Source organism: Bos indicus, chromosome 5 (assembly GCF_029378745.1).
Source record: "Bos indicus isolate NIAB-ARS_2022 breed Sahiwal x Tharparkar chromosome 5, NIAB-ARS_B.indTharparkar_mat_pri_1.0, whole genome shotgun sequence".
NCBI classification, from domain to species: Eukaryota; Metazoa; Chordata; class Mammalia; order Artiodactyla; family Bovidae; genus Bos; species Bos indicus.
The window spans coordinates 6,840,256-7,993,688 of NC_091764.1; the positions used below are offsets into that span (position 1 = coordinate 6,840,256).

At 38.6% G+C, this 1,153,433-nt stretch overlaps 1 protein-coding gene, 1 long non-coding RNA gene and 1 pseudogene across 14 annotated transcripts; 2 read left to right on the forward strand and 1 right to left on the reverse strand.

Moving 5' to 3' along the window:
* The first annotated feature begins 30,287 nt into the window (after nucleotides 1–30,287).
* Nucleotides 30,288–33,638, forward strand: LOC139182981 (uncharacterized). Its single transcript, XR_011566481.1, has 3 exons — nucleotides 30,288–30,505; nucleotides 31,481–31,532; nucleotides 33,132–33,638. It is a non-coding gene; the product is annotated as an uncharacterized lncRNA (long non-coding RNA).
* Nucleotides 33,639–78,269: 44,631 nt separating this feature from the next.
* NAV3 (neuron navigator 3) lies at nucleotides 78,270–972,129 on the forward strand. Of its 13 annotated transcripts, none has more exons than XM_070788552.1 (40): nucleotides 78,270–78,493; nucleotides 355,692–356,084; nucleotides 697,670–697,787; nucleotides 698,434–698,486; nucleotides 716,705–716,777; nucleotides 719,802–719,985; nucleotides 750,979–751,047; nucleotides 754,154–754,293; nucleotides 765,435–766,461; nucleotides 780,017–780,132; nucleotides 802,565–802,673; nucleotides 803,338–803,721; nucleotides 817,101–817,220; nucleotides 870,352–870,484; nucleotides 871,148–871,418; nucleotides 872,576–873,284; nucleotides 875,252–875,740; nucleotides 879,451–879,492; nucleotides 880,883–881,043; nucleotides 887,222–887,410; nucleotides 889,935–889,987; nucleotides 898,278–898,301; nucleotides 900,949–901,026; nucleotides 910,394–910,477; nucleotides 920,363–920,474; nucleotides 931,321–931,442; nucleotides 932,436–932,456; nucleotides 933,142–933,314; nucleotides 934,890–935,043; nucleotides 936,464–936,638; nucleotides 941,337–941,434; nucleotides 944,113–944,208; nucleotides 944,481–944,649; nucleotides 945,989–946,224; nucleotides 956,115–956,269; nucleotides 957,748–957,819; nucleotides 958,385–958,581; nucleotides 959,735–959,853; nucleotides 963,859–964,062; nucleotides 970,267–972,129. In XM_070788552.1, the coding sequence occupies exons 2-40, from the start codon at nucleotides 356,013–356,015 to the stop codon at nucleotides 970,384–970,386; spliced, it is 6,921 nt and encodes a 2,306-aa protein (XP_070644653.1). In that variant the 5' UTR covers nucleotides 78,270–78,493; nucleotides 355,692–356,012; the 3' UTR covers nucleotides 970,387–972,129. The 13 variants fall into 13 exon arrangements, with proteins under 13 accessions (XP_070644653.1, XP_070644656.1, XP_070644654.1 ...); XM_070788553.1 differs by lacking the exon at nucleotides 78,270–78,493 and adding an exon at nucleotides 146,860–150,094; XM_070788554.1 differs by lacking the exon at nucleotides 78,270–78,493 and adding an exon at nucleotides 338,692–338,849.
* On the reverse strand, nucleotides 404,273–404,492 carry LOC139182946 (ASNSD1 upstream open reading frame protein-like; annotated as a pseudogene).
* Nucleotides 972,130–1,153,433: the final 181,304 nt, after the last annotated feature.

Here is a 1,153,433-nt window from a genome sequence, read left to right on the forward strand (position 1 = left end):
GTGTTGTTTTCTTGGTATAAGTGGTTAGTAGGGTGTTGTTTTCCTGGTATAGTGGCACTTCGTAAGTGTTATAATCAAGAAGGTACAACTGGGGAAAGGCTTCCACATGTTTGCTTATTTATTAAAAGTCTTCTTTTAATTATTGTTTTACTCAAGTCATAAAGAAAGAATTTTAGTATAAACCAATACCCCAAAGTCTTGCCAAGGAATGAGCTTGTGCTGCATGACAGCAAATCTGGGGAAGTACAGAGATGGTAGGACAGAGAAACAACTTGGTTTTATGTTTTTATTTTTATTTTTAAATAAATCTAAAGCTATTTAGGAATTGTTTAAAAAAGATCTTAATGAATCGGATTACTACAATGGTGTGGTTAGTCACCCAGAGCCAGACATTCTGAAGTCAAGTGGGCCTTAAGAAGCACAGCTGTTAATAAAGCTAGTGGATATGGTGAAATTCCAGCAGAACTATTCAAATCCCTAAAGGAGGATGCCATCAAGATGTTGCATTCATTATGTCAGCAAATCTGGAAGACCCAGCGGAAGCCACAGAACTAGAAAAAGTCAATCCTCATCCCAATTCCCAAGAAAGGTAGTACTAAAGAATGTGCTCACCATTGGACAGTTGCCCTCATCTCCCATGCTAGTAAGGCCATGCTTAAAATCTTGCATGCTAGGCTTCAGCATTATGTGAACCAAGAACTTCCAGATGCCCAAGCTGGGTTTAGAAAAGGCTGAGGAACTAGAGATCAAATTGCCAACATTCGCTGGATTATAGAGAAAGCCAGGGAATTTCAGAAAAATATCTATCTCTGTTTCATTGACTACACTAAAGGCTTTGACTGTGTGGATCATGACAAACTGTGGAAAGCTCTTAGAGACATGGGAACACCAGACCATCTTACCCATCACCTGAGAAATCTGTATGCAGGTCAAGAAGCGACAGTTAGAAGCCTGTATGGAACAACTGATTGGTTCAAGATCGAGGAAGGAGTACGGCAGGGCTGTCTGCTGTCACCCTGTCTGTTTAACCTATACGCTGAGCACATCATGAGAAATGCCAGGCTGGATGAGTTATAAGCCAGAATCGAGATAGGCAGGAGAAACATCAACCACCTCAGATATGGGGATGATACCACTCTAATTGCCTAAGGCAAAGAGGAACTAAAGAGCCTCTTGATGAGGGTGAAGGAGGATAGTAAAAGAGCCAGCTTAAGAATAAATATTAAAGGAAAAAAAAAGTAAGATCATGGCATCTGGCCCCATTACTTCATGGCAAATAGTAGGGGAAAAGGTGGAAGTAGTGACAGATTTCCTCTTCTTGGGCTTCAAAATCACTGCAGACGGTGACTGTGGCTATGAAATCAGAAGATGATTGCTTTTTGGCAGGAAAGTGATGATAAACCTAGACAGTGTTTTGAAAAGCAGAGACATTACTCTACCAACTAAAGTCCGTAGAGTCAAGGCTGTGGTCTTCCCAGTCAAGACTACGGTTCATATAGTCAAGACTACGGTCTCACAATTGTCACGCAGTTGTGAGAGCTGGACGGTAAGGAAGGCAGAGTGCCACGGAATTGCTGCCTTTGAAATGTGGTGCTAGGGAAGACTCCTGAAAGTCCCTTGGACAGCAAGGAGTTCAAGCCAGTCAATCTTAAGGGAGCTCAATCCTGAATATTCACTGGGAGGACTGATGTTGAAGCTGAAACTTCAGTATTTTGGTCATCTGATATGCACAGATGATTCATTGGGAAAGTCCCTGATGCTGGGACAGATCGAAGGCAGAAGGAGAAGAGGGCATCAGAGGATGAGGTAGCTGGACCTCATCACCGATGCAATGAGCATGAACTTGGCCAGACAACGGGAAATGATGAACGACAGGGAGGCCTGGCGTGCTGCAGTCCATGCGGTCACAAAGAGCTGGACACACTGGGTGACTGACAACAACAACAAAGGCTAGTTAGACGGATCGATTACTTAAGCAAATTCCCTGGGATGCACTTTAAATATGTTAAATGGAAAGAGTAAATGGAACAGGCCTATATTTTAACATAGTGCATAAAATCAGTAGATAGCAGTAATTCTTCAGCTTGAGTATATTTATAATGCCCAGTTGTCCCACCTTTACTTAAATGGTTCCCATTCAAATACTCTTATTTCATTTCTATCTCATTTTTGGCTTAACAAAGATATTCCATGTCTAACATATATTTCTTTCTTCCTCAAAAACAAACAATACAACTTTAACTTCTGGGAAGATTTCCAAAATTGATGCAGTGGTGATGAAATTTTCCCACATGAGGTAGAATTTGGAACCATGAAAAAGATGATTGTGTTCAACATCATTTTCTCTACAAATAATATCATGCTTGCTTAACAGAATCCAGTGTAGATTTAAATTATTATTCATTAACTATAAGAAAGTACATAGACATCATTTCTGTAGTGGGAAAGAAATATCACAAGTATTGCATGAAGTATGTATGTCTGTATGTTAAGAATATTTACCAGCCTACCTTGAGAAAAACATTTGTGATAGAAATTAGCAACGCTGGATATTGTTATACTGACTCACCTATCAGTTCAGTTCACTTGCTCAGTCGTGTCCGACTCTTTGTGACCCCATGGACTGCAACATGAAAAGACTTTCTTGTACATCACCAACTCCTGGAGCTTGCTCAAACTCAAGTCCATTCAAGTCGGTGATGCCATCCAACCATCTCATCCTCTGTTGTCCCCTTCTCCTTCTGCCTTCAAACTTTCCCAGCATCAGGGTCTTTTCCAATGAGTCAGCTCGTCACATCAGGTGGCCAAAGTATTGGAGTTTCAGCTTCAACATCAGTCCTTCCAATGAAAATTCAGGACTGATTTCCTTTAGGACTTACCTATATTAAACCTCAATAGAAATAGAAAATGTTTGTCGCATTTTCCGAATGTGAGGATGAAAAATAAGAATCCTCTTCGAAGATGGGGATTTCCTCTTTCCAATTCTCTTTATTTTCTCCTTCTGAAATTCCAGTGAAACATATTTTCAGTCTTTTCTTCTCCATGACTTTTATATGTGTTGGTGCTGTATTTTGGGATTTCATCAGATCTGTCTTGCAGTCTGCTAATTTTTTTTATTTTGTAAATATCAGCTCTGCGTAATCTACTGTGTAATTCATACAGATTAAAACAAAGATCTGTGAAGAGCTCTGTATGCTGGGTCTTTTGCCTGGCTTCCTATTCTTCTGTTTTATTTTTAACATAAACTTGAGATATACATACTTACGGGCTTCCTCGGTGGCTCAGTGGTTAAGAATCTGCCTGCAAGGCAGAAGCCACAGGAGCTGTGGGTTTGATCTCTGGGTCAGGATGATCCCTTGGAGGAGGGAATGGCAACCCACTCCAGTATTTTTGCCTGGAGAATCCCTTGGACAGAGGAGCCTGGCAGACTACAGTCTGTATTGTCACAAAGAGTCAGACGTGACAGAAGTGAGAGAGTACGCACGCACATACATACATATGAGTGTATAACTTACTAATCATAGTAAATGTATTCTTTGGTAAGTTTCTTTTGGATGCTTTTATTTCACTTTTTCTTCTTTTGTGTATACTCCCTATGTTTTGAAATTACATGTCCTCTAGCTAATTATTAACAGACACACACATATACAACATTAAGTTGTGGTAAAAGAAGATAACATTAGATATGTCATTGTGATAATTTTAAAGTGTACATTTCAGTGGTATTAACTATTAATACATTTCCAAGCCATCACCACATCACACAAAATGTGCACATGAAACTTTCTAGTCTTGGAAATTTTTTATCTACACAAACAGAAACTTGGTACCTATTAAGCAATCAGTCTCAATTTCCCTGGTAAATCGGGCTTCCCTGGTGACTCAGACGGTAAAGAATCTGCCTTCAGTGCAGGAGACCTGGGTTTAGTCCCTGGGTTGGGAAGATCGCCTGAAGAGAGTGGCAACCCTCTCCAGTATCCTTGCCTGGAGAATCCCATGGACAAAGGAGCCTGGCGGGCTACAGCCCACAGGGTTGCAAAGAGTCGGACACAACTGAGCAACTAACACACACACTGAATTCACCATTCTCCCAACTCCTGGCAAACAATAATCAACGTCCTGTCTGTATGGATTAGCCTAATCTCAACATCTCATACAAATGTAATCGTACAATATGTGTCCTGACTCCTTTCACTCGGCATGTTTTCAAGGTCCATCCATCTTGTAGCATGTACCAGTGGCACATGCAATAATTCTTTTTTATGGCTGAATAATAGTCTATTCAATGACTATTTTTATTTATTCATTTATCTGTTGATGGACATTTGGGTTGTCTCTACCTTTTGGTTATTGTACATAGAGCTGCTGTTAATATTCTTGTACAAGTTTTTGTTTGAAAACCTGTTTCAATCCCTTTTCATATGTGCATTGGGTTGGCCAGAAAATTCATTCAGGTTTTTCTCATAAAATGGTATGGAAAAACTCATACAAACTTTTTGGCCAACCCATTACCTAAGAAGGAAATTACTGGGTTATATAGTAATTCCATGTTTAACTTTTTGAGCAAACACCAAATTGTTCTCCAAAGCACTGTGCCATTTTACGTTTCCACCAGCAATGCACAAGGTTTCCAATTTTTCCACATCTTTCCAAACACTTGTAATTTTCCTTTTTTTTTAAATGGCCATCCCAGTGGATGTACCATCTCATATCACACACCCCAAGTGGTGTCTCAGTGTGGTTTTCATATGCATTTCCTCAATGACTAAAGCCATTTAGCATCTTTTCATGTGTTTATTGGCTATTTGGACTTTTTTTTTTCTTGAGAAATGTCTGTTATGTCTATTATACATCATTTATCCATTTTAAAACTGGATGGTTTATCTTTTTGTTGCTGAGTTGTGAGTTCTTTATATATTCTGGATACTAGACCCTTCTCAGGTATATGATTAGCAAATATTTTCTCCCAGTTTGGCATAGCCCTCCTGTGAATTGTCCTTTCATTTTCTTGATAGTATCTTTTGATGCTGGGAAATCTTAAATTTTGTTGAAATCAAATTTATCTATTTTTACCTTTTGTTGCTTGTACTTTTGATGTCATATTTATCAATCTATTGCCAAACAATTGCTAAAATCGTGAAGATTCTCCCTTTTTCTTCCAAGAGTTTTATAGTAGGCCTTAAATTTAGATCTTTGAATCTTTATGAGTTAATTTTCATGCATAGTGTAAGATAAAGGCCCAACCTCATTCCTTTACATGTGGATATCTACTTGTCCCAGCACCATTTGTCAAAGAGACTATTCTTTTTCCATTGAATAGTCCTGTTAATCTTGTTGAAAACTGATTATAAAAGTCTTACTCTCCACCCCCCTCCAAAAATAAAATCACACTCTCCAGTTTTTCCTCCCAGGCTTTCTGCAGGTCTCTTTTTGCTCCAACATTTATTTTTGTTCCCCAGGTGGCAGCAGCAACTTGTTCATTTGTTTTCATTGTTTTTGAGGACCTTTAGGCACTGCATTCAGAGAAGGCAATGGCACCCAACTCCAGTACTCTTGCCTGGAAAATCCCAGGGATGGAGGAGCCTGGTGGGCTGCAGTCCATGGGGTTGCAAAGAGTCGGACACAACTGAGCGACTTCACTTTCACTTTTCACTTTCCTGCATTGGAGAAGGAAATGGCAACCCACTCCAGTGTTCTTGCCTGGAGAATCCCAGGGATGGGGGAGCCTGGTAGGCTGCCATTTCTGGGGTCACACAGAGTCAGACGTGACTGAAGTGACTTAGCAGCAGGCACTGCATTGTGTGACAGAAGTCTGAGTTAGGCTAAACAAGGGGAAGACCCTGGCAGAAGTCTTTTGGGGAAACCCCAGTTATGCCAGAACAGAGAAACAAAATCCCATGGGAACAAGCTGCTTTCTGCTGTCTCTGATGTTAGATACCCACACTGATGAAATGCAGACTGTCATCTTCAAAAATGTCTCCACGCCAGCGAAGAGGTGGAACTAGGCTAAAATACCACAAAGATCTCTTACCCTGTTTCAGTGGCTTTCTCTGGTGACTGGGCTTTTGGTTGCTAAAAGTCTTCATCTATTTTTTCTGAGTTCTAAAAAGTTGATTCCAAAATGTTTTGTTTCACCAAACTTTTAGCGTTTCTTGAGAGGGATGCCTCCTGGAGGTCCCTACCCTCCCGTATTTTCTGATATGCCCCTATCCTATATATTTAACTTGCATATTTAATCTAACAATCTGACAGATTTCACTTCTCTCTCAGAAATGTAAGGATTTTAGAGTGCTTTCACTCTAATCACATCCCAACCAACTTATTATAGTCTGTTGCTGCTGCTGCTGCTAAGTCCCATCAGTCGTGTCCGACTCTGTGCGACCCCATAGACGGCAGCCCACCAGGCTCCCCCATCCCTGGGATTCCCCAGGCAATAACAATAGTGTGGCTAATGCCCTTGAAATGTGGTTAGTGAGACTGAAGTGTTAACTTTTTTTTGTTAATTTTAATTAAATTAGAAAAACAAAATAGTTGTCTATTAAACACAATTTGTTGTTTTGATTAGGACTACGTTTTACTTTAAATGTTAGCACTGGTATCTCAGTGAATTGGTACAAAATACACACTAGATCTCAAAGACATGGTGAAAAAAATTGATGTGCGTGATCTCATCTGTTTTTAAATACTGATTCCATGTTAAAATGATCATTTTTAGTAATTTTCTTAAATACACTATTTTTAGAATTATTTCACCTGTTTGTTTTTAATGGTCTTAATGTGGCTACTTGGAACTATGAAATTACATATGTGATTCTCTTGGTAGTTTTGCCTGAAACAATATGATTTTTCATCTCTCTGATAAATATATATATATAAAATTTAGAATTTCCATTAGTGAAGATTTTTAGGTAATAAACTCTCTTTTGTCTAAAATACCTTAATTTCATTTATGTTTTTCAAAGGTAGCTTCTGTGGGTATAAAATTCTATATTAATTTTTTTTTCAGCACATTGAAGATATCATTCTACTGTCTTTTGGCTCCTCCCATTACTTTCAGCAGGTGAACATTCAGCCTAATTGCCATTTCTATATTAGTCATCACTCATTAGCCTCTGAATGATTTTAAGATCTCCTTGATGTTCTCTTGTTTCACTGTTGTGGTCTCTATAGGTATGGATTTTTTTTTTTAAATCTTGCTTGGAGTAGGTTGGGTTTCTTTGATCTGGATTTTAGTGTCCTTCAGTAATTCTGGAAAATTCAAAGAAATTATCCCTCTAGAGATCTCTTCTCCATTCTTCCTATTATCACCTTCCAGAACTCTGATGGTCTAATCAAACCCATCAGACCATCTCTTTATAAGTTTCACGCTGGGCTAGATGAAGCAAAAGCTGGAATCAAGACTGTTGGGAGAAATATCAATAACCTCAGATATGCAGATGACACCACCCTTATGGCAGAAAGTGAAGAGGAACTCAAAAGCCTCTTGATGAAAGTGAAAGTGGAGAGTGAAAAAGTTGGCTTAAAGCTCAACATTCAGAAAACAAAGATCATGGCATCCGGTCCCATCACTTCATGGGAAACAGATGGGGAAACAGTGGAAACAGTGTCAGACCTTATCTTTTTGGGCTCCAAAATCACTACAGATGGTGACTGCAGCCATGAAATTAAAAGACGCTTCCTCCTTGGAAGGAAAGTTATGACCAACCTAGATAGCATATTCAAAAGCAGAGACATTACTTTGCCAACAAAGTTTCGTCTAGTCAAGGCTATGGTTTTTCCTGTGGTCATGTATGGATGTGAGAGTTGGACTGTGAAGAAGGCTGAGCGCCGAAGAATTGATGCTTTTGAACTGTGGTGTTGGAGAAGACTCTTGAGAGTCCCTTGGACTGCAAGGAGATCCAACCAGTCCATTCTGAAGGAGATCAGCCCTGGGATTTCTTTGGAGGGAATGATGCTAAAGCTGAAACTCCAGTACTTTGGCCACCTCATGCGAAGAGTTGACTCATTGGAAAAGACTCTGATGCTGGGAGGGATTGGGGCAGGAGGAGAAGGGGACGACAGAGGATGAGATGGCTGGATGGCATCACTGACTCGATGGACGTGAGTCTGAGTGAACTCCGGGAATTGGTGATGGACAGGGAGGCCTGGTGTGCTGTGGTGCATGGGGTCTCGAAGAGTCGGACACGACTGAGCAACTGAACTGAACTGAACTGAACTTCTCTTTCATATTTTCTATCTCTTTATCTCTTTTGGCTACATTCTGTCAATCTATTGCTTGATTATCATCAAATGTATTTATTCCCACCATTAAACGTAGTAATTCTAGAAGTAATGTTAGGTTCTCTTTGGTCATTCTTTGCTCATGTATTCAAGCTTCTCTTTGAATTCTTTGAATAAATTAATTATAAATTTTAAAAATATTCTGACACTATGAATATTTCATGTCTTTGCAGGTTTATTTCTATGTTATTTCTACTTGTTTTCACTCATGATACCTTTTTTTTTCTTTGAATGTATTTCATGACATTTCTGTGTAGACTGCTTTATTTCTGGAACTTTATCTGTAGGAATTTTTGAGGTTCAAGTTGAATTCCTCAAAGAGGATTTTCATTTGCTTTTTAATTTCATTTGGATTTTTCATTTATTTTTATTTGGATTTTCATTTTTCATTTGCCAGTCACTTGGCAAAATTAACCCAGAATCACTTTAGTTTTTCTATTTAGGGATTAAAAAAAAAAACTTTATACAGTGGTATAAATTTGCAACAAAAAGCTACATGTTTGTTGGTTTATGGCTAAAAAGTTTTAGGAGAGGATTTTTTCCTTCTCTACCAAATGCAATCTGAATTAGGGGAATTTCCTGGCTTTCCCTTTCTATGTGATGTACTGCTGCTGCTAAGTCGCTTCAGTCGTGTCCGACTGTCTTCGACCCCATGGACTGCAGCCTACCAGGCTTCTCCATCCCCGGGATTCTCCAAGCAAGAACACTGGAGTGGGTTGCCATTTCCTTCTCCAACGCATGAAAGTGGAAAGTGAAAGTGAAGTCACTCAGCTGTGTCTGACTCTTAGCGACCCCATGGACTGCAGCCTACCAGGCTCCTCCATCCATGGGATTTTCCAGGCAAGAGTACTGGAGTGGGGTGCCATTGCCTTCTCCCTTCTATGTGATGTAGTTATTTCTAATTCGTAGCCCCACTGAGGAAACAGCCTGTGGAGTTCAGTTTACCTCAGATCCCTTATTAGGTTCCTAATTCACTTGGACCCAGGACCCAGGACCCAGGACTCAATCTTCAGTTTCCTGAGAATCCCATGCAGAAATTGAGGCAAGATCCCCAGAGGAGCAGCAGAAACTCTCAGGGCATTAGCCAGTTTTGGTGTTCCTTTCCTCTTAGGACTTCAAATTCCAATGAATTTTGAGGACCTACAGATTCTTTGCTTTTGTACCAGTTCAGTGATACGCTAAAAATAATATGTATCCGGAATTTTAATTCTAATCAGTGGATCATTCAGGGTATCTTGTCTGTCATAATGTTAGAAAAGAAAATGATCTTTTGTTTCATCCTTATGTTTTCCATCTTTCACTTCTCAGATAATTTGAATGTAATGATTTTATAGTTTCCATCCAGCCCTTCTAATATCTGAAATTCTTGACAGTCTGATTCATTTTTATTTAAAACTCTTTGTAAACTTCTTTTCTTTTTTGGGCTGTGCTGCGTCTTTGTTGCTGCTACAGGCTTTCTTTAGCTGTGGCGAGCAAGAACTACACTCTGGCTTGGTGTGCGGGCTTCTCGTTGCCGTGACTCGTCTTGCTGTGACGCATGGGCTCTAGAGCGTGGGTCTCAGTAGTTGTGGGACTCGGGCTTAGTTGCTCCATCACGTGTGAGATCTTCCTAGACCAGAGATCAGACCCAGGTCCGCTGCACCGGCAGGCAGATTCCTACCCACTGGTCCACCTTGACAGTCTAACTCTGTGTGTTGTGCTGCTGCTGTTTCTGTTGCCCCTTGCTCCCAGAGTCTTGTTTTCTCATGTGTTTTGTAAGCTTGGATTGTGAAGTCAGCTTACCAGCTTACCTATATGTAGGAATATTATGAGAGAGACATCCTTCTATGCAAGATGAATGCTTTTCTCTTTTAGTAGTGCAGCCTTTAACCTTAGGTAAAATGAGGAACTTAAGCTACTTTTACTTGCTTTCCTTCATTCAATTAAAAAATACTTCATGAATATCTATCATAATTCCTTAGTCACTGTTTAGGTTGTGAAAAATAAGGATAAACATCTCTCCCTTTTTGGAGTTTAAGGGAGACAGATAGGTAATAAACAAATAAATAAGTAAATGACCATTTTTCATTGAGTCAAAGAACATTTTTTTCACAATTTAAAATCTTGGAAATCAGGATGCCTCTTACAATGGGTGATATATCATATTTAATTGGCCATGCTTTGAGGGTAGAATCATTTTAAAATGTGAACCTTTATAATTAATGATATTTTACATTAAATGCAATTTATGTCAAATGTCAAATTGTGGTAAATACTATGGAGAAAAAGAAAGCAGAGAAGGGAGATGGGAATTCCTGGAGAACTATTGCATTTTTAAGTAGGATGGTCAAAGGATGTGTTCCTGAGAAGGGGACTTTTGAGTGAAAAGCTGAAGGAGATGAGAGAGTGAGTAAGACCACTCAAATACACTGCTTCACTTTCAAGACTGTCGTTCATATGGATTGTGTGAAGATGCTCACAAACACGCTCAGTGCCCGCGTGGATGTCGAGGGGAAGAAGCATCTAGGCAAGAGGGGCATCCTAGGCAAAGAATACTGAGGCTGGAGTGTCCTTGGAATGTTCAAGGCGTGGAGCAAGCATAGGGACGAGGAGTAGATGACATTTCAAGGGCCAACGCTTGCAGGGTCCCAGGGGTACTGAATTCTACTTTGACTGAGATGGGCAACAATGTGAAGATGTGGGAAAAGCAAGTGATAAGGGCTTCCCAGGTGGTGCCAGTGGTAAAGAAACCACCTACCAATGCAGGAGATGTAAGAGACGTGGGTTTGATCCCCGGGTCGGGAAGATCCCCTGGAGGAGGGGATGGCAACCCCCTCCAGTATTCCTGCTTGGAGAATCCTATGGAAAGAAGAGCCCAGCAGGCTACAGACCGTGGGGTTGCAAAGAGTAGAACATAACTGAAGTGACTTAGCAAGCAAGCAATACCCAACTTACATTAATATTTTCAAAAGGATCACACTGACTGCCCTGTTGATAAGAAGCTGCAAAAGGGGAGAAAATAAGGACATGGCAAGTTGGGTTAGTGGGCCCTTTGCAGTGAGCCAGGTGTGTGTTGAAAGTGCCTTGGTGGAGAGGGTGAGAATGAATCAGGGTCTGGGTGTATTTGCAGGTATGACAGGCCTGTGAGATTTGCTTGGCGAGTAAATACGGTGTATGAGTGAAAGAGCAGAGCCAAGGATGTGTCTAAGTTTTAGGGGCCTAAGCAATTATCCTCACTCCCCTGTTTATATCATCTGGGGTTTAAAACTCAAAATACACATTAAAAATTACTTTTTAATAGCCTACATTTTCTTTAAAGTACTCTCGCTTATATATAGACTCAGTTTAGTAACCAAATTTATTGTGTTCACCTGACATTAAGTTAAACTGGTTTTAGTTCTCATCTGCTTTATTATTATCCCTGGGTTCTTGATTTCAAGCTATCTTTTGGACTGTGTCCAGGCCTGACCTCTGTCCACAACATCCAACACTGTGTTTTAGTATTTACAGCTTCCAGCTGCTTATGGGGTGGGCTAACTCATTCTCACTGCCATGGTATAAGCAGTGAGAACAAGGACAGTGACGCTCTGATTTTTCTCCATCTATCCATATGGTGGGTAGGGAACTGCTTAGTATTCTGCTTGGTATAAACTTTGTGTTTATGAACCAGAGGAAACACAGAGGATGGAGATGTGTCCTCTGCCTGCTCTTTTCTGGTTGTGTCACGGGGCTTGGTCACTGATGTGATCTCTCAGTCTGGCTTCATTGGCCTGAATAATTTTCCCCGAGCCTGGAAGCAGAGTGACTATCAGCACTTGTTTCAGATGTTTCTGTTTCCCGTAGTCGTGTCCCATGCCTTCATATGCCTTCATCGTCTAGTGGGACGATGGTGCAATGAGTGTCAAGGATGGTCTGTTGGGCATTATTGTAAGTGAGAGATCAGAGCCTTTGCATTTGAAACTAATAGAGCATGCTGCCTTAGTTGAAAAGGCACCAGCTGAGAATAACAACCTATTAAAAGGACTTTATTTTCATCAGACTCAGCAAGGTTCTGACTTGTAATAATATTTCAAAATTTCACTATTACCTACACATACAATTGTCACGGGGAGTACTTGTAGGGAATTATGCTTTATATGACATCATATATAACACCCTATTCCTTTGTCCTAAGTAGCTTTCTTTTGTGTTTTTTTGATGCAGAATTTAAAAGCAAAGCCATCCCTATACATGCAAGACCACAACAGGAAAGCTAACTAAAGTATATTGCGTTCAGGTAGACTCAGAGAACTAAGAAGCTTACTCAGATATTTAGGGGATAATGTAAACTGTCTGATAATGTGGTCTGCAGGCAATACCCGGGTCTGCCTCAGATGTTTTGCACATTGTCATGTTGAGGTGTATTAATATATTTAAGAATTTATGAGCTCCTTACAGATTTTGGTAGAATAGCAAGAGACACTGGCTCTGTGCACTTCCTAAAATAACATCTCTAAGAATACTGCTTTTATAGTGTGTACATAGGAACAGTCCATAGCTATATATTTGTGAATGTACTTTTATATTATATATAGGAACACCTCAGAGATGTTGTGGGTTGGGTTCCAGGTTACCACAATAAAGAATATATCACAGTGAAGTCAGTCACACACTTTTTTTACATAAAAGTTACATTTATATTCTTCTATAGTCTATTAAGTGTGCAACAGCTTTATTTCTTGAAAAACAATGTACATACCTTAATTTAAAATACTTTATTGCTAAAAAATTTTAACCATTGTCTGAGCCTTCAGACAGCCATAATCATTTTCCCGGTGGAGGGTCTTGTCTCAGGGTTGATGGCCGCTGACTGATCAGGTTGGTGGCTGCTGAAGGTTGGGAGGGCTTTGGAAATTTCTTAAAATAAAAGAACAATAAAGTTTGCTATGTCAATTGACTTTTCCTTTCACGAATGATTTCTCTGTAGCATGTAATGCTATCCAACAGCATTTTACCCACAGTAGAACTTCTTTTCAAACTAGAGTCAATCCTTGGTAGGTTTAGCTCCAGGATGGAGAGAAGATGCTTCATGGCTCCTTGTCCATCTAGTTCCTCATCTGCCCAGATCAGCAGTACATTTGGCAGGAGATGACAGAACTTACTCTGCAATAACCATGGAATCCCGATGACAGTCCTGAGCTCCCTCCACTCATATCCTATATCAGGATTCTTTCTGATGCCTCTTACAAGAAGCTTTGCCAATGTCCCAATGGTAGACATGATCTGCTACAAATCCTTTGCACTCCTCCCAGTGGAGCTCAGTTCTTGAGCTCCATAGTGTCTAGTCCAGTGTTCTGCAAATAATAGCTGCACAGTAAATGGTTCTTGCATTAAAACAAACTGGAGTCAAAGCCTGCTGCCAGTTTATCGACTGTTCATGCAATATTCTAAATTTTTGTTGTCCTTTCAACAATCTTTACAGCATTTTCACCAGGCGTAGATTCGATCTGAAGAAACCACTTTCTTTGCTCAACCATAGGAAACTAGCTTCAAGCTTCTCTTCTGCAGCATCCTCACTTCTCTTGGCCTTCAGAGAACTGAACAGAGTTAGCTCCTTGCTCCGGACTAGGCTTTGGCTAAGCGAATATTATGGCTGGTTTGATCTATCACCCAGACCACTACAACTTTCTTCATATCAGCAAATGATTGGCTATCTTTCTTATCATTTGTGTGTTCACTGGAGTAGTTTCCTTCAAGAACGTTTACTTTGCATTCACAGCTTGTCTATCTGGCTTAAGAGGCCTAGCTTTCAGCCTATCTTGACTTTCAACATGCCTTCCTCACTAAGCTTAACCATTTCTAATTTTTGGTGTAGATTGAGATATAAGCAATTCTTCTCACTTGGCCTAATTTCCATATTGTTGAGCCTCATGGAATAGGGAAGCCCAAAGAAAGCAAGAGAGAGGGGAATGACGGGTTGATGGAGCAGTCAGAACACATGTAACACTTATTGCTTAACTCTGCTCTCTTATATTGCTGTGATTTGTGGTGCCTCCAAAACAACTGTAACAGTAATATAAAAATCACTATCGCAGGTCGCCATAATATAACAATAATGAACAAGTTTGACATATTCCTATTATTAGCAAAATGTAACAGACACATGTGTGGTTAGTTGCTCAGTCATGTCCAGCTATTTGAGACACCTTAGACTGTAATATACCAGGCTCCTCTGTCCATGGGATTTTTCAGGTAAGAATATTAGAGTGGGTTGCATTTCCTTCTCCAAACAGAGACACAGAGTAAGCAATTTCCATTGAAAAATGGCACCAATAGACTTGCTCAATGCAGGTTTGCCACAAACCTTTTTCAATTTGTAAAAAACACAACATCAGACTTCCTTGGTGGTCCAGTGGTTAAGAATCCACCTTGCAATACAGGGAACATGGGTTTGATCCCCAGTCCAGAAAGATTCCGCATGCTGTTGCAGCAGCTAAGCCTATGTGTCATACTCCCTGAGCCACCTGCTCTTAGAGACTGCTCCGCAGTAAGAGAAGCCCCAAATCACCGCAGCTAGAGAAAGCTGACTCTCAGCAATGCAGACTGAGCGTGGCCAAAATTAAAAAGTAAATAAATAGACAAATAAATGTAATAAAAATTTTAAAAAACAGAGTATCTGTGAAGCTCAATAAAGTGAAGTGTGTTAACAAGGTGTGCCTGTTTAGGAACTGTGAATATTCTGGTGTGAGTCTTTATAGGCAAAATAATATTGTCTCTTTTAAAATGATGGATAAGGCTAGTGCCAGCCCACCAGGAAGGCCTGAAATCCTAGCCATCTGTCATCAGAAAGAAAGAAGTGGTACCAACTGAAAGAAAATTTCATTGCGTGAAAGCAGTTTTATTTAGATATTCTAGGTATCCTTTGTGAATTTTGCATCACTGAAAGATATAAGCAAAAGCTGTTTTTTACACTTTGTCCTGCGTTAGCTTGGCTTCGTGATCCTGCAATGAAAATTTTCTTTTATGGGTGGTTATGGGTTGTCAACATTTTACTGAATGATATTTTAATGCAATTTAAACTTAATAGGGTTAGAAAATTTGTAACTATACACCTAACATTGTTATTCCCAAGATAACTTTAAGAAAATATTTTAATAGCTGATAGAAATAACAAATAGTCCATGCTAACTTTGCAAACTGCCAGTCATCCAGAGGATTAACATTGGAAGTGGAAAATGTGGTAAAGGGTAACGGCAATTTATTTTGATTTCTTTGCTCTTCCCCAAGAAGGGACATGTGGTTAAAAACTGGATGAATGGTGAAGACTTCAGGCCATTCTGTGAAACTGTTCTCTTGATTAAGCAATATCATTACAAATACAAGTGTTATTTCTAAGCACCTCCTATGTTGACTTCCCTTTTCTAGGTATCTCAAGAAATTAAACAAACAGAAAACAGATCTTAGACTTGGAGGGGAATTGTCATGTTCTGTCTAAACCACAGTAGAAAATAACTAGAATCCATTTGTCTTGTCATTCCTGCCTGTGGCTAAAGAGATACATTTATTTTGTGGAGTATGGGGACTAATATTTTATCATCTTTCTGCAGAATATGACTAATTTTCTAAAACAAAAACAACGCCCCCCAATCTAAATAGTAGTATCTCAAATTTCTCAATCACTTTTATCTTGATTGTGTTCTGAAAGCAGTATGGATAACCTTCTGTAAATGTCTTTTGACCTCTGTAACATTTAGTATACTAAAAAGTTGTTAAATTTCAATATTATATTTCCTATTAAAGCCCAGTGAATAACAATAAATGAGAACACTGTGTGCATTGGACACAGCAGAGCTTGCTTTCTTTTGTCAATATTAGTTGAAAGATTGTAGAAAGCAGGTGAATTAGACTAGATTTTTAAAAACAATGTATCAATAATTGTACAAATAAATTGTGTTTACCTTTGGGAAGCATTAAGGTACCAGCTTAGGAAAACAGGCTATTCATTCCTCCTGTTCTTCAGCTTGAGTCTCCGTTGATGATTGTTCCTGCTGTCGTGGCCTGGTAACCTGCTGAGGTCTCAGGTGGAGAAGCCACAGTTGCCCAGCTGTTCTAGATAATCTGCAGAATTCATTATCTATCTGCAGACACTGTAGAGGCTATCAGTATAGCCTTCTTTTAAAAAATTTATACTACAAAGACAGCCTTGCAAGACAATCTTGTGAAAATCATTGTTCACACGTTAGAGGATTTTGGGCAAGGAGAGATTTACAAAGGGAATTACCCTGAGATTCTGGCAAAAATCAATCTCCCTTGTGCAATAAAACCCAAATTAACTGCCACAATTTTTTTTGGACAGAATTTTCAGGAGGACTTATTGAAAAAATAAGTAAATTGCATTCTTTCCAGGCATATTTAGAAAGCGAATTTTTACTGTAATTAAAGAGCTCATCCAAATTGTTATTCCTTATAGTTTTCTGTCATTCAGATCTTGGGCAGGAGTTTTAATTCCAGATATTAAATATTTATTGATATGTAGTCCTCTCTTGAGTTGCTTTCATAACCACCAAAGGATGGATCTGGGGCCAGGAAACTGTTACAGATTGTTAGTAGAATGATTTACTGGTATATAATTTGAAGAGAAGAAACCTGTAGAATATTAAGTATAGTGTATCAGTGGGAGAATTACCTAGTCCTATAAGATATTGCTTCCCTGGTGGCTCAGACATTAAAGAGTCCGCCTGCAATGCAGGAGACCTGGGTTAGATCCCTTGGTTGGGAAGATTCTCTGGAGGAGGGCATGGAAACCCACTCCAGTATTCTTGCCTGGAGAATCCCCATGGACAGAGGGGCCTGACGGGCTACAGTCCATGGGGTTGTGAAGATTTGGACATGACTGAGTGACTAAGCACAGCACATAAGATATTGCACCCCAAGTTGTAGCTTTTATTATTTGTGTTCATGGGCTCCTGCATGTGGGTGTGTGAGCATGCATGTAGCTGCATGTACACACACACACACATGCACACACAGTTTGTGTAGTTATGACAGTAAGGATAACAATGCTATATTTATTCAGTTTTAAAAAAGAGTAGGGGATTTTCATAAATAAAACTTTAATATTGGTGTCAGTGAGCTATACTCATGGGAATGCGAGGTGTAGAATTAGGTCTTTTAATACTAGTTCCCAGATTGGAATGCTTTCCAAAGTCAGACTGAACCCTCTTCTAAAGCAAAGGAAGATATTTACCTTAAGAAGCTAAGGCACACGAACTCGATTGGAGACTGTTTGCTGCACAAATAGATGCTAATGCAGCGGAATGTGATTTGCGTCAGTCTGCTCCTAAATACATCAATTTTCTCTTTTGGTATTCCAAATGCTCAATTAAATTCTTCAATTTATTTTTCCCTAAGGAGAATAACTTGAACACAGAATTAGTTCCAGCTGAAGCAAGACTATGTTAACCTGTTATTTCTGGGCTGCATTTGTGTATTTTGTATACTAGTTTGAAAATGATTCAATAATGAATTTGCAGATCATGACACAAAGTATACCATTAATGCACTGAACTTCATGGTTAAATGAGCACTGAGTTTTAAGTGAGTATTATCTTTTAATGGTTTATAATTAAGATTTTCCTAACTATATATTTTTATAATACATTTCTGTCTGAACCATTTTTGTATTGCATATACTTCTAAAAAAAACCACACTAAAAGAAAAAAGGATTTAACATTAAGACCCAGGAGTAAGGCTCTGCAATTTGGAGATATAAGAAGTACATTAGATCTGGCTCTTTTTTATAAAGCTAATGGTAAAGAGTTAGGATTTTATTTCATAAACTAAAGGGAATTGTTATCATTTGGATAGTACCTTGGAAAATGTTTACCACTCTTTGTGAAACATTCATATTCTACAATATGTTGTATATTGAGTTAACAGATTTATGTGGCAATAAAGGAGTAGAAAAATAATATAATGAAGAATCATTTATCATTGAAATAAATTCTCCTTTTGAGAGCTCATATTGGAAAATTTGAGATAGAGTGATGTAAACAATATCTATAAACACTGAATTTATTATAGAAATGATGAATTATCATTTTTATGAAATCAAAATAAAAGGCCAAGAAGAGACAGTTTGAAGTGATAAAAATCAAGGCCACTGCCTCTTATGCCCACCCCATTTAGATAGCCAATGAACTTGAGTCCTTTCTTTAGTCTCTGATGAGGTATACATATATATACACACACAAGCAAAATATCTCTTTATAATTTAGCTATGAAAAGTAAGTTGATAACAGTAATACATAAAATTATATATACATTATTATTTATAGCAAATATACATATTAAAAGAGTCTCCAGAGACCTATTACATATGATATGTAGACATTGTTTGGATCCTGATTCAAATACCAGGTCTAAAAGGACAGTTTTGAGATAACTGGGAAAATTAAACATGAATTAAAATGTATACAGTATTAAGATTTCAGTAATTTTGTTGAGTTTAATAATAGAACAGTGATTTTGTTTTTTTAAAAATCTCTTTTTTGATGTAAATACTGACATAATTGTAGGAGAAATGATATGATATCTGGACTTTCCTTTAAAATATTCTGGAAAAATTTTGGAAGGAGGTTGATGAAACAAGATGACAAAGTTGGTGGTTGTTGAAGCTGGGCAAAACCATTTAAAATCGTCCGTAATAAAAAGTTGACAAAAAAATAGAGCACTCACATATGCATGTACACAATCAAGTATTATTTTAAAAGTAATCATCCTGAAAGGTCTTGAGCTCATTCTATACTCATTCTAATGGTATCCCTGGTAGTTAAAATGGCTCTGAGACACTTACTTTGAAATTATGTTCATAGCACTGTAATTCTCAGTGTGGACCACATGGTTCACATCAGAATTTGGGTTTTCAGGTGAGCCAGGTAGAGTAGGGAGTTCTTTGTCAGCAAACACACAGCATCCAAATGCAAAAGAAAATTTTAACTCAGAGTATACTTAGAAAATTAGTAGTTTAAACAGGGGGAAAATCATGGCTAATGCCCAGTTAAAAGAGCCACAGGAGAATCGAGTTCTGGATTCAAGATCTTTAAGTTGGAAGTAGGGTTGAGATTGACATAAGGCTGAAAAATACTGCTGAGCTCAAGCTAAGTTATGTCATACTCCTCAATAATAATGAACACCAGTAGGCTCATTACCATAGGTGAACTGGGGGGTGGGCAGGAGATGAGCAGAAGAGCCAGCACAGGAAAATCAGGATAGTTTACTCCAGAACTGCACCTCCCTTTTAAGCCCAGATTATATCACCCAGGGAGGACATCTGCTTGTAACCATTGGACTTGGCTCTGAATGCTTTTTATTTTCACCAATTAGATACACTCGGAAGAGAGAAGTTTTGTTACTATGGACAATATTCAAAAGAACGTCACGGGTTCCAAAGACCATTCTAAAATAAGAGTTGCAAAAAAACCCAAAAACTGGCCAACAGAATCCTTGAAATAAACATATAGCTTCTTTTCTTTACAAGGACAAAACCTGTTTACATAATGTAAAAATTCTGCTCTATTTGTTAAAAAGTCAGTTGTTATTGATTTGTAATTTTTCATTTAAAGATGGTAAAATTGAACGGCATAACTACATTCTAATAATTCACAGGAAAAGAAGTGTGTATATGTGTGTGTGAGAGAGAGAAAGAGACAGACAGGCTCGCACGCACACGCACACACGCACAGACGCAGAGGCCTTTACTTGTAGCTCTTTGAGCAGCTGGGAAGTTCTACTCCCTTGCTTCCTCCTCTCATGTAATCTATCTTGGTTCTTATAACAATTGATTCTGTCACGGATTCATGTGAGAAGCACGGCCTCCTCTATTCTAGCTGTCCCCAACCTCTTTCATATCAGGGACCTGTTTTGTGGAAGAAAATTTTTCCACAGACAGGGGAAGGATGATTTGGGGATGATTCAAGCCTATTACATTTATCGTGCACGTTATTTCTATTATTTTTACATCAGCTCCACCTCAGATCATCAGGCATTAGATTCTGGAGGTTTGGGGACCCGTGCTCTGAAAGATTGGCTTATTCATTCATTAAATGCCATCAACCTTGCTATATCCCACAGCATGAGACCACTGTCCCTGACCATTAGGAACACTAAGAATAAATGCAGTCACTTCCTCTCTTCCCCTTGGGGCTCATGACTACCTAGCCACACAAAGATGAGGATGGAGGTGAAAAGCACAAAGCTTCTGTTGAAACACACACCCCCACTCACATGCTACATGGATGAACAAAGTGCCTTATAACTAGAGTCTGAACAGAAATCATTGCAAAGGTGCCCTTGATCCTGCAGGTCCCTTTGTGGTCACCGCCTACATGAACTGGAGATTGCTCTACTAGCCATACTACCAGGCGGACAGATGGGAGGAAGACAGGAGCAAACGCTGCTTCTCCTTCTTTGTAGTTCTCACAACCCCACTGTTCGCCTGACATCTGACACAATGAATGCATTATCAAGTCATTAGCCCTCATCAAATATGTGATGCCTGGATCTTCTGTCAGTCAGCCTAGTATAGATTCAGAAGAGTAGTTAAGTGGTAATGGATTTGCTTTAGGCATTTCACAACCTATTGGTCCTAATTAGCCTGAAAACGGGTTGCTATAGACAACCTGGAAATTTAAATAATGCATTTGTTCTCATATATTCTTCCAAAACAAGTCAGCAAGAACCTAAAACAAAAGGAAGACCAGAGCGATGTCTTAAGGCAATATTGGAATTTGCTTTTTCAAAACGTGGGGCCACAACCACACTGAATTTTTATGTGCAGCTGATAGTTTGACTTGGCAAACCCTAAAATGGTATTCAGAATATAGAACATGCAATAAGCTTACACCATGTATTACCTGAACAATGTGGTTGCAAAAGACATTTGAATTGATCACCAGAAATGAAAAGGCCAAACCATAGAAAAGCACAGATTCTCCGAACAAGGGGTGGGGTCTGAAACCAGCATGGGTCCCGTGATGTTAACCTGGAAAATAAGAGCAGAGGGGTCATTTTGACACGAGATTTAATGAGCTACAAGAAAGCGGTGCCACAGTGGAGATCCTCTGAAGTACCCACAACTCTCAGAAGGCAACGTTTGGAGAGACATACAAACGTTTACAATAGTCAATAGGAACCGTGGCAACCGTGGCAAAAGCATTCATTAAAGCTGCTGCAGTTTCTTGCAATCTAGTGAGGCTGAGTTTTCAGATAATTGTAGTACGGTAAATGCAGTAAAGAAACTAAAGCTATTTGTCTCATATGCAGGCCAATTTTCCATGCACAATCAAATTTGACTTCTTATGTTCCCTAACAGCTGCTCTAAACCCACTGAGGATTCGGAAGTCGTGGTACAATATTAGTAAGAAAATTAGAGGGGCAGCAAATTGCAAGTCGTCTTCTGAGCAACACAGTAGGAGGTCAGTTAACAGTAAATACCCACAGCCTGTGTGCACACACTCATGTTTCCTAGGAGAGTCTAAGCAAAATATTGCCTTCAGGTATCCACTCTTAGGAGCTTTTGCATAACAGGAACCAAGATGCTGATAGCAAGGAATGAAATTCTGATGCTGAAGAAGGAGCCCCAAGGCTCAGAACAAAGCCCTCTAGGAAAACAGAGGTAAACTTATTTAAAAAGTAAACAGTCTAATTATTCATTCATCATATATTTATCGGGGACCTTTTTTCTGTCACTTTGGTTAGGCTCTGGGGATGTCATAGTGAGAAAATACAGACTTTGTTCCTGACCTCATGAAGTTTAAAACTAGGAGACAAATTCTAATGAAAATAGTCACATAAATCAATGTGCTTTTACAAACAGTGAAATTGCTTTGAAGTAAATGTACCTGATACTACGAAAGCAAATAATAGAAGACACTGAGCTTGACTGGAAAGGGTGATGAGGGAATATGAGGGATGACTAGAAATTCTAGAGAAGAGGAATTCAATAAAACTCCCGTTGGAAGGGAAAGTATGTGCAAAGAGCCTGTGGCCTGAGGAGCATAGGGCTTTAAGAAATGTAAGAGCCAGGATATTTGCTGGACAGAGAGCAAGAAGCAAGATGTGGAAAGAGATGGAGACACATAGGTAGACACTAGACCATGCAGGCCCCAAGAATTTTTTATTTTAAAAAACAATGGGAAATTGTTGAAATTTAGGCAGAGGAATGACATAAGCTTGTTGAAATGGTCACTCTGGATAGACTGGAGAATGGATTGGAAGAAGTTAAGATTTGCTATAGCCGTGGCGCCATAAAGAGAATGGCAGTTTGGACAAGGATGGTAATGAGGTACCTGGAGGGCCATGAACAATTCAGGGGGACACATTTAGGAGGTACAATACATAGGAGTTAATACAAGTTTAGATGTGGGGGTGGCGTATGAGAGGAAGCTGTTGAGGACGCCTTGAGATTCTGACTTCCGTAATAGGATGGAAAAGGCATGATTTCCTTGGACAAAAACCTTGGAAAAGTAACTGGTTTATTACACATTTGTTTAGGGGCATATATGGAGATTGGAAGTAATTTTGATGCATGCAAGTGGAAGTTTTTGACTCCAATTAGATATTTGATTCTGGATCTAAGACAGGACATATGTAAATTTGTGTGTCATTCATATGTAGCTGATAACTGAAGCTAGGGGTGTGCATGAAATCATCAATAGAAAGAGTAGAAAGTGAAAAGGGTAGATAGCTACAATTGAGCCTGGAGGAACTGTATTTAATACAGGGAAGCCCCATATTTAATACAGTGGCTCCCAAAGCATAACCCCCAGACCAGCAGTATCCAAATCACTTGGGAATCCATTGGAAAAGCAAACAGAGCTACTGGAATCTAAAACTCTGGGAGTGGAGCTCAGCCAGTGGAGCTCATCATGTCCAGATGATTTTGTATGTGCACACTCAAGGAAGGGTTAGGGCTAACCCTGACCATTGATAACGGAAAGGTGGAGGATGCGTCAGTAAGATGATAGAGACTGAGCTGCTTGCCAGGTGGTGAAAGGAAAAATCAAGCATCATTAGAGTCTTTGGGGAAAGGGATGGAAAAATTCAAGGAGAAGGTCAAGATCAAAAGAGTTAAGTGTCGTTGGGAGATCAAGTGAAATGGAGATCACTTTTGGCTTTAGGAAAACTGTTTTATTCTAAAGATGGAGATGGAAATATGCTAGAGAGTACTGAGGAGTGAGTGGGAGGGGAAGAAAAGGGATAAGTACTGACAACTCTTTTTTAAATATTTATTTTTATCCATTTATTTGGCTGCTCCAGGTCTTAGTTGCATCACTCAGGATCTTTGGTTTTCACAGCAGCAAGTGGGATTTTTAGTTGTGGCAGGCAAACTCCTGGTTGTGGCAGGTGGGATCTAGTTCCCTGATCAGGGATTGAACTCAGGCCCCTACGTTGGGAGCATGGAGTCTAGACCACTAGGCCACCAAGAAAGTCGAGACAACTCTTTTTCAAGGTTCAAATATGCTCTGGATCTGGAGGAGAAAGTGAGGGTGTGTTATAAACATGTTTAAATGCTGATAGAAAAGAGCAGATTGAGAGACTACAGAAGAGGTAGTCTAGCAAATCAGCTCTGAGCATCCTTGGAAAAGCAGAGGGCTGGGTTCAATAGCCCAGATAGAAATACGGCATCCAGGTCAGTATCCCTTGTTTAAGGGATGAGTCAAGAACCTGTCTCACACCACCCTCTCCCTTGCTCACTGTGCTCAGGCCACATGAGCTTCTTTTTTATCATAGTTACTTGAACATGTAATAAACCCGTCTCTTTGGGAACGTGGTTCTGGCTTTCTCTCTTTATCTTTCCATGACTGATTCACTGTAGACATATGAGTCGTACCTAAAATGCCCCTTCCTTACAGAACACTGTATCTTTTTTTTAATTTATTTTTAAATTGAAGGATAGTTGCTTTACAGAATTTTGTTGTTTTTTGTCAAACAACATAAATCAGCCATAGGTATACATATATCTCCTCCCTGTTGAACCTCCCTCCCATCTCCCTCCCATCCCACCCCTCTAGGTTGATACAGAGCCCCTGTTTGAGTTTCCTGAGCCATACAGAAAATTCCTATTGGCTATCTATTTTACATATGTTTCTATTTACATAAGTTTTACATATGTTATCTATTTTACATAGGTTTCCATGTTACTCTTTCCATACATCTCACCCTCTCCTCCCCTCTCCACATGTCCATAAATCTATTCTCTATGTCTGTTTCTCCCTTGCTGCCCTGTATTCTTCAGTACCATTTTTCTAGATTCCATGTATATGCATTAGATTACGATATTTATCTTTCTTTTTCTGGCTTATTTCATTCTGTGTAATAGGTTCTAGGTTCATCCACCTCATTAGAACTCACTCAAATTTGTTCCATTTTACGGCCGAGTAATATTCCATCGTGTATATGTACCGCCACTTCTTTATCCATTCATCTGTCAGTGGACGTCTAGGTGGCTCCCACGTTCTGGCTATTGTAAATAGTGCTGCAGTGCACAATGGGATGTGTGTGTCTTTTTCAATTTTGGTTTCCTCGGGGTATATGCCTAGGAGTGGGACTGCTGGGTCATATGGTGGTTTTATTCCTAGTTTTTAAAGGAATCTCCAGATCATCTTCCATAGTGGCTGTATCAATTTATATTCCCACCAACAGTATGAGACGGTTCCCTTTTCCCCACACCCTCTCCAGCATTTATTGTTTGTAGACTTTTTGATGATGGCCATTCTGACTGGTGTGAGGTGATATCTCATTGTAGTTTGGATTTGCATTTCTCTAATAATGAGTGATGCTCAGCATCATTTCACGTGTTTGTTAGCCATCTGTATGTCTTCTTTGAAAAAATGTCTTTTTAGGTCTTTCTCCCAATTTTTGATTGGGTTGGTTGTTTTTCTGGTGTTGAGTTGTATGAGCTGCTTGTATGTTTTGGAAATTAATCCTTTGTCAGTTGTTTCATTTGCTATTATTTTCTCCCATTCTGAGAGTTGTCTTTTTCACCTTGCTTATAGTTTCCTATGCTGTGCAAAAGTTTAAAGTTAATCAGGTCCCACTTATTTTTGTTTTTATTTCTGTTCCTCTAGGAGGTGGGCCATAGAGGAACTTGCTTTGATTTATGTCACTGAGTGTTCTGCCTATGTTTTCCTCTAAGAGTTTTATAGCTTCTGGTCTTACATTTAGGTCTTTAATCCGTTTTGAGTTTATCTTTGTGTATGGTGTTAGGAAGTGTTCTAATTTCATTCTCTTACATGTAGCTGTCCAGTTTTCCCAGCACCATTTATTGAAGAGGTTGTCTTTGCCCCATTGTATATTCTTGCCTCCTTTGTTAAAAATAAGGTACCCATAGGGGTATGGGTTTATTTCTGGGCTTTCTATCTTGTTCCATTTGTTCATATTTCTGTTTTTGTGCCAGTACCATTTTGTCTTGATGACTGTATCTTTGCAGTATAATCTGAAGTCAGGAGAGTTGATTCCTCCAGCTCCATTCTTCTTTCTCAAGACTGTTTTGCTGTTCAGGATCTTCTGTGTTTCCACATGATTTGTGAAATTTTTTGCTTTAGTTCTGTGAAAAATGCCATTGGTTATTTGATAGGGATTGCACTGAATCTGTAGATTGTGTTTGGTAGTATAGTCGTTTTCACAATATTGATTCTTCCTACCCAGGAACATGGAAAATCTCTCCATCTATTTATATGGTCTTTGATTTCTTTCATCAGTGTCTTATAATTTTCTGTGTATAGTTCTTTTGTCTCCTTGGGTAACTTTATTCCTAGATATTTTATTCTTTTTGTTGCAATGGTGAATAGGATTGATTCCTTAATTTTTCTTTCTGATTTTTCATTGTTAGTATATAGAAATGCAAGTGAATTCTGTGTATTGATTTTGTATCCTGCAACTTTGCTAAATTCACTGATTAGCTCCAGTAATTTTCTGATACTATCTTTAGGGATTTCTATGTACAGTATCATGTCATCTGCAAACAGTGAGAGGTTTACTTCTTTTTTTCCAATCTGGATTCCTTTTATTTCTTTTTCTTCTCTGATTGCTGTAGCTAGGACTTCCAGAACTATGTTGAATAATAGTGGTGCAAGTGGACACCCTTGTCTATTCCTGATCTTAGGGGGAATGCTTTCAGTTTTTCAGCTTTGAGAATAATGTTTGCTGCAGGCTTATCCGGGGAAGGCAATGGCAACCCACTCCAGTACTCTTGCCTGAAAAATCCCATGGACAGAAGAGCCTGGTAGGCTGCAGTCCATGGGGTCGCTGAGTTGGACGCGACTTCACTTTCACTTTTCACATTGGAGAAGGAAATGGCAACCCACTGCAGTGTTCTTGCCTGGAGAATCCCAGGGATGGGGGAGCCTGGTGGGCTGCTGTCTATGGGATCGCACAGAGTTGGACACAACTGAAGCGACTTAGCAGCAGCAGCAGGCTTATCATATATGGCCTTTACTGTGTTGAGGTAGGTTCCTTCTATGCCCATTTTTTGAAGAGTTTTAATCATAAATGGGTGCTGAATTTTGTCAAAGGCTTTTTCTGCATCTATTGAGATGGTCATACGGTTTTTATCTTTCAGTTTGTTAATATGGTGTGTCACATTGATTGTTTTGCATATATTGAAGAATCCTGGCATCCCTGGAATAAACCTAACTTAATCATGGTGTATGAGCTTTTTGATGTGTTGCTGAATTCTGTTCGCTAAAATTTTGTTGAGGATTTTTGCATCTATGTTCATCAGTGATATTGGCCTGTAGCTTTCTTTTTTTGTGTTGTCTTTGTCTGGTTTTGGTCTCAGGGTGATGGTGGCCTTGTAGAATGAGTTTGGAAATGTTCCTTCCTCTGCAATTTTTTGAAGGAGTTTTAGAAGGATAGGCATTAGCTCTTCTCTAAATGTTTGATAGAATTCTCCTGTGAAGCCATCTGGTCCTGGGCTTTTGTTTTTTGGGAGATTTTTGATCATAGCTTCAATGTCCATGCTTGAAATTGGGCTGTTCATAATTTCTATTTCTTTATGGTTCCGTCTTAGAAGATTGAACTTTTCTAAGAATCTGTCCATTTCTTCCAGGTGGTCCATTTTATTGTCATAGAGTTGTTCATAAGAGTTTCTTATAATCCTTTGTATTTCTACATTGTCTGTTGTAACCTCTCCTTTTTCTTTAGTAATTTTGTTGATTAGATTCTTCTTTTTTTTTTTCCTTGATGAGTCGGGCTAAAGGCTTGCCAATTTTTTTTTTTTATCTTCTGAAAGAACCAGCTTTTAGTTTTATTAGTCTTTACTGTTATTCTTTCTTTCATTTCTTTTTCATTTATTTCTGCTCTGATCTTTGATTTCTTTAGTTTTACTAATTTTGGGAATTTTTTGTTCATCTTTTTCCAGTTGTTTTACATGTAAAGTTAAGTTGTGTCTTCAATGTTTTTCTTGTTTCTTGAGGTAGGATTGTATTGCTATAAACTTCCCTCTTGAACTGCTTTTGCTGCATCCCATAGGTTTGAGTTGTCCTGTTTTCATTGTCATTTGTTTCTAGAAATGTTTTGATTTCCCTTTTGATTTCTTTATTAACCTGTTGGTTATTTAGAAATGTATTGTTTAAGCTCCATGTATTTGTGTTTTTTAGTTTTTTTTCCCTTGTAATTGATATCTAGTCTCATAGCATTGTGGTCAGAGAACATGTTTGATATGATTTCAATTTTCTTAAATTTACTGAAGTTTGATTTGTGACCCAAGATGTGGACTATCCTGGAGAATGTTCCATGTGCACTTGAGAAGAAGGTGTATTCTTCTGCATTTTGATGGAATGTCCTGAAGAAATCAATGAGATCCATCTCATCTAATGTATCATTTAAGACTTGTTTCCTTATTAATTTTGTTTTGATGATCTGTCTATTGGTGTGAATGGGGTGTTATGGGAGTCTCACTATTATTGTGTTACTGTCAATTTCTCCTTTTACGTCTGTTAGTGCTTGTCTTATGCATTGAGGTGCTCTTATGTTGACTGCATAGATATTTACAATTGTTATGCATTCCTCTTGGCTTGATCCCTTGATCATTATGTAGTGTCCTTCCTTATCTTTTGTAATCCTTTTTAAGGTCTATTTTGTCTGATGTGAGGATTGCTACTCCAGCTTTCTTTGCTTCCCATTTGCGTGGAATATATTTTCCCACCCTGTCACTTTCAGTCTATATGTGTCTTGAGGTTTGAAGTGAGTTTCTTGTAGACAGCATATATATGGGTCTTGTTTTTGTATCCATTCAGCCAGTCTGTGTCTTTTGGTTGGAGCATTTAATCCATTTATATTTAAAGTAATTATTGATATATATGTTCCCATTTCCTGGAGAAGGAAATGGCAACCCACTCCGGTGTTCTTGCCTGGAGAATCCCAGGGACGGCGGAGCCTGGTGGGCTGCCATCTATGGGGTCACACAGAGTTGGACATGACTGAAGCGACTTAGCAGCAGCATGTTCCTATTGCGATTTTCTTAATTGTTTGGGGTTGATATTGCAGATATTTTTCTTCTCTTGTATTTCTTGACTTCATAAGTCCTTTTAACATTTTTTGTAAAGCTGATTTGGTGGTACTGAATTCTGTAAACTTTTGCTTGTCTGAAATTGCTTTCTCTTCAATTTTTAATGAGATACTTGCCAGGTACAGTAATCTTGGTTGTAGATTTTTCCCTTTCAGTACTTGAAATATATCCTGCCATTCCTTCCTGGCCTGCAGAGTTTCTGCTGAAAGATCAGAAACCCCATAAAGTACGTTACTTGTTGTTTTTCCCTTGCTGTTTTAATATTCTTTCTTTGCGTTTAGTCTCTGTTAGTTTGATTAGTATGTGTGTTGGTGTGTTTCTCCTGGGGTTTATCCTGTATGGACTCCTTGTGCCTCTTGGAATTGATTATTTCCTTTTCCATGTTGGGGAAATTTTCAACTATAATCTCTTCAAAAATTTTCTCATACCCTTTCTTTTTCTCTTCTTCAGGGACCCCTATAATTTGAATGTTGGTGCATTTGATATGGTCCCAGACGTCTCTGGGACTATCCTCAGTTCTTTTCATTCTTTTTACTTTATTCTGCTCTTCAGAAGTTATTTCCTCTATTTTATCTTTCAGCTCAGTGATTCATTCTTCTCCTTCAGATATTCTGCTCTTGATTCCTTCTAGAGTATTTTTAATTTCAATAATTGTGTTGTTCGTCTCTGTGTGTTTATTCTTTAATTCATCTAGGTCTTTGTTAATTGAGTCTTGCTTTTTTCCCATTTTGTTTTCAAGGGTTTTGATCATCTTTACTATCATTATTCTGAATTCTTTTTCAGGTAGCTTACCTATTTCTTCTTCATTTATTTGGACTTCTGTGTTTCTAGTTCCTTCATTTGTGTAGTATTTCTCTGCCTTTTCATTATTTTTTTTTTAACTTATTGTGTTTGAGGAGTCATTTTCCAAGGTTTCAAGTTTGAATTCCTTCTTCCTTTTGGTTTCTGCCCTCCTAAGGTTAGTCCTGTAGTTTATGGAAGCTTCATATAGGGTGAGATTTATGTGGGGTTTTTGTTGCTGTTGTTTTTCCTCTGATGGGCAAGGCTGAGGGAGGTGGTAGTCCTGTCTGCTAATGACTGGGTTTGTGTTTTTTGTCTCTTTGTTGTTTAGATGAGGCGTCCTGCGCAGGGTGCTAGTGCTGGTTGGGTGATGCCGGGTCTTGTATCCAAGTGGTTTCCTTTGTGTGAGTTCTCACTATTTGATCCTCCCGAGGGTTAGTTCTCTGGTAGTCTAGGCTCTTGGAGTCAGTGCTCCCACTCCAAAGGCTCACGGCTTGACCTCTCCCAAGTATTGGGAAGCCGGTTCCTTGTTCACAAGGCTCCAACCCCCTGGTGCTGCCACTCAGTGTTACTCAGGAGACACCCCCAGTAACCCATTTTGTTGGCTCTTCTCTGACTGAGTCTTCCTTCCTAGTGACAAGCTCCATTGCCAAGGGGATGGATGTGATGTCACAATCAGGAGCACTCGCCCTGGAAGTGGTCTGGACTCTCCGTACCCACTGCAACCAAGAGACAGCCTGGGTGCCGTGTCCCAGCCTTTCCTGGGAGGGGAAGGGGAAGATGTGAGAGGGTCAGAACACTGTGTCTTAATGTTGCCTGCTTTGATGGCCATCCCCAGTTGTAGCCTAAGCCACTATCCTGTCATTCTTCACAACTGCACTTTTCCCTCCCTTCAATTATTTATTTATTCTCTGGTAGGTAATTCCAACCACTTACCTGGTGTCTCAGATGGTAAATAATCTGCCTGCAGTGCAGGACATCCGGATTCAATCCCTGGGTCAGAAAGATCCCCTGGAGAAGAGAATGGCACCCACTCCAGTATTCTTTCCTGGAAAATCCCATGGACAGAGGAGCCTGGTGGGCTACAGTGACTACATGGGACAGAAGGATTTTTTCCTGTTTCCAGATTTAGCTCTGGTTTTCAGAACAATATGTGGAGTATGGTAGGCATTTTATAAACATTTGTTGATGGAAAGAATAGAGTGAGTGCAGATAAATCTACCTTTTACATTTGATGAAGGGAGGTAGAAGGGTTTCCTTTCATTAGATTTTACTTTCTCTCTAAGGAATAAAAGGGGTGTCATCATCTAAGGACAAAGGTCAGGGGAAATCAGGGCTATTGTTTTACTAAAGAATGGAGAAGGGGCTTCCCAGTTGGCACTAGTGGTAAAGAACCCACCTGCCAGTGCAAGAGAAATAAGAGACATGATTTCTATCCCTGAGTCAGGAAGACCCCCTGGAGGAGGGCATGGCAACCCATTCCAGTATCCTTGCCTGGAGAATCCCATGGACGCAGTAGCCTGGTGGGCTACAGTCCACGGGGTTGCAGACTCGGACACAACTGAAGCAACTTAGCATGATTGTAGAAAGTTTCCATCCAGAGTGAATTCCAGGTGGTGCTGAGAGCCATTTGAGGAAGATAACCAATGACCGTGAACTTAGGGTAATGCAGGTGGTTCTGCTGAGTGACTCTCTCCAGGGGTGCTCAGTTACATAGAGGAAATCTGGAAAACACAGGTGGTTAGGTACATCAGCGCTGGTATTTTTCCCAGTATGATGGACTTCAGGGCCTGACAAGGCTAGAGGGTCATAGCAGAAATAGTTGAGTAGGCAACATGAATGTTTGGAAAGCTGTGCCCATGACCAGGATGTCTTGTTTTGAGTCACAGCTTCCATGATCACAGAAGGCGAAGGCAGAGGTGGAAGAAGTCATTAGAAAAGGTCAGTGAATCGAGTTTTCCTAAAATGTTTTGAGGGCCTGAAATGTCTTATAAACCCATTAGATATTTCAAATCATGATATAAAATACATCACTAAAAAAAAGCCAGGTAAAAATTGCCTTGTAAATCCTAAACCATGAGTGTAATGTATTACCATGAGCGTAATCTGTTACTATCACAGTAGATGCCATTTTTATGTAGGCCTGAAAGTTCATCTCTGAATTGTAAATGATAAAGTGAAACCTCATTACCTCATTCCACTAATGAAGAATTAGTGATAATTTGATTACCAGCTGGGCTAATACTTTGTTTCATTAATGAAAAAGCTATAGACTAAGAAGAAATGGGTTTGTATATTGACTTTGTCACTTTTTCTGTGTGTGTGGTCTGCGACTAGCTTCTTAATGTTACTGAATCTCTGTTTTTTTGCATCTGTATAAAGGAGGGAAAATTAAATGTTTCACAGCATTGTCCTAAGGATTAAATGAGGACATGTAGGTGAAAGTGTCTGTAAACAATAAACCCCCGACAAAAAGGCCTTTTTACAGTCTACAGAAAAGATATCCACTAAGGAAATTAACATTCTAATAAGACCTCAATCAAATGCTTATCTTATTACAAATTTTTAATCATCTTAGAAGCACTGTTTACAAATAACATAAAATTATAATTACATAAAATGGACCAAAAAGAACTGCCATGTTTTGCCAACTCTACCTGAAATTAATGAAAACACATTTGTTCAAAATAGTTTATAAAAATGCCTTATAATCCTGATTTCTCCTGATGTTAGAGGCTATTTTATCAGAGCATAATTTTATGTTATTTTAAAATGTTGCAATTCTAGCATAAAAACCATGGTGTGTGTGTGTGTTTGCCCTCATGCATGTATAGTTTGCACATTATACCTGTAACTTCTGTAACATTTTTTCTTGTCAGATCAAAGTTGATACCTATATTTATAATCCTCACCCAGACCGGTTTAGTTATGGGAGCACAATTTCCTATATCAATGAAAACATTGATTGATGAAACTTTATTAACATCTATAGCATGACCAGATAGTTAAAGTCATAACATAAAATACATAACTGAAAATAAGGAGACAGCATTACTACGTAAAATAGACATAAATTATTTTGCTGTATTTTTATAGTGTTTTTCTTATTTTTAGGGAGCTACACATTGATCCAAACCTAGTGTTTGGTGTTGTGAGCAGGAGAGAAATGGAAGAGGTCATTTATTCAGATATTAATATCAAGATGTGAGGACAAACCTCTCATTTTTACAGTGTGACCAAGGTTATAAAATATCTCCAAATCTATTTACTGACTTGACAACACCTATATATCGAGTTGGCCAAAAAGTTTGTTCCCATCTTACGGAAAAACCTTAATGAGCTTTTTGGCCAACCCAGTACCTCCCCTGCACCGGCTTCGGCTGTTGGCTCAATGGGGGTGTAATTGAAAACAGGCTAGGTGCTTCGTTTCTTGAAAAATTATGTCTGTATCTGCTCTCCAGTGTGTGTTGCCCAGGCACTGCCAAGTGAAGATGCCGTTTGAAAGTTCTATGAACACTTGTTTTGATTGCTTACGTTTAGGTTGTCTCAAGCTATTAAGAGAAGGAAGCTATGTTTCTTTCCACATCAACTCACTGAAGTCTGAGCTTACTTACCATCAAGTGAAAATGGAATTTAATTGGTGGCCGCTGAGAAAGCTCAACAAAAACTCACCAGTATGATTTCCTGAGCTATGGATGCTTTCTGACTTAAACCTGACAGGATGCTAGTAAATGTGAGCCAATTTTCAGTAAACATTCTGTTATTCTAAAATTTTTGGTAAGGAAATTCTTAATTTATGTTTTTTCCTCCACCTGTTTTGGAAAACATCACTCAGGGACAATACAGATCATTGTACCATAGACCCGAGGAAGGGAAGTAGAATATTCAAATGTTATAATAGAGGAAAAACAGGTCAAACACAATAATGTTTGTAACAATGATGCACATTTTGTTTTCTTCAAGTTGGGTATAGATTAGGAAATGTAATTAGGTAGACTATTACTTTCCTATTCATGCTGCCCCCTGATTGAAAAAGGCAACAATTTTAATTCTTTCATGTTTTTTCCATCTTGTTTTGGAAGAGCCTAGAAGTCAGAGCCCAGCTATGAGCTCATAAAGAAAGCATTCTATCTGTACTCTCTTCTAAGGGAAAAGTCAGAACTGACAGCTCATTAGATGGACACTTGGTTACATATCAACCTGTGTAGCCCTGGCACAGTGTTCTCTGGTGTCAGGGCCAGTTGGGGAGAGTGGACTAGGCAATGGGCAGGAATGGATGCTTCAAGCATTCACCAGTCAAATGGATTGGTGGCAAGACAGGGGAGGGCCAGGAAACGAAATCCCAACTACTGTTGGTCCCTCTGCATGGCATCCTTGTCATTGCTTTACTCATCACACCCGTGTCTTTGATTTTCAGCCACAAGGAACTTCTTTCACTTACTGAAACAGTGATGTATCCGGAGGGGGTGGGTGTGGGAGGCAGGGGAACACCTGTGGTCCTGAGCACATCTCCAAAAGTAGTGCCTGTTCAGACCATAGTGAAGATGAGAAAGTTGAAGAGTGGCCCGTAACCCCGTGGGTAGACTCTGACTGTACCTCTCATACGAAGGGGCCGTTTGCTTATTGCACACTCCCTCTCCCCAGTCTGTCTGCATGCTACTGCTTTTCCCTGCTCCTCCCTTTTATCTTGAATAAGTTTTACTCACACTGTAGGCCTCTGCTTGGATATCACTTCCAATTGGAAGCCTTCCCCTATCTCCGCCTGCCTAGTCTGGGCCCTTTTCTACGTATCCATTGCCTGATTTACAGTTCAGCACTCATCACAGAGTGCGTGCCAGCCTGTTGATTGAGTCACTCTACTAAATCATATGCTCTCTAAGGAAAAAAGTTCAATCTATAGTATCTCAGGGTCTGACATCCCTACTGGATCATAATAGGCATGTGGTAAACATTTGTTAGATGGATGAGCGAATGAATGAGCGAATGGTGAATGGACTGCAACAGTGTATACATCATCTCAGGTGGATTTGAAATACAGCTTTTTCTTGTTTAAAATCACATCTGTTGTAAATAAAATATCAGAGCTACAAGGGCAGGGGGAAATTACATGAGTTTCATTTTGGTCTGCTCATTGATTAGGAGGCCTTAAAATGAGACTTTAACAGATCGATCTCAGTTGATTTATTAAAAATACCTATGTAATGACTTAGCTATTATTTATAGGATGTACATGCATGATGGTGTAAGTTAATATTTATGCAGTTCCAGGTTTTTACAAACAAGTCTTTATAGCAATGAGTATAAATTTTGAAACTGCCAATAGTTCTTTTAAAATCTGAATTAGAGTACCAAGAAAGTTGTCTGAAGATGGCATGGAATCTATTTTGTTGATTGTGTGTGAGGAGATAAGAAGACATGTTCTGGAATTCTTGTCACTTGAGACCAGACAGGAGAAAGTTCTGCTGGGGGTCAGGTTAGGACTTAAATATGATGAAAGAAACAAATATCGGTAAAGCTCAGAGAGGATAATGGTAATGGATTTGGGCTTCTCTGGTAGATCCCTAGTGGAGGTTTGACAATTATCAACTTTGAATGGGACAAAGGTTTCTATTTTAATAGTTTGTCATATACATGGAAATTTCAGGAAATGACATATTCCATTACGATCTCAATACTTCTATTGGGATGAATCTTCTCTGTTGTGTTAATTTCACTTGTTGTTGTTGTTGGAGTTTGTTTAAATACGCTTTTATGTTTATTCCTACTGGGGATAATTAATTTGGTTGAGCCTCTTTTATCTCTTACCTAGACCACTGGATAACCTTCTCATTGGCTCTCATTTGATTCTAGTCTCTTCATTCTTCAGGAAATTTGCTTCAACCATTGAGGTGATCATCTAAAGCAGGCACTGGCAACTCTTTCTGTATTGTCTAGAAGGCTAGACAATATTGTCTAGAAGGCTAGACAATAAATGTTATCTCTGTTGTAACTATTCAATCAGACTGGTGTAATGTGAAAGCAGGTATAGACAATACATAAATGAATGAACATGGCTATGTTCCTATATAACGTTTATATGGGTGTTAAATTTTATGCAATTTCAATGTATCACAAAATATTCTTATTTTGATTTTTTTCAGTCATTTAAAAATATAAAAAACATCTTGCTCATGGGTCATACAGAAACATAAAACGGGATGACATTGGCTTGCAGGCCATCATTCACTGACTCCTTTTTTCCCCCTCTTTTAAAACTTTTATTGATTTTATTTATTCATTTATTTTTGGCTGCACAGGGTCTCTCTTGTGGCCCATGGGTGTAGCAGCACTGGCTTTGTTGCCCTGCGACATGTAGGATCTTGGTTCCCCAAACAGGGATCGAACCCACTTCCCCTGAAGGTGGATTCTTAACCACTGGACGATCAGGGAAGTAACCGACTCTTTTCTAAAGCATAAAGTTAATTGTAATATCTGCATTTTCTACTCTGAAGTCCTCTGGTTATAGTTAGATTATTGATTCCCTGGCTGTGACAGGTGGCCTCTCTATATTGGCTTAAACTGGATTAAAGTTGATGTTTATTTTCATGTAAGAGTCTAAGGGTGATTATTTCAGGGCATGTGTGGAAGCTGCAGGGAGCTGGGGACCCAGGTATCTTCAGTCTAGTTGCTGCCTACCCTCAGGGTGCTGCTCGCAGCAGCAAGGTCCAGGATGGCTCACCACCACTGTGTTTACACTCTCAGTTTGCAAACACCTGGAAGAGAGAGAGGAGGACTGGCCTAGCTTGAATCTAAGACCACCTTGTAGGTAGCATATGGTGGAATATTGATGGTGGTAGTTAGCAGGCAGCAGGGAGGGAGTAAGAGGCAGTTCCCCCAAAGAAAGGGATACATTGCCTCACTATAAAAATAAAAAAAAAAATAAAAAAAAAAGGATGACTATCACAAAGGTTTCCAGTAGCCAGAACATGTTTCTACTTCATTACTGCTCCTCAGCGATGCTGGTGTCACTCTGCTGTGGAGGTAGTGTATTAGCCTTGCAACTCTGCTCCCTGGTCATGAGCTGGATTGCCAGGAGGCAGCAGTGTCTGTTAGAAATCTTAGCTTACAGTGTTGACAGCCTCTGTCCCAGTGAGTCTTGCCAGGAGTAGAAGGGAAGGAGGAAATTCGTAGAAAAATCCCCAATGACATTCCAAGGAGAGAAGAGAAAAACAGCAAGAAATGCAGAATTTTTTAAAAAAGTAGTTCTTCCTGTATCTCATTCTGAATCATTGATTCACCTTTTCAATCAGGTAATGTCTCCCACCAAGGGAATGGAGACTTTGAATGACTTTGTTATTGCTACTTTGTTGTTGTTATGGATGTTCTTTTTCCATAAACCTAAACCAGAGGGTTTTTTTGTAAAAATTGTATTTACCCAGGATACATAAGAAAAAACTATCATCTCATCAAAATTACAGAAAATCTATATCATTAAATACCTTGAGCATAAAAGTGGTATCAGAGTTGGGACTGAGAGGGGCCATAAGTGGGAAACTGAAATTCGGAAGATGCAGAACAGGAAATTTTTTGACAAAAATGTCCCTAGAATTCCTTGAAAAATGACAGAAGACTGGATGTAGGGCTTTGGAGGGGACAGATTATCTGGAGGGAGAATGTGAGCAGATTTGTATAAAGTTGTACCAGATGCAACTGATTTAGCCCAGTGAATTAGAGAACAGTTGAATACACTGAAAAATGACATAAAATATCATCCAGTTACATCATGGAATTGAATACATGAAATTTTATGCTCCTAAATTATGAGAAGGGAGGAAGAAGGGTTTTAAGATGGGCCTCCAGGAATGACTTCTGGAAGAGTTCATAATTTGCTTGGAGTTACCACCTGCAACACTATAAATGGTGCTATAAGTTCAAGGACACAGCCCATAATTTTGATCCCAAGAATCAGTCATCTTTACTAAAGCAGGTCGGTAGTGAAGCTGCTGCTGTGGACCACTTCCTCTCATCACCCAGGAATCTATGGAATGGACCTATAGCCAAGATCCAGAGATCTCAAAGCCAGAAGGAGCTGACCCAATCATTTCTTAACACCCAGACAGCTCTTGAACAGACCCTGAATCATTGCTGCAGAAAGCAACTCCCATTTCCATGCATTGCTGCGAGCACAAAGAACCCAAAAGGAACAGACTGATTCCTTCATCTCTCTTTGTCTCACATATTTCATTCAGGTGCATTGAAGGGTCTTATTTGTTAGACTTCCCTGGTGACACAGTGGTTAAGAATCTGCCTTCCAACGCAGGGGACTCGGGTTTGATCCCTGGTCGGGGAACTAAGCTCCTACGTGCTGCAGGGCAGTTAAGCACACGTGCCACACCTGGAGCCCAAGTCTGTGTGCCACAAGTAGAGAAGGAGCTGTGTGCCCAAGGAAAACTTCCATGTGCCACAGCTGAGACCTGACACAGCCATACAGAAATAAATATTTTATTAAAAAGAATCGTAATCGCAACGAGAATTTTAGATTCACATTAAGAATTTTACATTCAAGGAAGCCTAGATATTTATTTTTAGGCTTTCCAGCCTGTTTAATTAGAAGATAAAATGGAACTTGAGAAGCTAACCTTTAATACCAGGGTCTTCTCAGGTGGCTCAGGGTCAAGGATCTGTCTGCCAAGCAGGAGACATGGGTTTGGGCCCTGGGTCAGGAAGATCCCCCGCAGAAGGAAGTGGCAACCCACTCCAGTGTTCTTGCCTGGGAAATCCCATGGACGAGGAGCCTGGTGGGCTACAGTTCAGGGGATCTCAAAAGAATCAGACACAACTTAGTGACTAAAAACAGCAACCTTCAATATCCAGCATATATGTGCAGCGTTTATTTATGTGTGTCATATATATGCATATATGTGTATATGTACATATTTTGTGTCATACATATATGACACAAATATACATGTATGTGTATGTATTTGTGTCATATATGTATATATTTATACCATGTAAAGCATAATTGTGCCTTATGTATTTGTGTATAGTACTCAATTAACTTGTAACTGAAATGATAAGGTAGGCTGAAAGCTCTTAAGAAAATCACACCTATAGGAAGGAAATATATATTTGTAGTTAGCTGTACTTGTAGTTGAAGAGGATATGGAGAAATGAAGCACTCAAAGTTAATTTTTTAGGTGGCTTAATACCTAATGAATTTATATGTAAAACACATGCTAATTTTTTTAAAAAGGCTTTCAAAAGTCAATAACCACTACATTCAATGGTGCTTTGATTCATTTATTTATGGATTGTCTTTCTTACTTTCTGATTTTCCCCTTACATCACAGGAACTGTGCCTTAACATAAAGCGCTTGATATTTGTGAGGTATCAGCTTGCCCTTTTGCTAGTCCTCTGCTTTATGCAGCAAATAAAATGAATATAACCATAGTGAGCTAATTTTTACCTTATTTCCTTCTCCTGGGGAGCAAGACAAGGGAATATAGTTTGACCTCAATAAAACGAAAATGGATTTATATTAATTGCATACTAGAGAAAATCCATTAAAGTCATTTCAGATGATAAAAAAAAATTGTTAAGATTTTCAGACCATATTAAGGTTTTTAATACAAAATAACTAATTTTCTTATCACTGGAATAAAATTAAAATGCAGCTCTTTTCTCATTTCTCTGACTGGGAAAAAAATTTGCAAGGGTTTGGGTTAACCATACTACTGAACTGAATATACAATGTATGTGAAGCTTTTCAAGCTATGAGGACAATTCATCCAGGAGACAGATTGATTTGAGGCTGTTTATCGGTACATTTTGAGCCTAGGGAAATAGTATATCTGAGAAGGAAGATGCATGCTTGAAGAGTAAAGGTTCCCAGATAAAAATAAACAAACATTACGTATTAGTAGTTTTTTTATAAAATGGGGAAATAAAAGGATTGGGAAGGAATGCTGTGTGGTTCTGCCACTGTGAGGGTGGCGTTTGCTTTTAAATGAGCTGTTCTACTCAATAGAAGATAAACGCCATATGTAGTTTCCTTTTTCCTAAGAATGTTTCCAGCACCCTTTCCTCACTGCAAGCCAAGAATATGCATCAGGCAGACTCACAGCAGAAGGCTATCAGAGTTAGACAGAGAAAAGCCCTTCTGGGTTAATAAATAATTCATTGCAAGCATTTACAGAGCATGCTGGTTGGAGGAAATATACTTTAGATATAAAAAATGGATACATAATTTTAAGTCCAGTCAACTTTCATTAAGTCTGTACATGGAGATTGAAAATGATATCCTAATACAAAGAAGTGATATCCCAGAACAGGGTGACGTGGGGCCAGAAATGGAGGACATGGAGGGAGAAAGTAGCTAGCTAGCTGTTTCAAATTCTCTCCCTTGATATTTTGCCGTTCTAAATTTCCCAGCCCTCTTGTATGTGACCAAGTTTCCGCCAATGGCATATAGATGAAAGGAATGTGTGCCATTTTCAGGCTTTGTTCATATGCCTCCCATAAGAATACGCAGATCCTCTTCAAATGTTGTTTATTAGCTGGTCTGCATCTAGAGACTGCAGTAGAGGCTCTGAAGTTTAGTCGCTACATGCTGCTGCTACTGCTAAAGTCGCTTCAGTCATGTCTGACTCTGTGCGACCCCATAGACGGCAGCCCACCAGGCTCTCCCGTCCCTGGGATTCTCCAGGCAAGAACACTGGAGTGGGTTGCCATTTCCTTCTCCAACGCATGAAAGTGAAAAGTGAAAGTGAAGTCGCTCAGTCATGTCCGACTCTTAGTAATCCCATGGACTGAGCCCACCAGGCTCCTCCGTCCATGGGATTTTCCAGGCAAGAGTACTGGATTGGGGTGTCATTGCCTTCTCTGAGTCGCTACATAGAGCCTTCAATTGGAAGGAGCCTGGTCCTTCTATGATTGATGGAGTGCCCCATCTCACTGACTCTGCCTTGACGGCAACCTGAAAAAGAAAGACACCTTTGTTGGTTTCAACCACTACAATCTGTGAGTTGTTCATTGCAATGATTAGCCACTCTAACTAATAAATCACATAAGAGGAACAGCAGAACTTAAAAAGTGCAAGAAGAAAGGTTCAGACAAAAATACAGAATACAATAGAGACTTGCCAACAAGGCTGTTCTGGCAGAAATCCCTAGGTGCTATTTACCATTACTAACTATAAAATCTGGTCAAATTTGTTCTAAAATTTTCATTTGTTTTTAGGCTTACTTATTCTCTCTTGACTTTTTATAAAGTTAAAGCACTCTCCAGGTTTTATTAAATTCCCTGAGGTGAGGTTCTGATGCCCCAAGTAGATAATATTATTTGGATATACTCTGTATTTTGAATGCATGCTATGATGCTATCAAAATCCTCTGTTCCTTCATTCATTCAGTCACTCAATCAACAAACAAAAAATGAACAACATATGTGCCAGATATAGTGGTTGGGTGGGTAGGACAGAAGGAATTCTTGCTTCCTTCCACGGGTAGTGGCCCCAGGACTCCAACTGTACTCCACATGCCTTTTTAGGAATCCCCTTCACTTCAATGCAGCATCTTCAATGGTTACTTCTGAGTCAGTTACTATCACTTTGCTCACTTTAAAATACTCACATCTTAGACACTCAGCAATTTCACACACAAATAAAAGTATGTAAAGACAAGATTTCAGTGAAAAGCCAAGTAAAGTTTGGAACCTCAGTTTTCAACATGATTTTTGGGTTTTTCATGTTATTAGTCTCACTAGACGGAGAAGGCAATGGCACCCCACTCCAGTATTCTTGCCTGGAAAATCCCATGGATGGAGGAGCCTGGTAGGCTGCAGTCCATGGGGTCGCTAAGAGTAGAACACAACTGAACGACTTCACTTTCATTTTTCACTTTCATGCATCGGAGAAGGAAATGGCAGTCCACTCCAGTGCTCTTGCCTGGAGAATCCCAGGGATGGGGGAGCCTGGTGGGCAGCTGTCTGTGGGGTCTCACAGAGTCAGACATGACTGAAGTGACTTAGCAGTCTCACTAGATGATTATACCTACTTGAGTTAAGGAACTCAGCTTAGTTACCTAAATCTTTGAAGTTTAGGCTCTACAAATAGGGTGTTTGTTGGTCCTGAGTAAGAACGTATATCAGAGGAAAATATCTTTCTTTCTTAAGATGTAATTGTATGTATTTATTTATGTTATTTTTGGCTGTGCTGGGTCTTTGTTGATGTCTGAGCTTTTCTCTGGTTGTGGTGAGTGGGGACTACTCTCCAGTAGCAGTGCCCGGCGTCTCACTGCAGTGGCTTCCCTTATTGCGGAGCATAGCTCCAGGGCATAAGGGCTTCATTAGTTGCAGCATGTAGGGTCATTAGATGTGACTCCTGGGCTCTAGAGCACAGGCTCAATAGTCATGGTGCATGGGCTTAGTTGCTCTGCACCATGTGGGATCTTCCCAGATCAGGAATCAAACCTATATCTCCTGCATTGGCAGGTGGATCCTTCGCCACTGAGCCACCAGAGAAGCCCAGGAAATATCTTTCATACAAAAGTTCATACATTTTTTCTCTCAAGTCCAAGTGTTGGAACAGTGATTGTGTTGCAGACATTTTTGAATGTGAGATAGTTTTTTCTGCTTAAAGGAAGAATGAGTCATTCTTATATAAACCACCAAACAAAACACCAGGGATTCTGATACAGAATCATCAAATCAATTTTTATACAAGTCCTTCTCCCCCAACAAAACCACATAATTTTTCTTCTTTAAAACCATTGTTAATTAGATTTGTGATTTTTCCTAGTGTTTTTCTCCAATGTCTTTACTAAAAAGAAGCATTTTAATATAATTATCCTTGTTTATGGTTTTCTGACTAAAATTTGTTTTATGCTGTTTATGTAGATTATGTTAAAAATTCAGTTTCTTAATTAAATATTGAACACCATACCAGAAATTTACTAATGACTGCAAAAAAGTTACAGTTTTATCTCATGGAATGGGGATGATGATATTCATCTAAGAATCAAACAAATACATTCAAATGATTAGTTTTAAAATTTGTTTTAATTTATTGGAGTACTGTTGATTTACGATGTTGTATTAATTTCAGGTGTATAGCAAAGTGGTTCAGTTACGTACATACTCATTCTTTTTCAGATTCTTTTCTCATATGAGTTATCACAGAATATTGAGGAGGGTTCCCCATGCTGTACAGTAGGTCCTTGCTGGTTATCTGTTATACATAGTAGTGTGTATGTTAATCCCCAGTTCCTGATTTATCCCTCTGCACCACCTTTCCCCTTTGGTAGCCTTAAGTTTGGTTTTGATATCTTTGAGTCTGTTTATGTTTTGTAAATAAGTTTATTTGTATCATTTAAAATAAATTAGATTCCACATATGGGTGATGTGATATTTGTCTTTGTCTGAGTTACTTCACTTAGTACGATAATCTCTAGGTCTGTCCATATTGCTGCAAATGGCATTATTTCATCCTTTTTTATGGCTGAGTAGTGTTCCATATAGGAGAAGGCAATGGCAACCCACTCCAATACTCTTGCCTGGAGAATCCCATGGATGGAGGAGCCTGGTAGGCTGTGGTCCATGGGGTCGTGAAGAGTCGGACATGAATGAGCGACTTTGCTTTCACTTTTCACTTTCATGCATTGGAGAAGGAAATGGCAACCCACTCCAGTGTTCTTGCCTGGAGAATCCCAGGGACGGGGGAGCCTGGTGGGCTGCTGTCTATGGGGTCGCACAGAATTGGACACGACTGAAGCGACTTAGCAGCAGCAGCAGCAGCAGTGTTCCATATACCACATCTTCTTTATGCATTCCTTTGTCGATGGACATTTAGGGTTCTTCTGTGCAAATGACTACTTTGATAAGTATAATGAGGGAGAAGCACATGAAAAAAGTGAGACCTGGTGATCAAACTGAGTGAGCACTTTCCTGAAGGATATGATCACAGAGCTGAAATCTGAAGGAAGGGATGGTTTCCCTCAGCAGTTTCAAGGTGGGGTACATCTAGAGGTAGAGGGTGGAGTGTGTTTGAAGTCCCAGAGGTGGGAGGAAGTGAGGACTGTTGGAGAGGTTGGAAAGAGGAGTGTATGGTAGACGGCAGAGAGGGGAGATGGAAGTGAGGAGTCCCTGGAGAGGAAAAGACTTACACGATAAAAAGGTACCACCAGGTAGAGGCACAGGGTTGTTTTTTCACCCCAATAGTTGTTAGAAGCCATTGACAGAATTATGAATGGAACTGGGGGTAGAGGGTCCATTAAATGATAGAATTTATCTTTGGCTTATTCTTTTCAGTTCAGATACTGCTTGTTAGAAAATTATAGTATTTCTTGTTGTTACATACAGTGAAACACACTGAAGTACCCAAATAGGAGCTACCGCAGATATAAAAATAGGGTCAATTTCACTCTGCACAGGAGCAAGAGTATTCTGTTTTCAGAAACAACAGGATTCTGAATCAAAGAATGAAGCTATGATTTGTACATACTGAAAACTTCCCCCAAACAGAGATACATCAGGTTGTTATAAAAGTATTAATTGCTTACAGGAGGGACCTTTGAGGTCTTTGCAATATCAACTTGGGTGTAAAATCATTCAGCTCAAAGGGAGATTGAGTGTTGTGTCTATGAAAACACTTTGAAGATGGTAATATTACATTCCCAGTGGGTTGAAAGCTGTAGTTTCCATTAAATTATGTAAAGTGTATCAGAGAAGCTTAATGTTCATGCTGATCTATCATTTCAGTTCAGTTGCTCAGTTGTGTCTGACTTTTTGAGATCCCATGGACTACAGCATCCTAGGCATTCCGGTCCATCACCAACTCCCAGAGTTTATTCAAACTCATGTCTATTGAGTCGGTAAGGTCATCCAACCATCTCAACCTGTCGTCCCCTTCTCCTCCTGCCTTTAATCTTTCCCAGCATCAAGGTCTTTTCAAATGGGTCAGTTTTTTTGCGTCAGGCCAAAATATTGGAGTTTCAGCTTCAGCATCAGTCCTTCCAATGAATATTCCTTTAGGATGGACTGGTTAGATCTCCTTGCAGTCCAAGGAACTCTCAAGAGTCTTCTCCAACACCACAGTTCAAAAGCATCAATTCTTCAGCACTCAGATTTCTTTCTTTTTTTTTTTTTTTTTTTTTTAGCACTCAGCTTTCTTTGTAGTCCAACTCTCACATCTGTACATGACTACTGGAAAAACCATAGCTTTGACAGGATGGACTTTTGTTGGCAAAGTAATGTCTCTGCTTTTTAATATACCATCTAGGTTGCTCATAACTTTTCTTCCAAGGAGCAAGCTTCTTTTAATTTCATGCCTGCAGTCATCATCTGCAGTGCTTTTGGAGCCCCCAAATATAAAGTCTCTCACTGTTTCCACTGCTTCCCCATATATTTGCCATGAAGTGATGGGACCAGATGCCATGATCTTAGTTTTCTGAATGTTGAGTTTTAAGCGTTGGTTTTCACTCTCCTCTTTCACTTTCATCATGAGGCTCTTTAGTCTTTTGCTTTCTGACATAAGTGTGGTGTCATCTGCATATCTGAGGTTATTGATATTTCACCCAGTAATCTTGACTCCAGCTTGTACTTCATCCAAGCCAGCATTTCTTATGATGTACTCTGCATATAAGTTAAATAAGCAGGTGACAATATACAGCCTTGATGTACTCCTTTCCCAATTTGGAACCAGTCTGTTGTTCCATGTCCATGTTCTAACTGTTGCTTCCTGACCTGAATAAAGATTTCTCAGGAGGCAGGTCAGGTGGTCTGGTATTCCCATCTTTTTCAGAGTTTTCCACAGTTTATTGTGATCCACAAAGTCAAAGGTTTGGCATAGTCAATAAAGCAGAAGTAGATGTTTTTTCTGGAATTCTCTTGCTTTTTTGATGATCCAGTGGATATTAGCAATTTGATCTCTGGTTCCTCTGCCTTTTCTAAAACCAGCTTGAACATCTGGAAGTTCATGGTTCACATACTGTTGAAGCCTGGCTTGGAGAATTCTGAGAATTACTTTGCTAGCATGTGAGATGAATGCAATTGTGCAGTAGTTTGAGTGTTTTTTGGCATTGCCTTTCTTTGGGATTGGAATGAAAACTGACCTTTTCCAGTCCTGTGGCCACTGTTGAGTTTTCCAAATTTGCTGGCATATTAAGTGCAGCACTTTCACAGCATCATCTTTTAGGATTTGAAATAGCTCAAGTGGATTTCCATCACCTCCACTAGTTTTGTTCATAGCGATGCTTCCTAAGGCCCACTTGATGATTTATACCCATAGATTAAACTTTGTTGGTCCATGTGCAATGAGGTAGAGAGATTGAATAATGAGTTATTTCTCGATATTGCACAGAAACAGAAAGGGACCTTTATCAGTTGCCTTAGTGTCTGGACTGAAAATGTAATTATGGATTGGAAGAATAGGATTGATATGACTTCTACTTGGCTGAGTCAATGGAAGGTTTTGTTTCTTTGAGAGTTCCTGCCTTAAAGAAGGACTCTTGGCTGATAACAGGGAGAACTTGCTAAAACTAATGTCTTCAATCTAATGCCTAATCTGTTACAAAGCAGGTGGCTAGTGCTTCAGGGCTTGGGAACACCACAGCAGTGAGGCTGACAAAGGACCAAAGGGAAGGATGTGACACCATTAGGGACAGTCTGGAGTTTTATGCATGACCAAGAGATGGTTTGTGTATGCAAACTCAGTTGTATCTGACTCTTTTTGACCCCATCGACTGCAGCCCACGAGGACCCTCTCTTCACGGAATTTTCCAGGCAAGGCTACTGGAGTGCATTGCCATTTCCTTCTCTGGAGGGTCTTCCTGACCCAGGGATCAAACCTGTGACTCTTATGTCTCCTGCATTGGCAGGCAGATTCTTTACTGCTGATCCACCTGGGATTCCAAGAGATAATTAGTCTTTCTTGTTTTTTGAGCATTGATTTGTATGTTTTTTTCATGTTCTCTGTATTTATTGATTATATTTTTTCTAGAATTCTCTTGTCATATATGCAAATAAAATGCTTATGTTTGTCATGAAATTGACTTTTCCAGAACGTGTCACCCCACCTGGAGTAGAAATCTGCTGTTTGTGCTGTTTGAGAAGGGGCACACGTTCAATGTCACCTTTGGATGGGCTCTTGGTTTCTGACAGACTCCATCCAGTGGGACATTTTATTCATTGATCACAGTAGGTTCCATTTCTGCATTCAAAGGCTCAGATCTCTCTCTTTGATAATTTTAAGGTGCTGTCAGAGAAAAATGCTGGTTTCTTTCTTATAAGGTTTTTATTAAGTGCAAACACAAGAAACCCTAGCCTTCCTAGAGGTTATCTCATCTAGCCTCTTGGTTTTAAAAATTTGAAGTAGATAGGCTTTAGTATAAACTGCCTAAAGAATAGACTTCTTAACTTGAAGCCAAAAAAACTTGTTTGTGATCTATTCATTCACTGTTACACTGTCCATTGTCTGCCTGGCCTTGAGTCTCCAGGATGCTTAGCAATGAGGATGTTCAGGGAAGGCAATAATGATATCTGTTTTCAAGAAGCCAAAAACTAATGAATAAGAAAGACACACCAACCTTTAATTTGTATAGATAAATTATATAAACAGAGACTCTGTTTCCTTATCTTTTAATTGGCAATAACAATAATAATCTCGGGGTTAGATTGGGGTGGAGAGAAAAACAAACAAGGTGGACAGAAGATTCTTTGCAAATGCTCTGGTTTCTAAGACAGGGGAGGGAACTGACAAATATACCTGAGCAGGGGTGACAAGGAAGAGCTGGTGGTTTCTCACCCTCCTTTAGAGTCGGACACGACTGAAGCAACTTAGCAGCAGCAGCAGCACCCTCTTTTCTGTAGCAAGTAGAGAAAAGATTGCTACTCACTTCACATCTCTTCTCCTTGAGCCTCTGGCCTCTGGCTAAAGAGGCTGCTATGTGTTCAAAGTTTGTTTAGAGGAAAGAACCATCAGTTCTGCTGTAAAAGGAGCAGAGCTGAGTTTGAATCCTGATTGCACACTTTTAGCTATTTGACTTTGGGCAAGCGTTAATATTTCCTGAACTCTTGTTTTTCTCTACTCTTTTCTTCTTTGGCCACTCCATGCAGCATTGCAGGATTTTAGTTCCCCACCCAGAGATGGAACTTGTGCCCCCTGCAATGGAAGTGTGTGTGTGTGCTAAGTGGTTTCAGTCATGTCTGACTGTTTGTGATCCTATGGGCTGTAGCCTCCCAGGCTCCTTCTCCAGGCAAGGATACTGGGGTGGGTTTTCATGCCCTCCTCCAGAGGATCTTCCTGACCTGGGGATCGAACCCACTTCTCTTAATCTCTTGCATTGGAAGGCGGGTTCTTTACCACTAGCAGCACCTGGGAAGGCCAGATTCCTAACCACTGGACTGCCAGGGAGTTCCTGAACTCTATTTCATCAGTAAGACGAAGTGTTAGAGCATTAGTATGCTTTGGCTAGAATAAAGGTATATAAATTATTTCTTTCAGTATTAATCTTTTACATAAATGAAATTAGTTGAGTGGTGTGATTTGAGAGAAAGCCAAAAATGTCACCCAGTATTTCTCAAAATCCCACCAGTTACAGATAATAAAATGATACAAACAATGGAAAATTCTTTTCTTATAAATATACATCTACCTTTTAACTCATATAGACTCCAAAGATGAAGACATATGTCCACACAAAAATTTCTCCTCAAATATTTAGAACTGTTTTATTTATATCAGCCTCAAATTGTAAACAACACAAATGTCTATCAACAGGTGAATGGATAAACTGTGAAATATCCATGCACTGGGATACTACTCCGCAATAAAAACAAAAGAATGAACAGCTGAATGCAATTGCAACAACATGGATAAACTTCAAAAATACTACACAAAGTGGAAGATGCCAGACACCAAAAAAGTATATACTGTATAACTCTTTACATGAACTTGAAAAAGAGCCAAAACTAATCTCTAGTGATAGAACAGTGGTTGTTTATGGGAAGGTTAGAATTGAATGGAAAGTAACACGTGGAAACTTTCTGTTGTGGTTTAAATATTCACTAGAGTGGTGGTTACATGAGTGCACATAATATCAAATCTCTTCAGATTTTGCTCTTAAGACCTGTGTATTCTACGTAAAGTATGTATGCAAAATTCACCTAAATAAAAATAAATCCACCAATTAAAGATCCATTCAACTTGGAGAGTTAGATCAACTTGGTGAGTTAAAGAAGAGTTAAACAGGAAGCATAGTGATCATTCCCTTCTTGTTTATTGTCAGTTGCTTTGTTGACCAAGGGCAAGTTTAGAATTAGAAACATCTCTGTCGAAGGTAATCATGCTGAGACTCTCAAAACAAAGCTTTCAATTTAAGAAGTGTATACCCCACAATTGTACTCATCTCACATGCTAGTAAAGTAATGCTCAAAATTCTCCGAGCCAGCCTTCAGCAATACGTGAACTGGGAACTTCCAGATGTTCAAGCTGGTGTTAGAAAAGGCAGAGGAACCAGACATCAAATTGCCAACGTCCGCTGGATCATCGAAAAAGCAAGAGACTTCCAGAAAAACATCTATTTCTGCTTCATTTACTATGCCAAAGCCTTTGACTGTGTGGATCACAATAAACTGTGGAAAATTCTGAAAGAGATGGGAATACCAGACCATCTGATCTGCCTCTTGAGAAACGTATATGCAGGTCAGGAAGCAAAAGTTAGAACTGGACATGGAACAACAGACTGGTTCCAAATTGGAAAAGGAGTATGTCAAGGCTGTATATTGTCACCCTGCTTATTTAACTTATATGCAGAGTACATCATGAGAAATGCTGGATTGGATGAAGTACAAGCTGGAATCAAGATTGCCAGGAGAAATATCAATAACCTCAGATATGCAGATGACACCACCCTTAGGCAGAAAGTGAAGAGGAACTAAAGAGCCTCATGATGAAAGTGAAAGTGGAGAGTGAAAAATTTGGCTTAAAGGTCAACATTCAGAAAACGAAGATCATGGCATCTGGTCCCATCACTTCATGGCAAATAGATGGGGAAACAGTGGAAACAGTGTCAGACTTTATTTTTTGGGTCTCCAAAATCACTGCAGATGGTGACTGCAGCCATAAAACTGAAAGACGCTTACTTCTTGGAAGGAAAGTTATGACCAACCTAGATAGCATATTGAAAAGCAGAGACATTACTTTGCCAACAAAGGTCCATCTAGTCAAGGCTATGGTTTTTCCAGTAGTCATGTATGGATGTGAGAGTTGGACTGTGAAGAAGGCTGAGCGCCGAAGAATTGATGCTTTTGAACTGTGGTGTTGGAGAAGACTCTTGAGAGTCCCTTGGACTGCAAGGAGATCCAACCAGTCCATCCTAAAGGAGATCAGTCCTGGGAGTTCACTGGAAGGACTGATGTTGAAGCTGAAACTCCAATACTTTGGCCACCTCATGCGAAGAGTTGACTCATTGGAAAAGACTCTGATGCTGGGAGGGATTGGGGGCAGGAAGAGAAGGGGACGACAGAGGATGAGATGGCATCACCAACTTGATGGACATGAGTTTGAGTGAACTCCGGGAGTTGGTGATGGACAAGGAGGCCTGGCGTGCTGCGATTCATGGGGTCGTAAAAAGTAAGACACGACTGAGCGACTGAACTGAACTGAACTGATGGCTCTATAAGTGTGAAGTGTTAGTCACTCAATAGCATTTGACTCTGCAACCCCATGGACTGTGGCTCACCAGGCTCCTCTATCCCTGAAATTGTCCAGGCACTAAAGATCAGCCTAAAATATATTTGCAGTGATAGGTCTCCTCTGAGATGGTGTGTGTCCACCAGGAGAATAAGCGCCTCAGATTATCAGTTATAGGGAGCGTAATTGAAAGAGGGCCCCAGATGTGGATCTCTGTAGGTCATCCCCAAGTTTGTGCCGAGGCCACACCTCCCACAGGCTGCTCTCAGCAAATGATTGAGCTCTCCTGGGATACCAAGGTAGGCCTTCCCAGATGGCACTAGTGGTAAAGAATCTGCCTGCCAATGCAGGAGACATAATGCCCATTCCCTCCTTGGGTAGGGAAGATCCCCTGGAGAAGGGCACAGCAACCCACTTCAGTATTCTTGCCTGGAGAATCCCTTGGACAGAGGAGCCTGGTGGGCTGCAGTCTAGAGGGTCGCATAGAATGGGATACCAGTGAAGTGATTTAGCACGGATCCCCAGGACATGTGGGACTCCTCTGACAGGTGACATTGGCTTGAAGTCCTTCCTATTCTTCCCCACCCCTACCTCTCATGGCTCTGCTAAACTTCTCTTAGAAGTTACTGCAGAGTAAGACACGGCATCCAGCCTTCCTCCCTCCCTTCTATCCCCTCTTTCTCCATTCTGGCAGACCTGCCTCAAGGTTTGACTGCCTTCCCCATTTTCTCTTATAGGTGGGTCTCTAATAAATTTCTTAACTGTTTCATTCTGTCTTGATGTCTACTTCTTGAAAGTTCTGACTGAAAATGTCTGTGTTATGGTGGAGGGCAGATGGAAGGAGTCAGAAAGATGCCCAGCTTACAACCATACCCACCTCGCAGGCCCATCTCTGCTCGACACTCACGGGTTTAAAGAATTCTGAGGCTTCAGACACCTTGACAGTATTATAAAACATTCACTAGGCCCTCTCATGCACCTTTTTATAATAAATCTGTAGCAGAAAGCACAGAAAAGCTGTAGCTGTAGTTCTTATGCTGTTTAGGATATTGAATTAGAGCTAAACTTCCACCCGCTTTAAATCTTGCCTAATTTTTTCAAGCCTATGTCAGCTTCTGTAGTTGTAGTGTGTGTGTGTGTGTGTGTGTGTGTGTGTGTGTGTGTGTGTGTGTATGTGTATGCTATAGCATAAATCTAAATCTGGCTTACATGTACCTCTAGATTTTTTTCCTTAAAAGATAAGCCCATTAATAACTTCAACACTTAGAAGAAGAATCAAAGTAAATGTAAGGGCTTAGTGATCTCTGGGAATATGTAATGGAGAAACCTAGGGATATTTTGTTTTTGAAGCAATAGATTTGTCATTGAAATTTGATTTTAAGAAGATAACATTATTCCCCTCTGAGAATAAAATTTAAAGGGCCCCTCATAGGATGAAGTTTGAAGGAGCTGATTATGGCACACATACTATTAAGGGTAGCACTTGCTGAGGATTATTCATTACCGAGATATTTTAATATACACTCTTCTTTTTCCAAGTTGTAAGATGCAGCCTACAGAATCTAAAGACTTGATTTAATCCACTCAGAAGATTTGGGGCAGGTTAGAGTTAATCCTGTCAGAGACTATGGTCTAAAACAAAAATGTGAGAACTCTATCATTAAGAAAGAATCATGTATGCTTTAGTAAGAAAGGCTCTCTTTAAAAGGAGAATTGAGTGTATATAAAGTATTTCTGGCAAAATACCAAAACTGATTGCCTAGGAGGACTAGGACAGAGAACTGGGCTTGCTAGAAAATTTACTCTGCATCCCATACCCCCATTTTCTGTGTTTTTTTCAAAATTAAATCTTGTGAATAAATAAAAAATGTTCAAATAAACTGTAGGGCATGCAACAAAGAATATAATAGGGGTATAATTTTGGTGAGTTACAGTTATAAATGGAGGTCAGAAAAAATGAGTAAGTGACTGGACATCTTCGTGCTAATCTTTAGAAGAAAGAGTGTGACTATTGCAAGAGAAACCAAGGGACTTGCATGATATATTTTAAAAGACTTTTAATACAAATCATGGTTGTAATTCTATAACTCAGTCATTTGGTGTCTGCTGGTGATTCATAACTTACTGGATACTCTGGTTAAAATGTCAACATCACTTAGAATGAAAATGCAGAGGTATCAAAGAAAGAAATGCAATGTTTTAGGGAGATCAGCAGACCACCCTGTGACCAAGCTCTGCTAAATAAGCATGACCTCATAGTTGCTTTTTTTTTTTTTTGCAGAATCAGTCTCAGTATATGAGAGTGTGATTAATAGCATGCATTATGAAAGCTAATGCTCTGTATTTCTATTCCTGATTCTATAACCACAGACTTTAAAAAAATTGACATGATATATACAGGGATGAATTAAAAGGATGCTTACAGATTGAAAAGTTTTATTCAATGTGGTTCCATGTTTGTTTTCTTTCATCAGGTTCTAGAAATCTTGTTCATTTAAGAAATTTACAGCTAATCTTTTAAAAACCAAGAAAAGGATCTGAAAATTCAGCTCTTTTTTTTTTTTTCTATTTCCCATCGGAACTAAGCTGCAAATTGTATGATTCATAAAGCAGGATGCAATTCAACTGTTTCTCTCACCATCCTGGGATAGATCCAGTAGGGAAGGCCCTGAAAGTGGATTAGAAGATTATTTTAATAAATCTGTAACTCATTGACTTTAGCATACTTGCCCCTAAGTCTTACCTCTTTCTGTCTCTCCATTTTCTAGAGCATTTGTGAAATTAATGAGATGATAGATTATTGAGAAAGTGTTTTAAGTTCTTAGAGAAAAATATAATATGTGAAGTGAGTAGAATGGGAACCCCCTGAAAGATACACCCCCCAGAACCTTTGAATGAGACCTTATTTGCAAAAGAGGACTTTGCAAATGTAATTGAGTTAAAGATCTTGAGACCATTCTGGATTACCTTGTGGACTCCAAATCCAATGACAGGAGTCATATAGAAAACAGAAGAGGACAAGACACAGAGAAGACCATGTGAAGACGGAGGCAGAGATTGGAATGGTAGAGCCACGAGCTGCGGCTTCCCTGCTGGCACAGTGGTAAAGAATCTGCCTGCAATGCAGGAGATTCAGTCCCTAGGGCATCAAGCTCCCCTGGAGGAAGGCATGGCAACCCACCTCAGCACTCTTGCCTGGAGCCTGGCAGGGTGCAGTCCATAGGGTCACACAAGCACACAGAGTAGGATACTACTGATTTGACTAAGCAGCAGCAGCAGCAGCCACAGGCCAGGACTTCCCTGTAGCTCAGCTGGTTAAGAATCCACCTGCAATGCAGGAGACCCTGGTTCGCTTTCTGGGTTGGGAAGTTCCCCTGGAAAAGGGGTAGGCTACCCACTCTAGTATTCTTGGGCTTTCCTGGTGGCTCAGACGGTAAAGAATCTGCCTGTAATGCAGGAGACTTGGGTTGGGAAGATCCCCTGGAGGAGAGCATGGCAACCCACTCCAGTATTCTTGCCTGGAAAATGCCCATGGACAGAGGAGCCATGGCAGGATCGCATGGGGTTCATGGGATCACAAAGAGTCAGACACAACTGAGCCACTAAGCACAGCACAGCCACAAGCCAAGGAACACCTGGAGTCACCAGGAGCTGGGAGAGGCTGAGAAGGATTCTTCTCTACAGCTTTCAGAGAGAGTGTGGTTCCACCAAAACCTTTATTTCTGACTACTGGCCTCCAGAAAACTCTCTTATTTTAAGCCATCAAGTTTTTGATCATTTGTTATGGCAAACACAGGAAAGCAAATACCCTCTGATTCCACGTTATCATTGTTGTCTACCTATAGTAATATTATTAAGCTTGTGAGTATTATTTGAAAACGTATGAAGTTGGCATGGGGTATGACAGGTTTTCACGCGGTGGTGATTTTGCTGGTAAAAGACACTTGGCAACATCTCTGCTGTCATCGTGGTGGGAGGGGGCGCTACTTGCTTCTAGTGGGAGGAGCCAGGGATGCTGCAAAACATTCTGCAATATAGAGGACGGCCCCCATCCCCAAAAAGAATTATCCGGACCACCATGTCAATAGTGCAGAGACTGAGAAAGCCTAACGTATGAGAAAGCCTCACATTGTGAGAGTAAAACCTTAGCTCTGCCATGAATTTGTTAGACAATTTACCCCAGGCAATAAACCTCTTGGAGCTGTTTAGTTTTCTCATCTGTAAAACATGATGGCACTAACACCTGCCAGAGCATTATACAATCCCAAAGAGATAATGCTGGTCAAAGAATTTTATACTTTGCGTTCTTTAATAGTAATGGAGAGGCTTTCATTATTATCATCCCTATGTTTCTTTAGTGGAAGCAAAGGCAAACCTTTGACTTTTAATTAATACCATCAGGAAGTTCACCATCAATGGATGCACTGCGCCACAGGAGACTCCGTTTTGTATGTTTAAGATTATTATCTCAAATAGAATAGTTCTTGGAAATTTCATGGCTATTACTGTTTAGTGATGTTTTTCAGTGGCAAGGATACTCTGGAAGTATTCATAAAGTTTCTCTGGGGAGTGTATGCTTTATGTCAGATGAATAACAAAACTGAAGCCAAATCGAATATTGCACAGAATTTTAATGTGTAATAAAAATGTGTAATAAAATGTGTAATAAATAAATAATATGTGTAATGTGTAATAAAAGCAGAGACAGTGCTATGTAGCCTTTAAAGTGTTTTTGCTATAAGGGAAGCTTTATATTTTTTCTAATTATTATTAAATAGCCCTGTGAAGCTAGTTGGACAAGTGTTGTCTTTTTCGGACTCATGAGAAAACTGAAGACTGGAGGAGCACTGTGCTTGATCAGCAAATGGCAGCGCTATGCTTAGAGCTCAGATTTTCATCCTTATTCAGTGACAAAGTGTCTGCAAACACCAGCCCATTAGAATAGTGTGATAATAATGATCACTGAAGAGCAGTGGATCACAGGAAAAGTGCTCACGGGTTCACCTCATTGTATTATACTTTGCAAGTACTGTATTTTTTAAAAACTGAGGGCTTGGTTGAGCAAGTCTATTAGTGCCATATTTCCAAACAGCATTTGCTTACTTCCTGTCTCTGTGTCCCATTTCAGTAATCTTTGCAACATTTTAATCTTTCTCACAATTATTATATTTGTCATGGTGATCTGTGATCAGTCACTATTGTAACTATTTTGACATTTCCTAGCAATAAAGAATCTTTGAAATATATACTTTTTTTTAGTGTTAATACTATTACACAATAGACTATAGTGTACACATGACTTTTATATACACTTGAAAACCAAAATTGTGTAGCTCACTTTATTGTGATATTTGCTTTATTTCAGTGGTTTGGAACTGAACCTTCAACATCTGTGAGGTATGCCTGTGTTAATATGAGATTAAAAGGCAGGAAATTCTTTGGCAGACATTTTAGAAAGAAAGTGTTAGTCACAAGACAGAACATAATTAGAATTGTTTTGGAAGCAGGCTGGGAAAACTTGCATGATGCTCACAGTCCTGGACCTTCATCTTAGAACTTTTGTTGACCACCTTGTGGCTCATACGGTAAAGAATCTGCTTGCAATGCAGGAGACCTGGGTCTGATTCCAAGGTCAGGAAGATCCCCTGGAGAAGGAAGTGGCTACCCATTCCAATATTCTTGCTTGGAGAATTCCATGGATGGAGGAGCCTGGAAGGCTACAGTCCATGGAGGCCCAAAGAGTCAGACATGAATGAGCGGCTAACGCTTTTACTTTCACTTAAGTGTAATGAAAGGTTTCCTAGACACTGTGGGGAGGACAGAGAGGAGAAGCAATAGGCATAATCTTTTGTTCAGAAGGGTTGTATACTAAGAAAAAAATAAATTGTTTAAATCAACTTATGCCAAAGGGTAATGTAATGTAGAGAAGGAATACATTTAAGGCAGTATTTTTAAAAAATAAGATTCAGAAAATGCTAGTACCTTGAGACAGTTCTTTAAAAAGTGAGGGTTTCTTCTGTGGTTGAACATGTTTAGAATAATGATGTTTCCATTGATTTTAAGATGAAATGTGTCTGTGTTTTCAATTTTAACATCTCTGAATTCAAGATGTATCTTACAAATGGTGTTGGCCAAGTAGCAGTTGTGGTATAGTCATTCTTGCCTACACGTGGGTGAACTTAATTATTACTCCTGGTACCAAACTGGAAAATGAAAACCTCTGGACCTTTAAGTCAATGTGCAAACCATTTGAATCCTTGACTGGTCTCTGAAACTTTCTTTGACATCTAATCCAAAACACGCCGGCATCAAAACTTCCAAAATAGGTATAAGTGGCTTGTCAGAATATTCTAGAGACAATATTGAAACATACTTAAACACTAGTACATCTAGCACTAGTCTCGTCAGTGCTTCTAGAAGTCACAGAGGGAAATATTATATGGAAAGATGACAGTGAAAATCAGTTGAAAAGTGATTCAGAAGAGTCAGACAATGTGAAGACATTTTGTTAATGCTGTAATAGATGTTCTTTACTTATATGTTCCTTTTTATATATGTAGGTGTGTGATTAAAGTTAGGTATATCTACAAGAGCTCAGTCCGTAAGTATCTAAAAAATCCGGTGACTCACAAAACACTGTGTCATACTAAATTTGTGCCATTATTTCCTCTTTAGTGGTACCTAAATTGATATGTCTTAACATTAGAATGCCATTTTAGATGATGAAATATGACACATTTCCGTTTTGGCCTATATAGGGGGATATATAATATACTGCCTATTGGCATGCAGATGCCAGTAATTAGCCTTTTAAAGACTCTAAGAAGTTTTAAAGGAGGTGGTTTAATTTTTGCATACAATTTATGATAACCCTTCCCTTTTCCTATGAAACTTAGTATGTTTAGGATTACTTAATTTTGTATTTTTCATACTGGAGTATAGCTTCCCTGGTGGCTCACACAGTGAAGAATCCACCTGCAATGCGGGAGACCTGGGTTCGATCCCTGGGTTGGGAAGATCCCTTGGAGGAGGGCATGGCAACCCACTCCAGTATTCTTGCCTGGAGAATCCCATGGACAGAGGAGCCTGGTGGGTTACGGTTCACGGGTCTCAGAGTCAGACATGACCGGGTGACTAAGCACGTACATACACGTGTAGCAGATTAACAAGGCTGCGATAGTTTCAGGTGGGCAGCAGGGGCTGATGGCTGTACAGGCACACATTGTCCCCCACGCTCCTCTCCTGTCCAGGCTGCCACACAACATTCAGCAGAGTTATCCATAACACAGTTTTCAAAATTCTTTATTGAAGGACAATTGCTTTACAATATTGTACTGGTTTCTGCCATACATCAGTATGAAGCAGCCATAGGTACACATATGTTCCCTCCCCCTTGAACCTCCCTCCCATCTCCCACCAAATCCTACCCCTCTAGGTTGTCCCAGAGCACTGGGCTGAGCTCTCTGCATAACACAGTTTTGAGACAGACGGGCAATATAGGCCAATCTTTACTTTTTGAGATAAGTGTTGCCTTCTTTAATTAAGATGGATTATTGTTATTACCTCTAAAGGTAGTTTATACAGTCAACCAACACTACTTGTCTCCACTTATTATGGATCAAGCTCATAATAAGTTAGCTGTTTCAAATAAGTTCTTGGGAATTACTTTAATTAGATTATTAAGATTTGATTGAAATAAAAAAAAAGTGTATTAGAGTAGCAATAGCACTTGAGATGGTTCATTTTATACGTCAACTTGACTGGCCTGTGGAGTACTCAGATATTTGGTCAGACGTTGTTCTGGGTGTGTCTGAGAGTGTTTTTGAATGTCTAACTTTTGGGTTGGTAGAATGAGTATAGCAGCTTTCCTTCCCTACCATGCTTGGCCCTCCTCCAGCCGTTGAAATCTTGAATAGAATGAAGAGGCTGACCCTCCTGCTGGTAAGAGGGAACTGCTCCTGCCTTACTGCTTGAGCTGGTACATCAGTCTTTTTTTTTTTTTAATTTTATTTTATTTTTAAAATTTGCAATATTGTATTGGTTTTGCCATACACAATATTGTAAAATTTAAAAATAAAATTAAAAAAAAAAAAAAAAGACTGATGTACCAGCTCAAGCAGTAAGGCAGGAGCAGTTCCCTCTTTTTCCTGATTTTGGACCTGACCTGAATCATTGCCGCCTCTTGGGTCTCAGTATGCAGGCTTTTCGGACTGGCTGGATCTAAACCATTGGTTCTCCTAGGTCTCCAGCTGCTAATTGAAGATCTTGGGCTTCTCAGGCCCTATAATTGAGTGAACCAATTCCTTATAATAAATCAATGTCTTCCTCCCTCTCTCATCTGTATATAGGATAAAGGGTTCTAATTCTCTGTGGAACCCTAACTAATACAGCACCCAACCTTGATAAGTGTTTTTAGACTTGAAGCATGGCCCTTAACCATCGGCGCTGACATCAGTTGGGAGCTTATTAGAAATGCTGAATCTCAGCCCTCAGGCCTCAGTTCAGACCTACTGAGTCAGAATCTGCATTTTAATAAGATCTCTAGGTGATCTGTATGCACATTAAATCTGAGAAGCACTTCTTTAAAGTATTTTGAAGTCTTTGCCTATAATTTGTGTTGCTGAAGAAGAATACAAAGGAACTTTATAATTATTTGACATTAATACTTCAGAAAAGACATAACAGGGAGATTGTAACAAAGGGTTTTTTCTTTTCAGACATTGCATAACATTTGATGAATAATTATGTAATGATGAGAAGAAAAACTTTTCCTTGAAATTTGTATTCCTAGAAAATTTCTAGATTTATCAGTTTCTAAATAGTAATATACCACAACTGACATCTGCTTATCCTTAAGCATTAAACAGAAGATTTCTGAAATTAATTTTACAGATAAACATTATGGATATCAATCTAACACCTTCAAACATTTTAATATTTATTAGAGTGGATTTCACAACCAATAAATTATGGCTAGTAGTAACAACCAAATACTATCTTGGATTTTTGAATGCTAAGATTAACATTTACATAGCACTTTATAATTTTCTAAGTAGTTTCATGTTCATCAATAGCTCGTGAGATTGTTTCAATAAGCTTATAAGAAATAGCTATAGGGTATTTCTTCTGAAATACTTTTACAATTATTCGCTTGTATTTTCACCTTTTACAAGTCAGAGAAGTCAGCATGAATTTAAATTTAATGTATGTGTATTGACACTGCTCAAATAATTTTATTATTTTCAGTTATTTTTAGTTTTATTGCCCAACCAAGGCAAGATTGGTTTGTGGTTGTTGATGACTGAATTTTGCTCTGCTTTCTCTTTGATGTGGCAGTGAAATCAATAGCAGTTTCTTTTCTTCTGTTCAGCCCACTTACCTCCTTTCATATGTAATAGGGAAATACTCATGTGTGATTCATTGGACAGTATCTGCTTCTTATTTCTGGGGAAGTAACTTGGTAATCATCACCCGAAAGTGGCTAGCTGTTCGGCAGGAGATGAAGTTGCTATTGTATCTGCCTGTCTAGGATTTAATTGTAAGAGAAAATGATATCCTATCACACTGAAATTTTAACTTACCCAAGGGACATTTAGGCATGGGAGGTTAACTGAGGGATGTCAAGGGAACAGCTGCTGCATCTGAGACTGCTTCTCAATTCTAGAGAACTGGGTTGCTGGTGCTTAGAGGAATGATGAAGACTAGAAGGAACATGTCTTTTGGTTTAGATAGACAGTAATACTCTGAACACAGGGAACAAACTGCCAGTTTAGAATATTGCCTTACAACACTTAGTATTTGGAAGAGTTCAGTAATGCAAAAAATGATGAAATTGCTTTTTGGTAGTTATTCAACTTCACGGATACATTTATATAATTTTTAGAATACATCAATGTCTAATGAGGCAAAATGATTTGAGAGAAGCAGGGATATCATTGCTATGAGATAAAACTTTCAAATTTTTTATTATAATAAGCTATATGAGCAATATCTAGTTGATTTTTATGGAAGGTTTTCAATTCCCTGGTGGATATTTTGATATAATTTATAAATGTAAGATCAGGTCAATAATTAGGCTGATTACTCAAAATTTCAAGGGTATAGTGGATGAAAACCCATAAAAGCAAAGGGCAGGGAGACAAGGAGAGCTGATATAGAAACAGACTCACTCTGTGTATAATTAAGCAAAATGATTTCTTTGATAGGGAATATAGAATGACTGATTACTGCTAATAATGATAAAACTGCACTTTTTAACATTTACCATTGCAGTCACTTAGCTTCTATCACAACCCCTTCCAATTTCTCTCCCTATAGGTTTCTCTGTCCCTGCTTGCAAGCAAGTAGAGATAGCCAGAGATTCTAGCTTGAGGCTCCTCATCCCTGGAGTCACCAGTTCTGTTCTGTCCCTGCCACCATTCTCCGTCTCAACATCCAGGGACACAATAAACCTTCTCTTCTTAAACATCTCCTGTAAGTGAAAGCACCCGGTACATAGCTGGCACGTAAACATTTCTACCTTTTCCTCTGTATAAAGTCCAAGGATTTGTTTTTAGGCTCTCTGTGTCCTCTGATCTCTCCGTGACATTTAATACTGTGGACTTCCATCTCATTGAATTTCTCTTTAGGTTTTTCATGTTATCACTCCTTACAACTTCGGTGTTACCCTGGTATTCATTTCCATTTCCAAGTCAACAATACAGGACTGTCTTTTTGAGCATACGGGCATACCTTATTTCACTGTGATTTGCTTTACTGTGCTTCCCAGATTTTTGTTTCTGACAACTTGAAGGTTTGTGGCAACTGTGCAGTGAGCGATTTTTATTGCCCACTTTGTGTCTCTGGGCCTCAATTTGGTAATTCTTGGGCTGCTTCAAGCTTTTAAAGTATTACTATATTTGTTATGGTCATCTGTGGTCTTTGATGTTCCTACTGCAAAAAGATTACAGCTTGTTGAAGGCTAAGGTGATGGTTAGTTTTTTTTTAGCAATAGAGTGTTCTTTAATTGAGAACACATGTGATATCATAATGCATGATATCATGCATTACATTTTAAAAATAATACTCTTGCACATATAAGAGACTACAGTGTAAACATAACTTTATATGCACTGGGAAACAGAAATATTCATGTGACTTGCTTTATTGTGATATTTGCTTTATGGTGAATCTGCAGTATCTCTGTGGTACCTGTATTTTCTTTGATTTCTTTGATGACACATCTTTTTCACCCCACTCTTTATTTACCCTTAATGAGCTGATCCATGAGGTTATAATCCTCTGAGAAGTAAAAGACTCAACTTTGTACATTGACTTCTAATTTTTGGTCATGCTCTATTTTTTAAAATTTCGAATTGTCCATTAATAATCATTTATAGTTGAATGTTCTACTCTTAAAAAGCACAAAACCAATATTTCTCAATGTGAATGAGTCATTTTTATCTTAAAGCAGCAGCTGCTGGTGCTGCTAAGTTGCTTCAGTCGTGTCCGACTCTGTGCGACCCCATAGACAGCAGCCCACCAGGCTCCCCTGACCCTGGGATTCTCCAGGCAAGAACACTGGAGTGGGTTGCCATTTCCTTCTTCAGTTCATGAAAGTGAAAAGTGAAAGTGAAGTCGCTCAGTCGTGTCCGACTCTTAGCGACCCCATGGACTGCAGCCCACCAGGCTCCTCCACCCATGGGATTTTCCAGGCAAGAGTACTGGAGTAGGGTGCCATCGCCTTCTCCAAAAGCAGCTACATTTGCTTAACTTCTACTTCTTCATTGTATCAGTACTATTTTCTTCTTCTCATTTTCATCACTCAGCCTTAAAATTTTGTATCACACTTGACTTTATTTTTTTCTGTCCATATTTTATTTTTTGGTCTAATAAAAAGTCCAATCAGTCTCTAGGTTCAATAAAGTGGGGTTTTTTAGTCAATTATTCCTTTAAAGTTTTTAAATTTATTTTTTACTGAAACATAGTAGATACATGTTACAGGTGTACAGACAGGGATTCACAATGTTTAAAGGCTGTACTCCATTTACAGTTATTATAAAATATTTGCTACATTCTCTATGTTGTATAATATATCCTTTTAGTTATTTTGTACATAATAGTTTGCACCTCTTTTTCCCGCACCCATGCTGTCCCTCCCTGCTTCCCTCTCCCAGCTGGTAACTTAGTTTGCTCTATGTATCTGTGAGTCTGCTTCTTTGTTGTTATAGCCAGTAGCTGTAGTTTTTAGATTCCACATGTGATACCATAAATTGTTTGTCTTTCTCTGACTTATTTCACGTAGCATAATCCAGTAAAGTTTTTCTTGGGAAATGGCTCTACTTGGTATTCAAACATTTCCATCCCCAACTCCAACGTTAATACCTTCTCCCCCAGGTCTTTGTTAAATCACAATGACACCCACTTGGCAAATAGACACATTCCAATTTTATTAATCTGTTCATAGCAGAATATCCTGTCAGAGTTTACCTTTTTAAAAAATGTATTTTGCACTATTTCTTCTTGCAAAATGTGTAGTTTTATTACATAAAAAAGGAGAAAATAAAAATAGTAATGTTCGCACCGTCTTTCTCTGAAATTTTTAAAGCTTTTTAAAAAAGAGCTTAAAAGAGCTTTTCTAGTTATTTTAAAAATTCTTTTCCAGTTTTACTGAGAAATAATTGACATGCATCACTGTCTAAGTTTAAGGCATACAGTATGATGGTTTGATTTACATATATTGTGAGTGATTACCACAATAGCTTCAGCTAACCTTTATCTTCTTGTATAGCTATAACAAAAGGAAAAGAAAGAAAAAGAGAGTAAAAGAAAATAATTTTTCTCCTCGTGATAAGAACGCTCAGATTAACTCTCTTAACAACTTTGCGGTGTATTACACATCAGCCACAGTCGTCATGCTGAACATTGCATCCCTAGGACTTATTTATCTTATAACTTAAAAAGAATCTCTCTAAATAGAGGTGCCATAATTTGGTTTTGGAATCATAAGAGGTATCATCCACCTTTATCTTCCTCCAAACGTATAAGAATTCCTCAATAGCAAAGTAAATTATCTTTGAGTCACGGAGTATTACCTTCTCAGAAGAGTAACACATTGTGTTTGCAGACTATAAGACGACAAGGGGTCCAACACCCTGGAGAGGGAAGCTGTGGTTGCCCGACACTGAACCAGTCCATAACCATCTTGTCAACCAAAACATTCACAGTGAAGACCTGTAAGTGTTGCCAGCTCAAGTGAGAGACACGCTTGCTCTTGTCTATACTGAAGAAGTGGGTTCCTGCTTCCTTGCAGAATGACAGTGGCCTGAGCCTGGATCTGGATTTTTAAGTCCTTATTTCCATGGTGGATTGGCAGTGACTCTGGAATTTTTCAGAACACAGCTTCAACAGGGCCAAACACATAGCAGAAAGAAGTGGTGCACAGATGACAGCGTTCTTCCTGATTGAATATGTGGGTGGGGCTCTGTGAACACTGGAGGTTTTGGTTGATGGAGGGACGGTTCTAAAGAAGAAGGTACGTGCCTGTCTACTAATAAAGAAATTAGGGGCTCAAGATAGTATTTGGGGGAGTGAGATTTCACAGTCTCTCCATTCTGAGTTTTTAGGGCATTTTATACCAAAGACTGCAGGGAGAAGGCAATGGCACCCCACTCAACTGAGGGACTTCACTTTCACTTTTACGCATTGGAGAAGGAAATGGCAACCCACTCCAGTGTTCTTGCCTGGAGAATCCCAGGGACAGGGGAGCCTGGTGGGCTGCCGTCTATGGGGTGTCACAGAGTTGGACACAACTGATGTGATTTAGCAGTAGCAGCAGCAGCAGCATACCAGGACTGCAAGGAGATCCAACCAGTCCATTCTAAAGGATATCAGCCTTGGGTGTTCTTTGGAAGGAATGATGCTAAAGCTGAAACTCCAGTACTTTGGCCACCTCATGCGAAGAGTTGACTCATTGGAAAAGACTCTGATGGTGGGAGGGACTGGGGGCAGGAGGAAAAGGGGACGACAGGATGAGATGGCTGGATGGCATCACCAACTCGATGGACGTGAGTCTGAGTGAACTCCGGGAGTTGGTGATGGACAGGGAGGCCTGGCATGCTGGAATTCATGGGGTCGCAAAGAGTCGGACATGACTGAGCGACTGAACCAGTTTCACGTGCAATCACACTGTAATTTATAGGGTAACAGAGGTTTGTTCAGGAGAGTCTTAGTTTACATCTGTTGTTGTGGTGTGGTTTTAAGGAATTTTCACTTTTTACCTAACTTTTACCTAGGATAAAAGTTATCCTACTTTGAAAAGTATATTGTTAACCTCTCTATAATCTTCCAATTCTGGGGCTTAGGGTTGAGGAGGGCCTTTTACTTTCCTTAAAGAATCTAGATCTTGGGACTTTGGTCCTCAGACAAAAATTTTGCATCTTTAGAATCTATTTGCCCAAAAAGAATCTACTTGGTCAACAGATAACTAGTTCACCAACAAGAATCTACTTAACCAACAAGCTTCCTTATAAGGACCAGGAGGCTGCCTCACCTGCCCATTTTTACGAAAAGCAGAGGAGGACAGGTTTTTAGATTCATTGCCATACCCTACCTTCCCAACCCTCCTGTGGGTAGGATATGCAGACTCTGCTCTGGTATGTTTATTCCACAAGAACAAGGAGTACAAGATAGTTCTCTAGTGAAAGGGCAGCAAGGCCAGTTCATGCATTTTTTTTTTTTTTTAATTATTTGGCTTCGTTGAGTCTTAGTTGCAGCATGCAGGCTTCTCACTGCATCATGAGGGATCTTCCCTTGTGGTACCCAGGCTCTCCAGTTGTTGTGGCTCATAGGCTCGGTAGTTGTGGTGTGCGAGCTTGCCCTGTGACATGTGGGATGCGGGATCTTAGTTCCCCAACCAGGAATCAAACCTGCATTGCAAGGCAGATTACTGACTACTGGACCACCACTAAAGTCCCCCAATTCATGCTTTCAAGGAACAGAATTTAGAGCCACTAGCAAGACACAGCTCAATGAATCACAAGCTCTAACCAACTGGATTCACTTCTCTCTCCTTTGGGTACATGTACAAATGTTACCTTTAGCCCTTTTTCCTTATGGAAGAAAAGAACTTGCATGGACAATTGTCATAATACATGGTATGTCTTCTTCAAGCTATGTTTTCCTAATTGATGTCATGGTTCTCCTTATGTGGATGTATGCTAAGTCATTTCAGTCGTGTCCGACTCTGTGATCCTGTGGACTATAGCCCGCCAGGCTCCTCTGTCCATGGGATTCTCCAGGCAAGAATACTGGAGTAGGTTGCCATGCCCTCCTCCAGGGGATCTTCCTGATCCAGGAATCAAACCCATGTCTCTTTTGTCTCCTGCATTGGCAGTCGAATTCTTTACCACTAACACTATCTGGGAAGCCCGGTTCTCCTTATAGCTGTTTTCTAATACTTTCTATACTTGATCACTGCAAACAGAAAAATGAATTAAGTTGAACTTTGGGGCCCTTCACTGATTCTGTTCATCTCTATCATCTTAGCTATTTTGTTCTTTCAGTTCAAGGACACATCTTCCATAATAGTCTCAAATTTAAAGGGCATATGGTTGATTTTGAGAAGGAATGGAATGAAAATGAAGATTCTGATCACCAGATCTGAGTTGAGGGCTGAGATTCTGTATCTGTAACCAACTTCCAGTGATGCATTTATCACTGGTCCTTTGGATCACATATTAAGTATTCAAGGCTCTGTAAGGCCTCATTAAAAGTCACTAGCTCAATTTAACCCCATTTCCTCAGACATTCAAATTAAAAAGGGCTGGAAAATTGTCATTGATTGTTCTTAATGACAAATTACTCATTTGAAATGTATATTCTCTTATATAACTGTTTAAATGCTTCATTCTCATAAGCTGTAATCCCAGGTAAATGGAAAGCTTCTTTAGTACAGGAATGGTTCCTTACAGCTTTTGTATAATCTCTTATAGTGAGGTTACTCTGTCCTATGCCTAGTAGGTCTACACTAAATTTGCTGATTAATTATTCTTAAGGGATTGCTACTTACCATTTTATCATGTGAGAACTCATGAGGTACATTTAAATTTACAATTTGGCAACAAATAATTGTTTTAGGTAAAATTATAAAATACACTAAAGTGAGGAAATCTGAGTATTCTGAATAAAATGCTATATTTGAATTATTAAATTACAATGCTAAAGTAGGAAGTAAAGGTCTTTGCTATTTTGAAGATAATATAGATCTGAATGAGACTTTATAAACTGGGTTAGGGAAAACATGTATTATTGTTTTATTGCTTTGATTACAATATACATGTGTTCTGGAAAACTCACAGTCACAAAATAACAGGTTATAATCCTGACAATTACTTCCAAACTTAGTTTTTAATTGATTTGTTGGATACAGATATTATCAACTTGTATGGGTAGAACAATCCTTGCAGAGAGTTCCTATTAAAAAGTTTTGAAGGATTTAAAAGTTAGACAATCTATAGAAATAACATGCTCTAAACTCTCTTCTTTTGCGAACTTTGAAACAGAGTTGGAAAACTCCCACAGACAGCAGGATATAATAGTCTGTAGAAATGACGGTGAAAATTTGGGGGAAAAAGTAATAACATGATCATAAATCCTGAGTACGGATTTTGGATCTCCACTTTCAAATGATTATATTGATTGAGTCATCTCTTAAAACTCCCAAAGGAAGTCAGATGCTCCTGAGTAAATTTTATGGATGTGTGTGTTTCAAAATACGAGCTCTGCTATGGTTTGCACTTGCCTTCAATGGAACAAATCTGTGTCTTCAATCACTTTAACACTTCCTCATGAAAATCTCATCATTTCTTAGAGATCTCAGAGTTCAGGAAATAAATTGGAAGGACCAGATACTTTCTCATCATCTGTGCATGATTCTCTATGAGCTTTTTGTTCAGTTTTGCTTCAGTGTTTAAATTAATGAGATAATCTTTGGGCATGTGTTCTTATGACTAGCATTCAGATGATATTTCTCCACTCACACCCTGCTGCTGCTGCTAAGTCGCTTCAGTCGTGTCCGACTCTGTGCGACCCCAGAGACGGCAGCCCACCAGGCTCTGTCATCCCTGGGATTCTCCAGGCAAGAACACTGGAGTGGGTTGCCATTTCCTTCTCCGATGCCTGAAAGTGAAAAGTGAAAGTGAAGTCGCTCAGTTGTGTCCGCCTCTTAGCGACTCCATGGACTGCAGCCCACCAGGCTCCTCCATCCATGGGATTTTCCAGGCAAGAGTACTGGAGTAGGGTGCCATCGCCTTCTCCGACTCACACCCTATTTGGCAGTATTAACAAGAAAGAAATGGTTCTTATCTGGGTGTTTTTAAAGATATTAGTGCAATTTTTATGTAAAGGAAATTATCATTTATCTTCACCAGCCGCAGCATCTGTCATTCTAACCGGATACTGTGTATTGCGAAGAGGGGGAGACGTAAATAGATTTTGATTCTCAGGTGGATTAATGATAACTGGTATCAATACAGAACAAACACAGTTGTTGACAGAAGTAGTAAGTGTTGCCCTTTCAGGTAAGGCTCCTGATTAAGCTGGAAATAAAAAAGGCTTCATAACACTCATGACTTCAACAAGTTTATAAATTACCAGGAAAACCTCACTAGTTTGCAAAACATCAAGGAGACAGACATTAGCATTTCATATCTGCTCTGCTGTGACAGTTATTACAGGACGTGAGATACGCCTCCACCTTCCATATCATGTGATTCAGGTCCTATCCATCCTTTCAGCTTCTCAAAATGCAGACTGTGACTAGAATCAAGTGTTTACACAGAAGAGTTATACAGTGAATAAAACGTGGTTTCAAAATGAAGTATCTTGGCTTGTCATAAACAGTGTTGGGGTTCTTGTTAAGCTAAATAAGACATTCCTTTTAAGAAATAGGAAAGGTTTGAGAATTTTGCTTAAGACTTTTTCGAGAGTAGGAAATCAAAGCCCATGCTTTTGATACTATTTAGGTGCTAATAAGGAAAGGTCTGTCTAGTCAAGGCTATGGTTTTTCCAGTGGTCATGTATGGATGTGAGAGTTGGACTATAAAGAAAGCTGAGTGTGGAAGAATTGATGATTTTGAACTGTGGTGTTGGAGAAGACTCTTGAGAGTCCATTGGACTGCAAGGATATCCAACCAGTCCATCCTAAAGGAGATCAGCCCTGGGTGTTCATTGGGAGGACTGATGTTGAAGTTGAAATTCCAATACTTTGCCCACCTGTTGCGAAGAGCTGACTCATTTGAAAAGACCCTGATTCTGGGAAAGATTGAGGTCAGGAGGAGAAGGGGACGACAGAGGATGAGATGGTTGGATGGCATCACCGATTCAATGGACACGAGTTTGGGTAGAATCCGGCAGTTGTTGATGGACAGGGAGGCACGGCATGCCTCCATGGGGTCACAAGGAGTCGGACACGACTGAGTGACTGAACTGAAGGAAGCTTTTAAATAGTAGATGTTAATGAAACATAAATTGGAAATATGCTAGCTCATTTTCATCAAACATGTAGACTGAACCCTTACATGTAATGTATTAGGAACTCTGAGTTTTAAGTTTTCCATGCAGTAAATCAGATTTACAGTGTAGGTTCAAACACATTTTTATCTATTTATTATATATACATCTATATATATATATATATATATTACATAAATGTACTATGTAGCTTGAGTATTTGGGGATTGCATGAAGTGAGAAGTAGCTTTGGATTGCATGAAATTATGGGGGAAAAGGCTGTCTTCAAGCAATTTTTAAATAGTTATTTTGCCTCAGGCTTATATCTGCTATTCATCCATTATCCACATAATTTGTAATAAGTTAACTTTTCTATGTTTGAATTCCCAACAGCTATGGTTAGGTGGGCATTCTGTGAATGGAATAAGCAAATCAATAAAGTGGTCTATACTGGTGTTTTAGTCTCTAAAGGCAGCTTGCTAAAAACATTAGAAGAAACCAATAATCCATTAATGGAAATTAATGAAATTCCTCCCCAAACTGGCCCTTGTCAATCCCTTGGTAGGAGAAAATGGTATACTCCTAGCACCGGGCTTGATGTAATATAAATGAGTAAACTTCCACTAATACCTACCCGCCTCCAGTTACTGTAAGAGTTCAGGACTGTACTCTTGCCCGCCTGTTCCATATAACTTCCAGTTAGCACTTGCAACTTTGGATGCGTAGAAAACACAGGATTTCCCTTAGGGGAGCCAAATTTTACAAAGATCTATTGCTTTGAGGAACAAAATTCTCTCTCCTATATGTCTGAACTCTTCACATATTCAGTGTAGACTCTCTACAGGGATGAATAACTAAGAGGGGATCCTAGCTTTCTGTTTATGACTTATTTTTACTTTACTGAGTGTTCTGTGGAAGTGTGGTTTTGTGTTCACTGATGAGGACAATTGAATGTTCTCCCTATATATTGAGCTGCTGCTGCTGCTGCTAAGTCGCTTCAGTCGTGTCCGACTCTATGCGACCCCATAGACGGCAGCCCACCAGGCTCCCCCGTCCCTGGGATTCTCCAGGCAAGAACACTGGAGTGGGTTGCCATTTCCTTCTCCAATGCATGAAAGTGAGAAGGGAAAGTGAAGTCGCTCAGTTGTGTCTGACTCTTTAGTGACCCCATGGACTGCAGCCCACCAGGCTCCTCTGTCCATGGGATTTTCCAGGCAAGAGTACTGGAGTGGGGTGTCATTGCCTTCCCCGATATATTGAGCTACTCAAATAGAAATTTCCTTACCTGATTCTTTATTTCTGAAAGAAAAGAACATTCTCCTTGTGTTCTCCTACCAAATACATCTTGAATTTTTATTTGTGTTGTCAGTGTGTGGCCAGAAGTGATTAAGTTTTCCTAACTTTTTCTCTATATCTTCTGGCATGTAGGAAAACAATCACTCTCTCTTCCATTTTATTTTCACACTAACTTGTCTTCCATTTTTGCCTGTCCCCGCCCCCCTCCCGCCAAATTAAGGAATCTATGCATCAGGGTGGACCAAATACTGGAAATCAAAATCTTATCTCCTCCTCATCACTTAGAAAATTAGGATTGTTCTAACAGAAACAGGGAAGTTGCTTTGAAGAAACTGAATATACAGGGCTTATTTTGATCCCATTTTAGTTGGTTATTTGTAGGAATATGTGTCTGCTGGGGAACTCTAAGTCATAAAGCTTAAGATAGGTGCTGACTTCTTATTTAATGATCTGGGTGTGATTCAGGGTTTGGGATTGCTTTTTTGTAAGAATTTTTAAGGAAACTTTAGCATGGGTCACTGGGGTCAGCATCCATGAAGATTTAGCATATGGAAGGACATTTTTGTGGGTTAAAAGTTCATGGAAACAACAGGTAAGATGATTTAATGATAGGAAAATATATGAATAATCTGGACATATCATGGTTTCAAGGGTTATGTTCACTTTACATTGTCTGCTAAGTTGCTTCAGTTGTGTCTGACTCTTTGAGACCCTATGGACTATAACCCAACAGGTTCCTTTGTCCATGGGATTTTCCAGGCAAGAAAACTGGAGTGAGTTGCCATTTCCTTCTTCAGGGGATCTTCCTGACCCAGGGATCAAACCCAGGTCTCTTATAGCTCCTGCATTGGCAAGCAGGTTCTTTACCACTAGTGCCACCTGGGAAGCAAGGTTTAGAATTCTACTCTTAGTTTGGAATACAGAAAAGTATAAATGTACTGGTCCTGGTGTTGTAGTGGGTACCTCTGAGGGGCTCACTCAACTGCTTGTAGCTCTTAAATCTGACCGTACTGAAGGTTCTCGGGGCTGTGGCTCTCCTGATCAACCATAAGGGTTGTCATGAGGCCTCTGGGAGAGAGAGAAATGTGATTGAGTGTTGATGAGCCAGGAAATGCAGGCCTCACAGCTGGTCAGTCTTGCTCATTGTCTTCTAGGTAACCAAGGCTATAAACAAGAAGGAACAGGAATGGCTTGGAAATCAATTTGCAGAATATTCAAAGGTCACCATGGTACAGACTAGCGTTCTGATTACTTGCAAGATATGATGTGCTAAAATGTGTTTGCCTCATCTCTAATGACAGTAATAGTCCTATGAGGGGGAACACGTTGCCAATCTCCTAATGGTGTTTAGAAGAGACTAAGAATCTATTTTCAGCATCCTCATTGTAAACTCTTTTTGTATTGTTCCTTTGAGTCGCTTACTTTGCAGAAATTTCATTAATCTCTTCTTTTTTAATTACACTTTTTGTTTTGAAAAAGTTGCAAATCTGCAGAGAAGTTATACGTCTACTACAAATTACTTAGATTCACCTACATACACCTTTCATTAATGTTCATCACATTTGTATTCTTTCTCTGTATATAAAACATAAGTCTTAAACTTTTTTAAAATTGAAGTATTGTTGTAGTTGATTTAAAATATTGTGCTAATTTCAGATGTATGACATGGTGACTCAGATATATGTATATATGCATATATATATTTCTTTTCAGACTCTTCCCTTGTAGGGTATTATAAAATATTGAGTATAATTCCCTGTGCTATACAGTAGGTCCTTGCTGGTTATCTATTTTATATATAGTAGTATGTATATGTTAATCCCATCCTCCTAAATGATCATATTCTTATTCTTATATAAAGATAAGATATTCATATTCTTATATAAGAATAAGAAACATTTTTATTCTTACATAAGCACTTATTATTATTTTTATAGCTGTTTCAGTGTCACGTCAGCTGAAATCTCCTAAGAACAGGGATATTCTCTTATGTAACCTCACAGCTACTTTCAAATTCAGGTAGTAATCTATTTTTAACAGTCCTCTGATTTGAAAATTTAGCTTTTTATTGTTTTTCCCAAAGAGATCTACTCCCTAATGAAACATCCCAGCTGTTTCTCTGAAACTGACAGTCTCCCAATGAAGGTTGTCTTGCCATTCACAGCAACTGCCTTCCCAACTATTCTTACATGCCCTTTCTTTTCATCATCTTTTTACTTTTTGTTCCCTTACATTTCCCTCCCTCCCAAATGATATTTCTAAAGGCCACTTCCTGCTGTTCATCTAGGCAACTTAGTTACATTTCTCAGAGCTGCATTGCTTATTTAAGTATATATGCCTTAAAAAAAAGAAATCTAGGTGACATTTTGCTGTGTGGTGGAGACTCTTATTTCCTCCAGCCTTGATAGGAGGAAACTTCATTCAAACTTTAAGACCTTTGGAGAGTAAGTGGTTCAGTGGCCCATGTAGTAATTAACAATGTGGCTATTTGAAAGAGCACAGGCAAACACAGGCTGGTAGCTCACTCTTAGAAAGGCTTTTCTCTTGTCAGTAACTCAGCACCCGAGGTTTCGGCAGGCATCTGGGAGCTCTTTCAGGATCTTCTCCCTGGAGCTCTCATCTGTTAAAGCAGAGAAATGCCATTGATCCTAAAGTAGTCTTAGAAAGAAAATGCAGTTTAGCAGTCTATTTCGGAAATTTTCAAAAGCAATTGCCAAGCAGAAGCAGGGTCTCATACTATTAAAAAATAAAAAAATAAAAAGCTTATCCCCAAAAGATCCTCCCTCAAGGATCCAGGTTAGTAGCTTGAAATCAATTCAAGCAGCTCAAAGGATGAAAGGAGATTTCACGGTCTGGGGTGTCTTCTTTTGAGTGCTCTGGTTGGGGGTTTTCTTTGGCTGCCTGACTAGAGGCAAAGATTAGTGACACAGTGCTCGCTTTCAGTGACCTGCACTTCTATGCTTTTCCCTGGAAAGCAGCCCAGGCTGTGGGAATGGGGGTTCTTTTAACGCTGTGGATTAGGATGGACCAAGTTTATACAGCTACATTTACACCAAGGCACTAAGAAGTTTCTTTTTTTTTTTGCTTTTTGAGAATGAACAGGTTTTTCTTTCTTCTTCAAGCAATTACAGGAAGAAGAGTAGCCTCTTTGGGAAGGCAAATCGGCTCATATGTGTAGCCAGAGAGGGCAAACTTTTCACCAGCAGTTTTCTTATGCCCTGGACCTGGTGCTTTGGTTTGAGGAGATAGGGACTGTCTTTTCTTTCTTTTCGTTTTCCTGGGGTTTTTCTGCAATCCAATACAGGAACTTTTTCCAATCACATTCATTAACATGGTGCCCATAGCTTTTAGTGCTGAATGCCAAAGGTTTTTTCTGATCTGGTAATTCAAAGTAGGTTAAAAAGTATGTATTACATGATCTTCCTTACTTTTTTTTTTATTGATTCTTAGGGAATAAGTACAAGAATAATCATAATAAGCTTGATGGAGCCATACACATTGGTTTTATTTTGGGACAGATTCCTTTTGAAAACAAATCTCAGGATTATTAATGCTTAGTTACAGGGCTGGGGACATAATAGGACAGTGGTTCTCAAACTGTGATCCCTGATCCTACAACATCAGTATGACCTGGAAACTTGTTAGAACCACCATGGTAGGGATTCAATAGATGCTTACTGAAGGTAACGCTGAGTTCTTAATTCCAAGGGAGAATGATGGCATTTAATACCATGTTGTAAGGTATGTTGGTGCGTGCATGCATGCTCAACTGTCTTTAACTCTTTGTGACCCCCATGGACTCTATCTAGCCTGTCAGGCTCCACTATCCCTGGAATTCTCCAGGCAAGAATACTGGAGTGGGTTGCTTCTCCAGGGGGATCTTCCCAACTCAGGGATCGAACCCACATCTCCTGCATTGGCAGGTGGGTTCTTTACCACTGAGCCAGGAGGGAAGCCCAAGTTGTAAGGCAGTGGTCCCACACTTTAGTGCACATCAGAGTAACCAGGAGGACTTGTGGAAAGACCACGTTCTGGATCCCACCAGGAGCATTTCCGACTCGACAGATCTGGGGTGGGAGTGAGAGTCTGCATGTCCAGCAGGTTTCCAGGTGATGCCTCTGGTGCTGTTCTGAGGATTCTGTGTTGAGAACCGTTGGTATAAGACCATAATCCTCAAACAGAGCACAACATTAGACTCCCCTGGGGTTGCTTTTAGCTGCAGAAAGGACTGGGCCCCAGCTAAACCAAATCAGAGTCTCTACAGGTGGGTCTGGGCTTGGTGGCCTTTAACATTTCCCAGGGGATTCTAAGGAGTGGCCACGACTGGAGTCTGCTGCAGATCGTCTCAGACGTGGTCCTCAATCCTGCTTGTCCATTAGAATTACCTGGTGGGTTTCAGCACTTTTAATGCCTGGATACCAATCCTGGAGGTTCTGATACAATTGCTTCCAGATGCAGCATGGGCATTGAGTTATTTGAATGCTCCAGAAGTGACTTTACTATGCAGCTAACATGTGAACTACTGCCCTAAAGATACCTTCTAGCTGTAAGAATGTCATGATTTTAGCATAATCTTACATAAAGGACAACATTCATGGAAAACGAACATTCCTATAAAGAGGTACTAATTTATTCTGTCCTTGTATGGTTCCCAAATTTACACTCGTTTTATGAGCTCTGAGAGTTGGTTTATTTATAACACATTAGCTGAACTTTTCATTGAAGCCTTATCGCAAACGTCTATAAAATCTACTTTTTGAAAAATCTCACTTCTGTTAAATATAAAAGAGGGAGCACAAATAATTTTATCTACCATATCTTTAATATTCACATATTTCCTTGCTAGTTAATGTTTACCTCTATTATAATAAAAATGTAGTATAGTGGAAAGAATGGCAAGTGAAGAACTCTGACCCTGTCACCATAATGGATGTTTACCTGTCTGGTTTGGTTGGTTGGTTACAAATTTATATAACATGAAGGATACCACACATAGGTTGAGTACGGCCTCACAGATGATATCTAGCAGTCAGAGAAGCCCCTCGCCTCAGTGGACCGCTGAGTCACGGGAGGATCAGTAAAGCCTTTGAGGCCTCAGCCCTTGAGGCAGAGTCCCTTCTGATGGGAAGGGGAGTGAGAGATCAAGCGGCATGCATCAAAATAACAAAAACCCATGAATATTTAGATATAAATTAAACACATCATACCTGTGGTAAGCTGTCTTTGTGGTGCTGGCAGTGAAGCATAAGCTCCCTCCCTTCGCTCCACAAGAGCCACCAAACATTTGTGTGATGTTAAGCAAGTGACCTCACTTTTCCTCGCCTGAGCTTTCGGGTAATGTTTATCTTGCAGGGTAGCTTTGAGGAATAGGAGAGGTAAGAGTATCTGCCTGCTCTAACAAGAATATCCAAGGTTGTTTAAATGACAAATGTTCATTTCTCACAGTTCTGGAGGCTGCTGAGTCCAAGATCAAGAAGCCAGATTTGGTGCCGGGTGGGGACAAACTTCCTAGGTCACAGATGACCATCTTCTCACTGTGTCCTCCTGTGGAGAAAGGGCCGAGAGAACTCTCTGGAATCTCACACAGACACTAAATTCCACTTCTGAGGCACTATCCTCATGACCTAATGCCCTCCCCAAAGTCGTCATCTTCAGATACCGTCACACTGCAGATTAGGTTTCAATATACAAATTTTGGGGAGATACAAACATTGTTTATGATAGCAGACATGCAAAGTATTTATCCCAGCATCTGATACATGCTAGAAGTTCAGAAATATTCTCCCCACCCCCGCCTTTCTAATATTATTGTGTGCGTTAGTCACTCAATTGTGTCTGACTCTTTGAGACCCCACAGACAGTAGGTCACCACAGTCCTCTGCCCATGGAATTCTCCAGGAAAGAATACTGGACTGGGTTGCCGTTCCCTTCTCCAGGGGATCTTCCTGACCCAGGGATCAAACCCAGGTCTCTTGCATTGCAGGCAGATTCTTTACCAACTGAGCAACCAGGGAATTACTACTTCCTTTATGTCACTTGGTCTTTTGTCTTTACCATCATCACAATGAAAAATGGTGTCCATCTTCCTCTCCTTATCTCTCCCTATCCGCCTCCACATTTATTGAGCTGCAATATCTTGGCCAGTGTGCTAAGGACTTGGGGATGAGGTAATAAGTAAGCTATCGTCCCTGCCCTTAGCACAGCCAGTCTAGTGAGGAAGCAGACAAACGTGCAGTTGTTATACCTAAGGTGTGAAAAGCGGGCACTGGCAGCACAAGGAGTGGTGTAAACTCAGATGTGGGACCCACGAGTGCTTAGGGAGGCATCCTGAAGGACCTGAGTTTTCTGGTTGAGCAAGTTATCAGATGTGGTGATGGGGGATGTGGGGAAAGTGGGGGAAGGAATTCCTGGCAGAAACCAGCGAATGTTTGAGAAAGCATGGCATCGGTAAGTTTGACCAGCTTAGCAAATGCAGGGTAGGTGTAAAGGATGAAGCAGGAGGAGCAGGCAGGGGCTACATCATAAAAGATGGTTTTAAAAGGATGGGTCCCAGATGCATCAGCTGGGATCTTGTCAGGACTACAGATTCTTCTGCCCCACCCTAAACCCATTAAAGAGGAAAAGTTGAACAGGAATACGGGGCCTAGAAATCTTTGTTTAATAAGCGCTTCTGGTTATCATTTTGATGCATGATAAAGTTTGAGAAGCCCTGTACTATGCCACAGTAAAAAATTTGGTTATTCCCCTGAAGGAAATGGGGAACTATGGGAGGATTTAGATAAGGCTACTCTTTTTTGCAGGCTCACTCTGGAAGCAGGGTAAAAGAGAGCATAATGGATGCACGGAACAGGTGTCAGTACTGGAGGTAAGTCCATAGGGAGAGACAGGGAAGAAATTTAAGACTCGAGTTAGAATGTAGCTGGGCTTCTGAGAATGTGTAAGGTCTAAGAGAAGGATTCATAACTCCTGCCCACAAGCTGTTGATAATCTAGACTGACTGGATTCAGTCCTTCTGACAATACATTCTTCCAACCCGATAGAGTGCCATCCCTGTTTATGGAGTATCTACTACTCTTTGCAAGGGTAACTCTGTGAAATCTGCTTGATTGATTTGGACAAGACCATAGGGAGGGTCTCCTTGTTTTTTATCCCCATGCTTTTTATTCCCCATTGTGGAACTGTACCACAATGGCTGTTTACTATATATAAAGCAGTGAAAGGTAGTGGTTAGAATAGTAAAATAAATTGGATCATAATTTCTCTGGTACTCGTACATCCATGGTGGCATTACACCATCTAATTTATAAACACCTTCTACCTGGGCTGTATGTTGGGAATAGCACAAATCTGAACCTTACTTACAATAGCAGTGTGAGAACTACCCAATGAAAACTGGTTTTCCACTAGGCATTGAAGAGGGCCAGCCAGACTAGATGTTTCTTTCTGATAGACACATCCATCGCTATAGAGAAAAGGAGCCAGCAGGAATGTAATTTGTCGGATAATGCTGGACCAGAGGTTGGATTCTACCTTCGTGCGTATTCTCCACGGCTGGGAGGGAAGGGAAAGGGAGGTGCTTCGCTAGCTGAGAGGAGGAGAAAAATAAAAATTATTTTTTTTTTTCAAGATGTTTGACAGCTATATCTTCCCGCCACCACCTTCCTTCCAAACCCATGCGGCTCCGCTTAGAGTCTGACATAAAAGGAGGAGTGACCCCCTCCATTTGTCTCTTGGTGCTTTCATTGAAAAAAGTCGCTGCACAAGGAGAGAAACGAGCGCTGCTGAAAATAGGTGCATGACTTGTTGAGCATACAAATCATTTCCCCGCTAGTCTCCCAGGGAGGGGAAAAAAAAAAAAAATCCCTATCACTCTGCTTGCAGCCTGTGTTCTGCATTCGGGAGAGGAGGCCGGGGCCGGTTTCAGGCGCTCCCCCAGACGTCCCCGCAGAAAACTTTTCTCGCGGGGCTGGCTCGGGCCGCTGCGCGGGGGCGCAGGCGGCGGGCGCCCGGTGTGCCGCTCTCGCGGGCCGCGGCCCCGACCTCGCGCCGCGCCTGTCTCTTTAAATTCCAGCTGCGCGGCCGGGAGACAGCGCCGCCCGGCGCCCAGGCCGGCAGGCGGCGGCTCGCTCGCGCTCCCGCTCCCGGCTGCGCGCCGCGGAGGGCTCGCTCGGCCCGCGGGCTGCTCGGCGGCGGCGGCGCGGGGCGGGGAGGCGCGGCCCGGCCGAGGAGCGAAGAAAGAGCGAGCCGGGCCGGCAGAGGCGCCGCGCCCGGTCCCGCGTCCGCGCTCGGCGGCCCCGGCGGCTCCCTTCGGGGGTGACGAGGATGTGCCTGGCTGCTGGCTTTCCCCCCCGCCCTCCTCCTTAAGACGATTTCCATAGTAACCTGATCAAGTGGCTCAGGATCGCAAACCTGAGGATCTCCGCGGCCCGCCGGCTTGACCTCAGTCAGGTAACGCTCGGATCTCGTCCTCTCCCCTGGCAAACGGCTGCGCTCCCTCCAAACTTCCTTTTGTGGACAATCGCCCAGCCCCACGCAGCCCGGGGTATTTGCAACAGCGTGCTCCTTCCCAGGTGCCTTCCACGGGTCTCCTCCCCTGCTGCTCCCCCAGGACCCACGAGCACCTTATTTAAATATATATATATATATATATATATATATATATATATATTACATATAATTGTATAATATGTATATAATTTTTTCTTGGTCGCCCCCCCCCTCTTTGATTTTTCCCATCTCTGTTCTCTCGCTAGCTTTTTCCCTGAGACTAGTGATGGGGGCGCGGGGAGAAGTAGGGGCGGGGGTGGGCGGCCAGCGCGGTCCAGGGAGTGGCGGGCTCGGGTGGCTGGGCTCCGGCGGGCTACTTTGGGCATTTGGGCGCTGGGTGCGCCGTGCAGGGGTCGCGGGGAGGGCTGTCAGCCCTAGGGCGGCGGTACCCGGGAGCCCCGCGTCTCCAGACGGGCGAGCGAGGGACGCAGGCTTGGGGGGCGATGGAGCGCTCGGCTGGGTGGCTGGCGAGCGTCCATGCATCATAGCTTCCCTTCCTACTCCCCCGCCCCTCTCCGGGTTTCTCTCTTTCTCTTCCCCCTCTTCCCATTTCTTTCTTCCTTTTCTCATCGCTGGCTCCATTATCTTCCCTTCCTTATCTCTTTCCCCCCACTCCTCTCGTTTCCCTTTCTCCTTTCCCTCTTAAAAGCAAGGGGAATGGTTTGTAACCTTTGGTTTTGCCAACATGGGAAGAGCGGTGAAACCTGCAGCGTGGCCACCTCAACCAGGTCGTTTCCCGACTCGTCTTCATCCATCAACATATTTGTTTCCTGAGTCTATTGATCTCCCTTGATTCTGCAGAAATGCGTTCTGAGCTGGGCGTCTGTATGTCAGAATCAGAGTTCTGCAGCTCGCTTCAGTGCTCGCAGGAGGACGTGTATTGTAAGGACTGCTTATGTTTTAAATCCACATAAGCCATGGGTGTAAAGAAATCTATCGTTTTTTTTTTTTTTTAAACCCCTAGTTTTCTTCTCGAGGAACTTCCCTCTTAGACTGATAGACTCTTCCCTCTTTGATATTTAATTTTAGGAGAACCGAGAGACAGGTGTGTTTTCTTCTCCCAGTTGATTAGGAACATGCAACTTCTATTACCTTAATTATCTCCTCTTTAAACCTCATTCAGTTTTGCGCTTCTTAGTCCCTACAATGAGTCGATAGAGCATAACTAAGGTTCAGAGGCTTGCTTCCGAAACTCCAGGCTGGGTAAGAAAATCAAGTAGGGGGCCAGGACATTGGGACCTGCCAAAGAATAGAAAAGGCGTAGCAACTCTAGTGTAAAATACATAGCTAAATTCAGACTTCAGTACTGAAGACATGAAAATCCAATAAAAGGAGATTTTTGCTTTTGGTTCTTAGCATGTGTATAACCATACTGAGTAGGTATAAGTTAAACTTACTTGAAAACAGAGCCCCTATGTAGTATAGAACCCATTCAACCTTGTTTATGTTGAAGTGATTTTCACCATGGTTTTATTTTTCTTTGAAACTTAAGATGTCTGTATCATGTGAAAACAAAGGGAGAAAAGGATGACTTCAATTTTTACCAGAAATAGGATTTATATGGATTTCCTTTGTTTCTCAAAAGATCTACTTGTTATGCTCTCAAGTTTTCCTGAGGTCAAAATATTTCAGGGGTGAAAACAATATTCAGCAATGATTTTCCTCCACTGTTTCAGCAGTGTTCATAGTTTATACAGAAAAAGGTCTCAGTTTTTAGAGAGCCCCCCTTGCCTCCTTTTCCTTTGTCTGCACATTTGTTTTTAAATTCAACTTTTAATATAGAATAAAGGATCTTGGAGCAGAGAATCAGTCGGGAAGAAGAGAAACTGGTATAATGGAAACTATACCGAAACCAAGAAAAGATAAATATTGCCACGCCACCTCACAGTGTCTTTGTTTTTAGCCAATTAAGAAGCTGCAGCTGTTTTAAATGGATTTTCCTCTGCTTAAATCTGTACCTGATACTTTTCGGATCTGGGGTCGTATTTATGCTGTTCAGATGAATATTTACAAAAGACTTAAATCTCCTTGCCAGTGATATCTGAAAAGCATGTTTTTCCCTACAACATTTTCTTCTAGTGAATGCTGATAGGAGTAATGGTCCTACGTGATTGCTTGCACCTGTCTTCTGATTTTTGGCATTCTTTGGGTATGGTGGGTTGCTCCTGACACATTTACAAGATCCTAGCACGCTGCTTGGAACTTGCATGTGTAATTAATTGTGTGTATAATAAAATGTTCATTTTTGTTGTTCTTTAGTTTAAGAGATGGCTTGCCCTCCTGGACATTTAGTGTTTTGATGTGATTGCGTGTGTGTGTGTGTGTGTGTGTGTGTGTGTGTATGTAAAGGATTTAATATAAAGCCTGTTCTGACTAAGCCAGTGTGATTTGAGGTTAAAAGGTATGTTAGTGACAAGACATAAATTACTCTTATTTATAGTACATTGATCCTAAAACAGTTTTCTCCTCCTTGTGATTGTATGTTTATATGGATCACTTAATGAAAGGTTGGGAATGTTATCTGTTTTATAATAGGAAAAATATCCCTCAAGTTTACTTACCTCAAGTCCACATTTTCATCTCAAGGGATTAATAGATATTTTTGATATTTTAATAGACTGTATTGCTGAGCACTACTAATTACCAGGAATGTATTTTGTTAATTCTGACATTGGTATAAGACATCTCTCAAGTTGTCTGGAGGGCTGCAAGTGACTCATCCTTGTAACCCATGGCAACAGGAAATGGTTTTCCTGGGTGGAAGCTGAAGTGTGGACCCATATCCACACTTTGTCATCATTCAGGGACTTGATAGGAAAAGTGTGCTGCCTCCTTGGTTTGGACTGGCGTTAACTTTTTGACTTTAGTCAGAATAGCAGTTCCCCCCTTTGCAATTCCCCTTAGCTCCTCATTCACTTGAATGTTCTAAAATTCTCAGAAAACAAGTGAGTTATACTTTTAAATTTAAAAGTGTTTATAAAGAAGTGCATCTAACTTTGTGCATAGCTAGGATAATTAGGGTGAGAATAGCACCCAATCAAACATGAGAGGCATTGTCAACTTTAAAATGTTGAGAGTCGGGGAGGTGTGTTTGTAAGTAGGAGCCAAGAGGCCAAGGTTATATCCTCCCTTCTCACTGTATCACAGAGTGCTTCTTGGAGTGGCTTCCTTGTTGACAGATGTCACTTAGCTTTGTTTTTCTTCCAGAAGAAGAATGGGCATAGTGATCTTTTTCCTGTTTTTTTGAATTCTCAAATATATGTGAATATGGCATAATCATACATACAAATGTACATGTGTAGAAGTGGTGGATGTTAAAACACATACACACATGCTCAGAGGCAGCAGACAAGACTTCTGTCTCAGGAAAGGAAGTGTTTCCTTATACCATTGAGATATGTGTAATGATGCTGAGTATTTCCTTCCATTCAGGAAAAGGCAAATACAGTCCTCTCTGTTCTGTGGGTATGGGTAGTCAGTGCTCAGTGAGTAATCATATAATTGAATATGCTGAATAATCCCAGCAGGTATCACCCTTTTTAGTTATGTGAATGCAAGTGAGGAATACATTCTTTTTTTTTTTTTTAAACCATTTAAGATCTCCTCCTCCCCTCCTCCATTTTGTAACAAAAAAGTAATTTTCTGTTAGGTTAAGTGGACCTCAGGGTATGAAAAAATCCCCTGAGCTTTCTGCTCAGACTTCATTTTTTCCTCCTAAGTCTGACTGTCAACAGTAATATGTGATATGTGCCTCAGGTGGTGGAGTTTCTTCTCTGGCCCAGATGAAGTCTCAGGACAAGTACTTCAGTAACATAGATTCTGAATTCAATGCATCACTCAAGTTGGTTATGTAACTCAATGGTCTTTTTTTTTTCTTTTTAAGCTTGAGGTCTTTATATCTGTTTACTACTGTATTTTTCCAAACATCATAATTTAAAAAATTAGCTTGGTCCCTGTGAGAATTTAAAAGCGGCTTGTTCATTATACCGTGTTTGTATAGGGCTCCTCTTTTTTTAAATCTGTGCAGCATTTTCGTAAGAGCCGTGGCAGTTGGGACCATTGCTGGTTGTGCTTCTATGATTAACGGGGGCCTGGAGATATCAAGGTCTGGAAGCACCACCAGCAACATAGGGCCAGAGTTTTCTAGAGAGAAGACTGGAAGTCAGCGTTTTTGATAAGTGATAGAGAACAGTTCAGATATAGTCAAGAAGATTTGAAAAAAAGTTTCTGTATTTTAAAATCTTTCTTTGTAGCTATTTATATGCAGAACTCATATCCAGCTTTCATTATTTTTTCTACTGGAAGCACCTTTGAAATCTCCAGTCTCACTTGGCTTTTGGTAGGTTTGAATGCATAGTGTTGAGGAAGAAATGGTTCCTTTTACATGCTTGTGTTAACAGCTACAAGCAGGACCACAAAATCAAACCATTAGTTTTTTTCCCCAATCAAAAGAAACATTTACGTTATTGAACTCCATCTTAGGCCACCTTATTAAGATGGAATCAGACACCGTGGCTGCCTGATTATATTGATGCATTTTAAGGCAGTATTGCACAGCGCTTAAAGATGTGGCTTCTTGAGTAGACTGCGTTGGGATTTGAATCCCAGCTCTGGCACTTACTATGTAGGTTACTTTTGGTACCTTTCCTAATCTGAGTCTTAGTTTCCTTCTCTGTAAAACAATTGTTGAAGGATTTTTGTAAAGACTAACTGGAAGAGGTTGTTGCTAATAATATTGAGGACTGCTTCTGACATGTAGCACACATTCATTATTATTGTTCCATTTTGACAACAACAGCATTACCAGAAGTCCAGTTCTTTTTCTGTTGAGTTTTTTCCGTCTGAGTCTGAATGTGCTTTATAATATTTGTCCACATAAGAGCTGTGCCCTTTTCTTGCTCCCCCCACCCCGTGCCAACTTCCCACCTTAGCTTTTCCTGACAATTTCAAGGTGAAAATAATGACCAGGTGCCTGGGTGATAAGAATACATTTATTTGGAAGGGTTTAATTCTCCTTATTTCCAGAAAAGCTTATTTTATATTCAGTATCAACATTATCCATAGAATTTTTTTTTAAATTCACAAATTGAAACTCGAAATCAGGATTAGCTCCAGTAGTACTATATTATATCAGCTTAGAAAATGACAAACATAAAACTTACGTTATGCTTCAGTGTTTCAGTGCTGTTTGCTCACAAGCCACACCTGCCTCTTATTACCCTAATCATAAAGCGACAGACTTTTGCTAAAGAAGGTTGCTGAATAATTTTTTTGTATGAAGTTGCTTGAAGTCTCATTGATGAGAAAACGTTGTTTAAAGGTTTGTTTCATCCTTCTTTTTTTCCTTTGTGAGCTCCAGTATAAACAGTTGCATTGAATAGGTCAATTTCTTTACATATTGAGAGGTTGTTCTCATCTGCAAAGTGGATGTATTGGGTTAGTATACCTCTTTTTTCCCAAAACTTTCCATAATGAAAAAAAAATTAAAAACCAAAGTAGAAAAGACAAGTACAGTGGGTTTCCAAGGACCCATCATTCCGCTGCAACAAATTAGGTAACAACCTCTTAAGATCCTTCCTAGTTCTGTGATTCTCTGACCATGGAAATTCTGATTCCCTCTGGTTTTGAGAATCCAGAATATCTGCTTTTAGATAATATTGACACTATTGTCAGGAATATTGATACTAAAGTGATAGCGTTATAACACTGAGAATTTAATGGCAGGTGAACAAAATGATACATGAGCAATATGTTGGGATTAGTTTGGTTCAATAGACATTTACTAAATGTCTCCCTCAAAGAAGTTAGGGCTTCCCACATGGCATGGTGGTAAGAAATCCACCTGCCAATGCAGGAGATGCGGTTTGATCCCTGGGTTGGGAAGATCCCCAGGAGGAGAAAATGGCACCCTACTCCAGTATTCTAGCCTGGAAAATCCCATGGACAGAGGAATCTGGCAGGCTACAATCCATGGGGTTGCAAAGAGTCATACATTACTGAGCATGCACTCAAAGATGTTATCCAGTAGGATCCCATATTACCACATTTGAGATGAAATTCCCTGGTGGTCCAGTGGATAATTCTCTGCTTTCACTGCCAAGGGCCCATGTTCAGTCTCCCTTCGGGAAACCTAACATCCTACAAGACATGCAGTGTGGCGAAGGAAAATTAAAAAAAAAAAAAATGGGCTATGATAAACTGTTCTAAAACTCTACTGAGCATTGTTTTTCATTTGGAAGCTTATTTTAAGATAGTAAAAGCCAGCTTCCAAGATGGTCCCCAGTGATTCTTGCCTTTTGCTCTTGTTACTTTCCCACATTTACAGGGTGTTTCTCTGTGACCAGTGAAATATGGCGGATGTGATGGTGTGTGACTTGTGTGGCTAAGTTGTAAAAGACATTGCCCCTTGTGCCTTGCTCTCTTGGATGACTCGTTCTGGGAGACGCTGGCTGCCCTGTTGTGAGGATACTCAAGCTGGCCATAGAGATTGGGAGGCCTTCTGCTGACCCCCAGCACTGGTTTACCAACCACTTGGAGCATCAGCCTTGGAAGAGGGTGTTTTTAAGCCCTGGTAAAAATCTTCAGATGACTGCAGTCCTTGGTAACATACTGATTGTATCCTTTTGAGAGACCACAAGCCAGAACCACCTAGCTAGGCCACTTCTGAATTCATAACCCATAGGAACTGCATGAGTTATTAAATGTTTGAAACTGCCAAATTTTGGAGTAATTTGTTATGCGGCAACACTATAAAAACCTTAAACTGCCTCAAGATTGTTAGCGTATAAATAGTTATGATTGTTCTATAGGTAGAAGCGTCAGTTAGTAGAATTCTAGCTGTGAGACTGCTGTTTAAATCTGCATTTAGCACAGTGAATTTCTGGCATCCTAGCTTCCTTTTAAACTTTTAACTCCTCAGAATGAATCTTCTGTGGACATTATCCATAATTAAATGAGGGCAGAAGGCATGGTGTCTCTTCTTTCATTAATTGCTCACCTTGAACCTAATCTCAGCATTTCCATTTGGCAGCGGATCTGTTTAAGAGGGTGGGGCTGGAGGTTGAGGGCTGGGACGTGCTTTAGCTGATGCTCAGGTAAACTTTGAGCAAGTATTGTAGTTTACTTTGAGTGTGTGTGCGCTCAATTGTGTCTGCTCTTTGTGACACCATGGACTATGGCCTGCCAGGCTCCTCTGTCCGTGGGATTTTCCTGGCAAGAATACTGGAGTGGGTTGCCTTTCCTTCTCCACGGGATCTTTCCAGCCTGGGGATTGAACCCATGTTTCCTGCTCTGGCAGGCAGATTCTGTACCACCGAGCCACCTGAGATCCCCCAGTTTACTTTCGGGCTATCCCCCAGAGAGTTCCCCTGACTCTCAGACACACAGGAAGACATTTAAAATTTTGGCTTTCATTGCCATAGACGTTTTCTTCTGTTACCTTCTGAACCAGGCAAGATTAAAGTGCCTCAAATAAAATATGCCCCAGTGAGGCCCTGGTGGTGTTACCTAACGTAGCCATTCTTCATGAATTTGTCTGCACTTCTGGTCTTTTGTGAATATTGTTAGACTCAGACAGTAAAGCGTCTGTCTGCTGTGTGGGATACACAGGTTTGATCCCTGGATCAGGAAGATCCTCTGTAGAAGGAAATGGAACCCACTCCAGTACTCTTGGCTGGAAAATTCCATGAATGGAGGAGCCTGGTGGGCTACAGTCCATGGGGTCGCAAAGAGTCAGATATGACTGAGCAACTTCACTTCCCTCCTTAAGCATAGTTCTGGGTTGTACACATCAAACTTTTTTCTCATAAGTTTAAGGGAATCTAATAGGAATAAAAGATTTTGTATAATTATGACATTTTGGTACATACAAAATGACATGATTTGGAAAACCAAAAAAAGACCATAACCTCACTTTTTACTTCATGGATCTGTTTAATGCTATCTACATAAATTATCATCCCATAAACATTTAAAGGATGACTGAATCGGAGACCTGGGTTCAATCCTTGGGTCGGGAAGATCCCCTGGAGAATGAATGGCTGCCCACTTCAGTATTCTCGCCTGGAGAATTCCATGGACAGAAGAGCCTGGTGGGCTACAGTCCGTGGGGTCACAAAGAGTCGGACACGACTGAGTGACTCACACACATACAAGTGGATATTAGGCACTTGGAGAACACTAAGAAGTAAGATTTTTGAGCCTTTATATTGGCGTGAATATTATTTTCATAAATGAGCCATTAGTCTCATTCTTTGGAGCTTAAGGTTTTAGTACATTTGCTTTTTAATTTGTCAGATAGGGTTACTAATAGGATTCTTTTGCCTCTGAGAATGTTTTCAGATCCAAGTTTATCTCAGTATAAAACAGTGATGGTGTTCACTGACCTGTACCAATATCATGCTCTCTGGGAATTGGAATTGATTTTTTTTTGGTCCTTGGTATGTGCGTTTGCTATTTGAACAAGCATCACCTGAGATGGCTTAGGAAAACCAGTAAGTAGATGTTCAGAAATTAGTTTTCAAGACATCACAAATTAGTTGCATCACAAGCCTCAGGAGAAAAATAATTAAGTCACTAGCTCTTCTTGATATTTTTATGTTTGAGCACAGTGTGTGATAAGAACTGCCTTTAGAGCTGAGGATAAGCAACATGTCTGGTTTTTCTGTTCTTTGAAGATGTAGAAATTAAACTACTATTCATTTCCGGTGAAAAGGCTATATGGCAGATGTGTATAGAGTCTGGGAGTGTTTTCATAAATGTCTTCTGCTAAGCAGGTTTTTGTTGGATAATGTGACTCATCTTATGTGCTTGTTTTATGTTCTTTGCACACTTGATGTGGCTTTAATTTACTCTATAAAGTAAGCATGATTTTTAAGAGAAAGTTTTAGGTATATATTAATTACTTTCTGTACTGTGATGAGGATAACAGGGGTACAGAAATGAATAAGACAAGGTCCTTGCCCTAGAGGAAATTGGGATGTGCTTAATTAATTTAAAATTTTTTTCAGAGTATTTAGCTGCTTATTTATGGTGGACTTTACAAGTTAGGGTTAGGCTGCACTCAACACAAATCCAGTTAAATTATGTTACCATAATTGAGAGTTATCCTGAGTTCTACACTGTTAATGAATGCTAATACTCTTTTGAAGGTCTCCTATGTATGGCCTCAATAACCACAAAGGCTTTTCTGCCTACAGCAGATAAACTCTCAATAATGTCACAGGAAGTTGCATTAGAAATTCTGCCATTACCTATTTTTTAACTGACTAGCTAGTTGTGTCTGTTCAGTGTATTCCCTATAGGGCAAATGTCTGTATCATACTTGGGAGATTATATATATATATGCCAGAATTGAAATGCATCTTATGAATGTTTAAGTAAATTTTCTGATATTTGTGCTTGCTACTTGCATGCTTTAAGAATTGAGGTGGGGATTAGGTAGTATGTTAGAATCCCAGACATACCTGAATCTGTTCTGTCAATTACCTTTGTCCCTGTTCAGGGCCCCTAGGGAAGATAAATGCAGGCAATAGCAGCCAAATGGTAATCAGAATACCACTTTATTAATTGCTTGAGCTGGGGCCAATTACCCTTGATGCAGGTCTCTTTGGAAAGAAGTGGTTTTGAGCATGTACTCTTGGCTTGAGTCCAAATATATATGTATTTAGTCTTGATATGCTCTGATCTAGCCATAGTTTGGGAAGGAAGTCAGGAAGAGAAAGAAATGATCATGTCCCAAGAGGGGTCCTAATTTCAACTTAAAAACCATGTAAAACTAGAAAGTAGAGAGAGAGAGGGACTAGATCTTGGTTTTGTTGTCTTTAAAGTGTGGTGACCCTGCTCCCTCATAATTAAACTCCAGTCATTGTTTTTGTGTCTGACCTACCAGAAGAGCAATTCCTTCTTTGACAGGGGTGGACAGAGGAGTTCCTGATGAGGAGGGAGAGATCCATCTGGATAGATTCATCATAGTACGGGTCACAGTCACTTATCTGAAAGCCTAGGGGCAAGAAATATTTCAGAATTTGCACTTTCTCATGTTTTAGAAAGACAGGAGTATATGTGTGTGTGCATGTATATGTATATATATCATGTAACAAACCCAGTGTGACCTGTGACAGCTTCTCTAGACGTAACATATGACTATTTCTGTAAGAAAATCCTTGAATATTCAGAATAAGTGAGCATAGTGGACAGAATAATGCCCCCTTCCTAAAATGTCCATGTTCTAATCCCCAGAACCCGTGAATACATCACCTTTCATGGCCAAAGAGGACTTGAAATTTGTGATTAAGGTTTAAGGACTGTGAGATAAGGCCATGATGCTGGATGGGCCCCGTGTAATCACAGGGGTCCTTGAAAGCAGGGGACCTTGCCCAGCTGTGGTGGGAGGACGAGCTGTGGTGATGGAAACAGAAGATGCTACCTGGCTGCCTTCGGAAAAGGAGGAAGGGGGCTGGGGTGAAGAAATGCAGGTGGCCTCCGGAAGTCAGCAAACACAAGGAAACACTGTCACCTCGAGCCTCCAGACAGGAATGCCGTCCTGCTGACACTCTGGTTTTGGCTCAGTGAGCCCACTGTTGCACCTCTGCACTCCAGAACTGTAAGACAGTAAATTTTTTAAGCTACTACTTCAGTGGTAACTTATTACAGCAGCGGTACAAAACTAATACGGGCTTCCCTGGTGCCTGCAATGCAGGAGACCCAGGTTTGATCCCTGGGTTGGGGAGATCCCCTGGAGAAGGGTATGGCTACCTGCTCCAGTACTCTTGCCTGGAGAATTCCATGGACAGAGGAGCCTGGCGGGCTACAGTCCATGGGGTCGCAGAGTTGGACGCAGCTGAGCGGCACTAACACGGATGCAGTGAGATAATGACTACAGCCTTATTTTACTTCAGGTCTAGTTATGTGAAACCTTTGGATTTGCAGAGCTTTTTAGATTATGAATTGCACTTAGGAATTGTGAGCCTGTAAAAGAAATGGAAAGTCTTGATGTTTTAACTGGATGACTTTACTGTGTTTGAATTAATCATGGGATGAAGAGTTCTTAGGAGGAAAGCCTTTTAGTTGTTACCATCTGAATACTTGGGCCTCTGGTGATTTCTTTGTATGCGTGTCCATTGCCTGTACGGACCTTACACTGGTTGATGATGGCTCTGGCCAACTCGCCCCATGGACCTCGGTTCACCTAGATTTAGATTAAAGTAATACATATGGAGGGACTCAAACTCTGAAGTACTGTGTAAATGTTCGTGGTCCTTGATGATGATATTCATTATTGGGCAGCTGCCTCCTGTCCCTCCTTCCTTGTAGAGGGGTTGGAGGGGAAGACATACCGCAGGATGATTTTGTGAGTGTGGCTGTGGGATTGCTTCTTCCTTCTGCCTCTGAGAAATCCGTCCCCTACATTACAAGTCTCTAGTGTTGGTGTGGCTCCAAGGGACGTGGCATCTGGGATGAACGTCTCAGCACAGAAAGGCTGCATACCATGGGCTCATCCACGGACCCCCATTCTCAACCATTTAGTTACATTAAGTGAGTAAGAAATGTCCATCTTCTGCTCCTTCTCATAGCAGAATCCAGGGCAAAGTCTATGTATTTTGAAATTTTCCCAGAAAATAACCTGCAAAGTATAAAGCATACTTCAGAATACAAGGCAGCAATTCGCGCTCAGGAGGCAATATTTGTTTTATTTTGTTGTGAGGCTGTGTCCTTGCAGTAGATGCCATGATTCTGGAATGACTGTAGTTGTCTGATACACGTTTGAAGGTTATACCTTCGGTGAAATGTTTCAGCATGATGATGCTAGCTCTGATTCAAATTAAAATGCTAACATCTAGCTTGCACCTTACACTGTCCTTGGTCTGTAAGTGAAACTTCAGGAACATCATTTCCCTGTTGATTCCTTTGCTCATGTGCTGGGAGAGTAAGTGTTGCTTTGCCTGGTGCTGGGTGGTATGGGTGTGTGGTTGTGTTACTGTTTTTCTTTTTTCTTCTAGAAAATTGGTAGATTTTAAGCTGTGGTTTATGACCAAATACATGACTTTAAACGTTTTTTCTCACTGAAGACTATATCTCCTCTTTGTCCCCACAAGCACATCACCCTTACCCATAACACAACCCTTTTCTTCCCCAACATCTTCAGTAGGATACATCTGAAATCTCTTCTAAGCTTCTGATGGAAGTTATTGTGAATCAAATACAACCTTACAACGTACCCTAGACAAGAGACTGTGTTGAGACTTCATGTGTGTGTCATCAAGAACAAGATGGCTAGTTGTGCAAAGTTGTGTGCCCAAATGAATATCTAGACTATTGGGAATTCCGGAGAGAAATTTTATTTGAAATCTGTCTTAAAATTTCGCAGTGATGTATAATCATAAATTGGTTTTCATGCTTATAGACTCTATTGAATTTACTATAAAGTAGTTTCAGAACCTAGGGAATGTGTTATTCTTCACACCACAATGTATTAGGCTTTGGGCTGTGTTCTGGGTTGTAAGTGGCCTGAAGAAGTCTAGACTTTGCCCTTAAGGAGTTTATGCTCAGCAGGTAAGGTAAGCCTTGAACAAAGGAAGAAGTAGGTGGCTAGTTCTCTGGACGATTAACATGTGTCCGTGCAGAAGAGCAGATGAAGGAGGGAAGGAGGCTTCCTCCAGATGGGAGAATACAGTGTGCTTGATGGAGGAAGTGTCATTTGAACCATGAAGGTTAGGAAACTATTCATGCAAAATTTAATCTGTACCTTCGCATATGGGCCTCCAGGACCTAGCTCTGCCTCTCTCGCCTCTGGCCACCTTCACCTTCCACTCCAGCCACACTGAGCTGTTCATAGGGTCCTACAAGCATCGTGCCCTTCGCACTTGGGACCTATGCTAACAGGTCTGGTTGCTGTACAATGAGAGTTCCATGTTGAGTGTATATATATATATATATTTTTTTTTTTTTTTAAACTCCTCTTAAGACATAGACGTGACTTTCTGTAAATAACGTCTTCCTGGTTGTTCAGTCTTGCCATCCACAAGGTCCTGGAATTCCCGAGCTTATATGTAGGTGATGTTCACCTCCAATAATGCCACCTATGCCATCTTTGCTTATTTTTTGAAACATGTGTACTGCTAAAGGGATGACAGAGAAAATAGTTGTTCTTAAGGATCTCACTGCTGGAAAGACTAACAAACAGTTTTAATGTGAAACTTCCGTAGCCATACTAGACGTGTGACGAGGACGCCTGGGAGAGCAGGAGTGGGGGTGACCGTTCCTCCTGCTGGCAGGGCCTCAGGGATGAATGCCCAGAGAGGAGAGGCTCAAAGTGAGTCATGGAAGATGAGTGGGAACCTGCCAGATGGACACAATGGAGGAGGATGTTTTGGGATGTGACTCTGCAAGTGTGCAAAGCCATAAGGGAACATGAAAAGTTAGAGTACAGTCAGTCCCCACCAGCAAAATATGTGTTGGGGTGGGTGCATCGTGATGAAGCTGGAAGGGCAGGCAGAGAAAGTGTATACATTCTAGATCAAGGAGTTAGTACTTTATTCTGCAAGTATCAGTTGTGGAAGGATGTTAAACAGGGGAGCCTTATGTCTAATTCCCTTCAAAAGCAGATACCAGGATTATAGCATCTTAATAAAAAAATTGTTCAGTGCAAAAGCAATAAAGGAAAGTGAAGTCGCTCAGTCGTGTCCGACTCTTTGTGACCCGCTGGTCTGAAGCCTCCCAGGTTCCTCCGTCCGTTGGATTTTCCAGGCAAGAGTACTGGAGTAGGTTGCCATTTCCTTCTCCAGGCAATCTTCCCGACTCAGGGATTGAACCCAGGTCTCCCACAATGCAGGTGGGCGCTTTACCCTCTAAGCCACCAGGGAAGCCCTACCATGTGTCAACTAAGAGTTGAGGCTTCACAATATGCTGACACTTCTTATAGGTTGTGTGAGTGTGGGCAAATTATGTAGCTTCTCTGCATCTCAGTTTCTTTATCTGCTTAGTGGGCATGATAATACCCCTGTTGCAGAATCGATGTGAGAATTTGGTGACTTACTGTTGCTAAAGAACCCAACTATTATACTAAGTACACAATAATTAAGTGTACATTTAGTATGCATTTTGATTTTATTAAGAATAAAGACTAGATGTCCAGCAAGAACTTGATGTGAAAACTGAAAGAGTCCTTAAAAGTCAGTTGCAGCATATATTGTTCTATGTGCTAAGTTGCTTCAGTCATGTCCCACTCTTTGCGACCCTATGGACTGTAGCCCCCCCAGGCTCCTCTGTCCATGGGATTCTCCAGGCAAGAATACTGGAGTGGGTTGCCATTTCCTTCTCCAGGGGATCATCTTTGTGACCCAGGGATTGAACCCACTTCTCTTAAGCCTTTTGCATTGGCAGGCAGGTTCTTTACCACTGCACCACCTAGGAAGGCCATTTCAAGTTTATAATAAAAGCCCAAAGCCATAGGCTGAATGTTACATATGTCTTGAAATCTGAGATGGTCATGTTTACCTGCTTGAAGAAGGGTCCTTAAGAAAATGAGATGTAAAAAAAAAAAAAGAAAATGAGATGTGGTAGAAAGCAAAAATGAGGCAGTCTGTGGCAAATAGCGTGTGTGGGGCCTTGACTGGGATTAGCCACATTTGGGTGAGGCTTTTGAAGTCCCACCCCACAGTCAGCAGCATTGTGTTGGGATATCAGGAAAGATGGCGTCTTCATGTGATGCAATCGACAGAACACAGGGAATGTTGGAGATTGAAAGAGCTGCCCCTGCCGTGACTCAGTTGGTCCAGAGAAATGTGAGCGGAAGCTAGGGCACCAAAATGATGTAAGGGTTTGGCATGGCTTTGCTGGCCTGGCCGAGCAATTATCAGTGAAATGTGGATAACCACAGAAACGTGTGTTTGAATGGTCACTTGAAAATCTCTCACATATCCTTAGGTATCATAGTTCAGCTGATAGTAACCACTTACACATAATAAATCTTTCTCAGAACAGAATGAGACACAGATTAATGCTTCAGCTGGTGAATGTACTGGTGTATGTAGTATTGCTGCTGCTGCTGCTGCTAAGTCGCTTCAGTTGTGTCTGACTCTGTGTGACCCCATAGACGGCAGCCCACCAGGCTCCCCTGTCCCTGGGATTCTCCAGGCAAGAACACTGGAGTGGGTTGCCATTTCCTTCTCCAGTGCATGAAAGTGAAAAGTGAAAGTGAAGTTGCTCAGTCGTGTCTGATTCTTAGCGACCCCATGGACTGCAGCCCACAAGGCCCCGCCATCCATGGGATTTTCCAGGCAAGAGTACTGGAGTGGGGTGCCATTGCCTTCTCCGGTATGTAGTATTAGCACAACGCACTTCACAGACACAAGCATTCTAACACTTGAACTCCTGTATACCAAGACATATTACATATATCATTGGTCTTTCTGTTAGTGAACAAAATCAAATGTTTTTATGAGATGGAAAGGTGGACTGAGACTTCCTAGCATTTTATTAATTGATGATTACATTTTTCTTTGCTGTTTTGAAAAGTGTTTTTGCTTCCCTTTTACTGTAGCAAGATTTTAAGGTAATAACCATGATAATTTTTTTTAATGTGGGGTGTGACTTATTTTTTTAACTGGAAGGTGATTGTGTTATAATGTTGTGTTTCTGCTGTACATCCAAGTGAATCAGCTACACGTATACATATATTGCTTCCCTCCCTCTCCTCCCTCTTCTCCCATCCCACCTCTTGAAGTCATCACAGAGCACTGGGCTGAGCTCTGTCTGTTTTACGCATGGTAGTGTATATACTGGAGAAGGCAATGGCATCCCACTCCAGTCCTCTTGCCTGGACAACCCCATGGACGGAGGAGTCTGGTGGGCTGCAGTCCATGGGATCGAGAAGAGTTGGACACGACTGAGTGAATTCACTTTCACTTTTCACTTTCATGCATTAGAGAACGAAATGGCAATCCACTCCAGTGTTCTTGTCTGGAGAATCCCAGGGACAGGGGAGCCTGGTGGGCTGCTGTCTATGGGGTTGAACAGAGCCGGACACGACTGAAGCGACTTAGCAGCAGCAGCAGCAGCAGCAGTGTATATATGTCCGTGCTACTCTCAGTCTGCCTCACCTTCTTCTCCCACTCGTACAAGTTTATTCCCTATGTCTGTGTCTCTATTCCTCTCCTGAAAACAGGCTCCTCAGTACCGTTTTTCTAGGATCCACATATATGTATTAATATATATTTGTTTTTCTGGGAGTAGTTTTATTTCACTGACTTTCCAGGGAAAATTGAGGTGTCCCTAGTTCATCAGGTTAAACAGCAGGACTTTTAAATATTTGTAACTTCTCATAAAATCTGTCACAGGTAAAACAAAATGAAGTCAGGCCTTGGTCCTTCTTGCTGAGCAGTTACTATAGATCGAATGATGAATAATTGTTACTCTGCCAGTCACGTGAATCACGAGTTCCAATGGAAGGCACAGTCTGGAGAAGTCTTTAATGACGAGTTGGTGCCGCTAATGAAGGAAGTGGTTGGTAAATTACAGCTCCAAGCCCTTGAAAATTAACCTCTAGCACATGTTATTAGTTTCATTTTTTGCTTAGAGTTTAATTTTTTGGGTAAAGCAGTTTATTGTCCTCTAAAAGATAGTTAGAAAAATGGCTTCTTTTGTGGTGCTTACAGTGCCCCCAAACAATCTCCCCGTGTCTATATTGTGGCTGCTTTTCTCATTTGCATTCTGAACCCACTATTAGGGCTCTTGTTAGGAACCTGTATGGATTTATTTGTAGAGGAGGACACATTGAATTGGACCTCAGGATTAAATGAATTCCATGAATTAGAAGGATGACCTTGTAGACAGGAAAAGACTTCATTATATGTCTTCCCTGCTTTCTGTGTAATAGATTTTGTTGTATGCTTCATATTCAGTCTTTGTGTGTGTGTGTGTTTTATGTTGAAAGAATAGATCGAAATTCAGCACCCTGACAGTGGACAATAAATTGACTGAGTTCTAATTGTGAAGACTGTAGCACTGCATTTTATTTTTCCTCCTGTCATGCTCAGCAAATAAATAATCCCATTTACATTTCAGCCTCCAAACATGCCTGTGTCTTTGGGCATCATGGGAATACCATGTAGGCAAGTGGGGTTATGGTTAGAATCCTAGTTATATGGATTCTTATTTCTTGTGTGTGTCACCAAGTAGCGTAGAGTCTGCTTTTACACAGGTATTAAAGCTTAGCTGGGGCGAGGGAGGAGAAAATAGAGGGGGAGGAAAGCACTGGACTGCCAGGGCCTGTTTCTAGTGGAAACACAGTTCATAGCCAGCTGCTGCAGGGGGAGGCTTTGGAAGCTGCAAAAGGATCAAACCAAATGGTAAAGTTTTAACAATTTACCGCTAATTGATTGACTTTATGTAGAAGGAGATGCAGCTCCATGCTCTTACAGCCTACTGTCTTTTATTTATTTGTTTTTTTGCTCAGTTTATGTGACTTCTAAACCAGATTCATTCGCTGTCTCTTCAGAGTCGTTTTATTCTGTACAAGGCCTGATTGATTTGACCAAGGGCTGAGTCTCCATGATAGCTAACTGTGATGATGGGGGATAAATTAAAATTGCCTATGGCCAGGATCAGACCATCTCCAAGAGGTAATAGAAGAGTCCCTGAGGCCTGGCGCCAGAGTGCTCAAATTCTGTTTTCTACTTTGGTTAAAAACTAGTTTAAAATGGTATCATTTAAAGTACATGGAATACAGTAAGTCATTTCCTCTCTACAAATTGTTTATGGAAATCTCTAGGAAGTCCTTTTGCTTTATTCTGAAGTACTTTAGCATATGATGGTTTTAAATTTGGAAGGCATGTGGTACATATATTTGCTTCAATGTACAGGTAGCTAAACTGGGATTTGGAATAAAGTGCAGTGGTTTATTCAAATCCAGAACAATGCTTGGTGGTAGAGTAGAATTAGAACCCAGCTCAGCTAGTGTAGACTTTTGAATTGGCATGTGTAATTAATCAGGAAAGGCATGTCGTTGCTAAGGCAATGGATAGGGATGCTCTTTCTCATTACTTCTGGGGCATTCTCAACCATAATAGGGCTTTAATTATATCTGCAACATTGGGGGAAGCATGCATATTTTAAAATTAGTAATAAAAATTGAAGGAAAAAAAGCTTGATCTGCTTATTAGGGAGGCATGGATGGAACAAATACATGCTTTTGCAAAACAGTTCTGCTTCTGTTTGGGGTCAGTGTGTCTCATCTTTTGACATAGGCTTCTGCAGAGTCTATAGTGATGATAAATTATAGTTCTATGATGTAGTCTCCTCCTGCTGTACATCACAATGAATCAGGTATGGTAATTTTTGTTTCCATTCTCACCGTAAATGATCATTGTGGATAATTTACTCACTTTTTTTTCTTAGGAGTGTCTGATTTAAAGTATCATCATGGTTTTCTTTTTTTTTTTTTTCATTCTCGAAAGGGACTAATAAAACCCGCCTCTGAAATGAGTAAGTATATTATCATTGGTGTTGAAATTGTTCAAATAGAAATGCTTATCCCATCCTTGAGTAAAGATATATTATGTTCAACACAAACACTGTTAATAGAAGCGTTTGAATGTGTCCTTCAATCAGCTCAAGATCACTTTGTGTAGCTAGGGTTCAATCAAACACCACTTTTAATCACCTAATTACATAAAAGCCGATCAGGTTTTCCTGCCAAACAAATGACTGGGGAGGACTAATTCTGTAAGTGTACAGCCCTGAAGAGTTTCCCCCTTGACTCGATGGACGTGAGTCTGAGTGAACTCCGGGAGTTGGTGATGGACAGGGAGGCCTGGCGTGCTGCGATTCGTGGAGTCGCAAAGAGTCAGACACGACTGAGCGACTGATCTGATCTGATCTCATCTCACAAGTAGTCCTTTGAGGAAACCATGCAGACAAGGTGAAAGTTGTGTACATTTCAGATTTTGAAATGGTTGCTTGTTATTTGGGGAGGAATTTGGGCATGTTTGATTGTATTTAGAAAAGAGAATTCTTTTGGCCTTCCTTCCTCGTGCCTGCTACTGAGTCCCCGAATCGCCACGTTTCCTTTTGTGCAGTAACCTTTTCTCCCCAAGTCTTCAGGGTTCTGAGGCTCTGAAGCCCCAGAGCACATGCTGTCTGTGTGGTGACACCATCCGTTTGTCATGGCGACACCATCCGTTTGTCATGGCGATGGTTTCCTGGTCCTTAGAAAAGACCCTGCAGCCTTTCTGTGGTCTTTTACAGCTGGGTAGTTGTATATGTCTTTCAATATTGCTGCTGCTGCTGCTAAGTCACTTCAGTTGTGTCCGACTCTGTGTGACCCCATAGACGGCAGCCCACCAGGCTCCCCCGTCCCTGGGATTCTCCAGGCAAGAACACTGGAGTGGGTTGCCATTTCCTTTTCCAATGCATGAAAGTGAAAAGTGAAAGTAAAGTCACTCAGTTGTGTCCGACCCTTAGTGACCCCATGGACTGCAGCCTACCAGGCTCCTCCATCCATGGGAGTTTCCAGGCAAGAGTACTGGAGTGGGGTGCCACTAGAAGCCCCCAACTCACATCATTTTGCACAGTTAGTAGGATAAAGGGCACCTCGCCGGTGCCCAGGGAGGCTAGAGATTTGCACAAGCAGATGAGTCCTGCAGTGGAGACAAGCGTGCAGGTTTGCTTGCGTCCAGATCTTTGCATTTAAACTAGGACATTGAGAGGTGATACAGTTGCCAAGGTGGAATAATCTATTCATCCTTCTACTTACAGTGCAGTCTCAATTACAGTGGGAAGCCGTATCTCACATACAATAAATACCTTTTGAGGCTGCGAGAGTCGAGAGAGCGGCGCTGTTCCCGACCCGGGACTGTTGGAAGCTGTGCTTCAGCTCTTCTTGTTGCTGTTCCAGTGCTCTGTTCCCTGCTTCTACTATGTGGTGTTTCCTCTGTCACCAATAAAGCTTCATATGAGCATCAGTCAAGTAGTGGGGGTTGACAAGATTTTCTCACGTAAACAGCTTAGCACCTTGCTTGGGAACGGGGGCATACAGCACTGGGAGTGCATGTACCGTAAGGGGCTTGTCATAACCCCTGCTCTTTTCTCTCTGCATTTGTGTTTCCCTCTGGGTGTGGAGGCAGCATGGTTGTGCTGAGGTATGTCTCTGGGTCAGCATTTGTAGGGCAGTGCATCATCTCGAGTGAGTGTCAGCAGTCTGTCTCCCCCAGCTAGCGAAAGTTCCTGTTTGGATGTTAATGGCCCGACTGGGACGTGGTCCTAAAGGTTGAGGGAAGAGGCAATACCTTTTTTTTCAGGGAGGCACAACATAAGGAAGACCATAAACAGATGCGGTCACATCCTGAAAAGCAATGATAGTGACCACCATGGCGGGTCAGGGGTGGCAGCTGTAATAGTTACCATGAGGCACTTACAATAATGTTGATCAGCTTGAAGACGGAAGATAGTGAATACATGCTCTGAGGTTCATGGGGCTGGTCTATGGAAACGAGAGAATCACTTGAAATCTCACATTTCATATGAAAAATGAATGCAGATTTTTCATTCAGCTTCCTAATTTTTATGTTATTTGCATTATTAAAAAATGAGTGAAATAGAAAATCTGGAAATAAGGACCCTGTCTATAGTGGGAATTCCCTCTAGTACACATCTCTGGGTCATTCCCAGATGGTTTTTATACCTCAATTTAAGTCTGGGCCACTGAAAAAAAATCCAGAAGTCTAACATAACTTTTCAGAAGGACAATACAAACAGACTCTATGGTGTTTGATTAATATCTAAGCAAAGAAGCAATGTAGAATAAAATAAGGAAAACGTTCCAGTGATCATTTATATTTTTTCTACGGGTGCTATTAGGTTATAATGGAATTCCTTCCCCTGTCAGTGAAACACACACAAAAAGCAAATAAAAACCATTCTTTCTGATAAGAGGCTAAGTCTGAGTAGCAGGAATAATCCTAAGAGCCATGATCTGGTACTGGCTGAGGCTAGGCAATAGTCAGTCAGTCATGTCCAACTCTTTGTGACCCTTTGGACTGTAGCCCACCAGGCTCCTCTGTCCATGGGATTTTCCAGGCAAGAATACTGGAGTGAGTTGCCATTTACTTCTCTAGAGGATCTTCCTGACCCAGGGATCAAACCTGAGTCTCCTGTGTCTCCTGCATTGTAGAGGGAGTCTTTACCTGCTGAGCCAATGGATACTGGCTGAACCCCACAGGAATGTGGGACCTTAGGCAGATCTGTAACTTAACTGCACTTGGGTGACTACATAATTTATTGTCACATTATGGAGCTGCTATTCAAAATTACAGCAGGTCATCAGGCATCAAGCCAACTGTCCTGGGCTGACTTGTTATCCTCTCCAGTTCTCCATGTTTGTTGGTAAAATTAGATGGTTGCATTAAATTAGATGTTATTAAACCTCTTTTCTTTTTTCCATCAAGAGTCCCAAAATATAAAAGGAAAGTTCAGTTTGCAGATAAACTGGGTCTGAGTTCCAGTTCCCCACCCTCCGTTCCACACACACACCCCAGCCAAAGATCCTAGGAGATCCCTGGAGCACAGTTTGAAAACTCTGACATTCCATGAGTGTATTCCACCCATTGCTTGCCCTGGGCTGGAATCCCATGCCACATCTCTGTATCCGGAAGATCATAGGCAAACACATCCTAGCAGGAGGAGGACACAATCTCATCTAGGATGTTCCTTGGGGGCTTCATCTTTTTATTTGTGCCTTAAAAAAAAAAAAACAACTCATATTTTGTCTTTCTATCTGGAGTAGGAGCTTGGGATAATTTCATTTCTTCTAACCTTTTTACTGTTTTCTTGTTTGAAAGACCTGAGCCTGCAGATATAAATGTAAGGGTGAAAATATAGATGAAGCTCTTAAAAACAGAAATTCTGTGTGTCTGGAAAAGTGATCAGGTTGTTTCCTAACTCTCTGTGATCATCAAGAAGAACCTCCTAGTGCTAAGAGCCGCCCCAGGTCACGTATAATGAAAGATATAAGGCTCTTTTTAGGGCTGTATATAGAGGCACATAGGGCTTCCCAGGTGGCACAGTGGTAAAGAACCCGCCTGCTAATACAGGAGATACCAGAGACGCAGGTTCCATCCCTGGGTTGGGAAGATCCCCTGGAGTAGGAAATGGCAACCTGCTCCAGTAGTCTTGCCTAGAAGATTCTATGGACAGAGGAGCCTGGCGGGCTGCAGTCCACGGGGTCACAGAGAGTCAGACATGACTGAGTGACTGAGCACATGAAGGCACATACAAAAATTAAAGCCCTGATTTGCCCATGAGTTTCACAGATGGAAGAGTCGGTTAATCCTGTCCTTCTGTCCCCACATTGCTCTGCTGTATTCTTCTCCCTTTCCAGTCTCTTCATTGCAGATGTCCCATCCGTCTTCCCACACGTGATTTGGTAGTGTTATTCCTAAGATCGCCCTAATCACTGTGTCTGTTTCCAATACCCAGCGGCAGGAATCCATACCCCTTGCAGAGGAGGTAGAAGAAGTCAACACGCCCCTCCATGTGCCAGCAGACATGCTGCCAAAAGTGATTATAACCCTCCTTCCACACCGGACGTTAAGTGAAACGGGAGAGGAGCAACCTCCTGATTTTGTGTTTTCCCTCGTTATTGACTGGGGCAGCAGGCTCTTGAATTTTTGTGTGTCAGCCCTTCTCAGTGATCATCTGGAGGTTCCTTGTTATGGATGCCATCCGATTTATAGGCTCGGTAGTCTTAGACCTGACCTGAGGCGAGTAGACATCCTTTTTGTTATTTCTTTTCAAAGCACTGTGGTTTTTTTTTCTCTTTTGAATTACAAGATTGCCTTGGGCTAATGATATTCCTGTCTAGGTTTGCTCATCTTCAAAATTCAGCTGCTGCTTGGTCGATGGTACCCCCCTTTCTGGTTCATTTAGTTATCTGGACTATTTCAGGTGCAATTATCTGAGAATGGATGGCTAGAGCGTGATGTCTATCTATAACTTTGATATGTGGCAGGAGGCATACAGGTTGCTACAGGTAACAGACATCAGCTGCAGTGGCAAGCTAGATGACTGAGGTTTCTGAGAAACATTGAGTCCCTCTAGTCACTGGCATCTGTCAGATAGAATTCAACAGCCATCATTTATTCAGAGCCTATTATGTGTGGTGCATTTTGCATAATACTCACATCTCCGTCTCTGGCTCCTCTGCTTCCCTCTTCCTTGTAAACACCCTTGTGATTACATCAGATGTACCTGGATAATCCAGGCTCACCTCCCCATCTCAAGACTCTTTTGTATAATCACAGGTACAAACTACCTATTGACATGTAGAGTATGTATCCACAGGTTCTGTAACTGAAAGTGGGGTCTGCCTGCTTACCCCTCTAGAGCCAGTAAGGAGACCATGTTAATGGAAAGGAAAGTTTGCTTTATTCTGGATGTGGGCAACCAGGAGGCGACTGGGGCTGGTGAGGGTGGGGAATTGGGTTCAAAGGCTGACTCCCCCCCCCCCTCCACCTCTTGCCCCTACCGTGAAAGAGCTTTCACATGTGAGGGGCGGGGGCTGCATGCAGACGTAGTACAGTTAGCTCTGACCGTCATCTTGAAATTGGTCTTACAGTGGTCTGACCAGCATCATCTTGATTATTTTAAGTACAGTGAATCTGCAGTCCCTGAGTCAGTTTGTTGCCATTTCCTTGAGGCCAGTTCTTGGAACTGCAGTGGCTTTTGTCAGGGCCACAGTCTAGTCGTCATGCAGTTAACTGCTCCCTGTTAGGGGCTTCAGTATCTAGTATATAAGGTAGTTCACAATATATGGCTCAGAATATTATCCATAGATCTTAAGACACTAAAGTTTCTAGACTTTGCTTAATGACTAAGCGAATTTCATTTTGTCCCTTTTGACCGCTTTCCTTTGTTTCTACACTTGCTCACTGCTCTGATTGAACTGACTCTTTGGCTAAAGCTTTACTGCAGACAAAAGGCAGGAGGACTTGGCGGGCAGGCAAGGACCATAGGGCCTGGCTCCATCTCAGTCCCAGGGATTAGGATGCGGCCACCTTTAGGGGAGCATTGTACCGCCTACCATAGGTAGTCAGCTCCTGCCACCAGAATGACGGCAGTGATCCGAACCGTAACACGTGTTCAGTTCCTACTGTGTTCCAGTCGGGGCTTATTCAGTGTTCATGGCCACTGTAAGGGGTGCTTAGTTGCTCAATCGTGTCCAGTTCTTTGCGGGCCCTAGGACTGTAGCCTACCAGGCTCTCTGTCCGTGGAATTCTCCAGGCAAGAATACTGGAGTGGGTTTCCATTTCCTCCTACAGGGGATCTTCCAGACCCAGGGACTGAACCCACATATCTTGCATCTCCTGCATTGGCATACCAATGGATACCATATGCCATACCAATGGCATACCATCTGGGAAGCTGTTGGGGGTAGGTAAGGTTATCCTTATTTTACAGTGGAAAGCACTGAGGCTCGGAGAAGTTAAATAACCTGTCTAAAGTCACACAGCTAGTTGGCCACAGACAAAGGATAACAATCCATGCTGTTTGTGGCCATTACGCAGTTCGACAGTCACTGCATTGTTAGTACATAGAGGCTTAGGTGAAAATAGGGTGCTTTCTCTGGGTCATGTTGGTAGTCAGTAGCTGGGTCAGTATTCAGATCGAATATCTGACTGCAAAGCCTCAGGCTGAAATGCTGTTCTGCCTGTGCTGGTGATCCCGGACCTCTGTTCTGAGATTTTTGTTTTCGGCTGTGGTTACAGTGACCTTTGTTTTGTTGATTTGCTTTGATTCCCTTTCTGGTTGGTCTTCATATATTGGTGAAGGCAGGTGGAGAATGTTGTCCCTTAGGTTGAGGTGTCACAGGGCTGAGAGTTAGTGCGTGAAAGCCGTCGGTGCTCCGCAGCTGAACTCTCCTGGATGGTGGCTGCTACTCTGCTCCTGTGAGGTTTGTTTTTGGCATGGCTTGCTGAAAGTAGAACTAGCTCAAAAAATGTTTGGAGGCAGAGGGTTCTGCCCACCCTATGAACAATGAATTGATCCCCTATATACAACTGCTTCAGAGAAGGCGATGTCACCCCACTCCAGTACTCTTGCCTGGAAAATCCCATGAACGGAGGAGCCTGGTAGGCTGCAGTCCATGGGGTCGCTAAGAGTCGGACACGACTGAGCGACTTCACTTTCACTTTTCACTTTCCACTTTCATGCATTGGAGAAGGAAATGGCAACCCACTCCAGTGTTCTTGCCTGGAGAATCCCAGGGACAGGGGAGCCTGGTGGGCTGCCGTCCATGGGGTCGCACAGAGTCAGACACGACTGAAGCGACTTAGCAGTAGTAGCAGTATTGTAGGTAAAGGTGCCAGCGTTGTCTCATATGGAGCGGAGACCCTGCCTCACGGTGGATTGTAAACATGATCCCTGCGATGGAAGGCTAATGTTTGATGGAACCAGCCACAATTTAGTTACCATAACAACTTGGTAATACTCATTTTGTCTTGGCTTAGTGCCTCCAAATGTGATGTACAGCAGTCATTCTGGCCAGCTGAAATGGACTCTAACCTTCTTCTTGTCAGGCGTGTTGATAAATGACTCTGTTTCATGACACACATTTCAAAGTCATCACTTTTTGTATATGTCTGATCTTCCTGTAAGCTGCAGGTTGTAGAAAGAGAAGTGGTTGGAGTAACACACTGCTGTTTTGCTGCTTTTCTGTTCCTGAGCTATTTTATTGTAAAATAGTGTGTGTGTATTGTGTGTATGTGTGAATAGGACAGGGGTTGTGAGAGAAATAAGTACATGGTTGAATCCAAGTCTTGGAGCAGAATATCATAGTATTGTAGTAGTGTTTTTATGTCATCTCCCCTGCCCCGAAGCTTGAAATAATGTTATTAAATTCAGTCTCATTCTTTATACAGTAAATTTGACATACTCTGGAAAAGGTGTGTGTAGTACACTCAAAGAGAGGGTTCCTTTCTTTCACTTAAGTGTTATAAATGCACCGACTATTTATGTCCAATGTTGCTTTGATGATAAGTAACCTGTAGTAGAATTTGAATTTTTTCATGGGGAAATAGCTGGGTTGGTGGGAATTTGAGAGAAGGAAGACATCATCTATTCTAGTAGGTAGGAGAGTGTTCTTCCCATTCAGGAAGGGTTAATAGGTTTTCCTTAGCGGGGATCAGGGAAGGAAGAGGCTGGGTAATGATGCATTCTTTATTCCTCTCTGGGAGATACAGAATCTATATTCACATTCCAAGGCTCTGAAGAGTCCAGCGGCAGAGAAACCTATTTAATTAACTGTTTCACTCAGCCGTGGGGGCCATGGGAGCCCCCTTTCTAGCAGAGCATCTGTGAATTTCTCATAGAACACTGTTTGGGAAATGGTGCTTTTCTAGCAGTAATGATGACGAGGAAACCAAAGTCAGAATTTCGCCTTCTGTTCCTAACTGTCTCTGTAGTGATTCAGCTACAGGACAGGTTCAGTACTGTACTTTGATTCTTCTTTGTGAGCAGACACCTTTTCTCTGTTTCCCTCCCCAGATGTTAGCATGGCATTTCTTCTGATTTGTGCCATCCAGGGCTCCATCTTGGCATTGACTTTGGGCACTTTGTACAACATTCTGTTTAGTTGCTGTCTCTCTAAGTATGTAAGCTTATTGCTATGGAAGATTATGGAATCTCCTTTGAAGAGTTCCAAGGATAAGTAGTGATCATCTTTTTTATGGGATGTCTGGAGTTCAGTCTTCTAGGAAACCCGTAATGCAGCCACAAAAATCTCTATTTTTATTCTAATCATGTCATGAAAACATGAAAGTCTAGTGCTGAATAATAAATTCTAAGCTCTTTGTATACATTGGAGAAAATCTTAGAATAAGTTAGTTATACCTCTCTTTCCCTAATGATGAAAAAACTCATGTCTAAGAAAACCGCCTCTAGAATTTGGATCTCCCAAGTCCCTAAAAATGGATTTCTGTGTTTCGTTATTGGTAATCTTAATAAAGTTAGGGAAGCAGAAATACTTATGAAAGGGATATTAAACCCCTCTTGATGGCAGCCCCTTTTTTAAGAGATAAGCTGGAAAGATCCTCGTCCTTGTTGGCTCTCTAAGGCAGATTGTTTAAGATATTAAGGAATAGAATTTTTAAGATAATTGCCTTCATGCATGCTTATTCAAGATATTATCCAGGGTTATGTGATTTTCTTCCAATCTCAGAGTTGGAAGGAAGCATATTTGTGTAACTTGTTATGTAGGAATAAAGTCATTGACTGCTATTGACTTACCAGATGTTCTCAGATCCAGCCCCAACCCAGCTGGCTTGTGGGATTATTTGACCACAGTCGTGGAGAACTAGTGGTCAGTGTATTGTGTGTGATTTAGCAGAGTCAGTAGCTTTTTAAATTCAGAACAGCCTTTGTGTACTGTGTTGTCTACTCATGGTTAACATTATCCAAATGACAATGCCATGCCATGGTTTTCAGACACTTGTTAATCTGTCTGATGAAGCTTTCCCGTATCCCATTTGTTAGAATTAATATGCTTCTCTCTTCCTTTCTTTCCTTAAGTTTTTTCCCCCTACAGTAGCATTGTATGACATTTTTATGTAATTGACATTTGCATTCTGGTTAAAAAAAAATGGATTTTTCCAGCACTGTCTATATTGTTAGCCAAAGTAATTGTACGGTAGGATAACTTGATAATGGAGCACCCAAATGTATACTTAAGAATTTCAAGTATTTTCTCTTTTGTTGATAGAAATTAGAGCTTAATGGCAATAAGCAGATAATAACCCAAGATGTGTGGAAATATTGGGGAATTGTACACAGCCCAGGGGAAAGAAATAGACACGTGTGTGTATGACTGCTAAAATGCTGACTCTGTTTATTTTCAATAAACATAATAACTGGTTTCATATGAGTATATAATTTCTTGGAAGAAATTAGAAAGAGCTGGAGTAAAGTGGAACATATATAAGGCACATATATTTACCCACTAAAGATACATTTCCTGGTATGTAGTCACTCAATTTTTATTTTTAGGAGGGAAAATCAGATGAAGACAATGTGTTAAAAATCCTTCTTGGCTTCAGAAATGTTAGTACTTTGCATATTTTCTTAGGTGCAGTTAACATAGTTACTCATTTCCTGGCATGATATGCTAAAAGTATGTCTTTATGATGATTAAAATGAGAAGGAAAAGGAATATAGGGATCGGGCTTTTGGAAAATTATCTCCCAAGGCAGGATAAAGGAAGAAAGACATCATCTGTGTTGCTTCAGTGAAGCTATAAAAATAAGGCATGCTGTGGGCATGAATAGGATTGGAGCCCAGTGAAAGTCAGATATCATAAAGACAAGAAATGTGTTGACACTGTCATTTCACATGCTCTATTTTTATCTTAATTTTTTTGTTCTGATCAGCTGCTGGGCTGAAGACTCTCTTTTATATCATTAAGTCTTTGATTGGTTAGTGAGTGTGGTTTAGCCTTTTCAGTCTGATCAGCATTGTTTGTCACTGATAGAATTGAGTTATAGAAGGACCATCCCCTGAAATTCACTGAGTTCAAAATATGCCCTTTGAGTGGGCATCCAGGTGCTCCTGTTGAGCACCTCACACTCTGAACAGCCATTCCAGAGAATGGCCCAGGCGCTGTGGGAGCCTAGAGATGGGTGTCAGTTGCTGCAAGAGGGAGGGTTTATGTCAAGAGAAGTCTTCAGAGGAGGAGATGATGTTTGAATTGAGTCTCAGAGGATTTATAAGAGTTTGCAGGAGGTATGGAGGGGTAAATCAGCACAGCATATGTAGGGCTCTGAAAATATACTCTGAGTGCTACATGGCTGCACTCTAGAGAGCATGGTTGGCAGGGGGCGATTGTCAAGTGTCCAAAGGCAGATAGGGATGGTATCACGTGGAACTTTCTGAGCTATGCTGTGGGTTTAGAACACGTGGCACTGGAGAGAGTGATGACCTTGCGTCTTCCAAGGATAAATGCTCCAGGGGAGTGGGGGATTGGTCGGGAGAGGGCTGAGACTTGAGAGTAGGAATTTAGTGAGAAAATACATTCAGTGGTTTATGTTAAAGGCCTTGAGGACCTAAGATAGTGTAGTGGCAGAGCGAATGGAAAAGAGGAATGGGTAGCCGGAAGTGTGATGCCTGGATCCTCGACACTTGGGTAATGAACATATTAGAAATGAGGAGCAACAGACTTAGGATTAAATGAGATGCTATGTTTTACGTATTTAACACAATGTGCGGTACCTGGTGCATTGTGAGCACACAGGAAATGAGAACTTGTAGTTCTTTTATCACCCCTGTTGACAATAAGAAACATCTTGGAGATTCCCAGTAACGGTAACTCGGGACTTCACCTCTGTAAAACCCCATCTCCAAATATACACTCTAGCAGGTTTCCTACGTTTGGATTTTACTTATTAGAGCAACTGTGGCCATCTTGTGTTCACTTTACATGGTGGCCTGAGAGTAATATTGAAGTATTTTCAAGTTGTTAACAGTATCTTAATTTTTACACACCCTCATCCAATGACCTGACTCATGTTTTAAATGCAGTTTAGTTGTGGGACCACATCTGTTTACCTTTATGCTCTCATTAGGGAGAAAGCCCCAACCCACCACTCACATTTGACTATTTGTCTAGGGTTTTATTCTGCAAGTATGCTTTTCCTCCGAGTCGTTGGAGGTACCTGAAGATTCTGTTCCTGCTGATGGCTGACTTCCTAGCTTTGTAGACAGCTGCCTTCTCTCAGCGTTCTCACTTGCAGAGAGAGAGAGAGAGAGAAAGGTGTCTTCCTCTTCTTGTAAAACCACTAATCCCATCATGAAGGCTTCACCCTCATGAACCCTCATTGAACCCTAATTACTTATTGAGGGCCCCATTTCAGTACCCTGACATTGGGGGTTAAGGCTTCAGCATAGCGTTTTTGGGGGATTCAGTTCTGCCTTACTTACTGGGATTGGGAAATGTGAATTAAGGTGTTTGCTGCCTTTATGCCCTGCTTTTACATTTTACCATTTCCAGAGCTGTCTTAAGCTGGTTGTGCTGGTTGTTTTAGGTATCTTGAAGAGCCATTCACTAACTGACTCATCATACAGCCACAGAGCTAGGATTTAGAAGCCAGTAAGACAATTTGGTGCTTTAAAAGCTTGTGGCGCATAGCTGTACTTTCTTAACTGAGGGAAAACAAACACACGCAGATTCTAACAATGGGAGTAATTGTCTCTTAGGGAATGGGAATCTGGAAGGTATAGAATCAGGGTCTGGCAAAAAGGCTACTCTCCAAGATTCCTTTCAAGGCCCATATAACACTTGATGTGCTGCTGAAATTGACATTGCATCATGATGAAATTCTGTCCTTTGATTAAGTTAATGATTGAGTTAATCTTCACTATAAACATGGATAATTTCCCTTCAGGTATGGTCCTGTATTTAAAGGAAGGCTGTTAATTTAATGACTTTTAGTTAGTATCATTTTTTTCTCTAATGCTAAAACACACATTTTTCCACATTAAAAAAATCTCTGAGGGCTTCCCTGGTGGCTCCGTGGTAAAGAATCAGCCTGCCAATGCAGGAGACACAGGTTCGATCCCTGATTTGGGAAGATTCCCACATGCCACAGGACAACTAAGCCCATGCACCACAGCTACTGAGCCTGTGCTCTGCAACTAGAGACAGACCCATGGGGCAATGCAGATCCAGCCCAGCCATACATAAATATAGAAAATTATAGAAAGAAATCTCCAAAGCCAGGATGTATCTTAAAGTCAATGATGTATTATGGTTCCTTGATGGTTTTTTTCTTTTCTTCCCTTTTATTGTATATTTTATATTGTTAATTTTATTCTTGTATACAACTGATGGCACAGAACATTTAATGAGATACAGTATTAAAAGCTATGGTAATATGTACCTACATGAGCTCTTTCCATACTATCTCGTTTAATGCTCACAGTGATCCTGTTATCATGCTCACTTTACAGAAGGTTTAGTGATGTTAAGTTACTTGCTCAAGGTTGTTTTTTCTTTATTTAATTTCTCCATGAAATAAACACATATTTTTCTTAGAAGGCCAGGGCACACATCTTTTAGTAACTCTCTAAGGCTGCATATTTTAGAGGAAAATGCTGAGGAGTTGTTCTCTTAATTTTGTATGAATTTGAATCACGTAGTTGTTGGAGGAAAATTCCATCTTCTTGTATTTGCTGATGTCCCATATGAATTATATAGTAGTTTTATCCTTCAGGGTATTAGATCTTTGAGGACAGCTGAAATGACACATCTGGCTTCCTCCTCCTGCAGTTTTCTGAATTCTGTAGCTGAGACTCCTGAGGTCTTGCTTGCAGGCTTAGTCTCATCCCTGTCTCTAAGGGGAATCTCTTAGTCAGAGGGAATTTCAGAAAGCCAGGCAATTATCTTGATTGGCTAAGCATAAAATTAGCCATGCTTCTTGTCCTGCTCTTTACAGAGTCTGGGTTCCATTCACTGGGTTCTCTTGTGAGCAAGCTTTGAACCTAGTATCAGTAGCTGTGTCTGCATTATCTCAGCATGTCAGAGCCTCTGTCCAGGCCTTCCAGCACCCAGGCAGTGCCTGCCTTCATCCTCTCTGATAAAGGCCTGGATCTGCTATATCTGGACTTGTTCTTTGGTGCCAGACACTTTGGCCCATCTGCCTTTCTTTGGGGAAAGTCTATGCGCTCTGCTGGCATTCCCTGGCTCTGCCTGTTGCAGAGAGGGGCTGGGTCCTGGCCTCAGTTCTTTTTACTCTCCACCCTGGGCTCTGATTCAGACGTCGGAGATGCTACCTTGAACACTGCTCAGCTTAGCCTTAGCCTAGCATTCATGCTCTCCAGAATCTACCTCTAACTTTTCCAACAGTTTTGTACTATCCACTACTATATCAAACTTCCTATATTATGGTATTCTTTTTTGTTACTGTATCATGACTTCTGTATTTGTATATTTGTCTAATCTTGGCTAGTACATTCTAAGTCCCTTGAACATGGGACCATGTCTTTCATTTTTAGATACTCCCATAATAACTTGCACACAGGAAGCATAATGAATGGACGTAGTAGAGCTAATAACTGTTAGGCACCCAATGTGTACCTGATTGAAGGCTCATAATAAACAGAAAAGCATTCACAGGAAGTTGTCCCTGATCATATAATCTGTGCCTTACAGGTTCATGTGTTTTGTCTTTGGAATAAAGCTCTTTAGGTTTTGGGTCTTTGGTTATATATCTCTCTAATCCATCTTGTGTATAATCTACTAACTCATTAACCTAGAATTTTGCTGTTTTTCAATTTATGGGTACATATTTTATGCATGATTTATGCATTAGTCTTTCTGTATAAATGAAGGTTTATAATGGTTTGAGTTTTTTGTAGTTCAGGTACTTTAGAACTGTTTGAATGTGTCACTAGAATATAAGCTCAGGGGGGCAGTGGCTTCTGTCAGTTTATTTCTGTATGCCCAGGTCCTAGAACAGTGTGTAGCACGTGGTTCAGTTTAGTTCAGTTGCTCAGTCGTGTCTGACTCTTTGCGACCCCATGAATCGCAGCACACCAGGCCTCCCTGTCCATCACCAACTCCCGGAGTTCACCCAAACCACATGGTAGATGCTCAATAAATATTGAAAAGTGAAAAAGTCTAACACGCTCAGCTTTTCTTGGGAGAAAAAGACTTCAGATAGGGTGTGTGTGTGTGTGTGTATATATATATATAATTTTATTTTTAATTGAAAGATAATTTTACAATATTGTGTTGATTTCTGCCATACATCAACATGAATCAGCCATAGGTACACGTACGTCCCTTCCCTCTTGAACATCTCTCCAACCTCCCACCCCATCCCACCCCTCTAGGTTGTCACAAACACCAGTTTGAGCTCCCTGAGAAAATTGCTGCTGGCTATGTATTTTACATATGGTAGCCTATGTGTTTCCATTCTACTCTCCCCATGTGTACAGCCTCTCCTCCCCACCCCCCTCCATGTCCACGACTCTGTTCTCTGAGTCTGCCTCTCCATTGCTGCCCTGCAAACAGATTCATCAACACCATCTTTCTAGATTCCATATATACATTATGTTGTTTGCAGTTTGATTCAACTTTAATTTCCAAGTTGCATGAGCTTATACACTCTTGTGTTTGGATTGGAACTTAAAGCTATATATAGTCCAGCTTCTCTGCCACAGAGGAGCTAACACGTACCATACATGCTGCTGCTGCTGCTGCTGCTGCTAAGTCACTTCCATCGTGTTCAACTCTGTGCGACCCCATAGACGGCAGCCCACCAGGCTCCCCCATCCCTGGGATTCTCCAGGCAAGAACACTGGAGTGGGTTGCCATTTCCTTCTCCAATGCATGAAAGTGAAAAGTGAAAGTGCAGATGCTCAGAACTTGGACTGGTGATCAATTTTTGCCAATTTTTTAAAATAGGAAGTTTCCTTTAAGTTGTCATTTGTTTGTTTCAGCTCCTGCGCACTATTATTAGTTCGATGTTGGTGCCTTCAGGAACCTGTCTGACCCCTCTCACATAGGTGGCTCTTCTTGGGTTCAGTCTGCTTCCCCAGCCAAGCCTAGAACTGCTTCTCACATGCCGTGAGAAGCTCGCTCCCCTTACTATCCCGCTATCGTTATTTCTTTATTTTTAGAATAGTTTTATTAATTTACCTATATTTGGCTGCGCTGGGTCTTCCTTGCTGCATGGGCTTTTTTCTCCCGTTGCGGCAAATGGGTGCTGCTCTCATTGCGGTGCCTGGGTTTCTCATTGTGGTCGCGTCTCTTTTCTGCAGAGCATGTGCTCTAGGGCACACAGGCTTCAGTAGTTCCGGCTCCTGGGCTCTGGACCAGGGGTTGAACCTGTGTCTCTTACATCGGCAGGTAGATTCCTCACCATTAAACCAACAGGGAAACCTCCCGTTTCCTTCCTTTACGTTAGATGTGTCTTTCTTGCTATATGCTATTTTAAAACAGATTTTGGACAACAGGAGCATAGAGCAGGTTGTATTTTGGGCTATAATCAAAGAGGCTTTCTCTTGAAATAAATGAAGTTTTGTGCATTGTGAAGTGAAAATTTAATCTTAATAAATGAGGCAGGCATCACTTTTTTCCAATTTATAGTTTGTTTGAAAATGGTCACTAGGTCTCTGTGCCTGCTATTATGATCTTTACAACAAGCTCAGTGATAATGGGTTCTTCCTCAAATATGAACAAACACAAACAGAAGGGACATAAACCTGTAATTGCATAGCTGAGACTTAAGGCTAGAAAGATTGTTTAATATGTATTTAGCATACATAAAGGAGATTAGAAATGAGAAGCTCTGTCATCTGCACTTGCTCCAGCCCAATTCTTGTTCATTAAAATGAAAGACGGTTCATTCTCTTTTGGAGCACTGCCATTATAAAAATAAATGTCAATATGTTTCATACTTGCAGAATTTTAGCACTTGTCTACAAAATGCCAAAGGATGACTACACCAGTCCTTCTGGGTGTGGGCTGTGTATTCACAGTAGAATGACATCAATTACAAAAATGTAAGCTTGTGCTCTTAAAGGAGTTTCCCAATTGCAATGGTTATTTAATTACACCAAATGCTTTGTTGACTGGCGAATTCTAAGAAGAAATGTAGGAACAGACTAACTGAGAACAGTTTTGGAGGTTTTCTCTCTACCACTTGCTCCCATCTAGTTCCAACTCTTTTTTTTTTTTTTTTTTTAATTTTCCGTCTGACTTGTCTAACTCTTTCTCTCTTCAATCATTTTCCCCTTTGCCTTGCACTGAGCAGCATGGACATTACTTTGTCCCAATGGTGGCATAGGGATTTAATAAGATTGCTGACCTCTGGGTCAGAATGACTCTTGCCTGGCTGACAGTGGTTAACTCCTAGTGGGCTCTGTAGGTAAGAGAAGTGAAGTGATTGAATTTGCAGGAGCTGCTGAAGCAGGCGTTGAAGACTGGGAACCTCTGTCAGCACTTCCCACCCCCCCCTTTCTTTTCTAGCCCTGGGTCTGGATGGGCATTGATCTGAGTGGTTCAGAATTAGATAACTAGAAGGGATTGGTAGTTTTGTATTCCATTTTGCTTATAATCACATGTGCTCACTGTAGTCAAGGAGTTAGAGAGGTAGAGGGGAAAGAGAGCTAAAGAGGCGCCGTAAAGACCAGTTGTGTGCTCCTTGTTCTGTTGCTTAGAGCGTGGGTTCTGACTGTGCTTGTGGAGGTGGGGCTGCTGTAGTACTGACGAGGACTGGGACCTGAGAAGTGGGTTTGGACGAGGAATTTCTGGGAATGTAGGGGCGATTGCTATGGGTTCTAGAGAGGAAACCTATAGGAAATGCTAGTTCACTGTTAGTGCAGTGGAGGTCAAGCCAGTTTTGTGAATTATGTATTTGTTTAATTTACTGCTGTTCACAGTAGAACTGCTATGATTTTTATATTTATATAAAACTTTACAAGTTTTGGACTTCTTAATGCCAATAAATGGATACAGTTTTTTAAAGGAATATTTCCTTCTAGATGCTGATACCTTATGACTTCTTAATACCTTATTATATGGTATATAATATGAGAGAATATGGTATAGTCTCTCTCTTATATATATCTGATTTACAGGAAAAAGATGTTAGTCCCAAACTGGCCTTATACACAAGGTACCTGTGAATTCCTAGCTTTGGGAACAGACAGATCAGTTTCATGGTATTCTTGCCTGGAGAGTCCCACAGACAGAGGAGCCTGTCAGACTACAGTCAATAGGGTTGCAAAGAGTCAGACACAGCTAAAGTGACTTGGCATTCACACGATTCACACATGCTTGCTTACATGTAACCATTTGCCAGAAAAGAACTGAGAAGGGGGCAGAATGGATGGGTGGAGAGTTTTCTGTAATCTACTGAGTTGTTTTTTTGTTGTTTGTTTTTTTTTTTACCCAGTACAAAATCAAATAGCTAATCCAAGGCAATCAATTTCTGCTTATCCCCCCTGCCCCAAATCCTTAAACTCAGATATAGGATTTGAAATTTGAAAGTAGTTCTTAAAACTCTTCTGTGAATATATGTATCTATTGCAGTTATTTGAAATGGAGAGGTCTACTGACTGACTTGATCTTCCTCTCTACTCTTTCTACCAATAAAACAAAATAAGATTTAGTATTAAATAAGTCTTTGATTAGGTCAGTTTTGATTTATGGGGAACCCATTAATGTACTGCACAGACAGGAATTGCACAGATTTGATGAATCAACAAAGCAGGAAATGGAAAATACCTTCTCACCTCTGGGTTTTATGAGTCAGGAAGAACACGTCCCTGGCTACGGTTAGGCTTTCTTATCAGTCATGCGAAAGAAAACGTAAATTAGTTTCCGTTTGTGCTGACCTATTATGCTGTGAAAATACTCTGTGTATTTTCATCTTTAAGAAAGATTTCTGCAAACAGAGCTCTAAGAAAGGAACATAAACGATTGTGGAGATTGTCTAATTTTTCCTAAAAGCAATATCCTTTCTGTCAAAGCAAGGGATTGAGATGGCAGAATCAATAACTTGGTTTCCGTGTCAGACTTGCTAATACACAAATTAGTGTATGGTGCTTATGAGCTAGATAAGCTTAAAAGGCTGTATTCTCTCAGTATTTTATTGCCGTGCAGTCAAATGAAAGAACAGACAGAAACAACGTAAAGGAATGAAACGATATATATCATAATCTTCCTAGGATGTTAATTCACACGCATAGTGGCAACAGCTGACATCTGTGTACTACCTCAGTGCATGACAAACTCCTATAACAAATCACTGGTATTGTGTATGGTATGTTTTCCTAAAGCAAAAATCAGATAGAACCTGTTTTTTTTCCTGTTTTTTTTTTTTTTTTTTTTCTAATAAGAGCTTATCATCCTTTGGCATGTATAACTAGGAAGCATTGGCAAATGGACACCCGGCTGGGAGATTTATTCCCTGAAATGCTCTTTTCAGGTCTCCGTGTGAAAGCGTTAGCTGTGTCAGTTAGTTGAGATGAAATGACATAATTTATTGACTGGTAGTGATAACTTTCTAAATACATCGAACATTTGGTGCCACATAACTGCATGCCTCACTAATTGCTTAGACGCATGCCTGCTTTTGTAATCAATGTGCTACTTGGGCTAGCCTCCGCAGAATTTATTGCCTCATTTTCTGTTTCAGACTGCTTAACTATTCACTGGGTGGTATCCCTGAAAATGACAGTCCCTAAGGAGAGGAATTCACATGTCAGGGGCCAGAGGTCTCCCCTTTTCATGGCTTTGGAATCATTCTTTCATATTCTAAGAGCAAGGCAAAGCTGGCAATTTGCATTTAAAGCACTGCTCTCCAAGGTTACCTTCTGCTGAGTGTATCTTTCAGATAGTGGACATTTATCATAGTGTAGCTCTCAAATCTGAAATAGCTGCTGAAGGTATAGCCAAGGAGCCATCACAGTCCCGGGGAACAAGGTAATAAATCAGAAGCTGCCACATGATCACTATGGTAACCGTCAGGCCCTGTCTCACTGCAAACATTATTGAAGGGTAGGTACAATGTTCAGCTCATCAAGTGTTTGTGATCATAAACCTGTTGACATTATAGATTTGATATGATCATATTATTGTCTTTGTGGATTGAAAGGGAGTGCTCTCAGACTCCATGTTGGAGGAAAATAGTATCATATTTAAGGGCACATTTTATGAATGTAGGCTTGAACTTGTCAATATAGATAGGCGCAATAGAGTAGCATGTAGTTTTTCTTTTTAAAGATAAAACCGGTTTTTTCATCACTGGGAAGATACACATTTTTTTCTAATGAGGCATTTCATACTGAGCTATACATGTAGACATATGTAATTTTATCCATACTGATTACAGTCACTTTTAGCTATTGAATCACTTAGTATTCAATACTTATATTTGACATAATTTCTTTATGATTATTATGAATAAAGGATCTTAAGATAATGCTTTCTTCCAACTCTGGTTTTAAATACATGCACATAATTGTATTTTGAAATTTTATAGCATGACATTTAGAGTTAGATATAGATAGCATCTTGGTAAAATTGTTGATGAATTTGTTGTGAAGCAATTCAACTTGATTATGAAAGGTAGTGTTTTTTAATTATAAGAACTAACTGTGAATTCTCACAATTATAGTAACTTTAGGTAAGTATGTTCCCTAAAAGCAAAATTTGTGTATCCAGTATATCTTATATGAATGTCATGAGTAGTGGTATTTCAATTGTATTACTCATAATAGAAGGTGGTTCCCCCAAACACATTTAATATGTACTCATTTGGCATTTTATTAAATCACATATATTTAGAACTCATCAGCCAGGGAGGAAAACTCCACATTTAATATTATTATAAAATTGTTAGTATTTTCATAATTATTTTTGAATTTTAACATCTTTCTTTCAGCTGTCTGGGAGGGCATTACTAAACGTTAATGGCAGTAACTATGGTAATCCCCTTGGAAGCGAGATAAAAACTCATTAAGAGGATAATAGGGCTGTCATGTCTCTACATTCCTCCCAAGGATTTGAATTTTCTTCCTTTCCCTCTCGCCCTTTGAAAAGAGGAATCGAACATTAAATTAGTGAGCACACAGCCATCGTTACATCTTCAGAACCTCCTGTCCAGTGATAGGCAGGCGTCATGCCCTGGAAGGCTGGCACTGAGCATGGTCCTTGGTTTCCCAAGTGTGTTAGCAGGCAGGAAGGAGCGAAGGGCTGTGGGAGGGAAGAAGGGAAGCCACCTAGCATGTCCTCTCTTGTACACTGCATGAGTGTGGAATCAATATAAATGTATTTCATGAGCTGCACAGGAAGAGGCACAGCACATATTTAGCAGTTTTCAAAAAAAAAAGGATTTCTCCCTGCCACCACTCTTTTCACTTGAAGGGCAGCCTGTAATAGGGTCCTGATGGTGCTGAAATGTAGTGGAACTCAGAGATAGGGCTGCACAGCTGAGTCTGAGCTGGACGGTGCGCGCCGCCTTCTCATGTGGGAGGCTGAGCAGCTGGCACATGGGGAGCTCCTTTGCGCTATTTATGAGCTAGAGTTGAAGTAGCAGGCTGGAGAGGAAAGACTTGGGGCCCACCAGCTAGCTTCTGAGGGCTCTGTCTGAAAGAGTGCTTTTGAGGCAGCAGTTAGCTGTCACTTCTATCCTGACTCAGTTCACTTTGCTCAGACTCAGTTTCCAGTATGCTTATTGCATTAGATTCGTATTCAGAGTTACTTGCACTAGTGTTTTTGTAAAGAAAAACGCCATGAAGAAGTCCAGGATAATTGTACACTGTCAATCAAAGAAGGATGCTAATACTGCTCACTCACTGCTAGGTACTCTGATAAGTATTTGCATATATACTTTAATCCTGAGCACCATCCTGAGAATTCCCACATTGCTGATAAGAGGGCTGAGCCTAAGAAAGATTTAAATGCCTAGAAAGTGGCTGAGCTGAATTTTCAGCCCAATTCTCTCTGATGCCATGTCTGTGCTCTATTTTTTTCTGTACAGTGTGCATGATGCTCAAGAAGGCATAACTTCTTGTTTCTTTTTTGTTTTTTACTCTTGTGGTAAGGAATACTTAACCTAAGACCTATCCTCTTAGCAATGTTTTTAAATTAATTTTTTTATTGAAGGATAATTGCTTTACAGGAATTTTATTGTTTTCTGTCAAACCTCAATATGAATCAGCCATAGAAATATATATATCCCTTCCCTTTTGAACCTCCCTCTCATGTCCCTCCGCATCCCACCCTCTAGATTGATGCAGAGCCCCTGTTTGAGTTTCCTGAGCCATACAGCAAATTCCCGTTGGCTATCTATTTTACATATGGTGATGTAAGTTTCCATGTTACTCTTTCCATACATCTCACCCTCTCCTCCCCTCTCCCCATGGCCATAAGTCTATTCTCTATGTCTGTTTCTCCATTGCTGCCCTGTAGATAAATTCTTCAGTACCATTTTTCTAGATTCCGTATATATGCATTAGAATATGGTATTTATCTTTCTCTTTGACTCACTTCGCTCTGTATAATAGGTTCTGTGTTCATCCACCTCATTAGAACCGACTCAAATGTATTCCTTTTTATGGCTGAGTAATATTCCATTGTGTATATGTACCACAACTTCTTTATCCATTTATCTGTCCACGGACATCTAGGTTGCTTCCATAGCTATTGTAAATAGTGCTACAATGAACAGTGGGATACATGTATCTTTTTTGATTTTGGTTTCCTCAGGGTGTATCCCTAGGAGTGGTATTGCTGGGTCATATGGTGGTTTTATTCCTAGTTTTTTAAGGCATCTCCATACCGTCTTCCATGGTGGCTGTATCAATTTACATTCCCACAAACAGTGCACCACTTAGCAAATTTTAAGTGATGTTAACCAGAGGCATAATGTTATACAGCAGGTCTCTAGAACTTATTTATCTGTGTAACTGAAATTTCATACCCACTGAATAGCAACTCTCCATTTCCCCACCCCTATCCCCTGGCAACCACCACTCTACTTTCTGCTTCTGTGATTTTAACTTTCGGATAACTCATCTAAGCGGAATCATGGAGTATTTGTCCTGGGTCTGCCTCATTTCACTTAGCATATCTTCCAAGTTCATCCATGTTGTTGTGTATGGCAGGATTTCCTTCATCTTTAAGGCTGAGTAATATTCCTGTGTGTGTGTGTATCACGTTTTCCTTATCCTTTCATCTGTCATGGGCACTCGGGTTGCTTCTGTGTCTTGGTTATTATGATTGATGTTAAATTTTAACAAGGGAGGGCAGATTTCTCTTTGAGATCCTGATTTTAATTCCTTTGGATAAATACCAAGCAGTGGGATTTCTGGGTCATATGGTAGTTCTGTGTTTAACTTGTTGAGGAAACTCCATATGGTTTTCCATATGGTTGCACCATTTTTCATTTCTACCAGTAGCATACAATAGCATCCTATATCTCTGCATTCTTGCCAACACTTGTTATCTTTTTTTTTTTTTTTTTTTATAATAGCAAAGAGCAAACATGACTTACTGACTAAAGACCAAATTCTAATAGATAGGAGATGATATCTCATTGTGGTTTAAACTTGAATTTTCCTCATGATCATGATGCTGAACATCTTTTCATATACTTGTTTGTCATTTGTATGTTATCTGTAGAGAAATATTTGTTCAAGTCCTTTGCCCATTTTAAATTGGATTTTTTTTTTTTGCTATTGAGTTGTAGGAATTCTTTATATATTTTGGATATTAACCCCTTAACAGATACATGATTTGCAACTCTTTTCTCCCATTCCACAGATTGTCTTTTCACTGTTTCCTTTGCTATGCAGAAACTTTTAAATCTGATGTAGTTCCATGTATGTCTTTGCTTTTATTGCTTGTGTTTTTGGTGTAATATCCAAGAAAGCATTTGACCAATGTCAAAGATTTTTCCCTGTGTTTTTCTCAAATAATTTTACAGTTTCAGATCTTGTGTCTGAATATTTAATCCATTTTTTATTTTTTGTGCATGATACAAGGATCCACTTTTCATTCTTTTTGTGGACATCCAGTTTTCCCAACACCATTTGGTGAATAGACTGTCCTTTTCTCACTGTGTGTTTTTGGCACCTTTATCTAAGAGCAGTTGATATACATGCCTGGGTTTATTTCTGGGCTTTCTGTTCTAGTCTGTTAGTCTGTGTGTCTGTTTTTATGCCAGCACCATACTGTCTTAATTACTGTGGCTTTGTAATATAAACCTGAATATTGAACAGTGCAGGGGTTAAGGATGCTGAACCTCTGTGCAGTCCAAATTCTGGGTATGATTTATAGTTGACCCTCTGACTACATATAGTTCTACGTCCACAGATTCAACTGACTGCATGTTTTGTAACTCTATAATAATTATTATTGAAAAAAAAATCCTCATATTCGTGGACCTGTACAGTTTAAACCCATGTTGTTCAAGAGTCATTGTAACTGAAATTTGATGTGATGCTTTCAACTTTGTTCTTCTTTCTCAGGATTGTTTTGGCTATTTGGAGTTCTTTGTAAAAGGTTCCATATGAATTTTAAGATTTTTCCCATTTCTGTAAGAACATGCCATTGGGATTTTGATAGAGATTTGTGTTGAATCTGTAGAGCAATTTGGGTAGTATGGACATTTTAACAATATTAAATATTCCAATTCATGAGCATGGGAGAAATAAAAGATAGCCATATTGGGAAGGAAGAAGTAAAATTATCTGTTTAAAGATCACATGGTCTTGTGTGTTCAAAACCCTAAAGATTCAACAAAAAACTATTAGAACTAATTAACAAATTCAGAAAAGATGCAAGATACAAAATCAGCATATTAAAATCAGTTTCTGTTTTCTTTTTAAAATTGAGATATAATTGGCATAACATTGTATTAACTACTTTTCTATATACTAACAGTGAACTCTTCAAAAAGGAAATTAAGAAAACGATCGCATTTAAAATAATGTCAAAAAGAATAAAATATTAGAGCATAAACTTAACCAAGGAAGTGCAAGGCTCATACACTGAAAACTGTTTAATATTGATGGAAGAAATCAAAGAAGACACGAATAAATGGTAACACTTCTCTCAGTTTCATTGGTGGATATTTGTATTTTCTTCCACTGTGTAGTCATCATTGCGTGCATGCTCAGTGGTGTTGGACTCTTTGCAACCCCATGGACTGTAGTCTGCCAGATTCCTTTATGGAATTTTTCCAGGCAGGAATACTAGAGTGGGTTGCCATTTCATACTCCAGGGGTCTTCTCAACTCAGGGACTGAACCCGAGTCTCTTGCATCTCCTGCACGGGCAGGCAGGTTCTTTACCACTGTGCCACCTAGGAAGCCCCGTGCAGTCCATCCCCTCTTAGAATTACATTTTAGACACTGTACCTGGTACTAGAAGAGTGTAACCAAGTTCAGACCTCTGGAATTCCATCTGGTGTTACTATAAAGATGACTAAGGAAAAGTCAGCCACTTCTTGGAATGGTACACTTCCATTGGTAGAAGGTGATAGGGAAGAGAGGAGCCTGCACCCTAGCTCTAATGCAGGCAGATTAGGGTAAGAAATCATGCTTTAGCAATCATACTTGGGTTTGATTTTAGGCCTTAACCTGTATTACTTAACTCTTTAATTTGGGGCTGACAAGCTTACCATTCTGGACCATTTTCCTCATCTATAGGGGAGCGATGGTAATGCTTACCTTGCTGTGTTGTAGTGAGGATTCAGTGAGGCATTTGATGATGACCTGGTGTGGATTGGGTGCTGCTCCTCTCCATTCTTACTTGCTGACACTTCCAATTATAATATAAAGTTAGGTTCGGTTCAGTTCAGTTCAGTTGCTCAGTTGTGTCCGACTGTTTGCAACCCCATGAATCGCAGCACGCCAGGCCTCCCTGTCCATCACCAACTCCTGGAGTTCACTCAAACTCACGTCCATCGAGTCGGTGATGCCATCCAGCCATCTCATCCTCTGTCGTCCCCTTCTCCTCCTGCCCCCAATCCCTCCCAGCATCAGAGTCTTTTCCAATGAGTCAACTCTTCGCATGAGGTGGCCAAAGTACTGGAGTTTCAGCTTTAGCATCATTCCATCCAAAGAAATCCCAGGGCTGATCTCCTTCAGAATGGACTGGTTGGATCCCCTTGCAGTCCAAGGGACTCTCAAGAGTCTTCTCTAACACCACAGTTCAAAAGCATCAATTCTTTGGCGCTCAGCCTTCTTCACAGTCCAACTCTCACATCCATACATGACCATAGGAAAAACCATAGCCTTGACTAGACAGACCTTTGTTGGCAAAGTAATGTCTCTGCTTTTTAATATACTATCTAGGTTGGTCATAACTTTCCTTCCAAGGAGTAAGCGTCTTTTAATTTCATTGCTGCAGTCACCATCTGCAGTGATTTTGGACCCCAGAAAAATAAAGTCTGACACTGTTTCCACTGTTTCCCCATCTATTTCCCGTGAAGTGATGGGACCACATGCCATGATCTTAGTTTTCTGAATGTTGAGCTTTAAGCCAACTTTTTCACTCCCCTCTTTCACTTTCATCAAAGTGTTAGGTTACAGTAAGCCAAAAAAGTTAATTAGATCAGGGTCAGCATTCATTTTCATGCAACTCCATTGTGTATAATACACTTACCAGTAGAGTATATGACATTCATAATAGTGATATTGCACTCATATCTTATTAGAGAGTTCTTTCTTCACTTATACATTTAACCCTGAAGTATTATCTTGACCACTGGAGGCAAATATGGAAGAGAAAAAAGAGAGACACTGTTCTCCTCAGGTCTCAGTCTGCAGCTGAACCCTGGGGGTCACGCAGCATCCACCTGGGGAGCCTGTGCAGAAGAGAATCCTGCAGACTAGAATATGGAAGGAAATGTTAACGTGCTAACCCTTACCCTTCCTCCAGGAATTGGGTCCTGTCTGCTTCTGTTAACTTGCCTGCCTTTGTTTTTATTTGTCATCTCATTCTTCAGAGCAACATCTTAGGTTTTATCCTTTTCACCTCTTCTTACATTTTATTATAAACTTTGCTGCCCAAGGGTGGGCAGTTGTTTCGTTTCGTCTGGGTTGTTATAGTTATGTTGATCTTTAAAAAAAAATAGGCTTCTGGTTTTGCAGCCCCAATACCTGGAGAAATCTGAGTGTATAAAGGCTCAGTTCACCCCTGGTGTGGAGAGAGGCAGCCAGTGTGGCTGGCTGGGGTCATCAGGGTCATAGTTACAACTTCCTGTCATTGCCAGGCTGATTAACATTCTTTTGAAATGATGGTAATTATTTGATTAATTGAAAGATCCTTCTCATAATAAAAGATTAAAAAAAATTTAAGGTTTCAATTTTGTAATAACCTTGTCAAATGCTGTCAGTTGATGGCGATAGTCTGTGTTTTGAAGTTTTTGTGTGTGTCCTTTTTATTTCAAAGGCTGATGGATGTGTGCAGAAAAAAGATAAAATGCTGTAGGTTTTGTTATCTCGTGTAATACTTAGAATAGAGTGGCCATGGTAAGGCATGTTTGGATAGAAATTCTGATGGCAGTGACTTTTCCTCTATCATCGCTATTCAATTCTGAATATCAGGCAGTAGCTTGAAATTCTTTTTCCTATTAGATGAAAACTCACCTTCTTACTGCAGTGTTTTATTTATCTTGGCTTTGCTTTTCCAGTGGTAAACAAATAAGCATTACTGTGTGCAGAGTTGGACTAAGTTTAAACAGGTTTTTATATTTAGGATTCTTGATTCTAGTCATACTATCACATATATTTTAATGCGCTGTTTTCTAAGAAGTTGAAACGGAAATACTTATAATTGGCGAACCAGGAACTGCTGTGATTGTTGGATGTGTATGCGCACGCACAGTTGTCTAGTTCCAGAAGTTCTGCATTTTCTTATAAGATTTGGGAGCTGAATGAAAGGCAACAAGAGACTTAGTGAATATAGGTACATTTCAAAAATAACATTTGTGTGTTGAAAAGTTTTCAGCAGTTTTACTCACTTTTTGATGAGTAATTCTGTGAATTATGGCAAGTTGCATGGGATAGTATAACTATTAGCACAGTCAAAGATCAGATTATTCCTTAGCTTTTATTTCTTTTTATTTATGTATTATTTAGCTGTACTGAGTCTTAGTTGCAGCATGCGAAATCTAATTCCCTGACCAGGAATCAAACCCTGGCCCCCTGCATTTCTTAGCCACTGGACCACCAGGGAAGTCCTTGTTCCTTTTCTTTTAAAAATTCCCTCACTCTGCCTCTTGTAGTTAACACCGCCCCGTGACCCTTGACAACCACTGATTTGTTCTCCTTCCCTATAATTTGACCTTTTTCAGAATGTGATATAAATGGAATAATATATAGCCTTTTATGTTGGGCTTCTTCCATTCAGTATAGTGCATCTGGGAGCTTCCCAGGTGGCACTAATGGTAAAGAACCCACCTGCAAATGCAGGTGATGTAAGAGACCTGGGTTCTATCCCTGGGTTGGGAAGATCCCCCTGGAGGAGGACACAGTAACCCATTTCAGTATTCTTGCCTGGAGAACCCCATGGACAGGGGAGCCTGGAGGGCTAAGATCCATAGTGTCACAAAAAGTTGAATTTGACTAAAGCAACTTGGCAAGCCTGCATGCATACTGCTTTTGAGATTTCTCTAAGCTGTTTGTGTGTATCAGTTTTTTCCTTTTTATTGAGTAATATTCATTGTGTGGATTTACCATAGATTGCTTACCCATATTCCAATTGAGACATCTGGGCTGGTTCCAGGTTTTGGCAGTTATGAATAAGGCTGCTCTAAACATTCACATACAAGTTTTTATGTGAATTTTGTGAATTTAAGTATCTTTCTCGGATAAACATCTAGGATTGGGATTGTTGAATTGCATGGTAAGTGTATAATTAACTTTATAAGAAACTGTCAAACTGTTTGTTTTAAAGTGACTAACATTTTGAACTCTCCCCACTAGCAAAGTATGAGTGTCTTTGTTCCTCTCCTTCTTTGTCAGCACTTGATATCTTTTTTTTAAATTTAGCTGTTCTAATAGGTGTGTAATTATCTCATTGTAGTTCTGTTTTATGTCTTTCTAATGACTGATGTTGAGCATCTTTTCATGTGCTTATCTGTCTATCTTCCACAGTGAATTCTGTGTTCAAACGTTTTATACATTGAAAAAAAGGGTGTTTTCTTATTCTTAAGTGTTCCTTGTGTACTCTGGATAAAAAGTCCTTTGTCAGTTTTGTGACTTGAAAAAAAAAATTTTTTTTCCCCACTCTGTGGCTTGTCTTTTAATTCTCTTTTTTGGAAAATATTTATTCAGCTTTTTTGACTGCACAGCATGTGGGTGGGATCTTAGTTCCCAGCTGAGGGATCAAACCCGTGGCCCTGCAGTGGAAACAGCTTCTTAACCACTGGACCACTAGGGAAGTCCCTCTTTTAATCCTTTTGACAAAGGCCTTTGCAAAGCAAAATATTTTAAATTTTAAGTCCAGTTTATCCGTATTTCTTTTTGGGGTCATACTTTTAATGTATATAATGTATTTTAATACTTTTAATGTATTTAAGAACTATTTTCTTCATCCATGGTTAGGAAAAAAATTTCTTCCTTGTTTTCCCATAAAAGTTTTATGTTTTTTGGCATTACATTTATTAGTTAATTTTTGTATAAGATGTAGAATATATGGCAAGAGTTCTTTTTTTCTTTTTTTTTTTGGGAGGGGGCATTATATATGTTCAGCTATGGGCTTCTATGGAGGCTCAGTGGTAAAGAATACACCTGCGATGCAGGAGATGCAAATTTGATCCCTGGGTCAGGAAGGTCCCCTGGAGAGGGAATGGCAGTCCACTCCAGTATTCTTGCCTGGAAAATTCTGTGGACAGAGGAGCCTGGCAGGCTGCAGTCCATGGGATACAACTTAGTATCCAAAGAGTCGGATACAACTTAGTGACAAAACAATGACAATGACAACATACATGTTCAATTATTCCAGTACCAGTTATTGGAAAAATTCTTCATTTAATCACCTGGACATCCTCGTTCAAATTGATTGTATTTGTGTGCTTTTATTTCTGGTCTGTCCTTTCTGTCCCATTGATATATGTGTCAATTCTTTGATAACACCATACTTTGCTGATTACCATAACTTTATAAAAAAAAAAAAGCCTCAGAATCAGGTCCTGGAAATCCCCCAACTTTTTTTATTTTCAAATTTGCTTTGGCTTTCTGGTTCCTTTGCCTTCCCATATGAATTTTAAAATCAGCTTGTTTGATTGCTACAAAAATTCCTCCTAGGCATTTTTAAAGAAGTTGTATTGATTCTATAATGCAATTTCTGTATATCAATTTGCGGTAATTGACATCTTAATATTGAATCTTTCAATCTATGAACATGATATATCCCTCCCTTTATTTTTTATTTCTCTTATATCAATGTTTTATAAATTTTCAGCATACAGATACTGGATATTTTTAAAGTATTAATCATCTAAATATTTTAGAGAGTGCTGTTATAAATGGTAGTTTAAAACATTTTTTATATCTTAATTGCTTATTGTTACTTATAGAAATACTAAGTTTTGCATTTCTACTTGTTTCCTATAGTCATAGTAAACTTTATTTACTAGTTTTAGGAACTGCTTATGAGTATGGGCTTCCCTGGAGGCTCAGATGGTAAAGCGTCTGCCTGCAATGGGGGAGACCTGGGTTCAATCCCTGGGTTAGGAAGATCCTCTGGAGAAGGAAATGGTAACCCACTCTAGTACTCTTGCCTGGAAAATCCCATGGATGGAGGAGCCTGGCAGACTACAGTTCCATGGGGTCACAGAGACGGACACAACTGAGTGACTTCACTATGAGTATTTCTTGATTTTTTTTTTTAATTCAGGCAATCATCTTGTCTACAGATAAGAACAGTTTTACTGCTTCTCTTCAATCTGTTGCCTTTTCCTTTTTCATCTTATTGTACCTGTTAGAACTTAGAGATGTTAAAAAGAAATGGTGAGAGAAGATAGCTTTATCAGATCAGATCAGTCGCTCAGTTGTGTCTGACTCTTTGCGACCACATCAATCGCAGCACGCCAGGCCTCCCTGTCCATCACCAATTCCCGGAGTTCACTCAGACTCACGTCCATCAAGTCAGTGATGCCATCCAGCCATCTCATCCTCTGTCGTCCCCTTCTCCTCCTGCCCCCAATCCCTCCCAGCATCAGAGTCTTTTCCAATGAGTCAACTCTTCGCATGAGGTGGCCAAAGTACTGGAGTTTCAGCTTCAGCATCATTCCTTCCAAAGAAATCCCAGGGCTGATCTCCTTCAGAATGGACTGGTTGGATCTCCTGGCAGTCCAAGACACTCTCAAGAGTCTTCTCCAACACCACAGTTCAAAAGCATCAATTCTTCAGCGCTCAGCCATCTTCACAGTCCAACTCTCACATCCATACATGACCACAGGAAAAATCATAGCCTTGACTAGACGAACCTTTGTTGGCAAAGTAATGTCTCTGCTTTTGAATATGCTGTCTAGGTTGGTCATAACTTTCCTTCCAAGGAGTAAGCGTCTTTTAATTTCATGGCTGCAGTCACCATCTGCAGTGATTTTGGAGCCCAGAAAAATGAAGTCTGACACTGTTTCCACTGTTTCCCCTTCTATTTCCCATGAAGTGATGGGACCGGATGCCATGGTCTTCGTTTTCTGAATGTTGAGCTTTAAGCCAACTTTTTCACTCTCCACTTTCACTTTCATCAAGAGGCTCTTGAGTTCCTCTTCACTTTCTGCCATAAGGGTGGTGTCATCTGCATATCTGAGATTATTGATATTTCTCCCAGCAATCTTGATTCCAGTTTGTGTTTCTTCCAGTCCAGCGTTTCTCATGATGTACTCTGCATATAAGTTAAATAAACAGGGTGACAATATACAGCCTTGATGAACTCCTTTTCCTGTTTGGAACCAGTCTGTTGTTCCATGTCCAGTTCTAACTGTTGCTTCCTGACCTGCATACAAATTTCTCAAGAGGCAGATCAGGTGTTCTGGTATTCCCATCTCTTTCAGAATTTTCCACAGTTTATTGTGATGCACACAGTCAAAGGCTTTGGCATAGTCAATAAAGCAGAAGTAGATGTTTTTCTGGAACTCTCTTGCTTTTTCCATGATCCAGCGGATGTTGGCAATTTGATCTCTTGTTCCTCTGCCTTTTCTAAAACCAGCTTGAACATCAAGAAGTTCACGGTTCACATATTGCTGAAGCCTGGCTTGGAGAATTTTGAGCACTACTTTATTAGCGTGTGAGATGAGTGCAATTGTGTGGTAGTTTGAGCATTCTTTGGCATTGCCTTTCTTTGGGATTGGAATGAAAACTGCCCTTTTCCAGTCCTGTGGCCACTGCTGAGTTTCCCAAATTTGCTGGCATATTGAGTGCAGCACTTTCACAGCATCATCTTTCAGGATTTGGAATAGCTCAACTGGAATTCCATCACCTCTACTAGCTTTGTTCGTAGTGATGCTTTCTAGGGCCCACTTGACTTCATATTCCAGGATGTCTGGCTCTAGGTCAGTGATCACACCATCGTGATTATCTGGGTCGTGAAGATCTTTTTTTGTACAGTTCTTCTGTGTATTCTTGCCATCTCTTCTTAATATCTTCTGCTTCTATTAGGTCCATACCATTTCTGTCCTTTATCGACCTCATCTTTGCATGAAATGTTCCTTTGGTATCTCTGATTTTCTTGAAGAGATCTCTAGTCTTTCCCATTCTTTGTTTTCCTCTATTTCTTTGCATTGATCGCTGAAGAAGGCTTTCTTATCTCTTCTTGCTATTCTTTGGAACTCTGCATTCAGATGTTTATATCTTTCCTTTTCACCTTTTCTTTTCGCTTCTCTTCTTTTCATAGCTATTTGTAAGGCCTTCCCAGACAGCCATTTTGCTTTTTTGCATTTCTTTTCTATGGGAATGGTCTTGATCCCTGATAGCTTTATATTTACCCCCAATTTTAGAGGAAAGCATCCAGTCTGTTATCAAGTTTGATGTTAGCTCTGGGGATACTTTTGGAGAAGGAAACAGCAACCCACTCCAGTGTTCTTGCCTGGAGAATCCCAGGGACGGGGGAGCCTGGTGGGCTGCCATCTATGGGATGGCACAGAGTCGGACACGACTGAAGCGACTTAGCTAGGGATATTTTTGTAGATATCCTTTACTAGGTTAAGATTCTCTTGCTGTTGACATAACTTTTAAAAAATTATGCATGGGTGTTGAATTTTGTTATGTGCTTTTTTCTGCATCTACTAATCAGATTTTTTCACTAGTCTCTTACTAGAGTGAATTACATTTATTTTTAGAATGTTAAAGTAGACTTGTATTATTGGAATGAACCTCAATTAATTATGAAATAATATATGTTTGTATATGGTACGTATGAATTAATAAATGTTTGCAAATGCTGTGTGTACGTGGGTGCTCAGTCACTCAGTCGTGTCCGACTCTCTTACTCCATGGACCATAGCCCGCCAGGTTCTTCTGTCCATGGAATTTCCCAGGCATGAACACTGAAGTGGGTTGCTGTGTCCTCCTCCAGGGCATCTTCCCGACCCAGAGATTGAAGCTGCATCTCTGGTGTCTCCTGCATTGGCAGGTGGATTCTTAACCACTGTGCCACCTGGAAAGCTGTGTTTGTGTATACATACATACATAGGGTATGCTGGTATTTTCTTGAGGATTTTTGAATCTATATTCATGAAGATATTTATACTTTTCTTGTATGTCTGTTTGGGTTTAGTCTCAGTGTAATGCTAGACTCAAAATGAGTTTGGATGTATTCTTTCCTCTTCCATTTTCTGAAAGAGCTACTGTGAAACTGATACAGTGTCCTCCTTGAGTATTTGGTAGAATTTCTAAGTGAAACCATCTGAGCCTGGAGTTGTCTTTGTTGGAAGGATTTTAATTGTAAATTTAATTTAAAAAATTATTCATTTTAATTGGAGGATAATTACTTTATGGTATTAGTTGTAGGCCTATTCAGGTCATCTGTTTGTTTCAGTTTGATATTTTGTGTCTTTCAAGGAATTATCTGTTTTATATTTAAGTTGTCAAAAATGCTGTTCATAATGTCCCTTATTATCCTCTTAATGTTAGTAGGGTTTGTAGTGATGGTATCTCATTCCTATTATTGGTAATCGTGTCTTTCTTTCATTCTTTGTAAATCTGCATAGAGATTTACATCTCTATCTGATGAGAAAGATCAAATCTGATAAAAATCAATTTTATTGGTCTTTTCAGAGAGTTGGCTTTTTGTTTCATTGATATTTTTTTCTGCTATTTTTGTGTGTGTGTGTGTTGTTGTCAGTTTCATTAATTTTTTCTCTTGCCTTTATTGTTTCACTTTTTTCTGCTTGTTTTTGATGTAATGTGTCAGGTTTTGAACCCCGGTCTCCGGCATTGCGGGCAGATTCCTTACTGTCTGAGCCACCACGGAAGCCCAAGATGGAATCTTATATTAATGATTTTGAACTTTCTTATATAAGCTTTTAATGATACCATTTGCCCTCAATGGACTTTGGCAGAATCCAGCAGATTTCGATGTATTGTAATTTCATTTTATTTTTATTTATTCAAAATGTATTCTAATTTCCCTGGGGACTTCCTTTTTGACCTGAGGATTATTTAGAAATGTGTTGTTTAATTTCCAAATATTTGGGCATTTTCCAGTTATCTTTCTGTTATTGTTTTTAGTTTAATCCTGCTGTGGTCAGAAAACATACTTTGTTGCCTTTAATTTCTTTTAAATTTGTTTATTTTGTGGCCCAGGATGAATGTTCCACCTTCACTTGAAAGAATAGGCTGTTGCTGGAGTATATTAAAAATGTCAAGTCAGATTGGTTGGTAGTATTATTTACTTCTACTTTTTTATCAGTTTTTCCATATACTTTTTCCATAAGTTTCTGAGAAGTATTGAAGTCTTCCAGTGTATTTGTGGATATATTTTTCCTCTTTTCTGTTCTGTCAGCTTTTGCTATGTATTTTGATATTCTGTTGTTAGATGAATAAAATAGTTTTTTTTTTAATGTCTCCTTGTTGAATTGATGCTTTTGTCATCATGAAACATTCCTTTTTAATCCTTATTTTTTTGGTTCTGATACCTTCTTTGCCTAATATAGCTACTCAAGCTTTCTTTTGATTTGAATTTGCATGATATGTTTTTATTTCTTTTGACTTTTAACTCACCTATATCCTTGTATTTAATGTGAGTTTTTTGTAGACAAAATATAGTTTGGGTCTTTGGTATTAATGTTGCATTTCCTCACACTTAATCCTTTAGTGTGTGTGTTTAAACCATTTTCACTTAACATAATTACTGATATAGTTGGATTTAGGTCTACCATTGTATTATTTTCTGTTTTTATCTTCTGTTTTTTCCCTTCTCTGGTATCTCTTCCTGCCTTTTTTTTTTTTTGGTATGATTTGAAATTTTAGTATGTTGAAATGCTTTTTTGACTCTATTTTATTCATAGGGTTTTAAAAAATGTACAGTGTACATAACTGACTTTTGCAGTCTACTTTACACATCTTTATCCTTCCTACCTACACAGTGCTAGAGTTTTTGCTTTATGTATCATACATATTTTTAAAAGCTTTGAGATGAAAAATAATCTATTTACCCTGTTATTTATTATTTCTCTTGGTCCTTCGTTCCTGGTATTTCCCTTTGACATGACGGACTTCCCTTAAGCATTTCTTTTATTGTTAGTCTGCTGGCAACAGATTCTATTTGCTTTCTTTTGTCTGAGAATGTCTTAATTTTGATTTCATTCCTAAAGTGTATTTTCACTGAATCTGTAGACGTGGGCTGATTAATTCTTTTCCTTTAGGACTTTAACAGTGTTGTTCCACTGTCTTCGGCCCTCCATGGTTTCTCATGAGAAATCCACAGTCATTTGGATCCTTTCCTGTGTTAAATGTCTTTTTTCCCTCTGACTGCTTTCAGCCATTTGATTACAATGTGTCTGGATATGATTTTGAGTTTATCTTTTTTGAGGTTCATTTGGCTTAAAGCATCTGTAAATTAGTGTTCCACCAGGTTTAGGGTTCTGTCTACCATTATTCCTTCATATACTTTTTCTGCACCCTGATCATTCTCCTCCGCTTCCAGGAATCCAGTAATACACATGTGTAACCTTTTGAGTTTTGTCCCACATGTCCTTGAAATTCTGTTCCTTTAAAAAAAAAAAAATCAATCTTCTTCAGACTGGTTAATTTCTGTTGATTTATCTTCAGGTCCACTGACACTTTCCCTCTTCATCTCTGTTTTGCTAGCGAGACAACCTGCTGAATTTTTAGATTTCAAAATTTTAGTGTGAGTGCTTTACAAATTTTTAACTTTTTGCACTTGCGTCAAAATAAAAATGGGAAAAAATTTAATACATACTCTTTCGTTTTTATGATTTCTTGATTTCTATGGAGACGTTTCCCTTTCAACTCAAAAGTGTGTTCATGTTTACCACAGTTATAATTGCTTTAAAAAAATCTTCATTAATTTTAAGATCATCTTAGACTGGTCCCTATTGTTTGCTGTTTTCCTTGTGAATGGGTCAGAATTTCCTAGTGTTTTGTATGTGGAATGAGTTTGGATTGTATCCTGGACTTTTTGAATATTGTTTTCTGAGACTCTGAGTCTTGTTAAAGGCCCCTTGAGAACGCTGGTTGCGTTTCTTCATTTCGGCAGGCAGTCAGCCCACTTAGGTTTGTACCATTTCGGTGGGTGGTTTTCCCAATGTCAGTCCTGTTTTCCAACCCTTGGCTCTGCTGCTTTGGGTCCACTTCATGCCTTCCTCACTCTGGGTTTCATTTCAGACGCGGGTGGTGGTTTAGGTCATAGCCTAATTCTCAAAGCTTGTGTTGGGTTTCTTTGTGTCTGTGTCACAAAGTGCACAGTTGGAAGGCACTGGTTTATACACAGTATTAGAGGACCTCCTTCTCCAGATCTTTCCTCATTGGATTTCCCCAGTACTCTCTGACTCACAGGGGTCTGTTTTCCTATTTCTGTTGGGGAAAAAAAAGGCTAGTTCCCTGTGCTGTTGCATAGTTCTGCCCCTTTGGGCTGCCCTAGGGAATAGAGCAATAGGGGTTGAGTGGAGTGGGAGGTTTGGGGGAAGACCGAGACAGAGAGAGAAATGCTGATACCGTCACATTCTTCAGACCGCTTGGGTTCATTTGCACAGTTCCTTTGAGTTAAGTGATGGGTTTTCTCTCTAGATCTTAATGCTTGAGTCATAGCTGTGGCAGAACTGCATGGCTGGGACTGCAGCTGGTTTCTGGGCAGGGCAGGGAGAGGAAAAAAGGACGGACGCCCTCCATACACTCCTGTTTGCAGGAGTACCTTTCCCAAGTCCTCTGTCTGTTGTTGTTGTAGCCATTTGTGCCTCCCGTGTAGTTCTGGGGGTCAGGTTCAGCCTTGAGTCAAGTCAGGAATGTAAAGAAGAGGGGTCAAATCTAGAAACCACCATTGAACTGGTTCTTTAGGGTTTTACTTCCCTCCCTAAATCACCTGCTCTTGTTTATTTCTCAGAGTTTTCAGGTGGCTGCATTTTGTGTTTTGTCCAGAGTTTTCAGAAGAGGGTGTAAAAGTATTTCTCCATCTTGGGGTGGTATAAAGAAACAAAAATAGTGTTTTTTAAAATTATTATTTGATTTGCCAATAATAAAATACACATTATAGAAAGTCTGGGAAATACAAAATTAAGGGGAAAACTACCCGTGTTACTGTAACTTAAATTTAAGTACTCCAGGCATTTTTACGTATACCGATTCTCATCTTTCTTTTAATTTGGCTGTGTGAAGTCTTAACTGCCACACTCAGGGTCTTCATTGTGTTGTGAAGGGTTTTTTGCTACAGTGCTTTCTAGTTTTGGCCTGGGGGCTCCAGAGCATTGGGGCTCAATCGTTACAGTGTAGACTTGAGTTGCTCCATGGCATGTGGGATTTCGTTTCCCAGAACAGGGACTGAACCTGTATCCCCTACATTGCAAGGCGGGTTCTTAACCACTGGACCACCATCAGTTCAGTTCAGTTCAGCTGATCAGTCGTTTCCAAATCTTTGCGACCCCATGAATTGCAGCATGCCAGGCCTCCCTGTCCATCACCAACTCCCGGAGTTCACCCAAACTCACGTCCATCGAGTCAGTGATGCCATCCAGCCATCTCATCCTCTGTCGTCCCCTTCTCCTCCTGCCCCCAATCCCTCCCAGCATCAGAGTCTTTTCCAATGAGTCAACTCTTCGCATGAGGTGGCCAAAGTATTGGAGTTTCAGCTTTAGCATCATTCCTTCCAAAGAACACCCAGGACTGATCTCCTTTAGAATGGACTAGTTGGATCTCCTTGCAGTCCAAGGGACTCTCAAGAGTCTTCTCCAACACCACAGTTCAAAAGCATCAATTCTTCGGACCACCATGGAAGTCCTCAATTCTCACTTTTTAATATACAGTTTTTAGTGGTGATCACATCAAATACAATTTTGTATCTAGCTTTTTTTCACTTATTACAAAAGAAACTTGTTTTGTGTTATTAAAATTATACTTACAATGATTTTATGAGTTAATTGAATAAATACACTATCGTTTATTCAGGCATCTCTCTGTCATTGGATGGTTTTTTTTGCCAAATATTTGCTCCCATAAAATTGCTGTGATTAACATCTCTGTGGATAAACACTTCCCTAATTTTAGATTGTTCTTTCGGCTATCTTTCCAGACACATAATTACTAAGTCAAAGGGTATGAATGTTTTTAAGAGACTTGCTGCATAATTCTAAATTGTATAACACCATCATCTTAGCAACATGTAGGGTTGATCAAAGAGTTTTTCTGTAAGATGTTACGGGCTCTTTGGCCAACCCAGTACTGTCCCACTAGCAGTGTGTCATGGAGAAGGCAATGACACCCCACTCCAGTATTCTCGCCTGGAAAATCCCATGGGTGGAGGAGCCTGGTGGGCTGCAGTCCACGGGGTCATGAAGAGTTGGACACGACTGAGCGACTTCACTTTCACTTTTCACTTTCATGCATTGGAGAAGGAAATGGCAACCCACTCCAGTGTTCCTGCCTGGAGAATCCCAGGGGCGGGGGAGCCTAATGGGCTGCTGTCTACGGGGTCGCACAGAGTCGGACACGACTGAAGTGACTCAGCAGTAGCAGCAGCAGTGTGTCAGAGGGCCCCATTCCTAGCAATGGAGGTTGCTTCATAATCTTTTAGAAACCTTTATCTTCCATCTCCCTGGACCCCTTGGACATAACCAGGAATCTGCTCACCATAGGAATACGTATATGTATATATGTATGCATATATGCTTGTTATAGCTGTATTCAATTTATTTTCCATAGATTTCCCCCCTACAGTAGATTATGAACCATGCACACTGAAAGTGTTTATTTTATATCCCCAGAACCCAATACATGCATGCCTGCACTTTAAGAAACACTGGCTAATTGAATTAATGCATATCTACAGTAATAAATGCATTCCTCTGAAATGCTCTTGCTTCTGCTTGTTTTTAATGTTCCAGTGACTTAGAGGAACATCTTACTTTTTCTTGTCTGTTTCCACGTGCGTGTGTCTGTTACTGGTGATGGTGGGAAGTGCTGTGTGTGGACTGCTGTCTCAGCACTGCTACGTTATGAATGACAGTTCTTGATTCGCAGGATTAAAATGAATATAGGTTCACGTGGCTTGAGCAGTTATTTCAGACTCCGATATATGACAGCAAAACGCAAGTCTTTGTGTATGTTATGTTAAGTAATGTTGTGTGCTGTGCAGTAAGTAAATGCTTTTTTGTCTTTGTTTTTATCTTCATTTCTTTCCCTGTCCTTTGAAGGTTCTACATTTTGTGTCTATAAAAACTTTAATATATATGATTGAAATCATTTTGCTATTGGTCAAAGAACTCTGAGAAACATTTGGCTTCACTCTTAGAAAGTAAAAACAGATTAAAAATGATAAAATACCATAAGTGGTTTTTCGAGGAAGGGCATTTGAGATAATAAAATTTTTCACCTATAAAAACATTGCCTGAGCTTTCTGCTTTTTTCTCTCCCCCTAATTCTCTAGGACGTACCCAAACTCGGTTAAATCTGGATTTTAACGATTTCCAAATAGGTACTCACTTTAAAGTAAACAGGCCATGAAATAACTGTAGGCAAATAGGCACAGCAGAATATAAAATAGAAATAAAGTGAGGCAAAATCTCACTTGATTGTCAGTTATATGTATTCTCTTTGGATCTTAATCCATTAATGTGGACCGACACGTCAGAATTGTCATTGTAACTTTCACCTTTTTTTCCCTGGCAGTGTTTTCCATCTTTCCCTATCACTAAGCATCCTTTTATGTCCTTCTACAAGCACCACCAAGGGGCAAACACCCACCTTTTTCCTTTCTCGTTTAATGAAATATTTGTTCTAGTTTCAAATTGCCTTTAGGTGATCCTGAATTCTGACATGCTATCTCTGGCTCTCAAGATGAGTTGGGGTTTAGAATCTGACAGCTGGTTTGGCCTGTATCATTCATTCATTCAAAAAAATGATTGGGTGTCTGTTATGTGCCGGGTGTAGTACAGACATGGAGTATACATGTGATAAGACACAGTGTCTGCGCTAATGGACCTCACGTGGGGACCAAGTCAACAGGCACCTGCCGATCACGGTGCTGTGAAAGGCACCAGGATAAGAGTGAATGCGTGGTTCTTTGAGGGCATCTACAGTAACCTTGGGCTTCCCAGGTGGCTCAGTGGGTAATCTGCCTGAAATGCAGGAATGAAGGCAGACGCAAGTTCGAAGATCCCCTGGAGGAGGGCATGGTGACCCACTCCAGTATTCTTGCCTGGAGAATCCCGTGGACAGAGAAGCCTGGTGGGCTACAGTTCATAGGGTTGCAAAGAGTCGGACACGACTGAAGCAACTGAGCACGCACGCATGCACAGTAACCTTGGTGAATCAGGAATCGTTTCTGGGGGGCAGTGAGCACTTCAGCTGTTGATGTTATTGATTTATCATCTGGGATATAAAAAATCCTTCTGTGCCTTTGGATATGGGTGTTTGGCTCTCACCCCTGGGTTTCCAAGTCAGTCCTTATGACTCTATACCTTACTACTCAAGCAATCTGTCCTTTCTCTTTCTGGCACTACATCTTTAACACCATGAAGCATCCAAAGAAGTCTTCTTGGAATCTGTGATGAAATGCATAAGGCACATTTATTCAGGGCCCCGGGCTTTCTCCCCTCCCTCTCTGGATCCTTGGGCCAACTGAGAACAGTCTTTCCATCCATGTTTCCCAAGAGCTGTTTGCCAGAAAGAGTGCTGGAGGAAGCAGGTGGTTAAGGTGAAGTTGTGTGTGGCCTGGCTAACTCTTTGGCTATTGACAAATTGTTATTTAAATTTCTCAGAGGCAAAAGAGGGAACTTTTGTCAGCAATTTCAAACAGAGGAAAAAGTGTTGTCGCTAGAGAAATGATAATTTAAAACATACTGTTTTCCATTTTGGAGCTCGTCCTGGTAGCTGTGTGTATTTTCTCTTCCCAGCTGGGTGAATGACACTCTGTCAACTTCCAGCAAATTGGGGTGAGTGTCTTGGCTCCAGTCCCCAGGTTATGGCTGAGTAACTGCAAGCGCCATGTTGGCTACACATTCTCCCCTTGAAACATACACAACTATAGGAGTTCACATTAAAAAAAAAAAAACCCACCCATATCTCTTGGTCTTATATATCACTTTACAAATAGATTGAGTGTAATTTTTTTGAGGGGGAATACATTTAAACAGAATATATTTATTGTTTGTTATAGTCAGTGGTGGTGTAGGTTTTAAGGTTTTTTAATTGAAGTATAGTTAATTAACGATGTGTTAGTTTCAAGTGTACAGCAAAATTATTCAGTTATGATATATATATATATATATATATATATATATACACACACTTATATTCTTTTCCATTATGGGTTATTACAAGATATTGAATATAGTTCCATGTGCTGTACAGTAGGTCCTTGCTTACTCATTTTATATATAGAACTGTGTATATGTTGGCCACCTGATGTGAAGAGCTGACTCATTGGAAAAGACCCTGATGCTGGGAAAGATTGAGGGCAGGAGGAGAAGGGGACGACAGAGGATGAGAAGGTTGGATGGCATCACCGACTCAGTGGGCATGAGTTTGGGCGAATTCAGGGAGATAGTGAAGGACAGGGAAGCCTGGCGTGCTGCAGTTCATGGGTTCACAAAGAGTCAGACACGACTCTGCGACTGAACAGCAGTGTGTATGTTAATCCTAAACTCTTTAGATCTAGATTGTTTGGGTTCAAATCTGGTTCTATGTAACTTTGTTAAGTCACTGAATCTTGTGTCTCGTGTAAAATGGGAACAGTAATAATCACTTTCTGTAAGAATTAAATAAATTTATATTCATGCACGCATGCATGGGTGTGCTCAGTCATGTCCTCTCTTTGCAACCCCATGAACTATAGCCCACCAGGCTCTTCTGTCCATGGGATTTTTCCAGGTAAGAATACTGGAGTGGGTTGCCATATCCTGTTCCAGGGCAATCTCCCAACCCAAGATTCGAACCATGTCTCTGGAGTCTCCTGCATTGGCAGGTGAATTGTTTACCACTGTGCTACCTGGGAAGGCCCCAGGTTTATATACATAGAGCACTTAAAACAGTACCTGGCGTGGGAAAAGTACTGAAGTGCTATTGGAAGTCATTAAAAATGAACAACACTGAATTATATGGCATCAGAGAATAACAGAAGTAGGAACTGATTAGGGTTTTTGTTAAAGATCTGCATAGCCGTTGAAGATTGCTTTGTGTGGCATGTATAAATTAAAAGAAATATGTTGGCAGTTTCTGTATTCACTGTATTGTGACATTTTTCTACTCTGCCCTCCCTGATCCATATCTAAGGGAGAATTTTGGTCCCCTCGGACATATCTCATTCTTTTATCATAGTTAGTTATCATATAAGTTAATTTAAATCACCTTTGAGGTTACTAGTCCAATGGTAGCCTCTGGCAGCCTTTTAAAAAGTGTCTCATCTTAAATAAGTTTCATAAAAAAAGCTTGTTTATTAGAGTCTGGGTTTTTTTTTTTTTTTTCACTCTTTCATGTTATTTATTTACTTGTTATTTCTTCGGAGTGCTTTCTTTTTTTGTTTGAACTTTGTTTTGTGAATGGAGTTTCTCCCTGTGTTTATAACGTTGCTTTGAAATGCTTTCTGTCTGCTTCTTCCTGTTTCATTTCTTACCAATTTGAGGAAATTTTTTCTTTCATTTAGTAATAAAATGAAAGGCTTGAAGTGCATTTAATGCAGCTTCCACATTGTCTTATTCCTGTTTGCATTAGAGCAGTGAGTGAATCTCAAGTTCAAGGACAATTGTTGCACAGCCTACATATGTGAAGCTTTAAAAGCAATATAAGGGGTAATTTTCATTTGGTGAAGTTTGACTCTTGTTCTCCTCTCAACAAAAATCCTTTAAAGTCACTAGGGTAGGCTCTTCTCTGAGTGCTTTGCTATATATATGGATTCATAATCTGTGATAAAGCTTTATCATCAGTTTGCCTCATTGTAAATGTTGCCTAAATGAAAAGGAACTTTTTTATTATATCTCACTTCAGTCTCTATTCAGGGAAGACCATGACATGTGCCCTTTAATTGGCTTAAACATAGCTCATCTCAAAGTTAATAAACCTTTCCAGAAATGCCCTTCCCATAACATAATGGAAAATTGTACTTAAATGATAAAAGGATGCTTAGGGGAAAACACTCTCTGCTGCTGCTGCTGCTGCTAAGTCACCTCAGTCGTGTCCGACTCTGTGCGACCCTATAGACGGCAGCCCACCAGGCTCCCCCTTCCCTGGGATTCTCCAGGCAAGAACACTGGAGTGGGTTGCCATTTCCTTCTCCAGTGCATGAAAGTGAAAAGTGAAAGTGAAGTCGCTCAGTCGTGTCCGACTCTGTGCGACCCCATAGACGGCAGCCCACCAGGCTCCTCCACCCATGGGACTTTCCAGGCAAGAGTACTGGAGTGGGGTGCCATTGCCTTCTCCAAACACTCTCTAGCAGCTGCTATTATGAGATTTTTGGTAAAAGGTCGCTAGTATGTGCTAGTCTTATTCTTTCTTAACATCCGAAGCTCACAATTTACTTATAAACACATTTCCCCAGTGTTTTCAGATACTTTTCCTCAACATATAAATGTAATATTCTTCAGTGTCTCCCTTGGTGTGGACTTTTCCTATTGAGTCCCCTGAATTTTGCCCCCTTTTTATTGATCTGGCAGCTTTGAACACACTCAGCTTGTTTTGAATGCTCCTTGTTTCCTCTAGTTTTTCTTTCTTTCCTGAGATTCTGTGTAGATATTGTTGAGTTATGAGATACCGAGTGGGTTGTAAAACTCAAAAGTGGCTTTGTTTTGTTCCATTTACCTCAGCTAACAGTTCTTAGGTGCCTATGCTGTGCCATGTTGAAGATGCCCAAGTGTATACAGTGGATACATGCTTTTGAAATTGAAATCAGTGGTGAAGCTATCTGGAAAGGTGTCATTTCTGTACGTCATGCCAAGTGTAATGATAGAAGCACCCATGGAAAGTGCCATGAGAGCCCAGAGAAAGAGCACATAAGTAGGCAGGCTGGCCAGCCATGGAAAGTTTGCTGGAAGAGCTTAATTTTAAGGGAGAGTAGGATTTAATTAGAAAGAGTGAGCGTAAACCTCAGATGCAGGGTGGCACTCCAGCCAATGGGAACAATTTTACACGGTTATGTAAAATATCAAAATCATGTGGTCATTGCAGGATATAGTCAGGTCTGCTAAAACGTGACATATGCATTGCTAAAAATCACTGTTGCAGAATTGCACAATGAAAAACCACTTGGCTTATGGGGTAAAGGGGATTGGAGCGAAGCATTCAAAAGCTGTATAATCGTAAGGGATTTGATTTAGGTCATACCTGAATGTTCAAGCTGATTTTAGAAAAGGCAGAGGAACCAGAGATCAAATTGCCTACATCCGCTGGATCATCGAAAAAGCAAGAGCGTTCCAGAAAAATATCTACTTCTGCTTTATGGACTATAGCAAAGCCTTTGTGTGGATCACAACAAACTACGGAAAATTCGGAAAGAGACAGGAATACCAGACCACCTGACTTGCCTCTTGAGAAATCTGTATGCAGGTCAGGAAGCAACAGTTAGAACAGGACATGGAACAACACACTGGTTCCAAATAGGAAAAGGAGTACATCAAGGCTGTATATTGTCACCCTGCTTATTTAACTTATATGCAGAGTACATCATGAGAAACGCTGGGCTGGAAGAAGCACAAGCTGGAATCAAGATTGCTGGGAGAAATATCAATAACCTCAGATATGCAGATGACACCACCCTTAGGCAGAAAGTGAAGAGGAACTCAAAAGCCTCTTGATGAAAGTGAAAGAGGAGAGTGAAAAAGTTGGCTTAAAACTCAACATTCAGAAAACGAAGATCATGGCATCCAGTCCCATCACTTCATGGCAAATACATGGGGAAACAGTGCAAATAGTGACAAACTATTTTGGGGGGCTCCAAAAATCACTGCAGATGGTGATTTCAGCCATGAATTTAAAAGACACTTTCGCCTTGAAAGAAAAGTTATGACCAACCTAGACAGCATATTCAAAAGCAGAGACATTACTTTGCCAACAGAGGCCTGTCTAGTCAAGGCTATGGTTTTTCCAGTGGTCATGTATGGATATGAGAGTTGGACTATAAAGAAAGCTGAGCGTGGAAGAATTGATGCTTTTGAGCTGTGGTGTTGGAGAAGACTCTTGAGAGTCCCTTGGACAGTAAGGAGATCCAACAAGTCCATCCTATAGGAAACCAGTCCTGAATATTCATTGTAAGGACTGATGCTGAAGCTGAAACTCCAATACTTTGGCCACCTGATGCGAAGAACTGACTCACTTGAAAATACCCTGATGCTGGGCAAGATTGAGGGCAGGATGAGAAGGGGATGACAGAGGATGAGATGGTTGGATGGCATCACCAACTCGATGGACATGAGTTTGAATAAACTCCGGGAGTTGGAGATGGACAGGGAGGCCTGGCGTACTGCAGTCCCTGGGGTCGCAAAGAGTGACACACGACTGAGTGACTGAACTGAACTGAACTGATTCAAAACTTCCTAAGTGACTTTCAAGGAAAAAGATAGAAACCTAATAAACATGAAATCACAGTTTTACATAAGTTAAGTGTTAGGAAATACAGAAATACCACAACAAATGTGGCACATTTCCTTGACAAGAATCTGAGGTTTACCTGTAGAAGCTGCTGTCAGAAGAAGGGTTGTAGCCTGTGAATTATTGCAAAGTGCTGCCCAGAGGGTTATCTGAGATAGGAGTGAAAATTGTTAACAGCAGCCTTGGTGGCGAGGCTCATAGTACAGCAAAGGGAGCTGGTAGATGCTCAGGTATGGGGTCTGCCAGGTCCTTTGTATGCCTACCTGGCTTGGTTCAGCCGGCTTTGTTCTCTTTGTTCATCTGGTCTTCCCCAAAGATGACTTTGCACCTAAGCCAATGCAGGATCTGCTTATGCTTAAATTGTTTTCTGATACAGTGAATCATGTTGGAACCCATTCTTGAGCTGTAGCAGAACTGACTGTCTTGCGCCACTGGAGGGTGATAAGGCACATCTGGTGGGGGAGGGCAGGATAGTGGGGGCTGGGGCCCGGCCCGTGGCTTCCATTTTCATCTCCAGCATTTTTTAACCCTCTTTCATTAAGTAAGGTCATCAAGACTTCTTTAAACCTTTAGCAAGTCTGTCTGATCTTTCCTGACCTTCCTGGTTTTCTTGTCAGTTCTCTTCAGTACTCCACCTTGAATCCCAGAGGAGTTTCCCCTGTGGTCATGCCGTCTGTTTCTGACCTGGTTGCTCCTGAGTGGCCTGCTTTTTTGTCAGCAGCCCCAGCTTTTCCTTGGCTCTCCGTCCTCTCCTTTCAGGCCTTTTCTGCATCAGTGTGAGGCCACTGGGACCTCAGGCCTGTGCTCCCAGCTTTACACTGAGTGCCCCCTTGCAGTAGTTTGATTTCTGTGTGGACTGGTCACTCTTACACCTAAGATGTTGCTGCAGGTATGTCTGTATGTCATGCTTTTGGAAAATTTACCCTCAGGTGCTCACTGTTTATATCTTTGCTTAGCAATTAAAGTGGACCTATGAAGGTGGAAGGACTTCCCTGGTGGCTCAGACGGTGAAGCGTCTGTCTACAATGTGGGAGACCTGGGTTCGATCCCTGGGTCGGGAATTCTCTGGAGAAGAAAATGGCAATCCACTCCAGTACTATTGCCTGGAAAATCCCATGGACAGAGGAGCCTGGTAGGCTACAGTCCATGGTGCCGCAAAGAGTCAGACACGACTGAGCGACTTCACTTACTTACTTACTTACTTACTTATGAAGGTGGGGGGGAGGAGTAGGAGTTCTTTTAAATCATTTACCTATTTGGAAGTTACTAATCCCTTGCATCTCTCTCATTCAGTTGTGATAAGTAGCTGCTAACATTTTCTGAATGTGTAGTATAACATTCAGGTTGACTTGGGTTATCTCATTTCATCCCCACAATGGCCATAGGAAGTAGGTACTATTACTGTCTTCATTTTACACGGAAGCCGACTGAGAGTGAGACAGTTAAGTGGCTTGTCCAGAGTCACCCAGGTACTTGTTCAAGATCACATGGTCTAACGCACATAGGGCTCTGGATGGTTTGATCCAGAGCCCGCACTATTGATCACTCCTGCATAATTGAAAACGTTTCCTTCAGACACTGTCATAGACATCTTGAACTTACACTGGAAGAGGGCAAATGTCACTGAAGGATGATGACATTTGGATAGTTTCCAAATCAGATATACTAGTATTCTAAGACTTTGCCCTTAGCCACATGAGTGTTATCTTCATCACACTGTATGTGTGGCATTCATTTAGAATATTTCAGGGCTGTGTTAATAAGTGTCAGCTAACTTTTTAATCCACACTGTATTATTAGTCTTTTGTTCTCCTTAGCTAAACTTGCCTTGTGGTAGCCCGGATGGGGAGAAGAGAAATGTGATCCTTACCCTGTTTCAGGTTATAGAATCCTTCCTATATACTGGGGTGAGAGAAGGGAGATGTTGTGCGATCTGCCTATGAGAAATGTGCTCAAGTATGAAACCTGAAAAGTTCATGACTGTAAATAAATCAACTTTTTACTTCTGTTGCTGTAGAGCTTAGTCACTCAGTCATGTTCGACTCTTTGCAACTCATGGACTGTAGCCCACCAGGCTCCTCTGCCCGTAGGAGTTCTCCAGGCAAGAATACTGGAGTGGGTTGCCATGCCCTCCTCCAGGGGATCTTCCTCACCCAGAGATCGAACCCTTGTCTCCTGCATTGGCAGGCGGATTCTTTACTGTCTAAGCCACCAGGAAAGGTGTGTCTGTAAGCAAAATACTGAAGGTGAAAACGGAAAGCGAGGAAGCTTTAGCGCCATCTCGTGGAAAGACCGCCTCCGTCAGGCTCTGCCGTTTCTGCGACCATGCTTCTGCCGGTGGCACTTGGTGATGCTGGCACTCGGATGAGGGTGTTGCGACATGTTTGCAGCTAAGCATTTCTAACCAATGTTTCACCTCTAACAGTTAGGGAAGGATAAAATTGGATATCTGTGTCATAGGTAACACTGACTGTTTACAGTGCCCTTCCGTATGTGTTATTTTATTTATTGCATTTTTGTAAGGTAGACAGGGAAGCTATTATTCTCATTTAATAGGAGAGGAAATGGGCATTCTGGGAGGGTTAATTTACTTGCCCAGGGTCACAACCAGTAAGTGATAAAGCTGTGCCTTGAAATAACAGCCTTGTGTGTCTTAATCCAGGGGATTTTCTTGCTTTCCTGTGTTCTTCATAATGTATGAGACGGTTTCATGTGCAGGAGGCAGCTGTTTCATCAGACAACTGCTTCTGCAGCTTCTTTTATTATTTTATAGTATTTTGATGCCTCTCGTCATTTTCTTTGTGACTGGCAGTCTGGCATCTGAGGACTTCATATACTTAAGGAAGCCATAAGCCTAGTTTTTTCTAGAGCTGGATGGATAGAAAGTGGCAAGTCCATATGTATATGGGCTTCCCTGGTGGCTCAGGCAGTAAAGAATCTGCCTGCAGTGCGTGAGATCCAGGTTCGATCCCTGAGTCGGGAAGATCCCCTGGAGAAGGGAATGGCTACCCACTCCAGTATTCTTGCCTGAAGAATCCCATGGACAGAGGAGCCTGGTGAGCTACAGTCCTGGAGCCTGGTGAGCTACATTTGTTGGACAAATTATATATACAAATTATTTATATGTATATAATTTATGCATATGTATAATTATTATATACATATTATAATATGTATAAATACATGTATGTATTAATATATTAATACATAATTATATGTGTTAATTATGCATATATAATATGTATAATTATATACACATAAGTAAATTATATTATATATTATATAATATACAAATTATGTATATATGTGTATATATACACACATGTATGTGTATATATGTGTGTGTATGTATGTATGTATATATATATATATATAGTTTGGAATTTGGCATCAAATGGTCTTTGTTGGGGAGAAAGAGCTCTATTTGTATGGGAAGCAAAGTTTAATTTTGGGTTTTAAGGGAGGAGAGGCCTCCGTACATGATTAGGCTGTGCTTTGCCCTGGGCCTAGTTAAAGGGAGTCAGAGTTTCTTGAACAAATAGAAAGCTCCTGCTTCTGCTTTGTCCTTACAGACTTTATCATCAAAGACTCCAGCTAACCCCCAGAGTTTCATTCTGGAGATTTCTATCCCTGCTGCTCTGTTAGTTGTCTGAGATCAAGGCATCTGTCTGTCCTCTTCATTACAGTATTCTTAGTTCCTAGGAGGCACTCAGATAATTGAGGGATAAATGAAGGAACGTTGTTTTTTGCCTCTTTCTTTTGGATCCGTACTCTCATTCATTAGGAAGTTGGTATGGTACAGTGGTTAAAGCTAGACTCTGGAGTCAGGAATATCTAGGTTTGATTCCTACATTTTTCTAATTATTACCTTATCCAAAATGTAAAATAAAGTTTATAATAGCCACACGATATTGTGTCTGTAAAGAATCCAGCATGTATTTGGCATGCAGGGAATTTTGAACTGATGCTAGTTGCTGTTTTCATCATGATCGTTATCTGGATTCATTTAAACTTCCATATGTTTCGTAGGATGAACTGAAAATCCCAAGGGTATAATGTCTACTTTTGTTTCATCTCTAAATACAGATGCAATGCTTAAGATTTTGGTATCTCTCCAACCCCAAACTCTTCATCTCACCGAATCACTTTGCATATTTGGGTGCCAGCTAGACTCACGCTCATATTCTTTGGTCAGTCGGATAGCAGCTAGACCCTTTCACATTACTATCAACATTTGTGTTAAAGTTTTGTAGAAAACAGTGGCCTGCCTCTGGGCTATGCAGATCAGCATAAGCAAAGTGAAATCTTTCCTGGTGAACCTTTTGTACCTGGTAAAAAGACTCGTGTTTAATTGTCCCTGCAATTGTTTTTCATGTTTTACAGGAGTTTAGACCAGGGTTTCTCAACCTCAGCATGAGTGGTGTTCTAGGCTAGGATGGATAATCCTTTTTTTTTTTTAATTAAAAAAATTTTAAATTGAAGTATAGTTGATTTACAATATAGAGTTAGTTTCTGGTGTGTAGCAAAGTTATTCAGTTTATGTATATATATGTATATATATAAATTGTTCATTTTGTTTTATATGTGTGTATATATGGCTTACCTGTTTTATGTATAGTAGTATGTATTTGTTAATCCTAAACTCCTAATTTAACCCTCCCCCTCCCGTTTCCTCTTTGGGGAACATAGGTTTTTTTTTTCTATGTCTGTTTCTGTTTTATAAATTATTTCATTTGTACCATTTGTTAAGATTCTACATATAAATGATATCACATGAAATTTGTTTTTCTCTGTCTCACTTCTCTCACTCACTGTGATAATCTCCAGGTCAGTCCATGGGCTGAATGGTTCTTTATTGTGGGGGCTGTCCTATGTATTGTAAGATGTTGAGCATCACCCCTGACCCCATCCGCTAGACGCCGGGGTGTTCTTTCCCTCCCAGTTGTGACAACTAAAAATGTCTCCAGGTGGGCCTAGTGTCTTCTGGGGGCCAGGATCACCGCTGGTTGAGAACCGCTGCTGCAGGCCTGTGAAGTGCTAGAAAAGCCTCCTTTTAACAAATAACTGGCTTTTCTCATGTCTTGCTTTCTCAGTGTCCTTCATTCTCTCAGCTCCCTCCTTTTCTCTCTGAAGATACCCGTGTGCTTAGGTTGAGGGAATAACTAAAGTGCCGTTCTGCCATTTCAAAAGCATCCAATGATTATAAAAGTCTCAAGGGCCAAAACAATCTGCAGAATGTAAAAGTAGTGTTCTTGTTCTCATTTATTAAGGAAATTCAACTTTTGAAGGAAGGATGGGCTTTTGTCAACATTCTGAGACAGTGACATTTGTCATGCTTCCTACTTTCTTTTATCTCCATATGTTTCCTTTCCCAAACTTCAAACTTATTCCTTAATTATGCTCTATAATGCAAAACATTTTACTGTCAGTCCTCACTTTATAAGGAGTTCCATAGGTATTGGATCTCAGCTAATTATTAGAGGAGCCAGATGATCCATCTGATTTATGTGAAATCAGAAATACAGTTGACCCTTGACCAGCATAGGTTCGAACTCGGTGGGTCCACTTAAATGCAGAGTTTTAAAAAAATACATATTACAGTACTACATGTGATCAGTTGAATCCATAAATGCAGAACCTGATTGTAAAATTACATATGGATTTTCAAGGATCTGTACCCCTAACCCTTAGGTAGATCAAGGGTCAAGTATAATTCGTGGGAAGCAGTATATTGCTCTTCTTAGCATTTGCATTTTGTTGACAGTAAAGCTTTCTATTAATAACTTAAATAAATTTCATGAATTGTTCTGTTGATACAATGAAATGAAGCATTTTCAGCAGATGGGTGAGATACTTTTAAACAGAGGAGTCTGCCTTGCACTTATTAAGTCATGTCTCCCAGCCAGCTACTCTTTCTATATAGTGACAACCAAAATCCATTTCAAGAATTTTAAAATAGAGTCTCATTTTTTTTTGCCATTTTGTAGCTTCTTTGAGTCTTCCCCTATTAAGTATAATCATTTCTTCTAATTAAACTAATTTTGTTGTTATTGGTATTGATGGGACTTCCCGTATTTATGGTCTGCCAGCGGATAAGGACATTGAGCAGTGGGACAGTTGATTGGGCATTGATCCAAGCTGATGGAGGCTGGAAGTGAAATTTCAAAATTGTATGAGTTATCTGGGAGGCTTTGGAGAGAAGTGGTGTTGAAGATCTGGTTATGGGAAAGAGTTAATTTATTCTGAAGATTTAAATAACTTTAGAAGAGAAGAGACAACTGGAGAAAAATGTTCTATGTGGCAGAGATGAGGATACTCTAATGAGGAAGATTGGGGGAAGATTAGAGAGACTGTCGGAGAACTTTTGAAAGCTTGCATAGAAGAGCTCTGTAAGGATTTATTTATTGTCTGTAAAATGAGACTATTGGCTTGCTGTCCTCTGAGTCTAATACTCTGTTATTACTAGATGACATTCTTGAGAAGCTGAGAAAGTGGGAATGCTTGCTCTTTATACCAAAAATGCAATAGGAGGACCTTCTTCTCTGTACTTCATTATAGGGAATGTCAGTAACAGGGAAATAACCACAGGCTGTGAGGGTTGTTTAGGCAGAAACCTTGGGCGTATTTCCTCTCCTTTTATGCTTGAGTGTATTTGTGTTCACAGGCTTAGGATTTACAGGTATCTGAGTTTGATTCAAAATAAATTTTTCACTTAACATATTTTCATGGGAAGGGATAAATTAGGAGGTTGGGATTTATATGTATACCCACTACTGTAATATAAAATAAATAACAACAAGGACCTATTCTGTGTGTGTGTATAACTGAGTTGCTGTGCTGTCCACCTGAAACTTACGTGGTACCGTAAATAAACTATATTCTAATAAGAACAAATGAAAAAATAAGATGCTCTCATGGGACTAATTAGCTTTCATAGGTCTTGCTTTCTTTCTGGATGTTGTGAAGTATCATAGAATAATTTAGTGGAATCACTTTCTTCTTTCATAATTTCCAAAATTTGTCTGGGACGATCTTTAAAAACATGTCATCAGAGCAAGTACAGAGGCAGTCAAAGCAATGCCTCTCAGTAGAACATGACATTAGAAAAGTCATTCTTCAACAAGCCATTCTTAAGTGCCTACAGTATGCGAGGCATTGTGCTGTATGCTGGGGCTATTAAAGAGGAAACAAACAAATGCAACATCAACCATTTTCAAATTGTAGTTTGCCCTTCTCAGTTCACAGAGGCGTGGTAATTAGCATGGAGTCAATACACAATACTAGGGACCCACGGGCTCGGAGTACAGATGGCCAGGGCCCTTTGCTCTGGACATGTCTAAACATCTGGGGTCAGCTGCAGAGGAAGTTTCTGAAGGCAGGGGGAGAAGTGGAGAAAGGTACCCCAGTGTGGGAGGGGCTGTGGTTCTTGTGGAGTCATTTTCTGGTGTTCTGGATGGATTCTTGGTACACCCTGCCCCATTTAAGTTTTTCTGAAAGATTGATTCTGGGTTCAGGTTTCAGCTAGAGGCCATACAATTCTTGGGTCTTTTCCAGGCTATGGGAAAAGGCCAAAAACAGGTTAAAATTCTGGTGCAGGCTCTACTTTCATGGAGGGTCTTCCTACCTACAAGTGGGTCACCTGTGTGCTTTTGAGGGACCTTCAGGCTGAACCTCTGTCTCCTTCAAAGAAGTTCTGGGTTGCTAAATGGCCCAGATTCGAAAGAGAGAAGCCTCGGACAGGAAGGTTAGAAGTGGGTTGTTAATGACGGTTTAATGTAACCAGTTGTTATCCTTGTGGTAAAATGTCTAACTGGTAAAGAGATTGAATTCCACCTCTGGCTTTCAGCTCCCTTTGTGACTGTCAAGTCATGTTTATTCGTTGGGACTCTGCTTCACATCTGTCACATGAAGAAACTAGACTCCATAATTTCTAAAATTGATCAAAGCAGAAATTGTCTCTAATTGTGTGTCTTCTTGCTATTTCTAGTGTTTTTTTTTAAGAATAGGATTTATTCTGAAGCAATTTATCTAGTTAACAAAATTGTGCTTGTAAAACTCTTCTTTGCATTAAAGAGGGAGCTGTTTTAGGGTAGGAGTAAGCACCCATGCTTCCTCTTCCAAATAAGATGCCCCATTTAGTCCTACTGCCAAGATCAAGATGGGTTCTTCGGGTGACCTGCAGCATCAGAGGAGAATAGCGATGATGAAATGGGAGAGAATGGATTGGTTGTTGTTGCTGCCTGAGCGGACACAGGCATGGGGCCTCAGGCTTCTGGCTGCCAGTATCATTCTTGCCATATATCTAGAGAAAACGGGCATGGCTTCTGAGTTGGGAGATTCAGGGGGTAACTTACAACAGAGAGTATTTCTGTGTAGAAGGAAAAGGGTAGCAATGGGCAGTGGTAGCCAGCTTCAGAAAATGCAGGACTGGTTTGTGATTAAAACCTCATGATGTCCAGAAAAATGATTATGTATGAATGGTACATTCTGACTGAATTTGTCATCAGCCATAGTGTTTGATTCATACTGACCTCTTTTGTAGGAAAAATAAAATAAAATTAGGTACACATGGCTGTTAACATCAAAGAAGCAATCCAGATCTAAAGAAAGAGCTGGACGCTTTCCTCGCATTATCTCCAAAGCTGTCAGTGATGTAAAATGTGATCGTGAGCTTCTGCTATTGTGGCAGTGTTATAAGTAGGAGGGGTCCCAGATGAAATGTGTGTGACTGGCACTTACATCCTTGATTTTGATTTATAAAAACAAGAACAGAATCATGAAGGGAGTGTAAGATTTACCCTACCTAATCTGTCATGTTGTTGGGTTACATCCAATTTTATAACTTCTTTCAGTACAGTTTTTCCCCCCTTCCGTCTTACTAGAAAAATAAATGCAATGCTATCATTTTTAGAAAGAAAATTCCAGTGTTTATTGTATTTAGAGGGAATCATGAATGATTTATTTATATTAAGTATGAGAGTTTCCAGAACAGTGATTAAAAATGCTTACAAATTCTAGATTAGAAGTGTGGGAATTTCCTTTTGGGATAATAACCCTTTAGAAAGTTAATATTATAATATAACTCACAGGAACCAATTAAAATCAGGTCATTTGCATTTATTCTCTTCAGAGCAGTGTATACCTGTTGCGATTTTTAATTCTAAAAAATTTTTAACTTGCCATCAAAATTTTGAACATTTATTGATATTTGGAAATCATAGTTCTCCCTGATTTAATGTGATCGAAACCATTCCTGAGACACACATCTCGTATCCTCTGATTAAACTCAGTTTTACTTCTACTAAGTTGGAAATAGGGAATGTTTAAACTGCATACAGTAATTCTTCTCCAGTATTCTTTGTTGGAAACATCTGGAACATGACTAATGTTTTGGGAAATAGGACCTATGAGTAAAAGTGAACAAGAATTGGAAATTATTTCATATGTAGATAAATATATGGTGATTTAAATACAAGTTGCAAGTTCATGAAGAGGAGTTGGAAGGACAGTAAATGTCATCCATTCTTCTCAAAACTAAAGAAAATCCTATAAAACAGCAGGAGAAATTTGTGTTGGGAAAGAACTTGAAGATTTGTAGGCATGGCCCAGGGAGATAGCAGATTCTATAATATGTTAGAGAAAGGACAAATAGTTAACTGTCTATGAGGATTTTGGAGCCGGACACAATTATTTCTGAAGTCTGTAGTAATTTTTTTCACTTATCAGTGGAGTGATAAATATGAACTCATATTCTTGAAGTTCATAACATTCATATCTGTTTTTCTGCAGAAGTGTGATTTGATCGGATTCTTCTGGAAGCAAACTGATGTCTGTGGAATTGGTTGTTTCAGAAAACAAAGTCCAGGAGTTAGAGACTCTGCTGGATTCTGAGTAGATTAGAGGTGCTCTGGTAAGAGACAAACCATGATAAGCTGTGTTTACCTGAAGGAGTCTCTAATGTCCTGAGACATGAAAGAGTGTGACTAGGGATTCATAATTTCTTGGAGAGGAGTTGTGGGCAAAGCGAACACATTGGTTTAAAAATCACTATTGGAAAATGTACATTTTTTTTTTTTTTTTTTTGTAGTCAGACTTCCAGTGCTGAAACTATGGCCCAAATGAGGGGCTTCAGTTAAAATGTAGTGAGAGCAATCTGTTAGATCAGATTTTCATATATTTTTGAGAAAGTGCTAAATATGTTGAGGGCATTTCTCGACTCACTGGCATTCCCTTTTCTTTGTTTCTTTACTTCCTAGAATGATATTTTATGATGCATTCTTTTAGTCCACAAGCACCTCTTTTCTTCCTCTGTGCTTTTTCCTGGGATTGAAATAAAATAAAAAATGTAGGGCTACACAGTGCTGTCAAGCCCATAATGAAATCTAGCTTTATTTATGTGTGCTTAGAGGGTTTAGGGCAGTCTAAGCTGCTAACTGTGGTGTTAAACATTGTTTGACACTCCCCTCCCTTAAATCCTTTGAAAGGAGCTGATTTTTTATGTTCATGGAAAGAGCCCTTAGAGGATTGTGAGGGAGGCATGTGATTTGCTCATACATGGGATTATCTTATTAGATATAACCTATGCAGCTGTTAGAAGCAGCAGCAGACTTAACATAGGACTGAGCTGTTTCCTATAGGGTGATGTGTGATGTTCAAGTGCTCTATAGCTTGGAAACTTACAGGAAAACCTTGGGCAATTTAATATTTTCCTGAGTATAGATGATGATTATTAGGGTGCTTTTTAAAAAAAAAAATAGGATTTCATGACCTCAAATATCTGAGCTGACTTTTCCCATGAATAGCTGCCTAGATATTGCATAATCATGGCCTTCTGTTTGTATTAGGATATTCTTGATGATTTTGTGAGAAGGGACAGGGTACCTCACGTTTAGCAAGAGGAATATGCATACTGGAAGAACAAGTGATAACTAGCAATTAGGAATGGTAAGGTCCAGGAAAGTAAGGGGGATGAAGAGAAATGTGTTATTCAAATTAGCAAGACCTGCAGCCTAGGCGTGACCTGGGAGCCTGTTAGAAATGCAGAATCTGAGTTACTGCCCTGGACCAGCTGATTCCAGATCTACATTTTTCACAATCCTCTGAGGTGGCTCGTATGAGCTGTAAACTGACTGCTGTGTTCTTAAAATTCATGTGTTGAAACCTAACCCTCAGTGTGATCGTATTTGGAGGTGGAGGCTCTGAGGGATGATTGGATCATGGGGAGAGAGCTTTCAGGATTAGGATTAATGCCCTTATAAAGGAGACCCCAGAGAGCTCCCTGCCCCTTCTGCCAGGTGAGGGCACACCTGGGAGACTGCCTTCTAGGAAGCAGGGTCTCGCCAAATGCTGAACCTGCAGCTTCCTGGATGCCGGGCTCCCCAGCCTTCAGAACCATGAGAAATACATTTCTGTTTATCTGCCTTCCAGCCTATGGTATTTGTTTCAGCAGCCTAAACTAAATAGGGTGCATATTCAAGTTGGAGGAAGACTTGATCTACAGAGTCCCCAAGATGGAATGGGCCAGAAATTGAAATGTAATTTAGAATACACAGAGTTGAAGGAGCTGGAGCCTGGGAAGCTCAAGTAAATCAAGGGAATCAGGATCAAAGGGAAATATATGAGTTTGGGTTTGCTTTTTAGTGATGGGAGGGTAGGAGTGAGGGAAAAGATGGTTGGTATCGAGTGTTTTCCACAGTTAAAGCCACAGTTGTAGCTTGGCATTTGGTTTTATGGAGTGTGCATGGGATGAATTTGTTTACAGTTGAGGATAGAACACACACTGGATTACTGTGGAATTTTGCAGCTTTTAAACATTGGAACAGATCAGAAACTTGGATATCTGGGGAGAATGGAAGACCCCCACCGAGTCAAGTCTGGGGAAATGAATGTTGTTGGCTGAAGGTGGTTCAGCCTTATGGAATTGAAAATCCAATCAGATCTTGCCCTCAGGAGAAAAGACATTTTATTGGTGGGATGTTTGCTGAGTCTGGCTTAGCTGTGTCTGTCTTCCAGGTCATATGAGTAACTATCGCATGCATGGATTTTCTCCAGATGCTGGTGAGGTGGGTTTTTATGGGCAGGCCCAAAGTTTAGTGGAAAAAAAAAAAAAGAAAAAAAAGGCATGAGGTTTTGCAAAGTTGAGATAAGAGAAGCATTAAGACGTACATTGTCTACTGGAAATAACAAGAAGTCACCCATCTCATAACTGGGGACATGTCAATACTTAATTTAAAATTTTAAAAATTCGCACATAGTAATATAAAAAGTTAAAAAAGAGTAAAAATTTAAATTAATTCATATTATACTATACTTCCCTGGTGGCTCAGTGGTATAGAATTCACCTGCCAATTCAGGAGATATGGGTTTGATCCCTGGTTCAGGCAGATCCTCTGGAAAAGGGAATGATAACCCACTCCAATATTCTTGCCTGAGAAATCCCATGGACAGAAGAGCTTGGAGGGCTGCAGTCCATGGGGTCGAAAAAGAGTGGGACACGACTTAGGGACTAAACAACAATTATACTATACTGCAGTACTATTTTTAGGTTGTATCTCTTTATATACACTCCCTCCTAATTTCATTTCTTTTTTCTTTCCTTGGTAACCGTATTATGGCTTGGTTTACACTTCTTATGAGAAGAACTTTACACTTCTTATGAGCAGAAAAGAATCTTACTGTGATCGCATTTGGAATTTTCAGAAGAGAACAAAGCATATTTTAGTAACAAATTTTCTGAGTAAAAGTTGTATAGGGCTTTTAAAGATTGTAGTAAAGACCAAGACAAGATCTTTCTTTGAACTACTAGCACCGTAGGCAGGAAATGAGGGAGATGAGTTGCAGTATATTTGCAGTGTATTTTGGTCTGTGCCATTTATGTAGTTGAGATCAGAGGTATATATAAAATATATTTTTAGTGGTTGTACAGCACTTAAGCTCTGGCGGTCCTTGTCCTGCACTTCTGTGGTTTAGCTTGGCAGATGCGAGATGAGACATAAGCCACAAAGTGCTACGGGTCTTAAGACATAATGAAGTCATGCATTCATTACGGTAAAGGGTAGGGAGAGGAAAACCAGTGGTTTTCAATAACCAAACTCTGTGCATCGAGATGCTTCAGATATGTTTCACTCTTTCTGTATTTATAGCCTATTCAAACTCACTCTTTCTGTATTTATAGCCTATTCAAACTCAGTAAAGATTGCCTAAATTTCTCCACCTATAAATTTAGAGGACGGAGTGACTTGTGTTTGTTCATGTTTGTGGGGCTACTCAGTGCTGTGCAGAGCCGTTGAAAACAATGACCTGGCCCTTCTTGGTGCAGTGAGCGTTATGTGGCCCGTTTTCGTCGTTGTTCATAAGTATTAATATTTTGTTGGGTACCCACGGTAGAACTTCTTGACATTGTAGCTGGAGAGGAAAGAACTACTGAGGTCCTTCACTTGCCTAGAGTGGTGCATCTGGGTGAGAGGTGAATATGGTGGAGTGAGGAGATGGTGTGGGTGCACTCCAGCCAGATACAGGAGGATGACAAACCGTTTATGATCAGGTGGCTGATGGCTCACCTCCTTGGCCCTCATGGTCTCGATGACATGAGTGGCGTACGACTGTAGGAGCTCCTGGACTGTGAGTAACTAGGATGGTTAGGAAGCCTTTGGTCTAAGTTAATACTTCAGTTGGAAATTCCCACCAGAGTGTAATCATGCCTGGTAAAGGATGCTTTATCCAAGTAAGTTAATGTTGTTTGGGCTCCAGTTATCTGTAAATGATAGAGTGAGAATATATGCTGAAATACAAAGATGAGTGAAATGTTCATCTTTTTGTTGCTTCTGCTGTGTTTTCTATTCAGAATTATGACTATTCCTTCTTTTTGGCATCCACTTGTATTAGAAAAGTTGTTAGTATGAATCCCTTGCAGAAAAATGACTACTTTTAGCCATTAAAAAAAAATGCAAACGCATATTGGTCTTTTTTAAGAGTTGGTTTGTTGGTATAGGAAAGTCCATTCATTTGAAATATTTCCCTTTTGCATGTTTTTTGTTATTTTAGCCTCATTTGACTCAGTAATCTGTGCTCTGCATTTATGTACATCCCTTCTGATTTGGGGGGATGTATTCCTAGGCTTAAATCCATTTCACCTGTAGGTGTTTATGACGTGTTCAGAAAAGGGGACTGAAAACTATCCTCAGAGTAATCCTGAGAGTTTTCTGTTGCTTCTTTCTTTTTAAAAGACGCTAAAGCATTTTCTGAATTGTTTCCCCTAAGATTGATTTTGTTTCTGAATGGTCATAGATAATTGAAAAGGAACCCAATAATTATTTAAACAGGGGTTGTTAAAATTCACCTGGAGATGTTTTTCTTGGAGAAAAAGAATGTCAGCTTACAGTTTACTGTTCAAGTAACTATCATTCCACTGCACATCAAGCATAGAGGTGTGTATTGTGTGTTAAAATTTACAGACTAATTCTGAATAAGTGCATAGTATTTGTACCATTGTTTTCTGTTAGTGCCTTGATCATTTTTTTATATTCATGTCAAGTCCCTGTTTGCAAATCAGTTAGTTAAATGTATACTTGTTTTTTTAGAGGCAGAAGATTTTTCAAGGGGAAGAGGCAGCCTTTTGTCTTTCATAAGTGGATTCATGGAGTGCATTTCAGAAATGGATTTTCTGTGGCAAGACTTGATCCCACATGTTGTTGGAACTTTTATTAGTCAGGCCTTATCAAATTTCCATTTAGCACATTGCCCCCTCCATTTAAACACCAGGACATGAAGAGAAGTTTAAATAGCCTAGAAAATTTACACATAACTATTCATGGAATTAAACTACTTCCTTTTACATTTATAATTTTGTCATTGAAGATTATGTCATAAAGGGTGATCATCATTTGTGAGACAGCATGGAGCAATAGACAAGAAGGTACTGGTGCCCAGTATGAAGAGTAACAATTTTAATGGGAATTTATTTTATTTTTTTTTGAGGAATAGTATTTAAGGTCTCATTTGTAAAAACCTCCTTGACACTAGCTCTTAATTCAATTTCCATCTAAAAGCCCTCTATGTAATAAGCAATGAGCCATCCAGGTTGGAGGAAACTTCCCTGTGTGTAAGTACAAAGATCTTGTGCCTGTGTGTGTGCTGGATTTGTAAGCGGAGCTGAGGAGCATATGGGTGTGGGGGTGTGGGTGTGTGTGTGTGTTTATGTGTGAGTTGCGGGTGAGCGTAGGATCTTTGCTCCTGAAGATGCTGTGTAACTGTCTTTTGTTTTCGTGTACTTTTCTCTCCCTTTGTCTGCAGTCAGCTGGATTCTCCTCTGCACCAGTGCCCTGTGTGACAGCCCCTGGCAGTAATGAGGCTGCGCGCTCCACTGTAATTGAACCCTGTCAGGGCTGCCCATTAAGGCCGCACTGTGTATGCCAGCTCATTAATCCGAAGCCTCTTTCTTCTCCTCCGTCATCTCCCTTTTTTATCCTGGCACTGTTTCAAGTCCTGATCCCCTCATTGTGCGTGTGGAGATTCAGGAATGGAGAGTAATTGGTGTTGTTGCATCCGTCTTGAGGAGTAACCCTTTTAATAAAAGACATGTTCACATCTGCAAACTAAGATCATTGTGTCATGATTGCGTATTGTTTGGGTTTCTTGGATAGTCTATTTGCAGTCAGAATTTTTCATCTGGGTTTAGATCTAGCATATCAAATTTGCACAGTTCCATGAGCTAAAGATAGGTCTTTATGATTAAAACACACACATATGTGTATATGTGTATTTCTATATATTTTTTCTTATATAACTGATTATATATTATGAAATCCCAGTTGACTCTAAAACTGCAACTAATTGTTAGTTTTCTCCCATGTGCTGGTATATAAATAATGGGCTTCTTTATTACTATACTCTTTTAGACAAAATTTCAAAGAAAAATCTTCCCTTCTTTCTTCAGATATTGTTAAGTGTTAAGATATTAACATCAAAATAATAGCCAGCTAATACTAGCAGGCTTTCATCTTCTTTACTGTTTCTCATACAATGCATTCAGATTTTGTAATTGTTTTCATTTTTTGTGCTTTGTACACATGATCCTTTTGCATGTTCAAATTCTGTGACAGTACAGCAGAAACGACTTAATTATCACTTATATGGCAAAATGTTTCTAACATTATTATGTGAAACTCTGCTTAGAACTCTTCTTTCATCCCATCATGCTAAGTACACCCTCCCTTTTTTTTACACTTGAAAAACGTAATTAAATTCATTTTTGAATCATTTTGAATCTGTAATCTAACTGAGGCTTATCTTTTAATGTGCTTTCTAAGTAGGAATTAAAGAAAATATACTTTGGGCCTTAGTGTAGAGAAGGCAGTTCAACTCAAGGTATCACCTAATTGAAAAGCAGAAATGAGAAAGTGGTCTGGCCTGTAGATCCTGGATGAGGAGATGGGTGTGGGAAATAAATTGGAGGTACTGACAAAAATGGTTTAAACATTCAGGTGAGTCTCCAGAAATGAACAGCTCTAAATGAGTCAAATTTGTCAACATTACCACTTGCTTCTGTTGTAGACAACTTTGAAGTTTATCATAATGAGATTAGGGAACGCTTTTTAAAAAAACCAATAAATGGAAATGCTTGATACTTGATAATTTATTATCTATTAAGATTTTTTTTTAGGCTAACTTGGGCCTAAGTATTCTAGGATGCACTTTCTATAAAAGTAAAAAAAAAAAAAAAAGAAAAACAGGGAAAATGCAAAAATAAAGTTAGCAGGAATAAAACAAGTAAATTGTGACTTCTTGAGGGCGAGCTTGTGTTTTCGTCACTGTTAATGGATTTGCTGTTTAGTTCAATGTCTGAACACACAGTGAGTTTTCAGTCAAGATTTAGTCAAAGAATGAAAGCTGTGTGTGGACAGAGATTATTTGCCTCTTTTTGTCTATATTTTCCCTAATTCCCAGAATGGTGCCTGGCATAGAGGATGGTGCTCAATAAATAGTTATTGAATTCATTAATTAATTCATTTTATAATAGGGAGAAAAAGATTGCTGTTGAAATGGGGATTTTCAGTCTAGCATCTAAATTGATGATGGAAAGCAAAGAGGAGTGTGTAGCAGAATAGCCAAAGACAATAATCCTTTTATTATCTAGAAGAAGTGAAGTGAAGTCACAGTCGTGTCCGACTCTTTGTGACCCCCATGGACCGTAGGCTGCCAGGCTCCTCCATTCATTGTATTTTCCCAGGCAAGAATACTGGAATGGATTGCCATTTCCTTCTCCAGAGGGTCTTCCTGACCCAGGGATTGAACCAGGGTCTCCCATGTTACAGGCAGACTCCTTAACGCCTGAGCCCCCAGGGACCTAGAAGAATAGTGTGCAATATGAAACTTAGTCTCTAAAGTAAGCCTTGAAACTTTCCTCAACCAGTCATCTTTGTAACTGTTCCTATCCCTGTAACCAGATGTCTAAACTATTAGTTTTAATTTTTACATTTTTCCGATAATTTTTTTCTGTTTCACTAATTGTCAGTTAAAGCATATACTATATAAATTCAAAATTTAATCTCTGTTAAAGGCCATGTAATTTTATTTAATCTCTGTTAAAGGCCATGTATATTTTGATTTGTTTTTTTAGAAAAGAAAGTTCAGAAAAGGCTCTTTGCGGTTATTCAGTTGTTTTGAGGTAAATGAAATTGGCACGTTTTAGATCAGACCTACCAATTTATATCTAATTTCTGGATCATGAGGTCAGAAGATATTTGAGCTTTTGAGGGTTTGTGTGTGTGTGTGTGTGCATAAGGGAGTGGAGGTGAAGGAAAATTTGAACACTGAATGTGGAATAGGGAGTGCTGTCATGGATTTCTAAATAAATCAACCAAAAGGCCAGATTGCTTGAAGCCTCTCTTTATCCTAAAAAGAAAATGTTAAGGTGGGGGTGGCAGTCAAGTGGGCCCCCCTTCTAATTTCAGTGCTCACATTGATTTTGATGTCATTAGCAATTTCACCCTTGATTAAAACCACAGGACTGGGAATTTTCACCAAGATGGAGACATGATTCCTTTTTTTTTTTTTTTTTTAATAACAGCCCAATTATAGTGAAAGGAAAATAAACATATGCTACAGGTCTTGAAAAATACTTGAGGGATTTGACATCATGCAAGTTTTATACACTGTTTAAATGAAAGCTAAGTATTAATTAACCTGTGGTATTGTGAATATATATGTGAATGAAGACATTAGCAGATTATTTTCCTGATATTTTTTTCCCTGATCTTCATTTTCCTCCCCATTTTCCGCCCAGTTTTTGGAATTGGCCACTATTGTACTTCTTACAGATGTCGCATTACACAAGAGTCCTCACAAAATTGGGTGTGTGACAGAATGAGCCTCTGGGAGCAATAGACAGTGTGGCAGAGGGGTGGGTATATTCTCTCTCATACAGGAGGTATGGCTCTTGCAGAAAAGACAATCAGGCTTAAAAATGAAAAAATAAACTTACCTATTCCCTGGTGGCTCAGATGGTAAAGAGTCTGCCTGCAATGTGGGAGACCTGGGTTTGATCCCTGGGTTGGGAAGACCCCTTGGAGGAGGAAATGGCAACCCACTCCAGTGTTCTTGCCTGGAAAATCCCATGGATGGAGGAGCCTGGCGAGCTACAGTCCACGGGGTTGCAAAGAGTTGGACACGACTGATTGACTTCACTTCCACCCCCCCCGACCCCGGCTTTTTTCTGACTTTCATTGAGGTTCAAGCAAACTAATACCTCCAAAGTTTCATTGAATCCCAGTTCCTAAACTCATCACCTTCCTCTTAGACCCTACCTTTAGACCTTGGTGGCCTCCAAATCAGCTAATGGTTGTATTTTCAATAAGGGTAAAGACCTAGTCTGGTCTGGTAGAGAGATCTTATAAGTCAGATTGTCATGGCTCCCCAGTAACTTTGGCTGGGGTCATCCGGTATTTGGGATGGTTGTGTGTGTGTGTGTCGGTGGGGTCGGGTGGGCAGCTAATGCTGACTCTTCTATAAGCTGATTGATGTTAGGTGCTTGGAGACCAATAATCAAGACTTGCAAATAGATGGGACTCTGCATGTCATGCGCCAAAGAACTGTCGTGTCCATCAACGTGAATCAGTCAATACCTGTTGGATCAATTCATGCCTTAAATTTTTGATGATCTTCTTTTTACTGAACTTTCTTGTGGCTTGGAACCTTTTGTTTACTGTGATAGAATTAAATGATAGGATATTACTATCTTTTTATTTTCCTGTGTTCTAGTTTATAATTTTTTTCTTAGGTTTATCCTCTTGTGTTCTTTGCTAAGAGCTTTACCCATGTCTAGTTACTTGGACCCCTTTGTCTCAGAAAATATGGAACTTTTTGCCTTCTCCCAAACACCTCTGCTTTACCTCCTTGAGATGTACATAGAACTTGACTTCCTTTGAGTGAGATAAATGAGTAATTTTTCACTCATTTATTATCTTATTACTCTCATTGGCACAGAATTACAAAACTTAGATTTTACTTAATAAAACTCATTCTTCGATTCTCTTACTTCTTTCACACTGTTATTTCTTCTGCATTCAGCTCTGGGATTTTTGGCCTCTTGTGTACCTAGGACAAGTCATTGCGTCATAGTATTGTTATATGGTTGGTTTCCTGAAGGAGAGGTCAGATTTTAAAAGTCTCTTGATGTGTGCCATTTGTTGATGGTGGAGTTCTTGAGTCATAGCTTCTGACTCTTAAAATTCTGAAGATGAGTCTTCTGTTGTGCTTGCTGTGCTGTGAGAAGTTAGTCTTTCTGAAGGATACTTTGGACGTGCACAAGGGTGTTACAATGTACATGTCCTTTCCGGAACATGTCCTAAAGAAACTGTTAGGGAGTGCACAGAGAGTTGACTAAAGAGGAGAACAATAACAGCTGCTGCTGCTGCTGCTGTTGCTAAGTCGATTCAGTCGTGTCCAACTCCGTGCGACTCCATAGACGGCAGCCCACCAGGCTCCCCCGTCCATGGGATTTTCCAGGCAAGAGTACTGGAGTGGGGTGCCTTTTCTTTCTCCAGAATAGTAACAGAGGAGGAATAATTTAGATCTTCAGTAGTAGAGGCATTTCTTAAATTTCATTTATTCCTAAAATGACTGTGTATGTGGCCTTTCATAATGAAGCTGAATGTTATACCAATGATACTAGTGAGGATTAGCATGGAGTATGATTCCTTGTTTGTTGAAAAAATAAGTGTCTTGAAGTATATTTACTAGGGTACAAATGGATGTTAAATGTAAATTGTGAGGATTATGTTTTGCTTTTGTTTCCAAATTTTATCTCTCTACAAATGCATACTAGGTTGGTAATTAACATGTTTTTCCTTTAAGAGCCCTGCATGCTTATTGAAACATATTTGTTGAATGCTTAGTGAAATAACATGTCATGAAATAATAGCCAGTATTCCTCTAGACATCATGTAACCAAAGTGAACTTGGTGCAACTATTAGCAGTCATTCCCTACTGAACAAACAAAAAGTCTGTTACTTTTCTTTGAAAACTGAGCATGAATATTTTACAGAGTTGTGCTTTTTATCACCAAGGGTATTCTCGCTGACAGTGGTGGTTAAAGAAAACTTGTTGAGGACCATTTTTCATAATCAATATTTTTGTAGACTTCAGCCTCATTCCCTTTGTCCTGAATTTCCTTTAGGTGTGAAGGTGAAGTGTGTCAAGAGATTGTTCTACATACAGGTTATCTCCTCTAACTTGGGAGCAGTTTATACTTAAGAGTCTCTAGTCGCTTACAAAGTCAAAAAGTGTATTTTTGTAAGAGAACTCAGCCTAATTAGTAACTTTGAATACGAAGTGGAGCAGTGATATTTCACTATGGATTTCATTAGTGGTGAGAGGGAGAGACTCTACAATCACAAACCTGTTATCTAAATTAGATTCCAAATTAGCCTTTTAGGAAAATTGTTAACAGGAATGCTGTAAGACTCTAAAATACTGTGGTATTGTGTCACTGTGTTTTTTTAATTTAAATTATGTTTTGTAGTAATGTATTTAACTGCCAAAACAACCATTCTGCTGTTAATAGACCAAGAAAACATAAATAACTTTTTGCAAATTAAAATGGCTTAAACTGTTCAGGATGGTGGTAATGAAGATACCACAGGTTAATTTTAATTAGTACTTAATCAGTACTTTTTTCAAATAGTTGCAAAAGCAAGATACCTCAGTTAGATCGTTTAAGAGAATGACTTCATACACTGGTATTCCACACAGTATTATTTCTTGAGATGTGGTAGTATAGAGTGAGGGGTTTTGATAACAAAAATAGTTGGGTAACATTATATGCTGTGTTCTTTTGGAGATACAAAAGAACATAAGCATGTTAAAGGTTACGAGAAATCGGGCAACAAAGAGGCCAGCTCAGCTTTGTTTAATCTAAAGTTTTTTAAAAATTTAAAAAATTTAATAGTTGATATACAGTGTTGTATTAATTTGAGGTGTGTGTGTCTGTGTGTGTGTGTTAGTCGCTCAGTTCTGTCCGACTCTTTGTGTCCCCAGGGACTGTAGCCTGCCGGGCTCCTCTGTCCATGGAATGCTCCAGGCAAGGATACTGAAGTGGGGCCATTCCCTTCTTCAGGGGATCTTCCCGACCCAGGGATAAAACCCAGGTCTTTCTCATTACAGGTAGATTCTTTACTGTTTGATCCACCAGAGAAGCCTGATTTCAGGTGTACAGCAAAATAATTCAGTTATACATACATAACCCAATATTGTCACCTTGCCTATTTAAGCAGAGTATGTCATGCAAAATGCCAAACTGGATGAAGCACAAGCTGGACTCAAGATTTCTGGGAGAAATATCAATAACTTCAGATGTGTAGATGACACCACCCTTATGGCAGAAAGCGAAGAGGAACTAAAGAGCCTTTTGAGGAAAGTGAAAGGGGAGAATTAAAAAGCTGGCTTAAAAAAAGCCAGAGAATATTCAATATTCCCCAAACTAACATCACAGCATCCAGTTCCATCACTTCATGGCAAATAGATGGGGAAACAATGGAAACAGAGAATTTATTTTCCTGGGCTCCAAAATCACTGTAGATGGTGACTGCAGCCATGAAATTAAGACACTTGTTCCTTGGAAGAAAACCTATGACCAACCTAGACCGCATATTAAAAAGCAGACATTACTTTGCTGACAAAGGTCTGTCTAGTCAAAGCTATGGTTTTTCCAGTAGTCATGTATGGCTGTGAGAGTTGGACCATAAGGAAAGCTGAGCACTGAAGAATTGATGCTTTTGAACCGTGGTGTTGGAGAAGACTCTTGAGAGTCCCTTGGACTTCAAGGAGATCAAACTAGTCAATCCTAAAAGAAATCAGTCCTGAATATTCATTGGAAGGACTGATGCTGAAGCTGCAACTCCAATACTTTGGCCACCTGATGTGAAGAACTGACTCATTGCAAAAGACCTTGATGCTGGGAAAGATTGAAGGCAGGAGGAGAAGGGGACGACAGAGGATGAGATGGTTGGATGGCATCACCTATGCAATGGACATGTGTTTGAGTAGGCTCCGGGAATTGGTGATGGACAGGGAGACCTGGTGTGCTGCAGTCCATGGGGTCGCAAAGAGTCGGACACAACTGAGTGAATGAACTGAACATATACATATACCCATTCTTTTTCAGATTCTTTTCCCATATAGGTTATTACAGAATACTGAATAGACTTCTCTAAGCTACAATGTCCTTGTTGATGATCTGGTTTATGTATAGTAGTGTGTGTATGTTAATAAAAACTCCTAATTTATCCTCCTTCTCCCTGCACCTTTCCCCTTTGGTGACCATAGGTTTGGGGACTTCCCAGATGACTCAGATGGTAAAGAATCTGCCTGCCAATGTAGGAGATGTGGGTTTGATCCTTGGGTTGGGAAGATCCCCTGGAGGAGGAAATGTCAACCCACTCCAGTACTCTTTGCTGGAAAATTCCATGAACAGAGGATCCTGGTGCTCTACAGTCCATGGGGTCACAAAAGAGTCAGACATGACTTAATGACTGAGTGGACATACAACCATGCATTTGTTTTTGAGTTATGTGAGTCTGTTTTGTAATTCTTTTCTCTCTTTTTTAAACTAAAGTTTTAAAAATTTGCTTAACCAGGAGTGTTTTTGCATTTCCTTCCTGATATTCTGTGAACCCTCCTTGGCCTGGATGGTCTAAGCTCTAGAGCAGTGTTTCTGAAACTATTGTAGTAACAAAGCATCTTGACAATTTCTTCTGTCATAATAGGTCACTAGTGGTGATGAGCACACAGCTGGTATGTAGCACATGAGTCCGCCCACATTCCAGCTGACCTGTATCCAGTTCAATATGATGAGTCCAGTGACCATGTAGTTGGATTTTTGCAACAACAGTAATAGTCTCTCAAAGCTCATTCTCAGTTTTCCCTTTCTGTTCCTGCCTCCTTTAGACTGATAGATACTTGTGGAACAGCACTGCTCTATACGGTACACTTGGGGAGCACGATGTAAAGAGCCTTGATTCCCAAAGTGAGGTCTGCAGACCACTTCCGTTGGGCTCAGATTCCCTGGGAGTTTGTTAGAATGCAGCATGTTAGTCTTCACGCCAGACCAGATGGATCATGAAGCTACATTTTATCAAGATCCCAGGGGAGTTTGATGCACATTGAAAATTGGGAAACATGAATATAGAACCATGCTGTCCAGTAGAAGTAGAATGCAAGCCACATGTGTAACTTCATATTTTTTGATACACTCATAAAAAGCAAGGTGAAATTAACTTTAATAGATCTTGTTTAACTCGTATATCCCAAGCAATGATCATTTCCACGTATCTCTAAGAAGTGTTGGTAAGATATTCTGTATTTTTCTTGTGTTTTTGAAACTTGGTGTGTGTTTACACTTACAGCACATCTCAGTTCATACTGGTCACATTGCAGGTGTTCAGTGGCTACTTGTGGCCAGTGGCTATCATATTGGGCAGTGCAGAATGGGCACACAGTAGGTGTTTAGCAAATATTTATGAAATAGAAGTATTATAGTTGGGGGGAAACACTTATTGAAGGCCGGATATGTAGCAGCTACATTGTCAGCTCATAACTTGAAGGGTGGGTAGTTTTCTTGAAACAGCACTTCCTTGGGCTACCATGTTCTTTTTAATTCCTGACTTTTTTTTTTTTTTTTCAATTTCTGGTGATTCTCTTTAAGTAGAATTTTTAGAAATTTAACTCTTAAAGAGCTTACTTTTTCAGTATGTATATGCTTATTTTCAGATTGTTCTGGAAAAAAAAATTAACTGTAAATAGATAAATAATCAAGACTTGAGTTTTTATGGTTTCTTTGTTTCTGTGATACTGTCCTTGACCATGTCTCTTTCTCACTTGTTGGAATTTGTAACTTAAAATCCACTTTAAGAAAACTAATCAGATATGTCCTTTATTCCAGAAATTCTTTTTCCAAATTTGCTGAGAAAAGTCTTAGGAAATGGAAAACAATTTGTCAAATAAACAGATTATAAATCATGATACTTTTCTATGTAATGAGACCAATTTGATTAAAAAAAAAATACTATCGATTCCTGGTATCCAGGAGAGGTAGAACCTTGTTCTCCTTGGAGAACAAAACAAAACCCCCATAGGGTGCTGAGGTAATTATGAACGTACAGAGTTTATTATCATAGGTAGAGCATGTGTGCCCAGCCGTGCAGTCATGTTTGACTTTGTCACCCTGTGGGCTGTAGCCCACCAGGCTCCTCTATCCCTGGGATTCTCCAGGCAAGAATACTGGAGTGGGTTTCCATTTCCTCCTCCAGGGGATCTTCCTGACCCAGGGATCAAACCTGTGTCTCCTGCATTGGCAGGTGGGTTTTTTTTTTTTTTTTTTTTAACCACTGAGTCACCTGGGAAACCCAGAGATTGGGAGAGAGTGGTATTGAAAATTTCTCATGGCACAGGATGGTGAAGGGCAAGTACTTTGAAGCCTTTTTCTCCTAAGGGTCGTGGTTAGTGATTTTGATAGGATGAGAAATATTTTCCTCTTCTGTTTTCGCTTCTTTCCCCTGACTTCTCCCAGTTTATTTCTTTGGCTGTGCCGGGTCTGTTGTGGAGCACAGGCTCTTCACTGCAGCCCGTGGGCTTTCTCTCCGGTTGAGGCACGGGGTGCCTTCACAACTTGCAGTACCACCTTCTCTCGCTGCACAGCACGAGCTCTCGAGTACGTCGGCCTAGTAATTGCGTCATGGTCTTCTCTAGTCGGAGCACGTGTGTCTAGTTGCTCCGTAGCATGTGGAATCTTAGTTCCCTGACCAGGGCTCGAACCCCAGACCCCTGCACTGCAAGGAGGATTTTCAACTACTGGATCACCAGGGAAGTCCCTCCACTCCTACGCGTGAGGCAAATAAAATAGAATATTGACTCTGCACACCTAAATAGCTATTCTGAGGTTACTGTTGCTTCTCAGTCATCTACTGCTTGCTTTGGTGGGTGAAACTTCTCAAGACAGTTGGTGGGGCAAGTTCCTGAATTTTAGTTATGAGCCCACAGTCTGTTGAATCACATGGGAACTTAGTAGATGGGAAAAAGCTTGTCTCTAGGAACTAGGCAGCCTAGGTTTTAATCTTGATTTTGCCTCAACCCAACTTTTCTAAATCTGAGTTTCCCCATCTGTTAAAATGAGGATAATACAAAACTTGCAAGATTGTGTTGAGAGGAATAAATGAAACAACATGTTTTAAGATTCTTCCATAAAGTTGGGCCAACAGAACTGAGTTATCCACCCTTTTTTTTGAGTGAGGGTGTGGAGAAATGGGAGTTTTCACAACTAATAGAGCATTAATAAGGGCAGGCTTTACGGAAGGCAGTTTGACAGTCTCTGTGCATAACTGTACTATCTTTCTTGTGTTTTGGCAGCCTAAGTATATGTTCCTAGGATATATGGACTAGGGGGCTCATGATAGCATTGTTTTATAAAATTTAAAACTGCTGACAACTGAACTGCTCATAAGTTAGAAACTGATTAAATTATGGCAAATCCGTGCAGTGAGATCGATAGAGATTACAAAGAATCTCTATCCTAGGTATCCTTGGGAAGATAGCTAAGGCATAGTAAGTGGGAAAAAAAACGTTGCAGGATGCTCTTCTTTGTACAGAAAATGTATTAAAGAATATGCAATAAATTATTAAGTGGTTCGCTCCTGAGAAGTAGAAATGGGGTCTGGAGGAAAAGAGGCCTTTGATTTTTTACCTTCTGTGTTGTCTGAAATTTTTGTTATGAGCAGGCATTACTTTTTCAAAGTATTTCTATCAATATTTGTAATAGGGAGTGTATTGCCTTTTAGCTAACTATTTCAAATTTTGGATGCAGAAAACAATTTAGGGGTGGGAGCTCAACTTCTTACAGTGTAGTCATTTTGAAGTTTTGCCAGACTCGTACTACAAAATCAATTCAAACGCCTGCGTATTCTGAATTTGATTATTCAGCGTGTGAAGTTTGGTCTAGAAGTGATTGTTCCGGTGATCTCATTTTAAACAATCTAGTGTTCTGCATTGGGATTTTGGGAACAACTTAATTCAATATCTTACAAGGATTCAAATGCTTAACGTAGATAGAAGTGCTGCCTTAAAGTCCTCGATGGCGTTTCTTCTCAGTTTTGTATAAACTCATTAGGTCTGACTTAATCTTTCTGGGGGAGGTCAGTTTTTAACTCTTTTTTTTTTTTTTTGCACTGCATAAAGATACATGAAAGATGAGATAAATGCAAATTGATTTATTATAGGAGGGGCATATTCTGAATGAGCTTAGCTAAGTAGATATTAAAACAAATGCAGCTTATGAAAAAATGCAATAATGTAAGGATTTTTTCCTAATCCTGATTAGATTTCAAATTGTCCCTTCAGTACTTTGCATAATTATAAGGCACTGCCATAGAATGAGTAACAATAGAAAATAACTCATTAATGTCTGTTTCTCTCTGGCACTGTTCCAGGGCATGTAGCTTGATGTTTGCTGAGGAGACAGTCTGGAGCGTCTCCCTGTCTGATAGGGAACATCAAAGATGACTAAGATTTCTCTGTGCTCAGACATTCCTGATTTTGTCTGAAGTGGTAATATCCTGAGGAGCCAATAGCAGCATGAAATTCCAAGTGTTTTGGCACTTCCTATTTCTTGTATTATTTTCAAATGTAGTGATATTAGAGAAGTGGGTTGAGATTTCTTGGCTTTTAAACAAAGAAAACTGTTACAAATCAGGGTTTTGCGCCCAAGGTTAGAAGGTCATTATCATGCCAGTGACTGAGCTGATTTGGTTTCCAGAGCTAGGTTTTAAATACCCGCCGCTTTTAAGCCGTCATTTCATTAGCCTTAGTGGATTTTCAGAGGATTGCTGTGACAAGATACTAGATATGCATCCCTGATTAATAAATAATGAGATGTTGAATCTGGAGTATTGCAGTTTGTCTTCACTTTATAACAGTTCTGAATATAGACTGTGCCCAACCATAGTGTATTAGGAAATAGCTATATGCAGCTGATGACTTGCAAATACTTATAAAGTAAGAAGTTCCTGTCTTAAAATGGTTCAATCATTGACAGCCTCTTTGGGTTTAGACTGATCACACCTACTTAGAGGAGAACCCTTTGATATACAGACATGAGTCCAAATGGGAAACTTACATGTGTGTGTTCTTGTGTGTGTGTGTGTGTGTGTGTGTGTGTGTGTGTGTGTGTGTGCGCACGCGCGCATCCGTGTGTGCTCAGTCGCTCAGTCGTGTCCAGCTCTTTGCGACCCTATGGACTTTAGCCTGCCAATCTCCTCTGTCCATGGAATTTTCCAGGCAAGAATACTGGAGTGGGTTGCCATTTCCTCCTCCAGGGGATCTTCCTGACCCAGGGACTGAGCCCATGTCTCTTGTGTCTCCTGCATTGGCAGGGGGGTTCTTTACTACTGTGTCACCTGGGAAGCCCGTGTGTGTGTGTGTGTGTGTGTGTATTCTCCTTGGAACAGACACTGTGGAACAAATTAAGACACACTCTAGTGGTTTAGTGCAAAGATATAGAGTAAATATTAAGACAATCAATTAATCATTTGACATATAATTCTTTACTGTTGTTTCTTACTAATAAATGCTAAGTTTATCGTTTGAAACACTCAAATAATTATTCCTTAGATCTCTGCTTTTTAAAAAACACATTCTTTGGGTATTTATTAAAAAATTTTTTTTTACTACTACCACCCAGTGACGTTTGAACGTTGAACAAGGATTATATAGTTTGTTGTTAGTTTTTTATGAGATATAATATTCATGACAGTAAGATGTGTATCTGTATATGTTTATATGTCTATATAGTACTTTCACACAATAATACCTATAATATGTATTGGCAATGGTAATTTGAAAGTGTTAGGATATAGATATTGAAAACTGGTTTTACTGAACTACCTGAAGGAAAAAAATTCATCATTTAACTTCTGACAGTGAACTTCCGTATAATTTATACTTGACAGTGTAAGAGAAACTTGCCCTCTGTGTTCCTCAACCTGATAGACACGTGCTTTACCAGATGTGTGGCCTCTGTCTACTTTCTGGCTATCATGTTTATGGTCCTTAAATAGCCCCAACCAGCAGGACCGTAGTCACTGATGTCTTCCCTAGGATTGGGGGTCGCCACTTCTGAAATAAGACTAGTAAAACATGCTGCCCTTGTTGACCATACCTGAGTGCATGGAAAGGAAACCAAACTCAGGTAGAACTTTTTTATGGACCTCTTTAATTCTGAATTGTAGACCCAGTTTTACTACTGAATATGTGGATCCATGGATCTGTCAGCTATAAGGTACCTTTAGTGGCTCTGAACAACTCTTCCTGTGTTCCTCCTGTGAAGAATTTCATGGTGTGCATTAGGAAAGTGAAAAGAGCTCAGTCAACATTATAGAATATCTCTTTAGATACATAAGGACAGTTTTACTTTCAAATACATAATTGTGTTACTCTTACAGTAATACCTGTGTGCTTCAAGCAGGCTGATTGTGACCTAGAATTGAAAAAAAGACAGTTCTACCAGCATTCTGCATAGCTGTATTTTCTGAAATGTCTACTGCAACGTCTAGGAAGACATAGTTCTTGTTTTTATTGAAGTATACGTGATTTACACAGTTGTGTTAGTTTCTGCTGTATAGCAAAGTGGTTCAGTTAGGCATATATACAGATTTTTTATGCTTTTTTCCATTATGGTGTATCACAGGATATTGAATATAGTTCCTTGTGCTATAAAGTAGGCCCTTGTTGTTTATCCATTCTGTATATACCGGTCTATGTTTGCTAACCCCAAACTCTCACTCTGTTCCTTTTCCACTCCCTCAGCAACCACCAGTCTGTTCTCTGTTCTGCGTCTGTTGCATAGGGAAGTTCATTTGTGTCATAGTTTAGATTCCAATAGAAGTGACATCATATGGTATTTGTCTTTCTCTTTCTGGCGGACTTCACTTGGTGTGATCCAGCCATGTTGCTCAAATGGCATCGTTTCATTTTTATGCCGGGTAGTACTCCCTGGTATGTGTGAACGTGTGTGCACCACATCTTCTTTATACATTTATCAGTAGATGGACATTTAGGTTGTTTCCAGGTCTTGGCTATTGTGAATAGTGTTGCTATAAACAGGCGGGTATGTGTGTATCTTTTCAAATTATAGTTTTGTCCAGCTATATGCCTAGGAGTGGGATTTCTGAATCATAGGGCAACTCTATTTTTATTTTTTTGAGGAAACTCCATACTGTTTTTCCTAAAGGCTGCACCAACTTAGCTCCCCACCAACAGTGTAGGAGGGTTCCCTTTTCCCCACACCCTCACCAGCATTTGTTATTTGTGGACTTTTTAATGATGGTCATTCTGATCATCTGAGGTGGTATCTCATTGTAGTTTTGATTTGCATTTCTCTAATAATTAGTGATATTGAGCATCTTTTCATAGGCTTGTTGGTCATCTGTATGGAAAGACATAATTCTTGAACATAAATTTTCCAGATGTAGAGTATTATTGAGAATGTTGTGAAATGAGAACTTCTCTGAAGTGTTGTTCTGTTTCAGAGTGATGCTCATATGACCTTGATTTATTTTTGTTTAATATTTTCTTTTTCCCCCTTCATTTTTCTTGGCTTTTAGATTTTCTCCAATAGATATGGATTTTCTGAATGAAAAATAAAATTTAACTTGTAAATACATTACAAGTCCATGAATATATTATGAAAGATGCTGTTAAAGAAAATAGTTTATTACTGACCTACTTAATTATACCAAGTCAATGCATCGGTTCAGTTCAGTTCGGTTCAATCGCTCAGTCGTGTCTGACTCTTTGCGACCCCATGAATCGCAGCACTCCAGGCCTCCCTGTCCATCACCAACTCCCGAAGTTCACCCAGACTCACGTCCATTGAGTCAGTGATGCCATCCAGCCATCTCATCCTCTGTCGTCCCCTTCTCCTCCTGTCCCCAATCCCTCCCAGCATCAGAGTCTTTTCCAATGACTCAACTCTTCGCATGAGGTGGCCAAAGTACTGGAGTTTCAGCTTTAGCATCATTCCTTCCAAAGAAATCCCAGGGCTGATCTCCTTCAGAATGGACTGGTTGGATCTCCTTGCAGTCCCAGGGATTCTCAAGAGTCTTCTCCAACACCGCAGTTCAAAAGCATCAATTCTTCGGCGCTCAGCCTTCTTCACAGTCCAACTCTCGCATCCATACATGACCAAAGGAAAAACCATAGCCTTGACTAGACAAACCTTTGTTGGCAAAGTAATGTCTCTGCTTTTGAATATGCTATATAGGTTGGTCATAACTTTCCTTCCAAGGAGTAAGCGTCTTTTACTTTCTCTGATAGATATGGATTTGCTGAATGAAAAATAAAATTTAACTTGTAAATACATTACAAGTCCATGAATATATTATGAAAGATGCTGTTAAAGAAAATAGTTTATTACTGAACTACTTAATTATACTAAGTCAATGTATAAGAACAGATATAAAGTATCTAGGCTTCCCAGTAGGAGACACAGGTTCAGTCCCTGGGTTGGGGAGATCCCCTGGAGAAGGCAATGGAAACCCTCTCCAGTGTTCTTGCCTGGAAAATTCCCTGGACAGAGGAGCCTGTTGGACTACAGTCCATAGGGTCACAAAGGAGTCAGACATGACTTAGTGACTAAACAACATAATTACAATAAAGTATCTATAGATGTGCCATCTGTATTAGTTTTCTAGGACTCCGCCATAACCCAGTACCCAAAACTGGATGGTTAAAACAACATAAGTGTATTGTCTCAATTCTGGAGGCTAGAAGTCTGAGAGAAAGTGGTGCAGGGGAAAATCCTTCCTTGCTTCATTTAACTTCTGGAGTCTGCCACGAGACTTGGTGTTACCTGGCTTTGAGAGGTGTCGTTCCAGTCGTGTGTCCGTCTTTTCTGTGGGTGTTGTCACATTGTCTTCTCTCTGTGCATGTCTTTCTCTTTGTCCAAACATCTCTTTTTCATAAGCTCAACAGTAATACTGAGTTATGGTGTACACTAGTGACCTCATTTAACTCCATTTCCTGATAAGGTCACGTCCTTAGGTCCTGGAGGTTAAGACTGAAGCATAACTTCTCTGGAGAAAACCAGTCAAGCCGTAATACCATCTCATGCTTGAAATGTGGAGGATGTTTATTAATTCATTTAGAACATGTTTACTGAAGTCATGTTATAGGATACAGACAAATAAGCCAGGTAGCAGCAGACAAACCTCTGAATAATCTCTTATCGTTATTCATTATTTAATTACTTAAATAGTTTAGAGAATCTCATAGATTAAAGCAGCATCAGAGTTAGCACAGTGTTTTAGGGACACTGGCGCTTGAGACTGTAATCATGTGAGAAAAGGTTTCTAGGGCTAAAAAATGTACAAAAGGCTAGGTTAAGTAGTTGAAAAAGTTGTTCTTTGCAAGACTTGTCAGAGCCTTGAATATGCTGTTGTGATTTGAGAGCAACCAGCAAGAGGTCACAATATTTTCCAGCTTACTCAACCACAGGATTCTTTTTTATAATCATCTCCAAGAATTATGTTCCCTAGGACAACACTGGAAAATAATTTAGCATCAAACCATATGATCTTATTTAAAATGTCATTACAGAGTTACAGTAATCTAATGGTACAAAAATAATTCATGGGCCTTGGGAGTTAGACTAAAGGTTTTCAGAATTTACAAAACTGTCATGTAGATAAAGTCAATCTTTCTCAAGAGTACAAATTTCTTTCATGACAGATGCAAGAGAATTATGATTAGAGGACTGAATTCTATGTTTTACCCAACAAATTTGATTTACTTTTGAATTCATAAAAAGCAAGTGACCTGCTCTTGAAACGAAGCAAAGTAAAAAGCTTTACTTTTTACACACACTATTTATTGCCATATTTGAGACACAGGAAATATTCTTAATGGCTGATATTGAACTCTGCCTGATATCACCTGGGGAATTTTTATATCTCAATATGGGTGTGGTTAGAAAAATGTGATACATAGCTATTATTCTGGACCTTGAAAATGTGTATATCCTGTGTACTTTTGAGACAATGCCCCATTACTTACTGTCTGTGTTAGAATGTGAAGCCATGTACTAAATTAGGAAAAATATTAGTGACTACATTTGTATTAGCAGATTACAGTTGAAACAGTTAATATAAACCCATCTTCAGTATGAGGGAATCTGGAAAATAAGGTTACTGAGCAGTGGTCTTAACAACATTAAGAACCACAGATCAGCTAAGAGATGCTTAAATGAGTAACCTGGCTCCCCTTTTCAATGGGATATGGGATTGAGATGGTTCTAGCTCTTGCAGAGAAGACTAGTTTTATTCTGATTATTTGCCGTACCTGTTGGAAACCCATTTCCAGTCATGAAGTCATGGCCAATCTGAGGTGTTATGGAAACTTTTAGACGTATTTACTCTCCCCAGATATGGCAATGGTAGTCAGTTTCCTACAAGTTTCCAATGACAGAAGCTACCGATGTTACTGAACCAAACTTAGGTTCCCTCACCCGTGTGCTTTGTTAAGCCAATCTATTGACACTAGATTGTGGTGAAGGAAAGTGCAACATTGATTGTAAAGCCCCATACAAGTAGTCTTGGACAGTTAGTGCTGAAAACTAGCCCAAAGTCCCCATGCGTTTCAGGAAAGCATTTTAAAGCCTAGGGAAGGGATGGTGGTTTTGGGGTCTGTGATAAGCCCCTGAACGGTGCTCTGGTTGGTAGATGGTGAGATAACAGGGTGATGTCACAGAGGTTAACATTTTCAGTCGTTAAGTTCTGGTAGGTCTGGGAGCTATGTGTTCCTGGTCATCAGGTAGTTAATATCTTCTATTTGTTAGGGGTTTTCACATCTGTAAAACAACTGAGGAAATGTGCATCAGATGCTATCATCTGGGTACTTAAGAGAGGAGTTAAAGCAGAGAATATAGGGTAGAGGTCTGTCTCAAGAAGGCCCCATAGATTCCTTCACAGTTACAGCAAGAATCACTGAACTGTTCTGCATGTGGTTTCTTTTCTTCATTCTACAGCCCATCTCCTAATCTTTTTTATCTTCATTATTCCATACCTACAGATAGAGCTAGCTTAGCTATCCATCTCAGTGGTTCCACACACACAAAAAAAGAGATGGCATGCTTTCCTCTAACCACAGGTCAAATAACTGTGCAGAACTAAACATGAATTCTCTGACTTCCAGGTCCCAGACTGATGATTTTCCAAACTTCCAAACTCAAATATCTCATTAAATGTGTCTGTTTTGAGTTTCGTAGATGTTGTTGCTATTAAAAAAAAAAAAAAGAGGCTCGGGTCTCACTGGCGTTGGTTTTGCATTTAACATCTTAGTGTCCAGAAGACTCTGTGTGCCTGGTACAGCATTTGTTGAATTGCTTGAAAATGTCCCTGATGTATAGACTCATAGGAAAGCTAAGTGGGTACTCTGTACAGCCAGACAGCCGTCAGAAAGGTTACATGTTCTCCAGAAATGGAAAGCCACAGCACTAGACTGTGGCTCCCATTGCCTCTTTGGGGCCTCTGTTGAATCATCCAGCCTGTGGTATTCTTTAATTGCAGAGTAAATCTGGAGGTCTTGATGATATTCTTTACTGCCTCAAGAATGGCTCACTTTCAGAAATGGATGTTGAAACTTCTGTGTTTCTTAAAATTTTTTTCAGTCTTCAGATTAATAGCAAAAGAGAAATGTAACACATGATATTATTCTTCATGGTGATAATCTTCTTTGAGGCTACTCCCTGTAAAGAAAGAAAGCCAAGAACTTTCTATTCATTTAAGCTTACGAGGAGAAAGCAGAGTATTGGACAGCAGAGGAAGCTCTGGGATGGATATAAACTTCTCTTTGCAGTGGCCAACAAATGTTTCCCCTCCATTAAGCTCATACAGCAGATGTTCTTAATATCTGTCTGATAACTGGAAATGCAACTCATCATTTCAGAAATGCACATCAGTGACTGGTGTTCAAGCAATAGTGTCTGGGAGGAATATTTTTACAGATTACAGGCATTTCTGTAATGTTCTGAAGGCAGATTTGAGGGTTGTATTAAATAATACTATTGTGGCATGCATTTAACTCCTGGGAGGAACAACCATGCAGTTTATTCCGTCCTAAGTGTGAATCCACAAGACATGGTTGTTTTTGTTGAGAGCATGTGCAGAAATTTTTGTTTACTTAAGTTATCCTCATTTAATTGGAGCAGCTGTGGAAATGTATTTGGTTTGCTCATCTAAGCTTAGAGCAAACTTTTCATTAGAAATTCCATTGAGGACTGGAATTGCCCCCTTTCCCTTGCATCGGAACTCCCAATTTTCAGTACCAATACTTAAACTGTTTTCGGAGTATTAGGTCTTCCGTTCTGTATGTTTATCTCATTGTTACCCCAGGCAGGTGTCATCAGCTGACTGCATGTTGTTTCTTTGGACTTCCAATTAAGATCCTTATTGTTGGCAACTTGATACATTTGCTGCCCAGTCCAGACCGACTGATCTGATCTGATCTGATCTGATCCAAACTATCTTGTAGCATTCCAGATTTGCTTTCATGCAGAGGTAGCAATCTAAGTAATATCAAATAGGGATGTAGCGCTTTTGTTTGGCAGGACCGGACCATTTACACATATAGAAACTTGTTACCAGAAAAAGCATATATTCTAATGTAATCTATAAATATATTGGGTGGACGGAAAAAAGGAGCTGATTGTATGGCATTGAAATGGTTTGTTTTCACCTTTGGGCTGTAAGTTTCTTGAACATGCCTCTTTTTAACTGGTATCACAAACCTTAACCATCACCTGACTGCTGTAGTTTAGCTTGAACAACATTCTCAATAATTTTGAGTGGCTATTTCTACGACCAGTGAAGGGAAATCTTACATCTGATTTATTACAACTTTCAAATCTTTGTTACAGATTTACAGGGTATGAATGTAATTTGACTTGATGGCTGTCACAACCCCATGAAGGAGAAAAGGCATTTTCCTCTTCATTTTTCATAAAAGAAAAGAAACAGGAACAAAGAGAGTACATAGTATCCTCAGAGCTGCAACTGGGATTTCTCTGTAAGGAAGAATCCAGCATTCTAACTGATACCATATACTTTGTAAAAAAGAATAAACTTTCTAATAGGCTTTAATTGGAATCACCTGTGAGTTATAGGAAGAAATGAATTCTGGTTGGCTTGTCAATTTTAAATGCTAAATCTTTAAATTTTAAATACTAAATCTTGGAAAAGTGGAAAGATTCCAAATTAAAATTAAAAATTATCTTAATTTTGATTAGTTGACTAACTATATATGGATTTAGTTACTTCTCTTTATTTTTGCCTGCTTTTACTTCTGAAATATTTGGATGATAGCAGTTCTACTTTAAAGCACGTCAATAGGCTTTATTTTTGGGTAACTGACATAAGATATGTCTCATATTAACTTCTGTGTTTCTCTATATTTAAACTTTATTTTCCAATGGGATAATTAAAAAAAGAAATATATTCATGTAAGGCATTATTATTTTAAAAACTTTTTATGGTATACTACACATATCCTAAAATTCACTCATTGCAGTGTATAATTCAGTAATTATTAATCAGTTTATGGAGTTGTGCCACAATATAGTACAGTTCGGTGTTGCAGGATTTCTATCAAACCCCAAATTCCTTTGAGCATTTTTGCAGTCACAGTCTAGGTTCACTAATATTTTTTCCCATAGATTTACACTCTCTGGATATTTCATATAAATGTTACCATAGAATACACAGTTTTTCTGTGTCTGACTTACTTCACTTGGCATAAATATTTGAGGTTTATCCGTGTTGTTTCAGTAGTTCATTCCTATTTTATTGCTAAATGGTGGTCAATTGTATGGATATGTTACTCTCATTTATGTATGGATATTTGAATTGTTTCCATTCTTTTGGCTAATATGAATAATAATATTGTTAGCGTTTGTGTACAAGTCTTTGTGTGAACATGTTTTCATCCCTTTAATTTAGATTCCCAGAAGTGGAATTGCTGGGTTGTATGATGTGTGTTCTTCCCTGGAGAATCCCAGGGATGGAGGGGCCTGGTGGGCTGCCATCTGTGGCGTCACACAGAGTCGGATACGACTGAAGCAACTTAGCAGCAGCAGCAGCAGCATGGTGTGTTTTATGTTTAATTTTAAAGAAACTGCCAATATCTTTTTCAAACTGTCTGAGCCAGTTCTCTCCAGAAGTGTATAAATGATCCAGTTTCTCTGTGTCCTCACCAATTTGGTCTTATCTTTGATTTCAGGTATCTCATTTTAGATTTAGTTTGCACCCGCTAATGAATAATGGGCTTCCCAGGTGGCACAGTAGTAAAGAATCCACCTGCCAACGCAGGAGATGCAAGAGACACAGGTTCGATCCCTGGGTCAGGAAGATCCCCTGGAGTAGGAAATGGAACCCCACTCCAATATTCTTGCCTGGAGAATCCCAGGGACAGAGGAGCCTGGCAGTCCATGGTGTCACAAGGAGTCAGACATGACTGATCGTGCACACACCTTTAAAGAATAGTGATGTTGATCATATGCTTACTAGCCATTCTTCTTCTTTGATAAAATGTCTATTGAATTGTTTTGCCAATTTTTAAATTGATTTGTCTACATATTGTTGAGTCGTAAGAGTTCTTTTAGTCGTAAGAGTTCTATAGACAGAGGAGCCTGGTAGGCTACAGTCCATGGGGTCGCAAAGAGTCGGACACGACTGAGCGACTTCACTATATCACTATACTACTTCACTAAGAGTTCTTTATGTATTTCACAGACAAGTCCTGTATCAGATATATGATTTACAGGTGATTTCTGCTAGTCTTTGATTCATCTTAGAAATTTCTTATTGGTGTCTTTTGATGTGGAAAAGTTTTAGCTTTAAGTCCAGTTCATCAATTTTTTAATTTTATGGTTTGTGATTTTGATGTCAAGATGTTAAGTGGTAGGATTGCTATAGTTTTTGACTTCAGCATCCTTACTGACTTCTATTTAGACAACTGAAAAATGAAAATATAATAGAGTGTGAAAGCTGTTGTGGGAAGGATTTTCTTTTTAGGAAATATTAAGGGAAAGGAGCCTGTCTGAGAGTTGGGATGTATGCTTGTGAACTCCATGTTGGCACCTGGGATTAGTGAGCACCTGTGATCAGTGGTCGGAGAAGGCAATGGCACCCCACTCCAGTACTCTTGCCTGGAAAATCCCATGGACGGAGGAGCCTGGTAGGCTGCAGTCCATGGGGTCGCTAAGAGTCGGACACGACTGGGCGACTTCCCTTTCACTTTTCACTTTCCTGCATTGGAGAAGGAAATGGCAACCCACTCCAGTGTTCTTGCCTGGAGAATCCCAGGGACAGAGGAGCCTAGTGGGCTGCCGTCTATGGGGCTGCACAGAGTCAGACACGACTGAAGTGACTTAGCAGCAGAGAACAGTGGTGGTGTCCAGGGACCATCCTGACTTCTTGTAACGCCTGGGTCTTTGTATTAACATTGGTTTTTGTGAAGAAAAAAACCATATGCTGTCACTTATCCTCTTAGCGCTCTTATATTTTAACTCTTATACATATATGCTTGCTTTTATAAAGAAAAAATGTTGATTTTAACACCTCACTAGATTATTCTGCTAAACATGTATTTCCAAGAATTCTGTGTTATAAAAAAAGTCTTTAGGCTTTTTATTGTTTGTCCAGTTATTTAAGAGATACTAATGATCATTGAGCTCCTTTTTCAAAAGCAGGGTCTCATATGATTTAACGTCACTTCTTGATGGCATTGTGAAAAGTTGGACACAACTGAGCAACTGAATTGAACTGAACTTGAATTTCTTACACAAAGTGACACCATAGTGTAGATTTGTTTTGTTGTTGTTGTCAGCAAGCTCCCTGGTATTAATACCAAGATTGACTGTGCCTGTGAAAGTAAAGTTGTTCAGTCGTAGCCGACTCTTTGCGACCCCATGGACTGTAGCCTGCCAGGCTCCTCTGTCCATGGAATTCTCCAGGCAAGAATACTAGAGCGGGTTGCCATTTCCTACTCCAGGGCATCTTCCCGACTCAGGGATTGAACCTGGGTCTCCCGAATTACAGGCAGATTCTTTATGATCTGGGCCACCAGGGAAGCCCCTGACTGATGCCTGTAGCAGTCACCTTAGAGAGGTGTGGTGTTACAGTATGCTGTAGAGAATGCTTCTGTGGGAGAAGAATTAGCATCAGGACAGAGGTGTTGCCAGGAAGAAAAAATACCTGTCCTCTGTGTCATCATCCCCTTATTCATTTCATTATACCAATATCACAGCCTGGCTGACCCCTTGGTCTTTGGGTGAGAGCTTTTTGCCAACTTTGATTTGATTTCTAGCTCTCCTGGTTACCAGTTGAATGACTGCGGACAGGCTCTTTGACCTTGTAAACCCTGCAGTTCCATCGCCCATAAAATGGAGTAGCTATACGTGCCTGTGCTGGGTTGTTTTAAGAGAAAATACACACAAGTCATCTAACATTGTGCTTAGCATATGGTGGGTGCTTTATTGGAGATGGTTATTATTGTTAATTTTTTTATCCTCTTGATTGTTTATGATTTAAAGGACTCTTACATACAGAAATATGAAGAATGAAAAATTGAAGGTGGAACAAATAACCTGAGTACCATAATGAAACTTCACCTTGAAAAATGTATAATTGTTCAGATGTGAATTCATGCCTTTCTCTTATCAGTTTTTTTCTTTCTTTTACATTCTCAAAAATAGAATCTCTTAAGAAGTTTGTGTGTCTGTGTTAGTCGCTCAGTAGCGTCTGACTCTTTGTGACCCCGTGGACGGTAACCCTCCACGCTCCTCTGTCCATAGGATTCTCCAGTCAAGAGTACTGGAATGGGTTGCCATTCCATTCTTCAAGGGATCTTCCTGACCCAGGTCTCCCTCCTTGCAGGCGGATTCTTTACCGTCTGAGCCACAGGGGAAGCCTAAGAAGTTTAGAGACAAAAAGACCCTAGAATGAATGTAGTCTGTAGCTTGGAGAGCTTTGAGCCTTCTGTAAAAACGTGGGATGCTCTGAGATCTATGGAATTCCTATATGTGAATCATTTTTTTTCTACCTCACAACCCTCAATACTTCCATGGTCTAAAAAGCTGAGACTCCTGCCTTTGCTTTCTTTGAAGTATCACTTTTGATAATGAGTAATTAACATTTTTAAGCCTAAACATGAAGCATGCTCTCTCAATTCATTATGAAAAAGTGAAGATATCTTGCAGCTTTAACATAAAATCAAATTAAAATTGTTATATTGTAATAGTCAAAGATCAAACATTGTCAGATACTCTAGACATGAAGTGAATAGTTTGTCTCTTGATACGTATCACTCATTATTAATGTGAATTATTTAATTATTTGCAGCTGCTCAAAAGATTTGTTTTCCTGTTTCTTTCAGGTAAATGTTAGTAAAAGTATGGAAAAGGAAAAGAGAAAATGACTCTCCTCTGTGTGTTCTCATGGTTAAAGTTCTTCATTTCCCTCTAACGTACACTTTCCCCTCATAATTATACATCTGAATTTCAGAGCTCAATTACAGATTTATCCATACTAATATTAATAAGAATCTCTCCTTCTGAATATATTGACTTATGAAATATTATAAGGCATTTAATTCTCATATCTACCATTTAAAATGCTGCTGAATATCTTGACCACTAAGCCATATTATGTGTTAAAAATATCCCCAAATTTATGAGTTTAATCTATGTACAAGTTTTAAGTATTCAAATTAATTAATGTATTATGTGACCCATAGAAACAGGAGCACATGGGTATCTATAAATACGATAGAAGTGTTACTTACCTAGTCTGCATAGAATCCTAATTGTAATTTTCAGTTGGCTTCATCTCAGGTAGCTTTCTTTAACAATATCTAAAAGAGTGATTCTAATACTGAAAAAGGAGTCAACATTTATCAACTGCCTACAATATATAAGAGATGTGCTACATGTTGTATTCTGTCATATTTTATTCATGAGTGTTTGTGTGTATGCGTGCGTGCTCAGTCATGTCCAACTCTTTGCCAGCCTATGGGCAGAGTGGCATAACAGTGTAGATTTGTCTTGTTGTTGTCAACAAGCTCCCTGGTATTAATATCAGGATTGACTGATGCCTGTGGAAGTGAAAGTTGCTCAGTTGTTGACTCTTTGCTACCCCATGGACTGTAGCCTGCCATGCTCCTCTGTCTGTGACATTTTCCAGGCAAGAATACTGGAGTGGGTTGCCAATTCACTGTCCACTGATCTCCCCGACGTAGGAATTGAGCCCGTGTCTGTTGCATTCCTGAACTGGTAGGTGGATTCTTTACCACTGTGCCACCTGGTTAGCTCCCATTTTATTCATACACGTGGCTAAAATATTTAAGCTCCCATTTGGTGTGGAATGGTAAGCAAGCAAGCAAGTGAAGTTGCTCAGTCGTGTCCGACTCTTTTCGACCCCATGGACTGTAGCCTACCAGGCTCCTCTCTCTATGGGATTTTCCAGGCAATAGTACTGGAGTGGATTGCTATTTCCTTCTCCAGCAGATCTTCCCGACCCAGGGATTGAACCCGGGTCTCCTGCATTGTAGAGAGATGCTTTACTGTCTGAGCCACCAGGGAAGTCCATGGAATGGTAAAGAAGTAGCTAAATAGCTCAAATGTGAAAACATATGCAGAAAATGAAAATGAAAATATTACTCTGATTTTGACATAGTCAGCTCCTTCCTCTGCCTAAGTACTGGAGCCCCTTTCCTACTCCTCGGCCTCACTTAGGTTCCTCTGGTCTTGATGCTTTTCTTTCCTTATTTACCTGCTTTGTGTTTCTCAGTCATTCTCTGTACCATTTTATCCTACATTCCATGAGAAGGCTTCCTAGACTTGCAATGTCTGACATGCTAGCCACTAGCCCCCTGTGGCTATTTGAGTTAAAATACAATTAAAAATAATTAAAAAAATTAAAGGTTCACTTACTGTATTTCAAGTTCAGTAGCCACATGGACATACTGGATAGAAAAGAACAGAATCTTTCCATCATCACAGAAAGTTGAATTGGACAGCACTGCATTAAGCCAGTTGTGTCTTTATTAGAACTAATAGGCTAATTGCAGAATATCTTTGCTTCCTCTTCCTGAAAGTTCAAACTCTGGTCTTCTTTAACTCTCATTTTATTGTCTTACCTGATTTTCTACATACTTCACTACTTTACTGCACTGTGGAATGCTGGAAGTTAGGGCTCTTCATTCTTCTCTATGAAACACAGTCACTGCTCTGTAACTTGCTTTGCTCCTTTAGCAGAACAAGTCTGAAGGATTATCTTTCCATTGAAGGATGCTTTTTTTGAAATACACTTTGGTATTTGATCTTTTAAAATGTTTTCAATACTCAGTACTCCAGGAAAAAGAACTAGCGGGTCATGTCATGTATTTCTTCTTGTAATTGAAATAAGACAAAGATGGGAGAGGTGCTTACTACTACAAGTGGGGTGATGGACATTGTTTTTTCTTAGCACTCATCAGCAGCAATTATAATTTAATTAGCGCACTCATCAGTTCAGATTATTTCAGGTCAGTCACTCAGTCATGTCTGATTCTTTGTGACACCATGAACTGCAGCATGCCAGCGTCCCTGTCCATCACCAACTCCCAGAGTTTACTCAGATTCATGTCCATTGAGTCAGTGATCCAACCATTTCATACTCTGTCGTCCCCTTCTCCTCCCGGCTTCAATCTTTCCAGCATCAGGGTCTTTTCCAGTGAGTCAGTTCTTCACATCAGGTGGCCAAAATATTGGAGTTTCAGCTTCAACATCAGTCCTTCTAATGAACACCCAGGACTGATCTCATTTAGGATGGACTGATTGGATCTCCTTGTAATCCAAGGGACTCTCAAGAGTCTTCTCCAATACCACAGTTCAAAAGCATCAATTCTTCAGTGCTCAGCTTTCTTTATAGTCCAACTCTCACATCCATACATGACCACTGGAAAAACCATAGCCTTGACTAGATGGACCTTTGTTGACAAAGTAATGTCTCTGCTTTTTAATATGCTGTCTGCTGCTGCTGCTGCTGCTAAGTTACCTCAGTCATGTCCAACTCTGTGCGACCACATAGACGGCAGCCCACCAGGCTCCCCCATTGCTGGGATTCTCCAGGCAAGAACACTGGAGTGGGCTGCCATTTCCTTTTCCAACTATGCTATCTAGGTTGGTCATAACTTTTCTTCTAAGGAGAAAGCATCTTTTAATTTCATGGCTGCAGTCACCATCTGCAGTGATTTTGGAGCCCAGAAAAATAAAGTCAGCCACTGTTTCCCCAACTATTTGCCATGAAGTTATGGGACCGGATGCCATGATCTTCGTTTTCTGAATGTTGAGCTTTAAGCTAACTTTTTCACTTTCCTCTTTCACTTTCATCAAGAGGCTCTTTGGTTCTTCACTTTTTGCCAGAAGGGTGATGTCATCTGCATATCTGAGGTTATTGATACTTCTCCTGGAAAAGGTCAGTTTTCATTCTAATCTCAAAGAAAGGCAATGCCAAAGAATGCTCAGACTACTGCACAATTGCACTCATCTCACACGCTATGAAAGTAATGCTCAAAAAATTCTCCAAGCCAGGCTTCAGTAGTACATGAAGCATGAACTCCCAGATGGTCAAGCTGGATTTAGAAAAGGCAGAGGAATCAGAGATCAAATTGACAGCATCCGTTGGATCATCAAAAAAGCAAGACAGTTCCAGAAAAATGTCTACTTCTGCTTTATTGACTATGCCAAAGCCTTTGACTGTGTGGATCACCATAAACTGTGGAAAATTCGGAAAGAGATGGGAGTACCAGACCACTTGACCTGCCTCTTGAGAAACCTGTATGCAGGTCAGGAAGCAACAGTTAGAACTGGACATGGAACAACAGACTGGTTCCAAATAGGAAAAGGTACTGGGGTCCAGCCCCAGTGGATCCAGGGTATTTGAAGGGGAGACGGCATCGGTGATCAGGATACGATACAATTAAAGATATAAAGAGTGGTTAAATAGGGATAGCTCAGCGAAGAAATTCAGTGAAGAAAAGAGGCTGAATAACTTGGTTTATGTGGAAAACCAATAAAATTCCAAAACAAGGAATTTGCGCCACCTACGTAGGCCGCAGGCGTCCTCCCATTCTCCCCAAGGAGAGGAGACACTAAGGCCTCCACGGTCAGATCTTAGAAGCCCAGGCAAAATTCGTAGGCTTGGCGAGCCTCCATGCTCCAGATGGGAATTCAGCCAGAAGGTGAGAGAAAGAACGACATGGGGAGACCAAGCTTCTGTGAGCAAGGCCCACACTTTGTTTTCCAAAGTAGTTTTTATACCTTAAGTTGTGCATAGAGGATAATGGGGGAAGGGGTAGAGCCATGCAGGGTCAGCAGTCCTTGATCCTTATCGAAGCCAGGCTTTCTTCCTGCAAACTTATCATATGCAAAAGTTTAGGTGATTTACATCATCTTCTGGCCAGGAGGCCTATTAACATTTTATGACCCTTTCTTCAGAAAACTTATTTTTCTCTAAAGGTGATTATTCTAAAGTCAGGCGCCACCCTCTGAAAGCATTAGATAAAGTTGCATTCCTATAGGGCAAAGGTGTGGTGGGCTATAACAAGAGAAGAATTAACTCAAGGGTCCAAGGTTACAAACATTAAAGCTACTACTTACATTCCTATACACCAATTATATTAATCAATATACTCCCAGGGACACAGTAGGTAAGGGATATGGAAACTTAGCAGCAGATATTGGCCCAATAAATGAAAACCCTTCACCAATATAATTTCTAATCAACCCACTATACTATACTAATAATCTTCTAACTGCTCAAAGGAATCTGTATTTAGAAAGTTTAGAACATCTCGTGCCTCTCATGGTTGGGAGGCTGTGAACAATCACATGTGGCCAGAAGAACCTGTTCAGGCAGGCTAGAGAACTTCCAAAGGAGTTTGTGAACTAAAACACTCTTGTCATACCCAGGAACTTTATTAACTGGAGCTTTAAGTTAACTCCTTCTCTGAGAGAGGTGGTGGGGGACAGCCCCCCGTAAAGTCAGAGATGTAGGTGAGAGCACAAAGCAGTAAAGTAGGCAGACTCTGGTTTTGGGGGTAGATGCTCGAGAATTTCCAGGGGAACTCCTGAGGCTCGATCCCGCCTTTGCGTATGCTGAGCCTCCTTCCTCATGACCTTTGCCACGGGCGGAGTTCCTCACGCTGGCTCCTGGCAAAAAGGAGTACGTCAAGGCTGTATATTGTCACCCTGCTTATTTAACTCATATGCAAAGTACATCATGAGAAACGCTGGGCTGGAAGAAGCACAAGCTGAAATCAAGATTGCTGGGAGAAACATCAGTAACCTCAGATATGCAGCACACTCATTAATATACTCAAAACATGAATAGTTTAACATGTCTAATTTATAAACCTGATATCCACTTGGTGGATATCAATAGACCATCAGTGATTCATTGACCCTATTATGAAAATCAGTGCTTTAGAACTTCAGATGCCTTGAAAATGACACAAATAATTTTATTTTGATTTAAAAATATTCTAATGAGTTTTATAACTGCCTGCTATATTTGCAAGTAGAATAACTTTCTGGGGTGTCTAAAGGAAATAGGAAGCCATTTATATTGATTATTTAATGCAGAATTTTGTCTTCATGATATATTAAAACTTTTGGAATATGAGCCCAAGATTTTTGTTTCTTCTGAATGACCTCGTATATTTGTTCCATTTGATCAGTACTGTATCAGTTTCAATTATCTTACGTTGACTCCTGGGAAAGTTCCAGTGACCTCAGCATTTTAATGTGAAAAGGAAACTGAGAAAACTATGTGTTAAATAACTTTTAAGACATAGCAAATGGCACGAAGAATGGCTGTAAATGCTTTCTATCTATTTGTCCCTATAAGCCTGAGATTGAAATATATCAAGCTAGGCTAGAATTGCCACCACTTTAGTCATTAAACTTCACCATGCTGATGCTGCTATATTAAATGTCCTTTCAGGAGGAGACATCCAAGCAGTTTTCACATTCTCCAGCAATTTTCAGGTACACAGAAGAAAGAGATAACTTGAAGATATTTGTAAGATTAAAGTATTTCATTAAAAATGGCCTCTATGGAGCCACCCATAACTCTACAGATTTGGATCCACAAAAAGCTGGTATGAGACAGTAAAATAATGTCCTGTATTGAAAACTATCTCTTGCAAAGCAATTCAAAACATGGTAGACAATTGGTACAGCATTTTGGGTCCTGAAAAAAAGGGTTTTGGGGAACAAGATTGTATGTAACGTGAAGTGAAAGTGTTAGTCGCTCAGACTTTTTGCAGCCTCATGGACTGTAGCCTGCCAGGCTCCTCTGTCTTTGGAATTCTCCAGGCAAGAATGCTGGAGTGGGTTGCCAGTCCTTTCTCCAGGGGATCTTCACAACCCAAATATGGAACCTGGATCACCTGCATTGCAGGCAGATTCTTTACTGTCCGAGCCATCAGGGAAGCCCCGTGTAAAGTGAGGTTCCTGTTCAGTGAGCAGTTAGTATTCCTGTTTTGCTTTAGAAAGCAGAGCCATAAAGTACTTAGAATTTATCTAGTATATTAAAATAGATTTTTATGAATATATCCTCTAAATGTCTTCATTTGGGGAGAAATGTCAGTGTTTTCCTTCAAAGAAAATACCACTTGCACAGGAATGGTACATAGTAAGCATAATGTTTGTGGGGTTAAAGAAATGATAATGGTGATCATTTGGTAAGCTTTGTTCTCTAGACTGTGTACAGAAAAAGAAAATAAAAATTCCATCAGCACCTAAAAGGTATTCTTAAGCTCAATGTACTTCTTCCTCTTTTCCTAAATGTAGGTTCCTATCAGTTCTAGATTTTTGCTTTAAGCAACTACAGGAAACTTAAAGCTCATTATACTTTTCCAAAGAAATAGTGCTTTCAAAGGATGTTGAGTTTCTTAACAAGGACCAAGTAGTTGTAACAAAATAGTAAAGGTAACAAGATTAACAATTTCAGCTAAAATTCACTGTGGTCTCAAATACTTAAAAGATTGTATTTCTGTTAAATATTTAAGGAGTTTTAATACATTTTATTTTAAATACGCTCATAAAATTTGACATAGTTCAAATAAACATGCCAGTTAGAGTTGTTACAGTGAATATTTGATTACCAGTAATTTCCTTTACCTGAGAGTTGAGCAGAATGTTTACTTTAGGAAGGATTTGAATTGTTCCTCTGAAATTTCTTTTCGGATTGATTATTCCCACAGAGTTGCATTTATTCACATTATTTGAATTTCCCAACAGCCGAGCAAGAATGTTTTAATCAATTCTGTAGCTCAGTAGACTCAGTCTCGGCGAGTAATTCACTAACAGCACACATGTTTAATCAAAAATTTTATTGCAACTTTCTTTTAAATGTACTCTCAGTCTAACATAAGAGATGTTATAATGTAATTTCATACATGTTGAAGACCTGGATATAAAATTCATTTGGACCTGACCTTGTAGACTGGGGGCTGTCTGAAGTCACTTGGTGTAAAGATAAATCTTTCACTTTGACAAAGATGACTGTACTATCACAGGGTGGTAAGTTTGGGTCATTTCCAAATAAAGGGTGTGGGTAGGATATTTTTGTGTCTCAAAATGTTGCTGCTACAGAGCAGGACCCAATTTCGTACTCAGGTCTTCTGATTCCATGTTACGGCCTGCTTCTAGTGTACATGTGATAAAAGTTAAGTGATTGCTTATTTTAAGTACTTAGAATAATTTAATGAATCCTGTCATTTTAAGTTGTGATTATCCTTTTAAAATAGGAGACTTAAATGTTTGGAGACTTTCATTATTTTACGTGTGAAAATTTGAGTGATTTGTTTTTTCTTTGTTGCTCTTCCCAGTAAAAAACATTAATATAAACTAGGAAGGGTAAATTAAAAAAAAAAAATCCTAAGGGCAGAGAATGAGTCAGAGAGCCATACTTCTTTGCTACAGTATTCTGGCCTTAGAGCATGTATGTAAGTTGGGGAACACGTGACAGGATTATGGAAAAGATGTATATTTATTAACCTCCAAACTTTAAGCTCTGATGGCACACCTGTATCAGCATATACTAGGGTATGCTGCACAACAATCCCCAAATCTTAGCACTTTACCAAAATAAAAGTTTGTTTCTCACTCGTAAAACATTTCTATTGTGATTCAGCTGCAACACTGCTTCACATTTTCTCCAGTCAATTCCATGCCTGTAAGGCAATAGAATATTTCTGGTCTTGTGGCAGAGAGGGAGTTAACATCCAGTGCACTGATTCTCAAAGCCAGAGGTGGCATATATCACTTCTGCCTACATTTCATTGGCTGAATTGCAGGGAAGGGCATCATGGAGGTTGCCACAGAATGAATATGGGGTGAACAGGAATCCAGTCCACCAAAACCCCCTTCTAACATCTTCAGTTTTTTCTCAGAATCATCAGAGGCAAAGGGACCTTTATTAATCTATTTTGTTATGTTAGTCGAACAGAATATATATGAATATAGAAAATGTGTGTGTATGCACATACGTGCATGTATATCCATGTGTGTGTATCCACATACATGAATGCATGTTAATGTAACGGCTACCTTTTATTTATTTATTTTTAAATTATTATTATTATTATTTTTACTTTACAATATTGTATTGGTTTTTCCATACATCAACATGCATCTGCCATGGGTGTACACATGTTGCCCATCCTGAACCCCCCTCCCACCTGCCTCCCCATACCATCCCTCTGGGTCATCCCAGTGCACCAGCCCCAAGCTTCCTGTATCCTGCATCGAACCTGGACTGGCAATTCGTTTCTTATATGATATTATACATGTTTTAATGCCATTCTCCCAAATCATACCCTGCTTCCCTCTCCCACAGAGTCCAAAAGACTGTTCTATACATCTGTGTCTCTTTTGCTGTCTTGCATACAGCTACCTTTTTTAAAAAAATAATTTTTGGCTGTGCTAGGTCTTTTTTGCTGCATGTGGGCCGCTCTCTAGCCGTGGTGCACAGGCTTCTTATTGAGGTGGCTTCTCTGTGGAACACTGGTTCAAGGTGTGTGGGCTTTAGTTGTTGCGGCACTCAGGCCCAGCAGTTGTGGGGCATGGGCTTAGCTGTTCCACAGCATGTGGAATCTTTCTGGATCAAGGATGGACCCCGTGTCTTCTGCACTGGCAGGTGGCTTCTTTACCACTGAGCCACCAGGAAAACCCACAGTTACCTTTTTTGTTTTGATATTTACATTTCTCATTCTTATCGAGTCTCACTGCCTTTCATCACCAGTATTTCCTGAGCATTTACAGTGCACGAGGCACAGTAGAACTACAGTAGAAAAATGTATCTGTGCTCTTGAGGACTGTGCATTCAAAAAAAAAAACAATCTATATGTACCTCTTTTAAAAATAAGGGAGTTTTACGTTCAAAGCAACATTGAGGTGAAGGGACATAGTTTTCCTATGTAGCTCCTGAGCCCGCACACCCATAGTCTCTCCCATTGCCAGTATTGCCTGCCAGACTGGTAAATTTATTTCAGTTGATGAACCTGCATTGACAAATCATTATCACTTAGTCTGTAGTTTACATTAGGATTCACTCTTGGTGGTGCACATTGTGTGGGTCTGGACAGATTTATAATGACATGTATTCATTGTTATGGTATCAGAGAGAGCAGTTTCACTGCCCTGAAAACCTTTTGTGCTTCACTTCGTCATCCTTCCCTCTGTTCCTCCAGTCCCTTGCAACCACTGATCTTTTTTAGTGTCTTTATCATTTTGCCTTTTCCAGTAAGTCTTATAGTTTAAATCACACAATGTATAGCTTATTCAGACTGGATTCTTTTACGTAGTATTATGATATTTGTTTCCTCCATGTCTTTTCATGGCTTAATAGTTTATTTCTTTATAGCACTGTCGAAAAAGCATTGTCTGGATGTGCCAGAGTTTATCCGTTCACATATTGAAGGACATCTTAGATGCTTTCAGTTTTTGGCAATTATGAGTAAGGCTGATGTAAACATTTGTGTGCTGTTCTTTGTGTGGACATAAATTTTCAACTCGTTTTGGTAAATACTAAAGAGCCTGATTGTTGGATCTTGTGGTTGGGGCATGTTTAATTTTGTTAAAAACAAAACAAACAAACAAAAAAACCCATAAAACTGTCTTCCAAAGAAGCGTTACCATTTTACCTTCCCTCCAGTGAGTGAGAGTTTCTGTTACTCCACGACTTCACCAGCATTCGGTATCGGCAGGGTCTGGATTTTGGCTGCTCTGAGAGGTGTGTAATCTTCACTCATGATTGTTTTATTTTGCATTTCCTGGATGACATGTAACGTGGAGCATTTTGTCACGTTTATTTGCTATTTTTATATCTTCTTCGGTGTGGTGTCCTTTAAGACCTTTGGTCAGTTTTTAAATTTTAGGTTGTTTCACTGTTGTTGAACTGAAATGGATACAGAAGTGAAATTTTAGTGAAGTTGTGCACGTTACATCACAGGAGAATGATACTCAAGGCACTTCCACATGGAAGCATAAAGTAATAAAAATGGTTTAAGATGTAGTATAACACTTTGAAAACAGGTTGTCATGATGAAATAATAAAGAAGCAGCAGTGAAAATTGCCAATGGAGAATTAAAGCTGAGGGTCAACAGGAGACACATCTGTTAGATTGCATCAAAACCCTGATTAGCCTAGGTATCATAAATTAAAATGAACTTTTATCACAAGAGTCTTTCAGTTGTTAATACACTATTCCACTGAAGTACTTTGTTTTATAATAAACCAGTAGAAGATGTCTTAATCCAATTTCTTGTTAAGGAACTTGTTTTGAAAGAAGATAACAAGGTAGTGTTTTGTCTGTGGTCAGTCTAGAAACTTTTAGCAATCAGTTGTGTTCAAATGGTTTTGTGGATGTCCGTCCTTGTGGAAATCACCAGGTGTTGGATTTGAAAGTGTTAGTCGCTCAGTTATGTCCATCTCTTTGCAACCCCTCTGTCCAGATTACTGGAGTGGCTAGCCATTCCCTTCTCCAGGGGACCTTCCTGACCCAGGGATTGAACCTGGGTCTCCTGCAATGCAGGCAGATTGTTTACTGTCTGAGAAGCTATCTGGGAAGCCCAGGTGTTGGGTGTACCAAGTACTTACATTTGATCCAACTAGCAGTTCTGTGAGGAGGCTGCTGCTATCACCCCCTTCTCCTTTTTACAAATAAAGAAACTGAGATACGTAGTAGTTACACAAGCAGCTCAAGATTGTCTGACTAGTACATGACTGTGGCTGAAATGTGATTCATATCAATATTGTTCTGGTCCCAGATCCTGCGTTTAACCACTCTCTAATGACTGTGGGCTTCCCGGGTGGCAGAAGTGGTAAAGAACCTTCCTGCTAATGCGGGAGACGTAAGAGACGCAGGTTTATTCCCTGGGTTGGGAAGATTCCCTGGAGGAGGGTGTGGCGACCCACTCGACTCTTCTTGCCTAGAGAATCCCATGGACAGAGGAGCCTGGCAGGCTACAGTCCATAGGGTCTCACAGAGTTGGACACGACTGATGTGACTTAGCGTGGAGCATGCACAGTGGAGTCTGTAAATTATCTTTAATCTTCCAAAAGCTCTATGAGAAACACCTTAATAATTAGCATTGTTATTGCGTACGCTATTTAAATTGTCCTTTAATTTGGGTTGAAGTTGCCACAGATTCTTTTGAAATACAGGGTCTGAGGGGAAAAGGAATAAATATGAGGTCCTTGGTGGGGAGCTGTGAGATGGGACTAATATTTAGAGCAGGAATTAGGAATTGAGGCACGCCTGGACTGAACTCAGTCTACAGAGATGTTAGTTTCTGTCAAATATGGGTTTAAAAAAAAATTCAAGTTTGGATACGTTGGATCAAGGTGTGCACAGCCCACCTAAGTTCCTTTCCATCCTCAGATCTTTCGTCGAGTGTGTGGTTCCAGGTCTGAAGAGAGGTTTTAGGAAAACTAGAGAGTCTTTAGGAAAATAATCTCAGTTGTCCTTGAGAAGGAGCTTGCATTTAGCAAAACCCCAATTCTTCATGATGAAGTTCGAGTGTCTTCTCAGAGGTCAAGGTTTTTGACTAAGAAAGTGTTCCTATCCATCATGTTCAAGGAGTGCTCACCTATACAGGTCCTCTGAATACAAACTATAGAAATGGATTGAGTCTTATTTTTTTCCCTCGCATAACTAGCTTTTGAGAAGTAACATTTGATGGCAAAATATTCTACAGTTGTTTTGGTAAATAAATGAAGAGTGAATGTAAAAGTTTCTACATGGCACACATTCCGAAGGAGACATTGGTGTCATCACTAAGAGCTAAGAGTAGGTCTAAAAAGAAAGAGTGAAAACATCATAAAATTTTGTAGGTGTTCACTTTTTATGGTATTCATGGCCTAAAGGTTGCAATAGGTCTGCTACTTAACTCAGTACATATGCAGTTGGTGGCTGCATTTTCTTTAAAATTTTGAATTTTTGATGTTAAGATACTGAGAAGGTTTCAAATGAACTCTGCCCTCTGAGGACTGATAATATTCATTACACGTTTATGCAGCTCCCTGGCTTCCTGTATCCCCGTCTTTGCTCTTGGGCCACAGCAATGCACTGTAGTTTGCTCTGCTTAGGAACTCTAAATTTAACATTGATTTTGGATGGGAGGAATCCATGGGTCTGCTTTTTTCTGGGCCCAGGAAGACAAGAGATGGGGTGCTGTTAAATAAGATAGAAATAGAGATGGAGTGGGAGTTTTCTGGCTTGTGTATTCAATGAGGGAAGTAAAATGCTTTCAGGCAGAAGATAATTTTTCTCTGGTTCCTCTATAGCAAAAATCTAAGTTCTCTGCATAATGGAAGAAAAAAAATAGGAGTTCTATTTTCAACACCTCCTCCAGCTCCTTGTAGACAGACTCCTTATAGAAGCAAGGAGCTCATTAAAACTACACTTACTATCCCTTGCACTGCCCATCTGCACTCTACGGGTGGAGAAGGTGAGAAAAAGCCAAGAAAGCCATGAAAATAACCACTATTAAATTTGCTCAAATCTTACATTAATACGTATTTAAAATAAACTTAGAATGTTCTTTTCCTATTTATTCTTACAGTTGTAATTCTCTTCGATGGACAAATATTTGTTCAGGTAGATTTTTTGGTATCTTAGTGCAGCTGTGTGAGAACTTGTTAATTGCAGATAGGTGAAGGGAAACATTGACAGTTTTGAAGTGCTCTCCCAAAGTATACTAGATTTTTTTAAAGGGTATTTACTGTTTATGCTGTAATTTTTTGCACGTCATTAGCTATGAATTTATTCCTTAATTGTTTCTGGCCTTGTTTCTTCTTGCATGTAGTAAGATATTTGGAATAAACCTTGTTAATGTCCCATGGTGCACATAACATGCCTTTGACTTTGTTTTCATTCCCTACAACCCTAGTGGTACTGGGCACTTAGTAGGCATTCACTAAATACTTGAATAATCAGTTATACTTTCCGCCCATTCCACAGAAGAATAGGGATAACTATTACCGTAGATTTAGTCCCCGGAGAATGGACTGCTTCCTAAGTCCCCACGAGTTCCCTTCTGCATCTGTTGTTTGTGTGTAAACCTCTTGATGGCTGGTCTTCTCTAGTTTAGGAAGGATTAGACCCTGTTCTTTCCTTATGGTTGTATAGTTGCTTGTTTTAGCAGAGGTGTTATCGGTAGTGGCTAAGAGCATGGGTCAGTCCTGTTTCTTCTGTTTATAAGCCATGTGACCTTGAAGTTGTAATCATACCTACCTGTTGTTGAGAGAGTAAAATAGAAGTAAATTACAAGGTCGAGAAGAACCTGATACATGGTAACAGCCATATTAGTGTTAGCTTTTTAAAGTGATAGTCCTTTATTCCCTGAACTATGACAATACTGGATATTCAAAAAGCTCTGTGGAAATGCAACTGCTTATTTTATTTAGACTAATTCGGGCTTTTTGTATTGGGTTTATTTCCCTTGACCTTGGATTCCTTTCTTCAACAGAAACCTTTTTCTTTAGAGTTGCCTCCTGGACAAGACAATGATCTTTATGTTTAGAGGAGATAGGCTGAATTACAGACAGAATATTCCTTATTTTCACCAGGTTTCCTTGGCATATTGAATACAGGTAGTCTCTAATGGGCTGATGAGACCCTTGATAATACTAGTGTATGGCCAATTTAGACTTTAAGATTATATATCTTTGGATGTAAAGGGAGTTTGAGGTTTTTTTAAAAATTATTTTCTCAAACAATTTTGTTTTGAAAGAGTGCAGTAACTTGTTCTTTTCTTTGGTAAGTGCTTGTAGATGATCAGATCTTCTTAATTTTTGATATTGAGGTATTATAAAAGTATTCTTCTGGCTTTAGTAAATTTGATACCATTGAAGCAATAAATAGTACCTTCTTGGAATCCATAGACCATTAGTTGAATATTTTAAAAACTGATTTCATAGGCTGTATAAGTACCTTCCCTCATTAGATCTACACAGACTTAAATGACTTGGTTCTCATAGCCTGATAGTTTGAAATGTATTTATGCTGACCCATTATGAGGACTGGAGTTTGTAAGGGCATCTCTCTTTAACTCCAGGGAAATTGGCCTAACTTTACAATTCATCTAGAATTCCAAGTTATCAATTAGCTGTCAAGTTTGCTGCTTTAGAAATCAAATAGCCTCTAAAATCCAACTCTAAATCTCAGTAGACTTCTTTCTAACCACATCTGAATCATGGTCCACAGTTGTAAAGTGCTGAATAAAATCAACCAGATATTATTTCTGCCTCTACCCCTCCCCATCAAATTGAAACTTCTAGTGGATCAATTAGGAAACATATTAAATTTTTTATAAGAGGCTCTTATCCTAGATAGAACTTATAAACCACAAGAGCATCTCTGTATATTTATGTACAGTTTTGATCAGTAACTCAGATGGCTCTCCATCCTTTGCCAATATGATACTGAAGTACAATTTGCTGTGAATTATGGTCTTTTTTTAAATGGGTCACCAATGAGGATTCATTGTTAAATGCCAGCAGGAAATAGAGGCACCATATTTAGAGTGTGTGTTTCATTTTAGAAAAATGTATTTCAACATTAGAGATGCTAAAGATTCAAAAATAAATCTTCCCATTTACAATAATCTGCATTGGTTATTGTCTGTTTCAAGTGAATTAACTCATGGAGGTTTAGGTTTTTAATAGTCCAATTTAGAAAAAAAAAAAGATTCTGTGTTCTGTGATAGTATTTACTAAAAAATCCTTCAAAAGCATTAATAATCATATTTATAAACATTTAAAGTAAAATATAGCTTATTCAGGATCAAACTTATATATATAATGCAGCATACAATTAGATTGATTCCATGGCAGCTTATTTCTCTTTCAAAGATGATGCATATAACCTGTTGCTTTTCCCTCTGTGAGCTCTAGCTTTATGTAATATGTCTGTTTTTATAATGAACTATTAAAAATAAAATATACAAAAGTATCCCCTGGGAGGTCAAACAATAAATGTTGCTGTGAACCTAAGTATTTTTGTCACTTCTGTTTTGGAATTACAGAGGTTGAATCATGTAAGTTAACTTTATAGAGTTAAGTTTTTCTTCTTAAAGTGAAAGTCGCTCAGTCATGGCTGACTCTTTGTGGCTCCATGGACTGTATAGTCCATGTAATTCTCCAGGCCAGAATACTGGAGTGAGTAGCCTTTCCCTTCTCCAGGGGATTTTCCCAACCCAGGGATCAAATCCAGATCTTTCACATTGCGGGTGGATTCTTTACCAATTGAGCTATCAGGGGAGCCCCTCTCCAAGCACAGTGTTGCCCAAAATCACCAACCTCATTCATGAACTTCTGTCTGCATGACTTGGCTATAACCAAAAATTGAAACCCTCTTCAAATAATGAAGATATTCATGTGACAGTGATGCAGATTCTACAGATAGTTCAGCTTTGGAGTCATTCTTATCGATGACTTTGGGGGTTGTTATTAAATGTAATAGCTTTGCCAAAGGAGGCAAACATTTACAAAGAAGAGTGGAAATTTGCTGTTTGTTGAGTAGGGGAGAAAGGGGAGATTGAATCAGCATTCACTGCCTAACTCCAGTCCTGAATATTTTCCCTTTTCTTCCTTCAAGTATATATCAATGGTATTTTCTAAATTCTCAGAATGTGTCCCAAGTTTCCTAACAAAATACCAGCTTGTTTTGTTGAACAGTGGGCCAAAGGGGCATGATGGAGGAGTAGAAACAGTCCTGTGTACTATGTGGAACTGTTTTTGATGTGGAGAATTGCTCACTGTAGGAAGTTATAGAATCAAAAGATAAATTACCTTTTCTTGAAATAGCCCTGATTAAAGAGTTGAACTTATGAAACAGCTTAAACGTATTTATTACATTGTCCTGATCATTGTTGAAAACACAGTCTGGGAATCTTCTTTGCCTTCATATACTGAAGACTTGATGGGGATGTGAAGATATAAATCCCATTGTAGGAACTAAATAACCACTGTGAAAGGAGAGAGAGCAGAAGGCATTTCATGGTTTATTGATAGTATTTTACATGTGTTTTACAATTGTCAAAGTACTCCATGTACCACATCATGTTAGCTTTGCACAATGACCAGGTCCACAGGCTAGATACTGTTATCCTTATATGTTGTTGTTCAGTTGCTCAGTCGTGTCCGACTCTGCAACCCCATGGACCGCAGCACACAAGGGTTCCCTGTCCTTCACCATCTCCTGGAGCTTGCTCAAACTCATGTTCATTGAGTCCAACTATCTTGTCCTCTTCTTCTCCTGCCTTCAATTTTTCCCAGCATCAGGGTCTTTTCTAATGATCAGTTCTGAAGTATAGAAGCTTCATCATCAGTCCTTCCAATGAATATTCAGGATTGATTTCCTTTAGGGTTGACTGGTTTGATCTCCTTGCAATCCAAGGGACTCTCAAGAGTCTTCTCCAACACCACAATTCAAAAACATCAGTTCTTCGGTGCTCAGCCTTCTTTCTGGTCCAACTCTCACATCCATACATGACCACTGGAAAAAGTATAGCTTATGGACCTTTGCTGGCAAAGTAATGCTTCTGCTTTTTAATGTGCTGTCTAGGTTTGTCATAGCTTTTCTTCCAACGAGCAAGCGTCTTTTAATTTCATGGCTGTGATTATCATCTGATGATAAAGAAACCTTTCAAAAATTAGCATTCGAACTGACACAGCCAGAAAAAAATTTTGGCAATTGAAAATAAAGGTGGATCTTGAAGAAGATACAGATGGCGTATTCTGGAAAAATGTGAAAATGAGAAAGTCTAACAATTTTCTAAACTAGAACTGAAATTTTGTTTTAGAAACATTCTGTGGGGGCCTCTTGGTTATAAAAACTGCTGGAAATGTGGCTTGTGTTATTTTCACAGTGATTTTCAATAGGACCTAACAATATTCCAGTGATTTTCAATAGGACCTGATCCTTGGCCATGTCTGGAGATGGCTTTGGTTGTCACATCTGGGGAGGAATTGCTGACATCTAGTTGGTAGGGACAGGGACGCTCCCAAAAACTAAAAAATCAACAGGACTGTCCCACATAAATAATCTTCTGGCCTCAAATGTGAGTAGTGCTGAGGCGGTGAAATCCTGAAGCAGATTGTGGAAGGTCAAAAATGTCAATTCAAGGAGTTAGAACTTAGTCCTATGTACATTAGGGAGCTGTTGAGTTCTGTTTTTTCTTTTGGTTTCAGGAGGGAGAGCCTGTACCCAGTGGAAGTAGGTCAGAGATGGTAATCTATAAAATAGATGTGACTTTCCAAGTTCTTTGACAGTAATAAAACTCCAAACTGCTACCTTTTACACACAGGAAATTACAAAATCACTTTCTAACGAGCTTTTTAGGTGCTCCTTGCAGGGAAGAGGGAGGTCTTGAAAGGTACTTAAAACCTTACAGGCAAACCCTTGCTAGGTGTGTGAGATAATGAGAATTCAGCTCACAGAAAGGTAGAATCGAGCAGCCAACACAAATTTCTTTTACTGAAATGAGTCTGGACGTTCCTGTTGCGCCCAGCAGAGCTGAAAGGGCACAACACGTCTGCCGATGCCTATAAATCACAGACGTGGTTTACAGCAAGGGCACGCTATACTGATGTGATGGGTGTGCTCCAAGCCATCAGTGGGACATTCCTCACGATGATGAGATGAGAATGCTGCCAGGGTCATGGGAATCTTGGATTTATCCGCTCTTCTCTACTCTGAGTAGCTTCACCAAGAGAGAATTATCACAGCCCCAGCCCCCATTTCTAACCTGCAGGAGATTTCAAATTGGTGAGCTACGCATGATGAAATTTAGCGGCTAGCTTCTGCTCCGTTTGAAATCATCTTCCCATTGCTTTCCCTGCTTTTTACTTTTCACTTACATAATGTTAGTTTTCATTGAGTCATTGCGTTCTAGGTGCTGAAAAGCTGGTTCCTTTTTGCTGCTGTTCCATATATCTCTCTTTCAGACATTCTCATGTGAGAAAAACAACCACTAACAATGTAAGGTGTCTGTTGCTTTAATGGGCTAGCGAAAAATGGAAGGTAAATATCAGGTTATCATTTGATAGTGGGCTCAGTGCCAGGATTGATAAGTATGTTGCTGTACCTCTTTGGGCTGACTATCTGGGCAAAATATGATTAATGTGATGCAGACCTCTCCCAGTGGAAAAACTGTACGTTTTCAGTTACCTGGATAGGCTACTGCTTGCTTTAAGCAAAATCGCATGTTTGCTCCCGCTGTAAACCACCTTGAGGGCCAAGAAAATATCTAACCTTATAGATTGCTTCAAACTGATTCAATCCTGCAAAAAGGTCAGTCTGCAAAAATTTTATTTTGTACTTTTCAAAATCTTCCAGCAGAGAATGTCTGTGTCCTGAGGTATGCCTCCTGGGCTTGGGGACACTTGGTCATCATCTTTTATTCATGTTCTCAGTTTTCTGTGGCGCTCTTTCAAGTGTGGCCAGATTCATACTCTGGATCAATGCTTATTTTTAGGGGAATAAAACCCATTTTAGGTTCATTGCATTTAGCTAGTCTTTAAGGGAAAAGAATGTGACTCTTAGGGAGATATTTTAAACCTTTTAGGTTGGAACTTTACTCAAGAAAACCACAAATGCAGTTGGTAAATGACTTAAGCATAGGATGTGGTGGGTGACCATTTTGTTGGTTTATTGCATCAATTCAGAAGAAATATATTGTGAATATCAAACATTAGCATGAGATAATACAGGGCTGAGCCTAAATTTAGCTATTAGAATGAGGTACTTCCTGAATTTTATCAATTATACTCCTTTCTTACTGAATCCATAGCTGTAGTTACTAAATATCCTTTGAATGTAAATATGTTGTTGGTTGAGTGTTTTTCTTAATAGTTTGGCGATGACATTTCTTTCATATTCTGAATCTAATACATTTTAATACATGCACCCAGCATTTATGGTTAGTCTTAAATTTTATTTTGTTTGCTGTCTATTTTTACCTTCTAATTTTCTAGTTCAATAAATTTAAGTTAATGGGTTAGATAAAAAGCAAATGTAACTAGTTAGAAATTTATAGGCATATACTACTTGGCACACTCAAGAAGGGCGTTTGTATTTTGCATTGCCAGTTTTGAGAAGACTATTCCTACTTTAAATTTGTTTGAAAAATACTACAGCTTGGGGAATTCCCTGACGACCCAATGGTTAGGACTCTCTGCTTTCACTGCCTTGGCTTGGAGTCAGTCCCTGGTTTGGGGAACTAAGATTCCACAAGCCACATGGTGCAGCCAAAAAAAAAAAAAAAAGAAGACTACAGCTTGATTTGGCAAGTGTAGGTTTGCTGTAAGGGAATCTTTAACTAAAAGAACTTAAAACAAGCCTTAGAAAAGTCTTCAGAATTCTCAAGAAGCCTGAAATCACTTTGATGATATTTGTCAAAATGTTGCTGAAGACTCCTTTTTGAATTTTATGATCCTAGATTTGATGAGAAAACAATAGAACATGGCTTATATAGCACTCAGCTCATGTTAAATAACATGTAACAAAATTGGTTACTGGATTCTTTGACTTCTGTGAACTTTGGAAATTTTTATGCTATGTTGTACCCCAAATGGCTAAATACAATATTTATGCTCATTTCTATAAAAGTTAGGCATTTGAACCTTGCACTTGAGTGTAGACTTCAATTATAAAACATTCATCTTGCTTAATTTATGCTTGCGGATCCTTAGTTAGAAAAGCAATTAGCCAAACGCATATGAATTTTTCTTCCTGACTTTGGTTTTGGGTTCTAAGATCTGGAATCATAGGAGAGATTTTTTATTTATATTAATAATTAATATATAAATATTTATAATAGGGTGGCTGGTATGGTTTACAGTATGGTAAGATGGTAAAGTTTACATTATGATAAGATGATCCATAGCTATTAGATAATGAATAAGTATCCACATAGTCCTCTGTGTGTCTTGTAAAATTCGTTAAATGAAGGTATCTGGTTCAAGATGGCAGAGTAGGAAGATCCAGAGCTCCTCTCTCCCTAGAGCAATACCCAAAATACAAGTGCATATTGAATGACTGTCTCCGAGAACAGCCTGAGGACTAGCGGAACAGACAACCACGGACATGAAAACTGAGATGAGATGAGGAGGAGGAGCTCAACCCCAGTCCAGTCAGAGCCCTTGGCTCCAGTGTTGCAGCCCACAGGTCCAGTGGGAGCGAGGCTCCGCCCAGAGGAGGGAGGCATTCGAGCCCCACGCTGGGCTCTGCAGCCCTGGGGACCTGCGCTGGGAAGAGGAGATCCTCATGGCACGAGGCTTCGAAACCAGCAGGGCTTACAATTAAAAATAGAATTACCTGTCCAGGAATTCCACCCCTGGGCATTTATCAAGTGAAAATGAAGACGCACATTCAGAGTAAAGAACATTTATGTACATTACAATCACCACAATAGGCCTGCTAATCACCTGTCACTATACAAAGTTATTGTAGTATTATTGACCATATTTCTCTGCAGTACATTGCATCCTCATGGTTTATTTATGTATAAGGGCTTTCCTGGTGGCTCAACGGGTAAAGAATCTGTCTACAATGCATGAGATGTGGGAGACGTGGGTTCAATCCCTGGGTTGGGAAAATCCCCTGAGTAGGAAACGGCACCCCCTCCAGTATTCTTGCCTGGAAAATTCCGTGGGCAGAGGAGCCTGGTGGGCTACAGTCCACGGGGTCAGAGAGAGTCATACATGACTAAGCATGAGTGCAATGTATGTAAATATTGAATTACTTTTGTACACCTGAAACCAATATTGTATGTCAACTCTAGTTCAATTAAAAGAAGGTACATTAAAAGAAAACAAAAGTTCAGACAATTCATACCTGTTGAGACAAGATAACTTATTTATATATTAAAGTCCAAATTATTTTCAGTGTCTTATTTAAATAACATTCCATCTTCCATAAATAAGCCTTTCATATATAATCGCTTGATACATTGGTTTTTGAATGTTTGCTAAAATTAAGTCAGTTTGAATGAGTCTTTGCCCTTAGACTAGCTTGCTTTATCTGTGATATGTGCTCAGTGCTTTTCACTCAGAGATTATTTTCTCCCCATGTTTTCAGTTTTAAAAGGCAGTTTGTGTCAAAGATTCTTGGTATTCAAATTCCTATTGATGGTGCTACCGTAAATAATAAAAAAGTAGAACTTTGACCATGAGCAATACAAATAATTGTTTATATAAATTTCAGTGTACTTTCTTTCAGCATGTAGTAGATACTAAATAAAAAATATTTTGATGTCTTTAAATTTCACTGCAGCCAGATTTAGTCTTCCTGGTTGCCTTTTCCTGTTTAACTTCACTAGCCCATACTTGTAACGCTTTTCTCCCTATAGCCAACCACCAACTGGATTTGGCCACCGTCACGTTTTAAAGTGATGGCTGTTTCAGTTTTCTATTGCTGCCATAACAAATTACAATAGATTTAGTGGCTTAAAACAATATCTTTTCCTATGCAACTAGAGATGATCATACTAAGTGAAGTAAGAAAGACAAATAGCATGATATCACTTCCTCAGGGAATCTAAAATACGGTAGAGATGAACATACCTACAAAAGAGAACAGACCCACAGACATTGAGAACAGACTTGTGGTCGCCAAGGAGAAGTGAGGGGGGAGGGAGAGGACTAGACTGGGAGTTTGGGCTTGGTAGATCCAAAGTATTATAATAAACAACAAGGTCTTAATGTATAGCTCAGGAACTGTATTCAATAAACAATAATGGAAAAGAATATTAAAAAAAATGTATATATGTGTATAACAATCATTTTGCTGTATAGCAGAGTTTGGTGCAACATTGTAAATTGACTATACTTCAGTAAAAAATACGTAAACACACATGCACAAAAAACACTATCCTTTTATTATCTCACACATCTGTGGGTCAGAAACCCAGGGTGCAGTGTGACCCAGCTGGGTTCTTTGCTTATATCTCACAAGACTGGTATGAGGTTGTTAGGTGGGCTGTGTCTCTTTCTCTGGGGATGGATCCACTTCCAAACTCATTCTGGCTCATAGCTGAGTTCCGTTTCTTGTAGTCTTGGGACAGAGGCCACTCTTTCCTTGCAGGCTGTTGACCAGGGGCCGGTCCTTGCTGCCAGAGTCCTTGTTGCATTCCTTCACATGCTTTCTGCTTTGCATATGTCTCTTCTTTCCACCCTCAGCAGCAACAGATCATGTCTCTCTTATACTTTAGGTTTCTCTGACACCAGTGAGAGAAATAGCTCCGTCTTTAAGATCTTGTATGATTTGGCTAACCTGGATGGTACAGGCTAATGCTCCTGCTTTAAAGTTTGCAACCTTAATCACATCTCCAAATCACCTTTGCCACGTAACAGATTCACAGGTTCCACAGATTCACAGATTAGGATGTGGACGTCTTTTGAGTGCCATTCTGTGTACTGAAATTGTAATAAAAACAATAAAAACAAACCCCAGAGTTCTCCTAGTCCTCTTTAGTCTCCCCCACTAGCCAGTTTGTGACCTTGATCTTTCTGTTTGCTTGTTGAATATGTTGGATCATGAAATCTTAACAAAAGGCCCATCTGGTTGTTTACACAGTGAGTGTTTAACTCTTTCTAACTTTCCTACTTTTTCTATTTAATCTTGTCTCCCTCATTTAAGTTTTGCTCAAAATATTTTAATTGTTTCTATTATATTGTTTTCACTTTTTCTCTTAATGTGTTTGATGACAGCATGATACTCTTAACTCCCCAGAAAGAGTTGTGTAACATATGGAACATCGCCACATTACTTTCCTAAAATCTGGATTATTTTGAGTTCTGTATCAATCTGACTTCAGTCATTTGGAAAAGACAGCTTCCTGAGTGGTGCGGTCTTGCATTCCTATGCTAGGCCATTTGGTTTTAAGGCCATTTCTATCTTCACTATGCTAGGTGTCAAATATTTGTTGAAAATTAAAATGGATCATACTTAACTGTGATTTGTTTAAAGTACTTTTGAAAATTGCCCACCCATTGTGCTAATAACACGCATCACTTTTGAGAATTGATGTCACAGAGCTTGGCCAGAAAAATACAGTCTCCAAGAATGTGTTGCCAAGACTATTGAGAAGCAAAATGTGCATGAACCACGGAGGGAGGAGACCTCTTTCTTTCAGGGATTCATTTGGTTTTCAGTTAACAAAAAATTCTGGGCATTGTTCCAGAATTTAAATTTACAGTGTTGATAGCAACACATGAATTTGAAACTTGGGAGATTATGCTAATTGTGGTGGATTCCCATAAGATGCACTGGACTTCAGCTACTCTGAATACAAATTGTGATGGGAAAATTTACTGTGTATATCTAGCAACCTTGCTAATTTATTAATTTGTTTAATTTGTGATGCTAAAAATAATTCTTTTCTTGAGCTTTTCCTTTTATTTTGGATATAGCTCCTGTTAACACTTCATCTGGTTAATTTCTTCACTTGATTTTTAGAACGCTAAAGAAATCTTATTCAAAAACAAACCTATGGCTGACTTTTAATTGCTAATTTGCAGAAATGTGAATGCATTTATTTTCTGGTAGTGTTACAGACATTTAAAGCAAGAATCGCATATATTGGAGCTGTGAATATGTTGGCATAGAGTTAAACATCTCCAGAATAATGGACTGCTGCTGCTGCTGATGTTAAGTCGCTTCAGTCGCGTCTGACTGTGCGACCCCATAGACGGCCTCCTACCAGGCTCCCCCATCCCTGGGATTTTCCAGGCAAGAGTACTGGAGTGGGGTGCCATTTCCTTCTCCAATGCATGAAAGTGAAAGTGAAGTCGCTCAGTTGTGTCCAACTCTTAGCGACCTCATGGACTGCAGCCCACCAGGCTCCTCCGTTCATGGGATTTTCCAGGCAAGAGTACTGGAGTGGGGTGCCATTGCCTTCTCCGAGAATAAGGTTCAACTTATATTTAAAAATTTGCTGTCCCCACTCCAACCTTTCTGGAGTTTTACCAATTGAGCTCCAGGTTAGTTACTTTAGCAATGAGCCTCAGGCTCTTAAAGAAGAGGAGTTCTTAGGATCTTGCCCCATTATGTTGCTTGGATTCCCTGAGGTGTATGCTGAGAGGATGAAGATGAACTGTGAACTTGTAGCTGTTTTATATTTATGCTTCTCCATGATGGCAGTTTTTTGCTTGTGGTAATCCCCAAAGTATCAAAGGGGTGGTGGTGGTGATTGCTGCTATTGTTGCTGTTTTTCATAACTCTCATTGATTTCTGAACTCAAATAAGCTTATTTAGATATCCAACTATTCACTTAAATTAAAATATATCTACTGTGGTAAATTATTATTGCTTGCTGCTGCTGCTGCTGCTAAGTCGCTTCAGTCGTGTCCGACTCTGTGCGACCCCATAGACGGCAGCCCACCAGGCTCCCCCGTCCCTGGGATTCTCCAGGCAAGAACACTGGAGTGGGTTGCCATTTCTGGGTAATTCATTTTCATCAAGTTCTACAATAGCATTAAAAATAATTTGACATTCTGACTTTTGTTTTCTTGGTTTATTTTTCTCTTTTATAAGTAAACACTAATAGTAGGTAACATGAAGAAATATTTCTTATTCATCACATCTTCACTTCTTTTGGGTGTGGAGTACTTATGGGAATGGAAATTTTTACTCTCTTCTCTTGGCCATTATGAATTTATTGCCTGTGAGCATTTCAAAGTCCTTTCAATCAAAATTATTTGATTCCTTTGAAGTTTTTGTCACATTCTACTATTTGTTCAAGTTTATCACCTAATGATGAGAATCATTTCCTTGTTTGTGTCCAAAAAACTTATCTTTTAAGCTTCTAAATGAGTATATGGGATGGGTAGAAATTATAGTTTTTGTTTTCTATAGGAAAATTAGGGTTAGGGTTGTAGGTTAGGGTTTCCGTAATTTTATTATTTTTAATATTCCCAGATGGTTTAAAATATCAGGTTTTTAATATAACATCTTTGTACTTTGGTCATATTCTTCGTTAGCTTTTGGAAATAAGGAATACCCCCTTTACCAGTGGTTCTTGAAGTTTGTCCTGGGGACCCTTGGAGGCTCCCCCAATTTTCAGGAATCCACAAGGTGTACCAGCTCTTTTCAACTACAAATCTCTGTGAGTCAGATCATCTTGACATACTTCAACCAAAACAGTATACTCAATAGAATCCATATTGTTTTTATTTAAGCCAGATAGTAAAAAGCTTAACAAAAAAGTAGATTAATGCCACTCTTCTAATTATTTTTGTTAAAATAGTTATTTTTCACAACAGATATATATGTATGTTTTAACAGGCATTGGGTACAATGTTGTTATTTAAAAGACATTAGGAAATACTGGGTTGGCCAAGAAATTAAACTTGAATGAATTTCTTGGTCAACCGATTATTTAAACACTTCTCAATTTTAATTCTAAAAGAAAGCTGAGCACTGAAGAATTGATGCTTTTGAACTGTGGTGTTGGAGAAGACTCTTGAGAGTCCCTCGGACAGCAGGGAGATCCAACCAGTCCATCCTAAAGGAAATAAATCCTGAATATTCATTGGAAGGACTGACGCTGAAGCTGAAACTCCAATACTTTGGCCACCTGATGCGAAGCACTGACTCCTTGGAAAAGACCCTGATGCTGGGAAAGATTGAAGGCAGGAGAAGAAGGGGACGATGGAGGATGAAATGTTTGGATGGCATCACCAACTCAATGGAGATGAGTTTGAGTAAACTCTGGGAGCTGGTGATGGACAGGGAGGCCTGGCATGCTGTAGTTCATGGAGGTCACAAAGAGTTGGACGTGACTGAACTGAACTGAATTTTAATTATAACAGGTAGATTTTTTTAAAATTTAATTAATTTACTTTTAACTGAAGGATAATTGCTTTACAGAATTTTGTTGTTTTCTGCCAAATATCAACATGAATCAGCCATAGGTATACCCATATCCCATCCCTCCCGAACCTCCCTCCCATATCCCTCCCCATCCCACCCCTCTAGGTTGATACAGAGCCCCTGTTTGAGTTTCCTGAGCCATACAGCAAATTCCCATTGGCTATCTATTTTACATATGGTAATGTAAGTTTCCATGTTACTCTCTCCATACATCTCACCCTCTCCTCCCCTCTCCCCATGGCCATAAGTCTATTCTCTTTCTGTTTCTCCATTGCTACCCTGCAAATAAATTCATCAGTACCATCTTTCTAGGTTCTGTATATAGGCATTAGTATACAGTATTTATCTTTTACTTTCTGACTTACTTCACTCTGTATAATAGATTCTGGGTTCATCTAGCTCATTAGAACTGACTCAAATGCATTCTGTTTTATGGCTGAGTAATATTCCATTGTGTATATGTATCACAAATTCTTTATCCATTCATCTGTCAGTGGACGTCTAGGTTGCTTCCATGTCCTAGTTACTGTAAATAGTGCTGCAGTGAACAATGGGATACATGTGTCTCTTTCAGTTTTGGTTTCCTCAGGGTATATGCCTAGGAGTGGGATTGCTGGGTCATATGGTGGTCTTATCCCTAGTTTTTTAAGGAATCTCCATACCGTCTTCCCTAGTGGCTGTATCAATTTACATTCCCACAAACAGTGCAAGAGGGTTCCCTTTTCTCCACTCCTTCTCCAGCATTTATTGTTTGTAGACTTTTTGATGAGGGCCATTCTGACCAGTGTGAGGTGATATCTCATTGTGGTTTTATTTGCATTTCTCTAATAATGAGCGATGTTGAGCATCTTTTCACATGTGTGTTAGCCATCTGTGTGTCTTCTTTGGAGAAATGTCAGTTTAGGTCTTTTTCCCATTTTTTGATTGGGTCGTTCGTTTTCCTGGTATTGAGTTGTACGAGCTGCTTGTATACTTTGGAAATTAATCCTTTGTCAGTTGTTTCATTTGCTATTATTTTCTCCCATTCTGAGGGTTGTCTTTTCACCTTGTTTGCTGTGCAAAAGCTTTTAAGTTTGATCAAGTCCTACTTGTTTACTTTTGTTTTTATTTCTGTTACTCTAGGAGGTGGGTCATAGAGGATCTTGCTTTGATTTATGTCATCGAGTGTTCTGCCTACGTTTTCCTCTAAGAGTTTTGTAGTTTCTGGTCTTACATTTAGGTCTTTAATCCATTTTGAGTTTATCTTTGTGTATGGTGTTCTAATGAAGTTCTAATGAAGTGTATGGTGTTCTTTGTGAAGTGTTCTAATTTCATTCTTTTGCACGTAGCTTTCCAGGTTTCCCAGCATCACTTATTGAAGAGGCTATCTTTGCTCCACTGCATATTCTTGTCTGCTCTGTCAAAGATAAGGTACCCATAGGTGTATGGGGTTATTTCTGGGCTTTCTATCTTGTTTCATTGGTCTGTATTTAACAGGTAAATGTTGATAGATCCAACTCATATAAACAAAAGATTGCTGTGTAATTTTTAAGGGTTTTCAGGGGTTCTGAAACCTCAGTATTTGATAAGACCTACCTTATATACCTTTCACAAAGCCTTCTAAACTTGTATTTCCTTGAAATCTTTTCTTGTGAGTTTTAGTGCTTGGGTATAGAGGATTTATAACTATTTTCTGAAACTTCTCTTTAGTTTTCTGACCTAAAAAATATCAGAAAAGCAATGTTCTGTTTTCCTGTACCTGTCCAGGGATATTTGACTGGTTTAGGGAGTGGTAGTCCAGAGTGGGGAGATTGTAGTAGAATATTGTACCTGAAACTCTTGAAGCCATCAATAAGTAGAGGAGGGAGAATGATGAATAGCTTTGTAGTCACCACTCAGCTTTATCAAAATTCAACATATTGCTATATTTGCTTTGTTTGACCTTCCTACCTGCTTGTTCTTATCAGAACCCTTACTATTATATTGGATCCACTTGGATAATCCCTCACCCCGTTTCAAATCTGCAAAATCCCTTAGTCATATAATGTGAACATTAGGTTTCTGGGATTAAAAGTTAGACATCTTTGGTGGTGGTTGAGTCACTAAGTCGTGTCCTACTCTTTCGACCCCATGGACTATATAGCATGACAGGCTCCTCTGTCCATGGGATTCTCCAGGCAAGAATACTGAAGTAGGTTGCCATTTCCTTCTCCAGAGGATCGCCCGACCCAGGGATTGAACCAGGATCTCCTGCTTTGCAGGCGGAATCTTTACCAACTGAGCTATGAGGGAAGCCCTCAACATCTCCTAGACAACTTTGGAGAGCCATTTTTCTGCCTTACTGTGGGCATATATGTCTTTACTAGGTATTAACACTTCATCATCCAGAGCTGTTTACCAAGTTTTTCAAGAATTGGTCAGCTTCCTTGTCAATACTCCTTACTATCAGACTTTATTATTTTTGCTACTTTAGGCATAAAAGATTTTGTATTTTCATTACTTAGTAAGGTTGATCATCTTTTCACTTGTATTTTTCCCTTTTGCATAATCATTCTCTGATTACATTGTAAGTACCATCATACAAAATGGAGAAGGAAATGGCAACCCACTCCAGTACTCTTGCCTGGAGAATCCCATGGACGGAGGAGCCTTGTGAGCTATGGTCTATGGAGTCACAGAGAGTCGGGCATGACTGAAGTGACTGAGCACACTGTCATACAAATACAACTTGGATTATTTTGGCTAGGAATATTTGGTCACATTTCTTCTCACATAGCTGTGTGCAATCTTCTAGCAATGATTCTAGCAATGATTGACATTTTGCTAGTCAGAAATACTTAGTATCGCCTGCAAATTGAAAAAGACACTATCAAGTTGTAAATTAAAAACATTCTCAGATTTAGATGGATGAAATTCATCCAGAGATTTACCAGAAATCCACTTGCATGTAATGCTGTACTTGGTAAATGTATCCTTGGAGATTTAAAATGTATACATACTTGTAGACTTATTATGGTATACATGATTATAGCAAGAATATTGTTGCCTGTTGGTTGTTCTCAATAGAAATTCTGAGCTGCCTGATTTAAGTGCTGTCTGTATTTTTTGTAGCCTGGGCACTTCCTATAGTCTCTGACCTGATTTCCCTTCTTCAGTATCATGTATTGTCTGCCCAATCTATATTCAGTCCTTGATCCAGATTCATCTCTCCAATGCATAACCTGAAGAAAATTTCCCTGCAGGTGATCCTAAGAGATTTCATAACCATTCTTCATTCATGGACTACTTTTAGAATTTAAAAACAGGTGTAGATCCTTTTCCAGTGTGTTTTTGCTCACGTACACACACACACACACACACACACACACACACACACACAACACATTGTAATTATAGTCTCAGAGTATTCAGTGACCACATCTATTGTCTGTGTCTTCCAAATTAAAACATCTGACTTTCAGGATAAAGATGAAACTGATTAGCCCACACATAATGTCATGATGCCTTTTATTATCTGATCCCTATGTACTGCTTCTCCTGATTAATTTCCTACTGCTGTATCCTGCATAAATATTCTACTACTTGAAATTCTTTGAACATTCTGTCCTTTTACCAGTTGAAACGAAATCTGAAATTCTGGCTATAGAATCCTGATATCTAATTCTGGATGTCTGAGAACCTTACTGGGGCTTTCCTGGTGGCTCAGATGATAAAGAATCTGCCTTCAATGCAGGAGACCCAAATTTGATTCCTGGGTTGGGGAGATCCCCTGGAGAAGGGAATGGCAACCCACTCCAGTATTCTTGCCTGGAGAATTCCACGGACAGAGGAGCCTAGCGGGCCACAGTCCATGGGGTCGCAAAGAGTTGGACATGACTGAGCAACTAACACTTTCGCTTTCAAACAGGTAAGAGACTGCTCATGCCTTCCTTTGTCAAATGCTCTAGATGGCTTTCAGTGCTTGTTTTCTTTGTGTTTTTTCCTTTGCTCTGAGTAGTTGGTTGTCAGTGTGTTAGCTTTGAATCCCTTTCATGCCAGAAGCCCTGGATAAGAGGAGATCCTACTTCTTCTATACCATGTAGAAACTTTGGGGTAATTATTTGCTGCTCATTGTCTTAAAAAAAATCTTACTGTGTTCTTGATTCTGCAGTTTTCTACAAGTAATAGCTGTTCGAGTGTCTGACAGTGGGAAAAGTTGGAGCCAGTATGGTGTAGTGGTTATGAAGTTGTGTTTTAAAGCCAGGTGGACTGGATCAGTCAGCAACCTGAGAGTTGCAAGTTTTGGAAAATGCACTGGAAGGTGGCTTGATGAAGGGCATTTTTCTGATTTATGTAAGCAAAGGTCCAGCAATGTGTTCTTCAGCTGTGGTTTGATCTCAGCTCCTGCACCATTTATCTGTGATTATCTTGGTCATGTCAATTCTTTCAGAATTGTCTTTTCTTTAGAATACTGTCTCTCATAGGAAAAGTAACTGCCCTAATTCTAGGCCTTATACCCTATATCAAGCCATCCAAAGGTACCAAGTATACTCTTTCTAAACCCTAAAATAGGAGCTTTAGAATTTACATAACTTGAAAAAACTTGGACCACATGCTGAGCCCTGTGGCTAAGGAAATCTCATGTACTAATTGATATATAATGGGGCTGCTGCTGCTGCTAAGTCGCTTCAGTCATGTCTGACTCTGTGCAACCCCATAGACGGCAGCCCACCAGGCTCCCCCGTCCCTGGGATTCTCCAGGCAAGAACACTAGAGTGGTGTGCCATTTCCTTCTCCAATGCTAGTGCTCATCAATAAAAACAGTTGTCTTTGAATAAATTAGCACATTAAAAATTAGTACCTGGAGGACAAGAACATTTAAGGTAAATGCCAGGGGCATGAATTCCTCTTATATCATGCCTGGACTAATATCATTGAGATATAGCTTGATTGATCTAAAATACTAAGTGGTTTAGGATACCACACTTGGCAGAACTCATCTGAAAAACGTCAGCTTCTGAGATTATGAGTGTTGAGAAATGTGGAGCGTCTGAGATTTTACTCTGTTTGCAAGATAATATATTAGTCTGCTGCAATTCATGTTTGCTGGCAGACACAGCCACAAGACTTCTGATTCAGATACAAAGGATTTTGTTACTCATCGCGATAGCAATGGCTGAAGTATTAACATTTGCACTATTTTTCTTAGCCCTGTTTCCATGGACAGTTCAAAGACAGCTTGATAATGTCTGTATGCTGAGAGGGTTACATTAGAGAAAGGGAATGCCAAAAACCAGGACTGGGGAACTGAATTTTTTACATTGGCCTCTGAGCAAACCTGCCTGACCTTTGCCTTGGACAGAGTCATTGTCTTTATTATACTGGACAGTAAAAATAAACCTGGTCTTTGCTTCAGAGAGAGATACTGTTCCTGTCTTCCAAAGATATTTTCTACACAGACATCTTTGAAAACATAGTCCAGAACAAAGGCTGTTTGTGCTTCTGCTTGTACTGCTACTACTGCTAAGTCGCTTCAGTCGTGTCCGACTCTGTGAGACCCTATAGACGGCAGCCCACCAGGCTCCCCTGTCCCTGGGATTCTCCAGGCAAGAATGCTGGAATGGTTTGCCATTTCCTTCTCCAATGCATGAAAGTGGAAAGTGAAAGAAGTCGCTCAGTCATGTCCGACTCTTTGCAACCCCATGGACTGCAGCCTACCAGGCTCCTCTGTCCATGGGATTTTCCAGGCAAGAGTACTAGCGTGGGTAAGATATGTGTGAATGCGAGGACCTCATAGAAAATTGTCTCTAATAGTACCCTTCTTTTGTTTCTATTTTGTCTTGACTTCTGAAGAATTTTCCCATGGGTGTGCCTCTCCACTGGCCATGCTAATTAATCTGACCAACAGAAACTGTATCAAATCTGTTTATCTTACATAGTATTTAATTAAGACTCCTATCAACAGGATTCCAAGCAGCATGATGAGGCCAAACTCAACCTCCAGGGTCCCAAACTAGCTAACTGAACAAATCCCATAAAACATCAGGGCCAATCTTAGGAAACCTGGTGCTTTTTCTCTGTAAGCTTATATATTGAGCTTTCCACTTGACCTAAGGCGTTAATTCAGCCATAGCAATGTATGTTGGTGACTGTATATACTCTGCCTTGGCCCAAAATGAGTAGATTAGTGCATTTTTATCATCCATAATAGCCTTGGCCAGTGAACTGAGGCTGACCTGAATGCCTTCCAGAGCCTAGGTGGTGTCATTGATCACTTCAGCTAAAGTCAGGGATAAATTTCCCACCACCTTTTCTAATTACATGGCTCCTGTTGTAGGGAAAAGTGCCCACAGGGTGTGTGTAAATAACAAATCAGTTATAACTCTGGGAAGCTCACCCAAGTAACCCTCTTTTTTTTTTATTATGGATTTTTGCCGTTTTCTGAGAGCTATGTGATATAGTGGTAGTATTTCTAGAATCAGTTGTAGTATTCCTTAAACCTTCTATGGCTTCTCATCCTTAGCAGAACCTATGAGCCTGTGTGTCTGATCTGGCCTTTGCCTACCTTTCAACTTTATCCTGTCCTAGCCTTCTTGAGCATCCTAGGTGATGCTAGTGGTAAAGAATCTGCCTGCCAATGTAGAAGAAGGTTTGATCCCTGGGTTGGGAAGATCCCCTGGAGTAGGAAATGGCAACCCATTCCAGTATTCTTGGGAGAAAAATTCCATGAACAGAGCAGCCCGGTGGGCTGTGGTCCATGGGGTCGCAAAAAATAGGACACAACTGAGTGACCAAGCACAGCCTTCCTCTCCCTCTTTGCATTCTTTAATCCCCTTTTGTTTACCATGCTCTCTTGCCACTTAGCCCATGTATAATCTGGGCCCTTGATATAAAGTGCATTTCCTGACAATCTCTGACTAATTAATTTCTGCTTACCCATTGTTGTCTCTGCCCTCTCCTTTTGCATTTTCATTATATTCATGGGGTTCTCCAGACAACAATACTGTGGTGGTTTGCCATTCCCTTCTCCAGTGGACCACGTTTTATCAGGCCCTGACTAGCAGGTACATGTCCTTCAGCCACTCCATGTTGCTGGCTCTAGAATCACTGTAGATGGTGACTGCAGCCATGCAATTAAGAGACGCTTGCTCCTTGTAATAAAAGCTATGACAAACTTAGTGTATTAAAAAGCAGAGACATCACTTTGCTGACAAAGGTCCATCTAGTCAAAGCTATCATTTTTCCAGTAGTCATGTATAGATGTGAGAGTTTGGACCATAAAGAAGGCTGAGTGCCAAAGAATTGATGCTTTCAAACTATGGTGCTGGAGAAGTCTCTTGAGAGTCCCTTGGACAGCAAGGAGACCAAATCAGTCAACCCTAAAGGAAATCAACCCTGGATATTCACTGGAAGGACTGATGCTGAAGCTCTAGTACTTTGGCTACGTGATGCAAAGAGCTGACTCATTGGAAAAGACCCTGATGATGGGAAAGATTGAGGGCAAGAGGAGAAGAGGGTGACAGAGGATAGGGTTGTTGGATGGCATCACCGACTCAATGGACATGAGTTTGAGTAAGCTCTGGGAGGTAATGAAGGACAGGGAAGCCTGGCATGCTGCAGTTCTTGGGGCTGCAGAGAGTCAGACTTGACTGAGCAATTGAAGAACAACAGTAACACCCTCTCCTGGGCTCATTATCCTATTATACTATATCTTCTACTTTTTTTTTTTCTTTAATATATTTTTTGTTGCTCTTGTGGACTATTTTAAAAGTCTTTATTGAATTTGTTACAATATTGCTTTTATTTTCTGTTTTGGTTTTTTGGGTGTGAGGCATGTGGGATCAGGAGTGGAACCTGCACCCTTCCACTGGAAGGCAAAGTCTTAACTACTGGACTGCTCGGGGAGTCTTATCTTACACCTTGGGTGTGTTAGGCATCACTTCATAGCCCTCGTCATACCTGTAGTCTGCATCTACTTGAGTCTCATCCATGTCTGGTCACTGCTAAGTCATATGTTATCTGATGGCTGGTAATGCATTTGATTTGTTTTTACTTACCTTTGTATCCCTGCACCTGCCTAGCACAATCTATGGGAGGTAGTCAGATATTCAGTAAATGTTATGAAATGAGGGACTTTTGTAGTGCATTTAGAATTAAGAGTTTAGAATATTAGCATCAAGACCTTAGGCAGTCACTTCGCACTCATCAGGGCCCACTCACCGTGGTTGGCTGTAGCTTGATTGACCAGAAATCAGACCGAGTAGTAGGATACCAAGGAAAATAAAGGAGGGTGTAATTAGCAGTCAGTAAGGGAGACCGAAGAGACTTTTGGAGCATTCAGGAAAACAACACCTTGAGGCCAAAGAATGTGACATTGGCTTCCTTGGAATCAGCAGCAGTCCACCTAAGGGGCAGGCAACAATTAATCAAGCGGTGACATAATCTGTAACTAAACCCTGGGCTGCTTAGAAGGCTTAATAGAGTTGTCCTTCTAAGAGCCAGGGTAAAGAAGTGAATGTCAGCTGATTCTGTCCCTTAGCTGCTTCCTCCAGGGATTCAGGGTGAGGAAGGCCTTGGGGTGATGCCCGTGTGTTGTAGATGTTCGTTCAAATGGAACGAACGGGAAACTGCCATACCAAATTTACTTGGACGTTCTTTTTATTTTGTTTGTGCTTTTATTTATTTTTATTAAAGTGGTTTATTATTAGAGTGTTTTTTAGGGTAGTGGAAACTCTCAGTGTTCGCTTTCAATCATTTCCCCCCTTGACTGTAAAAACTTCTCAAAGTCAGGAACCCTACATGGTCTGTGTATCCCGGTTACCTGGCTCAGTGCCTGGGAGGTATGAAATAGTGGCACCCTGAAGATTTGTCCTGAGAGCGCTGCAGAGAGTCTGCTGGATTCAGCTGAGCTCTGCCACCTCTTGCTGTGTGACCTTGTGTGTTTACTGAGTGTTCCCTAGCTTCAGCTTCCTCCCGGGGATAATAGGCCAATCCATTCTCGTGAGAACTGTGCCATAATGGATAGGTAACACTTAGGAAGTGCCTGGTCTGTATGTAGTCCTCAATGAATATTAGCTTTTGTTTATAGATATATAACATCACACTCTACATTTTGATAGAGTTTGAGAACCTTAAAGTCAGTTGGAACATGAGCAGCTCTGTTAGTAGAGGTAATTAGTGGTAACTGCAAGTTAAAAGGCAGTCCCGGGCGGTTCTCATTCAAGTGGAGACACACGGATGCAGAACCCTTCTTTCTTGTGGTTCTGTCTGTGCCCTAAATCAGGGGTCCCCAGCCTCCGGGATCTAATGCCTGATGATCTGAGGTGAAAGTGATGTGATAATAATACAAATAAAGTGCATAGGAAATGTGCTTGGATCATCTGGGCCACCCCCCTGACCCCATGCATAGAAAACTTGTCTTCCATTAAACTGGTCTCTGGTGCCAAACAGGTTGGAGGCTGCTGTCTAGAACATCCTTGGAATTCTAATTGGAATTTCAGTGGCCAGCATCCCCTCGCCCTACTCACTGACCAGCTGGATTGGGGGGATGGAATTCCCTTCTATCACTGTTCTCTTAGCCAGAAAATGGTCACATAGCCCCACCTAGATTGCTAGAAGACTGGACAACATCTTTCTGTGTGCCTAGAAAATGTATGAGGGCCTCCTTATATTTCTCTTGCCACAGATTTCATTACTAATTGTCAAATATCCATGAGCAGCTTGAAATAGTATCATTTTTCAGTGCATTTACTCTAGTTTTATTAATATTGTTATTATTTTCCTTACACTTGTTTTCACAGATTGCCTCATATGATCGTGTCCTGCCTGTGGGTAAATTTATTTTGGCAACTGGAAGAACAGTAGGAAGGATGATGAAAACAAGGGATCTGCCTCCAAACAGGCACCATTAAATTGCTGAAGCTGTTTTATGTCTTGGAAATTATAAGAACTTCAGAGATATTTCATTATAAAATCTGTTGATTTCTCATTAAATTCTAGTTTGGTTTAACTATAGGTTTAAACAGATCCAAGTTTAGGCATTAAACAGCTTCATATTTGAGATTCTAATTAATCTAAAGCTTTTTTTAGTATGGTACATATGGGTACATCTTGGGCTTCCCAGGTGGCACCAGTGGTAAAGAACCCACCTGCCAAGGCAGGAGATGTAAGAGATGTGGATTAGATCCCTGGGTCGGGGGGATCTCCTAGAGGAGGGCATAATAATCCATGCCTTAGAGTTGGACATGACTAAAGTGACTTAGCATGCACGCATATGGTATGTCTTACTTGTTAGTTGTATGATAAGCTTTTAGCAGTTATTTCTCAAGAGACTCATGATCCAGAGGTCAGATATTATCTCTATTTCACCAAGTAAAGGTTACTTAATTCTTACACTAAGTCAGTTGACCAAGTCGGTTTGGCATCCATTTGGGTTTTAGTTTCTTGGCACTTAACCTGGCACATTTCACCTGACCTGCCTCTTGAGAAATCTGTATGCAGGTCAGGAAGCAGCAGTTAGAACTGGACATGGAACAACAGACTGGTTCCACATAGGAAAAGGAGTACATTAAGGCTGTATATTGTCACCCTGCTTATTTAACTTATATGCAGAGTACATCATGATAAATGCTGGGCTGGAAGAAGCACAAGCTGGAATCAAGATTGCCAGGAGAAATATCAATCACCTCAGATATGCAGATGACACCACCCTTATGGCAGAAAGTGAAGAGAAACTAAAAAGCCTCTTGATGAAAGTGAAAGAGGAGAGTGAAAAAGTTAGCTTAAAGGTCAACATTCAGAAAACTAAGATCATGGCATCCAGTCCCATCACTTCAAGGCAAATAGACGGTGAAACAGTGGAAACAGTGAGAGATTTTATTTTGGGGGGCTCCAAAATCACTGCAGATGGTGACTGCAGCCATGAAATAAAAAGATGCTTACTCCTTGGAAGAAAAGTTATGACCAACCTAGATAGCATATTAAAAAGCAGAGACAGTACTTTGCCAACAAAGGTCCATCTAGTCAAGGCTATGGTTTTTCCAGTGGTCATGTATGGATGTGAGAGTTGGTCTATAAAGAAAGCTGAGTGCCGAAGATTTGATGCTTTTGAACTGTGGTGTTGGAGAAGACTCTTGAGAGTTTCTTGGACTGCCAGGAGATCCAACCAGTCCATCCTAAAGGAAATCAGTCCTGAATATTCATTGGAAGGACTGATGCTAAAGCTGAAACTCCAATACTTTGGCCACCTGATGCAAAGATCTGATTCATTTGAAAAGACCCTGATGCTGGGAAAGATTGAAGGCGGGAGGAGAAGGGGACAACAGAGGATGAGATGGTTGGATGGCATCACCGACTCAATGGACATGAGTTTGAGTGAACTCTGGGAGTTGGTGATGAACAGGGAGGCCTGGCATTCTGCAGCCCATGGGGTCTCAAAGAGTCAGACACGACTGAGCGACTGAACTGAACTGAAGTTCTTGGCATTATTTTTAGTCATTCTTTTTTTTGTTTGTTTCAATTTTTATTGATTTATCTATGGCTGTCCTGGGTCTTCACTGCTGTGCAGGCTTTTCTCTAGTTGTGGAGAGCGGGAGCTGCTCTCTAGCTGCAGGGCAGGGGCTTCTCATTGCTGTGGCCTCTCTCTCTGCAGAACACTGGCTCTAGGGCACATGGGCTTCAGTAGTTGCTGCCCACAGGCTGTAGAGTGTGGGCTCAGTAGTTGTGGTGCATGGGCTTAGGTGCCCCATGGTATGTGGGATCTTCCTGGACCAGGGATCGAACCTGTGTCCCCTGCATTAGCAGGTAGATTCTTAACCACTGTACCACCAGGGAAGTCCTATTTTTAGTCTTTTCTTATTATCTGTATTTTTAATTCATTTGATGAAGAAGGTTTTAGATTCCCCAAGGTAAGAAGCAAGTGAGACTGAGTGTCCTCCTTATTGCTTTTAAACCTGAGGGATTATCAGATGCATTACAACTCTGTTAGGCTCAAGGCAATTTAATAACTTGCACATTCCAGATCATAAGAACATGTAAAACAACTAGGACAGTAACAGCTTAAGTAGGACATTTCCTTACTAACCCCTGAGAGGTAGAAGCATTAGACTGAGCCATAATGGAGCTAAATTCTCCTCCTGTACCTGACCTTTGCAGTCAGTTAAGACTCTGAAATTATTTGTAGTGATTGGCTGGATTACCTTTGAGTCTTACCAAGTGCTTATCTTGAATATTATCAAAACTATATGTGAAATTTTGATGGTTGATTATGTGTGTGGAGAAGGAAAAGGCACCCCACTCCAGTATTCTTGCCTGGAGAATCCCATGGAGGGAGGAGCCTGGTAGGCTACAGTCCATGGGGTCGCAAGGAGTCAGACACGACTGAGCGACTTCACTTTCACTTCACTTTCTATGTGTGTGGAAACAGATGTGGGTCATGAGGTTATGTTAATATTGCTGCCACTTGGGGACATGTGCTTTAGTGTTAATACTAGCCCTATTGTGGCACTTCTGCTCTGGGAGCCAGAGGCACAGGAGTTGGTTGCAGGCCTTAAGTTTTCTCCTTTTCACTTTTGGAGAGCTGTAAATCTAGATCAGAAAAACTGCAATATGCCTGCTGGGTGATCTTGTGTAAGGATTCATGATATTAGGTTTAAAGGCCTGTTTGATTGAATACATTTCCCTGTAACTCATACTCTTTCATATTATCTGTGCCAGGAACTTCTGAAAAAGGGCTAGAAGATGAAGTATTGTAACTTCTCTCTCCGTGGTTTCCAAGTAGTTCTTTATTCAGCTGTATTTAATGACCACATCTAGGAGCTGTTTCAACAGACTCTAAGGTTGTCTTACAGGGACTTGTTGATCAGCATGAAGCTTTTACCCCCCGGTAAGATGTCAAGGGCATATTTTTGTCTGTGGGACCTTTCTGGATGTTGGCTGGAACCCGAGGAGCCAAAGAGAAGGGCGATGCTGTTTTTCTTTGATTTATTTTTTTCCTGACTGTTGTACTTTCATGTTTTATGTGTGCTTAGCAGCTCTGTGCAGTTTTTATTGACTTCTAAACTAAGCAAATAGAGCAAACGCTGGTGGTATAAAGCGCTAAGTGAGTGAGCCGCAGGGAGCACATTATAGCAAGGCTCTTGACTCACGTGGCTCTAGCTGCCAGTTTACTTTCAACTGCAATTCAGGAAACTGGTCTTTGGTCGATCAGGTCCTAAGTAATGTAGGCCTGTTCACCTTAGAAATTAGCTCCTTGTGTTTGTACCATCCCCAAGATTAATCATAACTCATCATTCTCAAGTCACGTGGAGGAAGTTTCTGCAAATATGGCATCTGATGGACTCTTCGTACAACATCGTCCCCCTTGTTTACGATGAGCAGCAGTGTAGACGAGTGGTTAGGAGCTGGACATTTTTGAGAGTGGAGTTCAAAATTCAGATTTATAATGTAATAGCTGTGGGATGTTGGTTGACATACTACAGCCAGTGGTATTGTTAATGATATGAGCAAATGCAGCACAACACAACTATATGTCAGGTACTTTTGTAAATTTTAACAAATATTAATTCTTTCACTTATCATTCCCACCCATGTCCTACAGGTATTATTGTTTTCCCCATTTTGAAGGTGAAGAAACTGAGAAAAAATAGTGAATATTAAAGTCTTCCCACTTAAATGTTAATCTCATTCAAGAAACACCCAGAATAATGTTTGATCAAATACTTGGATACTCTATGGCCCAGTCAAATTGACAAATTGAAATTAACCATCACAATCGTATATCTGGTGCCATAATTCATATGATAAATATATTTCTCATGAAATATAGTCTTCTTAGGAGAGTCACGTCTGATTTATTTTTGATAGTTCGGCGTTTTAGTTCCACAGGAACTAAACCCATATGTTTATGGGTGTGTGTGTGTTTATTGTTTCCTGTCTAAAATCATCTATTTCCCCCATGCAGAAAAGGACATTGCTTTTTTTTTTTAATGCTTATTTTGGGGAAGGAGCATCTTTCTTAACTCCTAGATTCCTGGGTATTTGGGCATCCGTGAGGGATGCCTAGAGCAGTGACTCCAGTTTGCTCCAGTTGTAACTGCTATTAGGTGAGGATGTGCCTAAAAGTCTTCTACATGAGTGTTTGTTCTAAGGCTGAGACCCAATCGATCACTTTTGTGTCAAATATATATTTGACTACGAGGTAATTTTTTTTAAGTTCACCTTTTATACTTGAAAGAATCCGGTCAAAATCCACATTTTACTACTCTGTCAGTTTCAGTTTCTCTATTTTAGTTGTTTAAAAAAAGGAGAGGAAATGATACTTTACGTTTGTGAAGCTCTTCATGTTTTATGCTGCTCTTATCTCCGCAATGGCATCTAGTTATTTCAAGATGTAATTTAACTGGCTTTGTGTACAAACATGCAGCAGCCATTATGAAATCATCCTTTCACCTGGTTCTTTATAGCCACACTGTAACATGTTATCTTTGTATGCAATTGGGATAATTTGAAACAAAATGCCAGTTTATCAGAAGACATCTGATAATTAATCATTTCCTATATCTACATTTTCTCTCCTAGACTTGTTTGCAAAATCTAAGGCTCCCTAATACTCACTCTAACTCTATTTAACTCACTGTTTAGTAGGATATTTTCAATGCTGCAGCTGCTCTTTAACTTATGTAATAATTTACACACCTCATGCTGTTTTTGAAACTTCTGAACTATTATAATACTGAGATTGCTGATAGTAAGAGACAGGTCAGAAAAGGGATGAGATATTGAAAACTGGACTCCATACAGCAGGTTGAACCTTTCTATTTAAAAAAAAAAAAAAAAGAATTCGGTCAGTGGGGCTGTCATCCTCTTACATTGGGAAAGCCAGGGTAGAAAGACTAGGAAGACAAACAGTAAAATAGCCAGAAGAAAACAAACCCCCAGGGCGGTTAAAGGTCTTAAACAGTGGGGTGATATTTCTGCCATTCTGTCCGTTCCTATCTTAGGCAAAATGAATCTGCTTAATATTCCTTCAAAATCCTTTCAGTAAACTACTATAGGTGGGGAAAAAGACAACAAGAAAACACTGACATTAAGGAAGGTCTTCTCTTAGCATATATAATGCCCCTTTTCTCTTTGTAAAAGCAATACAGTGCCCTACTGTGACTTTCTCTGTGTTACATAATTTGTGTGTAAGGTTCCCCAGTTGATTCCACATCATAACTGGTTGAAGAGAATATTTCTTTCTTTGAGACTCTGGTGAGATACAGGAGTAAAACCTCAGTGCCTGATGACTTTTGAGGTGGTGCATTTAAACGGTTCTGCCTGTAGGCAATCACTCTAGAAAGAACGCCTTTCGCGTTTATCAGTGGCTCATCGTGACTCCTTAATGAGGGGGACCTTTTGGTGTTCAGCTCTGTAGTCTTGAGTAAGAACTAATCTCCAAGGTTAGAAATGGGCAGAGGGCAGGTAGAATAGAAGGTATGTGTTTTTGTTAGTCTTGGTTTGCTTTTTGAAAACAACGTCTAGATAGAAACGAGCCTGAAGACAATTTAACGACGTGACTCCTGCTGTTGAGCCCAGAAGTCTTGACAGCCATCTCTCACAGTCAACATGGAGGAAAATGTACTTGACTCCACCCCATTGTTGGCTTGGAAACAGACCCATTGAGGCAAGAGGGACTAGGCCGGCCCAAGGACAGCCTCCTCATGTGGATAGGCATTAGGCAGAATGCAAAGCCACCTCCTGTGTTGCACTTACTGAGGCCATGACAGGTGGAAAATTGGCATCTGAAACAGAAATTTTATAGCATCTGAGCAGGAAGCTCTGACCATGAAAACCTTGGAGGAGGCACAATGAAAATGTACAGGTTGCTGATGACGCTGAACAACCTTCCTTCTGCATATAGCGTTCGACTAGTAAGGGAACATTCAAAGGAAAACAGCTCTTAAGAGTGCATGTAGGGTAGCTTCAGGAGACAGATGCACAGCATCAGAAGCTGATGCAACCTGGGGCAGTCCAGGCCACCCCTCAACCCTCCTCCCTTCAATGAATATTCCATTCCTAATCAAAAAGACCCCCACCCATTCAAAGGGCTAAAAGTAAGATAAAAGGGGGGATTAACAGTCCTGCAGGGCACCTCTCATTTGGGAGGATGTCCATACTCTTCTTAGAGAGTATAACTTTTGCTGCTGCCCTAAATAAACTGCTTCTTTGTTCTCAGCTCTTGACAAGGTGAGGTTGTTGCAAAGTTGTGAGATGGAATAAATACTGTGGCCTATTTTGTACACTCTACTGAGATAAAGAATGCTTGTGCTAATTTATGGAGATTCTTGACCTAGACTTGTGGCTGTCCGCGTAGTAGAGAGAAGCAGAGACCGCTCCCCGAAGGCTCAGGCTGCATGTTAACAAAACAGGTTCTACTGATAGCTACTCTCCTGTTAGGATCATTGTGGAGAGCAACTCTTCCCAGCGCCCCTGAGGCTCCTTTCTGCCTTAGGGCCTCTGAACTTAATATTCTCTTCCCCGAAGCTTGTGACCCAGATCTTTTCGATGCAGGTGCTTTTCTGTTGTTTAGAAATCAGCTCAAATATTTACTTTTCAGAGACTCTTTTCCAGTTTGCAAACTAAAGCATCACTTGCTGTCACTTCAGCTGTTTTAGCAGAACACTGTCACTCTGTCTGTGTATTTATTGTCTATCTTTCTCCATCTCATCACTGGAAGGAGGGAGCTTGCCTTTGAGCTTCTATTAATGTGTATAATAATATATATCTGTATATACATGTATTCCACATATATGTATATAGATATAGTGTGTGCATGTATGCACAGTCGCTAGATCCTGTCTGACTCTGTGACCCCATAGACTGTAGCCTGCCAGGCTGCTCTGTCCATGGGATTATCCAGGCAAGAATGCTGGAGTGGGTTGCCGTTCCTTTCTCCAGGCGATCTTCCCGACCCAGACATTGAACCCAGGTCTCCCTCATTGTGAGCAGATTCTTAACCATCTGAGTCACTAGGGAAGCCTGAAAGGTTCTTAACACTTGGAAAGCTCACCTAGCTGGTAAGTGGCAAAGCTGGGAGTAAGACGCACGCGATATGAACTCTTAATAGCTAACTGTGTATTTCAGATCCAGAGATGTTTTTCTCTGGATTATAACAGTTTCTGAGCTTTGCTTTTATATGAATTAAGAATTATTGATGCTTGGCAGTTTGTGCTATGATAGTTTTGGGATTCCATTATGAATGATATTGAATGACAGAGTCTCTGAAGGTAACTCTTTTTTTTTTCCCTCATGCACACTTTACATGTTCTTAAGCTTTCGTGGATGGTGCAAATGGTAATCGTTATTGTTCAAGACATATGAAGCAAGTGTTTTCTGTATTCTGTCTACTGGCAAAATTTTTCAGTTTACGTGTATCAACTGTTGATACAAGATGACTCTTTTTGAGACTTGTGGTAGTGTCTCATTCGCTAAAAGCTTCTTTTCATTTGTCATAACTGGCAATTTTAGTTCACTGAAGGGCTTTAGGAAGAAGTTACCTGTGATCTTCACATATATAAACCAAAGGTAATATATTCTGTTAAAAATCCCTCAAATCTCAATGTTGAGACATTTGCCATGTTTGTGCTGTATATAACTCTTAGCAGTGTCTGTCATTTCTTTGAGTAATGAGGCAAAATGAAAAATGGTCCTTCATTTGACCTGCAAAATCATTGAATGCCCTCATCTTTGGTGGAGCGAGGATGGGGAGAAGGCTTAGCATACCAAGCATTTGATTTTGACCGATTCTCAGTAGAATATCAAAGTAGGTAGCTAGTCTGAATTACCCTCCATAAACTTAAGTATGCTGAAGATGCTGCACCGCTTCACATTCTGTAACTAACAGAATTCCATTTTGCAGAACCTGCTGGCATGATGGGAAGTCCAAGCTCGTTTAAAATTATATATGCTCTCCTTCCTCCGTGGCTGTGCAGAGGTCCCAGGGATATGCAACCCAGTAAGGCGTGGCATGTCATCAGTGTCGTGGTGGGGACTATAGGGACAGCATCATTCCTATCCCAGTTGTTTCCTTAGGGTCCTCACTCCCTTAACTCCATACTAGAATTGTGAGTCAGGATTCGAAAGTGATGTTGAGAATCCAGGAGCCCTGGAAACTAGGACCTCTTCTCCCTCTGTGTCCCACATGGTGGTTTCCCTTCCTGGCCCGACTACCTCCCTAAAGCAGAACAAGGTGCCAGCCCTCAGACCTCGGTCCCTCTGCTAGTCCCAGGATATCCTGCCTGCCCCCCTCCTCCCGTCCAGTTCTTCTCAATGGACCAGTCCAAATCTCCAAAATAAGAAATTACAAGGGAAGGCAGTTTAGTGTTTCAACAGATTATTTTGTCACAATAAATTTGAATGCTTTTTTGAAAAATGAATCCTACCATGCAGCATGACTTCTATCCATTTACTTCATAGAACAAAATAACCGTTTTGGAGTAAGGTCTGGGTCTACATGCAATGTAGGTTGGAGATCATACTAAATGTTAGCCCATAATTCCTTAGAGCAGGGTTCAACATACTGTCTTGAAAAATGCTGTTGTCATCAGGGCCCTATTTCCTGCGAGAACTTATTTTATTGTATATTACTAAACAGGTCTTTTGGAGAAGGAAATGGTAACCCACTCCAGTATTCTTGCCTAGAGAATCCTGTGGACAGAGGAGCCTGGTGGGCTGCTGTCCATATGGTCACACAGAGTCGGACACAACTGAAGGGACTTGGCATGCATGCATGCATGCATTGGAGAAAGAAATGGAAACCCACTCCAGTATTCTTGCCTGGACAGTCCCAGGGACAGAGGAGCCTGGTGGGTTGCTGTCTATGGGGTCGCACAGAGTCGGACATGACTGACGCGATGCAGCAGCAGCAAACAGGTCTTTTACCAGGGAAGCCTTCATAGCTTCCATACTTTTACACCATATCCTTAAAAAAAAAAAAAAAAAAAAAAGAATGAACAAACAACTAAAGAACGCAAATTGGTTAGCCTCCTTCACTAATAGGAATCATACAACTCCCTGGTCCACACCATAGAGCAGCTGAGGGCCCCACAGCACACCTACTGGCCTCTTCTGGAATAGCATCCTTGGAGGAGTTACTTCCATTTGGAGGATTTGGAAAAGGGCAATACTTTGGCCACCTGATGCAAAGAGTTGACTCATTGGAAAAGACTCTGATGCTGGGAGGGATTGAGGGCAGGAGGAGAAGAGGACGACAGAGGATGAGATGGCTGGATAGCATCACCAACTTGATGGACACGAGTTTGGGTGAACTCTGGGAGTTGGTGATGGACAGGGAGGCCTGGTGTGCTGTGATTCATGGGGTCGCAAAGAGTTGGACACGACTGAGCGACTGAACTGAACTGAAGGCTTACAAATATTTGATCATTATAACACCAGAAACGCGGATTGGCCATAAACAAATATGAAAGAGACATAGAAAGAGCACTTTCTGTTGGTGTTTGTGCACAGTTGATTAGAGAAATGTTCTTTTTCCTCCTTTTTTATTACTGTAGTTCTAAATGTTCTTAGAGGTGTTTGGCCTTTGGATAAGAATAAGTGTCATTCACATTGTTTAATTGTAGTGATTTTCTTGACTTTGTTTCAACTGTTATCTAAGTCTTGTTTCTAATTTCACTTTGAAAAGTCCACGATAGTGGAATTAATTTTGCTTTGATTTGGGGCCTTCTCTGTTGACTGAATACTATAATTTACCCAGTGCACTGACTTTGATATGTTTTTCTTCGTTAAGCTTACACAGGTATTGCATGTCATAACTGGTGGTGCTCTAGTAATTCTACTGTTCACTGAATGTCAAATTAAAAATGTATATGAGATAGTTAAGGATCCTATCCCATTAATTATTCTTTTGGGATTTTTGAAACTCTTCATTAATGAGCTGAAACATTCTAAAGACCAAATTCCTGGATGTTTTAAAAATGAGTGAGTGAGGAAGCTGGAAAATGCACACCAGACCTCCCTGTATTTCCCCATCTCTGAGAGTTTGCTCCAACTCATGTCCAATGAGTCAGTGATACCATCCAACCATCTTACCTTCTCTCGCTTCCTTCTCCTCTTGCCTTCAGTTCTTCCCAGCATCAGGGTCTTTTCCAAAGAGTCAGCTCTTCGTATAAGGTGGCCAAAGTATTGGAACTTCAGCTTCAACAACAAGAAAGTTCATTTGAGTTTTTCTGTAAAATGTTACTGAACTTTTTGGCCAACCCAATATTTTTAATTTTGAGTTCTTTGAATAACTTCTGCAGTTTCTTAGCAATGTATTGCCATTCTGATTGAATTGAAGGAGCTTTGTAGAGTGTGTTCTGTGTGTTGATTACTCTTAGTTCATTGAAGCACAATCTGATAATTGCTTTTTCTGTTTTGGTATAGTAATGGTTTGTTAGAAAATATAGATCTAACAAGCTACACTCATTTGGGCAAGTAACAAAATAGGCTGGAGGAAGGGGTGTGTCAAAAGAATTTCAAATACATTATGGAAAGTTTGAGCTCAGGAATGAATCTTGGTAATGGGATTTTGTGCTAAGCAGCCAGGTGGTCCTATATGGCAGAGTTCAGTTCAGTTCAGTCGCTCAGTGATGCCACCCAGCCATCTCATCCTTTGTCATCCCCTTCTCTTCCTGCCTTCAGTATTTCACAGCATCAGGGTCTTTTTCAATGAATCAGCTCTTCTCATCAGGTCATCAGAGTATAGGATTTTCAGCTTCAACATCAGTCCTTCCAATGAACACTAAGGACTGATCTCCTTTAGGATGGACTGGTTTGATCTCCTTGCAGTTCAAGGGACTCTCAAGAGTCTTCTCCAACACCACAGTTCAAAAGCATCAATTCTTTGGCGCTCAGCTTTCTTTACAGTCCAAATCTCATATCCATACATGACTACTGGAAAAACCATACCCTTGACTAGACGGACCTTTGTTGACAAAGTACTGTCTCTGCTTTTTAATATGCGGTCTAGGTTGGTCATAACTTTCCTTCCAAGGAGTAAGCGTCTTTTAATTTCATGGCTGCAGTCACCATCTGCAGTGATTTTGGAGCCCCTCAAAATAAAAGCAGCCACTGTTTCCCCATCTATTTGCCATGAAGTGATGGGATCAGATGCCATGCTCATTGTTTTCTGAATGTTGACCTTTAAGCCAACTTTTTCCCTCTCTATTTCACTTTCATCAAAAGGCTTTTTAGTTCTTCTTCATTTTCTGCCATAAGGGTGGTGTCATCTGTATATCTGAGGTTATTATATTTCTCCCAGCAATCTTGATTCCAGCTTGTGCTTCTTCCAGCCCAGCATTTCTCATGATGTACTCTGCATAGAAGTTAAATAAGCAGGGTGACAATATACAGCCTTGGCGTACTCCTGTTCCTCTTGGGAACCAGTCTGTTGTTCCATGCTCAGTTCTAACTGTTGCTTCCTGACCTGCATACTGATTTCTCAAGAGGTAGGTCAGGTGATCTGGTAATCCCATCTCTTTCAGAATTTTCCACAATTTATTGTGATCCACACAGTCAAAGGCTTTGGCATAGTCAACAAAGCAGAAATAGATATTTTTCTGGAACTCTCTTGCTTCTTCAATGATCCAGCAGATGTTGGCAATTTGATCTGCATTTTCTAAATCCATCTTGAACATCTGGAAGTTCGTTGTTCACATACTGTTGAAGCCTGGCATGGAGAATTTTGAGTATTACTTTGCGAGTGTGTGAGATGAGTGCAATGATGCGGTAGTTTAAGCATTCTTTGGCATTGCCTTACTTTGGGATTGGAATGAAAGCTGACCTTTTCCAGTCCTGTGGCCACTGCTGAGTTTTTCAAATTTGCTGGCATACTGAGTGCAGCACTTTCACAGCATCATCTTTTAGGGTTTGAAATAACTCAACTAGAATTCCATCACCTCCACTGGTTTTGTTCATAGTGATGCTTCCTAAGGCCCACTTGACTTCTCATTCCAGGATATCTGGCTCTAGGTGAGTAATCACAGCATTGTGATTATCTGGGTCATGAAGATATTTTTGTATAGTTCTCCTGTGTATTTTTGCTACCTCTTCTTAATCTTTTCAGCTTCTATTAGGTCCATACCATTTCTCTCCTTTATTGAGCCCATCTTTGCATGAAATGTTCCCTTGGTATCTCTAATTTTCTTGAAGAGATCTCTAGTCTTTTCCATTATCTTGTTTTCCTCTATTTCTTTGCACTGATCACTGAGGAAGGCTTTCTTATCTCTCCTTGCTGTTCTTTGGAACTCTGCATTCAAATGGGTGTATCTTTCTTTTCTCCTTTGCTTTTTGCTTCTCTTCTTTTCACAATTCTTTGTAAGACCTCCTCAGACAACCATTTTGCTTTTTTGCATTTCTTTTTTTGGGCATGGTCTTGATCTCTGTTTCCTGTAGAATGTCATGAACCTCCCTCCATAGTTCATCAGGCACTCTATCAGATTTAGTCCCTTAAATCTATTTCTCACTTCCACTGTATAATCGTAAGGGATTTGATTTAGGTCATACCTGAATGGTCTAGTGGTTTTCCCTACTTTCTTCAATTTAAGTCTGAATTTGGCAATAAGGAGCTCATGATCTGAGCCACAGTCAGTTCCCAGTCTTGTTTTTGTTGACTATGTAGAGTTTCTCCATCTTTGGCTGCAAAGAATATAATCAATCTGATTTCGGTGTTGACCATGATGTCCATGTGTAGAGTCTTCTCTTGTGTTGTTGGAAGAGGGTGTTTGCTATGACCAGTGTGTTCTCTTGGCAAAGCTCTATTAGCCTTTGCCCTGCTTCATTCTGTACTCCATGGCCAAGTTTGCCTGTTACCTCAGGTGTTTCTTAGCTTCTTACTTTTGCATTCCAGTTCCCTATAATGAAAAGGACATCAATTTTGGGTGTTAATTCTAAATGGTTTTGTAAGTCTTCATAGAACCATTTAACTTCAGCTTCTTCAGCATTACTGGTTAGGGTATAGGCTTGGATTACGATGATATTGAATGGTTTGCCTTGGAAACTAACACAGATCACTCTGTCATTTTTGAGATTGCATCCAAGTACTGCATTTTGGACTCTTTTGTTGACCATGATGGCTACTCCATTTCTTCTAAGGGGTTCCTGCCCACAGTAGTAGATATAATGGTCATCTGAGTTAAATTCACCCATTCTGGTCCATTTTAGTTCGCTGATTCCTAAAATGTTGATGTTCTGTCTTGCAATCTCCTGTTTGACCACTTCCAATTTACCTTGGTTCATGAACCTAACATTCCAGTTTCCTATGCAATATTGCTTTTTACAGCATCGGACCTTGCTTCCATCACCAGTCACATCCACAGCTGGGTGTTGTTTTTGCTTTGGCTCCATTTCTTCATTCTGTCTGGAGTTATTTCTCTACTGATCTCCAGTAGCATATTGCGTACCTATTGACCTGGTGAGTTCATCTTTCAGTGTCCTATCTTTTTGCCTTTTCATACTCTTCATGGGGTTCTCCAGGCAAGAATACTGAAGTGGTTTGCCATTCCGTCTGCAGTGGACCACATTCTGTCAGAACTCTCCACCATTACTCGTCCGTCTTGAGTGGCCTTACACGGCATGGCTCACAGTTTCATTAAGTTAGACAAGGCTGTGTTCCATGTGATTAGATTGGTTTTCTGTGGTTGTGGTTTCAGTCTGTCTGCCCTCTGATGCCCTTTCTCAACATCTACCCTCTTTTTGGGGTTTCTCTGACCTTGGATGTGGGGTATCTCATCTCAGCCTCTTGCCCCTCCAGCACCATGTAGCTGCCACTCACCACTCAGGACCACTCTAAATGAAAGCTTTAATTTTGAAATTGCAAAGAAGCTTCATTTTTAGGTTTGCATTCATCTTGTCATGTGAGCCACCAAAAGCTTTACTCAGAAATTTTGCCTATGTCTGGCTAGATTTCTACATTCTTGACAATAATGCTATGTAGCTTTATCCTAAGAATAAATATCACCAAGGAGTTACATAATGTAAGACTGTATTTACTGTTTCATGGGCAGTGAAGATTTTCATCTTGTTTTTGTGAACTCTGAAAATTGACTAAAAGCAAAAGTGACTAGGAGGAGTGTGGGATAAGGGCCAACAGAATTTTAGATTTTTGGTTTCTTTTTTTCCTTTTTATTTATTTATTTTTGGCTGTGCTAGGCCCTCATTGCTGTGCAGGGGCTTTCTCTAGTTCCAGGGAGCAGGGGCTACTCTCTAGTTGGGACGTGTGGACTTCTCTTGTTACAGAGCACAGGCTCTTGGCAGGCTGAGTTTAATAGCCGCAGCTTGCAGGCTCGGAAGTTGTAGAGCACAGGGCCATAGCTGTCCCGCTGCATGCAGGGCTTTCCTGGACCAGGAATTGAACCCGTGTCCCCTGCATCAGCAGGCAGATTCTTAACCAGTGGAGCACCAGGGAAGCCCATGGTTTCTTTAATGAGTCTTTAAATGAGTTATTAAAGAATCAGACATTAAAGAAATTTAGTGAAACTGGGAGATACATTTTGCATGATCTGAATTGTCTGGAAAGAGGAGCTAGCACTTCTTAAAATGCTTTTGTTTTCAATATGCAAGAGGGAGTCCAGTCTGCAGGTGTTTTAGCGAGGATTGCCTTTCCATGACACCGAGCTACGGCTCTAGCTCCCTTTTTACCTCTATGGCATCCCTACCCTCTGACCTGTAACTCATGCTCAATTTCATATAGCTTGGTAGTCTGTCTGAACCTTCACCTTAATCTTATGCAGTTTCTTCTCTTCAAGTTTTTTCAAACATGTCTGAAAGTGTTTCCATATTCTTACCTTCTGTTGAAATTATGTACCAATTAAAGGCAAATTTTCTGTGCAGCTCCTGAGGCTTAAACTTCAGGGCCTCTTATTTGTATGAACTCTTTCCTAGACCTCCATAGGGGCCTTCACAATTTTGTATTGATAATTTTGTCCTTTTAAAGGGGATTCTAAAACTGGTTAAATTTTAAGTCCCCCTAAATCTATATCTGTCCCAGTTTCTGTTGCTGGCCGCCTCTGACAGGTTGATACTAATGCTAAAATTATCACTAACTTTAAGTTATGCCTAAGTAGACTTCTTGTACTTAACTATTAATCTCTTTTCCATGAAAACATCGTTCATTTGGTCCTTATTTTTCCTTGTATCTGTGTGTTTTTTTAAGTTCCTCTTCATCTCAGATGTAGGTTATTTTTTCATCATCTCCACTGATGCAATCCAGGGCTCTATTCTTAGGCATTCCTTCTTATTTTGCTTATCCATTCTATGTGATACACTCATTCTCAAGTCTTCAACTACCCTCAGTGTTCAGTGCAGTAGCCACTAACAGCATATGGCTGCTTAGCTTGGAACAGGGCTAGTGCCACATGCTGAAAAAATATTTTGGATACATTTGTAAAATAAAATATAACTTCATTTATTCCTTTGTTTTTTTTAAAAATGGAGCTACTAGAAAATTTTCAACTTCATAGGCCAATTGCATTATATTTCTGAGAGCACTTTTAAAAGATGCTGATGGTTTCCCAATCTGTCTCTGGTTCACACCAACCTCACTGGAATTTCTAATATGAAACTCCTACTGGATATTCTCCTGAGCATCTTATGAAGTTCTGGACTGAATGAATATGTCACCTCCTTAGCCAATTACTTTTTCTGTTTTCTTTATCTCAGCTGGAGGTACTTACTATTAATTCACCTAAACTATAGACCTGATTTCATACTTGATTTCAAGTTCTTGCTCATGTACAAATGCAATCAATTAGAAGTCCTAGTCAATTTGATCTCAAAGTCGTATTTCAAGTATTTCCTTTTTTGTCCTCACTGCATCTAACCTGGTTTTAACTTTTATAAGTTTTTACCCTAATTATTGTAACTTTCAAGTATTTTCCCCATTAGCAACCCCTCAAACACGTTCTCTGGTGACTGATGGTTTATATAGAAGAGGAAATATAGGCAAACTCTTGGGAAACAAAACAAAACAAAACCATGAGGCTTACCAGGAGACATTGCCATAACTTAGAGTGAAGAAGTAACCATTCTAGTATAAAGCAAGTGCCTTAATATATAAGGCACTTATATATATATATGTGTGTGTGTGGAGTGAATTACTGTATCAGATCATTAATCCCTAGGTACAAACTGCCAACACCATTAGAAGATAGGTTCAGTTCAGTTCAGTCGCTCAGTCATGTCTGACTCTTTGTGACTCCATGGACTGGAGCATGCCAGGCTTCCCTATCCATCACCAACTCCCAGAGTTTACTCAAATTCATGTCCATGAGTCAGTGATGCCATCCAACCATCTCACCCTCTGTCATCCCCTTCTCCTCCCGCCTTCAATCTTTCCCAGCATCAGGGTCTTTTCAAATGAGTCAGTTCTTTGCATCAGGTGGCCAACGTATTGGAGTTTCGGCTTCAACATCAGTCTTTCCAATGAATATTCAGGACTGATTTCCTTTAAGTTGGACTGGTTGGATTTTCCTTGCAGTCCAAGAGACTCTCAAGAGTCTTCTCCAGCACCACAGTTCAAAAACATCAATTGTTTGGCGCTCAGCTTTCTTTATAGTCCAACATCTGTACATGAATACTGGAAAGCCATAGCCTTGACTAGATGGACCTTTGTTGGCAAAGTAATGTCTCTGCTTTTTATTATGCTGTCTAGGTTGGTCATAGCTTTTCTTCCAAGGAGTAAGCGTCTTTTTATTTCATGGCTGCAGTGATTTTGGAGCCTCAAAAAATTTAAGTCTGTCACTGTTTCCATTGTTTCCCCATCTATTTGCTATAAAGAGATGGCACCAGATGCCATGATCTTAGGTTTCTGAATGTTGAGTTTTAAGCCAACTTTTTCACTCTCCTCCTTCACTTTCATCAAGAGGCTCTTTAGTTCCTCTTCACTCTCTGCCATAAGGGTGGTGTCATCTGAATATCTGAAGTTACTGATATTTCTCCTGGCAATCTTGATTCCAGCTTGTGCTTCTTCCAGCCCAGCATTAGTCAGCATATAAGTTAAATACGCAGGGTGACAATATACAGCTGTGACATACTCCTTTTCCTATTTGGAACCAGTCTGTTGTTCCATGTCCAGTTCTAACTGCTGCTTCCTGATCTGCATACAGATTTCTCAAGGGGCAGCTCAGGTGGTCTGGTATTCCCATCTCTTTCAGAACTTTCCACAGTTTGTTGTGAACCACACAGTCACAGGCTTTGGCTTAGTCAATAAAGCAGAAGTAGATGTTTTTCTGGAACTCTCTTGCTTTTTTGATGATCCAGCACATGTTGGCAATTTGATCTCTGGTTTCTCTGCCTTTTCTAAAACCAGCTTGAACATCTGCAAGTTCACAGTTCATGTACTGTTGAAGCCTGGCTTGGAGAATTTTGAGCATTACTTTGATAGCGTGTGAGATGAGTGCAGTTGTGCAGTACTTCGGGCATTCTTTGGCATTGCCTTTCTTTGGGATTGGAATGAAAACTGACCTTTTCCAGTCCTGTGGCCACTGCTAAGGTTTTCAAATTTGCTGGCATATTGAGTGCAGCACTTTCACAGCATCATCTTTTAGGATTTGAAATAGCTCAAGTGGAATTCCATCACCTCCACTAGCTTTGTTCATAGTGATGCTTCCTAAGGCCCACTTGACTTCGCATTCCAGGATGTCTGGCTCTAGGTCAGTGATCACACCATCATGGTTATCTGGGTCATGAAGATCTTTTTTGTACAGTTCTTCTGTGTATTCTTGCCACCTCTTCTTAATCTCTTCTGCTTCTGTTAGGTCCATATCATTTCTGTCCTTTATTGAGCCCATCTTTGCATCCCTAATTTTCTTGAAGAGACCTCTAGTCTTTCCCATTTTGTTGTTTTCCTCTGTTTCTTTGCACTGGTCACTGAGGAAGGCTTTCTTATCTCTCCTTGCTATTCTTTGGAACTCTGCATTCAAATGGATATATCTTTCCTTTTCTCCCTTGCCTTTTGCTTCTCTTCTTTTCTCAGCTATTTGTAAGGCCTCCTCAGACAACCATTTTGCCTTTTTGCTTTTCTTTTTCTTGGGGATGGTCTTGATCTCTGTCTCCTGTACAGTGTCATGAACCTCCGTCCATCATTCTTCAGGCACTCTATCAGATCTAGTCCCTTAAATCTATTTCTCACTTCCACCATATAATCGTATGGAGAATGTTGGATCCCACCAAAAAAAGATACCCCATGCCCAAAGGCAAAGGAGAAGCCCCAGCAAGACAGTAGGAGGGGTGAAATTGTATTTAGAATTAAACCCCTTACCCACCAGAGATCCTCAGTGGGCTCAAACAAACCTTGTGCACACCAGGACCCAGAGGCCCCACAGAGAATGAGCCAGAACTGTGTTTGAGTGTCTCCTGTGGAGGTACGGGTCAGTAGTGGCCTGCCCAAGGGACAGGGGCTCTGCGTGCAGCCAACTGGGTATGGCATAAGCCCTCTTGGAGGAGGCTGCCATTAAGCCCACCTAGAGCCACCAGAACTTACACAGGACTGGGGAAACAGACTCTTGAAGGGCACAAACAGAACCTTGTGTGTACCAGGACCCAGGAGAAAGGAGCAGTGACCCCACAAGAGACTGACCCAGACTTGCCCGTGAGTGTCCAGAGTCTCTGGTAGAGGGGTGGGTTGATGGTGGCCTGTTGCAGGGTTGGGGGCACTGAGTGTAGCAGTGTCTGGATTGGGACCTTCTGAAGGAGGTCACCATTATCTTCATTACCTCCACTCTAGTTTGGCCTCAGGTCAAGTAACAGGGAGGGAACACAACCCCACTCATCAACAGAAAATTGAATTAAAGATTTACTGAGCATGGCTCCCCTCATCAGAACAAGACCCAGTTTCCCTCTCAGTCTCTCCCATCAGGAGGCTTCCATAAGCCTCTTATCCTTCTCCATCAGAGCGCAGACAGAAAGAAAACCATAATTACAGAAACTAAGCAATCTGATCACATGGACCACAGCCTTGTCTAACTCAGTGAAACTATGAGTCATGCCGTGTAGGGCCACCAAGATGGACAGGTCATGGTAGAGAGTTCTGACAAAATGTGGTCCACTGGCAAAGGGAGTGGCAAACCACTTCAGTATTCTTGCCTCGAGAAGCCCCTGAATAGAAGACAGGTGGATTTCTCAAATTCCGTGACCCAGCAAAATGCCTGTGCATTCTCTCTGAGAATTTGGGTGAACCCATATGACCTCATAGCATTTTTCTCTTATAACAGAACTTAAAGGTCTTTCCCTGGCTTTACTCTATGATATGCTCAGGCTAAATAATAAGCTACTGTGTGTGTGACAACTATTGTTTTCATACTCCTCTCTTGCTACTATTCTGTGGTGTCTATTTTGGTTGACTGCTTTAGATTATAGGTGCCTAGAGTATAGGACGGAGGAGCCTGGTAGGCTGCAGTCCATGGGGTCTCTAGGAGTCGGACACGACTGAGTGACTTCACTTTCACTTTTCACTTTCATGCATTGGAGAAGGAAATGGCAACCCACTCCAGTGTTCTTGCCTGGAGAATCCCAGGGATGGGGGAGCCTGGTGGTCTGCTGTCTATGGGGTCTCACAGAGTTGGACACGACTGAAGCGACTTAGCCGCAGCAGAGTATAGAAAGTAAATTTGCTTAAACAACCTGTGCACGTTGGAAATCAATAAATTTATTTTAATTATGATAATCATGTTCCCATATTAATATTTATTAAAGCAAGTGCTAAGGAAAGTAAATATTAGTCTTCAAATCGTATAAGATTCTTAGTGAGAAAAATTAGATAACAAATTAACCAATTGCCATCTTTTAATTGTTCTTTTACATTGAAATTCCCCTTTTCTTTGACCATGCATTTAATTTATCAACATCTTCACTAATTTTTCTCTTGAGAGTCTGTACATTTACCAAATCAGTACCTGGCACCTGGTCATACTGCCTTCTCTTTATCTGACTTGGAGAAGGAGGACTGTTTTATTCATAGAAAGTGGCAAGCCTAGTAAAGACGTAAAAAAAGAAACAGTCATCTCCAGATGCAGAAATGAGTTATCTTGGTTATATGTCATGAATGCAGTAATTCATGGTTAGAATCATGTTTTGTCTTTTAAAGGTATAAAGGATCTCTGTTCTCCACTCACAGCCTTCTATTTGGTGTGATCCATTTCAATTTAAAATTTGTATCAAATATGCATTCAATTATTTAGATTTCAGTGCAATTTAATAAGCGTCCTTATTAACGTTCTCTATTGTGAACCCTTCAATTTTACTTCTGTGCTGAACTAGGGTTGCGCTGGGATGATTACATTAATAATACATCGCTATCCAAAATTAAAGTGCCGAGTAGAGAACATGCTAATAGGTTTCATTGATTTCAACTTGGAAATGGGTGCAGGCAATCAGAAGGCAGGTGCAAACCTGACTAGCAGTGAACCACTGTGAAAATATTGAGCTGGGATCAGTGGCAAGATTCATAGCTGCGATCTGAGTTAAACTTAATGAAGTTGGAGCCATTAAAGCCTTCTGGGAGAAATGTGAATGCTTCATTATGCTTTTCAGATGGTGGCTTTGAGTAATAAGAGTTCTAAACTCTGTCATAGGGATTTCATTGGTTTTCTTCTACTTCCTGTGGTGTTATCTACACATAGATTGACTCTCATTTTAGTTTTCTAAAAATCAAAGGTGTGGTTAAAAGTGCAGCTCAAAGTATCCAAATATGACACTACCCATGCACTTTTCTTTAAAATTAATTTGGATTTAATTTCAGTATATATAAAACTGCTTTGTTATTTTTGCTAGTTCTGTAGTTAAGTGTATATTCCTTTATATTTACTCTTGCCTTTGCCGTTAATTTTTTTTTTTTTGGGCTGTGCTGGGTCTTCGTTGCTACATGAACTTTTCTCTAGCTACGGCAAGCACAGCTCTAGCTGTGTGAGTGCTTCTTACTGCGGTGGTTTCTCTGGTTGCGGAGCGTCAGCTCTAGGGCATGTTCAGGAGTTACAGCTCCCCGGCTCCAGAGCACAGTCTCAGTAGGTGAGGACCACAGGCTTTGTTGCTCCACAGCTTGTGGGCATTCCCAGGTCAGATATCAGAACCCAGTCTTCTGCATTGCCAGGCAGGTTCTTCACCACCAAGTCATCAGAGAAGCCCTGGCCTCAGCAATTTTAAAGGATAGATGGTGATGTACATAAGAAGTGATTTTAGAGTTAATTGAAGGGAAAGATCTCTTAAAATGCAAAGCAAAAGCAGTAGTAATATTTCTACTTTTTTTTTTTTTTTTTTTGTCTGCTTGAAATGCATTACTTTAAGGCACGGTACTTCTTGATGCAGGTAATAATTCAGATGATCATCGTCATCAGAAGCCTTCAATAACACATAGAAATCGATTTACTCACTAGAAAGGAAGAGGTTGATTTGGCTTCGTCATACAGTTTACAGTGGGTGCTGGATTAAAGATCGGTCCTCTGTTCTATGCCGATGCCTATAGTACCTAATATCAAAACATTATATATGGTTGAGGGGTCGCTCTTTAGGCATCGTCTTTGGAATCTGGAGCAGACACTTAGAATCTAGGTGACCTGAGTTTTAAACCCTTTTCCAACCACTTTGTGTCTCAGTTTTCTCGTTTAAGAAGTGGGGCTCATATCCATGTCTGCTGTAGAGGTGTTAAGAAGATTAAGTGAGTTAATTAATTTAAATCTCTTGGCGCGAGGCCAGGCGCGTGGTCAGCACCCTATAAATGTTAACATGAGTAGTAGTTGTTGTGCTGCCCCATGCCTGCTTTCCCAGGAGTGGCCTCACAGCCTGTGTTGCTCCTTAGAGACACAGCTCCTGTTGTCATTCATTCAAGAGAAGTCTCTTTCTTTGGCATTCCTGCTGAAATATCGCGCTACATCTAGTTTGTTTTCATTCTTGAGAAGTCTGAAATTGACTTTCTGACCCTTTCTACCAAATCCTTAAGCGTGGGTGTATATGATACCAGAGAATGCATTTTATTCATTGTATTGAATGGGAAGAGTGCTCTTGCTTGAATCAGGACCAGATCTACCTCAATGGCTGATTCTTATCCTGGGATTGTTGGAATGATATGCAAAGAATAACTTGGTCCCATGCAGGACTCTCCTTCCTGCAGCTCTTTTCCTAAATCTCCTCAGCTACTATTTTATTGGCATAATTTTAGTTTTTAATGATCTTTCATGCATCTAAAGAAATAGAGGTCTCTTTTTTGCTCACGCCACTTCCAGTTGTGTGGTTTTAATCACATTGCTTAATTTCTCTGAGGCTGTTTGCCAATCTATAAACAAGGATGAAAATAGTATCTACTTGATACGGTTGTAGCTAGGATTTACTGATTTAATGAATATGATGTAGCTAGTATACTGTGTGTGAGCTTAATAGAATGTTGCCATTGTTATTACCAGTAAATCTTTTTTATAGTTATATTCCTGGCAAGATCCTGACAAGTCCTTCAGGCCACAGCTCTACTTCTCACTGTGGCATTTGGTGAAGGCCTTTGAGCCACATGAAGGAAATTTACTTAAGCCAGCCCCAGGCAGAACTGGGTACCAAGCCCATTCCCTAGGCCACAGCTCCTTCTAACCTGCTGCCCCCTTGTAGCTGAGAACGGTCCTGATTCCTTCTGCTTTCTTTACACTTGATTATGAATATTAATTTGTTCATCTCTTCAACTATAAGCATGGGTCTTGGTGAGCTAGAGATCAGTATTTTCTTTCTTCAGAAAAAGAAAATAATATTTAAAATGAAATAACTGAAGCAGGAAAAATGGGAAGAGGACATACACAAAGAGGAAAAAGACAAGTGTGATGCTTGGTACGTGGTACATGTCGGTAGTCTTATGTGTTCTACAACAAAATGAAGGAATAGAAAAGCAGACTCTCAGAGATTCATATTCTTCATTAATGTTCGGTTAAGGGCTAGAGCCATCACCCTGTGAACTGTTTTACCTGCTGATAACTAAATTAAAAGTGAAGAAATTGAGGCTGTATAAAATTTTCACTATAGCGAGGATACAACCAGAAATTCAGCCATTGATTCATTATAATCAAATTATTCCCTTGTGCATTTTGTCTTCTATGCTGCAAAGTGCTTAATGCTGTTGGTGAGCTTATTAGGAAGCCCTGTGTCATTGTTTCTTAATTCATTTGATGGTGATGTTCATTAGAGTTTGTGAGGTGTACATGGCAGGTAAAATTAGCTGTTGTTAAGCTGCCAATACACATGCTATGGCCTTCACTTATACACTAATTCCTCCAATTATTCATTTTAATTTTCTAAAGCAAGGGTCACAAGAACACATTTTCTTTGAATGAATAAGCACATGGAAATTATTTGAGGCCATGGTGTTACATAATGTCCACTTTTCTTCTAGCAGCAGAAAATCCCAGAAGCTTTGGGAAATAACTGCCTGATTTTGTTTTGGATATCTAAAGAAAAAAAAAGCTTGCAAAGGATTGTTGTGTATTTCCTTAGCTATGTTTAAAAAAGAAATTCAGCTTGGTCGATTTATGGATGTGTATATGCTTCAGAAATACTGCTTCTCTCTTAGCAATTGGATATTTGTAGACATATCCTTAAGTATGTAATATCACAGTGGATTAAGTGAAATTGTGCAGAATACCTCAGTGAGCCATACCTACCATTCAGTTCAGTTCAGTTCAGTTGCTCAGTCGTGTCCGACTCTTTGCGACCCCATGAATCGCAGCACACCAGGCCTCCCTGTCCATCACCATCTCCTGGAGTTCACTCAAACTCACGTCCATTGAGTCAGTGATGCCATCCAGCCATCTCATCCTCTGTCGTCCCCTTTTCCTTCTGCTTCCAATCCCTCCCAGCATCAGAGTTTTTTCTAATGAGTCAACTCTTTGTATGAGGTGGCCAAAGTACTGGAGTTTCGGCTCTTGCATCATTCTTTCCAAAGAACACCCAGGGCTGATCTTTAGAATGGACTGGTTGGATCTCCTTGCAGTCCAAGGGACTCTCAAGAGTCTTCTCCAACACCACAGTTCAAAAATCATCAGGTGGTCTGGTATTCCCATTTCTTTCAGAATTTTCCACAGTTTATTGTGATCCACATAGTCAAAGGCTTTGGCATGGTCAGTAAAGCAGAAATAGATGTTTTTCTGGAACTCTCTTGCATTTTCCATGATCCAGCGGATGTTGGCAATTTGATCTCTGGTTCCTCTGCCTTTTCTAAATCCAGCTTGAACATCTGGAAGTTCACGGTCCACGTATTGCTGAAGCCTGGCTTGGAGGATTTTGAGATTACTAGCGTGTGAGATGAGTGCAATTGTGTTGTAGTTTGAGCATTCTTTGGCATTGCCTTTCTTTGGGATTGGAATGAAAACTGACCTTTTCCAGTCCTGTGGCCACTGCTGAGTTTTCCAAATTTGCTGGCAAATTGAGTACAGTGTCATCTTTCAGGATTTGAAATAGCTCAACTGGAATTCCATCACCTCCATTAGCTTTGTTCTTAGTGATGCTTTCTAAGGCCCACTTGACTTCACATTCTGCTACCATTAGGAGAAAGTTTATTCCATGACCACACATGTATTTGTTTCTAATTTGACTCTTCCTGTCGTAAGTGTGTACAAGTGTGTGCTTTTATGTGTGTGTTTGTCTTAGATTCTGCTTGACCACAGTTCAGTTGAGGGAGTATCTATGTTTCCTATTGATATTTGACTATATCCTTTCCATTTTTGTGACTTCTGAGGTGGGGGGTGCAGGTTGCAATATATCTTATTGTTTAGTTGCTAAGTCGTGTCTGACTCTCTTGTGACCCTATGGACTATAGCCTACCAAGCTCCTCTGTCTGTGGGATTTCCAAGCAAGAATACTGGAGTGGGGTGCCATTTCCTTCTCCAGGAGATCCTTCTGACCCAGGGATTGAATCCAGTCCTCTTGCAGTTCCTACATTGGCAGGTAGATTCTTTACCACTGCAACACTAGGGAAGCAGTATATCTAGAAAGTATCACATGCTAAATTTGTTTTCCTTCCAGATCTTTAAAATATAAAACAACAGACCCAAATCTTATTTTCTGGCTAGCTTATTGCTGCAGGAAATAGATGTTATAAAACTGACTTGCTGAATTTTCCACCCTCCCAGCCTCCACCTCGCTTCACACCCATGATCTTCAATTAAGGGGTGTATTGTGGAACTTCTCTGGTCGTCCAGTGGTTAAGACGTCAGCTTCCAGTACAGAGGGGTGCGGTCTCCATCGTTGGTCAGGGAGTTAAGATCCCACATGACTCCTGGACAAAAAAACCAAAACATAAAACAGAAGCAATATTGTAACAATTCAATAAAGACTTGAAGAGTATGTATTGTGAAATTCAGTTCAGTTGCTCAGTCATGTCAGACTCTTTGTGACCCCAAGAACTGCAGCACACAAGGCTTCCCTGTCTATCACCAACTCCAAGAAATTACTCAATCTCATGTCCATTGAGTCAGTGATGCCATCCAACCATCTCATCCTCTGTCATCCCCTTCTCCTCCTGCCTTCAATCTTTCCCAGCATCAAGGTCTTTTCAAATGAGTCAGTTCTTCGCATCAAGTGGCCAAAGTATCGGAGTTTCAGCTTCAGCATTAGTCCTTCCAATGAATATTCAGGACTGATTTCCTTCAGGATGAACTGGTTGGATCTCCTTGCAGTTCAAGAGACTCTCAAGAGTCTTCAACACTGCAGTTCAAAAGCATCAATTCTTTGGCGCTCAGCTTTCTTTATAGTCCAACTCTCACATCCATACATGACTACTGGAAAAACCATAGCCTTGACTAGACAGACCTTTGTTGGAAAAGTACTGTCTCTGCTTTTTATTATGCTGTCTAGGTTGGTCATAGCTTTTCTTCCAAGGAGCAAGCGTCTTTTAATTTCATGGCTGTCACCATCTGCATTGATTTTGGAGTTCCCCCAAAATTGTCTCTCACTGTTTCCGTTGTTTCTCCATCTATTTGCCATGGAGTTATGGGACCAGATGCCATGATCTTAGCTTTCTGACTGTTGAATTTTAAGCCAATTTTTCCCCTCTGCTCTTTGACTTTCTTCAAGAGGCTCTTTAGTTCTTCACCTTCTGCCGTAAGGGTGGTGTCATCTGCATATCTGAGGTTATTGATATTTCTCCCAGCAATCTTGATTCCACCTTGTGCTTCTTCCAGCCCAGCATTTCTCATGATGTACTCTGCATATAAGTTAAATAAGCAGGGTGACAATATACAGCCTTGATGTACTCCTTTCCCAATTTGGAACCAGTCTGTTGTTCCATATACAGTTCCAACTGTTGCTTCTTGACCTGCATGCAGATTTCTCAGGAGACAGGTCAAGTGGTGTGGTATTCCCATCTCTTTTAGAATTTTCCACAGTTTGTTGTGATCCACACAGTCAAAGGCTTTTGTGTAGTCAATAAAGCAGAAGTAGACATTTTTCTGAAACTCTCTTGCTCTTTGATGATCTGATGGCTGTTAGCAATTTGATCTCTGATTGCTCTGCCTTTTCTAAAACCAGCTTGAACATCTGGAAGTTCATGGTTCATGTACTGTTGAAGCCTGTCTTGGAGAATTTTGAGCATTACTTTGCTAGCATGTTAAATGAGTGCAATTGTGCAATAGTTTGAGCATTCTTTGGCCTTTCTTCTCTTTGGGATTGGAATGAAAACTGATCTTTTTCAGTAATGTGAAATTACTCTACCTCATTTCTGCCTCATTATCTGGGGGAAAGGAACCAATGAGGAGGTACACTGTGTCTATAGAGCTCAATTAATTAGTAGTTTTCAATAAATGCTAATTAATGAAAAATCCAGGATTCTCTACTTAGGTATTCATTTATTGATGCATTCTAAAAACAGTTATTGAATATCTGTGTTATTTAGGTATCACATATGTAAAACCATGTTTATGGAGTATGGCTATTGAAAATTCATTGCAACGTGTTCATCCTAGAGTTATTTGGCATACAGCACAGTAAACACTGGAAAAGACCCTGATACTGCAAAACATGGAGGGCAGGAGGAGAGGGAGGCAACAGAGGATGAGATGGTTGGATGGCATCATCGACTCAGTGGACATGAGTTTGAGCAAACTCTGGGAGACAGGGAAGCCTGGCATGCTACAATCCACAGCATCACAAAGACTTGGACTCGACTGAGTGACTGAACAACAACTATAGTAAACGTAATTTCAGGTAGTTTCTAATATAGTAAAAAATACAGGAATTAGTATACAGAAGTACAAATATAGAATGCAGTAAATATAGAATCCATGTATATAGTAACAAGCAACATTTTCTTATTCAACAATTTTCTGATACATATAGAATATTGATGTGATTGCTGTCAAATCTAACATTTATAGATGTCAAAAACTGGAAATAATTTACCCTGTACTTTTATTTTCCTCTGTTATGCTTTTATTCCTTTGTCTTGCAGCATTTAGAGTATTTCGTTGTTTCTTTCATTCCAGGTTTTTTTGCATGCATATCTGTCTCTTGACAACTACTGTTTGACTTCTGAGTACATAGATACACACCCTGTTCAGACTCTTGTGGATATTTCAGCGTGAAAATAGTGAAGATAGCTGGTGATGTGTGAAATGCTGCCACAGTATTGATTTTCCTGCCACACAAACAAGAACAAACTGAATTACTGCCATCATCCGAGCCTTTTAATAATTATGGGAAAAGGCCAAGGTTAAGCTGAAAGGTGAATTGTATTTGGAATGTAATATGACATATGGATTTTTTGGAAAGGATGCAGGTTGAAGATGGAGAGCTTGTGAACTTTGCCCTGTTACATAGGATGCATTTGTTTGACCAAGATTAAAAATCTGCTGTAATAGGCAGACATGTCCCCTTCAGATAATATAGCTATTATTTAACTGTAGATAAGGTGGTTGAAAAAATTGTTACCTAAAAAAAAACAGTCTCATAGTTAGTGATTGATACATATCACTGACAAAATGATGTAAGTTTACTGATTTTAAGATACCAAACAAAACAGTGAGAAAATAATATTTCATCCTTAGTACTAGAAGCTCTGGCTTGTAGGCTTCTAAATTTCAAATTAAAACTGGTTTCCTGCTTTGGAGTTTTCTCAGAATTGTTTTCTTTTAGTTTTCAGAAACCTGCGTTCTTCAAATGTAAACATTCCATTTGCTTTCAAGTGATTAAAAAATCTTGAGTTTAATATGTGGGTATATGACATCTGAGATAATATTCAAATCATGGTTTCTGTTAATCATCAAAATGTTGAACTCAATCAAGTATCTTTTGTTTTCCTCTAAATAAACATTTTCCCATGGTTTCACATTTTAGTCACTTGCTTTAGAATGATGTAAAAATATAATCTTGTGAACTCTGTGGTCCTAGTTAGTAATGTTTAAGATAGAAAACTTGTTAGGCAATAATTTCTCCTTTTAAAAAATCTTTATGAGACACTGATGTATAGAACAGTCTTTTGGACTCTGTGGGAGAGGGAGAGGGTGAGATGATTTGGGAGAATGGCATTGAAATATGTATAATATCATATATTCAACGAGTCACCAGTCCAGGTTTGATGCACGATACTGGATGCTTGGGGCTGGTGCACTGGGATGACCCGGAGGGATGGTATGGGGAGGGAGGATGGAGGAGGATTCAGGATGGGGAACACGTGTATGCCTGTGGCAGATTCATTTCAATATATGGCAGAACCAGTACAATATTGTAAAGTTTAAAAATAAAATAAAATTAAATTAAAAAAAAATAAAAACAAAAAAAACACATCAGCTTAAAAACTAAAAAAAAAAAGAAAATCTTTATGAGCTGTGGTTATGTTCCATCTCACACATCTCAGCACTTGATTACATTCTTCCATTTAATTTTTTTGTTTTATATTGAATGTTTTATCTCATATATAATGGTAAACTTATTCAAGGCAAGCAACGTAGAAAACCCTCAGAATTATCACCTTTTCTGAGGCTAACGTGCCATAGTATAAATGGTGTCATGCTGTGAAAAAATAAGAAACAAAATGAAAGAATTCTAAATCCAGCAATGTTAAAAGTCCACATGGCCCTGATTGTAGAGATGGTCCAGTCTTCTAGTGCTGGACAGTATTGGCCAGGACCTATGGGAAACACTGCCAGGAGCAGACAGTGATGAAAGAAGAGAAGGGGACAGAGATAAGAGCAGAATGATTATTGGTAGTAACGAGGAACAGGGAGAAGGGCATGAATGATAGTAATTTTTCACATGAATGAGTCAGAAATGCACTACATAAGTCAGGTGTTTAATTATTGCCTCTAGGTGGAAGATTATAACAATCTAATACTCTTGCAGGATTAGGCATATAATGAAATATTGATTTACATTTTCTATACCAGCCCTGTCCAGTAGAAATATAACACAAGCTGAATATACAATTTTAAGTTTTCTAGTCACTGTATCTCAGTAGTAAAAAGAAACAGAGGAAATATTGTCATCATAGCGTGCATATGACACCACCCTAATGGCAGAAGGTGAAGAGGAACTAAAAAGCCTCTTGATGAAGAGGAAAGAGGAGAGTGAAAAAAGTTGGCTTTTATTCAACATTGAAAAAACTAAGATCATGGTGTCCAGTATCATCACTTCATGCAAACAGATGAGGAAACAATGGAAACAGTGAAAGACTTTATTTCTTGGGCTCCAAAATCACTGCATTTGGTGACAACAGCCATGAAATGAAAAGATGCTTGCTCCTTGGAAGAATTGCTATGACAAACCTAGACAGCATATGAAAAAGCAGACACAAATCACTTTGCTGACAAAGATGCATATAGTCAAAGCTATGGTGTTTCCAGTAGTCATGTACAGATATGAGAGCTGAACCATAAAGAAGGCTGAGTGGGAGGAACAAGGTAGCAGAGGAGTAGGTTGACGTGGAATACATCTCTCTCCATGGATACAACAGGATTACATGTTCAGACACAGAAGTGCACACAGAACACCAGCTGAGAGCTGACAGGAGTACGTTGCCAGCCAAAAAGAATATACAGACCCACTCAAAACTCAAGATCAAGTCCTCAGCTTTTGAGTGGGAGCACTGACTTTAAGACCCTAGACTACCAGCTAACTAACCCTAGGGGGTATCAAATAGTGATAACTCATACAAAGAAAACCACTGTAATACAAGACCTGGCATCACCCAACCACCATTAGCACCCTTTGCAGGACTCCTCATCTAAACAGCAAACAAAAATGCAAACCCAATCATCAGCAGACAGGATTACCACCTCACTCAGCCTTGCCCATCAGAGGAAAAACAAAGTCTCAGCACAAATCTCACCCTATAAGAAGCTTACACAAACCACTGAGCCAAACTCAGAGGGCAGAAACCAAAAGGAAGAAAGAATTCAACCTTGAAGCCTGGAAAAAGGAGACCTCAAACGCAATAAAATTAAAAAAAATAATGAAAAGGCAGATAAATACTACACAAATGAAGGAACAAACTAGAAAACAGAAGTCCAAATAAATGAAGAGGAAATAGGCAAACTACCTGAAAAAAATTCAGAATAATGATAGTAAAGATGATCAAAAACCTTGAAAGCAAAATGGAGAAAGTGCAAGAATCAATTAACAGAGACCTAGATGAATTAAAGAATAAACTTGCAGAGACAAACAACACAATTACTGAAATTAAAAATACTCTAGAAGGAATCAAAAGCAGAATATCTGAAGCAGAAGAATGAATCACTGAGCTGAAAGATAAAATAGAGGAAATAACATCTGAAGAATAAAGCAGAAAGAATGAAAAGAACTGAGGGTAGTCTCAGAGACCTCTGGGACAATATCAAGTGCACCAGCGTTTGAATTATAGGGGTCCCAGAAGAAGAAGAGAAAAAGAAAGGGTATGAGAAGTTTTTTGAAGAGATTATAGTTGAAAATTTCCCCAACATGGAATGGAAAATAGTCAATCAATTCCAAGAGGCACAAAGAGTTCCTCACAGGATAAACCGAAGGACAAACAGGCCAAGACGCATACTAATTAAACTAAGACTAAACACAAAGAAGGAATATTAAAAGCAGCAAGGGAGAAGCAACAAGTAACATACAAAGGAAATCCCATACACTTAATAGCTGATCTTTCAGCAGAAATTCTGCAGGCCAGAAGGGAGTGGTAGGATATATTTAAAATACTGAAAGGAAAAAATCTACAACCAAAATAACTGTACCCATCAAGGATCTCACTCAAAATTGATGGAGAAATCAAAAGCTTTTCAGACAAGCAAAAGTTTACAGAATTCAGTACCACCAAACCAGCTTTGTAGCAGGCAATGGCAACCCACTCCAGTACTCTTGCCTGGAGAATCCCAGGGACAGAGGAGCCTAGTGGGCTGCCATCTATGGGGTCGCACAGAGTCGGACACGACTGAAGCGACTTAGCAGCAGCAGCAGCAGCAAACCAGCTTTACAACAAATGTTAAATGGACTTATATAATCAAGAAGTACAAGAGAAGAAAAACGATCTACAAAATCAACCCCACAATTAAGAACATGGCAATAGGAACATATATTATCAATAATTACTTTAAATGTAAAAGGATTAAATGAGCCAGTCAAAAGACACAGACTGGCTGAATGAACACAAAAATAAGACCCATATATGTGCTGTCTACAAGAAACTCACTTCAGACATCAAGACACATAAAGACTGAAAGTGAGAGGATGGAAAAATATATCCCATGCAAATGTGAAGCAAAATAAAGCTGGAATAGCAATCCTCATATCAGACAAAATAGACCTTAATATAAAGAATATTACAAGCAATAATGATCAAGGGATCAATCCAAGAGGAAGGCATAACAATTGTAAATATCTATGCACTCAACATAGGAGCACCTCAATGCATAAGACAATCACTAACAGACATAAAAGGAGAAATTGACAGTAACACAATAGTAGTAGGAGACTTTAACACCCTACTCACACCAATGAACAGATCATCAAAACAGAAAATTAATAAAGAAACAAGTCTTAAATGATACATTAGATGAGATGGATCTCATTAATATCTTCAGGACATTCCATCAAAATGCAGAAGAATACACCTTCTCTAGTGCACATGGAACATTCTCCAGGATAGACCACATCTTGGGCCACAAATCAAACCTCAGTAAACTTAAGAAAATTGAAATCGTATGAAGAATCTTCTCTGACCACAATGCTATGAGACTAGATATCAATTACAAAAACAAACAAACAAACAAAAACAAAAACTGTAAGAAACACAAACACATGGAGATTAAACAATACATTTCTAAAAAACCAATAGGTTACTGAAGAAATCAAAAGGGAAATCAAAAAATTTCTAGAAACAAATGATAATGAAAACACAACTCAAAACCTATGGGATGCAGCAAATGCAGTTCTAAGAGGGAAGTTTAGAGCAAGACAATCCTACTTCAAGAAATAAGAAAAACATCGAATAGACTGCCTAACTTTACACCTAAAATAACTGGAAACGGAAGAACCCAAAAACCCCAAAATTAGAAGAAGGAAAGAAGTAATAAAGATCTGAGCAGAAATAAATGAAAAAGAAATAAAAGAAACAATAGTAAAGATTAATAAAACTAAAAGCTGGTTCTTTGAGAAGATAAGCCAAATTGCAATCCTTTAGCCAGACTCATCAAGAAAAAAAGAGAGAAGAATCAAATTAACAAAATTAGAAATGAAAGAGGAGAGGTTTACAACAGACAATGCAGAAATACAAAGGATTATAAGAGACTATTATGAATAACTATATGGCAATAAAATGGACAACCTGGAAGAAATGGATAGATTCTTAGAAAAATTCAATCTTCCAAGACTGAACCAGGAAGAAATAGAAATTATGAACAACCCAGTTATAAGCACTGAAATTGTAGTTGTGATCAAAAACAAAAGCCCAGGATCAGATGTCTTCACAGGAGAATTTTATCAAATATTTAGAGAAGAGGTAAGGCCTGTCCTTCTAAAACTCTTTCAAAAAATTGCAGAGGAAGGAACATTTCCAACCTCATTCTGTGAGGCCACCATCCCCCTGATACCAAAACCAGACAAAGGCAACACAAAAAAAGAAAACTCCAGGCCAATATCACTGATGAACATAGATGCAAAAATCCTCAAAAAAATTTTAGCAAACAGAATTCAACAGTACATCAAAAAGCTCATACACCGTGATCAAGTTCCTGGATTTATTTCAGGAATGCAAGGATTCTTCAATACACCATATTAACAAATTGAGAGATAAAAACCATATGATCATCTCGGTAGGTGCAGAAAAAGCCTTTGACAGAATTCACCCATTTATGATGAAAACTCAACAAAAAATGGGAATAGAAGGAACCTACCTCAACATAGTAAAGACCATATATAATAAGCCTGCAGCAAACATTTTTCTCAATGCTGAAAAACTGAAAGCATTCCTCCTAAGATCAGGAATAGACAAGGGTATCCCCTTTCACTACTATTATTCAACATAGTTCTGGAAGTCCTAGGTACAGCAATCAGAGAAGAAAAAAAAATAAAAGGAATCCAGATTGGAGAAGAAGTAAAGCTCTCACTGTTTGCAGATGACATGATCCTGTACAAAGAAAACCCTAAAGATAGTATCAGAAAATAATTAGAGCTAATCAGTGAATTTAGCAAAGTTACAGGATACAAAATAAATACACAGAAATCACTTTCATTTATATATACTAACAATGAAAAATCATAGAAATTAAGGAATCAATCCCATTTACCATCGCAGCAAAAATAATTAAATATCTAAGAATAAACTTACCGAAAGAGACAAAAGAACTATACACAGAAAATTATAAGACACTGATGAAAGAAATCAAAGAAGACATAAACAGATGGAGAGATATTCCATGTTCTTGGGTAGGAAGAATCAATATTGTGAAAATGACTATACTACCAAATGTAATCTACAGATTCAATGCAATCCCTATCAAATTACCTATGGCGTTTTTCACAGAACTAGAACAAAAAATTTCACAAATCATATAGAATCACAAAAGACCCCAAATAGCCAAAGCAGTCATTAGAAAGAAGAATGGAGCTGGAGGAATCAACCTTCCTGACTTCAGATTATACTGCAAAGCTACAGTCATCAAGACAGTATGGTACTGGCACAAAACAGAAATATAGTCCAATGGAATGAGACAGAAAGCCCAAAAATAGACCCATGCACCTATGGGAACCTTATTTTTGACAAAGGAGGCAAGAATATACAATGGGGCAAAGACAGCCTCTTCAATAAACAGTGCTGGGAAAACTGGACAGCTACATGTAAAAGAATGAAATTAGAACACTTCCTAATACCACACACAAAGATAAACTCAAAATGGATTAAGGACCTAAATTTAAGACCAGAAACTATAAAACTCTTAGATGAACGCATAGGCAGAACACTCAATGACATGAATCAAAGCAAGATCCTCTGTGACCCACCTCCTAAAGTAATGGAAATAAAAACAAAAGTAAACAAGTGGGATCTGATTAAACTTAAAAGCTTTTGCACAACAAAGGAAACTATAAGCAAGGTGAAAAGACAACCCTCAGAATGGGAGAAAATCATAGCAAGTAAAACAACTGAAAAAGGATTAATTTCCAAAATATACAAGCAGCTCATACAACTCAATACCACGAAAACAAACAACCCAATCAAAAAGTGGGGAAAAGACCTAAACAGATGTTTCTCCAAAGACACACAGATGGCTAACAAACACGTGAAAAGATGCTCAACATGGCTTATTATTAGAGAAATGCAGATAAAACCACAATGAAATATCACCTCATACTAATCAGAATGGCCATCATCAAAAAGTCAACAAACAATAAATGCTGGAGAGGGTGTGGAGAAACGGGAACCCTCTTGCACTGTTTGTGGGAAAGTAAGTTGATACAGCCTCTGTGGCAGGTAGGATGGAGATTCCTTAAAAAACTAGGAATAAGACCACCATTTGACCCAGCCATCCCACTCCTAGGCATATACCCCGAGGAAACCGAAGTTGAAAAAGACACATGCATCCCGCTGTTCATTGCAGCACTATTTACAATAGCTAGAACATGGAAGCAACCTAGATGTCCACTGACAGATGAATGGATAAAGAAGTGTTGGTACATATACACTGAAATATGGCTGAAATATTACTCAGCCATAAAAAGGAACACATTTGAGTCAGTTCTGATGAGGTGGATGAATCCAGAACCTATTATACAGAGTAAAGTGAGTCAGGAAGAGAAAGATAAATATCATATTCTAATGCACATATACAGAATCTAGAAAAATGGTTCTGAAGAATTTATTTACAGGGCAGCAAGGGAGAAACAATCATAGAGACATGGGGAGAGGGGAGGAGAAGGTGAGATGTATGGAAAGAGTAACATGGAAACTTACATTGTCATATGTAAAGTAGATAGCCAATGGGAATTTTCTGTATGTCTTAGGAAACTCAAACAGGGGCTCTGTATCAACCTAGAGGGGTGAGATAGGGAGGGAGATGGGAGGGAGGTTCAACAGGGAGGGGATATATGTATACCTATGGCTGATTCATGTTGAGGTTTGACAGAAAACAAAATTATAAAGCAATTATTCTTCAAAAAAAATTAAAGAAGGCTGAGCACTGAAGAATTGATGCTTTCAAATTGTGGTGTTGGAGAAGACTCTGGAGAGGCCCTTGGATTGCAAGGACATCAAACCACTCAATCCTAAAAGAAATCAGTCCTGAATATTCATTGAAAGGACAGATGCTGAAGCTGAAGCTGCAATACTTTGGGCCACTTGATGTGAAGAGCTGGCTCATTGGAAAAGACCTTGATGCTGAGAAAGATTAAGGGAAGGAGGAAGTGGGGATGACAGAGGATGAGATAGTTGGATGGCATCACTGACTCAATGGACAAACTCCAGGAGGTAGTGGACAGGGAATCAGGCATGCTGCAGTCCATGGGATCCCAAAAGGTTGGACACAACTGAACAACAGTAGAATTGAATTTTATTTCATCCTATGATCAACTGAAAATTTAGTGAGCATCATATATGTGTGTGCGTATGTGTGTGTATACAAACACATACATGTGTGTGTAGGTAGTAAATTTTAGAAATCTGATTTAGACTCGTAGTCACATTTCCATTGCTTAGTAGCCAGTAGTGACTGTATAGGGTAGTGAAGTTAGGGATTTTTTAAATAAATAAAAAGTATTATTTCCTGTCTTCTAAAAAGAGAAGCATGCCCAATTTGAGGGCATTTCTCACATCTGTATGTTGCCATTTATCATCTTAGAAGTAGTCTTTCATGTATAGGGTTTAGAAAATTTAGCAAGATATTCCTAGTGTTATTAAAGTTGCACTGTGTCCTTGGGATCTTACTCTGGCTATGAATGATGAGGGAAGCCCAGGAGACCCGAGAATATTGTTAAAATTCTGTGTTTGTGCAGATATATGATATGTAAATGCACATGTTCTCATGTACTTCTCTGGGAGAAGAATCTGTGCCCGTTTTTTCCTTTTTGTGCCACTGTAATTTTTAATTGAAGGATATTTTCTTTACAGAATTTTGTTGTTTTCTGTCATATATTAACAAGAATCAGCCATAGGTACGATTGTGTGCCTTTTATTTAATTCTCCAAGGGGTCATGACATCTGTACCCTGTCCCCCAAGTGGAGTAAAAATGTTGTCAGTGTTTATTTCCTTTATGTGAAGAGCCCCCATATTAAAAAAAAGTTGGTGAAGTGAAAATCCCAAGTGTAGTTAAAATTGCTAAAAAGCCTAATATGTTGGTTCAAATACACATTATAGCAAATGCCTAATTAGGAATCTGTGTTTCGGATGTACAGTATGAATTAAATTATGAGATTCTATAATAATGTATTCATTATCAAAACGTTACAAGTCATTGTTTAATCCTTTAGGTTTTTAATGAAGTATTTACAGAACTTGGAAATGACACATTAATTAACATAACTTGTCTGGGGGCTCCACAGTCTTATTCTTCAATGACACATTTCTGGCAAGTTTACCTATTCAAAGAGCATGGTGAGAATAACTTCAGTTTATCCAGGAAGCTTTATTTCTAGTGCAGCTTATACTATAGGATTTTTCAATCTCACATTTACATGGGGGAAAAAAATGGAATTCTCTAGTTCAGTGATCTATACCCTAAATCTATGTTATTTTGTTTTCCATGAGATATTTTCCTTGTTTAAAGAGATCAAAATTATATTTCCACTTTGATGTATTTTAGGATGAGAAGAAGTCTGTGTTCCATATTTGTTTATAAGAGGTATCAGGTGGTGAAATCTTATTTCCTTTTTCTAAATAAATCTCCATTTAAAAATGCACTTGAAATGCAGAGACTGGAAAACATTTTTTAGCAATTTGTAATTATTAATTGATTACCAGTGTATTATACAAACTCCCTAGTGACTTGGCTGGAGACAACTGTAATATATCCCAGTATTAACATAAATTAATCATGAAAGAAAATAGGAGTTATGTGAAGAGCTGAAAATAAGATTAGAGGTGACATTCCCTCTAGAAAATAACAAAATGAGAACAAAGGCTTTAGGGAGAATAGAATTGGATCATCTCACAGACAAGTAGAGATGAAAAGCAGATCTCAAAGGGTTGATAACATGAGCGGGTGGGTGAGGTGAGGTCCAGGTTTATGTACAGGCAGCACAGGAGATAAGAGGAGAGTGAAAAACTCATTGGTGGATCAGAAGGTGAAAGTCAAATCTAATACAAAGCCATTTGGAAAGGATTAAAATGTAGTTAGTAAAGATAATTGTCATGGAGAAGACAGGGGGAAATTATATGGAATGAAAAAGAGAAAATCCAAGAAATGGGTACTCAGTGCAGCCTGGCAAAGCTGGTGCTCCTGAAGCCAGGCTCCATCATGACCTTTGGATGGAGTTCTCACTGTGTGGCTTGGGTCTCCCAGTCTTCTCTGAGGAACTGAAGCTGACGTCTCGGTTGTGATGACAAGAAATGGACTTGAAGGAGTATTTGTGTCTTAGCCTGTTTGGGCTACAGACTGTGTGGTTTAGAAACCATAGAACTTTATTCCACTTGGTTCTGGAGTCTGGGAAGTCTAAGACCAAGGTTCCAGCAGATTCCGTGGCTGCTTCATGAATCATGCCATCACCCCCTGTGTCCCTGAGTGGCAAAAGGCGAGAGAGCGCTCTTGGGTCTCTTTTTAAAAAAAGTTTACATAACTTTATTTGTTTGGGCTATGCTGGCCCTTGCTGCGTGGGTGCTCTCAGTTGCCATGAGTGCGGCTGGCCTGTAACCAGCACGTGGGCTCCTCATTGCAGTAGCTTCTTTTGCTGTGCAGCACAGGCTCTAGGTTGGGCCTCAGTAGTTGTGGGCATGCGGGCTCCTCGGCTGGGGCTCCCAAGCTCTAGAGCACAGGCTCAGTCGTTGTGGTATGTAGGCGGGGGCTTAGTTGCTCCGCCGTATGTGGGATCTTCTTGAATCAGGGATCAAACCTGTGTCTCCTGCACTGGCAGAAAGATTCTTAAGCCCTGAGCCACCAGGGAAGCCTGTCTGGTCTCTCTTGTCAGGACACTAGCCCTGTGCAGAGGACTCTTCCTTTAGCACCTAATCACCTCCCAAAGGTGCTACCTTCTAGTATCACATTGGGAATATGGTTTCAACATATGAATTAGTGGGGGACACAAACATTCAGTTTATAGCAATTTGCATCTATAATCCTATTCAAGGGGCTGACTTTGAAAATCACATTGAACACAGGGACACGCTGTTTTGTGCTGGTCTCATCCTATCAGTAACCAGCGTCGTAGTTGGACCAGCCCCTGTGGTTCTTACTATGATTGTGAGATGCCCTCCTGATGGTTAGAACACAAAAATATGATAAAATTAGATTTATTGCTTAAAAGACTGATAAAACTACAATGCACAGTTTGGGGAGGGAGCAAGCTGCAGGGGCTGTGGTTCTGCTTTTATTGGGATGGAGGATGAGGGCCTAGGATTTCTAGGGCTCATTCTTTGTTGGTGAATTTAAAGCATAGAGCAGAAATGTAAAGAGTGGTAAGAGGAAAGAAGCAAATAGTCCAAATCAGTTGTTGAAATCAGCCAAGATGTCTAAAACAAAGGAGCCTGCTATGGGGAGACGGCCTGGCTCTTTATCTAGTCTAGTGGCTGGCAGTGTGTTTCTGTAAGATAGCCAGTTTTGGAGTGCATGCCTCCTTGAAATGAAAGCCTGGGCAATCAAAGCTTAAGTCAGGCACTTGTATTAAAAAAAGAAAAAAAAAAAACAAGCATCTGTGAGCCCTTATACTACACAGACACACACACACAGGGGAGTGTACAAATACTAAGATCTTCTCGGGCTGAATGGATTTGAAGTACGTAACAATGGCGGTGCTGCTACATTGGAATTTGCAGGTTTCAAAGAAGTCCAGGAGCCGATGTGGCAGGGCCTTTCCTGTAGCTCTTGTGGATCATTAATTTGTGGAATGTGGGTTATGGAGAGGAACTTAGCTTTGAGGTGGGCATAATTATTAAGGGGATGGGGTTAATAAGTATGATACCATCACAGTATCTCTCCTGCTGACTCCTCTTTGTATGGCGTGTGTGTGTGTGTGTGTGTGTGTGAAGTAAATAATGTCTTGGAAAGGGAAGTGGGGAGCTACGTATGAAATAAGGCAATACTTAGATGGACAGTCTGTGTGGGTATTGATACATTAGGAGTTTAGTAGTTGGGACTCTCATTTTTATAGAAAATATTGTAATAGAGTACAGCCAGAAAAGTCGGAATCGAGACAGTTCCTGCAGGAAAGGAAAGTGGTGCTTTTGGGGCAGGCAGAAGGGAAGGCTACTGTCAAAAGCCCTAACAGTATTGCACTTGCCTTCTCCCTGCCCCTCAAACACTCGTTTGCTTCCTTCTGATAAAAGAATCCATCGGGGATCTGGTACTTTCTTCTGAAACTCCGTCCTGAAGGTTCTCAGCAAAACCTTGGTTCACTTTTCCTTCTGCACTGTGAGCATATGTTTCTTCTCTAGCCCTTGATGCTTCTGAGATCCCAACAAGAATGTTCTTATGTATAACCTGTGACAGCCCTCTTCAGCATTAATTGACCCAGCTTCTTATATCCAGAAGTTCCTGGAGTCATTTATACCCACTAATTTTTATGGTGGTACATCATTACTTTGCGGTTCTTTCATTTTCTTTCTTTCCAGCTTTATTGCAAAATAATTGACATACAACATTGTATAAGTTTAAGGTGTACTATGAGATGATTTGATTTGGGTTATTTCTTTGATTTGTTTACACATTGCTTCCAGCTGCAAGTCTCTCTTCGACCAGAGACTCAGCATTTTCTGGGAGACGAAGACTTGTTGAATTGCCTAATAGGACATGAATACATCAGTAATCCTACTCTCTATTTACATATTTGACTGATGATACCCAGCGATGGATGGTAAAGCTGTGTTGTTTTTACTGCTAGTATTTCAAGAAAGAAAATGTGCGCCAATAAAGTCTATAAATTTTAAGAGCTTTAGAACAAAGTGTGTTTCTGTTAATCATAACAAAGGTAAATAAGTTCAGATTTACTGGTACACAGAAATAACTGCCCTCTGAAAGAGCAGTAGAAAAACTCTTCTTCCCACCCTGGTCACAGAGCCTGCTGTCCCCGGGTCCTGTGCATAATGTTTAAATGGTGATCGACATCACAAAATGCAGAAACTGTTTGTGCTGTCTGTAATGTCTAAGTCCGTGCGATGAGAATTTCCTTCCTTCCATTTTCCTTAGTAAACAGAACCTGAGTAGAATATAAAGTAGTCTTAATAAATAAGATTAATGAAAGTTGGTAATCAATGTATCTTACTCTGGATAATAAAATTTCCCAGTAGGAAATTTTCTCCCCAGCAGCCTTCTCAAAGTAATATTTATTAATCTTCCTCATACACATGGTCGTGTGCTATGGGAAAAGATTTTTCTGCTCAATACTTGAATAGATTACATATTTTCTACCCAGCATGTGGTATATTTTAAAAGAATATTGGTTTTGCTGTTTTAGTGTATCGTGTGTCTATAAACAATATAATCTTTCAACTTGAGCCAAAATATTTGCATTTGAGAAATAGCTCATTTGCTTTATTTATTGTCTCCTATTTCTTCCTGTCTGTGTCTGGTTACTCACAAGCTTAAGGGAAAAATAGTAGTGATGCTAGATTTTGGCTTGTTGACTCAAGCCAGTTGAATTTGTGTCCATTTTGCAGTGCTTTAAGCATATTGTCTTTGTGTGCCCCACTGTAGAAAAAGAACTGAAAATATTTAATTTTGAATAGCATCATTTTCCTTCTAATTGAGACAAAAAAATGTATGATCACTTCATCCTTCTTTTCTTTCACTGAATGAGAGAAAACATATTGATTGTACTCAAGCTCTGAATAACTGTTCATTAGAAAAGGTAATATTACATTTCTCTTTATACATTTTTCCTCACTCTGTAGTATATTAACAGTTGCACCCATTGCTTTAAACTTAGAGACACTTGACCCAAAATGTTTTCTAGGAGTTGATGTAAAATGCACTGAGGATATCAATTTAAAAATGTAACCAACAAACTGTTTTCAAGTCAGCTTTTCCTATGTTTGCAGACTTTTCAGAACTCTGTGTGTGTGTGTCTGTACACATACATACATACACAACTACATTGCTTGACATTACAAAGTTGAGTGATCTTACCAAATTCTGCCGTCTGGGTAGCAAGTGAAGGTAAATATAAATTTAGTAAATTAGCTCCAAAGTCATTGTGGACTGGCAGACAGTGTGTATTGAAGAGAACTGAGATTTATACTAACCCAAGTTTTATAAGGTTGGCATAGAATTTGGAGAGATGGTTCCTCTACATCCAACTACTCAAGCAGTTGCGTCCACATTTCCTGTGTGTTCTACTCAACACCATGCAGCTCCCTGCAGTGGGAGACCTCCAGATTCCCTCAGCCGTGCTTCTTGAGAAATTCCACTGAACCAGGTATGTAAACGGAACGCCGGACAGCAAGACCTCCCACCAGGAGGCGTTTGTGGAAGCAGAGAGAATTCAGAAAAAGAATCGAATCAGAAATTAAAGGCATAGCCTGCCCATAAATGTCAATTCTAGGGATAGAGTCACTTTTTTGTAACTCTTCTGAATATATATCCAGAGGACATGAAATCTGTGTCTTGAAGGGATACCTGCACTCCCATAGTTACATGTGTGCTTGGGCGCTTCATTGTGTCAGTCATGGCCGACCTCGTGTGACGCTATGGCCTGTAGCCACCAGTCGCCTGTGTCCATGGGAATCTCCAGGCAAGAATACTGCAGTGGGTTGCCATGCCCTTCTCCAGGGGATCTTCCCGATCCAGGGATCAAACTCGCATCTCTTATATCTCCTGCATTGGCAAGAAGGTTGGTTAGCACTAACATGCACCCTGCAAAGACAACTTCTATTTATATTGAGGCATTATACCAAATAATCAAAATGTGAAAACCCATGTTTGTCATTAAATAGAGAAATTGTGACAATATACATATATATCACTATATATGTGTGTATATATATTATATATACACATAAATGTATATAAGATGCGTTATCATTATAATATGTTGGAATATTATTTAGCTTTAAAAAGGAAATCCCACATTTGTGACAACATGGATGAACCTGGAGGTCATTATACTGAGTAAAATAAGCTAGACACATAATTAAAGATACTGCATGTTCTCAGATACGGAATCTAAGTAAGTTGAATACATAGAAGCAGAGAGTAGAATGGTGGTTGCCAGAGGTGGGGAGGTGGAGGAAATGGGGAGGTAATGACCAAAGGGTACAAAATTCCAGTTATGTAGGACGAATAAATTTAGAGCTATAATATACAACATGTTGGCTATAGTTAATAATACTGTGCTGAATATTGGAAATTTGCTTGATTGTAGATTTCAGGTACTTACCACCCACCCGTACACAAAAGTTATATAAGATGGCTATGTTAATTAGCATTCTGTAGTAACCTTTTCAGAACCTCATATGGTACTTCTTAAATGTATGCAGTTATACTGAAGTATAGTTGATTTACAGTGTGTGTTAGTTTTAGCTATATAGCAAAGTGTATATACGTATGCATATACGTCTATCTGTTCTTTTTCAGATTCTTTTCCCGGATGGAAAATTACAGATTTTGCATATACGTATGCATATATGTATATCTGTTCTTTTTCAGATTCTTTTCCCGGATGGAAAATTACAGAATTATTACACAGTATTGAGTAGAGTTCCCTGTACTGTGTCCTTGTTGATGATCTGTTTTATATATAGGATTGTGCGTGTGTTAATCTGAAACTCTTTGTCCCTCCCCTTTGGTAACTATGAATTTGTTCTCTATGTCTGTTAGTCTATTTCTGCTTTATACATAAGTTCACTTGTATCATTTTTTTTAGATTCCACATATAAGTGATGTGTATTTGTCTTTCTCTTTTATTTCACTTAGTATGATAACCTCTAGGTCTATGCATGTTGCTGCAAATGGCATTATTTCATTCTTTTTGATAGCTGAGTAATATTCCATTGTATATTTATACCACATCCTCTTTATCTGTTGATGGGTATTTAGGTTGCTTCCATGTCCTTTTTACTTTTAAAAAGGACAGTCTTTCATTCTGGTCAAATTAAAACAAAAAACAAAAGAAAGTTCACCATAGAATCTGCTAAACTAAGCTGCACACAGTGGCAAACTAGACCCATTGCAGCTCCAGCCACAAAGCTAGGACCACCCTCCTGTATCTGTCCTGTAGATGTACCTGTGGATTTTGTAAGAGATTCTCAGATATCACTACATCCTGGTAACCAATGGCATTTCCAATAGAACAAAATTAGGATTTGGAAACAAGAGTTTTTCCCTCTGTTTCTATCCTGTTGTCATTTTTGGATAGCAAAACAGGATTTAAAAAAAAATTACTTCATGTATTACCAGTTGTCCTACTGGGAACCTGCTCAAGTAAAGGCTAATATTAAAACAGGCAGCCTGCAAGTCATCTGGAACTCTGTAAAGTAATACGGATAAAGTTTGCCCAACACGGGAATTTAGAAGAGGAGGTGTAAGATTTTAGTTCCACAGGGCCCCTAGTTAGGTCAGTGTGTTTCTGGAAGCCAGATAAATACCAAATGATGCTGCTGCTATGTTAAATAAATGGATAGTTGATATGGGACAAATCCATGGAGTATCTTTTGCTACTTTTTTGAGAAAATAAAAATGAAAATCAGATCTTTTATATTGATGTTTATTTAGTTGAAGAGGTGTAGCATGTGGCCCTTCGAGGTCATCCATGGTTTAAACTGGAATTTGTACACTTGAGACCAAATGTCCCAGTTTGTTTTAGGTAGATGTTTGGGTGGTGGGGAGGGGCGGGAAGTAAGCTGACATTTAAAAATTAGATGTTTTAATTAATTAATTAATTTATTTTTTTGGCTGGTGCACTGGGACGACCCAGAGGGAGGGTATGGGGAGGGAGGAGGGAGGAGGGTTCAGGATGGAGAACACAGGTATACCTGTGGCGGATTCATTTCGATATTTGGCAAAACTAATACAATATTGTAAAGTTTAAAAATAAAATAAAATTTAAAAAAAAGAGGTTTTAATTTAAATACTTGAATGTTTCACTTCTGGGAATACTTGGAATACATGCTGAGCCTACATTCTTATGTGGTGATATTTTTCTAAGACTCAGTCGATCCCACTGTCATCGTTAAAGGAGTGTGTGTGTCCCTAGTCTACAGGCCCCATGACTTTCTGCCATCTAAAAGTGAGGTCATGTGCAATGTTATGCTGGGCAGTATTTTCTTGGCTCTGCAGACAGTGAAAAAACCTAGACCTGTAGCATTTGATTTTCCACCATGGCCAATTTCAGGTTACCTGGTGAAGTTGTTGAACACAGAATAGGGAAGATGCTCAGATAGCATGGTATGAGCTTGTCCTAGCCTACTGTGGTCAGTTTCATTTATCATCACACTTGTATTATTTTTCTTATGGTAAATATCAAAATATTTCTCGATTCTCTTCTCTATTAAAATTGGAAACTTAAGACAAAAGACAAAATGCTTAAAAAAATAAAAGGGTGTTTTTTTGTGGTTCAATATGCTAATAACTGGCATGGTTTACTAGTTCGTGGTACCTGTCTGGACCTTCTACGTATTTGTTTGCTCCCTGTGGTCTGAAGGACTCTGAGGATTCAAGAGGATTCTTAGGGAGCTTTAAGGAAGCTGTGCTGTGGTGGGAAGCATAGCAGAGGAGCTCTTGGGAGTTTCAAGTTTCAAACTTCTGCCTACTTACTGTTCAGTCTTCAACAGATCATTAACCCCACTGTTAATATTTTGAATCACAGACCATTCGATTTGGAAGGAGCAAAAGCAGCTCTGTCTAACCCACTGTTCTAGACCCAGCTGTGTCTCCCCCGTCCTTGGTAACTTGCCTGATGGATGGCCCCACCACCGTTGCCACCACTGCATCTCCTAACAACTACTCTTCTGGAGCAAGGTCCAACCATAGGGGTTCACACCCAAGGCCAACCTCCAGGGCCAGACTGACAAGACTCCCTCCGGGAGTCCTCTCACAGCTTCCTGTCTCAGGGGAAGTGTGGTCCCAAGATGCATAGGGTCTGGCTTCTGTCCCTTTAGTGAGAAAGAGGGCAGGATAAAGAAAACAGAAAGTATTAGAGGATTACATAACAGGAGGCTGACTCTGACCAATGAGGAAGATATGACAGGAAGCAGTGTGTAGATAAAATTCTCTCCTGCTTGTCCCGAGCTGCTGTGGTTCCATGGCCTCTCTGAGGACCTCCTCTCTCTGTACCTGAACCACTGACTATTTTCTTGTAAGCTTCATAAATACCCCACCCTGTATTTTCTTTCCCTCCTTATCTGCTTTTTCCTGTCCCTCCTCAGCATAGCTGCCTTGGAGTTGCCCCTTTCATTCAAGCCTCAGCCCATAATGTTTGCCTCAGACTTGGATTTTTAAATAATCAGTATTAAGATATTAGCCACTTGTCAAAGCAGGGATTCAAATAGATGGCCTTGTGACTACATCTACTTCTGCTTAATTGACTACGCCAAAGCCTTTGACTGTGTGGATAACAGCAAACCGTGGAAAGGTCTTCAAGAGACAGGAATACCAGACCACCTGACCTGTCTCCTGAGAAATGTGTATGCAGGTCAGGAAGCAACAGTTAGAACTGGGCATGGAACAACAGACTGGTTTGAAATTGAGAAAGGAATATGTCAAGGCTGTATATTGTCACTCTGCTTATTTAACATATGCAGAATACATCATACAAAATGCTGGGCTGGATAAAGCACAAGCTGGAATCAAGTTTTCTGGGAGAAATACCAATAACGTCAAATATGCAGATGACACCACCCTTATGGCAGAAAGCGAAGAAGAACTAAAGAGCCTCTTGATGAAAGTGAAAGAGGAGAGGTAAAAAGTTGGCTTAAAGCTCAACATTCAGAAAACGAAGATCATGGCATCTGGTCCCATCACTTCATGGCAAATAGATGGGGAAACAATGGAAACAGTGAGAGACTTAATTTTGGGGGGCTCAAAAATAACTGCAGATGGTGACTGCAGCCGTGAAATTAAAAGATGCTTGCTCCTTGGAAGAAAAGCTATGACCAACCTAAGCAGCTTATTAAAAAGCAGAGATAGTACTTTGCAAACAAAGGTCCATCTAGTCCAAGCTAGTCAAAGTTTTTCCAGTAGTCATGTATGGATGTGAGAATTGGAGTTCAAAGAAAGTTGAGTGCCAAAGAATTGATGCTTTTCAACTGTGGTGTTGGAGAAGACCCTTGAGAGTCTCTTGGAATGCAGGGAGATCCAACCAGTCTATCCTAAAGGAAATAAGTCCTGAATATTCATTGGAAGGACTGATGTTGAAGCTGAAACTCCAGTACTTTGACCACCTGATGCGAAGAACTGACTCACTGGAAAAGACCCTGATGGTGGGAAAGATTGAAGGCGGGAGGAAAAGGGGACGGCAGAGGATGAGATGTTTGGATGCCATCACCAACTCAATGGACATGAGTTTGAGTAGTTTTGGGGAGTTGATGATGGACAGGGAAGCCTGACGTGCGCAGTTCATGGGGTTGCAAAGAGTTGGCAATGACTGAGTGACTGAACTGATGTGACTACTATTTGAGTAAATATTTACTGTATTCTAAAGCAATTTTAATGCCTAGCTTTCAAGGGGTATTCAGAATAAATATAATTCCTATTTCACATGCTTTGCAAAAAAAAACTTATAAAATGGTTAATAGTTGGGACTGTTTGAGTCAGGGAAATCTGAGGTCAGATCCTGTTTCCAGTACTTGCCATCACTTGGTATGTGATTGTGGCAAAATGTATAAAAAGTCTCCCCCAGCTTCGGCGTTCTTAAAATATAGGCCTGTGACAATTTAACTCTGTGTCCTGGGCCTTGATGGAAACTGCCATGGCCTTGAGGAACTTAGCCTTTGAATGACAAGGTGGGAGGGGACTGAAGATAGTTGATGAATGTATGGTCCAGCCCGCTACTTTGCGCCAGATATCAGTCACATGGATTCAGGTGGGGAGGTTATCTGACAACAGCATCTATACGATTGGAAGAGACTGGAAGGAAAAAGAAAATGCAGTCAAAACTAGAAATTGCAGTTGTGCTTGTCAGCTTGTCAGCTGAATAAAAAAATAAATAAGAGGTTAGTAAACAGCACACAGGAATGTAAGATAAGATTAGATGTGACAGCTGTGCCTGGACGTCTTCTTGGGGCTATGGAAAAAGAAGAAGCAGAAAAGCACATTTTGGTTTCTCTCTGTTTCTCTTATCGGCATAGCTTAGGGAAAGTCTCTGTGTTAGAAATATCACTTCGCATACTGTTTTCTGTTTCTCCCAGACAGTTTACTAATCATTGGTTTTCATCTTGATATATTGAATATATCATTTGCAAATATCCAAAATCCTAAGAGGAGGAAAAGTGAGAGACAAAAAAAATACTTCAACATAAGTTCTTTTTTCCTGGCTAGCTGACATCAGTTAAAGGAATCTTTTGTTTGTGAAAAGTTACCCATTACTGTATTTTTTAAGATTATTAAGTGTCATGAAATTAGAGTTTTGTGACAAAACATTGTGTTTGAAGTTAAAAATGTCTTTCAGAATATGTATTTGATCCACACTATGTAAATTTTTTTGGACTCACTCTCCATTTAGTAGTATTTTCATTTTACAATGAAGAAAATTGAGGCCATGTTGATATTTATTGGTTCACAGTAATAGAATGTGGATGTTATTGAGTTCTTACATAAACCTCAAAATGCATTTTGCAGGGAGGAGCTAACTACAGGGTATTGGGTGACCCAAAGAACATTTGAGCAGTTAGTACTTGGACTTAGGACTTAATTTTCTGGAACACTGAATCAAGTCAAGCTGCTTAGCTGGCTTGTTGAGGAAACTGATGCACCCAGCCATTAATGCTAGAAACTTGAACTTGTTGTATTGATGCCTCTTGAACATCAGGAACTTGACCTTGCCTCCACTGAGGTCTCAGGAAACTGGATGCCTACCAATGCCTACCATCCCCAGTGCCAGCAATATGGAAGCTGCCTGGAGAGCTTGTTTTCACTTGTTGCTCGCCTGTGAATTGATGGCTCAGTGGGTGCAGCTGATGAGTGAAGCATAGGTCCTATGTCTGGGATCTGGCTGCAGTTTAGCATCAACAATGGGGGCATGGGAATACCTCCAAACATGGAAAAGTTTCTAATCTGCCAAATTTAATGCGGTTGGGAGATCCTAGTGCTCACCTGCATGTCTGGTCCTAAGCTGGTGCTCTTCACCATTGTGCTGAGCAGCCTCAGTACTGCCTCTGCTTTATGCCTGCGCTTTGTGAAGGGTAATTCCTGGGCCAATAGCATTGGGACCCTTTAAAACCTGTAGAAATGCGGATGTCTCCCCAGATCTACAGAATGAGAGATACATGCTGGAACCCAGCCAGGAAATTTTTTTTTTTCAACATTTTTTTTTTTTTGATGTGGACCATTTTTTAAAAGTCTTTACTGACTTTGTTACAATATTGCTTCTGCAGAATATTGTTTATATTCTGGTTTTTTTTGGCTATGAGGCACATGGGATCTTAGCCCCCGGACCAGGGATCAAACTCACCCCCAGCTTTGGAAGGCAAAATCTTAACCACTGGGCAGCCAGGAAAGTCCCCGTCATGTATGTTCAGCCAGTCCTCTGGGTGATTCTGAACTGACTGAAGTTCGAGAAGCACTATATAACCAAAGCTTCATTTTGAGGGACTTGGTACTTTTTGAAAGCTGGGGGAAAAGCAATGGAAAAGTGAGTGAATTAGAAACCATTAACATATTTTTACATAGTTCCTTTGCGATTCTTATCCATGTATATGTGATGTCTTCATTTATTAGGACTTCATAAACTCATAGTAATTTTCTAGAGTTGAAATATATCAAATAGAAGATTTGTTCAGTTGAGCTTTTAAATGAAGATGATGGGGTGCCAGAGATTTTTAACTCCATGTTACAGACCAGAAGTTCCCTTTATAACTGCACCTTAGAAGCTGAATCTTTTAATTTTGCATAAGCCCTGGAGGAATTCTCAGGCTTGGTTACTCTAAGGAGTTATTGCAAAACAAATGGCGCTTGCCTGCAAGGGCGGGAATGTGCATAAAGTCTAGAGTTAAGCGTGCCTTTCCTCCAGGTCTGTATGCTTTCGTCTTTCTGAATTTAGAATTGCTGGCTTGTTAAAATTCTTAGCCACATCTGCAATGAATGGGATAGGAGATGATAGAACAGATTGCAAGGTCCTCAATCACTTGTTCACTCGTTCATCCAGCAGTTATTTATCAAGAAAATAGCTTGTTTTTTTGTGCTTTTGCTTTATTGGGCTTCACAGATACGCAGATACTGTGTTTTTGAAAAACGGAACGTTTGTGGCAACCTTGAATCAAGCGAGTCTACTGGTCCCGTTTTTGCAACAGCATTTGCTCACTGTCTGTCTCTGTCATATTTTGGTAATTCTCAAAACATTTCAAAGTTTTAAATGATTTTTATATTTGTTTTGGGGATCTGCGCTCAATGATCTTCAGTGTAGTTACTGTAATTGTTTCGGGGTACCACGAACCACATTTATATGAGACAGTGTACTTAATTGATCGATGTTGTGTGTTCTGACTGCTTTACTGATGGGCCATTCCCCGTCTCTCTACCTCTCCTCAGACTACCTTACTCCCTAAGAAACAACAGTATTGAAATTAGACCAGTTAATAACCCTACATTGGCCTTTAACAATCAGTATGACAAACTTGATTGTTGTCTTAAGACAATAATTTAAGAAATTGGCATAGCCACCCCAGCCTTTAGCAACCACCACGTTGCTCAGTCAGCAGTGATCAACATTGAGGCAAGATCCTCCAGCAGCAAGAATACCATAGCTTGCCAAAGGCTCAGATGATGGTTAGTTTTTAACAATAAAATGTATTTACTTTATTGTTCAGTTATGCACATTGTTTATTTAGACATAATGCTATTGCTTAAGTATAGCGTGTGTGTGTGTGTGTGTGTGTGTGTGTGTGTGTGTGTGTGTGTGTGTGTTAGTTGCTCAGTCGTGTCTGAGTCTTTGTGACCCCATGGACTGTAGGCCATGAGGCTCCTCTGTCCATGGAATTTCCCAGGCAAGAATACTGGTGTGGGTTGCCAGTTACTTCTCCAGGAGATCTTTCCAACATAGGAATCAAACCCAGGTCTCCTGCATTGCAGGCGGATGGATGCTTTATCATCTGAGCTACTAGAGAAGACCCGCATATAGTATAAACATTGACTTTTCTCTGCACTGGGAAACTGAAAAATTTGGCTCACTTTCTTGTGATGTTCATTTTATTGCTGTTGGATTCTTTTCCACTGAGCCACCTTGGAATCCCATATAACATACTAACAATGTTCACAGAGTTAAGTAGCAAGTAAAATACTTCAACACAAAAATTAATGGCCTGACACTTCCTCTGGGGAGAAGACAAGGTAGGTATGATTTAAGAGCACTGTTAGCTACTGAGAGTCTGCTTTGGGCTGAGCATTTTACTAGTCACTTAGATGTTTAAACTGCAGTCCACGTGAGGTAGGTGTGCTGCACGATGAGTGCTGGTGGGACAAAGCCCATGAAAGAGCCGCTGCCCTGTCCTCCAGGAGTTTGCACTCCAGTGGGAGACAGGCCTGGGTAATTTCAATATAACGTGACCTAAATCCAAGAGCATAGCAATCTCTACCTATAAATATACGAACTGAAATCCATCACATGCTACACACACCCAACAGTCAGCCTAGGCCCAGTCAGGGACACCCTGTTCCATCAGAGTGGATGCATGTGGATTGAGTTGTCTGGGGTCAGTGGCCTCAGTGTGTGTGTTCTTCTGTTTGGATGCTGGAGAATGAGAAACTGGGCAAAAGATACGGGTATGTTATTTGGCGTCTGTAGCAGGGCTAACAGTGCAAGCTTTGAGTCAGCCAGATGGGTCTCCCTGTAGCCTTGGAACAAAGGTAATGTTGGGACGCACTCCCAGTACAGTGGGAGTCAGTAAGAGTTATAGTGGCTACCCAACTAATCCATCTTTTTGGGTTTAAAACTAATGCGTAGGCACTCCTGAGACACAGAGATAAAATGACTTGACAGAAATTATATAATCGGTAAGTGGCAGGGCCAGGATTACTCTAGAGTGCCTGCTTTTAGCCATTATATTAGAACGTCCACTTAGTCACCACCACTAGACAGAGCAAAGTGGGGTTTAAGGACGTAAAGGAAGACCCCTGCTCGGGCTGGTACACCTCTTAAGTGTCAGACAACTGGGCCTAATTACCTATTGATCTTGCGCCAAAGTCGTATCATGAAAGTGAAAGTGAAGTAGCTCAGTCGTGTCCGACTCTTTGCGACCCCATGGATTGTAGCCTACCAGGCTCTTCCCTCCATGGGATTCTCCAGGCAAGAATACTGGAGTGGATTGCCATTTCATACTTAAGCTAATTGTTGTCAGGAAAAAACATTTATACTTCAACTGTGCCAACTGTTGGGGCTTGTTTTAGGCATAAATTGTCCAAATTCACATGGATACGATTAAATAACATTTCTTAGAGGCACAGCTGGGAAGACAATTTGAGTATCTCTTTTGGGGCTCATTCATTCTGGCAGGCCCTTCAAGAGGTAGTGTTGTGTGCTGGAGAGTGAGAACAAAAGATATTTACATTTCCCTGGCCCGATGCAACATTTTTTTGCATGTTCCCCAATACAGACCTGTGCAGTCTCAGCTTAGTACTGGTCTTATCACTTGAGCAATTCCGACTTTTATTCCTTCATAAAAATGTTAGCTTTTTCTCCCAAGGCATCTCTGCAACCTGTTGAGAGCTGAAATAACCTTTGATCTGGGGGGCATTAGATGCCACAGTTTTCACTGTGCAATGTCTGCTCATCACTTTCCTCTCATGTTTCTGAAGGCTTTCGTTCTCCTTTCAATGAACAGTATTATGTTTGTCCTTCGGGCACTCACTTGAAATGCAATTGTGAATTGACTGCTGGGTAAGTTACTTTAAAATGTACAAGATGCTCACAATATCTTAGGCACGACTGGCTACGTAATTTGGGGATGTGTTCGTGCGTGCTCAGTCACTGAGTCGTATCCAACTCTTTGTGACCCCATGGACTGGAGCCCACCAGACTTCTGTGTCTACGGGGTTTCCTAGGCAAGAACACTGGAGTCGGTTGCTATTTCCTTCTCCAGGGGATCTTCCCGACTCAGGGATTGAACCTGTGTCTCCTGCATTGGCAGACAGTTTCTTTATCACTGAGCCACCTGGGAAACCCTTGGGGATGCCCAGGGCAAACTAATAACAGTAGGCATTTTGTATTTTTGAGAAGCTCAAGGTAATGACAGAGCCTTAACCCCCCAGGTGAGAGGCCCTTCTGAGTCCTGGGCCCTGGGAGACTGCAAGGACCACTTACCTGTGAGGCTGACTCTTCATTTTAGGAAAATTGTCTGAGGGGGTAATTCCCAAATATCTGTGTTCTGATACTATTCTGTGGCAAAGCTTTCACTGTTGGTGGCAAATAGTGAAAAAAAAAAAAGGACATTAAAAGTATGAGGTGATCTTTAAAAAAAATGTATGAGGTGATCTTACACATTTTATAAAATTTACTAAAGGGCTAATGCTTTAACATATCATTTTGCCATTTAAAATAGCCTTTCTTTTTGAGGTTATTGAAATGACAGACATAAAGTTATCTTTATCTGACAAAAATAACACATGCCAACTTCCTGTCCTGGTGTTTTTTTCCTCCCCTGCGCCCTGATTTTACCCATTAGAAATTCCTAATATCTTGGAACCATGGGTCTAAAGTACCTAATGAGACTATATCATTGCTTTCCCCAAATTTTCATCAGGAGGTACCTTCAGAAAGCAACGTATTATTTAAGCTTCATGAAATTATCTGCTATTATGTTCTAAGGGATCATCAAGGATTGTTATATAAGAAATGGCTTTATACTTAGGCCATTCTGTATTAAGAAGATGGGGCTCCAGGTGGCACTAGTAATGAGCCCACCGGCAGTGCAGGAGATGTAAGAGAGGTAGGTTTGATCCCTGGGTCGGGAAGATCCCCTGGAGCTGCAGGAAATGCAGGAGGAGGAATCCCCTGGAGGAGGAAATGGCAACCCATTCCAGTGTTCTTGCCTGGACAATCCTGTGGACAGAGGAGCCTGGAGGGCTACAGTCCATAGGGTCACAAAGAGTCAGACTCAACTGAAGCAGCTGAGCCTGCGTGCTTGCATATTAAGAAGATCGTTTGGCTACTCCATGTTCAAATGATAGTTTCTGTCCTATTTCTAGTATCTCCTTTGCCTGTAAGGATCCACAGAATGCATTCTTCCCAGGATTTAATGCCAGTAAAATCTGCCTCTCAAATGAGCTTGCTTGCACAAAGAGAACTATAAAATCCATCCCAAAATTTACTTGAGTGCTAAATTCACTCTTCAATTGCAGGATGGTTTTATGTCATTTTTCTAGGATCTCTCTTCCTTTTCTTTAAATGGTTTCTGATCTCTCTTGAGAAATTTGTATGTTAACTGTTCTTACTCGGTTTTAAACATTCTTACTGTGACACTTTTCAGATCTATTCTTTTTTAAAACACTAGGGTGACTACACATTGTAAACAGTCAAAAATACGGGATACTGAGTGACAAGAGCTGTGAGCGTAGAGCAACATTTTGATGAGCTTGGAGAACTGATCATCCAGAAGGAGTAATGCTTCAGTCAAAGGGATACACTTTCTTCTCCTGATACTTCCTGTATCTGCCTTATTTGCATTTTTCTCATATGATCATGCCAACTGGTAGGAAAACAAGGAAGATGAAGATGACTTAGCTTCTTAGTGTATATGTGTCAATTCCAGGTTCTGCGACGTTGACAGGCTGTTATTCTTTTTCCTCAGATGTGTAGTCAGTGTGAAGTATAAAGTATTATTTCTTTCTCCTCTAGAATATAAACTGCTTCTCTAAATTGCAGTTTCAAACATGAAGCATAATCCCAGGTTCAGTCTGAAAATGCATAGGCAAAAGGTGGTGTGTCTTGAAAATATTGTAGAAGGGAGCCTCTAGCTAGCTGGGTTCTATGTCAGTAAACCTACATCTTAAATGGGGCTTTACAGATGTTTTCTTTCATTTTAATAAGCGACTTACAGTTCTGTAGAGCCACATTCAGTCAGCAGGACTCTATATTCTTACACTTATGCATGTTTTAACTTGTATTTTCATGGAGGATTGATGTGTGTTCTTCATGAGGAAATAGTACAGAATGGTGGTTACATGTTCCAAAAGAGGGGGAGCTGACCTCATTCAGTAACCTAGAGTTACTGCATGTCAAGAATGCATTCATTGGTCACCCATTATTTTATTTCATTTTCTTTTTTTCTTTTTTTTTTTTATTTTATATCATTTTCATGATAATTTCATGAAAATAAATTATTTCTATTTTTTACGTATTATGAAAATGAGACTCAGAGAAGAAACTTGCCCAATATGACACAACTAGTAATTTGAGGAACTAGTCTGTGACTATATCTGTCCAATCCATCTGATTTCAAAGACTGCACTTTCCCCTTTATGTTGCTGAGCTGGATATTTGAGGTCTTCAGGCAGCTTGTAAGGGGGTCACTTGGGAGTTGATGATATTGGCTGTATTCCTGATTTATCATCACTCAGCCATACTTTACTGCATGAAGACTTACCTACCAGAGCCAGCCCCATCATCTTGCTAGAACTTTCAGAGCTCCTTTGACACTGCAGTTGTTATCTTTGACAAGAACAAGATTAGGAAGCCTCAGATTTGAGGGAAGCCCTCTTTTTCCCACTCAAGGCCACTCAGTGTAGCATCTCATCTATACGTTAATTTGACACAAAGCATTTTTTTTTTGACTATGTGTCATGTTAGAATGTCTTAGCAATGTAGTGATGAACAAGCACATGGGCTTATTTCTCCGAGTGCATTGTTTGAGATGCATGCTGCTGCTACTGCTAAGTCGCTTCAGTCATGTCTGACTCTATGCGACCCCATCGATGGCAGCCCACCAAGCTCCTCTGTCCCTGGGATTCTCCAGGCAAGAATACTGGAGTGGGTTGCCATTTCCTTCTCCAATGCATGGAAGTGAAAGTGAAGTCACTCAGTCATGTCCAACTCCTAGGGACCCCATGGACTGCAGCCCACCAGGCTCCTCCGTCCATGGGATTTTCCAGGCAGAGTACTGGAGTGGGGTGCCATTTCCTTCTCCAATGCATGAAAGTGAAAGTGAAGTCGCTCAGTCGTGTCCAACTTCTAGGGACCCCATGGACTGTAGCCCACCAAGCTCCTCCGTCCATGGGATTTTCCAGGCAAGAGTACTGGGGTGGGTTGCCATTGCCTTCTCCAATAATCACACAAATAATTCATTAATTAGAATTCTGAACAATATTGCAACAGAGAAGTACAGTGCCGGGGTCCAGCCCCGGCTGATCCAGGGTATTCGAAGGGGAGACGGCGTCGGCGACTATTTAAATATTAATTAGAGATATAAAGAGTAATAGAATGAGGATAGCTCAGTAGGAAAATTCAGTGGAGAAAAGAGGCTGAGTAGCTTGGTTTACGCGGGAGACCAATAAAACTTCAAGACAAGAAGCTTGCACCACTTACGTAGGCCGCAGGCATCCTTCTGTTCTCCCGAAGGAGAGGAGACACTGAGGCCTCCCTGGTCGGATCTTAGAAGCCCAGGCAAAATTAGTAAGCTTGGTGGGTTCCTCACTCAAGATGGAGACTCAGCCAGAGTGAGAGAGAGAGTGACACGGGGAGACCAGTATTTCGAGGAACTGATCCCCATTCTTTATTTTCCAGAGTCTGTTTTTATACACTGAGATGTTATACAAAAGTCACACGGGGACAGCAGTCCTGACTTTTATTAAAGTCAGGTGCTTCATACAAATGTATACAGAGGTCTTAGGGGTGTTACATCATCTTCTGGCCAGGGGGGCCTGCTGACAATTTATGACCCTGTCCTTGTGACAGCGGTCAGTCAACACTTATTTCTCCAGGGATGATGATTCTTAAAACAGACATCACTCAAATAAAGTTACATTCCTATAGGGTGAGGGTGTAGTGGGTTTTAGTTAAGGAAAGAATTTACTTGGCCTAAGGTCTAATGTGATTTATATCAAAGGTTAATACTTATTTCTTCTATATATTCATTAATGTGTGTAAGGGCAGGGGATGTGGAGACTTAGCAGTAAACATTGGCTCAACAAATGAAAAACCCTTCACCAATACAGTTTCTAATCAGCCCACTATACTTATACTAATAATTTTATAACTTCTCTAAAGAACCTGTTTTTAGAAGGTTTAAAGCATCTCGTGCCTCTCACGGTTGGGAGGCTGTGAGCAATCACATGTGGCTGGACAAACCTGTCAGGCAGGCTAGAGAACCTTCAGAGGAGTTTGTAAGTTGAAACACTCCTGTCACGCCCAGGAATTATTATTAACTGGAGCTCTAAGTTAACTCCTTCTCCGAAAGAGGTGGTGGGGGACAGCCCCCTATAAAGTCAGAGGTGTAGGTGAGACCACAAAGTAGTAAAGTAGGCAGGCTCTGGTTATGGGGGTAGATGCTCGAGGATTTCCAGGGGGACTCCTGAGGCTCGATCCCACCTTTGCGTATGTCGAGCCTCCTTCCTCATAACCTTTGCCATGGGTGGAGTGCCTCACGCTGGCCCCCAACAGTACAGGGTGTTTTGAGTGTTAGAAAGGAGAACTAATACGTCTGAGATTGAGTAGTGATCAACTAAATGAAACAGGTGGGATGGGCTGAGCATTCCAGGCCTAACGTGCAGATGGTTTATAGAATTGTCACATGAAAGTAAGCAACGTATGTATTAAGTTGCTGGAGGACAGAATATGAGGATGCGATTACCTGGGGCTGTCAGATACTTTCAGTTGATACTTACACTAATTCTGAATTCCATCCTCAGCCCAGACAGTTTTGGATACACAGTACAAGCTAACTCAGTACCTACGTATTCATTAGGGCTCATGTGTTTGTCCTGAATTTTCAAATTACCTATTGCTGTGTAATAAACCATTCTCAAACTTACTAACACATTACTGATAGTTTGTTAATGACCTCCTGTAATTCTGTGAGTTGTCTGCCTCCATCTAGGTGGTTCCAGAAAGCCCAAATTAAAGCTATAGGATTCCTTATCTAGCTTTCTTGGTCTCATGACTTCAGTTTTGCCATATTCTATGAGTCAATAAATATCACTAAGGAAATCCCAGAGTCAAGGGACAGAGGATTTGATTTGACCCTTCAGGGGTGATCTTAGGACTTGAGGAGTGGGTAAGTCCCATTGGAGATGAGCATGTGGGAAGGGAGATATTATTGCCACCATCTTTGAAAAACACAGTCTGCCACGCTGAATAAAGGAGTTGGATGCCAGTCAGGACTGAGATACACTCATGGGAACGGGCTTATCTGCTCCTTATGGTCTCGAGTTTCTGATTCGATTTATATTTTAGGAACTGCCAAGATAGATATATCTTCCTTTTAATCAGATCTTACTTGGATTCATTTAATCTTTATGATATGGCTTTGCAAAATAGATTCTTGCCAAGTATTTTTGGTCAACTTATGTTATTTCTCTAAGTTAAAAAATCTGGTAAAAATATAGAGTGTAAAATCTTCCTTATCTGCTTCATCAGGTAGTGACAAGGTCGTCAGTGATCCGTTGATTCAGAACGAACAATGACAGTAAACACTTGGGGTGCTTGCTGTAGACGCGAAAGTCTTCCATTATTCTAAGGACTGCATATAAGACCTCGTGACAGGATAAGGGCCCGCTGTATGTGAGGCAGCATGCTCTGCTCTGGGTGTGTAAATATATAGAGAAAAAGGTACAGTGCTGCCCTCGTTGGAGAAGGCAATGGCACCCCACTCCAGCACTCTTGCCTGGAAAATCCCATGGACAGAGGAGCCTGGTTGGCTGCAGTCCATGGGGTCGCATAGAGTCGGACACGACTGAGCGACTTCCCTTTCACTTTTCACTTTCATGCATTGGAGAAGGAAATGGCAACCCACTCCAGTGTTCTTGCCTGGAGAATCCCAGGGGGAGCCTGGTGGGCTGCCATCTCAGGGGTCTCACAGAGTTGGACACGACTAAAGTGACTTAGAAGCAGCAGCAGCAGCTGCCATCATGAGTCTCTAGCATAAAGGAAGGTTAGATTAGTCAAATGTTCACACAAATGTGAACTGGCATCTCATACACAAAAGCACTTCATGAGGAGAATAGCAACTTAGCTCAATGAAGATGTACCTACTTCATTCCAGGCCCTGGAGTACTTTGCAACAGTAGATGGTAATTCCTAGTATGAATGATGTTTAGGAATTATCATCCACTGATGTAAACTGTTCCATGAATGATGTATAAAGGGCATTACTTAGGTGAGTATTCTGGGGTTTGGGGAGTTACTGAGTAATCGTAAGCTTCAGTCTAAGCAGACTGTAGAAAGGAGCTGAAATAGAGATTTGATGATGAGGAAGATCCTTTGAGTGCTGTGGTAGAGTTAGCTCCTTGTGGTATTGATTTGAATGGACAGACATGACTGAAGAGCGATGGGGATTACTTAAAAATAGTGTTTCTTAGCAAATTCAGCCATTTTTATGACATATGTGCCCACTTTTTCCTCCTGGAAAATAAAAATAAATTAATTTTTCTGGCCCCATAAGTTAGAAAGAATGATGTTCCCATCCCATAGAAGTAATAAAGAAAGGTACTTCTCTTGGCCTTTTTGCCAAAACACTTACAAATACTCTTTAGAAGTCACGGAAGTACAATTTAGAACACCAAAATCTTTACCTTTGGAGCCAAGATTTGACTCTCTATTTCATCTCTACCTTTTCTAACCAAACATCCTCGGGTGTGTCACTTAGCACTTTTGAGCCTCAATTTCCTCATCTATAAAGTGGGATAATAATGTCTTTATATTATATAGGCAGTAAAACACTATGGAAAGCATTATATTAACACATTATAATTATTTAATTCTATTTGGCAGCACTTGGGATAGAATATTGTTTCTAGCTTAGACAAAAGCCTTTGTATCTCATATATTCTATTTTAAGATCAATAATTGCTTTCAAAATAGTATTGGACCTTGATATCAGTTGTTGTTAGGGCTGATGGCTACTTGGTGGGTAAGATCACATTTTATGTCATCATTTGAATATTTGACTTAATTTGGTCACCTATGGGTTTAGTGACCAGTCAGTTTATTCTGCTCTATAATATTTTATCATAGAGACTCCTTATTATCTATTTTTTAAAGTTGAGTAGGACAAGTAATTGCTATAACATGAAGCGGTTTATTGATATTTACCTCAAAAAGTAGTCTCCATTCAAACATCTCCTGCTCTTAATGAAGCCATCTTATCCTACACTTGACATCAGATATCACAATGAGTAGTTGCTTGCTGAAATATAATGCAAATAATGTCAATCACTGGAAAATTATCTCTTCTTTTGAGTGAATTAGAAATGAACAGTGTCTTGTAATTTTTTCATGCAATTTTGTCAGAAAAATAGTGCCTCCGAAATTGTATTTTTTGTTTCACTTAAAATATAACTGATTTTTAAAATTTCCATTTCAAGGAATTCTATCAATTCATCATTTATTATAAGATTACAGTATCTTCTTGATTGGCTGCTTCTGGGTACAAGTGTCCTCCAAAACAGAACTCTTATTTTATTTTAAATTGGAACCTGACATTCAGTTTAACAAAGTGTGAAAGGAATTTGATAGAGATCAAGAAAATAAGTTTTGAGGCCTAAAATTATTTTTAGCAATTAAAAAATGGATTCATATTTTCTTTGTATTTATTTAAACTATATATAAAAAATGCAGCTTCTTAAAAATAGTTACTAGTTTAACATGAATTATTGTTAACTTGATTGTTAGTTCAATAATAACCACTATTCTTCTTTGGAGACTTGGGATTAAAAGAAGTAATGATAATTTGAGGATGACCCAGAGAGTAGTGGATTAAAATATGTTACAGTTTTTCTTTTAATTTCTTCTACCTTCCCCTTGTTGCAAATGTTTCTGTTGAAATCACTGAATATTATTTGCTCTGATTGATGATTCTCAAAGTGAAAGTGAAAGTTGCTCAGTCGTGTCCGACTCTTTGCGACCTTGTGGACTATACAGTCCATGGAATTCTCCAGGCCAGAGTACTGGAGTGGGTAGCCTTTCCCTTCTCCAGGGGATCTTCCCAACCCAGGGATTGAACCCCTGGGTCTCCAGCATTGCAGGTGGATCTCAAAAGAGGTGACAAACTCTAGAATCACCTGGAGAACTTTTAAAACACTAACACCCAGGCCCCACCCAATCCAATTAAATGAGGGTAAGGCCCAGCCCTGCCTACTTTTAGGATTTGTCCAGGTGACCCTACAGTGCAACCAAGGTTGAGAACCATTGACTTAGATCCTTACCTAGCACTCTCTCAGAAGTCAGTGTAGGATGGCAGTTAGCAACCCCTCCAACTCCTGGAACCCATTGAGTCAAGAAAGTCTGCAGCTTTGATTTGTTATCTATTCTCAGCTGTCCTCCTATTGCTCCCGCTTAGGAGATCTGAGCATCATCATTTAGAGTGCAACAGACCCAGGATGCCGTTTAAGCGAGGTTCCAGCTTGGCTGCCATCGTTGACTGGATTTGCTTTCTATAGAACCAAGCCAATTATTCTCTCAAGCAACTTTCAGCTTAATATCATCGTAGATTGGCAAGGGATAAACAGCTGCTTAATCTTCTAAACACCCTCCAACCCTGCTGAAGCTTTTTAGCTGCTACATACTGCCCTTGAAATGGCCTGGTACAAAGTCATGGTGGGAATTTCGCTGATATTCAGTTGAGGAGGTGCCCAGACAAGGCTATGAGGTGGAAAGATCCAGCTGCTGAGAAGGATGAGGCTGCCAGGAATAGCTTTAGTGCTGGAGCCGGGAACTTTGTCTCTCTTGCTCACTGCTTGGTCCCTGGCTCTTAGAATGGTATCAACCACAGAGTGTGCACGTGATGAAAGCTTGTTGGCTGAAGGCATAAAGCGTGAAAAGCTGAAGTGCTGAGTGGCTCTGAGAAAAGCTATGAAACACCAGCCCTCTCCCTCCTCCAACACAGCTGAATAATTGTATGATAATGGTTATTATTGAGTGCTTTTTCGTGACAGACATCGTACTGAGATTACACATACACTCACACACATATATGGGCACACAGGTATGCACACACAAATTATATTCTTTCTTGTTTAAAACTCATAACAGCCTATTCAATACTCATTATCCTTATGGCATAGTTGGGGGTAGTGAGACTTCGACTGGCTGACCAACATTTCTAAGTAACAACCAAGTAATAGCAGAATTGTCATCAGAGATCAGATCTCCCGATTCTAAGCCTGTGTGGTAGAACCAACTGTATGATAGTGATAAATCTTTCCACGTCCAGCTTCAGATTCCTTAAACATTTTCATAAGCATCACCCCTTATAAAGCAATTATCACTCTCAGAAGTTAGGTTATTCCTGTGTCTGTTGCCTTGCCTACCTCTCTTAGAAAATCAGTTTCAGGAGAAGAAGGGTATTGTTTTTGCTGTTGTTCACCTTATCACCCCTGGAGAGTGATCAGGTACTCATCTTTAGTCCCTGTTTGAATGACTAGCCCCACCATCCAGTTGCTCAGTTAAGGCAGCTGGGCATTGTCTTTGCCCGTTGTTAAGCCTCATTCACTACCCATAATTGGATGCTGTGTTTGCCTCTCCAGTGGCACCCAAATCTATTTTTTTCCCTCCATTCTCCACACTACTGCTTTAGTTCATGCTCTTACTCTTTGTAGAGTAGCCTTCTGATCGATCTCCCTGTCTTGAGTTTCACCTTCTGATTCACAAAACTTAAAGGGCAGTGATTCTTCCCTGGAGGAAATTTTACTCTCTGCCTCCAGGTGAAATTTGTCAGTGTCTGGAGATATTAATTGGTTGTCACATGTGGGTTGTACTGGCATCTATATGGAAGGGACTAAAGATGCAGCTAAATATTCTGCATTGAGCAAGACAACAAAGAATTACCTGGCCACAATGTCAACAGTGCAGGTGTAGAAAAACTCTTCCAGAGTGACCTTCTTAAAACCTCATTCTAAATTTATGTATAGTCAATCCTTTTCAGTGACTGCCCTCTACCAAGAGGGTAAAACACGAAGTTCGTAGTGTCACATATGAAATATAGTTATGATTTGCTGCTTCCTTGCTACTTCAGCTACATCTTTCATTTTTCTTCCAAGTGTGCATAAAATTCCAGCCACTTTAAACAGTTTGCATGTTCTCAAAAGCATTCTGTTATTTGCTGTATTTTACCTGTTAAAGTTCCCAGGCAAGATTCTGAGATGTGCTCTTAGACTATCCTAGATACAGTCACTCAGTAAGCCTTGAGTGAGCTGTGTGGGTGCCGTGTTAGGCGTGGAAGGCACAGCAGAGAGTGAAATAAATGTGGTTCCTCCCTTGGAGGTTCCTGTCTTCATCTGCTGTGGCTAGCTTAGAGCTGTATAGCACTTGAAGCTGTCACTCCATCATCAGTAGACCACTAAATGCAATTTAATTATCACTTCAAAGAAAATGAGCAATACTTACGGTTATTCTCAATTCATATCAAATTCACATTTACTTGTCTAAAAAATATGTGTGTGTTTTTTTAAGCATTTGTTTCTTCAGATCAACTTCTAGACAAGATCCATACCTTGTTTGTGGTTGTGTTCTTTAAGTCTCTTTGAAGTCTCTTGGGTTTTTGGGATCTAAGAAGCAACTTCTTCCATCTTCCCCTCCCTTTCCCCTTCCTCCCTCCTTTTCTCTCCATTCCTCCACCTTTCCTTTCTCCCTTCATGCCTTCTTAATCTCACCCATCCCAGTCTTCCTCTCTTCTATCTTGTCTGTCTCCCATTTAGTTATTTTGTAGAAGCAGTCAGTCGGTGGTCCTGTAGAAAGTCCCACGTTTTGGAGTTTAGAGTTTTCTGACTGCTCCTTTGTGCAGGCATTTAGCTCATTCCCCTATTCTACATGTTCCCTGCAGACGGGAGTTGATAGAAATACTTAGATTTACATGTGTTTTTGCAAGAACAATTCATGAGGGCTGCTGTGTATTTTCATGTATCATCATATCAGTTGTAAACAGTGTCTGGTGGTTTCAGTTTTCAGTTCAGTTCAGTCACTCAGTCGTGTCGACTCTTTGCAACCCCATGCCAGGCCTCCCTGTCCATCACCAACTCCCGGAGTTCACCCAGACTCACGTCCATTGAGTCAGTGATGCCATCCAGCCATCTCATCCTCTGTCGTCCCCTTCTCCTCCTGCCCCCAATCCCTCCCAGCATCAGAGTCTTTTCCAATGAGTCAACACTTTGCATGAGGTGGCCAAAGTAGTGGAGTTTCAGCTTTAGCATCATTCCTTCCAAAGAAATCCCAGGGCTGATCTCCTTCAGAATTGGACTGGTTGGATCTCCTTGCAGTCCAAGGGACTCTCAAGAGTCTTCTCCAACACCACAGTTCAAAAGCATCAATTCTTCGGTGCTCAGCTTTCTTCACAGTCCAACTCTCACATTCTCACATCCATACATAACCACAGGAAAAACCATAGCCTTAACTAGACGGACCTTTGTTGGCAAAGTAATGTCTCTGCTTTTGAACATGCTCTCTAGGTTGGTCATAACTTTTCTTCCAAGGAGTAAGTGTCTTTTAATTTCATGGCTGCAGTCACCATCTGCAGTGATTTTGGAGCCCAAAAAAATAAAGTCTGACACTGTTTCCACTGTTTCCCCATCTGTTTGAGCAATATTTAAATTGGGTCCAGATGCTGAGAGATGACAGTCTGAACTTCCCCATCAACTTTGCACTTACTGGTTTTACTCTTCATTAATGGCTACTGATTGCACAAATCAGTTATTTATTAAATATTGGAAAATGGTGGCAGTCTGATTATTTCATTCTGTTTGCACTTATTAGGTAAGATTTCCCTCTATCAACTTGCCTTATATTTACTGTGAAATACAACTTAAATAGGAATAGTAGCATAAATTTTATTTTCTCTCTTTATTCATTATTTTTTGGAGAAATACAGTGGTGCCTTAACATGTTTTAGTGGAATCCAATGAATTTAATTTTGTGTTTCCCTTTATCCCTTCTCTTCCTTTCCCCCTGTTATGAGTGCATGGCCCTTTTATCTATTACCTCTTTTAAATGGATGTCTTCCAATATTTAATACAAACCTTTGTCCACAAACAATGAATGTTTATAGTTTTTTCTAATAATCAAAGAAGCAATTTTTATTTTAGAATGTGGAAAAAAGTTCTCTTAGAGAATTAAATAGGGGCTGTTACTTAGGACAATAGATCTCACTGTTCTGGATGTCTTGCCTTACTTGTTAAAGACCTACTATGTGTCAAGACATCAGACTAGGTATTTTTATAGCAGATTTACTGTTGGTCATCAGATCTATGAATTATTTATCATTAGAACCAGATACTAGTGGAATATGCAGTTTGCTAGATGGTCTAGAGCTGTCTCAAGCCTCCTCTTTGCAGCAGGCTTGGGAGGATTACAGGTCACAGTAGAACCTCTCTGACGTGTGTGCAGTTCCCTTGTGTAAGCAAGTGTTAGAGGTTCTTGGATAGTGACATTTTCTAGGTGAACTAACTGGTTGGAAAGGACTTCAGCTGCGTTATAACAGGAGCATAAGTTTAAAGGAATTCCTGCAATGTTTTAATTTGCAATTGATTTCCTAGACTTTCTTGGTCAGCTCTTTGCATCTCCATTTTTACCTAATTGCTTCACATTTAGCAAATGGCATTTATGCCAACCTGCTTACCTTTTAGAGTTGTAGTGTAGTTTAATCAAGGGGCTTCCCTGGTAGCTGAGCTGGTAAAGAATCAGCCTGAAATGCAGGAGACCTCCATTCGATTCCTGAGTCAGGAAGATCTGCTGGAGAAGGGATAGGCTACCCATTCCAGTATTTTTGGGCTTCCTTTGTGGCTCAGCTGGTAAAGAATCTGCCTGCAATGCGGGAGACCTGGATTCAATCCCTGGGTTGGGAAGATGCCCTGGAGAAAGGAAGGGCTACTCACTCCAGTATTCTGGCCCGGAGGATTCCGTGGACTGTGTAGTCCATGGGATGGCAAAGAGTCTGACACAACAGAGTGACTGTAGTTTAATCAACGTTATGTAAAGAGCCTAAGTTATAACTGAGTTTTCAATATCCTATTCCTGTATATGTCTTGATGTCTTATAATATTACCTGGTTGATGCACACAGACATTCTGTGCTGTCAGTGGACTGTTATACAGCTGATTTCAGTTACAATTGCCTTTCATTATTGGAAATTGGAACACATAGAACAGTCTGGGTTTTTTGCTTGTCATTTGTCAATTTAAAAAAATGATGAATATAGTAGTTACATGACCTGGTGAGTGAAAGTTGCTCAGTTATGTTTGACTCTTTGTGACCCCTTGGACTATAAATCTCTAGAATTCTCCAGGCCAGAATTCTGGAGTGGGGTAGCCTTTCCCTTCTCCAGGGTATCTTCCCAATCCAGGGGTCAAATCCAGGTCTTCTGCATTGCAGGTGGATTTTTTTTTTTTTTATCACTTGAGCCACCAGGGAAGCCCACATGAACTGGTAATAAAGACTGAGTCATTGAATGATCCTGTTCCTTGTCTGATTGCTTACAGGAGCAACATATTCTAATGTATCCACTCACTTTCTCTTGATTACAATGGACTATATCTTTGGATTATCTGCTTTGAAACACTTTTAAGACTTATAAAATAATTTTAAATAAAAATAGCTTCCATTTACTGATACTATGTGCTGGGTTCTAGGATATTGTACTCTTAATATGCCTTTTATCATTTGATTTTCAAAGCAACTCATGGATTTTCTGAAGAAAACTGAGTTTTATATAGGTTGAGATATTTTCCCAGTCTATCTGGCAAAATATATAACTGGAAGTAAAAGTTGGATTAACTGAAATCTGCTTGACTCCAGACTTTATGCTTTTAACTGTAAACTACTGTCATCTGTTTAAAAGATGAATTCCCTCTCCATAGGCTTTTCCCATCATAATAAATACCTGTTTATATAAATTAGCATATATTTGTAAGTATGAATATATTATGTAGTTCTTAATAACCTAGAAGTCCATTTCTTAACATCCAAGCAGAATGAGATGAAAGAGGCAAAGTTTACCATCCAAAATTATTTAAAATATATTCTTTATTTGCTCTGACCTTTAACAGACATAAAAATAACCTAAATATGTGGCTTGCTATCAGTAGTTTTTTAAATTCCCTTTTGTAACTCACAGCTCTTCTCTCTTCAGATTAATTCTTCAAATTCCTTTTTCACCATCTGTCTTTTATAAATAATATTCCCCTTTCTATCTTTTTCAGTTAATTTAGGAAAGAGTTATTCCTGTTTAAGTGGTAAGAGATAATCAAATTTGTGGCTTTCAAACTTTCTTGAACACATAAAATGAGTGAAAAGTATCAGAAAATAATGTATTGGACTCTAACATTTCTATTTTATTCTGTTCCATTCTGCTCCACTCCACCCTTCCTCACCCCTCTATTCTCCTCTGTCCTCTATTTAAAACTTCCAGTTACAATTTTATGATTCATTAATGGATTCTGGGCAGTAATAAGAAACTGAATCACATAATTATCTTTGATTAGAGAAAAAGAGAAGTCTATGAACATGGCTAAATTAATAATTTTGCTCCTAACACCCATATAAATGCATGTCACAATTGCTTTGGTAAGAATTACTTTAGTGGGAATTTTTATTTTGAAAAGTCTAATTAAAGTCATTATCAATGAAAGAAAGAAGGGTAATGATGAGGTCAGAGGGGAATGAAGTAAAACACTTTGAAAATAATAGGATTAAAATGGATTATGGCTTTAGTATATTTTGTATCATTTAAAAGTTGTTTCATAGAGTTGTTAGGCAACTTGGTGTTTCCTTGGAAAGGAGATCAGAAGACAACAAGCGATTTTAACAGGGAGTAAACGGAACAAGAGACATTATAAGTATTGAAAATACATGTTTTAAGACAGACAATGACAAGTGTTGGTGAGAATGTGGAAAAAGTGAAAACCTCGTGCATTGCTGAAGGGAACATAAAATAGTGCAGCCAGTCTGGGAAACAGTTGACTGTTCAAAATGGTGAACATAAAGTTACCACTTGATACAGCAGTTCCACTTCTGGGTATGCATCATTTTTATATTTGGCAAAACTAATACAATTATGTAAAGTTTAAAAATAAAATAAAGTAAAAAAAAAAAAGAAAACATATGTCCACACAAAAACTTGTATGTTAATGAATATTCATGGCAGCTCTATTCCTAATAGCCCCTAATTTGCAAGAACCCCCAAATCTATCAGCTGATAAATGGATCAACAGAACATAGTATACTCACTCAATGGAATATTATTTGGCCATAAAAAAGGAAGGATGTCCTGTTACATATTATAAGATGAATGAATCCTGAGAGCATTATGCTAATTGGAAGCAGTCACAAAGGACCACCTGTTGCATGATTCCATTGATGTGAAATGTCCAAAACAGGCAGATTTATAGAGCTAGAAAGTGGATTAGTGGCTGTCTGGGCTAAGGGTAGGGTGTGGAATGAGGCGGGGCTGTTAATGTGTTTGGAGTTTCTGTTGTAGATGATGAAAACATTCTAAAGTTAGATCATGTTGATGGTTGCATAACTCTAGTAATATAATAAAACCCACTTTCAAGTACACTTTAAGTGGATGAATTTTAGAGTGTATGAATTATATCTCAATAAGGCTATTTTAAAAAGGAAATATATATTTAAGGATCATGTGGAAGTATTAAATAAATTCTGCCTGGTGGGCTACAGTCCACAGTGTCACAAAAGAATTGAACACAACTTCGTGTCTAAATAACAACAGCAGAATACTTTGATGAACCAAGTGGCAGTCCTCGTGTTTGCAGTGTAGTGTGCATATGTACTTATCACGTTATGCTCATAGCACTGGGTGCCTTCACATGTCGAAGCACACAACCAGCATAGCAGTTTGCACATCCATAAGAATATAGCCGATTAATGTAAAAGGTATTTTCAGAAAGACATCTAAAACTAAGTCCAATAAAATGGCCAAAATAGTTTAAGAACAGAAGGAAAGCAACTATAAACAGAATAGTTTTTACAATGTAGGCAGTACATTTCATGTTTCTAATTTTAATTCAAGATTTTTATAACTACACTTCAGAATTAACCTTTGATCCTTTCTCATGCTTTAACTGGGGACATGATTGCTTCTCTTGCAGAAGTTTAATTACAATTTGAAGTAATTCAGAAATAGATACCAGGCTTTCCTGGTGGCTCATATGGTAAAAGAATCTGCCTGCCACGGGGGCAACCCAGGTTTGAATCCTGGGTCAGGAAGATCCCCTGGAGAAGGGAATGGCAACCCACTCCAGTATTCTTGCCTGGAGAATCCATAAACAGAGGAGTCTGGTGGGCTACATACAGTTCATGGTGTCACAAAGAGTCGGACATGACTGAGTGATTAATACACACAGAGAAATAGATACCAGGATTTTAATTTAATTTCTTTTTTGAAAATAAATTTATTTTTAAATAAACTTTGTATTTGGGAAGTTATTTTTTTCTTTTTTTTTTTTCCTGGGGAAAATTTTTTTTTAAATTTTATTTTTATTTTTAAACTTTACATAATTGTATTAGTTTTGCCAAATATCAAAATGAATCCGCCACAGGTATACATGTGTTCCCCATCCTGAACCCTCCTCCCTCCTCCCTCCCCATACCATCCCTCTGGGAAGTTATTTTTTAATGTAGAAAAATTGTGAAGATGGTAGAGAGTTTCTTTCCTCCTCTTACTCATTTCCCCTTAACGTTAGCTATGGTATTTGTCAAAACTAGGAAACTTATATTAGCACATTAATATTTACAAAGTTCCAGAATTTGTTTGGACTTCTTAAGTTTTTCTGCTAATGTCCCTTTTTCTGTTTAGTGATTCAGTCCAAGTTATCACATTGTACTGAATCATCATGCCTTCTTAGTTTCCTCTGACTTGTGTTGGTGTTTTACTTAGCCTTCTTTCATACAACCTTGACACTTTTTAAGAGGTACTGGTCAGTGAGAGGTCTAAGAGGGAGGGTATATATATACCTATGACTGATTCACTTCATTGTACAGCTGAAACTAACACAACATTGTAAACAATTATATCCCGATTGAAAAAATTCTAGAAAAAATAGAAATTTTTAACATGTGAACAAAAGAAAAGAATTCTTCAACTTAGTTTTGACTAAATATTAGACTTGAGTTTTGAGGCTTGGGAAAGAATATCACAGAAACCATATTCCCTCCTTCTCACCTCCTATCAGGAGTACAGAGTACCAACATCACTTACTCCTGGTGTAACTTTGATCACTTAGCTTGGGTAGTGTTTGCTAGATTTCTTGACTGGAAAGTTCCTATTTTCCCCATGTGTATTCTATTGTTTGGAGGTGAGAGCATAATTTTATATGATAAAACAAGAGCTACATTTTAATTTTTCTGTTTTATCTAGACACAAATACACCTTGTAAATCTGTGCAGTAGGAAGATTCTTTTTTATCTTTCATTAAAACATTCAAACGATACTGTTATGATTCTTAAGTGAAATTGGTTTTCAGAACACACCAAAGATTCCACTGTAAGTTAGGTGGTGACAGTGAAAGAGTTAATATAAGATGAAAAATTCTCCTATCAAAGGGAACGTATATTTAGGGCAACCTAATTAAAAACTCTTTCATGAGTGTGGGGAAAATAAGTGTGTATTTTGTGTTGTACCTGGGAAGATATGTACATGTACTTTTCATGGGTTTGTCTTTCCACTTATGGAGTTCTATTTATCCTTGGAAATAGTATTTTTTATTTAGTCCATCATACTTTACAAGTTCTACATCAAGAATTGTATTTCCACCCTCCCCCTCGTCTCCTCCAGAGATTAAAATTATCTTTAAGACTTTAAGATTTAAGACTTTTCCTATCCAAGGCTAATAATTCCTCTTGGTCCCGTTACCTCCTTTCTTCTCCAAGAATTGATTCCTTCAATTAGTTCCTCTTTTTGATTTAATTTTCAGCCTCTCCTTTAATATGGGCTTCTTCACTAGAGCTGGAAATAAACTGGCTTAGCTTTAAAATGAACATATGTGCAGGCCCCCATATGTGTGTGTGCGTGTACACACACAGGCACGCATGCATGCATGTTCTAGCACTTTCAGGCAAACACAGAACAGTGTCTTGAGGCTTAAGAGCTTAGTCTGTCTGTGTCTCTAAATCTGCCATTCTTCTCCTAAATCTCTTAAAAGAAGAGATTACATTTTCTCTTTAGCATCCTCATTTGCCAATTTTAAACCAGTTTCATTCTGATTTCTACTGACATCTCTCTAATGAAATTGTTTTGTCTTTGTCACCAATCGTCTCTAAATTTCAAATTAAATGGACTTTCTCCTCCTAGAGTTTGACAATTACTGACACAGTGTTTATTTAATAAATATCAGTTTATTGAATGTTGCAAGAACTTTGAATACTCAATGAAATTTTGGCATATATAAAAATACCTTTCACAGTGTTGTGAAATTTAAATTTGCTTCCTTTATTATAACTGATGCCTTTTCCCTTCCATGGATGTATGGTTCATATCTGTGAATCTGAAGGGAGCAGTAATAGCTGGTATAGTGAGACAATGTAATAGCCTTTGTAATGTTCATATGGATGATTATTGTACATTTTACTTAGTTCTATAATTTTAGTAAATGGTTTCAGGCCAGTCCATGACCTTCTTTTACCCAAACACTCTACACTTTGGATTCCCAAAGGAAAACTTGTACTTGTTCTGGACAAGAGAAAACGGGACGAAGAGAAACATTCCTTACCCAGAATGGGTTCCATGTTCTCTCTCCTGAGAAGGATCACCTGGTCGTCTGAACTAAAGACACAAATTCTTAAAAATGAAGGAGGAGCCCTATCCTCTGGTTACAGAAGCAGAATGAGTATCCGGCCACAGAGGAGAGTGGTTTTTAAGCAACGCTAGAGAGAGTTTCACTACTCAGTCCTTGAGAAATATTTTCCCAGGCTCAAATACAGAACCAGAAGAGACTTCTGCATCCTTACATAAGGCCAAGCTGCTTTTCACAGTGGAGTTTTGTCTGTGCTTGTTGGGTCCCAGTGGATCTGCTCAGAGGTTTTCTCCCTTTCTTCTCTCATAAATATACCTTCATTTAAGCTTCCTTTATTTCAAGGCACATTGTAGAGAGTAATGGCATAGATGTTCCTACTAGGGGAAGGTACCTTGGTCTCATCTCAGTATTGTCAGCATTTTGCTGAATTGAGAGTAATGCTGCTGCTGCTGCTGCTGCTGCTGCTAAGTCGCTTCAGTCGTGTCCGACTCTGTGCGACCCCATAGATGGCAGCCCACCAGGCTTCCCCGTCCCTGGGATTCTCCAGGCAAGAACACTGGAGTGGGTTGCCATTTCCTTCTCCAATGCATGAAAGTGAAAAGTGAAAGTGAAGTCACTCAGTCGTGTCCGACTCTTTGCGACCCCATGGACTGTAGCCTACCACGCTCCTCTGTCCATGGGGTTTTCCAGGCAAGAGTACTGGAGTGGGGTGCCATTATGAATATTAATAACAGTGACAGTATCCGTTACCATTTATTGAGTACCTGCCATGTACTTACAAAAGGCGTCCAGGCATTTTACAAATATTGTGACGTCAGGAACCACGTCTCTCTCATTCACTGCTATATCCCCATCCTTGGCAGAGTTACTGTGATGTGGAAGGCAGTTAATAAGTGTATACACACACAACTTAAGACATTGAGGGTTTGGTTTCCAGCTCAATGCAGAGAAGGGAACATAAGTTTATATTTAGTTTATGCTAGTTTTATTAGTCTATCAAATGTGCATTAGCATTGTCTAAAAATGTGCATACTTAGTTTAGAAATGCTTTGTTATTAAAGAAATCCTGACCATCTCTGAGCCTTCAGCAAGCTGTAATCTTTTTGCTGGTGGCGGGCTTTGCCTAAGTTTGATGGCTACTGACCCATCGAGGTAGTGGTTCACCGTCACCCCAGGTGAAGGAGGGGTGGCTTTAGCAATTTTTTAAAATAAAAAAACCAGTAAGGTTTGCTGCATCGATAGACTCTTCTGTTCAAGAATGATTTATCTGTAGCATCAGTGCTGTTTGATAACATTTTATGCAGAGTAGAACTTCTTTGAAAATTGAAGTCACTTCTTTCAAACCCTGCTGTTGTTAAAACAGCTAGATTTATGTAATATTTTAAATCCTTTGTCATCCTTTCAACTTAGGGTAGATTTCATCTCTAGAGAACACTTTCTTTGCTTATCCATAAGAAGCAGCTCCTTATCCATTTAGGTTTTATCATGAGATTACAGCAATTCAGTCTTAAGTTTCCACCTCTAGTTCTAATTTTCTTTTTCTTTTTACCATATTGCAGTTATTTCCTCCACTGAAGTCTTGAGCCCCTCAGAGTCATCCATGATGACTTTAAAAGAGTCATCCAACTTCTTTTAAACTTTTGTTAATGTGGATATTTTGACCTTTTCCCATGAATCACAAATGCCCTTAATGGCATCTAGAAGGATGCCCACATTCTTCAGAGGAATCACTATCTATGGCAACTATAGCCTTTAAATAGCCTTTAAACTATAGCATATTAAATGTCTGTCTTTTTTTTTTTTCTTTTCTTTGAAATATTTGGTCGTGCCATATGGTTTTGCAGGGCTGACCAGGGCTAGAATGCACGCCTGCCACGGTGGAAGTGCAGAGCCTTAACCACAGGACTGCCAAAGAAGTCCCCCCAACGTATTTCTTAAATAATAAGACTGGAAAGTTGTAATGGCCATGGGCTGCACAATGGATGTTGTGCTAGCAGTATGAAAACAACATCACCCTCATTGTGCATCTCCATTATAGCTCTTGGGTAACCAGGTGCATTGTTCATGAGTGATGATATTCTGAAAGGAATCTTTTTCTCTGAGCAGTGCGTCTCAACATTGGGCTTAAAATATGTAGTAACCACGTTGTTAACAGATGTTTTGTCATGCAGGCATTGTTGTTCTGTGTATAGAGTACAGGCAGAGCAGATTGAGCATAATCCTAGGATTATGCTAGGATGTTTGGAATGGTAAGTGAGTTTTGGCTTCAACTTCAGGGTGCCAGCTGCATTCAGTTCAGTTCAGTTGCTCAGTCATGTCCGACTCTTTGCGACCCCATGAATCGCAGCACGCCAGGCCTCCCTGTCCATCACCAACTCCCGGAGTTCACTCAGACTCACGTCCATCGAGTCAGTGATGCCATCCAGCCATCTCATCCTCTGTCGTCCCCTTCTCCTCCTGCCCCCAATCCCTCCCAGCATCAGAGTCTTTTCCAATGAGTCAACTCTTCGCGTGAGGTGGCCAAAGTACTGGAGTTTCAGCTTCAGCATCATCCCTTCCAAAGAAATCCCAGGGATGATCTTCAGAATGGACTGGTTGTATCTCCTTGCAGTCCAAGGGACTCTCAAGTCTTCTCCAACACCACATTTCAAAAGCATCAATTCTTCAGCGCTCAGCTTTCTTCACAGTCCAACTCTCACATCCATACATGACCACCGGAAAAACCATAGCCTTGACTAGACGGACCTTTTTGGCAAAGTAATGTCTCTGCTTTTGAATATGCTATCTAGGTTGGTCATAACTTTCCTTCCAAGGAGTAAGCGTCTTTTAATTTCATGGCTGCAGACACCATCTGCAGTGATTTTGGAGCCCCCCCAAAATAAAATCTGACACTTAGCCCCTAACAAAAGCGTCAGCCTGTCTTTTGATGCTTTGAACCCAGGCAATGACTTCTCCTCTCTAGCTTTGAAAATTCTAGATGGTGTCTTCTTCTGATGGAAAGCTGTTTTGTCTACATTGAAAATCTGCTTCTTGGTGTGACCACCTTCACTAATGAACTTAGCTAGATCTTCTGAATGACTCGCTGCAGCTTTTACATCAGCAGTTGCTGCTTCACTTTGAGCTTTTATGTTACAGAGGTGACTTCTTTTCTTAAATCTCATCAGTAATTTAAAAATTTAATCCAGTTTTTAAAAGTACAATGTGAAGTTTATCTCATCTCAAACTCTGCTAGCTAGAAAAACTTCTGCAGCTTCCTCAATTCTCTCTGCCTTCTTAAAACTGAAGAGAGTTAGGACCTTGCTCTGGGAGGCTTTGGCTTAGGGCAATGCTCTGGCTGGTTTGATCCTCTATCCAGACTTTATGCCTATCAGCAATAAGGCTGTTACACTTATCATTCATGTGTTCACTGGAGCAGCACTTTAAACTTCTTTCAAGAACCTTTCCTTTGCATTTACAACTTGGCTAACTATTTGGCACAAGAGGCGTAGCTGTCCGCCTGTCTCAGCTTTTGACATTCCTTCCTCACTAAGCTTAATCATTTCTAGTTTTTTTTTAATTTGAGAGACTTGCAGCTCTTCTTTTTCACTGGAACACTGAAAGGCCAGTGCAGAATTATTAATTGGCCTAATGTCACTATCGTTGTGTAGAAGCCCAGGATGACAGAGAGATGGGTGAAGGGAGGTTGACTGAGCAGTCGGGACATGTGTTTACTGATCAAGTTCACAATCTTCAGTGGGTACAATTTGTGACACCCCAAAACAATTGCAATAGTGATGTCAAAGATCTCTGATCATGGATCACCATAGCAATATAATGAACAAGTTTGAAATATTGTGAGAATTACCAAAATGGGATACAGAGACACAAAGTGAGCAAATTCTATTGGAAATAGCACCAATAGATTTGCTTGATTCAGGACTGCCACAAACCAACTTATTAAAAAACACAGTTATCTGTGAAATGCAGTAAAATGAAGCACGATAAAATAAGGTACCACTGACTCGATGGACGTGAGTCTGAGTGAACTCCAGGAGTTGGTGATGGACAGGGAGGCCTGGCGTGCTTGTGATTCATGGGGTTGCAAAGAGTCGGACACGACTGAGTGACTGAACTGACTGATGTTCAGTCAAAGAGTCATTCTCATCCTGAGAACAATCCTGAACAGATCTGTTATTACTTCTCTTCTATAGACGGAGAAACTGAAGCTTACAAACAGGTAACTTTTACAAGGTCATTAACTAGTAATCAGTAGTATCATGTTTGAGCTCAAGTATATACAGCTTCAAAGCTGTAAATGTTTCCACTCTGCCATGTGGTTAGTAAGTGGATGGATGACATGATAAAAGAATGAGTTTAGTGAACGAATTGTTGCCCTATTTACTTGAATTTATTACTCAACCATCTGTAGGCTGGAGAAGGCGATGGCACCCCACTCCAGTACTCTTGCCTGGAAAATCCCATGGACGGAGGAGCCTGGTAGGCTGCAGTCCATAGGGTCGCTAAGAGTCGGACATGACTGATCAACTTCACTTTCACTTTTCACTTTTCACTTTCATGCATTGGAGAAGGAAATGGCAACCTACTCCAGTGTTCTTGCCTGGAGACTCCCAAGGACTGGGGAGCCTGGTGGGCTGCCGTCTATGGGGTCTCACAGAGTCAGGCATGACTGAAGTGACTTAGCAGCAGCAGCATCCCTAGGCTACTTTGCTCATGAGAATTTGTTCCTTTGGTTAAAATAATAGAATTGCACTTGCTACTGGGGAGAAGGTGACTTTGAACACTGCTCCCTGTTCTCCATCTCCATAGCATCTGTGGAGATCAGAAAAAGCCAATGGGCATCAGGTTTCTAGATGGATCCACACTGTGGAGACTAGCCTGCTTGTACAGCTGTCAGTCTCCAAGTCTTCCCTCTCCATTAAGTCATGAGAGCTTGTCACCAAAGGTTCTCAGGACTCTCTTTGTCACCAAGCATGGGTCTGTGTGAATGAACGATTCAAATGCCTTGTGAGCTCAGCTTCCAAATGCATTATACTTAGGTAATTCTGTTCTGTGTCTGGCCCAGAACCTGATTTACTGTCAAAACTTGGGGAACTCACAAATCAAAACAGTCAATTTCAGAGAAGAGCGGCCTATTTAAATGCAATTCCAGGAAGGTGCTGGAACAGGAGGAGTCTTGAATAGAAGGGGTCTTTAATATGGCAGATCAGAGCAAAAGACTGAAATGGGCAAGGACAGAGGAAAGGCATTGTTTGCAGAGAATAACAGATTCATTATCACACTTGGGCACCTTCAAATTTTGATCCTTTTATTTCCTTTTTGTATCTTTTCACTAGAAATCGCTAAGGGAATTGGCCGGAAAGTGGAGTGAAGATGATAAAAGGCTGTAAATCATCGAAAAGTTTAATAATTCTTGTCTGCATTAGAGAATTTTGAGTTATTGGATATTTAAATAGCATCACATATGGAAAGAAAATTGAAGTAGCCAACAAAACTCCCAAAATACTTTTGAAGGATCTATTTAGCAAAAGACATGCTATTTCAGAATCTTTTCCAAACTTCTAGTGAGAGTTCTAGCACTAACAAGGTGTATCAAATATTACGGACTGTTTATTAGAGGGCTGTAGTTATTCAGCTGGAAATACAGTATTTTAGTTGCTAGACAAATTATGCCTGCTATATTCAATGGTGCTTTTACATACATTTATCTGACAGTTTGAAAGAAATGAATTCCCATCCTCATTTATATCACTAGTGTATGCTTTTGACTCTGCTGATTCTAAAACATTGGTTATGACCGTGTTATATTGTTAATTTATACAGTAGTACACTGTTTATAGACTACAGGCTTCTGGGACTTGAGACATTTTGAGGAAGAACATACTGGCATTCTTCCTATAAAACATAAAAGTATTTTGAGGTTGTTGAATTAGAATTCTTTGAAGATTGTTGCATGCATCCTATTTGTATTAAATCATTGGCTCTTTGTGCTTTTCTTTGCATGTAAAACAAATATTTGAGGAAAAAAGCAATCTCCAAAATTTTGTTTTACATCACTTTTAAGTCTCTTCCACTTAACTTCCTCTTTAACTTAACATCTATCTAAACATGAAATAAAGCCATTTCTTTTATGGGCATAATTGAAGACTTCTTTGATAGTGTTTTGGTACGGTTAAAAGTATGTGCTGCAAATGGACTTTCAGGAGTCATATGCTGACTTCGTTTGCTAGATGCATGGTTTTCAGAGGACGTGATATTTGGCTGTGCCGGGTCTCCGTTTCCGTGAGCTTTCCTCTGGTTGTGGCGAGCCGGCCCTCCCTCTGGTTGTTGTGTGCAGGCTTCTCTTTGCGGTGGCTCCTCTTGTGTGGAGCAGAGACTCGGTAGTGTCCTCGGACTTCAGCAGTTGTGGCGCGAGGGCTCGGTTGTTGTGGATTCCCCAGACTCCAGAGCACAGGCTCAGTCGTGGTGGCACACGGGCTTAGCTGCTCTGCAGCATGTGGGATCTTCCCAGCTCAGGGATTGAACCCATGTCTCCAGTATTGGCAGGAAGATTCTTTACCCCTGAACCATCAGGGAAGCCCTAGCTGTGAGATTTTAAAGCAATGTATAAACTGCTTTGTGCCTTAGGTTTGCCAGCTTTAACTGGGGGTTATAAGAGTTTGTACTAAGGATTGGATGAGATCCTTCTGATAATATGCTTACTTAGAACAGTATCTGGCACATAGGAAACATAATTTATATTATAATTTTTGTCTCTGAGGTTTTATAATCTCTATTTTATTTTGATTGATAATTAAATTTCTAGTGATCTAGTCTACCTGAGTCTTGTTCAATCAGGGTTCCATTTACTGCACTTACTGTGGGTTCCTATTCTAGCAATTTGTGAAGAATATTCTTTGAGAGAATCCAAAGATAATGTACAGTGGCAATCAAATCTAAATATATAAGTACATATATAATCATTTTGTATTATTATTTTGTAAATGATAGACTATTTCTACCTAGCTTATCTGTTTTGAAGACAAAGTGCTTTAGTACTTTGAAAAATTCCTGTTAATACTGTATGCTGCACTCTTTTCTTATGCTCCTTAGTAAGCTATGCTTTGTTCTCAAAAGATGAGCACTTCACAGTTATAAAATCACTGACGTAGAATGATTAAATCTTTTAATTTGGTAATTTGTGTTATGCCCCTTCTTTAGAGAAATAATAGGAAAGTTGGAAACTTTATAGAGCCTATTTTTATTTTAATAAGGCATGGGATGCAAAGCTCTACGATATGGTAATAACTTGATTTCATAGCATGTTGTCAGGAAAGGATATATTCTAGATAAATACACTTTTTTCCAGGTGATTTCTCCCCGTGATGTGGTACTCTCTTCCTTGTCTTTTGATGCAGTACGCAATGAAAATAGTATCAGCTTTCTTCATAATACAAGGTCGTCATTAGGCATTTTTTATTATAACTGCTCAGTGATACAATACTGTCCTCAGATGTATGAAAATATGTAGGCCTTCTTGACCATGTGCTAAATGGATCCAGACAGCTGTCCTGTTGTGAATTCTCATGTCTACTGTTATTTCTCACCACTGGCAATGTGCCTACTTTTAGAAAGCTTATCTTTATTTGCTAATTCTGACTGCAAGCTATGCTTGCTGGGATCGTGTCTAAAATAACACCAGAGCTTGTGTGAAGACTTGATATTTTCTCAAGTGCAGTTCATGGAATAAGGGAAATGTTAGTGTTTGTAGATGGGCTGAAGACTGCCTTCGGGACTTACTTTGATTTCTGGAACACTGTTTTCTAATATTCAATCAAATGACCTATATGTTTAATATTTTTAATATATGCCTAATTTAAGAACTCGAGCACAAATGCTAACATTATATAGATATTATTTAGCTCAGTTATGCCCTACTATTTGCAACCCCATGGAGCCCACTAGGCTCCTCTGTCCATGGAATTCTCTAGGCAAGAATACTGGAGTGGGTAGCCATTCCCTTCTCCAGGGGATCTTCCAGACCCAGGGATTGAACCCTGGTCTACTGCATTGCAGGTGGATTCTTTACTGTCTGAGCCACCAAGGAAGCCTGGTTTACTAAATCTGTGAGAAGGAGTGACAGAATTGTGAATTCATGAATTAGACATCTCAAATATAATGATGGTTAGAGTAGGTGGTGGTTTAGTCGCTAAGTCGTGTCTGACTCTTGCGACCCCATAGACTGTAGCCTGCCAGGCTCCTCTGTCCATGGCATTCTCCAGGCAAGAATACTGGAATGGGTTACCATTTCCTTCTCCGGGGGATCTTCCCAACCCAGGAATCAAACCCGGTTTTCCTTCCTTGCAGGCAGATTCGAGGGAAGCCCAAAGGTTAGAATGGGAACAGAATCTAATGTAAGTGGTGGAGAAGTCTCCATCCCTGGAGATATTTCACAGCATCCCTGGAGAGTGGCTCACCCATTTTGGGGAAACCCTTTGGTAGCAGGTGTTTTATGGCCATTTGAAAGTTCTTTGGCATTGCCTCTTCTCTACTTCAGATATGAACATTGATGGATTGCTTCATTGATTCATTATTTGTGAGCTTATCTTCTAAATTAAAGGTATTATTGGAGGGACCATGAAGGTGAATGAAATAGATACGGCCCTTTCCTTTCTGAAAGACAGGAGTAAAACAATTTCAAAGAAATACGTATTTTTCAATTGTCACGTCTTATGAATGAAAATAATTGAATGCTATGAGTTAGGAAAAAGAGATAATTAAATTGGAATTCAAAGACTAGTTGAGCTCAAGTTGAGGTCTGAAGGATGAAAAAAAGAACACTCTTAACAGAGTACACAGCATGGGAACATTCTTAGAAATAGAAAAGACCTTGGCATATTCTGAGAAGTGAAAGAAGGCCGAGGTAACTGGTGTGCAATGAGCAAGGATGGACAAGTTAGGTAAAGATGGATAAATATGTCAGTGCCAGGTCGTGAAGTGCTTTGTAAGGATTTTGAATCCATTCAGAAGTGAAATGACACTGAAAGGTCTTAAGTAGATGATGGCATAATTACAGATGAGTTAAAAAATATTTTCTACTATTCATTGATTAATGAAATTTGGTAAAGGATTGAAGGTGGAAGTGTAGAGACTGGCTAAGAGGATATTGAAAGAATATAAGAGTGGTCAAAATGATGGAAAGAGTCAGGATATACAGACCTAACCTTCAGTTTCATTATCTGAAAAATGGGAGTAGTCATGTTTGGTATAGAGTTCACGTAAGTAAATATTACCTACTGTTGTTATTTGTATTACCCAGTAGAATAAACTAGTTGGTTAGTTAATTGAAAAGTTGATTAAAGGGAAATATTAAATAATATGTACTCTGATCCTATATTTTATTTTAACTTAAAGACTATAAACACTCATTGCCAGTCTTTTGATACAGCTTGGGACCATTTGTTGAGGGTGAATTTGTGAACTGCAATTCTGACCTGATTTTGTTTGGTTTACTTTTATGTGAACTGTACCTATAGTTTCATCTTCCACAATTTCCAGTTTTGGTTCCCTTATATGAAGCAAGAATTTTAAAGACATCTGTAAATGGCTTTATGAATTAGGGATGAGAATGAGATCACAAAACTTTCTAGTTTCTTTTTTCCCCCCCCAGTTTTGCCCATTATGGGATTTTAAAAACAATTCATATAGAAAATTTTCTTGGAGATTTGCCAAACATTCTACCTAGTTTTTATGAAGCCAAACTTTTTTAAAATTCAAAATTACCCAGTCTATGTAGTGTTTAATTGAAATATATCATTTCAGTAATAAGTGCATACTGGTATCAGCAAGTTTGGAGAAAAATACAAGTGACTTCTGGCACAGATGCCATTTAACTGGAGGGAGTAGAAGTGTAGGGTGATGCTCGAAGCAACCCTCGTGTTGACTGCAAGCATTCAGTGTCCCATGGTCACAAGTCTTTTTATGGAAGTGAAAATATCAGTTATTCTAACAACCAGGTAATTGGAGAGTAGATTAGAGTGCTTTTACTGGGTCATGTGTACCCCAATGTTCATCGCAGCACTGTTTATAATAGCCAGGACATGGAAGCAACCTAGATGTCCATCAGCAGATGAATGGATAAGAAAGCTGTGGTTCATATACACAATGGAGTATTACTCAGCCATTAAAAAGAATACATTTGACTCAGTTCTAATGAGGTGGATGAATCTGGAGCCTATTATACAGAGTGAAGTAAGCCAGAAAGAAAAACACCAGTGCAGTATACTAACGCATATATATGGAATTTAGAAAGATGGTAACAATAACCCTGTATACGAGACAGCAAAAGAGACATTGATGTATACAACAGTCTTTTGGACTCTGAGGGAGAGGGAGAGGGTGGGATGATTTGGGAGGATGGCATTGAAATATGTATAATATCATATATGAAACGAGTCGCCAGTCCAGATTCGATGCATGATACTGGATGCTTGGGGCTGGTGCACTCGGATGACCCAGAGGGATGGTATGGGGAGGGAGGAGGGAGGAGGGTTCAGTATGGGGAACACATGTATACCTGTGGCGGATTCATTTTGATATATGGCAAAACCAATACAATATTGTAAAGTTAAATAAAATAAAATTAAAAAACAACAACAACAAAAAAAAAAAACAAAAATAAGACAGGCCCTGGTGTGTGGTGAGGGAAAGGAGAGTCCCAAGAATGTTTCCAGCATTTCTGGTGTAAGCAAGGAGGAACTGATAGATGGGTGGGAAGATGGGAGATAGGGCCCAAATGTGGTTTTCCATTTAAGATGCCTGGAAGACATTCAAGTGCAAGTATTACAAAGGCCATTGACAAGTCATCCCCAAAGTTTAGAAGGGGATCTTGGCTGCCTTTGCTTGAGGAGCTTTAAAGGGAAATGCCGTGGGGTTCTAAACAAGGATAGAGAGGCCCATCTGCTAGCCTGGATTATGCCAAATATGGAGTCATGGTGGCTGGAGGACAAGGGGTGAGCGGATCTGAATCCTACCAGAAGCAGAGGGGTGTAGCTGCAGAGGTAGTACTCATTGTCAGCAACCAGGGTCAGGGTAGAGCTCCAAATGCAAAAATGAGTAAGATGCGTAATAAGAACATGACAAGTCTACAGAATTAGGAGTAGGAAATAGTGAAGTATGGCAGGAAACATGTTAAGGTAAATGCTTTAATAGTAAGACTGTGAAAAATGCCAAGGTGTTGGAACATTATTTTTGTATAGTACCGACTGAACAGTATGTGGGCCAGTCTGGGAGCTCCTGATACACAGTCACCCAGGCATAACATTAATTTGATTTTCTGGAAGTGTCAATGGGTTTTTCATAATATGGCCTAAATATGAGGATACCCTTGAAATCAGTTGTGTGTGTTTATGAGCACATTAGCCCATGTTGGGGTGAATGAAAGAAAGCAATTTTGAATTCCCCCGAAAAGGACTAAGCTCTTGAACTTGGCCTTATTCACATTGTTCTGTTACAAAATAAACAAAGTCTGATCCTACCAGTGTATCATCTGCATGCACAACAGTACAGATGTTTGTTATCACCAGATCCCTCAATTCATATTGATGTGAGAATCATTCAATTGTTTTGGAATTCATGCTGAAAACACAACATGTTCAAAAATTGGTGAAAATTATCATTAGATCTGAAAGTACTCTGTCAATCACAGTGAATACTGTGTTGTTTTACCCAGCTGAGTTCAGAGGCAAATTGTGGTTGGGAAGGAAGTGTTTATTTTTAGTTGATGAGTATAGCTAATCTGCCTCTCAGTGTAGGGATGCTGGGCTGTGATATGATATAATTTGGCTCAGTGACCACGTGATGGGTTGTTAAGTAATTCCAAACACCCTGGCATGAACATTCTCATTGATTTCCCATTTTCTGAAAGATAAGATTGCTGAATCTGGGTATCTTTTCTTTTTAAAGAGGCAGTTTCTTAAAGGGTAGTTTCTTTCTTCTGATGGGAATATTTATATACTGAATATTAAAACTGAGAATAGCAACTATTGATTTGGGGGAGGGAGGCTTGATCCCTTTCTGACATAGTGAAAATCATTTCCTAAATGTTTTAATATTTAATGTACAAATATTTGGTGCTTATTAAATTCTTTTCCTTAAGCATCTATTTTAAAAACACCCCAGAAGGAATATTCCTATATGTGAGAAATCTGTCAATTTCTCATGTGTGTAATTTTTTTTCATTTTATATTTAAAAGGAGCCAAACACTTCATTATGATTTACCATATTCCCCTACCAGCTGTTCTTCTTTTCATTTCCCTTTCACAGACTTTGGTTCTACCATTGAATCTCTTGTATAAGTCAACAACCTGGGCTTCATCTTTGACTCGTATTTTTCTCTTTTTGTTTGTTTTTAATTTTAGCTACCAAAAAAATTAAAGAAGGATTTAAAAAACATTTTACTTTATTTGGCTGTACCTGGTCTTAGCTGCAAGCTTTGGTATCCAGTTCCCCACTCAGGGATCGAAGCCGGGCTCCCTGTATTGGGAGGGAAGAGTCTTAGCCACTGGAGCACCAGGGAAGTCCCTCTCTTTCTCTCCGTTGAACGAATCCTAGAATCTGGTCAGGATTCCCCATCTCCAGAGCCACCACTTAATTCAGCCCACTATCTCCCGGATGACCGTGGTGGCTTTCTGCATTCTCTCTGCCACTATTCTCAGTGCGGCCTTCCCACGTTAGTCAGCAGGATGTGCTGTCCTGCAGTCTCTGTGCTTAAAGCACCAGTGGTCTTGCCCTTAGGGTCAGAACAAAACTACTTAGAATGTTGTAAAAGCGTTCCAAGGCTTGACGCCAGCCACCACCTCCCCCCCGCCCCGCCCCGCGCCCCACTTTGTTCAGCTTCAGACTCACTTCTTAACTTCCTCCCTTTCTGAAGCTTAATGCGTGGTCTCAAATCTTGGATGGCTACATGGCCCCCCTAGACTTCACGCATGATCTGCCTTTGGTTTCAAATGCTATCTTCTTGCTTTCTTGTCCTCAATTTAGGTGGTGCTACATGGAGGACATCTTCCCTGAGAACCACAGACGAGGAGAGGTGTTCTTGCTAACATCCCAGTGCAGGCATTCCATCTTTTCATGGCGCTTTTTAGTTCTTCATTGCTGTTGCTTATTTACTTCTCTACACCTCCCAATAGACTATAAGTGAAAGTGTTAGTTGCTCAGTTATGTCTGACGCTTTGTGACCTGGCAGGCTCCTCTGTCTGTAGAATCCTCCAGGCAAGAATACTGGAGTGGGTTGCTATTTCCTACTCCAGGGATCTTCCTGACCCAGGGATTGAACCTGCATCTCCTGCATTGCAGGCAGATTCTTTACTGTCCGAGCCACTGCTGCTGCTGCTGCTGCTAAGTCACTTCAGTCATGTCCGACTCTGTGTGACCCCATAGACGGCTGCCTACCAGGCTCCTCCGTCCCTGGGATTCTCCAGGCAAGAACACTGGAGTGGGTTACCACTAGGGAAGTCCTAAAAGACTGTAAGGGATGGGATGGAATGGGACCATATCTGTTGTTCTGTGTATCTATTGTTACATGTTTTAGGTTTGTTACAGTGGTACTCTGCTTACAGGAATCAAAATCTGTTCCTGTTACAATAAAAAAAAAAAATACCCTCAAAGCTTAGTGGTAGAAAACAGTCATCATTTGTATGCTCATGGAATACATAGATCAGAATTTTGAAAAGGACATAATGCAAATGTGGGCATGTTTTTCTCTGCTCCATGGTGTTGGACGTCTTAACTAGAAAGATGAGACATGCAGGGGCTATTTTAATGGCCAGAGGATGGAATCCTCTGCAGGCTTCCTACTTCTTTACTTTTAATAAAGTCCAGTTGATTTTTTTTCCTATTGTCACTGTATTGTACTAGTACATTTGGTGTTGAGAGGTCATTGTCTAGCTCAAGATCATGGAAATTTAGCTCATCAGTAGTAAATGTAGTAGTTCCCACATGTGCTGTGCTTAGTGGCTCAGTCGTGTCTGATTCTTTGTACCCCCATGGACTCTAGTCCACCCGGCTCCTCTGTCCATGGGATCCTCCAGGCAAGAATACAGGAGTGGGTTGCCATTTCCTTCTCCAGGGGATCTTCCTAACCCAGGGATCAAAGCCGGGTTTTCTGCATTGCAAATGAATTCTTTACCATCTGAGCCACTTGAGACTCAATTTGCCTTACACATAGTATAAAAAAGGATAACAAATATACGGTCCTATCTCCTGACCATTCCTCAAAAGAAGCAAAAGACAAAACAATGAAAACAAACAAGCAAAAAAAAAAATGACCAAGTAGCAAACAAACGATCATAGGGCAGCCCGGTAAGGTGAAATAGTATCGTATACCAGCTGAGCTGCTAGGGAAGCCCAGCAAAACTTAATTTAATTTGTAAGGAAGCAGAAAGAAAACAGAAATAAGTTACTCATAAGGCAGAATGTCACATTATGGTTAAACGTCCACGGATCTATCGGTACACACCTGCACTGACATACACAGACTACACTCTGGGTAGGAAAAGTTTCTTTAGTTTAACTAAAACCTCTTCAAAACAATGCAACTTTTTCAAGTTGCCACATACTGAACCTTTATCCATAATATTTTGGCAGGAAAAAAAAAGTCTTAAAACTCACCACTTATCTTTAAATTAAAGATATGTGCCGAAATTCTTTTCCTGTTTTTGGTATCCGCCATTCTCTGATAGCTCAGTTGGTGAAGAATCTGCCTGCAATGCAGGAGACCCCAGTTCGATTCCTGGGCTGAAAAGATATGCTGGAGAAGGGATAGGCTACCCACTCCAGTACTCTGGGGTTTCCCTTGTGGCTCAGCTGGTAAAGAATCCGCCTGCATTGTGGAGATCTGGGTTCGATCCCTGGGTTGGGAGGATCCCTTGGATCTTCAGGGAATCTTCAGGAAGATTCCCTTCCTGGAAAAGGGAAGGGCTACCCACTCCAGTATTCTGGCCTGGGGAATTCCATGGACTGTATAGTCCATGGGGTCACAAACAGTCAGACACAACTGAGCGACTTTCACTTTCATTAATTAACATTGCCTTGAAAGGTACTCGGAAAGCAGCGTGGCTAACTTAAGTCAGCGCCATCTAAAGAATATATACATGCACAAAGCTGTGTGCAAGTTAGTGGGATGGTGTTTCCCAGACAAGGAGACAAGCTATGACATTAAGGATTCCAGAAACCACCTGCTCAAACAAGCTCATTAAGTAATTGTGTAATTTGCATTGACCCAGCTATTAAACAGACTCTCTGAGAAAGCTTATCAGTTTTTATTCATGGAGAAATCATATTAGAAAACAAGATTACAATCTCTAGTGATATCTTTGGAATTGACTGTATAAGTTAAGGTTCTTTCTTTCAATCAGTGAATTATGATTGGCTTAAACCAATAAATGAATTTATTTGAAGTTTATGGTATAGTTTCCATTATTGAAAGGAATAATACAAGCCAAGCTTCAGATAGACCGGGACCGGGAATATTAATACGGCTTTTGGGAGCAGAGACACTTTAATCATCTTGCTCTGGCAGCTCCCTGGGATTTGTGAGCTCATGCTTACTCTGTCCTTGCATTACCTTTCTTGAATTTCTCAGAGCTTGTATTTCAGGTTGTTCCCACAGCTTAACCTTATATGGATGGAAAAAGAAAAAGACCCATGATGAGACCTTCCTTGGGAGGGTCTGTAGTGGGAGTGTGTGGCACCTTGACTTACTGCTCCAGCAAGATACCCTGTAGAGAAGGAAAAGTTGTTTCCTGAAATGAAACTGGATGTTGTTAGCAAAGCAGGGGTCTATCAGGCAGCTTGAAGGCAAGAGCTCTCCTCTACACTGGCCGTTTCAGGAAATTTAAGGGCAGTTTGGCTTTGCATAATTAGTCCTGCTTCTGCTCACAGTTCTTCTTTAAAAGAGTGAACTGCTGCTGCTGCTGCTAAGTCGCGTCAGTCCTGTCCGACTCTGTGCGACCCCATAGACGGCAGCCCTCCAGGCTTCCCCGTCCCTGGGATTCTCCAGGCAAGAACACTGGAGTGGGTTGCCATTTCCTTCTCCAATGCATGAAAGTAAAAAGTGAAAGTGAAGTCGCTCAGCTGTGTCCGACTCTTAGACCCCATGGACTGCAGCCTACCAGGCTCCTCCATCCGTGGGATTTGCCAGGCAAGAGTACTGGAGTGGGGTGCCATTGCCTTCTCTGAAAAGAGTGAACAACCATAGCTTAAAACTAAATAAATATGTGTTCTGGAACTTTCTTCACAATGTTGTCCTATAGACTCACTGTGATACTATACTATGCTTAGCACAATACACCTAGAAAATATAGTTTAGATATTAAAACAAGTACTGTCTTTGGAATGAAAAAAAATTGGGTTGCTACCAGTTTAAACAGAATTTGAGGATAGAACTACAAGAAAATCTTATAAAAATGAACTGCAACCTTTAATCTAATGAGAGAGCAATTAGAAAATTTTGTAACTGTCTAAAAGATAAATATTTGCCTTTAAGAAGCTGCAGAGCATTCAACAAGCTTGCCAAGATAATTCAATAGGGAAAGAACAGTCTTTTCAACAGATAGTGCTGGACTAATTGGATGTGAAAGTGTTAGCCACTCAGTTATGTCTGCCTCTTTGCAACCTTGTGGACTGTAGCCCGCCAGGCTCCTCTGTCCATGCAGTTGGTCAGAGGCAAGAATACTGGAGTGGGTAGCCATTCCCTTCTCTGAGGGATATTCCTGACCCAGATAACCACATGTGAAAGAATGAATTTGGTAAACTTCATACCATATAAAAAGTTAACTCAAAATGGATTACAGACATAAAAGTAAGAGCTACAACTATAAAATTGTTTTAAAGAAAATGTAGGAGTAAACTTTTATGATCTTGGATTAGGAAATGGTATGACATCAAAAGTTAAGCAATGAAAGGAAAAAGATTAGACTTTATTAATATTAAAAACTGTTGTTCTTAAAGGGATACCATCAAGAAAGTGAATCAATAACCCATAGAATAGGAGAAAATACTTGAAATTCATTTGTCTGATAAGAAATTACTATCCATACTATGTAAAGACCTCTTATAATTCAATGGTTAAGACAATTCAACTAAAAATAGGTAAAATATATATGAGTATGTTTTTCTAAAGAAGATATCACAAATGTTAAGTGCCTGAAAACATTATTAGTCATCAGAGAAATGCAAGTTAAAACAACATTGAGATACCATTTCATACCCACTAGAATGGCTAATATCAGAAAGACAATAACAGATGTTGTTTGGATATGGAGACAGTAGAATCTTAATTGTTGTTGTAATTGTAAAATGGTGCAGTTACTTTAGCAAACAGGTTAGTAGTTCCTTCACATGTTAAGGACATAGTTTAGCTATTCTTCTCAAGAACTCCACACCCAAGAGAAATGAAAACCTATGTCTCATGAAGACTTGTATACATAAGTTTGTAGCAGTATTATTTATAGTAGCCAAAAAATCAGAACAACCCTAATAATTGATCAGTTGATTAGTGGGTAAATAAAATGTAATAATTTATGCAATAGAAGATAGTGTGGCAATGAAAATGAATGAAGTAGTGATATATACTACAATACGGATAAACCTTGAAAACGTGCTTAGTGAAAGGAGTCAGTGACTAATGGCCACATATTGTATGATTATTTATATGAAATGTTCAGACTAGGCACATCCCCAGAAATGGACGTAGATTAGTGGTTTCCAGAGACTGGAGGGATGAGGAAATGGGGAATGGCTGTTAGTGACTATACGGTCTCTTTTTGAAGTGAAAAGATTTTCTGAAATTATGTCATGTCGATTGTTGTACAACTCCATGATTTTTCTAAAAATCTCTGAACCATATCCTTTAAAAGGATGAATTTACTGTCATGTGAACTAAGGATCAAAAAAAAAAAAAAAAAAACAAAAAAAAACCCAAAATAGTGAAGTCAGGATCAAGACTTGGTACCTGTGTATTTGTAAGAGGAGTGCATCTTTGGTCTTGATTTTCAAGAGTGATGTGTGCTCCTGGTATGCAGAGTGACTTTAACCCTTTACTGGCTGTGGGTGCAGGGCGGAAGATCTGGGCCTTCCTTCTCTTTCTGGAGCTGTGACCAAAAGAAGGGAGTATAAATTATCCTTTAGTAAAAAGCTCATTGGTTCAAGTCAGTGAGCATTTATTAAGCACCTAGTGAATGACAACCCATGTGCTAGACAAATTGGCAAAGATCACTTGAGGCATTTTTGTTATTCGTGAATTAGAGCATTAGTTTCCACCTCTGCTGACAAAATTGCTAGAGGTCAGAGGAGAGGAGAAAGTCCTGAATTGAAATTGGATGGCATTTCAAAAGAGACAATAAACTGCATAAAGCACAGCCATTAATTTCAATATTAAGAATATTTATTCACTTAATTTGGTGATTTAATGCTATGCTTTTTAAAGCTCCAATAACTGGTAGCTTGTTTTCTGTTTACAGTAATGCAACGAAAATAGTAAAGACCATTTATTGTGTTGTATTGTTTATTTGTTCATAATAGAAATTATTTCTGGGTATTTAAATGATATTAAAGGTTAAAATCTGTTTTTAATCTGTATGTTTAAAATAGTTCAAAGATAATTGTATGCTTGGAATAAAATAGTAATGTTCTGTTGTGTTTTACTTGAGTAATTAATATCATCATGCTTTGTAATTTAATTCAGCTAAAAGAAAATCTGTTTTCTTCACGTTTGCTTTTTATTATCTTATTTCCATTTTTTTGGAAAAAATACACAGATTATTCTCAACACAGAAAAAAGATGAAGAATGAGATGTGAGTAAATTATTTTGACACATGTATTCATTAAATAAAATACAGTTGTCTAGGAAGGGAGTTTAAAGCAAGCAGTGTAAATGAATTAGTGACAAAGTAGGAAGAATGAGTTAAGATAAATGTAGAACAGGTTTGGGGGGCACGCTGGTATGTTTTCATATGCTTAGTTGCTTTCTATCAGTATTTCTGCTAGTTGAATTTGGTAGTTTTGAATTTTATGTATCTACTATTTAGTAACTTTTTAGTAAAGGTAAAGAGTATACTTTTTAATACTATAATCGTGAAAGCAACTTCTTGTTTGTATGGTGGTGCTAGTGATAAAGAATCTGCCTGCCAACACTGGAGATGAGGGTTTGAATTCCTGGGTCAGAAAGATCCCTACTCCGGTATTCTTGCCTGGAGAATCCCATGGACAGAGGAGCCTGGTGGGCGACAGACCATGGGCCTGCAGAGTCGGACACGACCTAGTGACTGAACACACACACACACGTGTGTGCGCGTGCACGCACACACACACACACATACACACACACACAAAGCTATTAAGTATAATGGCTAATGTTGAATATAAGCAGTCTTATTTGAGAAAAATATGAACCCTTAATTTCATTGCTTAATATAATCACATGTCTGATTCTGTTGGCAAAAATAAAAAGATTTTGCAACAATCTAGGATGACTAAAATCTATTTTATCTTAGTAATTTCATTGACCAAGAATGTACATGTACCCAAAGATACAAAATTTACCTTTTTTCTGTGGCTATACCAATGATATGTCCTATACTAATAGTAGAAAATTGTTATGTTTTCGTCTTTATAATGAGGCATAAGATCCTTTAGAGATTATCTGGTAAGAGTGCTAAAAGAAGACCTTGGTGTTAGTTCACTATTCCTTCTGTGTGATATTTTGTTATATATGTGGAGTGTCCACAACTCCGTAGTTTATAGCAAATGTTATGAAATGCATACATAACAGATTCTCACTTATAGATTTGGCACTTACCACATTTTTTTACATAGACAAAAGTTATATCAAGTATACTTTTAATTTTGTTTTTAACATCACAGTTTTAGCCCTTGTTAATGAGAATACATGAAAGGTGGGTTTGGCCAATAGCAGAGTCTCCATGCTTGATATTCTGTTTAAGGAGGCTTTGATATATCTGCACATGAACAAGGATGTAGATGTTACTCTAAGTAATTTTAAGTTCACTTCAGTTCAGTTGAGTTGCTCAGTTGTGTCCGACTCTTTGCAACCCCATGAATCGCAGCACGTCAGGCCTCCCTGTCCGTCACCAACTCCCGGAGTTCACTCAGACTCACGTCCATCGAGTCAGTGATGCCATCCAGCCATCTCATCCTCTGTCATCCCCTTCTCCTCCTGCCCCCAATCCCTCCCAGCATCAGGGTCTTTTCCAATGAGTCAACTCTTCGCAAGAGGTGGCCAAAGTACTGGAGTTTCAGCTTTAGCATCATTCCTTCCAAAGAAATCCCAGGGCTGATCTCCTTCAGAATGGACTGGTTGGATCTCCTTGCAGTCCAAGGGACTCTCAAGAGTCTTCTCCAACACCACAGTTCAAAAGCATCAATTCTTCGACGTTCAGCCTTCTTCACAGTCCAACTCTCATATCCACACATGACCACAGGAAAAACCATAGCCTTGACTAGACGGACCTTTGTTGGCAAAGTAATGTCTCTGCTTTTGAATATGCTATCTAGGTTGGTCATAACTTTCCCTTTCCTTCCAAGGAGTAAGCGTCTTTTAATTTCATGGCTGCAGTCACCATCTGCAGTGATTTTGGAGCCCAGAAAAATAAAGTCTGACACTGTTTCCACTGTTTCCCCATCTATTTCCCATGAAGTGATGGGACCGGATGCCATGATCTTTGTTTTCTGAATGTTGAGCTTTAAGCCAACTTTTTCACTCTCCACTTTCACTTTCATCAAGAGGCTTTTTAGTTCCTCTTCACTTTCTGCCATAAGGGTGGTGTCATCTGCATATCTGAGTTTATTGAGATTTCTCCTGGCAATCTTGATTCCAGCTTTTGTTTCTTCCAGTCCAGCATTTCTCATGATGTACTCTGCATATAAGTTAAATAAACAGGGTGACAATATACAGCCTTGACAAACTCCTTTTCCTATTTGGAACCAGTCTGTTGTTCCCTGTCCCGTTCTAACTGTTGCTTCCTGACCTGCATACAAATTTCTCAAGAGGCAGATCAGGTGGCCTGGTATTCCCATCTCTTTCAGAATTTTCCACAGTTTATTGTGATCCACACATAAGGCTTTGACATAGTCAATAAAGCAGAAATAGATGTTTTTCTGGAACTCTCTTGCTTTTTCGATGATCCAGCGGATGTTGGCAATTTGATCTCTGGTTTCTCTGCCTTCTCTAAAACCAGCTTGAACATTAGGAGGTTCACTGTTCACATATTGCTGAAGCCTGGCTTGGAGAATTTTGAACATTACTTTATTAGCATGTGTGATGAGTGCAATTGTGCAGTAATTTGAGCATTCTTTGGCATTGCCTTTCTTTGGGATTAGAATGAAAACTGACCTTTTCCAGTCCCGTGTTGATAATAAATATGTTTCAGAGTTTAATATGTATTTATTAAACATAACACTATAAGTTTTGATATCTTTTTTAAAATTTAACTTTATCTTTCAATTTGCATTCTTTTTCTTTCATTATAGTTAGTTTATAGTATTACATGTTTCAGGTATACAGCATAATGATGCACTATTTTTGAATGTTATACTCCATTTATAGTTATTAGAAATATTGATTATATTCCCTGTGTGCAGTATCTCCTTGTAGCCTGTTGAATTTTTACATCGCAGCTTTTATCTCTCATTCCCCTACCCCCTTCCCTCTCCCCACTAGGAACCCTAGTCAGTTCTCTATATCTGTGAGATATATGTCTGTATCTTTTTTATTATATTCACTAGTTTGTTTTCCTTCTTGGATTCCATATGATATGTGGTTTTGTACAATATTTGTCATTTTGTTACTTTGCTAGATTTAATACCATCCATGTCCATCCATATTGCTGCAAACTGAGTTATTTTATTCTTTACTATGGAAGGGTAGTATTACATTGTGTGATTATGTGTGCGTACCTCTGTGTCTATCACATCTTTATCCATTTATCTGTTGATCGACATTTAGGTTACTTCCATATTAGCTATTGTAAATAATGCTGCCATAAACATTGGGGTGTATGTATCTGTTAAATTCGTTTCTTTGGATATATACCCAGGAGTGGAATTTCTGAGTCATGTGATAGTTCTATTTTTAATTTTTTGAGAAACCTCCATATTGTTTTCCACAGTGGCTACCCCCATATACATTCCCACCAACAATGTACAAGGGTTCCCCTTTCTCTACACCCTCACCAACATTTATTATTTGTGTTCTTTTTGATGATAGCCATTCTGGCAGGTGTGATGTGATACCTCATTGTGGTTCTGATTTTGCAGTTCTCTAATGAAAAGCAGAGACATTACTTTGCCAACAAAGGTCTGTCTAGTCAAGGCTATGGTTTTTCCAGTAGTCATGTATGGATGTGAGAGTTGGACTATAAAGAAAGCTGAGTGCCGAAGAATTGTTACTTTTGAACTGTGATCTTGGAGAAGACTCTTGAGAGTCCCTTGGACTGCAAGGAGATCCAACCAGTCCATCCTAAAAGAGATCAGTCCTGGGTGTTCATTGGAAGGACTGATGCTGAAGCTGAAACTCCAGTACTTTGGCCACCTGATGCAAAGAGCTGACTCATTTGAAAAGACCCTGATGCTGGGAAAGATTGAGGGCAGGAGGAGAAGGGGATGACAGAGGATGAGATGGTTGGATGCCATCACTGACTCAATGGACATGGGTTTGGGTGGACTCCAGGAGTTGGTGATGGACAGGGAGGCCTAGCATGCTGCAGTCCATGGGGTCGCAAAGAGTCAGACAGGACTGAGCGACTGAACTGAACTGAACTGAATGACTAACAAAGTTGAGCATCTTTTCATATGTCTGTTGGTCATCTGTATGACTTTCTTGGAAAAATGTCTGTTTTGATCTTTTGTGCATTTTTCAGTCAGGTTGTTTGTTTTTTGATGTTCAGTTGTATGTATGAGCTATTTGAATGTTTTGGATATTACCCCTTATTGATCATATAATTTTCAAATGTTTTCTCCTATTCAGTAGGTTGTCTTTTAATTTTGTTAATCATTTCCTTTGCCCTGCAAAAGCATTTTGATTTAATTAGGTCCTTTTTTTTTTTTTTGCTTTCTCCAATAGGAATTTTTCTGTGGTTCATACTTTTGAAGAGACAGATCCAAAAAGATATTGTTCTGATTAATGTCAAAGAATGTTCTGTTTGTTTTCTTCTATAAGTTTTATTGTTTCTGGTCTTATATTTAGGTCTTTAATCCATTTTGGGTTTATTTTTTATATGGTGCTAAAAATGTTCTAACTTCATTTTTTACCATGTGGCTCTCTAGTTTTCCCAGCACCACTTATTAAAAAGACTCTTTTGTCTGTTATGCCTTCTTGCGTCTTTTTTAATAGATTAATTCATGTGTGGGTTTATTTCTGGGCTCTGTTTGGTTCCATTTTTCTATATGTCTGTTTCTGTGCCAGCAGCAGTGTTTTGATTACTGTAGCTTTGTAGTATGGTCTAAAGTCAGGGAATATGCTACTTCAGGCTCTATTGTTTTTAAAGATTGTTTTAGCTATCTAGAGTCTTTGTGTTTCCTTACATGTTAAAAAACAATTTTGTTCTAGTTCTTTGAAAAATGCCACTGCTATTTTTGATATGAATTGTTTTATCATTTTTCTGATTCATTTTTGCATTTGGAGCTCCATGGTGATCCCGGTACTATGGGTACTTTTGGTGCAAACTATCTTGCTTTGCCTCCTTTTTCAAGCAAGATTTTGACCCTCTCACCCCTTGGCCTCCAGCTACCATGACTCCATATTTTATATAATGCAACCTAGCGGATGGGCCACTCCATCTTGATTCAGGTTGTCACCACACTTACAGCTTCTCTAGTGTGGGAAACAAATGTCTAAATGAATAATAATGATTGCAGTCAGTGCTTGGAGAACTTAGATAGAGATGTGGCATTGGAGCCCAGCGGACAGAGTGACTGACAACCAAAAGCAGACAGAGGATGACCTGGATCAGGGATGAACCGTCATTTCCGTGACAAAGGAGGATAAATGCCTTTAGGGATGAGAAGGAGCACAATTAAAGCTCTGGAGTTGTGAAGAAGAACATGCCTTGAGGATGGGGATAAATGAAGCAGGTCTGGAGTTTGAGTTGTCGAAGTGAGAACATTTGGAGCCAGATTTTAATGCTCTCCAGTGGGAATTTTTATGTGGTTCATACTTTATTCTCGGTAATGAGGAGCTGTGCTAAGAGTGATAACAACCACCATTTATTGAGGGCTAACTGTGGGCAGTGGGTTGCTTAAGTTATTTGCATGTATTATCTTCTTCCTAATTGGTAGATAAGGAAACTAAGAGGTTAAGTGACTTAACCAGAGGACCTAGTAGGTGACCTGCATAGCTGCATTTGGAGCCACACAGGCTCAGACTCCAAAGCTTTTGCTCTTAATGTAGTACTTCACTGCCTTCTGTTAACAGTTTTTAAGGAGAGGAGATATCGATTGACACGAGATGTGTTTAAGGATGATATTGTAGAAATAATGTGGAGGAAGCCTCTAGAGGAAAAGGTAGGCTACAGCAGTAGTGCAGGTGAAAAATCCTGAATCCAAATAAAAACATTGGTAGGCAATTGTTGAGTCTGTTACTGAAGAAGCTTTCTCTCTGCCTGTGATTCCTATCTTTACTCCTAGAACCCACCCTGCCTCCCCTTGGAATCAGAATGGCTGTCATCCAAAAGAACACAAATAACAAAAGGTAACAAGGATATGGAGAAAAGGGAACCGTAGTACACTGTTGATGGGAATGTAAATTGGTTCAGCCCCTGTGAAAAACAGTAAGGAAGTTTCTCAAAAAGCTAAAAATAGAACTACCATATGACCCAGCCATTCCATTCCTGGGTATATATCCAAAGATAATGAAAACACTGATTTGAAAAGATATGTGCACCCCAGTGTTCATAACAGCATTGTTTATAGTAGCCATGAGATGGAAGCAAGATAAGCATACACACAGAGACACACACACACACACACCACACACATACATTAACACAATGGCATGCTGGAAGTGAAAGTGAAGTCGCTCAGTCATGTCCAGCTCTTTGCGACCCCATGGACTGTAGCCTACGAGGCTCCTCTGTCCATGGGATTTTCCAGGCAAAAATACTGGAGTCAGTTGCCATTTCCTTCTCCATGGGACCTTCCTGACCCAGGGATCGAACCAGGGTCTCCGGCGTTGCAGGCAGACGCTTTACCATCTGAGCCACCAGGGAAGCCCTCAATAGCATGCCACTCAGCCACAAAAAAGAAGGAAATCCTGCCATTTGCATTAGCATGGATGATACTTGATAAGTAAATAATTCAGACAGAGAAGACAAAGCTATATGATACTACTTATAGGTAGAACCTAAAAAAAATTTTCAACACACTAGTGAATGCAACAAAAAAGACTCACAGAGATCAAGCTAGTAGTTACCAGGAGAAACAGGAGCAGGGGAGAGGCAGTAAGTGGTGGGGATTAAGTGGTAGACTGATAAATGTATAGAGTAACTTACAAGGATTTAGTGTACAACACGGGGAATACAGCCAGTACTGCCTGTACTGCGTGTGCGTCCTCAGTCATGTCTGACTCTTTGTGACCCCATGGACTGTAGTCCACCATCTTCCTCTGTCCATTGGATTTTCTAGGCAAGAATACTGAAGCAGGTTGCCATTTCCTTCTCCAGGGGATCTTCCTGACCCAGGGATCAAACCTGTGTGTTTTGAGTCTTTTACATTGGCAATCAGGTGCTTTACCAGCTAAGCCACCAGGGAAGCCACATTGCCAACATTTTATAATAACTGTAAATGGAGCATACCTTTAAAAATTGTGAATCACTATTTTGTATAAATTGCAATGTATAATATTGGACCTCAGTTTTACTTCAATTAAATTTTTTTTTAAAAAGAGAAGAAGCTTCTTGTAAGCCAAAAGCTCCCCTGCCACTGTAGTGTGCCTATATAAACACTACAAAGGAGGAGACCTCCAGATCAGAGCTTAGACCATTCACTCACACAGCATCTCAGAAGCAGTAATCCCGCTGTGTTCCAGTTCCTTGTGGGGCCACGCAGTGCGGACTAGACACATCTGTGCATGCAGAGACTGCGCTGAGGGAGAGGAACCCCTAAATTATGAAACTCAGAGTTTTCTATAAGGCAGCAAGCATGTTTTCCCCTCTTTCTCCATGGAGAGATAATTTCTGTCTGGGGAGGGGAGGGAAAGGTCTAGAGATTTTTATTACCCTTAACACGTAAGCAAATATCTCTGAGGCAGATAAGCCCTTAGATCTCTCTGGGAAAATTCTCTGTCTCTAACTTCCATTCAGTCATCTTTTAATCCCAGGTTGCTGGTAATTTTTACCCAGAAAGTCCTGAGTATGCAGAAATGTGAACCTATTCATGAAACATAGTCTCCCAGCAGTGGTATGAACAATCTATTGAAATTAGACAGAATTGCTACAGCTTTTATAAGATACTGGAATCAGTCCATCTCTAGCTTTGAATATCTACTACACCAATTGAAGTGGACAGTTTTTGAGACCAAATTATCTGTTTAAAAGGTGTTCCTGAAAGAAATTTCTGGGTTATTCAAGTGATAGTCTTGGTTTGTATGTTTTTACATTGAGTGCGAATAAATTATGTTTGAAGGAAATCTTATTTATTCTGTGTTATGCAAGTTTCTCAAGAAATATTGATAAATGTTTAACAGAAAGACCAAGGAATCTTGTTTTTATTCAGAAGCCTGGGAATTTCAGGATTATAGAAATGTATCTTGTGAATATATTCTATGTAATAAAAAATTGCATGGGGTGTGAAATTAAAAAAATAGTTTATTTTAGTTGATAATATAAATCTTAGTTTAGACTTTAGTTGAATACTTTGTAGGTCTTGCATTTTATTTCTCAAATGTATATATATATTTATGTATGTATATATATTGAAATGTATGTATATATATTGAAATGATGATAGCAATAACAAGTCATGTTGAAATAAGAAATTCCACTATACTGCCACCACCAATTTACTTTTCTATATTACCTTGTACTTCAGACACACTTAGCAGAATTTTAGTACATATTAGACACTTTCATCTTTCCTATTAGCATTGTGTTATGTTTATTTATGGAGTTGTGAAAAACACAAAAGAGAAAATTAATCATATGAGTTAGATGTAGTCAGTCTTTCTATTTTAAGTTTGCCAGAGTCGCCCTAGGCTACTGTTAGTCCTGACAGTGACAAGTTAAACTACTGACAGGGATAAAGCGATCTCTTGTCATAGCTGTTAGCCAAGGTGAGAGTGCCAATTTCACTTTATGTTGATAGCTTTGGAATAGTGATTTTACAAGGCCCCTTTGGGAGCTTGACTGTTGCTTCATCAGAGTTGCTCAGTCTATAATTTCTTTAAAATATCAATTATTTTTGCATGTATATTCGTACATCATAATCATTTTAAGAGAAATGCTTTTGCTACATAAGCCAAAAGCTCCTAGATCTGTTAAAAGCACTTGCATATCTGAATATGGATCAAGTGAAGTCTCAAAATTTGTTGTCTGCCTGGAGTATTGCTTTACAGTGGGGGTTTGTACACATCTCCGGAGAATCTGGTTCAGTCGGTCTGATGGGAGGCCTGCTAAACCTGTATTTTTAAACTGTACCCCCAGGTGATTTTGATGCAAGTAGTTATTGGACCACCTTGAGAAAACTTAAGATTTTGTCTGCTTGAAGCACTTATTTATCAGGTCAATACACTGTGGACTAGGGAGAGTGACTATCAGAAAGGCTGCAGTTAACAAAAAGCAGCTGCACACTGTGTTAATAAGAAATTGTATTGGCTCCTTCAAGAGGAAATTGAGAGGCAAAGGGTTTCAGGTCTGGCTCAGTTAGGACACAGCTCTGTCTCTTCCTGTTACTGAGCTCTTTGCTTCCCCTGAGTGACATGTCGCTGCGCTCACTTCTCCTGTGGTTGCTGGACGGTCACATTGGCCACGGGAACTGTATGTTCCTTGTTTCTGTTTGGCAGTCATTCCCTGAAACCTCTTAGCTTATTGGCCAGAATTGGATCACAGTTCCATCCATAAAATAATTTTTGTCAGAGGAAACAGAATCACTATGATTGATGTAGACTAATTCTCATTTTTGGAGCTGCAATCAAGTTTATGATCTACCTTGCCTATTACTGAATGGGCAAAGGTGAAATAAATGTAGTAGAAATTGAAAGCTACAGTGCCTTGTTTAAGAAAACATTTATCTTGAATGCTGTTTTTCATCGAAATTATGCAAAGTGTTACTGCTTCTCTATAAAGCCTTTCTGTTATTTTTCTTTTCTTAACATGCTTAACAGTCTTGCAGACTTATCCTCTCTTAGGATAACACTGTAATCTCCAAACTTTAAAGTGTTTTTAATATGTAAAAGTTAAAGTTGCTCAGTCATGTCTGACTCTTTGCGACCCCATGGTCTATACGGTCCATGGAATTCTCCAGGCCAGAATATTGGAGTGGTGGGGAAGGGAAGGGAAGCCTTTCCCTTCTCCAGGGGATCTTCCCAACCCAGGGATCAAACCCAGGCCTCCCACAATGCAGGTGGATTCTTTACCAGCTGAGCCACCAGGGAAGCCCAAGAATACTGTAGTGGGTAGCCTCTCCCTTCTCCAGTGGCCCTTCCCTATGCAGGAATTGAACCGGGGTCTCCTGCATTACAGGCAGATTCTTTAATAGCTGATATCGCAGGGAAAGAAAGCACTAAAGAGCAAGTTTTTATATTATTATTTAATTGAGGTTCTATTTGGAAATATAATTAACGTGTCACGTTTGTGTCACATCAGCTTGCTTTTGTCAGTAAGTCTCTGAACTATACACTGCCATGTCAGAGACCATGTCAGTGCTGAGAATATGGTGTTGAATCCAGATAGGTAAGTCTCTGTGCCAGTGGATGTGTATGTGGTTGAATACAATATTGTCTCTGTTCAGAGTGCTGTAACTTATCATAGACTGAGTGCTTAAATAACAAATAATCCTGTTCTGGTGCCTGCAAGTCTGTAAGCAGGTTGCCAGCATGGTCAGGTTCTTGGTGAAAACCCTCTTCTTGATTATGTTGTCACATGGCCTTTCCTTGGTGCTTAGAGAGGGGAGGGGAGAGAAATCTTTGAGTCTGTTAATTTCTTTTCTAATTTTCAGTTTCTTAAATAATACTTATTTTAAATATTTGTTTTCAAATAAGTTCAGTTGTGTCCAACTCTTTGGGACCCCATGAACTGCAGCACGCCAGGCCTCCCTATCCATCACCAACTCCCAGAGCTTACTCAAACTCATGTCCATTGAGTCGGTGATGCCATCCAACCATCTCATCCTTTGTCGTCCCCTTCTCCTCTTGCCTTCAGTCTTTCCCAGCATCAGGGTCTTTTCCACTGAGTCAGCTTTTCGCATCAGGTGGCCAAAGTACTGGAGTTTCAGCTTCAGCATCAGTCCTACCAATGAACACCCAGGACTGATCTCCTTTAGGATGGACTGGTTGGATCTCCTTGCAGTCCAAGGGACTCTCAAGAGTCTTCTCCAACACCACAGTTCAAAAGCACCAATTCTTCAGCGCTCAGCTTTCTTCATAGTCCAACTCTCATATCCATACATGACTGCTGGAAAAACCATAGCCTTGACTAGACGGTCCTTTGTTGGCAAAGTAATGCCTCTGCTTTTTAATATGCTGTCTAGGTTGGTCATAACTTTTCTTCCAAGGAGCAAGTGTCTTTTAATTTCATGGCTGCAGTCACCATCTACAGTGATTTTGGAGCCCAAAAGAAATAAAGTCTGCCACTGTTTCCACTGGTTCCCCATCTATTTGCCATGAAGGGATGGGGCCAGATGCTATTTCATTTACTGATTTGACTCTGTCAGGTGTTAGCTGAGGCGTGTAGGATCTAGCTCTCTGATCAGGGATTGAACCTGGGACTCCTGCATTGGGAGCACAGAGTCTTTGCCACTGGACCACCAAGGAGGTCCCTTGGGTCTTAAAATGTTTAATAAGGGCATTAATCCCGCCATGGGGGCTCGACTTTCATGACCTTATGTAAACCTGATTATCTGCCAAATGTCTTACCTCCATCCACACTGGTGATCAGGGCTTCAAAATGTGAATTCGGGGTGTAGGGGACACAAATGTTTAGTCTGTACCAAGTACAGCGTGGTGAGTATGGTGACAGGAAGGCACACCAGGAGCCATGGAAGCCTGGATTAGGAGAGGATCTAACCAAGATCAAGAGGGCTGTGTCAAGCACCTGGAGGAAGTAATAGTTGAGTTTGATCTTTAACAGTAATAAGGTAGAAAGGGGTAGCAGAGAGAGTTTCCAGAAAGAGAAAGCCAAGGAAGGACAGTTTGGTTGAGTGTCCCCCAAGTTCAGCATGTCGTGTTTGGAGCAGGGCTGGCTGGTGGGGGGGAGCGGTGCAGAATACCCAGGGATGTGGGTGGAGAGACTCCCAGTGCCAGATTCTTAAGGACCTTTGTAAGATATACTCTAGAGTTGCAACTTCATCTTGGAGCAAATAGGGAGCCAGTGAATGCCATTTAAAGAAGGAATTGCCATTCTTGAATCCATACCTGCAAGGGGTGACTTTTTCCTTTGTGAATAGTGGATTTCAGAAGGTAAGCTCAACAATTTGAAGTGTTGGTTGATCGAAATGAGGGAGGCTGAAAGTCGGATTGAAGCAGCAGAGGTGTTTCACAGGTTGAATCAGTGGGGCTTTGTGTTTAAGGGACTTCCGTGGGTTAGGATTTAGATCCCTTGGAGAAGGGAATGGCTGTCCAGTCCTGTATTCTTGCCAGGAGAATTCCATGGACAGAAGAGCCTGGTGGGCTACAGTCTATGGGGTCACAAAGAGTCAGACGTGACTGAGTAACTAAAACTTTCACTTTTTTCAGTGGGTTAGGAAGAGGGGAGTTTGGGGATTGATGCAGGGTGTCTAACTTAGAAAACTGTGATTTGTAATGCCAGCGACTGTGATGGCCATAAATTGGATGATGCCTCTCCATCCTTTTCAACGCCCGCACTATCTCCAGGACGTGAACATGATGAATACATTTGGGCCTGACAAAGTGATATATATGTATATCACTTCTCCATATATATATGTGTGTGTGTGTGTGCGTGTGTGTGTGTGTGATGTTATCAGCTCTTTTGTTCTTAAGTTTTACATTTTAAGTTTTATATCAATACCACTAATATCCATAAACATAAAAAATGTATTTAGACACATCTTTTCAACTCTTACTTGAAGTCTTCCTGATTTTGGTCCTTTAAAAATGACTAATTTTCATTTGGCATTTAAACTTATAATACTGCACAGCTATGTCAGTTTTGAATTATGAAATACCAATAAATGAAATATTTGTTGTTAAGAGTTTTTGCACAGTAATTATTTTCTGATTACTGCAACACATAGAGCTTTCTGATATAAAATATAATCAGGTCTCTATGAATAAATCCAAACCAATCAGAGTTGTTTCACAAAAGTGTTTCTTACTGCTCATGGTGAGCTTGAAGTTCCTTGCCAGCTGCAAAAGTATGTTACTGTATCATCAAAAAAACTACATGAAGAAAATGAAATGTATGATAATTTCTTACATTTTCTTCAGATCAGATCAGTCGCTCAGTCGTGTCCAGCTCTTTGCAACCCCATGAATCGCAGCACGCCAGGCCTCCCTGTCCCTCACCAACTCCCGGAGTTCACTCAGACTCACATCCATCGAGTCAGTGATGCCATCCAGCCATCTCATCCTCTGTCGTCCCCTTCTCCTCCTGCCCCCAATCCCTCCCAGCATCAGAGTCTTTTCCAATGACTCAACTCTTCGCGTGAGGTGGCCAAAGTACTGGAGTTTCAGCTTTAGCATCATTCCTTCCAAAAAAATCCCAGGGCTGATCTCCTTCAGAATGGACTGGTTGGCTCTCCTTGCAGTCCAAGGGACTCTCAAGAGTCTTCTCCAACACCACAGTTCATTTTTCTTAGTTGAGCATAAATGTTGACAGAGCTGACAGTCTTACATATACAAGCTCTTACATGCAAAACATGCCTGATTTAATACTCAAACACTCAGAATCTTTCATGCTTTCTTACATTTTGCAATCAATTTTTTTTTCCTTAAAGGATCTCCTTTTTGTTGTCATTCATTACGAAGTACCTGGGATTCCAGTGTAGGATCTTTAAAGATTTTTGACAAATAAATAAGAGGAAAGAAACTAAATTCTGCCTTTCTACATATCTTATTTATATATTCATTGTTAGACAGAATTGCATTATGTATATAGGTTGACTTTAAAATTTTGAGCTCCAGGGTCATACTTGGTATCCTTTTTATTTATTTATCTTTCATACTGTATTATTTCAGAGCAAAGTGTCCTGATTTCTTTTTTTTTTTTTTTTCTTGCATGTGTCCTTACTAAAATGTTTTTAAATCCCATTCGGTCCTATTATTCTGTTGTTTATTCACTTTAAACTGTATGTGTTGAGTGTTCTCAGCTGATCATCAGGTTATTATTTAGCTTTAATGTTTTAATACGTTGGGTTATTATATTTGTTCTATTTGTCTTAGTCTCTTCCTCCAAAAAATACCTGCTATCCGTGAGTTGAAAATCAGGTATCTAATTTCATTATTAACTCTCTTTGTCGGAGTCAACTTTTGTATTCTTCCTTCCCATGTTTGGAAAGTCTGTTAAATATGATAATTTATGATTTGATTTTTACATTATTACGTAATGTTCTTTTGAATTCTACCATGGCTTTAGAAATGATCTATGATTCTTTGTGCAACCCCCTTAGTATATTTTATTCTTAGTATTTGTGCTAAATGGTATGAAATAATCTATGTTGCAAGAATAAATGCAAATGTATTTCTTCTCATGCTGCATAACTTATGGTGATGGTGTGCACTATTCCACATAGGCACTCAGTGATCAAAGCTGATGGAGCCTGACTGTTTACCAGCACCACTTGGGACAGGCCACATTATCAGTTACCACATTGTGACTTAATTTTTCTGGCTTACTGGCCAGAAGCAGTCATTAAGCCCCTCTCTTAGCCCACAAAACTTCATGTGCCTAGAGGAAAGAGAGACCCATGTATGAGTGAGGGCTAGAAATCAGTGGTTACCTTTTTAAGATTTATCTTTTTTTTTTTTTTTTGCAATTGTGGGTCTTTGTTGCTACACCCAGGCTTTCTCTAGCTGCAGAGAGCAGGGGCTATTCTTTGTTGTGGGACCCAGGTTTGTGATTGTGGTGGCTTGTCTTGCTGTAGAGCATGGATGCTAGGTACACGAGCTTCAGTAGTTGTGGTTCCTGGGCTCTAGAGCACGGACTAAGTGATTGTGGCACACAGGCTTACCTGCTTTGTGGCATGTGGGATCTTCGGGGACCAGGGATCTTACTGATGTCCCCTTCATTACAAGGCAGATTCCTGGAACACCAGGGAAGCCCAGTTATTTTTAAAAGTTGTTTGAGTGTATAGAGCAGATGCTATCTAATTGTTACCTATGTTTTTGGTGCAAAACTTTCTCAGATGTATGATTGTTCTCTTGCTTTGGTTTGGCAGAATCTAGAATGCAAAGCATCAAAATATCATGTTTTACTTGTAGTTAGTATATTTTAATATACCAATTTATACTGTATGAAATACTTACAGGTATCTTAAAATGCTGTCTCAGGTTGAATACTAGCCGGTTGCTCCTGTCTACCACTTACTGGATATTTCTTCTCATTGCTGATTTGAATTGACTCTTTGTGTACTAAATGCTAATGTCTTTTAACCAGCTGGTAGGGAAAAGCATTACATTTATTTTTTCTTAAGATTTTTTTGAATCATCTGTATATATTTAACCTTCAAGTGAATTTTAGGGTCATTTTATCCCTCTTAAGATTTCTGAAAAAAAAGTAAGTGAAGGGGTTTCATCCCATCAATATTATGCATGATTAGTAGAAAGCCTTAGGATTATTTTTTGTGGAGTCGGCTTCCTGGAATCTAATCTCCACTGAGCCACTTTACAGCCATGTGACCTTCGGAAAATGTAGGCTTTCTGTCTCAATTTCCTCATCTGTAAAATGGGGATAATAATATCATCTATCTTACAGGGTTTCTATGAAGATGAGTTGAGTTAATATTTGTAAGGCTCGTATCACAGTGTCTCATATGTATAAGGTTTTGTATATGTGGGAGTTTTAAATTTTAACTGAAGTAAATGAAAAGCATAATGCTGGAATACAGTAGAAATGTGTGAGCTTCTTAAGGATATTGTGTTAGAGAAATGTAGTTATTTCCCTGATAGGAGAGAGACACCATGTGTGAGTGGAGGCAGACAGTATCATTCTTTTGGGTGTTGGTTTTTAGGGCGAATGAACTGTAGATGTACCTGAGAACACCTGAGCTTAAAACGTTTGCTATTCCTAAGGAAAGAGTAAAATTCCTGTCAATGGACCCATACATATTGGGGAAAGGCTAACTGAACCCTGCCCTCAAAGCATGGTTTTCATAGTAAAGCTTGCCTTTAGAAGTCTGCATCTTTAGCCAAAACAAACTTGTTGGTTGTGAATTCTTTGAATCAAAGATAGCAATTAAAAAAAAATAATGTGTGCAGACAATCATACATTCTCTGAATCTTCTATGTCTGTTAGTAAGGGTAAGTTGGAAATTTTATGTGCTGATAATGCTTTTTAAAAGTAGGCTTTGTTACATTGGGTATTATATTTGAAGAATAATGAAGTCTACAAAGAATATGATCTGACTAATGTACATTAATATTAAAATATGGAGCTGTATGAACTGAAATATGAGTATACTGTTTGCATGACCACCTGAAGCCACGTGAATCAGCTCACTTTAAAATGTTAAGAATCCCTTGCCTTTCCCTGAAAGAGGAAGAAGTATACGGATGAACTATTATTGCCATACTAGTGGAGAGCAATATACCTTCTTTATTACAGAATCAGGGAACAATCCTCTGAGATTCTTATTTGAAGTAGAAAGGAATGAATTTTTATTGATTCGTTATTTCATTTAAGACATCATCCTGCCCTCTTGCTCTCTTGTAGTATGTGTGTTCAATAAATAATACATTCTCTTTTCTCTGTGTTGCCATCTAAGAATCTGTTTGGCTCAAAATAAGCCAGGTGTTTCCACAACCTACTGTTCCGGCTTCTCTGCGGTTTTGCCTAACAGCTGTCAGGACTGGCCTTCTTAATTGCTTTATGTGAGTGATGTTAATTCGGTTGTAACATCAAAGGTGGTTGGGGGTCACTAGCTGAATGCCCCTTGCCCAACTGCCGTGTTAAGGAAGTGTACGTTTCATACTGACTCTGGTTGATTGCGATGATGGCCGTTGACCCCTGACTGTTGTATGTGCCTGGAGACTGATCGATTGAATCCACCTCGGAATAATCAGGAGCCGGGCTTGTGAGGCCAGCAGCAGCCAGAAGCAGAATTGCAAGTAAGACCCTCGTTTCATGGTCTGCTTCAGCAGGGAGCCTGGTTGTGACACAAGCTACTACATTTCCACAATCAGGAAAACAAATGACCAGACAGGTCTTTCCAGAGAAGGTTATTTATATATTTCATCAATGATTCCTTTTGGTTTTTGTAGGAGGACGAGGGTTGTCAGTTTTAGATTGTTTTAGTAGCCCTAAAATAAGAAGACAAAGGGTATAATTTTATTTTTTTTAATTTATTTGTTTGTTTTTAATTGAAGGACAGTTGCTTTACAATATTGTGCTGGTTTCTGCCATACATCAACACGAATCATTCATAAGGATGCATATGTCCCCTCCCTCTTGAACCTCCCTCCCATCTTCCACCCCAGCCCACCCCTCTAGGTTGTCACAGAGCACTGGGTTTGATCTCCCTGCATCATACAGCAAATTCCCACTGGCTCTGTATTTTACATACGGTAATGCATATGTTTTAATGCTACTCTCTCAATTCGTTCCACCCTCTCCTTTCCCCACCGTGTCCACAGTCTGTTCTCCGTGTCTGCATCTCTCCATTGCTGCCCTGCAAACAGGCTCATCAGTACCATCTTTCTAGATTCCATCCATATGTGTTGACATACACTATTTGTTTTTCTCTTTCTGCCTTATTTCACCCTGTGTAATAGGCTCTAGGTTCATCCAGAGGATACACTTTAAAAATGGTACCTAGAAGGATTTCTGTGAGTGTTTTAGTTAAGTTTGGATTGAGCTAGAAAGCCTCTTTGGTTGTTTCCAGACATTCATTCCTCTGTGAAACTGCTGTGCTCTTTAGGGGAACTGCATAGATAGAGATCAGTCTCAGTGGGAGGTGTCACAGTTAGAAAGGCTGCATGAACTGGGTATGTGGCTTGCATAACATTAACTGCCTCAACTAGAGGGTAGATTTTTACTGTCAGCTAACAACATTCTGGAGAGAGTATGTTCATGTTTATTCTTAGTATCCCACTTGGTCCTTCCCTGTCACTTCTAAGAACTCAGTTTACTATATTCTACGCTTGAACCCTGACACACCTTGACCCCGGCTGGAAGGACAGGATTAAGTAGAGTGAAGGCATATCTCTTCGACGATATATTTGTAATGAAGCGTCTCTCTGGGAGCCTACTTAATACAAATCACCTTTCATTTTCCAACAAGGTTGCCAATGTTGGAGTCTGGTAGTAGTTTTAAATAAAAGTTCATTTTACTTCCAACTTCAGAGCTCAAATTTAACATGATTTTTAAAGGGCCATGACATAATATCTTTTTAATATGTTTTAGTTTCCAAATATCACTTTAGAATAAAACATATATTTTGAAGGTATACAATGATTTGTGCTTGATTCTCATCAGGTTTTAAAATTATAAATATCCTAGGTTTTTATCTCATTCAGCATTTGAATAGTTTTGAATTATACAGAGGATGTACAAATAGATGTTAAACATGCATTATAACACAGAGCAGAGATGGCAGAAGGAAAGTGTACGTTGAGGTATTGAGGAGGAAATTGGTGACTTTGCTGTGAGCATTCATCTTAATTTCAAGTTTTGTTTCCCAGCACTTTAAAGGCCTGTACATCCTCCAAAATTGTGAAAACATTAAGAAGTCAAAGATAATTGAAATAGGAAATGGTAATAAGAGGTCTTCAATGCCAAGTCACTACATATTATGATCCTTTGTATTTCTTATATACCTATTCTTTGTTAATACGAGTTTAGAGTGTCTATTTAGCACTTAATAGTCTCTTGGTCCTGCCTTGGATTCTGTATTTTTATTGAGAAAACATATTGTCTTTTTCTAGTATAAAAGAAATAGTCATGTTAAAATATTTAGAAAATATATACAGTAAAAATTAATGAAAAGAATTCAGGATTAAATGATACATGATGATATTTGCTTCAGAATAATTTTGGATAGAGAAAGAGGTGAGGGTCTAGATGAAACTGTATTGGCACTGGTAAGTTTTGGGTACATAGTGGTTCATTGTGCTGTTCACTTTATTTTTGTATCTTTTGATAATTTCTGTAAGCTAAAATAATAATAGTCTCTAGTCCCATTGCTCAGAGAAAATTATTTCTTCTTCTCTATAAAAACAGATTCACAGAAATACACTTAACACATATTCATATATATGTTTTTTAATTTAAGCAAAATTGTACCACCCTAAAATAGAGACTCTGAGCTTAGTAGACTCAGGCTGTTCTCTCAAATGCCTGGGAGGCTCCTGTGTAGGGCCACCATTTAAGATCTGTTGACTTGTTGGATGGTCAGGTTTGGTGAGTGAGTAAAGCTACGTGTGAACTCATTTAGGGGGCTTCAGTTCCAAAACACAGTTAATTGCTGTATTTGTTGTTGTTTAGTTGCTAAGTTATATCCGACTCTGTGACCCGATGGAGTGTAGCCTGCCAGGCTAGCTTTGTCCATGGGATTTCCCAGGGAAGAATATTGGAGTGGGTTGCCAGGTCCTTCTCCAGGGGATCTTCCTGACCCAGGAATTGAACCTGCATCTCCTGCACTGGCAGGCAATTTTTTTTTTTTTAAACTACTGAGCCACCTGAGAGCCCTTGTGTTCAGTCGCTAAGTTGTGTCTGACTCTGTGACCCCATGGACTGCAGCGCACCGGACTTCCCTGTCCTTCATTATCTCCTGGAGTTTGCTCAGACTTGTGTCCATTGAGTTGCTGATGCCATCCAACCATCTGTCTTCCTCTTTTCCTCTCACCTTCAATCTTTCCCAGCATCAGGGTCTTTTCCAATGAGTTGGATCTTCCCATTAGATGGTCAAAGTATTGAAACTTCAGCTTCAGCATCAGTCCTTCCAATGAATATTCCAGGTTGACTTCCTTTAGAATTGACTGGTTTGATCTCCTTGCTGTCCAAAGGACATAGCTTAAATATTTTCTGTAGGCTGATATTTAGGAAAAAAATAGAAAAATAGGGAAGCTACCTCATTCTTTCCTCTCTCCCTTTGTATTGTTACTCTCTCTTCCTCTGAAAGAAGAAATGGAGGGAAAACAGAGCAGAAGCTCAGAAGGGTTTATTTCAGAGTGAGGAATGAGAGTTGGATTGCCATCTGCTTCTACTGGTTCTAGCCCCTCTATGTCAATACCTAAGCCCAAGTGTGTGTCCATTTCATATGTACAAGTTCTTTTTCCATACCCCAAGCAATAAAAAAAAAGGTATAAAAATAGAATTTCCAGGATAGATCCTTAGGTAGCATGAGTCAAAGAGTTGTACAGGTGGCTAGGTAAGTCTTCTAGAAAGATAGTTCCTTTAAAGAGATTTAATTATAGTTCCTTTATTTACTTTAAAGGTATCTTTTAGCTTAGGCTTTTAGCAGAAGTTCACATGACTTCAACTTTGTGTGAATGGCATTATACCCTAAAAGCATGTGAGAGGCATTCCTGGTGTACTTGGCCCTTATCCACGGTAATTTTCAGAACACTACAGGAAAGTGTTGACCCTGTTATGGAAAATAATCTCATTGATTATGGAAAGTTCAGTTCGATTCATGAAGCAAATGGCTGCCGATCTGTAAAAGACTTTTGTTAATGCAGCACAGGTCTCTTGGACTAGCCTACCTTTGCATGACTAGGCATTCTTGAACAGTTTTTCATGGTGCTGAAACTCCAGTACTTTGGCCACCTCATGCGAAAAGTTGACTCATTGGAAAAGACTCTGATGCTGGGAGGGATTGGGGGCAGGAGGAGAAAGGGACGACAGAGGATGAGATGGCTGGATGGCATCACTGACTTGATGGACGTGAGTCTGAGTGAACTCCGGGAGTTGGTGATGGACAGGGAGGCCTGGCGTGCTGCGATTCATGGGGTAGCAAAGAGTCGGACATGACTGAGCAACTGATCTGGTCTGATCTGATGATCCTTTTAATGTGTTGTTGGTTTCTGTTTGCTAGTACTTTGTTGAGGATTTTTGCATCTATGTTCATCAGTGATATTGGCCTGTAATTTTCTTTTTTTTTGGTGATATCTTTGTCTGGTTTGGATAGCTGGGTGATGGTGGTCTCATGGAATGCGCTTGGCAGTGTTCCTCCCCCTGCTGTTTTTGGGAAGAGTTTGAGAAGGGGTAGGTGTTAGCTCTCTTCTAAATGTTTGACAGAATTTGCCTGTGAAGCTGTCTGGCTCTGAGCTTTTGTTGTTGGGAGATTTTTTTTTTATCACAGTTTGATTTCTGTGCTTGTGATTGGTCTGTTCATATTTTCTGTTTCTTCCAGGTTCAGCATTGGAAGGTTGTACTTTTCTATGAATTTTCCATTTCTTTCAGGTTGTCCATTTTATTGGACATTGGATTTTCCTTTAACAAGGGAAAAAGTGTTTGTTTCTATATTATGGGTTAGTTTGCAAGCCAGAATGATAAAGACATAAACCCCTTTATTCCTCCATCTTGGCAAGGGAACACTATTATTTTCTGATATTTGGATCAATAAAACATTGTTTTTATAGAAAACTGGACACTGTCACTTACTGAGGAATTTGCTTGAAGTCACTTCTTTTTAATTTGCTCAGACCAGGTACTGGAAGATGGTTTTTTCTAAGATGTAGAAGGTATACCCCTTGCTTTTTAAAATTGCTTTGAGTTTCTTTGGGAACGTAGGGATTTGTGAGATGTTTGAATTAATCCCTCTTCTGGCTATGATGGCAGAAGTGCACGTTTATTTAACTGTTAACCTATCCTCTTAAGACATCTTCCACTTCTTGTTAGGTTTATTCTCTAGACCTCAAAGCTACAGAGAGCCTTGAACTGAGAGCTCTCATCTCACCCCTTCTCTGTCCTCTCCTCTGTTTCATCACCCTTTCTCCCTTCTTTGCTGTCTTTTCTCTTCTCCCTTTATTTTCCTTCCTCTCTTCTTTCTCTTCCCTCTGTCTCTCCTGCTTTAAGCCCCCCTTTCTCTACCCTCTCTGTCTCCTTCTATCCCCCCTGTCCTGGAATGTGCACTTTCAATGGTGACTAAGTTAAAATGAGAGATCACTAGATGCCATGGCTAAGTGGCAGCCAAATACATAAATAAGTATCCAGAAAAGATGTTTTCAAACTTGACTTTAATTAAAAATTAATCTCTCTGAAATAACAGGATTCCTTTATTGCTAAGGAGTAGTTCAATCAAACATTAGTTGAAGCAACCTATCAACTTCATTTTGAAAGTGCCCTAATTCTGTTGACCTTAAGTGTTGGCTTAAAGATGATCTTGCTTTGGTTTGGCAATATGTTTCAAAAACTTATTGTTATTTTTACATGGGTCCAGGAATTAGTGGAAATTTTCAACAGAAATTAACTTATTAGAACACAACTGAAAATTCAAAGAACATAAAATTTTTCCTAGTTTCTTAGAGTTTGAGTTGAAGACTTAAAATGCAAGTAGACACAACACCTACTATGAAATGATATTTGGAGGAAATATTAATACTTTTACTAAATGTTTAGGTATCGTCTGATATTAGAAAAACACCAGATTACAGCAAAAGTCAATGTAAAATATGACAGAACATAAAGATACTAAAACTAAAAACTAAAAATCCCTCTTTAGTTGTGCCAGGAAGTCCTTAGTTGTAATCAACATGGGTTTTTAAAATAGCCATTAATGGAAAAAATCATGAATCATAAATTATGTTATGTGACTATATCATTTAGTAGTTCCATCTGCAAAACTAAATCAGTAACTAACTTGAGAGTATAATTCACAATAAATCTGTATTTTAAAATATAGAGCTTTCTAAACCCAGATTAGGGGTGAGATAATTAGATGGCATCACCGACTCAGTGGACATGAATTTGAGCAAACTCCAGGAGATAGTGAAGGACCAGGAAGACTGAGGTGGTCTCAGAGTCAGACACAACTTAGTGACTGAAAAACAACACCATCAAAATATTTATGTCCCAGGTATTAGCCTGCTGGTCCAGTGTCTCAGACTCTACTCTCCCAGTACAAGGGGCCTGGCCTCAATCTCTGGTCAAGGAACTAGATCTCACATGCCACAAATAACAATTTGCATGCTAAGGATCCTGCAGGCTGCAACTAAATGAATAAGTAAAAAGAAGTAAAAAATGCCATGGCATCCTAAGTTGCTGGAAAGATTTTAAAATCAAATGATGGAACTGTAAGTATTAAACAGAAGACTGCCAGGAGTCTTCTCTTAATGTAGTCATCCTCTTCTGTTGGTGTCATTTGAAATGTGTCCTCAGGAAAAAGCTTCCATGGGAGGAGAACGAGGACAAGTATATGGGATCATAAGAACCTAGAAAGTGAGATAAACTGGTTCCTTTGGTGAAGGACGTAAGAGCCTCGCAGCCAGACTCAGTCTGGCACATTGCTGAGTGCTTCCAGGCCACAGCCAGCCAGCGTGGTCCAGGGGTGACCCAATGAGGCAGAGTGTCAGACCAAGTCATGCCAGCAGATTTATAGTCTAAGCACAGCTGGGAAGGAGGGGTAAGGCTTTCTAGAAGTGGAACCTGGTAGGAGTAGAGCAGACCCAGATACTGAATAGAACAGTTGTCCTGTGGAGTTCAGTACAGTTCAGTTCAGTCGCTCAATCGTGTCCGAGTCTTTGCAACCCCATGAACTCCAACACACCAGGCCTCCCAGTCCATCACCAACTCCCGGAGTTTACCCAAACACATGTCCATCAGTCGGTGATGCCATCCAGCCATCTCATCCTCTGTCATTCCCTTCTCTTCCTGCCTCCAATCCCTCCCAGCATCAGGGTCTTTTCCAATGAGTCAGCTCTTCGCATGAGGTGGCCAAAGTATTGGAGTTTCAGCTTCAGCATCAGTCCTTCCAAAGAACACCCAGGACTGATCTCCTTTAGGATGGACTGGTTGGATGATCAGTTAAAATTGCTATTACAAGTAATTCTCCCTCATAATGTAGCTTAAGTAAGAAAGGTTTTTGGAGTGTGTGGCGTGTGTGTGCATATGTATGGGGGGATGTGGATGCATGTGGATGCTCATATGTGTGTTTTATTCTTACATGGTGCTCTACAGGTAGACCAGGTCTAGTGTGTAATTTTTCACATAGGGACTGAGGCTCATTCAGTCTTGTTACTTTATTCTCAATAGGCAGTTTTCATGTGATGGTTCAAGAAGAGTGTCGCCATCATATGTATACTTGAGGTCATCAGAAGAGGAAAGGTCAGCTGAGCATATATCCATTCCTTCTAAGGCAGTACCACACTTCAATTCTCTGTAGGCTCCATTAGCTGGGTATTAGTCATGATCACATTAGATGCAAGAGAGGCTGGAAAATCTCTAGCTAGGCTGTTGTTTACCTATTTAATTAAAAATTTTAAATTTGGCATTTTTGCTATTAAAAGAAGTAGATGATGCATATTCATGCAAAGCCAGTGATCTCTTCCAGAAGTTTTGGGTATGCTAATCCACCAGTGCCTTCTGGTTTAGTCAGTAGGTGAGCCCAAGCTACTGGTTCTGATACTTATTGGGCCTGAAGAATATAATTTATCACCTGCTATACTTGGCAGGAGCCGAAGGACTGCAGTTCTAAAAGTGACTGGGTGTCGTCTGATATTACAGTGGGTGGAAATATTTCCAGTTAGCAAAGAACAAGCTAAATTGTCTTACTAAGAAATGTAGTTTTTGTACCTTTAAATGTACAAAAGGATTTATTTAAATGTACTAAAGGATTTAAATGGACTAAAGGATTTATTTAGTTAATTTTGTTCTTGTGTGTAAATAAATGTTCTGGCATGCTCCAGTGAAAAGCACATAAATAGGGAAGATAATTTATAGAGAAAGTTTAAACATACTCAGTTTGCTGTAATTATAGTCAGAGCAGGAAACCATTCCATAATGTATTTGGTACAAATACTATGCATTTTTGCAGATATGCTATTTATGGCATATCTTGTATAGCCTTTTTTCTCTGACCTGAATAGCAAGTCTTGTCTGTATCTGATTTATTTGAACAACATATTTTGATCTTTTTGCGTATTTCTGTTAATATCCCAGGGTAGATGCTTTCATATACATTATACTGTTTAATCCTTTGGATATGAAGGGTGTTGTTATTTTCTCCTTTTCACTGATGAGGTCAGGAAATCTGTTGTCAGAGGAGGGTGGGGATACAAACCTCGTCTGATCACCGTCTTTTGCTTCTTGCAGTTTACTCTACATCCTTTTATTATTGGGGCTCCCCCAGTGGTGCAGCAGTAAAGAATCTGCCTGCAATGCAGGAGACCCGGATTTGATACCTGGATCAGGAAGATCCCCTGGAGAAGGAAATAGCAACCCACTCCAGTATTCTTGCCTGGGAAATCCCATGGACAGAGGAGCCTGGAGGGTTATAATCCTTTTGTTCTGATAGCTACCAATTATTACTTTATATTTGTCTATACTTTTAACTTATTTACTCAGTTCTGAGTTCTTTGTCGACAAGAACTTAATTATAGAAAACAAAGTATTTGCTTCTCACATGTCAGCTATGAAAGTGAGGAGCATTTGTATATCCAGAACACTGAAAGATGCTCATTTTGATTAGAAAACATCTACGCATGCTGTTTATTTTCCTTTTGTATATGGAGCCTAGGTTGTGTGTGTGCAAAGGATCTGAGGAACTTCCTTGAAATTTTTTCTGTGCTTTCACCTCAGGTGTTTCTGCAAGTCCCAAATCATTTAATGATGACTTCCAAACAAAATAGAAAATATAGGATGAAGCTATTAAAAATTAATCAGTAATTAAAATAGATACTTTTGATTTTCCTTTTTCACAAAAATATTTTTTCTATTTAAAGAAATTAAGAATTTCCTCTTCAGTTGTTTTTTAGTTAATATCACTTAACTAATTTAATTTGTAGAAATATGTTTGTGTAAAAAAAAAAAAAATGTTGAGAATTCCCTGGTGCTTCAGTGGCTAAGACTCCATGCAGGAGGCCTGGGTTTGATCCCTGGTCAGGGAACTAAGAATTCTGCATGCTGCAACTGAGATCCCACTCGTCACAGCTAAGACCCAGCACAGCCAAATAAATAAATATTTTAAAAAATTGTTGTCATATACACACTGAAAGAAAACAAGTGATTTCCTCTTTACCTTGGTATAAGGAAAGACATGTCTACTTATCATGTATGAAGCGAGATGCCAGTCCAGGTTCAATGCACGATACTGGATGCTTGGGGCTAGTGCACTGGGATGACCCAGAGGGATGGTATGGGGAGGGAGGAGGGAGGAGGGTTCAGGATGGGGAGCACATGTATACCTGTGATGGATTCATTTTGATATTTGGCAAAACTAATACAATTATGTAAAGTTTAAAAATAAAATTAAAAAAAATCCAGTCAATAAAAGAAAAAAATTGATAATTTGGATATCACACACGCATAGCTCATGGGATAAAACACCATTAGCAAATCAAAGACAACTTACGAACCGGTAGTTGCCTGGAGCCGGTGAGGCATTCCACTCATGACAACGATCACGAGGAAGGAGGCTCGGCATACGCAAAGGCGGGATCGAGCCTCAGGAGTCCCCCTGGATATTCTTGAGCATCTATCCCCCCAAAAACCAGAGTCTGCCTACTTTATTGCTTTGTGCTCTCACCTCTGACTTTACTGGGGGCTGTCCCCCACCACCATCTCACTCTATCTGTCAAAGAGTTAACTTACAGCTCCAATTAATAAAGTTCCTGGGCAATTAGGAGTGTTTAAATCCAAACCCCTCAGATAGCTCTCTAACTCCCCTGACAAGTTTACCCGGACTCCTACAGCTATGCATACGATTGTTTACAGTCTCCCAGCCTCGAGAGGCACGGGAAGCTTAAGATATTCAAATAGCTTAGAGCCTCTCAGAGAGTTAGAAACTGTCAGAATAAAACTAGTAAAAGATTTCATTGATGAGCCAATGCTTGTTGCCAAGTTTTCACATCCCCTGTATTGTATCCTTGAATATGTATTAATTAATATAGTTGGTATATAGAAAAAATATAAGTAGTGGCCTTAGTGTTAGCAACTTTAGACCCTTAAGGTAATAAATTCTTTCCTTTGTTGTAAACCCATTACACATCCGCCCTATAGGAATGCAATTTTATCTAACACCTTCGGAAGATGGCGCCAAACCTTAAAATAATTACTCTTAGAGAAAATAAAGCTTTGTCAAGAGTCATAAAATGTTAATAGGCCTTCTGGCCAGAAGATGATGTAAATCACCTAAACCATTTGTATACGATAAATTTGCAGGATAGAAACCCTGGTTTTTGATAAGGATCAAAGACTGCTGATTTGCATCCCCTATTATCCTCTATGTGTAACTTAGGGTGTAAAAGCCCCTGTTGAAAATAAAGCTATGGGCCTTGCTTACCAAAGCTTGGTCTCGCCATGTCATTCTTCCCCTCAGTTTCCAGCTGAGTCTCCATCTGGAGCGTGGAAATACTCTGCAACCATTTATTTGCCTGGGCTTCTAAGACCCACTCGAGAAGGTGTCTAAGGTGGGGCACCTTCTGCTATTCGAGAGGGCGCCTGCGGCCTCCGTGGTCAGAGCTAACCTGGTGTCACAGGTTATATTGATCTTCCACGTAAACCAAGCTACTCAGCCTCTTTTCTCCACTGAATTTTCCTACTGAGCTATCCTCATTCTATTATTCTTTATATCTTTGATGGATAAGTAAATAAATAGGTTGCCGACGCCGTCTCCCCTTCGAATACCCTGGATCAGCTGGGGCTGGACCTCGGCAGGTAGTAAATATTTGCAACATATACCACAAACATAAAGCTTAATACATCCTTAATGTACAAAGACTTCTGAGAAGCTGAGAAACAAAAGACTAAAACATCAAGAAAATAAATGGGAAAAGTTATGAACTATCAATTCAAACTTGCAAGTAAAGATATAAAAATGGGACTTGAGCACGAGGAAAAAAAAGTTCAAGTTCACCCATAATTAGGTAAATGCTAATAAAAATAGTACTGAGATGCCTTTTCTCAACTATCAAGTTAGTGAAAATTAAATACTGTGGTAACACATCCCACTGATGAAGCCATAAAGAAATAGGCTGGTAGGAATGGACCCACTACAACCTTTCTGAATGGAAATTGGACAATACTTGGCTGTATTCCATGTGCTACTCTCTTTTGACCCGCAGCTGCACTTTTAGGAATCTCCCCTGTAAGTACAGTACTCTGGAAATACCTATACAAATTTATGCAGTGCAATTTCAATGAGAATTACAGAATAGTGGAAACACCCAAATACCCACATACAAAGGAATGGTTGAATCAGCTATTGTATAGTCATTGAGTGGAATACTATGCAACAGTAAAAAAAAAAAAAAAAAGGCAGGATTATTCACAATTGGTAAAACCTGAAACCAATCCAAGTGTCCACTAACACATAAATGGAAATACAAAATGTGATGTATATTATTCAGAATATACAGAATATTATTATTCAGAATATTATTCAGCCTTTAAAAGAAAGGAAAATCTGCAATATGCTAAAACGTGAATGAACCTTGAGGACATTATACTAAGTGAAATAAACCAGTCACAAAAAGGCAAATGCCGTGTGATTCCACTTACATGAAGTACTTGGAGTAATCATATTTAGGGATTAGGTTGTTATTATAAATGTGTGAAGTGACTAGTTTTAAGATAATAGCAAGTGTCCAGACATGTTGGGAATTGAGAATGCATGATAGCAATTAAACAACAGCAAGAAAAAAATTCCAAAACCTCTCCGAAGCACATGTAACCCCCATGACTAACATACACTCTCTGGTGCTAGGTTTCTGGTCAGGTAGGCTGTCCTTTTCTTTCCTTGAGATGAAGCTGAAGATCTGTCATTCTTAATGAACGCCTTCCTATGATCCTTTTTCATTTGAAGTCATGCTACAAAAATTTAAATATAACAGTTTTACCAAAATTTTACTAAAATAGATAATTGGAATCAGGATTAGTTTGCCGTTTTCTAAAGTCTGTTTTTTAGAATATATTTGAGAAGATATCACTTTATTGTGCTATTGTAAAGTGAAGTAGAGTTCATGCTTGACATTTAGTAGGTACTTGATGCATAGTAATTGAATGAAGGAATACCTGAATTGCTTTTATGAATAATAAGAGCCATTTGTAACTAACCGATTCATCACTTGTAAACAAATTACATAGAGCTGAAGTGCTTTGAAGCATCTTGTGCTTGTTGAAGTACTATTTGTACTGTTGATTTGCTCTGAAACTCCTTTCAAACTAACATTAAAGAAAAATTAAGTCCAATATAATTCTAACTTCTTAATATAAATTATTAGTGTGATGGGTCACTGGTGATTGAAATATTTTAAAAGATTATATTTCCCATTATTAAACAGTTCTTTTTTTGATACATATCTTTATAATATGTACAGACCCAGAATTTCAGAAAGTCAAATATAGAATAATCCTTTACAAAATACTGCTAAGTCACTTCAGTCATGTCCGACTCTGTGTGACCCCATAGACGGCAGCCCACCAGGCTCCCCTGTCCCTGGGATTCTCCAGGCAAGAACACTGGAGTGGGTTGCCATTTCCTTCTCCAATGAATGAAAGTGAAAAGTGAAAGTGAAGTCACTCAGTCGTGTCCAACTCTTAGCAACCCCATGGACTGCAGCCTACCAGGCTCCTCTGCCCATGGGATTTTCCAGGCAAGAGTAGTGGAGTGGGGTGTCATTGCCTTCTCCTTACAAAATAATTGAGTAGTAAATTTCTTTGGTTGGCTACTGCATTCTTCCTTCCTTCTTCCCTTTCTTCATTTCTGTTTCCTTTCTTATTTCCATAATCATTTCTTAAACTCTGTGCTAAGATAAGTTACTCCTGAAGAATAAAAATAAGATAGTCTTAACTGTTCGTAAGTAACATTGTGTTAGAAGGGTACGAGAGTGGCTATATCTCATTTGACTATATTTCCTGTTTCTCAGATATTTATAGTCATTGTGATTGTTTAAACATAAAAGAGCGTGTCTTTGCATTTCATTTTTATTTCTTAATGCCTAACATGAATGAGCAGGTTAAATAATTAAGTATTAAAAACTTTTCCATAATGAAATTAAGATTCTATAAAACTCTAGTCCATTTGGAAACTGAAGCACTATATAACGCATACCTTCCTTCTTCCTGAGTACTCTTCTTGAGCACTCCAAGAGTACTCTTGTGCAGTGGTGCGTTGTGTATGTCAGCAGAAATAGAAACAGAAAAAAAAATTAGGGGCGTTTTTCTTTATTTCTGCTTCATAGGTTTATCCAAGTTTCGTTGATGAACAGAGGAAAACGGTTTTCAGTGCGTGATAGCATCATTCCAGTAGAGAAGAAGAAGAACTGTGCAAAGCTGTGTCGGGATAGGAGCCAGTGATCTTGTACGGGGGAGGGAAACCGTGGTATTAAGAAATTTAAGATGTAAGTGGATTAATATGGCACAGGTTTATTTCTCAGTTGTATCACTTCCTGATGTGAGTTGGGCCACTCTTCTGGGTGACACTCCCTCAACAGTAACTCAGGAATTCCAACTGTTTCCCTCTTAGCTACATAGACGGGAAAGACTCACACTCATTGTATTTAACCATCTAGTTCCAGAAGTAACAGCTCACTTTGGCTTTTGGTGAGAACTAAGCAACATATTCCTAATCGTGTGGCTGAGAATTGTGGTCTTGCTTATGCACAGGAGGAGAAAACGCTGTGGTGAGCACATGGCCTGGTTTCCTATACACCTGTGGATAGTAATACATAAAAATAAACTGCTGAAGAAAGAAAAAAAAATTATGTCCAAAGCAGTTTTTTTTTTTTTTTTTTTTTTACTGGGCACAAAAATAATACAGACTTTCCCTGAAGGGCTTCTGGTATCCCCATCCTTTAACAAATATTACAAAACAGAATGACCTCCACTGAAGGCTGGTGTTTCTTTGATCTCTCTTCAAAATATATTACTAGCCTCTCTAGTAGAAAGTTTCCACAGTTTTATATGCTGGCCAGAATTCTGATTCTCTAATTCACATTGAATTTGTGATATTTAATAATATAATTTGCTCCTTTATTTGTGTCATACTGATGTCCAAAAGTTGGATATTAAGAGAAAGTAAACTGTAGACTCATTTGGCTATAAAATGTCAACAAATCACGACTTAGGATGATCTGAAATCACGGAGGGCCGCAAACATCTCTCAACAAGGAGAATGTTACTCTACTCAGAGTATCTGTAGGTTGCAGTCCACTGATCAAACTAGTAAAGACTCTTGGCTAAGGAAGTGGTGGAAATTAGAGAGCCTACAAAGTCTTAGAAAATCAAAGTTGTGGGGATCCTTAAAGATAGCGTACTTAACCCTTCTGTTTTTGAAGATCAAGTGATTGAGTTGAAACCACATAAAATTTTTTAAAACTTCTAGTTCCAAGTTCGTGAAGTACAAATTGTTTTCTTTAACATAGCATCCCATCTTCTGTCTTTTCAGTATGATATATTAGTTCAATAATGTTGCCTAACCTCTCCCTATTCTCTTCCCCCCAAACACAATCGCTCAGAACAGCGGGTATGGAACTTCCCTGGTCGCCCAATGGGTTTTACTCCGTGCTCCCAGTGCAGGGGGCCTGGGTTCCAGCCCTGGTCGGGGAACTAGATCCCACATGCTGCAACGAAGAGTTCACAGACACAACAGAAGGATCTCCCACTCCACAACTAAGACTCAGCACGGCCAGCTAGCTAAATCAATACGTGTTTTTTAAAAAGTACAGCCAGCATTTATTTTCCCATTGATGGGTAAAGCTGGGCTTGACTGAGTTTGCCATAATGCTGTGGGTTGGATTTAGGTTTTCTCCATGTATTTCCTCTTCCTTCATGAGCCAGTGGTACCCAAGATTCTCAGGTTCTTTCCGTCTCAATGCCCTGACATTGCCCATAGGACGGTGTCCTCGTCACACGGCTGAAGTTTTCTGACCAGCACAACGTTGCATTCCAACTCATGGGAATTGGGGGAAGGGAGAAAATTGCCACAGAAGCAATGGCCTTTTGAAGTTATTTGAAAAGGATTTCTGCTCTTATTCCATTGGCCAGAGCATTGTAAAGGGGCAGGACTTTGTGACCAGGTAAACTGGTGGATGTAGCCTTTCATTTTGAGGCCCTGTATTCAGGTAAATAAAACCTTGAGGATCGACAGAGAACAGATATTGACAATCAGCAGTCTGTACATTCAGAAAAGTTTGAACTAATATATATATATATATATATACACACACACGCACACACACACATATATGTATGAGTGTGGGTATACACACACGTGTAATATGGGGGAATGAGCATAAGTAGAAAAGATGAAAAAAGCCCCCTTCTGCTTAGGAGAAACTATGTAGCTAACAGTCTTTTCATAGCAAGAAAATGAGATTTTTGAACTTTTCTTAGCTCATCAGCCTTCAGTATAACTTATATGATTACCTCAATAAAATGATTGTCTACTTGTTTTTGCAATAAGAAACAGCCATGTGTTTCAAATCTCCCTTATGGGAGCCTGTATTTTGTAAATAACCAAGTTCATGTACAGATTAAATGTGAGGACTTGATCAAATGAAAAGTTTGATTAAAATGACATAATAAGGCCTTGCATGTTTATAAGCACACATCATAATTTTATTTCACATAATGTGTGCTGTATTGTCTGGGTTGTGACCTGAATTATTGGAAATATCATGCATGTATGTGTTTTTCTTCTCTCTTCAGAGCTTTGAAACTCCATTTCAGAACTATTATTGAAGATTGAATTGATGTCAGCCAGGAAACCGTAATTTCCTGTCACTTGGCATTGAATTACTACCTTGAGGTTTTAGACAATGAACAAATTTAGCTAAAAGATGCAAGCTTTTTTTGACTTATCATTAGTACCTAAGAATATGAATCTTTGATACTGTTTCATCTCCGTTACAGATATGGTTATTGGCTCAGAATCATATTCAACCCTCTTTGCATCCTTTTATCTTGAACTAATCAAGTCCAAACTTCCTGCTGGAAACCCATGTATGTTCTTTAAATGTGGACTGCAGAGCCAATTTATCTGATAAAGCAAATAACATACCATTTTCTACAGAAATGGAGCAGAGCAGCCATGTTGCAAGGAACATAATGTTTTCCCTTGCTGTTTTTATTTCTCCTGTGTATCACCAGTGGGAAAGATGGGATTGTATGAGAATGTAGTTTGTGAAGCCTGATGCAGGCAGTATTTTTTAAAAGTAATTTTCCTGAATATGTGGTATACAAGAGGAAGATTTGTTTTGTCTTTGAAAATTGGGTTGCAATTTTCTGAAAACCCACAAAATTTGCATTATATCTTTGTTGACTTTCTGGTTGCCAGGTTCTCTGTGACACCTAAAAAAAGTATACATTTATGTGTGCAAGGGCCTTTTTGGGGCAACCAGTAATACCAAGGCTCTATTTCATTGTATACAGCCTAGTTCAGTGGAGCATGAAGGTGTCCTGGGGTTGACTTGATGGAGATCATGTCTTTGCCTGAGAGGATGAGCTGGGAACTCAGCTTCTGGGGAAGGGGCAAGACGGAGCCTTAAGCATCCGCTTTCTTCCTGGCCCTAAAAAAATCTCTGATACATGGGAGGCTCTAGGAATAAAAAATTTATATATATATATATATATATATATATATATATATATATGGAAGAATCCCAAGGGAGACACCGTCTTCTCAAGGCGAGGATCTTGAATTTATATTGTGATCAAGTCAGACATGTTCCAGGCTGCTTGATATAGTGACTCTCGAGATGTAGGGACAATTTTTCTTTGTGCTGAACTGTGCAAATTGCATTGCAAGATGTTTATGTTTCCGCTCCCTCCCAGTAAACGCCAGCAGTGTCTCCAGTTCATGGGACAACCAAAAAGAGCCCACTCCTCCTGGTACATTGTAAAATGCCACTTATAGAGAGGTTCTAGCTCTGCAGAAAATCACTTGCTATAGTCCCATAGTTGGTTAGTTGGTTGATTTGAAGTGAAGTCGCTCAGTCGTGCCTAACTCTTTGTGATCCCATAGACTGTAGCCTACCAGGCTCCTCTGTTCATGGGATTTTCCAGGCAGTAATACTGGAGTGGATTGCCATTTCTTTCTCCAGGGGATCTTCCCAACCCAGGGCTCGAACCCAGGTCTCCCACATTGTAGACAGACACTTTACCGTCTGAGTCATCAGGGAAGTCAGAAAGTGAAGTCGCTCAGTCATGTCCGACTCTTTGCAACCCCGTGGACTGTAGCCCGCCAGGCTCCTCTGTCCATGGGATTCTCCAGGCAACAATACTGGAGTGGGTTGCCATTTCCTTCCCCAGGGGATCTTCCCAACCCAGGGATTGAACCTGGGTCTCCTGCATTGCAGGTAGACACTTTATCCTAGGAGCCACCAGGGAAGCTCTTGGTTGATTGATTGATTTATCTCTTACAAATAATTTTACATTCTGTAAATTCTTTTTTTTTTAATATTTCTTATTTTTATTGTGAACTAGTTTAAGTGTTAAGAAGAGCACAATGAATAAGCATAGATAATATACAGAATTAACACTTATGTGTACTCAACATCTAGCCTTGGCACATATTAGCATGTGGCTTTCTAAATTTTTTGAAGCCATGGGGTACTGCATCATTATTATAGCTTTCTTTGCGGTCCTCCTCAGTCTCTTTTCTGTATCCTTACCCCAGGAAAAAAACTGCTGTCTTGATTTCAGATTTTTAATTTCTTATGTGTTTTTATGATTTTTTACTGTATTTCTGTATATTTCTTAGTGGTATTTGGTATTTATTTACATATTTTATTTTATTTTTTTAATTTTATTATTTAACTTTACAATATTGTATTGGTTTTGCTATATATCAACATGAATCCGCCACAGGTATACACGTGTTCCCCATCATATTTTAAAACTTACTATAAATGATATTACAGCGTATTCTTATGCATCTTCTTTACTTGATGCATGATTATGTTTTCAAGATTTGTCTATGAGATATTGGCGCTTTAGATTATTCATTTTAAAAAGCTATAAACCGGGTAATACAAATACCTACCACAATTGATTTATCTATATTTCTGATACTTGTATATTTAGAATATATCTAATTTTTTAGAACTCAGTACCAAGGATGCTATATTGAATGTTCTCATACATATCTTTTAGTGTATGCGTTTATCCCTAGAAATTCAACTTATGGGTGTGAGGATCTGCTGGCATTTAATATACTAAGTTTTGCAAGATTACTCAATAGTGCTTGCCTGTACCAACAAAGCATTGCAGGGCGCACTGAAAGTTCGTGAAATTTCAGTATTATCTTTTGCAACTGCTACCATTGGCAACATTAAAAAACATTAACAGTCCTTTGTGTGGGACATTGTTTGTTTTTAACACTTTGTATTTTCACAGTTACTACTTTTCATATGTTTATTGGCTATTCATGGTTCCTCTTGTGGGCCTTGCCTGCTCACACGATTTTTCCCGTTTTTCTACTGGGTCTTTTGTCTTTGTAGATTTTTTTAGCCAGATTTCTGTTTTTAGTATATATACACACACATATGTATATGTATGCTATAAACAGATTTTCCCAGCCTCTGACTTTTTGTATGTTATATGCTTTTTGTTGTACAAATGGCTGAGGCCAATTTTTATCAGTCTCTTTTATTAAAGTTAGCAGTTTTCCTGTATTGTGTCAAAAAATCTTTTTATATTAGTCTTATTTTCTCTAGGTGAAAAGCCAGTTATGCAAAACTCAGCTTTTAAAATTATCATTTTTTTCCACATTGGATTGCATATTAAATAATCTTTATGTGGTATTTCTATTTCTAAGCTATATATTTTATTCTGATATTTATTTATCTTTTCCTTTGTCCATTACCTCTATGACCTAAATATCTTTGTTTTAGATAAATCTTGATATTTATGAAAGTGTGCATTTTTCAAAATTGTCTTGGCTAGCCTTATGCTTTACTCCTTTTATTTTCTTTGACCACCCCAGGTCTTCCTGTGGCGCGGGCTTTTCTCTAGCTGTGGTGAGCGGGAGCTCCTCTCTGGTTGTGGTGGAAGGGCTTCTCACTGCCATGGTTTCTCTTATTGCGGAGCCCGGGGTTGAGGATGTGAGGGCTTCAGTAGTTGCGTAGGCTCCGGAGTCACAGCTTCTGGGCTTGTAGCACAGGATCAGTAGTTAAGACACATGGGTATAGTTGCTTTGTGGCATGTGGGATCTTTCTGGATCAGGGATGGAAGCTGTGTTTCTTGGCATTGGCAGGCATGGTCTTTACCACTGAGCCACCAGGGAAGCCCATTCCTTTCTTATATATGAATTTAATAATCCTTTTAAGTTATTAATACATAAAAGTTATACATTGAAATTTTGATTGGCACTGAATTGAACTTACAGAATAATTAGAATAAAACTGTAATTAACAGTTTATTATTAATGATTAATTAATCATTAATCATTAATAATTAATAAAACATCTCTATGCTATTCATGCCTCCTACTCATGAACCTGTTATCTCTCTATTTATATAGAAAATCTTTATGCATTTCAATTTAAAATGAGACCATTCTATAAAAAAACTTTTTTCTAGTTGTATCTCTAGGATATTGTGTTCTATGTGTCTCTTATTAATGGAATTGGTTTTAATATTATATTTTCTTTCACTGTTTTTATTGTTGTTCCTGATACAAAGGTATATATTTTCCTGGTGTATTGTAAATTATAGCTTTATTTCTTCTAAATCATTTCAAGATAAATTTTCTCAAACTCTCCATATAATTGGTAATATTATATGCTGATATTTTTCCTACCTTTTCTATTCTTATTACTTTGTTTTAATTTTTTGTCTCAACATGGTGATAAGTGCCTGTGGTATAAAGGTTTATTGAATGGGTGACAGACATTTTTATCTTATTCCTGCCTTTAGAGACTTATCATTTCATGCATGATTTTAAACTTTATATATATTTATAAATGATGCTTAGTAATGATTTACATTGTTTTAGTTGTATATATTGTTCAGTCACTAAATCATGTCCAACTCTTTGAGACCCCGTGGGACTGCAGCATGCCAAGCTTCCCTATCCTTTGCTATCTCCCAGAGTTTGCTAAAGCTCGTGTCCATTGAGTCATTAATGCCATCCAACCATTTCATTCTCTGTCAGCCCCTTCTGCTGGTATCATATTCTATACGTTCACCATTAATATGGTCTTCTCTACTGTAGCTTTTGACTTCTTTCTATTCTTATTTCTGTTATTTAAAATTTTCTTTTTATATTTAAATCATGAATGGGTATTCATATTTATCAAAAATAGTTGTAGACTTTTTTCCTTTTACAGCAGTCATGCTATTCCAGTAGTTTTCTAATAGTTGTACAGTGGTCGAGTCCTTTATTACAGGGAACACTGGAGTCATGGGTTTGGGACCCACTGACGGGAGGATGAGTGGAGCTTCTGGCTAAAAGCCATTTTCTACTGAAGCAACTTCTTAGCCCTTTCCAGTTGGGCTTGGCTCCTTTGTGCTTCAGAAATACTGACTGAGCTATGTAGAGATGACAGTTGGCCCTTGAGCAACATGGGTGTGAACTGTGAATGTCCACTTACTGTGGACTTATTTCACTAAATGCGCAGTGGTGTTAGTACAGTATCCAAGGCTGGTTGAGTCTGGTTGCAGCACCATGGATATGGAGGGCGGCCTGTGAAGCTATCCTCAGATTTTCTACTATGCAGAGGCGTGGGCTCCCTTAAACCCCCACTTTGTTCAAAGGGCAACTGTATTTAACAATTCATTACCAGAATTCAAAGCGTAAACAATGGCTGTTTCACCTCAGATTGATGGCTTAAATTCCAAAAGAAACTTCCAGTCATTTCTTAATGATTTCTGGATCTGGTTTTATTACTCAGTCAGCAGTATGGACACAGAGACTGTTGATTCTTTCTGCATTCTCTTTGCCTTGAATAGAGGTCATAGAGCCTGGGGGAAATATGTGAAATAAAGTGAGCCTCTTTATTTCTTCATTTGTAAACACAAGGCATCCGGAAAGCCTGTATTAGGATATTGAGTTCTGGATGGTTAAAAATCTCAGATGAATTTAGGCTTTCTTTTGGGCAAGTACATGAATTGGGATGCATAAGCATAGTCCCCCCTCTATAGAGCAAAAGAAAGTAATGAACTACTGCTGCAAAAAAATGATGCAGATGAATGCTGCAGAAAACAAATAGAAGGGAGATACTATGTGATTCCACTTAATGCGAAGTTTTAAGAATAGAGAAAACAAATCTGAGGTGATAAAGCAGAAGAGTGGTTACCATCCGAGTGAACACAGCTTCACTTTGGGCTTTTCCACGTGGCTTAGTGATAAAGAATCCACCTGCCAGTGCAAGAGACACAGGAGACTCGGGTTTGATCCCTGGGTCTGGAACATCCCCTGGAGGAGGAAACAGCAACCCAAGCCAGTATTCTTACCTGGAAAACCCCATGGGCAGAGGAGCCTGGTGGGCTGCAGCCCATGGAGTTGCAGAGTAGGACACAGCTGAGCACTTACACATGCACTCTCACTGCTGTGGGAGAGGGGAAAGTAGTAAGTCTCAAGGAGTTTTGGAAACATTTTGTATTTTCATATGGGTAGTGGTTAACTAAGTGAATTAACTATGCCTTTAAGATTTTTGTACTTTGTATGTGTGCGATGCCTTAATTAAAAAGAGAATGGCTGAAATAAATTCAGAAAGGGCTCAACTATATGTTTTTGATAAAATACAGTTTTGATATAACCATTTTAGGTTCGTAGGAAATTACAGTTGACTCTTGAACGACAAAGGTTTGAATTGCACAGGTCCACTTATATGCAATGTTTTTCAACAAGTAGGTACTCCAGTTTTATATGATCTGTGGATGGTTGAAGCCATGGATGCAGAGGGCTGACTGTAAAGTGGATTTTCAACTGTGTGATGGTTGGTGATCCTGAAACCTCCTTTGGTCAAGATCAACTGTATTGGTTGGAGCATGTATGTATGTAAGCATGCGTGCATTTCACATGCTTGCTTCACAGTCATATGAATCCCTTTATGAACGGCTACCAGCCTGAAGGCATTGTGTCAGGCCTTGGGGGAATCTGAGAAAGTATATAGGGCTGACAGTCCAGTGGGTGCTGAGTAGCTAGATAAGTGTAATGGTATGGGGGAAGTCTGTGAATGCCAGTACACTCTTAGGAAAGAAGGGGTCAGTGTGCTTGGAGCAGGGTTGGGGGCATAAAGAAAGTAGAGACTTTGGAGAGGAGATGGATTTGAGGAGACATTTTAACGGTAAGTAGGAGTTTGTCAAGTAGATGTGTGGCACTTAGGGGATATGTTAAAGCTCAAGCTGTAGAATGAGGCATTGTACTCAGGAACTCTGTATTTCTTATAAAAATATAAGCTCAGAAGCAGTACTATATGAAGCTGGAAAGTTGAGAAGGGATCAGGAATAGGGTAGAATGTTGAATGACATGCTAAGGAATTTTGATTTTGATTTTCCTTTTGGCTTTAGGGGTTAGGGAACTGCTGAAGAATTTTAACTAAGTGTCATGATTATGTTTGCATTTTTCAAGATAATTTTGGCAGTAGAACCTAAGACAATTTTGATCTTCCCTGGAGGTATGCCTTTGGTGCTTTTCTCAATTTATGTAAGTTCTATGAGTTATCTCTTTAGACTGATGACTCTTAAATCCAAATCTCTATTCCAAATGTCTCTCCTTTTTCTTCACACTTCTTTTTTTTTAATTTTATTTTATTTTTAAACTTTACAATATTGTATTAGTTTTGCCAAATATCGAAATGGATCCGCCACAGGTATACATGTGTTCCCCATCCTGAACCCTCCTCCCTCCTCCCTCCCCATACCATCCCTCTGGGTCGTCCCAGTGCACCAGCCCCAAGCATCCAGTATCGTGCATCGAACCTGGACTTCACACTTCTGAGTAGAATTATTTCTCTGTCCCTGGATAGAAACTTGTCTTATTTCATGTGTTTGTTCACCTTTAAATAATGTAATCTTTATGATCACTTAGGTCACAAAACAAGTTTCAATTTTAAAATTTAGAATATTTATTTCAATACATTTATAAACACATCATTACTCAAAGCTCTTCCTGTTCCACCAAACCAGGACTGGGTTCCAGTTCCCCTCCTTAACCACACTTCAGCCATGTGGAAAGAACCTTCTTTTTTCACCTCCACACATATTCACAAGGATCTTTGTAAGGGAGGTGAGGAAGAGAGAGGAGGTGTAGCGGTAGAACATTTCTTATTGGTTGCTCCTGGCTTAATGGCCAGTATTGGCTTGGTGACCTAATGGCCTAATTCTCTGTAGGACTGGAGGATATGAAAACTAACTCTTGGTTATTTATGTGAGATGCTTGAGGACTTCCCTGTTGGGTCCCTCTGATCTCACCTCCTTTGATCTGGAAAATGACCTCTCCTTGAGATGAACATTTCAGATTACCTGGGCTTCTCTTTTCTGCAGTCCCTATAGCCGCCTCCTGCAGGAGTCCCTTACCCATCCTGGCAAATTGCTTTTTTGAGCAGGATCCCTTTCCTATTTTATATGGATTCAGGCAAACATTGCTACCACAAATTCCTGTTCTTGTTCCAAGACAGATGCATCTCTGATCTACAGTCAGAGAAGACTACAATTTATTCCTCAGATGCCTTGCCCTCTCCTGCTGCCACAGGCCACCGTACAACACTTAGGTTCTGAGCTTCTGGGTTTTCTTACTTGCAGGGGACCTACAAATGCAGGGAGCTCTCTGATGATCCCCTTAAAATCCCTGAGAGAAGGCTAGGTCAGGAAGTGGCACATATCCCAATCACCCAAAAATCCTTTCAAAAATCTCTTCGTCTTCATCTTTTTCATCCTGCATTTGTGTGAGGGACTTTTAGATAAGTTTGAGCAAGATGGAAACCTCTTAAGCTATATAAAAATGAAATTATTTATATTTATGCATAAAGTGAATTTTACTCCCATACCCGACCACTAAATTATATTGAGTAAGAGAAGCAGAGAATCGATATGACATACTTGGGATTACCTCCGTAATGAGAGAATAACCTATGAGAATTTTTTCAATATACATAACCTATTCTTTTTGAGCCAGTTAGTTTTATTGTAAATGCTTTTTATTCCATGAAAGTAAGCATAAGTTGTGTTAGATTGTTTATGCATTTAAAATGAACTGAGTGTTAGTTACTTAGTTGTGTCCGACCCTTTGTGACCCCATAGACTCTAGCCTGCCAGGCTCCTCTGTCCATGGAATTCTCCAGGCAAGAAAACTGGAGTGGCTTTCCATTCCCTTCTCCAGGGAATATTCCCAACCCAGGGATCTAATCTGGGTCTCCCACATTGCAGGCAGATTCTTTATTGTCTGAATCACCAGGGAATATATTTAATATTCATTTCATCCCATTCACGTGAAATTCCCTTTTATCATTGGTGTAAACTTCTCATAGGTATTCCAAGGTTTTGATGTTAGACAAAACTGAAGAGTTTTCTGGTGCTTCTTGGTTTTAGTTAAATCTGACTCCTCACTGGACTGTAAATTCTGTAAAGACAAGGACTAGATTTGAAATTTGACTCCTTTGTCCTGCATGGTGGTGAGTACATATTAAGCACTCAGTGCTGTGTGTTTTAAATGTCTTTTCACACTGTAATGAAAAGTAAATTAGATAACATTGGTAAATTTAAATAATTTAGAGCATTAATGGTACTTTGGAAATTCTATTTTATACTCATATAAATTTGTTCACTTGCTAAGTCGTGTCTGACTCTTTGTGACTACATAGACTGCAGCATGCCAGTCTTTCCCGACTCACAGAGTTTGCTCAGATCCATGTCCTTTGAGTCAGTGATGCTATCTAACCATCTCATTCTTTGGTGCCTTCTTCTACTTTTGCCTTCAGTCTTTCCAAGCATCAGGGTCTTATTTCCAGTGAGTTAGCTCTTTGCATCAGGTGGCCAAAGTATTGGAGTATCAGCTTCAGCATCAGTCTTTCCATTAAATATTCAAGGTTGATTTCCTTTAGGACTGACTGGTTGGATCTCCTTGCAGTCCAAGGGACTCTCAAGAGTCTTCTCCAACACCACAGTTCAAAAGCATCAGTTCTTCAGCACTCAGCCTTCTTTATGGTCCAACTCTCACATCTGTATGTGACTACTGGAAAAACCATAGCTTTATCTAGACGGGCCTTTGTCAGCAAAGTAATATGTCTGCTTTCTAATATGCTGCTTAGGTTGGTCATAGCTTTTCTTCCACGGATCAAGTGTCTTTTAATTTCGTGACTGTAGTCACCATCTGCAGTCATTTTGGACCCCCCCCCAAATAAAGTCTCTCACTGTTTCCTTTGTTTCCCCATCTATTTGCCATGAAGTGATGGGACCAGATGCCATGATCTTAGTTTTCTGAATGTTGAGTATTAAGCCATCTTTTTCCTTTTCCTCTTTCACTTTCCTCAAGAAGCTCTTTAGGTCTTCTTCACTTTCTGCCATAAGGGTGGTGTCATCTGTGTAACTGAGGTTATTGATAGTTCTCCCAGCAATCTTGATTCCAGCTTGTGCTTCATCCAGCCCGGTATTTCACATGACGTACTCTGCATATAAGTTAAATAAGCAGGGTGACAATATACAGCCTTGATGGACTCCTTTCCCAATTTGGAACCAGTCTGTTGTTCCATTGTGAAGTTCTAACTGTTGCTTTTTGACCTGCATACAGATTTCTCAGGAGGCAGGTCAGGTTGTCTGGTATTCCCATCTCTTGAAGAATTTTCCAGTTTGTTGTGATCCACACAGTCTAAGACTTTGGCATAGTCATGTAGTCAATTATGACGTAGTCAATTTATGACATAGTCAAAGTCTCATATGAAGCATATTAGACATCAGAAGGACTGTACAGATTGGTTATTGACCATTTGTATATCCTCTTTTTTTTATAAAATTAAAAAAAAATAATTTCAGCTTTGCAGGAAGTGGTTGAACCAGTTACCACCTCTTTTTCTCCAGTGGTAACATCTTGCATAACTGTAGCACAATGTCAAAGCCTGAAATTGGCATCAGAGATACCAGAATCGATTCATATGTCACCAGACTTATATGCATTTATGTATGTGTGTATGTATATGTGTTGCTTCATGGAGTTTTTCACATGTATAATTTCAAACAACCACCTCTACATTCAAGACTCAACATTAGTTCCTTACTGCAAGACTTCTTTGTATCATGCTTTGGCAACCTGACCTTCTCTGTCCATGTGCAACCCATAGTAACCACTAATCTGTTCTTCATCTCTATTATTATTTTTGGAGTGCTGTTAAAATATTTTTTTATTGTTACCTGTCTTTGCTTGATTTTTGGATGTTTTTACATGTAATTTTATGTTTAACTACATTTTCCTACTCTCTGGGTTGCATTTATATTTTCTTCTTTGTACAATCTGATGATTTTGGTCATCTCATGTGCACAGATGACTCATTGGAAAAGTCCCTGATTCTGGGAAAGATTGAGGGCAGAAGGAGAAGAGGGTGTCAGAGTATGAGATGGCTAGATGGCATCACCAATGCAATGAACATGAACTTGGGCATACTCTGGGAGATGGTGAGGGACAGGGAGGGCTGGCATGTTGTAGTCCATTGGGTTGCAAAGAGTCAGACACAACTGGGTGACTGAACAACAGCAACAACAGTCTAATGAATAAAATTCTTGATTTTAGTATAATCTTATTTATATATATATTTTATGTAAATATTTCCCTTCCCTCAGATCGTGAAGGTGTTTTCCCATAAGCCTTATTGTTTTGTGTACAGTCCACCTGAAACTGATTACTGGTGTGAAGTTGAGGTCAAGTTTTATTGTTTTCCTTATAAATATCCGGTTGACCCAGAACTGTTCATTGAAGGCTTTCCCCCGGGGCTTTGCAGCTCCACCTCTGTGAACTGCATATGTGCTATGAGTCCTTTGGATTTTTGCATTCCACTGTTGAACTTGTCTACCCTTGTACCGGTGAAACAGTTTTTTATTTACTGTTGGTTGATAATAGGTCGTCACATCTGCTAAAACAAATAGTTGCAACTTGTTCTTCATGAGTGTCTTGGATTTTCACGATCTTTTACATTTGCTTTTGTATTTTACAAACATCTTTTAAAGTTATAAAAAGAAAATGGGATTTTGATTAGTAATGCACTGAATCTAGGCATGAGCTGGCATTTCTAGAGTACTGAATCTTAATTTATTAATATGGCATAGGCTTCTTTCATTTAGATATTTATTTTTGATGGTGTTTTATTGCCCTCTCATAACGTTTTTGTCATCTTTTATGAGATGCATTCCAAGATATTTGTTATTTTTGTGACACCATTAAATAGTATATTTTTAGAGCTTCATTTTCTGAGTATTTGTTGCTGTTATAAAGGATATAAAGGAATGTTATATATTTTTATCCAGGAAAATTGCTAAACACATTAATTCTAGTAATTTATCTCTTGATTTTTTAGTGTTGTCTGCGTGCATCATCATGACATTTACAAATAATATTTTCTGCTTTTTGATGCTTTATACCACTTGCCTGCCTCTGTCTGCTTCCTCCCTCTCCTTCCCTCTGTCTCTCTGCCTGTCTCATATTTTCCTTTCTCAATGCATGACTAGGACTTTAGGTACAATATTTAGTAGACATAACATTAGCAGGCATTATGTGCTATTCCTGAGCAAATGGAAAATCTTTAGCTTTTCATCCATAAAGTATGTGTTTGCTATAGACATTTTATGAATACACTTTATCAGATAAAGGGTGATTGTGAAAATCCCTTTTTGGTCCTCATTTGCCCAGATGTTTTTGCTTTTTTTGATCATGAATCAATGTTAACTATGTCAAATTATATTTCTGTACCAATAGAAATGAGCACATCATTTTTCTTCCTTGTTGATATGGTGAATTATACTGATGGATTTTTAAATCTCAAACCAGTCTTGTATTCACAGGGTGATACCAACTTGAAATTGATTTATGATTCATTTTATACTTTACTGGATTCAGCTTGCTCGTGTTCCTTTAGGACTTTTACTTCTATGTCTGCCAATGAGATTGGCTTGTCATTTTCTGGATTTCAATAAGCATCTTTGGTTTGCTTTACAAATTATGTGATCTTCCCTGTATCTAAAGTGCTTCTCTTATGGGATTTGCTATCTTAGATAGTGATATCATCATCTGTTCTCAGGATGATGTTCACACACGGATGATGCTCACGGATGTTCACACATGCATTCTCGTGACCAAGCAGTTACCAGTTCCCTCGACTCCGCCTGTGCACCGTAGCACTCAGTCTTGTCATTTTTTCCCATCTGTCAGCTCCTACACTTGTTCAGAGTGCTGTTGTCTCTTTGATTGTTCTAACGATCCCTATAAAGTTTCTCTGCCGCAAGTTTTGTTCTTTCCCACCTATTTTCCATACTTTAGTTAGATGGACTTTTAAAATTAAAAAAAATATATATTCTTTTTTGTTACATTCTTTATTTAAAAATGTCGTGGCTTCTCATTGAATTTCTTTGAATTTCTCAGATAGGCTACGTTTTCTCCCATGTCCAAGTCTTTGCCTGTGTAGTTTCCTTTGCTGGTAACCTTCACGTAGGACAGAAACTTTGTACATTGTATATAGTAAAAATACCTATGCTGCAGAGCAGAGGAGTTGTAGAACAAGCAAGGGTTGGCCAAAGCATGACTAGTCAGGAAACAGTCCAGGAGCTGATTTTTCAAACATTATCTGTCTACTTTATCATATATTTTATGCTTGGCTTGGCATGTTTAGTGGTACCTGGAGGTGAGTTCTTAAAGGGAACATACCATGTTCAACTCTTGTGCTCGTTTCTGGATAGAACAGTTTATGGGTCATGTCAAAAGTAAAGCCTTTTAAGTAAATAACCAGGGCAGTGAGGAACGGTTGCAGGCACAAGGCATAGTTAACCCTGCTAAAGTGATACTTGAAGAACTGTCAGATGAAAAGGGAAATTTAAAAGATTTTGTGTACATTGAGCACTACAAGGATATGAATAATTACAATGTACAGACACATTCAGGAATGCAGACTTCATTTCCAAATTAGGGAGAACAATCTAAAGCCTGGAACTATCCCAATCTGGAAAGAGCTGCCTCCTGAGACACTAAGTTTCCTCCTGTTCGATGTATTCTTGCAGTGGCTGGTCAATTATGTAAATGGAATTTATATATTAGAGCAGTGGTTCCAAGACTCAGGTCATATCTCAGACTACTTAAATCACAGTCTCTGGGGATGAGACACAAGAATCAGTTGTTTCTGAAGCTTCCCAAATAATTCCAAAATGCAGAAAAAAGTTTGGAAAGTGCTCTGCATTAGAGGGAGGTTTCAACTCCTCAGTGGTTTTCTTGCATCAGAAGGGTTTAGAAAAGATGGAAAAACGAGAAAAGCCAGAGTGTTTGTGAGCACTACCCTGTAGCTCCTGAATTGGCAGGGTGGGGTGGACCCCAGGAATCCATGTGATTAAGATTATTACCAGTTGATTCGCTCTTCTGGCTGGGTTTGGAAACCGCTGGATTATAAGGAGAGTGCCTTGTGTGTTCATCGTCTAACAAGGCACTTAGTGAACTCATTTGTGGTTTCCTCGTGGACAATAAAATGCATACTGTGAATTGAGACCACTGTGTCTGGGACAAACAATGGGTTTTGGATTCAAAGTTATCTGAATTGAAATTCTAGTCCTGTTACACTTATTTAACTAGACTTACAAAATTTACTTACCCTCTCAATCTCCTCATTGTAAAATGGAATAATAATATCTATTTTATAGATTCATTTGGAAGTTTAAATAAAGTTGTTTATGAAAAGTGTCAGTCTTGTATGCTGTCTATCAGGCTCTTTTCTAAATTGTAGCTCTATGAATGCTGACATTAATGAGTGGGACCATAGAGCATATACACATTTGGTGAATGTGTGTGTTTTCTTGATTGATTTTTTTTGCTTCAGTATACTGTCAATCCCTGGTTTTAATATTCTATTTTGGTTCAGATATTATAATTGGTATTTTAAAGGCCCTAGGGTTAAAGAATAATGCCATTTATTTCCATCCCTATTATGTGAAATATAATCCATGCCTACAGTTTTTTTCTAAATTTGACATTTCAGATAAAAAATTTTCATTAATTGTACTATAAATGGTGGGCTAGTAGAATTAACTGTGTGCTTTTTTTTTTATTATTATAGGCTTACAGGAACTGTAATTATTGGTTAAAATGGAAAACTGTGAAGAAAGAAAAAGATAGCAGTTGCAGTTAAAGTTCCTGGATGAATATTTTGCTTTTGAGAAGTCTGCATTTAAAAACGATATGTTGATTTGGAAAGTCCCGGAAGTCAGTTACAAAATCCACTTTTTCCATTCAATCAATGGATTTTTTAATCATTCCTTGGAGCTGATGAAATTCAGAGATGGTGCGTGATGGGAAGTGTTTTCCTAGTGATTGCATCTTGGATTAGCTTGCTGCTTTTTTGAAGATATTCTATTGTGAAGGGCAAGAACCTAATGTGATGGATTTATCTTCAGAGATGAGCAGACATGGGAAGAATCCAGTGAGTCACAAGCTAGAAGATCAGAAAAAGGTAATACAGATACATTTCCTTTTGCTTGGTCACTTTTGTTTTTTGCTTACACAGAAGACTGTAAGTTGAAAATGAATATGCTCTGAGAAATAACATGTTATTTCATGAAAATTAATCCTGCCATGTAGCCAAGTGTTGCTCTGGGCCTGGATTTCATCATCAGTTAGTGGTTTAGTTTCTAAAGGCTTCTGAATTCATCCATCCAGTGGGTTTGTAAAGGATTCTACTGTGTTTGCTCACCCTTGACTTGATTCTGTTAATAGTAACATGCTGGTCTGACTGCTCGTGAACAGTTTTCTGAGATCCAGATGAAGTGTGAGTCGTGGGGCTTCTCTGGAGTAATGGAGCAAGACAGATGCTGCTGCTGCTGCTAAGTCGCTTCATTTGTGTCCGACTCTGTGCGACCCCATAGACGGCAGCCCACCAGGCTCCCCCGTCCCTGGGATTCTCCAGGCAAGAACACTGGAGTGGGTTGCCACTTCCTTCTCCAAGGAGCAAGACAGAGTTCTCCTAAAAGAGAACAACTGCCTTGCTGCTATTGCTGCTGGAAGGCTTGGGTGGCATTTGAAATTCTCTGATTTCATGTCCTCGGGGCACATCAACCTCTTAGATTTCCACTTAGCCAAGAAAGAGAGTCATGAGCCAACTGTGAGCTATGGTTTGCCTCTTCATGTGTGATGTCCAAGCAACTAATGGAAAATATCAAGAAAGAACTGTGCTAATATATATATTTTTTTAAGTGGGCTTAGAGAGCTTCTGAGAGGGAAGCTGGGAATTGAATACTGAGGGTTGCATTTCAACCTCATTTTTCTACCTTTTGAGAAACTCTTACCTGCTAAACTGTTGTACTGTTGTGAGAGCCATCTAAAGAGCACTTAGCGGAAGGGTCAGGGATGGTCCCCGGGAGAGGAAGCCTACTCTTAATGAAATGCATTCTCTTTTGTGGTGCCTTTCATTGAATCCATTAGTACAGAGAGGCTTGTGGGCACCCAGGGGCTAAGGCACAAAAGCAAGGAATAGTGAGAAATCAGAAAGATTTTTAGTTAGAGCTGGATCTCAGGGACACGATTAAGGTTTGTTTTTACATCTGTCTCGGAAATTATTTACCACTCACTTTGTACTCCCAGAATGCAACTAGCTCTTTCACAGTTTTAGAGGTAAGAAATTTAGAAGAAGCCAAGAAGAGTCAATAGCTTATTAATTTGTTCTGATTTTGTGACCATTGCCACTAGAATGGGGGCTACAGGGATCCTTTTTGCAGCAGTTTGGGCAGAAACAGGTGGATTATTTATGCCCAATTTGGGTCCTTCATGGAATCTACCTTCAGTATAAGTAAGTCTTAGAAAACACTAAGTATTGTAAAGTCCAAAATGCCTGGAATCTGTTTTCAATTCATTGTGGATATAAATTTCTGCACAAATAAGTGTGTTACCAAGAATGCTGTTTGTGTTTTAAATGGTCAGCATTTTTTTTTTTTTTTCCTTGCTGTTTAGCAGTAAGGGTGTTAATCTGAACAAGTTGGCAAGGTAAGTTTCTATCTAAAGCATGCTCTTCAATTTCTTAACTACAAAGGAACCATTTAATCTGTTTCCTCTATCCACATTTCTAAAAATGTTCTTCACACTGATGATAAAATTTTACCTACTGTATCGGACCAGTGAGGAATGTGAATGACAACTACTGCCGGCCATGGCAATAGACAAAGGATGTTGCAGCTGTCAAACCATCAGCCACTACAGCAAGCCCTGATGGTGTGTACCCTGAGGAGACTCAGGATGAAAAAGCACAGGATACTGGCCCCAGATAGCTGAGGTGCATATCAAAGGAATGATTCCAGTGAGCCAAGACTCTTGCCTCTTCCCATATATAGAAAAGCACTAAATTCCTTAACTTCGGTATTTAGTTTTCTTTAATTAATGATAATTTTCCAATATCTGACTACCTGGTCTTTGTTGCAAAAACTCCTTCATATTCTGACTTCTCTGGTAGCTCTTTGGAGCAGTCACTCAGAGCTATGTGAGAGGGTGTGTCCTGGGCTTAAGCCTTCAGTGTTGTCTGCCCGGATAAAACGTAAGTCTCAACTTTTAGGTTTTGAATTATTTTTCATCTGACTAGAGGAAAATGAGTTCAGTTCAGTTCAGTCACTCAGTCATGTACAACTCTGCAATTCTGTGGACTGCAGCATGCCAGGCTTCCCTGACCATCACCAGCTCCTGGAGCTTGCTCAAACTCATGCTGATTTGTCAGTGATGCCATCCAACCATCTCATCCTCTGTCATCCCCTTCTCCTCCCGCCTTCAATCTTTCCCAGCATCAAGGTCTTTTTCAGTGGGTCGGTTCTTTGCATAAGGTGGCCAAAGGATTGGAGTTTCAGCTTTAGCATCAGTCCTTCCAATAAATATTCAGGACTGATTTCTTTTAGGATGGACTGGTTGGATCTCCTTGTAGTCCAAGGGACTCTCAAGAGTCTTCTCCAACACCACAGTTCAAAAGCATCAATTCTTTGGTGCTCAGCTTTCTTTACAGTCCAACTCTCACATCCACTACTGGAAAAACCATAGCTTTGACTAGATGGACATTTGTTGGTAATGTAATGCATCTGCTTTTTAATATGCTGTCTAGGTTGGTCATAGCTATTCTTCCAAGGAGCAAGTGTCTTTTAATTTCATGGCTGCAGTCACCATCTGCAGTCATTTTGGAACCCCCCCAAATAAAGCCTCTCACTGTTTCCTTTGTTTCCCCATCTATTTGCCATGAAGTGATGGGACCAGATCCCATGATCTCTCTTAGTTTTCTGAATGTTGAGTATTAAGCCATCTTTTTCCTTCTCCTCTTTCACTTTCCTCAAGAAGCTCTTTAGGTCTTCTTCACTTTTTGCCATAAGGATGGTATCATCTGCATATCTGAGGTTATTGATATTTCTCCCAGCAATGTTGATTCCAGCTTGTGCTTCATCCAGCCCAGTATTTCGCATGATGTACTCTGCATATAAGTTAAATAAGCAGGGTGACAATATACAGCCTTGACGTACTCCTTTCCCAATTTGGAAACAGTCTGTTGTTCCATGTGCAGTTCAAAATGTTGCTTCTTGACCTGCACACAGATTTCTCAGGAGGCAGGTCAGGTGGTCTAGTATTCCCATCTCTTTTAGAATTTTCCATAGTGTGTTGTGATCCACACAATGAAAGGCTTTGGCATAGTCAATAAAGCAAAAGTAGAGGTTTCTCTGGAACTCGCTTGCTTTTTGGACGATCAAGTGGATGTTGGCAATTTGAACTCTGGTGCCTCTGCCTTTTCTAAATCCAGCTCGAACCTCTGGAAGTTCACAGTTCATGTGCACCTGAAGCCTGGCTTGGAGAATTTTGAGCATTATTTTGCCAGTGTGTGAGATGAGTGCAATTGTGCGGTAGTTTGAATATTCTTTGGCATTGCCTTTCTTTAGGATTGGAATGAAAACTGACCTTTTCCAGTCCTGTGGCCACTGCTGAGTTTTCCAAGTTTGCTGACATATTGAGTGCAGCACTTTCACAGCATCATCTTTCAGGATTTGAAATAGCTCAAGTGGAATTCCATCACCTCCACTAGCTTTGTTTATAGTGATGCTTCCTAAGGCCCATTTGACTTCACATTCCAGGATGTCTGGCTCTAGGGGAGTGATCACACCGTCATGTTTATCTGGGTCATGAAATCTTTTTTGTACAGTTCTTCCGTGTATTCTTGCCACCTCTTCTTAATAACTTCTGCTTTTGTTAGGTCCACCCCATTTCTGTCCTTTAATGTGCTCATCTTTGCATGAAATGGTCCCTTGGTATCTCTTATTTTCTTGAAGAGATCTCTAGTTTTTCCCATTCTATTGTTTTCCTCTATTTCTTTCCATTGATGGCTGATGAAGACTTTCTTATCTCCCCTTGCTATTCTTTGGAACTCTGCATTCAAATGGGTATACATTTCCTTTTCTCCCTTGCTTTTCGCTTCTCTTCTTTTCTTATCTATTTGAAAGGCCTCGTCAGACAACCATTTTGCCTTTTTGCATTTCATTTTCTTGGGGGTGGTCTTGATCACTGCCTCCTGTACAGTGTCACGAACATCTGTCCATAGTTCTTCAGACACTTTATCAGATCTAATCCCTTGAGTCTATTTGTCACTTCTACTGTATAATCGTAAGGGATTTCATTTAGGTCATACCTGAATGGTCTAGTGGTTTTCCTTACTTTCTTCAATTTAAGTCTGAATTTGGCAATAAGAAATTCATGATCTGAGTCACAGTCAGCTCCCAGAGGCAGAGAGACAGGCTTGTAACAGCCAGAGCCAGAAGGCAAGGGGCTACTGCAATCCTAGCCCCAGAGATGGCTTCCTCCACCAAACTGAGAGCAGGCTCCCAGTTGCTAACCAAGTCTTCCTGGGATCCTGGATGGTTGACATCCACCAGGAGGGTCACGGCCTGAGATCAGCTCCCAGTGGAGACAGACAGCCCACCTGAGACAGTGCTCTCGCGGGGCACCCAGGAAACTGGGCAGCTGGGACTGGGGAGGTGATGAAGATGCACAGTCCACCTGGGACACTGTGCTCACCAAGCACCTGGTCGCCTGAGCTGTTCAGACGTGGGAAGGGCACAAAATTCACACCCAGCCCACAGAGACTGAGCCAGACTGTGTCTGAATGTCCCCTGTGGATGTATGGGTTAGCAGTGGCCTGCTGCAGGGGCTCTGGGTGCTGCAGACCTACGTACGGCATAAACCCTCTTGGAGGAGGTCACCATTAACCCCACCACAGAACCACCCAAACTACACAGAACTGGGGAAACAGACTCTTGGAGGGTACAAACAAAAGCTTGTGGATGCCAGGACCCTAGAGAAAGGAGCAGTGACCCCACAAGAGACTGACCCAGACTTACCCGTGAGTGTCCAGGAGTCTCCGGTGGAGGCGTGGGTCGGCACTGGCTTGCTTCAGGGTCGGATGTACTGAGTGCAGCATGGGACCTTTTGAAGGAGGTCGCCATTATCTTCATTACCTCCACATTATATCTATTCCTGTGGGCAAGACTCCCTTAGAAGACATGGAGTAGCCATCATAGTCAATAAAAGAGTCCAAACTGCAGTACTTGGTTGCAATCTCAAAAACGACAGAATGATCTCTGTTCGTTTCCAAGGCAAACCATTCAATATTCCAAGTAATTGGATATTGACAGTAATCCAAGCCTGTGCCCTGACCAGTAATGCAGAAGAAGCTAAAATTGAACAGTTCTATGAAGACCTACAAGACCTTATAGAATTAACACCCAAAACAGATGTCCTCTTCATTATAGGGGACTGGAAAGTAAAAGTAGGAAGTTAAGAGCTACAGTAACAGGCAAATTTGGCCTTGGAGTACAAAATGGAGCAGGTCAAAGGCTAATAGAGTTTTGCCAAGAGAACACACTGGTCATACCAAACACCCTCTTCCAACAACACAAGAGAAGACTCTACACATGGAAGTGGGTTAGGTAAGCAATTAGTGCTACAGAATCCTGATTTTTGATAGCAGCCCTGGTTTTCTCGCAGGCAAACAAAGTACTGCTGCATGTGTTATTCTTTCATTTCCTGAATAAAAGAGATTTTTGCAAACACGGAAGGGAGTGCAAACTAAAGAATGGAATGAATGGCAATGGGATGTATTTTAAGTCATTTGAAAATTTCTTGAGTGGAACTTTAAACAATGGTCTGTAGTGATACTTGGTTTCCCAGGCCAATTCACAGAGGACTGTTTAGCACATAGAGAATAGTACTAGAATTTGGACAAATTATGGGGATCCATGATCTTGTGGAAAACAACATAAAAGAACAGCTTGGTGTTGTGTTGTAAGAGAATCCTTATTGCCTTACCTTCTAGTTGGCAGGGAGATGTGGGAGGAATGAACATTTTCATTAAGCAGTATCAAGACGGAAAACAGGGTTCTAAGGATATTGGCTGCCCAATTGGTGCAGGCATTTGCCGTGAATAAGTCAGGAACTCAGGTGTTGATTGATCAGTACATAAGATGGAAATCTGTTACATGTCAGCAGGAATATGTATTCTAACAAGTTTTGTGAGTTTGTATCAAGGAGAAAAATGAAATTTTGCATCGTAAATCTTCATAGATTAAGCTCTGGACACAGCTCTGACACCACACAATTGCCAGCAGAGATTATAAGATCATTCATGTAATTACTCTAAGTGTTTGTAGTCCTTTGAGATGAATTAATTAAACAGGAGCAGTGTTTCACAGATGTGGAATAAAATTCATTAATTCTAACTCACAACTTGAAAATCCAGTGGTGAAACTTTTTTTTGGCATTACTGAAAAATTTGTACTTTTCATAGTTTGACACATGGTAGACATTCAAAGCAAGATGCATTGAACTAGCTTGAGTCTAGGTTCTTATTTTGAGCTTTGAACAACCAATTTCTTGTTTTATGAATAAATAGCTCACTAGCTTTTTTTCTTACCTTAGATAGCTCAGTAACTTTTGTTCTTAATTTAAAATGTGTGGATTTGTACTTATTCTCTGCTTCCAAGTGGAAACTTTTAGAGTACTGAGAGTTTGTGAGTATGTCTGTTTTATTGCAATGAGTAGGTAAATATCAGAGATCATTTGTGGAGTACTTACTATATACCTGGGACTTCCCTGATAGTTGAGTTGGTAAAGAATCTGTCTGTAATGCAGGAGACCCTGGTTTGATTCCTGGGTTGGGAAGATCCGCTGGAGAAGGGCTAGGCTACCCACTCTAGTATTCTGGCCTAGAGAATTCCATGGACTGTGTAGTGTATGGGTTCAAAAAGAGTCAGACACGACTGAGTGACTTTCACTTTCACTTTACTGTATACCTGGCACATGCTTGGTCCTTTCTCATTAATTAAGAATGTACCTTCATACAAAGATAAAAACTGTTTTTTACATCTTTAAGATAGTTGGTCTTATAAACATAATGCTCAGTTCTCAAGTATATATACACACTTATATATACACATACATTGGAGAAGGCAATGGCAACCCACTCCAGTACTCTTGCCTGGAAAATCCCATGGATGGAGGAGCCTTACTGGCTGCAGTCCATGGGGTTGTACAGAGTTGGACATGACTGAAGCGACTTAGCAGCAGCAGCAGCAGCAGCAAATACATACATACATACACACACTATTATTCAAAACTAATAGTTCAAAAGTGTGTGTGTGTGTATGTGTGTGTGAATTCTTTGGCTTCTTTTAAATAATACCTCATCATCTCACTAACTCTGAACAGAGGAAAACATACTTGAAAGTTAACAGTTGCTCAGTACTCTGTATTTCAAGAAAATTAATCCAAAATCTAAAAAAAAAAAAAAAAGAAAGAAAGTTATCATGTCTACAAATCCTATACTAAAGTGCTCTTCATTATGGATAAGCCAGAAATGTGGATCTTATAGGAACTGAGAATACATCTAAGAATTTCAAATCACCTTGGATTAGTGTAGGAGTAGGTGGAATTCCATTGTCTTTTTTGATTCCTATGATTATTATCAGTAGAACTTCCAGTTAACATTGGCACATGATCCTCCTCTTGGCATTCAACTTCTGAAATGTCCCAGATGGCAGAGTTATGATGGCATTGCAAAACTTCTGGATGCCTCTAATGAGGTCTGTATTTTTGGAAACTTTACCTTCTGAACCTTGTTTGCTCATTGATGCCTGTGAAGTCGGTATATTACTTTCCACTAATTGTATTGCTTTGTGGAATTATTTCTGCAAAAGCTCCCAGAACAGTGTAAGCCCTATAGGTACAAATGTCACTTCTATGTAATTACTTGTGACCCTGAACTCAAAAGCACAGCTCGGATGATTTTACTGTCAGTCTAATTGTAGCAGTTTGCTGACCAGACAGCCCTGGAACACTGCATTTTTGCTCTACAAATATTTTGTGTATTAAACAAAACTGTTTGTCATAGTCAGTGATTTACTAGGTACTGCTGAAAAAGGTAGCAGGATACACATTTTGAAATTGTGGCAGTGGCATACAATAAATGTCCAGTGACCTGTTGGAATTACTTTGTTTCTCTGTTCTCTAAAGCAGAAAGGAATGAGCAGTATTGTTGCATTTACGTGGAGGTACTTACTTTTATGGACATATCCAAGACGGATGCCATCTCGGTTTGTCACTTTTAAAATTATGTCTTTTACACGCTCGGCCTTATCTTCACAGTGCAGTGCAAAAAACTCGAGATAAATCCCAACACGTCATGTCTTTCTTTCTGAGTTGACAGTTATTTCAGTAGTGAATGAGTCTGAGATGTGGAAAATCATGGAAAATGAGAGAAATGATTGTATTTATTAATAGAAAAGAATATGCTGATTGTTGTTCAGTCACTCAGTCATATCCAGCTCTTTGTGACCACATGGACCACAGCACACCAGGCTTCCCTGTCCATCACCATCTCCCGGAGTTTACTCAAACTCATCTCCATTGAGTCGGTGATGTCATCCAACCATCTCATCCTCTGTTGTTCCCTTCTCCTGCTTTCAATCTTTCCCAGCATCAGAGTCTTTTCTAATGAGTCGGCTGGAACAAGCCTGTTATTTTAAGGGCAGGCCCTGTAATGCTGTGGAATTAAAATCAAGTTTAAGTAGTGGGTTAGAGGAAGCATCATCTGTAAATGACAGTGAGTGCTTCGTCATTGTCTTTGCCCATGGACTAGTTGTGTTCTTTTTTTTTTCTTTCCTGTTGACATCATGCAGAAGTGTGACCCAGGTATGTATCTGAATATGACTGTGTTAGGCTGCTCTAATAATTTTACTGAAAAATCTTGCCCACTTATGGTTGCCACTGCTTTATAGAGTAAAACTGCTTTATCAGTTTAAAACTAGCATAATCTTTACTATTTATTTGGTGTGATGAGATTTTAAATTTAGACTACCTTTGTTGCATTTTCTTACAGTGATGGTAAAACAGCATCATGCAGGAGTACAGAAGTGTGGGATTATTCTCACAGGTGTTGAAGACTACTTGAAACTTTATGTTAGAAACTAATTAAAGGTCTGTCTTCTTAAGATAAAGTATGAAGATAAATCACCAGAGAAGAGGGGCTTAGGATAGATTCAGCTCTTTATTCTTTGATATTCTTCAAGGTTAGACTCATTTCATGGTGCTTTATTTTTCTAAATCTGCCAGACTTCTTTTATGTTAGTGTGTAAATATATGTTGAAAGGACTGTGCGGGAGGATGAGGTTTCTGAAGCAAAGCCACATCATTTGTTAATCATCAAGTTCTGAAGCATGAGAGCTAATTAATGAATGCATTATCAAGGGTTTCAACAAAACTGACCAGTCATCCTGTTATGGGTTACTCAAAATTTTAATTTTTGAAATATTGCTGACCTTTTATTAACACTTGGCTTGAACTGTGTGGGTCTGCTTATATGCAGACTTTTTTTCCCCAGTGAATATGTACTGCAGGACACGGTCCATGGTTGGTTAAATCCAGAGACTCAGAACCTTGGCTAAAAAAGACAAGTAGAAAATTATATGTGGGTTTTTGACTGCAAGAGGATTAATGCCCCTAACCTTTGTATTGTTCAAGGGACAAATGTACATCAAGCAACCATTTTGCACTCAGTTCAGTCAGTTCAGTCGCTCAGTCATGTCCGACTATTTGCGACCCCATGAATCGCAGCATGCCAGGCCTCCCTGTCCATCACCAATTCCCGGAGTTCACCCAAATTCATGTGCATCGACTCGGTGATTCCATCCAGCCATCTCATCCTCTGTTGCCCCCTTTTCCTCCTGCCCCCAGTCCCTCCCAGCATCAGAGTCTTTTCCAATGAGTCAGCTTTTCGCATGAGGTGGTGAAAGTATTGGAGTTTCAGCTTTAGCATCAGTCCTTCCAAAGAACACCCAGGACTGATCTCCTTTAGAATGGACTGGTTGGATCTCCTTGCAGTCCAAGGGACTCTCAAGAGTCTTCTCCAACACCACAGTTCAAAAGCATCAATTCTTTGGCACTCAGCTTTCTTCACTGTCCAACTCTCACATCCATACATGACCACAGGAAAAACCATAGCCTTGACTAGGTGGACCTTTGTTGGCAAAGTAATGTCTCTGCTTTTGAACATGATATCTAGGTTGGTCATAACTTTCCTTCCAAGAAGTAAGTGTCTTTTAATTTCATGGCTGCTATCACCATCCGCAGTGATTTTGGAGCCTCAAAAAATAAAGTCTGACACTGTTTCCACTGTTTCCCCATCTATTTCCCATGAAGTGATGGGACTGGATGCCATGATCTTTGTTTTCTGAATGTTGAGCTTTAAGCCAACTTTTTCACTCTCCTGTTTCACCTTCATCGAGAGGCTTTTTCTGCTGTTGTATAAATCTGGAATACATGTGTAGATACAAATATGAATATCAGGGTCACAAAAAAGTAGTACTGGCATTGTGACACATTATAATGGCAGTTAGGACTGCCCCTAATTTCTTCTTCTGCCCGACTGTCTTTTACGAAAGGATGCTAAAAATGGCTGTCTCTCAGCCATTTGACCTGGAGTTCTCTAAGGATGAATTAGATAAGGTGAGTTATTTTTCTGCTCAGAAGTGATTCTAGAAATGTTTCTTTTCAATCTGAACTTGGATTTGAATTGCACATAATTTCCTTTAAAACTTCCTTTATCATGTCTTTCATGTTCCTCAAGTGGACTTCTGAAAGCTTGTACAGCCACTGGCCTTTTTGCTTCTGGCAACATACATTTGCCCTATAAACAGACTTGGGATAATGGAAAGAGCTGGAAATAGGTAAAAGTAAACACTGTATACCATGCTGCTTCTTGGGACTATTGCTTATTTTCTAAATGAAACCATGCTCTTTTTCCTGATTGCTGAATTTAAAATGTCAGAAGATATAATGACCATATAATCTGCATATAGATAAATAGACCAGTCTTAAATATATGGTACTTGAATTATAAATTAAGAAGTGGTGGCAAGAATACCCAGAAAAACTATACAAAAAAGATCTTCATGACCCAGGTAACCATGATGGTGTGATCACTGAGCTAGAGCCAGACATCCTGGAATGCGAAGTCAAGTGGGCATTATGAAGCATCATTACGAACAAAGCTAGTGGAGGTGATAGAATTCCAGTTGAACTATTTCAAATCCTAAAAGATGCTGTGAGTGTACTGCACTCAATATGTCAGCAAACTTGGAAAACTCAGCAGTGGCCACAGGACTGGAAAAGGTCAGTTTTCATTCCATCCTAAAGAAAGGCAATGCCAAAAAATGCTCAAACTACTACACAATTGCACTCATCTCACATGCTAGCAAATACTTAAAATTCTCTAAGCCAGGCTTCAACAGTACGTGAAATATGAACTTCCAGATGTTCAAGCTGGATTTAGAAAAGGCAGAGGCACCAGAGTTCAAATTGCCAACATCCGCTGGATCATCCAAAAAGCCAGCGAGTTCCAGATAAACCTCTACTTTTGCTTTATTGACTATGCCAAAGCCTTTGACTGTGTGCATCACAACACACTGTGGAAAATTCTGAAAGAGATGGGAATACCAGAGCCCCTGACTTGCCTCCTGGGAAATCTGTGTGCAGGTCAAGAAGCAACAGTTAGAACTACACATGGAACAGTAGACTGGTTGCAAATGCGGAAAAGAATCTATCAAGGCTGTATATTGTCACCCTGCTTATTTAACTTATATGCAGAGTACATCATGTGAAATGCCGGGCTGGATGAAGCTCAAGCTGGTATCAAGATTGCCAGTAGAAATATCAGTAACCTCAGATATGCAAATGACACCACCCTTATGGCAGAAAGCAAGGAAGAACTAAAGAGCCTCTTGATGAAAGTAAAAGAGGAGAAGGAGAATGTTGGCTTAAAACTCAACATTCATAAAACTAAGATCATGACATCTGGTCCCATCACTTCACGGCAAATAGATGGGGAAACAATGGAAACCATGTCAGACTTTATTTTTGGGGGCTGCAAAATCACTGCAGAAGGTGACTTCATCCATGAAATTAAAAGACACTTGTTCCTTGGAAGAAAAGCTACGACCAACCTAAACAACATGTTAAAAAGCAGACACATTACTTTCCTGACAAATGTCCATCTAGTCAAAGCTATGGTTTTTCCAGTAGTCATGTATGGATGTGAGAGTTGGACTATAAAGAATGCTGAGTGCCGAAGAATTGATGCTTTTGAACTGTGGTGTTGGAGAAGACTTATGAGAGTCCCTTGGGCTGCAAGGATATCCACTCAGTCCATCCTAAAGGAAATCAGTCCTGAATATTCATTGGAAGGACTGATGCTGAAGCTGAAACTCTGATACTTTGGCCACCTGATGCGGAGAACTGACTCATTGGAGAAGACCCTGATGCTGGAAAAGATTGAAGGCAGGAGAAAAGAAGGAGACGACAGAGGATAAGATGGTTGGATGTTATCACCGAAACAATGGACATGAGTTTGAGTAAGCTCCAGGAGTTGGTGATGGTCAGGGAAGCCTGGTGTGCTGCAGTCCATGGGGTTGCAAAGAGTCAGACACGACTGAGCGACTGAACTGAACTGATGTGCACGTGTTTTGAACATTATTTATTTTTGCCTGTGCTGAGTCTTTGTTGCTCCAGTTTTGGCAAGCAGGGACTGCTGTCTAGTTGCAGTGTGCAGGCTTCTGTCTGCGGCGGCTTCTCTTACTGCCGAAAACGAGCTCTAGGTGAACGGGCTTCAGTAGTTCCTGCACATGGGCTCAGCTGTTGTGGTCCCCAGGCTCTGGAGCACAGGCTCAGTAGTTGCGGGGCATGGACTTAGTTGCTCTGCAGCTTGTGGGATCTTCCTGGATCAGGGATCAAACCTGTGTCTTCTGCATCAGCAGGGCGATTCTTTACCACTGAATGACCAGGGAAGCCCTCTTTTGAAGGCAGCATTATATATAAATTGTTTTATGGTTATCAGTCATTAGATCTGTGATAGTGCTTACTTAAATACAAGACTTAGTAAGTTTTAGTTTCTGTCTTTTCATAAATACCTTCCTCTGTCTTGGTATTATCATGGGAGTAATCATGCTTTTATCATTTCATGAAAGAATGACTGAGACTAATTTTTTCCTTAAAATATCTGGGGAAAAATGTGTGCATATTCAGTGTAGAAAACTTGAAATGTGTGAATACATCGTTCTCTTTCACAGTTCTATACACATATCATTAGATTATATATATATATATATATATATATATATATGCCTAGTATATATAAATACCTTTGGGGCTTCCCAGGTTGGCTAGTGGTAAAGGACTGCCTGCCGATCCAGGTTAGATGTAAGACACTGCATTCCATCCACGGGTTGTCGAGATCCCCTGGAGAAGGTTATAGCAGTCCACTACAGTATTCTTGCCTAGAGAACCCCAAGGACAGAGGAGCCTGGCGGGGTACAGTTTATAGGTTCACAGTGACTTGCCACGGCAATAAGTAAATGCCTAAGTTTTTAAGCAAATGCTAAATCTTTTGTGACCTGTCTTCAGTGGTCATTCAGATCATTGTTGGTTTCTGGTTAAGGCTGGGTTTGTAAAGGGACTGGGAAAGCCTGACAGTGCAGTGCCTGGGATAAGAGTTGCAGGAGATGAAGCAGATTTAATGATAGGTGATGAAAGCAGTTGGCAGGAGAAATTCTGTCAATTTTAGATGCAAATTTTGAAAATTTGAATGAGAATTAAGTATCAGCATCTTTGTTCTTCAAAGTGCTCTGAGGAGCAGCAGCAGCATTTTTCTAGTCTGGAAGCATGTAAGGAATGTAAAGTCCCAGATATCAGGCTAAATCTGCAGAATCAGCATGTGCCAGATCCTGAGGGGATTGGAGAAGCCCTGCCCTGGAAACCATGTCTGAGAGGCCCTCAGTGGAATTGAGCTCTGGTTATCTACTGTTGTGATAAGGTGCCCTTTATTTTCTGTCTTCTGGTTCTCATCTCCCATTCTGACTTCCCTCCTAGTATTTCCTGGAATCATCAGCCAAATCCAAAACTTGCATTTGAGTCTTTCTTTCTGGTCTGTTCTGGGGAAACTTAAACTAGGACATTGTATAGCGAGAGTTCTGGGCTAGTGTTCAGCTCTAAGTTCATGCAAATGCTTAGAATTTAATTTTTTTCACGAATTCCTCTATCTTTTTTTATTCAGATGTATTTTATTCTTGGCTATCCCAAGTGTGTGGCTTCCCCGGTGGTGCTAGTGGTAAAGAATCCGTCTGTCAATGCAGGAGACACAAGGGATAGAGGTTTGATCCTGGTTCGGAAAGGTCCCCTGGAGGAGGGAATGGCAACCCACTCCAGTATTCTTGCCTGGGACATCCCATGGACAGAGGAGCCTGGCGGGCTACAGCCCACGAGGTTGCAAAGAGTCAGACATGACTGAACACACATGCACACACACACACAACCCAAGTGCACACCCAGTGCACACACAGACATCCTGAGTCCACACTCAGACAGATGATAAATCAGCACCTGTATGCTGTGGCTGGCCTGGACGTGTATGCTCCCGCTGACAGGTGACCACTCACAGCACTGCTCTTGCCTCCTCCCACTGTCACCCACTGTTGATGGCCCTTGCGACGGGAACGTTTCAAGCAGTTGCTGAAGTTTCTGCTAGTACCTCTTTCCATCTCCTGCCTTTACCCCATTCACTGAAAAATCACACAATTAGAAGTCATTTATTCGGAGAAGGCAATGGCACCCCACTCCAGTACTCTTGCCTGGAAAATCCCATCGATGGAGGAGCCTGGGAGGCTGCAGTCCATGGGGTCGCTAAGAGTCTGGCGTGACTGAGCGACTTCACTTTCACTTTTCACTTTCACGCATTGGAGAAGGCAATGGCAACCCACTCCAGTGTTCTTGCCTGGAGAATCCCAGGGACGGGGGAGCCTGGTGGGCTGCCGTCTATGGGCACAGAGTCAGACACGGCTGAAGCGACTTAGCAGCAGCAGCAGCAGAAGTCATTTATTAGGCATTTCCCTGGTGGTCCAGTGGTTAAGACAGGCTGGGCTCAGTCTGCCTGTTTCCTGAAGAGAGAGTGTAGGTGGTGCTCAGGGTATTTCCTGTTTTAAAATATGGATCAGGGTCAACCATGTGTGTTTAGAGCTCAACCCTAGAGGGGGTCAGAAGGAAGGTCTGTAAGTTCAGAGTCTTTATTTCCCTTAGAATAGTGAATTTGATAAACCAAAATACTTTCTGGCCATGACATGGTTTGACAGATACTCACTTGCCCTCTAATACATGGTACATTTTATTTTATTTTATTTTTTTATTCCTTTAAACTTTTATTTTATTTTATATATATTTTAAAATTTTATTTTATTTTTAAACTTTACAATATTGTATTGGTTTTGCCAAATATCGAAATGAATCTGCCACAGGTATACATGTGTTCCCCATCCTGAACCCTCCTCCCACCTCCCTCCCCATACCATCCCTCTGGGTCGTCCCAGTGCACTAACCCCAAGCATCCAGTATGGTCCATCGAACCTGGACTGGCATCTCGTTTCATACATGATATTTTACATGTTTCAATGTCATTCTCCCAAATCATCCCACCCTCTCCCTCTCCCACAGAGTCCAAAAGACTGTTCTATACTTCAGTGTTTCTTTTGCTGTCTCGTACACAGGGTTATTGTTACCATCTTTCTAAATTCCATATATATGCGTTAGTATACTGTACTGGTGTTTTTCTTTCTGGCTTACTTCATTCTGTTTAATAGCTCCAGTTTCATCCACTTCATTAGAACTGATTCAAATGTATTCTTTTTAATGGCTTGAGTAATACTCCATTGTGTATATGTACCACAGCTGTGGTACATGGTACATTTTAAATAAAATTTTATTTTCTAAATTCTAAACATTAGTATGGATTTTATTTCAAAGAGAGGCAAAGATTATTGAATATAGGGAAAATTGTCAGTACATCGAGTAATTCATGCTTTATCTGTCACTTCCAAAGTGAAGCTGAGAGTGTAAAAATTGTGTGTTACAAAGACGTATGATAAAGGAGACATAGAAAATTGTTAATTGTAGACTCTAGTGTTAGGTGTATAGGTGTTTACTGTAAAATTACTTCAACTTTTTTATATATCTGAAAATATGCATGAAACAGCATGGGGGAATATGTTAACAAAATGTGATGCTTGCTTTCAGCGTATCGGGTTGGCCAAAAATTTCATTTGGTTTTAAGTAAAATAAAGGACACGTATTTCATTTTCACAAAGAACTTTATTGAACAACATATTTCTTAAATGAACAAACGTTTTGGCCAATCCAGTATATAAAATCCGTTTTTCTGCCTTACTTCCACTAGCTTGATCCTTCTCTCCAGTGTAACCTGGGGATCCAGAGAGCCTGGTGGATTTTAGAGGAGTTAAAGGAGACTACTATAACTAGTTTTATTAAGCTGAACTAGGCAGTTTTTTCAATTCTCCTTGGATCCTCTATAAGTGTTTTTTACATGATATATATGGGAAATAGACTCACAATTTTTAACGACATTCTTAAAAATCAGTTTTAGGACACCATCACATGTGTCGATTTTTGCCTTGACTTAAGAATAAGTTTTGTATATTTGATCATTTGTATGTTTCGTAAAAGGGCACGATTCTTGTGCTCCAGTTTGAATCTGAGTTGTCAGTTCTAAACATTAATGCAATAAAAGAAAAAAAAATCCCTATTAATCATTTTTGGAATCATGTCCTTTGATCAGTTTGTCATATTTGGCAGAATATGCTCTTTTATAAATGCTCCTTAACACATATTTTACTGGACAGTGCAGTGGTTAAAGTACATTAAAACGTGCAATATTAACTTGCCTTTTTTGAAGCTATTTCTTATGAATATTTTTGCATAATGGTAAAAGAGTTCATTGGTGCCCAGTGGATGCAGTTCGTGCCTAAGAATTTTCCACAGTATATTCAGAGGGCTCTGCATATTACTTGCTACCTTCCAATTAGCTAATTAGATTTTGAAAAGTGATTGTTTCAGAAATAGAATTAGTTGATTCAGGCTAGTAGTACTTCTTTTAGTTGTATTATATATATATATGTATTAGCATAATATTTTGTTTGAAGCTGGAAATTATCTATTTGTGGATTTACACAGATTTAAATGGCACAGTATTTTGGCTGAATTCAATGTGTTTTCGTGTATTTGTAGAATGCCTTCTAGTGCCCTGTGGTAGGTAACAGTAATACACTTCATGGTGTTAACTGCATTACTAATGGCTTCATCCATTTATATCCCTCCATCCACTTCCTTTTGAATAACAAACGGGGTTAGGCTTCTAACCAATATTTGAATAGCAGCCTGTGGTTTACAAAGCACTTTTCCTCACATTTGTATCTACCCTTGCATCTCAGTGGAGCTGAAGGTCAGATATTCTTTGGATCCCTTCTTGTGAAGGACTTGGCCAAGGTCAGAGAATTCACGAGGCTGCATCTGTCTTTTGTGCTTAGTGGTCTATGATTTTATTCAAAATTCTTATCTACCTATGTTTAGCATGTTTTCTGCGTACATGAAAATTATGTGTCAAATAATTTCTTTTCTTTCTTAAAGCCATTTAATTTATTCATGGTTTATTAAAATCTGTTTGAAGGATATACATCTACAGAAGCCTTTCTAATTTTCTATTCAACTTTTCTGCCATATGAATCTGAGCATGATATACATTCTTTGAGCAAATATTTTTCAAAAGCAACTCCCTAAATGAGTTTGGAAATATGTGAAAAATGAGAATTCAGATTTGGGAAAGTGCAGTTCTTTGTTGGCATTCAACCTGGTTTGGTCACATTAGACTTGTCACATTTGGGGACCCAGATTCAAGGTTCTCTAGCTTATTAAAGGTGACAGATTTCATTAAATCACATCAGGAAGCTTCATTTAGTTGTTGGAAAATACATTGTAAGGAACACAGGTCACGTTTAAATTTGATGGGCTGCATGGAGAAAAATCATCAGTCCATACTGGTAGGGCCATGCTCCATCTCAGCTTCTCAGTTTTGCCAGGCTCGTCAGCCACCAGATAGCCCACAAACTTGGCTCCCAGGTCCCCCGGCTGTGCCAGTGACACATGTGAGCGCATGTAGGTATGAGAGCCGTCCTGCCCTCCTGTCACGAGGCAGCATGTTCTGTTGGATCACGTTCATGTTCAGAATGAATGCTCAGCCTGGTGGAAATGAGTGGGACGCAGGGCCTGTCCCAGAGGTAATATGGCTGACCATTTCCAGGCACAGCCACGTCATTTTTGAGGGAATATTAAAACATAAAATGGATTTGTGCCTATCTTTGGACCTAATTTGCCATATGTTTGATTTGTCTGATGCAAAATGAAGATGAGCATAGGGTTCCAGATAAATGGCCCCTTTGATTTTCCACTCTGATAATATTTTTCTTGTTTTCTGGGGTTTTTCTTTTAAATTTTTTTAAAATAATATTTTACAGTGGTGCTCTGGGTACAAGCATCACATTTTCCTAATGTCTGTGTTTTCATAAACACTAATAGCTATAGGGTACTAATCTAAGTGTTCTCATTCAAGGCTACCTCTTCTTGCAAAGGTGATAGAAACCACATGAATTTTCCTGGTTGCATTTTGCTGCTGATAGTTAATTTTGTACTTTATATTTTTCATTAAAATTAGATGTTCTCCTTCAAAACCCTGAAAAACTCCCTGAGGAAACATCCATGTAAGTGCAAGGTAGGAGTCTCACCTCATGCTATCTTGGTGAGAAAGGCCTCTGGCTTTTAGCAGAGAATCCCAGGGACAGAGGAGCCTAGTGGGCTGCTGTCTATGGGGTTGCACAGAGTCAGACACAACTGAAGCGACTTAGTAGCAGCAGCAGCAGTATTGGCAAATAGTAATGTTTGCAAATAACAGATAAACACCTTTTATATATATGTAATCTCTAACAGTGGGAAAGGGTTTAGGGTTAAACTTTAAAAACAATGTGAATTTTGTAATAAATATCTTAGTCTTCTTCGTGATGTAAAATCTTTTTTATGTAATTATGAACTGATGCAGTGATTTCCACATTGCTCTGAGAGAAATGTACAAAATAATGTTAAGAACCAGGCCTTAATATTTCTATAGCGCTTGCCACTTATGTCTTTCATAGCCATTATCAAGTGCTACATTAGTGGGTTCAGCCTAAGAGATGACCCTAAGCGTATCCATGGGTATTAACAGTGGGTTTTTTTCCCAATACACTATGCCTCCAGATTTATTCCTTGCTGTTGTAAAGCCTTTTAGTGGCTTTTCAGTGCATTCAGAGTATAATCTGAACTCCTTCACATGGCCTGTGGGGCCGTGCGTGATATGACTTCCATTCTCTCTTCCAGTCTGGTCTCCAGGCCACAGTGTTCAGTGTTCCACACTTTGGGTCTGTACATGTATTCACTTCCCAGGTATCAGCTGGCATCAGGGGCACTGGATCACGTCTGTTTCCAGGGTCTCGCCACTACAGGCATTTACACGAAGATATCAGCCACCGTTTTTTCCCCTCCTGTCAAACACAATGTGCTTAATTATACTCTCTTTTTTTTGAGTAGTGGGCTTCTAGTAAAACTTCCTTGAACCTTAGACAAAAATCAATTTCAACGACTTTAAGATAATTTCTAGCAACTCTCTTGCTGGGGAAGAGAAAACATAAAAATGAAAAAATAAACATTCCTCTGAGGAGTCATACTGCTTTATGAAATATATGATGTCACATTAGGCTTGTTGGTTTCCTTACCTCTGAAATATTACGCATGTCCATCTCAGAAGCTTACTGTAATGTTATTTTGTCATTTACATTGACCACCAGCTCCTTTTACATCAATTCTCTTCTGTAAAGTCTTATGATATTGATTGGCCAAAAGTATTGATATTCTTTCCTGGAAGAAAGACTTTATTGTTGGTACTTAGGAGAGCACTTTCCTAGGTAAGAAAATGTAATCAAGTCTCTATGTGCTAGTTTTATATGATGAGATTCTTTCCAATATTTAGGGGTCCTTTAGCACATGCTGCTGTTTTATTTTTTTTTCTCAGAGATAATGGACTTCTCATACTCTTGTTTACAAACATAATTAAAAATAGGCTTTTTGTAGAGAGGAACTTGATTCTAATAGAATACTGATTAACTGAAGTGTTATTTAGTTTTTTTTTTAAAAGTCCTAGAGAGCACCTGACAAAATTTAGGATTATTTTCAAGAGAAAGTAAGACTAGAACAACTATTGCAAAATAGAAATGAGAGCTTAGACAAAATTTGAATACTTTATCTGTGCTTCTTGATACTGTATTCACTAGTCAATTTAAAATGATTAAATTAATTAAAATCAAATCAGTTCTTCAGATGCTCTAGGTACATTTTAAATGCATAGTCATCACATGTGGCTACTGGCTGCCACATTGGACAGGACACATTTACAGCATTTTTATCACTGCAGAAAGCTCTGTTGGATATCGTTGCTGAAATGTCATCCCGGTTAAAATGCACTGGATAATGGGATGGTAGGGGAGCCAGAGTCAGAGTTTGACCAGTGAAAGGAAGGAAAAAGAGCATTCATGAAAGGTATTTTTAATTTTTTAAGTGCACAAAATTGGAATGGGAGGCCATCATTGTTCCATGATAAAGAGGACACTTACCTCTTTTTCTGCTATAAATTAGTGAATAAAGTGCTTGAAAGAATCTTAAAGATCAGTTAGACCAATTACCAAATTAATATTTGAGCTATTTATATTTCTTATTTTTTGCTTACTTGGAAAAACCCAAGCTCCTTACCTTAAGCAGCAACATACAATGAATGAGATGATCAGCTTTGTGTTATATATAAGGAAAATGTTGAATTATCATAAATGATTATCCATAATAAATTATTTGATCATAAATTTTCACTAGTGCACTGAAGTGAAGGCTTTGCAAAGCAAAATTGCTTTCCATGATCTCACAGGGAACTAAATGCTATTTCGAATCTTACATCGTAATACAGTCAGCCAACAAATTAGTATTGGGGCAAAAATATTGAGGTCAAAAAGAATAGTAAAATTCTTACAAAAATACTTGCCTAATATTTTCCATCATTTTAGCAAGTGGTTTAAAATCGTAACTGTGCCCATTTATATTTATTGTCTTCTTGCCAAATAATAAGATCAACAGAGCCGTATGTTTTCTGAGCTCTTGTTAGAAATATTATTAATGCTAAAACAAGTAAAATGTTAGCTAGTTAGCAAAGGCATCGTTAGTCAAATTTGTTTTCCAGGCAGCATTGATCCAAAATAGGTATTGTGAAATCCCATTTTCAGTGAGGTAATGTCAGACCACTTTAGGTACAAAATATAAAACTGAACAGACCTCAGAAAAGCATGGTGAAGCCATTATATTCATTAAAAATGAAAGATTTGCATGGAATTTATATAGTAATACAAATAAGATATGTGAATACTTAATTTACCAAGAATGTTAAGTCTTAGTAGACTGAAGTATGTGTTTCATGTAATAGTTACAGAATTTTAAAACCAAAAAAAGAAAAATCTTAGTGATTACATAGTTCACTTGGAGTGTGAGAAATCTGAGATTGAGGGGCTGTGTAACTCTATAACCAAGGTCATAGCATCAGATCTGTGATCAAAGACACATATGTACTAACAGCTACAGTTCCATCAGGGAGATTTTAAAAATTAGACCGACCATTACAGCGTTTAACAACTTATAATCATCCCATGTTTTTTAAACATACGTTTATATACACCAGTCATTCCTAAGGGAGAGGGTGGGATGATTTGGGAGAATGGCATTGAAATATGTATAATATCATATATGAAACGAGTCGCCAGTCCAGGTTCGATGCACAATACTGGATGCTTGGGGCTGGTGCACTGGGACCACTCAGAGGGATGGTATAGGGAGGGAGGAGGGAGGAGGGTTCAGGATGGGGAACACATGTATACCTGTGGCAGATTCATTTTGATATATGGCAAAACCAACACGATATTGTAAAGTTAAATAAAACAAAATTAAAAAAAAAATAAAATAGAGAAGCTTGTCTTAATGTTATAAGCCAATACAGGTTTACTGTTATGTGTGACCAGTGATAGGATAGGAACAACCCACTAGAGGACTTACATTGAGCATCTTTCACTGTCATCTTGGCAATTTCAGACAGTGGTGTCCACATTCCAACTTGTGCTATAGTTCTTGATGAATACTAATCAGTAGGAGATGAAAGCAGTCAGTTTTAGGTAAGGACTACATGTGCTTAGTCGCTCAGTCATGTCCAGCTCTTTGTGACCCCATGGACTGTAGCCTGCCAGGCTTCTGTGTCCATGGGGACTCTCCAGGCAAGATACTGGAGTGAGTTGTCATACCCTGCTCCAGGGGATCTTCCCAAACCAGGGATTAAACCCAGGTCTCCCACAATGCAAGTGGATTCTTTACTGTTTGAGCCACCAGGGAAACCCAAGTTAGGACTAGGCACAGCAAACTAAAACCTAGGAGGAGCTGAAGAGGTTATTCAGATGGGTGATATACTAGAGCTTCAAGTAAAGGCAGAGTACCAGTTTCGGGAAGAGGTGGTGTACCTGTGTCTGCATTGGGCACTTTAGGTCGGTGATGGGCAAACATGGACAGCCAGGGGTTGGGGCTGTGAATGTCTCATCAGTAATGGGTTAAGCTCCTGGCCTATCTTTTGCTTAAGCCCTCCCTCCACAATTAAGATGAGAAGACTCGATAGCATATTCCTCAGTAGGAGGAATGAAGTTAAGACCCCATCTTGTAGTTTTAATTATTCACATCAATGTACTCATTCGTGGAGATGGGTCATCAAGAGTATATACATAGATGCTTTTGTGGAATTTGTGAATAGACATAGAATTTTATAATGATTAACAGAGAACATTGTGGAGTCCTACAGATCTGGGTATGAGTGCCAAGATTACTCTTTGTCTTTATGTGATCATAGCTCTTTTAGCTTCAGTTTATTTATCTGAATTATGGGAGTCATAATAATATCCACCTTATTAGGTATTTGTCATAATAAGGGTGATAAGCCATGGAAGTTCCATTGTAAGTGCTCTTTGTGTAAGAATGGCTCAAGGAAAAGAGGAAGAGGAGGAAATGATATCAGATAAGCAGTGGTGACTTATCGAATTGATTTCTCTGAATATTGCTCATAGTCATTTAACTGGAAAATTGAGGGGGGCAGGGGCCTTCTCATATATGTTAGTTATTTTTCTAAATTCACTGCTCACCAAAGCCAATATCTTCTTAATCTGTCATTTTGAAACCTTATTTATTAAAAAGAAAGTTGTAATTAATTTAAACATTATGTTACTTAAATTCATTTCAAATACATTGAAAGATATTTGTCTGTTTCATTTACTTTTATGGCTAATTGGATAGATCTTATCCACCAGATTTCTTTTGTAGGTTTTTAGGATTATTTGCTGTAAGAGATTTTATAGCATGGGGGACATGCTGGTGATGTTACCTATTTAATTATTTTGTACAAACTTTAAAGTTGGAGATATTTCTGGAAAATTTAGAAAAGATACAGACATTAATGCCAACTCTATACAGATGGAAGAAGCTGAGGAAGCCCGTGCTACTAATTTCTTGAATCAGCCAGTAGAGATAAGTTGAATGGTCAGGAAACTTTGTACATAATACTTTGATCAGTCTTATTTAGATGTATCATTTGATTTCAAAACCACTTAAATGTTAAGCATATATTCTAGATATACGTATCTAAAAATCAGTGTACCAGGAGGTAATCATATTTAAATATAAGATTAATATGCACATATTTATTTATATAAGCTTGGATTTATATATCTATGTGTGTTAAATATGTTTATATATGTGTTTCTATATAAATATATATATATTCAAATATGTACATGTGTGGCTAAGTACAGTATCATATTTACTTTATTATTGATCAGAATATCTATGTGATTTTTAGTAAAATGTAAAGAGTATGAATTTCCATGATGATTTATAAACTGTAAAATATACTTTTCTGTTGAAGCAAGGCTTCTGAAGTAGGTTTCAATGGTAGGTTGGTACACTGGGCTTCTTAATGACTAGACGCTTTGCACAGTGTCTGGCTCCAAAACCAGCTTGGGATCCTGCCTGGCTCACTGGGCTTTCCTCTCAGGTTTCCTGAACAGGAAATTGAGGGCCAGCTGCTGCCTGTCATCAGGAAGCGTATTGAAAGTCAACATGGGGTTGGGCGCTGGCTGAGGGCTATTGGGGTGCTGTCCACACTCAGCTAAAGGGTCACTTAGAGCGAGCCTGTGCTGATGCTGCTTGCGGCCTGTTGTCTGATGCTCTTGCTCTACAAGCAGCCACCGAGAGGTAATAAATCAGTTCAGAGTGTTCTATCGTAGATGTATGTTGCCTGCCTTTTGTCATTCTTTGAGCTCATGCAAACATTATTATGGGCTTCCCTGGTGGCTCAGTGGTAAGGAATCTGCCTGCAGATGCAGGAGACGTGGGTTTGATCCCTGTGTCAGGAAGATCCCCTGCAGAAAGGAATGGCAACCCACTCCAGTATTGTTGTGAGGAGAATTCCATGGACGGAGGAGCCTGGAGGGTTACAGTCCATGGGGTCGCAAAGAGTGGGGCACGACTGAGCGACTAAACAACAGTTATTATGCTCTAATAAAGATCCCTTTGGTGTTATTCTGAAACTTAAATTTAGCTGCTTGTCCTTTCCCTTTCTGACAGGAGTCTTACCAAGCCGACCCAATTGTTTTAGTAGAGTAAACCTCAAGGGGTGAGTTATCTTCTGACCCTCCTTAGTGACGATATCAGATTATGTCCTGTAGCTTAGTTCCTAAGCTGTTCCTAAGTCGGACACACTGAGCAACTTTACTTTCACTTTTCACTTTCATGCATTTCACTTTCATAACTCCATTATGTCCTTAGCTTACTTCCTACACTTTGGTCTGAATATTAGTTGGTGCTGCTACATATGTTGTACTTGTTCATATATGCTACGTTGTAAAACTCTTGTGCCGCTGCTAAGTCGCTTCAGTCGTGTCCAACTCTGTGACCCCATAGACGGCAGCCCACCAGGCTCCCCCGTCCCTGGGATTCTCCAGGCAAGAACACTGGAGTGGGTTGCCATTTCCTTCTCCAATGCATGAAAGTGAAAAGTGAAAGTGAAGTCGCTCAGTCGTGTCTGACTCTTAGCGACCCATGGACTGCAGCCTCCCAGGCTCCTCCATCCATGCGATTTTCCAGGCCAGAGTACTGGAGTGGGGTGCCATTGCCTTCTCCGGTAAAACTCTTCTAAATTCCTCTGAATATTTTGGTTGAATGATCTCCTGTGCCAGTTGATTATCCAGGTTGCCCATATACTAGGTATTCTGAATTCGTCCTTCTTGTAGCAAACCATTTCACAGAGTCATATTTTTGTTTAGCAAAGTCTACTGAATGAAAAGAAAATGCTGACATTTGAATGGAAAGGCCAGTAGCCTGAGGAAATGCCAGAGGAATTCTACAAATACCCTTTCTCAGTGGCCTAGACAACTGGGATCTAATTCTTCTTAGGCAGCAGATGGAGGTGGTTAAAAACTGAGCTTCTAAATGGTATGAGTCTCTGAGTTAAAGGGCTTGGTGCTGTGGCGTGCAAACAATCCTGCTTTTTGTAGCCTGGAGCAAGGATAGAAGCCAGCTTGCAGAAAAGACTGGGCCTGCCAGAGAAAAGAGAAACCCCAATCACCCTTGGGTGCCTAGAAATGATCATAGTGGAAAAATAATGAATCTGTTGAAAAGGAATGTAACTGTTATGCCAACTGTAACACTCATTAACTCTCTGCAGTATGTGTGTGCATGTGTGTATTTTTATCCTTTATATTTTAAATAATACAAAGCTAATTATATATTATTTTAACATATTTAACTTCTCTCTCCCTCTCAATTTCTCCCCCTCAATTTCTCCCCGCTTCGCCCTCACCCCTCTTGTCTTCCCCTTTCCCTCTCCCTGGCTGTCTCCTAAATAGCCAAAGTGTCACATTTTTTGTGATTTTTTTGGGCGGGGAGGATGAGTATTTTGGGTAGATGAAAGTGAAAGCTGATGTTTATAGCGTGTTTCATTGTCAGATGTCTTCATGCTCTTTTCTCAGTATTTCCCCTCTTCTCTAACTTCCTTGGTTCTGCTGCCTTTTTGCAGTCTTGAGTATATGAAACTGCATGTATGCTGGGACGACTTCTGTCACATAATATTCACTTACTAATTTTTCAACACATTTCACATGATTTTTATCTCTTCTTTTTTTTAGCCAGCAGATCTACTTAATGCCAGTGACTAACAATACCCTAAAAGGAAAATCTTACTAACGCCCTTTGCTGTTGGAACAGCAAAAAAGATTGCTAATAGTTTTTATGTCTTTTAGCGGAGGAATTGTGGGGACTGTCTCACACATTTACAACTACATTTTATGTAATCATTCCTACTGCCCACAGGGGAAGTGGTGATAGGAGGAAGTAGCTAGTGTGCTGTCCTGAAAATACTGTCATGGAGAAGAAAACAGTCACTCAGGATCCAAGCATCTTTTGTAATCATATATCTGTGCTAAGAAAAAAAGAAAAACAAAGGCTTAGCCCTTCTTCCAGTGTTTAAATAAAAGTGCCCAATTATTTTAACTAGTTTCCACTGACTTGTCAAAGATCCTTGTGTATCATAATGGTCTGCCGGTGGCAAGACTGGACAGAATATTGTGCAGTAATTGATTTTGTTAGTTGAACATCTGGCAGAAGAGCCTGAATATTTACTTGGAAGGAATGCTCCCCAAGCACAGCAAGGTTGCTGTTGGGTTTTAGGGCACTAAAGTGCCAGATCAGGCTTCTTTGGGCATAAAACACATAGTTGACAATAGGCAAGTGAATCATAAAAGAAAATGAGGAAGAGACAGGACACTTAGACATGGATTGAAGGTTAGAAGACCTTTTCCCAGGCCCTCCTTCCTGGGGTGCAAAATGGAAACCAGGCAATATGCAATAGGATCATTGTTTTTTACTTCATATGATTTGTAATCACCTATTATTTTCCTTAAATGTAGTTTTACTTTAATAAATGCCAGGTGAGGAAAACCCAATTATGAAGAAAAAAGAATTCATTGTCAGTGTAATGCTTGCAGAAGTTTATCTGTGGTGTAAGAGCCTACTGATTGGAATGCAATACTGGTTATGATAAATACAATCATTGGGCTTATTTCATATCTAACATGCATAGCATGTGTATCTGTATGTTGAATGGTTTAATTGCTTTTCTCATGAATGTGTGATTTGGACAACAATGAAAAGTACACAGTGGGTTCTTTTCTCACCCTTATTTCTCTAGGTGGGCTATAAGCTACAAAGTGTGCCTGAGGATGTAAAATGTGGATATTTTTGCTGTTTATTTAATTCTAAAGATCTTGTGGTAGCTTATTTTCTTCTGGGACACTAACAAAAAAAAGTTTTCCAAGGAAATGGTCAATTGTGCTAAGCATGAATGGTAGGATATGTTGGCATGACCTCCTTATTTGTGTTCCTCAAATCACAACAGTTAATTCATTGTACCTATAGAGGTAGACTTGCCAAGTGGCTGAGGTTGCCGTGTGGGTAAGACTATATCAGACCAGTTTGTATATTCTATTCAGTTTCTGACTTTTAGTCGATTATTAAGTAAATACTTATCGAAAAATAATCCCTCTATCATTTATATTTATTTTCAGCACATCTTTTATCATGTCAAAAAAGTTTATGGAAGATATAAACCATCCTATACAAATGTGAAGTGTTACTTTGCTATGTATATGTTTAACTTGAATACTTGTCACATTCACATACTTCTAATTAGCTTCATGACAGATACATTTGTCTGGCAGATACATAATAAACAAGAAAGTAATGCACTGAACTGTGAAATTGTTTATCTCAAGTAGGAAGAAACTTACCTTAAGAACATTGGAGATTTACTGGATGCATAGGTTTATTCAACTGTCGGGTCCATTCTGGCCATCTCTGAGTAGCATGTCATTGTTTAGTCATGTAAGTAGTGATCAAAGGTTGGGGGGCGGGCAGATCTGAGTGCAGTCCTAAGTCCATCACTTTCCAGGATGTCTGACCCTGGACAAATGGGTTGATCTCTCTGAATTTCTTGTACTCAAGGGAAATGTTAATAGTATTCTGGGACGGTTGCAGTGTATTCTAAAACCTTTACGAGTGCAAGATACATGGCAAGAACTCAGAAAATGGTAGTTTTTGATTATTTGAGCATATCAACTTAACAGGTTTTATTTGTACAGACTCTGGATTTGATCACTGTTTGGCCTTTATGGGGGCTTTCCCAGTGGCTCAGCAAGTTAAGAATTCACCTGCAATGCAGGAGACACAGGAGATGCAGGTTTGATCCCTGGGTCAAGAAGATCCTCTGGAGGAGGAAATGACAACTTGCTCCAGTATTCTTGCTTAGGAAATCCCATGGACAGTGGAGCCTGGCGGGCTACAGTCCATGGGGTTGCGAAACACATGGCATACATATGTGTGTGTGTGTGTGTGTGTGTGTGTGTGTGTGTATCCCATTTTATTGAAGTATAATTGATTTACAATGTTTCAGGTGTACAGTGAAGTGATTCTGTTTTAGATATATATATATATATGTGTGTTCTTTTTCAAATTCTTTTATGTTATATGTTATTTACAGTAAAAGAATCTGAAAAACTTTAGACTTTTATCAAGTCTATTTTAGTATTTATTCATTAATACATTGGAACATAAATATTTTACCCTTTTAATACCAGTAAAATAAAAATTTAAATGTAATACTCCCAGTATAATGCTGTTTGTGCTTAGTCACTCAGTAGTCTCTGACTGTTTGAGACCCCATGGACTGTAACTCACCAGGCTCCTCTGTCCATGGGCTCCTCCAGGCAAGAATACTGAAATGGGTTGCCATGCCCTCTTCCAGGCTGAATAGTAGTACTAGTATTTAAATGCAATACTAAAATTTAAATATGGTACTAATTAAATGTATATAATTGGCGGTTCAGTTTTCTTAGCTATCAAGTAAAATTTAAACAAATCTGAGAAAAAAAAAGTATGCAGATAATCACATTATTCAGCCAGTTTCCTAGATTTTAGTTAGAGTAAGTCAGAATATTTTAGCATATCTTTATACTTTCAAATTAAAGATTTGTTCAACAGTCTGGTCTTGGAGCAGTCCCTTACAGATGCACACTAAGTGCTGAGAATAGGCAATGTGAATGACAGCGTCTTAGAGACAAAGAATGAAAGAGAGTTTAATAGGTTAATCAATGAAACCAATACAATATTGTAAAGTAAAAAAAAAAATAATAAATGAAAATATTAAAAAAATGAAATGAGAAGCTTGAATAATGTAGAGAGTTAACACAGAGGAAGTAGTGATTAGCTATTAAAGAACTATTAAAATATTTAACTTCTTTAGTGATGGATATTTATTCAAGAATTTTCAAACATTTGTTTTTTATCATCAAGTGTCATAGTCCACTTTGACAATGAACAAACTCCAAGTATGTTCCTCAGGCTTTCTTATTTCTTTCAACATAATAGTGTTATTAAAAGAAGACTCACATCAGGTTTCCTTCTCTAATAAAATACTGTGGTTTACATTTGAGAGACTGTTAATTTTTAATCTGGTTAGTTTTTAGTTCATAAGAATCTAAACACAAACCCAAGAAATACAGAGCAGGAAGGCACATTAACGATTATTTAGCTTTTAGTCCAGTCCTCTCACACTATGAATGGAAAGTCAATTTGCAGAAATATTTTGCCATTAGGCCAGTGCAGCAGCTTTTTAATTATTAAAGAAGACTGTCAGCTCTTTGAAAAGCTACACAACATCACAGATTTTCTTCTCCTTTGTAGCTGTACTTGCTGTCAGAATATATTTAGAAACATTGATGCTTAAGCAAATGTGCAATACATGTGGTCAAAGTAATGCAGCATTGAGTGTAAGCTTACTCCAGGGAATGCAAAACTAGAGTTTTGATGTTTGCGCTTAAATGTTTAGTTCCTAGGCAGAATTGGGAAAGCATTAGTAATACCTTTGGCATTCATGTATTCTTTCATCGTTTTTTCTATATTCTGTATACTGCGTCTGTGTCTGTGATTTGTTACTGACCAGTACATCTTAGCTCTCTTTTTTACTTACGTTTACTGGTTCCTATGCCCTCCTGATGGTCTGTTCTCTCTAACCCATCTTTCCACCATGAAGTCTTGTCCAGGCTTCATACTCAGTCTCTGAGGTTTCAGTAGGAATCATGCCAGGTCAAGTGGTGATGGATGACCATTGGGTAGGAATAAAGGTCCAGTGTAGGACCAGTCCAGGAGACAGTGGACTCTGGCTTCCAGTATCTTTGCAGATTTCTCTACAGGTATCTTTTCATGTGCTGGGCCTTAAAGTGGCAGTCTTCTTTCAGGCATCCTGTAACCTTTGAACTTTAATTATTTATACAATAATTAGCCAGTTTTAGAAATGTATCCCTACCTGATAATAATGAGAAAAGATAACAAGGAGTCACCCCTACTGTTCACTGGCATCTCCCAGTACTCTCCTTAGCCTTCCTTGTAACACTTTATTTTGAAATTATAAGAACAGCTAACTTTTCTATAATGCTTAGTGTGTGGCAGTTGCTGTTTTAAGTGTTGTGTATGGAAACATTACATATCCAATTCATTTACACTTTTTATATTTTTACAACTCATTATATAATCAAACTTATAACATCCTCAGTTCAGTTCAGTCACTCAGTCAGGTCTGACTCTTTGCGACCCCATGGACTGCAGCACGCCAGGCTTCCCTGTATGTTCCTCAGGCTTTCTTATTTCTTTCAACATAATAGTGTTATTAAACTCCTGGAGTTTACTCAAACTCATGTCCATTGAGTCGGTGATGCCATCAGCCATCTCATCCTCAGTCGTCCCCTTCTCCTGCCTTCAATATTTCCCAGCATCAGAGTCTTTTCAGATGAGTCAGTTCTTTGCATCAGGTGGCCAAAGTATCAGAGTTTCAGCTTCAGCATCAGTCCTTCCAATGAATATTCAGGAATGATTTCCTTTAGGATGGACTGGTTGGATCTCCTTGCAGTCCAAGTGACTTTCAAGTGTTTTCTCCAACACCACAGTTCAAAAGCATCAATTCTTTGGTGCTCAGCTTTCTTTATAATCCACCTCTCACGTCCATACATGACTACCGGAAAAATCATAGCTTTGATTAAACGGACTTTTGTTAGGGAAGTAATGTCTCTACTTTTTAATGTGCTGCCTAGGAGGCAATGGCACCCCACTCCAGTACTCTTGCCTGGAAAATCCCATGGACGGAGGAGCCTGGTGGGCTGCAGTCCATGGGGTCGCTAAGAGTCAGACACAACTGAGTGACTTCACTTTCACTTTTCACTTTCATGCATTGGAGAAGGAAATGGCAATGCACTCCAGTGTTCTTGCCTGGAGAATCCCAGGGACAGGGGGGCCTGGTGAGCTGCCATCTATGGGGTCGCACAGAGTCGGACACGACTGAAGCGACTTAGCAGCAGTAGCAGCAGGTTGGTCATAGCTTTTCTTCCAAGGGGCAAGCATCATTTAATTTCATGGCTGTAGTCACCATCTGCAGTGATTTTGGAACCCCCCAAAAATAAAGTCTCCCACTGTTTCCATTGTTTCCCCATCTATTTGCCGTGAAGTTATGGGACTGGATGCCATGATCTTAGTTTTCTGAATGTTGAGTTTTAAGCCAATTTTTTCACTCTCCTCTTTCACTTTCATCAAGAGGCTCTTTAGTTCTTCACTTTCTACCATAAGGGTGGTGTCATCTGCATATCTGAGGTTATTGATATTTCACCCTTCCAACTTGTGCTTCATCCAGTCCAGCATTTCTCATGATGTACTCTGCATAGAAGTTATAGTATCCTCACAAACACTGAATTAGGTGAGAATAATTCCTCATTTCAGATGAGAAAACTGAAGCCCAGAGGGTAAGTAGCATGCCTAGGGTTGTACAACTGGTAGGTGGCAGGGTTAGGATTTGAAACCAGCCACTGTGACTTCAAGTCTCATGCACTTTACAATTCCTAAGCTACTATGTCAACTAATACTTTTCTTTTTGTAACCAAAAAGAGTGACTTGATAGGGGCGGAGACTAGGCTGACTATAAGGGAGAACGGTCACCATTGTATATCTTAATACAGGTAGGATGCTTCCTTACATTCCTTAAATCAGTCTTTGTAGATATGCTTAAACTTTTGGAGCTTTTGTGTAGTCATTCAAAAAATATTTACTACCGTTTACATACCAGGGTGATAGAGATACAAAGATAAACAATAAAATGATTTCTATCCTTTGGAAATCTTAGAGTGAGTCAGATGTGCAAATAGATACATTAAAGTACGATTTATAACTGTAGTTACAAAAATATGAGCAAAATCATATAAATAGGACACAGATAACAGAACAGTGATTTCTAAGGGAAGATTTCTAAGCATCTTTATTGATGATATCACATTTATACTGGGACTTAAGTGTTTTTTTCATGTAGATGTTTTCATGACCAAGGAGAGGAAAGGGGATATTTTAATCAAAGAGACTTCAAAAACAAAGGCCTAGGGTCTTAAGAAAGCTGAGGTCATTTCAGAAATAAAGGGAACTTCTGTGTGACAGGAGCAGGTGGTATATAGTGAGGGTGATAGGAAGCGAGAAAGATTTCAAAGATCTGGGTATACAAAACTAAGAGATTGGAACTATATTTGGTAGATACTGGGAACCTTCAGAAGATTTGCTGCTGAAGACTGATAGCAGAGGGTTTATTTGATAGAAAGATTGTGCTGTAGGCTGTTGAAGAATAGAAAGAAGCATCAAATATGAGACTTAGAAAATTCTAAGCTAAAGGTTTTGGCAGCTAGAACTAACGGTGTCCCTGCACTTGGGGAAGAGAATTGGAGATTTTTAAAAACTTTTCTTTTAGATTTTTAAAATTTAAGTATATTTGATGTATAAGATTATATGTTACAGGTGTGCAATGTAGTGCACAATTGTTACAGTTTATACTCCACTTTAGTTATTATAAAATATTGGCTGTATTCCCCACATTGTACGATATATCCTTGTGGCTTATTTTGCCTCTTATTCTCCTATCCCTATATTGTCCCCTCCCCCTCCTTTCTCCCAGCTGGTTACTACTAGTTTACTCTCTACATCTGTAAGTCTGTTTCTTTTTTGTTATATTCACCAGTTGTGTTTTTAAGATTCCACCTGTAAGTGATATTATGTAGTATTTGTCTTTTTTGTCTTACATATTTCATAATGCCCTCCAAGTCTCTCCATGTTGCTGAAAATGGAAACATTTCATTCTTTTTATGGCAGAGTATTATTCCATTGAATATATACTGTGTCCTCTTTACTCATTCAACTGTTGATGGACAGACAATTAGGTTGTGTCCATATCTTGGCATTTGTAAATAATGCTGCTATGATCCTTGCGGTACATGTATGTTTTTTTGAATTAGTGTTTTTGGTTCATTTGGATCCATATCTCCAGGTGCAATCGCTGAGCCCATTTGGTAGTTCTATTTTTACTTTTTTGAGAAACCTCCATATTGTTCTCCACAATGGCTATACCAGTTTACATTCCCACCAACCATGTACCACGGTTCCTTTTTTTCCACTTCCTCACCAATGCAACACTTTTTACTTGTTTTCATTTTGCTGGTAGCCATTTCTCCAAGGTGTAAGGTGATCTTTCATTGTGGCTTTGATTTGCATTTCCCTGATGGTAATGATTTTGAGCATCTTCTCATGTGCCTGTTGGTCATCTGCCTTTGCTCACTGAAGTGAAAGTTGCTCAGTCTTGTCTGACTCTTTGTCACTCCATGGACTCTATACAGTCCATGGAATTCTCCAGGCCAGAATACTGGAGTGGGTAGCCTTTCCCTTCTCCAGGGGATCCTCCCAACCCAGGGATCAAACCCAGGTGTCCTGCATTGCAGGCAGATTCTTTACCAGCTGAGCCATGAGGGAAGCCCAGCAAAACTGGAGTGGGTAACCTTTCCCTTCTCCAGGGGATCTTCCCAACCCAGGAATTGAACCAGGGTCTCCTGCATTGCAGGCAGATTCTTTACCAACTGAGCTATCAGGGAAGCTCATTTGCTCATTGGAAAATGTCTATTCAGTCCTTCTGCCCATTTTAAAAATTGTGTTGTTTGGGTTTTTTTGATATTGAGTTTTATCCACTGTTTATATATGGTGGATATTAAGCCAATATTGGTCAGTACATTTGCAAATATTTTCTCCCATTCAGTACGTTGTCTTTTGGTTTTGTCAGTGGTTTCCTTTGCTCTGCAGTTGCTTTTCACTTTATTAGGTCCCATTTGTTTATTTTTGCTATTATTTCCTTTGCTTTAGAAGATAGATCCAGGAAGTGTTGCTTCAATTTAAGTCAAAGAATGTTTTCTTTTCCTCTAGGAATTTTATGGTTTCTGGTCTTACATGTAGGTCTTTTATCCATTTTGAGTTTATTTTTGTATATGCTGTTAAAGAATGTTCTAATCTCATTGTTGTATAAGTAGCTATCCAGTTTTCTCAGCACCACTTATTGAAGATAGTCTTTTCTCCATTGTATGTTCTTGCCTCCTTTGTCATAGACTAATCAACCATAAGTGTGTGGGTTTATTTCTGTTCCAGTGATCTATGTGTTTTTGTGCCAGAGCCATACTATTTTGAACTTGAGACTTTTTTTTTATCAGAATAAATAAGATTTGTTAAATGAGTAAACGTAGGAGATGAGATATATTGATGAGACATACCTATGAAGTTTATAGCTTGAGATATGCTGTGTAGTATTTAGAATCCTGGTTGTCCTCTGTACCAAATCCAGTTTAACAACACTTGTTTAAATAAAGCAGAAGTTGATAGGTGAAATGTGATATTTATATATTTATTCACATGGGATATTAGTAAACTTTAAGAAAGAAAGAAATCCTGCCATTTGTGACAACATGGTTTGAACCTAAGAGACATAATGCTAAATAAAATAAGCCAGATGCAGAAAAACAAATACTGTATTATCTCAACTATATCCAGAGTCTAGAATAGTCTAAGAGACATAATGCTAAATAAAATAAGCCAGATGCAGAAAAACAAACACTGTATTATCTCAACTATATCCAGAGTCTAGAATAGTTGAACAAATACAGTAAGCAGGTGGAATGCGGGATGTTGGTCAAGGAGTACAAAGTTTCAGTTGTGCAGGATGAATTTATGACAGCAGTGCAGCTATAGTTAATAAGATTTTATGCTTGAACTTTGTTGAAAGTATAGATCTTAAGTGTTACTACGTTAAAAAAAGAAGAAAAAGGTACTTGTGAGGTGATGGCTATGATAATTAGCTTGACTGTAGTGATTATTTCACAATACATACATATATCCAATCATCAAGTCATATACCTAACATGTGTATAATTTAAAATTGTCAGTTATTAAAAAATAGCAGAAATTAATTTCTCTTTCAATGAAATCATCCAAGCACAACAGTCTAGTGATGATATGGGAATCTGTGGTATTACCAATTCAGGTATATATTTTTTTCTTGTTGCTCTGCCTTCCCTTAGGCTGATACCCTCATTCATATGTTTGAAGAAATCTCTTTCCCAGTCTAGAAGACAGAAAGAAGCGTGGTCAGGAAGTCTGCTCACATTTTACTGGCTACCACTTAGTCACATAGCCATTTGTAATAGTAATGAAGGCTGGGGATTATAGTCTTTATTCTGGATGCCCATGTATCCAGCTAAAACTTGGATGTTCTGTTGTTAAAGGAAAGGAGAGAAAGTGAATTCTGAGGTATAATTAGTAGTTCAGCTCTAGAATGTTTTATGACCACATTAATAGAGATCTGAGATGAAGGAGGTGGGACAAATTTAGGAATACATGGGGAGATAATGAGTTTTGTTTTGGATATTTAAAATTTTAAGTGTCTGTGAGACTGTCTGATAGGTAGTTTGTAATAAGGATTTTGGTCATGAGAGAGATAAATTTGAGTCATCAGAAATTTGCTGCTGTTTCAGATGGACTGAGGAGGGCATTAATAGTGAAGATTAATAGCAGAATCTAAAGGACAGCAACGTTGGAGGGAATGGATTAGAGAGAAGAACAGAAAGCAGTCAGAAATGTTAGTGATGGGGAAGATTGACATTAGGGTTCTCTTTTGAAGTTGTGTACCCCAATCCACTGCTCCTGTAGCAGCAGTCTGTAACATCCTTGCATATATCACCATGTCCTTCAAAGTGATTCCACTTTGCAGCCTCCTGTCTATCAGAAAACAATTTCCAAATTCCTTGAACACAGTCACAGTGACCATCAAACAAGGCCTCAGTCTTGTTTGAAGACTACTGTTCTTCAGACACAGTCTACTGTTCAGTCTAAGCACGCAAAGCAAAGACCAGTGCAAGAGGGAAGTCTAAGAAATTTTGAAACACTTAGCCCTCAGTTCAGACAATTGAATAATATTATCTCTCTCAATTCCTTGCAACAAACAGCATTTATCTCCTACCTTATTGTCCTTAAGGAAAGAGTAGAAACAAAGCTATGGGCATCCTGGACCTTCTGATGCTGAACCGTGTTGGATATTAAGGCAACAGACTTTAGAACTGACTCATGGGATTGTGGCCCTTAGGTTCACCTGTAAGCGTATCAGTCCATGCTCAATGGTGTGTGGAAGCCACGACAGAGTGCATATTTAGAAATAGCAAGTGCTGAAGAGAGATCAAGTGAGCTGAGAATGAACATTAATGATATTAACTGACATTAATGAACTCTTTGGTGATTTCAGCAAAAGAATTCCAGGCCAGAATACTGGAGTGGGTAGCCTTTCCCTTCTCCAGGGGATCTTCCAACCCAGGGATCAAACCCAGGTCTCCTGCATTGCAGGTGGGTTCTTTACCAACTGAGCCACAAGGGAAGCCCAAAAGACATTTTAGTACATTGGTATTAGTAGAAGCTGAAGGGTCATAACTTGCTAAGTAATGCCCATTGGACTGTTCATTAACAAAAATTGAGCAAATAAAGACAGAAAATGTAGACTGTGATGCTTTCAAAAACTTCTTGCTGATGAGCAGAAGCTGGATACATGATTGTGATGAAGGGAAAGGGAAGCAGGATAGAACCTTGAATGGAAGACAGATCTCTAATGAGTTATATTCTTCCTTCTGCCCTCCTTCCTCCTTATTTTCTCCCTCTCTTCCTTCCTTTTACATGGAAGTTTTAAATGTGTTTATAATCTCGGAAGAAGTAGCCAATATTAAGGAATTTGCTTGAAGCATAGGAGCGAGAAGTCTAGTGTATGGAGGAAATCCTTCATAAGAAAGATAGGAGCAAATGGCATAAGAAAGTATTCTGTATTGGATAACTTTAGAGATTACATTTGAGGAGACATGTTGGTAGAGTCCCTGTTTGATATTTTCTCTATGAATTAGAAAGCTGGTTTTTCAGGACTTCCCTGGTGGTCTAGTGATGAAGAGTCTGTGCTCCCAATGCAGGGGGCGTTTTGATCCCTGGCTAGGAACAAGATCTCACATGCTGCAACTAAATAGTAAATATTTAAAAAAAAAGAAAAGCTGGTTTATCAACTATGTATAATGGCAACCCACTCCAGTACTCTTGCCTGGAGAATCCCCATGGACAGAGGAGCCTGGTAGGCTACAGTCCGTGGGGTCGCAAAGAGTCGGACACGACTGAGCGACTTCACTTTCACTTTCACGATGTCTGCAGTTGCAGACATGACAAGGAGCTCACTGAGGGCAAACGTGATGAGTGTAGAACAGCACCGATTGCCCAGGTGGAGTCGGAAACCACTCATCATGCGTAGTGGGTAGGTTTTTATCTAGTACAAAAGGATGGGTGCAAGAGAAGAATAAGAGAGGAAATGAATCAAGAATTAGAAGAGGATTAGCATTCTCATAAAGATGAACACTTAAGCCAGACATACTGATACCTTAATAAAACTGTGAACAGAGTCGTTGGTAAAGAATCTACAATGCCTGCTAAGTGTAGCCCCAGATAAATATTCTCTAAGAACCATACATTTATTCTTAAGTGGCTTTCGAGGGTGGGGACACATTTTGGGAAAATAGTTGGCTAGAATGTGGGTGAGATGCAAAGTGAGGATTGGATTGCATTGCTTTTTCTTTGATGAGATTTTCTTCCTTTGGAGTGTCTACTAGGCTGTATAGTTTGTGCTGATATAGTCATTGGTTCATTTCTGTGTCTTTTGCCCTTATTTAGTTGGGTTTAAGCTTTGTATATAAGGTATAAACTTTGTTTATAGTTGGTAAAATTCCAAATATCTTGGGGATGTTTAGATAGCTTATTAAGAGGATTTATTCACCATTTCTCACAAAATTGGACTCTTGTATTAACACTTCACTATGTATAGAAATAAACCTTGTTCCTTTAAATTCTAAATAAAGACTTAACTATTTTAGATGGTGTGCTTAAAAAAAAAAAAAAAAGTAAATGGGATACTGTAGAATGGTTGTTTGCTGTATGAGTTGATCTTATGTTGCCCTTCTTTATTCAGTATTTGTTAAGAGCCTGGTTTTTTTAATAAAGCCGAAGAATTGATGCTTTTGAACTGTGGTGTTGGAGAAGACTCTTGAGAGTCCCTTGGCCTGCAAGGAGATCCAACCAGTCCATCCTAAAGGAGATCAGTCCTGGGTGTTCATTGGAAGGACTGATGTTGAAGCTGAAACTCCAATACTTTGGCCACCTCATGCGAAGTGTTGACTCATTGGAAAAGACTCTGATGCTGGGAGGGATTGGGGGCAGGAGGAGAAGGAGATGACAGAGGATGAGATGGCTGGATGGCATCACCAACTCGATGGACATGAGTTTGGGTGAACTCTGGGAGTTGGTGATGGACAGTGAGGCCTGGCGTGCTTCGATTCATGGGGTTGCAAAGAGTCAGACACAACTGAGCAACAGAACTGATGGACTGACTGATAGCTTATATTATGAAAGATGAACTGAGGACTCAATATTTAGGGAACAAGAGAGAAGGGGCTGCATTAATGATGGATCATTTCAAAAGCAGCTCAGTTTCCTATGCTATAGAAATGCCTGTTAGCTACAGCAACTCTAAAGAAGATGATTATGAGATAAATTGGAATCAAGTTTATCAAAATACCTTACAAGCATTTGTTCAGTCAAGTCATTTAAGCTTTGAGAGTCTCAATTTCCTCTTTTGTAAAATGGGAGTAATTATGCAAACAAGGTAGTTATGAAGTAAAGTTGATAGCACTTACCCTCAAAGGGAATGGCTGGAGAAGAGCATGGTGGCCCGCTCCAGTGTTCTTGCCTGGAGAATCCTGTGGACAGAGGAGCCTGGTGGGTTATAGTTCGTAGGGTCGCACAGAGTCGGACACGACTGAAGCAGGTTGGCACACACACCCACTCCAGTGTTCTTGCCTAGAGGATTCCACAGACAGGAGAGCCTTGCAGGTTGCAATCCAAGGGGTTGAAAAGAGTCAGACACGACTGAATGACTAACACTTTCACTACTTCATTCATTTTCTTGCCCACTTTCCTATTACATTAGAAGATTCAATTAATCAGTTGACTCTTACTATATTCCTTCCTCAGTGATGAAAAGTAAAGGAAACAAAACTCCAAACCACGCTGTCTGGTTTTATTTGTACATATCCCAGTAAGAAGAGTGAAGATATCAGTTCTTTATTTTGGCACAGTGGTTTGTATTGGGCCTTCCTTAACATGTTCATTTTTTCCTCTGAGATTAAAGATATCAGAGGTAACTGCATGGCATAATCATACTTCCTGCATCTCTGATTATAGTAACAATGTTCACTCTCAAGAGTGTCAATAACCAGCATTTGCCTTCAGTTCTTTATACTCTGTAACTTTCTTTCTTATCTTTTATTGCATATGATTCCATGGGAAACATTTTACTGGTAGAGGAGTATATTTTAACATCCAGCTACTGTTTTACCACTGTGGTTTTTTGAAACTGCCTCACTGAATTTGTTGAATTCAGGTCTTCAGAGATTCCTTCTGAAAAACCCCTCAGGTAAAATAAGTTACTTGATAGTGGTCTAGGAGTTAATACTTTGCATTTTATTCACTGGAATGTCTTTGTTATGCCACACAGTAAATGACAATTTATTTCAGGAATGATTTGGTGATTTCAAGGGGCTCAGTGCTGGGTGAGAGTATTAGTATTTGGCATTTCAACCACGGGCATTTCATATTGAATGCATAGGGAGTAGCCATGCTGCTAACTGGTTGATACTGTTATACTGTGTATAAGATAATGAGGTAGTTCAGTCTTTATGTTAATTTTTAAGTCATTTTTTTTAAACAGTGCTGGATTACGTCCCCCTCTTCATAACTTTCTCTTGTTCTCTTTACCTTCCTAATTTATTATCACACTGTATTGTTCTGTTTACCTTCTTAATTCATTATCACACTATATTAGTTTGGTTGTGTTGTTTTATTTTTTTCAATTTTTCTGCTAGAATGTTCGCGACTTCAGGGAAGAATTTATGTCTCTTTGCTGCACTTCTAGAACTTAGCGCATGGCATGTGCTCAATATATATTTGCTCAGTTCATGAGTTATTATGTGTTTGGTTGCAGGTTAAGGGAAAGCCTGCTAAAAATGCCTTGAACAATGAAGGAATCTGACTTAATAATTTAGGTCGATTTCAATCAAGACTCTCATCACGTCTCTCTGCAGTTTGTTTGGCCCTTTCCATCTCCGGGTCAAAGCATCACCCTTATGCTTCCCTCAGGCTGCAACGTGTATCTCCACGGATTTAGGGCAGGGAATAGCATTTGTGTTCCACACTGCTGGAAAGAGTCCTGAGCTCACTCCAAGAAATTGGATTCTTGTAAGTCACATGCCGTTCTTAAACCTGTGACTGTGGTCAGGCATAGAATCTACAGACTGACTTTGCTGGGATTATAGTCTGCCAAGAGAGGATTGGAGTCAGGAGACAAATGAATGCAAGGATGCTATAAAAAATATTTACTACGGCTAATGAATGGAATTCCAAAACTTTTGTGGCATTGTATTTAATGAAGTGTAGTGAACTGAGGACATTGAAAAAGTTTTTTTAAGTCTGAATTATCTCAGTCTATCATAGTTCAAAAACAGTGGCGCACACGTGTGTAAACATGTGTTTTGAATCTATTAGTAATGATTCCGGCAGCACACAATTAACTAAAACCTAAGACTCAGTTTAGCAAAAGTTGTAGTGTATACTTGCATTCATGATGCAATTTAGGAGAAATCTTCTACCACCCCCATCTCCACCAACCTACCCTCCTAACTCTGAGAGGAGTTTTAGCCTTCAGCAAGGGATGTATTTTCCTTTTGACACTAGGGAAATGACTGAATGACTAGGTAAGGGAAACACACATCGGAAAGGGAAAAGGGAGGGAAACAAACTTGGCAGATGCATAGTTTTGCCAAGAACCATCCCAGGGATCTCAGACTTCTTACAAACTTGATTTTGTGTGAGCATTTCCATTTTGAAAGAATATACATCACGAGTGCATAAGGTGTCTAAAGGATGGGGGAGGAATAGCCAGGAGGGGAGCCAGGAAGCCAAACCAATATTGTGGGGTTGGTGCTGCATATAAAACTTAAGTCATCAACTTGTAGGATGTGTGTTTATCAAGTATTCACCTCCATGGCAGTTCTCCTTTCTTCTCTTTCAACCCCATACAAATCCTATTATCTAGTCCGTCCTTCTCTTACTCCCCTTACTGCTCTGAAATATCATTTAACTGTTTTCTTCCACATATATTGTCTCCCTAAATAGAGTGTAAACATCCTCAGAGCAAGAATTTTGTCCTGTCCTTTTCTGGAATTAACATCTGTTTTCTGGAAAAAAATATCTGTTTTCATCCACATATATTGTCTCCCTAAATAGAGCGTAAACATCCTGAGAGCAAGAATTTGGTCCTGTCCTTTTCTGGAATTAACCTCAGCATTTTGAGAGTTGTGTAGTAAATAATTGGTGCTGAGTAAATGCTTGTGAGAATTGGTTCAAATGTTCTATTTCATAGTAATTTGGACACAGGTAATTGGATTACAGCGATGTGAAAGTGTTTGCCTAGCTTTTTTCCCTTGAGAAACTCAGATTAAAATTTAAATATTGCCATGCAAAGAAAAAGATTCAGTAAGAAAGAAGACTGTTAAAAGGCTTTCAAAGGGAATAGAACCACTTGAAATTATTTTTTCTGCTTTCTGATGCCAGGTTTCTAATGACTTTCAAACAACTAGATTATAAAGGAAGAAGTTTTATGGGTGTATCACTGTATTTATCTTACTTCCATAAAATTCATAAAAATGTCAAGATATGGACATGCTATAGTGTTATTCAAACATCCTTCTTAAACAGATGCAGGGAAATGAGGAGAGATGGTACAGTATCATTATTGTTTCCATATTTGTTGTCATAAGCAGTGAAATCCTTGTCTTTGTGAATTGTCAGTTTCAAACGTTCTGCCAAAAACTTTCTAAAGCAAGTTCTTATTAGAATTAATCACAAGTGTCAGTTGAGACAGTATTATGCTTTCCATGTAATTTAAGCAGACTGTTAGAGCCTATATGCAAAACATTTGCTTTGTTTTAGATGTGGAGTTGGGCCATAACAAGATACTAATAAGATTCAGTTCAGTTCAGTCGCTCAGTCGTGTCCGACTCTTTGCGACCCCATGAATCTTTTGGCATGGCTGAGGCTCAGCATGCTATGCAGCCGGGGTCTTAGCCTCTTGTCTCTAGTAAAGCTCTTTTCTACGTCTCTGTCTTGATTTATCCAGGCTGGTGGTAGCATTTTCCCAGTCACATTCCAGAGTGAACTGGGAATTCTCCATTTCATTCTCCTTATCTATGCATTTGTCATGTCTTATCAGTCTTCTCCTTGAACATTCTGGCTATGTTTTCTGTAGCATGCAGTGTGGCGTGGGAGAAATCCCTGTGGACTGGAGACAGTCAAGGACGTTGAAAGAGTTGTGCTGGTCGTGGACGGAACTGGTGATGCCTCAGTAGCTTCTGTAGTTGAGATCTCATCCTAAAAGTCTTGCTGGAATCAGTCAGGCTTCATTTATTGAGATTCAGAAGAAAATTTCAAAGAATGTCTCATTTGTGCTTGGAACTGTAAGGCTTCCTACCTGTAGACAGTACTACAAGAGTCGAGTTCTGTGAAGGACCTGAGAATGGGAATGCGGTCTCTGTGGACTCAGACGTAAAGTGCCTCTTTTCTGCCTTCTTATTTGGAAAGTGGGCTGTTTTAGGAGCCGAAGCGTATCTGACCCAAGATGTGTGTGATCTGTACACTTTTAGAAGTAAAATAGACAAGAAACTAGACTAAGAGGGAAGTGAAAATGAAACCCTTGAGAATGGAGGATGCCCAGTTTTCAAGTAATTCTGAAAAGTCTTGTTTAAAAAATATTCCCTCGCTCTGCTTAACAGGAATATTCATGTTTGCTAATTTTGATGACTGTAATAATAGTTTTTCATTTTAAATGTTAGTATGAGAACAGTTTAGTCTTGTACCTAATAACCCACATCAGAGAGTGAAAATAAAAACACTTTAACCAGGGCACCCTGCAGGGCAATGCTTCCCAGTGAAATCTCTCTCCTGACAGGGCAATTTTGTTTTCTAATTTTCCATTTCTTTTAATGTTCCATTTTTGTTTATCTTTTCCTCCTGTCAGAAAGCTTTTTCTTTGAGTTGGAGGATATTAGTGGCAATGCCTAGATTTGTATGCCTCTCTTTTCTGGGGAAAAAATAATTATAATTTTGGTTGAGTTTGATGAGACTGGGCAAAAGGATGAAATGCTAAATATATATACTAGCTGTTTATTCTCCTATTAAATATTACACTCTTTGAAAGAGTTGAAACTCAATTTTAAAAGAACTATGTGCACATAGAAAATTGCATAAAATATGTTAAAAGGAAAATTCTTCTTTAAAACTCATTTTATTTATTTATTTGTGGCTGTGCTGGGTCTTTGTCGCCGTGAGGGCTTTTCTCTCGTGCCAGAGGGGCCGCTTTTCTGGTTGGGCATGCGGCCGTCTCGTTGCAGTGGTTTCTCATCACAGAGCATTGTCTCCAAGGTATGGACTCGGTAGTCATGGCCCTGGGGCTTAGTTGCTCCATGATATGCGGGGTCTTGAAGGATCAGGAATTGAACCCATGTCTCCTGCATTGACAGGCGGATTCTTTACCACTGAGCCACCGGGAAAGCTTCAAATGAAAATTCTTTAGGACATTTTCTGTGAATTACCAGTTCTCCTTCCCAGAGGCAGTCACCATTAACAGTTTTTTGTGTATCCTTTCTGTTTGTATAACACACACACACCAGAAATTGAATCATGTTCTCTATAGTTTACAAAGCCTTGATTTTTGTTTCAAAAGTGCAAACTTTAATGAGAAGCAAAAGTGCTATAATAAAAATAGAAGAAATAAATAATCGAGGACAGCTTAGCAAGTGTACCTTTTGTAGAAAAAAAACCTGAAGCAGATTAACAGTACTCTATCCAAAAGCACATAAGCATCTCTTCATTGTTAAATTGTTGATACAGGAAGCTGGTTTTCATTTATATTTGCTTCTACTCATTGCCTTTTTTAATTCTGTAAGTACTGTTAATGAGCTAAGGAGATAATGACCCTAGAAACATCTTCTCAGACATTTTGGATGGTATTAATGTTATGATTTTATTGTACATTTCTAGTTTAAATTCTTAATAAACTATTAGCAAAACTAAATTTTAGATTATTTGCCAGAAAAGACTAGACCTTATGAGTTCATAATCCCATAGTAAATAGTGTGAACAGACTTATAGGACTGTAATTGCAGCAAAAATATTTTGTATTACAATATTATTTGAAATATGTGAATTTGGTGAAAACACAGTCTTTATTTGACCTTGGTTGTGGAAGAATCACTCTTCAGTCATTCATGTGGAAGGTACCTTCAAATGGTGATCTACACTTGAAGAAAATACATAACTTTGAGTTTTTATAGAGTAAAACTTAAATACCTGCTTCACTGTTGGATAACTCTGTGATTCCTATAATTTCCCCGTGCCACAGGTAGGAAGCAGCAGAATAGAAAAGATGCTCTGTGGTGGTAGCGTACGTGCGTGCGTGCTAAGTTACTTCAGTTGTGTCCGACTCTTTGCGACCCCATGGACTGTAGCCCAACAGGCTCCTCTGTCCATGGGATTCTCCAGGCAAGAGTACTGGAGTGGGTTGCCATTGCCCTGCTCCAGGGGATCTTCCCAACCCAGGGACTGAATCCCTATCTCTTAGGTCTCCTGAGTTGGCAGGCAGGTTCTTTACCACTGGTGCCACCTGGGAAGCTGTGCGTTTATCTGAACCTATCACTGCTTCTTGTGGATTTGGAAGCCACCCTAACAGATTTTGGAGCAAGGAAATATTTTTCTTTAATGTTGCTTTATTATTTTATATAATTAAATTTTTCATAAAGATTTTTGGTGACCTAAATTCTTTCTTCTCACTTTCAAAATGCCACCCCTTCAACTGGAAAGGAGTCTCCTTTAGCAGCAGTTGCAATCTCGTTGAGTTCTAGATTCATATTGCCCTGGAAGCAGAATAGATTTTATTCGTTTATTGGCCAGCTACTTGCCTACTTTTTTTTCAGAATTCTAAATAGGGCAGTGAGTGGATTTCATGCACGCATGAGTCCTGTACTGTTTTAAGTTTTTTGTTTACCGAGGAACCCAACAACATTCATTTCTGTTTACCAGTGTTTTCTCTGTCTAAGGGCATTGATTATACTGGTGCACCATTTGGGAGCACTTGGGAACACTGTCCTAAAGAGAGGTCTGGGAGGTGGTGGTAGCAACCTTTAGCCTCCAGGACCGGTACACAGCCTTTTTACATGAAAGCGGTGCTCCAGGGACCCAGGCATCCTTTGTCCGTGAAGTGTGCAGCCTCATTTCCCGCTCTGCTTGCTTTCACCCTTACTTGGTACTCACTTTGTAGAGAAGAGCAGAGGGACAGTCTTGGTATTCAAGGCAGCCCGTGTTCTTCCAACACTTGTGCCCGTGTCTTAGAAGAGGACTTTGTTCTCAGTGGTTGTGGGTGAGGCTGGAAGGAGTATGTGGAGAATAAATGGCCTTTTCACAGCACAAATCCACATATGATGCTGACGTTTGTTTTCTGTGTTTTGTATGACAGCTCACTGAGCTTTTGTCACTTCTCTGGGGAGTTGTCTTTTTGTCTATTCGAGATTTCAGGGTTCTTCTCCAAGAAGCCATTTATATAACTACAAGCCAAGCTTGCCTGGCAGCTGTTTGTTGGTTTGGTACCAGGGGGCCTGCCTGGCCTTCTGGTTGGGCACCCCTATCTAACGTTAAGTTTATGATCATGGAAAAGGGGAGCTTGGGTCTTTAGACCAGGTACCTATGTGTCAGGGCCTTGCTGCTGCATTGAACCTATGACCCCAGCAAAGCTACTTTGTCTTTTTAGAACACAATCCCTTCTTGAATGAAATATCTAGGGTGTTGGAATGTTTCTAGATGCCCAGCCCTTGGCCTGAACCAAGTAGGTGTATTTAGTGAATAATTCTCCTTCCCACCAACCTTTACTTTTATTTTCCTATTATCTATATATTCCTTTTTAAACAAAAATTGTTATGTTAAATTTCTTATTTAGTATAACTTTTATTGACGTATAGTTAAAGTGTGTTAATTTCAAGTGTACAGCAAAGTAATTCAGTTACACACACACGTAAACATACATATTTATAAAATAAGATATTGCGTATAGTTCCCTGTATTATACAGTAGGTCCTTGTTTGTCTGTTTTATGTATTAGTACAGAGTATATGTTAACCCCAACTTCCTAGTTTATCCCTTTCCCCATTTTTACTCTTTTCTTACCAAAAGTTTGTTTTCTCTGTCTGTGGGTCTGTTTGTTTTGCAAGTAAGTTCATTTGTATCTTTTTTTTTTTTTTTTTAGATTGCACATATAAGTGATTTCTCTTTCTGACTGACTTCATTTAATATGATTATCTCTGGATCCATCCATGTTGCTGCAAATGACATTATTTCATTCTTTTTTATGGCTAATATTCCATTGTATGTATATATACCCTGTCTTTCCTTTTTTTTTACAATAAGGCAGCAGGGTATTTTATTCTTTTTAAAAATTCATCATTCAGTAAATGTTGTTACACTCTGAAATATTACATTTTAATCTAGTTTTCAATAGAAAGGTTTTCTAAGGAGATGACTTGGAGCCTTCCACATTTATCAGATGGCTTTTCATTATTCTTTTCTATTTTTGCAATTCTGGATCCAAATTGCCTGGCCTGCTTTGGCAGAAGACCAGAGATCTGTTAGACCAAGTTCCAGTGCTGCAAGGTGCAAAATTCGTTTTTCACCGATTCCACGAGATAAAGTTAAGTTTGCCTTTTCCCAGACTGGTAGGAAATTTAGAAAGGAGACAGTATTTTCATTCAGGAAGGGAAATCTTGCTTCTTTTCCATGATCACCAATAACTCGATCATCACGACCAAGATTTCTAGAAGAAATTTGACCCAGTTCCATTTCAATTTCCTTATTCAGTCTTTCCAACCTGTGTGTCTGGAAGTGGACATGATGATGAGAATAACTTGCAAGCTGCTCCTCTGCACCAACTCCAGAAAGAACTGCCTTCCCACGGCTCTGATATGGGTTTGCTTCATCTTGGGTCACTAACCAATCAACTCCTCTGGGAGCAAATCAGGCCGTGCAGCCACTGCTGTCATTCAGTACTGAAGCCAAGGGCTGAACTACGTGGGATATTCAAGTTCTTCTTAATCTTTGCAATTCTAGAGAAACATTAATTTCAACAAAGTTCCAAATGCGGGAAGGGTTGGCAGCTTGTAGTTCCTTCAGTCCTGCTCTTCCTGTGACGCGATCTGGTACACTGAATTGTTCACCAGGGTTAGCAGCAGCAGTTCGTAGCAATAACATTTTTTGGAGCATTCCTCAGAGGGTATTTCATAATGATTTTTCTGTTTTCTTCCCTTTTTGTTAAAACTAGCTGGTACAATCTATTCTTTAGTGATGAAAACCACATTAAGAAGATCAACTGATTCATTGCACAGCAAATACCACACACATTACTATGTAAAATCAAGTTGGCTATTTCTTGATTTTACTCTTCTCTGAGTTTTTTATTCCTTGATATTCTTTCCTCAGCTCACCCAATATATCCTCCTCTTCTTCAGGTTAGAAGGTTTATCCACAACAAATTTTGTTCTTTCAACTTGCTGCTGAGCGCTTCCTTTTGCAGGGTCAGATTGTCAGCAGGGACCAGCCCAGCATTGTCCTTTGGTCATGCACCCCAGCTGGGCACCCCCATGGAGTATCACATACACGCAGCCTGCCCGGCACTCCACAGCCCGCAGCCCCCACCATGCCTTGTTTATCCATCCATTCATTTGTGATGAGCGTTTAAGTGGCTTCCAGGTACTGACTGGTGTAAATGGTGCTGCTATGAACATTGAGGTGCTTGTATTTTTTCAAATTAGATTTTTCTCTGGATATATGCCCGTGAGTGGGACCACTCTGTTTTTATTTTTTTAAGGAACCAACATGCTGTTTTCCACAGTGGCTTTACCGATTTACATTTCTACCAACTGTGGAGCAGGGCTCCTTTTCCTCCACACCCTCTCCAGCATTTATTATTAGAAGACTTTTATTTTTGTCGTGCCGTGAGACATGCAGAATCTCAGTTCTCCGACCAGGGATCAACCTGTGCCCCCTGCAGTGGAAGCACATGGCCTTAGCCACTGTGTCAGCCTTTGCTTTTGATGTTCTAGGATTCTTGGACGTCAGTGTTCATCTTCCCAGAAGTCATTATTTTCCAAAGGATTGGCCTCTCTCTCTTGTCCTTTGAAATTGTGGGTTTGTTTTTATTATTTTTTGTTACGGCTACTTAGAATATTATTAGGACATTATGGGATTTGGAGGTTAGTGGAGATTCCTTAAATATTAATCAGCATATTAGAGTTTGGAAGGGAATGTACATTCAAGACTAGCTCTATAGCACTGCTGACGTTTGAAGCCAGGCTGGGCTTTGCTGTGGGGGTGGTTTTCCACTGGGTTAGGTTGTTTTGCAGCATCGCTGGCTTCTAACCACTAGATGGCAGTAGCACTGCCCTCTCAGTTGTGACAACCAAAACTGTCTTCAGCCAGTGGCCCCCCCATGCTCCCCAAGGGCAAAATCCCCCCTGATTGAGAACTGCTGATCTGCAGGGAAAGGACATCTGCATGGGGATGCCTCTTAAACATATAGCCTTTATAATGCCAGTGCCTCCCTTTACTGTGGCTCTGTGTGTTTGCGTGTTCAGCTGCACACTTTCCAATTCTTTGTGACCCCATGCACTGTAGACCGCCAGACTCTGCTGTCCTTATAATTTTTCAGGCAAGAATACTGCAGTGGGTTACCATTTCCTACTCCAGGGGACCTTCCTGACCCAGGGATTGGACCCTCACCTCTGGTGTGCCCTGCATCGACAAGATGATCTTTTTCCACTCAGCCACTTGGGAAGAATTCTGTATTTTCCAGTAACCTTTTGTCCTCGGTCTGACCGTAATAGAATAAAATTTTAATTAATATTTAAAATATTTATCACTATGCTAAGTCACTTCAGTTGTGTCTGACTCTGTGCGACCCCATAGACGGCAGCCCACCAGGTTCCCCCGTCCCTGGGATTCTCCAGGCAAGAACACTGGAGTGGGTTGCCATTTCCTTCTCCAAAGCATGAAAGTGAAAAGTCAAAGTGAAGTCGCTCAGTCGTGTCCGACTCTTAGCAATCCCATGGACTGTAGCCTACCAGGCTCCTCCATTTATCACTATTATATTTTTAAATCACTTATTTATATTTTAAAAAATGAAATTGAGCACCTACATGGACCAGGCACTGTCCTACATAATGAGTATTTTAAAATAAATCAGATGAGGCAGTATTCACTCAGCAGTTAAGAGGCTGTGTCCTAGGGTCAGACTGCCTGAGTTCAAAGAGTGGTTCCAGCATTTCTGGCTGTGTGATCTTAACCAGTGAGTACCTCAGTTTCATCATATGTAAAATGATAGTTGTGTTGCTATTCAGTCACTAAGTCGAGTCCAACTCTTTGGGATCCCATGGACTGCAGCATCCTCCACTATCTCCCAGAGTTTGCTCAAATTCATGTTCATTGAGTTGGTGATGCTATCTAACCATTTAATTCTTTGTCCCCTTCTCCTTTTGCCTTCAGTCTTTCCCAGCGTCAGGGTCTTTTCTAGTGAGCCAGCTCTTCATGTCGGGTGGCCAAGAACTAGAGTTTCATCTACAGCATCAGTCCTTCCAATGAATATTCAGGGTTGATTGATTTCCTTTAGGAGTGAATCCATATCAAAATAATAGTTACGATACTGCCTGTTTTTACACACTTGTTCATAAGGTTAAACAAAACCATGTATAAAGCATTTAATGCAGTGATTGGTGCATATGCTATGCTATGCTAAGTCACTTCAGTCGTGTCCAACTCTGTGTGACCCCATAGACGGCAGCCACCAGGCTCCCCCGTCCCTGGGATTCTCCAGGCAAGAACACTGGAGTGGGTTACCATTTCTTTCTCCAATGCATGAAACTGAAAAGTGAAAGCAAAGTCACTCAGTCGTGTCCGACTCTTAGCGACCCCATGGACTGCAGCCCACCAGGCTCCTCCGTCCATTGGATTCTCCAGGCAAGAGTACTGGAGTGGGGTGCCATTGCCTTCTCTGGATTGGTGCGTAGTAAGTGCTTAAAGAACGTTAGTTGAGGTGGATGTTATCACTATCCGCATCAACATTATGACTGAGGATGCTGTTCTCGTCAGGAGAGCAATGCCTCATCTTGAGTGGAGGGGTGCTAGTAACCTCAAAAATCTTTCTCATATAGCTGAGCCCTGTAGGACTAGGTCACCCAAAAGGACGTGTGGTAAAGAAGAGGGTAGGGCATTCCAGCAGAAGTATTACCTTTTAAAAAGTGTATAATCTGTGATACAGAAACAAATGCATTATTTAAATATTTTAATATGTAACATTTACTTTCAACCTGTATTTCTTAGGTCACAACTCTCTATACCTTATAAAAGTGTATTTTGCTATTAGAATTTTCGTGGAGTATTTTTAATCCATTTTAATGAAGTATTGACTCTCAGTGAAAACCTAATATTTTCCTTGAAAACGATATCATTGCTATATGATAATCTTACCTAATTTTAGAATTCCTTCTTATCACAGACTCAGGAAAGCCTGGCTATTTCCTATTTCCTTTTGCTTCTTTACAAATAATGTCAAAGGGCAAGTATTATTTACCAGATTTTTTTTCCTGTCCTTCATTTCCATGTTAGCTATCCTATTTGTGTGAGAATAGGCATCTAATCATCCTTGGGCAATTCTTGATGAACGGTCAGCTGCCCTGGTGATACAAATATAATATTCAAAAACAAATCACACCCCTTCCTAACATATGTAAGACCTGGTGCTGTTTCTGACACATGTACAGGTCTCTGGAACCCACATAATAACCAGTGGGGTAGGTAGGACAATTTTCAAGATTGGGAAACTGCTGTCAGAAGTATTATTGCTTGCCTAAATTGACCCAGTAAATATCAGAACTGGGCAGGGAAACAAGGTTCTCCTGACTTCAAAGCCTGTTATTTCTAATATAAACACAAACATATATTAAAGTAGACCCTATGCTGTCATACACCTCCTTTTCAGAGACCTCTTATTACCTGTGAAGGTTGGATGATGTTCTGCATAAAAGCTCAGTATGTCTTCTTTATTTTTATTTTTTACATTTTATGATCCTAAGCTTCTGCCAATGGACTTAAATTACTAATTATTTTAACTCTTCACCGGTTTAGTGATTTTTTGAATAATTCAAGAAAAATGTATTAGAATCCATTTTAGTATTTGCATGATTCTTTTTTTTTTTTGATAGCATGATTCTTGAATAATCATTTATCTTGCCCATTCTTGTGAGTTTCTTGAGGACACCTTCTATGACTTTATCTTGGATGCAATTCACAGTTTTTCTCATTGAGTATCACACCTACTGGAAATGTTTTGGATGAATGACTGTTGACTCTTCTAGAGTAGATCACACAGTTCTTTATTTTTGACCATTTTACAAGATAGGTGGTTGTAGTAGCCAACTTCCAAATGTTCCCCAGTGATCCTTACTCCCTTGTATTCATGCCCTTGGGTTCCATCCCACTTGTAGTAGGGCTGACTTGTGTAAAAGGATGCTGCTGTCAGAGACTGAGACCCAAGACTAGATCATAAAACCCATTGCAACTTCCATCTTGCTCTTTTGGATCCCTTGTCCTGGGCGAAAGCTAGCAGCCATCTCCTGAAGACATAGCCGTCTTGGCTCAGCTTTGTGGAGACATACATGATGAACCAAGGAGACCCTTCAAGTCTATGTGAGTAAGCTGTCTAGGAGGTGAGTCCTCCAGCCACAGTCAAGCTTTCAGATGACTGCAAACTCTGCCACTGTATTGACTGAACATCATGAAAGATGGACTGAAGCCACACAACTAAACCGCCGCCAAAGTCATGACCTGTGTAAACCAAAAAATAATGTTTATTGTTTTAAGCCACTAGGTTAGGGGATAATTTGTTATACTGAGCAATAATTAACAAATGTAGTCTTTATTTGAAATGATTTTAAACCTCTTGATAGTTGGGCACTTTTAAAATGGACGTACTCATCATTTCTTTGTGTGTATTTAAAATGGAAAGTGAAAGTGTTAGTTGTAGTCATGTCTGACTCTTTGCAACCCCATGGACTATAGCTTGCTTGTGTCCATGAAATTCTCCAAGCAAAAGTATCAGAGTGGGTAGCCGTTCCCTTCTCCAGGGAGTCTTCCCCACCGAGAGATTGAACCTGGATCTCCAACATTGCAGACAGGTTCTTTACTATCTGAGCCACCAAGGAAGCCTACAAAATGGAATACACCTTTTATTTGTTCATCTACATTCGATACTATATTTAAAAATGATTCTTTTAATTCATTTTACCAATAGTCATTTAGTATTTTTAATTTAAGATGGAGGAAATAAATGGAAAACATTCATAAAACTGAAGTGTTAGGCAGTGATAAACTATTGAACTGAATTCACTTCATAACTGTTATAATGTGTTTTAACCTATTTATATCTCATAATATTAATAAAAGAGCTTGAAGAGACTCCCCCTTAATAAAAAAATAGTTGTAATCCTTGAGTATTACTTTTATCTTAGTATTTGTAAGATTTACTATTTGATCTAATAATGACTCAATGAAGGTGAAGTAAGGATGAGAGGAAGAATGATAAGGCAATAAATATTTTTTGCCCTCATCTACAAATCAAGAATTGAAAGCATGCAACGTCTAAATTGATTGCCAGTAGCCTGGTAGAGTTTGCTCCTGGTATCCAAGGAGCTTATGTTTCTTTTAGTTTCATTGTCAGGATAAGCTTTGTGTTGTGTAACCAAAAAGTGTAGCTTTGAAATCTAAGAGTGTAAAGGATGGCTCAAGAGATTTGCTCAAAAAATGACTATCTTGTAATAATCATTGAAAATATATTTTCATAAGTCAGGTTAGTAGTGTATCAAATGCTTTTAGTATTCAATTTAGTATTTAGTATATCCTCTTTTGCTTTTAACACAATACATTTCCTTCATGAAAGAATTTTCCATCTCCATGTTTTGAAGAAGTGGTTTATTCTGTCGGCATAACATAATGATCACTGCCAGCCACGTTCTTCCATGCTTCTGTAGAATATAAAGCTGCTTCTTTATCCCTACTTAAGTTTATGAATATTGTCAAAAGCCACAAAGCTTCCTGAAATGTTTAAAAGGAATGTGTGCCCATCAATAATATTTTTTAGATTTCATAAGCTTCTGCTGACTAAGACCATAAACCACATCAGACAGATCCAGAAATCGGGCTGGGTTCAGTCTTTTCTGCCGGTCCTTTGTTCTGACCCGGCCAGTTGCCTTTGATGATTTCCTCTTACTTTGACAACTTTCTTTATTAGTAAGGTAAGGAAAATGCGTGTGTTAAAAGTGTAGCTGTGAATCTTAGCATGTTTTCTTGTCTTGAGCTCTGATGGCTGCATTACTTAGCCTTCTAAGCAGGCCTTTCGTGGTCACTGCAGATGGTGTGTCCTGTCAGTCGGACTCACACATGATGTATGGAATTAATTGTGTCTGCACTATTGAAGGAATGAATGCTTTTGCTATCACAGGGAACTTTGAGAAAGAAAAATGAGTCAGTAGAGTTGTCACATGTGAATCACATTTTTAAGTCACCATTTTTCTTCATGCATATTAAAAAAAAGAATAAACACAGGAAGGCACTCCATCCTCAGAATGACTTTGGAGTGGAAGCGTTTTTTAAGACAGACAGATCGCAAATTTGGAAGGTCTCTCTGTTTCTTTTTTTCTCTCTCTGTCTCTCTCATGCACACACACGCAAACCCACCCCAGATTTGGAAATTTTCAAATGTTTATACACCTTTTGGGTAAAGGGTTTATTAAAATGATATGAAAGATGATTCTGAGTTTATTTCCACTGCCCAAATAGACACATTTTGTTCATTGTAAAATTAAGGATGCTTTTAATTTGGAGACTACCTTTTAGACCAAATCATAAAAATAAGTGTCATTTTTAGAAAAACTAGCGATGTTGCTAGTCTCATACCTGAAATTCAGCCTTCCCCTCCTCCTGTGCCTGACTTTGCTACCTATGAAATCCTAGGCAACTAACTTATCTGCCTGAACCTCATCTTTCTAATCTTGGTAATGGGTTTTTTGAAGATAATAGATGATGGAAACTTCTTATGACATGCTACTTCATATAGAAGTCACCTGGTAAATATGTCAGTTTTGCTACTCATGATGATGTTGGCAGGTGTTGCTGAGACAAAAAAGTAGGCTTCCTAATGGAATCCATTCACACACCACTTACCTGTGCTTGCGCCCAATCTTCAGAATAACATGTCTGATTTTGAACATTTGTTTTATGAAAAAGAGGCCAAATGGCTGATGAAAGAGTACAGAAAGAAGATATTTTGGCATTTATATGAATGAATTGAATGAACAGTTAAAAGCTTAAAACTTACAAAAATCAAGTCGTAAGACACTTGAATCAAAGAGTTGATACACTTAGATGACATCATGACAAAAGCTAGAAACTGGCGTTGGTGTGGCAGCACGAGTGGTGGAAATTTGGAGAAACTGATGGAGGGGTGAAACAAGTGGCTCAAGTTTTTATTTTTTAGTAAGTTATTCTTGAAGAAGGATTGGATTTTTGATGTGTGTGAGTCCATTCTGAAAGTCTGTGAGATGTACTGAAAGTGATAAGCAAACGATTGTTTGCCATTTACAAGTTTGTCATTTATAAAACTATTCTCCCTGCATTTTATGGGTCAATCACCGTGAAACCAGAGGGGATGGTAGTTAGGAAGCCTTCCTACGACTTTTGGGCCTTATTTTCATAGTGGAACTATAGCCATTGGCACACTACCCAACAAAGCGCCCAGCAACCTAGGACATGTGAGGTTTGAAATGCTGTAGGTCCTGAAACAGATCATCGCTTTGCGGCTTCCCTGGCAGCTCCGTGGTGAGGCGCCCTCCTGCCAGTGCGTGAGACTCAGGTTCCATCCCTGGTCCAGGAAGGTTCCACATGCCGTAGAGCAACCAAGCCCCTGGACCACAGCTGTTGCGCCTGTGCTCGAGAGCCCGGGGCCCACAACCAATTAAGCCACCGCAGTGAGAAGCCTTGTACCACAGCCAGAGAGTAGCCCCTGCTTACTGCAACTAGAGAAGAGCCTACGCGGCAGGGAAGACCCAGCACAGTACCCGCGCTCCCACAAATAAATAAATAAATTTTAAAAATCCATCACTTTGTTTAAACCCTAAGGAAGTAATTAGAAGCTAATACAACCATCATTGAACTCTCTCTTTGAACCACAAAGCTCCGTTGCATGTCACCTTTGAGCTCAGAAAGTCTTATCAAAAGAAGATAACCCCCAACCCCAACCGACAATCACACGGTTAACATTTTCCTGCCCGTTAATACATCACTCATGTCTTAGAACCTGAGAAATAATATATGAGTGAATACAGTGTATAAGCTTCAGTGATGCTGGGGGGGATTATTGGACATGTTCAAATTTAACATCTTATTCTTTCAACAAGAATGTTTTGGCTCCCTTATCTTTCTAGCATAACGCTTGCCCGAGCCATTATTATTATTTACGTATATAAATGAGGAAAATGAGCAGAGGAAGCAGGAGACTCACAGCGCTGAATTTCAAGTCTTCAGTGTTTCTCTACCGTACCACATTGATCAAGGCCATTGTGTTCTGCATGATGCTCACCCTTATGAATTTTTCATCGGAAGTTGGAGGAGAAATGATTAGGCAGGCACCGAGAAAACACAATGCATAGGCTGGTTGTACTTGTTCCAAAATATTTAGAAAGGCAATAAAGTCCTCGTGTTTTAGTTCCTGGCCTCAACACATTGTGTTCTATCAATCACAGTGATTTTGTTCCATTTGCTAAATGAATTTTGATGTGGAGAATTTATGAAACATAAAGTTGAATTAAATATGTATGCGTGTGTATCTATAATGTGTATCTATAATTTATATAGTTTAAAAAATGCATTTGGTATCTGAAATGTACTGAGAGTTAGATGCGGATGTACTGTTTCTTTCGTCATCTAGAAAGGTACGAGAGTGCGTACGTGTGTGTACCCGGAGAATGTTATATACACATAGTGATTTTCAGTGTATGATATTTGTAATACAGCTTTATGTTGGACAGTCTCACAATGGAAAGTAATGGGTACCAATTTATGTTGACAGGAATGTGCCTTGGCAAATATCAGGGCAGGAAAAGAAATGATTCACCAAAGTGTCTGCTTAGATATCTTGGTATAGGATGGCTTTGAGGTCAGAACACATTTGTCTTACTATAAGTATGTTCTTTTCCAGTTAAAACATAGTATTCTTTTGTTACATAAAATTGCTTGATTCCTTTATAAGAATATAAAATACTGTAAGACTAAAAATAAAATATTAATTAAAATTAAAGATATTAAAGGCCCTTTTTACCCATCGTCTCTTATGCAACCAGAGAGCTGTGGGGGGCATCTTGTTTAGAGATGGGCTTCAGGAGGTTAGTCTGAGGATAATATATTCACTGGATTATAAGCCAATAAGGAATTAAGTCAGACTTGGAGGAGAATATTACAGAAGAATAAGAGTGAACCTGAAAGGCTTCTAGCCTATTACAGGTTCTTCACTGGAGGTGGGGAATGTTTGGGAACATTTTTTAGTTGTTATCAGGTCCCTGGGGATGCCTGTGGTGTTGAGTTGGTGGGAATCTGGAGAGTGAAAGATCCTACATTATGAGAGATCACCTTTACAGCAGAGTTTCTGATCCCAAGTGTAGGACAGCCCTTTAGTGAATTGTCTAACACAGTCAGTGGGAGTTTGGGGTGATACTGTCTAAAAGGCAGCATAGTAAGGGATGAGACACTTCAGGGGAGTCTGTCTTACTTCTGCACACCATTATTAAGGCCTAGCATGTCCTCTAGATGGAGGTATCTTTGTGTTTTTGTTCTTGTCTTAAAGAATGCTCAAATGCCAGGATTTTCCTTGAATTTTTTCTTGCAGAGGATCAGGAAGATAATTCTTATCAGTAATATAAAGATAAATATTTCAACCTTTAAATTATTAACAGCATTTTACAGTAGAAAATTATAGATAAAAATATCCGTTAGAAACTCAGGGCAAGAGCTTATGATTCATTCTCCGTAAAGAAAATAAGATGATGAAGGACTAGATTCAATTTACTGCTGTCCTAGTGAAATGATTGTAAGAAGAAATATTGTATCTAAATTCACCTCTTCTTTCAGCCAATGTTTTTCAGCATCCACTGTGGGTCAGACACTGCTCTAGGAATTAAGCCTACAGCAATGTCTAAAGGGAATTTACATAATAATAATGAAGGCAGAATATCAGTAAGGTCAGATAGTGCAGGAAGCACTAGGAAGACAGGGTGAGTAGACAGAAAATGACAAAGGGTTATTTTAAAGGGGCTGGCCAAGGAAAGATTGTCTTAAGTGGCATTTTGAGTAGAAACGGAATGAAGGGTGACGTCAGCATGTGAATATGCGAGATGTAAGAAATTAAGCAGAGATACCAGTGAAAGCTCTGAGAATAATGGTCATGTTGAGCACCTGTAAGGAGACCAGAGAACAGGAGGAAAGTTGTAGAAACCAAGTTGGAGAAGCAGCCAGTTGGCCACAGGAATGGCAGCTCCATGTTAGCCTGTGGAACGGCTTTTGTTCCGAGACGCCTTAAATGCCCCTGGAAGATCCTGAGTGCAAAAGAGACGCAATCTGATGAGTGTTTCCAGAGGTGCACTCTGTGCTCAGCAGTCTTCTTCAGTAGTCTGACAAGAGTGGATGCAGAGGTTGACCTGAGCCCGGCGAAAAGGCAGAATAGGGAAGTGGCTGCTGAAGGCAGAGCTGGTAGGATATGCTGAGGGATGGCGTGTAGGCTGGGAGAGAAAGAGAAGAGCCGAGAATGACTGCAGAGTTTATGACTCCTCTCAATGTTTGGGATGTTCATTTGAGAAATTAACATGTTACTGCAAAGTTAAAATCAACATCATCTATCAGATTTAACCTCCTTAAGTCCTTTCAAATATTGCATTAGTATTAATGGCTGCTGTTGCTGCTGCTAAGTTGCTTCAGTCGTGTCCGACTCTGTGCGACCCCACAGACGGCAGCCCACCAGGCTCCCCCGTCCCTGGGATTCTCCAGGCAAGAACACTGGAGTGGGTTGCCATTTCCTTCTCCAATGCTTGAAACTGAAAAGTGAAAGTGAAGTCGCTCAGTCATGCCTGACTCTTAGCGACCCCACGGACTGAAGCCTGCCAGGTTCCTCCGTCCGTGGGATTTTCCAGCCAAGAGTACTGGAGTGGGGTGCCATTGCCTTCTCTGGTATTAATGGCAGACATCCTTAATTCTCAGGGATATTTTAGTGGCTTATTGCAGATTGGAGACTTTTCCAACCTTTGGCTTTGATTTTCTGTAGTTTTGTAAATAGTCACTCTAGAGCTTAAGGTTAAAAATACATATAAGAAATACTTTTGGAGGAATGAAGTATCAATAATAGTGTAGTTGTTAAAAGTGTGAATTCTAAAAGTAGACTGCCTGGGTTTAAATACTGACATCCCCACTCATGAGCTTTGAAACTTCAAGGCAATTAGCTACCCTCTTTTCCCTCATGTGTAAATTAGAAATATGAATATTGCCTACTTTAGAGGATTATTGTGATGATTTAGTGGTTTACTGTATGTCAAATGTTCTGAGCAATGCTTGCACATAATAAGTTCTTAATAAGCGTTAATTTTTATTGTCTATCAATACCATTGCTAGTAAGAACAGATATGTAGTGATTTGAATTTAAAAAGAGGCAGGTTCAGAAACAAAAGGCCTAAATATTCCATAAACTGAACAAGCCAAAATGAATAATTGAAAGCGAGTTCTGCATAAAATTAATGGAAAGAAATGAAACTCAGTAAATTCATGTATAAGAAGTTAAAAATTACATCAGACTATTCTTGCCTAACAAGATGTTTAAATTTGTAACCTGAGAGAAGAAACAAAAGAAACTATTTTTAAATTGTTAAAAGAGAAACACTTTTCAATTATTATTTGTGTCATTAAAGTATAATTATGGTATACATTTGCTGTTTTTTTGTTTGCAAGTTGCTTTTGAGAAATCCAGACTCTATATGTTTTCTGCATTTTCCAGAATTAAAAAATTTTTAATGGCATTCTCAAGCACATTCAGTTCAGTTCAGTTCAGTTCAGTCGCTCAGTCCTGTCTGACTCTTTGCGATCCCATGAATCACAGCACACCGGGCCTCCCTGTCTCAAGCACATTGAGGGTACTGAATTGAATGTACACAGTAAGTAAATCTTAATTGCTCATATAGTTGAAAATAATTTTATCATATTGAAAGAAGTTCTCAAAATTGCCTAAAGGCACAGTTTTATAAGCTGTTGATCAATATCTATACTACTTAATAACAATTTTTTCCTAGCATAGAAATAATAAAGTTGTAAAAAAAAATGAGGGCTGACTTATTTACAAGCCCATAAATACTGTCTTTCTTCTAGAGTCTAGTAATAGGATTCCAGCTGGCTTGGATGTAAGTATTCAATAAATATTTGCAGCTTGATCAATGTTTAATTATAAATTTCATGTGCTAAGTGAAGTGAAATAGAAATTCTGAGTTTGCTCTATGAATCAAAATAACTTGACTTTTAAAGTGTAATTGTGATAAGTGGCCTTTAGTTTGACATTTTGAAGCTGACCTGACAGCATGGGATCATCCACAAATGTTTATCCAGTGCCCATTATTTAATGTGCATTGTGATTGGAGCTTGGGCATTTCATTTGCAAAGCTGTGGATAAATTTGATTCTTTTCTGGTTCCTTTTATCTCTTGCTTTGGACTATTGCAATACCATTTGCTTTAATTTTCCCCTAGAATAAAATCCAAAACATTAAATATTCTTTTCACTGTGGTACCAACAAATCTTTCCAAGCTGTTTATGAAGTAATATCCTATTTTGCTATCTTGATATGCTTTATTGGTTAAATATATGTAAGCCATATTAACTTTTGTATATTGAAAACACTCCTGTCTTTAAAATGACATTCTGCTTGTTACCTGCTTCTTGGGTGTTCTGGGAATTCCTGGTATGCTGAAAATAGGAGCCAAGTAGGCTTGGAAGAAGACGGGAGAAGCTACCTATATAACGGATGATTCCTTGCCAGGTTTTAGTAGTCTTAAAATATCCATAATTGCATAATCCAGCAATCTGTGTTGGGGCCAGCTCATGGCAATAATGGTTACAAAAGTAGTTCTTGGAGAGGGTCCCATAGGTTTAGCACCAGAGATGATGGAAGTAAGGTGAGAGAAACATTTCAGTCAGAAATTGGACAGCAAACTCCAGGATTCAACTAACCAGGCTCAAAGTTGAAAAAGCTGCAGCCAGATTCTCTTTCAAATACTTTGGAACATAGGGATTTGTCTTGGGTAGTTTAGTCATTTTAACAATATTGATTCTCCCAATCCAAAAACATGGTATATTTTTTTCCATCTGCTGTGTCATCTTTGATTTCTTTCATCAGCATCTTACAATTTTCAGAGTATAGATCTTTTGCCTCCTTAGATATGTTTTTTCCTAAGTATTTTATTATTTTGATGTGATGGTAAATGGGATTGTTTCTTTTATTTCTCTTTCTGATCTTTTGTTGTTAGTGTATAGAAATGCCACAGATGTCTGTGTATTAACTTTGCATCCTGCAACATTACTGAGTTCATTGGCAAGCTCCACTAGTTTTCTGGTAGCATCTTTAGGATTTTCTGTGTATAGTGTCATGTCATCTACAAACAGTGACAGTTTCACTTCTTTTCTAGTTTGTACACACTGCTGTATTTAAATAGATAACCAACAAGGACCTACAGGAAATAAATAGCACCAATAGGAGAAGCGGTCACCAGTGGTCGTGTAGGGGGACATAGGAGTGTGACGAGCAGGCGATCAACTGCAGATTGCTCTCCATTGTGGTGTCTCCCGATTCAGTGTCCGTACCATCTTCCTAGTGGAATTCAAGGTTATGTCTGCAGGTGAGCAAGTTATTCCTTCTGGCAGCTATGAGCAACTCAGCGGGCCAGAAGTTTCACCATCCTTCAGGGATATTGGGTAAAATCTGTTTTCATCAGTCTCCTGGGCTGGATTTAACCTGCTTTTCTTCTAGGTTCTTAGTGCTTTCTGTAACTCGTTAATGGACCCTAATAGAGTTGGCTTTGTAACAGAGTAAAACCACGTTTCTTTAGACCAGGCCTCCATTCCTCCCTGCTACCTGGTAAGAATTCAATACATACCTTTTTGAGTGTGTTGGGTGTGTGAAATATTTTAATGAAGTGAGGGAAGAATCAGATTTATTTTTTCTTGGCAGCACCTTACTATTCTCTTAACTGCTTATATTTAAGATTTTAGGCTCCAATAAGGACCCCCCCATTTTTATTAAAGCATATGGGAGAAAGACAAGTCTTTTATATTTATTGCTTTATTTAAATAAATTGGCAGATTCACACCTGAAGATTTAATCATCTATTTTTAGACTTCATTCACCCTCTGCACACTGGGTGAACAACTTGCTGCTCATTAAACAGATTGTACATTAAAAACTATAGAGTACAAAAGCAGAAATATCATACATTTGGTGATAATTAGTAGTGTTCATTTCCTCAATAAGTACTAGGGCATACCACACTGTTTCCATAGCAACCTCTATTCTGTTCAATTAACTGCCTAATGTGAATATATGAATAAGTTTCTGTATTTAAGGAAAAAAAACAAACAATGGGGTGATTTCAGAGTTTACAGTTACAGATGTAAGAATACTGGTTTTACCTTATTTTCTACTTTACTTTTAGAAACACATTTTTGATGTTTTTAGGTACTGGTCATAGCCAGAAAAAATAAATTTTAATGAATTTCTAAATGGCCTACTGAACCAGATTCTCCCAGTCCCCAGCTACTCCCTGGTTGTAAATTATGCAAATAAACAAGCTGCTTTAACTCTTTCAGGACATTAGGGTACCATTTGGCAAGTAGCTACTCCAGGGAACTCATCCATCATGGGGGTAAAGAAAGAAAAACAAAGGCCATTTCATAGCAATTAAGTCATTGTTGCTTTAGTTTATAAAATATCCCTGGAAAGCAGGACTGACATTAAGTTTGTTTTTCTGAAGAGAAAAGCTTAGATATTTTCAGCAGAGTCTCAGACCCCATGGCCAACAGCATGCCACAGAGGAGAGAGCAATGACTGGATTCAGAGAGCAAATCCTGGAGCCAAAATATGCTAAGGCTGAGGCTAGAAATACCAGCTTGCCCCACCGTGAAAGTGATAGCAGTACTCTTGATACTGAGTCGATTCTTAATCTTACTCTAGCACCTTCTTATGTGATTACGTCAAGGCACAGTGAGTAAAGCTTGATTAGTTTTCCTCTTTTCTTTGGTGGAACCTTATTAAATTGTTAGCATTAAGCATTTCTGACACCAAAGAAAATATAGTTCACTGGGGCCTAGTCCATTTTCCTAAAGCACTAAAATGTGTTGTTTGGCTAAATAACCTGTGTAGCCTGACACATTGCAAGCAGCCAGGAATCATTAGTACCTTTTCTATTTCTAATGATTGGTGGGTAGTGGGTGGAATGTCAACCAGAGCAGTGTTGTCATCAGCCTGGTGCTTGCCTGCATGATTTGGGCTGTTGACATCAGGTGGGGAATCAAGAAAACAGATTTATGTCCTACTCATTCCACTAAGACACACACCTGGTGAGCTTAACTATTATTCCTCTGCTGCTGCTGCTGCTGCTGCTAAGTCACTTCAGTCGTGTCCGACTCTGTGTGACCCCATAGACGGCAGCCCACCAGACTCCCCCGTCCCTGGGATTCTCTAGGCAAGAACACTGGAGTGGGTTGCCATTTCCTTCTCCAATGCATGAAAGTGAAAAGTGAAAGTGAAGTCGCTCAGTCGTGTCGGACTCCTAGTGACCCCATGGACTGCAGCCTACCAGGCTCCTCCATCCATGGGATTTTCCAGACAAGAGTACTGGAGTGGGGTGCCATTGCCTTCTCCTCTATTATCTAAAATGAGAATGATGATGTTGATGTACTTTTTCCAAAGAGGTTGCAATCTTTTGATGTTCTTTGTAAACAACAACAACAAAAAGCTAATAGGTTTATATTACCATACGTTTTTATATCACTGCCAAATATTTAATATCACCTCTGTTATCTTTTCTGGCTATTTTAAAGAAAATAAATCTAAATTCCAATGCTGGAGAGGGTGTGGAGAAAAGGGAACCCTCTTACACTGTTGGTGGGAATGCAAACTAGTACAATCACTATGGAGAACAGTGTGGAGATTCCTTAAAAAACTGGAAATAGAACTGCCTTATGATGCAGCAATCCCACTGCTGGGCATACACACTGAGGAAACCAGAATTGAGACACGTGTACCCCAGTGTTCATCGCAGCACTGTTTGTAATAGCCAGGACATGGAAGCAACCTAGATGTCCATCAGCAGATGAATGGATAAGAAAGCTGTGGTACATATACACAATGGAGTATTACTCAGCCATTAAAAAGAATACATTTGAATCAGTTCTAATGAGGTGGATGAAACTGGAGCCTATTATACAGAGTGAAGTAAGCCAGAAAGAAAAACACCAATACAGTATACTAACGCACATATATGGAATTTAAAAAGATGGTGATGATAACCCTATATGCGAGACAGCAAAAGAGACACAGATGTATAGAACAGTCTTTTGGACTCTGTGGGAGAGGGAGAGGGGGATGATTTGGGAGAATGTCATTGAAATATGTATAATATCATATAAGAAACGAATTGCCAGTCCAGGTTCAATGCAGGGCACAAGATGCTTAGGGCTGGTGCACTGGGATGACCCAGAGGGATGGTACAGGGAGGGAGGAGGGAGGAGGGTTCAGGATGGGGAGCACGTGTACACTCGTGGCAGATTCATGTTGATGTATGGCAAAACCAATGCAATATTTTAATTAACCTCCAATTAAAATAAATAAATTTAATTAAAAAATTAAAATAAATAAAATTGGGGGGAAAAATAAAGTCCATAACATATGCTATGAGGAATGATGAGTCTTTTAAAAGCAATGTATCAAGTTTGGGGTTTCCTTTTTTCCTATCCTATAAATATCTATATATACTCTCTCTCTATATAGTAAAAGATATACATACATATATGTTGATTTTTGAATAAAGTATGTACAGGCATTTTTGGATAGCTGTATATTGAAAATATCTTAGAAAAATATACAGATACACATCCCCTAATTTAAAATCTTTACTAATGTTTAGCCTTGTGCCTAGTAAGTACTCAGAAATGCCAGCTGTCATTTCAACTGGTTTCCTGTTATTTTTCATATAGTGATGCTGATTTAAACAAAATTATATTATAGATATTTCCAGTTTTGACTAAGAGGTTCATATTCAGAGATAAGTGGAAAAACATTTCTGCTAGAATAAATTCAGCTGTAAAGTGAATTTTATTGATTTTTAAAAAAATGCTCAGCAGCATATGAAATGTTATATGATTATTATTTCATTGTATGCTCATTATATCCCTATGAGTTATGTTCCACTGTTGTGTCCCTTAGTATCTTAAGTGTACATCATCACTTTAATACTTTTATGAATCTGTAACTGTTTCATTACGTTTTTTTTCCATAAGCAGAAGGAAGCATACTTAAGATGAGTCATCATTACAGTCCTTAGACTTTTAAAAAGTGTTTCTAATACTTATTGTTAAAGTCAATGCATACTTAATATAAGAGAACATGTATTTTGCTGAAGTTATTCTACACCATTCCTTATCACAAATTTTTCACAATGAAGAAGTTAAAATGATAATTAAAATAGTCGTCCTTCAGACTTCTCTGGTGGTGCAGTGGTTAAGAGCCCACATGCCAATGCAGGGGACACAGGTTTGATCCCTGGTCAGAGAAGACCCTACATGCCAAGGGGCACCTAAGTCCGTGCACCACAGCTCCTGAGCCTTCACTCCAGAATGCATGCTCCTCAACAAGAGAGGCCACTGCAGCGAGACGCCTGAGCACTGCAGCTGGTGAGCAGCCCCCGCTCCTGGCTACCAGAGAAAGCCCATGCGCAGCAATGGAGACCCAGCACAGCGAACTTTTTTTTTTTTTTATAATAGTCATTTTTCTTCAAAGTTGACAATTCTTATGCGTTCATAAAGATGTTTATCAAAGAAAACTAGATATTATTCTTAGCATTGGCCAGAAAAAGGGCTAAAAGATTCAAAGCACTTTCCAAATATTAAATAATTGACTTAAAAAATTTAAAGGAAAAGCTAAACCAATATACATTCCCAAGTAACATTTTATGTTAGTAGTGAGGTTAGAATTTGGCTACTATTTTTAAAGTGCTGAGAGGTCTTATAAATGTGAGGTTCATGGTCAGAAAATATTTATACACCATTGTTTCAGTGAAGGGGTTTGCAAGATAAATATTTCCATTTGCCACTTCTTTCTTTGAGTAAGAATATACTTAGGTAAAATTAAAAATACTCATTTTACTCTGTTTGAAAAACATGATTATTAGAGTGCTGTTTGGAATTGCATCAAATGTATATATTTATCTTGGGACATCTAACATCTTTATGATAAATTTTCCCATGTCAGTCTATAAAATGAGTTTTTAATTGTTCAGATCTTATTCTATATCATTCAAAGATATTGTGATCTTTTCTTCATAAAATCCTGATCTGTTCTGTTACATTCATCTCTAGCTATTTAACAGTTTTGTTTTTAAGGTAAACAGAATATTTTTTCTGGTTCCATTTCTCACTTTGCTGCTGCTGCTAAGTCGCTTCAGTCATGTCTGACTCTGTGCGACCCCATAGACGGCAGCCCACCAGGCTCCCGTCCCTGGGATTCTCCAGGCAAGAACACTGGAGTGGGCTGCCATTTCCTTCTCCAGTGCATGAAAGTGAAGTCTCACTTCTTTATGTGTATTTTAATTTTGTTTCCAGCCACCTTGAAAAATCTTCTCTTTAATTCAGGCTGTTTTTATAAGAATCCTTTGAGGTTTTGAGAGGATTGAAATGAGATGTGTTGTTTTCAAGCTTAAATGATGCCTGACACAGAGCAAATCCTCAGTAAATAGTGGCTGTTCTCATTTTCTAAGGATACACTTTCAGGCTTCATGGTTTTTATCTATAGGACATCCTCTTCAGCGTTGGATTGCATGCACTGCTATTTTGGTGGTTTAATGCATTCACTTTACTTTTGAACAGTGAACAGTGAAAGTCGCTCTGTCGTGTCAGACTCTTTGTGACCCCATAGACAAAATCGTCCATGGGTTTCTCTAGGCCAGGATACTGGAGTGGGTAGCTTTTCCCTTCTCCAGAGGATCTTCCCAACCCAGGGATCGAACCCAGGTCCCCTGCATTGTGGGTAGATTCTTTACCAGCTGAGCCACAAGAGAAGCCCAAGAATACTGGAGTGGGTAGCCTCTCCCTTCTCCAGCGGATCATTTATTGGGCTTCTGCCATCACATGCTTGTTGCATTTACAGAGAATTTTTTTCATTCTGTGAAACAGCATGAGCAATAATTTATTTGTTCTAAAGACTGTCATACCATAAACAGTACTACAAGGGACCAACTGCAAGAAAATCTAGCTTTGGGATGACAACTAATGTTAATTAATTAAAGATAGTTATTAAACATGTTGAAAAGAGAGATGCTCTTTTCCTTGCAATGCCATCATCTTTAATAGATGATGACAATATTTTTGCATCCTCAAGCACAAAAATATATATGTTTTAATGTGAAAAATGTGACATTCATAGTGTGAAACTTTGAGGTAGCCATCATGGTTTGTTTGTTTGTTTGTTTGTTTGTTTGTTTCTATTTTGGAAATTTCCTTAAAATATTCCCTGTGGAAATTATTCCTGGGGAAATTAAAGCTTTGAGAATTGAATAAACTTCCCAAAGTTACAGAATTACTGTAAAGCTGATATAATACTCAAATCTTAATTAAATTCTAAAGTCATCCTCTTATCCTCTAATTCTACTACTCATTACGTCATAAATAATGATTTTATTGAAATAAATAATTTTACTTTAAAAATATTCAGCTAGTTTATAAATATCTGTGGCTGCTAAGTCGCTTCAGTCATGTCCGACTCTGTGCGACCCCATAGACGGCAGCCCACCAGGCTCCCCCGTCCCTGGGATTCTCCAGGCAAGAACACTGGAGTGGGTTGCCATTTCCTTCTCCAATGCATGAAAGTGAAAAGTGAAAATGAAGTCGCTCAGTCGTGGCCAACTCTTAGTGACCCCATGGACTGCAGCCTGCCAGGCTCCTCCATCCATGGGATTTTCCAGGCAAGAGTACTGGAGTGGGGTGCCATTGCCTTCTCCATTATAAATATCTAGGGATGCATAATGGATTTAATATGTTAAATAAATCAACACTATAAATGTTTGACTAAAGGTGATTACCGATGCTTGTGACAAAAAATTTGCCATAGAATTTGTAATATTTAAACCATCACTGAGATTGAAAATTTACTTATGGCACTTAGAATTGTAAAGTTAAGTATTCGTTAGAATTTTAGGGGGGGGAAATAGCATCATGATCAGGAAGACTGCAGCCTTTTTACAGTTTTTGTCCTTAAAGGTAAGAGTTGAAGCAATTTCCAATACTGATAAAAAATTTTTACCCTACAGATACATCGTAGCTGCTTTGTTCTAGAGATTGCCCTAAGCATTTTATAAATATTAACTTACTTAATCCTCATATTCATGGGAGGTAGGCACATTATTATTCCCATCTTAGAGTAAAGAAAATGAAGCATACACACTGGCTTATGTTTACACAGCTAGTAAATGTGGCCATCAGATTTCATCTAGGCTGTCTAATTCCAGAGTTTGTGCTCAGGGCTGCCTTTCATCCATATCATCCAAATACTTCAGTCATTCAGTCAGTGCTTTATTTTAAACATATTGCCTATATTTCCATGTTCTGTGTTCTACAAAGTAGCTGATGCACGCAGCTGTAATTTCAGAGAATTCCATTATTTTTAAAATTGTGCTATGATAGGGCAGAGTCATGTTTTTAAATAGCATTTCCTTATTTGACTACTGTCATAGAAATTTTTAAAATTGACATTTTAATTAATGAGTCAAAGGTTCTCAACAGACACTGTTTGATGGATCATGAAGCAACCTTTGTGTGTGCTCTGCTGCCATTTGTCATCTCATCTGTGCAGTGGAGCAGAGGACATAATGCTTCTTGTCTATAGGGATTTCTTTTGCAATTGATCATTAATTGAAAAACGTGGCATAACTAAGTCTTAGGAGAGAAATTAATGTCTCGTCCCAATTAAATGCATTAATTAAAAAAATAGGATCTTTGAATGATTTTTATGAATGGCCAAATGTCTTTATACTGCTGTCTTGAGTATAATGGGGGATTTTTTCTGTTGCTTTGTTAGAAAACAAAGGATAAAATCATGGAATTTCTCTTAATGTATCTTCTGCTGTGCTTAGTCGCTTAGTCCTGTCTGACTCTTTGAGACCCCATGGACTGTAGCCCACCAGGCTCTTCCGTCCATGGGATACTCCAGGCAAGAGTACTGGAGTGCATTACCATGCCCTCCTCCAGGGGATCTTCCCAACCCAGGGACCAAACTCAGGTCTCCCATGTTGCAGGTGGAATTTTTACCATCCGAGCCACCAGGGAAGCCCAAATGGATCTTACCAGCCCCTAGAAAGGATAACTCTTCTACATCTTAATTCTCTTCAAAGACTAGGATTCCATGTTCTGTACTTCTTGTCAGTGTACGCCACCTCCTGCTCTTTCTATGCTTCGTCCCTTTGCCATTCTGCCACATCCAATGTAGGTGTCTGCTTTCTCTGAGAAGTCACGGTCTCTGGTGTGAAGGTGTACAATCTTCCACAGGAATCTATAGGTCATACTGTGTTAGCTATAGTTCTCTTATTTGATAAGTATCGTCTGGATATTCTGAAAGTACTGATTGGAGAATAGAGCAATTTAAGAGAGGATTTTTACACTATTTTTGAACATGTGACATTTTTATGTATGAATAGTTCATCCATAATACTTGAATAGATTAAAACTCTCCAAACAGCAATAAAATCCATACTATTCATAGCAACATCACCACTGTGTCATAGTGGTGCAAATGACAGATATCGTCTGAGCTGTTTATTCTTACCTTGTTACTCTATTTGAGTAGGACTATTACCTTGAACCTGCTCTCTAATGTGCTTAGGTGACAATGTTTAAATGTTCTCTGTTGCTGCTGCTAAGTCGCTTCAGTCGTATCCGACTCTGTGCGACCCCATAGACGGCAGCCCACCAGGCTCCCCCGTCCCTGGGATTCTCCAGGCAAGAACAGTGGAGTGGGTTGTCATTTCCTTCTCCGATGCATGAAAATGAAAATTGAAAGTGAAGTCATTCAGTTATGTCTGACTCTCAGCAACCCCATGGACTGCAGCCTACCAGGCTCCTCTGCCCATGGGGTTTTCCAGGCAAGAGTACTGGAGTGGGCTGCCATTGCCTTCTCCATTAAATGTTCTCTAGGAAGGATGAATATCTATTTGGACTGATGCTTCACTTTTTTTTCCCCTTCAATATATTTCACATTCTATTTAAAGGACATTGGAGTGACTGTATCTATATTCAGCAAAAGTTTTAAACATTGAAAAATAATTGGTAATAGACACATTGCATCCTGATTTAGAACCACTGAGGTAGGTGTGGGGAAAATGCCCATTGAAATAAAGTTTGGGGTAGCTAGACCATCTCCCTTTGGGTCTAGATTGCTGACAGATCAAGGATCTATAAGTAAGTTTTTACTGACCTTCATCTTCTGTGTATAAAGGACATTTGAGATTCCTTCATTACTTAATTTAGTCAGGTAACAATCTGATCTAGGTGCTAGGCACTTGTCTAGGTATAAATGGCTCAGAAATGAGCAGGATAGACCCGCTGTCCACTCTTGAGCAATGTATAGTCTATGGAGGACTGCTGAAGCAGAAACTGAATGGCTCATTCATTCCCTGATTCAGCACACTTTATCTGTAGCACTTTTTGTGATTTGCCCCATTATACATTTGTTGGCGGTCTCCCCCAACCAGGATGTAAATGGTCTGAAGGCAAGGGTTTGTCTACTTTGCCCATTGCTGGAACTCCTCTGCTAGAATATGTGCTGGCTCCTACTGTGAGGTCAGTGTTGAAGGAGAAGAATTAAGTGACACATATTTTATATTTATCTGCTAAGTAAGAGGGTGCTTACTGCCAGGTATAAAAAGATGAATGGAAACCACAGGGAGTAGGAAAGTCTGTTTGGGAACAGACAGTCCACCGAGAGCTGGCGACATGCAGCGACAGACCGAGAAATCAGGTACTTTGAGAAGCACAGAGCAGGACTAATAGGTGCAGACTTTAGAGGTGAGCAATAGCCTCCTAAAAGACATGCTGTCTGACTGCACGGAGCAGTCATCAGCCTTAAAACTCAATACTCTGGGATCTTAGTGTTAGTCCCCGCCTCACCTGCATATGCCCCACATCCAGACAGCTGCCTGCACAGAGACGTTACGCGTGCACTGTTGCGCCTAGGGCATCCAGGCAGCACAGAGGGACGTCTGACTGGAGGCCTAGAAGAGACATGACAGGGAGGAAAATGGACCTGAAGTTTCAAAGGGGGTACACTGTTACGGAAAAAGCTGAGAAGAGGTCCCATGGCAAAGGTGGTGGTGGTGGTTTTGTCATTACGTCATGTCTGATTCTTTTGCAACGTCATGGACTGTAGCCTGCCAGGCTCATCTGTGCCTGGGATTTCCCAGGCAAGAATACTGGAGTGGATTGCTATTTCCTTCTCCAGGGGATCTTTCTGACCCAGGGATGGAACACATGTCTCCTGCTTTGGCAGGCAAATTCTTTACCACTGAGCCTCCTGGAAAGCCACATGGCAAAGGTTCTTGTATAGAATCTTCCTGACCATCATCTAATTCTTGGATTCAGTTCTTAGAGATTAAGGCTGGTTGATTAGTCTTGTATCATGTACCTTCCCCCTTCTTTAGATGTGCTTCTGTTTATTTCCTTTGACTAAGTTTTATGGCATTAAAATGTATCAGGGAAGTAGAAGATTATAATTGCCGAGGAAACTGTACAAAAGAGATGATGAATTTGGAAAACTAATCACAGAGATGCAGAGCAGAGAGAAAGAGACTTGTCTTGCAACACCCTGGAAAAAGCAATTCCTCAGTGGGAGATGAGTCATCATTTTGCAGAAAAGACTGCAGAAAAGCAAAACTTTCTTTAAAATACTCCTGATAAAGAAAATATAAATTGTAAAACCACTTTGGAGAGCAATTTGTTAAAACCTAGTAATCCTGACATGACCTGGCAATTCCACTCCTATTAGGTTGAACTGTCTGAAATTGCTGACACCTACCTGTTTTTGACCTACAAAAACACCATTTTCAGATGGTCTACCTGTATATTTCTTAGAGACATGTGTCTATGTGTGCAAGAAATACAATTGTAGCAGCAAAAATTGGAAATGAACTAAATAATGCCTTCAAGAAAAGAATGGATAGATCATTGCATATTTATACAATGAAGAGTTAAAAACAAAGCATTTAACTTCATTATAATTAAGAATGACTTGGGGGTGACATTTCTTGGTCAGGGGAGAGCAGCTCCCTTGTATATTAGAAAGGCTTTACGTGTCTTAACTGGCACATCAAATTATGCTTTCTTCTGTTTATGCTTCAGCTAAAATCACAGTAAGCTCAAGTCATTAGTCTTCTAAAACAGCTCTGTGTCACAGCCAGCTGTAGACTCGTAGCACATTTTTCTTTGCTGAAACTGAGTAGACATTTTTCTTTCATCTCAGAAATTTGAGAAAATTTTACCCTCCTTCCATCTTTCCAGAAACACTTGGAAAGGCACATGGTCAGAATCTATCGCTGCTTGCGATAGATTAGTGCTGTTTCTGATCCTGTTCTTTTTGATATAAAATGAAGTGATTTATTAACATTTTACAGCCAGTACTGTTGTTATACTGTGCCAACCCTCTCTAAGGCTTGGAATGAAGTAATATAGATGCACTACTCTTTCTAGTGAAATTACTACTGTATTATGTTTTACTACTACAGAAGAATAAAGCCTGCCAGTCAGGAAATTGCTTGATTTAAAAGCACAGTTCTACCATTCCTATACCATATAAAAGAAAAATGTGGTTTCTGTACCTTAATTTACAGTGTACATCTCAACTTCTCCTAAAACAGATGGAGAAATGCAATAACATTACATTTTGGGCCCTCAATACCAAGGAGAAACCTGGCAGCTGTTCAAAAATACTGAAACAACAAAGAAGGAAACAGATCCTGACGCTTCCCTCTTGTTGCACCCTCTGTCATTGCCCAAACAGAGATTTTGCCCTGTTTGAAAAATCATACCTATTTGGAAAGATATACAAAGTACAATTGAGTCTTGCAGCATTGTCCGGTAAAAGTAGGTCCTGGTTTCAAAGGAATTACTTTGGAGGAGTATAAAAGCCATGAAGCTGCTGAGATTTATCATCAAACAAGGTCTGATCCTGAATTATGCTATGATTTAGCTACAGTTAGAGACCTGATCTTTATTATCTTTTCAGGAGCACATACACATGCACACGTGTACAGCCAGACACCCTTAATTTTACTTAATTAATTGGGCTCTTGGTTGGAGACTTTGTCATGTATGGTGTTTTAAGTCAAAAACATCAAAGGTGGTGAACATTGCAGATAATCAGTTTAATAGCAGTATTTATATCTCACAAATTACAGAGTCTTAGAATATATTACCGACTGGTTATTAAATGGTAATAGTTGGATCAGGGCCAAACTGACTATTCAAGTATTTCTGCTTCTTTATTATGAGCTTGGCAGTCAGTGGAAGAGCTCTCTTCTGAATGTTATTGTTCATCCAACTGTGGAGAAAAACTGTGAAGAAATCTGCAAACAGCAGGTCCCCTAATATATGTCATAAAATTTTTGGCACCTGTTTGCTCTAATAATTATCTCAGTTTTGCTTTGTGTATGAAGTGTAGAGCTGATGGAGCTTGCTAAAGTTTCTTTCAACTCTGTATTCTATGAACTTTCCTGAACTTTTTGCTGGCAGATATTATTGGTTAAGGTATCTACTGAGAAGATAAGTCTTTTTTATTTTCCTTTTCAGAGTCCATTGGAAATCCTCTGTTTACACCCCATATTGTTTTTGATGTAACTTATTCTTTCAGCACATCATAAAGTAAGCTATTTGGGAACTAGGAAAGTGGTTTAGATAGAATCAGGCTCAGATGATAAGCTGTAATCATACATTATCCCCATAGATGATTTTCCTGGGTTGTTCCTTTCTCAACTTCTTAAATAAATTTCAGAATATAATTTGGATTAGACCTTATTCAAGCCAGTGGTTCTGCAGAGAGACCACTGCAACATAGATATACCTAGACCAGGAATGAAAAATTCATTCCATCTTTCAACCAACATTTATTGAGTACCTCTTATATGGAAGGCAGTTTACCAGGCACTGAGGATAACTTAGTGAATAAAATGCAGGTTGTTAATGACCTTAGATGTTTCAAAGTCTGATGATATTTGTGTATTTCAAGTTCTATGATGAGTATTAGTGACAAGAGATGGAGATAATACATTACATGTAACCCCTGGATAGTAATACACTATGTGCTATATTATTTTTTGTCCTGTTGGCACTCATTTCAAGTTTTAATTTATCTTATTTAATTAAAAGGCATAAATTAGCACATCATATGGTTTGCATCAAATTATGCAGCTCACTGCTTGGATTATCTCTGATTCACACAGTGAAGTCAAGATACAAACAAGGGTTGGTAAATCAGAAATACAAAGAAACTTTCCATTTGAATTTTAAAGTACAAGCAGAATTCATGTGCACTGTATCTGTACATCATTGTGACCATTACATTGATTAATCTTCTTAAAAATGACTTTGTTATAATAGATTCAGTTTGAGCAGTCTTCTGTAATATGGCAAATACAAAATCATTTTGCTATTAAAACTTGCTCTCTGCTATGTTTTGTATGATGAAATATTTTTTTACGTGTGCCTTTGGAAAGGAATAATTTACTAGCTCTTTCTTTTCAAATGACAGTCTTCACTTTTGCTTCTCCTTGCAATAGTCTTATTTTCTTTACCGAGGTCATGTTGAGTTCCTCTTTCACTTTAGTTTAGGTCCTTTCATGAGTCATTTAGTCAGAATGCATTGAAACAGAGATCTTTCTCATCAGATATGTTGAGCTATGTTGTTTCATTTCAGTGGTGATGCCCTGATGTCCCTCCATCCCCTCTTCTCTTTGTCTGCTAAGCTTGTCTTCTCCACTTTTGGCTTTTGGCTGGCCTTCTGTTTCTCCCTCCTTTTTCAGATAGTTCCCAGGTGCCAGACCGAGAAGGCAATGGCACCCCACTCCAGTGCTCTTGCCTGGAGAATCCCAGGGATGGGGGAGCCTGGTGGGCTTTCGTCTGTGGGGTCACACAGAGTTGGACACGACTGAAGCGACTTAGCAGCAGCAGCAGCAGGTGCCAGGCTCTGTGCTGGCTTCTAAAGATGCAGTTGATGAAGCCGTTAATCACATATGTCTTCGAGCTAGTAATAAAAAAATATTCCTTAAACAAACAATCGCACACTGAAATGATTCTGTGTTTTTAATGTCCTGAAAGGGAAAGTATGAGGTATATTGAGAGGTGTAATTGGGGAACTTACCCTAGGCTATGGAGGAGGGGGTGAAATAAGAAAGTCTTCCTGAACTTGACATTTAAGATGATCCTTGAGCGCTTCTGGAAAAGGTCAGTTTTCATTCTAATCCCAAAGAAAGGCAATGCCAAAGAATGCTCAGACTACCACACAGTTGCACTCATCTCACATGCTAGTAAAGTAATGCTCAAAATTCTCCAAGCCAGGCTTAAGCAATACGTGAACCATGAATTTCCTGATGTTTAAGCTGGTTTTAGAAAAGTCAGAGGAACCAGAGATCAAGTTGCCAACATCCGCTGGATCATGGAAAAAGCAAGAGAGTTCCAGAAAAACATCTATTTCTGCTTTATTTACTATGCCAAAGCCTTTGACTGTGTGGATCACAATAAACTGTGGAAAATTCTGAAAGAGATGGGAATCCCAGACCACCTGACCTGCCTCCTGAGAAATCTATATGCAAGTCAAAGAAGCAACAGTTACAACTGGACATGGAACAATAGACTGGTTCCAAATAGCAAAAGGAGTACATCAAGGCTGTATATTGTCACCCTGTTTATTTAACTTATATGCAGAGTACATCATGAGAAACGCTGGACTGGAAGAAACACAAGCTGGAATCAAGATTGCCGGGAGAAATATCAATAACCTCAGATATGCAGATGAAACCACCCTTATGGCAGAAAGTGAAGAGGAACTAAAAAGCCTCTGGAGGAAAGTGAAAGTGGAGAGTGAAAAAGTTGGCTTAAAGCTCAACATTCAGAAAACGAAGATCATGGCATCCGGTCCCATCACTTCATGGGAAATAGATGGGGAAACAGTGCAAACAGTGTCAGACTTTATTTTTTGGGGCTCCAAAATCACTGCAGATGGTGACTGCAGCCATGAAGTTAAAAGACACTTACTCCTTGGAAGGAAAGCTATGACCATCCTAGAAAGCATATTCAAAAGCAGAGACATTACTTTGCCAACAAATGTCCATCTAGTCAAGGCTATGGTTTTTCCAGTGGTCATGTATGGATGTGAGAGTTGGACTGTGAAGAAGGCTGAGCGCCGAAGAATTGACACTTTTGAACTGTGGTGTTGGAGAAGACTCTTGAGAGTCCCTTGGACTGCAAGGAGATCCAACCAGTCCATTCTGCAGGAGATCAGCCCTGGGATTTCTTTGGAAGGAATGATGCTGAAGCTGAAACTCCAGTACTTTGGCCACCTCATGAGAAGAGTTGACTCATTGGAAAAGACGCTGATGCTGGGAGGGATTGGGGGCAGGAGGAGAAGGGGACGACAGAGGATGAGATGGCTGGATGGCATCACTGACTCGATGGATGTGAGTCTGAGTGAACTCTGGGAGTTGGTAATGGACAGGGAGGCCTGGCGTGCTGCGATTCATGGGGTCACAAAGAGTCAGACATGACTGAGTGAGTGAACTGAACTGAACTGAACTTGAGCACTTCTTCGTTGGCGAGAACAAGGAAGAACTTGAGAAGAAGCAGTTCTATTCGCCACTTCACTTCAAGTGAAATGTCCGGAGATATTTCACTTGATGCTGAGTTTCAAAGAGATACAGCTGGAAAGGAAGCGTTGTTATTACATATGCTGAATTAATCTAATAATGATTTGAAAAGAGAGAATTTGTCTTAAGTGAAAATCTGATGAAAAGAACATTTTGCCATGTACAATGAACCGTTTCATATTTCTGTATTTCTTTGACTTGAATTATTTTGTGTGGTTTATTATTTCAATTTAAAAATTATATGAATTGTAATTGATTTGTTGAAGGATGCTTTGTTTTACGGGTTCAGTAAATCTGAAAATGTTTTTGGAGCCCGATACCAGTCTTGGGAAAACATTGTTTGCTGGTTAGTCGCTAAGTCATGTCCACCTCTTTGACCATGGACTGGAGCCTGCCACCTCCTCATCCATGGGATTTCCCAGGCAAAAATACTGGAGTGAGTTGCCCCTTGCTTCTCCAAAACATTAGTTAGTGTTAATGACTTACATTTCCCACTTTTGATATTATTTAATAGGCTAATAAAGATCATAGAGATGGTCTTTATAATACCTATTACTAGGTCAGCAATAAGATTGAGAATCAAACTAAAGATGCTGCTGTTGATATATGAGGAGTCTGGCGGGCTGCAGTCTACAGGGGGCCAAAGAGTCGGACATGACTCTTCGGCCATTTAGATAGATATGGCCATATCACATATAGATAGATATAGGAACGGTTTTCAAACGTTAATGTTTTCAAGTGATTTGATCCTATTGAATGGGTACTGAGAATTGAAAATTCCATTTCTCATTAATTTTTAGCAACTTTCTTAAATCTAGAGTAAATTCATCCCAAGAACTCAGATTGTTATTAAAACTAGCTTCTTAGCCCTTTAGACTCATCAAAATACAAATATGTTTTACACTGCTAATAACATTTTAACACAAAATGCCTTGGAGGACAGGGTCCCTTTGATTTAAATTAATCATACAACTTTCCTACTTTTTAGACCAGCTGTAGTCATAATTACTTCTTGGCAAATATAATCAATTCCTTAGAAAATTTTGGTCATTTATACTCAAGGGAATTCCCCACCATATTTATACTGACATTAAAAACATTGAAGTAAAATTTCAACTGCTTTTCCTCTGTGACCCCTCAGTCTTTTCAAATGTACGCTGAATGATCCATTCTTACATTTTCTCCATTTTGTTGGTGACTTAGTCTGTTACTACCAGCATCTTTCCTATGCTTTTTTTTTTTTTTTTATTAGTTCTTGCTGCTTATATGAATGATGATTGGAGTGGATTACTTAACAGCCACAGGGATTTAGAATACTTAAAAAAAAAAAAAAAACAACCCTCTGAAATTTGATCCATCAGTAGGGCAGACTTCTCTGCGCTTAACTTTCTAAGGGCTTCCCTTGTGGCTCAGCTAGTAAAGAATAATCCTCCTGCAATGCGGGAGACCTGGGTTTGATACCTGGGTTGGGAAGACCCCCTGGAGAAGGGAAAGGCTACCCACTCCAGTATTCTGGCCTGGAGAATTCCATGGACTGTATAGTCCATGGGGTCGCAAAGAGTCGGACACGACTGAGCAGCTTTCACACACACACACACACACACACACACACACACACACACATATGTTATACATAAATGTATTACATCCCTTTATTAAAAAAAAAGTTAATCACTCAGTCGTGTCCGACACTTTGCGATCCCACAGACTGTAGCCTGTCCGGCTCCTCTGTCCTTGGAATTCTGCAGGCAAGATACTGGAGTGGTTGCCATTTCCTTCTCCAGGGGATCTTCCCTACCCAGGGCTCAAACCCAGGTCTCCTGTATTGCAGGCAGATTCTTTACTAACTGAGCCACTGGGGAAGCCAGTGTACATGTAAGCACTGTGTACATGTATGTATATGTCTTTATTTTCACAATTGCAAACACACAGATGTATCTCTGTGGGAAGGGTATTGGGAAAAATTGTAGTTTTCTGAATTAAGAAAGACATTCAGAGAGCCCTGAAGTGAGAAATACCAGATAGCCATTTTTCTTTATGGTAATTATATATGTGTACGTAATATATATATATATATGTATGTATAAAAATACATCAGAAATTGCTTATGGTGGATGGAGCAAAATCTAATGATGTTCTTATTCAGCTACCACCATCAGTTTAAATATATGGCTTATTAAGTAGAATAATTTTAGCAAGTAGGTGTTAGTCCCATTTTCCTACTTTAATGGTATTTGTTTTATTATAACATTTAAGTCAAATATTGTGGAATCCTAAGCTAAATTATTAAAGCTGGGAATTGGGGAAAAGTCGGAAAGATTTAGTTCTATGAGCCAATTCTGTGCCTTCAAAGGGATTAGATTTTTTTTTCATGTCTATGCCACAAGGTTTCTACATGAATTGTCTAAAGATACTGCCTTTATTTTTAATAAAAAATTAAAGTAATATGTAAATTGTACTTCATTTTTTTAAGTATAATTTATGTATAATAAAGTTCACCATTGTAAGTTTTCAGTTTGATATATTTGAGGAAATGTGTGTAATCTTATAACCACGGCCTCAGTCCAATTTTAGACGTCTGTCTTCACCAAAAGTTCCTCTGTGGCCCCTGCTGTCCATTCTTTTCCCATCCCTGGCCAAATATAATCCAACACGGGCACACAGTTTTACATTCCCACCAGAGATTATTGCGAGTTCTAATTAGCCATAACCTCAACAAACAGATTTTTCAGACTTTATGATTTTAATCATTCTAGTGTAAACAGTGGTATTTTATTGTGGTTTTAATTTGCATTTCATAATTGTAGAGAGAAAAACCTTTTTTAGTGAGTTGCATGTGTTTTCTCATGGTCTGGGGCTTATCTTTTTACTTAATGGTGTTTTTTTGAAGAGAAAGGTTACTAATTTTCCTGAAGTTAAATTTAAATGTTTCTTTAATGGATCATGGCTTTGGAGTAACACAAGGAAATTTTACCCAACTTCAAAGTCAGGGGTATTCTTCTGTTTTCCCTATTGTCTTCTCCTGTTTCTTCCGGATAGTTTGTAGTTTTAATTTGTACATTTGAATATTTGTTTCATTTTGTGTTTATTTTTGTAAATGGTGTGAGGCTAGATGTTAAAATTATTTTGTCATATAAATATCCAATCATCCCAATGGTATTTAGTGAAAAGTTTTTCTTTCTTCTTCATGTTGCCTTGGCACATTTATGAAAAATCAGTTGACATAATTAGAAGGTATGTTTCTGGAGTTTTTATTTTATTCCATTGGTATTTATGTCTATGGAAATAACATACTGTCTTTATTACTGTAGCTTTATATTAACCTCTAAAATCAAAGAGTGTGTGTATGTATACATATATATATATATATATATATATATATATATATATATATATACTTCAACTTTGGCTTTCTTTTCCAAAATTGCTTAACTTTTCTACGTCTTTTGCTTTTCTATATAAAATTTAAGATTAGCTTATAAATTTCTATAATAATGAGATTTGGAATTTTAATTGAGATTTTGTTGAATTTATAGATCAGCTTGAAGAATTACTTTCTTAATTATATTCTTCCAATCTAAGAATGTGGCATATCTTACCTTTTTTGTGTCTTTTAAAGTTTTTCTCAGGAATGTATTATAGTTTTTAGTCTGCAGGTCTTGGATTTATGTTAAATTTATTCCTATTTTATTCTTTTAATGCTACTGTTAAAATTTGTTTTAACTGTATTTCAGATATTTTGTTTATATCAGATGCAAATAATTTTTATATTTATCTTGTATCCTATATATATCTTATCCTATATATATCTTGTATCTTGTATCCTATCCTATGTTTATCATGTACACATTTATTAATTCTAGTACACGAACCATTCTTTCATAAAAAGTTTTTAGGATTTTTATTTATTTATTTTTATTATGAACACATTTTATTTTTAAGAGAGTTTTATTTTATTTTTTTAATATAAACTTATTTATTTTAATTGGAGGTTAATTACTTTACAATATTGTATTGGTTTTGCCATACATCAACATGAATCCACCACGGGTGTACACGTGCTCCCCATCCTGAACCCCCTGCCCACCTCCCTCCCTGTACCATCCCTCTGGGTCATCCCAGTGCACCAGCCCCAAGCATCCTGTATCCTGCATCGAACCTAGACTGGCGATTCATTTCTTTTATGATATTTTACATGTTTCAATGCCATTCTCCCAAATCATCCAACCCTCTCCCTCTCCCACAGAGTCCAAAAGACTGTTCTATACATCTGTGTCTCTTTTGCTGTCTCGCATACAGGGTTATCGTTACCATCTTTTGAAATTCCATATATATGCATTAGTATACTGTATTGGTGTTTTTCTTTCTGGCTTACTTCACTCTGATTTTTAAAGGGTATCTCATTCTGAATGTCTCCCAGAAATAGTCTGTATGCTACCTGAGAGTAGATAACCATGCTTAGCACATAATGAATACTTGATACATATTTATTGAATGATGGAATGGATTTTTGCATATATTTCTCCAATATATTATGCTTTTCCTAACTTTAGTTTGCAAGTACTTTAAATTCATAAAAATGAAACTTTAATAGGTTTGATTATATATTTACATTTTGTTACAAATACATTGCAAATGTTTCGTGCTTTAGACTCCATTCCTAGGTCATACAGACAATGTGATAACAAAACCCAAGTTGGTGATAAAATAAGAGTTATTTTATCCAAGAGCATTTTGGTGAAAAAATTCACTTTTTTCTTTTTTCCAAAAGGATACAAAGTTCAAGGTGAATATGTGATCAATACTAAATGCATTAAGAATGCATTCCTTACAATCAGGTTTTTATTTCATGAAAGAAAAATGCTTATGCCTTATCATGTTTATTTTGTAATTTGCAATTTATAGCAACAGGGCATTTATTTAATTTTCACTTAAATTTTGTAAATTGCATTGTTTAAGTATACACTGAGTACAAATCTTTTTTATTCACTTCAGTTTTTTTTTTTTTTTTTAACCAGCAATCTGTGTCATTTTAAACATCTCACATTTTACTGGGAAGATCTTTTTTTCCTTAAATAATTTTTGAGTGAGGAATTTTAATTGCATAAAACACAAACACCTGTTTTCCCCACGTATGAATTGATATAATGCCAAACATACATCAGTCTGACTACTGTGTGAGTTGTGTCAAAACATAATGTTTCAAGCCAAAGACAGGTTTATGGAGTTTGGAAATTAAGGACCCAGAGAAAAATGTAAACAAACATAAACAGAAATATGCAACCTACAAAGTTAGCTTTTTCCACTACAAGTAAAGATTATCCTACGTGGGAAGCAGTATTTCTTGCGAGTGTGTGGAGTCCAGCCTGCAGCATGTGTGCCCGAGTGTATGTCCACTGCACTCAGTCGCATATATGTATTAATATTACGTGGAAAGTATACAGTAATCAATAAACGCTCAAGAGGTTTTCACCATCCTGGCATCTCTGCATGTGGCTGCCGCTTCCCAAACAATCCATCTGTCGTCACTACCTGTCTTAACCTGTGTGTTGCCATTGCTCCCGGAGGCGGCTGTAAGCAAAGGGCAAGAGCCAGGACTCTGCACTCTATTACCTAGGTTCACATTTTTGGCTTAGTCACTTATTAGCTATGGACTCATGGGCAATTTATTTATGTGAGAATGGCAACCCACTCTAGTGTTCTTGCCAGGGAGAATCCCATGGACAGAGGAGCCTGGAGGGCTACAGTCCATGGGGTCACAAAGAGTTGGGCATGACTGAATGACTGAAAACACTCGCCCAACACACATACATGTGTGTAGTTATGCGTCTTTGTGTTGGAAGTGCTATTCCTATCTGTTATCTCTCTATATATACGTATTTTCATTTTTTAGTATTAACCCTTTAGCGTGGTACAAAGTTTGATGAAGGAAAACTGATAAGAAATAATTTCATTATCAAGAAAATGGATTAACTATGAATTTATTCAGGTTTTGGTATGTTCCAGTGCTAAAGTACATATATGAAGAGTTAATAACATATTTAGTAGTTATTTTAGATTCTGAATCCAAATTACTTCAGAAGTATGAGAACTGAACATTTAAGTATCCATGCTCATCCTACTTAAAACATGTCAGAAAAATGTTCCATCCTGTACCAAATAATTGTCATATTCAATGAAGAATTAAGTTCTATTGAACATATCTTATTTTTCTTTTCCCTAGAGGAGTTTGTTTGATATTCAGTAGATGTATGTCCATTGCTTCCTCACAATGCTTGAGGATATTTTAAAATACTTTTTCTTTTTGAGACTTTTAATGTGTACTTGTAATTATATTAAATACATAATCTGACAGTATCATTATTAATGACAAATATGATCTAGTGAAAATATATTATTTTAATATCTACCTGCTAAAGTCATAGATGGTAATCTCCAAGTACTATTATAATTCCTAAGTCACAAATTCCATTGAACTTCAAGAGTAAAATACTTATTACTCTATAAATCTTTGTTCAGAATTTCTTGTCCATTAAGATGTGATATCTTTACTGCTTCTCCACTTATTTAGTTTTATTTAAATTAAAAACAAGAAAAGAAAAAGCATGCTATAATCTTGTTAATCTATGTAGAGTCTTCTCTGATAACCTGTTTGTTTTTTTTTTTTTTCTTGATAGCCTGTTGTTTTTGTACACTAAAAATAAATATTGAGTGACAGATCCTGTAGACAAGTTTGCAGTGCTCTGCAGTGCATAAGAGTTGTGATGTATGTTGGCAGTTTTGGAGCATTTTATCTTTGGTTTATGGATCCTTTTGAGAATCTATAAAGAACCTGTGAAAGCCCTAGACTTTTCCTCTAGAAAAACATATAGGCACTTATGCAAATACAATTTGGTATACAGTTTATTTAGGTCACTGGATCTCTTAAAGCTAAATCAAGGAGATATTCATCATGTAACTCTTAGTACTAAAAGAAACCCAACTCTTATGGTGGTGATTGTGGTTTAGTTGCTAAGTCGTATCTGACTCTTGTGACCCCCATGGACTGTAGCCCGCCTGGTTCCTCTGTCCATGAGATATTCTAGGCAAGGATACTGGAGTGGATTGCCATTTCCTTCTCCAGGGCATCTTCCTGACCCAGGAAACCAACCTGGGTCTCCTGTGTTGCAGGCAGATTCTTTACCGACTGAGCTATGAGGGAAGCCGATAACTCTTATCAGTTCAGTTCAGTTCAGTCGCTCAGTCGTGTCCGACTCTTTGCGACCCCATGAATCACAGCATGCCAGGCCTCCCCATCCATCACCAATTCCCGGAGTTCACTCAAACTCACGTCCACAGAGTTGGTGTTGCCATCCAGCCATCTCATCCTCTGTCATCCCTTTCGCCTCCTGCCCCCAATCCCTCCCAGCATTAGCGTCTTTTCCAATGAGTCAACTGTTCGCATGAGGTGGCCAAAGTACTGGAATTTCAGCTTTAGCATCATTCCTTCCAAAGAACACCCAGGACTGATCTCCTTTAGAATGGACTGGTTGGATCTCCTTGCAGTCCAAGGGACTCTCAAGAGTCTTCTCCAACACCACAGTTCGAAAGCATCAATTCTTCAGCACTCAGCTTTCTTCATAGTCCAACTCTCACATCCATACATGACTACTGGAAAAACCATAGCCTTGACTAGACAGACCTTTGTTGGCAAAGTAATGTCTCTGCTTTTGAACATGCTATCTAGGTTAGTCATAACTTTCCTTCCAAGGAGTAAGTGTCTTTTAATTTCATGGCTGCAATCACCATCTGCAGTGATTTTGGAGCCCCAAAAAATAAAGTCTGACACTGTTTCCACTGTTTCCCCATCGATTTGCCATGAAGTGATGGGACCAGATGCCATGATCTTCGTTTTCTGAATGTTGAGCTTTAAGCCAACTTTTTCACTCTCCTCTTTCACTTTCATCAAGTGGCTTTTCAGTTCCTCTTCACTTTCTGCCATAAGGGTGGTGTCATCTGCATATCTGAGGTTATTGATATTTCTCCCAGCAATCTTGATTCCAGCTTGTGCTTCTTCCATCCCAGTGTTTCTCATGATGTACTTTGCATAGAAATTAAATAAGCAGGGTGACAGTATACAGCCCTGACGTGCTCCTTTTCCTATTTGGAACCAGTCTGTTGTTCCATGTCCAGTTCCAACTGTTGCTTCCTGGCCTGCATATAGGTTTCTCAAGAGGCAGGTCAGGTGGTCTGGTATTCCCATCTTTTGAAGAATTTTCCACAGTTTGTTGTAATTACACAGTCAAAGGCTTTGGCATACTCTCATATTCCTGTGTAAATCAGAAATGATTAATAATCCATACTTTCTTGTATTTAGTCAGCATCACAGAAATCCTATTGACTTTTTGTTTTTCACTTTTAGTTCTAAGGATGAAATTATTATGGGCCTTGTGGCACTATTTCATATTATGGTTCCTTTGTAAAGATTACAAATGTTTTAAAAGTTATTATGAAAAAAAAATGAACATTTTCTCTCCATCATGTTTTTCTTTTTTTTTTTAATTTTTTTTTATTTTAAAAATTTACAATATTGTAATAGTTTTGCCAAATATCAAAATGAATCCGCCACAGGTATACCCGCGTTCCCCATCCTGAACCCACCTCCCTCCTCCCTCCCCTACCCTCCCTCTGGGTCGTCCTCATGACGATATTCTTTTCTCTCAGAAAGTTGTAAGGAAGTCTCCATTACTGGTCAAGTAGCTCAGTATGTGGGGAAGGCAAAAACAATGTAGAGCTGAAATAGCTTTAAAATATTTTATATTCTGAAATTAAGTTATAAAAATACTGACTGTTAAACATTTGTGACAGGCCAGGCTTTATATTTGGAACTTTAGTGACATCATTTCATTCATCTTCATAAAAAACCTACAAGTTATATCAGTCTGTTCAGGCTGCTCTAAGAAAAATGTCTAGACTAGGCGGCTGAAGCACAGAAATTGGTTTCTCACGTTCTGGAAGCTGGGGAGTCCAGGTTCAAGGCACTGGCAGATTTTGGTATTTGGTGGATACAAGCTTCCCGGTTCATACACAGCCATCTTCTTGCCATGTCCTGCACGGAAGGGGGGACAGGGCTCCTGTCCGAAGTCTCTTTTAAAAGAGTACTAATCCCATTCATGAAGACTCCTCCTTCACGGCCTATTAATTGGCTGGGGGTGTATGGGTGAGACAGGGGGACATACACACATTAAATCATTACCACATTAAACATTAAATGTTTAAAACGTTAAAGGGTGTACATGGCCATTCCTATTTTATGGTTAAAGTGACTGTAGCTGTGAGTGGGAATAACCTTCTTAGGATCACTCAGTCAGTGGTTCCTGGAGGACAGATGGGGATTCCCTGGTACTTTGTCTGACTTTCAGCCTCTAATTGTAACCATTCCACTGAAAGTGAACATGGTTTGCCTAGAGTTACAAGGAAATGTTGATTTGATAGTTTCTCAAAAAGGAGATCCAACCAGTCCATTCTGAAGGAGATCAGCCCTGGGATTTCTTTGGAAGGATGGATGCTGAAGCTGAAACTCCAGTACTTTGGCCACCTCATGGGAAGAGTTGACTCATTGGAAAAGACTCTGATGCTGGGAGGGATTGGGGGCAGGAGGAGAAGGGGACGACAGAGGATGAGATGGCTGGATGGCATCACTGACTCAATGGACATGAGCCTGAGTGAACTCCGGGAGGTGGTGATGGACAGGGAGGCCTGGCGTGCTGCGATTCATGGGGTCGCAAAGAGTCAGACACGACTGAGCGACTGAACTGAACTGAACAAAGAAAATGGCAACCCACTCCAGTATTCTTGCCTAGAGAATCCCATGAGCCTGGTGGCTACAGTCCGTAGAGTTGCAAAGAATTGGATACGATTTAAGTGACTTAGCACACAGCACACAAATTAGAGAAGAAACACATCGCATGACCTCTGAAACTCTTTACACATTTCATTTTAATTAAATTATTCAGTATTTACCTAGTGCTTAGGATTCACTATCCTTACTTTACAAATAAGAAAATTTGAGGAGCCTATACAGTTATGAATATAATTAGTTTATTGGCCATTAATCATAATTTAAGTGCAATTTTATTCCTAATCTCCTCTGTTTTTATAAAATTCCATATTAAAGTTGTTCAGGTATATTCATGTAGACGAATCCAGCCCCAGGTGTTTCCAGTCAATTGCTTGTTTTGTTTGTTATCGAGAGGCCTCTCTTGAATCTTTCAAATCTTCCATAAACAATTTCTTTTCAAATTACTGGTAGAACAGTGGTCCTTGGTTTTTATTTTAATAACTACTCCTGTTAAACCAAGCACATTGTGTATAGCAAAGAGCAAATACCTGTAGAAGTAATGTGTGAATGAATGAATTTTATAATGTCTAGACTACAAAAAATTAGAGTACTTAAAAAAGGGATAGAGTTGTTCAATTGGATATGTGTTAAAATAGAAGCTGAATTCCTGAATATCTCTTAGGAAAAAATACTCTATAAGAAAATGATAGTTTTAATTTCGTATATCTTGAGAATGAATTCAAAGATTTTAGAGCAACTGACTTGTGCTAAGTAAGTCTAAATATTCCGCTACAAGTATTAAATTGTAGGAATTTAAGGAGGAATTAAACCCTATTCTTTAAAGGTATGTTGTGCTTCTTTGAAACTTATTCTATCTGGATTAAGTATTTTTATTTGATTTAAAATTTTGCTTTGATACCCACATCAGATAGGAGGATAAAATTTGTTTGAAAGAAATTCTGGTAAGTTTGATTTGATTTCTTATACTTCTGTTGAACATTTTCTACATGTTGTTTATTATGATGGGTAATAATAGGTTTCTTTCAGAAGCAGAATACCCATTTCTGGGTATTGCATATTTAATTTCTTAAACCAAAAATTTTAAAATCATGGTATCCTATATTGATGTGTTTAATAAGCAAAGATTATATGATCTGAAACAGAGTGTGTATTATTATTCAGAAATAATAACTTGAAAATCAATTTTCAGAGTCAAAGGGTTTTATTTTTTTTTAATTCATCAGTCCCATGTCAAAGTCCTAAAAATAAATTCCCAATCACAGAGAATGTGAATGGAGAATGCAAGGAATTTTGTGGGAAAGGAACTACTTGCTAGTTTAGTCAATGTTAAAATGACTCTAATGTTTTTTGACTATTGTGAAGGGTAATAAGAGAAGAGGATAAAAAAGAAAAAACTAATGGCTTCCAAGTAAAAGGTGCTTGACCTTTGTTCTTTATTTTTTCCCCCACTTTGAATAACTCATATATTTGCACATTAATACTTTTGTTGAAATTATTAGTTATTGTGTTTGCTCATATTTGGTAGTAATCAAGTATAGTTTGCTATATAAATTCAAAAGTTTTCATTAAATCAGGGATATTAACTTATGGGAATAGCAGTTTCTTTATTCATCATTTTGTTGTTGTTGTTGAATGATGTGTCCTTCATTTTGATTAAAAACTCCATTGACAATAATTTTTTGTTTTCACTGTTCATACATATTTGAATTTAAACTTTAAGTCTTTAATAATCAAACTTCATTGCCAGACCTTCATACTCAGCGTACTGTATGAATGATTAAATGGAGCTTAATAGCCATAACAGTAATGTCTTTTGATTCATTGAAAGGTGTAGGTGCGTGCATGCTAAGTCGCTTCAGTCATGTCTGACCCTTTGCGACCACATGGACTGCATAGCCCTCTAGGCTCCTCTGTCCATGAGATTCTCCAGGCAAGAATACTGGAAAGAGTAGCCATGCCCTTCTCCAGGGGATCTTCCTGACCCCAGGATCAAACCTGCCTCTCCTGCGGCTCCTGCATTGCAGGCAGATTCTTTACCACTGAGCCCCCGGGGAAACGTAGTAGTTTACTTGTTAGGTTGTGTCATACTCCTGTAACCGCATGGACTGTAGCCTACTATGCCCCTCTGTCCATGAGGTTTCCCAGGCAGGACTACTGGTTGGATTGCCATTTTCCTTCTCCAGGGGATCTTCCTGACCCTGTGATTGAACCCAGGTCTCCTGCGTTGCAGGTGGATTCTTTACTGATTGAGCAGCACTAGTGGATACTAGATGTAACTGTTAAAAAGATTCCCTCTTAGCAGTATATCCAAAGCATAATATACATTTTAAAGTTCCTATGTCTGCTTTCAAGCATGAGATCTCCCTTGAACAAGTGAAATTATCTTAGTGAATATGAAAGATGCACTAATTTGTTGAACATGCATCCAAGTAATTCTCTGATTCACAAGTGGCATCAAATTCATTTGAAAGTAAATAGTTGTTCCTGAGTTTTTGTACTGTTTGATTTTAGCCTTTTCTACAATTTCTCCACTTAAAAAGAAATAAGTGAATAGATGGTTGAGGATCCTTTTCTCATGGGAAGGATTTTCAACGTGAAAGATTTCATTTCCTAAACTGCAGAAAACATAGAATTATAAGGAGGTTCTATTTCATTTCTACTTTTCTGCTAATATGATCAATGTCTAATGTTTAGGTTGTGCCAAAATACCAAGAATTTGGTTTGCCTTTAGAATATGAACATAGGTTTTTGTTAAAAATATTTACAACTCCCTAAATTCTCATTACCCAATTTAAACTTCCAAATTAATATCCCAAGTCATGAGATGAATCATTATTTCCAAGGGATTCAAATACTATTAAGAATGTCATAAAATGTGGTGTCATTTAGCTGTCTTGGAGAACCATAAAATCTCTGTTTCTGCATAAATGTAAAATTGGCAAACCAATTTATGAGCTCCTCTTCACACAGCTCTGGCTTGAGCCATTTTTAGCTCATGTGATTTGTATTTTATTAACTAAAAAGAACTTCATGATTGCTGTGGTCGGAATGTATCTCCCCAAAATTCATGTTGAAACTTAACCTCCAAGGTGATATTATTGAGAGAGGAGGCTTGGCAGGTGATTAGGTCATGAGGGTGCTGTCCTCATAATGCGACTGTGAAGCGAAAGTGAAAGTCGCTCAGTCGTGTCTGACTCTTTGTGACTCCATGGACTCTATGGTCCATGGGACTATAGAATTCTCTAGTCCAGAATACTGGAGTAGGTAGCCTTCCCTTCTCCAGAGGATCTTCCCAACCCAGGGATCAAACCCAGGTCTCCCACATTGCAGGCAGATTCTTTACCAACTGAGCTATCAGGAAACCCTTGTTTGGATTCAGAGTGTGGAATTTAGAGGTAAGAAAGGCAGGAGTGATTAGCATTGCCTGTGTACACAGCCCACTGAATACCACTGTTGGTCACTTTGGGCTGCTACAACAAAATACCACAGGCTGGGTAATTTATAAACAGTAGAAATTTATTTCTCATAGTTCTAGACACTGAAGACTGAGGAAAGTGTGCCTGGTGGTTAAGCAAGGACCCTCTTCTGGGTTTCAGATTTCTTGGATCCTCACTTGATGGAAGGGTTAAGGGATCTTAATTAGCGATCTTATAAAGGAAGACCCTAGAAAGATTTTGTTGTAGCAGCCCAAACTGACTGACACAGGCAATGCTAATAACTCCTGCTATTTTTACCTCTAAATTCCACATTCTGAATTGTAAACTAGAGTTCCTTGAAAGGTATTGCTAAGGATCAACTACCAAAAGCAGATATTTTCAGATTATATTCAAATGTGAAATGCAGGGTGTTTTAAATGTTACACCCACTTAAGTGCATGCATTCACTCAGTTAATACTTGTTTAGCATGTGCTGTAAGTCCTTGACAGTGTGCATGATAGTGAGGATATATTGCTGGCCAAGTCAAACCTGAGTCTATCTTCATAGAGCTTACACTTCAGGGGGAAGACAAATGAATATCAAATAATGAGACATTCGTTTCAATTGTAATACGTGCTACAAGAGAAGAACAGGTGTCATGAGCATGTTTAACAGCAGACCTGAACCTGACTGGTGGTCAAAGGAAGCAGTCCTCAAGGAAGTGGATTTGTAGATCAGGCTTTGGAAGGAGGATGGGCTTCCCTGATGGCTCAGCTGGTAAAGAATCCGCCTGCAATGCAGAGACCCTGGTTCGATTCCTGGGTCAGGAAGATCCGCTGGAGAAGGGATAGGCTACCCACTCCATCGGCTTCCCTTGTGGCTCAGCTGGTAAAGAATGGCTCATATGGTAAAGAACTGGCCTGCAATGCAGGAGACCTGGGTTCAGTCTCTGAGTCGGGAAGATCCCCTGGAGAAGGGGATGACAACCCACCCCAGTATTCTTGCCTGGAAAATCCCATGGACAGAGGAGCCTGGCGGGCTACAGTCCATGGGGGTTGCAAAGAGTCAGACATGACTGAGTGACTAAGACTTCAGAAGGAAGATAAGAGACTAGGAGAAGTGCATTTCAGGCCAAGAGGGGAGTAGGCATGAAGTACTCTAGGTATGCTGGTCTGACTTACATATATTAAATTACTCATGCCACAAGCCAAGAAGTGAAGAAAAATGTAATATTTACATATTTCATTATTATTTTGGCTTTATTTGATTACATCAATCCGAGTTCAGCCAGAGAAACAGAAGTAGGAGGAAATATGTATGGAGACTTATTGTAAGCGATTGGCTCACACAGTTGTGGGAACAAGCTAGACAAGTCCATTGGCATCCGAAGGGTGGGCTAGTACTCTTGCCTGGAGCTGAAGCTGCTGTCTGAGGCAGAATTTCCTTCAGTTCTGCTTTGAAGACCTATCAACTGAAAGGCCCACCCAGAATATCTTGGATAGTCCTCCTTACTTAAAGGTTACTGATTATGGATTATAATCATATGAATCATATCCACAAAGTACCTTCACAGCAACACCCAGGTTGGTGTTTGATTGAACAAGTGGGAACTCTAGCCTAGTCAAGTTGACACATAAAACTGACCATCACGCTGATACAATTTAAATTCGTCCAACGTGAACATTTAAATGGTCTTTATAGGTTAATGTCAACCTGTCATTTAGACAAAAATGTGCTCTTTGAACTAGTCCCCTTTCAATCTTCTTCCCTCTCTACGATATCATCTAGGTGTCTGAGGGTGAGTATTCTGGAAAGGTTGTGCGTCATGAGACCTGGGGTCATGGGAAGAATGTGGGGCTCTCTCCCATGCTGTCCCATGTATGTGTGTGTGTGTGTGTACACTCACTGCTATTTGTACACTCCAGGTTTTTGTACTTGATATACTTAATTGATGCATGATCTTCTGTTTGTATTTTGGTCCTGGCTGGTGTCTCTAGACACATCCTCAGTGGCTAGTCATGTAGACATTCAAACCTCTCTTTTATCCTCCTTTTCTTCCGTGGCCTGGGAGTTTTCATAGCCCCTCACTCACCAAGAGGGCTCAATGGTTAACCCACTGGTTCTCAACATGTCATTAACTTTGACATCGGAAAGTGAAAGCCACTCAGTTGTGTGACTCTTTGCAATCCCATAGACTGTATAGTCATGTATAGACTGAATTTTCCAGGCCAGAATACTGGAGGGGGTAGACTTTCCCTTCTCCAGCGAATCTTCCCAAGCTAGGGATTGAACCCAGGTCTCCTGCATTGCAGGCGGATTCTTTTTTTTTTTTTTAATTTTATTTTATTTTTAAACTTTACATAATTGTATTAGTTTTGCCAAATATCAAAATGAATCCGCCACAGGTATACATGTGTTCCCCATCCTGAACCCTCCTCCCTCCTCCCTCCCCATACCATCCCTCTGGGTCGTCCCAGTGCACCAGCCCCAAGCATCCAGTATCGTGCATCGAACCTGGACTGGCAACTCGTTTCTTACATGATATTTTACATGTTTCAATGCCATTCTCCCATATCTTCCCACCCTCTCCCTCTCCCTCTCCCACAGAGTCCATAAGACTGTTCTATACATCAGTGTCTCTTTTGCTGTCTCGTACACCGGGTTATTGTTACCATCTTTCTAAATTCCATATATATGCGTTAGTATACTGTATTGGTGTTTTTCCTTCTGGCTTACTTCACTCTGTATAATAGGCTCCAGTTTCATACACCTCATTAGAACTGATTCAAATGTATTCTTTTCAATGGCTGAGTAATACTCCATTGTGTATATGTACCATAGCTTTCTTATCCATTCATCTGCTGATGGACATCTAGGTTGCTTCCATGTCCTGGCTATTATAAACAGTGCTGCGATGAACATTGGGGTACACATGTCTCTTTCCCTTCTGGTTTCCTCAGTGTGTATACCCAGCAGTGGGATTGCTGGATCATAAGGCGGATTCTTTACCAGCTGAGCCACAGCAGCTTCCAAATGCTAGCGCTAAGGTTATCCGCTAGCTAACCTCTATATCTTGACTCCCTGGCTCACAAATAAGAGCTGACAAGATCGCATTCTCCCATGGACTCTCAGAAAAATGATACTCTGATTCCAGTGCTCTCCCAGCAGAGCCACCAAGGATGTATTACATTAGTTTTTCATTTTTATTTTTTCCTTCCTAACAATCCCCCAAGACTAGAAAGGGGGTGGACTTTCTTTTATTTTTGCAGAACTCTTCTTGTATGGGTTGCAAACCTGACCCTTTAATGTCTTTTGAAAAGCAGAGTTTGAGTATCAAGTATGTTGGCCTTCAGTAAGCACAGGTTGAGGAGAGAGGACTTTTTTTTTTTGCTTCTGCTGGTAAACTTTTTATTAGGGAAAGTTAAGGGGTGGGATGAGGGTGGTGTGTATTGGGGGTGGGGGTGGGAAAGTAAGGAGTGCATTCTCTAAGCTTTCCTTAGAGCCCCAGAATTTAAATGTCAACTCTAGATAGAAATGATAATTAGATTTTAAAATAAGCTTCTTTACAGTCATAAAAACTCCCAAACCGGCACAAATGGAGCATGCAGTGTTTCACCAGTGGTGCGGATGGATTCCTAATGATCCATTTTTCTTTTCTTAACCTATCTCCGCGTTTAACCAGAGGCATTTTCAGCATGAGTTATTGAAGAGAGGGGTTCAGTTTGAGGCCAAGAGATAGGTTTATTTATTCAACAAATACTATTGAGTGTATCTAGGTACAGCCCATAGTATGAATTCTGAGTCTTAGTTTATAATTGGCTAATTGACCATTACAGATACTTATTCTTTGAAGAATACAGTTTAGGTGGGTTAAAAAAAGAGAGAATTGCAGACATTTTGTGATATGATGGAGCAGAGGCGGGACAGACTCTTGTTGTGCTGAGAAGTGCCCACGCTTGGCTTAGTGCACTGCTCTGGGCATCTTAACATCCCTAATCATTTTTGAACAACGGTCCTCACATTTTTGTTTTGTCCTGGGCCTAACAATTTGTGTAGCCAGACAGGAACAGATGGTATTTGCCTTCTAATCATGGTTTTACTTACTAGCTCTCAGGCAAGTTACTTAACTACTCTGAACGTCACTGTCTTATCTGTAAAATGGGGCTATACCAGTGTCTGCATATGCCTGCTGAGTAGATAAATGAGGTGTATGAATGGAGTAATTAGTGCTTCGCTTGGCAGTTACCAAGCACGCTGGAAACCTTGGCACCTGCTGCTGCTGCTGTTACTAATACATAAATGAATGTGCTTTGGAACCAAACTGTTTTCCAGGCCTGAACAATGTACTAAAGTAGCAAATAAATTTCACCATTCTAAAATAATAATGATATAAAATCATTTTTTTAAAACATTCTCGTCTTATTCCCTTAACATTGCCAGCCTCTATTCTCTCGTCATTGGCTAGTTTCCACACAGCAAGTAGACTGCTGTTGTTTCCCACAGATTCAAATTTGGAATATTTTGTTTCTTGTAACTTCAAGATTGCTAAATTGCATAATTTTCTAAAGGAGGAGTAGTAGGCTCTGATATTATGCCTTATTAGCACTGATTTGCTGTTAGGATTTTGACAATGTAACTTCTTTAAGGACTTAATATTTGATATGGATTTATAAATAAAGTACACATAAATTCTAATAAATAGAAAAGGATGAAGGTGGTGGGCAAATGGGAATGGAAGATTAGGAGGAAGCAATAGACATTATACAGCTATGTTGTATTTTAAAAATGTATAATCAGCCTTATTTGAGAAAAGATTGGAAGCAGAATACCTCAACCATTCAGCATGCCAAGGGAAAGGGTAAATGAACTTTACTTATAGCTGACATTTAAGCACTTAAATTTGTAATGTTTGCTTTAACATGTTTTAGTGGAAATTATCATTTCTATGGGAACCTTAAGTATTGCAGGCATTTGATTCAGAAAATAGAGTGTACTAAGCAGTTTTTATTAGTAACTTAAGATCATCACTATATGAATATCACACCTTAACTGTTTTCTCTTTGAAGATAATAAAAGGACATAGGGGTTCTTTATTTCTTCAAGGAAGCTCCCCAACCTTCTGAATGATGCTAGCTGGCATTTGTTTCATGTGTTACCAAAAGCCGTGTTTTCTAAATAACCCATTAATGGATATGTGTGTTCTAGTAACTTTCCCCTTTCTCAGGAAGTTTTAATAATTTGATTCTGTTCAGCCTCTATGTGGTTCGATTAAGAGATCTGTAAAAATGCAGGAGCAGTACCTCAGCCGTCTTATGCCATATGGTACCCTAAGAAGGAGAGGAATCTAGTCACAGAGAAATCGGAAGTAAACAGAAGGGTAGAGAGGCAAGAGACGAGGGTTGAAGAGAGCATGCCCAGATTTCCTGAAGGCTTTCTGGCTTCTGTTTCTAGAGCCTCCTGAGGTCCTGCTTCCTTTGAGATTCTTTAGTGTCTCATTATCTTTTGCTACTGTTGCTGCTGCTAAGTCGTTTCAGTTGTGTCTGACTCTGTGCGACCCCATAGACGGCAGCCCACCAGGCTCCCCCATCCCTGGGATTCTCCAGGCAAGAACACTGGAGTGGGTTGCCATTTCCTTTTCCGGTGCATAAAAGTGAAAAGGGAAAGTGAAGTCGCTCAGTCGTGTCTGACTCTTAGCGACCCCATGGACTGCAGCCTACCAGGCTCCATCCATGGGATTTTCCAGGCAAGAGTACTGGAGTAGGGTGCCATTGCCTTCTCCCATTATCTTTTTAATAACTCCAAAACTTAAAAAAAAATAAAAAGTTTGCATTTGCATTCCTTTACTTGTGACCAAAGGCATCTTAAATATGATTGTGTCTATATAGAGACTTCTGAGCAGTTACTATTCAATGGTAACTTCATTTGAATTTGCAGTTCAATAGCTCTAGCTCTTTTTCTTTCTTTTTAATCCCAATTCAGGACTTTATATTTAGCTCTTTTTCACTTAGGTCCTGAGCACAGTGTTTGTATGACTGAGGTGGTGCTCTCGAATATCCAAACCATCTAAAAAAGAGATGGTAGAGGCCTCTGCTAATGTCAGGGTCCTGATGGAGACTCTGGGGAAACCATGAAGCATAGGATAATATTAGGAAGAGGCGTGATAGGTCCTGAATGAAGATAATGAGATGGATGAGCAGTTCAGTGTTGCAAATGCATGGGTAGAGTTTGATGGCATCCACTAAGATAGAGCATGTACAAGTTGGTAAACAGAATGGTACATTTCTTTCAGACCCTGTCATGTTTATAGATGGGAAATAAGTATTTGAATCTGGGAATCAGAAGAGAGACTCAAAGGACATTTAAAAAATTTTTGAGAGTTATCCATTTTTAAGTAATAGTTGACTCTACGGTGGTGAGAGAGACCACTGAGCAAAGGGAGACAGTGTGAGAAGAGAAAGCTAGCGATGGGACATGGAGGAGCACCAGCCAGTGGAAGCAGAGGGGGAACCTCTGGGAAGATAGAGACCCACAGTCTGAAAGGTGTGAAGGAAGCCGGAAAAGACACCGTCTGAAAAGACAGCGAGGATGTTTGAGGAGGAAAGGATGGCAACAGTGTCAGTGGAAAGTCCAGTAGGAGCAGGAGTGATATACGCTCAGTAGCTTTGGTAGCTCAGAGAGAGTTGTTGACGTGAGGCACCAAACTGTCAGTGGATGGATGGGAGGGAGGCCAGATTACACCGGATGGGGAAGCAGTGGGCAGCGTGAGGGCAAGCATCACGTATCTGTTCCTCAGAAGCTGCACTGCGGATGCAAGGAGACCAGTTACAGATGCGAGAGGGCACATGGTGAAGGGAAAGGATTTTAGCAATGGAGACTGCATACTATTCACTGAAGGAGCAAGGAAGCCAGGAGGTATAAGGAGAGCAGAGATTTACTGATACAGGGAGAGAGAATGAAAGGTACTAGAGCTACTGTATCTGCGTTTGACCCAGATAAAACTTGAGGACAGTTGTTTTTATGTCATTAGGGAAAAGGGCACAGCAGGGGTGGAGTGGAAAACAGAGATGTGCTACTTTCCCCACCAGTGCTGTTTCCTCCACGGGGAGAGAGTACTTACTGGGGTAACACTGCTTCTTTCCACCTTCTACCCACTACTCCCCTAGGCGAAGAGGGAGACATAATTTACTTAATTTGTGAATTTGACACGCTGGGTGTTTGTGGCCTCCTCTTTTTCTTTCCTTCCTGTTGTGAATTCTCCTCTTTTTTTTTTTTTATTATTGTTATGATTGGGTTGATAAGACTGCTTGGTTTTGATTTTTGATAATATATAGAAGCTTTATTTAACCCTTACGCTTTAGTCATTGTCTCCAGTGTTTACTTCAGTAGTAAGAAAGATGATATTTTGGACTTAATTGATTTTTGTCTTATTTCTCAATCAGCTCCAAATTCAGCTAAGGAAGAGGTACCTTTATTCTTGGTGCCCCTTAATTGATTTTCAGGAAACTTTTCTTCTTAAGTGGAAAATGGTTGACAACAGAAGATGGAATATCTCCATATGTATCCAAATGAAAAGTTAAGAGCATCTTGACCTTTTGCCTTCAGATAGGAGATAAGAGTAAATGCTAGGAGAAGGGGTCAGGGTACAGAATAAAATCTGATGAATCGAATGTGGACACTCAGGATAAGTACTGACTGGCATTTTTCATCTAGTGGAGACAAGAATTTATTAAAATAGCTTTTCTTTTTAGTTTTTTATCCAGATTGGCTAAGATTATAAGAATTTTTGTCACATTCTTTGTCAGATTTCTGGCAATGGATTTTTATCTTAAAAAAATTTTTTTTTGAAGTTGTTGTTACATACCTAGATATACATAGTATTTTTTATTGCTATTATTTCCAAGATGGCTTGGTAACTTATCAGGCAAGTACTTTATCCTAATTATCTTTTAATTTTGAAAATATTTCAGGCCAAAGCAGGGGTTCCTCAACTTACTTTGTCACCCTTTAGAACAATGAAATTGAAAGCCTAGTTAAAATAGCGCCCAAATAATAAAAACATACTTTGCATGTCTTTTTGTTGAAAGACAGGTAGGTAACAGTAATTTATGTTGGTGATGCCAATTCTATCAAACCTTTAGACCTTTAGAAAGTAGGAATTCTGGCCCAGGAAATCTAACATTCCTATTGTTAGGTAGGAATAGGAAATAGGAGTCCAAAATGGCGGTGGCTAAAGGACAAAGAAAGGGAAAAGCCTGGGAAAAGAGAACAAAGGAAAAACTGCCAACCTGAGTGAGAACTTCCTGTGGAACAAACACGCCCCCTTTCGGGCTAGCCCTAAACTGCATGGGGCAGGCTCAGGCGGGAGGAGATGAAGCTTATAGAAAGAGGGAGCCAGGATGGATTCAGGCCTCTCCTTTGAGGTCACAGGCCCTCATGCCTCATGGGTGTTCTGTTCTTTGTTTGCTGAATAAAACTCTAAGCTCTAAACTTTGCTGAATGAAACTCTGAGCTGTAACACTGATCCGCCATTTTAAATCTTTGTTGCGGTGAGACAGAACCCAGGAAATTACACACACTCCCGACACTGTGAGTCCTAGGAAATAAGAGCACAAAGCGTTAGGACAGGAGACAGTTGGTATTTTCAGTAAGATAAAGGCGTATTTTCTTACGGAAATGTCTGTTTTAAAATTTTAACTCAAAAAAGAATCTCACCTGTGTTGAAATACCTTCATGTGAGTGGGATTTGCAGTTGAGAAAAGGTAAGAGCAGTGAAACATGTTAAATGATCACTTTTTTTTGTCAGTAGGTTCTGATGCAAGGTATTCTGTTAAATTGGATATTTTATCCTTTTTTGTTGGCATTAATTTCAAACAGTCACAGTCACAGATCTTATGTGTGTTTTGCAGAGTTTGGATAAGTGTATGCACTCATGTAACCGAAACCTCAATCAGGATACACAGCATTGTCATCTTTCCAGTTTATCCCCCTTTCTCACAGAGGCAATGGCTCCTCTGATTTCTTGCTTCATAGAATGATTTTGTTTGTTTTTGAAGACTGCAGTATTTTGTTATACAATGAGTGAGTGAAAGCCGCTCAGCCGTGTCCAACTCTTTGTGACCCCGTGGACTATACAGTCCATGGAATTCTCCAGACCAGAATACTGGAGTGGGTAGCCTTTCCCTTCCCCAGGGGATCTTCCCAAACCCACATTGCAGGCAGATTCTGTAACAGCTGAGCCACAAGGGAAGCCCTTATACAGTAGGTATGTTTTTATGTCTGGATTCTCCTAAGAATAATGTTTTGAGATTCATCCCTTTGCCCTGCATCAGAAGTTTACTCTTTATTGCTGCATAATGCTCCATTGTATGAATATGTTACAGTTTTATATTCTTTTTCCTATTGATGGATGACTGGGTTGTTTACAGTTTTAGGGTATTATGAATAAGATTTCCATGAATATTCATATATACGTATTTTGGGAGACATGGTTTTATTTATTTTGGGTAAATCCATAGGAACAGAATTAATGGATCATGAGGTAGCTGTATTTATAATTTTATAAGAAACTGCCTCATGATTTTCCACAGATGTAGAGCAATGTTATATTTCCGTGTGCCATTGCTCTGTATTCTCTTCCACATTAAATGCTATCACACTTTAAACTTAGCCCTTCTAATGAGTATGAAGTGATATCTTCATCTCTCTTTCCTTGATGGTTATGCTGAACATTTTTCATATGTTATGATTCCAATGTACAGTTTTCTGAAGTGTCAAGTCTTTTGCCCTTTTTAAACTGACTTGTTTGATAATCATGTTAGTATTTATTTGTAGGCATTGTTTAGATAATCTGAATCCAAGTATATGATTTATGTATTGCCAATATTTTCTCATTTTTTGATTTGATTTCTCATTTTCTTAATGGTGTCTTTCAATGAGTAAACTTTTTAAGTCCAGTGAAATCAAGTTCATTATAATTTTTTATGGTTTGTTCTTTTTTTGTTCTACTTAGAAATCCTTTCCTAATTGGTCACAGGGATAATATCACAAATATAATTGCCTATCTTTCCTTCAGTGAACTTTGTAGTATGATTTTTACTTCATAGTATGGTTTTTGCATTTTCTGTAATCTAGACTTGTGTGTGTGTGTGTGTGTGTGTGTGTGAGTGTATGTGCACTTGTATACTCTAGCAAAAAAAATAAGCAACTTTCCTTTCCCCACTGAATTCCATTGATACCTTTGTCAAAAGTCATTTGGATCATTTATGGACTCTATTCCGTTGATCTTTTAGTCTTTATGTCAGTTCCAGACTATTATGATTACTTTAGCTTTAAAGTAAGTCCCTGAAATCAGTTAATGTTAATTCTCCAACATGATTATTATTTTTTAAGATTTCTGAAGCTGGAATTCTTAATTAGTATTACTTTGTACTTATTGAGAGCCTCTATTTTTCCTCTGCTTTAACTGAAAAATGGCTATTTTGTGAATGGGTTATTGAAGAATCCCAACATGTAAATGTGCATGCATCTTCCCACTGTGCTTCCTAGATGCCATGTGTGACCTGCCGTGAAAATGTCAAGTAACTGAGCACTTCTTTAGTTTCTGTGAAACAGGTTTCCTGACAAGTGTGCCATCTGCTGTTTGCAATTGCATTAAAGGTGATAAACTTCCTTTCTTTGTTCATTCAGTGCATCAGTGACAGGTACTCTAACTCAGTTGTTAACACACTCCTAACACAAGCGCAAATATTTGAATTACTGGATTTTAATTTCAAAGGCTATTTTAAGCCTCAGAAGTAATGATGGGTCCACACATAGTATCCATGAGTGCTGAATACTTCGTATATATAATTTCATTGTATTATTATCCCTATTTATAGATGATGACACTGTGCTTAGATGGCTGAGATAACATATCCCAGATAATAAGTACATGGTGGAGAGAAGCCAGTATTTTAACCAGGTCCATCTCACTTCACAAGCTCTTAATACGCCTTACTGCCTATTTCTCTATTTCAAATACTCTCTTAAAATAGGTGTTCATAAAGGCTCTGATGAATTTTCAAAGCTCAGATCTCTTCTTATTAGAGTTTATGTTGTAATACACAAGCAGAGTTATAGGAGAATTAAAAAGAAACAAAATTAATAGTGTGTACATGTCTAAAAGGCAATACTGCCTCTTAGTGGGGTCTCTTTTCCATAACAACCTTTTCATTTTCACTATCCTATGAGCCATTGGACAGTGTACTTCTTGTACTGAATCCATAATTTCCTGCATATGCACACAAGTCTGGTTAAAATTTTTATTTTTTCCAGTTTTATTGAGATATAATTGACATATAACATTGTGTAAGTTTAATATATACAGTATGACTTCATATGTGTACAAAATTTGTTTTTTCTTTCATTTTCTGAGTCTTATCTCTGGTCAACCCAGTCTTCTAATTTTATACCTCCAGGCTGGAAGAACATGAGCAATTGATATGCAATGTTCTTTCTCCCTTTTGTTTTTTTTTTTTCTTTCTTTTTTTTCCTATGACAGATGATCAGTTACAAAAGCTGAAAGAAGTGGCCTGGTGCATTTTATTATCTTAGGTCTGCTATTTGATTTTTTTTAGGGATGTTCTTCATTATTTGGACATATCATATGCTCATATATGAGAAAGGATGTGTGTGTGCATGCACATATGGAAGAAAGCTCTGTGGAGCCCATATTTATCAACTAGTCCTAAAGTGTACACTTTATCCTTCCACTTCTGGGGCCATCCCAAACTCATTTCTGAGAATCCAAGATCTAAAAACACCTAAAACGTCTGAATCTGTGGACAATCAAGAGATGGGAAATTGACCCAGGAAATGCCTAGAGATAATGAAAGAGACTTAATTAATCAAGCTTATATCTGCCAGAGCTTTAAATGGACTATTTATTTGCCCAGTCACAGGCCAAGTATGAGCAAAAAAAAAAAAAAAGAACAGCATATGGAATCATTCTAGCATAATGCTAGGATGATCATGAAAAAAAACTGGATTTGTAGGCTCAACCACTGAATGGTAATATGAATTAGGTAGGTTCCATGAACTCTATTAAGAGATGGTAATGCCTTTCTTGATTATAAGCTACTTGTGGATCAGGACAGAATCGATTACCCTATTGCATAGTAACAACTTGTAAAAACATCAATATGTCATTTAGTGTTTTTAACTTGTTGGGCTGAGTATTCCCTCAAAATTATTTTTATAAAAAATGTATGCTAGTCCATATCTTTTTCATTGTATCTTATAAAGGTAAGGTTTTCAATATATCATAACTATGGATTTTACATAAAACTGCTAAATCACACTTTTAATTATATCCAGTGAAATATAAATATCATAGCAAATGAAAACCCACTGATATCCATTTAAATAGTATATTTGTTGCAAGCTCAATTTTAAGTTATTTTTTTCTTCTTGAAATTTTTCTTTCCATTCACTTCTCCCACATAATTATTGTTGGTCCACAAAGTTGAAAACAATATTAATGTACTTAACGTTTTTATAAGTGATAGAACTTTACATGAAACACTTATCAATTAGCTTAAGAGATGGTGCAAATGCTGTTTGGTTAAGGACCATTCAGGCTCCTCCTCTAGACCATTCCTGACCCCTGGAATAGGTTAGATTTGGTTACTGTATGTGCTCGCTGTAGTCTCTGCTATTTCTTTCTTAATACTCTGATTACCTTTTTATTGTTTCCTTCCCTGAGGATAAGGACCTTATCTCGTTCACTGTTTCATCTCTAAGGTCTAGTCTAGTGACAGGATAATAATAGATTCATAATGAATATTCAGTTGAATTTTCATTGAAGAGTCAGTAACTGAGGGGGACAGATTGAGAGAGAACAAAAGTGAAGTATTAGAAAAACCAGTGTTCAGATAAAGCACAGTTGTTACAAGAAATGGTTTATTGCAAGCACAAGATTTTGGAAAATGAATTTTCAGTAGAAGGAAGTTAACGGACATTAAATTCTAGAGAATTTAAGGACTGATGGGTAATGAAAAAGGAGAAGCAGTATAAGAAAAGGGAAATTTGGTGAAATTGGGATGTATAGGGGTGGGGACAAAGAAGCAAGAGTTTGGCTGACCACTCTAAACAGTGTGCTCTGTAAGCAATACGGGGTGAATGAAAGGACTTCTCAGACATTATAAGAAGCCAACTAAAATCAGAAAATCTGAATTATCAGTGGGCTGAAGTTCCATAGTTCTGTAACTTTCTCTGGAAGGGCCTAGGACGAAACCAAGATAATAAGAAGTATAAAAGAGGGGGAGTTCAGGATTTAAGACCGAAACAGCAGTGGGCTTCCCAGGCGACACTGATGGTAAAGAATATCCCAATGCAGGAGACATAGGAGATGCGAGTTCAATCCCTGGATTGGGAAGATGCCCTGAAGGAGGGCATGGCAGCCCACTCAGTATTCTTGCCTGGAGCAATACATGAGGAGCAATATGCCTGGAGCTCCTCATAAACAGAGGAGCCTGGTGTGCTACAGTCCATAGGACCACAAAGAGTCAGAAATGACTGAAGCGGCTTACCACAGCACAGCAGAAGGATTAAGGAGGAAACAGGGTTGAGAACATTATTAAAGACCTTATCAGTAGAAATATGGAAAATCTCAACACTGAGCAGGCTATTTCCAAGTATTAACAAGTCTAAAAGAAGATAACATTTCCTGCTGAAACTGATGCTGCTTTTCCAAGCAAAATATGTTATTCTCATGTCTTGAACATCAGCTGCCAGGAAAAAAAAAAATCTCAGAAAGCTCAACATTATGTACCATTGCTCAAGCCAAAGCAGTGCTAAAATTACTGAATGAATCAAGATGAGCTCATTTGAGAACCATTTTAGAACATAGCTAGTCTTCTACTGATGTTTGAAGTGCAATGAAGATTGTAAACCAAAAATATCAACCTCTATTGATGCCACGGATTCTCTAGTCTGAGATGTATAACCAATACACGGAACCCAAATTTCTCTAGGCAGTGGCTTTTATGTTGGATGTTTCAGGAACGTCGTTAAGATGTCTGTGAACTCAAACTTTTAAGGGACTAGCAGATGGTGGTTACCTTAGTAACTGTAGCAGTGTACTATACTTAGATGTTTTTCTCCGAGAGCTGATTGTAGAAACACTGTCCTCGTGCTTCGATGCAGTAAAGAATGAATAAGAACATAAACTGAGGTAAGGGTTTATCATAAAGGTAACATTTCCAAATGACTGTAGTTAAAGGAGAACTTCATTTTTAGCTGTTTTTATTTAAGGTAATAATTAAAATGGGGAGTCAACATTTTAAGTAATGCACCTATTTTTTACTACACAAATTTTATGTTGCAGTGAAATATTTCGATATTTTCAGAAATCATAGTAGGACTAATTATTGCCATGTCAGCTGTTAGATTTCAGTTCAGTTCAGTTGCTCAGTTGTGTCCGACTCTTTGCCACCCCATGAATCGCAGCACGCCAGGCCTCCCTGTCCATCACCAACTCCCGGAGTTCACTCAGACTCACGTCTATCGAGTCAGTGATGCCATCCAGCCATCTCACCCTCTGTCGTCCCCTTCTTCCTCCTGCCCCCAATCCCTCCCAGCATCAGAGTCTTTTCCAATGAGTCAATTCACATGAGGTGGCTAAAGCATTGGAGTTTCAGCCTCAGCATCAGTCCTTCCAATGAACACCCAGGACTGGTCTCCTTTAGGATGGACTGGTTGGATCTCCTTGCAGTCCAAGGGACTCTCAAGAGTCTTCTCCAACACCACAGTTCAAAAGCATCAATTCTTCGGCACTCAGCTTTCTTCACAGTCCAACTCTCACATCCATACATGACCACTGGAAAAACCATAGCCTTGACTAGACGGACCTTTTTTTTTTTTTCCACTTGCCATTCTGAAATAAAATTGAATAATCACTAACACTGAGCCATTTTCTCCGCCTCAGACAAGTGGTTCTCATACTTCAGGGTATAATAACATTCAGCTCTATCAGGTTCTTCAGGAGCCACCTATATAAGAGTAATTTATGGAACTAGATAAAATGCAGATTTTCAGGTCCCTTTCTCAAGTATTTAGCGGGGCTGAATTGTTTTCAGTTTCACAATGATTCTGATGCAGATGGTGTCTAGACACCACTTGAGAAGCAGACTGTCTCAGTGTGATGCCCCAGGGAGGTCTTGGGTCACTTTGACAAATGAGAGACTCCAAAGGAGGCAGATAGACTTAGTGTGGATCATATGTGGCTGGAAACAAAAAAAGCACTGCTCAAATGTCTAGAAAACTACCTCCATTCTTGTAAAGGATAAGAAAATCCATTCTTGCAAAGGATAATGTTTAGTTACCCTTTCTAACAATGTAATTAAAAACCAGTAAATACTTGGAAGATGTTTTATACTTTGTAAACATCATTCCAATATAAATACATTTTAAATTCCTGAAACTTAACATTTTAAAATTTCTTTCTGTTGTCAAAGGCATGCTTATCTCATTTCTGCTGCATATGGGGCAATATGGTGGAGTGGAAAGAGCCTGGGCTATGCAGCCAGACGGCTGTGCATGCCATTCTCAACTCTGTCATGTAACAGAAGGATATTAGGCAAGTTATCTGCTTTTCTAGAACATTACTATTCGCCTTTGTTAAAGTGGAGGTTATCTTAATTACAATCCTGGATGCTTCTGAATAATAAGTAATAAAATATGTGTGTGATACCTAGAGTAATATTCACTTATAAATGTCCCCCCTTTCCTCCCTTTCTCATTAAAAAAGGGACACTTATTCAGCGTGAATGATATTCTGAGTTTGTTTCAGTAGTTCACATTGCTAAAATTAAAACCAAACTCTTAAACTGCATCTACATCTTAGTAATAAATTATGTTCTAAATTTGTTTTCTTTCATGCAGTTTGTCAGTTATATCCACTATCTTCCTCACATTAATCTCCCAGATGTGAGCCAAACTAATATTATTTTTATATTAATAATATGATTATTAGAAAAAAGATCCTAAATGAAATAATATTGGCAAATTATTATTGAATCTCAATTATATTAAAAAGAAGAAATAGCATTTCAGGAAGCTAAAGTAGAATCAATCCATTACTCTTCATTTTCCTAACACCTGCAACATTACTTAGTGCATGGAGTGAATAATCAGTCAAGCCTTGATAAGTGAAAAATGAATGAGATTAAATGAGGACCTCAATTTAATAGAGGAGACAGTTGGCTGCTGTTGCGCATCTACTAAAAGGAAGCAAGTAATATTATTCTGATAAGAATCGCATGAGTGAACATCTTTCTTCTCATGTTTGTTTTAAAATTAAGAGCATTTAAAATAGCACTTAAAAATATGCAGTTACAGTTTTGAAGTAAAAATAAAGCAGGAGCAGAGAAAACCAAATGGTTAAATATCATAAGATGGGGCAGCAGGTGGCACGTTGGTCAGGAGCGACTTGACCAGCCTGGAGCACGTTCTTTTAGAGCCATTAACAACTCAGTTATTGTCAGGAATTATGGCTTTAGAATTCAATTATGGGGTGACATTCCCTTGTAAATGGCATCCTTTATTTCTGCTTGGTTTATCTGAATCTTTAATAGCTTCCTTATCACAGTGGCAACTTAGATGGCAGGGTCTGGTATCACCTCTATAGAAAGTAGTACAGTGTGATTTCCTGAGCGGAAGTCCCCACAAAACATGTAAGATGGAATATTTTGGGTACTATTCTGAAGCTGAAAGTGATTCTTTGAAAAAATAAAAAATTTGTCTCATACTTTTAACTAAAAGTCTTGTGACTTCTGTGTTTTGTTTATTTTAATTTGTTAATATTAATACAACTTCATATGAATGGCTGGGCATTCATGATAATGACCCTTAATGATAAATGTAGCTTTTCCTTTTTTGAATTTTCATGTAATGCAGTACCTACATTAATCAGTATCTTACTATTGTTTCCATATTTGAATGATTGCTAATAAAAATTAGATATAATCCTATGAGGTTGGTTATTACATTGTCATTTATAGATGAAATCATTGAGGCTTAGAAAGTAACTTGTCCCACATTGTGATTGGAAAATCTGGGATTAGAACTCAGATCTGTCAGAATTCAAAGTACTTAAGGTCTTACCCATATTACTTTATTACATCAAATTTTAATAAACACACACATATATATTTAACTTACTAAACTCTAAGTTCATTTAATATAGGGACTGTACCTTGTACATCATGGTATCACCATTAGCAATGATGCCAAATGTTCATCTACAGTGCTGAGTATTCCTCTGTATTTGTATTAAGCTCTCTCCAGGGATTCTAGTACACAACCAGGTTGGGAAGTTTCTTTGCCTAATATTGTGTCTCAAATAAAGATTATATTGGAATATGTAAATGAAAGACAAGAATCAGTTCAGTGCAGTTCAGTTGCTCAGTCATGTCCAACTCTTTGAGACCCCATGAATCGCAGCACGCCAGGCCTCCCTGTCCATTACCAACTCCCGGAGTTCACTCAAACTCACGTCCGTTGAGTCGGTGATGCCATCCAGCCATCTCATCCTCTGTCGTCCCCTTCTCCTCCTGCCCCCAATCCCTCCCAGCATCAGAGTCTTTTCCAATGAGTCAACTCTTCGCATGAGGTGGCCAAAGTACTGGACTTTCAGCTTTAGCATCATTCCTTCCAAAGAAATCCCAGGGCTGATCTCCTTTAGAATGGACTGGTTGGATCTCCTTGCAGTCCAAGGGACTCTCAAGAGTCTTCTCCAGCACCACAGTTCAAAAGCATCAATCCTTCGGCGCTCAGCTTTCATCACAGTTCAACTCTCGCATCCATACATGACCACTGGAAAAACCATAGCCTTGACTAGCCGGACCTTTGTTGGCAAAGTAATGTCTCTGCTTTTCAATATGCTATATAGATTGGTCACAACTTTCCTTCCAAGGAGTAAGTGTCTTTTAATTTCATGGCTGGAGTCACCATCTGCAGTGATTTTGCAGCCCCCCAAAAATAAAGTTGGCCACTGTTTCCACTGTTCCCCATCTATTTCCCATGAAGTGATGGGACCAGATGCCATGATCTTCGTTTTCTGAGTGTTAAGCTTTAAGCCAACTTTTTCACTCTCCTCTTTCACTTTCATCAAGAGGCTTTTTAGTTCCTCCTCACTTTCTGTCATAAGGGTGGTTTCATCGGCGTATCTGAGGTTATTGATCTTTCTCCTAGAAATCTTGATTCCAGCTTGTGCTTCTTCCAGCCCAGCGTTTCTCATGATGTACTCTGCATATAAGTTAAATAAGCAGGGTGACAATATACAGCCTTGACGTACTCCTTTTCCTATTTGGAACCAGTTTGTTGTTTCATGTCCAGTTCTAACTGTTGCTTCTTGACCTGCATACAGATTTATCAAGAGTCAGGTGGTGTGGGATTCCCATCTCTTTCAGAATTTTCCACAGTTCATTGTGATCCACACAGTCAAAGTCTTTGGCATAGTCAGTAAAGCAGAATTGAGAAGTGATTCACATAGATTGGATTACTAGCAGTAGTGCCAGTCTGGAGTTTACAAGGTATTGTTAACAAAGCTTACACACTTTGAAGCACAAACAAAGGCTACCATATCCCAATGCTATTTGGTCCAGCCGCTCTGATTCCTATTTGATATCCTGAATAATATTGGGTACACATTCTCTGGAAATCCCATGATAATCCAACAATTGTTGCTCTTAAATCATTTAAAAGAATTCATGTAATGCCATTAAAACTGCCATTTAAATAGCAAGGATTACCAGCTTTTTTTTTTCAGGGGAAAACGCTCCTATTAATGAGTCAGTGGATTTTTGTATACTCATTAATAGCTAAGGGTAACAATAGTAAAAAGCCAGCTCTCAATATTTGCTAAAGTAAAGTGAACTGGGCTGCATTGTAACAAACTGGACATTAGTAAACTGGACATTTAGTAATCTAAAAGTATATTCCAAAAAAAAGTCTAAATAACTGAAGAAATTGTGTAAGGGGTTTTTTTATTTCCCATGTTGCAAACAACCTTCTTCAGTATGTTCTCTGACTTATACTATCAGCTCAAAGACCCTTAGTGTGTCTAGGAATTTCCCACTCATCTGGGAATTTCTATAATAACACTACTTCTTTCTAGGATATTTGAGTTTTAAATCTAGTTTATATTTTTTATATTTATAAGATTTTATGATACCTTTTTAGGAACTTAATAGCATAATGTAAGTCATTTTTAAGGTTCCAGAGACAGTAAAAAGGATAATGGAGAAATCTTATTGTTGCTGTAATATTACACTAACTTTATTTCTATGTTAGCTTAAAGGAGACTGTATATTTATCATGTTTGCATATGTATTAACCAGGAGTCTTTCTCTCATGATAGTGAAATAAACGATGTAAACTAGCTCAAACTGGCTTGAAATTCAAAGGGAATTTATTGGCTAACAAAAGTCAGAAATTTTAAATTATAAAATGGCTTTAGACCCAGTTCCCAAAATTATATTTTAAAATGTTATCTTTCCTTTTCCTTTTAAAATTAATTTATTTTTAACTTTTTATTTCATTTTGGAGTGTAGCTGGTTAACAACACTGTGACAGTTTCAGGGGAACAGTGAAGGGCCATACATATACAGGTATCCATTCTCCCCCAAACTTGGCTCCCATCCAGGCTGCCACGTAACATTGAGCAGAGTTCCTTGCACTGTATAGTAAGTCCCTGTTGGCTATCCATTTTAAATATAGCGATGTGTACATGTCTATCCAAACTCCCTAACTATTCCTTCCCTTAGCCTTCCCCCGCCCCCGCAACTATAAGTTCAGTCTCTAATGACATCCCTTATATGTGGAATCTAAAAAGAAAAGATACAAATGAACTTTATTTACAAAACAGAAAGGGACTCACAGACTTATCTGTCCATTACTTTCCTCTATGTGGTTCCATTCTTGGACATAGTTTCATGGGAAAAAAGGAGACAATATGGCTATTGGCAGCTCCAACCAGATAGGGTACTTGGTTGGTTTCACCTAGGTCATTTTTTGCCCTTAAGTTCAAGCATGATTCACTGAAATCATAAGTACTGTTTTAAATGCTGATTGCAAACATTCCAAGTTTATGCCCTCAAGGAGCTTAATGTCCTAGCCACAGTTTGAGGATGTAGAGATGTCAGTTATTAATAATGAACATTTTTAATCTCTGTATTACACTTGGTATTTTTTCTTAGTCTTATATGAGTTTTCAGATATTTTATAATACCCATCTTATTTTTTAAGTTACATATTTTCACTTTACTTCTTTCCTCAATTGGAATATGCCTTTGATGTGTCTATCCATTTTGATTGTGTTTTCCCATCAAAGCTATTAGAATAGAGGATATTCTTACAGTGTATGATATCTACAGTTGAGACTTTACAATTCCTTTATAAAGACAGGAAAGTTATTATTGAACAACCTTTAACTTTTATGACTCATACTTTATATCAAAGAAGATTACCCTGTTGTGTAGCTAAGAGATATGATTTAATAAAAACTTAATAAAATTTCAGGTGGACTTATCACTGTGCAAACTACTCCAGAAAGTCTGGTTAATCATTTTGGAGAACTCAATTAACATTAACAGATCTCCATTATGAATGGTGAAAAATCACATTAAAACTTTAATGAGTAAATTGAACTTCTACAAGTGCATACTATATTTCCCAAGAGTTGTTCAAAGACTTTGAGATCATTTTCTCATTTCCATATAAGGAGACTTTCCTCAAGTTTTAGAGACAAACTCCACCTGTTGATCTATGCCCTCCATCCATTCCTGACACCTCTTTGGCATTCGCCTTTTAATGTTCACCCTCTGTTACCTGCCAAGTGGTAAGTTATTACGATTGTCTTCCCTGGCCCTGATCACTCTTCTCACGCTGGAAATCAAAAGATAGAACAGACCCAGGATTACAACATCTGAGGAAAAAGGTGTGTTTTTTTTTTTTTTTTTTTTTTTGCATGTTGATAGTTTGCAGGTTGGTAAACGTTTTACCAGCTTTCAATTAACTACTAAGTTCCTCTTCTCTTTTCAAGGTACTAGCTAGAATCCTACCTTTTTTCTCTTACTACCAAGTAGTTTCAACTTTCTTTTCTTGTACATTTTAATTTATAATGACTGGTTGCCTATTATGTGTCTGCTCTGCAAGGCATCATGTTTGTAAACATCCATTACCTTAAAGGGCCATGCAATAGAGTGGGATGGGAGCAATGTAAGTATAAATTCAGTGAAGTATTTTAGGTACCATATTTGATAGGCATAGCAAGGGAGTATGTCAAACATAGTGTTTTAAAGTATAAAATATTCTTTATATGCAATTTCTTCTTAATTACAACAAAATGATGAGTTAGTTATATCCCTACCTGATCATTTAGAAACTGAGATATTGAGTATTGCCACTGTCGTAGTCTGGCAAAGGACTTTTGAATAGAAGCACTCTTTCTGCTGCATTTGTTTGACACCATCCTGTTAAATCGCAACCTTCTCAATGTTGATTTTGTATTTCTAGCAATTAGCATTGTGCCCAACATGGAGTACACACTCAATAAATGTGTGCTTAATTAAAAGATGTGTGTTTTCCTTCCATATATATTTTCCAGTGATCTTTTAATCTGTCTCTGTTCAACTTGTTAATGTTAAAGAGTGAGCCAAATTCAGTAGGCCCAGATATACCACATCAACCCAGAAGAACTATCTGGAATCTTGAGCTCTTCTACTGTGGGCCTCATATGAGCATCAGCAGAGACAAATCTCAGCTCACATTACTTAAAAAAAAAATTGGAGTACAGTTGAGTTATAATGTGTTAGTTTCAAGCATACAGCAGAGTGAATCAGTTCTGCATATACGCATATCTGTTCTCTCGTTTAGGTTCTTTTCCTGTGCAGGAACACTGAGTCGAGTTCCCGGTGCTACACAGTGGGTTCTCATTGATGACCTGCTTTCATATGTAGTGTGTTTATGGCAATCCCAGTCTCCCAAGGTGTCCCTTCTCCTGCTTATCCTCTGGTAACTGTGAGCTGGTTTTCTACATCCATGACTTTACTTCTATTTTGTGAAGAAGTTCATTGTACCTTTGTTTTTTTTTTTTTAGATTCCACATACAAGCAATATCATATGTTATTTGTCTTTCTGCATCTGACTTATTTCACTCAGTATGAAAATCACTAGGTTCATTCATGTTGCTACAAATGACATTATTTTGTTCTTATTATGGCTGAGTAATATTCCATCATATGGATGTACCACATCTTCTTTACCCATTCCTCTGTTGATGAACATTTAGGTTGCTTCTATATCTTGTATAGTGCTACAATTAACCCTCCTACACTGTTGTTGGAAATATAAATTGGTATGGCCACTATGGAGAATAGCATGCAAATTCCTTTAAAAACTAAAATAGAACTACCATATGACCCAGCAGTCCCTTTCCTGGGCATGTATCTGGAGAAAACCATAATTTGAAAAGATACATACACCTCAACAGTACTTTTTAAAAATAATAACTTTTCATAGTAGTATATGTCTTAGAAAGCTGCATTTTGAAAGCCAATAGTTAGTAAATGGATTATAACCTCCTCCCCAAAAAAATAAGAGGATGGTTATTCTTGTTAGAGTGTTTACTTTTTTCTTTTAAATACCCTAATGTATTTCAACTATAGCATACTTCAAGTCAATAAAGATTCAGCTCTCTCCAGAACACTTAAAATCACTTCAGAAACAAAATGCTTTTGCACAGACTCTCTTGATTATGAAGCAAAAATTTTACATCTAACATAGACTTAGTTTGTGATTCTAAAACTTGTTTCTTTCCTGGACTTGATTCTGGGCAGCTGTTACCTGTTTGGAGCTCTTGTCAAATAAATAATATTTTGGATGCCCTACAGCTTACCGACTCTTAAGGATTAAAAGCAGAAGTAGAAGACTGAGTTCAAGTTTGAATCTGCCAATGTTCTTTGTGATGTTGAAACTCACTTGTCTTCTTTGTACCAATTTTTACATCTGGTAAATGGATGTTAATGTGATTTATCTTGCTTCCCCCCGCCCCCCACAGGTACCGTGGAAATTACTTACAAGTGTTTAGAAATATGTCAGTATTACACAACCATAGTTTAATGAACAAATTAATAGAAAAGTTATCAAGAACAAAGTCCTGGTAGAGTGTCTCTGACATGCGCATAGACAAGAACGTGTGTTCTTTGTTCAGGCTCTCTTGAATTTTTGTGGAATTCTGTAACATATTAGAAAGATAGTACTTCACATTACTTGTATTTCTAGACATGATTTGAGCGTTTTCCTTGTTCTAGCTCTTGGCAGTGGATTAAATGAACTAATCTAATACACTTGGCAAAATTTCTTTGAGTCAGCTTTTCTGTTTCTGGCAGCTACCTTTAAACATAGTTTAAGAAGTTGTTTCTAAGAATTTTGAAGTTATTCAAATTGTTGATCAGAACTTTTGTACCATGATATTTCTTGATTCCATTTCAACCCAATGACCTTATAAAACAACAAACTGAATAAAAATCCTTGTCAAATACTGTGTTACTTTGCACTTCTCAAAGAAATGAAATCACTAGACATTGTGCATTGTGGAAATAATTGCTAATTAAACTGTCTCAGTATGCAACAAAGCACAAAATGCAGAGCATTTTGAAACATCAAACTCACTTAGAATCCCACTGTCATCTGCAGACCCTCTGTGACTTTGCATTAGAATTATCAGTGGGAGCCTCAGAGACTCATGTATTCTTCACTCTTGTTAGTGTGACCTAACCCCATGCCTCTGGACTGACGTAGAAGATTGTTTTTTGTTAGTTCATTGGTTGGTTTTGTTTTGTTTTGTTTTTTGCTTATCTTTTACATTTATATTTTATTTATTTATTTATTTTGCCTATGGCCTCTGCCCTGACTTTTGTTGTCTGTACATAACTGGTCTCATGAGAAATTCCCAGTCTTCGCTATTAATGTAATGATGTTAAATTCATCTTTCCCTGACTCTGAGGAAATCAGTGAAAATAGGAAGAGTATTGGGCTATTTTTCTTTTCTCCTCATTTTGCTTTTAAAATCTAGGTCAAGGGGCAAGAACTTTGAACTGATCTTGAAATTATAACTTAAAACTGGAAGGAATCCCATCCAGGACCTTACCTCTGCCTGTGGCATGGAGTGTGGTGTCAAGGGAGGCCGAAGGGCAGACACTCCTGACGTCCTGTTAGTCTTGTTCTTAAGCTGCCTAAAGAAGATTAGCCAGGATGCCAGTGGGACAAGGGATCTCTGAGGGAGGAGGTATCCACAGACTGGAAAGCTTTTAGCTGGAACCCCATTGCTGTGAATCTAGTGATAATTTTTTTACTACCATCCCCTGAGAGCCCAAGAAGGCAGCCATCCTTTTAAGCCCCAGATGCCTGTCTGTTACTTCTCTCTCTCTTTCCCTCCCAGGGGTCTGAAGCTGTCCTGTAAGTCCTGGAACCTTTCTTCTCACAGTGGGAGGAAATTGTAGAGTGGAAGCTATAATTGCTTGTAGTTTATCAGATGTAGTTACTTGGTTATATCCAGTGAGATGCAGTCATGCAGTGTTTGACAGTCTGCTTGGGGATGCTCCTGTCCTCTTTTTATCAATTCTAGGCTCTCATCTTGAACACTGGTCATGGACTAAGGTCTTTTCAATCTTTAGGTTTGGGGAACAGATGTCTTCATTTGCGGTCATAGATAAAAACCGCTACCCCAGTGGCCACTAAGCAACCACTAAATCAGCTCTCAGGAACTTTCTGATTAGTCTTCTACTACTCAACCTCTGTGCCAACAAATAGAGCTAAGGTTATTTACCCCCAAGTGTGATCTTCTTGTTTTCTTATTCATTGCCTCCTGTATTTGGTTTTATCCTTTCTCTGGTGGTCTACTTGTAGAGCTATTTACAGTGAACTCATTCTGCCTCCTCTTTCTTTCTCCCTCCCTCTCCCTCTTTATTTTTTCAAAACCCATAACTCCATTAAAAAGCTTTTAGTTCTTTGAATTAAGACTATATGCATCTCTTCTTCAACCTCCAGGTCATTTAAACCACCTGTAATTTGAGCATGGTAAAAGCAAACTCTGGTTTAGATGTCTTATATTATTTTCTAATAATGCATTTTGTCATGCCTAGCTTTGGTACACCCTTTAAGCTGCAATCTCCTTTTCAGAGAGAGAGAGAGAGAGAGAGAGAGAGAGAGAGAGAGAGAGAGAGAGATTTGTGAAAATAAGCAGCAGAGACTAAAGGAAAGCCAAGAGAAAAAATGAATGCTGGACTAAGGGAAGATTTAAGTGGATGGAAGATACCATTTTATGTTTATCATATAATGTTTTCCCTTGTGAATTTGTTCCACTTGTAAGAATACTCATTGTTTCTAGAAAGCACCATTCTAAACATACCCAGGCTCCCTCTAAAGTAAAATACATTGAAAGCCCTATCTTTATATTAGGAAGCAGGAAGATGCTGGCCTCGGATAAGTTCAGGACCAACAAATGCTGAGGTCCAAAAAGTGTTTCCAATGAAAGGCCACTTCTGTTGATAATTAGAATTGAGACTCCAGTAAGAAAAGTATTAATCTGATGCCCTAGCCAGAATATGTTTACAGTGACCTAAAGGTGCTTACAATCTTAGTTTTGCCTGTTGGATTCTTAATAACTGATAGTTATAAGTTCCCAACTATGGACATTTCTTTTCAAATGAGGCTTCATTTGTATAAAATGCCAAACAATTAAGTTCTTTCCGATAATAGTGAAGTAATGGCGCAGTGGTAAAGAATCCGCCTGCAGGAGACGCAAGAGATGTGGGTTCCATCCTTGGGTTGGAAAGATACCCTGGAAACGGCAACCTACTTCAGTATTCTTGCCTGAAAAATTCCATGGACAGAGGAGCCTGGAGGGCTACAGCCCATGGGGTCACAAAGGGTTGTTCATGACTGAGTGACTAAACACACACACACACACACACACACACACACACACACACACACACGACCACTGTTTCAGAGTTTGCATAGAAATAAAGCAAACTCATCCATGCAAATTACTCATTAAAAAACAGGCAAGCGAGGTGATGGAGATCACTTAACACAATTATATACAGCTAAATTTCATAAATCACGCTCTGGAGCTGTATCTGGTTTTCTCAACAAAGTGGGCATGTGGCTCAGTCCTGTTGGACTGTTTTGTGATGGTTCCAGTGCTCATGGCCACTGCAGCGGTGGGCCCAGATGCCTTCGGGTCAGACACTGCTTGTCCTTCCGCTCCCTGGGTTCGCATCACCATGGAAGCTAGTTCAGGCCTAGTGTTCTTCCGCTGAGGCAGTATGAAGGCCCACAAATGGCCGTTCCATTGGTTACAGTTGACTTAAGCAGCATGTCTATGCATTGCCAGCTCTGCGTGCTCACATATTCATTTAGATAGAAGAAAACAGCAAGTAATCAAGTCATCTGAAAGAGGAAGGTTGATGTGTGTATGCATTAGTTTCTGATTTCTTCAAGCATTTGGTTTTCTATCCAGTTATAAAAATATCTTCACTCACAAAAATATGTTGTGTTCAGAAATTATCTATGCTATGTATCTGTACCTATCTATTCCTATAGTTTTAAAAGTTGATTTATAATGTATATTCAGTTTTATATACTGTTTAAAACTCACAGAGTGAGTAAATTTTGCATCGTAAAATAGTATTCCAAAGCTTGATTTTAGTAATATGCTGCTGCTGCTGCTAAGTCGCTTCAGTTGTGTCCGACTCTGTGCGACTCCATAGACCGCAGCCCACCAGGCTCCCGCGTCCCTGGGATTCTCCAGGCAAGAACACTGGAGTGGGTTGCCATTTCCTTCTCCAGTGCATGAAAGTGAAAAGTGAAAGTGAAGTCGCTCAGTCGTGCCCGACTCTCAGCGACCCCTGTTCTTAATTACACATTTAAGTGAAAGTCAGTGAACCGAAAAGTAGAAATGGTGTTCGGCAACATATAGAGTATATGAAGCTCATAAAATGCTGATTGAAAGCACCCCTGCTTATTCTATTTTATACTCTTTATCATGCTTTAAAGGTACCTTGAATAATCTTCCTTTCTGATCTTTACTATGTGACTTTTTGATGTCTTTATTTCCTCTGTTGCATCCTTGCTTTTTATCTCTTTCCAATCTAAGATTAATAATGGAAATGTGCAAGCCAGAAATGGAAATACAGCAATGTATATACTATCTCGTTGTGGGTAATGGCATGGTTGTTATGGTCGGAAAGTCTGGATCTGAATCCTAGCTCTAACATTTACCAGTTCAGTGGATACTGTCAGCTAAGTAATTCATTGTTTATTAATATTATTCATTTTCATTATTAATTCATTGTTCATTTCGTTTTTTTAATGACTTTTTGATGTGGGCCATTTTTTAAAGTCTCTATTGAATTTGTTATAATATTGCTTTTGTTTTTTGGCCACAGAGAATGTGGGATCTTAGCTTCCTGACCAGGGATGGAACTCATACCCCTGCGCTGGAAGGCAAGGTCTTAACCACTGGTTTGCCAGAGAAGTCCCTAGATGTGTTCTCATCATTTCTAAAAAGGGCCAATAATATTTCCTAGCAAAATTAGGTGCCCCATAAGCCTTAGTTGTTATTTTTGTTACTATTACTAAGACTTCTCAGATGGAGCTAGTGATAAAGAACCTGCCTGCCAATGCAGGAGACCCAAGAGATACAGTTTCAGCCCCTGCGGAAGATCCCCTGGAGAAGGAAATGGCAACCCACTCCGGTATTCTTGACTGGAAAATCTCATGGACAGAGGAGCCTGGTGGGCTACAGTCCATGGGGTTGCAAAGAGTTTGACATGGCTAAAGCACATTATTAGCATAGCAAAGCATATTATTATTATATATTTGTATAATATAACATTATTACATTGAGGAAATATTTTTTCTGCATGGTAGAAAATATCATACTATTTTATGGAGATCATAAAGATACATATTTTCTTCTGGGAATATTATTTATTATATGTATAATGCATGGCTTGTGACAGACATTTGGAGAAATTCCAAAGAAGTTTGCTACAGACTCTGCTTCTCAAAATCTAGATTGAGGATATAAGGCATAAAGATGTCAAATCTGTATAACTTAGAAATTTGGGAAATGAAGCTATGAAGAGATATCCAAAATAATACTGCATGAATGGATAGAAAAGAAGATCTAATGCAACTCTACCTTATACTCAAATTTATCCTATGAAATTCATCAACTGAGGCTGTTATTTTATTATTGTTTTCAGTTTACTAGCTACATGCTGAACTGTAATGAGCCCTGTGCACAATCTCTGATTAAGAGACCTAGTTTCTGATCTTCTTGATTTTATTCAGTTTTGTGTCCTACAGCCCATCAGATCTTTTTAGAATTGAATGTGCAGCGCCACCTATCTGTGAGATTCCATTCTTATTTTATTTCTCTCACTCGGAGAAGGCAATGGCACCCCACTCCAGTACTCTAGCCTGGAAGATCCCATGGACGGAGGAGCCTGGTGGGCTGCAGCCCATGGGGTTGCTACAAGTCGGACACGACTTCACTTTCACTTTCACTTTTCACTTTCATGCTTTGGAGGAGGAAATGGTAACCCACTCCAGAATTCTTGCCTGGAGAATCCCAGGGACAGGGGAGCCTGGTGGGCTGCAGTCCATGGGGTCGCTAAGAGTCCGGCAGGACTGAGCGACTTCACTTTCACTTTCATGCGTTGGAGAAGGAAGTGGCAACCCTCTCCAGTGTTCTTGCCTGGAGAATCCCAGGGACAGGGAGCCTGATGGGCTGCCATCTATGGGGTCACACAGAGTCGGACACGAGTGAAGCGACTTAGCAGCAGCAGCAGCAGTGTTCTTGCCTGGAGAATTCCGTGGACAGAGGAGACTAGAGGGTTACAGTACATAGGGTTGCAAGGAATCGGATATGACTGAGAAAGTAACACAGGGCCACCCTAGAACATTCGTTTCTTTAGGGATTTCTGTGACTGGTATCTACCTTAAACAGCTACCCATTTAACCCTGAAAAATTAAAATATATTAGATTCAATAACATCTATGGTTTTATTTATAATAAATGATTCAACTTATTGAATTCATTTTTTTATTCTGTAACTAAAAATTTTACTTTCAAACCTCATTATGTGCTATCAGGAAGGAAATTTGCAAAGATATGCCTTTAAAAAGTATCCCTTACAATTTGGGAGTCTTTGCCATTTTAAGTAAGCTGTGAAAGTGAAAGTGTTAGTCACTCAGTCATGTCTGACTCTTTGCGACCCCATGGACTACAGCCTGCCAGGCTCCCCCGTCCATAGAATTCTCCAGGCAAGAATACTGGAGTGGGTAGCCACCCCCTTCTCCAGGGGATCTAAATCCTAACGCAAAGAGTCTGTCATGACTGAGCGACTGAGCGTGGGTGCATTACTGAAAACACTAGTTTTAGATATTTTAAACCATTGATCATTTCTGAAGTAAGTCTTCTGTCTTTTTTCAGTGTCTTTTGTTACTCTATTCAGGGTGCCTCATTAAGGAGGCACTTAGGGGCTGAGTAGCAAAGCTTTGCTGCCTTGGCCATTTTTTACTTTTTGTGTATTTTCTCTGTGTAGTGTGCCAGTTTGCTGAATGATAAAAAAAAGAGTTATGGTGGCCTTCAATCATTGTTGTAGGAGGACATTTGTTTACATCTTGAGAATTTGAGGTCTTTATGAAATTATACTTTAGATATATCTATATGAGCTATGTCATACCTACAGTGCAAATTTTCAAAAGTCTGTAGAGCCTAGGCCATTATCAAGATTTAGAGCCAAAAGAAAAATCATTGTACTTCACAAGTACAATATATTTATGTTATATTTACAATATACAAAACCTGTAATTGTAACTTTGAACCTCTTAGAGTTTGTCAAGTTCTTAACAATGAAATTTTGTCTAATTTTTCAAGCTTCTTTCCAATCTGTGTAAGTCTTGAGGACATCAGTGTTTTTTCCTAAATAAGAGTTTAAATTAAATATTGTAATACTTGTTTTTTAAATAAATTTTGAAATTCAACCTGTTTTTTTAAATAAGTTTTGGAATTCAAGAAATCTAATTCATTTATCAAAAGGAAATGATGTAATTTTCCTTTCTTTACACATCTTTAATATCCTCAAGAGCAACCACATTTAGAGGAATAGCAGAAATTATGACCTTTAGTTTTCCTGCACATTTTTTCAGTCATGACATAGAGATTTATAAGCATCTTATCTAAACAACTAAAATAATTTATCATTCAAGGTCATATAGTAACAAATCAAGTTACCAGTGAAAAAATCTAAATTCTCAATTTTTTTCTTGGACAAAAATTGTTAGAATCCTGGACTAGAGCTCCACATATCTAATTTCAATCTAAACTATGCTATTTATTCCCTCTTACCATGTATAAGCCTCAACTTTCTTATCTGTCAAAAGGGAGGTACAATTCCCACCACACCAAATTTTGAATAATATTAAATGCGATGAGGCAAACCCCATTAAATGGGATGAGGAAGGAAATTAGACACCTCATATTGATGGCAGAAATCCTGTGGAATAAGGTTTTTAGGAAACTGCTTGTAACGTTTATTCTAAGGGAGCACTATAATAAAAAGAGTAAAGCAACTGTGTTTTGCAGCTTGCTGAAAATTAAACATATGTCTGTGCATGAGTGTGTACATATGTGTATGTATAGGGAATTACTGAATATCTCTGGTTTTTATCCTTTTTTATTGTAATAAAAACACATAACATGGAGTCTATTGTCAAATTTTTAGGTGTACAGTTCAGTATTAACTATATGCACATTGTTGTATAGCAGATCTCTAGAAGTTTCTCATCTTGAAACTCTATACTCACTGCGTAGCGACTTCTCATTTTCCTGCCCCCACCACCAGTCTGTCAATCACCATCCCATTTTTGGCTTCTTTGAATTTGACTGTTTTAGATACCTCATACAGGGGAATCATACAGTATTTGTCCTTCTGTGACTGCCTTGTTTTGTTTAGAATAATGTCCTAAAGGTTCATACACATTATAGCATATGAGATTTCCTTCCTTTTGAAGGAAGCATAATATGCCATTGTTGTTGTTGTTTAGTTGCTAAGACTTGTCCAATTCTTGCAACTCCATAGACTGTAGCCGTCAATCTCCTCTGTCCATGGGATTTCCCAGACAAGAATCCTGGAGTGGGTTGCATTTCCTTTCCAGGGGATCTTCCCTACCTAGGGATCAAACTCGCATCTCCTGCATTGGCAGGTGGGTTCTTTACCACTGAGCCACCACGGAGGCCCCTGATATTCCATTATATGTGTGTACAATTGTCTATCTGTTCAATCATCACTGAACATTTAGATTTTTGTACTTCTCTGCTATTGTGAGTAATGCTGTAATAAACATGGGAATGCAAGTATCTTTTTGAGAGGTGCTTTCAGGATTTTTTTTTCTTTTTTATAAATACACAGAAGTGGGATTACTGGGTCATACGGTAGTTCTACTTTTAATTTTTTGAAGAAACTGCCTGCTGATTTTCATACTGATTTTACCATTTTGTATTATCATAAACACTGCACAAAAGTTCCAGTTTCTCCATATCCTTATCAACGTTATATTCTGTTTTTCTCTCCCCTAGTGACCATCCTAACAGGTATGAGGTGATCACTCATTGTAAATGATTTTGATTTGTATGTTCTTGATGATTAGTGATGTTGAGCATCTTTTCATTTACATGTTGTCTGTTTGTATGTCTTCTTTGGAGAAATATCTATCAAGTTCTTTGCCCACTTTTTAATACAGTTATTTGTGTATGTGCTACTCATAAAATTGGTTCGTTTTGACAGTAGCTGCTTGGCCCTGTGCTAGCATAATGAAGATATTTGAGTCTGCTGCAAATTCTGAGTAATTAAATGTTTAAAATTACCTGTTTATATTTGTCTTAATTCCCTCACAGGCTTCCCTGATAGCTCAGTTGGTAAAGAATCCACCTGCAATGTGGGAGACCCCAGTTCAATTCCTGGGTCTGGAAGATCCCCTGGAGAAGGGATAGGCTACCCATTCCAGGGTTCTTGGGCTTCCCTTGTAGCTCAGCTGGTAAAGAATCCGCCTGCAATGTGGGCGGCCTGGGTTCAATCCCTGATGTGGGAAGAGTATTCTGGCCTGGAGAATTCCATGGACAGTCCATGGGGTTGCAAAGAGTTGGACATGACTGAGCGACTCTCACTTTCACTTTAATTCCCTCACATATGTGAATGTATATCTATTTCTTATATGTGAAATCCTATAATTCAGTAGTGTAGGTATGCATTTTATACTTAAATTAGTGTTAGTTATAAGTAAGAAGCATGGGTATAAAAATACGAAGCATTTAATGGAGAGTAAAGAGAGAAGATTTAGTCATCTATCTTTTAAAATCAGTGATCCTATTACCATCCTTTATATTGAAATTAAGATGTTACATTCAAGATCTGAAATGCTGAAAGTCATACTAGCACATAAACAACCAAAATTTTAGAAAATTGTTGTGTAAGAATGTAGCGATTTACAAGGCACTTTTACTCAAGAAAAAAAGCAATTCAAGACTTATCTGATTTGTGGGAGGGGGGGAGGTTAAAAATCTCAAAATCTTTTAATTAAAGGAAAAGAGGCTTTTTCTGACTTCAGAGAGCCAACCCTAACCCGGTCTGCAAACCACTGCACTTCTTAGGTTTTCTGAGGGCGAGAAATTAAGGATAGCACCCTTGGAAGAATTGTGAATTTTACTCACATTTGGCAACAACAGTTGCCATAAACCATGGGCTCCTTGTGTTTAAATGGAACAGAAACTCAACTCAATTTTCTGCTGGACAAATGTTTGCATTGAAAACAACAGTGATGGAGCCCACAAACAAGCCTTTCAACATGATGCACATTTTTTGTTTATTCTCTTGTTTTATTGTAAGTGGGATGTCTCTAGAAAATAAAAGACATGGAAATGATTTCAGTTGTGTTTGGCAGTATTTTTGACACTGTGTACTGGGCTGTGACTGACACTTCATTTGATAGGAATTATAAGCACCCTTTGTTCATGAAAAAGAGGATTTAAGACTTCCTGTAAGTAATATACTTGTGTCCTTTCCAGAGAAGTACACGTTGTGTATTTATATGTTAAAGTGCCAGGTAATATAAAAAAAAGTTGTTAATATGGTATGTGATAGCTTTCAGCTTTTTGATGTTTAAACCTTTGTTTCTACAAAGCATTATGCTAGTAATGCTGCTTAACAATAAGTTTTGATTACTGAAGGGCTATGAAACTCTTTAAGTGGGCAGTATTAAAATTACACATAAATTGCACTGATAGAAAAAAATGAAAGATATTCTGCTATCGTCTGGGAGAAATTTTGTTAAATAATGTTATTATATGGGTCATTGAGTTCTTTTAGAGTCTTTTGAAGAGTGTCCAGGCTGTTTCTATGCTTTGTTTATGTGGGAACATGGTTTAAATAAAAGAATGATCTGAACTATTCTTAAATTAGGCCAAATATTTAACTTGTGGCATTATTGATAGAAGTTTTGTCATGTTCCTTGGAAATCATGCAATGTTTACGAGGATAGCAATTTTCGAGCCAAGACCTTACTCATGAAGTTCAGCTTTCAAACGATTTCTTTTTTCTCCTTCTTTGCCATACGTATTTGGCATAAGCCTCAATGAGGCTAAGTCCAAATGAGTGTGTGCAGACTTTCTGTTTCTGAGTCTACATAGGGGTACCGCTGTAGCTCTTGGGTGACAAGCTTTCATGATCCTAAATAATCTTTCTACCTTTTAGAATCTTCGTGTTTTTCTGATTTGTGATTAACTCTCTGCACTTCTCTGATAGCTCAGTTGGTAAAGAATCTGCCTACAATGCAGGAGACCCGGTTTGATTCCTGGGTCGGGAAGAACCCCTGGAGAAGGGATAAGCTACCCACTCCAGTATTCTTGGGCTTCCCTTGTGGCTCAGCTAGTAAAGAATCTGCTTGCGAGGCAGGAGACCTGGGTTAGACCCCTGGGTTGGGAAGATCCCCTGGAGAAGGGAAAGGCTATCCACTCCAGTTTTCTGACCTAGAGAATTCCATGGGGTTGCAAAGAGTCAGACACGACTGAGCAACTTTGACTTTCACTCTGTGAAATATATAAGCTGTTTCATTTATTGATTGTTCTTCATTCCTCAACAAATATTTGATTGTCTGTCTACTGTGTCCCAAACACTGAGCAGGTTACTAGGATGCAGAAGTGGCAGTGGTGTGGTCTCTGCCCTCATGGGAGACTATGTGATCTACGAAAATATCTCTTCTCAGCCCCTTTTCATTTATCGGTTCAGTTCAGTTCAGTCAAGTCACTCAGTCGTGTCTGACTCTGCAACCCCGTGAATCACAGCACGCCAGGCCTCCCTGTCCATCACCAACTCCCGGAGTTCACTGAGACTCATGTCCATCGAGTCAGTGATGCCATCCAGTCAGCTCATCCTCTGTCGTCCCCTTCGCCTCCTGACCCCAATCCCTCCCAGCATCAGAGGCTTTTTCCAATGAGTCAACTCTTCGCATGAGGTGGCCAAAGTACTGGAGTTTCAGCTTCAACATCATTCCCTCCAAAGAAATCCCAGGGCTGATCTCCTTCAGAATGGACTGGTTGGATCTCCTTGCAGTTCAAGGGACTCTCAAGAGTCTTCTCCAACACCACAGTTCAAAAGCATCAATTCTTCGGCACTCAGCTTTCTTCATAGTCCAACTCTCACATCCATACATGGCCACGGAAAAACCATAGCCTTGACTAGACAGACCTTTGTTGGCAAAGTAATGTCTCTGCTTTTGAATATGCTATCTAGGTTGGTCATAACTTTCCTTCCAAGGAGTAAGCGTCTTTTAATTTCATGGCTGCAGTCACCATCGGCAGTGATTTTGGAGCCCAAGAAAATAAAGTCAGCAACTGTTTCCACTGTTTCCCCATCTATTTCCCATGAAGTGATGGGACTGGATGCCATGATCTTAGTTTTCTGAATGTTGAGTTTTAAGCCAACTTTTTCACTCTGCTCTTTCACCTTCATCAAGAGGTTTTTTAGTTCCTCTTCACTTTCTGCCATAAGGGTGGTGTCATCTGCATATCTGAGGTTATTGATATTTCTCCCGGCAATCTTGATTCCAGCTTGTGTTTCTTCCAGTCCAGCATTTCTCATGATGTACTCTGCATATAAGTTAAATAAGCAGGATGACAATATACAGCCTTGAAGTACTCCTTTTCCTATTTGGAACCAGTCTGTTGTTCCATGTCCAGTTCTAACTGCTGCTTCCTGACCTGCATACAGATTTCTCAAGAGGCCGTCAGGTGGTCTGGTATTCCCATCTCTTTCAGAATTTTCCACAGTTTGTTGTGATCCACACAGTCAAAGGCTTTGGCATAGTCAATAAAGCAGAAATAGATGTTTTTCTGGAATTCTCTTGCTTTTTCCATGATCCAGCGGATGTTGGCAATTTGGTCTCTGGTTTTTCAAACCTTGCCATTTACTGAAGTGCCTATCAATAAAGACTGTATGCATTAACACTTCACTTTTGCAGAATTGCACCACCTGTTACACTTAATGTTGTTGGAAAATATTGTATATTTTTGGCTTCATAGGATGGTGTTTTTTTTTTTTTTTTTTAGTTTTATTTTATTTTTAAACTTTACAATATTGTATTAGTTTTGCCAAATATCAAAATGAATCCACCACAGGTATACCCGCATTCCCCATCCTGAACCCTCCTCCCTCCTCCCTCCCCTACCCTCCCTCTGGGTAGTCCCAGTGCACCAGCCTCAAGCATCCAGTACCGTGCATCAAACCTGGACTGGCGACTCGTTTCATACATGATATTATACATGTTTCAATGCTATTCTCCCAAATCTCCCCACCCTCTCCCTCTCCCACAGAGCCATAAGACTGATCTATACATCAGTGTCTCTTTTGCTGTCTCGTACACAGGGTTATTGTTACCATCTTTCTAAATTCCATACATTTGTGTTAGTATACTGTATTGGTGTTTTTCTTTCTGGCTTACTTCACTCTGTATAATAGGTTCCAGTTTTATCCATCTCATTAGAACTGATTCAAATGTATTCTTTTTAATGGCTGAGTAATACTCCATTGTGTATATGTACCATAGCTTTCTTATCCATTCATCTGCTGATGAGCATCTAGGTTGCTTCCATAGGATGGTGTTGTGTGAAGAGTTGTAATGAGATGTTCATTAAGGAGACAGGCAGACTGCAGAGGCCATGTGGCACGATTGAGCAGATATTGAGCATGTCTCACCCTGTGACCAACACTACGGTGGCTGTTGGGAGGTCAGTGATGAACAACACAGGGATGATCTTTGCCTGATTAATGTAAATAAATTTCAAAACTTAAGTTATGATAAATACTGTGAAAAGTTTGGCTCTTCAGGCTTATGTATCTTCTCCTTGCAGCAAATCTAGATGTAAGCCAAATTTTGATACTTGGATGTTTAATGATCATGGAAATAGAGGATTAATGGGAGATCCTGATCACTAGCCAAATCTGTCCTTTCTGTGTCTTCATACAGATTTAGGGACTTGTGTTGACACTTCTGACATTTGGTACATATGTGTCTGTTATAACAGTATCCCATGGTATTGTTTCACTTATAACTTCTGCAACTTACACAGTGAACGCTTTCAAAGTAGTAATGAGCCTTTTACATGTTAAATTCCCAATTTTGATCTTTGATATGTGCATATATTCACATCATGTACATATCATGTACATACTATGTCATGTACATGTACATATCATATACATAACAAGTCTTCCCCTATAGCTCAGTAAAGAATCAGCCTGCAATGCAGGAGACAATGAAAACACAAGTTCAGTCCCTGGGTCGGAAGATGCCCTGGAGGAGGGAAAGGCAACCCACTCCAGTATTCTTGCCTGGGAAATCCCATGGACAGAGAAGCCTTGTGGGCTACAGTCATGAGGGCACAAAGAGTCGGACATGACAGAGCCACTAACACTTTTTCATGTTAAATTTCCCAGTTTTGGTCTTTGACATGTACATGGTGTTAGGTAATGAGTACATTTATCCATACATTTATTCTTTGAATATGAGAGTGCATTTGAGTATTTGTTGTGTTGTTCTATTCATTATTTTAAAATATGTCAATGAATTATTACTTTTCTGTATCCATTAATGTGGATAATAGCATGCACACACATGCATACATCATTAGCTTATTGTTTAACCAAATGAAATTATTTATAATATACTTTACTGTTATCCCAGACATTCATGTAAGATCTCAATAAATGTTGGATATTACTGACACTAAATAATATCACATTCTAAATCTAAAAAATAAAAATAAAGGTACTTTTCTCTTAAAATGTCTTCTTTCATATATAAACCAAGCTGAAATCACATATGTGGGTACTTGTATATTTATCTACAGTCCTGATTTTTGATTCTGCCTTATCCAATTTTATTTTTGAGTTCAAACCTTCAAAAAATTCACCATACCTGAAAATAAATTAACTCAAAGGTCTGGAAGAAATCTTAAAATTATCTTTTCTGATATGGACATTTTATGGACACATCACTATAATTACAGAAAAAATATATTTGGACTGCTTTGAGGGATAATCCAGATACTGAGTAATACCTCAAACATTAAATAATGTTTGCAATAAATTCTTCCTATTCATTTTAGAGAAATCAGCAATATACCAAGTTTGCCACCAGAAGGTGCTAGAGGGAAATGAAACCAGCTCTATGAATGCTTTGCACTAGCTTTTTTCCATTTGCTTGGTGGTGTTTTCTCCACCTAAATAATTTCATCTGTTCAGTGACAGGTTTTCATATGGTTTAAATATTAGATATACAAAATGTCAGGGTTTTGGCCATGTGCAAAAACAAAAGCACATTTTTAATCTGTTTATTTATCAAGATAACTGGAAGAGATCTTGGAGGGGCAGGGGGAAATGTACAACTTATTTGAGAACATAATAGTCATGTAATTGAAGATAAATATTTAATGCTTCTGTGTAAAAAATCATCTTTTAAGTCAACTATACAAAGAAACCTTATGATCTATCCTAATTTAAATTTCAGGTCTTTCAAAAGTCAATTTACACTCATTTCAAAATAAGATAGAGCTGAGAATGGTAGTGTTGAATGCATACTTCTAGAGCACACTTTCTAATCTTGTTAGTAAATTAGTTAAATGTAAAGACTCTGCTGTCCTCCAAGTTTCCTAGGTATAATATCAGGTATGCATGTGTATTTTATTGATATAGTTTATTTCAAGATGCTGACATTAAAAGCTTTCATTGAGGATTTCCCTTTTCTTTCCCATTCAGGAATTACAGCATACGTCTCAGATTCCAAAATCCAGTACTTATCTGTATTACTACTGTAAAGGTATAAAAAGAGGATAAAATAGTAAAGGGACAATCATGTTATCACGGGAGCTCTTTCTGTCTTTCAGTGTTAAAAGTCATCAAGCTATATATATATTTTCCAAAGTCCTTTTCTGATGTCAATGTAACTGATGAAAATTTATTCATTCATCATTTTAGCAAGAAAAACTATGGAATTTCTCTGTATATTTCTTTGAATATCTGCCATTTACATTTTCATGTAATGTCCTTTTAGGGACAAAAAAATGCTTGCATGTGTTAACCAGATAATTTCTCCACTTTTTTTTTTTAAATTTTATGGATTGAGTGGAAATATGGCAGTCATAAGGACAGTGCTGATAAAATTGAGCTAAAAGCAGAGAAAGGAGAAGTTACAGAGAGCTTATATGAAAAACATGCAAACTTTGAAAACAAAAGCTCATCAACTCTCCTATCCTCGTATATCCTTTTACAGTATTTGTCTCCTATTTCTGTTTTAACAGATTACTGCAAACTGATGGATTAAAATCCTAAAATATTTTATCTTAAAGTTCTAGAGGTCAGAAGCTCCACAGTGGGGTTTTACTGGGATAAAGTTGAGGATGCAAAGCTGTGTTCTCTCTGGGGGCCCTGGAGAGAATTTTCCTGGCCTTTCTCAGTTTCTAGGAGCTGTTCACATTCCTCTTCCATCCTACTTGGCTCCTCTGCATCATCTTCCACATTTAAGAGACCCTTGTGATTACATTGGGTCTGACCAAATAATCCACAGCTCTCTTTATTTTAAGGTCAGTTGATTAACAGTTTCCATTACCCCTTCCCATGTAATACAGCATATTCACATGTTCCAAGGATTAGAATGTGAACATCTTTGGGGACGGGGTTATTTCTCTGCCTACCACATCTGTCTTCTGTGCATTTTTTACAAAATTGAAATAGTATGTGTGTAACTTGTATGTAGCATTTTCTCATACTAGCAGTTTTTAGTATATGTCTTTTCACCTGTACTACATTGAAAGAATTTACTATACTCACCTCATATTGGCCATTTCACTTATTCAAAAAATATTTATTTTGTTCCAATTATGTTAGAGGTATTTTGCAAAGAAATGGGGCTTTAGTTGTAAGTAAGACAAAGCTTCTGCCTTTGGGGAATTTACGGGAAAATGGAAAAGAAAGAAACGTAAGGGATTAACTGAAGAATTAATTAATTAAAATTCTGACTTGTGTGTGAAAACAAAAACAAGGGTACCATAAAAATGGAGAGAATATTCCTAGTTAGGCCCAGTTTCCCTGATTAAGTGACATTAAAACTGACAAGAAGGATGGATGGATTTATATACTTTGAGAAGTGGGGAGAAGTATTTGAGGAAAAAGAAGAGTGTAATTAAAGGCCACAGGTCAGGAAGTTGCTTAGAAAATTCAAGGAATCTGTATAAGTCAGAGGAGCTTCCCTGGTAGTTCAGGTGGTAAAGAATCCACCTATAATTCAGGAGACCCCAGTTCGATTCCTGGGTCGGGAAGATCCCCTAGAAAAGGGATAGGCTACACACTCCAGTATTCTTGAACTTCTCTGGAAGCTCAGATGGTAAAAAATCTACCTGCAATGTGGGAGACCTGGCTTCGATCCCTGGTGTGGTAAGTTCCCCTGGAGGAGGGCATGTCAACCCACTCCAGTATTCTTGCCTGGACAGTAATCCTCATGGACAAAGGAGCCTAGAGGTCTACAGTCCATGGGGTCGCAAAGAGTTGGACATGACCGAGTGACTAAGCACATACACAGAAGTAAGAGAAATCTCCTCCTTGGTGAGCAGGAGAATGGTTTAAGACAACGATGGAGAGGTGGGCTGAATCTAGATACTACAAGACTTCATATGCCAGGGTGAGAATGTTGGGTTTTGTGTGAAAGACAAAGGAAAGCTATTTTTTTTTCCTTTAATTGTAATGATTCTTTTTTTTTATTTTATTTTTAATCTTTACAATATTGTATTGGTTTTGCCAAATATTGAAATGAATCTGCCACAGGTATACATGTGTTCCCCATCCTGAACACTTCCCCCTCCTCCCTCCCCATACCATCCCTCTGGGTCATCCCAGTGCACCAGCCTCAAGCATCCAGTATCGTGCATCAAACCTGGACTGGCGACTCATTTCATACATGATATTATACACGTTTTGATGCCATTCTCCCAAATCTTCCCACCCTCTCCCTCTGCCAGAATCCATAAGACTGTTCTATACATCAGTGTCTCTTTTGCTGTCTCGTATACACGGTTATTGTTACCATCTTTCTAAATTCCATATATATGCATTAGTATACTGTATTGGTGTTTTTCTTTCCGGCTTACTTCACTCTGTATAATAGGCTCCAGTTTCATCCACCTCATTAGAACTGATTCAAATGTATTCTTTTTAATGGCTGAGTAATATTCCATTGTGTATATGTACCATAGCTTTCTTATCCATTCATCTGCTGACGGACATCTAGGTTGCTTCCATGTCCTGGCTATTATAAACAGTGCTGCGATGAACATTGGGGTACACGTGTCTCTTTCCCTTCTGGTTTCCTCAGTGTGTATGCCCAGCAGTGGGATTGCTGGATCATAAGGCAGTTCTATTTCCAGTTTTTTAAGGAATCTCCACACTGTTCTCCATAGTGGCTGTACTAGTTTGCATTCCCACCAACAGTGTAAGAGGGTTCCCTTTTCTCCACACCCTCTCCAGCATTTATTGCTTGTAGACTTTTGGATCACAGCCATTCTGACTGGCGTGAAATGGTACCTCATAGTGGTTTTGATTTGCATTTCTCTGATAATGAGTGATGTTGCGCATCTTTTCATGTGTTTGTTAGCCATCTGTATGTCTTCTTTGGAGAAATGTCTGTTTAGTTATTTGGCCCATTTTTTGATTGGGTCATTTATTTTTCTGGAATTGAGCTATAGGAGTTGCTTGTATATTTTTGAGATTAATTGTTTGTCTGTTGCTTCATTTGCTATTATTTTCTCCCATTCTGAAGGCTGTCTTTTCACCTTGCTTATAGTTTCCTTTGTTGTGCAGAAGCTTTTAAGTTTAATTAGGTCCCATTTGTTTTTTTTTTTTTTTAAATAAATTTAATAAATTTTCCGCCATAGGTATACATGTGTTCCCCATCCTGGACCCTCCTCCCTCCTCCCTCCCCATACCATCCCTCTGGGTCGTCCCAGTGCACTAGCCCCAAGCATCCAGTATCGTGCATCGATCCTGGACTGGCATCTCATTTCTTACATGATATTTTATGTGTTTCAATGTCATTCTCCCAAATCTTCCCACCCTCTCCCTCTCCCACAGAGTCCATAAGACTGTTCTATACATCAGTGTCTCTTTTGCTGTCTAGTACACCGGGTTATTGTTACCATCTTTCTAAATTCCATATATATGCGTTAGTATACTGTATTGATGTTTTTCCTTCTGGCTTACTTCACTCTGTATAATAGGCTCCAGTTTCATCAAAACCTCAAATAGCCAAAGCGATCTTGAGAAAGAAAAATGGAACTGGAGGAATCAACCTACCTGACTTCAGGCTCTACTACAAAGCCACAGTTATCAAGACAGTATGGTACTGGCACAAAGACAGAAATATAGATCAATGGAACAAAATAGGAAGCCCAGAGATAAATCCACGCACATATGGACACCTTATCTTTGACAAAGGAGGCAAGAATATACAATGGATTAAAGACAATCTCTTTAACAAGTGGTGCTGGGAAATCTGGTCAACCACTTGTAAAAGAATGAAACTAGACCACTTTCTAACACCATACACAAAAATAAACTCAAAATGGATTAAAGATCTAAATGTAAGACCAGAAACTATAAAACTCCTAGAGGAGAACATAGGCAAAACACTCTCTGACATACATCACAGCAGGATCCTCTATGACCCACCTCCCAGAATATTGGAAATAAAAGCAAAAATAAACAAATGGGACCTAATTAACCTTAAAAGCTTCTGCACATTAAAGGAAACTATTAGCAAGGTGAAAAGACAGCCTTCAGAATGGGAGAAAATAATAGCAAATGAAGCAACTGACAAACAACTAATCTCAAAAATATACAAGCAACTCCTACAGCTCAACTCCAGAAAAATAAATGACCCAATCAAAAAATGGGCCAAATAACTAAATAGACATTTCTCCAAAGAAGACATACAGATGGCTAACAAACACATGAAAAGATGCTCAACATCACCCATTTGTTTATTTTTGCTTTTATTTCCAATATTCTGGGAGGTGGGTCATAGAGGATCCTGCTGTGATGTATGTCGGAGAGTGTTTTGCCTATGTTCTCCTCTAGGAGTTTTATAGTTTCTGGTCTTACGTTTAGATCTTTAATCCATTTTGAGTTTATTTTTGTGTATGGTGTTAGAAAGTGCTCTAGTTTCATTTTTTTACAAGTGGTTGACCATTTTTCCCAGCACCACTTGTTAAAGAGATTGTCTTTAATCCATTGTATATTCTTGCCTCCTTTGTCAAAGATAAGGTGTCCATATGTGCGTGGATTTATCTCTGGGCTTCCTATTTTGTTCCATTGATCTATATTTCTGTCTTTGTGCCAGTACCATACTGTCTTGATAACTGTGGCTTTGTAGTAGAGCCTGAAGTCAGGTAGGTTGATTCCTCCAGTTCCATTCTTCTTTCTCAAGATAGCTTTGGCTATTTGAGGTTTTTTGTATTTCCATACAAATTGAACACTTTTAATCTAAGGAGGAATACACTGAAGTTGCATTTAAAATGATCCATCTGGCTGTAGACATTCCTGAATGAAAGGGGCAGAATGAAACTGGGAAAGAAGGGTTGTGTTGAGAAGTGTGTGCAGGTTGATAGTGAAGTGAATAGTCAGGGTGACAGGAACCACTGGACAGTTATCTCCATTTACAAGAACAAGTACTGGCAGAGAAAGCAGCCGTAGTGGGAATATTGAGTTTGGGCTTGGGTAGGTTGAGTTTAAGATGCCTTTCCATCATCAGTGTGACACTTCAAGGGGAAAGTTTAATAATTTATTCAAAGTCTGAGAGTTCAGTCTGAGTTAGATCTATATCTGTGGCCATCTTTAGTCTATATAAAGCTACAGTAAGCATGGAATGGAAGCAAAGAGGGGGGAAGAAAGGGAACCCCTTCCTATTTCAGGTCTTAAGGGGAGCAATTAAAATATTGCATAAATCTTTGACTACTTTTTATATGATCTAGAAGTACCATTACCAAGTTGAAGTATAAATATTTTAATATTGAGATGAAATTTACATGGCACTGCTGCTGCTAAGTCACTTCAGTTGTGTCCGACTCTGTGTGACCCCACAGACGGTAGCCCACCAGGCTCCCCCGTCCCTGGGACAAAGGCAGACGAAAGTAGGGAAGGGCATTCCAGAGACAGAGATTAGTGCCAGCATGGCCAAGAGGCACGGAGGGAGATTTTGTCTAGAAGTGTGAGTATGAGGAACAGGATAAGAAATTATGCTGAAATATTAAGCAAGGGCCAGGTTGTAATGGGTTTTCTTTGTTACGGTAAGAAAAATTTGATTTATTTATACATGACTAATGTTTGTTTATTACAGACTATGGAGCTAAGACTGTTATAAGAATTTTATCCTTATTAAATCAACAAGTCTATGAAATAATTAGTGTCATTACTCTCATTTTATATTTTGGACAGGAAAGACACTGAGAAGTTACTTTCCCTAGTTATACAGCTAGGAAGTTGTGTTGGAATTTGAGTCCAGACAGTCTGTATTACATAGTGGGCAGTGCTGTTGCTCAGCATCCTTCTATTTATTCCTCCTTTTGTAGGAAAACGCTCCTCTGTTCATTCTGTCAATCATCTCCATTCCCATTGGCTATCAGAGTAGACAGGAAGCCCTGACTGGCCTCATGAGAATCTTTCTTTAGGATTAAAAATCAGAATTAAGAATAAATCCCTACTTCTCTGGTAGCAAAGCCACTAAAATGTGTGCTGCAGATTGCAGGTGACTAGGACTCCAGCCTTGTGGGCATAGTCAGTGGAATTCATAAACTAACACACCAAGAGAAGCAGAGGAGAGATCTAGTGAGTCTTTGGGAGGTATTCAAATACTTGATTCTTTCCAGTCCTATGGGGGCAAGCATCCCTTTTCAGAAGTCTGGTCATATGAACCAAAAAATTACTAAGGTTATTTGAGTCGTTTATTAGCGCATATGATCAAAAGTGTTTTATTACTTTTCAGTAGGCAATGCCATGGGTAGATTTGTTTCTGGTAAAGTTCTCCCTTGTAATGACGTGGAAAGTGCAAGACTATAGACAGAAAGAATATAGCTGGACACTTTCTATAAGCCCAGTAAATGTTGTTATAAAGTGGGTTAAAGCATTTGCACTGAGGAGAGGGGACATAGTTATTTAAAACATATTAATTTAATCATGCTTGCTGATTTTGTTTCTTTATTAGATGGAGAAGGATGGGGAGAAGGGAGAAAATGTCCAAGTCTCTAGTTTGAATTGTAAGTTGAGTAGTGGTATGGTTTAATGCAGCAATAGCTTCAATTTTGCAAATGATGTCCAGAGCACACTTGTACATGTGGAGAAGAGGCCTTGGCTCAAATATATAGGTTTGGAAATCATCAGTATGTTGATTTTAGAGTGCAAAGTGTCTTTATTGATCCTGGCTAAAACAGTGTTAGCAGCAAGTAGATAGCCAGAGGGAGCCTACACAGGAAGCCCACCTTGGTGCTCTGTGATGACCTAGATGGGTGAGATGGGGGCAGGCAGGAGGGAGATTGAAAAGGGAGGGAATATATGTATACATGTAGCTGATTCACTCTGATGTAACAGCAGGAATGAATGCAACATTGCGAAGTTAATTATAACCCCAATTTAAAAAGGCTAGAAGCCTGATTTTATAATTGGAAAGGGAAGAGAAGTCTTCTTCTACTGAAACATGGAAGATTGAGTTCATGTGTTTATTTTTACCTCTCAAATCTCACTAAAATGTTAGCAAAGGGAAAAAAAAAATACTCCAGGAAAAGTGATGGGAGAGGATAAGAGTAAGATGTATGGCTTGTTCAAGAGTGAAGTGCAAAGGAAAAATGGTCAGTAGAATACAGTAGAGCTGCAATGTAATTACCTTTAGAAGGAAGATCCAATGAGAAGTGGACCCTGGAACAGCTAAGGAATCAGAAGTGACAAGAATCACAGAAAAGGGAGATGAATGATTGCTGAAATTTAAATAAGCTTAGTCTCCCAGATTCCCTCCAGAGCCATGTAACAGTTCCTCCTCAATCCAGAAATAAGGCAGAAAGTTTAATCACTAGTAAATTGAACCAGAAATAGTATTAGACACAGTTTTGTATCTGATACAATAATTTCAGACACAATAAAGGCCTAAAAACACTTGACAATGTAGGTATAAATAGACCATGAAATCCTTCCTTTTATATTAACAGAATGCTGCCTCCAAGCTTTTAGCTCCCTTGATGAGAGAATGGTAGCTGTCTTTCTCAAAAAAGGGGAATAGGAAATAGAAGGCTTTGTAGATAGTGACATCTGAAAGCTTCTATGTTGAAAGCAGATTCTATCCACTCACTCCATGATAAGACCCATGATCCCATAAATTCTAAATATTCACAAAGATCTTCTAATCTACTTTATCTGCTTCATGTTAATACATAGACTTCCAAGGATCACAAGACATTATGAGAAATTCCTTTAATGTGAGACAAGAACCTTAGGAAAAATCAGGAAAAATAACTCAAATGAAATGAAAACATTTATATTCACATAGCAAAAGAAAAGTTAAAGAGCAATAATTGATAAGCTCAGAGGAAAAAAATAGAAGATACAAGAAAGAAGAATAGGATAAGATTTTTAAAAAGAACAATTAATGAAAAGATTTTTAGAAGTGAAAAAGCGTGATTCCAAGAAATTAAAAAATAATAAGATTTAACAGTTAAAATCAGGGAGACAGTAACAGCTAAAAAGGGCATGAGAGAATCATAATAGGAAAGCGAAGTCAGGAAACTAAACCAAGAGGGCTAATATCCTAATTATAGTATTTCAGTCAAATTTTATTAGCAGTACTTTATGTCATCTATTATTCTAGATGCTGGGAACATGCAGTGGATAAAATAAAATCCTATGATAACGAGATCTAGAAAGACAGAATTGAGAAGTTCAGTTCAGTTCAGTCACTCAGTCATGTCCGACTCTTTGCATCCCCATGAACTGCAGCATGCCAGGCCTCCCTGTCCATCACCAACTCCTGGAGTCCACCCAAACCCATGTCCATTGAGTCAGTGATGCCATCCAGCCATCTCGTCCTCTGTCGTCCCCTTCTTCTCCTGCCCTCAATCTTTCCCAGCATCAGGATCTTTTCCAATGAGTCAACTCTTCGCATGAGGTGGCCAAAGTATTGGAGTTTCAGTTTCAATATCAGTCCTTCCAATGAACACCCAGGACTGATCTCCTTTAGGATGGACTTGCTGGATCTCCTTGCAGTCCAAGGGACTCTCAAGAGTCTTCTCCAACATCACAGTTCAAAAGCATCAACTCTTTGGCACTCAGCTTTCTTTATAGTCCAATTCTCACATCCATACATGACTACTGGAAAAACCATAGCCTTGACTAGATGGACCTTTGTTGGAAAACTAATGTCTCTGCTTTTGAATATGCTGTCTAGGTTGATTATAACTTCCCTTCCAAGGAATAAGCATCTTTTAATTTCATGGCTGCAATCACCATCTGCAGTGATTTTGGAGCCCCCCAAAATAAAGTCAACCACTGTTTCCACTGTTTCCCCATCTATTTGCCATGAAGTGATGGGACTCGATGCCATGATCTTAGTTTTCTGAATGCTGAGCTTTAAGCCAAATTTTTCACTCTCCTCTTTCACTTTCATCAAGAGGCTCTTTAGTTCCTCTTCACTTTCTGCCATAAGGGTGGTGTCATCTGCATATCTGAGGTTATTGATATTTCTCCTGGCAATCTTGATTCCAGCTTGTGCTTCACCCAGCCTAGTGTTTCTCATGATGCACTCTGCATATAAGTTAAATAAGCAGGATGACAATATACAACCTGGACGTACTCCTTTTCCTATTTGGAACCAGGCTGTTGTTCCATGTCCATTGAGAAGTTCCATTTCATGTTCCATTGAGAAGTTACAAGTGAAAAAATTAGGAATTAAGTAATACAAAAATAATATTGAATTATTGAGCTTCCAAACTGAAGTGCCCATTGAATTATATGATATAATGAATTTTTTAAAAAGGCACATTATGATGGGATTTTGCATAGTCAGAATAAAGAGAAAATTGTTTAAAAGCTTTCAGAAAGGAAGGTAACTTCCAAAAAAGAAGACAATCGTTCTTGAAAGGGTGCTGCTGCTGCTGCTGCTGCTGCTAAGTCGCTTCAGTCGTGTCCGACTCTGTGCGACCCCATAGATGGCAGCCCACCAGGCTACCCCCTCCCTGGGATTCTCCAGGCCAGAACACTGGAGTGGGTTGCCATTTCCTTCTCCAGTGCATGAAAGTGAAAAGTGAAAGTGAAGTCGCTCAGTCGTGTCTGACTCTTAGCGACCCCATGGACTGCAGCCTACCAGGCTCCTCCTTTCATGGGATTTTCCAGGCAAGAGTACTGGTGTGGAGTGCCATTGCCTTCTCCAGAAATGGGTGCTAGAAGCTAGAAGAAAAGAAAATTCCTGAAGTCCTCAAAGGAGAACAGTTGCCAATCTACATTTTGATATTCAGCTAGTCTCTGATTAATGTGAGGATTAAAAACAAAACAAAGGTATTTGAGAAAATACATGGCATTGAACATTTTACCACTTACATCACATATGGTCCGTCAGATAAATGGATTAAATAAAAAGTGAAGGTAGCGTTAGATTCAGGAATAAGGAGACCTAACCCAGAAGAGAGGCAAAGGTGATTCCCAGAAAAATGAAGTTGAAGGCAAGGGTGATGTCTGTATACCAGACCTACAGGGCAACCAGTACTGACTATTGAAATAAAAGGAAAGAGTCCAGGGGAAGGTCTTTCAAAGAAAAAGTTAAAATGATGGATTAACTATATGCTTCACTATAGAGATTTATAGAATAATTTTGTGACAGGAACATAGAAAACAATGCACATGTTTTAAAAAAGGCATTTAATTCCAAGAAAAGCAAAAAAAAAAAAGGTATAATAAAGTAAATGATTTTATGCTGCAATGCATGACCCAGCAGTAAACAAAGTTACTTAGTTACTGTAATATAAACACTGAATATTGACTTCTATCCAAATTTTGATTGGAAAGAGCGCTTCAGGAAGTAAGCTCATAGGAAAAAGAAAATCTTCATCTTCCATGTAGAAATTCAAGAGATTCTTGAAATTTGAAATAATAGGAAATAACACAGATATTGTTTGTACCTCTGAGATAAATTCTAGGAAAATTAACTCAAAGAGTTAAAATAATTGCTTTTTAAGAAACTGAATTCCATGTTGACACAGGGGACTACTCTTCTTATTAAAATCTTTAATTAAAAAAATTTATATTAGGCTATGGTTGACTTACAATGTTGTGTTAGTTTCAGGAGCACAGCAAAGTGATTCAGTTACATGTATAGACATACCTGTTCTTTTCCAAATTCTTTCCAGTATCTTTTAACTTAAAAAAAAAAAGATATTTTTTTAACTTAAAATTTGCACATAACATTCTGGATATAAAATTATTCTGAAATAGAAGAGGAATACTTGAAGAAGAGTCTGCACATGTAGTACAATTGTGGTTAGAATTAAGCTAGGAAGGGCAGAAGGAAGAAACTTGAGGAATGGTTGCTCCATTGAGCAGCTGTGTGAGAGAAATTTGAGTCATGTTATGGAATACAGAGAGTTAAACAGGACAGAGAAAAAAGTTTGAAAACAAGGCAAAAAATGAGAGCCCACAAATTAAATCCCTCAAATAGTAAAGTTTGCATGGAGGCCACAGAAAAGGATTAGGGTTAACACAGAAAAGGATTAACATTCTTCTCCTTCATTCTGCATCCCTACTGCTTTTCCATCCCAAATTCCATAGCCCACTTTGCAGCCCATATGCAGGGGTAGTGAAGTAGGTTTTTATCAGTTGATGAGCAATTCCCCCAAAAGGTCATGGTGTTGAAATGAAGAACCAATGAGAAAGAGTTTAGGAAGGGAGTTAAACATTAACTGAACTGGAGAAGACTTTGACTGAAAGAGAACATAAGCTGACAGAGGGAGATTGGAAAGGAGGCTCTTCTCATTGTTTCTTGAAGGCGCTTCCATGGGTAAGTGGAACCAAACTATAGGGCCTCAACACTGCATCTTAGCCGCTTGATTAGTTTTGTGAGCTATTTCTCAGACGGGTTAGAATTTAGTACTTCCTGTAGATACTCCTTGCATACATGTTTGGTGCTTACTGCTAACACTTACTGAGAGGTTATTGCTGCCCTGTTTTCATTGCTTCATATGGATTATCTCACCTAATCCTTGCCACAACTCTATGAGGTAAGAGTTGTTTTTACCCTATTTTACAAAAAAGAAAAACAGGAGACCCAGCACTTAATTGGCAAAGCGTCACAAAGCAAGTGAATGGAGGAGGTGATATTGAAATCTGAGTAGCCCAACTCCTTTCCTTTCTGGTTAGCTATTATCCTATGTCAGTTGTAACTAAATTGTAGATAGGAATAGCGAGTGCACAGGTTGGAAAAAAAAAAGTGATTTGGACAACTGAAAGTTATAAGCAGAGCCGAAACATAGAATACATGATGCACATATTAAGGGGGCATGTGGGGAACTAGTAGGAAAAAATGGGTAGACGTCAGAGAAACTAGTTCATGAAGAACCTTCTTGTCATATTCAAGACCTTTGTTTGGGCATTAGCCTGATAGTTAAAAGGAGCCATTGATGAACTTTAAGTAAGAAAATAACATTTGTGTTAGAAAGAGCCCTCTGACATTATAGAAGAAGATTGTTTGAAAAGTCAGAAGAGGAGATACAGCATTGAAAACTTTTAAGAAACTGACATTGATTGAGCTAAAAAGTTGGCACAGAGAAGAGAGGACCAATAGGACAGGCAATATGGAAGTACAGTTAGACAACTTAGTGAGAGACGGGAGAGGGGTAAAGGGTACAGTTACACAGACTCCGTGAGAGACGGGAGAGGGGTAAAGGGTACAGTTACACAGACTCCGTGAGAGACGGGAGAGGGGTAAAGGGTACAGTTACACAGACTCCATGAGAGACGGGAGAGGGGTAAAGGGTACAGTTAGACAGACTCAGTGAGAGACGGGAGAGGGGTAAAGGGTACAGTTACACAGACTCCGTGAGAGGAGGGAGAGGGGTAAAAGGTACAGTTAGACTCAGTTAGAGACAGGAGAGGGGCAAAAGGTACAGTTAGACTCAGTGAGAGACGGTAGAGGGGTAAAGGGTACAGTGAGACAGACTCAGTGAGAGACGGGAGAGGGGTAAAGGGTACAGTGAGACAGACTCAGTGAGAGACGGGAGAGGGGTAAAGGGTACAGTTACACAGACTCCATGAGAGACTGGAGAGGGAGTAATGGATACAGTTCCTTTGATTTTGCCTTGAGAGACTTGGTGGAGGAAGCACCATTCACCCATCTGAAAAAACCATGAAGAAGAGCATTGGAGAGACAAAATGTGTCGTCAGTTTTCCAACATATCAGCTCTGTGACCTGGAAAGCTTTTACATGGAAATGTTCAGTGTTGGTTATTTTGAAGTGTGTATGTGTGTTAAGTATGTGTGTGTCCATGCATATATATATATATATGTGTGTGTGAGAGAGAAAGAAAGAGGAGACATGAATGAGTGAATGAATGGATGTGAAACTCATGTATTTCAGTCTGGGTTTTACCTGTATAAGTCACCTGCACATATTGGCCATAACTGTCACAGGAATGTATAGCAAAGTTCCAAAATATCATCTGGGATCATTTGAGAGATATAAACGAAGTGGTAAAGAGGAATGTCGTTATAATTTTGGGGGAAAATCACATTTAAATGGTAGCTAGAAACAAAGACCCCAGAGGAGATTGAAGAGGAGCCAAGTTTAAGGGAAACCTACAAATCATGGTTTCATGAAAGCTTGAGAATAGCGAGTAGAATTTCAAGGAAACAGTAATCAAGTTTTACTGAGAGTCCACTGAACCTTTGGCACTTAGCAAGCCATTATTGACTTGTTTTGATTAGATTCATTGAGGCAGTCAGGTTATGAACTTGTTTTCAGTTTATAAATAAAGAGAGGTGAGGAAGTAAATCTAATTTTTGTAGACTAGGCATTTCCCAAAGCTAAGAGATAACAGGAAAAAATAGGGTCAAAAGATTTTTTTATTTTTAAGATGAGAGAGACTCAAGGGAAAGACTCAGAAAATAAAAATGAATTGGAAGATTCTGAGCAAAAAAGGAACCCTGGGGGGATATATTAAGCTTCCCAGGTGGTACAGTGGTGAAGAACCCTGTCTGGCAATGCTGGAGATGCGGGAAACATGGGTTTGAACCCTGGGTTGGGAAAATACCCTGGAGAAGGAAATGGCAACCCATGCTATTATTCTTGCCTGGAAAATTCCATGGACAGAGGAGACTGGCGGGGTACAGTCCATAGTATGCAAAGAGTTAGCAGGACTGAGTGACTGAGCATGCATGCATGGGGGAATGTATTAATGGGGAGGATGGCATCCAGAGTAGAAAAGGGACATTTGACTTGCTAACAGTTGAAATATCTTTGTTCGCTAATGCTGTAAAGGATGAAAGTGAGAACTTGGTAGACCAAATCTAGCAGTCTGTCAACTTGATAGACTCTACTTTTTTGTATCGTATCCTGTCTTCAATGAACCACTCATTTTTCCTTTCTCTGAATTCCAGTTGTATTTGTGGTATTTTTCATTTGCATATTTAAATTGGTTCTGATGTTTAGTAACTTAATTGCATACTTAGATTTCCATTGTGTGTGGGCGGGGATTCCCCTGAACTCCAACATGCCATTCCCAGATATCAGCGGGGTGTCCATGAATTCAACTCAGTTCTGACACAGTTTACTCAGAGATAGCATCAGATTCCACAGGTGTAAGGTTGGAGTCCTTCAAGACTGCGCCCCTACTTCAGATACCAGTTGTATGCCCAGGTTGTTACATTTCCTTCTGAGCTACTGGGTCTAAATCAGAGGTTCCCATAACATCCTTCTTGGGTTTAATTAATTTGATAGATAGAACTTAGAGAAATATTTTACTTACTAGAATACTACTTTATTATAAAAGGATAAAAGTCTGGAACAGCTAGATGGGAGAGAGACTAGGGCAGGGTATGGGCAATGCCCACCCAGAGCTCCCATGCCTTTTCAAGTGGACACTATCCCCCATCTCAACAGTGTTCACCAGTCCAGAAGCTTGCTGAACCTCATCCTTTGGGGCTTTTGGAGGCTTCATCATATAAACGTGATTGGTTAAATCATTGGCTGTTGGTGGTTGATTCAACCTCTAGTTCTTCTCCTCTCTCCAGAAGTCAGGGAGTGGGACTCAAAAAGTTCCAACATTCTAATCATACACTTGGCTTCACTGGCAACTAAACTCATCCTCAAGTCATCCAGATGGCCAAATATATATTCTTACAAATTGCAGTATCACAGTACTTTTTTATCTTGGCACCACAGACTATGTCTCTCTGTCCTTTAATTTCTCAGATTCACCATGTATGGTAGCCGTGTGATAATATTTAAGGAAAATTTGACTGATATCTTATCTATACATGAGAAAAATACCTAGCATCAAACAAGCAAAACAAAAAAATAAGCAACAACTGAGTTTTGAAGCTTTGGCTAAATGACTTTTATAGAAGTCAGTCACAGCAACTAAATTTGAGGTTTTTTGATTTGCGTATTTGGATATAATTTTGCAGTCTGAGCCGATGATCTACAACCTGGCCTCAAAGATCTGCATGCAGTAAATTGTAAGATGTGCCTTCTTTATTTTTTTAACCTCTAAGAGTGGAAGGGATGAGTCAGCCTATCTGGGATTTTAAACAGTCAATTCCAGGGACACTGCAGAACCCGAAGCCATGCCTCCAACAAATCACCATTAAAAATATTCTCTGCTAGGCAAGACCGCCTAATGTGACAACCTTGACCAGTTCCTGTAAGTAAAAGGAAACATTTAGAAGCAAAAACAACAGAATATTCATTGAAGGCAATGAAGCGAAAACAACAGAATCATCATTGAAGGCAATCATAAGGTTACTTCCTTCATTTGCCTTTGAAAATCTGATGTATGTTTTATTCCCTGGTAGCCTTGATGTTTTACATGAACAGTCAGATGTAACTCGTTTTACTAAGGACAAGATGAAGTTGAATCAATTTTCTCTCCAAAAAAGCTAGTAATATGTAAATTGTATACAAATATCAGTGAATACACTCTGTATGTGCACTTGAATGATATAGGCTTTTTTCCTGCACAGATATCAAGAACATGATATTATTCACATAATTGCAAACATTTTGACACAAGACAAAAAAATATTTTAAAGAAAATTGTGAAATCATACAAATCTTGTTAGTCTTTTAATGTCTTATAAGGCACATTGAAAATTGGTATCCTGAACATTGTTTATAATATTAATAATGGAGCACTAGAAAATGATACTTATATTTGAATATAAACACTTTATTTTTTCTTACAGAGGATTTGAATTTCAATACCAATGAGAATGTACAAAAATGTTAATAATAAATGAATTTACATAAAAGAAAGTGCAGATCACTGTTCACAGTAGGAGTTCACCAGCGGTTAAGTGAATTTGAACGATGTAAAGAGGGAAAATGTGTTAAACCTTCTGTAAACAGAAGATGCTCCCTGGCAGAGGTCCATTCTTTTTCTTAGCTTGATTAAAGACCTTCTTACAATTCAGGGTGATTATTCTTTTTCTTTAAAATTTCCAATATTCCTTTAATTTTTCTGCCCTGTTAGACATTGTTTCATTATTATAATAGAAAAATATATTTTTATCCTGGAAAGACAAATGACTTATTTATATGGAATTTTACTTTAAAGTAATGGTGCATGAAATATCTGCCATTTGAATCTGCTGTTATACTCCAAACACTGACTTTCATAAAATGAAGTGCCATGAGCAATAAATGAGTTCATGTACCACTACATAGGCTCCCTGGGGGCTCAGTGGTTAAGAACACACCTGACAATGCAAGAGACTCAGGGTTGATCTCTGGTTTGGGAGGATGCCCTGGGGAAGGAGATAGCAACACACTCCAGTATTCTTGCCTGGGAAATCCATAAACAGAGAAGCCTAGCGGGCTCCAGTCTATGGGGTCACAGAAGAGTCAGACAGGACTTAGCAACTGAACAACAGCAAAACCTCTACATAAGATGTGTTGATGTTGATGTTTCTTTGGATATACAGGTAGAAATATGTACTGGTTGCAAGGTTTGTGAGTTTGGAACAGAAAGAGAGATCTAGAATGGAGAAGAAGGTTTAGGAGTCATTGCCATACAACTGGTTTTTTGAAGGCTTAGGAGAGATTGAGCTCATCCAAAGAATGCATAGAATAGTGTTTCATAAAGAGGAGGAGGGTATAGTAGAATTCTCTAGAGGTCATTTGCAAACTTTGGATTCTAATCTTATGCTTTGTCTCCCAGCATCACAGCAGTGGAGAAGCAAGCAAGCAAACAAGCGTGTATTCTTTGAAACACCACCCCCTGAACCCTGTGTGTGTGTGTGTGTGTGTGTGTGTGTGTGTATGTGTGTGTGCGTGCGCACGTGTACACACACACACACTTCCAGGGGATGTGGACATTGATGCTGTTTTAAAAGTTCTTCAGGAGATTCTGATGTAAACCAAAGATTAAGAAACACTGAAGAGAAGTGAAAAGGGAAGATGGGCCAGCATTCCATCTAGGATAAATAAAACTCAAACTAACAGGCCAAAGCTGGTAGTGTTATCTATATAGATATAGATATAGTAACTACAGGATATTAAGAACTACCACAGATTTAAAGATAACTTCATGTATGTAATTTCTCTGAAGGACTCATTGTCATTTATGGGGCTCTTTAACAACTCGTGTACCTTCTGTCTTGTAAGAATTCAACAGTAGCTCTTTTTCTAGAGATACAAGTGTTTCCAGTATTTCACATTGATTTGGTGACTGAATTTGAAGTCTAGAAACTTTCAAACATGCTTATCTGTATTTTTCTAGTTCTCTTTTGGGGTGACAGCAAATTTCAGTAGCTTATCCCTTGCTTCATAGCCTCTGTTTTCTTCCCTTGATGTACTACCACATCCATCTTAATTTTAGCATCCTTGAAGGATGTTTCCTGTATCCAACTTGTTCTTGCTCCTCAGGTTCTTGGATGTTTACTTTAACCTTAGTTTCTTTCTGTTGTTCCATGGTGAATCTCCTAAGATATGCAGTCTAGTCCACATCTACTTGGATTCTGAAGGCCAATCAAATGTAAATGTGAATTATGGAATTTTCTTCTTGGTATTTAAAAATATTTCCTAACATCCGTCTATCTTATTATCTCTTTATCTTTTTAACTGATCAGTTAATAGAGTGAAAATTCCAGGTCTTACTGCTTCCTCCTTTTTAGCATTTCAATTTCTAATTTGTAAAATGAAGACAATTGCAGTATTTTCCTTATGGAGGAGTTCAAAGGCTTATAGCAGGCATTAGATATAAAATATCAGGTATAGAGGTGGCCGTTTAGTGAGTATTCAATAAATGTTAGTTTTTGTTTTTACTTCCTTATGACACCTCCTTTTCCCACAAAGTTTATAAGCTTTTCTGAATAAATTTATAGCAAAGTATAATTAATGGAAAGTGAAAGTTGCTCAGTCGTGTCCTAACTCTTTGTGACCCTATGGACTACACAGTCCATGGAATTCTCCAGGCCTACTGGAGTGGGTAGCCATTCCCTTCTCCAGGAGATCTTCCCAACCCAGGGATTGAACCCAGCTCTGTGTTGCATTGCAGGCAGATTCTTTACCAGCTGAGCCACCAGGGAAGCCCATGATTAATGGAAGCCAGACTCAAAAGTGCACAAGCGCACACACATACACACACATAAGCACACAGGCACACATAAACATAATTTGATTTGGGTGGTGGTTACATAGACGTAACCATTTGTCAAAGTTTCTGAGATCTATACTTAAGATGTATACATTTTCTAGATGTAAATCATACCTCAATGAATTACTTGAGGGAAAAATGTGTAATTAGAAGCAGAGTAGTAGAGCAGTTAAGATTGTGGCTTCTGGAACTGGATTTGGCTTAAAGCCTGGTTCCAACACTAACTATCTATGTGATTTTAGGCAAGAGATTGACCTCTATACTTCACTTTTCTCATTAGTTAGATCTGGATGAAAGGACCAAATGTTATGAGGACTAAAGGAAGTGATCTAAAATAGTACTCGGAACATCTTAAATAGCATATAAAAGTTAGCTATTGTTTTTTAACTTGCTAATGTATTTTCTTAAAATAATGGCATTACATACTTCAAGAGTATGTATCTTTGTCTTTGTATAGCCTATATATTTACTTAAATAGTGCCCTTTTTTTCAGAGAATATGGTTTTATAAACATTTTTTGTTACTTCTGTGTGTGTCTAGCATTTAGCATGATGCTACATTTAATATCAAAATCATCATGCATCGAACACTGACCCAGAATGTCACACTGGATCAAAATAAGACATTTTTATTGTAAAAACTGATTAAAGTGGGTATTCCTGACGAGTAGTGAAAATTGTATCTGACTGATTGAAGCAAATCTACCCGAAACATAATTATTCATTTCACAGCAAATTTTAAAATGGTATGAAAATAAGTTTGTGAGATGCAAACAGATTTTATTTTAACCTCAACTATTCTACTCGACTTTACAGATCCCAGAAAATTATAGTAATATTAAAATTGGAATAATGTCAGATGATGGAAAATTCAAATCCACATGGATAATTATCTCTTCTAAGTAGAGAATGGCTATGGTTCGGGAGCATTAAACATTTAAATTTAAAAGACAAATGTGCTAGTGTTTTATAATGATTCACTCAGTGACCTTTTTCATTATGCATTTGAATTGTTTAAATCAAATTTTAATATTAAGTGCAAAATCTGTTTAACTATCATTTGTGTGAATTAAAAGAATGCCATCAATGCCTTAAAAGAAAGTTGTAGACTTTATTTTTAAATTAGGTTGATGGTAACCATATTAATTAATAAAAATATCTATTCTTTCAGTCATATAGTAAAGAGAAAAAAGATGCCTCTTAATTCCCAGTTCTTGGATTGGAACTGATAATTTCAATAATCACCACTTATTGTATATTAATTGTTTTTCGTTTCCTATGCTTGGTGGATTTTACAGGTTTTATTAAAACTATGTAATTATTATCCACATGTAAGCATAAGAAAACTAATAATATAGTGCTCAATTTAAATCTTAAAATGGTTCATTGAATGTATGGACATTTTCTTCTTTAATATGATGTTTCTAATATGTAGAAAGCTGGTACACGGAACCAGAATGCCTTAAACACTATGAAAATAACCATCTAGAAAGTGATAAGATGATCTGTAACAAAATAAGGGCCATTACAGAACTCAATAAAACATATTTTTGGTTGGAGGAAACATGATTTTGCAAAAAAAAAATAGAGGGGATATTTATGATATATGAGGGGAGAGTTATTCTTTTATAAGTTAATTTCAAAACAGTATGCTAAATAATTCAGTTTATTTAGTTAAGGCGTATTTCCAGTGAAGGGAGTGTTTCACCTGTGGTACTGGACTGATGAATGCCATTCTGTGGTTAAGACCACATCTGGAGTCCTGAATCCATTTCTAAGGTCATTTTCTAAGAGGATGAGCAAGAATGTAAGAGGTCTCTCATGGTTTCCAGTGAGGGTAGGCTGTCATGATTACTCCTCCGTGGAAAGGAGACGTCTTGCCAGTAGACTTCAAGAAGGCAGAAGATGAACAAATGGGTGAAAATTCCTGGGAGGTAAAGTATGGCTCCTGGAAGAGAAGCATCATTTTCCATTAGTACTATTGCAGCCACGATGCAAGGTCGTTAGCCAGGAAGTTAACTGTCATTTACTGTGACTTATTCAGTAGAACCTGGGTGACCACATGGCAGGGATGTGATAACTGAGGATTCCTCCTTGGGAGAGAGGGACCGGAACTTATAAGCAGCCTTCTGACCCATAGCCTTTCAGACCAACCGAAGTGCACAGAAGTTTGCCAGGTAGATTGTATGTTATCAGAGTAGGAGAGTCCAATATTAAAAAAATTAATTTATGGAGAAAGTATTCCTTGAAATGTCATTTGTCACTGGTTGTAAAGAATTGATATTAGGAATAACCACAGCAAAATTTAGTTGGCAAAGATAGTAAAAATGAGAATAAAAAAGGAGAGACAGAAAAAAGTAAAATCTTTGTAAAATTTGATACAATTAGCACTTTTTTTTAACTTGCCTATGTTAATTTAGTCATTATTTTCCATTGTATTATAATAATCTAGGTCTTCCCCGGTGGCTCAGTGGTAAAGAATTCATCTGCAGTGCAGGAGCTATAGGAGATGGGGATTCAATCCCTGGGTAGCAAAGATCCCCTGGTATGGCAATCCACCCGGATATTCTTGCCTGAAGCATCTATCTCAGGGACAGAGGAGCCTGGTGGGCTACATACAGTCCATAGGGCTGCAAAGAGTCAGATACTGAAGTGACTTAGCATGTATAATAATCTGAGGTTTAGGAATTATGTTGTTTTTACAAGCTATTAATTTTTACATTATATATTTCTGTCCTTTAAATATGCACTTTTAATTTTTGTATCGCTTTCAGGGTGTTTTTTAATATATTTACTATATTTGCTGCTGCTGCTAAGTCGCTTCAGTCGTGTCAGACTCTGTGCGACCCCATAGACAACAGCCCACTAGGCTCCTCTATCCCTGGGATTCTCCAGGCAAGAACACTGGAGTGGATTGCCATTTCCTTCTCCAGTGCATCAAAGTGGAAAGTGAAAAGTGAGAGTGAAGTCTCTCAGTCGTGTCCGACTCTTAGCGACCCCATGGACTACAGCCCACCAGGCTCCTCTGTCCATGGGATTTTCCAGGCAAGAGTACTGGAGTGGGGTGCCATTGCCTTCTCCATTAGACAACTTTTATTTAACTGATTTTGTTATCCCTGCCAGTATTCTGTTCCACCACTTCTTTATTCAGTATCTCTTAAATTTGATTTATTACTCAAACACCTAGAGTATGCATTCAAATTGTTTGTTTCATAATTAGGTAGTTTGAGTTACTGGAGATACCTTTCTCTTGCTTCATATATGAATAAAGATATGGCTAAATATAAAGGTACTGGTTGGTCATTAAAATTGTAGGCAGTGATCAATATTTTAATAGGAATTCAGTTTTGCAGATGGTTGTGATAACAAATCAATGTCTTTCTTTTTCATTGATAACTGATTTTCCTAACTTCATGCTTTTTTGACAGTTTATCTTTGTACAAAAAAATATTAAATATATGATTCTACTTAGGCAGGAGGGTAAAAAGCCTGTTATTAATTAATTTGAATTTGTTAAGAATCCAGTGACTTCATTTGATCTTCATATATAGCTTCACTAAGTTTTCTTTCATAATTACCACATATTATTCAATATATATTGAGATTCTTATCGCTTATTTTCTGGTTTATGCATCCAGTATACCTAAAAATCTTTCATTATGATCTGCTCTGCTATCGCTATAAAAATTTTCTTCTGACATAATTTGAACTTGTTGCACTTTTTTGCCCATGAGTTTTTCTAGTTTGACATCTGTGTTACAGTTTTAACCAGCATATCAGCTGTACCCTTAGTTCAGCTGGTACAGTGTTAGTATATATATGTAGCCTATCCTGTTGGAAATAATTTATCTCAGCACATTGCTTTTGCTGGAGGCAATGTTCAGTGATACACCATCATTATAAAATTAAGCGTGTACCTCTCATCTGACACAGCAATTCGCTCCTAGGTATTTACCCTAGGAATCAGAAACATAAGACTTTGATTTTGAGCTGAGACAACATGCTGCAGGAGCAAGTGAGAAGCCTCGTGTATTGTGTAAGAACTTCTCTGTTTAATAAGTGGAAGCATATATGTGTGTGTGCTCAGTCGCTTAGTCATGTCCGGGTCTTTGTGAATGCGTGGAAGGATATATAGGATACGTTATTTTTCCTCTGTCTCATTTCATGGAGTTTATGGAGTGTGGCACTTCCTAAGATTCTAGACAGGCTCTTTACTATACTTAGTTTTTGACTGTGGTGGGAGTTTTTTCAGTGTTTTTCATGGTATATTAATAAAAATATGTCAGGAGAAGGTATGTCAGGAAACTACTGTTATTAGTTAAACTATTTAAGTATTTTTATTTATTTAAATATTTTATCTCTTTTTATGTAAAATAAAAATCATAATGGGCTTTTTTTAATAGATATGAACTTTAAAGTATGTTTCTAAAATAGATCATGAGAATATCCTTTGATGCTAAGTAGCTCCATCTATCTATGGAAGGTTTGCATTTCAAGGGTGAACAATAACTATATTTCTGTCTTGATTTGGACAGTGTCGTGTTAAATGCAATGAGCAACTCCCTTTGTTATTGAAAAAAAATTGACAATCTGGGCGAAGTGTTGTCTTTTGGTTAAAAACTAGTGTTGCAGCAATTTTTGCTGATTTTAGTATCATTAAACTTTGTCAAATGAGATAGTATCTAAAACCAACACTTTGTTAGTGGTGAGTAAGTATTACATCATTCATTCTGCATGAAACTGAGGCTATCTCTTTTCCTTTTATTAGTAACAGTTTAGACTACTTAGCCAGGTAGTAATCATTGGTTCTTGTGAAAGCTGGGAATGTTTGAGTCAGTTAGAAGAGTGAGAGAAACAAAAGCAGTGATGAAGTAGCCAAAAGTGTGTGATGGAACAAATTGTGAGAAGACTGGGGATAAGTCCAGGAGGCTTGGAAAGTGGAACTCAGTGAAAAAGGATGCATGCAGCAGAGGTCAGCCTCATCTTCTGGTGGAGAGGAAGGAGACTGCAAGATGTCATCTCCAGCGACTGTCGTCTTTGTAAATTCAGAAGCAGAGCCACTGCTCAGTGAATACTCATTGAATGAGTTGAGGGCATTGAGCAAGGGGAAGAAAAGCCTGAGAAGTTCTGATGGTAAAGTTTGGGGTCAAGTGTGGAGGAGAATGCAATAAGGAATCCTTTAGGAAGGAATCAAAGGCTTACTGAGCATCAGTGAGGTCTTGGTGTGGTAATATGTGTATTCTTGGTCAATTACAATGGGCTTTTCTGGTAGTTCTTGACAGAGAGGGACAAAGGAAAGTAACTCTAGGATAAGTGGGACAACAGTGACTGCTCAAGTGAATAGGATACCAAGAAATTTAATGGGAAAATGGGCAGGGGTTTAGAAGCCCTGATTCTGAAAACTTAAACTGGAAATCTATACATACATACATTTCTATACAAGAAATCTATACAAGATTAGCTAAATGTGCTGTGTGTGTGCTCAGTTGCTCAGTCATACTTAAGGTCAAAATATAGGAACATATTCTAGGAACCATTAGTAAAGAGTGGTAAAGAAAAGTTAAAGTGAAGTTGCTCAGTCGTGTCCAACTCTTTGTGACCCCATAGACTGTAGCCTCTGTCCATGGGGATTTTCCAGGCAAGAAATTGCCATTTCCTTCTCCAGGGGATCTTCCCAACCCTGGGATCAAACCCGGGTTTCTTGCATTGTAGGCAGAGTCCTTAGCATCTGAGCCACCAGGGAAGCCCTAAAGAGTGGTAACCTGTTCCCCAATTGGCAAGCTGATAACAACAGCTGCTGCTGCTGCTAAGTCACGTCAGTCGTGTCCGACTCTGTGTGACCCCATAGACGGTACCCAACAGGCTCCTCTGTTCCTGGGATTCTCCAGGCAAGAACACTAGAGTGGGTTGCCATTTCCTTCTCCAATGCATGAGAGTGAAGTCGCTCAGTCGTGTCCGACTTTAGCGACCCCATGGACTGCAGCCTACCACGCTTCTCCATCCATGGGATTCTCCAGGCAAGGGTACTGAAGTGGGTTGCCTTTGCCTTCTTCAAAGCAGTCAAAAGAAAATCTATCAGGCTAGTCCATCTTCTGCCATTATTCCTGTTAGTTGAGGGCTACTCTGTGTTGTGTGTTTTGTTTGTATGAGATGTTGACAGATGATTTCTTACTGGGCTGGATAGTATATATTTTTGGCTTTGTGGGCCCTATTCTCTATTGCAGCTACTGAGATCTACCATCATAGCAAGCAAACAGCCATACACAATATGAAAATGCTTTTACATGTAAACTATAGGTTGTTGCCCAGAAGCATTTGTGTGAAACCCACATTAGAATTCAAGATAAAGAAGTATTATAAACAGTGTTGCAGTCCTTGTAAAAATAAACTGTCTAGCCTCCTGGATGTTAAAGAGCTTTTTAAAAATCTATCTACAGGTATCTCTAGCTGTATGTATGTATGTGCATATATTTCCACATATGCACAAATACATATATGTGTGTATATGTCTGTTCATTATATTATATACCTAATACTGTTATTGTTTTTAGGATATAATATCATAAAGAGACATATGACTTCTTTGATAGCTCAGATGGTAAAAATTCTGCCTGCAATGCAGGGTTCCTGGGTTCAATTCCTGGGTGAGGAAGATCTCCTGAAGAAGGAAATGACAACCCACTCCAGTATTCTTGCCTGGAGCATCTCTTGGAGAGAGGAACCTTTGCAGTGATTGCAAAGAGTTGGACACAACTAAGCAACTAACACGCACAATACTGTTATAGTCTCTGGTGAGAAACATATAGAAATTAAAGAATTAGTCTGTCTTCCCAGAAATGAATATCTATTTGAAGAAGGAAATGGAAAAAGGAAGATTGGGAGAATGGAAATAATTATAAAATATCATATCATTGGACCGTGAGTTACTGTTAAAAATGTTACTTAATGACTTTGATTGTGGAATGCCTGTGCACCAAGCGGGGAGATTTTTCTCTCTTTGGACTTGAGATTTGAGACAGTTCAACAGGGAACTCTTCTCTAACGTAGAGCATTTCAGCTATAGTCATTAGTGTTCCCTTTTGATATCACAGAACAGTATGTTGAAAGGGCCAGTGCTATCACTTTTCTACCAGTAATTTTACAATAAAATACAGTCTGTGATTCTAGATGGAAAATTGTATTATCAGTTGTTCAGTGTCATGACGGTGGTGTCTATAAAGTTTCCTGAGCAGTTTGGTTGCTGCTGCTGCTGCTGCTAAGTCGCTTCAGTCGTGTCTGACTCTGTGCGACCCCATAGACGGCAGCCCACCGGGCTCCCCCGTCCCTGGGATTCTCCAGGCAAGAACAGTGGAGTGGGTTGCCATTTCCTTCTCTAATGCATGAAGGTGAAAAGTGAAAGTGAAGTCGCTCAGTCGTGCCCGACTCTTAGCGACCCCATGGACTGCAGCCCACCAGGCTCCTCCGTCCATGGGAGTTTCCAGGCAAGAGCACTGGAGTGGGGTGCCATTGCCTTCTCCTAATTTGGTTGCTACAATCACTCAACTTCCATTTGTGGTTTGCCTTTCTCATTGTCAAATTCAAGATTTCTGTTGTTCTAGCTGACCAAAAAAGTTTGTATGTAAGTTTTCAAGATGGTGGGTAAGATTCAAGTTGGCCTTTTAAGATGTATGTAATGTTAAACTATCACACAATGTTGATAGTAAACTTTCAATGACAAAGTGTGAAAGATTCTCCCAACCCAGAACTATTGAAAAGAGATGTTCTTCTTTAATGATGACAGGCATGATGAAGGAAGATTTGATATGAACTGCAATTATAAAGAGAGTGATTCTAATTAGACTGTGGTGATGGGCATCAGATTAACAGAGAAGGAAATATTATTGTAAATGGAAAAGGGAAAGCTTTTCATTTCTAATAATTCTATGTTCAAGGATATCTGAGGATTTGACTATGAAGGATTCAACCCTGAGACTGAGTTTAACATTTAAAAGTGTTTATAAATATTAAAACTTGAATGAGGTCATAAAAGATATATAATTTTTGCAGATAAAAATACAGGAGGGAGCATTCATATGATGGATGAGAACATCAATGGACAAGGTTAATAGCTTCACTTGATGGATATCATCAAATTATGGGGTTAAGTTTGACTGTACATATTTATTTAAAAAATCAATTTGGACAATTTTAAGATAATGGAACCACAGCTTGATAGCAAATGATGCTTTTTAAAAAGGTTAAGCTGGTTTTTGTCTTTAATATTTTTTCCTACCTCCTTTCGAAGAGTTGGGTTGCTTTTCTGGGTGCCTGATGTCCTCTGCTGGCATTCAGAAGTTGTTTTGTGGAATTTACTCGACATTTAAATGCTCTTTTGATGAATTTGTGGGGGAGAAAGTGTTCTCCCCGTCCTACTCCTCCGCATGTATACCTGTGGTGGATTCATTTTGATATTTGGCAAAACTAATACAATTATGTAAAATTTAAAAATAAAATTAAAAAACAAACAAACAAACAAACAGACAAAAAAAAAAAAAAAAAAGGTTAAGCTGGGTATTTTCATATGACCATAATATAAACCAGTAGTATGAAGCAGCTGCTAAAAATAAAAACCTTAGTCAGAGAGAAATGTAGTAAAGATCAAAAGAATCTTTTGATTCCTACACTGTTGGTGGTGGTGTAAACTGCAGCCACTATGGAAGACAGTAGGGAGGTTCCTCAGAAAGCTAAAATCGCAGTTGCCATGTATGCAGCAGTCCCACTCCTGGGCATATATCTGGATAAAACTCACATTCAAAAAGTTACATGTTCCTCCGTGTTCATAGAAGCGCTATATCACAGTAGCCAAAGCATGTTAAGTGTCCACTGATAGATGAACTTAAAAGCAACTTAAGTGTCCACTGATAGATGAACGGGTAAAGAAGATGCGTATATAAACACAGCAGAATACTGCTAAGCCATTGAAAAGAGTGCAGTTATGCCAGATGCAGCAACACGGATGGACCTAGAGATGATCACACTCAGTGAAGTCCGAGAAAGACAATATCAGCTGGTATCACTTACGTGTGCAATCTGAAATGTGACACAGATGAATTTATTTATGAAACAGACTCTCAGATGTAGAAAACAAACTTATGGTTACCAATGGGGAGAAGGGGGTGAGGGGGTGATAAATTAGAAGTTTGGGGTTAGCAGATAAACACTACTGTATAGAAAATAGACAAAAAATAAGGATAGCACAGGAACTGTATTTGATATCTTATAAAAATAAACCATAATGGAAGAGAATATAAAAAAGAATGTATCTATCTACCTATCCATATTGTATAACTCAATCACTTTGCTCTACATCAGAAACTAATGCAACATTGTAGATAAATTATACTTCAAAAAAAGAAATAGATTTAAAAGTATTGCTAGACACTTAGCACCCTGTGATGTACAGGCCACATCCAGAGGCTTGTGCTGCCCTCTGTGAGCCATGATTTAACAGAGTGCTTAATATGTCACACTGGGTCCAAATGAAGCTGGAGGCTGACCAGTTTTCCTCAGATGTTCAACTTGCCAATAGAAAAGATGCTAGAATTATTTTCTGTCAAGTAAAAGTCATGGGCGGCCACTGCCAAACAGATATAATAAACAGGAATCTTTGGTTTGGTAGAGATTAAATGGAATAACTTCTGCTCTGTTTTAAATGTCAAAGATACCATGATTATTTAATATTAATTAAAAATTGGAGAGAGCAAAAAGAAAGACAAGCCTGGGTAAGAGCTAAGTTAGGGTTTCATTGGGGGATATCACCCTTGATTAGCTTCTGCACCTATTAAATCATATTGTTTAGACCTTGGGCCTCTGTTTAAATAAGTAGAATTGGACTTAATTGTGCTACAATGTTGAGTGGTAAAAGATTATATCACACGTTGTAACTGTTAGCATTAAAAAGGGAAAGTCAGAAATCGTTCTATGTGGATTTTTTTCCCAAATCAAGCAATGCAATGATGTACAATAAAAAAGGCAAAACACAAACCTCACAAAATGAGAGTCTGTCTCCTTTGAAGGTTTTCATGCACTAACAGAATTATAGTTTTTTACATTATTTCCCTTAGTTATTTATACTATTTCACTTAATTTTTTTCACGATTTCACTTACACTATTTCACTTAGAACTGAAAATAAAGGTGCCTTTGGCTACATGACTGCCTTTATAATATGGTCAGTGGTTCCTACAGTCTCATGGCTAATTGCAAGAATTTTCTATTTCTCCTTGTTTATTTTCAGAGAGATGGGCTAAAGGGTTATGTTCTTTAGAGTTTCACAAAGATGCAGTAGATCTTAGTTTGAACAAACTGAACTTCTTATTTCTTTAGGATCTTTTAAGTGTATGAAAGTTTAGTTTGGTGTGGGTCAGGGGAAAGAAAATGTAAAGATATTAGGTAACAAAAGAGAAAAGAAGGATGACTAACACGTCACACTCTTTAATGCCTCTCTACTTCAAAAATGAGTCTGGAAACGATTCTCTATTTCTCCCTCAAATCCAGTACCCAGACACATGCATACGTAGACTCATTTTATAATCTAAAAATGTAATAGGAATCTGAGAATACACTTTGTATTATTACAGGACACAATGTTCAATTTCTTTTTCTTTCTCATCTGAGTTTATAGTCAATTGTTCTGTAATGTTAACACATTGTAGTTATTCTTAGTTTGTTATTAAAGAAAACATTGGTACTATTAGACATCTTCAGGGAAATTTTTTAAAAACATGTTGCCAGATGAGTGAACATTTATCCTTTCCAAGAATATAAAATTTGTGACTCATTTTTATCTTTGGTTTTCCACTGTAAAGAATGGGTGTCAGCTTCCTATGTAATTTCGATTTGTTTATCCAGCAGTTTTGTTTGTCTGTGCAGTTTTCTATGTGCCAGTTGTGGTCAATATTTGGTTTCCATAAAAGGTATGAGTTTTCTTTGAGGCTATCTTTCTTGCCATTGCCAAACCCACAACTGATGCACCATTACTTTGACTTTTGTTCTTAATTTAAACTTGGCCCAGATCCTGTCTTTGGTGTAAAATATGAAGCAAACTCCATTTTGACCTGGAATCTGGGGAGGAAACTATTTGCTTGACATTCTCTAAAGGTCTTACATACACAGGATGTTCGTGTTGCTCTAATTAGAAGTGCTACCTGAATGTGCCTGTGCCCACAAGTTCAGGGTTGGACTGCTATTAAAAAAAAAAAAAAAACCTAGCCAAGTCCATTTTTCTCAATTTATAGGTAAAAGCAGATAAAGACACACCAAAATGTCTCAGTTGAATGGAATGCAAAGCAATGCATTCAAACAGCCCAGGATAGGATTTAGATCCAGACGGCCTGAGTTTGAATTCTGACTCTATCACTTATATGCCCAGAAGAGTTATTTCCTGTCCCTGAGTCTTTGTTTTCTCAACTCTAAAATGAGATATCAAAAGTTTCAACCTCATAGAGGTCTTAGAAGGATTAAGTTGAGGGAGTTTGAACAGGGATTGACACAGAGTACACCTCCTCCTCCTTCTCTTCATCTCTCAAAATTGAATATAGAAGTTAATTCCTTTTGCCAAGACTATGGGGTTTAAGGTCTTTAAAAAGGGTTAGCTTTGGGCATTCTGGCTTCACTGTCACCCTGCTCTCACTCACCTAGTCAGTGACATAGTCTTTACTTCTTCCCTAGTGAAGTGAATGGTAACGCAGTGACCTGGAGGTGTTAATACAGCTCTAAGATGTGAACCATTCCATCGTGAAGGTCAATTCAGTCACTAAGTCATGTCTGACTCTTTGTGACCCCATAGACTGCAGCATGCCAGGCTTCCCTGTACATCAGCAACTCCTAGAGCTTACTCAAACTCATGTCCATCGAGTTGGTGATGCCATCCAACCATCTCATCCTCTGTTATCGCCTTCCCCTCCCACCTTCAATCTTTCCCAGCATCAGGGTCTTTTCCAATGAGTCAACTCTTCACATGAGGTGGCCAAAGTATTGGAGTTTCAGCTTCAGCATCAGTCCTTCCAATGAATATTAAGGACTGATTTCCTTTAGGATGGACTGGTTGGATCTCCTTGCTGTCCGAGGGACTCTCAAGAGTCTTCTCCAACACCACAGTTCAAAAGCATCAATTCTTTGGTGCTCAGCTTTCTTTATTGTCCAACTCTCACATCCATACATGACTACTGGAAAAAAAAATAGCTTTCACTAGAGGGAACTTTGTTGGCAAAGTAATGTCTCTGCTTTTAGCTGTCTAGGTTGGTTATAATTTTTCTTCCAAGGAGCAAGCATCTTTTAATTTCATGGCTGCAATCACCATCTGCAGTGATTTTGGAGCCCCTAGAAATAAAGTCTTTGTTTCCACTCTTTACCATGAAGTGATGGGACCAGATGCCATGATCTTAGATTTCTGAATGTTGAGTTTTAAGCCACATTTTTCACTCTCTTTCACTTTCATCAAGAGGCTCTTTAGTTCTTCTTCACTTTTTGCCATAAGGGTGATGTCATCTGCATATCTGAGGTGATTGATATTACTCCTGGGAAGCTTGATTCCAGCTTGTGCTTCATCCAGTCCAGCATTGCTCATGATGTTCTCTTCATATAAGTTAAATAAGTAGGGTGACAATATACAGCCTTGACTTACTCCTCTCCTGATTTGGAACCAGTCTGTTGTTCCATGTCCAGTTCTAACTGTTACTTCTTGACCTGCACACAGAATTCTCAGGAGGCAGGTCAGGTGGTCTGGTATTCCCATCTTTTAAAGAATTTTCCACAGTTTGTTGTGATCCACACAGTCAAAGGCTTTGGCATAGTCAATAAAGCAAACGTAGATGTTTTTCTGGAACTCTTGCTTTTTCAGTGATCCAACGGATGTTGGCAATTTGATCTCTGGTCCCTTTCCCTTTTCCAAATCCAGCTTGAACATCTGGAAGTTCACAGTTCACATACTGTTGAAGCCTGGCTTAGAGAATTTTGAGCATTACTTTGCTAGCATGTGGAGTGCAATTGTGTAGTAGTTTGAGCATTCTTTAGCATTGCCTTTCTTTGAAATTGGAATGAAAATTGACCTTTTCCAGTCCTTTGGCCACTGCTGAGTTTTCCCAATTTGCTGGCATATTGAGCACAGCACTTTCACAGAATCATCTCTTAGGATTTGAAATACCTCAACTGGAATTCCATCATCTCCACCAGCTTTGTTTGTAGTAATGCTTCCTAAGGCCCACTTGACTTTACATTCTAGGATGTCTGGCTCTACATGAGTGATTACACCATCGTGGTTTTCTGGGACATTAAGATCCCTTTTGTATAGTTCTTCTGTGTATTTTTGCCACCTCTTCTTAACCTCTTTTGTTCTGTTAGGTCCCTACTATTTCTGTTCTTTTTGTGCCCATCTTTGCAAGAAATGTTCCCTTGGTATCTCTCATTTTCTTGAAGAGATCTCTAGTCTTTCCCATTCTATTGTTTTCCTCTATTTCTTTGCATTGGTCACTGAGGAAGGCTTTCTTATCTCTCCTTGCTATTCTTTGAAACTCTGCATTCAAATGGGTATATCTTTCCTTTTTTCCTTTGCCTTCCACTTCTCTTCTTTTCACAACTACTTGTAAGGGCTCTTCAGACAACCATTTTTCCTTTTTGCATTTCTTTTTCTTGGCAATTGTCTTGATCACTGCCTCTTCTATAACATCACAAACCTCCATCCATAGTTCATCAGGCACTCTATCTATCAGATCTAGTCCCTTAAATTTGTTTCTCACTTCCACTGTATAATCGTAAGGGATTTGATTTAGGTCATACCTGAATGGTCTAGTGGTTTTCCCTACTTTCTTCAATTTCAGTCTGAATTTGGCAAAAAGGTGTTCATGATATGAGCCACAGTCAGCTCCTGGTCTTGTTTCTACTCACTGTATAGAGCTTCTCCATCTTTGGCTGCAAAGTATATAATCAGTCTGATTTCAGTATCAACCATCTAGTGGTGTGCGTATGTAGAATCTTCTCTTGTGTTGTTGGAAGAGGGTGTTTGCTCTGACCAGTGCATTCTTGGGCAAAACTCTATTAGCCATTGCCCTGCTTCATTCTGTACTCCAAAGTCAAATTTGCCTGTTACTCCAGGTATTTCTTGACTTCCTATTTTTGCATTCCAGTCCCCTATAATGAAAAGGACGTCTTTTTTGTGTGTTAGTTCTAGACGGTCTTGTAGGTCTTCATAGAATCGTTCAACTTCAGCTTCTTCAGCATTACTGGTCGGGGCATAGACTTGGATTACTGTGATATTTAATGGCTTGCCTTGAAAACGAACGGAGATCATTCTGTCGTTTTTGAGATTACATCCAAGTACTGCATTTCAGACTGTTTTGTTGACTGTGATGGCCACTCCATTTCTTCTAAGGGATTCTTGCCCACCAAAGTAGATATAATGTTCATCTGAGTTAAATTCACCCATTCTAGTCCATTTTAGTTTTCTGATTCCTAAAATGTTGACATTTACTCTTGCCATCTCCTGTTTGACCCCTTCCAATTTGCCTTGATTCATTGACCTAACATTCCAGGTTCCTATGCAATATTGCTCTTTACAGCATTGGACTTTACTTCCAGTCATCAGGCACATCGACAACTGGGTGTTGTTTTTGCTTTGGCTCCGTCTGTTCATTCTTTCTGGAGTTATTTCTCCACTGATCTCCCGTAGCATATTGGGCACCTACCAACCTGGGGATTTCATCTTTCAGTATCCTATCTTTCTGCTTTTTCATTCTGTTTATGGGGTTCTCAAGGCAAGAATACTGAAGTGGTTTGCCATTCCCTTCTCCAGTGGAACACATTTTGTCAGAACTATCCACCATGATCCAATCTGTTATGGGTGGCCCTACATGGCATGACTCATAGTTTTCATTGAGTTAGACAAGTTTGTGGTCCATGTGATCAGACTGGTTAGTTTTTTGTGATTGTGGTTTTCAGTCTATCTGCCCTATGATGGAGAAGGATAAGAGGTTTATGGAAGCTCCTGATGGGAGAGACTGACTGAGTAGGAAATTGGTCTTGTTCTGATGGGCTTGGCCATGGTCAGTAAATCTTTAACCCAATTTCTGTTGATGGATGGAGCTGTGTTTCCTCCCTGTTATTTGACCTGAGGCCAAACTTTGGTGGAGATAGTGAAGATAATCTTGACCTCCTTCAGAAGGTCCCATGCAGGCACTGCTATACTCAGTGCCCCCAACCCTGCAGCAGGCCACCGCTGACCCACCCCTCTGCCGGAAAGACCTGGGCACTCCTGGGCAAGTCTGGCTCAGTCTCTTGTGGGGTCACTGCTCCTTTCTCATGGGTCCTGGTGCACACAAGGTTCTGTTTGTGCCCTCCAAGAGTCTGTTTCCCCAGTCCTGTGTAAGTTCTGTTGGCTCTATGGTGAGGTTAATGGTGACCTCCTCCGAGAGGGCTTATGCCATTTCCAGATCTACTGCACCCAGAGCCCTGCCCTTGCAGAAGTCCACTGCTGATGTGTACTCCCACAGGAGACACTCAGACACAGTTCTGGGGGTCTCTGTGGGGTCTCTGGGTCCTGGTGCACACAAGGTTTGTTTGAGCCATCTGAGCATCTCTGGCAGCTATGGGGTTTGATTCCAAATGTGATTTCACCCCTTCTACAAACTTGCTGAGACTTCTCCTTTGCCCTTGGGTGTGGGGTATCTCCTCAAAGTTGCTCCAGCACCATGAAGCCACAACTCCACAAAATTCCATTGTATTCTATGAGTAATTTAGGTCTCATAGGCCCAGTTCATCTATATTTTGTAAGGTTTTCAAACTATCTTCAGTAAGAGCTATGTGAGGCTAGAAAATGAAACCATGTAGAAATAGTAAAAGAATTCCAACAAAACTTTACCTGTCAAATCACCCCTTTTATTCATATTTATTGAGTGTCTAGAACGTTCGCTGTGGAGAATACTACTTATCATTCTCATGAGCTTCCTGTCTTGCACATTGTAGGCACCTAATAAAAAATTTTATTTTTCAACTGAAGTTTATGACCAAGATTTTCACAGTGAAGATTCCTCCTAAAATATTCTCTAAATCTCTCCTTTTAAGAGTATATGCCCAGCCAGAGTGGAGAAGTAGCGATTGCCGAGCTTTGTAGTAGCCGACAGTGAGCTTCAGCACTAGGCCTAATGACAGCTTCTTGGACGCCGCTCACGTGTGCTTCTCTCCTCTCTCTTTTTAAAGACAACCCCTAGGTCTGCATCGACTGCTGATTCTGCAGTTCTTACCGGTAAGGTCATGTTGAGAATCATGACAGCATTAAAAATGAAGTGTTGGATTCCTTTTTATCCTTTGGCACAAATCAGTAGGAAAGGAAGAGAAGAGGAGGTGGTCCATTGCTGTTGTTCTACAACACTGAATTCATGGCTCTTTAAGAAACGATGTGGAAGTTGTAAACATTGTATAAAAAATTTTGTCTACAGTGAAATTATTACAGATGAGGAGAATGTGTGCTTATCAAGGTAATAATGCATCAAATTATATCCAAAGAAGAATTAAATGAGAGATGTTTTGTCATTCTACATTCTATTCACTAATATGAGATTCAGGTTTTTTCACATTGGTCAGACAACCACTTTTAGTGCCATTAAATTATGTGTCATTTTTAGTGTCACATTATTAACCATTATTTTGAGTCTTGATATATGGAAAAAAAAATGAGGCTAGTACACTTGTTTGTTTCTGAAATAATGAATACTTTTAGGTTTATCACTGAAATTTTAAATATTTCTGAATGAGCTTTTACAAAAGCATGTTGTAGGCATCTCATCGTTTCACGTCACCCTGCTTCTCTCAGCTTTTACCATTTAGAGCTTCTATTTGGACATTTCCTCTCATGTCCTTCACGTCCTCAACTGGAATCTTGGCGTAGGATTAGCATTACCAAAGCTTTCAGTTACATGGAACTAGAGTCAAACACATTAACTGAATTATCTGTTGGCTTAGTTCCCCACTATCCTCACGTGGAGAGGGAATAACTCCAGTATATGTAACTATACTCCAGTACAAGCTGGGCTTCCCTGGTGGCTCAGATGGTAAAGAATCAGCTACCCAATCCAGTATTTTGCCTGGACAATTCCATGGACACAGGAGCCTGGTGGACTACAGTCCATGGGGTCAGAAAGAGTCAGACACCACTAATCGGCTAACACTTTCACTTTCCAGTGGAAGCTAGGCTATTACCAGTTCCCTATATTGGATTATTAGATAGCATATTCAAAAGCAGAGACATTACTTTGCCAACAAAGGTTCGTCTAATCAAGGCTATGGTTTTTCCTGTGGCCATGTATGGATGTGAGAGTTGGACTGTGAAGAAGACTGAGCGCCGAAGAATTGATGCTTTTGAACTGTGGTGTTGGAGAAGACTCTTTTTTTTTTTTTTTTAATTTTATTTTATTTTTTAACTTTACATAATTGTATTAGTTTTGGAGAAGACTCTTGAGAGTCCCTTGGACTGCAAGGAGATCCAACCAGTCCATTCTGAAGGAGATCAGCCCTGGGATTTCTTTGGAAGGAATGATGCTGAAGCTGAAACTCCAGTACTTTGGCCACCTCATGCGAAGAGTTGACTCATTGGAAAAGACTCTGATGCTGGGAGGGATTGGGGGCAGGAGGAGAAGGGGACGACAGAGGATGAGATGGCTGGATGGCATCACTGACTCGATGGACGTGAGTCTCAGTGAACTCCGGGAGTTGGTGATGGACAGGGGGGCCTGGCGTGCTGCGATTCATGGGGTCGCAGAGTCGGACACGATTCAGTGACTGATCTGATCTGATATTGGATTATTATGGTGACCTTCATTGCTCTTAAAAAACTACTTTATCTTATCTTTCTCTTCCATGGTCTGTAGAGCCCAGACTGTGAGGTTAACTGAACATCTAATTTTTACATACTAAAACTTAGATAGCTTCAGAAAACAAGCTTTTTAATCATGGTTTCGTGTTCCTTGCTGCTACTACGAGAGGAGGAAGGCAAAATTATTAACTAGTATTAGAGCTACTTTATGAAAATCCTAGAAAAATGTTAATGTTCCTTTTGGCTGTGCTTCCAGTGAATGAGTTGTTTATGTGAAATTTTGCCTGAATTGCTCATGAGATTTGTTTCCCTCTACCTTGGAAAGAAGTGTTGCCAGAATCATGTTCCTTGTTATATTGTGACTTTGTTCCTGATTTTGCGCTAAATTCAAAGATATAATCAGGTAGTGTTGGGTGAAAATTATTGACATGGATATAGAATGCTTTATCAAAATATTTAAATATAATATTCTAAATTACAAGTTTCTTTCCTGAATTAAAAGAAAACAAAAAGCTAATAGTTTAATTTTCCCTTTTCTTTCAGTTAGCCATGAAGGTAGGACTACAGATAAACCTTTTCATACGGATGCATACCTCACCTCATCTTGGTATTTCTAAGCCTGTTTTTTCCTGAAGTTTGTTTTACTCAGTCTTTTTTTCCCTAAGAGATGATTTAGGAAATTGAATTAGATATCTTATATCATAATTAATAATTTCCAGTTTATGTTTTCCTTATAAGGCTCTTCTAAAATAAAATGAAATACACATATTAACACATGTTAATTAATATGTGATATATCAGATCAGATCAGTAACTCAGCCCTGTCCAACTCTTTGTGACCCCATGAATTGCAGCACGCCAGGCCTCCCTGTCCATCACCAACTCCCGGAGTTCACTGAGATCACATCCATCGAGTCAGTGATGCCATCCAGCCAGCTCATCCTCTGTCGTCCCCTTCTCCTCCTGCCCCCAATCCCTCCCAGCATCAGAGTCTTTTCCAATGAGTCAACTCTTCGCATGAGGTGGCCAAAGTACTGGAGTTTCAGCTTTAGCATCGTTCCTTCCAAAGAAATCCCAGGGCTGATCTCCTTCAGAATGGACTGCTTGGATCTCCTTGCAGTCCAAGGGACTCTCAAGAGTCTTCTCCAACACCACAGTTCAAAAACATCAATTCTTCGGCACTCAGCTTTCTTCACAGTCCAACTCTCACATCCATACATGACCACTGGAAAAACCATAGCCTTGACTGAGATGGACCTTTGTTGGCAAAGTCATGTCTCTGCTTTTGAATATGCTATCTAGGTTGGTCATAACTTTCCTTCCAAGAAGTAAGTGTCTTTTAATTTCATGGCTGCAGTCACCATCTGCAGTGATTTTGGAGCCCAGAAACATAAAGTCTGACACTGTTTCCACTGTTTCCCCATCTATTTACCATGATGTGATGGGACCAGATGCCATGATCTTCGTTTTCTGAGTGTTGAGCTTTAAGCCAACTTTTTCACTCTCCACTTTCACTTTCCTCAAGAGGCTTTTGAGTTCCTCTTCACTTTCTGCCATAACGGTGGTGTCATCTGCATATCTGAGGTTATTGATATTTCCCCCGGCAATCTTGATTCCAGCTTGTGTTTCTTCCAGTCCAGTATTTCTCATGATGTACTCTGCATATAAGTTAAATAAACAGGGTGACAATATACAGCCTTGACAAACTCCTTTTCCTATTTCGAACCAGTCTGTTGTTCCATGTCCAGTTCTAACTGTTGCTTCCTGACCAGGATACAGATTTCTCAAGAGGCAGATCAGGTGGTCTGGTATTCCCATCTCTTTCAGAATTTTCCACAGTTGATTGTGATCCACACAGTCAAAGGCTTTGGCATAGTCAATAAAGCAGAAATAGATATATTTCTATTTATATATATATTAATATATTCTATATAATATATATTAATATATAAAATATATATATTAATTTAACATATTCTGCATATATTTTGACCTCTTTGCTCACCTATGTCTACCAGCTATGGCTGGGCATATAAGGGGTGCAAAGCCATCTGCCTTTTTTTGGTGGGAGCTGTAATCTTTTTCAGAAACTATTGGATAATAACATTAATAGGTTGAAACAATAAGTTGTGTTGAAACAACAAATTAGAAATCTTTTTAAGACATACTGAAAGGGTAAAACTACTTTAATGATCTTCTTACATTATAGGAAAACACAGGAAAAAGCCTACAGTGCTAACTTAGCATGGCCTTGGGAATAGAGGTACCACCTTTGGAGTCCAGCACTGTTGCTTAGCAGGCACCAATTACACTTGCCTTTTTGCATTCTCATTTTGTTTTCTTTAAAAAGTAGAGGTAATAAAAGTCCCACCTTACAGGGGTGTGTGAGGACCATGGGGTATAACGTGCCCAACCACTGCCGCTCAGTAGGCTCTTCATGCATTTTTGCCTTCTATTTTTACTACCAAAGTTATTAAAAACAAGATTTTATGGAAATTAAGTAGCCTTACAAAAATTAGAAAACTATACAATAGAATAATCTTTCAGAATGTTGGCTTATATGGCTTTTGTAGTTTATGCATGCCATGCTTACTTAACTGTCAGATTTATTTTTAAACTTTCAATTTCCTCTCCTATCTCCAGGAAGCATGTATTTTTATTTTTCCACGCAGTGTGTTGTCCTATTTATTATTCTGGACATGGGAATAAAGGCATTCTTGGAAATGTCTCGATTATCTTTGCCATTCTCTTGTTACATCCTGTGATATCATTAAGACAGGCTCCTTCAGGAGCTGTACAGTTTATGAGTCTGGAGTGTCATATAAAAAAGAAATAACCATAACTTTCTGTTTTATAGCTGGAGGTTATATAAAGATTCTTGGTTGACTTTCTTTTGAGATTGAATATTTCAGTAATGGTTTAAAAGTGATGTCCTGAATTATCAGGTTGTTTTTTTGTGTGTGTGTGTTGTTCTTATTTTCTCATTTGAAAGTCAAGAGCTCCTAATAACCAAAATGTAGATGTACTTTGTAAGTCTTTGAGATACACAGTATCCACCAAATCTATCCATCTGTCTTTAGTGGGTACATTTCAGCTACTCTATTTAACTGTATTAACTGCATTTATATATATATATATATATATATATATATATATATATATATTTAGTAAATTTACCTCATGCCTGAAAAGATTCTTTTGTCATTTAACTTGCTGACTTCACTCTTAGCTTAAGATTTGAGTTACTACTTTAAGATGAAAGGGACCTCCCTGATGACTCAGATGGTAAAGAATCTGCCTGTAATGCAGGAGATATGGGTTCGATCCCTGTATTTGGAAGATCGCTTGGAGAAGGGAATGGCAACCCTCTCCAGTATTCTTGCCTGGAGAATCCCATGAACAGAGGATCCAGTAGGCTAGAGTCCATCCAACAAACCCTTAACATCTAATTAGGTAGCCTTTTCTGGTTTACACTGCAGTAAGAGAAATCTCCATGAAGTCAAAACTTTATTCCCTGCTCATGTTCAATGTTTTCTGAGGCTCCCCTTCATGTTTTTGTCCTGGTGGGACTCAAGCTGAAGGGCAGTCCTTATCTAGGCCATGCGGTAGCAGATTGGACAAAAGAGATTGTGAGACCACATGCTGGCTCTTACTTCTTCTGCTTTCAAGAGGCCCGTGTCTCATCTCTCTCTCACTCAGGTTTCATGAGCCATAAGTCACGTGGCCACGCTTGATAATGATGTGATGGAAAGTATGGCTCCCTGCAGCAATAGACCTAGTTTGTGGGGGAAGAGAGTAGCAAGAATGTTTAGACAAAATTATAGTCTACCACGCTACATCAGTAGTGCTATCATTACATGTTGAAATGTCCCTTCCTCTCCCTAATTTGAAAACATCATATATTCACTTTTGAGATGTATATTTAATAGTAACTATTACATGTTCCACATAGTTAATAATTCTAAGCACTTTCATTTTTAATTCCCATTTTTGATCAGCAGAAGTATTTATCATAAGTGATACTCATTGAGAGCCACCTATATGCTAGGATTATAGTAGTTGCTTTATAAATGTTATCTAGCAGCAGCTGCTGCTGCTGCTGCTAAGTCGCTTCAGTCGTGTCCAACTCTGTGCGACCCCATAGACGGCAGCCCACCGGGCTCCCTTGTCCCTGGGATTCTCCAGGCAAGAACACTGGAGTGGGTTGCCATTTCCTTCTCCAATGCATGAAAGTGAAAAGTGAAAGTGAAGTCGCTCAGTTGTGTCCACCTCTTAACGACCCCATGGACTGCAGCCCACCAGGCTCCTCTGTCCATGGGATTTTCAAGGCAAGAGTACTGGATTGGGGTGCCATTGCCTTCTCCCTAGCAGCAGCAGCTCTACACAAAGAAATGAAAATGGATTAAAAAGAAAAGGAGGCCCAGAAGCATTACAAAATTTGCCAAAACTCATGTAGCTTAAAATGGCAGAGCTGTGATCTCAGATCTTAGTTTTTGACTGATCTAGGAATTTATATAGGACCAGTGGTCTTCAATTTCCAGGGAGCCATTTATTTCATAGGGAATTACACTGTGCTAATTGAAATGAGTGTGAAGCTGTAAATGTGCTCCTCTGACTCTTAGGTAACTGGTCAAATAAAATCATTCCTGGTGGCCAGTATAGCTGAAGTTAAGTTGAGAAATGGGCTCTTAATGGATTAAATGCCATTATTTTGGTTATCTACTATGTTCAAATGAACAAATATTAATTTTACCCTGTTGTGGATATCCACCACTCTATGAACAAATATGCAGGAGTTAAAGTAAGGTTGTTTACTGATGAATACTGTCTCATTTAAAAAATATTTTGGGATTATGTTCCAGTTTGATTCTAGAGGAATCCACAACTTTTTTTCTAATAAAGTAGTCCATCTTCCCCGTACTGCTCTCTTTCTGGATTCTAAAGCTCTGTCACATGACTTCTGCTTGAAGTTATGCTTAGTATGCTGCAGTTTCCTGTTTGCAACAGAAGCCCGGAGAGTGAATTGAAAGTGTCCTGTTTGTCTATAATTAATGCAGAAGTGCCTCTTCCCCAGGATCAGTTATAAATCCAAGGAAGCTGGAACCTTTCTAGTGGTGATTTGAATATCCTAGACTGTTGAACATTGTGAATATCAGAAGATCTCTGGGGTAGAATATGTTTAATGTTTTGAATTTCTGTTAGAACAACATTAAATCCAGATATGGCAGGAGATACCCATGTGTATGAGGAAAGCAGTATCTTTTGAGTCATTGAGTAGCCACGTAAAAAAGAAAATTTTTTTGGATTCTTGTTCCAAAATAATTTTCCTTTTGTCAGGATTTTAGTTACACTTTCAGGTGGAGATCATTTTTTATGCTGAGAAAGTATCTTGGCCTTGGTCCCACTGTCCTGAATGGAATCAGAGTGGGCAGATGGGTTTCTGGGGAACCACAGAACAGCATGCAAGTTTACTTTGGATTCTGGGGTTCTTGCCATACGTGCAAATTTCAAAGTGAAATGTTAACCTGTCTTAGCATCTCTAAGCCTTTACTGTTGATCTTGGCTATTGTTTAGTGACAGTTGTGCTACCAGCAGTTGGAGAGTTTGCAAAGCTATCTGTAGCCTTGTTTTTAATATTCCTCTAGCTGTCAGTAAGTTGGACTTCAAAGCTATCATTATGAAGAAGTTGCATTGAAAATGAATTCTGTTTTAGATGAAATTCTTGGTCAAAGCAAGGGAAATATTATCATATAACTTTTCCAGTGTCGACTTATGGGATGAACCCCTGGAAGTATGAACCCAGGACAACATGGAGCTTAGAGAGACTGAGAGGAAGGTAGAAGGTCATAGTGTTGGGTCACTAGGGGGGCACAATTTTTTACCAAGCTTAAGTGTGATATAAGAACCTGAGTATACTAGGAGTTAGCTCTGAGTGATAATGTTTTTCCAGGCAAGTGGATTTCTAGGAAACAAAATTAAGTAATGTTAAGCTCTGACCATTTTAAGAGTAAAAGGAAACCCAGCCTCCTATTGCTGTCTCTCTGACTGAGGCCATAATCTTACCCCAGGTTTCAGGTTAGGTTCCTAAGCATTAGCAGAAATGGAAGATACTAGACAGTTCCAGAAGAGGTATCCTCCAACAGATTCTGTAGGCTTCCCCAGGAATATCGTTACAAAAAGTCCTCCCCTGACACCCATTGAAGTAAAGGTTAGCAGAAAGTATATATCTGCAGGAAGTATAGGTATCCAGGAAGTGGCCAGTATTTACCAGCGTAGGGCGGGGATGGAGGACTCATTCAAAGCCAAGTGCTAGAGTGCTTCACATATATTAGAGGATTTCTGAGTGTCCAACACCGAATGCATTTCACAATAGGGTCCTTGTCCCAGAAGAGTTCAAAATCATAGGCCTGGTCATGAATCAGGGAAACTTTAGGGGAAATGTGGCAGTAGCCCAAGTCTTTTTCAGCTGCAGTAGGAGTATCAGGATGGAGAAGGCAATGGCACCCCACTCCAGTACTCTTGCCTGGAAAATCCCATGGACGGAGGAGCCTGGTAGGCTACAGTCCATGGGGTCGCGAAGAGTCAGACACGACTGAGTGACTTCACTTTCAGTTTTCACTTTCATGCATTGGCGAAGGAAATGGCAACCCACTCCAGTGTTCTTGCCTGGAGAATCCCAGGGACGGGGGAGCCTGGTGGGCTGCTGTCTATCGGGTCACACAGAGTCAGACACGACTGACGTGACTTAGCAGCAGCAGCAGCAGCAGCAGCAGCAGGAGTATCAGGAAGAATGTCTACCTGTGCATGGATGTTGGGTGATGCAAGAAAGCAGCGGATGAACCAGGACCTTAGATGATATGAGGAGCACCGCCTCTTGGAAGTTGACCCTAGGACTGCAGGAGAGCCCTGCTGAGGTACTGATCATCTAAATCTAGGTTGATCCAGGCACAGAAGCTGAAAGTCAGTGTGTGCAGGGACCCCTGCTGTGATTGGTTGCCATGGACACAAAGAACACACTGACTCTAGGGACTTCCCTGGTGGTCTAGTGGCTGGGAGTTCTCCTGCCAACGCAGAGTACCTGGGTTTGACCTGAGAAGACCCCACATGCCTCAGGGCAACTGAACCCATGCACCACAACTACTAAGCCTGTGGAGTCAACAAAAAAGCCTTCCCTGCAACAAGAGAAACCACCAGAATAAGAAGCCTGGCACCACAGTTAGAGCCCTTATGGAATAACAAAGGCCCAGCACAGTCAAAAATAAAGGAGTGAACAAATAAAAGTAATACAGGAAGAAGCTCTTTCTGTTGTCTTCAATTAAAAAAAAAAAGAATACATTGATGCTGTACTAGATCTAGCGGGCAGATACCGGGCATGTCTATAGATCATCTCCTAAGGTAGATCCTTAAAACAATATGAATAAGCAAAACAACTTACCATTTAAAAAAAAAGCTGATAGGAAATTATGTTAGTTCAGTGCCTAGTGCTCTCACTAGTCAACTGTTTTTCCTTTGACTGTACTGATCTCTGCTAGGTTGTTGTATGTGAAGAGAACATTATACGGTGACACTGTTAATAATTCCACTTCTAAATCAAATATATATATATATATTTCAAATGAAGAAATGGAGTATTTGAAAATATCTTAGATTGATGATGATGTTTTGTCCAGAATGCTTACAGTTTTCCCTGCACAATAGTGGAATTGCATGAAGGTTATGATGGAACTGGGTGATTCAAAGGAGAGAAGAGTGAAGGAGATAGAACAAACCACAGATTCTAGAAACCTCAGTGCACGATTTCCCTTTACTCTAGTAGGAACACTCACAGTCATTCATTGCACAACGTCATGAGGCTTAGTCAGATTAACAGAACAATGGAAGAACAACAATCTTAGAAATTTTTTAAAATTCTGTTTCAATGGTATGTTTTTCAAAATTGGCAGCTTACGCACCTATTAACATTTTAAACTCAGTTATATCAACTTAATGCAAACTAGTACAGCCACTATGGAGAACAGTGTGGAGATTCCTTAAAAAACTGGAAATAGAACTGCCTTATGATCCAGCAATCCCACTGCTGGGCATTCACACTGAGGAAACCAGAATTGAAAGAGACACGTGTACCCCAATGTTCATCGCAGCACTGTTTATAGTAGCCAGGACATGGAAGCAACCTAGATGTCCATCAGCAGATGAATGGATAAGAAAGCTGTGGTACATATACACAATGGAGTATTACTCAGCCATTAAAAAGAATACATTTGAATCAGTTCTAATGAGGTGGATGAAACTGGAGCCTATTATACAGAGTAAAGTAAGCCAGAAGGAAAAACACCAATACAGTATAATAATGCATATATATGGAATTTAGAAAGATGGTTACAATAACCCTGTATACGAGACAGCAAAAGAGACACTGATGTATAGAACAGTCTTATGGACTCTGTGGGAGAGGGAGAGGGTGGGATGATTTAGGAGAATGGCATTGAAACATGTATAATATCATATATGAAATGAGTTGCCAGTCCAGGTTCAATGCACGATACTGGATACTTGGGGCTGGTGCACTGGGACGACCCAGAGGGATGGTATGGGGAGGGAGGAGGGAGGAGGGTTCAGGATGGGGAACACATGTATACCTGTGGTGGATTCATTTCAATATTTGGCAAAACCAATATAATATTGTAAAGTTTAAAAAAAAAAAAAAGAAACCCCATGCTATACCTTGCAGAAACATGAAATTACTTAGAAAATTGTTTTGATACCACTTTGGGAATTCCGGTGTCTCTCACCAAAGAAGGAGTGATTGAAGACCGTGATAATTCAGCAACACCCTAAAGATCATCTGTTTCCATCTACTGCATTGCAGCTATCAACTCCTGACCTTTCTGACATTCGATCTGTGTTCTTTGATCTCTCTTATCATGGAAAATGTTCAAAAGATGACTATTCCACATATAAACAGGGATAATTGCTATGAAATTCTTAATCAGCAGAACTCTCCTTCCTTAAAATCCCACTCATTTCTTCAAATTCTTTATTCTTCAGTCAGTTCAGTCACTCAGTCGTGTCTGACTCTTTGCGATCCCATAAATTGCAGCACGCCGGGCCTCCCTGTCCATCACCAATTCCCGGAGTTTACCCTAATTCATGTTCACTGAGTCAGTGATGCCATCCAGCTATCTCATCCTCTGTTGTCCCCTTCTCCTCCTGCCCCCAATGCCTCCCAGCATCAGGATCTTTTCCAGTGAGTCAACTCTTCGCATAAGATGGCCAAAGTATTGGAGTTTCAGCTTCAGCATCAGTCCTTCCAATGAACACCCAGGACTGATCTCCTTTAGAATGGACTGGTTGTATCTTCTTGCAGTCTAAGGGACTCTCAAGAATCTTCTCCAACACCACAGTTCAAAAGCATCAATTCTTTGGCGCTCAGCTTTCTTCACAGTCCAACTCTCACATCCATACATGACCACAGGAAAAACCATAGCCTTGACTAGACAGACCTTTGTTGGCAAAATAATGTCTCTGCTTTTGAATATGCTACCTAGGTTGGTCATAACTTTCCTTCCAAGGAGTAAGTGTCTTTTAATTTCATGGCTGCAATCACTATCTACAGTGATTTTGGAACCCCAAAAAATAAAGTCTGACACTATTTCCACTGTTTCCCCATCTATTTCCCGTGAAGTGATGGGACCAGATGTCATGATCTTTATTCTTAAAAGCGCAGTTTTTGGCTAACTGACTGTTGCTCGCTGTGGGCATGACTGTTTTACTTTTAGTGTCACACATCTTTAGAACTATTCATATTGAAGCAATATGCATCTTGCCTCTGTATTTCCATGATGCCATTTATTGAATGCTCAATGGATTATTCATGATACTGCATTATCCATTGTTCTTTCCCTGAATACTGACTTGTGGTGGCTCCCTCAGAGGTTATTGTTATAAACACTAATAACCATGAAAAGACATCTCAGAATATGGAGGAAAATGTGAACCATAATTTGTTTCCTATTTACTATTTAAATTTACTATCTAGAGTGTGAGCTGAAAATAACATATCCATCTTTATTATATCTTTTCATGAACTCCTTAGACAATAGTCAGTGTGTTTCTAGATTGTGATTATTTTTAAGGTAGACTGTGTCCTTGGCTTATCCACAAGGCCATCCCTAGGGTAGGGATGATGAAAACTTTGATAGAGAAGGTGCCTCTTCATACAAAGAATACGTCTTCTTTGCCCATACAGCTTAGGACTGGACTGGGGAAGCAGCTCAGTAGGCAGTAAGAGAGGACATTGATTACAGTGACTCATGAGTGTTAGGGAAAAAGGCCTTTGAAAAGATGGATATGATCACCACTAGAGAACATTGGAGAAGGAAATGGCAACCCACTCCAGTGTTCTTGCCTGGAGAATCCCAGGGACGGGGGAGCCTGGTGGGTTGCCGTCTATGGGGTCGCACAGAGTCGGACATGACTGAAGCGACTTAGCAACAGCAGCAGCAGAGAACGTTCAGCCTGGGACCTGAATATGGGGATTGATGGCAGCCCTGGATGCAGAGGGTAAGGAGCCCACAGAGTAAAGACTGCATGCTGCCACCCCTGCTACCCTTGAGTGCCATGGATGAGCAGTGTCACAGAGTTGGAACATGGGTGAACTGATGGATGAGCCATCGAGCTCAAAGTAGCCTAGACCTTTGGTTGCCCACATTCTGAATTTGCCCTCTATCCAACATGATGCTGCTGCTGCTAAGTCGCTTCAGTCGTGTCTGACTCTGTGCGACCCCATTGACGGCAGCCCACCAAACTTCCCTGTCCCTGGGATTCTCCAGGCAAGAACACTGAAGTGGGTTGCCGTTTCCTTCTCCAATGCATGAAAGTGAAAGTGAAGTCGCTCAGTCATGTCCTGCTCTTAGCAACCCCATGGACTGCAGCCGACCAGGCTCCTCCATCCATGGGATTTTCCAGGCAAGAGTACTGGAGTGGGGTGCCATTGCCTTCTCCATCCAACATAAGTAAACACTATTCAAAACCAGTTATGTGTGCACAATTCTTATGACCTAACCTTGCCCAACCTTATGAAAGAAATAGTGCACTGACCAGTGAGTGTGAGGGATTCCTTGCCTGGCTACTCTCCTGGAATGAGGGCAAGGTCACTAAGTCCTGAAATAGGTGTGGGTCCCTCAATACAGCATGGCAGAAGACCTCAAATGGAGGAAAGAGGACTAGTGCCCATGAGGTTCTGGTCTGAGTTTGAGGTACCACACCTACCTAGCACTGTAGACCCTGGCCAGCTCCAGGCACTAGAGAGGGACTTTTTAGGACAATTTCAGTGTTTACTTATGCAAGAGGAGTAAGTTCTAGAAATTTGCTATACAACATGTTATTAACCTCTAGTTAATAATATTGTATTGCACACTTAACATTTGTCTAGAGGATAGCTCTCACATTTAAGTGTTCTTACCACACACACACACACACACACACACACAAGAGGAAGGAAACTTTCAGAAGTGATGGATCAGACGTATCCATTTCTTTGTGGTGATGGCTTTCCAGCTTTATTCATATGCCCAGGCTCATGAAGCTGTGTATATTAGGTATGTATAGTTTCTTTGTATATCAATTATACCTCAATACAATTATTTTAAGAACAGAGGAAAATTTCAAACAAGGCACTTCAGATGTGGGAGCCCCTGAATCCTGGGGCCCAGGATGGGGTCCTCACTTGCCTGTTTGTAAAAGATGGTGCTGCCCATTAGAGCTGTTTAATCATGTAAACAGTTTTCTTCCCAGTTCTGACTCATCTTTTCTTGTCCTTTACAATCTCTTCAAATATTCCCACAAGAGGATGAATGCCTCCTGAAGTATAACAGCATTGTAGATGCCGCTCTTTTATATGTGTGACCATCTGCACACAGGCACTGTCCTTCCTAATTAACTTGTACATACTGGCATCTTCATTGTTTATACATTTGCTTGGCATTCATGCCCTAAGTAATACAGCCTGCTCAAAATCAATAAAATCACCCCAATTGTCCCTCATCAAATGCAAATATTACCACATAGGCCATCATTGTTATTTTGGTATATGTTTTAAGACCCACCCAGAGGACCCTGGGCATTTTGTTACTGAGACCAGTCATTGGTTATTTCGAAAGGAAGATAGAAATGAACTTCTCATATCTGTTTAGGGATTTAAAGACAAATTTAATCCTGAGGTGTTTTAAGATCCCCTTAATCAAGTTGCAAAAGAGAATTTAACTTCATTTAAGTTGCTATTTAGTTGATTTGAATGAGATTAATTTTCTTCATTTCATGGGATTAAAAAAAAGTTTTATTAAATTGGTTTTACACTGTTTTTAAACCTAATAAAATAGTGTTGTTAGCTGTTGGAAAGGAAGAAATTTTCTTCTACTCTTCTAGGTTCTTCTGGCTGGCTTAGAAATTAAATTGACATGAGACAGATCATGGGAGAACATCCATCAAATGTTTAATAATGTGTATACATGGGAGAGACCCAGGAAGACTAACTAGGTGAAATGGCCAAAGCCCTCACCGTAAATGCCATTTCAACTAAAGCCAGAAGAGAATATTGGGGGTTGTGGCTTGGGACTTCAAGAAGAGGAAGGCAGGTCATATGGAAATGGAAAAACAAATGTTTGGTAAACAAATGTTGGCTGGTCCACGCAGAAACAACTGGACCCAGAGGGGAATTTCAACAAGCAGACTTTACTAGATTCCTCCTGGTCTGCCACACATAGTTCATACTCTAGTTATCTATGGTATTAGTTCCTTTCCTGGAATAAGTTCTTTATGTACACTCTTTTAGGCAGGTAGGGGAAAGGCCACAGGGTCTTCCTGAGTCTCTTGGGCCTTGATTATTTTCAGCTCAAAATAATCATCATGCAAAGAGACACATTTTGGGGTGGCAAATTTTGCTCTCCCACATGGCATTATTGCATTTTCTTCTGCTATAACTATTTTATCATGTTACAGGAGGTCTGTACCTCTGAATTAGCTAATGGACCTCTCATTTAGAAATGGAATGAGTCGGTACATAAATTTCTGCGTATTCATGTCAGTGTATAAGTGACATTTGTGAAAGCAAGTCTGGGTCATTGTTTTGGAAGCTATCCCAGTTCCCGTAACCTGAGTGTGTAAATATACCACATCCAGGAAGTGTTTGCATAGGTATGCATCGGCAAGCCAGTCCTCCCCATGCCCTCTTGTAAAATCTCCTAATGGTATGTTCTCAATTATGCTAGGTTAGGAAACCTGCTTAAAAGTTTTCATGAACATAAAACATTATGAAGGCTATTAAATTAAACAAACTGGTGTTTGGAAAGTGGAAATCCCCAGAAATCCTAATATTTTAAACATTCTTCTTTATTCACATCTTGTTGGAAATGCCTAGCAGGTTCATACCCTGAACTGAAGGAAGACTTCTGACAACAGTCTTGCTGCCAGACCTGAATTCTTTAGTCTCCAAGGTTCTTTGACCTTTCTGAGACCCTCGGCCACAAATCTCTTTTCCAGCCACCTTAGCCTCAGCTCTGTGCTTCTCTAAATGTCAGTGTCAGCTGCTTAACCCATGACTCCAGATTGTTCACTGAGCAGACTGTTAAGAACTAATTGTGGAAGGGTCTATAGAATATAGGTATCATGACAATTACTTGGGCTATGAAGATAAATAATACATTTCAAAGTGGTGCCTTTGAAGATCACATTCTGCTACAGGAGAAGTCTAGTTACAAAAGAAGGTGATAGGTGCTACAGAAACTTTTAAAAATCTAGAAGCAACAGCAGCTGACTGTGTTTCAGGCATTCAGTTAAGATGGTTTTTAAGCTAAGTCAGGAAGCAAAGAAGAGAAGAGGCATGCAAATAAAAGAAGTGACGTGACCAAAGGCATGCAGTTCTGAAAGAACGTAGGATATTGGAAGGGCAGTATGGGTGGAGCCGAGAGTTCATGTGAGAGCTGGTAAGGACTGGTTACCAGAGGAAGAAAGGAAGAGCTGATTCCAGTGGAAGAAAAGGAAATTCACGATGGGCACACAGACTGAGAACAGAAGGAAGGCCAACAGTGAACTCTGATGAAACTGACTAGCTAGGAAGAGGATACCAAGATCAAAGAAAGAGAGAAGAGGAAGAACCGGGAGAAGAATGTAACATAGAAATAAGAGAAAAATGTAATGGAAGAGGAAAGAATCACTGATGAACTTTGAAGGAAGGACATGAAACCCAGTGAGACGTACAGTGTGTTCTGAGTGTCCAAGCTGGATCTGTTTTAGCTGACTGGTTGAGGAGAAATGGCCATAGTTTGAGAAATTTAAGCAGTGTGAGAAAAAGATGTTGAGTGGTCGAATTTGTTGAAGGAGAACAGAGTAAAGTAGCGGAAACTGAAGCCTTATACAGACAGGCTACTTTTTGCTGCTAGATAGAAAAACTTAGATCAAATTTATCACACAAGGGAGAAGAGCTAGAAGAAGGGAAGATAGTGAAGATACAGGAAATAGAAGAGATGGTAATTACTTTTAAAGGAGGTGTGGAAAATCTGTCAATTCCTTTTATACATCAACACCACCATTTTCTCTTTCTCCATTTCCTTTCCAAGTGAAACTGAACTCCCCTTTTGGCACCACTCTCATCCACCAACAAAGCTATTCCTTTTATCTCCATCTCAGAACCTGGCTCAGCATTTCTGTTAGTGACTGGCCCTTTCATTCCCAAGTTATCATGGCCTCATACATATTCATCAGCTCACTGTCTAAAATGGCTAATGGCCAAGAGAATGTTTTTACCATTCAAAGAGAATGGTTTTCTGTATAAAAAACATATTGATAGAACCAAAGAAAGTAAAAAACAGGATAGCCACATGGCCTTAGAACAAATGCCTTAAGTGTTCTAAGCTTCAGTCTCCTCCTGCTTTTTTAAAAAATATATATTTTTAGTAAAGTTTCAGGTTTACAGTAGAGTTGGGACAGGCACAGAATTTGGCTCTATGCTCCTGACCCATAGTCTCCCTCATGATTAGCATCACTCACCAGAATGGTACACTTTTTACCAAAGATGAAGCCACATTAGAACATCATAATCACCCGAGCCCTTAATTTACTGAAGGGTTGACTCTTGATGTCGTATGTCCAATGGGTCTGAAAAAGTGTATAATGACATATGTTCATCGCTAAACTATCATATCATGCATATTAATTGCCCTAAAATTCCTCTGTGCTTTGTCTGTTCATCTCCCTTTCCTTTAATTCCATGAAACCACTGATCTTTCTGTTGTCTTTCTATCTAGTTTTTCTTTTTCCAGATGGTCCTATTGTTGAAATATACAATATATACCATTCTCAGATGGGCTTCTTTCACTTAGTAATATTTGATTAAGTTTCCCTCGTGTCTTTCATGGCTTGATAGCTCATTTTCTTTTCTTTCTTTTTTTTAATTGAAGTATAGTTGCTTTACAATCTTGTATTAGTTTCTTCTGTACAGCAAAGTAAATAAGTCACACATACACACACACACATATATATATCCCAGGCTATTTATATTTTTCTTCCCCTTTAGGTCACCACAGGATAGCTAATTTTCTTAAAATGCTGAATAATACTCCATTGTCTAAATGTACCACAGTTTGTTTATCCATTAATCTGCTGAAGTACATCTTGATTGCTTCCAACTTTTGTCAATTGTGAATTAAGCTTTTGCAAAAACTCCATGTGCAAGTTTATGGGTGGATGTAAATTTTCAACTACTCTGGGTAAATACCAAGGAGAGTGATTGGTGATTGCATGGGAATAATATGTTTATTTTATTCAAAATTTGTATTTAATTGGAGGGTAATTGCTGTACAATATTATGTTGGTTTCTGCCATACAGCAATGTGAATCAGCCATAAATAAAGATACAGCCCCTCCCTCTCGAGGCTCCCTCCCACCTGGTTTGTTTCATTTTACAAAACTGCCAAATTGTCTTGCATAGTGGCTGTGCCATTTCGTATTTGCACCAGTAGGGCATGAGAGTTTCTGTTACACCATATCCTAACATTTGGTGGTGTTAGTGTTTCAGATTTGGGGCATTCTAACAGGTATGTGGTAGTATCTTGTTTTAATTTGCATTGCCCTGATGCCATATTTGTGGAGCATCTTCTCATATGCTTATTTGTCATCCATATATTCTTTAGTGAAGTGTCTCTTAAGGTCTACCCCCCCTTTTTTTTTCTTTATCACTTTTGTTTTAAAGTCTATTTTGTCTGATATGAGTATAGCTAATCTCATTTTCTTGTTGTTTCTATTTGCATGAAATCTTTTACTGTCCCCTCCCTTTGAAGTTGTGTCTTTCACCCTGAAGTGAGTCTCTTTTAGGCAGCACGTTGTAGGTTCTTGTTTTTTAATCCAATCTGCTACGTTATGTACTTTGATCCACTTTTAAAAATTGCATGGTTTTCTTATTACTGAGTTTTAAGAGTTCTTTGTGTATTTTGGGTAGCAGTCATTCATCAAGTGTGTCTTTTTCAGTACTTCCTGCCCCCAGTCCCTGGCTGTGGTTTGTTTTCTTCACAGCCTAGTCTTTGATTTTCATGACGTCCAGCTTATCATGGATTTATGAGTCATGCCTTTGGTGTTCTATCTTAAAAAATGCATCACCATACTCTAGGTCATCTAGGTTTTCTTCTATGTTGTCTTCTAGGAATTTTATAGTTTTGTGTTTCACAGTTATGACTGTGGTCCATTTTTAGTTAATTTTGTGATGGACATAAGGTATGCCTCCTCTTATGATTAAAAATGATAACTTTGTATAGCTTCTGTCTAAGATGTATTCCAGATAAAAATTTAAGGATATTAAAATTAAGCGATTAATCATTTTATGCAAAAGGATGAAATGACTAGTAGGAACTTTGGTGGCAAGTTGGGGGTTACACGGATAGGTTCCAATCTTGGCTTCTCGTGTGGTAGCTTTGTGTCTCTACCTGAGTTTCTTGAACTCAGTTTCGACCTCTTCATAGTGGGTATGTGTAGTTTCCTACAGGATTGTTGTGAGAGCCACATGTGATGATCTGGGTAAAAAAGCCAGCACAATTGTGGCACGTGATGGGTGCTTAGTGAGTACCTGTGATTCTCTTCTTCCTCAATGGCAATGCCTTTTCCTCAAGAAAATACTAGTAGCAGACATTAAATGAAAATTTCTTGTGAGCAATACATTGTTTTAAGTCTTTTACATAAAGTAATATATCTAATATTCTTTAAAAAACTCTTTGAGGTAGGTAGGCATTATTTTCATTACCATCTCATGGTCGAGGAAACAGGCATAGAGATGTTAAATAATTTGCTAGGTCACTCATATAGTAACGAACTAAGCCCAGATTGAAATCCAGTCAAGTCAACTCCAGAACCTGTATTGTAAACTTCTACATATAGTTGCTGCTTATTTATGAAATAATTCTTTTCAAATATGTTTTTGATATAAACTAAATTTGATACAAGGCTTAGCAGTAAGAAAGTAAGAAGTAAGAAAGCTTCCAAGCTTTCCAGTTTTATTTCTGATACAACTGCAGACATATGTAAAATGCCCAGTTTGTCATTAATAACTAACAGAAGAACACACATCTCAGAGCAGTAATGCCATCTGTCAGAAGCATTTTCTGATAGGGCAGTACTTGCTGTATTTGAAAAGAGGAATGTTGACCCATTTTGTATAGTTAGCCGGATAACTACTTCAACATCTGAGACGTTTTCTGTACATTTCCTTGACTGAAAGAGCAAACAGTATATTCATAAAAGAAAAGTAACAGGAGTGTTTGAAGAGACAATTCTGATTATGGGTTAATAAACACGAATTATTGGACTTTATAAATTAGTAAAGGAAAACATTGAATCATTAGAATAATTTAGTAATAATCCCAACTGAAATGGTTTATTTTTATAATTAAGGTCTTTGATGCCAGAGTTTGAAATATACTGCCATTATAGAAACTTAGATGTCTCAACAAGAAAGTGATTTTTAAAACATAAAATGATGACTACAAGACATTGAGTGTATCATATACTGACTTTCCCCAAACAACCTAATAGTGAATATTATTAATTTAAAAACTGTCAGTTCCTGTTTCAAGACAGTAACCTCTCATCAGGACATCTAGTGAAATGAATGTTTGACCAATAACTAGGATATTCAGGTAAATTTCTTTTGAAAAAATGAAATTAAAGAAATGAATAAGAAGGAGAAATTGTCTTTTAAAAGAAGTTGATAAGTTTGAATCTGGGTATGTTTTATTGAGAAATACCAGTAGGAGTATGAAAAGAGAAGACATAAGAAAGTTGCTTATGCCAAACTTCTAGATTTTCTTTGTCATCAAAATATTATGAGCCTGGGAGCAATGGGCTTTCTCTAGTTTATAAGAAAGAATATTGGCATTGAGGACAACATTTATAGGGGAGGAAAAATCATAATTGAGAAAGTTCAATCCCTGTAGGAGGAGAGTAAATTGTCAGTTTGCGGTCTTAGAGATGGAGCAATTCTGAATGAAGTGAGGTCTCTGCTGAAGTAGCCTTGGGCTTGGATGTCACTGGGATTGACTGAGCATGTCACAGAAGTGGGCCAGTCAATAAACTGTCCTCCCAAGTAACCAGAGAATGTTATTCAGTAGGAATTTTGAATTGTAAAAGACCCTGATACTGGAAAAGATTGAAGGCAGGAGGAGAAGCAGACAACGGAGGATGGGATGGTTGGATGGCATCACCCATTTGATGGACATGAGTTTGAGCAAGCTCTGGAAGTTGGTGATGGACAGGGAAGCCTGGCATGCTGCAGTCCATGGGATTGCAGAGTTGGATGTGACTGAGCTACTGAACTGTAATGAACTTCCTTGAACTACACAAGAGCTCTTGAGAAATAGATGTAGAAGGTTGAATTCGACTTAGAGGTGGCTTGCCTCAACAGTTGCTAAGAGCTTCAGATCTGAGTAGTTAATGATAGCCTAGCAATCACACCTGTACCCCTTCTGGAGCCTGTCTACTCTTCCTTGCTTTTATATATGAAGCATTGGATTTAGGTTATCCCAGGATATGATACAAGAGAAGACTCTGCACATGGACATCACCAGATGGTCAACACCGAAATCAGATGGATTATATTCTTTGCAGCCAAAGATGGAGAAGCTCTATACAGTCAACCAAAACAAGACCAGGAGCTGACTGTGGCTCAGATCATGAAATCCTTATTGCCAAATTCAGACTGAAATTGAAAAAAGTAGGGAAAACCACTAGACCATTCAGGTATGACCTAAATCAAATCCCTTATGATTATACTGTGGAAGTGAGAAATAGATTTAAGGGCCTAGGTCTGATAGATAGAGTGCCTGATGAACTATGGACTGAGGTTCATGACATTGTACAGGAGACAGGGATCAAGACCATCCCCATGGAAAAGAAATGCAAAAAAGCAAAATGGCTGTCTGGGGAGGCCTTACAAATAGCTGTGAAAAGAAGAGAAGCAAAAAGCAAAGGAGAAAAGGAAAGATATAAGCATCTGAATGCAGAGTTTCAAAGAATAGCAAGAAGAGATAAGAAAGCCTTCTTCAGCGATCAACGCAAAGAAATAGAGTAAAACAACAGAATGGGAAAGACTAGAGATCTCTTCAAGAAAATTAGAGATACCCAGGGGACATTTCATGCAAAGATGGGCTCGATAAAGGACAGAAATGGTATGGACCTAACAGAAGCAAAAGATATTAAGAAGAGGTGGCAAGAATACACAGAAGAACTGTACAAAAAAGATTTTCATGACCCAGATAATCACGATGGTGTGATCACTCATCTAGAGCCAGACATCCTGGAATGTGAAGTCAAGTGGGCCTTAGAAAGCATCACTACGAACAAAGCTAGTGGAGGTGATGGTATCCCAGTTGAGCTATTTCAAATCCTGAAAGAGATGCTGTGAAAGTGCTGCACTCAATATGCCAGCAAATTTGGAAAACTCAGTAGTGGCCACAGGACTGGAAAAGGTCAGTTTTCATTCCAATCCCAAAGAAAGACAATGCCAAAGAATGCTCAAACCATGGCACAATTGCACTCATCTCACATGCTAGTAAAGTAATGCTCAAAATTCTCCAAGCCAGGCTTCAGCAATATGTGAACCGTGAACTTCCAGATGTTCAAGCTGGTTTTAGAAAAGGCCGAGGAACCAGAGATCAAATTGCCAACATCTGCTGGATCATGGAAAAGCAAAAGAGTTCCAGAAAAGCATCTATCTCTGCTTTATTGACTATGCCAAAGCCTTTGACTGTGTGGATCACAATAAACTGTGGAAAATTCTGAAAGAGATGGGAATCCCAGACCACCTGACCTGCCTCTTGAGAAATCTGTATGCAGGTCAGTAAGCAACAGTTAGAACTGGACATGGAACAACAGACTGGTTCCAAACAGGAAAAGGAGTACATCAAGGCTGTATATTATCACCCTTCTTATTTAACTTATATGCAGAGTACATCATGAGAAACGCTGGACTGGAAGAAGCACAAGCTGGAATCAAGATTGCTGGGAGAAATCTCAATAACCTCAGATATGCAGATGACACCACCCTTATGGCAGAAAGTGAAGAGGAACTAAAAAGCCTCTTGAGGAAAGTGAACGTGGAGAGTGAAAAAGTTGGCTTAAAGCTCAACATTCAGAAAACAAAGATCATGGCATCCGGTCCCATCACTTCATGGGAAATAGATGGGGAAACAGTGGAAACAGTGTCAGACTTTATGTTTCTGGGCTCCAAAATCACTGCAGATGGTGACTGCAGCCATGAAATTAAAAGACGCTTACTCCTTGGAAGGAAAGTTATGACCAAACTAGATAGCATATTCAAAAGCAGAGACATTACTTTGCCAACAAAGGTCCGTCTAGTCAAGGCTATGGTTTTTCCAGTGGTCATGTATGGATGTGAGGGTTGGACTGTGAAGAAGGCTGAGCGCTGAAGAATTGATGCTTTTGAACTGTGGTGTTGGAGAAGACTCTTGAGAGTCCCTTGGACTGCAAGGAGATCCAACCAGTCCATTCTGAAGGAGATCAGCCCTGGGATTTCTTTGGAAGGAATGATGCTAAAGCTGAAACTCTAGTATTTTGGCCACCTCATGCAAAGAGTTGACTCATTGGAAAAAGACTCTGATGCTGGGAGGGATTGGGGGCAGGAGGAGCAGGGGACGACAGAGGATGAGATGGTTGGATGGCATCACTGACTCGATGGAGGTGAGTCTGAGTGAACTCTGGGAGTTGGTGATAGACAGGGAGGCCTGGCATGCTGTCATTCATGGGGTTGCAAAGAGTCGGACACAACTGAGCGACTAAACTGAACTGAACTGAGGATATGATAAAGTATGAAAAATTAACACTATATATTCAACATTGGTGCCTACTAATAATACCTATTAATAATAAGTATCATTCTTTTATGTTGTACCAAACACTGTGCTAAGGGCTTTGCATGATGATCTCCTTTAGACCTTACCTCAACCCTGAATTTGATATCATTAACTTTATTTACAGATGAGAATTCTGAGACTTGGAGAGGTTGTGTCATTTGCTTCAAGTGACATTGCTAATAACAAGGGGCGAAACTAGTATTCCAGCTTGGGTATATCTAATCTCTTAAGTTATACTGATTCTGTGAAGCCTTTTCAAAAACTTTGAATGTTTTGTACTCTGAGCAACAGATGATAGAAACACAAAGATGATTTCAAAATATCGAAGAAATAAAGTTGGAAATCTTTTAATTAGGAAAAATCAGCCACTAACCACCAAGCAAGTATTTTTATTCATGAATCTTTGATTTTGACTGTACCTGTCACTCCTTTTATGAATATATGTCTTTCTATAAGGAAATATCAGAATCAAATCCTTGCTCAGGTTAATGATAAATTGTGTTAACACTGATTTTGACTTCACTGAGCAAAGTCAGTAAGGAGATTCTAGCAATTTTCATATTGAAACCTGAACTGAGGTTTTTTTTGGGGGGGGAGGGGGCTATCCTTTTAAATTTCAGTTCTCGGTTTGAGTTTCTATTTCAGTGGGTAAACTCACAGTCACATGAGAAACTGTTTTAAAAGGAAAATCCTTGATGGTTCAAGCGGTTGGAATCTGTGTTGAATTCTTACTGAGGTTTAGGGTGACTGTTGATGGCCGAAATGTGCTTGTGGGACACGCATGTTACATGATAGCACCCAGACCTAGCTTAATGAACTAAACAGATCGCTGGTCTTTCCTACCAGCTGTTCCAGCCTTCTATAGTTGTTTGCATTATGACTCTTCATGAACAACAGATAAATTTGGACATTTCAACAGCAGATATGTTACATGAAAATTTGTAATGCTGAAAAAATAGGCTTGTTTCTGACACTCTTTCATTCCAATATTTAATCATCCTAAATGGCAGAAACAGATGAGTTCTCCTATTGGCTACAAAGCTATCTGCTGTCATAGATATGACATCATTATGGAATATATATGTCTGGTTGCCATATAATTCAGTAATAAATAATCAGAAATTGTTTTCCCCCAAAGTGTTGATTATTTACTGTATCACCTTATCAGAACTCCTTTTGCTCAAATCATCAGTTTTTTGTTGTTTTCTCCAGTGATCATCCTCAGTGTTTAAAAAAAAAAAAAAGTATTGGAATTATTGTAGACAACAGCAAAAAGGCTGTAACTGTTACCACCAAGATTTCAAAAGAAAAGCAATGTAAACAATAGCATCTTCCATTGGAATATTCTATTTGATGTCTCTACTAGTTTGGTTGTTGCAAGGTGTTCTATAATTTTAAATAAAATTGACTGTTAAGTCATTCTGTGTATTAATTCATAGCTACTTATCAAATACAAAGTGCTAGTAAGTCATACTTCCTTAAACATGTTGGAAATAAATAATCTCTGGCTCTGTGAAGTGGAAACATAGATTGTCCCAATGGAGTTTAAAACCTAGTTGAAGAGTCAGACAATAAATGAGATACATAAGTAAACTATATAATGTTAGATGGTGATAAGAGCTATGAAGAAGTACAAGGCGGGAAAGACAGAGAATGCTGTTGGGGAGTACGGGGAGATGCAATTTAATAGATTACTTATCAAACATTAACTCTCAAATGTGTTTTTTGACAACTTTATATGGTGTTTTCCCCGTGTACATAATGTGTAACTTTGATATATTCGTCTACTTAATTGTGTAATTATACTATACAGTATTTTTGTATTTATGTCAGCCAACCCCTGCTGTTGTGTTAATTAACAGAAAATAAGTGGGATTTGGCAGATTCACAAGCTGCTCTTCTTTCTTGGGAGCTGTAGGCATTAGATATGATTATTCTGCAATTAATCACTATTATACTTTGTATTATGTTGCCAAAAACTCTGTTTTTATTGTACTTAACTTGCCTGTTAAGCACATGATCAGAAATTGGTCATGGGTTAAAAATGCTTGCATTCACACAACAGTTCTACATTAATATTACTGAATTAATATGAATGAAACAATTTTCTTGAGAATTACATAGCAGTTTCCAGGTGTGATTTTCATGCTCTGGTGAACAACACGCATAGTTGCCTGCCTAGTTTTAGAGACTAGACAGAATAAGCATGTCGTCTTCTACTCAGATGCTCAAATGGTTATATTCTCACATACTGGGAAAGACATAGCAGGAAGTGTCTGCAGGTATCCAGTCATAGCCCTCCTTTGACCCACTTCCGTGAAGATGTAGAGTGGACTTCATTAGATTTCATAAGTTGATGCTGGTCTAGTCTTATGTTTCTGAATAATCAGTGCTCAATCAGCAATGTACAATAGTGTATTCAAGGCATTTCTTGGAGAATATTATTTTGACGTCACTGCCCCAAATATTTATCAAAAGGTAGAATGAAAAAAGGAGTATTTATGGAAGATTCCTTAAGGGAGGTGCAGATCATCTACCCTTCTAGACTAATAATTGCAAACTTAAAGGACTAGAGAAGCCAAGAAAGTAACAAAATTGAATGAAGGCAAGTATGTGACCTATGGCCTCCTGGAGGTTACATGCACATCTAAGGGACGTTAGTCCTCATTCCATAAAGCACACGTTTTGAAGGTTGATTTCTGGAACCGGATGACCACTTTAAAACCATGCATTTAATCCTTCAATTAAAATAGGCTGGTATCTGATTAAGATACCCAAACCACATTTTTCCAATCTGTGTTAAAATGTAATATTTCTGAATTCTAATATATTGTGAATCTAACAGTCTACATTAAGGAAGTTAAAAATAAAGATTATGAAGCATGCAGTTCTATTTATTTATATATCACAGATTAATCCTATAAGGATCCTTGGGAGAAATTTCTGTCTGTTTTTAGTACCAGGATTAGTTGAGCTTAGAAGCTCAGAGCTTCTACTCTGAACAAATGGGTTATTTTCCTTATGAATAAAATAAGTAAGTTTGTTTCATTCTATACCAGGAGCTCCTGACTTTAGACATGGATATTTCACCTAAAAGAGTCTATTTGTCAATTTGCGCTGTCTCTTGCAAAGTTAATTTAAATTCATGACCAAGCTCTAACCAGTGAATTTCATCTTGCAAGGTATACTTGTCTATCAACTTCACTCCTGACTTTATCGTATCTTTCTTATTCTTATTTTCCCTCTGATATATTTCCTCATCCATTTATTTAAAAATTTGTATTTTGCTTTAGTTCATATGACTATATAGAGCACCTTAGAACTTTTGGAAAATGTGGGATTATAAATAAATGAATAACCAGTTTACAGAATCTGTACTGGTTGACATTTTTCTTACCACAATAGGATTGCATACCAGTATATTATGAGGTCAAACACAAATGTCCCTATTTTTATTGAGGTTTCCTTGGTGGATCAGATGGCAAAGAATCTGCCTGCATTGTGGGAGACCTGGGTTCAAAACCTGGGTTTGGAAAATCCCCTGGAGAAAGGAATGAGGAATGGCTACCCACTCCAGTATCCTTGCCTAGAGAATACAATGAACAGAGGAGCCTGATGAGATATAGTCCATGGGATCACTAAGAGTCTGATGTGACTGTTACCAAGCATAATTAAACAATAATACCAAACTATTTACATTTGACATGAACTGATGATTACTAGATGGTCTGTATAATGCAATTTTAAATAAGACCATTGTTCACTTTCTGAAGTTTGATAAGAGAGTTAAGTTTACATCTAATGCTGGAAGTGGCATGTCAACAGATGTTTGTACTTGTGTGTATACATTACTGCCACTGGCCCATTTGCTTCCTTTCTGTGATTTAAAAAAGGGACATTCTGTCCTCTCAGATGATACAACCCAAGTTCGGGACGCACTTTTGTCCTCAGGATGTGGAAAGGTTTGTAGTCCCCATCCCTCTGAGCCCAGGAATTATTATAGGGGAAGACATAACCTGCTGGAGCATTCAAGAAACCTTACTGTTGTGTTACATGTGAAGTTCATCAGTCACACGTGTCCAACCAGGGAAAACTAGACTGGGGAGCTGATGGGGTAAATTCTAGGTTGGTGACATTTTATAAACACGTGAACATAAACAGGCAGTTCTAATATCACAGAAAAAGAAGACATGACAACGGGTAGATATGTGTCACACAAAAGATTAATAATATTTTGGATATGTATTGAACTTTTCCTGCATTTAATAGCTAAGTACTTTTTGGTGGGTCATAGACCTCTCGAGAATCTGATGAAAGCTAAAGTCCTTCTACGGAAAAATGCACAAAAGCGTAGAAGTGAAGTGAAGTAAAAGTCACTGAGTCATGTCCGACTCTTTACAACCCCATGGACTGTAGCCTGCCAGACCCTGTCCATGGGGATTCTCCAGGCAAGCATACTGGAGTGGGTTGCCATGCCCTCCTCCAGGGGATCTTCCTAACCCAGGGATCAAACCCAGGTCTCCTGCCTTGCAGGCAGACTCTAACCTCTGAGCCACCAGGGAAGCCCTTTTACATAGGTCATAAACCTCTTGAGAAACTGATGAAAGCTCTGGTCCCTCTACAGAAAAATACACAAAGACATAGGCATATTTTTTTAAATTCCGTTTCTAGAGGTTATCAGATACTTGGAAACAAACTCCAACTATTGGTTATGGAGAGCTCATTCATTGTCAGTCATTTGTTCAGTAGGATGATGATAACCTCCTTATGAAGGTACCACACTTCTCTGACCCTGTGTCTCAAGATCATCAATCCTTAAGCTCATCAAAGTCGTCTTCTGGGATTGCATCACTGATAAATATAGTCTCTGAACAAGTATAAACAGGAGCTGAGAGTTTTTCACTATTCAAACTGTGATTAATAGAAACGAATGTGAAGATTTCCTTATCCATGTAATCCAATTGTTCAGATTTCATTCGATGGTTAATCATATGCTTGAACTATCATATCATCATTTAAAAGTATGTTTGAAAATAATTAGTATCCATATAGGAAAAAGGCTTGGTATATACTGTTATGATAAAATAGACTACATAAGTGTTTCATTAGTATATTTGCAACGCTTTCCCCTTAAAATGTATTTAAAAAAGACTAGAAGATACTATACCAAAAGTGTTAGTGATCCTCTCTGATAAAATTATAGATCATTTTCTTTTTCGTTACACTGTTTTATTTTCTGTATTATTTTAATGAACATGTATTTTAAAATGAAATGGGAAAAAAGTTCCTTTTAAAATTATAAAAAATAGTTTGCTGGAGAAAGGAAATTGTATATAGTAGTGAAGCATAAAATCGTGTCATCAAGCAGAGTTCTCCATCTTCATTAATAAATGTGTATATAATTTGATGACATCAATTATTATCTTTGGGACAAAGAAATAATCAATTTAGTGATTACTGAGATTGACTATCTCGTATGACTCTCACGTGACTAAGTTAAAATGTGGATTGAAATTTGTAATTTTCTCAAATTATTAATAAAAACAAGCATTAATAGGCTTTACAAATGTAAGTTTAATAGAAGCCTTTTTAATACTACCCAGAGCCACTTTGTATATATGAGAATAAATTATTGGCATCTGTACTTATGTACTGCTTTGTAATGACACTTTTGTGGCAATTGGTCACATTACTTATTTCCTCTGCAAGTGTCAGTTTTGGATAAATGTTATGAAGCCGCTGAGATTTGTGGTTTTGAATTGAAATTTTTTCACCACACTGAAACAAACCTCACCCAGAGGGTATGAATTAAATGTTTGGTGTCTACCCATGAGTTGAGTGAAATCAGCACTAAAATAATATCTCAGTGGGCATAAAACCAACCATTCCAATAAGATGGACATACAGGCAATGCCTTATTGTGCTTCATTTATCACTCTTTGCAGACTTTGCCTTTTTTTTATTTTGCAAACTGGCAATTTATGGTAACTTTGTGTTGAACAAGTCTGCTGACACAATTTTTTCAATAGCATTTCCTCATTCATGTCTCCATATAACATTTAGCTAATTCTCACAATATCCCTGGTGGCTCAGGCAGTAAAGTGTCTGCCTACAATGCGGGAGACCTGGGTTGAATCCCTGGGTCAGGAAGATCTCCTGGAGAAGGAAATGGCAACCCACTGCAGTATTCTTGCCTGGAAAATCCCATGGACAGAGAAGCCTGGTGGGCTATAGTCCATGGGGTCACAGAGTTGGACACGACTGAGCGACTTCACTTTCACAATATTTCAAACTTTTTCATTATTATTTTCTTTGTTATGGTGATCTATAATCAGTGATTTTTGGTGCTATGATAGCAAAAAGATTATAACAACCTGAAGGCTCAGATGATAGCAGTTTTTAGCATTAAGTATATTTTGATTGAAGTGTATACATTGTTATTTTAGACATAATGCTATTGAACAATTAAAGACTGCAGTATGGTATAAGCATGCCTTGTATATGCACTGGAAAACCAACATATTTGTGCAAGCCATTATATTGTCATATTCACTTTATTGTGATGGTTCAGAACTGAATCCACAATCTCTCTAAGGTGCCTTCATTCTGAAATTGAGTTCTGTGCAGCTTGTATATACTCAGATCATCCAGGACTGCTGAAAAAGAGAATTAACAGCAGTCTTAAACTGCTTATTGTAAACAACTAATATGTACATCTTGTGTTGCACAACTTCATGAAGTTCTATGTGAATAAGTATGAGAGGTAACTTCTAGAACTGAGCAAATACTGGATGGAGTTAAACAGACAAGAAGACTTTACTATTCATGTCTGTTGCAATAGGGGTCAAGACTATTGTAGTGAGATTATTCAAGATTATGCAGTAGAGGAAAGAGATTGTTTTAATTATGCTGAACCAAAAAACAGTAGAATTTTTAAGTACTTGTAATGAGCTAGTAGAAAAGTTTGTGGACTAACTGTGGGGAGGTCAGTCAATGTGTTTGCAATATGGCAATTTACCTAATTTAGGCTCCTACCTTCTACAGAGACTGGAAAATTAAGGCTAAATCTTTACTGATGATAAAATTTCAAAGAGATGTTTCCCAGGTCCTTGAGAAAGACTTTTCTAGTAGTAGAAGGAGCCAGAGGCTGGGAAGTGATTTATATCTCAAAGAGAGAAAGAATTTACAAAATCAAGTTTTTAGAAGGAAATCTAAGAAAAGAGAAGGCAAGGGCCAAAAGTCAGGAAGAAACTTATCTAAATCTTAGTGATGCCGAGCGTGCTGTTAAGGGCATCTTGGTTACATTCATTTTCCTTGGAGGCAGAACGAACGTAGAGAATTCTAAACCTAAGAAGTTAGGTTTTGTCTTTGGCTCTGGTTTCTGTATATTTTGTAGATGTTAGTTCTTTATGCATTTTCTGTAGGGCATGACAATTACCACACACCTGGTGGCTTGAAACAACACACATTTATTTATCTCACAGTTTCTGTGGGTCACGGATTGCTTATGCTCTGTTGAAATCAGTGTGTTGACACAGTGATGTTTTCTGGTAGACACTCAAGCTTGAAAGCATCTGCTCCCTCCACTTGCATGATTATAACCAACATTCAACTCTCTGGCTATAGGATTCATGGCATTTGTTTTTTCAAAGTAGAAAAGGGGAGAGAGAGATTCCGGGGCAAGTTGGCTAGCAAGGAAAGTTGTGCATAACACCGTGTAATCCTAGAAATATCATCTCAGCATCTTCACCATCATCTATTGGTTAGAATCAAGTCACATTTTCCACACACACGCAATGGAAGAATTTTACCTAGAGATGTAAATACCAGGAGGCTTCCCGAACAGTCTTATGTGCTATATCCTTCATTTGCATATTTTGTGAAATTAAAGCAGTTTCACTAATAACAGTTTCCTTAGATCTGTAGGAGTCCTCAAGTTGCTGCTAGAGAAGTTTGGTGATGAAGGTGCTGTCCTCATATCGTACAGCTCTGATTCTCTAAATCTACTTTACCTTGAAAAGCGTGCCGAGTTTTCTTGAGAAATTTGTGTTTTTTTTTTTTTTTCCCTTTCTTCTCTTTTTTCTTTCCTTTTTTGATGAAATTCTTCTCTTTCCTTCAAAATATAATAAAAAATGCACTGTGCCAGGTAATACTTCTGACCCCACTAGCTGGAAAAGCCATGATTCAAATAAAATTTAAAATAAAAACGTCATGAATTAATGCTTAGCGTTATGAATTTGACCAGGCATAATTATGTGACTTGTCCCAGAGAGATTTTTCTCTGACTCTGTGTGACCCCATAGACGGTAGCCACCAGGCTCCCCTGTCCCTGGGATTCTCCAGGCAAGAACACTGGAGTGGGTTGCCATTTCCTTCTCCAATGCGTGAAAGTGAAAAGTAAAAGTGAAGTCGCTCAGTCATGTCTGACTCTTAGCAACCCCATGGACTGCAGCCTACCAGGCTCTTCCATCCATGGGATTTTCCAGGCAAAGTACTGGAGTGGGGTGCCATTGCCTTCTCCGAGAGAGATTTTAAAGATTCCCTGTATTGTGCAAAGAGCCTGTAAATTGGGGGTTTACTTCACACAGAGTCACATAGAAACAATTCAGTCAAACTTCTCCACACAGTTTCACACCATTTTTATCCTCTGCATTTCTTTGCATCTTTCATAGCTGTACCTTCTCAAAGAAACTATCCCACTTGAAATAGGATAATAAGAAAATCCTAGTGGAGCTGAAAGTAGTATCCAGATGAAAAAGGAAGAAGTCACAAGTTGCTCTCATTCTAAACTTTTATTACTTAGTTGCACTTTGCACACATTCGAGAGCATACTTTAATTTGTCCCCACTTTTTATTGCAGAGTTCTCTTTTCTATCTTGGTGTGAGAATGGAGCATCTGCTGATGCAGTGTCCTGGGCTGTGTTTACAGACTCTCTGGAGGTGAGGTGGAAGTGGAAGGAGCACGGGAAGAATCAGTTCCTTAGCAATTGTTTTTCTCATTATGTTGTAAAGCAGCCCATTTCAAGTTATCCTTGAAACATATTTTTTTTTATATTCATTCACCATTGACTCTATTGTGATAATTTATTTTCAATTTATAGTATTAAGGTTGTCATTTTAAAAGATGCTATATTAAAGTCCAGTTTGAGCTATGGATTCCAGCTCCCACTTCATGTTTTACTTATTAGGACTGTTGCAACCAGTCTTCTCATTTGTACTTATAAAGTGTAAGCACATGACCTTTCCAGCCTAATGGGAGAACCCACCCAGAAGGAGCACATGGAGCCTAAAATTGTGAAGGAAGATAAGCAAGGGCAGGTTTGGTGGCCTCTGATCATCAGTGTCTGGCAACCTCATTGCATGCCTTCGAGATAGGCTGGGAATAGGATCAAGCAGAAGACTTAAGTGAGTGCAACAGTTGAGCTTACCAGGAAAGAGAGTGGTGCAAAGAGCAAGCAGTAGAAGAGAAGATCACAGTGTGAGCCTCCAAGGAACTCAGCATCTTGTTGAGGTGGTGTGGGTTATGTAGAGAGTAAATTAAGTATTATGGGAATTAAAATGACGGGCTCATTTTTTTTTTAAGTGGGGGGATGATGGGGCAGGCTTCATGGAAAAGGATGTGTTTGATCTGGATCATATGGAATGAATAGGACAGAAAATGGAGATTATAAGGATAAGAATGTTTTATATTATAGGAAACTACATTAGTAAAAGGATGGCCATCTGGGGCTTAAGGCATAGAGCTTATTTGTAGATATATGCATTTTGATTTGCCTGGAGTTCAGATTCCATGTGGCTGAGAGAGGGAGGAGGGACAAAAGGAGAGAGAATTTTGGAAAGGCAAACAGAAGCAAATCATAAGACTCTCAGTTAGGTAGTAAAGGCTTGATGAGTTTTTTCATGGCTATGTGTGTTGCGGGCAGATTGGAGTTAGAGTGTAGTGATTCAAACCACAAACTTTGGGATCAGAGCAACTTGGGTTTCCATCCTTACTCTGTCATCCACAAACTGTGTAAACATGTTTAGTACATAATGCTTCTCACCTCCAGTTTTCCCCTCAATAAATGAGGAGCAATAATGCTAATTGCTTCAAGGCATTCTGAGGATCAAATAAGATTATTAGGTAAAGTGCTTAGGCTGGTACCTGCCACTCATAACAGTAGTCTGTGAGCAGTAGCTATTATCATGCTAAAAAGAAGGATGAAAATCCCATTTCAACACAGTTATTCTCTTGATTGTGAGTGGAGATATAACAATCCCTCTCCCATAAGCTGAAGCTGTTCCTGCTGGATTGAGCTTCTTGCAAATGGATGAGAATGCTGGACTGAGTGGGAGTCCAGTGATCTCATGGAGAGAACATGAAACCAAAGTTACATAGAAGAATGTGCAAACAGTCAATGAAGAGAGGAAGAATCTAGGGATAAGGTAACAGAAAGCAAAGAGAAACTAAAGGAGATGGAAGCTGGTAAAATTAAGCCTGGAATTAATTCATTGAGATTTTAAGGCTGGGAGAGATTTGTTCAGTTCAGTTCTGTTCAGTCGCTCAGTCGTGTCCGACTCTTTGTGACCCCATGAATCACAGCACGCCTTGCCTCCCTGTCCATCACCAACTCCCGAAGTTTACCCAAACCCATGTCCATTGAGTCGGTGATGCCATCCAACCATCTCATCCTCTGCCATCCCTTTCTCCTCCTGCCCTCAATCTTTCCCAGGATCAGGGTCCTTTCCAATGAGTCAGCTCTTTGCATCAGGTGGCCAAAGTATTGGGTTTCAGCTTCAGCATCAGTCCTTCCAATAAACACCCAGGACTGATCTCCTTTAGGATGGACTGGTTGGATCTCCTTGCAGTCCAAGGGACTCTCAGGAGTCTTCTAGGAGCCTGCAACTATGAGTTGTTCAAAGAGGAATCTATTATGGTATTTCCCTCATATAGACAGAAGGGGATAATAGTTCTTTATTCTTTCTATGAACATTTGATTGTCATTGTCATAAGATACACATCATGAATGGGAGTTCAGATTGCATTCTGATTGAAGTCAGGATCTGAAAATGTAGATAGTGGAGCACATAGCACTGTCAGAAGGTGGGCCATGCAGGGAACATGAAACAAGCACAGTGTCACCCTAAGGAAGGACAAAGTAACTGATATTCCATCATCAAAAATAGAACATTACCTGCTAAAGGCATGTCAAGGTTAGAGGTGCAGTGAGAGTCAGCAGTCGAACTTCACCTATGGCAGGAGTCAGGGAGTTTGGTCAGTGAAGCAGTTAGTTGAACTAGTATCTTATATTTTCCATTTCTTGTTTGGCTGGAGGAGCAATATGTTGGGAGAACCAGTTTAGGTACAGTTGACTTTGGGAGATGTATCCATCAAGGATCTTAGCACCAAGCTACAGTAGCCAACACATGAAAGTGAAATGGATATTAATTAGGATAATGCAAGTTCAGTGAGTCCAGTGAGAAGCAGGAGGTTCAGACTTGGAAAATGAAGAGAAGCTATAGGCAGAGCTCAGGGTGAAGACCATGTGGTCTCCATGCCTCCACTCTGACCTCCAGTGCTCCCCAATTTATGGTATCATTTACTCAACACTGAAAACCTCAGAGAGCCTCATATTGACCTGGAATCTGTCCATGCCTGGCTTCTGTCTGTCCTGAACAGGGTCATGATGATATATTACTTTGACTTCCTTAGCGAGAAGTAGTCACTGTTTCCTAAGACAATGTGCAGTGTGGTGTGGCGGAGATGGGGAAGATTCCCTAAACAGAGATGGATGCTAATCGGAAAAGGGTTAGCATGTTAGACAGTAATGTTCCTAGGAGGTCCTGAGGTGGAGAAGCAGGAGGAGAGGGGAGGGGACTGAAGAGGTGAAGGGACAAAGAAGGCGGGGCAACTTCTGAAGACCCATCCGGTACTGATGGCACATTGATATTTTAAGTATGGATTCAAGGGGAAGGTGGAAACAGAACTGATCCTTGAAGGATTGAGGAGAAATAAGCCAAAAGACATTCCAGACGACAAAACAGGTCTGTGTGTATGCTTAGAAGGGCAGAGCCTCGTGGCCGTTTCTGCCGTTTGTAAGCAGGTCAATATTCCTGGAGTGGGAGGCCTGGAATATGTGTGGGCTGTTTTCTCCATAGTCTTACTGATGAAAGGAATGTAAGAAAGGAAAATTCTCCTTCTTTGTAGATCCTTTGGCTGTTCCAATAATTACATTGATATGAAGCAGATTAATAAGAAAAAACAACATACATTTAAATTTTGAAGGTATGGGGAGCTCATAGAAATATGAGACTCAGAGAAGTGACCAAAAGAGGCAGCTTTAGACAAAGAAAGAATACATTTGTGAAGAATTGACACGACAAAGAAGTTTGGGCTTAGAGAAGCAATTTCGGGTAGAAATAGCAAGGTTTGTTTATACAGTCTCCTCAACTCTCTAAATTCTCTCTCTCTGAGGAGATAGATAAGAGATCTTTCTCTTCCTCCTGGTGCAGGAAGAATATCTTTGACATGGGACAGTCATCTGCTTCCAGGGAGACAGGGGAGGGTCAGCGTGTTCTTGTACTGGCTGTTTCTTAAGTAGCTTTAATTCAAAATCATCAATATCTCAAAGTGGCTTTCTGGGGCAGCCTACCCTGAATGCCATCAGGAATAATGGTGGGCTCCTATAGTAGCTTTAAGATGACTTTTATCAAGGGGACAATTTGCTCAGTATATACTTTGGAAACCCAAGAAATGCATAGTCATCCATCCTTCCAAATCCCTCAGTAACAGAGCCTGTGTATATTAAGATGAGGAGAGGTTTGTCATGTTAAACCTTAAACAAGTCAAGCCTTAGCAGGAGCTGAATGATCTTTTTTGATGAGTGTAGATTTATAAGAATTTTGGCTTGGGGTTTGGGATCAAATTCTCTCACCTAAGCTGTGGGAGCCCACAAAATCTTTCCAATAAAAATCATTGCAGTGAGATTTTTGCAAAAAAATGCCTCTTTAAAAAAATCCCTATTTAAGTCATTTCACAAGAATAATTGAAAATGGCTATTTTGTTATGCTAATGTTATGTGGTACTATTTTTTTTTTTTTTGAGAATATGATAGAGAATAAGATAATTCTGATTATGGTGAAATATGAGAACACTGATACTATTTTATCTGGGTGTTTTCCTGAGTTAAAGCTTTATATTTTTGGATTGTTCATCATATACCCGTTTGCCTGTTATCATTTCCAAATGGTGACTATTATCCATGTATTTTAATATTCTTCACATGTCATTATAATGTTATTCATATGTTAAAACTGAAGTGACTTTTTTTGTCTTTGTAATACTAGGATAATTTAAAGAGAATGGTTTGAAACATCATTCTATTTTTTTGTAAAATGGGCCAAATAAAATCTTTGTTCATTTGGGCAGCATATCAACAGCCATGTAGTTTAAATAATAAGCATAATTTCTTTGAACATTTTGAAGCAGTTCAGATGGAGGCAGTGTATAAGGTGGATCCTTGGAAAAGGTCATGTTAAAGCTGATATTGAGACATGGGGTTACGGTTGCAAGAACTATATAGGAGAAATCCCTGCATCTTTAACTCTTGCTTTTTTGCTGTCCCCACACCTCCAGCTTTTACCATCTCTGACTTCCCAGGGTCTTTCTTTCCTTATCTTACCAGCAATGGAATTGAAGTCTTAGAATCACATTGTTCTTCTGAAAGATGTCTTGGCCTTTCCTCTCTCAGCACGTATTATTTTCAGTTCTGTTATGCCATTTCTCTGCTCTTTTATTCCCAATCTTTTGTTCCCCACTATAACTCAGCACTCAAGAAAGAAGACCTTTGAAGCTTAAGAACTATTTATTACTTGTTGATTGATGAGTACTTCATTTATCCTCTCATGTGATTGGACAATGTCATCCTGAGGTTGAAGGGTGATGGCTGCCAGAGACAACTATGGAGAAACAGAATTCTTATTTGTGTGGCTTATCTGTCCCCATCTGTCCTTTAAGGCTGGCAGCACTTGCTTAGATACCCAGAAGGTAACTTAGGTACAAACACTGATGTGACCAACATATTTTACTGGCATTGTTTCCTTTAGGATGTATTCACTGTCTTACAGATAAGAATGTCCATAAAGTAGTGATTCCTTGAACTAAGTTAAACAGTTTTTTTTTTTTTAATAATCTTCTTTGTTATTTAGCAGGTTTTTTGGGAAACTGTTCATTTTATGTAAATGTGGTTTACCAAGCCAAGACTATTTTGTAGATCGTCATTAAGTTATTATGGAGTATACAGATGCAGTTTGGTAGTTGTACAGATATACATATTTTAAAATTATTCATGGACTTATCTTGATAATGATTAGATCTATATTTAAATGGCAACCTGTTTGCAAGTATTTTGGTATTATCAATGTGTAATTAGCTCTGTTAGTTTGCAAACAACAAAAAGAGAGATGATTGAGAGACAGTATATTATAGAGTTCAAAATGCTGAAGCTAGATTACTTGTGTTCCAGTCCTAACTCCACAGATTATTAATCCTCTGACCCAGAGTCAGACATTTGACACTGCTGTATCTTGGAGTTTATATTTATTAATATAAAGTGTAGCTAATCCTCATGGGATTGTAGTGAATATCAATAGACCCAAATAATGTCTTTACTGTGGATTTTATGGAGGTGTATTAAATGCATATATGTGAATTCCTTACTGTTATTAGAGTTATTCAGACTGATGCTGAGAGATTTCTAGTAAAATTAGAAATTCTGAATGTTAGAAAGAAATGCAGCAGGCGTTCAGTTCTGAGTCTGTGGTAGTGTTTCCAGTTTAAGCTGTGCTGAATGTGATCCCTCGAGGCAGCAGCCTGGCAAGAAGAGCAGTCCCGAGATGGGCCCCTGTGCGTGATCTTGGCTGAATTTCTTAACCCCTCCCTACCCTGTTGCCTCATCTCGAAAAGTGCTAGCTTGGGTTACATGATCTCTAAGATGTCTTTCGTCTCTAAAGGTCTGTGAATCTTTTCGTATGCTTGGACTTAATGAATTTCACACATGCCCTGTTCTTAAACACATTTAGCCTTTAAAAAAAACCCGACTTTCTCAGGTGTTTCCTCTTCCTCCTCCTCCTTCCCATCCCCCCTTTCCTTCTTCTCCCTTCTATTATGTAGAATTTGTAGAGATTCCAGGCCTCACTACTGCTCTCAGGATGGGTAAGTAATAGGATGTCTGTTCCTAAAACACAGTAACTGAGATTTCTTGAGATTTAACTCTTATAGTAGATTAAAACAATAACAACAACAACAAAACTTCATGTTGCCTCCTGACTGAGCCCATCATTTTCTCTATTTCCTGGCTCCTCAAACTCAGTCCCTCCCCTGCATCTTCTTACCCTGTGCGGGGTGTCCCTTTCTGGTTCGTCTTCCCCAGCCAGAGCACTGGAAGCCATGTAAGCATGTCCTTATCTCCTACCCCAGCCATGGGCTTCTCTGGGGCCCAGCTGGTGAAGGACCCACCTGCAAATGGAAGAGACCCAACAGGCGTGGTTCTGATCACTGGGTAGGGAAGATCCTTGGGACAAGGAAAGGATAGCCCACTCTAGTATTCTTGCCTGGAAAATTCTGTGGACAGAGAAGCCTGGCGGACTAGTCAGACCTGGGGTCAAAGTCGCACATGGCTGAGTTGGCATGCACACGCGCACCCCATCTGCAGTAATCCAGTAACCACGTCGGGACTCTTCTGCTTCACTCATGTCCTAGTCCATCTGCTCCTTTTCCATTGCCACTGCCTCCTTTCAGGCTCTGATCATTTCTTGCTTGGATCATGCCAGCTCACCTATTTTCCTCATTCTGATATCACATCCTTCCAGTAAATTTTCCATTTCTCCGCCAAAGTAGGATTTCCTGGAATGAAAATGTGTATCTGATTATCATATTCCTCCCACAGTAAATTTTTGCAGTTTCTTATCAGCGCTTCATCAGCTGCCTCATGCATACATGATTACTTGGCTTATTAGTCATTAGTCCCTGTTTTTTCTGCCCCCCTACCCTCTAACTCTTATTGAACTGCTTTATTTTCCTTAGTCTATTTTCTGGTAACCACCACCTACCTTTATCCTCCTGTTCCCACTTGCTGGAATACCTTTCTCTCCCTCATCTGTCCTGTGTCTGCCAGGTAAGTATTGATACTTTCAAGATTCAGCAAATCTGTTCTGCAGATTCTACCTCTGTGAAACTTCCCTTACTACCTGCTAGCTCACATCACACGTAACAAGCCTGTCTCTGGTACCCCTACCGTCATTTTTCATATAAACACCCATAAAAGAAACGATAGCAAAGTTTCTCACACTAGAGCTGAGATGCACAGTGAGCTCATGATGTCTTGCGCTGGGCTGATGCCTTCACACAGGTTCACCTCTTCTGATTTGCCAGAAAAAAAGTAATGAGACAACTGGCAACTGTAAAATAGATATATTCAGTGGGCTGTTTAGGTGATGCTTAGCATCCCTAGGAGAAAATACTCAACCTTGGGTTCAGGCCTCTGTCCCATTTTAGGTTTCTTTCCTAGACTGGTCTGCATATAAGGTATTGAGGAGTAAGTGACTTTGATTATCTTGTGGGTAAAGAGTTGAGATTCTTGGGCTCTGGAGCTTCTGTTTTCTCTGACCCCTGGGTTGATTACCCTTGCCCACCTGGTGCTGGTCTTGGCGGGTGGGAGCAGCTACTAGTATAATTTGCAGTCTGGCTTTGTGGCTTGAGCAAGGCCCACCTTTGCCTCCAGTTGACCAGATGTCGCTTGTTTTAGAGGTTTTCTGGCCTTTGAGGCTCTGCATTATCCTCTGTAGGGTTTGAGATCTGGATATTTATCCTATATGGGATTCACTACCCAGAGGATTCACTACTACTTGAGTGACTCTCAACTCACTGTCCAGTGATGTAAGAACATTCAGGAGTGAAAACCAGAGACTCTGTGTCTGACTACCCCACTCAGGTACCTTCTGCAGAGCAAACTCCTTCTTATCTTGCTGCTTTCCTCCATGTGCCTTATGTTTTTAAGGCATTTCTCTCCACCACCCCCTTCTCCCCATATACCCATTTAGGATCTTTTTTTTTTTTTTAAACTTTATATAATTGTATTAGTTTTGCCAAATATCAAAATGAATCCGCCACAGGTATACATGTGTTCCCCATCCTGGACCCTCCTCCCTCCTCCCTCCCCATACCATCCCTCTGGGTCGTCCCAGTGCTCTAGCCCCAAGCATCCAGTATCATGCATCGAACCTGGACTGGCATCTCGTTTCTTACATGATATTTTACGTGTTTCAATGTCATTCTCCCAAATCTTCCCACCCTCTCCTTCTCCCACAGAGTCCATAAGACTGTTCTATACATCAGTGTCTCTTTTGCTGTCTCGTACACCGGGTTATTGTTACCATCTTTCTAAATTCCATATATATGCGTTAGTATACTGTATTGATGTTTTTCCTTCTGGCTTACTTCACTCTGTATAATAGGCTCCAGTTTCATCCACCTCATTAGAACTAATTCAAATGTATTCTTTTTAATTGCTGAGTAATACTCCATTGTGTATATGTACCACAGCTTTCTTATCCATTCATCTGCTGATGGACATCTAGGTTGCTTCCATGTCCTGGCTATTATAAACAGTGCTGCGATGAATATTGGGATCTTCTTTCAAAGGAGGCAAAAATGAGGAAGAGAAAAAGGCAAGACCCTTGACCTCAGTTTGGCATTTTCTTCATGCCTATAGGACAGTAAGAGGGTTTCCTTTTATTTTGTCATTTCTTCCTTCCGGTTCATCCTATGAGATGTTCATCAGGATGGGCACTAGTGATAAAGGAGGGCATTTTCCTGGCATATGAAACAGACTCTCTGATGAGATGCAACAGACTTAGCTCTTAGAAACTTAGTATGGATGCTTTCAAGATATTGTCTCATTTAGTCCACATAACTCCCTTATGCTATCATAACTCCTATTTTGAGAAGAGGAGGTAAGACTCACAAAAGTTATCAGTAGCCCATGGCTAGCCACAGGCATGCAGCAGGACCCCACATCTATATGTATTCCTCCAGAGTCTACCTAAGCACCAAGCGTCTTACATTTTTTCATCAACATTATCTAACGCTAGTACCATTCTTAATGCCAAACTTGCTTTATTTCAGCTCCTCCAAATTGTCTTTTTGTTGTTGTTTTCATCTCCGGACCATCTGCTTTCCTCTCTGTTTAGAATTCTTTATCTTCCAACATGCAGCAAATGAAAAGCTCAGTTCACCAATGCAGGTGCCAAGCAATAAAATAGTCTTTGTTTCATAATTCAATTCAATTGTCACTTTAACCTGTCTCTTGTCAGGCTGACAAAAAAATTAATCTTCACCCTTTTTTAAGGTCCACTCACATACCACCTGCCATGGCGCACATATATCATGTAGGGCTAAGGCACTGGCTGGGGGTCATGGTGGTCATGACCACAGTCTACAGGGAGCATCGCTGAACCGAGACCCCTGCTGATGTGCCCTGGAATCCATCAGCCCACTGACACAGGATTCCTGGGGCTGTTCTCCACCAGCTGCTAAGCAGAACAGAGATGTTAAGGTCGGTTGATTGCTGAAAGGCATGGGATTCCTCTGGTGGTCAGCTCTGGTTCACGGACTCCCCTCAGCCTTGCTCATCCTGTCTTAGTGTCTGTTTCCAAGAACTTCCTTCCTGGGAGTTCTCTGGTGGCCAGGTGATTAGAATATGGCCATGTCACTGCCATGGCCCACGTCCCCAGTCAGGGAACTGAGATCCCGCAAGTCATGTCGTGTAGCCAAAACTAACTAAACAAAAATATTAAAACAAAACAAACAAACAAACCCCTTACTAACAGGTAGGGGATTTGGACATCAAATCATCACTTTCCAGCAGTTACTGCTGCTGCTACTGCTGCTAAGTCGCTTCAGTCGTGTCTGACTCTGTGTGACCCCATAGACGGCAGCCCACCAGGCTCCGCCGTCCCTGGGATTCTCCAGGCAAGATCACTGGAGTGGGTTGCCATTTCCTTCTCCAATGCATGAAAGTGAAAAGTGAAAGTGAAGTCGCTCAGTCATGTCCGACTCTTAGTGACCCCATGGACTGCAGCTCACCAGGCTCCTCCATCCATGGGGTTTTCCAGGCAAGAGTACTGGAGTGGGGTGCCATCGCCTTCTCCGGGAGGCATGTCTCTTTGTGGACGTATTACTGTGCCCCTTCAAGTCTGTTGGCTCTCACCTGGTGCATTCCGTACTTCCAGTGCAAGAGTCTTCAGAGAGGCTGCCCGTGGTCAGCCTGGTCACCTTGGTCACAGCCTTCTCTGTGCCTGGTCACCCTAAGAAGCTGAACACTTTCTTAGGCTTTGCTGATGCCAAACCAACTCCATCCATACACCCAGTGAGCTTGCCCTCTATGAACTTAATTTCACTGAGAAAACACAGGCAATAATGAAGTGAGTGAAGGAATAAGTAAAATAATTATATCTGATAGTTAACCTTGTGAAGGAAAAAAATAATAGAGGTATAGTAAAGAGAACTGGGTAATGCTATATTGAAATCAGGAAGGTTTCATTGAGAAGGTGGTATTTTGTCTAAGACTGAAAGAGAAGTGACAATTATTTCTTAATGCCTTCTGTTTATGATGTTATAGCAGTTAAGTTGTAGCATCCATCTTAAAATGAAGAAGAGTCAGGAATCTGTTTATAGTCAAGTCTTCCTTACAAACTATCAAGTAAAATCTTGGGCAAGTAAGTAAACTCAGGTACTCCATTTTCTTATTGTTATTTAAATGCTGCGGTTTTAAAGATCGCTTCACTTCTTATGGTCCTCAAGTTGTAGTCAGTCTGCAACCTAGCTACTGGTCAAGATGACTGATCTTGCCAGCTATCTACCTAAATAAAAATATATTTTTTAACATTAACCTTTTTCAGAGCACCATGAAGCAAGTCCCGAGAAACTCAGGTTTGAGTACTGGTTTGTTTTCATCTAAGATGTATGATCTTGCTTCAGGTTTCAACTTCTTTTTACTATAAAATGAAAATAAGAGTGCTTTTCCATATTGTGTGTCAGAATGGAGATTATGTGTGTACAATGCCTAGCACACATGAACAGTTTATCTTGTTTTTATTTCATTTACAAAATATTCACAGAATATGCATTATTTTCCTCAGATTACGAATTAGAAAACCGAGGCACATAGAGCACAGCTTGCCCAGATATTAACTGTCAGTATCAGGCTAAGAAGAGTATTAATCAAGGTCTTGGGACATACTTGTTTTTTTCTATAATCTACTATTTATGTGTGGCCTTCTTTTAAAAGCACTATTTGTGGGTTATCAATATATATGTGTTTGTGTATTATAAACTAATTCAAAAATTACATTGTGAATGCACTTCATTATGTACTTAGAGTAAGTAAATCAGTAACATGTGTCCTGATTTAATTTTTTGTGTTGAAGGATTATACAGAAATTGTATAAAGTAGAAAGTAGTTTAAAGATCATGTTTTCAAATACTTTCATTTGATAAATGAGGAAGTAACCAAGTTCAGGGTAGGTAACACACACTGCATGTTTAATAAATTTGCTTTCAGTTCTGTTCAGTCACTCAGTTGTGTCTGACTCTTTGCGACCCCATGAATCACAGCACGCCAGGCCTCCATGTCCATCACTAACTCCCAGAGTTCACGCAGACTCATGTCCATTGAGTTGGTGATGCCATCCAACCATCTCATCCTCTGTCATCCCCTTCTCCTCCCTCCTTCAATCTTTCCCAACATCAGGGTCTTTTCAAATGAGTCAGTTCTTCAGATCAGGTGGCCAAAGTATTAGAGTTTCAGCTTCAGCATCAGTCCTTCCAATGAATATTCAGGGCTGATCTCCTTCAGAATGAACTGGTTGGATCTCCTTGCAGTCCTAGGGACTCTCAAGAGTCTTCTCCAACATCACAGTTCAAAAGCATCAATTCTTTGGCACTCAGCTTTCTTTATAGTCCAACTCTCACATCCATACATGACTATTGGAAAAATGGTAGCTTTGGCTAGATGGACCTTTGTTGGCAAAGTAATGTCTCTGCTTTTAATATGCTGTCTAGGTTGCTCATAACTTTTCTTCTAAGAAGTAAGCATCTTTTAATTTCATGGCTGCAGTCACCATCTGCAGTGATTTTGGAGTCCAAAAAAAGTCTATCAGTGTTTCCACTGTTTCCCCATCTATTTCCCATGAAGTGATGGGACCAGATGCCATGATCTTAGTTTTCTGAATGTTGAGTTTTAAGCCAAGTTTTTCACTTTCCTCTTTCACTTTCATCAAGAGGCTCTTTAGTTCTTCTTTGTGGTCCCTTTTAAAACTCATTGTTTTTGTGATATATAAATACATTTAGTTTTAATATTGTTTTAAAATTATAAGCATAGAGAAATGCATAACTTTTGTAAGTATATAGTTGTAAAACTGTAGAAATTATGGGAAAATAGTCCATCTAATAACTATGTAATGGGCAAATTATTTAACATCTTGAACTTTACTTTTCTCCCCTAAGGGATAAGAATAGAAGTGAAACCTCTTTTATCAGTTGTGTGGTGATTAAATGAGATCGTGTGCTTGAATCCATCAACATTAATTTTTTATCTTTATTTTTAATAATATTTGAATGATGATAAAATACCATACTTGCTATGATCATTGTTGAGCGGGACTTCCTTTCCTTTGATTTCACGTTGCTGCTGTGAGGAGAGTCTTTTTTGTTTGTTTACTTTTTTTGGAGTATAGCTGCTTTCCTGTGTTTCTACTGCACAGTGAAATGAAGGAGCCATACACATATGTATATCCGCTCCCTTTTGAAATTCCTTCTCATTCAGGTCACCACAGTGCACGAAATAGAGTTCGCTGTGCTTCACAGTATGTTCTCCTCAGTTATCTGGTGTGTACATAGGGTCAATAGTGTGCATGTGTCAACTCGTCTTCTTATTCCTCCCACTACCTCTTTCCTCCTTGGTGTCCGCATGTTTGTTCTCTGTGCTTTGCAAATAAGATCAACTATATCATTTTTCTAGATTCCACATTATACATTCATGCGTGATATTTGTTTTTCTCTCTGTGTGACACTCGGCATGGCAGTCTCTAGGTTCATCCACGTCTGTACGAATGATCCAAGGGAGAGCAAGATTCACATATGATTTGACTTTGTTTTTCAATGTGTTATGTACCAAACATAGGTATAAATGAATGAAAACGAATTAATGAAATGAAACACATTTTCACCCAGGTGAATAACTTAGAATTACTTCATTGGAGGAGAAATACTCTTATCAGTTAGCTTTTGCTACATAACAAAACACCTCCAGACCACCGTTTATTAACAAATCATTGTGTTGCCGAGCTGGAATGGCTTTTCCCTGTGTTTTGGCTGCATTCAAGCATCTGCAGTGAGTTGGCTGCTCCCTCGTGGCCCTGCTCACGTATCTGGCAGTTGATACTGGCTCTCAGCTGGACCACACATCCTCAGCAGCCTAGCTTGTCTGTGGAGCAAGAGATAGGGCACACCCCAGTGTGCAGTTTCCATTAAGGCCTCTGTTGGTATGGTGTTTGCTCTTTTTCCATTGGCCAGAGCACATGTGGGAGGAGTCAGTGTGAGAAGAGATAACACAAGGGTTGGGATATCAAGCAACATGATTCATTGGAGCTCTTTCTTATAACAGGCTACTGCATACACAACTTTTGAGCCTCCCTTGCTTTATTGGACTTTTAATTTATAGAAAATTAAATGCTTTGATTAGCTTAATTAATGAAGCAGGTAAACCACTGAACATGATTTTAAAGACCTTAGTCAACACAGTCCTTTATTAAGAATTATTGTCTCGTTATAATTTTAAAGTCAGAATGTGATAGAGCCAAAGTTTAGTTGCTATGGCTCGCGATAAATACTAAGAAGGTTTATTCCTCCCCCAGTGATGATGCTTGTAGTGGTGATAACACCTAAAAATTAATTTTGAGATCTTAATGTACATTGCACATGCTATTAAATTATTTATGTATATTCTCCTATTTTAGCCTTGTCATAGATAATTATTTTTTTATTAAAAAATCAAATAGGAAGGCGAAATACTCAGAGGCTAGGGAACTCTTCCATAGTTACATACTAGTAAGTGGTAGAGGTGATTGACATTTGTTGGTCTGATGTTAGAACACAGACTTCTGGTTACTATACAGTGTCACAAATTTTATTGGTGTATATATAATGTATATGTATATATTAAAACCTTTATTGAATTTATTTCAATATTGCTCCTGATTTATATTTTGGTTTTTCTGGCCACCAGGCATATGGGATCTTAGCCCCCAGATCAGGAATTGAGCTCACACCCTCTGCACTGGAAGGCAAACTGGACAGCCAGAGAAGTCCCTGTAATATATATTTTAAATATGAAATGAATATATGTAGTTATGATGTTTTATATTATCTGTACTTAGTTATAATGCTATTATAATTTGATTCTTCCAGTATCTCAACTGTTATCTCAGTGAATATTCAGAATCAGTGATATAAAAAATCAACGGCACAAGTAGAATAATGTGTTAAAAGGCATCAGTCTCACCATGACATGCCCTTGCTTTCTGAGACATATAACAGTGGAAGACATGTCAAATCATGGGTGAATAATAGCTTAATAATAGTAGAGTTGGACTTTCCTGGAACATCAACATGAGTGTCATGAGATGGCTTTTGAGGCCTTGAACTTGGCAGCCACTGCAAAGATTCAATTTGGCCAGCAAAGCATTGGTAAAGGCCAAAAGGGAAGAAGGGAAGAAGGAAGGGACTGGCTTGTATTTATGGGTGGTCTTTAGAAATGAAACTCTTCCCAAAGCAGAAATGGAACATAGAGCTCAACTCCCATAGCTAATAAACCGAGGTATTCACATTTACAAAATACATAAACTTTAGTCTGGCTGTTTTTATAGAAAAAGTGTTTGTTATCATGGTATAAAGTCAGTGGGTTCTATTATGTGTACAGTGGTCTGATGTTCTTGGATCTCATATTCTTTTTGAGGGAATGTGGATATTTTGATGGTTACTCATAAAATACCTAGTGCATTTGCCCCTAAAGTCATCAGTTTGATATTATCCTTAGTAATCTAATATTTAACTTACTAACAAACATTCTTTTTGTTGTTTTTAAGTACAGTAGGCAAAACTATTGTCTATGAACAATCCAAAATTTTATTTGGACACGATTATGTAGCTTTGCTTTTAAAATACAGTAGTAACATATTTTGGCATCTGTATAAGTGACCTACATATCTGACTTTATAACAGAATGAGTTGTGAAGAACTAATTCGGAGGAATGTTTTTAAGATCTGCTTGTTAATGGACACAACTTTGTGAGATAAAACACATGATAAAGAAAGCCTCATTCATTTCTAGTAAATTCATATTTCCTTTTTAGGGAAGGTAGAAGTTAGTATTCATTAGACTTTTCTTTATTCTTAAATCCTTTTATTCACCCAGGATACTCCTTGTTGTTTTCTTAAAACTTTTTCATTATTCCCAGGGCATTCTGTCATTTTGTTTAAGAGGCGATTAGGAGAAAATATGACAAAGTCTTTTCTTACCAAAGATGATGTGTTTCTTTGCTTTGCCTGCCTGGGCATTAGAATCTAAGAACATTATCTATTTTGGAATTCAGATTCTAATCCATCCAGATTGATCATGGGTACAATATTGAATCACACAGTCTTAGTTCTGCACTACAAAAGCTGATATGATAACCTAGCTCGGAGTGCAATGCTTAGGATTTCAGTAAGCTACTTTCAGAATGGCTGTCACATAGATGTTACTCAGTAACTGTTAGTTCCTTTCCGCCACTTACATGATTCCATAGTGTACTGTAGGTATGTATATATGTGTGTATATTGGAGAAGGAAATGGCAACCCACTCCAGGATTCTTTCCTGGAGAATTCTATGGACAGAGGAGCTTGGTGGGCCATAGTCCATAGGGTTGCAAGAGTCAGACATGACTGAAATGACTGAATATGTGTGTGTGTATGTGTGTATATATATATATATATATATATATAATACTGTATATGTAATTTACATCGTTACATCACATACATTAAAGATACTATCATTGTGAACAAAAACTAACCATTAACTAAAAGTGGTTTTAGAGATATAATGGATCTTAAAAATTAATTATAATACATGATTGTAATTTCTTCTCCTATTTTTAAAATTCATATCCTCAACATTTATATGTATCTCTTGAACACAAACGTACATCCAGAGGAAGAGATGGATATTTGTTTTTCCCATGATTTCAGAATTTCTATTTCAAAACTGTGTATTTACAGTACTGGTTCATTAATATTTTTTAATTTGCATTATTTCATTCTTTGATGAATAAAAATGGTCCTTGGGATATTTGATTTTGCTGAAACTCTAAAAAAAGTAGTGTGCTCCATCTAAGTGGAAAACTTAGTATATAAAGCTTAAATTTTTCTTTCTTGGGTTTTGTACTTAATGATAAGACCACCTGGGATACTTGTGGTGGCTTGCTCCCAAAGACTTCAGTTCCTCGTGTGGAATAGCTAAGAGCTGCCCCTCACGTCTGACCTTCCTCATTCCTCAGCCCTTTGCGGGTAGCTCTCTTAGCCCATCAGAGATGTTCATCTTAACGCTTTAATGATTTCTAGTGAAAAGATCCTCATCTTTGCTTCCTTTTCAGTTAAACTACTGAGGGAGAGATGACATGCCTAATGCCTCTCTCCTCTCTTTGTTCTTTATTAGGTTTTTTATTTTGTATTGCAGTATAGCCAGTTAACAATGTCATGAGAGTTTCAGGTGGTCTCTAGTCTTTATAGCGTCTTTGCTCATAGTTGCTGCTGACTCAGTATTTGATAAATGAATGAATGGTCATTTAGTTCTCAGGGGCTCCAAGTTGAACATCTTAGAATTGTACATATAAATATAAAAATGGGTAAACCATGGTAATCCATCTTTTAAAAGAAACCTTTGGCCTTCAACTGTTTGTGCTCATTGGAAGGACTGATGTTGAAGTTGAAACTCTAATACTTTGTCCACCTCATGCAAAGAGTTGTCTCATTGGAAAAGACTGATGCTGGGAGGGATTGGGGGCAGGAGGAGAAGGGGACGACAGAGGATGAGATGGCTGGATGGCATCACCAACTCGATGCACATGAGTTTGAGTGAACTCTGGGAGTTGGTGATGGACAGGGAGGCCTAGTGTACTGAGATTCATGGGGTCGCAAAGAGTCGGACACAACCGAGCAACTGAACTGAACTGAGCAATATGAGAAATGATTCTTATTCAGAAGGTTTGGTGTATATTTTGATGCTTGGTATATATTTTAAGAATATATCCTCCCACCCCCCACCCCACCCCCATTCTCTCCTTCCCCAAGTTAACCTAGATATTCAGGGGATTGTTGTTGTTGTTTAGTCACTAAGTTGTGTTCAACTCTTTTGCAGCCCCATCGTAACCTGTAAGCTCCTCTGTCCATGGGATTTCCCAGGCAAGAATACTGGGTTGGGTTGCCATTCCCTTCTCCAGGGGATCTTCCTGACCAAGGGACTGAACCCATGACTCCTGCTTGGCAGGCAGATTCTTTCCCATCTGAGCCACCAAAGGAATACTGGATAGTTATCAGCTAAAAATACATCATTGACTTTTTATAGCAAATACAATTAATCCTTGCCTGATAAGTGACTCTAGGAAAACCAGGCCTAAGTGATTGAAAAGTTAGGTATGTCATGAATTTCATATTATATTAACTTTGTGGTTTACATTTTGTAGCTCAGTCAAGCTTATCTCTGATTTTTAAGGAGGAAAGATGGAAATAAAAGAAATGGATTTGGTATTATTCTCAGGTATTCAAAAGGAAAACAAAATTTTTCCTGAGAGTTCAAATAATTGTTTTCTGTAAATTGATACTAGAGTAATGGAAATGAGTTTCAATTAAACTCTGTTAATGAAGCCCAAAAGAACTTTAAAAATTACATTCTTCTTGTTTAGCTTTGAAAATTCCTTTTGATAATGTAAAGGGTACATTTATTATACAACATCCTGTATTTGATGATATTTTAATGACAGTGTTACATTGTCTCACTTTCTTCCTTGCTATACTATTGTATTTTAACCAATGAACTGAGGAATGAGTTACTAACCTTTTTTTTTTTCAGTTATGAAAAAAATTCAGAATAGAAAAATACTTTGTGAATGTGGGTCGTTTATTCTTTGTATTTGATCTCTGTCCTTTAAATTGGGTTAAATTGCTAATTTCCAATTCATAGCAAAACCACTGTTGTGTGGCTTTCTCCACGGTGAATTACAAATCATTTGGCTTTAATGTTTGGCAGATATATACGTGGCCTGTGTATCAGATCTGCCTTTGGTTGGGTTCCTGGTTGCTCCAGTGCAGCAAAAATTGAATTGCTAAATATTTTTATTGGCTTGTCACCTTTGCTGTTATAAAAATACTAACTCAAGTATCTATTAAAACCAGATTCTCAAATGCCTGAGTATACAAACTGTTCTGCTCAGGATTGATCCAGGTTTTGCCTGGATCTTTTCTTTTTCTGTTTAATTCCAAATTCTGTTAGTCAGTTTTCTAAACTTCTTAGTCATTTTACAGATTTTTTGGTACAAGATCCATTATGTGTTTTCATCGATCAATAACTGTTTATTAGTGAATAATTGTTTTAAAGTGATATTATGTGATTCCATTTATAGACTGGTAACTGTTTTAAAATCGGAAAATACTTTTAAACTTAGAGTAATGTTGCAGACCAACAAGGCTAAACAAATTTTTCTTCCCACGATTAAACACTTTGGGACAGTTAATTAAAATAAATAGAACTAAGACATTTCATGGGCTTCCCTGGTGGCTCAACTGGTAAAGAATCTGCCTGCAATGCGGGAGACCTGGGTTTGATCCCTGGGTTGGGAAGATCCCCTGGAAAAGGGCAAGGCTACCCACTCCAGTATTCTGGTCTAAAGAATTCCGTGGACTATACAGAGTCCATGGGGTCGCAAAGAGTCAGACACGACTGAGCGACTTTCACTTCACTTCACTTCACTTTGAGACATTTCATATATAATGTCAACAAATATGTTTCTTACAAATTTTTAAATTCTTTTCACTACTTAAATATTTCTGCCAAGCCATTATGAGTAAAGGTAGTCCAAAATTCAAATGAAGCCTTTTTTAAAAAAATATTGCCACTTAAAAGTTTTATGTTAAATCAGTTTTATTGCTTTTTTATTTTAATTCAAAATTACTTGCTCATGTTAAAATATGCAGTGAATGATAAAAAAATAGCTGTATATCACATTCCCCTGATATGACTACTGAATAATAAATATTTAAGGCAGTTAGATTTCCTAAGGGGAAAATTTTTAATATTTTCAATTGGAAAGATGTCTCTCAAATAGCAAGTAAACATGCATAGTAGATGAATTTTTAAAATGTAAAAGAATAAAAGTGTTAATTCATATAGTAATTATTAGTTATTTAGGTAGTAGTGCAAACTTGTTTCCACACGTTCTTCACCATCTACTCCTATGGTCCATGAATATCTGTGTACTCACCAGCCATTCATTCTTTCATTCTTTTGGCATCATGTAAGAGCATGGTAATTTATGTAGAATGTGGTCTTGTTTTCTAATATTTGGGGAGCTAATTATAGTCAATAATAATTAAGAGAGTATACAATAAAGCACATATTTTAAATTCTCTCTTCTGACAACCTCCATCATCAAGTCTCAGTCACATTATTAGGTTGTATAATCTCGAGAAATGTTTCTTTTTATCGAAGTACATTTACTGACTTGATCTAGACCTTCTTTAGTTTGATTACATAATCCTTCCCATTTGTCTCAAGTGAAAGCTTTTCCAGAACTTAACACAGTGCCTTACATAGAGTGGGTTCTTAATGAATAGCTGATGGCCAAATGACTGAATATGAAGGACAACATAAACACTCAGATAAATAAAAGTTAACTTGGGGTTGGAGTTATCAAAGAAGGTATTAATACGTAAATGACATATGAATTCCTTTCTGAGAAGGACATAGGTGGAAAGAAGGAAGACAGACATTGGCTGAGAATGCTATAAAATAAGATGAGGTAACAAAATTAACCATTTGAAGTGAACAATTTGGTGGCATTTAGTACACTCTAAATTGAGAAGGCAATGGCAGCCCACTCCAGTACTCTTGCCTGGAGAATCCCATGGATGGAGGAGCCTGGTAGGCTGCAGTCCATGGGGTCACTAAGAGTCGGACACAGCTGAGTGACTTCACTTTCACTTTTCATTTTCATGCATTGGAGAAGGAAATGGGAACCCACTCCAGTGTTCTTGCCTGGAGAACCCCAGGGACGGGGGAGCCTGGTGGGCTGCTGTCTATGGGATCACACAGAGTCGGACACGACTGAAGCGTCTTAGCAGTAGCAGTATACTCTTACAGTTGCGCAACCACCAACTCTATCTAGTTTTCCAAAACGTTCATCACATGAAAAGGAAACACTATACTCATTAAGCAGTCACTCCATATTTCTACCCCTCTGCTCATCCCCTGGAAACGACCAGTGTGCTTTCTACCTCTATATATTTACCTATACTGAATATGTCATAGAAATTAGAGTTGTATGATATCTTTGTATCTGGCTTCTTTCATTCAGTACAATGTTTTCAAGATTCTTTCACATTGTAGCACATATCACTACTTCTTTTAAAGGCTAAGTCTTTCATTGTATGTATATACCACAGTTTGTTTATCCATTCATCTGTTGAGGGGCCTTTGGCCTATTTCCACCTTTTGCCTATTATGAGTATTGCTGCTATGAACATGAATGCATGTTTAATTTTTTAGAATTTGTTTGCTTTTTGATTCTTTGAATATTTGTACTGAAGTAAAATTGACTTAGTATATTGTATCAGTTTCAGGTGTATAGCATGCGTGTGTGTGTGTGTGTGTGTTCAGTTGGATTCGCCTTTCTACAGACACTTTGGACTATAGCCTGCCAGGCTCCTCTGTCCATGGGATTTTCCAGGCAAGAATGAATTCTGGAGTGGGTTTCCATTTCCTCCTCCAAGGCATCTTCCTGACTCAGGGATCGGAAAAGACGTCTCCTGTGTCTCCTGCGTTGACAGGCAAATTCTTTCACCACTGAGCTACATGGGAAATCCAGGTGTACAGTACAGTGCTTTGATGTTCGTATACATTATGAAATAAACACCCTATGTATTGTCACTATATGAAGTTATTTAGGATGTTCAGGTCTTATGTTTGTTTTTAAGCCATTCTGAGTTTATCTTTTTCAGATGGTGTATGTTTTTCAATAGCTTAGGCGTGTCCAACTCTTTGTGACACCATGAATTGCAGCACGTCAGGCTTCCCTATCCTTCAGTATCACCCAGAGTTTGCTAAACCTCATGGCCATTGAGTCAGTGATGCCATCCAACCATTTCATCCTCTGTATCCCCCTGCCCTCAATCTTTCCTAGCATCAGAGTCTGTTCCAATTAGTTGGCTCTTTGCATCAGGTGACCAAAGTGTTGGAGCTTCGGCTTCAGCATCGCTTCTTCCAGTGAATATCCAGGACTAATCTCCTTTAGGGTGGACTGGTTTGATCTCTTCACAGTTTAAGGGCCTCACAAGAGTCTTCTCCAACACCACAGTTTGAAAGCATTGGTTCTTCGGCACTCAGCCTTCTTTCTGGTCCAATTCTCACATCCATAGATGACTACTGGAAAAACCATAGGTTTGACTATATGCCCTTTTGTTAACAAAGTGATGTCTCTGCTTTAATATGCTGCCTAGGTTTGTCATGGCTTTCCTTCCAAGGAGCAAGTGTCTTTTAATTTCATGGCTGCGGTTACTGTCCACAGTGATTTTGGAGCCCAAGAAAATAAAATCTGCCACTGTTTCCATTTTTTCCCCATCTATTTGCCATGAAATGATGAGACAAGATACCATGATCTTAGCTTTTTGAATGGTGAGTTTTAAGCCAGCTTTCTCACTCTCCTCTTTCACCTTCATCAGGAGGCTCTTGAGTTCTTCTTCACTTTCTGCCATTAGGGTGATACCATCTGCATATCTAATGTGCATTAAGGGACCACTGACTGAATATCATGCTAGAGAGTGGTGGCCACTCCCAAGTCCAATCTCCCAGAGAAAGTAGTATATCAATGCCCAAGAAGACTCATGGCTTTTCATGGCAATCAGTTGAGGAAAAACTGATTTGAGGTGAACATGCCAATGTCTCCTACCATTTTCTGCCCTGTGATAAGTTTATCAAGAAACCTTTGGGGAGATGTGGTCTCCAAATCAGACATTCTGCCTTCTCTTCCATGGCCTGGCACTGAACTCTACTTCCACCAAACTCTACACCATGCAAATCAAAAAAGAAATAAAGCAACACAAAACAATGGAAATCTTTATTTGAAATGTTATACCAAGAAAACATCAGTAAGGAGGGAAGATTGGGTTCAAAGGGAAAGAGTGGGTTGGTGCCAATAAAAACAACCGATGTGTGGTAAGCAGAGGAAATTATAGAAACAGGGAAAGCACTGGATCCTATGGAAAGGACTAAAGAACTGTGGAAAAGCAGTTTGTAAAGTGAGAAAGGGACCCCTCAATAGCACAGGCCTACTTTCCTCCTAATTACGACAGGAATTGCCCATTTGAGGGACTCACCTGTGATTAAAAACCAGCAAAACACAGTGAACTACTGGATGTGCAAGGTTTAAAACAAGTTAAGACTGTCTTCAGCTTGATCGTGGTTGCAAAATGCTGATTAGAATGTGGCTGTTGCTGGTGCTATTAATCAGTTAGTTTGGAATGTGAATCCACAGTTTGGGGAGAGGAAGAGATAAATGTATTTTTTGTTCGTGTTCCCAAAGATGTGCTGCAAGATGTGCTGATTTTACTAGAATTTATGTCAACGCTATTAACGGCAGGGATCCTTGAAGACTGTCAAGGGTGGGGTGGGGAGTGATATGACATAAGAGCATGGCAGTGTAATTGACAAGGTGGTGAGCATCAATCATTGAAGGGAGTGGGGTGTATGTTTCTTGAATTTTAGTCCTGGCCGTATTCACTACCAGTCAGACGTTCTTTGTTATTTCAAAGTAAAATTTTAGGCTGAATAAATAGATAATACAAAAAGCAAATAATTTGTAGACAATAGTTTTAGTCATAACTTCCTCAGTGAGTTTTTTATTTATGGCATGACAGTTACTTATATTGTTTATATTGAAGCAAATGAGGATCAGCCTTGATCCACAGGATACTAGAATAGGCAGAGATGCAATTTAAACTTTAAAAATTCAAGTGGCGAAATTTGAAACATCTAGTTCTGTGAAGATGCTGCTATGTTATTAACCTACTATTTTCTCATTATCAGAATTACAGCATATGTTTTTTCAGAAGCACATAGTAAATGTTGACCTTTCATTTTAAATATTTCAGTAGACTGAGGATATCTCTACTATGAGTAGATAGGTTAAATATAATTCATTTAAAAAATCCTGATACACCCCCTGATGAATGGGTTTTTAAATTATCATGTATATCATCTCCAGTAAGTTGTAGCTTTTAAAATTACACCATAGTCCCATAAAATTATCACTTTATATGAGAACATCTTAGTTCTCATATAAAGTGTGGTCATGGCTTCCTGAGATGTCATAGTTCATCAAATCATTTTCGCCTGCATTTCATCTCCACATCCTTTCTGAACCACACACTGTAATTTTTAGATTGCCAAGAATGAGCTCTCAGAACGAGAACTTGGGTGTGGTAACTAACAGTTTTAGATATTCCAATAAAATAATAATCTGATGTCTAAGAAAACTGGATCATTTTCTATTGATATTTTGTGGTATTTTGAAACTTCTTAATATGTAACCATACACCAGGGAAAGTGGGGAATTGAAATATATTATATTATGTGTCAAGCTAGCCTCATATATTGAATGATTTGAGAGGACAGGGAATGAGAGCAGGGATATTGAGGAAGTGTAAGATAGAATTTCAAAGGCAGGAAGAAGCTTGATGGGACAGTTATTAAGAATTTATTAGTGGAGATGTGTGTATAATCACAAGGTATTTTTGGGAGAAATGAACACAGTATTCATTGGAAAGCGTTAAGAAGGAAGACTTAAGAAATACTAGAAGCAGGAAGTCTGGAAACCGAAGCTATCATTTTATGATGTTTTGAGTATAATATCCATGAATTGTTTAAAGTATTCATCTATATTTTCAGACTTAGTGAATACCCTCTAATGTGATTAATATGTAAAGAAATGATTTTAGCTCTGTCAGAAAAGAAGGTGCATTTTTTACTGGAAGACAGAACTTAAGAGACGTCTGAAAGGTCTGGAAAACCACACTGGAAAACCACTAGTTTCACTTTCTGTTTAGAATTGGTACTGGGTCAGTATTTTCAAATTGAGTCTAAGATAATGGCATTTGTTTTCCTTTGCTTCCCTTCCTATGAGTTTATCATCCAGGATTACCTCGAAGTTCCTTATCCAATGTGAGCACAAACAACTAGAAGAAATGGGTGAAGCTGCCAGGTAGCATGTGACATGCATTTTTATCTGCCTTCCTCTCAAATGATGCCCGGATGTTGACCCTACACTCCTTGTGCCTGAAAGTAAACGTGAAAGCCACTCAGTCCTGTCTGACTCTTTGTGACCCATGACTATACAGTCCATGGGATTTTCCAGGCCAGAATACTGGAGTGGGTAGCCCTTCCCTTCTCCAGGGGCTCCTCCCAACCCAGGGATCGAATCAAGGTCCCCCACGTTGCAGGTAGATTCTTTACCCGATGAGCCACCAGGGAAGCCCTTGTGCCTAGTTGGCTTTGAATATTACTTATACACACAATATCTTGTTCTAGCTAGCTTTATGTTTATTTCATTACTTGCCACTCCTCACCTCCCTATCCAAAATTGGAGAAAAAATAAATTTTATATCAGTAAGCAAATATTTTAAATGAATAATGTAGATTTAGGGCTTTATGTTTCAGCTCACTTCTAAACATCTTTATGATCTGTAATAACCTATGGAGGGAGTGTTTGGTCTTTTCCAGTGAACATTTACAGCTAACATTTCAGAGATAATAATAAAGTGCCATCAATTAGTTAACAACTCTATGAATTCTTGCTGATGGACAAACTGAACTTTGTGGCCGTGTGTCTGTACAGCTGGCATTTTACATGCTTCTGTCAAACTGCAGTTGCTCCTATTGATTTCAATTTTTTTTTCATTCTCTTTCCCAATTTATTATACTCTTTACATCTTCTGGGTGGCTTTTTATTGACCTTTAATCCCAATTTGGGCCTCCCTGGTGGCTCAGTGGTAGCGAATCCACCTGCCAATGCAGAAAGCATGGGTTCGATCCCTGGAAGATCCCCTGGAGATGAAAATGGCAACCCACTCCACTATTCCTTGCCTGGAAATCCCCTGGACAGAAGAGCCTGCCGGGTTATAGTCCATGGGGTTGCAAAAGAGTCAGACAGGACTCAGGAACTGAACAACAACAATCTCAATTTACTATGTACACACTGGTGATAAGATTTTGGGAGCATGCTTATAGGGCCTCTGATACTAAGAAAATATACCAATAAGATGTAAACTGGACAGAAAGAAAGTGGATAACCAAACTTTAAAGCTTATCTAAACTGAGCTCACTATTTTGAAATTGTGGGCCTGGAATGGCTGTGCCCACTTTCAGATTTACTAATAATTTTATGTCTTTATTAAATATTCTGTGTAGGGATAATAAGCCCTATTTTTTTTTTTTTTGCCAGAAATGCTTTGTTTAAGTCAGATTCTTTGCAGAAAGACCCAAGAGGAGAAGCTGCTGAGTTTACCTTAAACAAACAAACAAAAAGTTTGAATTTTTATTTATTTATTTTTTACTTCAGACTAGTTTCCTTGATGGCAATGCCTGTTGATTAGAAGGCTTTGCAAAGTTCTTCCAGTGATTCTCTTAAGACCACACTGTACTTTTTTTTTTTTTTTTTTTTACTGCAGAGACAACTGTAACCTCTCCTGAATATTTTCTCCTTTTCAGCTCTTAGCATTGCCAGATGTGCAATTAAATGGTCACTTCACCTTCAGTATAGTTTTCGTGGCATGTTATTGTCATTATTTTCCTTCTTTATGTACACTATAGCAGTTATGGTCTCCATATGCTTATTTTGTAAAATAGCTTTTAAAACCCAGCTGAGAGATGCAAGCTGGTGGGTAAAAAAAATCACGACTGGTCTCTCATTTTTCTTTTAACCCTCAAAGGTGAATTCAACTGGGTAAATGTGTTTCTAAGCATCTTTTAGCAATAGGGCAATATTTTTGTATGGTTTGTCTCTAGTAAGATGGAAGATGCCTACAACTATGGAACCTGCTCTTATCATTTTATATCTTTGGGATGTTGAGATAACACTTTTTAGATAAGATACAGTAAGCAGATGAATTAGAAGCTGAGGTGTGTGAAATAAATGTATGTAGAAGCAAGGCTTTCTGTGTTTGGGGAAGGGAACATGTAAGGATTTCCTTCTGCTAAAGACAACAAAAAACAGCTTCAAAAACATGAGACTTTAATAATGGAGCTAAGTTGAAGTAAGCCATACAATTGAATGGGACTGATTTATCGTGATGCTTTTCTTAGAGAAATCCCAACTATTTTGTTACATGAGAGTCTGGGATGTGTACAATAGAAAATGCAAATATGCCGATGTTGCTGAAAGAATTACAGAAATAAAAGTTCTAGAATGCATATGCTTTGGGGCATGGATTTTAAAACTATCCTATGAAAATGATCTATTTGTAATGAGTAATTTTAATGTTTCATAAGAAACAAGGAAATTGGCTTTATGGGAGAAATCTCTGTCCCATCCAGTTCGAATTATGAAACTTTCCATTTGTTCAAAGTGTTTGGTCTTGTTTTGTTTGCCTGTTTTTTGTCAGAAAGTGTGGAAAGTTGAAAAGTGTGGAAAGTTGGCAGTGTTGTCCCCAAGACTAAGAGTATGTGAACCCTTTGTTTTCAGTGACCTCGTGTAAAAGTTAACACTTCTGTTAGGAAAGTCTGGAGATAATCAGTACATTGTGAGATTTCAGGTTAGCATCTGATGGTCTCCATCAGATGGGGTTTAGAGGAGATGAGACAACGAATTACCTTTCATCTCTAACATTTCCTCTTTCATCTGCCTGCATCTACGAGAAGAAAGTTTTTGTATTAATTCCAGAAATGTATGTGAGAGATTTTGTTTTGCTTATGATAAAGAATATGAAAATGAGTGCATTTAATATAAGCAGAGTTTAAGTAATGAAAAGTGAGATTGTTTTAAAAGTTAGCAAACTGTTCATATCCCTGGTTCTGTATTCCAAGTTCCAATGTAGGATGTATTGTGCCAATTGTTGATAGATTTCAGCCCATCCCATTTTCAGCAAGTCTAGTGGTACTTAATTCCATTTTATTTTGGCTGTGCAAATTTTCTCTATGTTCTTAAAGTCCATTGAAGACATTTTCACTGACCGCAGCGATATCTGTCAGTGATGGTGGAATTGATTGATTCCAAACCTTCTTCGTACTGTTATAGAACTTGGCCAAGACAAGACTCATGGCAGCAGTAGATGTTTCTGTGAACTTTTTATGAGACTGGTGGGAATCTTATAAATATTTTGGGGGGGTTCCCTGTCCCCTCACCCTCTTTTTAATTTTTGTCTGAACTGAATATTAACATAAACATGGTATAAATATGCTACTCATCCTGAGTACAAGAGTTGACTAAAATAGGATTTTAAGCTGAGGTTACTAAGAGTCAAACTTGCTCTAAGTAGATGACATTCTACTGTATCACCAGCTACTAAATAGCATGCTATCAGCAAATTTTGAAAATCTCATTTCTTCTAAATTTGTGGATTGTAAATCTTCAAAATATAGCTGTTGAAAAATGAAAAATAGGCTTGTATTTTAGATACCAAACTTAGTTTTCCTTTTTTTTTTTCTTCCATGTTCTCATCCTTGCCGAACACATAAAGCTTATAAGGTTTTTGTGGATGCATTTTAGGGAGGATAATAATAGGTACATGGAATAAAGTGAAGAAAACAAAACAAAACATCTCAGCCTTAGCCTAAATTTTCTGCTTTGAGAATTAGATGCTCCTGATATATATCTTACATTGATAATGATAAAGAATTTCCTGTTAAATTAATTGAAATTAATTAAAGTCATCTTTAGAGATCTGTTGCACTTGATCGACATTATGCCCTTCTATTCAGCCATCTTCAAAGTCCAAGGAATTAAAACAGGAAAGAGGAAGATTTTTCAGGGCAACATATGTGTTGTTCATAAACACAATAACCAAAAATATGTAAGAAAGAGTTAGGCAACAGTTTCTGTTGCTGTCAGAAATCATCTTCCATTTTGAAATTTCAAGAAAGGAATCCTTGAAATGTGGATAATGTGAAAGTGAAGGGGATATATATTTGGATATCATATGTTGGTAAGAAAACTGATTGGCAAAGGAAACAGATGTCAAGATAAGGAGAATATTATGTCAGTAAAAGGATATACATAAAGAAAACCATTTTGGTGAAAAGTAGATAAAAAAAGAAAAAGAAAACTTTAAAGTGCTCCCTCAGACTTGTTTATAAAGAATATATTGAAGCTTGCATCTTTTATGGTATATTTTCTATGTATTTTTGAATCCAGTGGGTTAGATATCCCTGATACAAAAACCGTGGTTTTCCACTTATTAGTCTGACTTTATCCCTGGGCTGTTGTGAATGGGGCCATTGCGTACAGCTGAGAAGATTGTGCACTGCACCAACCCAGGTGTGAAAGGCACTACAGCTACAAGTGGTAGCCCTGGATTGTCGCTTGTGTTCAGTGGGATAAACAGATGCCTCTAATGTATATGGAATTTTATGTTGCTGTTCAAGCACCTGAATAAAATACTTGGGATAGTAGGAGAGTAATCCTTAGACCACGTGTTTTCATCCTCACTCTTCCTAGTTTCTCATTTCCTATTTTCATGTCTTCAAGCAGGATGAATAATACGTGATCTTGCTAAATCTCTCAGTATTTCTCCTCTCCTCCCCCAACCCCCCAACAGCTGTTTTGAAATATCCCCAGGGTTCCTAGTACAATGTTACATGATCTGATAAAGACCACCTTTGCGAAGCTATGGATTTGGGTGGGTTTTCTGGGTGGTCTCCTATAATGGAGATGAAAGTTGGTTATGTCTGAAATCCCTTTGCTAAACCTGAGGGACATATCTCCTCCTGATCACAGGCAACAATTTAACTCACTTTTGGGGTTAAAAGATAAAAATAAAGTTAGGAAGACAACTTTAGAAAATATTTTTCTGAAATGAAAGTAGTTCTTCTGAATTACTCAAAGCATTCTGATGGACCCTCAATGTATCTGAAACCAAGCAGGGGATAGTTAACAATATTCTGAAAGATATAAGAACAGTGGTTAAATATAATGCCATTGGGTACTCAGTATGTGAGAATGTGTAATATTTCAAGTGATATTCCTACAAATTCTTCACGAGAAGTGAGTACAACCTTTGCAAACAACAATTTTATTGATACGTTTTAAACAGTTATGCTTTATTGCTTTATCTCTTATTTTAAACAACTCCTATTTATGTCATATAGTTGAAAATAATGAAAAGTGGCAACACTACTAAAAAAAAGGTTATGTGAAAGAAGTGTGTTAGGCACTCAGTCATGTCTGACCCTTTGTTACACCATGGACTGTAGCCTGCCAGACTCCTCTATCCATGAAATTCTCTATTAGCTATTCTCTTCTCTGGGGGTCTTCCTGACTCAGGGATCGAACCCAGGTCTCCCACATTGTGGGCAGATTCTTTTCTGTCTGAGCCACTGTATGCTGTAAGTCACTTCAGTCGTGTCTGACTCTGTGTGACCCCATAGACGGCAGCCCACCAGGCTCTGCTGTCCCTGGGATTCTCCAGGCAAGAACAGTGGAGTGGGGTGCCATTTCTTTCTCCAAGCCACTGTATACTTTTATAAAAATAGACTTTATATATTGTCATGTCTAAAATTGGGCTTCCCAGGTGGCTTTAGTGGTAAAGAACCCACCTGCCAGTACAGGAGACGTAATAGACGTGGGTTCAGTCTCTGGGTCAGAAAGATGCCCTGGAAGAGGGCATAGCAACTCACTCCAGTATTCTTGCCTGGAGAATCCTACGATCAGAGGAGTCTGATGTGTTGGAGTCCATAGGATCGCAGAGACGAACATGACTGAAGCAACTTAGTACTCATGCATGCCTAAAATTATTTGGCTGCATTTTCCAGGACCAAACTGTTAGGACTGGGTTTTAGTTCCCTTTCTTTACCTTCATAACACAGTGTGTTTATGTACTTATATGTCAATAGAAATAGTCTTTTAAAGTGTATTATTGAAGTTACTAATGTCCTTTGTGAATAAGATCTGCTGTCTTATTGGAGCACTGAAATTTATCTGGCAAAGCTGTTAAAGAGACTTTTGTCTTAATAAAATAACTGTCCTTTCTCCGGATGTGTATGTTTTTTAGTCTGGAAGATGATATTCTGAAAGGGAGAGTATCAACATGCAGTGCCATTTCAGAGCTTACTACATTTGCTTTTCATTATACCTTGTGGTTAAGAGGCTTCTGAATTTGGTGAATTTTATTTGCTCAATTGACTATATCAGTAGTATATTGTAAGGAAGCCTGTAAGATGCTAAATATATGCCATAGAGCAAATATAATTAGTTTCAACTCTCTTGACTTATTCCTCATTTTACTGGGTATCATGTGCATTTCCCAATGTTCATTAAGTTTTATTATTGGCTCCTTTGTACTCATCACCTGCCTTTATATTTGAGCCAGCTGGTATACCTTCTTTTTCCCTGTCTAATGCCACAATAAAGGCATATTTTGGCTTTCTGCCCCTTCAGATATACTATATGGCTAATACGTCCTTCTACATCAGATATTTCCCAGATATCAGTAGAACAAAAAAAAAAATGGTGCCAACAGGGATTTGGAAAGAGACATTCTAAAACAGATCTCAGTGTTTTAAGTGTTTCAAGCCAAGTTTGGAGACTAGTTGTAACTTCATGCTCATTGTATCTTATGTTAGTTTTATTATTTAAATGTTCTCATTAGATCTGGCAGACAGTCTAACGCAATCAGTCAAACAGTTTGCAAGTTGTCAGTACAAATTATTTCTTCTCTGTGCTTTAAGGGAAGTACTCAGCTAAATGAAAGAGGCTTACAAACCAAAAAAGGTTTTGAGGTGTATTGTGAAAAACTAGTAACAGTCAGCGGTTTTTAGGGTGGATTGGAGGAGAAAAAAAATTAAGATCTGACTCTATTTCTGCTTCTTACCATTACAGATTAATAGGGATCTGACTTAATCTTCTGTCTTAAACAACTAGAAATGGGACAGTTATAAAAAATGACATTATTCAGTCTTTGGACAAAAGGCAGCATAAATCTGTGATGCCCAGGAGAAGGGTAGTTAAAAACTGGTTCTATTATTGTGCCACCTTACTTCCTGGAGGCAATGTCCAAATTCCAGAGAGAGTCTGTAGAACCCAAGTAGAGTCCAGCAGTTGTGCTGAGTTGTAGAGACTGAAATCAAAGTTCAGACAACCTAGAGGTCTAAATTTTTTAAGAATACCAGAAAGGAAGGGGAAAATGAATGAGAGAGAAAATGAGAATGAACACTGGAAATGTACAGAGGTGTTTTCTGCAGTGTTTGGCAGAGGACTGCACTGTACTCGTATGAGAAGGAGAAAAGCAAAGGTCCAGAAACATAGTTCGATAAACAGTCCGCAGAACTCATGTAAGTCTAGGGACTCTTGGTATCTCCCCAGCTAGAGTGGAGAGGTCACTTAATAGATGAGGTATCTGTATTTCTTTAGAAGTGGTGTTAAATTGGCTCTAGACAACAAGCTGCTCTGTACCTTTTTAAAAATAACTTGTGATAAGTTCTCAAAAGTAACTTAATTGTGCCATTACAAACTCATACATGACATGAAATCCAGCAGACAATAATGTATAATTCAAAACATCTCCCATCCAGGAAAAAATTATCAGACATGTAAAAAGCAGTATAAGTGAGTCATACCCAGGAAGGGAAAAAAAAAATTGTAAGAAGGACATAATCCAAAATGACAGAAAGGATGAAATTCATGTGTAAGAATATTAAACAGCTATTATAAATATTCCTCATAAACACAGAAGGTAGAAGAGAACATCAATATGGTGAGAAAAGAAATGTTAGGTGCAAAATATTTAAATATTATAGAAGTAAGGGTTGGTGAACTTGACAATGTAGCAATAGAGGTTTACTGATTGTAAAAAAAAAAACAAACCACAGTTAAAAGACCTTATGGCAGAAAGTGAAGAGGAGCTAAAGACCATCTTGATTAAGGTAAAAGAGGAGAGTGTAAAAGCTGGCTTAAAACTCAACATTCAGAAAACTAAGATCATGGCATACGGTCCCATCACTTCATGGCAAATAGATGGGGAAACAATGAAAATAGTGAGAAACTTTATTTTATTGGGCTCCAAAATCACTGCAGATGGTGACTGTAGCCAAGAAATTAAAAAATATTTGCTCCTTGGAAGAAAAGCTATGGCCAACCTAGACAGCGTATTAAAAAGCAGAAACATTACTTTGCCTAAAAAAGTTCGTCTAGTCAAGTCTATGGTTTTTCCAGTGGTCATGTATGGATGTGAAAGCTGGATATAAAAGGATGAGCACAGAAGCACTAATGCCTTTGAACTATGGTGTTGGAGAAGACGCTTGAGAGTCCCTTGGACTGTAAGGAGATCAAACCAGTCCATCCTAAAGGAAATCAACCCTGAATATTCACTGGAAGAACTGATGCTGAAGCTGAAGCTCCAGTACTTTGGCCACCCGATGCAGAGATGACTCATTGGATAAGACCCTGATGCTGGGAAGGATCGAAGGCAGGAGAAGGGGGTGACAGAGGATGAGATGGTTGGATGGAATCACCGACTCAATGGACATGAGTGAGCAAGCTCCAGGAGTTGGTGAAGGACAGGGAAGCCTGGTATGCTGCAGTCCATAGAGTTGCAAAGAGTTGGGCATGACTGAGTGACTGAACAACAAAAAGACCTGAAGAATAATGAGAGCATTAGTAATCTGTGGTACAAAAGCCAATGGTCCAACGTGTGTGTACCTGGAGCCCCAGCAGGAAAGAGGGAGGCAACAAATATTTTTAGAGGGAGAGGGTGGGAAGATTTGGGAGAATGGCATTGAAACATGTGAAATGTCATGTATGAAACGAGATGCCAGTCCGGGTTCAATGCACGATGCTGGATGCTTGGGGCTGGTGCACTGGGACGACCCAGAGGGATGGTATGGGGAGGGAGAAGAGAGGAGGGTTCAGGATGGGGAACACATGAGAAATAAAGGAATAAGAAATTAAAAAAAAAAAGAAACTAGCAAATACAAAATGACATTTACATTGTGTTGAACAATGAAAATATGTGCACTCAGGAAAGAACAGGCTAAAAAAAAGTTCTATTTGAATAGTTGAAAAATGAATGTATCAATACTTAGATTTTTTTCTTCAATGTTCTTGTATTTTCCAAATGATTTGTAAGATATGGGCATACTAACAGGATAAGTAATAGTAGAAGCAAAAAAAAAAAAAAAAGAAATAACTATTCTAAACTTTCCAGCTTTGGAAGAACTCTAAATACTAAAGAACACAGAAGAAACATAACACAATCACATTGTTAAAAATGAGTAAAATGAGCAAATCATAACAAAAGCTGGATAAGGGAGGAACAAAGATCAGAATTACAACGGACTTCTCCTTAGGAACTATGCAAATGAAGAACTATAGAGTGGCATCTTTAAAGTATCAAAGAAGGAAAATAATTAACTCAGAATTCTGTACTCAGAAAAAAATGTCTTTTAAAAACGGATGTGAAGTAAATCCTTTTACAGACAAACAAGCTGAGACAGTTAATCACCAGCAAACCTGTAGTAAAATCAGTGTTATTGAGGTTGTTCAGGGAGAAGGAAAATGATACCAGATGGAAATTTGCATCTACACAAAGGAATACATACCACAGGAAATAAAATTATGTGGATAAACATAAAATGCATTTGTATTCATTTTTGTTTTTCTTTAAAAGGAATTGATGGTTTAGAATAATGTAATAATGTGCTATTTTAATGTATGCTGCTTTCCCTCAGATTTATAAGAAAAATGACTTAGTTTATCTCATTTTTTAAATTCTCACAAGTAACTTGTGGAAGAACTACAGATTTTTCCCCCATTTTATAGAAGATGAAACTGAGTCATAGCAACTGCCAGATTCGTACAGCTAGTAAGTGAAGAAGCAAAATTTGACTACAGGCAATCAAGCCTTTTAAAACTAATACAATTATGTAAAGTTTAAAAAAAAAAAGTAAAAAAAAAAAAAATAAAGTCCATCCCTGAACTGTCAAGCTACAAATCAAATAAAATGGTGGGAATGCAAACTAGTGCAGCCTCTATGGAGAACAGTGTGGATATTCCTTAAAAAACTGGAAATAGAACTGCCTTATGATCCAGCAATCCCACTGCTGGGCATACACACTGAGGAAACCAGAATTGAAAGAGACACGTGTATCCCAATGTTCATCACAGCACTGTTTATAATAGCCAGGACATGGAAGCAACCTAGATGTCCATCAACAGATGAATGGATAAGAAAGCTATGGTACATATACACAGTGGAGTATTACTCAGCCATTAAAAAGAATACATTTGAACCAGTTCTAATGAGGTGGATGAAATTGGAGCCTATTATACAGAGTGAAGTAAGCCAGAAAGAAAAACACCAGTACAGTATACTAACGCATATATATGGAATTTAGAGAGATGGTAACAATAACCCTGTATATGAGACAGCAAAAGAGACACTGATATGTAGAACAGTCTTTTGGACTCTGTTGGAGAGGGCGAGGGTGGGATGATTTGGGAGAATGGCATTGAAACATATAAAATATCACGTATGAAATGAGTTGCCAGTCCAGGTTTGATGCACGATACTGGATGCTTGGGGCTGGTGCACTGGGACGACTCAGAGGGATGGTATGGGGAGGGAGGAGGGAGGAGGGTTCAGGATGGGGAACACATGTATACCTGTGGCGGATTCATTTTGATATATGGCAAAACCAATACAATATTCTAAAGTTAAATAAGATTTAAAAAAATAAAAAATAAATAAAATGTAAGATAAGAGAATCAATTTATTAAATTCAATTCATGAACTTCTCCCTCATGATTCTTATTTAGTAGATTTGGGACGAATTTGAGAATCTGTATTTTTAGCAAGCACTCCTGGTGGTAGTTTGTCGAATCCAGTTTGAGAAACCCCATTTTCTCTGACTTTAAGTTCATTACTTCTCAGCACCTTTGTCTCCTATTCAAAGGTTATGTTCTTTTTAGGATGAAATGGATGACGGTACCTGGCACACAGTAAATTCTCTATAATAAGTTAGCTTGTTTTTATTGTACTTAGTGGTTGATGTAATTTCCTAGGCTATCAGCAGTGACTATCGTCAATTCTATATTTCTGTCCTAGTGAAATGATACTGTGTAATAAGCAAAAGATACTTCAAAGTGAAAGATAACCTTTGCATGTGAACATTGGTTTTCAATTTGCTTGTATCAGGAAATAGAGTGTGTTCTCCTCCAGCACATTTCTGAAATACCAATTAGCTTACTTACAGTTGGTAAACAGAATTATGTTGATATAATGTAGCTTTATATGTCATACATTCTAGATCGAGGGATAAGACAAGGTAGAATTATAGCTTTGGGTAGGAAAAGATATCCTCAGCTTTAATACTGTCCACTCAACAGGTGCCCTTTTGGCTCAATTTTAAGACAGTTTAAAGAGTAAGTCCCTTATTCAGGGCCTCCTGTCTTGTGTGACTTTTAAATATTTGCCAATTGTACTGCCCCATATGCCCATTTCAGTGGCAAACCTTTGACTCAAAAGTTTGCCTTTCAACTAGATTTTTTTCCTACCAATTCTAATTAAAATATCTCCAGTGCTTCTGTTCAATATGTTATTTGTTTGTTTTGTTTTAAACTCTGAGCTTGACTGCTTGCCTGGGTGGTCCTAATTATCTTCCGGAGGAGTACTGGTATTATTTTTTATTAGTGATCCGCTCCCAAAGTCGCTTATGTTTTGAATGGCCTTCCCAGAACCTGATTCCCCCTCCCAGTACTATTATTTTAGGTATGCCGTTTTGTCTGCAATGCGAGGATTGCAGGGTGCATGTATCTTCTCACAGAATTTAAAACCTGATTTAGGAACTTGAACATCTCCTGGTTTGCAGTATCTTCTCATAGTCTCTGGAAGAGACAGTGTGTTCAATGGTCTATAAATGTATAGTAATGGACTTGCACTAGAAATGTAGAGTAAAGTAACTATTTCTTTATGACTACTAGTGTTATCTTTGTTTCTTATTATCCCATTGTGTAAAGCCCACTTGGGATGCTTTTTAAGTTTGCAAGGTTTCTAACTTGTATGTGAATTTCTTCTATACTTATATCAAAAGAACAAAAAAAAAAAAGTACTTTAGTTCTTGGATTAAATTCAAGTTTAAATTGGATTAAAAGTACATAATAATTTTAGACTTGGAAACAGGAGACAAATAAAATCATTCCTTCACTATAGAGAGATATTTTCTACAATACTGATTATGATTCTCATATTTGCCACCAGTTCTTGAAAGAATACTAAATGTTCATTCATTTTTCTATGGACCTTTACTTAGAATATTACTAAATCTTAATATAGTTGATAATTATAACATAAATAAATTTTTAAAACAAAATCTGTGAATGTCTTACAGAATTCTTCAACGTAAGGGATATACAATCAAATAAATTCCTGTTATTAGGTATACATTTTCTATTGAAATCTCAAGACCATCATATAAGTATGGATTTGCTAAATAGTGGGGGAATTTCTCTGGGGACCCATTATCTAAATCTTGAAAATGTTCTAAAATCGATTGTGGTAATAGTTTCATACCTCTATGAACAGACTAAAAGTTATTGAATTTACATTTTAAATGAATTAATTGTATAACATGTGAATTATATATCAATAAAGGTATTATACAAATAAAAAAAAATAAATCCAACTACTTTAAAGACAGTATGCTACATCAGATGCTTTCTTAAAAACATACCCCTTGCTTTTATTACAGATCCTGGTCTGCTTTTACCAGAAATGAAACTTGATCTGATAATTAAAATCATTTTATGGATAGAAGCATTATTTTTCATAGCCATTTAAAACATCAGTGGACACTTTTTAGAAGTTTAGAATTTTAAGTTAGATTTAATGAGCTTGAATAATAGTTTTATTTTAAATTGTTTCTCAGTTTTTAAAGTTACTCTTTAAATAGTATAGGCTCTTTCACTTTTTAACTGCATGGTTTTCATCAAATTACTTAAATGAATCTGAGTTAGCCTTTCTCGGAAGTGGAGAAAATACACGCGCCTATTCTTGAGTTATCCCATTGGTTAAGTGTGATAATGTGTGAAGTGCTTGCCTAGTAAGCACTATGTAGTATATTTCCCATATGTATTAGCTCTAAATATTATTAGTATCACCATTATTAAATTTTAAAATGATTACTGTATATCTGGTGTCTTGCTCTTTGTATTTACTATGTTTTCATAACCTAGGCAGTCATGATCTGCTGAGTGATTTAGCAGTTTTTGCTGCAATTGCATGAATTTAACCTGATTTCATGGGATGAAACAGAATGAACACCATGGTTCATGGCTGTCAGTAGTGAAAAATAGCTGGAAATCAGACAAACAGCTTCATTGCTGAGATTGTTTCCGGGCTAAAAGTTCTTCCAACAGCTGTTTGTTTTGGCCATTAATCGGGTCCATTCTTTTTTTCTTTTCTTTTTTTTTTTTAAAGCTGGGGGAAATACAATTTTCTTTAAAAAGAGAATATAGGCTGATTATTTCTGAAGTCAGGAAGAATGCCTGTCCTTCTACTATTGTGATCTCTTGGCTGCTTTGACAGTTGGACTGAAGGGTTTTGCTTTTGTTCTTTTTCACTCGCAATGCTCAGACTCAGACTGCTCTAGTGAGAAGAAAGAGTAAATCTAGGAGCTCTTTAATCCTAGAGAAAGAGCTCTGTAGCAGTTACCTTCAAGAAAAGTTTCCTCCCCAAAGGAGTATTTAATATTACATGGGCAGTGACGCACTGAACAGAGGAGAGAGAATGAATATATGAGAGAATGAAAACATGAGAATTCAAGCCAGCAAGAAAGAAACTTAACTGAAGATGAAGGGGAGTTTTGCCTCTTCCTGCAAGTTATATTATTAGTTTTTGTTTTGTTTTTTTTTTTAAATCACGATGACTGCTAGTTTTGTTTAAAGTATTTGTTCTGGAAATACTAAAGTTGGAGTCTACCAGACTGAGGTTAGAAGCATTTTCTTTGGCAGCAAGAAGATACTTTTATAGAAGCCATGCCTGTACTTGGGGTTGCCTCAAAACTAAGGCAGCCAGCTGTTGGGTCAAAGCCTGTTCACACTGCTCTTCTGATACCAAGTCTTGGCACCACGGGGCCACAACGCTCTTCTTCGAGACCTCTGGAACTAACTGAATTAGAGAGCTCAATGCTTTCTTGTCAGCTCACCTTCAAATCAAACTGTGAATCTGAAGAGAAGAAACCCCTCCAAGGAAAAGCTAAGGAGACAGAAGACAGCAAGGTTAGTGACTAAAGGTTACCTGCAGACTTTAAAGCTGAAATGCAAATTTCCTGTTAGGTAGAATATAAAGCATGTTGTGAATTGGGGAGCAGCAGAGGAATATGGGTGTAAAAGAGTTAAACAGTTTGTATAGTCAAAAGGCCTATGTACAGTTGTTGTAAAAGTGATGAACAGACTTCTCTGAATATGCCTGTGTTATCAGAACTACTTATTGATGAAGTGCCTTGTGAAATCCTAGATATCTCTCTTACTGAAAATCATAATTGATCACAAGTATGAGGTAAAGGGAAGCTATTTTTCATATACATTATGAAGTAAAAATAAGATTTATTTGTGAAAAGTCATACAGACACCATCACTTTTCTCTAAATCATTTGCATTTTATACACTTTCTGACTGGATATGTGAATCCTAGCCTGCTTAATTCATTACAATATAGAAGAAAAGGAAATATGATTTTCCTTGATACTGCACATTTGTCTGGGTTTTCACTTGTAAATTGAAACCCTGGTTTTACTCATTACTGACATCTTTTTCAGTCATTTAATTTATGACATTTGTGAACAGTAGCTCTTGGGTTTTAAACCATACTACACTCATTTTCTCCAGATGCTGAAGGGTAACAGGACCCTTTAGTTGGTGAACTTCGCAGGAATTCCTTTATACCTTGCATCACTTTTTAATGCAGCATTAACTTAGGATGTCCAGCTTTACAAAGTTACCTCTCTCATCTCTGACTCCTTTGGGATGAGTTGATTTTACTCTCCCACCCAAATGTATGTTAAAAATAATTTAAGAAAAAGTCTTTGTACAGAAATCAGCTGTACAAGTTAAAAAGAAAGTCACCGTTTTGTCTGAAATGTCCATTCTATCCTCACTTGTTCATATCTTCTCAGGAACAGCAAAGTGCGACTTTCTTCATAAAGTCTCTGCTAATTACCTTTCCTGTCCCTCCGTCTCCTGTTGTTCTTTATCTGTAGCAATGATTGCAACATCTTGATCTATATTGAGTTTTAATTATCTGGATAATTTATTTCTATCCCCACTAAACTGAAAATATATACAGCCCAGGACCGTATTCTCTGTTACAGTTTCCTCTCCCAATCCCTTTATGCCTAACAATTAAATAGTCATTGAATGGATTAACACATGAATGAATCAATCACTGAATGAAAAGACAGTTACGCTGAGAAAGATTTAGTTATGTTCATGAGTCTCTTTGGATCATCCGCCTGTAAAACATATGGCTTAGAATGAATGATTTTTAAAGTACTTCTAGTTCTACAATTATTCCTTTTATGTTTTAGGACAACATCTTCTACCCAACAAAAATCAGTTAAAAGAAAGTAATTAATTTCAGGCTTAGTGTTCTCAGCCCAAAATAAGCATTTCAAGGTGAAAGTAGGGAAGTGTAAACTACCAAAAAAGACTAAAAAAATATTTAATTTTATGAAAATAATTAAAAGCAAATGGATGTCATTCTCTTCTAAAATTCCGTGTGCCCACAATGGCTTGTCTGATCTAGATGGAAGAGAAACCACTTTTCTCCCCTGACCGTGGCTATAATCTCTGCAGGTTTAGTCCAACTTGTACTTTGATAAATGATCTTGGCCTAAGACTCGACCACTGTAAGTACTGTTCACAAGAGAATTTTGGTTGGTCTCTTTGGTTAGTGAACATATCAGTCATACATCTGATATTCCAATAAGACTCTGTGGTAAGTAATGTTGTATTTATAAGGATGTTTTTACCATGTCACTTATCAGATTAAAAAATTTTCAATCAAATGTAAAGAATGCCTGGTCAGCATTCCAGAATATTTCTAAATGTTAGGAAAGAATAAAGACTTACATAAACCTTTGAAAAAATTGAACTGAAGAAAACAGCAAACATGATCAAGGTAGCTGTATTAGAGAAAATTAGATGTGGCTACAAATTGTTTTAAAAAAAACTCAACAATAGCAGAATTCAAATAGGGGTTTCTTTCTCTTTCATTTAAAGGCTATCTGGAAGTAAGTACTCCATGACTGGCAGGGGGACTTCACCAAATTGTCAGGGATCCAAGCTGTCTCTTTTTTGTTTATCACCATTTTGGCATCCATGTCTCAGTCTTGAGTGGATAACTGACTTTCACTCAATTAAAAATACATGTCCTATTTCATTAAGGATTCTTCCACATCCATTTGGCCTATTTTGTAGTTCCAAGGCCTTATCTAGTTGTAATAGAGACTGGAAAATGTAAAGTTTATTCTAAGCAACCATGTGCCCAACTAAAAATTATGGGTTCTATTTCTAAGGAAAAGAGACCATGGATAGTACCCACAATAGATGACTATCATTAAGAAACATTTATGTGGAGTATTTGGCCAGTCCTTGTACTGAACAGCCTCACAGTTTGGTGAGAGAAAACAAATCTGGATATGACAGTGTCAGAAACGGATCTTCAATCCAGTACTCCCTTCGCCTATTCTTGTTTTTTATTAGTGTACATGCCAACATTCCAGGCATCTAATCTTGATTTCCTAGTCTAACTTCTGATAATAAACATTGCTATTCCATGTTCCATAATTTGCTAGAAATTGGAAATTTTGCTTCTGTACTGCAGCTTGTATTTATCCCCTTACACACATCTTCATTGATCCCTTTATGCACAAGCTTGACCTTTGTTAAGTTTTCTGTCAGTTATTGTAATAATTCCAAATTGGTCCCTTCCCCAGGGATTCTCTATCACATCTATTCAAAACATTTACCATTCTGATTAAAAAAAAAAAAAAGACTTTAGTTACTTCTCCTGTCTTATATTTCAGTCCTCCGATTGGTGTCACTTCTATCTTAGCTCCATCTGGCTACTCTTTTTCTCATGCTTGCTTGTCCCAACCTTTTTCAGTCAAATTAGACTCCCTGTCCTTTTTTTTTTTTTCTTTTTTTTAATTGAAGTATAGTTTCTATACAATACTATATGTTACAGGTGTACAATATAGTGATTTACAACTTTTAAAGATTATACTCCATTTACAATTATTATAAAATATTGACTATTTTTCTCATGTTGTGCAATATATCCTTATAGCTTATCTTATACCTAATAGTTTGTATTTCTTACTGTATTATACCTGTGCTAACTGTACTAAAGTACCAAGTCACTTTCAGTCATGTCCAACTCTTTGCAACCCCATGGACTGTAGCCCACTGGGCTCCTAGGTCCACGGGATTCTCCAGGCAAGAATACTGGAGTGGGTTGCCATTTCCTTCTCCAGGGGATCTTCCCCACCCAGGGATGCAATCTGCATCTCTTATGTCTCCTGTGTTGACAGGTGGGTTCTTCCTAGCAACACTGGGAAGCCCATACCTATACCATACCTACTGATTCTCTCTACCTTCCCGGGCCCACTGGTAATCACGAGTTTATTCTCTATGTCTGTGTCTGCTTCTTTTTTGTTTTATTCACTGGTCAGTGTGCTTTTTAGATTCTACATACAAGTCATACCATAGGATATTTGTCTTTGTCTGACTTATTTCCTTAGCATAATGACCTCCAAGTACATCCATGTTGCTGCAGATGGCAAAATTCTACTCTTTTTATGGCTGAGTAGTGTGTGTGCATGTGTGTGTGTGTGTGTACACTGCATTTTCATTGTCCACTCATCTATTGATGGACACTCAGGTTGCTTCCATATCTTGGCTATTGTAAACAATGCTCTATGAACATCGGTGTGCATGTGTCTTTATAAATGTGGGCTTGGGAGATTTTCCAAGAGTGGAATTGCTGGAACATACGGTAATTTTGTTTTTAGTTTTTTGAGAAACCTCAATACAGATTTCCACAATTTACATTCCTACCAACAGAGTAAAAGTGTTCCCTTTTCTTCATATCCTTGCCAGCATTTGTTATTTGTGTTCATTTTGATGATTGTCATTCTGACAGGTGTGAGGTGATAGCTCATTGTGGTCTTAGAAAATAAATAGCTTTAATTACAGATTTCATGTCCCAATTTCATATTCCACCATGATATTTCAAGGATTTATACTTTTTTTCTGTCTACCTTTTGTTCTGATTTTCAACTTTTCTTGAACTTTCTAGTGTCTTTCCTCATATGGATTTTGCTTTTCTTTTCTTCCGAGGTGTTCACCCAAATGAGAAAGAGAGTCACTTTGGTTAGGAGATCATACTTAAGAATCTGGAGATTAAGGTTAAGGAAGAGTATTATACATTGTCATGCTTCAGCAAATAGCGTGTGATTAAGTATTAGACGTCCCTGTTCGTGAAAGTTCCTTAGACAATCTACCACTGTAAACTGGCCTTCACTTTTAAATGCCCAGCCTCCTTTCCACTTGATCTGTCACCTACATATTACTTCTATTCTCATTTTTAATTTCTTTCACACATGGCTTGTTGACCCCTTCTTTCTTAGATTACATATGCAAACTAAAGTTTTTTTAAATATTATTATAGAAAATAATTTTTTGAGCATCTACCTTGTACTTTGTAATCACAATGGTGTGATCACTCAGCTAGAGCCACACATCCCGGAATGAGAAGTCAGTGGGCCTTTGGAAGTATCACTGAATAAAGCTAGTGGAGGTGATGGAATTCCAGTTGAGCTATTTCAAATCCTAAAAGATGATGCTGTGAAAGTGCTGCACTCAATATGCCAGCAAATTTGGAAAACTCAGCACTGGCCACAAGACTGGAAAAGGCCAGTTTTTCATTCCAATTCCAAAGAAAGGCGATGCCAAAGAATGCTCAAACTACCGCACAATTGCACTCATCTCACATGCTAGTAAAGTAATGCTCAAAATTCTCCAAGCCAGGCTTCAACAGTATGTGAACTGTGAACTTCCTGATGTTCAAGGTGGATTTCAAAAAGGCAGAGGAACCAGAGATCAAATTGCCAACATTCACTGGATCATCAAAAAAGCAAGAGAGTTCCAGAAAAACATCTATTTCTGCTTTATTGACTATGCCAAAGCCTTTGACTGTGTGGATCACAACAAACTGTGGAAAATTCTGAAAGAGAAGGGAAAACCCGACCATCTGACCTGCCTCTTGAGAAATCTGTATGCAGGTCAGGAAGCAACAGTTGGAAATGGACATGGAACAACAGACTGGTTCCAATTAGGAAAAGGAGTACATCAAGGCTGTATATTGTCACCCTGCTTTTTTAGCTTATATGCAGAGTACATCATGAGAAACGCTGGGCTGGAAGAAGCACAAACTGGAATCAAGATTGCTGGGAGAAATATCAATAACCTCAGATATGCAGATGACACCACCCTTATGGCAGAAAGTGAAGAAGAACTAAAAAGCCTCTTGATGAACGTGAAAGAGGAGAGGGAAAAAATTGGCTTAAAACTCAACATTCAGAAAAATAAGATCATGGCATCTGGTCCCCTCACTTCATGGGAAATAGATGGGGAAACAGTGGAAACACTGACAGACTTTATTTTGTGGGGCTCCAAAAACACTGCATATGTGACTGTAGCCATGAAATTAAAAGACAGTTGCTCCTTGGAAGAAAAGTTATGACCAACCTAGACAGCATATTAAAACGCAGAGTCATTGCTTTCCCAACAAAGGTCCATATAGTCAAAGCTATCGTTTTTCCAGTAGTCATACATGGATTTGAGAGTTGGACTATAAAGAAAGCTGAGCACCGAAGAATTGATGCTTTTGAACTGTGGTGTTGGAAAAGACTCTTGAGAGTCCCCTGGACAGCAAGGAGATCCAACCAGTCCATACTAGAGGAAATCAGTCCTGAATATTCATTGGAAGGACTGATGCTAAAGCTGAAACTCCAATACTTTGACCACCTGATGCGAAGAACTGACTCATTTGAAAAGACCCTGATGTTGGGGAAGATTGAAGGAGGGAGGAGAAGGGCAAGATGAGATGTTGGATGGCATCACCAACTCAATGGACATGAGTTTGAGTAAACTCCAAGAGTTGATGATGGACAGGGAGGCCTGGTGTGCTGCAGTCCATGGGATCACAAAGAGTCAGACACAACTGCGTGACTGAACAGAACTTAACTGATCTTGTACTTTATAGGAAATTTCTCATTTTAGTCTCCCAGTGTTTCAAAGATGGCATTGTATCCACATTTACAGAGGATTAAACTGAGGCCTAGATAAGAGTGGGAAACCAGCATGGGATCAAACAGTTAAGTACCAGTGTCAAAATCCAGAATTTGAATCTAGATTTGTCTCTGCAGTGACTTTTTTTTTTGCCTTTACATTTTATTCTCTCTTCATGATATACTTGCAATATTCTATTTATACTTTTTTCTCCAAATTTTACCTTTTTTTTAAAGACTTACTTCCAAAGTCAAAGAAAAGAATAAATAAATTGTTGTGCAGGTTAAAAGGAAGAAAAGTTTACATTCAGTTGTGGAGATATAAAGAAAGTACTTGTACATGATAGAGTGGAGGTTTGATTAATATTCTTACCCTGTTAGTTGCAAGAACAGTCAAAGTAGAGATCACTTCTTACTATTTTGTTCCTATAGTCCCAAAGCTAATGCTTTGAAAACAGAAGACGCTCAGAAGCATTAAATTGTATATTAAAAAAAAAAAAAACAGAAATTGTGACATAGACAAGAAAATATATGGATAATATTGATAAGAGGGCAGTTATTTTGTCAGATTTTACATTTGATAGAAATCCTATTTGGCTGGAACATTCAAAAAATACTTCATCATCAAGTAGTTGGAATTTAATGGGCAGATAAGATGCCCATGTAGAGGAGAAAAAAGCATTCTTTTGAGGAGAGGATTTCACAGAGGAATACCAAGTTGGAAAGCCATTATAATTTGAGCAGACTATTGATGAAAAGAAAGTTTAGGGGATCCGATTATAGATGTAGGCAGATAGAGGCATTTGGTAGACAATGAAGGAGTCTCTTCTTATGTAAAAATGAGACAAAATTACACCGTCAATGAGATTTCAGAGAAATCAGAGTGGAAAGGGACTAATATTAACTAATGCTTACAGAGACTTGCTAGATGCCATTTATTGGACTGAGCACTTCATGGAGTATTCCATTCGGTCCTTGCAATAGCTTTATGATATAAGTTCTGTTATTATCCCCATTGTATAGATGAATAAACTGAAACTGAGATTAAATTGCTTACCAGTATCTCAATGTGGCAGAATATGGATTCAGACTAAGACTGTGTGGTTTCAGAAGATGCTGTTCTTACCAGTAAACAACATTTCAACAAGGAGGACTCCTTGTGGTGCCAGGGGAAGAGAAGAAAGGCTATTGGCTGTATTAATTTCTATATGTATTGGTACGGTTTAAGTATTTAATTAGCATTGCTGCTGCTGCTGCTGCTGCTGCTAAGTCACTTCAGTTGTGTCCGACTCTATGTGACCCCATAGATGGCAGCCCACCAGGCTCCCCCATCCCTGGGATTCTCCAAGCAAGAACACTGGAGTGGGTTGCCATTTCCTTCTCCAATGCATGAAAGTGAAAAATGAAAGTGAAGTCGCCCAGTCGTCTCCAACGCTCAGCGACCCCATGGACTGCAGCCCACCAGCATTGCTAGTGAGTTGCACTGGTATGACCAAGTGCCTGGAATGATCAGAAGACAATTAAGTTGACACATGGTCTCCATCAAATTGTTTGAAACAAAAATATTGGTAAATAAAAGAAACCCCATGATAGAAATACATAGCAGCAGATGTCAGTAGAGTAGAGGGCGGTCCCTGGTCTCCAGCTGTTTCCTTCATGGCAAGGATGCCTGGTTGCTGAGGACTGTGGACACTCCTGTTGGCTCGCTCACTCGGCACCACTTGCAGGGCTGGCCAGGCCCACGGCTGCATAGGTCAGCCCTCTGTTCTCTAGATGGTTACCCCTGCTTTGCCTAGTTCTGCTGTGCTTGCACATTTAATTATTTGTATTTAAAGAAACAAGATCATTTATTTTTCTTGTTATAGCTCATGCTCCAAGTTTTATAGTGAAGCCATTAATAGTTGCTTTAATTGTTTTTGTCTTTGTGACAGCAATAGTATAAAGAATATTGTAATGATCTCTGAAGTTTAACTTTTTCTCTACTGGCTGAAGACTCAGATTTTCAGTAGCATGCATTTCTTTCCCTTGAGTAACAATTTATGGAAATGTGACAGTGTAATACCATAATTCATTATTTTAGTTTGTACTTTACAAAGTCTTTAAAGAATTATATGTAATGTTTTAAACATATGTGATTAAATGTAATTCAAAATCTCATACAACTTTTAAATTGTTCTGCAGTTGTCACTATTGAGTGAATACTTGATGCCAGTTAGCTAAATGCATTCTTCTTAGCTTCTTCCTTCCCAGTGCTATAGACGTTTTTTCTTTCCTGTAATAAAAATGAAGGTGCTTAATATATTGTTTATGGAAACATACAATCAATAGGTATGTCATTAATTTGTAAATAAAATAATTGCTCTATAGTTGATATTTATGCTATCATGTCTCCAGGAATTACCCTCAATCTTGAACTTAAAATACTAGCTGGCATAGTTAAAAGAACATCAAATTAGGAGCTCAAAGATTTGAATTAAACTTCTGATAGATTTTGAAAGGATAAGTTATTTAAACTCTCTCGACTTCAATCTCTGTATCTGTAAAAAATAAAAGAGAACCGAGGACAGCAGTTCTTGATAAAGTTTTTCTAAGGGTAATAGTTTTATTATGTACTCCTTTTCTTCTTCTTCGTGATTTTTGTCCTATCCGTTATCACATTTCTCTTTTTATTCAATCTTTCTCTTCAATGGATTTTTTTGGACCAGTATTTTTCAAACTCATCACATTTTGGACCTGATGATTCTGTGATGCAGGGGAGCAGTCTTACTATCATGGGACATTTAGCATAATTTAGGCCTTTATCTACTGCATGCTAGTACGATCCTCCAGTTATGACAACCAGAAATGTCTCCAGATGTTGTGAAATGTGCCTGTGGGGAAGGTGAAGTCAAAATCAGTTAAGAAGCACTGCTTTAGAATCAGCTTCTGAAAATGCTCAGGTCTTTACGATATAATAATAATAACCACTATTATTATTAATCTTGTAAATGTTAAGTATATTCATTAATTTTAACATTTAATATTTAATGATTATTATTTGCAGATACATTTCTTTAAAGAGTAGTTTGTGTTTATTGCCACTATTCCAAGCTTTACATTTGCTTTACTTTTCTTGATTTCTGACTTTTGTTTTCTGAGAAGTTACTAATGGCTTTTAAAAAGACATCTTTTCTTGGCTCACATTTACTTCTTATTTTCATCCTGTTTGTACCATTTAACATCTGCTGACCACCATTGTCAATTTAGAATACTCTAATATTCACTAACGAAGTGACCCTGGCAAGTCAATTAATACTTAAGCCTCAGCTTCTTCATCTGTAAAATGGAGACAATAATATAAACTAACCACATAAAATTGCTCTGAAGAATAAATGAGATATTTATTGCCTATAAACTGTGTGTCACCATACATAGTTGGTGGTCAACTTATTACCTATTATAATACTCTAAAATACGTAATACTTTAGTATAAAGATTAGCAATATTAAGTATTATTAGCAGAACAAAGGAAATGGTGATTAATTTCCATGTATGAGTAAAGTAACATTTCAACCATGTTTTGAAGACTGAATTTGTTTAGCCAAATAAATACAGAATAAGGAACATTTTAGGTAGAATAGCATCTACCAAGGTATGAAATACTGTGCTGTGGTTAGAAAACTATAGACTATTCAGCAATCCTAAAACATGGATAAGAGAGATGTAGTTGAGATGAGGCAATGGGAAGGTGACATTAAATGCTCAATAAGTAATTTGTACTTATTCTGTAGAGGATAGGGGGAGGATATCAAAGAGACATGATTAAGTCCATATATTAGAAAGATGAGGATAAAATATGGAAATATCCAGTAAAAAGAGAGTTTGGAAATACAGAAGTTTAGGAGTGTGTAATGGAGCAAACTTTTGTCTAAAATAACCCTCTCAAGAGTAATGGAAGAGGGACAAGTCTAGTGAAATAAGCTATAGCTTTTTGAATTAACATACTAATTATCAACAAAACACAACATTCTGTGAAGTATTTTAATTCAAACAAAAATTTACAGTTTATTTAGAAATGATAATTTGTGAATTTGGCAGCAAGTACCAGTTAAAACTAATGATCATTATTAATACTTTCTGAGTACCTACCACATGCTGGATGCTATACCCAATTTATTATTATTACAATTAAATATATGTAGAAACTGAGCTCAGAGAGGTGTCAAAATAGAGCAGGAATGTCAACCGAGGTCTATAGGACCCTTAAGTCCTTACTTTTCAATCTCCCTCTCTGTCTCTCTCTGATAACAATTTATAAACCACAGACAAAATCAGTTATTATTTCTTCTTTTTGTTGCTTCAATCACATAATGGGAAAATATAGAAAACTGTGATTCTTGCAGGAGGGCTGAATTAAGTTTTGACAATTTTCACTTTAAATTCTTTGTCCTCCCACTGTTGCTCCATTTGTGCTCTGAGAAACACTTTACTTTGGATTCCTGGTCATTAGAGCCAGTAGAGAAATTCAATATCTGTGGGAGAGATCATTAATTGAACGCATGGCAGGATTTCTCCACTGTTCCCAGTAAATGGAATGATCTGTTAAAAAGTGTTACAAGTCTGCCTGGAGTTGGGAAGATGGTGGCAAAAATTTACCTGATTCCCCATAAAATAAGATGATACAGTCTCCATCAAAGAGAAAAACCAAACAAAGAAAGAAGAACAGCAGGCCATCTCTTTTTGCTGTATTTTGATGTTTTAAAGGACTCTTGTAGAATTGAAAACCTGTGGGGTGTCACTCCCACAGATTCCCATCATGACATGTGTTAAATTTTTTAAACAATCAAAATGTCATTTGGTTAGTTACTGCTGCTGCTGCTGCTAAGTCGCTTCAGTCATGTCTGACTCTATGCGACGCCGGAGACGGCAGCCCACCAGGTTCCCCCATCCCTGGGATTCTCCAGGCAAGAACACTGGAGTGGGTTGCCATTTCCTTCTCCAATGCAGGAAAGTGAAAAGTGAAAGTGAAGTTGCTCAGTCGTGTCTGACTTTTAGCGACCCCATGGACTGCAGCCTACCAGGCTCCTCCATCCATGGGATTTTCCAGGCAAGAGTACTGGAGTGGGGTGCCATTACCTTCTCCGTTGGTTAGTTAAGGTAATGCTAAATTCTCTAACAGATAAACTCAACGGCTCGGTGGCTTAACACAGTAGGAGGTTATTTTTCAGTCTTTTGGTTGTTGTATAATATTGGGGTTTGACAAACTGTGGTACATAGGTCAAGTCTGGGTTGGCACCCAAGTTTAGTAAGTAGAGTTTTATTGGGATGCAGCTATCACATTGTTTCCATGTTGTCAATGGTTGCTTTTGTGCAGTGAGACTAGACTGGAGTAGTTGTAATATAGTACGGCCTTAAATATTTACCGTCTGGCCCTTTATAGAGAGTTTGCTGACACAGGTTTATGGTAACTCAGGAAATCAGATTTTTTTTTTTAGCTTGTGGTTGTACCATCCTACCTTTAGCTAACCATAAGTGAAAGAGAGAACATAGAGGATTGTGTAAGAGGCTTAGAAATTCCACAGAACTCACTTCCACTCAGTTCTGTTGGCCAGAGCCCTATCGCAGGATACCTAATTGCTGGAAAGGCCAGGAAATATAGCCTAGCCACACATCTGGAAATGGTTTGGTGAACTATTAGCAAGAATTTAGTTAGCCCATGACTGCCTAATTAGTCAGATGTTCAAAATCAGCCAAAATTTGCCATATTAGAAATATTCTCAGGTGCCCAGAAGTGGTTTCCAGATTGTCCAAAAGTTCTTGATATAAGGACATGTCTTTAAGTGCAAAACATTGAATGGGTGGAGGACCATAATTATTTTCAAATTACTAAATGTACAGAAAGAAAACACTTTGTATTTAATTCCGCTTTTAAAAAATAGACCAGGCCTGTGTACACAAATGCATCATATATCAGTAATAACAGTGGTATCGTCACTCTGCAGGCTGCTTCCTGCTTGATGCTTTTGCTACCCATCTTTCGTTTCTCCTGTTCAAACCAACTGATCCAAACTTACATCCTGAAGGCAACTCTCTTGATCCTGTGCCCTTGTTTCTACTTGCTTTACTGCTCAGCTTATAGCATTTCCTCTTGCTGGATTTGGAAACTCTCCATCAAGCTGGGAGCCAGAAGGGCCAAAAGAGCATCAGATCTGAATTCTAGAAGTGAAATGTAGAGCCGGGCTGGAGTCAGGAAAGGAGTCAGGAGCAGGAAGGAGGCGTTTGGTGGCTTCTAGATGTCCAATGCCTGGCTGCATAGTTGTGTGAGGGAGTATCTGCTCTCTCGGCCTGAAGACACCACCTAGCTCTGTAGGCACATTACACGTTGGCTCCAAAGTGGACCTAGTGGCTGTGGATGAATGGGTCATTGACAAATCCATCACTAGCATTGGAAGAAGCAACTCATATTGCAGTCTTTCAGACCTTGGTGAGCAAATACAAAGAACAGTGCATAAAACAACCTCTTTTCAAATGCAACATAAATTTCTAAATGACTTAATTGGTCTTTAGATTTAATTGTACATCTGGGACTCTCCACTCGGGTTTATACTTCTCTTTATCAGTGTTTATTGTTTAGCTTTAGCATGGATCAATTTAAATTGCTCAGCTTTTAGGCTCTGAAAAATATGCGGGTAATAGGTATTTCTCTTTATTGCCCCTGAATGCTTACATTTTTAATCTTGCTGTGCCTCTCTGTTTTTGGCCATTTGTTGCATTTCTGCAGAGCAATATTTTTGCCAGAATCATTTGTGTTATTATTTTGACCCATATACTTTTTTGGATTCTGTTTTACATTTCCTTTCTCCTCAAACCATCTGCTTTTTATAGCTGTTTTTTCCTTCCTCTGGCTGGCTTTTTGATATCCACACTTGTGTGTTGCCTTCTTCCACTGAACACAAGGGTTATCATCTCCAACAATACGTTCCCTCTGCTCTTTTCCTCTGATTCAAGCTAAATCTATTGTATTCTAAAACAAGGTTGCTATTTCACAAATAAATCCCTCCAAGTGCTACTTCTGTGTCTGTGTCATGGATCCTATTTCCTGTATCTATTAATTAGTCCATCATCAACTATTTATGCTTACTATGTAAAAGGAAGTGTGTGTGTGTTTGAAAGCTCATTTTAACATGATGGGCTTTGTGGGAAATATGCTAGCAACAACTGAGTCTTTAGGAATTTATATTTATTATTGAGGGCAACATTAAAATCTTCTTTGGTATTACTTAGAAATATCAGAAACACTTATATTGATAATTCAGGTTTCCAATAATCATAGTGTTTATTATACATTTGAAGTATGTTTTTTTTTTCTTTAAATTTCAAACAGGTTTATTCTCTTCAGTTGGGACAATCAAAAAATGTCTCCAGACATTGTGTTTCCCCTTGGAGTAGGAGAAATTGCCCTCCATTTAGTGCCGCCAGTGCAAATCCTGTCTCTCTTGGGGAAAAAAAAAAATGCTTTAGTAGAATTAAAAAAAAATGCAACATAACTTCAAAACATAGGATCATAAGAAGGAAAGAACAATAGAATAAGATAAAGCTAGAGGAAAGACTGGTGTATAAAATTTATTCCATGATGTTTTGTATAGTTGCTAAAGGTCATCTACACATTTATATCTGAGCTTTGGAGCTGCTGATACATGAAGGTTAAAGCAAGTGATGTTATTATCAATGCCCAAAGCATGAGCTAATATTTCCTTAGGAGATTCACATCTTTGTCTGCTCTTTGGTGTGCAAGAAAAATTTTGTAGGGGCATAGGGACATCTTACTGTATAATTTAAATAACAATTTTCCTGATACCATTTTTATTCCAAATTTTACTTATTGTTTTCTCCCCTTCTCCTTACCTTCTATAAGGAATCATTAAGATGAAAAAAATTTCAGTCCACATAGGTGAGTGACTATATTGGTTTTCGCAGAACTGTCCTGATTTTTAGCTCTGAAAGTTTTTGTTTGGGGAATCTCTCAGTCCAGGGCACAGTGGAATGGTGGGTTACCCTAATTCTGAAACCAATGTTCTTATTTTTCTCTTTACTTTTATTTCACTTTTATCTCATTATTAATTCTAACTTGGTAGTAGTTGAAAATGTGTTTTATATTTATTGATTTTAAAATATCACCTTATTTAATTAAGGATTCGTTGTCAGACTCAGTTGGACAGACCATGTCCTTTCTTGAATGCCAATTATTCAGATTAGAAGTCGTTTCTGTAGAGGTTTTAGTTGTTCGAAGAATGACTCTCTTGTTTTGAAGTTCAGGTGTTTACATCTGCTCCTTCACACCTCCGCCATTTTCGCTGCTGCTGCTAAGTCGCTTCAGTCGCGTCCGACTCTAGTGCTGGCAATACTGAATGCCCTGTTGTTTCATTTTGTGTAAAAGACTCAGGGTTGTCAGTGAAACAAACATAGTTCCCTGCGTCCATCAGGTGATTTCCAACAGAAGTTCCATAGTTCTGAGTTGAATTTGGAACTATCTTGAGGTTAATTTGTGTTCTCTCCACACTCAGAAAAACAGGACTTTTCAATATACTTCAGCAGTGTCTTTCTTCATAAGACAGACAGGATGTGGTCTGGGAGAAAGTCCACACTTTTAACAATAGCCCATTGACAAAAACTTGGGGAAGTACAGAGAGGAAGAGAGCATCTGTCTACACCCAGCATTATCAGAAGCATTTGTGCGTGTGTGTGTGTGTGTGTGAGAATCTTAGTTTTCAGAAAAATGTCTTTTAAGGTCACCCGTTTACCCCCTGTTTTTATTGGATGAGGAAGATTGGCTTCAAGATAACACAGCATTTTAAATTCAGGGAGGAATTGCATCACACTTTGTCTAGTTATCCCAGGCAGAAAATTAATTCCCTCAGGCACTAAACACATTTTGTTTAGCTCTTATGTCTGGTGCGTGTGAGGCAAGCTGAGAGAATTTAAAACGCAAGAAGATAAAATCCAACTGAAAGGTAAGACTGCGGAGGTTTCAGCAAGAAAGAAATCCTTTTAGGCCGAGAGTGGGCCAGGTGTCGACAACTATCTACAACTCATTCTGGGTGCGATTTGAGAGAAGATGCTGCTTGGAGTAAGGGTATCACACGCACTGATACATCCCTTTCTCTTCTGCAGCCTTGATCAAACAGTCATTAAATTTTTAATTAAATTTAATATTTTGAGGATTTACAAGAAAATCTCAAACATCATATCCCTGTGTTTGTTCTGTTGCATTCATAGTTTGTTTTGCCTTCCAGAGAATAGTTCCTGTCTATATCCACCCCCTCACAGTGGTGACTTGTCTGAACACATTCAGTGGAGCAGCTGCCATTGAGTTGAAAGAGTTAGAGCGAGTCCCAATGTCTGCCTTGTCTTTTGTTTTCTTCTTTTCATGTGTGGTTGTGTAAAACTTTTGTTCATGTCTTACCACCTGGATCCGCTGGTGAATGTGCTGCTACTCTCCAAAGGACTTGGCTATGGGTACTTCCTGTTGTATAGTGGGCTTTCATTTACAGGACATCTGTAAAACCACCGCATGAATTAGTCATAATAGCAAAAATGGCATTCTAATAAATATAGTAAAACTTCAGAGGACATACTTGAGCCAGGAGAAAGTCCCCCAAACAGATGTGATTTAAGATGAGTAAGCCATAAGTCAAGGTGCGGGTCTTATACTCTCTACCAGAAAACAGCACTTGGATTTCCTGGCAATGCAATTATGTAATAACTGTGGTTTCTTTCTGTAAACTGTGTCTCAGACAGGGAGGAAGAAGGAACCAACTGGATTGTGTAACTATATAAATAGAAACAGCCATGTTAAAATAACAGGACTGCTCTGAGTAAAGCCTATGAATGTTGCTACTAGCTGCAAAGCTGGGCTGCTGAATGAATATAAAATCCATTCTGTGGAGTATATCTCAGGTTTGCCCAAGAATACTTAATGGGGGAAGTCAGTGAGAAGTCCTTACCCTCCTTGCATTGTATGCCAAGTATTTTAGTTTAAGTAAATGAAAATTTTCTCTGCTAGAAATAGTCAAGTTGAAGACATATTGGAAATTTGTCCTCCAGTACGAAAAATAAATAATGAGCTCACACCATTTTTAATACAGCACATAATTTACTAAACACTTGGAAGAGTTTATCCTGGCAGTGGTATAAAGGATAAAAAGGCACCTATCATCTTATCTATTGAACAAAATGTATGCAACTTTTGCCATATGCTTCTGGAACACTAGATGATTTAAACTTTACTGCTGTTCTTTATTTTAGAGGGCAGAACCCAGGTAAATAGAGATAAATTTCTGTAATAAAGACTGAACCATCAGTCTTCTCAGCATGATGCCATTCGATTAGATATGTGTTCCAAAGAAAGAGACTTGCTATGTTTGCCAGTTTGCTGAGGTTTATAGATCGTAAGTTTTGACTCTCTCAGGCATGACTGTACAATAGCAGTATTTTTGTGATTTTTGTGACTCTAAAAGTGATACTAGTCCTTCCTAGATGCTGTTGTCCAATTAATCTTCCATAGCACATCTGGGAATCTTGGCATTCATTCAAAGTTCTCCCTTCAGATCAGATCAGATCAGATCAGTCGCTCAGTCGTGTCCAACTTTTTGCGAACCCATGAATCGCAGCACGCCAGGCCTCCCTGTCCATCACCAACTCCTGGAGTTCACTCAGACTCACGTCCATCGAGTCAGTGATGCCATCCAGCCATCTCTTCCTCTGTCGTCCCCTTCTCCTCTTGCCCCCAATCCCTCCCAGCATCAGAGTCTTTTCCAATGAATCAACTCTTCTCATGAGGTGGCCAAAGTACTGGAGTTTCAGCTTTAGCATCATTCCTTCCAAAGAAATCCCAGGGCTGATCTCCTTCAGAATGGACTGGTTGGATCTCCTTGCAGTCCAAGGGACTCTCAAGAGTCTTCTCCAACACCACAGTTCAAAGGCATCAATTCTTTGGCGCTCAGCCTTCTTCACAGTCCAACTCTCACATCCATACATGACCACTAGAAAAGCCATAGCCTTGACTAGATGGACCTTTGTTGGCAAAGTAATGTCTCTGCTTTTGAATATGCTATCCAGGTTGGTCATAACTTTCCTTCCAAGGAGTAAGCGTCTTTTAATTTCATGGCTGCAGTCACCATCTGCAGTGATTTTGGAGCCCAGAAAAAGAAAGTCTGACACTGTTTCCACTGTTTCCCCATCTATTTCCCATGAAGTGATGGGACCGGATGCCATGGTCTTTGTTTTCTGAATGTTGAGCTTTAAGCCAACTTTTTCACTTTCCACTTTCACTTTCATCAAGAGGCTTTTGAGTTCCTCTTCACTTTCTGCCATAAGGGTGGTGTCATCTGCATATCTGAGGTTATTGATATTTCTCCCGGCAATCTTGATTCCAGCTTGTGTTTCTTCCAGTCCAGCGTTTCTCATGATGTACTCTGCATATAAGTTAAATCTGAATGAAATGAAATTTCTCACTTACACTCTAACTTTAAGAAGAGTCCTATTTGATTCATGTTTATATCCCCTGAGATTCCTAATATAACATTTTGCATGCAGTAAGATTTAGAACATATTTTTGAGTTAAAAAATTAGTAATGGTTTTTACCATTTGCCTTGTGATGGTTTTGTTTCAAAAAGAGTTACTGTAGAGTATTCATGGTTGCTGCTGCTGCTGCTAAGTGGCTTCAGTCGTGTCCGACTCTGTGCGATCCCATAGACGGCAGCCCACCAGGCTTTCCCTGTCCCTGAGATTTTCCAGGCAAGAGTACTGGAGTGGGGTGCCATTGCCTTCTCCTATTCATGGTTGTTTGGGTATAAATATTGGCTCTACTGTTTGGGTATGTTTCTGCTCTTTTAGTGATTGAGGATCAAAATCTTCTTAATTCTGGCTTTAGTGTAGTGTTCTAGTCCATCTTGAGTGACTCTATCCCAGTTCAGTGGTGGTTTCATAAGTCTCTATATCATCATACATATCATATGAATAGGACTTTCCTGGTGGCTCAGATAGTAAAGAATGTGCCTCGTGCAGGAGACCTGGGTTCAATCCCTGAGTCAGGAAACTCTGCTGGAGATTGAATGGCATTCCACTCTAGTATTCTTGCCTGGAGAATTTCATGGACAGAGGTTCCTGGCAGGCTATAACCCATGAGGTTGCAAAGAGTCGGACATGACTGAGTGACTAACACACACACATCATATGAATAGTGGAAGGGACAGTGGAGGGTCTTCTAATACAAGTTATCTGTTTTTTGTACCTTGATAAAATCAAGACCCAGTGAATTGAAATGGCCTATCTTAAAGCCATATCATCTTAAAAAGTGAATATACAAATCTTTGACCTGAGTGCCCCAGTTGTTGTTAACGTTTATTTAGGTTGCCCTAAGAATCCTGCTTGAGAAAAATGAATATGACTCTAACATCAAATCCAAGACTCATTGTTTCATAGGAAGCCAGCCATAGCTTTGTGCTGGAGGAACAGTAGGGAGATGGGAGATGTTCCAAGCAAACTCCCAACACTTCACATTATCTTGGCATTCTTTGATTTCCTTGTCAGTTAAAACATAATTGATGAGATCACTCTATTTAGCAACAATGTCCATGCTCTATCACCAGGGTAGGCTTATGGATGTTAACACAGTTTTCCTTGTCTAGGATGATGTATGATCTGGTTCGTCCTGTAAGTAATCACATCCATTGTAGTGCAGTAAATTCAGCCAAGTGCATTGTAATTTATATGTTGGACTTACAAGTCTTTAAGATACATTACTTTCTCCAATGTGTCAGTTCAGTTCAGTTCAGTCGGTCAGTCATGTCTGACTCTTTGCGACCCCATGAATCGCAGCACGCCAAGCCTCCCTGTCCATCACCAACTCCCGGAGTTCACCCAGACTCACGTCCATCGAGTCAGTGATGCCATCCAGCCATTGATTCCTCTGTTGTCCCCTTCTCCTCCTGCCCCCAATCCTTCCCAGCATCAGAGTCTTTTCCAATGAGTCAACTCTTCGCATGAGGTGGCCAAAGTACTGGAGTTTCAGCTTTAGCATCATTCCTTCCAAAGAAATCCCAGGGCTGATCTTCAGAATGGATTGGTTGGATCTCCTTGCAGTCCAAGGGACTCTCAAGAGTCTTCTCCAACACCACAATTCAAAAGCATCAATTCTTCGGCGCTCAGCCTTCTTCACAGTCCAACTCTCACATCCATACATGACCACAGGAAAAGCCATAGCCTTGACTAGACGGACCTTTGTTGGCAAAGTAATGTCTCTGCTTTTCAATATGCTATCTGGGTTGGTCATAACTTTCCTTCCAAGGAGTAAGCGTCTTTTAATTTCATGGCTGCAGTCACCATCTGCAGTGATTTTGGAGCCCAGAAAAATAAAGTCTGACACTGTTTCCACTGTTTCCCCATCTATTTCCCATGAAGTGATGGGACCGGATGCCATGATCTTCGTTTTCTGAATGTTGAGCTTTAAGCCAATTTTTCACTCTTCACTTTCACTCTCCAGTGTGTAAGAAAATATAATTTTGCATTTTCTGTAACACATCTCACATTACTTTCAAACGTCAATTCCTGCTGCTAGTGATAGAAAAGGAAATTGATGATGATGGGAGAAACCTAAATTAGATCCCCCCACCTTTTTTTGTTTGTTTAGGAATGCCTCATTAGAGTAATTATTTATTAATTGGAAGGTCAGTCTTCTTATCCGTGCTGTTTTCCTTTCTCTGTGAGGTTTCTCCCTTTTCTCATTTATTAAATGGCATCATCTGATAGATAAACACAGTATATTTAGGAAACTGTGTGTGTCTTCAAGTTGTAGCAGGGGGAGTGGAAAAGGCTCTCAGGTTTGCTGGCAACCATCTGGATCCTTACTGTTCTGTGCTGTGGTGACCTCACACAGCTCTGGGCTTGCTGTGCCATTTCCTGCTGAGACTTGGGCTTTGCCTACTATGTGAAGACCCACTGCTAGTGACCGTTGCTGGACCCTGCATCTGCCTTCCCCTAATGCTAGCTCTCTTTGGGGACATGGTCCTCTCCTCACTTTCACATACCCTCACTGGATGGAGATATTCTGGATTCAGTGCACATGAGGAATGCTGTTTCAAACTCTGTCTGCCTAACTGTGTCCTATTGCCCTTTTCCCTGTATTTTCAGTATGGATTTTGGCAAGAGGCACCTGTGTTTAGGGTTTCCCAGGTGGCTCAGTGGTAAAGAATCCACCTGCCAATGCAGGAGACACAGAAAACACAGGTTTGATCCCTGGGTCCAGTAGATCCCCTGGAGGAGCAAATGGCAACCCATTCCAGTTTTCTTGCCTGGGAAATCCCATGGACAGAGGAGTCACAGGGTTGCAAAGAGCCGAGCACAGTTTAGCCACTGAGCATGAGCACCCTGCGTTTTAGCCCTGTGTGCATGTGTGCTAAGTTGCTTCAGGGGTGTCCAACTCTTTGCAACCCTATGAACCATAACCCTCCAAGCTCCTCTCTCTATGGGCTTCTCCAGGCAAGAATACTGGAGTGAGTTGTTATGGCCTCTTCCAGGGGATCTTCTGGACACAGGGATCAAAGCCAAGTCTCTTACATCACTGTATTGGCAGGCGGATCCTTTACCACTAGTGCCACCTTCCAGCTACCACATAGGAAGTGGGATGCAATTTCTCGTAGCTTTCACTCTAACCTACAACCTGGCTGGGGACTGTTCTTATCCAACAGTCAGTCCTGAGAATGCTCTCCAGGGTCTGGAGTCATGGCCTTCTATGTGGATCCTTCTGGTGTCTTATTTTAGACATATTCCTTCTGAATCTCCTTGCTTCCTTCCTGCTATTTGAACTTTTAAAAATTCTCACCATGACAATAGGTCTCTCTGAAAATACCTCCTGCATCCTCTGAATTGTGTTTCTTATGAACTCTATGCTCAGGTTTTCAATTTGCTTGGTAAAAGGAAATTTTGCCATCTTGGTAATACTTTCTTATTCAGTGAATCCTAACTTTCAAAACTACTTTGTCACTTAAAAACTATTTGAAATACAATTGAGCAGTGAGTTCCTTGTTATAGCTGAATTCTGTCTTCTTGAAGTTATAAATATCATTGTTTCAGTGGATGGAGGAACCAGGAGCCAAATGTCAACTAAGAAATAGAGACAAATAAGGACAAACATCTGCACTCAAAAATACACTCCTTTCCACATAAATATAATGAATATATATTATGATCATAAAATTCACAAGTTACTGTATTTGTTTCCTAGAATATTTAGAATATTTTCTAATTCTGGCCTGAATGTCTATTATATATGTCATGAAAGACCAATAATAATTAATTGTTTATGGAAACATTATTTGATATAAAATTGAATATGTATAATATATTTGGTAGCTACTTTTTAATACACATATATAGACACATATACTAAAATGTGCAGAATTGCTCATTGTGCAGAAGACAGATAATCTTATCTATTTTTAAAAATTAGTGTCAATTTTGTTTTGTGTCATGTTATTTCTGAATTCAACTTCATTCTTAAATAATATGGTGAAACCTCTCATTTTAATGTAGCAAACCTTCTTGTTGTTCTCCTTTCTGAGCAGAGGCCTATTCCACATATGACATGGATTCTACACTCTTTAACATCTTGGCTATTCTTCTTTATACATGGCCTAGTTAGTTATGATATCTTTACATTTAAAATTAATAGCAAGCGATAGGTCCATGGTGTATTACTATTGCAGGAAGGGGGACCCCTTCCAGGGCACAAAACTGGGCTCTTGTCTAACACTCAGAAATGAATTGTCCGAGGAGACACATGTGCTGACAAAGCAAAAGATTTTATTGGGAAAGGGCACCCGGGTGGAGAGCAGTAGGGTAAGGGAACCCAGGAGAACAGCTCTACCATGTGGCTCACAGTCTCTGGTTTTATGGTGATGAGATTAGTTTCTGGGTTGTCCTTAGCCAATCATTCTGACTCAGAGCCATTCCTGGTGGTACAAGTCTTGTTCAGCCAAGATGGAACCCAGAGAGAAGGATTCTGGGAGGTGGTCAGACATATGGTGTCTCCTTTTGACCTTTCCTGAACTCTTCTGGTTGGTGGTGGCTTATTAGTTCCTGTCATAAAACAACTCATGCAAACGGTTACTATGGTGCCTGGCCAGGGTGGGCGGTTTCAGTCAGGGTGCTTCCCCTAACATTACTGACGAAGAGCCTACGGTTTCCTTAACTCTTACAATGGAAGGTTGTTTGTGTCTGTTGTTTGAGGGTAAAACATCTTCAGTAAATTTTTGGCAGTGCTAATATTATAAGCACATACTGAACTTGAATTTGAATAAATCTTAATAAACCCCATTGATCTGTTCATATGATTGTTGTCAATGAAAATGTCCTCCTCAGCATTTTAATTTATGAATAAACCACAGTTGCTTGTCTTTTTTTTAGCTTTATTTAGCTTTACATAAAGGTAAGTGAGACTTCCTTGGTGGCTCAGACGGTAAAGCGTCTGTTTGCAATGCAGGAGACCCGGGTTCGACCCCTGGGTTGGGAATATCCCCTGGAGAAGGAAATGGCAACCCACTCCAGTACTCTGGCCTGGAAAATCCCATGGACAGAGGAGCCTGGTAGCTACAGTCCATGGGGTCACAAAGAGTCGGACACGACTGAGCGACTTCACTTTCACTTTCAAAGGTAAGTGAAAAGGTTGGGATATAAAGTTGTGTGATGATTTTAATCCAGTTGTGTGTCTCTGTGTATATATGTGTATTATATGTATCTTTGGATAATAACGTGAATTTAAATCCAGCTACACTAATTTTCTTACCAATCATGCTAGCTATTCCTAATATCTTTTCTTAATCTTTACATATAAAGGAATACCATCTAAATCTTTTAAATCTAAGTGTCTATTACTTAGAAATCGGAGAAGGCAATGGCACCCCACTCCAGTACTCTTGCTTGGAAAATCCCATGGACGGAGGAGCCTGGTGGGCTGCAGTCCATGGGGTTGCACACAGTCGGACACGACCGCACGACTTCACTTTCACTTTCACTTTCATGCATTGGAGAAGGAAATGGCAGCCCACTCCAGTGTTCTTGCCTGGAGAATCCCAGGGACGGGGGAGCCTGGTGGGCTGCCGTCCATGGGGTCGCACAGAGTCAGACACGACTGAAGTGACTTAGCATACTTAGAAATGCTGGTTAATACATCGTTGTCTATGATTCATAGGAATATTCAGGTAGACCGTGGTCTGTTAATCATCATTCTTTAATTGTATTTTTCTAAATACATGTGAAATTATTCAACTGTTCTGTTGTATAGCCTGAATGTCAGTATATTTTTGCAAAAAATTAATGAAGTCATTATCTAAAAAATCTGCTCAAATTAAGATATCTGTGTCTTTGTTATTCCCTTGGCTGACAACTTAAGTAATGCTGCCAGGAAATGAAAGAAAGTTGTTTGATAGAATCTATTTTTAGAGATTCATGCTATCCCTAAAGGGCACTGGGCTTCCCGGGTGGCGCTACTTGTAAAGAACCCACCTGCCAATCCAGGAGAGGGAAGAGACCCAAGTTTGAGCCCTGGATTGGGAAGATCCCCTGGAGAAGAGAATGGCAACCTACTCCAATATTCTTGCCTGGAGAATCCCATGGACAGAGCAGCCTTGTGGGGCCCAGGCAAAGAATCAGAAATGGCTAAAATGACAACACGTGTGTTAAAGGGCACTACATGTGTTTCTACTTTCTCATAAAGTCTTTGTTTAATGACTGTGTTATTTATCACTATTTTAAAAATTCTACATGACATTGTAGCTCCTCTCATCAAAGTGAAGTGCAGGACTCTATCCCCATTTTGAATCCAAGTTGACTTTGAAATTTGCTTCTAGCAATAGAATACGCTGAAGAGACAGTGTAAGAATTCTGAGTGTAGTAGCTTTCCCCCTTGCTGCTCTTGGGAACCCTAGGTGAATAAGCCTGGGTTGGCGACTGGATAACGAATGGCACATGACTTGGGTCCCTCACCAACAGCTACTGACTGCCATGCTCACTCAAATGTCCTATGATACCAGTCACCGATACCAGTGCAGTGTAGTTACTTGAGGGGCACCAGCCAAGATCAAGTGAAAACTGCTCAGCTACACTCAGCCCACATTGTCAACCCACAGTATCATGAGCTAAACAGATGATTTACTACATTTTTGGTAATGTATTTTATAGCAGATGCTAACCAGTACTGATATGGAGTACATTTGCATAATAGTTACAAAGTTTATTTCCATGTAAGTTTATTATTAACATTTCTTTTCTCTATACATTTTGAAATATTATGGTATTCACATCAGTGTAGTTTTTCTGAAATTCATTTTATCCTGGCACATGGATTGCAAGGGAATGCTTTATAATTCTTTTTACCAGTGGATGTACATTAAAATCTTTTAAGTCCCTTCAGTGTCTTCTCTTTTAGGAAACACATTGGGCTTGTAGATCTTGGGCTTCTGTTTACTAGATCATTCTTATTATTTTCTTGTTACCTTTAGCTGTTTAAGTCTGAATGTAAATACCAGTTTTGTTGCTGTTGTTGAGTTGCTCAGTCATGTCCAGCTCTTTGTGACCCATGGACTGCAGCACGCCAAGCTTCCCTGTCCTTCACTGTCTCCCAGAGTTTGCTCACACTCATGTCCATTGAGTTGGTGATACTGTTTAGCCATCTCATCCTCTGCTGTCCTCTTCTTTTGCCTTCAATTTTTCCCAGCATCAGGGTCTTTTTCCAATGAGTCAGCTCTTAGCATCAGGTGGCCAAAGTATTAGAGCTTCAGCTTCAGTGTCAGACCTTCCAGTGAATATTCAAGGTTGATTTTCTTTAGGATTGACTGATTTGATCTTCTTGCTGTCAAAGGGACTCTCAAGAGTATTCTCCAACACCACAATTCAAAAGCATCAATTCTTTGATGATCGGCCTTCTTTTTGGTCGAACTCTCACATCCGTACATGACTACTGGAAAAACCATAACTTTGACTATATGGACCTTTGTCAGCAAAATGATGCCTTTGCTTTTTAATATGAAGTCTAGATTTGTCATAGCTTTCCTTCCAGGAAACAAGTGTCTTTTAATTTCATGGCTGCATTCACTGTCCATGGTGATTTTGGAGCCCGCAAAATAAATACCAGTTTATGAAGTGATAATGGCAGGGTGAAACTGAGAGAAAATACTGATAAATTGCTCATAAAATTTGATAGTTGTCTCTTGGTCTCTCTGGGCCTCAAGGGCTATGTTCTCACACAGATGGTTCACCCCAAATTTGTTGTCTTTATCGAAAGTATAAAGATACTCATTGGAAATCTAGACGACTTTAAGACTATATTGGTTTAACTCAGTGTTTAAAGTTCATAACTGTAGAAATAAATGAAAAACTTTCTCTGAAAATTTTCTAGTGGAAAAAATATTACAGAATGTTGAATTGATATAATAAAAAATAAAATAATAAAAGTCAAAGTCTTACTATTATATTGTTTTACAATTTAGGGAAATACAGAGACATTAAAATGTTAAATTGAAAACAGGAAAATAAAGTCTATTATCTACTTTCTTTTCTAAAATAACATTAAATATTTGAATATTAGGAAATTGCTTTTAAAAAACAATTTCCCCAGACATTGTGAAAGTAACCATTTAAAAATTTGAATTGTTTGAGTTGAAAATAAGAAATGATTGTTTCTGAAAGTAAGATTTTTACAAATCTTTAAGTGATTTAAAATTTTTACACTTTCTTTGGACAGTGAAAGATTAACAATGATTAAATTCTAAATGTTTAGACTTCATTTAGCATTATCAAATATTTAAAGCTCTTTTTTTTCTGACTTTGCATAGAATACATCTTAAACTTTTGTTTTAAACAAATGCATTCATTTTGATAATCTGAACGGTGAGATACTGATTAAGGCAAACTTGAACCTCCATGTTTCTGATAAATTTGGAGAGGATTTCAAGCATGAAAATTGGAACAAGACAATTTTACATACAAATACTAGCCCTTCCACTTTTAAAGGGGTAACCTTGAATATATTGTTTAACCTCTCTGTGCTCCATGTTCTTTCTCTCTAAAATGGAGATTATAAGATGACCTTCATGAAATTTTTGTAAGAGTTATATATCTCTGCCTAGAATAAATTGAGCCTTTAAAAATAATAACTTGTTGTATACTCTAAGATTTTGGTTTCAATTTTCTTTGAAATCATATATAATTGTGGGATTTCTGTTTTATTCTTCATGTGATGATTGCATGGAATAAGATGCCTGCAACAAAAAATTTCAAAAAGAAAAAAAAATCGAGTCTCATTAATTCAGCAACTACAAAAAAAAAATTAACCAATTGTGTTATCTTTAAATATTCAGCAATGCTTGTAATGGGGAATTTAAAATATCATCGGTTTGATTTCCAACAGTTTCTTTTGTCTAAATTTTGAACTAAATCTTTAGTTAAATATGACATCTCTTGGATTTTTTAAGGGCAAGAAAAAAATAAGATTTTGGAAAATGTGTGTCTTGGATAATCTTTTCCTCACAGGAATTAATCATATTTAAATGTTCTTGCAAAAAAAAAAATTGGTCAGATATAAAACCGCATCTTAGAACTGGGGATAATAAAAATCTGTATTATGTATATGTACTATCTAGATGGAAAATGATCCACCCCACAAACTTGTATTTACAATGCCATGGAGTTGGTTACATTTTTGTGACACAAAGTTGATGAATTTTGTTATTGTTTTCTTTGCTTTTTTTTTTTTAAGTATCTTTGTAAGGATGTGAGTCAAAAATTCACATTAGGTACCAAATGTTATCTGTGCATTTTGCCAAAAGACATTTTGCATTTGAGACAAAATACAATCCATATTTATTTCATGGGTTTCAGAATTTCAAGGGGTCACTTCTGTGGCAGAGTTCCAAGGGAGTTAGAAATCTGGCCTGTGATTTTTACTTTTGGCAGTGGCTTCTGAAATAAAACACAATAGCTTATAATATTTCAAAAAGTTATCCGTCATTCACACTATAAAGTACATTGCAGTATTTTAAGCTCTGGAGTATGGCTTGAAAAATATGCTGTTCATGGGAGGTGGAAAACATGAAAAGAAAATGAAAATGGGAGACAGGGAGTTAAGGAGGGATTGGGTTCCATGCAGATGAAGAATTTGACTCAAAATACATATGTTCCAGGAAATGTTTCAGAAGGACTGTGTTGTTAATTAAGATTTCTAAAGGTTCAGCAATACCTCAGGTTCTCAGAAAGTACAATGCATACAGCCACCATGTGAAAAGTTAATATCTAAGACTCCAGCTGTTTACATACACAGTTGATTTACCAGGAGAAATGGTGAGAAAGCAGCTTGTTGAAGACAGATTGGGAACTCACAGTTGTATTTTATTACCACTATCTCGTTGTGGTTTTTCGCACTGTGGGAATTCTGCTTCCAGAACGAGGGAGCCTCTCTACTCTCATTTCAGTCCGACCGCTTTTCTTCAGGGAAAGCAAAAAGCTCACAAATCAAAATGTTGTTCCTGTTGAACCCCAGGAAAATATTTAAAAGGCAAATCCTGCTATATAAGCATGCTTATCCACATAACAATAGCTGCTCTACCCAAACCCAAACCAATCCAAATAAATCTTACAATCTTATTAACTATACAACCTCATGTGCAGTGCTCAGCAGAGGAGTTAGTTACCCTGGATGATTCTGTTAGGGGTTCCTACTGAGGGAGATGTGAGCTTCTTTATCCTCGCCTAAGATCGTAAACCTTTTGTGTTGATTGACTGGCATTACAAGTTGGCGTGCATTTCTCCTAGTTTATTTTCATTACAACTGTAAAAAGTGTAGCTCCTTCCTCTATTTTTAAATGAGTAAGAGTGTATCATTCACAATAAAAGAGTTTCAGTCATCCCATCCAAGAATGAAAACTAGTAGTTATAAAGAACTCATTGAGATACCTCTTCACAGAAGAGAATAAAATTTCAGTTGAGCTATGATTTATCTTCAGTTCATCAAACTTTTAGCATATTTTATCATAATTTACACATTCCTTGGAATGCAGTTATAGTCCCAAATTGCAACCTTTAGAAATTATAAGTCCCTGGAAACTATTGCAAATGTGTTTCAGAAACAATTTAAAATATAACTCCAATCTTCGAATTTCTCAGTTTTGTCTAAGAGAAATATATAGTCCCTTGAGATATGTCTTTTGGCCCTCAAGGCTAAGGTTCTGTGACAGAGCTAATAATTTTTCAGGCTTAAGGAAAATTGGATGTGACTTTTGAAAGAGCAATTTTTTGAGTGATGGCAAAAACTAAATTGATAACCTTTTTTGCTGTATCTTTCTGATATTCAAGACAGTATTTAAAATGATGACTTTTCCTTGAATTTGAACTGTGACATGCCTCATCATCCTTGCATTTCTCTTTTCCTCTTGCTCACACTGTCACTATTTTCACTATTTTTATGCTTAATTGTATTTCGTCATGAGTTGAATCAGTTCCTGCTAACAAGTAAAGCACCTTTAAAATATTTCCATGTTCCTTAAAAAATGTGGTTGAACATGTACTGATAATGAATTAGACTGAAGATATGGTAACTGGAAAAGTAGAGTACATAACATGGTGGGTAGGATGCTTCCAAATAAACACAAAATATATTTGCATGTGTACATACATATGTATTTATGTATGCACATGCCAGCTCTGCAATAACACATTGTTGTTGTTTAGTCACTAAGTCATGTCTGACTCTTTTGCAACCCCGTGGGCTGCAGTCCACCAGGCTCCTCAGTCCATGTGATTTCCCAGGGAAGAATACTGGAGTTGGTTGCCATTTCCTTCTCCAGGGGATCTTCCCAACCAGGGATCGAACATGTCTCATGCATTGGCAGGAGGGTTCTTTACCACTGAACCACCAGGAGAGCCAAAATACTACATAAAAAAATAGTAACAGTGATTGCCTCCAGGGAGGGGAAGGAAACTCAGACGTTTAGGGATCAAGGGTAGATGCGGTCTTACTTTATTGTTATATATAATACTATAATATACCATTATACTGTTATATACATTTATATGTCATATATATAGTTTATATATAAAAGGATACACATAATTATATTCATATATATATACAACACACATATTTATACAAATATATATACACACACTTATTACATATAAAAGTTATACATGTAAACATACACATATATATGTATATACACACTTTGTATTGTTTAAACTTTTATTATACACATTATTTAAAATCTAAGAATATTAAAATGTTGTTGAGATTTAAAAAATAATTGTTAAATCCTTTTTTATACTTGAATTAGAAATAGCCATTTCCAAAGTAGGAGTATACAGCAGCAATCATGAGTATACAAAAAATTATTTTTCTAATTGCTAGAAAATAATTCTCTTTTGTTAAATGTTTTCTGGGTAGAGGGCACAAATTGCAAGTATTAAATGAAGCATTATTTCTTTCGGGTTGGAATAAATTGGTGTTATTTTATTTGAATAAAATGCAATAATCCCATCTGTATTTAACATTTAAATAGAATAAAGTTCATTTGTGCCATCAAAATATTAGTGCAAATGTAAATACCTAAAGTCAGGTTTACAAGTTTAAGTGGAATTCCATATAGGTTTCTTACTGAATGGAAACAGATGCTAGCAGTGTCTCATACCATTTGAAATGGCAATTAACTTAGCATTTTAGTAATTCTTAGTCAAGTAGTTTTAATTGGACAGTAAAAAGGGAAATAAAGGGACTCGAGGATCAAAGCTGTTTTTACAGAATGGGTAAAAATAATTTATTTTAGTCTGAATTATTTAACTGTATAATAAAATATTCATTTGCTATGTGTTTGTGAAGAAATGACAAAGAGTCATGAGCTACCAGGGAAGCCCCCATTTAAAAGCAGAGCCTTGGTCAGATCAGATCAGATCAGATCAGTCGCTCAGTCATGTCCGGCTCTTTGCGACCCATGAATCGCAGCACGCCAGGCCTCCCTGTCCATCACCAACTCCTGGAGTTCACTGAGACTCACGTCCATCGAGTCAGTGATGCCATCCAGCCATCTCATCCTCTGTCGTCCCCTTCTCCTCCTGCCCCCAATCACTCCTAGCATCAGAGTCTTTTCCAATGAGTCAACTCTTCGCATGAGGTGGCGAAAGTACTGGAGTTTCAGCTTTAACATCATTCCTTCCAAAGAAATCCCAGGGCTGATCTCCTTCAGAATGGACTGGTTGGATCTCCTTGCAGTCCAAGGGACTCTCAAGAGTCTTCTCCAACACCACAGTTCAAAAGCATCAACTCTTCGGCGCTCAGCCTTCTTCACATGTCCAACTCTCACATCCATACATGACCACCGGAAAAACCATAGCCTTGACTAGATGGACCTTTGTTGGCAAAGTAATGTCTCTGTTTTTGAAGATGCTATCTAGGGTGGTCATAACTTTCCTTCCAAGGAGTAAATGTCTTTTAATTTCAAATCCCATTAATTCCTTTCTTGATCATAGAGACATTTGTTGTGGCCATTCATGTGCTTCAGTTTGATATCATAGTCATGGTTATCTCCTGGGTAGTAGAGATAGCAAGTGATTGCAACATCATATACAGGCTCATACTTGATTAAAATGTTTCCTAGCTTAAAAAGAAGACATCATTTTCTTTTTTCTCTCCTGTTTTATATTGATGATTATATACAGTCATCTGCATGAAACACTCTTAATTAACCAAGACCAGCAAGAAGTTTTAAGACTTTTTGTCCAATTTTCCTTTATCATACAGCATCAGTCATTATCAGGCATATGTAATGGGTTACATTAACAGCATTTATTCTGATCAAATGCTAAGAAATCTGGAATAATTTTCTCATGAAACCAGCTTGGATGTCTCTCTGGAGAGCACATTAAGAAACGCTTCAATGTTGCAAATACAGTTTTGTTTCAGGAAGGAGAACTCCTAGCAAGGCCTGAAAGGGCGGGTCTCATCTAACACTTGGAAATAAATTGTCTGAAGAGACACACCATGCTGACAAAGCAATAGACTTAATTGTGAAGGGGTGGCCCAATGGAAAGCAAGAAGGTAAGGGAACCCAGGAGGATTGCTCTGCCGTGTGGCTCTCAGTCTCGGGTTTATGGTGATGGATTGGTTTCCGGGTTGTCTCTGGCAGTCATTCTGACTCAGGGTCCTTCCTGGAGGTGCGCACACTGCTCAGCCAAGATGGAAGCCAGAGAGGAGGATTCTGGGAGGTGGGAGGACACGTGGCATCTCCTTTTGATCTTTACCAAGCTCTTCCAGTTGATTATAGCTTATTACTTTCTTGTTCCTTACCAGGACTTCCTGTCATAAAATAACTCATGCAAAATGGTTACTGTGGTGTCTGGCCATGGTGGGCACTTTCAGTTGTTGTTTCCCCTACCAGTTTCATACTATATCCTCATAAAATAATGTGAAATACTATGAAATGTGAAATGTGTCCAACTCTTTGCAACCCCATGAACTATACAGTCATGGAATTCTCCAGACCAGAATACTGGAGTGGGTAGCTTTTCCCTTCTCCAGGGGATCTTTCCAATCCAGGGATTAAACCCAGGTTTCCCGCATTACAGGTGGATTGTTTACCAGCTGAGCCACAAGGGAAGCCCAAGTATACTGGAGTGTGTAGCCTATCTCTTCTCCAGCGGATCTTCCTGACCCAGGAATCGAACAGAGGTCTCCTGCATTGCAGGCAGATTCTTTACCAACTGAGATATCAGGGAAGCCCAAAATAACATTAAATAACATGAAATATGGCCTCCTGGACATTTGCAACCTGCTATATAAGGAAAACCAGGGTTTCCCTGGTGGCTCAGATGGTAAAGTGCCTGCCTGCAATGCGGGAGACCCGGGTTTGATCTCTGGGTTGGGAAGATCCCTTGGAGAAGGAAATGGCAACCCACTCCAGTACTCTTGCCTGAAAAATTTCAAGGACAGAGGAGCCTGGTAGGCTACAGTCCATGGGGTTGCAAAGAGTCAGACATGACTGAGTGACTTCACTTTCTTTCTTTCTTTCTTTCTTTCTTACTATATAAGCAATAGGATGTCTAAGAGTTTCTGTTACCTTTTAGCCAGATGTCATGGAAGCCAATTTGACTTTAAATTGATAGGATTGAGGAGGGAGTAGATTATGGAAAAAGCTCCTGAAATCTTAGAGGACACAATAAAATGTCCTGAGATCTTAAATAATTTTTCTGAAGTATGTTTACTAGTCTAGATTCTATTATATATTATGTCTAAACTCCATTATTCTACAAATGAAATTCATTTTTTGAGCCATTAGAAAAATAGTCACTCCCTTCCCAGGCTAATATCAATGTGAATAAACATTAGGTAGGATTTTGGTCATTTTTATTAATTGATATAAATAGTGTTTGTCTAAAATTGCTATTACAATATACAATGAAAGGTCAAGAACAAATTTCATACACACAAAGAGATACTTTTTTGCTGTCTCATTTCTGACATGTTTTCTAATTTTTCCAGTGGATCATATTGTTATGATTGTTATTTTAAATAACAGGCAAATGCAGCTCTTCAGCAGTTTCTGCAGATGTGAGATGCACATTAAAATGAATTATGTTTCTGTTTATGGGTCTTTGTAGGAGTACTGAATAAAGTAACAGTCTATTAACTTTATTTTGTATATCAATTAAAATAGTGTCTTTTAAATGCTTTCAAGTTACATATATAGAAAAGAGCAGTTCATCAGTTGTCCCTGAAGGGCGTTTTGAAGATTTGGTGTGACATTTTAATTACCTGAAGGTTAATGACAAAGATACTGTGGTATCTTGCCTTCCTCGAGTCAATTCTGCTTGTCAACAAGATGGACTTGTTTCCAGTTTTCTGGAGTTTGGGGGTAGGTGAGCAGAAAGTTGAATGATAACTGAAACTGATGCTGACTCTGCGATGGCCAGCCTGTAGAATCTGTTGAATAATTTGAGATTGTTTCCTTTGGCTTGATGTTCTATTTGAGATGGAACCAAAAGTGAAAACATGTATTAAATTCATAATCCTTCCTGTAATCCTTCATAGCAAGGTCCAATGAGTGTACCAAGCAAATCATAACAAAAATTATTAAAAAGACAGCATCATTATTCTCCTTTTGTTGGAGAAATGAAACCCCAGAGGGAAAGTATTGTTTCATTGGTAGTGATATGTGATTTTTTAAAAAAACATTAATTTGTTTAAATGATGGTTTATCTAATGTTTCCATATTAATCAGGCAGAAGTTTCTTGGATGAAGCAACTATTTATTTTAAGACTTGAATGGGGACAGGATGAAGGAGGATACTGTCACACTCAATTTTAGAAGGTCATGAAACCTTAGCCTTTTTTCTCTCATCTTAAAAAAAAACAAAAAATAAAACACAACTACAGTATCAGCTTTCTTTATTGCTATCGTATTTTAAACACTGCATGTTACCATTCTGAATCTCCTTTGTTCTTTGTTAATGAAAACTTTTGCCAGTGACTAGATGAACTGTATGCATATTCTTAAGAAATTGACATGTTGAAAATCTTTGTTAAATTATCTGCAACTGCTCATACCAAATAAAACAGGTTTATATTTAAAATGTAAGGCCTGGGAGTGCCAACTGTCCAAATACTAGAGAAACAAAGCGTAAACAAATAACAACTCTGCTGAAGATAGGTAGATCAGAATGCATACTTGTTTGACAGTTAACTTTTAACTTATTTATCTGAGTCAGAATGAATCATATATACTTTAAGTCATAAAAGTTCAATTCTCTTTAGTACATATCAGGAGACATGTTGAGAAGATACTCTGACTCTTGGTTAAACTTGTACAAATCACTCAGATATTTTTTATAACTTTGCATTTCCTTATTTATAGTCACTATTTGGTAGACAACTTTTTGAAGTTCTCATAATTATTTTATCTATTTTTTAAAGTAAATGATAGCATAAGTTACTCTACTGATCACCTTAGCAAGATATTTTAAAAATGTATCGATTCATGTCATTGTATGTTTAACTCTTCAGTTTTCTGTTTATCATGATTCTTTGCATTTCCCATTGGCATAAATGTGTGTGGGAGTCAGCCAATTAGCAACATGCCTAGTCTTAAATCTTCCCTTTGTATGGAGAAGTTTGAATTGATTACATAGGGAGAAAAATTCTATAACTGGAGTCATGTTTTAAGGCTGCAATGAGTATTGAACTTTCAAAGTCAGAAAATTGAGAGCTAAGATTAAAAATTTACCTAAAGACAGTTTTCTCACAATTCAGTCTTATGTGTCTTTTTGCTTCTTTTATTTGTTGGTTTTAAATAATAGGACAGGAAGAGAAAACAAAAATCATTTAAAACAATCATATCGGCAATGAAGTTAATAATACATCCCCAAATTCTCTAACATATATATTTCAATGTGAAAATGCCTCTTGTGGCAGATAGTAAAGTGGGGACAGGACTGATGAACATTTTTGATATATCTTAGAAAATACCTAAACACAAAGATTCATTTAAACACTGCGATTAGGGCGTCTCTGATTTGTACATCCATCCTGTGATACCTTCCTCATTGACCCCTGGTTTAATCTTCTTTCTCTATTTTCAGTCTTTTACTGGGTTCTACCAAGTTATACTTCACTTTTCCTTATCAGTTAATCATGTTTTCAGAGGTAGGGCCCAGTGGTTTGCCAATGTATCTATGAATAATAGTGAAATTTGTTTAGACGTACCTCATTATGAAATGGCTTTGAATTCTTTTCGTAGCAAGTAATCTTTATTTTAACTACCTTTAAAAGTATCACATGTCCACTAGTGTGTGTTCACTGCAAGAATTACCTTGTTGCAATAGAATGGGGGCTTCCCTGGTATTTCAGTGGGTAAAGAATCTGCCTGCAGTGCAGGACACCCAGGTTAGATCCCTGGGAAAGGAAGATCCCCTGGAGAAGGTAATGGCAACCCACTCCAGTTTTCTTGCCTGGAAAATCCCATGGATGGAGGAACTTGGTGAGCTGCAGTCCATGGGCGTGGCTGAGTGACTAAAACACGCACGACAGAGTAGGGGGGCTTGCTATACAAAAGCTACTCTCTGTAGTGAGAATTTATAAAGTTTTGATGCAGTTGGTTATGATTTTTGAGATGGTTGAGACAGCAAAGGTTTTAGATATTCTTAAGAGTAATCTGAATAGAAGTAGATGTTCCCTAGAACTATGTTCTAGTGGAGTCTGCTCACTGCCTAAGCAGCATTTTTCCTATCTAAAATTCCCTCTACCCAACCACTGGGTGTTATGTTACCATTTTAAAAAATTTCTCTCTTGATATGTATCTCAGTCTGTAATTCTCTTTTCTTTATTTTATTTGTTTCAGAATTATGTACCATGAGGGGAGAGCTCTTGCCTGTCATATTTTTTTTTTTTTTATCCCAGATCCCTCTGTGTCTTGAGAAGTCTTACACAAAATTGGTGCTCAGGAAATATCTATTCAAATAATAAATGAAGGAATGAATGAGTGAGCTAAACTGAAAGAAACCCTTCAGAGGTTCAAAGTGTTTACTCTTCTGCAGGATTAGCTTGTTGGCATCAGGCACATTTGTGATTTATTTTGATGATTTAGGGCTATTGCATGCATTATTATAAAATCTGTGAGAAAGGTGTTTATATTGTCAATAGATGATGACTTTAAATGAAATATGAATAGTTGGTGAGGAAATGTAAGATATGCTTATTTACATTAGTTCCTTTTTGATGGCTGAACTGAAGTATATTCTACAGTTCAAATGTAGAATTCTACAGTTCACATAGATGAGTCTATATGTTTTCCTATTTTATTTTATTTTACTTTGAAATGGGAGGGAAAACTGATATGAGACATTTCTCTTGAACAAGAAAGGATTAAGGCTTCCCTTTACTTTCATAATGCCCATAAGGATACTGAATATTTCAAGTCCTTTTTCAAACATTGTTGACCTTGTTTTCCAATCTTCTGTTGTCAGAAATAATTTTTCCAAGAGATATTTTGAGGTTCTTTGGAACTATGAATATCTTTTAGATATAGGAAAAATACTCATTAGTTAATGTCTCATACATTAACATGTATTAAATCACTTCTCCTGATAGTAGTAATTAAAAAAAATTAGTTTGCTAAATAGTCTATGTATTATAATTTAAGGAAATAATGAGTAATATTTAGGCACATTTATAAGTTTTAAGACAATGAATTTAATAACAAACAAATGGACAAAAGCTCAACTATTTCACAATATAAAACAACCCAATGTTCTCGTATCCTGCTTGCATGCTTTGTCAGCCTAATCTGTTTGCTTAGTGACTACTGTAAAACAGACTTTCCCATTTCCCCCTTTTTCTCTAACTTTGGGATCTCCAACTAGGTAATACTCAGTATACACTTCTTTAAAATGCATCAAGAGACAACCCACTGCTCTTAGGGGTGCTCCCATTGCCTTCACACTATAGGAGTGTGTCAGCTTGCCACCAAAACAATGTGATTTTTACTTTTGGCAGTGGCTTCTGAAATAAAACACAATAGCTTATAAATTTCAAAAAGTTATCCATCATTCACACTGTAAAGTACATTGCAGTATATTAAGCTCTGGAGTATGGTTTGAAAAATTTGCTGTTCATGGGAGGTGGAAAACATGAAAAGAAAATGAAAATGGGAGACAGGGAGTTAAGGAGGGATTGGGTTCCATGCGGATGAAGAATTTGACTCAAAATACATATGTTCCAGGAAATGTTTTGGAAGGACTGTGTGGGGGTCTCCTGCATTGTAGACAGACGCTTTACCATCTGAGCCACCAGGGAAGTACACCAAAACAATGTGTGATAACATTTTTCCAGTATTTTTTTTAAACAAAAACATTTTATGAAGAGTAATTAATCAAAATTTAAGCTTATAGTTTAAAACCAGATTTTAACATTAAATAAAGTAAAATCTAAATGTAAAAAAAATGATTTTGACACAGTTATATTGATCTTGAATGATTGGTCAACTTGGATAAAATATGTATATTATATTGGTATAGGACTTACAAGAATATTAGAATATTGTCTTTCTACATTCTACTGGAGAATTGACAATAAATATAAGGCTTAAGTATAAAATAAAGTGTAAGACTTAAGGGTTTTTTAAAAATTTTTGTTCATCTTTAGCCATGTTTGGTCTTTGTTGCTACCCACAGGCTTTCTCTAGTTGAGGTGAGTAGGGGCTACCCAGGAGAAGGCAACAGCACCCCACTTCAGTCCTCTTGCCTGGAAAATCCCATGGATGGAGGAGCCTGGTGGGCTGCAGTCCATGGGGTTCCACACAGTCGGACATGACTGAGCGACTTTACTTTCACTTTTCACTTTCATGCATTGGAGAAGGAAATGGCACTCCACTCCAGTGTTCTTGCCTGGAGAATCCCAGGGACGGGGGAGCCTGGTGGGCTGCCGTCTATGGGGTCGCACAGAGTCGGACATGACTGAAGCGACTTAGCAGCAGCAAGCAGCAGCAGGGGCTACTCTGTAGTTGCATGTGTGGGTTTCTCATTGAGGTGTCGTCTTTTGTTGCAGAGCATGGACTCTAGGCACGCAGGCTTCAGTAGTTGTGGGGCACAAGCTTAGTTGCCCCAAGGCATGAGGGATCTTCCCAGACCAGGGATTGAACCTGTGTCATCTGTACTGGCAAGCAGATTCTTAACCACTGAACCACAAGGGAAGTCCCAAGGCTTACGGTTTAGTTAGAATGGCTTTGAGGGTTTATATAGTGCTACTGCATAGCAGAATAAAGTTGTTTTTTTAAATTTTATTTATCTATTATTTTTATTGATGTATATTTGATACATTATATTTCATATAGACAGCATAGTGATTTGACATTTGTATACACTGTGAAATGATCACCACAGTAGTAACCATTTGTCACCATACGAAGTTAATACAGGGTTTCCCTGGTGGTTTGGATTGTAAAGAATCTGCTCGCAGTACAGGAGAACCAAGTTTAATCCCTGGGTCAGGAAGATCCCCTGGAGGAGGGCATGGCAATCCTCTTCAGTACTCTTGCCTGGAGAATTCCATCGACAGAGGAGCCTGGTGGGCTACAGTCCATGGGGTCCAGAAGAGTCGGACATGACAGAGTGACTTTCACACACTCACAAATTAATATTATTGGTTTTATTTCCCATGGTGTACATTACATGCTCATGATTTATTTATTTTATAAGTGGATGTTTGTAGGGAAGGGAGTTTTTTAAAAACAGGAATAAATTAGCCTAAGTGACTGCAGGCTCATGCAAATGGAATAGGCCTCCTGGTCTGTGGGATTATAGAAGCAGTTTGATTTGATTCAGAAAAGCCAGAAAATCCAGCAACCACAGGATGAGGAAGCAAACATTTTCTTTATCCCACATAAAGACCAATAACGAAGATTAATTTTAAACACAGAAAAATTCTGAGAAGGCCTAGAGACAGATTTACTGTTGGCTAGTTATAAGAAGTGTGATTAAGATTTAAAATCTAACTTTGTGTGTAGAAGGTACATATTTTATCTATATTCTTCTTGAATAACTCAGCAAATAATTTGGATAGTTGATTTAATAATTGTAAAAGTAAAGAAATCCTTGTAATATCTAATCAAGCTTTGATCTTTAGCTAAAATAACAAACATACATTCCCAATAAAGATCTCGTTCATATTTAACCTTCTCTTCAGTGTAACCAAATAAAATTATTAACATATACATTTGTTCTTTAGAAGATACACATCACATGGCAAGGATTAAATTTAGTAATGTGACAGTCAAAACAAGCATTAAATTTAACAGTTTAAAATGAAGTCAGTATTTAGACATGATAAATGCAATTATTCAAGTTGAAAGTGGATGAAGTCCAAGATACATAATTATTCTTTGTTCCTCCTGATTGTTGTATTTCTTTTTACATATTGATTTTATCTGATCTTTGTTTCTAAAAGAATATTTGGCATTTCTAAGATGAAAGTATATACAGAGCTTAAGTCCATTGAAAAATATGTAAGCATTGTTATTAACATATAGGTTAGTATATAAAATCCTGAAGGTTACTATTGACAGTCAGTGAAATTAAAATTTAGCTAGGCATGATGGTAACAGGAAGATGAGTATCGAATGCCCTTTGAAAAAAATACTGAATAGATGGGTGTGAGGAAAGGAGTGGAATGCATGATGTCCTTTCAAACAGAATCAGAGATGCAGCAAATTCTAGAGTATGAGAATAAAGTGTGAACATTCCCAAGCATAGCAGACAGGGCTTCCTAGAGCTGTGACACTTAACCGTTGAGTAGACCCAAGATACAAATAAAAGCTTAAATACTAATCTGCAGAAGGAAATGGCAACTCACTCCAGTATTCTTGCCTGAAGAATTCCATGGACAGAGGAGCCTGGTGGGCTACAGTCCACGGGGTTGCGAAGAGTCAGACATGACTGAGTGACTAACACATACAAAACACTAATTAGTTTTAGTAATTGTTGTGTGGGCTTCTGTGGTGGTTCAGTGATAAAGAATACACCTGCCAAGGCAGGAGGTGCTGGTTGGATCCCTGGGAGGAAAAGATCTCCTGGAGGAGGAAATGGCAACCCGATCTAGTATTCTAGCCTGGGAAATCCTAAGGACAGAGAAGCCTGGTGGCCTTCAGTCCATGAGGTCACAAAGAGTCAAACACAATTCAGTGACTAAAGAGCAACAACAAATTGTTGTATAGCGAAATTAAAGCAAAATTCACGATAATAGCATAACCCTAGGGTGCTGTTGTGACCCCACCTCTTCAGGCTCCAAAGAGGATAAAATGTAGCCAGCTTGCATTTCTGGGCTGCACTGATCTAGTAGATCGTATGCTGCTGAAGCCACTCCAGTTTGCATGCATTTAGGTAAAGCATTGAGGAAGACTAGAGAGTGGAGCCTGCTCACCTCAGATACTCTCCTTCATTTTAGGCACAGACTCTGCATTGTAGATTTGCTGGCTCTGTAATAAACCAAAGTTTGTCATTTTCTTCTAATCTTCAAACTTTGTCATTGGCTGTAACTCAAAGAACTATTAATATTCAGAAGAACTTGAGAAGAATCAACGGAATGCTGGGATATCTGGATTATAACGTGGGGAGAAATAGAGCCAGGGCATATGTTCCTATGGAATAAAAATAGGTACTCCTAAAAAACTTAACTCGTGCATGAAGTCTGGTTAATTTAAATAATTGTACGAGAGCCGTAAACATCACTATGCAAAACCTACCCTTACAGATATGTCCAAACTGTTTAAAATGATGATTTAAAAAGACTGAGAATGCTCTGCTCTACTAGCGGAGAATGCAAGTTTTAATTAATATGGTGGAAATGAGGTCAAGTGGAAAGAAGCTGGGCTTTGAGTAGGGCTGACTCAATTCTTAGGTTTTCCTCTTATTAGCCTTGTGACCTTGGGCAAATCAGCTAACTATTCTAAGCATCAGTTTCACAGCTGTACAGGATTCCATGAAATTATAAATTTCTTGTCATATAATAAGTACCCTATTTGGGAAAATAAATGTCAAGTAGAAACAATATTGCAGAGAAGGCAATGGCAACCCACTCCAGTACTCTTGGCTTGGAAAATCCCATGGACAGAGGAGCCTGGTGGGCTGCAGTCCATGGGGTCGCACAGAGTCAGACACGACTGAAGCAACTTAGCAGCAGCAGCAGCAGAAACAATATTGTATTGAAAAATATGGTAATGATAATTTTTTATGAAGCAAATCGCATAAGGTACTGACATATTATGCCTATGATCATTTGTTGAGTAAATGAAATTTTGTTTTAATATATGTTGTCCTGACCATGTCAGCTATTTTGAACATGGCATGACCTTCCCTCCTCAGAATTTTTGAAAGTATTGTTTCTATTTGGAACTTTCTTCTTTGCTCTTAACCTGGTTAACTCTTACTCACTTTCAGATTTTAGTTCAGACTTAACTTCTTCAGGCCTGGCTTCCATGACCACCTGCCTCACCAATCCAAACAGATTAGTTTCCTTTGCTTCATGCTCTCTTAATATCATGTTCCTTCCATTCAAAGCCATTATCTCAATTTTTAATAATGCATGTATTAGTATAATTATTTATTAAATATATTTCCCAGTAGGCCACAAACTTTATGGGGGCAAAACTGTGATTTCTTTTGTGCACCAATATATTTCTAGTGTTTAACATAAAATATATTCTGCATGTAAGTTAAATAAGCAGGTTGACAGTGTACAATCTTATCCTCCTTTCCCAATTTGGAACCAGTCTTTTGTTCCATCTCCAGTTCTAACTGTTGCTTCTTGACCTGCACACAGGTTTCTCAGGAGGCAGGTAAGGTGGTCTGGTATTCCCATCTCATTAAGAATTTTCCGTGGTTTGTTGTGATCCACACAGTCAAAGGTTTTAGCACAGTCAATGAAGCAGAAGTAGGTGTTTTTCTGGAATTCCTTTGCTTTTCCTACGATCCAATGGATGTTGGCAATTTGATTTCTGATTCCTCTGCCTTTCCTGAATTCAGCTCGTACATCTAAAAGTTCTCATGATACATACTGTTGAAGCCCAAGTTGGAGGATTTTGAGTATTACCTTGCTAGCATGTGAAATGAGTGCAATTGTGTGGTAGTTTAAACATTCTTTGGTGTTGCCTTTCTTTGGGATTAGAATGAAAACTGACCTTTTCCAGTCCTGTGACCACTGCCCACTGCTGAGTTTTCCAAGTTTGCTGGCACATTGAGTGCAGCACTTTAACAGCATTATCTTTTGGAATTTGAAATACCTCAGCTGGAATTCCATCACACTGGCTTTATTCATAGTGATGCTTTCTAAGGCCCACTTGACTTCACACTCCGGGATGTCTGGCTCTAGGTGAGTGGTTTCACCATCATGGTTATTGGGTCATTAAGACCTTTTTTTTTTTAATCACATTATCGAATGTTAAATCAGATTATATGAAGTTTGTCTTTCTAAATACCCTGTGAATTAGTTCTTTTGATAATAATGTTTTAAGATTGTCCATTTTTCTATAACTTAGTCAATACTAGTTGTTGATATTATTTTTAATCTTTTCAAATAGGTTGAGTAGCTTTTAAAAACATCTAAACCTATATTAATTGTATTAGTTACCAAGTGAATGCTTTGGGATCTCTCAGAATGGGTTTATATACTATAATTACCTGTTGGAAGCCTTTCTGGAACAAGTTACAAAAGCCTGTGATACTTTAGATTTTTGGTCTCTAAAATGGGTTTAGTAATACCTACCTTACTATGTTATGATAATGAGTGAATAAATTAAGCATAGAGGGGCTTCTCTCTCAATAAATGATTATTTCATTCTCCTTACTCTATAAATTTGGTTACTCAATTTTATATTAACAGTTTCCATGATGAATGTGGGCTTCCTGGTGGCTCAGATGCTAAAGAATCCGCCTGCAATGGGGGAAGATCTCGGTTCAATCCCTGGGTTGGGAAGATCCCCTGGAGGAGGGAATGGCTACCCGCTCCAGCATTCTTGCCTGGAGAATCCCCATGGGCAGAGGAGCCTGGCAGGCTACAGTTCACGGGGTCGCAAAGAGTCGGACACAACTGAGCAATTAAGCACAGCACATAGTGTGATGAATGTATAAAAATATAGAGGAAAGTAACCAAAGTTAATTAACAAGAAATTTATATTTTGTTGTAAGAAGAATGCATATTTATTTTAACTTTATAAATAACTAGCTGTTTGGCAAGAGTAAAGTTTTTCATGGCAAGACTTTAGCTGCCACTGATAGAGGTGAAAGAAACATTTTTTTGGTCATTTGTTGCTTTTTATACAGAAGAAACACTTTAAATGTATATTTTCTCCAGAAGTATTTTTGGGAAAGCCCCCTTTTTCTTCAAGCTGCCAGCAGACGATAAACATTTAAATTACTGATTTACACTATTAAACACTTCATGCATGAGAGCCTCAGGACCTCTGTAATAGTTGTTACCCGTAGGTTACCCAAAGCTCATTTCCTTATTTTACACAACTTTCTGCTCCAATTGCACCTTGTCAAAAAGATCCTCTCTGACTATACTTCTCAAGAAAACACCTTGTTGGTTCTTCTTATCCTGTTTGATTGTTCTGCTTGGTAAGTGATAGCACTTACCAGTACATTATAGTTATCAATTAATCTTCCCATTGGAATGTGAGATCTGTGGGAATAGGGAGTATTCACTATTGTGTTCTCACTTCCTGAAACGTCACCCAGCATATAGAGCAGCCACAGTACATATTTATTAAATGAATGCCTAAATTGAATCAATAATAAGAAAGGGTTCCCTGGTGGCTCAGTGGTAAAAGAATCCTCCTGTGATGCAGGAGACATGGAGACTTGAGTTCGATCCCTGGACTGGGAAGCTCCCCGGAGTAGGAAATGATAACCTATTCTAGCAATCTTGTCTGGAAAATACCATGGACAGAGGAGCCTGATGGGTACAGTCAATGGGATTGCAGAAGAGTCAGATGTGACCGAGTGACTAGATAGCAACAACAATAATGAGAAAAAGTTCTTATTTGATTATGGAATTTGATTAAATTGACAGTATGATTATATCCCTGCTCACATGAGTGATGTATTTTATCAACTATATGTATTTAGGCTGTATGTAGATTGCATAATACTCTTTGTCTCCATTTCTATGTTCCTCTATCAAAAGGCAATACTTAGAGGGATCCATTATAATTTCCTCTTTGTCCTTGAATCTTTTGAGGAAAATACAGCATATTGGAGAAGCACTTAGCAATTCAGGTTCTTAGTCTCTTTCCAAGGCATAGGGTAGCGTGACAGTGGTTCTGTGTGCTATTATTGTTCTTACTTCCATCAAAATTCTAAAATAAATTATATATATATATATATATGTATATATATATATTTGGAATAATATATTTGGAAATGAAGTTGGTTAATGTTTCTATTACTGTTTTGTAGCCATGGTCTGAGAAACTGGCAGAGCCAAGAGGAGCCTAAGCAGACATGCCAACTAAAAGTAATAGATACTGAATGGGATCCTGGAACAGGGATAAAAGACCTTAGTTAAAAACTAAGGAAATGAGAATGAAATAGGGAGTTTAGTTAATAACAAGGTATTAACATTGATTCATTGATTGTAACAAATATACCACAGTAATATAAGATGTTAATAATAGAGGAAATTTGGTGCCGGGTATATGGGAACTCTTGATATGGTCTTCTCAATGTTCTGTAAACCTAAAAAACTGTTCTAAAAAAGTCTGTCCATTAAAAAACAAACAAACTGTAATGCGATCTGATGAAGAGGTCTCTGGCAAAGGGAGCTTAGACATTCTGGTTACATTTGTTTTATTTTAATTGTATAAGGGTTGTTAGAGTTCTCACAGTATGTATACTCTTTGCTCTATAAGCAGCTTTTGGCCATCAAACTCTGACCTGAATTGCTTTCTGAGAATGGGTGAGAAAAATTAATGGTCACATCAGTCACGTAAAGTTCAATAAGGTGTTTATAGGAGCGCTCAGTGCTCAGTTGCTTCAGTGGTATCTGACTCTTTGCAACCCCATGGACTGTAGCCCCCCCAGGCCCCTCTGCCCATGGGATTCTCCAGGCAAGAATACTGGTGTGGGTTGCCATGCCCTCCTCCAGGGGGATCTTTCCCACCCAGAGACTGAACCCGTGTCTCCTGCATCTCTTGTGTTGAAGGCAGACTCTTGATGCAGTGAGCCACCTGGGAAGCCTGTTTATAGGAGAGAGACCTGAATTTGTAGATATTCAGTTCCCCATTGAGCATATTTGTGACTATGTCTGCACACACTTTGTCTCAGACAACCATTTCTTAGTTTTTAATGGCTCTTGTGGGAGGAAGCAGCTCTCAGTAGAATGTGGCAGCACTGGGAGGTTGGTCACTCTATGCCACTAAATATAGTGGATGTAGAGGAACTACTTATGAGTGAGTAAGGGAGAGTTGCAACACAGTCTATATTAAGCAAGTAACCCTGAAAAGTCCCCAGGCTCAAAAATTTCCCCTGCATACCTTCAGAGAGCCATAGGGTTTTAAGACAGCAATGTTTTAGTATCTGTCTAAATCATGTCTCTTTGTAATGCAAGATTCGTGTTCACAGAATTCCTATTTAGTGGGAATTAAAATGTTTGACCCATAGGACTATACGAGCTAAATGAGTTCATGTATATGATAATCACTTTACCATGGAAAGCACTCCATATGGATATACATAATTGTTATGTGTAATCATCAGAGTTCACTGCCTTACAAGCCAATTTGTTTCACTTGTTGGTTGGCTATAGCTTTTTAGAAAGCACTTTCTCTCATTAAGTCAACCATTTTTCCATCATTTTTGTGGTACAAAGCAGGTCATAATGAAGTCCCGCAGATGTGGGTTCAAATGCTGGCCCTTTTAATTACCCATCAGGACCTTGGATAAAAGATTTAAGTTCTTCATTCTCGTTTTCCTCATTAATACATAAACAGCCGTAATCTCTGCCTTACAGCAGTCTTGGTAATGTAATATTATTTGTAAAAATGTGTGAATCCTAAGTGCCTAATAAATGGTAGTAGTTATTATTCTATGAATTTGCCTGTTTTGATTCTACATTAGGTAAGAAAGAGTGAGTAGAAGCCCTAAGCCTTTCCAGCCGCCCAATGACTCTTCATGAAAATATGCCTGAACCTCCATTTCTAAGTAAAAAGACAGTGAGTGGCATGATTCTATTCCTCTTACTGTATTTCTCATTTGAGGAAAAGAAAGCCTGAGGGACAGATTCTTTGTTTGGCAAATGGCTTGTCTCACAGTGAAGTCACATGTAAAATGTGACTTCCCTTCATTATCAGGAAAATGGACAATTCTGTTAGCATGCAGTTAATTCTTCCTTACAGAGGTTCCGTGTTTAGAAATAGGATAAACCCTGCAGGCAAGTAGTACTTTTAAAGAACATCTTATTTATTAATTTGGCTGCATTGAGTCTAAGTCATGGTGCACAGGCTCTGTAGTTGTGGCGGGTGGGCCTAGTTGCTCTGAGGCACGTGGGATTCTAGTTCCCTAACCAGGGATGGAACCTGCATCCCCTGCATTGCAAGGTGGGTTCCTAACCGCTGGGCCATCAGGGGAGTCCCAAGTAGTATTTCTTGTAACTTCTCCGTCAAGAGCCTTAGTGCTGTGTCACTCCAACTTTGCTAGATGTTATCTACATAGCATGTAAATGACACGCTCTGGAGTTGTGCAGTGTGTTGTTGCCACCGCTACCTCCCCTGCCAATTAATAATCTGCTATTTTATGGTTGTTCTGAGGCAGAATGCCTAGATAGCTGTGCTTTCCTTCAGGCTAGCTTAGTGGTTCTCAAACGTGAGCACACATAAATGTGAACTTATTCTATCAGCCTAACGTTTGTAAAGGGCTTTTTTGTCATGCTATTTTTGACTTTAGGAACTGGCTCTAAGATGACTCTCTCTCCCCGCTGCCCTATTCTAACACTTGCCTCTGCTGTCTGTCAGGTGAAATCTCACATCATTACCGTGTTTGCCGATGGTTAGTAGCTGGGTTCAGAAAAGGCAGTGGCACCCCACTTCAGTACTCTTCCCTGGAAAATCCCATGGATGGAGGAGCCTGGTGGGCTGCAGTCCATGGGCTTGCTATGAGTCGGACTCGACTGAGTGACTTCACTTTCACGCATTGGAGAAGGCAATGGCAACCCACTCCAGTGTTCTTGCCTGGAGAATCCCAGGGACGGCAGAGCCTGGTAGGCTGCCATCTATGGGGTCACAGAGAGTTGGACACGACTAAAGTGACTTAGCAGCAGCAGCAGTAGCTGGGTTGGAATCTTCCTTGAATTGCATATCAGGATCAGATTTCATCATCTATCAACATTCATGGAAAATGGCAGTTAGTCTTTTACAGCTCTTCCTGCTGCTCAGCAAAATCATTTGATATAATTTTTGGTTAAAAAGCTATTTTCTTCTAGCATGTTTGCTAAGTGAGAGTACAAGAGAGAGGATGCACTGACGAGCGTGTTTCATGGTGAAGAAACATATTTTCTCTTTTCCTCAAAGATGCTCTCTGTTGCATTAGGTTTTTGCAATAGTTACTTGATATTTCTTTCTTTTAACTTTCAGTATACCACAGGGAAATAAAAAATCACAGGTCCATCTGGAAGTCTTTCCTAGAAAAGATTGGTTATACATTCAAGCCATGTATTTTTTTTAAAGATACATTTTACAAAAGGTACAAATTACATTTGACCACCTGAAATATATTTTTTTTCCATGTGATCTTCTTGTGATTTGAAATAAAGCCAAAAGTAAACTCTTTGGGAGGCCCAGAACCTACCATGACTTTAAAACTTTATAGCTCTTTCAGCTAAAAGGCAGAGCTGGCTTCTAAAGCTAGTTGGTTCATTTTATAACTGTGGCCCTTGAGCTTGGTACCTAGAAGCAGCTCCAAATGGTAGCTCTGATTCTTTATTTCTGCAATTCTCAGTTCACCGTCAATTTAGTAAAACTTTAGAAAAAGGAAACAAATACTGACAATGGCAAATTATTATTTAGATGTACTCTTTTCAGAAATGTCAGGTGTGTTTGATCATAAGTATAATAATGAGGATTATGATGATGGATGGATGAAGCATTTCTAGAACCTCATCTTTATTATTGGAAAAGATCTATATCCAGGGACTATAAATCTACCATGGAGAGTATATCATATTAAATTCTGTGTCATTTGCTTTAAAGTAAAGAAATCTAACCGTTTTATTAACTCATTGTTATTCCTGAAAACATGAGATTATCATTAAATACGGTGGGGGGAAAGCAATTAAAATGTTAAACTTTTTCTAGGAGTGAGCATTTTATTAGAGTGAAATGTGATTCAGTTCCTCAATTTATGTCAGAGTCACAGATTTTGAACAGCCCTTAGAATTCAGTGACCTACTTGTATAAATGATCAATCTAAAGAGATTACATAGTCTGCCACAGCTTTCACCATTATTTGTGTATTTGTAACTATATATGTGCCTCTTATTTTTAGGGGAGAAAAAAGATAGCAATACACAACAATACCTTGTACAGAACATGTGCTCAATAAATGCATTTTAGATTGTTGTGTAATAAATGTCTACATAGCAAGTGATGCTGCTCATGTATGAAGGTTCCTCTGCTTCTTACCAGTGTATCTGCCCCAGAGAAGTATTTTTGTGAATTGGAAATGGCAAGAATATGCTCCAGTCTTAAGTTGGAAGTGAATTCTGACATTCATTCTAAACGTCTGCGCCTCTCTGGTCGTCTCCTCTCCTTACTTTCTCAGTTGAGTAGCTGACAGTCATTAATGTGCTCTTAAATACACTGGCGTGGTCATGTTCCTGAAAAAACAGTGCTGAAGCAAAGAACATGCTTGCAATTTGAGTCATTCTTTAACTCTCCTGTTGCTTAAGATTAATTTTAGTCCAAAGTGAGACAGAGCTGTAGTTCCATGATCTTTCTCACCATATTTGACAATGGGAGCTGCATTAGGTTAAATTAAACTGGTCTTCTCAATCTTTCCATTTAAGAATATTTCTGTTTAAGCAAATGATACATTATTTTTGGCAGTTCTCTCTCCTGGTTAAAAGGGGCATCATTTAGCTCTTTGTCTAAGCCAAATATCTGTTCTTCATTCCTGATATCAATTCAGTCACCAGATACTGCTCGTTTTATGTCTTAACTAGTTCTTCAACCTCCTCCCTTCCCCATTTATCGCTTTTATCACTACCCTTGTTCCCACCATTGCAATCTCTCATATGTACTTCCTAAAGGCACCTTGTGGATAGTTCCAATCCAGTTAGTCTGTCTCCCAAACAGTCTTTAAACTGTTGGCTAGAAATGTCAGTTCCGCCACACCACTTACCCGTGCGTACTGCACAGGGCGGCCGTGATCTGCTCCCTGCATTCACTTCTAGCCTCTTGTCTTTGCTCTAATAACACTAAATGGCTTCTGCTCACACAGCCTGCTGTTTAGTGGTTTAGTTTTCCCCCCAGCTCCTTTGAACGTTTGTATCTCCTCTACCATCACTACAATGTATGTGTCTCTTAGACTTTCATATTATATTGATTTATATTATCCTTCTCTTAGTCTAACACAGATTATTAATCCCTCAAGTATAGTTAGCATGCTTTTTATTCATATTTTTTCAATGGGTATAATGTCTTTTTATTTGAAAATATGTCAAATCTGACTTGGATATTGTTTAAGCATTTTGTTGCTTCCACCCCTGGACAACTCATTGCTGAATTCTTCTTTCTCAAAGATATCGTGACATCCTACAATTTTTTCTGATATTCTTGTTTTTAACTGTTGTAGCTTGCTGAATAAAAGTCGTTAAATTTGATACATTTAATGTTATTTCCTTCATCTTTCTGGAATTGGAGATACTTTTAAAATAATCTTTCCTTCTTAAATAAATATCTACAATAGTCCTACCACAAAGCCAGCTCCCTATAAATAATTACTAGGCTGAAATGGGCTATATAATTGTGGTTCTATTCTGATGTTGCCTTTTGACATGATTTATATATAACTCTACCCTTTGATTTCAGACACCATAATCAATTTAAAATGTCTTTGTGTTAAGAGTTGTCAGTTGTCTTCATGTAGGATACTGTGTATTCCAAGCTTTTTGAGAAAGAAGAGTTCTCTTCTAGGCTTATGGAATTTTGACAGGATTTCCATGCTAATTGAATAAACAATTATTAGGTTCCAGCTACATTGTCTGACTCTTTGTGACCCCATGGACTATAGCCCACCAGGCTCCTCAGTCTGTGAAATTCTCCAGGCAAGAATACTGGAATGGGTTGCCATTCCCTTCTCCAGGGGATCTTCCTGACCCAGGGATTGAACCCAGGTCTCCCACATTGCAGGCAGATGCTTTACCATCTGAGCCACCAGGGAAGCGCACAATGTTAGATGCTAAGAATAAAATTTGATGTTGCCTTAAAGAACACCCTGTTCTCAAGGAACAGATGTGCCTCCTAAGTGGTGTCCTATCACAGCTGCATTTAATTTAGAACATTTTATTTATCTGAGTTGGTGAGAGAGAGAGAGTGATTGGGACTGGGTAATGAGAGCAATTAATTTAAATGCCATGGAAAATTTAGTTCATCATTCCATCATGAGATGGACTCGAATCCCTTCTTGGTTTCAATTTCTACACGACTATTTGATTTGTAAAGTTAAGACTATGCATCCTCTACTTTAGAGGAAACTTCAGTATTTGAAAGTGAGAAAAGTGTGTCTTCTATGGTGACTTCAGAACCAGGTTTCAGGGAAAGACTGTGATACACTGTGTTTAGGGATGTAGTAAAGTTTTATCAAAACTTGCATTTATTTGTGTGGTTATGTGACACCTGTTTTCTCCACTAGATTATAAGTTCCCTGATAACAGGGCCTATGTCTACCTTGTTCATTACACTTGCCCCCATTAGCATTTGTGATCAGGGCTTAGTCCTGTTGGACTCTTCTCGACCCTTTGGACTGTAGCCCTCCAGGCTCGTCTATCCATGGGATTTTCTAGACAAAAATACTAGAATGGGTTGCCATTTCCTCTTCCAGGGGATCTCCTCGACACAGGGACCAAACCCATGTCTCCTGTCTCCTGAGTTCCTTGCATTGTAGGCAAATCATTTACCGGTGAGCCCCTTGGGAAGCCGTTACTTAGCATTTAGCAAAACTTAACAGGAACTCAATAAATATTGAAAGGAGTTATCATATGTTAATGTGATTTTCCTTTCCAGTAGGTTTATTTAGATATTTAAACTGCTTTTGTGATCTTTAATTGTGAATTTATTTTCTCTAACTTGTAAATTATCTTCTTTAGTGTTCTAGTAACATATATGATTTAATTTATTTTTAAAATAAACAGTAAACTCTAGTAGAAATAAAACATCTCCATTTTATCTTAAAAGTTTGATGAAGTTTAAAAAGAACACTCACCTTTTGGGTCATATGATCATTAATTTTTTGTGTCAACTTGATTGGGTCAGAGAGTACCCAGACATTTGGACAAATGTCACTGTGGGAATGATTGTACAGGTGTTTATGGATAAGATGACATTTGATTTGGTAGACTGAGTAAAGATACCCTCCCTAATGTGGATGTGTTTTGTCCAATCAATTGAAGACCTGAATCGAACAAAAAGGCTTAAGCCAGGAAATCAGTATTTTCCTGCCATTGGGCTACAACTCACCCTTTAGGTTCCCCTACTTCTCAGGCCTTTGGATTCAGGTTGGAACTACACAGTCCCCTCTTGTGAGTCTCCAGCTTGCCAACTGCACACCTTGAGATTCTTAGTCTTTGTGTCACATGAGCCACTTCCTTTTAATAAATCTCATTAGATGTATACCTTCTGTTTCCCTAGAGACCCCTGACTAATACAGGTGGATTTATCTAGGGTTAAAACTTAAGTGCTGGACAATCCATGGTAAATGCAGCTATTTTAACTACCATAAATTATTTCAATGATAACTCAGTAAATACTCTTTTACACTGTAATAATTATCATTATGCCAAACCCAACAAATCATGTTTGTATCAAACTTAAAGGACCTTATCGTCCATGTTTATCAGTTAGTTACAATTTAGGGTTAATGGCTGTTGAATGGTTGAGACCCAGTTGTTAGAGATGTACATGAACCAATAACGTTGGGTTCTTCTTAATATCATTCCTAAATACAATTCATGTTTTTAGAGTGGAAGCACATTCTAGTTCTCACATAAGCATGCAGAAAAAGTCCTATAGTTATACCATTTATCTGCATTTTGAAACTTCTCTAGATACACAAAGAATAGCCATTATAAATTTGAACTCCAGCTTATGGAATGTGGTAGCTACCACTCTTATCCTGTAGCTGTGTTAGCCTGGTTAGGTAGTCACAACCGAAATCAAGCTTAGCGGGTGGGTAGAATAAGAGAAAAAACTAAGAACTAATGTTCTAGTGAACTTAATATTTGAATTTTATGTTAGTCTCATAAACCTTCATATTATAAATTCTTGTTCTATGCAAATTGTAATCCATAGTCAGTCAAAATTTAGCTCTTGGTAAAATTTTTTGATGAATAACCTTCCTGAGAACTTTGCTGTTTACAACATACTATGATTTTTTTAATTTTAAAGAAATTATAAAGTAAAGAAATATAATACATATATCTTTAAGCCCTACCTTGTATCTAATTCTTATGTGGTTATCCATGGTTGGAATTAGAAAAACATGTCTATTTTTTACCTCTCCTTTTTAATTTAGATACCATCTGTTTTGCTTTGATGTTTATTTAAAAAAAAAAAAAAACTCAGGGTAAATAGCTTGCTCTATTTTGACTTAGGAAAATATCCCTAAATCTCAATATAACAGCTATATTATTAGAATTTAAAGTATGAAGATGACTTTATGCACAAAGTAGATACTCTACAATGTGAATATATCCCCAAATGTCTTAAACAGCTATCTGTCAACTCTGTGGAAACGTTTCAAGTTCTTCTGAAAGTAGCTTCAAGTCAGACACATCAACATCTGAAATGCCTATAATGTTTCAGAAAATGGATCAAAAGGAGGGAATCATGCCCAGTATTCTAATATGATAAATGATTTAATAATTTAGACCCAAGATAGTTCTCCAGAGCAGCCTGTGGTTAGCCAAATATTTTCCTCCCTTTCTTCTCTTAAGCAAGATTATCCTGTTTTATAACAAAGAGTCCTTGTAAATTTAGTGTTCCTAATGAAATATTAGAACTTTTTCTTGATATTTCTGCTTTAAAAATTGGTAAGTGAAACAAACTGAAATAACAAAATAACTTAATCAAGTATATTTCTCCAGTGATTTAGATAGGTTATTCTGTATCTATACTCTGATTCAAGATAAATGTACTACCAAATATTATTTTCATGATAATTCAGTAAATGCTTATGTGGTAAGCATTGTTTTTATAGTATGTCGAACTCAAAATATTCCATATAGCACTTTTGTCTGTCACTTCTTTGTTTGTGTTCTTGGCAGAAATATGTAAATATGGTGTCTTTTGGGGGAAATGCAATCTCATTTCTTGTACTCTCAAAGCTAGATACAGGCAGGAAATATTTCAAGAATTCTTGAAATATAGTAGATTCAGCTGTAGACCATCGCAACAGAGCAAATCCTGTGACAATGCAAGTCACAAAGTCTTTGGTTTCCCAGGACATATAAAAGTTGTGTTTACACTATATTATAGTGAAGTGTTATAAGAAAAAATCATCTACCTTAATTAAAAAATGCTTTATGGCTAAAAATTCTAACCATCATCTGAGCTTTCAGTGAGTCATCATCTTTTTACAGTAGTGACATCAGAGATCCCCAATCACAGATCACCGTAGCAGATACGATGACAGTGAAGATGTTTGAAATTTTGTGAGAATTATGAAAATGTGACATATGGACAGAAAGTGAGCCAATAAATGCTCGTGGGAAATGGCATCCAGAGGTTGCCTTAACACAGGGTCATCACGTCTTCATACGGTTAAAAATACAGTATCTGTGAAGCAGCATGAAACAGAAGCACAATAAACTGTGATATGCCTATATTTATTTCCAGAAGTCTTTAACAGATTTCCAGTTGTATTATTTGTGGCTCATAACATTGTTTGAAACAGAAACTGCCTAAGTTCAGTGACTTAATATATGATGCACTGTATCATGCAAATCACAAACATCTAGCAATTTAACAAACCCGTTTTCACTGAAACAATTGGAGTCGTAGTACTTATGCCCTACTCCAAAAGCCAGTAGCCATGGAGATGTCACTGGGCTCCTGCATTTCAGTCTAATATACTTCTGCAACACTCTGCCGCCTTCCAGAGACAAACCATTCATTCCAGGTGCTGCTGTGCCCTTGTCTGTTTATTTTCTTTCACAGGAACTGTGTTATTGATTCCAACAGTTTCTCTCCTCTCTGTGACCAATAGCCTTGCAGGTCTAATTCCCCATCTACTAGTCTGCAGCCATGAACTTAAAAGACACTTGCTCCTTGGAAGAAAAGCTGTGATCAACCTAGACAGCATATTAAAAAGCAGAGACATTACTTTGCAACAAAAGTCTGTCCAAAGCTATGGTTTTTCCCATAACCATGTATGGATGTGAGAGTTGGACTATAAACAAAGCTGGGTGCCGAAGAATCATTGCTTTCTAACTGTGGCATTGGAGAAGACTCTTGAGAGTTTGTTGGACTGCAAGGAGATCCAACCAGTCCATCCTAAAGGAAATCAGTCCTGAGTGTTCATTGGAAGGACTGATGCTGAAGCTGAAACCCAATACTTTGGCCACCTGATGCGAAGAACTGACTCACTTAGAAAAGACCCTGATGCTGGGAAAGATTGAAGGTGGGAGGAGAAGGGGACGACAGAGGATGATATGGTTGGATGGCATTACCGACTTGATGGACATGAGTTTGAATAAGCTCTGGGTGTTGGTGAAGGACAGGGAGGCCTGGCGTGCTGCAGTCCATGGGGTCGCAAAGAGTAGGACATGACTGAGAGACTGAATTGAATTGAACTAGTCTAGAAGAAGCCTCTGGGAATCTGTTCATCCACTCTGCCATTCTCATGGTATTTAGAGGAATTGACCTACACAAATATTTCTCAGATGTTTTTGACCATGGAATACTTTTATAATTATAATTTTTTTAAATTACTGTATTAACAAGGTACTCATGATAGTAGAGAGGAATAATTCAAACTAACATTAAAGTAAAAGGCAAAAAGTGGTCTCATAAATTGCTTAATCATCAAAACATGGCATATTTAATACACAATAAAGACTCTGACGCTGGGAGGGATTGGGGCAGGAGGAGAAGGGGACAACAGAGAAGAGATGGCTGGATGGCATCACTGACTTGATGGACATGAGTCTGGGTTAACTCTGGGAGCTGGTGATGGACAGGGAGGCCTGACGTGCTGCAATTCATGCGATCACAAAGAGTCAGATACGACTGAGAGACTGAACTGAACTGAAGTGAAGGCTACTAAATTTCTAAGTCCATGTCATAGCCTATAATCACTGAGTAGAAGCATTTAATGCAAAGGTGAGTTGATGAATGCTCCTTGTATCTTCTTGCTCAGGGAAAATTAGTTCTTTATTCATCAGATGATCACTGAAGGTTCCCCTAAGTTCATAGAGGAGGCAATTTGTGGAATCAGACTCTCTGAATTTAATTTAAGCTATATCATTGGCCAACTACATGATTTTGAGAAAATTATTTAAACCTGATAAGCCTAATTTTCTTTATTTCAAAATGAGAATAATAATGAGAAAATAGGAATGCAGCAATTGGTACACAGTAATAAATGTATGTTAGCTATTATAAAAGAAAGAAGGGAGGGGTGATGATTATTTGGTAGATATCTAACTTTGATAATTATTTGGTAGGTGACTTAGTGATGAGTTTCATGATAATCATTCTGTGCCATTGAGTAATAACTATTAATATCTCAGTGGATGTTAGTTTTCTGAAGAACAATGCTTAGAAATATTAACATAGTTATAAGAACTTTATGTCTAACTGTACCATTTTCCCTTACATGGTGTATAAAAGATCTTATCAATATAAAATAGGATTCAAAGGAACATAAAGTACTGAAAGAAATTTGTTATCTTTAAGAACCTCAGGAAGGAGCTAAATAACCAAGTACAACTTACATCATGCTGCAAATCTTATAATGTCAAAGTTTATAGAGGTCACCTTCTACCAAATTAAAACATTTTCTTAGAAGTTTACTGTGAAGTCGAACTTCTCTGCTGTTAAATATGAAGTTTTCCCTCAAGCATAAAACTCAGAAGAGTAATTAGGATTGTTTAAATTGTTATTTATTTATATATTTACTTTTATTGAGGAAGAGTTGATTTACAAGTTTCTGGTGGACAGCACAGTGATTCAGTTTTAAGATTTTTTTTTCCTTTATAGGTTATTTCAAAATATTGAGTATAATTCTCTGTGCTATACAGTAGAACCTTGTTATCTATTTTATGTATGTGTGTGTGTGTTTAGTCACCAAATCATGTCTGACTCTTTTGTGACTCCGTGGACTGTAGCCCACAACTCCATGACTGTGGCCATGAGATTTCCCAGGCCAGAATACTGCAGTGGGTTGCCATTTCCTTCTCCAGGGGATCTTCCCAACCCAGTGATTGAACCCGTGTCTCCTGCATTTCAGGTGAATTCTTTACCACTGAGCCATCAGTGAATCTCCTATATTATACATAGTAGTATGTATCTGTTGATACTAAACTCCTAATTTATCCCTAACTCCCCTTTCCCTTGGTGACCATAAATTTGCTTTCTGTGTCTGTGGGTCTATTTATAAATAGGTTCACTTGTATATTTTTTTCAGATTGCACATACAAGTGATATCAATATGGTATTTCTCTTTCTCTGCCTGATTTGGCCTACTTGTTCTGATAATCTACTTGTTCTGATAATCTCTGCATCCATGTTGTTGCAAACGGCATCATTTCATTCGTTTTTCTGGCTGAGTAATATTCCATTGTGTGTGTGCACATGTGTGCAAATAAACTTCCTTTTAGCTGTTGATATTAGAATGAAAACTCCAATCATGATTATAATATTGCCTTCCTAGTTGCCATCTAGTTATACTAATATATTCTGAAAAGTAGATGAACAGCTACCTGTTTTTTGCAGAAAACACTCAGGATGTCATAGACAACTGGTTTTTGCCCTCAGTGCTGTTGCTTTTCTAATTTTTGGCAGTTATCTGTTTCCCCTTTCAAATGCATAATTTGATATCCTGGGTCCTAGAACTTTGGCTTCCCTCTCACCTCCTGATTTCCTGAAACTATACCAGCTTCACTTTGCTTTGTTGACTCTGGAATTTTGCCCAGCACGTTCCTAGATATTTTTCCAGTTGACTAGCATCATGGTGTTGTCACCGCCCTCTCAGCATGACAATTATAAATGTAACCCAGGAAGATTTCTATTTTTAAAATAAGATTCAGACTAGTTTCTAAGCCAACATATAAGCTAGAGAAAATACACGTTATAGATCTTTAAATCTTGCTCTAAGTGATTGTGTTCTTGTTCCGTTGCTTAATTGTGTCTGACTTTTTGTGAAGCCATGGACTGCAGCATGCCAGGCTTGCCTGTCCTTCACCATCTCCTGGAATTTGTTCAAACTCATGTCCCTTGATTCGCTGATGCCATCCAACAATTTCATGTTAATATAAAAATTTCAGTAATTTGGGTTTGGAAAGCAGTAACCTACTGACAGTGTAAAAGGGTTGATTATCAGAAAAAAAAAAAAATCCTTGGCATCGCTTTATTTTTATCCAACTCTACCAACTGTAGCTAGGAGAATTAGAAAGGACTAGCTGATGTCTAGTACAGGAATTGTAAAGCTAAAGAAATGTCTCTGGGGACCTGAAAAGAAGAGTAAATGTGTGGAAAGGGCTGATGACACAAAACTACAGGTCATGGTGAAGAGGATTGGTTAACTGAGAAGTGCAGGTTTCATATTAAAGGGAGAACTCACTGCTGACTTGCCAGAGTGTGGACCTAATGCTGCCAGATCTTCCTGCTTCTCAGAAGAAGCCAGAAATCTCAGAGAGTCTGAGTTTAAAAAACTAGCTAAAATCTTTTTATAATTATTGTAATTTTTTTGTTGTTAAAGCATTCCCAGGTGGCTCAGTTTGGTAAAGAATCTGCCTGTCAATGCAGGAGACACAGAAAATGCAGGTTCGATCCCTGAGTTGGGAAGATCCCCTGGAGTAGGAAATAGCAAACCACTCTAGTATTCTTGCCTAGAAAATCCCATGGACAGAGGTGCCTGGTGGACTACAGTGTATGGGGTCGAAGGAGTCAGACATGACTGAGCAACTGAGCATACACACACACGTACTTACTATACAGTGTTGTGTTATTTTCTTCTGCACAGCGCAGTGAGTCAGTTATGCATATGCATATGTACACTCTTTCTAGTTTTTTCCCCATGCGGGCCATTAGAGTACTGAGTAGAGTTCCCTGTGCTACACAGTGAGTTCTTATCTGTTTTACATATAGAAGTACATATATGTCCATCCCAATATTCCAACTTATCTCTCCCCTGCTTTCCCCTTGGTTGCCATCAGTCTCTTTTCTACATCTGTGACTCTATTTCTGTTTCGTAAATTAGTCCATTTGTACCAGTTCTGTAGATTCCACACACAGTGATATCTATGATATTGCTTATATGTGGAATCTAAAATCTTTTTAAACCACTGTGTTTGCCAAACAAATCATCTTTGAAAGCTTGATCCTGTTGACTGACTCCTTCTGCCCTGACAGATATTCATCATGTATTCTATTTTCTTGATATATTTGAAAGAGATATGAGGTGACAGGTTCTTATCATAGAAAAAAGAATAAGAAAAGGACAGCAATGTTTCTTAAAAACTCTGTTATTTTCTGAGATTCCTCCAATGGCCGCCTTGCATGGCTGGGCCTCTCATGAAGGGAGCTGAGGATGTCAAACAGTAGCAAACAGTGTAATACGAACAGAAAGTCAACAGAGACTTGTTGGTTCATCTGGGACTGACCTGATTTTAAAAACATATTTTGAAAAGAAGGGATGTGTTTGTGTGTGTGTGTATGTGTGTGTGTGTGTGTTTTGTGGGAAGGACGAAAGAAGGGGATAGTAGAATGTGGATAGTATAATGTCAAGCCTTGCTGGTCAAACCTTTACTGATAAACAGTAAGGGAACTTTTTTTTGAGTCTTGGACATGCTGATGAATATAAAACTTAGATTATGCTGTCCAAATACAAGGCAAGTATTTTGATTCAGTTCAATTCAGTTCAGTCGCATCCAACTCTTTGTGACCCCATGTACTGCAGCACACCAGGCCTCCCTGTCCATCACCAACTCCCGGAGTTTACCCAAACCCATGTCCATTGAGTCGGTGATGCCATCCAACCATCTCATCCTCTGTCATCCCCTTTTCCTGCTGCCCTCAATCTTTCCCAGCATCGGGGTCTTTTCAAATGAGTCGGTTTGTCACATCAGGTGGCCAAAGTATTGGAGTTTCGGCTTCAGCATCAGTCCCTCCAATGAACACCCAGGACTGATCTCCTTTAGGATGGACTGGTTGGATCTCCTTGCAGTCCAAGGGACTCTCAAGAGTCTTCTCCAACACCACAGTTCAAAAGCATCAATTTTTCGGTGCTCAGCTTTCTTTATAGTCCAACTCTCACATCCATATATGACTACTGGAAAAACCATAGCCTTGACTAGATGGACCTTTGTTGGCAAAGTAATGTCTCTGCTTTTTAATATGCTGTCCAAACACAAGGCAAGTATTTTGATTAGAACCTGCCTTTCTATTACTTGGCTTTGACTTTATGTTGTTAATGTTCTCAGCAGTGCTCTTCAAAGTGCAAAATTGCACTCCTGAGCTTTGTGTAACATATATTAAGTTTTATGTTTTCCTAAATAATTAAAGTGTCTACTCTAAGTAAGAATAATGATTCTTTTTCACATCTGCCTTCTTTCCATGCCACTCCATCCTATACCAACATATATACATACATACACACATTTTTAAAAAATTCTGTCTGGAAACATTTATGAAAATATTCCCTTTTAAAAAAAATACACATATCTGATAAGAGGAGTTATATTTCCCACTCTCTTGCAAAGAGCTCATATAAAAGTATACATTATGATTTATAACCACTGAAACTGAGATTTTATTTTATTCTGAACTGTTTCAGCCATTTAGTTTGTCTTTGATCTCAATTTCCAGTAAAAACAAAACAAGAGATTCTTTCATTGCCGTTTTTAGGACAATGGAAATCTGTCGCAAAACTGAGAAACTGGTGCTAATGTCAAACAATTAATGAAGTAAGCGCTTTAAGTTGTATGTTTAAAATTTCAAACTGTATTTTTAGTCAAGTTGTATGACTTGATTCCAGTCAGCAAGATCCTTTTCAGGATAAGTGTAGTCCCATTCTCTAGGTTGTCAGAACATAACATTCATCTAAAAGATTGAATGAACCTGTGGGTTGACCATAGGTAGGTACAGTTATAGCTCATGGATCTGCCTGCACACGGAAACCAGTGGAAACACTCATGTAACAGAACAGGTACTGCTAAAGGATTTCAAAAGCAGGCTCTTGATTCCGAGTCTCTGTTTTCTATTAGCAATTCATTTCATAGTCTTCTTTGCCAGGCTCTGTCTTAGGTTCTGGAACTAGATAGGTGAATAAAACCATGTATTACAAACTTAAAAACATGAGGGGGCTTGGAATATAATATAAATGATTGATATAGATAAAGCATATAGCGTGATACAATCTGGTTTAAACCTTTAGTTTTAACAGACATGGGATAGAAAATTCTCTCTCTCTCAAACAAATTCAACATAAAATTTTCATGATGAATGAAAAAATGGTCTCTGCCACTGTCAGGGAGCTACTTGGTAGTGAATGAGGCTGTTAAGGATTGGGGGAAATACCTCTCCTGAGGGGTAACTTTCAATCTGCTCTAATGTCAACTGGTGGTTGACAGGTGCAGTGATGCCAGCTGTCTTAGGATTTCAAGAGAACTGAGAAACCCAATCTTTGCATATAATCTCCTGTTTTTTCATTGTGGGCTTGAAAATTGTGTGGGCCAGACAGAGCAAAGCTGTGCATCGTGGCCTCCGGGAGGCCTGTGAACAGCCACAGAAGACCCGTGTCAGGCTCTCAAGGTGCTTCTGTATCAGTGCCTCACTGATTGAAGAGTGCAGGGGTGGACTCATCACCTGCGTTGCCTGTGAACTTGTTAAAAACGCAGACTCTCAGACTCTGCTCCAGATCTCCTGAAAAGGAATCTATATTTAAGTCTCAAGTGACTGTGCTCAGGTGGTAAAGAATCTGCCTGCAGTGCAGGAGAGCTCGGTTCTATCTTTGCCTCGGAAAGACCGCCTGGAGAAGGAAGTGGCTACCCACTCCAGTATTCTTGCCTGGAGGATTCCATGGACAGAGGTGCCTGGTGTGTTACAGCCCGTGGGTCCACAAAGAATTGGACATAACTGAACGACTAACACTTTCACTTTCCACACTTTTATGTAATTTTTAGGCTCATAAGCATTTGACCAGTTCGGGCCTAGAAAGGCATCGAAAATAAAAAGTTGATTTTTCTCTCGGTCCTGACTTTGAATTTAGGATCCTTTCCTTTTCCTTCGTTTTCCTATGCCCACTGGCCATCTGCATTGATTCTTGGTCTCTCCTAGAGAGCAGCTCACTGTAACTTGCATGGAAATAAATCTTCTGAAATGATTACAGGGTGTTTCAGTAAATGACTAGTACATACCGTCACATCACATCATGCTTTAACTTAATGGGATATTTGAGTATTTATGGGCATTCTGTCTGTCATCCTGGAGCTCTGACATCAATCTTTATTGCTCTTTCTTGCTATTTTGCCTTATATCTACTTTCTCATATTTATTTTCCTGAAAGGTATGTGGTCTTTCCCTAGCTACACCTTGGTTACACCTCTGTGAACTTCAATTTCTAGTTACTTTGAACTGCAATTTGAATTGCAAGCCTGTATGTCCTGGGCTTCATACTGATCTGGCTTCTGTGGTTCTTTCTTCTTCTTTCTTTCATCATGAATGGTACATGGGGTCTCCACTAGCCAATTTTCAGCTCCTATTTTGTCCTGTTTTTCTTTTGTATTGGCATACTGTATGTTCCGGTCGCTGATAGGCAGGTGTGTTGCGTTGTCTGTATGTATGATATGTCTGTGTTCTTTGTCATTCATGAGATTAAACATGGTCTGGGAACTGTGTAATTCTAAAAATATCTCAAGAGAGAAAGTCTTTGTACACATGTTATTGTGGATTCTATACCCACTGAGCTCAGTGTCCAATCTCACAACCCTTTTTTTCTTTAGAGCTCTGTGTCCAAGTGGTTAACAGTTCAGCTGACCTAATACAGGAACATCTTATCGATAATTTCTGTTATAAGTACCTATTTTTATTGGCCTTCCTTTACTTTTGGAAATTATACTCTGTTTCTTATAGTAGCTGTTACAGGTTAGGTGCCTCCTATATTTCCATTTTATAGACTACGATGACTATGGAAACTAGCTAATTAACTAAAGCCATACACACTGGAACCAACACTGAATCTCTGGCTTTTGGTACTTTTTTGGAATCATGTTATCTCCCATATTCTCTGGAAAGCATGATATCCTTATAGTCCATTTGCATTTTATCTCATTTCAATTATCATCAAACTAGTCAAACTGAATGAATATGTTTTCTTCTTGTCATATACATAGTTAAATATTAGCATAAAGCTATCGGAACTTGCTGACAGATGGTACACAGGATGTGAAAGAAAGAGGATAGTCAAGGATGACACCAAGGTTTTAGAATGACCAGTTGGAAGGATAAAATTGCTGGGATGTAAAATGGGGAAGAATGCAAGCGGAGCCAGTTTGGGTGAGGTTGGGATCAGTGGCTAAATTTTGTAAATATTAGGTTTGAGATATCTATCAGGGTTATCCAGAGAAATAGAGTATTTACATATATAAATATATATATATATATAATGTATATGAAGAGATTTACTATTTATTATAAGGCATTGGCTTACAATATTATGAAGGCTGAAAAATCCGATGACCTGATCTCTGAAAGCTGGAGACCCAGGAAACCTGGTGTAGTTCAAAGGCATAAGAGCCAGGGTGATGAGGTCGATTCCAGTCCAGGTCTGAAGACCTGAGAGCCAGGAGTGCAAAGAGGGGAAGATCCATGTCTCAGCTTAATCGCTTTACAATACTGTGTTGGTTTCTGCCATATATCAACATGAATCAGCCATAGGTACACATATGTCCCCTCCCTCTTGAGCCTCCCTCCCACCTCCCCCACATCCCACTCCTCTAGGTTGTCACAGAGCCCTGGGTTGGGTTCCCTGTGTCACACAGCAAATTCCCAAAGCTCTCTCTTCTACATATGGTAATGTACATATGGCCATGCTGTGTTCTCGGTCCGTCCCACCCTCTTCTTGCCCGTGTCCCCAAGTCTGTCTCTGTGTCTCTGTCTCCATTGCTGCCCTGAAAATAGTTTCATGTGTACCACAGTTTCAGATTCCAGATGCATGTGTTAATATAGAATATTTGTCTTTCTGACTTACTCCACACATTTTTAATGGTATTCATTCATCTTATTCATGTTACATACATACGAGTCCTCACAATTCAATAGGTGTTATCATACCTGATTCTTCAGTTAACATAGCTAAGACTTCAGCACCTAAAATTGTAAACACCTAAAAGGGAGCTAATATGTTCAATCTGTTGGATGCAGGCATGAAGCTGGGCAAGTGAACCAGCTCAGTAAACATAACTGACAGCAAGATTTCACATCTGAATAACACTGTATGTGCCACACACTTGTACATAAGTGTGGATGTTTAGGAACTTTTCTTTCACTGTGTGAGTGGCTGAATAAAGTTACTGGCCTGTGTACGATCCATGGTGATTACCACACATTTTCTTCCATAATATTCTGGAAAGCTGGAAACAAACCACTCTCACACAGAAACTATAGAATTAGAGTTAGCAGTGGGTTTTAGCTTGTTTTCTTATATTCTTATTTTAAAACATAATGAGATCTTGATTGTAAGGAGTAATCACAAATTATATGTATATATATATATTTGTCAGCAGGCTATTCCAAATTTGTATGCAGAATTGCTTATTTCCATGTAGATTACTAATAACATATTGGAAAATATACATAAATGTAAAAATCACCATATTGTAAATATAGTATAAAATCAACAACATATGCTTCTAGAAAGTATTGAAGCTGACATATTGTTTATCACTTCATATGGGCTAAATATATTATACTTCACTGGAAAGTTTGGATGTATTTTATTTATTTTAGAACTATAAAATGGTTTCCAAGTGGCCATCACTTAGCAAAGTGTCCACAAATGTATTTGTTAGAAGAAAAAGAAACAATGATACCAATATTTTTAAATGGGAGAAAATACAATTTAAAAAGAATGTTAGTGCTAAGTCACTTCAGTCGTGTCTGGCTCTTTCTGACCCTATGGACTGCAGCCCACCAGGAAAGAATATTGGAATAGGTTGCCATACCTTCTCCAGGGGATCTTCCCGGCCAAGGGATCGAACCCATGTTTCTTACATCTCCTGCATATTGGAGTCAGACAGGTTCTTTACCATTAGCGCCACCTGGGAAGCCTTGAAAAAAAGATATCCTTGTTAATCTCTAGCTTCTGATATCTAAACAGTTTTTGATGATCATATGAATTCTATTTTATAAAAATATATAGACTTTTAAAATTATTTTTATGAAAATAATATTCATCAAAAAATGCATACTTTGCTTTGGTAAGTAGCTTCAATTTAATTCAGTCACTCAGTTGTGTCCGACTCTTTGTGATGCCTTGGACTGCAGTACGCCAGGCTTCCCTGTCTGTCACCAACTCCCGGAGCTTACTCAAACTCATGTCCATTGAGTCGGTGATGCCATCCAACCATTTCACCCTCTGTCGTCCCCTTCTCCTCTGGCCTTCAGTCATTCCCAGCATCAGTGTCTTCTTCACAACAGGTGGCCAAAGTATTGGAGTTTCAGCTTCAGCATCAGTCCTTCCAATGAATATTCAGGACTGGTCTCCTTTAGGATGGACTGGTTGGATCTCCTTGGAGTCCAAGGGACTCTCAAGAGTCTTCTCCAACACCACAGTTCAAAAGCATCAATTCTTCGGTGCTCAGCTTTCTTTATAGTCCAACTTTCACATCCATACATGACCACTGGAAAAATCAAAGCTTTGACTAGACGGACCTTTGTTGACAAAGGTCCAATAAGCAGGGCAAGTGGCTTAGATATAGTTAAAATACCTTGAGTAACAGTTGGATTTTCCCACTGCTTTACTATTTACAATATTTCAGAGAAGCATTCGGCATACCACCCTCAGATATTTTTTCTTCTTTGCGTAATTTATAAATCAGATTGCTCCTTCTGTGTGATAGCAGCACTTTATCCTTTCCTGTGAAAATAGATTGAATAGTTTGTATGTAAAGAAGTTGGAAATGAAAACAAACCATACATAGTTCAGGGAAAAGAACACAGACCACAGATGTCAAAATATGCAGGCTGGATTCAGATCATGACCCTTCCATTTGATGTCTGATGCTGCTCAAGCTACTTAATTTCTCTCAGTCTCAGTTTCCTTATCTGCAAAATAGGATTAATGTTATTTGCCTTATAGTTTTGTTGTGAGGATTAAACTAGATTCTGGATATAAAGCCTCTAATATAGGTCCTAGCCTGTAGATGGTACACAGAATGCAGCTTCTGTTATTATCAGAATTCTATTTGTAGGTATAGGATTTTACAGCTATCTGATCTTTAAAGACAACAGAAACTTTAAAATGGGAAATACGAATGAGTATCTGATAGAAAAATTTTTAGGAAATTTTTAGGAATTTTTCTTCTTTATATTGCTTGAAACAGTGGTGCAACTTAGGCCCATTTCCAGCCAGATAAAGACCATGTTCCACTCGGATCTAAGCTAATGCAACGATAAGAAGACGGAACACAAGAGATGCCAACTCAAAGTCTGTTAAAAGAGAAAAAACGTTACGAAGAGATCGTGGTACTACATGCTAGTGCTTGGCGGCACGGACGGAAAGGCAAACCAACTTGGTCATTCTCTTTTAAATAGAAATAGTTCTTCAGTGGAACATAAGTGGAGCAAAATACTTTTGCCTTTTAAAATCAGCCACTAACATGAAGTTGCCACCCGTTATCTAATATGACACAATGCAAATGGAGGCTTTATTTTATGGTTTTCTTATACAAATAATCTTCATGAATGTTTATATATTGTGGAATGATCTCTTCAATCTTTATAACAGATTCTATTGAAATGATTAAATTGGCATCAGAATTATGGTTATAAGGTACATTTTTAAAAGGTATCACAATTTACTTTAAACACAAAATTGAATATCTACAAATGTATATAGTATACAGTTGCCCTGGTTGTATGGATACCTTTAGAAACTAAGGTGAATCATTATAATTAAGCTATCATTTAACTGTTTTCACTATTTCCATTCTTGAGCCATCTGTACAGTGTTTCTACTATTTTTATTTTAAAATTTTCTTCAGAATAACACTAAATGATTGTTAAGGCATTCTTAAACTATACCCCTTAGGGATTTCAATTCAAGAGGATGTCTTACGTTTGGTTATGTGCTTAGTCACTCAGTCATGTCTGACTCTTTGCGACCCCATGGACTGTAGCCTGCCAGGCTCCTCTTTCCATAGGGATTCTCCAGGTAAGAATACTGGAGTGGGTTGCCATACCCCTCTCCAGGGGATCTTCCAAACCCAGGAATCAAACCCAGGTCTCCCACAGTGCAGGCACATTCTCTACCATCTGAGCCAATAGGGAACCCAAGAATATTGGAGTGATACCTTACCCAGGGAAAATTCCCGACCCAGGGATCAAATCAGAGTCCCCAGAATTGCAGGCAGATTCTTTATCAGCTGAACTACCACAAAAGCCCTTATTAGCAATGTATCAAAGTTAAGAATACTGCAATTCTATTTAGCATGAGTATAACCAAACATGGTTATATGTTTTATAACAAAAGATGTTTGGTTATACTCATAATAAATAGAATTGGAGTATTCTTAATTTTGATACATTGTTAATAAGGTTGTTCTTGTTGTTACTATTAAGTCACTTAGCCTTATCTGACTCTTGGTGACGCCATGGACTGCAGCACACCGGGCTTCCCTATGCTTCACTATCCCTGGAGTTTGCTATTCATGTCTATTGGATCAGTGATGCCATTCAAACATCTCATCCTCTGTCATCTCCTCCTGCCTTCAGTCTTTCCCAGTATCAGGGTCTTTTTCAATGAATCAGCTCCTCACATCAGGTGGCAAAAGTAATAGAGCTTCAGCTTCAGCATCAGTCCTTCCAATGAATATTCAGGGTTGATTTCCTTTAGGATTGACTGATCTCTTTGCTGTCCAAGGGACTCTCAGGACTCTCAGGACTCTTCTCAAGCACCGCAGTATAAAAGCATCAGTTCTTTGGCACTCAGCTTGCTTTATGGTCCAACTCTCACATCCATACATGACTACTGGAAAAACTGTAGGTTTGACTGTGGGAACCTTTGTCAGCAAAGTGATGTCTCTGCTTTTAAATAAGGTGACTAGGTTTGTCATAGCTTTTCTGCCAAGGAGCAGGTATCGTTTAATTTCATGGCTGCAGTCACCATCTGCAGGGATATGGGAGCCCAAGAAAAAGTCTGTCACCCTTTCCATTTCCCCACATCTATTTGCCATGAAGTGATTGAACTGGATGCCATGATCTTTGTTTTTTGAATGTTGAGTTTAAAGCCAACTTTTTCACTGTCCTCTTTCACCTTCATCAAGAGGCTCTTGAGTTCCTTTTCACTTTCTGCCATTAGGGTGGTATCATCTGCATATCTGAGGTTATTGATATTTCTCCTGGCAATCTTGATTTCAACTTGAGCTGCATCTAGTCTAGCATTTCGCATGATTTTCTCTGCATATAAGTTAAATATGCAGGGTGACAAGATACAGCCTTGATGTACTCTTTTCCCAATTTGGAACCAGTCAGTTGTTCCATGTCTGGTTCTACCTATTGCTTCTTGACCTGCATGCAGGTTTCTCAGGAGACAGGTAAGATGGTCTAGTATTCCCATCTCTTTAGGAATTGTCCAGTTTGTTGTGATCCACACAGTCAAAGGCTTTGGTGTAGTCAATGAAGCAGAAGTAGATGTTTTTCTGGAATTCCCTTACTTTGTCCATGATCCAACAAATGTTGGCAATTTGATCTCTGGTTCCTCTGCCTTTTCTATATCCAGCCTGAACATCTGAAAGTTCTCAGTTCTCGTACTGTTGAAGCATTGTTTAAAAGATTTTGAGCATTACCTTGCTAGCATGTGAAATGAGTGCAATTGTGTGATAGTTTGAATATTATTTGGCATTGCCTTTCTTTGGGATTGGAATGAAAATTGATCTTTTCCATTCCTCTGGCCACTGCTGAGTTTTCCAAATTTGCTGGCATATTGAGTGCAGAACATCACAGCATCATCTTTTAGGATTTGAAATAGCTCAGCTGGAATTCCATCACCTCCACTGGCTTTGTTCATAGTAAAGCTTCCTAAGGCCCAGTTGACTTCACATTCCAGGATGTCTGGCTCTAGGTGAGTGATCACACTGTTGTGGTTATCCGGGTCATTAACATCTTTTTTGTACAGTGCTTCTGTGTATTCTTGCCACCTCTTCTTAATCTCTTCTCCCTCTGTTAGGTTCACACCATTTCTGTCCTTTATTGTGTCCATCTTTGCATGAAAATTTCCCTTGGCATCTCTGTTTTTCTTGAAGAGATCTCTGTGTTTCCCATTCTATTGTTTTCCTCTATTTCTTTGCATTGATCACTGAGGAAGGCTTTCCTATCTCTCCTTGGTATTCTTTGGCACTCTGCATTCAAATGGGAATATCTTTCCTTTTCTCCTTTGCCTTTCACTTCTCTTATTTTCTGAGCCATTTGTAAGGCCTCAGACAATCATTTTGCCTTTTTGCATTTCTTCTTCTTGGGGATGGTTTTGTTCACTGCCTCCAGTACAGTGTTATGAACCTTCATCCGTAGTTATTCAGGCACTCTGTCTATCAAATCTAGTCTCCTGAATCTATTGGTCACTCCCACGGTATAACAATAAGGGATTGGATTTAGGTCAACCCTGAATGGTCTAGTGGTTTTCCCTACTTTCTTCAATTCTAAGTCTGAATTTTGACATAAGGAGTTCATGATCTGAGCCACAGTAAATCCCTGGTCTTGTGTTTTCTGACTGTGTAGGGTTTTTCCATCTTTGGCTGCAAAGACTATAATCAATCTGATTTCTGTGTTGACCATCTGGTGATGCCCATGTGTAGAGTCATCTGTTGTGTTGCTGTCACGGTGTTTGTTATGACCAGTACGTTCTCTTGGCAAAACTCTATTAGTCTTTGCCCTGCTTCATTTTTTTTTTTCCCCAAGGCCAAACATGGCTGTTATTCCAGGTAACTCTTGACTTCCTACTTTTGCATTTCAGTCGTCTTGTAAGTCTTCACTGAAACCTTCAACTTCAGCTTATTTGGCATTAGTGGTTGGGACATAAACTTGGATTACTCTGATATTGAATAACCATTCAATGAACAGAGATCATTCTGTTGAGACTGCATTCAAGTACTTTTTTTTTTTGAACTCTTTTGTTGATTATGAGGGCTGTTCCATTTCTTCTAATAAGATATAGAAATCTAAAAATTCTCTCGTCTAAGTGTGTTTGCTCTGAATTTCAGCAATTTGCTAGCATTTAGTCACAATAAGCATTTAAAACTTCATATTTGAGAAACTACAGTTCCAAAAAGTCACTCTGAACAACAGAAGAGCCAAGGGAAAACTCCCCAAACTCCTGTATTTGGGACTGAATTGAATGACCTCCTTTTTATACTTCCATTAGCCTGTAGCAGTGTTTAGAGATTCAGAAGGAAAGAAAGAAAAGGCTGAGGGGAGAGAGAGAGAGAGAATAACCTTAGAGCATTATTGTGTCATTTCAACCAAACATTAACTGTAGAGTAACTAACTAGACCATTCAGGTATGACCTAAATCTAATCCCTTATGATTATACAGTGGAAGTGAGAAATAGATTTAAGGGCCTAGATCTGATAGACAGAGTGCCTGATGAACTATGGAATGAGGTTTGTGACATTGTACAGGAGACAGGGATCAAGACCATCCCCATGGAAAAGAAATGCAAAAAAGCAAAATGGCTGTCTGGGGAGGCCTTACAAATAGCTGTGAAAAGAAGAGAAGCGAAAAGCAAAGGAGAAAAGGAAAGATATAAACATCTGAATGCAGAGTTCCAAAGAATAGCAAGAAGAGATAAGAAAGCCTTCTTCAGCGATCAATGCAAAGAAATAGAGGAAAACAACAGAATGGGAAAGACTAGGGATCTCTTCAAGAAAATCAGAGATACCAAAGGAACATTTCATGCAAAGATGAGCTCGATAAAGGACAGAAATGGTATGGACCTAACAGAAGCAGAAGATATTAAGAAGAGATGGCAAGAATACACAGAAGAACTGTACAAAAAAGATCTTCACGATCCAGATAATCATGATGGTGTGATCACTGACCTAGAGCCAGACATCCTGGAATGTGAAGTCAAGTGGGCCTTAGAAAGCATCACTATGAACAAAGCTAGTGGAGGTGATGAAATTCCAGTTGAGCTATTCCAAATCCTGAAAGATGATGCTGTGAAAGTGCTGCACTCACTATGCCAGCAAATTTGGAAAACTCAGCAGTGGCCACAGGACTGAAAAAGGTCCGTTTTCATTCCAATCTCAAAGAAAGGCAATGCCAAAGAATGCTCAAACTACCACACAATTGCACCCATCTCACACGCTAGTAAAGTAATGCTCAAAATTCTCCAAGCCAGGCTTCAGCAATATGTGAACTGTGAACTTCCTGATGTTCAAGCTGGTTTTAGAAAAGGCAGAGGAACCAGAGATCAAATTGCCAACATCTGCTGGATCATGGAAAAAGCAAGAGAGTTCCAGAAAAACATCTATTTCTGCTTTATTGACTATACCAAAGCCTTTGACTGTGTGGATCACAATAAACTGTGGAAAATTCTTCAACAGATGGGAATCCCAGACCACCTGATCTGCCTCTTGAGAAATTTGTATGCGGGTCAGGAAGCAACAGTTCGAACTGGACATGGAACAACAGACTGGTTCCAAATAGGAAAAGGAGTATGTCAAGGCTGTATATTATCACCCTGCTTATTTAACTTATATGCAGAGTACATCATGAGAAACACTGGACTGGAAGAAACACAAGCTGGAATCAAGATTGCCGGGAGAAATCTCAATAACCTCAGATATGCAGATGACACCACCCTTATGGCAGAAAGTGAAGAGGAACTCAAAAGCCTCTTGATGAAAGTGAAAGAGAAGAGTGAAAAAATTGGCTTACAGCTCAACATTCAGAAAACGAAGATCATGGCATCCGGTTGCATCACTTCATGGGAAATAGATGGGGAAACAGTGGAAACAGTGTCAGACTTTCTTTTTCTGGGCTCCAAAATCACTGCAGATGGTGACTGCAGCCATGAAATTAAAAGACGCTTACTCCTTGGAAGGAAAGTTATGACCAACCTAGATAGCATATTCAAAAGCAGAGACATTACTTTGCCAACAAAGGTCCGTCTAGTCAAGGCTATGGTTTTTCCAGTGGTCATGTATGGATGTGAGAGTTGGACTGTGAAGAAGGCTGAGTGCCGAAGAATTGATGCTTTTGAACTGTGGTGTTGGAGAAGACTCTTGAGAGTCCCTTGGACTGCAAGGAGATCGAACCAGTCCATTCTGAAGGAGATCATCCCTGGGATTTCTTTGGAAGGAATGATGCTGAAGCTGAAACTCCAGTTCTTTGGCCACCTCATGCGAAGAGTTGACTCATTGGAAAAGACTCTGATGCTGGGAGGGATTGGGGGCAGAAGGAAAAGGGGACGACAGAGGGTGAGATGGCTGGATGGCATCACTGACTCAATGGACGTGAGTCTGAGTGAACTCCCGAAGTTGGTGTTGGACAGGGAGTCCTGGCATGCTGCGATTCATGGGGTCGCAAAGAGTCAGACACGACTGAGCGACTGGTTTGATCTGATCTGATATGAACTAAGTAGAAATTAATAGAATAACTAATAACATTGCTACTTAGTTTAGTTTCTTAGGAGAAACCAAAGAGCATCTTGGTGAGAAAACTGATCAAGTGCCTCAAGGTTTAAGAAGATTAGAAATGGAGTTTATCCTAACCTTTGGACATTCTAGAATTTCCTTGAGGGAATGGAATTAGAATCTGGCATTTTCATAAAACTTAACCAATTTTTTGAGTAGTGAGAGCATACAACTTTGCTACCAAAAAATTTATTACTCTTGATTTATCATACCAGAATTGTTTTACATTTTTCACTCAACCTGTATCTTTGTTTATGTTACAATATTAATAAGAACAGATTAAAGGATGTTTTAGTTTATTATCCATTTCAATTCAAAGAATCACATCCTATCCAAGACTTTCTGAAACATCCTGGCAAATGATGATCCATCTTATATATTAAAAAAAAACAAAACAAACTATCACACTGGCAATACTTCATTAATTATTTTTAACTCCAAAAATAAAGCATCTACAGACTGATGTAGTGAGTGTTTACTTATAAGGGTTTGCCAAAAATCCGTTCTCTCAACTTGTTTTGAAACTAAAATTATTTTTAACAGCCTATGTGATAACATTCCATTATAAAATATGTTGATTTTAAAATAAAATTAATGTTTTAAGTCACTCATCATCAGATAAATTTGATTTCCATGGAAGGTGGACCATGTTAATCGGAAAGATTCTTATACCACTAGTCACACATTTTGTATCTCTAGGATGTTCTTACCCCTGTTTCAGAAACACAGGCTTTGTAATCAGTCAGTTCCATGTTTGAGACTCTGCTTCTTGGTTGCTGTGTCCTTCCTCATAACTAAATTAACCTTAGTGAGCTTTCTTTTCATCAGTTAAAAGGGAATGTTGCCTACTCTACTGAGTTTATGGCAACCATTTACTGAGGCAACATAATATACATTGCCTGGAATAAAGTACTCTTGGGGATTGAATTGTGTCCTCCCAAAATGTTTGCAAAAGTCTTAACCTACTGTACCTGTGAATGTGACTTCATTTGGAAATGGGATCTTTACCGATATAATCAAGTTAAGATAAACACATACAGGATTAGGGTGGGCCTTACTCCACTCACTGGTGTCCTTATGATAAGGGGGAAATCTGGATTCATAGATTCATATGAATGTGATTCGTATGAATCACAGATTCATAGGAAAAACACCATGTAACCATGGAGTGTGATGGGCCTACAAACCAAAGGATGCCTGGTAACCTTATTACAAATGATATAGTGTTAATTTGAATTGATTTGTTCCTAGTAAATAGTCTGATTGCTAGAAACATCTTTTACTATGTAAATGCTCAGTTATCAATTGCTCAGAAATTGACACTAGAATTTTTTCATCAATCAGCATCAAGTGATCCGCAAAGATATATTTCCCCCAGTTTTGAAAATTGGATCAATCTCTTTCTTAAAAGATGATGACAATCACGATTATCATTGTTATTATCTCTGTAGTTCTTAAAAGATGTATTTTTTTTCAAGAACATAAGGAAATAGTTTAGTCTTCAAGTATATTTAAAGTACCTAGATAATTTTATTTACTGTATTTTCCGTTATCTTCAGTTATTTCTGTAACCCTTAATCATGTTTTCCTTTTCCAGATTACCAGTTATATTTGAATCACTCTGTTTAATGTAACTTAAAATTCCATTATGATGTGAAAAAAATGTGCCTAGTGGAATAAAAAAATCTTAAAATAATTTGATTGGCCCTGATACATGGTATACAAGATTACTTAGCATGTGATGGTGGTGGTTTAATCGTTAAGTCATGTCTGACTCTTTGGGACCCTGTGGACTCTAGCCTGCCAGGCTCCTCTGTCCATGGGATTTTCCTGGCAAGAATACTGGAGTGGGTTGCCATTTCCTTCTGCAGGGGATCTTCCTAACCTAGGGATTGAACTCTGGTCTCCCACATTGCAGGCAGATTCTTTACGGACTAAACCACCAGGGAAGCCCAATTATTTAGCATATGTACATGTATGGATACTTTTACTTGGAACCACTTAGCCACACTGAAGGAAGGGACAGAAGGGAAGTCCACATGCCTCTCTGTGTCCAATGGAGCTCAAGTCACTGTGGTGACTGGGTTATGGGTAGAAAACTCTAAAGAGCCCCTGCAGCTTGTATGTCCCATCCAATAAACCACTAGAAGATTAACATATTTGAATAAGAGGGAAGATTATGAGAATTATCATAGCTAGCATTTACCTAGTATTTACCCATGTTCTAAGCTTAATTCAAAGAGTTTTATATTATAATATTAGCTTTGTTTTTTTTTTTTTAGTTATGATTATTTGACTTAGGTTGTAGTTTATTGGGAGATTAGACTCTCAATTCATGAAAACAAATTGGGATTTTGCATGTTTTTTATCTTCTCTCACTTAAGTTCTATCTTTAAATATAACTACTTAAAATGTTTGCACAATTCTCATCTTATGCTGGGCTTCAGACATTTTTATAGATGATTTTTCAAGTATTTTCTTAGTTCTGTGCCTCTTGTGTCTGTTGTGCATACTCTTTTTAAGTCTGATGTGGATCTTGTATTTCTCAGGCAGCTTTTTTTTTTAGCACGTTGTCTAGAATTCAATACAGATTTATTGAATGTTAATTTTTCTCCTAATCCTTTGTGGGCCTTAATCATTTCCAGTGCAGAGGTCGCTCTTTACCTCTAAGCCGTGACATTTTAAGGAAGCCAAGTCAAGATTTTAAGATGTTCTGCTGTTAATTGAATGAAAATTACAACAGATGTTTAGCTGGTTCATGTGTCCCGTAATTTTCACATTTTGTAGCTATGCCAGCTTTGTAAGCTGCTTCAGGAGAGAATCATGTAACGATCTCTTCTGCAGATGAATCCTTATTGGTCTTACTGGCGTGTGAAGAGAGCATGCCTTTGGTTCATATTAGAAACTTCGATCCTTGATTTACTCATCAGTCATGTGGGAAGGTGTAAGATGTTTGAGGAGGTACAAGATGATTTCTACTGCCTGTACTTCAGCTGGCCTCTGAGTTTAGCAGCTACTTTGATATCTTAGTGACCGGTGCTCTCTAGTGTTTTGTTACAAATGTTTCTGTGTCATGAAATTGTAAAATAAATGATTTTGCTTTTATCTAAAAGTCATACTTGAAGAATAACTTCTCATTTGGGGGATACCATTAAAATAAATTATGGTCATAGGCACAGATTATATTCCCTCAAAGGGCTAGCTCATTCCCCATGGGAAAGCCTGAATATCTTGCTTTTGTTGTCTTGTCCTTGCACAAATATGGAGTGACAATCCATGGAGTCTTGCCTAGTCTGTTGTAGCCTGAAACAGATGTTGAATAGTTTTAAAAAGAAATTTTCAGATATCTGTTTTTATTCAGAAAACAGATACTTAAAATTCAAAACAATAAACCTAAACCTGTTACCAAGTTAAGAAACGTGTAGGTGCTTAGTCTTTGTTTCAGGATCTGGTGTTTTTCCATTTTATGCCTAGTTTGTGTGTTGCAGCATGCGTATTATTTTACAATGTAAGTCATTTAAATGGCTTTTAAAAACCCAAGCCAAATGCAGCTCATTAATTTCTGAAGATCATTTAGTTTAGTTATGCAATGTATGTTTAAGGAGTATCTTGCATCTTTTTGATTCTAGCTGTCAGAATCTCGAAAACACCATAAAAAAATCTAAACATCATCCTTCATGCCTTACAGTTCTCCTCTCTTCCTGAGCTCTGCAAAAATTTCTCCACCCTGGATTTACTTCCCAACCAGCTGCAAATTTTCTTTGACTTTTGCCTCCTCCCTGAGTCAAGAGGCTTAATTTCAATGTGCAATTAACTTTTATTTTTAAATACAATAGTGGGCACATCAAAGAATTTCACATTATATGCTTTATGCCAAAGAACGCATAGGTAAGTAGTCATCTGTGTGTACATTAAATTAAACCTAACATTTGTAGAATGGCTAAAAATTCTTCCTGGCATTGCATAGTGCCGTGGAGTTTGTTTAGGGCTTTTCTGAAATTTCCACTTGTATGGCCCTCTGGAGATTTGTCAAATAAATAACAGATGTAGAGATTATCAGTTACTGTTGAATGTTTGACAAAAACAGACAGGCAAGCCAGGGATTTCCCACTGGGTCTCTTCATGTTAAAAGGAAGACAGGTCTTCCAGCCAGAATCAAGTAATTCAACTGAACAGTGTCTTCTTTTTATGCTTTTTTTTTTTTTTTTTTGCTATTTTATATCTACAAAATTTGCAAGCCAGGGATTTCCCACTGGGTCTCTTCATGTTAAAAGGAAGAAAAGGTCTTCCAGCCAGAATCAAGTAATTCAACTGAGTAGTGTCTTCTTTTTATGTTATTTTTTTTTTTTCTTTTTGCCATTTTATATCTATAACATTTCCTCAAGACCAGGAGGGTAAATTTTCTCTGATCTTTGAAGATTATCACTTTATCTTTGAGAAATAATTAAATTGACTGGATCATTATCTTCTCCGTAGAGCTATAAAGACAAAGTTGTAAAATTGGTAAGATGTTTGCTATGTATACTCTGTGGCCACATTCATTTCTCATTCATTCATTTTACCCTATCAATATTTATCAGGGACTTCCTGTAGGCTAGACCTTGTCTAAACCACAGGAGATAGATCAGTGAACAAGGCCACGCTAAATGACATGAAACGTACATTCTAATGAGAGCGTGGAGGTAACTGGGAGGCAAATCTATAGGGTATCAGGTGATATTAAGTACTTGGAGAAAAAAGTATATGTAGTTAGGCTATGACAGAGTTGCACTGGTGAGAGTATTTTATCAAGAAATTTAAGAAAGGTCTGTTTGAGACGATGATTTGAGCATAGACATGAATGAAATGGTTAAGGGAACACATGACTGGGTGGATGAATGATTAATTGATATAAAGGCAAAAGAGCAGTGGATACAATGTCCTGAAGCTGGATAGGACGTATGGGATACTTAAACTGCACCAATTTTTTATTTAACGATGCGGCTTCCCTGGTGGCTCAGTGGTAAAGAATCTGCATGTAATGCAGGAGACCCGGATTCGATTCCTGGGTGAGAAAGGTCCTCTAGAGAAGGGAATGGCTACCCACTCCAATATTCTTGCCTGGGAAATCCCATAGACAAAAGAGCCTGGTGAGCTACATGGGTTTGCAAAGAACTGGACACGACCGAGTGACTAACACTTTCACTTTATTTAATCGCACACCTAAAGGACTATTTATTATTTGGGAATCATTGGAAATTATGTACTACTGGTCCAATATTTAGTTCAAGGAAGAGGAAAGAATAAATCCAGAAAAATGTTTTGAAGGGAAACACTAAGGCTCCTTTCTGGTTGTACTTTGTGGGAGTCCAGTTCCTTCAACTAAAAGGTACCAAAGCAAAGAGGAAGGAATGGTTAATCATAGAAGGAAAGGGACAGAAGGTGTAAAGATTGTATTAGTAACAGAGAAAAGCTATTAGGCATTGTTGAAATACAAGCGAGGCAGGTTTTCCATAGATTTGAGTCAGCGTTTTTAAAAAAGTCTAAAATACAAAATCTACCTAATATCTTTCTGTCTGTTGTATTCAATATATTTTCATCTTTTAACACCTATGGGTAGTAGGTTGGCATTTTTTGCATTGAATGTGTCTTCTCTTCTGTGGTCTTATCTCTCTCCAGTTGTAGAGAGATGAGACTTTTTTGCTTTTATTAGCAAAGTCAGGTTCTAGGGTCAGCAATACCACACCCTATTTCCCCTCTGCTGTAGAGGTGATAATGACTTCCTGCTCTTTTAAAATCAGGATTCAGTTCAGTTCAGTCACTCAGTCATGTCCGACTCTTTGTGACTGCATGAACCGCAGCATGCCAGGCCTCCCATCAGCAACTCCCAGAGTCCACCCAAACCCATGTCCATTGAGTTGGTGATGCCATCCAACCATCTCATCCTCTGTCGTTCCCTTCTCCTCCTGCCTTCAATCTTTCCCAGCATCAGGGTCTTTTCCAATGAGTCAGCTCTTCTTCACATCATGTGGCCAAAGTATTGGAGTTTCAGCTTCAACAGCAGTCCTTTCAATGAACACCCAGGACTGATCAGTATTAAGCATTCCTTATTTCCCTGGTGGCTCAGATGGTAAAGCCTCTGCCTACAATGCAGGAGACCCGTGTTCCATCCCTGGGTCAGGCAGATCTCCTGGAGAAGGAAATGGCAATCCACTGCAATACTCTTGCCTGGAAAGTCCCATAGATGGAGGAGTCTGGTGGGCTAGAGTCCATGGGGCTGCAAAGAGTCGGACACGACTGAGCGACTTCACTATTTGTCTTTATGGCTATTCAGTGGCCAGAAATTCAGTTCTTCAGTTCTACTACTGTAGAGCATATGTGCATGCTCAGTTGTGTCTGACTCTGTAACCCCAGCCCACCAAGCTCCTCTGTCCATGGGATTTTCAGGGAAGAATACTGGATTGGGTTGTCATTTCCTTCTCCAGAGGATCTTCCTGACTCGGATGGAACCCACGTCTCCTGCATTGCAGGCAGATTTTTTACAGTCTGAGCTACCCAGATAAGCTTCAATTTCTCTAGAGTGATTACTATTTTCATGAATAGATCCTGACTCATACTGTGATTTTTGCATCCAAAGGCAGTGACCAAATGGATCCTGTTAATCTGTAGTATCTCTTCTTAAACGTGGAAAGCATGTGATGGCATTTCGAAAAAACTTTCATTCACCTGTACATTGTCAGCAGCAATGTTTTTCCTAGCACAAGGGCCAACAAACTATATAAAGTCCAGATTGAAGTAACCAAAATTAAGCATTAGCACTTGAACTTATACCTAAAGAACAATATTCTGACTTTCTGTATGGAATGGTCAATTGTGGTATTTTTTCCTCTTTTTTCTCAATCCTAGGGATTTCTCTTGCTTTAATTATTAGAGCTCTTCTTAAATGTTAGCACCATTTTGTTACCTTCCCTTTGGACAAGTTTTCATGGTCAGGAATGTTTTCTTTTAGTCACTCTATCATCTTGCATATGACATCTACATTCTGTTAGACAGTGATCCACAAATACAAACTGTTTGGCTGAGAGTGTTTATGGTCTATATTATGGGGACCTTTTACATCAACTAGTCCAGAGTTGTTAGCTACTGATTCTTTTAACACATCCAAACCTATTTTGAGTTATTGGAAAATGTATCTGGTAGCTTTTGCTGCAAAATCCACCCAAACTCCGTATCTTAAGACAACAACTTTTTAGTTCATAACTTTGTGGGTCAACAATTTGGCTTGGGTTCATCCAGGCAGTTTAACTGTATTTCAAGGGTCACCCATGTTTGTGGTCAGCTACCAGACAGATGATTGTTTCTGAGAGTTGGTTAGCTCTTCTCAAGATAGCCCACAATCTCCTTATCTGATAAAACTGGGATGACTGGAATCTCTCCCTACGTGGTTATTCCTCATCCAGCAAAATAGTCCAGGCTTATTCACATGGCAACTCAGAGTTCATTCAGCTACTGGGGTTCAGCTTAACTGCGTGGCAGTGTTCTCAGTGGCATTTAAATGTTGTTTGCTTTCTGTTTGAGCAGATCAACAGAATTCTAAGTCTCAAAGGGCCACTGTTTATTCAGCCTCATGGAAACCCAATTGAGCCTTGATTGTCTGGTGAACTTTTGTCATTGTTGGGGCCGTGTGGTTAGAATTTGAAGGGAATGAGCAATGTTTTTCTAGAGGGGACTGAACAATCATTTGTATTTCAGTTCTGGAAATGACACTATAAATATAGCAAGTTTAGAACTTACTACCATTTTAGGCACTATTTAGCAATTGCATTTAAAATGTAACATTAAAATATAATATAATGTTAAAAGTTTCAAAGGTTTTTTTTTTGGCTTGCCCAAGAGTCTGCTCAGCCACTTACTATCTGTGTGAACTTTGGCCAGTGGCTTAACATCTCTAAACCTTAGTTTCCTTATCTGTAAAATGATAGTAATAATAATGTCTTTAATGTACTGTCATGACAGTCACATTAAGTGTACCTGTGTAGCTCATAGCACAGCGCCTAGTGGATGGTAAAAGATGCATACATCTTACTGTTATCATTACTGTTACTGTGCAGTCTATAATTCATAATTCAGATTCGAATAGAAAATACTTTGCTCTATCAATGGCAACCCACTCCAGTACTCTTGCCTTGAAAACCCCATGGATGGAGGAGCCTGGTAGGCTACAATACATGGGGTCGCAAAGACTCGGACAAGACTGAGCAATTTCACTTTCACTTTCATGTTATATGTAATTTTTCAGTTACTTTATCCAATCCAAACAGTTTTCTTCCAAAAAATTGGGATTCGTTTTGAGAATGAGCTAACATTTTACATAAAGAAAATGGAAAAGATAAATTTTAAAAAGACAATAAAAAAGCCCCCAAACTATAAAATAAAATGTCTTAAGTGACTTTTTATTTATAAATCTCACAGGACAAATAACTCCTTCTAAGCATTTTCCTGGAAACATAGTTAATTTGGTATTGTGGAAAATAAAAGTTTTGAGAAATATATATTGTGAAAATTAGAACTATCTGAAAGGCAAATACAAATATTTGAACTTACTCTTATGTACTGATGCTCAAACACCTCACTCATGTAACCAAATATTTGACTTTTTTCTACTTTATTTGCTAGTATAAATTCAAATATTAATAATAATATTTGTCATAAAAACTTATATTAAAGAATTGCAGGAGATTATCCTTGTCTTGATACAGACAGATTATCAAAGAATCAAGTGACACTGATAATTGTTTTACCTTGCAAATATGTAGAGTATTAAAATTTCAAAGGTCATTTTTGGGTTTTCTGCCTATGTCCTTGTCAAAAAAGAGAATGGAAAGGCTGTAGGCATTTCTGAGTAGAGAATTTTGGTTAGAAAAAAGCACTTCTAATTATTCCATCATAAGAACATGAAAAGGACACTCAACTGCCAGTGAAGAAGCTGAAATTTATGAGTAGAGTTATATGAAATATTCAGCAAATTTTTTGACAAAGGCTAAACTTTAAATTTAACCTAGTTTGAGAAGATTTTATTTTTTAATAAAGTACTTATTTTTTTGTCATTGTGAATCTAATAACTGAGGTCCTGTGTCCTCTAGATATAGAATTCTATAAAGGTTAATTTTTATTCAGGTTTTAATTTGAAATCTTAGAGACTAATAAATGTTCTGCTAAGTTCATATCAACTGCAAATATTAGACGGAGACACAGAGATGATAATCAAATTTCACTTTTACTATTGATCAAAGTGTTGAAAAATTATAGCTATGTGGAAACAATATACTTACAATCCTACACCCCAGAATTACCCATATATACCCCATCAGAGAAATTAACAGTTTGGAACAATCAACAAATGGTAAACATTGTTAATCCAAATATATTACAGAAAAAACAAAAACAAAACGGAGCCCTTAATAGCTGCACCTTGGAACTGATTTGGGAAGAGATTGTCTAACAGTAAGTTCTTTCTCATAGCTAAGTCTCTTTATCATGGAGTTAGCGTGAGCCTTCTAATATGAAAATATGAAAATTTTTCTGGAAAATGTAGAGTTAAAGTGATATTTTCTTAAGGAAAACAGCTGTTTTATGGTCATATAAAGGTAGTACCAAGACAAATATTTTGAATGTTTTTAGTATTACCCTTTTTCTGTGTTTGTTTATGCCAACAGAGAGGATGGTATGGTGTCAGTGAAACATATGGGTATGGGACAGAGAGAAACAGTTTCAAGTCTGGTTCTGTGACTTGCTATTGACTTTGCGCAGGCTGATAAACTGGTCTGATCCTCACTTGTCTCCTCTGTAAAATTAACACAGTTGTCCTGCAGAGGGCAACAGGAGAAGCAAGCGGCAGAGGATAAGATGGTTGGATGGCATCACTGACTGAGTGGACATGAATATGAGTAAAGTCCCGGAGATAATGAAGGACAAGGAAGCCCGGTGTGCTACAGTCAATGGAGGTCACAAAGAGTCGGACATGACTTAGTGACTGAACAGCAACACTTTGATCTCCATGATGGATTGGTTCCAGGACCCTCTGCAAACACCAAGCCCTTGTATACACTGGCAGAGCATATTCAGCCCCCATACATTTACAGATTCCACATTCGCAAATGCCAAGGGCCGAGTATAACAATGCTCATCTCATAGGATCCTTTGGAAGGTACAGGAAATAACACTTGTGAAGTGCCCAGCTCGTGGGAGTGAATGTTGGGCTGGAGCAGGTATCCTTTGTGACTTAGTGGGAACTGTGGAGGTGAGATTAGAGCTCTCTCTGAGTCTGTGTGTCCGTCAACTTCGAGGCCAAGAGCTTCTGGTCATTTGCTTAAAGAAAGCTCCCACCTCTGTCAGCCCTGAAGACGTTCTGTAATTCAGCCATCAGTTCCAATTACCTCCCTTCCCTGAAGATGCCACAATAGCTGCCTTTGGATGGTTGCCTGTCTCTGTGTTTTAAAAGGCCTTCTCGGGTGACGCTAGAGATCAAGAACCTGCTCCCCAGTTCAGGAGATGTAAGAGACTCAGGTAAAATGCTTGGGTCGGGAAGATTCCCTGGAGAAGGGTATGGCAACCCACACCAATGTTCTTGCCTGGGAAATCCCATGGACAGAGGAGCCTGGCTGGCTCTGGTCCATAGTGTCGCAAATAGTCCTACGTGACTGAAGCCACTTAGCACATGTTTTAAAATCTCTGAGCTGTGAACCAGAGAGGATTTTGTTTTTAAGATTTCTTCCCTTTGGTGGGCTAGTGATTTAAATTCTCCTAATTGCCTTTCTGGCCACTGGGTTTTTATGAACATCCTGGTTTTCGTCTGAGCACTTGATGTGTTAGATCTCTTTTCTACATTCCTCTACTTCCGGGAAGATTTCGTCATCAGTGTTCCTTCTGACTTTTCCAGTTACCCTGTGCCTGCCTTCTGTTTTCATCCTGCACAAGTGTTAGTCTTGCTTTCTAGACATAAATGGACCACCCCAAAATGCTATGCCCTTTCAGACCACGTGCCAACTTTTGCTCATACCTTGGTCCAGATTTGTCCTCTCTCTTGTCCCTGTGGCATGTGTCCCTCAGTCTGTATGTGGTCCTAACCCCCTCTGGTTACCTGTGGTTCTCTCTATAGACATGATAAGTCATAATGTGTGTTCATATAACTGTTTTGAATTCAGAGTCTCACTGCATCTTTTTCCCAAAAGGCCAAACAGTGCTCGTAAAGAACTCTTACTAATCTTCTTATAGCCCCTGTGAGGTGATGCTTTGAAATCAGTTTTAATTATTTAAGAAATATAATATTATAGAGTTTTGTTAAATATAGAGAAAACTCTGTAAGTCTGGTCATGCTCATTACAACTACTGTTATACTTTGCATTTGCTCGCAGTATTTTCTACAGGCACATCTAAAGATTGCCTTATATTCTACTTTTTTACATTATGCTTTCATATTTTGGTATACAAGCATCATTATTTCTATTTTTCATGGCTACTTAATATTTCCTAGGGTGAGTGAATCTTATTTAGGAATAATAATTTACCTCTTGGGTATTCATTTTAATACTTATTTTTAAATACTCTATTTCATAATATATGTGACATTTTCTTGGCACACAAGGCATATTAAAAAGAGAGTACAGAATGTTATAGGGGTGTATGGCAAAACTAAAACCAATTTGAGAAATATTTTAAAAATTAATTTATTTATTTTAATTGGAGCCTAGTTACTTTACAATATTGTAGTGGGTTTTGCCATACATTGACGTGAATCAGCCATGGGTGTACATGTGTCCCCCATCCTGAACCCCCCTTCCTCCTCCCTCCCTACCCTATCCTTCAGGGTCATCCCAGTGCACCAGCCCTGAGTGCCCTGTATCATGCATTGAACCTGGACTGGCGATCTATTTCACATATGGTAATATACATGTTTCAATGCTATTCTCTCAAATCATCTCACCCTCGCCTTCTCCCGCAGAGTCCAAAGTCTTCTTTACATCTGCATCTCTTTTGCTATCTCACATACAGGGCCATCATTACCATCTTTCTAAATTCCATACATATGTGTTAGTATACTATATGGGTGTTTTTCTTTCTGACTTACTTCACCCTGTATAATAGGTTCCAGTTTCATCCACCTCATTAGAACTGATTCAAATTCATTCCTTTTTAATAGCTGAGTAATAATCCATTGTGTATATGTACCACAGCTTTCTTAACCATTCATCTGCTGATGAACATCTAGGTTGCTTCCATGTACTCTGCTATTAATAACAGTTGCTATTATAAACAGTGTTATAATGAACATTGGGGTACACGTGTCTCTTTCAGTTCTGGTTTTCTTGGTGTGTATGCCCAGCAGAGGGATTGCTGGGTCATATGGCAGTTCTATTTCCAGTTTTTTAAGGAATCTCCACACTTGTTCTCCATATTAGCTGTACTAGTTTGTATTCCCACCAACAGTGTAATAGAGTTCCCTTTTCTCCACACCCTCTCCAGCATTTATTGTTTGTAGACTTTTTGATAGCAGCCATTCTGACTGGCATGAGATGGTACCTCATTGTGGTTTTTATTTGCATTTCTCTGATAATGAGTGATGTTGAGTATCTTTATATGTGTTTTTTAGCCATCTGTATGTCTTCTTTGGAGAAATGTCTATTTAGTTCTTTGGCCCAAATTTTTTGATTTGGTCATTTATTTTTCTGGAATTGAGCTGCATGAGCTGCTTATATATTTTTGAGATTAATTCTATCTCAGTTGCTTCATTTGCTTTTATTTTCTCCCATTCTGCAGGATGTCTTTTCACCTTGCTTATAGTTTCTTCATTGTGCATAAGCTTTTAAGTTTAATCAGGTCCCATTTGTTTATTTTTGCTTTTATTTCCATTACTCTAGGAGGTGGGTCATAGAGAATCCTGCTATGATTTATGTCGGAGAGTGTTTTGCCTATGTTTTCCTCTAGAATTTTTATACTTTCTGGTATTACATTTAGATCTTTAATCCATTTTGAGTTTATTTTTGTATATGGTGTTAGAAAGTGTTCAAGTTTCATTCTTTTACAAGTGGCTGACCAGTTTTCCCAGCACCACTTGTTAAAGAGATTGTCTTTTCTCCCTTGTATATTCTTGCTTCCTTTGTCAAAGATAAGGTGTCCATAGGTGCATGGATTTTTCTCTGGGCTTTCTATTTTGTTCCACTGATCTATACTTTTGTCTTTGTGCCAGTACCATACTGTCTTGATGACTGTAGCTTTGTAGTATAGTCTGAAGTCAGGCAGGTTGATTCCTCCAGTTCCATTCTTCTTTCTCAAGGTTGCTTTGGCTATTCGAGGTTTTTTGTATTTCCATACAAACTGTGAAATTATTGGTTCTAGTTCTCTGAAAAATACCATTGGTAGCTTGATAGGGATTGCATTGAATCTATAGATTGCTTTGGGTAGTATACTCATTTTCACTATATTGATTCTTCCAATCCATGGACATGGTATATTTCTCCATTTGTGTCATCTTTGATTCCTTTCATCAGTGTTTTATAGTTTTCTATATATAGGTCTTTTGTTTTCTTTAGGTAGATTTATTCCTAAGTGTTTTATTCTTTTCATTGCAATGGTGCATGGAAATGTTTCCTTAATTTCTCTGTTTTCTCATTGTTAGCATATAGGAATGCAAGGGATTTCTGTGTGTTAATTTTATATCCTACAACTTTACTATATTCATTGATTAGCTCTAGTAATTTTCTGGTGGTGTCTTTAGGGTTTTCTGTGTAGAGGATAATGTTGTCTATAAACAGTGAGGGTTTTACTTCTTTTCCAATCTGGATACTTTTTATTCCTTTTCCTTTTCTGATTGCTGTGGCCAAAACTTCTAAAACTATGTTGAATAGTAGTGGTAAGAGTGGCCACCCTAAAGCATGCTTTAGGAGAAATGCTTTCAGTTTTTCACCATTGAGAATAATGTTTGTTGTGTATGGCTTTTATTATGTTGGGGTATGTTCCTTCTATTCCTGCTTTCTGGAGGGTTTTTTTCATAAATGTTTTGTTGAATTTTGTCAAAGATTTTCTCTGAATCTATTAAGATAATCATATAGTTTTTATCTTTCAATTTGTTAATGCGGTGTATCACACTGATTAGTTTGCAAATGTTGAAGAATCCTTGCATCCCTGGGGTAAAGGCCACTTGATCATGATGTATGATCTTTTTAATATGTAGTTGGATTCTGTTTGCTAGAATTTTGTTGAGGATTTTTGCATCTGTGTTCATCAGTGGTATTAGCCTGTAGTTTTCTTTTTCTGTGACATCTTTACTTGGTTTTGGTATTAGGGTGGTGGTGACTTCATAGAATGGTTTGGCAGTTTACCTCCTTATGCAATTTTCTGTAAGAGTTTGAGTAGGATAGGTGTCAACTCTTCTCTAAATTTTTGGTAGAATTCACCTGTGAAGCCATCTGGTCCTGGACTTTTGTTTGTTGAAAGATTTCTGATTTCAGTTTTGCTTTCCATGCTTGTGATAGATCTGTTAAGATTTTCTATTTTTTCCTGGTTCAGTTTTGGAAGGTTATACTTTTCTAAGAATTTGTCCATTTCTTCCAAGTTGTCCATTTTATTGGCATATAGTTGCTGATAGTAGTCTCTTATGATCCTTTGTATTACTATGTTTTTTGTTGTGATTTCTCCATTTTCATTTCTAATTCTGTTGATTTAATTCTTCTCCCTTTTCATAATATATGTGGCATTTTCTTGGCACACAATGCATATGAAAAAAAAGTACAGAATGTTACAGTGGTGTATGGCAAACCTAAAGCCAATTTGAGAAATATTAAAAAAAAAAAAAAAGACTTTCTACTATTCCAGCATTCTACCACCTAATTATGATAGTAAAGAATTCTGAATTTTAAAAACCAATGCTTATTTTTTAAACAGAGTTTATAAGCCATTGAATTTAATGTCCCAAGACACACATATCAATACTAAAATAGACAGGAAGCAGTGATGAATTTAGAAATTGATCATCTTCCAGATTTTTAAAAACACATTTTATTGACATTTGGAACCACCATTGCCATAGAAACAGTGTTATAAATGATGGGTAAGTTTTCCAAACAGCCCTCCTAAAACTGTATTACCCCTTCCATAGGTCTGTAAAGTAGAACCATGATTATAATACCTCCTGCCGATGCTGCTGCTAAGACACTTCAGTTGTGTCCCACTCGTGAACCTATGGCCCATAGCCACCAGGCTCCTATGTCTGTGGAATTCTCCAGGCAGGAATACTGGAGTGGGTTGCCATGCCTTTCTCCAGGGGATCTTCCAGACCCAAGGAAGTCTCCTGCGTTGGCAGGCAGATTCTTTCCCACTAGTGCCACCTGGGAATTCCGTAACAGCTACTTTGTTCAACTCAAAAGAGTATTGTGAGGAAGAAATGACATGAACCGTTTGTAAATTGTAAACAAAATAAGGATTTTACATGTATTTAATAGTTCAGTTTTTAATTTTGTTGTTGTTGTTGTTGAGTCACTAAGTCATGTCCATCTCTTGTGACCCCGTGGACTATAGCCTAACAGGCTCCTCTGTCCATGGGATTTCCCAAGCAAGAATACTGGAGTGGCTCACCATTTCTTTCTCCAGGGGATCTTCCTGAAGCAGAAATAAACCTGAGTCTCTTGCATTGCAGGAGGTTTCTTTATCACTGAACTACCTGGAAAGCCCATTTATTAAAAAAAAAAAAAAAGCACACGTGCACAGAAAACGGTTATACCAACTTCTGAGGATATCAGGTATGGAAGTTTGACCAATCTCTGCCCATATTCCCACCCCAGGACCAGTAGCAACAAGTTGAATGGAATTGCTGAGGGTCCAAGCTCAGAGCTTCATAAGGAAGAGATAAGTATTCCTAGTGATGGAGTGGTAAGTGTTCAGATGATACATATGACATGAATTAATGAAAAGATTATCAAGAGGAGAAAGTCCCTGATAAGGACTGTGGGTACAGGGCAATGGTCTCTGGAAGAGAAAATAGAATAGGAATATTTCCTGTGTCCCTCTGTTGACCTCATTGTCAAATTCTGGGATGCATGGGAGCTCTTCTGTGATGAATCTTTCACTGCAAGGAGATTTAATTTAAATTAACATCAGTCTCTAACAAGCACCTAATTCCAGTAGCTTAGCATGGTATGCATTTCTTTCTCACTCCTGCTATCCAAGATGTTTTCTGCTTGTTGGATGTGGAGTCAGGGTATTCTGTTTTGGACTCTCAAGAACTAATACTAATTGTAGCTCTGCCATTTTCATCATGTGGCTTCCATGTTCCACCTAGATATGAGCTTCTAGCTGCCTTGAGGGCCAAAAAAATAAAAAAGGATAGAGAACCAGGTATGGGATGTTTTTATAGGCCAGGCTTGGAAAAGATGAATATTACTTCAGTTCACATCCCATTGGTAAGAACTAGTCCACATTTTTCTACCTAAATCCAAGGAGAGGAGAGCTGGAAGTGGGGTTTCTGTGTAAGAAGCTGCTTGCTAGAAGAGATCTTATCCATGGAAGCTGCAAAACCAATTTTGGTGAACAGTAGCTAAAGGGTAATAGATTCCCTGACAAGAGGTGGGAGTGGGGACACTTCTAATCGGGGAGCAGCTGGAAGGGCATCCTTGCTTGGGTAAGCTCTGCATAAAAATCATCCATTGTCAGCATACACAGCTGATGTGTGACCTTTTTTGGAAGAGACTAGGAAATACATCAGATATGGACAAAGAAAAAAATTGAGTTAAGGATATTTTGTGGAAATAAATTACGTTCTGTGTCTCATTAATGCAGTTAAAAACTAAAACATAGTTGACCTCCATAGACATGCACAATAGTTCTTTGAAATGGTTGTATGTTTTGGGGGAATATGTTTTTAAATGTAATTCATGGGTAACATGTTTCATGGCTTATAATAATGATGCCTTATTTTTGGATAATATATTTTGCTTTTCCAAATGTTTTCTATTATGGTTAATCCTCACAATAATCCTCTGAGATAGGCAGGGTAGATAAGGATATGATCCCCGCATTAAAGAGGAGGAAACTCAAGATCCAGTAGTAAGTGGTGGGACTGGGAAACAAGCCCAGAATTTCTGACTCCAGGCTCCACTTCTGAAACCCTTCAAAATTTTTATTTTTTTTCTCAGAGGGGTTGGGAGTTAGAAAACAACATCTACTGAGATCAGCTTCCCTGCTTAGTGAGAAGTTTTGCCTCCTGAGTCCATTCATGTGGAGTGAATGGCCTAGACCATGTTTCACATACCTCGTGGGGAACAGCTTCAGTCACTGGGATGGGTTCATAAGGAAACAGATTGTAAAATTTGGTTTGGAGGCTTGAACTTGAAATATTGGCCAAATTAGAATCTTTGGTTTCTATTTGCTACCTTGCATTCGTATATAAATACAGTGTGAATTCAGATAATGAGCAGTATGCCTATTTGGTGTTCTTTTTCCATTTTACTTAATGTATTGCAATAATTTGTAAGGGATTTAAATTGAATCCTTAGCAACCTACCTGTTGGGTACATGGTAAATGAAAGGATTTCTTAATGAAATTTGGAGATGTTTGTGGTGACTGTTAATGTGATAGCTTCTAAAACCTTGAGAGGTTCTCTTAGGGGTCAACAGACCACTAGTGTGGTTGTCCCAGGATGTGAGCAGGTTACTCTGCAGTGTGACAAAGCTGTATGGTGGCTGTATGCTGGCTGATGGTCTTGGAGTTATGTGGCTCTAGCCCCTACCCGTGGTGATTCGGAGCTATAGCATGTCACAGGAGAGAAACCACCGGCAGGAAGCCAATAAGTAATTCTGTCTGATTGGAATACAAACTGAATCTATCGCAGTGTCCTTAGCAAACAGCAGACTACATGAGAGATCGCACCATGTGTCACATATATACACAAATATATGTATATGCTATTGTAATTGATTATAGTTTCAAAATTGTCACATATTTATGAAAATAGCATATGCCCCCAAATCTTCCAAATAGTGCTGTGTTGGCTTAGAATTAATGTGATAATAACAAAAAACAAAATGGCACAAAACAAAAATATTTTCAAAAGTCTCTTTTTTCCCCCAGGAATTTCCCTCCTACAGACTAGCAGTGACTGAAAGGCTGTATTAGGGACCCTGGGGTGATGCACTTTTATGTCCATTACTTTTCATTGCAGGTTTTTAGCACAGCAGGAAGTGTCTCTTTCAGCTTCCAAGTTTATGTTTTTAGTCTAAGTAAATACAAACCACCTCTTGTTCATTTTCTTCTAAATAATTTTTTTTAATCTTGAAAAAAACTTTGAAATAGATGCCTACCTTTATTACTAAAAATGCAAAAATTTTAATATAGAATTGAATGGTCTGCAAAGAGCATTTACAGTCAGTATTTTCTGGGCTCATTGTGAGCTTTTTGTGGTTGTTATTGTTGTTTTGGTAGCAGAAGTAGTTTAGGAGCTAAGGGAAAATACCATATAAGCCATAAGTCTTTTGTTATTTTTAATTTACTTAGAAAGAAATGACATTCTCTTCACATTAAAACATGGTTTAAAGTATTAGAAATAAAACCATTTTTATCTGTGTACATCATTTTCTATGCCAGTGGTTCTCAAATGTTAGCATACATTAAAATCACCTGAGGGGTTTGTTAAAACACAGATTACAGGCTTTACCTTCAGAGTTGTGAGTTAGTGGCTCTCCAGTGACAACTGATAATTTTCACTTCTAGCAAATTCCTAGATGACCCTGAGAATGTTGGCATAGGGATCATAGCACTTCGAGAATTACTGGGCTATGTTTAATATTTCTATCCGTCAATTCTTCACTGATAATTATAGGTACATGAAGAGAAATATCCAGGTCAGAAGCCTAGAAACTGTGACTTGCTAAGACTAATAGAGATTTATGCTCTTTTAATTTTGTATTTCATTAATATGATTTTCTTACACATATTTTTCTGCCATTTTATTTGGTCTTTGAAGGCTGGTTGCTAATATTTACCTTGAATTTAAATCGCATCAATTATTAGACTGAGATAAAAAGAAGGTAAGAGAATTTCAAGTATAATGCTTTTTTTCCCCTAGAAAACTATGGGAACTAAAAGTTCCCTTAACTGGTTCTAATATGCAGATTTTAGCTCATGTTGCCACCTGGGTTATTAGAATTTTGCAAGCTGTTAGGATTCCCCATAGAGCATTCTATAAATGCCAGATGTTGTAGCAGTCAAATAAAGGAGATTTTTCCTCATATTTTGAGATGCATGTCACATGCAATGGAAATAACTGTAGGAGGCCGGAATTAGGAAAGCTCGTAACTGAGATATTTCCTTTTGTGTGGGCTAAGAGTACAGATTATGAGACAGAATATCTGCATTATTTGGCACCCTTACTCTTGAGACCTGGGGAAAATACTTTACCTAGCTGTTTCAAGATCCTCATGTCTGCAATGGGATAATATTATCTTCCTGTTAGGGAGCTTTGAGGATTGATTAGTGAAACCATTTAACATGTACAAACAGTGCCTTACTCTCAACAATAGTATTAGTAGATACTACATCTTGGAGAAAGAATACTGTAAAGCCCTTTTTTTTAGTCATGCTGCTGGTAACTCTAGTGAAACCATTTAACATGTACAAACAGTGCCTTACTCTCAACAACAGTATTAGTAGATACTACATCTTGGAGAAAGAATACTGTAAAGCCCTTTTTTTTAGTCATGCTGCTGGTAACTCTGGAAATACAATTGAAATTAAGTGAAAAAAAAAAAAATAGTACCAGAATTACACTGTATGATTATACTATCCAACTCCTTTTTTAAAAAAAAAAACTTACAAGATGTCATATTTTCTATGGAAGAAAAGATCATTAAATAAAAAAACACTGTGAATTTAAAACAGAGTCAGTTCAGTTCAGTTCAGTCACTCAGTCGAATCGGACTCTGCAACCCCATGGACTGCAGCACGCCAGGCCTCCCTGTCCATCACCAACTCCCAGAGCTAACTTAAACTCATGTCCATTGAGTCAGTGATGCCAACCAACCATCTCATCCTCTGTCATTCCCTTCTCCTCCCACCTTGAATCTTTCTCAGCATCAAGAACTTTTCCAGTGAGTCAATTCTTCACATCAAGTGGCCAAAGTATTGAAGTTTCAGCTTCAGCAACAGCCCTTCCATTGTATATGCAGGACTGATTTCCTTTAGGATGGATTGGTTGGATCTCCTTGCAGTCCAAGGGACTCTCAAAAGTCTTCTCCAACACCACAATTCAAAAGCATCAATTCCTCAGTTCTCGGCTTCTTTATAGTCCAACTCTCACATCCATACATGACTACTGGAAAAAACCATAGCTTTGACTAGACAGACCTTTGTCAGGAAAGTAATGTCTCTGCTTTTCAATATGCTATCTAGGTTGGACATAGGTTTTCTTCCAAGGAGCAAGTGTCTTTTAATTTCATGGCTGTAGTCACCATCTGCAGTGATTTTGGAGCCCCCCAAAATAAAGTCTGTCACTGTTTCCACTGTTTCCCCATCTATTTGCCATGAAGTGATGTGACCAGATGCCATGATCTTAGTTTTCTGAATGTTGAGTTTTAAGCCAACTTTTTCACTCTTCTCTTTCACTTTCATCAAGAGACTCTTTAGTTCTTCTTCACTTTCTGCCATGAGGACGGTGTCACCTGCATATCTGAGGTTATTGATATTTCTCCCAGCAATCTTGATTCCAGTTTGTGCCTCTTCCAGCCCAGCGTTTCTCATGATATACTCTGCATGTAAGTTAAATAAACAGGATGACAGTATACAGCCTTGGAATACTCCTTTCCCAATTTCCAACCAGTCTTTTGTTCCATGTCCAGTTCTAGCTGTTGCTTTTTGACCTGCATACAGATTTCACAGGAGGCATCAGGTGGTCTGGTATTCCCATCTCGTGAAGAATTTTCCACAGATTTTTTTGTGATCCACATGGTCAAAGGGTTTGGCGTAGTCAATAAAGCAGAAGTAGATTTTTTTCTGGAACTCCATTGCATTTTCGATGATCCAGTGGATGTTGGCAATTTGACCTCTGGTTCCTCTGCCTTTTCTAAATCCAGCTTGAACATCTGGAAGTTCACAGTTAATGTACTGTTGAAGCCTGGCTTGGAGAATTTTGAGCATTACTTTGCTACTGTGTGAGATACGTGCAACTGTGTGGTAGTTTGAGCATTCTTTGTCATTGCCTTTCTTTGGGATTGGAATCAAAAGTGACATTTTCCCATCTTGTGGCCACTGCTGAGTTTTCCAAATTAGCTGGCATATTGAGTGCAGCACTTTCACAGCATCATCTTTTAGGATAGCTCAACTGGAATTCCATCACCTCCACTAGCTTTATTCATAGTGATGCTTCCTAAGGCCTACTTGGCTTCTCATTCCAGGATGTCTGGCTCTAGGTGAGTGATCTCACCATCATGGTTATCTGGGTCATGAAGATCTTTTTTATATAGTTCTTCTGTACCCGGTAGATGCTTCTTATTTATATATTTAATTTCTGGCAGTGTTTAATGATTACTCACTCATGAGGAAATTGCCCAGGATGATGGTCACACTTAAAACCTTAAGTGAAGGAGAAAGTATGACTCAAAAGCCAAAGCAATCAGTGCATTTGCAGTGCTGAAATGGATCAGTGACACGTGACTTCAAACGGATGCCAGGGAGCCTTCACAAGATTGTGGGAAATGATGATTTGGACAAAGGAGCCGGGTGGCTACAATGTCACCAGGTTTTCCTTTTGCATTACATCCTGTCTGTTCCTGCCCATCTGAGATTCTCTTTTTCCCAGTATCAATGAGGCAGGTCTTGTTTTGTTGTTTCACTTTATTGCACTTCACCAATAATCGTTTTTTTAATAAATTGTAGGTGTGTAACAACCCTGCATCAAGCTTTCCCAGTAGTATTTTTTCACTTCATGTCTCTGTGTCACATTTTGTTATTTCTTGCAATCTTTTAGCCTCTTTCATTATTACTACATTTGTTATGATAATCTGTGATCAGTGATTTTTTTTCAATGTTATTGTTGAAAAAGATTGTGACTCACTGAAGGCTCAGATAGAATTTTTAGCAATAAAGTTTAAGGTATGTAAATTTTTTCCACTTAATGGCTATTGCACTTAATAAACTACAGCATAGTGTAAACGTAGCTTTTATATGCACTGGATAACAAAATTCCTCTGACCTGCTTTGTTGAGACACTTGCTTTACTGATGTAATCTAGAATGGAACCCACAATATCTTGGAGGTATGCCTATAGGGAGAGGTAATTCGATTCCAAGCTAATAATTTGTGGTATAAAGTTAAGCAGATGAACCCAGTTGTAAATGAAAATATCAATATAATTTGTTTCAGTAAATTCAGTAAAATGCACCCCTTGACTAAGTCTTAGTCAAGACTAAGACTTTTCTTAGTCAAGGGGTGCATTTGACAGCTTCATACCAAAAACATGTCACTGGGATCCATAGGGTTGCAAGCGTGAGATTTGAGAATATTGATGATGATTTGGTTCATCCGGCTTATGCTCAAAATAAAAGACAGTAGGTGGTCTTGGTGTACTGTAGTCTCATATAGGAAATAACTCTCCAAGAACTTGAAACACTAAGTGCAGTAATAATGGAAAGTGATATTTTAGCATGTGTATGAATTTTAATCATGTTTATTTAAGACTGGTAATCCCTTCACATGGAATATATTATTAGTAATATATGTGACATGTACCAGAAGTGTACTAATCATCATTAAAGCATTTTCCTCTTTGCAGCCAAAAAATCAGATATTTTAAACAATTAAGAAATATTTATGTTTTCTTAAGATATAAAAATGAAAACATCATGTATATATCATCTATATGGATTGCATACAGATGGCTCAAAAGACTGAAACCCAGACTCTTTTGGGTGTCTACTAAGTGGTAGACACCAGTATTATAACTTCCTTGAAGCTTTAGTCTACTCCTGTCTTTTACAGTATTTTATTCTGACTCTTTTATCTGCCCATCTGATGTCTGTATTTTGTTTTAGAGAGTTTTATCAAATGTATTGTAAGCTTCAACTCTGTGTGCACCAAGTGTGAGATACTATAAAGCTGAATTCACACATCCACACATTTCTTAATGTCTTCTGGGATTAATTATAGGTCCCCCACTGGCCAGCTGGTTGATTCACTGGGTATCTTAAATTTTGCTGTCTTTGGTCTTAGAGATAACTACTGTTGTCAGAGAAAGACATTACAGTTCTGGAATGAGGCTGGAATGAGGATGGGGAAAATATACTCCTGCATTTCTGAAGGAGAAAGAACGCCAATAGAGGAAGACAGTTGCTGGAGTCTCAACTTCATGATGCATAATATTTATCTCTCATTTTCATTCTTATGCTTCCACCCTCCTGCCTGACTCATAACTCTCAGTCTGGAATTTCTCTGGTCTGTATTTCCAGGCTTTGGATGGTATGGTCTTGTCTCTGGTTCCTCCCAGCTTCCATTTGGTCTGTTGCCCACACTTTCTGAGCTGTTCTGGGGTTCTATGGGAAAACTTCCTTGTATTGCTTTGGTATCTCCCTCTGCAGATCCTGTGGGTTTGATGTTTCTTTACTTCTCTTTGCTAAGTCATGTATCACTCTTTCATCTGCTTTCCATGTTCATGTATTATATAGTCATGGAGTTAGAGTTTTTGGTTTCTGCTCTTGCTCTTTTAAGGTAGAGTTTCTAGAAAATACCAGGGTGGTGAAGTATTTATTTCACTTTGAGAAAGAAGAGTCTTACATCTTAACTTACTGTTCAGTTGCTAAGTTGTGTCCAGCTCTTTGTGACCCATTAGACTGTACACACACTCCAGACTTCCCTTGTCCTTCACTGTCTCTCTGAGTTTGCACAAACTCATGTGTGTTGAGTCGGTGATGCCATCCAACCATCTCATCCTCTGTCACCGCCTTCTTGTCTCGCACTCAATCTTTCCAGCATTAGGGTCTTTTCCAAGGAGTCAGTTCTTCACATCAGGTGCCCAGAGTAATGGAGTTTCAGCTTCAGCATCAGTCCTTCCAATGAATATTCAAGGTTGACTTCTTTTACGATTGACTGGTCTGATCTCTTTGCTGTCCAAGGGACACTCAAGAGTCTTCTCCAGCCCTACAGTTTGAAAGCATCAGTTCTTCGGTGCTCAGCCTTCTTTATGGTCCAACTCTACATCTGTACATGACTACTGGAAAAAGCATAGCTTTGACTGTATGGACTTTTGTCAGCAAAGTGATGTCTCTGCTTTTTAATATGCTATCTAGGTTTGTCATAGCTTTTCTTCCAAGGAGCAAATGTCTTTGAATTTCATGCCTGCACTCACTGTCCGCAGTGCTTTTAGAGCCCAAGAAAATAAAGTCTCTCACTGTCTCCCCATCTATTTGCAATGTAGTGATGGGAATGGAAGCTATGGTTTTAGTTTTATGAATGTTGAGTTTTAAGCCAGCTTTTTCACTCTTCTCTTGCACCCTCAATGAGAGGCTCTTTAGTTTCTCTTCCTTTTGTGCCATTAGAGTGGTATCATCTGCCTATCTGAGGTTGTTGATATTTCTCCCAGCAATCTTGATTCCAGCTTGTGCTTCATCCAGCCTGGCATTTCTCATAACATGCTCTGCATATAAGTTAAATAGGCGTGGTAACAATATACAGCCTTGACATACTCCTTTCCCAATTTGGAACCAGTCCATTGTTCCATGTTCAGTTCTGTTGCTTCTTGACCTGCATATGTTTCTCAGGAGGTAGGTAAGGTGGTCTGGTATTCCCATCTCTGTGTAATTTACACAGTTTGTTGTGATCCCCACAGTGAAAGGATTTAGCATAGTCAATGAAGCAGATTTTTTTTTTTTTTTTCTGGAATTCCCTTGCTTTTTCTGTGATCAGAGGGATGTTGGCAATTTGATCTCTGGTTCCTCTGCCTTTTCTAAATACAGTTTGTACATCTGGAAGCTCTCAGTTCACATACTGTTGAAACCTGGCTTGAAGGATTTTGAGTATTACCTTGATAGCATGTGAAATCCTCTTAAGTAATCTCCCTTTATTGTTTTTCTCTGTTCCGAATGATCCTCCATAGCTGTACCAGAGCTAGAGTTTAGAAATACAGTCATGTCTGTCAGTTTTATGTGTCCTACGTAAGAATAAGCTTTCACCTAATGTATTGACATAGCCTTCTTTGCACAGGACCCTTATCTGATTCCTGTTATCTTTTCTCTAGCTTTTCAATATGCCTCTTCCCCATGCTCTGAACAAATGGAATTATTCTGAACAAATGGATTCAGAATTCAGAATATGAAATACACCCCTGCCTCTTACTATGTTTCACTATCTTTCATCATATATATGGCATGTGCTTTTCCCTTCTCTATGCTTGTCAAAGCTCATCCTTTTGAATGGCATTCCTCAATCTTCCATCATTCTTCTAGAACCTTCATAGTTTTGGCCTTCTTTTTTATCTTTTCTTTTTTGCCATTTTTCTTTGACCAAAGTTGCTTTTAAAAACTGGAGTAAATTGGCTTTAGAAGGAAACTTTTCTTCTCAAATCAAGTGGGAGCTATCCTGTAATTTTTAGGTAGGAAGGTAAATTACCTAATAATTTAATAATTTTGCACTTTAAAGCGGTTCCTGTCTATAGTATTTAGAATAGTTTAGTACTTAGCCTGCCTAACTTAGAAACAATTCCTAGGACTTTTAAAGTAATTCGTGTGAGAGATGATGAGAAGTTAAACCAGAACAATTACATCAACAATGGAGCTGAAGGCTCAGAGGCACGAAGAAGATCGAGTTAACAGAACTGGATTAGAGACTGGATGTGAGAAAGAAAAAACAGTAAAAGGAAATTATTGGAATTTATTTTATGCTTACTTTAGAATTCACCTGCTTTCAAAGACCTTCTTCTGATTTGCTGGGTTGTTTATTCATTAATATTCATTTTTTAAGTGCTTCAACAATTTTTTATTAAGTAATGCTATTCAACTCACTAATTTATTCAACAAGTTTTTACTGAGTGACTACTGTATGCCAGGGAATAGACATACAGTAGGCACTTTGGACATAAGGTCAACAAAACTAAATAAGTCACTCTAGTAGGGAAAACTAATTAAATAATCAGTCATACAAGGGCTTACATATCAGTGATTAAAAAAGTGACCACCCTAAGAAAAAATGGCTGCTGCTGCTGCTGCTGTCGTGTCAGTCGTGTCCGACTCTGTGCGACCCCATAGACGGCAGCCCAACAGGCTCCTCTATCCCTGGGATTCTCCAGGCAAGAACACTGGAGTGGGTTGCCATTTCCTTCTCCAATGCATGAAAGTGAAAAGGGAAAGTGAAGTCGCTCAGTCGTATCTGACTCTTAGCGACCCCATGGACTATAGCCCACCAGGCTCCTCCATCCATGGAATTTTCCAGGCAAGAGTACTGGAGTGGGTTGCCATTGCTTTCTCCAAAGAAAAAATGGGCAAATACACAGTTAACTCATCAAAGAAATACAGTGGCAATGAAGTTCCCCCTCAAAAATGCTGAGAGGCACTACTTCTGAATCTGGGAGGTAGCTTTTCAGAAAAGTTGGTCAACTTACATTCATCTGGAACTTTATAAGAATGCCCTGTCACACTCTTGCCAGCACTAAATATTATCATGTTTAAGTCTTTGCTAATTCTATAAGCAAAATTCACTTCAGTTCAGTTCAGTTCAGTTCAGTCGCTCAGTTGTGTCCGACTCTTTGCAACCCTATGAATCCCAGCACGCCAAGCCTCCCTGTCCATCACCATCTCCTGGAGTTCACTCAAACTCACATCCATCGAGTCGGTGATGCCATCCAGCCATCTCATCCTCTGTTGTCCCCTCTTCCTCCTGCCCCCAAATCCCTCCCAGCATCAGAGTCTTTTCCAATGAGTCAACTCTTCACATGAGGTGGCCAAAGTGCTGGAGTTTCAGCTTTAGCATCATTCCTTCCAAAGAAATCCCAGGGCTGATCTCCTTTAGAATGGACTGGTTGGATCTCCTTGCAGTCCAAGGGACTCTCAAGAGTCTTCTCCAACACCATAGTTCAAAAGCATCAATTCTTCTGCGCTCAGCCTTCTTCACAGTCCAACTCTCACATCCATACATGACCACTGGGAAAACCATAGCCTTGACTAGCCGGACCTTTGTTGGCAAAGTAATGTCTCTGCTTTTCGATATGCTATCTAGGTTGGTCATAACTTTCCTTCCAAGGAGTAAGCGTCTTTTAATTTCATGGCTGCAGTCACCATCTGCAGTGATTTTGGAGCCCCCAAAAATAAAGTCTGACACTGTTTGCACTGTTTCCCCATCTATTTCCCATGAAGTGATGGGACTGGATGCCATGATCTTCGTTTTCTGAATGTTGAGCTTTACGCCAACTTTTTCACTTTCCACTTTCACTCTCATCAAGAGGCATGTGTTCATTTTATAATAGTATCTCTTTGGGACTTCCAAGATGGTGCAGTGGTAAAGAATCTGCCTTCCAATGTAGAGACGCAAGAAATGTGGGTTCAGTCCCTGGGTCAGGAAGATCTTTTGGAGAGGGAAATGGCAACCCACTCCAATATTCTTGGCTGGAAAATCCCATTGACAGAGAAGCATGGTGGGCTAGAGTCCTTGGGGTCACAAAGAGCCGGACATGACTGAGCAGGCACACTCACTCATAACCCTCAGCATTGAGATTTCTAGAAGGTCTGCAAGAGCCATGACATTGACCTCCATGGATCATTGGTCTTATGAGTTCTGTGATAACAACTGAAGATCCAGACTGGGATAAAATTCCAAGTGGACTAAAAATAGCATGTTTTATATCTTAAATCCTTAGTAATTTTTCTAATCCTTTTGTCCAAGTTTGCCTATTGTTCAGAGATTTTTGAGTCATATATTGAGGTGTATAAAATTATAGCTTTTAAGTCTCTATTCCTATTCAGCAGGAGAAAATTGATTTTTCCCGAATCAAAGTTACTTCCAGTTTAAAGCCCAGTATTACCAGAAAAGGCCCAGTCATTTCCCGAGTCTTCTCCTTCCCTGTGCACATTTCTTTCTGAAGGGTGGTCTGGGGAGGGCTGGTGCCCAGTGTTACTTGTCCCCATGGCTCTGTGATGCCACATCTTCTGGGCCACCAGTGCCCCTCCGTGCTGCTGCCTGGTGATGGTGGAACTTATGACGCCTGTCAGACTGGACTGATCATAACCTGTGATCAGATCTTTCTTACTTTTTGTCCTTTCACGTGGCAGTTCTCAGCATTCTTCCTGTCCTGATTTCAAATACTCTCTAGGATAAGTGGCTTTCCCTTAGACAATTCCATGTTGTTTTCAGGAATTGGCAAAAAGCAAAAATAAAAAAGCAGATGCTGTCCCACAGACTTGTGGTACATGTTATGCTTTGTGAGTCCTTCTTGGGTCCACATGTGACTGTGAAATTCTACCCAGACAAGCGGCCTATTAGGCCACATCTTAGCACCTTTCCTTTCTTCCACTTGTCTTGCCAGCACCAGTTCTCTTTCTGGGAAAAATACTTCCCTAGTCCACCGTTTATGGCTTATCTTTTATGTGCTGGGTACTTTGCTGATTTACATAATGCAGAAGCCTCTTATTGCCATGGAAATTCTTGGGTTTCAAAATGATTTCTATCTGCTGTGGATTTAGAGGAGCCTATTTGCCTTCTGAAAGGCAGTGATTTGAAGACACTGGAGAGTAGTGCTTATGAGAATGTCACGACTCCTTGAATGTTGGGTGACACTAATGGTATAAGTAAATGCAGGGTTAAAACTGGCTCAACTAATATTTAAAAATTATCAGACTTCACTTATAATATTTTCTAATTAAGTTATCAGTTCAGTCACTCAGTTGTGACTGACTCTTTGTGACCCCATGGACTGCAGCGTGCCAGGCTTCCCTGCCCATCACCAATTCCTGGAGTTTACTCAAACTCACATCCATTTAGTCGGTGATGCCATCAAACCATCTCACTCTCAGTTGTCCCCTTCTCCTCCTGCCTTTGATCTTTCCCAGCATCAGGGTCTTTTCCAGGGAGTCAGTTCTTCACATCAGGTGACCAAAGTATTGGAGTTTCAGCTTCAGCATCAGTCCTTCCAATGAATATTCAGAACTTTAGGTTATAGGTTAGTGTATTTCTATTAAAATAGATTCTTGACTAAAGAGTCTGTGTTTCCCAACCTACTTGTCTACATTCTTTTGATCATTTAGCACTCATTATAAATAAATTATTGTCTCTCACGGACACATGTGCAGTATATGCAATAATAAAAAGTCATAATAATTTTATTTAACTGTCAGGTTACTTAAAATACACTCATCAAATTCTGAAATTATGGTTAAAAAATTCAGGAATAGATTGCTGATACACAACAGCAGTACATTATGTTGTCAGTAGTTAAAAAGAAGTCATCATGAGCAAAAGTTTAAGACTCCATGGAGAATCAAAGTAGAACCTGTGATGTTGTTTTACTGGAACAGAACCAAAGCAATGTGATATCTGTGTATTGTCTTCTATTTTTGTTTGTTTTGTGTGTTTTGCCATATTTATTTATCCATTTGCAGTTTTGTTGAGAAATAATTGATATATATCACTCTGTAAGTCTAAGGCATACAGCCTGACAGTTCGGTTATATATGCTAGTGTGTGTGCTAAGTAGCTACAGTCATGTCCGACTCTGTGTGACTCTGTGGACTAGCCTTCCAGGCTCCTCTGTCCATGGGATTCTCCACACAAGAATACTGGGTGGGTTGCCATCTCCTGCTCCTCCACGGTATCGTCCCAACCCAAGGATGGAACCCACGTCTCCTGCACTGGCAAGCGAGTTCTTTACCACTAGCACTGCCTGGGAAGCCTTTGGTTTACATACACTGTGAAATTATTATTACAGTAGGTTCAGTAACATCCATCTGCTCACATAGAGTAAAAAGAAAAAAGCAGGGAGGAGGAAGCCTTTTCTCCATATTCACACCGGCATTTCTTATCTCATCTTTTTGATAACAGCCATTCTAACAGGCATGAGGTAGTATCACATTTTGGTTTTAATTTGCATTTCCCTAATGATTGGTGATACTGAACATCTTTCCTCATACCTGTTGGCCTTCTGTATATTTTCTTTAGAGAAATGTCTATTCAGATCTTTTGCCTATTTTTAATTGGATTATTTGTATTTTTTCCTTTTGTGTTTTATGATTCTTAAAAACGTATTTTAGATATTAATTCCATCATCGCATGAGTAGTTTGCAAATATTTTTCCCATTTTATGGGTAGTCTTTTCGCTTTATTGATAGTTTCTTTTGCTGTGTCAAAGCTTTTTAGTTTGGTACAGTCCCATTTGTTCTTTTTTTAATTTTATTTTTTGAGCCTTACATGTCATATTCAAAAATTCATTCCCAAGACCCATGTCAAAGAATTGATTCCTGTGTTTATTTCTAGGAGTTTCATGGTTTCAAGGCTTAGTCCATTTTGAGTTAATTTTTGTAAAGTGGCGTAAGACATGGGTGTGGTTTCATTCTTTCACGTGTGAGTATCTAATTATCTCAGCACCATTTACTGAACTAACTGCCTTTTCTCCATTGAGTGTTCTTAGCCCTTTTGTCAAATGTTACTCGACTGTATATGCTTGGGTTATTTTTGGGTTTTCAGTTTTGTTCCATTGGTCTATTTATTGGTTTTTGTGCCCCTATCATATTCTTTTGATGACCATAGCTTTATGGTATGGCTTGAAATCAGAAATATTGCCTTCTCTCTGACCCTATTGTTTTATAATTTAAAAACAAGCATTGTAAAAGAAATATTTTAGTGAATGTGCTGCTGAAGAGAACACTGTAAAAGAAAAATTATAGGATCAATACTTAAGAGATTATTATAACTTGCAGCAATTTTCCTTCATTAGTTAGGTTATCTACATTTGGGTAGACAGCTAATATTTAAGGATTTGACAGTGATACTGATGATTTATGTTAATAAACTAATCACAATTAACATAAATGTATTTTATATTGAAATATGAACTACTAACACTATTTGATATTTAATACATATTCAGTAAGTGAAAGGCCATGTTCCAAGAGTATAAATTTATTCAATCCTCACAATAATTCCATTAGTAGATAATACTATTATTACCATTTTATAGGTGAGAAAAATCTGATACTGAGAGAAAGTAAATGTTCAGTCAGTATCCACATGGATATTAAATGGCAGAGCAGAAATTTCAGCCCTGTAGATTGTTCCTTAAAGAATACCTGCTGTTGCATACAGGCCCTAAAACACATGCTGATAAATACAAAGCATAAAATATGCCATGGTGCATTTAATTCTATTATTTTAACTTACTGTGAATGAATAATTAGACATACAAATGTGCTAGAGTTTCTAAGTAGCACTTTGGTAAGTGTAATCTCATTAATTCTTCTGAATTAACTGAAATATAATTACTACATGAGATGACATTTATATTCATAACATTGCAGTTAAAATGGTTGAGCAAAGTTGGCTTAAGATGCTTAAAGGTAAATGCTATTTAAAGTTTTGGTCAGAACCTTGATGACTTAAATACTCAGTGATCCTGCTATAGAAAATACAAAATATTGATTTATGAGTGATTTGATGTTATTTTCAATTATATTGGTTTCTTCACACACACACAAACTAACCCTCTAATTTGTAGTATAATCCTACAAAATATGTTACCACACATTTTACTCATTCAACTGAGGTTAAAAGGTTAAATAATGTGATTATTTTAGTGGAAATTAACCAAGGGCAACTTTGGAGCTCAGATCCAAAATCTGGTCATGATTTCACCATTCTGTTCAAATAAATTCTGTATTTATTTGAACAACAGATTTTAATGATGGTTGACAAGGTTGTTAGTATCTTCTCTCATCAGATTATTACAGTAAGTTTATTGATGATTTTTAAACACATTTATTGGAGAAGTCAATGGCACCCCACTCCAGTACTCTTGCCTGGAAAATCCCATGGACGGAGGAGCCTGGTGGGCTACAGTCCATGGGGTCGAGAAGAGTCAGACACGACTGAGCGACTTCACTTTCCCTTTTCACTTTCATGTATTGGAGAAGGAAATGGCAACCCACTCCATTGTTCTTGCCTGGAGAATCCCAGGGACGGGGGAGTCTGGTGGGTTGCCGTCTATGGGGTTGCACAGAGTCGGACACGACTGACGCGACTTAGCAGCAGCAGCAGCAGCAAACACATTTATATATCACGTGTCCTTTGCTTGAAGATTGTCTTCTTAAAGACACACTTCCTATTTCAACTTTTTTAAATTTAAGTTTTTATTTATTAAAGATAAGAAACTATAAGCTTATATTTAATATTTAAAATGTATAGAAGTTTCTAGGTAATTGTTTTATATTTCATCATCTATATTATAACCCTTTGGAAAACACTGATTTATTTGAATCAAGTATCCTCTACACATGTCTATTAGAAGGACTAAGTAAAATACACAGGAACTAATTTTCAAGTTCATTTATTTAGTCTGAATATATTTTTCTGATTGCCGCTAAGTCAGAGTTATTGTCTGAGCAAAGTTTCACATGTTGGAGATGCTGGACAAGTCAAAGCACTTGGGCTTGGGATTCCTCTAGAAGAAATCCTGGACCAAGTGAAAAAATGTTTCTTGAGCTCAGTCAGAGGCTTTCTCAACAAGGTCTTGAAGCCAACCAGCTGACTTCCCATCTGTTTTCTCACCTACGTCCTAGAGGGCTTTGGATAGAGGATAAGGCACTGTTAGCATGCATTCGGAGCATAAAAGTATTATTGTTTTTACTTTTAATGCATTCCATTTTATATATATTTGAATAAATATTAAATAAGCATAATTTCTGTAATTTAATGCCTTCATAAAAAAAAAAATCCATGCAGTATGAGCTTTGTTGGAGGTGGTGTAATGATGGAGGCATTCACTGCAGGTCTGGATGAGAACACTGCAGCCTCAAAATTGGACACATTCCTCAGGGTTTGGATGGGGGACAGATCTGTGGCCTCAGTGAATTAGACAGCAGGAGTCATAGATGTGACGAGTGTAAGAAAGCAAGGAATACGGTTCCTCCAGTCTTCGACTGCCAGTACTTCCACATTTTTTAACCTTTGAGCAATGATAACGTCAACAAATATTTGTTGGAAAGCCACCATAGCAAATAACATTTAGATGCCATAAAATAATAATAGTAGGCCTTTTTTTCAGGATCAACTCTGTGACAGGTCCTTTACAAGTTCAATCTTATTAGTCCTGACATAATACTGTAAGTATTATATCATCCTTAGTTTGCAGATAAGGAATCAGGTTTAGAAAATATAAGTAATTTGTTCAAGGTCCCAGGGGGAAGCAAATAGTGTGCTGGGCCTCCAAGCTATATCTGCTTGAGTCCAGAACTCATATTCTTCATCATTGTGGATCCTTTAGAGTCAGTTAACTGGTCCTTATAAATAACTCGCTGCCTCGGGCATAGGCACAAATAAAGTCTGGCTCACACTGAAGTTTCTACTAGACACCAAGTGATTAATGCTATTGTTTGATTGATGTGTAGGTGAAGGGAAAGCGCTCAATTTTTTAAGATTATGAACAGTGTAATCTTATAAAATTAAAATTTTGCCATAACACAAGTAGAATAAAATCTTAATTGGGGAAGATGATCAACAAATAAAAATGTCAATCTAGAAATTGTGCTTGTTTTCTAATTAAGGAGACAGTTGTGCAAGTGATTTTTCTTACACTCTAATGATCTTCAGTATAAAGAAGATAATGAATGTGAAGAAAGAAGATGTAGTGTTGCCATTATATATGTTTTTCTTACACAGTAGGATATACCTCAAATTACTGATATCTTTCAGAACACATTCTACCAGTACATATGCATTAAGATGCCACCTTATATTTTCTAAAATAAACACACATTTTCTTTTGTGTTATATTTTGAAATGTTTATACCTAGGATCCATTATAAAGCACTTGGCAGCCCCATTTTTAGATTTTGGTCCTGTAAAAAATACCAGTATAGGTATATGCCAAGACACATTTATAAGATGTCTCTTACAAATTTAGAAGCAATAGAAATATTTTTAAACACAGTAAGTATCTTTTGTTAGGGGGGATTGATACTATGTATAACATAACATCAAAAATAGTGATAAATTTTTGTAAAAAGGTTTTAGAAGTATTATTAAAATATTGTTTCATGAAAACCTGAAAATGCAGAGTGGTAGGTAAAACTGAGCTACATTTGGTTACGCATTCTGTCATGAGTGTGTGTATATGATGTGTAATATGAAGTCATGTGGTGAAGTGTGTGGGTGTAGAAAAAATTCTAGAACTATTCATATCAAGTTATTCAAAAGTGGGTGGGGTTGCAAGTTGTGGGAAACTTTTTTTGGTCCAGTTTTTACACTTCTGTTTTATTTTATTTTTATAAAAACGTGTATTAATTTTGTGAGAAATTTTTTTTTCTTTTTTTGCAGTTTGCCTGGGTCTCAGTGCTCGTGACCACAAGGCACAGCTTACCTTTCCAGTCTGATTTGTCCTAATTTCAGGCATCCTGCCTTAATTACGTGATTTTCAGCTGTGCGCTTGATTCCTTGGCTCCTGTGCCTCTCTGTGTCTTGTACCCTCTGGGGGAAAGCCCTTCCCTTCACTTCCCCTCTTCAGGTTCTTTTATGTTTCCAGTTCTACTTCCAGTGCTTCTTCCATAACACATTTTTATATTTCTCGGTTATTTGTCCTTTTGTATTCTTACTTCAAGTTTTCATTCTTCTATCACATCATGTTATGGTCTGCCTTGTAAGTGTACTAATATGTCCATGTGAGTCTCTCATGAAACTGAAGTTTTATCCCTATAATTAGATTATATTACATCAGTAAGTGCCTATAACATTTGAAAGATTAGTAACATTTTATTATTTTTGTTAAGTTTTTGAACAGTTTCAATTTTTTCCTCTATCATAATCTGTTATTGGAGAGACACTTCTTCTTTATATAGATAACCAAGCTTAGAGTTCATAATCTGTACCTCAATTCTATATTAATTACAATTTCTATATAATAGCTGCTTTTTAAACTTCCTCTATTCTCTTATAAAAACACATTACGAGAAGCTGAAATGGGATTTGACAATTCAAATAAAACAGCTTAGGCATCTGTAATTATTTCATAAAATGATGCCAAAATATTATCACATGTAGTATCTCACATGACAGATTTAATAAAGTCTGCTCAGAGAAACACACGTTTTTATAGTGAGATTCCTGTGTAAGTCAATCCAGGTGGCTCCCTTTTATAAGGACAGACAGGATTATTTTCAGTGTGATGGAACCAGAGGCAAGAGAGTACAAACTGAAACTGATTTGCGAACAGGAGCTTCCTCAGTAGTCATCCAGGAAGGGAGTTTTGCTCTGTCACAAGTGACTAGTCCCTGGTTTTGAAACAGAGTGAACTTAAAAGTTATTTTACAACTATTTCCTTTTGAGCTATGACTTCTTAAGCTGGAATGTGATCCAGAATAACATCCCTCTGTATCCAACATTTGTCTTGAGCATTTTTATTGCCTCTCTTTTCCCTCATCTCATCTCACTTCTTCCCTCCCTCTGTTCAACAGATTTACACAGACTGGGCCAACCACTACCTAGCAAAATCGGGCCACAAGCGGCTGATCAAGGATTTGCAGCAAGACATTGCAGATGGAGTACTGCTCGCAGAAATCATCCAGATCATTGGTAAGACCTACCCTCTGGAAAAACAAAACAAAACTTGAAAGTCTCTGCCCCCACCTACTTTGGGTAAAATACAATTTAAGTCGAATGCTTAGAAACTTGGTCCATGTGTCTGTGAGATTAATGTAGCTCTCCCTGTGATTTAATTAAAATGTTTATGTGAGGATGTTTGAAAAAGGCAGTTTGGCCATACTTGTAAATGGCTAGAGCTGTATCTTTACATACACTGGATTGTCAGAAATGAACGCTTCATTAAACCATATGTCTCCCATGTGTGCTTTTCGTTAGCTGGAGCAACTCATACACTCTGAGATTCCTTGAAACTGTATCCTGATCCAGCAGGGACAATTGTGAAAGGTTTCATGTCAGCAGTCATTTGGCACAAGCTGAGGAATTAGCGGCAACTTCCTTCTCAGTCACTTTTTTTTTTTTTTTTTGCCTGATTCCTGCATATGGACTTGGCGGCTGCTAACAAGTGTGTCCTGTACACAGCTTAGGAGACAAAGTGAATGTAGCAGCAGCGTTTTGCTTGTGGTTTTTTTTTTTTTTTTCCCTTTTTTTTTTCTTAGTCTCTTGTGTGTGTGTTTCACTTCATGGCTTAAGCATGTCGTTCTTTTTTTCTCTCTTTTATTTTATTTCTTGGCTTTAGCAAATGAAAAAGTTGAAGATATCAATGGATGTCCTAGGAGTCAGTCTCAGATGGTAAGAATCATGTTTATTCTAAATATAATGCCTGTCTTCACTTCCAGAGTTAACTGCATTTATAAATGGACTAGAAATTTCTTTTGCATATGTTCCTGCTTATTCAAGAAACCATTTGATTGTATTCTATCATGTATGTATATCTCTTTGGGTGCAATTTAGGAAAAAGTGATAGCATCAATATGTTTGAATATGTATGACTTTTGAAAAAACAGTCTCCAGGTGTTTTATCAGATCCTTGACATTTTTTTGTGTTCTGGTATCTGAATAATTTCACTAGTGGCAGGAAATCCCATTTCCAGTTTTAAGGGGAGCCTTTTTGTCTGAACAACTGATTTGAAGAACAAAAGTTGTCATGTGCATTTAAAAAATATATAAATAGTATTTTCTTTGCTCATAACAAAGTCCAGTATAAACATATGGACTCTTCAGCACTCTTGGAAATGACTCTATAAAGGCAGGCTGCTGGTTTTGCTGAGCAGGGACTAACTAGGGGATATGATTCATAGCTTTTTCCAGAAAGTAGCCGATCTAGAGATCTGTATCTCACCCAGCCCTCTCTTATCTTTACTAGTTGGTAAAGGGTAGAGTTTTGTCATAAAACAATAGATTGATAAACTGCTGAGATTAGAAGCCCACCCCTTTATTAATTAAATAACCACAATTTAATTTTATAGGACAACCTGAAGCCAAAATGCCTTAGTTGAAGTTACGTCAGCAGATATAATTAGGAGTGACAGCCAAAATTCAGAAGATGAGGTTTTTCCAAAACTCTTTTTAGCATAGAATAGACCTTTAAAATAAAAATAATGAGTTCTTAATTGACAGCAATACGAAGAATGAAAAGAAATGATAAACTTTTTGACCTGCTGACCTGATATTGGTAATGTCAGAAAACTGAAATCCAAAATCATAAAAAAAATAATTTAGTTTTAAAGAGTGATTAACTAGCATGTCTGGTGTGTCTGTGTGTTTAAGCACTCTAAGGACCTAGTACAATGTCGTGAACTCTCTGTCGCTGTTGTAAAAAAAAAAAAATCACTATAAAGAAAGATTCTCTGTAAAACACTTTAGTTTTAGGGAAAGTTCCTGATCTAATTACTCTGGGCACAAAGATGACTCTATAAAAATTAATTATGGTTGTTTCCTGAAGTTTTACTGGAAGTGATTATAATACCTTTGGGCCCTGCTGCAGTGAAAGCTCCTTGATGTTGGCAAAGACATGTAACTTCTCTGACCTTCTGCTTTCTCATCTGTAAAATAAACCCTAATTATGACATGATAATAACATATAACTGTGGACATTCTTTACCACCTAAACTGATATGGAAATGCAGAATAGTACTGCTACTAACTTTATAAAGGGCACATTCATTAATTAATACCTGTTAAAAACTTTGTCAGGTTTCTTATAAAAGCACTATAGTCCCTGAATATCACATTATGTTTCTCAAACCCAACACTATTGGTTTTACTTTCCTTATTTCAATCATCAAGAGATGTTGGATACTAAAATTCTTATCTTCACTGCTGTCATTCCAACTTGATTCTGATAACAGTTCAGTGAATAGCCAAGCTATTGCTTCATGATAGATAATAAACGAACCTCCAAAGCTCATAACTATAGACAGAGATGCAGTCCTTGGATATTCATCTGAAACATCTGTGCCTAAGATTCTACAAATATGAAAATATCTCATAAGGTTCTCTTAATTTTATTACTTCCTGCTCCTTTAGCCCTCAAATGTCATATAACATCTAGTATACAATGTTATGTTGATATTTCTGCTTCTGATGAAAAAAAAGAACACAGAAAAATCAAAACCTGAGAAATGCATGTTATAAAATAGGTGTTTTTTTCCAGCCAAAAGTTTTAGTCAGAATTACACTGAAATATGAGTAACAATGACTTGTAACCTCATTTTTATTTTTTTGTGGTTGAATTTTTAACCTGAAATTGGCATGGCTTCCCTGTGGTGATTCACAAGAATACATGTGACACAAATGTAACTTTTTTGGTTGAATCATTTTTGCCTCTATTCTTAAAAATTGGCACTGGTAACATGTTATTAATGAATAAAATTCTAGATTTTAGCCGAGATAAGAAAGTAGAGGAAATAGAATTATGATAGCGTGACTAGGTTTATAAAGTTGATATTTCTGTCCCAAACAGGATGTGGCCTGCTTCTTTTTTTGTGTAACAGCCAAGCAATGCTGCATTAGTAACAGTGAGCACTGTCCTTCCTCATAGAACTACTTGTCCAATTCTTTATATATATATAAAGGATTGTTCATGGCCTTTGGGTTGGCATTCACGTTTGATAACAAAAGGTAAGGTAAAACTAGGTCTGCTACTATTTCTAGTTACAAAGTGGTTTTTTTTTCTTTTTTAATTTTAAACTTGATAACCTTTTTTTTTTTTTTTTTTTTAGCAGTTAGTTGCTCAGTCATGTCTGACTCCTTGCAAAACCATGGACTATTACAGTCCATGAAATTCTCTAGGCCAGAATACTGGAGTGGGTAGCCTTTCCCCTCTCCAGGAGATCTTCCCAACGCAGGAATCTAATCCAGGTCCCCCACATTGCAGGCAGATTCTTTACCAGCTGAGCCACAAGGGAGACCTTTACTGGATTATTTTACACCTTTATGAATAGATGTTCTCTTGTAGTATGAATCTACAGGAAATCGATGAACAGCCAGATGTTCATATTTGGGTGAGATTAACTGAGCTCATAAGGCCCAGATATAAGGACACTTGAGAATCAGAAACAAATATTCAGATAAGTAATAATGACAGTGTTACATAGGGAAGAACAAAAGGAATGTGGAGGGAGTGAGCTTGGTGTGTTCCAGAAACAGAAGACCATGTGGTTTGGGCACAGTGAGAGGTGTTCAGAGGGGAAGATGGAAGCCTAATTATGTGGAAGCAAAGGAAGGTCCACTGTGTTACTCTATTGATTGAGGGGCCTTTAGAAAACTTTTAAAGCTGGACCATGTTATGATCTGATGTAAATATTTAAAAAGATCACCCCAGGTGCTTTCTGAGAATTGTATAGTCCTTAAGTGTTGACTTTCAGTTGGGTGTGGGAGATGAAAAATGTAGGGACTATGCAGTACTCCCCAATTTTTTGGCCTGAATGAGTAAATAGTTACCATTAAATAAGATGGTTATTATGGAGGGAGAAAACAGGTTAAAAGGTGAACGGGGGGAGATGACAAATTCAGATTTTCACTAATATAATTTGATGTATCCATTGGAACGTGAAGTGGAGGTGACTGGAGGCAATTAGGCATGTGTTTCCAAATCGGAAGTAAGGCATTGGTGAGAATGTACTTGTGTGTAGGCACTGATTGAAGTGGACAAGGGTGAGATCTCTAGGAGATCTGTGTGAGTCAGATAGGAAGAAAGCTGAGGTTCTCACCTTGCGGTACACCAGCATGTATGTGACGAGGAGAGGTGTAGGAGTCAGAAGAGGGTGAAAAGAGTGGTGAGAAAGTGAGCCCGTCATTGAGAGGTCACTCAACATGTGTGGATTGTTAATCATTAGGGTAGCTATGGTAGCTTAAGCTATAGTGCATACTTGGGTTAGCCTAGTGGGACAGGGAAAAGTGAAATGAGGGAAATGTGATGGATACTGTCCAGGGCTACATGAAAATAGGTAGGTATACCAAAGGTGAACACTTAGTTCTAGTAATTAGACAGGCATTAATGACCTCCAAGTAAACATCTTCTGTAAGAGTGATCATGTGTTCAGGAGTGGCTGAGAGGGGCAGACAGCCACTGAGTGTTTAATATTTTTCTAGGATTTTCCTGTTGAAGGGGAAACATGGTTTGAGAGGAAGGCAGGGTGAGGGGAGTTTTTGCAAGGGGGAAGTAGAGAAGGAGGAAGCAGGAAGGAGAGGGGAGGGAGATTCCGGGGACATGCCGGATCCTCAAGGAAGTGGCAGAGGAGGAAATTTGAAGTCTGGGTGGAAGATTTAATGTTGGAAAACAATGGGAATACATTTTCGTTTATGTCATGTCATAAGGGAATATGATCGCATGAAGAGGTATTTGTTAGTGGATTACATAGAAATTAAAGAAATTCAAATAAATGTAATGATTTCAGATTATTAGATAATATTAATGTGCTCTTTTCCATGTCATTCTGTAATGATTAACTATAATATAAAAAATTGATTATAGTATTTTATAACATACAATTCAACAATAATTCTTTCAAATATCATTGACTAAAGAGCAGATATTTGGACAATATGAACTTGTCTTTACAGCAGTTTATTAGCATGATTATTGAGAGGTTCCAATTCATATTTATTGTTTCAACTGTTATCTATTGCTATATCTTTCTTTAATAAGCTTAAGACTAAATTCATCCTGCGGGGGGCGGGAAACAGAGCTAAGTTTGCAGAAGCTTATTCAATACTATATTTAACCTCATCCAAAGATGAAGTTACTAATATGGATGGCACCTGTTAAGTAATTTCTAGGTGGGTGGTATCAGGATTCAAAATATATGCTGCATGCCACAACTTTGGTGAGATTATATGAGGAAATAAATTAGTCAACTATAAATACCAGGAATGTCCAGAATGCCCAGCAGATTAAAAATAGCAGAAAAAAAATGCCCAACATGTATTTGAAATGCAGAGGCACAAGTGCAAGGTTCGTAGACAAAAATGAAAGACATATAGGGGAAAACTTGTTTGGAAAACAAAATTTTCTTTATTTTAAAATAGCCCATTAGAGCACTTGGCCAGTTAGCTCCGTTGGTTAGAGTAGAATACTAATAAAATAGACCATGGTATTTAACAGTCTTCATAAATGCATGGAGAGATTAGGAAATTTGATTATGTGCAATAGTTGCAAACCAAGAATTAGATTATGGGGCAGAACTGAGAATCTGGCAAATGCAGTTCCCAGCTTGTCCTTCCTGTTTTCTGGCTCATCCCTTCACCTCACTCTAGTAGCTCAATTGTTTTCTTAGCCACAACCTTCTACCTTCTTTCCTATCTTATTGTATTGCTTGAAACTTGCTGATATGAGGATTTTTGTAACGCTTGTGCCTCTTACAATTTTCTGTTCCTAGATGAAATAATAGGTTTTAGTCTTCCCTTAATTCTGTGAATCCATGTCCTACAGAGTTGTGGCTGCCACAATAATTACTGTATTTCACAGGCATCTTTGTTCCATTTCTATAGTTTACAGGAATCCAGACAGGGAAGCTATTCTTGATAGAAAAATTATTCTGTTGTTTTATCTGTATGCTGCCCTTTCAAGTTTTAATTCTTCCAGCCACTGCTTGTTATTGCTGCCCTTTTAAAGGATCTATTTAGGTAAGATAAGATGAGGTTTCTAACCAAATAGGGAAAAGATAAAATATTGGAATGCTCTAAAGATTTAATAAAATCTTATAAATGGCACACTGCAGGATTCTAGCACTATGACTCAGAGGAGTGGAATATTGCTAAGTTAGTCCATTCGCATGACCCCCTGCCATTTTGAAACTGTTCATCTTCTGGAATGTCTAGAAAAAGATAGCTTAATGAAGACAAATGTTTTCCTACAAATAGAGCTCTGATCTCTAAAGAACCATTAACTAAATATCTACTTTGTAGTTTGCTTAACAGTTTCATTATTTTTATTTAGGCTCACACTTCAGAAGATTAAGCATAAACTACAAGTATTAGGAAATTTATATTAAATTATTGATCCAATTTATTTATATTATTAATATAAACCACCCTGATGATTTTTAAAGCTGAGTTTGTCTCTAGAAGTTGTTCAGTATACTCATATGTAAAGTTTGAATGAAAAAATTGAAGTAAAATGGGGACATTGAGAGTGTGTCATGTTTAAAGGACAGTGATCACTGGAGTTCTAATTCTGATTAGATGAGTCAGGAAAAAAGTCCATAAATATTCAAAGTCTTCACTAATTTCTATAGTGAGGAAATCAGACTGATAAACTCTGAAATCCGTTGGAATGCTGATGTGCTATACTGATTTAACAAAATAGCAAAGACCATGCTTTCTGTTCAGTATTTCTTCTTAGAGATGTACTTGGGTTTTCAATCTTTATAACTTTTTAAAACAGCATCCATAGTAAGGTAAAAAAGATATTTCCTAAGATGTATTAAGTCTAATTTACAATGAAAAACAATACTGTTATGAACGTTACCTAGTCTGCCATTCAGAAATCAAGTAAATGCTGAAAATATAAGAATGCTTTTCTGTATTAACTATAATATAGAGTAAATAGTGTAAATGTTTTTCTTATAAGTGTCAATATTATAATTGGTTTGTGTCATTAGTAGGACAAATGGAAATTAAAGTTAAGTAGCTAATTTTGAATTGGATACCAGATATCCACATACAATTTTTTTCTTTCTTTTTGAAGATAGGATGTACCTTATTTCTGTTTTTACAGGTAGTTATTAAGCTTTATATCTGTATGGAGAAAACAACTGCAAATGTACTTTGTATTTCTGCTGTACATTTGAATATCGACCACTTTCTTAAATATTTAGAATGTTCTCATCCCTAATAGTTTGACTTAAAATAGTGTACGATGTTTCCCAGTGATAAGCCACTATCCCGGTTAACATGAAATACAGTCACACCTAATATTAGAAAACATATTTTGTAGCAATCCTTTCATAACTTTAGCTTTTATCACCTTAAATGGTCTAATTTTTAAAAAGAACCTACTGCTCCATCTTTTTCAATTCCCTTTTTAAAATTTATAGATAATTACCACTTTCAATACTCAGTAGTGAAAAAAAATATGAAAAAAGAGAAAATTTTAAAATCCTAGCTTGGAAAACAATATACTAAGATATGAGATCATTTTAACTATGACCTGTGGTATTCATAGCTTAACAACCTATAAGTAAAAATACTTCCGTCGGGCAGAAAAACAAAATGAAATGGGAGAAACTTTTTCATTTGACCTCAGTATGTTCAGTTGAGAAGTTTATATTTGATAAGATAAATTACTTGAAAATCAGCAGATGTACCAAATCTCCTTTATTAAATAATTTATATGAGTTAAATTAAACTGACCTGTGTGGATAGCCATAGACAAAAATTCATGATGTATCAGGTTACACTTGAAAACATTGTATTGCCCTTTAATTTGTATAAGTCATGTTTCAAACATAAAAAATACTATGAAATTGCATCCCATGCATGCATCCTAAGTCACTTTAGCCGTGTCCTATTTTTTATGGTCCTGTGGACTGGAGCCCACAAGGCTCCTCTGTGCAAGGGATTCTCCAGACAAGAATACTGGAGTGGGTTCCCATGTCTTCCTCCAGGGGACCTTCCTGACCCAGGGATCAGACCCACTTCTCTTACATGTCCTGCACTGTAGGTTGCTCTTTACCACTAGTGCCACCTGGGAAGACCATTATGAAACTGCATCGCAGAAGCATCAGGCTCTAGAGATGGACCTGAGAGTGCGGCAGTACCAGTATCGCTTATTGATTCACTTGTAGACTAACTGCCAACCGTCTGTATCCAGGGCTGTACTAGACGCTTTGCTTGCATTTTCATTGCACCATCATAGCAAACCTATGAAAGAATTTGCCTCATTGAGTCTGCTTGTGTCCCTTTTCAGTAAGTGGAAGAATCGGTTTTTGTCTCATGTCTATTTAAGACTAAAAAAACAACAATTTGAGTCTAGGCCACATTGCTTTTAAACTTATTAATAAATGCATTTAACAAAATAAGGTCTGAAACTCAAGTCTTTAAATTTTAACCTCTTCATCTTCCACCTCTCCCTCCTTCTTCTTTAGTGTTTGGATCCTTTTCCTCTCTCCCCTCCCTCCAAACTTGCAACATAAAGGAGTGTTTTTCTTTAATACAATACTTGTTTATTCCATCTACAGCAGAAATAGGAGCTTTGGTTAGTTTGGGAGAGCATACAGGCATATGGGATAATGATTTATAGATTTTATGGTGAAATTATGCATTTGAAAAATATTATTATATGTAGCTTTACCCTTATATGTAATATATATATAGATAGATATTATGTAAGTTTAGAACAGTTTTATAATTTCATGATAAAAAACAAAAATTCCTTGTTTTGTTCTCTGTAACAAACGGAGAAGCAAGAACTTACTAAAAACCCAGAGAATATATTTTCAGGTTAATAGGTACTGATGCAGTATTTTATAATTTTATATTTATAACACTTTCTATTGGCAATTATAGCCTATAATGAAGATTTAATATCATCTTTAATAGGTAACTAATATTAAATGATGTTCATCATTCTCTAACACCAAGTCAGTTAAAGCAGAATATAGAATTTTAAACAAAAAACAATTTTTATCTGATAAAGTCCTAATAAATTTTCCATTTGAGTACCCTTATATATCTATCTAATTGCTCTTATACACACACATTCTGTAATATGTGTGTTTATATGGGCATTTCTAGTATGAAAATATGGAGAAGGCAATGGCACCCCACTCCAGTACTCTTGCCTGGAAAATCCCATGGGCGGAGGAGCCTGGTAGGCTGCAGTCCGTGGGGTCGCTAAGAGTCAGACACGACCGAGCGACTTCACTTTCACTTTTATGCATTGGAGAAGGAAATGGCAACCCACTCCAGTGTTCTTGCCTGGAGAATCCCAGGGACGGGGGAGCCTGGTGGGCTTCTGTCTGTGGGGTCACACAGAGTCGGACACGACTGAAGCGACTTAGCAGCAGCAGCAGCAGTATGAAAATATATACATACACATGTATACACACAGACATAGATACACATATGCCTAGTATAGAGCTAAGCTCTTCATAAACATCTGTATTCCTCACATAATATATTGTGTGGGAGCTGCTTTCATTCTCATTTCACAGATAGGTTAGCTGAGGCTTCAGGAGAGTAAAAACTTTATCAATTTATTTTGTTGAATTCTTACAGGGTGTAAATGTCATAACTAGGATTCAAACTCAGATTTGAGTGCAAACTTTAAACTATTATTCTGTAGTACTTAATCATGTGTCTCACCCCAGACCAAATTAACACAAAAACAAACTGAAGAGCCAAACAGAATTACTATTTCCTACCTCTCCCTATCCCACAGCACAAACTAACTTGAAATAGAAAAACAAAGCATGGGATATAGGGCACAGTGGCAGGAGGTACCAAGTTAAACTGCATCTTTCATCTGCACTCCCCATAGATTAGCAAATCAATCCTCAGAGGACAAGGCCTAGAGATCTGCATGCTCACAGACCCCAACTCACCCTTACGTGCTAAAGACTCACCCTTGCCCTGCTGCTCTGCTAAGTAGATAATTGTGTTAGTTTCTTGTGCTGTAACAAATTATCACAAATGTGGCTTCAAACAGTAGAACTTTAATCTCTCACTTGTCTGGATGCAAGAAATCTGAAATCAGTACTCAGTCAGTCAGTTCAGTCGCTCAGCCATGTCCAGCTCTTTGCGACCCCATGGACTGCAGCATGCTAGGCTTCTCTGTCCATCACCAACTCCCAGAGCTTACTCAAACTCATGTCCATCGAGTTGGTGATTCCATCCAACCATCTCATCCTCTGTTATCCTCTTCCCCTCCCACCTTCAATCTTTCCCAGCAACAGGGTCTTTTCCAATGAGTCAGTTCTTCACATCAGGTGGCCAAAGTATTGGAGTTTCAGCTTCAGCATTAGTCCTTCTAATGAATATTCAGGACTGATTTCCTTTAGGACTGACTGGTTGGATCTCCTTGCAGTCCAAGGAACTCTCAACAGTCTTCTCCAACACCACAGTTCAAAAGCATCAATTCTTTGGTGCTCAGCTTTCTTTATAGTCCAACTCTCACATCCATACATGATTACTGCAGACAGCACAGCTTTGACTAGATGGCTCTTTGTTGGTAAAGTAATGTCTCTGCTTTTTAATATGCTGTCTAATTTGGTCATAGCTTTTCTTCCAGGAGCAAAAGTCTTTTAATTTCATGGCTGCTGTCACCATCTGCAGTGATTTTGGAACCCCCAAAAATAAAGTTTGTCACTGTTTCCATTGTTTCTCCATCTGTTTGCCATGAAGTGATGGGACCAGATGCCATGATCTTAGTTTTCTGAATGTTGAACTTTAAGCCAACTTTTACACTCTCCTCTTTCACTTTCATCAAGAGGCTCTTTAGTTCTTCTTCGCTTTCTGCCATAAGGGTGGTGTCATCTGCATACCTGAAGTTACTGATATTTCTCCCAGCAATCTTGATTCCAGTTTGTGCTTCATCTAGCCTGGCATTTCACATGAGGTACTCTGCATATAAATTAAATAAGTAAGGTGACAGTATACAGCTTTGACATACTCCTTTCCCGATTTGGAACCAGTCTGATGTTCCATGTCCAGCTCTAACTGTTGCTTCTTGACCTGCATACAGATTTCCCAGGAGGCAGGTCAGGTGGTCTGGTATTCCCATCTCTTTAAGAATTTTCCACAGTTTGTTATGATCCACATAACATCAGTATCCCATGGCCAAAATCAAGCCTTCAGCAATCCTGTGCTCCCTCAAGGGGCTGTAGGGGGAATCTATTCCTTGTTTGTTCCAGCTGCTGGTAACTGCCAGCATTCCTTGGCTTGTGGCCACATCAATCATTCTATATGTTCATCTACCAGAATATAAAAAGCATTGGATAGTTGTGAAATAATTTGGAATCACTTAAACCTTATAAACTTAGACTCTCTATGGAGCACATAGATTTTACATGTTCTTTATGTCCTTGTTTGTTAGTCAGTCATTTGGGTCTGATTCTTTGAGACCCCGTGGATCATAGCCCACCAGGCTCCTCTGTCCATGGGATTCTCCAGGCAAGAATACTGGAGTGGGAGTGGGTTGCCATTTCCTCCCAACCCAGGAATCAAACCTAGGTCTCCTGCATTGCAGGCATATTCTTTACAATCTGAGCCACCAGGAAAGCCCATACTCTCACTGAACAATTTCATCCTTACATTCAACCATCTTGTGCCAGACCAGTATCCTACCTAGCTGTCTGTTAATCATGTAGAGACCTTGAGTCAAAAGCTAGAACTGACTTAACTCAGAATGCCTCAGTTACAGTGGTAGGAAGCATAGTATGGCAATAATTGTTATTTCATTGAAGACTGATGGGGATGCGTTTGAATTCTGGTTCTGCTGTGTACTCAATTGTGTAAACTTATAAAAAGTACAGAGAATGCAATGGCACCCCACCCCAGTACTCTTGCCTGGAATATCCCATGGACAGAGGAGTCTGGTGGGCTGCAGTCCATGGGGTCGATAAGAGTCGGACACAACTGAGCGACTTCACTTTCACTTTTCACTTTCATGCGTTGGAGAAGGAAATGGCAACCCACTCCAGTGTTCTTGCCTGGAGAATCCCAGGGACGGTGGAGCCTGGTGGGCTGCTATCTATGGGGTCACACAGAGTCAGACACGAATGAAGTGACTTAGCAGTAACAGTAGCAGTATAAAAATATGTCATTTCTAAGGCTTTATTGAATGATCAGAATATCAAATTTTCCAGCCTCTATAGTGAAAATGATAAGGATTTTGCATTTGGAGTAAATAATATACATGCTTAATGTGTATGAATTCCCTTCCTGTGCTGGGATTTTGAGTGATGGAGAAAGAAGTGGCTTCTAACCCATGTCCCCTGCTTCTGTGCTTCACATGTAGTATGAGGTTCCTCACAGTGCAGCCTGTTGTGAAGTTAATATTTTACAAATGACATATTAAAATTAAACCCATTAAAATGGACTTTTAAAATTAAAGCACATGGCAGATAGTATGGGTAGAAATTGATTTGTGACACGTTTATTAATTTCTATCTATAAACCTATGTATATATTGTGTGATCATAAAAAAAAAGAAGATATCTTCCGTGCAACACTGACAATTTATTTCTTTTGCTTCAAATACACTATTACTGTCCTGAGCCTTAAGATCAAGCCCAGCCACTAGCAAGATGTGGAAGATGTTGCACATCCAGCGCCTGTTTATCTCTATGGATTCATCTTCTGCCATTAGATTTGCCAGATCTCAAGATTCTTGATCTTGGAGTCCCTTCTTCCTGAACGCTCCTCTGACACAGTTTCTTAAAACCTTTTGAAGGCCACCAGAGAGGTCTATTTTCACATTGATAACAAAGAAGTTGTGGGAAAAGCTTTAAGTAGGGTTCAACTCTTAATATTCCTACTATTCTGAATTCCTTGCAAGTCCTTTAACTTAAGGTGTTTCTCACCCCTCAAGAGTTCACATATTGTACCTTCCTTGGCTTCGCTTCACCCCACATCCTGTTATTTGGTTAACCCTTCCTAACCTTTCAGGGACTAGTTCAGGTTTCCCTTGAAGCAGAAATATATGTGTGTGTGTGTGTGTGTGTGTGTGTGTGTCAAGTTAATGACACAGACTCTGGTTTTGATATATTCTGTCTGTGTAACCTTGAGCATCTCAATTTAATTAGCTGATCAACACTTACCCCTGGAAAAAATGTTATACTTATGGTAACTTTGGTAACTTTGGTAAATTTGGCCTTGGAATACAGAATGAAGCAGGGCAAAGACTAATAGAGTTTTGCCAAGAAAATGCACTGGTCATAACAAACACTCTCTTCCAACAACACAAGAAAAGTCTCTACACATGGACATCACCAGATGGTCAACACCGAAATCAGATTAATTATATTCTTTGCGGCCAAAGATGGAGAAGCTCTATACAGTCAGCAAAAACAAGACCAGGAGCTGACTGTGGCTTAGATCATGAACTCCTTATTGCCAAATTCAGACTTAAATTGAAGAAAGTAGGGAAAACCACTAGACCATTCAGGTATGACCTAAATTAAATCCCTTATGAATATACAGTGGAAGTGAGAAATAGATTTAAGGGCCTAGATTTGATAGATAGAGTGCCTGATGAACTATGGAATGAAGTTCATGACATTGTACAGGAGACAGTGATCACGACCATCCCCATGGAAAAGAAATGCAAAAAAGCAAAATGGCTGTCTGGGGAGGCCTTACAAATAGCTGTGAAACGAAGAGAAGCGAAAAGCAAAGGAGAAAAGGAAAGATATAAACATCTGAATGCAGAAATCCAAAGAATAGCAAGAAGAGATAAGAAAGCCTTCTTCAGCGATCAATGCAAAGAAATAGAGGAAAACAACAGAATGGGAAAGACTAGAGATCTCTTCAAGAAAATCAGAGATACCACAGGAATATTTCATGCAAAGATGGGCTCGATAAAGGACAAAATGGTATGGACCTAACAGAAGCAGAAGATATTAAGAAGAGATGGCAAGAATACACAGAAGAAGTGTACAAAAAAGATCTTCGTGACCCAGATAATCACGATGGTGTGATCACTGACCTAGAGCCAGACATCCTGGAATGTGAAGTCAAGTGGGCCTTAGAAAGCATCACTATGAACAAAGCTAGTGGAGGTGATAGAATTCCAGTTGAGCTATTTCAAATCCTGAAAGATGATGCTGTGAAAGTGCTGCACTCACTATGCCAGCAAATTTGGAAAACTCAGCAGTGGCCACAGGACTGGAAAAGGTCGGTTTTCATTCCAATCCCAAAGAAAGGCAATGCCAAAGAATGCTCAAACTACCGCACAATTGCACTCATCTCACACGCTAGTAAAGTAATGCTCAAAATTCTCCAAGCCAGGCTTCAGCAATATGTGAACCGTGAACTTCCTGATGTTCAAGCTGGTTTTAGAAAAGGCAGAGGAACCAGAGATCAAATTGCCAGCATCTGCTGGATCATGGAAAAAGCAAGAGAGTTCCAGAAAAGCATCTATTTCTGCTTTATTGACTATGCCAAAGCCTTTGACTGTGTTGATCACAATAAACTGTGGAAAATTCTGAAAGAGATGGGAATCCCAGACCACCTGATCTGCCTCTTGAGAAATTTGTATGCAGGTCAGGAAGCAACAGTTAGAACTGGACGTGGAACAACAGACTGGTTCCAAATAGGAAAAGGTGTACGTCAAGGCTGTATATTGTCACCCTGCTTATTTAACTTATATGCAGAGTACATCATGAGAAATGCTGGATTGGAAGAAACACAAGCTGGAATCAAGATTGCCGGGAGAAATCTCAATAACCTCAGATATGCAGATGACACCACCCTTATGGCAGAAAGTGAAGAGGAACTCAAAAGCCTCTTGATGAAAGTGAAAGAGGAGAGTGAAAAAGTTGGCTTAAAGTTCAACATTCAGAAAACGAAGATCATGGCATCGGGTCCCATCACTTCATGGGAAATAGATAGGGAAACAGTGGAAACAGTGTCAGACTTTATTTTTCTGGGCTCCAAAATCACTACAGATGGTGACTGCAGCCATGAAATTAAAAGACATTTACTCCTTGGAAGGAAAGTTATGACCAACCTAGATAGCATATTCAAAAGCAGAGACATTGCTTTGCCAACAAAGGTCCGTCTAGTCAAGGCTATGGTTTTTCCTGTGGTCATGTATGGATGTGAGAGTTGAACTGTGAAGAAGGTTGAGCGCCAAAGAATTGATGCTTTTGAACTGTGGTGTTGGAGAAGACTCTTGAGAGTCCCTTGGACTGCAAGGAGATCCAACTAGTCCATTCTGAAGGAGATCAGCCCTGGGATTTCTTTGGAAGGAATGATGCTAAAGCTGAAGCTCCAGTACTTTGGCCACCTCATGTGAAGAGTTGACTGATTGGAAAGGACTCTGATGCTGGGAGGGATTGAGGGCAAGAGGAGAAGGGGATGACAGAGGAATCGATGGCTGGATGGCATCACTGACTCGATAGACGTGAGTCTGGGTGAACTCCGGGAGTTGGTGATGGACAGGGAGACCTGGCGTGCTGCGATTCATGGGGTCGCAAAGAGTCGGACATGACTTAGTGAATGATCTGATGGTAACTTTAGAAGAAGAGATCTTTGTAACCATGATAGATAATCTTAGTTCTAATAAATTTCCTAGTCTCTTACCTCTGATTATGAATAGACTGTTTAGCAGTCTGTGTTTCTCTATAACATTCATTGCATTACATTGGAATCATCTCTCCTATGAGATTATATATGTATTTAAGGTCTTGGACATGTCTCAATGAATAAATAATCATTATGTGAATGAATGAAAACAAACATCTTAACAGTTTTAACCAATGCAAAAACATTATTGCATTTTACTTTAATTTTCTAAGTGTTTATATTTTAAAGAGTTATAATAAAATCTTTGGCTGAAATCTATATAATCATTTGTATTTTGCCATATGATAGAAGTTTGCTCAAACCGAGCCATCTTATTTTTTTTTTTGGTTGAAATAAAATTTAGTTAATTTATACAATGACATTAGCAATACTTGTTTATCTTGAAAAATGGGAAGAATCATTAATTTAAAATAGCACGAGTCACAAAAGAATTTACATCCAGAGAGAATAAAAGTTACATTTGGTTTATATTCTTCTACATATTTTCTATGTATGATTCATAACAGCAGTACCTACAGACATGCCCTAACCAGGATGCCTTGTGTCTGCAGAGAAAACTCAAGTCTTTTAAGTATTATGCCTGCTATCTGGTTTACAGTTATTTAGCTTTTATATTGCAGTGGTTTTAGGATCCCAGTGGGTATTGGGAGCCTTTTCAGTTCCAGGCCAGATTTACTCTGTAAGCATGACTGCAGAGAGGAAAGGCTGGCACGGTCTGTTTTCAGATGTCCTTGTGAGCAATTGTATTGCTCTCGGTAGCTCTTATGGGCATGCCTGCTCCTCCTTCTGAAGCTTGCCCAACCTTATCAAAATCAGACTTATCCTGTGTGTCCAAATGATACTTCTTCCATAGTGAAAGCTGATAAATCCATTCTCTTCACTGCCACACTGTTCTTTATAATTCTCTTTTGTAATATTATGCCTTGTGTTATGCTGATTTATGAATCTTTTTTCGTTCTCTTCAGCTGTATTACAAACTCACAAAGCTCACAAAGGCAAAGATATTTTTTCCTTCCTTATGTTGTCTCATTTTCTAATAACAAGATGCAGTGTGAAGAAAGGAAAGAATTCAAAGTAGGTTCCAGAACTATAGGGTTTTTGAATATTTCAATGTAAAACAGGTAGAACAAGAAGGTCCACTTGGTCATGTAATATTTAGTGTCTTCAACTCTATAATTCTTTCAGTAAAACTTATTTTGAAATGAATTAATATAAAACTTTTTTTTTTTTCCTCAAAGCACATGTGTATACCTTGGCAGCAATCATTTTAAAGCAAAAAACCTCTCATTGGATATTATTGCTTTAATTTTGCACAAAATTACATTTAAAAAGAAATGTAAACAGTTGTCCATTTTATAAAGACAAAGTCTGGAATGTATTTTTTCTTTTTATTTTCTTTAAAAGACATTTTGACCTTCCTATGAAGCTTAGCTAGAGAAGACATTGGCAGAACTTCGTATGTCCTCATACATAGCTTTTGATGAGAATTTAATAAGACAGAGAACAGTACCTTGCCAAGTATTAACTTTAAACCTTATTTACTTTAGAATTTCAAGATTTATGGAATACCAAAAAACCCATGGAGATGACTCACAAAGAACTGGAACTTTCTAGTTTCCTACACTCTTTTAAAAAGTCTTAGTTATTTAACTTTGCTACATATTGCCATGACTAATACTGAAATCAACTCATGAATTAACATAAATTAATCTGTTTCTTTTTGGTTCTCACCCCAAATGGTTAATCACTCGCTGGTTATTGTGCTGAAATGGACTATTTAAAAGCGGTGGCATTAGTCTTTTAAATTACAAAGGTGATGTCTGTATTTAATCAGAGAATTACTCAACTATGGGAATACAAATATAGTTTTTCTCTTTTTATTTCTAAATTATGAAAATAATACAACACTTAGAAAATATAGAACAAAGTCATATAGTCCCATTATATAATAAAATTATTTTTAAGTGGATAAATTAAGATTTTTGTTGGAATTTCAATATCAAGCTCTCAAAATTAATAGAATATACAGAAAAGTAGAAGGGTATAGTAGACCTGAAAAGCACCATGAACCAGTTTAATATAATTAAGATTTATACAATTTTCACACAAGAGTAGGTTGCAAAGTTCTATTCACGTTCCCATAGACTATAAACTCGGAGACACTGGAACACACCGGGGACATAAAACAAGGTGTAAAATTTCACGGTCTAAAGGTATTGAAATCATACAGAGTCTGTTCTCTTATCATTGTGGAATTATGTTAAAAATCAATATCAAAAGATATTTGAAAATAACCCACATATTTTCAAGTGCAATGTGACATTTACCAAGAGAGATCTTTGACTTAGCCATTGAAAGTCTCAGTAAAGTCAGAAGCCTGAAAAAACACAGAGGGTGATTGCTGAGATGAAAGCACTTAAAAGAAATTGCTGTCAAGATGAGGAATTAATACCAAAGATCCTTTAAAAACCTCATGTATTTGAAAATTAAATGTCCACTTTTAAATGATGGATGTATCTAAGAAGGCATAGCAAGGAAAATTAGAAAATACTGATAATGAAATACAAATGAAAAGAGAATTTGCCAGAATTTGTTGCATGCAGCTGAAGCTGGCTTATTGCAACTAAATACAATGTGGAATCTTGAATAATGTATAAAAACAAAGAATGGACACTAGCATAAAATTTTGGTAAATTTGAACCAAATCTGTACTTTACTTAATAACACCATATCACACATTAATTTCCTGTTTTATTTTGTTTTTCAACAACAGTAAATACAGTTTTTAAAAGAATTCTATGATTTAGAATGAAAATATACTTCATTTGTTTCATGTGTATCAACCCCTTTTCCATCTTATTTGTCTTTTGGCATACTTACTGACCGTTACTATTCGAATCTCAGTTACCCACATCCTAGTATTCTAAGCATCTCCTGTTTGGATGCTTCAGAGACTTGTGAAGCACAAAACCAGCCTGGTTTTATGTAAGTAGGTGGGTTGCTAATCTGTAAGAATGCCATTCTTGATCAGGCCTCTATGAATTGTTTGTAAGTACCAAATCAGACAATGCAGTCTTTATATTCGTCCTGCAATTAGCCAAAATTATTCTAGTTATAGTCCAGTTAAAGATCTCTAGTATGAAATGAATGTAAAGTATTCATTCTTTCTTTATCTTTCTCTCTGGCTTCATTCTAGCTCATTTATGTACTTAAAAATAATCTTCTAAGTTACTTTTTCACTGCTTTTCGTGTTGCAGATTGAAAATGTTGATGTCTGCCTTAGTTTTCTAGCAGCCAGAGGAGTAAATGTTCAAGGTCTATCTGCTGAAGGTAAGTAGAAGCATAATTGTCACAAATGGCATCTGTGTTTGAAAAGACTTTTGATAACACTAGAAATGTCAAATGAGAGTACATAGGCCCTTAATATAGAAAAGGAAATTAGTAAAGTTTCCAAAATAATAGAAACATAAGTTCTGTGGTTGTTAATGTATGCTTTTATTATGTAGCTATGTTCCAGATTTTGTCAAAGTTGTTCTTTACATTACTGAGTATATGGAATGGGGGCATATTAACAAAGTATCTTTATGATATAACGATTAAGTAGTACTTTTAGAATATTAAGTAGATGGATGGATAGATAATGCTGGGTAATAGATGGACAGAAATACAGTTAAATGGTGTAATTAATGCTTAAATATTGTTTTATCAATAACAATTCTATAATTTGATCAAGTTAGCAGTCCAAGTCTAAATATTTGGTAAGTTTAATCAAGTCCTCAGGAATTCTTAAATAATGAGTATTAGTAACTGTTCTATGTAAAGGCCTTAACATTTTTAAAAGTTTAAAAGATCATCACTGACATTGAAATACAGAAAACAGGAAAAAGACAACTAAATCTGTCACTTTTTTCCTGCTTTCTTTTTCTTCAACATATATTTTTTAGGAAACGTTTTCAAAATTTTCAAGTAGTAATAGTAACAAAAACAATTGCTAACGTTATGACATATCAGTTCCTTTGAGATCTATATCAGCAACAAACATTTTTTAAATTAGAATTTTAATTATATTACATTAATCCCTTTTGGCAATTTTTGTTACTTAATGTTTCTACTACAGTCAATTTACTCTGCAAAGCCTTCCCGACTCCCACAGATAGTATAAATACTAGATAGGTCTAAATTTTACAAGTTTTACTGCCATTGCAAAAATAGGAATTGTGTGACTTCTGAAATATTATGAACATGAACTAGAATTATTTACTTTTCTCAATTTTTCTGCACTGTTTAAATTTTATTTTGAACTTCTTCTATCCTTTATATGTTTATGTCATGATATTTAATATTAAATTATATACTTAAAGGCCAAAACTTAGGTTCAAACCTAATACATGGTTCTGTTACTGAGAATAATATTTGAGAAAATTGTCCAGGATGATACTTTACTTTCTAAGAGGTTAAAAGTAGGTGAGAAATGTTACTATTTGTTGGTTTTATGTCTCTTCCTTTTAACATGACATCTTTTATTAACATAAGCCTGTTGCTTTTTATTTATCTCCTAAAAATATATGAATAGTCAAAATGATTTTCTGTATTTATTAAACATGAATACTAATAAAACAAGTTTAAAGAATATCTTTCAATAAGATTCACAGGAGAAACTTAATACTTGCAGGTTCACCCAAGAAAATTTATCCTGTCTCACTGTAGCTTTATATTGATCAAGCCTATAATTATGGCCCCTGTGAGGAAGGTTGGGGGTTATAATAACTCAGCCTTATTTTATATGAAAAATTCCACTGCATAGTGTGTGTGTGACATTATAAACCATCAGAGAGCAAGAAATTTAAGTAGGTTTATTAATGTTTCTAAATTCTGAAAAGGAGGCATAAAACCTTGACCTCACAAGAGGATATATTTTATTGTCAATGGCAAGTTTCATTTAAAGTATGATTATAGGTTGCATAGCATTATATCCAGCTTTAGTGGTCTCTCTTTTTCTAATTCTAAAATTATAACTCCAGAAGAAAAAAACTAGCTCGTGTTATGGCCTACTTTGTGCATTTTATTTTTTCTTCAGTGTTAGAAAAACTTACACAGGAGCCTCATGTGTTTAGAACTAGAAATTCTACTTATTCTATTATGCTTATTCTACTTACACTATTATGCATGCATAATAAGCATGCATCTAAAGCCATGCATAAAGTGATCTTAATCATTTCTTAATATGTAATGTGAATTAAAAATAAAAGAATTGGAACATTAAAGTGGATAACTATGGTGCCATCTGCTCTTTGGAGGACAAATACATAGTTTTTTAATAAATCACTTGGTGGGTGATTTAGAATATTGCTAACAGTTATTATGAGGTACACCCATACAGCATCAGTGGAGAAGGAAATGGCACCCCACTCCAGTACTCTTGTCTGGAAAATCCCATGGATGGAGGAGCCTGGTAGGCTAAAGTCCATGGGGTCACTAAGAGTCGAACACGACTGAGCGACTTCACTTTCACTTTTCACTCTCATGCGTTGGAGAAGGAAATGGCAACCCACTCCAGTGTTCTTGCCTGGAGAATCCCAGGGACAGAGGAGCCTGGTGGGCTGCTGTCTATGGGGTCCCACAGGGTCAGACACAACTGAAGCGACTTAGCAGCAGCAGCAGCAGCAGCAGCAGGATATAGCATCAGTATTTATAATGCAAGCCACTGAGCTTTCTTTCTCTAGCTCATAGGCATCCCTCCACTGGTAACAGCTGTGTGCATTTGTGAGGGAAAATATGTGTGTGTGTGCATGTGCTCAGCCATGTCAGACTCTTTTGAGACCCCAATGAACTGTAGCCCGCCAGACTCCTCTGTCCAAGGGATGTCCCAAGCAAGAATACTGGAGTGGATTGCTATTTCCTGCTCCAGGAGATCTTCCTGACCCAGGGATCGAACCTGTGTCTCCTAAATCTCTTGCACTGGCAGGCAGATTCTTTACCACTGACCCACCTGGGAAGCCCATTTGAGAGATAAACAGAATGATAAATCAAATGAGGAACACAAAACAGAGCACCTATCTATTGGCATGAAGAAGCTACCTTGAGAAAAACTTTAGTTCAGGGTCAGCAAAGAGCATCCCTTGAGTAACCTTTGTTCTCTCTCTGAAATTTCCAAACTAGTAAAACTGTTAGCATGTTTTAGAAAATCAGACTTACTTAAATGTGTGACTGAGAAAACCAAGTTTTATTTCTGTCTTCAAAGATTTAGTCTATTAAGAATCCATTGGAAGCAATTTGCAAACTGCTTCTAGAATTTCTTTTGTTAAAAAAAATAATTTTATATGATACTGTTTTTATATTTTCCGCTTGATACAGAAATAAGAAATGGAAACTTAAAAGCCATTCTAGGGCTGTTTTTCAGTTTGTCTCGCTACAAGCAGCAGCAGCACCACCAGCAGCAGTATTACCAGTCCTTGGTGGAGCTTCAGCAGCGGGTCACCCACGCCTCCCCTCAAGCAGAAGCCAGCCAGGCCAAAACCCAGCAAGATATGCAGTCCAGGTAAGGGAGGGAAGCGGGGGATGTGTTTAAAATGAATTTACATTGATGGGAGTCTTGGGAGCATGTAGACACAGCCAGGGTGGGATGCTGGCAATTTGTTTTTATAAGTTTTTGTTTGTGAGTTTGGTCACCATATTTATGTAGTTGTATCCATGTGATGCGATTATTTGACTAATGTTATAGAATTTAAAACCTCTTTTGCTTGGATAACCAACATTTGTCACTTTTTAGGTGAAATATTTGTGTTTGTTTTCTAAAGGTGATCGTGGTTTGTATCGAAATGTGTGAAGTGTCTTTCTTGTAAGCTGCGTGTCACAGTTACTTTCTTCTTATTTAGAATGTACTTTTGGAGTCCTGGTCTCCAGTTGTATAGTTTTCTTTTGTTGATGTTTCAGATTGGTTAAATCATTAAATCTGTCAAAAAGTTTAGGCCTGTTAAACACAGGAGTTTGAGTGTTTGGGAACATGCTGTTTTGATGTGAGATTGTATGTGTGTATTTATATACACAGGTTATGTTTGTCTTACTTGAGTCTGTGGGTACATGTAGACACAGCCAGGATCCAGTGCTGACAAACCATTACAACATCCTTTACTCTTTCATTACTGCTTTTTTCAGTTTGGAATTACATCAGTCATGATTCAGGCAGAGAAGCAGAATCAGTAAAAAAAAAAAAAATAGAGTTAACAGATTCATTGTAAAGAATTGATTCACGTGATTGTGTGGCTGGCAAGGCGAATGTGAAGACAAACAGCAGCCCAACAGAGAGGACAGGTTGACACTGTGAGCATGAGCCAAAACCGCTATGAACAGGTGGAATTTCATCTCTCAGGGAGGCCGCACTCCTGCTTTTAAGACCTTTCAAGGAGTGAATTGGGCCTACTATCCTAGCGATAATCTAGGATAATCTCCTTTAAGTCAAATGCTATGGATTTAGACCACATCCACAGAAGGCTTTCACAGAAAGACCCAGATTGGTGCTGAGTGGGACTAAATAAACCTAGCTAAATTGGCACGTCAAAAAATGATCACTGAACAAGATTAACAGGTTTCATGCAAATTGTTTATTTGTTTCTGATCAACGTGTGGGTTATCAGCTCTTTAGTTCTATCGCATACATAGCTATGATTGTTTTTCTTAAGGAGAGAGAATGTCCAATACAAAAATACTCTTTACCATCTTCTAAAATATACACATGTATCAAATATATGTAAATATTTAACTTTTTCCATCTTAGAAGCCAAACCTAAAACCTAATAATACAGTTTGCCTGTAGTTTGTTTTTGGCAATTAGTACTGACTGAAAAAACTAATATAAAATTCCGAAATATGTTCACAAACCACTTCCCACTTATTGTCAGATACTCAACAGTTCAGAAATCTCCTCTTTCATCTGTCAACCACCCCTTGCTTCACATTAAGCAATATTTCAGTCTCTGTACAACCATGTAAACTCTACTTCTTTTGGCAAATTTTTCTCATTAGTGAATTATTAATAAAGAAAAATTATAGTTTCACCAAAAAATTTGGGATGTACTACAAAGGCCATGGAGTGATAAGGGAATGTTTGTTTTTACTCAAAAATGCAAATGTGCTTCTGCTTTTTTAAACTTGTCTTGGCATTTTGTGCTGTTGTGTGAAACTGTTCAGGAATCAAAGTGAAAAAAAAAAGATCTATAGTATAAGTTCTTTGGCTTTCCTTAAGAATAGAGGAGAAGAATAAAACATATGACTTATTAAATTGGGGGGTGATGGTTGATAGAAGCAGATCTAGATTTTGAGACCTGCCAGAAATAATATTTCTTAGAGTTTGGTTTAAGCCATTTGAATAGACAAGAAGCAAGAATAGTAGCTAGAAAAATACAGGAACTAAAATGGTATTGTGCAAAGAATGTTGACTCTGGAGATGAGATGAGCTATCATCTGTCACTTCTTTTCCTCACTCTACTTCTCTATCTGTCATTGGAGTTTCTTGCCCCAGACTCCTCAGTGGTTATAACCCTTTGGGGGAGTTTTTTTTCTCTTCTTGCTAGATATGCATGGATATTATGAAGCTGTATAATATTTTAAAATATAGAACTATATATAGAATAGGCATGGTCATTTTACAGCGTCTTGGAGAGAGCTATCTTATTTTTTTTCAGTGAAAGGTTATAAAAAGCATTGGGAAGCCCATTCTTTTCACTAGTGTCCTTTAATTCTGGGATAGCAGGGGAGTTCTTTACCATGAGTGTGACCTGGGAACCCTGACTTTTTTCTTTTGATAAATTGGATTTAATTACTTTTTGGATTGGTAATTTAACAAATCAGAGTACTTACTGTACTAAATGTAGTGCTTAGTTAGGTTCATGATAAAGAGGAGCTCAAAGTCTTCATTTCAGCAGAATTTATTATATGTTTTGGAGAATGCTCTATTTCAGATATTAATACTTCCATTTGTGTGGGCTTGATAACGGAGAAGGCAATGGCACCCCACTCCAGTACTCTTACCTGGAAAATCCCATGGATAGAAGAGTCTGGTGGGCTGCAGTCCATGGGGTCACTAAGAGTTGGACATGTCTGAGCGACTTCACTTTCACTTTTCACTTTCATGCATTGGAGAAGGAAATGGCAACCCACTCCAGTGTTCTTGCCTGGAGAATCCCAGGGACGGGGGAGCCTGGTGGGCTGCCATCTATGGGCTTGCACAGAATCAGACATGACTGAAGTGACTTAGTAGCAGCAGCGGGCTTGATAAGCAATCTAGATGTTTCTATCAATCACCCCTCAAAAGTTAATAATAAAGTGTATGCTTTATTTTTCTCCTTCTCCATTCTTAAGGAATTTCAAAGAACTTACACTATAGATCATACTTTTCACTTTGATCCCTGCACAGTTTCACACATCACAAAATGCTAAGACAAGCTTAAAGAACAGAAGCACATTTGCAGTATTGAGTAAAAACAAATATCCCTTATCATTCCATGGCCTTTTAGTACATTCAGGTTTTTTTTGGTGAAACTGTAATTTTTCTTTATTAATCATTCACCAATGAGTAAAATTTGCCAAAGGAATTAGAGTTTACAATGTTGTACAGAGACAGAAATATTGCTTGAAGTTTGCTAAAATATTACTTAAATATTGCTAAAGGTTGATATAGTGAAATAGTATATGATTATAATTTATGTGAACTGAAATGTGATAACATATTTAAGCATTTTCAAAACCTATATTGACAGTATACATAGGAAAGGTTTAAGTCTCCATACTATAGAACCAAGGTGATAAATGTGAAAAAAACCCCAGGGACACATTTCTCTTTGTTTGCTTGAGATGTGAGTCATAAATCATGATTTATGAAGATTTTCTATTGATTTCAAAGCTCTTTCCAAGTGAACGGTTTAAATGACTGGTTCCTATATTATTCTAGATATTTAGCCAGAAAATGTTCTTGTATTTTTCTTGGTAGACCTGAAAGGATTTTAGTGCACCTTGTTTCATGAGAATGTTTTTGTTTTGTTCACTTTGTTTTTTAAATAAACTGGCATAGCTGCCTAGATTTCCACAACATTTATTTTATTCACTAAGAATTGCTAATTTGTTTTGCTCTTTTGAGCATAACACTGAATGTTTCCATTAGAACATTTTTCATTCAAATAGGCATTTTGATCTAAAGATTAACAAGTAAAATATACAAGACAGAAAATCAAATGTGAACCAAGAGAAATAGAGCGGGGGTGGCAGACTCCCCTCTTGCGACTTCTCAGCTTCCTCTCTCCTGTTGAGTGTGGATGTGGTTGTGTGCTGTGCGCGTAGATGTGGGCACAGGTGCCTGTGTGTGTCCTGTTCGAGGACAGATCTTCTTGTTGGGAGCTCACCTCTGGAATCTGCCTGTACCTGGGTCCCAATTCTACCTCTTTCTAGCTGTGTGACTGTGGACAACTTACCTGATCTCTGTGTGCTTCAGGTTCCCGTTTGCTAAAAGGGCGACGGCACCAATATCATGAGGTTGTTCTGGGGGTTCATTGGATCAGAATCTAAAACTCACTGAACACACCTGGCAGATGTCACTCTTCCGCTCAGAGCCGTGACATGGCATCAAATAGCCTCAGCTTGCTCCCCACTTAGGAAACACGCTGTGTCTGATTCCTTTGCAAGAGTGCTCTTCCTCCGAGAGTCACTTGGCTGAATGTCTCACTCCTTCAGGTTCACTGCTCCCATGTCACCTTCTCACTGATGGTGACCTTGACTACTCTGTTAGCCCTACAGACTGCCCACCCATCCTGGTTGCTGTACTTTCCCTTCCTTTCCATAGCCCTAATCACTCTCTAACCTAAAACATATTTATTATAGTCATTGTTTATTATTGCTACTTCCTCCCCTCCAGATCGTAAGCCCTGAGAGGAGAGTAGTGTTTTTATGTTTTAATACTTTTCGAGGGATTAAACAAGAACATTATACACAGGAGGTGCTTAGTAATGATTTCTGAAGTGATTTAAGGTAAAAATGAATGAATCTGTTATAGCTGCTTCTAATTTTAAGAAGGAAGACTAACATTTGAAGTTGCAATGGTAGGTCATTTAAAATGGAAATTGTGTATATTTATAAAAATACTATATTAAAGATAAATGTATTTCGGATTCTCAGGTGGTCATGATATTGAACTATAGATAGTTTCAGAGTGGTATGTAGTGGAACCATCATCAGACCTTATCTGGATGCATGAAATTATTCGCCTCATCCTCACTGATCCCTGACTATATTCCTTTTTGGTCTTTCACGAAACATGTGAGAAAGAAATGAAATGCATGTGAAAATGTAGCTAAGAAATTACATAGGTGATAGAGTATTAGAGGTAGTGATAACAAATCTTTCTGAACGAAACTAAGAGCTGTTTTGGGAATTTGGGAGATTATGATCCCCACAGAGGATCATTTGTCCCTTCTGCTTTTCATTTTGTAGGAGAAAGTCAAGAATGTGTCCAGTTGCTGTTTAGATGAACTTGCTCCTTCCTACAGGACTCACAAGTCAAATTGCAAAATCTCTGGGCACATGCTTTTTGAGTGACTTGCCTGCTCTCTTTACAGCCCCTTGCCAAGGTTCCTGTGACCCCTGCCACACACATTGCTCTTGGAACCCTCTTCCATGAAAGACATTTGCCTTCCCCTTTTCCAGGAAACATCCTTTCCTTCTGGGAGATTCCCTGTGAAACTGGGGCAGTTTACAGCTTTTCAGCCTGAGGTTATAAATCTTGAGAAGTATAGAAGGAAGTTTAATTTAAGATGACAGGAAAGCTCTGGTAATTTAAGCCCTCATGAACCTGGCTTCAATTAGTTGCTTAATTCAGCTCTATGTTGTGGATTATAGTGTGCTCTTCAAAAATGATGGTGAATCAATTAAACTTTAAAGAAAATGAAACAAACAACAAAGACATTTATGAATCTCCTTTTTAATATCACGATTTTTTTATTCCCAGAGAAAAATAATTGAAGGGAAAGAAATTATTCTTTAATTGATTGACTGAGGAAACCAAGAAAGGGTATAATAGTAACAGTGTGTGTATACACAGTGCTTATGTTCTATGCTTTTATTCAGTGTTTTTAAAGCTTGACAGCTAGTCATAGTTCTGCTGTTATGATGGGGTATCATCTCTATAGTTTTGGTTATTTTAGCATCAGGCAAACATGGGTTTCACTTCTGCCTACCAATTCCCAGTGATGTGGCATGAGGCAAGTTATTTTAACCTGCTCAAATACCAGTGTTCCTACCTCTAATATTGGAATGGTGATAACTTTCTCAGAAGGGTATTGAGAAGACCACAGGACATAATTTGTATTTAAAGTGCCTCCTTAACACAACTCTTAGTGTGTAATAAACACTCAAACCAGCCATTTTCATCTTCCCTCCTCTCACTTTATGGTCATACCAATGTATAATAAAATTATAGATCAAAATTAATACCTCAAGTCAACCTCTTCACTCTTCCTTTCTTTCTCACTTTCTCTGATCAGTTTTGTCCATCACACTTCTTTCCCCCCCCCCCCAAGGAAATGGAATATTTACTTAGCTCAGCTTCAAGTGCATTAGAAAGATACATTTGCATGTAAATAATGACTCTACCAAGTCTAAAGCACTCATCTCTCTTCATAGAGCAGTTCATTCCTTTCTGTCTCATCCTAGAAGATTGGTTCTTTTTTTTAAATATAAATTTATTTATTTTAATTGGAGGTTAATTACTTTACAATATTGTATTGGTTTTGCCATACATCAACATGAATCCATTATAGGTATACACGTGTTCCCCATTATGCATTACATAAAAGTAGTTCAAAATATATCCTCACAATTTAAAAATAATGACCCAGTGCTCAGACCTCCCAGGCTTGATCTAACTAAACGGAGGTAACCCCATTCATTATTTTAGGTATTTCCTTTAGTAATTAGTCCCCTATAGATAAATAAAATGCTACTGCCACTAATTGTTATTCATTAATTTGATCACTTTTTAAAATTATTTATTTATGTGGCTGCCTCAGGTCCCAGTTGCGTCTCTCCTTGCAGCACACAGACTTCCAGTTGCGGCACGTGAGCTTGGTCACTGTATGGCACGTGAAATCTTAGCTCCACACTGTTGTTGTTCAGTCACCAAGTCATGACCAACTCTTTGCAACCCCATGAACTTCAGTACGCCAGGCCTCCCTGTCCCTCACCGTGTCCTGGAGTTTGCCCAAGTTCATGTCCATTAAATTTGTGATGCCATCCAACCATCTCCTTCTCTGTCACGATCTTCTTCTGCCTTTGACAGGCAAAATATAACACCAGGATACATTCTCCAGGCAAGAATACTGGAGAGGGTGAAAGTGAAAGTCGCCCAGTCTGGTCCCACTCTGTGCAACCTCATGGACTATACAGTCCATGGAATTTTCCAGGGCAGAATACTGGAGTGGGTAGCTGTTCCCTTCTCCAGGGGCTCTTCCCAACCCAGGGATCAAACCCAGGTCTCCCACATTGCAGACAGATTCTTTACCAGCTGAGCCACAAGGGAAGTCCAAGAATACAGGAGTAGGTAGCCTATCCCTTTTCTAGCGGATCTTCCCGAACCAGAAATCGAACCGGGATCTCCTGCATTGCAGGCAGAGCTGAGCGACTGAGCTATCAGAGAAGCCCACTGGAGTGGGTAGTCATTCCCTTCTCCAGGGGATCTTCCCAACCCAGGGATCGAACACAGGTCTCTAGCATTGCAGGCAGATTCTTTACCATCTGAATCACCAGGGATCAAATCTACAACCCCTGATGTATGCACTCTCCCATCTGTCCAATCCCCCATTAATACAGTCAACAAATGTTTATTAAGCACTTAGGTGTTCCTGGCACTCCTCTAAACATTGGAGATACAGTAGAGGATAAAATAAATGGAAGAATCCTTGCCCTTTTAGAGCTTATATTTAGTTATAGACAAGCAATAAAAAAATAAATATGTACTAGTAATTGAGCAGCTGTTGGTAGAGAAGCATAAATCAGAGCAGGAGAAATAAGATGTTTTTCTGCATTTCAACAGGCTTCTGGGAAAGTCCTCACTCAGATGATACTGAGCAAAAGGGGAAACAGAACTAGCTCTGCAGTTATCCTATGGAAGAGTGTGTCAGGCAGACAGAAGAACAAGAGCTAAGACCTTGAATTAGGAGTCTATCTGTTTTTTGTTTTTTGTTTTTTTCAAGAAGAGGAAATAACCCAATTTGGCTGTATCAGGAAGGGCATAGAAGAAGAGTAGGATATATTTCAGAGAAAGATCAGGTAGTATGACCCCGTTGCCATTATAAGAACTGTGGATTTTATTCCAGGAGAGATGGGAAACTATAATATGCCATGTTGCTGCAAATGGCATTATTTTACTCTTAATGGCTGAGTAATACATTTTAGTAAAAGAACAGGCCATGGCTCATTTAATGTCACTCTAGAGGGATATTATAAATTGAGGGACCCCTCTTTGCTGGCATCTTTCCTCTGGAATTATTTAGTTGTTATAATTAAACTTGTTTCTTGTTTGTTTGGTCAACTAGTTGGTTTGTTTATGTCTGGTCATAGAGTGAGCAGCAATAGTAATTGACATAGGTATTTGATTAATCTCCCTTTTTGTACCTCCTTCATCTCATCTGCAGTTTCCTAGTCCAGCCTCCCTCTCTCTTATGGGCTGACAGCACCCCTCACTCTTACAGACTGAACCCCCCCCTCCATGTGTATAGTAGGATGAGGCATCCCCTGCTGTGTGTTCTCCATCAAAAATACTTCATTTATTTTCAGTTGCCCAAAATCTGTTTTGGCCTCCTGGTCATTGATGGCCCCCTTTATCTGTAATGATATCCTTTGATGTTATGAGCTTAAACCTTGATTATTTTTTATCAACATGTTATGGCATCACGTTCTTTGACAGAATAATTCTTCATTCTAATAACTTTATTATTTTCTTTAAATAAATGAAAATCAATTAGCTGAACTTATCCAGGGAGAAAATGAAAACATCACAATTATGTTCTACCTTCTCAAGGGAACTGTGAGAATATATCTTTTAAATTATTAGACTTACTCCTAGTATAGAGAATTTAAGACTTGTTTTCTTTGTGACATAAATGTCTAGATAAAAACAATATAAACCAATGTTTCATAATTTGGTGTTATAACTACCAAACATATTCATGTATCATCACAGAGCCATGACTCAGAATAATTAACTTGTGATTTATTTCTTGAATATTTTACTCCAGGACATTTTGATATCCTGTTTATGTATTGTATGAACTTTGTCTCCCAAACACTAGAAATTTTTCGTTCTATTCAATCTTTGCTATTTCTGGAACACTCTCTTCTCGACTAGGGCATTGGTAATGTAGAGCTGAAGAAGGAAATGACAACCCATTCCAGTATTCTTGTGTGGATAGTCCCCTGGATATAGGAACCTGGTGCGCTGCAGTCCATAGGGTTGCAAAGAGTCAGATATGAGTTAGTGACTGAACAAATGTAGAGTTGATAATTATATCTGCAATTTTATACCATATGCAATGGTTATGTATTAATCTGTTTTGCACTAACATCTGTGTATCAGAGATTCAACTTATTGTCTACAGTGGAAAAATGCAACTGTCAGAATCATTTCAGTATGACCATTGAATACTTTCCTGTCATAAGGCATACAGAGAAAGCCAAATTATAATCAGCGGATGACAAAATAAGCAAAGAACTGAACTTGGGAGACTTGCATGTTTCTGCAGCTGAGATAGTCTTGCCATGGGTCAAGAGTCTTTCTTCATTGCGAAGCTCACTGTCACTGTTTTCCTTTTCATATTCCATGCCCTGTGCTTCTGCCTCTGGCCACCCTCATTGCCCACACCATGCCACCCCGCTGCACCCACATCTTTCTGGTTGACCTCTCAGTCTCAAAAGACGTATAAACACAGCACTGCGGGAAGGACTCTGGATCAGAGTCCACCATCAGAAGTGTTTTGAGACCCCAGTCACCCCTTAACAATGTGAGACTTACTGTACTGATGCTTACATTCGCTTTGCAGTAAATTGAGAGGAGCTCAATTGCAAGCACTCCTTGAAATCTACTTTCTCACAGACCTTCAAACATTTATATTATTATTTTATATGTCATTTTCATGAATGTGTATACTAAAAATAATTTGTTAACATATTTTGTGCTTACTACAGTTCTTTTTAAGTGTTCAGAATTATTAAATAATCCAGATTTTTCACTCCTCAGGGTAGAGTTTGCCAACGTTTGTTATTTTATTTTTTGCTTAAAATAGTAATAACCAATATATATAGAAAATAATCTGAAAATTACTTTGCAGAGTCTTTTCTATATGTATACATTAGTTTTCAGATTCATTTATATATATAAAAGGGGCTTCCTTGATGACTCAGACAGTAAATTTGCCTGCAATATGGGAGACCCAGGTTCGATCCCTGGGTTGGGAAGATCCCCTGGAGAAGGGAATGGCTACCCACTCTACTATTCTGGCCTGGAGAATTGCATGAAAAGAGGAGCCTGACAGGCTACAGCCCATGGGGTCACAAACAGTCAGACATGACTGAATGACTAACACACACTTACACATATTAACACACGGCTGAATCACTTTGCTCTACCCCTAAAGCTAGGACAACATGAAATCCACTGTACTCCAACAGAAAACAATTAATTTTTTAAAAATAGTTTTATCTAGAAGTATTGAGAGTCCAGTTTTTGTTTTTGTTTTTTTGAGGTAGTTGCATTAAAATGGACCTTTGGAATGGAGCACTGAATGCATTGGGATATAATTTTCCTCCACACTAAAAGTTGTAAGTGGAAAAGATCCATGCAGCAGCATAGTGTTTTGAGCTACATGTAAGTAAAAGCAGTGTGGAAAATCTAATTTGTGGTAACATTGTGAGAGAAATATGAGCCTGGTTTCCTGAGTTCTCCTTTATCTTGAAGTCCTGCATTCCTAAAAGCATGAGACTTTGATGCAGTAATATCTTATCCAGGCATCTCTCTCTGTAGTTAACTGTTTTGAGATACCACAAAAGCAGACCATGCAGGTGGCCTTATTAACTGTCAGCTGAAATTTAAGATTAGACAGAGGTTGTAAGATATTTACATACCATATTTCACTAATGGGATAAGTTATCACAGTAACCTGTCTCATGTGTAATCAGGATGATATTTCAGCCACCCAGCTGCTAAAAAGAAACACATGTGGATGAAGGCTAAGTTTCTGACTCATTTATGGATTAGGCAATAACTGTTTTTAGTGACGTCTCAGCAAAATTTATGTGTAGGGACAATATATTTTAAAAAATGCTCTGAAGTGAGTAGTTGTTACAAAATGTCTTAAATATTTTTGAATAAGGTACAAAAGATATTTTGCAGAAGTGTCTGAACACTTTCTTCTTTTTTAGAGCTATTACCTTGTCAGTTATCATTTTATAACATTGCACAATGATCCTACAGAAGGGAAACTATATCTACTAAAGGAAGAATTTGGTTTAAATAATATTTATTCTGAAGATCTGGTTTCATTTCTATATTTTTATATTTCTATATTTTTCTATATTTCTATATCATAGGATATATAAGGAAATATATTTCAAGCTACCTCGGTCTTAAAAAATTTTAGGGAATGTGCCCTATTGTCTTCAGTGTTATTTTGTATAAAAATCCTAGTTTAAAACTTTCTTGCAATGTGTTAATTATAGTACATCTTGGGTAATTTATACCTGATTTCTCTCAAGCCTTATTTAGTAAATTTGAAAGGAAATAATTCCTATCTTCTTCACTTAAAACTGTCTTATAAAAGAAAGGTAAAATTTGGAGGTAAAAAATTCCACCAAAATTTATGCCCAAGAAATGTCTCACCTCTTGTTATAAAATTTGTTTCTTTGTATCCCTCTTTGGCTCCTTGGGAATAGTGTTGTTAAGAGAAAAATGTGATCTTATGATTAAGCATCATTTCCCTTTCTTTGGGAATAGAATACTAAAGATCTGACTGAGAGGGATTTTGTATAGGGATTTCCACTCTTATAATATTTGTGTGACTCCAAGCCTAAAGTTATATAGACTAAAAGGAGGAAAGATGGTTGATTCTAAGATAGTTTTGTATAAGGTTTCTTAATATAGATGAGTTGTAAAAACCTACATGATATGAAAATTGCTCTGGTTAACATAGTCTATTCGGTTATTTATGTTAAGTACATCTATTTTAAAAATTACTGTTTTTATGTCTTATTTTTATGTTTTGGTGAGCTAGTCACTATGCATTTGGGCACAGTCCAAAAATACCATATGGCTTAATGAAAAACAATACTGTTCTAATGATCTTTCGTATATTACCTTAGAGCACAATGTGCTTTTTTATTGGTGATTTGAAAGCTCATGTGTGACCTTTCAGCAAATAAAGATTCAGCCCCCTCTATGCACCACGAATTATGCTAGATGTGCAGCTGAGATCTGCCGATGCTTTAATCTTTCACATCACCCACCAACTAATAGAGAACCTAGATGTTTAAACAGATGGTTTGGTGAGGTGTGCAGACTACTACAACAGAGTACCAAACAAAGGCACTGGTGAAGGATGCCATGGCACATTCAGGAAGCTGCCACTTTTTGGCCTAGGAGGAAGTGAAAGTAGAAATGTGTTCTAGGTATCTCTTGCTACATAAAATATTTTGGCCCAAAGTGATAATGATTTTCTTATACTCATGGATAATGTAAGCTTAGGAGTCAGACTGGGAGCAGCAAGAAAATCTTTCTACTCCACTGTGTCTGGGACTTTCACGGGAAAGGGTGGAATGGCTGGCATGCCACAGACTGGTAGGAGGCAAAACGTCTTTGACTGAAGAATCACTTCCAAGGTGACTTTTTCACTCACTTGTCCAGCAGCTTAATTGCAATAGTGACAGCATATATCCTCACCAGCATGGGCATCTCAGGGACATTGCACTTCAGACATGATGACCTACTGATTGAAAGGAGTGACAAGACCACCCATCTTCAAAGGGAGAGTGGGTGGGACAAAGACCACACTTCTTTTTTTATCATTTATTTTACTTTTTTTAATTAATTTATTTTTTAATTGAAGGATAATTGCTTTACAGAATTTTGTTGTTTTCGTCAAACCTCAACATGAATCAGCCATAGGTATACCTATTCCCCTCCCTTTTGACCCTCCCTCCCATCTCCCTTCCCATCCCACACCTCCAGGTTGATACAGAGCCCCTGTTTGAGTTTCCGGAGCCATACAGCAAATTCCCGTTGGCTATCTATCTTACATATGGTAATGTAAATTTCCATGTTACTCTTTCCATACATCTCACCCTCTCCTCCCCTCTCCCCATGTCCATAAGTATATTCTCTATGACTGTTTCTCCATTGCTGCCCTGTAAATAAACTCTTCAGAAGCATTTTTCTAGATTCCGTATATATGTGTTAGAATATGATATTTATCTTTCTCTTTCTGACTTAATTCACTCTGTATAATAGGCTCTAGGTTCATCAATCTCATTAGAATTGACTCAAAGACATTCCTTTTTATGGCTGAAAATATTCCACTGCATATATGTACCACAACTTCTTTATCCATTCATCTGTCATTGGACATCTAGGTTGCTTCCATGGTCTAACTATTGTAAATAGTGCTTCCATGAACAACGAGATACATGTGTCTTTTTCGATTTTGGCTTCCTTGGGGTATGTGCCTAGGAATGGGATTACTGGGTCATATGGTGGTTTTATTCCAAGTTTTTAAAGGAATCTCCACACTGTCTTCCATAGTGGCTGTATCAATTTACATTCCCACCAAAAGTGCAAGAGGGTTCCCTTTTCTCCACACCCTCTCCAGCAATTATTGTTTGTAGACTTTTTGATGATGGCCATTCTGACCAGTGTAAGGTGATATCTCATTGTGGTTTTGATTTGCATTTCTCTAATAATGAATGATGAGCATCTTTTCATCTGTTTGATTAGCCATCTGTATGTCTTCTTTGGAGAAATGTCTGTCTGGGTCTTTTTCCCGTTTTTTGCTTTGATTGTTTTTCTGGTATTGAGTTGTATGAGCTGCTTGTATATTTTGAAAATTAATCCTTTGTCAGTTGTTTCATCTGCTATTATTTTCTCCCATCCTGAAGGTTTCTTTTCACCTTACTTATAGTTTCCTTTGCTGTGCAAAAGCTTTTAAGTTTAATCTGGTCCCACTTGTTTACTTTTGTTTTTATTTCCATTATTCTAGGAGGTGGGTCATAGAGGATCTTGCTTTGATTTATGTCATTGAGTGTTCTGCCTATGCTTTCCTCTAAGAGTTTTATAGTTTCTGGTCTTACATTTAGGTCTTTAATCCATTGAGTTTATCTTTGTGTATGGTGTTAGGAAGTGTTCTAATTTCCTTCTTTTACATGTAGCTGTCCAGTTTTCCCAGCACCATTTATTGAAGAGGCTGTCTTTGGCCCATTGTATATTCTTGCCTCCTTTGTCAAAAATAAGGTACCCATAGGTGCATGGGTTTTTTTCTGGGCTTTCTATCTTGTTCCATTGGTCTGTATTTCTGTTTTTGTGCCAGTACCATACTGTCTTGATGACTGTAGCTTTGCAGTATAATCTGAAGTCAGAAAGCTTGATTCTTCCAGATCCACTCTTCTTTCTCAAGACTGCTTTGGCTATTCAGGATCTTTTGCTTTTCCATGAATTGGGAAATTTTTTGTTCTAGTTCTGTGAAAAATGCCATTGGTAATTTGATAGGGATTGCACTGAATCTGTAGATTGCATTTGGTAGTATAGTAATTTTCACAATATTGATTCTTCCTACCCAGGAACATGGAATATCTCTCCATCTGTTTATGTTATCTTTGATTTCTTTCACCAATGTCTTATAATTTTCTGTGTATAGTTCTTTTGTCTCTTTAGGTAAGTGTATTCCTAGATATTTAATTCTTTTTGTTTAAATGGTGAATGAGATTGATTCCTTAATTTCTCTTTCTGATTTTTCATTGTTAGTGTGTATGTATATATATATATATATATATATATATATATATATATATATATATATATATGCAAGTGATTTCTGTGTATTGATTTTGTATCCTGCAACTTTGCTAAATTCACTGATTAGTTCTAGTAATTTCCTGATACTACCTTTAGGATTTTCTATGTGCAATATCATATCATCTGCAAACTGAGAGCTTTACTTCTTCTTTTCCAGTCAGGATTCCTTTTATTTCTTTTTCTTCTCTGACTGCTATAGCTAGGACTTCCAGAACTATGTTGAATAATAGTGGTGACAGTGGACACCTTGCTCCCGATCTAAGGGGAAATGCTTCCAGTTTTTAACAATTGAGAATAATGTTTGCTGTAGGCTTATCATATATCGCCTTTATTATGTTGAGGTAGGTTCCTTCTATGCCTATTTTTTGCAGACTTTTCATCATAAAAGGATGCTGAATTTTGTCAGAGGCTTTTTCTGCATCTATTGAGATTATCATATGGTTTTTGTCTTTCAATTTGTTAATATGGTGTATCACATTGATTGATTGTGTATATTGAAGAATCCTGGCATCCTTGGAATAGACTCAACTTGCTCATGGTGTATGAGCTTTTTGATGAGTTGCTGAATTCTGTTAAAATTTTGTTGAGGTTTATTGCATCTATGTTCATCAGTGATATTGGCCTGTAGTTTTCTTTTTTTGTGTTATCTTTGTCTGGTTTTGGTATCAGGGTGATGGTGGCCTCATAGAATAAGTTTGGAAGTGTTCCTTCCTCTGAAATTTCTTGTAAGAGTTTAGAAGGATAGGCATTAGCTCTTCCCAAGATGTTTGATAGAATTCTCCTGTGAAGCCATCTGGTCCTGGGCTTTTGTTTTTGGGGAGTTTTTTGATCACAGCTTCAATTTCAGTGCTTGCAATTGGGTTGTTCATAATTTCTATTTCTTCCTGGTTCTGTCTTGGAAGATTGAACTTTTCTAAGAATCTGTCCATTTCTTCCAGGTTATCCATTTTATTGCCATATAGTTGTTCATAATAGTCTTTTATAATCATTTGTATTTGTGCATTGTCTGTTGTAACCTCTTCTTTTTCATTTCTAATTTTGTTGATTTGATTCATCTCTCTCAATGAGTCTGGCTAAAGGTTTGTCAATTTTGTTTATCTTCTCAAAGAACCAGCTTTTAGATTTATTAATCTTTACTCTTGTTTGTTTCCTTTTCATTTATTTCTTCTCGGATCTTTATGATTTCTTTCCTTCTACTAATTTTGTGGGGGGTTTGTTCTTTTTCCAGTTGTTTTAGATGTAAAGTTAGGTTGTCTATTTGATATTTTTCTTGTTTCTTGAGCTGGGATTGTATTGCTATAAATGTCCTTCTTAGAACTGCTTTTGCTGCTTCCCTTAGGTTTTTAGTTTTCATGTTTTTATTGTCATTTGTTTCTAGAAAAATTTTTATTTCCCTTTTGATTTCTTCAGTAACCTGTTTGTTATTTAGAAATGTATTGTTTAATCCCCATGTGTTTGTGTTTTTTACAGTTTTTCTTTTCCAGTAATTGATACCTAGTCTCAAAGCATTGTGGTCAGAAAAGATTCTTGATATGATTTCAGTTTTCTTAAATTTACTGATGTTAGATTTGTGTCCCAAGATGTGGCCTATCCTGGAGAATGTTCCATCTGCAATTGAGAAGGTGTATTCTTCTGCATTTGGATGGAATGTCCTGAAGATATCAATGAGATCCATCTCATCTAATGTATCATTTAAGACTTGTGTTTCCTTATTAATTTTCTGTTTTGATGATCTGTCCATGGGTGTGAGTGGGGTGTTAAAGTCTCTTACTATTATTGTGTTACTGTCAATTTCTCCTTTTATGTCTGTTAGTGTTTGTCTTATGCATTGAGGTGACCTATGTTGGATTCATAGATATTTACAATTGTTATGTCTTCCTCTTGGATTGATCCCATGATCATTACGTAGTGTCCTTCCTTATCTCTTGTGATCTTCTTTTTGTTAAGGTTTATTTTGTCTGATATGAGGATTGCTACTCCAGCTTTCTTTTGCTTCCCATTTGCATGGAATATATTTTTCCATCCTCTTACTTTCTATATGTATCTTTAGGACTGAATTGGGTTTCTTGTAGACAGCATATATATGGGTCTTGTTTTCATATCCATTCAGTCAGTCTGTGTCTTTTGGTTGGAGCATTTAATTCATTTACATTTAAAGTAATTGTTGATATATATGTTCCTCTTGCCATTTTCTTAATTGTTTGGGAATGATTTTGTAGATCTTTTTTCTTCTCTTGTATTTCTTGACTATATAAGTCCCTTTAACACTTGTTGTATAGCTAGTTGGTGGTACTGAATTCTCTTAACTTGCTTGTCTGAAAAGCTTTTTATTTCTCCATCAATTTTGTATGATATCCTTGCCTGGTACAGTAATCTTGGTTGTAGATTTTCCCCTTTCAGTACTTTAAATATATCCTGCCATTCCCTGCTGGCCTGCAGAATTTCCGATGAAAGATCAGCTGTTTAGTCTATGGGGTTTCCCTTGTATGTTGCTTGTTGCTTCTCTCTTGCTGTTCTTAATATTTATTCTTTGTGTTTAATCTTTGTTAGTTTGATTAGTATGTGTCTTGGCGTGTGTCTCCTTGGATTTATCCTGTATGGTACTCTTTATGCCTCTTGAACTTGATTGACTATTTTCTTTTCCATGTTGGGGAAATTTTCAATTATAATCTCTTCAAAATTTTTCTCATACACTTTCTTTTTCTCTTCTTCTTCTGGGAACCCTATAATTCGAATATTGGTGTGTTTGATACGGTTCCAGAGGTCTCTGAGACTATCCTCAGTTCTTTTCATTCTTTTTACTTTATTCTGCTCTTCAGACGTTATTTCTATCATTTTATCTTCCAGCTCACCGATTCATTCTTCTGCTTCAGATATTCTGCTGTTGATTCCTTCTCGAGTGTTTTTAATTTCAGTAATTGTGTTGTTTGTCTCTGTATGTTTATTCTTTAATTCTTCTAGGTTTTATTAATTGATTCTTGCATTTTCTCCATTTTGTTTTCAAGGTTTTTGATCATCTTTACTATCATTATTCTGAATTCTTTTTCATGTAGTTTGCCTATTTCCTCTTCATTTATTTGGACTTCTGTGTTTTTAGTTTGTTCCTTCATTTGTGTAGCATTTCTCTGCCTTTTCATTATTTTTTTTAACTTACTGTATTTGAGGTTTCCTTTTCCCAGGCTTAAACGTTGAATTCTTTCTTCCTTTTGGTTTCTGCCCTCCTAAGGTTTGTCCAGTGGTTTGTGTAAGCTTTGAATAGGGTGAGATTTGTGCTCAGTTTCTTTTTTCCCCCTCTGATGGGCAAGGCTGAGTGAGGTGGTAATCCTGTCTGCTGATAACTGGGCTTGTATTTTTGTTTTCTTTGTTGTTTAGATTACAACCAATGTCTCAAACATTATCAGGAGCAGTGGGGCCAACAGCCAGTAGCAGGACCTCAGTGCTTGGCTTTTCTAATTTTCTGATGTTTTATCTCCCCAAATTTCACAGTAGAGCCTGGGTGAAGAGTAAGGTCAGGAGAGACAAGGCTTTTAAGGCTGCCTGCAGTAAATATAGTTGGTAGGTATGGTTGCTGTGTGAAAAGAAACCATCTCCTGCCATATCAACAAACAAGAAATGACACAGCCCTCAGCAATTTCTGGCCTCCAAATGTGAATGAGGGCTCCCAAAACTGCAACCCAGCAGATGCTGCCACCCCTCATGGTGAATCCTGAGGATCCCAAGACCCCACTTCTTAATGACAGGAGTACCAAGCAATTGATTATAGCTCTGGGTTTAAATTGTCACAGGGTTTGATGATAGGATAGAGAACGAGGCAGAGGTCAATTTATGTGTCTCTGGATGCTCCGTCTAGGAGCTGACTGTTCTTTCTTCAAGGTAAAGGGAGTTGCTTTGGAAATTTTATAACAGAGGAAAGATGATGCTATTTATAAATTGGGAACTTGACCTTGATGACAACATAGAGAAAAGATACTCTTTGAGGAGAGGAGTTTGAACAGTTTAATGCTAGTAGGCATGAGGGTAGGATGAGGAAAATGGATTTGGGCTGTTTGGAGATAAGAAAATAACCAAAAAATCATCATGTTTGTAGTTTTGCTGGCTCATTGGTGGTGATGTCTTTTAATAAGGAAAAAAAAATAACGCTGTGGTAGAAACACATGAGAAGGAGATGCAGAGAAGGAAGTTTAGCTTTGGCCTTTATGAATTTGATATTTCACTGGGACTTGTAGATGGTGATACCTAATATGAGGCTCTAGAGCCCAGAGGAAAGGTCAGGGACAGCTATAAGGACCTGGGAACATTGACTTAGCAATGGTTTGTTGGTTGAAACAATAGAAATGGAAGAGATTACTCAGAAAGAGAGGATCATGCTCTTCCATTTCTGTAAAGAAAATGAGGTATCAGAACAAACTCTGGAGACAGCAAAGGTTTATTGGTCAAGTAAGCAAACAAGAGATTGTTCCTTTTGTTTGTTTTGCAAAGTATTTAAATTATGAGAGCCCATTAGCTACCTTCTTAAAGGCAAATTATTTTTGTTGTTATTTCTGAGGCATGTTATCTTTGTCTTTCTAATCAGTTTTGAAATTTTGAGTACAAATCTAACACAAAACTGTGGTTGAATATTAAAGCAAATGTATTATAGCATTAAACATATCAAAACTGTATTTTCATCTAATGACATATCACAAAATAAAAATTTATGAAACATGTATTTGAGATACTTTGAGGATTATATACAGCACTGAGAATTATAGATTCTGGAAGGCTTACCCTCTGCATGTCGTGATGGGAATGGTGGTTCCTGGATGACCTATTGGGACAATTTCTGATGATTTTTTATAATATTATAAAGACCTATAGGGCTGCTATTGTTGAGTTTAGGGGAAAAAAAGAGTGAGTGGTATCCAGGGAGGTTTGAAGGGGATTAAGACAACTGTATTTGCTTACAAGAAACCATGGTCTCAAAGTAATTATAAACCAGGAGACTGAGAGCCAGAGTTAAAGCTCATGCACTGCCCTGAAGAATCCATGCTTGTTGGTCTTAGAGTAAGAATGTAGTAACATTGAAAGTGATAGGTGGGACCAAAGAATGTGGTGTTGGGTGAGGGCAGGGTGATTATAAGAACATAGGAAGTTATGTTGTACTGAATTCACCAGACTATTTATAGAACCTCACATGGGGACTTAGTGAATCCAGGGACTTCCAAACATTCATCTGAATTCCACTGAGTTGTCTTTTAAACTGTTCCAACACTTATTTCTACTGGCCACCTTTCTAAGTGATTTACAATTTAATCCTTAGGAAAACCATGAGGTAGGTAACATTGTCATCCTTATTTAACCCACAAGGACACAGGCACAGAGAACAGCTGAGCTAGGATTCAGGTAGAGCATTCTAGAGACTGTGCTATTAACCAGTATATTATGATAGATCTTTACTACTGGCATTTCATTTTAATAATTCACAGAGAATAAATATTTGAATGTGTCACTTTTTGGACACTTGCCTAAGTTTTGTTGGGTTTCTCCTTCCAAGCTTGAAGTCAATTCAGTTTCTGTTAAATACCAAGTCATGTTTTTAGGAAGGGTTTTGAATTAAAATGCATGGTCTTTAGGGTTATACTTCTGTGAGTGAAGTGGTCATCCCCGCATGCCTAAACCAAATTTTCCATATTGGAACTTTGTGGTCACAACAATGCTGATACTTTGTCAGTGGTCAATAATAGTGTTTTTAATGATTTATTACTTGGTGGATAATATCAATCAACATATGCTTATTAGAATAAGTGGAACACAAAACTCAATCAAATTTCTCAATATCTATGTGCATCTGCCACTTTAAATACCGTAGGGGTATGAAGTCAATGTCTTCTTTATTGATTCACTCAGTATCCAAAAGTCTTGTGTGCTTTATAAGAGAGCTATTATAATAGGATCATGAAGTGATCTTTCTCTCTGCCGTGAAAGTGGATTTACCCACCTGTGAATATCCATCTTTCTATTATTTCCTGTTATTTATTCATCCTTTGACTAGTAACATAAGTTACAAGTGGAGTCTCTCTCTTTTTTTTTTTCTTTTTACACTGTATCAAGGATGTTACATCTCTTTTCTATGCTCTTATATAACTGTACTATGCAGCTCAAGCCAAGGTCCAGGAGCCGTCTTAGATTTTTTCCTTCAGTTCCTATGTCCATGATTATAACTTATCTCATTAATCATTTTTTCTTATTTCCTGTGCCTCTGCCTCCATTTAGGCCCTCATCAGATCTTTCCTGAGCAGTAGCAGTGATTTCTTATGTGGTCTGGTTCCAAGCTTACTAAATATCCCAACCTCTTGTCCCCCAATTTCTTCATTACATATTGAAGAAAAGGATCTCACTAATGTGGAAATTTATTATTTATTCTACAATTTAAACTTTTTGGTATTCTATGCTATATTCAGGACAAAGTCTCAATTTGTTAGTAAGTTGATATGCCTCTCCAGTTCCCATCTGAGCATTTAATTATCATACTAATTAAGTACCAATTAAGACAATTCAAATATTAACTATCTCCAATGAGATTTATACAAGGCAGAGGAACCAGAAATCAAATTGCCAATATCTGTTCGATCATAGAACAAGCAACAGAATTCCAGAAAAACATCTGCTTCTGCTTCATTGACTATGCCAAAGCCTTTGACTGTGTGGATCACAACAACTGTGGAAAGTTAATAAGGAGATGGGAATACCAGACCACCTTACCTACCTTCTGAGAAACCTGTACGCATGTCAAGAAGCAATAGGTAGAATCAGACATGGAACAACAGACTTGTTCCAGATTGAGAAAAGTGTATGCCACGGCTATATATTGTCACCCTGCTTACTCAACTTCCATGCAGAGTACATCATGAGAAATGCCAGGCTGGATGAATCACAAGCTGGAATTAAGATTGCCAGGAGAAATATCAATAACCTCAGATATGCAGATGATACCACCCTAATGGCAGAAAGGAAAGAGGAACTAAAGAGCTTCTTGATGAAGGTGAAAGGGGAGAGTAAAAAAGCTGGCTTAAAACTCAGCATTCAAAAAAGGAATATCATGACATCTGTTCCCATTATTTCATGGCAGATAGACGGAAAAAAATGGAGAGTGACAGACTTTATTTTCTTTGTCTCCAAAATCACTGTGGATGGTGACTGCAGCCATGAAATTAAAAGATATTTGCTCCTTGGAAGAAAAGCTAAGACAAACCTAGACAACATATTAAAAAGCAGAGATATTACTTTGCCAACAAAGGTCTGTATAGTCAAAGATATGGTTTTTCCAGTAGTCATGTATGGATGTGAATGTTGGGCCATAATGTTGGGCTGAACACCAAAGAATTGATGCTCTCAGACTGTGGTGCTGGAGAAGACTCCTGAGAGTCCCTTGGACTGCAAGGAGATCAAACCAGTCCATCCTAAAAGAAATCAACCCTGAATATTCATTGGAAAGACTGATGCTGAAGCTGAAGTTCCATTACTTTGGCCAACTGATGTGAAAAGCTGACTCTTTGGAAAAAACCCTGATGCTGGGAAAGATAGAGGGTGGGAGGAGGATGGCATGACAAAGGATAAGATGATTGGATGGGATCATTGACTCAATGGACATGAATTTGACCAAACTCCAGGAGATTGTGAAGGATGAGGAAGCCTGGAGTGCTGCAGTTCATGAGTGACTGAACAACAACAAATGAGATATTCAGAAGCTTAATAGTAACCAATGGAGATAAAGAGTAATAGATGTGTGATGTTCAGATGGTATACCTTGGTGATTTTAAAAAGATGCACATATCCTTTATATCTGGGTCCATTTTGATTTTTGAAGATGAAAGGTAACTAATAAGATTATATAATTTTTACTGCTGCATGGAAGTCAACTGTTAGAATAATTACAACAGAAATAGGATCTTCTAAGAAGTCCTGCACCAAACCACTCAAAATCTTTTTTATATTTGGATAGAGTATAAAAGAGGGAATCAGGGAAGTTTTTACACTCATGCCAAGCCTTTTAATAAATATGAGTTCCTGGAATCCTGGCCAGAGATTTTGAGGTTACCATAGTGCTCAACAGAAAAAGTTCAAAAGTTCTGTGATTGCTTGCTTACTTATGTGTGTAATGAACATAAGAGTAGCAAGTTATAAGTAGTATAACTTATTTTCTAGTTCTTACTAAAATGTGGCTTAAAATTTTTAAATATAGTGTTTAATTGGGGGATTTTTTAGGAGAGCTGCCTGGATACTAAAAATACCTTACAATTTAAAGTTTCTTTTACTGCCTATTTCATATTTCTTCATAAAGTAATCTGTTGAATGAAATGATCTAATATTCATTCTCTGAATGCTGAAGAGTATCTATTGAAAGTAGATGTATTTGACACTGGAAAAGATAACACCCTGAAGAAGTTATTCACAAATCCAAAGGGCAATGAATTCATAGAAAAATAAGCATTAAAATATTGCCAGTTTTAATTTGCAAGTAAATAATATGTCATAGTAGAACACAGCATAGTTTATAGAATTCAACAGATAAACATTTAAATTTCATTACTATCATTTATAAGATGCATAACTTGTACAAGTGAGCTAATGTTTAAAGGCATCAATTTCATATTTTTCAGTGAGGAATAGAGCATTAACTTTGCAGGACTATTGTGAATAATAAATGATAAAGGCTAACGTCACTTAATAAGGACACAGTGAAGACATGTTGTTTTCCCTCCTTTAGCATAATTTTGATAACTCCATTCTTAAAACAATTTCACTTGGTTATAAAATGATGATATAATTACCATTGTTGGATACTGGAGTGGGTTGCCATGCCCTCCTCCAGGGGATCTTCCTGATCCAGGGACTGAACACATGTCTCTTATTCTCCCACATTTGGCAGGCATGTTCTCTACCACTACAGTCACCTGGGAAGCCCATTGTTGAATAATACTACTCCTGTATTCTTGCCTGGAAAATTCCATGGACGGAGGAGCTGGTAGGGTGAAGTCCATGGGGTTGCTAAGAGTCGGACATGACTGAGCGACTTCACTTTCATGCATTGGAGAAGGAAATGGCAACCCACTCTGGTGTTCTTACCTGGAGAATCCCAGGGACGGGGGAGCCTGGTGGGCTGCCATCTCTGGGGTTGCACAGAGTCAGACATGACTGAAGCCACTTAGCAGCAGCAGCTGCTGCAGCAGCAGCCAGTAAATAGCAATCAATTATTTAGTATTAAACACATGCCAACCCATGATGGGCTTCCCTGGTGGCTCAGAAGGTAAAACGTCTGCCTGCAATGTGGGAGACCTCGGTTCGTAACCTGGGTCGGGAAGATCCCCTGGAGAAGGAAAGGGCAACCCACTCCAGTATTCTTGCCTGGAGAATCCTGTGGACAGAGGAGTCAGGTAGGCTCTAGTCCATGGGGTTGCAAACAGTCAGACATGACTAAGTGACCTCACTTTACTTCACTTCAAACCCATGGTAGGAACTGGGAATGCAGAAATGAACATACCATAACCCTTGTCCTGGTGAACAGTGCCATCTGTTCAGGAGACAGACATTTACCCTGATAAATTTCCATATTAACCAGACACTTAGAGATGAGTAAAGACCTGGGGACTCATGGAGGACAAAACTAACTCTACAGTACTTGAGAAATGCCTCAACAAGGAGGTGCCATTTGAGTAGGATCTTAAAGTAGAAGTAAGCTGGATCATGGAAAAAGGAAGAGAGTTCCAGAAAAATATCTATTTCTGCTTTATTGACTATGCCAAAGCCTTTGACTGTGTGGATCACAATAAACTGTGGAAAATTCTGATAGAGCTGGGAAGACCAGACCATCTGACCTGCCTCTTGAGAAACCTGTATGCAGGTCAGGAAGCAACAGTTAGAACTGGACATGGAACAACAGACTGGTTCCAAATAGGAAAAGGAGTACATCAAGGCTGTATATTGTCATCCTGCTTATTTAACTTATACACAGAGAACATCATGAGAAATGCTGGGCTGGAAGAAGCACAAGCTGGAATCAAAATTGCCGGGAGAAATATCAATAACCTCAGATATGCAGATGACACCACCCTTATGGCAGAAAGTGAAGAAGAACTAAAGAGCCTCTTGATGAAAGTGAAAGAGGAGAGTGAAAATGTTGGCCTCAAGCTCAACATTCAGAAAATGAAGATCATGGCATCTGGTCCCATCACTTAATGGGAAATAGATGGGGAAACAGTGTCAGACTTTATTTTTTGGGCTCCAAAATCACTGCAGATGGTGACTGCAGCCATGAAATTAAAAAAAAAAAAGCTTACTCCTTGGAAGGAAAGTTATGACCAACCTAGATAGCCTATTCAAAAGCAGAGACATTACTTTGCCGACAAAGGTCCATCTAGTCAAGGCTATGGTTTTTCCTGTGGTCATGTATGGATGTGAGAGTTGGTCTGTGAAGAAAGCTGAGCCGAAAAATTGATGCTTTTGAACTGTGGTGTTGGAGAAGACTCTTGAGAGTCCCTTGGACTGCAAGGAGAACCAACCAGTTCATTCTAAAGGAGATCAGTCCTGGGTGTTCTTTGGAAGGAATGGTGCTGAAGCTGAAACTCCAATATTTTGGCCACCTCATGCGAAGAGTTGACTCATTGGAAAAGACTCTGATGCTGGGAGGAATTGGGGGCAAGAGGAGAAGGGGACGGTAGAGGATGAGATGGCTGGATGGCATCACCGACGCGATAGACATGAGTTTGAGTGAACTCCGGGAGTTGGTGATGGACAGGGAGGCCTGGCATGCTGCGATTCATGGGGTCGCAAAGAGTCGGACACAACTGAGCGACTGAACTGAACTGAAGATATCATAATGTGAGGAAGAGAAGTAATGGTGTTTTATGTTGAAGGAAACCTCATGAGGAAATGCAGAGGGCTGGGAGAAGAGGCGCCAGGCCTTGGCTGAGGTATGGTGACAGTGGAGAACGTGGGGTGGAGGATGTGCCGAGGAGAGGAAGCTGTAGGAAAGTCTGAGGAGGCACACAGAAGCACTCTGTAAACCAGATCACAGAGTTTGGACTTTGTCCTGCAGACAATGGGTAGTCAACAGCAAGCTCAGAGAAAAATTTGGACATGAACTCCGGGAGTTGGTGACGGACAGGGAGGCCTGGCGTGCTGCGATTCATGGGGTCGCAAAGAGTCAGACACGATTGAGCGACTGATCTGATCTGATCTGATTCTTTCTTGGGAAAGTTAGTTCTGTTGACTCTGAGAAGAATGAATTTGACTAGCTGTAAAAAAAAAAAAAGGACTGATAACAAGGAGACTAGTCACCTGAGTCATTATTAGAATCCATAAGAAGGATGACAGAGGAAAGAATGGAGTGGGTCATGATCAAGATGAAGTTCTTTGTTCAATGGAAAAAAAATTTTGACACTAAATTTAAAGAGCAACAGCAAAGAGAGGATGATTTGGAAGAAGAATAATGAGTTGAGGTTTGAACATTTGGGGAATATCTGGGAGAAATCTATTAGTAGCTGATAGATTCAGGTAGCTTATCTAGGAGATAATGAGATATTTTAGAAAAGAGGCTGAATTTAGAATTGAGATTGGATTATGAAATAGAGATTGATATAATAAAATGGAGGAATAGATTAGCTGATGCCTAGGATTATGACTTTGAAAATATTCATGGTTATAGTACAAAATTCATAAGATGAGTATGGTGAATGACCCTGAGTCTGGGAAGGAAGAGGAGGAGTAGCTCAAGAGAAAGTATTGTGTTGAGAAAGCTAAGGGAGATGACACATGCTTAGTTCCTGTGTCCATGTCCAGCTCTCTGCGACCTTATGGGCTGCAGCCCACCAGGCTCCCCTGACCATGGGATTCCCCAGGCAAGAATACTGGAGTAGGTTGCCATGCCCTCCTCCAGGGGATCTTCCTGACCCAGGGATGGAACCCATCTCCCATGGACTGAGGCAGGCTACAGGCTATGTCTTCCGCATTGATGAACCTGCATTCAGGCAGGTTCCTTACCATGAGTGCCACCTGGGAAGCCCAATTATGTATAAGAATCCTGTTAAAATGCAGATTCTGAGTCAGTTGATTTAGGAACAGACCAGTCCATCTGACTCTTTGTAAGCCCATGGACTATACAGTCCATGGAATTCTCCAGGCCAGAATACTGGAGTGGGACATTCCTTCTCCAGGGGATCTTCCCAATCCAGGGATGGAACCCAGGTGTCCCACATTGCAGGCAGATTCTTTACCAAATGAGCCACCACAGAAACCTCTAAGAAGGTTCATGTCATGCCAGTTCTGTTCATCTATGGACAACACTTTGAGTAGTGAGACTCTGGTGGTTAATAAAAATAGCTAATCAAAATTCAGGATCTGTTTACTTTGAGAAGCATTCTTTCTTTATAAATATGTGGATATTGTAATTCCACGTGGAGATTTGTGCTGAAGCTGTTTTAGATGGTTCTGGCAGTTGGGATCCTTCTGTGTTTTGAATACCAGATGAATTTCCTCCTTTGTTTAATTGGCTATATGGAAACTCCTCCTCTTCCCTTCCATGTTAGAGGAAATAAAAAGCATTCCCTTGATATTATACTTTATTATATAGATGAGCAGATGCTTTTTAGTATAGGACCCACAGTGAGTTTCTAAATATTTTTTTTTGTTTTTGTTCTTTTGTTTCTGATACATTTTGCCATCCAAATTATTAACTAGAAGAAGTTTCCTTTGATAACATTTCTGGAAAAGAAGACAATCTTCCATCCAGATGTCTGCAAATCCTTAGTTGACTGATGCTCTAACTCATTTTATCTACCCCCACTTGCCTCATAGCTGTGTCTACATGTCCCTTGTGTCTATTTCATTAATAAATTGTTTTAACTGTATCCACTCACCTACTTTGTTACTAGCCAGTTTGTAAATATGAAACTAGGGAAATGGTATTACAAGCACTGTGGGAAAAAAAAAAAAAATATGTTTCTGCTGCACAGGGAGTCAGAGCCAGGTTTAAAAAAAATTAAGAAAAATGAAGGGATCTAGAGTCTCTGTCGGAGAAGGCAATGGCACCCCACTCCAGTACTCTTGCCTGGAAAATCCCATGGACGGAGGAGCCTGGTAGGCTGCAGTCCATGGGGCCGCTAAGTCAGACGCAACTGAGTGACTTCACTTTCACTTTTCACTTTCATGCATTGGAGAAGGAAATGGCAACCCACTCCAGTGTTCTTGCCTGGAGAATCCCAGGGATGGAACAGCCTGGTGGGCTGCCATCTATGGGGTCACAAAGAGTCGGACACGACTGAAGTGACTTAGCAGCAGCAGCAGCAGCAGCAGAGTCTCTGTGGAAAGTGTTGAGGCTTGAGTTAGCATGGGAAACATGAAAATTGAGGGAGAACATAGATACAGATAAATTTGTAGAGGTCGAATCAGCATGTCAGGATATTGATTGCACATCTATAGTAATTAAAAGGAAGGAAAAACAGAAGAGTTGACTACTGAGGTTTCAAGCCCAGAGGGTTAAATAAAATGGTGATCTTGTAAACAGAAATCATGAAATGAAAGGATCTGATTAGAACTTGGGAGTTAAAAAAGAAAATGGTGAGTTTGGTCATGGAAATGGGTGTCTTTTATTCATCTGATGTTAATCACTGGCAATATGATGCAGATATTAACTCTAGCCTTCGATTATTAATTAACCCCAGCAGGAACCAGGGTTCAATCCCCGGGTGGTGAAGATCCCCTGAATAAGGGTATGGTTGCTGCTGCTTAGTTGCTTCAGTCATGTCTAAGTTTTTGCGACCCTATGGCCTGCCAGGCTCCTCTGTCCATGGATTCTCTAGGCAAGAGTACTAGAGTGGATTGCCATGCCCTACTCCGGGGGATCTTCCCGACCCAGGGACAGAACCTGGGTCTCCTGCATTGCAGGCAGAGTCTTTACCACTGAGCCACCAGGAAAGCCCAAGAGTATGGCTACCCACTCCAGTATTCTTGCCTGGAGAATTCCATGGACTGAGGAGCCTAGCGAGCTTCATTCCATGGGGTTATAAAGAGTCGGACATGACTGAACGACGAACTTTCACTTTCTAGTTGATTTTACCTGAAATCTTATGTAAGACTCAAATGAAAGAATGCATACAAGTGCTTGAGGAAAGATAGCATATGAAAAAGCATGTCTTTAAGAGATGGATAATGAAAGAGGTGAAGGAAAGAGAAAATGATCAAGAATGATGGTGGGCAGATAGATTGAGTTTATTTGTGTTCTTCAAATGACGGTCTATGAAAGAGAGTCAGAAAGGCAGAGGGAACAATATGGTCAAATACAAAGACATTAGAATATGTTAAGAACTGAATCAAATTTTTATTTGTGTTCTTCAAATAACAGCTTCACAATTGCAAGGAGAGAATAGAGCAGAAACCAAGTTTTAAAGCATGGGAATAGGGTACACAAATGTAGGCAACTTGTATTCTCTGATGCGTGTGCTCAGTCGTGTCCGACTCTTTGTGGCCCAGTGGACTGTAGCCCACCAGCTCCTCTATCCATGGGATTGCCCAGGCTAAAATACGGGAATGGGTTGCCATTCCCTCCTCCACGGGATCTTCCTGACCCAGGGACCAAACCTGCGTCTCCCATGTTTCCTTCTTTGGGAGGTGGATTCTTTACTTTTAAGCCACCTAAGAAACCCTATATTCTCTGATAATTAGAAAACACACATGGGCAATAAAATCACATTGATTTTGGCCAATTAACTTCTCTTGATTTTGCTGTTGGTTTCCACTTCCATAGTAGAAATTATGATACTTTATAAATCATGAAGGAAAGTATCAGTGAGGTGGCCTCAGCTCCCTTAGGGAACGTGCATTTTTTTTTATGGGCATCTGTCCTGCTAATATTTGTCTTCAATTTGAAGGTACAGGATAGAAGACATCAGGGTAAACCTTTAGGTAGTTCTCTTTTTCTCAGTTGACACATTCACAGAAGATTCTTTTTTCACGGCAGGTACTTTTACATTTAAATTTTGAGTGAATGTCCCATTCCACTGTGATGCTCTGTTGTTTCTGTTTTGTAAACTGTCCTCTGATGTTCTGGTAGTTGAGGTGTAGTTTGGCCATTGTGGCCAGCTGTTACTGTCCAGTGCTGTTGGAATACAGAATGCACCCTCTGCAAATGAGAATATATCAGGTATCCTCTTGAAAACAAGTGCTCTGAAAAGCTATCTCGATATGAGGATATATTTGTTCCTCTCTAGCCAGGCAGTTCTAAGGACCTACATGCTCCCACCACAGGCTGCCTCTGTGGAGTCAGAGTTTACTTAGGAAACATGTCACCATTTTAAGGATACCATTAATCATCATTTTGATTACATATCCTCTGCTTGGCAGCAAAGCAATTGGCTGAACAGCAGGGCTCCACACAACCCTTCTACCCTGATTCCAACACCCCCATGTTGTTCCTGTCTCCCTGGAGGCCTTGAAAACTGTGCATGTACAACTGGCTTCATGTAGAGGCACCATTCACCAGCAGTGACTCTCTACTCACACACCAACCCATGGCCATCACAGCGCATGTGAAAATGTCTGGGTCCACTGGGTCTTACTGTGTCCTCAGAACTCTAGTTTCAGAGCCATTAGGTAATTTAGAAACCAGTTCAAACTGAAGCACAGATGCTGATTTTGTTTATAAAGTATCCACTGTTCTTCAAAGCTGTTTCCATGATGCTCTTTGGTGTATTTTTGACCAAAGATTGTGATTTAAAAAATCATTAAGAATTGTAATTTAAGAATGCCCAGAAATTGTCCTCAGCAGTTGTTCAGTCTGTTTTTGAAGAATCTGACTCCATTTTAATTTCAAATTTTGCATAGCTTTTTCTCCGGAAAGGATTTTATTAATCACTTCCTTAAAATGTTGTATCCAGGACTGGAGATCAGCAATAACTGATTAGACAGAAACCAGATATTTTAACTTTTGGTATTCAAAATGGTATTTAGGTTAAATTTTTCTAATTAGATTTCATAAAATAATGATTCTCATTTCATACTTTTTTTTATTTGAATCTTTTTTTGAGAAAGAGATCTTGCTATGGTATAAGTCAAATTTTAGCTTTCCTGAAGTTTTCACTGTCATTTACAAAAGTTGAGTTCTTTATAAGATGGAATACTACTACTTAAGAAGGCACTAATATTGTCACACAGCCATTATTTTACAGTCATTGACAACACACTTATTAAGGGGGTACATAGCATTAATTATTTCATAGTATGTTCATAATCAATGGTCATGGTGTATGTTACATTATCATAATTTTCTAATTAATTTATTCTTTATGCACGTTTATACATGTTCCAATTGCATTTCATTAACTCATAGTTTTCTTGTAAGTTTGTACTTTCTTTCCATGTTCAAGGAATCTCTTTAATTCAATTTCTCTGTTTCTCCTCATACAGTCTGGCAGCCAGATATGCAACTCAGTCTAATCACAGTGGAATTGCAACCAGTCAAAAAAAGCCTACTAGGTCAGTTAATATCTCTAATTTATTACTTATTAGTGATAATAAAGTAAATGCCCAGTGATATTTTGTCCTATCATTCTAATTTTTTTTGTTTCAAAAAATGACATACTTCTGGATGAAAAGGTTAGAGTACTGAATTTTTCCAAGTAGATTTCCACATGACTTCTTGAGGATGAGCTTGTTGTGTTAAATTATGAAATGGATCTTGAGTTCCTTTAATTTAGTTTTGTTACACATAGTGCTATGACTGGGCTAAAGTCTAGGTTCTAGGCTTAGAGAAAATCAAGGAAAACAATTACTTTGAAGACCCTCTTCTTTCCAGGTCACAAATTCTGGAAGTAAAACAAGATTATAATTGCTTTTTGAAATGGCCTTGCATTGATTATTGCACATTTTGAAGCAGCACTGAGACACATTGGCAGATTTTTGTGGGGCAATTAGCACCAGGTCAACCTGGGTCATTCTTTTAACACTTTAAATTTTTTCTTCTTTATGAAATATGTATTTTAAAGTCAGTGTAGTATAATAAATGACAGTGCATTATGTACTGTTTGAAAAATCAATAGTTTATAAAATGTGTGAAAATTGATCTTTTTTTTAATGTTAATGATGGTACAGCTAAGTGAGGCCACAGCAAATGTGTTTTGCCCCCTGATTATCATGTAGTTATTTGTGCCATCTCACTCACTGGGAGAGTGTCTCACTGGTGGTTAACTAGTCACTACTCTAATAATGAATCATATTATGCAGTGTTTGACCACAAGGACTGCTGATGGTGCCTTGACTTGAAATATTTTCCCCTTGCCTTGGTTTTCTAACTTATGCTCATTTCCATAGTAATTAAACTGATTCTGGATAGGCAAATTGAGAGGGTATTTAATGAAAAACCAGAAGAAATGAGATAAATTAGGATATGGAAAGAACAATGACCTTCCATGTTCAGTGAGCATTTTTTTATTACTACTTCTGAGACTTATGAATGTAAAATGTATTTTAAGTACTTCTTCAATTTAATAGAACATCTCTTTTTTTTGGCTTCATTCTCATTTCTCTTTTTATTACTTTGATGAATGATCTAGAGCTCTGGCTGACTGTCAAATTAGGGTAATGAGAAGAGCAAATGGATTTTTTAATTTGTTTTAATTTGTTCTTCTGAGAACTAAAGATCACTTGGCTCCATGGGTCACAGTCATGATTAAAATGCAATTTAATTGCTTTCTAGAAACATAGCAAGTTTCACTGCAATCAGGGCAAATTTTGTAACAAAATCTGTTTATATGAGTTTGGACTGAACTTTCTAAGTCTGTGCCTGACTCTACAGGACTAGTTCTCATTTTTATTATGATTGGGACATTTAGCCAAATTAATTAATTGAGTTCTTTCTACATAGTGCAATCACTGGTCTCCAAAATTCCTGGTGTCTTGGTTATTGTGCTAGACTTACAAACCCTGTAGATCCATTTGAGCAAAAGTTAAATGCTGGAGTCATTTGGGAAAGATTCTAATCTTGTGTATGACACAACCTCTAATTAGCAAAATAGCTGAAGGAACTATTAACAGCCATATGTATTTAAACTCCAAAATACAGTCAACATTTTGAAGCTATTAACTATTCCAAGATATCAACATTTCGGTTTTCAGGCTGGTGTGTGTGTTTTCCTGATGTACATTCCTTTTTGCTATACCTGTTACTATTGTAAAATATTTATAGTATACATTTAAGAGTTTGATTTCCTAAGGATCTATGGAGATAGTATGTCAGGTAGTGTAATAAGGCGAGTTAAATTTTGAATATGGTAGCAAATGATTGGGAAATTGTAATATATTGGGTACCAGTATAACAGATATAAACATTCTTTTACTTTAAACCTTTTTTAAAGGATAACAGTAAAAAAAAAAAATAAATTGCTACCTTTATAAGTTCTACGTTTTTTGTTACTTTTCTTTTAAAATAGAATTTGTTAGAGCAGTACACAGTGACGTTCACATGGGGGCAGCAAAAGCTAGCAAAGATGCTGGCAGTGCTTAATATCGTGTTTTAAATATGTCTAGAATACAATACTAGTTCTTAATTTCTAGTTTTATGTGGACTGGTTATTATACATATGCAGTATACACTAAATAAAATATTGTAATTGCATATTTTAGGCACCATCCTTGAAATAACTGAATACTTGAAATTTTAATATGGGAAGGAACTGTTTAAACAGTGAAATAAGTGATCCAAACTGATGTTTAATTATAGTTGAAGTAAAACAACTTAAGTACATTAACTCTTGTCAAGCTTTCCCTAGTGTTAAGATAGTCTACATGTATTTCCTCTGTCCTTCATATAAAAGGAGCTGAAGCAACTATCACTGTATGTGCATTTTAAATTGTCATTCTACTAATAGATTTTTTTTTTTTTCTTATGAGACTTGCATCTTTTTTGTCACATGGCTTGTGTGATTATTAGCCACACTTGTGGGGTAACCAGATAAAGTCCAGGTCTTCACTTTTGGCAAGCAAGTGAAAGTTTTTATGTGAGACAGCTGGGTCCAGTATGAACAAACTCATGACCCTGGTCTCCACACCATGTTTTAGAGTAATTAACTAGCTCAGATATTCAGTGTTTGCTCTTTGCAGTTTATTATGAAACTTTATTCTCCTTGTTATTAACGTGTAAGTTCATTTAAGATACAGCCACCTAAGATAAAAACAAATGTCCCATACATTGAAAAAACTTAACAATAATTGCAGGCAGCTGCTTAATATCCTGAGAACATAATAAAATATTATTATTTCCCTTGCTTTTCATATAATTGTTACAGCCCCTTTAATCAAAGTTGTATTCATCAGGCATGTGATGAGTGAGTTTTTTAGTTAGAATTACTTTATTTCTAATTGTCTTGCATTATTGATATACTTTGGAGGCAGATTAATCATATGAAACAAGACTTTTCTGGAGATTCTCAAATGTTGTATTTAGCAATTTGTCACTTAAACCAACAATTTTTGCTGAACTCCATAAATTATGATTTTCCCATTAACCCTTCCCTACTCAGAACCTCCTTTTCTCTATCTTTTTGTAATGTACTATAATGATGTAATTTTTCTTGTACTATTTCAGGCTTCCAGGTCCCTCTAGGGTGCCAGCTGCAGGCAACAGCAGCAAGGTCCAGGGAGCCTCCAATTTAAATAGGAGAAGTCAGAGCTTTAACAGCATTGATAAAAACAAGCCTCCAAATTATGCAAATGGAAATGAAAAAGGTACGTGTTCTCCCCTTACATCATACAGGCACAAGTGTAACCTATGAGCCTCGTAAATTACATGCTAAATCTAGCGTGTAAGCAATGTTACAGCATTTGGAGTGGAAATGTTATCAGTGGACTTTCTTATGTTTTGTAAGTGCATCCTCTTGAAGAAAGCATCCAGCTTTCTTCAGGACCTTTCTGATCTGGAGAATATTTTAAGGAAATGTAGTCATTTATATTAAAGCAGTTAGTGATATCCCCGTGTTTAAAATCTGTTTCTCAAAGATTTCCTCCTGGATGCATGTAAATAACATTTTCTTTTGTCTTCTCATGTTTTGTGAATGTTTATTCTGAAATCATAAACCTACATAAAATGTCTTTGAATCCTTAGTTTTAGTTAACTAAATTAAGTGCCCTAAGTGTTTGGGGAAGTTGAGTTTGAAGCAATCAGAATTTAAGACATAATTATGGAAGATATTTAGTCTTTGGAAGCAGCAGGACAGATAAATATTATGACCTTAATTTTTCCTTTAAGAGACAAATTATTCAGGTTTGTTTTATTTTCTTGAAAGGGTATATGATAGAAATATCCAACCACATACTGATAAGGAAGAAAGGATACAGTTGGAAGTGTGTTAAAGGCAGATTATATATTAACTATATGATACACAGTTCTCTGTAGTGTGCGCAGCGTGTATTTAAAGAGGCTCTGGCTTGATGCATATCCCTATGGATCATGCATCCAAGTGGGAGGATGTGTAATTTACATCTAAACCATAAGAAAACCAAGAACTTCTGCTGCTGGGAGCAGTGTGACCCTGTGAGGGATGAGAGCATGTTGCAAGATTTTGAGGTAGTGTTTTCTGATCAATAAAACTTCTCTTTGTAGTATTTAACTCTCCATGCAACAGGAAATTCAATAGTGACAAATATGCTTAGTGGTAGAACAGCTGGCAAGTTTAGTTTGACTAATTCAACCAGGTTAAAAGTTTTTTGGCTCTGATTAGAACATTTCCAATTGTTTCATATGGATGATTTGATGAGACTTCTTTTACTCAGAATTGACAAGGGTAATCTATGGGTGATCTATAGGTGAATTGATAGGGGTGATCTATACACTTTACTGAAAATTTCTTACCTATTAAAACACAACTGGGCAGTCTCTAAACCCCTATAAACAGAGCAGTGTAATATCCCCAGTTCTTGAGTTAAATGGAAAAAGAAGAAAATAGTATGTATTTGGAAGTTAGGATTTTGTCTTTAAAATAGACAATAAAATCTTTGATTTGAGAACCAAGAAGAAGTGTTTCTGAAGACTTATACTTCTCCTGGACAACAATTTCTTTTTTTTTTTTTTACAATTTATTTAAAGTGTACAGTTTAATGGTGTTTATATATTCACAGAGTTAAGCAATCATCACCACAATCAATTTTAGAATATTAAAAAAACAATTTCTTATCACAAAAATATCTCCCTCATTTTGTGACTTTTCTAGGAAGTGTCAATGGCCTGTGAAATTCTAAGGGAAAGTAAACAGGCTTAGACCATATATGCTGAGTGGAATGCTCAGGTGTCCAATTTAGCTACATGATACTACAGTCACATAATATTTTTGTAAGAAATGACTAGTAACATTGGCAAAGAAACCTAGAAATGCTTTAGATGACCTAACACTTTGATATAACAATGTACTTTTCAGTCATTTAAAAGTGAAATACTTTTTTACATTCCTGGTATCTAAAAGTAAAAATCCAAAGATAGCCAAATACTCCTATTTTTCCATAGCCATTCAGCCTTTCTAAGAAGTAGCAGTATTTACAATAACCGCAAGGTGGAGACAGATGACATACATTATGTGATTTTTGACCACAAGCAGATTTCCTTACATTGGTCTCATGAGCAAAAGTTTTCCTGGTGAATTATAGCCATTACTTTTAATTCCAACAAAGTAAAATTCTAAAACCTTTAAAGTGGATGATCTCACACTCACAAATATTTATAATATATTAAATGTAGGCATTAAATGGTCTGAAACTGTCAATAATAAAGCTTAAATTGCATTATATAATACAGGGCTTTCCTCATAGCTCAGTTGGTAGAGAATCCACCTGCAATGCAGGAGACCCTGGTTCGATTCCTGGGATGGAAAGATTCACTGGAGAAGGGATAGGCTATCCACTCCAGTATTCTTGGGTTTCCCTTGTGGCTCAGCTGGTAAAGAATCCACCTGCAATGTGGGAGACCTGGGTTTGATCTCTAGGTTGGGAAGATCCCCTGGAGAAGGGAAAGGCTACCCAGTCCAGTATTCTGGCCTGGAGAATTTGTTTTATATGTTATGTGGCATTTTCTATTAACATGGAGATGCAACTTCATGTCAGTACTTCCAATATCATTTTTAAATTAATCATTGTATCATGCTATTTTATATTGCCAAATGTGCGTGCGTGCTGTCATTTCAGTTGTGCCCAACTCTGTGCAACCCTCTGGACTGTAGCCCACCAGGAGTTTTGCCAGGCAAGAGATGGGATTCTCTAGGCAAGAGCACTGGAGTGGGTTGCCATGTCTTCCTCCAAGGAATCTTCCTAATCCAGGGATTGAACCTGTGTCTCTTAGTTTTTCTGCATTGGCAGGCAGGTTCTTTAACACTAGTGCTACCGGGGAAGCCATATGGTCAAAATATTATCTTAAACTATAGAGCAAACCAAGCAAATATAAACATCGCATATGAAACAGTTCATAATTTATCCTTTAGACTGTTCCTTGGTACATCTTTTTGGATAAGAATTATTTAACCTTTTTGACATGGAGATGTTTTGTGGTAGGATAACATCTAAAAATATTCTATCAGATAATAAGTTGATCTCTGTGACCAACTAGTTTGCATACATATCCTGGGCATGTCCAAATAAGGTTAAAGTTAAACAAGATTTTCAAAGATTACAGTATTACAATGACAGAATTCAGAAAGTACTGACTTGAGTATTCTACTTGCCTTTTCTTTTTAGTTATTAGAAAGTATAACATTTATGTTTAATAAATATTTTGCTAGAAAAAATAATCATACTATCTGTAATGTGCTCCCTGAATGCTTCTAGATGAAAAATGTACTTTCTACTTAAGTCTTAAATGATGAGTTATATGAATCAATTGGGGAATCTCTAGAATTTGTAATAGATAGTAAAGACTTATTCACAATTAAAGAAATTTCACTTCTTATTTAAAAACATAATTTTGAAAGCACAGTAGCTTCTCACATGTTTGGGATGGTAAAAATAGCTTATTTGGAATTTTGTGACTTATCTAATAAAGGAAAATCAGTAGAGAATCACAAACCACACTTCAAATGATACATCTAATATCATCTTAATAATAATACAAACCAAAAAATAGTGTGCTCCTTTCACCAAATGGATTAAAATATCAGTGAACATGGCCATAGATTAATTATCACTTGCAGAGAAGGCTAAATAGAAATGTTAAAATATAAAGCAATGCCATCCACCATTCTGTTGAAATGGAACGTAGTAGGGACAAATTTCACAGAACAAACAGTGAAATGAAGACAGCATTGTTTGTAGAGAAGCATTTCTTTGGGGAGTCCAAGTTTCTTCCCTTGATGACCTGCCATTCAGAAACTGACAATGAATAATATATTCTGACACTAGCATTTAGCAGTTTGCTTGTGGAGCCTATAAGACTACTCTAGACAAATGTATGCTTTAAAGAAAAATCAAATACCTATTCAGTGGAAAGCAGGGATCCTATGGGAAAAAATGCTGTGGTTCATTTGGACATATTTTTTATGACTGAAGTAGTTTATCTTAATAATTGTTTTATAAAATTGACATGATAAATATGAAAACAGCTTAACAGTTTAGTGTTATCATGAATGTAAATATTCCTGGTTCTATTTGGAATTCACTTTCTGAATTATGATCCCTGAACACATATTACTTGACAGAGTTTCTTAGCAGAGAGATGTTTTTCTGTGTTGCTAAGAAACATGCCACAGCAGCATAGGGCATGCTCCCGTCTCTTTATATTTCTCCCATGTGATTCTTACATGGAACTTGCACATCTCCAAAAGAGATTTGTTTTCTGTTTTCCTAGATTCTAATGAAGTAGCTTCTGGTGTGGAGGTGTTTTCTTTCACTTGCATTCAATATAGATTTGGTAGACTTGATACAGAGAATTTAGCAAAATTGCTTTTTTTTAAACTACCGGTTTAATGTAAATGTTGTATTACTCATGATTTTTTAAAACAGTTATCTAATTAAGTATTTTTAAAAAATTACTCTGAAATTACTATAAGACAAAAAATGAACTCTTTTTTTTTTCAATGCAATGAAAATATACTTTACTTATTATGTCCCTTTACTGGAGATTTATGTATTCTGCCATGACTTTTTGCTTTATTTCCTTAATTATTATATAAACCTATAATGATATGATAACTTCAGGTTAATCTTGGGGATTTTTATGAGGTAAAGTAATTAAGTGCATAGATCAAGTGATACGATTAAATAAACAATATGTTGTTTTCTATGTATACATGCTCACATATTGAGGTGTACACATATATACATGCTTATGCATAAATTAGGTGTTTCAAGAATCTGGCTGGTGAACTGAAGCTTCCCTAAATCTTACAGTAGTCCACAAAGCAGCACTCTCACCTTACATACGGTACAATATATACACCAGAGAATGGACAGTGCCTCTACAATCCCTGTAACAGCATTCCAAGTTTCTGTTGAGTCATAAAACTGATGATTGAGGCATTTTGAAAACTATCATTTATGGGAAACAGTGTGGTGAGGTAAACCAGGACCAGTTGATAACAAGCCATATTTAAATCTGAATGCTCCTTTTTTTAACTTTCAAAATGTTCAAAGTATTTTGGTATATTATTATAAAATGAGAATCTAATTATTTACCATGCTAATTAGCATGACTACATTGATCAATCATTTCCTCCCTTCCATAGTGATCTGTGATGCTGAATATTTAGTAGGGACTGTGCATGTCACTGACCACAATGCCGGCTAGACAGTGAATACTTTAAAAATGGAGGTGCTGTTGTTATTTTTGGTGGTTTTTACTTTGTCACTGGGCTTCCAAGATGACTCTGGTGAAGAACCCACCTGCCAATGCAGGGTATGTGGGTTTGATCCCTGGGTTGGGAAGATCTCCTGGAGGAGGAAATGACAACCCACTTCAGTATTCCTGCCTGAAAAATCCCATGGACAGAGGAGCCTGGCGGGGCTACAGTCCATGGGGTCGCAAAGAGTCGGACACGACTGAGTGACTGAGTACACATGCGCTTTGTCATTACTTTGTAAGTTGAAACTTGTTTGTTTGCATGTGAACAGCATAGTACTGAGTGAGGAATAAGAGATAAATAACTGAAGGTGTTCCCTGGTCTGCTTCTCAGGCTAGTGGCACTGTTGGCAGCACGTCTCTAAGCTCTGAAGCTAACCTGCCAAATTTCCCCAGAGAATCGTCTTTATCTAAACTTCCCATATGTCTGTTGTGACTGCCACATTTACCTCCGTGTAGTAATTTTAGAACAGATTGGCATTTTTCCCAGGTCATCAAAGTTAATTTTTTGCAGTATGAAATAACTAAAAATTAACTCTGTGAATTTAGGTGTTTTTTGAGCAAGAATTAAAATCTTCTTTAACATCAGCTCAGAAGGATGGTGTCAGCAGGATGTCCCAGGAGATAGTATATGGCTAGCTGAATAGTATCTTGTATGATATCCTCCCCATGTATATTCTCCTCAATTTGTTGAGGAAGAAGGAACCCACACTTCAGGGAGTTATCCGATTGCCTTCACTGTTGTGACAAACGTGACTTTCTGGAGAACCGTACTGGCACAATTTCTGGGTGGGCCACGGACATATGGAAAGAAGAGAGTATCAAAATCTTCCAAATGTTGGAGTCACATAAGCCTGGTTTCCAATTTTGAGTCTCTTTTCTAAATTTTACCATATGTATGATTTGGAGCAAGTTGCTTTCTCTGAGCTTCAGTTTTCTCATATATAATAGTAGAGATCATAATTATATCGTAGGTTATTATGAATTTAAATGAGGCATATCGTTAGAGCTCTCAGGGTGATACCATATATCAAAGTATCTGGGAAAAGTAAGCCGTTAGTAAATAATTGGTTATTGGTTGTAATGGAATTGGTGGTGGTGGAGAAGAAGGGGGAGGAAAAGAACAGGAGTGCAAGCACCTTTCTCTTTGGAGATCAGAGACAAGGAACAGTTATAGGCAGAGAGGGGCCCCTGCAAACACAGGCTACAAGTTTGTTGCACGAATGCCTTTAGATGTACAGAGTTGTGCTTTTCCCCATACCCAGCTAACCATTCATAGAAGCTGAGATAACAACACTCAGAAATGTATCTGAGAGACCAGGCTGCTTACTACCGAAGATGTAAATGGAACAGAGAGCGGAATGTGTGGCGGCCTCTACTCTGTCAGAGCTGAAAGGCTGTCATTTCAGTGGCTATTGTTCTGCAGCCTTTCTTGTGAGGAGCCCAGAGACACTCATTATTCTAATGTTCCCTGGATGCACAGTGACCTATGAATTGTGCTCTTCATGAAACCTGAAGCACCTCATTGCGACTGTGTCTAGATGGGGGCAGACTGAGAGTTGAGCTCAGAGAAGTGTCTTCTCTGTGTGTACTCATCTGAGGACAATTGTACAGCTGTTGTATGACTGAGACTGTGGGCTGGATACAGATGTCATAATTTGGAGTCCCTCCTGTCTCATTTTAGAGTGTTATGGTGTTGAATTTCCCCTCTACTTGAACGGTGATAGCAGTCTGTCTAGCTAACATCAGCATGCTTAAAGAGCATCCTGACTCGTCCTTTTTTGACCCTCTCCTCTCATCTTCACCAAGGCTCCCAGGCAGGCACCAGAGGAATCCCCTGACTTCTTAACCTGATTGCAGAAACAGAAGATACACACTAAGTATGTGCTAAAATGATGAAATGAAAGACATTAGGAAAACCTGATAGGCTTCTTTTGTTTTTAGTGGTCCCTCACCACAAACTGCCAAGCATCTAGGGGAAGGTTGAACTGGCCAAGGTTCCAGAAGTTCACAGAGTAAACAATATTAATGCTGCATAGGTGTGGAAAGTTTAATGAATTTAGCTAATTTCAACACTATCATAATAAACAATTCTTTAAAGCTGATAATTTCAGCAGTTGCCCTGATTTCCCAATCTGTTCAAACTCTTTTACTCAAAGCATGGTCTGTACCAGCAGCATTGCCATCACGTGGAAGCTTGTTAGAAATGCAGGATCTCAGGGCCTCCTGCAGATCTGCTAAAGCACAAGTGATGGGCATTCAGTAGGATCCCCAGTGACTGAAGCACACACTGAAGTCTGAGACCCTTACATTACACACTTAGAATGTTACACATTGTATAGCAACAACAGAGCTTGGGCTCTAGAATCACACACACTAAGTCGCTTCAGTGTTGTCTGACTGGAGTGGGTTGCCATTCTCTTCTCCTGGGGAGGTCTTCTGAACACAGAAATCAAACCCATGTCTCTTATATCTCCTACATTGGCAGGTGGGTTCTTTACCACAAGCACTACCTGGGAACTAGAATCACACATGTGGGATCAATACTAGCCACACAGTAATTCCTAACTAGTTATATTCCACTGAATGAGTTGTTTAGATCCTCAAACCCTTGGCTTATACAAGTGTGTATTAGAAATAGAAGCCCTTCCCCAAGAAAAAGATAGGCAAAGTAATTATAAAATTGTATATATATATAAAAAAAAAAGCTGGTAAAAAGATAGGAACCCTTCTCATCTCATCAGGTTGTTGTGAATGCTAATGTGAGAAAATATAAAGAAACTTCAATAAAATGTTAGTAGCTAGTAGGCATTATTATGTTTGTAATAGTCATTAATAATATTTTCATTCTAGAATAAGAAATATTGCAAATAACTTTTGGGATCAATGTAAGAAAGTGAAGATAAATTCAATATGAGGCCATTATGTTCCTATAAACAATAATACAGCAGACTATGCTTTCATTTTGGGGGTACTTTGTTTCTCTCCAACTCTGAATCCCAATATGCATATTATTTAAAAGTAAATACATAGAATAAATTTTCACATAGTTTCCTGGAAAAATCCTATATTCCTCCTGCCATGAATGTCTGTGTATCTCCCTTAGCTCATTTGTCTTGGTCTTATTTAATATTGTACAGCCCTTGGTGCACTTCTGAACTCTTCCATTTTCTTTCCCACATCCTACTCATTTAACACTTAGTATATGCCATTCATCTTTTGTGAATCCAATTTCTTTCCTCTGACCAGATTGTGTCTCGGGGAGTCTAGGACGTTACACAAAATAGCTACTCAGTAAAATTTAACAGCTGTTGTGCCTAGATTCATGTCCCAGAGATCGTAGGAACTAAATGGCACTGATTAATATTTCTGTAGATAGTCAAAATAGAGCCATAGATGTTGACAAAAATCACTGAAATAGTAAGTTCACTCTGTGAAATTCACAGGCATGTACACAAGTCACAGAACTTGAGAAAATTCATTATATTCTTAGTTTGCAGTTGAACCCAGGTAATCAAGAAATAAAGTTCATTTGGCAATTCTATTCAAGGCGTTAGTTTGACATTGACTATCTTCTGTGTTTCCAGAGTCCAGGAACAGTGTTACTCCTTATCACTTTCAGAAAATGTAAAATTGTATTTAGCACTATATACATTTGAAAATATTATGACATAGTCATTGACAGAATTAACTTAGAACTCCAAGCTAAATTCAGTTCTCAAACGTGTCACTTACAAATTTTGTAATGTTGGCCAAGTTATTTAACCTCATTGTGCTTCAGTTTCTTCACATGCAAAATGAGGGTAATAATGAAAATTTCATGCAGTTGTTGGAAAGATTGAATTAATGAATGTGAGATACTTAGTGTCCTACACATAGAAGGTACTGTGTACATAGTATAGAACTATGCATAATATAGACCATAATATATGGTCTTTGCTTTCATGGACTGTATATATAGATGTAGTAGAAGAAACAGACAATTACAGTGAAGTTATAATGGCTATAATAAAAGAAATAAAAAACTATGGTAGGGGCTTTCCAGGTGATGCAGCGGTAAAGAAAACACCTGCCAAAGCAGGAGACTCAATAAGTGGAGGTTCGATACCTGGGCCGGGAAGATCCCCTCATGTAGAAATGGCAACCGACTCCATTCTTGCCTGGAAAATTCCATGGATAAAGGAGCCTGGCGGGCTACAGTCCATGGGGTGGCAAAGAGTTGAATACGATTGAGTGAGCACGCAAGAGTCATCACCTAACCCAGACCTGATGCTAGGGAGAACAGAGGTGAGGGTGGAAATGATGTTTTTGGGTTTTTTTGCAGAGGAAGTGAGGTGAAAGTGAGACCTGACCAATAAGTAGGAGCTGTTCTGAAGAAATGTTTGATAGGCATTTCTAACTGTAGGTAATCAGTGTACTCTATCTGCTACTGAGAATGATTCAGATTACAATGAAATGTTAACAGTTTCTGAAAGGAATCTGTAAGTGAAGTAAATCTGGAATAACCTATACTTAAAACAGATACAAGTAAAGAATTGAAATCCATTCACAGAGACTGAAGGTATTTGAGACATTGGACATTTGAATCTTGTTTGGATTTGTTTGTCTGGAATTAGTCAGATACTTCTACTGTTTATAAGAACATCTTACCTTTTGTGTATGAACCAAATGGAGCCTGACAAATATTCTAGAAATGGACACGATTACAGACTTTAAATACTGTAAAAAAAATCAATGTATTGTCCTATGCTTTCAAATTTAAATATACCAGGTAAGCGTATTGGGTTATCAGTGAACTACTGCATTTTAGTGAAGCATTTTTTTTTTTTTTTTTTAGTGAAGCATTTTTAAACACAGAATTACACCAATTTTTATAGTTAAAATGTGGAATTGTAGGAAACATAGTGAGAATTAGAAGTCAATGTTGGTGTACCAACTCAATATAAAATAGTTGTCTATCTGTTGTTGTTTTAGTCACTAAATCATATCCGACTCTTGTGACCCCCACGGACTATATAGCCTACCAGGCTCCTATGTCCATGGGATTTTCCAGGCAAGGATACTGGAGTGGATTGCTGATTCCTTCTCCAGGGGATCTTCCCAACACAGGGATCAAACCTACGGTTCCTGCTGCATCTCCTATATTGCAGGTGGATTCTTTATAGCTGAGCCACCAGTGAAGCCCACGTTTGTCTATACAGTTGTTTTTATTAATATAAACTTCACAAATCTACTATATTATTTTAGGCACATTTATTAAAAAAGAAAACCTAACTCATACAAAAATTCAATAAGCAATTTAACCTTTTTTCATGTCTCTAACTTCTTTATTAACTTTTTTATGTAAATTTTTCTTTTGAAAAATAGGTAAGACAAGTATTCTATACCAATTGACTTAATTACATGTTTTTATCATGCATTTTGATACCCTTGAATAAAACATTTAAAAGTGAAAGCATTGTAATTTTATATTAATATTTAATTGGTTTAATAGACTCCAATTCTGGAATATTATTAAAAGATTCTTTAGTAAACTATTTCCTTTGGACATTTCATCAAGACAACTTTGTATTAATTTGACAATATCTAGTATGTTAACAGTATCATTGTTGCCTTTTTTACATAAGTAGATAATTTAATTTTTTATCACTCCATTTCTCAGAAAAAAAGGATGGAAGAGGGAGGTATTTATGGTAGATGAAACTTCAGGTAAATAACATGACCAGAATTATATGGTTCTCAAATGCTATATAGTTAAATTTATGCTGAAATATCTTAACTCCAAACTCATTTTTTTTCTTCTATATGATATTATAACATCTTTTTTTTTGGTTTAGTTAAGACTTTTAATCTAGCATTCATCAGTGTTGTAATAGTTATATAAAAATTCATATCATAATGAGATTGCTGAGTGGAAAATAAGTTAACACTAGTGCACTGTAAGTACTTATATGACATTAGGCCTTATTTTCTTATAGCCCTCAAAAAGTAGCTTGATATAAATGATCAAAAACTAATCAGCCTTTTAAAAATGTTTGTTCTTAACCATGTCCAGATTCCTCCAAAGGACCTCAACCATCTTCAGGGGTAAATGGTAACATGCAGCCTCCTGGAACTGCGGGGCAGCCCCCTGCCTCAGCCATCCCTTCCCCGAGCACCAGCAAGCCGTGGCGCAGCAAGTCCATGAATGCCAAGCACAGCGCCACCTCCACCATGCTCACCGTGAAGCAGGGAAGCCCAACCACCTCTCCCACACCGTCTGCAGACAGACTGAAGCCCCCTGCCTCAGAAGGGGTCAAAACAGCTCCCTCAGGACAGAAATCCATGCTTGAGAAATTCAAGCTGGTCAATGCCCGGACTGCTTTACGCCCTCCGCAGTCGGCCAGTTCAGGACCCAGTGATGGCGTGAAGGAAGACGATGCCTTTTCTGAATCTGGTGAAATGGAAGGTTTGAACAGTGGCCTCAATAGCGGTGGCTCGACAAACAGCAGCCCCAAAGTGTCACCAAAATTAGCCCCTCCAAAAGCTGGAAGCAAAAATCTCAGCAATAAAAAGTCTTTGCTACAGCCAAAGGAAAAAGAGGAAAAGAACAGAGACAAAAGTAAAGTTTGTACTGAAAAGCTGGTCAAGGACGAGAAAGATCAGATGATGGAAACGGCTCCAAAAAAGACCTCTAAAATTGCAAGCTTAATCCCAAAGGGTAGCAAGACGACAACAGCCAAGAAGGAAAGCTTAATCCCCTCGTCCAGTGGAATCCCAAAGCCGGGCTCAAAGGTGCCAACGGCAAAGCAGACTGTTTCACCTGGCAACTCAGCAAGCAAAGAGTCTGAAAAATTCAGGACTACCAAGGGAAGCCCTTCCCAGTCCTTCCCTAAGCCCATAACCACTGAGAAAGCAAGCACATCCAGTTGCCCCGCTCCCTTGGAAGGAAGGGAAACCAGCCATGCTTCTCTGGCGGGTTCCTCTGTTGGTTTAGTGGTGCAAGGCAGTGGGCAGAGCATGGGAAATGGTGCTGTCCAACTCCCTCAGCAGCAGCAACACAGCCACCCAAATACCGCCACTGTGGCTCCATTCATCTATAGGTAAGGTGGCCTCTCTTCTCCACAGCTTTAAACAGTGACAGGTCTGTGTACTCAGAGTGTCCTGAGGAAGGTTGCAGAGTCCTATTTCACATAGTCGTTGTGGACAATGGTTCATTCTGAAGTTAGAGGCCCAGAGTGAAAAATTCTATGAGAAAAGCTCCCGTATCCAGTCTGCTAGTCCTCTTGTCCTTCCCCTCTCCCCTTTTTCTTCCCCTCTCTACTCAAGAACTGAAGGCCTTTGAAAGTGAACCTACTCGTTGTCCAAGGCAAAATAGAACCCAGGTGCCATGACTTTTTTCTTGGGCCTCTTACTATTAGTCATTCAAAATAATTTTATTAGTCATTTAAAATAATTATTGTTTTTACAGAGTTTAGGGATATTTCACCCATGGGAGAAAGTAGACCCTAATGGTTAAGGGTGCAGGTTCTAGAATCAGGCATATGTAGACTTGATACCCAGGTCTGCCACTGATCAGCTATATGCCTTTGGACAATGAATTTAACATCCTTAATCTCGTTATTTTCAAGTGTCAAAGAGGAATAGTATCTGACTTGCTGAGTTGGGAAGAATAACAGGCATAATGCATATAAGATGCTTATTGTATATTCTGGCACCTTGTACATGTTTGTTATATGTTGTTTATAAGGCATTGTTTTCCCAACATAAAATGTGTATTAACTTTCCACAGCTAGGCCTGTGTTTCTAGGTAAAAATAATGATCAATGTAATTATTATATTTATACTTTATTAACTTTTTGTTTTATTTATATTTTAGTTTTCATTTATTAAAATATATAGCACATGCTATATTTTCAAATATATATCCTACTACACAGCTCTAAAAAGAATATGTTTTGCCTATTGTTTTGTGGTTAAGTTTTAATCAGTTAGAAATGTCAGTACTGCTGTGTCACTATATTCATTCCCTGTCTTTTCAGTGAAGAGGTTACTGGAGAGGAATAATGCCTGTGATTTTGGCAGTTGTATAGTTTATCTATACAACTGGAAAAATAGGAAAAATAGGATGTAGCATTTACTACAAATAGGAAATGATCAAGATTATATTGTTTCAAATTTTATTAAATGTATTGCATACATGAGTTTTTAAGTAAAGAAAATAATTATAATGCTTTGTTTTCCCTCCCTGAAAAACCTAAGTGCTTTAAGTGATCCCCATCCCCACCCCCAACCAGGGCTTTATGTACTCATCCAAACAAATGTTTAGTTACCGAATTCAGATCTTAGCTTACCTTATTTAAGTCTGCTCTTCTGACTTATAGCAATGATCCATTTAAAACTGTTGTATTCAAATGGCACGGTGTCATGGAGCCCAAGCTCACTCTGCTCGCTGCAAGGCAGGGCAGTAAACCCAGAGACGGGTCGCTGGGTCAAGGAAAAATGACTTTAATCAGAAAGGTAGCAGACCAAGAAGATAGCAGGCTAGTGTCTCAAAAACCATCTTCCCTCAGTCGGAATTCAGACTCTTTTTATACGGGGTGGGGGGAGGGGCCCATTGCAGCGCCAGCCAATGTGTGAGCGGGATCCCTAACGGTTGCTCCCTGACAGTTGCTCTAAGGGCCACTCGCCTGGGGGAGGGGCACACTGGGCTGCAGACCAGTGGCTGAGTGGGAGCGCTCTAGGTCATGCCTGCCTCACCCCCATTACAGCGGGAGTCAGCAGATCCTTTAACTCCAGAGACCCTACCTGACCAAAAACAAGTTAAGATGTTAGAATCATAATCCACATTTCAACGATATAAGAAGAAATTATAAAGTTTGAAATATGCTACACTCGGCACACTTGGGGCTCTCAAGTATATTCTGTAAAAAACGTCCCTCATTTCAAATCACCACAGATGAATTTCAACAAGAAAGTATCAATCTAAGCAGAAAGGACATACCCACCAATTTAGCAAGCTTCTTTCTGTAAGTAGCAGCAGATGTTTTGGGTTGTTTGCAATAACATATCCAGTGGGTACAGATTTAGTGATTTCCATTTGAAAGTATAGCCTTTGCTAATTTAAAAGAGGAAGCAGCACAGTTTAGAGGTTAAAGTGTGAATCAGCTGTGTGACTTTGCCAAATTTTCCAGCCTCTGTCAGTTTCTGTTTGCACTCTTTAAAATGAAGACTATAAACGTGAGGTAGTATAGCCAAGTAGCTAGGATTTCAGGCTGTCGAGTCTGTGTGTTCTACCATGGTTCAGAAATAGCACCTTGTATTGTTGAGATAGTGGCCCCAAGAGCCAGGGTCCCTGGGTTGAAATCTTGATGACATCATTTATTGATCATGTGACTTTGTGTAATACATTTAAAGACGCTGGACCTCAGTTTTTATAATCTGTAAAATGGAGGTAGCAATAATAGAAGCTTCCTCATAAGGTAATTTGAAGGTTAAATGAGTTGATACTTATACAGGTCTAAGAACAGTACCTGAAAGTGAAAGTGAAGTCGCTCAGTCGTGTCCGACTCTATCAGGCTATCAGGCTCCTCAGTCCATGGGATTTTCCAGGCAAGACTGCTGGAGTGGATTGCCATTTCCTTCGCCAGGGGTTCTTCCCGACCCAGGAATCGAACCCAGGTCTCCCGCATTGCGGGCAGACGCTTTACCGTCTGAGCCACCAGGGAAGCCCCAGAACAATTCCTACCACATTGTAAATGACCTTCCCCAGACTTCAGTTTCTAACCTATAGAAACTGTAAAGTGTGGTTGAATATCTACCTCATTTGGTTGTTTTAAAGATTAAATTAGGACAATCTTGTGTAAAGACTTAAGCACAGAGCCAGATTCAGAATAAATTGCTTATAAATGTCATTAATTCTGTGTTTTATTTTCAATAATTTAAAGTAATTGAAAACAAAACCATTGAATCAGAAATGTCATATCATATTCTACATATGAAGCAAAGATTGCTTGAAGTGTTTTATAAATTCAGAATAGTTTAGTAATGATAATATAAATCATCTTAGAGTAGACAGTATTCAAGCTTTGTAATGGTCAGTGAAAGTTGTAGAGTCACATCATACGGCTTTTGTGACCCCAGTGTCTTTTCAACTCTACTCCAACACCATTTACAAATTTTTCTTGGAAGATCCCTGACAGACTTTCCTAGTGTTGCTAATCATTTGATAAGATAATAGTAATAATGTACTATTTTATAATGATGTTTGTTGAGTGCTTACTTAATGCAAGTCTCTATTACAAAATTTGTATTCATTTTTTTTTTTCATTTAAACTGTGTCATAAACCCAGGACAAAGGGATATAACAGCATTTTACAGGGATGAAGAAGAAGCAATTTCAAGGCAAAATAATGATAATCCCTTTAAGTCACAGGGCTAGCAGGAGTTTGCCTTTGAACCCATATACGCCTGAATCTCTAGTGTGCTCTCCTTTGCTTCACAGTTCTTTCTGTACATGTAGAAATAGGAGATATTGTTACTAAGGAAATTCTGGCTGGGAAAATGTCAATAGCAGATTTGCAGATATCTCCATCAAAATTCATTTATAATGGGAAATACTTTACTGCTTTTAAGTAGAAAAAATTTAAAACACCTATGTGTGTATATATATATGTATAACATGCATATGTTTGATATTTAAAGAAAATTAAATAACCTTTATATAATGAGAAGATTGATGGGTCATGTATATGTTTCCTTGTTCTCAGTCTACTTCTAGGTCATGCTGGTTATTAATTATTCCTTTGGGGACTTTAATATTTGCTTCATAATAGTCTTTACTGCAAATTGAATGTTCAATGTCCTATAAATATAATGTTGAGTTTTAGAAGTTAATGAATTTTATATTAGACCTACTCCTGTATAGTACAAGGATATTCTATATTAAGTTCCTGTAGCTCATTTATCACTACAGTGTGATAAAAGTAGTTCTGAGTTTGGCATACCTTATCCATTTAATGTGTGGATAGCACTAAAATCAAGATGAAACTTGAAAAAGATTTTAATTCACTGTAAGAAGTTTCCAATATTTAGACCTGTATGAATGGATTAAGCTGTCTTAAGTGTTAAGGTGACTACTGAAGATTCTTAAGTGATACAGTGACCAGTTTCCATAGTTTAAGTAAAAGAAAATCACCAAAGTTGTTTTTTTTTTTCTTCTTTTATGTACTCATTACTCATTCGGAAAATACTGTGTTATAACAGTTACAAAGAGCAAAAAAGTCTCTGCTCTGTGGGGGTTCAGTATATTGGTGATAATGATAAGAATTTAATCAAGAACTTAAAAAAAATAATTGTTCCCATGGAAATGTATGCAACAAATAATGTAGAAGAGTTTTCCTGACTCTTGTGTGAGGGTGGAGTCAATGTATGCATTAAAGAAAAGGTGAAAAAACAGATAAGACTTAAAAGATGAGTTAGAATTTGTCAGGTGGAAGGAAGAATGTTATGGCATCATCCAAACTTGACATTTTTACATCAAAGCATGATGGAAAAAATAACGGGCAAATTGCTAAGTAATATGCAAATGCTAGTAACCAAAACTGCTAGAAACTAGAGGTTAGAATTCATGATTACTTCATTGGGAAACTAGGAAGAAAATTTAGAATGAATCCATACTTCATTTTTCTCTTTCAATCATTCCCTCCCAACACGTCTTATTTTCAGCTAGTCCTATTGTCTCATTCTCTAAAACATCCCTTAGTTGTACATTTCTTTCTATTTCCACCCTCCTTCCCTTGGTCCAAGACATGGTACCACCAATTTTCATCTAGTTTCCAGTGAGTCTTCTAGCATCTCCTGTTGGCTCTTTACAGTAACATCGTTCGCACAACAGGGACTCTAATCTTCTAAAAGAATACATTTTATGTCATTTAAACTCATAAAACCGTCTGTTGGCTTTCCATTACATGTAGTAAAACCCAAGCTTCTTACCAAGCCCTACAAGTTCCTGCACAATCTGGCCTCTATCTCGCCTCTATCTAGCCCTTAAACCACAGTCCCTGCATCCCTGCATTCCTTCTGTTCTCAGCAAACTCACTTGTCCTACTTTGGGGACTTTGTCATAGACATTCTCTCTGTATGTAAGGACTTTCTCCTGGATCAGAGCAGGTTCCTTTTCATCAGAGCTCTACTTACATGATGCTTATTAACACAGTCTATCTTCAGCTATCTAATCCGAAGGAATACTCACAAGGCCTCTTGCCAGAATTGTATGCTATATTGTCCTCTTGTGTTTTGTTTATAGTTTATCACCATCCACTGTTTTTTTGTTTGTTTGTTTACTTATTAACAAGTGTGAATTCAGCCACCTCCAACTATAACATACACTCATTGAAAAATAAGTCTTGTCTATTTTTATTTGATAGCATAATTGCCCAGGACAAGCCTCCCACAATAGGAACCAAATAAAAATTGAGTGAAACACCATCATCATGGCTTAGACTCACCCACTATAGAAGAATAGAAACACTGCCAAAAATGTACAATGGAATAAGAAAAAGTCAGAAGTCTTTTATTCCTATAAATGGTAAAGTTTAGTTGAAATATAAACAACTTTAAAATGTTTACAAAATGAAACCGTATCTACTCTTCAGGACATTCGTTCATGTATCTCCCCCACTTCTGACTCCCTGCTAAATAGCTTTACTTTATAAGGCATCAGGGTCAGAGTGAAACATCACACATCCCATATGTTATTTTCTTTCTGTGGTCCACAGTGTAGTAGAAGAGAGACTGACTCAAACATAACCACAAAATGAAGCAGGAAATGTTATAAAAAAAAAAAAAAAAAAAAAAACACAAAAAACAGTAGTGAACCAGATTTGGCAACTGAGATTTTGAAAAATGGAAAATTACCACTTGTTGTTGGAATCAGAAAGTAGCACTTAAGCTGGATTCTGAAAGAGAAGTGAGAGTTGGACATTTAGAGATGAGAGGGACAGAAAAGGAAATGTAAGACTAAAGGAGCCAAATATACAGCATCAACACAAGATATGTAGGTTGTTGGCAAGATCAGTTTTCCTAGAAAACAAAGATTGATTGTAGCCTGATTGTAGTAGAAACTCTTGAATGTCAAAAACTGTAGACTTTGTGTGAGTGTGTAGTCTAGCACTTGAGTGCATGGGTGGGCGGCACAATCTTAAAATGTACTTTGTCTTCTTGTATAAGTAAATTGTTAGTGGGAGAGGTCAGGGAGGATATACCAGGCTCAGTGGCTGGATGAAGGAGACATTTACTGACTTTCAGAGTCAGCTTTGTTAAACTTGAATTAGAGGTACTGATTATAAGAGGAGAAGAAAGATAAAGAGTAAGAACATACTTAAGAAAAGCTTACTTTTCCATGTTCCTCTTCTTTCTTGGTGTCTACCCTCTATGTTACAGTCTTCAAACTTGTTTCCCTTGCCTGGAGTTCAAAACTTGTTACCGTAGCTCCTTGGGATCTTCAGAATTGTCTCCCCTCTCTCCATGTGCCATTTTTTCTTCTATTTCTTTTACTTTCATTACTTCACAGCTATACGTTTTGTGCTTGTAAAGATACATGAATAGTGAAGTTAGTCAAGGAGGCATGCAAGACCTGTACATTTTCTCTAAACCTCAGTATTTTTAACAGCACCCAATAAATTTCAAAATAGCTATTAACCGGATTCATAACTTATGAGTTTGAGGAGGTCTATGTGCTCTTTGTTATTTTCTGACCATTTGTGGTAAATGTCAAGAAAAGAGTGTTTTGGACATAGAGCAAACATCTGAAGGCAAAGAGAGAGAATCGGGGGGGAACATTTCACAAAGGAAAAAAAAAATGAACTCAACCTTTAGATAAGGCAAAACATTGTTAAACTGAGAGAAAAATCAATGTGCTTCTTAAACCCATTGATTAACTATTAAATATAAGCAGAAACCTTTATACATACTTGGTTTATAAAATCAGGTTAAGAAGGTCTGAATTTAGAGGTTTCCTTTTGTTTGATATAATGTGTCTTGAACAACAACATTAGGGGTTTGGGGGAAAGATTTAGGTTGTAACAAGATTTTGGAGATCTCAGATTTGCCTAGAAAGTGACACAGAAAATTGGCACCTGAATATACAATGTTCTGAAAGGCAAAGAATGCAAAACCTTCGTTTTGAAAATGCTTACTCATATGGTTTTAAGTTTAACTTGTTTGTTGAACCAGCATATTGAGTAGGAGGTTGTGAGTTTACAAAAATTGAAATGTGAAGCATTTAACCATCTTGCAGATAAAACTTTTGTGAGCCCTGCAGCTATTATTACAGATTACGCTGCACTTGTGGTTTTATGGGAACTGGGCATAATTGGTCATCAGCACAAACTAAAGCTTATTGAAAGCTTGCCATGCAAACTTGGCTCTGCTAAATTTGATATATATATATCTGCATAGGGTAGAGGGTAGCAGTTTAACCTCCCTCACACAGCAGTATTTTAAGCAGGAAAACAGAGCCGATGCTAGAAGAGGGTCTGTTGTGTGGAAGATGGCTATGAGTTGGCATTTCTTCAGAGAGAAGCTTGGTAAACTGCCCTTTCTATATTTATCTTACAAGCTTCAGTGCCAGATTGCCCAACCAAACCACTACTGTTTCTTTTTCCTATATTTCATCTTTTCTTGGAAAAGTTTTTTTTTTTTTTTTACTTCATAGCATGTAAGGTCTTATTTCCCCCACCAGGGATTGAACTGGAGCCACTTTCATTTGGAGCACAAAGTCTCAACCCCTGGACTACCAGGGAAGTCCTTGAAGGCAAGCATTTTATAGACTATTTCATAGTGTGGGGTTGTTTGATAGTTTCTCATGATTAGACCCACAAATATACTTTTTGTCTAGAATGTCACAGAAATGATGCTGGATTTTTTTTTTTCTGTTTCCTTCCTTTCAGGTATCAATAATACTAATATTTCTCATTTTCAGTTCAGTTCAGTTCAGTCGCTCAGTCGTGTCTGACTCTTTTTAGTGATGTTGAATTTGATCACTTGTTTGAGATATTGTTTGCTAGTTTTCTACTCTATAGTTATTTTGCCCCATTTCTATTTCACAGATATTTTTATGGGAAGATATTTGGAGACTCTATAAAAATTCTATTCCTTGATCCACTTTCACCCATAGGATTTTAGCATGCATTGAGATTTCTTGCCTAAATTAATCATTTACTCCAATTGATGTCATGTGACTTCTAATTCCATCTGTATGTATGTCTAGCCATTCAACTTTTAGAAAATGATATCCCTTCTTATTTTTCTCCTCTTTCCCCTCTTCTTTTTCCTTCTCCTATACTCTATCCCTCTCCCTCGCTTTAAATTTTATGGACTGGTGGACTCTTCTTGCCTTCAATGGATTATAATCTGTTGATAATGACTCTTTATTGTGTTTTTTAATTTTTCTCAAATCAGGCTACTGGGATGCACTTCACACTGACTTCCGCTCACTCCATTTTTCTTTCATAACTTTGCTTCATTTTGGCTCAAGCTGATTCAGACTCATCATGTACTCTCACTGCCTTAACTTGAGCTTTTACCTATGGTGGCTTGAGTTCTTTTGTGAAGGATAATATTTAGGAGCCTGATCTCACTGCTCCTAGGTTTCCTAAATGGTGAAATAAATAGGTGTATACTTAACACACATATGCATTTATCTCAATATCAGTGAGGAATCTGTTAGAGGATTCACAATGCCTCCAACTCCAAATCAGCATGCAGTTTTGTCTTGCTTTCTCCTTCCCATGCTTGCACCTTCTTTTGTTACCTGAGAAACCTGGCTCCCGCTGTCCTCAGTATACTTCTTATTTGCTCAGCACCCTCCTGCAACATACAGTTCTAACAAATGTCCCATCCACCCTGGCCTGCTCTTCATCCTGACAGATTGCTGGTCTTCGCCCGGCTGTCACCCAACTGCTGCCCACCAATAAGGAAATAACTGCTTTTAGAAAGATCCTTGATTTTTCTTTCTTTTATATTGAATTTATAAAGCAGGAACTGTAGGACCATTTATTAATGTTGCTGATTCAAACCAATTTTGCTTGTGTCCACATTTGTAACTGGTATATCCATATAAAGATGAGTTCATATGGATAGATTTTTTTATATATATAAACCAATGTGCAACACCTCTATTTGTGAAATTGAACATCTGAACACTGATAGTATCTAGATGTATTGCTGAATTCCTTTAGATGGCATGTGTAATAGCTTCCTTTTCTTCAAAGTAAAAATTTTAAGTAGTAAAGAGTAAAATTAAGGTTAGACCATTAAGTACTGTTACATTATTAACTCTTAGTTAATAACTTAGTGGCTAAGCTATCTGTTATCTGGGGAGACATCACATACATTAACATGGTCAGTGTCTAGAGACACTTGGATGGAGTTAAATTGTAGGGTAGTGGTTCATAGAACAATATTTATAAGATGCCAGGTTTAAATACAGTTTAAGTATCTACCAGCGTGTTATACAGGGCAAACTGTTACACCTCTAAAACCCTTAATTTATCCACAGCACCTACATTACCAGTGTTCTGGCTACTCTAACAAGAATACTGTAGTCTGGGTGGCTGAAACAACTAACATTTATTTCTCATAGTTCTGGAGGCTGGGAAGTCTAAGGTCAGAGTGCCAGCAGATTCGGAATCTGGTGAGAGCCTGGTTCCTGGTTTTTGATGACCATCTTCTCATTCTGTCCTCATGTGGTAGAAGGGGTGAGGGACCTCTCCAAGATCTCTTTTATAATGACACTGATCCCATACAGAAGGGCTCCATCCTCATGATCCTATCACCTCCCAAAGGCTCTACTTCCTAGTATCATCACATTGGTTTCAGCACATGAATTTTGGAAGCAACCAGACACTGAGAAAAGAGTGACAGTATTGTTGTGGAGTTTGATATGCCCTGGATAAAACACTAGGCATAGCGCTTGGCACACAGTGAGTGCACTTAAACGGGAAGTGAATTTTATGTTAATCATTGCTGAAATCTACTTTTACCTACTAAGACTTAGTAACAGATGCTAGCACTAACATATTAATATTAGAACTCTAAATAAATTAAATGGTGTCTTCGTCGTGCCCTATCTTACAGTTTCAATGTTGACCATGTTGTAAATGCACAGATGGTCTGCACAAGATAATGTCTTCTGAATAGTTTGAAGGAACCTTATGATACTCATTTTTTTCCCTTTTCCCAGTCAATATGAGGAGAGTTCAATATCAATTTACATAGAAGCAGTGAATGATGCCAATGTGACTGTACCTTTTGATTAGAGAACGCTATTGATTCTTAAGTCTTCGTGAGTTATTTTATGAATCATCCCTGGAGCCTTTTATTTTACTGGAATGAAGCATGCACAAAAATAGAGGACATGCTGAGAGAATTCAGAGTTTAAACTAAACTTCTTTGATCATTTGTATAAAAGTTAAATCTTTACCAGTTAACATTGATTGTCCCTCTAGAGACTAGAGTAAAAATCTGACCCCACTTTAACAAATAATGAGGTGCAAATCATGGAGAAATGGATGGCTTGTAACATATGTAGAGCAGAAGGTCTGGAACCATATACATGTGAATACAAACCAAAAAGGATTTCTTGGGGTCTTTTATAATTATTTGAAGTTTAACTTATCTATGTTCCTTCCCTTAATCAATCTGTTACTCTACCATTGTTATTGTAGGTAGCTCAGATGGGGAATAGAGTGACACATACACCAAAGAATGTGAAAATATGGTATAAATAAAAGTATCTCTTGTGACCTAAATTAAAAACAACAAATGGGGGGGAAAAAAAGTTAAAGAGCAAATCAGCCAGAAATATTCACTGTCACATTAAAAAATAAAACAAAGGTTTCTAAGACTGAAGTTGGAATATTTTTATCTAAGGGTGGGGACTTAGCCAATGGAATTAATACCAGGTTTCATATACTGAGGAAGATAGCCATACACTGAGAAGTACTTTTTAAGTTGTGTTTATTTGCAGCAAGGAAAAACTCTACTCCCAAAATACATTCTATTTTGTATATTTTGTATATTCTTTTGCTCTGTAGAGAGTTTCCTAGCGGGAGATGCTCTGCATCTTTATAACTAACATAGCTACAAGTATTCTGATTCCTGAGATAGCTCAGGTTTTGTCCTAGGAAGACCCAGTTGGCATTGGGCATTAGACAGCCATCTTAGAGAACTGCTCTCCGTGACTCAGCGTCTCTGACCTGTGTGACTGTAGACTACCCTGGCTCCCAGCCAGTTCTCCTAACTGCCCATTCCTCCCAGAGACTCCTTGGCAGGCAGCCAGTATGCTCTCCCAGGGTCTCCTATTTCACTATATACTATCAATTTAAAATTCTTCTGCAAGTAATAACAATCCTTAGAAAATGTCAGAGGAATATTTCCCCCCGCATTCATAGACACCAGGCTAAAGAATAGGCCAAGGAGGTGCAATGGCTCACAAGTAAAGAGCCCAAGTGAAGGAATAGATGAAAATGAACTTTGGAAGCAAATGGGCATGGGCAATAGACAGGGGAACTAGGAGACCCTGGGGGCCACAGAAGAAAGTAAGTAGCACAGAGAGCCAGATACACTCCCCACATTTTAACATTGGCCAGAGTCCCACAAGCCTCAAGAGAATGCTTTTCCAGACCTTTAGTAATTATAGCTCTTGAGCGCACAGTTATTTTGTGAAGAACATATTTGTCTACTTTTGCACAGAAGCAAATTGAGGTTCAGAGGAACTAAGTAACTTAGCAAGGTCGCATGAGTTAATAACTGCTCAGAGAGCCTAGTGTCCAACCAGACCCAAAGCATGCATCATTATCCCATGCTTCCTTCCATATATTTTACCCACCAAGAACACTATGTTTATAATCACTACTGATAAGGTTTACTCATTCATATATATGCTAGACGTGGGGCTAGGCATTGGAGTATAATGGTAGCTCAAATACGGAGAATGGACTCTACTTTGGAGATGAACATTTATCAAATAATTGCACAAATGTCACATTGTGAGAGTATGAAGTGCTGTCAAAATAGGAGAGAAATAAGTATTTGTAATTTGGGACTTGATGTGAAAATTAGGAATGTCTGCTAGAAATCATTGGAGGTCAAGGTGCAGCTTTCTATGAACTCTTACATGCCTCTATCTTTCTTTTATTATATCAATTCCTATATACATACACACAGCATTTAATTTTCCATGATTTATTAAGATCCTAATGAATTTTTCAGACTTTCTAGACATATCTTATAAATAAAAAAAAAATTTCTAACATCGGTGACTACACTTTATTTTCTCTTAAACAAAATCAGGATTTAACATAAAAGTGAGATATTAAGTGAAAATTTATTAAAGATATACTGATTTTTCTTTCACATATAAATATTCTTTTTAGATTTTTTTAAAAGTAAGAAATATTTAGTGATTACTTTCCATGGTCCAAACCCTGTAGGAATGGGACCCCAAACCAATGAGGTAACTATGAAGAACAAAGTCCAGGGTGCAGTGCTGTATTGCTTGTCTCCTTCTTTCTCTTGTACTTCATGGTGAGGACTTTCTAAATATGTGGTATTCTTGACCAAATATTTGTAGATTTTGAAACCGCATAAGGAGAGAGATGGAGAAGGCAATGGCACCCCACTCCAGTACTCTTGCCTGGAAAATCCATGGACAGAGGAGCCTGGTGGGCTGAAGTCCATGGGTTGCTAAGAGTCGGACACGACTGAGCGACTTCACTTTCACTTTTCACTTTCATGCATTGGAGAAGGAAATGGCAACCCACTCCAGTGTTCTTGCCTGGAAAATCCCAGGGACGGGGGGGCCTGGTAGGAGGCCGTCTATGGGGTCTCACAGAGTCGGACACGACTGAAGCAACTTAGCAACAGCAGCAACTAGGAGAGAGCCTCTTAAAACATTGCATGAAGACTGGACTATCAAAACATGTGAGGTCCCTCTGTGGAGAGCTTTTTATTTAATTAGACCCAATCTTTACATATTAATCACACACAAATACATATCCATGTATATATATAGACAAATATAAAACAATATAAAAAGGGTATTTTCAGAATGAGAATTTCTTTTTGATTGACTTTTTTTCTGAAATGAAAACATCATAGTGGCATTTATAGCCCATAGCAAAGTCAGTATTTATTTTATATATACTTTGTATTTTAGGATATATTTTATAGAATTTGCAGGGAAAGAATATTTGAGTTATTTTCAATGCTTTTATTATTCTCAAAAGAACACAATTTAGCCAGACTTTATCTAAAACAGCAAAAAGAAAAAAAAGAATCTTTTCAAACCTTTTGTCAAAAAAGAATACATTGGTAATTACAAGCTTTCAAACTTAGAAAAGTCTAAGAAATCTGATTTAACATCTCATTACAACTTGGGTTGTATGTGAAAAATAAGGAAATCTGATTTAATATCTCACTACAACCAGTGTGTCTCAGTTTTATGTGAAAAATAAAGAAATTTCTCAGACATAAAGAAATGCTCATTCACCTTAATAGAAAACTTTTAATACATTGATTTCTTCCTGTGTTAGAGAACTTTGATGAGTCACTGATGACAGCAATCTGCATTTCTGTCTTCTTGGTTAATTTCAGAGCTCATCCAGAAAATGAAGGGACTTCTTTACCATCTGCCGACTCCTGCACCAGCCCTACCAAGATGGATTTATCATACAGTAAGACAGCTAAGCAGTGCCTAGAGGAGATATCTGGTAAGTGACCTGATTGATGCATAGGTCAAACTCAGAATTCTTGTAATCTCTCTACATAAGTCTTTTTTATTAAGTCATGTTTGTGCTATACTGTTTTCCCTTAGGCATATATGGACTGTGTACATTTCATGCTTCAGAGATGTTTAGGTATTTGACTGTTCTGCTTAGAATGATCTCTTTGTTGTTCTGTAAAGAATTCTATAAAGAAGGGTAGTGCTCTCAGAGGCTGAGATTTTAAGTAATTGTTGCCCTCAGTCAAGTTGAATACTCTCAGAGATAATCTGGAGAAACTTCTGTTGTTAATAAGGCAGTCCTTGGATGTATTTGCAGATTTAAAAAATATTAATGATCAGGTGGTGCCGAGGTCCAGCCTCGGCTGATCCAGGGAGCTCAAAGCGGGGACGGCGTCGGCAAGGATCAGGATACAATAGCTTCAATTAGATATTAATTAGAGATGTAAAGAGTAATAGAATGAGGATAGCTCAGTAGGAAAATTCAGTGGAGAAAAGAGGCTGAGTAGCTTGGTTTACGCGGGAGACTAATAAAACTTCAAGACAAGAAGTTTGCATCACTTATGTAGGCCGCAGGCATCCTTCCATTCTCCCAAAGGAGAGGAGACACTGAGGCCTCCCCGGTCAGATCTTAGAAGCCCAGGCAAAATTAGTAAGCTTGGTGGGTTCTGTGCTCCAGATGGAGACTCAGCCAGAGTTTGAGAGAGAGCGACGTGGGGAGACCAGTATTTCGAGAAACTGATCCCCATTCTTTATTTTCCATGGTCTACTTTTATACACTGAGATGTTATGCAAAAGTCACGTGGGGTCAGCAGTCCTGACTTTTATCAAAGTCAGGTGCTTCATACAAATATACAGTATACAGAGGTCTTAGGGGTGTTACATCATCTTCTGGCCAGGGGGTCTGCTGACAATTTATGGCCCTTTCCTTGTGACAGCAGTCAGTCAACCAGGACACTTATTTCTCCAGGGTTGATTATTCTTAAAAAAGACTCCACCTTCCAAAGGTACCAGATAAAGTTACATTCCTATAGGGTGAGGATGTGGTGGGTTTTAGTTAAGGAAAGAATTTACTTAGCCTAAGGTCTAACGTGATTAATATCAAATATCAAAAAATAATACTTATTTCTTCCATATATTCATTAATGTGTGTAAGGGCAGGGGATGTGGAGACTTAGCAACAAACATTGGCTCAACAAATGAAAAACCCGTCACCAAAACAATTTCTAGTCAGCCCACTATACTTATACTAATGGTTTTCTAACTTTTCTAAGGAACCTGTTTTTAGAAGGTTTAAAGCATCTTGTGCCTCTCATGGTTGGGAGGCTGTGAGCAATCACATGTGGCCAGACAAGCCTGTCAGGCAGGCTAGAGAACCTTCAGAGGAGTTTGTAGGTTAAAACACTCTTGTCACGCCCAGGAGTTTTTATTAACTGGAGCTCTAAGTTAACTCCTTCTCCAAAAGAGGTGGTTGGGGGCAGCCCCCCATAAAGGCAGAGGTGTAGGTGAGAGCACAAAGTAGTAAAGTAGGCAGTCTCTGGTTATGGGGGTAGATGCTCGAGAATTTCCAGGGGGACTCCTGAGGCTCGATCCCGCCTTTGTGTATGTCGAGCCTCCTTCCTCATGACCTTTGCCACGGGTGGAGGTCCTCCCGCTGGCTCCCCGCAAGGTGGGAATGTTAAATTTTCATGGTCAATCCAACCCTACTTTATCTTCAATTCTGTATTATTTTGTATATTTCTGCAGAGTGGCTCTAAATGTGTGTTCTGTGAAAAATCTAATTATGGAAAATTTTTTCATTTTATATAAATAATGTAAAAAAAAAAAAAAGCCATATACAAATTCCAGACCCAATTTGTCAGATTCTCAGCATTAGTGCATTGTTTTTCCTAGGATCTGGATAAGCCTAGGCACATAGCGAAGCCTTTTGGTATAATTGTATTATATACAGCTCAATATTCACAAGGAGCTAAGTAGGCTCTTAACACAATACAATGCTCCTAAGGAGAAAATGTCCCTGATTCTGGGAAAGATTGAGGGAAGGAGAAGGCAGAAATCAGAGGATGAGATCACTGAATGGCATCACTGATGATGGCATCACTGATGTGATGAACATGAACTTGGGCAAACTCCAGGAGATGGTGAGGGACAGGGAAGCTTGGCATGCTGCAGTCCATGGGGTCACAAAGAGTTGGACATGACTGGGCGACTGAACAACAACAAGGGGGAAGAGGCTTGAAGAACATTTTATCTGTTTCCAAGTATAAGAATGCATAGACATAGAGGTATATTTGTTAGTTCAATAAATCTCTGGCTCAGCCCTTGTCTAAGTAAAAACCTAAAAGGACTATTTATTTTATTTTTTTAATTACCACAGTACTCCAAGGACTCAAAATACTGCTCTGAAGCTCATGAGCCTAACCATATCACAAATTTGGAAGTTAAGAAACTTCCTCACTTCATCAGACTTTAAACACTTCAGCAAGCATTAGCCATTACTGCAGTATCCACCCATGGATACTGACAACAATGACAGCACAGCATCCCAAGGGTTCCTTTTGGAAATAACATCCATGGTATTCGGCTTTAGAGTTTTCAAGTGGTAATTAAAATGGGTCAGTGCAGGGTAAGGGTTGAAATGGTAATGCCAAGGCATAGCTATGGGGATGTTATGGGGGGAATTGCTTGAACAATTTGTAGATTTTTTTCAATCACTAGGAGAAGGTGTTGGTTTCCCATAGTTTCAGATAACCCCATGGTGATTGATGATATGTATCTGTATTGTGACTATATATTATTTAAACATAGTGTGGTATGGAGATGTATATGTTTTACATGTTTCTTTATTCATGAATGCCTTCAAATAGTATCAGTATGCCTACAAATTACAAGAACTCAAATCTGTAGCAGAAAATGAATTTATTACACTTTGACTTCAGATTTTTATGTGAATTTTACAAAGAAACTTATTTTTCTGAAATTAGTATATCACTTAGTATCTCTGAAGCAATAGCATGTTTGATTCTTTCTTCAGTTTCTTTATTCTTTTGACCATTTGATCATTTTTTCATACTTCCAGCTAATATTTCTACTTATGTAAGTCAAATCATTATGTTTTACACCTTAAACTTATACAGTACTATATGCCAATTGTATCTCAGTAAAACTGGAATTTTTTAAAAAAATTTCCATTTAATGTTCTGGTTTTAATGAAATATTTGAAAGTGAAATATAAACTAGACTTTAACGTTATACAATAGCCTGATGGATTTATTAGAAGGTATAATATTAGTTTTTATAATAATTATTGTTGTAGAATCATAGATTTGAGTCTATAATTTAGATAGGAATATAATAAAAGAAAGAAAATGGCAAATAAGTGCCTAAACGAGGCTGATTTGATTGTGTCATTCTTATGATCATGTGTTTAAAGTGAGTCTGTGGTGGAATATTGGAAATTTCTGTCAATGCAAACTGGAGATTTCATGAAGGAAAGATATTCCCTTGTATTCAGTAAGCTATCATTGGAGTGCCATAATTGGAGAAATCCAGGTGAGAGAATACTGGTAGAGCAGTGATGAGAGGATGATAGTCATAGGGAAGTAGACCAGTGAGATGGCAAACCCTGGCGTTTCTTCTAATGATCTTGTCTTCTTATCCCTCCTTGAGCTACTTACTCTCCTGTTCATACCCTAGATCTGGGCATCATCAGAATCTGCACCTTCGCTATAATCCCACTAGCATGCAGCCCACTCTTGCTCATGACAACCTCCTTTCTTTTCAGTGCGCTCCCTTTCATTCTCTGACAACACTACTGATTCTAAGATGTCTAAATTGCTGATCCCACTACCTTTTACTTACCCTCATCAAACTCTACATGTCCTTCCTTCCTTAATCAGATGAATTCCGATAGTGACGGAATATGATTTTACTTTTGCAAGTACTCTTTACTCACTTACCCCTCTCTTACTTCATTGTACTCATTGGATGAAACATAGACCTCAGTTCAGTTCAGTTCAGTTGCTCAGTCATGTCCGACTCTCTGCGACCCCATGAATCCCAGCACGCCAGGCCTCCCTGTCCATCACCAACTCCCGGAGTTCACTGAGACTCACGTCCATCGAGTCAGTGATGCCATCCAGCCATCTCATCCTCTGCCGTCCCCTTCTCCTCCTGCCCCCAATCCCTCCCAGCATCAGAGTCTTTTCCAATGAGTCAACTCTTCGCATGAGGTGGTCAAAGTACTGGAGTTTCAGCTTCAGCATCATTCCTTCCAAAGAAATCCCAGGGCTGATCTCCTTCAGAATGGACTGGTTGGATCTCCTTGCAGTCCTAGGGACTCTCAAGAGTCTTCTCCAACACCACAGTTCAAAGGCATCAATTCTTCGGTGTTCAGCCTTCTTCACAGTCCAACTCTCACATCCATACATGACCACAGGAAAAACCATAGCCTTGACTAGACGGACCTTTGTTGGCAAAGTAATGTCTCTGCTTTTGAATATGCTATCTAGGTTGGTCATAACTTTCCTTCCAAGGAGTAAGCATCTTTTAATTTCATGGCTGCAGTCACCATCTGCAGTGGTTTTGGAGCCCAAAAAATAAAGTCTGACACTGTTTCCACTGTTTCCCCATCTATTTCCCATGAAGTGATAGGACCAGATGCCATGATCTTCGTTTTCTGAATGTTGAGCTTTAAGCCAACTTTTTCACTCTCCTCTTTCACTTTCATTAAGAGGCTTTTGAGTTCCTCTTCACTTTCTGCCATAAGGGTGGTGGCATCTGCATATCTGAGGTTATTGATATTTCTCCTGGCAATCTTGATTCCAGCTTGTGTTTCTTCCAGTCCAGCATTTCTCATAATGTACTCTGCATACAAGTTAAATAAGCAGGGTGACAATATACAGCCTTGACGTACTCCTTTTCCTATTTGGAACCAGTCTGTTGTTCCATGTCCAGTTCAAACTGTTGCTTCCTGACCTAGTGACATTCAAATCTCCACCTAGTCTGTACCAGCAATGAATGAACCTGGAGAAAAACACATGACATGTTGATGTGATTGGCTTTACATTCATGACCACCAACCTCAACTGAGTAATTAATGCTGCCTGGCAATCATTCTGTATTTCTCTGGTGTGTTTATTGTTTTTTGTCATCTAAGAACAATCTCAAGGTTTTGGATGACAATTTTATACCTTTTCTCTGCTTCTCAAATCTCTAATACCACTTAAGCAGAGAAAAAAAAATTCACAAACCCCTGCCACCATACCTACCCATGCCCAGCATTTATACTTATTTGTTGTTGTCCAGTTGCTAAGTCGTGTTCAACTCTTTGTGACCCCATGGACTGCAGCACACCAGGCATCCCTGTTTTATCTCCCAGAGCTTGCTCAAATTCATGTCCATTGAGTGAGTGATGCCATCCAACTATCTAATTCTCTGTTGTCTCTTTCTCCTCCTGCCTTCAATATTTCCCAGCATCAGGGTCTTTTCCAATGGTCAGCTTGTATATCTGTTTACTCCATTTTTACTTGAATTAGTTTCTTTTCTACCTCTTTTTTTTTTTTTTTTTGTAATGACATGTAATTTCTATGATTTTATTCCAGAGATAGTAAAAGGCAACTGATTAGTGTGCAACATCCCATATCTTTTCAGTTCAGTTGCTCAGTCATGTCCGACTCTTTGTGACCCCATGAATTGCAGCATGCCAAGCCTCCCTGTCCATCACCAACTCCCGGAGTTCACTCAAACTCATGTGCATCGAGTTGGTAATGCCATCCAGCCATCTCATCCTCTGTCATCCCCTTCTCCTCCTGCCCCCAATCCCTCCCATCATCAGGGTCTTTTCCAATGAGTCAACTCTTCACATGAGGTGGCCAAAGTATTGGAGTTTCAGCTTCGGCATCAGTCCTTCCAATGAATACCCAGGACTGATCTCCTTTAGGATGGACTGGTTGGATCTCCTTGCAGTCCAAGGGACTCTCAAGAGTCTTCTTCAACACCACACTTCAAAAGCATCAATTCTTCAGTGCTCAGCTTTCTTCACAGTCCAACTCTCACATCCATACATGACCACTGGAAAAACCATAGCCTTGACTAGACAGACTTTTGTTGGCAAAGTCATATCTCTGCTTTTCTTTTTTTTTTAAATTCTTCCAATTTTATTTTATTTTTAAACTTTACATAATTGTATTAGTTTTGCCAAATATCAAAATGAATCTGCCACAGGTATACATGTGTTCCCCATCCCGAACCCTCCTCCCTCCTCCCTCCCCATACCATCCCACTGGGCCGTCTACCTCTTTAATATCTCCCTCTATACCAAATCACTCTATAGCCCACAGGATGCTGCTCTCTCTCCAATCATAATAAAAAAAACACAACTTTTCTCGATCCTTTCCACCACTTTCTTTCTCTTTCTGATTTCTCTTATTGCTACAGAAACCACAAAGTACACAAACACTTGATTTTATTGCTAAGCCATACCTTAGACTGGCCCATAGAAAACTTCTTCAAAGACAGTGTGAGATATGAGAAGGTAAATGTTCTAGGAAGTAGAAAAAAATAATTCTGGCTTTTGCACTGCTATTATTTAGCGGTTTGAACTGTTTCTTGGTTCCCTTTTTTTTATGAGGTGACTATAATTATGCTTAATAAACTCACAGGATTGTTGTGAGATATGGTTTATATTCCATAATCATCACCGGTACTTTATAAATGCCAAGCATGCCAAAGACTAGGAAAACAAACATGACTAAGACATGAGTTCTCCTATAGAAGAATAAGAGACAAAGTTTAACACCATGAATAATTGAATTACTAGACTTATGGGAACAACTAACTTTGCTGTAAAGATTTATTTAGGGCTTAAAAGAAGATCACATGTGTACAGTAGAATTCTAATGGATAAAGAAATCAGTATATAATATTCCAGGGAAAAGCAACTTCAATGAAAAAAAAATTTGAAAAAAAATTACTTACCTTACTATGTTCATCTATTTCTTGTTGTAAAACTGAGCACATTTGGGATTTTCTTAACCCACAGTTTCAATGCTCATGGTATTGTTGAACCTTTACTGCTAAATGTTGCTATGGGGACCTCATACATGTAAATAATATAGAACTCCTCTGATGCAGTTAGTCTTGGCTGGATAAGATCAGATTTTGTGAATTTTTAGAGGCTATACAATTTGGAAAAGCCTGAAAATAATTTTAAATATACAAAATTGCATTATTTAGAAAGGGGCTCAATCAAGTTAGAAGCTCTGTATATTAAATATTATTGGCTTCACAGTGGACATGATGTCCTGGTACAGTCTTACCTGATTGCATTGCCACATCTTCTAAAAACAGTGCCTTGATTTTCTTTTTGGGAACCAACCACAGCCTCATCAACCTTTGTTCATATGGTTCAGATGAAATTTATCCAAGCAGATCCTTTCAGAACAACCCATTCTATTGACCACAGTGACTCTTTCAGCGGTGGACATGTGACCCAAGTCAGTTGAATTGGAACCAGTGAGAATCAGTCTCAGAACTTTACCTGACTGTTAGGAAACAGACCTGTGTTTTTCCACTAGATCCTAAGTTAATCAAAAGAAAGCTTGGAGGTGCTGGCAGTTACCTTCACCCTCCGTGAAACAAATGTAGAGAAAACAGAACCTGAAGTAGGAGAGAATTAGCTCAATGTCTGAGCTCTTGAACAAGCCATGTCAGAAACTCTCTCTTCCTTCTTCCCTGCACTTTTATGTTGTGTTACCCAAGAAAATCCCTGTCTGTGCTTAAACAAACATTAAAAGCACCTCTATTGCGTGACCTGTGAGAGGCATGACCTGTAAAGTTCTCTGATACTGTTAAGGAGCAAACCTGAATGGTTCATTTTGAAAAACAGAATTGTTAGAGGGATTCACTAAGTTACCTAGGAAGCTCAGCTTGCTATATAACTCATGTGAATTAATAAGAACAGTGTCTTCGTGATTAAATGGTCCCAGAAGTTAGAAGTGTAGTTAAATTGAGGTGTAAATATAAATGTCAGAAATGCATGACACTCAATAAAATAGCATTTTCTAGAGAAAGCCCAAGACTTTTACAGTTTGGAAACCTTATATCCCTCCAAAGTCTCTATGTATTTCTCCCAAGTTTCCTATTGTTTCTCATGTTCTTGGGGAGCAAACTAGTAATACTCACCCAATCTGATGATGATGTTTCTATTAAGTATTGCAGTCAGGTGATGTGCTTCATGAAATTTGTGACACAGAGTGAGTAAGCTTCTTGCTTCCAGCCTATCCTTTAGGAGTCATGCCATCCTTTCAGTATTACAAGTTCAGCTGAAATAGCGGTTTAGATTTTACTGCTTGGCTTGGGTTTTATTCTTTATTTCATTGACAAAAAGAATTTGGCCACAGAACCCATCCCTTTCATCAAGTGCCAAGAGATTCTGCCAGATGCTAAGTGGGCTTTACTTTTCATTTCACTGGAATCATTTAGAAAGTTTTTAGATATTTTTTAGTACATACATCTACACATGTCCCTTGTTTTGCATAGGGCTATCTACCAATGTGTATCACATTTATTTAATCCACTTTTTCACCTTTATCTAGAATTTATATTCAACTAAAAAATGATGGTAGATGCCAAACTGAAACAGAATCAGCAAAGCTAATACGTCATTTGTAAAAACTTAATTAAATAATTGGATGGATTCAGGAAGTAAGAATTTAGATTAAACAGAGAGAGAAACTAATGGTTACATGCGTCTTTTTCTGACTTTCCAGACTTTGTATTGAATAATGGGAAATACTTCATATTTAAGATCTTTGTAAGTGATTATTTATCTTGCCTCTTTCTTGGACATTTATAAAGACTAAGATGATCAAGCTCGGGTCATTTTAAATCAGTTTAGATCTTCTACTTAAATAGTTACTTTATAATTATGCTTACTAAAGAGCTCAAAAACATTCCTTCTCAGAACATTGTAGTAGCTATGTTTTATGTGAGGTATTGGCTAAATTAGAGTGATTCACATCTTCATCATTGATTGGGGGTGTTTGTCTATTATGCCCTGAGGCTTCCTCTTCCACCTTGTGTAACATACATTTAAACAGTTTAATATAAATACATATGAATACACCCATGTTTAAATGTACTCCCAAAGCAAGAAGAGATAACTGCCTCTAGAGAAGCAATAATTAGGTTCCCAGCTGTTGTTCAGGGTAGACTTAAGGACTTAAGGATATAGTTCCCAGAGGAAGAACTACTATAACTACAACTTGACAGTGTCTTTAAACAAAGAAACAAACACAAATGCCCTTTTAATGCTTTTCTCTATTAGGATTATGTCTTCAAAATAACCAGCTTCTCGTTACTTAATCCAGTGGACTTAGCCACCTCTTCCTAAATTCACTCCTACAGGAAGATTATATGTTTTGCCCCACTGAATCAGAATGGACCATGTGGATTCGTTTGACCAGTAATTATGGATGGAAAAATGACATGAGCCATTCTTGAGCAGAATCTGGTATTTCTCATCTCTTTTTCCCTCTTATCCCCAACTATGGGAAGTTGTTCTTTTAGTATGGCTCTTAGTATGAAGGGTACCTGGATCAGAACTGCAGCCAACATAGAGTGGACATTAATGTGAGCAAAAGTGCATCTTTGTTACTGTAAGCCACTGACATTTCAAAATCATTTATAAATATAGTATAACTTAATCTAAGCCAGAATTTCTCAACCTTGGAACCACTGACATGCAGTCTGCATAATTCTTTGTCGGGTGGGAGGAGGTTCCCTGTCAATGTATCGTGTGTAGCAGCATCATTGGCCTCTTCTCCAAGGTGTCAGAAACACCACATCCCCATTTGTGACAAACAAAACTGTCTCCTAATTCTGCTAAATGTCCCCTCAGGAGGACCCAGTTGAAAACCACTAGTCTCAGCCTATAAGTTCTTAAAGTGGGGTTCCAGAGCCATCAGTATCTACTACATCACCTAGGAATACGTTAGACATGCAACGTCTCAAGCTCCTTTCAGACTGTCTGAATGAATAGGGCTGGGGATGGGGCACCGCCAGCTAAGTTGTAATAAACCCTCAGAGAGGTTCTGAACATTTAGGTTTGAGAACCGCTGGTCTAAGCTGACTGGTACACAAGTTTCCTTGTATAAAGAGAGGGCATCATTATTGCTTTTACTTATATATGCTCAACTGTTAATGCCTAAAGCATAAGAATTCCATTTTTGGTGAATCTGTAAGACTTTAGAAGATGCTACATGTGTACTTCAGCATAATACCTATCAAACAAATTAATGTTTTCTAACCTTAGCAAATTTACTCTGGTCTTGTAATCTAGTGATTCACTGGATCACAATAACTCCAAGTCAAGAAAGAACAAAGCAAAACAAAACTCCAAAGTGGAGTAGCATTCTAATCTTTAAAAAAAACACTTTATAAAATGATGTCGTAGAAGGACAGTTTTCGGTTTCTGTGATTTAGCCTTTGTACCCTTATTTTATTTAAACACGATATATTTATATATTTATTTATCTCTGGCTGTGCTAGGTCTTTGTTGCAGCACGGGCTTTTCTCTGGCTGCCGCCAGCAGGGCTGCTCTTTAGTTTCAGTGTGTGAGCTCCCAGTTGGGTGGCTCCTCTTGTGGCAGAGCACAGACTCTGGGGCAGGCGGGCTTCAGTAGTTGCTAATCCCAGGCCCTAGGCACAGAGTCAAGAGTTGTGGTGCTTAGTTGCTCTGCGTGCAGCAGGTGGGATCTACCAGCATCAGAGACTAAACCTGAGGCTCTAGCATTAGCAGGTGGATTCTTTACCACTGAGCCAGCAGGGGAGACTTAAGCACATTTTATATAAACATAATTTATTTTTGACGAGTGGAGAATTGAGAATCTGTACTTAAAATTCACAGGTTCATTTAGTCGCAAAATTTTTTATCACAAATAATTGCCATTCTTTCCATCTGATTCTCTTTTATGTATCTGTGTACTCGTGGTCCCTCTTGAGCTTGAGCGTAAGAAACAATTATTTTGCAAAGTAAGTTGTTATCTATGTAAAGGTGTAGGCAGTGTACATTGTAATGATAATGTATATAGTTAGAAGATCGGGCATCCCCCTACCCCCAGCTTTGGCCTTCCCTGGTGGCTCAGTGGTAAAGAATCCACCTGCTAATGCAGGATACAAGGGCTCGATCCCTGGGTCAGGAAGATCCCCTGGGGAAGGAAATGGCAATCCACTCCAGTATTCTTACCTGGTGAATCCAACGGACAGAGGAGCCTGCTGGGCTACAGTCCATGTGGTTGCAAAAGAATCTGACATGACTGAGCAAATAACAACAACACATAGTTGAAGTTAGCAATATGAGGTGAAAAATCAGAATTAATTAGATCATATTAGCTCAGAAAATTATGTGCTAGGGAATTATATCACTTTGAATGACACAAATATTTTAATCTGTTTCTCCATGCTTCCCCTTTTGGAGAGGAATGTTTACGGACAGAAACAATCTCATAAGCTTTTCCTTGATACTCTTCTCATTAACTCTCAGTAGAACATGGTCTCTACTACATTTGATAAGTATTTTCAAAGTCTTCCTAAAATCAGAATTTCAGGATGGCAATTGTAACCAGTGCAAGATAAATACAAGAAACTTACCCTTTAGGTTTTCTGCTTTTTATCAAAATATTAAAAATAAAGATCTTACACAGATTACAAAGTGATAGGTTTATAGAATAGACTAGGAAAAATGTTCCATGTCAGAAAACATAATATACATTTTATGTTTTTGGCACGTCACTGTCTTCCACACACTTAGCCATTAACTCTCAATTATATGCTTTGAGTAAAAATATCCCTTCTCAAAATTTAAAAAAAAAAAAAAACTTTTAAAGGTTTTATTTTTTGCTGTTTTTATAGGAAGAAATCTTGATTTTTATTGTACAGTAGGATTGTATAATACTAAATATCCTCAAAATAAAAAGCCCTTGAATTTGCTCTTTGAAAGAGAAGGTGAAGTCTTTCCCTTTAAACCATTATCTGCCTGCCGGTGGAGAGTGTTTTTTAGGTCCTTTACACTCTTGAATTTGATTTGTGCTTTTGTAGCACGAATCCCAACATTCAGAAGACAGATCTGCCTGCTTCGGCTGCCTGCAGCTATGGAGAATTAGTCTGTCTTTCTCAGTGTCGCGGAGTGTGTTATGTGTAAGAGTGAGTAAGTGTGTGTGTGTGTGTGTGTGTGTGTGCGCGCGCGCGCGCGCCTCTGTATCTGAGGCAGGGTAGCCTAGAGTGATTTAAATGTGAAGAGGGTTAATCGTGTAGCATCTCATTCAGGCTTGGCTTTGAAACCTGTGGCATGCCAGGCTGGACAGCCGCTTCCGTGCCTCTGCTTTAATTTAGCAGGATGTTTGCTGCCATGGCAGCCAGCAGCATCCACTGCAGCAGCAAGGAAGAGCCGTAGATCTGCGAATGCAGGTGGAATACTCAAACACGAGAGGCTCGTGCAGGGCTGGCTTTGGTGCTTAATCTGCTCTTACAGGGCTCTGATGAGGAGGCTGTGCATGCTACACCGTGTCAGTTCCTCTAGAGTTAAGGGCTGCAGACCCAGATCAGTGAAGGGCTGGTGAGAGACAGGGGAAAAAAAAAAGCACAGGCAGAGACATCTGGGGTGCTTGTGCTTCACTTCCTCGCGTTTGGGAATACAGAAGCGATAGAGGGAAATGTGGACCCATCTCCCTGCTGAGACATGTGATTGGATGAAGATTGGAAAACGTGGTTGGCTTCCTGTGCTACTTTGCAGCTGGAGAAGTGTCTGGTGAACTCTCTTCTGCTTCTGATATGTCCAAGCAAAATGTTTGTGAGTACTGCTGATGAGGGCAATGACGTGGCAAGCTGAATTGTGGGCAACTCATTGATTGTGCTACAGCTCTAGAATCTAACGTGAATGTTAGATTCTGGGCTTTTCTTGAAGTGCATGTGTTAATTATAAGCAAAAGGGCCAGTTGGCATCTCTGTGCAGAAAGACAATATGAAGTCTAACTGAAAAAGAAGCCAATAAAGAGAGCCATGCAGCGGCCGGCTGAACTCTCTGTGTTTCGGAGCAAAGAAGTAAGGCCAAAGAGAGCTTGTCTTCAGAAGCAGAAATCTCTGACCAGTCTGTCCCTCACCAGTGAGGGGGAGAGGCGCCCTGCTGTGCGCATTTCCAACTGGTTTGGAAATGCCGCCAAGGCCAGCCAGAGGGAATCCAGCTATGCAGAGAGGCGCTCGCTCTCCAGGTGCTCCTCCCGCTCTGTGCAGTCCCTGTACCACACAAGCCTCCCTGGGGCCTGGAGCCTTCTGCCCACCAGCCGCTCAGGCAGTGAGAACTTAGAGGAGTGGACTTCCAGAAGAGGCTTGGAAGGTGAGAGCGATGAAGACAGCCGGTCTGAAGATGAAAATGTGTCCTCCAGGCCCGGCAGCCTCAGCCGGAGCTGGGCTGAGGAGGAGGGAGAAAGCTGCCTGCGGGAAGGCACAGCCCATCTGGATGAAGATGTCATCCTGACGATGCTGGGCGATCTGGAAGAGGCCCTTTACACTGACTTGTTAGGTAAGTTGGGTCTGCTCCTGAAAGGAGGATGGAGTTTTAAGGAGCTGCCCTTTTGCATGAGCCATAGAGCTTCTGTTCTTCCTATTGACTTTTTTTTTTTTTTTTTTTTTAAACCTCCGTGACTCAAAAGAATTTTAAATTCCTTATGTCTTGAAATGATTGTCTTTGGCAAACTGAACTATGAGAAGTAGTTGTAAAGTCTACATGGAGAAAGTGAATAGCAAGCACCTGCCCTGGGCATTATTGGCTCGGAGTCTAGATAGCCATAATTAAGTGTTCACGATTTAAAACTCCAAATGTGCTTTTTACTTAGTCATCAGTAGGGCCTATTTGTTCAACTTCTCTCAAGGTGACCTCACCACAGATTTGAAATGAAGAATGATGGAGCTCGTGGCTCAATATTTTTGTGCAGTCAACTTTTTCCTGCTGCCTCCCTGGTGTCTGAAGGATGGCTTTGTACCTCAGTGACAAGCACCATGCGTTCTAGTTAGACTTCCAGAAATGCAGAAGTCTCTTCTGACAGCTTGACTACTTTTTAAAAAGTGTTGGACAAAAAATATTTAGGAGTGTGTACATTGTAACTATTCAAATCACTATGTAGATGAGTGTGAACTGTTATGATGCTTTACAAACTAGGCCTTTTTGATGACATGGTTGTTAGGAGTAACTTCTGATATAATCTTCAGTTAACTAGGTATGAATAAGTCTGAAGTAACTCTTTAGTTCGCCACCTGCCTGAATAGGTAAACTATATGAAAGCGAAGTGAGATACTTTAAATCCAGTGCTCTACTGTACCATATTTATAGCATAGGGTGCCTTCTTCAAAAACTCATAAGTGTTTAACCATTGACCACATCCTCTTTTATATCAGTGTGTTTATTTCCACAAAGGCCTTCATATAGAACCCCTTATAATCACAAGAATTAAACCAGACCAGTGATCTCTTTGTTTCTGATTCATTCATTCAGCTGATGCCAAATATAGGTTTGCTTTTATTCTCTTTGTAGACCTTCCTGTTACAAGAGGTTTTATGAGATTTTCTGGAATCTCAGTGAATCAGCTTTAGAAGAAGAAAGCTTAGAGAGACAGCAGAGGCAAATATCGCTCCATTTTGCATGTCAGTTTAGCTTTAGAAGAAGAATGTTTCTGCAGTTGAAGGAATGGTGATTTCTGAATCTCAATACCCTAGATGATCAAACACTGAAGATTTACTTCTTCACCATTGTGTGATTTCTGTGATGAAAGCTTCTCATAAAAACAAACAAACAAAACAAAACAAAAACTGCATCCAGAAAAAGGCAAGAAAAGGAGTCTTAAGAATGAAAACTCCTTTTTCTTCTCTTGATACTCTGAAAGGGTAGAATCAAATCACATTTGTGATGTGATTCAAATCATACCTTGAAAGTGGTAGCATTTATCTTGTTCTGAGTACCTCTTATGTAAGTATTTTCAAAGATACGACCAGAGTGAAGTCTTCTGACAGCGTGTGTTGGTTGTTCTGTTCAATTATAGCAGGCTGTGGGTGGGTGTGTATATGACACATGCCTTTTTGTGCATAAATAACTTGGAGCATTAGTGTCAGAGGGTCAGCTCTCCATAGGTGTCTGTGTAGTATATGGTTCTTAAACAGAGTATCTGCTAATTGTATTTATGGGATTGTTCTCCGTAAGGCTTTTTTCTCCCCCAACAGATGCCAGTATTCAAAAATGCAGATGAGAAAGTGAGAGGAAGAGTTTATTCAAACAGCTCTGATATGAATAATCATATCAGGATAATGAAGCATTGCAAGGCAATTCCCTAAATAATGATGCATTTTAAGTCGGTAAATATATCCGAGCCCATAGCACACAGGAATTTCAGGATTTCTGCCAGGTGCTTAACTGGGTTCTGCTTCTGACTCAAAATGGCCTCTTCCAAGTTAGTTTTTAGGCAGAGATCCCTGAGTTCAATTCTTTATTCTTATATATTCTAATAAATCAGATAGACTAGGGTTTGTGTTATAACTATATAGGAGAATATTTAAAAGATAACTAGTAAAACTGCTAGTTATATTTTGCTATTTTTGCCCCCTAATGTGTCTGATTTACCCTGATGAGTTGAAAAATGTTGTATCCAACTCCCTGTTGGGGGTAATCCACAAAAACCAAGGTGATTTCTCCAAATAAATCAGACAGCTAAACTCTAAAAAATAATGTTTGTAATATGGCTATTGTAGAAGATATAATTCTCTGTGAATAAGGTTATTAAGAGCTGACTCATTGGAAAAGACTCTGATGCTGGGAGGGATTGGGGGCAGGAGGAGAAGGGGACAACAGAGGATGAGATGGCTGGATGGCATCACTGACTCAATGGACGTGAGTCTGAGTGAATTCTGGGAGTTGGTGATGGACAGGGAGGCCTGGCGTGCTGCAATTCATGGGGTCACAAAGAGTCGGACACGACTGAGTGACTGAACTGAACTGAACTGAAGGTTCATTCATATATAATTTGTTTTCCTCCTAAAAGATAACAGGACTGGCAGTGTTCATGTACAATTCATGTAATTAAAGCCTGAAAAATAACAGCAGGACCACACAGTTTAAATGGTCTGTCTGCCGTTAGGTAAAGATTCAGAAGCACCAAACTAAGCCAGTTATTCTGTGTCCTGCTCAGAGAAGAGATATTACAAGCCAAGAGAAAACAGTTCACACTAATGTTGAAAACTCAAAGTGAATTTCAGACTATGGCCTTCTGGAAAATGTGTGTATAAGCCTTTACTATTTTGTCTGACACTTAAGAGGCTTCCTTCAGGAATAATAGCTAGATTTAAGGTTATAAAAATGAAACGGAATACATTTTTGTGACTAAATACATTTCTCACTAAATGCATTTTTTTCTAACTTTTGTAACTAAATATTTCATATTATTTGTGCTTTTATATTTTACCTTTTAGGTTGACATTCTCTCCCCACCACTATTTCTCTAGACATCACTTGGATACAAATTTACAGGCTGTTTCAAGTTCGTGCCATCCTTAGGGGGTTTGCAAGTACATTTAACTTTATCTTGCCTTTTGTGGGTCATTGAGAACATTTACTGCAATAAATTTTGATTTGGTTATTATCTTTCCTGACGTGAATGAGGCAGCGATTATGTTCTGCTCAGTTAGTGCTAGGAGGAAATGTCCATTTGTCTGATGGTTATGAGTGGTGCAGTGTCATGAGTGGATGTCATGAGGAGAAAAACCAGAGGAGGGAGAGAGGTGATGGTTTTGAAACATGAGGGAAGCTGTGTAAACAAGCAATGGATTCAGTGGGAAGAATCCAAACACTTAAGATGCCTGCTGGATTGGAAGAAGGAAACTTAAAATGTGATAAAGGTGTTTAAAAAAAAATGATGAGTGAAAATGGAATGTCTGAAAATATAGTGTTCTTAAAGTTTATGTAAAAAATGTTGAAAGTAATTCAAATATCAGTGTTATTAATATTAAGAAATTGGCAGGTAGGTGATTGAAATGCAGTTTGATTGCAATGTGAAAGTTCTCCCTGAGGGAAAGGGCTTGGTGACAGGATACATATAAAGGTATATTTTGGGAAACTTGTGCAAGGGCAATATTGTTCTTTCTTTACTCCCTCCAGTAAAAGTCATCTCAACACTTTCTTTTTTTTTTTTAATTTAATTTAATTTTATTTTTTAACTTTACAATATTGTATTGGTTTTGCCATGTATCAAAATGAATCCGCCACAGGTATACACGTGTTCCCCATCCTGAACCCTCCTCCCTCCTCCCTCCCCATACCGTCCCTCTGGGTCATCCCAGCGCACCAGCCCCAAGCATCCAGTATCATGCATCGAACCTGGACTGGCAACTCGTTTCATATATGATATTATACATTTCAATGCCAATCTCTCAAATCATCCCACCTTCTCCCTCTCCCTCTCCCACAGAGTCCAAAAGACTGCTCTATACGTCAGTGTCTTTTTTGCTGTCTCGTATACAGGGTTAGTGTTACCATCTTTCTAAATTCCATATATATGTGTTAGTATACTGTATTGGTGTTTTTCTTTCTGGCTTACTTCACTCTGTATAATAGGCTCCAGTTTCATCCACCTCATTAGAACTGATTCAAATGTATTCTTTTAGTGGCTGAGTAATACTCCATTGTGTATATGTACCATAGCTTTCTTATCCATTCATCTGCTGATGGACATCTAGGTTGCTTCCATGTCCTGGCTATTATAAACAGTGCTGCGATGAACACTGGGGTATATGTGTCTCTTTCAATTCTGGTTTCCTCAGTGTGTATGCCTAGCAGTGGGATTGCTGGGTCATAAGGCAGTTCTATTTCCAGTTTTTTAAGGAATCTCCACACTGTTCTCCATAGTGGCTGTACTAGTTTGCATTCCCACCAACAGTGTAAGAGGGTTCCCTTTTCTCCACACCCTCTCCATCATTTATTGCTTGTAGACTTATGGATCACAGCCATTCTGACTGGCATGAAATGGTACCTCATAGTGGTTTTGATTTGCATTTCTCTAATAATGAGTGATGTTGAGCATCTTTTCATGTGTTTGTTAGCCATCTGTATGTCTTCTTTGGAGAAATGTCTATTTAGTTCTTTGGTCCATTTTTTGATTGGGTCATTTATTTTTCTGGAATTGAGTTGTAGGAGTTGCTTGTATATTTTTGAGATTAGTTGTTTGTCAGTTGCTTCATTTGCTATTATTTTCTCCCATTCTGAAACACTTTCTTAAGACTCTTCCTCTCTTACCACCACTTAGAATCATCGGCTTCTCTACTGTGTGACGTGTTAGATATACCACCACATCAGTGTTCACTTTAGTGTGTCTCCAGTTTGGTCTTGTCCTTCACTATTACTTTTTTTCTGCCACTTTTAGTAAAACCCCTTCTTTACCTCTGCCTTTCCTATGACTGTAATGATATTTTTTTCTGTTGTGTTCAATCACTCAGTTGTGTCTGACTCTTTGCAACCCCATGGTCTGCAGCACACCAGGCTTCCCTGTCCTCCTCTATCTACAGAGTTTGCTCAAACTCATGTACATTGAGTCATGATGCTATTTAACCATCTCATCTTCTGACACCCTCTTCTCCTTTTGCCTTCAGTCTTTCCCAGCATCAGGGTCTCTTCTAATTAGTTGGCTCCTCACATCAGGTGGCCAAAGTATTGGAACTTTAGCATCAGTCCTTCCAATGAATAGTCAGGATTATTTCCTTTAGGATTGACTGGTTTGATCTCCTTGCAGTCCAAGGGACTCTCAAGAGTCTTCTCCAACACTCTTCTAAAACACAGTTCTAAAGTATCAATTCTTCAGTGCTCAGCCTTCTTTATGGTCCAACTCTCACATCCATACATGACTACTGGAAAAAACCATAGCTTTGACTAGACAGACCTTTTTTGGCAAAGTAATATCTCTGCTTTTTAATACACTATCTAGGTTTGTCATAACTTTTCTTCCAAGGAGCAAGAGTCTTTTAATTTCATGGCTGTAGTCACCCTTTAAGATTTTTCTTATAAATCCTTCCTTTTCCTTCAGGGTTCTGCCAGATTATTTGGAAATAAGAGATAGACTTCTTTATAACCATTTCTCAAATATGCTGTGTTGTATTTATGAAGAGGAGAATAGGAAGAATTTCTGGAGAAGGTGTAATTAGAGTCTTAAGGGCTAAGTTAAATACAGTTCTGATATTTAAACTATTATTAAATTAAACTAAATAATTAAAAAATTAATCTCCTAGGTTAGAAATCACATGGATTAGGATTGGAAAAGTTTATGCCATGTGCATGAGGATACAATGGGCGACTTTTTTATTTCTTTTTTTATTGAAGTAGAGTTGATTTACAATGTGTTGTTTTCAGGTGTACAACAAAGTGATTCAATTTATATATATATATATATATATATATATATATATATACACACACACATATAATGTATGCATACTCACATAGTTTTTTCAGATTCTTTTCCCATACAGGTTATTACTAAATATTGAGTGAAGTACCCTGTGCTATACAGTAGGTCCTTGTTTACTTTATATATATAGTAGTGTGTATATTTTACTCCCAAATTCCTAAATTCCTAATTTATCCCCTTCAACCTGTCCCATTTGATAACCATTAGTTTGCTTTCTATGGCACCCCACTCCAGTACTCTTGGCCTGGAAAATCCCATGGATGGAGGAGCCTGGTAGGCTGCAGTCCATGGGGTCGCGAAGAGTCAGACACGACTGAGCGACTTCACTTTCGCTTTTCACTTTCATGCATTGGAGAAGGAAATGGCAACCCACTCCAGTGTTCTTGCCTGGAGAATCCCAGGGACGGGGGAGCCTGGTGGGCTGCAGTCCATGGGGCCGCACAGAGTTGGACACGACTGAAGTGACTTAGCGGCAGCAACAGCAGTTTGCTTTCTATGTCAGCTTCTATTTTGTAAATAAGTTATTTGTATCATTTCTTTTACATTCCACATATAAGTGGTATCATATGATATTTGTCTTTCTCTATATGATTTATTTAACATAGTATGATAATTTCTAAGTTCATGCTTGTTGCTACAAATGGCATTATTTCATTCTTTTTATGACTGAGTAACATTTCTCTGTGTGTGTGTGTGTGTGTGTGTGTGTGTGTACACATGCATGCAACTTCCATATAGTTAATTAGGGAAGTTTCTCAATATTTTCTAAGTTTAAAATAATAATACAGTTATTAATCATATGTCAACAGTTCAAATAATTGGTAAATTAAAAGGAAGAGATTTTCAGACTGGCAGAAGAATGGTGGTTGCTTTGACAATCACCCAGAATGAAGAAAAACGAACAAGGTAGTAATGTGTGGCTGACCACGGAATTAGCAGTTGTCTTTTTGAGGGCCCACCATGGTAAAGTAGTGTAAAGTTGCTCTCTTGGTTTCAGAGTTATGGGGATCCCTGGGTGGAAGTTAAATGGAGACAAATTATTACTCATCCTCAGAGTTGTTTTTATAATTAGATCTAATTAGTCTAATATTGGAAAGAACCAGCTCTTACTGGAGAAGAGGAAGTCTTTCTAATCTTAGAGGTTTCAGATAGATACACATGGCCACCTGACTAGTGAGACAAAGATTTGTTCCTTCATTGGCTGAGAGGTAAGGCCAGAGAATCTTTGATGTCCCCACCAATGGTGAGTTTCTATTATAGGTGTTAAATGCTCTATAGATGTTAAAGAAAGAAAGTGAAATCGCTCATTCATGCCCAACTCTTTGTGACCCCATGGACAGTAGCCTGCACCAAGCTCCTCCATCCATGGGATTTTTAAGGCAAGAGTACTGGAGTGAGTTGCCATTTCCTTCTCCAGGGAATCTTCCCAACCCAGGGATAGAACCCAGGTCTCTCACATTGTAGACAGACAATTTACTGTCTGAGCCACCAGGGAAGTCCATATAAATGTTAAATGGGTACAATTTTTCTGTATTTTTTTTTTAATATGGTATAAATATTGTGGAAAAAAAGCAAACAGGTTGACTATCTACCTATATTCTTAAAACAGATTGTAGATATTTGGTTTGTTTATGTTACAGTCTTTATTCTGGAATTTAATACAGAATAATTTAATACTGTTTTCTACCTTCACTTTTCCTTCTTGTTTTTTTCTTTTCCCTCCTTCCCTTTTGCATCTCCTTCCCTGCCATCCCCTCCTTTGTCTTCTTCTTCCTCCCTCTCCTACCTTCTGTCTCCTTAATTCATTCATTCCCCTTCCTCTCGCCTTTTTTCTTTTTTTTTAATTCCTTCTTTCTTTTTATTTAAAATTCCTGATCATTGGACATACTCCTGAGCTACATTGAACAAAATGGAGACTATGATTTATCTCCTCCCTTTTCAGGTTCTCCTTATTTCCAGATTCACCAGCTTGAAAAGGTTACTGGCCTGGACTTTATTGCATGGCCATAAACAAACTGGCTTAATGCCCCCTCTGCCCCCGAATGATATGTTAAGGTTGTATAAGGCCAGCATTTGTCACCCTGGCAGAGCTGTTTATTTTATGTTTAGACTTGTTCCTAGATTAGATGCTTAGGACTTTGTTCCAACTCTTGGTGTCACATGTGCATGGTCTGGTTCCCTGTAGAAAGTGGAGGAATAATTACAAATCAAGTTCTGAATCTTTGTTCATTAGTCTGTTGAAAGACTTGAAAAGATATTGCTTTATGAGAAAAGGCCTCCATCTTATTCCCCTAAATCCAAATGTATACTTGCTACATAATAAGGTTATCTCAGCTACTCTGAGCACACTTTGAAATAGGCGATTATGGAAATAATTAGTTGCAGATTTTTAAATTAAGCTCAGAAACATGGAGCTGGTGACTCTCATTTTGCAACTATTAAGCTCATCAGTTCAGTTCAGTTCAGTCGCTCAGTCGTGTCCGACTCTTTGCGACCCCATGAACTGCAGCACGCCAGGCCTCCGTGTCCATCACCAACTCCCGGAGTTCACTCAGACTCACGTCCATTGAATCAGTGAGGCCATCCAGCCATCTCATCCTCTGTCGTCCCCTTCTCCTCCTGTCCCCAATCCCTCCCAGCATGAGAGTCTTTTCCAATAGTCAACTCTTCGGATGAGGTGGCCAAAGTACTGGAGTTTCAGACCTAAGAAATATTATTATATTATCACCACTTGAAATAATTATTTTTACCATTATATTTGTTTCTATTTGCATTTTGTTTGTAGAACAAAAAAATATATAATTTCAGATTATATAGTTATTTGGAATTTTCTACCTATTATTTTAAGTTTTGATGAAAGGAACTCATATATATATATATATACAATAAATGACATGAATAACAAATTCTTGTGTTACTTTCCTAGGTGAAGACCCTGAAACAAGAAGAATGAGAACAGTTAAAAACATAGCAGATTTGAGGCAGAATTTAGAAGAGACGATGTCTAGTCTTCGTGGGACCCAGATAAGCCACAGGTCTTCTTCAGTTCTGCCTGTTTGGGGGCCAGTAAAGAAAAAATTACAGCAAGCGCCTAACTTCTTATAATGATAAAGAAGGGATTTTAGTTTCCCTTTACTCTTTTCTCGCTTAAATTTTATGTGACAATCAACTGGTGACCTCTCAGCACCTATCCAGTGATTTTTTTACTCCTAACCATCTCTTCATATAATTTCCCATTCAGAGTGAATTAGCTACTGAACTACCACCATCACTGCTAAATGGATTTTCAGGCCTGCCTTAAATAACAATGGCTGATGTTGTAGTTAAAATGCATCTGAGGAGGCATGTTAGAGAGTCTTTCAAACTAATTGTCGTTAACTTCCAGAAGAGTTCCAGGAAGGCTACAGTGAGTTAAATTAACGGTTAGTTGAGAATATGAAACATTGTTTTACCTAAAATGTAATGATGGCCTTTCTTGGAAAGCAAAAAAGAAAAAGCTGTGGCGAATGCCCTTTCCTACATTTTGATACCTACAGAGGTGTTTAGAAATCTCAAAATGAATGTATAATTTGACTTCCATGAAAGTAGACATCGCTCCAAGAAATGACTCTCAACCATAAGCCTTCCCGTGCTCATACACTCTGGGTTCATGGCCCCAGGTGAGCCAGTGTCTAGTGATTTCTCTATTTTATTTGACAGTACCCTGGAGACAACATTTGACAGCACTGTAACAACGGAAGTGAACGGCAGGACCATACCCAACTTGACAGGTCGACCCACCCCCATGACCTGGAGGTTGGGCCAGGCATGCCCTCGACTTCAGGCTGGAGATGCTCCGTCCCTGGGTGCCGGCTACCCTCGCAGCGGTACTGGGAGATTCATCCACACGGACCCCTCAAGGTTCATGTATACTACGCCTCTCCGTCGAGCTGCTGTCTCTCGACTGGGAAACATGTCACAGATTGACATGAGTGAGAAAGCAAGCAGTGACCTGGACATGTCTGCTGAAGTCGACGTTGGTGGATATATGAGCGATGGTGATATCCTCGGGAAAAGTCTCAGGACTGATGACATCAACAGTGGGTAAGTGGCCCTGGGCCCTGGGCTCCAAGAGAATTGTGTAAAGAGCGTGGTCTACTGAGATGCATTAGCTATGGGAAGGGAATTTGTTGTTTTATAGTCGCTAAGTCCTATCTGACTCTTGCAACTCCATGGACTGTAACTCACCAGGCTCCTCTGTCCATGAGATTTCCCAGGCAAGAATACTGAAATGGGTTGACATTCCCTTCTCCAGGGGATCTTTCTAACCCAGGGACTGAAACTGTGTCTCCTGCATTGCCAGGGAGATTCTGTACCACTGCTCTACCTGGTAAGCCTCCAGGAAGGGAGTATATAAGGACAATTAATAAAGTTGTTAGAAAATGTGAGAAATCTAAGATTATTTTGGGATATTTCAGGCTTCTTTTCTGATCACTCATAAATAGTAAAATATCCAAAATTTCTCTAAAATCTTTTCATTATAATCCATTAATTTTTTCTATTGTTAATTCAGAGAAACACATGTGCCGTATGTTTTTCAGAGTGATTTTCACATGCTTCTTAAATCACAGATTTTGTAGTGAAGGACGTGGGAAGGAGACAGGAGGAGTTTTGCTGAACTGCTTGATTTTTGGGGGGCTTGTCAAAGCTGCCTGTAACTGCTCTAAGGAACACATATTTTCTAGTATTCTTAATTATGCACCTCTGATCTAACTTTTACATTTGCAAGTTTCCATCTGTTTATTCTCTTTTTTGTTGACATCTTAGCTTGTTTTCCTTCTGTTTCCTATTACATTCCAAAAAAAAAAATATTGTGATGTAAAACTCTCAAAAAGTATTTTGGCAATTTGGAATATTTAGTTCAATCTTAGGGTGATCCCCAGTGGCAGAAATAGAATAGTCTATTAAAACTACTTCTATTAATGACTGTAGTTGCCACTTGGAAAACTTATTACCTACTTCACTCTTGTCACGTTCTTTAAGGACGTTGTCATTTAACCAGCCCTCCACTAACAACCCTTATGTGGTGTGTATTTTTAAACCTGTTTTACAGATAAGGAAACTGATCACAGTTGGCCCCAATTGTATTAAAGCTAAGGAAAGACTAAAATGGCATTGGGACTCAGATACATCTGACCTCAAAACCCAGGCTCTGTAATACAAGGAAAAACTTTCCAATTAACTTTATCTATATTTTTCATGTGAGTCTGGGTTTTGACCTATTCTTTGTCCTTATGCTTCTGAGAGGACTAGTCTCAGAAGACATTCTTTATACAAGTAACCTTTCCTGACTTCATTCATGAAAAACTTGTTTGAATGGGGACAAGACCTTAAAAAGTACAAAAGTACTTTTGATCAGATTCATAGCTCTGCTTTGATATCCTGATACCCACCAGTGCACTCCTGGTGGCCACCTTCTTTGAGCTTGTAAGGAGCTAGAATTAGGGAGACAGGTTATTGTTAATTAGGGTGGGAGGTAGTTGAGTTGCCACTGGAGTCATAGTGTCTAAATTAAATCTCTTTCTAACATGTGCTGTCTGTGATCTCCTCGAGAGCTTAATTTATCCAAATTCCTCTCTGTAATAAAGACAAAATTGCAGAATCTTCATGAAATTGTTAGGAATGAAGAAAAACCCACAAATTGTCCTTAGCACAAAGTCTTTCACAATGTAAGTGTTCAGTAAATTATCAGTGTCATCACAATTAGATTTTTATCAGTAAAATTATTAACCTGATGATTAATAACCTAATAATCATAGGGTATGATCTCATATAGGAGATAGTTGAAATTGTGAGAGGTATGAAGAAAGAATCCTGGGAAAATAATAGAGAAGAGAGATCATAAGATGAATTACGTATGTACCTATTAGAAAAATTTGTTGAGTTCTTCCTATGTGTAAAGCAACATTCTAGGAACTGTGTATTTAGTGGTGAACATATGGACACAGTACCAGCCCATGTATTATTCACATGTTAGTTTTTTTTTATATTTTTATGTGTTCATTTATTCAATAAATGAATAGTAATATATGTACATGTATATGTAAGTGTGTGTATATACATTCTTAGATAAGTGGGTTTTGAAGGCATTTTTTAAAAAAACTTGAGTTCTGCTTATAGTAATATATTTTACCAGCATACCCATACTCAGGAGCTGTATTAGGTAACTTCTGTAGCAGAGAAATTTCAAAATCTCAGCAACTTAACACAAAGAAGTTAATTTCTCCTTCACATAAAACCCTTCCTGGCGTTTCTGGTCATCAGTCAGGGAATGTGTATATAAGACACATTCTTTCAGACTAGGATGATAGATAACATGGCTATTACCCAGGCAGATAGCCAGTGTCACCCTGGGGGTTGATTTCAATAGGCAGATGACAGATAGAGAACCGGGGTGTAAGAATGTTTCATATGCACGAGGCCCGGAAGTGGGGGTATGACTTGTACGCACATTCCCTCATGCAGAACTGAGGTGGCCGCATCTGATCGTCAGTGCAGCCAGGGACCACTGTTCAGCTGCGTGCCCAGAAGGAAGAGGAAGCTGCCTGGATAAGAGCTGACTAGTCTCTGCAGAACTCTCTAATGAGAAATTTTAAAAATACCGTTATATCCCTTTTCCTTCTTGCTTGTTTCCTGACTCACTGGAAACCTGTTTCTCACTTCTGTTCTCTGGTTTTGTTCACTATTGGTCTTTCAAAGGAGGTCTTGAACAGCCCCACAGATGAGTCTGTATAAGTGCACGTTCGTGTCTGCGTGTGTTGTGTTGCCCACCCAAGTCACCCATATTCAGTGACTAAAGTAGAAGATGAAGAAAAAAAAGTAAAAACAACCCAAAGCTTGTTTGGAAGCTCCCTCTGATGATGTCGATGTGCTTGGCCTTATGCACGCTCTGTTTCCCGTGGCGGAGTGCAGACACTGGAATGTGATGCGTGACTGAGTCCTGACCCCGAGAGGAGGGTGATGAGCGTGGCAGAGGCGGGGCCGCTGGTCCTGGTTCAGTGGCGGCTGGGGTTGTGGGGGCACCCAGGGTGTGCTGTGCATCCTCACCGCTCAGATCTGAGCGTGCTATGCCCCTGTCGAAGTCGGAAGGGTGCGGTCCAGTGTGTCAGCCTGAAACTAAGAGATAGGAAGACATGCTCAGGGGAATGTTAATCTGATACTTTCCTTAAGAAAAAGGGCATAGAAATGTCTGTGCTACAATTCATGAAGAAATACTGAATCACAAAGTTAACTGTCTGTTCCCAATTTTTAGAACTATGTTTTAGTGATTAAATGGACAGAAAAAAGGCTCAAAAGGCATAGCAGTGAATGAAGATGTTTCATTTAGGATTTTCTCTTCATGTAACTGCAAGGTATGTCATGAAGTAAATGGAAATGGACTTTCTCTTTTTTTTTCATGTACTTCAGGTAGAACTGAGAAAATTAGGTAATGGGCATTCTGAGAATTCAAAATTTCTTGAAGCATGCAAAGGCTTATCTCTTTTTTTTCTCTTCTCAAAATTATTTTAAACACTTGGGGATGTGAATCTGCCAGTAATTAGGAATTACTCAGAGGAAGGCCTCTTACTTATAATGAATATCTTTGAAAAAGTCTCCATGTAGGAAAAAAAAAAAAAGGAGTACTCTAGAAAATTGGAGGGGAAATTGCATATTTTAAATGGGTGGAAACTGGAGTTATCTCTAGGTGTCACAGTGATAAATAGTTAGACCAAGAATATAACCTAAAATTCTACTTTAAATGGCCCAAACACAAAGTAATTTAATTCTGGAGAATGACATTTTTAAAAGGGAGGTGGATACTTTAATCCTGCTTCTCCCCTGCGTGCAGGCATGAATCATGTCCGACTCTTGGTGACCTCATGGACTGTAGCCCACCAGGCTCCTCTGTCCATGGGGTTTCTCAGGTAAGAACACTGGAGGGGGTTGCCATTTCCTCCTTTGACCCTTCCTCATTTCTCCTGTAGTAAACTTTGTGAGTGACTGAAGCATGCATAACGTTGGAAAAGGTAGGGTTACCTGAATTGGGTTAAAAGGATGTACACGGTAAACTACTTATTCGTAATCATAATGCTTTACTTCATATTCAAGATATGAGAATTATTTTTAGTGAATGTAGAAAGTCTAATGGACAAATAGCTGGTAATGCTAGTCAGCATATACATAGCACTTATTATGTGCGCCAAAGTTTTGATGCTTTTGAACCGTGGTGTTGGAGAAGACTCTTGAGAGTCCCTTGGACTGCAAGGAGATCCAACCAGTCCATTCTGAAGGAGATCAGCCCTGGGATTTCTTTGGAAGGAATGATGCTAAAGCTGAAACGCCAGTACTTTGGCCACCTCATGCGAAGAGTTGACTCATTGGAAAAGACTCTGATGCTGGGAGGGATTGGGGGCAGGAGGAGAAGGGGACGACAGAGGATGAGATGGCTGGGTGGCATCACCGACTTGATGGACATGAGTCTGAGTGAACTCCAGGAGTTGGTGATGGACAGGGAGGCCTGGTGTGCTGGGATTCATGGGGTTGCAAAGAGTCGGACACGACTGAGCAACTGAACTGAACTGAATACTCTATGCATTTTACATATATTAACTCATTTTGATGTTGTTCAGTCACCTGATCGTGTCCAACTCCACGATCTCATGGACTGTAGCATGCCAGGCCTCTCTGTCCTTCACCATCTCCCGAAGTTTGCCCAAGTTCATGTGCGTTGCATCGGTGATGCCATCAGCCATCTCATCCTCTGATGCCTTCTTCTCCTTCTGCCCTCAGTCTTTCCCAACATCAGGGGCTTTTCCAGTGAGTCAGCTGTTTGCATCAGATGACCAAAATATTGGAGCTTCAACCTCAGTCCTTCCAGTGAATATTCAGGGTTGATCTCTCTTAACATTGACTGGTTTGATCTCCTTGCTGTCGAAGGGACTTTCAGGAGTCTTCTCCAGCACCACAGTACGAAGGTATCAATTCTTTGGTGTTCTGCCAGTTCTTCGGCACTCAGCCTTCTTTACAGTCCAGCTGTCACAACCATACATGACTACTGGGAAGACCAGCGTTGACTGTATAGACTTTTGTTGGCAGAGGAATATCTCAGCTTTTCAACACACTGTCTGGGTTTGTTGTAGCTTTCCTGCCCAGAAGCAAACATCTTCTGATTTCATGGGTGCAGTCACCATCCACAGTGATTTTAGAGCCCAAGAAGAGGAAATCTGTCACTACTTCCACTTTTCCTCTATTTGCCATGAAATGATGGGGCCCATTCTTGCCTGGAGAATCCCACTGATGGGGGAGCCTGGTAGGCTGCCGTCTGTGGGGTCGCACAGAGTCGGACACGACTGAAGTGACTTAGCAGTAGCAGCAATGGGGCCCAATGCCGTGAGCTTAGTTTGTTTAATATTTACTTTTAAGCCTGCTCTTTTACTCTGTACCTTCACCCTCATCAAGAGGCTCTTTATTTCCTCTTCATTTTCTGCTGTTAGAGCGGTATCGCCTGCATATCTGAGGTTGCTGATGTTTCTCCTGCCTATCTTGATTCCAGCTTGTAGCTCATCCAGCCTGGCATTTCTCATGATGTGCTCAGCGTATAGGCTAAACAAACAGGGTGACAGCAGGTAGCCCTGCCATATTCCTTTCTCGATTTTGAACCAATCAGTTGTTCCATACAGGCTTCTAACTGTTGCTTCTTTTTTTTTTAGGTACAGTATTCTTTATTATAAACAATCAGATAACAGTGTAAGTGTGCATTTGAAGGATAATTGAGGCCTAGCTATAATAAAAAACATGACTTAAATAGAAATAGTTTCTTGTTAGTTTGTTTTACATTAATTTGAACTTAACATATGCCAAGATCATGTAATTTGTCATATAGTTCGGCCATTAAATCCTTAACAAGAGCAGACAAAATTTGGAATGCGTGTTACATTTTGCTTTATTTGTTGACCATGTATACCAAATATTCAGGACATACTCAAAGTTAAGCCAGTGCTTGAAGTCTAACAAGCAATACCTAAAAAATGTTTTTGTTGCTGTGACAGGGTGTTCACTTCCTAAGAAGACAATGAAAAGGAGATTCTGTGGAAAGCTTTTAAAGAGATGGAAATACCAGACCATCTTACCTGTCTCATGAGAAACATGTATGCGGGTCAAGACTAACTGTTGCTTCTTGACCCGCATACATGTTTCTCATGAGACAGGTAAGATGGTCTGGTATTTCCATCTCTTTAAAAGCTTTCCACAGTTTATTATGATCCACACAGTCAAAGGCTTTGGCATAGTCTGTGAAACAGAGGTAGATGTTTTTCTGGAATTCCCTACCTTTCTCTATGATCTAGCAGATGTTGGCAATATGATCTCTGTTTCCTCTTCCTTTGACTTCCCTGGTGGCTCAGACAGTAAAGCGTCTGTCTACAATGTGGGAGACCTGGGTCCGATCCCTGGGTTGGGAAGTTCCCTGGAGAAGGAAGTGGCAACCCACTCCAGTACTCTTGCCTAGAAAATCCCATGGACGGAGGAGCCTGGTGTCCATGGGGTCGCAAAGAGTCGGACATGACTGACTCTTCCTTGGATTAAACCCAGCTTGGACATCTGTAAGTTCTTGGTTCGCATAATGCTGACTGAGGCCTAGCATGCAAGATTTTAAACATGACCTTACTAGCATAGGAGATGAGTGCACTTGTCTGATGGTTAGCACATTCTTTAGTACTACCTTTCTTGGGAATTGGGATGAGGATTAATCTTTTCCAGTCTTTCCAGTGGCCACTGCTGGGTCTTCCAGATTCGCTGACATATTGAATGCAGCACCTTGATGGCATCATCCTTAAGGGTTTTGAATAGTTCTACTGGAATTCCATCAGATCCACTAGCTTTATTAACAGCAGTGCTTCCTAACTAATTAATTTATATCTCACCATAACGGTAAGATGTAAGCGTATGATTACTGTCTCCATTTTACAGATGAAACACCTGAGGCACGGATAGATTAAGTAGCTTTAGGTAGAACTCAGAAAGTTAACTCATTAGCATTCCAAAAAAATACAAACTTACTTGACACGTGCATTGCTGAATTTGAACTTGAAAACAATTTGCCTCCAGTCTGCACTCTTAATCATCTTGACATACTGACCCCGTTGTCTACATGTCTCCTTGTCCACATTTCTCTCATAGAAGTTTATTCTTTTACAAACAAACATAAAAGAGCTTCACAGCAATCATTCATTGTTAGTATAGTTCTCCCTAGCTAGCACCTTTGATCAAGGAGATAACCCTTAAAATTATCTGTGCTCGCCATCTCTGTTCTAGATGCTAAACTAGAGTTCCTTGGAAGTTAAACATGAACACAAATTTTAGATGCCCTGTGTTTTCATGTCATAGAAAATATCTAATTGTTATATTAAGTTTCTGATATGAAATATTGAGTGTAAAAACAGTTCTAGGAAGATTGGTAGGGACATGGGTTTTGAATCTTTCCAAATCTCCACAAGAAACAGACAAAACAATTAGATAGCTAAGCCATAAAAAATGATCATTGTTTACTTAAAAAAGCTGATACCAGGTATCATCTCAAACCCCAGGTATAAGTAATGAGGGACAATTAGTCAAGAGCCAAAGAATCAGAATTATACTAGCTTGCCTGTGTGCTCAGTTGAGTCCAACTTTTTGCTGCCCTGGGGACTGTAGCCCACCAGGCTTCTCTGTCCATGGAATCTTCCAGGCAAGAACACTGGAACAGGTTGTCATTTCTTACTGCAGGGGATCTTTCTGACTCAGGGACTGAACCCACATCTCCTGTGTCTCCTGTGCTGGTAGGCAGATTCTTTACCACTGATACCATCATCCATGTACAAAGAAACAGAGGGTAGTAGTGGGACATCTGATCACACTGAGAACAGAATAACCCCAAAAGACCCAAGCGACGCTGACTAGAATACACACAGGCCCTGTCTGAAGGCAGCAGCTGGAGCTGGGAGGGTTATGACCAGGCAGGGAGAGTCAGGGCTGAAGGTCATTATCTGGAAGGAATGGAGTTTTCTTGTTCCCATGACTTCATTAAACTATCCAGCCACAACTTCCTTCCCAGACAGGGCCCCACTCTGAGGGGAAACTTCCAGAAGGAGAAGCAAACTGAATAGGATGTGACAATAAAGTGACAATAGAGAAGGTCCAGATCAAAATGAGGGGTGGGGACAGAGTCCAGAAATCTCAGAAAGCTAATTATCGCATTTTAAAACACTACACAAAAATAATAGAGGCAGTTACTGTGTGAAGTTAGAAAGGTATCTAGATCAAGTTTCTTTTTATTCCAAATAATTGATTTCACATAAAAATAAGCAAGATAAAAATGTCAAAATAAAAACCCCACATAAACCACAAACATATGCAACATGTGCAACTAATAAAGGATGAATATCAATGAGAAAAGAAAAAACATAGAATCCAATAGAAAAATGGACAAAAGTCATGAACAGACATTTCACAGGCAAAACATAAATGGCCTTTAACAAAGTAAAAATATGATAAACCTGCTTGATAATTTGGAATTTATAAATTAAAGCTAACATGAAAATTCTTAGTCATAAGCAAGTTTACTTTATAAGCAACTTCTTATTCATAAGAAGTTTATTCTGAAAATATTTTCAAAACTCTTGGGCACTGACTAGTAAGGTTTGAATATGTATATGTACCTATTATGACCCAATGATTCCTTTTCTAGATACAGACTTTAGACAAACACTTGCTTGTGAGCACAAGGAATTATGTTTATATAAATGTTCATGGTAGAGTTTTTTGTAACATCAAAAAAACCCTAAAACAGCTCAAAAGTCTGCAGGAGTTAATAAGTAAACCATGTGTGTGTACTCAGTTGTGTCCAACTCTTTGTGACCCCATGGACTGCAACCTGCCGGGTTCCTTTGTTCTTGGAATTTTTCAGGCAATAATACTGGAGTAGGCTGTGATTTCCTACCCCAGGGGATCTTCTCAGCCCAGGGACTGAACCCACATCTCCCGAGTCTCCTGCACTGCAGGTGGATTCTTTAATCACTGCGCTACCTGGGAAGCCCTGTAGTGCTTTTGTAAAGTGAAGCTACACAACTCTAACATGCAAAACACAGTGATACACATCAAGGTAGACGATTTGCAAAAGTTTAATTTTGAATGAAGGAAACAAGTCACAGAAGAATATATATAATATGGTTCAATTTATATAAAGTTCAAATTCAATGTATTTCTAGGAATGTATGTCCATGTGGTAAAATCATAAAGACAAATAAAGGAATGCTTAATACAAAATCCAGGACAGTCGATATCTCTGGAAGCGAGGTTTGGAAATGTAGGGTTAGGAAAAGCCTGTATGGTCACTGAAGATTGGAAATATTGTCTTTCTGAATGCAGGTTATGGGTACATGAAAACTGATATTATTTTTTACTTATTATTTAATGTGTACTTTTATACTCTTGCAAAAATATGATATATTTAACTATGATGCTTAACAAATTATGGATTTGCTGTGAAGATAAAGTTGTACATATTTACGTTGATTGAGAAAATGAGATCGAATCACATACAAAAATAAGATTTGAATACTTCTTCCTATTTTAGTGATTTTGAGACATAAAACACAGTGATGCTGATTCACGGGTCTGAGTAGACTATCCTATAATAGTTGAGGCTGCTGAGTGACAAGTAGAAAATCATCTATCTAGATTGTTGACTAGGTGAATGGAGTGTTTTTCCTGTAACTATATTAGCATACACAGAAAGAGACTTATCTTTGTGGTGAAGGTAATATATGGGCAGTTTATGCTGGATTTGAGGTGCTAATGGGAATTGCAAATTATCTGTGCGCAGGAAGCAGTTTGAGATCTCATTCTAGTGCAGGGTGGAGCAGTATGGCCTGGAAATATTAATTAGGAAAACGTACAGCTAAAGAAAATATGCCAAAGTAAGCCACGTTTTTCTGTAACAGAAGGAAGAAAAGAGATAGCAGTGGGATGGAAGAAGAATTAGAAATGCTTTTGGAGACTGTTGGGTTTTTATGTGAACCATCTTAGAGCTTACAGAATTTCAACATGGCTAAAGTTGTCTTAAGACTTTCATGTTTTTAGAGATTCTTCTTTTTTGTCAGTAACCTTCACAAGTTTCCTTTGCAACTTTTTGTTTATACCAGTCTTCCTTATGACTATTACCTGTTAAGCTCAGCTTATGGTTGAGAAGTTTACATATAACATTATAAGGAGATCTTTTTAAAAATTTTACATTTTCTTTCAAAATGATTTCCTAACATTTATGGTTCCCAGATTGTAGCAAATTTTTCTAGAGGAACTATGAAATTCATTTTTTAAAAAAAATTTTAAATCCTTTAGAAAGAATGAAAAGAAGGAAGAATTTTCAAGCAAAAAATTTTAATCAGAAATTTGCTTTACCTGTGCTTTACCCTGTATATAATTGTCAAATAGCAGACTCATGGTTCGACTATGAAAATTCCCTGCCGGCATTCCAGTACAACAGTGTCTGTAAACAGAGGAGTTAGACATGAATGACTTTTTTGGTACAATTAATACCTGATGTAAACCTATTTAATATTACCTGGAAAATCCAAGGGTCAATGCAAAATGTGTATCCTTTGAAGTGCTTCTTAAAAAGAATGCTTTTTTTTCTTAATTCATTGAAATTTTCAAGCATTTTTTTTCTTTGGAAATTGAATTTTCAAACCATTTAACCTTTGTCTATAGAACTTACTCTTCTGTAAACATTGAATAATTGAAAGGCTATGTTTCTAATAGAAGTGGTCATCCATCTTATTTCTGGTTTACATGCATTGCCATTGTGGATGAAGTGCTGAGATCTGCTGTCATGGTTTCTTCCTACAGTATGGAAGCCTTTCAAATTCAGTTGAACAAACAATATATATTTATTGACCCCAAACTATACACAAAACACTTAAACACTTTTAGATATTTACCATTGAATAAGAGAGACCAATGAGTTATAAAACTTAACACACATTGTTTTTATTTTATTTTATTTTATTTTTAAACTTTGTACTATTGTATTGGTTTTGCCAAACATCGAAATGAATCCATCACAGGCATACATGTGTTCCCCATCCTGAACCCTCCTCCCTCCTCCCTCCCCATACCATCCCTCTGGGTCGTCCCAGTGCACCAGCCCCAAGCATCCAGTATCGTGCATCAAACCTGGACTGACGACTCGTTCCATATATGATATTCTACGTATTTCAATGCCATTCTCCAAATCTTCCCACTCTCTCCCTCTCCCACAGAGTCCAAAAGACTGTTCTATACATCAGTGTCTCTTTTGCTGTCTTATATACAGGGTTATTGTTATCATCTTTCTAAATTCCATATATATGTGTTAGTATACTGTATTGGTGTTTTTCTTTCTGGCTTACTTCACTCTGTATAATAGGCTCCAGTTTCATCCATCTCATTAGAACTCATTCAAATGTATTCTTTTTAATGGCTGAGTTTCTTCCTCCTGAAGTTAAATTTAGGATCAATAATGTTGATCTTTTTTTAATAAGTATCTCAGTTATCCTTAGAGAAAATTTATACCACTCTCAAACATTTAAGACAATATCAAAAAGAGAGTGAATGAGAAAGCTAGTTATCTCTAAACACTTTTACTTTATCAGGAATTCCATATATTTCACCTTAAAAAAAAACAATTAAAAATAGAATTGGTTGAGAATGATGTGGAAGTAAGAATAAACAATAAAACATTGATAGCCCCAATATGGCAACTGAAAAATTAAAAAGTACAAAGGACAAATGTCCTTTACCTTTTGTCTCATTTAGTATCATTGTTATAATACAGGAAATTAATGCTCATAATCATGAATTAGTTGTCAAAGTAAGTTGTCATGTCTAAAACATTCCCTGTTTAAAAGAATATGTCAGTTTTCAGCACATTTTGGAACCAAAATACTCTTTTTCATTGTTTTAATTTTGATGGGATTAAATTATTTGGTTATCAAGAAAATTAACCATGTAGAGTACCTTACAAGGATAATACACATGACTTGTTGTTTGTGTATAAAATTTATATATTTCCTTTTTAACATGTTGGAGAGACTTTGTGAATAACAAGTTGCTATTATAGGATTCTCATTTTAAGAGCTTTATGTATTTTTCCTTCAATTATATAAAATCTATCTTCAGTAAATTTTATTCTTCCCATTTTCATAGGCAGAAATTGAGATATAATTTAAGAAATTTCTTTATGATCTTTCAACTAAAATGGACAGAATTTATTAATCATGTGAGTGATTAGCAAATTTCATAATCCTAGTTTTAACTATTTGAGCAATATTTAATATGATCATGATTAATTTTTTGTTCTAAATAGTGGAATCAACTCAAATTTGTTTAAGCAAATTGAGGACCTGATTCTAAGGAAGCAAGGATACCTCCTAGAACCCAAGAGGTTGTGGAGCTGAAACCACGTGACCAAATGTGTTTTTGTGCGCCTGGGTCACTCTTCCCACTTTGCTGATCAGTTTTCTCTGTGCCTCTTTGCATTTGGTGAGGAGAAATATCCACAGCTCCTGGGTTTTCATTATCATAAACTTTTCACATAGGAAGACTGATGAGCTGTCTTAGTCCCATTTTTCAAGAAAGAAACATTTGATTAGCCCCACATGGGGTAGGAGATTAACACCTGTTCTAACCCCAATTGCCAAGGAAGCAACGTGACTATGACAAGTCTACCAGCCCTGTTGATGGCAGTGGTCCTGTGATGGCAAAGAAGTAGCTCTTATAGACAGGAAGTGGCAGTGTGGTCCTTCGGTTCAGACAGCTGTGCATGGTGGTTAAGCTGATGGTTTCTGAAGCTGACTTTCCAGATTTATTCTCAACACTCCTGTGACTTGGTTGAGTGACTTGGTGTAAATCCTTAAACATGTTGTGCTTATTTTCTTTATCACTGACATGGGGATAATAATGTTATTGCAAGTAAACCATTTAGAACAGTTTCTGGTGACATCTTAAATGTTTAATACATCTTAGTTATTTTATAATAGTGGTCAATTGTGGTATACATTTTATTTATCAAATAAATTAATCAAATTTTAAAATGACTCCTGGGACCTTCAGTTCTTCCAAAATGGTATTTATAAGATGAAATGATCTTGGTTTTATTTTGTTAAGTCTGTTCAAAATATTGATAACAAGGAGAGAAAGAAGGAAAGTTTTATAATAGGCTAGTTGCTTGTTGCAGTAAGGAAGATTAATTTCTTAATAAACTTCAAAAGATTTTCTAATACTTCCTGGTGAGTAGGATATTTATATAGAAAAACTATAATAGAGCATATTTCATAATTACAATATTGAAATTTGTGAACAATATTAAGTTAAATTATACGGATGCAGTCATTCAATTCTCTGTTGATTAATTAGGCTCTTACTTTCAGCTACATGACAGATGGAGGGCTCAACCTGTACACGAGGAGTCTGCACCGAGCCCCAGACACAACAGCGTCCAGGGACGTCATTCAGAGAGGGCTTCACGACGTGGCCGTGGATGCAGACAGGTAATGCCATCAGCGTGCTCAATGGTGAGGAGTGCATGAAGCAGTTTCACAAGTGAGATCTTAGGAATTTACAGTGTAAACCAAATAAGTTTTTATCCTGCTATAATCATTATTTTTGAACATTTTGAAAACTAAGGTGCTTTTGCTTATAAGAATTTTCATTCTATATACTAAAAGGAATTGTGTTGCTGATGAGAATATTTAATAAATTTCAGGTTACATGGTGGAAAATTTTAATATCTACAAAAGCGAAATTATAAATGTAGACTTTTGCTCCTTCCCTGAAAAGAACCCTGAATGGTAAATTCCTTTCAATTCAGATACTCTCAGTTCTACCTGGGGGCTAATGATATAAAGATTAAAACATAATTCTAATTATGTTGTAAGATGAGCTTGATGCTTTTCTTAAAGGGTTTCTTCAAAGCATACGACTAAACTTTGCTTTAGGCTAACCTCTTTCATATCTCAAATTGCTTAAAGGCTGGTGTGTTTTCATATACTAGTTATTATTTTGATGGGAATTGTTTTGCCAATATTATAAGAATCACTGCTCTTTAAAAATACTGTCTTTGTGAAATGTTGTTGTAAGACATACTCTGACCTGATTTTACCCCCTCTTCACTCAGAATGTTTGATTTCTTAAGAAAGGAGAGATTGCCTATTTCTAGAACTACTGTAGGCACCCCACTCCAGTACTCTTGCCTGGAAAATCCCATGGATGGAGGAGCCTGGTAGGCTGCAGTCCATGGGGTCGCTAGGAGTCGGACACGACTGAGCGACTTCACTTTCACTTTTCACTTTCATGCATTGGAGAAGGAAATGGCAACCCACTCCAGCATTTTTGCCTGGAGAATCCCAGGGACGGCGGAGCCTGCTGGGCTGCCATCTATGGGGGTCACACAAAGTCGGACACAACTGAAGCGACTTAGCAGCAGCAGCAGCAGAACTACTGTATATCGATCCCTGGAGTAGTTCTTTAATTCGCTATTTATGAAGGAGACAAAATGTTAAGACCTAATGCGTCCACATTCTGAAATAAGAACTGTGTATAACTCGTGTATTTTAATACAGCCAACTCCTAAGGCTAGACAGTGCATCCTGATCATAGTCTTCAGTTCCTGCTCACTGAGATGCTGCTGATGCTTTAACTCTTGTTGGCCTAGACCATCCTGTGTGAGTGCTAGTCTCCCAGGCTGTATACAAGGTGTCTGTGTGAAGCATGTGCTTACAACAGGCTTATAAAACATTTTATTCACTCTGACCCCCACCTGAACTATTCTTCAACTGTTTTCCCTCATCAACTCTAACTTCAAACACAATGGTCCTCTTTCTGCTTCCAAACTGATGCTTCCTCTGGCTAGAATGCCCTTTTCAGTTTAAATGTTACCTTCTTAACAAAGTGTTTTTAGAGTAGCTAAGGTACATTTCATTTCCAGTCACTTTCTTTCCCATTATCTTAAATTATTTTCTTTAGTGTACACATCAATCCTAATTATTTGTTTACACATTTATTTTGTATCTCCCTTACAACAGTGTAAGCACGGGAGTGCAAAACATTTTTGTCGCATTTTTGATATGTTGAGCTTTTAATAAACGCTTTTGGAGTGAACGAAGAAAGGAATGAATACAGCAATACATTCATATAGGCTAGCGATAGGGTCCAGTTAGTTGAAGAAACAAATAAGGCTGGGGAAAGAGACAAGATACTGCAAGGATATTATGTAAGAATGGGAATATACTGTAAGGATATTATATCAGAGCGGGAATGAGTTATGTTGGGAAATAGAAAGTAGTGATTAGAGGGAAAGAAATCCAAAGGGCCACATTTTGAAACTAATGACCTACATATTGTTAGCTGACAGTGGAAAGCATTAAAGGAAGGGAAAAAATTCTGTTGGTCTTTGGGAATGAGATTTATGATAGCAGAACCTAGGAATTATTACAAAGGCAAAGTATTTTGGAGACAAATGAGATAACCACCTCTCTTTGCTCCCTTAAGCCTTCAGATTGGGGCCTGGCTGACAAAACTCAGACCAACAGAAAGATGCAGGGCTCCATCTAATAAATTAGAACCAGCAAAAGTCATTATTCTTGAAGTGTGGTACCTGGATCTGCAGCATCAGCATGACTTAGGAACTTTTTAGAAATGCAGATTATCAGCTCCATTGGAGACTTGCTGACTTGGGGTCCAGCAATCAAAGCTTTAATCAGGTGATTCGGATATACACTAAAACTAGTGAACCACTATCTTAAAATTAACCAGTAGAGGCGAGGCCTATGAAAACTAAACACTGAACATAAACATGTAAAAATAAAACAATGACATTTGGAAATATTTACTTTATTAACTGCGCTTTGTCAAGTGGAAGAGACTATTAAAATAACACTGGCATGAATCGTTATTGTATTTTTGACACAAATCTATTGTTGTTGTTGTTCAGTCACTAAGTTGTGTTCAACTCTTTGTGACCCCATGAACTGCAGCACACCAGGCTTTCCTGTCCTTCCCCATCTCCTGGAGCTTGCCCAAACTCAAGTTCATTGAGTTAGTAATGCCATCCAGCCATCTGATCCTCTGTCATCCCCTTCTCCTCTTGCCCTCAATCTTTCCCAGTGTCAGAGTCTTTTCCAGTGAGTCGGCTCTTTGCATCAGGTGGCCAAAGTATTGGAGCTTCAGCTTCAGCATCAGTCCTTCCAATGAATATTCAGGGTTGATTTCCTTTAGAATTGACTGGTTTGATCTCCTTGCTGTTCAAGGGGCTCACAAGAGTCTTTCCAACACCACTGTCCAAAAATATTGATTCTTTAGTGCTTAGTCTTTATGGTCCAACTCTCACATCTGAACATGACTATTGGAAAAACCATAGCTTTAACTATATGGACCTTTGTTGGCAAAGTGATGTCTCTGATTTTTAATATGCAGTCTAGGTTTGTCATGGAGAAGGAAATGGCAATCCACTCCAGGACTATTGCCTGGAAAATCCCATGGACAGAGGAGCCTGGTAGGCTACAGCCCATGGGATCGCAAAGAGTCGGACATGACTGAGCGACTTCACTTTACTTAGGTTTGTCATAACTTTTCTTTCAAGGTTTTCCTGAGGTTTTCAAGGGAGGAACAATGAAATGGTTTGCCAGTCCCTTCTCCAAAGGACCACATGGTGTCAGGCCCTGACTAGCAGGGACTGCAGCCACTCAGCATAGCTGGATTCTATGCCCAGTGCCCTGGTTGTCCCACTGATGGTCTTGGTGAACGTGTAAACTATCGCTGGCCATCGGGTGTCAGTCAGTGTGTGATCATGAGTAGAGGCAAAGGCCTTGCTAGAGTGGCTGGGAAGGAGGTCCGGAGAAGGCTGGAGTAAATGTTCTTCCAAGGAGCCAGCATATTTTAATTTCGTGGCTGCAGTCATCATTTTTTAAATTAGATAATGATGTGTTGTATCTGTCTCTGTTGGATTCAGATCTTGAAAATTATGTAAAAGTTTTTTGAAAGAATTATATAATATGAGGAATGCAAAAGAACTTTTCCCACTTTTATATATTAAACAGCAATATGGTTATAGTGAGAATCCTACTATAGGAATTTCTCTGCTATTGTAGATAAATCTCAAGCTCTTTTAAAGCATATATTCAGAAAGTGATTCAAGAGGCATATCGTTTTAAAGTGCATCATCTTACATATTAAAGTTGTGAAAGTCCTTGTGTTAACTTCTATTGTTTCATAAAATTTTCTTAATTCCGATATCTATTCCAAATAGGAGAGACAAGAATGACTAAAGGTACTGAGGAGTCTTTCAGTTTGAAATAAAACCTGCTTAACTTTATTTAATTCGTTGCTCCTTAAATTTTTCTCATCACTGATTCCCCCACCTTTTTCTCTATAATAATTTGCTCATATAATATTTTAAGAAATGCTCATTTAGACTAATCCCTCATTTAGGGGATATGATAGTGCAAGGAGTTGAATCTTTTAACTCCTTGACTTGTAGCTTCCCAGGTACCTTTGTCAAGCTTTTTTTTTTTTTTTTTTCCTGGATTTTTTAAGTTTAATTTTTATTTTTTATTGAAGTTTTAAAAACAATATTATGACATAATTTGTGATTAGTTCATTTTAGTAAATTGGTAAATGTTAGGACTTGCAATAACTCACTGATAAGAAAGTTTAAAAGCAAAAAAAAAAAATCAACAATGTTTTATTACTTTTTCATGTCTTCTGGAAGGTGTATCAGTGAAAAATGCACTTGTATAATGACAGAGTACCCAGCTGCTAGTATGGCGGTGGATTTGAATTGTTTGTGTTGCTGTAGTGATGGTTACAGGCTCCCCTTTGATCAACTTCTGAAGAAAATGTGATGAACAATAGAGAACAGCTGAATTCCTCTTCTCAGCAGATTAAAATGGCCCCAAAAAGAGGAGGGCTTCCAACAGCCACCTGTATTGTGTTTTAAGTATTTTGTTTCTCAAAGATTGCAGTTATATCTGTCCAATACCAGCCCCATTTCCTCAGTAACCTAAGAGAATATTATAGAATGGGACAAATCCTTGTAGACATGCTGGAGGCTCTCTGAGGGCTTCAAAAAATAAATTCATAACAGAATGTGCAGACTATCCATTTGGCTCTGGTTATAATTAGGTCAGTCCTAATTCACATACACTTTAATGGTTTCATTGAGCTTTTAAACGTTAATTTTGGGGAGAGGGTGGGAGATGATTATTTTTTCAACTTACTAATTCCTATTACTGCCCTCACTGGCTTCTGTACTATCACTAATAATATTTGGTTAATAAATATAGAATTTTTCCTAAGGGCCTAACATCATAATAGCACCTTGGGTAAAAGTAAAATAAAATAATAAATGTGAAAGACCCTGAGTTTATAGGTCAGAAAGAACAATGTGAACAAAAAATAAAATGATAGGAAAATTGACCAAGTGATAATAGATATGTATATAAAGTGCCTTAGAAGCACCAAAGGAAAATAATTATTTAAACTTGGGAGTATAAGAAAACACTTCCAAAAGCAATATGATTTAAATGGGGCCATAAATAAAACACTGGACATGAACTTGGGCAAACTCCAGGAGATGGTGAGGGACAGGGAGGCCTGGAGTGCTACAGTCCCTGGGCTGCAAAGAGTCAGACATGACTTGGTGACTGAACAACAACAATTACCAGCTGAGCCACAAGGGAAGCCCAGCCTGGGAGTAATCAAAGGGAATAAGGGAATGAGAGTGTAGAGGCATGGTAGAGTTTGGTTTAAGGAGTTAAAGAAATCCAGAAGCCGACAGGAGCTAAAGAAGTAAAAACAGATTTCATTAGGAACTATTGCAGTAAGGGAAAGAAGACCTCCATACAGAACTGGGCTCAGTTCAGAAAACAAAAAGAATAAATGGGGTCATAGACAACAGGCAGAATGAGGAGGGTTAGGGAAGAAAGCCTATTGAAAGGAGATAGAGGGTAGGGGGATTGTTGTTAAATCCATTCAGTGAGATGCTTGCTAATGTCTAGGCCATGCCATTTAGGTACTGAGGGTGGAGGATGGACAAGTTGACCAGATATTGAACATGATTATCTGTCAAGGATGGAGGATTCTTTCTACATGGAGAACCTAGCAAGATTTGTAACAAAACTGGACTATGCAGCCCAGCAAGGGGCCAAGGTCAGGGATGAGTTAAGGAGCGACCTCAGAGGACCTTCAATAAAGTTTTGTCAAGGAGAGAGTATTTGTCCGAGCCATTAGTAATGCGATTTTGCTAGTGTCTTGGGGATGTGGGCAAAAGTGGACAGGAGACAATGGATCCAGATGGCTGTTCTGGAGTATTTGGATCTCTCAGTGATAAGAAGCTATTTTACCTATTTTACTTAGTTTTTTTAAAGCAAGAACACATGTTATAATCATTATCTTTTAAAAAGAACATTTGCGCAGCAAATATTCAAGAGGGTGATTCAAACATAGGTAGACTGCTTAGGACATAACTGTAAAAGTGCAGGTGAGGGAAGATGAGCACTAACTGAAGAGCAGAAATGGGGCATCATTTGGAGAGAAACTTGGATTTAGCCTGTATATAGTGCTCTGCTCAGACTGCCCTAACCAAGTATCACAGACTGGGTGGCTTAGGCAATAGATGGCTGTGTTCCCACAGTTCCAGAAGCTAAAGTCCTGATTACAGGCTCAGAAAATTCATTCTCTTGGGAGGGCGTTTTTCTGGCTCTCACACAGGCGCCTTCTCACCATGTCCTCACGCGGCCTTTGCTCTGTGCTCTCTTGCAGTGAGAGAGACCTTTAGTGCCTGTTCGTCTTCTGATAGGGACCCCAGTTGAACTGGAATACTCACCCTCCCTTATGACCTTATTTAACCTTAATTATCTCCATAAAGGTGCAATCCCCACCTCAGACACACTGGAGAATGAGGACTCCACCATGCTAACCTGGTGTGGAAGGTGATGACATGGACACAATACAGTCCCTAAAACCGTGTAACTCCCAGGTTCAGACATTCTATAGGTGCTTGAGTGAAACAGTGAGTATATGTATTACGCACATCATAAGCCCAAATCCTACAGGGATGAGGAGCATCACATGAAAAGAGTGAAGCAGAAGAGACATGGTAACATGACAAGTCCAAGTAGGCATCTGTCCTCAGCTCTTGCAGCGTGCTGCCTGTGGAAATGCACAGCTGTGGGAAGGAGGGCTGAGAATCACCAAGCCATTTGATTTATTATTTCATTTTTAGTTTATATTATAGTTGGTTTTTAATGTGTTAGTTTTAGGTACAAAACTACGTGATTCAGTTATACATATATTACATATATCTAGTCTTTTTCAGATTCTTTTCTCATATTGGTTATTACAGCATGCTGAAGAGAGTTCTCTGTGCTGTACAGTACTTCCTGTTGCTTATCTATTTAATATATAGCGGTGCATATATGTTAATCTGAAACTCCTAATTTACCCCTCCCAACATTTCCTTTTTTTGAAAACCATGAAGAAAAATCAAGTGTCTGGACTTTTTTGAGAACTCTCCCAATTTTTAAGTATTGGTAACTATCTTAGCAGATCTGTGAGGCCAACAGATAATTAAAGATACACATACTTTTTCAATGTCACATAATCTTGGAAATCACATAGGAGTTCATAAAAAGCAGGAGACCATGAACATTCTCCTATATGGTCTTGTAAACTTCCTAGGTCCATTTAAGTTTCCTAAAGATATGCACTAGTGGTGATACCTGTGAGGCAGAATGAGAATGCTGCCAGTCATGAGAACTCTGCCCAGCAGGTACAAAGAATTGTGGCAAAACCATCTGAGTTCATTTTTAAGTTTTTTATGTAAGATAGTACCAAAACAAAAAAAAAGTCTGTATCCCAGTCATAGCGTCACTTAGGTGAGACTGTGAGGCCTGTTATGGAAGTAACTGTAATTAATTTTGTTTAAAACACTCTGCAGATCAACATTGTTCAAGCTAAGAGTACATCTGGATCTGTGATGTAGAATGAAAAAACAAGCCTTGAGAATGTACCCTTCATACTTAAAAAGGAGAATAAAGGAAGAGTAGCAATTGAAGAGACAGAGAAATCAACTCTAACACAAAGCAGAGGACAGACTGAGTTAGCTGGTATTCTTGCAACAGAGAGAAGGGGAATAGACACCAATGTCAAATTCCATGGAGATTCGAAGTTAGGGCAAGAAGGTTTGTGAAAAAAATTAAATATAATGTGAAGTTTAACATTTGAGAGCTAAAGTTCTAGATATTACACAAGGCACAAGTCATCACCTAAGTTACTAAAGTAGAATGATCACAGAAATCAGAATTCAGTTATGTAGATGATTTATTCAGGTGCCTATTAACTCATGATGATGATAGAATGAGTCTCAAAAGAGAGGAAGACAAAGCTCTAGGTACCACTCTTTACTGAATATGAACAAAATCCCTTAAATTTCAATAACAAACATACCTTTTTCTAGCTCTTTTCTGGATTATCTTACATTTCATCTAAGTTCGGTACAGTTGTATCCAGCTGTTTGCGACCCCATGGACTGCAGCATGCCAGGCTTCCCTGTCCATCACCAACTCCCGGAGCTTGCTCAGACTCATGTACATAGAGTCGGTGATGCCATCTAACCATCTCATCCTCTGTCATCCCCTTCTCCTCCTGCCCTCAGTCTTTCCCAGCATCAGGGTCTTTTTCCAAGGAGTCGGCTCTTTGCATCAGGTGGGCAAAGTATTGGAGCTTCAGCTTCAGCATCAGTCCTTCCAATGAATATTCAGAACCCCGTGAACAGTAGGAAAAGACATTTCATCTAAACTATACTCTTAAAAGCAGGGCTTCCGTGGTGACTCATATGGTAAAGAGTCTGCCCGCAGTGTGAGAGACCTGGGTTCAGTCTCTGGGTTGGGAATGTCCCCTGGAGAAGGAAATGACAACCCACTCCAGTATTCTTGCCTGGAGAATCCCATGGATGGAGGAGCCTGGCGGGCTACAGACCACAGGGTTGCAAACAGTCGGAAACGACTAACACACTATATTCTTAACAGCAGTGATTGTTTATTTCAATTATAAGCTAAATAATTTATTCATCTTTTTCCTTATTTTTGCCTGTTAAATCATGACTTTTTATAAAAAATATAAAAGCATCATCTATAATAGAAATTATTATTTTTGTATTGTATTAAAGGAGAGCCTGATTTCATTTGTGATACTATAATTCAGAAACTAAAATCACAACTGATGGACAAATTTACAAAATGCATTAAGGACTATCATGATATTACATGCCTGTCAGATTGTCAGTCATTCTAACTTATTGTATTGAGGGAAGTCTAGTGCCAAATACTGAGTCCCCTACTAGAAGGAGAAATCTGTTTTTCCACCCTCTTAGGTTTAGTGGTTGGCGGCCTGCAGATTGCACCGACTGAAAAGCAGGAGCCTCATTCCTACCCACATACGTATGCAGAAGACCACAGAGAGATGTGACTCAGGGAGATGATTGGAACTGAGACCTCTGCATAGGGAAGTAGGGATTGGAAATGGGACCTCTGCATAGGGAAGTGGGGACTAGGAAAAGGATACCTATGGGAAAACAAACGAGTTTTAGGAACAGTCAGTGGGACTGTAGAAGAGGAGATGGGAGATGTGATAGTTGTGTGACATAGTCTATTTAGGCATTCTCTTATTCAGCACCATCTGTCTCTGGTGATAGGAGTCAGTCCTGACTGATTGTGAAGCTCCCAGGGATGAGATTGATGACAGTCTCTCTCTCTTTGGGGGAGACTCTTTTAGGCAGATGAGGGGACTTCAAAAGAAAGAAAAAGCTCTTCACAGTGGTATATTTTGGATGCCTTCATAGTTTTCATCAATGTGTAGAAAACTGCACTGCCTTTGCAAAGGACTCATGGAAGAGTCTTATAAAATCAGAAGGGGCTGTCATTTCTAAGGGGCAGAGGCCTTTGGTATTTTTATGGCTTCTGCAAACAAGATTCACAAAAGCAACAGAGATTTCTCCTAAGCCGCCAAGCAAATGTCTCCACAGTCTGGACTCATGATGCTTGTCACTAATTTATGTACATTTCAACAGTTCCTTCTATTCTCTGTTGATTCATTCCCACATAATCACAGATTTGGTATATTCCCATATCTTAAGTATTTCCTTCATTAACTTACTGGTTTTCCACAGTAATTAAAAACAAACACAAAAAAGATTAATAGGCTGTGATGAAATAGATAAAAGTAAATGTAATTATTTCATTTATAATTGAATGGCCTGTCATTTTCCCTCCTTTCTTTAAGTAGGGAGAGACCAATGCAAAACACTGGAGAAGTAGAAAAATTTTTATTTGCCTCCTCAACTTTCCTTTGGTACCTTGCTCATCTATGCAGGCTTACAAACTGCTGCTAACTTCTCTCCTGTGTCGTGATTCTCAGCATTACCTGACCTCATTGTGAATAAACTTATAAACTTTAAAGACTTTTAAGTAATATTCCTCATAGAATTAATTCACACTGTATACATGTATTGAGAACCTGCTCTCTGTCAAACTCTGTACTCAATCCTGGGGGACCCTGTACTCAAAGGTCTTACACTAGAAGAGCTTTTTGGCTGGCTTAATCAAGCCTTAAAAGCCACTGAGATTCAAAGGATACTTGGACAGCATGACTAGCCCAAGTTGTTTTGATTGACATACCTTTTAATATATTTTAAAACAGATACCGTGTGGCTGTAAATGTCACCACCCTTTTTAAGACTGCCCCTGATATTAAACTTGGCCATGGCTCACCTTTGTCATTATATTAGAATTAATCTCCCAATAGAGGATATGGTCCCCAATACTCTTACTTCTGCAGTAGTTTTAACTTATCTCCTGCAGAAACAATTTACTAATAAATATTTTGAAGATGGTGATGATGATGTTCAAGACAAAGAGGGGACATGCTTTATTATAGTAAAATAGCCATATTATATATTATCTGTCTATATTGAGGATCTAGTATTATAGCCCACATACCATATTATTTAAGTACATTATTATATTTTATCTTTATAGCACCCCTATGAAGTGGAATTTTTATACTGTCATTATTATAAGTGAGGCAGACAGTCCTTTGATCAAGTCACATGCTTATAGACACTTTGTTAATGAATGGTTGTTGTTACTCAGTCTCTCAGTTGTGTCACAACTCCTTGCAATCCCATGGACTGTGGCACACTAGGCTTCCATGTCCTTCACCATCTCCTGGAGCTTGCTCAAACTCAAATCCATTGAGTCAGTGATGCCATCCAACCATCTTGTCCTCTGTCGTCCCCTTCTCCTCATGCCTTCAATCTTTCCCAGCATCAGATCTTTTCTAATGAATCAGCTCTTCACATCAGGTGGCCAAAGCATTGGAGCTTCAGCTTCAGCATCAGTCCTTCCAATGAATATGCAGAGTTGGTTTCCCTTAGGATTGACTGGTTTGATCTTGCTATCAAGGGGCTCTCAAGAGTCTTCTCCAACACCACAGTTCAAAAGCATCAGTTCTTTGGCGCTCAGCCTTCTTTATGGTCCAATTCTCATATCTGTACATGACTACTGGAAAAATCATCTTGGAGAACGGAAAGGCTACCCACTCAAGTATTTTGGCATGGAGAATTCCGTGGGGTTGCAAAGAGTCAGACACGATTATCACTTCACTTCACTGGAAAAACCATAGTTTTGACCATACAGATCTTTATGGGTGAGGTAATGCCTCTGCTTTTTAATATGCTGTCTAGGTTTGTCATAGCTTTTCTTCCAAGGAGCAAGTGTCTTTTAATGGCTGCAGTCACCATCTGCAGTGATTTTGGAGCCCCAAAAATAAAGTCTATCACTATCTCCATTGTTTCCCCATCTATTTGCCATGAAATGATGGGACTGTATGCCATGATCTTTGTTTTATAAAGTTGAGTTTTAAGCCGGCTTTTTCATTCTTCTCTTTCACCTTCATCAAGAGGCTCTTTAGTTCCTCTTAGTTTTTTTGCCATAAGGGTGGTGTCATCTGCGTATCTGAGGTTATTGATATTTGTCCTGGCAATCTTGATTCCGTTTTGTGCTTTGCATTTCTCATGATGCACTCTACATATAAGTTGAATATGCATATAAGTTAAATAATCAGGGTGACTATATACAGCCTTCATGTACTTCTTTCCCAATTTGGAACCAGTCCTTGTTCCATGTCCTGCTCTAACTATTGCTTCTTAGCCTGCATACAGATTTCTCAGGATGCAGGAAAAGTGGTCTAGTATTTCTATTTCTTGAAAAATTTTCCACAGTTTGTTGTGATCCACACAGTCAAAGGGTATAGCATAGTCAATGAAGCAGAAGTAGATGTTTTTCTAGAATTCTTTTGCTTTCTGTATGATCTAATGGATGCTGGAAATTTGATCTCCAGTTCCTCTGGCTTTTCTAAATCCAGCTTGAAAATCTAAAAGTTCTAGTTCATATACTGTTGAAGCCTGGCTTGGAGAATTTTGAGCATTACTTTGCTAGCATGTGAAATGAGTGCAATTGTATGATGTTTGAACATTCTTTGGTATTGCCCTTCTTTTGGGATTAGAATGAAAACTGACCTTTTCCAGTCCTATGGCCACTACTGAGTTTTCCAAATTTGCTGGCTTATTGAATGCAGCACTTTCACAGCATCATCTTTTAGGATTAGTTCTTCTGTGTATTCCTGCCACCTCTTTTTAATCTCTTCTGCTTCTGTTAGGTCCATACCGTTTCTGTCCTTTATTAAGCCCATCTTTGCATGAAACGCTCCCTTGGTGTCTCTAGTTCTCTTGGAGATCTCTATTTTCCTATCCTGTTGTCTCCTCTACTCGCTTGCATTTTTCACTGTGGAAGGCTTTCTTATCTCTCCTTGCTGTTCTTTGGAACTTTGCATTCAGATGGGTGTATCTTTCATTTTTTCCTTTGCCTTTCGCTTCTCTTCTAATAAATGATAGTGGCTGGATTTGAATCCAGTTCCTGTACTCTTACAGTTATTCATAAATTAATAATTTAGATAAGGTTTTTATCATGACTGGATAACATTATCTGATTTTTAAAATTATTTAGCCATCCTTTTTGGTCTAGACATACTGTGAAATACGAATAGATCTTTGTTTTCAACTTTATAAGTGATGGTACGTTCCTTCAGTACATGTAATCATTTTCTATTTCTACTGAAGATTGCCAATAAATGTAAAAACACAACTGACGGTGGAGAAGGAAATGGCACCCCACCCCAGTACTTCTGCCTGGAAAGTTCCATGGATGGAAGAGCCTGGTAGGCTACAGTCCATGGGATCGCAAAGAGTCAGACACGGCTGAGCTATTTCACTTTTTTTCTTTCTATAGTTCCTTTTGGAGAAGGAAATGGCAACCCACTCCAGTGTTCTTGCCTGGAGAATCCCATGGACAGAGGGGCCTGGTGGGCTACAGTCTATGGGGTTGCAGAGTCGGACACAACTAAACAACTAACACACACACACACACACACACACACACACACCTGACAGAACAATATTTCCACATGCATTAGAGCTTCTAGAAGGCTGATAGTTTGTTAATATTGGTAACAATTCAGCAGTGTCTTGCTTCTTTTTATACGTCAGTCTATCATAATCTTGAAATCTAATGTCTGTTGAAATATCTGTTTCTAACAGGCTCATGAGGTACTAGAAATGGAAGGAAAGAAATACGATTCATCTTATATATAGGAAAAAAAAACTAAAAGAGTACTTAAATAAGGGGAAAAACAATGTGGGCCTTTTATATGATTTTTTTCCAATAAAACAGGAGAGTTACCACTGAATTTAATTGTTTAATTTAAGAGTTGCATCTATACATGAAACAGTTATTTTTATTTCCCCTTCAAGGGCTGTGGATGAATTCTTTTTTTATATAGGCTAACTAATAGGGTGAGACATTCAACTTGGGATCATTAAACTGAGGGTTCCCAGCTGGCAGCTGATACTATAAATTCTGTATCCTCTTTCCAGTTGCACTGAGTGAGTGGTGTGGACAGATTTATTAGTGTCCTATGTGCTCTGTCTATATTCCTTTTCTTTACTTGATTTAATTTGTCTTTGAAATGGTTAAAGTTATTCACAGTGAGCTGGGATTTTTTTAAGCATCAAGAGAGCTTCCATATGTTTTTTTTAGATAAGTTGCAAATGAAAGTGCTTTCATTACAAATGAGTGCTTATTTTCTGAATTAAATAGTTATTTTGTTATTGTAAAGCTTTCCTGTGATTATTGAGGGAAGTTTACAGAATAAATAAAAGTATAAAAAAGATTCTAAAAATAATTCATAATCCTCCAACCCCCAAAACAACCAAGAATACTGCTTTGATACATTTCCTCTTAGACTTGCTAATCACTCTGCTTATACAGTTTGTGCTGTTGCATCCATATGATAGATGATACTTGCTTTACCCACTTATATAAGGAACCTACCCAATAGCATTAAATATTTTTTAAACTATGCCTTTTAATGTTTGCATGCTCCTCTATCACATGGGATAAACCTTATCCAAGGAGTTTGTGAAAGTAATTCTTACTTATACATATACACATGCTGGAATCAGCTGTTCCATGTCTTTGCTTAGACCTGGAATTCCAAACTCAACCCTTATACCTCCTTCATAATTCTTGCTTGTTCTCTGAGACTCACTTCAGGTGTTATTTATTCTGTGAACTTTCCTTAAAACCTTAATAGGCTCAGTGTTTCTCCTCGGTGTACTGGGTGTACTTCAATCTTACAATTCACCACATTATTTTGAATGCTCTTTTTATGTGTCTGTCTCCCCCAGAAGCCCATGCTGTATCTTAGGACAGGGGCTGTGCCCTATTCGTTCCCTTATTCTGAGTTTCAAATGCAGTTATTGTCTATGTATATCTATTTTTCTGAAATCCCATTTCATCTTGTATATCCTTATATTATATAATACTCTCCACATGGTATCAAAAATATTTTTCCATGTCTTATCTGACTTTATATTCTCAGTATCTAGCACAGAGCCTGATACACTGTTAGTACTCAATTAGTGTTTTCTTAAATGAATGAATGAAATATTTTTTTTATGGAGACTTTGTTTGAAAACTGTAGGTAGAAAAGGATGAATGTAGATAATAATGTTAACATTGAAGACATTATGGAAGAGTTTATTATGTATGATATGTCTTTGAAAGTCATTATTATCCAGAATACTACTATTCACTTCTTTTCTTAAAATTGAGATAAGACTGACATATAACATTGTGTAAATTTAAGGTGTAAAATGTATTGATTTAACTCTAACTGGTGATCATTTAAAAATATTTTGGCCAAAACACTCAAACCACAAATTTATTTTTTAATTGAAGTATAGTTCCTGTATAATGTTATATAAGTCATTATATGTTATAGGCATATAGGGTAGTGATTTGCAAATCTTAAATGTTATATTCCATTTATAGTTATTATATATATATTGGCTATATTCCTTATTTTGTATGGTATATCCCTGTAGTTGATTTTATACCTAATAGTTTGTACATCTTACTTAAATAGTGAGGTATATTACTAGGATATCTAATGACAATTTTCATCAGAAATTCTGCTTTAAGTATGTCTTGATTGCATCTAAAACAATGCAGAACTCATCTGAGTTTAGAAAATTCATTGAATAAAGCTGTAGACTTCTAATATTTGCTGTTTATGTAATTTATATTAATATTTCTAGGGGAAAACCATAACTATATGTTCATAGACCTTTCAACATTTCTTAAGGTTTTCACATTCTTCATCTTTTGATTTACTCCTTGATACTAATTCTGTGAAATTAAAAAAAATATTATAAAGCCTTACTCTGCAAATAAAAATAGGAAAGCTCAATAAATTTAACTGTACTCCCAATTATTAAATGTCACAATCAGAACTGAACTCAGCTTGATTCTTATCTAAGACCAGGGATCAGCAAAATTTTTCTGGTAAGGGTCAGTTAGTAAATATTATAGACTTTGCACATTAAGAAACAAAATCAATAAATTATTCATGTGCTTAGATAACAGAGAAAAACAATTGCCACAAATGTTTCCAACCATGTAAAAATGTAAAGAGCATTCTTAGCTCATGGGGTCTACAACTTGGATTTGGGTCATAATCATGATTTGGTGATTCCTCTTCTGTCTGTTCTTTAGGCCTGACATTTTTCTCTGTATTAGTTATCTGGGGCTGCTGTAACAGACTCCCACAAAGTGGGCACCTTAAACAATGGAAACGCAATGTCATGGTTCTGGAGGACAGGAGGAGGACATGCAGGTGTCTGCAGGTGTGGCTCCTGCTGAGGCCCGGGAGAGGAAGACCTGTTCTTGTCCCTCTCTGCCTGCGTAGATGGCTGTCTTCTCTTTATGTCTTCATGCTGTCTTGCTCTGTGTGTATGTATCCACATGGCCCCTCTTATAGTCACATAGAGAGTCATATTGGATTATGCCCACCCTAAGGACCTCACCTTAACTTAATCACCTCTGGGAAGACGATACCTTCAAAAAGGTCCCGTTCTGACATGCTGGGGTTTAGGACTCTGCCATGTGATTTGGGGCTGGGTAAGGATGGTGGCAATGGCACCCCACTCCAGTACTCTTGCCTAGAAAATCCCATGGATGGAGGAGCCTGGTAGGCTGCAGTCCATGAGGTCACTGAGAGTCGGACACGACTGAGTGACTTCATTTTCACTTTTCACTTTCATGCCTTGGAGAAGGAAATGGCAGCCCACTCCAGTGTTCTTGCCTGGAGAATCCCAGGGACAGAGGAGCCTGGTTGGAGGCCGTCTATGGGGTCGCACAGAGTCGGACACGACTGAAGCGACTTAGCAGCAGCAGCAGCAGCAGAAAGATGGTGGCACTCTGTTCAGCTATAACATTCTCCTTCTCTTTGTATGACATCAAACTCAATAACTACCAGGAGGTAAAGTAACAGATATGAGAGTTGTATCTTATTCTTTCTGTCCTTCTAAATATCAAGCCATAGCTTCTCTGTTAGTAACTCTACAGGGTGATAATAGAAAAATAGAACTAAACCAAGAAAATGGAAAGATGACCCTATAAGACTTGCTACTTCAACCCTACAAAACACCTGGAAGAAAATGTGGCATCATATCAATCATCTATTTACCATTTTAAGAAACAGGCAGCAATATTTAGAAAAATCTAATTATAAGCAAAATTACTAATTTTCATCATATTTCTAACAAATATTCTTCTGGCTAACATCCTTAACTCTGCGATGCCCTAAAAATATCAAGAATAATACACAAATCATACCCATCTGTGTCCAACAGCAGACAGCACTGACTCTAAAATAAAACTGTCATTTGAAGTCCCCAGCTGTGAATGTGCCTTGTCCTTAAGAAGTATCATACCTTTTTGTAACTGGAGTTGTCACAGCATGCAGAGCTGAGATGCCATTGAGTCAAACAGCCGGGGCAAGGATGGGTTAGCACAGGGATTCTAAAGAGGTGTTTTTTTTTTCCTTTTTAAGGCTTAAATGAAAAGACTGTGTGAGGTTCTTAGATATAAAAGCTTAGATTTGTAGCTTACATACTTGAAACTGGAAAAATTAGTCCATAGTCATCAATTTTGAAAGAAACATGCTTTAAAATAGAGCATGGTGTTCTGTCTCTTTGAAATCTTATTAGGCTGCCATTGGATCTGTGCATTATTCTCAGAACTGATGACATTTTTATCAGCAAAAAGAGGCAATATACTTTGGTATGTGTGGTTTGATATTCAGCTCTTATTCCTGCTCCATCATCCCAAGTCTGCTTTAATAGGACAGTTGTAATCTTTTACAGTGCCAAGCACAATTCTCTTTCCTTCTCATCACAGAAAAAAAATTGTTAATTAAAAAAAAAATTTCCCATCTTTAAAAGTAAGAAAACAAACATAAGACTTCTTTACTTACCTAGAACATGACTAATATCTGGTACACTGATCATACCTCTAGAATAGAAGCATACAGAAACATCTTCAAAGAGAACACTGGAGAACTGATTAGGGCTGTCTACTGAATGGAGTTTCTATCACATCTATGCAGCATAATTGATATTTGCTCCCTTTTCCCTGCGTATGGCAGTAGAGAAGTGGAAGGGGACTTAACATTGTTTAATTATAGGTGAGATGCCATGCCACGCGGCCTGTATTCATAACCGAAGTGCTGTATTCTGCATTTTGCAAATGAGGCAACCAAAGCAGGGAGAGTGAGTGCATTTACCATACCAAATGCATTTTGTTTATATTTCAGTACCATATGAACATGATCCTTCCCCTCTCTCTCACACATGCACACATTCTGTTGACTGCCAGATCTCAAACTATATCCACATGCCTGGGCCTTCTTGACTGATATTCCAGTTAAGAGATTGGATATAGTTAAGATTTTTCTAACTTAAACTGTCTCTTGCCTAGTGGGTACTCATGTGGTGTGGGTTAAAGTATAACAGTACAAAGAACCAGTGGGAAGCAGAAAAGACGAGTGTCACATCCCCTTAGCCAGCAAGCACAGAAGGAGAGCTGGCCTCCTCTCATTTTCTAAAAATCAATAAGAACCCTTTTGTAAAATTAAGTTGTCTGTGTGATATATGGAGTGAGCCTCAAATTAACTTTTAAATGTTTTCTCTCTTGCAACATGCTTTTGAAATAAATTTTCACCCACAGAAATGTTCTCTTTGAATTAAAGGCTTAATCACCACACTTTGAAGAGATGCTTTTCTTAACCTTCTGATTCCATTGTTATTGTAATGACAGCAGCTCATTAACACAGTGGGTGTCAGTATTGATTATGACTTTTAGATTTTACTTCTGCCTATTATGGTTTAATTTCTATCTAAAATAGATCATAATTCTTGATTGGCTGTCGCCTTGGAGTTTTTCCAAGATATTGGACTCGTGGTAAGAAAATAGTGTTCAAATGGATAGTGATGGTCACTAGGGACTCTAAATGTTTTTCCCTTACTGTGATGCTCTGTTTTGCAGAATGCAATAGTATGGGTAGTCTTCAATGCAGAAATAATTATGAAAGTCAAGTGCATACCCCAGGTACGATCAGCACCATGTGATTATCTCAAAATTGTTTGTCTTATGACTTTATTTAGCTGAGCACATGCACACAATAATAACAAAAAGGCTAATTCAAAGTCCTGTCAACCACAGGCCATTTAGTCATTGTAAATGTGGCCTGGTGCATTTTAGACATTGTATCTATGTGGCAAGCTAGCAGGTATGAAGAAGAAAGGCAGTAAGATACAAGATAGAGAAGTTAGAATTTGATTTCCCCCCTTACAAGAAAAATCTATCAAGCTCTAGAAATTTTCTTTGTTCAAAGGATATTTGAAACATTCACGTATTTACATTGTTATAGCATCTCATAGACTTCCCAGGTGTTTCTAGGGCTAAAGAATCCACCTGTCAATGCAGGAGACGCAAGAGACTCAGGTTCAATCCTGGGCCTGGAAGATCTCTAATGTCTTATAAACTATTTAACACTATAATACATTAAGAGAGAGTGAGGTTTATTTTTCAGACTACAGGAATGCTCTTTTCTTGAAAGACTCTCTCTTGGTCAGAGTCAGCAGACACTGTCATGCCTTTTATTATCCCTTGTGTGTAGGTGCAAGTGATGAGCCTGTTGGTTCAGCTCCACAAGGCTTATGGTGGGTCTGGTGCAGACGCAGAGCGTGGTGCTCAGCGCAGCCAAGGGCCCCAAGGTGGCAAGTGCCCGCCTTCATAGGCTGTGAATGGCAGGAGCTGCGTGGGGGAAGCGCTCTCTGTCCTCGCTGCTCCTCTCATCTGCGTCAGCTGTCTTGCTGCCAGTCTCTTGCTCGCTGTCCACAATCATTTCCTCTCCTTGTCTCTTGCTTCTTTCTCTGTTAAAACCCTGTCATAGACCTTTTTATACACCTGGGAAATCTAATAGGACCCATCCTGAAGTGGGAGAGAGGCTTGTCTGAGGAACTAAACCCACCGTGTTCATTCCGAGTGGAAACAATCACCTTTCTTCCAGTCCCCAGAGAAGGGCTGCCCATCACCCTCACAGGGCCAGGCACCCTGAGTGTTGAACCCTCTACATTCATGGGCTCCGTGGGTTTTGTAACCTGTGCCGTGTGTTTCAGCTGCTGACCATACCACAAAGATACTTTTTCACTTTAAAATACAAAAGTCCCTAAGGACAAGAATGTTAACTCACTATTTCCCTGGGTGTTCTTTAATTTATCTCATTCCCTAGCATAGGCACATTTTCCAATATAAACATACAAGCTGATGAATTATTCTTGCCTTCATCATTTTGTCAGATTAATGATGTTTTGAAAATATCTTTGTAAAAGGTTTCAAGGAAAACATGGTCTTTTAGGTTAGTTAACTTTTTTCTGCTAAAATTTAACTTGAGAGTAACAAGTTGTATGTTGAACACTTTGGTATTTTGTTTTAGACATTCTCTATGTGGTTTCTGTTCATCTGTTATTAAACAAAAGCATGTGTGATGTATTTCTCCTGTTAACATTTATATAGAAGAAGTTTGATTTACAAACTGTGTTGTTACATGCATCAGACTTTTCAAGACATACATTTAATGTGATAATTAAAAGTTGCTCTCTCATGTCTATACCCCCAAAGCTATAGAGTTTGGTAAATCCTCCTTTTCCAAATTCCATCTTCCACACCTTCAGATATTAGAAGCCTTTTCACCACACTTCTTAGAAGTTAAAACCATCTCCAGCTAAGTTGCCTCTAACAGTATTCTCGTGCTGAATCGCACCCTTCATCTACTTTTCCCAGTCAGCCACCTCCGACCAGCAGGCTTCTGATTCCCGGCACGGCGTCACCCACAGACCTCCTGCAGCTACACCCGGATGCAGCTGACCAGTCGTCCTGCTTCTAACCACTGCCCCGCCCCTTCTGACAACATCCGGTTTTGAAGCTCCTCCCTAGCATCAATGTAGACTTCCTGCTACCCATTCTTGGTGTTGTCATTCCGAGAACTTCAGGCTCCTCTCCCTCAGTTACTCTAGATGGTAACTCAGCTTTTGTCACTTCCTCTAACGTAACTCCTGTCATAACCCATTATGGTATCAGTGTTTACACGGACTTCCCCAGAGCCTATCTTCTCAGGACCTTGACACCATCCCTTGCGATGATCCTGCCTTCTGTTCTGTCTTGAACCGCGTTCTCCCACCATCACATCCTAGAACTTGTTGTTAATAAGAGCTTCTGCCCTCCGCTTTGGAACAATTTTGAATATTTTTATAATCATTCTAATTCTTTCAGTTTACTCCTTTTAGTATCCCTGCTCCAAGAATAATATAATTCTGCTGTGTGTGCATGCCTGCTTAAGCCTGTCTGACTCTGCAACCCTATGAACTATAGCCTGACAGGCTCCGCTATCCATGGGATTTTCCAGGCAAAAATATTGGAGTGGGTTTTCATTTCATCCTCCAGGGGATCTGCCCAACGTAGGGATCAAACCCATGTCTCCTGCATTGCAGAATTCTTTACCCCTTGAGTCATCAGAGAAGCCACATAATTCTACCAAGACCTTTTATTCCTTAATTTCAAACTTGCCAAAATGCCATACTTTCATTGTATCCTCATAGTCTCCTTCGTGCAAGTTAGATTCCATGATTGCTAAAAACAAAACAAAACAAAACCTTTATTGGCTATAGAAATCCCCTCTATCCCACTGCCCACTCGTCCCTTTGCTTACTTGACTAACAAAACTTTAATCTGTAGTTGAATCCGACATTTCATCTGCCCAGCTGAATCTCTCCAGCTGAATGTGGCCGGAAAATTTCAAAAGTCCTGCAGACTGATTTGTGACTACTAATCTCAAGTGGACTCCTGCTTTGCCCCCAAATTCTACATTCTCTTATTCACTCATCCTTCCATTTTCTTAACAGATAATCCACACCTCTTCTTTTTCCTATGCTTCTGATCTCCTCTTCCCATTCTCATTCCCAGTTAGCATGCTTACCACTTCCCTGAGAAAATGGAAGCAATTCAGATAGAACTGTCACCACCCTAGATCTCTTCTTACAGCTCAGTTTATATCTTCTATTACTCTATCGGAACTGTCTCAGCTGCTGATACAAGACTGAACACTCCAGTTAAGTACTGGATCCCATCCACTATCTCCTGATCAAATGTTTAGCTTCATTACTTCTAAGCTGCCCGCATCATCAGTTTTTTCTGTTTGTTCCCACTTGGTTATTCCTATCAGCACACACACACATGTTGACATTTCTTTCTCACTGTAAATAAATACGACAAAACCCCCTTGGCAAAGTCCATATTGCCCTTGAGCCACTTCCCTCTTTCTTTGCTTTTCTTTACACCAAAACCCTTGAAAAGTTTTTTTTTTAATTGTCTTGCTGTCTCCATTTCCTCTCTTCCTATTGTCTCTAGACTGTACACTTCCAAATCTTTTCTTCCTGAGGTAATGAATGACTTTCTTATTAGGGTTAGCAGTGACTTTCATTGATATCAAATACATGTTGCTAAATTTAGTGGTCATTTCTCATTCCTCTCTGACTTGACCTGTCAGCACTATTTGATAAATGGATTACTTAGTCTTCTGTGAGACTTGTCCTTGCCCTTGGAGAATCATTTGTATTTGAATAGTGAGATGCTCAAAGTGAGATGTTCAAATTTCACTTGAGGAAGAGTCCTCTAGATAGAAACTAGAGAAAAAGACAGGCATGAGGAATTGCAGTTACCAAAGGAACGGTAATGATCAACATAATTTGGATAGTGGCAGTATGAAAGTAAAAGGATGGAAGATACATTACAAATGTAGAACTAAAAGCAATTGCAGTGGATTTGATGTCAAAGTGAGAGCAAAACAAAAATGTATAGCTGGAGTTACAAGAAATAACCTATTAACATCCATGGTTTAAATAACAAGTATTTATTCCTTATTTACAAAACATGCCACAATTGTAACTTGCCTGATGTTGCTTAGCTTTCCTTTGTTTTCTCATTCCCAGACCCAGGCTGAAGGGGCAGCCCCTGTTTGGGTATTATAAGAGAGGAAGAAGCAGAAAGTCAGCAGAAGAGTGCAGTGCTCCTTAAAGAATGTGGCATGTGACATATTTGCTGATATCCCTTTCACCAAAAAACATCACCAGGTCAAGGTCAAAGTCAGTGGGTTAGACATGGATGAGCCACAAAAAGAGATGAGAGTAGGGTGTTTGTGAACAGTAATACCATTTTCTATAGGGGTGATTCACACTACTAGCTCTGTCCTCTTAAGTGATTGTGAAAAGGGTAGGCAGAAATAGAAAATTGAGTAGAAAGAATAAATTTGAGAAGGAAGAAGATGAATTCAGTAAGAAACATATTTTGTGTAGGCTGAACATCCAGGAGCAGATGTCAGACAGGCAGATTGAAATGGAAAACTGCACTTGGGGAAAAGTTCAGGGCTGGCGATTCTGAATAGAGCCAAGAACAGATCATTTGGAAACACCTACATTTTGGCAAAAAGAAATAAAGGATTTAACTCTAAGAAACAGAGTAGCTGATTCCCAATACAAAAATCCAGCTCAAAGTAACATGCATCCTGATAGAAGTGTGGATTGGTGATCCACTATTAAATCACCTAGACGTACTCAGCAAGTGGGTTCTGAGTTTTGTGAATTTATCAGAGAGACAGTATGCCATGGAAATTAAAACATAAACTCAAGAGTCCAAGATGTGTGTTTAAGTTACCACTTAGGCATTTTGTAACACTTTCAGTTTGGGCAAATTATTTCACTTCCCTAAACCTGTTTCCTTTTCTGCAAAATAGTAATAATAACACTTACCTTACAGGATTGTGGAGAAGTTTAAATGAGATTATTTTTGCAAAATGCTCAGACATTTCTTGGCTTGTTTTAAATATTAAACTTAATGCTCTAACTAAATAACAAAAATGAAACATTAAGTCTGGTTTTATTTGCCTTTGCTTTTCTTGAAGTTGGTTCTTGAAACATAAATTTTTTTTTTTTTATTTTATGTGTTAAAATTTCTTTTGGCAACTAATAAAAATGCCTGGAATGTGTATTATTAACCAATTATGGGAAAAATGCAAATAAGAATAAATTCAATTGTAATATGTACACAGCACTTTGGTTAATAACTATAATTTTTAGATTCATTGTGCCCAAATGCTCACCTCATGCCCCTTGCAAGAGTATGGCTGTGTAACATGTACATCTATTGCTACCAATATTTTTATCACACTGACATTATGAGAGGCTATTTGCATGGTATTGATACATTAACCTTCAGCTTCTTATGTTTTTATGCTTAATAAGAAGTTATATAGTAATGAGAAACATTTGAAGGAGTGAAACATTGCTGAAGGGCTATTTATTTCATTCAGCTTGAAGAATGACCGTAAGCAACTCGTGACAGTCAACTAGAGTTAAAAACCCGGAACGATACACCTATTTTAGCATCAGAATTTCTGTAGCCCACTGGTGGCTCAGGCTCTCTTTACGTCCCATTCTGCACTATCACTTCTTTCCACTGAGATACGATTTCCACTGAGGTGTATCTCTGTGTTGGGGTTATCGTGGTTTCACTGTCCATCTTTTATTCTAGTTAAAAAAAAATACTCTTTGGTGAAGAAGATTCCCTTTATGATGCCAACACTTTTTTCCTGTTTTTTGAATTAACTGCCTATGAAGGCTTAACCATTGTCAGTAAAACAGTATGTATTCTAGAGCCTGTAGCCCATATTGCTTTTTTACACTATCTTGTGGCTTTCCTGTGAAATGGTTTTTGGTGTTTATTTTTTAAACATCACTAGCCATTTGTTAGCCTGCAGTGCTAATTAAAACCCAGACTCCCATACGAGGCTTACAGATGTTGCAAAATGAAAGGAAATTAGCTTTAGGTCTGGCAGTGATTTTCTAAAAATGGTTCTGTTGATCTCACTGAAATTGAGGATTTCTTTGCTAAGCTGCCAAAATATATACATTTTCTATGAGAGCTGATTTTGTAACAGACCTTGACATGTATGATTTAATTCTAGAAATCAAACTTTTAACTGAAAATCAACAGGCTCAAGGCAGATTAAAGGTTATATTGGTATCCATATGTGTATTTTTTGTCCTGCATTAGGCAGATAAGTTTGGAAGTTGTTACATTCAGAAAGAGTCCAAAAGCATCCATATATTATCACTGTAACCTCCCCACCCTCCCATGCCTAGTGGCAAGGCACAGTCAAGAAATGGATGTTTAGAAGATGGGGTTGTGACCTAGGTGACCTGCATGGGATTAGTTCTGCAGTTTTATGCAGTTATGTTGTTTAAATTTAAAAAAATTAATTGACAGACTTATTGTACTGTGCATAGTCACTCAGTCACGTCTGACTCTTTGTGACCCCATGTACTGTGGCCCACCAGGATCCTCTGTCCATGGGGATTCTCCAGGCAAGAATATTGGAGTGGATTGCCATACCCTCCTCCAGGAGATCTTCCCAGCCCAGGGATCAAACCCAGGTCCTGCATTATAGGCAGATTCTTTACCATCTGAGCCACCAGGGAAGTCCAAGAATACTAGAGTGGGTAGCCTATCCCTTCTCCAGGGGAACTTCCTAACCCAGGAATTAAACTAGGGTCTTCTGCATTGCAGGCAGCAGTACTAAAAAGCAGAGACATTACTTTGCTGACAAAGGTCCATCTGGTCAAAGCTATGGATCTTCCAGTAGTCATGTATAGATGTGAGAGTTGTACTATAAAGAAAGCTGAGTGCTGAAGAATTGATGCTTTTGAACTGTGGTGCTGGAGAAGACTCTTGAGAGTCCCTTGGACTGCAAGGAGTTCTAACCAGTCAATCCTAAAGGAAATCAGTCCTGAATATTGATTGGAAGGACTGATGCTGAAGCTGAAGCTCCAATACTTTGGCCACCTTATGCGAAGAATTGACTCACTGGAGACGACTTTGATACTGAAAAAGATTGAAGGCAGGAGGGGAAGGGGACGACAGAGGATGAGGTGGTTGTATGGCATCACTGACTCGATAGACATGAGTTTGAGCAATCTCCAGGAGTTGGTGATGGACAGGGAAGCCTGGTGTGCTGCAGTTCGTGGGGTCACAAAGAGTGAGACACGACTGAGAGACTGAACTGAACTGAACTTCTGCATTGCAGGCAGATTCTCTACCAGCTGACCTCCCAGGAAGCCCTATTAGTGGGTGGTAAAGTAATCTAGAATTGTCATATAGATTTATAAAGTATAAGGTCTCAACCTTCTTGTCTGCTTCTAGGAATAATGGTTTATAAAATGCAAGCTCTAAAATTGACCTCTTTTGACTATTTTCCCTGTATATAATGCAAAGAGTATTTTAGAATTAAAATGGCCAGCTACTTAATTTTATAGTCTTACAGAGACTTTCTATTGAATTAAGGATTTATTTACTTGCCCTAGTTTTGCAGATGAGCTCCTAATAGAAAATTAATTTGAATATTCACTTATAAATCAATGTGATTAATATAAACTATCATCTTTTTATTGCAAAAGCAACATAACATCATAGAGAGCTTTTGCTGCTTAGAAAAACAATGTCCTACCTCTTGTCTAAGCAAAACTAGTGTTACCATTTTCTTTTCCAATCTTTTTTCATATGCATATTTGTATATTATATGATAGGGTATGTTTCATTGTTTTATATGCTAGTAATTCATTTGCCCTTCTTATGATGATAGTTATAATTGATCTTTATTGTCACAGCTATGTAATTCATGTAATATATAAAACATATTAAAATCAAATAGTTGTTCTGTAATGCATATGAAGAAAAATAAATCCAGAGGTAGCATATTATAAGCAAAATATAACAGGATAAAATATAAAATTCATTCAACATTGTGTTTTCTTTCCAAACACCTTTCCAACAAAACATAAAATACTATTGTTATAGAATTTGTAAATGGATTATCACTGCAACAATATTATCTAAACTAGGCAAGCAAAGGGGGAAGACCCAATGATTAAATTAGCTTGGCAACTTCTGCTTTTCACTGCTTTGTTGAAATGCAGTCACATAAATTTACAAGAAGTGCTAAGGACGTCCTCTCTAGAGGAGAAGATAAAAAGTTCTTCATCCTGCTTCTTTCTCTTTTTGTTCTCCTGTCAAGAGAGAAACTTAGAAAAGCAACTAAAATAAATACTCTTACCCAGAACTCTGCTTAAATGCTACTTCCCTTGCAGTATTTCAATCCTGTAGGTCTTGTTGTCTTAGGCAGCAACTGCTTGCTTTTACAGGGGTCCCCAGAGACATTGAAGATGGGATCTCTCTCCCAGAATCAAGAGCATGAGCAGGAAGATGGCTGTATGTTCCATATCACTACAGAATTAATCTAAGACTGCAGGCTGTAGTAGAGAGATGGGAGCCAAAAAAAGAAAAGAAATTACATCACAAATCTCTCAAATCCCTTACTGGCATTTAAATTAGGTGTTTTGGATTTTGAGAGTATTAAGGATTCTATTCTTCATATATTTTGAAATCAGTATGAGAGACATGATTGTGTATTGCGCTCTCTTTGTAAATATGGTAGGTCTGGCCATTTAAATCTGTGATTTAGTCAACCAACTTACTTTCTCCCACCAGCACTTTCTCTCCCCTCCCCTCCCCTCAAAAAATCTTATGGAATTCACCTATGTATAAGCTTATATTTGTTTTCTGTGAGGTTTAATTCAAGTGGAGAGATTAAGCCAATGCAGGGGAAACAAATGAGAAAAATAAATGCTAAACCATGAGAGGAGGCCATAATTGTTAATAAAATATTGAGATAAACATGTTAACATGCCTAACAAACTCCATTTTATTTCACATAGTAAAAGAACCAACGTGTTTGCCTTGGTTAGGTAGATACCATGGTTTTTCTGATTTGTTAAAAAGTAGGCTATAAATCCGGTCCCACCACTTCATGGGAAATAGATGGGGAAACAGTGGAAACAGTGTCAGACTTTATTTTTCCAGGCTCCAAAATCACTACAGATGGTGACTGCAGCCATGAAATTAAAAGATGCTTACTCCTTGGAAGGAAAGTTATGACCAACCTAGATAGCATATTCAAAAGCAGAGACATTACTTTGCCAACAAAGGTTCGTCTAGTCAAGGCTATGGTTTTTCCTGTGGTCATGTATGGATGTGAGAGTTGGACTGCGAAGAAGGCTGAGCGCCAAAGAATTGATGCTTTTGAACTGTGGTGTTGGAGAAGACTCTTGAGAGTCCCTTGGACTGCAAGGAGATCCAACCAGTCCATTCTGGAGATCAGCCCTGGGATTTCTTTGGAAGGAATGATGCTAAAGCTGAAACTCCAGTACTTTGGCCACATTATGCGAAGAGTTGACTCATTGGAAAAGACCCTGATGCTGGGAGGGATTGGGGGCAGGAGGAGAAGGGGATGACAGAGGATGAGATGGCTGGATGGCATCACCGACTCGATGGACATGAGTCTGAGTGAACTCCAGGAGTTGGTGATGGACAGGGAGGCCTGGTGTGCTGCAATTCATGGGGTCGCAAAGAGTCGGACACGACTGAGTGACTGATCTGATCTGATCTGATCTGAAGCTATAAATCTTCAGAGTGTTAGCCTTTTCAAAGACAACTACATTTGGTTTTCCAGAGGTTTTCTTTTTCCTTCCCTCTATTTTGTGCTGTGCTTAGTCACTCCATCATGTCCACCTCTTTGTGACCCCATGGACTGTGGCCCACCAGGCTCCATGGGGATTCTCCAGGCAAGAATACTGGAGTAGGTTGTCATGCCCTCCTCCAGGGGATCTTCCCAATCCAGGGATCCAACCCAGGTCTCCCACATTGCAGGCGGATTCTTTACCATCTGAGCCACCAGGGAAGCCCTCCCTCATTTTTAAGATGAGATAAACTTCATTGGCGTCTGTCTGCAATGCAGGAGACCCAGGTTTGATCCCTGGGTTGGGAAGATCCCCTGGAGAAGGAAATGGCACCCACTCCAGTATTCTTGCCTGGAAAATCCCATGGACAGTGGAGCCTGGTAGGTTATCATCCATAGGGTGGCAAAGAGTCGGACATGACTGAGCGACTTCACTTTCACTTTCAAACTTCATTTCAGTTATTTTATTAGTTTGGATAATGGCTTTTAGGTTTAACATTATAAATGACTTTTGAAATGTTCATCCTGTTTGAATGCACTGCTTAGTGATGGGATCAAGAGTGGAAATTAGGACTTGGGGTTATGATGAGACTCGGTGTTTTATAGGAAGTTGGTTCCCTTATGCCTCCTCACCATATGCAAGTTGGTACTTTTGGCCACCAGTATATATCTATCCTACTTGCTAACCCTTCCTTATTCTTCCACTATATCTAACTCACCGAATAAAAAATAATTTCAGGTCCCAGATGCTTCTGGGTGTCTATGTACCCCCACCTTCCATCCTTCTTCAGCGTTGACCTTGATTTCCTGCCTGGCTGGTACCTTCAGTCCTTTTGTGCCTTTGCTCTATCTTCTACATCTTCTAATTCAAAATGACCTCTCTCTCAAACTCTGGCTTAAGCTTTCTTCTGCTCTGCTTGACTTTTATGATTTTCTTTGCTGATTTTATGAATTTAACTCTATCATCTCTTTGCAGAATTAATATTGTATGTAGGTTTCTTCTTCTCTCATGTCGCTATCATCCTCTTCATCAAACGATGACAACCATACTTTGATTTCAGGTGAATCCAAAAACAGTTTTGAAAGTTGAACTAAATTGCAGATATTCCTATGTCCATGCTTCTTTGGTTCCAGTACTGCAAATAAATGTATAAGCTATGGAAAATTCAAAAGTGTCAAGAAGTTTATCTAAGATTCTAATTTCAGCTTGTCTGAATTTAGACCCCCTGCTACTAACATTAACCACATTGCCTGAAGATGCCTGTTAGATTTCACCATAGAAATTGTGCCTTAAGTCTTTCCAAACAGATAATAGAAAGTATATGATGAGTGGGCTTTTTGGGATACTTTCCCACTGATCATGGTGCCATTGACATTAAATAGAGCTTTGTTGTGGGTGTACTGTGAACTTCATTACTGAGTAACCATGGACAGTGCTTTTATAGGTTCTTAAATTTACCATTACATGTATTTTAAAATTCTCTCTAAAACAAAAACTGCTGTGGTTGACACCACATACCACAGTCTTTATGATCTATCTTTGAAGTGGTAAAGAGGATTCTACAATAGTTGCTCTCATATTTCTAAAATCCATTGATTTCTAAAATAAAACTTAAAAAGATGAGAAAATCCCTCTTCATGGGATCCATGTTTTCCCTTCCAAACTCTAACAATAAAAGTAAAATGTTAATGGCATCTTGCAAAGTGTCAGAGCTAATTCTGTGCTTTGTGTGGACATGGACATGTGTGTATGTGTAAGTGTGAACATATCCAAAGACATACAGGTTTAGCTTTTTACTCAAGTAATTAGAGTATTGTAAAATGACATAAAATAAAATAAATGTACAGCTGGTAATTTAAAATCCCTTTTTGAAACACTAAAGATTAATAACCTAGCTAATTAAGGAGATCTTCCTTAAGATATGTGCCTGAAATGTTAAAGATCATAGAAATTATACCTACTGATTCTTACTGATGTTTTGACATTTAAAAGTTCATTTGGAGATGTAACATTTAATAATAACCTTAGTTTTGTAAACAAAGATGGTTTCAGAAGAGGATTCTGATGAGTTCTTTAGAGGTGTGTTATTGGCCCTTTTTTGCTAAAATGCATTGTTCTTTGATTAATGTTAACAGTTTTTAGATTGTTGAAAATTAGTAATTTAGGAAATGACCCTTAGTCAGTGGGTTCAACAGTTTACAGACTTTATTCAAAATAAATGTTAAGTGAAAGCAGTGTTTTAATCAAGGACCAGCAAGTAATTCATCTATTCATTGGCAACATTTATTTTTGTTCTTTCTTTTCTTCCTTTTTGAGTTTCATTTTAAAGCCCACACAAAATATAGAAAATTACTTCACACTCAGTCCATTCTCAAAATAGCACTCACTCTAAGTTAAAAAGAATAGTCATAAAAGTAAGAGCGAAAATAATAGTTTAATTTTTCTGATATTTTCAGCCTACAACATTTATTCATTATTATTCTAGCAAATATCCAAACGTAATATATACAAAACTGTGGGAATACAACGATGCAGGGTACAGATTCCATATAGCCTAGATTCTTGCAGAATTTTGACTTAGTGGAAAGTTCACATTCAAGTTCAAGGTTATTTTAAGTAAAATTTCAAATCAGTACCTGTGTAAATTGGGAGTCAAGGAGGCAAGGAGAGGTCAGCCCCATATGAAATACTTGGCTTATATTGATAGAATATTATAATGTATTAAATAAATACATCTGTAATGATGTGTTCACACTTAATATAGTATTATTTTTCTAATGCTGTGAAAAAGACTCATTTTATTTGAAGGTATTTATTATTTTCCCAGCTGTTTCATCGGTATTCACTTGGGCCTTAACCAAAATTCTAAGGCTAATTCCATATTAAGGAGACACAGACATTTGTATCTCTCTATTACATAGGGCAGAGTAAGGTATGTATTTGGCTTTCATACAATGATTAAGTTATTTGGTTGGTTGATCAAATCACCCAGAGAAACTTGCCAAGTCATGTCTGCTTCCTGCAATAATTCCCATTTGGTTTCAAGCCCTAGGAGGCTGAATTTTGTCTCTCTCATTTTCATGAGTTAGCAACTAGTAAATCATTGAAGAATGAGTGAATAAATAAAAATAGAAATTATTCACTAAACAATAAATATGATTCATTGAGTAGCATTTTCAAGTTTCTGTGGCCAAATCTGTGACTGCCTGTTGTGGCAACAAATTCAGGGGTAGGTTTACATAATGCTTCTGTAGTTTTCTTTGTTGACTACAAACAAGCTGAAATAAACGTCCTCAATTACAGATATTTACCCATCTGTATTTTTGTGCATCCTCTGCTTATTGAAGACACAATCTAATTTTCATTCATTATTTTATAACAGCAAGTAGTGTGGAGCCTGAAATTTAGAAGGTGCTCAATAAATCGAGAATGGAATAGAAGAACAGAGGAGGCATTTTAAGCTTTGGTTCGGAAATTGAAAGTATCCTTAAATCTCTTGGTATATGAAGTTGTGGTGGAATAAATGCAAGAAATCTAAATACTGTTTGGAAATAAAACACACAGCACTGGAGTATAGAGATCTGCAGAGCACTGGAAGAGCTGTAGGGACAAGACACCGTAAGCTCTCTGTGTCAGTGTGGCAAAGCACAGGGACTCTGGGGATTAACAGAAACGAAACAGAACACAGTGGCACATTAAACCGGAAAACAGACAAACTTGTTCTTTCCCAGTGAACGTTATTTCCTACCATCTTTCCTTTTACATTAGAAGATATATAGATATATTTATTCCAGAGCATATTCAAACGATTGTTGTTTACCAACATGTTTTAAAAAATCATTTTATTACTATTTATATTTTTAAAGATAGATTGTGAAGTACCAATTTGAATACAATTGGAGGATTAGACTTTCACCCTGTGTCCATTTATTTGAGTTCACCTATAAACACTGTGAAGCTGATTGTTTGTAAAGACTGGAGCCAGGTGGGAGTTTCCTTCTAACATGCAGTTATGAAGTCGACTTGTTCTTTATCCCAAAAGCAATCTAGAAAATACAACTTTCAAATGCCTGAGGTATAGTATTATGTTCAGTTTGTTAAGTTCTGGGCTGTTTATTTTTTTAATAATTTTTTTTTTGCTGTTCGCTGCTGCACGGACTTTACTCTGTGGACAGCAGGGCCTGTCCTCTAGTTGAGGTGTGTGGATGTCTCATGGAGATGGCCTCTCTTGTTGCCAAGCACAGGTTCTGGGGTGTGCGGGCATCAGTAGTTGCAGACTGTAGGCCCAGGAGTTGCGACTCCGGTCTCTAGGGCACAGGCTCAGTAGTTGTGGCATATGGGCTTAGTTGCTCTGTGACATGTAGGATCTTCCCAGATCACAGGTAAACCTGTGTCTCCTGCACTGACAGGCAGATTCTTTACCACTGAGCCACCAGGGAAGCCCTGGCTTGTTTATATTTAATGAAAATGATTCAGTGGAAGTAATGATACAACATTTTAATGAGAAGAATATAATTCTCCAAATCAAAAGCTATACCTGATAAATTATTAACAGTAACTGAGATGATTAAGGATTACATACATATTTGAACTTGGAGGATGACATTAACCCTGTCATATCATTATGAACATGATAGATTGTTTGATCTTTTAAGGTCATAATTATAATACTTTGTAGCTACACAATTATAAATATGTTCTATTATAGTTATTATTGGAAAAAAATGCTCAATAATATGATGAAGAATAAAATTAGTGTTTTCTTAATTACCAGCTTATAAATCAGAAGCATATAACTTCTATTTATATTGTCTTACATGTGAAAGATATTTTAAAATATTTCTTTATATGATAGATATAATTGCTATTCTTCCCAGGTGGCGCTGGTTGTAAAGAACTGGCCTGCCAGTGCAGGAGACGTAGAAGACACTGGTTTGATCCCTGGATCAGGAAGGTCCCCTGGAGGAGGGTATGGCAACCCACTCCAGTACTGTTGCCCAGAGAATCCCTCGGAGAGAGGAGCCTGGCAGGCTACAGTCCATAGGGTCATACAGAGTCGGATGTAACTGAAGCGACTTAGCATGCATGCACACACACACATGCTAGGTGTTTATTCAAAGAAAAGTTCCAGAGGGCTTTGCAGGTTAGGTAGGCTCCACAAGAAGGAATTCCAATTACTAAAACTGACTCCTGTACACTTCCTCAATCATCTCAAACTCAAGGGTTAAAGAAAGTGTGTGTTACTAAAGAAAGTGTACATTACCATATGTAAAATAGAGAGCCAATGGGAATTGGCTGTATGGCTCAGGAGACTCAAACAGGAGCTCTGTATCAACCTAGAGGGGTGGGATGGGGAGGGACACGGGAGGGAAGTTCAAAAGGGAGGGGGTATATGTATACCTATGGCTGATTCACATTGAGGTTTGGCAGAAAACAGCAAAATTCTATGAAGCAACTATCCTTCAATAAAAAATAAATCAATTTAAAAAAAGGAAAGTGTAAGGGTAAAAGGGAGAAAGAACATGAGCATATATGTTTATAAACACAGTGGAAGGGTTCCTGGAGTTCTTACTTCACCACTCCACTAGAAGAGCCCTGACTCCAGAGTGGGCACAGATGGGGAGACTTCTGTTTGTGGTCCCCTTATTCTCCTTTCCACTTGTCCTTTAGAGAGTGAGACACACAGTGATTCTAGCACTGGAGACATGTTTCTTTCATATATTTTGGGATAAAGTGAAGAAATTGCAGTATGTTGTAATGACACCACCTAGGGAGGAACTAGTGATAAGAAAGGAAGATCAGTGGAAACACTTTGGCTTAGGAATGTCAAAATCTGCCTCTTTTACCTTACGTGAAGTCTTACTGGACTCAACCCAGTGTTTTATGTATTAACATTTAAATTTTAATGTGTTAACATTAACCAACTTACTACATTTTATTTTTCAGAGATTTTGTCTAAAAGACAAGCAGAGATTGGGTGATTATAATATTTTAGCTTTCTGAGAATGAAATCTACCAATCTTATATAACCTATTGTTAATGTAACCTATGGTATTTGTACATGCTACAAAATTCATTGTATATGTAATCAGAAACTCTGTTTAAACAGATCACATGCCAATGAAAAACACAGATAAGTAGAATAAATAATATCAAATTTGATGAGAGAAGTGCTATAATGAGTATAAATATTTGAATTGGATACACACAGTATACACAGGAGGGAGAGCCTCAGGTGTTTGAGAAGTTTTCTGAGAAGGAACCGAAGCTATATAACAGCCTGGGGGAAATGTACATAAAAATATTTTTGTACATATAAAATTTTATATTTAAATGTACATATAAAAATACAGTAAGGAATGCATGAATTTATGCAATTGAGAGAACACTTGAAAAAGTACAAGATGGCTCCACATGATTATAGATAGGGAAGCCATGGAAAACTGGGTTAAAACAGTAAGAATAGACTTCAAAGAGTCTTTGTACTATGCAGAGTTCTTGGTAATGTGTTCTGGCTTTTTGGAGGATCCAGTGGCTCAGACCAGAGGAAGAGATGACCGTTAGGAGATAGCAGTACTAGTCTGCTGGGAAGTAGTGAGATCATTTAAGACAGCGGCAATGGGGATGAAGAGATGCAAACAGAGGAAATATAGAGCAAATTGAGCTTGTTGACCAGTTGGATTTAGGTTGTGTAAGAGAGAGAAATCTAGGTTTTTGTCTTGGCTAGTGCTTCCATGACAGTACTCAGGATGGCCATGCATGATCATACACGTTGCATACTATTCAAGGATGCACAGCTGAATGACTGTGGAGCTGAACTCCAGATGAGATTTTGCTTTCAGAGCCATGCTCCCATGGAACTGTAAAAGATACTTACTACATTAGGCTATTGATAGCCCTAGAAGCAACTCAGATGAAATATAGGAAATGCAGTATATTTGGTTTAAACACTACAGAAAAAATTCATTTGCTGATTCTAGCATTTTAACTCACATCAGCCTGAGAAGAGGCTTCCATATATCTGTCGTATGCCTGAAGCTAAGACAAGACAGTATTAAATCTACCGTGTGGAAAACAGAAATACACTTCTCGTAATCAATCCCATGACTCAGCACCACATAGGATACACCCCAACCAATTATCTCACTTCCTCCAAGCTTATAATATGAAACCCAGTTCTCCTCTCTTGAGAGGACCAAAGAATGACATTATAACCTGTATCCCAAACCAACTGGAAAGGAGATGCTTTTCTCATCTTTTCTCCGAATCTTTACATCATTCTGTCAGACCCTTCTGTTTACCCTCACCATTCCTAAGAAATTGATTTCTGCTTGAGTGATATAAATGCTCTCTGTTTGAAGCAAGAGACTGACCCATTTCTCAAAATATTTTTTGTTACTGAGCATTGCATTTTTTTTTCTCCTACTTATGTTCTGAGCCTTTTCAACCCCTGTAAATCCACTAGCTCTCAACTGTGCAAGGACTCAATGACCTCTCTCTTGCTTGTTTGTGTTCTGCCCTATCTCTTTCTTTTGGGGTGTGCCCTGACTCCACTTTGCCTGTCTGAGGTGAGAGATGGTCTGTTTACCAACCACTGCCTCATCTTTGAAAGTGTCACCTTTTCTGAATCATCTGTTCGTGCTGGGTGGGACCCAACATGAATCTGGTCAGATATTATGATCCAGGTTTAGCAATAGACATCTATAGATGAAATCTTCCTCTGGAAGAAAACAGAAATCAAGCAGAATTTTCTAAGCCGTGCTCAGAGACACAGAGACTGGGGTGTGGAAAGTGAGAGAGTAGTTTGGAAGCAGCCGACAACATTTCAGATGTAGGTAGTTCAGACAAAGCATCAGCCATGAGTTGGTGCCTGGTAAGTCTCAGGAGACTCAGACACCTGACAAGGTTCATGTCATCACTTCATTCTTGCTTTTACGGTTTAATCATTTCCCTGTGAAGGCAATTCCAGTGTCATTCTTGCACTTTTTTTTTCTCTTCTATATCCATACATGCAATACAAGGAAACAGCAGTTGACTGTGGTGGGAAATATAAATGGCCATTTTGAAAGTGTGCCAGCCAGGATCTGCTGCAAGTTTTCATTGTTACTGCTGCCATCTGTTGTTCTTCAGTGCTGGGATGTGAATTTCCTGGCAGACAGCTCTCTAATTCTGAACTATGTTTGGCTTCCTCCTGGAGATATTCACTCTCTAGAGTAGCTTGTGAGGGGGTGTTCTTTACCAAGGCAGCTTTGAGAATGTTTTAAGATACAAGAATCTGGAATGTTTTTATATGACCTATTTTATATTATTTCAGAGCAAAAATATTTCTTCATTGTTAATAATATTTCTCTCTTAAAATAAAAATACTTTATTGAGATCTTGTTACTTTAATGTATGCTATTTCAAGTAAGATAACATTGAACAGATTTCCATCTTCAACCTTGTTTTGTGGATAGATCTGTAGATAAGTTGTCGGGTTTTATCTGAGTTGTTTTATTCCTACATAATGTTTCTCTTCACTCAATCTTGAAATTATAGTAATTTGAGGACTTCTATTCTTCTGAAAGATAGAGCTAATGCCAAAAATATTTCGAGTGGGAAAGGAGGCTTTTGAGAGAGCAGACAGTTTAGCTGAGGATTGCTGTCCTGTGCCTAGTCACTCAGTCGTGTCCATCTCTTAGCGACCCCATGGACTGTAGCCTACCAGGCTCCTCTATCCATGAGGATTCTCCAGGCAAGAATACTGCAGTGGGTTGCCATGCCCTCCTCGAGGGGATCTTCCCAACCCAGGAATTGAACCCAGGTCTCCCTATTGCAGGCACACTTTTTACTGTATGAGCCACCAGGGAAGCCCAAGAATACTGGAGTGGCTAGTCTATCCCTTCTCCAGGGGATCTTCTGGACCCAGGAATCCAACCAGGGTCTCCTGCATTTTAGGCAATTTTTTACCAGCTGAGCTACAAGGGAAACTCTTATCTGAGGATTAGTGGCTGCGATTGCTGCTTATTAAGTAAAATGCCTATAACTAAATGTTCGGAGAAGGCAATGGCATCCCACTGCAGTACTCTTGCCTGGAGAGTCCGATGGACAGAGGAGCCTGGTAGGCTCCAGTTCATGGGGTCTCTAAGAGTTGGACACGACTGAGCGACTTCACTTTCATTTTTCACTTTCATTCATTGGAGAAGGAAATGGCAACCTACTCCAGTATTCTTGCCTGGAGAATCCCAGGGACAGAGGAGCCTGGTGGGCTGCCATCTATGGGGTCGCACAGAGTCAGACACGACTGAAGTGACTTAGCAGCAGCAGTAAATGTTCAGTTATCAAAAAAAAGTCTGAATTCTCAAAAGTGAAAATTGCACATTTTCTACATTTGATCAAAAGTTGTATCTTTATAATATTGTATTGATTTCTGTATTCTCAGTATCTATGATAATAGTATCATTCAGTTAACTTGTCATGCACTAACTGAATAAAGCTATGGAAGTGAAAGTGAAAGTCACTCAGTCGTGTCAGACTCTTTGCAACCCCATGGACTATACAGTCTATGGAATTCTCTAGGCCAGAATACTGGAATGGGTAGCCTTTCCCTTCTCCAGGGGATCTTCCCAACCCATGGATGGAACCCAGGTCTCCCCCATTGCAGGCAGATTCTTTACCAGCTAAGCCACAAGGGAAGCCCTTGTGGCTATAAATGACAATAATTTTTAGAAGAATAGCTAATTGGTGTAATTTTGAGAAAGGTTTTTTAAAGGCTTCGATTCTTAGTTATATATATATGTATCTATCTATCTAGACATATATATATATATATATATATATATATATAAATATTTTGAAGTTGTAGTCTTCACTGTGTAAAAAAAACCATAGCTGTGTACCTCACTATACTAGAACAGCATGTATTACTGCAAAAATCAACAGGTAAGTCAGTGGAACATATCTGATAATCATTTTTAAAAATACCATGCATTAAGACTTGGTAAGTGAACTATAATGATAAATAGAAAGGAATAGTTGTCAATAAATGATGTCTATGAAATTCACTGGCTGTTTTTTTAAAAAAAGTAGTTTCTCACTTTACCATAACAATAGTATATAAAAAGAAAGAGGCAGAGAAACCAAATTATACGTGCAAAATTTCCTGGGAGAAATTGGAGAAAAGATCAGAGATGGATTTTTTCAACTCTATACATTAAAATGTAATAAATAAAAGTAAAAACCATGAACTAGATTGAGAAAATATTTGAAACATTTTTAATATATAAAAACATTATTAGATTTTTTTATTGTTATTTAAACTCTGTTGGAAAAATATACAAAAACATAGATAATTTATGGATATAAAATTAGCTAATAAACTTATAGAAAATGTAATCCCACTTACAATTTGATCAACTTAATTAAGACTACATTAAGCAACTATTTCACATCTCAAAACTTTTGAATCACTGAAGGAAACCACGTGCCTGAAAGTATCCAGAGTTTTGTAAGACTGGTACTCATGGCTTGCAGGAGCATAAAATGATGTCTTTTTCCCTTATTATGCTGCATGTGCAGTGCTTGAAATGTTTGTATTTTGTGAATCACTAGTTCTCTTTCTAGGACTTTATCCTAAGAAAATAACTGTAAATATAACCTAAATAGTTACATACAAATATTCATTGAAGTGTTAGTTACATAGTAAAAAAATTTATAAAGTATTTCATATATCCTAAAATGGAAATGGTAAAATATATAATAGTTGATATAATTATATCAAAGAAAACTTAAAGATATTAAAAATCATCATAAAGTTATACAAATGAAGAAGTTACAATCAGACGTGCCATCAGGTATAATCAGCAATGTCTCAGTGAGGTCAGTTTACATATGTATATATTATACATCCGGAAAATGACTTGACAGAAATCACAAAATGTTGGTGGGTACTTCTAGTGGGATTTACAGATAAATTGAAAGCTTTGTCTCTTTTGTATATTTCCGGACTTCCGAGTTTGCAACAATTAGTACATACTGTTTTTTTTTATTCATGTAAGATATAAAAAGATACCAAGTGGATCTTAACCCCAAGTTAGCTTTCATGTGAGTTATATGTTATATTCTCAGCTTATCACTAATAGGAAACCTTTAAAGAAACTTATATACTTTTCAACTATGTAACGGAATCATTAAAGAAGGCTTTGAAATAAACTAGCAAAACCATAATAAGCACTGTTCCAGTGATGTGTTTCAGCAAAATAAGTTTAATAAGATTACTTTATCTCTTATGGTATCAGCCTGGATAATAATAAAAACAAAAATAGAGGTTTCTTATCTGCCTCAGATACCATTAATTCTTAAAATCTGCCTGATTACATAGATTCATTTCAAGCTAACATCATTCATCATATTTAATCAAATCTACCTAGGGCTTTCTTTTATAAAGAACAAGAGCTTTTTTGTTTATCTTACCCTGTCTGATGCCATAATAGAATAACTGTAAATATTCATTATTTGTTTTCTAGAAAAAAGAAAGGGGAAGGAAAAGGCCAGTGAATAGAGTTTATTGATGCTCTCCTTATCCAAAACCCCCACAGAATAATGGTAGTCTCTATAAATATTTCATGGATAAATATATAGCATGTTGTACACACTGAAAATAGCGAAAATGGAGAATTTTTAACTTCATGTTTATGTGAATTGCCAGTTTTTCCAAGAGTTATACACTTAAACTATGATATTAAACTCATATAAGTTTCCCTTGATGTATAAAAATAACAATACTAAGTGAAAACAAAATTTAAGATGAAATTATGCTTTATGTTCTGTTGATGGATTCTTTACTTTTCTAAAAATCCATTCATGCCTCTATTGCCAGTAGAAACTCTACAAGAGATCTAGTCTTTTTTTTTTTTTTTCCTCTCTCTCTTACCATATTCCAACTAAACAAAAACTGTTTTTATATAACTTACTCACTAAATACTTCTGACACCAAATGTTTGGTGTTTTCTTTTTTTCCACACCAACCAATTATGTGACACCAGCTCTGTTTCCTGTGTTCAGTTCAGCTCAGGTCTGGCCCTATCTACCTGGAATTTGCATCTGATGCCACAAAGCTAAAGGCTCAGTCCCATAAGACTGCCCCCACTTCAGATGCCAATTGCAAGCCCAGGCCTCCTGTTTCTGACTGACCAGCTATAAATTGGAGGTTCCTATGACCCTCTTCAGGCTCTATAATTTGCTAGAATGACTCACAGAACTCAGGGAAACATTTACTTATATTTGCTGGTTTATTATAAAGGATATGACAAAGGATCTAGATGAATAACCAACTGAAGAGTTTCATACAGCAAGGTAGAGAGCAGGGACATGAAACATCCAAGCTCTCTCTTGGCAACCTACTGTCTAAGCACCTCTGTATGTTCACCTGGAAGCCCTCTGAACATCATAATTTATGGATTTTTATGGAGGCTTTGTTATGTAGGCATGATACATTAACTCAGTCTTCAGCCCCTCTCCCTCCCAAAGAATGGAGGTGTGAGATACATCAATAAATGATCTAGTCTCACATAGTCACAAACTAAGGCCTTAATCTGCGATACATTCACTCATTCTAGTATGTAAGTGCAAGTAATTTTGAATTGTGGTTTAAAAGAAAAAGACCAATAAGCCAACCAAGCGTTGTCTTATTAGGCAAAAGATGCTCCTATCACCCAGAAGATTCCAAGGAATTGAGGAGCTCTGCCTTAGAAACTGAAGTCCAAGACCAAATAGAACAAAAGGTCGTCCTGGCATACTTATCACCTAAAAAAATTACAAAACTCTTAGGAGCTCTGTATAAGGAACTGGGGATAGAAACCAAATATATATTGCTTATTGTGTCACACCAGCACAGCAAATCCTGTCATTTCTACCTCCAAATATATCTTGAAACTGCCTTCCTTTTGTAAAATTTTACTTATTTATCTGCTCTGAGTCTTAGTTTGCAGCATGTGGGTTCTAGTTCCCTGACCAGGTATCAAACCCAGGTTCCCTGCATTGAAACCACAAAGCCTTAGCCACTGGAGCACCATGGAACCCCCAAACTGCCTTCTTTTAATTTACTTCTAACCATCTCATCAAAAACTGACAAAAATCTCTTCACTGAGCTTCCCAATACTATTCCTTTTTACCTCTAATATACTCATAACACTGGAATATTACCTTAGATCTGCTCATGTCATTTCATAGCTTGGAACTATTTGATGAATGTCTTTCATACTTCCAAGGAACTCTAATGTCCTAACATTGTCTAGAAGATCGTTCAAGACCTGGCCCTGCCTACTTGCCAGTCTCAGAACTGACACTTGCCCCCTTGCTTGGGGCTGCAGGGCCCTGCTGCCCCTTGACCTTTGCTGCTTCTGGGTCTTTACACTCGCTGTCTCCTCTCCCTGTTGTTGTCTTCTCCACCCCTTTCACAGATGGCTTTCCTTTACCCTTCCCTCATCTACTTAATGACTGTCTACAGCTGCCTCCTCAAAGAGGCTGTTCTTTATTCACCTGACATAATAGATCCTTCTGATTGGTTTTTCTCTCGTATAATCACATTTATTTTTTTTAACCACAATTCATAATGATGTGCATATTTAAGTGTTAGAATGAGTAAATGAATCATAGATTAAGGTTGTAGTATATGACTATAAGACTAGATGATTTATTGTGTCATTTGAAAAAGATGCACAACCTAAGCATTGAAATTATTGTCATGGTCTGGGCACGGGTTGGAAAAGAATTTCCAGACATGAGACAGAATGAGAGGGAAATAAAGCTTATTAGAGTGGGAGACGCTGTTAGAACAGCGGGTCAGCTCAAGGGAAAACCGATGTTGAACAGGGGTCCTTTTATACCCAGGGTACAAGGAGTGGGATAGGGGTCTTGCGGGTCATTTGCCGATTGGATGAGGCATTTGCTGATTGGATGAGGCACATATACGGAGTGGAGGAAGAGTAAGGCAAATACCTTCTCCCTATGGGGGAGGAGGGGAGGCAGGTTATACTGCTCAGGAGGACCTGAAATCCATTAATAGTTACATCATGGGGGAGGGAAGGATGATAGGGGTCTGGTTTTTCTGTTCCTGCATTCCAAGACCCTCCTTGGTTTTAGCTGCTCTTTCGTCCTTGGGTCACCACAATTATGTTTTATTTCACGGAAAAAAACTGAGGACTTCAGTCTGGGATACAGACTATCAAGTAGCTTTGAGAAACTATTCTAAAGAAGTAAGGGAGGAGCCAAGATATACAGGAATTTCTGCAACAAACACAGGTATTCAGAACATCAAAATATTACTGTTACTAAAGAAAAACCAGACATCTCAAGTGACTCAATGTAATGCTTTTCTGTGTATAAGAAAATGCAAAATGCTGGGCTCTTTTAAATGCTGGGCTACTTGGGATCCATATCCTGTGTTTCCCTCCAGAGTCTCCTCAGGGTGCACTGCCGGGGAGTCACTGAGGTGGCTGATGGCTTGATGGAAGGCATGGCATTTCTCTCCGGAGTCCCCTCAGGGCTCACAGTAGAGGCCGGATGATCGCAGCATTCTTTGTTTACTGCTATGGGCTGCTGCTGCTAAGTCATTCAGTCGTGTCTGGCAACATTTTTTTTCACTCACGATTTATCCCACAAACATTAAGAACCTATCATGGGCCAGATGCCAGTCTGAACACTGAAACTACGAGAAAAGCCACTCTCTTTGCCCTCAACCACAGTCCTGTGGCTGTACCTACATTGCAAGCAGATAAATTACAGGACCGTAGAAGCGCACTGGTAGTAAATACAGACAGGGAAGAGTTAATGTGTCCTTGGAAATCCTAGAAGCGTTCATAGAGGAAATGACATTTCAACTGGATTATAAACCAGTTGCTTATACTCCACTGCAGAGTTAATGAGCAGTGGAAGGACAGAATACCTTGGAAAGTAGGACATTTTTAAAAAAACTCAATGAAGACCATGTTCATTTTATAGGTTGAAAGGACTACTTTAAACATAAAACTGTGTTTAGTATATTGATGTTATTATATACTTAGGTTTCTCCAATAATAAAATCTTTTTTAATGCCTCATTCTTTTTTTCTTGGCAATAAAATATTTTTTGGGGGAAATGCTGAATGAATCATTGTTGAGATACACGCCATTGCTTTCTTCCAATGACCCTGAAGTAATGTAGAATTTACACTTCAGTGGTTGCAGTGCTCAATGTGGCAGGTAGTACATTGTGCTGCTGATTTAAAAAAAGAAAATGTATGGAATAGGTCTAAATGGTTTTATGCATATTTAGTTTTGAGGAAAAGATCATTGATTTAACATATTAGTACCAAACTGCAAAGCCTCAACAGTTGATTGTCAGTATTTTTAAGATTATTATTGCAAAGATCATTGTGTCTAAATATTTTTGAGATGACTGTTATCTTTTTATGTATATTATGTAAATTAGCATAAACAGTGGGAGTGGAAAACAAAGCTATCCCAGAATGTGATAGAGTTTTAAGTGGTACCTTTATTTTCTTATTTACTTTTGCCTTAGAAACAGAAAGCATATCCAGAAGTTTTCACCCAGTTGTCTTACAGATAACTTCAGAGACTCCTCTTTTATTTTCATGAAGAAATTACTTGTCTTAAGAAATATATAGTAAAATCCTTAAAACTTGTACTTTATCATATATTATTATTTTTCATATATCAGATATTTGTACTTTATCATATATTATATTTAGGTTGGAAGAAAGCAGCCTATTTTTCTCAGTATGACTATTTCAGGAGATTTTTAACTTGGACATCTGACATACCCATGGAATGTTTCCCTTTTCTTCTAGCCTCTACGTTTTTTCTGTTTTTGCCACCTCACTTATAACTAAAAAATCCTCTTTTTATAATAGACACTCAGGGAATAAATGGGAATCTCCACACTTGTCTGTGTCTGCAGAGCCTAAATGCAACTAGTGTATTGGACTGTATGTGTGAGATGTCTCCAGACTCAAGCACTGGAGTGAACACTTTATTATGTTATCTATGTTATTTACCAATGGCCGGAGAAGGCAACGGCACCCCAGTACTCTTGCCTGGAAAATCCCATGGACGGAGGAGCCTGGTAGGCTGCAGTCCATGGGGTCGCTAAGAGTTGGACACGACTGAGCGACTTCACTTTCACTTTTCGCTTTCATGCATTAGAGAAGGAAATGGATGGCAACCCACTCCAGTGTTCTTGCCTGGACAATCCCAGGGACAGGGGAGCCTGGTGGGCTGCCATCTATGGGGTCGCACAGAGTCAAACATGACTGAAGCGACTTAGCAGCAGCAGCAGCAGCAACTTTGTTTAAATCATGTGTAAAAATGATGGATTTGCTTATCATGCAGGTGTGTGTAGAAAAATTACTGACCAACAGCACTAGCATTTTTCCCTGAAATTAGTTTTATATCTGTAAAATTACTTTAAAATTTATTTACTTAATATTTCAGAATTCTTCAACATAAAAAGCAAAAAATAAAAAAAGATTATGAATATATACCACATATATTTGCTTCTCAGTATAAATCCAGGGGTGAACATGAGTGTCAGAGCCACAAATGCATAGCCAAATAAATAAAATAGATCCCCAGCTTCATTGAGTTATTCAGTTCAGTTCAGTTCAGTTCAGTCACTCAGTCGTGTCCGACTCTTCGAAACCCCATGAACTGCAATACACCAGGCCTCCCTGTCATCACCAACTCCTGGAGTTTCTCAAACCCATGTCCATTGAGTCAGTGATGCCATCTTATCATCTCATCCTCTGTTGTTCCTTTCTCCTCCCGCCTTCAATCTTCCCCAGCATCAGGGTCTTTTCCAATGAGTCAGTTCATCACATCAGGTGGGCAAAGTATTGGAGTTTCAGCATCAGTCCTTCCAATGAATATTCAGGACTGATTTCCTTTAGGATGGGCTGGTTGGATCTCCTTGCAGTCCAAGGGACTCTCAAGAGTCTTCTCCAACACCACAGTTCAAAAGCATCAATTCTTCGGCACTCAGCTTTCTTCAAAGTCCAACTCTCGCATCCATACATGACTACTGGAAGAACCATAGCTTTGACTAGACAGATCTTTGCTGGCAAAGTAATGTCTCTGCTTTTTAATATGCCTAGGTTGATCATAGCTTTTCTCCCAAAGGGCAAGCATCTTTTAATTTCATGGCTTCAGTCACCATCTGCACTGATTTTGGAGCCCCCCCAAAAATAAAGTCAGCCACTGTTTCCTGTGTTTCCCCATCTATTTGCCATGAACTGATGGGACCAGATGCCATGATCTTAGTTTTCTGAATGTTGAGCTTTAAGCCAACTTTTTCACTCTCCTCTTTCACTTTCATCAAGTGGCTCTTTAGTTCTTCTTCACTTTCTGCCATAAGGGTGGTGTCATCTGCATATCTGAGGTTATTGATATTCTCCTGGCAATCTTGATTCCAGCTTGTCCTTCATCCAGCCCAGCATTTCTCATGATGTACTGTGCATATAAGTTAAATAAGCAGGGTGACAATATACAGCCTTGATGTACTCCTTTCCCTTTTGGAACCAGTCTGTTGTTCCATGTCCATTTCTAACTGTTGCTTCTTGACTTGCATACAGATTTCTTAAGAGGCAGGTCAGGTGGTCTGGTATTCCCATCTCTTTAAGAATGTTCCATAGTTTGTTGTGATCCACACAGTCAAAGGCTTTGGCATAGTCAATAATTAATCTTTAAAAGTATAAATATTGGGACTTCGCTGGTGGTCCAGTGGCTGAGACTCTGAGCTCCCAGTGCAGGGGGCCCAGGTTCAGTCCCTGGTCAGGGAGCTAGATCCCACACGCTACAACTAAGACCCAGAGCAGCCAAATAAATAAATAAAATTTAAAAGTATAAATATTAAAGACATGCCAAAAGAGTCACTTTCTTCTTAGAATGATTAGTAATCTAGTGTATATCCAAATTGGATTTACCAGCAGATTAATTAGCTACTTTTTAAAAACTTTACATACAATAATTTTTTATATAGTTCAGAATTTTGACATATGCATCAAGTCAGGTAACAGATACCACAGATCTTTCCATACTCCTATCCACTGGCAGTCACTGATTTGTCCTACATATCTGTAGTTTTGCCTTTTCTAGAATGTCACATAAATGGAGTGTATGTGAATGTTCTTGACAGCTTTATTCATAGTATTTTAAAACTGGAAATAACTCAATGTGTAAATGCAAACTATGTGTATAAGATACTCAGATTTGTATTTTTTTTAACTGTCCTAGTTTGTTGAGAAAAGCATAGCAGAGCAATAGATCTGTAACTTGGAGGAGATAAGACTTGCTCTTTTATAAAAAAAAATATAGTCAGGAATTCTTAGAACATCTTAATGAAATTAAAAATGAAATAATGAAAATATATTGAGTTTGAGACATATTACTTGGAGCTAATTATTTGAGTAAATTAACATTTTTGTCAGTTAAAAAAGGCTATTTTCTATGGAGTTTTTCACTTAAGTAAATATGCCATAATAAACAAGATTAATTGCATCCTACCTAGGGAGAATTCTGGTTCTAATAAACCAAAGATGAAAATCAAAACATAGAACCTTAGGATGAGGAAAATCATGTTGTCATCAATCAAAAGGTATTCCTTTAAGATTACTTAGCAAAGAAATATGTTGAACACATTTTTTTTCTCAAACTCTGCATTTATTATTGCATTTAGTCTAACTTAACATTATTGGATAGAAGCAGTATTCTCAAAAGTAAAACTGTTTCATTTATTTAACAAACATCGACTAATCATCTGTTCAATGGTTGACACCATGTTATATGCTAGAATTATGAAGATAAATGTCACACAGTCTCTGACGTCAGGTAATCCAGATTATGACCAAGAAGATGGGAAAACACCAAAATAGTGGCATAACAAGCGAAACATGCTTTAATACAGTGATTAACATTTATTTCCTCTGATCATGCTGCAGTATCCCTGTCTGGAAGAAATGCTTGAACTCTTCCAATGAGTGGTAGGGGTGTTGTTCTGCCACATATTTACCATTCATCTCTATTACAACCCTTGCCATTTTGTATTGTAATGGTCTGTTTATGTTTGCCCTCTGCAATACACAGTGAGTTCTTCAAAGGAGAGGAGCTATAATTTATTAATCATTTAATGAATAAGAGCAGATTCTTACTAAAAGCTCTTATGGAAGGAGTATACAGACTGGTAATACAGAATGCAGGGAGGGCCATGCCACCTGTAACTGAGACAGACTTTGGAGGATAAGAAACAACTTGATTAATAGTGAATCCAGGTGAGAGAAGAGAGATACTAGCAGTAATATTTTGAAGAAGGATGAACAGGTAGGCAGTAACTGAAAGGGAGAAGAATTTTTAAAGAGAAATGATGGGATCTAGGTTAGACTGCATTTGAGATGTGAATAGGACATCCTTGAGAAACTGTTCAGAGGAAGGCTGGAAAGGCTGATCAATTAATCAAGAAAGAAGTCTGAATTAGAGATGTAAACTTGAGTATCGTCATCATGGAGGTGATATTGAAGTTATGAGAGACTAAGAAATTTCCAAGAAAGAATCTCTAAGGTGATTTAAGATTAAGTTCTGAATTTTGAAGAATTTGAAGGAATCACAAAGAAGAGAAAAGTAAAGGGTTCTGTTGACTGGGGGACTTTGCAAAAAGCCTCTAAAGGCTCATCACTGGTGTATTTCAAGATACAAGGGGTGAGAAGATGGGAGGCAAGGGAGAGAAGTGCTGACCAAGTTTTAGGGCAAAATTCCTGAGTTCACATCCCAGCTCCATCATTCAAACTACCTGAACCCCTTTATCTATATAATGTCTGTCTTTTGGATTCATTTGGGGATTAGATAATATATATTAAGTATTTTGGAGAAGGAAATAGCAACCCACTCCAGTGTCATTGCCTGGAGAATCCCAGGGACAGAGGAGCCTGGTGGGCTGCCATCTATGGGGTTGCACAGGGTCAGACACGACTGAAGCGACTTAGCAGCAGCATTAAGTATTTAGAAGAGTAAGACACACAGTAAGCACTCAGTCCATGGATTTATTGACCTTTGTGAAATCAGTTTCACTAAAATACTAGGAGGAAGATCTTGAGATCCCTAGAAGAGAGAAACAAAGCTTTATCATTAGAATCTGAAGAAAATCACTTTTGGATTAGGCAGAATTTCTAAGTGAGAAATCTAACCTCAGCTGAGAAATCACCTGAGGTTAGGTAACTTGAATCTATATTATTATATATTATACAAATATATAATAATATTTTTATATTAGTCATTCTCATTAATTGACTTTGTTGTCATTTTCCAAAGTAGTAATAGGGAAAACATGTTTAATTAACAGAGTCAAGACAGGTATGGAAGACCAGTATGGTGGCAAGAGCTAGAATAGAGTACTTCTCACTTTAGCAGTCCTTTTGTTCCAGCATCTTTGGATCCTGCATCATTCAGTAAAGAGATCAGTGGCTTAAAAAACACGAGAAGGCCATTAAAAGTAGACAACAGGAAAAGCGAAAGTGTGAAAGTGAAGTTGCTCAGTCGTGTCGGACTCTTTGCGACCCTGTGGACTGTAGCATACCAGGCTCCTCTATCCATGGGATTCTCCAGGCTAGAATACTGGAGTGGGTTGCCATTTCCTTCTCCAGGGGATCTTCCTGACCCAGGGATCGAACTCAGGTCTCCCGCTTTGTGGGCAGACGTTTACCCTCTGAGCCACCAAGGAAGCCCACACAGGAAGTAGCTATCAAATAGTCTTAAAAATTAAGAATCAGTAGATTGTAGAATGCTAGAAGTATGGAAGATTGTGATCAAAAAATGAGACTGCAGCATTTGAAATCTTGGAGGTAAAGCAGTTTGAGGAGATGGTAAAGTATAAAATATTATAAAATGGTTCATATAAATGATTCATTTTCTTCCCATGCTACCCTGTGAGATAGGGAGATCAGAATAGCAAGACTAGCTATGTGCCTCTAATAAAGGCTCACGTGAAAAACTTTAATTTTAGAAATCCATTGTTCTTTCCATTACACCAAGATAAATTCAGATTGTTCATGTCTATGATATTTCTTAATTTGATATATTTTTTAATTTTTCTGTTGCAAGATTGAAACTTGATATCTTATTTTGGATTCTCTCCTTTATATTATTTTAACCACAAAGCCATTGTGATCATTTGAGACTTTAAATGGCTTTAAAACACAAGTGTTTTTTTTTAATTCCTTAAGAGTTGTTGCATTTAACTTTGAATTGCAAATGCTAGGATTTACATTGGTGAAAGCTATGGTTAGAAATATTGATTCTATCTTCCTTGCCAGAGAAATAGTTACCTTAAAAGGATTCATTTTTAAAACAGGTAAAATTTCCTTTTTGTTTAATTTTCTTTGAGTACTTAATATATTGTGATAAGTATTTCTTAAAACTCCATTTCATATGAGTATGAAGGATTATCTCTGTAATTTTCTGTCTTTTAATCTGAATAAAACATGAGAATTTATTCAACATTTACGTCAGTCATTGGCATATAGTAGAAATTGCCAAATAGTAGAAATTCAAAGAAAACTATCACACAGTTCTGTGCTCAGAAAACTCATGGGCTAAGAATCCATTTCTACACATTTTTGTAGATTTGTAAAACAGTGTGCTGCATCCAGTCCTCTAAGTCTGTGCATCAGTATGATGACAATGCAGAGAGGAAGCTACCTAGCTTTTCCTGAAGATAGTTGCTCGAATTGCTTTATAAGGCAAGTATGAGGTAGTCAAGTAGGCCAAAGGGTAACTTGGTCAAAGGCAGAAGTTGCAAACAATGTGATGGTGATAGGAACTGAATGCAGCTCTAAGTCAGAGTGCACACAGTCAGGCAGGGGATGGAGAGTTTAAGCTGAAGAAGTAGTCTGCTGCTGCTGCTGCTAAGTCGCTTCAGTCATGTCTGACTCTGTGCGACCCCATAGACGGCAGCCCACCAGGCTCCCCCGTCCCTGGGATTCTCCAGGCAAGAACGCTGGAGTGGGTTGCCATTTCCTTCTCCAATGCATGAAAGTGAGAAGTGAAAGTGAAGTCGCTCAGTCGTGCCCGACTCTTAGCGACCCCATGGACTGTAGCCTACCAGGCTCATCCATCCATGGGATTTTCCAGGCAAGAGTGCTGGAGTGAAGTGCCATTGCCTTCTCCAAAGAAGTAGTCTAGGGCCATATAATCCGGAAAACCATATGTTTTTTAAAGGAATCTGATAAGTAGTTGCTTAATTAGATAGCAACTAGTAATTGCTTAATCTAATTAAATAACTACTTAAATAGACAAGTAGTTGCTCAAGTGTGTATATTTAAAATTTTATAATTATATGCATACATTCCTATGAGAGTATACGTATTATGCTATGCTAAGTTGCTTTAGTCATGTCCGACTCTTTGCGACCCTACGGCCCGTAGCCCACTAGGCTCTTCTGTCCATGGGATTCTCCAGGCAAAGATACTGGAGTGGGCTGTCATGCCCTGCTTCAGGGGATCTTCCTGACCCAGGGATCAAACCCGCGTCTCTTATGTCTCCTGCGTTGGCAGGTAGGTTCTTTACCACTGGCGCCACCTGGGAAACCCAGTATATGTATTGGATAGCATTTATAAACATTAAAAAATTTAGAGGATATGTGAAAGAAGAAATATTTTTAAAATTATGAATTATTGATAGAAGTTCTTAGTTTCAAACTACAGACTCTATCTAATTTAAGGAATGAAGTGATATAAAAAGGCTGTTGGAATAATTGAGGTGATTGAATAATGAGGCTCTTCGCAGGCTTTTAGCTGACCATAGATCTAGGGCATCACATCTTCCTCTACCAGGAACCTCTGAACCCTGGAACTAGAGACAAGATATCTGCCAGTGTTTATAAGAGAAAAATCGAATGACTACTACTGTGTTTGCCAGAAGATTATTTTTCTCATTTGTGACTGTGGGTGCATGTGTAGGCCCTGTGTTATGTGTCATATCTGTCTATAAGGAAATCTGGAAATGTGAGTTTCTTACATTCTGTCTTGAGAAACTAAGACTCCTAATGTGGGCAATTATCAAAATAAGATGTGGGGAAGATAATCAAAAGATTAGAGCAGCCGCAAATGGCAGGTATTTCCTACAGTGGAACCAAATGCCCTTTTGCTGTGATTAAAAATATAATTATTATTGGTAATAATATGATTTATAAATGTGTTTGGTCATCATGTTTTCTGCTGTAGTAGCTCACCTAGGGACAAGTATATTTTCTATAAATTCAAATTTTCTTCTTGATAATTACATTTCTAGTCAGTTTGCTCTATGATGTCAAGCCATCCCTATTATTTTTCATGTATGGTGTGACTCAGAAAGTACACAAAGCAGAGTAGGAAAAGTTACCAGTTTACCCTTCCTTTGCAGTTAGCTTGTCCTTTCACTATGCATAGTCTCTTCTTTGTGTGGATTACTTGCAGATGGTGTTTTAAAGCCACTTGTCTATTTTATGAGACTTCACTCTTGTCTGTATGTGATATATGTACCTAGTTTACACAAATCAATTAATAGAGTGCAGGTGAGCAGCAGTATTTCACAGGAGACTGAAAACCAGCCATTAAGTGAGAGCCGTGGTTCACCTCTTTACTCTCTGGAGTTCCCATTCTCATCAGGTGACCCTGGTCAGCCTGCATGACTTCTGCATCATCTGACATGTTGACTGAGTGAGGGTTCCCATAGTAGTCTGCACATGAATATTGATATAGCCTATTTTATTTATTCTTCTTTCAACTGAGAACAGATTTATTCAGAATTTCAGATACTTTCCTTATGCCCCAAATGATTACTTTGTGTACCTTGAAGGGCAGGAGCTTTATACGGTGGAACCTACAGCTTTGGTAAAGAGAAGTCTTTGAAGAGTATTAAGTTAGGGAGTGACACGGCTAGATGTGAACTTCTGAACGTTGACCCAGGTTTACCAGGTGAAGTTTATTGAGAAGGACTGAAGGCAGGAAGGCCAGATGAAAGAATACTGTATGTTGTCCAGGTCAGAAATCTTGAAGTATTGCAAGAGGAATGCTATGATAAAAGAAGTCTCAATCTTCAAGACTTGGTAAATCATTGGAAGTAGTTATAGGTAGGAGAAAGAGTGAGCAATGATTTTCTGGTCCTTGACTAAAGCACAGTTTTTGTGCGCTTGTGTTTCTTCTTATTTTTTTAACACAAAGGATGGATTCTTACATGCCACATGACTTCTGATTGCTTTCTCGGGGAAAAACAAAGGTTATGGGTACAATTTTTTTTTTCCCTGATGCTTTGCAGTATTAATAGCAATATTTTTTGTTGTTGTTCAGTTGCTTAGTCATGTCCAACTTGTTGCAACCTCATGGATTTCAGCATGCCTGGCTTCCATGTCTTTCACCGTCTCCAGGAGTTGCTCAAACTCATGTCCATTGAGTCAGTGATGCCATCCAACTATCTCATCCTCTGTCATCCCCTTCTCGTTCTGCCTTCAGTCTTTCTCAGCATCAGGGTGTTTTCCGATGAGTCAATTCTTCAAATCAGGTGGCCAAAGTATTGAAGTTTCAGCTTCATCAGTCCTTTCAATGAATATTTGGGGTGGATTTCCTTTATGATTGATTGGTTTGACATCCTTGCTGTCCAAGGGACCCTCAAGAGTCTTCTCCAGCACCACAGTTCAAAGGCATCAATTCTTCAGCTCTCAACATTATTTTTACTCGTTTTATAAACATTTCCCCTGTATCTGCTCTAGGCACTGATTCTTAGCAAACCTTTGATAAGGTTATTCTCAGATTTGTGCTCAGTTCTTAACAGTATGATTTTCCAAAAATGAAAAGTGAGTATTTTTCATCATAAGATTAAAAAAAAAAAGAATTCTTTTCCCAATACGTGATACATGTTAAGTGGAAATACGGGTGATTTGTGTTGTGCATCCTGTGCTTAGTCATTGCCACTGCCTGTCTTTAGCTGGGATGACAGCAGTTCCGTGAGCAGTGGTCTCAGCGACACCCTGGATAACATCAGCACTGATGACCTGAACACCACGTCCTCTGTCAGCTCTTACTCCAACATCACTGTCCCGTCCCGAAAGAACACTCAGGTAAGAATTGCCTCCTTTCTTTCTCCAGTGCTTCTGCCAGATTTTTCCCCAAGTTATGTTAAATTGCATTAAAATATAGCACAACCTCTTAGTCTGAAGTAATTACATTAAACTGAGGCAGCTTGTATGTATATGTATTTTTTCAATTGATTACAGTCTAACCCAGAAAGCCTTCTATTGCATATCTTTCTTTATAATATTGATATAATTGTTTAGGAATCCAAAAATGATATTTAAATTGTCTAATTTTGGATAGTTCGTGATTCATTTTATATTGACCTCTGAGATGCATCGCTGAATCTCTTGAGAATGGTGAATCGAGAATGAATATTAGATAATTAAGTTTTATCTTGTCTTACATTTCCTTGTTAGATTTGACATAGAAAATGCCTTCCTCTCTGGAGTGTTTAATTGAAGTTTTCTGCACACATTTCTTCTGATATTCTTTAATATGTGCAAGTGAGAATTATAGGACTCAAATTAATGAAACTTAAATGAACATAGAGATAAAAATAGAGGCATCTTTGGAGTTCTTTTGAAATACAAATCACTGCTGCTTTTTTTTTTTTTTTTAAGCTAATTATCTGAAAGGACATTCCAGGGCCCAATTCACACTTGATAGATTTTTCTGCACAAAGTTCTTCTGTCCTATTTTCTTCACAGCTGAAGACAGATTCAGAGAAACGATCTGCAACAGATGAACCTTGGGAGAGCACCGAGGAGCTGAAAAAACCCGAGGAGGACTTTGACAGCCATGGGGATGGGGGTGGCAAGTGGAAGGGCGTTTCCTCTGGGCTTCCTGAAGACCCTGAGAAGACGGGGCAGAAAGCCTCCCTGGCTGTTTCTCAGACAGGCTCCTGGAGAAGAGGCATGTCAGCCCAAGGAGGAGCGCCTTCCAGGCAGAAAACTGGGACCAGTGCACTCAAGACACCTGGTAGGCTGGTCTTCTGGCCGCTGTTAAGCTCAATTGTTTCCATTTGATCTTTCTTGTCTTTAATAGCAGCGTTTCATAATTATATCAAAAATACAATTATTTATATTTATATAATACTTATACTTCTCCATATAAATACTTTTTCTGTCTAAATTTCACATGCCTTATCATATGCATCCACATGAACACAGCACTCCAGGCATCCTCTAGAGGGTATCATCACAGTTTGGTGAGTGTTTTATTTTGCCACAGTCATTTCTGGTCATGTGGAAATAAAATAAGCCAACTTATTAAAAAACATAAGATAGCTTTCATTATGATTTTCTATAAAGTTTGAAATATTTATGTTACCTCTCCCCCTATGTTTCACTTCTAAGAGGCAAGAAAAGTCACACTAATCTAATGGGCTGGAAGGCTGGAGATTTGAAACATTATTTCCAAATTAGACTTGATGAAAAAATAGAGTAAAAAATTTCTGCAAATGTACCACCTTTTTTTTTTTTTTTTAAGACTCTCTCCCTATTTTTAAAATGGTGCTTCATATAAATAGTGCCACCTGAGGTACTAATGTACCAGGATACTTCAAATACAATCATCTGATGAACTCTTTTTCAAGCACTTAGTTTGATGAGATTAAGTGCTATCTTTATAAAGGAAGAGAATTGCAAGCTATAAGGCAATAATACATAGCAAAATAGGCATTTTCACTTTATCTCCTTGATCTCTAGTCATTTTCCTCTAACAGCCATATTTTTATAGTTTTGTACTTAATCTTCTGAATATATTGCATACATGCCTATTTAGAGCCAAAATAATGAATAGGAAATTAAGTAGTAAAAAAATATATTTGGGCTTCCCAGGTGGTACAGTGGTAAAGAATCTGCCTGCCAATGCAGGAGACACAGATGTGAATTTGACCCCTGGGTCAGGAAGATCCCCTGAAGTAGGAACTAGCAACTCACTGTAGTATTCTTGCCTGGGAAATCCCATGGACAGAGGAGCCTGGTGGGCCATGGTCCATGGGGTCGCAAAGAGTCAGACACGACTGAGCAACTAAGCACGCACACAGATGTATTCACATTTTGCACTCTGTTGAAAGAAATATTGTGAAATCACAATGTGCAGGCACATAAATGTGTATATTTCTCACTCATTAGGTAAAACCGATGATGCCAAAGCTTCTGAGAAAGGAAAAAGTCCCCTGAAAGGATCATCTCTACAGAGATCTCCATCAGATGCAGGAAAGAGCAGTGGAGATGAGGGGAAAAAGCCCCCCTCAGGCATTGGAAGATCAACGGCCACTGGCTCTTTTGGATTTAAGAAGCCAAGTGGAGTCGGGTCCTCTGCTATGATCACTAGCAGTGGAGCCACCATAACAAGCGGCTCAGCCACACTGGGTAAAATCCCCAAATCTGCTGCCATTGGTGGGAAGTCAAACGCAGGGAGGAAAACCAGCTTGGATGGGTCACAGAATCAGGACGATGTTGGGCTGCACGTTAGCACCAAAACCTCCCTGCAGTACCGCAGCTTGCCCCGCCCGTCCAAATCCAGCACCAGTGGCATTCCCGGCCGAGGCGGCCACAGATCCAGCACCAGCAGTATCGATTCCAACGTCAGCAGCAAGTCAGCTGGTGCCACCACCTCGAAACTGAGAGAACCCACGAAGATCGGCTCAGGGCGCTCGAGTCCCGTCACGGTCAACCAGACAGACAAGGAGAAAGAAAAGGTTGCAGTCTCAGATTCAGAGAGCGTTTCTTTGTCAGGTTCCCCCAAGTCCAGCCCCACATCTGCTAGTGCCTGTGGGACACAAGGGCTCAGGCAGCCAGGGTCCAAGTACCCTGACATTGCCTCACCAACATTTCGAAGGTAAGAAAGCGTAAAATGGTGCTGGGACGACATATAATGCTTTATCTTAGGATATTTGTGTGTCCCATAGCCTGTCCTATAGAAGATGTGTATCCTCCATGCTTATATATATGTATATAGCCTCAGTGTATGATGTATATAACTTACACTTAGTCAGTTTCTGAGTACAATGGGTTTTCAGAAGCCAATGCTATAAATAGCTAGTGGAAAAATATTGCTCATTTTGAGAAATGCTCCAACTTTGCAGGTTCACTATTGTCACAGCAAAACAAAGAGCATTTGTGAGTAAAAGCAGATGGTAGTACCTAGGGGGAGTGATGAAATAGTAGCTTGTAATAGATTTTCATCTTTACACAGTTAATAATAAAATAGATCTTTATGACGATTGGTATCCATTTCTAGTGTTTATTATCTTGTTGGCTCTTAATGAGCTGATGCTAATCATGAACATAGATGAAGTTGTGTACTGGATCACAATAGACCAATTTATGTAGCACCATATCCTGAAATCTTAATGAAAGTCAAGGTATGATATGATTGACAGAATTTGAAAACCTTTAGATACTTGGTATAGGATTATAACTAAGAAATGTGCTAGGTTTTCTAACTCATCATCAGCTTTCATTGATATGACTTGCATAACCTATAGGACTTGGTTTCTGCATGGGGATTGTCTTTGATATTCAGTAAATGGAGTTCTCCTTCCCAATATCAGTGTTTTTAAATACTGATGTGTTTTAAGTGGCAGGAAAATACATACAGGTAAAGATTTAGGACATACAGTTAAATTATTCTGGGTCTGTTCCCTCATCTATGAAATGATAGAATATGATTTATAGTCCATTTATAATGCATTACATGATTATGTTTAGTGTTTTTAATGTTTGCTTTTATTATACTGACTAAACCAAGAGCCTTGATATCTGGGAAATAGAGTGTCTTGAAACATTTACTTTTACATTTCAGTAATCTCAGATACATGATTGTTTATTAATCCTGAAGAAGTGGTGTTTTGAAATGTTGATTCTCATTGGAAAGTGTAATCACTCGTAGTGAGAGTAAATATTTCCGTTGCTTAAGTAAAAGCCAATAGTGCCCTCCAGTGGCCCATTACCTATGAAACAATTTCTCTTATTCATCATATTTCACTATAGGAAATAACGATTTCATTGCAACTTAATTAGAGATCATTATGTCATTTTTCATATCACACTTTATTTCCATATTTACATAAATTCAATTATGTCATCTGCTTCATTTACAAAACTAAAATGTTTTCTGAAGAAACTCCAACATCTAATTTAGCACCAACCACGTTTCAAATCACTATTATAAATATGTATTGGAATAGCACTGGCAACTGACATCTGACCCTTTGGCCTTTCTTGGGGAAACTGCAGACATACTGACATGTTGCCGACAGTATCCAATATTGTTTCTAACCAACTCCTCTCTGACAGTCACTTAGGCCCCCGGCCATACAACACAGCCTCCTAAACTTTGCCTTAAGCATTCCTTCTAGATTTTGAATAAGCCGACAACATGAAGGAAAAAAAAAAAGAAAAGAAAAATAATTTAATATTATATACCAAATGCATAGAAGTTGTTTCATTATAATGGTTCTATAAATAGGCAGCAAGTATATGCAAACTACTTAATTTTGCAAAAAACTCTCATGATCACTTAACTGCGGACCCCAGGGCCTTTGATGTTTGGCTTATCCTTCCTTCTGTGTGGCCCACATTGCCCCATCAATGGGATGGCAGCTCAGTACCAGTTTACCCCTAAGGCAATATGAGAGAGAGATTAGGAAGTTCAAGCTTATCAAGTTCATTAACATAGAGACAGGAAGTGCTCGGTGGCCCGTCCACCGGAGCACGCTTGGCTCTATGTACTATAACCCTAAGTATTCAATGTGGATGTTAGTTTCTCGGAACAACTGAAGTTGTTATTTGTTTTTCTTTTAGGTTGTTTGGTGCCAAGGCAGGTGGCAAACCTGCCTCCGCACCTAATACTGAGGGTGTGAAATCCTCCTCTGTAATGTCCAGTCCCAGTACCACACTAGCGCGGCAAGGCAGTCTGGAGTCGCCGTCGTCTGGTACGGGCAGCCTGGGCAGTGCTGGTGGGCTCAGTGGCAGCAGCAGCCCTCTCTTCAATAAACCCTCAGACCTCACTGCAGACGTTATAAGCTTAAGCCACTCATTGGCGTCCAGCCCAGCATCGGTTCACTCTTTCACATCAGGTGGTCTCGTGTGGGCTGCCAATCTGAGCAGTTCCTCTGCTGGCAGCAAGGACACTCCGAGTTACCAGTCCATGACTAGCCTCCATACGAGCTCTGAGTCCATTGACCTCCCCCTCAGCCACCATGGCTCCCTGTCTGGACTGACCACAGGCACTCACGAGGTGCAGAGCCTGCTCATGAGAACTGGTAGTGTGAGATCTACTCTCTCAGAAAGGTGAGCTCTCCTGGAGGCCTTGCTGAAGTCTTCACCTCCCTCCTTCCCACACTGTACCTACCCCTACCCTGCATTCAGTTTTGTTTTGTTTTTTTTTTTTAATTTCAGTGAGAGTGCCACTTTGCAAAGGGATGTCGGATTGTTGATACTGGGCCTTTTATTTGGTGTTACTACCACATTTGCAGAAGGTGAAAACCATTAAGAATCCATAAAAAATGGATTAGTTAGTTTCTTGGTATGATGCATACATATACACCCACTAGCCAATTTAAATAAAATTCAAAGCGTGTTTTTATGTATTGAATGATGTTTTCTCAAGGACACAGCAATGATTTAGCTTGAGCTCCAGGACAACACAGCTTCTTAGGATGATTTAAGCATATTTAAAGATCAAATCTAAATGGATTCTACAATTATGCTCAGAGTGAAATGTTCAGGTGGCTTTATTAGCATTTCTTTGGAAAAATAGCAAATGGATAGCTAGGACTCCTAGTTGAATTGGAAAAAAAAAAAAAAGATCAGTTGTCAGATACGAATTCTTAGACAAAATTACAACTCTAGTGACATTTTTATTAGGCCCTTTTTAAACTACATTACAAGATATTTCTCACTGATTCAATTAATTAGTTTTCCTTTAAACTTAAAATGACCATACGAAGGCATTCCTTACCTAATATACTTAAGATAAAGCATCTCTGTTGGCCAAGAAGACTCTGGATTCTCCTCCCTAAAAAAATCCTTTCTCAGATATTTTGGTACTGACTCTTTTCCCCAGGAATGTATCTTAAACCTGCCTGGTTTTCCCTGATGAACTTAATGCTGTTTGTTTCTTGGCACACCTAAAGTTTTCAGAAATGCCCTTGGCTGTATATCTTAATTGTGTTATTTGTGAAAGTGCCACAGGTCACTGAAAATGCCTGATAACTTTCACAAACTTTTATTCAGTCTATTGTTGATGATGACGTATCACCTCAAACATAGCACACTGCAAACAGGTTATTTGTTAACAATACTCACCTTCCAAAATACTGATTATTTTTATCATGAATATGACCACAAGTTGACCATTTAGCCATCAACTCATTTCTTTGGCATTCATACATTAAAACACAGGAAAGTGGTCAAGTAATTATTTGTAACCAAGTAACTCTAAAACAAATCTAGTTGATAATATTGCTGAGTTTCATAGCTGCAATATAAATGCGGTGTTAATATTTTACTTTGATCTGTATTCTAGCAGAAGTCAGTATATATATATATATATATATATATATATATATATATTTAACTATGGAAATACACTGACAAATATACAGTTAATTATTCCCTTTAAACAAATCTTTTTAAACTTGGTTTTCAGTCTTCAAATAGACCAGTTTTGCGGATGGATGTGTTCTGGTATAAATAGATAAATAATTTTTCTAAACTAAATTTTAAAGCTAATTTTGAAGAGATGAAATTTTTACCTTTTATTCTTAGTAAGATATATTCATGACTATTAAACTGTGAAAAAGCAAATTATCTTCATAGTTATGGTATACAATATAAACATTAACTAGTTTCTTCCAATAAATTACTTGATTGAAATAATTTTTGATATAAGAAGTTGTACTTTTTTTTCTTGTGAACAAAATTGCAAGCAACCAGCAATCCATTCTAATCCTTTAAAGTACACCCAAGAACTATATGATCCCTCGAAGAGAAAATTAGATCCTATCAGAGACCCTGGCTTAATTACATAGTCCACATAATGTTGGGAACACTAAGGAAGCCAAATAGATGTGCCAAAGTCTAAATATTTTAGACAAAGTGATTAGAAAGATACAATAGAGATGTATTTCAGAAGACTTTATTGGTATTTGTTATTCTAATACTATTAAAGAAATAGCTTTCACATAGATTTTAATTTTGGTCTAAATTTCTCATTAAAGTATCATAAACAAATTATTTAAAATATAACAGTTTTCTCCTCTAATTGTTCTAGATCAGAGCAGCCCTTGGCTATAATTAGTTCACATTTGTTTTGTACATTTTATTTTTTGTGACCAAAGCAAACCTTAAAAAATTTAAAGTTGTAGCCAACTTTAAAAACGTCTGGCTTGTTTTTTACTGTCAGATCCAGCTACCCTGCCTTTAAAATCCTGTACCACATTTACTGGCTTCAGACAAACACTGCCTGTCCTCTTCAGACTGTTAACATTTCTACTTCATTTATTCCCATTGCCCTCTTGGCTCCTGCAGACGTAAGAGTTTTTAGCCTTTCAGCGTTTGTGATAAGTGTCTATCTTATAAAATCATTAATATCCAGGTTCAAACAGATATTTCTACTTGAAATTTTAACTTTTATTGGTAAACTTATTTTCTGATTTTCCTTTCATTAAATTCTCTGTACAATACAAACACATAATGTTTACACAGTTAATAACATGGGCAAAACAATGCCTATTTTCACTGTTCTCTGTGATGTTAAAATTTAATAAATTCATACGTATGAAAGAGATAATCTTTAAAATAGCTTACGACGCTATCAGTGCTTCAGCATGTTGTAGTGTATATTTAGAGTGCTCGTGTAGTTGTTCAGTATGATTCCTTTCTGTTGTACTAAAAATACAGATGTACTCAGAATACATCTAGAGTCAAGATACACACTAGAATTGGCCGCTACATAATTGTGCGATTACCCTATTTGGGCATTCCCAGTACATAAAGTAAAAGAAGATAATGCCTTTGGATGCTTTCTATTGCAGTGCTAATTAATGGAGTACCCATAGAAGAAAACATTTTAGCTTTGATTTTTAGTGATTAATTTCAAGTCATCGTGTTGGCATTCATGTTATATCATCCTCATGTGCATATCCTGTGTATTCAATTTTGACATTTGAAGTTTAATGAAACAGATATCATCCTGAAAATCCAAATTAATTTTATTATTTGGTTATCCATATGCCGGAGATTATAACAGAAATTCCTTGACTCGTCCCACTTAATTCTTGACACCCTCTTCCTCTATTTTTAGGGAGGCCACTTCTCATTTTCTCCAGACACATTCTTTCTTCCCTTTTTAGGACCAATTGAGAATTCTTTAAAATAGACGTTGAAAACTCATAGCCTTTTAAACCTCCAATTTATAATTTGAAAAGATAGCATAGTTTAATTGTATTAAAATATTTAAATAAATGACGCTAGAAGGATTACATTTCAAGCAGTTATATATTTCTCTTCTTTTCTGTGAATAGGAATATATCTGCCTTTATTTTTACTAAAGATCATTTAAATACAAAAAATAAGTATTGAAAGGGGATTTATTACATCTCTGTCTGTTGGAACATGCCACTTTAACTTAGGCAGAGATCTTTCTCATTCCTCCTCTATGATTCTCTTCCATGTGAAATCATAGCAGAAATCTAGTCATTTGCATGGGGAAGGAAAACCTACCGTAGCACTAGGTAAATAGAATCTAGAGGAGAAGTATGTTAATATATAACTTAATCATTCTTCAAATAGACCTGTCACTAAGTTATCATTGAATGAGTTACAACAGTGAAATCTTTGGTTGGCCTTTTCCAATGAGTTAAGCATTAAATATGTTTTTACAAAAAAAGAAAACCTTATTTTGTGTAACAGATTTCAAACAGAGTCATTGATGTTGGATGTATAGTTTGGAAGGTTTGTTTACATTATGTCCTTAGGGGTTTTCTTTGTTTTAACAGCATGCAGCTTGACAGAAATACACTACCCAAAAAGGGACTAAGGTATATATTTCTCTCAGCACAGTCGCTGCTTCTCTGTTGTTACGTAAACGTTGTGTGCTGTCTCTCTGCCTCTTTCTTTCTTTCTTTGCAAAGAAGCACCTGACATCAAGGGTCAACTCACTCTTATCCTGAGGTTTCCTCTGGCCTAAGGAGTTGGTGAGATGGCCCTCAGGTAGAAGTTTTTGGTAGAGGCCGAAACCCAGTAAATTAAATGTGATGTAAAAGACATTATTTGGGGGGCAGCAATTTTAGTAGAATTCAGAGCTCACTTCTGAAGAATAAAATCAGTTTCCCTAATGTTTGTATCTTGGAGGCATATGCCTACAAAAGCCTCGACCCCTATAGTCTGCACATGTGGCCAAATGAATGTTGAAAGATTGAAGGATGCTCTAATTTGAATCAAAGAAAAGTTATTTTCATCATCAGAGGACAAATAGTGTAATTAAGGGATAATTTTTAAGAAATCCTTCTGGTAAAAACTCAGAAGAGCTTTTTTTCCTGTTTTTCAGAAGTGCTGATATCTATCAAATCAGTACAGACATAAATTAGGCTAGTATTTCATAATAATATCAAAATAATTATTAAGTTCATAAAAATATAAAATGAAAATTTAATGCATGGCTATCTTTTACTGTACACTTCTATCTAATGAGAAGATATGGAATGAACTATTACTAGAGATATGATACTATATGAACATGATAAGTTGACTGCTATTTGGAACTAAGAATTTACTTACTCTGGCGAAAGTGAATACTGGCCTATTAGATCTTTATCTATTATCTTCCTTCTCTCCAGTTTCTTAGCAAGAGCAAACAGTTTGTAAATATTCCATTTTAAGATTTTGTTCCAGAAATTTATTTTCTAATAAAGGAAGTTTATTTCTCTTTCCATTAAAAACAAAAAAAATCCAGACATGGTGTCAAGTGGCATTTTTAACCAAATAAATGTTTTCCCTTTCCTTTAAAAAAGATCTGTCTTTTGTGTTCTGCTTCCTGTGTCTTATTGTGACCATCCCTCCAATTCCTTTGGCTCTGGACAACTACTGTCTACCATATTTACTTTCGTTTTCACCCTCTTCACGCCCTTCTAAACACCATGCTTTGTGCCCTTCTCAATTAACCTGGCTGTCTGCTCGTTGCTTATGATTTTCAACCACATATCTCACAGGAACATAATTTTCTTTTCAAAATCCTTTATTTTTTTTTCCTGTGAGATTCAAACAGATGGTGTCAAATCATCTGGAAGAACTAAGCAATTATAATTAAATTCAATCTGTTTGAGAATGTTGTTCAGTCTGAATAGTAAGCTCCTCTCAGTTGTTTTCTCGTCCTGATATTGCCTTGCCCTTGCAGATGTGCTGAAGTGTCTTAGCTGTGCTGTTTTGCAGATACACCCCATCGTCTCGGCAGGCCAACCAAGAGGAAGGCAAAGAGTGGTTACGCTCCCATTCTACTGGAGGGCTGCAGGATACTGGCAACCAGTCACCCCTGGTGTCCCCTTCTGCCATGTCATCTTCTGCAACAGGAAAATATCACTTTTCCAACTTGGGTAAAATCTTCTAAACCATCCATTTCATCTTGTTCCTTTTACCATCTACTCTCCCAGGAACCCTGGGATACGTTCACAAGGATTGCTAATTTAAAAAGGAGATAGACACCTTAACATTGCCTTTTATTTGTACATTTACAACCCCCCAAATAATTCCCAAGCATTACACAGTTTATTTCTCTTGACAACCAGTTGACATAGTTAATACTGTTGTTATTTTATATCCTAAGATCCAGAGGCAAAAAGAGATTTTTTTGACTTAAAAAAAAAAAAATCACTAATCTTAAGGGGCAGAGATAGTAACTGATGCCAGAACACCTGACCTTAAACCTAGGAGTTTTCTCAGAGTCCTCTTAGAAACCAGTAAAACCCCTCCTTCTTTTCTGTTTAAATTTTTTAATTCTTATAAGAAAATTAATTATCATTTTGTAGAAGAAAAAGAAAATAGAAATAATTAAGAAGAAGAAAAAATATAATTCCATGACTCCATAGTCACATCTTCATTTTAAAGTTAAAACTCTCCTTAAAATGCATATGAGAATTCCTATTAAGATAATACCCTGTGAACATTTTTGGATGAAGGCAATGAAAAGAAATGATTATTTGAACCACTGGATTACTTTGTGTTTAGCATAACTTTTTACAAAATATAAAATTATTTGCACAAACATCACAGAAAACACAAGGGAATGTGACAAAATAATGAAAGCCTAAATATGCCAGTTATCATTGAACAGGTCCATTGCTTTTAAAAATAGATGTCTCTTCTATAAAGTCATGTATAAAATAGTCACATTATTTTTTTCACTTGAGGTTTTTTGTGTAATGATAGACCAACAGAATGAATAGTACATTCTGGAGAATGTCCATTATTGGAGAATCTCCAATATTCTGGAGAATAGACATTTGGAGAATGTCCAAATTCCTTAATAATTTGGACTTTTCAAACTTGCCCCCTGCTGGGATAGTCAAGGCTATTTCTCTTCTATTATAACTGTTTTGCTATAGAGATTATGACAATGAAAAACAGTTATTTAGGTTATCGTTCTATACATACTAGTGAATGTATATCCAACACCAAATTTTTACTGATGAACCTACACAGTGATGAGATTTCTTTGTCCCATAATGGCGAAGGATGGTAAAACTTTTACTTTTGAGTTGTACTTATAAAAAGCAACTGGAAGCTTAAAACTTTGATTTCAAAAAATGAAATGGAAATGTTTTTGTAGAGTCATAGACATATGAAACAAAATCTGATATTGCACAATATTGAAATCAAACCCATGTCACCTAGTTTGCTGAATTTGCTGGGTATCTCACGGCTCCCTTCTGTCAATCTTTTCATTAATTGACGTTAATCTGAATATGTGAATCCTTACTCCATTATTTTTCCATTGTTATTATTTTGATTCAATCAATCCCATTTTTTGTTGAGAAGGAAAAAACTCACTACTTACTGTGTCTGATATTAGCAGTCATTTAACTTCAATTTTCTCATGTATTAAATAGATTCATAATACTTAGGTTATATTGTAAGGAATGATGAACATATGCAAAGAGACGAGAGATAGAGTATCAGACTTGGTAGACTCTGCTACATCATTGTTTTTATTAGAAAGAGATGTCTTACACTAGCAGAGAATTGCAGTAGGTTTCAAATAGATCTTACTATCTCTACTTTCATACCTCTCAAAGTGTTCACACACTGGGACTTATGAAGGAAGTTCTTCCCATACATATCCACACACTTGTATGTGCCTCCTGTATTTTATAAGTGGGTATGTGGGTTCATATCAGATATGCTGTATTATTTTACAAGAGAAGACAAAATAACTAGTTTCAAAACCATGAAAATTGCTTTTGAAGACTTTTGGTTGTGTTTCCAGACCACTGGAACTCACATTTATTAGGCAAGAGAGCGGATACTATTAAAATGCAATCATAAGTAAAAATTACTTTATTATTAAATTTTAAAAATATATCCAATGTAACACTGTAACTTGAATATGGGTAGCATTGTTCTACATTTTACTTTAGTAATCACTTGTTTTCAATTTGATCATTTTTTTGAATAATCACTAAGATAAGTAATTATTACAAACACTTAAGAGTTGCAGTAACCATGCTTTTTATTCTTACCCACTAAAAATATTAATATTGTATATAAAATTTGTGGAGATATTACTGTAAAAATCACATATAAAAAATAAACATTAGAAATTTAAGGTCACTACGATTATGTCATTATTAGTAGACTACTGTGAGCTACTGCCGAAGTCAGCTCTGGTTTGTATATGGTTTCTGGCATGATAGCTATAATAGAAATCATTCCTCTCCAAGAAAGCATTACAGAATATAACTTACATAAACAGATTATTATTGGATACAATTTTATTTACTATTGGTCACAGTCCTTGTGAGGCATCCCATAACCTAGTGAGACATTGTCATAGTCCCATGGGTGATGACAGTTGCTCAGATTCTTTTTCACCTTGCCTCAAGGGTTACCCTGTAGAAGCATTACTATCAACATGTCACTTTCAAAGTCTACATATTTGATGGGATCAGACAGTAAAGAATCCATCTGCAATGCAAGAGACCTGGCTTCAATCCCTGGAGAAAGGAATGGCTACCCACACCAGTATTCTGGCCTGGAGAATTCCATGGACAAAGGAGGCTGGCAGGCTACTGTCCATGGGGTCCCAAAGAGTCAGACAGGATTGAGTGACTTTCACTTTCACATAGAGTGATGTTTAAATACCTTTGTATGGGAAGTTTCTTTGCATTTACTCCCAAAGCTCCCTACACCTTGAATGCCCTTCTACTCCCTCTCCATATTCACCCTTAAGCCATTCAGGATTAAGCCTTTTCTTCTATACTCAAGGAAGAGTAGGATCTCACAGTTGGAAGAAACCTACATCTGATTCAATTTGAATCTGTTATGCAGGTTCCTGTGACAGCTCTAGCTTCTCTAAACCCACCAATGACAAACTACCTATATCTAGATATATTCCACTTTTAAAGTTCTTTAAATGATCAAATAAACATTTTCTGAATCTCCACCTAGTTCATAGTTATATTCCCAGATTTTAAAAAATAAAAGTAGGTTGCATATGACAGCTTTTATTAGAAAAATATCATAAACTCATTAGCTAACATGTCTACAGCAGCAAAGTCTGGAGTCACTTGCTGTATTTAAAAACCCACTCCATCTTTCTGTCAGTTCCTGTTCTCAGATCATCACATATAATTTAATCGACATATAATTTAATAAAAACAGTGATGTTAGTATGATATATAATTTAAGGCAAAGCCAGTAGCCCTCTTTTTCCATAATATCTTGTCACACCTATATCTTGCTTATTAGAAATGTTTATATGTTCCCTGGCTTTAAATGGATCTTAGAGTCCATTTATTTCATTTTTTTTTTTAATTTATGAAGAAACTGAAGGGTAGATATGGAAATATTTGCCTAAAGCAAGTAGAAAGCAAAGCTACCACTACATGCCCTGTACTAATTTGTGTCCCATTACAGAAATTCTCTGTCCATCATACTTTTGTCTCCCATTACATAGCTTTTCTCTGTCTCTTTTATGTTGTTAATTTGTCTACCTCTCAGTCACCTCCTCTAGAGGTCACTCTTGAAACCAGAGATCTTGCTATATTGATCTTTCTATTCAACCATGGTAACAAAAAAGCAAACCTGCTATAGATTTAACTAACTGAACATTCTTAAATAGAATGAATATATTTCCAATGGAGAACCTATCAGAAATGCTTCTAAATACCCATATTCCTTTTATTTTTAAAATATAAAGCACAGTTTAATTAATATTTCCAAGTGAACATGCATGCAGCTCTCATTCTGGTCAAGACAGGACATTCTCAACACCTCAGAAATTCCCTTCCACCCATCTAGCAACCCAGCCACAATCCATGCTTCCCCCAAAGCCAGCTACTATCCCTATGTCATTTTTAACATCAGAGTATAACTGCTTTATAACGCTGTGTTTCTGCTGTACAACAAAGTAAGTCGATTACATGTGTACATGCATCCCCTCCCTCTTGAGCCTTCCTCCTAGTCACCCCCATCCCACCCGTCTAGGTCACCACAGAGCACTGAGCTGAGCCTTCTCCTCTACAACAACTTTCCCCTAGCTAGCTATTTTACACATGATAGTGTATCTATGCGGAGAAGGCAATGGCACCCCACTCCAGTCCTCTTGCCTGGAAAATCCCATGGACGGAGGAGCCTGGTAGGCTGTAGTCCATGGGGTCGCTAAGAGTCGGACACCGCTGAGCGACTTCACTTTCACTTTTCACTTTCATGCATTGGAGAAGGAAATGGCAACCCACTCCAGTGTTCTTGTCTGGAAAATCCCAGGGACGGGGGAGCCTGGTGGGCTGCCATCTATGGGGTCGCACAGAGTCAGACACGATGGAAGCGACTTAGCAGCAGCAGCAGTAGTGTATATATGTCAGTGCTACTCTCTCAATTTGTCCCATCCTTCTCACTCCAAACCATTCCTTTTGAAATCTGTCCTAGTCCTCATTACTATTTCATTTTGAATGAGCTAAATGTTATGTTTTGAAATTATATAAGGAGACTTTACCTGGATATATCTGCAACCATTTTGTAAGAATTTGCACAAAGTCAGTGAATGAAGTGTGTTTCTAACCTCTCTCTCTCTATATATATATGTATTAAAATGATGCACTTGCAAATGTATTCAGTACCTCATTCATTTAGCAAAAAGTCAATTCATACTGTGAACCTAAGATAGTAAGATTTACTCCCGTTCAGACACCTTAAACACACACATTCGAGTCTAGAATGTCCTTTGGGGTATCTGTTGGTTGTCTTTAGCAATCACTGACTTGTCACTGCTGACTGAAGGAATGTACCTGAAAGATCTTTCTTTAACTTCTACTCTCTCTCTCCTTTCTTTCTCCCCCGCCCCCCTACTTTCCACCCTTTCTTCCCTTCTTCCAGTGGGTTGGGGACTTTGCAAATCCAAAGTTTCTTTCTTTCATTATTATATGTCACATATGCACACATAGATATAATTCTAAGTCTTAAGTTACTTTTCTTGGTCTTATTTTACTTCAGTTCACAACTAGCTCTATCAGATTCCTTAATACCTGTAAAATTTCCAGCATAGTACCTGGCAAATAAGAGACAGTCTTCTAAAGTTATCTCATAGTATATATGCCCCATATTTTACATTGTTCTGAGATTCAGCAATTACATTAAGAAATGTAGTGCCTATGTCAAAGAAAAGAAATAACAAGTTTTGAAAATTTATCAGACCAGTTCTAAGCCAAAGACATAAATTCTCCAAGATTTTGAAAGTACTCAGCCATTCTTTTCATATCTTAAATGTCTCCTGCCTGCTTCCTCATATGTCTATAACAACTTGTATTTCTTAATTATGAGCATTTATGATAAATATATATCTTAATTTTTCTGTTTTGCTTTTATTCCAAATTTAAAGCAATATTGTTTTCCAATTCAGTCAACCACATATTTCTTTAAATTAATGACAATTAGTTGGCCTAAAAACTTGAATGTTATTAGGACTATTTGGCAGTAGGCACTGGGTAAATAAATTCATGTTTCAAATTACAGACTTAAGGTATTGCTTGAGAAATACAAGTTTGTGACTTTTGACAGTCTCACTGTGACATTCTCATCTTAGATACAATGGAAAGTAGTTTTAAGTGATTAACGTCACAATGAGCTGTGGATAACCATGTACCTTACATTATATTTCATTTTTATTTTTCTTTATTATAACCTAACTCTGACAATAGTGATAGTTCTGATTATGAACTGACAAAAATTTAGAACTCAAACTGACTGAAAGTCTTTGGTTGGAAGCTTCATACACGTTTTCCTAGAAAATTTAGATTTCTTTTTCTCGAAAAATAAATGTTCAGACTCTAGGAAGACAATTTTTTCTTCATAATGGGCAGCAGAAAATACCATATCATTTCTAGGAAAAAACAGTAGAGGTGACTTGATGGTTTTGTTTAATATTGCTTTAGAAATTGACATGCTGCTTCCCATGAAAGTGCTAGAGAAAAGAGGGACTCCACTGTAACTGCTATTGAAAATTTCAGAGGCAAACTTCCAAGCCCCAGAATAATGGGCTGTGTGCACTTTGTTTTCCAGTGAGCCCAACCAATCTTTCTCAGTTTAACCTTCCTGGGCCCAGCATGATGCGCTCAAACAGCATCCCAGCCCAAGACTCGTCCTTCGATCTCTATGACGACTCCCAGCTTTGTGGGAGCGCCACGTCTCTGGAGGAGAGGCCACGGGCCATCAGTCATTCAGGCTCATTCAGGGACAGCATGGAAGAAGGTAGGCGTGGGGGAAATAAGGATGAAGCTGGTTAACTCAGACCTGAAAGCTATCATATCACTCATGTCAAAAGAATGCCTTCAAGAGTAAATCAAGTAGGCTAGTTCCATTTCGGGAGCCCTGAAACTTGAAGACATTTTAGTCTGTATTACCTTCTGTTTCGTTATGCATTTGGAAATATGACAGACATAGTTTAGATTAATACTTGGCTATAGAACAGTTCAGAATAAATCTCGTGTCCTCCTACACAAACCTGGGCAATTTTAGAGACTATTTGCTTTGGTTTGCCAAATATCAAAGTGAATGTTTCATTTGACACATTGGTTAAAAACCACAAAAGATACATACACCAGAAAAAATCCTCATATGAAACAAGCACATGCTGCCAACTTTTATTCTCAGAAACTCCCTCTGGTGTTAGTTTTTATTATCATTTCATTTAAGAATTCCTAATACACCTACATTTTGCTTTATAAGTTATATTTCCTTTATCTGTCACATTAAAATTCTCACCTGACCTAATAAGTGTCTTTATCATTGTAAAATTCTACATGAGCACTTTATAACAAATACTCTTTGAAAAGCTCAAAAGGCTTAATTGATTTTCCAATGTATATAATTTTCTAAACTGTATAACCCCAAATGTGAAATTTGATAATAATATTTGAGAGATTTTCCTCTTTGATTTAATGAATTTGTTTTTAAATGCTCACAAAGTAAAATTGTGACACACATTTTATTTTTTATATAAATTTATTTATTTTAATTGGAGGTTAATTACTTTACAATATTGTATTGGTTTTGACACACATTTTATAAAGCACTTTTCGTTAAGAATAAAACAAAGGTAAACATCGAAGTCCAAATTCCTTAGAATAAAATCAGAGGCAGTCAGCTATACTATCCTGAGCTTAGTAAGTTTCTATAACAGAAAAGACTCGATCTTGAAACATACTGGTCATCTGTCTCTTTGTGGTATAAACTTGAGAAAGTTTCATAACTTTGTTACGTCCGATTTCTGCGTCTGTAATTTCTAAGGATGAAAACACAGTAAAGAGCAATTCTGTTCCTTTATTTTTCCCCTTCCTACCTTCTTATTTAAAGCATCTTCTGACTAAAATTGAGGCAGCTGTGAAAATTGATGGTCTTCAGGTCATCGTTGTAGTATGTTTATTTACCAGGTGATTACTAAATCAGTTGACTGCAGTTGCCACTGCCTTTTGCGATATTAACCAAACCACTGAATTCACTGTGACAGATAGTGAATTCTACCCTGAGAGCCTCCTGATAGCTGCAGATGTAGACAAAATATAACAAAGCTGAAATGTAAAGTCGTTGCATTTCTAAAATGGTTCTACCTCTCTCTTCACAGATAGGCCTTTTATAAAAAAAAAAAATACTGGAAAAATGATGTACTAAACATGCTCATGGCTTTCTATGGTGTTTCCCTGGCAGAGAGAATACTGTTTATATGCTTGGAAATTCTGGCCTTCCTTTATGTGGATAAATAATCTGACCTTATAGCTCTCAAATTCATCGCTTTATTATCATCCCACCTGCTCTCCTAGACCTCTCCAGACCAGGTGTGAGCGCCCCTGGGGCTTGCTTAGTACCCAGTACATTGCTCTCGATAGTATCTATGTGGCCCCTTTGTGATTTTGTTTTTAGTCACATGTATTTCTATTTCTTTTTGAGCTCTGAGAATTGTGACATTCAGTGTTATAGTCCCAGCACCTAGCAAGCGCCTGTCACATTGTGTGTACCCAACTAATGTTTCTTTAATGGATGAATAAGCAGAAATAACTGTATATTATCCCATGAAAAGAGGAAGAACTTTTCTACAAGTGTAATTAAGCACAATTGTATCCTCCTTTGAGCCTAACACCTTGGACTTGCAGAAGTAATAAATCATTCTGTTAACTGATCAAGATGATATTTTTCTACACCTCCCCAAAAGACAGTATAAAATTTCCACTCTTAATTTCTAAGAGACACCTCCTTGAAATAAGTGCTTTTCTATTACTAAAATTATGAAGAAACCATACTTCATTTAAATGAGTATAATAAGCTCATCACAGATAATGTTGAAATAGCTTATTTCCCTGAATGTATATGGAGAAAAATACTGAAAATCAACCTGTGTTGTATAAAAAATGAAATAGAATAAAATACATAAATTTTTTTATAAGTTTACACTTTCATAGTAACTTAAGAAGTCCTTGATTTTCTGATTAATTATTGTGTGAGAGCTTGCTCTGGTTTGCAGTATGTGCCTGGCATACTAGAAGGGCTTGCATTTGTCAATTCTTCTCTGTACGTGATGGAGGAAGTACTTTAGGGGACAAGTATGGAACCTTTCCATGGCTCAACCTTTGGATCTCTAAAAATTAACAGCAGGCTTGTCCTCAGATTCTTATGCAATTTTTTACTTCCTTAACCACCCATTCTTCATTTTTCAGTAAAGGCCTGGGGGTTCTGAACAGAAATCCTTATTTTACCTCTTGTTCTTTTTTGCTTTCTTCAGTTCATGGCTCTTCATTATCACTGGTCTCCAGCACTTCTTCTCTGTACTCCACGGTAAGTGTTGGCTGTAAAAAAACGTTTTGCCTTCGCCAATCTTTGTTAAATAGGTTGACATTTACACAGAAGTTTCACAGTGACATAAAGGTGTACTCTAAGCTCTTGCATATCCGCTAAGGAGGCAGGTACTCTACCAATTCTTCTATAACACACTTGTATTTGTAATCAATGAGTGGATGAAAAACTGAACTTCATAAAATCTGATGGTTTATGACTCAAAACCCTTAAAACCATGTACTATTCTCCATCATAACTTTATCATACTGATCACTTTTCTTTGTTTGGTTCTCTGACTGGTAATTGTTTTATGGCATTTTCTTCATTTTCTTTTTTTTTATTTTTTAAGTTCATTTTTTGAGAAAATTGTACTAAAGGGTAAAAGCCTAAAAGGCTTAATGAATTTTTAAACTAAATCTTCTTAAAGAGGGTGATTTTTAAAACTTAATTTCTTAAGAGACAAATGCCAGTATATCAACTTATTTTTCCAGTGTGTGAAATATATTTTGTTTTTACAAGTGTAAGTTTTCTGCCCAGTTACTATAATTTCATGCTTTTCTAAAAATTAGCCTACAGGGAGTTATGTTTTACAAAAAAAATTCCTTCATCCTAAGTATATTTTAGTTGATGAATCTCATTGAGGCTTGAACATTATGACTAACCCCTAATTCATATTAAAAGTTCATGAAAAGTTCAAAAGCCTCAGCTGTCACCAAGTAATTAAGCATTAAGGGCAATACTGATTTTTTCATTCATTTGCATTAGTTCAAATATTATGGCCCTCTTATATACTTATTGCTTTAGAAAGTTCCTCAAGATCAAACTATCATTGGCAGAGGCAATATTTTTCTTATCATTTCTCCTTTTAATGACTAAAATTGTCAATAGATCTAAGAATAATTAAATTCCTGTTAGTGTTTAGATAAATCTACTGTTTTGGGCAAATGGAGAAAAAAGTGAGACATGTTAAAATGTTTGGAAACAAACAAACAAACAAACAAAATATGTTAAGATCTAGTATTCCTCCTGTTGGGCCAATACCACTGCTTGAGGGGAGGTATATTCTGAATTGAACCCTTGCAGTTGAAGTCTCTCTATAAGATCAAAGGTGCAGCATCATTGTCATCATATTTTAAATTATACAGAAGCAGTATTTGGATAAGAAACCACCTTCATGTAGCCTGAGAAAAATTCAAGAAGAAAAAAAGCATGAGCTGAGGAAAAACAGATGGCTAATTAGTATACACAAGTCCAATAGGCCTTTCTGTGATAATAAAAATACTCCATACCTGTACTAGATAATATAGTAACTTCTAGTCACATGTGGCTATCGAGTATTTGAAGTGTATGTGGTATGACAAAGGAACTGAATTTTTAATTTTGCGCACTATAAATTTGGGCTTCCCTGGTGGCTCAGATGGTAAAGAGTCTGCCTGTCAATGCAGGAGACGTGGGTTCCATCCCTGGTTCAGAAAGCTCCTCTGGAGGAGGAAATCGCTACCCACTCTAGTATTCTTACCTGGGAAATCCCACAGACAGAGGAACTGGGGAGGATACAATCCATGGGGTTGCAAAAGAGTCAGGCACGACTTAGTGACTAAACAAAAACAACTTTAAATTTTATAGACACATGTTCCTGTGACTACTATATTGGATATTATAGGTTTACAGGAGATGTCAAAATAACAAGGGTAAATTAGAAAGTATAATGGGAAGTACTGCATTAAGAGTACAATATGAAGTAGGAAGAGATGAAAATAAAGAGACTATACACACATGTTTATGTGATAAAATAGATGCTCATGTTAAGTGTGAAAATAGTGGATTAGGTGATCCAAACATGAGAAGGTGATATTATTCAGAAATGAGGAAATTTAAATAGCTTTATTGGAAATGATGGAAATTATATACTTGTACTGATAACCTTAGACAATTCAGATAAATGCATTTTTAGTGGAATAATGAAGAGAAAACTCCAGATGATGAGTCACTCTGTCTCCAGTGCTCCATTACCAATGCACTGAGATTTAACTGGCAAAGAAAAGGTATCTGTGAAAGTGTTTTTCAAACCAGGAAGTGAAGAATCAGTTTATCATTTTTTTCCATGCCTCCTTAAGGATTGTGGATAAAGATTCGGTTGATTTACATTTTTGACATCAGAAAAGTTGCTCAATTTCTTTGGACTATACCTGTAAAATAAGTTGGCAAAGAGCAGCCACATCTATTCGGTCTGTTCAAGGGACTTCTGCAATTATTAGAGAAGAGGGTCATTCTATACCATTAATTACAAAAAAAAAAAAAAACTGTAAACTTCATGGGAGCACCATTGATATCATAGTCTTTGTGAATTGCACCTTTTGAAATTATGCCAAGTGCAAGTAATACAGTTGTGCATGATATTCCTTCATGCACATTCCTTCATTCCATTCCTAATTAAAGAGTTCCCTGACAATCCAGTGGTTAGGACTCCACACTTGCACTGCCAGGGGCCTGGGTTCAGTTCCTGGTTGGAGGACTAAGATCCCGCAAGCCAAGCTATATGACCAAAAAAATAAAGAAAAGAAAAAAAAAATTTTTTTAGAAGATTGTTAGACACTTTGTTTTATTAGGCAATACACTGTTCTTAGGAACCAGGGATAGAAACAATCTTTGATACCATCATTTACACAATTTATCAGATTATATTAAACTAACAAAGATGACATTTGCCTGTCAAGTTACAAGTACAATAAATCCAACTGAAAGGATTCTTTCTTCACATACAGCTTTTGAAGTCTCTACCAATTATAATTTGGTGAAATTTTCAAAAGTATCTTGTTATAAAGCTGAGTAAATCATCTTTCAGAATTTTTGAGCAGAAAGATCCAGTGAGATTACAAACTGGTTGAAAAACACAGACTCAATCTGACCCACCAAGCTGTTACCCTTGGCAAACTTTGGGTTTGTGTGTTTGTTTTTAATTCTAAGCCAACACCATGAAATATGGAGTTTTACATGAAAATTCTAATTTCTAAGTTCCTTTTGAAAGTAAGTGGAATATCTAGCAACATGGAGATGAAATTCTTCCAGGTTTACGCATGCTAAATTGTTTCAGTCGTGTCCAACCCTTTGCGACTCCATGGACTGTAGCCAGCCAGACTTTTCTGTCCATGGGATTTTCCAGGCAAGGATACAGGAATGGATTGCCATTTCCTTCTCCAGGGGATCTTCCTGACCCAAGGATTGAACTCACATCTCTTACGTCTCCCTCACAGGCATAGGCAGGAAGTCTTTACCACTAGTGTTTACAGCATCACCCCTTTAAGTGTTGTGTGTGATCTCATCACACAAGATGTTAGTGTGATCTCAGACAAGACCCAGCCTCCACCGATTCTTCTCTTGCTGACACTGAAGCTGATTTTGCATTGTTAGTTATTATTGTGCTTTTGCATTTCTTGAAGAAAAGAAATAACTCTGTAGTATCCATATCTTTATGAAAAGTGGGGGGAAATAGCCTAGGAAGGCTGTGTGTGTGTGTGTGTGTGTGTGTGTGTGTGTGTGTGTTGTGTGTGTGTGTGTTTTAATACCCAGGGCACTTTTTATTTATGTGTCTAGTTCTATTAAGTATTTAAATTTTTGATCTTTGCAATAGATGTTTTCTGAGTGGCTGTACATTAAAAATTGTATTGAACTGGTTTTGTACTTTTAATCTACTTTGTATTGATTTAATAAAAGTGAGGGCTGTGTTAGTTCTTTGTGGATCCCTTCAGCATATTTCCTAACACACAGCTAATAATAAAGCAAATATTTTTTAATTAATAAATTTGAAAGGATGAATGAATGGCCAAGAAAGGCCTACAGAATAAAGAAACATCTAATATATATTTTATTTAGGCAAGATGTTTTATACTGTTTACCATCCTTGAGGACATTGAGCCAGCTTCAAAACCATTATTTAACACTGAGAAGTAAATCATGTTTCATCATATATCATCAATCTATACCTAAACCACCAAAAGAAATATAATATTAATAATCTGGCTCATTGCTTCCACTTTATGGTAACAACTACCAAGTATTGCTAACCAAAGCATATGAAAGAAAGCAAAGATTAAAGAAAAAGTTATGAAAAATCAGCAAACAAAATGATTCTATACAGTATGCATATACATATATATAATTAATATGTAATAGTTATGCATGTAGTTAGTGTATGTAACTTATTCAGGGTTTTTTATTAATAATAAGAATGTGATGGATTTCTTTTTAGACAATTTTTGTAAATAAAATACAATGCTCTTTTAAACATGCAAAGTACTTACTGAGCGTCAGTTCTGTATAATCCTAGCAATCCTAAAAGCAGGATTTGGACAGAATAAACTGGCAGTAAATATTCAAAATACCAGGGAAACCAAATAGGGTTAATCACACCATATGTGTCAAGGTAAACAACTTCCAACTTTCTTTCTGTCTATGAAATTGTCTTAAAATTCCAATATATGTCTGATTCAAAAATCAAACTATATGAAACTTTGAAATTATTATAATTTTAAAATTTTGAATTTTTACTTAAAGATTCACTTAACTTTAAAATAAATTTGAGATGTAAAACATTAAAGCTTTATGTCAATGTTTATTTTTAAAACAGTTTTGTTATAAAGGCTATTGGGATTCTACTAGGTAACTACTGTTTATATAACCACTATCTTACTAAGTATTCAGTTCAGTTCAGTCACTCAGTCGTGTCCTACTCTTTGTGATCCCGTGGACTGCAGCATGCCACGCCTCCCTGTCCCTTACCAACTCCCGGAGTTTACTCAGACTTATGTCCATTGAGTCGGTGTGCCATCCAACCATCTCATCCTCTGTCATCCCCTTTTCCTCTCGCCTTCAATCTTTCTTAGCATCAGGGTCTTTTCCAATGAGTCAGTTCTTCGCATCTGGTGTTTCAGAAGTTTCAGTTTCAGTATTAGTCCCTCCAATGAATATTCAGGATTTCCTTTAGGATGGACTGGTTGGATCTCCTTGCAGTCCAAGGGACTCTCAAGAGTCTTCTCCAACACAGTTCAAAAGCATCAATTCTTCAGCACTCAGTTGTGTTTATAGTCCAACTCTCAAATCCATACATGACTACTGGAAAAACCGTAGCTTTGACTAGATGGACCTTTGTTGGCAAAGTAATGTCTCTGCTTTTTAATATGCTGTCTAGGTTGGTCATAACTTTTCTTCCAAGGAGCAAGTGACTTTTAATTTCATGGCTGCAGTCACCATCTTCAGTAATTTTGGAGCCCCCCCAAAATAGTATGTCACTGTTTGCAATGTTTCCCCATCTATTTGCCATGAAGTGATGGGACCAGATGCCATGATCTTAGTTTTCTAAATGTTGAGTTTTAAGCCAACTTTTTCACTTTCCTCTCTCACTTTCATCAAGAGGCTTTTTAGTTTCTCTTTGCTTTCTGCCATAAGGGTAGTATCATCTGCATATCTGAGGTTATTGATCTTTCTCCTGGCAATCTTGATTCCAGGTTGTGCTTCATCTGGCCCAGTGTTTCTCATGATGTACTCTGCATATAAGTTAAATAAGCAGTGTGACAATATACAACCTTGATGTACTCCTTTCCCAATTTGAAACCAGCCTGTTGTTCCATGTCCAGATGCAACTGTTGCTTCTTTACCTGCATACAGATTTCTCAGGAGGCAGGTCAGGTGGTCTGGTATTCCCCCCATCTCTTGAAAAACTTCCCAGTTTGTTGTGATCCACACAGTCAAAGGCTTTGGCATAGTCAATAAAGTAGAAGTAGATGCTTCTCATAACTGTCTTACTTTTTTGATGATCCAACAGATGTTGGCAATTTGATCTCTTGTTCCTCTGACTTTTCTAAATCCAGCCTGAACATCTGGAAGTTCATGGGTTATGTACTGTTGAAGCCTGGCTTGGAGAATTTTGAGCATTACTTTACAAGCGTGTGAGATGAGTGCAATTATGCAGTAGTGTGAGCATTCTTTGGCATTGCCTTTCCTTGGGACTGGAATGAAAACTGACTTTTCCTGTCCTGTGGCCACTGCTGAGTTTTCCAAATTTTCTGGAATATTAAGTATAGCACTTTCACAGCATCATCTTTTAGGATTTGAAATAGCTCAACTGGAATTCCATCACCTTCACTAGTTTTGTTTGGAGTGATGCTTCCTGAGGCCCACTTGAGTTCTCATTCCAGGAGGTCTGGCTCTAGGTAAGTGATCACACCACCATGGTTATCTGGATCATGACGATCTTTTGTATATAGTTCTTCTGTGTATTCTTGCCACCTCTTCTTAATATCTTCTGCTTCTATTAGGTCCATACCATTTCTGTCCTTTATTATGCCCACCTTTGCATGAAATATTCCCTTGGTATCTCTCATTTTCTTGACGGCATCTCTAGTCTTTCCCATTCTGTTGTTTTCCTCTATTTCTTTGCACTGATCACTGAGGAAGGCTTTCTTATCTCTCCTTGTTATTCTTTGGAACTCTGCATTCAAATGGGTATATCTTTCCTTTTCTCCTTTGCTTTTCACTTCTCTTCTTTTCACAGCTATTTGTAAGGCTCCCTCAGACAACTGTTTGCCTTTTTGCCTTTCTTTTTCTTGGGGATGGTCTTGATCCCTGCTTCCTGTAGAATGCCACAAACCTCCATCCATAGTTCTTCAGGCACTCTGGTCTATCAGATCTAATCCCTTGAATCTATTTGTCACTTCCACTGTATAATCATAAGGGATTTGATTTAAGTTATACCTGAATGTCTAATGGTTTTCCCTATTTTCTTCAATTTAAGTCTGAATTTGGCAATAAGGAGTTCATGATCTGAACCATAGTCATCTCCCAGTCTTGTTACTATCTATCCCAGTATCTTACTAACTATACATATTTTTAAGACTAGAGAAAATATATAAAAGAACAAAACCCTGTTTAAAAGAGGTGCTTATGCATAAAAAAATATCCTGAGTTATTTTACTTTGATTCATTTTATGTTTTCTGGAGAAATGAAAGAATTAAAAAGTGGTTCAGGTAGTTCTGCATCAGTTAATCAGGAAGTGTCTGGAAAAGAGAGATAGGAGGTAAGAGATTGTTTTTCAGCCTTGGAGCTGCTCGAGGCAGTGAACAGACTTGTAATATTCAGCAATATTATGCATTCTCCAGCTTTTTTCAGGTTGAGGGAGCTTCCCAAGTATAATGGCACATGTAACTCATTGGCATTTTTGCAGCCCTGTGAGAAGAAGAAAAACAGAGCTAGGAGTTTTCTACAGCTGAGGCCAAAACACCCCTTGAGGTCCTACAGCAGTGCTTATTTCTGGCATCTGTAGAGCCTGTGTTTGCCAACCACTTTTCTCACCACTTCACAACTGGGTGTTTTACTGTTTTGCTGACTTGCAGCCAAATAAACTTATTTAATGATCATTGCTGCTGCTGCTGCTAAGTCGCTTCAGTCGTGTCCAACTCTGTGCGACCCCATAGGCGGCAGCCCACCAGGCTCCCCCGTCCCTGGGATTCTCCAGGCAAGAACACTGGAGTGGGTTGCCATTTCCTTCTCCAAAGCATGAAAATGAAAAGTCAAAGTGAAGTCGCTCAGCCGTATCCGACTCTTAGCGACCCCATGGACTGCAGCCCACCAGGCTCCTTGGTCTATGGGATTTTCCAGGCAGGAGTACTGGAGTGGGGTGCCATTGCCTTCTCCAATGATCATTAGGAAAAAGTAAACAAAATAGTAGCTAATACGCTGATTTTCTGTGGCTGTCAGTACAGGTAAATGTTTTTCCTGTAGTTGGATTTGGTATTCTTTATGATTTATAAATCACAGAATAAAATTCCGACTCCTAGGTCTTGGCTAAAAATCTCTATGATTTCATGGAGCACAAATTTCCTAAAATCTGTATTAAAAAAAAAAAAAAAAACCTCTATTACTTTTTTCTGCACTCACCTTTTATAAAATATAATTTTATAACTTTTGTTTGTGTTATTTGTTGTCTGCATCTTAGGGTAGCACCATCTTTTAATTCTATACTTTTAAAGATTTTAAGACACAATATATATCCATCAGTCAAATAACCTATGTTTTCAAAATACAATATGGTCTATATATAAATAAATATCATTGCAGTTCTACAGTTCCTGCTTTCACTATTAATTTATTTAATATCTTATATTTTATTATTCTTACGTTAGACCAAAATAACATTTTAAATGACACAGTATATTTATTGTATTCTTTTATACTGTGAAATAAATTAATACTAATTATTTACAGTTAAATTATTTTTCCTTTTATCTTTTACAGGCTGAAGAGAAGGCTCATTCAGAGGTAAGAACACAGCAGCATTTTTAGTTGACTATTTTCGATTGCATTTAGGATGAAATGAGTAGTTCTACCGCCAGAGGGCTCTGTGATACAGCCCATGACTCAACACTGCTGATAGAGGTGACCCAGCAATGATAAACAGTCTTGGATATTTTCTCTTAAAAGAAAGTGAAACTTAAGTTTTTAGAAGCAAACTCTCTTTTCACATTCTAGCTTGGGGTCTTAACTCAGCACCTATTAAGTTGTCTCTAGTAGTAATCACTTAAAAATCTTTGATGCATGAATAAATGTGTGGTCTCTTCCCCCACTGCTGTAAGACTAATCACAGGATTATGGCAAGTATTACATTTGAGGCCCTAGACCCCCACAATGCAGTTTACCAGCATCTCAGTCCATCTATTATTTGGTCCCAGTACTTTTCTGCTTCTAATCACTTGGCTAATGCAGTATGTTATTCTAATCACACACTTCACAAGTATTTCATTATAATCACATACGAATCAGATTGCAACCTGGAGAGAACATTCTTTTTCTTTCCCTTTGTTTGAAAGTTGTCCTTCCAAGGAGAGCAGAGGGACTTCAATTAGGCCTTTATTCACAATGTGCTAATGACTATTTGATTGGTTTTACCCTGAGCAAAGAAAAATGCTTTGGCAATAGCCTTTGCAAAGGAACTATTCCCTTTGAAGTTTTATTTTATCTGTCTTCTAAAGTTTTGTACTATTTTACTTTACAATATGTACATTAAAATATATTTTATTTTCTATATATATATTAGGACTTCCCTGCTGGCTCAGGTGGCAAAGCATCTGTCTATAATGAGGGAGACCTGGGTTCGATCCCTGGGTCGGGAAGATTCCCCTGGAGAAGGAAATGACAATCCACTCCAATACTATTGCCTGGAAAATCCCATGGACAGAGGAGCCTGGTAGGCTCTAGTCCATGGGGTCGCAAAGAGTCGGACACAACTGAGCGACTTCACTTTCAATAAAAATATTGAGAAAGTGTAAATTATGCCAATTTTATCTGTATAATTGCTAGACCAAAGAGTAAATATGATTTTGAAAAACTTAAATTATTTATGTATGGCGACATGGCAGAGCTTCCTACATTGATCATAATATGTGTAGCTACTAAGGCGTACAAGTACCACATCTATTTGCCATATTAGTAGTTACCCACCTCCACTTTAATTATTCATAGCCATAGTGGGTCATTTTCTTTAATGATTTACATTAGTTTCAGGTTTATTGTAGTCTTAATTTTAAAGGAAACATAATCATGTAATAGAGAATAGAAATTTAAGAAGTGTTCTTTGGACTTTGTACTGTTTTAAGAATGAAATAGATGCCTCTTAGAACTATTTGTGGTCACTATCATCTGAATGAACCCAAATTCTCTTTGGATCTCGGTGTGTCTTTTTTTTAAAGTACAGGAGTCAAATGGAATCACATCTACTGAAATTATATTAATATCCCCTTCTTCTATTCCCAGTTTAAAATTTTGTTCTTTTTTAGAATCTTTGAATATTGACCACCATTTCTTCTCTACAAAAATCTAATGAGTAGGAAAAAATAAGCACTTAATGAACTGTACCAAGAATGTTCTTTCAAACTAAGATAGTGTTTTGAAAGTCCAACTACAACAATAGCAACTTGTTTTTGAAGAAATGAGAATCATCAGAGTAGAATGTTTGGCATCTAAGTAATTAAAATCCCTTGAGACCAAAAGTGTACTTGTAAACTTAGTCTTAGATTCTTGTAAACATTTTAACCTTACTAATCACTGTTTTTCATGGCATCATAAGACATGCAGATTAAACTGTGGAAAGTACTGAAACTTAAAAATGATACATACTCTCACCTTTTTTTGGTTCAATTTATTTGAGTATGGAGTGAACCGAAAAAGGAAAATGTTTTAGCATATTTTTGTTATTGGTTTATCTAGCCATTTACACAGTTTTACTGATTTTTCCCCTGTTTTTCCAAACTATGGATAATCTGTAAGGCGATTCTGCTTGGAGCTCATAGTAACTCACTGAATAAATGACATTATAATAAATATTTGAGAAGGCTTCTCTAAGTGTTAGTAATGAAAACTCCAGCCAATAAAATTATTTTCAAGTATAGAATCATTAAATGTTGAATTGTAGCCAACTTTCAGTGACTGTGGGAATATTCTACAGCTTATTAGTACTTATCAAAATATAGGAAATAAAAATAAACATACAAAAATGGATAGAAAAAGAAAAAGACTCAGAAAATATATATGTGTATTTAATTTTTAAAAAGAAAAGCTTTTATTACCATAAATTTCTAGAGATAGAAGGACCAATAGACAAAGTGAACTGATTCTGGATTCAAATAGCAATGGCAAATAAGCACTGAAGCAAGCAGCAAATGAACAAAAAAGCATCCTTTAATGTGACAATTCAAACTTCAGTTGTGAACACAGGCACTTGCCTTTCTTCTTATAAGTGGCATTTAATTGTTACTCAGCCAGTTTTTACATTTCTTTAAGTTTTGGAAATTGGTGCTGATACAGTGGTATTAGAATGAACTAATTATAGAGTTTGCTTTTTTTGGACTAAGTTCTTAGTTTTAAGTTAAAATCTACTACCATATTGATTTGATTTTTTAATTACATTCAGCAAATCCATAAACTACGGAGAGAGCTGGTTGCATCACAAGAAAAAGTTGCCACCCTCACATCTCAACTTTCAGCAAATGTAAGTCACTTTTAATTTTTTTGACATATTAAAACAGACATTTATATAGTAAATGAGATAATTCTAGTAACAGGCTCACAAACATTAGATGTCCACATGATACAGACTTAAGTCTCTAAATCAGGGGACGTGCACATGGAATCATAACATCTAAATCCAAGGTGATGAGGAATCAGAATGTGGTTAAAATGGCTTTTTGTCTCTTGTAAGGTTGGAATGTTGGTAACATCTAGAAAGGTCATTTCTTTTCTTATTTCTTATTTTTATCATTCCTCATACATAAGACTTTCTTAAGCCACAAGACAGTGAGGGCTTGACAGTGACTGACCATGGAAGATAAAAAATTCATGCACGCAGACTCCTTCAGCACAATTTATTGAACAATTAATGAAGCATCCAATTAATTCTCCAAAATTAGGTTGGTCTGAATTTGGATATCTTAGCTATATTGTAAAGGAGCTATAGTTCTGTCGAAAACCTTGGTAGCCTTCTCATAGTTTAAGGAGCCAAAGATAGCAAAAATGATGGTGATAAAGACTGCCAATGATATTACCATTTACTGAAGATCTGTCAGTGTGCCAGGGAGCACTCAGAGTAGATGCAGACGTCCCGGAGGACATGTGGCGTTGTGCCTGGTCCTGAGGAACAGGGTCTCGAAGCAGCAGTGAGGGGTGAGGAAGCTCCTGCTGTTTTGCCATGTGTCCTGACACCTTTGCTCAACATCAATCTGCTCACTCCCACTGGGTGGCTTTGGGCCTGTTCACTGCCTTACCACGCTCTGCTCTCTCCCTGGAGTTTTTCCATCTCAACAAAGCTTGACATAGCAAAAGTGAGCAGGTGTGGGCCCATTGTGTATGATTTAAATAAGAGAGAATTTCCTTCTGCAGTGTTTAAGTTCGTTCCCTCACAAGGAGTTCATTTTAGCACTGTATTTGAATTGATTTTATCTTTTTTTAACTTTGCGGGAAGTTTGTCTGCAATGAGGAAGGCTTCTATGCCCTGGATAGTAAAGATACAAATGTCTTGAATGATTACTCAGAGTTTTCTTTTCTTTTGTAAATGTCTCTTGAATGGACTTGTATACTCAGTTATTGGATTAATAAATTACTGCTATACAAAATGGAATTTGTGCTTTTACACAGTGATATATATATACCATCTCCATTTAAAAAGTAATGCAGTTGACCCTTGAACAACACAGGTTGAACTGTGCAGGTCCACTTATGCATGGATATTTTAAACTCCTCACATAAGTGGATTCACACATTAATTATCTGTATATAAATGGACCCACATAGTTCAAATCCATGTTGTTCAGAGCTCAACTATACACCATCCATGGTTGGTTGACCTCTTGAATGTGTAATTCAAATGCGGAGGGCCAACTATGATATGTGAGTATTCATGGACTTTGGTCCTGAAACTAATCTCCCATGGATACCAAGTGACAAATGTACATGTATATTGTATTAAAAAGAAAAACAGAAATTAAAATAAGCATTTAATAAAAGCATTTAATAAAAAATAAAGCATTAAATAAAATAAAGCATTAAATAAAAAATTTAAAAAGCATTTAATAAGAAGAAAATATATTTGTTTTTCCTGCTGAGGCTCCCAATTCCATTCATGGTTATTGATTTCTTCTGTGTCCTTTAAACATTGTTCTTCTATATACTCATGAATACATATATATATAGTGCACATTTGCAAAGGCTTACACACACACACACACACACACACACACACACCCCGGTGGAAGGAACCAAGTTCTAACATAGGAGGACTGTCCTGGGGGACAACTTAGTGCCACTGTTTCAAAGGATAACATTTTAAAAACATGTGAGACATTGGCTACCTACCACTTCTCTCAAGTCATGCATGCCACACTGTGATCACTGATTTGTTTTCATGACTATGGAGTATGAATCCTCAGCTGGCAATTGATATGACCTTCATCCATGAGTATAGTTTCTTACAGTTAAAAAAAAAGTGTTCTTTTATGCATAAAGCAGAGATATACAGAGAGAATATAAATAGGTATCCATCATATCTGTGATAATAAAATGGCCATGGAAGAAGGGGGCAATTAGAGAAAAAAAAAATCTATATTGTCTCCCTAAGGGTCAATAAAGAAGAAAAAAAGTAAGAAACACAAAATTAGAGAAAGTGGTGGCAAATACATAAATTTGTTTAAAAAGTGCTAGTCTTGGAAAAATGATCCAAATATCTCCAGCCTTTCCTGTCCATGTCTGTGTTATCAGTAATAGTATATTTTACACATGGCTGGGAGCTTAATCCTATTTTGTATGTTATTCTAGTTTTATGTCATAATACATTTTAGAAATATTCTCAGATCACCTCAGACCCACACAAAACACCACACATAGAACCTTTATTTTGTTTAATAGTGAAAAAATTGGAAATAACAGAAATGTTTTAATAGGTTGATGGATAAACAACTTCTGATACATACATACATACCATGGACAATAGCTATTAATACACACAGCAACTTGGATGGATCTCAAGTGCATTAAGCTGAGTGAAAAAAGTCTGACTTTTAAAGTCACATGCTGTAGAATTCCATTTGTTCAACATTCTCGAATGACAAAATTGTATTGATTGCCAGGGTCTAGGAATGGTGGTCACCTCCTTCCTGAGAGGTGAGTATAAAACTAGGGAGAGCTTGGTGGTGATGAAAGGTGGTTCTTTACATGTGTGCATGTGCATATGTGTACCAATAATGAACTTCTGGCTTTGACGTTACACTGCTGCTGCTACTGCTGCTAAGTCACTTCAGTCGTGTCCGACTCTGTGCCACCCCATAGATGGCAGCCCACGAGGCTTCCCCATCCCTGGGATTCTCCAGGCAAGAACACTGGAGTGGGTTGCCGTTTCCTTCTCCAATGTAGCCATGGATGCAAGCTGGGTAAAGGGGTACAGGAGTCCTTTCTGTACTCTCTTTGAAACTTCTTGTGAATGTATAATTATTTCAAGTTAAAAGAGCAAACACCTAAAGATCTATCACAATTTTTAAAAGAGATGTCTAGTTTTTAATTTCTTGCACATTTCTATCTTATTTCACCATTTAGTGCTTTTATTATTTGGTGGTAATATGCATTGTTAAAGTTTTTCACCATCAGATAAATGTATTGCTGAAACTGTCAGAAGATAAAAGTCAGGAGATTCAGATAATGAAGATATGCATTATCTTCTACTCTTTTACAAAACAGTTTATCAAAATTCACTTTAAAGCTATTGCAGTAGTGAAGAACTTGTATAAGTGGATGAGTTCATCAATGTTTATAAAATAATTTTATTGCCAATCCTATTTTAAACATTTAATAGTTTCATAATTACTAGGGGTAGAGTCTTATATATTTATGTCCCTTTGTATTTTTAAGGATATAATCTCCTATACACATTCAGAAATTTGAATTATTTATAAGGTACAAACTGTCTTGAATTCATTATCTTTAGCATCTAGTTTAAAATGTCACTTTAGATTCAGTGCACCATTATGAGTCATCAAAGGATTTACTTGAGAAAACGCTTGGTTTTTCCTCAGTTCTAGGAAATGCTGCATTTGAATTTCATCCAGAGTGTGCTTTACTTCATTGCCTCTGAGTTGGCATCTGTTGATGTATGTAATATATATACGCATATTTTAATATACTTTTATAAAAATTAATTATAAGACTGAAAAAAGTTTCTGTAAAATTGCTTCAATATAAGTCAAAAAATGTTTACTCTTGTACATTTCCTATTTGGAGTTAGAGATATGTCTTTTATTATTTTATTCAAACCACAAGTAAACTTAACTTTTTGGTTAAATGAGATCGCTATAACGGCCATTGTTGTATAGAAGTGTAATAGCCATGGTTTATAAATATAAGTTGGAGAAGGCAATGGCACCCTACTCCAGTACTCTTGCCTGGAAAATCCCATGGATAGAGGAGCCTGGTAGGCTGCAGTCCATGGGGTCGCTGAGGGTCGGACACAACTGAGCGACTTCACTCTCACTTTTCACTTTCATGCCCTGGAGAAGGAAATGGCAACCCACTCCAGTGTTCTTGCCTGGAGAATCCCAGGGACGGGGGAGCCTGGTGGGCTGCCGTCTATGGGGTCGCACAGAGTCAGACAGGACTGAAGTGACTTAGTAGTAGTATAAATATAAGTTGCAATGTTTGGTTCTATAGAAAATATCATTAACTGTTATTGTTTATTTAGTAGTCATTTTAAGATCTATTCAGTTTACTTAATATATAAATAATTCTGTCAGGGCTTAAATGTTTTTCCTAAATTTGGGGTATTTTTGGTTTTTGTAATTGGTGTATCAGATGATTGGACCTGACATTATTATATTTATATGGAGTCCACACAGCAATCTGTGTTTTAATATTTAAATTGGAAACATCTGCTTCTCTACTAAAATGTCTTTTTCCCCTTTGTTAAAAGGGGCACTGGTAAGTCAGAAATATATATGGCTATCTCATCTCATTTGCCTGACAGAGTATAACCCACGTTCAGTGGAAGGTACACTGAGCCTACCCAGCAATTTGTGCAGGTCTCTGCGCAGAGCTGAGAAAGCCCTGGGAAGCCTCTTCATAGAGGTGTGTGCATTAGGATGTCTGTAGAAAGGAGAGGAGCAATGTGGGCCAGTACTGTCGCCTGGCTTTCTTTGAATGAGTACCATTGAACCATTGAACAGGAGCCCCACAGTCCATGGCCCCCAGGAACGAATGGTCATATCAGACAGACAGCCAGTTACCCCTGACCTCTCGCCCACAACTGCTTAAAGCCAAGCCAGGTGGAATGCATTTATTTGTGTCTTAACGTATTTTCTTACAAATATCAGCCCTTAGATAATCTGGAAATGGGCACGAAGGCTAGTTATTACTACTAGCTTTCAAAGATATTGCTGAATGAATGTGTAACAAAAGAAAGTGCTTTGCCTTTCAGCACGTAAGTCATTTAACCAAACATTTCTCAGGTTTTATTTTGCTTAGGATTGTGCCCTATTTCTTTGCTCTAAAGAGCAAATACTAAATGTATTTTTACATAATCAGGCAGTTACTTTTGTTTTTCTGCATCTCACTTAAGAAAAAATATTTTGCACATAATTAACAATGACAAACACTGTAGGGATAATTATATATATAGATATATAGATATATGAAATCTTTATGATGTTTCAGAGTCATGTATATAAAATCATCTATACCTAGCTACCTATCTATCTATCCCCATATACATCTATGTAAAGAGTATTTTTTATTTTATTGATGGGATGTTGTTGAATTCTGAATGAACAAATGCAACTGCAGGCATTTTTCACAATGGTATTCCATCTTATTGTTTAGTACCACAATTCTTTACATGTGTATTCAGATTATGTTATGTGATTCCCAAACTAAAGACAGTATATTTTAAAAACTTATCCCTTAACTAATATTCAGTCTTGTCTATTTTATTACCTTGACAGACTTTACCTAACACAAGCAGGGAATATTCATTAATCAGTTCAGTTCAATTCAGTTGCTCAGTCATGTCCAACACTTTGCAACCCTATGGACTACAGCACGCCAGGCTTCCCTGTCCATCACCAACTCCTGGAGCTTGCTCAAACTCATGTCCATTAAGTCAGTGATGCTATCTAACCATCTCATCCTCTGTCGTCCCCTTCTCCTCCTGCCTTCAGTCTTTCCCAGCATCAGGGTCTTTTCTATGAGTCAGTTCTTCACATCAGGTGGCCAAAATATTGGAGCTTCAGCTTCAGCACCAGTTCTTCCATTCAATATTCAAGACTGATTTTGTTTACGACTGAAAGGTTTGATCTCCTTACAGTCCATGGGACTCTCAGGAGTCTTCTCCAGCACCACAGTTCAAAAGGATCAATTCTCTGACACTCAGCCTTCTTTATTGTCCAACTCTCGCATCCATACATGTCCACTGGAGAAACCATAGCTTTTACTATACAGACCTTTGTTGGCAAAGTAATGTTTTTTATTATAAAGTAATGCTTTTTATTATACTAAGTTGGTCATAGCTTTTCTTCCAAGGAGCAAGAGTCTTTTAATTTCATGGCTGCAGTCACCATCTGCAGTGATTTTGGAGCCCGAGAAAATAAAGTCTGTCACTGTTTCCATATCTATGTGCCCTTAATACACTAATGCAACTTTACTCTGACTTGAAAATTATGCAACTTCTAAGGGAAAACTCAGAACCTGTAAACTATGATTAACAGTCCCCCTGAAAATCCACAGTTTTTTTAAAGTCATCATTTTATAAAGTTTTTCAGATAAGATATATTTTCCTATAGTGTAATCTGATCTTATATTCTCTTTTCTCTCCAATAAGGTGACAAAGATTATCACTGGTAGAAATTCCTTCCTTTATTTACTTATTGTACTGCCTTTCTATTAATCTAATTGGTGAGAAATTTAACCTTGTATTATATTCAAAGTAACAAAGCTATTGTGATAAATTAAGCCAAGGAGACATAACTTAAAGCAGCACTTAATAAACATACTTTTAACATACTTTTTATTGAGAACAATATGACTCAAAATATTCTTTTATAGCCAATTATAAGTTATTATAAATTAATTAATTTATATTAATTATATAAATAATAAAGAGCAATGTTCTAAAGATTAAAAATTGGCATTCTAATGGTGAACATTTTATCTTTACTGACAACTACTACAATAAGCAATATATTGCTCAGATGGTAAAATGAACTAATTTTCTATAAAATGGCACATTCAAGGACTCATAGTCCAACAGCTAAACCTTACAGTTATTTGAGAGACTTGAAGCTTTTCAATGTTATATAGAATCTTGCATTTCTTTTGGTGAATATTAACAAAACTTTTGTATTTTAAAGGAAAGCAAGGAATTTTATCATTAGGATTTAGTAACCCACTGTATCGTCATAGCAGAATTCTTTTTAACAGTTTAAACTGGAATCAGCTCTAATGGTCACTATAGACAAATAAATTTTAAATCAGATAGAGCAGTGCTTTACAGTACATTCTAACTCCTGCTAACACACCACATGTGTGAATCTGAAAACACGATGTTAAGCAAAAGCAAGCCATCACCAAAAATATCATGCCACTTGATTCCACTTGGAAAGTTTAAAAATAGGCTAAGCTAAAACATAGTGTTTAGGGATTCAGGTTCAGGTGGCCAAACTCTATAAAATAGAGGCAAGAACATAATTATCACACGAGTCACAATAGTGGTTATCTTTGTGGAAGGCAGAAAGGACAGAGATGAAAAAGGGACAAGGGAGGATTTCCAGATCTTCAAATGTCCTGTTTCTTGACTTGGCTGCCAAGTGCATGAATGTTCACTGTGATAAACCAGTGGGCTGTACATGTTCCTTTTTTTCACTTTTAGCATAGTGTGAAGGTTAAGTACAAGAGAAAGTGGAACACAACCTTATGCCAATTTCTGAGGGTAATAAGTCTGATGTAATGACTTTCCTTGTCATTGGAAACATTTTGAAGTATAAGATACTGTTCTTTTTTTTAAAAAAAGATCATTTATCCAAATAAACCTGCTAACACACCTTGGAGTACCATTCTCAAGGTTGTGTGTATGTGTTTGAAAGAGAGAGAAAAGAGGAGAGAGGGAGAAGGGAGTGGGAAAAGAATAGATTGGAGTTTTTGGGTTATTTTTCAAATTTTGTATTAAGTACAGTTGACTTACAGTGTTGTGCCAATCTCTGCTGTACAGCAAAGTGACTCAGTTTTACATATGTAGACATTCTTTTTTATATATTTTTCCATTATGGTTTATTAAAGGATATTGAATATAGTTCATCTTCTATGCAGTAGGACCTCATTGTTTATCCATCTATATATAATCAACTATATATAATAGTTTACATCTGCTAATTCCTCACTCCCAGTTCTTCCCTCCTCCCACCGCCTCACCTTGGCAACACGTGTGCTTTCTATGTCTGTGAGTCTGTTTCTGGTTTGTAGATAGATGGAAAGAGAATAGAATTTTACGCATGGACTGAAGATTAATTGCATTTTCTACAAATTATTTTTCTATATATTACAATGTCTGAAAAAGAAAGGCATCCCAGGATAGACTCAGAGCCAGAACAAATATACTTTCATATTAATATCATCCTGTTAATGGAAAGAACTTGTACATTCTAGCTGTATGAAACTAGAACACTTTCTAACACCAATAAGGGAATGAACTTCTGGCTGTTACTTATAATGAAATAAACTTCTGGTGCCCTAACTCTTAGAACACCTGTGATCCATTTGATAATAGGTACCTCAGCCTTTCAGTTCTGGTAGGGTTACAAAGCGATTTATTTTAATTACACCCTCTCATTCCTTTCTCTTTTACCTCTCATTTACTAAATTTCCCCCATACATAGTTTATCATAGGTGGAAGTTGTAAAATATTCTATACTTGAATCTTTTATGGATGCAATAAAACTCCATCACATTGAGACAACATATCTGTGGTTCTACATCAAGCCACAGTGAGAGGTTGAAGCATGTCTTCATGCTTAGTATTCTGTGGTTCAAGCCTTTGCATAATGGTGTGTCAGTAGAAACTGGCCTATTTTAGAGCTGTAATAGGATTGTCAAATATCTCTTAATCGTGAGAGTTATGGTTATACACTGCACTGTGTATAATTCTCTGAGATTTAAAAGAAAACCCCAGAGCCACAAAAACTTAAATAAAATATGACCGAGTATTATCTCTCACTGGCCTACCTACAGTTCCTTAGTGGGAGGGAATAAAGTAAAAATAAAAGCCCTTTTTATTGAAAAGAGTTTGGAGGGTGAAGACAACTCTTTTCGATTGAATTCTCTGTAAGTAGGAAAAAAGGAAAGATAATGTTAGAGCTGTCAGCAGATGTCTGACACTTGGAGGAAGCATCAGTTCAACAGAGGAGCTAACAATATCTTCAAAGGTCATCGTGCAGGTATAAAATGTGAGGAACGTTTTTCCATTGACTGTTGGCAGTGAGTTCCTCTTGGGCTTTGAGTCTAAAAACTTGGCAACTCAGAACTTTCTGGCGGGTGTCAAATGCTCTATGATGTGCAAGTTAGAAGGTGTTATTATTTGCAAAATATCATTCCCTTTCAGTAGTTGAACTCACATTACATGTCAGGACTGAAACACTGATTTTTAAGCTGAAGTTTGGAAATAACAGATGAAGATTTGTGTTAAAGGAAAGTCAGCACTGAAAGCCAGCCATGATAGTCACAGTACTTAAAGAATAAGAATACCTGAAATTAAGCACTTTGGTAAAGTGAGGGGTTTTCATCCATCCACATAAGGTTCTGACATTTAAGATATGTTCCTTTCATTTTGTTCACAGGCTCACCTCGTAGCAGCTTTTGAAAAGAGTTTAGGGAATATGACTGGCCGACTGCAAAGTCTAACCATGACAGCGGAACAGAAGGTATGTTCAGGAATGGCCACTGGGACTTGAAATAAGGCAGCAAGTTGCATAGATGTTTAAACAACACCTGAGATGCAGCTCCTTAGAAATAATACTGAAAGGATCCACCCTCAGGTATATTGGGACTATGACAAGAGGATCCCTTTTCTTTTCAGATTTTAATTTAAAGACTTATGACTCGGATTAACCTTTTTGAGTTTGTGCGCACACACACACACACACACACACACACTCACATTCTTTAAAGGCAGTCTACTATTTTACTTCTGACAGAAACTATTGAAAGAATATCTAATGTTAAGAAACAAGAGATGAATTAAAATATTCTAGGAATAATTGTTAACGCTGTTGACAGGAATTGTACGCTGACAAGAATTTTCCCAAATTCGTGGTCTATATTGTAGACCATATTGTGGTCTGAGATACTCATGAAAAAGGCCTAAAATGGAGGTTAGGGTCTTTTTAAAGTAAGGAGCCTTAGGTTCCAGTATCCATGGGACAAGACACAGTCCTGTGTAATTGGGGAATAACAAGGATGTGTTGGCATCTGGGGATGCTGTTTTTGAAGTAAAGCTAAGTGACAGCAAAAGCTTTAAAATAAACTTAAGGATTTTACAGATTGGGAGAAGGAGTACTTAAAAGAAAGAAACAGAGAAGTTGGTTCACAAAGGCAGAAATATCAAAAAGGTCCATACTAGATAGAAAAAATCTGGACACTTTCCATATGATGACCAGTAACTTACCTCTGGTCATGAATTTGGTGACCCTAATCTGAATTCTTGGATAAGTGTCTAAAAAGTCTCTAAAGTAGTGTAGAAATATTTTTAAAAATCACATACGTGTAAAATGTGAGCAGATGTCCATGGTTTTCCTCTAATTTTCAAAGAAATCCATAATCCTAGGTTTTGGATAATTTCATAATCAGTACCTATATCTTTCCATGAGGATGGCTTCAGTTTTGGCTTCAGTTCTATAAAGTCTGGTCTGGCTTTAAAGAACTAGCATGTGTTACTGAGTTTTGTCAGTTTATCATGGTTTTTTAAAGTTAAAAAAAAAAAGGTGAACAGTTCAGTTAAACCAAAAGAGAAAATCAAATATGCCTATAGATGCATGGTATGAATATAAAACTATATTCTGCTTGCCCTTATCTTTCATTCTCCTATTTCATAATCTATCCTGCCCATGAAAGAGGACATCCTCTATCCCTGTCAAGTCTGTTCAAAAACAGACGATAACAAACCGCTTTGACTGTAAATATAAATTTTATCTTAATCTTTTGGGAGGATACATATTTACAATTTCACTAAATAATATAAGGACTCAGCAAACAGGATTACAAGGCCTTTTTTAGGGCAGCTTAGTGGTAACGATTATAAATGTTAGAGTCCAGGAGCCTTGTTTAAATCTTGGTGAGGTCTGCCAAGAGCTGTAGAATCTACCTTTCCTAACTCTCAACTTTATAATTTTGAAAGCGGGTATTATAATACCTACCCGATAAAATCCTTATGAGGAAGAAGGGAGGTATTATAATGTATCACAGGCAGTGAATAATCAACAAATGTTACCTTTCTTGACATTTTTCTTCTTTCTTCCATTAAAAAAATGTAAGGTAAACCAAATTCATCGCTGGCTATGTGCCAGGCATATTGCTAGAAATCTGGATAATATTTAAGTGTAAGTATCTTTAAGAAGTCAAAATTGATATATTTTGCCTCTGCATATTTCCTTCAGCTCTTTTATATTTATAGGCAAAATTTCTCATGGAAATCAGAAATATATACATGTATATTACTTTATAATACCTATGAAAAATTTCTAAATATTTTGCAATATATCTCTATACTACAAAGAATTATATAATTGTTTTCATATTATCCTTGAAGTAATATTGCCAAAATTGTAAAGCTTTCTTAGAATATATCATAATGTCTGCAATTGCCCTTGACATTTTTTAACTGAAAATGGAATGATTGCTCTTTTAATTGAAAGCTATATAGCCACAAAGCAATGTTCATTTTATTAACATTGGGTTTTTTAACATTAGCGTTATACTTTGTTAACAATGTTTACTTTATTAATCTGGGATTTATAACTTGCTTTTTTTCCAAAGTGGTTTTAAGAATCAAATTTATTGGGTTATGATATAGCACAATTCAATGACAGAATCTATTGAAAACCAGTAGAGGAATGTATGTAAAAGGTGCTTAAGCCTAGGTAATTACTGCTCCAAAGTAGTGACTTACTGAATTGAATTGATCTCAAAGAAGCTAAGGCACAAAGGGAGATTCCTTAGAATGTGTAGTTTTCATTTTCTGACCAGGAGAGCGTAATTTAGATTGAAGAGACACACTTACAGACACTGAATTCAAGGACAAATTTATTGTAAAGTTTCTTAAATTGAGGTCATGAAATAACAAAAGACAAAACCGCTGTTCAAATAGGCATTTCTCTAAAAGCTGAGGGCATAACATTTAGCCATATTTCAGTAAAGCCATTTCTTCAGGGAGCTGAGATAAAAGGGCATATTACTCTCTGGTGATCCGACAAACCTGAGGAAAAAAGAACAGATAATATAGAGCACAGGTTTTGACACTCTCTTCTAGAATTCCAGGGTTCCTTTGTCCATGTAGTCATTCACCAAAGTTATGTTGAACTTTGATTGTGTATGAGATACTATTTTAGCTACTGAGAATTCAGCAGTGAAATACAAACACACATACACACACACACACTTACATCCTAGTTAATAACTGGTTATAATATAAAATAGAGTTCAAATTCTAGTACATGATAGATTGTGATAAAAATATAATTTCAACATGCATGATTTCAGACGAAGACAAGCACCACTGAAAAACTTTAAAGCTGAGAATCAGTATGCTGTACTGAGAAGCAAGGTGGAATGCTAACACATTAAGAACTAAAGGCCAAGATGGTCACATGTGCTTTGTTACCTAGTTTTCAAATAGATGAACTACACTAACACTCAAATCCAAGACTCCTGCTTCAGTGTGGGATTTTTAATAATCATATGGCATCAATATCCTGAAAACTGTATCAAATTTTTAATTAGAAATAGCTCCCTTGAATAGTGTTCTAAGTTTCCTCCTTGTTTCCAGGTGCCAAGTCACACTGATTCTCTTGCCAAATGTATGTGTCAAAACACTGCTTTTATATATGTGTAGCCTGGTTAAAAAAAAGGAAAAGACATGAATGAATAACTCGGGAGACAGAAAACTATGAGGTACACTTAGAAATATAACAGGATAATGCCCTGACTGTTTTCACAGAGAACCATTGCATTTTCATACTGGTTTGTTTAGTTTGTAAGTAAATATTATGTATTTACTTATGTTTTTATTTTTTTATTGAAGTGTAGTTGATTTATAATCTTTTATTAGTTTCAGGTATAGAGCAAAGTGACTCAGTTATATATAGCTATATAATAAGTTACATCTATTCTTCTCTGAATTCTTTTCCCCTGGAGGTCACTACAAAATACTGAGTATAGTTCCCTGTGCTATATATAGGCCCTGATTGATTATTTGTTTTGTATAGATAGTGTGTATATGGTAATCCCAAACTCCTATTTTTCCCCACACTGCTTTCACCTTTAGTAACCCTAAGTGTGTTTTCCTTGTCTGTCGCCTGGTCACACTAGTTTTATAAATGAGGTGGCACACCGGACACATGTCAGGCTCTGGGTGGATGAAAAATAAACTCAGGAGAGATGAAGGATGCAAGTCATAGAGGAAGGAACACCATGGGAGAGAAGAGCAAGGAGGGAAATGAAGGGAAAAGGGAAGGGAGTGTGTGGGGAAATGTGGAACCAAGGCCTGAGAGATATCTAAGGAATTTGGTCTTTGGGGACAAGGAGCCATTCAAAGGCTTTTGACACCAGACTAACAGGATGAAAGATAGTTAATGGAGGTAAAAATCTTGACTACATTTCCCAGTAGTTTAACAGCATTTCCAGTAGTTGCCAAAAAGATCAAGCTTCCTGGATAGTTCAGTGGGTAGAGAATGCATCTGCAAGGCAGGAGACACAGGTTCAAACCCTGGGTTGAGAAGATCCCCTGGAGGAGGAAATGGCTACCCACCCTAGCATTCTTGCCTGAAATATCCCATGGACAGAGGAGCCTGTCAGCTTGCAGTCCAAAGGGTTGCAAAAGTGTCAGACACGACTGAACACAAGACAAGATTCACATGTTATAGAAGAGTAAGTCTATAAATAGGAGTGGACGTCCCAGGCGGCGCTAGTGGCGAAAAACCTGCCTGCCAGTGCAGGAGACATAAGAAATGAGGGCTCCATCTCTGGTTTGGGCAGATTCCCTGGAAAAGGGAATGGCAACTCACTCCAATCTTCGTGCCTGGAGAATCCCATGGACAGAAGAGCCTGGTGGGCTATAGTCCCTGGGGTCACAAAGAGTCGGACATGACTGAAGCGACTTTGAATGGATGCATGCATGCATTCTACTTAATTACTAAGTAGAAGTAATTAAGGTAATTGTCAATAATGTTTGCCTGGACAGCAATATTATTTCTAGGTACTGCCTGATACTTACTGCTCAACAAATTGTAATGGTAACATAGTTTGATCAAGAATTTTACCTGGATTCCAGGTCCTTGTCCCTTGACTAGTACTCTTCTACCAAGATTGTTTAAAAGAATTGAGATCTAATGCCCTGAAGCATTGTGATGAAACAGTATCTTTTCACTGCATCTAAAGTGGTACTAGCAATGTACCAGCCTTGCCAGAATTGAAAAAAAAAAAGTCACTAAAATTATTATTCAGGATTTTATTTTCTTATGCTACAATAAAGGTCATCAAAATGGCAAGAATTCTGCAAATCTATATTTTTATGAATGAAATTTTTATACAGCTACTGCTGTTTTGCTGTCCTTGAAAATTTACTAAGGCTGTGTACTCACTGATAATTAAAAGACTCCCAAATCACTTCTTTATATCTAGTGCCAGAGCTGATTAGAACACATATTAAGGTGTGGTAGGTTAGTCTTGTTACAAGGTCAGAGCACAACAGAGCAATGTATTTTTGTATGAGTATTGGAGCTCAGATATTGATCTTTGTGCTAAATATAATATCTAGGGTTTGCTTATTCTCACCTCTGCCAAACTACGTTTTTGGATAGCTAGATGAATATACAATTAAATACTAAAATAGGAAATTCAGAAACAACTCTCTGGAAGTGGTTAACATAAAAGCTAAAATTTTAGTTGAATTGGGTATTTTACATTAATTCCTCCTAGCTCACGTTAAAATATTTATATCTAGAAATGTTTTTTTAAAAATTTATCACTAGACTCAGAAAATGCATTCATTAGCCTTTTAGGGTGCAGCATAATTTGAATCCACAAGTTACTTATAGATTCAAGTTACCTATGCTACTGGGGTTTGACGAGTTCAGTTCACTTAGAACCAGGAATGGCCAGATTCATTTGGTAGAAAACCTCATGGTATTTCAAGACACACACAAGGGAATGGCAAGTGGGACATTGTCAAAGAACATGTCTAATAGCTAACATGTCTTCTAATAGCTTGATAATGTGGAATTAATTGTGTCAATATGGGGAAGCAAAAGGCAGGTTTAGTGGAAAAATTTTAATAACCTTGCCTAGAAGTTCCGGTTGGTTGAAAAGATTTGTTGCCAAGCTGTGGGATTCTCAACAAGGCCTGTCCAGGAGAAATTTGGAAAGAAGTCAGATGTAGTTAGGAAATTAGGTTGGAAAAACACCAAGCAAGGCTAGTATTCTGACACAATATTTGATCATTTTATTTTGAAGCATTTAAAATCTGACCGTGATAACTTGTTTTGCCTCAGAAATGTGTATAAAACAGTTAGAAGAGATATTGACTCCATCTAACCTCTTTTACACAAGAAACTGTCATAGAATACTGAAATCTTACATGACAAGCTTGTGTTTGAGGCATCATTATCTTGAAAGGCTCATTGTAGGTAAATAAAATTTTAGTTTGGTTCTCACATTTTAAAGTATCAGTTTTGAAAAGTTGGAAGTATAAACAAAATACTATCTGATCATCTTATTCCCAAGACCCTCTGCAGAATTGTCTAGGCCCAGTCTTCTCTTTGGCACTTAATGAGCGGAGTGGAACAGAAAACTGCTGAATTGGAGAAATAGACTTCAGATTCATCTCTTGATGGTACCTACATTTTCCAGGTTCTTTCTGAAGGCTTAAAAGGGATCCTCAAAACTTAAGCATCTTCTATTAAGTCACCTTTAAAATGAAAAGAGTATGTTAATATATTTCAGATTATCAAAGAATTTTATAGTTGGATATCGCTGGAACTCACTTCTAATTCTTTTTCTGATTCACTATCTCCCTACGACGGCCAAAAAAAAAAAAAAAAAAAATACAGAAACCATAGTTGTACTTAGAGGCAACGTTGGAAGTTCCATGAATTATGACATCTTAGAAAATATGTAGCTTAAAACAATGTGAAAATCAATTGAATTATAAAGGGGAAAGAGGAACCCTAGAAGTAAACTATTTAAAAAATTGCTGTCTCAATGAAGTTTTGAAATGATTTATATTCATTTACATACTAAAAAGAGAGAAAGAAAAAAACTTACTTTGTTCCCATCCAAAGGATGTAATTCCACTGATTTAGCTATATTGAGACTTTTGTTTTATAATGAATGCTAAGGTTTTGATGTTTTTAGTATATGGCATGTATTTGATGAGACACCCTCTTGTTAAAATATGCAATAGAATTGAATTGTTTCATCATTCTTTGAAGGGAAGAAACATCTGTTTAATATAGACCAGACATTTGAACAAAATCATTCCAACATTTATTGAGATCAGATCATAAGTCAGATGAAAAGATAAACTCTTCAACAGCTAACTACACTCAATGCATTAAGTGGTCTGGACATATAGAGAAGGAACTTTTTCATTTTTCCTCAAAATAAAATTCATGTCATGTCATTGTGTATAAAGATAATTCACCATAGTCCTTAAGGGTGAAGAAGGATTTCAAAGCACAGGAAGAAATCACGTGGAAAGGCTCAGAGAAAAATATGTGCTAGTTGGAGTTATGGTGACGGTGGGTCTCATTAACAGAAGAAAGAAAAAAGGGATTTGGGAAGATACGGAGAGATAACTAGTTCAGATTTGAACAGATTATCAGTGTAGAATTTAGCTATTTTGTTTATTTAAAGTCAATGTGACATTTTATAGGTACTTGCTTATACTTACAAAGTTCTCCTGAGGAAGTACTGAGTTTGGCTAAACTAATTTTTTCATAGATGTGATTTTCCCATATATATAATGGAAATATTTCTTACATAGTTATTCTCCCTTTTGGCTTACTGTGCCACCCTGAGTGATTACTACCCTGCCAATAGCTGTTGTTTTTAATGTGATCATTCTATTTCATTAAATACAGTTTTCTGAAAAAATCAATATTACCTGACCATTCTACTTCTAATTTAAAAAAATAATAGTTTCTAGAAGAGACTTCTCTAGAAAAGAACAAAATTTGAAATAAATGAAATAAGTCAACCAACCCATAAAATTAAGCTAAATTGTTAGACATTTACATGAGATTTAATTTTCATTTTTTCCTCTTTTAACCTAAAGGCAAATGTTTTAGCACTGTTGATTTTAAATTCAAGTATGAAAATCTGAGTTTAATTAAAATTTAACATCCATGCTAGTTGTAAAATTACTTAAATTATGTGATTCATTAAATATGCACTATAGGTGTTCTTTTGTGAATATATTTTTGGTAAAAGCAGAATGAATTTCCAGTAAATATTTTATCACTTGGGAGATTTATTTTAAATAGGAAGCATATTAAATTTTGGTAAAATAATCTATTACTAGTTGGACAAGGGGCAAAATATAGATAGAAGTTGGAGAGACTGAAAAAATATGACAAATTGTGATAGATTTTTTGTCACAGTATTGGTAATTTTCACAAACATGTTCTTTTTCCTTTATGACAAATAAATGCAAGTGAAATTACAGTCAAATATTTGAGGATCCAGGTGTGAATCCAGGAGGTCACTACCGATTTTCTATTATGAGATTCTTTGATTTATAAGCTATTAAAAGTCTATAAGAGGTTTTTGTTTTTTTTTTAATGCCTGTCTTTAGGAATATGCCAGATACTCAAGGAAAATAGATATATGAGGTGCTGAGTATCTATTCTGAACTTGGATATCATTTCAATTAGCACCATCCATCTTTTTTTTAAAAAGTGTTGAAGGCTGGAATAGCCATTAGATATTCCCATGCATGAAGCAGTTTTCTTCAGTGGCACTTATCATGACCCTGCTTTTTTTGATACATACTGGGAGACATTAAGTAGGGATAAACTGCTTACTACTGAGTGAAGGACTCAAGTGCAGTTCTTTGGCTTTCTGCCAAAGATACTGGAAGAAATGATGAATGACAAATATATTATGGAGGAATTCTCCTCCTAAGAGGTCCACAGGATTCTAATTTTTAGGATTGCTATCACAGCCAGGGATACTCCGTGTTTTTGTGCTCCTGATGGAAACACTGCTTTCGCTGAAACAACACTCCAGTTCCTGGTTGTTGTTGCTACTGTTATCTAATCTTCCTTATAGTGAGTCCTTTATTTCTGGTAAAGATACTCATTTAAATAACTATGGATTATGAAATTTAGACAAGAATTTTCATTGAGACATAAAGTTACCCTAAATTCAATAAGAAAATTGTGGTGGTGGTGGTGGTGTAGTTGCTAAGTCGTGTCCGACTCTTGCGACCCCATGGACTGTAGCTTGAGAGACTCCTCTGTCCATGGGATTCTCCAGGCAAGAGTACTGGAATGGGTTGCTATTTCCTTCTCCAGGGGATCTTCCTGACCCAGGGATCGAACCCATGTCTTCTGTATCTCCTACTTTGCAGGCAGATTCCTTGGCTGAGCTACGAGGGAAGTCCCAATAAGAAAATAAGTGTCATAAAATTTTTATTTGTAAGCTTTTTAAATAATTTGACTATTTTAAGGACTATATGTTACATGTATTTCTATTCAGTTTTTAAAAATTCCTGTATTTCTTTGGCTTGCTGAAGCTAGGTCTTTATACTAGGAATTTAATTGCCTAAAACGTGCCAAAATCTAAGATGACCTTGATATGATAGCAGATTTAATAATATGGCATTTAATAGGAGTGACTTAGGAATGAATTCCAGGTTTTGTTATTGAATATGAAGACTATTTCCCAGATGCAAAACAGATGGGAAAATCTAAAATCACTCATTTGACAAAACCTCAGGGTTTCCAATTAACAGTACATGCAATATGATATACTTTTGGTAGTAGTAATAAGTTTGGTATCTAAATGAGCAATGTGCTCTCTTGTTTTAGGTCACATTGGTCAGCTTTGGGTGCGTGCATGCTCAGTCGTGTCTGACTCTTTGTAACCCTATGGACTGTAGCCTGCCAGGCTCCTCTGTCCATGGGATTCTTCAGGCAAGAATACTAGAATAGGTTATCATTTCCTCCTCCAAGGGCCTTCCTGACCCAAGGATCGAGCCTGCATCTCCTGTGTCTTCTGCATTGGCAAGATTCCAGGATTCTTTACCCTGGAAGCTCTCAGTTTGGGGTACCCTTTTAGAGAAATAAAGACTATTCAGATCACATTTGTAAGAGAGTAACCAAAACATTTTTTAAATTCTCTATCAGATTTAGCTTCTTACATTTACAAGTAAAAGATTGTAGGATACAGCTTAGAAGGTCAGCCAAGCATCCAGATCTCCCAGGACAGTAGTGCTACATAAAACCAAGCTCATTAGATAGGGAGCTGTGAATAAAAGTGGTTTGTTCTTCTCTCTAAAGTATTAAAGCTTCTAAATTCTGTTTGTTTCACAGGAGTCTGAACTGATAGAACTAAGAGAAACCATTGAAATGCTGAAGGCCCAGAACTCTGCTGCCCAGGCAGCCATTCAGGGAGCACTGAATGGTCCTGACCACCCTCCCAAAGGTATATTCAGAAATCTTGCCATTTTTTCATGCAGTCTGATAGGCATCTATTTTTATTAATTAGAGCAAAGCTGCTTTTCCTCAGTCACACTGCCTTTGATAATTGCTATTATTCAGAATCTCAGAATTTAAGAACAGGAGCCTTCAGTATCAAACTGACCTTAGGAATTGGCTCCTACAGTCGAACTCTTCTCTCTTCTTGATTTGGTGAAGTTGGGTCTAGAGAGATTAGGTAATAGATTCATATCTGCCATTGAGCAAAACAAACCAGAGAAGAAATATGGAAATTTGGATCTTTACATTAAAACATAGCAATCAATATGGTGAAGTAGTGGGTATTGGGAGCAACTTGTCCTGTGCGGTTCAGTTCAGTCTCTCAGTCGTGTCCGACTCTTTGTGACCCCATGAACCACAGCACGCCAGGCCTCCCTGTCCATCACCAACTCCCAGAGTTTACCCAAATTCCTGTGTGAGGGCAATAAGAAATATATTTTTTGTAGAAAACTTAAAGACGGGAAGAAAATGGACTAAAAGTTGGTGTGTTTTTAATTATTACTTTGCTTCAGCAGGGCTTTCAAGGTGGCTCAGTGGTAAAGAATCCACCTGCCAATGCAGGAGACAAAGGTTCAATGCCTGGGTTGGAAATATGCCTTGGAGAAGAAAATGGCAACCCACTCCAGTAATTCTTGCCTGGGAAATTCCATGGACATAGGAGCCTGGGAGGCTACAGTCCATGAGGTCAAAAAAGAGTCAGACCCAACCTAGTAACTAAACAGTAACAATGCTTCGACAACCTTAATGATAAAATAATCTTTTTTGCCACCACCCCCACACCTTTGATTGCCACTTAAGAAATACTCTGTGATAATGTCATGTCATTTTTTTCTTTACATAAGTTCTACTTATTTTTAGTCTCTTTTAAGTAGCATTCAATATGCTCAACTCTTACCAGCTGAAAAATGCTTTCTTAAATCCTGAGTGCTCTGTCATCTCTCTTCCCTTTTCCAGATGAATGTTTGATAGAATTCTTCAGTGTCTTTAACCACCAGTCATACTTCAGACACTGGAGTGTGGTTTTCTTTCTACTACTCCACCAAAACTGTTCTCTCCATCATCAATAAGGACTTATATAACTCTAAATCCAGTACATTTAAAATTCTTATTATATTTATCATAGAAATGGCATTTGATACTGATGTCCATTCCATCCTACTTGAAACATTCACTTCTTCTGATGCTCTTTACATGCATATTCTTATTCTTCTATGCTTTTTGAAAGTTTCTTTCACTGTTTCTCTTGTAGATTCACTTGCTTATTGCATTTGTTAAATATTGATGTTTCTTAGAGCCCAGTTCTAAGCTCTCTTCCATTATAATTTTATACATTTTATGATTCTCTTCATCCTATCTGAATTTTTATACAAGGCCATCTAATACTCTTTCTATAATTATTGTTTTTGTGTTTATAACTGTCAAATATCTCTCTCCAGGGCAGGCTCATCTCTTGAGTCACACATCTGTAAATCCAGCTGCTAAAGAGGGAACTCTACCTGGTTATCTCTGGGTGTGTGTTTGTTACCTGAAACTCAGCATCTCTAAATATGAACTTGTCTTCTTCCTTCTTAGACCTGCTTATGCCTTCAATGCTGCTTTCTCAGTCAAAAGCATCACCATCTTTCCATATTACCAGCAATCCTCCTCTCCTCACTCAGCAAATCACTAGGTTCTGACCCCACCTCTTAAACATCTCTTGTTTCCATTTCTCCAATCCTCCTATCGCCAGTCCTCATCTCCCCCCTGAACTGTGGCCACAAGCTCCTCAAGAGCCTTCCTGCTCTGTGACTTTCGCCTCTTCGTGCCATTCTTCACCCTGAGACCAGAGCAGTGGCCCAACAGTGTATGTCTAACAGGCATCCCATTGCCTTTAGTTAAAATGCAGACTCCGTAACATGACATAATCTCTCTTTGCCAGTTTTGTTTGTTCAACAAGTGTTTAATGATCATCATTTATGTTCTAGATAGTCTTTTAGACATTATGTCTTGCATTTTGTCATTTCATGCTTTAGCTATCCTGAACTTCTTTCAGTTCTTCCAAAGTTCTTTACATATTCTGTTTATTCTGCTTGGCACTTTCTACAGTGTTTGTTCAGCATAAAAACTTTCTGAGATCTTGCGAGGGTTAGCCTAAACATACCTCCTTGGGGCTTCTCTATTAGCTCAGTTGGTAAAGAATCTGCCTACAGTGTAGGAGACCCCGGTTTGATTCCTGGGTCGGGAAGACCTACTGGAGAAGGGATAAGCTACCCACTCCAGTATTCCTGGGCTTCCCTGGTGACTCAGCTGGTAAAGAATCCACCTCCAATGCGGGAGACCCGGTTTCAATCCCTGGGTTGGGAAGATCTTCTGAAGAAGGGAAAGTCTACCCACTCCAGTATTCTGGCCTAGAGAATTCCATGGACTGTATAGTCCATGGGGTTGCAAAGAGTTGGACACAACTGAGCGACTTTCACTTCACTTTCACGTACCTCCTTGACTCTTAAACTATATGAAGTCCCTTTGTGATGTTTTTGAAAATAACTGTAGTTCCCTTTAAAAAATTGCATTACACTTTGGTGCCTTCATTTATTTATGGTCTACCTTTCCTGGTTGATAGCAGCGTGGTTTGTTTTCTTCATACTAGATCCTGGCCATGTTGATGCCTTGTACATGAAAGGGGCTTATTCAAATTTTATAGAAAATACTAATATAAATTTTTAAAAACAAAATTTAAGTTTTGGGAAAATCATTATATAAAGTGAGATATACTGAAATTAAAAGAAAAACTAGTTCTCTAGGGGCTACTGCTGTTAAGAATTTAGCAACTTTCCATGTGGGGGAGTTAATTTATATGCAGCATGGAAAATTACTGCATATTTAAAGCTTATCTTAGAGCTATAATAAAGCAGCTTATGTTCTAAATCTTCATGTTGTAAATAGGTCCAGAAGGGATTTAAAAAGGCTTAATCCCTTCTTTACTGTGGTACAAGACATTGAAGTAAAACTTTCTGGAAAGATTCATTTTATCTCAGGCAACAGGTAGCTTAATGTCTACTGGAATTGAAAAATAAGAATTCCTTTGCTCAGATTTGTGAGAGGGTAGACTAAAATGAACAAAAGGATAACAGTTACTAACAAATTGGTCAAGAAAGATTAAATGATAGTTTTATAAAGTTTAAAACTAACAAAAACAAATAGTTATAAAGGATTGAATGTATATAGGATATTCAGATTAATATTAAAACTCAGTGTTACACGGAATGAATTATAAAAATATATTTATTCAACAATTACTTGCTGATCGCCTACCATATGATATACTCTGTATAAAGCCCTGAATATATAATGGTAGACCAACTAAACATAGTCTTTCTCAACATTTAACTTTTAATCATAAAGGAAAGCAGAAATAAAGAATTGTTGTGATGATTAGGGTAGCTGAATGTGCATGTAAAACAGTTATAAGTTCTAAAATGGACAAGAATGTGTGCCATAGAGAGCAAGGGTACAGAGAACCTACTCTGGTTACAGAGTCAAGAAAGTCCTTTACCAGATAGTAATATATAATGGGAAACCCAGGGATCAATTGTCAAGGCAGATTTTTTTTTTTTTAGTTTTTAATTAATTGTTTTTTTTTAAATTTTATTTTATTTTTAAACTTTACAGTATTGTATTAGTTTTGCCAAATATCGAAATGAATCCGCCACAGGTATACCTGCATTCCCCATCCTGAACCCTCCACCCTTCTCCCTCCCCTACCCTCCCTCTGGGTCGTCCCAGTGCACCAGCCCCAAGCATCCAGTACCGTGCATTGAACCTGGACTGGCGACTTGTTTCATACATGATATTATACATGTTTCAATGCTATTCTCCCAAATCTCCCCACCCTCTCCCTCTCCCACAGAGTCCATAAGACTGATCTATACATCGGTGTCTCTTTTGCTGTCTCGTACACAGGGTTATTGTTACCATCTTTCTAAATTCCATATATATGCATTAGCATACTGTATTGGTGTTTTTCTTTCTGGCTTACTTCACTCTGTATAATAGGCTCCAGTTTCATCCACCTCATTAGAACTGATTCAAATGTATTCTTTTTAATGGCTGAGTAATACTCCATTGTGTATATGTACCACAGATTTTAAATACTGACAGAAAAGCATTCCATAAGGGTCTTAAGACAGAAAATAGATCCAGGCCCTTATGGAACTGACCCCAAGAAGATAATGATCAAAGATAGAATAAACTGAACCAGTTTGGAGAGATGAGTACTGACCAGATTACTTAGGAATCTGTAGGCTGTATTTAAGAGTTGGAATGTTTTCTATTCTTGCTCAAATTGGATTCTACTGGGAAGTCTTAAATAAGAGAGTCATGGTAAGATTTTTCTTTTTTTTAAATTTATTATTTAAATTTATTTATTAACTTTTTTACTTTACAATATTGTATTGGTTTTGCCATACATTGACATGAATCCACCATGGGTGTACATGTGCTCCCCATCCTGAGCCCCCCTCCCACCTCCCTCCCTGTACCACCGCTCTGGCTCATCCCAGTGCACCAGCCCCGAGCACCCTGTATGATGCATTGACCTGGACTGGCGATCTATTTCACATATGATAATATACATGTTTCAATGCCATTCTCCCAAATCATTCCACCCTCACCCTCTCCCACAGAGTCCAAAAGACTGTTCTATACATCTGTGTCTCTTTTGCTGTCTTGCATACAGGGTTATCATTACCATCTTTCTAAATTCCATATATATGCGTTATTTAATGATGTTTTCTTTCTGGCTTACTTCACTCTGTATAATAGGATCCAGTTTCATCCACCTCATTAGAACTGATTCAAATGTATTCTTTTTAATAGCTAAGTAATACTCCATTGTGTATATGTACCACAGCTTTCTTATTCATTCGTCTGCTGATGGACATCTAGGTTGCTTCCATGTCCTGGCTATTGTAAACAGTGCTGTGATGAACATTGGGGTACACGTGTCTCTTTCAATTCTGGTTTCATTGCTGTGTATGCCAGCAGTGGGATTGCTGGATCATAAGGCAGTTCTATTTCCAGTTTTTTAAAGGAATCTCCACACTGTTCTCCATAGTGGCTGTACTAGTTTGTATTCCTACCAACAGTGTAAGAGGGTTCCCTTTTCTCCACACCCTCTCCAACATTTATTGCTTGTAGACTTTTGGATAGCAGCCATTCTGACTGGCGTGAAATGGTACCTCATTGTGGTTTTGATTTGCATGTCTCTGATAATGAGTGATGTTGAGCATCTTTTCATGTGTTTGTTAGCCATCTGTATGTCTTCTTTGGAGAAATGTCTGTTTAGTTCTTTGGCCCACTTTTTGATTGGGTCGTTTATTTTTCTGGAATTGAGCTTCAGGATTTGCTTGTACATTTTTGAGATTAATTCTTTGTCAGTTGCTTCGTTTGCTATTATTTTCTCCCATTCTGAAGGCTGTGTTTTCACCTTGCTTATAGTTTCCTTTGTTGTGCAGAAGCTTTTAATTTTAATTAGGTCCCATTTGTTTATTTTTGCTTTTATTTCCAATATTCTGGGAGGTGGGTCATAGAGGATCCTGCTGTGGTTTATGTCGGAGAGTGTTTTGCCTATGTTTTCCTCTAGGAGTTTTATAGTTTCTGGTCTTACATTTAGATCTTTAATCCATTTTGAGTTTATTTTTGTGTATGGTGTTAGAAAGTGATCTAGTTTCATTCTTTTACAAGTGGTTGACGAGTTTTCCCAGCACCACTTGTTAAAGAGATTGTCTTTTCTCCATTGCATATTCTTGCCTCCTTTGTCAAAGATAAGGTGTCCATAGGTGTGTGGATTTATCTCTGGGCTTTCTATTTTGTTCCATTGATCTATATTTCTGTCTTTGTGCCAGTACCATACTGTCTTGATGACTGTGGCTTTGTAGTAGAGCCTGAAGTCAGGCAGGTTGATTCCTCCAGTTCCATTCTTCTTTCTCAAGATCACTTTGGCTATTCGAGGTTTTTTGTATTTCCATACAAATTGTGAAATTATTTGTTCTAGTTCTCTGAAAAATACCTGTGGTAGCTTGATAGGGATTGCATGGAAGATTTTTCTTTAAAAAGATTTGAAGATGACTTGGCTGGCTGTTCTTTCTTAGAGCAAGTAAGTGATGGCGATGGCTCCAACTAGAACAGTGACAGCACAATGGATGGGAAGTGGAATGTGGAGAATGAATAAACATATAACTGAAATGTATATCGTTTAAAATAAGCTTCTCCATTCATTCAGATTGTTGGTATTCATTTGGTCAACCATTTATACTGAACTCTGTGATGCTGCATGTACTCAAATACTTAACTCTAGAAAAGAATTGTCAGAGAAAAGTAAAATGCATTCCTTTCATCCTGTAATGTTATTGAAATTACACCCTTGCCAGTCTTTATTGGAAATGTGGTCATAGTTGAACATAGCTAATACTTCCAAGGACTACTTTTTAACCTATCTTTAAACATTTTGGGATTATTTGAAGTCAAATATAATTTATTAATTCTGGATATAATAAAAACTCTGAAATACTTTAACTCTTAATACATCTGCTTTATTTGTAAAAGTCAGTTATGATGAGAAAACTAGCAAATGCTTATCTTGTTCAGAAAAGCTTGTAGCCAAATATAGCAGATATTTAAAACACAAATACCTACACATGTTCTTTTATTGCTTATTCACATAATTTCCACATTAGTTGATAAGGTATACTGTGCTCCTTTATTGTTGATGCAAAATAACACACATAAATACCATGATTTAGGTTTTGGCACTGGTAATGCTTTTCGCATGCAAAAACTGTAAATGTTTTCATCATTAAAAAAAATATACTTTTAGACCAAATTCTAGGGATTCTTAAAAACAGCTATTATATTTTTACCCTCCTATAAAATTTTTCAGCATGGTTATTCTCTTAATGGAAAAGTCAAAGTACTTATGGATAGGTATGTATATGAGATTAAAGATGGAGATATGTATATGTATATTACCCACCCACACATATACTTATTGTACGATTTGAAAGTAACCAGTTAAGGTTCCACTTCCATCGGTCATTTTATTGTCAAATTACTTTGCTGAATAGTTTTGATTATATACTATTATTTCTATGGGAACTTTTTGAAAGCTATATTGTGATTTCTGACCTCAGATAAGTTCCACTGAGATTTTTTTTGCTTGGCTAATCTGCATTGATTCCAATTAAATATAACAGTAAGAGATGGCATAAAAGCACATTTGACCTTAAAAATAATTTTATAAATTTCTTGTGTCTTCACTAACTCTTTGGTCAGTTCACTATGAGTAGAAATAATTTCAATTTTAATATTATAAATAAATCTTATAAGCTTGTATGGAGTGGCTACCTTCAAAAAATGATTTAGTATCAAATAGTCTCCTTTTCAAATATCTTATTAGCTAGAGAGAAGTTCATGCTTTTTACGAGTCATATTACCTGGCAGTTAGTACAATAGACAGTAAGATCCATCTAAGCCTCTTTTTCAGCTGTGTTACTGCAAGGAAACTTTAGTGATTACACTCATTTCAGTGGTTTGCTTTAAGAGTAAAATAAGATTGCTCCCAGAGCAAAGTAAGCATGTAGTAAAAGCTAGCTTTAATATTACCTGTTATTATTGCTACTACTATTACTCTTCCAAGTCATGGGCTGGGATTAGGTGTAATGGGAGAATTACACTGTCTTAAATATGATTTCTGTCCTTTATCGAGCCCATCTTTGCATGAAATGTTCCCTTGGTATCTCTGATTTTCTTGAAGAGATCTCTAGTCTTTCCCATTCTGTTGTTTTCATCTATTTCTTTGCACTGATCGCTGAGGAAGGCTTTCTTATCTCTCCTTACTATTCTTTGGAACTCTGCATTCAGATGCTTATATCTTTCCTTTTCTCCTTTGCTTTTCACTTCTCTTCTTTTCACAGCTATTTTTAAGGCCTCCTCAGACAGCCATTTTGCTGTTTTGCATTTCTTTTCCATGGGGATGGTCTTGATCCCTGTCTCCTGTACAATGTCATGAACCTCCGTCCATAGTTCATCAGGCACTCTATCAGATCTAGTCACTTAAACCTATTTCTGACTTCCACTGTAAATTCATAAGGGATTTGATTTAGGTCATACCTGAATGGTCTAGTGGGTTTCCCTACTTTATTCAATTTAAGTCTGAATTTGGCAATAAGGAGGTCATGGTCTGAGCCACAGTCAGATCCTGGTCTTGTTTTGCTGACTATATAGAGCTTCTCCATCTTTGGCTGCAAAGAATATGATCAATCTGATTTCACTATTGACCATCTGGTGATGTCCATGTATAGAGTCTTCTCTTGTGTTGTTGGAAGAGGGTGTTTGCTATGACTAGTGCATTCTCTTGGCAGAACTCTATTAGCCTTTGCCCTGCTTCATTCCGTACTCAAAGGCCAAATTTGCCTGTTACTCCAGGTGTTTCTTGACTTCCTACTTTTGCATTCCAGTCCCCTATAATGAAAAGGACATCTTTTTTGGGTGTTAGTTCTAAAAGACTTGTAGGTCTTCATAGAACCATTCAACTTCAGGTTATTCAGCATTAATTGTTGGGGCATAGGCTAGGATTACCATGATATTGAATGGTTTGCCTTGGAAATAAACAGAGATCATTCTGTCGTTTTTGAGATTGCATCCAAGTACTGCATTTTGGACTCTCTTGTTGACCATGATGGCTACTCCATTTCTTTAAGGGATTCCTGCCCACAGTAGTAGATAAAATTGTCATCTGAGTTAAATTCAAGGACAGAAATGGTATGGACCTAACAGAGCAGAAGATACTAAGAATAGGTGGCAAGAATACACAGGAGAACAGTACAAAAAAGAGCTTCACGACCCAGATAATCACGATGGTGTGATCACTCACCTTGAGCCAGACATCCTGGAATGTGAGGTCAAGTGTGCCTTAGAAAGCATCACTATGAACAAAGTTAGTGGAGGTGATAGAATTCCAGTTGAGCTATTTAAAATCCTAAAAGATGATGCTGTGAAAGTACTGCACTCAATATGCCAGCAAATTTGGAAAACTCAGCAGTGGCCACAGGACTGGAAAAGGTCAGTTTTCATTCCAGTCCCAAAGAAAGGCAATGCCAAAGAATGCTCAAACTACCACACAATTGCACTCATCTCACACGCTAGTAAAGAATGCTCAAAATTCTCCAAGCCAGGCTTCAGCAATACGTGAACCGTGAACTTCCAGTGAGCTTACCGTGAACTTACATCAAGGCTGTTTATTGTCACCCTGCTTATTTAACTTATACGCAGAGTACATCATGAGAAACGCTGGGCTAGAAGAAGCACAAGCTGGACTCAAGATTGCCAGGAGAAATATCAATAACCTCATATATGCAGATGACACCACCCTTATGGCAGAAAGTGAAGAAGAACTAAAGAGCCTCTTGATGAAAGTGAAAGAGGAGAGTGAAAAAGTTGGCTTAAAGCTCAACATTCAGAAAATGAAGATCATGGCATCTGGTCCCATCACTTCATGGGAAATAGATGGAGAAACAGTGGAAACAGTGTCATACTTTATTTTGGGGGGCTCCAAAATCACTGCAGATGGTGACTGCAGCCATGAAATTAAAAGACGCTTACTCCTCGGAAGGAAGATTATGACCAACCTAGACAGCATATTGAAAAGCAGAGACATTACTTTGCCGACAAAGGTCCGTCTAGTCAAGGCTATGGTTTTTCCTGTGGTCATGTATGGATGTGAGAGTTGGACTGTGAAGAAAGCTGAGTGCCAAAGAATTGATGCTTTTGACCTGTGGTGTTGGAGAAGACTCTTGAGAGTCCCTTGGAGTGAAAGGAGATCCAACCAGTCCATTCTGAAGGAGATCAGTCCTGGGAGTTCTTTGGAAGGACTGATGTTGAAGCTGAAACTCCAATACTTTGGCCACCTCATGTGAAGAGTTGACTCATGGAAAAGACCCTGATGCTGGGAGGGATTGGGAGCAGGAGGAGAAGGGAACGACAGAGGATGAGATGGCTGGATGGCATCACCAACTCGATGGATGTGAGTTTGTGTGAACTCCGGGATTTGGTGATGGACAGGGAGGCTTGGCTGGCTGCGATTCATGGGGTTGCAAAGAGTCGGACATGACTGAACGGCAGAACTGAACTGAAATATGATTTCTATTTAATTCACTAATGAAGTCTACCTAGATTCTCTCTTGATGACTTTGGCTCTTTGACCGTGGTCAAGGTACTTCCTTGCATTTCGGTTGTCTCATCTATGAGATAAAGTGCTTAGATGACTCACAAGGTTTGTTTTGGCTCTAACAAGGTATGCTTCCATGAAATGGAAAGTCGGTATATCTGGCTTCAGTAGCTTTATTCAAACGACAAATATTAAAAAGACACAATTAATTTTCATGCCATTATGAGTTTCCATTTACTCCATGGAATATATCATTGGGATAAATGATTTTCTAAGTGCTGTTTAATCTAGGTATTCAGTAAAAATCACTAGCATAGCATTTAATTTGGCAACAAAACTCGGAATTCATTAAACTGCCAATGCTACAGACTTACCTGAGATTCCTATTGAATCTTAATACAGGTAACCTAATTAATTAAAGCAAATAGGATGATACTTTGTTAAGCTTATAAAACTAAAACTGCATTGAAATGATCTGTACAAAGCTGTGTTGACTATTATTAGAGAACTTCCTCTCAGAAAGCCTAAAATTCTTATTTGGTCAGATTGCAAGTCTTTTTGAGTAAATGTGGCTCTCTCTGTCTGTGGCTAGATCTCCGCATCAGAAGACAGCATTCCTCTGAAAGCGTTTCTAGTATTAACAGTGCCACAAGCCATTCCAGCATTGGCAGTGGTAACGATGCTGACTCCAAGAAGAAGAAAAAGAAAAATTGGGTAAGCTATTAGCATTCATCTAATTCACAAACTTATTACTGCACAGTGAGGCAGGATTTTTCCTTTTGGGCTTTAGAGATTCACAGCAGTTTACAGTGTCTCATTCAAGTGACTCACCCCTCAAATTCTATACTCATCAAAAAGCTCAGGGCAGCCTGTCGCTGAAGAACAGACATCTTGGAGTTGGGACTAACTGAACTTAGATTTGAATCCCAACTCTGATGCTTACTTTTTGGCTCTTAGGCAAGTTACTTCACCTTTTGGCGAGCCTAAATTTTCTCATTTGTAAAAACTGGATAATTATACTGACTTTACAGGGATATTGTAAAGAAAAATAGAGTAGCATCTATAAATAAATGGCTCAAAGCAGGACCTTGTTGTGAAGGTGGAGATGAAAAAGAAGAAAAGGATGAGGGTGATGATGGTGGTGGTGTTAGTAGTGGCAATGATGGTGATGGTGGTAAAGATGCTGATGGAAGAAGAGGAGAAAAAATAGAATTGGTAAAAAAGAAAGACGAGTCCTTGCAAACTTCTGCACCCCTTGCATCAACAGAGCTTCTGGTGTGAAAGTACCACTGTATCAGAAATCAACTCTGTATATTTTCACCAAAAGAACATAGGAGAAATATAAAAATGTACTTTAACAGAACTACCCCCTTGTTAGCTAGAACTATCCCTTGTTAGCTAATTTATGATATAAAGTAATTGCTGAAAAACTGAATGGAAGATGCTACCACTACAAAATGTTTAAAAAATAATGAAGTAAAGGATTTTTTTGACTGCTATGAAAGAAAAGTAAATTTTAAATAAGTAGAACTCTTGATGAAATCCAAAATGAAATTAGGAAAGGATTTTACTAGAGTGCTTTCTGTAATAATGAGAGAAATATCTTTTTTGTTTTAAAAACAATGTTGATGCAGGTAATATTTTAAAATACTGATCAGCCTTCCTTCCCTTGGTTTGTAATTGCGCACTCTTTCATGTTTCTGCAAGGTGAACTCTAGAGGAAGTGAGGTGAATATAAATCGTGGACAGTCTGGCATGCATCTATAAAACACCCACCCTTGGCATGAATGCTATTCATTTTGGCAGGAAGCTTTTATACCTTTTAAAAACAGATTACCTTGTTTGTCTTTTCTTTGTGTCTTTTCATTTTAATCTTCAATTTTAAAGAGAAGTAAAACTACTTTCCAAATAGCGCTGTAGGGCGTACCAATTCTGGTTTGCATAGTCTGGGAACTGAAAATTTGAATAGAAACTCACGATTGATGAAGTGTTAGGTGAATTTGATTTCATTTTGCTTTTTAAGTTTGTACTGTCAGCAGGCCCTGACTTGACAGTAGAGCTAAAGTGGCCATTTAAAACAAATTGCCTTGAAGAGAGGAGCCTTCTGAAAGGAGATCCCTTCAAGGTACTTCGTTTTAAATGAGTGCTCTGATGGCCCTGCCCTTGTCCCTGCACTGTTTAAAAGCCTTCCATGTTTGCGCTGTGCTGGATTAATACAAAAATAAAACAGAAACACAAAACACGGTATCTTTTTTTTTTTTTAATTAGAGATACCGTGCTGCAGCTGTTAATCCTTTGCTTATACATACTGACCCCAGGCAGTGGCTAGGATGGCACTTGCAAACTAACGGCCCAAAGCGAGATGCCCCCAGTGCAAATAGACAGGGAAGGTAATTTCTGTCCTTTCTTGCAGCTGAGAAGCTCATTCAAACAAGCCTTTGGGAAGAAAAAGTCCACCAAGCCCCCTTCCTCACATTCGGACATTGAAGAGCTTACAGATTCGTCCCTCCCAGCATCCCCCAAGTTGCCCCACAACGGGGGTGACTGTGGGTCAGCCTCCATGAAGCCCTCCCAGTCTGCCTCTGCGTAAGTCACCCCCTCTGCAGCACAAGGAAGAATCTATTGAAGACGACTTCAGGCCAGGCCCACGTGTGTGTTCTGAATGGAATCGCAGCATCGTCTCTGTGTCCGTTATTTCCAGATCTTCCTTAGAATAGCAGACAGCATTCATTTCTCTTCTGTTTTCCATACATTAGAACGTGAATGATTCTTGATCTCATTCTCCCCTTTTCTAAGTTATTATTTTCACTGGCATTTGTCCTTGTATCTATCTAACTGTGCATTAAATGCAGGTCACCCCTTGTCTGGCCACCAAAGAAACGGCAAAATGGCCCTGTGATCTACAAGCATAGATCCCGGTAAAATGGAGTGTGATGCATGAAAACTGCTCAGATCCCAGTTCTAACCTAAGCAGTGTTCACTCCTGCTTTCTCTAAAATCACTCGCATGTGTTTCAACAATGACTACCTCCTCTGCCCTCCTGTTGTGGAAGTAAAATTTTGTTACCTTAAGCCAAACTGCAATCCATTTTTCTTCAATTGTGTTAGATAATCTAGCATAGCATTTTTTATAGTATCCCACTAGAATGTTATAAGAAAGAATAAAACATGTAGAAGGTTAAACATGTGCTCTGATAATTCTCTTTGTTCTGTACACTGTTCAGTTCAGAGTCCATGTGTGCCCGTGACGGCAGCTCCCTGGAGCTGTCATATACACAAGGCCACAAATAGAACCATTTAAGACCGTGCACACTCTGTTTAATTCCCTTACTTAGAAGAACATAGCACGGTCATTTTGTGACCAGCAACTTAATCCTCACATTTTAAATAGAAAAGCTACTCATTAATACAACAGAAATTCTTTTTGACACATTTCCTCCCAAGCTGTCTACAAAACAACAACACAACAGCAGTGAGGATGTCGTGTATGTGACCTTCAAGCAGCCCCAACTAGCCCGCTTGTTTGGGTTGAAACCTTGCTTCAGTTTCATTAGCTGACCTCCTAAATCAGCCGAGCCTACCAGAAGGATTATATAACACTCATCCATTATTTAAATGTCCAAAACTAATCTCCCTGATTTATTGTCTACAATATTTATTTTGAAGTTTTGTGGTAACGGGGAGATAGTATTATGGCAAAATAAGATTATTCTTTGCAAAATTTTATAAAACTAGAAATCAACATTTTGATACATAATAACTTTGTTTTAAACAAATTTAATATGTTGCAAATAGAAGGTTAAGTCCCTTGAAAAAATGGTTGAATGAGATATAGTAATACTCTGACTTTCAGCCCCACAAATATTAGCAACAAGGGAATTTTGAGTATCAGTTTCTATACAGTAAAGATAGGTTGTTTTTAAACTTCAAAAAATAGAGATTAAAAAAAGAGAGAGAGACAAAGGCCTACTCTTTTCTGTTTTGAACCTATGAATGTATTTCTGTTTGTAAAACTCTTTTTCCTTTTCTCTAGGTTTTGCCAGCAGCAAATAATCTCTGTACCTGCTGGATATTATTGCAGTTCAGCTTTTAAAAGAATCATTGCCTTTCCTAATCCTCTGGCTTCCCCAACTGCTGATTTTGTGCTTGTTTCTTTCTTCAGGATCTGTGAATGCACAGAGGCTGAGGCAGAGATAATTCTGCAGTTGAAGAGTGAGCTCAGAGAAAAGGAATTAAAATTAACAGATATTCGGCTGGAGGCCCTCAGCTCTGCACATCATCTCGATCAGATCCGGGAAGCCATGAACCGGATGCAGGTTGGTCTGTAAGCACCTTCAAGGAGTGAACAGGAGAGCTTTGAAATGCTGCTTATTCTCTTGTCTCAGTTATTGTAAAAGCAAATCTCACATTTAAATCCCTTTTGGAAATGCACTCTTTTTATTTAATCTCCGCAACTCCTTTCCTAATATCGGTTGGAGAATTTTGTAAAATCCAGCTTTGGAAATGGGAATGCAAACTGGCTGGTTGCACTCAAGGACCATTGAAGGCACCTTTACTAGTGACTGAACTGGCTGAGAGCTAAGTTTTCAGAGAAACTACTGCAGCCCTTGCTTCTTGACTTCCCCGTGATTTACCTTTTGGTAACTTCTTCCTATAATTTTGAAATCTGACTTTCAAACACCTTTACCTGTTTTTTATTGAAAAACAAATGAAATGAGGAAAGGACAGAAATATAACACAAGCTTTCTAAATATGAAAGTAAAAGTGATGTAGAATGCCATCTGTAAAAGTAAAGCTTTTGTATATCTTGGAAGGATCCGAAGGCTAAATTCAGAACCAGTCTGTGCTCAGACTTTCATTTTATTATTGTCAACCAATAATCACTTGGTACCGCAGATGACTGAAACAGGAAAAGCTCGTTGCCAAGCAGATTCCTATACCACTGATATATTCATCAAAAGGCTTGTGTTGTTTTTATGAGCTTAGTGCTCTGTTTCGAAGGAACAAAAACTTTTTCAGACGTTAGCTAGGATTCTGAAGTGATAATTTTAAATCACTTCATTTATATAACTTTTGTTTTACTGTGATTTTCAACTCTTCCTGAATTCAGAATATTACGAAGGGCATTTTCTTCTATGAGATATTAATAGTATTGCATTAAATTTTTAAATTTTATTTTATTAAAGCATAGTTGATTTATAATGTTGTATTACAAAGTTTCAGATGCACAGCACAGTGATTCAGTTATATATATATACCTGAATATAGATAGATAGATACATTCTTTTTAAATTCTTTTCCCTTATAGGTTTTTACAAAATATTGAGTATATAGTAGGTCTCTCTGTTGGTTATCTGTTTTTATATATGTTGTAGTGTTTAATTCTAAAATGAGAAATGGAATGACCTCTTCAATTATGTTATTCTTAATTCAGGTGAGACCACATCCTGGAAAACTCCTCAAATATATGATAGATTTTTTTTTAAGTGTGAAAAAATTCCACTGGTCAGTGTATCTATATTTGTGAATATCTGAATATGTATATATGGGAGACAGAGAAAGAGATTTACTTTTCCTTCTTTGGAAGGAAATCTTGTTTCCATAATTCATAGTTGTTTTTTAATATCTCACCACATTAAAAAAAAAAAAAAAAAAAACACTGATTAACACTACTACTAAAAGAGTTGATACCCTTTTCTCTTCAAGTTAGCGCCATGTTTTTCAATTTCACAACAGAACGAGATTGAAATACTGAAGGCTGAAAATGACCGGCTGAAGGCGGAGACGGGGAACGTGGGGAAGCCTGCTCGGCCCCCGTCCGAGTCCGCGAGCAGCACCTCCTCCTCCTCCTCGCGCCAGTCCTTAGGGCTCTCGCTCAACAATCTGAACATCGCGGAGTCTGTTACCTCAGGTGATTTTGCGCGCACAGTGCCTAATCACAGCATGCCTAGGACTTCACAAGTGAGGACACCTCGAATTTGGAGACCCTTGCCCACCACTGCCCTCACCCATTCCCTCTTCAAAGCGTTAACACCCTAATTCTCAGAGATAGCCCTTTTTCCTTATAAGTTCATTCTCAGTCATGATCATCTTAAAAGAACATTCTGTGTAAAAGAGTGAAACGACTTAGACATACGGTTTTCATATCATTTTTTAAAACAATTGTTTGTGCTTGACAAGTACTTCCTCCAGGATTACAGATAGGACGAAGGAGTAGTATTCTCTGATGATGGTTTGTACTCATCACTGTATAATCAGAACCCCGTGCATTTTGATAGCGTTTTGCCCATTTACAGGTGTTTCAGGCCCTATTCCTAAATTTGACTAGTGATCCTGCATTTTGCAGCCCAGGGAGAATACAGTGCTCCTCTGTCACCGGGCTACAGCTCTATTAAACTGTCACCAAACAGACAAAAAGGAAACGCTGGGTTCCAGTATTGAGTTTAGAATAAGGGTAGCGTTTTAGTCAGTTGCAAATAGAATCATATAACCTAACGTCTTAATATCTGATGAACTACTCAGTTATAAAGTATAACTGCTCCTTTAATTGAGTGCACACACACAGCATTTAATCATTTTTGTATACATAAAAGACTTGGTTGAGAAAGATTTACAGGAGGACCTGTGGTGATTACAAAGCACAGCCACTAGATGACGCTTGAAAACCAATAATATACATGTTCCTGGGCAATTTTCAGTTCGGTTCAGTTCAGTCGCTAAGTCGTGTCTGACTGTTTGCGACCCCATGAATCGCAGCACGCCAGGCCTCCCTGTCTATCACCATCTCCCGGAGTTCACTCAAACTCACGTCCATCGAGTCAGTGATGCCATCCAGCCATCTCATCCTGTCATCCCCTTTTCCTCCTGCCCCTAATCCCTCCCAGGATCAGTCTTTTCCAATGAGTCAACTCTTTGCATGAGGTGGCCAAAGTACTGGAGTTTCAGCTTTAGCATCATTCCTTCCAAAGAACGCCCAGGGCTGATCTCCTTTAGAATGGACTGGTTAGGTCTCCTTGCAGGCCAAGGGACTCTCAAGAGTCTTCTCCAACACCACGGTTCAAAAGCATCGATTCTTCGTCGCTCAGCTTTCCACACAGTCAAACTCTCACATCCATATATGACCACTGGAAAAACCGTAGCCTTGTCTAGACGAACCTTTGTTGGCAAAGTAATATGTCTGCTTTTCAATATGCTATCTAGGTTGGTCATAACTTTCCTTCCAAGGAGTAAATGTCTTTTAATTTCATGGCTGCAGTCACCATCTGCAGTGATTTTGGAGCCCCCAAAAATAAAGTCTGACACTGTTTCCACTGTTTCTCCATCTATTTCCCATAAAGTGATGGGGCCAGATGCCATGATCTTAGTTTTCTGAATGTTGAGCTTTAAGCCAACTTTTTCACTCTCCTCTTTCACTTTCATGAAGAATCTCTTTGGTTCTTCGTCGCTTTCTGCCATAAGGGTGGTGTCATCTGCATATCTGAGGTTATTGATATTTCTCCCGGCAATCTTAATTCCAGCTTGTGTTTCTTCTAGCCCAGTGTTTCTCATGATGTACTCTGCATATAAGTTAAATAAGCAGGGGGACAATATACAGCCTTGACGTACTCCTTTTCCTATTTGGAACCAGTCTGTTGTTTCATGTCCAGTTCTAACTGTTGCTTCCTGACAGGTTTCTCAGGAGGCAGGTCAGGTGATCTGGTATTCCCATCTCCTTCAGAATTTTCCACAGTTTATTGTGATCCACACCGTCAAAGGCTTTGGCATAGTCAGTAAAGCAGAAATAGATGTTTTTCAGAAACTCTCTTGCTTTTTCAGTGATCCAGCGGATGTTCGCAATTTGATCTCTGGTTCCTCTGCCTTTTCTAAAACCAGCTTGAACATCTGGAAATTCACGGTTCATGTACTGTTGAAACCTGGCTTGGAGAATTTTGAGCATTACTTTACTAGCATGTGAGATGAGTGCAATTGTGCGGTAGTTTGAGCATTCTTTGGCATTGCCTTTCTTTGCGATTGGAATGAAAACTGACCTTTTCCAGTCCTGTGGCCACTGCTGAGTTTTCCAAATTTGCTGACATATTGAGTGTGGCACTTTCACAGCATCATCGTTTAAGATTTGAAATAGCTCAACTGGAATTCCATCACCTCCACTAGCTTTTTTCATAGTGATGCTTCCTAAGGCCCACTTGACTTCACATTCCAGGATGTCTGCTCCAGCTGAGTGTGAGTGATCACACCATCGTGATTATCTGGGTTGTAAAGATCTTTTTTGTACAGTTTCTGTGTATTCTTGCCACCTCTTCTTAATATCTTCTGCTTCTTTTAGTTCCATACCATTTCTGTCCTTTATTGTGCCCGTCTTTGCATGAAATGTTCCCTTGGTATCTCTGATTTTCTTGAAGAGATCTCTAGTCTTTCCCATTCTGTTGCTTTCCTCTATTTCTTTCCATTGATTGCTGAGGAAGGCTTTCTTATCTCTCCTTGCTATTCTTTGGAACTCTGCATGGTTAGTGGGCTCAAACTTGACAGTTAAAAGTGCTTTTATGCTGGGGCTTTTTAACAGAAAAGCTTTGTAGAGTACATGATTAATTAAAAAAGAAGTAGACAGAGGACAATTGACAGAGGTCCAGTTCCTCAAATATAGTGCATGTTCCATGCATCCAGTGAAGACAGAGGTGTGAAAAAACCTTTAATTTTCTTGTCAGTATTTCACTTGATTGGAACCAGAATGGCAAACCTTTTTATTCTATTTTCAATATGTTGACAGAAAAACATAACTTATTTTCCAAATCAATAAATAAACCAAAAACAAAACACAAAGAACCTAATCTCAAATTGGCTGTTGTTTGTTTTCCCTCAGAGTTGTTTGCTCAGGTGATCATCCCATTGGTGTACCAACGGGGAGACCCAGAGTGAGCCACGGTGTTCTCCTCCAACTGTTAATACAAGGAGTTAAAATAGACACACAGAGAAAAGGAGTAATGGTTAGAACAGGTGAACTTACTAAATACTGAGGATAAAGTGCTTTAAAAGCATTGTCTGTTATGCTCTCGATAACTCTACCAAGCTGATGGTTTTATAACCCATTTTATAGATGAAGAAACCAAGACTTGGGGATGTGATTACTATAATTAGTTCAGTAAATGATAGAGCAGGGAATTCATCTTCTTTCTCACCATGGTATTCATTTCCAGTGCCCAGGACAGTACCTGATTTTTTTGATGCTTAATAAATTATTATTTTAAATAATTATTTTTGAATATTTATAAACAATTATGAATAATTGAACAAAGTACTAAAGAGGTGATTTGGTCATGAATTATAAGATATTTAGATGTGAATAATTAGCCTGTTTAAAATTTTGAGAAAAGGAACGAGAATTAAAATGACACTTAAGGAAGAGTTTTGAGCAGGATAAGAAAAAAGATGAGACCAGGAGGATGTTCATCTAGTAAAAAAAAAATTAATTCCAGCAAGGGAGATTGTCTTTGACAATTTAAAAATTTCTAGCAAAAAAATCTCCATATTCCTTAAACTCTAAATTTGTTTTTCATTGTTACGGTATTATGGCATTTTTTAAACTCCTTTCTTTGCAAAATTGCATATTCCAATTATTAAAGTAATACAACAATTTTATTTTCAGAACCCATTTGATGAAATTGTTTCTTTTATATAATGATACAAAGTCCTTGTCTCTCTGAATTTACAGTGTGAGCAATTGAGTCCTCTTGTCACCAGGCACATGTGATCTTCAACATATAGCTAAGTTTCCTTTGTCCACAGAACACTATCTTCATATTAAATATGCCTCTATAATATCATCATTTTCAAAGGAAAACATATGTGGGATAGTTTGCCTTACTCATTCTCCAAACTGAACATTAATCTCATATACTATATTTAAAAAATTAATCTTTAATCACATTTAAAGTTGGTAGTTTAAAGGTTAACTAGCTTTATCATGCTTCTGTAACTCTTAGCTGATTACTAGAAATATCATTTTTGTTTTGAAACTGTGAGCAGAAAGAGGACAGAAGAGCAATAATTAATATATTTTTTCAGGGAAGTATAATGCCATCATTGAAATTCAAAACATTACCTAAAATTACAGATATAAGGAAAAGTAGTCATATAGCTGTGTTTGTACCAAATGCTTGAAAATAATTTCAGTTGACAGTCAATCTCAGCACCTTTGCATTTATAATTTCATGGGGTTTGAGCTTGGATATTTTCAGCTAGATAGAAAATCAGATTGCTTTTCAATTTGTGGCAGTTATAATGGTAACTAAATATTACTCAGGTATTACTCAGACCTGTGCATAATAGGGGAAGAAACCCCTTATTTCCTCATCTATTGCGATGGCCCAACACTTGGGTGAAGATCTTTGAAAACAGAAATAAAGTCTTAGATGAAAACTTTAACCCAACCACAGCCACCCATCTTCTTGAAAGCTGAGGTTTTTCACCTGTGTTAAGTTAGAATGCATGGCAGAAAAGGTAAATATTCCCCTTGAAAAGCGTAAAACTATGGGGGAGAAAGTGATGACAGTAGACAAATCCGAGCTAACATGACTCTGTTATGTGTGTGTATGTTTCTTTGGAAATTTGGTAGATATTTTGCTGGATGATCCTGGTGATGCAACTGGACACAAGGATGGCCGCAGTGTGAAAATTATAGTCTCCATAAGCAAGGGCTACGGCCGAGCAAAGGTATTTCTTTAATTTTAAGCTCTTTATTACCGTTTATGACAAGTCAAATATATTGAAATATGAGTATTTTTCCTGATAAATATACCACCAGCAGAGTTTGTCTTGGCATTGGCTTAATATGTTTATAAAAGCATGAAAGTTAGGGACTCAAAAAGAAATGGCCTCATCCTATAGGTAGAAATGTGTCTCCGTACTTCATGTTTATTCACTGAAAATAGTAGCGGCTGTCAGCCACCCTCATTCCTAAAACCTAAAAAGAAACACATGGCTTTCTTTGACATAGCATCTTATCTAACTAAATACAGGTGATGTTTATGATGTATGGTACCGTGTTGCTAGAACTGTCAAGATGGTCTTTCCACAAAGAGGAGACTATAAGCTATGTGGCCATTCTAGACACTGGAAAGATAGATATATTTTATTAGACTCATTATAACAATGTCCATTAATACTACTTTTGTGTATCATTTTTAAGCAAGGCCCTAGCTGAAAAGGCAAATATTTAATTTTTCTGGAATCAAATATTGCCTTCAAATTGGCAGTGTCATCCTGATCCTAGACTCTTCTTGAAACAAAAAATATTTTTTTTTCAAGTTGAAATTGTATTTCAGTGGCCAAAAATACAAATTTGTAGGTATCCAATTTTTTCGTATCAAACGGAAGAGCAAAGAACTTTAGAATTTTAAGATAATTGCAGTATTTAAGTTTGAAAAGTGAGCTAGCAATTGTGAATTTTTACATTGAGCATATATTCTAAGAATTATAATGCCATAAGCTTTCTGCTTGAGCTGCGGATCTGTGCCTGAATTTCCCATGTGGGTCTTTTTGTAAAAGACTATAATAGTCTCAGTGAAGCTTGAACGATCTCTGATTTAAAAGCAGCAGCTTAAAAGCACTGTAAGCATGTCCATTTTGACTCAGTTACATTAACACCAGAAAACAAGTTTTCTTTTTCAAAATAATTCTGAAAGACAATATTTCTGAATGTTAAGAAGAAGATATCTTGGTCTTCTTGAGTTACCATAACAAAATACTGCAGATTGGATGGCTTAAACAATGGAAATTTGTTTTCTCCTGGTTATTAAGTCCAAGATCAAGGTGCTATCTGGTTTGGTTCCTGAAAAGGGCTCTCTCTTTGGGTTGCAAATGGCACCTTCTTGGCTATGTTCTCACAGGCCTTTCCTCAATGTGTGTACTTGGGGAGAGAGAGATCTCTCTCTTACTTCCCCTACTTAGATAAGGCTGCTGCTGCTGCTGCTAAGTCGCTTCAGTCGTGTCCGACTCTGTGCGACCCCACAGATGGCAGCCCATCAGGTTCCACCGTCCCTGGGATTCTCCAGGCAAGAACACTGGAGCGGGTTGCCATTTCCTTCTCCGATGCATGAAAGTGAAAGTGAAGTCGCTCAGTCGTGTCCGACTCTTCGTGACCCCATGGACTGCAGCCTACCAGGCTCCTCCGTCCATGGGATTTTCCAGGCAAGAGTACTGGAGTGGGGTGCCATTGCCTTCTCCGACTTAGAAGGCTACTGATCCTGTGATGTCAGACCCACTCTCATGGCCTAATTTAACTCTTATTACCTCCTGCTGATTCCATTTCCAAACACCATCAATTGGGAGTTGTGGTTTAATATATGAATTTGAGTGGAACAAGAACATTCAGTCTATAACAGTGGTATAAAAATAACAATGGTTTTGCTATGAATTTCTAACTTTTTTTAAAAAACAAATATTAGTTTCAGGTTATACCTAAGTAGTGGTGATAATCATTTACCCTTATAGAGTTAAATGCTATAGATGAAGAAATGTAGGTCAGAGCCAGCTAAGTGACTTGACCTAACATCACTTTTCTTAATTACATGTAGATGTAGTTTCATCTTTAGACTTTCATATATGAAAAATAAACTAACCACTTTAATAGTTTTGCTATGAAATGAACCATGTTTATATTTAAAACACCAAAACCCTACCAAAAAACAAAAAAATCAAGTCAATGAAAATCTTTGAGTTTTGAAATGTAATTTTGAAGATTCTCCAAGAATCTTCAAGGATTCCTTGTAATCCTGTAGGATTTCCTGGCAAGTATTCTAAATATTGAATTTTCTGATAAATTCAAAGTACAGCCTGAGTTGTGAATATATGAATCCCATACTGCCATGGATAACTTATTTTTCAAATTTGGATTCGATCTTAGAGATAATCTAAATAAAAAATAATAAACTGAGTTTTGGACTTAACATTTAGATTGCAAAAATGTTAAGATGACATTTTAGAACTCAAGATATAGTTCTGTTGCATCTCTATCACCATCTCCTTCCCACCAAGCTGATTCTCTTCAGAAATGTACATGCTCGCTAAAATGGAAGGCTGTTCTCTCCTGGACCTTTCCTTTCTATTGAACAGGTCATGAATCAGTTTTCCTTGGCCATACCACTTCATCTAACTTCTTTCTCTCTTGTTTTGTTGCTATTCCTGTTACTTTGCTTGTTAGTTAATTAGTTACTTTGGTTGTTTTGTTTGCTGGGGTATTTTGTATAATCCACTGTGTATGTCTACTGTTATATAAACCATAAGTTTGATATATATTTTAGTGTTAATCACCACCAATATTAATATTTTAGTAGATATAATAAAACAAGATGCAGTTGGGTTTTATCTTATTTTATTTTGATCTTACTTAGGATCAGAAGTCTCAGGCATATTTGATAGGATCCATTGGTGTTAGTGGAAAAACCAAGTGGGATGTCTTAGATGGTGTAATTAGACGTCTCTTTAAGGTACGTTGTACAAGATATCCTGATACTAATTTTCAAACGTGTTTCATTTTGGATGTTTCCCTTAGCTTTAATGGCATGTGCATATCTGTTTTTCCTCTCCTGCATTTTAAATATTAAAGGAAGCTTTCTCTTTATGCTGTGTGATATTAATAGTTATTGTAGTACCCAGTTCTAAAATTCATGATAGCTAGTTTCATATCCCCATGAATTTTACACTGGTAGAAGAGTGGTCCCTCTGTTTTGACTTTGCATCTTTGTGTATACAATTTCAGGAATATGTGTTCAGAATTGATACCTCCGCTAGCCTTGGTCTGAGCTCTGACTGCATTGCCAGCTACTGTATAGGAGACGTGACCAGATCCCATGGCCCAGAAGTGCCTGAGCTGCTGCCGTGTGGGTACCTTGTGGGTGATAATAACGTCATCACTGTGAACCTGAAAGGTAAAAACAAAAATGGAAAAAACCCCCCACAATTTCATTGTTACCAATGTTTCTTTTCTTTTTTTTTTTTTTTGCAGTTTCACTTCAAATTTTCATATTTGAAAAGTAGGCTAACTACTTTAATACTTTGGGTATGAGATGAGCCATATTTATATTAAAAACACAAAAATCCAACTAAAAACAAAAATCAAGTAAATTAAAGTCTTTGAGTTTTGAGATGTAATTTTGAAGATTCTCAAGGACTCGTAAAGGAAGTGACTTGTCAAATTTCAAATTTCTAGGTTTTCTACATTATCCTCTTTGATTTAGGGGAAATTTCTAAAAGTTTATTGCATAGTCTAAGGTAATATATTCATCCCTATACCTTCAATTTTAAAATATATATGCTCAGCAAGGGCTTCCCTGGTAGCTTAGATGGTAAAAAATCTGCCTGCAATGCAGGAGGCCCAAGTTTGATCCCTGGGTTGGGAAGATCCCTTGGAGAAGGGAATAGCTACCCAGTCAAGTGATCTTTCCTGGAGAATCCCATGGACAGAGGAGCCTGGCAGGGTACAATCCATGGGGTCACAAAGAGTTGGACACAGTGAAGAGACTAAGCACATATTCAGTGAATACCCACTGGGGATAGAGAATGGAAGTTAAGAATCAGGGATGAGAAATTCTTTTGCTTTGAATAATGTGATTATTTCTAGGTAAATGGAATATCTCAGGTATCCTTGTCTCCATAATTTCTTGTTCACATATGTTGATGAGTTCAGAACATATCTAGGTAACTATGGATTAATAGAGGGATTTGTCAATATTTGATTTTATGATTAAGATAGTTGAGATACTGTTGCTCTCCTTAATTCCTTGCCAAATATCACAATATATATTCTTCAAAAGCTTAAGTGATGGTATAGCAGGGATGTATAATGAGAGCTAGAAGGAAGTACAGAGAAGGAGAAAAGAGAAGGAAAAAGAGAAGAACACAAATTTTTATATTTATGCTTAACAAAATTACCACCTTCAAAGAGAAGAATAATTCTTGATAGCATTCATAGTAATGCTTCCATTTCTCTGTGGAAACATAAGCGGGAAGCATGAAGTAGACAGGGGAGAGAGTCTCAGGAAAAGCAACTGGCTTGCTTTCATTCCTGTGTTCACTCTGCCTTATTTCTCATGTATTCTGTCTTAAAATAGCAACACATGTTTGTGAGACAGAAATGTCAAGGAAAGTCTCTTGCAAGGAGTGTTATTCCTACGGCTAACAAAGCCCAGGTGCCAGTTGACACTGTGTTTTAAATTCTAGCTTATGTAGAACCATAAGCCATTCTCTTCCCTTTGTTTCTCCCTTTAGGGGTAGAAGAAAACAGTTTGGACAGTTTTGTTTTTGATACTCTGATTCCTAAACCAATTACCCAAAGATACTTTAACTTGTTGATGGAGCATCACAGAATTATACTCTCAGGACCTAGTGGTACTGGAAAGACTTATTTAGCACACAAACTTGCTGAATATGTAATAACCAAATCTGGGAGGAAAAAAACAGAGGATGCAATCGCCACTTTTAATGTGGATCACAAGTCTAGTAAGGTAAGTCACAGACTCCTAAGACAACCGCTGCCATTTATCCGTAATTGTATTACTCAACTAAGCATTAAGATTACATGAAACTTCCATATTGTGCCTGGAAACGTATCTATCTCATTGGCTAAGGCTGGAATCTGGAGGATGAATAAATCCTATTTGTGAATTTGAATAAGACTGCTCAGTGGCATTCAGTTATCTAGTACTTCATAAGCATTGGGAATTGACAGCAGAAAAGAACAAGGTCTCTATTGTCTAATTTCTCTTAGACATCCATTTAGGAAATGTTAGAGCAAAAAGAGATCCAAGTAAATAATATGGAAGCAAGAGGCTAGAACTCTTCCTGGAGGAATCAGAGCTTTCAAAAGTCAGTATCTGGTCTGGGTCATAATAAATAAGGAATTAACTGGAATATTGTAATAATGGAGATTTGGGTATGATTAATATATTCTAAGCAGAAATTCTGGGAGCAGAAAATTGTTTACATCATATTTCTATAAGATTTCTGTGTAGGAAACTTAGGAAATTGAATAGTATTCCATTTCACCATCACCTAAGGTCTCAGTCAGTTAATTTCAGTTCAGTTGCTCAGTTGTGTCTGATTCTTTGCAATCCCATGGACTGCAGCACTGCCAGGCTTCCCTGTCCATCACCAACTCCTGGAGTTTACTCAAATTCATGTCCATTGAGTCGGTGATGCCATCCAACCATCCCATCCTCTGTCGTCCCCTTCTCCTCCTGCCTTCAATCTTTCCCAGCATCAGGGTCTTTTCCAGTGAGTCAGTTATTTGCATTAGGTGGTCAAAGTATTGGAATTTCAGCTTTAGCATCAGTCCTTCCAATGAATATTCAGGACTGATTTCCTTTAGAATGGACTGTTTGGATCTCCTTGCTGTCCAACGGACTCTCAAGAGTCTTCTCCAACACCACAGTTCAAAAGCATTAATTCCTCAGCACTCAGCTTTCTTTATGGTCCAACTCTCACATCCATACATGACTACTGGAAAAACCATAGCTTTGACTAGATGGACCTTTGTTGACAAAGTAATGTCTCTGCTTTTTAATATGCTGTCTAGGTTGGTCATAACTTTTCTTCCAAGGAGCAAGCATATTTTAATTTTCCTGGCTGAAGTCATCATCTGCAGTGATTTTAGAGTCCCAAAATATAAAGTCTGTCACTGTTTCCATTGTTTTCCCATGTATTTGCCATGAAGTGATGGGACTGGATGCCATGATCTTAGGTTTCTGAATGTTGACTTTTCAATCTCCTATTTCGCTTTCATCAAGAGGCTCTTTAGTTCTTCTTCCCTTTCTGCCTTAAGGGTGGTGTCATCTGCATATCCGAGGTTATTGATATGTCTTCCATCAGTCTTGATTCCAGCTTGTGCTTCATCCAGCCTGGCATTTCACATGATGTACTCTGCATATAAGTTAAATAAGCAGGATGACAGTATATAGCCTTGACATACTCTTTTCCCGATTTGGAACCAGTCTGTTGTTCCATGTCCATTTCTAACTGTTGCTTCTTGACCTGCATACACATTTCTCAGGAGGCAGGTCAGGTGGTCTGGTATTCCCATCTCTTGAAGAATTTTCCAGAGTTTGTTGTGATCCACACAGTCAAAGGCTTTGGCGTAGTCAATAAAACAGAAGTAAATGTTTTTTTCTGGGACTCTCTTGCTTTTTTGATGATCCAGTGGATGTTGGGAATTTGATCTCTTGTTCCTCTGCCTTTTCTAAATCCAGCTTGAACATCTGGAAGTTCACGGTTCATGTCCTGTTGAAGCCTGTATGGGAGAATTTTGAGCATCACTTTGCTAGTGTGTGAGATGAGTCTATACTAAGGTCTAGCATACCAGAATTATCATCCTGAACACTCTCAGCTCTCAAATAGCCATGAGGGATATAAAACGCAGCCAGTACTTTCATATACTCCAACCAGTCAACAATTTTAAAAAGAAAATATTTGATGCGTCACATACCGCTAACACAGGGCTACTTTTACTGATAGGTAATCTAACTACATTCTCAGTCAGTGCAGCCTGAGGCTCTCTTAGGAAACTACATTTGTTATTAGCAATACCTCGAGGTTACCCAGATGACACTGGGTCACTGTGACTTTTTTCAAAAATGACCTGGTTAAATGATCTAAACTGACCCAGTCTCACAGTAACCTCCCTCCTACAAATATTTAGAAAATAAACACGACTCCCCAAAGCAGCCCCAAACCACTAAATTCTTGAAAGATGTTTAATTTAGTGAACAAAAATGCCTTAAAGGAATAGTTCATTAAGTTCATGACACCAACCAACTGTGGAACCTAGGGCTGATTCTTTAATTTCTTTGTGCCTCAGTTTTCCCAGCCATAAAATGGGGAAAATAGTGAAGTTGTGTTAAGGACTAAAGGAGTGACTCTGTGTGTGTGTGAGAGAGAGAGAGAAATAGAAGCCGGGAAGAGAGAGAATAGTGCACATAGCAAGCACTGTCTAAGGGTCGCCCACAGTTACTAATTATAGCTCTTGGCTGCAATGAGGATTTCTTATACAAATACACTCAGAACCATACAGACCACCCACCCCTGTGACACACACAGACCTTTGTTCAAATTGTCTTATATGTATTTTTCAAGGAGAGCAGAGTTGTGTATAATGCAGGATATTATCTCCTCATGTTGACTCAATAAAGCACATGAATTCTGACTACGTCCTTGGAATTCAGCACTATTCAGATTGTTGATGAACCAAATATTCTCATTTTAAGTAGAGAGAGACATGGCACCTGAGACAGAATATTAAACTCTTCTCTAAGTAAAAGCAGAAGACACAGTTGCTTGTTTGCCTCAGCCTACATGTTTAATGCCTCCAATGAATTCTGGGTCTCCTCATCAGTTCAGTTCAGTTCAGTTCAGTCGCTCAGTCCTGTCCGACTCTTTGCGACCCCATGAATCGCAGCACACCAGGCCTCCCTGTCCATCACCAACTCCCGGAGTTCAACCAGACTCATGTCCATCGAGTCAATGATGCCATCCAGCCATCTCATCCTCTGTTGTCCCCTTCTCCTCTTGCCCCTAATCCCTCCCAGCATCAGAGTCTTTTCCAATGAATCAACTCTTCGCATGAGGTGGCCAAAGTACTGCCGTTTCAGCTTTAGCATCATTCCTTCCAAAGAAATCCCAGGGCTGATCTCCTTCAGAATGGACTGGTTGGATCTCCTTGCAATCCTTACAGTTCAAAAGCATCAATTCTTCAGCGTTCAGCCTTCTTCACAGTCCAACTCTCACATCCATACATGACCACAGGAAAACCATAGCCTTGACTAGACGGACCTTTGTTGGCAAAGTAATGTCTCTGCTTTTCGATATGCTATCTAGGTTGGTCATAACCTTCCTTCCGAGGAGTAAGCGTCTTTTAATTTCATGGCTGCAATCACCATCTGCAGTGATTTTGGAGCCCCCCAAAATAAAGTCTGACACTGTTTCCACTGTTTCCCCATCTATTCCCCATGAAGTGATGGGACCGGATGCCATGATCTTCATTTTCTGAATGTTGAGCTTTAAGCCAACTTTTTCACTCTCCTCTTTCACTTTCATCAAGAGGCTTTTTAGTTCCTCTTCACTTTCTGCCATAAAGGTGGTGTCATCTGCATATCTGAGGTTATTGATATTTCTCCCAGCAATCTTGATTCTAGCTTGTGCTTCTTCCAGTCCAGCGTTTCTCATGATGTACTCTGCATATAAGTTAAATAAGCAGGGGGACAATATACAGCCTTGACATACTGCTTTTCCTATTTGGAACCAGTCTGTTGTTCCATGTCCACTTCTAACTGTTGCTTCCTGACCTGCATACAAATTTGTCAAGAGGCAGATCAGGTGGTCTGGTATTCCCATCTCTTTCAGAATTTTCCACAGTTTATTGTGATCCACACAGTCAAAGGCTTTGGCATAGTCATTAAAGCAGAAATAGATGTTTTTCTGGAACTCTCTTGCTTTTTCCATGATCCAGCGGATGTTGGCAAGCTTTATTTAAAAGCTTTAACATATTTTGTTTCTTTTCAGCCAAAATGATAAAAGAATTGACATATCTTAATTACCCTGTGTTCTCTTTGATTTTTCCTTAATGTTAATGTGAAAGAACTCTTTAGAAGTACTTCTTTTCTGAAAAAAAAGAAAAAAAAAAAAAAGCAACTGGTTGGAAAATAGGAGATTAATTAGAGGAAACAGGACTTTGATAAAGTTAGAGAATCACTTAAAGTCAAATTTTGAGTCAAGTTGACCATCCTTCCTCAGGATATAATTTGACATGCTAAAATAAAGTAGGGTAACTTACATTAGTTCTAAAATTTGCCTCACTCCATAAGACACTGTTATATCTGTTATTTTTATTTCAGTTAAAAAATGTTTAGTGCTTGGGGATGTTTTTAAGCAATAACAATTTATATGGCCTTTAAAATTTGATCAAATACAGCCAGCACTCTTATTTTCTACTTTTTCTGAATAAAATCACTTGTGCCATTATGAGGTCAGTTTAATCTTTGTTATTATAAAGTAATAAATAAAGCATGACAAAAGTGAACAGAATGGATGACGCTAGAGAACAGTTATAGGAAGAAATCCGTGGACAAGTCACATAGTGTTCATCACCAAGAAAGCACAAAATCCAACTAACAAATGTTTATTATTTCTTTACGGTTGTAAGATATGAATGACCCATCAGTAATGTTGGATACCAAGTCCTGGCCTGAGAATTTGGCCAGTTCTTGCCACATTTTTAGAGAATTTGCGATAATTTTCTGGGAGTTGATGGTATGTGAGAGTGGTATAGAAGAATGGGGATGGCAGGCTAGCGTTGTGGGAGGGACAGCTAAGTGTCGGTTACGACAGTAAAGGGTGGATAAGATGTGAGATAAACGCCTTCCCTGAGAATCAGAGCTGCGTAACTGCTGACATGCTTTATGCTGTGCCTCTGATAGCTCTGAAGGGACAAGGCACAAAGTACTCAGTGATTCCAAAAACGTCCACCAATAAACCATCAAATGAAAACAAATCTTTTCATGTTTTGGGTGTCTCTGCATTTTACATTCTGTCCCTCTTCCCATTCTTCAAGCCCTCTCTTGAGCTGCCAGCTGGAATACTTTGATTGAAAGCAGGACACATAAACAATTACACTTTGTGACATTTGATATAGTGGGCCCAGAAGGCTGGAGATGGATTCAGTAAAGAATATGTGGCCGGCTGAAGCCATTTGGAATGTTAGGTGGGAAAAGATCAGAAAGCTGGACTTGGCAGATTCATTTTGAGTGTGTCTAGAGTCAAAATGAGGGAAAACAGTGATCAATAGTTTTTATGCAACCTCTGTGTTCTGTGTGTATTTTCAAAGTATGGGATTCGTCTCATTATCAATATTCATCTGGTAGATATACCTGTTTATTTTTCTGCCTTATTAGATCTTGGACTGAAACTTCTAATGCTAATATATCAGTACTTCAATCTAAGATTTTACCCCAGTTAAGCTAGGGTGAAGTTCATGAAATGATTTCAAGTGGGGTTAAAAAAAAAAAAAAAAAAAAAACTCAAGTTATATGACTGAATTACTTGTGTTTGCCTATTTCTACTTCTGACTGGTCCATACCTTTTATTAGATTCCCAAAGGAATCTGCTACCAGTCTCAAGAAAAAAGAGAACTGTAATAGAATCTTCTAGCCCTATTTTTTCAGAAATCACCCAGTGATTTCTTATTTATCAAATCCAAGTCAAGCTTCTCCACCTCCCTGTCCCCACCTCCCTCCCTCAGCCACCTCCCTGCTTCACCTCCTCCTCTTCCTCCTCTCCCCTCTCCTCCCTCCTCTTTTCTCTCTTTTGATTTATGTGTACCTGATTACTATAATTGATCCCCCTATCTAGAAATTGTTCTCATTTTCATGATTATGGAATTCTCTCCTGTTTCCTTCCTACCTTCTAGTAAGCTCCTTCTTAGTGTCGTTCACTGACTGTTTTTCCTTCACCTTCCAGTGAATGTAAATATTCCTCAACATTCTGATCTCCTCCACATCTGTTTTCATCCAGATAACTTCCTTGTTTGAACTTGAATCGGTTCCAGTTGGACACTATTAGCCATACCCGTGTTCCATATGGTAGACATTTCTGTTAGCTTACAAATATGTTTCCATTAGTACAGTAAATATACATATTTAGAAATGCCAATTCCAACTCTGAAAATGTATCACAAATGCATCTTCTTCTATCTATCTCTGCTACCACCACCCTCCCAAACAAATGAACACTCTATCACTTACCTGGGCTACTGCAGTTGCTTACTAACTGCTTGATTTACAACTTCCATTAAATTCCAATTCTCTCTGTGTGTCTCTTTTTGCTTTCAGTTCGTGGAAATGGAATGTCTTTTCATAATTAAAAGCTGATCACTTTAAAATCCAGCAGTGACTCCCCATTGCTGTCTGCTCTAGGTCAAAAATCTTCCCATACCTCTATTATTCCTCTTGAGTCCCACAGAGTGTCTTGGCGTCAGCAATTTCAGTATTCTCTTGACTGATTTCTCTTCTTCCTTTACAGTATACTTGTTGTTGTTCAGTTGCCCAGTTGTGTCTGACTCTTTGCAACCCCATGGACTGCAGCAGGTCAGGCCTCTCTGCCCTCACCATCTCCTGAAGTTTGCCCAAGTTCATGTCCCTTGTATTGGTGGTGCCATCCAACCATCTCATCCTCTGATGCCCTCTTCTCCTTCTACGCCCCCCCCCATCTTTCCCAGGATCAGGGACTTTTCCAATGAGTCAGCTGTACACATCAGATGACCAAAATACTGGAATTTCAGTTCAGCATCAGTCCTTCCAACAAATATTCAGGGTTGGTTCCCCTTAAGGTTGATGGTTTGATCTCCTTGCTGTCCAGGGGACTCTCCAGCGCCACAGTTCAGAGGCATCAATTCTTCACTGCCCCACCTTCTTCACGGTCCAACTCTCACAGCTGTACATGACCACTTCAAAGACCATTGCCTTGACCATACGGACCTTTGTCGACAGAGTAATGTCTCCGCTTTTCAACATACTGTCTAGGTTTGTCATAACTTGCTGCCAAGAAGCAAACATCTGATTTCATTTCTGCATTCACCATTTGAAGTGATTTTAGAGCCATAGAAGAGGAAATATGACACTACTTCCACCTTTTCCTCCTCTATTTGCCATGAAATAATTGGGCTGGATGCTATGATCTTAGTTTTTTTCTTAGTATTTAGTTTTAAGCTGGCTCTTTCACTCTCTTCCTTCACCCTCATCAAGAGGCTCTTTAGTTCCTGTTTGTTTTCTGCCATTAGGGTGGTATCATCTGCATATCTGAGGTTGTGGCTGTTTCTCCCACCTATGTTGATTCCAGCTTGTAACTCATTCAGCCCACCTTTTCTCATGATGTGCTCAGAGTATAGAGTTAAACAATATATTTACCTCACTTAAAAATCATGATTCTGGCTACATTACTCAGATCTCCAAAATAGTGAATGTTTCTTCACTGTCAGTAGGAAAAGTCCAGTAGTCTTACCAATCATTCAAAGTTGCAAACTTTTCTTTCCAATTTACATACAACTCTTTCACAAAACATATACTACTGGTTCTTTCCTACATGGAGCTCATATTTTTGTGTTTTGCCTTTGTTTGTCTCTATGTGGAAAGCTATTCTTCCATTTTTAAGCATCAAAATATCACCTAACCTTTAGAATAAAAAGTTAATAGCAAATAATACTGCCACCAGAAAGTCTTTCCCAGAAGCCACAAGTAATCTTTATATGCAGTGAACAAAATCTTTGTTGTATACTCTTTTGAGGTAATGTATTATTTTCCACTATGAATTGTAGTTATCTGCATACTGTATGTGCCTAACCTACTCAAGGCAGTAAGCATCTTGATTGGTTTTTCCATTTCTAATTGATCATCCTGTCCTTCAAGCATCTACATTAAAAGACACTTGCTCCTTGCAAGTAAAGCTATGCCACCTACATAGCATATTAAAAAGCAGAGACATCACTTTGCTAACAAAGTTCCATATAGTCAAAGCTATGGTTTTTCCAGTAGTCATGTATGGATGTGAGAGTTGTACCATAAAGAAGGCTGAGCACTGAAGAATTGATGCTTTTGAGCTGTGGTGTTGGAGAAGATTCTTGAGAGTCCCTTGGACAGCAAGGAGATCAAACCAGTCAATCCAAAAGGAAATCAACACTGAATATTCATTGGAAGAATTGATGCTGAAGCTGAAGCTCCAGTACTTTGGCCACCTGATGCCAAGACCTGACTCATTAGAAAAGATCCTGGTGATGGGAAAGATTGAAGGCAGGAAGAGAAGGGGACAGCAGAGGATGAGATGATTGGTTGGCATCACCAATTCTATGGACATAAGTTCGAACAAGTTCTGAGAGTTGGTGAAGAACAGGGAAGCCTGGTGTGCTACAGTCCATGGGGTCACAAAGAGTCAGACATGACTGAGCTACTGAACAATAACAAATCCTTCAAATATATGTTTTCTGTGATAAATTCTCTACCCTTGTCAAAACAACAACAGCATATGAGTGGTGTTTGTGTTTATATAGTAAAATCCAAATTTCTTTGCATGGATTCAGTCTTTTCTGTTTTCTCTCATTGAGATCACTACTACCGTGTACCATTTTATGCAAAAGCAGAACACTAATATTTCTCCAAACACATCACACACTCATATCTTCCAGCTCTTATGCTTTACTCTTTATTCTTCAATTATACCTCCCACCCCCATAGCGTATTTCTCTGAACCTTAAATCTGAATTAGATATCTCTCTTTAGTTTTTCTATAGTGCTTTGTGCATTTCACTTATCACACTACATTGTGATTTACTTGTTGGCCTGCTCTTTTGTTTGTCAACTATAATGCCTAGAATGTAGAAGTAAGCTCTAAATCCTTGATGCCAGAGTACCTGGCACATAGTAGGCACTTGCTAAATCTGTGTTGAAAGAGTAAAAAACTACAAACTTATCATTTGGAATTCTATTCATTATTTTCAAGATCCATCATGAAATTGATTTTAACCCTGCTCAAGATTTACAAATTGAAAATGTCATTGTAAATATGCAAATATTATGGAAATGCTCTTACTGATTAGGATAATTCTAAGAAACCTAATTATGTTTCTGGCCTACCCATCTGTGACAGCAATCAGTGAACTGGTTATCATATTTAGATTAAAAGCTATTAGAAAGGAAAAATACCTGTAAATAACCAAGAAACTTAATAAATGCTAAATGCTAATGTCAAGTGACCCAATGAAATACAACAACTTTTGTCTTTGTTTTAAACTACAACAGTTGCATGCAGATAATAAATAAGTCAATCAAACAACCAACCAACCCCAGTTTTATCTGAGTCCCAGGGCTGTATTTTCAGATGCACCTCATCAAAATAATTAAGACGTTTAGAGTCTAAATGGAAATTTAGGGGTATCATTTTGGATTTAGTCTATACCTCAAATTATAAGGCTTGCTAAAATCCATTTTTATAATTATATCAAAAGTAAGAATGGAGTCTCAATATTTATGGTTTACCATAAGAGCTCATATCAAGAATTCATTTTTTTTTTTGCCTTTCTTCCAGGGAGAGAACAAACTGAGAAATATGTCCTTGTGTTTACAGTTTTATATTTGCTTCAGATGTTCTGTACTGGCTTTTCTCTTTGCTTTAAAAATGTACACTTTCAACATTATATGTTTTTTGCTTTGTAGAATAAGATTTTATATCAATGGAATGATCTATGAGTTTTAATCACAGAACTCAGATGGAAGACAAAATGCATTATTCCTAAAGTATGAATTGCTTACCATTAGTATGAATTTATCATTGATGTGTTTGTTTTCTTTATTTTTTAAAGGAATTGCAACAATATCTAGCTAACCTGGCTGAACAATGCAGTGCTGATAATAATGGTGCAGAGCTTCCAGTTGTAATAATTCTCGATAATCTTCATCATGTGGGCTCTTTGAGTGATATCTTCAATGGTTTTCTCAACTGTAAATACAATAAATGGTATGTTTGAAATATTTTGAATGATGAAATATGAAAAATGGGGCTCAAACTTGCATTCTTGTGCCTTTATTCCCTTTAGGACCTATAGTAGATGCCATTCGGAGAAGGCAATGGCAGCCCACTCCAGTGCTCTTGCCTGAAAAATCCCATGGACGGACCCTGGTGGGCTTAGTCCATGGGGTTGTGAAGAGTCAGGCACTATTGAGCAACTTCACTTTCACTCATTGGAGAAGGAAATGGCACCCCACTCCAGTGTTCTTGCCTGGAGAATCCCAGGGACGGGGGAGCCTGGTGGGCTGCCGTCTATGGGGTCGCGCAGAGTCGGACACGACTGAAGTGACTTAGCAGCAGCAGCAGCAGCAGTGGATGTCGTTAATTTGAAAAGCCTTCATTGCTATTATACCATGTTTACAAACGTCTATTTATTCATTCAACAACTGTGTCCCAGGTGCTTTTATAGCAACAGTATTTACTTGATGATATTACCTTCCACACGTATGCTAAAAGTCTGGAAGACTATTGTCAATAAGAGAATGTTTAAATCAGGAATATTAAGAACTAGAACGAGGCTATGTGATGTGATATGAAAGTCGCTCAGTTGTGTTCAACTCTTTGTGACACCATGGACTATGCAGTCCATGGAATTCTCCAGGCCAGAATACTAGAGTGGGTAGCCTTTCCCTTCTCCAGGAAATCTTCCCAACCCAGGGATCAAACCCAGGTCTCCCACATTGCAGGTGGATTCTTTACCAGCTGAGCCACAAGGGAAGCCCTATTATTGACTCTTATCAATAACAGAATGTTTGAATCAGGGAAATTAAGAACTAGAACAAGGCTATAGAACTGTTTCATTTTTAGTCCATAGTAAAGTTTAAATTCAACCTTCCTATAGAAGTAAATTTATTACATTCAGATATACCTTTGTCCTTAGTGATTCTAATGTTTAACTATTTACATTAGAGAAAAGGTTAAAGTAGGGTATAAAAAATCTGAAAAGATTGTTAAGATTCACTGTAGTATGATCTCTAAAAAAGAACATATAAGAACAACTGCATAAATGTTAGTTTCAATGGTGCAAGTATCCCAGTTATCTCTGCTAGAAATATGAAATAATAAAGGAAAAATTAATTAATTGGATTATAAGCAAAAGAATCATTAGATATTAGAGTGGGATGAGATCCCTATGATTATTCTACTTAATCTCTTTATTTTATATAGGAGTAAACATGGGATTAGAGAGGGAAAATGATTACAATGATTTGCCTAGGATGCCAGAGCTGACATTTGAGCCCCAAATCTTAATTTCTACTTCAGTGATCTTTGTCATTTTCCAGCCAAATGTCATAAAATTACCCCTTTACAGCATAATTTTAAAGGGAAGAATACAAGTTTATCCAAATTGTTTCCTGAGACAATTTTAACATATTAATATCTTTTACCTTTAATGCATATACATTTTCTTTTCTTTTTGTCTCCAGTCCGTATATTATTGGAACAATGAATCAGGGAGTTTCTTCATCACCAAATCTAGAGCTACATCACAATTTCAGGTAAAAATAAGTTGGAATTGTTTGTATTGTCTCTTTTCTGTTTGCTTTCGGTGGTTGTTTTTTTCCATTTGTACACTGACGAATCGGTAACCTGGGGTGTGGAAATAATTCTCACTTCTTCTGACACTCTTTCTCAAGCAGACATTTTGTGATCCCTGACCTATAATCAGAAGTGTTTCTTTAAAAAAGAAGAAAAAAGAAATGTTTTTCCTGCTCACTATGTCACAGCTAAAGTAGAACACTTTTCTTCTAAATGTGAGAAATGTGAAGAGAGTTCCTATTTCAGGATTTGTGATTCTCCTACAGAAGAGTGCTCAGCGTGCACACTCCCACTCACTGCTGTGACGCACATGAGCTTCTCTTTAGCTCAGAAAGAAAAGTTACATACAGTTTAGCTCTAATGTTAATAGACTGTCTCATCTCTTTGATCATTAACATATGGCCTCCAACTGAAATAGGAACATTATTACTTTATATTGGAGAGAGAACCACTGTGGACTTTAAGTTTAATTTATATAAGGATTTCTGGGTTTTGGTTTTGATTGTTTTTTTTTTCTTTTTATAGGTGGGTACTATGTGCAAACCACACAGAGCCAGTGAAAGGCTTTTTAGGCAGATACCTTCGAAGGAAACTGATAGAGATGGAAATTGAAAGGAACATTCGCAATAATGACCTAGTCAAAATTATAGATTGGATTCCTAAGACGTGGCATCATCTCAACAGTTTTTTAGAAACACACAGTTCTTCTGATGTTACAATTGGTGAGCTCCAAAATTGCAATATGCCATTTTCCAGGAACTAAGAGTACTTGGTTAAGATAGCCAGATTGGAAGTAGAAAATAACAACTGAAGCTAATGTTTTTGAAGCTTCCAAAAATTTAAGTTTTCATTTTTTTTTCCTCCTTCCGAAAGTTTGCCTTCAAGCTTTGTCTTTTCATCTGACTGTTACAGTTTACTAAGGCTTCCCAGGTGGCACTACTGGTAAAGAACCTGCCTATCCATGCAGGAGACATAAGAGATGTGGGTTCAATCCCTGGGATGGGAAGATCCTCTGGAGGAGGGCATAGCAACCCACTCCAGTATTCTTGCCTGGAAAATCCCATGGACAGAGGAGCCTGGAAGACTACAGTTCTTAGGGTTGCAGAGAGTCAGACATGACTGAGAAGACTTAGCACGCATACAAGCATGAAACTTTGCTAACATCAACTAATGTAGACAGCTATATTAGTTTAATATAGACAACTAAAAGTCAGGTAGCCATGTGAAATAAATCATATCTTTTTAGAGTATCATTTTTATGCTAAAACAAATTTTAGCATATATGAATTATAGTTGTGAGAGATTTTAAGATAATTTAGGCATTTTATATTTTCATGAAGATACAATTGTTTGAGTTATTTGTCTTGAGTTGGCATAAAGATGTTTATTTTTATATTCCTTCTTAAGTTGCACACAAAAAAAGTCCCCTTTTCCTTGCTGATCCTTGTGGATCAGAAAGATATACTCACTAAAGGCACAGTGTAGAAAGAATTAGGACAATTCTACAATTGGGATCAGAAGACCACTGCAGAGGCCCACTTCCAGCAAATAATGACATATTTTATATTTGACAATTCATTCCATCATAGTTTTGTCATTTGTAAAGTGGAGCAGATTGACTGGATTATGACCTTTAAGGTTTCTCCTAATACTAAAATATTATGTATTAGACTAAGATTTTAGTGTAAAAATAAAGGAGGGTCCTGAAGATGGATCTTCAGTAAAACACTGATAATAATTAAGCTGACCAAGATTATAATTTTCTAAGAATCCTATAAGAAGCATATTAATACCCCCAGAACGGTGTCTAAATATGTCTTTAGATTGCTAAATACAGGGATTCTCATAAATGGTTTGTTATTTCTTTCTTCTCAGGCCCTCGACTTTTCCTGCCTTGTCCCATGGATGTAGAAGGTTCTAGAGTATGGTTCATGGATCTCTGGAACTATTCTTTGGTACCTTATATTCTGGAGGCAGTAAGAGAAGGTCTGCAGGTATAGTACTCAATTTTCTTAACTGTTTTAAAAAATGAAATAGAAAAAAAAATCATCCTTTAAAAGCAAAAAATCAAACAAAAAGAAATAATTTCTCTGATTTGTGCAGAAAAATAAAGGTAGCTTGAAAGAACAAATAGTTTCTAATACATTTTTTTCTGAGAATAAATATGTAGGAGAAAGAATTCCAATAAGAACACATTGAAGGCCAAATTTATTGCCATTGGTATTTACGAACTGTTCTTATTAGATAGCTAGTTAATTGCACAGTTCTGCATCTTATAAAACAGGCATGTTGATATGGACTGTGGTCATTTGTTCTCTTCTTTTTTTTTTCTTATGTCACACAGCATGCGAGATCTTCCCTGACTAGGGGTGAAACCCATGCCACCTGCAGTGGGAGCACTGGGTCTCTAGGAAATTCCCCATTTATTCTCTTCTTACATAATCAGTAACAAGTAGTTTGTGCTTACATTAATAGATTCCCTGCTTTAGGATGTTTCATTGCTTGAAACCCTTTAACATCCCTTGCAAAATTCCTTTCTGTTTTTACAGGTGCAATAAATCTAAGGCATTTCATTTTTCAAAACAGGTTGGTTTAGCAGCATCTCTGCTCCTCCCTCCTCTACCTTACATCAAGGCCCTGCAACCACCCCTTCTATTTACTCTTAACTAAGAAATCAAAATACATCCCTAATAAGAAAACCCCTTTTCAACAAAATATATCATCCCTTTTCTGTAAGTCTTGATTATTTTTCCTTGTGTGAATTTTTTTTTAAGATTCGCGTTGTATAATCACCAAACTTGTGGCAGAAAAATCCAGTCATCTTTACAATAACTCAGCCAAGGTTTAGGCAGTTTTTGCTTTTCTCTATTCTCAGTTTTAGGCATCTCTATTTCTGGTTATCACAAGTGCTGCCAGAACTAAGATATACTTCATGCTTTTCACATTTTGTCATCTGCAGTTCTGTGTTAAGTCTTTATATCACTGTCTAAAAAAAATTGGTTGTCTATTTTCCTTCATTTCACTTCCTTTCACTTCCTTATGCTTTCCTCACCTTGTAGAAAGGCATGGCAGTGATTTAGAACTAACAGGATGGTGAACGTGATGAATATTATGAGGATGTTCAGAACGTACAGGGGTAATGATCCTAGAGAATGCTATCAACTGGTTCTACCTCAGATTTAAATAACTCAGTTTCATATTTTTAATGGTATGAGCCAAACCAGCCTGAGAAAATGTCTCCAACAAAGTTAAAGACTGTGCCAAAAGTTTTTATTTTCAAGTATAACTTAGTACATGTCAAGATTCATCTAAAACTATTATGCTATCTCAGAAGTAAGTTGGGTCTCTTGGTTTCAATTATTTGTTCCAAAAACATCATATATTTGTATGAAATTTTATTTAAAATATTCATGAGGTCATGATTTTTAAATTAATATTTAAATTAATTATGTGTTCCTCTAGATCTATTTCAGCATTAGTAAACTATTATCCAAATCTTTATATATTAAATTTTCCTTATTTCTTATTCATTTGCTAATACATCAGAAGAATTAGAAGGGTTTTGAAAACTCAAAAACAGTAATACCTTAAAAATCCTTAAATCTCATTTTTTAGAAGTATGTAGCATTTTTAATGTTCAAATCATTATTTATAAAGCACCATCCTAAGAATTTATCATTCTATAAAAATTCCCTTTAAATAAAGATTTGGAGAGATACTCCAAAAAATTTTTTTTGAGGAGAAATAAAAATATCTCAAGTTTTCTGCTGTGGTTCTAGATGTTTGTTAGTAGGTTAGAGTGAAAGTTGGATCAATCACAACATAGGGAATAGCTGAGGCTTGGGGGGAACGGAGGATGCAGGAGGCAGATACAGCACTTTGAGAAAAAAAGGAAAACCCTTTGGTGAGGAGAGAGTTATCACTACTGAAGGATATGCTGGACTGGAAGTCTGTTGGCAGATGATATTCTTGGATTGGTCCATATGTGACTTCTGGAGGAACAGGAAGAAGAGAAATCACACATGTCATGAACTATTTTCTTGGATATAATGGCAACAAAGAACCATGAACTGGAACAAAAGGTGGAAAAATAAAGCATGGTTGCAAAGATAAAATCTGAGTTGAGAGGAATAGAATAATTTCTCCCCAAATGAAGGCTGATGCTTTGGTGGGGGACCGTATGGCAAATACTCTTTGCCAGATGTTCTAGTTCGAAAAAACACTGTGATGCACTGGATTCTGATTTTTATCCTGATGATTCTGTCTTTCTTGAAATGTCAGCAGTCAGATCATCTCCTTCTGAATATTTAAATGTCTCTTCTTTCATTTCTTGTTCTATAACATCTACTTAACTCTGAAATACAGAATTGAGCCTATTTACCTTTTTATTGGTCACCCCCAATTTTGCTGTCCATGATGATTCTGGACATCATCAATTGATTCTGCTAGATTTTCATATTCTTTTTGTAATGTTTCCATTCCAAGATCTATATACTTTCCTTCAATTAGTTTAAGTTGTATAGCAATCTAAGTAGATTTTTAACTGAGAGACAATTTCTGCTCCAAAATAACAGAACTATTTTTAAAAAGCTGATTACTACCCCTACTGTTATTCCCTGCTGCTGCTAAGTCATTTCAGTCATGTCTGACTCTGTGCAACCTCATGGACTGCAGCCTACCAGGCTCCTCCGTCCATGGGATTTTCCAGGCAAGAGTACTGGAGTGGGGTGCCATTGCCTTCTCTGACTGTTATCCCCTAGATGTGTAGATATCAAGACCTGAACTTTTTTTTTCCTTAAGGCAAGCCTGCCACAACCCATGCAACTTCTCCAGGAGAAGCTCAAAAGACAGTTCCAAGCAGACTGTGGGCCTTTCCTGGACTCCGCATCCGCCATTTTGTTTTTGTCTCACTGAAGCACAGCAAACCACACGAAACGCTTCACACTGGTATTCGGTGCCTCCTGGAACCAAATGTACACCTAATAACCAGGGTTGCCCTCAGTAGAGTAGGAAAGTCCATCAAAGAACTAGTGTGCCTATGTTACTACCCTCTACTCTTAATTTTAACCTTTCTTTCTATGCCTTTGTGGTCTGTACTTTTTCTTTTTTTTTTTCCCCAAGCCCACCAACCTCTGTCTCCTTAGTGTGCTGTTTCTCGTTTGGTTTTGGCTTTGCTTCCAGTTTAAAATTTTTTTAACGTCACTTGTGTTCATCTGCTGTCTACTGCACTACCTGTATTTTAACCAGGCTTTATAATCTCTTTCTTATCAACTTTCTTCCTCCAGAGGAGTTCTGACAAAGTTTTCAGTGGTCTTACAAACAAATATCTCAAAGAAGTTTTAATAGGAAGCAATGAGATTACAGAGGAAATTAATCTGATGGAAATGGTTGTCAGGGAAAGAATGCTTATTGTCAAGGAAAATCTGAGTAGAATGAAGTAGAGAAAAGAAATCTCTTGTATTCATCATCTTTCCAAAGTACACTTTAGTAAATAAAGGTATTTAGTGTCTAGCATGAATGTTTTTATTTCTCTATTACTGGAACTTCCCTTTCTCAATGTTGAGCTTTCATTTAGTTTGTAAAATTACTAACAAAGATAAATGTGGGTAGTCATTTCTTTATGTATTTAAAATAAACATCCCTCATACTCTCCCCCAAATGCTGCCCATTTATTTTGTCTAGCCTTCAAATTTAAAGTGAACTATACAGATAGTTTAAAATCTGGGAAATAGCATATAGACACTTCATTCCCCTGAAAGTCCCACAGGGACTCAATGTGCAATTAGTAGCCACCTCTGTACTGAACAGAGAGGTAGGGAATTCCCTGGTGGTCCAGTGGTTAAGACTCCAGGCTTTCACTGCTGAGGGCATGGGTTCAATCCCTGTTCTGGGAACTAAGATCCTACAAGCTGCATTGGCAAAAAAAAAAAAAAAAAAACACACACACACACACACAAGGAATTTATTTTATATGTGCTAAATATGTGATCACTTTTTAGATGTATGGGAAACGAGCACCTTGGGAAGATCCCTCCAAGTGGGTGCATGATACATACCCATGGAGCTCAGCATCTCTGCCTCAGGAAGGCCCAGCATTACTTCAGTTGCGACCAGAAGATGTTGGGTATGAGGGCTGTATATCCACGAAGGAAGCTACAACCTCAAAGCACATTCCACAAGCTGACACAGAGGGGGATCCCCTGGTAAGAAGCCGATGTTTGATTCTTCCTGTCTAATCTTGACTACAGTGTGCAGCCACTAGCATTTAGTCATTTGCATCAGAGACACTAATTCGTTTTCCTGGGTAATATTTGAGATTGTCCTGATGTTGATACTCAGTTTTCAAATTTTTACCTTTGGCCTACATTCATTGGGTGAAACTCTTAAAAAAGACCAAACTTGTATACTTCAAAATAATCAAAAACACTTAAACCAGGCTGAGCTCTGAGGCCATAATTTTTCTTTTATTAAGCAGAAAATTATATAAATAAATAAACTTCAAACATTGCAGGACTCAATTCATTAGGTATGTAAGAAAAAGCTGAATTTTGTTCTAAAATGACAAAAAAAAAGAATATAATCTATACTTGAAAAACTAAAGAATATTTTACATGTATCAATTTTACATTTTACATGTAAAATTTTGTCTAACTAAATTTAGGATTAGTGCTCCATTGCCAACAGTAGAGAAGAATGAACTGACTTTGGAATTCAGTTCAGTTCAGTTCAGTCACTCAGTTGTGTCCAACTTTTTGTGACCCCATGAACCTCAGCACGCCAGGCTTCCCTGTCCCGTCACCAACTCCCGGACTCCACCCAAACCCATGTCCATTGAGTCAGTGATGCCATCTAACCATCTTATCCTCTGCCGTCCCCTTCTCCTCCTGTCCTCAATCTTTCCCAGCATCAGGGTCTTTTCCAATGAGTCAGCTCTTCGCATCAAGTGGCCAAAGTATTGGAGTTTCAGCTTCAACATCAGTCCTTCCAAGAACACCCAGGACTGATCTCCTTTAGGATGGACTGGTTGGATCTCCTTGCAGTCCAAGGGACTCTCAAGAGTCTTCTCCAACACCACAGTTCATAAGCACCAATTCTTTGGTGTTCAGCTTTCTTTATAGAGGGCTATTATTCCCTGCCTTGCTCAGATTGCATTCTTGGAAGTCATACTATAAGTCAATAAAACCCCGAAGCACGAATACTCTGGAAATACTAAGCACATGCTGTTCCTAGTAAAATAACTTTATTCTCATATGTATTTTTTTATTTTTAGAGATGACTTGCCATAAATTTGTCTCAAATGTAATGTGTTTTTTAGGTTACTATTCTGGCTAAAGAAATCACTGAATAACCAATACAGTAAGAAGACATGCTGAGATAAAGATCCTTATGTTACTTAAACATAAAAAGTGAAGTCGCTCAGTTGTGTCCAACTCTTTGCGACCCCATGGACTGTAGCCCACCAGGCTCCTCCATCCATGGAATGTTCTAGGCAAGAGTACTGGAGTGGGTTGCCATTTCCTTCTCCAGGGGATCTTCCCGACCTGGGGATCAAACCCCAGTCTTCCGCATTGCAGACAGATGCTTTACCATCTGAGCCACCAGGGAATCTAAAGAAATGATTAAATTATAGTCTGTAACCATACCTGTTGCTGCTGCTGCTGCTAAGTCGCTTCAGTCGTGTCCGACTCTGTGCGACTCCATAGACGGCAGCCCAACAGGCTCCGCCGTTCCTGGGATTCTCCAGGCAAGAACATTGGAGTGGGTTGCCATTTCCTTCTCCAATGCATGAAAGTGAAAAGTGAAAGTGAAGTCGCTCAGTCGTGTCCGACTCTTAGCAACCCCATGGACTACAGCCTACCAGCCTCCTCCATCCATGGGATTTTCCAGGCAAGAAAACTGGAGTGGAGTGCCATTGCCGTCTCCAACCATACATAAAGACATAAAATTATAAGTTGATATTTTGTGGAATATCCTTACACTAATAACCACAACACATGTACATCTCATCATTTCAGTTGACCATTTTGAACATCTTGGAATTTACATGTGAACCATCTGATAAAGTTTCATGACTTTTTTCCTGATAAAATGCATGCACACAGAAGATTTTCCATACTATGTCAAAAAGTTCCATAAAGTCATAAGAAATATACATTGATCTACTTAGAGCCCAGGGATCTCTTATTTAGAACATTTGATCTAAACTATAAACTTCTTGGGGCTTCCCTTGTAGCTCAGCTGGTAAAGAATCCCCCTGCAATGCAGGAAACCCCACTTCAATTCCTGGATCTGGAAGATCCACTCGAGAACAGATATTCTACCCACTCCAGTATTCTTGGCTTCCCTGGTGGTTCAGCTGGTAAAGAATCTGCCTGTAATGCGGGAGACCTGGGTTCTATCCCTGGGTTGGGAAGATTCCTGGGAGAAGGGAAAGGCTACCCACTCCAGTATTCTGGCCTGGAGAATTCCATGGACTAGGGCTTGGAAAGAGTTGGGGCTTGCAACTCTTGGGCTTGCAAAGAGTTGGACATGACTAAGTGACTTTCAGTTTCATAAACTTCCTGAGGACCTGAACTTATATTTTTATAACAAGTGTCTGGCCCTTTAGCTCATACATAGCTAAATAACTAAACAAGAGTGATGGTGAAATTGTTTTGAATTCCACAAATCTGTGACTATACACTAAGTAATTCCTGATCAGTTCAATTCAGTTCAGTCGCTCAGTCATGTCCAACTCTTTGCGACCCCAAGTACTGCAGCACCCCAGGCCTCCCTGTCCATCACCAACTCCCAGAATTTACTCAAACTCATGTCCATTGAGTCAGTGATGCCATCCAACCATCTCATCCTGTCATCCCCTTTTCTTCCCACCTACAATCTTTCCTAGCATCAGGGTCTTTTCAAATGAGTCAGTTCTTTGCATCAGGTGACTAAAGTATTGGAGTTTCAGCTTCAGCATCAGTCCTTCCAATGAATATTCAGAACTGATTTCCATTAGGATGGACTGGTTGTATCTCTTTGCAGTCCAAGGGGCTTTATAAGATTCTTCTCCAACACCACAGTTCAAAAGCATCAATTCTTTGGCTCTCAGCTTTCTTTATAGTCCAACTCTCACATCCATATGTAATAGACAAAAAATAAGCCTTACAGTACAAATATGGGTTATTTCTTCTGAATTTTTTATAATTTCCAGTTCTCCCTTTGCAGTTTCTCATACAGTTCCTGATACAGGTAAGGTGTTTATAAGGTTTGTTTTCAGGGTTACACTATAGAGTATGGGACGTTTAGGGGATGTCCTAAATTTTCCCAGTTCACACAGTCCTGGTGAGCTAAACCCATTAATCACTCTTTTCCCTGACTGTAGATGTTCTTATCTTCTACTTTAGAAAAGGGATCAGAATCTCTACATTCTGAATGAGAACTTGAGTTAAAAAAAAAATCTCTGATTCCTAACCCTCTGCTTCACTCAACATCTTAAAGAACAAGGGGTTATGATGTTTGACATATCAGATGAGAAAACCTTCTCATCTAGATATCTGTGAATCAGGCACATTCTGATTGGCAAGTATCTCTCTGCATTTATTGCTCTATATTTTTATAATGACTGACATAAGATAACAACATATTTGTAGTCCAATCTAAATCAGAAGTACTCAGAGAAAACCTCAGTGTCAGTAATATATTTTTGACTCTGAACAAGGATGTAAGTTTTTGGCACATCTCACAGTATTGAAAATATAATGTGTATTCATCATCAATAGACTCGTTAATTCAGTAAATATTAGTAAATAATAAGTATGTACTCCAGGCTAAATCCTGGTGATCATAAAATCAATATCATTTCTGACATTAAGAAGCTCATAATCCAGCCATGGAGAAAGATATCTACATATATAAATTACAGTGCAATAATGATAGAAGTATGTTCTAGGTAAAGTTTTGAGTCTGTTGAGAAAGTGGTTAGGATAAAGCTCCTCAGAGGAGGATATTCTTGAGCTAGGTCTGGAAGGATGAATAAAATTTCATAATGAGGTTGGATAGAGACGATCCAAAATTTAAAAAACAGCAAGTGAAACATGATGAAACAGTACAATAAAAATAATGAGTTTAGGGAGCTGTATACAAATCTGTGGAATTAGAATAAAAGGGACAGAAAGAATTAAAGCTACAGAAGTCTACAATTGATAAGTGATGTGAAGCCTTGTTTATCTTGAAGTTAAATTTTTACCACACAATGGGGAGCCACCAAAGATTTTTGAGCAAGGGACTTACTAGATTTGCAGTTTATAAAAATCACCTTGGTAATAGAATAGAGGGCAGGTTAAAGGAAAGAGGATAGAGGCTGGAGGACGGGCAGATGTGTAAATACCAGGGATGAAAAGGACCTGACCAGGGTGTTACAAATGATAGGCACTGTGTTTATGACTATGGGTCTGGGAAAGAAGCAGGGGAAAAGAGTGCAAGGAAATACTTGTGTAGATAATAATGATCCACCCTGATTATACCCAGTCATATTACTGATTGATGTGAAACTTACCTACCTCCTTTGACTCGAATGTACAAAGCAACCCTCTGAGAAGGCACGGTAAATCCTTTATATGTATTTACCAAGAATCTGAGACTTGGAACTTATTTTAATGGAACATATTTACTATATGGCACCATTTTCAAAACATAAGACTTTAATAATACTATTATTATACTGTAAAACTTTTATAACAGTCAGCTTTCAAGTGATTTCAAATATTTGAGATCAAGGCATAACCTTGAAAGCATTTTTGAGATCAAGGCATAACCTTGAAAGCATTTCTATTCTTGAAAGGTGCTCAAAACACAGTGTTTTTGTTTTTGTTTTTTACAAATTATCTTCACCCAGATGCTTGAACATACAGCCAGCTACTTAGAGAGAGTAACAAAAGAAAGGACAAAGGAATATGAATGTGCATGAAGGTGGGAGTGTATGTGTGTGTTCAAAAGAGAGACAGAGAAGGGGGGAGAGAAAGAAACACTATGTTGATGGAGACATTTAGCTTTTTGACTCACTGAGTTTTAAGAGGTTATCATCAGCTACTTTTATATGTTTATGTAGCTTGTTTAATAAATTCAGGGGATTAGACAGAAACTTACGTTGAAAAATATTGTCCTAAAGAATATTAAAATGACTTTAAAATATGCTATAACTATAGCTTCTTTGTCAGGAAGGCATTCTTGATGGAACTGGTAATTACCAGTGTGTCACTTTATTTCACAAACATTTTTTTAATTGAACACACATTTTACACTGAATGTATCAGCAAGCAGAGCTTAACATATGACTAAGGAATCCTTTTTGATTTAGCCTTTCTATTGGATCAGTTTCCCTAAATTTTAAGTTGGGGGAAAAAAAGAACATCTTTGATTACATAATAAATAGTAAAGTTAGCATGCATTAAACAATACAAAGATTATTACCATTAACAGAAACTCTTGATAAGAAAACAAGTCCATACCCTCCCGAAGATGTGCCAATTTTTCTGTGCTTTCTAAAACTGTCAAATCATTTATTCACGATTTGCTTTTGAACAAGATTTCTTTATCCATCTCTACCACTGAATCTGCAGATCTCTCAAAATCCAAGCAAAGTGGCCTCCTTTTATTTTCTAATACCCGGAAACACTAGCTGCCTTTCTCCCCAGCTGCTTTCCTGCCCATGTCCCTTTTATGAGAACAAACGTTGCCATTGTCCTAAAAGGCTGGGAAACTTGAGACAGCTGCTCTTGTTCCAGAAGGTGGTTTTTCTTTTCAGTGAGATATCCGTCATATTTTAGCCAGGTGTTCAACAGCCACAGAAGCTTGACGGTGATTCTTCCCTTTGCCCTCTTCAAATGCTCATGGTCGGCTTCATTCGGTCGCCTCCCCTCGAGGTCAACGCTTAAGCAGCAGATGGGGGGCTTGTATGAAGCAGCTGGTTCCATTCTACTCCAGCCCCGCCTTCTCTTCAGGGACCCTGAGCGGAAGCCTGTGTGCCCGTCGGCGTGTAGGAACGTTCAGGACTTTCAGTTGCCATTCAGCGCTTTCTGCTTCTCACAGCCAAAAAGCTGGGCAGCTTGGCGTCCTCTGCAGCCACGAGCCCAGATGTCCGGCTGTGATACAGTTTCCTTTCCGCGCTCCCTGCTGGCGCTGTATTCATTTACAATCGCGAATAAAAGACCCAGAGGCCCTATTTTGTCCTTATGGTTTGCCGCTGTAGTCATGTGTGGGAGAAGCAGTCTGGGAGCCGGGGCAACCAGTCAAAGTCTAAAATTGTTTTCCGTTTCCCTTGGAGGGGATGAGATGGGTGCCCCGTGTGGCTCGGGGCCGTGTATTTTCTGGGCCTGGCTTTTTCCATGCATCATCGCCTCCATCGATGTCTCTTTTTCTTTCTTCAGATGAATATGCTAATGAAACTCCAAGAAGCAGCCAATTACTCGGGCACACAAAGCTGCGACAGTGATAGCACCAGCCATCATGAAGACATTTTGGATTCGTCTCTTGAATCTACCCTCTAGAGGGTGAAAAAAAGTTAGGGGAAGAAGACTATGCTTAAAAAAAAAAAAAATGTTTGATAAGTAAGGTATTTTCATTAAACCACTGCCAGTATGAAAGCATCCTGTCAGGGCCCTGACCCAGAGTTGTGGTCTCTAAGGAGACAGCAGAACTAAGTCTGAACCGCCAAGATACTCAGTTGACACAGAAGCGTAACTTGCTTTTCTTTCTAGGCATTTTTTTTTTAAATCTCTGTGGAGTGATGTAAGGCTCCAATACTCAACTGGAAAGGACCCTAACGACAGGGCACCTGAAGATTGCGTGTGGGATAGCCAAACTGGACTTTCTGTTTTTTCTCTTTAAAAGTTTACAGTGCAGACCTTTTCTTTCTTTTCTTTGTTCTTTTTCTGTTATTGTCGTTCCTTCTCTTGGTTTCCTCTGAGGGGTTCTCCCCGAGCAGGGGCCGCTCTCCTGACCCGTCCAGCCTCCTTTGTGCCACATGGTGCTGGTCGCGGAGCCCCAGTAGTGTTTGCGTTGTGTGCTCACCCCATTCCAAAACGAAGAGGCCAGGCCTCTACAAGCACAAACGGAATTGTGCGACCCCAGGGAAACACTGCTGTGGCCAGCTGGAGGAGTGCCAGCATCATTCTCTACCGCCGTGAGCACGGGATGTTGCTTCACCCACGCTTTAGTGTCTGAGTCACAGGTTTGATAAGGTTGTTTTTCCCACTGTGGTCTTTTTAAACCACCTGCCCATTCCCTTTAAAAAAAAAAAGTTTTATACCAATTATTAGTCAACACTGACAACAGGCTTTTTTAGGGCTTTATTTGTTTGAGCCTTGTCAGTGAAAAGAAGGAACATTTCTTATGGTGCTGTCTCACTGCCTTAAACCGATTTCTACAACAGTTTAACAGTTGGTTTAAATCCTGAACCATTGGTAATTTCCACCATCTTCACTTATAACACCAGTTAACACAGTAGCCTCATCTCTATTTTTGTGTTTGTTTTTGAAGAAATGGATAGGAGAAAGATCAGTATTTTTACCTTGAGAATAGATTGCTTTGCCTATCCTCCAAAAGACTCAAGTAACCCAGAAACCCTCTTTGACTGTCATTTAAAAGCTAAGCCATGTGGCTATCTTCCATCCAGTTCTAGGGGAAAGAGTTTCAGAAGGCGGGAGAGGGTGAATTTTTATCCAGCAGAGCTGGAAGCACTACATGCAGCATGAGCACAACTATTCGGCTTTTCTCTCCTATTTTTTTTTTTTTAATTATTATGAGTTTTGAGCATGTTGTTTTGATGGGTATTATTGTACATGAGAAATTCAGCATTCGAGAACACTGAAGCAGTGAAGTCACTGTGGATGAGAAGGCATTTATACTGTAAAAGAAGGTTAGATTTGCACAGTCTACTGGGTAGGTATTGTAAATAATCATTTAAAAACTTGCACAACTCAAAACAAACACACACACAAATTGTATTTTATCCTGTGGGTGTTAAGAGATGTTTCACTTGCTGAGATTTCCTGTACGTTGCAAACAAATACAGAATGCAGACCCTCAATGCTGTTGTTACCTGGTGTGTTTGTCCTGTATTTACAGTCGTGATGACCATGCAGGAGCTATCAGTGCTAGAGTGAGCATGCTTCAAAACTGTCCATGAAGCCAATACATTTTTGGAAAAGTAAAAATGTCTGAAAGTGCATCTGTCATGGCAGGCTTTCAAGAGAGTGTATGAGAGCTGACGGGAGTGACTGGAGAAGTTCCCACCACGCACAGAGGACAGGTTTGAAATTCATCACCCCAAGGGCTAGGCCACGGTGTAGACTTGGTCCATGCGTGTGAAAATTTGCTACTTCAGGACGTCCAATTGGTGCTACTCTCTGTGACGGCCCACGGGTCAGCTGCTGTAGAACAACCACCACACGAGACACCGGCGCAGCTGCCAGAGTCGCTCAGTCTGCAGGCCCTCCACGGTGCTATCGCCCTAAGGGAAGTCGGGACTGGATGTGCGCACATAGGAAGGGCACCCTGACTGTGAAGCCTCAAACGTGGATCACGTCTGCAGTGAAACGTCGACGTACGTAGCTGGATGAGTGACTGGTGGCCCTTGTACAATATGTGATCTAAGAAAATTGCTAATCTTTCCCTGCCGTTTTGAGAACCACAGTCCAAACATGATCATTAAACAGAAATTCCTGCAATACATCCCAGTAGGTCCGCCTAGTTCACAACTTAAACTAGTTTGTGAAACATTTGTCTGTATACATTTTATATTTTGTACATTTTTGATGTAACATACCGTGTAAATAGAAACAGTGAAATAAATCATCTGAAAAGTTTTGTAGTCTTTGTAAAGCCCCGACAGCAACTACTTGGTGTCAGTGGACTTAACTGGGTGATGTATTTTCTATTGGTTGGTTGTTCCTCTAGCTTGTAAACCAGCTTGCATATATTTTTTTGCAAATGTGCACCCTGTATCTGTCTAAATTATTACTTTGACATTAAAGTGGAATTATTTATTGACAACAAGGTGTGGTGTCTATATGTGGAGAGAATTGAATAATTATGCACCAAAAGTATCAAACTTTAAAATGTTGCTTGCACTATTAATAAGCCATGAGTAGGATGTATGTGATTTTTTAATTTTATATTCCTCATAGAAAGAACCTCATAGCTTTTAAATGAGTAAATATATTGAAGGCACTAGGTATATCTTTTTAAATGAAAGTTATTTATTCAGTGAATATTTTTAGAAAACTCATTATTAGTCTACCTAAGTGATTATAAAATAAGCATTAATATAAAATAAAATATTAATATTCACTTAATTATATCAACTTATTAAATGTTTCTTTGTTTTTATTCCATTAACTTTTTTTGAACTTTTAGCTCTAAAGATGCTTTTAACATAGAAGAAGAATTCTGGTGATGGTTTATTTTTAAGAGATTATAAAAAGAAAAGGAACCCTCTTTAAAATGAGAAATTTTTTTCAAAGCACCTTGGTCTTTCATACCAGTAATTGGAATGCTTACTTGGGTACTCTAAGTAGGGTTTTAATTCTAAAAGCAGGAAAATTAGGACACTTGTTGAGAAAAAAAAAAAAATATATATATATATATTAGTTAAAATGAGTTGAAGAACAGTAATAGATAAAAATGGATAAATGTTTCCTTTATTCACACCTTCAGAGATTTGGAAATTTCCACAATTCATCTTATCCAGGTAAACACTGACTTGATATAAAACTTGAACATTATTCTCACACCTTTGATATCAGGCTGTGTAAGTGTGGGTCCCAACAGTATCATTCTCTGTGTAACCTTGGCCAATTACTCACACTCTTTATGCCTAGTTTCCTCACCTATCAACTGGATGATTGGAATAATATCCAGCTCTTACAATTACTGTGTTTTCAAAGATCAACAGTATTTTTTTTTTTTAAGACTGCATCTTCTAAAACTCAGTGTTCTCATTTATAACATGAGGTAATAGTACCTATCTCATAGGGCTATTGGGAGTATTGAATTTAGATCTGTAAAGTACTTCAAATGATGCCTGGCACTCAGGAAATGGAATAAATGCCAGCTACTATATTAGCACAGCCATTATAATACATTAATAACATCAGTAGTGTAACAAATACTCTCATTATTGAATTTGTAAATGTATTCATGTTAATATTAAAGTCTTATGAAAAGTATGTCTTTTATCCAGTTTGCCAATCTGTAAAATGGGATAGTTTTAGTTCCTACTCATAAGATTGCTTTAAAGATGGAATATTTTGTTTATTTATTTCAGTTTCAGTTCAGGCGCTCAGTCGTGTCCAACTCTCTGCAACCCCATGAACTGCAGCACACCAGGCTTCCCTGTCCATCACCAACTCCCGGACTCCACCCAAACCCATGTCCATTGAGTTGGTGATGCCATTCAACCATCTCATCCTCTGTCGTCCCCTTCTCCTCCTGCCCTCAATCTTTCCCAGCATCAGGGTCTTTTCAAATGAGTCAGCTCTTGGCATCAGGTGGCCAAAGTATTGGAGTTTCAGCTTCAACATCAGTCCTTCCAATGAACACCCAGAACTAATCTCCTTTAGGATGGACTGGTTGGATCTCCTTTCACTCCAAGGGACTCTCAAGAGTCTTCTCCAACACCACAGTTCAAAAGCATCAATTCTTCTGTGCTTAGCTTTCTGTATAGTCTAACTCTCACATCCATACATGACCACTGGAAAAACCATAGCTTTGACTAGATAGACGTTTGTTGGCAAAGTAATGTCTCTGCTTTTTAATATGCTGTCTAGGTTGGTCATAACTTTCCTTCCAAGGAGTAAGCATCTTTTAATTTCATGGCTGCAGTCACCATCTGCAGTCACTTTAGAGCCCCCCTCAAAAAAAGTCTGTCACTGTTTCCACTGTTTTTCCATCTATTTGCCATGAAGTGTTGGGACCAGATGCCATGATCTTTGTTTTCCTAATGTTGAGCTTTAAGCCCATGTTTTCACTCTCCTCTTTCACTTTCATCAAGAGGCTCTTTGGTTCTGCCATAAGGGTGGTGTCATCTGCATATCTGAGGTTATTGATATTTCTCCTGGCAGTCTTGATTCCAGCTTGTGCTTCTTCCAGCCCAGCATTTCTCATGATGTACTCTGCATATAGGGTAAATAAGCAGGGTGACAATATGCAGCCTTGACGTACTCCTTTTCTGATTTGGAACCAGTCTGTTGTTCCATGTCCAGTTCTAACTGTTGCTTCCTGACCTGATTATTTCCTATTTTTAATTTTAATTTTAATTTGTTAAGTATAATTTATTTTCAATGTTGTGTTAGTTTCATGTGTACAGCAAAGTGAGTCTGTTATATATATACATATATTGATCTTTTTTTTTCAGATTATTTACCATATAGATTGTTACAGAATATTGAGCAGAGCTCCCTGTGTAATACAAGTAGGTCCTTGTTGGTTATCTGTTTTATATATAGTAATGTATGCATGCTAAGCCCAGCTACCTAGTAGTGTATGTATGCTAAGGCCAACTACCTAATTTCCTCCTCCCAACATTTCCTTTTTAATAACTATAAGTTTGTTTTTGAAATCTGTGAGTCTGTTTCTGTTTTATAAATACGTTCATTTATATCTTTTAAAAATTAGATTCCACGTATGAATGATGTCATATGATATCTGTCTTTATCTGACTGACCTACTTCACTTAGTATAATAATCTTTAGGTCTATTCATGTTGCTGCAAATGGCATTATTTCATTCTTTTTAAATGGCTGAATAATAATTCCGTTGTATATATGTACCACGTCTTCTTTATCCATTCCTCTTTCAATGGATATTTAGTTTCCTTCCACGTCTTGATGGCTGTAAATAGTGCAGCAATGAACATTGGGGTGCATGTCTTTTCAGTGTATGATTTTATCCAGATATATGCCCAGGAATGGGATTTCTGGATCATATGATAGCAGTATGTTTATTTAATAGTTTCTTAAGGAATCTCCTTCCCTTATAAGGATCTGCCTGCAATGCAGGAAACCCGGGTTCGATTCCTGAGTTGGGAAGATCCCCTGGAGAAATGGCAACCCACTCCAGTATCCTTGCCTGGAAAATATCATGGACAGAGGAGCCTGGTGGGCTGCAGTCGGTGGGGTTGCCAAGAGTTGGACACGACTGAGCAGCTAACACACTTACACTGTTCTTCATAGTGATTGTACCAATTTATGTTCCCACCAACAGTGTAGGCGAGTTTCTCCACACCTTCGCCAGCATTTGTTGTGTGTAGACTTTTAGAAATATTTTATTTACTTATTTGGCTGTGCCAAGTCTTAGTTGCAGCACACGGAATCTTTAGTTACGCTCTGGGGCCTCTTCTACTTGTGTGTAGACTTTTGGATGATAGCCATTCTGACTGCTGTGAGATGATATCTCATTGTACTTTTGTTACGCTTTTCTCTGATAATTAGTGAATTTGTGCATGCTTTCAAGTGCATTTTGGGAAGATGGAATATTTTAAAATCATGAAGAACTTAGAAAAGTTTGTCACACCTTAAGTGCTATATATTAGCTATTATTATTAATATTGTTCAATAAATATTTATTACATGCCTAATATGTGCCAGGCAACTTTCTTAGGCATCATTGAGACTCAGGCCACAAACCTAAGGAACTAGTTAGAACTGTTGGGTTTCTGCTTCTTATTTTCATGGGTACCTAAGTTCTCTAAGAGAATGATCAATGAGAAGCCCAATTAATAGTATCCAAAGGAGATTCTGACACTGATAGAGTCAACAGTACCAGTGGGTTATGTTTTAAGTTTGGAGAAATTCACATACCTTTATTTCAGACTTTTGGACGTTCATGTTAAAAAACACTTTTATAAGAAATAAATCTATGTCCAAATCTGTGTCTTTGATCAGTTAAGATGTTTAAAAAGTTTCAATTGTGTTTTGCTTTGGGGGTAGGACAAACGAATAACTAAAATACTGCATTCAGATCAGATCAGTCATTCAGTCGTGTCCGACTATTTACAACCCCATGGACTGCAGCACGCCGCACTTCCCTGTCCATCACCAACTCCCAGACCTTGCTCAAACTCATGTCCACTCAATATTACATTACTGAATTAATATTACTTTTTAGTTCAGAGGAGATGATCTGGATACATAATCATTGTAATCTCTCTTCTGCACATCAAGTATACATTATCTGTTAGTTACCCAGGAGTTCTGCTAGAAAACATATTTATATATTTAAACATAGCACACTCTGAAGTAGAATCTTATTAAAGGAAAATAAAAAGTTCTCAAGTTCCTTTCTATAAAATTGTAAAGACATTCATGAACCTTTTATTTATCACTGGAATTTTTAAAGTTTGCCAGTGTTCTATTATAGCATGATAGAGTTGAAGTTGGTATACAACTGAGTAATTTTTGTAGTGATTACATGTTGAGATGAAAATATTTTCAGTATATTGGATTATATTAACTGTAGTATTAAAATTCACCTGATCATTTTTCTTTTTTTAATGTGGCTACTACAAATTGTACAATTAAATATACTGCTTGTATTTGTGACTCACTTGATATTTCTATTCCTATTGACTAACACTACTATAGAAAGATTGATCTGTATGAAATTTGATCACCCACCTCCCTCATCTCTTCTGCATTTTGTTTTTAGGAATAAGGTTCAAATATCAAATGACAATTCTTTGCTCAACCTGGATTTCGCTTATCCCTTGATTTCCTTTTTTACCTTGTTCACTACCCCTATTTTGATTCTGTTCTCTACATTACCCTAGTTTTAGAACCAAGAAGTAATTGTTGAAACATTAACAACAACTTTCCAGACAATTTAGCTATGAGCATGTGTCAACACTTTAGTATAATCTTGGAAAAAAAAAAAACAACAACCCTCTGGTAGGCCAATTTAAAGGTTTCTCTTCTAGTAGAGAGACATTTATTAAAAATGTAGGTTAGATTACAAAATACTTAAAGATTCCCAGCTTAACTGTCAGGTGGATGGGTAAGTGGAGGGTTTCCCAAATCAAATATTAATCCCATAACTAATTAAGCAAATATTGAACACTACTAAACATTTATCACCATTCTAATTTATTCAAAGAAGATTTCGGAGTTCATCAAGCAATAATATTTTGTCTGAGACCAGGTTTAGAAGAGCATTTCTTTTGCTGTAATTTCCTTCCTCTTAGCCCAGTGCTGTGTGCTCAGTTGTGTCCGACTCTTTGCGATCCCACGGACCATAGCCCACCAGGCTCCCCTGTCCATGGAATTCTACAGGCAAGAATACTGGAGTGGGTCCTCTTACCCCAGGGGCCTTATATATTCTCAAATGCCTTAGACAAGCCTTTCGGATCCCTCAGACAAGGTCAGACAAGACTCTGAATTATTTACTTTTATATATAAAATCAAATTATATACACACACATATGTACCTCTGGAGGAGGAAATGGCAACCCACTCCAGTATTCTTGCCTGAAAAATTAAATTCCATGGACAGAGGAGCCTGGCAGGCTACAGTCCATGGGCTTGCAAAGAGTCAGACATGACTGAGCGCACATTATTTTATATATATATATATACACACACACACACACACACACACACACACACACACACACACACTGTGATCTCACTTATGTTCATGAAGTTTTAGGGCCTAGAATATAGTGCATGCTCAATAAATATTTCCTAAATAAAAATATTTCTGAACATGGAGACAGCAGCTGAACGTAAGCTTATGCTAAATAAAAATATTTAATTTGAGAAGAGCCACTTTCACAGGTGGAGCTCCCCAAGAAGACAGATGAATAATGAGGAAGCCGCTTAGTGGTCACAGGAGGAGGACAGAAACCTGAGGGTTTGTGTCCTCCAGTATAAAGTTCTGCTTCATGCCTAGAATTTTTTCCCCCCTTTAGATGTAATGTACTACGTACTTTCGACCAAATTTTCTTTTTTCTTTCTGCTTTTCAAGTCCTTTGAAGATGGTTTAGTTATATAGTGCAATTTAAATATATGGATTTTTTCAGAGGAAGAGATAAAATATATCAAGCAGTTGGAAATCGAATGCTAGAGCCTAGAAGACAGGTGGAGCCTGGAAAGATCAAAATGGGAATCCTGAGCAAAGAAATGAGAAGTGCTGTGAATTTCACCTTGGGATAGTTCTCCCCCAAGAAAGATCTTGACCAAATAGAGAAAACAGAAGAGAGAGTAAGCACTGTGGTAAACATCTTTATAGTTTATTGGCTTTAGTTTTTAACCAACATATTTAAGCCTGTTTAATGGGACACTTATAAAGGAGGAGTATAATGTAAAACCATTGAATTCCAAGTCAGAAAATCTATATCCTAATCTCATTTTGTGACTTTTTTTTTTCTAGGAAAAATTAAGTACTCCATGGTCAGTGTTAATCTAGATTTTTATACCCTATAGATGGCATCGGATAATGAAGTGCAGCCACAGTAAATGGAGTCACTCTGTACATCATTTGTGATACAAATCATGTGTATCTGTCAGTTCCTAGAGAACCATATTCACAAGACATAGTAGAAAGTCTAGAAGTCCGGTCATAGCCTGCTTAAGAATGCCTGGGTGCTTGTAGGTATCTTTGGTAATTGTGCTGAGTCTGGTTTAGTTCTGACTTGGTGTTCTGAATGGAGGCAGCTGAGTATAAGTTGGTTGTAGAGGATGATATTCAAGGTGAAGAAGCTGGACCAAATTCCCTATAGACCCTCTGAATGTGGGAGAATGATGGCGTGCCTAACATCAGTATCTCTTTGAGGGCCTGCTGTCTAGTCCCAGGCAAATGGCTCTCCTGGTAAGCTTGCCATCCCTAGGCCAGCTCTTACACAGGGTATGGGGGCGTGCAGGGACGGGGCAGGCCAAAGAGCCTGGGCAGGCTCTTTGGCCAGTTGAGGGGCTAGAGACTCAGACAGTGTTGGGGCAGCGCTGCCCAGAAACCTGGTACAGGTTGAACTTCTAAGGCCAAGAGTGAACACAACGAGCAGCTGAAGTCAGGCTCATGGTGGCTGGAGCGAAATCGTCCAGTTTGGCCACTTCAGAGTCTTTGCCAATAGCAGTGGTTTCCAATGGGAAGGAAATTGACCTGGACTCTGCTCATACGTGAGACTTCATACTCTTTAGACAATTACAGCCCTTCGACTAGAAATGTAACAGGAGCCTCACATACCATTTTAAACTGTCTAGTAGCATTATTACTTAAAGTAAAAAGAAACAGGTAAAATTAATTATAATAACGTACATACTTTCTTATCTCAACATATCAAAATATTGTTTCAACATAAAAGAAGCTGAAATATGTTTTAATAAAATCTTTAACAGTTTGCATTTTCTCTCTTTTTCTGTACTGTCTGAAATCCACCCTGTGTTGTTCAATTTGGAGTCTAAATATTCATCAGAAGAACTTCATCTATACTCAGATTTCAAAAACTTAGTTAAGAAGATCCACTTAGGCAAGCTGTTCCAAACATAGTTAACATGAACTGAGTACCAGTTTTAAAGTTAAATTTTAGACAATTAACATTAAAGTTAAAAAGTGAGTTCCTCAATTGCTATACAGCCTGCAAGTGGACACAGGTGGACAGTGGCCACTCCTGAATAAGATGGCCCAACCTTAGCCTCAGCCAGCAACCAGCCTTCTCAGATCGCAGTGTGTTCCTTTCTTGTTTGGACATCTCATCTCATATAATATACACACATATGTACATATGTGCATGCACATATGTGTATACATAGAGTAATTATATAATAATTATATGTATATACTTACATGTATTTATATCTTTACATATACGTATCTCCATATGTTTTCTAAATCCCAGAACAAAAATTGTCTACTCATCCTACACTTGGATAAAAAAGGACCTCTCCTCAGAGAGAGACAAAAATTCTTTTTCCGCAGGAAAAAATTCTCTTCTCTAGATTAAAAAGAAGAATGAGCAGGTAAAGACATTTTAAGTAGCAAAATGACTCCCAGAGCTAGATCAGAACTTCCATTCAAACCTGAAAATAATATTAACATATGTAAATATAAAAAGAATATTTTTTAAGATTGGAGGTAGTAGAATAACACACACACTAAAATGGACAAACATGCTAACCAAGAGATATAAGAAACAGGTTACAGCCGTGCATGTCCTGATCTGTATAAAATATCCCTGGGGGCTGGCCACCTACTGGTTTTGCCAGTGTTCACTGTTTACCAAACATTCCAATTGTTTGTCTGCCTTTCCAGAAACCCCCAAACCTATAAAGTTATTTCTCTAATGCTTTTTTCTTTCTTTCTCTTATATATTAAAATTCAGTGACTATTTCTTTCCAAGATCTGAAACTTCACATTTCCTTGACTATACATTTTTTTAAAGATTTGGTACTAGAAATTTAGTTCATCTGCAGAAGCCACAGGGCTGACCATAGAGAGCACACTGTAAGACATCCCCTTGTTAATATAACACAGTAAGTAATTAGCCTTTTTTAAAAATAGTATGCCCTTTAGCTGTTTGCTTTTTCAGTACCAACCAAGAGCTTTATTAGCTAGCTTGAAAAAAGGATGTCTTATAATTGGGCACACTCAGAAACTGGAAATGATTAATACCCCAAACACACTTTAGGGTTTAAGTAAAATGAATGGGTTATCAAATAAAATTATACTTGATGCTAATGTTATCTAAATTGCAAACTTGGAAACAAAATTTCTATATGCCATTAGCAAAAAAACAGAAGTAGAGGAAAGTTTTCCAGTGAGCCAGCTGGCGTATTAACTACATGAGAACGATTCCTGCATGACTCCTTGCGGGACACCATGGATTTGCAGTATGCTCTGGAAATTTCCTTTTCACAGAATGATTTGCAGAAAATATCTAGGACCTCCAGAGAACTAGAAAGTGGATCATGTGCAAACAGAGGAAAACATTTTACCAGCCAGGCAAATATTGATACCGCCGGAAGCCAGTTACTCTGTGACTATTAATTTCAAAGAAAGGTCAAGTTGCAAATCAAGTCTCAACATTACTAAGGCAAAAATGGAATAGGAGTTTGAACATGTCATAGGAAAAAAACAATTTTAAACCATTACCATTTATTGTAAATAATTTTAAATTGTTATCATGTTAATTTGAAGAGAAAAAAACAAGATTTTGTGGCCAAACAATTGTAACTTCTAGCATATTATGTTAACAATATCATAGAAATCTCTCTAGGGAGTAGCAGTAACCAATTTTTAGAAGGTATACAAAAATATGTATTAAGTAACTTTGTATTTCTCTTCATATAGAACAAGGGACCCGAACTGAAAAAAAGTGGAATACCAGAATCAACACTACTTACTGTTCATAGGGGAGAGTTTAATGGATGTCCTGTTTAATATGTCTGGGACACTAATTGGAAAATTCCAAAAGAAGCAACAGTGATACTGTGATTATTATGTTTTACATATGCCTTAGCATTTCTAAACAGGTGTCAAAAGTCATCTGTAGCCCCTAAAGATAAGACATTTGCTTTATCTATTGAACATCCATTATCTGATGGCTCTATTGAGTATGCAGATGGCTGATTTTAAAGACATAATAAGTGCTAATGAAAGGATCGCATTTCTCCTCTCCTCACATTTTGGCCTTAGGCCACAGGGAATAGAAATTTCACCTGGAAAGAGCTGCTGACGGACTCTCTCTCCAGCCCCACCCCCCAAGGTAAGGCAATGGCCTGGCATTCTGGAAAGGAGGCTTAGGGTGATGGGGCTGAGTCAGAGTCTGAACAAGGTGTGTGTAAAATTCATGAGGAAAAATGATTAGCCAGGGTTCCCTCGGGTTTACCCCAGGGCTCTAACCTGCTCTTAAAAGCTCTACCCCGGATTTGAACGTGCCCAAATGGGGAGTGCTTGTGTGAATGGTAATACACGCATCTGTCACATTTATCCGCCAAGGAGGGCAGAAGGCTCTCAGATCTGCTTGTGTGCAGATCCAGCTCACCAGCATTTATATGTAAGCACCCCTGGGCAGGGCCTCTGTAAGCAATGGGAGGAGATTTTGGGAGGATGTTGAAGTTCCCTAACTTCTCCACTTGCAATCGAATGGGTCCAACTGTCTTCAAATTGTTACTTATCTGTGTGATGGTGAACAGCAGTAGTTAGGAAATATTGATAGCATCTTTAATAGAATCCATACGTGCCCACTTCTAACTATAAGAGAAAGATTGAATAAGAAAAGGAAGACAGTAAGGAACTTGAAGCCAGCCAGCTATCCTGTCTTTTTAGTTGTCTTTGTTCTTAGAATTCTGTTCATGATACAGTGCCTTAAACATAATAGACGTTCAGTTAAAGATGCTGAATAGATAAGTAGTGTCTTGTAAGGCCTGCAAGGAAAGATATTTGCTAATTAATCATTTGTATATTGAAAAAGTACTTTAGCCAAAGAATGCTATTGTTGGGAACATGAAATGAGCATAAATATATTTCCAGGCCCACTTGGAATAATCTTCCAAAATTTGTTTACACAAAAGAAACTACCTCATATGGAATTTCTGAACTTACCTGTATGTACTGTTTGCTATTCAAGCTAGAGACCATTTGGGAATGCAAATTTTGTTGCCACTTGTCTTAAAGATATGCCCAAAATCAAGGATAAATGAAGCACATCTGTGGTGCATTCAGTAAGTGTTTTAAGAAAATAATCATTCCCAGTTTGTTTTTAGGAAAAAAAGTAACAGAAATTTTCCTTCTTCTTGATTTACCTCAATGATCTCAAAGTAACAAATGCAGAAAACATCCACAAAGCTGATAAATCAATGCACTTATGTACTTCATCACCTTATGCTTTCATCCATTATCCAAAATGTGGATAATTTTTATTTGCATTTCAAATCAAAACATTTTTTTAAGGATGCTTTTAAGTTATGACCATAAGAAGTACATTGAATAGTCTGTTACCTTGGAAGATGGAAAAATGCTTCCATCTGAATTCATTCACCTCATTTATAACATGCATGCGTGCCAAGTTGCTTTAGTCGTGTCCAGCTCTTCGTGACCCTATGGAGTGTAGCCCGCCAGGCTCCTCTGTTCATGGAATTCTCCAGGCAAGAATGCTGAAGTAGGTTGCCATGCCCTCCTCAAGGGGATCTTCCGGACCCAGGGATCAAAACTGTGTCTCTTATGTCTCCTGCATTGGCAGGCAGGCTCTTATCTACCAGTGCCACCTGGGAAGCCCTAGTTAAAACCAAGCTGCAAACTAATACTCCCTTGACTGATTTGTACTAAGTGACCTACCAACAACTTTTAAAAATTTTTAATTGCTTACGGTATTAAGCTTTCTGTTGCTGGGTAACAAATATCCACATAGTTAGTGACCTAAAGTCACATTGTTGTAGCCACGCGTTCCCAGCAACAAACTCACTCAGATGCAGTTTATTACACTGGTGGCCCCAAGGCAGAGTCTCCTCTTAGCCAAGGACCCCGACCAGTTTTTGTGAAAACCTTATATAAGTAAGTGTACTTGCTCAAACCTTATATAAGTGTACTTGCAAACCTCAAACCCATCTCCCCAAATTCCTTGAAACTAGTCTAGACAAGGTGAAAGAGAGATGTGATCAAAGTTAATCCATGATTCATGTGTCACAAGACTTGATAAACAGTGGATATTTATCAATAGGCCTGTGGTCATAAACATAATGGAATTTACCACTTTGTTCTGTTACAGAGATAATTAGCATATCTTTTAGGCAACGGAGAGTCCAAGTACAAGTCCTGAGGCTCCTTTATCCAGGGGTCTGGTTTTCCATTGGTATGCCATTTCTATAGACACCAGGCACAAAGTTCAGAGTCCATTGGGAGGGTGACGATACGTGTAGCCTAATGTTCTCAGCCTGGCCTCAGATGGAGTCCAGCTCTGTCTGTTTCCTCCTTCAACATCTGTTTATTATCTCAGAGTCTGTGAGTCATAAGTCAGACTGGGCTCAGTTGCACTCTCTGCTCAGGGTCTCACAAGACCAAGATGAAAGAGTTGACTAAGATGAGCTCTTCCTGGAAAGATCTGAGGAAGGATTTGCATCTAAGCCCATTCAGGTTATTGGCTAAATTCAGTTCCTTGTGGTTGTGGGACTAAAGTTCCTTCTCTCTGCTGGGACCACTCTCAGCTTCTGCAGGCTTACTGGATCTTGGTCATGGCCTTCTATATTATAGCACCAAAGCCAGCAAATGCCTATCATATCTACAATTTCTCCTGCTTTCCCCCTCTGATGCTATGTCATTGATTAGATCAATTCAGAGAATCAACATTTTGCCCCATAACATGAAAGTCATGAACAAATACCTCGTCATATTAACAGATCCCATTTACATTCAAAAGGGATAGGATGAGACGTGGAAGGTCATACTTAGAATTACGCCTACCACTTACTACTTACCTACTTACCTGCTACTAATTACAACTATTACTACTACATACTTGCCAACATTTAAACATCAGGGTATTCATATAGACATCCAGAAATATGGTTTCTCTCAAAATGAGAATGTCCAGCAACTTGGACCTCATTCCATCATTATAATCGGCTAGACTTGACAAAGGACAGCCTCTTTTGGAAGAGCATTCCCCAGTCCCCGTTCACGTACATCCACCCACTTTCACTCTACATATCTGTTTTCAACAACTGCATTACAGAGCAAACAATACTGCAATACAGCCTTCCTAACAGAGTATATACTGATACGTCTTCAAACTTAGATTTATCCAGGAAACTCATCTCGATGATGTCTGCACTTTGAAGATAACGAGAGAATCTCAAGCTGGCACTGATGTCCCTTTGCCTCTCAAGACTGATTCCTGTAATAACATTTGAATAAACTTAGTAATTCTGAGCATGCACCGTCTTTTGGTCTGGTAAGTGAATAATAGTGCACAAATTAAATGCTACCACTGAGTTAACCCATGCAAAAGACACAAATGTACTCTCAGTGGACAAATGTATTCCCGTGTAATCATGCCAGCAGCAGAAAATGGAATCTGTCATAAAAAATAAATCATCCAAGAGTCAGACCATGTTCACACAGCTCGGGACTAAATTTCATTTTCCTTGTTCTTCAGCTGAGAGTCTAAATAAACACTTATAATATAGTCTGAAAGATCGCATTGTTCATCAAAGTTGGATTCTACAGCCTCAGAATTCAGATGTCTGAAACCGTGGCAGATGGGAGACCCGATGCTTCTCCTGCACGGGTTTCTCTGTGATCTTACCCTCTCTCAGTTAGGCTTTCTGGTTTCAGGAAGCACAGCAGTGCAGGAAGGTGGTGCAGAGCCTGCTGGCGCATGCTTTGGGTGACTGTGAGAGGAGAGTCTGGAGGTGATAAGGGTTGAAGTGATGGAGTTGAAGTTAAAGGTTGTTGGCTAAATAGTGAAGGTGCTACTTGTTGTCAGGATAAGACATTTAGAAATTATCCTTTGGCATCCAGGGAATCTCATGTAGGATAACAAAAGACTACCATGGCTAGAAGTCAGCCTTTGGAGCCAGAGTATCTAGACTCAAATCCCACTTCTGCCACTTCCCACCTGTATGACTTGGGGGGTTAATTATTTTTAGGTATGTGCATCCTCAGTCACTCAGTCATGTCCAACTCTTTGTAACCCCCATGGACTGTACCCTGCCAGGCTTTTCTGTCCAGGGAATTTTCCAGCAAGAATACTGGAGTCGGTTGCCATTTTCTCCTCAAGGGGATCTTCCCAACCCAGGGATAAGCCCATCTCTCTTGTGTCTCCTGCACTGACAGGTGGATTCTTTATGACTGAGCCACCCGGGAGGTACTCTGTCTTAAAATCTTGATGTAGAAATGGAGATAATAACGGTGATGTATTAGGATATTTAGCACCGTTCCTGATACATGCTAACAGTGCAGGATCTATTAGCCATCACTATTGCTCTAACAGTCCGTGTTGAGACTAACATTGAGGTTAAAAAAAGAAATAAGAAACCCCAAGTAAAACTTGTGGGAAGATAACGAACACAATTTTTATCCCTTTAAATATGTATATTAGATTCCTCTGGGTTGCCAGGGAGAGGCACACTTGAGTTGCCTCAGTTAATTAGACTTTATTTTAAAACTATTTTGCTTCTTTCTGCCTCAGGTCTAATGTTTATGCAAGGCTTACTGCCATATAGCTCTTCATCTCTTTGCTTCTGTTCTCTCTACTAACTTATTTTCCTGCTAAGGGTTTCATATTTAAATGGAAAAGAAAGGGTGTGCGTGGTTTTTCCAATCACCATTAAGTGTGGCTGTCTCAGCTGTGCCTAGCCTGGCAGAGAAAACGTTTATAAACTTGTGTCTCGCCTACTGCATGATGGTAGGTTACTACGCCTACTCCAAGGTAGGTTGCAGATAACTATATTGTTTTGCTGTCTCTTCTGCTTTTAAGATCTTTAGTGCTTTGGGTTGTGGTATTGAGTCTGTGAGAGAAAAGACAGGAGCAAACTTGGCTGCTTTACTGCCAAACTTTTCAACAATAATGAGGAAAGAATAGCTAATATATTCCGGGGATACTGACTCAAAGAAAGGCTCTTGTGAAAGCAACATATTGTAGGTGGAGTGGGAGAAGGGGAGAAAGCAAGGCATAGAAGGGCATAGAGGATGCAAAGAGTTCTGTCAGAATGCGAGACTTGGGAGTATTCTGTGATGTTAGAGAATAGAAAAAAAGTGGGGATTTTAGTAAGAATTCTTATTGACTATGTACACGGATCCTCTTTTTTGTTCTTTGAGAGATTAGGCATAAGTTGGAAACATCACTTGTACTGTGCTTCTTTGATGCTGAAATTCCCTAGCCTAACCATGTGGGACACAGTTGAAATAAGACTATACACAGGCCCAGCAAAGAGGAGGTTGGAATCGCTCTGAGACCCCTGGAAGGGCAGTTTAATTGGTTATTCAATACAACAGTGGATTCTGGGATTCCAAATGCCACATTGATTCTAGGACCTTTTTTGTAAACATAAGTCTAATTATTTGACTTATAGACATAAAGTTATAGACATAAGTCTATATACTTGACTTATATATAGGACTTTAAAAAAATACCAAATTATAATATAGCATTCAGGAACTAACAAGTTGTTTAAATACCTTTGAAATCAACAAAAATTGAGCTAGATACTTGCATTTGGTTTCTAAATGTACTCCCAAGAGATCATGTGTTCAAATGTATGGTTGCTCTAGACAGTAGAGAGCTGTGATTAAAATATCTGGTCCAGGCAAAGATTGAAACTGTCGGGAAGAAACGCACAACGTGAGTGCTTTATGTGAGGCAAGATGAGGACTGCAGCCTGTGAGACACCATCTCAGGTCTGAAAGAGTGCTCAGAGGAGGCAAGAGGGGAGCTAGGGTATATAGGGATTTTGCAACAGAGGGAATAGTCCAACACATCAAAAGATTACTGTTAATTAAAGAAAACCAGATACTCCAACTTAAGAAATTTGGTACTTTTTTACTTATGGGAAGCTCCCAGAGTCTGGACTCCCTGAAATCATCCTTTGATGTGCACCTCAGCTCTCTAGTTTCCTCAGGAATCAGAGTAGGGAGGGGCTGCAGTCTGAGGGCTGCTAGGGCAGTTATTCTTTTCTTCCCTCAGTTTCCTCAGGCTACAGGCTCACATTGCAAGGCTGCAGTTGCTGATCATGTGACATCCTTGTTTACGGATATTGCAGGAAATATTTCCATTTCTCCAAACAAATTCAAATGCAGGCTTTTCCACTTATTAGTGCCATTGCTTTAAATAAGTTGTCTATAGTGGATTTAAATTATGCATACAGATTCTTTGATACTTTTTCCTTCAAGAGTTGGAGCCCACTTCCCTTTCAGTTGAGCTTCTACTGAATGTGGTGGTTTGCTTCTAATGAATAGATTGAAGAGAAAGTGAGGAATTTGGATTTAGAGAGTAGGTCTCAGAAAACACTTCAGCCTGCTCTCCTGGACTGCATAGTCCAGAGAAACCCAGCTGTCATGAGTGAGAATACAGCAAGCAGCCCTAGGAAGAGCCCATTGGCTGTGAAACAAAGCTTTCTGCCAACAAGCTGTGAGTGAACCATTTTAGAGTTAATCTTCAGCCCAGCTGAGCTTCCAGATGCCTGCAGTCCCCACAAACATAACTACAGCTCCACGAGGCCTTGAACCAGAACCACCCAGCTAAGCTGCCCCCCAGTTCCTGGTCCATGGAAACTGTGAACCGAAAGAGTGTTGTTTTAAATTACTAAATTCTGTGGGTACGTGCCAAGTCACTTCAGTCATGTCTGACTCCATGCGACCCTATGGACTGTAGCCCTCCAGGCTCCTCTGTCCATGGGATTCTCCAGGCAAGAATACTGGAGTGGGTTGCCGTGCTCTCCTCCAGGGGATCTTCCTGACCCAGGGATCAAACCTTCGTCTCTTAAGTGCCCTGCATTGGCAAGTGAGTTCTCTACCATTAGTGCCACCTGCTGCTAAGTCGCTTCAGTCGTGTCCAGCTCTGTGCAACCCCACAGACGGCAGCCCACCAGGCTCCCCCATCTCTGGGATTCTCCAGACAGGAACACTGGGGTGGGTTGCCATTTCCTTCTCCAATGCATGAAAGTGAAAAGTGAAAGTGAAGCCGCTCAGTCATGTCCGACTCTTAGCGACCCCATGGACTGCAGCCTAAGAAGCTCCTCCCACGGGATTTTCCAGGCAAGAGTACTGGAGTGGGTTGCCATTGCCTTCTCCCAGTGCCACCTGGGAAGACCCCAAATTCTGTGGGTAATTTTTGTTATATAAGAAGTTGTTTTGGTAATATTTGGAAAGCCAGCATTTGACAGAGGTTCAAAAAAAGTACTGTTCTCCTGGCCATTACAGTAGCTGCTAGCTAGATGTGACTACTTAAATTTGAATTAGTTAAAATTAAATAAAATTTAATATTCAATTGACCAATCACATTAGCTACATTTCAAGTAACCCTATAGCCACATGGGACTATTGTATTGGATAGAACAGATATAGAACATTTTCATTATTGCAGAAAGTTCAATTAGTGTTTCTCTAGAGCTGCTGCTCAGAGAAGGTTTCTCTAGAGCTGCTGCTCTTAGCTGCTGCTGCTGCTCTTAGCTGCTGCTGCTGCTCTTAGCTGCTGCTGCTGCTAAGTCACTTCAGTCGTGTCCGACTCTGTGCGACCCCAGAGATGGCAACCCACCAGGCTCCCCCGTCTCTGGGATTCTCCAGGCAAGAACACTGGAGTGGGTTGCCATTTCCTTCTCCAATGCACGAAAGTGAAAAGTGAAAGTGAAGTCGCTCAGCCGTGCCTGACTCTTGGCGACCCCATGGACTGGAGCATACCAGGCTCTTCCGTCCATGGGATTTTCCAGGCAAGAGTACTGGAGTGGGGTGCCGTTGCCTTCTCTGTTCTCTAGAGCAATGAGGCTCAAATTGGAACCTGCAAAGACTTAGGAAAATAGGGATACATTTTATGATATTTATTTGGATTTAAATATTTGATATATTTGGCATGATGATTATTAAAAAAAAAAAACACACCCACATTCTGGATCATTTGGAAAACTATCTTAAAACCAAATATTGCTAACTGACTGATTTCTGTTCATGATTTAAGACCTTGAATTTGGATATTTATAGTGGAGTTCCAACCAAGCAGTGCTACTTTAAAGACTGAAGGCTGTTGATTTAAGAACAAAGTCTCTGCGTAAGCAGTGGGCACTTGAGATGAATGTTGTAACAGCTCATAGTGTCAAACATACTGACTGAAAGTCTAGTCATGGGAAAATCGGTTTTTCAACATAACACGCTGAGCAGTCAGTGATATACTTTAAACAAAACATCATTCTCTACATATGAAATTTATCTTCTTCATTTAACTGTTATTGATTATTATAATTTTGTTTGTATTTATAATTACCTTTGACCTTGTAAAGAGATAGTGGCTATACATGCAAATACATTTATGCTAATCCAATACTGTCATATAAAAATGATGATGATATTACCAAGATTTCAAAATATTTTCCTCCTTTAAAAGTCTACCTGCATGACTGAGATTTGAGAAGCAAAAATCCTAAGAGAGAGTTCATTCATCTAAATTTGCAACTCCTAATTTCTGTGTATCCAAGTTTAAATTCTTGAGTAAAAGATCCTGACTGGCCCAGCTTGAATCATGTATCCTTGGTTGCCCAGCAAGCTATGATTAGAATGACAGGATCTCCCCAGATAAATATTTCTCTCAGGCCAACTCATTTTAATTGGAGTACTTTACAAAGAAGAAAAGCTGGGGAGATACCCCCAAGTTACCATCTACAATGCTATTAGAGATGAGAATCATGCCTATAAAAGAAGTCTAGTTTTCCTTTCAGTTAACTTTACCTTTTCACCTGACTTCACAGAAAACAATTCCTTAGTCTGAATGACCCAGCTGGGGGTACCTTTTTATGCACAGTACCGAGCCCAGGAGGGAGGTATTTTTCAATAGGGAAACTCTCCTTGCACTTCACAGCATATCCAGTAGGTGGCCATGCATATACTTTTGCAAATGCCCATGAATACTAGTGCTTCTTTGATAATGCATTTCATTAGCTCTGTGAGACATCTAACTGCTTGCAGAGAATAGGCTTCTAAAGAGAGAAAGGCTTTTGATGAATGCAATAGAATTATATTAAGGTATCGGCATACCTTTTGTTATGTTGATTGTGTCCTGGTTTTGATTTGAACTGGATGAAAAATGAAAAGTGCTGAATTTCTCCCACAGCTTTGTCCATGCAATCCTTTCCAACAGTTCGCAGAACGAGGTCAGTCCTTGCTGGGTGAAACAGGCTGGCCTCGGGCCACGCTGTTTTCTCTGGCCCTTTTTTCCTGGGCCGGACAGTGGCCTTGAGAACTGCTTTCTGTTTTTGATGGGGAAACCAAACTGCCTTTAGTAAATACCAATGTCAGTGTCACTGCTCTTGCTTCCTCTTTGCCTCCTCTCCTCCCTCAAATCCACTAGAAAAAGTCTTCCGTCGTCTCCTCTGCTCTGCCTTGTCACTGCCCCAGGTTCCTATATTCTCCATCCTTGCTTAGTTTCTCTTTCTTTAATTACACTTAAACCAACATCTATTTTTCATTTGGCATTCTGAGAAGTCTCACCAGGCTTTTCCTCTCAAAGGTTTTGCAATTAGCTTTTTTATTAAGTGTTGCTGACTTCTCATTGGTGACATCCATTCATATGGTAATGTTATCTTTGTGATGTGTTTATTCGAAGAGGGAACAGGGCCTGCTTTCATAGGTCTGAAAGCAGGAAGTTCCCATTTTCTCACAAAATTATCTCTTGAAACTCAAAGAATAAATCAGGGCTCCTTGAAATGTGTCATATTTCCCATAAGAACAATTTTATGACTGGCGAATTCACATCGGTGATAACAGACATTTAGTTATATAAAATATGTGTGCATCACATTCAAGTTCTTAGCAATTCTATAAGAGTTAGCGCAAATACACCTGATTCTTTACAGACCCCTGACCCCAGTAAGAAATGAAGTGAAATAAAATCTTGTGTGTACTTAGTCGTTCAGTTGTGTCCAACTCTTTGCAACCCCATGGACTACAGCCCACCAGGCACCTCTGTCCATGGGGATTCCCCAGGCCAGAATACTGGAGCGGGTTGCCATGCCCTCCTCCAGGGGATCTTCCCAACCCAGGGACCAAACCCAGGTCTCCCGCATTGCAGGCAGTCTCTTTACCAACTGAGCCACCAGGACTGTGCCTTATAAGGTATTAGCATTCTGATTTCAGTTTTTTAAATAATATGATTTTGTATGTGTGTCTCAACACTCATAACTAGAATAGCAACAGTGGATTAGGTTCAGGTACTTACCTAATGCCTTCTACCTCCATAATAATTTAAAATGGTAAAGTTATGTGGAAATGCTCTAAATAGGCACAATTGAATCACGCTTGTTTCTAGGACAAAGATGTCTCATATACCATAAAATATTGTCAACAGCCAAACTCTGCACATGGAGTGAAAAAAGCAGAAAGATGAGTTTATTGCAAAAGCTTCAGCCTGCAAGCTGAGAAATTCAAGGCTACAGGAACAGCTCTGAGTTGCTCACAGACTGAGGAGTTTTTATGGGATACTGGTGGAACTTTTTTAGCTGATTGGTTGCCTCGAGCTCTCTGTCCTCATTGGGATAGCAGATAGCTGAGTCAGGGGAGTAAGGAAATCCAGAGATGAGATACACACCCCTGGCATTTGGAGACCGGCTCGCATCCTCTGTGGACTTCTGAGAAGTTCTGTAAATTCCTGCAACTTATGTTAGGTAAAATTAAGTTTCATTCTCTTTCGGGCACCTGCTTTGGCCAACTTATGTTAGGTAAAGTTACGTTTCCTTCTTTTTAAGGCACATACATTGCCAACTCCATTTTGTCCCAGTTGGGTAAAGTTACGTTTCCTTCTTTTTAAGGCACATACATTGCCAACTCCATTTTGTCCCAGACTTAAGTGACTAGTTCAACTACATTAAATAAAATTCTACCCATGTGTAGAATTGGGTCACTAGGGGGTGAAGGATCTATTGAAATTTTATATTGTTTAAAAAAAAATTCAACTGAGACAATTTAAGGACCTACTTTTTGTTCAATGATTTGTGAATTGGTCAGCATGCGATCTGACAGACAGAAAGGAGCTCTGAGGAGCCACTCAAAGTGAAAAACTTTTACAGGCAGAAGGACGTGGGAATAAGAATGTTATACCAAAAGAAAAATCAGGTTGGTTACTGCAAGGTCCTGTACCTTTAGGGCAGAGATCCTCCAACCATTTTGGGACCAGGGACCAATTTCACGGAAGATAATTTTTTGACGGGATAGGGTGTGCGGTGGGGAAGGGGATGGTTTTGGTTGCGCCTGCTGCTCATCTCCTGCTGTATGGCTTGGTTTCGAACCAGGGGAGGTGGGGTGGCTAGAGAACCCTGCTTTACGGAATAGCAGGGGGTCTATCCAGCAGCTTACCTAACTACTGCTGATCAGGTTATTCCTAATTGACTGGTTTAAGATTCCATTTCTGAGAGAACAGAAACTCTAAGTCAAGTCTCATTTTGGCAGTTTGGTGACATTAGCCTTAGCATAAGCAACTCCATTTTTCGCCTGTTGTCTTGTTTTTTAACAGTATGCTTGCAAAAATAAACATCAATTAAAATCACCAAATAGTATCTTTATTGATATTTTAGGTTACAGAAGATTTATTTTGAAGGGCCATTTCTTTTAGAATGTTGATTGCTTTTTAATAAACGATCCAAAAGAGTTTGTACAGAGAAGGTCACCATAGTTAATGTTCAGAGTCCTTTTATTAACCTTTTAGTGGCATTCACATCTGTGGTCATGCTTTTCAAAACAATATCTGAAAGGCTAGGTATATCAGTAAAGTATTTTAATAGTTAATGTGAGTTCTTAGAATGCCTTTTGGCAATGAATATACTTCTACATTTTGTAGTTAAATTGACAATCAGTTTATTAGAGTTCCAAATTAAAAAATCATGTTTTCCTTAGGTCTTTAAGCTATTTTTCACAAAATTTATCTTGTCATTTATACATCTAATAAATTCTACTTGAGAACCAACAGTCACCTCTACTCCCTTACTTATTCTTTAATTAAATTTGATTTGCTCAAGTCTAATGGTTTAAGCTCTCAGATAATCAGTTCCTTGAGCAATAGTGTTAATTAAATCCCCTTAAATATTTTAAACAGAATTTATAATTTTAATATCTTCAGATTTTAAGCACTGAACTGACCAAATCTTGAAGTGAAAGTGTCAGTGGCTCAGTCGTGTCCGACTCTTTGTTACCCCATGGACTGTAGCCTGCGGGTCTCCTCTGTCCATGGAATTCTCCAGGCAAGAATACGGAGTGGGTTGCCATTCCCTTTTCCAGGGGATCATCTGGATCCAGGGGTTGAACTCAGGTCTCCTGCATTGCTGGCAGATTCTTTTTCTCCCAAAATGCTCCTTGCCCAAGTTTGAAACCTATTTATTTTTCAGTTGATTAATTTAATAAACATAAAGTGCTTACTTTCTCTCAAACTGCTCTGCCCCATAGTCAAGCAGATGTTTTAAATTCCAAGGTTGATGAGTAAACAATTCACTCTTCTTCTCTTGTGGGGGAGGGATTGGAACAGGGAGTCATCTACTGGAGCACTGAGATGAGATGGTGAGATCAAGAGAAAGACGTGCCCTCACTCACCCAGCTGACGTACACACACACACTCACAACCTCCAGTCTTGAAATGCTGTTATTCCTCAGTTCAGTTCAGTTCAGATCAGTCACTCAGTCGTGTCCGACTCTTTGCGACACCATGAAACGCAGCACACCAGGCTTGCCTGTCCATCACCAACTCCCGGAGTTCACTCAGACCCATGTCCATCGAGTCAGTGATGCCATCCAACCATCTCATCCTCTGTCATCCCCTTCTCCTGCCCCCAATCCCTCCCAGCATCAGAGTCTTTTCCAATGAGTCAACTCTTCCCATGAGGTGGCCAAAGTACTGGAGTTTCAGCTTCAGCATCATTCCTTCCAAAGAAATCCCAGGGCTGATCTCTTCAGAATGGACTGGTTGGATCTCCTTGCAGTCCAAGGGACTCTCAAGAGTCTTCTCCAGCACCACAGTTCAAAAGCATCAATTCTTTGGTGCTCAGCCTTCTTCACAGTCCAACTCTCACATCCATACATGACCACTGGAAAAACCATAGCCTTGACTAGACGGACCTTTGTTGGCAAAGTAATGTCTTTGCTTTTGAATATGCTATCTAGGTTGGTCATAACTTTCCTTCCAAGGAGTAAGCATCTTTTAATTTCATGGCTACAATCACCATCTCCAGTGATTTTGGAGCCCCCCAAAATAAAGTCTGCCACTGTTTCCACTGTTTCCCCATCTATTTCCCATGAAGTGATGGGACCAGATGCCATGATCTTAGTTTTCTGAATGTTGAGCTTTAAGCCAACTTTTTCACTCTCCACTTTCACTTTCATCAAGAGGCTCTTTAGTTCTTCTTCACTTTCTGCCATAAGGGTGGTGTCATCTGCATATCTGAGGTGATTGATATTTCTCCTGGCAATCTTGATTCCAGCTTGTGCTTCTTCCAGCCCAGCGTTTCTCATGATGTACTCTGCATGGAAGTTAAATAAGCAGGGTGACAATATACAGCCTTGACGTACTCCTTTTCCTATTTGGAACCAGTCTGTTGTTCCATGTCCAGTTCAAACTGTTGCTTCCTGACCTGCATATAGGTTTCTCAAGAGGAAGGTCAGGTGGTCTGGTATTCCCATCTCTTGAAGAATTTTCCACAAAGCTTTGGCATAGTCAATGAAGCAGAAATAAATGTTTTTCTGGAACTCTCTTGCTTTTTCAATGATCCAGCAGATGTTGGCAATTTGATCTCTGGTTCCTCTGCCTTTTCTAAAACCAGCTTGACCATCTGGAAGTTCACAGTTCACGTATTGCTGAAGCCTGGCTTGGAGAATTTTGAGCATTACTTTACTAGCGTGTGAGATGAATCCAATTGTGTGGTAGTTTGAGCATTCTTTGGCATTGCTGTTCTTTGGGATTGGAATGAAAACTGACCTTTTCCAGTCCTGTGGCCACTGTTGAGTTTTCCAAATTTTCTGGGATACTGAGTGAAGCACTTTCACAGCATCATCTTTGAGGATGTGAAACGGCTCAACTGGAATTCCATCACCTCCACTAGCTTTGTTCATAAGGATGTTTCCTAAGGCTCACTTGACTTCATATTCCAGGATGTCTGGCCCTAGGTGAGTGATCACACCGTTGTGATTATCTTGGTTGTGAAGATTTTTTTGTACAGTTCTTCTGTGTATTCCTGCCACCTCTTCTTAATATCTACCTCTTCTGCTGGTCCATTCCATTTCTGTCCTTTATTGAGCCCATCTTTGCATGAAATGTTCCCTTGGTATCTCTAATTTTCTTGAAGAGATCTTTAGTCTTTCCCGTTCTGTTGTTTTCCTCTACTTCTTTGCACTGATCGCTGAGGAAGGCTTTCTTATCTCTCCTTGCTCTTCTTTGGAACTCTGTATTCAGATGCTTATATCTTTCCTTTTCTCCTTTGGTTTTCGCTTCTCTTCTTTTCACAGCTATTTGCAAGCCCTCCTCAGACAGCCATTTTGCTTTTTTGCATTTCTTTTCCATGGGGATGGTCTTGATCCCTGTCTCCTGTACAATGTTACCATTAACCATTAAACTATGCTCAAACAGTGCCCTGAACCTCTGCATCAGAGGAGGCCATCAGCATGTGACTTGTCCAAGTAAAACTCTTCCTAATGTTACAGGAAAGGACAACTTTATTCAAGACCATTACAGTAGGAATTAAGACTGTTACAGGAAGAGAGATAATGAACTAAATTTCACTGATACAAAAAGTGATAAAACTGCGATGAGCCGGGGGTAAGTATAGGAGGACTTTTGGTGGGTTCATTTATGAGATTAAGCCATCTGAGGTTGCTAATTGGTGCTGATCATGAAGGTAGGCTCTGATACTCTCACAGAGACTGGGAGATTGAGGCTCCACCTTTCTTTATTTTATTTTATTTTTTTTTTTTGGCTTTTAAAATTTTAGCATCTTTTTATTTGTTTAATTACTAAGGCTAAAACTGTATTGGATTTAAAAATTGAGTATTTATAGTAAAGTGTATAAAAGTGTAAAAACCTATCTTTAAACACAATTTTAAAATGTAGCAATAGGAAGAATTAAAAACACAGGCAAACAAAAAACCTTATCCATACCTGAAACTCACTGATTCCAATAGAATGTCTTCCCAGAATGCAATTAACTGACACAGTCTGATGCAGTAGTCACAAAATCATTAATTTGAATAAGGAAAATAGGCATTCACTGTTGGCTTGAATGAATTGTTCAATATTCATGTTTACTTCCTTTATCTCACCTGCAAAGCCAATGAGAGTTTTTGGATTTGCATTTAAATGTTTGGCAATTTTTTTTAAATTTTATTTTATTTCCAAACTTTACATAATTGTATTAGTTTTGCCAAACATCGAAATGAATCCACCACAGGTATACATGTGCTCCCCATCCCGAACCCTCCTCCCTCCTCCCTCCCCATACCATCCCTCTGGGTCGTCCCAGTGCACCAGCCCCAAGCATCCAGCATCGTGCATCGAACCCGGACCGGCAACTCGCCTCTTACATGATATTTTACATGTTTCAATGTCATTCTCCCAAATCTTCCCACCCTCTCCCTCTCCCACAGAGTCCATAAGACTGTTCTATACATCAGTGTCTCTTTTGCTGTCTCGTACACCGGGTTATTGTTACCATCTTTCTAAATTCCATATATATGCGTTAGAATACTGTATTTATGTTTTTCCTTCTGGCTTACTTCACTCTGTATAATAGGCTCCAGTTTCATCCACCTCATTAGAACTGATTCAAATGTATTATTTTTAATGGCTGAGTAATACTCCATTGTGTATATGTACCACAGCTTTCTTATCCATTCATCTGCTGATGGACATCTAGGTTGCTTCCATGTCCTGGCTATTATAAACAGTGCTGCGATGAACTTTGGGGTACACGTGTCTCTTTCCCTTCTGGTTTCCTCAGTGTGTATGCCCAGCAGTGGGGTTGCTGGATCATAAGGCAGTTCTATTTCCAGTTTTTTAAGGAATCTCCACACTGTTCTCCATAGTGGCTGTACTAGTTTGCATTCCCACCAACAGTGTAAGAGGGTTCCCTTTTTTCCACACCCTCTCCAGCATTTATTATTTGTAGACTTTTGGATCGCAGCCATTCTGACTGGTGTGAAATGGTACCTCATAGTGGTTTTGATTTGCATTTCTCTGATAATGAGTGATGTTGAGCATCTTTTCATGTGTTTGTTAGCCATCTGTATGTCTTCTTTGGAGAAATGTCTATTTAGTTCTTTGGCCCATTTTTTGATTGGGTCGTTTATTTTTCTGGAGTTGAGCTGTAGGAGTTGCTTGTATATTTTTGAGATTAGTTGTTTGTCAGTTGCTTCATTTGCTATTATTTTCTCCCATTCTGAAGGCTGTCTTTTCACCTTGCTAATAGTTTCCTTTGATGTGCAGAAGCTTTTAAGGTTAATTAGGTCCCATTTGTTTATTTTTGCTTTTATTTTCAATATTCTGGGAGGTGGGTCATAGAGGATCCTGCTGTGATGTATGTCAGAGAGTGTTTTGCCTATGTTCTCCTCTAGGAGTTTTATAGTTTCTGGTCTTACATTTAGATCTTTAATCCATTTTGAGTTTATTTTTGTGTATGGTGTTAGAAAGTGGTCTAGTTTTTCCCAGCACCACTTGTTAAAGAGATTGTCTTTAATCCATTGTGTATTCTTGCCTCCTTTGTCAAAGATAAGGTGTCCATATGTGCTAGAACAAATAATTCCACCTTTCTTTAAAAAAAGTTATTAAAGTAGAGTTGACTTGTAATCTTGTGGTAAGTTGTGCTGTATAGCAAAGTGATTCAGTTATATGTATATACATATATATACACACACACACACATATATGGGCTTCCCTGGTGGCTCAGCTGGTAAAGAATCCACTGCAATGTGGGAGACCTGGGGGTTTGATCCCTGAGTTGGGAAGATCCCCTGGAGAAGGGAAAGGCTACCCACTCCAATATTCTGGCCTGCAGAATTCCATGAACTTTATAGTTCATAGGGTCAGAAAAAAGAGTCGGACACAACTGAGCAACTTCCATATATGTATATATGCATATATACACTCTTTTTCCTATTCTTCTCCATTATGGCTCATCACAGGGTACTGAATATAGCCCCTGTGCTGTACCGTAGGACCTTGTTATTCGTCCATTCTGTTCACAGTAGTTTGCATCTGCTAACCCCAACCTCCCACACCCAGCCCTCTCCCCCACTCCACCTTGGCAACCACAAACCTACTTTTTGTATCTGTTTCAATTTTGTAGATGAGCTCATATGTGTCACATTTTAGATTGCACATATAAGTGATATTACATGATATTTATCTTTCTCTTTCTGACTTCACTTATGTCACACTTTACTTCATTCTTTAATATAATGATTATATTAAGTTCATCCATCCATGTTGCTGCAAATGGCATTATCTCATTATTTTTTATGGTTCAGTAGTATTCCACTGTGTCTATATACCATATCTTCTTTATCCATCTGTTGATGGACATTTAGGTTATTTCTATGTCTTAGCTATTGTAAATAGCGCTGCTATGAAAATAGGGGCAAATGTAGCTTTTCAAATTATAGTTCTGTCCAGACATATGTCCAGGAGTAGAACTGCTGGATCCTAGTAGCCTCCTACTGTTTTCCACAGTGGCTGCCCCAGGTCAGATTTCCACCAACAGTGTAGGAGAATTCCCTTTTTTCCGCACTTTCTCCAACATTTGTTATTTGTAGACTTTTTAATGATGGCCATTCTGACTGGTATGAGGTGATTTGCATTGCTGTAGTAAAGATGTTTGGAGAAGGAAATGGCAACCCACTCCGGTGTTCTTGCCTGGAGAATCCCAGGGACGGGGGAGCCTGGTGGGCTGCCGTCTATGGGGTTGCACAGAGTCAGACATGACTGAAGCGACTTAGCAGCAGCAGCAGCAGTAAAGATGTTGAACGTCTTTTCATGTGAGGCTCCATCTTTCTTGATTATTTCATTTCAAAGGAATGAGTCTTTATAGATACCCGAGGGAAAAAAAAAATCTGGTTTGTAGAAGATTTACATCTCCAAGTGCCAGAGAAAGTATAAAGTAAATGCCCTAAGAAAGGCAATATAATAAGCCAATAGTTAAGAAGAAAGCTGTTTAAAATTTACTTAAGCTGAGGGGTTAGACTTCATATGGGTAGTGACAGCTTTCACTGAGAAACCTCAGAAGTGGTTAAAAACAGTCACCCCATAAATCTCAGTTACTCTGTACTGAAGGAGAAAATATTAGGAAGAGACAGCTATTCTTTGTCCAGGCTAATATTTGGGGTGTCTAAGAGCTATTTGTATAATAGAGCACCTTAGATCTCTTCTAATCTCTGATGCAGTTAAAATTCCCATTACATCCTCTGCTTCTTCCTCCCATGTCTTAAATGCCACTTCATCCTCTTCTAGGAGGTGCTTAAATAAGGTAATAAGAACAGAAATATATATAGATACTTGATATTCTGAGCATTATAAAGGGTAGAATTTTGTTTCTTTTTTTATATTCATTGATTTATTTATTTTTGGCTATGCTGTGTCTTGGTTGCCACATGCAGACCCTCTAGTTGTGGCATCCAGGCTTAGTTGCCCCGCAGCATGTAGGATTTTGATTCCCCAACCAGGGATCAAATATTTGTCCCCTGCATTGAAAGGCGGATTCTTGACCACTGGACCAGCAGGGAAGTTCATGGAAATTTATTTCTTGATTGGCACATAGTATTACAAATTCTCTTACTAAAATGTGTGTTCTGAAGAAGAGGAGACAAATTCACACTAAGGAAAATTCATACCTGGAGAGTTTAATCTTTTTGAAAAAAATTTTCTCCAATCATCTTCTTCATGATATACTGAGCTTTTGTACCAACCTGCAATTTAATTTTTCAGTTCTTAGAATACAGCTAAACCTTCTGAGGGCAGAGTTACTAGTCTGGTTTAATAAAAGCAGTGAGCCCTGTACAGAAGGTGAAAAGAGGTGGACTCTATTCATAAGGGAGGAAATTAAATTTTCAAATTTTGATTGATTCTGGAATCCACACTTTTGGGGGCTGATAAGTTGATAATATACTTTACCTGAAGGAAAGCTGAATTTAATAAAGTGCAAATGTGAGTATGTGCTAATTGAAAAAAGTTAGAAAGTGTTAGAAAATCAATTCATTTTGTAAGTACAGTGATAAAGAAGTTACTGCAAGGGGATTTTTGTAACTATAATGAATTAAAGCATTTATCTTGCAAACTTGATAAACAGCAATAGGCACTTTAGAAGGTGAAAATAATTAGTTCCTCAGCTCCCATGTGAGCTCAAATCATTGTTACAATTATATTTATTTATTATAGCAAAATGACTTTTTATTTTAATGCAATACAGGCTTAGAAGCCTATAATCACATCACTTTTTTCCTAATAAGTTTTGTTTGTGTTTATTGTAAGAATGAATTCCCGTTTCTCATGTTATTGACCTTTTATCTCTCTCTCCTTAAGAAGACACAGTAGCACTGAGTTATCTGCTTGTAGACAAGATGGATTTAGAAAAGACGACTCCTCTCCCTAGCCCCTCTCTAATACATTATCTAAATGTCACTCTGTGATTTTATTTGATTTTTTTAGAATAAACATAAGCTCTTGTCACTCCCTTCTTTTTTTTTTAAATTTTATTTTATTTTTAAACTTTACATAATTGTATTAGTTTTGCCAAATATCAAAATGAATCCACACTCCCTTCTTAACAACCTTCCAATACCCCACAATTACCCAGCATAAAATTATCATAAGACAACTTATAACTCCTGGTAATTAACCCCAAATCATCCTAAACTATTTGTCCCCACCTTGAACTTTGCTTATCAGTCAGATGAACTCCTGTACTACTTGTGTGCATGTCCAGTCATGTCCAGCTGTTTGCAACTCCATGGACTGTAGCCCACCAGGATCCTGTCCATGGAATTTTCCAGACAAGAATACTGAAGTGTGTTGACATTTCCTACTCCAGGGGATCTTCCCAACGCGGGCATCAAACAAACACTCGTCTCCTGTGTCTCCTGCATTGACAGGCAGATTCTTTACCACTGTGCCACCTGGGTAGCCCTGAATGAACTCTTCTGTGCCCTTAAATATGTTGTATATCTGTTACCAAACATAAGTTCATGTGCCTGGTGTGTGTCGTGAGGCCAAATAAACCAAAATGGCAGAGTTTGGAGCAGAGTTTCATTGCAGGGCCAAGCAAGGTGAGTGGGTGGCTCGTGCTCAAAATCCCTGAATTCCTTGATGGTTTTCTGGGAGATTTTATAGGCAAAATTTGGGGTGAAGTCTGCAGGGTACGTGACTTTCTTCTGGTTGGTTGGTGATGAAGTAACTTGGCAGTGCTCTAGGAATCTTGTGCTCAGCCTGCAGTGACCACCCTCCACCTGGATGGGGAGGGTCTTTGTTCCTGCAGAAGATCTCAAAAATACTGTTGTGTATATCCCCTAAGGAGGAACCAGGATGCTGCTTTATCACTGCTTGTTTTTTGATTGCTCCTCCTTTGTTTCTGCATGCCCTTCCTTCTCTCATTAACAACTGTTTGAGTCTGCTCTTTGGTGTTTAGGAAGGTCTAGGAGGCTACGGCCTTTATTCTGCCAAGAAGAAATCTGGGACAAGAAAGGCTTTTTACCCAGGAGGGCCCCACAGGTCCTACTCATTTCAATCATACTGACCTTAAATTCCTCCTGCTCCTTAACTTCTTTTCTATCCTAGGCCTTCCCAAGGACTGACTTTGTGTTCAGAACACTTCTCACATCTTCCTATCTTGTTAATTCATTTTCACTACTGGTATCTCGGGTAAAGTCCGCCTTCTCCAGTAGCCTTTCTTGAGTTCCCTGGCCAGTTCAAATTTCCCCATTTTCTTGGCACCATAACCACTTCACACCTTAGCACCATCGTAGGCTTCTTTATAACACTTTACATAGGCTCAGTAAACCCAGGGCCACAACCTCCCTTATGCCCTCCACTATTCTGAGTGGTACCTAGTAGGTGCTCAAATATTTGTTGAGTGAATAATGATTGATTGTGTCTTTCATCCAGGATGTGGTTGTTTCTTTAGTCTTCTTTTCTGCCATCAGACCTTCAGATCCTGGATGGAAAATCATTGTGTTCACCATACTTAATCGTGTTGGTCCAATAGTGTACCAATTAAGATAGGCTAAGTTTTGCTCCAGTAATAAATACTGTCAACTTCAGATTGGCACTTGCCAAGAATTTTACCAGCAACTGAACAACAACCACATGGGCATTTGCCATCTGCCTCTGCAGAGATTGAACCCTGCCCTGCTGCAGCTGCCCACCTTCAGCAGCCCCGAGGGGAATTCAGGGTGGAGAGTGAGGCACTCTGTGTTCCAGGGAAACTGGTGGGACAGGTGATTTCATGATCCCAATCCTTGCATCTCTTCATATTTAGAAAATCATGAAATCCCTTCATGGTGACATTAGCTCCTCATGACTAGCAGAAAAACTTTTGTAAAGTAAGTGCTTGATTGCACAGAATCCCCCTCCACCAAAACCTGGTATATTGAGCTTCTCCCACTGCCTCTACGGAGCAGTCTCTCAGAGCTATATGAGCTGCTGTCTCCCGGGCTGCCGTCCTCATTTTGCCCTCAATAAAGCTTAACTCTCAACTTGCACATTGTGGATCATTTTAGATAAAAGTATTGCAAAATTTTAGAGTATTAGCACAAAAGTTTATTTCTCTCTTATTTGGTGAATAGCAATAATGACTGTAAAACAGATGGGGTCTAGCCTGTATACTGACTAGAAACAAGGGGTTTGTCTTGTCTTGTTCAGTCACTCGTCATGTCTGACTCTTTGTGACCCCATGGACTACAGCACACCAGGCTTCCCTGTCTTTCACCAATTCCTGTAGGCTGCTCAAACTCATGTCCATCGAGTCAGTGATGCCATCCAACCATCTCATTCTCTGTCGCCCGCCTCTCCTCCTGCCCTCAGTCTTTCCCAGCATCAGGGTCTTTTCCAATGAGTTGGCTCTTTGCATCAGGTGGCCAAAATACTGGAGCTTCAGCTTCAGCATCAATCCTTCCAATGAATATTCAGGACTGATTTCCTTTAGGATTGACTCATTTGATCTCCTTGCAGTCCAAGAGACTCTCAAGAGTCTTCTCCTGCATCACAGTTCAAAAGCACCAATTCCTTGATGCTCAGCTTTCTTTATGGTCCAACTCTCACATCCATACATGACTACTAGAAAAGGCATAGCTTTGACCATACAGACCTTTGTCAGCTAAGTGATGTCTTTGCTTTTTAATACACCATCTAGGTTGGTTATAGATTTTCTTCCAAGAAACATGCTTCTTTTAATATCATGGCTGTAGTCACCATCTGTAGTGATATTGGAGCCCAAGAAAAAGAAAAAAACAAAAAACAAAGGGATTAGTTGATTAATGATTCATGGAGAAATCAGAGCAGAGTGTCGAGGAAGAAGAAATTTTCCTCTAACATTCTAGATTCTTCTGGCTGGTCTAAGAATTAAATTGATATGATGCAGGTTAACAGGAGAAAATCAAACAAAGTTTAGTAACATGGATACATGGAAGAAACCCAGGAAAACCAAAAAAAAAAAAAAAAAAATCACTCAAATGGCAACAACCCTCACTTTAAATACTATCCTCAGCTAAAGATAAGAGAGGATGTGACGGTGGGGAAAACACAGTAAACAAGAATAAGGTTGTTGTGCAGATTTAAGTCCTTACCTTCTCTGTTCACGGGCTTCCCTGGTGGCTCAGCTGGTAAAGAATCAGCCTGCAATGCAGGAGACCTGTGTTCAATCCCTGGGTTGGGAAGATCCCTTGGAGAACGGAAAGGCTACACACTCTAGTATTCTGGCCTGGAGAATTCCATGGACTCTGTAGTCCATGGGGTTGCAAAGAGTTGAACACAACTGAGTGACTTTCACTTCACTTCTCCATTCATAAGAATTTCTAGACATGTGGTCATCTTCCTCTTTCTGATAAAGCAAGGGAGACACCCTTACAGATGGAGATTGCCCTTATGTGTTTATGTGTAGATATTTCTTCAGAGAAGGTGATGGCACCCCACTCCAGTACTTTTGCCTGGCAAATCCCATGGACAGAGGAGCCTGGTAGGCTGCAGTCCATGGGGTCGCTAGGAGTCGGACACGACTGAGCGACTTCACTTTCACTTTTGACTTTCATGCATTGGAGAAGGAAATGGCAACCCACTCCAGTGTTCTTGCCTGGAGAATCCCAGGGACGGGGGAACCTGGTGGGCTGCCATCTATGGGGTCGCACAGAGTTGGACATGACTGAAGTGACTTAGCAGCATAGATATTTCTTGCAAAAAGGTAATTCCTACTTGGTTTTCAGAATTTTTCTCATATCTTCTATTTCTTAAAAAATAATCAGCTTAAAATAATTAATGTGCCAAACAGAGATGCATTTTGGGGTGGCAAATTTTCCTCCCCTACAATAATTAACTTTTTATCTCAATTATAATCTAAGGAGGACTCTCCCCAATTTGTTATTCTAAAAATTAATCAATTATGATCATGTTTAATAGATAAAACTTTAATTTGGCTAAATATCCATGAATTCAAAACCAATACTTAGAAAATTATAGGTTTCAAGGTACTGTTATGATCCAAGGAAAGGATTTTAGGCAACTCTAGACTGCATGTTGAGAGCAATGTGAACTATGCTCGGTAGAAATTATGCTCAGTAGAAATAGATAAATAAATATCCTGTTCTTCTGCCTTCACCACAGAAAGATGTGTTATCAGAGAAAACAGGAAATTAAACATAGGAACCATCCAATATCTTTGCTTGACTAGACTCACCAAACCAAAATGATTTCACCAAATAAGATTTGTGGCTTGTCTACAAATATTTATGTATAATCAAAAATTCTCAGTGTAGGTGGCACAGCATAGGCCTTATCTTCCAAATACCACAAAAGTACTGGAAAGAGTGAGGCTTCGTAGGTGGTACCAGTGGTAAAGAATCTGCCTGCCATTTCAAGAGACACAAGAGAGACTGATTTGATACCCGAGGCAGGAAGATTCCCCGCTAGAGGCAACGGCACCACCATTCCAGTATTCTTGCCTGGAAAATGCTATGGACAGAGTTGCCAGGTGAGCTACGGTTCATGGAGTTGCATACTGACTTGGCTGAGAATGCACACACTCCACATATTTGTATTAGAACCATACATTTTCACTGCAATATTGAACCCCAGTCTGATAACAAGTGTTCATTTTTAGCTTTCTTCCTTTTCTTCTTTTGAGCATCTTACTCCAACAGAGAGAAACTAGACTCTCACTATTATACATTTAGCAATTTGGCTCTAATCTAGTATACATATAAACAGGTTTTGAACTCACTTATACCCCTGTGAGAAAGATTTTATCAGCTAGATAACAACATTTATGTACAGTCTTTTGGTCTTGCTGTATCTGAAGACCCCCTGGAAAAGGGAATGTTGACCCACTCCAGTACTCTTGCCTGGAGAGTCCCATGGACTGAGAAGGCTGGTGGGCTGCAGTCCATGGGGTCACACAGAGTCAGACACGACTGAAGCGACTTAGCTCCTTCGTATCTGGTTTAGACACTGTTTTCCAGTTATCTAAGTTTATTTTTCTCTTCCCTACCACAAATGAATGAATGAATGTGGTTACTATTCAATTGTAGTGCATTTAATGCTCATTTGTTAGTGTTTGTATTCTATTTTGGGTTCTTACCTATTTTGGGTGGTTTTATTGTTTTTTGTTGTTTTCTATTTTGAGTATGTGAAACATTACTATGGGTCTTTGGGTCAGAGCTACACACACACACGCACAAAAGTACATGCTTCTCTATGTACGCAGAGAAACATCATTCTCTCCTGTCCCTGCTACCGTGTTCCCACTTCTCACAACAGTCTTTCACTAGTGCTTATAGGTAATTCATTGTTTTCATTTCTGGTTTATCCTCCCAGTATTTGGTTTGCACAAATGAACAGGTACGTATGTTTTTTCTTATGTTCCTTTTCTTAAGTAAAGTTTGCATACTGTTTTGTGCCTTGTTTTTTTCACTTAGCAGTATGTTTTTGAAAGCATTCCATATCAGGTCATGAACTTATTATTAATTCTTTTATTACAGTTGAGTAGGATTCTGTTCTATAAGATATGCTAGAGTTTACTCAACCGCTTTCCTATGTATGAACATTTAGGTTGTTTCCATATTAAGTAATTACAAACAATGCTACAATGAATGACCTTATGCATATGTATTTCTGTATTATTGGAAGTGTATTTTGAGGGTAGATTCCTAAATGTATGATTGTTGGTCTGAGCCATATGTGCTATATCCTTGTGTTAGGCAGTGCTAATTTCATTTTAGAAGGGCTATATATCTATTTTCATTTCTAGCAGCAATGTATAAGAGTGTCTATTCCCCAATTGTTTCACTTACAGAATGTTCTGTTGTATTTTAAAACTGTTCCAGTCTCTAACAGATCAAAAATGACATCTTAGCATTATCTTAATTTGCAATTATCTCATTATGAGTGAGGTTAAACATTTTCTCCTTATTTGAGAAGACTTATCAGTTCAGTTCAGTTGCTCAGTGGTGTCCGACTCTTTGCAGCACCATGAACCTCAGCACACCAGGCCTCCCTGTCGATCACCAACTCCTGGAGTCCACCCAAACTCAGGTCCATTGAATCGGTGATGCCATCCAACCATCTCATCCTCTGTTGTCCCCTTCTCCTCCTGCCCTCAGTCTTTCTCAGCATCGGGGTCTTTTCAAATGAGTCAGCTCTTCACATCAGGTGGGCAAAGTACTGGAGTTTCAGCTTCAGAATCAGTCCTTCCAATGAACACCCAGGACTGATCTCCTTTAGAACCGACTGGTTGGATCTTCTTGCAGTCCGAGGAACTTTCAAGAGTCTTATCCAACACCACAGTCCAAAAGCATCAATTCTTTGTGCTCAGCTTTCTTTATAGAGGGCCATTATTCCCTGCCTTGCTCAGATTGCATTCTTGGAAGTCATACTATAAGTCAATAAAACCCTGAAGCATGAATACTCTGGAAATACTAAGCACATGCTGTTCCTAGTAAAATAACTTTATTTTCATATGTATTTTTTTTTACTTTTAGAGATGACTTTCCATAAATTTATCTCAAATGTAATGAGTTTGTTAGGTTACTATTCTGGCTAAAGAAATCACTGAATAACCAATATAGTAAGAAGACATGCTGAGATAAAGGTCCTTATGTTACTTAAACAGAAAAAGTGAAGTCACTCAGTTGTGTCCGACTCTTTGTGACCCCATGGACTGTAGCCTAGTTCCCTTTAGACTTTGTTTATTGTGATTTTTTTTCATGAAAATTAAAAAATATTGTCGAACTTACCTTTTTGTTATTGCCTCTGAATTCTGAGTCATAGTTAAAAAAACCTTTCTCTGTGAAGTTAAAAAAATTCATCTGTGTTTTCTCTTATCATTTGTGGGTTTTTTTCCATTTTGGTTCCTAATCCATTTGGAGTTTATTCTTGTTTATGGTGTGAAACATGGTTTAATTTTATCTCCCCCCCAACAATGACTCCTTAGTTGACCCATCACCATTTATTTGAAAACCTCCACCTTTACCCAGGAATTTAGAATGATGTCTTTGTCAGATAGTCAGCTTCCATGTACACTTGCATCCAGTTATGGACTTTCTATTCTCATCCACTAACCATCTTAACTCTCAAGGTACCAGCTCTATACTTGTACTGGCAGAGACACTAAACAGTATGTTTTAATACCTACTAGGGCTAGTTCTTACCTCATAATTTTTCTTTAGCCATTTTTTCGTACTATTCTTGTATGTTTGTTTTCCCATATGAACTTTAATAGTGATTTTTCTAACTACAGAAAAGCTTGTTTGCATTTTTATTGGAGTTATATTGATTTTATATATTAACTGAGGGAGACCTGACATCTTTATGTTGAGATTTTCTATCCAAGAAAAAGAATGTTATTTCAAGTCTATTTTTGTGACTTTTGAGTTGTTTTACCATTTTCCTCTTAGAGATTTTATACATTTTATATCAAATATATTCCCAAGTATGCTATCTTTTTTAAAAATAAGATTTTAAATGGGTTTTTCTCTACTTTTATGACCTTTAACCATTTATTACATGTTTATATGAAGACTTTTGTTTTTCCTATGTTAATGTTATAGTTGGTTATTTCACTGAGTTATTTGATTATTTGAGTTAATTTATCATTGATTCCCTGGTGATTTTCCAGTATACTATCATACCATTTACAAATGAAGATAATATTGCTCCTGTATCTATTTTTATTCTCTTGTTTACTTCTCTTGTCTAATTTTACTAATATCCTAGTAAAATATCAACAAGTAAAAGGGATAGTAGAAATGCATGAAGTAATGAATTATCTCCCCTTTAAATAAGATAACTGTTTAAAGAGTAAGGTATACACATACACACATATGTTAAGAAAATATCTATGTCTCAATTCTTATTTTCATGAGTTTTTTTTTTTTTTTTTAGCAATAATGGATGTTAAATTTTTGTCCAAGTTATTTTCAGCACTTTTGAAATTAATCATAATATTCCCCTTAAATTTAATAGTATGGTGTGTGATATTAATAGATCTCCTAGTGTTAAACTAATCTTACATTTTGGGAACAAATCCTACTTGGTCATGGTACATTATTTTCTTAATATGGTGCTGTATTTTGCTTACTAATATTTTGTTTAAAATTTTTTTACCAGTATTTATGGGTGCAATTAGTCTTTAATGTTCTTCCTTTGTACTGTTTCTGGTTTAAATTAGATTAACATCTTGTTTCATAAGGGAAATTAGGAAGCTTTTCTTCCTTTTCAGTGCTCTGTAATAACTTTAGAGTATTAAGACTATATGGTCTTTGGAAATTTGATAAAACTCCTTTGTAAAAACCTCCAGGTGTGGGGCTTTTTTATTAGTTTGTTTTAAGGATTGTTTGTATTTCTTCTAAAAATGTGTCTGGTTCAACTTTCATACTTGAATGAGGTCAATAATGGGGTTTTATTTTTTTAAGCCAAACAGAAAATCTTTTTTCTTTACTAGATGAACATTTTAGGATGAATTGTGTTCCTCCAAAATCCATATTAGGGCTTCCCAGGTGGCGCTAGTGGTAAAAAACCTGCCTGCCTTTACAGGAAACCTAAGAGATGCCCTGTTCAATCCCTGGGTCAGGAAGATCCCTTGGAGGAGGTAAGGGCAACCCACTCCAGGATCTTTGCCTGATGAATCTCATAGACAGAGGAGCCTAGCCGTCTACAGTCCATGGGGTTGCAAAGAGTCAGACACAACTGAAGTGACTTAGTACACACACAAAATTCTTATTGAAGCCCTAAACTACATTATATAGAATGGGGATGAATATGAGTATAACGCCTTTAAGGAAAGATTAAGTTAAAATGTGCCTGCAAGAGTGGGTCCTCAGCTAATCTGACAGTGTCTTCATAAGAAAAGATTGGGACACAAAGAAAGATACCAGGGATGCACGTGCAGAAGAAAGACATGTGAAAATATAGAGAGAAGGCAGCCACCTGCAAGCAAAGGTCGAAATAAACCAAACCTCCTGGCCCCTTTCATCTTGGATTTCTAACCTCCAGGACAATGAGAAAGTAAATTTCTGTTGTCTAAGTCACCTAGTCTGCGGTATTTTGTTCCGGCAGCCCTGCTAACTAACACAGTGAATTAAGCCCACTCACAGCGATTTCTGTGACTGGTATGTTTGGTCTCTATGTGGCATATATTATTTACTCATTACATATGTTGCCTTATGAGATTCTTTCTTTTTAAGTTGCATGTATAGTTTGCTCTTTTATTTAAAAAATGGGGGGCTATACAGGAAGGTCTGTTGTTTTGTCTAATGCTACTCTTTTGAATGTTCTTTTTTTAACCTTTTACCACATAGCTTATCAACTTTCATTTTATTTAGCACCCACTTTTTGCCTATGCAATAAGAAACTTTTTATATTTCCCTCTTTTCCCCTCCTCTCTTCCCATTTTCAACTGCAATATTTATAATTTATCACGATATATAACAATTGGGTATTAGTATTCCACTCTCACCTCTGACATTGCTTTAGTCTTATATGTATATTCCTACATTTTAAAGTGCTTACATTCAGTCCTTATGCCAAAGTTTTCCTCATCGTTACTTGGTTGGATAGAGCTTGTGCTCTGCTTGGCAGAGGTCAGCAAACTTTTTCTGTAAAGCACCAGATAGTAAAATCTTGGGGCTATGTAGAGCAGGAGAACACAAACTGTTTCGGTCACAACTCTGTCATAGTATGAAGGTAACCATAGGCACTATGAGTGAGTGACTGTAACTTACCAAACAGGACCTTGGACCACAGTTTGCTAAATAGTACACTGGGATATTTCTCAAAAAGGATGGATATATACAGAATTTCTTAAGTTCTTGTATATTGAAAGTGAAAGTCGCTCAGTCCTGTCCAACTCATTGTGACCCCATGGACTATACAGTCTGTGGAGTTCTCCAGGCCAAAATTCTGGAGTAGATATCTAATTCCATTCTCCAGAAGATAGTCCCAACCCAGGAATCAGACCGGGGTCTCCTGCATTGCAGGTGGATTCTTTACCAACTGAGCTGTCGGGGAAGCCCCATTTTCTCCTATGAGAACTCCAAAATTACAACTCGCGACTGAATAACCATCAATAGGAAAACGTTGGATCCTACCAAAAAGATAACCCACATCCAAGGGTGAAAGAGAAGCCCCAGCAAGATGGTAGGAGGGGCGAAATCACGTTTAGAATCAAACCTCATACTTGCCAGAGACACTTGGAGGGCTCAAACAAACCTTGTGCACACCAGGACCCAGAGACCCCACAGAGACTGAGCCAGAGCTGTGTTTCAGTGTCTCCTGTGAAGGTACGGGTCAGCAGGGGACTGCTGCAGGGCAGGGGCTCTGGGTGCAGCAGACCTGGGTACGGCATAAGCCCACTTGGAGGAGGTCGCCATTAACCCACCATAGAGCAGCCAGAACTTACACAGGACTGGGAAACAGACTCTTGAAGGGCACAAACAGAACCTGTGTGCACCAGAACCCAAGAAAAAGGAGCAGTGACCCCACAAGAGCCTGATCCAGACTTGCCGGTAAATGTCCAAGAGTCTCCGGTGGAGGCGTGGGTCAGGGGTGGCCTGCTTCAGGGTTGGGGGCACTGAGTGTAACAGTGTATCCATGGGGCCTTTTGAAGGAGGCCTTCATAACCTCCACCATAGTTTGGCCTCAGATCTAACGACAGAGAGGGAACACAGCCCCACCCATCAACAGAAAATTGTATTAATGATTTACTGAGCATGGCCCTGCCCACCAGAACAAGACCCATTTTCCCCTCAGTCAGTCTCTCCCATCAGGAAGCTTCTGTAAGCCTTTCATCCTTCTCCAGCACAGGGCAGACAGAATGAAAACCACAATCACAGAAAACTAACCAATCTGATCACATGGACCACAGCCTTGTCTAACTAAAGGAAACTATGAACCATGCCATGCAGGGCCACCCAAGATGGACGTGTCATGGTGGAGAGTTCTGACAAAATGTGGTCCACTGGAGAAGGGAATGACAAACCACTTCAGTATTCTTGCCTTGAGAACCCCATGAACAGCATGAAAAGGCAAAAAGATAGGACACTGAAAGATGAATTCCCCAGGTCAATAGGTGCCCAATATGCTACTGGAGATCAGTGGAGAAATAACTCCAGAAAGAATGAAGAGACGGAGCCAAAGCAAAAACAACACCCAGTTGCGGATGTGACTGGTGATGGAAGCAAGGTCCAATGCTGTAAAGAGCAATATTGCATAGGAACCTGGAATGTCAGGTCCATGAATCAAGGTAAATTGGAAGTGATCCAACAGGAGATGGCAAGAGTGAACGTAGACATTTTACGAATCAGTGAACTAAAATGGCCTGGAATGGGTGAATTTAACTCAGATGATCACTACATCTACTAATGTGGGCAAGAATCCCTTGGAAGAAGTGGATCAGCCATCATAGTCAACAAAAGAGTCCAAAATGCAGTACTTGGATGCAATCTCAAAAACGACAGAATAATCTTTGTTCATTTCCAAGGCAAACCATTCAATATCATGGTAATCCAAGTCTATGCCCTGAGCAGTAAAGCTGAAGAAGCTGAGTTGAATGGTTCTGTGAAGACCTATGAGACCTTCTAGAACTAACACCCCAAAAAAGATGTCCTTTTCATTATAGGAGACTGGAAAGCAAAAGTCAGAGATGTCTGGAATAACAGACAAATTTTGGCCTTGGAGTATAAAACGAAACAGGTCAAAGGCTAACAGAGTTTTGGCAAGAGAATGCACTGGTCATAGCAAACACCCTCTTCCAACAACACAAGAGAAGTCTCTACACATGGACATCACCACATGGTCAATATTGAAATCAGATTGATTATATTTTTTGCAGCCAAAGATGGAGAAGCTGCAGCCAAAGACAGACGAAGTCAGCAGAAATAAGACCAGGAGCTGACTGTGGCTCAGATCATGATCTCCATATTGCCAAATTCAGACTTAAATTGAAGAAAGTAGGGAAAGCCACTAGACCATTCAGGTATGACCTAAATCAAATCCATTATGATTATACAATGGAAGTGACAAATAGATTCATGGGATTAGAACTATGGATGGACATTCGTAACATTTTACAGGAAGCAATGATCAAGACCGTCCCCAAGAAAAAGAAAGGCAAAAAGGCAACATCATTGTCCAAGGAGGCCTTACAAATAGCTAAAAGAAGAAAAGATGCAAAAGGCAAAGGAGAAAAGGACAAATACACTCATTTGAGTACAGAGTTCCAAAGAATAGCAAGGAGGGATACAAAAGCCTTCCTCGGTGATCAATGCAAAGAAATAAAGAAAAACAATAGAATGGGATAGATGAGATCTCTTCAAGAAAATTAGGGATACCAAGGGAACATTTCATGCAAGGATGGTAACAATAAAGGACAGAAATGGTATTGACCTAACAGAAGCGGAAGATATTAAGAAGAGGTGGCAAGAATACACAGAATAACTATACAAAGAAGATCTTCATGTCCCAGATAACCATGATGGTGTGATCACTCACCTAGAGCCAGACATCCTGGTATGAGAAGTCAAGTGGGGCTTAGGAAGCATCAATATAAACAAAGCTAGTGGAGGTGATGGAGTTCCAGTTGAGCTATTTCGCATCCTAAAAGATGATGCGAGTCGCCAGTCCAGGTTTGATGCATGGTACTGGATGCTTGGGGCTGGTGCACTGGGATGACCCAGAGGGTTGGTATGGGGAGGGAGGAGGGAGGAGGATTCAGGATAGAGAACACGTGTATACCTGTGGTGGATTCATTTTGATATATGGCAAAACCAATACAATATTGTAAAGTTAAAAAATGAAATAAAATAAAATATTAAAAAAAAAAAAAGATAATGCTGTGAAAGTGCTGTACTCATTATGCCAGCACATTTGGAAAACTCAGCAGTGGACACAGAACTGGAAAAGTTCAGTTTTCATTCCAATCCCAAGGAAAAGTAATACCAAAGAATGCTCAAACTACCACACAACTGCACTCATCTCACATGCTAGTAAAGTAATGCTCAAAATTCTCTAAGCCAGGCTTCAGCAATATGTGAACCGTGAACTTCCAGATGTTCAAGCTGGTTTTAGAAAAGGCAGAGGAACCAAAGATCAAATTGCCAACATTTGCTGGATCATCGAAAAAGCAAGAGAATTCCAGAAAAACATCTATTTCTGCTTTATTGACTATGCAAAAGCCTTTGATTGTGTGGATCACAATAACCAACCTAGACAGCATATTAAAAAGCAGAGACATTACTTTGCAAACAAAGGTCTGTCTAGTCATAGCTATTGTTTTTCAAGTAGTCATGTATGGATGTGAGAGTTGGACTATAAAGAAAGCTGAGCACCTAAGAATTGATGCTTTTGAACTGTGGTGTTGGAGAAGACTCTTGAGAGTCCCTTCGACTGCAAGGAGATCCAACCAGTCCATCCTAATGGAAATCAGTGCTGAATATTCATTCGAAGGACTAATGCTGAAGCCGAAACTTCAGTACTTTGGCCACCTGATATGAAGAACTGACTCATTAGAAAAGACCCTGATGCTGGGAAAGATTGATGGCAGGAGGAGAAGGGGACAACAGAGTATGAGATGTTTGGATGGCATCACCAACTCAATAGCCTTAAATTTGAGTAATCTCCAGGAGTTGGTGATGGACAGGGAAGCCTGTTGTGCTGCAGTCCAGGGGGTCATAAAGAGTCTGACACAACAGAGTGACAGAACTGAAGTGTATATTGAAAATTTTTCATTGGCTTTTGTTGCAACCTTGGTGTTTGAAAGGCAGATTGGTTACAAAATCTTTGGTTCATATATTCTTTCATTGAATTTTTAAGAATTGGAAGTCCTGCCATTGCCTTGATTTTTGTGTTTTGTAAAGTCAGACATCTTTATATGGCATTTTGCCTGCATGTCTTGAAGATCTTCCTCTTTGAAATCCAATAGTTTTATCTAGGATATATCTCAGAATTGATTGATGTGGTTTAACTTGCAGATGGTGACTGCAGCCATGAAATTAAAAGATGCTTACTCCTTGGAAGGAAAGTTATGACCAACCTAGATAGCATATTCAAAAGCAGAGACATTACTTGGCCAACAAAGGCCCATCTAGTCAAGGCTATGGTTTTTCCAGTGGTCATGTATGGATGTGAAAGTTGTACTGTGAAGACAGCTGAGCACTGGAGAATTGATGCTTTTGAACTGTGGTGTTGGAGAAGACTCTTGAGAGTCCCTTGGACTGCAAGGAGATCCAGCCAGTCCTTTCTGAAGGAGATCAGCCCTGGGATTTCTTTGGAAGGAATGATGCTAAAGCTGAAATTCCAGTACTTTGGCCACCTCGTGCAAACAGCTGACTCATTAGAAAAGACTCTGATGCTGGGAGGGATTGGGGGCAGGAGGAAAAGGGGATTACAGAGGATGAGATGGCTGGATGGCATCACTGACTCAATGGACGTGAGTCTGAATGAACTCCGGGAGTTGGTGAGGCCTGGCGTGCTGCGGTTCATGGGGTCGCAAAGGGTCAGACACAACTGAGCGACTGAACTGAACTGAACTGAACTTGTCCAGGTAATTTTTTAATTTCTTTCAGTGTGTACAACTGGGTTTCATTTTATATTTTTGGAGAGTTTTCTGAGATTAGAGTATTGAATATTATCTCTGGTCCACTGTGTTTTGTTTTGTTTTTTTTTTCCCTCTAGTGACTCTGATCATACTTTTGTTATTCTTTCTTTGCCTGTCTTCCATTCCACTGCTTTCCATCTGATTCCTTTTAATTTCTTTCTTTATGTCATTTTCATTCTCTTGATTATTTTCCTGTATTTCTTGATTGTACCTATAAATTTTCATTTGAGTCTATTTTCCCTTGAGTATTTTAAAGCATTTTTATATTTACAAGGGCTTAAGTGTTAAGGTGCCAAACTAACATCCACATTTTTCATATGAGAAATCTGAGAGTTTATGCCCTGAACAAACTATAGACCTGTTGGAATGGAAGTTCATGAAGTAGAATCCAGGACCGCTGAGTCCTAGGGAGCAATGCTTGCATAACAAGATGGCCTCATCCACATTAGTGCAGAACAGAAGAATCACAACACTAGAGTCACTCTACATGGGTCTGCAAACGCTAAAATATGAGCTCCAATATCTGGAACAGAGGCTGGGACCATAGTAGATATTGAAAAATGTTGCTGCATTATTATTGAATGAGTCATATCCACATTGAAACTGCAAAATACCCAATCTTTAGGACACGAAACTACAGATTGTAGGCTAGCGGTTCTTGTGATGGTTGATATCTGTATTGACCAGCAAACCACTTACAAGCCTCCTTACTCTCCCAGTATCCAGCTGCTGTTGTTGTTTCCCCACTACCCTGCAGCTTTATCCCATCTGCCCTAACAGGCACATGTCTCCCTGCCAAATGGTAACCAAAGCTCTGTGGGAAACTTGAAGGTAAGACTAAAAGCACTAACTAGATAAGTGGTTTGTAGTCTACTCATACCAGATTTTTTTTTTTTTTTTGACTATTTACTGGACAAAGTGGAAACTCTCCTAAAAAGATCCTGAGGGTTAGACTCTGTAGCAAAAGCCATCGAAGATTATCTGTGGATTTGTCTATAGAGAACAGAGATATGTTTGGGGAGGAGGAGGTAGAAATAACCAAATAGTTGAAGAGCATAAATTTTACAGATTTCTATCCCCTCTCCATTTTTAAGGATCTCCTTAATTACACAGACCTATGTGGCAACTCTCCTGCTTTTATATTTGCTTCGTTTCACTTATTTAGTCATTTACTTGCTCCCAGCTACTGGGGAATATATGCAATAGGAAGTGTAGGTGTTTTATTCAGTGAGGTAGTACAGTGGAATATTGAATGTGAACCTCCTTGAACCAATTCTTCCCCTAATCAGTCAGAGTATGCATGTTTCCCGGAGAATAAGACTGTTGTGGCAGGAGTGCAAAAGGAAAGAGACAAGTTTCAGTGTTTGTCTTCCAGACTGGCAGTGAGCATCAGAAATCAGAGTCAGCACCAAGAGACTGCTGAAAGCTCTCAGTTTCCTGTGCCAGGAAGCAGAGAGGGAGACTAGCCAAGGCGTGTGGGCCTCGGCAGCACTTGAGCAAGGTCATTGTGTTCCTGATTCTGGGGAGCCTCATTAGCACTTCTTGTCAATGCCAAGGGAGTTTTCATCAAAAACTGCTGCCTGAACTTATCCAGGTGATGCCCACCAGTGCTCAGAGACTTTGTGGACATCTATTTAAATAGGCTCATATAGGCCCTACTTCCCTCCCCTTTTCTTCCCTCTCCCAGTCCCTTTTTCAGTCCCTAGGACCTTTGTAAGTCAAATGCTTGAAAACAGAATGCAGTGGGCCATGAAACCCAGAGTTGATCATGCTGTAAAGAGAACGTCCGTGGTGCATTACTTAGGGGAGATGAAGCAGTGGAGAAATTCTCAACTGTGACAAGTGAAAGTGAAAGGCACTCAGTTGTGTCTGACTCTTTGCGACCCCATGGACTACACAGTCCATGGGATTCTCGGCGCCAGAATACTGGAGTGGGTAGTCTTTCCCTTCTCCAGGGGCCCAACTGTATTGCAGGAATTTTTAATGCTTTTAGGTGAAAACAGACATTCTGGGGATGCCAGCTCTTTAAATTATGAAAATATAGACTAGAAACATTTTTGAATGTGTACGTATGATTTAGGTAGGACTAAAGAGAAAAGTTTAAAAAGAATTACAGCACTGTCATGAGGTTGCTCTGGTGGCTGGTGTAATTGAACTAGTTATTCCATGTACTGCAATTTACTTTACTAAATCTACTGATTCAAATGTTAATGTCATTCAAAGACACCCTCACAGACACATCCAGAATTATGTTTGACCAATATCAATGGCCTTGGCAAGTTGATACATAAAATTACCCATCCTAGGGGCATAAGAAACACTCTGGATATAGTGAACCAATTTGGGGGATGGGTACTGCAAGAGAAGGCCCTCAAAACTATTTTTCCCTCTCTAACTGTTTTATTGGATCTCCTGAAAGAGAGATAAGCTCAAGATGGGGAGAATTGGGATAAGTAATTTTGGGGAAAGAGTAAAGGAAGTAAAATATATCCTCTGTATCTTTATTTTTTATGAGACTGTGATGATGTATGTACACAATTTCTGTCACAGAGAGCACAACCAGGTAAACTTTAGTTTGAAATAGTAGAGGAAGAAAAAGTTTGTATCATTTTGAGGTCTAGCACAGAACTCCTCCTAGAGAGAGAAGAGTCATGTTCAGTCATAAGTATGAGGATCAGGCTCTTTGGGAATGAGCAAATGGTTTGTGATAAAACAGAGAGTTAGCTAAACACTTCTGCAACAGAAATGATCTTAACCTTGGTGGCAGCTATGGATAAGTGAGCTTGGTTTGAGGAGAAAGATGGACAGTGACATCATGCAAGGTTAGAATCCTACTAGGAAAAATGGCCACCACAAATTCCCTAGGTCAGTTCAAAAAGCGAGGTGTCTAATTGTCAATGTTAAGTCATTTGTCCTGCTGTGCAGCTAAGTAATCCTACCTCTTTCCTCGTTATCTCTAAACTCTTAAGTTAGATCTGAAATACACATCACCTTGGATTGGAGGCTTTTGAGAGAACAAAGGTATATATGTGTGATTTCAATGGACCAATGGGGTGCAGAACAAACATGTAGGAGATATCACTTGTGACAGAGAGTAAGAATTAAGCTGAAATGACACAGAGAAACATGGACTTGCCTACCATATCTCTACCCAAGTAATTATTGGGAATTTAAGGAGTTCAAGCCAATTTCATGCAAATATTCATATAGTCACCACAGCCAGCTGGAAAAATTAAATATGTTCAGATATTTGGATTACACTGTAACAGAAAACTTTTCTGATGTACGTCTTCATTTAGTTTCCAAAAAAAAAAAAAAAAAACTGTTGGCCTATATTGGAAGGCCTACCTGGGGTTACAGTCAAAAGTGTATGAAATCATGCATTGGATATTTTGATCCACGTTTGTCCTTTGGTTCCTTTTCCTTAAAAACTAAGCTCTGGCACATTTGCTCTGGGTTGTTTTCTCTTCTTTTCTCTGTGTACATGCTGTTGCTTTCATATTCATGCTCAGTGGTGTGTTCTCTGAAACCTATATCAATCAAAGCCTTTCAAAACAGAGCCAATGTGGAGAAGATCTGGAGGTCCCCGCTGGAGTCTCACTTTGAGGTGGACTTGGAAATCAAAAAATGCAAATTGTGTTAGTAATCAAAATAAGCTCAAAGAATATTTGCTTGGGCAGCACTGTAGAGAGCAGTAATAAAATTAAAAAGCCCCTGTGGGTAGTTACATATGAAAAATATTTCTTTACTTATAAAAGGACAGATAAATGGTGAAATAAATTAGGATCCGAAACCCACTTTGGAGGAAGCCTGTGAGAATGGCCCTTTACAGACCCCAGCTGGTTGTCAGAGTCTTCCATACACCCTAATGGCTCCTCTGCTGTGGTTGCCAGGGACTGATATTCAATCTCATAAAATAAGAGTCAGAATCTCTTCATTGTTTCAAATTGGAGGCTAAATATTCTAATAGGAAGTGGCACCTGGAAACAGGGACTGAGTATCATGCCAAGGATGTGGAAGGTAAGCCTTGGCTTTTTAAGTCTTTCATTGGCTCATTCATTGGGCTAACAGATGCTTACTAATTCATCATACTTGCTCACTACTGCAGAATACAAACACGATTTAGATATGTTTCTTTACATAAAGGAACTTTCCATTTAAAAGGAGAAAGAAGGAAGATACACATAGTCAGAAGTGCCACAGATAAGGAGTGCTAAATATTATGAGAGTATTATTAGGTATATTTTCACTACTGCTATTATTGAAATGGATGAGGCACTATAGATTTAAGAGGTCTATACTTTATGTCTGCAATTCTTTACCTCTCACTCATCCCTCAACCCACTGTAATCTGATATTCATCCTCACCAACTTCTAAGAACTATGCTTTGCACACATTATCAATGACCTCCTAAACCTAAAAACTTCAAAAGATCTTAAGTCCTCAAAGCAACCTGATGTCCATACCTTTACTTCCTTCTTTATTTTCTGTTCCATATTGAGAAGGCAGACAAACTCTTCCATTAAGGAGTTGATTTCACCATCAGCTTCCAAAATGGCCTCTTCTATTTTCTCCCTGTGTCACTGGTTTCTCTTTTCCAAGTCTCTTCCTTTGCCTACGCCATCAATCAAACTGATGCTTTTATCTTGACATCCTTTCCTCTTCTCTTTTCTACTCCCTTTTCCTTGAAAAGTCCCACATGTGAACGGAGCTTTTCCCATCAGTTTTATGTTGTGGACTCCCAGATTGCTATCTTTAGTTACAGTATTTTTTGTGCTCTCTATTTCTAAATCCCTAGTGAGAAAATCCAACTAGATGTCAGATATTCCAAATTCCTAGTTCTGAAATTGAATTCATTAAATTCCTTCTACATGCATTTTCTATCTGCCCAAATCAGCCCTCATCCTATTTTCTTTATTTCCGAATGGTCCTACCATAATGATACTCAATGGCTAAGCCAGAAACATAGGGGTCACCCTTCCCTCCTTCACTGCTTGACACTTACCAAATTCCCAATATCAACTGAACCCATCATATTGTCTTCATCTGCAGAGTTAATTATGGCCTTCATATTTTATTTACATTATTAAAATAGCTTTCTAATGAGTCTTTCCACCTTTTAGCCTTTCTTCCAATCCATCCTTCACACTGCTACCAGAATTATCTCTGAGGAACCCCAGATAGTTGAGGACAATGGTGGCTGCCTATGTCCATATTTCTTAGTATTTCTTCCACAAACAATATGGATCAACAAGGAGGAAAAATCAATACGTTTAGCCTAATTTAGAGACAGGACATAATAAAATTCATACAAATTCTAAGGCAGAATTCTGAACAAGCAAAATCCAGCCTGAGGTCTCTCATCTGCTGCTGCTGCTAAGTTGCTTCAGTTGTGTCCAACTCTGTGCGACCCCATAGATGGCAGCCCACAAGGCTCCACCATCCCTGGGATTCTCCAGGCAAGAACACTGGAGTGGGTTGCCATTTCCTTCTCCAATGCATGAAAGTGAAAAGTGAAAGTGAAGTCGCTCAGTCATGTCCGACTCTTAGCGACCCTATGGACAGCAGCCTACCAGGCTCCTCCATCCATGGGATTTTCCAGGCAAGTGTACTGGAGTGGGGTGCCACTGACTTCTAGCACTTCCTAAAGCAAGACCTTGCAGTAAGCAAAGAGAGGCTGGAACGATTCTGGGAGAGAGAAGGTGAGAGCTAGAATTGGCTTAGAGTTAACGCAAACCTGCCGCCAGAAAGACTAAGCCTTTAAGAAGGCTGGAAATACTAAATGTGCCTGGTAGATCAGAGCATAGATGAAAGAAAGGAATTTAAAAGTATGTAGGATTTGAGGAGGCAGTTTTTGAAAGGCTTACCTTCTGGAGAGAGAAAAAAAAAAAAGCCAAAAGGAAGGGAGAAGAGCTAGTTGGCAATTAGTTTGTTTGGGTTGTTATAATAAAAGACCATAAACTCTGTGAGTTATAAACAAAAAATATTAGTTTTCACCATTCAGAAGGCTGGAAGTCTTGAGATCAGGGTTCCAGCGTGGTCTGGTGAAGACCTGCTTCCAGGCCCTTTTATTGTTTTATCCTTATGTAGTGGGGAAGGCAATGGCACCCCTCTCCAGCACTCTTGCCTGGAAAATCCCATGGACAGAGGAGCCTGGAAGGCTACAGTCCATGGGGTTGCTGAGGGTCAAGCACGACTGAGCGACTTCACTTTCACTTTTCACTTTCATGCATTGGAGAAGGAAATGGCAACCCACTCCAGTGTTCTTGCCTGGAGAATCCCAGAGACGGGGCAGCCTGCTGGGCTGCTGCCTATAGGGTCGCACAGAGTCAGACATGATTGAAGTGACTCAGCAGTATGTAGTGGGAGACTCTAGGGAGCTCTCTCAGGTCTCTTTTATGAGGGCACTAATTCATGTATGAGGGCTCCACCCTCATGACCTAATCACCTCCCAAAGGCCCCACTTCCTAATACCATCACCATGGGGTTTAAGATTTTAACGAATGAAGTTAGGAGAGGACATAGTCAATCCATAGGAACATGTGTGCATTTTTTTTCAGGTAAAACATCTATCCTTTTCATCAGATTTTCATAAACATCCTTCCATCCAAACAGTTTAAGAACTTATGCTTTTGACAGAGATAGGGAAAGTCTGTCAAGATATGTCAGTGCCTTGGGAAAAGGACTATTAGACAGAAAAACAATAATATGTGCTTCGGAAGGAAGAGAATGAGTGGGAGCATTTATTTCATATAGTCAGGCAAAGAACAAACAAACCCACTCTAATTAGACTAAAGATATATCTATGAGGACTGATAATGTATATAGTACTTTATAAAGTCTGGATTATTCTGTCAGGAGAATGATGAATAATAAATAAATTTAAGATACAAGAAAAAATTTAGAGATGATATATTTCTGAGTTACCAAATGGTAGAAGGCTGAGACTAAGACATTGTAAGTCATATACAGAAAATGTGTAGCCACAAGGACAGACTTTGGCCAATTTGCAGTATTCCATCAGGCAATAACAGGTACCCAATAGGTGAATCAAAGATGACATATTTGTTTCTGATGTTTTCTTTATTTATTTTGCTCCATGTGGACAGAACTTATAGTAAGGTAGTGAGATAATTAGAAGATAAAAATAAGATAAGTTCAGTCAGTTAGTTATGTCTGACTCTTTATAACCCCACAGACTGCAGCACACCAGGCTTCCCTGTCCATCACCAACTCCCCGCACTTGCTCAAACTCATGTCCATTGAGTCGGTGATGCCATCCAACCATCTCATCCTCTGTCATCCCCTTCTCCTCCCACCTTCAAACTGTCCCAACATCAGGGTCTTTTCCAGTGAGTCAGTTCTTCATAGCAGGTGGCCAAAGTATTGGAGCTTCAGCTTCAGCATCAGTCTTTGAATGAATATTCAGGACTGATCTCCTTTATTTTTTTTTATTTTTTTTTAAATTTTATTTTATTTTTAAACTTTATAAATTGTATTAGTTTTGCCAAATATCAAAATGAATCCGCCACAGGTAGGATGGACTTGTTGGATCTCCTTGCAGTCCAAGGGACTCTCAAGAGTCTTCTCCAACACCACAGTTCAAAAACATCAATTTTTCGGTGCTCAGCTTTCTTTACGGTCCAACTCTCACATCCATACATGACTACTGGAAAAACTATAGCTTTGACTAGATGGACGTTTGTCAGCAAAGTAATGTCTCTGCTTTTTAATATGCTGTCTGGGTTGGTTATAACTTTTCTTCCAAGGAGCAAGCATCTTTTAATTTCATGGCCACAGTCACCATCTGCAGTCCTTTTGGAGCCCCCCAAATAGTCTGTCATTGTTTCCATTGTTTACCCATCTATTTTCCATGAAGTGATGGGACCAGATGCTATGATCTTCGTTTTCTGAATGTTGAGTTTTAAGCCAACTTTTTCACTCTCCTCTTTCACCTTCATCAAGAGACTCTTTAGTTCTTTGCTTTCTGACAATAAGGGTGGTGTCATTTGTGTATCTGAGGTTATTGATATTTCTCCCTACAATCTTGATTCCAGGTTGTGCTTCATCCAGCCTGGCATTTTGCATGATGTCCTCTGCATATAAGTTAAATTAGCAAGGTGACAGTGTACAGCCTTGACATACTCCTTTCCCAATTTGGAATCAGTCAGTTGTTCCATGTCCTGTTCTCACTGTTGCCTCTTGACCTGCATACAGATTTCTCAGGAGGCAGGTAAGGGGTCTGGTATTTGCATTTCTTTAAGAATTTTCCATGGTTTGTTGTGATCCACACAGTCAAAGGCTTTGGCATAGTCAATAAAACGTAAGTCGATGTTTTTCTGGAACTCTTGCTTTTTTGATGATCCAGCGGATGTTGGCAATTTGATCTCTGGTTCCTCTACCTTTTCTAAATCCAGCTTGAACATCTGGAAGTTCATGGTTCACGTATTGCTAAAGACTGGCTTGGAGAATTTTGAGTATTACTTTGCTAGTGTGTGAGATGAGTGCAATCGTGCGGTAGTTTGAATATTCTTTGACATTGCCTTTCTTTGGAATTGGAATGAAAACTGACCTTTTCCAGTCCTGTGGCCACTGCTGAGTTTTCCAAATTTGTTGACATACTGAGTGCAACTCTTTAACAGCATCATCTTTTAGGATTTGAAATAGCTCAACTAGAAAAATAAGATAGTAAGATAATTATTTAACAATAATATTTTATAGATACTGGAAGCGTGGCTGTGGCTTTTCTGTATCTAGTTTCATTATTGTCATTATCAGAGCTAACATTGGCTACACCTTTCTTATTGGGCTATTAAGTTACATACATCACCATGTTTAACCCTTAACAAAAGTCAGTATGTAACATATACTGTTATTATACCAGTTGTAGGGAAGTTGAGGCTGATGGCAGCTAGCCCACTTCCCGTAAGGTGGCACCCCCACCTTGGTCTATGGGATATTGAAAGCCATTTTGCTACTGTGCTCCTTGCAGAATGTTTCCATTTTAGTTATGAGAGAGCACTGAGAAGAGAAAATTAGCATTGGGACAACCTGGAACAGTGATTCAGGATGATGCAGCCTCTAAAAAGGAATCAAGAACATGGGTTCCGATTTGCATCAAACTGCAAACAGATTGCCAAGTTGCAGGATTCCTAGAGGAAAATGCAGAGAAAAGGAGAAAAGAAATGGAGATGTAGTGAGAGAGAAAAAGAAAAGCTGGCGAAAACAGGAAAAAAAAAAAGCAAGCTAGCAGAGACTAGAGACATCTGAGAAGAACAGGAACGTGGCTGCTTCCCCTCATTCTCCACCCACACGAGCACTTGCGCTGAGCTGTGTGAAAATCTGTGAAGCGTGAGAAAGAGCCCACAGTCCATTATTGTTTCCTTTTCAGATTTTTATGAAAATTATTCTTGAATTCAAGGAAACCATTTTCTTCCCCTATGTATTTAGATTTCTTCAGTGTCTCAGGTTGGGATCTTCAATTTAATAAAATTTTGTTGACATATAAGCTTTTCAAGGTATAATTTTTAACTACTGGCTTGAACTGCTTTTTCTATACATTTTGTTTATGACTTTTAAAACTCATTTCCTTTAAAACTCTATCAGTACCAAATAGAATAAAGAAATCTGCATACTCCAGAATTATAGGTAATTTCCTTTTTAATGAATTTTACATAGTGGAATCCAATGTCCCTAGTAATTGACTAATAGTAGTAACAGTAGCTTCTGGGTGCTGACAGAGGATCAGACTCTGTGCTAAAAAGTAAACATGGGTTAACTCATGGAATTTGTCTATAATCCTGTGTGGGACATCGTGGCAGAGACTGTGGGTTACTTACCAGTCTAATTTTTCTTTTCCTCTCTTCTACCCAAACTTTAGCTGAAGTGATAAAGTGTTCACTAAAAGATTCCCTTTCCAAGCCCACATGGTAGCTTCACAAGGCCCTGGGACTGAGTTCTGTCCAGTGAGAGGCGCACAAAACTGTCATGTGGATTTGAGGCTGTCAGGAGCTTCCCTTTGAGCCCACCCTCTACCTTCACCTTGCCTTTTTTACTTTCTGGAACACAGGTGTGATGCCTAGTGACTCAGCAACCAGCATGGACTATGGGAGCCTGAGGAAGGAAGCCTGTGCTTAGCAAGGGGGAGCAAAAAGCCAGAAAGATCTTAGGTTCTGAATGACTTCCTGAAGCCCCCGCTACCATAAGCTTTGTGATTCTTGCATCTGTACCTTTTTAATGAGATAGATTAATCCATATGTGTTTGCTGCTGCTGCTGCTAAGTCACTTCAGTCATGTCCAACTCTGTGCAACCCTATAGACGGCAGCCCACCAGGCTCCCCTGTCCCTGGGATTCTCCAGGCAAGAACTCTGGAGTGGGTTGCCATTTCCTTCTCCAATGCATGAAAGTGAAAAGTGAAAGTGAAGTAGCTCAGTAGTGTCCAACTCTTAGCGACTCCGTGGACTGCAGCCTACCAGGCTCCTCTGCCCATAGGGTTTTCCAGGTAAGAGTACTAGAATGGGTTGCCATTGCCTTCTCCCCATATGTGTTTAAGTCACTGTATTTTGGATAGTCTATTTAATACTATTCCCCAGAATTCTTAGTTGGTACACAGGTATTATCTCAATTTTATGAATGAAGAGTCCTATGGTTTAGCCACGTTATGTAACTTTAGTAATTGGATTCAAACTGGGGCCTGGTTCTAGAACTCAACAATTTACTATTGATAGAGAAATTTTTACTGTGAACATCCAAGTCATCTGGCATTCAACAATTTTTCAAAGCAGAAATAGTAATTCATAGAGGAGAAGAGACCACAGCAAGTCAAGGTCATGAATTCCTTTCCCAAGGAAGTCAGATTCCTTTCAACAATTTGCTACTGACTCTGGCTACTCCTCAGCTCCTGACCCCTGCTATACAGTCATCATACAGTAAGCTGGATTAGGGTGTGTACAGCTGTTTACCAGCAGTGAGAAACAGCAAACAGTACATCCGTGAGGCAGGGCATATGCATGTGCACATAAAATTGTTTGTATTCTAGACCTGGCAATTAGTTTACCCGCAACACTCTACTTTCCTTCTTGCATATCCTTTCTGATCACAGCCACAGCCATTTACTTCAAGACCTGACACTGTTTGCTTTATTCCCCTTCCAGAGGCTGACTCCACCAGTGGGAGCACCAAATGTTAGCCAAACCCTCCATGGATGAGGCTAAGTCAGTCCGATTCCCCAGTTTAACAACAGAGACCATAGGCTACCTGTAACAGCCTACTGCTGCTGCTGCTAAGTCGCTTTAGTCATGTCTGACTCTGTGCGACCCCATAGATGGCAGCCCACGAGGCTTCCCCGTCCCTGGGATTCTCCAGGCAAGAACACTGGAGTGGGTTGCCATTTCCTTCTCCAATGCATGAAACTGAAAAGTGAAAGTGAAGTCGCTGAGTCTTGTCCGACTCTTAGCGACCCCATGGACTGCGGCCCACTAGGCTCCTCTGTCCATGGGATTTTCCAGGCAAGAGTACTGGAGTGGGGTGCCATTGCCTTCTCCATGTAACAGCCTAAGGATTATGTAATTACTGGATTTGAAATCATCTATATTTTGGGTCTCTGCAAAACTTATACATAGGCAAAATAAATTGCATAGACAGAAGGATAAAGCAGATGTATAAAGAGAATGGGTTTAGATAATACACAATTATACTAATTGAAACTTCATAGCATCAACTTATTTGGTTGCCTTCTGTTTTTTCTTAAAATTTCAATCTCAACTTCCCTTCTAAGAAGTTTTTGCTATCCTCTCAAAATCAGCTGGTTTCTGCATCTAATATTTATTCTTTGTACAATACTACTATTTAAAAAATATTTTAAATAATTAATTAATGTCCGTGACCTCCAAGAAACTGTGTCAAGAGGGCAAAGACAATTTCTCATTTCTGCTGCCTAGACAGTGCCTGGATCATAGAGGTTACTCAATATATATGTGTGGTAGACACTATGACCCGAGAGAAAGAAAGAGTCATCTTAATCCTTGACTTTCTTGTCCTGGTCCTAATTATATACAGTGGCACACTGATTTTTATTTCTGAGTGACTAATAAACTACAATGCTCATGATGATAAAAATAACTCCATATTTTCTTTATTTAGCTTCATACATTTATATTTCTTGACAACAAAAGAATATGTAATTAGAGAACATATATTTAATACATGGTTATGTAAACAGAGAAGGAAAAAGCCATAGATGTAGGAAAGTAGAAATTCAAACATTGCATCATGTGAAAAAACAGCACATGTTCAGTTAATTTATTGCTCTATGTTTAAAATGAGGGTAATTATGATTCTTGTGATACCATTACATCAAACTTCTATTTGACCAGCAGTTTAATAAATGGTAAAGTTCAAATTGAAGAATTATGTAGATTTTCTTCACTGACGTCTTCTTCTTTTTTTTTTTTTAACCCAAGGAGGGTATAAGGGGTTCAGTTCAAGTTCAGTCGCTCAGTCATGTCTGACTCTTTGAGACCCCATGAATCACAGCATACCAGGCCTCCCTGTCCATCACCAACTCCCAGAGTTCACTCAAACTCACGTCCATCGAGTCAGTCATGCCATCCAGCCATCTCATCCTCTGTCATCCCCTTCTTCTCCTGCCCCCAATCCCTCCCAGCATCAGGGTCTTTTCCAATGAGTCAACTCTTTGCTATAAGGGGTTAACATTGCTTAAATAAGAAGAGAAAACTTATGGGGAGTGATGTTTTATAGAAAGCTCATTTGGTTGACTGGCATGTCCATGAGAACCTCCTTATTGAGGAAAATAATGGTTTAAAAACCTTCTATGCAACCTATCAACTCAAATGCAAATTTCCATTATATTTTATGAATTCATTTAAATATAAATTATAAATAATACAAAATCATAAACAAGTTCTGGTGGCAGACAGGGAACAAACAGGTTTGTGTCTAGCACTTTGGAAGAAAGGGTTGCCTGGAACAATTTAAGCTAAGAAATGCCACACCATTGCTTTCCTTGAAATCGTGCTTCATAGGTAGCAGATGGCACCACATCAATAGCTGATCGGAGAATAGCACTTGGCATTCTATCCGCTGGGTAGGAGGAAAAGAGTGTTTAAATTTTAAGGGGGAAAAAAAAAAAAACAGCTCATGAGCAAGATTGGCATACAAATACAGAGAAAATTGCTAAGGAAAAGAGTCACTTTTCTTTCCCTTCAATATCCAGAAAAGTGATGAACAAAAATCTGTTTGTCAGAGCTCAAGTCAAATGATAAAATTTCATTTGGGATTATTTCTCTAGGACTGGTTCTTAAATTTCAAATCATAAGTACTGTTAGGGATGTATTCCCTCCTTCCTTAGGTAAACCTACTGGGCTGTTTCTTCACGTGACTTGATGTGTGGTAGGAAAATCGAGGGCTGAGGAGACTATTGGTGCCCAGCCCCATCAACTCGCCATCTTGTTACAGTATGTTATAAGTCACCAGGAAAAAATCCCGCAGTCTCTTCACTCTGTCGTCCTCTTCTCATGCCTCAGGCTGTTCACGCTGGCTGGGTGTGGACCAAGGCTCTCTGGGGGCTGCCCTGATCGCACGTCTGTCAGCACCTTCTGTCAGCACCTTCTGTCAAGTGCTACGGTCTGAATTCGTCCACCCATGCTCCACTGGAGTTGACCACAAGACGTCATATACAAAGGAGAACATTTAGAAATACTGAATGTTAGGTGGCCTGTGGACTTGCTTTGTGTGTGTGTGTGTGAGAGAGAGAGAGAGAGAGAGAAAGAGAGAGATTTAGTTAGTGACAAAGGCTGAAGTTAGTGTTAAAGCTAAAAGTTGTGCTTCCCTGGTGGCTCAGACCATAAAGAATCAGTGCAGGAGACCCAGATTCAATCCCTGGGTTGGGAAGATCCCCCAGAAAAGGGAATGGCTATCCACTCCAGTATCTTGCCTGGAGAATCCCATGGACAGAGGGGCCTAGTAGGCTACAGTCCATTGGGTCTCAAAGAGTCAGACATGACTGAGTGTCTAACACCAACTAAGACTAAAACTTAGCAAATCCCAGCAGTTTCTGTAAGAACCTGGAGTTTATGAAGGTGTCTGTGGTGTATTAGCACAGGCTTTATGAAGAAAACATCCATTACCCCTGGCAAAATACAAGCATAAATCAGATTTCCAATCTAAGAAATCTGGTAAGCAGCCAGGCATTTGTCTACAAAAGTGAGAACAGGATATTCATGAAATCAAGATCAGGGAGAACAAATGGACAAGAAGTGTGTGTGTGTGTGTGTGTGTGTGTGTGTGTGTGTGAGATTGCTGCTTTTTCTTTTCCCTCAGAAAACATTTCACAGTAAAACTTAAAAAGCTGCTGGCTCTCTAGGCAGAAGATCAGGAAGGGGGAAGGAAGTACAGATGACTGGGGCTGGTAATCAAATGATAAGTCTTCCATTAGTCATCTCAGTCACGAGATCTGAAACCATCTGTAGTTAAGAGAGGTAATACAAACTCTGACGAGTACCTGGAGTTGTATTTTGTGTAGATTAGGTTCTAAAGGTAGAATTTCAAGGGGAATTCTCACATATTCCAATTCAGGCAATAGTAGTCATGGATTTTAGTATTAATCAACCTGGACTATGTTGCCCTGCAGTAATAAACAGTCCCTAAGTTTTAGCAGCTTAAACTCAAGATTTGTTTCTTTCTTGTGTTCACTGGCTAGATTTACTTGCAGGTTGGCTGCACATGCTCTCTTCATTCTGCGATCCAGCCTGCGTGGGTGCTCCTCTCAGGATGTCCGATTCTTGCTGTAGACTGTGCTTAGTCAGTCGTGTCCAACTCTTTGTGATCCCATGGACTGTTGCCCATCAGGCTACTCTGTCCTGGGGATTTTTCAGGCAAGAATACTGAAGTGGGTTGCCATTTACTCCTCCAGGGGATCTTCCTGACCCAGGAATTGAACCTGTATCTCCTGTGTCTCTTGCGTTGCAGGCAGATTCTTTATGCGCTAAGCCATTGAGGTAGCTCATTTTGCTGTACATAGTGAGGTGCAAAGGGAAAACTGATTGATGGCTCTTTAAGTTTCTGTGCAGTTAAGGAAATTTTCCCTCCTGCTCACATTCCACTGGCCCAAGCAAGTCACATGGCCAAGCATCAAGTTGATGCCAGTAGAAGATATTTACATGTCTTCCACCAGGAAAGAAAGTTACATGCAATGTGGCCGTGGGTGGGGGAGGGCGGGGGGTGCATATAATGCTACCTTTCCAAGTATAGAAAGTAACAAGGAAAAGATTAAAATCTGCCATACAAATAGGAGCAACAATATAATCTGGCAACTTGTCACTTAAGGAGGTGTCATAGTGCTGATATACATATGATTACTTAGTATAGAGGTCATGTAAGCAGCCTTGGTCTCTCTATATGTGCAATTGATGAGGTAGTTGTGTTTGAGGAGAGGAGACATGGGTTTTAACACAAGAATCACACAGTCTTCTGGGAGAGGTGCACATTTGGGGAAGGCAGTTGGGAACCAAGACTGAGTTTCTAGGAGATGCATCATTCTCGCTTCATTCTATCCCCAGGGATAATCTCTACTGATTGAAACAGCAGCCAAAATCTTCCACACTATTGAATTTGGTATTGTTTTTCCTCCCTCTCTTTTAGTGTCAATCATATACAGTGAAATTACAAAAGTTAAATATTTGTCTAATGAAATTCCATTATCGTTGAGAGGTTATGCAAGCATGTCTCCATAGATATGTCAACTGTGACACTTACTAACTCTTCCTACTTGACCTAAACCTGGAGAGCACAGAACAGTGTTTGCCACTTCTAATGGCTCAAAACATATGTGTGTGGTGGTCTGTTCTGTTCTGTGGTATAGTGCAGCATTTAAAGTGTGTACACTGGAGCCAGAGTGCTCAGGTAGCGTTCTGATTTTACTACTTACTACGTGTTTCTTAAGTTTTTTATGTCTCATTTTTCTCACCTGCAAAATAGTTTCTATTATATAACACTTATTAAGGGTTAAGTGAATTTATAATCATGTGTGTGTGTGTGTGTATGTGTGTGTGTTTGTAAATATATATAGGCTTCCCTGATGGCTCAGTGGTAAAGAACCCACCTGACAATGCAGGAGACATGGGTTCAGTCTCTAGGTTGGGAAGACTGCCTGGAGGAGAAAATGGCAACCCACTCCAGTATTCCTGCCTGGAGAATCCCATGGACAGAGGAGCCTGGTGGGCTACAGTCCATGGGATCAAAAAGAGTCGGACAAAACTGAGCAACGGCACATGCGCACACACACACACACACACACACACACACACACTATCAATTATTACAGTGCTTCAGTTCAGTTCAGTTCAGCCACTCAGTTGTGTCCAACTCTTTGCGAGCCCATGAACCTCAGCACATCAGGCCTCCCTGTCCATAACCAACTCCCAGAGTTCACCCAAACTCATGTCTTGAGTCAGTAATGCCATCCAACCATCTCATCCTCTGTCATCCCCTTCTCCTCCTGCTCTCAATCTTTCCCAGCATCAGGGTCTTTTCCAGTGAATCAGCTCTTTACATCAGGTGGCCAAAGTGTTGGAGTTTTAGCTTCAACATCAGTCCTTCCAATGAATACCCAGGACTGATCTCCCTTAGGATGGACTGGTTGGATCTCCTTGCAGTCCAAGAGACTCTCAAGAGTCTTCTCCAACACCACAGTTCAAAAGCATTAACTCTTCTGTGCTCAGCTTTCTTTATAGTCCAACTCTTACATCCATACATGACTACTGGAAAAACCATAGCCTTGACTAAACGGACCTCTGTTGACAAAGTAATGTCTCTGCTTTTAATATGCTGTCTAGGTTGGTCATAACTTTCCTTCCAAGGAGTAAGCGTCTTTTAATTTCATGGCTGCAATCACCATCTGCAGTGATTTTGGAGCCCCCCAAAATAAATTCAGCCACTGTTTCCACTGTTTCCTCATCTATTTGCCATGAAGTGATGTTACCAAATGCCATGATTTTAGTTTTCTGAATGTTGAGCTTTAAGCCAACGTTTTCACTCTCCTCTTTCACTTTCATCAAGAGGCTCTTTAGTTCTTCACTTTCTGCCATAAGGGTGGTGTCAGCTGCATATCTGAGGTTATTGATATTTCTCCCGGCAATCTTGATTCCAGTTTGTGTTTCTTCCAGCCCTACGTTTTTCATGATGTACTCTGCATATAAGTTAAATTAGCAGGGTGACAATATATAGCCTTGATGTATTCCTTTTCCTGTTTGGAACCAGTCTGATTTTCCATGTCCAGTTCTAACTGTTGCTTCCTGACCTGCATACAGGTTTCTCAAGAGGCAGTTCAGGTGGTCTGGTATTCGCATCTCTTGAAGAATTTTCCAGTTTATTGTGATCCACACAGTCAAAGGCTTTGACATAGTCAATAAAACAGAAATAGATGTTTTTCTGGAACTCTCTTGCTTTTTCAATGATCCAGCAGACGTTGGCAATTTGATCTCTGGTTCCTCTGCCTTTTCTAAAAGCAGCTTGAACAGTTGGAAGTTCTTGGTTCATGTATTGCTGAAGCCTGGCTTGGAGAATTTTGAGCATTACTTTACTAGCACGTGAGATGAGTGCAATTGTGTGGTAGTTTGAGCATTCTTTGGCATTGCCTTTCTTTGGGATTGGAATGAAAACTGACCTTTTCCAGTCCTGTGGCCACTGCTGAGTTTTCCAAATTTGTTGGCATATTGATTGCAGCACTTTCACAGCATCATCTTTTAGGATTTGAAATAGCTAAATTAGATTTCCATCAACTCCACTAGCTTTGTTCATAGTGATGCTTACTAAGGCCCACTTGACTTCATATTCCAGGATGTCTGGCTATAGGTGAGTGATTATCTGGGTCATGAAGATCTTTTTTTGTACAGTTCTGTGTATTCTGGCCACCTCTTCTTAATATCTTCTGCTTCTGTTAGGTCCATATCATTTCTGTCCTTTATTGAGTTCATCTTTGCATGAAATGTTCCCTTGGTATCTCTAATTATCTTGAGGAGATCTCTAGTCTTTCCCATTCTGTTGTTTTCCTCTATTTCTTTGCATTGATCGCTAAGGAAGTCTTTCTTATCTCTCCTTGCTATTCTTTGAAACTCTGCATTCAGATGCTTATATCTTTCCTTTTCTCCTTTGCTTTTCACTTCTCTTCTTTCACAGTTATTTGTACGGCCTCCTCAGACAGCCATTTTGCCTTTTTACAGTGCTTGGGACACATTAAAGAGTCATAAGTATCAGGCATTATTATTCCAGATACATGTCTCTATTTCAGATCCAATCACCTAGAATGGTGCTTGGCATATAGCAAGTATTCAATATGTATTTGTTGAATAAATGCATAAACCCCAGGCTTGGTCCAGGTTATTACTTCTCTGACTCACTGCTTCTTAAGCCAGAAATACAAGAATTATCCTTGAACTCTCATTCTTCCTTATTCTCCAATTCCATCTATTTTTCCTCTACAAATAAATGTTTTTGTACATTTCCACTCCTACTAAATTGGTGCACAGTTCTATCATCTTCTCCCTGGACTAAGGAAGAGTCTCTTTCCTGGTCTCTACTTCCTCCCTTGCCCCTCCAACCAATTTTCCATACAGCATGGAGGGAGATTTTCTTAAAGAGGTAGATGCTGTAATAGCATAGCCTTGCTTAAAACCCTCAATGATCCCCTCTGTCTTAGAGTATCGTCTGAAATCCTCAATATCTCTGACAAAGCTCTGCCTGCTCCAGTGTCTACCAGCCTCCTGTCATGCTTTTCTCTTCCTTTGCTTTTTCCACATTAGTCACGGACTTTTATTCCATTTCTCAAACTCTTTATACTGCATCTTTCTCCCTGATCTTTACAACCAAAGACTGGATTATAATCCAGGCAATATGGCTGGATTACTACTGCTTTATCTTTCCCACCTGTCTCCCCCTTAGCTTATCCACAGTAATTTAGAAAAACTGAGATTAATAGTTGATTCCTGAGAAAAACCTTCTGTCTTTAACAGGTAAAATGTGCTTCTTCAACACCTCTAGATACTTCTTATGATTTTCTTCTCTGACACTTACGCAAGAAGTACTCATTTAAGTCGTTTTTGAAATTTATTGAATAGATTGTTGTTGTTGTTTAGTTGTTAAGTCATGTCTGTGTCTTTGTGATCCCAGGGACTATAGACCCCAGGCTCCTCTGTCCATGAGATTTCCCAGGCAAGGATTCTGGAATGTGTTCCATTTCCTTCTGCAGGGGATCTTCCTGACTCGGGGATGGAACCCGTGCCTCCTGCATTGCCGGCAGATTCTTCACCCCTGAGCCACCAGGGAAACCCATTGGATAGATCAATGTGGCTGTTTATTTATTTATGTTTTAAACACGATTTAAAGCAGGGAGGCCTCCAAAATCCATATTAAAACCTTTCCCACTTGGATATAAAGCTCTTCAGTGAATTCCCTGTAAGAGTTTGTGCTGAATATTGCAGGAGTCCTCAAAACATATATTTGCTGGAGTCCTAGATGTAAAGATTCAAAATGCATCTTCTAGTATAGCAGTTTGAAGGCGATTAAGACATAGTGGCTGCTGCTGCTGCTAAGTTGCTTCAGTCGTGTCCGACTCTGTGCGACCCCATAGACGGTCTCCAACTAGGCTCCTCTGTCCCTGGGAAGAACACTGGAGTGGGTTGCCATTTCCTTCTCCAATGCATGAAAGTGAAAATGAAAGGGAAGTCACTCAGTTGTGTCTGACTCTTAGCGACCCCATGGACTGCAGCCTACCAGGCTCCTCCATCCATGGGATTCTCCAGGCAAGAACACTGGATCGGGTTGCCATTTCCTTCTCCAGTGCATGAAAGTGAAAAGTGAAAGTGAAGTCGCTCAGTCGTGTCGGACTCTTAGCGACCTCATGGACTGCAGCCTACCAGGCTCCTCTATCCATGGGATTTTCCAGGCAAGAGTACTGGAGTGGGTGCCATTGCCTTCTCCAAGACATAGTGGTAAGCGCAAATAATTTCTTAAGTAGGCTTATTCTCCTCTGCAATTAGTGCTTCCATGCTCAGTAACAGAAGACAAATAAAACAGATTTAACCTAGAAGTGTTACAGCACCTCCTGGGCTTGGCAATGGATTGTGGAAGGCCTCATCTGGGCACACTCTGAATTGTCTAAGCTATCAAGTGGAAGAAGACCTTTGGCAGACAGCCTCTAGGTCCAGAGCTGCACTAAGTTCCTTTGACCATTATCATGAACTTTTCCATAGGCTTCTTATAAGATATGCACTTGTATTAATGAATATTCATTAATATAACTTATGAGCATTTGGTATATGCCTACATTGTGTTTTCCAGAGCAAGAGCCTATTCCTCAGGTTTAATAACTAACAATGTTTTAATAATTCATACTAGAAATATAGTATGACTGGCATGGATTAATGCTTGTGTGTTCTTTTCCCAGCCCCCCATTTTTTGTTTAATTTTTAACCAGAGAAACATCAAGAAATATTTTTCACTGTACCTGAAAATATGGGAAATATGGGTCTTGAATGAAGTTCTTCCTCAAGGTGGAAATAGCAATGAACAAACTTTTAAACTTCTAAGAAATTACTATGTGCCAAGACATGACAGTAAGAAAAAGACAAAAGATACCAGAAAATTATATCTTTAAGGCATGACCCTTTAAGTTCTCAAGTATAGTTTACAGCAGGGAGTCTGACAGTTGGCCATTTTAGGACAAATGCAGCTAAGACTTGGTAAAGAGGTTATTTGAAAATTATTTCCCCCAATATTTGCTTTTTAAGTTAAAGGACCCAAAGCATATACCTTCTCCCTGCCACCTTATATAGAATATTCAGTTGATCTACTTTTGAAACACACAAGTAGAATGTTATTGGGAAATAAAAGTGACTAAAGCCTGTAACATCTTTAACTGGTGCTTAAGCTCAAGCAGCTGTCTTTTCACAGATAGCCTGTGTCTGACAACCTCCCTTAATGGAATGCTCAGGCTTTTGTTCTGAGCAGTCTCTCCCACTCTATCCTGGGAGCTAAGATTTGCATGTTTCTCCCAAATTAACTTCCCCTTTTAGAAACAAAAGTATGCATGAGAAGCTTCTAAGATAAAATGCTCTTCTTGTTTCCTGAACTGAATTCAGTCCTGACTGAAATATTAGTTCATGAGTTTATATCTCAAGCTAATGGGGGACGGAATTTAGCCCTTAAGCCCAACAGATTTCAGAAGCGTGGATGCTTATTGTCTTCTTACCTTCCTTTTCACTGTGGAATGGCCATGAGCAACGTCATCCTATTATGTACTGTTTTTCTCTGCATTTTGAGAGGCAACGAATACTTTTTAAGTTATTATATAAACCATGTTTTGGTTGTCTCTAAGCGTTAAACCATGTTGATTGGGTAAAGATTTTCATCAAACCATAAAATTTAAAGGGGTTTATTCCATCTTACTGTCTTGAAGTGAGATGGCAGTGTACTGTACTGGACTGAATTTTGCAATGAGGAGTTCATGATCTGAGTAACAGTCAGCTCCTGGTCTTGTTTTTGCTGACTGTATAGAGCTTCTCCATCTTTGGCTGCAAAGAATATAATCAATCTGATTTCACTGTTGACCGTCTGGTGATGTAGATGTATAGAGTCTCCTCTTGTGTTGTTGGAAGAGGGTGTTTGCTGTGACCAGTGCATTCTCTTGCCAAAACTCTGTTAAACTTTGACCTGCTTTGTTTTGTATTTCAAGGCCAAATTTGCATGTTACTCCAGGTGTCTCTTGACTTCCTACTTTTGCATTCCAGTCCCCTATAATGAAAAGGATATCTTTTTTGGGTGTTAGTTCTAGAAGGTCTCATAGGTCTTCATAGAACCTTTCAACTTCAGCTTCTTCAGCATCTACTGCATAGACTTGGATTACTGTGATGTTGAATGGTTTGCCTTGGAAATGAACAGAGATCATTCTGTCATTTTTGAGACTGTATCCAAATACTGCATTTCAGACTCTATTGTTGACTATGATGGCTGCTCCACTTTTTACAAGGGATTCTTGCCCAAAGTAGTAGATGTAATGGTCATCTGAGTTAAATTCACCCATTCCAGGCCATTTTAGTTCACTGATTCCTAAAATGTTGATGTTCACTCTTGCCATCTCCTGTTTGACCACTTCCAATTTACCTTGATTCATGGACCCAACATTCCAGGTTCCTATGCAGTATTGCTCTTTACAGCATTGGATCTTCCATTACCAGTCACATCCGCAACTGGGTGTTGTTTTTGCTTTGGCACCGTCTCTTCATTCTTTCTGGAGTTATTTCTTCAATCATCTCCAGTAGCATATTTGGCACCTACTGACCTGGGGAATTCATCTTTCAGTGTCCTGTCTTTTTGCCTTTTCATGCTGTTCATGGGGTTCTCAAGGCAAGAATACTGAAGTGGTTTGCCATTCCGTTCTCCAGTGGACCACATTTTGTCAGAAATCTCCACCATGACCCATCCATCTTGAGTGGCCCTGCATGGCATGGCTCACAGTTTCTTTTAGTTAGACAAGGCTGTGGTCCATGTGATCTGATTGGTTAGTTTTCTGTGATTGTGGTTTTCATTCTGTCTGCCCTCTGCTGGAGAAGGATAAAAGGCTTACAGAAGCTTCCTGATGGGAGAGCCTGACTCAGGGGGAAACTGGGTCTTGTTCTAATGGGCTAGGAAATGCTCAGTAAATCATGAATCCAATTTTCTGTTGATAGATGGGGGCTGTGTTCTGTTTCTGTTGTTTGATCTGAGGCCAAACTATGGTGGAAGTAATGAGGATAAAAGAGACCTCCTTCAAAAGCTCCATGCTCACACTGCCGGACTCAGTGCCCCAACCCTGCAGCAGGCCACTGCCAATCCACTCTTCTGCCACAGACTCCTGGACACTAATGGGCAAGTCTGGGTCAGGCTCTTGTGGGGTCACTGCTCCTTGCTCCTGGGTCCTGGTGCACGAGGTTCTGTTTGTGCCCTTCAGGAGTCTGTTTCCCCAGTCCTGTGTAAGTTCTGGTGGCTCTATAGTGGGTTAATGGCAACCTCCTCTATGAGGGCTTATGCCGTACCTATGTCTACTGCACTCAGAGCCCCTGCCCCTGCAGCAGTCCACTGCTGACCCGTACTGCCACAGGAGACACTCAAACACAGTTCTGGCTCAGTCTCTGTGGGGTCTCTGGGTCCTGGTGTGCACAAGGTTTGTTTGAGCCCTCTGAGCATCTCTGGCAGGTATGGGGTTTGATTCCAAACATGGTTTCACCCCTTATTCCATCCTCCTGGGGTGTCTCCTTTGCCCATGAACATGGGGTATCTTTTTGTGGGATCCAACATTCTCCAGTTGATGGTAGTTCAGCAGTGACTTGTAGTTTTGGAGTTCTTGCAGGAGAAAATGAGCGCACCTCCTTCTACTCCACCATCTTACACCACTCACTAGACCATTCAGGTATGACCTAAATCAAATCCCTTATGATTATATAGTGGAAGTGACAAATAGATTCAAAGGATTAGAGTTAAAAGAGAGAGCGCCTGAAGAACTATGCACAGAGGTTCATGACTTTGTACAGGAGGCAGTGATCAAGAACATCCCCAAGAAATAGAAATGCAAAAAGACAAAGTGATTGGCTGAGGAGGGCTTACAAATAGCTGAGAAAAGAAGAGAGGCTAAAGGCAAAGGGGAAAAGGAAAGATGTACACATTTGAACAAAACTAGTGGAGGTGATGGAATTCCAATTGAGCTACTTCAAATGCTAAAAGTTGATGCTGTGAAAGTGCTGCACTCAATATGTCAGCAAATTTGGAAAACTCAGGAACAGTCACAGGACTGGAAAAAGTCAGTTTTCATTCCAATCTCAAAGAAAGGCAATGCCAAAGATTGTTCAAACTACCACATGATTGCACTCATCTCACACACTAGTAAAGTAATGCCCCAAATTCTCCAAACCAGGCTTCAGCAATACGTGAACCATGAACTTCCAGATGTTCAAGCTGGTTTTAGAAAAGGCAGAGGAACCAGAGATCAAATTGCCAACATCTGCTGGATCATCGAAAAAGCAAGAGAGTTCCAGAAAAACACCTGTTTCTGCTTTTTTGAGTATGCCAAAGCCTTTGGCTGTGTGGATCACAATAAACTGTAGAAAATTCTTCAAGAGATGGAAATACCAGACCATCTGACCTGCCTCCTGAGAAAGCTGTATGCAGATCAGGAAGCAACAGTTCGAACTGGACATGGAACAACAGACTGATTCCAAATAGGAAAAGGGGTATGTCAAGGCTGTACATTGTCACCCTGCTTATTTAACTTATATGCAGAGTACATCATGAGAAATGCTGGGCTGGATGAAGCACAAGGTGGACTCAAGATTTCCAGGAGAAATATCAATAACCTCAGATATGCAGATGACACCACCCTTATGGCAGAAAGTGACAAAAAACTAAAGAACCTCTTGATGAAAGTGAAAGAGGAGAGTGAAAAAGTTGGCTTAAAGCTCAACATTCAGAAAATGAAGATCATGGTGTCCGGTCCCATCACTTCGTGGCAAATAGATGCAGAAACAGTGGAAACAGTGACAGACTTTATTTTTCTGGGTTCCAAAATCATTGCAGATAATGATGGCAGCCATGAAATTAAAAGACATTTACTCCTTGGAAGAAAAGTTATAACCAACCTAGACAGCATATTAAAAAGAAGAGACATTACTTTGCCAACAATGGTCTGTCTAGTCAAAGCTGTGGTTTTTTCAGTAGTCATGTATGGATGTGAGAGTTGGACCATAAAGAAAGCTAAGTGCCAAAGAACTGATGCTTTTGAACATCACTCTTGAGTGTCCCATGGACTGCAAGGAGATCCAACAAGTCCATCCTAAAGGAGATCAGTCCTGAATATTCATTCGAAGGACTGATGCTGAAGCTGAAACTCCAATACTTTGGCCATCTGATAAGAAGAACTGACTCACTGGAAAAGACCCTGATACTGGGAAAGATTGAAGGTGGGAGGAGAAGGGGATGACAGAGGATGAGATGGTTGGATGGCATTAGTGACTTGATGGATATGAGTTTGAGTAATCTCTGGGAGTTGGTGATGGACAGGGAAGCCTGGAATGCTGCAGCCCATGGGGTCAAAGAGTCAGACACGACTGAGCAAATGAACTGAAGGTACCACACTGGACTGATGTAGCTTTTTCCCTTCACCCAGTGATGTTCCCAACCCTGGGATCAAACCCAGGACTCCTGCATTTGCAGGCAGATTCTTTACCATCTGAGCCACCAGGGAAATGCAAAGATCTTTAGTGAAATGATTTTAACTGCACCCCTGCCCTCAAACATGGTTTATTGTTTGGAATGAAGATTAGAAGGATCAGCTCCACCTGAAACCCTTTTTTTGTGTGTGTGTGAGAAATGCAAATTCCCTGAGCTAAAATGTCTCTGGTGGTGGGCCAAAAGATGTGTTTTAACAAGACTTCCTGGTTATTGTTTTGTTTGTTTAAGTGTGGGGAACAATGAGCTGTAAAATACATACGCTGTGCACTGTGGTTGGTTGAGTGTATGACTGTGGGTTTTAGAATGCCTGAATTCAAATTCTGTTGGGGAGTCTCATTAAATTGTGAACCTGCTTGGGTAAATTACCACTCTGTACTCCATGTTTTCTCATCTGTAAAAATGAGGTGTTAAAAACATCTAAACTCATGGATTTAAGTGAGTTAATACCCAGAGAACATATGGAATTGCACTTGGAATGTAGACAGTAAGTTCTCGTAAGTAGTTCTCATTATGAGAAGCTGATTTTATTTTACACAAATATTTGGCAACAATTCTGTGTTCGGCATTTATGGGAAACTCAAATAAAAATAAACCTTTACTAGAAATCCAAAGAAATCAGAAGGCTTTTTGAGAAGTGAAAAATATTTTGTCATTATTTATTCTAATGAAGAATAGCCTGTCTTCTGCATGTCCTGAAGTTCATGTGAAACAGAAAAAAAGAATAAGAAAGAGAAAAACCAGAGAAAATGTGTATAATATTGCAGACTTAATTTTGGGAGTCAGAGTAAGTTTGAGTACAAGTTCTAACAGTTTGTTATTCATGAGACTGTTGATTTTTTTTGCTTTGTTTTCTTTGTAGGAAGTGCTTTTGTATCCTTAGAAATATTTATTTATCTTCTAGGTTGCAAATATTTTTTAATTTTCTTCTGATAATCTTACAGTTTTTTTTTTAATCTATAACCCATTTCAGTTAATTTTTGTGTACAAGTTGAAATTATGGTTAATGGTCATTTTTTTCCTTGTGAATATATAGCTCTTCTTTATAACATGTTGAAAGAAGACTCACTGAATTACTTTGCATCCTCAGTAGAGTATTTGTGCCCTTCTATTTCTGACCTCTTTGTTGATCATCTACACATCTTCTTTACATGAACACCACTCAGTCTTGAGAACTTTAGCTCTACAATAAGTTTTGAAAATTAGTAATATAAGTCTTCTAATCCTGGCCAGACTTTAACATGTTTTTGGCTCTTTATCTTCTAAGTCGCTTCAGTTGTGTTCAACTCTTTGCAATTCTGTGGACTATAGTCCAGGCTCCTCTGTCCATGGGATTTTCCAGGTAAGGATACTGGAGTGGGTTGCCACTTCCTTTTCCAGGGGATCTTCCTGACCCTGGGATCGAAGCCATGTCTCTTGCTTAATAGGCAGATTCCTTATCACTGAGTCACCAGGGAAGCCCCTCCCTCTGTTTACTTAGGTCTTCTCTAGTTCTGTCACTGATGCTTTGTATTTATTAATGTGTATCCCTCTCACATAATTTGTTAAATGTTCCCCTTGGTATTTAATATTTTGGGTGCTTTGACATTGGTATTTTTTTTTTTACTGTAAGTTTTTTTTAAAAAAATTTATTTATTTTAATTGGAGGCTAATTACTTTACAATATTGTGGTGGTTTTTGCCATAATTGACATGAATCAGCCACGGGTGTACAAGTGTCCCCTATCCCAACGCCCCCTCCCCATCCCATCCCTCTGGGTTGTCCCAGTGCACCAGCTTTGAGTGCCCTGTTTCATGTCTTGAACCTGGACTGGTGATCTGTTTCATATATGGTAATATACATGTTTCAATGCTATTCTCTCAACTCATCCCACCTTCACTTTCTCCCACAGAGTCCAAAAGTCTGTTCTTTATATCTGTGTCTCTTTTGCTGTCTTGCAAGTAGGGTCATCATCACCATCTTTCTAAATTCCATATATATGCATCAATATACTGTATTGGTGTTTTTCTTTCTGACTTAATTCACTCTGTATAATAGGCTTCAGTTTCATCCACTTCATTACAACTGATTCAAATGCATTCTTTTTAATAGTTGAGTAATATTCCATTGTGTATATGTACCACAAATTTCTTATCCATTCATCTGCTAATGGACATCTAGGTTGCTTCCATGTCCTGGCTATTATAAACAGTGCTGCAATGAACATTGGGGTACACATCTCTCTTTCAATTCTGGTTTCCTTGGTGTGTATGCCCAGCAGTGGGATTGCTGGGTCGTGTGGCAGTTCTATTTCCAGTTTTTTAAGGAATCTCCACACTGTTCTCCATAGTGGCTGTACTAGTTTGCATTCCCACCAACAGTGTAAGAGGGTTCCCTTTTCTCCACACCCTCTCCAGCATTTATTGTTTGCAGACTTTTGGATAACAGCCATTCTGACTGGAATGAGATGGTATCTCATTGTGGTTTTGATTTGCATTTCTCTGATAATGAGTGATGTTGAGCACATCTTTACGTGTGTTTGTTAGCCATCTGTATGTCTTCTTTGGAGAACTGTCTGTTTAGTTCTCTGGCCCAATTTTTGATTGGGTCGTTTATTTTTCTGGTATTGAGATGCATGGGCTGCTTGTATATATATCAATGGTAATTTTAAAATTTCATTTTCCAAATATTGCTGATTTATACAAACAAAAAATTCATTTTTTACCTGCTACCTACTAAAATAATTTATTCATTCTAGTAGCTTTTTGTAGATTCCTAAGGATGTTCTATAAGTACAAAAATATCCTCTAGGAAAAGATAATTTACTTTTTTCTTTCTAGTACATATTTTTTTCTTGGTTTACTGCACTCGCTAGGACTTTCAGTACAAAGATTAATGCAGTAGTAAGTGGCTGTTTTTGTCTTCTGGTGCTCCCACCTTGGGGCAAAATATTTTTTGTTTTTCCTTATTAAGCAAGATGCTAGGTCTAATTTTTTTTTAAATACTCTATCAATTTAAAGGGATTATCTTCTGCTCTTAGTGGGAAATTTTAATCATGAATTAGTATTAAATTTTCAAGTGTTTTTTCTACACTGATTGAGATGGTCATAGTTTTTTCCCTTCTATTCTGTAAATACGGTAAATGATATTAATTGATTCCCCAATGCTAAGCTAACCTTGTATTTCTGGGTGTCAACTGAAAAGTAAAATGCACAATGTGAGAGTTGAGAGTTAAGGTTTATTTGAGTCAAAATGAGGAGATCGCTTTGAGGAACTGCTCAGAAGAGGCAAGGGAAAGGTCAGTATTATATCTGATTTTAGTGAAGGGGCTTACATGTGGTCAAGCACACCTTTTGGCAGAGGCTTGCTGTGAGTCGTGTCTCCATTAATGATTTTAGTGCTTTTCTAGATAGGAGTAGATTCAGGACAGAGAAGCTTGGTAGGCTGCAATCCATGGGGTCGCTAGAGTCGGACACGACTGAGCGACTTCACTTTCACTTTTCACTTTCATGCACTGGAGAAGGCAATGGCAACCCACTCCAGTGTTCTTGCCTGGAGAATCCCAGGGTCAGGGAAGCCTGGTGGGCTGCCGTCTATGGGGTCGCATAGAGTCGGACACGACTGAAGCGACTTAGCAGCAGCAGCAGCAGATTCAGGAATTTGGACTCATGAAATCTTCTCCAGATATTTAACTATCTGAAGGCCCATTCTGCCAGTTTTTCCCTGAGCAAAAAGTACCTGATATCCACCCGGAACTCCTTTAGGGGGCTGTTGAAGGTCAGTGACTGCAGTGGCCAGTGAGCTAATCCTTAGAGGGGCAGACAGCAAATGACAGGTTTTATTTGGCATGGAATAAGCCCAACTTGTGTTATACTTTTTGTTGATCTGGAAGTGTTCCATTGTGTCCTTTATGGATTGTCAAAATGTTCTGGCATGTATCCTTTCATTTTATTAAATTTTGGTAACTAAAAAGGTGAATTTTCTCTTTTGTGAAAAAGTGTTTCAAGAAGCTGTAACCAGAAGCCAAGTAAAATGAAAGGTGGCAGCAATGTATATTCTGAAGTAATAATCACCTGTTTATTCTCTCAAGAGGCTTATTATGTCTATTGCTTTGTTCTTTAGAAAATCATTTCAAGACTTGGGACCTATAATTTTGTAGGCATATAAATTTCAACTTAACTCATAACTAATTGAGATAATCCATGTAAGCCAGTGTAATTGATAGCCATCAAGGTTAGAGAAGGGATATATATATATATCGCTATTGTTTTCAGTTGCTAAATCATGTCCAACTCTTTGTGACCCCACAGACTGCAGCATGCCAGATCTCCCTGTCCTTTACAATCTCTCAGAGATTGCTAAAACTCATGTCCATTGAGTTGGTGATGTCATCCAACCATCTCATCCTTGGTCGTCCCCTTCTTGTCCTGCCTTCAATCTTTCCCACAATCAGAATCTTTTCCAATGAGTCAGCTCTTTGCATCATCAGGTGGTCAAAGTATTGGAACTTCAGCTTCAGTATCAGTCCTTCCAATGAATTTTCAGGGTTGATTTCCTTTAGGATTGACTGGTTTGATCTCCTTGCTCTCCAGGGGACTCTTAAGAGTCTTCTTCAGCATCACAATTTGAAAGCATTAATTATTTGGCACTTAGCCTTCTTTAAAGTCAAACTTTCATATCTGCACATGACTATTAGAAAAGCCATAGCTTTGTCTATACAGACCTTTGTTGGCAAAGTGATGTCCCTGCTTTTTAGCATGCTGTCTAGGTTTGTCATAGCTTTTCTTCTAAGGAGTGAACATCTTTAAATTTTGTGGCTGCAATCAATGCCTGCAGTGATTTTGAAGCCCAAGAAAATAAAATCAAACACTTTCCATTTTTTCCCCATCTATTTGTCATGAAGTGATGGTGCCCGATGCCATCATCTCAGTTTTTTTGTATGTTGTATAAGCCAGCTTTTTCACTTTCCTAGTATATTAACAACTAGCATATCAATATTAACCAGTACATTGATAAGCTCTATTTATTCAATTTTAATTTGGAAAAATAAACATAAACCTATCATCAATAGCTTTGCCAAAACCATTAAGAAAGAAATAAACAAAACAACAAAAAATTCTTAAAAGATCAAAGTAGGATCTAGTATGGAGAAGCAAGCTACACAATATTCCCTCAAACAACCACTTTAGATAAATATCAGTTAACTCATATGTTGTCACAGAATTGCTAACTCCTAGATTTACTACATCAAGCGTATTTCTCTTGGCCTTTAAAACAACAGAAACCCTTAAAAGAACTAAAAGAAGTTAGCCTTAAATAAATATAGTTAATCTCATAAGACTTGTTCTATTTTGTCAAAAGCTACCACTTTAAACATTAGTTATAAATTTTTTTTTATTTAGAAAAACATAAATTAAAACTGTCCATAGATGATATAGTCCTCCTTTTAAGTATCATGAAAGAGTGACCAGGCCTTTCTTTCCACTGTTATTTCTCCATCACCTAGTACAGTCTTTGGATGTAATGGAAGTATAACATTTATTAAAAAAGTGAATGAAAAATGTATCCATTTTTTTAAAAAACATAGTTAAAACTAAACTAACTACTGTGCTAAAATTTTTTATTTTATTCATTAAAAAATAGTTACACTAAATGCATATACACATATAAGTGATATATAAATGTTGTTTTGCTTGATTTGAATACTTAAAATTATATAATTAGTATCCAATTATACAGTCCTCAAGTGACTTTTATTTGTTCACTCTAAACATTATATTTGTGAGACTTATTTGTGTTTATAATCATAGCTCTAATTTATTAATTTTTACAGCTATATGCTGTTCCACTGTGTGGGTATTCCAGATGCAGTCATATAATTCCTAAATGAGGTTCCCTCCAATCTTTCATATCACCATTATCATCATCAGTATCGTTCTCCTCCTCATTTTTGTATTAATATGATATATAAACAAACTTGAAAGATCTGTGATAGATTGTCCCAAAATTACCCCCAATGAACCCCATTCTCTGTACTTATACTCTTGTGTAATCTCCCCCTGCACTGTATCTGGCCTAGCTGTTGGCATGGTTTAAGCTATTGGAGTATTATAGATATGATGGTGTCTTAGTTCAAAAGCCCAAACTTTATGAAACACTGTAATTTCTTCTTTTCCCCTCTTGAGGTCCCTGAAATGTAATGTCAATAAACCTGAGCTATGGTAATGGTGAGATCCTCTTACTGACTTTGAAGAAAATACTTCTAATGTTTAACCTTTTTTCTCTCTCTTTTTAGAAGCAATCATGATAATTTAGTTTACTTCTGAGTATTTTAAATATAATGATGACAAATATAACAATTTTGTTTCCAAAACTCTCTTGAGGTATCAACTTTAAAAAATGGAGGTTTTGTTAAACACACACACACACACACACAGGTTTACTGAATACTTACAGTGTTTACACCTTCAGTATTAATTCCACTTAATTTTAAAGGACAGAAGTGCACAAAACAAGGAGATGGTGGAAACATCTTCAAAGTGGGAACAACCACAGGTGGAACCGTGGTGCCAGACACCACCCCCACCATACGTGGTGGTGGTGGTGGTGGTTTAGTCACTCAGCTGTGTTTGACTCTTTGCGACTCTTTGGACTGTAGCCCACCAAGCTCCTCTGTCCGTGGAATTTCCCAAGCCAGAATACTGGAGTGGGTTGCCATTTCATTCTTCAGCTAGCATTTTCCTCTTAAGCATAGTGTTTTCTGTAATGCTCGTCGGGTAGCATCTAACAAGTTAAGACAGTTTCCAATAGACCATAGCTTACAAAAACTTTAGTTCTTTGGCCCATTTTTTGATTGATTCATTTGTTTTTCTGGAATTGAGCTGCAGGAGTTGCTTGTATATTTTTGAGATTAGTTGTTTGTCAGTTGCTTCATTTGCTATTATTTTCTCCCATTCTGAAGGCTGTCTTTTCACCTTGCTTATAGTTTCCTTTGTTGTGCAGAAGCTTTTAGTTTTAATTAGGTCCCATTTGTTTATTTTTGCTTTTATTTCCAATATTCTGGGAGGTGGGTCATAGAGGATCCTGCTGCGATGTATGTCAGAGAGTGTTTTGCCTATGTTCTCCTCTAAGAGTTTTATAGTTTCTGGTCTTATGTTTAGATCTTTAATCCATTTTGAGTTTATTTTTGTGTATGGTGTTAGAAAGTGTCCTAGTTTCATTCTTTTACAAGTGGTTGACCAGATTTCCCAGCACCACTTGTTAAAGAGATTGTCTTTTCTCCATTGTATATTCTTGCCTCCTTTGTCAAAGATAAGGTGTCCATAGGTGCATGGGTTTATCTCTGGGCTTTCTATTTTGTTCCATTGATCTATATTTCTGTCTTTGTGCCAGTACCATACCAATCAAAAAATGGGCCAAAGAACTAAATAGACATTTCTCCAAAGAAGACATACAGATGGCTAACAAACACACGAAAAGATGCTCAACATCACTCATTATCAGAGAAATGCAAATCAAAACCACAAATGAGGTACCATTTCATGCCAGTCAGAATGGCTGCTATCCAAAAGTCTATAAGCAATAACTGCTGGAGAGGATGTGGAGAAAAGGGAACCCTCTTACACTGTTGGTGGGAATGCAAACTAGTACAGCCACTATGGAGAACAGTGTAGAGATTCCCTAAAAAACTGGAAATAGAACTGCCATACGACCCAGAAATCCCACTGCTGGGCATACACACCAAGAAAACCAGAATTGAAAGAGACACGTGTACCCCAATGTTCACTGTAGCACTGTTTACAATAGCCAGGACATGGAAGCAACCTAGATGTTCATTGGCAGATGAACGGATAAGAAAGCTGTGGTATATATACACAATGGAGTATTACTTAGCCATTAAAAAAAAATACATTTGAATCAGTTCTAATGAGGTGGATGAAACTGGAGCCAATTATACAGAGTGAAGTAAGCCAGAAAGAAAAATGCCAATATAGTATACTAATGCATATATATGGAATTTAGAAAGATGGTAATGATAACCCTGTATGCGAGACAGCAAAAGAGACACAGATATATAGAACAGAGTTTTGGACTCTGTGGGAGAGGGAGGGTGAGGGGATGATTTGGGAGAATGGCATTGAAACATGTATAATATCATATAAGAAATGAATCACCAGTCCAGGTTCGATGCAGGATACAGGAAGCTTAGGGCTGGTGCACTGGAATGACCCAGAGGGAAGGTATGGGGAGGGAGGTGGGAGGGGGTTCAGGATTGGGAACACGTGTACACCTGTGGCAGATTCATGTTGATGTATGGCAAAACTGATACAATATTGTAAAGTAATCAGCCTTTAATTAAAATAAATAAATTAAAAAAAACTTTAATTTTTAAAAATCTTTCCCCCATATCTATTGTAATGATACTCCTTTTTTCTTTCATCTTTTAGCATGGTTAGTTACATTTTCAAATGTTAAATAGTATTTTCATGTCTAAGATGAACCAAATTTTATGTACATTGCTACATTGTCTTTGCCAATATTTTATTTAGGATTATTATGTGAATCCTGTGAATATAAATTTTGCATTAGTTTTCTTCAGTTTTTCCATATCTATTCTTGTGTTAAGATTGTATTGTCCTCATACAATTATTGCAAATACAGACATCCTTTGTTATTAATATCTAATACATACCTGGAAATATGTTGGACAGAACATATTTGCATGTTATGTGTGTGTTATATTCCATTTTTAAATGGTTCAAATGCATTCTTGGATCATCCTAAGCTTTCACTCAAGTTGCTTCACATATCACTAAAACTTACTTTTTTTCAATATCTTATTTATAAATGTATTTGTGGCTGTGTTGGGTCTTCGTTGCTGTGTTCAGGCTTTCTCTAGTTGCAGTGAGTGGCGTCTCCTTCCCAGCTGCGGTGCACAGGCTTCTCTTGTTGCAGAGCATGGGCTCTAGGATGTGTGAGCTCAGTATCTGTGGTGCATGGCTTACGTTGCCACAGCTTATGGGATCTTCCTGGACAGGGGTTGCACCCGTGTCCCCTGCACTGGCAGGTGGATTCTTCACCACTCGACTACCAGGGAAGTCCCACTAAATCTTTCTTGATTCTAAGCTATTCTATTCTATTCTAAGCTATTTTGTTCTATAATAGAAAGCATCTGAAACCATTTATTCCACTATTTTCACTATTCAGTGATGACTCTTGATGCTGCTGCTCCTAAGTCGCTTCAGTTGTATCCGACTCTGTGTGACCCCATAGACGGCAGCCCACCAGGCTCCCCCGTCCCTGGGAGTCTCCAGGCAAGAACACTGGAGTGGGTTGCCCTTTCCTTCTCCAATGCAGGAAAGTGAAAAGTGAAAGTGAAGTCGCTCAGTCGTGCCTGACTCATAGCAAGCCCATGGACTGCAGCCCACCAGGCTCCTCCGTCCATGGGATTTTCCAGGCAAGACTACTGGAGTGGGTTGTCATTGCCTTCTCTGCAGTGATGACTCTTAATCAGATATAAATGATACTTGCAAAGTGTACATTACAAAGAATATGTTCTAGCATATTAAAATAGTGAAATAATAAGTTAATTTTAACAGAATCCATTTGCTTAGCATAAGAAAACTATAATGCCCAGGGAATATGTGGGAACATGTAATGGTGAGGCAGAATCTTTTAAACTAATAGGAGATTAAAATACTATCCTTAAAGACACATTGCTTTCTATGACCATGGGAGTGTACAAATTCAACATTTTTTTTTTTTCCTGGTGTATAAATGTAGATTTTTAATAGAAAGTTTTGACTCAGATAATGAATTTGAGCAAAAATTTGTGGTTCATCATGTTGAATATTCATATCAAGAAAACTTGTGTAGTGAGGTAAAACTTGTAAAGCTTTAGCTTGTTTCACAGAGTTTTTTTATTTTTATTTAACTTTACAATATTGTATTGAATTTGCCATATATCAAAATGAATCTGCCACAGGTATACATGTGTTAACATGTGACAATTTCATATTTGAATATTTGAAATTTACTCTAACTTCTATTATTTTTTGATTTAGTTATTTAGAAATGCTTTCTAAACTTTTCAGATGTGTTTGTTTATTTTTAAAATTGTCTGTAAGTGCAATGCTTTATCATTAAGAATGTGCTCTACATGTTACCTCTATCCTTTGGTATTTATTTCAGACTCATTTTATTATTTGATGCTTGATAATGTTTACGTAAATCTGTCTTGTGAATTTGAAACATTGTGTAGTCTTTAATCGTGGCATGCAGTGTTCTATACATGTGTCTTCATACCAAATTTGTTAATTGATATGTTCAAATTGCCTATGTTCTTATAGACTATTTGCCGAATATTCCAATTACTAGAGAAAATGTGATTTTTTAAAATGTCCCACTTTGGTAGTACGTTTTTTAATTTCTCCAAATAATTGCCTCAGTTGTGTTCTGAGATGTGTTCTTGGATACAAGATGATTTTAAATTTTGGTATTTTTCTATTAAGTATTACTTTCATTATGTAGAGAACATTTTTTTTTTCCTTCTAATTGTGCTTTTTACCTTAAAGCATATTGTGCTTAGTCATGCTAGCTCTCTTTGGGTTAACATTTTCATGGTATTTTAATACCCTTTTTCAAGTTTTGCATCTGATTAATTTTACCATCCAGTCCTCCTCATTGGTCAAAATTAGCTTCTAAATGAGTTCCCTTAGTTGACTCTTCTTCTCTCTGGGAGTTTTAATTTTCAGCAAAGCTAAGACAGAACTTGTCACTCTGTTTTGAGTCAAAGGATTCTCTCAATATAGTACTAAACCTTGCTTCTGAGGAAGCTTCTTTTTTCCCATTTAGTGGCCCTAATCCTAATTTTACCCCTCAGCTGAACCTCCTGATGAGGACCCATTCTGTAACCCCATAGCAAAATCTCATGGGTTAATTATTGGTCTTTAAAATAAAAAATTACCTTTTAGATCTTAAGAAGCTTTACCTCTTAGAATCTTGGTTTTCTAGATGGACATAAAATTATGCCACGTCTTTTCCATTCCTTAGTAGATCTATTTGCCTTTCTAACAGCGTATTCCCCTTGTACCAAAGTCTACCAAGTCCATGAACTGATTTTGCTTTTTCTCTTAAAGTTTAAAATTCACAGTACTTGGACCCTGCTTAGCATTATATATTTGCATTTGAGGTTCTGAGTGCATTTGGAGTTAGACGGACTGGTACCAGGCTCGGCTGTTTTCTCATATGACTCCCTGGTGCCATCCACGGTGTCTTCCTTCTTTCAATGTTATAGCTACTGTTTTCCATAGTAAATTGATTTACATACTTATCTCCATGTTTTTCTCCTCCCTCACACATTAAGTTTCAATTTCTCTTGATTAGTTTATTTAGCCTCAAGGCAAACACATTCTCCAAAGAGAAAATTGTTTGAGCTTGACAACGCTTAGAGAATAAGATGGAAATAAGGAAGGCTTTCTAGACAAAATGAATGGTGCCGAGGTAGAAATATATATATGACTAGGGAATATTACATGGGAAATTGTAGGATTTCTGAAAGAAAGCAATAAAAGTTTGGGTAAAAATGGTTAGAATAGGGTACAAAAGTAACCTTAAATTTCAAGTTGAAAAGTTTAGCTTATCCTATAGATAAATTTCATCTGAATTTGTTGAGCAGTGGTACTCAAAATGACATTTTAAAATGGATTTTAAAAGATTTTTAATCTTTAAAAAGATTACTGTGGAAATGACATGAAGAAGAACATGGGAAATAGACATCAGATACATAGATTTGCATAACAATCTGGACTACAATTCTAGAGAAAATAGGAAGGGAGAAATACGAGAGATCCTCAAAAATGGGTGAGAATGAAGTGAGACAAATATGAAAGAAGAGACTTTGGAAAGATCTTTTTTGCTTCTTTGAGAAAAACAGTAAGGCTGATACACACAGGAAGTCACATTGGGGAAAGTAGTTGCAGAATAAAGAATGCACTTTTGTTACCTGTGGGGAACTAGAGGCACTTTCAAGTAGCTTTGGATGAGGAGTCTGTTAAATGATGCTTTATACTTGATAGTGGAGAAGGCAATGGCAACCCACTCCAGTATTCTTGCCTGGAGAACCCCACGGACAGGAGAACCTGACAGGCTACAGTCTGGGGGTCGAAAGAGTTGGACGTGACTTAGCGACTACACTACTGCTACTAAAATTCACATTGGAGAAGGCAATGGCAAGCCACTCCAGTACTCTTGCCTGGAGAATCCCATGGGCAGAGGAGCGTGGCAGGCTGCAGTCCCTGGGGTCACAGAGAGTCAGACATGACTGCGTGACTAACACACTGACATACTTGATAGAGTTTGAAAGATACAATCAGCATCTTCCTTAATAAGGAGCACAAATGTGTGATAGTTTAAGAGGAATGCTATATCATGACTTTCTGTTGTTTGAGTGATAGTAACCTAACTTGAACTAGTTTAAGCAATCAAGATTTATTGGAAGTGGGCTAGGGGAGCTCACACAATGAAGGAACAGCTTTGCTACGGAGCAAGGACTCACTGACTGACCACCTAGAAGCCAGTACAGTGGCACTGACTTTTGAAAAAAGAAAGGGCTTTAATGCAACGTCAATGGTCAAGGAGACAACAGTCAAGGAAAGTGTGAAAGTGTAAGTCACTCAGTCGTGTCCGACTCTTTGTGACCCCATGGCCTATACAGTCCATGGAATTCTCTAGGCCGGAATACTGCAGCGCAGGAGGCATGGCCCAAATCTGTTTCCCTTACCTGGCTTTGGTCAAAATTTTATGAGTCAGGGAAAGAGGATTATTATGCTGAAGTGCTGGTGGGCAGGTTTTGATTGGAGGGCTCTGGAACGTGGCCCTTTATGGTAAGGTATGGTTAAGAGACTTCCGGACTGCATCTTCTTGGACATTAGGCCCTTCACTTCAGAAAGGATCTGACACTCAGTTCCAGTGGCACCCTGGTCTTTTGATTCCATGAAGGGAGAAACCTTGGTTCTGGGTGTTATTTGAGGTCAAAATGTTCTCTTCTGCCCATGACTGTATGACTTGCAATTGTGCTCTGTTTTCTCTGAAAAAGAAGGGCTTCCCAGATGGTGCTTGTGGTAAAGAATCCAGCTGCCAATACAGATTAGACATAAGAGACACGGGTTTGATCCCTGGGTTGGAAAGATCCCCTGGAGAAGGGCACGACAACCCACTCCAGTATTCTTGCTAGAAATAGGATAGGGCCAGATTGGGCTGGTTCTGTGGTTACAGTTTCAGGACTTGGACAGTTCTAGGGGCCTGAGGAATAAAGCTGGGGCTTGGCCATGACCAGAACTCTTGTGACTCTGTCTCTGCATGTTTATCTCCCTATGGTCCTATTTCCTTCCCTGGTAGACAAACTTTTCCCTTGTGGTAAAAGTAGTAATTGCTGAACAGCTTTGGAATTACATCATGAGAGAATTTTTTCTAAAGAAGAATTTCTAGTTCCATAAAATCTGGGAAAGGACTCTGATTCCTTCGGTTTGGGTCATAAACCCATTCCTGGGTCACTCAGTGTGCTCTTGGGTGAAGGACACTCTGGTTAAGATCCATTTCTGTGGACAGTGTTGGAGACCAGGGTAGGTCACTGTAAATATGCCTCAGTGGTGTATTGATTATTTTGAATTAAAGTGACTAAAGAATGACCATCTCATGAGAAACACTGACTCTCCTTTCTGTCTTCCTGAGAATAGGAAATAGATATATCATGTAAAGGGTGGACTCCCTGAATCTGGGGGTAGAAGGAAACCTTATTGCCACATACAGGGAATTTGGGGCCAAGAGGTCTATGTAAACAAACCTTGTTACTGCTTTAACTTACTACCTGAAACCTACACTGTTTAGATTCTTCACTAATTGGGCATCCAAAACCTAAATCTCTTTGTTCTAGTAATTCCTCACAAATGTATTGTTTCTTTCGAAAAACATAAAAACTGCCTACTTTGGCAACTTTTTAGGATCTGTTACTGAGGGACATTAATTAAATTAAAATTTGTTTCTTTTTCTCGTATTAATTTGTCTGGTGTCAATTTTATTGTTAGTCCAGCCACAATAACTCAAGAGGGAGAAATGTCCCCTTCCTCAACAACAGGAAGGTAGAATGTATTACTAGAAGTGATGGAGGGAAATATGTCTACAGAGAAAAGAAACTACAGTTTTGATTAAGGTGGCTTAAATTGTACCTCCCAATTTTATGATACAGCAATGAATAAAAGGGATATGCACCTGCATAATTGTGCTGATGTTAATCCTAATGCATGTTATGCTAGTTGACTGGCAACCCTCTCAGTGATGATTAAAAACATAACCACAAAAAACTTATGGGCTGACACTGAAGTTAAAAAGAAAAAAGAACTAAGCAACTCCATACTGTGTCTTATAGCAAATCTATGTGCCTCTAAAGCAAGTAGGGGTATCATCAAAGGCATTGTCTTTCTTTGAAATAATTAGGATCAAGCATGATGAAACATCAAAGGAAAGGTTTCAGGATGAGCCAGAGAAAGTCTGGTTCAGAAACAAACAAAATTCGCTTGGTATGTATACATTAGGGTAGGATGAAGTCAAAAGCATGAAGACAATAATCCATCAACCTGTGACAGGTTGACTCTGAACAAGTCAGAAAGCCAATGATGTAAGATGGGCTTATCTGTTACAAAAGCCATGAGGCAACTGGTGTCTCGAGAAAGCAGAAGTTATGAGGCAGCCAGGAGCCGAATAGGAAAAAAGGGAGCATGTGGAGAGAGAGAAAAACAAATGGAGTTATCATTATGTCAGGGCAGAAGATATTTGAGTTAATTGAGGTGACACTGGAGCTGTTTGCAAAATCAGCATCTCACTTCTCTATGAAATTTGACTGTGTGCACACGTTAGTTCTTACTTTCCTATGGCGTTCCTCAGGATAGACATCTACTCACTAAAACAATCTCTTGGTATCTCCGTTCTTTCAAACCTTTAAGAATCCTAGTCTTACGTATCCTTTTCCAGGCAAATCTTTTGTTAAAGACAATAGGTTCCTAATAAAAATCTGTGAACTTTTCAGTGCTGTATCCTTGATTAATATGTATCTATGCAAATATGTATTTGCATATTTTTGAGATTCAAGCAACAAGTACAGGTTGAATTAAGTTGAATTCATTTTCCAAATAATTTCTCTAGTTTAGCAAGAGCATGCTAAAAAATATGATTTTGAGATATTTAAATATATAATATGATTTAGAAATTTTGGTTAAATAGACTTGGTTTTGAATTGGGAAAGAGTTCTTCTGTGTCCTCAAGCACATTTTCTAAGCTTGAATTTTAACTTTTAAGTGGAGATAATAATAGTACCTCACGTCAGGCTGCTTTGAAGATTAAGTAGACAACATGTTTTCCATAGAATTATCATCATTATTAGTGCCCAAGAATTTTAGCTATTAATTATCATTTGACTGCTATTACCTCACATTAAATTATTGATCTGGAATTAATAAAATGAAATTTTGCAAATACTAATGTCTTATTGTATCTTTGAATAGGTTATTCAGATAATTGCTTTTTTATGCTAAAATTCTTATGTAACAGACTGGCTGGTCAGAAAGAAAGCATGAGAAAAGAATGGTTTTCTTTCAGGTCCCTTGATTGTTCCAAACATATAGACATATAGTAATGATCTTTACATTATTTATTCTCTTTAGTGATAAACAAATTTAGTAAAATATATTTTCTTCAAACTTGCAGGGCTTGGGAAGCCTAAGAAGCAGTATTATCAATTTCCTACCTGCAGATTTGAACTGACATATAAGGCAAAAGAATAAAGCAACGTTATTGGTAATACTGATAATGCAGTGGTGGCTTATGTCTGCAGGAAGGTGGGATGTCTAACATAAAGCCACAGAATTATCTAAACCCACCCACAGGCAAGCCTGGCTCTGGGTCAGAGCACACAAAAGCAAAGCAGAATGTCTTTTCCTGAAACCACGCTGGCTCCAAAGAGGAAGAAAAGGGGAGTCTCCACTTTTTCATTGCAAAATCACCAATCATTTTAAGTCACCATATATACCTGGGGAAAAATGAGTAAGGAGACAGAGATGAGGAATGTTACCTTACTGGAGTCTCTTCCATATGAAAGGAAACACCAAGAGGGTGAATAAGTAGCCACTCACAAAGCACATTTATTTACTCTGTTTTAGTCTTATACTTTTTTCCCTAAATACTCTTATCTTATATTCTTGACATGAGTAATTGCCAGAAAATATCATAGTATTACTGACTCAATGGACATGAGTTTGAGCAAGCTCCAGGAGATGGTGAAGGGCAAGGATGCCTAGCGTGCTGCAGTCCATGGGGTTGCAAAGAGTTGGACACGACTGAGCGACTGAACAACAACAACCTTCTGGCTTAGACATGATCTAACTCAAATTTGATGCTGACACAGTCTATTTTCAGCTTGTCAAATATATATTGTGCATGTGTTTTAATGATTAAGGAGAACATAGACCAGAAGTAAAAATATTCATGTTAAAAATGAAGAGTGAATGCCTCTCTTCCTGGGATGTGGATGCTGCTGCTGCTGCTAAGTCACTTCCATCATGTCTGACTCTGTGTGACCCCATAGATGGCAGCCCACCAGGCTCCCCTGTCCCTGGGATTCTCCAGGTAAGAGTACTGGAGTAGGGTGCCATTGCCTTCTCCGATGTGAATGCTAGTATTCTTTAAATAAGAAGACTCCCTTCCCAGGTATCAAGGACACTCTGACTTGTGGACATGCTGATCTGTTTTTTAAAACCTTGAAATGATGCGTCCCTGACTTGTTTGATGTTACTTGTTCTAACAAGGTATAAAACTGTACTGAAAACCATACTTGCCCTGAGTACTTCTTCAGAGTTACCTGAGACATTGTCTTCTGGGATAGCATCCTATTTGGCTCAAAGAAAACTGTTTTATATTCCTATTACACATTGCGTATCGATGGTTTCTATAGATAAGGCAATTTGTGGAAAAGTAGATCACTGTTTAGAATAGAAAAAAAAGAGTGATGATAGTGTTAAGTAGACTTTGGACAGATTACAAAAACCACCACCAAAACATAATAGCCTTAAGACGGTCATTAATAGCAGAGTGAACAGGGTCAGAGTGGCTGAGGCAGGTCAGAGTGCATTCTTGAGTTCTGCTGAGCTCCTGCATGATCAGGATCAGGGGAAATCTTAAACCTAGATCCTGTGGAGTAAAGTACAGGTGCATGAGTTGGAGAGAGAGTCTTAGTTCTGAATTTTCCTCCTTAGGAAATTCATTTAAATTTGACTAATTTTAGAGCAACACTGTCTTACTCAAAGTTGACAAAATATCCATTTCCTCTAAAGCCAAGACTTCACCAGGGGCTGGGTGCTAACAGATGCGGGTAATGATTTGCACTAGGAACATGTGATGGTGTAGAAATGTATGGGAGAATCACTGATTCTTGGTTGAGAGGTAATATTTCAGTATGGTGTGGTATTCATGCAATGGCAAGTGGCTAACAACTCACCAACAAATTTCCTCTTCTTTGATTATGCTATTTTTAGATTTAGAGAAGCTTGGTGCTTCTTTTACCTAACAAGTGGGGCCTTTTTTTCTTTTTCTTTTTTTGTACGACTTGTGAAAAATGTGTTTAGATGGTGAGATCTCAGCTAAAGGAGGCCTGGCTCCAATAGAACAGCCTCTGTGATGTGTAGTTTCCATCTTAGACATTGTGGGAAATTGTTAATAGATGAGCCTGTGTACTGGTGGCTAATACTATGAATTTCTCCCAGCTGTAATAGCTTAAGCTTTATTTCTCTTCCAGTGAACCCAAATAGAAATGTCAAATTCATGGAGAGGTAAAATTGAAAAGTTCTAAAGAGTGGAATACATGAATTAAAACCTAAAGTCCTGCAAGAAATAAGAGGATATTGTGTTGTATGTAGTGATTTTTTTATTTTTTTCAGAGAGAATGAAATTGTTAGGTAATTGCTGTATTCTAACAATGATATTGCTTCCCTAGAAATTGTCTGGTTCTTATTACAGAGGGAAACATGGTTGCCCTAAAAAAGAAACATTATTAGAAAACATCAAATCTTTAGGGGAATTAGAAGAAAAGTTTTGAAAGTCACTTCTTGTAAAAAAAAAAAAAAAAAAAGACGATGTGATTTTCACTTGGATTTTGCTTTGCTGCTGAATTCACATTTCTAGTTTTTTGGGGTGACTCATGGTTTATTTTAGAAACGTACTGTTTAGACATAGATAAGATGCAGGGAACTTTCTTAGCAGAGCTATTTTTCACAGCTGCATTGATGTTGAGAATTATTATGTGAGTTTTCCTCAATAATTAATTTTGATGATGTTAAATGTTTCTTTCTTTTTTCCTCCAAATCCAGTGAGCCTTCCATAATGAGTTAAAGTATGGTACAGAAGGGGCTCTTCCATAAACCTAATGAGAGTCTGGGGAAGTATTTGTTATGCATCATTTCTGGTTTATGTGGAAGGATATTAGATATTAATTTCCTATTGACAATTATTTAATCATGGAATACTTACTATTATTTCACTTTTTTTCAGAATTTAAAGTTCCTACCTTCTAAAAATATCAGTCTTTAATACCCAAAGTTGTATTGAAATAAATGCGGACAGCTGGCTAAATAGTAATACACAAAACTTGCCTCTTTTTGTATATGAAGTATTTATTTGATATAACTTTTCATTAATGTTGTTTGAGAAGATATTTAGCACACAGTCCTCTATTTTTTAAAATTGAGAGGGTCTTTTATTTGGACAATAAAATAATAATAATAAAAACATAACTGTGCCACACTGTGGTGCTCTCTAGGCTGTCAGGTGATGCCACTCTTATACAGAAAATACTAATTTAGACTGTTGTCTTATTTTGTGGGTCTTACAAGAGTACTGACTTAATAAACCCCAAAGGAAAACTGAGATAAGTGGATAGGTTATCAACACCTACTTGGTGTATATTCCTTCCTTCTTTCATCAAGACCCTATTAAGTTGTTTTATCTTTTTAAAATAGAAGAAGAGTCAGAGATCAAAATACTACTACAACTTTGTTATTAACAAACCAAATTGGAAATTGTATTTCAGATTCATAACTCCAATCAGGCTTCCTAATATTCTTCCTTCAAAATAAAATCCATACACTCAGAAATATAGTCATCTCCCCTTGACAGATGCAGCACCTGCTTTCCAAAAGAAAAGAAAGCCTGCATCTTGAAGCAAAACTGTTGGCAAGAAATACAGGAGCAGGGATTTTCAGGCTCTGGCTCTTCCTCTATTTAACCACTTAGATAAGTCACCTCTCCTTGAGAAGGAAAGGGAGGCCCCCATGATCCTCCCCTCTTTTCTCTCCAGATTTTCATTCTCCTCCCTTTGCATAAAAAGTGTGAGGCAGAGAAATGAATCCAGCACCCCTGTGTCTGCCCTCTCCATTAGTGTTCATTCTGGGCAGGCAGTTTGCCAAGAGCTAAGAGATATCATAGCTAAAAAATTTAGCCTCCTTGGCTCTCGAACGATCTCATGTAGATGGGAAACTGATACCTAAAGTGCTAAATGTCAAAGAGACATAAACTCTTCTTCCTTCTGGCCCAGATATTGGAAGAACATTAAGGTAAGGAGAGCTTGAAGCTGGGCTTTGGAAGAATAAGTAGGATTTTGTCAGAAAGAGAAGGATGAAAAGGCATTAAAAAATAAGAGTGAACATAAGGTGATTAAAAATCAGAATAATAGTTGGACTAGAAAAAAAAAAGATGGATGCAAGGCATTCTGAAGGAAAAATAAAGTAGTCAGGTATTCAATAGAGAACACAGAATAAAAATATACTCAAAGAAATGGGTCTTTAGAAGCTTAATATTTCTGGATTTAGTATTCTTGATTCAAGTATTTAAGAACTACTCCTAACATTTTGTGACAAAATTTGAATGGAATTAATTCTACTTCATAGGCTTATTGTGAATTTCACATGTGCTTATACATGTAACACCACTTAAAATAAATAGTAATTCTGTGGCCTGTAAACTTGGGCTCAGATCACTTAGCTAAAGACCAAGCCCAAAGCTCACTTCCAAAATAGTGGTTGATAAATAAGTGATTGGATGAATTCCCAAACATTTTCTTTTTTTTTTTCCTTTTTTCTTTTTTTTTCCCAAACATTTTCGATAAACCAGTTTCAAATGTCAAAATAGTCTACTCTTCTCAAAGAAGAAAGTGAGGATCTTGTTCCCTCAAAATCTCTGAACATTCTGAGTTTCATTCCCTTTGCAAATATTTAAATTGCGGCACATAAGAAAGAAAAGATGATACCATATTAAATATTCTTTAGTTTTTGAACTATTCAATTCTGTTTCAATCTCAACCCCTTGCCTTTTAGGAAATCAAAATTTGTCACCCCAAAATGTGCCTCTCTGGCATGAGAATTAATTTACGCTGACTATTTTTAAGACCCAAAAGACTCAGGAAGAAATGTTAACCTTCACCCTAGTCGCTAAGAGTCGGACACGAATGAGCGACTTCACTTTCACTTTTCACTTTCATGCATTGGAGGAGGAAATGGCAACCCACTCCAGTGTTCGTACCTGGAGAATCCCAGGGACGGCGGGGCCTGGTGGGCTGCCGTCTCTGGGGTTGCACAGAGTCGCACATGACTGAAGCGACTTAGCAGCAGCAGCAGCTGCCTAAAGAAATGTAGATAGAAGACCTGTTCCAGGAAGGGAGCCATCACCACAGATAATTACAGTATGAACTAGGTGTATAAACAGGAGGAACCCAGCAAGGTCTATTACTTAAAATTCCTCTCTATGTCCCATTGTCTCTACTTGGCCCAGCAAACATTCGGTTACCAGACATTTGCTTTTCCATCTCCATGTCAATTGCCTTCCTTCCCTTTGAAGTCCCAAACCGCTACTCCTAAGATCCCTTTTTGTTGTTGTTGTTTAATTCTTGGGCCAGCCAGGGGAACCTATTAATAGAATCAGAGGAAAATTTCTTCCTCCCTGGTCTTTTCTGCATGGACTGCTTCAAATTCTGCATGACTAGCTCCTACACACCGTTCATGTCACAGCTCAAATGACACTTTCTTAGAAAATCCTTTCTAGTATACCACTCTGGGCTTCCCTAGTGTCTCAGATGGTAAAGAATCTGCCTGTAATGCAGGAGACCCGGGTTTGATCCCTGGGTTGGGAAGATCCCCTGGAAAAGGAAATGGCTACCTACTCTAGTATGCTTGCCTGAAAACCCCATGGACAGAGGAACCCATCGCTCTAGAGTAGTTATTCTAAACTACTCAGAAAATTAGTTTCTCTCCTACTTAAAGCATGGTATTGCAGCAGCATCTTTTATTTCATTCAGAGCACTTATGAAATTAACTTTTTTTTTTTTGTCAACTTACATATTTTCTGTTTTCTTCCACTAGATGGAACTTCTTTGGGGTTGGGCAATATTTCTGATTCTGTACACTATTTCATTCTCAGCAAACAGAAGAATGCCTATCAATCAACATGTATCAGTAGCTTTTGGATGAGTGAATGAATCAATGAATATATAAGTAGGCCATCACTTTGAAGAACTGAGAGGTGTAAATCCTAAACCTTGGCCAATTTTGGTACCAATTAATCAATCTTTAATATATCTTTAAGAAAATAAGAATCGTTATACAATCAGTCCTGAGTATTCATTGGAAGGACTGATGCTGAAACTCCAATGCTTTGGCCACCTGATGTGAAGAACTGACTCATTTGAAAAGACCCTGATGCTGGGAGGGACTGGGGACAGGAGAAGGGGACAACAGAAGATGAGATGGTTGGATGGCATCACTGACTCAATGGACATGAATTTGAGTAACCTCTGGGAGTTGGTGATGGACAGGGAGGCCTGGCATGCCATGGGGTCTCAAAGGGTCGGACACGACTGAGCAACTGAACTGAACTGAACTGATGTAGATGGGTGGGTCAATGGCTATCCCGTGAGTTGCTTTCTTAACCTGATGCCACATAGCCACTAAGGAGAATGGTTCCTGTAGGGACCACATTCCCTTGATTCACTAGGGTACTCTGCTATCCTGTTCTGTGGCTGTAGAGCATTGTCCTCTGAGAGGGCTAGCAGAGAATGAATAAAAATATAGGAAAAACAATAACAAACAAACAGAAAAACTTGTCTCAGCTTTCAAAAATTTTGTTCTGGTGATTTGTTTCTTGAAACAATTGTGAAAAATTTGGTAATTTTAAATAGAGTTTTTAAGCCTGTATTACATATCTTTGATCACCCCAACTTCTACAACAATAGGATCAGATTCATTTGAGGAAAATATTAATTTGAAAATTTTGAATAACCTAGCATTTTAACCTAATTTTATAATAAATATTCATTTTAAAGTATCCAAAGAGCTGCACTGATCTTGAATGGGTCAATTCACAATCACTATCGGTTTTTCATGTTGCTGCTTCCTCTGTACTGAGGAGTTAGAGACAAAAATTGTGATTCTAAAGCTATAGAAGCTATTTGAAGTTATATTTTCATCAGGATACAAAATGGAAGTGTTTTTTTCTGTTTTAACAAAACTTATTTTTTAAGAAACATAAATAGTAGTAATTTAAAGATGTTTTCTGATGCCCAAAGTAGTTATATATATATATATATATATATATATAGTCACTATATCTGAAGACAATTAACTAAAATCTATTGGGTAACTAATAATGCTTGTTCTAAATTCTCACAAATAATGTTTATACTCTGTCAAAACATTGAGCTATCCTGATATGTCGTGATGTGAATTCACATCTCAGAAAAATTACTATCTTTACAATAACATAATCTATTACATTGAACCCTTGAAAAATGCAGAGGTAGTTCTGTGACCATTCACATAGTAGAAAACCTTTGGATAATTTATAGTCAGCCATTCAGGAGGAGCTATTGGAGTAGGAAATGGCAACCCACTCCAGTGTTCTTGCCTGGAGAATCCCAGGGACGGTGGAGCCTGATGGGCTGCCGTCTATGGGGTTGCACAGAGTCGGACACAACTGAAGCAACTTAGCAGCATTCAGAAGGAGCTACCCCATGCCCAAGGTCAGGGGTGGTGGCTGGGAGGAGCAAACCCACGTCCAAGTAGCGGTGGCTGCCTGGGCGCAGGAGGGCTGAGAGGAGCTACTCCACATTCAAGGTCAGGAGGGGCGGCTGTGAGGAGATAGCCCTCGTTCAAGGTAAGGAGCAGTGGCTAGGTTTTTGCTGGAGCAGCCCTGAAGAGATCCCCACGTCCAAGGTAAGAGAAACCCAAGTAAGATGGTAGATGTTGCGAGATGGCATCAGAGGGCAGACACACAAACCATAATCACAGAAAACTAGTCAATCTGATCACATGGACCACAACCTTGTCTAACTCAATGAAACTAAGCCATGCCGTGTGGGGCCACCCAAGACGGGCAGGTCATGGTGGAGAGGTCTGACAGACTGTGGTCCATTAGAGAAGGGAATGGAAAACCACTTAAGGATTCTTGCCTTGAGAACCCCATGAACAGTATGAAAAGGCAAAATGATAGGATACTGAAAGAGGAACTCCCCAGGTTGGTAGGTGCCCAATATGCTACTGGAGATCAGTGGAGAAATAACTCCAGAAAGAATGAAGGGATGGAGCCAAAGGAAAAACAATACCCAGCTGTGGATGTGACTGGTGATAGAAGCAAGGTCCGATGCTGTAAAGAGCAATATTGCATAGGAACCTGGAATGTCAGGTCCATGAATCAAGGCAAATTGGAAGTGGTCAAACAAGAGATGGCAAGAGTGAATGTCCACATTCTAGGAATCAGCGAACTAAAATGGACTGGAATGGGTGAATTTAACTCAGATGACCATTACATCTACTAAGGCGGGCAGGAATCCCTTAGAAGAAATGGAGTAGCCGTCATGGTCAACAAAAAAGTCCAAAATGCAGTACTTGGATGCAATCTCAAAAACGACAGAATGATCTCTGTTCGTTTCCAAGGCAAACCATTCAATATCACAGTAAATCCAAGTTTATGCCTCGACCAGTAATGCTGAAGAAGCTGAGGTTGAATGGTCCTATGAAGACCTTCAAGACCTTTTAGAACTAACACCCCAAAAAGATGTCCTTTTCATTATAGGGGACTGGAATGCAAAAGTAGGAAGTCAAAAAACACCTGGGGTAACAGGCAAATTTGGCCTTGGAGTATGGAATGAAGCAGGGCAAAGGCTAATAGAGTTTTGCCAAGAGAACGCAATGGTCATAGCAAACACCCTCTTCCAACCACACAAGAGAAGACTCTACACATGGACATCACCAGATGGTCAATACCAAAATCAGATTGATTGTATTCTTTGAAACCAAAGATGGAGAAGCTCTATACAGTCAGCAAAAACAAGACTGGGAGCTGACTGTCGCTCAGATCATAAACTCCTTAATGCCAAATTCAGACTTAAATTGAAGAAAGTGGGGAAAACCACTAGACCATTCATGTATGACCTAAATCAAATCCCATATGATTATACAGTGGAAGTGAGAAATAGATTTAAGGGACTAGATCTGATAGACAGAGTGCCTGATGAACTATGGAATGAGGTTCATGACATTGTATGGGAGACAGGGATCAAGGCCATCCCCATGGAAAAGAAATGCAAGAAAGCAAAATGGCTGTCTGGGAGAACTTACAAATAGCTGTGAAAAGAAGTGAAAAGCATAGGAGAAAAGGAAAGATATAAGCACCTGAATGAAGAGTTCCAAAGAATAGCAAAGAGAGAAAAGAAAGCCTTCCTCAGTGATCAGTGCAAGGAAATAGAGGAAAACAACAGAATGGGAAAGACTAGAGATCTCTTCAAGACAATTAGAGATACCAAGGGAACATTTCATGCAAAGATGGGCTTGATAAAGGACAGAAATGGTATGGACCTAACAGAAGCAGAAGATATTAAGAAGAGGTGGCCAGAATACACAGAAGTGTACAAAAAAGATCTTCATGACCCAAATAATCATGATGGTGTGATCACTCACCTAGAGCCAGACATCCTGGAATGTGATGTCAAGTTGGCCTTAGGAAACATCACTACAAACAAAGCTGGTGGAGGTGATGGAATTCCAGTTGAGCTATTTCAAATCCTGAAAGATGATGCTGTGAAAGTGCATCATCAATATGCCAGCAAATTTGGAAAAGTCAGCAGTGGCCACAGGACTGGAAAAGGTCAGTTTTCATTCCAATCCCAAAGAAAGGCAATGCCAAAGAATGCTCAAACTACCACACAATTGCACTCATCTCACACACGAGTAATGCTCAAAATTCTCCAAGCCAGGCTTTAGCAGTACGTGAACCGTGAACTTCCAGATGTTCAAGCTGCTTTTAGAAAAGGCAGAGGAACCAGAGATCAAATTGCCAACATCCACTGGATCATCGGAAAAGCAAGAGAGTTCCAGAAAAACATCTATTTCTTATTTATTTTTTTAATTTAAATTTATTTTAATTATAGGCTAATTACTTTACAATATTGACTATGCCAAAGCCTTTTACTGTGTGGATCACAATAAACTGTGGAAAATTCTGAAAGAGATGGGAATACCAGACCACCTGACCTGCCGCTTGAGAAACCTGTATGCAGGTCAGGAAGCAACAGTTAGAACTGGACATGGAACAACAGACTGGTTCCAAATAGGAAAAGGAGTACATCAAAGCTGTATACTGTCACCCTGCTTATTTAACTTATATGCTGAGTATATCATGATAAATGCTGAGCTGGAAGAAGCACAAGCTGGAATTAAGATTGCCAGGAGAAATATCAGTAACCTCAGATATGCAGATGCCACCACCCTTATGGCAGAAAGTGAAGAACTAAAAAGCCTCTTGATGAAAGTGAAAGAGGAGAGTGAAAAAGTTGGCTTAAAGCTCAACATTCAGAAAACTAAGATCATGGCATCTGGTCCCATCACTTCATGGGAAATTGATGGGGAAACAGTGGAAACAGTATCAGACTTTATTTTTGGGGGCTCCAAAATCACTGCAGATGGTGATTGCAGCCATGAAATTAAAAGACGCTTACTCCTTGGAAGGAAAGTTGTGACCAACCTAGATAGCATATTCAAAAGCAGAGACATTAGTTTGCCAACAGAGGTCCGTCTAGTCAAGGCTATGGTTTTTCCAGGGGTCATGTATGGATGTGAGAGTTGGACTGTGAAGAAAGCTGGGCACTGAAGAATTGATGCATTTGAACTGTGGTGTTGGAGAAGACTCTTGAGAGTCCCTTGGACTGCAAGGAGATCCAACCAGTCCATCCTGAAGGAGTTCAGTGCTGGGTGTTCTTTGGAAGGAACTAAAGCTAAAGGATGCTAAAGCTGAAACTCCAATACTTTGGCCACTTCATGCGAAGAGTTGACTCATTGGAAAAGACTCTGATGCTGGGAGGGATTGGGGGCAGGAAGAGAAGGGAACGACAGAGGATGAGATGGCTGGATGGCATCACCAACTCGATGGACATGAATTTGAGTGAACTCCTGGAGTTGGTGATGGACAGGGAGGCCTGGTGTGCTGCAATTCATGGGGTCACAAAGAGTCAGACACGACTGAGAAACTGAACTGAACTGGGCTTCCCTGATGGCTCAGTGGTAAAAACCCACCTGCCAATGCAGGAGATACAGGTTGGATCCCTGGGTCAGGAAGATGTGCAGGAGAAGGAAATGGCAACCCACTTCATTATACTTGAGTGGTAAATTCCATAGACAGAGGGGGCTGGTGGACTGCAGTCCATGGGGTTGCAAAAGAGTTGGACATGACTTAGCGACTAGACAACAACAATACGTAAATATGTGGTTTCTCCCTATTCAAATTTCCGTATCAGTGGAAGTTTCAAGCAACCTCAGGTCATGAAATACTGTGAAGTGAAGTGAGTGTTAGTTGCTCAATCATGCCTGACTCTCTGAGACCCCATGGACTGTCCCCACCAGGCTCCTCTGTCCATAGAACCCTCCAGGCAAGAATATTGGAGTGAGTTGCTATTCTTTTCTCCAGGGGATCTTCCTGACCCGGGGATCAAACCTTGGTCTCCTGTCTTATAGGCCATTATTGACCATGTGAGCCACCAGAGAAGCTCTCATGAAATTCTGTAGTATGTATTATCAACAAAAAAATCCACTGGTAAGTGGATCCATGCATTTCAAACCTGTGTTGTTGAAGCATCATCTGCACTATGTATGTTAGTCAGTGTGTTGGAAGGAAGAGAAAGAAATTTTCATAAGATATTTGAAGAGTTTTGAATTTGATTTTCAGTTCGGAGAATACCAAAATATTTATTCTTGAAATATAAGCAGCAAGAATAGAACATAGAATTTTAAATGTTTCAAAAGCCATAAAATATAATACAGAAGAAAAAATGAGAAATGTGTTTTTGACCAGTGCAATTTTATAAATCAGTAATAGAATTAAAAGGGTTTAATGGGAAATTATGTGTTATTTCATATTTGCTATTTTTCTGTAATAAAAAGAAGGATGAGAAGCATGGTTGCAAAAGAGAAGAAATTTATTTCATTTACAGAAGAACTTAATTACAGTGTATTTGCTAAATCCAAGTTTACTGAAATTTAAAGTCAGCTTTTAGTTTTTTGTACTCTAGATCCATGATAATCTTTTAAATCAATTGGAATTGAATTCTTAAGCAACAGAGGTTTGCTGGGAAATGCAATTTGGATAAGATGTCTAGAAATCAATGTGCTAGCATTAAACCAGTTCTCATCTTTCTTTCCTTAGGTTTCTGTTTTATTTTCTCTTTTCCTGAACTTGTGGTTTTCCCCTATAGCTTGTAATGTCAGTGTACTGTATTGGCATGTTCTATGAGGAAACAATATTGTTATTAGAAAAAAACATTGCTACATGCATTAAACGTTCCTCACTTGGTTATGTAAGCTTGGGGATTTCAGCCTGCTCTCAGCTCTCAAATTGTATTTGCTCCACTGAATTATCTCTCTTTCCCAAAGTCCCTTGTGCCAAAGTACAGCCCCAAGATGGAAGTTCTGAAAGAGCAAACCATGAATCATAGTAGTTGGTACAGTTTGGAATAAAATGATGAAAACTTATAAGCAGCACCTTAGGGTTACTATAGAAAACAAGAAATGGTCTTGAATATGTGGTTTGACTTTTTTATTCTTACTTTGATTGGCAACAAAATATTCACTAGAGCTAGAGGGTAAAAAAAGAAATGAAAAAGGAAAGTCTGCCCATAAAATCTTGACAACTTCAGGGAAGAAACTTTGCATTTTCTTTCAGTATTCATGGAAGGGAATCTTGAGCTGCTCAAAGGTTGGTTGTTATTTTACAGTTCATTAATCATTGAGTGTTAAAGGGCTGTGGAGGAGCTGAGGGAAGCTGGGGTCAGCCAGCCTGTAGACAGCCCATAATAATGACAGGTGGCAGAGGTCTTCAGCTGAGGGCGGCCAGCCCAGGCACAGGGACCGTGGTGATTAGTCACCATAACCGATTGGTCTTGACATGCCCTCTGATTTCAAAGAAAGCAATGCTGAAACTTGCAAGTCCACTGACATAATTATGTAATGCAAATGGCCTATTTTTCTAGATTTTTCAAAGTAATAAAAGCTGAGATGGACTGAAGAGATAATGACTAAATCAAAATGTACAAGAAAGTTTCCTCTCCTTAAATAATTGCCAGTTGATCTACAAAACCATTTCAGGTTTGGCAAAATAATTCTCACTTGTTTAGTATTAAACATACTATTACAATTGTTTTACCACAGGTTTTTTTCTTTTTCAGTTGCCTTCCAATTCTTTTTCTTTTATTCTTCCCTAAATTCAATCTGCAGGCCTTGGCAATAAACATTATATAGACTTGATTTGCAGAGTTCTTATAGTAACAAATCCTGGCTATAAATGCATAACAAATTGTACTGTAATTTAATCAATATAACAGTTGAATGTTGCTTATAAAAACAATTTAAAAACAACTAGCACTTTCTTTGTAAGAGTCTTGTAATAAACATGCCTTCTTTCACAGGGAAATTATTTATAAGTACCTAGAATTGAATGCCTTTCAAATTATAATCAGACATTTTTGTGTTTATTTAAAGGATTTGGTGATACTTTTTATGTTTTAAAATTTTACTCATCAATAATTATTTTATGTGTTAATGTAAAAAAGTGAAAGTGAAAGTCTCTCAGTCGTGTCCAGCTTTTTGTGACCCCATGGACAATAGAGTCCATGGAATTCTCCAGGCCAGAATACTGGAGTGGGTAACCTATACCTTCGGAGAAGGCAATGGCAACCCACTGCAGTACTCTTGCCTGGAAAATCCCATGGATGGAGGAGCCTGGTAGGCTGCAGTCTATAGGGTAGCTAAGAGTCAGACTGGACTGAGCAACTTTCACTTTCACTTTTCACTTTCATGCATTGGAGAAGGAAATGGCAACCCACTCCAGAGTTCTTGCCTGGAGAATCCCAGGGACGGGGGAACCTGGTGGGCTGCCGTCTATGGGGTCGCACAGAGTCAGACACAACTGAATCGACTTAGCAGCAGCAGCAGCAGCAGCCTATACATTCTCCAGGGAATCTTCCTAACCCAGGTTTGAACCGGGGTCTCCTGCATTGCAGGAGGATTCTTTACCAACTGAGCTATCAGGGAAGCACTTTATGTAAAGAGCAGTATAATATACTAATAGAAAACTCATGTATTTAAGTGGAAATTTTATTCATTTAGAATATATTGTCTTTCATATAGTACCTAACATGAAGCTTGATTTTGCATTTCATGATTAGAAACTTCACTAAACAAAATGAATTATGCACAGTTAGTTGCCAAGACAATGTTTTAAAAGAATTAGAATGTAATAATGAATGTTGTTTTTAGACATATGAAATTTGGAAGCATTCATTTACTTATAAATAATTGAATTCCTAATTATAAAACATTTTTCTATATATCCTATATACCTATAAGGAAAAATGCTAGCCTTTTATATTCACTTTGCTTGAAATATATGACTTTTTGATTTATGAAAAAATTCTAATGTTTTCTTTCTTTGGATTAATCTTTTTCTTCATTGGAAGTGAAAGTTGTTCACTTGTGTCCGACTCTTTACAAGTCCATGGAATTCTCCAGGCCATAATACTGGAGTAGGTAGCCTTTCTCTTCTCCAGGGGATCATCCCAACCCAGGGATCAAACCCAGGTCTCCAGCTTTGCAAGCAAGTTCTATACCAGCTGAGCCACAAGGGAAGCCCAAGAACACCAGAGTGGATAGCCTATCCCTTCTCCAGCAGATCTTCCCGAGCCAGGAATCCAACTGGGATTTCCTGCATTGCAGGCAGATTCTTTACCAACTGAGCTATCAGGGAAACAATAAACAAGTATATTTATAGACACATTTAAAACTTATTTTGATGTGTGTCTTCCCTAAGGGAATTGGTTTAACTGCGGTAGCGATAGGGCATATTGCCTGGATTTCGTTTCGTTGCATCTTGGACACTATCAAGCCTTGATTCAGATCTTCTATCTACCATACTGATCACCCCAAGATGTACATGGAAGAAAAGCCTGATAAAAACTAATCTTAACAACTCAAAACCACATAGATACAAGGATAATCTTTATTAAATAAGTCAGGAGAGATGCAGATTTACATAGGGGATGAGCACTGCATCGACCGTAAAGTGGTACACAGGTAGCCTGACTTTAGGCAAAGCCGGCCAGTACAATCAAGCTGCTCCCAGGTAAAATCATCTTGTTTACTCGAATTCTTGATTGGAAGAGCTCCGGCTTCTTATTGGAGCCCCCGCTTTGTCTCTCCGTCTCCCTGACAACTATTCAAATTATTTGCTGACATCCTGGTTAAGACTTACATAACTGATTATAGCAAGTGCTTTTGTCTTCCAAATTCTGCCTAGGGCAATAGGAAAACCCAGCAGATAAATTATGGGTTGAACAAAGGGAGACTTATTACATTTCTAAAAGGTTTCACCTCAGGATTTATTTAAATATTGGACTTCTCTAAGGCAATTGCAATAATTCAATTAACTTAAAAAGGACTTTCAGAAAGATATTCATGTTTAGTTTTGGTTAATTCTTGTCATGTAGCTATTAGCACAGTGGTGATGTTTTGAAATACCATTACAACCAAATGAGAGCTTTCCAAGTTCCTTCAATGTTCATAATTTCTCATAATTAAAAATATCATGAAATTATTCAGAAGTGTTTACGGACTATCTAGCAAGTGAAAGGCAGTGACAGAATGCAGAATAAACAATATATACTAACAGTAAGTGAACATTTGGCTTCCTATATATTTATTAACATTAGTAAATAAATATATATTAAAATGTATGTGTCAGTAATTAAAGTGAAAGGCAAAATATAAGGATAATATCCTTAGGAATCCATAGGAATAAGAAAAGGAAGGAAATAATTATTTATCTTTGAAAATAACAATGAAGAATAACTGAAAATCCACAGTATTGGTGACATATATGGGTGAAAACTAACAAAGATAGTGAAGTAGAATGGACATAAGTTTGAGCAAACTCTGCGAGATAGTGAAAGACTGGGAAGCCTGATATGCCGCAGTTTATGGTATTGCAAAGAGTCAGACATGATTTAGCCAATAAACAATGGGAGATTTTAGGAGTCTTAAAAATGTGATAAATAAATGTTTATTTCTGGAAACTTTCTACAATAGATTATTAAAAAATTTTTATGTCAGTTAATATTGTGTTTGGCTGCATAACAGAACTCTGACTGCTGTAACTTAATGTTCAGTTCAGTTCAGTCGCCCAGTCATGTCCAACTTTTTGCAACCGCATGGACTGCAGCACACCAGGCCTCCCTGTCCAGCACCAACCCCTGGAGTTTACTCAAACTCATGTCCATTGAGTCAGTAATGCCATCCAACCATCTCATCCACTGTTGTCCCCTTCTCCTCTTGCCTCCAATCTTTCCCAGCATCAGGGTCTTTTCCAGTTCTTTGCATTAGGTGGCCAAAGTATTGGAGTTTCAGCTTCTACGTAATTCCTTCCAATGAATATTCAGGACTGATTTCCTTTAGGATGGACTGGTTGGATCCTCGCAATACAAGGGACTCTCAAGAGTCTTCTCTAACACCACAGTTCAAAAGCATTGATTCTTTGGTGGTCAGCTTTCTTTATAGTCCAACTTTCATATCCATACATGCACGACTACTGGAAAAACCATAGCTTTGACTAGACAGACCTTTGTTGGCAAACTAACGTCTCTGCTTTTTAATAAGCTGTCTAGATGGGTCATAAATTTTCTTCCAAGGAGCAAGTGTCTTTTAATTTCATGGCTGCAATCACCATCTGCAGTGATTTTGGAGCCCAAAAAATAAAGTTTGTCACTGTTGCCACTGTTTCCCCATCTATTTGCCATGAAGTGATGGGACCAGATACCATGATCTTCGTTTTCTGAATGTTGAGCTTTAAGCCAACTTTTTCACTCCCCTCTTTCACTTTCATCAAGAGACTCTTTAGTTCTTCTTCACTTTCTGCCTTAAGGGTGGTGTCATCTGTGTATCTGAGGTTATTGATACACATCGGTATTGTTTCTCCCATCAATCTTGATTCCAGCTTGTGCTTCATCCAGCCTGGCATTTCACATGATATACTCTGCATATAAGTTAAATAAGCAGGGTGACAGTATACAGATTTGACCTACTCCTTTCTTGATTTGGAACCAGTCTGTTTTTCCATGTCTGGTTCTAACTGTTGCTTCTTGACCTGCATACAGATTTCTCAGGAGACAGGTCAGGTGGTCTGGTATTCCCATCTCTTGAAGAATTTTCTACAGTTTGTTGTGATCCATACAATCAAAGGATTTGGCATAGTCAATAAAGTAGAAATAGACGTTTTTCTCAAACTCTCTTGCTTTTTTGATGATCCAGTGGATGTTGGCAATTTGATCCCTGGTTCCTCTGGCTTTTCTAAATCCAGCTTGAATATCTGGAAGTTCACGGTTCACATACTGTAACAGCATTTAATTTTTTTTTTTGCAAAAGAAGGTCATACTGACATTTATGATGATTCAATGATACCAATAGTGACCTGAATCCTTTACTCATCCTGCATTTGTATCTTTCTTTCTCGTACTCCTTACATTGTTGGTCTATTTCTAGATACATGTCTATAAAAGATGTTTGCCAGCTAAATGGGTCCCTCCCTTTTTATCAGGAGGACAAAAGCAGAAGTCAACTTCCGCTTACATCTTATTATCCAGACTATACCACATAGCCACCCTCCAAGTACACATCATTGCCCGTCACCAAGTGCTCATAATTTCCCAAGTTTAAACTTCTGCTTTGTCTTGACCAAGCTTTATCTGGCTCATATCTTTCCCTGAAGGCCAAGAACATCAGTTTGCCTCCAAGCACAAACTGCCACTAGAATGCAGAACACACCCACCTATCAGCATATGCGAAGCGGCTGACCACAAGACAACCCTGTCCACCCTTGCAGGACATAGAGTGCTTGCTCCCTTTTTGTTGCTGACTTCCTCTTACTTAATGCTTTGTTGTCATTCGGTCACCAAGGCATGTCTGATTCTTTATGACTCCATGGACTGTAGCATGCCAGGCTCCTCTGTCCTCCACTGTCTCTTGGAGACGCCCAAATTCATGTCTGTTGACTTGGTGACGCTCTCTAACCATCTCATCCTCTCCTGTCCTCTTCTTCTTTTGCTTTCAGTCTTTCCCAGCATCAGGGCCTTTTCTAGTGGGTTGAATCTTCCCATCAGTGGCCCAAGTATTGGAGCTTCAGCTTCCGCGTCAGTCCTTCCAATGGATATTCAGGATTGATTTGCTTTAGGATTGACTTGTTTGAACTCCTTGAAGTCCAAAGGACTCTTAAGAGTCTTTTTCAGCACCACAGTTCAACAGCATCGATTCTTTGGCACTCAGCCTTCTTTACGGTCCAACTCTCACATCCATTCGTGACTACTGGAGAAAATACGGCTTTGACTATACATACAGACCTTGGTCAGCAAAATGATGTACTTCTTTTTAATAGGCTATCTAGGTTTGTCATAGCTGTCCTTCCAAGGAGCAAGTGTCTTTTAATTTTATGGCTGCAGTCACTGTCTGCAGTGATTTTGGAGCCCACAAAAGGAAAATCTGTCACTGTTTCCACTTTCCCCTCATCTCTTTGCCGTGAAGTGATGGGACTGGGTGCCATCATCTTAGTCATTTTAATGTTGAATTTCAAGCCAGCTTTTTCACTCTCCTCTTTCACCCTCATCAAAAGGTTCTTTAGTTCTTTTTTGCTTTCTGCCATTAGAGGGAAATCATCTGCATGTCTGAAGTTGTTAATATAGCTCCTGGCAATCTTGATTCCAGCTTGTGATTTGTCTGGTGTTTCACATGACGTACTCTACATAGAAGTTAATTAAGCAGGGTGATATACTCCTTTCCCAATTTGGAACCAGTCGCTTGTCCCATGTCTGGTTCTGTTGCTTCTTTACCCACATACATATTTCTCAGGAGGCAGGTTAGGCGGTCTGGTATTTCCATCTCTTTAAGAATTTTCCGCAGTTTTTTATTATGCACACAGTCAAAGGCTTTAGAGTAGTTAATGAAACAGAAGTAGATGTTTCTCTGGAACCCCCTTGCTTTCTTCATGATCCAACAAATGTTGACAATTTGATCTCTGGTTCCTCTACCTTTTCTAAATCCAGTTTGTACATTTTTAAGTTCTCAGTTCATGTACTGCTAAAGCCTAACTTGAAGGATTTTGAGCATAACAATGCTAGCATGTGAAATGAGAACAGTTGTGCAGCAGCTTGAGCATTCTTTGGCATTGCTCTTTTTTTGTGATTGAATAAAAACTTACCTTTTTTAGTCCTGTGTGCCACTGGTGAGTTTTCTAAATTTACTGACATATTGAATGCAGCCCTTTAACAGCATCATCTTTTGGGATTTTAAATAGCTGGAATCCATCACCTCCACTAGCTTGTTTATAGTACCACTTGATCTCACACTCCAGAATGTTCAGCTCTAGGTGACTGGACCCCACCATCTTGGTTATCTGGCTCATTAAGACCTTTGTATAGTTCTTCTGTGTATTCTTGCCTCTTCTTTTTTTTTTCTTTTTCTTTTTCTTAATTGAAGGATGATTACTTTACAGAATTTTGTTGTTTTCTGTCAAACCTCAACATGAATCAGCCATAGGTGTATATATATATATATATATATATATATATATATATATGTATATATGTATGTATATATCCCCTCCCTTTTGAACCTTCTTCTCATCTCCCACCCCATCCCACCCCTGTAGACTGATACAGGGCACCTGTTTGAGTTTCCTGAGCCATACAGCAAATTCCTGTTGGCTATCTAGTTTACATATGATGATGTTAGTTTCCATGTTACTCTTTCCATGTATATCACCCTCTCTTCCCCTCTCCCAATTTACGTAAGTCTATTCTCTATGTTTGTTTCTCCATTGCTGCCCTTTAAATAAATTCTTCAGTACCATTTTTCTAGATTCTGAATATATGCATTAGAATATGATATTTATCTTTCTCTTTCTGACTCACTTCACTCTGTATAATAGGTTCTAGGTTCATCCACCTCATCAGAACTGACTCAAATGTGCTAGTTTTTATAGCTGAGTAATATTCCATTGTGTATATGTACCACAACTTCTTTATTCATTCATTTGTCCATGGACATCCAGGTTGCTTCCGTGTTCTAGCTATTGTAAATAGGGCTGCACTGAACAGTGGGATACATGTGTCTTTTTCAATTTTGGTTTCCTCAGGGTGTATGCCAAGGAGTGGGATTGCTGGGTCATATGGTGGTTTTATTCCAAGTTTTTTAAGGAATCTCCATACCATCTTCCATAGTGGTTGTATCAATTTACATTCCCACCAACAGTGCAAGAGAGTTCCCTTTTCTCCACACCCTCTCCAGCATTTATTGTTTGTAGACTATTTGGTGATGGCCATTCTGACTACTGTGAGGTGATATCTCATTGTAGTTTTGATTTGCACTTCTCTAATATTAAGGGTTCCCTGGTGGCTCAGATGGTAAAGCGTCTGTCTGCAATGTTGGAAACCTGAGTTCTATCCCTGGGATGGGACGATCCCCTGGAGAAGGAAATGGCAACCCACTCCAGTACTCTTGCCTGGAAAATCCCATGGACAGAGGAGCCTGGTTACAGTCCATGGGGTTTCAAAGAGTCGGACACGACTGAGCGACTTTACCTTACTTACTTTCTCTGATAATGAGCCATTTTGAGCATCTTTTCATACTCTTGCCTGGAAAATCCCATGGACGGAGGAGCCTGGTGCGCTGCAGTCCATGGGGTCGTTAGGAGTCGGACACGACTGAGCGACTTCACTTTCACTTTTCACTTTCATGCATTGGAAAAGGAAATGGCAACCCATTCCAGTGTTCTTGCCTGGAGAATCCCAGGGATGGGGGACCCTGGTGGGCTGCCATCTATGGGGTCACACAGAGTTGGACACGACTGATGTGACTTAGCAGCAGCAGCAGCAGCCATCTGTATGTCTCCTTTGGAGAAATGTCTGTTTAGGTCTCTTTGCCACTTTTTGATTGGGTTGTTTGTTTTTCTGGTATTGAGTTGTATGACCTGCTTATATACTTTGGGAATGAATCCTTTGTCAGTTGTTTCATTTGCTATTATCTTCTCCCATTCTGAGGGTTGTCTTTTCACCTTGCTTGTAGTTTCCTCTGCTGTGCAAAAGCTTTTTAGGTCCCACTTGTTTACTTTTGGTTTTATCTCCCTTACTCTGGGAGGTGGGTCACAGAGGATCTTGCTGTGCTGTGTGTCACTGAGTGTTCTGCCTATGTTTTCCTCTAAGAGTTCTATAGTTTCTGGTCTTACATTTAGGTCTTTAATCCATTTTGAATTTATCTTTGTGCATGGTGTTAGGAAATGTTCTAATTTTATTCTTTTACATGTAGCTGTCTAGTTTTCCCAGCACCATTTATTGAAAAGGCCGTCTTTGCCTCATTCTTGCCCCCTTTGTCAACAATAAGGTACCCATAGATGCACAAGTTTATTTTTGGGCTTTCTATCTTGTTCCATTGGTCTGTATTTCTGTTTTTGTGCCAGTACCATACTGTCTTGATGACTGTAACTTTGTAGTATAATCTGAAGTCAGGAAGGTTGATTCCTCCAGCTCTATTCTTCTTTCTCAAAACTGTTTTGTCTAGTCAGGGTCTTTTGTGTTTCCATATGAATTGTGAAATTTTTTGTTCTAGTTCTGTGAAAAATGCCATTGGTAATTTGATAGGGATTGCATTACCCTGTAGATTGCATTTGGTAGTATAGTCATTTTCACAATATTAATTCTTCCTATCCAGGAACATGAAATAACTCTCCATCTGTTTATGTCATCTTTGATTTATTTCACCAGTGTCTTGTAATTTTCTGTGTACAGTTCTTTTGTCTCCTTATGTAAGTTTATTCCTAGATATTTAATTCTTTTTGTTACAATGGTGAATGGGATTGATTCTTTAATTTCCCTTTCTGATTTTTCATTGTTAGTATATATAAATGCAAGTCGGAGAATTCTGTGTATTGATTTTGTGTCCTGCAACTTTGCTAAATTCACTGATTAGCTCTAGTAATTTTCTGGTACTATATTTATGGTTTTCTATGTACAGTATCCGGAGAAGGCAATGGAACACCACTCCAGTACTCTTGCCTGGAAAATCCCATGGATGGAGGAGCCTGGTAGGCTGCAGTCCATGGGGTCGCTGAGGGTCGGACACGACTGAGCGACTTCACTTTCACTTTTCACTTTCCTGCACTGGAGAAGGAAATGGCAACCCACTCCAGTGTTCTTGCCTGGAGAATCCCAGGGACGGGGGAGCCTGGTGGGCTGCCATCTATGGGGTTGCACAGAGTCAGAAACGACTGAAGTGACTTAGCATATGTACAGTATCATGCCATCTGCAAACAGTGAGAGCTTTACTTCTTCTTTTCTGATCTGGATTCCTTTTATTTCCTTTCCTTCTATAATTGCTGTAGCTAAGACTTCCAGAACTATGTTGAATAATAGTGGTGAAAGTGGACACACTTGTCTTGTTCCTGATCTTAGGGGGAATGCTTTCAGTTTTTCTCCATTGAGAATAATGTTTGCTGTAGGCTTATCATATATGGCCTTTACTATGTTGAGGTAGGTTCCTTCTATGCCCATCTTTTGAAGAGTTTTAATCGTAAATGGCTGCTTAATTTTGTCAAAGGCTTTTTCTGCATCGAATGAGATGATCATATGGTTTTAATCTTTCAATTTGTTAATATGGTGTATCACATTGATTGATTTACATATATTGAAGAATCTTTGCATTCCTGGAATAAACCCAACTTGATCATGGCATATGAGCTTTTTGATGTGTTGCTTAAATGTGTTAAAGTTTTGTTGAGGATTTTTGCATCTATGTTCATCAGTGATATTGGCCTGCAGTTTTCTTTTTTGTGTTGTTTTTGTCTGGTTCTGGTATCAGGGTGGTGGTGGCCTCATAGAATGAGCGTGGAAATATTCCCTCCTCTGCAATTTTTTGAAAGAGTTTTAGAAAGATAAGCATTAGCTATTCTCTAAATGTTTGACAGAATTTTCCTGTGAAGCCATCTGGTCCTGGGCTTTTGCTTTCTGGGAGATTTTTGATCACAGCTTCAATTTCGGTGCTTGTAACTGGGTTGTTCATAATTTCTATTTCTTCCTGGTACAGTCTTGGAAGACTGAACTTTTCTAATAGTCTGTCCATTTCTTCCAGGTTGTCCAGTTTATTGCCATATAGTTGTTCATAATAGTCTCTTATAATCCTCTGTATTTCTGCATTGTCTGTTGTAACCTCTCCTTTTTCATTTCTAATTTTGTTGACTTGATTCATCTCTCTTTTTTTCTTGATGAGTCTGGCTAAAGGCTTGTCAATTTTGTGTATCTTCTCAAAGAACTGGCTTTTAATTTTATTAATCTTTACTATTTTGACATCTCTTCTTAATCTCTTTTGTTCCTGTTAGGTTCTTACCATTTCTGTCTTTTATCATGACCATCCTTACATGAAATATTCCCTTGATATCTCCAGTTTTATTGAAAAGATCTGTAGTCTTTACCATTCTATTGTTTTCCTCTATTTCTTTGCATTGCTCACTTCAGAAGGTCTTCTTATCTCTCTCTCTTTGCTCTTCTCTGGAACTCTGCATACTTATTGCTTACCCACTCCTTATAAAGTAAACCTTTTTTTTTTTAATTTGATTTAAAAATTTTGATTTCTAAGATTGAAGAACTCTCCCTAGTGCAATAGTCTTTCTTTTAAATAACGTCTTTCTTTTAAATAACGTCTATTGTTATCTAAGTCCTGATTTGTTTCTATTTGACCCTTCCGTGTCTGGTTTGAGGGAATAAGGAGAAAGGTCAATATTGGTATTGGGTATTAGGTCAATATTCAGAAAACTAAGATCATGGCATCTGGTCCCATCACTTCAGGGCAAATAGATGGGGAAACAATGGAAACAGTGAGAGACTTTATTTTTAGGGGGCCTCCAAAATCGCTGAAGATGGTGACTACAGCCATGAAATTAAAAGAAGCTTGCTCCTTGGAAGAAAAGCTGTCATCAACCTAGACAGCATATTAAAAAGCAGAGACATTACTTTGCCAACAAAGTTCCGTCTAGTCAAAGCTATAGTTTTTCTAGTAGTCATGTATAGATGTGAGATTTGGACCATAAAGAAAGGTGAGCACTGAAGAATTGATGCTTTTGAACTGTGGTGCTGGAGAAGACTCTTGAGAGTCCCTTAAACTGCAAGAAGATCAAACCAGTCAATCCTAAAAGAAATCAGTCCTGATTTTTCACTGGAAGGACTGATGCTGAAGCTGAAGCTCCAACACTTTGGCCACCTGATGCGAAGAACTGACTGATTTGAAAAGACCCTGATTCTGAGAAAGATTGAGGGCAGGGGACAACAGAGGATGAGATGGTTGGATAGCATCACCAATTCAGTGGACATGGATTTGAGTAAACTCCAGGAGTTGGTGATGGACAGGGAACCCTGGCATGCTATAGTCCCTGGGGTTGCAGAGAGTCAGACTTGACTGAGTGACTGAACTGAACTGATCAGGTCATATGGGGTATCTGTGAAAGTTTGTAAGCACTTGGCAGGGCTTAAGCAGAAGCTGGCCTATTTGCTGGTATTGTTATGTAAGGAAATCATTTATACATTGGGAAGAAGCTTTGGCTATATGATCTGAATGTTCTCTTCAAATCTAGCAGAGTGGGATTCTAAGCATGGTTGTCACAAATCCTGAGATTAGCTTTCAGGCAGAATTCGTGTCTTATTTTAATCAATTGGGAAAACATTTAGAGACAATAAAGTTTAAAATTAAAGTTTAATCACACGTAGAATTTTGATTATTGAGACGATAGCAGGACACATTTAGGCAGGATATGCTCAGGATTTGTAGTTCTTTGTCATATAGCTATCTGATATCTTGTATCTAGCCACTGGTGACTTCTCAACTCCCAACTTTGGTGAGGAGAACAACTAAATTCAAGATTCCTATACATGTTGATATTTTACCCCCAGAGATACATTCTTTGGTTTAAAAAAAATAAGAAAATCTACTCTATTATTCCCATTTTAGTTTAATCTAGTCTTGGTGAGAAACTAAAACCAGTTTGCAATTTTGTTTTGTCTTGATTTGATCAAAAAATGTGATAAAACTGTATCTCTAGCTCATCAAAAGTAATTTAAATCATCCAAAGTGTCAAATATCTAATAATGTTTGGAAATAAGATGTAAAAAGAAGTCCTTCACTAATTCTCATGGAAAAAAATAATCCTGTTTTATGGGGACTCTGAAAGGTGTTACTACAGCTTTCAGAGAGAAAATATATGTAATTCAGTGTAGTAGAAGAAACCCTATGAGTAAGACAGAGGTTGTTAAGAGAAATACATTGATAAAACTTGAAAATATTATTTTCCTGAAAACTCACCTCCCTTTTGTTTCATAAACACTTTTCAATCACATTAGCTTATTTGTTTTTTTCTGAAGAAGTGAAAAATTATCACAATTTTATTATATGCTCATCTTAATAGTATACATTGACATAATCATTTTAATAAAAAAGGGAGCAGAAAATAATTTTGGAAGTTTTTATCTAAGGTTTTAATTCTACCATTCAATTCTCTTTACATACTTTTAAATAGACTTTAATATTTCCTGATCTCAATCAGCAAATATTTTTAGGCAGACACCCCACATTAAACATATTTGTCTTGGTTCAAGGAATATAATAATTCTGTCAAATTTTACTTCTAAAGTAGCCTTAGTAGGAAATTTCTGCCATTTTTTATGAAGTAAAATATATTTTTCTTTGTGGAGATATAAAGTTTCTTATACTGATTTGTCCTTGTTTTGAAAAATAAATAAATAAATGAATAAAAAGACAAGATACACTAAGTACCATAAAAATATCAAGTGCCTACCATACAAAATTGGCCAATACTGACATGTTAAAAGTTTTGCTTTCTGTCTAAATAGGAATATAATGTATTTCCTCACTTATTCATCTTTTGTGTTCTTTAATATTTTGTATTTTTTTCTTTGCAGGCCTCACACAATTTTTATTAGGCTTACTCCTAATGGGTACTAAGATAATTTTCTTTGCTTTGCGAATGTCTACACTTTACATAAGAATTTTCTAATTTGCTATTGCTTGTTTCTAAAAATTCTAATGATTTTAGTATTTTTTTTCATATTTGACAGATTTATTAAACTCTTTATTAGACTGAGAAATGTCTAGGATTGTCTTGATTTTCTGTGTAAATAACAACTATTTTGTGAATATTTTTTGCATGCTAATTATTAAAATGTATCAATCTTGCATTCCAGAATAAAAACATTTCTTGGTATTTTTAAATACTCTATTAGGTTGAATTTGATTTCCGTGTTTTCTTTTACTTTCTTCATGTATCTCTAAAAATGAACTTTAATTTTTATGCCATTGCCTAATTTCCATATATATTATATTAGATACACAAAATGATTAAGATTGTTTTTTATATATATTTTTAAAGTCTAAAATATTTTAGTAATATAGAAATTACTTATACTTAAGGTCTGGTAAAACTTGACTCTGCAATGATCTGGATTGAATGACAATTTTAGACAAAGTTTTTTTTTCACATGATTAAATTTTAATGTCTACTGATTTATTCAGCTTTTCTACTTATTAAATCAAGTTTTGTAATGTATTCTTTTATTTATTTGTATATTTTAAAATTTACTTTTGGCTGTGCTGGGGCTTCATTGCTGTGTGGGGGTTTATCTAGCTGCAGTTAGCAGGGGCTGCTCTCTGGTTTCAGTGAGTAGGCTTCTCATTGCAGTGGCTTCTCTTGCTGCAGAACACGGTCTCCAGGGCTTGTGGGCTTCAGTCACTGCAGCATATTGGGCTCAGTAGTTGGGGCTCCCAGGCTCTAGAGCACAGGGTTAGTAGTTGTGGTGAACCAGCTTAGTTGCTCCTCAGTACCTGGAATCTGCTCTAATCAGGAATCAAAACCAAGTCTCCTGCACTGGCAGCTGGATCCCTCCCACTGAGCCACGAGGGAAGCCCCTGTAATGTATTCTTTACACACGATTGCTCATCTATATTTTTATATACATTGGTATAAAGTGGTTTATAATATTCTCTTATCAAAAATCATTCTCTAATGTACTATCACCATATTGCCCCTGTAAGAAATACTGTTTATTTGTATGCTTCTTTTGTTTTCTTTTTACTATTACATACTTTATCAATCTTGCTAGAAAAACTCACGTCTAAGCTTGTGACACATGCAACTCACCCAGCCACAATAATTATTTCAGGAATGGACATATTGCGGAGGGAGAAATTTTCGAGCAGTCTTCTAGGTTCTTCTGGCTAACCTAAGTATTAAACTGATGTGAGACAGATTAATAGAAAACCACACAAAAGTTTAATACCATGTATCTATGGGAGAGATTCAGAAAAGCTTAGTAACTCATCAAGATGGTTGAATCCTTCCCTTAAATACCATCTTCAGCTAAGGACAAAAGGGAATGTTGAAGGTAGTCATTTAGGAACTCAAAGGGGTAGAAGGCAATGGAAAAGCAAAATGTTTGGTAGAAAAATGTTTGCTGGACCAAGCAGAGACAACAGGACACAGTGAAGAATTTTCAACAGCAGACTGAGCTGGGTTCCTCCGTGTTTACACACCTAACTTATATGACAGTGATTCTATGGTGACAATTTCCATCATGGACTAAGGTCTCTGTATCCTTTAGGCAGTTAGAGAGATGGTCAGAGTTACTCCCTCAGTCTTCTGGGGCTTGACTGTTTTCATCTGGAAATAATCACCATTCCAAAGAGATATTTTGGGGTGGCAAATTTTGCTCCCCTATAGACACATGCCCTGATATATATCCCATGATAAAGGGGCACGGGCTTTCTGGAGCTTTTAGAAAATGTGTTCTTTCCCTTAAGAAACAGCTACAAAAAGAAGTCATTTCTTCCTTCTGAGCACTTTCGAGCACAGACGTGTTGCCCCAAACTGCTCTACCTCATTCATATTATCCTAATAAGAAAAGGCACCCAAATATGAGGAAAGAGTTGAACATGATTCAGGGAGAGTTAATCTTAGCTACTGGATTAAATCAACAATCTACCTCTGAACTCCAACAAAAGTCCTGCACAGTTTAAGCCACTTTGAAGTAGGGTTTTAGGCTTCCCTGGCGGCTCAGTTGGTAAAGAGGTAGGCTTTTACTTATTCAAATTCTAACCGTTCCACTGCTGCTGTAAGAATCGAGTCAGTGATGCCATCCAGCCATCTCATCCTCTGGCGTCCCCTTCTCCTCCTGCCCCCAGTCCCTCCCAGCATCAGAGTCTTTTCCAATGAGCTAACTCTTCGCGTGAGGTGGCCGAAGTACTGGAGTTTCAGCTTTAGCATCAGTCCTTCCAAAGAAATCCCAGGACTGATGTCCTTTAGAATGGACTGGTTGGATCTCCTTGCAGTCCAAGGGACTCTCAAGAGTCTTCTCCAACACCACAGTTCAAAAGCATCAATTCTTCGGCACTCAGCTCTCTTCACAGTCCAACTCTCACATCCATACATGACCACTGGAAAAACCAAAGCCTTGACTAGATGGACCTTTGCTGGCAAAGTAATGTCTCTACTTTTGAATATGCTATCTAGTTTGGTCATGACTTTCCTTCCAAGGAGTAAGTGTCTTTTAATTTCACAGCTGCAATCACCATCTGCAGTGATTTTGAAGCCCCCAAAAATAAAGTTGACACAATTTCCCCATCTATTTCCCATGAAGTGATGGGACCAGATGCCATGATCTTCGTTTTCTGAATGTTGAGCATGAGGCCAACTTTTTCACTCTCCTCTTTCACTTTCCTCTTCACTTTCTATCATGAGGGTGGTGTCATCTGCATATCTGAGATTATTGATATTTCTCCTGGCAATCTTGATTCCAGCTTGTGCTTCTTCCAGCCCAGTGTTTCTCATGATGTTCTCTGCATATAAGTTAAATAAGCAGGGTGACAATATACAGCCTTGACATACTCCTTTTCCTATTTGGAACCAGTCTGTTGTTCCATGTCCAGTTCTAACTGTTGCTTCCTGACCTGCATACTGGTTTCTCAAGAGGCAGGTCAGGTGGTCTGTTGTGCCCATCTCTTTCAGAATTTTCCACAGTTTATTGTGATCCACACAGTCAAAGGCTTTGGCATAGTCAATAAAGCAGAAATAGATGTTTTTCTGGAACTCTCTTGGTTTTTCCATGATTCAGCGGATGTTGGCAATTTGACCTCTGGTTCCTCTGCCTTTTCTAAAAGCAGCTTGAACATCTGGAAGTTCATGGTTCACGTATTGCTAAAGCCAGGCTTGGAGAATTTTGAGCATTACTTTACTAGTGTGTGAGATGAGTGCAATTTGCAGTAGTTTGAGCATTCTTTGGCATTGCCTTTCTTTGAGATTGGAATGAAAACTGACCTTTTCCAGTCCTGTGGCCACTGCTGAGTTTTCCAAATTTGCTGGCATAGTGAGTGCAGCACTTACACAGCATCATCTTTCAGGATTTGAAAGAGCTCAACTTTAATTCCATCACCACCACTAGCTTTGTTCATAGTGATGCTGTCTAAGGCCAACTTGACTTCACATTCCAAGATGTCTGGCCCTAGGTGAGTGATCACACCATCATGATTATCTCAGTCATGAAGATCTTTTTTGTACAGTTCTCCTGTGTATTCTTGCCACCTATTCTTAATATCTTCTGCTTCTGTTAGGTCCATACCATTTCTGTCCTTTATCAAGCCCATCTTTGCATGAAATGTTTCCTTGGTATCTCTCATTTTCTTGAAGAGATCTCTAGTCTTTCCCATTCTGTTGTTTTCCTCTATTTCTTTACATTGATCACTGAGGAAGGCTTTCTTATCTCTCCTTCCTATTCTTTGGAACTCTGCATTCAGATGCTTATATCTTTCCTTTTCTCCTTTGCTTTTCACTTCTTTTCTTTTCCCAGCTATTTGTAAGGCCTCCCTAGACAACCATTTTGCTTTTTTGCATTTGTTTTCCATAGGGATCATTGATCCCTGTCTCCTGTACAATGTCACGAATCTCCGTCCATAATTCATCAGGCACTCTATCTTCAGATCTATTCCCTTAAAGCTATTTCTAACTTCCACTGTATAATCATAAGAGCTTTTATTTAGGTCGTACCTGAATAGTCTAGTGGTTTGCCCTAATTTCTTCAACTTAAGTCTGAATTTGGCAATAAGGAATTAATTAAATTATCAGCGAATTTGATTTTAAATAAAACAATCAACTTGGGCTACCTTACACAGAAATGGAATTTTGTGAGGATATTGGAAACTGTATACAATCCATGCTCAGAAAATAGAACAAAAGAAAGGCAAAATACAGCCAGGATTATGTCACAGGCACAGTCTGCTCTGGTTGACTAAGTTTTGATCCCTTGTAGAATCTTAAATCCCCAGAGTTTTAGAGAGGAAATATCTGTCTGTGTTCCCTTTAAAAAAGAAAAATTCTTTTCTAGAACATCCTTGGAGCTGTATTTTTTAAAGTAGTTATTAAGTTTTAGTTGTACTGGGTCTTCACTGCTGTGCAGGCTTTTCTCTGGTTGCAGAGAGAGAGGGCTACTCTCTAGTTGAGGTGCATGGGTTTCTGACCGTGGCGGGTTCTCTTGCCGTGGGACACGGGCTCAAGGGTACATGGGCTTCAGTAATTGTGGCACCTGGGATCAGTAGCTGGGGCTCCTGGGCTCTAGAGCAGGGGCTCAAGGGCTGTGGAACATGAGCTTAGTTGTTCCTCAGCATGTGGGATCTTCCTGGATCAGAGATCAAGCCCAGGTCTCCTGTATTGGCAGGTGCATTCTTCACCACTGAACCATGAGAGAAGCCCTCTGTATGCCTTCTTTGGGGAGCTCTTTACCAAAAGGAAGGATGTTCATATAGCAGTGGTTCTCAAGTTCTCCAGTACAAGCTCCACAACATAGCTTGTAAAAAAATAAATTGAGCCCAGGTTTTATTTCTTCTAGAAAGTTCTTCACTTTCTGGTTGTCATTCATTCTACTGTTCTCAGATTAGAAATTACTTCCTCCTCTATCCCTAATTCTCATGCCCAGGTTGAAAGTTCTTCAATGTTCTCATAGAACTGAGTGTACTAAAATGTCTTCTTCTTATGTTAGATATCATTCTACATCCCCTTGCCTGGACTCTATACTGTCCTCTATTTCTGCCTTTCATATAAGATGATACATGGCACAAATAGGCACTCAGTAAGCATGTATTGAAGAAATAAACATTGGTGTAAACATTCAATGGAATTTCTAGGAAATATTTTGGTATTCACTAAAATGACTATGCCAAACCCTTTGACTGTGTGGATCACAATAAATTGTGGAAAATTCTTCAAGAGATGGGAATACCCGACCACCTGACCTGCCTCTTGAGAAACCTGTATGCAGGTCAGGAAGTAACAGTTCGAACTGGACATGGAACAACAGACTGGTTCCAAATAGGAAAAGGAGTATGTCAAGGCTGTATATTGTCACCCTGCTTATTTAACTTATATACTGAATACATCATGAGAAATGCTGGGCTGGACAAAGCACAAGCTGGAATCAAGATTGCTGGGAGAAATATCAATAACCTCAGATATGCAAATGACACCACCCTTATGGCAGAAAGTGAAGAGGAACTAAAGAGCCTCTTGATGAAGGTGAAAGATGAGAGTGAAAAAGTTGGGTTGAAGCTCAACATTCAGAAAACTAAGATCATGGCATCTGGTCCCATAACTTCATGGCAAATAGATGGGTAAACAGTGGAAACAGAGGATGACTTTATTTTTCTGGGCTCAAAAATCACTGCAGATGGTGATTGCAGCCATGAAATTAAAAGACGCTTACTCCTTGGAGGGAAAGTTATGACCAACCTAGACAGCATATTAAAAAGCAGAGACATTACTTTGCCAACAAAGGTCCTTCTAGTCAAGGCTATGGTTTCTCCAGTGGTCATGTATGGATGTGAGAGTTGGACTATAAACCTGAGCACAGAAGAATTGATGCTTTTGAACTGTGGTGCTGGAGAAGACTCTTGAGAGTCCCTTGGACTGCAAGGAGATCTAACCAGTCCATTCTGAAGGAGAGCAGCCCTGGGATTTCTTTGGAAGGAATGATGCTAAAGCTGAAACTCCAGTACTTTGGCCACCTCATGCGAAGAGTTGACTCATTGGAAAAGACTCTGATGCTGGGAGGGATTGGGGGCAGGAGGAGAAGGGGACGGCAGAGGATGAGATGGCTGGATGGCATCACGGACTCGATGGATATGAGTCTGAGTGAACTCTGGGAATTGGTGATGGACAGAGAGGCCTGGCATGCTGCGGTTCATGGAGTCCCAAAGAGTCGGAAATGACTGAGAGACTGGACTGAACTGAACTGATGGGGCAGGAGCTTCGACAACTTTTGATGGTCTTTTTCTACAATAATAATTTCATCTCAGTAATGCCTCTTCGGATTTTATTTTCCATCTAAGCAGAAATGCTGCTGTGAGCCCTAGGGCATGGCTGGTGCATGTGATACTCTGCATAGTGTTCCTTCCTTTGTTCTCTGAGCTTAGAGCTGGTAGAGGCTCATGCTAATTATGTTTGAATTTCCTTAATTTTATCATTGGGAGTGCAGCGTGCATTGCCTGCTGGTTTCACAAATGATGGTCTTTTTTCATCTTACTTGCTAATAATTCAAGCTATGTATTTTCTATAGAAAGTGAACTAATTGAGATATTTCTTACTCAACTGTTATTTTCAAAGTAGAACTTTCAACTATAACTTTGAGGGGGAGGCTATTTAAAAATTATGTCATTTATTTTTACTCAGTCAATCTTTATTTAATATGCATGTATTGGGTTTGATCCCTGAGTCAGAAAGATACCATGGAGAAGGCAATGGCAACCCACTCCATTATTCTTGCCTCGGAAATCCCTTGGACTGAGGAGCCTGGCAAGCTACAGTCCATGGGGTCATAAAAGAGGAGTACATGACTTATTGACTAACCAACTGACCAACCTTTGGGTACCTAATATGTTTTAAGCACTGCAACAACTGCAAATGATACCAAGATAAATAAGATTCATTCCCTTCTCTGAAGGAATTTACAGTGTAACTGAGGGGTACAGACATTTAAACCATTCATTGTAAAACAAACAAAACAATGAGTAAAGTAGAAACACTAAGAGGGATATCCCTGGATAAAGACAAAAGTGGCAATTCTGTGTCCTTGATATTGAAGGAGGGATAACAAACCATAGGGTTTAATTGGAACACCAAGACTTTGGATGCTCCTTAAGTTCTGATTCTAAAGAAGTCAGATATAGGGAGTTGGTTAAAATAAGTATCAGTCATATTCTACCCAAGTAAATCAAACTAAAATTGTGAAAGTGTTCACTCAGAGTACCTGAAGAACATTATGCATTTCAATGTACAGTGATGAAAGACTTATTTTACAAAGTAATTTCTGTAATTTAGAACTGTTAGGCATTATGATGAGGAATTATGGAATAAAGAGTTTCCAGAGAATGACTAAAGATCCATGGTTTCCTTATTTTGAAAAGGATGGGTTTAAAAAAATAATAAAAAGATGGCTTGTGCCAATAGACACATTAAGCAGTGGATGACTAATTAACTAGGAAGCAATTTTTAAATTGTAGATTTAAAGTATGACAAATTTAGGTGATTTTATAAATTATGATAAAATTGTAGAGTATAAATATTCCAACTACTTATTCAGTGTTTACTTGATAACATTTCCATAAATGCCTTATTATTGTTTATCTCTTCCCCATCCCTGTTGTGATTCTTGGTAATCTTAATGTCCTTGCTTGCCCATTGATTTTGGATTGGCCATCTGACTTCCTTTGGCAGTGAGATGATGGTTCCGTGAGAATGTACGGACTCTGAGGTGAAGCCACAAGGAACATTAATTAGTTTCTCTCATCCTTCTTGGAGATTCTTCTACCCATAAATGATAAGCACTCACTCTGGGTATTTGATAGACTAGAATGAGAAATACATGGTCCCAACCCTAATCTTAAATCTGAAATAGAGCTTTCCAGCTCATCTATAGAGCTGTAAGCATGAAATAAATTGTTGCTTTAAGCCATGGAGATTTGATGCTACTAATAAAGCATATGTCAGCAGAAATCTGAGAAATACAGATAGTTAACTCTCTCTCAAGTCTGTCTTTGCGTGAGGATGATGAAGAGAAAGAAATTAAGCTGGTATAAATTAAGCTGTGCTAGATGCTACTTTAGGTATATAACACTTATTACCTCATTTATAGAATAGCTCAGTGATTACAGTCTTAAAAAGTTCAATTCCAAGATTTATCACTTACTATCTGTTTGTCCTTGGCAGTTACTTAATATCTTGCTGCCCAGATTCCCTGTTTGATATATAGGAGAAAAAAAAAAATAGTCTCTATCTCATTGGTTCTCTTATGGTTTATATGAGATTTTAAAAATACTAGAAGAAAATTGTCTAATACATAATAAGTAGTCACCAAATGTTAGCTAGTATTACATGGATACCCTTTATCATAGGCCAATGGGACAAGTTTTGTTAAATCAGTTTTAAGGATTAAAAAAAAAAAAAGAGGGTAAGTAATATTACCAGTTATTATGTGGTTTCAAACTCAGGTTTGCTTAATTATTGTCTTTGCTGGTGGTTCAGATGGTAAAGAATCTACCTGAAATGCAGGAGACCCATGTTTGATCGCTGGGTAGGGAAGATCCCCTGGAGAAGGGAATGGCTACCCATGCCAGTATTCTTGCCTGGAAAATTCCATGGACAGAGAAGCCTGGTGGGCTACAGTCCATTGGGTTGCAAAGAGTTGGACATGACTGAGTGACTAACACTAACACTGGCTTAATTTTAAAGTTAATACTTACTACATAGATTTCTGATCTAGAAATCATCCCTACAAATCCTACATTTAATAAAAATCTATTAAGGCTTTTGCTGTTGTTTGATGCTATGTTGCTCTTGGGCTGATGTATCTAATTATTTCAATATGCTTTAAACCAGTGGTCCCCAACTTTTCTGGCACCAAGAATCCATTTTGTGGAAGACATTTCTCCAGGGACCATGGGGGTGGTTGGTTTTGGGATAATTCAAGCACATAACATGTATTGTGTACCCTATTTCTATTATTATTATATATAGTTCCACCTCATATCAGGCATTAGATCCCAGGGGTTTGAGACCCCTGCCCTGAAATATATGGAAAAAAATAACTAAGAAGTTGAGGAACAATTCCTTTGAGAAAATGTAAGAGGAAATGATGTTTCATCTGAGGAAAAAGGGGGAAGGGGAAATGTGGATTCTCTCTAATGATATATAGCATTTTAAGAACTTTTATGTATATTTTTTTAAATATACAAAGGTAAAGATTGTCATAAACTCCAGTATACTCATACCCCAAATTTAACAATGAATGTTTTCTAGGCATATTAAAATTCAGCCAATTATAAGATGTAATAAAACACATTAATTGCACTTTGCTATGGATATAAAAAAGAATTTCACTATATATTGCTGTGTGAAGAATTGCCTCAAGCCTTTGTGGCATAAAACAGCAAACATTTATTATCTTACAGTGCCTCTGGATTTATTTTCTGAGCTCAACTTAGTTGGGCGCCTGTACGTTTAGTTCTCTCCTGATGTTTCAGTCAAGCTGTCATTTGTGGTCTCATCTGGAGGCTCAAGTGGGCAAAGGTTTTTTTATTTTTTGTTTTGAAGCTCAGTAGTGTGGTTGTTGATACTGGAGAAGGAAATGGCAACCCACTCCAGTGTTCTTGCCTGGAGAATCCCAGGGACAGGGGAGCCTGGTGGGCTGCCGTCTATGGGGTCTCACAGAGTCGGACACGACTGAAGCGACTTAGCAGTAGCAGCAATGTGGTGGTTGATAGGATCAAGTTCCCCACAGAAGTCAATTGTTTGATGGCTTGTTAGCAAAGACTTTTCTCATTTCAGGTGGCAGAATTTAGTTCCTTAACATTTGCCAGCCAGAGAACTTCTTTATTCCCTTGCCTCGTGGTTCTTGCCATAGTATAGCTTGCCATAGTATAACACATTGTGGGCAAATGAGTGAAAGAACCAAAAAGAAGAGTTACCCAAGGTGGAGGCCACTGTCCTTTTAACAGCCTAATCTCAGAAATGAAATTCTTGTTACTCTTGCTGTATTTTACTAGTTAGAAGTCAGTAAATAAGTCTAACCCACACACAAGGGTTAGAGTGCAGGAATATCAGGAAGCAGGATGTTGGCCCCATCTTAGAGGCTGCCTCCCACAGGTGAGGTATAACTTTAAAGTCTAAGATGTCCAAGACACCAGGTCTATAAATATGGCAGGAAGCATTAATGAAAAATTCTTATCTGACGTAAATGGTAGCTGTGTGATTGGCAGGCGACAACAGGGTTCTGGACATGGTTATAGAGTCTACATTCTCAAAACTCTTTAAGAGGATATCATTATTTATCTTAAATCAACCAGACCAGTGTTTTTCAATCAGTGGTCTACAAAATCCTTGGGTGTTTACAACTATTTTCTGGGTTCTCTACTTTTAGAAACATGAGGTTTATAAAATCTGTTGTATTTTTATGGAAAAATTTACACAGCTAAATCTAAAACAAAAGGTAAATGAATCACTGAATGAATGAATAAGTGAAACTTACTCATTTGTCTGTTAGACATGCTGATATGATGGCATAATTTCAGAGTCTTTGCTCTGATATTAATCCTATGAAGAAGCAGGTTCTCCTTGATTGAAAACTAATCCTCATTACTATACACCCTCTTACAAATTTTCCATGGACTAGAATATCTAGCAATTGACACTGTATTTTTAATACTAATTTTCTGTATGCATTTCTATAAGTTTTATTTCAAATTATATTGACATTTTAGTTATATTTGAATGACATAATGATTTTCTATGAATTGTGAACAGCTAAGTTTTACATTCAGGCCTCAGTTGCATTTTCCTAATGATTGATGACATTGTGAAGTTAGGTTTTTACCTTCCAGTGCAAAATCAATTTTTCAACTAGAGTAACCTGCAAATGTAATGAGTTTGGAAAAGTCTTTTCTGGTTTCCTGCTGAGATTCCATTAGCTGCATTTAGAGATGCTATGTACACAGATGCACAGTGCCAGTGGAATGCTATGTTTCTGTAGTTGCCCCAAACAATTCAGTGACACAAAGTTTGAATGAGTGTCCTGAAATTACAGCCTTTGGAGAGCCTTAAAAGCCTGGGAACAAATACTGTAGTGTCAATCAGTGTAGATATCTTCAAATCTGGGATTTTATTCTCCAGAGTAAATGTTTTACTTGGGAAACTTCCAGAAATACTAGGCTTCTAGTACCCACTGAATTCTCAAACTAAAAATATTCCTAAAATGTCTGTGTTGAGAGGAAGTTAACTAATTCTTCATTGTTTTTTTTTTTTGGATATTCAACAATGCCAAAGCAAAATATATGTACTGCATTTCATAAACTAGAAGGAAATTAGTATTAAACTTTATTTGCAAGTTTCAGTATTTTAGCATTAAAATTTTATTCACATTGCCATGCTCTTTAGTGTGAATTAGTTAATTTAAAAATATTTGAAGTTGAGTCATTCAAGGGTTTTACAAGTAGCATTGATAGGAAATGTTATAATTACCATAAGAGAAAATTTAATAAGTGAAACCTCAAATCTCTGTAGTCATGATAAGTACATTTTGCATATTTTTCCCCATCTCTTTTTACGGCTTTCTCTCTTTGATTATTGCATCCTCATGACACTAATATGTGTTTAAAAGCAAAATAACATATTTGATCAATTAGTCTCCATGTTTACATAATGAAAAAATAATCCACTGATTATTTTTTTCCACAGAATTTCTGAAATCACTAGTGTTCTCCATTCCATATGGTATTCACAGACTTAGAATGTTCAAAAAAATTGTTCCAAAGTTGACAAAAGGAAAGTCAATTTAGTACCTCTGAGGGGAAAAATAAATCTAGTGCAAAGCATACAACAAGAAGGAAAACCTGTGAAGAAATAATGTTAAAATATCCAGAGGTGAGAGCAGAGAGAAAATTGTATATGACCTTGCATTATCCATCCAACTGACGCAGGACTGCACAAAGTGCCGTTGAGTTTTCCCACTGGATACATCTCCCATCATGTTATCTGTTAGGGAGGTGACAGACTCTCTCCTTATGCTGCCCTTGTGAGAAACCCCCTAGGGTCTTAAATTCAGCCCTGGACAGCTCAGTATTAGAGAAACAGATCAAGGGTTTAAACACACACACACAACACATTGTATGAAATATCTTAGGATCCTGGGGCTGACAGGGACCCAGAAAGGGCATTTAATCTCCCAACTTGCCTCTGGGCATGATTGCATTTAAATCACTGAATCTCCTTTGAGAAAGGAAACTGCACAGAATTTCTACTGTTTTAATATTTCAGATGTATATTTGGCATAATAAACCTAAAATCGGGCCTCCCTAGTAGCTCAGATGGTAAAGCATTTGCCTGCAGTGCAGGAAACCCCAGTTTGATTCCTGGGTCAGGAAGTTCCCTGGGGGAAAGGATAGGCTACCCAATTCAGTATTCTTGGGCTTCCCTGGTGGCTCAGACAGTAAAGAATCCACCTACAATCCAGGAGACCGGGGTTCAATCCCTGGATTGCGAAGATTCCCCTGGAGAAAGGTGTGGCAACCCTCTCCAGCATTCTTGCGGGCTACAGACATTAGGACCGCAGAGTCTGACATGACTGAGCCACTAACACACAGAACCTAAAATCATTAGACTATAACTTTTTGTAAACATTAAAAAAAAATTACATTGAACAAATTTTAGGGTAAAGCTCCATGAATTTTTACAAATAAATGCACCAGTGGGATTACAACCAAAATCAAATGAAATACCACATTATCTGTATTACAGAGGCTTTTATCAATCCCTTACAATTCAGTATTTCCCCACCACCCCGCAAATACACTGAACGTGTGTTTATATACCTATTAATTAGTTTTTATAATTGTTTATATACATATTATTATATACCTTATTTATAACATATTAATTTGTTTTCCTATGTTTGAACTTAATATAAACTTAATTACATATGTTTGTCTTTGTTTTGGGGTGTTTTTGTTCAATATTACATAATTCCACTTTGACTAAAGACATTTTTGGTTCTATCATATTCCGTTGTATGAAAATAGTATAATTTAGCCATTCTACTGTAGATAATTTTTTTTTCATTTTATTATGAATAAAGTTGTTTTGAGCATCCCTATGTAATTGTTTGGTCAAGCTATGTGTGCATTTCTGTTGGGGAAATACATAGGAGAATTGTTAGATCATAGTATATATTTATAATCACACACACGTGATTAGTTTCAGTAGCATCAATCAAACTCTTTTTCAATTTATACCATAATTATCAGTGTATAAGAATTTCTGTTCTTTCACAATCTTACCACTATTATTTTATAAGTCATTTTAAAATCATAGCCATTCTGGCAGTGTATAAAGATATCTCATTGAGATACCTCATTGAGGTTCCAACTTGCACTTTCTTGGTTACTAATGCCCTGGAAGTCATTCCATGACAGTTAATTAAAGATGAAAAAAATAAAAAAGAGAGAGAAAGTAGGATTGCATGAATATGCACTTATTGGGAAGACCTGAAATTGATGTCACTTCTCCACATATTGTTTTGGTCAAAATTTAATTTGGCTACAGGAGTTCCATTAACTGTAAGATGTTATAATTTTGTTGACTAGACAGGATGTAGAGACCACAGGTTTGAACACCCAGGTAGTCTCTCATACTAAAAAGTGATCTATAAAAATGTTTTAGAAAGCAAGACATCTCAGTATCATTATTAAATCAGCCTTATCTTGACTGTCTCTCTATTAAAATCCAAAGTCATGTCTGTGCTTACCATTTATTTCTGATTTTGATACTACATGTGTGTGTGTGTGTATATATATATACACACATATGTATGATGAATTGATTCCATCTAACCTGTGTTGAATTGAATTCATCTCATATATATTTTGTTATATTGATTCCACAGTTTTTTTGTACAATCCCAGAGTGGAAAAAGACCATAGAGGTCATCTGGTACAATCCTCATCCAATGCATAAATCCCGTCCAGCTGGTTAAACTCATTTTTAATTCCAAAGCTATTCTCCAAGCTTCTAGTCATTTCGTCAGCAAACTTAATTAACAGGGACTCTATTGACGCACGAGGCCAGCTTAACAAAATTAATAAATATATAATTTGGCTGACTGCACATTGAGGTGAAAGATTTGGGAGTAATGTGCATTACTACAATGCCTGTAATGCCTTTCATAACATTACCAAGCAATATTAAATAATCCTACATTCACTTTGCTGTGAGAAAAATGTATCTAGCTACAACAGCATGCTATGTGAGATCAATAATATTGTGCTTATAAGTAAGATGTGCTACATGGGCAAATTAACATTCCAGATGAACTAGATGAAGCAAATAACATTTAAATCAGTAACTTTATTAAATTTTTCTTGAAGAATATACCATTTTTACTTTACCATATAAAAGTTTCCATGACTATGGATCAAGCTGCAAATCTGAGGTGCCACGGCTTGTATAAACTGCAACATGAAAAATATTTCCTGGGCTTGTGCAGTTCACAAACATTTGATCCTAAACAGTATGTTCATGTATACAACTCAACAAAGAGTAAAATAAAAAAATTTGAGTCTGTTTTATATAAAATTTCAAATTTAATTATGGTAACAAAGATGCTATTGAAAATACTTGACATCTACTTATAAGGCAAATTGGGTAACTTTATTTCATATTGATAAAGTATTTCCTTTTTCATTAGCATTATGAGTTTTCATAGGTCATACCATATCCAGTGAAGATGCTGATTGATCAATTGCTTGTGAAAACTTGTTTCTCTATAGAGGCACAATAAAACCCACACTGTGATGGACAATAGCTATCATAAATTACCTAAGGTGCAGATTATAGTAATGAAAAAATATTTGATCAACTTTGAAGTTTCTTATTGGTAGAGTGAATTTTGATGGATTCAAAATGACTTTTTCAGACACAAAAGATTATTCAGAGGTCAAATTTAGTTTTTAAAATATATATTTCATCTTAAAGAAGCTAGATCTTAAACGTTTAAGCTTACTTTACAACTATTTCTATTCTGTTTGGAAGTCTAACAAATGTGAGCAATCACTTATAAGACGATTTGTTATTAATATGTAGTCTCCTTCCTCAACTTGAAAAATTAAGAATTATTATAAAAATTATAATTATAAGCTTTAACAATATTAAATTTTTATCTTTATGTATTTTAGTTCCCTATGGATAAGTCTTTAAATTCATTACAGTTTAAGAGTCTCCACATGGACCTTTTTTTATTTTTATTTTTATTTTATTTTTAAACTTTACAAATTGTATTAGTTTTGCCAAACATCAAAATGAATCTGCCACAGGTATACATGTGTTCCCCATCCTGAACCCCCCTCCCTCCTCCCTCCCCATACCATCCCCCTGGATCGTCCCAGTGCACTAGCCCCAAGCATCCAGCATCGTGCATCGAACCTGGACTGGCAACTCGTTTCATACATGATACTGTACATGTTTCAATGCCATTCTCCCAAATCTTCCCACCCTCTCCCTCTGCAACAGATTCCATAAGACTGATCTATACATCAGTGTCTCTTTTGCTGTCTCGTACACAGGGTTATTGTTACCATCTCTCTAAATTCCATATATATGCATTAGTATACTGTATTGGTGTTTTTCTTTCTGGCTTACTTCACTCTGTATAATAGGCTCCAGTTTCATCCACCTCATTAGAACTGATTCAAATGTATTCTTTTTAATGGCTGAGTAATACTACACATGGACTGTTTTTATACGGTAACTTTCTTATATAACAAATATTACTTATTGACCAGAGATTTAAACCAGGAATACAACTTGAAGATGTTCAGTACCAGAGGGTCTTGTATTTTTTTTTTGTAATATTCTTTTGACAGCTCTAATGACACCCTTCTTACAGCCCACAGACTTCAAAATTTACAGAGAACACTGGTTAGGTAGCACAAAAAGGAACGTTTGAGTCTTATTGTAGCCAAAACTCAGATTAGAGTCTAATCTTACTCAAGGTGATTATGCCACTGGTTTCATATAACTAGTGAATTTTCTAAAGTATTCAGCTCTGAATGCTGTATGTATTTTCTTTTTTATCTGTTAGAATCTTTCCAAAGAAAGTAAAACAGTATCTTCTGTGCTCTGTGGCTCAGTCATGTTCAACTCTTTTGCGATCCTCTGGACTATAGCCCGTCTGGCTCCTCTGTCCATGGGATTTCCCAGGCAGGAATACTGGAGTGGGTTGCCATTTCCTTCTCTAGAGGATCTTCCCCACCCAGGGGCTGAACCCGTGTCTCTTTTGTCTCCTACACTGCAGGAGGATTCTTTACTGCTGAGCCATCAAGAAGTAAACAGTACCTTGTGTGTGTGCCTAGTCGCTCAATCCTGTCCAACTCTTTGAGACCCCATGGACTGTAGCTCACCACGCTCCTCTGACTATGGAATTCTCCAGGCAGGAATACTGGAGTGGGTAGCCGTTCCTTTCACCAGTGGATCTTCCCAGCCCAGGGATAGAACCCAGGTCTCCCACACTGGAGGCAGATTCTTCATTGTCTGAGCCACCAGGGAAGCCCAAACAGTATCTTACTGAATTTTAAATATATTTTATTGATATACCTGTGCCTTATAGTCCCAGCTTTTAAAGTCATTATACTGAACTATAAAATTAAACATTTTGAATTAATTTTACATATATCTGATCTACTAATTTCATATTGTATACCTAAGGTTAGAGTAAGGTAGATTAGAGAGTAATGATAGAGAAATGAAGTCACTCTTGGTCATCAAAACCTCCCAGTTACTATTGTTAGATTCCCTGGTATTTCATCTCTCTTATTGCTCCAGGTATGTCTTCCAACCGGAGAAGGCAATGGCACCCCACTCTTGCCAGTACTCTTGCCTGGAAAATCCATGGACGGAGGAGCCTGGCAGGCTGCAGTCCATGCGGTCGCTAAGAGTCAGACACGACTGAGCGACATCACTTTCACTTTTCACTTTCATGGATTGGAGAAGGAAATGGCAACCCACTCCAGTGTTTTTGCCTGGAGAATCTGAGGGATGGGGAGCCTGGTGGGCTGCCGCCTATGGGGTTGCACAGAGTTGCACACGACTGAAGTGATTAAGCAGCAGCAGCAGCAGCATATCTTGCAACAAACTTTTATGAAGTAGTATAAGTTTTATATCATGGTAGCTCAGTGGTAAAGAATCTGCCTGCATTGGAGATCCCTAGGTTGAGAAGATCCCCTGGGTCAGGAAGATCCCGTGGGTCAGGAAGATCCCCTGGAGAGGGAATGACAACCCACTCCAGTATTCTTGCCTGGGAAATCCCACAGATAGAGGAGCCTTAGTGGGCTGCATTCCATGGGATCACAAAAGAGTTAAACGTTACTTAGTGACTAAATGACAACAAAAAGTAGTAGCTAGAACACATCCACAAAGTATACTCAAACCCTCCCTGTCTATTCAGGGAAAGCATCATACCAAAGCTCAGTCTGAGGGATTTCCTCACAGTCCACTGGTTAAGAATTTGCTTTCCAATGCAGAGGCTGTGGGTTTGATCCCTAGTCAGGGAGCTAAGATTCCACATGCCTTGTGGACAAAAAACATTAAAGAAAAGAAAAAGAAGAAGCAATATTGTAACAAATTCAAAAGAATTTTTAAATGGTTCACATCAAATAAAAGACTTAAACACACACACAGAAAGAAAACAAAACTCAGCTTGAGTAGAGACCAAACAGAGCAAGGGAACATATTCCGTGCAGCTGTAGTAACCTGGATTCATCTAAAAACAGACTTCAGAGTACTTGCAATCTTGCATTTCAAACTAGAGTACTTCCAGATGACAAATCATACAAGGATGTCAGTGAGTTTTCACAACTGTAGGACAACCAAAGCACATTTCAGTTCAATGCCAAATTTTCCTGAATATTAAGAGGCAAAGAGTTTTGAGTGTGTACCCTCTTGAAAGGCATTTTAATGCATGCCAACCAGTATGCAAATCAGTAGAATCCCACTTTACTATGTCAGCCAATTTCATAGATATGATTTGACAGTAGGTTCTTTTATAATACTAGGAATTCCATGGGACAGTTGTATCAGTGTGAATAGAGTGTACTGTTCTACAATAAGCAACACATAGTAATTATGGCATTATTTGAATTGAATTGATGCTGAATTGATGCTTTTGGATTGTGATGCTGGAGAAGACTCTTGAGAGTCCCTTGGACTGCACGGAGATCAAACTAGTCAATCCTAAAGGAAATCAACCCAATATTAATTGGAGGGACTGATGCTGGAGCTGAAGCTCCAATACTTAGGCCACCTGACGCAAAGAGCCAACTCATTGGGAAAGACCCTGATGCTGGGACTGAAGGCAGGAGGAGAAGGGGGTGACAAAGAATGAGATGATTGGATGGCATCACTGACTGCATGATGAGCAAACTCTGGGAGTTTGTGATGGACAGGGAAGCCTGGCATGCTGCTGTCCATGGGGTCGCAGAGAGTTGGACACGACTGAGCGACTGAACAACAACAAATGGGATGGAATAGCTATGCTGCTGCTGCTGCTGCTGCTAAGTCGCTTCAGTCGTGTCCGACTCTGTGTGACCCCATAGAAGGCAGCCCACCAGGCTCTGCCGTCCCTGGGATTCTCCAGGCAAGAACACTGGAGTGGGCTGCCATTTCCTTCTCTAATGCATGAAAGTGAAAAGTGAAAGTGAAGTCTCTCAGTCGTGCCTGACACTTAGCGACCCCATGGACTGCAGCCTACCAGGCTCCTCCTTCCATGGGATTTTCCAGGCAAGAGTACTGGAGTGGGGTGCCATTGCCTTCTCCATAGAATAGTATAATAACTGCTTATTGAATCTGTCATATTGCAAGGCTATTTTCTTTATCACCTTGTAAACCAGTCTAATTTTTATTTGTATTTCAATTACTTAGAGAAAAACTTGATTCTCAAGTATCTGCTCATCTTTCTGCTGCAATTACTGTAGATCAGATCATTTGTTTACTGTTGTATTGCTTAGTTCCACTTTCTCAGTGTGATTTCGTTGCATCCACAGTTTACCATTTTACTATAACTTATTTTGAAAATATGTGTTAATTTGCAATGATAATTCAGGAATGAAGAAACTAAACAATGTTAGAAATATGAGAATAGATTTCCTAAAATAAATAATTTATCAAAAGGTTCAAAGGAACATTAAATTATTAAGATAACAGCACAGACGTTACTGTCATCATTCTAATTATAACGTGTGACTTGATGGTAGGTGGTGATAAATAGTCAAGAAGGAGTAGAATATACTTAATGCTTATTTAAACGATGAACACAAAAAATGAAATGTCATCCCCCTGAGCAAAAATTGTGTAAATTCACCTCTTTTTTATAGTGTGTACATAATCATGAATTTAAATGATTATCACTAAAAGATTTTACAAAGTAAATGAGAAAAGTGCTGTGTGTAGGATACAATAAAATAATACTTGATCAAACCAACAAATAAAAATTGTTTGAATCTTATTTCAGGGTCAGTTTTAGAACTACCTAAGAAGAGGTTCGGAGAAGGCAATGGCACCCCACTCCAGTACTCTTGCCTGGAAAATCCCATGGATGGAGGAGCCTGGTAGGCTGCAGTCCATGGGGTCGCTAAGAGTCGGACACCGCTGAGCGACTTCACTTTGACTTTTCCCTTTCATGCATTGGAGAAGGAAATGGCAACCCACTCCAGTGTTCTTGCCTGGAGAATCCAAGGGACTTGGGGAGCCTGGTGGGCTGCAGTCCATGGGATTGCTAAGAGTCGGACACGGCTGAGCGACTTCGCTTTCACTTTTCACTTTCATGCATTGGAGAAGGAAATGGCAACACACTCCAGTGTTCTTGCCTGGAGAGTCCCAGGGACGGAGGAACCTGGTAGGCTGCCATCTATGGGGTCACATAGAGTCGTACATGACTGAAGTGACTTAGCAGCAGCAGCAAGAAGAGGTTAGAGCTTCCCTGGTGTCTCAGACAGTAAAGAATCCACCTGCAATGCAGGGATACCTGGATTTGATCCTGGGTTGGGAAGATCCCCTGGAGAAGGGCATGGCAACCCACTCCAGGTTGTCTGGAGAATTCATGGACAGAAAAGCCTGGCGAACTACAGTACATGGGGTCACACAGTCGGGCAGGACTTAACAACTAAGCACAGCACAAGAAGGTTAAGTTCTAGGCTAGTATATGAGACTACCTTTTTAGGTCATTTTTATTGTAATTATTATTAACCTATTAAAGAAATGGACAAAAAGAAGCAGCAAAACTAAAAATATAAAGTGTTTGTTAAACAATGCTATCTAATTACAATTTAAACGTAGTAAAAAATGTGGTTACAAATGTGATTCTGAATCTTTATTTACAGTTGGGTTACACTATTAATATAAATTACTTAGCCATTTCATATATTTATATTTTTATAATGATATCTGTGAAAACATGAAAATTTAAAGAATGATGGATGATAAATTATATGATGAAAAAAGATAGGTCATGTAAAGAGGATATTGATTCTTTAAAAAATCTATTTACTGAAAAAAAATGATCAAATTTGCATAAAAAAGATTGGAATGGTAACTAACATTAAGATCATTCTGAACTGAACTGAAATGTTCGGTTTAGGCACTCAGTCGTGTCTCACTCTTTGTGACCCCGTGGACTGCAGCACGCCAGGCCTCCCTGTCCATCACCAGCTCCCTGAGTTTACTCAAACCCATGTCCATTGAGTTGGTGAGGCCATCCAATCATCTCATCCTCTGTCATCCCCTTCTCCTCCCGCCTTCAGTCTTTCCCAGCATCAGGGTCTTTTCAAATGAGTCAGCTCTTCGCATCAGGTGGCCAAAGTATTGGAGTTTCAGCTTCAACATCAGTCCTTCCAATGAACACCCAGGACCGATCTCCTTTAGGATGGACTGGTTGGACCTCCTTGCAGTCCAAGGGACTCTCAAGAATCTTCTCCAACACCACAGTTCAAAAGCATCAATTCTTCAGTGCTCAGCTTTCTTCACAGTCCAACTCTCACATCCATACATGACCACTGGAAAAACCATAGCCTTGACTAGATGGACCTCTGTTGGCGAAGTAACATCTTTGCTTTTTAATATGCTGTCTAGGTTGGTGATAATTTTTCTTCCAAGGAGTAAGCGTCTTTTAATTTCGTGGCTGCAATCACCATCTGCAGTGATTTTGGAGCCCCCTAAAATAAAGTCTGTCACTGTTTCCACTGTTTCGCCATCTATTTCCCATGAAGTGATGGGACTAGATGCCATGATCTTCGTGTACTGAATGTTGACTTTTAAGCCAACTTTTTCACTCTCCTCTTTCACTTTTCTCAAGAGGCTTTTTAGTTCCTCTTCACTTTCTGCCTTATGGGTGGTGTCATCTGCATATCTGAAATTATTGATATTTCTCCCAACAGTCTTGATTCCAGCTTGTGCTTCATCTAGCCCAGCGTTTCTCATGATGTACTCAGTATATAAGTTAAATAAGCAGGGTGACAATATACAGCCTTGACATACTCCTTTTCCTATTTGGAACCAGTCTGTTGTTCCACGTCCAGTTCTGTCACTTCCTGACCCACATACAGATAAGATCATTGTGTATCTTCTTTACTTTTCTTCTTCAAAATTGTCTAACTATTCCTGCCTCTCTGTATCTTCTCTTCATTTTAAAAATCAATTTGTCATATGTCATGAAAAAATATGTCTAGAATTTTAATTGATTTCATTGAAATTATATATAAATCTGAAGGCAATTGATATTTTTGCATTATTGAGTCTTCCAATCTATGAAAATCCCTCCAACTCTTTTTGCATTCTATAGTATCTCTCAATAATATTTTGTAGTTTTATGTACAAACTAGTTTTCTGTATTTTCTTTCTTTTACTCTCCTTACTTTAATCTTTTTATTTTTTTAATATAAATTTATTTATTTTAATTGAAGGTTAATTACTTTACAATATTGTATTGGTTTTGCCATACATCAACATGAATCCGCCACAGGTATACATGTGTTCCCCATCCTGAACCCCCCATCCCTCCACCCTCCCCATACCGTCCCTCTGGGTCATCCCAGTGCACCAGCCCCAAGCATCCAGCATCATACATCTAACCTGGACTGGTGATTCGTTTCATATATGATATTATACATGTTTCAGTGCCATTCTCCCGTATTATCCCACCTTCACCCTCTCCCACAGAGTCCAAAAGACTGTTCTCCACATCTGTGTCTCTTTTGCTGTCTCACGTACAGGGTTATCATTACCATCTTTCTAAATTCCATATATATGCATTAGTATACTATATTGGTGTTTTTCTTTCTGGCTTACTTCACTCTGTATAATAGGCTCCAGTTTCATCCACCTCATTAGAACTGATTCTTTTTAATGGCTGAGTAATACTCCATTGTGTACATGTACTACAGCTTTCTTATCCAAAATCTTATTATATTCTACTAACTTATTTCTCTCCAACTACACTTCTCTTTAGTTTGTCTAGTCTGCTGTTAATTCTACCTACTGAATTATTTTGATATTTATTGTGTTCTTTAACTCTTGGTTTTCCATGGTTTCCATAGTAATTCTTCATAGATCCTGGTTATGTGCCAAAATTAACCATATTACCACCCCCCCAATTTTATTAAATATTTTAATTATAACTATCTCAAAGTCAAAGTCTGATATCTCTAAGATCAGAATCTCCAGTAGACTTTTAAAAGTCTTGACTGTAATAATTCATGTGTCAAATGCAGTGTAATCTATTGCTGTATCAAATTATTTGTGATAGCATGCTGAAAATTATATATGAAAAGTTATAGATACAAGTTGGATCTTTTGAAGATCTTATGTTTCTTCATTGAGGATTTCCTCTGGCCTGTAGCAGGAGTTAGATTTGGAAAAATCACTGAAGCCTATCATAGATTAAATTGTCTTTCTGTCACTGTGAAGACTGTATCTGATTCTCCATTAATTTTTGGTGTAGCCATTTAAGAATCCAACTGAAAAATTGAGAATTTCACCAGGTTCCCTCCTCATTGATAGTCTCTAGTTTTTCTTTTCTTTCCAGGATTTTGAAACTGCTCAACCTACTCAGTGGCTCATCCATCACTGATGAAAATGTGCTAAATGACAGACTGTCCCTCTGCACTTCTCATCAGGATCTTAGGTATAAATTGGGTGTGCTATTCGCTCTCTCATTTTTTCAAAAAGGTGTTTTAAATGTGTATTATCCATCTTTTCCTGTTGTTACTGGTGAGAGGACTGGTCTGATGCAAACTAGTTCATTATAGCCAGAATTAAAAGTGGTGTTTTACCTCTTCATTTCAGATTTCAAGGAGTATTTATGTGAGACAGTCTCCATGACTAATCAATGGTTCCTAGACACTCATAGCAATAATATGTAACATATCTCCTTACAAGAAGATGTACATCAAAATGTCCACTATTGGTGATCTGTGTTGTCAATATATCATGCTTTCAGTCATACCCTAGGCATCCCTTCTATGTGATCATATAAATCTCTAGCCACTTTTCCCCTCACATACTGAATTTTATTGTGTTTAAGATAACATCAATTTTAAAGAATAAAATTTTATATATCATAATTTTCTGAAAAGATACTATGAGTTATAATTATCACATCAAAGATATAAAAATGCCTCCTGATTTAAAAAATGCCAATATGTTAATAATATGAAACTGTAGGAAATATAAAACTACATTTAGTTTCATAAAATAGGAAAAAGGTTTTTTTTAAATTAAACTTGGGATATCAAAATATTGGAAAACAAAGAAATAAAAAATTGCCTGTCATAAAAATCTGATACATAGTGTAGGTTTTATTAATTCAGTCATATTTTTTGCAATCAATGATGAACTAAAAAGCATTATTAGCTAATGAAATTTTTTTAAAAAATTAATGATAATTAATGTAAAATCTTTGTGTTTTAAAATATATACACAAACATACATTATGGAATAGGGTCCAGGATTTTGTAAACACTACATACTGAAAGTTTTTGTGAAGGATATGAGAAATGCTGATTACATGTTATGGATCAATTTTGAATCCTTTTAGAGATTCTTTAAAATCATGGTCCTTTAATATGTATCAAGTTGTGGCTAGTCAAACATTATTATATCCCCCAGTGAAGGAAAATTTGTCTGAATGAGTGAGGATACTATAAGCATATATATGTGTGTATCATTTTAGTTTCTAATTTTCATTAATTCAACACATGTGTAGTACCAGTGCACCAACCAGTATAATGAATGCTGAAATAGCTGAAATAACAATTCTCACTTTACTACCTGGTGCTGGTGGTAGTTTTTGCTCCCAAGTATTTAACACATGGAACAATCATAGAGTTAATATCTATTCTAGAAAATCATATAATAAAGAGTACTATAGCAAAAAAGAAAAACAAACAAAAAAACCAAGATGGTAAAGGTATAATTCCATAGAAGATACTCTAGTTCTCCACTGGGAGGTAAAATTCACTGGGCAAACAAGCTAGGTTTCCAGAGTTCTAATCTCTTGAAGGCAAAGAGATATGAGAAAGCATTGCCTATTTAGTATGAAATTGTTCGATCTGGCTAAAAGATTAGAATGTCTGAGAGTGAGAACTAGAAGTTAGCATTAGAGGAATTATCACAAGCCAGCTTAAGTTTTATGACCTTGTCATAAAACAAGGGATTGAGAATTTATCACACAGACTTGGTGAGTCTATTAAAGAAGAGTAGCAAGGGGTAACCATAGATATGATGGGATATGGCAGGCGTTTTCCAAGATGTGCTAATAATAGAATTTGGCCTATGTGGCAGCAGTCTTCTATTCAAGGAAGAATATACTGAAACTGTGACCTCCTTATCATCTTTGGCTTTGTTATAAAAGCTAGCGTGAATTAAGGGCTTCACAAGTGCCAGGTATAGTTCAAAGTGTTTTACGTGTATAAACTCATCTGTTTGGCATAACAATCCAGTGGAGCAGCCCCCATTCTTTCTTATCCCACTTAACAGATAGGACAGGCTGCAGGAAATTATATAAGTTGTCCATATTCACATAATTTGAAAATGTTGAATCTGGCATTCAGTAGACATTAAAATTCCAAAGCTTGAATTCACAGCCTGTCCCTTAACTACACACTTGCTACTCCATGGAAGTACATTAGCTTATCACTTCTGACACATTCACTGACATCTTTTGAAAGTTGTGGGAAATATAAAATTTCAGGCCCTGCCTAGACCTGCATTTTAAAAACATCTGCAGACTATGTACATGAACATGAAAGTTTGAGAAACTTGGCACCTTGCTTCTGCACCCCAAGCTCTTTTTGAAGATCATTCTGGGATAATAGGCCCAAAATGCCATTTATTCCTATGGACTCCGTTTCAGTTTTTCAGTCATAGCCAGAGATTACAACTAAGTAATAAATATCAAGGAATCTGGATGAAAATTGGAAAACTCACTTTGGATATTTGTCTGTACAGTAAAAATGGCTGTCATATCTGCCTTATCTGCTTAAGTAGGAGCACCAGATTTGGAGGTAAAACGCGCTCAAAGATACATCGTGAAAAAAAATATAGCACTATTGTACTTCCCAAAGGATATGTTAAGTATCGCTGGATTTCAGACAGATCTTTTCAGGTGGTTCATAGACATGATGTTACATAACAATGACTGAGGAACATAGCTCCATTTTCAACTCTCTCTCAATCCTCTGATCAACTCAGACCAAGAACTGTTGACACTCTATTTATCATAACATCTTTCTACCACTGCCCCTTTTAAAAAGATAGAAAACTAGCTTTGGGGCATGCAATAATAATAAAGTGGAATTTTTAACTGTTTTGGTTTTTTTGCATTTTTATTTATAATAATTTTATATTTATAGTTTTAAAGAATGATGGGTTTGAAACTCCCTTTAAAATAAAAGTTAAGTAAAAATCTACTTTAAACAAAGAAATTAAGACATTAATAACATAATTGATACATGGATATAACAAACGCTGTGACGGATGTGTGTCAATCCTGAAGATTACAGATGTTCAGGAAAAACAGTGTTAAAATATTTAGAAAAAAAATCTAAGCATGTAAATCCATGACAGAGTTTATTATCAAAGAGTTTTAAGCAAGTCTAAAAATCATGTCAGTTCACAATGGCTTTTATTTCCCTTTGTCTGGAGCGTGGTGTTAGCTGAATGTCCTGCCAGGAGGGCAAAGGGTCTGGGTCACCCTGTGACTCACCATTCTTCCTTCCAACCGAGACGACACCTGAGTGGAAGAAGGAGCGTGATGCGGTCGGTCGAGATAGGAACACACATTTCCTTTTGACAGGAGCACAGATTTTGTTCCCTCTCTGGGAGAATCCCTAAAGACAGTAGCTAGTGGCTACTCAGCTCACCTCCATCACATTCCTGACCTTGTCTTTGTTGGAGGAGGACCAAGAAATTGGGGATGAGACAAAGAGATAGATACACTATATGAAAGATCCTTATGAGAAAAGTGCTATACAAATATTGCTGAGGCATAATATTATTTTAAGGAGAAAATTATCTTCCCCATATGTAGGTACCAAATGGAATAAGGGGCTATTTGGACTCTACTCTACAATCTTTTTTTTACATCCAAAACTTATTTAAATAACAACTAACTCCTTCTCAGAGCCACTAAGATCTATAAATCACTATATTTTTTAATGCTAAGTAAAATAAAATTACCTCTAAGTGCTTCAAATCCCAGCAGTGTTTTTAATGAACCAAGCTTGTTTTTAATCAATACTTAAGCTGCAGGGGTTTTATTTATTTATTTTTTTATGTTATTGCTTTTAGATTTCTGTGCTTACAAAGAGAAAATAGCAGATGTCGTGCTTGGAGAAGGGAAGTGACTTTGTTCAGCTAAGTATGACAGATAAACGTGGAAAAAAAATGCCGTTTCCCAATCTTAAAAGAAATCACCATCACGAGGCATCCTCAGGTAAGCACCAGAAAAGGTAGCTTTTGAGCCTGGAGCTTTAGGATGTTTGCAGGAATCTTTTCAGGTTAATATAAGTCAAGTATAATGCATTCCAGAACATTAAACCTGTCTTTAATTGTTAATCTCTTTTATTTGTAGACCATTCTATTTTGTACAAACTCCCTTTACCTCACATTATATCCTTTAAATCTCACAACAGTTCTGACAGGTAGACAGAGTGAGGTTTTATTATACTCATCTCGCAGATGGAAAATTGGAAATTCTAAGATATTAAACAATTAGCCTAAGGTCATGCAAACTGGTAAACGGCAAAGCACAATGGGTACATAATTCATGTAGAGTGTCAAGAGAGAGGATTGTTCTTACTTCATAGCCAAAATGTTCCCAGTGAGTATATTGAAGAGAAGGGGTTCAGTTTCAAATCTAAAAGTAATCAGATGCAAATTAAATTCTTTAAATCCCACATAATCTCTATTAATTTAGTCAAGTAATATTTACTGTGTGCTGACTGCATGCTAGATGTAGTTACGATGCTGAGAATAGGGTAAAATCCAGGACAGTAGCAGTCCCTGAGTTTGAGAAATTTACAGTTCCCTGGTGGCCCAGACAGTAAAAAATCTGACTGCAAAGCAGGAGACCTGGGTTCGGTCTCTGGGTTGGGAAGATCCCCTGAAGGAGGGAATGGCAACCCACGCCAGTATCCTTGCCTGGAGAATTAAATGGGCAGAGGAGCTAGTGGGGCTATGGTCCAGAGGATCACAAAGAGTTGGACATGACTGAGCAACTTCCACACACATACACACAGTCTAACAAACTATGGTGAAATGGGTTTTTTTTTTTCACCACTTATATCCAGTTTTCCTGTTAATTAATTTGACATTGTACATTCAAATTTAAAATAAATAAGATTTGACACAACAATTCTACTTTTAAGAATTTATTGTGTGGCCAAGGTGTTGGTATAGAAGGAGCCTGAGCTCAATTCCTCCCATAAGAACACCATAATTACAACTATTTACAGAATAGCTGTATGATAATGACCTAAGGGCTAGCAGAAAAGATTTTCCGTAACTAGAAATATAAAGAAGGAACTACAATTAGATAGGTAGGAGGGGCAGGGATGTAATATAGTCAAGACTTACACTCTCAAGTAGGCAACCCACAAATGGGAGGATAGTCATAATTGTGGATGAGACCTCTGAGTGACACTTACAGTTATTTTATTTTATTTTTTTTTGTGAAGGATTATATATATTCATGGATCTATTAGCCTATGTCCTGCATAGAGAGTCTCGGAATTCCAACAGTCGCCTTTATTTCATCTCATTTCTGCTCCTTTCTGTCCAAGCTGGCAGCAGTTCTGCTTAAATGACTGATTGGATCCATGGGTTGCATGTCTAATCTCTCCAGAAAAAACTTGTACAGTCAGACTTTGGCCCTGTCTCAGATCATACTATCTGAACAGGCTGAAATTTTTCCAAATTACAAAGTTCCTTTTTGCTTAACAGTTCCTTTTAAAATTTATCTGTTGCTCTCACATTTGCTATAAGCAGCAATGAGAAACCAGGTTACATCTTCAACATTTTGCTAGGAAATCTCCTCAACTAATTATCCGAGCTTATTGTCTAAAGTTCCACTTTCTACTCAACAGCAGAAAATAATTCGGCCAAGATTTTTGACACTTTACAAAAGAATATATATTTTGAAGTATAGCCAAGATGGATTCAATGTATAATTCAATGGATAAATTCCTGGAAATGCACAGTCTCCCATGACTGCATCAGAAAGAAATACATAATATGAACACACCAATTTTAGAAAGTTTGCTCAAACTCATGTCCATTGAATCAGAGATGCTATCCAGCCATCTCATCCTCTGTCATCCCCTTCTCCTGGCTTCAGTCTTTCCCAGCATCAGGGTCTTTTCCAAAGGATCGGCTTTTCACAAGCGGCCGAAGTACTGGAGCTTCAGCTTCAACATCAGTAATTCCAATGAATATTCAGGGATGATTTCCTTTAGGATCGACTGGTTTAACCTCCTTGCAGTCCAAGGGACTCTCAAGAGTCTTCTCCAGCACCACAGTTCAAAAGCATCAGTTCTTCGGTGCTCAGCCTTCTCTATGGTCCTTCTCTCACGTACGTACTTGACTATTGGAAAAACCATAGCTTTGACTATATGGAGCTTTGTCAGCAAAGTAATGTCTCTGCTTTTTAAACTCTGTCTAGGTTTGTCAGTGACTCAGCCGTATCAGACTCTCTGCAATCCATGGACTGTAGCCTCCCAGGCTCCTCTGTCCATGGAATGTTCCAGGCAAGAATACTGGAGTGGGGTGCCATTTACTTCTCCAGGGTATCTTCCTGATCTTCCAGGCCTGGGTTTCCTGCACTGCAGGTGAATTTTTTACTTTCTGAGCCACAAGAGAAATCATAGCTTTCCTGGTTTGTCATAACTTTCCTTCCAAAGAGCAAATGTATCTTAATGTCATGGCTGAAGTCATTGTCTACAATGATTTTGGAACCCAAGAAAATAAAGTTTGTCACTGTTTCCAGTTTTCCCCCTTCTATTTGCCATGCAGTGATGGGAGTGGACCACCTAACCATTTTTTTGAATGTTGAGTTTTAAGTCAGCTTTTTCACTCTCCTCTTTCACCCGCATCAAGAGGCTCTTCAGTTCCTCTTCATTTTCTGCCATTAGAGTGGTATCATCTGCGTATCTGAGGTTGTTGATATTTCTCCCAGCAATCTTTTTTTTTTAAATTTTATTTTATTTTTAAACTTTACATAATTGTATTAGTTTTGCCAAATATCAAAATGAATCCACCGCAGGTATACATGTGTTCCCCATCCTGAACCCTCCTTCCTCCTCCCTCCCCATACCATCCCTCTGGGTCGTCCCAGTGCACTAGCCCCAAGCATCCAGTATCGTGCATCGAACCTGGACTGACTCCCAGCAATCTTGATTTCAGCTTGTGATTCATCCAGCCCAGCATTTTGCATGATGTACTCTGAGTATAAGTTAAATAAGCAGGGTGACAATATACAGCCTTGTCATACCCCTTTTCCCAATTTGGAACCAGTCTGTTGTTCCAACGTCCGGTTCTAACTGTTGCTTCTTGACCTGCATACAGGGTCTCAGGAGACAGGTAAGGTGGTCTCTTTAAAACTTTCTACAGCTTTTTGTGATCTACACAGTCAAATGTTTAGTGTAGTCAATGAATCAGAAGTAGATGCTTTTCTGAAATTCGCTTGCTTTCTCTAAGATACAATGAATGCTGGCAGTTAGTGCTGGGAAAACTGGATAGCTAAATGCAAAAGAATCAAACTGGACTAGTTTCTTATGCCATATGCAAAAATAAACTCAAACTGAATTAAGGACTTAAATGTAAGATCTGAAACCACAGAAAAGTGAAAGTGTAAGTGTCCAACTCTTTGTGACCCACGGACTGGAGCCCACCAGGCTCCTCTGTCCATGGGATTCTCCAGGCAAGAATACTGGAGTGGGTCGCCATTTCCTTCTCCAGGGGATCTTCCCGATCCAGGGATGGAACCTGGGTCTCCCTCATTGCAGGCAGATTCTTTACTGCTGAGCCACCAGGGAAGAACTCTTGAAGAAAATCTAGGCAATATGCTCTTTGACATTGCTCTCAGCAATATTTTTTGGCTCTGTCTCCTCAGGCAAGGGAAATAAAAGCAAAAATAAACAAATGGGACTACATCAAATTTAAAAAATTTTTCATAGTGAAGGGAACTATCAACAAAACAAAAAGTTCTCCTGCTGAATGGGAGAAGATATTTGCAAATGAGGTATCTAATAAGAAATATTTAAAATATAAAGATAACATATAACTCGAAATCAGAGAAACAAAAACTTGGTAATTCCTTCAACTTCAAAATATTCTCTTCTTATGGTTAGTTTCTTGCTATCAAAATTTGCTAAAAGCAATAAAAAGTACAGCTTCTTTGTCAACCACTCTCAGAACCATGGAAAAACCTATGTGAAGAATGTTGATTGAGTGTTTAATTTATATTTCTTTTCAGGTAGAATTTTCCCATAGACAAGCGATTATTCCTCCTTAACTCCATCTAAGTTTCTTCCAGTTTCTAAAACCTGATCTTAACTTACACAAGAAAAAAATGCCAGCTTTGCCTTATCTGAGATGAATGCAGAAAAAAAGATAATCTGTTTATTTAATACTTTGATTTATATGATTCAGATTTCCTGAATATTTTCTTCCCCCTTTGGGAGCCTTTGGGTTTGGAAAAGTAGTTCCAAACTTCTACTCAGTAGAGGCTTCTGTAAATTCTCGTGTATTGTGTTTAGATTGTGAAAGGTGAAGCCTGCATCATTCTTTATATAAATGAACAGATTCTCTTACTGACATGGTACAATACATCACCAGAGATTATCTACTGTATCTATGCCAGGGACTGGGAAAGGGGGGGCGGTGTAAATAAAATTAGAGAAGTGATAACTTCGGACTCCCAACCTCAGGACTTTGGACAGTGAACTGTTTACTCTCTGTGTTGAAAAGAGTCACAGTATATTGAAGGGAAATAAATGCGTGGTCTGAATTGCCAACTCCTCATCCAGGGAGTGGCACACATTTTGCAATTTTGACTTGGTCCAAAAGGTCTATGTTTTGTGGCTGACTTCTCCATTCATTATGGGCGCTTTAAACGGGAACCAGCAATCATTATTTGCTTTGATCAGAGCCATGTAATTATCGTATTAGAATGACATTTCTAACACTTTATTGGCTACTGGAGCTATGAGGAGGAAGACACTGAGGTCCAGCACAAGCTCACTGGCAGAATGCTAAACTCCACCAGTGGTATCTGCCATCTGCAAAAATAGCCCACATTTGCCCTCTGTTGAAGTTGCCAGTTGGCACTCTACATTCTGGAAAGTTATACCAACCAGGCTTCTCTGGCTGGTGTATAAGAGGAATCCTTAAGAATGAAGATACTAGTGAGAATTTTTATTTTAGGAAGAAAACAAGAGGCAATTTGCTGTGGTAAGAGAAGACTCTAACCCAGGTACTTTTAATCTGTGTGACTTGCACAAGTTATTATAATTCTCTGTATTATTATTTCTTCACTGGTAAATGGGATTGTGCTTGTCTTTCCTCAAAAGGTTGTTACAAAGGCATTTTCCAAGGTTTTACTCTGAATCAAGTACTTTGCTATACATTGTATCTAGTTGAAAGTGAATAAACTAAGTCCTAATAGATAAATTCTAGTGGATAATCTAGTTCTAATGGATTAAAAGTTTAGTGATATAGTGGGTTTTACTGACATAGCAAGGGTGGCAGATGGCCTTTTACCATTAGGCCAGATGTGTTACTCCTTGAGACTTGTCAAAATATTACATTAATATCATCTCGGTAAACCTGGTGGCTTAGATGGTAAAGAATCTGCCTGCAGTGCAGGAGACCTGGGTTCAGTGCTTGGGTTGGGAGGATCCCCTGGAGGAGGAAATGGCAACCCACTCCAGTATTCTTGCCTGGAAAATCCCATGGACAGAGGAGCCTGGTGGGCTACAGGCCATGGGGTTGCAAACAGTCAGACAAAACTTGGTGACTAACACTTTGACTTTCACAATAATGAGCACACTGGTTCTAGATCTTGGTTACCAAGGATTCTTGAAGAAATGGTCAAATCTAGAACATGGTCAATAAACATACAAGTTGAGCCTGGAGCATCTTTAATTTCAGAAGCTACTAATTTCAGTACTACCACAGATGGAATGTATGATACAGGAGCCAGCTAAAGAGCTCCCAGTAGCCAGAGCTGGAGCAATTTGATCAGCCCGTTCTGGATTTTCATCCAAATCATTAATTAATATGTATGAGTTCATACTTATGTAAATAAATGAATAAATAAATAAATGGGGAATAGACAAATCTCTCACATAGGAAAATCTGAATAATCTATGTAGATATCTTGTCCTGAAGGAAGTGGATTATAACTCCCCATTCCCTAAGTGTGAGCTGTACACAGGGACTTCATCCCAAAGAGGCAGTGTGGAAAGAGGGGAAAAGAGCCATTCTACCATAGAGAAGCCTGACAAACAACACCTCAGTCAGGTGATCAAGACTAACGTCAACAGTGATGTATTGACAGTACACACCCTTGATGAATTCTGATGACAATGGTCTCTAAAAAATATTACCTCTCTGGTCTTTCTCCCCAAAACCCATAGCCAAGGTCAGATAAATCTCAATGAAGGCATGTGTTATGAAAAAATCTGGCAGTACTCTTCAAAATTACCCAGGCCATCAAAAATAAGGAAAGTCCGAGAAACTGTGACAATCAAGAAGAAGTTAAGGAGACATCTTAACTACATATAATGTGCGTCCTGGGTGAAACCCTGAAGCTACAAGAAGGCGTTTGGGAACAACTAAGGAAATCTGAAAAAAATGGAGAGTTTAGTTAATAAGAACCTATCATTATTTATTCATTAATTATAAGAAATGTATCATACTAATGTTCCTAATGGGGAAACTGAGGGTGAGGTATATGGAAATGCTTTGTACCATCTTTGCAATTTTTCTGTCATCCAAAACTATCCTAAAATTAAAATTTATTTTAAAATCATATTAATAGGAATGTATCTTCCCCATGGGGATATAACAGAGTTCTTCACAATAAAATGAGAAAAACCAATGAAAGCCAGGACTAAAGTCAATAATTCTCATCCCTAAAAGCTAGACCAGAATTCATTCACTGCTTTCTCTCTTTCTCTTACAGAACAAAGCAAGACTGAGAAATGAATGCCTGTTTCTGTCTTCACATATAATTTGCTGGGGGATTTTTGCAGAAGCTAAGGCCTATTGCTGGTGATTTGTTATGTAAGTGAATACTGAAACATCTCTGGTCAATATAATTTGGGTAACAAAAGATATACGTCTTTGGTCAGTAAGTGGTCAATAAGAGATGATAGAAATTATGTGCGAATATTTACCTAACACTTGAAATCAAAAATTTTAAGGCAATAGGAAGTAGGACCTGATTAATTTTCTATAGAAATGTATCATAACATCTAAGAAGAAAATGAGGGTTAGAGAGATCTTTTGAAAGTAAAGGGCAGAGACAGAATAAGCAACACACCCAAATGACAATCCAGGATAAAGGAGGGAGTGAGGCAGTGGGGTCTAGCTCAGGGTGTGGAGTAATATCCTACACCCCTCCTCTTGCTAAACCTCTACAGCTTAGGTAAATTGCTTATGTCTTTGAGTAAAAAAAAAAAAAAAGCATAAAACTTCATTGGAGTCCTGTGTGTGTTCAGTCAGGTCGCAGTGACCCTTGAAGTGATAAACTTGCCCACCAAAAACTTACGTAATGTTTACGTAATGGACATCACAGGCTACTGGTTGCTCATGACTTGCCTCTGCTTAAGATGATGCAACTTAAGGTGTTGCAAGTTTGATTGCTCATCCTCCAAGGATGCTTAAGGACACTTTGTGGGTCAGAAAATAACTTCTCAGACAGTTTCCTCTCAGAAGAAAAAAAAAAACAAAAAATAAAACAAGAATATTTAAATGATACTTTGTCCTTTATTAATAGTTCAAGTAGGTCCTTGGTTATTTAAATGGCATCATGTACTTATCACCCTGATGGTAAAATTGAGCTGAATAGAAAGAAAGCAGGGCATACCCGCAATCCTTCTACATCCCCAAGGACACAGAAACCCTTGGAGGTGCAAGCAGTCACCCTCAGAATGGCATGGGTCTGAGTCAGCTCTCCTGCCCAGCAGTCAGGCAGCAGGACTTGGCTTGTACGTGGCAGCTGGGAAAGAAATATAGATGTTCAAGTTTTACATGATGTGTTGAGTTTGCTCTCTGACTCAGAAACTTGGGTGTCCCTTTTGTCCCTTTTTTGTTTGATTCTTTTAGTTTGCAAAGAAAAGGGATACATAAAGGAGGTTTATTATACAAACATGCAGGAGGAAATAGCAGCTAGAACTTGTGAAAGGCAGCAATTGCCTTTAAGGCAGGCCTTACAGAGACTGGTTTGACATTTGGAAGCTGGAAGATTGTTCAGAGGAACTCACTGATTCCTCAGAAACAGACTTTTTTTTTTTTTCCCCCCAAAGTGTACTAGTGTTCTATGATTTGGGTGACTTTCTTCTGTTCTCCCCATCTCTCTGCCTCTAATATTTTGGGGTCTATGATTACTTTTTCACTATTCATCACACTGCTGCTAACTGCTGCTAAGTTGCTTCAGTCATGTCTGACTCTGTGCAACCCCAGAGATGGCAGCCCACCAGGCTCCCCCGTCCCTGGGATTCTCCAGGCAAGAACACTGGAGTGGGTTGCCATTTCCTTCTTCAATGCATGAAAACGAAAAGTGAAAGTGAAGTCACTCAGTCGTGTCCAACTCTTCGTGACCCCATGGACTGCAGCCCACCAGGCTCCTCCACCCATGGGATTTGCCCGGCAAGAGTACTGGAGTGGGTTGCTATTGCCTTCTCCAATTCATCACACTAGCTGATTTTTTTCATAACATGTGTTTTCTCAAGGTTTTTGCAACCATTATCTGAATCTCTCTGCATGCCTTAGAGTTACAGGAGAATCTGGTTCATTTGGAAATTCACCATCTTGTTCAAGGAATGCCCACTGGGCAGGGCTTTTTGTCACAGGAGACCGGTGACCATCCTACATTTTGGTAAAGTCAAGGGGCATAGACAACATGCTTGTGGAAAACTGGACAGTGAGCACTAGCTGTTCAATATAATTCAGCTGAAGAAATCCTAGATTGATGCCTGCCCCTCAGAGAATACTTAAAGATGCTCAGTGCGTCAGAAAATGAAGGAGCCTGTTAGGTGCAGTTAACTTTGGTCAAAGGGGAGGGCAGAACTGTCCATGGTCCTGGATGCCACTGTCCCAAGCAGAAGGCAGCAGTGGACATGTATATTTTCCTCAGGATGGCCTGTGTGCATAGCAGGCACTTGGGTTCTTTTTTTTCTTTCTTTCTTTCTTTCTTCTTCCATTCCTCCTTGACTAGAAATAATTCAAGAATGCAATAATGAAATGTTTATAAAGTTTACTAAGAATAAGGACCAAACTCTGCTTAGAACAGGATTTTGTGGTACATGTACGAGGAAGCTTCAGTTCAGTTCAGTGCAATCACTCAGTCGCGTCTGACTCTTTGCGACCCCATGGACTGCAGCGTGCCAGGCCTCCCTGTCCGTCACCAGCTCCCAGAGTTTACCCAAACTCATGTCCATTGAGTTGGTGATGCCATCCAACCATCTCATCCTCTGTCGTCCCCTTCTCCTCCCACTTCAATCTTTCCCATCATCAGGGTCTTTTCAGATGAATCAGTTCTTTGAAGCAGGTGGCCAAAGTATTGAAGTTTCAGCTTCAGCATCAGTCCTTCCAATGAATATTCAGGACTGATTTCCTTTAGGATGGACTGGTTGGATCTCCTTGCTGTCCAAGGGACACTCAAGAGTCTTCAGCACCACAGTTCAAAAGCACCCATTCTTCGGCACTCAGCTTTATTTTAGTCCAACTTGAGAGGCTATACGTGACTACTGAAAAAGCCATAGCTTTGACTAGATGGATCTTTGGTGGCAAAATGACCACATATACTATGGAAATGAAAGTTAACAGTCTCAGGACCCTCTTGACCAGTGAGACTAGTATGGCTGGGAAGAGGCACCCAGTGAGAGGTAAGTGATTTTCTTTCTTCTTCTTTTTTTTTTTTTTATTTTAACTTCTTTTTCCTAAGTCAAGTTGCATTCCTTTCATTCACGTTCTTTTTTTTTTTTTTTGGCACTAGCAGTTAGCAGTTTATCAGGAGAAGGCAATGGCACCCCACTCCAGAACTCTTCCATGGATGGAGGAGCTTGGTGGGCTGTAGTCCATGGGGTTGCTAAGAGCTGGACATGACTGAGCGTCTTCACTTTCACTTTCATGCGTTGGAGAAGGAAATGGCAACCCACTCCAGTGTTCTTGCCTGGAGAATCCCAGGGACAGGGGAGCCTGGTGGGCTGCCGTCCATGGGGTTGCACAGAGTCAGACATGACTGAAGCGACTTAGCAGCAGCAGAGCAGTTTATCAGTGGTCTCCCTTACCTCTGAGATAGTTTCCCTGCAAATTGTTAAAGATTCTAAACAGAGCTCTGTGGTTTATTTCTATCATTTAATTTCAATAATTAGTATATTACTTTTTTGTAATTGCAATTTTAGAATTTTAGGTCCTTCTTTGAATAAGAGTTTGATTGACCCTGTTTGCATATGTGACTAATACTGTTTGGTGTGCACTGAGAGTATTTCTTAATGTTTTAATTAAAAACCATGCAAATAATTTTCATCCACTATTATATATAATAAATATTGGTATTAGATTAAACTGTGTTGTACAAACATGCCTTCAAAAGAAATTCCCTGTAATAGAGATTGGTTTCTCACAGAATTTATGTCAAAGAATACAGTAGTCAAATCTGAAATTGAAAAAACTCAGCAAAAGTCAAAAGTTGTAGTGTCCTACCAAATCTTTCTAAATTATACTTTGTAAAATAATGCATAAAATTTAAAGACAAATGAGATATTATAACATTCGATAGGCATGTATCTCAAAAAAATACTGAGTAAAAATAACTAAGAGTGAGATACAAAAAAAAAATTCTGTAGATATTCAAGGTACTTTGGACAACTTTTCGTTATTTTTCATAGGTAAAATTGTAATGCTAAGAATATAGCTTCATGTTTTTGTAATGTAAAAAAGTTATACTTGTAAATTATGCCTATAATGATATTACTATGGAGACATGAATCTCTTCTTTTTCTTTCTCTTTATATTCTATTTCACCACTGCTTGAAGATAATAAAGACCCCAGGCACTGCAGTACTTACTAACCTGTTTCTTTTAAGTGTGGAATTGGAAACAGTTCCAATTCCAGTTTGAGATGAATATACATACACATATCAAATCCAGCAAGTGTTTCACATATGAATTTACTTGTGATTGTTAACTGAAAGTTGATAATAATTGCTTTCACTGTTATTGTTAAAGTTGAGCACTTGAAGCCCTATTAACAATCTCATATTGAACATAAGGGTATTTTTCAGTCTTGATGGATGTGTTTCATGTTTTAGCTAGACAGAACACTTAAATGCAGACAATTTAAATGGATGAGCTGTTTGAATACTTTCCTTTCTAAAACTATATTCCTTCTAAAGCTCTTTCTACTGCTGCTGCTAAGTCACTTCAGTCGTGTCCAACTCTGTGCAACCCCATAGACGGCAGCCCACCAGGCCCTGCCGTCCCTGGGATTCTCCAGGCAAGATCACTGGAGTGGGTTGCCATTTCCTCCTCCAACACATGCAAGTGAAAAGTGAAAGTGAAGGCGCTCAGTCGTGTCCGACTCCTAGCAAACCAACTGGACTGCAGCCTACCAGGCTCCTCCTTCCATGGGATTTTCCAGGCAAGAGCGCGGCAGTGGGTTCCTTTTTAATCTCTGACAGCTAGTAGTTACTTTGTATCCCTAAGCACTTAACCAAGGGTAGAAACCATTCTAGGCTTAACTTCACACAAGTTCTGGTTTAGGAAACTGCTGCCAAGTTGGACCAATTCCCTCTTGGTGATTACATTTGTGTCCCCCTCTCTGTTCTCAGTGGACCAGCCTAGCTCAGGTCTTTATAGCCTTTTTCCTTGGAGTTTCAGTAGCCTTCTGGATGAACTGTGCACACTGTCTTACTCATGCTTGCCAAATAATATTGTTCAAAACACATTTCCTGATCATGTCAATTTCATATACATGAAATTAAAATGACTTCTAAACAGTAGTCATTAAATTAATGACTTTTAATTAATTAATTAATTGATTAATGCCATTTAATTAAATTCAATGACTACTTAATGGTTTAAAAGATAAAAGTATTTACTAAGTTCAGGAATTGAGCAGAGCCCTGCTAATAAAAAGATGAATAAAACAGCATTCTTGCCTATAGATATTTACAGATTTCTAGGGAAAAATTATATATATTATTTACTAAGTGGAATTTACTAGAAATTAAGTGCATAAATTTATAGCCCTATTGACATTGATGGGAATACCAGACCACCTGACCTGCCTTTTGAGGAATCTGTATGCAGGTCAGGAAGCAACAGTTAGAACTGGACATGGAACAACAGACTGGTTCCAAATAGGAAAAGGAGTACATCAAGGCTGTATATTGTCACCCTGCTTATTTAACTTATATGCAGAGTACATCAGGAGAAACGCTGGACTGGAAGAAACACAAGCTGGAATCAAGATTGCCAGGAGAAATATCAATAACCTCAGATATGCAGATGACACCACGCTTATGGCAGAAAGTGAAGAGGAACTCAAAAGCCTCTTGATGAAATTGAAAGAGGAGAGTGGAAAAGTTGGCTTAAAGCTCAACATTCAGAAAACAAAGATCATGGCATCCAGTCCCATCACTTCATGGGAAATAGATGGGGAAACAGTGGAAACAGTGTTAGATTTTTTTGGGGGGCTTCAAAATCACTGCAGATGGTGACTACAGCCATGAAATTAAAAGACACTTACTCCTTGGAAGGAAAGTTATGTCCAACCTAGATAGCATATTGAAAAGCAGAGACATTATGTTGCCATCAAAGGTTCGTCTAGTCAAGGCTATGGTTTTTCCTGTGGTCATGTATGGATGTGAGAGTTGGACTGTGAAGAAGGCTGAGGGCCGAAGAATTGATGCTTTTAAGGGTGGTGCTGGAGAAGACTCTTGAGAGTCCCTTGGACTGCAAGGAGATCCAACCAGTCCATTCTGAAGGAGATCAGCCCTGGGATTTCTTTGGAAGGAATGATGCTGAAGCTGAAACTCCAGTACTTTGGCCACCTCATGCAAAGAGTTGACTCATTGGAAAAGACTCTGATGCTGGGAGGGATTGGTGGCAGGAGGAGAAGGGGACGACGGAGGATGAGATGGCTGGATGGCATCACTGACTCGATGGACGTCTGAGTGAACTCCAAGAATTGGTGATGGACAAGGAGGCCTGGTGTGCTGCGATTCATGGGGTTGCAAAGAGTCAGACATGACTGAGCAACTGAACCGAACTGATTGACAACTCAATATGCATATTTAAATACACATGTGTTATAGAATCACACAGATAGGTCTCGGATATGTCAGTTCACTCACTCAGTCATATCCGACTCTTTGTGACCTCATGGACTGCAGCACACCAGGCCTCCCTGTCCATCAACAACTCCTGGAGTTTACTCAAACTTATGTCCATTGAGTCGGTGATGCCACCCAGCCATCTCATCCTCTGTTGTCCCCTTCTCCTCTCACCTTCAATCTTTCCCAGCATCAGGGCCTTTTCAAATGAGTCAGTTCTTTGAAGCAGGTGGCCAAAGTATTGGAGTTACAGCTTCAACAATGAATATTCAGGACTGATTTACTTTAGGATGGACTGGCTGGATCTCCCTGCAGTCCAAGAGACTCTCAAGAGTCTTCTCCAACACCACAGTTCAAAAGCATAGATTCTTCAGTGTTTAGCTTTCTTTATAGTCTGACTCTCACATCCATACATGACTACTGGAAAAACCATAGCTTTGACTAGACAGACCTTTGTTGGCAAAGTAACGTTTCTGCTTTTTAATAAGCTGTCTAGTTTGGTCATAACTTTTATTCCAAGGAGCAAGTGTCTTTTAATTTCATGGCTGCAGTCACCATCTACAGTGATTTTGGAGCCCCCCAAAATAAAGTCAGCCACCGTTTCCACTGTTTCCCCATCTGTTTTCCATGAAGTGATGGCACCTTATGCCATGATCTTTGTTTTCTGAATGTTGAGCTTTAAGCCAACTTTTTCACTCTCCTCTTTCACTTTCATCAAGAGGCTCTTTAGAGAAATGTCTATTTAGTTCTTTGGCCCATTTTTTGATTGGGTCGTTTATTTTTCTGGAGTTGAGCTGTAGGAGTTGCTTGTATATTTTTGAGATTAATTGTTTGTCAGTTGCTTCATTTGCTATTATTTTCTCCCATTCTGAAGGCTGTCTTTTCACCTTGCTAATAGTTTCCTTTGATGTGCAGAAGCTTTTAAGGTTAATTAGGTCCCATTTGTTTATTTTTGCTTTTATTTTCAATATTCTGGGAGGTGGGTCATAGAGGATCCTGCTGTGATGTATGTCAGAGAGTGTTTTGCCTATGTTCTCCTCTAGGAGTTTTATAGTTTCTGGTCTTACATTTAGATCTTTAATCCATTTTGAGTTTATTTTTGTGTATGGTGTTAGAAAGTGTTCTAGTTTCATTCTTTTACAAGTGGTTGACCAGATTTCCCAGCACCACTTGTTAAAGAGATTGTCTTTAATCCATTGTATATTCTTGCCTTCTTTGTCAAAGATAAGGTGTCCATATGTGAGTGGATTTATCTCTGGGCTTTCTATTTTGTTCCATTGATCTATATTTCTGTCTTTGTGAAACCAGAAGGGAAAGAGACACGTGTACCCCAATGTTCATCGCAGCACTGTTTATAATAGCCAAGACATGGAGGCAACCTAGATGTCCATCAGCAGATGAATGGATAAGAAAGCTATGGTACATATACACAATGGAGTATTACTCAGCCATTAAAAAGAAAACATTTGAATCAGTTCTAATGAGGTGGATGAAACTGGAGCCTATTATACAGAGTGAAGTAAGCCAGAAGGAAAAACACCAATACAGTATAATAACACATATATATGGAATTTAGAAAGATGGTAACAATAACCCTGTGTACGAGACAGCAAAAAGAGACACTGATGTATAGAACAGTCTTATGGACTCTATGGGAGAGGGAGAGGGTGGGAAGATTTGGGACAATGGCATTGAAACATGTAAAATATCATGTATGAAACGAGTTGCCAGTCCAGGTTCGATGCATGATACTGGATGCTTGGGGCTAGTGCACTGGGACGACCCAGAGGGATGGTATGGGGAGGGAGGAGGGAGGGGGGTTCAGGATGGGGAACACATGTATACCTGTGGTGGATTCATTTTGATATTTGGCAAAAACTAATACAATTATGTAAAGTTTAAAAATAAAATAAAATTAAAAAAAGAAAAAGAAAAAAAAGAGGCTCTTTAGTTCTTCTTCACTTTCTGCCATAAGGGTGGTGTCATCTGCATATCTGAGGTTATTGATATTTCTCCCGGCAATCTTGATTCCAGTTTGTGCTTCTTCCAGCCCTGCGTTTTTCATGATATACTCTGCATATAAGTTAAATAAGCAGGGTGACAATATACAGCCTTGACATACTCCTTTTCCTATTTGGAACCAGTCTGTTGCTCCATGTCCAGTTCTAACTGTTGCTTCCTGACCTGCACACAGGTTTCTCAAGAGGCAGGTCAGGTGGTCTGGTATTCCCATCTCTTTCAGAATTTTCCACAGTTTATTGTGATCCACACAGTCAAAAGCTTTGGCATAGTCAATAAAGCAGAAATAGATGTTCCTCTGGAACTCTCTTGCTTTTTTGATGATCCAGCAGATGTTGGCAATTTGATCTCTGGTTCCTCTGCCTTTTCTAAAACCAGCTTGAAGATGTGAAAGTTCACGGTTGATGTATTGCTGAAGCCTAGCTTGGAGAATTTTGAGCATTACTTTACTAGTGTGTGAGATGAGTGCAATTGTGCGGTAGTTTGAGCATTGTTTGGCATTGCCTTTCTTTGGGATTGGAGTGAAAACTGACCTTCTCCAGTCCTGTGGCCAGTAAAGATTCAAACCTCCTTAAAGGCACAGAGCGTAGAGCACGCAAAAGCACAGAGCGTAGAGCACGCCCTCTCCATCAGGCCAGCTGGGCCTGATGTCCTAGGGCCCTTGTCAGGTGCAGACTGCGCATGTGCCGCAGCTGACATCGTTCAGGCCCTCGGGGTCCGTCCGAATTCCGGGCAGTGTAGGAAGAGGACCTGCCACGGGCAAGAGAGCGAGGTGGGCTCTGTAAGCCACACTTGGCTCCCAGGGTCCAATGTCTTTTAAAAAGAGAGAAAGATTTCAAGAGAGCTTCTGTGTACCTTCTATCATGTGAGGACACGCTGAGAAGACGGCCGGTTGTTGAACCAGGAACCTGCTCTCTCCAGACGCTGAATCGGTTTATTCCTTGTTTTTGGACTTCTTGGCCTTCGGAAATGTGAGGTAATCTTTTCTTTTCTTTCTTTATATTTTTTTGCTTACTGGTCATCCAGTATATGGTGTTTTTGTTACAGCAGTCCGAGGTAATGAGACAGGCCCTGTGAAGGGAGGGTACATGCTCTTGCATGCTGCCTGAGTGTGCAGGCAGTCACTGAGGTGACCTTCATCCTGTCTGGTCCCCTCTCATCTCTGATAGAACATGCTTTGTTCACATCTACATGGCCATTGCAAATGTGGTTCCGCCTTCCTCCAGTTTCTGTTTGTTACTTCAAATTCTGGAACCTCTTCAAATGGTCTTTCTTAAGTGTTTTGTTTATATTTAATTTTTTTCCCCTTAACATGACTGCTGAGTGTTCATAAGTCAACACTAACTGGCTCCTTTTTTACCTTGCTTTCCATGTCCACAGTGATCACCGAATAGCCCAGTCACTGTTCATAGAAGGGGGTTGGGGGGCAGAGCAGTGCATGAGGGAAGAAACAGGGCCAAGCAGAGGGCAATAGACGGGACTAACAAGGGGGAACATCTACTGTTTCAGAAGTATTCTACCCCTTATGACGCACGCGATAGACATTAGAGATATAACTATATGCTGACCCTGGCGTGGTAGTGGTAAAGAGCCTGTGTGCCAGTGGAGGAGACACAGAGACACTGGCTCTGTCCCTGGATTAGGAAGATCCTGGAGGAAGCCATGGCACCCCACTCCAGGATTCTTGCCTGGAGAATCCCATGGACAGAGGAGCCTGGCGGCTACAGTTCATGGGGTCGTAGAGAGTCAGAGACGATTGACTTGACTTAGCACCTGTGCTGCAACAGGAATCATAACACACTCGTGTTGCTTACACCACTTTTCAGATCCCATGGGCATGAGTAGCATGTGCAGAAATGCAGGGAGACCCTCGGGATATACAATAATGGCAAACATTAACAGTATTTAGGTTTTTTCATCTAATTACATTGAACTCATGCTATTCGTTTGGGGCTGATATTCTAGACAGTATTTAAAAAACGTTTTTCAGAAAACCATTATCCGATATGGAAATCTAGCATTTCACTTTAAAATCAATATCCACTCTGGTATATTATAATAGACTTGCCAGTTAAGTATGAGCAGAACTCTAAGATTTTGATGCTCTATGTTGCTGTCTAATCACCTACCTAAAATAGATATGATGGTAATTGATAATTCTTTTACTTATTGAGTGTTTATTTTGTTGTGATTATAAATGAAAACTTTAATATGAATTATCTTACTCAGTCCTCCCCAAGCATAATATGATATGCATGCTCAGTCGTGTCCAACTCTTTGCCAACCTGTGGACTGTAGCTCTCCAGGCTCCTCTGTCCATGGAATTTCCCAGGCAAAAATACTAGAGTGGGTTGTCATTCCCTTGTCCACGGAATCTTGCTGACCGAGGGATCAAGCCTGCGTCTCTTGCATTAGCAGGCAGATTCTTTACCACTGTGCCACCTGGGAAGGCCTGTAATATGATATACTTGAGTTTAATATATCCCTTTTGGAAATGAAGAATTAAACCTTAGAGAGGTATAAAACTTATCCAGAATTACACAGTTAATTGTTTGAGTCTTCCCTGAGACTCTGGCACATATGTCAGGTTTTGGGGGGACAGAGTAGGGACAAATGGAAAGGAGTATGATAAAGTAAACCTGTGTTGCACGCTTTCTTTATCCCCAAACTGGCATAATAGTGGTATGTATCTCATAGAGTTTTGCATATTAAGAATAAGTAATGTACCTAAAGCATTTAACATGTTGACTACACCTACAAAAAGCAATACATGCTCTTCTGTCCATGGGATTTCCCAGGCAAGAATACTGGAGTGGGTAGCCATTCCCTTCTCCAGATGATCTATCCAACTCAGGGTCAAACCCCGTCTCCTGGTTGCAGGCAGTTGCTTTACCCTCTGAGCCACCAGGGAATCCCCAACAAATGCTAATTATTATTCTTATTAAAATTTTCATGAAATGAGTTAGAGGTAACTATATTTGGAATAATAGATGTACAAAGGTTTTATTTAAATATAAATAATGTGGTGTAAACAGCACTGAGACATCACAAGTGGCATCTTACCAGTGACTAGCTATGGGACAGACTATGGTGCCACGGCTGGGAATATCCCTTGACTGTCTCTCTACTTTTGAATAATTTTTGTTATCTCTTTCTTTTCTTCATATACTCTATGGTCCTCCTTACCACCTCCCTCTCATATCTTGCTCCATACTTCTTCAAATGGTCCAGCAGTTTTCCTTTATGTTTTTCTATGTCATTTACCTACCGGGCTGTTAACAATTGGCTATAATGTTGCACTTAGGAGCCTGCCTGAGAGTTGTTTTTCCTCATATAGGTCCTTAGGGATTGACCTCTCCCACCAAAATGTTAATTGAGCAAGACTGTATTTAGCAGGCTAAGATGAAAATATGTAGGAACACTCTCCTGCACTTAAAATCATGAGAATTCAGGATGAAAATTTTAATTTACTTGTGGGGAAATTGTTTTTCACTGTGGAGTCACTTTTCTCAAAATTATATTTATGTAAAGATATGTTTCATAATGACAATGACATATTTTGCTAGTAGATATATTTTACGATGTCACTTCCTGAGACTGGGCTCCAGCTCTTGTCCTTGTGTTTCCAGTGCCTAGCACATAGTAGGTACTTAAAATTGTTGAAAGAATAGGGACATAATTAACAATAACTAGTTGTTCAGTTCAGTAGAGTCACTCAGTCGTGTCCGACTCTTTGCGACCCCATGAATCGCAGCACGTCAGGCCTCCCTGTCCATCACCAACTCCCGGAGTTTAACCAGACTCACGTCCATCGAGTCAGTGATGCCATCCAGCCATCTCATCCTCTGTTGTCCCCTTCTCCTCCTGCCACCAATCCCTCCCAGCATCAGAGTCTTTTCCAATGAGTCAACTCTTCGCATGAGGTGGCCAAAGTACTGGAGTTTCAGCTTTAGCATCTGTCCTTCCAAAGAAATCCCAGGGCAGATCTCCTTTAGAATGGACTGGTTAGATCTCCTTGCAGTCCAAGGGACTCTCAAGAGTCTTCTCCAACACCACAGTTCAAAAGCATCAATTCTTCAGTGCTCAGCTGTCTTCACGGTCCAACTCTCACATCCATACATGACCACAGGAAAAACCATAGCCTTGACCAGATGGACCTTTGTTGGCAAAGTAATGCCTCTGCTTTTGAATATGCTATCAAGGTTGGTCATAACTTTCTTGCCAAGGAGTAAGCATCTTTTAATTTCATGGCTGCAATCACCATCTGCAGTGATTTTGGAGCCCCCCAAAATAAAGTCTGACACTGTTTCCCCATCTATTTCCCATGAAGTATAAGTATAATTATAGTAATAATTATGATGTGTGAACCTGTACTCCTTTTTTGGACAATATACCCATTGACAGTGTTTCAGCTCAGGTCTCATTGATTCTGGGAGACATATGTACAGAAACACATACACACTGCACAAACACAGCCCACATCTAATTAAATCAATAATTGAAATATTTGCTTCACTCTGGAAGCCTAACATTGATGATGCTATGCATAAATCTATGTGACTTTCTAAAGAAGCCCAATGATGCTTTTTCAGAACTGCTTTACTCCCTAAAAATGTCCTAGGGATAAAGCCTTAGTAGACTTTTTTTTTTTTTCTATTTGCAGGCATGTTTTAACTGGCCTACTTGAAATACTGTTATGAGGCTTAGGGAATCAACGGTTATTATCTGTGAACTTCATGTTTATATCTTTGGTTATAGCGGAAAGACTTTAAAATTTGACTTATAAAGAAAGACTTCTGAAAAACAGATGATTAATATTTTTTTACAAAAACAAGGATCAAATCGAGAAGCAAAGGAATTCATTACCCTTAGTAAAATAAAATGACTAATGTGCAAATATGGGAAAGGTCATTGTATTTGATGCTCGCATTATGCATAAAGAGATGAGACTTCTTTTGAAGTGTTTATTATGGTGATTTGCCATGGGACTGAGTTTTGAAATCAATGCATGCAATTAAAATGCAAAGTGTCTGAGTCCTGTGGTAACACACTAGTGGCTTAATACAACCTAGGACACACACACTTGGTTATTTGTGACCATACTTTTTGTTTAGAGAAGAAAAGGAATTAGCCATCTATGGACAAGATGAGTAACTTCATAATAAAACAGAGACAGTTGACATCTCAATATGGTTTGACTTTCTCCTGTCTAGTGAAAGATCATTTCATGGGCTTTATCATGGGAGTGTTAAACTAGAAATTTATTAAAGGGAGCAAAGAGTGGTGACCTAAGGATTTGAGTCAGAACATAGGAATTCACATTCTGGCTTGATTCCTTCTCCTTTTAATAAAACTAGGCCAGTATCAACCTCCTTCAGCCAGTGATTCTTCATCTTCAGTGAGGACTGGGAAAGCAGTATCCCCTCTCCTGTCACCAAATAATTTATATATATATATATAATTACATAAAATGCTAGTTAAGCTTCAAAAGTAATGATTTTCTGTATTGCAAAGGATTGATAGGAGTGAGACATGCTTAATGACCACAGTGAGCTGGGGATTGATCTTAGGGCACTTGCTGACTTCTCTATGGCTCTTGCACAACCTTTCACAGTTCTGAAAGATGTTTGTGCAAATATGCCTTTAGTTTCAGCTCTTCTTCTAGCACATTCATTATTTTTTCTGTCACTTCTTGAGGGCCAGGTTTCCCAAGCATTTTACAATTTAGCTTTTATGCATCTATGCAAGAGATTTATGTGTGCTATTTTTGAATGTTTTTAAAGGAATTATTTGGAATAGTTTTATTCTTTCTATTGATTTTTTTTGGCTCAGTTAATAGGTTGCCACATTACTTAGTGAGTCTAAAATTGAATATCCTGTTTGTATATCTGAAGCAGGTAATGGGTAATTATTGTCATTTTGAGGCTGGTAGTGTTCACTTGAAAGTAAAAATTACATTGATTCTCTGACTTGAGTAAAAATACTTTCTACAGAAAATGTTCATGACACTTTGTTCTAGACTTTAAAAAAAAAACAAAAAACTCTATAACACTCATATCTAAGTTCCACCAAAAAAATGAGTTTATAGTTGTACTGAAAGCAGTTATCTTCAAATATTATCTGTTTAGTTAGTTAAATAATTTCTATAATTGAGAATATGTGGATTGGTTTTAGCTAATGACATAGTTTTCTAAATATTTTAATGAAAAAAAACCTCTCCATGCAGTTCAGATATAACTAGATTATTTAATGAACTATGTGGAGAAAATGGATTCAGCAGCTTGTGTTACCAGCTGTGTAACCCTGAGGGAGTTAATCTCTCTAGCTCTCAGTTTCTCTTCCATGAAATACTGACATAAATGATAATACCTAATCTAGTTGTACAGATTTATGGTTGAAATCAAATGATGCTTATATATTGTGCAAGGATGTACTATAAAGTATAAAATATTACATACTTTTTAGTACTAGCAAATATCTTTATCACACTAAAACATCATTTAAATACATTTCAGAGTTGCAGGCTCTTTCCTTCTTGAAATGCCTTTGTTAAAAAAAGGCTACCAATTTCTATCTTTTTGGTTTCTTTCTATTGTCTCCTCGTCCTCTGTATGTCTCTTGCGGTGTAGATATTAGTATCCTTTGGTATTTGATCTGCCCTCTTCACTCCTTAGTGGTTGGAATTTTTCTGTAATTCACTAATCCATCTAGGGCATGACTGTCTCCTGAATCATATTTCTCATTGTGGAAAACTGTAATAGCACTCATGCAATCACTGATCCCAGATATATTTCATCTTTAACTTCTATATTCAGCAGATTACCAAGGTTTGTTCAAGGTTTGTTAAATTCACCACTTATGTATTTCCCAGATCTCTCTACAGATGCTATCTTTGCTCAAGTCTCTCTCATTTGGATTGTTTAGAGCCAGTTAGTTTTGCTGTCTTCAGTCTCACCTCAACCCAGTCGAATACTCCACACTCTGTTTGGATGAGTTTTCTCAAGTACTTCGTGGACCTTGTTTTCACATGGTTTGTAATTCCACATGGTTTTTGATGGGTTCCTGTCAGGACAAAGTACAAACTCTGTATTAATGCAAACATTTTTCATACTGTGTTCCCATATGCACCTCACTCCAGCTAAACAGATCTGATAGGATTTCCCAAAATTCCAACATTCTGGAATAGAGTATGAATTCCAAAATTCTGTGCCTTTGTACACATCCTTTCCTTGAAATGGCCCTTCTCGTTTTCATCCCTCATTGCCTGGGAAAATGTTCACCTCAAACATAACTTTCTCTCTTGAATTTTCCTGTGCAAAATCACTACATTCCTTTGTGATTTTATGAACTCCTTTATAGTCAGGATTACAGCCTTTAAGACGGTTCCTTTAAAATTAGTTTTTTCAGATTTGTGTTCCTCAGTAGGCTGAGCTTTTGGTCTGTTTTTCCTAATAAAAATGCTCGTTGAAAATGTTTATGAGAGAATGAATGAATGGTAATGCTGTTTGGGGTTTCATTTCTTATCACTTCCAAAATAATAAGGCAAGGAGAAGGCAAGGAAACTCAGGAAATGGGAAGAAGGCAAGGCCTGGTGATAAGCTGCCATCAGCCTTGACAGGAAGAAACCTCTTTTGCTGTTGGCTGTGTGCTTCAAAAGACATTCTTTATGACTCATGTTGTTTGTGACAAGTTAGGGCCTGTCCTCTGTTTTTTCTTTAAAGTATATTTGTAGACACCATTGTGTAGTGAATATAATAAGTTTTTCTGAGTTTTTCTGAGGCTTCAGATTAGTAAATAGTTTTCTTTTCATGCAGACATTAAAAGCTAGTGATTCTGACAAACACTGCTTCTCATTTTTGAACAGTAGATTTCCTTTCTCCCTCTAATTTAAAGATCTTGTGAGCAAATTCACAGTTACTATGAACATCAGATAAAAAGATACTCTGAAAGAAATATACATAATATTTTTTTATTCATGCTAGGTTATTTGTGACATTATATCTATGTTTAAGACCAAAAACAAATGTCTGATAGGGCATTAATAAGATTTAAAAGCAGCATGCTGTTATCAGAGAGACCTGATAGTACTATGGTGTGATCATATTCCTGAAGCCCACGATCCATCAAGACAGGGAGCTGGTGTATCATATTGTCATGGCAACGGGATGTCGTCTTAGGTTTAAATTTGTTTGTATTGCAGATCCATAACTTTAAAAGCTTATCCAAAGCTTTTAAAGAACAACTTGTATTGCTTCCATGGTTCATGCTTATGCTAAAAATTCATGGCTATTTTGCAAATGGTAATTTGAGTATTCTTTACTTTTGTTCTCTTTGTGTCTAAAGTGTGCAGTTATCAGACTAAAATGGTTATGCCTGAGTGTTTTGTTTTGTCACTTGCACGACTTCAATATAGAAGTGTGGGGGTAAAGATTTTCTTCCCTATCTTTGCCATGCAGAGACTCTGGCTTTAGGCTTTTGAATGTAAGCACGTATATGCTTTCACTGAGGCAATAATGATGAAACACAGACAGCTATTTTAACCTCCTGAATATTCCAAACCTAATAAGCTTATTGTGTTGCTCCAAAAAGCCAAACCTTGCAACACTCTCACTGCTTTCTGCACGGCAAAGACACCGCTCATGCCCAGAGTCTCCGTAAACACTGAAGAAAACAGTGATCAATGGTCCTGTTCATTGCTTAGCAGAATGCCCTTGACACCCCTCGCATTGCAGCACAAGGCTGACAGCTGGGTTCCCATTCGGAAGCCGGGAACAGAGAATCAGGGGAGCAGGAATCACAAAGGGTGAGAAGGAGACAGTGAGGGAGGGCGGAGGGAGGGGAGAGAGACAAACAGCAAGAGAGACAGAGAGAGAGCTGGTTGTTGTTACTGTCTTTGCACCTGTTAACCACTTAGTGTTAGAGGTGGAAATTTCCCACATCAGCTTGCCCTGTATTATCGCCTCCAGTGAAGCAAATTGTTTTTGTGAGTTAGCTTTGTTTTTAAAGAGGCATACAGATGAAGGTTATGAAGTGAATGTGAAATAGAAAAGGCACTCTGTGGTGGAGCTGATACCGAATTGAGAGGAAAAGCATCTGCAGAAGAAAAAAAGGAAAAGCATCTGCAGAAGAAAAAAAAACAAAACTAGGAACTAGACTCAAGTGGGTTCTGATTTGGTTTTTTTTTTTTTTTCTTTTTCCTGTTACCAATTATTTGTCTCAGTGTCTTCATATTTGGGTGATGAAAAAGACGAGATGAAAGACATTCCATAGGTTTTTCAAGTGGACCTCAGATGTTTGTTTTGTTCTTATTTTTGTTGTTTGATTTTTTTTTTTACTTCTTCCTGGATGTAATAAAGATTACAGGAGTTAAAATCTTGCCATTTTTATGCCTGTGTATCTACTTTCAGCTTGCCAAGAAACATGATGACTTTTATAAAGTCAGTTCAATTATTTATAATTTGATTTTAGAAAACTCAATTTGTGGGTCTAATTGTAATTCTTTAGTATTCATAACTCCTTCTGGAGCCCTGGGTCATATGCTTTAAGAAGGAAAGTGAGGAGTATTGAATAAAAAAAGCAACCCTTTGTTTGGTCAGCAAAAATTCGTCCTTCACTTCTATTGTTGGGAAATTGAGCTTCTAACATCCCTGGTGATTATAAAATATGCCTATTGCAGAAAGACAGAAAATAACATTTTAATATCCCATCGAGCCAGATGTTCAAGGGCATGATTTACTCCAGCTGTGTGCTGGACATTTTTCTTTTTGTTTACTCAAGCCTAGGATTATTTATGACTATCAGAGACCCTCAATTGATCTCTGGTAACTTGAAAGTGTAAAGCCTTGGTGTAAACTTCAACTTGTCCGAAGAAAATTGCTGTTGGTAATGGAAAATTTTTAAAAAAATATTTTTCTGTGGGGAATAAGTATCTGTTTGGAATATCTTAATAATATTAGGTATGCATCCTTAGAATTTTTTTCACAGAGCTGGAACTGGCTGTGAGCAAAGTCAGCTGGAGAAAAGGCCCGTCTGGGCAAAGTGCACCTCTCTATTCCGTTCTCTACCCTTGCCCCCTGATCATAAGAAAAGAAGTCTGAGCTCATCGTCATCTGAAGAAGAGACAATTATCAATAGGAAAACAGACTGTTTCAGCTCTTCAGTGACTCTGTTTGTGGAGAATATTCATTCAAGGTGTAGTTGGTAGACATGTACCTCTCCCCTTCCCCACAAAAGATAAGCCTCCACATTAAATGCTTAGACCCATTTGATGTTACCTTATTTGAAGAAAATGACTTTGGCAGATGTGATTAAGAATCTGGAATGAGATCATCCTCGATTATTAGGGGAACCCTAAATCCACTGACAAGGCTCTGTATCAGAGAAAGACAGAGGGAGGTTTGAGACAGGCAGCAGAAAAGATGATGTGAGCACATCAGTAGAGACTGGAGTGGTGCAGTCATAAGTGTAGGAATGCCAGATGCCACAAGGAGCTGGAAGAGGCAAGGAGCTGCATCTTCCCTAGAGCCTCTGGAGGGAAGCTGATGCTGCTGATCCCTTGATTTTAGACTTCTGGCCTCCATAACTGTGAAAGAATAGGTGTCTGTCGTGTTTGATGATGACAAGTTTATGGCAATTTGTTACAGCAGCCTCGGGAAACTGACACGCAGAGGACTGTGGGACCTGACTCATCTGTGATGGTCGCTGCTCCGGTAGCAGCCTTCCTCTCTACCTCACTCTGTCTCAGGCAGTGCAGAGTCCTAGAGAGAAGCAGCCAGTTAGAAACTGAGGAAGCCGTCATTTTGGCTTTGGCTTTGAGTTATGCCTGTTTCCTTCTGCAAACATTCTTTGGCTCTTATGCATCATCCAACTCTAAATCACCAACTTTAGCATCTTTGGTTTTTGCTTCTAATTTATATTCTCCCTTCTGCCTTCCCTTCTTTAACGTCAATATCCTAGGTTTTATGTCAATAGATTATAGTTTCTTCCAATAGAATATTGTTTGCATGTCTTAAAACCTTTGAGGTTGTTTCCTGAATCACAGCTTTTGCAACTTCTGGCTTTTTCTCTAAAATATATATATATATACTGGGTTTAACTAAGAACTGATCATAGAGGAATGTCAACCAAATGGAATATACAGAAAAGGGCTGGCTGCCAAAGGCAGTCTCTTCTTTTGCTTCTGATTTTAGTGATCCATGTGGTTTTTCCCCGCCTTGTAATTATCAGTATCCCTTATGGCTAGGCCCTGCCATCCTCCTAAAAATCATAGCAGTCTGAATGAACAGTAACCAGTGAGTTTCTTCCTTTCTAGCAATTTTAGGTCAAAAGCTGTTGAGAGATTCTGATCATAGAATAATAAGAGATCTTAGCTTGTCTTAGTAGCAACAAATATAATTTCTCAAACATTACATGAAATAATTGACTTAGAAGAGATGGATTGTTTACTCACATTTCTTTTCATGTCTGGGAGACAGAGATATTACTCTAATGGCAATGGTTTAAAGGATGGACAAGGCTAGAAACTCTCATGGCGTTATCCTTTGCCACCATCTAATAAGTAGAAATCTAATGGCACAGGTTAGATTTTAATATGCGGTGGCTGATAAAGTTGACTTTTTTCTAAGACATGCTTTGATTGTGTGTGTAGAGCGTAGAGCCTAATGGCTAACAATGGACAAAATTTTGATGAAAAATGTGATGCTTTCTTTGGTGGCAGTGGGTAAAAATCTCATTTAGCGATGATGTGGTAATTGTGGAACTGCTGTCTTACATAATAGTTGAAAATTATTTTACTAATCCAGCACTATTATACGTTTCAACAGGACTCTGCCTAATAATTAAACTTGTGATTTTTGGAATTAGATAGACAGCTTAAAATTCTGGCTCTGAAACATATTCCTAGACTTGTGTGTTATCAAGCTTAATTTATCCGTACCTCATTTTCCACATTATTATTGGGATAGTTATAATAGCTACCTGAAAGAGTTATGAAAATTAAAGGAGGCCATGCATAGCAAACACTTAGAACAGTGGGTATTATGTACCAAGTGCTCACAATATGTGTTTTATTGCTACTTCTCTGTATCAAACCTTGGAAATCTTTACTATATTTTTTAGTATAAACCCAGAGAAGATGAAGAGGAACATGTAATAAGTTGGTATGAGTTAAGCATTTCCTGCCCTGCAATCAAGGTCTTGACAGTAATATAGGGAAGCAATGAAATCTGGAAAAAAGGAATTGATTAAGATGCAAAGGAAGAGTGGATTTTTACATGAAGTGACAATTTTAATTTAAAATCTAATCAATAAAAATAAGGACCAAATAAAAGTCAGCTTAGAAAGCTAATAACATTAAAGAATTTTCATCAACAGAAGTCCTGAATTTACAATTACACTGTTCTCCAGGATAAAAGTTGTTGCTGTTCAGTCACTTAGTCATGTTTGACTCCTTGTGACCCCATGGACTGAAGCTTGCCAGGTTTCTCTGTCCTTCACTATACTCCGGAGTTCACTCAAATTCATGTCCATTGAGTCGGTGGTGCTATATGATAAAGCAAAACGACACTGCCCCATAATTTGTTTTTATGAAGTATTAAGATAATCAGAGGTAGAAGGGAGGATTAAGAGCCATTAGCAGTATTTTGTGGCTTGGTGATGGGAAACACTAGTGATTTCGTTCTTCTGAAAATACGAGAGACGAGTACCATTATTTCAATTTATAAGTGAAGGTGTAGGGGAGGAAATTTTTTCCTTAACACTTCTGAGTTCATTTGACTGATCTAATTAAATTCACATAAGACTGATTTGGGCTTCCTTGGAGGCTCAGAGACTATAGAGTCTGCCTGCAGTGCAGGAGGCCTGAGTTTGATCCCTGGGTCAGGAAGATCCACTGGAGAAGGAAGTGGCAATCCACTCCAGTATCCTTGCCTACAAAATCCCATGGACAGAGGAGCCTGGCAGGTTACAGTCCATGGGGTCGCAGTCAGTCGGACAGTACTGAGTGATTAAGCACACAAGACTGATTTATAGGAGAAAACAAATTTAATTTCGTATATAAAGGAGCCCTCCATACGTGAGAGTCTCCCAGATGGTCAGGCAAATGAGACTTATATGCCATCCTGAGCTAAGAAGGTAAGGATCAGGGCCTCAAAGGAAAGGAAGATAATTCACAGCGAGATGGGAAATGAGAATGTTTGCAGGACATGCAGAAAGCATAGGTTCGATTCCTGTATTGGGGAGATCCCCTGGAGGAGTAAATGGCAACCCACTCCAGTATTCTTGCCTAGGAAATCCTATGGACAGAGGAGCCTGGCAAGCTACAGTCCACAGGGGCATGAAGAATTGGAATCAACTGAGCGACTGAGCCCTCGACGCACACATGTCCATCCCAAACTCCTTAACTGTCTCTTCCCCTCAGCAACCGTAAGTTCATTCTCCATGCTTGTGAGTCTGCCTCTGTCTTCTAAGTTCATCTGTATCATTTCTTTTTAGATTTCACATATAAGGAGTGCCATATGATATTACTTCTTCTCTGTCTGACTTGCTTCACTCAGTATGTCAATCTCTAGGTGTGTCCATGTTGCTGCAGATGGCATTACTCCATTCTTTTAAATGGCTCAGTAATGTACCACATCTTCTTTACCCATTCTGGCTGATGGGCATTTAGGTTGCTTCCATGTCTAGGCTGTTGTAAACAGTGCTGAATTCTGTGGGCAGTTAAGGGGGAGGTAAAAAGCTCTTTGAGTCTGTAGATCCTTGAGTATCTTTAGCTCAAAGAAATCCATATTCCAAAGTGGCACAATCTGAAGCAGCCTGCCTAGACCCCATCAAAGTAATGGAAGCTCAGAGAGGTTAAAAAACTTGTCCAGTATTTCAGACTATAAGTGGTTTAAAAAGTGCTGACAACTTTACTGGAGTTTAAGGTTGAATTGATAATAATCAATAAGAAATCTGGTAGAAATGTTTTTTCTCTCTTTTTGATCCCTGAGTTTAGTTGTCTTAGTGTATTTATTTGTGTTCTGGATGGTGTCATGGGGGAGAAAACAGAAAATCTACTCTACAAGGAGAGAAAGAGGTTGCAGAGGAGCTGTTTTCTCTTCCTTGGATTAAAATGTGGATGGCATATTACATCATTAAGGCTCATCTCTGACGTCAGTTCAGATATCCTGTTACTTTGGATAATTTAGGCAAGTAAGCTAATAGGTCTGGTTTCACTGGAAGCAGGAAATTCCAAGCTTCTGAAATTTATGCTCTTATTTTAGAGGCCATAAAACATGTAGTCATTAAAAATATACTTACAAGTGTGAAGATAAGTTTAGACTTGGTTCTTGATATAAGCCATGGAATCCTTAAACTGTGATCCCCAGAACAACAGCATCAGAATCTCTTGGGAACTTGTTAGACATGAAGATCATGGGCATGTCTCTAGAATCAAAAATCTCTGGGGGTGGGGCCCAGCAATCTGTACATTAACAAAACTTCCAGGTGATTCATTCATGTTTGAGAACCACTGCCCTAAAGCTGCAAATGAAGCTTAAATAAGGGGACTGAGAATGGGGAAGATCTCCTGATGGGGTTGCAGAGAATTCTAAGGAAGAAACAGTGATAGAAAAATTAGCTTTAATTAGAGATGTGTCCACCAGAGCTAGCACATAGCATGCGTTTGTTGTCTGCATGTATGTGTCCTGTGATCAGTCTTCCTTACTATGGAAAATAAGCAATTTTTATAATTCCCCAGAATGAAAGCATCTGCTGAAACCCTAATTAGAAAGGGTTTATCTCCTACAGAACGTGCAAAAGCTCAAATGATACCTCACTTCCCTTCCCCATGGGTAACATGCATCAATAGTTACCCAAGGCCTAAACGTTTCTTGTTCTGCCACCAGTAAATCTTTGTTGGGCATTTCCCTGGTGGTACAGTGGATAAGAATGAGTCTGTCAGTGCAGGGGGCATGGGTTCAATTCCTGCTCAGGAAAATCCCACATGCTGCAGAGCAACTAAGCCTGCACATTGCAACTATCAGAGCCCACGTGCCTAGAACCTATGCTCCACAACAACAGAAGCCACTGCAGTAAGAATCCCATGAACTACAACAAAGACTAGCTCCTGCTTGCTGCAACCATTAGAGAAAGCCCACATGAAGCAAGGAAGACCCAGTGCAGAAAAAAAAAAAAAAAAACCAGGTTGGAAACTGCAGAGGAGAGAGGGCTTCCTGTACTGCAGCCAGCACAGATGTTATGGACTAAATTGTGTATCTGCCCCACTCCCCCTAACCCTCATATTCGTATGCTAAAGTGCTAACCCTCAATGTGACTGTTTTTGAAGGTGGGTCTTTTAAAGAGACTATTAAGGTTAAATGTTGTCGTAAGGGTGGAACCCTAATCCTATATGACTGTTGTCCTTATACAAGGAGAAAGAGACGCCAAGGATGCCAATGCACAGAGAAAAGGCCATGTGAGGCACTGAGTGTGAGCCATAATGGCTCCTCCATATGGCAGGAAATATCCAAGATGCAGCCTTTATCCTGAAACAGAGATTAAGGTAACTCTTATGTCACTGAAAAGCTCATATGTTTCCCTCCTTGCTGCTCTATTATTGCACATGAGTTAAGAGGGAAATTTAGGTCATGGTGGAGTTCTGACAGAATGTGGTCCACTGGAGAAGGGAATGGCAAACCACTTCAGTATTCTCGCTTTGAGAAATCCATGAACAGTATGAAAAGGCAAAAAGATAGGACACTGAAAGATGAACTACCCAGGTTCGTAGGTGCCCAATATGCTCCTGGAGATCAGTGGAGAAATAACTCCAGAAAGAGTAAAGAGATGGAGCCAAAGCAAAAACAACACCCAGTTATGGATGTGACTGGTGATGGAAGCAAAGTCCGATGCTGTAAAGACAAATATTGCATAGGAACCTGGAATGTTAGGTCCAGGAAAAGGCAAATTGGAAGTGGTCAAACAGGAGAAAGCAAGAGTGAACATCAACATTTCAGGAATCAGGAAATTAAAATGGACTGGAAAGGGTGAATTTAACTCAGATGGCCATTATATCTACTACTGTAGACAAGAATCCCTTAGAAGAAATGGAGTAGCCATCATGGTCAACAAAAGAGTCTGAAATGCAGAACTTGGATGCAGTCTCAAAAATGACAGAATGATCTCTGTTTGTTTCCAAGGCAAACCATTCAATATCACGGTAATCCAAGTCTATGCCCCAACCAGTAATGCTGAAGAAGCTGAAGTTCAAGGGTTCTCTGAGAACCTACAGGACCTTCTAGAACTAACACCCCCCAAAAGATGTTCTTTTCATTATAGGGGACTGGAATGCAAAAGTAGGGAGTCAAGAAACACCTGGAGTAAGGGGTAAATTTGGCCTTGGAATACGGAATGAAGCAGGGCAAATGCTAATTGAGTTTTGCCAAAGAACGCACCGGTCATAGCAAACACCCTCTTCCAACAACACAAGAGAACACTCTACACATGGACATCACCAGATGGTCAACACTGAAATCATACTGATTATATTCTTTGCAGCCAAAGATGGAGAAGCTCTATACAGTCAGCAAAAACAAGACCAGGAGCTGACTATGGCTCAGATCATGAACTCCTTATTGCCAAATTCAGACTTAAATTGAAGAAAGTAGGGAAAAACTAGACCATTCAAGTATGACCTAAATCAAATCCCTTTTGATTATATAGTGGAAGTGAGAAATAGATTTAAGGAACAAATCTTATAGACAGTGTGCCCAATGAACTATGGACAGAGGTCCGTGATATTGTACAGGAGATAGGGATAAGACCATCCATCCCCAAGAAAAAGAAATGCAAAAAAGCAAAATGGCTGCCTGAGGAGGCCTTACAAATAGCTGTGAAAAGAAGAGAAGCAAAAAGCAAAGGATGGGGAACACATGTATACCTGTGGTGGAGTCATTTTGATATTTGGCAAAACTAATACAATTTGTAAAGTTTAAAAATAAAATAAAATTAAAAACAAAAAACAAAAAAAAAGCAAAGGAGTAAAGAAAAGATATACCCATGTGAATGCAGAGTCCCAAAGAATAGCAAAGAGATAAGAAAGACTTCCTCAGTGATCAGTGCAACGAAATAGAGAAAAACAATAGAATGGGAAAGACTAGAGATCTCTTCAGGAGAATTAGAGATACCAAGAGTTCATTTTGTACAAAAATGGGCTCAATAAAGGACAGAAATTGTATGGACCTAACAGAAGCAGAAGATATTACGAAGAGGTGGCCAGAATGCATAGAAGAACTGTACAAAAAAGATCTTCATGACATAGACAAACAGGATGGTGTGATCACTCACGTAGAGCCAGACATCCTGGAATGTGAAGTCAAGTGGGCCTTAGAAAGCATCACTATAAACAAAGCTAGTAGAGGTGAGGGAATTCCAGTTGAGCCATTTCAAATCATGAAAGATGATGCTGTGAAAGTGCTGCACTCAATATGCCAGCAAATTTGGAAAACTCAGCAGTGGCACAGGACTGGAAAAGGTCAGTTTTCATTCCAATCCCAAAGAAAGGCAATGCCAAAGATGCTCAAACTACCACACAATTGCATTCATCTCACACGCTAGTAAAGTAATGCTCAAAATCTTCCAAGCCAGGCTTCAGCAATATGTGAACCGTGTACTTCCAGATGTTCAAGCTAAATATAGAAAAGGTAGAGGAACCAGACATCAACTTGCCAACATCTGCTGGATCATCTAAAAAGCAAGAGAGTTCCAGAGGAACATCTATTTCTGCTTTATTGACTATGTCAAAGCCTTTGCCTGTGTGGATCACAGTAAACTGTGGAAAGTTCTGAAAGAGATGGGAATACCAGACCACCTGACCTGCCTCTTGAGAAATCTGTATGCAGGTCAGGAAGCAACAGTTAGAAATGGACATGGAACAACAGAGTGATTCCATATAGGGAAAGGAGTACATCAAGGCTGTATACTGTCACCCTGCTTATTTAACTTACAAGCAGAGTACATCATGAGAAATGCTGGGCTGGATGAAGCACAAGCTGGAATCAAGATTGCTGGGAGAAATATCAACACCCTCAGATGTGCAGATGACACCACCCTTATGGCAGAATGTGAAGAAGAACCAAAGAGCTTCTTGATGGAAATGAAAGAGGAGAGTGAAAAGTTGGCTTAAAGCTCAACATTCACAAAACAAAGATCATGGCATCCCGTCCTGTCACTTCATGGCAAATAGATGGGGGAACAGTGGAAATAGTGACAAACTTTATTTTTTTGAGCTCCAAAATCACTGCAGATGTTGACTCCAGCCATGAAATTAAAAGACACTTACTCCTTGGGAGAAAAGTTATGACTAACCCAGACAGCATATTAAAAAGCAGAGACGTTACTTTGTCAACAAAGGTCCATCAAGTCAAGGCTATGGTTTTTCCAGTAGTCATGTATGGATTTGAGAATTGGACTATAAAGAAAGCTGAGTGCTGAAGAATTGATGCTTTTGAACTATGGTGTTTGTAAAGACTCTTGAGAGTCCCTTGGACTGCAAGGAGATCCAACCAGTCCAGCCTAAAGGAAATCAGTCCTGAATATTCATTGGAAGGACTTCTATTGAAGTTGAAACTCCAATACTTTGGCCACCTGATGTGCAGAGCTGACTCACTGGAAAAGACCGTGATGCTGGGAAAGATTGAAGGTGGGAGGAAAAGGGGACGACTGAGGATGAGATGGTTGAATGGCATCACTGAGTCAGTGGACATGAGTTTGAAAAACCCTGGGAGTTTGTGATGGACAGGGAGGCCTGGCATGCTGCAGTCCATGGGGTTGCAAAGAGTTGGAGACGACGGAGTGGCTGAACTGAACTGAATTATTTAAAATGTTTTTTGTTAACAAATAACTATCTAATGTGCATCCTGGGATAATTTTTCAAACTGCATATAATCCATACTACCTGAGAAAGAGTTTCATTTTTAATAATTGCATCACACTTTTTGTAGTACAAAGTGAATTAAAAACTTTAAAAAATAGCCCCAAGGTAATGCAAATTAAGTATACCATCTTTATAATAGAAGCCTTACACAAGTTTAAAACAATCCTTTATCTAAATGGTTAAACTTAGTAAACACCCAAAGTGTACCAGCTTATGTAATAATTGCAGAGACAGTAAGAACCTGAAATATGTGCTAAACAAAGAGGCAAAATAGCATCACACCACTGAGGCAGAGAGATTCACTTGGAATGATGATGAGTAGGTGCTGTGCTCATATCATCTTAGCTGTCAATGTTTCAACTTTTAGTGCATTATTTTTAGCAAAACATTCAATACAAATTTCAGAATGACAAAAGCCGCTCTTTACATACAGATCTATAATTCTAGACACCAGCAGGATGAAAAATAATAGCCCTTGGGTACCATTCCTAAAGGTTGTCAACTTTCAAAGATTCAAAGCATGCTAAAGATGTCTTTTCCTAGGTTCCTTGAAGTAAAGTTTTGCTAAAGCTGGAAATAATTGCTGTGAAATCCTACTTCTGGTGAGTCATTGTGGTAGAGTAGGCAGGTTGACAATAACAAAAAGAGACCATTTTAATTCCTGTCTTGCAAGGAGATATGAACCCAATTCCTAGCTAAGGATACCGGGTCTGAGAGTTCAAATGACTTGATGAGGACCACCCAATGATAGGAAAGAGAGAATTTAGTCTCAAGCATATCTAATCTAAAAGTCAGGGCATTTTCCTACTCTTATCTGCCATATGGCCAGAAAGTTCTGATGTTAATTATTGTTTTTGTTTGGTCACTAAGTTTTGTCTGACTCTGTGACCCCGTTGACTGCAGCATGCCAGGCTTCCCTATCCTCCATCTCCCAGAGTTTGCTCAAACTAATGTCCATTGAGTCGGTGATGCCATCCAACCATCTCATCCTCTGTTGTCCCTTTCTCTGGTTCCCTTTACTCTTTCCCAGCATCAGGGTCTTTTCCAATGAGTCATCTCTTCGCCTCAGGTGGCCAAAGTATTGGAGCTTCAGCATCAGTCCTTCCAATGACTATTCAGGGTTGATTTCCTTTAGGATTGACTGGTTTGATCTCCTTCTAGTCCAAGGGACTCTCAAGAGTCTTCTCCAGCACCACAGTTCGAAAGCATCAGTTCTTCAGTGCTCTGCTTTCTTTGTGGTCCAACTTTCACATCTGTGCATGACTGCTGGAAAAACCATAGGTTTGACTATATGGATCTTTGTCAGCCAAGTGATCTCTCTGCTTTCTGACGGTACTTAGGAGGGTATTAAATTGTCAAAGGGCTCCTGAATGGAGTGCTTTCCTGGTGCTTCCCTGGTGGCTCAGATGGTAAAGCATCTGCCTGCAATGCAGGAGACCCGGGTTCGATCCCTGGGTCAGGAAGGTCCTCTGGAGAAGGAAATGGCAATCCACTCCAGTACTCTTGCCTGGAAAATTCCATAGACAGAGGAGCCTGGTGGGCTATAGTCCATGGGGTCGCAAAGAGTCAGACACGACTGAGTGACTTCACTTTTCTTTCTTTCCTGAATGGAAAATATGCAGCAGGTGTTAAAATTCATCCTTAATTCACTAGATTTGGGAACAGTAAACAGCCACACCAAAACATAGAAAATATTCATCATGAGGACTTATCTTTCTGGCTTGAATGATGACTGTGTAAATCACCTGCAGAAAAGCAAATAAAAGGAACCTGCCTCTGAAGCTTCTTGCATACTGAATGTGTCCCGCATCCAAAGGAGTAGTCCTGATCCATTAAGTAGACACATCTATGGAGACACGTAAATCCACCTCAGTCATCTTCACACGACTTCCCTACATTGGGGAAGGAGGAGGACATTCAGAGTGGGGACTTCAGAAGTGAGGTCCTAAACAGCTTAAAAATTTGATTTTAATTTTTTCTCAATGTTCCTTGACCACATGGGCCTTGTATTGCTAAAAGGCTGTTTAAATGGGATGATTGAAGTTTTTAAGAATTCAAACCAGAAATTTCAGAAATTACAGCCTTGCATAAATATCAAAGTAATTAATCAAACATTAATTTTGCTCTAAAATGTGCTATATAGAATATGGTTACTGAGGACAGTGTTATGCTTATTAATGGGAAAGAAGAGATAATTATTGATCTGCTCACTGATAAAATCTTATTCGTAACCTAGAAATTCTAATCTGGGCTCTCACAGAATAAGATATGGCTGCTGCTGCTGCTGCTAAGTTGCTTCAGTCATGTCGGACTCTGTGCGACCCCATAAACGGAAGCCCACCAGGCTCCCCCATCCCTGGGATTCTCCAGGCAAGAACACTGGAGTGGGTTGCCATTTCCTTCTCCAGTGCATGAAAGTGAAAAGTGAAAGGGAAGTCGCTCAGTAGTGTTTGACTCTTAGCGACCCCATGGACTACAGCCTACCAGGCTCCTCCATCCATGGGATTTGCCAGGCAAGAGTACTGGAGTGGGGTGCCATTGCCTTCTCTGAAGATATGGCAAATTCACCACCCATAGCTAATTTCTCCCTTTTCTTTATTAATATATCCCAAATTTGTTCCAGGAAGCAATATGCCCAGTTCAGATCTTTGCCTCCTGCAATTTCCATGTAGCTATGGGTAGCTATATTATGAAGTTCTGGCAGGCATCTACTGGATGGGGCTCATGGGAAAACCTTGTTATCCTGAATAAAAGGGGGTAGACACACTCGTATGTCCCCTTGTCCTGTTCTGTGTGTGTGGTAGCTTTCTTTCAATAATTAGGGTAATGGACCCACTCAAAGAATGGCAAGGCAAAGCAAAACAAAACCAAACAAAATGAATAGAAGTCTGGCATGTGGAATGGCTATGCCAATCAATCGATTCCCTTATTCCCTTCCTCGGCTTATTTTTAGGTGAGAGAAATAAACCTATCTGATTAAAGCAAATTGTATCATTTGGAGTTGAATGCAGTCCCTTAAGTAATTCGTTTGTTGATATCCAGCAAAATCACAATATTGATAATTACCAGTGGCTCTGGATCAACCTCAGTAACATTTAAGACAGTAATTCACAGAGCCCTTTCCAAAGTTATTTGATGGTTTTATGAGAACCCAGTAAAATAAAATCTATGGTATATGTGGATAATAAAAATGATGTAATTCCATAAAAACATAGTGGAATTCAAAAGGAGAAGACATATCATCAAGTAGGTACTAATAGTAAGGACAGTGATTTATAGGAGCAAATACATAGCTTAGAGAAACAGTAGAGCTTTTTTTTTTTTTTTGCATCATGAAGTGAATATAAATTGTTGTTATGATTCTGAGGTGAACAACTAATCTACTTACTAAGTACTTCCTCTTCTTACTAATATACTAACATATGCCTGAATGTCACAGGGAGGGATTGGAATACTCTTTCTATTTGAATTTGCATTACTCAGACTCTTCCTGGATTACTTCAACTCTCTTAGGGTTTTTCAGCTGGGCCTGATGTAAGACAGATTAGCAGGCAAACAGCACACAGATTTATATTGTTTTACATGACATGGAAACCTTCATAAGGATTGAAGACCCGAAGACATTGTAGAACCTAACTTTTATCTTAGCTTGAACAAAGAGAGGAAATTGTGGAAAAGTGATAAACTATATGGGGAATGTAAAGAAACATGAGAATGATTTTCGCAAAGTCTGTACAGAATTCCCTAAGTCTCAAGCCCTCATCCTTAATAATACTACTGTCCTGGTAAAAAGACAGTATTTTTCATGTTGAAATGTCATCTCCTGGAAAGAAGATCCAAGTATTGTTCTTGTATTTGCTATTTTTCAAGTGTCTTTAACTCAAAATTGTCAGTATGCCCATGTGGGATATTTTGCGATGACATGCTCCAAACTCCTTCACTGTACAGCTTATGCGCATATTTAATCATTATATTTTAAAGAAATTCTGAGAAACTGAACAGAATCCAGAAGAGAGTGACAGTGACATAATGATTAAAGTGCTGAAAAGTAAGTCTTTCAAAGAAAGGTTAAAAGAATTGGCATTTAGCCCGGAGGGGAGTAAGTTGATTACTGTGCTCAAACAGATGAAGTTTTTTGGTGTGACGCTGTGGTAGACTAAAAAAACAGTAGTCAGTCTTAGAATTCTTCAGCATCTATTCAGTATACATTTCTTGAATGTCAGTGTGAGTCAGGCCCTGGACTAAGTAAATAAGTCATTGTTCTTTGAGAATGTCACCGTACAGGATGAGGATATATGTATGTCTGAGGGTAAAGGCTGAGTTGCCCTATCAATAAGGTCCTCAAATACAGTTATTCAAATACTATACAATGCAATTACCCAGACACAGCTGCTGTAGCTGACCTGCTTCAAGAGTTGTTAGGGAAATGGTCCTTCCCCCATGTCTCCCGCCCTCAGAGGTAGTATGTTTATCTATGTGATTGAAGCTGAGTCATCGCCCACCCATGGAAGATGATGACCCCAAATGGAGGGCATTAGTTTATTAGGAAAGTGAGGAGAAGTTTGCTGTTAAGTTCACTGCCCTTATTATGAATTTAATCACCTATCTAGTTGCCAGGTGAGTTGGAAATATTCTGTCTAGCTGGGCAGATGTATGGTCAGCTGCAGTCATATTATTACGGAGGAAGGAGAGAAAGATGTTAGGAAACAGCTAGCAGTTTTCCACAGATAAGAAGTATTAGCATACCAGTATTTCCAGTCTTAAAAGTTATGAGCAAGTAGGCTGCAGTGCTGCTGGGAAGTTAAGTTATACTTTGCCTAAAGTCCAAAGGGTGAGTTGATTTTATCTATAAAATGTGTTACGGAGTTGGAATTACTTTTAGTTATTTTTGACAACTTGGTTTTTAGTCTTTTTGGTCTCTGAGGATTGATCTCTATAGTAGTTGAGAGAATACCTAAAAGTCCTTAAATTCTGTAAGTGAAAAATAGGATCAAAGAGTGAATTTGGTTTTGAGTTTCTGTGTTTGTCTTCTTGCTATGAGGTTTCTCGTCCTGGGAAAACTCTTCCCCTAACCACTGTAGAATATTAAAATCCAGTTATGTTCTACTCGCCTGTTTGTGTTGACAAGGCATTTGGGTCATCATATTCTCTTAACATCTAGTAAAGCTCAAGCATAGAACTTTATTGAAGTCTCCCTATAATGGATCCTCTTTATTTGGTGTGTATTTAACTTTTTCTTAAATTTAAGGAAAAGTTTAAGTGGTTATTTTCTACAAAATCCTATCTAATAATCCTGACATCATATGCAGTACATTGGAAAGGTCTCATATGATCTAATAACATTGTCAATCAGATTTATGTAGTTCACTTCTTACAGTTCAAATTCCATAAGCATTGTAACAAACAACTTTATAAAACATGGCAAGATTTTTTAAATAATTAGTCCAAAAGCCAGGCTCTCAAAAATACTTCTATATAAAATTACTTGTAATTTATCCTTAAGAAGATATTATTTCAAACAGAATAAATCACATTCTGCATCATCATGTGTTGTATTTTTTTGCAGAATGACATATATACACTGTGACTCCATCTTACAATAATAATTGGAAATAGGAATTCTTTCAAAGAAAACACTAATTATCAGATTAAATGAATGCTTAATATTAGATTAAATTATTAAATCCCAGTTGAGTATTTCTAAAATGCAATGATTTTTAAAAAAAACTATAGTATTCACATAATACTCTTGAATGAAGTATTAATTTAAATAATTTTTCTAAAACAAAGGTTCTAGTAAACACAAACAAAATTAGTTTGATTTTTTTTCTGTACAGATTGGTGAATTGATTATAGTCATTTGAGTCAAGATGTTCATATTTATGGTGTGTACAGATAAAGCCTTTATATTTTGAAGTTCCAATTTTACTAATTCATGTCTAGTGCAGTCACAATGTATATAAAGTCTTAAGAAATTGAGATTCAAATTATGTATTACTAAGTGATTTAGCCAATCAGATTTCTGCAGCTAAAATATGGTCCCCTGAAACTTTATATATTCAGAAATTATAGTCTTAGCTCTTGCGAGACTATTTTAAATAACCACAGAGGAGACAAAAACTTCACGTTCTGGGTATAGCTGGAAGTACACACGTTGAAAAATTCAACCTGCCTTTTATGCACAGTTGAAGTGTTTTTTTTTCAAATTTGTTTGGTAATCTTTAAGACAACTGCAGCAAAATTCTTAATTCAGATCTGTCACTACAATATCCAGAATATGACTGCTCTCCAGTTGTTTCCCCATCTTTTTGATTTTTTGACTATTGTCTAGACTAATGCCAAAATGATTGGAATAAGAGTGAGTGTTTTATGCTGGGGTTTACTGCTGAGAGTAAATATTGTCACTAACTAGTTTCTTGCATTTATGGTACTGTAGATCACTGAAGTATGTCCCTATACAGTGTTGAGACCAACTATAAAGATGTCTGGAGGGAACCGTGAGGCCTGGCAGTCCAGTCTGGCAGCATCTCAGTGAATCTGTTTTGTCATGGTTGAGGATAAGAAGGAAGGTTGTATTTGCTTGTTTACTTTTTTACCACCTTTTGCATGGGATATTTCTTATCTCCCCAGGTCTCTGAAAATACTCCCAGTCTTTTGCTGAAGCAAACTTTTCAGCAAAATTATCTGATGTAACCTTTTCTCTCTTCTTCCTCATCATCTCAGGACCTGGATATGGTTCAAATGATTCTTTCATCTCTTTCTTCTCCTAATGCCATGACCTCACTCCTGTTCTTCGCTAATTACTGCCTGGACTTGGCTCACGTTTTCTTCTCTTCCTCTGGCTTGGTGCCTGTGCTATGCTGGATTCTCTCTGGAGCAGGGGGATCATGTGAGTTCTATTCTCATGCTCAATCCGGGTCTCATGTGCTCCAAGAATTCCATGTTATTATAGCCCAGTCTGTGTTAATTCTTTTCTAGGACAAGCTTGGGACATGTAAAATTATGGGGGGAAAAATTGAAAACAGGAAAAAAAATTTGCAACTGTAGGGTTGTGTTTAAACCAATTATATGTATTACTGTATTCCCTGAAATATGAGCACTAAATATTCTTTGGAAGGACTGATGCTGAAGCTGACACTCTAGTACTTTGGCCACTTGCTGCGAAGATTGAGGGCAGGAGGAGAAGGGGGTGACAGAGGATGAGATGGTTGGATGGCCTCATTGACTCAATGGACATGAGTTTGAGCGAACTCTAGGAGATAGTGAAGGACAGGGAAGCCTGGCACACCGCAGCCCAGGGGGTCGCAAAGAGTGAGCCATGATGGAGAGACTGAATTAACAACGAATTCCCACAACTGATAGATGTTTTCTGTTGTTTTACTTTCTCAGCTTTTTGCAAGTACAGAAAAATATTGCAATGATTCAGTTCGGTTCAGTTCAGTCACTCAGTCATGTCCTACTCTCTGCGACCCCATGAATCGCAGCACGCCAGGCCTCCCTGTCCATCACCAACTCCCACGGTTCACTCAAACTCATGTCCGTCGAGTCAGTGATGCCATCCAGCCATCTCATCCTCTGTCGTCCCCTTCTCCTCTTGCCCCCAGTCCCTCCCAGCATCAGATTCTTTTCCAATGAGTCAACTCTTCGCATGAAGTGGTCAAAGGATTGGAGATTCAGCTTTAGCATCAGTCCTTCCAATGAACATCCAAGACTGATTTTCTTTAGAATGGACTGGTTGGATCTCCTTGCAGTCCAAAGGACTCTCAAGAGTCTTCTCCAACACCACAGTTCAAAAGCATCAATTCTTCAGCACTCAGCTTTCTTCACAATCCAGCTCTCACATCCATACATGACCACTGGAAAAACCATAGCCTTGACTAGATGGGCCTTTGTTGGCAAAGTAATGTCTCTGTTTTTAACATGCTATCTAGGTTGGTCATAACTTTCCTTCCAAGGAGTAAGCGTCTTTTAATTTCATGGCTGCAGTCACCATCTACAGTGATTTTGAAGCCCAAAAAACAAAGTCTGACACTGTTTCCCGATCTATTTCCCAAGAAGTTATGGGACCAGATGCCATGATCTTCGTTTTCTGAATGTTGAGCTTTAATCCAACCTTTTTACTCTCCTCTTTTGCTTTCATCAAGAGGCTTTTTAGTTCCTCTTCACTTTCTGCCATAAGGGTGGTGTCATCTGCATATCTGAGGTTATTGATATTTCTCCTGGCAGTCTTGATTCTGGCTTGTGCTTCTTCCAGTCCAGTGTTTCTCATGATGTACTCTGCATATAAGTTAAATAAGCAGGGTGACAATATACAGCCTTGACATACTCCTTTTCCTATTTGGAACCAGTCTGTTGTTCCATGTCCATTTCTAACTGTTGCTTCCTGACCTGTATATAGGTTTCTCAAGAGGCCAGTCAGCTGGTCTGGTATTCCCATCTTTTCAGAATTTTCCACAGTTTATTGTGATCCACACAGTCAAAGGCTTTGGCATA

Excerpts from the sequence above, each read along its gene's own strand:
- NAV3 (XM_070788546.1), top strand. The coding sequence starts at position 589,795 with ATGCCTGTACTTGGGGTTGCCTCAAAACTAAGGCAGCCAGCTGTTGGG. Across the intron at positions 754,294-765,434 it reads TGCAAATGGAAATGAAAAAG|ATTCCTCCAAAGGACCTCAA; the intron begins GTACGTGTTCTC and ends AACCATGTCCAG. Across the intron at positions 935,044-936,463 it reads AAGCCATGAACCGGATGCAG|AACGAGATTGAAATACTGAA; the intron begins GTTGGTCTGTAA and ends ATTTCACAACAG.